This window comes from Colletotrichum destructivum, chromosome 8 (assembly GCF_034447905.1).
Source record: "Colletotrichum destructivum chromosome 8, complete sequence".
In the NCBI taxonomy this organism is placed as follows: Eukaryota; Fungi; Ascomycota; class Sordariomycetes; order Glomerellales; family Glomerellaceae; genus Colletotrichum; species Colletotrichum destructivum.
The window spans coordinates 1-893,559 of NC_085903.1; the positions used below are offsets into that span (position 1 = coordinate 1).

Genomic DNA, 893,559 nt, shown 5'->3' on the forward strand with positions numbered 1-893,559 from the left:
TCCTAACCCTAACCCTAACCCTAACCCTAACCCTAACCCTAACCCTAACCCTAACCCTAACCCTAACCCTAACCCTAACCCTAACCCTAACCCTAACCCTAACCCTAACCCTAACCCTTCCACAATCCTTCCACAATCCTTACTCACGCGTCGACGAACCCCTACAACCCCGCCATCCACCTTCCACCTTCCACAATCCTTACTCACGCGTCGACGAACCTACTCTTCCAACAACTCACAAGCTTAGCGGGGGCTGGCTAGACGCCTGGGTTCCTGGGTTCCTGGGTTCCTACCACGTTGCAACAGTCGTCTGCCGTTCCGACGCTTATTGGGACCCTCCCCGTAGCCGCCTAAGCCACCGTTCTGCCTTGTCTACGTCGTCTACGTTAACCCTAACCCTCGACTGCCGTCCCCTACCCGTGCACAGTGCAGAAAGCCGTGTGATATCCATTTACACTGTCTGCGCCTCCCTTCCCTCCTACTATGTCTTCTCCTTCTTGCGGCTACGCCTGACTGTCTAAAGAGAAGGCCTTTGTCTCTTAACCATGTCTGTTAACCATGTCAATTAACCCTAACCCTGCTCCCTAACCCTCCTTAGGTCCTACCCTAACCCTAACCCTAAGCCCCCCTATCCCTACCGAGGCAGTGCCGCTGCACCAGCACCTCCCACGCCGCCAGCGCGTTCGTTGACGTCTCCTCCCCGTCCACATGCCGTGACCGCCCCAGCCACCCTGTGAATTCCTCCTCGTCGCCCGCGTCCACCTCGAACGCCTCAAACAGCCACCGCTGCGCCGCGCTGAATTGGCTCGTCCACTGGATCGCCGGCAGCACCGCGTCCATCCACCGGCACCCGCCCCCAGCCCCGCCCCCAGCCCCGGGCCCGGCCCCGGCCCCGGCCCCGGCCCCGGCCCCGGCCCCCGTGTCCCGCCCCCGCCCCTGCCCCCCTCCGGCTCCCCTCCTGCCCTGACCCTCCCCCGCCCCCCTTCCCGCCCACCCCTCCTCGCACACCGTCTGCGGGAGCCCGCACAGCCAGCAGCACGCAAACCGCTCGAACCGCACCTTCGCCCGCCACCGGAGGAATCGCCCGCCCTCCAGCCGCGGGCAGCATCCTGTCTTGTGTCCCTGGAACCGACCACGCTTCCACTCAATCCTCTTCCCGTTGCACCACGCCATGTAACACACTGCGCATCCGCCCTCCACCTCCCTCAGCCACTCCTGCAGGCCCTTCGACAACGCCTGCCTTGCCTTGGTGTCCTGTGCTGCCCGGCTAACCCTAACCTCCTCCCCGTCCCCGTCCCCGCTGCTGCCTGCCTCTTCTTCCGCAACCCCCTGGCAGTGGTCGCATGCCTCCGCCCCGAGCTGCCGGCAGTCTCTGCCGTCTCCGTCCATAAACTCCCCGAGTACCGCCCGCCGGCACCCCTCCGTCTCCATGAGCGCCTGCATCCCCTGCTGGTCCACCTGGTTCACGTCCGCCGCGAACGCGTCCCGCTGCGGCCCCCTCTCTCCGTCCCGGAAGATCACCGACTCCACCGTCTCGCCCTTGTCCCGGCCCCCTCGCCCCGTCTGCTGCGCGAAGTCCACGAGCCCGTACGGCGCCTCTGCGTGGATCACCGCCACCACGCCCCGGATGTCTACCCCCGACCCGAGTCCCGTTGTTGCTGCCATCCACCGGCTTCCGGACCGCCCCTTGGACCACGCCTCGAGCGCCTCCCATCGCCCCTCCGCGCTCAGGGACCCGTGGTACGCCGCGCATCCGATCGCCGTCGCCACCTGCTTGCATTTGGCCTTGGACCGGCAGTAGACCACCCCCTTCTGACCTGCTGCCATCTGCCGCCCGAGTCGCCCGACCTCGTCCACGACCGCCGTCATGATCGCGGGGAACCCCCCGGGCACCACCCCTGCTACGCGGTATCGGATGTTGACCCGCGCCGTGCTGGCCCGCACCGTCGTTGCGTCCTCCGCCAGCATCAGCCGCCGGAACCACGCCTCCATCCGGACCGGCAGCGTTGCCGTCAGCAGGATCATCGGCACCCCGAACCGGTAGAGGCCCTTGACCTCCGCCAGCTGGGGGCGGTACCCGCCGTCGAGGAGCATCGTGTGACACTCGTCCACGAAGATGCGCTTGAGCACCCTGCGCGCCCGGAGTCCTTCGCCGTAGGACAGGAACTCGGCGAACTGGGAGTGCTCCGCGCTGACGAACACGATCGACGCCACCCGTTCCCCCTCCCGCCGGCCTGTCACCGCCCTCGGCTGCCAGTGGAGCACGTCGACCCCGGCTGTCCTGGCCCCCTCGACGAGGCTGTTGAGGAGCGCCGCGAACGGCACGACCACGATGCTGACCCCGCCGTGCACCTCCCGCACCGCCGGCAGCTGGAAGAGCGCGCTTTTGCCTGCCCCCGTCGGCAGCACCACGATGAGGACGTCGCCCTGCCGCAGCGACATGACCCTGCGCGCCGCCTCGTGCTGCTCCGCCGTCCTCCAGCCCGCCTCGTCCCCGAAGAGCACGCGCAGCCCGGCCTCGAGCCGCCTGTCCAGCTCCGCCTCCTCCGGCGCGCTTCTCCGTGCCAGCATGGCGTCGTTGGCGGCTCGCTTCCGGCGGCCCGAGTGCGTGGCCTGCTGCTCTCGGCTGGTGGCCGGCCTCGTGGGGGTGGCTATGGGGTTGGCCGGTGCTGCTGCCTCCGCCGGCTGGCCTGATGCCCTCCGCTTCCTGGACAACGACGCAGGTGCTGCTGGTGTGCCGACTGGGTACGTGGCGCCGGCGTCGCCGGCGGCCAGCTGTCCCTGTCGCTCGGCTTGCCTCTGCTGCCCCCCCTGCCCTCCCGACGGCGGCGGCAACTCGAGGAAGGCGTGCCACAGCCGGCTGATCTCGCGGAAGTTGGCCACCATCTCCGGCTGCAGCTGGTTGGGGAACTGCACGTCGATGGCGTAGTGCCGCCTGGCCGTGACCCCGGCGTGCGTTGCCTGCAGGTCCCATACGAACTCCAGCCGGGACTTCCTCCGCACCTCGCCCGTCAGGGGGTCTGTTCCCGTCGTCCCGCCGCCTGCGCCGCCCGCGCCCGGCCCGGCCCCATCGTCCTCCTCGGCCATCTCGACCTCCGCCTGCTTCACCACGAGGCCGCGGATCCTCCTGCCCAGCTCGATGGCTACGTGCCGGTAGCTCGACACCGTGAGGCGGACGCCTATCGCCGCCGACGTCGCCGCGTCGAGCTCCTTGCTGAGCTCCGTCGTGTCCCACAGGCCCCGGCGCCCGTCCTTCCAGAGCCACGGGTGGAGCGAGGCCGGCGGGCCCTGTATGCCGGCCTCGGCCTGGAGGAGCCTCTCGAAGGGCAGCAGCCAGGCGACGTAGGCCACCATCATCTTGCCGACCGCCTCGGGCAGGAAACGGGCCACCTTCCGGCTGAGGCCCCGGATCGCCCGGTTCTTGTCCCGGTCCGTGACGAGCATCACCTGCCCGTCGAAGACGAAGACGTTCCGCGCCATGTCCTGCGTGTCGCAGTACCGCATCGTCGTCATCTCCGGCCCCCGCCCGGGCTGGCCCCCCCATATGTGGGCCGACGCGAGAAGCGACCGCTTGAAGGACTGCGCCCTGGCCAGCCAGCCGAGCACGCCGTCGCGCCGCCACTGCTGCAGCCTCGCGTCCCACATGCTGCCGCGGCAGAGCTCGGCCAGCGTCCCGGGCCCCGGCCGGAGCCAGGCGTTCTTCTCGTGCGTCGCGAAGGACCGCCCGGCGCCTTCGAACACGAGCGTGTCGACGACGCCGTCCAGCGCCAGCTGCCCGCCCGCCTCCGCCCACCCCCCGCGCATGAGCTCGTGCAGCGTTGCCTCGGCCTCGGCCCTGGGCTGCTGCGCCGCCCGTCGGAAGTCGTCGATGGCCACCCGCTGCCCGAGGTAGCGGAGTGCCTGCCCGCTCTTCTCCCACATCACCCGAGGCGTGCCGCCCTCCCTGTTCCGGTGGCCCTTGCCGTACGCCATCATGCGGATGATGGCGCTGAAGGGCGTGTGCGACCCGTCGGCGAGCCAGTGCCGGTACTGCTCTACAAAGCCGTCCACTACCTCCGCGCTCATCTCGTTGGGGTCCCCGTCGATTGCCTCCTTCTCGAAGAAGTGTTCCAGCATCAATATGCGCCCGCACCACAGGAGCCCCGCGAGCCGCTGGGTGAACCGGGATGCCGGGCTCCACCCAACCCCGCTGCTCTGACCGCTTCCGCTACCGCTGCCGGCCGTCCCCCCACTCCTCTTTGCCGGGTTCATGACCCCGAGCACGGCGGTGAAGTGGATGAGCGGGTTCGCAAAAGTGTCCACGGCAACCTTCTGCTTTAGGGACACAATGCAGAACTGGTACACCCGTCGATCTAGCGCCCTGCTGTGCTCTGGGCGGCCGCCGTCGGCCGCTTGGCTGGCCCCGGCAGCCCCAGACCCACGGCGGAGGATTTGTTGACCCTCCATGCTGAGGGTGTTGCTCCTGCTGCTGGTGGCAAGCCGGCCGGCTGCGTAGCTGCTGTCGTTGTCGCTGTCGTCGTCGTAGTAGTGACCGTTGTTGTCGTCGTCCTCGCTCTCGGTACTCGCCCTGGTCGGCTGTGTCTGGCTGTAGCACCAGCTGCCCCGACCTTGACGGCTTGCACTGGCGTCGCCTGCTACGGCGAGGGCCTCGGCCATTGCGTCCAGTGCCGTCCACTGCTCGTCTGTGAAGCGGATCCTGCGCTGCTGTTGTGCCTCTGTCCGGCCTAGCTGATGCGCCCGTAGGCAGTAACAGAGATACCTCTCCCACACCGCCTGGTAGTTCCGGACTGTTGATTCCATTTGCTCGAGCGCGAACGGCCGTCCGTGGGGCTTGGCCGGATCGACGCTCTTCAGCCACCTCTTTGTCTCGTGGGGCACCTTGTCGAGCCGGAGGGAGCACCTGGCCACCTCGTGGCGGAAGCTCTCCTGCAGGAGGGCCAGCCGTCGCTGCTCCTCCCGGCCCTCCTCGTCCCGGACCGTGTCCCGCGCTGCCGCCGACAGGGGCGCCTTCCCGGCCTCGTACAGGTCCACCAGGTTGCGCCCGTCGAGGTGTACGGCCCAACCCATCTCCCTCACCCAGGCCGACTGTCGGTTGACGTCGGAGGTGGCGACGACTGTCCGCTCCCAGTGCTCGTCCTCGGCTGTCATAAGCTCCTGCCGTCTCGCCAGCCGCTCGGCGAATACGTCGTTGCTCCCCTGCCGGGGTGACTGCGACAGCGGCCCTCCCTCGTTCGTCCCGGGGTCGCGGACGATCCAGTACCGTGCGTAGCGGCCTTGCGATAGCGACTGCAGCCTTACTGCCCCCCAGTCGATGGGCTCGGCTTCTTTGCTGTTGGTAGCCCTGGGGCCGACTGCCGGCCTGCCTGTGCTGTGTGTCCCTTGCTGTACGTGCAGCTTCACTAGCTTCCGGCTGCTTGTCCGGAAGTCGCACCGCCTGCATCCATATCCGTCTAGCACAGTTAGCTGCTCAAGTGGCAGGCTGCCGTCCGGTGGTAGTTCGCATGTGTGGGGGTCCTCAAGAGGGCTGTCATAGGCGGCCGCCCAGGCTAGGTCGACCACTGCACGGAGCGTTGCTCCCTTGAGCTGGTGAGTCTGCCGGAAGTGGCCCTCGACGCCACCGTCCGGTCGGACCGCCTGCTTGCAGTGCGTGCAGACAGCAACCCGAGGCCGCTCTACAAAGGTGAGGTACAGACTGGCGTTGACGTCTGCACAGGGTGGACTGCCTCTGCCGCTTGTACAGCTGCTTCCGCCCATTGTCGTCTTAGTCTGCAGTGTTGAATTACTAAACATCAGCCTATTCAGCATAGGCTCTCTTTAGAAAAACACAGGTGGTTATAGTATAAAGGGTTAGGTAGGCATAGTAAACAAGACTATGTTTATTAAGTAGGTAGTTGCTTTAATTATCTTTACATGCCATGTTGCATAGTGGGTCTGGCGTTGCTAGAGAGACTAGCAGCCTTTATAGTGTAGTAAGCAGAGAGGGGATAGGGGTTCTGTTCGATGTCGGGTCCTCGCTATACCAATCGACCCAGTGGCCCTCGATCTGCCGCGAGGGTTTCATTTTGCGCGACACTGACATCTGCTTGCCCTCTATCGTGTTGAAGCTGCTTGCGCCAGCATTATGCCGGACAATGTTAAGCCCCAGGCCAGGTAGTGTAGTGTCCTGCCAGGGCACGTCGTTGGTCGTAAAGAAGATGTCAGCAATGTCGTCGCGGTCGCCAAAACGTCGTGCCCACCATGCCAGTGAGGTACCCCACCCGTCCCAGGTGCCATAGTTGGATTTGGCATCAATAAAGGTTGAGAATTCGTCTGCGTTGGTGTGTGCCGCTAGCTGGCTTACGGCTAGGGCAGCAACTGTAAAGAAATGCATAATGAACCGAGTTACTGTATTTAAAGCTGGGAAAAATGCGTCTCTCACGAACGGGAGTGGGAGAGCTGCCTGCTTGATAACTTGGTTTACTGCAGGAACTATATATACTCCAGCACTAAGATTCGGTGCGAAGTTCGGGAAATCCGCCGTGTGGAGTTCTCCTATAAATTAGATCTTATATGCTTATCTCCATAGAACACACTTTAATATCTTATCAGGACGTAGGGACGCTAGCTGACTCGGGTAGAAGACGCTAATCCTCTAGGGATCTAGCCACAAATGTGATTAGAGCGAAATGAAGGTTTTCTAGCTAGGTATTGTTGAATTTGAGGTTATAACGCACACGAAGGGCGCAACGGAGGGTGTTGGAAATTGGACTTATTGGCCTGCACGGCCGGCCGCTTGGCGACAACGAAGGGCCTGCCGCGGGCTTCGCCCCGGGCAGTGGGCTTCGTGATGGCCTAAGGCGCCTAGGAATGGGGTTGCCGAAGGCCTAGTCGGGCGGCAGGGTGCTGCCGCAGCACAGAAGAATAGTTACAGAGACAACGCACTCAATATACGCACAATTGACCTATCACGGTTACCCCTGCCAATCTGACAGAAACGTGTCGAGGACGGCCTCCATCTTGCAGTCGACAAGATGTTCAATCTTGGTCTTGAACCCGCCAACCTCGGTCCGAAGCTCGCCCTTCACAAGTAGAACGTGGTCAGCCGCCTTGGTGAACTGCGTCTCGAGCGACTTCATCTTGTCCTCCTATTTGCCAATATTGTCCGTCTTGGCCTTGATAACGCTCTTTTCGTCGTCGTCGATCTTCCCCTGCAGGACGGCCCTCTGCGCAGCGACCGCCCAGCGCGTCCGCCGCCTCGACGTACCACTTTTCCACCTTTTCAAAGCCCTGCAACGTCCTTTCAAACTCGCTCGCGCTGACATTCCACGGCACTTAAGAGACGGAATGCTGGTACGCTTCCGCCGGAGGTTCCGCCGAGCATGCCTGGAACAGCGTCTGAAAGGCGAGTTTGAAGACTTTGAGAATGGGCCTTTCGTCCTTTGCGTCAGCGTCGGCGAAGATGCGCATCGTCCAGGCCCCTGACGACTTGAGGCGCGCTACGGCGGCCAAGGTCTCCTCGTCCGCCCACGCGTACGGCTGCGCCGTGACGTACACGAAGTGCTTGAAGCTCAACCGTCCGTGGATCTTTTGCAGAAACAGCGCCTCGTTGGTATATGCTTGATGCAGGGACGCGCTCGTAGCGTCCTTGAACGCGACCTCACCCACCTTTGGCATCGGCTGGCGCAGGTCCTTCCAGTCCTTGGGCGGCGGCCTATCAACTGGAGGGCTATAGAGCTCCCAGAGCCTCTCGCCCTCCCGGTGGTTGTGGTTTGGTTCGGATGCCCTAGTGGGGACGGCCGTCGAATTCTCGCAGAAGGCCTTGAGCTGCTCGGCCTTCTTGATCTGTTCCTCGTCCTTGCCGGCCATGAGCTCGAGAAACTTGCGCCAATCCCACATGCAGCCGGCGGCGGACGTCATGGACGCGTCGACTTTCTCGGCGAATAGGGTGAAGCACCCGGCCGCGCCGCTCTTCTGACCGGGCACGTCCTTCTCCCCGTCGTCTCCCTCCTGCGCTAAGCGCCGGCTCCCCGGCTTTTCGATATCGAAGGTGACGATCCAGTAGCCCGGCGACGATCCGTCGCCGTTGGCGAACTTGAAGGCGAAGGCGTCGGGGTGGGTTTGGGCGCGCATATCACGGTGCGAGGCGGCGGTCGCCGCCTTGCCCGGGGGGTCACCGCTGTCGGCGCCGACAAGACTGAACTCGACGGGGGTGCCAGCGGCGTCGGGGATGAGCGAGAGGGTGCGGCAGCGAATGGTGACGGACTTTTGGGGCCAGTCGTATTTGGCGCCGCCGACGAAGACGAGCTCCTCGCAGCAGATCTTGATGAGCGCGGGGCAATGTGGAGAGGAATTGACGTGGATCACGATCGTGCCGGGGAGAGGTAGTTTTGCAGGAGCTTGTCCGTGTCCTCGTGGTTGGTGGCGATGCAGATGGAGCGGTAGCCGCAGATGTAGCGGATGCCCTCCTTGTCGTGGAGCTTGCTAAAGAGACCATCTTTGGCCTTGGCCGGTATGGGTGCTGAGTCTGGCATTGCAAATTGTTGTGTTGAGGTTGGCCGAGATTGGCACATGAACGGTGATAATGGATGATGGGGCGAAGCAAGATGAGGGCTTGTCATGGGCATTGGGTTTCATAAACCATTGAAGTACTCCGCCGAGGGACGAATTCTGGCTGAAATCTTTTACTATTGGGGTTAGGGTTAGGGTTAGGGTAGGCTCCCGTCTATTGCTCGCCTTCTCAGCTGGTCTTGAGCGCGTTTACGGAGCCCTCAGCCTAAGATAGGTCGTCATCGGACGTCAGGAGGGGGCAATTCTGTGGCGGCAGCTCATACCGTCGTTGGAATGCGTTGATTCTCAGTGTTCCGTAGGCTGGGGCCGAGATATCGCGTGGTCAACATATAACAGGGCCGGAATGCCTCGTGGCCTGACAGGCCGTAGGCTCGGGATTACAGAGCACAATCCACACACCCGCGGGAAGGGGCCCGTTGACAACGGGCCGTATGTGATCAGGCCGTGCCTCTTCTTCCGTCGCTTCCGCCCTTGTCCCGGATCAGTCATCTGTGGAGATGAACGCGGGTCAGGCTGGAACGAAATCAGTCACTGGACCCCTGAGAATGCCTGCTAGGTGAGCTGATAGTTGGCAACCAGCGTCGAGGGCACACTGCTTCGCGACAAAACATCCAAGGACTCATGTTCCATGGACACAGCGCCGTAGGCGGGTGGCGTGCCGAGCTCAAAGGTTCGGTTGTAGCCGCATTAGTCGTGGCTAAACTTCTTTACTTGTCTGGAATCTGGTTGCTGTGTGGTCATGATATTGCAGCATACATAACCTTGTGCCAAACTCAGAAACTTGGATCGCGCGCTTCGAAAAATATTGTGGCAACGAGTCACACCGGCGGCAAGGCATGCATAAGACTTATATAAATGCTGGGGATGGTTGACACAATCGTCATCTCACCCACAAAGGCCAGAACACGGCAGGCTACGCAGTCTTTCAAATACCCACTATTCCACCTAGCCACATCACCTCATCGTACAACCATGCTCACATCACAATGGCTACCTACAAAGCCCTCCATATGCTCGTAAATAACGATGTTGCTCTCGGGTACCTCGCAACACTCGGTGAAAAAGTTGCTGGCGCGGTCGAAGGAGCAAACCGCCGAGGCCGAGAAGTTGACCAAGGAAATGCAACAACACGTGCAAGGCGGCACGATCGGTGGGAAAGATTTCAACGCCATCTTGCTGGAGATGAACCGATTACCCAAGAAACACGCCCTCGTGGAGGGTCAGCCAGACGACCGAAAGGGCGACGCATCATACGCAGGTTTCGTCCACGGCGACGGCCGCTTCTACCAGTACTGCAGAGACCTGCCGCCGGACCCCAGCTTCGACCCCAAAAAGGCCCTTGAAAAGCCTTCTCTAGGGCTTCACTACCTAAACAACCTGCCCGGCTTCAACGGCATGCTGCTCGAGAATGTCCACGGCGATGTCATCGCGGAACTCAAGGCCGCCAAGAACCCCGAAGAGCTGCAGAGACTGTACGAGACCGAAAGGGTCAAGAAAGCCCTCGCCGACGGCGCCAACCTTCTGCACCAGTAGTGTAAAGACGGTGCTCCATCCCTGCGGGGACAGTGGCCGCTATCATGTCCGACATGGTGATTGTGAAAGGGCACGTCATGGACGGCGGCGTTCAAACGCTGGTCTTGCAAACAGTGTCCGAGAAGCAGCCACTCGACTACGGCCTCGCCTTCCACAGCCTCCATCAGGCTGGTGATGGAATCACGCCTTCGGTTTCCGGTGTCGGCTCGTTGCCTCGTTGCCCGAGCTGCGCGGCTTCAGCACCGCCAACAATATCACCGGCGTGGCCATGTGGTCGGTGACCGCCATCCCCGGCGTCGTCAGCTTCATCGCCGACGAGCTCGGCTTCGAGAGCGTCGACAAGTTTATCGAAAAGCTTGGTCCCGAGAGGCTTGAGAAGATGCTGTTCGCGTACGACGTGCTGCACTGCCTCGGACAGAAAGCGGGCAAGTTCAACCACGCCCTGCTGGCCTACCTGCAGCTGCGCGGCGAAGTCGCGAGAAACCCGACGCAGGGTTAAAGTGGTCCGCGTCAAGGCGCGGAACCCGGCCAAAGCCCCGCCCACTGTCATCCGAGAGATCTCCGAGGTCGAGATCGCCAGGAAGCTCGCCGAGCAGATCACGGGCGACCGCCCGCTTCAACTCGCCGAGGTGTACGTCATGTTTAATCCCGACAGTGACAGAGCCGTCGACAAGGGGTCGCCGTGGCAGGGTGGCGGCATCGGACTCGCCACCAACGACCAAGAACTAAAGCTGGGCGTGGTCAACGTCGTCGGCGGCCCGAACGTCGAGCGGCGCGGCGCGGAGCCTATGCTCTCGGACCTGGACTTTAATTGGCGCGAGTCGCTGACCAGACATACCGATGCCTAGATGGCAATTCACCTGACATCAGAGTGGTGGATCGCTACCGAGGCCGAGTACAAGCGCGCGGTCAAGGAAGTCATCGACCGGCTTCCCAGCGAGCAGCAAGCAAACCACAAGGCCGTCGAGTTAGCGGTCCGCAGTGCCGTGGGCCTACAGGCCATGGTCGAGGAAAGACTCCACACGGTGATCAACAAAGTCGAGGACGACGTGGCCCAAGGCTTAGCTAACGACATCGGTCTCGGCACAAGGGGCATGAGCGAGATCATCGCTCTGGTCCGCGACTTTCACGCAGTCCATGTCACCGGCTACTTCCAGTCGCCAGACGGACCCCCTGCGCTCTGGCGCGAGCAAATCGCTTTCCAATCCCTCATCAGCTCTGGCGCAGAGAAGCAACAATAGAATCTGCAGAGAGATCTTGCCCAGGCGCAGAAGGATGCAGCTCAAAACCTGGTTGATTTTGAGGCAAAGTACGACAAGGAGCAGATCGAGCAGAGTAAGGACCTCAAGAGGGAGAGGAAAGAAATCCAGGAGAGGAAGGAGACCCTCGACAAGGCGTCAGCGGCGGTCGAAGAATACGTGAAGGATCTAGAGAGGAAAAGGTCAGACAAGGATGCGCACTTAAAGGAGATTGAGAGGAAGGCGGAGGCAGCGCAAAAAAGGTGGAAGTGACTGAAAAGACCATGCACAGTTGGTTGGCAAGCCGTGAGAGTTAAGGGATACAAAACAAGAGTCAGGCTCAAGAAAACCCTAAACACTACCTCTAAAGAGGCACAGAGGGATTTATTAACCTCTTATTAGGGTAAATTCTTTTAATGGGTCCTCTTGATTTAATTAGAAGAGGGCTATCTATATAGGTTTTCACGTCAGCGATGGTAGACTGTCTGAAGTAGTGACTTTACTTGTCGATGCAAAACTTGTCTCTTCCAAAAGTCGGTGCTATCTGAAAGATGAAAGCTTGCCAACAGCATGAGTCAACTCTGACTCAGTGATGTTGTTCCCAAATGACAGCAATTTTCAGCTCTGCAAGGGATCAGGTACCCTCATACTCTGGTTCCAGCCCCGTTCGAAGACATTTCGAGTACGCGCCCACTCTCTGATGGCATCAAAGTTGCGACACGTATGCATGACATCTGCCACCTCTTTATTCTCACTGTCTTTCCAAGTCCACGGATGAGGAGTAATATCCACAGAGCACATAACAGCTTGTCTTAGTGCATCGATGCAATGTTCAAGGTGCATAAGACTCATAGGGTCGTCTGGATCCGTAGACCATGGCTTGTCCTTGTAGAGGCTCTTTCGAAGCAAGTTCTGAGGGAGAAAATAAATTGTTAGCAAATCTGGTTTAAACATCTCTAATATTTGGGTTCTTACAACACAGTGGAGTTGATGAAAGACGCCCAGCATAACCACGTATGTTCCATCGTAGTTTCCGGTTTCATCAGCCACTGGCACCGTCTTGTTGACGAGCTGTGCTGCTTGGTCGCGGTTGATCATACTCGTGCCAACTAACAAGATATTAGCACATCAAACCGCTATATGCATATGGGAGCTTGAAAAGATAGAGCCAACATACAGCCATAAAGATCGTTCCAGAGTGCCTCTCGCTCCAGCGTGGGAGGTCCCATGTATGCTGTTCGGCCGCCATCAAACCCTGTAGTGAAGACGACGTTTTCATATTGGAGAACATCCAACACAGGCGCTGCAGAGCAAATGTCAACTGTGAATGGTTCACACCATGATTGAAGAAGAAATACTTACAATAAACCACGTCTGGGAAAACAGGCTTCTTGGATAGCTTTCCAGTACTTGACCAAAAGATTCCGCAGGCAGCTATCAGATTGAAAACTAGAGATAGATGGAGAAATCGCTTTAGCCTTGGATCGATGGCGTTGCAGACGATATTTTCTTCCGTCATACTACTAATGAATGGTTCCTTTTCCAACTTCATTGCAGAACTTCCGCAGTCAACTGGTTTAGAAAAGAGCTTGAGAAATGCCATTGTGTATTTCGGAAGGACGAGACACTTCAGCAAAAGTCCAACCCTCAGAGCCCGAGTTGGAACAAAGAATGAAGGGAAGGGGGGGCAAAAATTTGCATGGTTGAGTATACCCTTCACGAGTAAGGTATCTCAGAGTCATGACTCGATGCTGGAAACTTGGGTCCGGTATGAAATGACTTTAGCAAGTTCAATCTCACGATTCAGTACAAAATCTTAGCCGGAGGGCTTGCTTCGCCCCTCCCTCAGCGAAGCAATCTCCGGGCACTACTTGTCGGACTGAAAAAAACATGAGACATTCTGGGTTTCAAATGACTTGAAAAAGGGACATTATATGCCTGGAATATTGCATTCCATCATAGCACCTATGTAGCAGCCTTTCATTTGAACCCACAAAGGTTCCTGTTGAAGTTCGCTAATTGAGGGATAAGTGCATGTGTGTATTGTGTGTTGTGTAACTAGAAAAAGTCACTCCTAATGCATATAACCCCTCCTTTATTCTATCCGACGGTTCCGGCATTGGAATTCGGTCATTTGACTAGCTAAGGGCGTGATCGGTGCCCAATTCGATATAGGGACGAAGAGCCAGGAATAGGCTTTTAAGTGACTTGGGCTAAGCTTTGCGTCTAACCTTACTACTGTTTTACCTGTTAGATAGGTTCACCTAACCCTAAGGCAGAAACAACCTCATCCAGCACATCCAGACTTCTAGCACACATCCTGGAGTCAAGAACTCTAAGGAACTAATGCAACCCAAACGAGTGCAAGGGTTACAATCCAAAACAGGTTTGTTTACCAGTGGATCAATCAAGCTTTAATATCTCGTCCCGATTATCAAGCAAGTCATGACATGTTGTAACCTCTATGAAAATTGAGAAAAGTTTCCCGTAAGGTTTTCAATTAGTTGTTGAGTTAATGACCCTTGAAAATTGATAGAACCTAAATAAATGTCAGAGAAATAAATCTCCTAGGCTGCATCTGCGCGCTGAAACAGGTTTAGGCCCTTTCAGCTTTGTTTTCCATCCACAGAGTTTGCCTCTGCAAAAAGTAAGAGTCATGCCAACTCGACTACGTACCTCAAATAAAATTGACATTCTATTAAGTCTGATAAAGCTAAAACCCCCGTTTCCTATGAAAATATTTAATACTACTCTTAAGTTTTGTTATCTCTTATCTAGCTAGACTATGCTGTGCGTAACAGCATAAAATAGCGTGGACAATAGTGCAATAGTACATAATAGTACAGTATCATAATAACATGCTATTACTATTACTATTGCTGTTACTATTGCTGCTGTTGCTGCTGTTGTTGCTGTTGTTGCTTTTGCAGGGGCAATAAGTGGTAGGGATAGCAGCAGTACATAGTGCATTTAGACTTCCACTTAGTAGGATAATCTAAACACAAAGTTACTCAATGTTCAAGTTACATCCAATGTCCAACTGTTATCCAACTTGCTAATTTGGGCCTTACTTGCTGCTAGACTGAACTCTATGGCCGCGCCCCGATTGTCGCAAGTCATGAGCATGTTGTGATCTCTTGGGAGAACTGGGGATTGGTAAGTAGAGCTGTCCATCGAAAACACCATGCTTTTGAAAAGAAATTCTCAACCGACTATATAAGATATCGGCTTTCACCTCTTGAAATAAAGTGTTCAAGTCACTTCTCGGCACTTCTTAGCACTCCTCAGCACTCCTCAGCTAGCTACCTTGTATTAACAACAATTATTCTTTGTATAGAACTTAGATCTTCGAATCATCATTACCATCATGAAGTTCGATACTGTCTTTGTCACCATGGCGCTGGTTTCTGCTGCCGCTACGGCTGCCATTCCTAAGCAAGAGGTAAGGGTTCTTCATCGACTTCTAGGGAAGTGGACAGCCCAACTAACTCGACTACTAGGGAGGTGGACAGCCCAACCAACTCGACTCCCAGGGAAGTGGAAGCCGGACTGAATGGTCTAAGCGTAACAACTTCGACTCCCAGGGAAATGGACAGCCCAATCAACTCGACTTCCAGGGAAGTGGAAGCCGGACTGGATGGTCTAAGCGTAACAACGTCGACTCCTAACAGCCTAACCAACTTGACTCCCAGGGAAGTAGGAGCAAACCTAGTGGTCCTAGGTCCTAAACAGACGTTGCCTGATTAAGAAGCAAGGGCTGTAGCATCGCTGGGGCTGATGTTTCTCAAGATAAGGAACATGTAACAGGAAGCTTATTACATGCTAAGGAGTTATAAGTTTACTATTCATCCCTGATTGTAGTACTCGCAGATAGGTAGTATTAGCATTGAGGGTAAATTGGAATTTAGAATTAGAGTCGACTCCTACCTGAGTGACATTCTAATAAGATGTGTGGGATGCTCTCATTGAACATTGTTTTATTGGTTCTACATGTCATCTAGACCTGCCAGCTAGATCCGACTCACTGTGCTCACCTAGAACATCTTTCAAGGTCCGCTTGAAGTGATCATCCTGTCGTGTTTCGGATACATCAAGCTACAGAGCTTACTTCTTTTGGAGTTTAGACGACTATTTCTTATTCTTATCCTAGCGGGAGGTAGTTATAGGCTGATAGAAAATAGTAGTGACAGTGCATTGAATGCGCATCAATGGTTGAGGAAAGGGGTGATCTGCTCGACGCAGCAGGAGATGCAGGTTTCGGTAGGTCCGTAACCCCCGAATTGGGAAACAAGATCTTACCATCTGCTCAGGGCTTCCTGGGTGACGGCCTCACCGCCCGAGACGAGGGTCTCGAGAGTCGGCACGTCCTCTAGCTTCAGGAGCCTGATGTACGAGGGAGTGAAGAAGGCCTAGTTTGCTCTCATGCCAGTGATTGCCTGAGCGAGATTGCCCATCCTGACTTCTTCGGAGGGGATACAGATGCAGCCTCCGTAGTACATGGCGCCCAAGATTTCTATGATGCAAGCGTCAAACGTGTAAGACGCAAAATGAATGATGCGGGTCTGGTTTGACATGCGCATGGCTTTCCCGTTGGTCGAGAGGGAAGAGAGTAGTGCGTAATAACGCCCTGGGGCCTGCTAGCAGAGCCGGAAGTGAAGAGTATGTAGGCCGTGTCCGAGGGTGACGCGCCCGAGGAGCCGACGAGCCCCTTGGTGGAAGCCGCAGGGAGATCGATGATGACGGAGCGGCTCACCACCAACATTTCAAGGAGCTCGGCGTTTGGTGTTTCACATTTGGACAAGAGCTGTGGGTGAATGACTTCATGTTAGCATATCCAAGGAGACTTTCTCTACATGACGCGGGGACTTCTTACCTCTTTAGATGTCAACACCAACCGAGCTCCGACTTGTCCAATAATCTCTAGCAGTCGAGCTGGGGGATGAGCGGCGTCAAGCGGCACGAAAGCACCGCCCGCCTTCAAAATACCCATCATGGACACAATAGCCCAAGCGGATTTCTTAAAGCATACAGGAACCACCACCTCAGGCCCAACGCCGAGACGATGGAGATGGTTGGCTAAGGCCGTAAAGTAGCGATCAAGCTCGGGGTCGGGGACGTGGGGGCCGAATCGGGCTTCGGCCATGATGCCCGCGTCGGCGACCCGGAACTCAAGAGTGAGGGAGAAGGTCTCGAAATTGGCGTTGTCGGTTTCGACCGACTCCAGCAGCTCTCCAAAGCTCTCGTCGATCTCTTGGTCGACCTGGGTCACGAGAGTCTGGAGGTCGGAGGCTAGGAGGCCGTCGGGACCCAGCCTCTTGATGTTCTGCATGCCGAAGTGCATGTGCGGCACCAGGCTGTCCGAGTACTCTTGCACTGCGGCCACGGAACCGCTAACCGTGGAGAGTTTTGTAGGCCGCAGATGGTGTTGGGGGAAACATCGGGCACGAGATATCCCGATGGCGTTCTCCCGGAACGTCTTGGACACGTCCGAGTCGAGGTTGCTGAGGAACAGATAGTTCATGAAAGAATTGAAGGGAGGCTGGCTGGCCAGTGGTTGATCGAGGTATGCCGCGCTGCTGTGCAAATATGAGCGGCATCGACCAGCCGTCGTACAGGGCGTAACGGATGCTCATTACAAAGAAACGGTCTGAGGGCGACTGCTCTATCAAGGCGAAGCGGCACAGAGTCTCCCCGTACCTCGGGGGGTTCATGCTGTCAACGGCGAGGTGCCTCGAGAGATTGTCGTCGATGGTCCTGGTTCCTGGGCAGTCGGAGACGATTTGGAATTTTTTCGAACCCGAGAGGATCAGTCAAGTCCTTAAAATTTCGGTAGCAGCGAAATTGAGTCCCAGGCCCTTTGAGGCGCTGGGCATTAACTAAGACTGGCACCCTAAAGACCATCAGGAGGAAGCTGGCGCCATGTTGCCTTGCGGACACAGCCATCATGCCCTCCTGCAGCGGCGTCTCGGACTGGCCGTCTCTCAGGAAAGCATTAGCCATATTGTTGACCGTCGGGTTCTGGAAGATTTGAAAGACCTCGAGGGCGGAACAGGCTGCTCGGCAAGCCCCGACAAGCTTGATGGCGTTGATCGAGTCACCGCCCAGGCGGGAAAAGTTGCCTTGGGCCAAGATGCGACCCTTGGGGATCCCAAGAGCCTCGGCCCAGAGATGCTGGAGTGACAGCTCTGTCTCAGTCAGGGGTCTCTGCTTCATCGTCGCGCCGCCACGGAGAGCGAGCAGGAGGTTTTCCTCGGAGACGCTCATGGCTCTCAGACGGCCCCGGTCCGTCTTTCTTAATAAGTCAAAGCACCTACATTTCAGCCACCCCTACATTTCAGCACCTTAGATAAGGGTATTCCTACTAACACTAGTATGTTTAATTAATTATTAACTTTACCTAGATGCTACTATAATACAGCTTTTAGCCTTACTAGGTAAATTAGCCTTACTAGATTTATCTGTAATATCCTCTTTTTTGCTAGCCTTAATTTAAGCCTTCTAGATATCCTTAATATTAGCAAACTTAGTATTTAAGTTAATTTAAACTACCCTTCTTTTCCTTGCTGCAGTATTAGTAACTTAAGCTTGTAGGAGCTTTAGCTTATGCTAGGCAGTAGCTAGGTTATATACCTGCTTACTAAAGCCTTTTTTTACCTTTATAAAGAGAAGGTATTAAGTAGAGGCATTATTATCTAGCTTTATAAATAGCTTTAGTTAGCTAGCTAGATCCTTTATCTTCCTTAGCGTTAACTATACTACTGCAAATAATATAGATACCTATCCTTTAGCTTTCTTACCTCTAGACTACTTTTTACTAACTTAATTTAATGATACTAATAGCTTTAGTATTATTAAGAGTAAAAGGGAGCTTATTAAAGGCTTTACTATAAAGATAGGCTATAACTTTATCTATTTCTAACTACTTTTAATATTTTATATTATTATACCTATAGTATAAGCCTTATAATAACAGCCTATAAAGTTCTTTTTACCTACAATAGTTAAATTATTTTACTAACTAAAGTATTTAAGCTTCTTTTTATAAGCTACCTTAATAAAGCTAAAGACTAACTAATTAAGTAGCTAGAAAATATAAAAAGTATATAAAAATAAAAACAATAGATAAATATTATTTATATAGTATAACTATATAAAGTTAGTTATTATATAACTTTTACATCTATTTATAATTAGCAGCCTAACCTTCTTACCTTAAAAAAGGGTTTAAAGAATAAAAACCTTTTATAGCTATTTAACTATAGTAGTATCTAAAGTCTATTTATTCTTTATTATAGTAAACTACTATCCTTTATAAAGGCTAAAGTCTAAAGGAAACTACTATTACTAAACTACCTTACTTTTATATATAATAAGGGGATTTAAAATATAGCCTAAAGTAGAGATGCATTTAATAATAGATACCTATATCTTTAATTTAGGCTGTTTCTTATAAACAGACTTTATTTTAAATATACTTAGTACTAGCCTATTAAATCTCTAGTCCTTAAGGATACTAGTCTTATCTATATTATATCTATTAGATAGTTTAATGCTAATAATCTTTAGTATAGTAAGATGCTTAAACTAGTCCTTAATAACTTTAGTAAATACCTTATTAATATATCTAAAATTAATAAAGCAACTTCTTTAGACCTTAACTAATAGATTCCTTCTTATAAAGGCCTATACCTAGCCTCTTTCTATAAGCTAGGTATTCCTTATTGCATAAAGGATACATCTAGCAAACTCCTTAACCTATTAATATAAAGGAGGAAGCCTAAAGGTATGCTAAATCTACACCTATTTAGCTAGCTTAGCCTCTTAAGCAGGAGAAAGCCTCTAAAGGTTAGCAAAAGCAGCTACCCTACTTTAGGTTTTATAAAGTTAATACTAAAGGGTTATCCTAAGAATCCTATACTTATATGCTACCTTCTTTAGGCTTATGCTATTACTAATAGCTTTAACAGCCTAATTAATCTTATCTTTAGTATATTTAACTATTAGGTATAGATAAAGGTATATACAAAAAATAAAGCTATTTAGATAAGATCTGTAAATACTGTATTTATTTAAAGTTAGAGGGTAGTTATAGTATTAAAGGGAAATAAGGCATTTTTAGGTAGCTAAAATGTAGGGGTAGCCGAAATGTGGGTGCTTTGACTTATCGTCATGGGGAACCGGTAGACTGGGATGAACAGTGCAGGAACCACGTACGACGGCAGCGACTGTGCGAGGTGCTGCTCGAGGTCAACGAGTTTTGCCCTGAGACTGACGCTGATCTCAGCGAGGAGGTTCTCCATCGTCGGCGCCTACGTCTTTGGATTGTCATCCTCTCCCTCCCCGGCTCCAGCTTCTTCGACCAGGATGAAGAGCCCAAGGGCCTTTTGACGGTTGACTAAGAAGGTGATGACGTCCGCAACGACGTGTGAAACGCCGAGATGGAACTAGGCTTGGTTTTCGATGTCGCCGAGTTCCACTCTGTGGCCCCTGAGCTTCACCTGGTTTCCCTTACGTCCGACGAAGACAATGTTTCCATCGGGGACGAGCCGGACGAGATCTCCAGTCATGTAAAACCGCCTGGAACCGACTCCGCCAGGCGCATGGTGCGCAAAGTGCTTGTCTGCCCACACCGGGTTCTCGATGAACGCCGCAGCAGTCTTGTCGGCTTCATCTAAGTAGCCTCGCGCGAGGATGGGCCCTTCGACAAGGAGTTCGCCAACGGCTCCGACAGGAACGAGCCTGTTACAATCGGCTGAGTTGACACCCAAGCTCGCGAAGCCAAGGGTCGCCCGATGTTGGCCTCGTGCGCCGGTCCTAAGGCGGGCACGGGGCTCAACATGCAGGTAATGGTTGCCCCTGTGGGATTGTATACTTGGATGAGCTGCCTTCCTCCGCATCTCCAGAAGTTTAAGACATCCAGAGGCATACTCTCGCCGCCCACAATCACCGATTTGAGGGTCGGCACGGCCTCGGGCTTGATGGTCCGCAGGAAGGAAGGCATCAGAGAGGTCCATGAAATTTTCATGTCGTTGATGGTCTTTGTTATGTCTCCCATTCGCGCCGATTCGGCAGGGATACAGCCGCAGCCGCCGCACTGGAAAAGATCTCTACCAAGCTTGGGTCGATGGTATAAGAGGTAAACTGGAGCGTGCGGGTGTCGGGAGTCATGTTGAAGACGCGCCCCTGCTCTACAACGCTGGTTGTGAAGGACAAGTTCTCAATAATAACAACCTTAGGACGCCCTGTCGAGCCCGAAGTGAAAAGAACGTATGCAGCGCTGCAAAGTCTCCCCTAGCCGTAGTTGCAGGGGCTCCATTTCTAGGAGGAGGAAAGCTCCGAAAATAGCTGAGAATCGACAAAGACGATGGGCCCGTTGTGGAATACGTTCTAAAGCCCCTCGTGGCTCCTAGACGTCAGAATACACCGAGCGCTTACTTGGGAGAGAATCTCCTCTCGTCTGCTCTGGGGGTGCGACGGCTCGATGGACGGTCAAGCGGCACCGGTCTTCAACACAGCCAATATGGATGCAATCGTCTACATGGACTTGCTGAAGCAGACGGGCACGATGCTCTCTATGCCGACACCAATCAGCTGCAAGCGAGCGACGACCCGACTGGACATGTCGTCGAGTTCGCTGTAAGAAAGGGATCCGTCCCAAAACTCGACTGCCGTCTTGTTGGGTCGTTTGTTTGCCATAAGCGTGACGAGCTCGTCAACGCAAGCCTCGATGCCGCTCGGGCTGGGAGGGAGGATCGACTCGATGTGAAGCACATCTCGGCGACTCAAGGGGCCGAGTTCGGCAACTATTTCATGGGGCTGGGCCACGATCTCTGAGACGATTTGCGCGAAGCAGGAGGAGATATGTGCGGCGTTAGCCTCGGAGATTTGAGCGGTCCAAAACGACAGGGCTGCGCCAAACGTCTCGCTGTTGGCCGCGACGTTGACGATCATTTCATACTGTTGTGTGGTCAGTCGGGCTTACCATAGCATGGTAGCATTGTTGGAGTTTACATACTCCGGTTGAGTCCTGTCCGTCGAGATGTTCGAAGTTGAGGCTGGAAACTGCGCTGCCCTTATTGGATGCGGAGGGGAGCCTCTGAAGCGAGATGCCTGTGTTGAAAAGGGAGTGCCTGGGCATACCTAACGCTTGTTGGACGTGAGCGAGCGAACAATGTTGATGCTTGAGGCTCTTCAAGAAACCTTGCTGGGCTTCTTGAAGCAGACTGAGAACTGAGTTCTAGTCTTGGATCCGGGATTGACACGCCATTATTTTGGCGAAGAGACTGACGGCGTCCTTGATGCCGTCGACTGGGGCCTTATGGCTAGAGGTGAGGTATTAGCTAAAGAGAACGTTGTTGGTGGTGATGTACTTGCGCAAAAGAAGAGCCCACGCGATCTGGTAAAAGTTGGAGATGGTGATTTTGTTGACGGCGCAGAAGTTGATTATGGCCTTGGCTGGAGTGCTCAAAAACACCTTGATCATCACCAGGCTATCGTACCCATGAACTGAGAACCCACCAAGACTGGGTAGGCTGCAGGGCTTGGCGCTGGAGAGATACTCGGTCCAATACTCGATGGACTACTCCATGGGTTGATTCTAGATGTGGTCAATATGGTCCCTGTACAGAGGTCCGGAGCTCTCCATTAGAGCTTCTGCGTGGGCGAGATTGGTACCGTTGATTGCATATTGACGAATATTCGCAGTTCAATCCGCTATTCGTATCATGATAAGTAACATGATCCAATGAACTCAAACTTTCGAGGGTTTGCTATGGCGGAGATCTCGGCCACTGACACCTTTAGCATGGCCAGTACGACGGTCAGCCAGGAGAAGGCATTGACAAAGACTTGGTTCTACACGGGCAGTCTAGAGACGTCCACTGACCATTTCCACAACGAATGTCCACCCTAAGTTGGGGCATCGTGTGCGGAGCTTCTTTTATCCCTCGATGGCTTGCGGAGTGTCTACCGTGTGCTGAAAGTACGGGCCTTAAGACGCGAAGTCTACAGCCATCTTACTTATGAAGTACAGCTCTATAATACTATTGAGGAGCCTACATCCTCTGGAAAGCTGGTTTTCCAGGCCGGGGTTTTACATCTAGAAGTCATTATGGTCACTTCGGGAGAGACCTTAATGATAGAGTACGATGAGCATGGTTCAGATAGAGATCCCCTGAGAAAGCATACGTTTTCTGTTGAAATTGATGCCTATGCCTATTGAGAAGTGACCAAGTTGGCTGAGATATGCTACAGAATCTCTTAGAGCAAGTTTTTGAATGCGGAAGACTGTGCAAAGCGGCAGGAAACAACTGTTCTGGTTTCTGAGAGGAAGCTGACGAATGGGTTTGACTTAATTGGCTCCTCCTGGAACAGCATTGAAGCTGAGCATGTTTTATTTCGAATATACGGGCTCCAGAAAGGGATTATAGGGCTGCTTGGTCTTTAATACTCATTTGGAGACTTTTGAGGAATCGCTGTTGACGGTCTTGAGGAAGTCGCAATATACGGATTTGACAATACTGCTACTGTTGGAACGCCGATCGGATTATCGATGGGAAAGTGGGGACAACGGCCTAGCTGGGCCAATCAGATCACATGGATCCATCTCCGTCAGGGTAGGTCCGTCTGGCCAGCCATATCACGGCCTTCGTCGATTGCTGCCCTTCACGTTAGATCCTCTCTTCTACACACCCATGAATCCACGAATACCCTCATCTATTGAGACCGTTCGTTATCAGTCGAGTGACCTGTGAAACCAACAGCTACGATCGGAGAGCTTTGCAAGATAGCGGTCAGCTCAACGACGCAGTTCTTCCGCGATAGTTCTCTCGACGCAGTCTTCACATTTCAAACGGCGAAATTGTATTCTGTTATCGATCGATCTTAAAGGTTGGCTTTCAGTAATCTGCTGAATCAGAAAGCAGATTTCGAAAAGATTGTTCAGAAACAGCTCTCCAAACCGCCAGTTACCTAAGCCTGGATTTTGATGGTCAATGGTGTGCACCTTCAGACAGATCACGGTTCACGACGAGCGGGATAGAAAAAAATGCTTCTGCTAGAAGTCATTTCTTTGGCCCTGGCAGAGTGATAACCCCCTTTGGTTGTAAGACGGTATCTGAACTTGACTGCTCTTGCCTCTTCACAGAAATCCCAATAGACACGCTTGGAAATACCACAAGAACTGTCTACAACTACGTCCACTTGAAGCCCGTTGAAACGACCGATGCCAATGAGAATCTATTCAGATTCCGCTATGTCGCTTTTAGTGAGCTTGTAGGACAGGCAAGACTTGGCTAGGTGGACGAGTCACTGGGCGACTCGACTGAAGATGTCGAGCTGGATGTTATGGCAGAACGCCTTGACGAGCTATAGCTGAGCTCGTTGATCCGCTGTTGGGGACTCTGAGCAGCCGCACAGTCACGCACCGGACTGCGTTCTACTTTGGCCAGGCAATGGATCGAAGCGGCGTAACCATGCCCATGTCCCTGGTTTGGCAGGCAATCCTTACACGGGACAAACATCATCACACGGAGGATTGGCGAGGGCGCAAGACTTTTATTACCTTCACATACTTTGATGGCAGTGGGCGTCGTGCTCGAAATGTTCAGCTAGCCCAACACAGCGGGACAAAGTCACCACCGCAGTGGCGATTTGCCTCCGGGAAACGTACCGACAGCCGCGGTACCATGTTCCAGCATCACGAGCCGTTCTTCGACGCCTCACATAACTTTGCAATGGAAAAGTACGAGAAAAAGACATCAAATATCACGCTTCTAGATGCGCACGACCGCGCGGTTGACGAGCTGCAGCCAACCACACCTGGATCAAATCGCGCTTCCAGCCATGGCAAACCACATTCTACGATGCGGGCGATGCTGTGTTGTGCGAATTCCCTTGAGAGGACGCAGATATCAGCCAACAGTTCCAGAGCCTCCCAAGGGAGGGAGACTTACCATCCTACCTGGTACACGCGTCAACGAAAAATGGCCACTGCAGCTGATGACATGGCCGCCGAGAGGTCATCGCTCTACGTCGACTCTCACAGCGTCACCCACGTTGATACTAATCGGCGAGCCATCCTCTCGACGGTCAGCGATGGTGCGGAAACAGTCCTCTCAACGCGCCATAGCTACAATGTGCTTGGAAATATGAAAACCAGGATGCCGCATCTGACGCCCTCGGCCAACTCGCCGAGATCGATTCGTACGACTTTCTAGGCCTTGCCGCCAAAGACTCCCCGCAATTAACTAAAAGCACCTACTTCCTAGCCCCACCGCCCCTCCCATACCCTAACCACCTACTTAGCACCTATTTACATTAGAAGTGCTACTTGTTTTGCCTATACATTATAAGGCATGCTGTCAACCACTTCTATAGAGATGCTAGCTATGTACTTTAATATAGGCTGGATCAAGCCACTAGGTCTTACAATGTCAACTTAGGTTGCTATAGTTGTTGTTACTTTTGCTGTTGCCGAGAAGCTTGTTGTTACAAATGTTGTAGTTGTTTTTGTAGTTAACAAATTCGAGTCAGTATGACCAAGCTTTTTGTGCATGGTCAAACGGTTCCTCTAAAGAGATAGTGAACTCCCTCCTACTTGAGGTATCTACACCTACGCAACGGGTCAGCCCGCTTCATGGGACTGTTGGCCTTATGTACTAGCAGGCCAACACAGATAGATGAACGAAGCCAGGCCAAACAGCTCACCATGTGGATATATCTTCTTACTGTATTCGTGTGCGTGTGTATATTTATAGGACCAGTCTTCCATCATGCATAACCCTCTAGAGCCTCTTTTCTATAGGCTTTAGGCCTGCAGAGCTCAAGTAGCCTACATCTTAGGAGATTCTCTAAGACTTTCCATACTTAGACTTAGGCACTATAGGCTTAGTCCTCTAAGTTATCTTAACGTGCGCAAAGGGTCGCTGTGCCCTTTGTATACGCATAAGCTAACACATAGCCCTACTATGTGACATTAGGCTTTACTGCTCTCGGTTTAGTAAATTTCTTTTTTAAAGAATGACGGAGTTGTTAGTTTGAGGTAGACCTACTTCTTGCAACAATTAAAGCATATTTGAGGTCGTTCCTCCAAAACGAGGAGTCCATGCCTGTTGCAACGCCGCCAGCTTCGCCCCATTTTTTAGAACCGCCACCCTTAATGAACTCTCGTGGACCCTTGACTGTAGATGCACGGGATCTGCCAGCAGGGGGGGGAATTGTAGACGCTAGCTGGATAGAGGCACGTTGCCTGCCTCTGACTTGAACTTGCACTTCAGGGAATCCTGCGGAAGATTTTGCGACCCGCCAGCGCCAGACAAGACGTCTAATGCCACTTCCGTTCGTCCAGTTTGCGTCTGTAACTCTAGTTGACTGACTAGATAGAAAAGCGTTGGTAATGTCGATTGTAGCGTCATTGGCGCCAGTGAGACCAAACCATTCTCGTATTCCTCGATAGGACAATCCATGTATTGGCAAACTTTGAACTAAGACAGCTGTGTACATTGGGAGGAGAAAAAAGTAGTAAAAAAGATTCATAATAGCAGTTAGAAAGATTAGAATGAAAGTCGTTAGAAATATTAGAGATCTAAGAATGCTGGAGCTAGTGAGGGCGTAAAGTGGCTTTTTATAATGAACTTTAAGGTTCTTGTTCCTAAAGGTAAGGGGGTAAAACAATAGACCTGTGCTGTCTTTTTATAGATTTAGCCACGCTGTTTACTAATACCTAAGATTACTTGAAGGCTATTTTCTAGGTTGAAGCCTGTAGCTAACCACTTGTTATCACTAAGCAACTCAGGTAAGTTACTTAACACTAATTAAACGTACATTAAGTGCATTATCTTTTACAACTATTAATCTGCACGTTAGCTGCTCATTGCTAAGCAGCCTGGCTACTTAATGGCGTACTTATTTCCTAAAAGACCTAGGAATCCTGTGAGAAATAAGTCAGCTGTCTATAGTGTCTGTCCGGAGGACCCATCCAATGTAGGCCTCAAAAACAATAGAGCTAGTAGTCTTTCTAACCAATGCAGTCTCTTTTTGTGTATGCCTGCATGCAACTTGCTTCTAATAATAAGACAGGCTTAGCTTACCTCTTGATTAAGGATTATCCTAACTGCTTTAATATAGCTATAGGTAGCGTTATAGAGAGAATCTTGCTAAGTGGTTACTAAATCTAATGGAACATGCTTCGCTAAGATGCTGTAGTTTGTAATTACTATATTTTATGCAGACAGGCATCTTGTTTCTAAAATCAATAAGATTTTGACAAGGAGAATCCTGGGGTTTTAAATATCTCTTAAATGCAACAAAGCTTTGGACCCACTTCCGACTTTGCTCTACTAAGGCTAACAAAAGTACCTAATAAAGCAGCATTTCTGTGGTAGGCATCCTTGTCGACCTGCTTTTGGTCGTTCAAAGCCTCGCCATCGCCGGTCGGCGCGGCTGTGATGTTGGAGGCGAAATCGCTCCAGTCCTGGCTGATGATGTCCCGGCCCTGCCAGAAGTCGGCGGGGTCGGGAAAAGGGAGTGACAGGGACGCCGCGTCAGAACCGACTGTGATGCGGTATGTCTGTAAGGATTCTGGGCGAGGAAACGGTGGCTGACGAGCGGCGGTCGAAACAGTCTCGTCGTAGGAGGGGGGTGGTAGGTAGTTCTCGGGGTAGTCAGCGCTCATTTTCGACTTCTGAGTTGCGCTTATCAGCGCAGGTTCTATGACTTAGAAGATTGGGGCAAGCAACGCCGGTATGAATGTGTAGAAGCTGAATTTCGAGGACGGTTGTACAAAGAAGTAAGCAGACGACAGGGGGATGCTAAATACATATCGGGGTTTGAATATCGACAGCAACAGGGAGCTTGGCCAAGTCATTCGTTTTGATCCGAAGGCCCATGTACCTACCATCCGAATGATTACTGCAAATTCAGCTGTAGGAATAGGAGGAACACCTGTCTATCTATGATTCAGTCTACAACTAAGGAAGCTACTGGACCACAAGGGGGTTAATAAGACTGAGGCGCTAGCCTGTATCTCTGAGGTCGCATATATCGACAAGGGTTGTCGGACTGGCCCGATGATGTTGCTGCATCGTATTGGCGCAGGGTGGACGGACACCGGGGATGTGAACTGGCAAGACTTTGATGAGTTGCCTCATCCGTCCGAGCAGAGCGACGAATTGCATACGCATCAGGCCAATCTCCCTCATCCCTCGGCACCAGAACACGTAACCAACAGACAAACAAACGACGAACAGAGTCCAGACATACAGACGACGAACGGACCGACGGGTCTGGACCCCTGTTGCAAGTCCATCTTGGGGAGGTGGTTCGCACAAGTTCGGGTAAAAACCCCACGACACTAAACCACAATGACCGACACAACCAGACGACCAAACCACACCTCGCTTGCAGGAAGCATTAGCAGGGATGCTACATGTACAGGCTACATGGATGGCATGGTAGCTGTGTACCTATCCTCTATAGCTGAAGTCGCAACCTCTTTGCTCGTCTAATCAAGAGTTCCACGAGATTCATCACCGTCAGCACATGCAGTCGCTTCATGGGCTACGTCTTCCCAATTCCACATTGTTGTTTATAATGCTATCTCCCTCTCTCCCTATTCATATTCGTCTACTTCCTTTTCTCATCTTCGAGAGCCAAGAGCTTGGCTTATTTTGCTCCTTAAGTGGGTAGGCAGGCAATCCATTTGCCAGATCATTGCGGGCCACTCCGTGCAGTCTCATCACTATGGCGGCCAACAATACCTGTGTTTCGCAGGGCGACCACGACTTCGGGCCCGTCGTTGATCCTTGCATTCGCAAATTCGACTTCACTCTCCTTTTCGAGGACACCATACTTTCCATTGTCCCGTCGGCCATCTTCGTTCTCCTGGCGGCGTTGAGAATCCTTTCTCTTCAGTCCCGGCCCAACGTTGCAGGCAACATCTTCCGCCTTGTCAAACTGGTTAGCTGAGCCCTTGTGGTCTCATTATGCCTTCATCCCGGCCGTCTGTTTCGGTTCGGCAGCTTACCATGACGCCTATAGGTTCTCATATGCATTCTTACCGCAATCGCAGTCGCACTTACCGCTCTGTGGGCGCGCGAAGAAGGTCTGTCATTGAACAGCAAGGCGGCAATCGCCGCGGCGGTCCTGTCCATCATTGACGGTCTGGCCGCCGCCGCTCTGTCTTTTACTGAACACTCCAGATCCGTTGGCCCCTCCCTGTTGCTGAGTGCCTTCTTGGTCCTGTCAACCATTTTCCACGGCGTACGCCTCAGGACTCTTTGGCTGAAGTCGGTTGGGATTCCAATCGCGTCTCTCTCCACCGCCTCTCTCGCTCTGAAGCTGGTCATTCTGGTCCTGGAGGAACAGAGCAAGAGACGATGGATCATCGGCGAAAAAGAGGCCTGGAGCTCGGAAGAGACTGCTGGGCTATCCAATCGCATCGGTTTCCATTGGCTTAACGTCCTTCTCCTCAAGGGATACTCGGCTGCTCTTTCCATCGCCAAGCTGCCCATCATCGATAGCAAGCTTCTGTCTGAGTCGTTGTGGGAGCGTATCGGGCTTAGATGGAAGACAAGTAGGTGAAACCTTGCCTGACATCATAACTAAAACCTGGCTAAACGAGATGGTTTCTTTTGATAAAGCATCCAAGGAGGGGAACAATGTGTTGCTCGGAACAGTTTTCTCGGTGTTGAAATGGCCCATCTTGGCTCCGATTCCCGCCTACCTTATCATCGTGGGACTTCAACTAGCGCAGCCATTACTGATCAGTTCCATCATGGCATACCTTGCGACTCCCGTTGACCATAGTGAGCACCAGAAGAACACTGGCTACGGCCTCATCGGAGCCTATGGCCTGGTCTACCTCTGCATCGCAGTAAGCTGGCCGCATCTCAGCATTTCCGTCCGACACCCAAGCTAATTGACGCTGCTCCAGGCTGTGACGGCTATGTGTCAGCATCTGGTGTACCGCTATGTGTCCATGATGCGTGGTTGTCTGGTTCTTTTGATCTACCAGAAGACGACGTCCATGAGTGTGGTCGCGGCGGAGGATGCAGCCGCTGTCACGCTTATGAGCACTGATATTGAGAGAATAATTAACGGCATGTCGAAGCTTCACGAGAGCTGGTCAACTCTTCTTCAGATGGCTGTGGCCTTGGCTCTGCTGTACAGACAACTCGGCATCGTTTTTGTCGTTCCTCTGAGTCTTTTTCTCTGTAAGTCATCATCATCATCATCATCATCTACCACCTGTATCGTACCCCAGCTGATGTCTATGGTCAGTTTGCGCGGTTGGTGCCGGCTACTTGTCCGGCTCAGCAGGGACATTCCAGGCATCTTGGATGAAGGCAATCGAAAAGAGAGTCTGTAAGCTTATAAGGCCCTTTTCCCATTGACCATTGAACCATGCATTTGGGCTAATCAGCACGCAGCTGTGACCTCCTCCGTGTTGGGATCAACGAAGGGTGTCAAGCTCTCTGGGTTTTCTGATAAGATGTCTCAAATCATCCAAGACCTCCGCTTGAAAGAGATTGCCTCTGCCGCCAGGTTTAGAACCATGCTGCTTTTCATCGTAATCCTATGTAAGTTTTGTTTTGATTTGATGCCACGACGTGGGCAAGGTCACCAAGCCTGGTTGCTGATCTGCAGCAGCATACGCACCAGGATCCATCTCTCCGGTTGTTACCTTTGGTGCATACACGGCTATTGCTCAAAGGGACCACACCGCACTCGACTCGAACCGCATCTTTACATCCCTTGCCTTGCTCAACCTCATCACGCAGCCCCTCAACGAGCTGTTTGCCCACCTGCCCAACATAATGGCGGCGATCGCCTGCTTTGGGCGTGTCCAAGCCTTTCTTCTGTCCCCGGACACCTCGGCCAAGGCAGGTGCCGGCCAGTCTTCGACAAAGCGAGCCAGCACCGCCTCCGCTGAGGGATCGCTGAGCAATCTTTCGGTTCCCCCAGACACGGAGAAGCAGCCCTCGATGATGGCGACGCCCGCAACAGGACATGCCCTTGAAATTCGACAGGCCAAATTCGGTTGGAAGGCGGATGTGGAGCCGACATTGTCGGATGTGACGCTGGATATTCCTCACGGCAAGCTGACCATGGTCGTCGGGCCCGTTGCCTCTGGAAAGTCGACCCTGCTCAAGGCAATCTTGGGCGAGACGCCTGTTTCCGAGGGGACTATTGCCCGATCTTCCAACAGCATTGCTTTCTGCGACCAAGTCCCCTGGTTGACGAACGAGACCCTTCGCCGCAACGTCACCGGCTTCTCTCACTTTGACGCCTCTTGGTATACCACTGTCATCCGGGCATGTGCTCTCGAGGACGACATTGCCACGTTTCCCGAAGGGGATCAAGTCATAATCGGTAGCAAGGGCGTCGCACTCAGCGGCGGTCAGAAGCAACGGGTGGTAAGTCAGCACATGTCGACGCATGGAATGTTTCCACACTGGGGAATTGAGGCTCACGAGATTTCGCATAGGCAGTCGCCCGAGCTGTCTACTCAAGACGAGACATTGCCATCTTCGATGATGTGTTCAGCGGCCTCGACTTTGAGACGCAGAACCGAATCTTCAACAACGTTTTCGGCTCCTCTGGTCTCCTGAGACAGCGAAACACCACAGTCCTCTTCGTCACTCACGCCGGTTTGTTGCTGCCATGGAAAACTCTTTCACTCTGGTCAGATTCTAACCTCATGTTCGTAGTCCACATACTGCCAAAGGCAGACTACGTCATCGCACTGGAAGGCACCGGCAAGATCGCCTGCCACGGAACCTTTGACGAACTCAACAAGCAAAGCGGCTACATCAACAAGTTTAATCTCGCCGTCAAGGAAGACGAGATTGATCAGGAAGCGGCGCGAGACGACGGCAAAGCCGCGTACGAGCCGGCGAGAAACCACAAAGCCTCGGAGAGCAGCGTGAATGAGGACATTCAACGCCTGGGAGATCGATCAGTCTACAAGTACTATTTCAAGGCAACTGGCTACCGCAGCGTCGTCATTTTCGTCGTTTTGCAGATCATCTGGGTCTTCCTGACGAAATTCCCCGGTATGTCCTAACCACCACACGTCGAATATCTTGCAAAAGAGCACCAAGCTGACGTTTCACTCACCAGAAATCTGGCTCTCTTGGTGGGGTGAGGCCAACGACCGGCATCCTAATCAAGAGACGGGCAAGTACATGGGGATCTACAGCGCCCTTCAAGTCTGTTCGCTCATTGCCCTGGCTGTTACCTGTTGGTGAGTGCACGGAGGAGCGTCGCAGTAAATCGGTAATCTCGAAACTAATCGGGTCATCTTAGGCATACCGTTCTGGGCATGGCCGCTACCTCCGGCATCAAGCTTCACTTGATTCTTCTTGAGAAGGCACTTGGGTGAGACGATATTCCATCTGCATACCGCTTCGATCGTTCTTTTAACTGATGGCTTTTGCACCAGGGCACCCATGTACTTTTTCAGCACGACTGATACCGGCTCGATCGTCAACAGGTGATTCCCCACCTCTGTGGCAAGTATTCAAGGCTGATATCGTCCCCAGATTCAGTCAGGACATTCAGCTGATCGACGCCGAACTCCCGATTTCTCTCCTCAATGTTGCTGCCAGTGAGTACCCATGGTTCCTTGCATGTCCTATGAGGCCTACGAAACTCACACACACTTTCATTTAGACGGGCTCATGTGCATCGCTCAAGCGTTGATGATCATTCCTGTGTCGTACCAACTCATTGCTGCTTTCCCCTTTCTCTTTGGTGTCCTTTGGGTCATTCAGAGATTCTACTTGCGGACTTCCCGCCAACTTCGCTTCCTCGATCTCGACGCCAAAACCCCAATGTAGTACGTCGCCTCCCCGTCTCTCTCTCTCCCATATATATAAAAAAAGAAAGAGGGAAACACGCATCATCTGACTCCCTCACAGCTCCCAATTCTTGGAAACCCTGAGTGGCCTTCCAACGATCCGCGCTTTCGCCTGGCAAAAGGATCTAACGCTGCTGATGCGCGAGCGCCTGGACACCTCGCAAAGGCCGATGTACCTCCTGTACAGCATCCAGCGATGGCTCACCCTGGTTCTCGACCTCACTGTGGCGGCTCTTGCAATTGTCCTGATCTCGGTTGCCGTCGCTCTGAGAGGCCGTGTCGGTGCCGGCTTCGCCGGCGTTGCCTTGTACAACATCATGGGACTCAGTAGCGCCATGAAGGCCGCCGTCACCGTCTGGACGATTCTCGAGACCTCTATCGGTGCGGTCGCGCGCGTCAAGACCTTTGCCGAGCAGACCCCCCGCGAGAAAAAGCCCAACGAGTCGCAGACCCCTCCCGCGTCCTGGCCCAAGACCGGAGCGATTACGTTTGACAACGTCACTGCTTCCTACTCTGAAGGGTTGGAACCGGTTCTTTCGGAGGTGTCCTTCACGATCTCACCCGGCCAGAAAGTTGGCATCTGCGGAAGAAGTGGCAGGTAAGCTTGCCAGTCTCTGGCGATCTTGAGGAGACCACTAACAGGTATCTCTTCGCAGTGGCAAAAGCTCTCTTCTTCTCTCTCTGCTTCGGCTTATCGACTGCAGCGAAGGCAAGATCCTCATTGACAACATCGATACGTCGACAATGCCTCGCGAGTTGCTGCGACAGCGTTTGAACGCCCTACCACAGGAACCTCCGTTCTTCAGCGGATCGATCCGCCTGAACTGCGATCCTCAAGGCACTGCCTCTGACGAGGACATCATTGACGCTCTTCGCACCGTTGGCATTTGGGAGGTCATTGAGGGTAAGGGCGGGCTCAACGCGGAGTTCTCCGATGACTTCTTCTCGCACGGTCAGAAGCAGGTGTTCTGCCTGGCGAGGGGCATCTTGTGCCCGTCGAATATTGTCGTCATGGATGAGGCTACGAGCAGGTATGTGTCAACCATTTCCCCCCAGTGTCTCGGTTGTAATGATCGACTCGAGCTGACATGTCGTACCAGCGTTGACATCGACACGGAGAAGAACATGATTGAGGTCATTCGGAAACGTTTCGGAAATGCGACGATAATTTCAGTGGCACACCGACTAGATACCATCCTTGACTTCGACCTGATTCTGGTTCTGGATAAGGGAAAGATCGTCGAGCAGGGCAGTCCCAAGGAGCTTCTTGGTCGTGGTTCCGCCTTCAAAGCGCTCTACGAGACTTTGCACGGCAAAGATCATTGATGGCTTGGGCGGCGAAAACAGTACCCACAAGTATATCATTTTGAAGAAAGGGGGCATGGATGAGATTTAGGGTATATCTGTCATAAGGAAGCTAAACTACTAACCTTACACGCCACCGTCTGCCTTCCACTTCTTGTGTGATGAAGTACCTTATGTTGTTATTTTAAGTGGTATATTTACTTGTGTGATTTCTTACAGGTTTCAAAATACTATACTTTATACTCCTCATGACTTGTTCGTAGAAATAACTACTGCAGTATTAGCTACTCATATCGCTAAATGTCGCAACTAGTAAACGTTACATGCTTTAGTATGTACCTGTTAGGTAGGGCTTCGTTATCTAGTTGTCACTTAGACCTCTATGAGATCTAAGAATCTATTTATCAACAGAAGAATAAATGTACACGCACACAAGCCGCCACCACTTCCCAGTTGCCATTTGCGTCCAGGCGAATGAGGGCTCTATAAGTCATCTCCAGAGTAACGGTCACAGCGGCCTTGCGGGCCGGGGCAACAGCGGCAGAAGCGCCGCTGTGCAGGACGCTCGGTTGGCCGGCCAGGTGGGGCCCGAGGACGTACAAGGCGGTGGCGGGAACGACAACGAGCTGATCAAGTTGGCGGAGAAAGGAGTTGGGGAAGGGTAGACGCCGCGGTCAGGTAGAACTCCGGATATCCTTGTTACGGACTGTGAGGTCGATGCCGCGGCCGCTGCGTGGAGAGCGACTTCCATGGCGTTTCCATCTCGTCGGCGGTCCAGCGGTTGGCGTCTCGACGTCGGTTTGCATCAAACTGGTGATTTTGAAGAGTACAAACGAACACGAGAGGCCGTTTAGCGCGAGAGTCTTGAAAAAGATATCTTACCTTTATTTTTATTTTTTTTAGAAAAGTAAGTCGTTTTAGTTCAAGTTGGTAGAGAGGTCTGAGGAGGGGACGAAAGAATACGTCTATGTCGTTGAGTCCGAATTCGGGCTTGACTTATACGCTAATGGGCGGCAACATTGGGCAAATTACATTTACTCTTGATGTGTATATGTGTCTGTGTGTCAAAAATAGCTTGCCCCAAAGATGCACTCTTGTAAACCTTTATCGATTAACTCTCATCTATCTTCTCTGTATAGCTGAATGGATTGATGCCACAGGATACCAAGTTTGGCAGGATGCGGAAAATTCAAGATCTTGTGTGAGAAATATACCGTTGGGTGTACAGAAATATCTTTACGTAAAAGCACCAGCTTTGCATCTGCTAATTACATAGATAAGAAACTGGCCCAATTTCTTGTGCTTCGCGCATATCTTTCCTGCATGGGTTCTACCACAGTCACCAACACGACCAACACGACCAACACTACTAACACCATCTCACGGTTGTGCCTATCGGCGGCGCCGACAGCACCAAGACATCGGCAAATCTACATTTCGCCTCCGTGCGATTTGATCTGAGGATCAGAATAAGTACTTTTGATGGACTGACCACCGCCGAACCAACACAAACACAACCAGTTCTCGTCAAGACTTGCAATTTACTTTGGGTATCGGAGGACCTACAGAGATTACAGTGTCAGGAACAACAGCGCGGAATGCAAAACGACATCCGGGTTATAACCGATTGGAAAGGGCATACTTTGCGAGAAGAAGGGCTGCGGTCACGCCACCCCGTGTGGAAGGTGAATGGAGGAGGAAGGTGAAGGGAGGGAAATTTCGTACACAGGCCGAGAACGACGCTCTGCGGCGGCACGGATCCATGATGTCGTGAACATCTGACTGATTTCTGGAGCGAGCCCCTCTCCGTGCCTACAGATTACATATTACAAAGCACCGAGTATCGTATGCGCTCGACCGACCTTCCGAATCCAGTTCGGTCGAACCACACGTTCAGTTGCCAATGTGCAGGCACTGGGCGGCCAGACAGGGCTCGGGGGAAGCGGGGGTTTGGGAGTTCACTGGCGGCGACGGACTTTGAGTGTCCGTCAACCAACAGCTCATGTTGGAAAACTCGCCTGAGAGCCACCAGGCCCGTAAGGGTTATTACAGCCGGGTTGGTTGGAACTCTCTGAACCGAGAAGCACGAATAAACAAACATAATTTCTAGTTCGAATGTAGAAAGGAATGTAGTAATAACCCTTTTTTCAGGGAACAATAAACCCCCTTTCTTCTCTCGCTCTTGTTTCTGGCTTGAACCACTTGTTGGTTTTAATGCAGGGGCGGGTGGGAGGAAGGATTTAGGGGGCGTCACACTGCTAGTACCCTGCTCTCCCCATCCATGTTTCCGTACCTAGATGTACGGTGTACTTTTCTTGTTGTGACCCCTGTGTGCTGGTGGAGAGCTGCCCCTTTAGCCGGCTTGATTGGTTGCGTATACGACTGGAGGCGAAGCTTATTTCCATCGTGTCATGCGAGGGAAAACAGTAGGGAAACGAAGAGGCATGGCCAACCTCACGGATACCTCACGGATACCTTACCCTCTCTTTCCTAGCCTCCGAGAAGGCGGTCCACAGCAGACAAACATGAAGCCAAAGATGCGAGGACAGGAGGTATCCGAAGACTAAAGAACGGGAGGCCCTTTTTTAGGGTATTCGTGGTGTAAGGTCCATGGTACAAAGGTGCGTCGCAGTGCCTTCAGGCTACGAGTACTGGGTACCTAACTCAGCCACCCCCGTATTTGAACCACCTCATCCAATCCCCCCCCCCCCCAACACCACCTTGCAGATCCGATCCAAGGCATAAGCTTGTTTTTGTAATGTATCCGTAAGGGTTGTCAATTACTACGCAATTCTGGTGATCAACGAACTTGGCGCCTTGATTATTTCACATCCTTGCAGCTTGCAGTTGCAGTTGCAGGCTAGCAACATCTGCGTCGACAATAAACCAACGAGCCGCAGCTCCACATTTAGGATGAGAAGATGACGACCAATACCAACAAACAGCCCGCTTTTGGCCGTCCAAATTAATCAATATCCCCTCATCGCCATCGCTCGTAATGAGATCAAAAATGATAGGGGTTTATGCCTTAGGCGGATTCCGTCGAGAAAATCTCGTCGGAGGAGTAGCCGCCGTACGACGAGGACGCGCCGCTGTAAGTGGCCAGCTCGGCCGCGTCCTCGAGCATCCTCTGCCGGTACAGCATGTAGCGAGCCTTGAACCGACTCCTCCAGCCCTCGCTCCACTTCGGCTCGGGCATGCCCTGGTAGCAGGGCAGCGAGTTCCACAGCTCGGTGCCCCGTTGGCGCAGCATGCTGCTCGTGACGCTGCCCTCGCCCACAACCGACTCGTAGCTGAAGACCCATGAGACCAGCTCCTGCTCGAGCACCTCCCACTTGGCCGGCCTGTCCCGCCTCCTCTCGTCGCTGGCGGCGTTGGCGTTGGCGCTGGCGCCGGCGTCCGTCACGTCCAAGAAGTCGTACTTGTAGCTGAGGATCTCGCTGACGGTGCTCGAGTTGAGGTGGTACCCGTACGCCTCCTTCCACCACACCGAGGCGTCCACCTGTGACTTGGGCCCTTTGGTGGTGTCGTAGAACCATGCGCGGAGGGCTCGCCGCTGCGAGTTGGCGATGGATCTCCGGCGCTTGGCTTCGCCTGATGCGTGTGACTTTTCGCTGCCCATTTCCGTGTGAGTCTCCCGAGACCGGTGGCCCCGAGTGAGGTGAGGTTGAGTGTGGTCGGACAAGGATTTCAATGTTTGTTCCCATTTAGTCTGATACATGCGACCAGACCCCTGATAGTGAGACTTGGCTGTTGATATCAACTTGCAAGATGCTGGGGCCATTTTGACTCTTGGTATGGCTCCTCATGATGGGGATTGAGGCCCATAAATACAGTGGAATCGATCTCGACTTCAAACGACGGCAAGTTGCAACTCAACTCACGCGCTGATAAGAAGCAGTCGATGTAACAGAACAGGGCCACACGCACCGGGTGGACTCCGCTCATATAACCAACACGGTCAACAGCTGTGACATGGGTTATCCGTGATGAGGGAAGGGTACCCATACCCGTCCGTACCTCACCTCACTTCACTCAACGTGACTTGAGTCCGTCCATGTAATCGATGTGTGTAAATGTTTCTGGCCGTGTTGCTCCAACAGCCACGTCCACCTGCCTGTTGCCGAAGGAGAAGTGGAGCTGCTGCTTATTCTTGCCCATCGTCGCCCGCCGGCGCGATCCCGCCTTTTTCGGGATCGGGGTCCAACCCTTAGCCGCTCTCGACGATCCACAGCTGTTAGTCGCCCGCGAGGGGGATCAGGGTGAGGAACGTCTGCAGACCTGATACGATATAATACGTTCCCGCCGATGGCCCGGACACATTTGGTTAGCGTCTCCGGCCAGTGAACTTGGTCTATCCCCAGGCCCAGACCCCAGACCCCAAGGGGTCCAGGGGGTTCAGTAGTCGTCCCTTGTCGCATCACCGATTTCGTGGCGGTCGTTCCAGGTCCCGTGGCCGATGCTGGACTCTACTACGGTAGTGTAGCCCTTGAATGTGTCGTTTGTGAAAGCCCGGTCCTGTACTCGCAGGTCCGCCGGTCATGGCACGTCGCTTATGTTGGTCTCGGAAGCCATCCACGCAACCCATTTGGAGTATGTGACCCTGGCGGACCGCCGAAGCCCGTATGTGCAGTCTCTACCACGCACCACGCACACATCCGTGCCGGCTTAGCGGCGTCTTGGCCTCTTCATCCACGACCACTTGGCCTGCCCGATAACTGATGGATGGGTGGAGGACATTGTCATCTCAGTAATAGCTTTGCACGCAAGTCTGGTGATGCGGCAATCACTTTTGGTTAACTCTGTTCGGTAATTGAAGATAGCCAAGCAACTGCTTGAGAGGGGAGTCAGTGTTACACTTAAAGACAGCATGAATCGGAGACTACTTGACTACGCTTACTCGAGTATTAACATCGAAATTGTTACAAGTTATATTGTTAGTTGAAAAGAGTGCTGATCAATATGGATGGACATCACTCGTATTGTGCTTCACGATGTGGCCGTTTTGATGTGATTCGCTACTTTTTCGACATGACCATGAGCATGAAATCTACTGGCGAGATCGGAAGTACATCATTCCGAGCTGTTCCGCCGAACAACGATGTGAACGTGTCTTGGAAAGCTAATGTTGAAGAAGAAGGGGAAAGCGCGGATGACCTCCCGCATTATGCAGAATTGGATCAAACCATCAGGTCTTGTTGGCCCAGGTCAGGTTCCCTTTTGGACTTGAGTCGGCCGGGTCCCCTTCCGCCCGGACCTGCGATGGTTTGAGAGCAATTTCTCTTATTCAATAAAATACTTGGGACTTTCTCTTTAGACTGTCACTCACCTAACATGGCTTGACGGTGAATTTCTACAGCGAACTTGGTCCCACACGTATCCATGTTTAATTTAAGTATAAACCCTTCCTCCTCCAGCCCTGTCGACGTTGATCCGTTGGTTCATCATCTCTCTGCACAAAGATATTCTCCTGCTCTCTCGCCGACATGATGGAGCCTTCATACTCAAGGAGCGAGCTTTTGTTAGAGCTTACATCTTGCTATGAATTCCTTGCGCAGCTTTTCTTGCCCCCAAAGGTCATCCAATACCCCCCTAAGGGCTGTTGGGGGCATATTACGCCTGGGTTTGTTGACTCCTGCCTTGGTAAGGACGACATTGTGGCAGACCTGATGAAGCAGATCCCCTACATCCGCCGCACTAAGGAGGATGACTGGAATCCATAGATGGTCTACAAGAGCGCTACTGCTGTCGACTTTACAGGTGACCTCGTCCTAAGCTTGCCTACTAAGTACGCCAACAAGTTTCTCTTTAAGCCTGAGGAGGGTAACATCTTAGACATACCACCCCACGTGTTTGTTTATGCAACTATCCCATCCGGTCGCGACGGTCATTACATTTGTATCGATACAATGCGCGGCACAATTGTCCTCGCGGATCCGCAGACTGGTCCAAGCCCAACCAGACTATCGGATCCTGTGAGCCTCTAACGAGCGCCACATATCTTGCCTATTAGTTTATCACAATCCCCACTGTCTGAATTCGCTGCTAATCTTGCGAATTATAGCAAGCACCAGATGAGGAAGCCTGGCGCAGGTTTGAGACCTACACGTTTGACGAGTTCTTCTCTATGGCCAAGAAAAAATTTAGGAAGTTTGAGATGGTTTGTGCATCTCTTCCTATGCTACATGTTGGAACAGCCCCTAAGCTAACTATGACATAAACTGCCTTAAATAAGAAACATGTACACTATACCAGCCCAGATACGCCCCAGGCGCAGATTCACCGAGAAGAGGACGTCTTCACGGAACAGTACAACAGGGAGAGGTGTATGGACAGGCTGGATGGATACCAGGAGCAGAAGGTTCGGAAGATTCGGCAGGCTCGAAAAGAGGAAGTGCTACCGATGCCTTCGCTGTAAGGCATACCTACAATTTAGTTGTTGTTCCGAGAATTGTATCCCAGTATCAGACTTTAAATTTTTCGGTCAACAGCTGAACGCACTCCTCGGCTTCAATGGCATTAAAGTCAGTCACGTCGCCAATAAACACTGTTGGGAAACCTGGGTACACAGCAGCGCTGCCTGTCAAAACCAACGATTTAGTCAATTTAAAGCAACCTTAAAAACTAGCCCCTTTAATCTAGGACCTAGCCAGGCCGCTGGTAAGCACGACGGGTAGGCAACGGATGTTCCACAAGGTTGGTATGAGAGAAAGATACAGAGCGATCCAGTCACAGAAAAAGGAGTGCGTCGTATGAGCTGGTCCAGCGGTTGCTAGAAGATCGCAGCTCTTACCTCTCAAACTATGGAAAGAGGATTGCGCAGGTATCTGGCAACGGAAAGGAGATGGTACGCCGGTTTCAAAAGAACGACGTTCTAATATACAAGCTGTCCGGGGTGGCATATTACTGCGCTAAGCATTTATCTTCTAGATGTCTGGAGTCTACTAGAAGTGTTTGAATACTACGTCTAGTCTAGGCGACATTATCTTGTCTAGAAACTTGACCATCTATCCATTCCCCTAACATTACTACTCACTCCTACTCTTATTGTTACTGTCACCATTGTTCTTGCCCTAAGCTTTACCCTTAGCACCTGCCCCAGCAAGCTCCTGGGACTTATTAATAACTTCGTCCGCCTTAGCAATCAACACCTCATCCTTTTCAACTTTAGTCGCGTCCGCCGCGGCTGTGTTAGCGTCGAACTTGAGACCCGTAGCGGGCTTGCCGGCTTCGGCGACGTCCAAGGCAATGTTCTTCTCGAGCTTCTTGGTCTCCTCCTCGAGCCTCGCCGTAACGTTATCGCCCTTCGTCTGCTGTACCTGCAAAGCGAAGACGGTAGCTGTGAGCTTGAGAACCTTGTTCTGGATCTTGCCGCGCTAATTGTGTGTAGTTATGTTAGCCCTGTCTATGCTATACACTGACGAATATTGGCGCTATCCAACAGAAATGTGATTGTGAGAGGACGCTATTGAATCACAAACCTCAATAGCAAGAACATCCTCTCCAGGAGCCAATCCCGCGATTGTCTTCGTATAGCCGCTAATCTCAGCCTGGTTGCAAATTTGATTTACATGGCTGAGAAAGCTGAGGTCAAGCTTATCAACAAGTGCTAGTTGCGCTGGGTCCTTCGGCAGGCCAGCGAGCTTTGCCTCGGCGTCAGCCTTAGCTGTACCGGCTTTGCCGCCGCTGATGCTCAACTCGTCAAAGGTCTTGTCCGTAAAGACCCTGGCGCGCTTCTGCACTGCGTTGCCAGGCGCGGCTGAGGCGACAGCAGCAAGGGTAATAAGGATAAGAGAAAACTTCATGCTAGCGGTATTTTGAGTTGTCTTTGTTAATTGGCAAACAAGATAGGAGTTAAAGTGTTGGTTAAGGAGCGAAAGAACAACAGCACAGCTGTAGAGAAGCGAAGGTAATAGAACACAAGATATGAGGTGCAAAAAAGAATGAGATAACGAGAATGAAATTTGGAAAGTCATATAATCTGACAGTTCGAACAGGATTGATTTAAAAGGCACTCTCCGTGTCTATCAACAAGAAAAGAGGGAGGCAGGCTCTGGGTAAGCACTCGGGACCGCCGTTGCCGAAGGCTTAAGTTCTCACCCTTGTGTAACAACATCTCCAGAGAAAGTTTAATGAATGGGTGGACAAAGAGTCATAAATCCTGCTCAGACCAAGCATTAGAAGCGTTGGAAGAGGGAGTAAGAATAACTGTACAGCCAGACTGACTTCACAGGTCTGTCAAAATGCTTACTTAAGGTATTGCTATCAGGATTTTCCCTGTCACGTGGGTTCCAAAATGCACCGCTGGTCTGTATTCTCTCAGGAGTGGTGGGTTTGAAGCTGTTTCAACCTGTCTCATGTTCCTATGACTGCGTGCATGATTCTTGAATCGTAGCAGAGGACAAGCGTGGATCTCGTAGGCGAAGTCAGCATTGTTATCTCTTAAGCAGGCACTACAAGAGAGGGTAATAGAGAGAGTAATAGAGAGAGAGAGAGGAGCAATTTATTACCAACAACAGTAAGAATTGAACACTGTAAGAACAAAATGGTGATTTAAGTTTAGAGTCTGCTCCTCAAAACGCTATGTGCTGATGTCCTGCTAAGCCGAACTTCCGCAGTATGCGTTCCCTCCAGTCCGGCGACTAGCAGAGGCCTGCACCCAGCGTCCATCACCATCCTTTGACTCGAGGCGGTGGAGCAAAGCAATAAGGTGTCCGTAGCGACGAATCAGATGAGAACCTGGTCCTAGCGGCTGTGTATTGGTTCAACGAGGAGCCTGCATTCTTTGCTGCCGGACATCCGAGCTACACATCAACAGGTCTTCGTGTAATTGATACCAAAATTGCACGCCGGGGAAATCCGTGGATAAGTGTCGATCGCCTGCGTGTCGGAGACGAGCTGCACCACTTGAATGCCGACAAAACCAATTACGAAGCAATGCCTACAACATTTATTTATCTCAAAGGGCTGTGGAACTATCATGCCAATGACTACCTGGTTACTCTCAACTATCACGCAATCACGGCTGCTGCGATTGCTTAACAGTCGCAGAAGATTCCTCCGGCAGAAAGAGCCCGAGTTCTACAGAGCTTCAGTACTCTTCAGCCCCAGCCATCAAGGGAGCAGAGCCATGCTTTACCCTCCTGAGTGGCAATCGTGTGTTTTCTAATGGAGGCAATGCTAGAGATATGCTTAGGTCGATGATGCATGTCTAGGACTTCAAGATGATCAGAAAAAGAGCTTGTGGCGCCGATGAAGAGAGAGGTTCCTGATCAGACTAAGAAAAACATGGATTTCCTCACCAAACTCTACATCTAAGACATCGACTGCAGCAGTTCGAGAGCTGAAACGCACACCTTCGAGCTGCAGACCCCAGAAATGATTACTAGCGGCTTCGACGAATACCATGTGTAATTGCAAAGACCTAACTCTGACGATGATACTTCTTTTCCTCAAAAAAAGCTCCACTTCACCAAAGAGCTTTGGCATACCGGCTCACTTTGTCATCACAAGACTACTTAAGACTCTACGGATTGTCGTCCTTCCCGGTAGGGAAAGGCTACTGGGCTTACTTGGTATTGCTTTATCGAAGACGATAAGAAGCGTATCAACTACTGTAGGGTGGTTCTAGCTAGCAGCGCCATGACACCATCCAAAGAGTTAGCTGCTCCTGACCCCGCAGATAAGGGTTCGTCACATCATGTCAGCTCACAACTCGGTAGAGCAATGTTGCGGACAAATGGTCCCCGGAGAAACTCTACTATGGTCTGTGGTAAAGTACAATCGTTGTGCTGTGCAGCCTGCAAGGTTAGGCTACTAAACCTGACCCTTGCAGACATGTAAATGCGTGTGTACATGCCTTAGTTACTGGATGTATTGCTGCTAAGCTGAGTGTGGCTGCATCCCGAAAATCTACATGGCAGGGTGGCTAAAATTTGGCCTGCAACCGCAGTATGGCCGGAAAAGGTGGTTATGATCGACGCCATCCGTACCAATCATCCTTGGTAAGGTCTGCTTTTCCTGGAGCTTTCATCCCAGTCTACTTCATTTGAAAGCTTTCTTGAGAAAGGCATGCAATTTGTTCAAGCCAGTATTGCCATTCCGAATGATCCACATCTGCACACGTCTACAAGTAAGTTTGAAGCTTAGTCTGCCGGGGTCCAGTCTTTCTGGTCGTTCAACGGATAGGCTCGGAGCCCGCAGGCCAGATTGCCCAGCTTGAAAGGGGCTACACGATCCGTCGTACATGTCCTGCCAGAAACAAACTTTCTAGACGAAATTTGTCCCTCCGCCCCCTCCATCTCCAAATCTATACGATTCATCAAGATTAGGTACATCCATGCGAGTGGCGGTCTTCCGCCATGCCTGCATGATTTACAAACTCACAAGAGTCCCAACATCACGGATCCTGCAAGGATCCGCCACATCGCATTCGGGAGACATTATCGACAGCCAACATGACATATGAAATAGCACATTTTCGATGGGAAAATCCTTCACGGATGAGCCAACTGTGGTACTCTAAGCCACGCAAGTCTCCCTTTTATGACCTCGGCCTTACCTTCTGCACAATGCTATATCCCAGATGGATGGAGAAGCACCCGGCAGATCTCACCGAATGTTGCTCATGAGGGGTAGACAGAGTGACCAGCAACCTTGTTCAAACTCAAAAAGTGAATGATGGGAAAGGGATTAGTAACTGTTGGACATGAACTTGAGTTCAGTGAGTAGGGATGAGTTTACCGGCCACAGTGCGACTCGCCCCCCTCCCGTCTTCCAATCTTTCGACTATAGATATTAGTTCGCACTTTTACATCGTACTCGTCAATTTATTTAACTTTACCCCTCATCACAATTCCGGGGGAAGGAAGCCTCCCTGAGGCTTAATTCTCCGAGAAAAAGCAAGCATCCTCGAATTATGCAAAGAGTGCAGGGCGGGTTCAGTTACACACGAAGCTTGCGTGTCCCCAAAGCTTCCTCTCTGGCGACGACCAAGTTTGTTCCTGGACGCCCCTTGCCCCGAGCGGAGTCCAGAGCGATCTTAACTGGGTATGTTCAATTCTCTGTGCCAGCAAATCGCAATCTTCGATCTCGATTCGTCTTTTACATTATCGTAGAATGGGCCATTCAGAATCCGAGGCCGGCCCTTTAGGTTTGGCTGGGCCTGAGATCTTGTTCAACGGCCTCAAAGGTTGATACAGCAAACGCGCTAGCTTCTTCTGATGCCTCCTTGGAATTTCGAAAATCCCAGCAACTTAGGAGCAAAGCGATCGAGATGTTGCCTGTCTAGGTGTAGGATAAACCTCGCGTCTTCTGTCCACGTTCTTTCCGAGCGGAGTCAGATTAGCTCACAAAGGCCCAAGGTCAATCATGGAGAGTACAAAAGTGAGACGGCGCGCACTAGCCATTCAAACTGGCTTCAACTTCTTCCCAGGCAAATTGGCTAGCATCCTCTGGCTGTTTAGCTCATATATCTACCGTCAACTTATCCAACATTCATGATCTACAACTCATCTTTCTCCTTCATTCTTATCATTTCCGTCCGATCGGTGGTGCCCTCGAAGTATTCAAAATGCACGTCTTCTCCACCATCATCCTAGCTGCTGCTGTTGCGGCCCGCGTCTCCGCGCTCGTCGTTACAAACATGCCAGGTCACTCTCGCCCCTCAATCTTCAATCTCACCAACATCAATGTCACAAAAGTTATTGATACGCACCCCGTTATGGAGGCCAGAGATGAATCGGCCAGAGATGAATCGACCTTCGACGCCACTGGCCCGGAGCACGAAATCGAGGCCCGAGACGAGACTGCCTTCGGCGATATCGACACGGAATCTACTGTTAAAGCAAGAAGTTGGTCCGTAACCGACGAAATCGACTTCGAGCCCGGACCCCAGAACGGGGACGAGTTTCATGCGCAACAGCGAAACGAAGATGCTTCCGATGCTGTCGAAGTTGCTTATCACGAGATCGAGCCCAGAAGAGGTAGCAGTAACCGGTTTTATAACAATCGTGACCAATATTCCGGCTCAAAATCATCCTAGGGGGAGAATAACACAGCCACTAGTGGCATTAAAAATTGAGATAACCTTGCAGAACTTAATAACAAGGACTAGAGTGTGAACTGTTGATGGTCTACTATTTCATACTACTTAGTAGCTTTTAATAAGTCAAAACTTCTAGTAATAGTAGCTATTATTATTATCTTATTCGCTAAAGAGTATCTTGAGAGGCGACTTTGCTGTTGATAGTACGCAGTACATAGAGAGAGAACTTTACAAAACTTAACCATGGAGACTGCAGTTTGAACTGTTAGCAGTGAAATAACCTATGCTGCTCGGTGACCTCCATTACTCCAAGCTGTAAGGACTTCAGTACTTACAACATGCCAAACCAGCAGCTCGAAAGTATATCAGGGAGAACACAACTCAAAGCAAACCGAAATAAGCCACATACACACACACACACACACACACACAAACGACAAAAAACAAGAGAAAGAAACAACAAGGAAAGAAACCACGAGAAGCTCAAGAACATGTTTCATAAAAAGGGCTGCCACGATTCAGCTCCTATCACTCAGTGGCGCCTGCTGATTCCCATAGGGCCAAAGGTTCCCAAACATCCAAGAAGCCAAAAGGCGAGTGTGAATGCTAGATATCTCAAGGGCAGGTCAGATTCGTTGTCGAACAGGCTCTGGAGCTGGTTGTTTACTCACCTGGAAAAGACGAAGGACTTGATTCGCAAAAGCTTGCGCCAGGGCTCTAGCTGGTACGACATACATCGTGAATCGAAGAGTGGTATGATGTTAGTCACTTTGGAACCATGAGCATGATCCTGACTTCCGCTCGACTTCACGTCACTTGGGTACCTCTGAGAACAAAGCAGCTTGCAGCCACCCGGGCTTCTCGCCGTTGCTCCCACCGCTGCAAGCCGCTTCCACACACATGGCCAAGCTACCAAAGCGAAAGCCTCTCCCGGTGAGCCCTGGCCCGTAATGGGCATACTTTCCGGAATTGGTCATGATGGTTCGCGCCTGAAGCGGGATGATGGGCTCTGTGATCATGCACCAGCACGTGTCGGTGAGGAATCGGACCCCGAAGTGCTCCAGCGGTCCGACCAACCCGGCTTGAGATGCCAGACCGTGCACGGCGCGGCCGCATGTGACGATGACTTGGACGGCCTGATGCTTCGTCCGTCCCTGACAAAGCTTGGCCAGGAGTCGCATCTCGGTCAAGGAGAAATGGGGGTTCCCCAGGGACACAAGATCGACGCCCTGCGAGACGGGGGCGGAGTTGAACCTCGCCCAATACGCCTCCAGTGCTCGCCAGTCCAGATCAACGCAGCGCAACTCTCGCTTCGGGGCGCTGACGGCCTCCAGAGTCGGGGCTTCGGGGGTCACGCCGACGATATGGAACATGAAAGCGCTCGAGGCGGTGGCAAAAGCCGCACCGAACGCCCGGAGGTCGTCTTTAGTGGGAAAGAAGCCATCTTCGAGGCCTGCCACGACAGGTATGTCACCGACCGCCTGGGTACCCACGAAGTAGCCCAGCAGCGGGTAGAAGGAGTCGTCGATGGAGATTCCAGTCCGGGGCACTTTGATCAACACGGACGCGAGCCGGTTGCTGTCAACGTGAGCACCCCCTCTCGGTGCCCGTCCGGTCAGGGCAACGGCGATGTCGAGGTAGTCCGGGTACTTCATCGTTTTGGCCCCGAGAACACTGTTTGCGTAGACGACGGCGTTCGATTCCCCCCAGGCCACTTGGTCCCCTTTCCGAGGTGCGCTTTCCAGCTGGTACGGGGCGCAGGTGAAGGTGGGCGTTGCGCCCATCTGGACATAGGCATCCGCCAGGCGAGCGGAAACCTCACCAAAGCCGGAGTCTATGCCGAGGGCTCGCCACCGCTTCGCGTCAATGGAGATGGAGTTCATCGTCGTCGGGACCGCGACCTTGCCTCCTAGACCGAGAAGCTTCTCTGCAAAAGCGAGCGACGCCGGTCCCGTGTAGAGGCACCCATCGACGTGGACTTGGGAGATGTCCATCAGCTCCTCGGCGTCGAGGAGGCTCGCCATCCGCAGAACGATGCGCATGGCCGCACGAGCAGCGCGCCCATGGAACCCTTCAAGGAGTTCTCGGTCTCTGCTCGAGAGGCGGGCCCCGCGAATCAGGTTGTCGAGTTGATCTTCTGCGTGATGGGCGGTCTTGCTCTCTTCGGGGTGGCTTGTAGGGACCTTGATCGGCTGTTGCAAAGTTATCAGAGATCATCGTTCAACGACAGAGTCATGTTTCTCGAAAGACCCAAAAAAAAAAAAAAGGGGGGGGGGGGGGGGGGGGGGGGGGGAGGAAGAACAAAAAACGTTAAGTCACGTCACTAACTGGATGGACGTCTTGTCGAGGCGTACCGGAGGCGTCGTGAGATTCCGCGCAGACATTTCCTCCATCTACCGAGACTGTCTGGCCATCGAAGGCGAGCAGCAGGCGGAAGTCTGTTGGCTTCAGCATCACAACGGGGATATGTCTGCCAAAGAGTTCCTGGGCGATGATGACGCCGAGAGTGAGGATGTCTTCTCGGCGCTCGAACACAACCGCGCTCGGCCCCTTGCCGTTTAGCAGCATCTCCAGCATGACGCCGCTGCCAGTGCAGGATCCCCTGCCGCCTGGGATGGCCAGGATGGTGTCGCACAGAAACCGTCCGCTCAGGGGATGGTGACGGTCGATGACTTCGCCCGTCTGGGGGTCCACGCCACCCCACATGCTCAGCTCAGTATCGTTGGCCATGAGTGTACCCCGAGCTGAGCCCGTGACATGGGCGGCCCCGACGAGGGAGAGTGCGGACTTGCTTGGATCCATGGGGTTGATGAGAGAGCCTCTAATTGGCGACCAGTGGCCAACAGAGACTTGACTACATGTGCAAGACACAGAAGGTAATCCTTCAAGAGTGACGTGGGGGAGGAGCCGTGAATATACTGGAGCTCACAAGCTCCTTTCTTAGGATAACAATGTCTGTGTCTTATCGCAAGACCTTGGAAGCCAATAAGAGTTGCCGACGGTCAGGGATAACACGCCAGTTCGGCAAGACAAAAACTGAGGCAAAGAGTCCAGAGTGCGTTAGGCGTAACAGCAACACAGAGTGTTGTTGTGTTAGGACATAATACAGAAGGTTAGTCAGCCGGGATCCGGCCGGCCACTTTGCCTGGTAGTGGGCATGTAAGGCAGTGAATGAGCTTACAACACAGCACGTACAGTAAGTACCAAAGCTATCAATTGCCTTATGGATTCTTGCTCAACCCATCCCAGCTAAGCACCTCATAGTCCAGGTCATTCAGCGTGTTTTGTAGTGCTGGCGCCATTGCCTATTTGCTACTTTGATAAATCGTACCCTACCGCCCTGCGCCATCGGCATTGATACAGCAGCCCGACCAACGATGTTGACCCTTCTATGGCTACACGCATTGTGCCACGATGAACCCTGGCGCTGGTCAGTTGTAACATCCAGGACAAACAAAGACTGAAGAGATGCAGCTGGAAGGAAGAGGGGCGGCTCATTCTGGTTCCCCAACAGAAAATGGGGGATGCCACGTCCATGAGGGACGAAGGGATCAACCAAAGTTTTCAAGAGCACATGACGAGCTCCCAGCCACGAGACAACGTGACAAGAAAAACCCACCCCATTTGACCGAAAAGAAGGTGAAGAAGGAAAATGAGCGGTAAGGGCCCCCCCCCCACCAAATCGGACGAGACTTGACCGGCATGGCCCAGACCGGGAGCGCGCCTCTCTCTCTCTCTCTCTCTCCGCGCCCGCCGACCTGCGCGCCCCGGATCTTTTTTGGAGTCTTTCCAACTCCACCAGAACCCAGTGACCGGGTCTGATTGCCGTGTTCCTATTGGGGCGGGTAAAGTGCTGGATAAATAGGCCACAGGGGACGCTAAAGTCGGGTGAGTGCCGCTGCTCGTTGCGCACCTATGACACCTTGGACGCTTGTTTCACTGGACGATCGATATTCCTGTCCAGCTGTGGCGATAACTTGCGCGAGGGACAGACTCAACATTATTGACTTTGACTGGGACAGTACATGTCAATTGGACGTTGCCCACAACTCCGGAGCCCTGGGGTCCATGAGTCCATGGTCTCGGTCTTGGAGACCCTTGGATGCCCCTCTATAGAGAGAACGAGACTCGCATCGCAGTCCAGACCTGTCATAAGACCAAAAAGTAGCCGCATGGGAAACTCGCAAAGCTACGAAGCCACTTTTCTCGATCCCATTCTTCTACCTTCCCCCCATCCCCACCCCGCACCGACGACAGCGAGCTCGTCCCCAAACTGATAACTGGAGCACCATGGTGCTCGGGGGGCAAGACGGCGGCGCAAGGATATATGGGTAATGAGACGGGATAATCACGAGCGTGGAGCTTCCCTACAGCGAGAAAAGTCGACGCAGACGCGCCGCAATGAGGGGCAGCCGAGGGGCAGTCGAGGAGCCCATGCTAATCCTTCTCTATCCCGCCAGACATTTGGTGTTTTCCCATGCTCGCTCTTCTGTGTCTGTCTCGCACTCGCTCACTCATCCTTCCTCTCACTCCCAAGGACAAAGCTCCATCGCGTCCACATGTCCCCCATCCATGCCGTCCAATCGTGATCCATGACGCCGCGTTGCGGGCCTGGGCTGGTGTCATGGCTATTTAACCTGTTGCGCGCCGGCCCACGATCCCCGGAGCTCCTCGCTTTCTCCCTCCCTCTACTCTCTCTCTCTCTCTCCAACTCACTCTTACCTCCTCTGACATCTACGGTCTTGTTGTGTTCTCTGTGCTTCTCCAACGATACCCTCCCTCTTGCCTTTTCGTGACCTTTGACGAAGACCCCGACGATCCCCGATCTCTGCTCTTTCGACAAAGAACGAACACCGACAGCTTCCAAAGGACCGCCGTCGTCCCTCATCAGCTCCCCTCTCCCTCTCCCTCTCTATCCTCACAACCCCCACCAAGCCCATCCATCATGGCCGGCACCGAGGGCAAAAGCGTACGTCCCAAACGCCCGTGTCCACCACGGACAGACACAGACTCCTAACACCTGCCCCGCAGAACCTCTCCTTCATCCTCAACAAGCCGCACGACGTCGAGTTCGCCGAGCGCCCCGTCCCCTCGGTCTCGGACGCCCACGATGTGCTCGTGGCCGTCAACTACACGGGTATCTGCGGCTCTGACGTGCACTACTGGGAGCACGGCGCCATCGGGCACTTTGTCGTCAAGGACCCGATGGTGCTCGGCCACGAGTCGGCCGGCACCGTCCTCCAGGTCGGCGACGCCGTCAAGACGCTCCGCGTCGGCGACCGCGTCGCCCTCGAGCCGGGCTACCCGTGCCGCCGCTGCGGCGACTGCCTCGCCGGCCACTACAACCTCTGCCCCGAGATGCGCTTCGCCGCCACGCCCCCCTACGACGGCACCCTCGCCGGCTTCTGGGTCGCGCCCTCGGACTTCTGCTACAAGCTGCCGGACAACGTGTCGCTGCAGGAGGGCGCGCTGATCGAGCCGCTGGCCGTCGCCGTCCACATCACCAAGCAGGCCCGCGTGACCCCCGGCGCCTCCGTCGTCGTGATGGGCGCCGGCCCCGTCGGCCTGCTCTGCGCCGCCGTCGCGCGCTCCTTTGGCGCCACAAAGGTCGTCAGCGTCGACATTGTGCAGTCCAAGCTCGACTTCGCCCGCGACCTGGCCTCGACGCACACGTACCTGTCGCAGCGCGTGTCGGCCGAGGAGAACGCGCGCGCCCTGATCGAGCAGTGCGAGCTCGGCGCCGGCGCCGACGTCGTCATCGACGCCAGCGGCGCCGAGCCGTCGATCCAGACCAGCCTGCACGTCGTCCGCATGGGCGGCACCTACGTCCAGGGCGGCATGGGCAAGGCCGACATCAACTTCCCCATCATGGCGCTGTGCCTCAAGGAGGTGACGGCGCGCGGCAGCTTCCGTTACGGCCCGGGCGACTACAAGCTCGCCATCGACCTCGTCGCCAACGGCAGCGTCAACGTCAAGAAGCTCATCACGGGCATCGTCGAGTTCAAGCAGGCCGAGGAGGCCTTCAAGAAGGTCAAGGAGGGCCAGGTCATCAAGATCCTCATCGCCGGCCCCAACGAGAAGGTCGACAGCACCTTTAGCACCGACGTCGACCCCAAGAAGGCGTCCGAGGGCGGCAACCAGGGTGGCTGCTGTTAATCAACGAATGGAAGAGGAAAAGAAAAAGAAGAAGACGAGGGATAAAAGATGACAAACACAAGAAGAAGAGAAGAGAGAGAAAAAAGCAATGCCTGTCAAGGCGAGCGAGCGGGTGGTGTTGAAAAAGGGTGTGGATGGGCGGGCGTCTGGGTGGGTTTGCGATGTATTTTCCTACGGCGCACGTTATAGCATGCATGGTTTTTGATGAAGCGAGATGGGAAAGACGGGGGAGATAGAAAGAAAGACAGACAGAGAGAGAGAGAGAGAGGCATGTAGGCATTAGTTACGATCAACAATGATCCAGATAATTCTCACAACCATGTCGTTATTGTCTTGAATCTCATGTGCCGTTTCCATCACCGTTGATCAAGCTAAACCGCATCTCAGTCGTGTGTGTCTAAGTGACATGAGTCAAACAGCCAAGCCATCATACGACAACGCGCCCTACGCGACTTGGCATCGGTTCGTGAAACGCGGAACAAGGCAAACGAAGTTCGGGCCGGCAGACCGGACGGGGCCCCCGGCTGAGTGCCGTGGTGTCTGTATCTCTCTAGGTCTGTAAGCACACACACACACGGAGATTCTTCACTTATCACCACGACCCGGATGCCATATTCGGCCCTCTCTCACCTTAGTAGACAGCGAACCTACAACAACTGACCAGACACGGCCACGAAATAGACGGGAACGCAGGCAGACAGACTCCGCCCTCCCGCTCAGCTGAAGACGCCACGGCGCGCACTAGCGATCTCGAGCGTCCCTCCCAGCTCCCGAACCGGCCTAGCCCGGACGCCGTTCCGCTCTCCATCCCCCAGTTGTTAGTCCGCGCGGAATCTCAATCTTGCCTGTTTGGTCCAGTGTTGTGGATTGGGCAGCCATCCACAGTCAGGAGAGTTGAGACAGAGTCACACACACACACACGCACACCAGTCACAGACACGACAAGCCCTCCGTGCATGATGCCACCAACTCGATTCACGAATCACGTCCCGACGGCCCATGCCGGCAGCCCGTCTTCAACCACCGGCACCTGCAAACCCTGCCTCGGCCATTGTCAACCTTGCAGACGAGCTGAACGGCCTCGCATCGTACTCCTAAACCCCTGCCCCAAAGCCTAACCTCATGGGCCGCTTCGAGCTTAACCAGAGCCCACAGTTAGGCATTCTCCCCAATGCTCCCACCAGTCCCTGACAAGCCACCAGAACGCCCACGAGCCCCGGGTACCTCGTGCAGAGAACTCTCCCTCTCTCTCTGCCTCTCCATCTCATGAGTCGTTTCGCTAGGCCGACAAGCGTCGTGAGGCTGGCGCGCGCCGTAGCACGTTTGAACCAAGCGAGGGGCAGCATCAGCAACAACAAACAAACAAACAACGAGAAGAACAAGAAATAACCCTGCATCGCGCTACGGAACGCCATCAGGCACATGTGGCATAGCTCACGACTGGGTCCAGATATGGAGGCTGAGTGAAAAGGGGTGGCGTCGGAGGGTACAGAACAATCTGACGATACGTCGGCCAGTCTTCACCCCGTCTTTCCCTCCCTTGGCTCGTCTTTTCCTTCCCACATCTTGTCAGCGGTCTCAGCCCATAAGTATATGCCTATATCCTTCGCTCCCCCGCCACGGCGCTCTTGGGAGTTCACTCCCGTCCTTGGCTCTTCCACGACGGATTCTATGATACTAGGTCCCCTCCTCCCTCCGCTTCCTCTACTCGTCGCTTATCCCATCGTGGACCGACTAGGACTGCCCAAGTTGAAGCTGAACTGGTTTCCTCCCCCCTTTTCCAACTTACACTGCCAACCTCTCGAGAACGACGAGAGCACTCGGACATCATCATGATGAACGAAACGCAGCAACAACATCCGCAAGCACAGTCTCTGCCCCAGGGCCAGGCCCCCCAGCAGCAGCAGCAGCAGCAGCAGCAACAGCAGAGCTACACACATCATGCCCCCAGCGGCCCGCCGCCTCCCATGATCGTCACGCCGACCTGGCTGGTCGCCATCCGCGGCCTCCAGTTCTTCCTCGCCATCATCATCCTCGGCCTTTCTGCCGCCATCATCCACTGGGTTTACATGGACGAGCTCGGCCTCTCTGTCGCTATCGTATGTTGCCCCGTCCCATACATCCTTGCCTTTCCATCTTCGCCTTTCACTCCCATCACAATCCCAATACATCCCACCCCCTCACCCCCTTGTAAAGCCACGAGGCAGCAACTAACGAACACACCCCAGTCCCTCTTCACCTGGATCATCGTCCTCTACGCCCTCCTCTCCGAGAAGCTGCCCGCCCTCCGCCGGTTCTACCACACCTACGCCGTCCTCGCCCTTGACCTCTTCCTCGTCATCCTCTGGCTCGCGACCCTCGGCGCCACCGCCGCCCGCCGCGCCACCTTCGTCGTCTCCGTCACCGCCTCGTGCTCCTCCGATGGCTCCGCCGTCAACTCGGGCCGCTGCACCGTCCTGCGCCGCTACATCGTCATGAGCCACGGCGCCCTCGCCATGCTCTCCGCCATCGCCGGCCTCTCGGCCCTGCAGCTCATCCTCTTCCTCGCCACTTTCATCTGGACCGTCGTCCAGTTCGTCCGCTGGCGCAAGGCCAATGCCCCCGCGGCCCAGTCCGGGGCCAGCCAGGGCGAGATCCAGATGGAGTCGAAGCAGCCGTTCCTCGCACAGCAGACGGCCTACCAGCAGCAACCGTCGCCGTCGCCGCAGAATGGGCATGTTCAGCAGCAGCAGCAGCAGCAGTTCTACCCTCCTCAGCAGTACCAACAACACCAACAGCAGCCGCCTCAGCAATACCAGGAGATGCCCGTCCAACAGCAGCAACACCAGCAATATCCCCAGCAGACACCTTCTCCCGCCCAGAACTACGGCCAGCAGCCGCCGCAGGAGTACCAGCAATACCAGCAGCACCAACACCAGCAGTATCCGGCCCAGCCGTATACGCCTTCGCCCGTGAACGGGGCCGTCTCGCCGGCCAACTCCCCACCACCTCAGGGGCAGGGGTACGCGTACCCCCCACAGGAACTACGGTGAGAGCGGTTAAAATAGGATGAGCGATGGCATGGGGGGGGTTTTGGTCGCATGAACGGGACTTTGATAATATGAAATGAGGGAGCCGCCTTGACAGTGTCATATTTTCTCGTTTTTTTCTCTCTCCCATTTTTGAGGAGTTCGTGTGTGTTTATTGGGACTGGATATAGATGACATGGGCAAAGACCGGTCCGTCTAGCTTCTCAGTTATGAATGATACCTCCTCGTAATTGTTTTGATTAATACAGTCCAGTCTCAACCTGGTCCTTTAGCTTCTGTTCTTTGTCATATTGTATCCACGTCTCGAGAGTGAACAGCATTAAACTCTTAATGCTCTTTGTTGTTCTTATATAGATCCGGGTCACGCCGAAGACTATGACGAACTTCATCCACTTTTGGATTACTCTTCATGAGAATGATAGCTTATAGCTCCCATGGTTCCACCTCTTAATCTTCAGTATCTCTGGCCGTCTAATTCAACATACCCAGGTACCTCGTCTCGAGCTTGGTCTCCTTGCTGGCCCCCTTGACACCGATCCTGACAACTTCCCCGGGCACAATGTCGATCAGGTTGTCGCTGAAGACCACGCCGTCGTCCTCGACCTCGAGCGCGACGCCCTTGACGGGCACCTCGGCGCTGATCTCCACCACATCGCCGCCCTCAGCCAGCTCCGCCTTGAGGCTCTTGGGCTTCTGCAGGTGCAGGTACTTGAGCGGCTCAGGCCAGTTGACATACCTCGCAATCTGCTTGCCGCCCTGAACTAGGTACGCCGCTACGACGGTCCTCCCCTCGTCGCCCTTTTGTCTGGCGGGCACCGCGAAGGCCGCCATCTCGGTGGACCTGTTCTCCGGCAGGACAAAGTCCTTGTCAACTGTCTCGTGGTACGTTTCCTCGCCCGTCTCGACGTCCCAAGCCTTGACGACGAGGTCGACGGTCAGGTCCTCGAGCTGCAGGTTGGACCCCCAGATCTCGATGCGCGACTCTGTGTCGATGTCGACGCGCGTGTACTTGTCGCGCGGGTGCTTGTGCTCGGTGCGCGTGATGCCGATGGAGATGGGCGCCATCTCGCGCTTGACGGTGTAGTAGGCGTGCTTGGGGCGGAGGTAGTAGTCGCAGATGGCCCACGACGTGACGGGCCAGCAGTCGTTGATCTGCCAGACGAGGGCGCCGCCGCAATACTCCCTGCCAGGGCCCTTCCACTGGCGCTTCCACAGGCGGTACGCCGACGCGAGGCACTCAGCCTGCATGAGCTGGGTGCAGTAGACGAAGTGCTCCAGCGGGTCGGGCGCGTAGCGGAAGTTCTCGACGAGGTACAGGGCGATGCGGCGCTCGTGGCCGTCGGCCTTGTTGTGGAAGTCGACGGTCGACGACTGCGGGTAGCGGTCCGGGTCGTCTTTGCCCTTGGGCAAGTAGGCGTCGATGGTCTTGACCGAGGGGAAGGCTTCCATGCCGAACTCGGAGACGAAGCGGCCGACGAGCTTGTCAAAGTTCTGGTACTTCTCCTGAGTGCCATGCCAGACGTTCCACTGGTGCAGGTCGCCAACAGTCGGATCTCTCGTGTCCTGGCCGCTCCAGGGGCTGCCAAAGTGGTAGAAGGTGTCGGGAATGAGGTCCTTGCAGGCGTCGACGAGGATCTTCTCGTAGATGTAGCGGGCGGGGAAGTCCGTCTTGAGCCAGCTCTGAGCGTCCTTGTTGGCGAGATCGTACGTCAGGTTCTCGCTCTCGGCGTACTGATAGTCCTCGTTGTTGCCGGCCCAGATGACGATGGACGGGTGGTGCCGCAGCGCCTTGACATTCTCCCGTGCCTCGCGGTCGATGGATTGCAGCAGCTCCGGCCAGGCGGGATAGTTGCCGCAGCCGAACATGAAGTCCTGCCAGACGAGGACGCCCAGCTCGTCGCAGGCGTCGTAGAAGGCCGGCTCCTCGTAGATCCCGCCGCCCCAGACGCGAACCATGAACTGGTTGCCGTCGGCCAGCAGGCGGATCCAGTCGTAGTACCTCTCCTTGCTGATGCGCGGGATGAAGTTGTCGGCGGGGATCCAGTCGCTCCCCCCGCAGAAGACGGGCACGTTGTTGACCTGGAAGAAAAAGGACGTGCCGGGTTGCTCTTTGAGGGGGCGTTGCACCAGCTCGACCTTGCGAATGCCGATCCTCTTGGACAGGCTGTCGACCTCGTTGTCGTTGGCCAGGAGAGTGGCCGTGACGGTGTAGAGGGGCTGCTCGCCGTAGCGGATGGGGTACCACAGCGCGGGGTCCTGGATCTGGAAGGTCGCCGAGGTGTCGGCATCGGCTTTGGCGTCGACCGTTTCGGAGGCGAGCGACTTGCTGTCAAGGGAGACGTCGAAGCGGACTTTGGAGGCGTTTCCCTCGGTCGTGGCATGGGCGACGACTTTGGCGCTCTTGAGGGAGTCGTCGACGGTGGTCTCAAAGTAGAGGTCGGAGAGGCGGGACTCGTAGATCTCGAGGTTGATGGGCCTCCAGGGACCGCAGGTCAGGAGCGTTGGGCCCCAGTCCCAGCCCTGTTGATAGTGTTAGCCGGGTCATGATCAGTTCAGGTCAGAGACAACAAGATGGCCAAGAAAGACGGGAGCATACCCAGTGGTATTGGGCTTTCCGCACAGCCAGCCTCGAGTTGTCGCCGTTCCAGCACCCCCACTTGTGATCGGGGTACTTCTCGACCAGCTTCCAGCCGCGCAGGTAGGCGCTGTCAAAGGTGATGACCAGCTCGTTGTCGCCTCCTTCCTTGGCGAGCACGGCTGTGACGTCGACGCGCTCCGGGGTGAACATGTTGTCCGTCTCGAGGATGGTCTTGCCGTTGAGCACGACCGTCGCAAAGGTGTCGAGCCCGTCAAAGGCCAGGACGGCCTGGGCGCCCTCGGGAATGGCCTCGGAGGCGAAGGTGGTCTTGTACAGCCATTGCTTCTCCCCGATCCACTGCACGTCGAGCTCGTTCTTGCCGATGAAGGGGTCGGGGATGATATTGTGGTGGATCAGGTCGAGGTGAACGTTGGTCGGGAACTGGCTGACGGCGAGAAGGTCGCTGTCATCCTTATCGGCCTGTCTGAACTGCCAGTTCTTGTCGATGGGGATCACGGTTCGGGACGCCATGGTTCGGGCTTGTCGGTGGTGATGATGATGATGATGGTGATGGCGATGACTGGGAGAGGTGGTGTCAGCGGCTCCAGAGCTGCGGGCGAGATCTGGATGAAGACGCATTATGTGCCCAGATGTGACTCGATTGGGATGTGTGTCGGGGGAGAACCAATTGAACAAATAAAAAAAGTGAGTTGTAGCTGTCAAGACTCACCAGGCAAGATGCGACGGGGAGAAACTCCGGTGTTGACGCCGTACGGCGAAGTCGGACGGGGGCCCGCGGAGGGTATGGCGGGGTATTATGGTATTACGGTACTCTCTGTATCTGTACCTTGGGTAGGGGAGAGCGACGGGTCGATGGAGCTATGGAGCTGTGAGGGGCCGATTTGCAGTTGCAGTGTAAGTGCGGATAAGCTAGGAGAGGGTAGGTATCTCAGACACAACAACAGTGCAAGTGAAGGTGAAGGTGAAGGCGACGGTAAAAGTGAGCGTAAGGCATGCGATAGACGTGTGAAAAGGCGAGAGGATGAGGATGTGCCTTCCTCATATATACTCATACTCATACTCACACTCACGCCATGCCTTCACTCACTCGCTACCTACTTACTCATCATCTTCTCCTTCTCTCCTACTTCCACTCTCGCTCTCACTCTCGCCCTCACGTTCACTCATGAATGTCACTCGAGCTCTCCACTTGTCCTTACCTCTCTTCTCGTGTCATTCATCCCCCCCCCCCCACACACTCTCTTTTTCTGCTGTGCCTCATCTCACCTTCCCCCCCAAAAGGCTCCTCAACGACACCCCTGACGCAGGATCAACCTGGGATGAAGAGGTCGCAGCCTCCAACGTACGTTGCCCAGTCTGAACGACGGGACGACATCCGCCGAGATGCATCTCCGTTTTCCTCCCACCCCTGATCCATATGATCCAGGGCCCTGCTGCGGCTTTGGTTTTACAAGGTTGAATCCCCCACCCCCAACACCATCTATGGATCCCCGCTGGACGCCTCTTTTCTCCAACAGGCAGGCACAGCGCAACGCTGCAAAAGTCCGGCAGCACCAATAGCAGCAGGCAGTGTTACATCCCTTGCTGGATACAGCCGGCGTCCCGATGGGCTGCATTCGGAATAAGCCCACGCACATGGCAGGGCCAGGGACGTGTTTGATCCCACTGTCTGAGCATCTGTGTACTCTGTATGGCGTATGTATGTGTTGTTCCTTGTTAGTGAGGACATGACACTTCTCTCTCTCTCTCTCTCTCTCTCTCTCTCTGCCTCTCTCTCTCTCTCTGCCTCTCTTTCAGTCTGGTAGAACCGGTCTTGCACCGTCCCAAGAGTCTGTTGCCGCCCGTTTCCGTCCCGCTGGCGTCCTCTAACCTGTCAAGATGGCAAACCGGCATCTCATCCTATTCGAAGACTCCATCCAAGGCTCCCCCTCACCCTCCCTCCTCTTCCTCCTCTCCCCAAAAGCCTCGCCTTCGGGGATATAAATCACCATTCACCACCGAGAGAGTGTGGAGAACCAACCGACTGTTCCCCAAAACAAGACTAGAAGCTCCCCCAACCCCCCCACCTGAACAACGATCCCAGTCGTCTCGGTGGGGTCCTGGCACGGAGGGAAACCTTCCGTTTTCCTCTTTGGGACTCTACGTGAGGGGGAGGGGGGACCTTAAGGGACCCGTGCTGGACACTGCATCATTCTCCGACGTCCAACCTGCCTGCCAAGTATAGCCTGACGTCGGCTTTGGTACCTAGGGCTTTGTCTAGAACCGCAGCCCATTACACGACCATACATGTGTCTAGCGTACTTGTCTTGAAAAGTCCTATTGCAACATAACAACAAATAATGAATAGCAATCCTCACTCGGCGGATCACGTCTCTCCCCCTAGTGGGCCATCCATTGGGACGGATGTATTCCCACCGATAACGACCCGGCATGCCATGGTCCAAGACTTCAGCCCGGTGGGATAATATCACCTTGATCAATCCTTCTGGAAGCCGAAGCTCCGTCCCTCTACATGCAACACATGCAACATCATGTTGGTCAGACCAAAGAAGGCCAGCATCTCCTTACACTAGAGGGCCGTATACTGAAAGGTCGTATACTGAAAGGTGTCATTAATGTATGTAGCTGTGAGAATGTGTATGTGTACGGCCGGAACGGCTCCCCCGACTTGGGATGGAGGTATCTATCCCAAACGCCAGCGCCCGCGCCCAATCTCGACCCGTGAAGCAAACCTGGCTCCTCCGATGTTGCCTTTGTCGTCGTCGTCGTCGTCGTCGCGAAACAAACCAGGCCCCGGTGGCATGCTAAACCCTGGAAGCCGCGTGCCGACCCAGACACAGGTAGGCTAGGCTACCTATCCTGTGGAAAAAAACTCCTCGCAAAACTCCGTACCCCAAGAACAATCATCGCTAGTCTCGGGCCGACAGGACCCGCGTTCTCAGGGGGAAAGGAAGACTGTTTCCCGGTCCCTCTCTTTCTTATCTTCATGCCCCTCTCCCGCCACTCACTCATCTAACAGCAGTTGCCGCCTCTGCGTCGGTTCGTCAACGTAAACACCTCCTCCCAGTCACGTAAACCCCAGTTGGCGCCGCTACGCGTGTTTCGCTTGCCCTTTCGCCTGCGCACGCCGCCCGCCTCGTCCAGAGTCGCGCCCGTCATGGAACTCTTGATGCTTGCGCCGTCGCTGGCGCCCGCATTCCACCCTCCGCCGTAGCCGTCGCCGTACTGAATGCCGCTCATCGGGTCGTCCGGATCGATGTCGCCCAGCTCGATCTTGGTCAGAATCATCCTAGCGAGCCTCGCAAAAATCTCGTCGACGTTCTCGCCGTTGAAGGCGCTCGCCTCCATCACAACGGGGATCCCCACCGTGCCCGCCCATCTGTTCGCGTCGGCGTTGCTGACCTCGCGCCCTTCCGGTGCCTCGGTGGCCTTTTGTTGCGTGCCGAGCGACGGAATACTGCTGCCGCCCGACCCCGCGGAGCCGTTTGCAAAATACGACATGGAGCCGAGGCTGCTCGGTGTTGGCGGGGGTAGGCTCGTGTCGATAAGGGGTTCGGATGCGAGGTCGAGCTTGTTTCCTACCAGGAGACAAGACAGGTTCGGCGACGCCAGGGCGCGGGCATCGTTGAGGAATGGCTGCAGTCCGCGGAAACTGCTGTGGTTTGTGACGTCGTAGACGAGAATGGCGCCGGCGGCGCCGCGGTAATAGGATCGAGAAACGGAACGGAATCGTTCGGTGCCGGCGGTATCCCAAAGCTGTCAATTCTCGTAGTCAGCATATCTTCCCTCCTTTGCTGTGACAGTAAAGCGGGCATTGTCGCCATCGTCGCCATCGTTATTATCGTACCTGCAGCTTGATCCGTTTCCGCCGGGATCCGGTGCCGACCTTGATGATTTTACTCGCAAACTCGACGCCGATTGTTTGGGACGACAATACTCTCCATTCGCTCTTGACAAAACGGTGAAGCAGACAAGACCTGTGTGGCGACGCAGTCGTTAGTTCTGTGCCCGTTATCGCCCATATGCACCAAACCGGGGCTGGTCGCGTGCCCATCTGGATGGGTATGCAGCAGTAACTCACTTGCCCGTCCCGCTCGGTCCCAGCAGAACAATCTTGGCCAAGTAGTCGTACATACTACCCAGCTCCTGCGCAGGGCGTCAGCAAAACCAAAAGTCGTCTGTCGCCGTGCGTTCGGTGTTCGAGGCGGTATCTAACCTGCTCGCCAGCGGTACCGTTGCTCTCCTCGCTCGCGGCGCTGGAGCGACGCGGTCTCGTCATCGTGGCGTGGCTATGCGGAATATGTACTGGCTGACTGAGATGCGGCGTATCTTGGTGGTGCGGTGCGGTGCAATAGGAGGCGGTGCGGTGGGTTGCGATGCGATGCGATACGATGCGGTGTGCGATCGGAAATGTCGGGCAACAGCGCAGCAGCGATAAGGACGGCGATGGATCGTGTAGTTTGTAAGCAGAGACGGGTGCGAAAGTCTGGAAAATGTCAAGAGCTGGCAGCGACGTTGAGGTCGCAGCGATTAGAGAGCAAAAGAAAGAGAAAAAAAGGGCGTGTGTTTTGAGGTGAGCAAGGGATGTTGTGACGTGCTTCGCCGCGGTGCGGTTTGACGGGGGAACATGCGGTGGATGTGGTATTCTTGGATTTGTGACTTGGGTCCCGACCGACAACACAATGACGGCAGACCACCACCGCCTGTCCACAAAGTACTTAGATAGGTAAATCTGGGAGACTTGGGTACTTGTTGTTTCTGCACATTTCGCGCATTCGATAAGTACTTGCTCTGGAGGCCAGAGCGCCACCTGTTTCGGTACGTATATCTTTCCGTCTGGTCCCAGAAGCACGGACATTTCCGTCGGTGGATCCAGGAGGTACGTACCTTATCTATGCTCCTACCTACCTAACCGCACCGCCAATCGCGTGGTGGCTTGGTGCTTCGTTCGAGAAAAAGAGGCTCTAGCTTCCTTCACCTTCCACTGGCCACACACCGAGATCACCGGTGCCGAGGCTCAACCCTCACCGCACTACCGAGCTTCAGTGGCGCACCCGCTGTACTTTGTACCTAAAGTAGGTGAGTGTGGGGGATTCACCCTGACACCGACTGATATCCATCAACATCACGACTCTTACACACATGTGACTGAATATTGTACTTCTTACACATACAGGCGACTCACGACATTATGAAGATTCAAGGCCGCACATTCATCATTTCAGGAGGGTAAGCGAAACATCTTCCAATCCCATCCATCCTACCCAGCTCGACCGGAACCCCGATCACATGTAAATTGCATCACTTTGCTATGATGCTGACTTCCATCCCATAACAGCGCTTCCGGCCTGGGACAGGCCTGCGTGGAAGAAATTTGCAAGAACGGAGGAAACGTCGCCATTTTGGACATGAACGAGGAGAACGGCAATGACCTGGTCTCTAAGCTGGGGTCCTCGGCCAAGTTCTTCGCCTGCGACGTGCTTGACACCGCAAGCATCGAGGCAGCGGTCCAGGGCACCGCCGCATGGGTGAAGCAGTCCGGCAAGCCCGTCGGCGGCGTCATCCCCGCCGCTGGCGTTGGGAACCCGTCAACAGTATGAACGCAACCCTCTATCCCCCCCCCCCCCCGCGGGGTTCCGGCCCAGTAACCCGGTCTGACCTTGAAGACTGGAACCAAGCGCCTAACATCATCCTCGCAGATATTGGACCGCAACGGCAACCCCTTCAGCCTCGACGACTGGGATTTCGTGCTCAACATCAACCTTCGCGGCACCATCGACCTCACCCGCCAGGCCCTCGCCCTCATGGCCAAAAATGACCCCTCGTCGCCTGACGGCGAGCGCGGCGTCGTCATCATGGTCGCCTCGTCCGCCGCCTTTGACGGCCAAAAGGGCCAGGTCGCCTACGCCGCAAGCAAGGGTGCCGTCGCCGCCATGACGCTTCCCATGACCCGCGACCTCGCCCGCTTCGGCATCCGCGTCGTCACGATCGCCCCGAGCCTGTTCGAGTCACGCATGACGGCCGTCATGTCCGACAAGGTCCGCGCCAGCCTCGAGCGCTCCATGGAGTTCCCCGTCCGCGCCGGCAAGCCCGAGGAGTTTGCCGCCCTGGCAAGACACGCCATTGAGAACGTGATGCTCAACGGAACTGTGCTGCGTCTGGATGGCGGCATGCGGATGCCGAGTAAGATGTAGTCATGTGCAGGTTTGCGCCGTGGAGCGGGCGTAACTGCTGGTCTATCCCCCGATGCTTTACGTCAACGTTGAGAGGGGATGCCGCTGCAGGGTTCGCAAGAGCTGGTTGCGCCGAAGCATGGACAGGCGGTCTGCGTGGAAACGGTCACCAGTAAGACTCGGCCAGACGACGTCCGGATGGTCTCAGTCTGCAACCCCCCCGCACCTTCATGTCTGATCAGTTGCTCATATCATTGATGCTTTTGGAGTTGTTCACTGAGTGTCATGTATCTAGGGCTGGAACTGGGTCGTTTGCATCTGTCTTCCAGACCCGAGACGTATCGACCGTCTGCTTCACCACTGAAAGTTCCGATCCAATTTCACATCGTAAAGAGTCCGCTCATTGTTTCTTCATATATCAGGAGGGACAATCAGTCGGACAGACAGGCCTAACAAACATCTTGCGGCAGTTTTTCAAAACAGTTGTAGAACTCTCTAAACGTGTGTCATATTTTCATTCGATTTGTTCTCATCATTTCAATAGGAGCAGATGACGAAACCTGAATTTGGCCTTGTACAACAGGGGCGAAAGGCCGATGGCCACAGCAGGCAATGTTAGAAGTCATTAAGCCATCCACGGGCACACTATCACAGCTGCGGCTCGTCTGCGACCCCAGCGAGACCGACCTGCTCCATTGGCCATTGGAGCAGATTCACGTATTGCGAGTCCAGCAACCTGGAAACTCCAGTCACGATCTGGAGCGGCCAGCCAGCCATGAACCAGTGGTGCTCAATCTTGCGCAGCAGGACGCCATAATATGCCAGAAGAAGTAGAGCGGCGGGATGCCCGGTCTCCAGCGAGGACACGAAGTCCTCTTCAATCAAAAAGAGCCAGGCAAAGATGATAGTGAACGTTTTCCCATCGTCGGCCACGGGTTCAGCCGAGCTCCCCCCAAAGACAAACTCGTAACGCTCTCGCAACTGCCCGAGAGCGGCATTGTGGGGTCTTTCGTCCGGGGCGAACATGTCGGCGACGAGAGTTGCCACCTCGGCCAGAGCTCGCTCCCATTGCAGCTCCTCCGTTTCCGCGACAGTGGGAGGAAAGGCGCGGTCCTCCCAGACGGACGTCCCGGCGAGCAATGCCTTGTAAGTGTCTGCCATTATTCTGTTGATGCCGACAACATCGAGGACGATCCGGACCCCCCGCATGAGCGCCCACCACGGGACCTCTCCATCCTCCGCGATGACGAGTAGGTTCCCAAGACTCGGCTCTCTAGCAAGCGAAGACAAGCATATGAGTACTGTGGCGTAGTAGAGCGCCTGCGAGTTATCCTCGTTGACCTGCGTCAGCATGGCGGTGACCTCTGGGAACGCCGCGGCGGCGTGATCGTCTGCCAGGCTGTGATAGTACGTGGCCTGGTCGGGCCGGATTCGCGTGAGATGCCTGGACGTGATGGACAGGATCATGCGCAGAACGCAGTCATGCTTGAAGCCGAGGGCAGGGACCACGTCCCGAAAGACCTGTGCGTCTCCGAGCGTCGTAGACGTGTGGCACATGTAGTAATGGAGGAGCTCGAGGCTTTGGGTGTCGAGAATGTACGGGACATGTTTGCTGCACTCGACATCGTCGACCGGTGGGAGGGGGCTTGGTCCTGCTTCTGACTCGGAGGCGGTCGGAGTGGGCAAGTCCGTGACGGCAAGCTGTCTTCTCCGTTTCCTGGGAGCGTCGATTTCCTCAAGATTCCGCGGTGTTCTTGAGCCCTCGGCGGAATCTGGATAATCGCAAGTCATCGAGAACCTTTCGCAGTTCCCACATTGTGGATGGACCTCGTCACACTGCCGGGTCGGTGTTAGCTGTATGGCCAGGACGTCGAAGGGCGGACGATAGATCGACTTCAACAATGTCTCTACCTGTTCAGGCTCGATCCAGCTTACCTTGACCTTTCTCCTCTTGCAGTTATGGCACCCATTCCTCGACTTCTTGTGTGAACGCCTCTTCTTACGACACGAGCCGCAGCAACATCCTCCGCGGCGGGAAACGGGTATCGTGGAGGTGGCATCCGAGCATTCGTCCTGTCGTTCGTCCGCCATCTTTCTGCTGTGATTCTTACACCTCCTTCGCTTTGTGTACGTTGACTGTGTTATGGAAGTATCGTTGACTCGTAATGGTCGTTTCACGGAACCTTTCTGTCGCGTTCTGAGGGTTGCCGTCGCTGCTCACGGCTGAACCTACCCAGCATGATGTGTTGGCGCGGGGATCTTCAAGTCTGAGAGCGGGACTTCGAGGCCAGCAACAACTTTGAGAGAAAGTCATTTTCTCGGCAGGGGTGAAGAGGGCACAACCTGGTTTTGAACGGATCGATGCCGACTTGACTTGGGGAGGGTCGCCGGAGTACTTGGTCGAGTTTTCGTATAGAATACGAAAATTAGTCCGCTGAGACGCTCATTGGAGGACCCCGGTCTCAGATCTGGGGGACCATTCTCCACCACTATAGGAGGACAGCTTGTGACGGAGCACCACGGATTCGCCGTTATTGTTTTGGAGAGGTGTACAAGCGATTACTCAAGACCCGTCGAGGCCTTCACTGAAAACAGTTCGGGCTCGCAGTTGGCCACCTGAGGTGCAAGTCGTGCCTGTGTTTATGATTAGAACGGCTCCCGATGTCGAATTCATGAGGAAGCTGGCATTTGTCGGCGGGACCTGACCACCAAACCAAGACGGCGGCCCGGAGTGACTTCGGCTTCAGTCTGGGTTTGCAATAATTGTGTGGTTAATGTCAAGGTGACTGACGCCCTTTTTCTGGAGCAAAATAACATGAGAGATTGTGGGCCTAAGGGGATCGTTCACCACCGTTTTAGGATCGTCACGCATACACTGAGGGGCAAGTTTTCTTCAAGCCGACAGACAGGTCGAAGAAAGGTTGGACCCGTTTTGACAAACTGTCCATCTTCACTGATTTTGACAATCACTCGCTCTTAGTTTGACGTGGCCTGAAGGTTGTCCACATGCCCCCCTTGGTCTAGCCAACCTCTCTTACAGACTTGGTCGGAGCCTAGTAGCGTGCAATTGTAGTCCTTGATGCAGGATTTTCTGTGCTCAGATGAGAAGGGGAGACAATTAACACATCCAAGAGCCTTGTCTTGGTCCAACATTGTTTACGCCCTAAGCGACGCATTGTCATAGTGCTCGAACTTAAGAACCATTTCATCATTCTCATAAACTTCAGTGCCCTGCGCTCATTGCCCTCCTTGCCGGTACCATCTCACGCAAGTACGTTGACTAGAACGTCGCCCGACTGCCACCTCTTGATGTTTTCCGCCTGCTGTTCATACCAAGAGTTCAGCGTCTTCTCCTCGACGTACCCCATGTGAGGCGTCAGCAGCACCCTGCTGCGTCCGTCCCGCCCCCAACTGACCGTCCGCCACTCGCTGTCCAGAGGCAGCGGCTCGAGGTCGAAGACGTCCAGGGCGCAGCCCCGGATGCCGCCCTTCTTCAGCAGGTCCAGCAGGTCCCTCTCCACGACCAGCGGTCCGCGGGACGTGTTGACGAAGAGCGCCGACCTCTTCATCTTGGAGAGGTCGTCGGCCGTGATCATCCCGCGGGAGCGGTCGGACAGCACGACGTGGACGCTCAGGACGTCGGCGGCGGCGAAGAGCTCCTCGCGGCTCACGACCTTGAACGTCTTGTCGCCGTCGGGCCCCTCGACGGGCAGGCCCTCGGCTTTTGCCTTTTCGTCGGCGGCCTCCTGGGTGAGGTTCGGGCTCCAGGCGATGATGCGCATGCCAAAGGCCAGGTTCATGATCTTGGCCGTCGACACGCCGAGGCGGCCGAGCCCGAGGACGCCGAACGTCTTGCCCGTCAGGCCGACGGCCAGGTCGGTCTGCCAGAGGCCCGACTTGACGGCGAGGTCGTCGGCGGCGATGTTGCGCGCCAGCGAGAGGACGAGCGTGACGCAGTGCTCGGTCGTGCTGTTCGTGCCGACCTGCTTGCCCGTCGACTTGTCCGCGGTGCCCGCGACGGGGATGCCGCGCTCCTTGAAGGCTGGGAGGTCGAGGCTGTTGTTCCGCAGGCCGGTGGAGAGGAGGAGCTTGAGGTTCGGCAGCCTCTCGATGAGGCTCCGGGGGAATGGGGTGCGTTCCCTCATGGTGCCTTGTGCCTGCGTGATTAGTCTACACATACATGTGCGAATACCCTGAACGCCGACTGGCGCGGGACGTTTGCTCGCCGAGAGCGTGACCCGTTGCAGCAGGGCTGGAGGAGAGGAACGGGGTGTAGTTACAAATGACATCGAAGGGCTCCAGCCTCGAGACCAAGGCATCCTTGGCATACTCAGGGGTCTCGGAGTGGTTGTAGGGCAGCAGGGTGTCCTTGAAGGTGGTGACATTGAAGAGCGACTTGTCCAGCTTGTTGAAGTGGGGTTCCGAGGTACCCTGGTAGTCGTCGAGGACGGCCACCTTGAGCTGGGTGACTTGGACCATGGTTGCAAAGAGACTCGATCCGACGGGTGGCAGTTTACGGGGGCCGGCGTCGATGGGCGGTGGTGGTATGGCGAGCGAGGAGGCGAGGGGTTGGAGCGGTGACTGGCGTGGTGAGGTTGTCAGGCGATGGAAACGAAGTCGGGTGGAAGAGCGAAATGGTCTCATACCAGAACAGAGCTGTGATCAAGAGTTGATTGTGGATAGAGGATGAGTTTCAACGGCGAAGGTATCTGTAGGGTGGTTCGGGTTGGTGACAAGAGCCGGCTCCGTTACCGGCCGGTAACTCAGTTCGGCATCTCCAACTCGGCTCGGCGGGGCGGATCGAATCGGCAAGCTAGGGTGATGCGTATGCAGCCTTGTTGGCGCTTGATGATGCCGACAGCTTTGAGTAGTGCAAGGTACGATTTTGGTCAGGGAGAACGAAGCAAGGTTCTGAAAGGAGGCAAGTCCAGTATCAAGTATCAAGCATTCAAGCATAAGTATCCCAATTCGGTTGAAGGGGACTATTCCTCAGCTCTCGGTACAGTTCGTAAGCCAGTTTGTCCAGTACGGCAGCTGAGGGGACAATGACCAATTGCATAGCTCCCATCTTCCACAGGCAAATGAGGGGAAACTGGAAGAGACCGAACCGGTCCTGACAGCCCCGAAACAGCCAAGTAACCGGTTTCGCGCACGACACTACGTTGTCTCTTGACGTGACTGGCCCGGGGCCGGAGCTGTTCCGTCTTGTCTCTCGGCACCGAGTTTTGTCGCGCGCTCGTCGTTATTCCATCCCATGCGGTGCGAACGCGAACCGCCACCATCAACCAGGGGGAGCAAGTGGGTTTTTCGGTTCGTGTGTGGCGGTTTTTCAGTTCCGTGTTCCGGGGAATGAACGACACGGTATTGTCATTGAATCAAGTTATCTAATCACGTCAAGTCATGGCCTTTCTGGACCATATCTAACTCTCCTATCTCGAGTGCTTACGTACAGTTTGTCACCCTTGATCCGTTCATTATCCTGGAAGAGCCAACGGCGCGCCCCCCTCCCCCCCCCCCCCATTTCTCCAGTTCTCTGGGTCTCCGAGACCAGACCACAGTCCACTCCGTGCTCTCTCTCTCCCCATCCCCATATCACCGACTAGGGATTACAGATTCTGACACTAGACTGACTAGCCATGGGCTTATCCCTGGAGCCCGACTAGCGTTGAGATGGAGATTGTCCGGAGGCTTGTGGAGTTGACACTCAACAAAGCCGGGGCGACTGGCTGGCCCCCTCGAGTGAGATGAATGTCAACAAGGTCAATTTTCACGTTTTTTTCCCTCCTTCGACTCTTCTTTTTTTATTATTCTCGGTCCATTACGAATGACGCCATCGCCCTAGTCTTGTACCATCTGGGAAATGTTTGCAGAGATATTTTGGCAGCTTCGGTCGCCCCGTCCCGCCGGCCACCGAGGTCAATGTTCACCGGGCGGAACCGTCCAACCCCGTCCACACACACACTCATCTCATCTCGTCTGTCTTCTTCCCTTTGCGTGTCGTCTGCCATTGGGGCCTGCTTCTTGAATACCAAGAGGTAGGAACAAATCATAAGTTCCCAGCCAAGCAACCCAAGCATCCATGTCCATCGGCGCAGACCCCAAGTCGGTTGATCGGTTCGATGCCGCCAAGCCACCGCCGTGTACTACTACTCATCCTTGTTGACAAATGGTTATTCTTTGGTAGGTTGGTAGGTTGATTGGACCGTTGGAGCTTTGGATAGTATTCGTCGCGCCCCCCCCCCCCCCCCCCCAGCCCATCGTTTTCGGTCTGGCGGTCTCAGGTGATTTGGGCGAACTGGCTCTCTGTGATCACCCATTACAACAACGGCTTGTTCGACCCTGAAAAACGTTAGTCAACGTTTGCCCTGATCATCGGGTTTGGGGGACCATCGTGCGGAGTTGCATCAGGTTTGACGACCCCTCTCTACCAGCTTCCTGTCCCTCTGTTACCCTCCCTCAGTGCTGATCGCACAGCACGCAAATGTAACGTGATGTCGACAATGACAACAAGCTTTCCCCAGCCGTTTCCTGGCCGTTCCCTTCCCAGGCTCCCACGTCTCTTGGCCCCTAAGTTTTCTCGGCGCTGCCGTGCGTGCGTGCTCTTGGTGGCCGCTGCGCCCAGTGCTCATCCCGCCGTGGCGTCGCCTTGACTTGACTCAGGGAAGCACTGTCAAGCTTTGCCGCGGCGAGCCTCTGTCCCTTGCCCTTTGTCTCCCCTCTTTCTCAGCGCCGCTCATTTGAGTCGCAAGCCTTGAGCCCTCTTCTTGGCTGCTAGGGGGAGGATGGCAGAGTCCGCCTTGGGCAAGAAAAGTCGGCAAGGAATGGGCAGCTCTAGTCTCTGGGCATGCGGTGCGGCGACAGAAGCAGACAGACGTCCTGATAACCTCGCGTCTTGCCGCCCGGAAGCCTCTATAAACAGGCCTTGTTCGAGGGGCACGCGGAGAGTTTCCCGGCCGAGATAGCCTGTCTAACACAGACACACACACACACACACATTCTCCCCTCCCCCCCGGACGCCACCTGCGTTGAGCTAACTAGGGGTGGGGGGGAGGGAACCGCCTTCGCATTTGCATTCTCACCCCGTCCCGCCCGTCAAGAAGCCAACTCCATCGCTGTGCAGGCGTTCGTCCCAGTGGGCGACACCCATCATACACCCTCTCGGGGCATGTGGCTTGCAAGTTGGCCAATTAGTCCGATAGGTTCGCAACACCCGATTCAAGGAACCGATGAACTCCCGAGTCCATGTATCACCACACTGCACCGTTCCATTGGGGGGGGCAAGGCAGCGCAAAGGCCTGTTATCCTGTCGTCGGCAGACTTGCACCCAGGCTGGGGGGGGGGGGTTTGGCATTTTGCGGCACAGGATATTGGACCAGGCTCACCAGAGGGACGGACGCTTACACACCCCAGAAACAATGAAACAGGGCGTCTCACATGCCTCTTTGGGGTTCAATGATCTGGCAGCCAAGACAAAAGTGAGGCCATTGATGATGATAATTGATGGTTCCCGTTGGAAAAGATTTCTCAGGATCGTCCCCCCCTCCCACGCCTTATCGCCGCCCAGTGAGGCCAGGCCTTCAATCATGACCATCTCGCTCCTAGCTTGTGTCCTCATCTGTGTTTCGAGAGAGGCTGTTTGTCGTCTATGGCAATGCCGTGACGATGACATACGACATCCCGCGTCACACGGCCTGCGAGTGGTGTGGCCATGGCCCATCTCTGTTCGCGACACCAACACGGCACAATCATAGTCAACTCACCCACCCCCACATCCCACTAAGGCAACAGACTAGACTGACAGATTGCCATTTTGGGGGGGGGGGCAACCGTCAGCGGCGTCCTCTTCAGTTTGCCCACTGGCCAGGATGGTGTGTCCTCGCCTTCCCTCTGTCTTCGGATTGCGCACGCGACACTGACACGGGATTTGATCGTCTCGAGGGGGTTTGGGGGCGAGGGAGAACTTTTGCAGAGACGTCTCGGCGGGCGCCACTGCGGATTTGGAGGAGATGGAGGAGGAGGAAGAGGCCTTGCAGAACAAAAGCAGAGCCAACAAGACAAGCAATTGGGCCAAAGCTTGGAACATGCTGGCAGCCCGAGTCTTGGCTCTCGATGGAAACGAGGCACTTTTGAAAGAGACCTAGCGTAATCACTGGGACATGAAGGCCAAGACTGCCGTTTTTTCTTCTTTGTGTCTCTCTTTTCCCATACTAATGTTATACCAGCTACTGGCTGGCGCTGGGATTTGGGGGGGAGGGGGGGGTTGCTAGTATTGTACGGATACTTCATATCGGAACACCGCCGTTCCATTTGCTCCTTGGAATGGAACCCCGTACTTTAGCTGCGGACACTGATACCCAAGGGCCGCACTAGAGTGAAGCATCTCGGGAGTCTGGAGGCCGCTGCCCAGGAATCCGGCACCCTCGTTTGACTAAGAGAAAACCCTGAAGAGCGTTAGGACAGTCTGGGCAGCAGACACGCGCAACTCTGGGTGCTAGCTAGCTAGCTAGGTCGCTCCATACTTTCACGTACGGACCGAGCACTCTCTCCAATGTACATAGTACATTTTCATTCCTGGGATCTCCCCTTGAGACTGGACACTTTCGGCGGTATTCAGCGATACGTTTCGGCCACCCGACTGGTCCATCGGTCCAGTCCATCTCGGAGTGTCAAAGGCTGATCCCAAAAGGACCTTTGGATGGGGCCCGCTCCAAGAACTGCAGACAAAAATCCCCCGGGGTCAATGACCGAACTGGGGATAGCCTCCTCCTCCCCTTCGGAACCAACCAAACAGGGCCCAGGGGAAACAGAGGAGGGACCCATGGGCGGCGCGACATTAAGCTCATGGGCCACCTTTGAGGGCTCTTATCGTTTGGCAAGGTCGACGGGGTGGTGGCGTTGGCGGTACGGGTACGCACGGCGGCAGTCTCAGAGGCTACTACTACTTTTGCCCGGGGGTTGGGTTCTTTTTTCGCTGTGCGTCTACGGGTACATTTATGGATACTCACGCATGAGGGGAACGGCGACAGCAACCTGGGGATCGAGTAGAACGAGAGGAGGATAGGCTTACTCGGACTATGGAGTACTATCGGTTGATATCAAGTAGGCTTGAGAGGGCAAACGGTCTACTTGCGCATGGAGCACTAGAGAAAGGCGCGTCAATCGACGGTGATGGCGTCGTGACGCCGTACACACACGTAGTAGGTGCGGCAACCATCGGCTGCTCAAATCCAAAGGCTGTGCCTCTTTGAACAGCACAAAACCGCCTTCGCCAAGGCCGTATGCACCCTTTCGCCTCTTCCCTCGAGGACTGTTGGCTACTTATCTTAGTATCTCAATGGCCTGGTACGGATATAATCGTACAGCATCATCGATGACCGGGAGGGGCGCGATGATTTCAAAGACGCACACATCCACCGTCAAACGTGGTGGTGGTGGGCGGCACTAAGGCAGCTAATTAACGGCAATCCTTCGCAGGTCGACCACCAAACGAATTAGTATAGTACCTCGGCGTGGCGTTCTCGGCTATCACCAGCTCAAATTCCCATCGTGCAGGCCGTGGACCGCGGACGACATACATACCTGTACATCGTACATCACACACACACACACACACGCACACATGGATTGTTCTCGAAGCCGCGCCAGAAGCTGGGCGGGCGAGGCAGGGTTGGCGCTCTCCCGCGAGCCGAGAGCTCTTGGGAGAGTCTTGACGAGTCTTGACTCTTGTTCTTGTTGCACCACCACCACCGCTACCAACAAACACGCCCGAGCCCGTTCTCGTACCACGACAGATGCAGAAGTCAGGCCCGACAGACGCTCCAATAACGCGGCCGCTCAAGAGACGGACGGTGGCGCCGGTGCCAAGGTCGATCAACGTTACCCGCCGAATCCCTCCTTGGCAGGTCGTATTCCATCGCAAAACCTCCTCTCTCTCTCTCTCTCTCTCACACACACACACTTCAGAGTCTCTCGGAGTCTGCCAGAGTCCCAGAGTCGCGCGACAAAGCAAAATGTGCAAGCTGCTGATATGAAGTAGGTCGCCGAGTTGCTGGCTGACACGAATCGGGAAACTTTGTCAACTGGCTAGAGTCAATCTTATCGCGCTTGTTCTTCCCCCATCACATTAACCCCAGACATACACACACACGCGCACACACACACACACACACACACATAAACGAGAGCGCGCGCTCACACAGGAAGCTGACACACTCATTATCTGCTCGTTACCCCCCTTGACCCCCGACCTGCCTAATCGAGCCATTTGCCCTGGAGTCCATCACGGTCCATCAGGTCCATCAGGCCCATCAGGTCCATCAGGGCCCATCGCCTCTCTCTTGACTGGAGGGAGTCGCCCGCCATCCCACAAGTCAGAACCGGCGTCTGTCTCGGTCCAGCCTGGTCTCGGGAGGCGGAACCATCTCACCTGTTGGATGATTACCCGTACTAGACAGTAGATGCCGCCATGGAGTTCCATTCGACGTTCCCTGCCCCTTCTGAGCTCCCATCTCCGGTCTGTCTCTAATGGTATCCACGGTGCCACGCCCACATGTCCGCTCACTCGCACACACGCACACACACACACACCTGGGGACAATCAACCCTAGAAACCTTGTTGCTGTGGGAGCAAACCTTGACCTGCCCCCCCCCCCCCCCCTTCACCCCTCCCATCCTCTTGATCGATTGGCCCCGTTGCATGCCATCCATATCCTTCACCGTCCGTGAGCTAGACATGAGTCCATGTCCATGACCGACACCCCCCCCGTCCCCCACTTCCATGCGCCAAGGCATGTCGCCCATGTGTCTGTGTGTATCTACGGGTCCTATCCTAACCAGCTGCCGGATGCAGGTGTAATAGTATTGGGACCAGCCAGCCAGCCAGCCAGCCAGCCGACCCATACGTATCGTTACTGCTGTTGTTCCTGGGGAGGACAAGAATATAAAACATCGACCTCGAGACGCTTCTTCAGACGAATGCTGTCTCCCTTTCCCCTTCCCTCTCTCGATCAGCAGCCTGTTTTTTCCTCTACGGCCAACAGCTCAGGTCCTCCCCTTTACCCGGTCCGGCCCGTCTGTCAATTGCTGTCAAAGACTCGTTAACTCGTGTCTTTCGTTCTAAACAAACCACACAACTCCTCCCCCCCTTCTCTCTCTCTCTCTCTCTCCTACACGGGAGACTTCCTTCGTTACCATGAGTAACGCCGGAGGCCTCAACGACGACGTGCTGGCCAAGGCCCACGTCGCCTCGGCCACCGTCCAGGGCACGGGAGCCGAGACCCGCGGCTCCTTCGACGTGACGGCCGCCGCCGCCGCCCCCGCCGTCGACGACAACTACTACGACTCCAAGTCGGACGACGACTACGAGGACAAGCCGACCGAGGAGGAGCTCAACACGCTCCGCCGTGTCTCGGGCCCGATCCACTGGGGCATCTACACCATCGCCTTCGCCGAGCTCTGCGAGCGCTTCTCCTACTATGGCTCTTCCGTCCTCTACACCAACTTCGTCATGCGCCCTCTGCCGCCCGGCTCCAAGACCGGTGCCACCTACGGCGCCGATATCCCTGCCGGTGCGCTCGGCATGGGCCAGAAGGCCTCCCAGGGTGTTTCTCTGGTGAACCAGTTCTGGGCCTACCTCGTCCCCCTCTTCGGGTATGTCTCTTCTTCCTTTTCTTCTCTCTCTCTTCCTCTCATAAGACAGCCACATGAGAAACGCCCCCATGAAAGAAAACCCCAAAACATGTAGACTGACTTCTTGCGCAGTGGTTGGTTGGCCGACGCGAAGCTTGGCCGTTACAAGGTCATCCACATCGCCATCGCCGTCTCGACCATCGCCCACATCATCCTCGTCATCTCGGCCGCGCCTGGCGTCCTCTCCCAGGGCAGGGTCGCCTTCGCCCCCTTCTTCATCGGTCTCTTCACGCTCTGCTGCGGCACCGGCCTCTTCAAGGCCAACATCTCCCCGCTGCTGGCCGAGCAGAACAAGGACACGCGCATGCGCGTCGAGGTCCAGAAGGGCGAGCGCGTCATCGTCGACCCGTCCGTCACCAACACGCGCATCTTCCTGTGGTTCTACTTCGCCATCAACACGGGCGCCGTCGGCGGCCAGATCTCCATGGTCTTCGTCGAGAAGTACCACAGCTTCTGGCTCGCCTTCTTGCTGCCCACCATCCTCTTCCTCATCTGCCCCTTTGTGCTCTACTTCAACAAGAAGAACTACCACCTCACCCCTCCCACCGGCTCCGTCCTCGAGAAGTTCTTCCGCATGTCCAGCTTCGCCGCCAAGCGCTCCGGCGGCTACACCAAGCTCAACTGGGAGAACGCCAAGCCCAGCAACATCCCCGTCGCCGAGCGCCCCGGCTGGTTGACCTACGACGACGCCTGGGTTGACGAAGTCCGCCGCGGTCTCATGGCCTGCAAGGTCTTCCTCTTCCTGCCCATCTTCTTCCTCGCCTACAACCAGATGACCAACAACCTGACCTCCCAGGCTGGTTCCATGGTCCTCGGCGGCGCCCCCAACGACGTCATCCAGAACCTCAACCCGCTGTCCATCATCATCATGATCCCCATCCTCGACCACTTGATCTACCCGGGCTTCCGCAAGATGGGCTTCAACTTCACCCCCATCAAGCGCATGACCACCGGTTTCTTCTTCGCCGCCTCCGCCATGGTCGCCGCCGCCGTCATGCAGCACTACATCTACCAGATGTCTCCCTGCGGCGACCACGCCACCATTTGCGAGGAGGGACCTGCCCCGATCAACGTCTGGGCCCAGTGTCTCCCCTACATCTTCGTCGGTCTGGCCGAGATCTTCACCAACGTCACCTCGTACGAGTACGCCTTCTCCAAGGCCCCCGAGAACATGAAGTCCCTGGTCATGTCCGTCAACCTCGCCATGAGCGCCGTCTCCGCCGCCCTCGGCCAGGCCTTCACCCCTCTGTCCGACGATCCCCTCCTGGTCTGGAACTACGCCTGCGTCGCCATCATCGCCTTCATCGGTGGTGTCGCCTTCTGGTTCTGCTTCAAGCACCTCGACCACGAGGAGGACGAGCTCAACCAGCTCAAGAAGACAAAGTTCCTCGGCACCAACCAGCCCAACGCCGCAGCTCGCGACGACGCTGCCGCCCAGGCTCAGGTCTCCGAGAAGGTCTAAGCCTGTGTGTGTCGATAACCATTCCAAGCTTTGCCTCCAACCCCCCTTCTCATGGGGCAGATGCATTCTCAAATCTGGTTGTAATGATTTTCCGCGTCAAATGATTCCCCCGGCTTTCGAGTCTTGCAGACTAGTTGCCAACCTCTTAGCTAGAACAACATGCATATACGATGCATATAATGAAGTATTTATTCCACACATGGCTCGCTCACCTCCAGATGGCATGTTGAAACATGATCAAAGTCGTGACGCTTACAAGTTTGCCCATTGTTCAACTGTGACAGTTTGCAAATTGATGTAAAATAACACTGTTTCGTGGACTAGCCACTGTACCCTACAACATTCAAGGTCGCCTTTATGAGTCCAGTGTAAGAAATAAGACTCTAGTCTCCCATTCCGAAACGCCCTTTTCCACGTGTCAATAGGAGGAAAGGTTACGCCTGTTGTGTGTTCACAGTCCTTTATTAACATTAACATTACACATACGACGCTCTATATCAATGACATCTTTGTATACACAGGGCGGGGGCCCATCAGGTCTCCTCAGGTATCTTCAGCCCTTCCCATCTATCTACCCGCTCGCATCAGAAAAACACAGAGCTTCGCTTCGCGTCATGGCATATGCCTACAGCCTACTCCAGCACCGTGGCCACAAACGGCACCGACCGCTTGTTGTACCCCGTGTTCTTGTCCACGCCGACCTTGATGGTGGCGCTCGCCAGGGGCGCCTTGACGTCGTTGCAGAGCCCCTCGGCCTGCTCCTTGGGCAAGAACACGCGCGGGAGACCGCCGTCGGGCATCTGCACCCAGAGGCGTCCGTGGGAGGCCACCTGGAAGGACTCGCAGTTCATGACGTCGACGACGTCGGAGCCGACGGCGAAGCCGTGGACGTTGCGGGCGATGGCGAACATGACGTTGTTGGTGGCGCCGACGCCGCCGTTGGTGTACATGGAGAACAGCTGGCCCTTGCGGAGGGCGATGACGCGGCTGCTGTCCTTGCTGCCGTACGAGAAGACGGCCCGCGTGCGCTCCCGGGTCAGGAAGTCGGCGTTGGCCGCGGCGGCGTGCACCCGCACCTTGTTCGTCTGCTGGATCCAGCCGTACAGCTCCGAGTGGATGTCGTAGCCGCCCAGCCAGAGCGCCTCGCGGTTGTGCGGGTTGGCGCCGCCGTTGAAGTGCTGCTCCTGGCCGTAGTAGACGATGGGGATGCCGTCTCGGAGCATGACGAGGGAGTACAGGTTCTTGGCCAGCGCCATATCGCTGTTACGGTTGGCGAAGCGGACCTGGTCCTGGTTCTCGACGAAGGAGCCCCAGACCGACGGGTCGATGCTGGCGGTGCTCGCCATCTTGTTGATACTCTGGTACAGCGCCTCCAGGTCGCCCTCCACCTTGCCAAACGCCGGCGAGACCGAGTGGAAGCCGTTGTAGTCCAGGATGCCGTCGAGGACCCCCTGGTAAGGGGCCAGCAGGTCCAGGCTCGAGTGGCTGACCTCGGCGAGTAGGAAGACGCCGGCGGCCTCGCGGAAGCCGCCCTCGCTGAAGAACTCGGGCTCGATCTCGAGGGCCGTATCGACGCGGAGACCGTCGATGGAGTACTTGGCGACGAGGTCCTTGATCCACGAGGCGTAGACCTGGCGAACGTAAGCATCCTCGGTGCGCAGGTCGGGCAGACCCTCGAGCCAGCAGAGCTGCTCAGACGTGATGTTGTTCCAGGCGATAGGGCATTCCTTGTGGTAGTACTCGGGCTTGTTGAACGGCTTGTACTTGGCGTAGTTGCCGGGGTCATCGTTCAGGCCGACGTGGTTGGGGGCGACGTCGATCATCAGGTACATGCCGCGGGCGTGGAGGGAGTCGGCGAGCTCCTTCAGGTCGGCCTCGGTGCCGAAGTGCGGATTGATCGAGTAGATGTCCTCCGTCCAGAAGCCGTGGTAGCCCTCTCCGTATCCGTTGATGTTTCCTTCGACGTTCTTGACAATGGGCGAGATCCAGATGGCTGTGGCGCCCAGGTTCTGGATGTAGTCCAGCTTGCTGGTGATGCCCTTCCACGTACCACCGCAGTACAAGCCCGGGGTCGTGTCGCATGCTGGCGTCGAGCCGTCGGAGGTGGCAAAGCGGTCGGTGATGATCTGGTAGATGCTCTGGTTGCGCCATCCGGCAGCGTCCAAGGCTGATGCGCCCTGGAGAGCCCCGACGGCCAGCAAAGAAAGGGATGATGTAAGAGAACGCATGGTTGATATGTGACGAGATTTAGATGATTTGTAAAAGAGACGTAGTTCTACAAAAAAAAAAAAAAAAAAAACCACAATGTAAGGAGAGTCGGGTTGAGAACGAATGGTGCGGTATGTGTCAAAGAGAAACGACAACACAACAAGCACAAAGCGGAACGAGAGATTACTTTGGCTTCAACTGCGGCGCCTGCAGAAGCAGAAAAAAAATCGAATACAAAAGACGAAGACGGCAGTTGACATATTTAATGGTTTGCACCAACGATGACCATAACTCGGGCCGCCAGACTCCCTCCTGGCTCTGAATGCGCCGTTGGATTCCTCGTTGGTGGCCCCTTACAGCATGCCCCTGTCGTATATAAGCCGCGATATTGGCAAAAAAATACGAACAGTCTACCCGATCGGGGATCCCAGCCGATTTAAGCCGGCCCTCGTTGTCCCCTTTGCGTCAGGTTCCGGTAGCTATCCCCATCACGAGATCCACTATCGGAGCTACCCGTCTGGTGAACGGGTTGATAGCTTCGACAACGGGCTCGGCTGCAGAGAAATAAGATTGCAAGGTGCGGTTGTACTGCCACCACAAACCCGTGATAGGGGTAGCGAGTGTGCTGCAAGATGTATACTCATAGAGACAGGTTCTTGCTCCAGATGTGGACAAGTCTGGAAGGGCGGTATAGGCGTGCTACCCATGCTGAACTAGCTTATTAAGAAGAGAAGATCCAAGAAGAAGAAAGCAAGAAAAGCAAAAACCAGAGAAGCAACGAAGAGAGATGAGAGAGAGCAATTAGGACAAATGAATGCACAGCCTTCAAGGGTGCCGGCCAATATAATCTATACCAAACCCCGGCTACCGCCCAAAATCGGGAAGTCTCCGATGGTATAGCCCAATGTGGAAGAAAATGGGGGCCTTGTCTCCATTCCGACCCCGATCTGTCGATATCCCACTCTTCCATAATTAAACATTGCCCGAACCAGATCGCCCAAGAGGGGGTGGACGGCATACCCTATCCGACATCCCGGTGATGACTATCGTGTCGTCGGACGAGAGAGAGAAGACGAGATAAAGTCGATAAGCAACCCGCGCTCCGTTGTCGAGGCCCCTTCCTACTTCTCGTAGACATCCGTTTCAAATCCAACTGCCAAGTTTTTGTAACACATTGCAAAGCCTATAATGCAAAATGACTTTAGCTGCAGCGTGAAGAAGGACAGATTGTTGAAGTTGTTGCCAGGGCTTATCAAGCTTGTGGAAATATCGGGAGAAAAGAGTGCAGTATATGCGCGAAGCTTGATATGAGAGCTGAACTGCAGAGCTGATGACGCGAAAAGATGATAACTGTCAGGTTTTTTACTGTGAAAACTTCTGCTCTGACCAACAATGACTCTCGAGTCCTCCGCTTGGCTACGAGCTTGACATTTGGGTGGAATCCCTTCTTCGCTGATTCGGGATCAGTCTGATTCTCCGGGGCTTATCAAACCCTTTGCCTGCCCTTCGTTCCATTACGACTCGCGATTCCTTATCACGGCAGACATGGTAGCATTCGTCGACAGGAACTCAAAGTTACGAATAAGCTGACACGGACATTAGCGATCTGGATGATCCAAGATACGGTGTAGGCCAACACAATAACTCACCGCGACAAAGACCTTGTTCAGCTCTATGAGGGCCACCGCCTTACCCGCACATTGCCACCGGCCGGCACCAAAAACCAGCTCGGTCTGTTTTTTCCACTCTCTGACTGTGGCAGCATCGGCCTCAAGCCATCGCTCGGGCCGGAACATGTCGGCGTCCTCTCCGAACAGTTGCTTATCGTGCGTCACTGACCACGTGTCGTGTCCGACTCTTGTCCCTGGAGGAAGAAAAGTGCCTTCATACACGTCGCCTTCGGAGCCGACCTTCTTCATCAACAGACCAGTGAACGGTGGATGCACTCGGAGCGCCTCGTAAATGACGGCCTATGAGCGCAAATGTTAAGTGTGAGCCCACCAGCTTTATTGTATCCACGGAGTTGCTCTCTAGTACTTGGGCTTACCTGGAGAAAGGGCAGTTTCTGAGCCTCTGCGTTCGTGATAGGCTCTGATATTGTTCCATCCGAATTCGCTCTCATGATTTCCTTCTCAAGAGACTCATAGGTGGAGGGGTTCCAGAGGAGGTGTTGCATTGTCCACTTGATGGCTTTCGCAGCTGTATCTGAACCAGCAACCATTGGGAACATGATTTCAGACTGTGCTGAGCGTTGGTCGAGCCCGTGACGGAGAAAGGACCCCTATCCCATATGTAAGCAGCCAAAACAAATTGCAACACTCTCATGATCTTCCCAACTGCTTACAAGTAGGTCAGGCTCGTCCTTTGCATCGGGGCCGAAGCGGTCTGCAACATGCTGTTGGGCAAGTCTGCCGTCCATTCTAGTTAACGTGTGTTCATGCGGCAAGTCAGAGCGCTTGACAATTGAGATTCAACCTTGAGGTGAATAGTTTCACGGGACGCCTAGCCAACTCACCCCATGATTTTTCCGAAACCACTCAAGTCGGTCGGCTTAGGGCCAAACAGGCCCAGTACAAGATTCGACGTGAAGATCATTTGCAGCGCAGGAATGTCGGTGAAGAACTGCAGCACGTCTATCGCCACGTTTGACATCTTGACCAGTCCAAAGACATCCGTATCTTTTTCCTGCAACCCGATGGGACGACCAAACGACATCCTCGATCGCGCATCCATCGCATAGTTGTCCGCAAGGCGGCCGAAATCGACAGGCCTCGAGTCCGGAAGTCTCGAGACCTGGTCCACCCCGCTTGCTGGAAGAGCGGCGGTAGTCTTCGGCCTCGAGGTATACTTTCGGCGAATCAGGTCGACGAGCTCGGCTATTCCCTCGTCGATACTGGCTTCTAGTCCCGGGATGTCCTTTCCCAAGTAACCCGGTGACAGTTTCGTCCTCAGGGAGTGGTGGACGGACTTGTCGAGCACGCTACCCATCATGTCATGGTACGGGTCCAGCCGCGTGGCCTTGTACCAGCTACTGCGTTCGTATGTTGACTTCGCCGCCGACATACGTCTGATGAGGACCGGATCGGAGGTGATCAGATCGTTGGGACCTATGCGAACGAGTTTGCCGTACTGGGCCGTGAGCTTGGCGTATTCGGAAAACGCACGGGAGCCGCGACAACGGATTCTAAACATTGGCCAGTACGAGAACGAACAAAGGAAAGGGCCGGGCAAGTGCCACAAGCGAGTCCATGACCTCAGAATCGCGATGACGAAATACAGCACGGTGGCCACGCAGGAGAGTCGGCCAATGAGTCCTGGAGACAGGATGCTTGCCAACTGAGACGTGAAAGAACTCATGTTGAAGTTCTGGTGAAGTCTGGGCTGTATGTGTCTAAAGAACCAAGGGACAGCGGCGGTGTACTATGTCACGCCGTGTGGGATCTCACGGACTTTTCGAATCTTTTATTACCTTGGTGCTTCTCTTCTACTAGCAGGGGGTGATATGTCAGCACGTCTTTCAGTCACAGGCAACAATCTTGTACCCATGTCAGGTATCTTCGGGCTTGCAATCAAGCTGATCTAAGCACTAGTTCTCCGCGCACCCAGGTGAGTACATCGTAAGTGCTTGGCCAGTTAAGTGATGCATTCATTTGTGCTAGCTGTGGATCATAAGTCAGGAAGTAAGTACCTGATATCGATACAAAATCTACTGGAGTAGTTTCAGTTTGGTTAGGTTTGAAGAGAAACGTGATCTGTTCCCTTATACCTACCCTCCTACAAGAAAAGACAGACCCCCTTCCCTCCCCCCCACAAGATACAAACCCACTTGATCATCACGGTCGTGATTTCGACCCCGTTTACCGAGTCAGGGTGATTATTTAACTTTCTACTGTGCGGAACTGGCTCACCGGTCATACGAGAACATCTGAAGGTCACTACAGCGGGTATGCGACCTCGTTTCGGGAGCCAACTCGGCCCAAGAACTCCTCAATATGCTTGTGTATCCGGTGCCACTCACACCGCAAGCGTCACCATACACAACACAACGTAGGTGGAACACATACATCGCGCTTTCAGCAAGAGCTACTTTTCCGAATCACTTTTCCATAGCCTCCTGACATCAGCAAACCAGAGATGAATGCCTCAGCGTCCACATCGGCAGGTCTCAGTGAGGCCGAAGGTCCACCTCTCGATCTCTCCGGAGTTCCTGACGTCTGGGACGGTTTTCGTTCAGCCATAAAGGACCATCCAAATGAGTTGGCTCTGGTGTGCACTCATCAGCCGCATAATCTGTTCGGATTTCCTAGTTTCGCTTCGCCTGGTCCGGAAGACAGCAGCATCACGGACGAACCACCACCAGCTTATCTTCGATGGACCTTTCAAACTCTTGCCCAAGCCATCCACAAGCTTGTCCTTGCCAAAAAGTCCACGGCCGCAGATGCTGGCTTATCGGGGGAGCTCGGCCCTGGAACTCCGGTGATAACCTTCCTCCGGAATGGAACCGACTTTGTGCTTGCAGCTTGGGCATCGGTTGTGACGGGCTGCACCCTCACTCCGTTGAACCCTTTGACACTCAAGAATCGGGATGAGGCCTCCCACATGCTGAGAACGGCTCTGAGTCTTGCCCCCGACGGCCATAAACTGAGGTTCATCTACGCAGCCGACTCGGACGTGGCCAAAAACGTCGACGAGCTGGACGCGGACATCCTTGGGGCTCACAGTATCAAGATTCTGGCTTCCGGGTCTGAGGCGAGAGACGGCTGGCTTCATCTTGATGGCTTGGTCAGGGCGCTTGATGCCAGTGGCAGCGGCGATTTGAGCCTGTACACCCCACTTGCTGGCCTCGAAGGCAAGGATCACGCCCAAGCCGGAATTGTACTCTTGTACGTCCACGTAGAACAAACGGAGGTCTCGAATGTCTTGATTATGCTAACCTGGAAACAGTACAAGCGGTTCAACAAGCAGGCCCAAGGGCTTGTTCTGCCGTCACGCCGTCTTGAACACTTACACCAATAGTCGACTGCTGCTTTCACCGCCGCATCTCCTCCCACAACCTGGCTCAAGAGTTTGCAGCATCCTGCCCAACAACCACGGTAACGGCTGGACCTGCATTCAGACCGCACATGGCCGTGGCGCGGCCCTAGTGTTCCCCGGCCCGGCGTTCTCCACGCCGGAAGCACTGGTATCTACCCTTCGCCGAGAACGCATCACGCACACGCTGTTGGTGCCGACTCTGGTTCACGCCTTGGTGGCCGTCATGGAAAAGGGCCAGCCGCCGCTGGAATCACTGCTCAGCGTTACCTTCGGGGGCATGGTTCTAACCAAACAGGAGACGCTTGCGACGGCAAAGGTTCTCGGGGCCAAAGCCATTGAAAATGCCTACGGTTGCACCGAAGGTGTACTTACCAGCACAGGCAGTGTGGTTGTATCTGGTCCAGACCCTCATATGAGCTCGTCCAACGATCCGGAAGAGGTTTCCGTTGGGGGACCACCGATGGGCCACGGCATCAAGATCGTGGATCCTGCCACGGGCTGTGTCGTTCCACGAAATGTCACAGGGGAGATCCACGGATATGGTCCCATGATATCCCGTGAAGGCCGATGGTCATACATTGGAGACGAGCAAAACAAGGCCTTCTACATCGAGAAGGAAACAGGCAGAGTGTGGTTCCAGACCGGAGATATGGGGAGAATGGACGAAAAGGGAGATCTCTTCATCGTCGGACGGTACAAGGACATGTATGTGCAACGCCGCCGATGTTTAACGACTAACCTATCTTGTTTAAGCTAACTGATTGCTTGACAGGATCATCCGCGGTGGCGAAAACATTTCCCCTGCCGCTATCGAGGCCGTTCTCGTGAAGAACTCGGCCCTCCGCACTCTCGACCCGCAAGTGTAAGTGAGATTGACCACCCCAGCACATTCTTTTTGACTCCCCTCCCCCTTCCATCTTGATCCCTTCAAGACGAATGGCTGACAAGGGCATCTTATAGCGTCGGTGTCAGGGATACCATTGCGGGTGAGGTTCCCGCCGTGGTAATCAAAGGTGATCAGCCAGCTGCCGCTGTCGAAATGGCAGTTCGAGAGACTGTGCTCCAACACATGACAAGGATGCACGTCCCGGATGTAGTCATTCATCTCAAGGATCTAGGTCAAAAAGACTTCCCGCGAACGACTTCAGGCAAGATTCAAAAGTTCAAGCTCAAGCAGCTTGTGGCAGCCCATCTTGACAATCAGACTGCTCCGCAGACTTCGGGGATATCCTCCGGACTCGGACAGCATGAGGAGGAACAGGTCAAGACCATCTGGGCGACCGCCATTGGCCTGGGATCTTCGTCTCAGCTGGATGTCAACGCACCTCTTGGGCAGTACATCGACAGCATCACCATGATGCGCGTCCGCGACAAGATCAGAAAGCAAACGGGCGTGGCACTCCCGTTGGCAGCCATGGCCCAGGCCGCGACATTCGCCGAGCAGATGGAACTTCTGCGCAGCCTGTCGGCGGGCCGAAAAATGGCTTCTATGACAACGGAAGTTGGCGCGGCGCATCTTACGAGGCAGCAAGAGAGGATATCGGCCGCCAACGCCAGGATCGCGAAACGAGGAAGAGCTTTCTCGACAGAGGACATGGCGGACTCGGGTGTGGAACCGGAGCTCTTCGAGTTCGTCAAAGATAGGGTCTTGAAGGTCATCTCACCCCACGGTCTTGGGTGGGACGACGTCGAGGACGTTGGCCCCGCGTACGACGCGAATGCTGTGCAGGCGCAGTGTGGCTTTTACGATACCATCAACTTCAACATGGCCATTAGCACGAAGAAGGCCATAAGTAAACGGGTAAATCTTCGCATCTCATTGCCTCATTCCTGCGGTACAATCACAAGTACAGGTACAGGTACAGGATGCTAACACTTTGTTCGATTCATGTAGGAACTTCGCAGTGCCTTGGAAGCGGCGATGTTCAACCATCCCATCATGTGCTCGTTCATGATCTGGGATGCCGACTGGCGCAGCGTCAATCCCAAGCCGAACGAAGCCCTCCACATCATCATGCGCCCGTCGGAGAGATATTTCGACTTGGCCATACAAGACGGCGGCGCTGTTCGCTGCTTGAAGGACGTCGAGGACATTGCACTTGGCCATACCGCCGAGGCCCGCCGTTTCCCAGCACCGCAACAGAACACGTTCCCCGGGCCGCTCTATCGAGTCATGCTCTTCGACGTGGAAGAGACCGGCACTGTGGCGATGGTGACGTCCGGGAACCACTCCATCACCGACCACTCCGCAGGGCAGTTGTTCTACGACGACCTCGACCGAGCCGTCGCGCTGGCTGTCTCCCCGAGTCTCGCCTCAAGCGGCTCAACCGCCGCGAGCATTCAAGCGCAGCTACCAGAACACAAGGACTATAAGCCCTATCTGGACCTGCATCGCGCTTTGCGCAGCTCTCCGCGGGCTTTGGCGTCCGTCAAGTGGCATGTCGATCGGCTTTCTTCGCTGCCTCAACACGTCGACGCCGGGGCATTGTGGCCAAGCCCGAAATCCTGGATGCACGTCTCGTTGGAAGATCATTACAGAGAAACCCATCAACTGCAACACGGCTTCTCGATAAGAGCCCGCCCAGCAGATCCCACAGGCTCCACGCCCATCTCCATCTCCACCATCGTCAAGGCCGCCGTGGCGATAGCAAGCGCCCGCAGAAGTGGCTATACGACCACGGGGGCCACGACAGGCGCCAAGTCGAGAGTGGCCGTGTTCTCCAGTGTCGAAGCGGCGCGATCCCACTACAACCCATTCCTACCCCCGTCCGTTACTGCCACCGAACCGTCCCACCGAGGAGAGGAGCACAACGGGTCCCTGCGGTGGGAAGCTGGCGACGTGGCGGGGCCGACAGTGCAAATCGTGTGCAACGTAGTGGAGATGCCGAGATGCGACCGCGAGTCGGTCGAAACCGTTTCCCAGTTCCTGGGTCGTATGCAGCGGGAGCAGGAACTCCAGACCAAGCACGCCTCCGCACCCTGGCGAGCCATCATGGACGAGCTGGAAGACCCGAACGCCATGGAGAGGCCCTGGCCGCTGCTGCCTTTGGTCCACGGCACCCTCATGTTCAACTGGGCCCCTGGACTCGGCGAGAGCGCCAGGGCGACGCAAGCTTACGCAGAGGATGCGAGGCTCTCCCAGTTCGAGAACCTGGACATGTTGAAGTCGGTGCAGAAGCCGCGAGTCGGGCTCGTCGTCTCCGCCGGCGCCAGCAGCAGTGGCCCCGGGGCAACGGGCTCGGGTTCGGGTTCTGTCACCACCGTGTTCTTACATCTCAGGGGTGCAGGGCTCGGGTGGGGTTCTGACGGCGGGATGCTTTCTTTCGCCAGGGAGATTGAGGAGATGACTCGGTGGCTATCGGTGGACGAGAATAAGGGGCTCCCACTTCAAGAGGCGTTTGGTGGTCGCGAGTGAGGCATTGGGTTTCATCAACCATGTGCATGACATCCATGAGTTGCAAATATCTTTGGTATTGTTGATATTACGCATATCTGAGATGTCCTTTTTTCAAACGCAAAAGGGCTGCTGTAATAAAGACAGAACACTATTCAGGAGGGGCATCACACATTGGAGACATTTCTGTACTGAAAACCAAGACGACTATTGGGAATTATAACTTTCGTCCCTTTCATCTCCTAAATGGAAGACACGCAGCCAGGCGCAACCTCGATTTGGATCTCGCCTGAGAAACCTGACGAACTTTAATAAGTTGAGGAAAAAGCTGCTCAAACTCTGTTCAGGTTCGAGATTCGGCTGAAGCTGATTGGGCAACTGACATAGATTATTAAATATAATTGTATATGGTCAAGTATCCGAGCTGTCTAAGTACTCCACAGCGACGTCCCCAAGACTGATCGCTTGTTATGGCATTGTATGTGGGCAGCGAACGAATCGTTTCAGAAGACTCTAAAAAAGGGGGGAAGGGAACTCATGAAGAGAAGCCAAAGAGACTCTCGTGAGGTACTTGGAGTGTGAACTCTTGTAAATGTTTCGACTTGGCTCTCCTATGAGTACGTCCGTATCCACCACAAACTACCACAGGCGAGCTACCGAACCAAACCCCTTCTTTTCCCACTCTCCACACTGTTTCCCACCCTTCCCTCCAGCTCAGTTCAGTCGTCTTCGACGATCACTTCCCTCTCGGGGTTGAGGGTGGGCGGGAATTGCTGAGGCACCTTCTTGACCCACATCTGAGATCCCGCCTGGGAGCCTTGCGCCTGGGGAGCCGCACATCGGATGAGCGCGTCGACGGCGACCGCCGGGTTGTAGCTCTCCTCGTTGTACCTATTCAAGGTGTAGTCGTCAAAAACAATGGTGCCCCCAACCTCGAGCATGCCCCAGGCGAGAACGGCGTCGTGCAAGACGTCAAAGGCAACGTGGGATCCGTCGATGTAGATGAAGTCGAAACGAGCGCCTTGGTGCTTCAGGGTGGCGAGGGCGTCGAGGCTCGACCGTTTGATGACGGTCAGCTTATCGACGTGCCTGCATTTTGCAACGTTGGATCGGAAGCGCTTCTCCAGCGAGGGGATATCGTACGCCTCGAATTCCTTGTACGTGTCATTCTCGAACTCCATGCTCCCGCCAAAGGTGTCGATGGCGGTGAACGTCGACTCTGGGTGGTCCATCAAGTTGTCCAGAATCCACGTCGCGGAGCCGCCCTCGAAAGAGCCGACTTCCATGACGCTCAGCTTCTTGCCGCGGAACGGGCTGGTGCGCTCCTCCCAATGCTTGAGGGTCCTTTCGAACCATCGGTGCTGGAAGTTGAATCTGCTGCGGCCCGTCTCTTGGACGGCGGTGATTGTCGTGGTCGACATCTTGGAGTGCTTGTTGTTGATGTTGTTATTCTCGAAGTCTAAGAGAGAGAGAGAGAGAGAGAGAGAGAGAGAGAATGTGAGAGGGGGTAAGAGATAAGTGTTGTCGTGAGGGGGTTGGCCGAGATTTGACTAGATACAAGGACTGAAGCGTTTAAAGAAGAATTTATGCGAGGGAATTCTGTGGTTAACGTTTGCCACTATCTGGTACTTTTATCTGTCGCTCAGAATGGAAACTCTGATCCAACCGATGAGTTCTCTTTGAGACTTCTTCCTCTGACTCAAGATTCTCTCATCCATGTTTCGTATTCCTCTGTTTGAAGTTCACAACCCGCTTCCAACATGTACCCACTAGCATACCACGGAGTATACCTATCCAAACTCTATGATGCATCTCTCAATATCCTGATACACTTATTGTCAATTGGGGTAACATGGTAATCTATCTCTTGTCACTGTCAACTGTTTGTTTAGCAGATACCTGCTCAATCTCTCTGGTTTACTCATCCCGTGACGCGTCCCGCTCACCGCCTGACTGACCAGCTACAACATGTAAACTCTACTTGATTACGGTAGTAGATTACCGGCGCTACCTGTTACATTTACTCGCCCATAGATCTTTCCACTCGATGCCTGAATAGTTTATCATCTACAACCTCCGCAGTTACGAATGCTGATTCAACTACCCAGCGTAGAACCGAACACGACAGCCCTTCATGCAAACTTCAACCAATTATAGCATCAGACTACCACCTTGGCCAATTCTTTGTGCTCATCACTCAGTTTATCTCATTCACCGCCTGGCTATCAAGCACAGCGTACGAACTCTACTTAATTGCGGCGTTCGAATACAGCCGCTACCTGCTCTGTTTTAACACTGTGCGGCTAGTCAGGGGTCACATCCCGGTTCATATCCACTTCGCACAATTTCGCGATTACCTGGCATGGTATTGGCTTATGTGGGAAAATGCACTCAGATTAAAAACGGCATTGTCCGCTCAACTCTTTCACTAAGGTGCGAACCGAAATGCACTATCAATGTGGAATTCGATGACATGGCTGAATCGCCAGCAGTGACGCCCACCATTGAGGGCCTCCGGCACCATCTCTCGTGTCTAATTCCCGACTTTCTCAAGTGCATCAACTACACCCAGCCCCCAAAGGCGGACCAAGAAGCCCTCAGAGAGGCCCTCCTCGAGAGAGGTCGTCAGGCCGGCTTGTATGTCGAACCGGAAGATGGCTCAAACATGAGATTCGAAGCCGGTCTCGCCGTAGCCGCGGTATGCAAACCTGACGGTTCCATTAGAGAGAATGACATGAGCTGTTCAGACTGACAACTCTTGTGCAGGAGATGTACCCCCTCCATCCCTTCGATATCCAGGTTCACATCGGCCTCTTCACCTGGCTCGGCTTCATCATTGACGACCTCAATGCCGAGCTGGGCTCGGACCTCGACAACTTCCAGTCGCGCTTCTTCCGCGGGGATACGCAGCCCTGTGTCATCCTACAGTGCTTCGCCAGTGTCTTGAGTTCGACGACAGACTATTACGATCCCGTTGTTGCCAATCTGATTGTGCTCTCCGCGTTGGCCTTTGTGAACTCCAACGCCATCGAACTCCGCCGAGAGTACCAGACCATCGCCTTGACGAGAGAGGCTCTCAGCTGGCCGTACTATTTCCGGGAGAAGGAGGGTCTGCCCGAGGTTTATACTTACTTTTGCTTCTATAAAGAAGTGTGTCCTGACATCTCCCGCTTCATGCCTGCGGCGCCAGAGATGGGAAAGTTCATCAACTTAACGAACGATATTTTATCGTATGTGCCCTCACTACCATGTTCTGCTCGGAGGAGAAGCTTACCTAGAAACTGCAGCTTTTACAAAGAAGAGAAGGCCGGAGAGGTTAGAAACTATATACACAAGAAAGCACTTTGTTCAGGCTATAGTCCTCTACAAGTGCTAGAGTCTACTATTTCGGAAACTGCGATTGCTTACACTCGGACGTTAGCTATTCTGAAGGATAGCCACCCCTATGATGATATATGGTACGCTTATGCAATGGGCTATATAGCGATGCATTTCAATACTCGTCGGTACTACCTTGCAGAAATAGTATTATAGAAAACCTCACTAGCCTTTACTTAATAGACGCAGTGACAGCTGGAACGAAGTTTTCACCTGCTGTCTATAAGACGCGTTGCCTTTCAGACGCAAACCTATGGTCTTTGCCCTTTTTCATTTTCTTAGTATTCTTGCCCTTGTTTGACCATGCACCGGTCTCAGATTCTCGTACGGGCTTCACCCATGCTTCAATTACAAATAAGCCTACGCTTTAGTCTCGCTCAGCTGATCTCACATTAGCCGTTATCCTACCTGCTGCCAGCAACAGAGCCTACTCTCGATTCATTTCGCAGCTGCACCCAAACACAGTTTGTGTTTGTCTGCTCTTAAGACCGCGTCTGGAAGGACTAACGGTTCAACGTGTTCTGCTCGAGTTGGCTTAAATTATAAGTGGGAGTGTCTCGAAGTGTTGAAAAGACCAAGGATCAGTGTCTTACCCAGATGGTGTATCTTGGTGAATAGCAGAGTAACAGAGCAAAGAGCTCAACATTTGACATAGATTCAAACTAGATGATTTTCTTCTAAAGCATACTTCAACAAGACTTCAACCAAATGTTGATAGAAAGACCATAAATAGGCAGCCTGCCACTGGATACCCGCAAGTGATATGTCAATCATGAGAGTATCGATTCACGATAATATACCTTGCTTGAACGCCTGGGCTCTCTAAGAACTTTTGAATCCCTGAGAACTTTTATCATCACGCTCCCTTTCTTACTGACAGTCAAACCTAACGCCCCCTCTATGTCTACAACGGCGGTGCCACGGTGACTAACCGGAGACAGGACGATATTCAAAGTGTTTCTTGATAAAAACTCATGTCACATATCATGGTTACTAGAAGAAAGGTTCTACACAAAAGGTTTCTGATAATGGTCGAGGGATATCTCATTATAGCTCCAACATGGAATTCCAACGCTGCTTTCCAAACTCCGTAGCTGCCCACTTTTGAGCTCTCGAACAGCAGAGCCCTTTCAGATCACCTGCCCTTTGGTCTGAGGCTTCTCTCCGGTCTTGAAATCGGTTGAGGATCGAGCATCGTCCCCAACGCTGGTATTCGACTCGTAGGTCAAGTTGACGTTGGTTGTACGAATGATACCGTTGTACGTCATGATCTCCTCCTCCGACCCGGATGGGGAACTGCTACGGATCTCGGTGTGATGCTGCGACCGGGTCATCCGCATGTCCTTGAGCGTGATGTTGTCGGCCTCGCGGAGCGTCGTGCGAGGCCGAGAAGAGTTGCCATAGTACTTGAGTTCGCTGCTGCCTGTCTTTCCGGAGCCGATGGCACCGAAAAGCTTCGGCCACCATTTACGAAACATCGGACGAAGGGCAGGGGCTGAGGAAGAGATGATGGCGAGGTTGACTTCGACGGTGTTATAGACGACACCGATGTCGTGGAAGGGGTCTTTGTTCGGGTCGGGAGGGACGTAGAAGAGTCTGTAGATGGCTACCAGGCGAATGATCGCGACAACGGTGACACTGAAGGCAGATAGGCATCATGTTAGTTTCAAGATCTCTGGCTGGGGTAACAAAAGGAATACGACTTACACTACGCCGACTAGGAAGACGCAAATGACGGCAATCTTTGCACCAACAGGCATCTTGAGACCCAGGAAGATCCAGAACGGGAGTAAAAGAACTAGAACATCCATCAGGACATTGAGGCAAGAGATTGAGACGTGGAAGGAGTTATCAACGCATCGTGCCGACGCCTTGACGACTGGGTCCCAGTTGGCCTCGATCGGCAAGCATTGGAGGAGGGCCACCAGGAAGATGGCAATAGCCATGGCGGCATTGACGGTGTTTAAACCGTGGATCGCCCACCGAACACCGGGCTTTTGCCCCCCGAGACGGAGGAGGAACACCAGGATCGATGCTCTGACGAAAGCCAACACGGGGTTGTAAAACATCTGGGCCATGAAGAACCACCACATTGCGGGGGCCGGGTCGAAAGTTTCAGGAACATCAACGGCTCGGTATCCGAAGTACATGAGTTTTAAGTCTGTGTTATACTCAGTATTGAAGCATTATTTCGAGGGCAGCAAAGGTTGTAGAGATAGAGAGAGGGGGGGGGGATATAGACAGAAGGGGAGATGATGGATGAGTATATTGACTCACATATGTAAAACGGCGGCGTCATCAACACTGCGCATAGCTATGCTTATATTAATACACCATAATCGTTTTGTCTAATACTGATGGGTAGGCATACTACTGCCATTCCACATAGCCAGTCATCTACGTAAATGGTTAACACTCCCTTTTCGTACCACGAACTTGGGCTCCCGGCCTCGTAAACAACATACCGAGACCCCATTGTCTAGTTGTCAGTCTGCTGTATGTCCGAGCCGCGAATGCTACTATAGAAAGCGCAGGAAAGAAGAATGTGATGAAGACGGCGGTCTGCTGGTGCGGCGGAGTCGGGATCGTCAGCACATCGGGGTGCTCGGGCCGTCGAGTTACGAGTGAAGCGAACTCCATACTGAGGGACGGGCCAGGAAACAAAGGTCCGCAAGCTTGCAAAAATGGCAGCAAATGTGATCGTCCCCCGGGTCGAAGCTTTGACGGGCTCCTCAGTTGATGGATCTCGATGTCCAGTCCCAAGGCTCTGGGTCGTCACAGGCAGGGCCAAGAATCAAAGAGTTCGCCAGAGCGGACCAGAAAGGAGAGAGCGGTCAGATAGAGGGTAGCAATAACGGACGGGAGGACCCTTTCTTTATGTAGATCACTGTGTTCTCACGAGAATGATCCATGATGTCGCCACGGGCGGCCCCTCCTCTCCAGGGTTGCAGCAACAGACTAGGCGATGTTGCTTGTCGAACGACGAAACTCAATATGATACACGGGAAAATAAGCTTGTCAGGCTTTGGAAGATACACACTCCAAGGTAAAGTTTTCTGCAGATAACCCTAGGTGGACGGAGTGCTCCTGATTCTTCGTATTCCCGAGGATGGCCTGGAAAAGAAGGAGGGGGACATCCTGTCTAGCTCCAGTTTCTTGCCGGGCACTACGGTCCTCCGTTGTTAACTTCGCATGTCATTGGTCTTGGAGATATCTCGCCACCATAGTCGGACGAACAAGAGGCGTTGAACTCAAGGTCTGCGGCGGAGATAACAGGAGCCAGGAGCATGGATGAAGGATAGTCTAACCTATGTAGACCCTTGCTCCGCCCGCAGTCCTCCGGGATTCGCAGAGACTCGCGGTATTTAAACTCCCGAGAGCTGAAGAATGCAGGAAACCATTACGGCCCCCACGCCAAGGATATTCTTGACTACCGTTGACGCCACTGCATGATCGGGAGAACCGGCTGCCAGCGTCTGACACAAATCGATGCTATCCCAAAAGACACAATACTGATTTCGCATTCTATGAATTATACACCTGTCCATCACTCGGGTCTCCAAGGTCCTAAGATGAGGATGCCACTGTTAGTATTCTCGAGATAACAATTTTGGCCAGTGGCCTCCGAATCTCGGCATCGATACCAGCACTAGGGACTTGTTTTCATGTTGAACGTCGCATTTTGCTCAGGGGTTCGCATACGTATTCCTTGTCTGCCAAGCACTTTATAACACCATGTCCAGCCAAGAAAATGGCGTGTCTCGGCACCATAACAACGGGACGGACTTGAGCCGAGGAAGTGAGTTGTTGTCAAAAGCGTCAAAAGTTCCTCACACCACTTCACAAACCGAACAACTGTTGCAGACAGTGTCTAAGACATAGCACTAACGGTATTTAAGGAGTTTCCGCTCTCGACGACTTCCAAAGCCGCTATCTCGAGTCCAAAGGGGATTCTCACAATATTGACTGCCCGTCCATTTTGAGTCCAACCCCAGACCCCGGACTCACCCATTGCCGCTTCCCACTCTGGAGCCTACGGCAGACGTGGCTGGACCGGTGCTAAAGTCTTCAACTGTAATAGTGAATATTGTCTTGTGTCGATCCCTACCGCGCACGGCATTTGTCCTTTCCAGCACCCCGGCAAATGGTTCGCAACCCTTGCAAGCGAGGGAGACTAGGTGACGAAGCCCCTCCCGAGACGGGGCCGTCGCGAACCCTGATTCATTTGTGCGCAATCCGTCGCAAATGAAGCTGGGCCTTCCTCCACGTCTTCCTTTCTTTTCCGCTCGGATATGACTTAACCTTTCTGGTAGTCAACTCCTGAGCCGCCTCGTGGCGACAACATGGGCGCTGCAACCGTTTCTTTGGCTGAGGTTTTTTATGGACCTCCGACGATCCGAAACCTGCGTTGCCAAGATGCAAATCATGGGTCACGAGGTAAAATAGGCCAATGGTTGCCCATTATCGCTTTCCAAGGGTTGATGTTAAGTTTTTTGGCGGTGGTTTTCAAACTCTGGAGTCGCTTGTCACCCTCAGCCTAGACTGACGCTTTTGAAGACGCAGCAGGAGTTGTTGTATTACAGAGGAACATCCGCGACAGACTCGAAGCATATGCTCGAGGCATATGTTCCTCTCCCATGTGTCTCTCAGCGGATAAGAGTAGACATTGTGGATAGATAAGCATTAGTCGTGGATCCCGATGTCTTGCGGTCGATTGCCCACTTCCCGCAGTCTGTGTCGAACGCAACTTATGTGGGTCGTACTGAGATCCGGAATCACCAAGCTCGTTAGCATTGTGCGCCTCTTTGACGACCTTTTTCTTTTCTTTTTTTGTAAAAGAAAAAGGAAAAAAAAGTAATGTTACAGCGAGGCACCCAGGGTTCCAATCATGAGCACTTCGAGACTCTCCAGTTTAGCCTGCTGTTTCGAAATCCCACTGACATGTACCTTTGTTCCTGGTTTTCCTTCGATGTAGGAAACTTTCTCATTCTGCCGCTCGATAAGTTGGGTTGACCTACAAAAGAACATCTAATCAGACCGACAACGCCATAGTAAAATGATCACCTGGTTGTGAAAGAGGCCAATATGATCTGTTATCAAGACTTACACAGATAGCGCTTTTGAGTATCATTCTACTGTCAACTTTAGTGTTCCGACCTAATCTAAATTTCAACGCAATACCACAAGATTATTAAACAAGTAGAGAAGAAATCGTCATTATTTTAAGCATAATCCGATCAATCTCAGACTAGATGGGTATTTGACTGGAATCTGAAGGCACAGAAAATTTCTCTTTTGTATTCGTCGTCGAAATCAACCCAAGTTTGGAGTATTCTCTCCAGCTTCAAAATCGTGTTCGAGGAGTTTCGACATTCCGGTGACTTGAGAGTGTAGTCATATTCTTGTCTCGCGTTCGTCAGAAAGAAAACGGCATGTGTGATTAATTCAGAATACAATCACCGAAAGCCTTGGTTCCTTCACTTCGGTGGCCTTGGCGAGTAAGATCATGAACCACAATGTCCGAACCACTTCGTCGTAGAGTACGAACAGGTAATGCGCGAACGAGGTTGAACATGGCTTTGTTTTACAGTTTGGTCGCTAAACTACTTTTTAATCTCTCAAGAGTTTCTCGGTAGCCTTAGAACTAGTTCCCTCCCACTGGTTCGTTACACCCCCCTACAACTTGGCTGGAAGTCGACCAGACTGTTGCGCCGTCCACGTAGCGATGAGATCCATCAACGGAGGCGACAAAGCGTCGTATGTCTCCAAGCCAAGGGACTTAAACTTGCTGCGAACTTCGTCGATGCCCTTGGGGTGGAATCCTTGCTCAATAATGGACGACACGAAAGCGGCGAACTGAGGCTCCTGCCACCCCTTCTGGTCCGACAGCTCGACATGGACAAAGTCCAAGCCCTTGAATGCGTGAGGCTTTTCGATACGGCCGAACAGGTGAACCCCGCACTCCCTGCAGGCGTTTCGGAGAATGACTGCCGAGTTGTCGATGATGTGGAGCTTGTCTCCGTTGGCCGTCACCTTGACCTGGTCTCTGGAGATAACGCCGACGACAGAGAAGAGGGCGCCGGAGGGCTTCCAGCATTTGGAGCATCCGCAGGCGTGGTTGTGGGCGACGTTGCCCCCGAGTGTGACCTCCACCGGCCTGCTCTTGCAGTGGCAGCGGAGCTTGCCCCCGGAGAAGTTGGGGTTCCCCTTGGTCAGGCCATTATCGATCAATGGATGAAGAGACGGCGCCATGGCGAGTGTATAGAGTAGGTACCGGGTTGAATAGGTGATCGGATTTTTGAGCTGATGAGCAACGGGTTGAGAACCTTGATGAGGGAGAAATGAACCTTGATGGTTTCGATAGGGACATATAAAGAGTGAGGAGTAAATGCTTTATGTCGGTGACTTGGACCGGGGCGCTCCCATCTACCGACACGCTGACCGGCGACTTGGCGGAACGGTTCCCGAGCCATCCCCGAACACGCCGGACCAGAGCCAACACTCCATGCTGATTCGACGGCTTCCCCGCATTGCCATGTCGAATCTCGCCAGGCAAACGTTGATCCGAGCACGCGACTGGGATAAACTTGCCCGTTCGGCTGAATCTTCACGACTCCTGCGTCTCTACGTTGCTATTACGAGGCCGCCCAGCCGTCGGGTCCGCACCCGATTTGGCCCCGATGGTGATGGTACCCCGCAAAGTTTCAGAGGGAAGTCAATTGCTTCGCCGCAGAACCAAGACGTATACCCCGCTCGCCAGATACGATTAAGACCGAACCCCGCGATCCGGAAGAGGCGGGTTGTTGTGTGAGGAAACGACCATGCGAGGACGATGTTGTCGGCGTTAAGACATACTGTAAGCCATCATTACCAGAAGCCCGAGAGGTCTTCGCGCTGGTTCTCATCTCGCCAAAGACGTGGCTTCGGAAAGATGCCCGAAAGCCTTGGTAGGAAAATAGGAAACCTGTGCAAAGCCTGAAGCAAATGAACACAAACAGAGCTTGGAGAGTTTCCAGCAGATTTAGGGCTAACGGGTTTTATTGTTTTTGGGGGATATCACGCTTTGAAGGGTTTAGAATCTTTAGGATTTGGTACTCGGCCAAGCTGTGACCTCCAAGGAAAACAAAAGACACCCATTTACGAAGCCCGATAACCGTGTACGTTCAATGACTTGTTTCTTTCTCATAATCGTTCAACTGTGATATAACGAGTCTTCATGGGCATAGGCATCTCAACAGCATTACCACGGCAAAGTTGGTGTGCCACGTTTTTGGAAGGAGCACCTGCTGATCTTGGGCATCTACAGTGCTTCCTTAGAGCTCGTTTAACACCAGATTACCTATCATTTAATGTTTATAGATGCATCAAACGAATCAGGATGGAATAGTGAACTATGTATCTATCTCACCTCGGTCAATCAAGCTTGGTGAAGTGTGTGGCGTAGATCGCGTGGTCTCGCGTTTCCCAGAAAGTAGTCCACCAGATCCTCTGCTCTACGAATTCTCTCTATCCACAATACGAGCTCTTTAGAAGATACTACTACTCATCTTGAAGTAATGCAGCCAACGCTGTGAAAGCCTTCATAGGATCCGACACATGAAGTAAGTCGATAGCCTGAGTAGAGGGACCGAGATGCGGATCAAGCCTCCTTCTCCGTGACATGGCATGGTGCTTTCTGCGAGCGAGGTTGGTAACACGGGAAATACCACCAAACCAGAGTGATTGCTTTTAGAGCGGCCGGCGTAGTGTAAATGCAACCACAGCTCGGCAGTGTTTTTTCGTCCATGGCAGCGCCCTCTGCCCGTGTTCTACGATAAGCAGAAAGTCTCAGTAATCTCCCAAAACTCGCCTTTCCAAGATATGAGGACTATTTAAATGTTGACCCGCGGATATCTGGTGTCGATTCTGTCGTTGTGTGCTTCGCATGATGTCCCAACTTGTGAAGCTAAACTTCTCCAGAGTCTCGCGCTCAGCGCCTAGAGCCGGACTCTACAGCACCGGATCCAGATCCATCATTCCAATCATTTCTCTTTTCAAACATGTGGCAGTCTCGTTGAGGCAATTAGAACTGTAGTCGCTTCCACTATCATCGTCTGAAGGATTGTATTCACTGCAGTCGTCCTTAGCTGACTCGATTACCTTGACCCGCGCAAATGGCCAATCCATGCCACATTTTCAGACCATTCTTAGTCACCCGGATCAATGAGAAGGTTCAGATGGCTTGAGCTTGGACATCGTTCTACTACCATCGGATGATGGTCTAGCTTTGAGAACGTAAAAGATGTTCTCATCGTCAAAAAGGGAGCCACGGAGGCGTTGAACTTGAAACCAAAGTACAGAGGCTTGACCAACAAGTACCAGAAGTACGGCTGTTAGCAACGGGGCGGCGAACTTACCAAGCCACATCTCCAGCAAGCGTTGTATGGGAATTCGGCTCGTGAGCTGACGGAAGACAGAGATTTGAAAGTGGTTGACGACTGAAAGTAGGATGTGCATTACCAAGTTCAAAGGGACACGCCGTATCTGTATTCTTGTTTTCTGAAAATGATATGACAGGATTCAAAGTTCAAGAACATTGCAAACAGGATACCTAAACTCACTCAACCGTCTTCTCATGTGTTCAATGCTAGAGATTGAATAGCAAATCGAACCTATGGACCCGCTGTTAAACAGCATTTCATCGCAATTTAAATTTGTAACATCTCAACAGAGGGTTGAGACTCTGTAGCTGTCGAGATTGCGACTCGGTGTAACCAGTTCATATGTAGCCTTAGTCTTTTTCTCACGCGACTCTCAATCTTCACATAGAATCTCTGACGTCCCCGCGACGATTTCGTGTGGGAGGGGTGATGCGAGTATCCATCCACCTTTCAATCATGCAAGGCTAACTCCATGGCAGTGGTGTTCAAAGGCACGTATTGCTTGAAACAACCAACTTGCGGGACGAATGCGAACCCAGTACTCCGTATGAACACGTCGCTGAGGCAGCTAGTGGCTATACACGGTGTTGGTTGTTGTTCAATGACGGTCCGGCCACAAGTACAGAGTACATGATCAGTAAACTAGGTCACAGGTAAAGCGTATGGGCCGGCAGAGGCGTAGATGCGCGGCCTCAGCGTCAGATTGAACCGAGGCATTGTTTAGACTGACAGTTGTCACTCGCATTCGCACAGCGAAGGGAGGGACGAAGCAGCCAAAGGAGAGGCTGTGTTGGCCGAGGAATCGACGCAACTTTTTAAGAAATGCGAACCCCTGCATGTTTGACGCAAGGGACTCGAGTCCTCAACCCAATTACAGAGGCATGCGGGTCGACAAGGGCACGTCCCTAGAAACAAGGACCCTCGGCAAAAAAAAAAAAAAGAAAAAAAAAAAAAAAGAGACAGAATAAGCAAAGATGTCTGCTCGTGATCATCATGACATAAGATGCAGGCTGTCCCCGCAATCTGTTCACCGCCAAAAGTCGCCAACTTCACAGCTTACACGGTATCATCATACAACAATGGCAGAAGAGCTCGATATTCTCATCCTCGGTGCGGGCATCTCGGGCGTCAACGCCGCCTACCGCGTGCGCAACGAGCTGCCGGGATGCACCTTTGCGGTGCTGGAGGCGCGTGACATCGTCGGTGGGACATGGTCGTACTGGAAGTATCCCGGGTTCCGCTCCGACTCGAACATGACCAACTTTGGCTTCGCGTGGCACCCGTGGCCCCACGACAAGAAGATCATCGAGGGCGCGCCCATCGCCGCCTACATCGAAGACGCCGTCAAGACGCATCACATCGACGACCACGTCCGGCTGCGACACAAGGTCCTGTCGTCGAACTGGGACAGCGACGAAGCACGATGGACCCTTGACTGCGCCACGCCTCGGGGGAACAAGCAGTTCAAGGCCAAGTACCTCTTTGTGTGCTCAGGCTACTACTCGTACGACAAGGCGTTGGACACACAGATTCCTGGCATCGAGAACTTTGAGGGCAAAACGATTCACCCTCAGTGGTGGCCCGAAGACCTCGACTACGCCGGAAAGCGTGTCGTCATCATCGGCTCGGGCGCCACCACCATGACGCTGTTCCCCAACATCGCCAAGACCGCCAGCTTCACCACGATCCTCCAGCGTAGCCCGTCCTACGTGTTCGCTCTAGCTGCAGAGTCGTCAGTGGACAAGGCAGCCAAGAAGATCCTCCCGTTGTTCTTGGCCAACTGGTTCATCCTGCTGAAGGATCTCGCCCTGGAGACCGTCTTCATCCAGATTGTTCTCAACTTCCCCGCCTTGGCCAAGAAGTTCTTCAGGGCCGACGCCCAGCGTCAACTCCCCAAGGACTACCCTGTCGACATTCACTTCAACCCCAAGTACAACCCCTTTGAGCAGCGTCTCAACATGTGCCCGGACGGCGACGTCTTCAAGACTCTCCATCAGCCAAACACGGAAATCGTCACGGACCACATCGAGACCGTCACCAAAGACGGCATCCTCACGAAGTCCGGGCGTCACCTCCCGGCCGACATCATAATCACCGCGACGGGTCTGCACGTGCAACTCTTCGGTGGCGCCGACGTGACCGTTGACGGTGTCCCGGTCAAGGTTGGCGACAAGTACAGTTGGCGCGGGTGCATGCTTGACGGCGTGCCCAATGCGGCGGCCATCATCGGCTACGTCACCCAGACCTGGACCCCCGGCGCCGACACGGTGACGCGGCTCTTCATCCGTGTCATCAAGGAGATGAGGAAGACGGGTGCCGTATCTGCCACGCCCGTCTTGTCGGAGGAGGAAAAGAAGAGCTCGCCGAGGTTACCGTGCGTCGACGCCACGTCCAACTACTTCAAGCGGGCGCATGGCCGGATGCCGGTAGTGACTAACCAGGGGCCATGGTACGGGAGGAAGAATCTCATCGTGGACAAGCTGGCACTTTGGTTCGGAAGCGTGAGAGTGGACATGGACTACCGCATGGCAACCAAGTCAAAGGAGGTTTGATCATCATCATGGGGAGAGTGTTTCGTATAATGAAGCGACGTGATGATGAATGCCCAAAATTAACATTGAGAAAAGGTCGTCGTCATGAAGTTGGAAAAGTGAATCACAAACAGCCTTGGCAGAATGAACTCAAAGCTGTTTACATCCTCACCAATTTTCCCCGATTGGCTCTCTGCTCACATTGATGAATCCACCAGAACCCGAACTCAGCGATCCGTAGGAATGCCCGGGTGAGACGCAAACAAGGAAGGTCACATGCTTCAAGCTTTCTCTCGGCCTGAATCTTGCCACTGCAGGGCCGACGACTGTTGCGTCGAGTCTGCGATGAAGTGGCCTCCAAGACATGTGACTCCAGGGAATGCCTTTGAGCCTCGTCGGCAGGCAGGGACCAGTGAAGCAACCTTGCGGCGCATCTCGCGGCGAAGATTTCCGTCGTGGGCGCATACAGTTGGCCGAAGTGAGCAGCGCCTACGTAAGTGCAGAGGGATGGTCCTTTCGGCGTCTGCATGATATCCGCCAAAGTATAAAGAAACGATGACTTTGCAGCCGCAGGTATCGGTTGGAAAGTGTAAAACAGGATACACACGTACGCATACGCAAAACAAATCCAGAACAGGTATCGCGGTAAAAAGCCGCCGGCATTTATAAGTAGTCGTATTATGACGCAGCGGAAAGTTTCCTCGTTTCTCCCCGTTGGCGATCGACGTGATCGCTGCATGATCGATCAGTCGTTTTGCCCTCGGTCGATGTGACCCGGCATTGCCCTATGCCAGTCTTCCAAATCCAATCACTTAGAAATATAATGAATAAAGACTCTGTTCCAATACTGCAGTTTGCCGAGATGCACCGTTACCGACGCTCGTAACGGGGACAAGTGAGCATCAGCCTCAAGGCGAATCCTATTGAATCGTGTGAGAATGTATCCCGACCACCCTCTTTGCCGTCCGAGCCCTGCTGTACAGTATGACATGAACGACATGAGGCTCTGAGTACTTACGCGCGGCACCTCTCAGACTCCCGACAAGTATCGCCTCACCCGATCTTCCCTCCTCCAATCCAATTCATCTCTCCCATTGGGAGGGGAGGGGGAACCCCATTCAGAGCGTCGTCATGTCCGCCTTGAACGCTGTTTGCCTCGGAACTCACCTACTACTAAGCCTTTGCCCCTGTCACATTCGATCGCCCGCCCGCCCATGGCGAGTATTAAATTCAACTCGCCTGATATTTGAAACGCACCTCCGTTGTTCTCTCCGAGAAACATCCTGGGCTCAACAAGTTTTCGTCCAGAGTCGTTCTCCAAGGCGAGACGAAAGGCTAGTTTCGAGTCAGGAATAGAGCCTGTGGTATCTAGAGATGTTGGCGAACCGAATCTTGATGAGGGAAGACGAGGATGGGTACGATTGTCTGCCTCTTCCGGCAGCGGGAATTGAAATACCCACGCCTGTCCCTTCTCAGCTTTCTCTTTTTTTGTGACGAACTTATTCTCTACCGTGCTAAAACCCCTCTCCTCTGCCTATACTCAAACATCTCATCAACTTTCTTTCTCGAGCTGTGCTCGTTTGCATATCAACACTTCAAAAGACTCATAATCAATTACAGCACCCCAAGTTACTTCATTCACCACCGCCATCATGCGTTTCGCCGTCGCGCTCACCACCCTGGTCGCCGTCGCCATGGCCGTGCCACTCGAAAACGTCAATGTTACGGGGCTCGCAGACGAGGAAGTTACCAAGAGGAACGTCAATGTTACGGGGCTCGCAGACGAGGAAGTTACCAAGAGGAACGTCAATGTTACGGGGCTCTCAGACGAGGAAGTCACCAAGAGGGACGTCAACACTGCTGAGTTCGCAGAGGACGAGGAAGAGGAGATCACCAAGAGGGACGTCAATGCTGCCGAGTTTGCAGAGGAGGAGGAGGAGGAAGTCACCAAGAGGGACGTCAATGCTGCCGAGTTTGCAGAGGAGGAGGAGGAGGAAGTCACCAAGAGGGACGTCAATGCCGCAGAGGAGGAGGAGGAGGAGTAAATCTTCAAAATAGAGACTCCTGAGCTTAACAATGATGAGGAGGAAGATGAGAGATCTCCAAGAGGGACGATGACTCTACTACTCCTGAGCTCACGGAGGATAAAGAGGAGGAAGTCTTTTAAATCTTTCTTCAATATTCTCAACAGTATGTCTTAGGCAGCTTGAGAGAACAGCCAAGTTTTGGCATTTAGTACATTGTCGGGTTGAGTGTTGTCAGTGACAACACAGTCAAAATTAAAATTATGAAACTATTACTCATGAAGAACTCACGACGAGATGGCTTTCTGAGGACAAGATTCTTGGCGTTGGTTGCTTCGGAAGTGGCATAAACGTACGGGAGTCCACATCGCATGAAAAGACGGCAATGGAGCAAAGTTTGCGTGACAGACCCTCCTCATTAACCCCGACGGAAAGTGGTCATTACGGGTTTAAAGTATTTAAGAACAGAATTCGATAACCCCTGAGAGTAATTCAGGGACTACCTAGTGCCGCTAAGGAACAGCTCGAGGTGCTTGGCATACAGTTCCGGAACTTGGAACAGATGTCCATGGCCGGCGTCTGGGTAGATGATAAGCTGAGCATCGCGCAGGTTTTGCTGTAGAGTGAAGCTGTTGGAGGTGGGCGACATGATGTCCGTGTGACCGTTCGTAACTAAAGTCGGAGCCTTGATATCCTTCAGCCGCTCAAAGTTGTTCGTGTCGACGGTGAACGAGAAGATGGCGTTCAGCTGAGCCTGTGCCCCCGTGCCCACCAGATACCCCTTGCGCTCCTCGCCTTCAACCTTGCGCTCGTGGATGCGTTTCCACCAGGCGTCTCCCAGCGCCAGGCTCGATTCCGACGGGTAGAAGAAGAGGTGGAACATTTCCTCCCTTGTGGGCGGCTCGTCGTTGATTGCGCCGGCGCTTTCCAGCACCTCTCGCGGTGGCAGAACCACGCCTTCTCCGACGCCCGGTTGGGTGCCAGCGAGGACCAACTTGTTGACGAGTTGAGGATAGTCCCATGCCAGTGTCTGGGCCACGCCGCCTCCCATCGAGAACCCGATCACGTCCGCCTTGCTGACGCCGAGGGCCGAGAGCAGCTTGGCGGCAATCGAGGCCATGGTATCGGTTGACGGGGGCACGGTACCCTCGCTGTGGCCAATGCCAAAGCTGTCGTAGACGATCACTTCTCTGTTCCGTGCGATCGAGTTCATGAAGAGCGGGTCGATCGTGTCCATAGAGCCGCGAAGGTGGTTGATGTAGAGCAGCGGGAATGTGCCTTTCGTCCCGAGGCGCCGATAGGCAACGCGGTTGCCATCGATGGCGACGTATTGGGTCTTGACTGTCTGATAGGTTGCCATTATAACGGTTGTAGGTAGAAAAAGTCTTGAGATATTGTGATCGAAGTTTGTGGATTGGATTCTGAAGCTGATGAAAATAATCTGTTCCGTCTTCCACAAGATGGTCCAAAAGTTTTTATAAGTTGAATCACTTCGGTCAAGAAGCTTTCCTATTCCTCCGTCTATAATTTGATATATCATCCTCCCCGACGCTTTGTTTTCTCGTCTCTTGTCACTGTGGCGGTTTGGTGACTGGCAATGTGCATGAGAAGATGATACTTGAGCTCGGGTCACGGAGACTCGGTCTCTTGACTATGCCGTGAAGAACTTCAGAAATGATTACTCAAAAGCACGGTCGGTGATCTGCACCCGTCTCCAAAACCTTATGGTGACATCAGTTGTGGCGGATAGAAAGACCGTGGGGTAATCAGTAATCACACCAGGTGCAGGACGTCGAAGGCAGCCTCGGATGTAGACAGCATCAACTGGGCTTACCAGCTCCAGAGCGTTGCAGCGGGGACGGGACTAGCAAAGTCACCGAATGTTCTATGGGTACTAAACAACACGTTCGTTTCATCCCGCGAGAGTACTGCCGAGGTTGATTCAGCCCTTCCGGATAGCTAATCAACAAGGTGACCGCAAAGAGCTCGCTGATATAAATATACAGATCGCTGTCTCGATTGTATTATCAAGCACAAAAATAACTCTAATACTTGATCTCAACAACCATTATATCACCTCTCAGGCGTGTCCAAGCATATCAAGACACCCTGATACACCATTCCACTCCTCACGAGTCAAAACCACTTACTTTCTTAGACATTATTGCCCTGAACATTCTTGAAACAAACAACATCATGTCACAAAGAATGAAAGCCTATCAATTCTCAAGCCCGGCCAAGGGCCTCGAACACCGAGAGCTTCCCGTGCCGGTTCCCGGGGAGAGTCAACTCCTCGTTCAAATCAAGGCAGCCGGACTCTGCCACACTGATTGCAACATCATATCCGGCCTGGACAACACCTTTTTCTGGAACCGACCGATGACTCTTGGCCATGAGATCGCCGGCGTGGTCGTTGAGTGCGGCCCCGGCGTGTCCAAGTTCGCCATCGGGGATTGCGTTGTGGCAGTGATCACGACCAAGCACCCAGCGGAGATCGGAGACGTTGTCCAAAGCCCCGGCATCGGGCGTGACGGCGGCTTCGCCGAGTTTGTGTTACTCAATGAATGGAAGACATTGCCCATGCCCGACGGAATCACGTTTGCGCAGGCGGCGGTCGCCACCGACGCCGTCGCAACGGCGTACCACGCTGTCGTTACCGAAGGCCAGATATCAAAATCGTCGAAGGTCGCAATCATCGGTCTGGGCGGCTTGGGTCTCTCGGCCGTCCAGATCGCGTCCCACCTCGGCGCTAAGGTGTACGGGGTCGATCTACACCGCCGCAAATTCCCCGTAGCGCTGAAGTCCGGCGCCCACTGCTGCGGCAGGACGATGGACGACTTCCCGGGAGTCAAGTTTGACGTGGTGTTCGATTTTGCCGGTGTAGGCACGACGACTGCCGCAGCTGCCAAGGCTGTCAAAGCCGGCGGAAAGGTTGTCTTGGTTGGGCTGTCCAAGAAGGAGGCCGCTCTGGACACACACTCCTTCGTTGCCCTCGGCGTGCGACTCGTAGGCTGTGTCGGGTCTTCCACCGAGGAGGTCAAAGAAGCCATGCAACTGGTCGCTGATGGAATCATAAAACCTGACATCGAAGAAATCTCGTTTAGCAACCTACCAAACGAACTGAAACGTCTTGAGAGGGGCGAATCTATTGGACGGTTGTATACTGATCCGTCCAAGAGTGGAATTAAGCTCGAAGGTCTAGTGGCAATTTGAGACGTTGTACTCTGGAGATTACTTGGACAATATTAGTCAATTCATTGCATAGGTACTCATTCGTGTATTTCAGCCTATTGGTGTTTCACTACACTTCTACAGTCACAACAGCGGTGGCTCTCTGGAAGAAAGATCAACTATTCCTTTATGGAACAGATCGAGTTCCTCGTGAGAAATAATTCTTCCGTCACCCCATGGTTTGTGTCTCCGTAACAAGACATGATACTCCCGTTGGGAACACGAAGAGGTAGAGCGAAGGTGGAAGCCAGGGGAACATGAGCTTCCTATCTATCCTACTTAAAAGGAGTCATCATTGAGTGCATGACACATTGATTTGGGGGCAAGGGGCGGAGCTGATCTAGATTCGACAGGTAGACAGACTGGAGGCCATGGATGTGTGGCACTACATCACTGGGGCGGGCTACATGCGACGGGTTGTAATAATATTGAAACACGATTGGTAGCTAACCCGCGTCATTTTTAAAAATGGTGTGGAGAAAACCAGCCAAGTCTAGTGGCCTTTATTTTCAATATGATCGAGAAAATTATTATTCTCTTCTGTAAGTATAACTCTAGGTCAAAGAAGGAATGACATGAGGAATGCGTCCACCAACGGCCAAAGGAATAGACTTTGCTTATTTGTGGTTGCTGTAGCCCTCGCGTTTCCGTACCTACAGATATACAGTCGCCTGATCTGGTTGCCCTAAACCATGAGTACAATTTCCAACTACTCAGAAGGCAGTGTGCGCTGAGCTACCCGATCTCTTCATTTTTCGGACTCGGTCATTCTAAAAGAAAGACGCAACAAATTGTAGTTATGCCTAACCCAAAACCAGAGACAGAAACCAAGCGAAATACCGGAACAGAATGTCCACCGATCGAAACATAGTAATCATGATCTTGCAACCGGTGCCCCCATGTATGCTTCATGTACCCAGAATGATCCCAGAATTTTGATTGATTACCAAGTGATCTTGGTCGGAACACCGATGCTCGAGTTCTTGTTCGCCGCGTCAAGTCTGACACCCTTCCACCCGTAAGCGCCATACACCAACGCGCCTTGGGGTACGGACGGCCGTGGGAACTTGAGCTTCTTGGCGCTGCACCAACCATCGTTGCCCTTGGTCTTCTCGAAGGCATCGTCTCTTCCCTCTCTCTCGGCCGAGCTCATCTTGTTCCACATGTTTTCAAATTCCTTCTTGGGATCCTTGGCGAACTTGGCCGCTGTGGCCCCGATGTCGGCCAGCTCTTTGTCGATGAAGTAGGCGTAGAGCGAACGCAAAGATGCCTTACCCTGGCTGTTGTTGGGCTCGTTCTTGCGGAATACCCATTCGCACTGCTTGTCGAACTAGTGGCAGACCAGGTCGAACTGGATCAAAAAGAGCTTAAGAAAGACTACATGGGCGTCAATCATCGAGCAGTGCTCACGCTAGCTGCTCCTAATGATGGTGCAATGCATGCACTACTAGTGATCGTCTCTACTCAGCTTGTTCTATTATGAACTCCATCGACTACTGGTTCTATGCGTATCATCTTGATTTTCCCCATCGTCTTCCTTTCAGCCAGCGGTGCACTATGAGCATTTGTCCGGAAAGCTCTCTCAATCTCCCAACCAGTCTGTTTCCGCGCCAAACGGTAAGACAGTTGAAGTCTGCTAATGCTTGTGAGGGCCTTGGTGGATCAATGAGGATCAAGGACGTTCAGATCGTTGGACCACGTGGTAAGGGCGAACCCTTCTGATTCCCTGAACAATCATCATAGGGGCACGTGGGAATCTCCTAACATCAGTGCCCAAGTTACAGACGTGGGGTCACATGTGGGATCTCGGGGAGTTAGGAAGCTTTAAGGTACAGAGTTTTCATCATGGCCTGTCCTCCCGCTATTCCAATCGGATCTTGAGGCGTTTATTTGATGGAGTCCATGGATTTTGATGGTGGTTTTGCAGGGGGGGTCTTGCAGTCCTGTCTTTCGGTCTGTGCAGGATGGTTTTCTGATTCAAGACTCGAGGCTCATCTACATCGTGTCTCTCGAGAATCCTCAGCACCATCCATCAAGTAAAGGCTTTGGGACGACAAAGCACACCCAAGATGCTAGTGTCATCGACGGACCCGCCAGTAGTCTAGTCGATGTCGGGTGAAGCCTGACCCTAGGTAGAGACACCGCTACTAGCCCGGAAATATCTTCCTTAGGAAAATTCGCCGGGGCTAACCCTGCACCCATCCATTCAGATCAGCACCCAACTTGGTAGACAGTTCAAGTCACACTACTAACCTATTAAGATTGTGGACACCAGACGTTACCGGCAGTGGCGCCGAGTTTGGCCGGAGAACCAGCCAGATCGAGGGCTTTATCATTAAGAAGTCCAATTGTCGCTTAGATACACAAAGACTTATCCTGCCATCCAGTAGGTCTATACCTCATTTAAATTTTAAAAAAGAACCAGCTTCATTACATCACTTACAGTCTTCTTTTCTCTCCTACTTGTGCTGCTAGGCCAAAGCCCTGTTTCGATTATCAAGTCAGTTCCGCCAACCGCTGTCTACAGCTGAGTCTCTTTGAGCCATAGATACCAAAGAACAGGATTTTCTCATCAAGTCTAGGGTCATGCAACTATGGGGAGGTCATGTTATTCATTCAACACTTGACCAAAACACAACTAGTAACCCAGTGGGACCATGTGGTACTGGAACTCCATGTACGGATACCTCAACATCGTGATAGGGTAGATAGCTTAACCCCGGAACGCGTCCGTAACCGAGCCAATGTCCTTTGACGGTAGAAGAGCGAGCCCGCTTTGATCGGGCGAGTCACGGCGTTTCGGGAGCCATTTGGTTCCACTAAGAGAGGGTCGCACATGATGAGACTGAGAGTGGATTAGTACTGGATGTTTTCGGTATGCTAGTCGCAGGAGAGCAGGAGGACGTTGAGAAAAACTGGCTTGTAGCTCCATTCAAAGGGTTGCAAGGCAGGCGGTCGGGAATGTAGTGTTGACAAACTTGCCGAGCATCCCTGCTTTGGGGGTATTGGAGGAAGGGGAAGCCCGCACCTCCAGCCCTGGTGTGGTGGGCTATCAACAAGCATGGTGCGGCATCCGACACGAATATGCTCCTCCTCAACTCGACCACTCCAAGGGAGAGAAGCCAAGCTGGCCCCGGAGTCGGGACGTTGGCCGACGGGTGCAACATCGTTTGAAGAACAGTCGCGGAATCCGAACTGGAACTGGGCGCTCGGAAACTGGAAAGCTCCGTGCAGCCTCCAACAACGGAAACTCTGGCAGGGATTATACTTCTATAGTTTGGCCAAGATCCCCTAAGTAGATTGATTACTTTACACCACCAAGTAACACTTCACATGACTCTGTCCACCAAGACCATTTCTGCCACAACCACTGCCTGGAGGCGCAGCATCGATTGGACACTCTCTCCCACATCCCGACGAACTTTTCCAGGAGCAATGAGTCAGTCCGACAATTAAGTCTAAAATGAAGGCTGTGTCCGCTGACCACTTTAACCAGCTAGTCGGGGCCCGAGGAGCTCCGGAGACAGGCCCAGTGCAAAGCCAGGGCCTGGGGCCGGGAACTACCGAACATTGGGGTGACCTCATTATAACAAGGGACATCATCGCACATAATACAATGGGCGAGCTGCACTCTTATTGGTCTACATAAACCTTGCAGAAAATACCTCAAGCCGAGCCTATCGCAAGCTATCGAACAGCGGCAAAGGTATGCGTAGCTACAACGCCGAGACGGGTCGGTTCAGAGACTCACACTCATTTCTCATCTCCCCTCCCCTGACCCATCGGATATACCCATACCAGACAGCGGCGTCGTGCAGGTTTGGCCTCTACAACGCATGGAGCATAAAAAAGAGGGTACTTGTGAGGGGCAAGCAATGGAGCATGCCGACGGGATAGCCTGCCGAAACGAACGTCTCGTGATACTAGGCTGGTTTCGCAAAGCTCACAACCATAAAGGTTATTCCCACCATGGCAGACCTTGAATGCTCAATATTCTTAATGATTCTCAGGACAATACATCAAACGATAACTGCTGACCAAGTTCTGTCTCGGGAAACGGTGACTTCGTCGATGGGTAAGCCCATTAGTTGGGGCTCATAAAGGCCAAGCGTAAAGCTCACAACTCCTGAGTCCCGACGGCACTCGCACTTCCTCTCCTGAATCCACGACCCTAGCGGCTTGGCGAGGAGGGGTAACCCTTCGCACGACAGCGCGGAGATGGATAAGATAATCTTATCTGATCTGCGGTGTGCGTTGCATTCTCCATCACGCAACCCCGCCATCACGAGTCTTTCGGCCGTGGTGTTACAGCATCTGCTCGGTTTAATTACCTAAAGCTGCGAGACAGGTCAAGGCGACAAGGTGAGTTAGCCGCCGGGCGGGACTGGGGATGTAGCAAACAGTCTTTCTAGGCAGGAGGATGAAGAGAGAAGCACGTGTCCCCGGCCGACTCCGGCGATGAAGGCTGGTGACAGCGAGGAAATAAAGGGACCAGTCACCCCCGAGAGCCCCTCGCGGTAGATGAGGTTCCTTCTCACACACTCTTCCATTCGGAAATGTCTGCTTCTGCTTTCGTAGATACCCCTTTCAGTTCCTATTTGTCTTCCAAAATGGCTGCGCCTCAGCCCACCATCAACGACCTCGCGGCCAAGATCAGCGAGCTCTCGGCCGAGTTCACCCGCTTCCTGGGCGAGAACAAGATCCCCCAGCCCACGTTTGCCGCCGACAGTGTGACGAGCTACGACGGCCTCACGTCGGAAGCTTTCCTCCTGCGTCAGAAGCTGCTGGACGCGGCGACGGATCTCTCGTATCTGGTCTCGGGGCCGAGCGAGAGTATCTTCAACTACACCCACAACGTAAGGATTTTTTTCCTTGCCCCCGCTGTTCCTCTGCCGTGTTGCTATGGATTGTCAGTTCAACTGCTGGTGACAAATGTTCTAACGTTTACGCAGTGCATGCCCGATGCCACGGCGCTCAACATCCTCAACCACTTTGACTTCTGGTCCGTCGTGCCCCTCGAAGGCTCGGCCTCGTACGCCGACATCGCGAAGCACACCGACCTGCCTGAAGAGGTGGTGCACCGCGTCCTTGAGCACGCCTACACACTGCGCATCTTCGAGGAGACGGACCCCACCAAGCCCCTGACGACGCGTGTGCGGCACACGGCGCGGTCGGCGGCGCTCGCCAAGAACGGTGGCCTCCGGGCGCTGGTCGCGGCGCTCATGAACGACGCGGGCCCGCCGATGACGGTGCTGCACGCGGCGCTCGAGAAGTTCCAGCGCGGGCGGACGGAGCTGAGGGAGGACATGAGCGAGACGGCGTTCGCGCTGTACCACTCGGGCGCGCTCTGCGGCGGGTACAGCAACTCGTGGGAGCTGCTCGAGAACGACGGCGAGGGCGAGAACAAGGGCTGGCGCCAGAGGAACTTTGTGCAGTTCATGAACTACATCAAAGAGATCTTCCGGCTCGAGGGCCTCGTGAACACCGCCTACGACTGGAAGGCCGCCGGTGACCTCAGCGTCGTTGACGTGAGTTTTCTCTTTTTTCCTCATTATTCTTTTTTTGGGGGTTTCACCCGAAAATGTCCCACCCAACTTTGGTGGTAGAAGCAAGCAAAGCGCAAGCAAAGAGACTAACTCGGGTATCTTCAGCTCGGCGGATCCGGGGGCCACGACAGCTTCGTGCTGGCCAAGAACTTCCCCAACCTCAAGATCACGGTGCAGGACCTGCCCAACTGCCAGTCCTCCTTCGACAAGAACATCCCCGAGGAGCTCAAGGGCCGCGTCGCCTTCCAGGCGCACAGCTTCTTCGAGCCGCAGCCTCTGCAGGCGGACCTGTACATGATCAAGCTGATCCTCCACGACTGGCCCGACGCGGAGTCGGTCAAGATCCTCCAGGGCTTGAGGCCGGCCCTGCGGCCGGGCGCCAAGGTGCTCTTCATCGACTACGTGGGGAAGCAAGGCGACGTCGAGGAGAACGCGGCGGCGGCGGCGGCGCTGCCCAAGTCGATCCAGCAGATGGGCACCTCGACGGACCTGCGGATGATGGCCCTGTTCAGCGCCAAGGAGCGGCCCGTCGACGCGTGGAGGCAGCTGTTCAAGAAGGCGGACGAGAGGTACGAGCTGAAGCGCGTCGAGGCGAACCCGCTGTCGTTCTTTGTCATTATCGAGGCCGTATGGCGCGGTTGAGGTGGTTCGTTTGTTTACGACGGGTATTATGATATCGGACTTAGGAACGTAGATGAATGAATGAAGATTTCAGTGCTATCTCAACACCCGGCCGTGACTGAGCCGTGGTATCTGACATTAACACCTTGAGAGTCTATGGGTCAACTCGGAATACCCTTCGGCTTGGACGGACCCGTCATCCTGCATGTCCCACAACGCCAAGCTACCAACACAAAAGTTCCCCTGCATCTCCACCCTCGCGCATCACAATACCCTTCAGAGCCCACTTCGTTGTACACACAGAGGTTCAAGTATCTTCTTTTCGGCAGCTGAGTCATCAAATAACATGGTCTGGTGGTGTAGTTGGTTATCACGTCAGTCTAACAGCTCGAGAGTCTCACCACTCCCGTCTGCCACACTGAAGGTCTCCGGTTCAAGTCCGGGCTAGATCATCCGTATGGGCGATTGGTTTAGTGGTATAATGACCGCTTAGCATGCGGTAGGTCCAGGGTTCGATTCCCTGATCGTCCATCTTTTTGCCATTTGGTGCTCTTCTGTCGCCTGTTTGAGGTCGTGATAGTTTCCAAGCCGCGCGGCTGATCGGAAGACGATGAGACTTCTCGAGAATAACTCGCATTTCAAAATCTGCGTGTAGTGTTTTCTTTTTTGAGGGGAGATTTAAAATGAAGGCCACGCTAAAACTGTTGATAGGTTTTCTGCTTAGCATGCTGAGCCTGACATTCATGGTTTATAACCCACTTCCAAGATTGACAAGAAACACTAGAAGACTTCTAAATGAGGGACGAGGCCATGCAGCCCACCACTCTATCGCCTAGTGGAGAGACAAGGGTGTGCCGTAAGCATCGGATGGGAGACATGAAGATGCCCGCATGCCCACCACTCCCCGGTCGCCGAAGATCGAACGCAAACAAGGTCGGACCGCCTGGAGCAGGGGCTTTAGGGGACAAGTGACCCAAAAAGACGCCGGCTGATGCAGAACAACATGTTGATTGGAAGGTCGGCGCTGAGCAGGGATTCAGGAAACAATCATGGTAAAATAGACCGGCGCCGCTCTAGCGCAGTCGTCAATGCACCCGGGCATGGAACAGGTTTAGGGGACCGGACGAACTAGCAAGGAGAGGGGGGGCAGTATCGTGCCTGTGTAACATCATCATGCCGGTGGAGAGATGGTGCTGCGAATGAGGGACTTTGGACCAGACGGCAATAAGCTAGAACCCCCCAAAAAGAGAGTCCAAGGCGTCGAATGGGATGGGCTGGGACTGGATGGGATGGGATGGCCGGTGAGAAGGCATGGCGTCGTCGACAGCAGCTAGCTAGCATACGGTAGCCCGCGTGGTCAACATGCATATGCAGTCGGTAAGGCGGTTTGATTCCCTTGGTAAGAGTCTCACTGTCCCTCAAGACTTGGCCTTCTGCAGGTAAAAGGTGTTCGGTCTGGGGGTGGGCCAGCCCGGCAGAAACAAAGAAATGAGACAGACATATGGAGAATGATAACAAAGGTATTTATTTATCTCCCCCAACCAATCTGTCGCCTCGGTAGAGGTAGGAGGTGTTGCCTTGGTATCTATCTAGTCTCCTCTCTATTCATACCACAGCCGTAGAGTCTCACTGCTCACGCAGGCCGGTCCAGCCACCGTCTCATCTCATCCCCAAGCCTCCGGTACTGCGCTAAACATGAGGTGTCTTCGGTCGGCTACAGGGCATTCCCTAGTCTGCTTGCTACCCACATACATAGGGTCAGTCAGTCAGTCAGTCAGTCAGTCAGTCACCGCACTTGATTCGGGCAAAGCCAGGTGAGATGGAGAGAGAGAGGGAGAGAGTGAGAGAGCGGAACGCCGCCATGCCGTCGTCTGCATCCTTTCTCACCCGCTTCACCTTAGCGTCCCATGCCATCTTTATTAGTGCAAGCCCACGTCCTCAGCTCGACCCTGGCTTGTTCTCGGCTCACCCTCCTTGTTTTAGTCCTCCTGGAATAGTATCCTTCTTCACCTTTGGGTCTCGTAAGCGCTCACCTAAACCTAAAGTCGCATCCGTCGATAAAGTGAAGCTCGTTCCCACTCCCCCAATTCCCCCCCCTCAGGGCTTTGGCTCTCTCCCACACTTTGTCGCTTGTCATTACTGACTGTCGCCTCACACGCCGCTGTCTTCCACAAAAACGTTTGGTGTTTTGCCCAACGAATCTTGCTCGGTCCCGACGCTACGGAACCAAACTGCTGTGCCTCATCCACACACACACACACACACACACACGCCCCTCTGTTACCGAACTGTCGGGTCCACGAAGAACGAGAAGTGACAGAAACAAGGATAGGGAAACACCATAAACGGGAATCAACAAAAGCGCAAGGCAACGAACGAGACAATCGCCACGATACAGGACTCCGACTCGAAGACTCGGAGAATTTGCCGGCCGATTTCTATTCGAGACAACAGAATCCCGGCCAGGCGGTATTCTAAACCGGGAGCGGACCGAGACGAAAAGCAATTTAGAGGGAACCACCTCAAACGAGACGAGTGAACCAACAACGGCCCCAAACATGCGCCATTGACGGCCCACAACCGCTTCCACTTTCCCTGCGTCCTTTGTGACGTTCCACGGCGCGGGCGAACGGCGCAGCTGCCAGGGAGCGAGAAGCCCCCTCCCTAACTGGCGAATTGAGGAGCTTGGCTCTCCAGCTGCTTAAGCTGCCGAGACGAGGAAGAAGGGTCCAACTGGAGGGACAAGGGGAGCAAGAGAACAACGCAACCCGGTTGGGAAGAGATGGCAGGGGGCTTGCACTCGCTCGCCGAGGCCGTTGGTGACCCCGGTTATGCATCCTGTTCCAACGCGCCGGGCGTGCTGGTGGCCAAGCTGGTCGGCCTGGCCGCCGTCACCGCGTTCTTCGTGTGGGAGTTCCGGTCGTGGTACCGGCTGCGCAAGATCCCCGGGCCTTTCCTGGCCTCTGTCTCGGTCTTGTGGCAGCTGAAGAAGGCCGTTGGGGGCACATACCACGAGCACCTGAACGATATCGCCAGGGAGTACGGTAAGTTAGTCACCTGACACATCATAACAGGTTTTTCCCCCTCTTCTCTTGATCACTTGGTCAAGACTAGAGACTAGACAGAGACACTGGAGAGAGCCAAAACGCTGATCATCGAATCGCAGGCCCCCTCGCGCGCATAGGGCCGAATGAGCTCCTCTGTACAGACCCGGACTCGCTGCGCAGGATGTCGGCCGTCCGCTCGCCGTACACAAAGGGCGACTTTTACGATTCCGGCCGCATCACCCCGGGCGTCGACAACGTCGTCTCGATGCGGGACGAGAACGAGCATAAAGCCATGAGGGCCCGCATGTCTCCGGCCGTAAGTCGTCGCCAGGCCCCTTTGCCATTACCAGCGTCGATGTTATTCCATCCTTTTATCAGCCGGTGGTGGCACAACTACGACTTTTGAGTTCCAAGACAAAGTAAATAACTGATCATGGCTTCCTCATACAGTACACCAACAAAGAGACCGACGGCTTCGGCTTCGAGAGCGGCATCGACCGCCAGCTCGCCAACTTCATCCGCCTCATCGACCAGCACTACGTCTCCACCGACTCCGAGTTCCGGCCGCTGGACCTCGCCGAGAAGACGCAGTTCTTCGCTCTCGACGCCATCGGCGATGTCTCCTTTGGCGGCGCCTTTGGCTTCCTGGCCGAGGATCGCGACCTGTTCCGCTACATCGAGATCAACGAGTCGTCTCTGCCCGTCATGAACGTTGTCTCCGTGCTGCCCTGGCTCGGCCGCCTCGTCCACAAATGGCCCTTCCGTTTGATGCTGCCCAAGGAGGGCGACCAAGTCGGCTTTGGCCGCCTGATGGGGTGAGTGCATCTTTCTCGGCGCGACCCCTTTTGCTGTTAGTGATCAAGGCAAACGTTGACATGGCATGGCGCACAGGTTTGCCAGGAATTACGCCGAGATGAGGCTTCAGCCGGGCGCAAGCCCGCAAAAGGACATGATGCAGTCCTTTATCAACCAGGGTCTCAGCCGCGACGAGCTCATCCAGCTCGTCTACATCCACATGTCAGTCGCCCCACATGTTTCTTGCTGTCTTACTTTCGGTGCTATTGCTTCATGAGCCAACCGCTCATTCTCCTCTGGTAGGATCGCCGGCACAAACTCGGCGGCGCAAGCGATGCGCATGACACTGCTATGCCTCATCAACAACCCCGTCGCCTACCGCCGGCTCCAGCAGGAAATCGACGTCGCATCCGCAGCCGGCGCCATCAGCTCCCCGATCACCAACGCCGAGGCCCTCAAGCTCCCCTACCTCCAGGCCGTCATCCGCGAGGGGCTGCGTTTCTACCCGCCCGTCACGGGCCTTGGCTTCAAGCAGGCGCCCGAGGGCGGCGACGTCCTCAACGGCTACTTCGTCCCCGGCGGCACGCAGATCGGGCAGAATTTCTTCGGCGTCGGCCGGTCACTGTGGGTCTGGGGCCCCGATGCGGATGTCTTCCGGCCCGAGCGGTGGCTCTCGACTGGCGAGGATGAGCTCCGGCAGATGACCGCCGCACTCGACACGCATTTCGGCCACGGCAAGTACTCGTGTCTGGGGAAGCCTATCGCCATGATGGAACTCAACAAGGTCTTTGTGGAGGTGAGTCACTTTCGGTCTAGGTGTTGACAGGAGGGGGTTGCACAGGCTGACATGATCCCTACTAGCTGCTGCGAAGATACGACTTCACCGTCATGAACCCCGAGAAGCCCATCAAGACTCTTAGCGCCATCTTTTTCGTCGCCAGAGACTTTTGGGTCAGATTGACGAGGAGACCGAAGAATCCATAAACAACTTAATCGTAGACGTAATGCATTAATGACAAACCTATCGTACCTCATCTCGGGGGGCCTAGCCGCTTAGGACTCGGCCAGGCCTCGGACCTAGACCAGTTGACCGATTTCCGATGCAAGAGACCTGCCAAGAAGCCTCCATGCAGACTCAGATGTCTTGATTAAACACTTAATCTCAATGTTCCACTATTATTCTTGTGCCTTGAGACCGGAGGGTAGCACAATCGATTCTCGACGCGGCTCAGACCTGCCTGGAATCGCCGTCAGGGCATAATCCCAAAGACACGACGGCAGTCCTCAGCCTAAGACTTAATCACCATCTTGTACAACAAAAAGACTTCAATAAATCATTCCGGGGGCATCGATCGTAGGTACAGGCAATCCTTCACGTTAACGGAAAGGCTTTTGTTCGCATGGCAGGATCTTGAAGACAGACCAATCCCCGAACATCGGGAGCCCCGCGACCAAGTTTCGAACTGCTTCCTCGGCGCAATGAGCTGGCTTTTTCATCTGGGTAAGCGTACAATCCTTTGTAGTAACGTGACTGACGACGCCACAGGTGCGTAGAAGACTGCCCGTCAGCGTTTCTGATCATCTAGAGAGGACAAAGATGACCAAAGCGGAACGCGACCTACAGGATCATGATCCCGGTCAATCTTGACGCCTGTGGGCTAAAGAAACCCCTCCAAACTTTCAGGCTCCCAGCTTTCCGTAGAGGGTCCCAGGGTATAGATTCCTGGTGTTAAGCGAAGAACTCGATTATATTGACTTTTGTTTACCTGTCTGGCTTAATTTGAATGTGGAGACTGTCACTCAAGAATCGAGTTTGTTCTCCGCCAAAGTTTTTGGGGGGGGGGGGGATCAGCGGGTTGCACAGGTCAAACAGCAAAGGTAACACAAACGGAACGGTTTCTTGTCATCATATGAAAATTGAAACAGGTTCTCTAACAGTTATCTTAAACCTCGGTGTATCTCTCTTTGCTCCTGAGCCTCGATCCGCAGCCTGAAATCAACTCGATAGACTTCCCACGGCACCGCTTGATAAACAGCATCACACTCAACGCCGCAACAGTCAGAGTCACGGCAGCCCAGAACAACAAGACTCCTAGATGATCCGAGACGTAGTTCAAGAACTGTCCATCCGATCCGTGCCACGACCGCCCGGCCGCGTGGCCAAACACCTTCCTCGCGTATCCCTCGTCCAGCAGTGCCAGGCCGCTGTGTGCCGTGCTGTACATCCACGCGTAGTGCCGGAAGGCGTGCGTCACCATGATCGGCCCCGTGGACCAGAAGACTCGGAGGTATGGGAGCAGGATCCGTTTCGAGGTCGGGCCGCCGCGGCGTTTGGCTTCTTGCAGAGCCCATTCGAGGAAGGGCGACTGCCGTTGCCCCATGAAGAAGTGGTTGCTCACACCGAGATTCCCGGAGGTCGCAGCAAAGATGGCCTGGAGGCCGAGACCTTGGAGACATGCCATCTCTTTCGTCGACCGCGGAAACACGTCGAGGTCTGCGTATATGCCCCCCTCGGCGTGGACCACGATCAGTCTCGCCACGTCCGCTCGTTGAATGTTCTGGGAGTACCCTTCGTATGTTGACAGTAGCCAGGTATAGTTGGCCTTGATGAGTTTGAGGACGTCGTCGTCGGTCCACAGCTTGACGGTGTAGTTGAGGGGCGTCAAGGTTTTCTCCCACGTCTCACGGGAGGCTTGCACCGGATATGTACTGACGTCGGAATTCTTCCAGATCTGATGTACGATCTTGGGTATCGGTTCTTGCGGTATCGAGGATTGGATCGGCTCGCCGAGGTCCCCCCACTTTCGTTTTGAGTCATCGCAGAAGTTGATGGCATCGATCGACTGGTTCGGGAGGGTGAAGTCGTTTGTGTAGCTTAGTTGGTGGACGACCAAGGCTACCATCAGACTCACTGCCACGACTGCAGAGATCCTGAGTATGACTTTGCCAGGGAGGGCAATCATCATGAAGGTTGCTTGCCGGTTGGTGAGCCGACAGAATGATGTAGTGATGAATAGGCCAGGATATAAAGCAGTATGTCTTCTTTCTGGGGCTTGTTGAATCGTTTCAGGAGCGAGAGGGTCGGTCAGAGGGGGCTAGATGTCGGGTATCGTTGGACAACAGAAGATGCAAAGTGCAATATTCGATGATGCGAGGGGCTTTATCCAAACCAGCAAACAAGAGCGCAATGACAGTAGAACCAATAGGGTATCTTGAGAGCGGAACAAAGTAAAATGGTTTGCAAAAGAAAGAAAAGGACTCGTTTGTGCCCAAGGAGAAGGTAACACGGGAAAAGGGGGGACAAAGGCTCAGAAGCAACAAACAACTGCGGTACAATAACACGACAGATACGTGCTCTCTGAACAACAAGCCAGTTGCAGAACTAATATACCAATTGCATTGTCCACGGTTACAAAAACATTTCACGGGCCACAATAGTACCACATCACTTGACACCCAAAGAGTAATGCGCCCATCCCACATCGTTGCAAGCTACTCCCAGGCCGTACTTCCCAACAGACCGGCTCAGTCCCCTGACTCGGCCACTCTTGTCACGATCTCCGGCCTCGCTTTGCTAAATTGGACCGACAGAGGCGCGGGGGCATCATGCTTGACGCACTTGCAGACCTGCCCAATGTAGAGCCTGCTAAACGCCTCCAGCCGCAGAGGCCACCCTTCTCATGCATCAGGGCTCTCTCGTATGCGCCTATTACCATGACATCGACTTGCCTAGTCTGAACGACTTCGACACTTGGTCGGCACGGCCCCTAATGAAATTCTGAAACCTCTTACAACCGACAACACTCGGCACCTATCGTTCATGTAAGAGAAAAACCCATCATATGAGCGCACGTATACCGCAGTGGGACTGTGGAGGCGCGGTTGTGGAGGGGAAACTGTGGCTCGTACAAGTAGACTTTTGCCGCGAAATCGTCGTGGGACCCCGAATCTAGGCACCAGTTTAAGAGATTCCGGCGGGATACCGAGAAGGGAGTGGGCTGCCGTTGGCTTAACAGGGCTGGGCTGGAGAATCTATTCGTCGCGGCGCCTCCGGTCCGCTGTGCATGAACGTTGGACATGTACAAACACAGTTTTTCCCTCCTACTACCGATTTAAAGGTCCGTCCCAATCTCTGGGAGAACATAGGTATCTGAACTATTGGGGGGTTTTTCTAGTCTGATGTTTAACTAAAAGCCGACGAGTACGGACGGCCAAGGACGAGCCCGGAGTCATGTTCACCCCCTGTGAAACTACAAGCCATGATTCAAACCCCAATATTATTCGAGATGATGATCCCGAAAATTGGAGACCGTTACAAGATGCGACCTAATAGAACCTACCGTGGTTATTGTGAGCCACACAGCCGCTTGTAGTGATTGATTGGTCGATATGTCCTGTCTTTTTGTTTGAGTCAAGAGCGCTTGTTGGCCCGCGACCTCGTTGTCCGTCCTCCACTCAAGGCAGCAGCATTCTGTACCCGTCCATGCTCAAGGCAGCAGCATTTTGTACTCGAAAAGGGGCAGGGGGGGGGCCCATGGAAGAGAATGGAGACTCAGTAGAGCTTATTGCTGTACAAGGCGGCATGCCCCTTTCCGTAAAAGACGTTGACGGCGGCTGATATAGAAAGCTCGTGTGTCTCGGAGATTTAGTCGACCGATATCCAAACCAGGTTATTTTCGCCTTCTCGTTTGTGGCCCGGCCATCTCTCTAGATCAGGACAAAAGGCAATGCGGCGGGTGAGTAGGGCAAACCGCCACCGTTGCGCCAAAACTCCGCGCGGACAGCAAGCAAGTCAGGAAGCGAGACAGCAAACAGACACGATCAGAAGCTGCGACGTGAAACTTTCAACTTATTCAGGGCATTGGTTCTTTCTTGCCTCTAGTTGGGAGATAACCATATTCTCCTCCGTATGTAACGCAAGAAGGAGAGTCCATTGGGACCGCTTCGTCCAATAGTTCAACCGGCCAGCAGCCGACGTTCGCGAACATCTCAGGCCATCCTGCGTCGAGAACTATTTTCGGAACGGGAGAAGGTGCGACGAACGGAAAGTTGTATGCGTGCAAGGCGCCTGGAGTTACTTGTGGTTGTCGGCAACCGATCCTCTCAGGGGTTCCGTCTACGACCCTGGAACCTTTTTCGGCCCACGCTGCCGTTGTTTGATTTTTCACTCAGAGCCGTCTAATGCCAACATTTCATCAAAACGGAAGAAAATTCAAACTATTAGAAAACCCTACCAGGTGGATAGGGCTCGGCTAGATCTAAACCAGAATCAATCAGTGTGTTACGCAACGACAGTCTCATAGCACCGCGGCTTGCGGTGTCGACCTCGTCGGCAATTTGCCGAAAGTCTCCCAGTCGACGCAAGAAGGTAACTACTCGAGAACGGTCATGGGATGTGATGGCGGCATAGGCATGCTTCCCCAGTGAATGGAAACGTTGACACGATGGCAAATCTCTTGAGCACTACTCATCTACATGACTACGCTTCCAGGGAAGATTGGTGGCGTAAGATTAAGGCCATTGTAACAATGGTTAATACGCACCACCCCTCCTCCCCTAGTCGATCACACCCAATGCGCCCAGGAATCTCGGAAGGGATGCGCCTTGCAACCGCTCCAAGGCAGCAGCCAAAAAGTGAACGATGATACGGCATCGCTCCCCGAACTTCGTCGAAGATGACAACCAGAGGCGAGGCTCCCGCTGCTGTCGTGTGTCTCGGCAACACATCCATGGACTACCCACCACCTCCTTTTCGGCTTACTTGCCACGCCTGGAAGGGAACAGGTGACCAGTCGCCCACAGAGCCCGCGGGGTCAACTGTCACAACCCAGGCCCGACGCTCTCCGTCGTGGCTCCAGTGGCCGTCCCCGTCATGGCAAAACGCCAGCTTGGCAAATGCTTATGGAAACTGCCGGTAATTTCCTCATGCTTTTCTGCTTCTCGGTGAAATTGGGACCTGACAGGCCAAGCACGGCTTCGTGTTTTGAGAACGATGCTCCGGCGTCGCCTTCTTCCTTTTCCTTTCCATCTACTGACACTTCTCTCGACGCCGGATGCCCGTCATGGACGCGGGATGTGGGCAAATTGGAAGCTGGGGGGGGGGTTACTTCTGGGAACGTACCGTATCAAAGTCAGGGGCATGTCTTCTAGCACCATGATATCTCGAGACTAAAGAAAGCACAGGTCCAGTTCGAGGTGAGTGCTCCAGGCCTCAAGAACCCCAACTTCGCTGCAGGGGATAGGGGGGCTGCAGAGTGACCGTTGGACGACTCAATATCTACTCCGGTCACACTACTGCAAGACCCCTGACTTGTAAAGGCACTCGTCTCGGAGGGGAGACCCATCTCTCGAGAACGTAGCGTTATTCCAAAGAACCCAAGTGGGCGGGTCAAGGTCCTTGGAGAGCTTGAACCCAAAAGCCGCCGGCTGACTTCGTCGCCCGGCTCGTGTGTGCAAAGGGGAACGGTGAGGATAACTCTTACCCACAGTCATGAGAAGGGAATCCTTGCAAACTGCTTATTCTTTACGAATGCAGGAATCTTTTGAATTCTTTGAGCTTGTGGGGATTGTCAAGTCTGAGCGAATGGCCGACCTACAAACAGGGCGTTGCTTGTCCGTCGAGGCGCCAACAGTCGAGCAACGTTCGTTCTCGAAATTGCCCCTTTCTCCGCAACGATTGGACCTCTTTTTCCGCTTGGTTTTTCAGACATGGAGACCCGGGTTTCTCTGCCGGTATCTTTTTTATCTAGCGAGTGCCTCAAGACGAAACGACGCCCCGATGCCCCGATGCCCCGATGCCGGGTCTCTTTGGGAACTTGTCCCCCTCGTCCAGCCCCTGTGCCCTGCGATCTGCGAGGAGGGTTCAATGATATCAAACCAACTACTGTTTTGTGATCGTCTGTCTAGGCACAGAGTATAATGAGGAGGTTCCATTGGAATAATGGACCTATACCAGACTGCCAGGTGTCACGGAAGATACCCCATTGTCCAGGCGTAAGCACCCATCAACCATGTTCTGTCTACCTGGTAGCATTCTCTCTCTTCAATTTTTCCCATGACTTACGAACGATGGCCTGATCCTCTGCTGCTACTACTCTTTAGCCAGTTCGGCTCAAGATATGATACGAAATACGCCAGTTGCGGAAAGATCCTGAATCGTCACAAGACGCTGGCAACAAAATTTCGCCGTCAAGACTGTTCAACTCCGGCATGCTTCTCCGAGTCACAGGGTACTGACACTATCCGCTCCACCAGAGTCAAACCGCGTGCCCTCTTGGGACCAGACACGAACATATTCTACAAACACTAACCCTGTCCGGGCTCTCAGTGGCCGTCGCCCCCACTCGACCAACAGCCGGAGAACGATAGAAGAACGCTATTGTTTTCTGACTGTCTAACTGCTGCTGCTACTGCTGTTGACTAACATAACACTCCAGCTCCGACTTTACCGAGCCACGACGTCGACCTCTCCCTCTCTATCTCCCGAATCCAACTCCCTCTCAAACGTCATCTGGATGTCCACGACCTGCTGCAGCTGCGAGTAGTCCAGCCGGCGTTTTTTGTGCGCTGCGAGGCTCCTGGCCGTCCTCACCACGTTCTTGATCTGCCGCCCGTTCAGCCTCGCCACGGCGAGCCTCTCGTACCCGGCCTCGTCCACGTCCACGTCCCCGTCGACGCCGCCGAGGAAGTTCCGCCACACGCGCATCCGACTCTCGCGCGGCAGGTCGTCGTACCGCAGCGGCACGTGGATGCGGCTCTTGAACGCGTCGTCGAACGTCTGCACGCGGTTCGTCGTCATGAACAGGATGCCGCCGTAGTACTCGAGCGTCCGCAGGAAGATGGACACGAGGCTGTTGCGCTCCATGTCGTGCAGCGACCGGCGCTCCAGGAAGACGTCCGCCTCGTCGATGAGCAGCACCGCCTTCCACGTGCTCGCCAGGTCGAGCGTCTTGGTCAGCTTCTCGTCGAGCGCCGACGCCGACGTGCCCAGGTCGCCCGACGACACGATGTATAGCGGCCGCCGGCTGAACTCGGCCACGCACTCGGCCGTCAGCGTCTTGCCCACGCCGGGCGGTCCGTGGAGCACGAGGATGAGGCCGCGGCCTTTGCCCTTGACGATGTCGTCAAAGGCGGACGAGTCCGGGTCCGTCGTGCGCGCCGTGTGCTCCGCCACAAGGGCCTGCACCAGCTCCTTCTGCGCGTCCGGGAGGACGAGCTGCTCGAAGCACCGCGTGTTCCACTCGATGGCGCTGATCTTGTCCACGAAGAAGTCGAGGAACTTCTTCTCGGTGAAGCTGAAGCCGCGGACCATGGGGCTCGCCAGCAGGGCTTGATCGTCGGTGAGGGGCGGTAACTCGGCAGTCTCCTTGGGCACGAGCTCCATCTTGTCGCTCTCGTCGGCCTGCTTCCGCTTCTGGCCGATGGCCTTGGGGAAGGGCTCGACGCTGAAGGCCTCGTTCGCCACGACTCGGTGGTACGTTGCGGTGTCGACCATGACACGGCCATCGATGTTGAAGCGACGGTATCTGCCGTCCAGCGCCACGCCCTTGTATTCGCGGAAGTTCTGGCCGGCAAGGGCCTCCCACCGGCGACCGCGGTCGGTCAACATGGCCCTGACAGCATTGGGGTTAGGGTGACGATCCAGAGGCAGGACGTTGAGCGAGGCGATTGAGGCGGCCCCGGCGAATGCGGGAATCAGGAGACACTCCTCTCTTGTCCCGAACTCGTCGCCGTCAAAGTCGACGTATTCTACGCTGAGCTGGAGACCGGGGCACTGGCCGCAAGTGTACATGTAGTTGTTGAGCTTGTACACGCGGGACTGGCTGAGACGGGTCGTGAAGACCAGGCATCCTGGGCGGAAGATGGTCCAGAGGTGCTCGTAGCTCATCAGGCCCTGCTCGAGGAGGTTCCCTCCGTCGGTGATGGCGTCGTGGAACTTTTCGTTGATGAAGTCGAGCAGGACCGGCATGTGAAGAGCCCCTTCGGACTCGGGGTCCAGACCGCCGGCCGCCTCGGCCAGCTCATGGCGGTAGTGGTACAGACTCCGAGGAGGGAATTCGACGGTGATGTTGGAGGTCATATAGGACTGGCCAGGAAACTGGCTGCCGATGACGTCTCCAAGGACCTTCTTGAGACCAGGAGAGTTCACCTCGAGCGATGTTCGGCAAACGTACTTGTTCTGAGAATCATACTGGCGGGTGATCTGGAAGAGATGCAGGGGTAAGACAGGGGGCTGCAACATCAGTGCCTCGGAGGAGGAGGAGAATGAGGAGACTTACGCAGAGGGCGTACTTCTCGTACCAGTTGACCTTCTCCTCAGGAACATCCTCATCCTCTTGAGGCTCGACGACAAACGGACGACCCTTCTTGGTCCATCTTTTCTCAAGATGCTTCAGCTCGACTCTCATGGGAGCTTTTTCAAGATCCTCACGGCGTCGCTTGTCTTCCTCGGTGAGGATGCGGTTGATTTCCTGTTGATCCTCCTCGTCGAGAGTATCATCAGTGGTAGAGCGGCCAGCTCTGCGGCCCAGGCCCTTGGTACTAGTGCGCGCCATTGTATCTGTCGAGGTGGCTGTGAGAGGGTAAGTTCTCTCGGACTTGAAGCCTGAGAGAGAGAGAGAGAGATGTGTTCTGACGAGGTTTGATGAAGACGAAGGAGAGAAATAGTAGCAAAGTTGAAACCTCTTTATACCCATCAACCATCCCATCCCACGCAGTAAGTACTGGCGGTGGACTGGACCATGATAGCTTATCGGGTTCCCGAAAGTCCAGCCAGGACACAGGCAGCCGTACCCCGCTCGGACGGCCTCCGAGGAGTCATCGGGGCCCGGAAAGGTATCGGATTGACGGGATTGGGAGCCCCATGAGTCAACCTGGTTTCGAAGGATTCTTGCAGATCGGTTGAACAAAGGGATATGCACGTTGGGTCTTCGGTTAAGGTGACACAATGTGGCACAGTCGGCAGATAGGGGGCCTAATGCCTGGCGCTGCCTAGAGTTGTGAGTGAGGCTGCCAACCTACTAGCTGGCCTGGGCCGCGACCCATACGGTTGGTAGCCTTAAAGTGAGAACCTTTGGGGTGATAGTGCCTAGAGATCCTGGAGAAACCATGAAACTTGGGTTGTCTTTTGGCCTGGAAACCTCATGCATCGCGAACATCCTTGTTGTTTTGTAAGAGGATAGCAAGTGCATCAAGACTGATGAGGACACGGAGGTATGGGAGCCATTCTTTTATTTGGCCATGAAAAAAAAAAAGGTTTGGTGAAACCTCATTCTTCATAAGGAACAGGATGAAGTCGTGTAATCGACAGACAATCTTCTTCATGAAATGTTGATGAAACTTACAGTGGTATGGTCGAGACTTTACGAGGATTGAGTGGTGGTAGGAAGGACGTCGGGGAATGCCAGCGCCCCATGCCTGACTAAGCAGAAATAGTGGGGAGCTTCAGCCACATGTATGGAGGCAGCAGCAGCAGCACTTGTGGCGGCGCATGAACCATCACCGCCTTGGTTGCGTTCGTTTCTTGACCATGAAGCCCTCTTCATGTCCACCATCGCCATAGAGGGCTGACACAGCGACACCTAGCGCGGGTAGGCGGCTAAGACAGGCCAGACGGAATAAGACAAGGAAGCTCTTATGTATCTCATTCTATATGCAAGCCGGCGTGACTCTCTTGAGAGAGAGAATGAGCATTATTTCTACCTCAATCTCCTCGTCCTCCTCCTCCTTCTCCCGCCACTGTAAAACACGATGCAGCGCAAGCGAAAATGGTGTGTGTATCTCAATCGCCATGTGATGTTTACTCTATCCCCAAAAACTCCGTAATTATGTCGCGTATCTTATCTAGTTGCCTATATACAGCAATGCACCAACCCTCTCAACGACGCGCCCGCTCCACAGCCGCCGAGCTCTTGCCGGCCGCCTTTTCCACGGCGCTGGTCATGGCCAAACCGACGGGCGTCACGGTACCACTAGCCGGGGCCGGAGTGTTAGTCCGCGTGGGCGGTGCGGAACGGTTGTGCTGCATGTGAGCCTTGACAAGGTGCCCTGCCGCCAATGCACTGCACAGCGACAATTCACCAGCCAGCACACCGGCGGCGATGATACGAGCGAGACGGCGTGCATTCTCGCCGGGCATCGTAGGGTGGGGGCCGCGCACACCGAGCATGTCGAGCATGGCGCTTTGCGGCTCGAGGATCGTGCCACCGCCGAGCGTACCGACTTCGAGAGACGGCATCGACACCGAGATTTGGAGAGAGCCGCGGAGGCTGGACGTGGGTCAGTATTTTCGGGGTTACGATCAACAAGAACAACAAGAGGGGAGGGAAGACGTACTTCTTCATAATGGTAATACAGTTGGCACTTTCCACCACCTGTGCAGGGTCTTGGCCTGTGGCAAGGAAGATGGCGGCAACGATGTTGGCGGCGTGAGCATTGAATCCGCCGACCGAACCAGCCATGGCCGATCCGATCAAGTTCTTGTCGACGTTGAGCTGGACGAGCGTATCGACGTCGCTCTTGAGCACGTTCTTGACGACGTCACCAGGGATGATGGCCTCAGCAACGACGCTCTTTCCGCGTCCGTCGATCCAGTTGATAGCAGCAGCCTTCTTATCTGTGCAGTAGTTGCCCGAGACGGAAACAATGCTCATGTCCTCGAAGCCCTCGGCAGCCATGACGGAAAGGGCGTGCTCAACACCCTTGGAAATCATGTTCATGCCCATGGCGTCACCGGTCGTGGTCTTGAAGCGGATGTACAGGTTGGTGCCTGCGAGCGCAGTCTTCATGGTCTGGAGGCGGGCGAAGTTGCTGGTCGAGTTGAAGGCCTTCTTCATGACGGCTTGGCCAGCATCCGAGTCAAGCCAGATCTTGGCGGCGCCGGCGCGCTCAAGCGTCTCAAAGCTGACGCAAGGCCCGCGGGTCATTCCATCGCCGGTAAGCACAGTGACAGCACCGCCGCCCGAGTTAATAGCCTTGCAGCCACGGCTGGCACTGGCAACCAAGACACCCTCAGTGGTAGCCATGGGGAGGAAGTAGCTCTGTCCATCAATAACAAGAGGGCCGGCAACACCAACGGGGAGGGGCAGGTAGCCAACGACGTTTTCACAGCAGGCGCCAAAGACGCGCTCCCAGTTGTAGCCCTTGTAGGGGAGCTTAGAACGCTCCAGGCTGCTGGTGAGGTCGGAGGTGGCGTTGGTGCGGGAGATGATGGAACGGCGGATCTTGACGGCGCGAGTAAAGTCCTTCAGCGCACGCTCGAGAGAGTAACCAGGAATCTTGCCACGGAGGGACATGGTGATCACCTCCGAGTCCGTCATCTCATGGACACGCTTCTCGGCGATCATCTTCTCCAGCTGGGGAATGGTGCGCTTCTCAACAGGGCCTGTCGGCTCCGAGGGTTTGGCCTCCTCGGACTCGTCGTCGGTCGACTCCGGCGTTGCAGGCTTAGGGGTAGGAGGAATGTACTCGCCAAGAGGCAGGGTGGCCGAGTCGGTATCGTTAAACTTCTCGGCACGAGCCAGCTCCTTGGGATCGATCTGATGGTCGGGAACGTTGGGGTCCTTGATGCCCCATCGCGCGGCATTGAAGAGGTAGCCATTAAGGGCAACGCTCATGGCCAGGGCAATGATGATCCACTTGGAAAGGACGGGATCCTCGAGGCTCTTCAGGATGCTGCCAACCATGCGACCGCCGACGCCGTAGTTCTCGAAGTGGTCGTACTCATCGTCGAGCTTGTGGCCAGACTTGCTGGCAGGAGAGGGCAAGGCGTAGTGGATGGAGGGGTACTCCAGCTCGTACTTGATGGGGGTGAGAACGGTGACGACGGTCGGGCGCTCGTTGGCCTTGGCCGACTCCAAGATGGCGTCCAAGCCGTTGGAGGCGACCTTGAAGGGGTCGACAGGCGGGGCTGTCACAACGGCGCTGAGGCCGCCGGTCAAGGAAGCCAAGCTGGGAAGAGAGCTCGAGTTGCGGAAAGGAATGGTGCAGATGTTGATGGCGTTGATGAGGACGAAACCGCTGACCATGAGCACCTTGAACTTGGGCACGTTGCTGCTCTTCATCTGCTTGCCGAACAAAGAAGCCTCCTTGGGGGCCTTTCCGTTGGACTCAGGCCAGTCGTTGCTCTTGGCGACGTTCTCGGCAACGCGGTGGCTGACGCCGTCATCCTCGAGAGCGCGACGCATCTGGACGTGGCGCTTGATGCGGTTGATCTCAAGCTTGATGCTCAGAATGGCAGTGTAGAAGGAGAACAAGAGGATGCAGTCGAAGAAGAGAATCCAGGCGGCGAGGAAGCAAAACTGCTGAAGACCGCCCTGGACGCCCGAGGCAGCGCCAAGAACGAGGATACCGATCTCGATGGCGTAGTCCTTGACGATGTCGTAGCCCTTCTCCTTGATGGCGGCCTGGACGGCGTATTGAATGACATTGGGAGACGAGACATCGGCCTTCTTGTTGGACTTGTTGTCGTCCTTCTGACCCTGGGGCTTGCGGTGCTCAATGGCGTGGGAGAGCACGGCGCGGGTCAGGACGATGTTCTTCTCGAAGCCAATGGTGACGACAAGAAAGGGCAGGCCCTCGGAAAGCAAGACCATGGTAATCGGGACACCGAGCTTGGTGGTGACGAGAAGACCAAAGAGGAAGGCGAAGACGGAGGAGAAGAGGACGTTGGTGAAGAGCCAGAAGTTGGAGCCCATGCGGCGCATGGAGAGGAACAGGGATACGAAGGTCAGGTGCATTGACAAATAGCCAAGCACCATGATGAAGATATCGAGGGCCTCGGCGTTCTTGAGGAGGTCGAGGAACTCGGTCCAGCCATTGCGAGCCCACTGGACGAAGCTGTTGCGAGTGTGAACCTTGGCGGCCTTCATGATCCACTTCTTTTTCTCCTTGCCGTGGGTCGTCTCGATCTCGTCGCTGGTGGCATCGGGGATCTCCTGGGCGACGGACAGAAACTCGGGGGCCTGGGAGTAAGGGACGGAGAAGGCGAGGGCGCTGTCCTGGGAGTAGCTCGTCAGGGAGTTGGAGGTCGAGGGCAGCGAAGTGATGGACAGGTTCTGGGGGATCGGGACGGCATGGGTGCGCGGGGCGGTGTTGATGGACTCGGGCGACTGGGACTCGGGGAAGACGAGGGTCAGGAGGGCGCGGTGGTCGACATCGGGCGAGATGGAGGCATCGAGCTCTACATTCTGCCATTTCCAGGCCGTGTCGGAGCTGGCATGGAGTCTCCGGCTGCCCTCGGTGAGGGAGGACCAGTCGGCGGTGCGGACGCTGATGGTGGCATCGAACAGGCTCTCCTGCAGCAGGCCAACGTACGAGGTGCTGGCCAAGACGGCGACGATGACGACGGTGTGGATCGGATGGGAGCAAGCAAGCTTAGAGAGGAACTTGAGAGCGGGCGTGATCTTCTTGTTGACCCAGGAGGGGGCGGCCGGTTGGGTAGCGGGCTGCTCGCCCCGAAAGCGGCGGGGGAGAAGTGTTGAGGATATCATGGCGAGAGTTGCGGTGTGTCAAAATCGTCTATTGCGAAGGCATGGGGGGTATAACGGCCGGAGAGAAAAGGACCGAGGCGAAGTCTGCAGTGGACGACGAGTCAGCAATTGAAGCGGGCAAACTGGTTCATGACCTGTCCAGGTGGGTTCTCGAGAGGGTTGAGTGCGCAAAATATTCGCCGAAGGGTGGCTGGCCTTGTCTGGGAGGAGGAGGGGGGGAGGGATGGATCGAGAGATTTAAGCTTGGAATTTGGGTTGAGGAATTTTGGCGACGCGGATGGTCTGTGTGGGATGCGCTCGCTGCCAATTGGAGGATACAGGACGAGACGAGGGGGCCGTACCCGTTGAGAAAGCCGACGCCGTTGACGTCTATTGTGATCAAGACTCGCGCGGCTTCTTTTCTTTTGTTGCGTGTTCGCGATGTTTTGCGCACGAGAAGAAAGATTGGAAGAAACAGCGACCAGGGTACAAGAGAAAAAAAATTAGAAGTGGTTTTGACGAAACGTCGTCGGAGATCGAGGGTGGTGGTCGCGGAGAGCCGAAGTCGCAAGGAGCTGTTGAAGTGCTCAATCGGAGATGCGAGAGTGGGTTTGCGCGGTTGCTGTTGAAAAGGGCGCCCTGCAAAGGGGGGGAAGGAGGAGGAAGAGGAGGAGGGGGTGTAGCAGATCTCTTTACAATGGAGAGTCAAAGAGAAAGACAGAAGAGAGAGAGAGAGAGAGAGAAGAGGAGCAGAAACAAGACGAGACCCTCGCGATGCAACGAGCAGGCCAGGTACCTTTTTGAGATATGGAGCCCCCAGCTGGGTCGGGACGGGTCGAGGAAGTTGCGGACCTCGCGCAGGACCAATGATTCTCGACTTGGAGTGGTAGGGGGGCAACAACAACACTCAGGCCTAACGATGGAAGGATGCAGTAGCGCACAGGGTACAGAGTATACACGCTGCTGACACCAAGTAATAGTCGAGCAGGAGGGGAGGAGCAGGTTTTGTAACGGACTTCGAAGAACGACGGACGACAGAGAGGGACGAGGATGAGAAGCAATAAATGGTTCCAGCGGCGAGAGACGAGACAGAAAAAAGGTACCCTGTGAATGCAGGAAAGGCAGCTGAGGGACGAAGTACCTCCTAGTAGGCAGGTACCTAGGTAGACTGCCGATCCACAACGGGACGAGAATGAAATGACGGGAATCCCGGCAGGTTGGGCTGGGATTGTGTTGGTTCCCTAGTACGGATACGTATCTTTGGTCCAAACACAGTACTGAGTACAGATAGGTAGGTAGGTAGGTAGGTAAGTAGGTAGGTAAGTAGGTCGTGGTAGATGGGCTGCGGCACTGGAGCGTCACAGGGAAACAGAGGCAAGATATCTATGTTTAAGAAGGGAAAGGGAAAAAAGATGAGGTAAAAAAAAAAAAAAAAAGGAAATTGAGCAACAATGTTGACAAACTTGACATGCGTGGACTGCCCAGCAAAGGTAAATGCGCCGATAATGATTTTGCGCCGATGTACCAAGGTACATGAAGAGTCTAGTCTATTTTAGGTAGTAAAGACTGTAGGATTTTCGTTTGGAGCGATGATGGACTGGAGCAGGTGTAAAATAAACAGGGAGAGTGGCGGTACGTACTTATGACGGGCCAATGTCTGTGCCTCTCGCTCGCCTAGCTATGTAAGTACCTACCTTGGTAGGCAAGTAGGCAATAAGATAGGTACCTACCTAGATAATCTGAGCACACCGTCGGCGCATTTGGGTCCCTGTCGCATCTGCCAGACTGTCACAGCAAGCTGCCTGTCGCTATCGCTGTTGCTGTCGCTGACGCCATGCGCTAAAGCACATTTTGGAGCGTTAGGAAGGGCTATGCGACGGTCACCAAGCTATTTACCACCAACGGCAGCCTGGGCTTGTATCACAGGGGTAGAGGCCTACCTAAGGTTCGTTCTTCTGCACCACCCGCACTTGCTGCAGTGCTGCATCGCCGCACAGATAACGCGTCGTCCCCGTCCTGTCCCATTCGATGCCTCTTGTCTCCTTTGTGGCGGGCGGCAGCGGCGGTCGTGTTGGTTGATTGTGAGGCCGACAAGACTGAGACCATAGGTAGTACGGCGGACGTCCTCGGTGTCTGTTTGTGTCTGGCCAAGACCCAGCTCAAACCTCGGAGGACGAGCACCGCTTGGCCGCCGCGTCATTGTACACACACAGCCCGTGGGCTCTCGAGGACGAGAGGAAACCATCACGACACCACACAGACGCAGCAGGGACGGCGGCAAGGCGCGGCGGGCTGCAGTGTGTCGTTGCCGGTGGCTTCTGGAAGCCAGCAAACTACCCAACTGTCAGTCAGTCAGTCAGGTGGATATCGTGCCTGGTGTGCCGTTTTGCAGCCGTTTCGGCAAACAACAAACATAGACTTACAAAAGAAAATACATGTCGTTGCACCCCTTCCCTCCCTGTGCCGCGTGCACCACCGCCGGGTGCCAATTCAGGGTCGCGTCCAGGGTTGTTGCATCCAGTCCGGGATAGGAATGGAGTTTTTCTCTGGAATTGCGGCGGGTCCCTTTGCTGGCACACTGCGTTTTCCAGCCCGTTCCACGTCACGTCGTCTTTCCACCAGCAGTTCCATCTTCAGCATCCCTCCTCCTCCCATGATCAAGCAGGGCGCGATTCGACAAGCCTTGACAGCGTTGCTACTGCTGCGTCTGTGACAAGTCCGCAGAAGGGCGGACCTCACAGCCCTGACGCTACAGAGTTGACAGGTTCGGACCGCTGTTTGGATCCGTGCAAGGAGTATGTTTATTCCGGGCTGGCGGCCTGTCGCCGCCCCGAACGGTGCCGTCGAGCCAGTGGTTGCATCGGACTCGGGGCCTTGACAATGTCAGCCAGAGATGGGGGCCCATTTGATTGTTTATCAACCAATGTAGGTACGGATATATAGTCGTTACATTCGCTGAATGTCTCCGGCCCCTCCTTGAATGTTTGTCGTCCGGCGTGTGCAACACACCCAGTCGAGGAAAAATGTCCCTGAGCCCGTCCCTCGTCGCATCTCGTGTCCCCCCCTCTCGGACTAATCCTCCTTCCCTCCTGCAGACTTGGTTTGATATGGCGCAAGTCAGCAACAGCAACAGGTCGTCTTGTGCTGCTCGGATGGGTGAAACTCCAGCCGTTGGACTCGTGGTTCGCAGCCCGGCCTTCATCAGCGACTCGAACACCAGATCTGTGCAGCGCACCTCCCCCCCCTGACGATCACCCTGTTCTTCTTCCCCCGTCCTTCTTCTTACGGGGTGACTGTGTTACGTGTACGAATCGCTGCGCCTGCATGGACCAGCTGAAGGTCCAAAGGATCCCACGCCTCCCCACCCTGCTGTGCCGCCGGTCCACCGTCTGCGGATCCCTCGCAGCCCGCCCGTTTGACCGTTTTGGGGCGCCCGAGAGGCTTGAAGTCCTAGCCCAATAGGATACCTTTTTCTTGTTTCTATTCTTTTCTTCACAGAATTGCGGTAATGAATGCCAACTGTTTGCTGCGTGACTTTGCTGCATACCCAAATTAGAGTAAGAGCCGTCGTATTCAACGTAAGAGGCATAAAGGTGAGAATTTCAGCGGTCCTGGACTACACTACAGTTCCTGATGTATTCCTAACGTACACAAAAAGATGGGTGATCCTTCAAGATCGATGCGTTGCTGTCCATTGGCTGGACGAAATACCCACCAGAGTTTTACCCAAACCAATTTGACAAGTCCGTATGTGGTTTTGACCTCTGTTTGGCATTCAGGCCAGTGGATGAATAGATGGATAACGCATCGATCTCAAACGGTCATTGGGCACTCTCCAACTTATCGACTCGGTCGAAATGAGATTGCGACTCGTGCTATCGGTGTATACCATGCCATCCGTATCAGTTCTTACCTTACTCTGGATAACTACTTGACTCACTAATCATTATCTGCTTTTTTTTTTCTTTCTTTTTTCACTGCCGGTTCTACTGCGATAAGCTTCACCTAGCCGCCTTCATGCCAGGATAGGGCTGCATCGAGGCACATGCCATGCGCCGGCCAGCCGCACCGCATTGCGCGTTTTGACGGATTCCCCAAGAATGGTACCAACGAAACATAGGGGAGGGTGTCCTGGCTTGATCGCATCGCCCCTCTAAAATAGGAAACAAGAAACGATGCCTCGGCTTCCTAGCTGGAGACATTTTCTCGAGTTCGATTGATGAGACGACCACGCCACTTTTAGACGAGACCCTTTGTGTGCCGGCCCCTCATTCCCGTCCTGCCGTGACAACCCTCCGGACCTCCGGCCCCTCGACGCTGACAATCCTGACCCCGCTGGCCTCCAACTCGCCCTTGCACTCATCCCATCTCTCAGCATCCACCGGTCTCGTGCCCTCTTCGACGATGAAGGTCCGGAAGCCTTCCTTGTTCGCATCCAGCGCGGTCCACTTGACGCAGTAATCGCCAGCCAGCCCGACCACGTAGACGTCCGTAATGCCCTTGTCCCTGAGGGCCTCCGCGAGCCCGGTGTCCGACACCCGCGGCGACTGAAAGGGGTCGTAGAAGGCGCTGTACATCTCGACGTTGCTGTTCTGGCCCTTCTCGAGGACGATGTCGACGGCCGAGGCGTCCAGCTCCGGCACGAGGGCGGCGCCGGGCGTCCCCTGCACGCAGTGCACCGGCCACATCCGCGTGCGGAACGTCTCGGCGCCGTTGCGCGGGTTGACAATGTCGACCATGTCGACGAACGGCTGCTTCCCCTCATGGTTCGAGGCGAACGAGACGTGGTCCGGCGGGTGCCAGTCCTTGGTGGCGATCTTTGTCGCGAACGGCCAGCGCAGCATTGAGTTGACGACCGGGTGGATGTCGCGTCCGTTGGCCACAGCGAGTGAGCCATGCTCGAGTCGGCGTCAGCCACGGGAGCAGCCCATACCGTCATCACATTTTGCACATCTGGAAGGGATTGTTCCCGTCTTTCACTCCAACGGGAAGCTCAAAGCGCGCCTCGTCAAGCCCTACGAGGCTGAGGGATGGTGCGATGCCATGCGATGCCATGTGATGTGACGAACGGGGTGTAACGGCGGATTCGCCTACTTACCGGCGGGCAAAAATCCTCCTGGAAGTCGACGACAATAAGCGCCGGCCGGAACCGGTCCTGCGGCATGGCGGCGACGCTCTTTGCTTCTCGCTGGGTCGCTTGGTACGGATACTTTTGTCGTTAATGGCGGGGATCGTTTCTCTCGGACAGTAATGCAGGGACGCCACGACTCGCGCGGTTTTGTGTGAGTGTGCGTGAACGGATAAACTGCGAGGCGGACGGCGGCTCTACGCAAAACGGACCGGCGGGGTGAGAGACCGCTGGGAAGGTGTTGCTATATTGGGCTGTCTTCTCTCGATGTATCGCGTGTGTGTGCCGTGTGTTGCAAGGAGCATGAATGTGAGCGAGGTTGCAAGGTTTGGTAGAGCTTGTGGTTGGTATCGTGGCAATGTCACCCACGTCTTCTCGAACTCTTATCGGGCTCGTATCGTGACAGCGGGGAGCTGGCTCGCGAGGCCCTGGATTAAATTTACAGGGCAAGTATGTCGTCTGGCGCAATTTACAGCGAGCTCCGACCTTCCCTAGTGGCTCGATAATGCTATCGCTAGCGCCGTTGTTATCTTATCATGCTGCATCCCCTCTCCACCTCCAGTCCTCCCAAATAACCCAAGCTTTTCCGATCTTCATGTCTCCCTCCGGCTTCATGAGTCGAGCGAACGGGTTCGTGACAATTTGTCGACCTGCAATGGAACTTAACCCCCGCCGGCTTGACTCGATCACCGGCACTTGCTCTGGGGAATCGCTCCTTGAATGCTTGATCCTGTCACCCGGTCACCTGTCACTTCTCGCGCCTCACATTCCATTATACTTAGCCTTCTTCGCAAGACGGCCCCCCCGGGCCAAGCGGCCTTTTGCCGCAGAAGCACGGCTTGGTTGATGCCCAGTATCGACCCCCAGAAGTACAGACATCATTTCCTCGGGACACTGGTACTGGAGGGCTGTCAAGAGGAGGACCATGCCAAAGGCCTACGCCACCAGCATCATTGCGCCGCCACACTCTAGTAGTCAGTTGGGCCAGATTCGCACCCGGCAGTACTGTGACACTAGTAAGAGCTTAACTCGCTCGTGGCTGGTGTAATTAGAGACTACAGCAATAATGAAGCTCTCCATGACCGCACGGGCTGTCGGGGCATCTCTGTCCGTAAGACCTCGAGACAACACGAATAGACGCCGCAGACAGTGCCCGGTTTCTTGACGTTCGCCCCGGCAAGCAAGGCCAAATATCCACCCCTGAGCTCGTCGACCAGGAGGAACTAGGTCCCTGTTGCAGTGAGGAGTGCTGCATCAATGCCCAACGATGGTTGAGAAACGCCCTTTCGCAGGTGCTAGAAGCAACAGTCAACTCACTTGGCCTCTCCCAACTTAATTCTCTTCACGGTCCAGAAAGAGGGCAATGTGTCACACACACACACACACACGCACATACACACATAAACACTATCTGCCTGCAAGGGACCCAAGTGAGCCGGTCTCCCAGAGGGAGCTCTTCACAGCTCATGTTTCGGACCGAGTAGTCGAAGCCCTGTCGTTCCACCCGCCAATCACAACTACCCCAACCGCAGCTCAGCTACGGGAGTCTCCGAGAGCTGGTGTGCCGTGTCTCGACCTGGGTGCCACATGATACAGCCGACGGCAGCCACATTCGTATGTGACAGCTAGGTGGCGCGATGCAACAGGTTAGCCTGTCGTTGTGCGTGGCTACCTGAAGGGATACGCGATGATATGTTAAGAACACCACGCGTCTGCTGAACCCTCGTCTGAAGATCAACCACGCTCACCCTTCATCTCTCTTTCTCTCTCTCTCTCTCTCTCTTTCTTGCACCAAGCAAGTCGGCCTTGCACTCGAGATGCGTTTATCAACCGCCCTTTTGGCAGCGGCCGTCCAGCCGGCGTTCGCCTGGGGTAACGTCGGTCATCGCACCGTTGGCTACCTTGCCGAGAAACACTTGACCGACGAAGCCGCCGCCGTCTTCGGGGAGCTCCTCGCCAACGACCGCAACTACGACTTTTCCGATGCCGCGACGTGGGCGGACACGCTTCGGGGCCACATGGGCTGGGCGAGCAAGTATCACTACATCAGTACGTCAGGCCACGGCACCGTCTCGCATCGACGACGTCCGGCTCACTATAGTACCAGATCCCCCCGATGACCCGCCTCGTGTATGCGGCATGAAGTATCCCCAAGACTGCCCGTCGAGCGGCTGCGTCATATCCGCCATTCAGAACTACGTACGTGCTCCTGTCCTTTTGGTCCCAAGTCGTAGTAGCCCCCACCCAAGACTCACCCTCTTCCACCTCTCAGACCTCCCAGATCCTTGACACCTCGCTGCCGCACGTCAACCGCAAGAACGCAACCATGTTTGTTATCCACTTCCTCGGCGACATTCACCAGCCCCTGCACGCCACCGGTATCCTCCGCGGCGGCAACGACATCCGCCCCGTCTGCTGGCGCCGCCAACCGCACAACGGCGTCTGTACGGGGCCCATGAGCCTGCACTCCGTCTGGGACACGCAGATTCCGCACCGCATCCGCGGACTGCCGCCGCACGTGCGCCCGTCAGATGAGAAGGTCGCCGCGGCGGCGTGGGCCGACGAGCTGTACCTCCGGCAGGAGCAGGCCGGGGTGAACGCCACGGCGGGGCACTGCGTCGACCTCGACACGGGGGCATGCGCGCTGGGGTGGGCGAGCGAGTCCAACGCCTTCGTGTGCTCGCATGTGCTCAAGCCCGGGCTGGCATGGCTGAAGGGGAATGACTTGAGCGAGGGATACTTTGAGGAGAACTGGGAGGTGGTCGAGGAGGTCATCGGGAAGGCGGGCGTGAGGCTCGGCGCATGGCTAAACGCCATCGCGGAGAGGCTGGCCAGCGAGAAGGCGCCCGTGTTTGAGGATCTCTGATTCGAGTCGTCTGGGAAGACGCCTGGAGGCCAAGAAGCCTCGGTCGCCGCGTCGCCCGCCGTCGGTCGGTTGTGACAGTGACAGGCTGGAGGCAAGCATCTGAGCGGACGTACTTGGCACTTGGCGGTTACCCGCGCGTCACGCCAAGAGCCGACGTGCATGCATGTTGAGGCTCATGGCGGTTGATATTCAAAACTTGATATGCACGTCCTGATGCACCGCGTTTGAATGGGTGACGAAAACCACGTCACTAGACATATCCATCCCATCGCCTTAGCCACGCGCGACTCGCTCTTCGCAGGACATGGAAACGCGCCATCGCAGCCAAGTTGAGGCGGTGTCGGATGAAGAACTGCGAATGAATGCTGGACGGGCTTGATGCGTGAGGCCCAAATCCTTAGGAGCTGTTTTACTTGGCTTGGAAGATTCCGACAGGCTATCTTGAATGCTTTGGGAGACTTGCCTCGAGCATGCAGCTGCCGGCCTTTGGTTCGACATCGAGGTGCGTCTTTCTGTCACGTCTTGGGATGTCGCAGATGGCGGGCATATCCAGTTCGAATATGAAAATTCATCCGACAAGCCGCAGGTATGACTTCGGAGCGCATCATCGGACGCTTGTCTCGAGAACTTGGTTCTCATAGGCATGTGACGCTGGACCCCGGGTCTGATATCGACATCCCGCCAGCAGCAACAGCTCCCCAGTAGAATGAGAGGAAGCGCAGTTCAACAGCCTTGATATGGACTATGGACCGAGTTTTGCGATTTGTGCCGAGGCTCTCGTGAAAAGTTTGACGTCCCGTTGAGAGACTTCTCCAGGCCTACTGCAACAGACGAAAGCTTACACTCTCGGTGCCGGCCACGCCTCCAAACGGAACGACGTAACCCGCGTCCGTGGGAACATAAGTTGAGTTTCGATGCGGGGCAGTAAAGCATCTTTCGGGCTTAACTGGCTGCGCACTTCGATTTGTCGATTATCTATCAGGTCGTTGCCGAGGTTCTCCGTGCCGCGGTCGTTGACAAGATGAAGACAAGATAAAAGGGCCAACCTCAAAAGGATCACAAAGGTGGGAGGGGATGACGGCCGAATGCTGCTCAGATCTCTCGCTGTCCAATCTAATGCAAACATGAATGAATCAGCTGCCAGTTTGCCAGCCTCGTACGCGGCTCTCGAGTATGATGGCCTGGCTGTTTCGCACGTCCCGCCGAGCTCGTCCGCGGTCACCAAGGTGGTCGTGATCACCCTCAACCGACCTCACAAGTACAATGCCGTGACTCTCGACATGCTTGACGGCCTCGAGGCGCTCTTCAACATCATCAGCGAGGACCCCAGAGTCCGCGCCGTGGTTCTAACCGGGGAAGGGAAGGCTTTCTCGGCCGGGGCCGACCTCGACGTCGGGTTCACGGGGATGCTCTCACTGAAGGAGAGCGAACAGACTATGAGGGACTTTAGAGACTGGTATCTTCCCCTGCCCCTTTCCATGCTGCCGAGATGCTCGAGCGAACCTGACCCCATTCCCTTGTAGGGGTGGCCGCGTTGCGTTGGCCATCACCAACTGCAAGAAACCCACCGTCGTCGCCGTCAACGGCGCGGCAGTCGGCATCGGCCTCACGATGACGCTGCCCGCCGCCATCCGCGTGGCCTGGGAGGGCGCGCGGTGCGGGCTTCCCTTCTCCCGGCGCGGCATCGTGCTCGAGTCCTGCAGCGCCTTCTTCCTGCCGCGCCTCATCGGGCTGTCGAAGGCGAGCCACATTGTGGCCACGGGCGACGTGTACGCCGTCACGGACCCGCTGGTCGGCGGGCTCTTCTCGAAGCTGCTGCCGTCGCCGGCGGAGACGGTGCGGTACGCGATCGGCCTGGCGGGGGAGCTCGCCGCGAAGACGTCGCTGGTCAGCACGAAGCTGATGCGCGACATGCTGCTGCGGTGCCCGGCGAGCCCCGAGGGCGCGCACGTGCTGGACTCGCGCATCTTTTTGCAGCTCGCCGGGACGGCCGACAACGTCGAGGGCGTCGCGAGCTTCCTGGAGAAGAGGGAGCCGAACTTCACCGACACCGTGAGCCGCGAGAGCGTTCCGTTTTGGCCCTGGTGGGACGGGGATATGGGGCGATATGTCACTCAGCTCGAGAAGGCCGCGAAGCTGTAATGGCGATGGGAACAACGAGGTTGAATTGGTTTCGACTTGCATGAATATCTTTGTACAATCTGCGTGTTCCCAGCCAGATCGGACATGGTGACAGTGAAACTTGTGCCATGTCATTCGTGCTGCGTTGAATTGGGTCACTGAATGAATGTACGCGTGGGTGAGCGTCAACAGCTGCATTGTTTTGTTCGATTTCAGTAAGACATAGCCATTGATCAAAGTCGACGCTGGAAGTTACACAGCAACGAGGCAGTCGCTGTGCAGGTGGAAGTAGGATGAATGTTGCATGCTCGAGTAAGCCGCTCGCTCACATCTCATGATCTCAGTGTAAGTGGTAAGTAAGTGAGTGAGTGAGGGCGATCTGTGGTACACATGGTGTGGTACACAAAGTGTGGCCACTAAGAACAGCCCCAAGACACCCTAGTCCCGATCGTTAGGGGTGGGCCGATCCCCCAAGGCCCAGAACGATCGCTGCTGATCGGTGGGCGTAAATCATTCAATTCACAAAGATGGCTTTGCGGGGAATGACTTCATCAAACTTTCGGTCACAGCGTCATAGATGCTGCGGAGCGGCCGAGTCGCAGCCCATATTTGATCCCGGAGCGTCTTCATATCATTCCTCCGCCGCGTGATGAAGACAAACACCGTGAAAACTCACCCTCCTTGCACCGATAGCAAACCCACCACCAACCCATCGGTGATATCGAGCAGAACGACTCCTCCCTCCCCCCCTCTCAAATCATGTCGCAGAACGGGAACTCGGGCAAGGATGGGCGCAAGAGGGTTCTCGTCGTGGGTGCCGGGGCGGCCGGGTGCGTTTGTCCGTCTCATATGATGGCCATCTAACTCAGCGGTATCTAGATCATGTTAGCTGACGCTCTCTCCTAAGCATGTCAACGGCCTACCACCTCTCCAACCACCCGGACAAGTTCGACGTCACCGTCATCGACTCGGTTGACTACTGCGGAGGCCAGGCCTTCTCGATCCCCCTCGACAAGGATCGCCACGGCGCGAGCTGGTTCAACCAGGGCGTGCAGGGCGGCAGCTACATCTTCCACCACACGCTGACCATGTTCGCGCGCCAGGGATACCACGCCGATCCCGTCGAGCTGCAGGTATCGTTCGGCAAGGACGACCGATTCTGGACCAACGTCTTCCCCACGGGCTTCCTCGCGAAGCACCAGGCCGAGGTCCGCAGGCTGGCCTTCATGCTGCGGTTCATGCGCTGGTTCGAGGTCGTCTTCGCGCTGCTGCCGCTCAAGCTCGTCTTCAAGCTGTTCTTCTTCTCGGACGAATTCACCAACGTCGTCGGCCTCCCCATGACGGCCCTGTTCCTTGGCACCGGCAACGCGACGCCCGAGGTCCCGGCCATCATGCTGGAGCGCCTCTGCACGTCGCCGACGTACGGCATGTGGTACCCCGTCGACGAGGACAGCGTCGTCTCGAACCACCCGCCGATGGTCGTCTTCCCCAACTTCACCGACTTCTACACCGCCTGGAAGAAGGACCTCGAGTCCCGCGGCGTCACGGTCCGCCTGTCGACCGAGCTGACCGAGATCGTGCACCGCAACAAGCGCGGCGTGCTCGTTAAGACCAAGCCGCGCACCCCGGCCAAGGACGGCCACAACCCCGTCGATGGCGACCCGGACGCGCCCGAGTCCGAGGAGCACTACGACGAGCTGGTGCTCTGCGTCCTCGCCGACACGGCGAAGAAGGTGCTCGGCAAGACGTCGTCCTGGCGCGAGCGCAAGGTCCTCGGGTCCGCCACCTTCTCTGACGACATCACCATCACGCACCACGACGCCGACTATATGAAGAAGTACTACGAGAACTTTTACGACGAGAACAAGGCCGTCCGCGTCCTCGGCAAGAACGGCGACCGCGACCAGTCGTCGCGCCTCGAGTACGCCCGGGACAACTTCCGGCCCATGTACTACATCCGCATGTACGACGGCGACCTCTCCAAGCTCGAGATGAGCTTCGACACGACCAACTACCAGTCCCAGTTCCCGGACAAGGTGCCCTTTGAGCAGCACGTCTTCCAGACCATCTACCTCAACAAGGACCGCGACCGCAAGCACTGGACCGACGGCGAGATCGCCGAGGACAAGATCATCCGCGCCGACTGGTGGCACCAGCTCTGCCACTCGTGGACGCACTACCTCTTGGTCGTGCCGTGGATGATGTTCCTGCAGGCGCGGCGCCGCACCCGCTTCGCCGGGTCCTGGACCCTGGTCAACGCGCACGAGGTCGCCATCATGTCGGGCATCGCCGCCGCCGTCGACCTGGGCGCCGACTACCCGGAGGACCTCGAGCATGACCGCTTCGCCTTCCTGAGCTTCCGGCTGTACTACCTCCTCGCGTACGGCCGGTGGTACCGCCGGCGGTTCCAGGGTAGCGGGAGCCAGAAGGCCAAGGACGGCGCCGGGTGGGCGTCGGGCCTCTATGGTAGCGTGTACAAGGGGCCCGGCGTCCCGACGGAGGAGAGGTCGACGTGGAGGGAGGAGGTCAAGGCGGGCCGGAGCACAGAGAACCTGGCGGACGGCAACAACGGGCGCAGCCAGCCCTAAGGGGTGAGGCGTGGTCGTGGCGATGCATCGGGAGGTGTCTTCTTCAGTGGAAAACGACAAGGCAGCCGAGTCGCATTAGATCCTTGGGCTCATGTTGTCTGCCTCTCAGTCATCAATCATCAAAGGCAAGATGGCCGAGCGGTCTAAGGCGCTAGCTTCAGGTGCTAGTCAAGTAATTGGCGTGGGTTCGAATCCCACTCTTGTCATTAATCTTTTGCCCTATTCAAGGCTGTTCGACTGTACTCTTTTTTGTCACCTGTTTGTGGGTGAATATGGGTGGTTGTGGTGAGTAAGGTGAGCTTTCACTTGAGTTTTGAGTGTCCGCGGGGGCCAGTCCGACAGTCTAACAGACCGGCCCCACCCTTGCCGGGCAGTGTGGGGCGCCTTATCGGACAAGGCGGAGCGAGGACTCTTGTAAGTGTCCTTCCGGAAAGATGGATGTGCCAACAGAAAAGAAGCCGAACCTTACCGCGTCATCATACAGTGTTATTTCCAGTGAAAGAAGAAGATGAAGATGAACAGAATGAAAACATGTCGTGCGCCTGCTCATCGCAACAAGAACTCCCTGACCTCGCAGTCGTCCGTCATGGCCTCGCCGAACATGATGCCATGCACGTACGCCTCCCCGACCAGCTCACAATAACCAGCGGCCCCTGTGTTGTCCCGCACGATGTACGGCGTCTTCCCGCCCAGGAATACGACAATCTTGTCTCCCGGCTGTACGTGCTTCGGCGCCAGCCCGACGTACCCGGACACTGAGAGGAACGGCCGCCGCCCATGGAGGTTCTTCATCGCCGTGACGTACCACGGCTGCTGCCAACCGAGCGAGTCGCTCATCTGCAAGCCCATATCTGCCCCGGAACTGGCTTCGCCGACGTCTCTCCTCATCCACAGCTCCGCCTGCGCGAAGCCCTCTAGCAGCTCCGCCTGCCTCTCGGGCTCTCGGTAGTGGTACCGGTCCGCGATGCAGATGCGCATCACGTCCTTCAGGTCCCGCGCCCGTATCCGGTCGCCAAACAGCGGCGACTTCTCGCAGAGGCGGCCGACCTCGTCGACGAACGCGAGCGCCGCCCCGCCGTCCAGCTCCTCGACCCAGTTCGGGTCCCAGGCGTCACTCCCGGTCTCCGCGACAGCGTCGACGAGTACCCCGCGCAGCTGCACCGTCTCCGCGTCCGGGGCCACGACGAGCTGCTTCCAGGGCAGCGAGGAGGCGGAGGCGGAGGCGGAGGCGTCGAACTTGGACAGCCACGGGTTCCCGACGTTGGGCCGCTTGATCCCCGTCTGCCAATCGGGCGCCCACGTCGCCAGCGACGGCGCCTCGCGCGGGAACTGGCAGTACGAGAGCAGGTCGATGTTGCCCTGCATCAGGATGCGCCGGGCCACGGTCCGGTACACTTCATCGCAGCCGAGACTGTAGTCCGGGAGGCCCTCGAACTCGTCGACGTCGTCGGCGAAGTGCATCACGGCGAAGACGCGGTCGCGCGGGTCCGTCGCCTGCGTGTGGTTGTAGTCGATCTCTAGCACCAGCGTCGTCACCAGCACTGCGAAGAGGCTTTCGCTGTCACCCGCCATGGCCCGCTCGACGTCCCCGAGCACCTGGGGTGTCGCTTGCGTCGTCGTCGTCGTCGTCGTCGCCGCAGTGACTGGAGCGCCGCCGTGTCGGAGCTGGTACCTGCGCCGCCGGGTGAGGACGCCCTCGAGGAAGCTGTTGGCCGGGGTCTTGAAGCCGCGCAGCATCTCGAGGAGAGTCATCATCAGTGGCGGGCCCCCCTCGGCCTGGATCGCCGGGTAGTGGTCGTACACCTTGTTGAGGAAGACGAGGAACCCCCGCAGGTCCGCGTACCCGACCGACGCGTGGCCGCAGAGCACGTCGATCTCGGCGCCGACGGCGAACTCCTGGATGATCCAGAGCCGCGTCCAGTACTGCCTCTCGCAGAAGGCGCGGAAGGCGTGCGACACCCTCCGCAGAAAGGCCATGTCGGTGTGGGCCCGGACGACGTCGGCGTGCCTCTGCTGCCGGATCAGGGCGCTCATGGCGCGGACGTGGGTGAGGAACAGGTCGCTGTCGTCGGCCGGGAGGCCCATCCAGACCGCGACGCGGGCTGCGGCGGAGTAAATGTGGCGCATCATCTGGACCTGGTGGCCCTTCTCGGCATTGTCTTCCTGATTGATGCATAGCTGGTCGATCCAGACGTGGACGCCCTCGGCCCCACGGAGGTGCCGGAGGGCGAGCTCGCCGTTGAGGCCGCACCGCTGGACGGCGCCGTCGATGACGATGGAGCTTTGGGTGGCGGCCAGGCCCCAGCAGTACGACAGAGCAGTGAAAGGAGGAGCATTGCTGAGACAATGATACTGGAGCTCGGTAGTGACGAGGTCGCTGTGGGGGGAGGAGGGTTCGCCTTCGGGGGGTCTGATATATAAAAGACGAAAGGCATCCGTGGTGTGGTCCAGAGCACGATAGGAGATGCCCGATGCTTCACTTGTTGGGCGCATGGAGGGGAAGAGTCTCGGAAAGGTTATGTGATGGTTATAGTCAACGTCAGTCTATACTGACTTGGAGGTCGTCTTTTTCCAAAGCTTGAGGAGCTGAAAGTGCTCCGAACTAAGTATTTGTAGGAGCGAGAGCTGAGGTGGCTCCTCGCGCCACCGAGAAGCTAAGACATGCATGCCAAGAACATCCCGGAGAACGCCAGGCCATGTGTCCCCCGCCGTCCACATGGCCGCAAAACGTCGCCGAGTGCGGCTGATGTTGACCCCTACGATGCACAGAAATCCCGTTCGGCTCCAGCCAGTGGGGTGCGTCCACTCCGTCTCTTCCGTTATTGTCGTACAATAGAGGACGTAGCTCATAGCCTCATAGCTCACTCATCTCACGGATTGGCTTTCAGCTGGCGCTTGATCTCCTGGGCCATCTGCTCCCGGTTCCACCTCTCTTGCTGCTTCTTGGCCTTGGCCACCAGGGCTCTCTGCTGCGGGAGAGGCAGATGCATCAACGCTTGTCGGTCTCCGGGGCGTAGGGTGACCAGCTGCTTGTCGAAGAGTGCATCCCGCTTCTCCGCCGCCTTCAACCCCCCTCTGTGGTTCATGCCCGACATCAGGGCAGTTGACTGTTCACTTGTTGGCGTCTTATCTTCTTCCAACAATGCGTCGCCCCTATCCTGAGCAGCCACCTGGATGGATCGATGCGCTCGGGGTTTCTTGATGCTCCGATGGGAGAGGATCTTGCCCGAGGCCAAGCGTCGCGTCTGCTCGTCCAGTTCGACGAATGCATCTCCCTTTGTGCTTCTACCCTCGCTCGCATCTTCGTTTGACTCTGTTCCCGAACCGGCGTCAAAATCGTAAAAGTCTCTAAACTCCGACCCTTCTCTCGAGATGTCGATACGGCAGTGGCCTTTGCCGGCCATGTGCTGCTGGGCTGCCTGCGGGGAGTTTCGCACGGAACCGCAAAAGAGGCACTCGGCATACTCAAAGATGACCAGATGGAAGTAGCCCACCAGCGTCTCAAGGTCGACTATGAGATTATCCGGGCTTGGGACAAAAAGACCGTGGCGCTTCTGCATGTGGCTCATGTTCTCTGTGAGATTTGCGCTTCGTTGGTTGCAGAAGAGGCAATGCGCAGGGCCAAAAGGTTTTGTGACGGTTTTTTCTTCGCCTCCTAAGTCGGTCAGGTCAAGCTGCGATAGCTTCTCCTGGAGAAATCTGGTCAAGGTGTCAGAACTGATGTGACTTAGGTGGATGAAGCAAGTGGTTCGCGCTCACTCTGGGCTGGGATTTGGAACAGCCTCGCCGGACCTGTCTGACCTGGAGCAAGAAGAGAACTTGCTTTGGTCGTGGAAATCAGCCACAATGGCCGAGAGGTCGAGGATTCTGTTTGACATGTTGAATTTGAAGCAGAAGCCAATTCACTGGATGGGAGGTTACGGCCTGTTGTGGTTCTGCAGCTGTTAAGAGGATGAAGCCCAAGAAACAAAGCCTCGAACACGGGAAGATAAGACCGAGAATCCAAGGTAGCAACCATTAGGGAAATCAATGGGAGTGTCGCAGATTATCATCACAAGATCAGTCCAACGACGCCTTGTTGGAGGGCTTCCCCGGTGGGGGTGGGTGTGTGTGTGTCCTGAACTCTGCAAGTCTGAGTCCTGTTGGTTGCCCACCTTCCTATCCAAGTAAGTTGCCGATGACTGCATCATGCAGGGCGCAAAGAGATTAGCTGAGTGGCAGCGGTAACGGGGGGGGGGGGGGGGGGGGGGGGGGGAGAACCAACACGCCGTTTGTGTGGGTTCGATGGAGGTCATACAAGCGAGGCTTGCCACGAGAACAGGCTAGAGTCGGAAAAAAGAGTCGGAAAGATGAGTCAGGAACGACTCATTACCCTGTACGGGACCGTGGTTGTCTTTCCCCTTGAGCCGGCGATGAATGGGACAGCCCCCTTAAATGCTGCAACCCCGGATTAAGAAACACATAGGGTCTTGCTTTCAGTGAACAGGCGCAAGAGGCACAGCAGCTGCCGGGAATGTATTGATGATCTGGTTCGGCTCTGGTACAAGCAGTAACAATCAGACATACGCCTTCGACGAAGATTATTGAAGCCTATACTTCAGGGTCTTCTGCTCCGATTTGATGTTTTGCTGGTTATGGTGTAGATCTGTAAAGTAGTTGATTCGTTGCCAATTAATCTAATTTAGGAATACTGCCTCGGAAGGCATGTGGATAGAACCCGTGGAAGCAGTACTTGCCTGAGTGGACCAGATCATCCAAGACCGGAACAACGTTGTTCTCGACGGCGTTTTCAGGTGAACCGAGTAAGTTTCAGCATTCCAATGGGAACTTAACACAGTGCCTCCCTCCCAATCGTGAATGGAAGCCTCAAATTTAGAGCAACACCATAGCCTATAGAGTACCTCCGATCTCGAAAGTGCCTCCAAAAAGAAAAGACATCGACTGTGACAAATTATCTGTTTGGTTCTTGAAGGGAATTTTCTCCAAGTGAAGAAACTGCCTTCTTGTTGCATTTTCGAGGCCGTTATCAGCCAACACGATTTCCTCTCGAGGAGTAAACTAAACGGGTATGTGCCTTCAAGAGAAGCTTCTCTTTCTTTCTCTTTCTTTATGCAGGAACAAAAGATTAGGCGGACCTTCCGTTTGCCAGGCTCCTGCTTCAACCTAATGGGAAGGATCGGGAACAAACACCCCTATAGGCAACTCGATGTTGAGGAAGGAGCCCATCCCCAGCGCCAGGGCAATCACATATCATACAAAAAGGAACCTCCGAACATCCTCCCCCTCCTCATCATCGTCACCATCCTCTTCCTCTTCTCCCGCACTCAAACTCCAAATCCCCTTCACTCAGCCCAGCTTCCAGCAAACGACCAACCAACGCACCACCCACAGAGATCACACTCCAGATTAACGTCTATTCCACTCACCGCTTCCGCCACGCAACCAGTCAGAACGAAACAAGTCAACCAGTTCATCATGGCCGTCACTCAGGAGACCGTTCAACACCTTGCCGACAACGGCCACATCATCTCCCCCAAGGAGATCTCGGAAATCGCCCAGGCCGAGAAGGACCAGACTGGTAACCCCGTCCCCGCTGCGGGTGGTCTTACTGGTATTTCCCCTGCACATCCGTCGGCGTTTTCGGTCTTTCGCTGAAATGTTTTGTTTTCGACAGCCACCGCCCAGAGTCTTCACGACAAGCAGCAGAGCTTCCTCGTCAAGGAGGCCAAGATCGAGAAGAAGCCCGAGTCGGACATCACCAAAGACGACGCCAAGGAGATCCAGTCTGCCGAAGTACGCCTGCCGCCTTGTTCCTTGTTCCTTGGTGCCTCACGTCCCCCGTCGCTGACAAACACTGCAGGCCCGCCTTCTTGGTCACCGCCCCCCTACGGATTCTGTTTCAGCCCATATCCAGTCCATTGCTGACAAGAACGAGAAGTCTCTCCATTCCGTAGCCGGCAAGGACGAAGCCGCGGCCACTATTGAGAAGGACGAGGCTGTGACTTCCAAGGACACTGAGGTGTCTGAGAAGAAGGAGCAGTCTGTTCAGGAGGGTCAGTAAGCGATAGTTGATTTCACCGTCAGGCAAGACAGAATTTGGTCGGTGGAGTTTAAAACGGCATTTCATTCGAGCGCTTTTGCCCGGCAAGAAGGCAACATGATTTGATCAGTCGTTTATCGTCGTCAATCAAGCAGAGATAGAATCAAAGCTTTGATTTCAAAGACGGTCATGCAATTTGTGCAATTGAAGAGACTGTCACGGCCAAGGGTCCTGCGTTATTACCGGGAGACCTCGTGTCTGGTCTCGCACACGAAGTTATGCGCTGCATTTTGTCCGTGGCATATGGAACTCTGATATGGATCTCGACGAGGTCGAAAAGAGCCGGAACTGGGCGGACAACCAGTGGTGGTATCTCTTGTTCGTCCGCCTGACGCCAGTGATGAACGTTGAGACTAGGCAATGGAGAAGACGTCAAACGAATACATCCAATGGGGCTACGATTTGCTCCCTTGAACGCTGGACTGGGGCCGTTGAGCGGAGACGACGTTGTGCGCGCGTGGAGCTTGAGGATGTCTCCATTGTTATAGCAACATCTCCGGAAACCAACAACAACCACTCCCATATAGTATAGTGGTTAGTATACTCCGCTTTCAGTCTCCCTGTGAGATCCGGAGAGTCCCGAGTTCGATCCTCGGTGTGGGAACAGATTCTTTTGCCTTTTGAGCCCAAGGCACTATTTATTGTCTGATTGACTATGGTGCTGCTTTTGCATGCGAAACATTCAATTTGTCTTCTATTGGAGAAGCCCGCCCACCCTGCTAAACTATGACGACTTATGACGCTGTTGACTTTGTACATGCAGTTCTCCATCTTCTTAAACATGCAGCATCTCTGGGTTGTTTACCTGGGACAAATCTATCAGTGCCAATTGTCTTGAGTTGTGTGATACCGCCATCATTAAGCCGATCGATGTTCATCCACTATGCATGCCATGCATGTATGTATTGATGAGTTTGACCCCGGAGAGACAAGACTTGCCGAATCAAACAAGTTTGGGAAACACTCTGCAGTGCATAATAGAACCAACCCACAGCCAGCATGCAACCTCAAATTGGCCGCTGACCACCTTAACCAAGAGTCGACAGCCAACGACGACCCGGCGAAGGTATGGGAAACAGGGTTTTGCATTAGGGGTGCCGCAGCATACAACCAACCGACTCCCTCGTGCATTCATCTGCGTCTTCGGCCAGGCTGTAAGATACACTCATTATCACGACACGCGACTCAGGCCCCCGTGTCCATCTATCTCATTGCAGGAGTTTACGCTGCGAAAGGAGGTCCACGAACTCGCCAATCTTCCTCTTGCGCGTCTCGGGCCGCCTCGTCGTCTCGATGCGCCACAGGAACACGTACCGCTGCGTCCTGCCCAGCGCGTCAAAGAACCGCTTGGCCTCGGCGTTCCCCCGCAGCGCATCTTCAAAGTCGGCGGGCACCTCCATGACGCTCGCGGACGAGTACGCCCGGTCCCAGCGACCGTCCGCCCTCGCGGCGTCGACCTCGGCCTGGCCAGCGGGCGTCATGCGTCCCGCCGCGGTCAGCGCGGCGACCTTGCCGACGTTGCGCCGCGACCACATGCTGTTCCGCCTGCGCGGCGTGAAGCGCTGGACAAAGTGCTGCGCGTCGAAGGTCTTGCGCTGGCCGTCGATCCAGCCGAAGCACAGGGCGACATCGAGGGCCTCGTCGTACGTGACGGTCGGCTTCTCGGCGTTCTTTTTGGCGAACTGCAGCCACACGCCCGGCGACTCGCCGTGCGAGCGCTGCAGCCACTGCTCCCAGGAGGTCTGGTCTGGGAGGCGGAGGGGCGCCGGCCCTGCGAGCCCCGATGCCGGGGGCGAAGGCTCGGGAACGGATGGACTCGAGGAAGTGCCTTCATCCTTCCGCAGCTCGGCCTTTAGGCTCGCTCTCGTCATTCGCCTCGACATGCCGGGGGTGGGGGATGTCGGGGACTTCAGGGCCTGTCGAGGACGGTAAGAGTTATGGCTGGGGTGCGCGAGGAGGCGGCGTGCTGCTGGCCAAGTGATCATGAGACGGCCGGTGACCCGGACGGCAGCCGTATGGTTCGAAGGGAGCCAGGAGCAAATGCCGTGGGCGGAAAAGGACAAACTGGCACGGTGCAAAGAAGCCTCGTTCACATGGGGGGGCACGTTGGATGTTCGAACGGGATTGATCCACTGTTGGTGTGAGAGGAGGGGTGGGTGAGTGAGTGATTGAGTGAGTGATAGATAGAGGAGATGGGATGACGTCCAGGCAACTGCTAGGGGAGAGGGGGGGAAGGGGGGGGGGGGGGGGGGGGGAGCAGAGCTAAACTGTTTATGGATTGTGCGCCTTCAAGATCCCTTTTAACCTTCTTCCGCCAACGGTCTCCAACAAGGTTAATGGATGGTTCAGCACTCTAATTCCTCTTCGGATGCGTCATGCTGTCTGCCTTTACCCTCTTCCACACCCTGCTCCCCCCACAGGTCTGGCCATGATAGACTCCTCCAGATGGCAGACGTCTAGGACCCTGCATGCATCTTCAGCCCTACCGGTGAATCCGCCGTATGTGGGCGCCAAAAGCCACTCATGGAAATGTGCTTGTTTCGACGCCGATTCACCAAGGTGCTTTGCAGGAAACGCCATCGATCGACGGACGGTCTTGACCATGATGGCGTCCATGTTTGCTTCGTCAGTAGGAAATTTTCACAAACCGAAGGATGTAGACCGAATTCCATGTTCTTCATGAAATGCCTTCTTCCTCCCACAGTAAACTCATGTAGCACAGCCGCAACCACCACCGCCAAAATTCATGTAAGTGGAAACCCACCACCTCCCCCTTCCCCCTTCCTGCACTCGAATCGAGTTCTATCCGATCTTGCATGTCGTTCCTGAATCACTCCAGATTCCCGGGCTTCGTTATTCTGCAAGCCCCGCCCTTCGCCATCAAATAAGTCATCCATGCTCGAACCGTCCCATCAACCACCTCTTCCTCGAGTCCCTGAATCAGGACATACATACACTTTTGGCCAGGCAGGCTTCGTTCGTCCCAGCATGGCCGCCGGACTGACCTCTACACCGGAATCACCCACTCTGGTTCCTGCACGCCAAGAATAGAAGCTTCGCCCAGTGCAGGTACCGTGTGCGGCCCAAAAGCTGAATGAAGGATTCGCTCTCCGATGCTGGATGCCAGCCGTCGAAGCTGCCCGGTCATCGTCGTAACTCTAAACTATCGGAGATATCTTCCCGACTCACAGATTTCCAGGTACCGTCGACGACGCTCCAGGAGGAAAGTATATGAATCATTCTCCTGGCACACTCAAGTTGCAAAATCCTTCTCAGAATCCTTCATCCCTTCACAGCACTTCTTCTCCTCATTCTTCATCTTCTTCGGCTTGAGGCCTGTACATTTTCAGCTTCAAATCCCTCTCTCTCTCTCGTTCTGGCTCTGGAAACCACCAACATTTCTAGAGTCCATCCCGTTGTCATTATCCACTCTGCACACTTAACACCTCCTACCACCTCTCACCACCTCCCACTACTTATCCTGGGAGATGGCTACTACAATTGTGGCCGCGGCCACTGAAATTTACGTCAAGGAGGTGACCTGCATCGCCGTCGAAGGCGTCAGTCACACCGCCCATCGCAAGTGCCCGCTTTCCAGCTACAAGGGCCTGCCTTTCTTCCCCCGCAACATCACCGACCTCAACATACGGGACTCCAGGATCAAGCACGACGCCATGATCGCCAACCTCCGCAAGTGGACCGGCGACACCGAGACCTGCTACTGCGTCGAGGGCATGGAGGGCTTGCTGAAGAACATCCACGCCTGGCTCTGGATCGCGTCCACGGACCACGCCCTGTGCAACCTCGAGCAGGTCAAGCTGGCCTGCGCCGTGTACGACAAGCTCATGGACATGGACTTTGACAACTGGTCCCACTTCTGGTCCTGCATCATCCACGAAGAGATCGTCGACGAGTTGGATCGCGCCGGTGAGTTGGAAGACGAGCATTGCGATCCCTTCTACAACTACGGCGGCTTCGGACCCATCAACCGCGACTTCGCCTGGGATGCCAAGGAGAAGACTATCAGCTGGATGAACACCTATACGAGGGAGACCGAGACCATCCGCGTCCCGCAGATGGAGGACGCCATGAAGCTCGTGGCTGGCATGGACGGCGACGACTTTCGACAAACGTGGAGCCAGAAACGCCACGCCCACGAGCTGCATCACCAGCAACACGGCACGGTGTGTGACGCTTGGGTCGACGGCCCCCAGACCTTCCACCACACGGAAAACACTGCCGGCGAGCGTACCCTGACCCTTTACACCCACGTGGCCAAGAAGGGTTCCTGCTCCAGATGTCCCAAGAGGAGCTCGAGAGTCACTGGCCACCAGTGTGCCACCTGCTCCCGCCACAGGGTGGCCAAGCGTGCCAGGAAGACCAGATCCCCAGGCATCACCATCCGAACCAAGGTCAAGGTCTCTGGCGAGCTCGGCAGGAAGAAGGAGTGGGATATCCAGGAGAAAGAGAGGCTCTGGGATGTCATCAAGGCTCATGTCGGCAGGGTGGCCGGCGACCAGACCAAGTTCAACGACCGGTCCACCGTAGCCGGGAACGTCTCCATCAAGAGCGGATTCGACCGAGCCACGGGGTACCAGCCGAGCGAGGAGGAGTTGACCGGTCTGCTCCACGCGCACCGGGTCGGCCTCTGCTACGAGACCAACGCTGAGATCCAGGAACCCCGGGACCTCTTCTGGGAGAGACTCGACGCAGAAGCCGAGAGCCAAAGTGAGACTGAGGTCGAGAGCGAAAGTGGGACGGGGATGGAGAGCGAAGGTGAGACGGAGGTCGAGAGCCCACGTGTGGATCTCGACCTGTGAAAGGGTCACTCGGCCTAGAAACAATGGGGGATGGACATACAGTTGGACAGTGTTTGTTGGCAGGATTATCGGTATTACTGGATCGCATGGCTGTCTGGCTACGAGTGGCAGTCAACGATGGCGTTGAGATGTCTTTCAGGATACCCAGGGTTGAAGGCGTTGATTAATTAGCTGAGCATTGCCGACCTGAAGCATGTGCTTTGTGGGTATAACCACATAATTTCAATGGATTGATAACGAGGTCGCCCAAGTTCCTTTTCATCTACATGCCGTGATTTCGATGTGATGTGATCGTTTACTTACAAAACTATATTCCGGCTTCGGGGCATCGACCGGCATTCGCAGGGTGACTTGCAGGTTCTGTATTGTATTTCATGAAAGGACCCAGGATTGATGCGAGGGGTAGGGGGATCACGCTGTTTTTTCTCCGTTTCGGCTGACATTATTGTGTGACATTTGACCGTGATAGAAGCCTGCAGCTGCTTGGATCCAGCATTACATGGTCATTACCGCGCTCTTCAGCTTGAATGCTAGCGCGACAGGGTCGTATCTCGATGCAAGACGGAGCCTGGGCGTCGGGTCAGTCGTTAGGAGACGTCGATCGAATAGAGCGAACCACTGTTGGCCTGCCATTGAAGGAAGGCATCCAGCGGGGAAGAGGTATTTGGTTCGTATGGGCGGGAAATTCTCTCAATGTCAACAATAGGGACGACCCAACGGAATGGTAAAGAGGAGCGGGCGCGACGGGGGCGCCCGGGGAGCATCCCTGAAGCCTGGAGCATATCACCTTCTATCTGGCCCCAGAGTCTTACTCCCCCCTGCATGCTTGCATGGGGACGTTGTGGTGCCAAGTCAAGGTTGAGATGTGCAACAAGTCAGACAGCGAAGAGCGAGGGTCGACAGGTATAGTTTAAACCACGAGTTCCGTTCTGCACCAAGCAAGATGCCCATGTTGGGTCGGCGACACCAGAGGTTAAGCTGTCAATGGATATATCGACAGAAAGTGCTTGATTCCGTACTGTATGATTTATGATACGCGAAAAATGATGGTCGGTATGATAACACTCGAGCCCGCTCGAGCCCGTTTTCACGCCGGTCAGGAGGTGGTCCCAGCCGGCTGCACAGTCTCGTTTCTTTTTCTTCGTCGTGGGTGACTGTCTGTTCTTTTTCCACTCACCGATTGTCCTGTCCAGACCTAGAACATGGAATGTGGGAGGGGGGACTGACTTACCCCCATCAGTCGACAGGGGACGAACAGCGGCAGCTATCCGTACCGCCAGGCGCAGTTTCCAGCCAGATGGCACCCTCTTAGACGAGCCAGTTACTTTCAAGGTGAAGTCTTGGGGTCTTGGGGAAAGGTTGCCGTGACGAATAAGCAAGAACGGCGTCCGGGGCCCTGGCAAGCGTGGGCGTCCATGGCCCCCTTCTCGTGTATCCCCGGCGTCTCACGCTGCAAGCCACAGGAAACCGAGGGAGATGATTGTGTCATCGTAGCCGCAGTCATTGGTGTGACGGTCTGTCGGAAAGGTTCTGTTTTGGTCACACCATCTCGTCCTGTCGCTGTCGTATTTTGAGTATTATCCCGAATGTCTCGCCCAGGAATGCAGGCGAGCTGCTGCATCGATCCTCGCGCCCTGGGCCAGGTGGTTGTTAAATGAAGAACCCTTCCCATACTTGCATACCTATGAATATTAGCGCGAGAGCAGTCCCTGGCCACACACGGCAAGCGGGAAGTTGGAACCCAGCGCAGCGGTTCGGTATTTCTACAAGCGTTATCCTCCATCAGACGTGGCCGCCTCGCTGGGGCCGCTGTTTTGGGACTTAGGACTTGGGACCCGTACCGTGAGAGAGGAAGCCCCAAAAGAGAGACAGCGAAAGAGAGAGGGTTGCGTCTTTCGTACAACCGAAAGACGCATGTCCCTGTACAATCTTTGCTTTTCCCGATCTCCCAGCATCGACTGTTCCCGTCACTGACTGACTCCTGCTTTGATGCTCTCGCAGTGGCATCGGGATCCGACGCCTGTGGAGGACACACATAGTGTCGCGATATCGAGCATCGGTATCTCATCATGGCCATAGAAGGTCTCGGGTTCTTGCCCGGCTTAGACAGCATCGAATACTATGGCATCGGTATGGGCACAGATCTCACTGCGCTTGACTCCCGCACTGCCAGGAGCCAGTCGCCCGGCGGCTCGAGCATCAGTTTGGGGCCAAGAGAAGAGGTACAAGAGCTCATGTAATGCTATGTCTCTCTCCTCGAGACCCTGTCAACGAATACTGATCATCTGCAGGTTCAGATCGACCAAGGACGACGTCAGCCTGTTACACCATCGTCGTTCATGTGCACCGTCACCGGAGCCGGTCGTGGCCAGCGACGACACTGTCAGTAAAAGCATCACCCTGCAGAAAAGGGATACACAGCAGACAGCCCAATCGGACGAGGACTACCCAAAAACACCAGTGGCATCCTCTTCAAGCATCTTGACGATGACCCAAACGTTCGCTGCGCCATTGGAGTCATATCTGGCGTGCCCTCAACCACATGAGAAGCGGGCTCTGTATCTCCTAGGCGACGATGACGACCGAGAACAGAAGGCAGATTCCTTAGAAAATGGTTCCGTTGTCATGGGTATGAGAAGCGTGCCTGGCATCTACAGAGTTTCGGCTCGAAGCCTTTCGCCCATGGATGCTGTCTCACGCTCAAGGCTTGGGCACATGATGGAGCGTTACCTGGCCTCTGACGATGTGCACGATGCCTTGACCGACGACCAGTTGGAACAAATCAGCTCAAGATATGGGCGTGAAGACAGTGTTGAAATCTCAGGCCCAGAGGTTGAGGCCGCTCAGTCGTTGGGAGACAGTCTCTCTGCCCTAGACCCCTTGATGGCATTGGCGACAAGTGCAGCGGCGGACAGTGTAGCCGCCGCCCCCGCCGCCATGGTACCGGGCGAGCACATTGAAGTTGGATCCGATCACCATGATCCGGATTCGGCCATCTCGGACATGGAGGCGGACGAGCTCCATCAACTGCTGTAAGTCTGCCCTGCTCCATCAACGACTTTGCTCGGTGGCTAATGCTCAGCAGAGAGCAGCGTCGGCGGGCGCGAGAAGCAGCAAGCAACCGAATCCTCAAGCCACATAGGACACCGAGAGCGAGAGTCGAGAAACCGAAGCGAATGCGAACTCGGAGATGACATCAAAGGGGCCAGTCTTGTCTGGCAGTTTTGATGTTTGGTAACGATGAGCCCACCCATCGAAGACGAATGACGAGACGTCTGCAGGTTCGGGAACGTGGTGTTGATGATTCGGAATAGGCGTCTGGCGAACTGCAAGCTCTGTAAACGAATGGTTCTTCATGGTTGAACGCTCCTCTTCGGGCCTCGTTGGGTAGGACAGCCGATCGAGGCGAGACAATGGTTTTGGTTTGTTGGAAGATGGATGGATGGATGGATGTATGGATGGATGGATGTATGGATGAGGGGCATCGCACCTTCCAAGAGTATAGGTACCTGACTACCTAATTACGACCTTACTTTCCTACCACCTTTTCTTAACCCTCTCTGCCTTGGTAGGCCTCTTAATACCTAGGTATGTAGGTAGGTAGGTACGCGATGTACTGGGGAAGTCTTATCCTTATCGGTATCGCACCAAGCCTTATCTCCCTTGTTATCGCTCTCGTTTTGCCGCAAACGCGCCGACCCGGGCTTGAAGCCCACCACACCCAGCTAGCTACCTTATGCTGTAGGTACCCGCTGTCACTGTAGCCGCTAACACTATACACACTTGCGACTCGCATCACTCAACTAACTTCACTTTCATCCTAAACCCAAACCTCCTTCTTCACCTTCCCAACCCACCACCGAACCCGATCGCGACCACGACCACGACCACTACGGCGCTGCCAATGGCGCCGCGCCAGCTCGGCATCCATGTATAGCCGCGAAAACAAGATCATGCGGAAACTCCTCGGCAAAGTCACTGCCGACAGCAGCACCGACACCCACCACTCCATCGGCATCACCAGTGCGCCGCACTTCCAGACCTCGTACCGACCGAGTGTCTCGCAGAATGCCGTCTTCCCTGCCGGCGTCCCCATCCTGTGTCTCGACACCGCCCCCGATCACCGCGCCGCCGTCATAGCCGGGAGACATGTCCTCAAGACTATCGTGTTTGACGGTCTGTCCATCAGCGAGGGCATCGATGTCCGCAGCGCAATCACGGCGCAATCCGCCTCCTCCGGCAAGGGCGCATCGAGCTCCCTGACGGCAGACCAACTCTCCATACGAGATGTCCGGTGGCACGGCGACTCCACCATCTTCACAGCTTGTGCAAACGGCAAGATCTTCTCGTACGACCTCGCTAGGATCTCGACAGGGGGCGCCGCACTCGAGTTCGTCCAGACGAGGGAAGACTCGCGCCAGGTCAACAGTCTCGACATCAACCCCCACAGGCAGACAACACTGCTCTCCGGCAGCCAGGATGGCATGGTGCGATACTTTGACATTCGCGCGCCGGTGCAGAGTCGCTCAGGTGGTCTCACTTACAGCCCACGCGGCGCCTACAAGTGCAACGCCGACGGGGTTCGGCAGGTCAAATGGTCGCCCAAGGACGGCTTCTACTTTGCCTGCGGAACCGAGTCTGGCGTCGTTCTGAAATGGGACGTCCGGAAGATTGCCCAGCCGCTGCTTAAGATACCCGCCCACGACAAGGCCTGCGCCTCGATATCATGGCATCCCGACGGCAACCACCTGATCAGCGGTGGCTGGGACAGCAAATGCGCCGTCTGGGACATGTCCAAAAACGCCGACAAGCGCCAGAAGCCTCGATGGGTCATATACACGCCCGCACCAGTATCCGTCGTCGCATGGCGGCCTGGACTCTGGTCAGCAAGCGCCCAGGGCAAACGTGCCGCCCAAGTTGCCGTCTCTTACGATGACAACCACAAACGATACGGAATCAACGGCGTCCACATCTGGGACCTCGCCCGGCCCTCCATGCCATACAAAGAGATTGAGCGATTCGACTTCTCGCCGTCGGGCCTACTATGGCAGAACCAAGATCTCCTCTGGACAGCTGGCAACGACGGCTTCTTCAATCAATGCGATGTCGCGTTCGCCCCGAAAGTACTCGATAGACAGCCTGTCTCGAGCATGGCATTTTCCGCTCGAGGTGACGCCGTCCTGTTCCTCGACGAGCGGCCACAGGATCGGCCACGGCCCTCCATCGTCCATCACCAGGCGAGTGTCGCGCCGCCACGGACATCCTACAGTTCGAGCCCAACAACCCCGATGCTCAGCATCAGCCGCAGCGACTCGGAAGATGATGTTGTTGGCAGCTTCTTGGGGCCGCGTCGCAGAGTTGGCAGGAAAAGGAGGCCTAGTCTGCGTTCGATTCCAGTTCTGAGCACCACGCCGCCATCCGGCCCGACCATCAGCGACGACCTCGTGCTGGGTCTGGAGCAGGCAATCAAGGTGACTGGTACTTATAAAACCCAGCAAACTATGGCTGTCGGCCACATTCCCGCGGCGGCACGAGTCGACATATACGAATACCTGTCCAGCTGCTATCTGGAAACGTTGGACCGCGAGCTGCCGTACGTCGCCGGCGGGCAGCCGCTGGCCAAGAGAGTCTGTGGCATTATGGACCAATATGCGCGCGCTGCAGAGCGAGTCAACCAATATCGTCTGGCCCAGACATGGCGGATTCTTGCCTACTCGATGAACCTACTGTTGACCCGCCGAGCTCAGTTCCACCTTGAAACCCGCCTGGGCCGGTTCCAGAAACGGCCGTCTATTTCTAAAGGAAAGGACATCCCCAAGGTCCGGGTGCCAAGGGCCTTGGATGTTGTCGTGGAGATGAATGGCGAGGAAACTCCCAGGAGACCATCGGCTCTTGTTTCTAGCAGCATTGATACCAAGTCTCTGGGGCCTCGATCGTTGCTTTCAGAAGAGATCGAAAGCACCTCAAACGTTGCGACGCCTGTTGCGAGAGCCATCAACGGGGGTAGTGCCGACCAAGGCAATTTCCCGTCAGAGGCAGAATTACCATCAGTCATGGAATCAGACAGTTTTGCATTGCCCCCGGCTGTCCACAGTACGTTTAATAACAGTCCGAGGAGGCGACTGGACTCAGTTCCTCTATCTACCACAAGTCATGAAAGCGAGGGGACACAGAGTTCCATCACAGAGGGTTACGACTTCTATGACACTGACGCCCTATCTCAAGCTATAGATGTGCCGGAGCCAAGGAAAAAGGAGCAAATGCCCCTGGACTATGGCCCTCGTACCCCGAATACCCGACGTACCTTGAGGCAGGATTCTTCAGAAGGGGCCTTTGCACAGATGTTCTCCATGTCGGAAAGCAGCCGGCAGACATCTGGACTGGCCTCATCCTCTGAAGCAGGGACATCAGCATCTACGCGATCAATCACAAGCTACCCCGTGCAGCTCGACAATCAAAGAGGGGTGAAGGACCAGGGCGAATACGAGAGCCGCATTCGTGGCAAAGAACTCGAAGACTCACCCGAACATGGAGCCTTGAGAGCACTGCATGGTCCTGGAGAAAGCGAACCAAAGGATTCCCCTGAAGAGATCTTTATGATATCCCAGACGACCATGGCATCGGACACAGTCACCGACGACCCATCAACACAATCACAGCTAGGATCTCTCCCTACGGCTTATGAGGACCACGCCCCTCTCCATGTAGGCGTCTCTTCTTCGAGTCCCCCAAAGATTACCCCGGCCCTTCAACATGACTCTACACCAAATATCCTCGAATCAGACTACCTCCACTGGCCTGAAGATCCGTCATACCCGCATCCCGCTGTGTCCAACCCAGACGCGGAAAGCTCTCCCCCGCTGAATCCGTACACACTTATATCCAGAGCCTTGGATTTCGAGACGCGTACATCGGCGCTCAACGCCTCTGCCATGGTCCTTCTCTTGAAGCCCCTCGTACCAGAGTCCGTCATTGACTCTTTCCGCGCCACATCCATCCTCCGTCAACACCACTCGCGCCTTACGGGCATGAAGCTCTTCATCGAAGCCGCCCTGCTCCGAAAACTCTGTGTTCAAGGCTGGCCGGATGGCATTCCCGAGTGGGGTGAGAACTACACATGCATCTTCGGCCCGGCGCAGCAGGGCGTCAAGGGGGGCTTCATGTGCCCTAGCTGCCGAAAACCAAGGGAACTCGATCCGTCGCTCGGCCAGAAGGCTCTTTGGAAGTGCGAGCGGTGCCGCACGACAATGGGTGCCTGCGCCGTCTGCGGCCATCGCGAGACCACAGCGGCCATGGTTTCCCTCATTGACGGCGTCGCCGGCGCCCAGCATGCGGATTCGATCATGAGCATATGGTGGTACTGCCCCGGCTGCGCCCACGGCGGTCACGCCACGTGCTTGCAGGACTGGCACGCACCCTCGGATGACGGCACTTACAGCCTCAGCGACGGGTGTTGTCCTCTTGACGGCTGCGGCCATGCCTGTCTCCCCGGGAAATGGCGCGAGGAGAAGTCGATTGCGCGGTCGGATGAATTGGGTCGCGTCGCTATCGAGAAAGCACGGATCGGTAACAACAGCAGCGCAGTTGGCGGCGGCGGCGGCGGCGGCGGCGGAGGCAAGTCGGGTGCGCCGAGCCCCGTGATCCCGCCCAACGTCCGCGGCGACAGCGTTGAAGTGCCGCAGAGCAGGGCCGTCGAGAGTGTCCGCGAGGCGCTAGCGAACAACACCCCGACAACGGGGATCCTCAGCTCCAGCCCGGGGAGCCGGTCCGGGGAGCGGGAGCGCAGGAAGAGCGTCAAGTTCGTGCCGACGGAGCGCTAGTGGCGCATCGACCTCTTTTTTCGTTCTTTCTAGACAGATGGCAGGATGGGACGAGGTAATTTGTTTTTAACGGCGCATTACGGGGGGGGGGGGGGGGGGAGGTCGAGCGAGAAGGGTGTACTAGAGCAATTCTCGTTCACAAAGGATTCGGCGAGTTCTCCAAATCTGAGGGGACACGGGCGCAGTGGGTGGTGTGAAAAAGACGGATGATTCCCAGGAAAGCTTGGCTTTGGTCGCCTGCAACAATTAACATTTTTATTAGTGGCGGCAGCGACTTGAAGGCCGGGGTATCTCGATAGTGAAACCACGCAGTAATGTAATCAACCGACCCTCCTCCCCCGCCCGCTGTGATCTGTTCCCTTGTGTCCAAGCCCAGATCGTTCGTTACTAATGATAGCTGCCTACTTTCCTGCGTTCTCCCTCATGCCCTTCGTCCTCAGCGAGACTTTCACCTCGCCAAAGGGCAGGCCTGCGGATCCGCCGTTACCGTTACCGTTGCCGTTGCCGGTGCCGTTGTGGCTGTGGTCGATGGGCGACTCGGCCCCATCACGAACGGTCATTGCTCTCCGGAGCTCGTCGCGCTGTCGGCTGAGCACCTCGCTATCGGTACTACCGCGACGACTGCCGCCGACGCTGCTTGTATCTCCGTCACCGGCAATGACAGCAGAGGAAGGAATGCGGCCCTTCAGACGTCCGGCCCAGAGACCGCGAACACCACCGCGCTTGCGTTCGGGGACCTCATCGCTGCCCGCGCTGCAGACGTAGAGCAGGTACTTGAGATTCGGTAGGGTATGACGAATGTCGACGACCTTGAGGCCCTGACTTGCGCACAGGGCCTCGATGTCCTTGTTCAAGATAAACCAGCCGTAGTCGAATCGATATTGCGCCGCAGTGGAGCCGCCTCGGGGAAGGTACAAGGGGAAGTCGCGTTGGCGGGCTGCTTGGGCCGAGTTGAGATCGGTGAGGAGGGATATGTCATCGCGAATGGACGAGCGTGACCCAAAGGGCGTGACGGGGTACGGCAGGGGTACGGATAGGTAATATTGCAGGGCGTTCGTCAACGCAGCGACGTGGCCCAGTGCACCGGACAACAGGTCGTCGTCGGGGCCGCGAGAAGTAGCCGTGTCATATGTCGTATTCGGGAGGGCGAGGCCGGCGATTTGGAACGACAGCGGAGGGCCCGATGGGCAGGGTGTGATCTGGTATATGTTGCCGAGGTCGGCGCAGATGCGGCGGCGCTGGCCTCGAATTTGCTCCTTGGTCTTGGCGAGAACCACCTTCGAGGCTGCCAGGTGCTGCGTCGCATCGACAATGTCCTTCGCGAGCTTATCTTGTAGGGCACGGCCTTGCGCAATAGCTTCCCTGCGCGACTTGAGTGATTCGCGCAGCTCGTCGCGCCGCTTTTCGGCTGCCTTGAGAGATCGTAGCTCGTGGGCTACGTACTTGTTGGCCAGCTTCACCTTTTCCTCGGCGGCGGGCGTCTCGTTGTGGGGCGACTTCTCAAGTATGTCGTTAATCTGGGCCGTGAGCTGTTCCTGTGTCGCGATGGCGTCCTGGATCGAGGTGTCGAGGGTCGCGAGTTTCATGAGAGCATTATAAGACGAGGTATGGAGTGGCGGGAGATCCTTTGCGTGCGTGGGCTTGCCGAGGACGTCGAGCGAGTAGATGCCGTCGGCGAGATGGAAGATGAGCCCGTTTGGAGGGAACTTGCGGTTTTGGAGGGTGCCAATGAAGTGTAGACTTCGAAGGTCGATCGTGTCTTGGAGCAACAGCGTCCACGAAGTCCGGTTCGCCCAGATCTTGATAGTGACGACGGGCGAGCGGGTGACGGATGGGCCGTGGTGGTTGAGGTCGAAAAATTGAAAGTTGAAATTCTGTCGACCCGAATGTTAGCTGGGTGTGTATGCGTGTGTGCGCGTGCGTTGTGTGACGGCTGCGGCCCGACGACAGCGGCTGCTTACAGTCGCATGCTCCTTCGTCTCGCTAATGTAGACGGGCTCGTCCTCGCCGTCGCAGTGCAGGGAAAAAAACGCATCGGCGGCTCTACCGTCGATGGTGAATTGCAGCATGCGCTGTCTTGTCACCGGGGTGGCGTGGGCGAGGGCGGTGCTCCGGCGGCGCGGCGGCTTGGGCCGGAGGCTGTCGCTGGAGAGAGCATGATGCAGCTGAGGGGCATCACGGAGGGCATCGAGCTTCGAGGATGACTTGTTCAAGGCCGTGTCGTCAATGGTCTGGCCCCGAGGACGAACGAAGCTCAGGTTCCGGAGGTAGATGCCGCGGAGATGACGGAGCTTGCGGTTCTGGGGGAGGAGGAGGGGACGGGACTCGGGAGGAGGCATCGTGATGACGTGCGGCTCAATTCATGGCGCTATTGAGCAGCTACCGGTCTCGGGATGATGTGTACTGGGTTCATGAGACCCGTGTCGCAAGAGCCAGTGTGTCTGTGTCTGTGTCTAATGTCGACAGGGATATGCTGCAAACAAGGGAACGTCGATCTGGCCGAGGAAGATGGCGATGCAATGTTGGTGGTGATGGTTTTGGAGGGGGGGAGGGGGAATACGACTGGCCCCAACTGAACAAAAAGTGACCGTGTGATGTCGAAGCTTTCCCGGTTTGGCTGCTGGCTGCTAGCTGCTGGCTGCTAGCTGCTGTCATGCTCTGGTGCTGACAATACAGAGTACCTAGGTACCTTACTGTGTAGAGGAAGGCGCAGGGCGCAGTGCACGGTCCTCATGCTGCGTGGTGCTGTGTGCAGGAGCTCCTGCTGTTTAGGGATGGATACTAGGTAACTGTCAATAGAAAAAAGCCCCATACTGTTAAAACATGAATCCCATCAGGTTCATCGAGCCGGTAAACGCATCTGTCCGTTTACATGCATGCTACACAGTTTGTGCTTGTCTTCTGCGCGTCTATTCTCTCCGCATTAATGCATTCCTCCCATTGACGCACATGTGTCATTCCCTCGACTCGTCCGCTCCTTGGCATCCAATCGTCCATACGTTCAACCCCAGCTTCGATCATACTCTCCAACCCACCGTGTTTCCATCCACACACGTGCAAATATAACTGCCGACACGCACTGCAACGGACGACTACTATACTACTGTACTGACTCAACCGCCCTTGTCGGCGATCAAAAAGCTTGTTGCTGTTTCTCTGCATCAGCTTTCATGCCCCCCTCCTCTTGGCATTGGAATGGCCTGATTCTTGGATCGCCGCCTGTCAGCCTCATCGTGATGGCCCAGCCAAGGACCGAGCAGGCAGATTGATCAATCTCCGGTCGGATGGCCTGTCCCGCTGCCGGTCGAACCGGCATCTTGGACGGTCTCTGACGGAGGGGTGGTCAATCTGCCCGATCAACCTCCTTGTCCGGTCAACCCCGCCTTCGCCGAAACACCAAATCGCCGACAGAGCGTCCGAGCTTGGATGGAGCATTCATTCGACCTGCTTGTTTGGCGTTCTATTGGTCTCGGTCAAAACACAGTTGCCGTCTACGTCATCGGCTCAACCTTAGACCCGACGAGTCAACAACTAGTTGACTGCTACTCCGAACTCGAGTCTCTGACCCTTTCGCTTTGGATGGCATCCATGACACCTGCGGCGCCCCTCGACCGCTCAGAGGCAACGGTTCGCCCATCCGTCTCACCATCATGCCTGTTGACCATGGATGAACCGTTTTCCATGGTCTTCTCCATCTCGTCTCTAGCTAACAGACATGTGAGGGGACGGTGAATTACGGAGCGCCACCTCCGACCCCTCCTCTAAGTCTACACCGAAGAGGCGTTTAGGGTCACAGACGTACGTCACAGAAGGTGCAAGCAACAATACGGCCACCGTCTTTCTCCACGGTTTGCCGGTGGTTAAAGCTCTGGGGTTTCCCCCCCTCGCATCAATTCGGGTTGCAAAGTTATCTTGCGACTCTGTCTCGACAAAGCCATTGTGTGGAGGACGATGGAGCGATCACCAGAACCACGGCATACCCTCTACCTGAGTCGAGCCACAAATGACGCTTTCATCATTAACCTCGTCAAACCCAATGCGGGTCTCGTCCCCTTGTACAGCGTCAGTCACAATGCCAAAATGACCAAGATGGAAGTGCGGAGGACCAAGTGCGATGCAATATCCACCGAACACCGCCCCGTCGGCTCCATCAAGACCCGCACGATACCACCGAGAGTCGACATGGCCGTCCGGGGCGTCAACTTTAAGATGATGCGCAAACATCCCCTGTCCAGCGCCCTCAGCTTCCGCTTCCTGGGCGCCGGGGAGATGCGCTGGGAGGAGCTGGGCAAGAAGGGCAGGGGCATGAGGCTCATCGACTTCAATGGCAAGACGCTAGCATACTTCCGTCCCAAGCTGCACGTACTGGGTGGAGGCGGAGGAGGCGGAGGAGGCGGAGTAGGTTACGGGAGCAGCCCGTCCGCAGGCGGCCTGAATCTGAAGGGGTCAGATATCAACAGAGCCGGCCGGGGTCCCGGCTTCGAGCTGCACGCCGCGCTCGCAGATCTCGACCTGGACCTGGTCGTCGCGACGGGCTTGGCGGCGGCCGAACACCGTCGGCAGTTGGACGAAAGCTGGGACCTGATGACCAGCGAGGAGTACGAATAGAAGGAGATTGATAAGCGGAGAAGTTGGACGTGACGCGGGGCGAGGGCGCGGCAGCTGGACAGAGCTCGCGGCAGCCGACTTGGATGCGGCCTGTTGTTCATTACTCAAGTCACTCCCCCGAGTTTATTCGTATAATCATTGTATCCTACTCTCTATATCGACCTGGCTGTGGTCTGTTGTTCTGAGTTCATTGCTCGGGTCTCACACACACCCCGAGTTCGGTCGTCTAATGGTCGTATTCCAAGTACATTTTATACCCTTGCTGAAACAACAAACACAATACGTTGACTGGTATCTTCTCTCTCTCTCTCTCTTTATCTGTCTCTGTCTCTGTCTCTCCTGCTTTCTCTCTCGGCTCTCTTCAGAAACAAAACCAGGGTTTCCCACATTCGCCGTCGCTTGCATACCCAAAAATGGAAGAGGACAAGGAAAAAGGTCTTACAATCCCTTCATCCTATCATCATCAAAACAAAAATAGAGTGCCAGAGTTCATGATTCAATGCTTACGCCCGCCCGCGCCCTCAAAGCCAGCTAGAGTTGATTAGAGCCTCCCGTTGACGTCCTTTTGCCACCTCTTCCCTGCCTTGACGTTTTGCAACTCGACGTCGGCGCGCCAGTTGACCGTCGTCTCCTTGTCTTTCGCAAAGACCACCGGCCGCTTGCCGTCCGCCTGGGCCGCCATCTGGTCGGCGATGTCGATTAGCGCCGGCGGCTGGTCCTCCTCATCATCGTCGTCGTCTACACCGCTGACCGGGGTCTCCGGGAGCTCGTGGAACTTGTCCTTGCCGATGTGTAGTATCGAGCGCCTGGACTGCGCCGTGCTGCGGGTTTCCTTGGTCGTCTCCTTTTTGCTGGTGAAGAGCTGGGGCACTTTTTGCAGCAGCGGGCGCAGGGCCGGGAGGCTCGCGCAGAGGATTGCGCAGAATTCCTCGACAATGGACCAGATGACGATGTCGACGTTGTCCCAGGTTGTGTCAAAGGTGCTCGAGAACATGACCAAATACTTGAGTCGGACCATGGTGGTAATGCAGGCACTAGGTCACCCCCATCTTGTTAGCGAGGGCCTCGGGTTTCCAAACGACCAAGGTACCGTGTAAAGGGGGGGGGGGGGGGGGGGCGGGGGGGGCTCCTGTTTAAGCATGGACGCACAATGATCCGAGGCTGAACATGAAGCCCAGTGCAATCTTCTTTCGGATATTGAGCTGCAGTTTGACTAGCTCGGGGATCGGTAAGACTAGGATGACCAGGTCCTCGACGATGCTGAGGACGGCGCCGGCGTACCCGATGGCCGTGACGTTAAGGCACTTGCGGTCCGGGTTGCTCCTGTCCCACGTTGACGAGATGGGCGTGCACTGGAAGACGATGACGAGGAGGAAGACGAGGCCGTGGATAAGCAGGAAGGCGATGAAGCAGCGGACGGTCAGCTGGAACCAGCGCGCAGGGAAGATGCGGGAGAAGAAGAGCAGGATGGAGATCTTGGCGAAGACCTGGATGAGGATGTAGAGCTGCTGGACGACGTAGAAGAGCTGGATCAGCTTCGTTCCGGCAGCGAGTTCGACGTTCCAGTAGTGCGTCCCGAAGCCCAGGTCGGCGCTGGCGATTTCGATGCCCGCGAGTCCGGCGAGGAGCACCTAAGTTCCGTCAGTCACGACTTTCTCTCTCTCTCTCTCTCTCTCTCTGTCCCTCTCCCTTTCTCTCTTGCTGTCTCTCCTTCCCTTCTTCTGTTCCCCTGTTCCTCTCTCCGTTGCAGTCTCTCTGTTCCCATCTCTGTCGGCCCTCCCTCGTGAGATCAAACTAACCGTTGCAAACACAGCTGTCCAGTCGTCCCACCACAGTCTGCGAGTAATCATCCATCTGGAGATACAGCGGAGTGCAACAACCGGGAACGTAATAACCGACAGGGCAATGGCGATGGTCTTGACCTCGTGGCTCCTCGACTCCTTTGGATACGCGGCACAGAGGCTCGTCTCGAGACTCGCGGCACCTACAGGTCCGTCAACACCAACTTGAGACGAATCCCTATTAAGAAGATAATCACAAGAGAACTTACGTGCTTGATCTTCAAAGTGGCAGTTGAGCTGCACACATGTCGATAGGTCCGACTGCAGCGGGATATTGAGACACAGGCAGTCGGCAGCGGTGACGACCGATGTTAAGCTGCAATTACCATCTGCCAGACCTTGCGTGAGACATGGAAGCTAGCATCATGGGGAAACCATGGCCCGGTCAGCCCTACACAGCAGTCGGAGATTTGTTTGCTTTTTTTGACCAGGTCTCTATTCCGGGGGAGGGGGGGGGGGGGGGGGGGGCGGGACGGACTCGAGGGCAGAAAACTGCCAAGTAGTGTGACAAACAACAAACAAACAAACAAACAGTAAGGTGATAAAAAGAAACAAACTTACAGCGCAACTGGGAATCTGGGAGAGCAGTTCGGCGACGCCCTGCGCCTCCACCGCGGCCGCGAGCCAGGACAACAGCAAGACAAGCGGTAGCAGAGGGTGCCGGCCAAGGAGCCCCAAAGTTCTGGTCATCTCCTAGATATCCTGGGTGGAAACATGTAGAAGGACGAGTAGAGGGGCCTGCGATACAGAATGGTTGTGATGGAGGACGAGGACGAGGAAGAAGACTGAAAGAGGGGAGATGGATCCGCTGCAAGGGGAGGACACGGGAATACATAGGCCATATGCGTGCCCCCTTCGTGCTTTCTTGTAATACGAATGACAACTTGCCCCCACCCATCCACCCCCTCCCAGTGCTGTTTATCCCCACGACGAACAGGTCGAAGCAGAGGAAGAGCCTTAGCGAAAGGATGGGAACGCAGTGGGCACCAACAGACCTTCCTTCGTCCCACACGGTGGTTGCCAAGTTGCCAAGAGTTAGAAAAGGCGCGAGCACTGTCAGTCATCCCACACACACATACACACAAACGCGCGCGCGCAACTCACGGCCGTTTTGGCAGAAGGCAGACAAAAAGAGAAAGAGAAAGAGAAAGAGAGAGAGAGAGAGAGAGAGAGAGAGAGAGAGAGAGAGAGAGAGAGAGAGAGAGAGAGAGAGAGAGTGTGTGTGTGTGTGTGTGTGTGTGTGTGTCTGGTCCCTGGCGCCATCGCCCGTTCCTTGTACACCACGACCACACATCCCGGCATGCTTCCGGATGAGATGGGCAAAGCGGGTTAGTTGCCCCGTTGCGAAACTTGCTGTTGGTGTGAAGCAGACCACACCCGCCCGCTGCAGAGAAGGAAAAAGAAAACCCACATGGATGATGGCGTGGATCTTTTTCTTTCCGACACACGCGCGCAGGCTTTCTCTGCATGAACCCACTCTGGACCAGAACTCCAGAAGCAAGCTTGCCAATGCGTCTAGAAGCACCTTATCCGTACTTGGATGTATCTTACCCCCCCACCCCCCCTACCCCTTCCGATGCGTTGGAGAGTCTATAGGCGAGAAAGTTAATGGTTTGGCGTTTGGCAGTTGGCGAAACAGACTGCAGAATCAGACTCGTTCGAGCTAAGACGAAAAGACGACGTTCAGCCGGGAGGAGTGACAGGGGTTGCCGTTGGGGGCTATGGAATGGGGCGATGTTCCCAGCGATGGCACGTTCATGGAGCATATAGTTGGGGCCCATAAAGGTCAAGCGGAGCATATTATCACGTTCTCTCTGCCCTGTCAATGCGGGGAGGGGGGGGCGGGTGAGGACGCAAGACAGTCAGTCAGTCGCAGTATCCAGTAAGACTTGACTTGGAGACTTGGAGAAGAGAGAGACCCTCCCTATGACAATTCCCCACCACCTTTTGCTTACTCGACATGCCCTTCTAGGCTTTGGGCGCCTGCGCTTCGGACGCACCACCAAGTCGGGGGGGCTCATCTCGCATCTCTCGCTCGGGTCCCTCTCAGGGGCAGCGCGTTTCTGACTGGTGGCTGGCCATGTTGGGACTAGTAAAGTAGGAGGTCAGCCCGTCGGGTAAGGGAGCGGATGAAGGCAAGACCCAAGAGAAGAATAGTAAGAAGGAGGAGTCGTCGGAGTAAGACGGTCAAAGTGATGTTGTCTGACCGAGAATGTGTGGAATCGCCTCTTGTCAATGACTCTCTGTAGGGGGGGTCGGCAAGTACAATCGGGATTGAAAAGAGGGTCAATTAAGCTTGAATGGGCTCCGAGGCACGCGACCCCGTTCCGCGTTGAGCCCAATTTGCCCCATGCAAATCGGAGGGGTTTCATCGGCCACTTTCTCAACTTGTCCATTCCCTCTGCTTGTCTTCTCCATGTGGTGGATGTATGTACGATGTACGGGGCGGACGACATAGGCCGGGAACTGTCCCCATGCAAGCTTCCAGACCTTTTCCCCAAATAGGCTGTCCAAAGGTTTCCAAGGGTTTTTACCTTTCTCTTTGTCTATTCCTGAACGTGTCCTCCTCCCACCACACATCAAGCTCACGGTGAACCCCAATCAAGCAACCCAGAACGGGCACAGGTAATTTTTGCCCCCTTCTTCATTGGGACTAAGTAAACAGACAAAGCTTTGGGCTGAGCAAACACGAGATACTTCAAACCATGGCCAAACTCTGTTTCCAGGGCCCTCCTCCGGCGCCGACTCCGCCAGGTGCCCGTCTCCCCTCCCAGTCAACTCCCCAGCTTGGATCAGGTGACGCGGGGGCTTCGGGTGTGTCGCCGAGTGTCTCTTGCTTGAGTCTTGGCTGCGTGAGCTTGTTCCATTCTGGACGCTAGAAGGATACGAGGAAGGCCGTCGTCGAGTCGTCTCGCTCATTAGAGTTCGAGGCAGCATTCTTTGTTTTTCTCCCTTGAGTCGCCTTCAACCGCCCGCTACACGTCGTGATTGGGCGGCTGCGCACTCGGATGCCGGGTTGGCTTATGGAGAATTATTCTCGGACATGGAATAGAGAAGCTTTTGAGAAAGATAAACATCTGCCTTCGATTCCCACACCCCCCCCCCCCCCCCCCCCCCACACCCCCCCTTCTTTGGCTCCTGTTCGTCTTCAGTCCCGCACGCCTGAACGATATGAAGTGCTTCCCAGGCTGTGAGGTTTCAGACGCACCGTATGGACTTTGTTTGTGACTTCTGTTAAGTGATTGAAATCAGGTCAGCTCTGGTGGTCTGGGGCCCGCGTTGCACAATCCTGGCTGTCAGCTCCCGCGGATTTAAGTTGAGATGTTACCCCAAAACCCGAGCTCTCCGTGCTGCAGATCTGTTTGACCATTTAGAAATAGAACTGTTTCTTTCTGCCTTCTCGATACTCGACTGACTGATGACTCTTAGCCAGCCGTCGCCGAAGTCTTGGCTTCATCTCGAATCATGGGGTAGATTAATAATCGGCCTCGGATCAACCATCGCATGCTCCAACTCATGTCCAAGCATTCCCAAAAGGAACTCTTCCCCGGGGCTCCCAAGGATGGTACATCTTCCCCCCTTGATGGCTAGATCCCAGCTATCCTTCTTGAGCTTGTTTCGACAGCTACCAATACCGGGAAATGCCCGTCGTCGCCGTGTAAAATCCGGCTGCCCACGGCTTTCGGATAGGAATCCTACCGGACAGGAATCTTGCTGGACAGGAATCTTACTTAGGCCGCCCCACGACGTCGTACTTGGAGATTCAGACCGTGAACTCTAGATCTGCCAGCTGCTTAATCGGCCGCTCTCGCCCGCCTCCGCTATCCATTCGTTCGAAAACGGGACAGCAAGCTCGGTAACCCATACGCCCAGGCCGAGGACAGACCCCAAGCAGGCCGGTGCCGCGCCTGCAAAATGCCCGGGAAGATTCGAAAATCACCCCACGGCGCCTACTCGGTTTCAAGCCTTACAGTTTGCCGGTGAGCTCACTTCGGACAGCAAGCCGATGATGGGTTAACGAGGGGCACACAACAACCCCTTCAGCAAGAGTCCACGGCTGCGGGTGACACATGGTTACCGAGGTAGATTGGCATCGTTTTGCTGATCACGCGAGAATCCGGATATGCATCCGGGAATTGCTTGCGTTGGGTACGGGATAGAAGGGCACTCCGGCGCTCACGTCGCCTCACATGGCGGAATTCTGGCTGAGGCGTCCCGAAAATGGATGAACAAGTTTCTGGAGCTTTTTTTTATATATATTTTGGTTTTTGCTGAAGTGTTTTAGTGAAAAGGGAACATAAAAAGAAGCAATTATGCTGGTAAAACTCGATGTGTCAGTCTGTGTTAATCATAAATCATTCTGCTTCATGATGAACACCCGTCCCAAAACGCCGTTTTGCCGCCCGTCGTCGAGTCATCCTGATTAATAATCAATCTAATCCGCATATCCGGAATTGAATCATCCAGAGCCAAGATCCGTCAACTCCGTCATTGAATCGTGCGTGCGCCATGCCAAGAAAGACAGAAAGAAAGAAAGAATTGCAAGAGTCCACGCTGTGTCTTTCATAACGCTATGCCGAGGATCTGGTTCGCCTTCGTCGACTGGGGCGCCCTATCCCAGCACAGGCTCGTCGCTTCCGCGTGCTCCAGCCTGAGCCACTGGAAGTCGGGTTTGAAGTCCGGGTTCGCCGTCTTCTCGAGCGGACGGTCCTTCCAGGGCGTCGCCATCGGCTTGATGACCCGGGGCGCGATGGCACGGTTGAAGACGGGCTTTCCAGGCATGGATGTGAAGCGGAGCGAGTCTCCCCCTCCCCGCGGGAGCGAGACGCCGTGCTTTCTGTGCCGAGAGCATTTGGTAAAGAGGGGGAGGATCGGGGGTATCGAGATGGCTATGATGCCCACTGTACACTCGGCGATGGAGAACAGCACCCATGACGTCCAGTTGTCTAGTTCGGCGAGTGTCAGATTATGGCTGATGTCTATTTATACCATCCGAAGGTGCATCTCAGGTGTTGTCACTTACACGTTATGTCACCCTGGTTGAGGAGGTGCAGGTTCACAATCTTGATGACAGCCGCAGCACAAGAACTAAACCTTCGTCAGTTCGTTACGCGGAATACCACGACGGGTACAGGACTCACAGCCCGGCAAAGGCGAGGAGGACCGTCACCTGGACCTTTTTCCGCAGCGGAATCTCCATCCGCCAGAAATAGACCAGGGGTGCGGTGCACAACAGCGCATCGATGCCGATTCCGATGGCCGTGCTGGCGTGGAGGAAATCGAGAAAGGGAAAACATGAGGCGCCGCTTATGCTCGAGTCCCAGGCGGCTGAGACGGGTCTGCACTGGAAGACGACGGCGAAGACGGAAGAGACGGCAAAGGCGCTCGTCAGAGCCGCTGCCGCGAATAGTAACCACCGTGCCGTCTTTTCCGTGATGAGTCGCAGGAACGAGCATATCGCCGACAACCTTGTGAACGCGATGGCGCAGGGGTAAAGGATGTTGGCGATGAAGATGAGCTGCCGCAGTTGTCAGCCACCGGGTCTTTGTTCCCGCCCGTCCTTTACGAAACCCGTACCTGTAGCAGGCTCTTTGTGTTGTCAGGCAAGAGTTCGGCATCAATGTCTTGAGAGTGCTGGCCGAGGCCGAGATCCGTCGCTGAACTGTTTGTCAGTTTCCGAATCCCCGAAAGTTTGTACTCGAATCCCGAGAGACCAGGGATGGATAGACAAGTCCCGAATGCGCAAACCTCGTAGACTTACCAATAGGGAGCAACGAGCAGATCCCAAAAGTGAAGAGCGCCGCGATTATGACCAGCACGTCGTCGCTGAAGAAGTTCCTTGTGATGGTGCAGCGGACAATGACGCGCAGGGGCACGAGGAGGCCGACTAGGACGAAGGCCGTGAGGTTGACCCCCCAGATCACCGTCACCAGGTTTGTCTTCGTATCGTTCATGTTGGCGCCGTCTGTCGAGACCACCTCCAAGCCCGGCCCAGTCGCGTTTTCAAAATCCATTGTCGAGGGTGTGGTGGGGGGGAGAGGAAATAGAGGCCGTACGTAGTATTAGTATTATCGAATATTAACCATGGCGACACTCAATGCCGGCAAAAAGAAGCGAAGTCAAGGAAATTTTTGTTTACGCAAAGAACCGATATGCCAGGACGAGAATACGCCGTGCCCGCTGCGGGAGGATGGCCGGACATATCTAGTATTTCAACCCCGGCGGCTCTCCCACCAGCGGCCACTCTCTCACTTTGATCATGTTGGGCTTTCGACAGCCACCGTGGTTTCACGAGTGATGTTTTTGCCCTCCCCGGGCTTGCCTCCCCTTTGGCGCCACGCAAAGACAGGTCAAAGAAATCCTACCGTCGACTGGCTCTTCGCGTCAACGGGCGGGAGCTAGCCACAGCCCCCAGGGACTAGCAGACCACTGGGGCCCCGGTGCGCGTCACCAAGGCTTGAGAATGTAGGTGCTTTTTCTCGTGTCGGCACGGTCATCACATGCAAGTAAACATTCGGATATCCGTCGCAGTGTCGAAAATGCTCTTTGTTTCCCACTGGAGCGAGGGCCATGACGGCGCAAACGTTCATGGCCGTTGCCACGGTGTTGTGTTTTCTAGTCTCATGGCAGATGACATTTACAAAGCTCGTTTCACTTTTAATGGTAATACTTGCAAAAAAAAAAAAAAAAAGACCGTGAAAGAGTTGAAACGATAAACCGAAATGTCACCATGTCCAAGGGGGGGCCGTAAATGCAACTCTCTCTCACTCGGGTCTCCAATGGGAACACGAGGCCGGGCCGTATTTAGCAACTTCGAGTTAGTCTGATGTGCGTAGCTCGGCGAGCTCGAACTCTCGGGCTTTCTTCAGGCGGACTGTTGTTGTTGTTTTCTGCAAACTGCACTGCGGCCAAGAAGCTGCAACGCTTTGACACTATTCTGTGTGTACATGACGATACCCCGAATCCTTCCCATCGGGCGCCATGCCATCTTGCTGCACAGTCGTCACATTCGCAGGTCCATGACACGTGGCACCTGGTCTATTTGTAGTTTCTGGTCATCTTTGGGCCTTTCTCGAGGAGCAGTGTCCGTCCAGGCGCGGAATCGGGAGCGCGTATCGTCACGCTCGTGAATTGATGGGGAGGACCTCGACGAGAGTAAAAAACCAGCAGCCGACTTCAGGCATTTCTCTAGCAGCCACACCAAGTGGCGTTGTCAAAGATATCGCTAGTGGAGAAATTGGAGGGAGCATTCCAGAACGCCTCCAAGGAAATGACCTGCAATCATCGTGGCCGATGACCGCCTCAGAGTGAGTTTCACACAAGTACATGAACACACACACACACACACACACACACACACACGTTGAGAATATGCAACCTTCTCAGCTTATAGACTCTGGTGTAATGATATTCTCTGAGACTGAAACTTTTGAAATAAATCGGTTGTTTTATGATCGAGGCATGCTTGACTGCTGAGATGCGCAACATATCCAGGGGCGCCAGTCAAGTTCAGCGCCACAGCACGTTAACCAAAGGTGGTTACTTTGATAAAGAGAAGAAAAATTAAACTGCTTGAATGGTAAAAAGTATCCCAATGCTAGAAGCCTGGCTGACAGCTGTCTCAACATTTGTGTGCTGCCAGATCATGGCAGATTAAGAGCAACCCCGTTTGTAAGACTCCCCTCCAGCTCACAATGTGACTTCCATCACCACTGCTGCAGCGGCGCCATCCCAATCTCAGAAAGATGCTTGTTGACTTCCGCCGTCGTGTTGTCCCACATCCCCCTGACTTGTTTTGCGTCATTTGCAACCGGATTCGGTGTCACAACTTTGCCGTAGGGCTCCAGGTATTTACCCTTGAACACGTCGGCGTTTTCGCGCACTTCACTCGCGGTGGCCGCAAAAAGAGACGTCACGGCGCCCTGGTCAGTCGACAAGAACACTGCCGCTCTGGCAAGCGAAAAGACCGAGTTCCCAATGCCCTTGGTCCCCTCGCTGGCCACGCCTCCCGGGTGCACCGAGATGGACAGGATGGGCAGCCCCCGCTCGTCTATCAGCCGCTGGAGCTCCTGGGCGAACAGGAGGTTGGCGACCTTGGAGACCGAGTACCGGATCATGTCGACGACGAAGACGTGACGAGAGAGATACCGCCAATGCCAGGGGTAGTAGGGGACGGGGCTGGCGAGGAATGACGGGGAGTCGAACGTGAACTGATAGTTGGAAGGCAGCATGGCATAGTTGACGTTGGAGCTGAGTGTGATAATGCGCACATCAGCCCCTGGCTGCATCGTTGCGTTTTTAAGCAGAGGGAATACGCCGTTTGTGAAGACGAAGTGGCCGACGTGACTGTTTACGTCGAGGAACGTCAGTAGGTTGCAATCCTCGAACGGAATTACATTTGCTTGAATCTCCTTACTTGACCCCCATGTGCCATTCCCATCCGGGGCCTACTGTCTGCGTAGACGCAGAGCAAAGGCCGGCGTTGTTGACTGGACAGACATCGTCAGTCGTGTGGGGGGAGGGCAAGGTCGTGAAAGAATGGTCAACTCACTCAGAATATCAACTTTGCTTTCTTTTGACTTCAGCTCCTTAACCGCTGCCGAGACGGATGTCAAATCCGCCAGATCGAGCGGCAGCCAGTGGAGTCGACCATTGTCAATCTCAGGATTCTCTGACGTGAGAAGAGCCCGGGCCCTGTCGGCCTTGTCTTTGGATCTCGCGGTGAAATAGACTCTAGCGCCTCGAAGGGCGATGAATTTGACGGTTGAGAATCCGATGCCGGCACTGCAAACGGTGAGCCTAGGGTTGCGCAGTATAACTTGTCTGGTTCGCGCTGGTGTATGCTCACTTGCCCCCAGTCACAACAACTACCTTGCCTTCAAGGCTGGGCATATCAATCAACGGGTTCCAGTAGCCCGGCATCTCGAGTTGTGGAGATTCGTGTAAGGTATTAAATTAGCACGTGAAAGGGGAACTTGACGGGATTCGAATAAAGCTAACGTCAATGAATTTTCTGTCTCTACTGTAGCATTTGGTATTGCCAGTCCCAACACTTATATAATATATACTACGCATCTCAGAAAATTCAGCATTTCCTCGTTTGGGAGCACTTGAGACTGGCTGTCCTCTGTATCATTTTCACCAGCTTAATGAGGACTGATGCGGGCAAGTAATCAACCCGCACACCGAGCAGGACCAGCATTCCAGACCCACTAGAGCGAGAGAGCTTTATCCCTTTTTGGAAAATGCTCAACTTGGCGTTCTTCAACCGATCCCTGGTCAGCATCGGGGACGCCCGGGGGGGGGGGGGGCTGTCATCTTCTCATTCGCAGGATGCGTCCATCGGCCCCTCTCATGATTTTGTCCCGTTGGGGACTAGTTTATCCTGACTGGCTCTAAATTTTATTGGACGAGTCCCAGAAACGTGCCTGAGATGAAGAGACGATGGTGAACCGACTGGGGCGGAAGCTGAAGACAACCAGCACCCCACAACAACACCAACAACACCAACACTAGGCTCGTTCCCTCCTCTGCCCATTGCTGTCTGTCGTCCTATTCCCTGGCAGCTTGTTTGTTTTTGAAACTTTCGTCGTATCACCAAGCCACGCAAGAAATGTGCGACTTACCGGCAACGCCATCTCTGGAATAGGTAAACGCATGACTAGTCGCCATCGCCCATAGCCTGGACAGCGCACCGCCATGCCTCGCCTACGGACGAAGGTCTCTCCGGCGGAGGGCGGCGGCTTCGCCTTTGTTCCGATATCCCACCCGAGCGAATCGGCGGCCTGGAAGAAGAAAGTGAGATCCCATGCGGCCAGAAACCACCTGGCCCGGCGGCAGCGGGTTGTCGCCTACCAACAGACCGCCGTCACCACTCGTGCCAGTACCCCGTCAGATGGCCAAGACTCGGACGGAGCCCCTCTCCGCCCATCGAGCCAACCACCCGAGACCCGGGAGGTGTTCGTGTCTGGCAGGGGTTTCTCGGACTCGAATTATGGAAACGGCCATCCACTTCTTCACATAAACAGCCCCATATCGCCCTTGGGCGCCGCAAGGACCGACCCGTTCAACAGCTTCCACAGGGTTGTCACGCCTTGGGAACAGAAGCTCCTCGATCACTGTGAGTGAATGACCCGTCCCCTCTTGGCACATGTTGGTTGGTACGGATGCGGATGCGCGCATGGGGATCGTGGGGTGCTTGGTGAGGCGTATCCGCAGATGAGGACAGAAGTGCAGACTGTGAGGCGGGCCAAGGACTGCATGCATATCCTTCTCGCCTTGCTATCCCACAACTTACTTCCAAGCAGAGTTGCTTGATTTCGGCGCCCCACGCATAGATGCCTGCCTCTGAAAGCTTTATCTCATGCGCCTGACCAGCTCAAATTCAGGAATGCTGACTTCTCCTCCCTTCTTTTCTGCGTTCGACAGTCATGCAATACATGGTCATGAAGGAAATGACATGTGTGCCCTCACTGAACCTCGACATATTGGGCGACAAGGCCGCGTTCTGGAAGAGCATGGCGGCGCACTGGGTGCAGACCTCGCTCTCTGACCGCGGGATGCTCGCCAGCACCCTGCTCTGGGCCTGCAGGCATATGGCGGCAGTGCAACATCGCGACATCTTCAACCCGCAGGCGACCAGGTACAGGTTAGAGTGCATCCAAATGCTCAACCAGACCCTGACGAGGGAAGGGAAGAACATCAGCAACCTCACTATTACTAAGACGCTTGCTTTGGCTTCGGACTCGGTGAGAATGGGCTCAGTCCCTTTTTTGTTTTTGTTTTTTTCTTATTTTACCGTACTACATGTTGTTTCTCACGCAAGACAGACAGACTGACTGATTGACTGATTTGACTGACCCATGTCGCATGATAGAATCTGATGGGCGAACACGACATCGCGGAACAGCACTTGAAAGCCGTGGGATACATGATTCGAATGCAGGACGAGGGTGACACTCCGAGCGACTTCCTCGGCAGGCTCGTGATCTGGTTCACTCGGGACAAGAACTCCAAGAGCATGATGGGCAGGGCGAACCTGGACTTCAACACGGACATGACACCCGTTGCGAAAGTAGAAAAGGACTTGGTTTATCACGTCAACGCATCGACAAGTGTCTAAACAAACATTATTATTCTAATTATTATTTTTTCCCTTATTTTCACTCGTCACAAAAGATTGGATGAGCTCATGAACCTTCTACGCTGGAAACATCTGAACTGCATCCGAACTCGACTCGTCTCATCACGTCCGTTCGCCTTTTCTTTTTTTTTTCTTCTTTTTTTTTTTTAGGAGCCCACACCCTGGGGGTATGTGAAGATGCCCTTGGCGTCGTACTTCGTCTTGATGGTCTTCAACCGCGGCAGATTATCCCTGTAGTACTGGTCCTGCGCGTCCGCCTTGCTCAGCTGCGAGTCGGCGTAGTTGGCGTACCGGCCCCAGTCGGCCTTGGCCATGGTGGCGGTGACCGAAGACATCCACTTGCCGAGAAATGAGTAGCCGGACGAGGGGTACGCCTCTTCGCCCGACGAGTCGTAGAATTGCCACATGAGCACCTTGTCGCGGTGCGCATACGCTGTCGCCGAGTTGGCGACCTGCGCCGTCTTGGAGTTCTTGCCGCCATGGACGTCGACTAGGACGAACCAGCCGGTGTACGTCGACTGGGCCGTGTTCAGGTAGTAGTTGACAAAGGCCTTGAAGCCGTCCTGCGAGACTGCCTTGGTCATGAGGCTCGAGGCATAGAAAGTGTCGCTCGCGTCCTGCGGGCCCGTCTGGTCGAGGTCCTCGCCGGCAAAGTGCTCCAGTTGGCCAATCCAGTTCGTCTGGGTGAGGGTGGCGCCGCCGACGTCGATGCCCAGGGGCGAGAGGAACTTCTTCAATACGCTGCGCGTCTGCGCCTCGGTGCCGATGTAGAGGCCGTCAAAGGCCGTGCTGTCCGAGGTGATGACGGCGCGCATGTTGAGCTCGGCGGGCATGTCGCCCTGTGCGTACGTCTGGAGGGCCGCGAGCGCCGCGACCAGCTTGTCCTTCTTCAGGTTGAAGGGCACCTTGTACCAGGTGACGACGCTCGGGGCGGCGAAGGTGTTGAACTTGAACTCGGTGATGATGCCGAACGATGAGCCGGCGCCGCGGATGGCCCAGAAGAGGTCCGGGTTCTGGCTCTGAGAGGCCTTGACGATCTTCCCGTCGGCCGTGACGACGGTCGCTTCTACGATCCAGTCCGTCGCCAGGCCGTAAAGATGCGAGCTGAAGCCGAAGCCGCCGTGGATGCTGTGACCCGATGCGCCAACTCTGAGATTGCAAAGCGTCAGCCATGATTTGCTCATATTTAACATACAGAGGCTTATTTCTCTCGGTCTTACTCACCCTGGACATGAACCATGAGAAATAGCTCGGCCGCCCTGTTTGAACAGCTCCGTCGCCACGTGTCCGAGACGAGCGCCGGCCTGCACGGTGGCTGTGCTGTCGGCGTTCAACGTGACACCAAACATCTCATCTAGCCGGACCACGACGTGGCCGTTCTCGCCGCCGAGCCCCGACGACGAGTAGCTGTGTCCACCGCCGCGCGCCGTGACGGTCTTGCCGTACTGGGACGCGCATCTCACGGCCGCCTGCACGTGGCTCGCGTCGGTGGCCGCCACCACGAGCGCCGGCGTGAATTGCACGCGCGCATTGTAGGGCCTGATGTCCTCGGACCAGTCTGAAGAGGAGGACACAGTGACGGGGGCGTTGGCCGCACTGAGGCAGGCCTGGATGGTGTTGCTGGAATTCCCTGCTTTGGCGGCTTGGGCGGTTTGGGGAAACGGTTTGGCTGAGGTCAACGGGAGGGCGGCAGCCGCCCAGGAAAGAGTGGAGGTGAACCTCATTGTGGATAAAAGAATGTTTTATGTTTGTTTGTTTGAAACACCGATGGACACATTCCATCTTGCGGGAACTGTCAACTGTTATATGCCATCGCGACTCCAGGGTCCAAGCCGGTATGTCCCCCTCCTCTTCGGGACCTGGCCACTTCGCCTCCCACCGGGAGAACATTGGGCTCGGCCGGTCCGTCCATCGACTCCTTTGACAGTCGAGATCAACTCAGAGATCGTCCACAAGTTGAAATGGTATTTCCGGGTAGACGGGTGGCCTAGAAAGCCGGACACCCAAATAGATGGGAGATACCTATGTTGAGTGCAGATCGTCGGGGAGGGGAAAGTACTGCTTAGCATCATTTACCCCGACAATTCCCTGACTCAACCACATATTCTAAAAGATTCCGGCCTTTGTTTGTCACTTGCCTGCCGGGGTCCGGCCTCATCAGTGCGAAGAGGCGCAAGGCCTGGAGTCGGTGGCTGTCCCCAAGATTTCGCGATTACGACGCAACTAGTTTAGCCTTCATGGACGGCATATCTGCTTGGACGAAATCAAGGGACAAAACGGGTCTCGCTCGGAGTCTCTACGCTACTGGTTCAATTAAGAATTGTGTTTGGACGTTGCTGAAAATCACTGTATCTTCTACAATGGCGCACAATGTCTCGGAGGTCTCCTAGGCCGTCGACAATTCTTCTTTCAGCTTAGGTAGTCACTGGCGGTCCTCCATCTTCATCATGAGATCGAGTAGGGCCAGATCGACGAAATAAGGCCAACCCTTAGTCCAATGAGGCGAGTACCAAATAAGAAGTCAGGTTGCGACCATGAGGAATAGCCATTTCATTATGATGAGCGTAGCAAATCGGTCGTCGCTGCCATCACATATCGGTATTTTTCATTTTTTCTATCGAGAAGATATACCGCAGCTGAAAGACAATTACTGAAACCTCTCTGACACTGTGTCTTTTACATCAGTACGTCACAGGCGGACGAGAGGGATATATGAGACTGGGCCGCACACCTCGTTGATGAGTAGTGACATGCAAATCGGATATCTATCGTGATCACCGGTACACAACCCCGCATGTCTCTTAAGCAGTTGAGCCCCCAGTTGAGCTACCAGTCAACTCCAGAAGATGCACCCGCACTAGGATGAGATATTGTACGACCGGGCTCGAAAGGACTCCTACTGGTCTAAGATGAGAGCCTCAAGGACTACATCTTCCTCCCCGACAGTGTGGCTAATGCCAACAAAGCCACTGTTCGGTAGCCCTTCGCGGCATTGCTACACCACTTTTATGACCTGGTGATTCGATGGGATATCGATACTAAATAATGGTCAAGATTCTTCTTCCGTTATTGATAAATTGTTGCAAACTGGGTGCAACATTTTCAACGTGGCCGCTGGCTCAAATTCGTCATCTGTCTTTTAACATCATGTGGTATTGCATGTGCCTTTCTTGTCATAGCATGTAAATACGGCAGTTGAAATGCCGTTTATGCTTTCCACTCGTTGAGGGCACTACCATGGAGAAAAGTATAAAAAAAAGGTGCATACGTTGCTGGCTGACGAAAATTCATGAACGCGTACGCCAAACTTCAAGCTTGCTGAACACTCGGAATCAGCAAGCATGACCCTCGGAGAACAAATGCTGCAAACCCGCTACCCACCCCCATTATGAAACAATGACCTCAACCAACACTCGAGAGCATCGAGAGCTCTCAGCGGCTTACTCTAGGCGTGTCGAGATGTCCCGAATCGGAGTCAGACTGCCCCGGCCAGACCCGTCTTACGCCCGACGAGGCCTAGCATCAGATAGGTCTCTTACTCTTTTTACAACGACTTGCAGGGGTCATGATCCTTTCCGACAGAACCCGCTGACGAGAACTGGACGGAGGAGCTTTGTTTTTTTTGCGTCACGCTGCACCAGCACCATCCATCTGGTCCTTGGCTCCTCAGAACGCCGGCTGGTTGGGGGTTTCAGCTCCGACATTTGGTGTCCGTCCATGTTGCTTAAGCCGCCCTCCCGTCGTCGGCATCGGCATCGTATCCGCCGATGCTGTGAATGCGGCTGCCGTGAATTGACCGGGATGTCAGTGGACTTCCCTTCTTGCTGAACATGGGACTTGTATTTCCCCATTCGGGCCATTGCGCAGCAACGCATGGCTGACGTGACTCCCTTGGACATCTGAGCTACGCGTTCAATATATAAGTGCCATGGTTTCCAGGTTCTGACGATGTATTGCTATTCAGCATTCAGAACACGCCTTTCACTTACACTCTACCCAACTTTCACATCACCAAATCACTTTCCCTTTAACAACCAACAACACTACCAACATGGCTCTAGTACACGGCTCTTGCGACTCCAGATTTGAGCAAGTTCGCAACCAACTCCAGCAGTTCATCGAGTCTGGAGAAGAAATCGGCGCCGCCATCACCGTCAGCATCGACGGCAAGGATGTCATCGACCTGTGGGGCGGCCATACCGACGTGGAGCGTACCCGGCCGTGGGACAGGGACACCGTCGTCACCGTCTTCTCCCTGACGAAAAACGTCCTCAGCCTTGCCGTTCTTATCCTCGTCGACCGCGGGGTCCTGTCGATCTCCGACAAGGTCGCCAAGTTCTGGCCCGAGTTTGCCGCCAACGGCAAGGAGAACGTCGAGATCCGCCACATCCTCTCGCACACCTCGGGGCTCTCGGGCTGGGAGTCTGACAGGCCGCTGTCGTTTGACGAGATTTGCGACCTGGACGCGGCCGCGGACAAGCTAGCCGCGCAGGCCCCGTGGTGGGAACCCGGCACCGCGTCCGGGTACCATTCCTGGACTTTCGGGTATCTGCTCGCCGCCATCGTCCGCCGGGCTACCGGTTCGACGTTGCAGGAGTTCGTCATCGAGGAGATTGTCAAACCTCTCGGTGCGGACTTCCAGTTCGGAGTGTCCGAGAGCGATCTGGACCGGACCACAGACGTCCTCGCCACGGCCATGCCCCCACTCGGTCCCGGGATGGGTCCCCAGCCCGGCTCCATCGCGGCTAAGACGATGAACCCGCTGCCGATACCGTTGAATTTTGGTAACTCCCCTGCCTGGCGCCAGGGCAATATCCTCTCGGCAAGCGGCCACGCGACCACGCGTGGCCTGAACCGCATCCTCTCGGCCGTCAGCCTGGGCGGCTGCGTCGACGGCAAGCGCTTGCTCTCGCGAGAGACGCTTGACCTGGTGTTCGAGGAGCAGTCCAACGGCGTCGACCTTGTCGTCGGTGCTCCCTTGCGCTTTGGCGTTGGCTTCGCCCTCACGGGGGCTGAAGGTCCCACGGCATACCTGCCAAAGGGGCGCGTGTGCTTCTGGGCCGGCCTCGGGGGTTCTCTCGCGGTGATGGACTTGGATCGGAAGTTGACGATTACGTATGCGATGAACAAGATGTCGATGGCGGGCTTGGGAAACACTGCTGCGAGATCGTATGTCAAGGCGATATATGAGGCTTTGGGTGACGCATGAGAGGGAATGTGGAGGAGGCTGGATGTGGCGGGTATCCCTAATGATTTATGTAGTGGGCAAATAATGAATAAAGAAGCGTTCCAATGGGTAAAGAATGACTTGAAATATAGAGATTTGACGATTCCATTGAGTTCATGTCTGATCCTTTTATAAGTAACTCACCTCAACTTCCATTTCGAGGTCAATCTTGCCATGCATATTCTCGTGCACTCTCAGAGATTCTAGCATGCAGGGTGCCCAATTACAACGCCGCTTACATCTTGAAGAAGACGACTACAAAGCACCAAGCCGATGTGTAGCATAGCAACATGAAAAATAAGTTGATTCAAAACCCTCATCATCAGTGGTTACCCTCCCTACAGTCGTAAGCCTAATGTTCTCCCGCCTATGAACTAGGATCTGCTTTTCCAGGGACAGCATAAAGGGGCTTCAAATTGCCCATCCGGTCGCACGCGGCAAACTTCCACGATTTCCTGTGGATCCAGTACGTGCCATGTCGGCAAAGAAGCTTGACAATCGACGGTGCCGGTGGCCAGACCGCCCATCGGTCACCTTCGAAAGCGACATCGTGGTTGGAGAGGCAGAATGGCAAGCCCTTGACCAAGCCCAATGATTTCTACCGGACACACTCCGTCAGCAGCGTACAACGGATCCCTGGCATCGCCATCGCCCGCTTGGGACTCACCATGTTCTTCTCGCCCTCTTCTGCAAACTTCTGCTCCAGCTTGGCCATCTTGTCCACGCCAAAGAGCTTCAGCCCCAAGATGCTGGGGATCTCGTCGCCGAGGTGTCTTGTCAACGCCTCGCCGAACCCGTCGATCAACGTCACCAGCCTCGACCCGTCAAACTTCTCCCTCCCGGAAGCACAGGCGTCGACGTACGTCTTGAACGCCTCCAGCCCGTCGTGGAACTCCTTGTGCTGCGACACGTTGCAGTCCATCAGCCCCTTCTGCCCCGTCATCGCCTCGATAGCTGGGAAGAAGTCCGCCTCCTCCCCCGAGTGGTGGACGTGGAGCAGGTCGTGCCAGGCGAGGACGTATCGCAAGAATGCATTGGACTCCGAGGCCGGGACGTGCGGCGCTTGCAGGTAGATCGAGTTCAGGCCGCGGATCGCCATGTTGTGAACGAGCGCCATCTCGGAGGCGACACGGACGAACATGTCGGGCTTTTACCCCCTTTCAGCTTCTCGATCCAGCGAACACGAGTTTTGTCAATGGGGGGGGGGGGGGGGGGGGGGCACTGACCTCCGGGGCATCTTTTTCGTTTTGCGAATTTTGGAATGTCGGGGTTGGTATGAGAGCGTACGGGTGATCGGCGTAGAAGGCCATGATGGAGGGAGCCTGTGGATGCTGCTGATACTGGGAACGGGGGTAATAGAAGCGAGACAGAAAGCTTGGTCCACGATCAACATGCTTCCATCAGGAGGGTCCAGGCAGCTGCTTCTTAAGTCGAAGCTCTAGGTAGGTAGGTGGCTAGACGTGGAACTGTTCATACCTCAGCTTCTACCCACATCAGCTGTGCCACTTCAGCCTCGAAGCCACGTCTAGTCATGGTTCAATGGCCTGGTTGCTGTTTTTCCGAGGTAGCTCGCAACTCAGCCTCGCGTGGGAAGTAAACATCACGCTTGATAAATGGAATGGTCGACCGTTTCCGTCTCGAGAGTCGGAGTCAAGTCGATGACCTGCTGCTGTTTCTATTCGTCCTGATTGTTTTCCCGACTTTCAGCGTGGCGCGCTAATCACCTGGAGCGGCTAGCTGGCGTCTTCCAGGCTGGGTGCCGAAAAGCGCCATGCTGTGAACTTTATAAAGGGCTTACATTAGGCTGAGACTCAGGAATGATGGCGTAGGAGCAGGACGAAAAGCCGTCGTGACATTCGAGAGCCCGACTATCGTTGTGCCTCGGGGAGGCCTCCAGCGATCCTTCCTGTCAGTCAGACACAGATATCGAAACTTCCAACTGCATCACATCAACAACCGATTAGAAACCCCTCGTTTTGGCATTCAGTAAAATGGGCATTACATGAAGCATTTCTGAAGCATGTTCACTATTCACTAAAATGAATGAGCCGGCCTTCACGGACCGGATACAATTCACTATTACGGAGAAGGGTGGGTACGTTAGGACCGGGTGCGCCGGTGGGTCGCCGGTGCCCCGATACCAGGTCCACAGTACAAGACGGAGACGGGTGCACGCTGGATTCGCACTTGAGAAACAAAACTTGTATCCAGTAATGTGCTATACGAATGAGAAAAGGCCCAACATTGGAGCCTTGAGCCAACCTTGATCATGCCAAGATGTGGAACGAAGAGAGTATATACGAACCCAAATATGTACAGAGAAGTGGGATCTAAATCATCCAAAGATGATTGCTTTTAGGCTCTTGATGATTCTTCTCGGAGCGGTGAATTGGGAAGAGTTCACTGAGCCATTCAAGTCCATCCTCACCTACGCCAAATAGCCCTTGAGGAGGCTGTTGTAGTACTGGTATCCCGTGCCGGAGGGAGGCTCGAAGCTGAAGATGTAGTCGCTCCACCAGGGCCCGGCAGACCACCAGAGCGCGCCGGACCACACGTCCGAGTTGGCCTTGAGGTAATCGAGGAGGCCCTTGACAGCGGTCTGACACTGGGGGTTGGCCCCGCCGGCGAACTCGCCCAGGATACCGACCTTGCCATTCTGGCGGAGCCAGGCGGTCGCGGCCTGGACCCTCTCGACGCCGATCGTCGTCGACACGCACGTCGGAGACGTCCCCGAGCTGTCCGAGTCGAGGTACTGGTGCATCTCGTAGACGATCTTGTTCAGGGGGTCCGTGAGGGCCTTCATGTTGTCGTTGACCGTCGGCCACGACCAGGCGCCGGACCACTGGTTGCCCTCGACGAAGATGTACTGCGTGGCGCCGGTGGCGCGGATGCCGTTGATGGCGGCCTGGTTGAGGTTGAGCACGAGCGTCTGATCCATGGTGTGGTACTCGTTGTTGGTGTCGAAGACGACCCTGTCATTGCCCTTGAACTGGTTGGCGAAATTGGTCCACCACGTCTGGAAGCCGGCGACGTCGGTGATGACGTTGTTGTTGAAGCGGCCGTAGTTGTGGGGGTCCAGGACGGCCCAGCCCCCGCTCTGGGTGATGTGGTTGACCACGTTGGTGAGGTTCTGGAGGTACGCGTTGTTGAAGCCGCTGGTCAGCGAACCGGGCGTCAGGCGCTCCATCTTGAGCTGCACGCGGAAGGTGTTGTATCCCTGGCCGCGGAGGGTCTGCGTAAGGAGCTGTCAGTACACTGACACTGACTGTCAAACTCGGTGCTGGAGCTTTGGGGCAACGTACGGTGATGGTAGCCGGATTGGGGAAGATGAACTCGGTGCCCCAGGTGCCGGGCAAGACCTTCTCGCCTGGTGTTTGAGTGTTAGCGGAACCCACCAACCATCGCCAATTTGATAGGGAGACCTACCAAACTCTCCTCCGGCCTCGTTGACACCGAACCACTTCCAGCCGAGGTTGCTGGTCGGGGGAGGTGTCGAGGTGGTGGTGGGGGGCTTGACCGTCGACGTCGTGGTCGACGTCGAGGTTGTCGTCGTCTTCGTAACCAGAGTGGTCGGAGACGGCGCCGGACCGGAGCCGGGCAGACACTGGCTGTACCACGGGTTCGAGTAGATACAGGTGTAGCCGGGGATACAGGTCGTCGGCCCATTCCAGTCTGAGCTGCCGCCGCACTGAGCCCAGGCGCCGGCCTGGGCAGAGGCCACGCCGACGAGGGCGCCAAGAGAAAGCAGGTACTTCATGATGAGTTAGTTGCCTTCGAGATGAGTCGTCTTCGATGCCGGTACACAGAGGCAGGAAGAAGATTGTCTCGGCACATGGCCTTGGCTGCCATTCTTATACATCAGATGCGGACGAGTACTCCTTGGCGCCGCCACTCTTCCTCGGACCGCTTCGCGATGTGACCTCTGCCCATGGAGACCTCCATTCCGTGGCGCCTTTCCCCTTTCACGGTCGAGGATGCGAGGCTCCCGAAGGGTTGCAGGAGCTTCGCGGCTCGCTACCAGTCTGCCAGAGGTCATCTGGACGTGATCGTGCTCAACATCGGCCTATATCGTCGGCTCGACCACCCGTGTGAAGCGAGAGATCACCAGGGATTCCCGGTCGGTTTCTCTTTCCAGGCCGGCACGTTTAGAGCCGCAAATATGCCGCTGACGCTTTGCGAGCAGGATGGGCAACGTCGGACCGGCTTACTGATATCGCATCCTCTACCCAACCGGGATCGAGGCAGGTGACCACTGGGCAATGCGACCAATGGGCGGGGGGCTTCAATTTCCGAGCCCGGGAAAACGGGATTCGCGGCCTCGGAGAAGGGGGTTATTTTGGAATTGGGAGTTGGGAATTGGGCCGGAGTCTCAGCCTCCGAGGTTGCATCGAGCCCGTCGGGCGCGCACTTTATAAACACATGACCACGGCCCGGATGCTTGTCGGAACCAGAGATTTTAATATGGTTCCCGCGGCTGTTTCCACCACTTGAGTCCTAAGCTGCAAATGAGGTTGGAACGGTTCGAGGGACAGCAAAGCCCGGCTGTGACCTCCTTGGGGTTCCCGCCCAGTCCCGTCCTTGCTGGGCTGGGCCTACAAGCTGTTTTCAACTGCTTTCTGTGGTGACACGACGCCAATCTCGAACATGGGGTTATGCTGGACTCGTCATCGTCAAGGCGAAAACCCGGAGATCGTAGCACTCGGTTTCCGTTGATCCTCGGGAAGCCATCGGTAGTTCCTGGCTTGGCCTCTCGATTCCTGAGCCAATGTGATTGTTGGGGGTGTTTTTGCCACATCCTACACTACAGACTCAACCGCGCTCAACCACCGCCGGTCTGTTGCGAGGAGAACAGGGGTGAACCGACGATCTTGTTCCGGTCACGTCCGGTTCAGATGTCCGACGTCCCGCAGGCTCTCATTCAACGGACAGATGGCGTGACCCTTACACGGTTCGTAGGGCCGCGACTCAGACATGGGCCGGCTTGTCGGCGCTCCCATTATCTATTAGAGGATAAAGGAACTGTAGGAACTGTAGGAACTGTAAGAACTTTGCCGGAAATCCCGTCAAGGACATGATTGGCATCCCCGAACCACAACTCCGATGACGCTCTTGGTGTTATACACTGTTTACTTGATTCTCTCTTCTCGCCATCCAAGTCCTTGACAGCCTCCGTGCTACAAGTCGTCTCTCCCGATACCGTACTTGTACGCAGACAAGGCGCGCTCACGACAGCTCTTGTGCTCAACAATCTGCTCAGGATACCCGGCCTTCTTCGTCTGCGCTCCGGAACCACGGCCGTAAGGGTCATGAATGGCCTTGCCCTTGACGCCCTTGAGCTCAGGCACCCACTTCCGGATGTACTCGCCGTCGGGGTCGAACTTCTCGCTCTGCAACAGTGGGTTGAAGATCCGAAAGTAGGGTTGGGGATCGACACCGACGCTGGCGGAGAAGCCCCAGCCGCCATTGTTGGAGGCAAAGTCGCCGTCAATGAGTTGCTCCATGAAGTAGCGCTCGCCCATGCGCCAGTCAATGAGGAGGTCCTTTGCAAGGAAGCAGGCGACGATCATGCGGCACCGGTTATGCATCCATCCCATTGCGTTCATCTGGCGCATGGCGGCGTCGACGATGGGGAAGCCTGTCCTGCCGGCGCACCAGGCCTTGAAGTCGTCCATGTCGTAAGACCATTCGATATTTGCGTACTCGGGCTTGAAGGGTTTGTTCATGCTGTGGCCGGGCTAATCAGCGATCATGACGTAGCGGTTGCGACGTAAGAGGGAGAGGGAGAGATAGAGAGAGAGAGAGAGAGGCGGGCCTCCATCCAAACATACCAGACGTATGGCCAGTTCACCAGGACGTGCTTGTAAAAGTCCCGCCAGGCCACCTCGCTTATCCACACACGGATCCCCTCGATGCCCGCGTCGAGCTTCTTGGTCTTGTTCCGGTCACGCGCATACCGCACGCAGGTCCTCGAGCTGATGGTTCCGCTGGCAAGGTGCACTGAGAGGTTCGAAGTCCCGGGTTCGTAGGGGATATTGCGTTTGTTGTGGTACTGGCCGACCTTTTCCTCGCAGAACTTCTCCAAGCGACTTCGCGCCTCGTGCTCGCCGGCCGGCCACAAGGCACGAAAGCGCTTCTTTTGCTCATCGTTGTCGAGCTCCCGGCCCGCAACCTCGTCCGGGATCTCCGCGTCAAACAGCTTGCTGAAGCTCTCCCTAGCGCTGGAAGGGTTCCTTGCGGGCGGATCGTAGAGCTCGAGGAGGTCCAGATTCTCATGAACATGGCGGACCCAGGTCCGGAACCAGGGAGAGTAGACGGCATACTGTTTGCCTGTTCCGCTGGCGAGTTGGCCGGGAGGCACGACGCACGTATCGTGCAGGACCTCGTACGAGAGGCCCCTGTCGGCAAACATGCGGACCATCTTGGCCTCTCGTCGGAGCTCGTCGACCTCGTACTCCATATTGGCAAACAAATGGCTGGCCCCCCATTGATCCATGAGCTCTGCGATCCTGTCAGGGATCGTCTTGCGTTTGTCGACCGTCTCGACATAGAGCGGGATGTCCAGCTTAGACAGGTCCTCCCTCAGAACATGCAGGGTCCTCAGCATAAAGTCGACGCGGATGGGAGCCGTGAGGTGTGCCTCGTAGTCCTGGGGGCTGATGATAAACATGGCGATCAGCGGAACCCCTGCCTCCTTGGCCTTTTCGCTCGCAAGGGAGAGCGATCGGTTGTCTGCCGTCCGCAGGTCCATCTTGAACCAGTGCACGACGGCCTTCTTCGGTTTGACGGCCTTTCGCGCCGTGGACGTGTCCTCGAGCGCCGAGGTGAGCTCTTGGATGGGTTTGGGGAGTTCGTCATTGTTGTAGGCGCGTGCGCGGTCGTTGCTCATCTCGTGAGGGTAGAACTTGCGGAGGACGATGCCGTGCTTCTCGGCGTCTGTGTGAAACGGGTGCGGCCGGCGCAAAGGATCTCGATCTCCACCATTCTGCTCCTCGTCCGTCTTGATCCTCTTCCTTCCCGAGTCGCTGGACTCTGCAGCGGGTGCCGACTTGCGCTTCTGCTTGGGTGGCATCGTCGAGAAGCGACGCGGGTTAGATATAGGGAATCTGTTCGGGTGAGTCCTGGGGGAGATGGAGAGGAGAGAAAAGCTCGAGGCGAGGCAAGCAGCAGAAGCAGCAAAGACAGCAACAACAGCAGCAGGTGAAGTCGGTGGCAGATACGCGTTCCTGGACAGCAGAACGCGACACGGGAGCATATGGTGATGGAGAGAGGGGGAGGAAAACGGTGGTGAGATGCGTGCGGCGGAATGGTTTAGGTTGCGGGATTCATTCTGCGTAGTTTAGAGCTTCGGCTTCACCTTCGATCTGTGACATTAGCTGCTGCTTATCCTGCTAGTTAGAATCCGAACCTCCACTGCTGGTGCTGGGCTATAAAACTAGGCAAGCCCCAATGGGACAGCGAAGGGGCGATGGGATCATGCTGGGGAAAAGTCGACGATCGGCCGATGTCTTGTGCGTCATCATGTTCCTGAAATCGGGAGATCGGGACGTGCATCAACTTTAGCGTCCCAGGGGTCTGGATTAGCGGGGGAAGATTAGAGATTTAGGGGCTCTTGGGACTCCAGGTGCCCCCCCTGGCCTAATGCAGGCCAACTTGATTGGCTGCTCGAAGATGATTGTGCGCTAGAGCTCTCGCTTCCCTTCACCTCACCAGCTCCTCCTATTTTGGAGAGATTCTCGGTCAGTCTCGGTGTACACCATCCATAACAGTTCGGTGAAATGCCGACACGTGATCTTATCGATAAGGATGACGTTCTGGCCGTTCAGCTCCTCGGCTCCCGCAACCCAACTGGCGACGGCGACGAGATATGCCCCAAAAAACTTGCGACCTTCACAACAACGTCAACGTCTACGACGGAAAAGCATACCCCCTTTATCTGACACTCAAACCTCTGTTGTCGATTCTCGTTCTTTCCTTTTCCTTGCGGTGCCTCCCTTACGAACGTAAGCAAACATGGACCCGGGCCGTCGAGCGATGCTGTCTGGGCGCAGGTCCCCCAGTCGCAGAGGCGGCGAGAGAGATAGAGACATTGCGTCGCCGCGACGCGACCCCAACAACCGCATCACCAAGCCCTCGAACCCCCATCCCTCGTCGACTCCGAGTTCGAGACCGCCACGTCAGAATAAAAGTTCGAGCTACATGACGCAGGACGAGCAGTCGAGGCAGTTTGTCGCCGACGAAGACAAGTTCGTTCTGAAACAGGCCAAGAAGAAGGCCGACATACGGGTTCGGGAAGGCCGAGCCAAGCCCATTGATCTCCTGGCTTTCAATCTGCGCTTTATCGACTCGGATCGAGACGTCTTCGACGACGACGATGCCGACCTGCACATCAACGTGCCGTCTCCAGAGGATGTGTTGCAGGGGCTGGGCGAATCACAGCTCCAGGAGCTGGACGCTGACATGACGTCCTACCACACCCTGGAGCAAAACGACCGCAACCGCGACTACTGGAGGGCCTTGCAAACCATCTGCGCTGACAGGCGGCAGAAGCTGAAACCGCAGGGCCCGGACGCCCGGGTCGTCAGCACAGTGTCGGAAGACGTCGACAAGATCCTGCGACCCAAGACGTACGAGCAGCTCGACGCCCTCGAGTCCCAGATCAAGGCCAAACTACGCTCCAATGACGACATCGACGTCGACTACTGGGAGCAGCTCCTTCGCAGCCTGCTGGTGTGGAAGGCCAAGGCCAAGCTCAAGAAGGTGTACGAAGCAATTAGCGAGAGAAAAGCTGCCATGCTCAAGCTGCAGGACCCGACAAAGGCTTCTGCTGCTGCTGCTGCTGCCGCCGCTTCTGCTTCTGTCGTCCCAGTGCAGGCCGAGTCTATTTCGGGCCCTGCGGCCGTCCGGAACCCGTCATCTGAACAACCCAGTAGGGCCGACACAAAGGCGGTGCCTGTTTCAAGTGCACCGCAAGGTGGTGCGCCACCACCGGGAACGGCGCGTTTTGCCCAGACGGGCAACGAAGACTTCTCGCAGGCCACCAAGGCGCTCTACGATCGCGAGGTGGCACGCGGCGTCAACGAGGACGAGGAGATATTCACGGCCGAGGAGACCGTCGCCAGCACGTCGAAGCCGCAGTGGGCGGACAAGTACCGTCCGAGGAAGCCCAGATACTTCAACCGGGTGCAGATGGGCTACGAATGGAACAAGTACAACCAGACGCACTACGACCACGACAACCCGCCGCCCAAGGTGGTCCAGGGCTACAAGTTCAACATCTTCTACCCCGAGCTGATCGACAAGACAAAGGCACCCACCTTCAAGATCATTCGAGAACACGGGAGGAAAAGGGGAGAGTCCTTTGCAGCTGCAGGAGAGGAGGACACGTGCCTCATCCGTTTCATCGCGGGGCCGCCGTACGAAGACATTGCATTCCGCATCGTGGATCGTGAGTGGGATTACAGTGCAAAGAGGGACCGCGGCTTCCGGAGCTCTTTCGACAAGGTATGTCTACGCCTTCTGTCTTCTGTCCATGCCGTTTACGCCCATGCATACATACTGTCTACACTGTCTACACTGTCTGTACTGCCTTCACGTGGCCCCTTTTCCCCCTTAAACCCCATGGCGAAGTCTACATGGCACAATTGCATAGAGGGAGAGCACAAAGATGATTTAGGAGAGATCATGCAGGGGGGAGGAGGGGAGGCATGAGGAGGAGGAGATGGAGGACGATCTGCATGAGGACGAGCTGCAAAAGTGCGCCCGCACAGCTGTGCCCCTTGTCTCTTTCTCTCTCCTCTCATTCCCCCCCAATTCCCCGTCTAGCTCACTCCATCATCTGCCGCCACTTCTCGAAGGAACCGGCCCTCCCTCAGATGGTCATGGGATGCCGAGATAGACGCAGACGCAGACGCAGACGCAGACATACTTGAGGATTACAGGCCAAGAGACGGCAACTCGGTCAACTCGGCCGACTCGTTTTCCGCGAGCCACCGCCCAGTATCAACCGCCTACACGCGCGCCTCTTGACTTCTCTACTTATTCTATTTCTGTCACATTTCCTCCTCCTCCTCCTCCTCCTCCTCCTCCTCCTCCTCCTCCTTCTCTTCTCCTCATCGTCCTCGTCCTCGTTTAACTCCTCCCCCGTCCACCCCAGTACATGGCGCGTTGAGCTAATCTTATCTCCCTGCAGGGCATCCTGCAACTGCACTTTCAATTCAAAAAGGTAAGGGACAAGACCCACTCGCACTCTGCTTTACTGATTGCTGCCGTTGTTTCTTTTTCTTTTACTGACATGATGACACCCGCAGATCTACTATCGGAAGTAATGAATGGCCCTGGGACATGGGGCTGGGGAGAAGGAGATGTGCTCGTATACTCACGATGCATCGTAGATGTAACAGAGTCAACCAGTTGTGCGAAGAGAGAGTACATGATGCACATGGGAGCCGCGTTTGGGTTTGGTTTCGTTCTTGCGAGTCTTTCGGCCGACCTAGACCGAGAGCCGGGTCACTTCAGATCTGGGACTGCCATCTGGATCGCACTCGTTCGCCTCATCTTAAACTTCCTTGTCTTCTTCCTCTTCTTCTTCATCGCCTGCTCGCCGCTCTCAATGACGTCGGTACCATGTACTCACTCTCCCTCTCTCTCTCTCTCTCTTGTCAGTCTCTGCCGCACGCAGTTTCACCGAAAGATACATACACTACAGACTACAGACTACGCACTACATGCTGACCGGAGTACTGTACCGCAACCGATCGACCGCCACTGGCCGCAAGCCAGGGAGTGGGAAGACGAGAGAATGAAGCACAAATACACGGGCGACCATAGCTTTCGCCTCCAACTAATCAACATCGTCCTTCTCACCTCGTCGTGTAACCATTGGTACTAGGGCTTACCGGACTAGCCAACGGGTCTCTTCCGAGCCCAGCATCTACGAATACTGTGTGTGTAGTGCACCTCCCTGGCCCCCACGACGCTATGCCGCCCACCCTGGGTCAACTGACATGATGAGGAGCATAGTTGTATGAGTTTATCCTGGCAGGAATCGGAATACAATGGCTGCAGCTAGCTACTGATATCCACACCACTGCAGCAGAACCCACCTCGACCCTGCCCACCACGCCTTGCCTTGCCTTGCCTTGCCTTGCCTTGCCTTGCCTTGCCTTGCCTCTCGCCTCTACGAATACATCGAATACAAACACAGAGTGACAGAGTGACAACCACTACCGTACGTCGACGATCCAAACCTTTCACCGACTAGGTCTTGAGGGGGCGAGCCTCGGCCATGGACTATAGACAATGTGCCATGGCAATGGCAACGGAAATGGCAATGGTTCGGGGCATCGTGACGAGCGGCAACGGCAGGAAGAGGACCGTGGGCAGCACACACTCCTTAACTTGAGATGATCGGTCTTCCCTGTGTCATGTACATGCACCCAAAAGGCAGAAGAGAATTAAGGCAGGGGAACTCGAAACAGCTCCCTCTCTGTCTCTCTGTCTCTTTCTCGCTCTCTCGCTCTCTCGATCTCTCTCTCTCTTCCCAAGCAAGCGGCGACATCTCGGCCCAGACGGGACTGCATCTCCACTTCCCCCTTATTTTTGAATAGGCGTCGAAAAAAAACCGTAGAATGCGACAATGATCTACATGTCGGCGGGCTGGCAGCTCGGTAGACCGATCTTCCGACCGCCTTGCTACCTCATCGAGACATACACTAGAGGGTATCTGAGGCGGCGCTGATGGCCGTGACGACGAGTGATTGGCCCTCTCTCGCCAAAGTCAATGCACGCGGCCGATGTACCTGCTGCTGCTCCCCGGGATGGGATGCCGCTGCCGCCGCCGCCGCCGGTGGTGGTGGTGATTGTGGTTGTAGTGCTGATTCTGCTGTTGCCGATGCTGCTGCTGCTGCTTTACTTACTGCAGAATGCTCCCCGAAGAGGGACAAGCGACTGACTGGGACTTCTTTGGCTGACCTCGGTCCAGCCATGCCAACGACAAAACTACGTCGTCTGGTCGGACGGTCTGTACCTTTGTACAATGGGGGCCCTGTCACTTTCTGTCGCCGCCCAACTCGGTCTGGGTGGCTTAGTGGATGTGGACGTGTGCAACATAGCTCTCTCTCTCTCTATAATTCTCTCCCTTCCTCTCTCTCTCTCTCTGGTTCGCCTGGTGTGAGGCTCAGGCCCATGGCTTGTACCATGCTACCATGCTGCCGTTGTCGACATCTATCTTCTCTCTTCCCTTTGCCGCCTGCGCCCCCCGGATAGGCAGGCAAGGGACTGGCTGGGCCCGATGTGACCGCCTTGTTCGTTCTTTTGGTCACTGAGGGGCAGCACTCCCCTCCTGCTATCAAAGCGGTGGTTGCACGCAGACGGCCTGGATCATGGGTCGGCCTCTCTTGACGAATGAGCTACGGGTTTGTGGTGGCGTCGCTAGCTCCAACGGTCATGGCATTGACAGACACACGCACATACACAAGACTCTCGCGGCAGAGAGATGGAGAGGATATGTGGAGAAGGGTGAGGAAGAAGATGAGAGGACAAGGAGCCGAAAAGAGATCGGAGAGAGATGTCTGGACGGGGGACGCTTCACAGCCCAGTCCAGCCCAGCCCCCAACCACAGCAGCCTGCTACAAACCACTCTTTGCTAGTCGGCTGCCCATCATCTCATCATCCGCATGGAGAACAAGCCCTAGGTGATAGGTGATACCCGCTCTGTGGGCTGCTGGGGAGGGGGGGAGGTACTTCTCCAACATTGCCCTCGATGGAGCAGAGAGAAATGAAGGTCAACGATCCCAGTCGGACTTTGACGGCTGCTCCAGAAGAGAAAAGGCTTGCTTGACAGCGGAAAGCCACAACCAAGCGCTCTCTCCGCCCCTCGTCCGTTTGCGTTTGTATGCGTGTGTGTGTGTGTGTGTGTGTGTGTGTTTTAGGTTCTCAGAAGATTCGGCTGCCGCATATCTCTCTGCAAATATGCAGTGAATGTTGAATGACCGGTCCTCATCCAGTGCTCCTCATCTAGCTAATGCACATATATGGGCAACGGCCACGGATGCAGAGAGGGACGCAGGTGCCAGAGCCGGAGACGGATTAGTGGACATGGGAGGCAAGCGGGCAATACGGGCGATGAACATCAGACAGATGCACCTAGGCACGCACACACATATACATCAACAAGCATATACAAGGGCCAAGCAAGCAGACACGCAACATACACACAGGCACACACAGAGACGCACACGCACATACAACACACAGCACACACACACACATAAACACACACGTACAGGCACACATGGCGCCGCCGCGGCTACGGGAAGACAACATTAGACCAGGCCAAGCAATGAGCTGGCAGGCCGATTGCTCGATATCCACATGGTCGGTTAAACAGGCGCACCCCCCTACCCTATCCTACCCTACCCTACCTGTACTCTACCCTTGTCTAACCCTGCCCTTCCGATTCTCTCGCCCCCATGTCTGTTCTCCTACTCACTCTACAATCTACACGCCCCCCCCCCCTGTCTATCCCATCTCTCACTCTCTCTTCTCTCACTCACTCATTCACTCTCTCTCTCTCATATCAGTCTCATCTCTACGACTCCCAATACCCTTGTCCTCTGTCTACAGTGCCTACTTCCCTTCTCTTCCTCACCCTAGGTCAGTACGTATCTCTTTGGTTGTACACACTTCGACGGCCGGAATGGGCGGCATGCGTCTATTCCCTTGCACGAGCACGACGTCCCTCACACACACTCTCTCTCTGTGTGTCTCCTCCTCCTCCCCCTCTACCCAACATGGGGTATCAATCGTAAGTAGTAAGTAGTCAGTGGTGAGAAGAGGAACGCCTCCCTGCCTCTCGTCAGTTAAATTCAACGGGGTTGAAACCCATGTTCGGGGCAGCCTCTCATCAACCATCAATACTTCTTCAATCTTTTTATTTATTCTTCTACTGCTGAACCGTCCGTCTCTCATCCCACATCACCAACACGTTGTCCCGGAGCATTAATAACCTTCCCCCTCTCCCACCTCCCTCGAGAAACTTTCTTCTGGGACGTTCTTTATTCCATATCAAGCCGTCCCCATCAAGATTCAGTCCATCATCATCATTTATCCTGTTGTCTCACCTCGTCATTGTTCAACCTCGAGACTTGTCGTTGCTCGCTTTACTCACCCCCTCCTCCTCACTGTTTTCCCATCTTCATAATATCCAACATCAAGGAGTGTCTGTGACATCTTGATCTGTTCCTCTCACTCTCTCTTCCTCTCCCGCTCTCGTCTTGAAACCTAGATCCCGCCCAAACTTGTGCGATCTTGTTTCAGGCATCGTTGCGTTGATTCCACAATCCGTCAGCTTCCCGCTCGTCCGGCATCGCTTTCCGGCATCATGACGACGAGCACCTCACAACCAGGGCATATCATGTCCGGTGGTGACATGGACCGCCAGCACCACCACATCATCAGCACCACGCAAGCACCGCCCTTGGCCATCAGGACGGACGTAATGGAAAACTACAACATTATGACTCCCGAGCAACACCATCACCACCAACAACAACACCAACATCAACATCATCATCATCAGCGCCAGTTCCCCGTCCAGGACCCCCAGCAACAAAACTACTACCAGCTCTCTGCCGTCAGCCAGCAGTATCATTCACCGAGCATGAACCAGACGGCCTGGTCCTCGCCCCAGTCCATTTCGGCCGACGATTTTGACAGTCGCAACGCGAACAACGTCAACTACTCATACCGTGGTCAGGCCGTTTCCGCAGCAGCAGCATCTTACAACCCCTCTGTTCTCTCGCCCCGGACCTGGCCCGCCGCGATCCAGACTTCTCCCCCTACCACGTCTAGCGCCGCCCAGTTCGACCTGCCCCTTCGCTCCCAGGAGCCCGTCTATGACGGCCTCAGCAACTCGATGTCCATGTCGCCAGAGGAACTCCACGGTGCTGACCTCCAAGTCCATCTGCACTACGACAACGGGGCCTTTCACCCGCAGGGCTTCGACGCGCGCCACCTGGAGAGCGAGCGATTTCAGTACGAGTCCTCGCCCGCCACGGACGCCCCCGGGTCCCCTTACACGGGCTCGCCGGCGTCCTTCCACGCAGACTTCAGTGTGGAGCCGGACGTGATCCCCCCTCCTCCTCCTCCTCTCGCCACCACCACCACCACCGGCAGTACCAGCACCATCACACCACCCACGAGCACCCCGAGAGCGTCAGCGGCGTCCAAGGAGAGCGCCGGCGGCGAGGAGCCCTACGCCAAGCTCATCCATCGGGCCCTGCTGCACGCCCCAGACCACTCCATGACCCTGCAGGAGCTGTACAAGTGGTTCCGCGACAACACTGACAAGCCTCACAAGACGGAGGGAACCGGGTGGCAGAACAGCATCCGCCACAACCTCAGCATGAACGAAGTGAGTTGGCTCTTCCTCTCTCTGTGTCACTCTGTCTGCCTCTACTGTGATATTCTCACCTATGGTGTTGGTCTCGTTCTCCTCTACCCTCCCCAATCCCCCTCTATAGTTCATTTCATGGTCTCCTGGGGGTAGGGGGGGGAATGAATCCCAGGCATGCCCACCCATGCTCAAGCCACCAAGCACCCCTTGCTAGTCGAGAGCGTGACCGCAGCATCATGCATGACCAAGAGACAAAACTCACCTTGATGATCCTTTCACAAAACCCCAGAAGAAACCTCAGGCTTGCTGACCACTGTTTAGGCGTTTAAGAGAAGGCTGCAAGCAATTTTCCCCCACATGAATGGCAACGGCACGGGCACGGAGAAGCGCGTGTCGGAGTGGTACCTCAACCCGCAGTATATCAAGGACATCAGGCCGACGACGCACTTCCGCGACGGCAACCGCAGCTCCTCCCGCGCCCTCTTCTCCCGCCGAAACACAGCTTCGGGAGGAGCAGGATCAGGAGCAGGAGGAGGAGGTGTGGGCGGCGCCAGCAGCAACAGACGGAACAGCCCTCCGCGCTCTTCAACCGTTACCCACTACCAGAACCCCGACTACCCGAACCGCTCCATGCCCGGGCGCGCCATCTCGGGCCGCCGCGGAGGCCGGGCGACCACCTCTGCCCGGAACGCCAGACGTCAGCGCTCGCAAACAGGCTCTCTATCTCCCGTCATAGGCGGCCCGACTAACACCAGCGCCGCCGCCACCGCAGCAGCAGCAGCAGTGGCTCAGCAACAGCAGCACCTCCAGCAGCACTACACGTACTCGGCGGCCCAGATCCAGGGGTACCAGACGCGTGCCGGCGAGATGCGGAGGCGAAGCCAGAGGGCCGAGCAACAGCACCACCTGACGAACCCCATCATGGGCGGCGTCGGCCCCATATCGCCCGTGACGCTGGCCAGCAACAACACGATCGCGCCCGTGGCCTTCATGGGCGGCGCCAACGGGGTCCAGGGGGGGGTGGCTCCCCAACCCTACCAGCTCCAGCAGCAGCAGCAGCAGCACTTTGGCCTGGCCGACGTGTCCGGGGTGTATAACCCGTCGCCCCCGGCCGACGATGTCATTTACGGTTGGGGATCCGACGCCCAGATGTAAAAACAAAAAGAGGGTGGCCTCGGCCTGCGATTGTGTACTGGGGGGGGAGGAGAATGGGGGCTTGAACCCCCACGCTTGTATTAATGCATCTGAGAGTGGCCTTCTTTTTTTTCTTTACGCAACGACGCGGCCGGCGGACGGTCATCTACCAAACTTGTTCATTCTGCTCCTTTTTTTTCTTCTTTTCCACGTTCTTGGCGTTCACTGGGGAAAAGTGTTGGAAGACAGGCAAAGGAAAGAGAACGGGATCGAATATGCGGGTTCCCACTTGGAGGGGCCGGATGGGAGGGGAGTAGAGGAGGAGTAGGCCAGCATGGACGACGGTACGGTGATCCCGTCCTGTTTTTCCCTCCGTCTGTTAGGACGACGACGAAGACGACCCCCCCCCCCAAAAATGTATTATTTACGCGGCGGCTTTTGCGGCACGAAAACGAGAGTAAGAGGATAGATAGAGAGGCGAGACCGGACGGATATGGATCAGCAGAGTTGACGATAGCCAAGAATACGGGGGGGGGGGGGGGGGGACAACACCAACAAAAAAGGATACCACTGCAAAAAATCCCATGCCCTGCCATCTCCATGTCCATTTCCGGTTAACTGTCTCCTCCCCCATGCTGGGGAACCGTCTAGGCTGGCTGCGTATCGCTGTCATCCTTGCCTGTTCTATCCTTACTCGGAAGCAACCAGCCCTGGGAGAGGGCTGTACAGCCCAAGCCTGTTCTTCTTTTCTCTCTATTTCGCTCTGTCTGACTATCTGCCTATTGCCTATCTGGCTATCTTCATGCGTTGGGGGTTGAGGAGAGGTCTGATACCGGCTCATTCCTATTGGGTTAGGACTCGACATGGGGGGAATACTGGACGAGGAGGGAGAGGGCCCTATCTCGCCGTCTCGTTCCGTTTGGATCGATCCCCTTCACCCTTTCCCGCCAAGATCTATGTATAATGAACGAACCCGGGGAGAGGGGAGCAGAACTAGTCCTTGGAAACTGTGCACTCCTGTTTCCGAATGCCATATCCGGGAAGAGCAAACCAACCCAACCCAACCCAACCTACCCTTTTTCATGCCTCTCTGTTTTTCCATCTCTGTAGTTCTCTGTGTTCTTTACTCCCCATGGATGGTTGAAGAACTGGTCGATAAAATGGCGACTGCGGCACGGCTGCTGCCCACTGGTGATGCTGTCGTTGGTTGATCGCGCCAAGTGGAGATACATGTCCCTCTGGGATGGAGAATGGGAGGGATCTATCCGATATTGCTCTCTGTACATCGTACCCCTCCCATACCCCCAAAAACGTCCCATGCCAGGCAGCCCAGCTGATACACCCACCCCCGCCGCTTGAATATGTTCGGTCCCGGAGGCTGTGGGGAGAGAGAGAGAGCTCTCGAGCTTCTTTTTCGATCCGGGTCGTCTAAGACTAGGGTCACAGTGTCCGTTCTTTTGACATCTGCAGGGATCGTACGTAGACTGGAAGGGGAGGCGGGGGGGGGGGGGGGGGGGCAAGTTGGACTCGCTCGGTTGGGCGATCTTTTTTCTTCCTTGCTTTTTCTTTCTCCTTCTTGGTCCCCTCTCTGTTGGTGCGTTAAGGGGGGGTTTCCTGTTGGAGCTCCCTCGGCTAAACCCTACATCGGATCAGGGGTGAGGAGAAAGGAAAAAAGCAATTATGAACGTACGATTTGGCGTTGGGGGCGAGGCATTGGAAGGGGGGGGAGGGAAATGAGAAGAGAGAGAGGAGGGAAGAGAAGAGAGGCAATAGTTTACCTAGACTTCTTCCGTTCCCGCCCGTTTCCCCGAATCTTGTTTTTTCCTCCTCCTCTATTCTCAATTTCCCTTTTCCCTTTCCCCCATTCCGATTCCGAGGATGTACCAACACAACGTGCATCGACGGCACCACCAACAGCACAACTACCGGACACGTATGCATAGAAACTGTCCAACAATTTTTTTAACAACTTCTGGAGAAAGGTGGGGGAGGAGGGTTAAAAAAAAAACTAAAAAAAAAAAAATCCCTGTTTGATTTATTAATTACGACAATGGAAGAAGTGTGGCTTACACGGGATGAGAAGAAGGGCATATGAAGACAATCCAGGCATTTCACAATACGGCCTTCAAGTGTCATTTTCCTATTACGCCTGAGAGAGGCAGCCTATTTCATTGTGAAAATAATGAGTTAAATAATAGAAACAATCAGAATAAAGGAACAAGAAGAGAAAATAACAGCCGTCCATAGAGCGAGCGCATGTAGGCATTGTTGCAAAGAGACCATTATAATGCATCAACTACACCAAAACTTGAAAACACCAACAAACTACTGGTGTAAAACCGCGAACTTGGCAAAGGGGAATTAAAATGATAAAAAAAATCACGATAGACAGAATGAGAGGCAGTGCCTTGCCTCCCCCACACACATACAAGAAAAAGAAAAGAAAAATCCAAGTTCAATGGCCTCGCCGAACCGGCAGACTGTTGACGTCGTCCAGCGGCGTGCACGCGCTCTCGTCATATCCCCATCCAGCAGATCAGCTCACTTAACTCGCACCTCTCCCTTCGCCTCCTTTCCCCCCATCCCCCATCTGGTCTGTTTTTTTATCTCGTTGCTTGGGTCTGGAATTGATTAGTGTACCATAAATTCGGGAAAAAAGAAGAGGAGAAAGGGGCCTCGATGGCGTTCGTTGTCGCCCAGTTCCAAAGATGGTGCAGGATCGCCCATGACCTGTTATCACCTTTCCATCATCATCATCACCACACTCGCCCAGCGTGGTGTGCGAGTAGTGGAGCCGCGGGCAGACGACTGAGAGAGACATGCGAGAAAATCTGCCCGCACGTTGCTGTGGACCTCATCAAGGTAAGGAAGGTAGTAGTGAGTGTGCTGGAGTATGCAGGGATTAGGGATTGATGTGGTGGAATGGGGTATGTGGGTGGAGGGGGGGTGCGTCGATAGCCTACGCTGCGTTGCGTGGGGGGCAGGCCGATCGATCTACCAACAAACGAACCCCCGGCTCCTCGGGCATTGGCTTACACTAGGTATCCGAACTGAACACATCACAGAGACGCACGGGCACCGGCTGATCGGGGGCAGAGAGAGGTGGTGTACTCGGGAAGAGGGCACACAGCAAGAAGGGAGGGAGAGAAAGAGACCGAGAGAGAGAAAGGGAAACATAGGGCCAGGGATGGCGGGAGTTGAGTTGGAGTCGTCTTGGAGAAAGCAACCAGGGGGGGTTTGGAGAGGGGTACATACCTTAGGTAGGGACAGGGGTTGTAGGGAGACAATAAGAAAGAGAATATGGCCGTTCGTATTGTGCAGAGTCGACACCACATACATACACTCCGTACGCTACAGATACAGACACCATAGACACTACAGAAGAGCGGGAGCGTGTGTCATCTCCCGCCTCTGCAAACGGGTGACAACAAGTCGCAAGGGTGACACGGAGAGGTCGAGCATGTCCAGGTGCCGGTTCCGTGCAGGCAGAACCGAGATGGATTTGGTGGACATGGGAGACATTGGAATGTCGAGTGAATAATACACTAACATGACCATCTGGCCGTTATTCGAATATAGCCAAATCACCGCAGGTGTTATACCATCATGTCCATGGCGATACCGTGACGAGGCGGCAGCGTCGAAATGAAGAATGGGTAACCGAGGTCATGCACCAGCCGGGTTATGCTGTGATGGCGTAATATGGCCCATCGTCAAGGCCGGAAGATGAGTGCGTTCATCGGTTAAGGCATCCAGACCCGCGGATGGCGGTTGGAAACAGGCCACCCAGCCATCCCATAGCCGTCGATGGGAGGTAGCCGGCAGCAGATGGCTACAAGCTGGATCGGGGGGGCGGAAAGGCACCAGCCACCGGGAGAGAGCCAGAGATGCAGAGAAAGGCAGAGACAGGCAGAGATAGCCAGGGGCCTCCATCAAAGCTTCCACTCACTTGCTTCCAAGACCGGACTGCATCTTGCGGGTCCATTTTCTCAGGCCCTTGGGCCATGGTTCTCTGGTGCTGGCATGCTGGTAACGTAACGTGTATAAGAAGCCTGAACCAGGCGGACGGGAACCGCCTCGTGTCAGGCCAAGGGAGCTGCCATGTAACGCCGTGGGGCCTGCGTGTCTCGGTCGCCAAATGATGACCAGCGCGCATGTGTTGACTGTGGTGGAGACTGGAGAAAGAGAAAGAGAGACATGGGGGCCGGGCAATGAGGGATGGGAAATCCGAACACTGGGGATGGGCCCGGATAGGAATAATCCATGGAATGATACACTGCACGTGGAGGCAGATGCTCCAGTCTGCCAATCAGTAGTGCACGAATACCGTACTGTTAGTCTGTCTGTCTTGCCATCCTGCTACATGGCCCCCCCTGGTCGTATCGAGCATGATGGCAGATCACTTGCAGACTAAGCGCCGGACTCTCATAGCGACATTAGACGACAGAAACGACATGGGACTGTATCGAATCTGCACGACGGTATCACGTATCCGCAGCGAGCCACGTCCTACAGCTGGGCAGCGTATAGCCCATCTAAGCGGTGTGAAAGCAATGAGAGGCGGCCCACCTCGGCCGGGTGAAAGGGGGGGTCTTGGGTTTCTAAGTCCCAAGGGCAAGTCGTGATGATGAAATTTCCTTTCCTTTCTTTTCTTTTTCCCCCTCCCTCATGGAGTATTATTGCCTTTAATCTGCACTTTGTCAGGTAGCCGGCCGTGGCACCGGCAGCAGCGGTGAAAAAGGCGTGGTGGTGGTGGTGGTCCAGAACCGACTTCCGCGAGGCCGCGTATCACCTTTCCGGGAATTTTTGCCATGCAGCGACGGCGAATGCTGCGAGAGCCATCCTTGCTTGTCACATCTGCCATTGACTGACTGATTGTGGCTTGAGGGCTATCGCACTCTGTCGTCTGCCATTGGGTACCGACTGCTTGGGTCGGAGGATCAGGGACCCGGTAAATTGCATTCCCAGCCTGGTAAATCGAGTTAAACTTAGGGTGCTGACTGGTGAGAATGGTCGGGGTGTATGGCAAGGCCTGGACAACCGGCAAGCCAAGAGAATGGCATGAAAAAGCAGGTTGGCCTTTTGAAGCCGTCCTTGGGAAGGGGAGGGGCGGAGAGGGTGCGTCGTCGGCCATCTCTGATTTGCCGCTTCCAAGACGCGCAGCTTGGGGGCCAACCTCGATATCACGAGACGCAGAGGAGGCTATCCCCAGGGCAGGGGTCGGTCTGGCTCGCTCGCTCGCGAAAACAACATGAAAGGGGGGGTCTGTCATGACCACAAGAACGTATACGTACGTGCTGGTGATGAGCACGCTATCTTCGTCAGTGTCATGGTCGTCGTTACTGTCGTAGTTGTACTCATCGCCGTTGACATCTACTCTAGCGCCGGGCTTGACCCGGACTTAGCACACCGGCGGCTGATGCCACGGCGACGCAGAACAGCGGCCGAGAGAGTCCAGTGGCGCGGCACACCGCGTTGTGCAGCAGGGGTATGTTTCGGGACCGAGGCTTAGCCCATGCTCTTCTCAATCCATGTTTCTTTCCCCGGGGGGAAGAGGGCGAGAGCAAGGGAGAGTCGAGAGAGAGGACGCCACGAATGGGGCCACAGATTGCTCAATGGCTCTCTGAACATGAGGCTTGCCTCGCCCACACCCCCCCCTTACGACTCACAAGAAGAAAGTGAGTGAGCAGCTTGTGAACTCATGAAGAAGGCCGGCGGTCACACGGTCGGATTTCAGGCGGGCGTGTCGATCCAGCCTTGACGTAAGTCGAGCCCTTTGGGACACATCTTGTGCCACGCCATATGCCGGCGGAATGATCAACTTGTCAAGAACAAGGTTGACCGCCAGCACCCAGCTGCGGCCAGATGTATCAGAGGTTCGATTCAGGATTCCGAGAGAAGCCCTCGGCTGCGCCCCTGTTGGAGGCTGTTGATGGACTCTCCTCCGTTGCAGACTCTTCATACGGATACTTACAAGCAAGGTCGACGACGATGAAGAGCGTTCCCCAACGTCCCAGTGGCAGCACGTCGTTAAAAGAGACTTGGTCGCCTCCCGTCCTCTTTCCTTTGGCTCTTCTCCAACCGGGGGTTGTACCCTCTTTTCCTCCTCCACGCCGGGCGGGGAGCCGGACATGACGCCGATGGACCAGGTCCATAAATGAATGCATGCAAAGTGCTGGTGGGTACGAGTCTTTTGCAACTGCAACTGAGTGTCGCATTTTCGCAATGACGCCTCGGGGCGTTTGAAAAATCGCGGCAAACCGGAGGCCCTCCGTGGCCTCTCCTCGAATCAAAACCCTCATCCCCATTCGCTGCTCGTCTATTGAGCTTGCTGGGGGGAGGGGGGGACAAGAGGCAAAGACAAAGATAGGATTTGGGCCAGCAGCTCTTTGCAGGAACCGGATCGCAACCCGTCGGCCATGGTACTCCTGGTGACTTGTCCCAACATGGCGTTCGAGTCTGGTACACGAGTGGCTTTATGCAAAGCCTTGTCTTCTTTCTCCACACAGAGAGCGAGAGAGCGAGAGAGAGAGAGAGAGGGGGGGGACTAGCCTGGGCAGCCACGGGACGACTCGACTCATCTTGTTAAACAGTCTTGGCAACGATGCGGCACCAAGGCGGCGCTGCAAGGATTTCCCGCGCTACCGCGCCAACGGCTTCAGCATGCTTATTGCTTGGTAAGAATCGGCGACGACAAAGAAGACGACACGCTGCGCTAGAGCCGAGAAGCACAGTTATGGCCTGATCGATGAGCGCCACGGCGGCGGCACCCTGGAACGACACCCCCGGCAAGGGGGGGGAGGGGGGAGGGAGGGGAGGGGCTTGTCGATGCGGCTGTGATTCGCCGCTGGCCGCCATCCCCCACCACCACCACAACCAGTTCCTGATTTACATCCGAGAAGGGGGCGAGAAGTGAAGGGGTGAAGGGGGTGAAGGATGACGAGATGCCTGTTTGACAGATTTGACAGCCGTTTCTGCCTGCGTTACGAGTCAGTCAACCGCTCATGTTGCCTCCAACCGTGTCGTTCCAGCTCTGTGCTGTGCTGTGCTGCCGTCCGCACCCAACAAGCCAGGGCACGTGTGGATTTTCCTTCCTATGATCGGTCATCATCGTTGATGACTAGGTAGGTAAGGGGAACTGGACACAATTCTCCAGGTACCTATCTACACGCAGAGGATGCCACATTCTCCGACTTCTGCAGCCATCCTGGCGGTCTCCAGCTGCTGGATTCTCACCGCACCACCATTGCCGCCGCCACCGCCGAGAACCCGTTTTGCCGACTGCAAAGCCGTCCTGAATTTGTGATATCGATGGCCGTTATTTGTGATAGATCCTGGATCTATGGTTATCGAGATTCTGGAACCCGAGTGTCGTCTCCTCCCCTTCGGGACCCCTGGGGGGTCGCCCTTTGGCCACAGGCTCTGCCGTCTCTCAAATACGGGCGTAAACCAATGCAGTCGGCAGCTGTAGAGCGTACGCAACTTACTAGGGAAGAGAAGGGAGAGAGCCTGTGCGAGTGAGAGCGAGCCCCCAAAAGTGCAGTTCAATCTCGTCCACCGCTACTCGACTCCTCATCTCTGTCTGGGCTGGGCCTTTCCATCACCTCTGATATGGATTTGGCCATGTCTTCCATGCTCCCGGAACGTCTCCAATGCGTCTCGTCGTCCAGATTGACCTTGACCAGACCAAATCAAGTCCTGTCTATCTTCGCACACCGCATTTTCAAGGCCAGCGGCCCCGTTCAACATCTTCAACTGCCTTCTATGGGCAGGCTTGGATGGTTGGATGTGACCGCTTGCCACAGCACAAAAAGTGACATTGGCATTCCCACAGACAGGCCGCATCTCATCGGGGCGTGCCAGCAAGTGTGGTGATGGCAACGTTTTCCTGTCTCCTTCTTGTCTATGTTCGATGCAGCACCTCATGGTATGCACATACAGATCTTGCTGATGGAAATCGGTGGCCAGCGGCAGGTCTTGGATGCCCTCGCTCTCGGTCGATCGGCGCCATCACCGCAGAAGACGCACGCATGTCTTACTCGAGAAGCGATAGCCCGTTTGCATTCAGAAACGATATCGAGACTTCCTTGAGCAGTCCGTAGGCACGCCCATCTTTGGCGACCGTTTTCAAGATTCCGAGATCTGATTTCCGCAACACCAAACGCGTCTTCAGCCTAGCGGCTTAGGACCTCGACGGTGACGGCCTTCCGTGCATCTTGTACCATCGGAGGGTTAGTTCCTTTTGCCTCAAAGCATGATTCCCCCTTGATCTGTATCCTTCCTCGTCATCGTCATGGAAGGGCTGGTCCGGCCGGTCGAGCCCAACGTCATTCAGTCTGAAGGCTAGCTATACTCGAATTCGTCGCTACAGGGCAAGTAAGCTCTTCTCCGTCAGCTACTAACACGTTACCCAAGGCAAACTTGCACAGAGCTAACAGTCCGGACAGATTGTGAGCTCCAAGACCAACGCGCTCTTCCGATCAAGTGACTTCCTCGGTGACCCTGCCTGGTCAACCGGACTGATGGCGGCAGTAGACGGCTTCCCGTGCAAGCGAGCTTCACCCTCTCGGCCGGCCAGACATTTGAGGGTCTTCGAGAGACAGGAGTGTTGTCATCATACTCTGTTTGATACCACTCCGCTGCGTTACGGGGGACGGACAACCGCACGCAAGCCAACACAGAACGGCCGAAACGATATGCTACGCATGTCAGCTCCGTCCAGACATCGCATGAATCAACGCTTGTGCTCGCTAAAGCAGTCGTCCATCCGGCTGTGAGATGTTCCGTCCTCGTACGTGCGTAAAAGGCACCATGTCGCGCAGGGCATTCGGCTAGTCAACGGGAGGAGCCTCCGGAAGTACATCCGGCGCAGCATCAGGATGCCGTAGGGCATCGTTGACCCAAGTAGCGACGTGCCGGTCCTTACGGTGCATATGCAAAATTGCGTGGCTAGATCTTCATGCAGCGACGTCTGGGCCGGCCAGCTCCCCGTTGCATCCAAAGTCGCATCGGGTCGAAGCATGACATGTATTGCTGCATGGTTGCATTGCGGGCCGCGGCCGTGGGTAGAAGAGATGCCGGGACGCAGATCATGGAAGATTCTTTCGCCCGGTTTCGAATTCGACTTGTGCACAAAATCTCATGCGCTTTCCCGCTTCCGGTGTCATCCGTAGAGCCAGCCGTCTGCAGAGTCTTTGGAGGCTCGCAAGGCTGGGTGTCTCTGACAGTTGCGAGATGGATTGACGCCTCTCCCACATTCAACATAGCCCTGTTCTGTGCGTTGCTGGTCGCTGCATCCCACATTGCCGTAATCTGAGGTTCTCGGCCATAATGCAGGATGCCGAATTGGCGCAGCATTTCCCCCACAGTGCCATGTCAAACAGGGAGACGATCCTCGGCCGGGCATGGTTAGACATGATGCATCGAGCCAGACGTGAACTCGCTCCAACCAAACGCGTGGGGAAACGCTCTTTGGGTACGCTAGGGATGAAACTCTTCGCGACGTGACGAATCGATGAAGGCCGCAAGGGCAGGACACACTCTGCCGCTCAACGTCGAGTTGTAAATAGAAAAAACATACGTCCCTTCCGAAGGCGAAGAAGATGCTGTTGGCCGCCCGGTGCCTGGTCCGGACGAGCGTGCGGACGTCAAGATCACTGTTGCTCAATGTCCGCCTCGTTCTTCTCGAAGCACAACACAGCATCTGGTGCATCACCGAGCATACTCCCTCGCTCGAACTTGCGGTATCACCTCGGAGAATGGCACGGCCTGGGGCTCCTTGATGGGGCGGGGCCCTCACACGAGCATGTCAAGCGTCGTTACTCAACTTCGGGGCGACGGGAACGAACACAGAGCGTCAAACAAGGAGAACAGCGAACATTGTCTCGGGCCGTTGAATGAATCCCTGCGCGGAGCATTACCTGTGTGCCCGGGATCGAATCACCACTGAAGAGTCAGCAAAACGGTGTAACAGTGGAAAGAAGCCGCATCTGGAACCCACTGTGAGATAGTCGGGTTTTGCATTTGGGTGGGCGACTTCGCCTATGTCCCGTCCGGCCTCGTTCGGTCGTCTGTCTGCCTGTTTCCGCGGTTCTATTCTGGGAGCGTGAGCCCGTGGACAGCTAGCTGTGACTTGCTGGAGCGATACCACAAGGCTGAAGTGCAGTCGCGACAAGCGAAAGAAGGGGGGGTCGGCCGGGTACGTCGGCTCTCGTCACCTTGATGAGATTCGGGGTAGGAACACCGCAGCGCGGCTGACTCGATTGAATTATTGAAGCCCCGAGACGCCGCCACGAGGGGTGTAAGATATTGTGGAACTAGGGTCGATTTAGAACTTCCGCTTTTTCCGCGCCGGTCCTGACGCGGCCTTTTTCTGCAACTCCCTCTGAAGCTCATCTCGCTTTCTGTTCGCCCGTTCCTGCGAGGTTTCCCTGAGTCTCGCCTGAGGCTCTGTGCCTGCCTGTGATCGGCCTCGAGCCTCTTCTGCCGCCGTAGTAGGCGACGGTTCGGCCACCTTGAGAGGGCGGGTGCCTCCGCCGATGCGACCTAGCCCGACTCTTTTTGGCTGCTCAGGTGACTTGGCGTCGGAATGCTCCGGCTCTCCACCGACACGACTCAATGGCTCTTTTTTGGGAGATCCCGGAGTCGTGGACCGTCGAGCTTGGCCTCCGATAAGACCAAGCCCACTCTTTGGTTCCTTCGCACCGGGCCGCGGTTCGGCACGCTGAGGTGGCGATGAAGCCTCAGCTAACGAGGCGGTAGCGTCTTCGTCAGACTCCGTCTCGGTCTCGGATCCGTCTGGTTCCGGTGCTTTGGGAGGAGACGGTGCGCCAGTTGACATGGGTGTGACCCTCCTCCCTATCGTTCCCAAACGTGAAGGTTGGGCCTTCTGCTCCAACGGAGGCACGGGAACGCTGTCGGGTATCAGCGAAGTGTCCTCATCCTCGGTGCTATTGTCATCATTCCCATACGGGGGTATGACGGAACGCTTGCGAGTGGAAATGAGATGTGGCGGCGTTGATTGCACTTGGAAATCCTCATCATCGTCGTCGCCCTTGGTCTCGTCACCCTTGCTTTCCAACTGGCCTGCGCCAGATGAAGACGTTTCCTGCTGGCTTTGGCGAGAGCCTGACTTTGGTCCCACAATAGGGATACACGAAGTCTGTGATATTGTCCACCAGTTGTCAAGCGACGCTGGGTCATTCAAGTCTACTTTTCGACGATATTCAAGTCCGTCGGCACCAAAGACGTCCTGAAAAAGTCTGGACAAGTCATCTTGATCCTCACCCAGCTGAGCCTTCCACTCTTCAGGTCGAAAGGGGGCAAGCCCCTTGACCTTCTCTTCGGCCATCTTTCTCGTGGGCTTTTGCTTGGCGGATAGGACAGTAAACACGTTCTCCAGGCGGGTTCCAGTGGCCTCGAGTTTGTCGAGGAGCTTCATGATGATGGCGTCCTTTTGCTTGAGAACCTCCTTGAGGGACTCGACCTGTCTGCGCCCGTTCGAGTGTGCTTGTGCCAGTGGTACAACAAGCTCCGTGACGAGGTCGGACCGAGAGCACTTTTGCAAATACACGGGCCATTCCAGAGGGTTCATATTTTCCAACTCACAGGTGATGTTCAGAGTCAGGCCCTCGTCCCCTGCTTCGCTGCTAGGAGTCGTCGACAACGTCATAGATGCTCTGTCATGGTCTGGATGCGAAGGTTCGAAGACGGATCTGATCTTTGAAAGAAAGGCACGCATGTTACTGTCACTGTCCGTCGGGTCGATGCTGGTGGACTCGTTGAGGCTGCGCTTGTAGATGGCCTTTCGATCCAGGGACTCTACCCACAAGTTTGCTAGGTCTGTGACGTGTATCGTGTACGCCGCTGTCGAGAAACTCGTCGACACCAAGAGATTAGGCAGGCCGGTTGACGGCGAGATAGGCAATTGGCGCCATATTGGCGGGGTTGTCATGGTTGCTGCTCTAAGCAGTCACCGGACGAGAGATGGTTTCCGTGGGATGGCAACCGAGAGGGCGACGCAGGAGGCCGAGCGAGGCAATGAAGGGACGATATCCCGCAGCAGCAGCGGCAGGAGAGTTGTTGCAGAGAGAGATTGTCAAATCCGATTGGAACGAACCTCGGCAGCGGTCCGATGGGGCTGTGAGCGAGGAGGCTGGCGTGGCGGTACGACTTTGCAGAAGGGAGCGATGACGTTTCTAGTTCCAAGGCCGTTGAGGGAGAAAAGGCCTGGACAATGTGTCGCATGTATCGTAAGACAGCACCTGGTGGCCGTCGTAGGAGCGGAAGACGCGGGGCAGGTCGAAAATCGCGTGTAGGGTTCTCATGCGGCGGGATCGAAACGTGCCGAAGGTTGCTCCGGTGTTTCTCGCGCGCGAATCAAGAGCAAGGGTACCGTCCCGTGGTGCACCAATCCAGTGAGACGTGATACGAAGGAAATGTGACAGTCGTCGCGTGCGACGGAGGAGATTCGATGACTATGTTAGGGCGTGGATGGCCGAGAAGAGCATGGAGGAAGGGGGAGGAGGAGGAAAAAGTGGAAGTGGAAGGTATCACGAAAAGGCTTGGCGTGTCGTTGTTGCGTTGTGCGTCAGTCAGTTAGGCAGCTGCTGCGTACAGTAATAATTTTCACAAGATAGACTGTGCTTTCCAGTATCTGGGTGACTTTGAGGAGAAGGCACGGCACGGCGCGGGTAAGCTAGCTCCTTCCTTCGCACAGTGGTTGTCTCAAGGTACGTACCTCGGCACCTTGGCATCAGGCAGTAAGTGAGTAATTAGGCCATTGAGCGAGGGTGCGGTGCGAGTGAGTGCTGCAGCGGATAGCAGCATTGAAACGTCTCATTTGCCTTCTCTCACTCAGGATGGGTGAGACTGTCAAGGACGTTATCCTACAGAAGGCCTCACACACCGTGGTAGGGTGCGAAAAGAAAGAAACAGCAGGTGTTGAAGAAATCACAAGCAGGTAGATAAATGCACTGGTGTCCTCGATTTTGAGGATACCTTGACGATTCATCAACCAGTACCTTAATAGCCCTCAGCGTGTATGAATGGCGTGTGCTCATGTTGCGCCTCGTTCAAATAAGGTACAACCCAACTGTTTTGACGTGTCTCGGAACAAAGGAACGGATGGCACTCACTCACTTTACCCATTACCCTAATGATTCAACACGGGATGGCTCCACGTCCCTCAGCGAGAGAACGGGCCAGACAAGGTTCAGCATGTCTCTGTAACGCAAGCCAGGATCGCCAGCGATGCCCCTTATTGACTTTATCGAGTCGATGCTACCGTATATTGTATTGTTTTGGAAATACGTCTCTGTCTTCAAGTCTGACGATGTCTGAACCAGCGTGGTCTGCATTAAGAACTCATGCTCCTCACTCGTCTGCCCCTAAGCTCGTTGAAAATAAAGCGTTACTCAGGTTTCGCTAAGTGGTGGGTGGTGAGTGGCCCGTGCATAACTGACAGAATGCTCCAGTGTGATTATGTAAGGCGCAATTGGCAAGATCAAGATGTCCTGTCATTTGACGCGCCGGTTCCCTCCCTTCTTGGAATCCATGCAAGCAGCATTGGACTTACTACAGCACATCCTCTCCAGCAGTGTTCGTCAACCACTTACCATCTCGAAATCAATGGTCAATGTCGGAATGTGAGACAGCCCGTTGCAATGCTACCGTCCACACACACGCGGCACGCAGACATGGCATGGCGGACCTGGGGCCACGCCAGACCCCCCTTGAGAACCCGTCACTCGTCAGTCACTCATCTTCTTCATCCGGATCGTGTGATTGGCGCAGCTCTGCACAGCCATAACCATAACGCCCCCCGTGGTCAAACGCGCCACTTTACCATCTCTCCACTCCACCTCGAAGCACATTGGTACAGTCGACCAGAGCGTCTCTCTGCGCCGCGTCCTTTGCATGAGAGTCCCCCCGCCGCCGCCAAGACGCCACGGCGACCTATCAATGTGGCTCAGCGTCTTGCAGTCGTCCTCCCGCCCCCCGCTAAACAAGCTTGTCCTGCCATTCCCACGAACCACGCACGCTACGGTGACTGGTCCGACAAGGGAGATCACCAGTGCCATGCTTGCCAGGCACGAGGAGCCGGGACAGGGCCATGGCGGATGACGTGCCAGGTGAGAGTGAGGGGAGGAGCAAGCAGCCTTTGCGTTCTTCTCTCGCCGCACAAGGGAAACCGGGAGCGGTGGCGACCTTCCACGCTGCTGGCGACGCATCATTGGCCATCTTTCAGTATGCCTCGACCGTTTTCTTGAATTTGTGGCATGGATGATGATGACCCTGCTCGGCCTTTGACGGGCGGGCAACGGGGGACCATCATAATTGTGGTCCGGACACTCCCAACGTGTTCGGGCAATATGAGCCTGGCCGATCATCATCCATTGCTGGAAAGTATATCCAAATGGGGGGATGGACGATTCAGTACACCAATATCCGTAAATTGGCAGACGAGGCACGACGTATAAGCGCCGAGGGACCGCTTCCCCCTTCCATGTTGAACTGCCGACACACCCTTTACCCATCCATAGTATATCGACTTTTGTTCCCTCACCATCGACATTTCCACACGTGTCGACAGATATGGGACAGAAGCCCAGCAGCCCGTTGGCGACCTGCCTCAACAATGTCTGTGACGGTCGTTCGTCCTGCGTCGGCTATCCCAACGACCCCCTCTTCCAAATCAACTGGGTGAAGCCGTACAACCTTGACATCGCCGTCGAACCCATCGCCGTCACCCGGCCAAAGACCACCGAGGATGTCGCCGGCTTCGTCAAATGCGCCGCAGATAACAACGTCAAGGTCCAGGCCAAGTCGGGAGGTCACTCTTATGCGTACGTATGACGGCCTTTTTTTCCTATTTCCATAGTTGGCTAACCTGCTTCATCGCAGCAACTTCGGCCTCGGTGGCACTGACGGCGCCCTAGTCATCGATCTTGTCAACTTTCAGCACTTTTCGATGGACACGGATACCTGGCAAGCAACCATCGGTGGAGGCAACAGGCTGCACGACGTTACCGAGAAATTGCACGACAACGGGAAACGCGCCATGGCCCACGGCACGTGTCCTGGTGTGGGCATCGGCGGCCATGCAACTATTGTAAGTCTCAGAAAAAGTATCAAGGGGACAGTTGTCCGGTGACGATACGTCTTACGATGACCACGCCGTGCTGACGCAAGACCCCCAACACAATAGGGCGGTCTCGGCCCCAGCTCACGCATGTGGGGAAGCTGCCTTGACCACGTCGTTGAGGTCGAAGTTGTCACGGCCGACGGCAAGATCCAGCGCGCCAGTGACACGCAGAACTCGGATCTCTTCTTCGCGCTCAAGGGCGCCGGCGCCGGCTTCGGTGTCATCACCGAGTTTGTCATGCGGACCCACCCGGAACCCGGCGACATCGTGCAGTACTCGTATTCCATCACCTTCTCCAAACACCGCGACCTCGCCCCCGTCTTCAAGCAGTGGCAAGACCTCATCTCTGACCCGGCGCTCGACCGCCGCTTCAGCAGCGAGTTCGTCATGCAGGAGCTCGGCGTCGCTATCACGGCTACCTTCTATGGCACCGAAGACGAGTTCAAGGAGACGGGCATTCCGGACAGGATCCCCAAGGGCAAGATCTCGGTTGTCGTCAACGACTGGCTCGGCGACGTGGCACAAAAGGCGCAGGACGCGGCCCTCTGGCTCAGCGAGGTCCAGTCCCCCTTCACGGCCAAGAGCCTCGCCTTCACGCGCGACGACCTCTTGACCGAGGATGGCATCCAGGCTCTAATGGACTACATTGACGAGGTCGACCGCGGCACGCTGATCTGGTTTCTCATCTTCGACGTGACGGGCGGCGCCATCAACGACGTGCCGATGAACGCCACCGCCTACCGCCACCGCGACAAGATTATGTTTTGCCAGGGCTACGGCGTCGGCCTCCCGACGCTGAGCACCAAGACCAAGGAGTTTATGGCGGGTGTCGCCGAGACGATCCGCAAGGCCAGCCCGAACGAGCTCAGCACGTATGCCGGGTACGTCGACCCGACGCTCGAGAACGCGCAGGAGAAGTACTGGGGGGCCAACCTGCCGGCGCTGCAGCGCATCAAGGCGACATGGGACCCCGAGGACCTCTTCTCCAACCCGCAGAGCGTGCGGCCCGATGCGAACGCAAAGGACGTTGAGTCAGAGGCGAGCAGCCCCGGCAGTGGCGGCAATGGTAGCAGCGGTAGCAGCAGCGATTCCAACGGCAGCGATCCAAAAGGCGGCGACAGCTAGGATGAAGCCGGGAGTTCACGGCGTCTGCTTGACTCCGTGAGACTTCCACTCACCACGGGCTGGGTTTTGGTGTTTTCGCTCTTCTTGTTTTTGTGACGTCGGTCCATGGATTCATACCATTCACACCATTCACACCATTCACACTTGTCTGGATAGACCTTGAGGCAGTCCCTCACTTGGTCTTGCCCATTTTCTTCTACTTTAGATACCCGGTATCCAATGCAACTCTCCTCGTTCTGAAACGTGTATCAATCTTGCGTTTGTGTTCGGGTAGACAAGTGTGTGAAGTTCGATGCTATATAGAGCCCACTTAGGTAACTAGGCAACATGGCAACACTCTGCAGGCCCTTCTTAGTGCTGTGCCTCTTCAGTCGACATGCCCGCTGACGAAGGCACTAGGTACCCAAGATCCCTGGTTTGCGCCGGTGGGGTCAATAATCTCGCATGTTTGCGAGCCAAGGAGCACTGGACACCCTGCAACATTCAAACACCACCACTACCACCACCACCCCGGTCTCACGGTTCTTCCTCGTCGCATGGAGTCGTTCCTCCCGTGAACCCTCACATGCTTTCGATCCTTCTTGCCCTGAGGGCTCCGCCAGGTTTCCCATCAAACCAACAATCCCCATCGACGTAGGCTCCCCCCTCTTCACTTCCTCGAACCAACCGCGCGGCCATGCCCTCCATCATCGACGGCCGCGTCTCCCGCCGCCCCTACACCCGCTCCGAGACGGCCACCCGCGTGACTCACCTCGTCCGCAACCCCGGGCTTCTCACGGCGCGCGAGGTCGTCTGCGGCGTCTACCTCGCCTACGTCGCCTACGTCGCCGCCCTCACCCTCAGGAGCGTCGCCTACCTCGTCTCCAACGCCGACGGCCGCGCCATGTGGTGCCCCGCCGACCCGCCCGTGCCGGACTGGTACCCGCCCGGATGGAAGGTGGAGCTGAGCCGCTGGGACTGCTTCCGCATGCTGCGGTGGATGGTGCTCCGGAGGATCGGGGCGTTGGCGTATGAGGTTTTTGCCTGGGGTTGTTGCGCGGCACTGGGGGCTTTCGTAGCCGAGGAGGGGATCAGGTGGGCGAGGGGGAGGTAGGTCACCTTTCGATGCTTAGGGGAGGGGGCATTTGCTGATTTTGATCGTGGCTTGTTGATTGTGGCTTGTGGGATTTAGGCGTTCGATGTTATGCTGTGTGAAGGATTTAATGTTGACGAAGACGGAATTGCTGAGGGGGACTCAGCCATATATCTAGGGTCGGAGAACCACGACTTGACAGTTACTTGATCAAAACAAATAGCCTCGATTTCCTTTTCGTTCTATGCCGGACTCAAGACGTTCTAGCACTTGAGATACGTGGCATGTTGGTGATCGCCACAAGCATGGATCACCCAACTCTGAGAAGTGTCGACAATAACGACTCCAGCAAGACAATCCTCAGGCAAGATGTCGAGTCTGCGCCATCCAGCCCGCAACCCCACCGTTTACATCGCCGAGAGCTCGCGGCGACCGTATACTGTGCCCTCGCCGTCTTCGGTGTGATGTTGCACGCCTGGGGTATCCGGCTTTTGGTGATACGAGGGACAGAGGCGCTGTGTCGCCGCGACGAGGCTCGCGGGCTCCGGACCCGGGGTTTGGATGGATAGATGGGACAAGAATGGGTGGGAGAGCTGTAGCAGGGAGCTCTCGAGGACAGGTTGGTTCCGGAGGGAGACGATCTTGGTTCTGATTTTGGTGGTGCCGAAGATGTTGTGATGGTTGTGGAGGGGCATGAAGACCTCTTCAGGAAGAGAGGGACAGGGTTAAGGAAGGGAAAAACGCGCCGTTGGCAAGACATGAGACTTTTGTAATTCGGAGTGATTGTCTTGGGTAAGGAATATCGGTGTGTTATGAATCCGACACTGGTCTAATCGGTCAAAACGAGTTTCTGTTGACGAAAATGCATTTGTTTAATGCGACTACTACTATCATTTAATTTTATTTGTTTGTTGGTGTTGCCATTGAAAACCCGTCTGGGCTACTGGCTTCCTCGTCCCATAATCTCCCAGACAAACTGAAGACAATTCATGAGCAAGGCCTTGAACTTGTTGTGCTATAGCACGAGATACATGATGGAATGCTGGTTGGATCGGTCAAGAGACACTTGGAGTTGACATCGGGCAAGAAAGACTACGCATATTGAACGATTCTTTCAAGAGCAAATTTGCCTGCAAAATACAGCCACATAAGAAGGGCTAGGGTATCATGCAACAGCCGCCAGGAAGATGTTATTGCATCCGAGAACTGACCTCAGCTACTCAGTTACATACCTCAAGTAAGCGCAAAGACGACACTGACTTCTACTTGCCTGTGTTCAAGTCTGCGATGAACAGCGCCACAATGGTGTGATGCAGGTGTGGCTGGTGCACGGTGACAGGTCATGTGCTTAACTAAGCTGGACATCGGCCGTTGCTCACGTGACGATAAGATAAGTCGCCTCGCTTCTTCCCCCCGAAAAATCGTAGGGTTTCTCCCTCTCTCCCGGGTGGACCCACTCACGAAATCGAAAACACACTGAAGTCGTGAAATTTCCCGCGTCTGCCACTGCACGATTCCACGTCCGCCATCTAACCCTTCCAGCCAGCCCCGTTGTTGAATCCGACACCCCCAAACCGACACAATGGCCAAACTCTCGTAAGTGACCTCGTCTTGCCGCTCTGAATCTTTCGAATCCTCGACGGCGCGATCCTCTCGACTTCCCCCGCGCCTTCCCGCCGCCGTTCGGTGGTGGGAGAGGGCGGGATGCACACTCGGCAAGGCGATGCGGGCGGGCGCTCCCACACGACACACACGACGCACGAACGACGCAAAGGAAAAAAGAGAAGGAACCTTTTCGACATGAGGGAACTGGAGGCATAGGTCTTCCTGGGCTGGTTTTTTTTTGGGACACGACTGCGAGAGGTGGACTACAACAAAACCGCGACAACTCGAGAGGGTTCCCAATATTTGGACGTTTTGGAGGAGAAAAATTTCCTGCAACCGCCCCGCCCCGCCGACTGCCGCCCACGACTCGATGCCGCGCCCGTCGAAAGAGGAAACAAACATGATGAAGACTGCGACGTGGAAATGCTGACCAGTTTTTCCCACAGGCGTGGTGCCCCCGGTGGCAAGCTCAAGATGACCCTCGGTCTCCCCGTGTACGAAATCCCCCTCCTCCCCATCAGACGTCCTCTCGTCTGAACGAGAGGAACGCGCTCCGAAGGAACCCCTGGCTGACTTGTGTGATTTTGCAGTGGTGCCGTCATGAACTGCGCCGACAACTCTGGTGCCCGTAACCTGTACATCATCTCCGTCAAGGGTATCGGTGCCCGCCTCAACAGACTGCCCGCCGGTGGTGTCGGTGACATGGTCATGGCCACCGTCAAGAAGGGAAAGCCTGAGCTCCGCAAGAAGGTCCACCCCGCCGTCATCGTCCGCCAGTCCAAGCCCTGGAAGCGCTTCGACGGTGTCTTCCTGTACTTCGAGGACAACGCTGGTGTCGTAAGTAGCGCCGATGCCGAATGCGGCGCGCCGATGGGGCGTCGGGACCCTGCCTCCGTGCGAGTCCGGCCACCGGGCAAGCGTCGCGAGTAGAAGGAAACGAAGCATGCTAACAAAATGACAACAGATCGTCAACCCCAAGGGTGAGATGAAGGGCTCCGCCATCACCGGCCCCGTCGGTAAGGAGGCTGCTGAGCTCTGGCCCGTAAGTTTCTCTACCCACAGCCTTGCCAGTTTATCCCCACAGCGACTGACGTTATCCCCTCCAGCGTATTGCCAGCAACTCCGGTGTCGTTATGTAAAGGAGTTTTCTTTCACAAAGTCAAGAAACAAAAGGGCGAAAAGGACGACGTTATGGCTACGGATTAGGTCAACCGGTGCGAAACCAAATGGGACATACATCACCACCAAACTTTCCCCTCCTCAACCCGACCCCTTCCCTTGAAGAAACCCCATTTTCCCTTAGTCGCGGAAGGGGGGGCGGAGCAAAGGAAGGGGGGTGATGAAAAAAACATGAACCAAATCAGAACAAGAGGGTTGCTGTTTTTGGCCCGGTCTCATTTTCTTTTTAGTTTCCTCGCTGGAACTGGCAGGGACTCTGCATTTTTCGGCTGTGGCGTGTAAAGGGAAAGAAGCTTCATACCAGGCATTTCGCATACAGGAGAGATACAAAAATCCGATTCTTTGCGCACGTTACATTTGCTGTTCCCCTTTCGCCGTCCTCCTGTTACTGCTATGCGGCCTTCTCATCTGTCCTATATCTGTTCCGTGTCTGGTGAGGCTTGATGCGACTCGAGGGGCTCAGTATTACGTAAGTGTGGCTGGGGTGGTTATGCTCCTTACAAATTCACCAGTCGGTTGGTTTGATCTCCAATCATACTGGCTTCCTTCTGCCTACATTTGATACTTAGACAGGTAGGACGCCGCGGCTGAAGGTCAGGTACATATGGAGCCCCGGGGGGGGGGTTAAAATTGCAGTGCTGGAACGACGACACCTCGAACGTCCACGCCGCCCCACTTATCGAGGTTCTGCGTGCTCGATCTGCGTAAGCAGGTGCTTACTAACTATGTGCTAAAACCACCTGTGACTGGTTATTCTTGCGTATTCGAAGGCGACGGCCCCTTCCTTCATTGGATATGCCAAGTCGAAACTCAACCTCTCACGAGCACATGACGCACCAAGACAACTGGCCATCGGCAGCATGGGCAACCATCAACGATGCCGGGAAAGCGTCCTCGGTCGGGTTGGGTTAGAATCGTACTGAATTGTAATCGCACTGAACTTGGGGTCTGCCCACTGAGACTCGTGAAGCACATCGGATCCAAAAAGAAGTGGGAGGAGGAGGGGGAAAAGGAAGCGACCGGCTCTCCATGTTCCCGCTTGTTACGCGCCGATCCAAGCCATTGCAGATGACAAGAATGGTGTTGAACTTGATGATGATGATGATGTGGACGGAGGGCACACGGCTTCCCTCCTCGCCATCAGCTAGAGGTCTTCCGAAGTGGCGTTCCTAAATGTCGTACGTGACACGCATGTGCTCGACTCCTATGGTTGCATGTCAAAGGGCCACGCGGAGAAAAAGTCAGATGAAATTTGAGTTGGTTTCCCCATCATCTCAGCCGAAACCAACGTCCAAGCTGTTCATACGCTCCGAACGGCTTCCGAATGGGAGGCACCGGTACAACAACCCAAGCATACCATGCCGCCCGATTCGGTGACAGGTGCGGCGGCGTCACCCCAGTTCTCCATCATGATCATACATCGCGAATAACCTCACAGCTTCACGGCACGGCTTAGGCACGGCAAAGCACGGCACCACATTCAATTTCCAGACGAGTCTCGAGTCTATATCGCTGCCACCGTCCCTCACGAGCAATCCAGGCAATGTCCATCGCAGGAACAAGAACGAGTTTCTCATCACAAGCTACCTCAATGTGGGACACACTCTCTCTCTTTCTCTCTGTCCCGGAGACTCAGTGAGTGCACACGACTCGACTCCTCGATGCGATCTCGAATGCCCATAAGCTCTCCAAACGGCCCAAGACTTGAGCCGCACCCGCCAAACGAGGTCGTTTTTGTCGCACGGGGACCAAGGAAACCAAAAAGAATGAAAGAAAGAAAAGTGGAAAGAGAAGTAAAAACACAAGATAGAAACAATGTGGTAAGACACAGACAGCCCTATAACAATCCCCCTCGTCCAGTTCCGAGAGTGGAGGGGATTTGTCGCCCGTCCGTCCGTCCGTCCGTCCGTCCGTTTTCGATGCTAGATCCGTACCGCCGCTATTTTTTGGTTTCCAATTTCCCAAAGAAGAGGGCGAAGAAGAACAATAAAATATAAAAAAAAGAAGAATAGAACTGGATGTATGCCCTCGCTTCCCGATGCTGATGGCGAGAGACAGAAAGCAGCGGCCCATAGTCGTCTCTCCCTTGCCGTATGTGCTGTCCTGGCACAAACGAGAAATAAGAAAGGCGATCAAAAAGGTTGTGGCGGACGCAGGCCGTCCGTGTTTTTGCCCTTGCCTCGCCCCGTCCACGCCATCCGGATGCGACTGTTGTCATGCGAATGGGTATATAATGCTGATGATAACCGTAGAAAATGAGGGGGAAAAAAGGAGTGCTCTGTGAGGAAGCATCAATGCTAAGTAATGGTGTTCGTGGCTCTCGTGTGTCCGTCTTTTGTCATTCTCGATCGACAATCTCGACCGAGTGAGTTCATATGGCCTTTTGTTGCCTTGTTCCGATGTCTCTTGTGACGATACATGGGTAGATTGTAATGTTATGATGTGGTTTGTGGTGTGGGTTTGTTACTGTGCGGGACCCGCGGGGAACGGTCCGATCTGCTGGAACGACATCGCCTTTTGCTGGGCCGCTTGCGCCGCTTGCGCCTCTGCGAGGGCGGCAGCCTGCTTCTTCGCGGCCAGAGTAGCCTTTCTCTTGTTGACGGCACCTTGCATGCTGCCGTTGAGCCATCGTTCTGTGACGAGAGTGTTAGTGACATGATACGACGGGTATGCTGGACTGCTGTCGACTTACTCTTCATCGAGGCCGACATCTTCTCCGACTTGGTCATGGTGGAGTAGTCCTTCTCTTCTCCAGCCTGACTAGGTGGAGCAGAGGACTTCGCTGACACAGGTGCCGAGACCGGCGCCGGTCGAGGCGTCGAAATGTTGTACTCGCTCACGTCGGTTGATGTCTGGCGCGGTGATGCCGCGGGCTTGAGGGTCCATTGGTCCTTTCCTATAAGCTTGAAGGACACCGTCAAACGGGGAGAGCCTGGCGTGGTAGACGAGGCCGAGAAGTCGTGGAGCTCGTTGAGAATCCGCTCCGACGCCGTCTTCTTGGGCGCCAGCTCCGGCGCGCTCTGTTTCCGGTGGATCCGGATGATGCGCGCCTTCTTTGGCGGGGGTGCTGCCACCGGCTCCTCTTCGACGGCGTCCGCCTCTTCTTTCCAGTTCCGCTGCCGCTTGTTCTGACGCAGCCCATAGGTAGAGCCGTCGTCTGAGATGGTGGCGTTGGAAGAAGACGAGGTGGGGCGAGACTCGTCCGTCGTTTCCGTAGCAGTTGCGACGTGGCCGTTGCTTCGTCTCTTGGCTGCGCGGCCGCGCTTCGGGGTCGGCTTCTTCTGCTCCTCTGACTCCGGCTCGGGTTCGAACTCTGGCTCGGGCTCTTCGACAACGACGGCCGCCGACTTTGGCTGGCGGCCACGCTTGCGCTTGGGAGGTTGAGTCTGCTCTGGTTCGGGGGGCGTAGCACTGGCCTCGTCCTCGGGCACAGGCGATCCGGGCTCGGAGACCACCACAACGGCCTTCCTGCCCCTCGGTCCTCTCTTCCGTGGCCCAGGCTTGGCCGGCGAGGTTGATTGAGGCTCTGGCTCTGGCTCCGGTTCTTGCTCTTGCGAGGCAGCCGCCCTGTCGGCGGCGGCGGCTCTGCCTCTCTTCTTGGGAACAGGCTTGTTACTCCCGGGAGTTGCTGCACGATGGTCATCCTGTAACACACCGTCGAACAACTTGGGGGGGTTGCGGGTTCTCTTGCCCGAGACAATGACTCCATCGCCCTCGGCGGCCTTGGCACTCGCCTGCGGCTGGCTTCGGAGCTGTCGACCTCCCTCCCCGCCGCCCTCTCGCTGCGCGCCGGGGTCCTGGTTGCCAATCTTGTTCGGGTGAGGGTCGTACTCGAAGCCATAAGCATTGGCCATGACTCTGTCCTGCCAGCGTTGCTCGAGGATTCCGGCATCTTTCTCTTTGATTGTTGCTCGGGAGCCCTGCACTTCAAAGTCCTTTTCGATGTACGAGTCTACCTTTGCGAAGGCGTTGAGGTCGGCAGTCTTCTTTTCAAAGGCGGCATCTTGGACTGCACGACGTTGGGCATTCTCCTGATCATCGACGATCCTAGTGCACTTCTTGTACTCCTCCTGGTAAGCGACGAGGCATTCGTTGGCCCTCTCCAAGATGTACCAGAGCTCATCGTCAGAAAGATCCTTGGTGTCTTTCAGGAAAGCGGCGAACTCGGAGGGGTCTCTGATCTTCTTGAATTTGTACTGCTTGCGGAAGAGCTGCTTGGGCATGAGCGGTGCCGGCGTGGTCGTACCGGTGATGGTAGCGGGCAGCACTGGCGAGCCTTGACGGGGCGTAAGAGCAGGAGTAGGGGCCGCAGAGTTGTAGGCCGAGCCCTGGGACAGTTGCTGGCCCTGGCTGTCGTTGGCGAGATCCTCGTCGTTCTCGGCGTCGGCGTCAACATCATCTACTTCGCCTTCGGCGTCGGCATTGCCATCATCTTCCGCATCAACTTCGACTTGTTTGTAGTCGGCATTGGGGTCGGCCTGCTCGGCATTGTCGGCGTCACCGGCAGTCTCAGCTGCGTCGGCGTTCGAGGTCGGCGCCGAGGCTTCTACCGTGACGGGGTAGATGGAATGGGTGACATATTCGCCGTCGATGTAAGGAGTGAGGTGGGACCATGCATATCGCTTCTTGGCCGCCTTTGGGACGGATGTGGGTTGCGGGGAGGGCGCCTTAGGCTGTTGGACGATGGAGGCATCATCCTGCATTTCCGCATCAAACTCCTCCGCGGCGTCAACATCCATCTCGTCTTTGAGTCTAGATGATTCTCCATGTTCGGAGGTGAATGACTCGGTAACGTCAACACTGCGACTTTCGGCACCGTGCGTCGCAGCAGGCGGCTGCGCGCTTTGTGGTGGTTGGGAATGAGGTGGCAGGTCATACTCGATGGCTTCGACATGGCCATTGGAAAGTGCCTCATGATGAGCATCTTGTTGACGGACGGGTTGTAAGGGCGTCTCTTCAGCAGGGTGTGCAGCAGCGAGGTGGTCGCTGGTGGCGGGGGCGGCTACAGCTGCGGCGGCAACGTGGTTCTCAGCGACAGCCGGAGCGGAGTTTTCCTGTGAGCCGAGAAGCACAGCAGGCCCAGTAGACGACGACGATTCCTCAGCAGCTTCCGGCAGCGCCGTTCTCTGCGGAATGGAGTCGGTAGGACGCACGGGAGAGCTGACCTCTCTCTTTGGTTTAAATGAAAAATCTTCCGAGAACTGAGTGCGCTGCGCTGGCGCTGGCACTGGCTCGGGATCTGGGCGCGTACCAGCACTACTTATAATGGTAGCCTGGGTGATGCGGATAGGCCGAGGATGGACAATGATGGGACCGGAGTTCGTGTTGGAAGCGACAACAACGTCCCGGGCCTGGCTCGACCGTCCATCGTCCTGCTTGATGACTCTCTGGTCAGTAGGGGAGACGGGCTGATGGACGTCCTGGGCCTTGCGGTACTGGGTGGGCGAAGAGGACTGCTGCGGGTGTGTTTTGTTATGGGGAATACGACCCGGCTGGTCTTTCACGTCTTCTTCATGGTCCGAGGCATCATCGGAGCTCACCAGGTCCGAAGAGTCGCCAACGACCTCGATAGTGTCCTTGACGACGTCCTCGTCGGATGGCTGAGAGTAAAAAGACTGCTGCTGCTGTTGCTGTTGCTGCTGTTCGACGACGCTCCTGCGGGCAGGGGTTCTGCGGCGGGCGGCAGCGGTAGCGCTGGCGACGGAAAAGTCTCGCGAGGTGGCACGCCGCTTCTGGGCCGTGGGCGTGGAGTACTCGTCGTCGGCGACCTCGCTGTCTGCACGTCTCTTGCGGGTGGCGGTACGCGGGGCGGGGATGGCAATCTCTGGCAGCTCATCCTCAAAGTCGGCGGCCGAGTAGTCAATTTTGGCACGCTTCCTCAAAGTGTGCGGGCCCTTGCGATAGGTCTCGTCCTCTTCATCGGCGGCGCCATCGAATCCAGTGCGAGACCTCTTTCTAAGAGCCGTCTTGCCGCCAGGTCCGGAGAGGCCGCCGGTAGAGGGCGAGGAACGGAGGCTAAAAGGGGTGCTCATGGGAATGGGTTTGGCGGTGCGGCGTTGTTGAGGCGCCGTCTGGGGAGTGCGGGACGCGGCAACGGGGGGTGAGCGCGTCATGATGGTCGAGGTCGAAGTCGACTCGGCGCCGGCGCTGGCGCTGGTATCAGACTGGACGCCTGAGGTGGGAAGGGTTTTGCGACGATGGGGACGGCCGCCACGAGAGCGCTGGTCCATGGTTTCGCGGAAGGGCGAGTGTGTCGTCGTGTGATGAGGCGATCAAAGTAAAAACAGGTGACCTGGCTTACGGAGACCGATATGTTGACGGTGATGAAGATGTGGTGCCGCAATGAAATGCCGGGCGAGGGAGAGAAGTCATTCAGTTGAACGGACTCGGGGGCACACCTTTGGAATAAGTGATGGGCTGTGCAAGAGTGAAGCCGGATTTTTTTTTCTTCTTCAATCTCCTCCGATGCGGCTTTGGCGGAAGGGCTGGTGAGAGATGATATGGAAGAAGGGGGAAAGCAAAGAAAGAAGCGGCGGAGGAGGTGAAAGTATGTGAGTACGTACGGGGCAAACCGGGAATTGATACAAGTGGTGATGTGGGTTGACTGAGATGAGGTGAGGTAGGTGAGCGAGGTATTGTGTGTATGTGTGCGCGTGTGTGTGTGAGAGTGAGAGTGGAAGTGTGAGTGACCTGTCCGTCTGACTGAGTCTGTCTGTCTGTCTGTGCCTGAGCTGCTGAGAGAGGAAACAGAGACAGAGTGAAAGAGTAAAGGTAAACGGGCCTTGCTTGGTCCTTTTTTTTTGGGATGCTGGTGGCCAGTTTGATAGGCGGAATAGGGCCCACGATCAGAGATGGTCTGCGCGACAGCTAGAGCAAACGAAAAGGGTGTCGAGAGGAAGCCAGAGAGACGGGGGCAATGGCGACAATGATTTTTCTTGGGCCGGATGGTTGTTGACGGGGGATATCTGGCATGGAAAAAACAGGCCGTGATTCTGGTTTGTTGCTGGCTGGCCCCTTCCGGTCTTGTTGCTGAGATGAGATGCTGCTACTGCTGCTGCTGCTGGACACCAGTGGAGATCGGAGAAGGCTGTCTTTCGGGCTTGCAATTCTCGGTTTTTACCGGCCACGTCCGTCCGTCCGCCTTACTCTTGACTGTCTGTCCGTCGTCCGTCGTTCCGTCTGGCAGCTTTGGGGGTCGATGGGGAAAATGCCAGGGCAAGCAAGGCAGAGAGAGAGCAGCAAGGCAAAGGCAAAGGCAAGGCAAGGCAAGGCAAGGCAAGAATGGCACGAACTGGGCCCCTTTGCCTTTGGGGGGGTTTTCTTGCTGCACTGGTATTGGCTGTTAGTCTTTTTCGAGCCAGCCACACGCCTGGGCCAGCATAGCACGCCAGCATAGGGAGACAGACTCTGACGGAGACGCATAGAGAGACATGGCGAAAAACACCATAAAATAAAAATACGGCCCGGTACGTGGGTACAAGGGGGAAGGGGTTAGAGCTTGGGAGGTACGTATCCCTAACCCGAACTTCTCTGTAGGTACCTATCAAACGATGAAGCAGTCATTTACAGGGAGCTACAGGCAGCTACAGCGAGGACATCCGGTGTGTGAGCAACCTAGAGTCGGCACTCTTGCAGAACCACTGCACTGCTGCTGGGCTGGAAGTACCTATCCAAATGAGAGGGAGCACTAACAAGAAAAAACAGGTGAAATGGCCACATCAGACGGAGAGAGAGGGAGTGTGTGTGAATAGCCCCACTGACCCACAAGGCATGCTTTTCATTCGCGCGGCCTGGGTCAAGTCGGCCAATAGGTGAGCACCAGAAGAGACTAGTCCACATGAAGACTAGTGCGCATTCGTCCCTCTCCGCCTGATGCATGTCCCGTCCCTGATGATGCATGTCTGTCTGGCTTGTCTCCAGGCCACTGAGAGTTGGGAGTGAACTGTGAGTAGGTGAGTTCAGTGAGTTCAAGAGCTCTCCAAGTTCGACGATTACAGTATCACCTACCTCCTCCGCCAACTCATTAACATATCAATTGCTTGTGTTACGAGCCTAGCACAACGCTCTTATTGCTACCCCAACCTCCACTGTCCGCCGGTTCTTTCCCCAGATCTGTTGTTACTTTGAGCTCTTGTTTCAAGCCAGCTTGGAGCCTCCCTAGCGTCGCCTGACTCAGCTTCGCCGAGTGCATCCCATCCCGCTCACTGGTGCTACTCGGCTGCTGCTGCTACTGCTGCTACGACTACTACTACTACTACTACTACTACTACTACTGCCGCTGCTTGTGACGTCTGCCCCGCAACAACATCACCTCCAACCAACACATTTCGCATCGTCACCGCCACCCATGGCTTCCAAGAAGACCAAGCCTGCTGCCGCCGGCGACGACATCGACGACCTCTTCGAGGGCATCGGCGACAACGCTGCTGCCCCCAAGAAGTCGCTCGAGAAGAAGCCTAAGCCCACCACCGCCGCCTCCAAGGCCATGGCCGACCAAGACATCCTGGCCGAGCTCGAGAAGGATCTCGAGCAGCCTTCGCGACCTCACACGCCCCGTCTCAAGGAGCCCGCCGCCAAGGGCCTCCCCAAGCGCTCTGTCACGCCCACAACCGACGACAAGTCGGCTGCACCCCGCAAGTCCACCGACAGCGCACGATCCCTCCGCGCGAGCTTCACTCCGAGCGCCACCAGCTCCGATCTGCAAGAACCCGATAAGAAGCCCGCCGAGCAGCCTGCTGCCACTCCCTTGTCCACCACCGCTGCGCCCGACGCCGTTCCTGCCGCCGCTGCCGCTGCCGCTGTTTCTGGCGGTGGCTGGTGGGGTGGCATCTTCAACACGGCTACCGCTGCCATGAAACAGGCAGAGGCCGCCGTCAAGGAGATCCAGAAGAACGAGGAGGCCAAGAAGTGGGCCGAGCAGGTGCGAGGAAACGTCGGCGGCCTCAGGGCTCTCGGTAAGTTCAATGCTACGCGTCTTGTCTCCTCCCCAATGCGCGCTGAAAGACCGTCATGGGCTGGCTGGTGCAAATAGGTTTTGCTGACGACCTGTGTTCAGGAGACAACCTTCGCCAGCAAGCGCTCCCTACCTTCACGAATATCCTCCACACCATCGCTCCCCCCATCAGCTCCCACGAACGGCTGCTCATCCACATCACCCACGACATGGTCGGATACCCCTCGCTCGACCCCTTGATCTACGGCACCTTTTCGCGCGTCATGTCCCAGGTCGAGGGTGGCGAGTTGATGGTCATTCAACGCGGCCAGGAAAACACCAGCCGGCGATACTCTAACGACAGTGGCGCGGGCTGGAGAGATGGTCCTTGGTGGCGACAGTCGGACTCTCCCAGAGATCTTGGTCTGATCAAGGGCCTGACCGAAGGCACAAAGCTCTGTCGTGCCGGCGCCGAGGGCTACGCCAACGAGTACTTTGGTGCCCACGGAGGCATCGAGCAGGCCAGGGTGCGGGCCACGGAGCCCTTGAGCGAGGACAACCCGGTGCGCAGCTCCGACCTGTTCCTCGCCATCCAGGCTGTGGGTATCACGTCCGACTCGGCCCTGTTCGCCCGCACTGCTGCTGTCGAGAAGGAGAAAGAGACCTCGGCCGTCGCCGAGCAGGACGAGGCGGACGACATGGTCTGCTTTGCCGTCTTTTGCCTGGACCCGGTTCACGAGATCGAGTACTCGACCATCAGCCAGTCCATCCCGGCCAAGTGGATTCGCTGGCTCGACGCCTCCAACCCGTTGACGCCCGTCAGCGGTGATGACGGCCAGGAGCCGTCTCTGCAGCAGTCGATCCCCGACGAGATCCGCGAGATTGTCGAGAGCGGCGGCGTCGACCCCCGCGAGTGGGTTGCCGAGTGGATCGAGGAGCTGCTGGGCCTCGCAGTGGGCGTCGTTGCGCAGAGATACGTCGCCAGGAGGATGGGCGTCGGCGAAGGCGGCATCGGTAAGGGCAAGAGAAGGATGGAGGAGCTTATGCAGGACGGCGGCGGCGAGGCGGCTCGGGCCGGCCTGATCTGAAAGGTGGTGATGGCACTGGCCGCAATGCTGTATGAATGATTTTGCTTAGGTGTTCGGGTATACCGTTTCTTTTATTCAAATCGCAAACAACGGGCAGCTAGCTCTGCAAGCGTCATCGACCTTTGTGAAAATATTTGTTGAGGGTCTGCACAAGGCGACGGCCATGGAAGACGAATGGCCACTGGTTCCATGATGCCAGAGCGCACTTGACGTCCGTAGTATTTCCCGTCTCTATCTTTATGACTTGGGTCAGAAGTACGACACCTTAACACCTATTGAGTAATGTACAGAGAGGCAACCAAACCTTACAACGCTAAAAACACGGGCCTGGCTTGTCAAGATATCCAGAATCGTCTTATTAATTGCACTTCCTTTGCATGTAACATCTTGTTGAAGTCGGCCTGACAACTGCTTGACCGCCTGCCCCAGCAATGGACTTACACGGTTGAGTGAGACCAGCCGGTGCCAGCCGTTGGCGTTTTATCCCCACAGTCACAGTCCCGGGTCGCGTCCTCCTGAATCCCCGTTGTCAGGGGTTCGAGGTCCATTCCTCCACCCCCTCCTTGCTTACATCATCTTGATTCACCGCCGTAAAATCCAAAGAGAAAATTTCTTTCCAATTCTTGTTCTTGACACACACACTTTCACACATACAGTACACCACACCATCCACCACCTCGCTGATCAGCGCATGATGCAAGCACGGTGACATTCGCAGAACGCTGAGAGCTCAAGTGAGCTGGCAGGGTCTCCTCGCTGTCCACACACCATGAGGATTGGCATTATTCATTGCCAGCATAGCATCCCCATCTGCAGCAAGCACGGTTACATGCAACACCCGTGAATGCCACAGGCAAAACAAACCCAGCAGCAATCTACCCAGTCACTCGGGCTTCTCACGAGTCTTCGCTTCGGCGAGGGTCTCCTTCTTGTGCCGCGTTTTGCGGTGCACTCTGGAGAGGACTGGAATTACTTCATTGAAACGGGGAAAAGGCAAAAGGCGGGCGCCGTCGGGCTTCTGCTCGGTGGTGTTCGTCCAGCGTCTTGGACCGGCTGCGAGAGAGAACAGGACCATCATAGTCCATGCCCATCTTTTTTTCCTACATGGGCGAGGCTCCAGGCGTACCGACATTTTCGTTGCTTCGTGACTTGTTTTGTTTTACTGATGAAGAAGAAGAACAATGGCTGCATGTGAACTGTTGATGCTGTTTTTTTTCTGGTTGCTCTGAACCTCGTAACATTCATCTTCATTGCACGATCCGTCATTCCGCCGGGTGTTGGAGATCTCGGAGCACTCAGAGAGTCGACACAATGTTACATAAGCAACGGAACTCGGTCTGAGCCCGAGACCCAGTTCCCCGGTGGTTCCTTCCTGCGGATTGGACCGTCTAGCCCGGCAGTACGGCGCTTGACACCTCTTCAGTGTCTCTTTCCGTCTGTCGTTCGTTCTCTCAGCGTTAAAGAACACTGACGTCACTCGGCAGGCGGCGCTTCGCATCGCTTTAGCAGGCGCTATCTTACCCATCCTGCCTTCCATGTGCGGTTGTACAGCTGTCATATACAAGTACAAGTACATGTACGTAGCCCAGCTTAGCGCTTTCTCTGCCAAGGAAGCGAGACGGACTCCAATCTTTGGCTTTCCACATTTGCGTATCGCGTATTGCATCTGCTCGTCGGATCATCTCACACACTGAACATTGCGCATCTCTTCACCATCCACTTGTTCTTGAACCTGGTCTAATATCAACCGATACTCAGTGCTCGCTCCGTCTTATCCCATGCCATGGCACCCAACAACAACCACAAGGAGCGAAAGTTCTCCCACCTGCCGCTGAGCACGAGCGGCCCCATTAGCTGTGCTCTCACCGGCAGCGCCCTGCTCAACACCCCGTACCTCAACAAGGGCACTGCTTTCCCCGAGGATGAGCGCCGTGAATTCAACCTCACGGGCTTGTTGCCGCAGAGCGTGCACAAACTCGAGCAGCAGGTGGAACGTGCCTACGACCAGTACAGGATCCGCCCGGACGAGCTTGCCAAGAACACCTTCCTGACTTCTTTGAAGGAGCAGAACGAGGTATTGTACTATCGCGTACGTGCTGTCTTCTGTCCTTGTCGTAGGGTTGATTTCAGGAAGGGGAGACTGATGACCAAATAGCTCTTGCAAGCAAATCTTCCCGAGATGTTCAGCATCGTCTACACGCCCACAGAGGGAGACGCGATCCAGAAATTCTCCCATCTCTTCAGGCGGCCCGACGGCTGCTTTCTCAACATCAACGACATTGACCGGGTCTATCACGATCTCGCCCAGTGGGGACGCCCAGAGGACATCGACTACATCGTCGTCACCGGTCCGTGTCATTCATTCCCTGCCTTTCTCAGTGACCGGGACAGAAAACTAACAAGACGCAGATGGCGAAGAGATCCTTGGCATCGGAGACCAAGGCGTCGGCGGCGTCTTGATCTCCGTCGCAAAGCTGGTCCTCACAACCGTTTGCGCCGGTATACATCCCAACAGAACCCTCCCCGTTGTACTGGACTGCGGTACGGACAATGAGGGGCTTCTGAACGATGATCTATACCTGGGTCTCCGCCAGAAGCGTGTGCGGGGAGACAAGTACGACCGATTTGTCGATGAGTTTGTCAAGGCATGCAGGAGGCTGTATCCGCGTGCATACATCCATTTTGAGGACTTTGGTCTTGACAATGGTAAGTGGGCCGCGCCTGTGTCGATATCAATGCGACTTTGCTGATGAATTGGCTTGAACTTAGCGAGGAGGATTCTCGACCGATACCGCCCTCATATCCCGTGCTTCAACGACGATATTCAGGGAACCGGCTGCGTGACGCTGGCCGCAATCATGGCTGCGTTGCATGTGAGCAAGCTAAAACTCTCTGACCTGCGCCTGGTCATCTTTGGTGCGGGGTCGGCCGGCGTTGGGATCGCAGACCAAGTCCGGGACGCTATTGCCGCCGAGGGGAACATCGACAAGAAGGAGGCGGCCAAGCAAATCTGGTACGTTTAGGAAACAGTCAAGCACTAGCGCTATTCTTGCTAACGACACATTACAGGCTGGTAGACAGGCCCGGTCTGCTGACCAGCGAAAGCGAGCTGTCTGCCGCTCAGAAGAGCTTTGCGAGAGACTCTTCGGAATGGAAAGGAAAAGATAGCTCCCTCCTCGAGGTCGTCAAGACCGTCAAGCCCAACGTCCTTATCGGGACCTCCACCAAACCCAAAGCATTCACCGAGGAAGTCGTCCGCGCCATGGCCGAGGGCGTCGAAAGGCCTATTATCCTCCCGCTCTCTAATCCGACGTACCTGCACGAGGCCGTGCCCAAGGACATCTACAAATGGACCGACGGCAAGGCTCTCGTCGCGACGGGGTCGCCGTTTGCGCCTGTCATTGGTCCTTGGGGCGAGGAGGGCGAGGACATTGAGATCGACGTCGCAGAGTGTAACAACTCGGTCGTCTTTCCCGGCATCGGCCTTGGCTCGGTACTCTCCCGCGCGAGTCTGGTCACGGACAAGATGCTGGTGGCGGCAGTCGAGGGCGTTGCGTCGTTGAGTCCGGCACTTGAGGATCAGCGGGCACCTCTACTACCCGGGGTCGAAGATGTCTGGGACGTCAGCGTAAGGATCGCGAGGAATGTGATCAAGGCTGCTGTCGAGGAGGGCGTGGCGACAGAGGAGGACATCCCCGACAATGACGAGGACCTGGACGAGTGGATTCGCGAGCAGATGTGGTATCCCAAGTATCGGCCACTGAAGCTCGTTGCGTTGAACGAGGCGAGTAGGGAAGCCAAGGGGGAGATGAAGGTCGCAGGCAGCTTGGCCAAGGTGGGGAACTGGTAGAGGCTTTGGTAATGTAAACGGTGCAACCCCTAGTGCTTCATTATGTAAATGTTTAAATAGCAAGTTTCGTTGATCAACTTTGGATTTTGAACATAGCAATCTCAGCAACCCCGGCAGTTTCTTCTTCAGAAAGCCAGCCTGGTTCCGAACTACCGTCTGCGATTTTGACATTGGCTTAGTATCATAATTGCTAAGAGTAGGTAGAAATCATGTAGCTGAGCCTCTGATGTGTGAACGGGTCTTTGATTGAACGACATAGATTGCTATCATTACTAGGCTCCAATCTTGCAAGACAAAATAAACTTGATCAGGCATACAACTATACATGACAACCGCAAGAAGAGAAACAAAAGCCTGACACCCGTTGAAATGATTCAGACGAATTATGGTTACTGTTTCAGTGCTCTTGTTCAACTACGGTTTAGCTAAGACAGGCCAGGACATGGTAAAACCACGCTGAACATAATCCGAGTTGCTTCTATAACAGAACTTTTCCAAATAACTGTTGACTACTACGTGCTACAATTAGCTGGTGCAGAATTGACGGAATGCCTGGAGTCTATTCACAACAGAACTAGATACAAACAATCTCGAGTTTATTTACATAATCTGAATTATAAACCCAACTTGTGAGGGCTGTTCGTTGTTTGAAGACTGTGCTCTGTCTTGTTACTTTGGACTTATCACAGCGTCTTGGGATTTCGAGGTGAGTTATGTTACCATGTTCTTCGAATAACTTTTTTTGTTTGTCTACTCTTTTTTTTTTTTATCAAGACACCACTTTCTTTTATAGGGTAACTCGCTTCCAATTGATTCACCTGTATTTTGCCCCTAGGGTATCAGAAGATAGGAAACCGAGCAGTCAGTATCAGCACGAGACTTGGCCGGACTGACGAGCCCGTGCTTGCCAGGCTGGTGGTTCCACTGCTTCGCCCGACTGTTTTTATCAAGCCGGTCCTTCACTCGCACAAGACTCACAGACCTAGCGGAGTCGACCGATTGTTCTTACATTTATTTATGTTTTTTACCCCCTCTTTTTCTTCATCTCTAGCCTCACTGCTGTGATACGTCCACCTTACTCCACCAGAACTCGGACTCCTTTCTCGCCCAGGTGTCCGGGTGTAAGCGCGCCGGGACACCCGGCTCGCCGCCGATGAGTTCCTTGTTCTCCTCCCCGAACACAAGGGCCTTTGGGTCCTCGGGCACGTACCGCTCCCACGTCGGCCTGTCCGGGCTGCTCTCGCCCCTGATGGCGTTGGGGTCGCCGGCGACGATGAAGCTGGCAATGTAGGCGTTCAGCGTCAGGCACAGCTCCTTTTGCGCGGGGGAGATCTTGGTCTTGGCCGGCTCGCACGCCTCGTAGTACATGTTCTCACCATGGCGCGCGCGGTCGAGGACGGAGCTCTCGAGGCCCCACTGGTAGAGGTACACGGGCTCCGGCGAGGCTCTCGAGGCGAGCTCCGCCGTCTGCCGGACGGGCGCGACGTAGGCGTACTGCCCGTAGGCGATCTCGAGGCGGCGGTACTGCGCGCCGGTGCCGTCGAGGTGTTCCCTGTACGGCGAGTCGGCGACGGTGAGGGGGTCCGGGTAGAGCGCGTCGATGGTGGCGACGTCCTCCTTGGACAGCAGGGGCAGCAGGTCGGCGAAGAAGGTGGTGAACTCGTCGGAGCGCGAGACCTGCTTGCTGATGTAGATGGAGCCCTCGTTGCGGTTGAAGCCCGTCATGATGGGGACCTTGCGCCAGCGGTCGAGGCGCCAGGACTCGATGGGCGGGCGCGGGATGACGTCGCCGTCGATGACGGGCTGGAAGGCCCAGCGCAGGGAGGGGTTGTATTTGTCGAAGACGGCGATCTGGGCGCGCTGGACGACCTCGGACGGCGCCGCGCGGAGGTGGCGGAAGGTCTCGGCGGCGGAGAGGCCCGGCGGGCAGCCCGTCTCGGCGAGGAAGTCGGCGAACTGGGCCTCGTGGATGGGTGCGTTGTAGGGGCGGACGGCGCGGGACGTTGGGGCGCCGGACTCGAGGATGACCTTGTGGAAGAGGGGTGGGTTGTACTGGCCCTCGTCGTTGATGAGGATGTGGCCGATCTTTGGAATGGGAGTTGGGTCAGCGTTTGGGGGGGGATTCATTTTTCTACTTTCTCTTCTATAGAGAAGCATGACATATTAGAGGTGAGAGGGGGAACTCACGGAGTGTGCTCCGGCCGAGATGCCGAAGAGGGTGACGTTGTTGGGGTCTCCGCCAAAGGCGGCGATGTTATCGCGCACCCACTCGAGCAGCAGGAGCTGGTCCTTTAGCCCGAGGTTGACGGCGCCCTCCTCGAAGCTCATGGCGGACGGGAGGAAGCCCAGGGCGCCGATGCGGTAGTTGAAGGAGACGGCGACGAGCTGCTGCCCCGAGTGGGCCAGGAACGAGGCCGTGTTGTGCATCTTGGCCGTGCCCCGGTTGAAGGCGCCGCCGTGGATGTACACGGCGACGGGCAGCAGTGGCTTCGACTTTTGCGGCACGGCCAGCGGCCGGAAGACGTTGGCCGTCAGGCAGTCCTCGCTGTACTCGAACGCCGGCCCGCCGGGGAAGAGCTGCTTGCCGGGGGCGACGGGTCCCCATTCCGAGGCGTCGATGATCTCGGTCGAGGGTTCGACGGGCGCCGGCGCGCGGAACCTGCGGTCTCCTGTCGGGGGCAGGGCGTAGGGAATGCCTTTGAAGGCCTCGACGGGCCGGGGGAGGTTCTCTGACAGGACCGTGCCGACGACGGTTCCCTGTGTGAGCGTCACGGACGGACGGGCGTCTTCTATCTTTGAGCCCATCCTGTCGGGGTGTTTCGTGTGCTGGTCCTAGAGGGATCCGTCGTTTCAGTCGATTTTCGTTTATGAGAGTCTTTCAACAAGAGAAACGTGATGTTGTCGCGATGGTTTAGTTATCGATAAGTCGGCGGCTGTTTCGTACCGGCTCTCCGTCTTGCGTAGATGGCTTATACCTGACTCGCCTTTTCAGTTAACTAGCTATGAATGCTTGGCGGCAGAGGTGCTCTTGATAGCTGTTGATATGAGAGGCTGAGTGAGGCCCTTCTCAAGAGTGTGTCGATACCAGGGCGGGTTGCCCGCGGGGATCAGACGGCCGATCTCGGCGGAAGACGCGCTCTCGGACCCAGATCTGCAGGCCGAATCCTTCACACTCTCACGGCCATCGTCCGGTCTTATCAGTCCCGAGTTCCGGCCACCAGTTCCCCGACTCAGGACCCGGCACGATACCCCGCGACAACTGACTGCAACTCGCTGTAGCCGACTGCGACTTGCCCGGGATGCATCCTGGTTTTTGCGGGTAACAACGCCCCTCATCTGGCTCAGGGATGAATTGGAGCTCAGATAAGGTGTCCCATTGATGGACTTACATCCAGCCGCGCTATCAAGTTATCTGGGTTATCTGGTTCTACCCCGGACTCGGCAGCGCTGATGGTCAGGGGGGGCGACAGATTGGAGAGATAGTGACCAACGGACAACGGGCCATTAGAATGGATATATAGCTTTTCCTCGGGGGCCCAGGAAGCCTTAATAGTAGAGAGAATGAGGTGTTCCTTGGGCCACTCTGCTGCCGTCCGTCCTCCAGAGTCCACCACCCTTCTCAAACATTCCCTCAACCATCAGTCAACATGGCTGAGAAGCAGCAGGCCCAGAGCCTCAAGGACGTCAAGGCCGCCGAGGATGGCCTTGAGCCAACAAAGTCGTTTACGGCGGGCGAGGTTGAGCTCCTCGACGAGTCGGCAGCATTCCTCTACGAGAACAACATCACCGACGAGTACCTTGCCGAGCTCGTCAACGATAAGGAGATGAACCGTCGGCTCGTGCGCAAGATTGACCTCACCATCCTGCCCCTGCTCGCCGGCACCTACGTGCTGCAGTACATCGACAAGCAGGCGCTGTCGTACGCCGCCGTCTTCGACCTCTTCGACAGCACGGGCGTCACGCAGACGCAGTACTCGTGGTTCGCGAGCATCTTCTACCTGGCCTACCTCGTCGCCGAGTACCCTTGGGTCTACGTCGCCCAGAAGACGCGCATGGGCAAGGTCGTCGCCGGTTGCGTGCTGTCGTGGGGCTCCGTGCTGATGATCACGGCCGCGTGCTCCAACTTCCCGGGCCTCGCCGTGTGCCGCTTCTTCCTCGGCGCGTTCGAGGCGCCCATCACGACCTGCTTCATGATGATGGTGTCCATGTGGTAAGTGAGAGGCTGAAAAAGGAATCCAGAGAGACACGAGCATAAAAAAAAAACCATGTCGAGCAACGAGATAGGCTAACAACACCCCGCGCCACACAGGTACGTTCGCGCTGAGCAACCGTTCAGGGCCGGCATCTTCTACTGCTGCAACGGCGTGGGCTCCATGCTCGGCGGCATCCTCAGCTACGGCATCGGCCAGATCAGCGGGTTCCCCGTGTGGAAAGCCGTCTTCATGATCTGCGGCGGCATCACCGTCATCTGGGGCGGCGTGCTGCTCTTCTTCTTGCCAGACAGCATCCTCAGCGCTAAGCGGTTCACGCTCGAGGAGAGGGCACTGCTTGTCGGCCGCGCACGCCTCGCCCGGACTGGCGTCCTCAACAAGACCATCAAGTGGTACCAGGTCAAGGAGGCGTGCCTCGACCCGCAGGTGTGGCTTCTGACGCTCTTCGTGCTGCTCAACGAGGTCATCAACGGGGGCGTCGCCAACTTTGGCAAGCTCATCATCAAGGGCCTCGTCTCGGACCCGCTGCTCACGACGGCGCTCGGCATCCCCCAGGGCGCGTTCCAGGTCTTCTGGATCCTCTCCGGGACCTACACGGCGACGCGGTTCCGCAACCACCGCACGACCGTCATGGCCGTGTGGCTGATCCCGACCATCATCGGCTGCTGCATGATCTGGAAGCTCGACCGCACGCACTACAAGATCGGCGTGCTGTTCGGCTACTACCTCATCGGCTGCTTCGTCGCGTCGCTCGTGCTCGCGCTGCAGATGCCGGCGACGAACCTGGGCGGCTACACCAAGCGCATCACGGCCTCGGCCATCGTCTTCACGGCCTACTGCGTCGGAAACGTCATCGGCCCGCACGCCTTCCTGGCCCGGGAGGCGCCGCTGTACCAGACCGGGTGCAAGGTCATCCTGGCCTGCTCCGCCGCGCAGATGGTGATTGCCGTCTCCCTGCGCATGATGCTGATCCGGCGCAACAAGGCGAGAGACGCGGCAGCGGCGGCGGCGGGGCATGCGCCGGATGCCGAGCACGAGGACGAGGGCGTTGACCTGACTGATATGGAGGTGAGTTCTTCGCATGATGAAGAGACGAAAGAGCCCGTGAGGACTAACACGCAAGCAGAACCCCAACTTCCGTTACGTATTGTGAGAATCGGGTATTTAGTCGGGGTGAGAGGCATATGGATAGATGTTTTACGAAACGATAGAATTCATGAGAATATGTTTGAACAGCAAACTGGGCGGGTAACTGCTTGTGATAGCTTGTACATTTGTGACATTTGGCGAAAGCCTTTTTGGCCTTCGTCAGATGATGGTCACTTCACTAATATATGCAAGTCTCGTCGAAGCTTCAGACTTTCCTAGCCGGGCGGTCCGGAGAGGCCACAGCTGCACTCGCTAGCTTTGCCGAATGAACCGTCCTGACCAGGTTGTAAACGGTAAAACTGAACATAATGGGTTGAAAATCGAATCGTATTGACGGCCCGGCCGCTGCGCCTAGACATGTAAGACCCGTATCTGTACCATGACGAACACCTTAACCGCCACGGCTTTTTCAAGGCCTGCATCAATCTGCGGCACGGAGGCTATCGAAGTAGCCCCAGAATCCTCGACCATGGGAGACCATCGAGGGTGGCACGAGAATCCTTCGCTAGCCGGGGGTGGGAAGGCGTCTTGTAGTGGTAGTAGCACTAGTAGTGGACGTGCAAGCTGTCTGTCGCTTCGAGGGCGAAATTTGAGAGAGGATCACTGGACTCTTGGTTTTTTTTGTTTGGGCCTTGCTTCTGGGTCTCTGTTTTTGATCTCGAACGCGGAAAATCTTCATTTTGTTGGGTAGTCGTGAACCATTCCTATGCCATTTCCCTCTCCGCAGAGAGCCGGACGCCTCGAATTGGCGATATACCATGCAACCAACTCTAGATCCATGATGTTGACCGACCGAACCGCAACGACTAGACCTGTTGTTTCGCCCAAGTCAGTCCCGCCGTGTCCGCCCTAATGCAACACCCTCTTGTCTCGAGCCGCAAATAAACTCCCGGACGTACCATCCTCCCCCGAGGTCGCAGCCATCAGCGTTTATCGCTGGGCGGACCAGACGGACTTGACGAGACCGTCACGCTGAGCCAGGCGGTTGAAGGCATCGTCGGACTCGCCCATCGCGCGAACGAAGCCGGAAAGGGCGTAGACGTGGTTCTCGCCGGGGACGGCGCGGCCGTTCTCGTCAACCTTGGCGACGGAGATCTGAACCGAGGCGTGGTCCTTGGCCTTGATGATGCGGTTGGTGGCGCTGCACTTGCGCGGAACGTAGCTATTGTTGGGGGAAAAAAGAGCACATGTTAGCCAGTGTTTTCTCTCTCAACATCGATGTAGCAGACGGGCCCTCGCGCGAACGAGAGCATTTTCTTTGCATTTTTTCTTTTCTGCTTTCTCTCGTGCGGGAAAAGGGTTCGTCGGCGTTTCGAGTTTTTGGGGAGAGAGAGGGGACGGGTGTTCTCACAGATCGACGATCTCGCCCTTGTCGTTCTCCATTGCTGCGACTTGCGTTCGGGGTTGTCTAGAGGCAAGTAGGGTGGTGGTTTTTGCGCGGGTGATGTCGTCGGACGAGAGTTCGTGATGGCGGGGACGATTTCGAAAGATCGAAAGGAAATTTGGTGTGCGCGCCTGCGTCTGTGGGCGACTGTGTTTCGGTCCGTCACGGTGCCGAGTGGAGGGCCCACTCGGGAGCTCAGGGCTACGGGTCACGTGTGAAGAGTACTGTGGCTGGTGCAGGCGCTTCCCAGTACTGTGGCTAATGGATATTGAAGTGGGTACGCCAACAGACAGAAGGGCCCGTGCCTTCTGATACCCCACCTCGCCGCGTCTCCCAGTTGTTCTCCCGCGCGTCTATGCATTCAATGCAATGTTGATGTTCAGTTTAGTGAAAACCGTCCCAGAATCGCACTCGCCACCCAACCCCAATTCGATACCCTCCCGCCACCGAATTGGCACGGCCAAGGCCATTTTGCCTATCTTGCTCTTTTATGGATCGTCGTGTCGTGTCTGCACAAACACGCCATCCTGCTACGCATTATATCGAAACCATGCGCCCTGCGCATCGCTGCGGGCCTGCCGAGATTCACGATGGGGTCTCCGTTTCGAAGCACCCGTCATGACGCCTATACACTCTCCTCTTCGCCAGGCCTGCCTCCTCTCGATCAGCTCAAGTCTCAGTTGCCTAAGGAGCCCCCCGTTCGAGGTGGCAGTGCGGCCATGACCATACCAGACCATGCCAGCCGCCACTTCACCGGCGCTTCGAGCTTCCTCCGCCGGGAACCGTCTGCGATTGACCTGACGACACCCTGCAAGACCTCCATTGAGTCTCCTGCGCTGCAACATGACGAGGAGGTTACGGTGATATCCATTGCGACCCTGACTTCAAAGCCGAAGCGAAAGAGAGGTGCCAAGGTCATCGAGAAGAAAGCGAATGCGCCGCCGCTCAAGTCTACCAAAGAGGATGAAGCTGGTCCGCCACGGAAAAAGGATGTAAAGTCCAAAGGAACAGCAGAAAAATCGGATACGAAGTCGAAAACGACAAAGGCTAAGGCTACGACAAAGAAGGGCGGCGTCAAGAGTCGACACTTCGCCAAGCTCAAGACCGGCAACGGCGAGACCAAGGAGGTAAAAGCGCCGTCACCACCCAAGCAGGATGCAAATGAGCCGTTGGAACTGGAGGCGGCCTTGAGACGCCGTATGGATTGGACACCTCCACCGGTCGATAATGATCAAATCGCCGGATCCAAGTCTTCGATTGTTCGAGACGACCTGCTCTCCTTGGCTGCGAAGAGTCCGAACCGCGAAGCACCGAAAGAGACGTTTGAAAGCCTATTGAAGAACTACGGCCGGCCAAACGAGAACACACCCAAGAGGCCGTCTGCTGAGCCGGTAGATGGTGATTCCCCCGTGTTCAAGAAGAGGAAAATGATCGAGGCGCTGTCTGTTAAAGATTCGTCAAAGATGCCACCGCCAATGAAGAGTGTCACGAAGGCAAAAGCTCCCAGGAAGAAACCACGTACGATTACCGAGCTGGCCACATCAGCGTACGAAGTCCCAGATGCCACCGAACCGGAAACTGCCTCGGCACCTCCCCAAGAGAGCGTCCAAGACGAGGGTGAAGCAGCACTACCCAAGGGGAAGAAACGAGCGTCCAAGGCCAAGAAGCCAAAGAAGGTCCCCCCGCCAGAGCCTGTCCTCTTGTCGCCGACCGCGGCTTTAAGGCAGGCCGCGAACCAGGATTATGTTTTCGGCACTTCGAGCCAGCTGGCACGAGAGCATTCACCGACTTTCCTGAGAGATCTCCAATCCGCGCTGCAAGCTTCGAACTCGTTGAGGGAAGAGGATCCGTTCGTGACACCAATCAACAGTGATGCCATCGAACCCGAACCGAAGCAAAAACTCTGGGATATAGGTGCAAGAGATGAGGACGGAAGGTTGCTGGACCTGGAGGTCATCGATCTTGCCGATACCCCCCAGGCGGTTCCAAGCCCAGCGGCCGGTCTCAACCCTTTCGGATATGCTGGCGTTGAGAATCCAGGAGCACCACTGCAGGCCCACATCCCATCAGACGTGTCCTTCCCGGATATCGAGGACCTCTTGAGCAAGGCTCCCGAAGGCAACGATGTCGCTGAGCGGAAGCAAGCGGCGCCCTTACCAGCTCATATCCCCTCTGATGTTTCATTCCCGGATATCGACGATCTCCTAGGTGACCAGATGGGTGACATCGTGCCCAGTGAGCAGCAAGAGGTGCAAGCATTTGTTTCCAGCGCCCGGGCAGCAAGGACTGTATCTGACACGGCTCCGGTGGTCTTGATATCCTCTGGTTCTGGACCGAATGTTGAAACGGATCCTGAATCACCACCCGCTCTATTGCCTTCAGCATCAGACGACGAAGTGACAAAGCCCGAGGCCGAGAAGGCAGTAATCAAGCCTGCGCCAGAGATTCCTAAACCGGACTTTACTCTTTACACGGACAACCAACTTTCCAGGGAGATTGCATCTTACGGTTTCAAGCCCGTCAAGCGACGGCAGGCCATGCTTGCTTTGCTGGATCAGTGTTGGACGAGCAAGCACAAGACAGCCATAGCATCCCTTCACACCAACCATCCGGCTTCGACGGCGTCCAAGGCGCAGGCTATTGCTTCAAAGCCTCCAAAGCCCGTAGCAACCACATCACCAAAACGGCCGCGAGGTCGCCCCAGGAAGAACAGCGAGGCCGAGTTGTCATCCAGCGAACCGCCACCGTCGGCTCAACCGCCGCCGCCTTCACCCAAACGAGGGCGCGGGCGTCCCAAAAAGAACGCGGAGCCCACAAAAGCCACCAGCTCGATGTCTACGACGGCCAGGACGGGTAAGACCAAAGCTACCATGGTGGCTCCCGTGGCCCCCAAAGTGGTTTCGCCTCCAAGGAAGGCCAAGGCGTCGGCCGTTATTGAGATTCCAGACTCGGCTTCCGATGGGTCGCTCTCACCATCGCCGTCAGCATGCTCCTCACCCGAGCCTATGTTTTCACCGCCCCCCGAAGACGTCTCGGTGTCCATTGGTGATGACACGGAAATGTCCCTTGTTGCGTCGTCGACGACGAGCGATCCGGCAGCATTGTTTGCGCACATTACGACAGCAGTGACGTCGGTAGCACCGACTACGGACGTGAAGAAGCCGACCTTCCACGAGATGATGCTGATGTACGACCCGATCGTTCTTGAAGATCTCGCCACTTGGTTGAACACGGGGCAACTTTCCAGGGTTGGCTATGACGGCGAGGTTTCGGCGAGTGAAGTAAAGCAATGGTGCGAGTCCAAGAGCGTGTGTTGTCTGTGGCGCGAGAGCTTGAGGGGAAAGGAGCGGAAGAGATATTGATTAGGCGTCTATGCATCAACGATACCCCATTGAATATGTATGCGAATGAATATTTATGCGCAGTGTTGGGAAGGCGTTGCTCGCTGGCATTGATTGTGTTGAGTGAGATGAGACGTGATAAGATGAGTGAGGTGGCGGACAATCTTACGATGCAATCAAGACAAGACAGCCATGGTACACTAAACATGGCCTTTTTCTTAAATGCGCTGATTGCAATGAGCATGTAACTCACAACAGCCATGAATGCGATGATCTGACGTTGGTAGTTGTGCATCGTACATTTGAATGAAGTCAGTTGGTGATAGGGCGCTATCACAGGGCGCGTTCACCGAACCTCGGCAAAACGCCAAACACCCCCGCTGGTATCCGTACAAGCGTCTTGGATGATCTCGTCCCGTCCCAGACACCTCATGACATGAGCTACTACGCGGGTCTGCTACAGCGCCCCCCCCCTCCAAGGTCTTTCAATGACATTGCCATTTCATCCTCGCCGCCTCCGTCTACCGGGCATCTCATTAACTCACGCATTTCGGTTCATTCATCACTCAGAACCACGCCCAATCTCGACCGCGACGCGGATCTCACGCAGGGGTCTCAAGGGTCTAAGCTCAAACCGGTCACTCATCATCATAGCAACGCCTGCGGTCTCAAACATCTCGGGAACACACACAACCATCACGGCCCGACGATACGCGGCCTCACCGGTAACCATCATGTCACAGCAGACCCGCTCATCGTCTTCATCGCCGCCGAAGCGCGACAAGGAGGTCACGGAACCTCGGCCGAGCGCCAGGTAAGATTGGTGATGGATGGTGCCATACATGGCATGGCATCACAGCCACGCGTCCCCAGCCAAGCAGCCAGCCAGCCAGCTCACACTGAACGCAGTATCCTGCTCCTCTCGCCGACGAACCAGGTCCTCCTGCTGCACCGGGTCAAGACGTCGACGTCCTTTGCGTCGGCGCACGTGTTCCCCGGCGGGAACCTGGACGCCTTCCACGAGGGCGAGATCCCGCCGAGCGACGCGCGCGAGAGGCACGAAGACGGCCATGCCTACCGGCTGGGCGCCATCCGCGAGTGCTTTGAAGAGACGGGCATCCTTCTTGCTACCAGCAAAAACTCGGACGACAGGTCTACGCTCATCAACGTCTCATCTGCGGACAGAGACAGAGCCCGCAAGCAGATCCACGGGGGAAAAGTGCGCTTCGCCGACTGGGTCGACAGCATTGGCGGCGTCCCGGACACTGGTATGTAACGCAGTAACAGTCGATGACATTCAACAGCATCGAGAATTCTCGTCTCAATTGAACGATGGGGCCACTCACTCACACACCCACTCACCCATTCACTCACTCACTTATGCCTCGCAGGACGCCTGATCCCCTTCACGAGATGGGTGACGCCGACCAACGTGCCAAAGCGCTTCACGACGCAGATGTACATCTACATGCTTCCATCGTCGGCATCAACGGGCGCGTCGGCCATGGAAAATGAGATCATCGTGCCGACGCCGGACGGCGGCGTCGAGCACACGGCGGCCAGGTTCGACGACGCCTCGACGTGGCTATACCGCGCCGAGAGGGGCGAGATCATCCTCTTCCCGCCGCAGTACTACCTCCTCCACCTTGTCTCGCAGTTCTGCAAGGCCGCCGCGCCGTCGCCTGCGCCGGGCAAGGGCCATGGCGACGCGTACTTCGCGTCGCAGCGGAGAGGTCTGCTCGAGTTCCTCGAGAGCGTGCCGACGGCGACTGGGTCGGAGGCGGCGCGGGGGCACCCGTCGTCGGCGATCCGCTGGGCGGACAAGGTCATGAGCCCGCACAACCTCTTTATCCGCGAGGGGGACGGCCGCGTCGTTCTCGGGCTCGACAAGCCGGGCCCGGAGCTCAAGGGGTCCGGCCGTGGCGGCGACTGGGAGAGGGTCGTGTTGGTCAAGTTCACGAGGGATGGGCCGCGCAAGGTCGAGGTGAGGAGTCGAGAGGAGGTGCTGAGGGAGGAGAAGGAGGCGAAGAGGGCGCGGGAGGCGGAGCACAAGCTGTGAGCCTGGACGTGTTGTCCGCCCACGAAGCTAGATCCGATAGTCAGCCAGTTTATTGCAGCCAAACACGAGTTTCCGAGAGTTAGACTCTTCTTCTGAGAGCTGGACGCCTGATATGAGCGTGGGATGACGGTGATGGCCGACTTGGAGACAACAATTTAGCGACAACAACCATGCACGGCACGGCACGGCACCCGGGTCGCCTCGTTCCTCATCCAACACCCTCTGGTCAACCCTATCTCCTTTTTGCACTTTCTTCCCACTACGACGAACCGGTCTAACGAGAGACAACAACTGCACGATTTAGCAGATGAGATCTGATGAATGTCGAGCAGATGGGAGTTCCCAAAAGAAGAATCAAGCCCATCCCGTTGAGGAAAATTAAAACAAGGCGCAGCGTTGCTGCAGCAAGAGTTGAGAAAACAGACCACCACCACCACCACCACCCCCCCTTCTTGTTGAACCCAGATCGCTGGGCTGGGACTGCACAGCAGTCGTAGCTCGACAGACCCCGACGCGAGAGAGAGAGGCAGAGAGTTGGGGGAAACCGTCCCTCCCCGAAAATCTGGCCGATCAATGGTGCCCCCCTGGACCTCTAACGACAGCAGAGCCTCATAGCTATGGATGGGGAGGAGGGGGTATGCAAATCATGGCCATGGGCCCCACACGAGAAGACGCGGGTGCAGCTTGGGAGCTTTGGAAGACGGCCGTTGGAACAGCGTTGCTTCGGGTCCTTGGGCCTTGTGGCAGCCCTCATGCAGGCCTCTTCTCGTTGGCAACCCTCTCCCATCTATCTTCCCCCCTCCATCTCGTCCCTCCCCTCCATTCGTTTGAGCGGCACGGTTTGAGCAAGGATGGCTCATTGGTCCAAATCATAGATATGATCTGATAGCTAGTGGTAATCGGATGAAGCTATATCTTGGACCCCCCTCTGGTTGGTCCTTCTAGACGTGACGCATGACGTGTATTGCTATGTAGCGGAACCTGTAAGAACACGGTCCAGGAGTTTGCGATGGGAGATTGGGATTGCCGATTTCTTGGTCCAATCCCATCACCACTCCCCCACGTGTGAGGACGCAACCCTCACTGCGCCAGAGACCCTCTCATCCCTGGAGTCTTGAAAGAGGCCAAGATCAAACGTCCTTAACTGGTCTCGTACCCGAGAGGGTGAGGCTCTTCCACGGAGAGAGCGATGCCATTTTCGCGCCGGGCGTCCTTTTTCGACTCTCGTCCCGTACCTCGTTCCATCCCTGATCCCCGTCCTCTGCGGCCTCCGGTCTATCGTGGCCGTCTTTTTGTGGACTCTTCCCCGGCCTCTAACCCCCCTCCTTGCTCCGTTTTGTCCATACCCGGCGGGCTTACCTACTGTGCTCATACGTGGCTTCGGAATAGAGTGCTTTTTGTCAGCAGCTGGCTTTGAGGGCATTGACCCCGTGGGCAGTAGATCGGACCACCATGACGTTTTCCCGGCGGCAATCGACGGCGCTAGCTGCGATGATTTGCTCGAGAGCTTCATGCGAGTTCTATCTCGACACCGAAAGACCAAGACGATGTTGGCCGCCGGCTTCCTCCTCTTCTCCTCTTTCTGGTAATTCTCTCGCACCAACCGATGAAACGTTGGATCGCGCCACCATGTTGCTTCATCACATCTTTCTTTGGCATCCCCAGAGAACTTCGGGATTAGGAAGTTTCTCCGTCTGGTACAGAGAACCCCCCCCCTGGAAACGAGTCATCTGAAGCTACTTAGATATCCGGAATCATTATCATTTCTGCTGATCCCATGGCCCAACCGCTGGCGATGACGAAACCCCTGGACCTTTTTCCGACGCCCTCACATGCCGGGGACCTTTACCCCTCCCTCATCTCCCTGCCTTCGCACGAGCTGCATACCCTGCCGGCCACTTGTCCCGCCAGGAAACCAACCATTGACGAGGATCATCCCAGCTTCCCTATAAGGCTAACCCACGACAACGTGTAAGTAACCCCTCCAAGCCGAGAGTAGACCTACACGCGCGATTCCTGGCAGGCGCAGTAGAACCCACCATAGAAGGAGACAAAGAACCGCAGGAAGCACACGCATCGACCAAGACGGAAATTGAACCAAAATCCAACGCGGCCCTGTAATAATGATCGGAGGACTCAAAAGAATGGAGTTGCAGGTAGGCTGCACTAGGCCTGCATTTACTTGCATGAATTCGCAAGCAGGAAAGTCGAATGGGGAGCGGGCCCCCCCCCCCCCTAAATCTGTGCCCCCTTCCCCCTCGCCTGTCTTCTGAATCAAGAAAGGCGCGGATGAGATGCAGTCGAGATGAGAGATAACTGTGGTTTTAACGGTGAGCGAGAGTGAACGTGCAGCCGCCGGCCCGGGGTCTCGAGGGAGGAGACAAAACGGAGGGAAGGGGGGGGGGAACCCTCCTAAGGTTGCAGTGAAAAAGAGAACAGAGCCTGGTGATAAGCTCTCTCGTCGTGAAGAGAACGAAAGTGGGATAGTAGTCTAGGTCTAAACAAGGAAAACCATGGTTCCCGCACCCGCCCGCGTTCGCGACCCGCTGTCCCGTCGTCGAGCCGTCCCATGGTATGTCTTGTGACATCCATCAATCGAAGCCACGGGGAGCCCGAGGGAGGGGCGAGGGAGACGCCAATGGGTGAACTGTGCTTCAAGATGATGGTTGAGTGATGAGAGCAACGGGAGATGGATGCTCGCTGGACCTCTAGGAAATTTGCAGAGCCTCAGCGATACTCACCGGCCGTCCGTGGTTGGCTGGCTGATCGATCATCCCACCTCCTTGGCGTAGGAGTGGTTTAAGCCGGTTGAACCGATCTGCTTGTGGACCTGTCGTCGGTCATCGTCGGCCTTACTGACCTATGATCCGGCCGAGGGTACGAGGGGTGGGAGGAGGGTGGACGCTGGGGGGGGGGGGCGTCAGGGATGGGTGTTCGATTTGCTGTGAAAGTTGAATGTGCCACATCGTTTCGGGGGAAGAGCATGTGACCCAGCATATCAACTGTTTTAGGAGTTAGCTCGTATAAGCTACCTTGATCCGATGCATGGCATGCGGGATGGGGAGCGTGTCAAAGTCGATATCTGGGTGAAGGAGGAAGAAGGAGGAGCATGATGAGGAGGGAGACAAGAGAGCGTGCTCTCGCCTCTCAAGCTACGGTTTGGACGGTGAGAGAACAATTATAAATACCCGAGGGGACACTCCCTTGAAGTGATGGGAAAGTTGTCTAGCAAACACCATCCGAAGCTGGGCTTCCCTCAAGATACCCCTAACCAAGCTTAAACCAACTACTCTTCTTCCATACATACTTGCTCGAAACCCCCAAGAACCAAAGGCCAGGTGCCCCAGAGACATACCACAAAGAAACCTCAAACCTCATCAACCTCATCAACACCATCCACAATGAGTAGGTAAGTACCGGCATCACCATGCTAGCCCGTGGATCTTTCATGACTTTCATGACTTACTGACTGACGACTCTTGCTAGCCCGAACCCGCAGCTTGATGTCTTCATCAACGACACCACGAGTGTGCCTGATAGGCTGGTTGCCGGCGCAAACAGCTAGTTGACTGCAGCACATGCCAGCAGCGGATCGGCCGGAGTGTTACGGCCAATCAGGCCAGGAATTGCTGCTGAACGACTTGCTGGGATATGAGTCGGAGCAAAGGGGAGAATAACATGGATCTGTGTGATACCCTATTCTTATGTTTTATGGTTTTCTTTTGGCCTTATGAGAATCAAGGATGGAGGATGTTTGGGTTTGAAACTCGACAGGCCCGTGGAGTGAAGTGGGAAGCGAGCTCAAGGTTGGTGTTTCATGACGCCCTCGGCTTCTACGCGGACAGGTGATTAGTATCTTTTGCAAATGGGCACGTTAATTTCATTGCTCTTTTTAAAGACCAATAGGTCATCTGGTTTGATAGGAATACGTATCGAGTGTTGTTGTCATTGTCAAGAGCCAACAGTGAAACCTACGTACAAGATCATCAACAGCTGTGGTGTTGGCGCAAAAAGGGACCCACGCTTGCTGCGCAGCAATCGTGGGCTGATAAAACGTCATGAAAGCAAACTATAGGTAAACCATATCTGTTGTATATGCAAGGGCTCTCTGGAGGCAAATATGATCAAAGCACATTGCATGGTCTTTAACCTCCGCTGTAGACATCTCGTTGATGCTGTATTTCTTACCACTCCATAACATGAGCATGAGAGCAAAGGAAGTTTGACGTTGTTTATCGAGAGACTGAACTGGAAGTAGTGTTTTCCGAGAGCCTTAACTGAAATAAAACCATTTTGAGAAATGATGATTGCAGTCGCAAGCCGATTAGCCCGAATGCATCAAGACGACATTTGGACCATGCCGCTTGGTGATCTTGAAGCGGGACGTCTTACGGCGAAAAAAGGGAGAAAAAGAGGGTTTAGGGGGGACGAATGGAACTACATGATGATTTAATATTTAATGACGGGTATCTGTGCCTGTTCCCGTGCCGCGAGCATTGTGATAAGCCGTGTCTAGTTCTTTAGAGAAGAAACCCGCAAGCAAGAGTTACCAGCCCCCCAAGGCGGGGTTAGCTGAAAAGGCCAGCCTCCCAGTCGATCGCGGCAAGGAGGACTTTGGCGAAACTCTCGGCCATGGTTCAGTTCGAGGCGATCTGGGCAACTGAGGAGAGGTTGAATGAGAAATTTGTATGAATTAAAGGGCATCGGATGATAGCTAATCTTATCAACGAGCGTAGAGGGTTTTCGATGGCACAATTTTGAAACAAGAAACGGCGCGACTGAAGGCGATGCGGTGAACCTCGCAGATGAATTAGATGGGTGGCGAGTGAGAAATGGATGGTGAGACTGAGACTGAGACCGAGAATGAGAATGAGAATGAGGAGGAGGAGGAGGAGGAGGAGGAGGAGGAGGAGGAATCAGAAACCGAGTTGTGTGAGAAAGAGGAAAATGAGACGAGACCAGCGCTTGACTTCCTCTTCTTCTTCTTCTAGCTTTATTGATATGAAGATGGTTGGAGAAGGCGCTGGCAGAGTCCAATACCAGGAATAGCCAGCCTCAAGGGCTTGGTGAGACTCGGTAGAGACAAGCATCACCACCACCAGACCGGCGTCAGGCACGCGTCCACGCGTCAACAACCGCGACACGCCTCAACACCCACGCATATGAAGGACCAAGAAGGGAACCAACTGCCTGCCTCACCTTCTTTACCTTTACCTCACCCATTAGCCAACCAGTTTTCACTGATCTACCTAAGTCAACAAAGGACGTCAGGTCATCACCAGAGCAGCCAAGTGGCTTAGGGGTCAAACTCCAGCTTGTCTGTCTAGGCGGAAATCGAGAGATACCGTTCGATTCCTGGCTACTGAGCTTACAACAGTTTATCTAAAACACTGGCGTACGTAAGAAGGGGCGAGAGTCTCATCTGACGTGCATCTTTGACACTGGTCTTCTACACAGTCATGTTGGCATGTTAGTTTTGTATGTACGATAGCATATGCATCCTATAACTAACTACCTGCATAGGTTGCATCATACTAGAAGAGGATAAGGGGGTTTAACATGATGTGGAAACATTATAGAGTTAAACATGAGAAGTAAGAAGAAGGACAATTAGTATAGAGATTTTAGCAAAAAGCTTCTTATGTTATCTCCTAGCCGCTGCCGCCGCCGCCGCCGCAGCCACCACCTCCTCCTCCTCCACAGCCTCCGCCGGCCATGCCGACTCCTCCAACAATACCCGCACAAACTGCACAGCGCTTTTGTCAGACCAAAGATCATGTTACTCTGCGGGCTTGAATGAAACTCACCGGGCCTTCCACGACCGGAACCGGTCCAGTATCCCTAATCCCAAAAAGAGTCAGCCACAACACCCACGCGAGACCCGACAAACATGGCAGACTCACCGAGGAGTTCGTACACCCGCCGGGGCCACCGCAGCCGCCGGCGGCGATGTCGTTGTCTCCACAAAGCCCCTGGGCGCAGCTGGCCCAGTTGCCGTGCAGGATCCCCGGGTCGCCGGCGACGTAGAGATCCGACGTCAGGTACCCGGGGAACAGGTTCGGGGCGTACTGGTGGTACGTCTTGCCCCAGTGGTCGTAGAATTCTTCCTTGGGCGGCAGCTTGCGACCGCGCTTCGCTGTGCGCTTGACGGCGCGCTCGTAGCCGTCGTCGAGGCGGCTCTTCCAGATGGCCCGTTGTAAATCGCGGCCCCGGTGGAGGGGTGACGACGAGAGACACGAGTTGTGGGCCGAGATATGGGCCGAGGACGAAGGGTGGCAAGCGGGAGAGTTCGCTGCCGGAGAGCTGTTGAAGTTGTCGACGGCTGTGACATGTCAGCATACGAGAGGATATGTGTGTAAGACCCAAATGAGACGACGAGGATGGGGGAGTGGATGTTGTCTGTACCTTTCTGTCCTCTAGATCTTCCAAAGACGGCTGTGCTGTTTGCCGTGGCTTGAATACGGTTGACTGTTATTCATGAACGACGACGTCAGTAATCCTGAAAAGAACCTTTTGGGGGGTTGACAATCATGGAAGATAAGGCAGACCTTCGCAGTACCAACAGATGCACTCCGAGTACACCTCGCCAAACTTGTCAAGGTACAGCTTGCCGGTCCACTCAAAGGAGCTGGACAGCTGGTCCTCGTCGACCTTGTCGTCGTGGTCAATGAAGCGGGCCTCCTTGCTGCCCTTGGTCGCGCTGTTGTACGTGGAGAACTTGTAGTAGGCCCGGGGCGCCAGCTGGTGGGTGTGCCAGGCGAGGTCGACGTCCAGCGTCGGCACGCACATCATGAAGGCGTTCTCGGTGAGGATGAGCATGAAGCGGTTGTACTTCTGGACGAGGCGGTCCATGGTGCCTCGCGCGTTGGGGCCATGGAGCCAGTCGAGCTGAAGTGGTCAGTTAGAAGATGATGTAACCAAGAAGGCGAAGGTGAAAGTGAAGGGTGAAGGTGAAGAAGAAAAAGAAAAAGAAAATGACACCAAAACTTACAGAGTACATCTTGCCGACAAAGACGCCCTGGCGCATGACCGCGGCAACGAGGTCCAGTGCGAAGATGGAGTGGTTCTCCCAGTATCGCGACATCATCTTGGAGGTCTGGAATCGCTCCGTCCGCTCCATCTGCCGGCTGGCCATGCCCTCCTTCCTGCCGATCTGGGCGATCTTGGCCTCCTGGATCCTGGAGAAGGCCGCGTCGCTCTGGAGCGCCACGGTGACCAGGTCCCGGACGTGCTTCATGGAACAGTCTTCGTGCAGGCCCGGTTGGAGCATGTCGAACAGCTGCGAGGCGATGCCGTGGCCCACGAGCCGGTTGGGGAAGGTCACCTCCAGCAGCCTCTCGGGGTCGCCGACGACGGGCATGCCCGTCTTGGGGTCGAGGACGGTGGAGGGTATGGTGATGCCCTCGTTGAGATAGGCCTCGGCGTCGCCGATCATCTTGGCCACGGAAAGGAGCCGCTGAGTGACGAGGGTGCCGCAGCCGGGGTCGCATCTCTGGGAGAACTCTCCGTCTCCGTAGCCGTTGCCGACTAGACCGGGTCGTCTATCCCAGGTGTCGCGACGTCAGCATCATCGTCTCTACATGTTGTAGTGAGTGGCATGAAGAGAAGATACTTACGAATCTCCCTTGTAAGTCTCTGGTAAGCCGCACGTGGTCCAGGGCACCTCCATGGCCCGCTTACACGAAGGACACTGCAGAGACTTCACCATCGGTTCCTCGATGTTGTCCCAGGACCTCCCCGTCGTTGTCTCCCAGTTGGACCTGGCCAGGTCGGACGCCTCGTAGTTGAACTTGGAGTCGATGGCCTGGTTGACCTGGGCCCAGGGCATGCCCGTGGTCCACAGAGTCCGGAGACCCCAGCGGATCGAGTCCTCGAGGAACGCTCTCGGGTTGAGCATGTGCGTGTGCCATACCATGAGGACGTCTGCGAGTTTGTCAGCTTCTTCAGAGCAGCTATGCTGTCATGCGAATATAGTCATCAACTCACCCAACGGCGGCAGGACATCAACGCTCCACGGGTAGTCTTCGCTCCCCTCGGGGAACGTCGCGTACCTCGAGGGGTTTTTGGGGTCGCTCATCTCGGCCTCGCGCAGACGGCGGCCTTCCGAGAGCGTCTTCCACCACGTCTCATACCGGTCGACGGCTCGCGCCAGGTACAAGGCCCACCGCTTCTCGCGAACAATCGCCAAGACGTTTTTCCTCCGGTCCTCGGGTTCCTTGCTTGGGCCGGCGTCTCCGCCAGGGCCGCCCTTCTCCTTGACATCGCTCTTGTGAGGGGAGTCGGGAGGCCCCGCGCGAACGTCCCATAGGCCCCAGAGCCCGTCGGTGTAGCCAACCTCCTCCTTGAGCGTCTGGATGGCGTATAGAAGCTTCAGGTGCGCGAGGCACGAGTCGACGTCCGGGTCGCTCTGGGTGCCGAGGCGGAGGGAGGCGAAGGCAGCCGTGATGTTGGCGACGTCGGCCTCGGTGTAGGGCGCTTTACCGCCGCCACCACCACCACCGCGACGACCGGCACCGTTGGCCTCGAACGGTGGCGGTCGGTCTTCAAAGGGCGGCGGCTCCTCCTGCGTGGCTTCGTACGTCGGCGGCGGCGTAGCGGGACGCTCAGCGTTTGCCTTTTCCTCTTCTGCCTCCTTCTCCTTCGCCTTGGACCTCTTGAAGAACGAGGGCATCGTCGCGTGTCTTGTCTGCAGGAGGCAGCAAGCTGGCAGTGGTGTGTGTGATGAGAGAGAGAGAGAGAAAGGTCCAATATGAGGGGATGCGGGGTAGCAGGTGGCGGCGTTATGAACCAGCTGAAGACACAGGATATTGCCAATTCAAAAAGGACGAGTGCAGGTCGTTGGATCAGTGTCCTTTTTAAGAAAAAATTGAGCCGTCTCGAATTATCGAAGCCTGGGCTGGGCTCTCGAGGCTTTGGGAGAAACGTGGCACAGCTTACTCTATCCCTGATGATGGACTCCACGACATGATCACCAGACCAGCTGCATATCTCCAGGGCGGCTAGGCAAACTTGGAGAACTGGTGAGCGAAAAAAAAACGCGAACGAGGCAGAGAGACAGAAAGAGAGAGAGAGATACAGTGCTGACGGCTTGGTGTATGCAGGGTGGTGGCGCAGTCAGGATCTCACAGCAAACCAGACCCCGGGTTTGGGTCGCTCAGAACGCCTCCAAAGCTTCAACCGCCGCACAAGACGGTCTAGTCGGGCGAAGGCGGCCCCCCCTCCATCGTCAAGGGACCATCCATTTGCGTAAATGGTGTGGTAGAAACAGTGGGCTTGAGACACGTTGCTCACCGAAGCTTCTCGGCTCCTTTCGTTGAGCCTCCGTATCCCAGACGGACTCAAGTGAGTCGAAAGCACAACTCGGTGGAAACATTGGCTCTTCAAGAATCTTGTCAGTCTTTCCAGTCTTTCCAGTGCATGCATACTGACCTTCCACTCACCAATTGCAGTTCTTCCGCCGCGGATCGGTTTTTCCGTCTGGGATTTCCCGCCGTCTTGGATCTGGCCTCAGTTCGCTTAAATGCTTGCATGCAGCCACTTCCAGGCCTTGGCGTGCCTTATCAAGTCCTAAGACAGGCCCATCAACCAATAAAGCTGTCATTTCCGCTGACGGAGGAGGTTGACTGCAACCTTGAGTTGTGGGCTGTGCATGGCCAGGGGGTCCGCGTAACTCAGTCTAAACCAGGAATCGTGGGTTTGTCTACCCAATATTGTCACCTCTTCACGACTTCACGTTGACCAGGGGAGAAGGGGAGGGGGGGGCACACGACGCGTAAGCCAAGCTCTGCATCTCAGATCTGCCGAAAACGTGCGTCTGTATTTTGGAGGTTGTGTGCATGATTCTGCCTACATGCGTGACGTTCTCTACCCAGGCCGGGCGACGGGCGACGGGCATCGGGGAAGAATCACGAGCAACAACGGCCGAGGCCACGATACACAACCTTTATTTCCTCCCAGCCCAAAACCTCAGAAACGCCTCCTTCTTGTTACTCGCTGGCGGCAGGGGCTCCGGGTTGCGGTCTTCCTCTCTGAGCACCAGTCCATCGTTGCCAACGTTCGTTACGGCGTTGTGCTGCTTGCCGAGGTAGAAGTTGGTCTGAAAGAGGGCCGCGACGAGGGGAACGAACGCCAACGCCAGCGCCGGCACGAGGCAGTAGTACAGCGTACGGCGGTACGCCTCGATGGCCCCCTGCCTCATGGGGTCGTCAAAGGCGTACTTGGTGCGGATCGTCCGGACGCTGTTGAAGAGGCTCTGAACGTCCTTGTCCGTCGCGGAGGCGGGCAGGTGACGGCGCAGGAGCTTTGGCATCCTGTCCGCCCAGATGACGGCGACGACGGCGCTGCCGACGGAGCTGCCGATCTTGGACCAGAGCGAGAGCAGGGCGATGGCCAGGGCGACGTCCTGGTGAGGTACGGACGCCTGCGAGGCCACGCGGGAGCCGACGACGGAGAAGGCGCCGCCGCAGCCGATCATGACGAGCGAGAGGACCATGGGCGCCGTCGACATCGTGGCCCGGGGCCCGTCAATCATGATGCCCATGCCGATGATCTTGATGCAGAGGCCGATGATCTGGAGCATCTTGTAGCGGTGTGTCCACCGCTGGAGGAGGCCGGCGACCAGACCGAAGACGCAGAGGGCGAGGGTCAGCGTGTTGTTGTAGTACACCCAGTCTTGCGAGGACCACGGCTTGGCGATGTACACGTAGGATGACCAGTACAGGCCTCTCATGTTGCCGGCGACTGAGTTGCGAGTTGTGTTAGTGGGAGTTTGAACACGTACAATTCAAGGGGTTACGTCAATGTTCTTGGTCAGGACCGAAAACTCACGCATGTAAAAAGAGTCAATGACGATAGCCATCAGAAACGTCTTGTTCATGACGAGTCTGCGCGGCGCGCTCGGCACCTTTGCCCACTTCATCTCGTAGACGACGTAGGCGACGAGCAGAACCCCTCCTACGACCATCATGGCGATGAGGGACTGGTTCCGCCAGCCACGGTCCGCGTACGTCTTCAGACTAAACGGCAGAAGCAGCAGAGTCCACCCAAACCCCAGAAGAACAAGCCCGAACGCGTCGATCTCGACGAGGCTGCGCTTGAGGCTCTCGGTCCAGGTGGCCGAAGGTTCCAGGGGAGCGGCAGCCACGATGGCGCCGCGGGGCCCGTCGTAGCCCTTCTCCTCAGCTAGCTCCTTCGCCGCACGACGAGCCGCGTTCGAGGACGCGAGGTTGACGACGCCCTCGTTCCTGGCCTTCCTGTCGAGGTACAGCAGGGTCGCGATGGCCGGGCCGAGGGCGGCGGGCATGATGATGGCGAACATGCCGTACCCCCACCGCCACTGGTCCCTCGCCTGCACGGCGTCGACGATCTTGCCGGCGAACCAGGTGTTGATGATGAAGGGCGTCGACAGCAGCGAGCTGACGAACCCGCGCCACTCCAGGGGCGTCAGGTCCGCGACGATGATGTCGTTGGTGAGGTCGAGCCCCGACGAGCCGACGGCGACGAGGACCTCGCCCGCGACGTAGGCAGAGACGGAGGCGCTCGAGGCCGCGACGACGTAGCCGACGACGTAGAAGAGGAGCGTGACGATGTACGTGTACGGCCGGGAGGTGACGTCGGAGATCTTGGCGACGAAGGGCTTCGAGACGGCCGAGATGATGCCGGTGGCGATGGAGAGCGTCGAAAGCACGGAAGAGTGCTGCTTGTAGTGCGACGAGGCGTCGATGCTGTAGTAGGACGTCGTCGAGCCGTCGAGCGAGTAGGCCCACGCGCAGACGAGCACCGAGACGCCGACGAGGTAGAACGAGAGCCGGCTTTGCTTGGCCTCGCGGTAGACGGCCTCCATGCGCGTGACGCCTTGGGACTGGAGGACCTCGCCCACGGAGGAGATGGGCACTTCCTCGCGGTCCGTCGAGGGGGAGATGGTGCCGTCCCTGGGAAGATGGACATTGTCTGAGAAGACGCCTGTCTCTTTGGCGTTGCTGCTCATGACGACGGCGGGGAGATGACGGTGGTTTCTGGCGGGCGAAGGGCTGATGGACGAACGATTAACGACCTACGGTTGTGGAGGTAATCCAGGAGACGACATCTTGACAGGAGACGTCTGGGATAGAAGTAGTTTTTCAGCAAGTCTCGAAGGATCCGTCAGATGTGCCAGACCCAAGATTCTTGACATATTGCTGCCCACGCTCACCGGACCATCGATTGGACAGAGGACTTCCGCAAATGTGTGAAAACTTTGCAGCGGCCTTTGGGCCAGGATGCAGCGATCGTCAGGTCTAAAGAGTGAAAGTGGGCTACCCATGAGGAAACCGTCTGGGACCAGTCCCTATACAGATATGGTCTGGTAGTGGTAGTACGAGGGATTTTGGCAAAACTCGGTTCAAACACAATCTAATCAGATGGGCCCTTCATCTTGTCTCCCCTCCCCCGTCGGGTTGGTGAACTCGGCCGGCCGGTGTGGGCATGTAAATACGGCAGCGGAACTCCGGAACTAACATCGAGCTAAGCGTGTGGGTAGTCGTCCTTTGGCGCATCGAGTGGCGCGGCTAGTCGAGGGTAAACTTGACGACGAGGCCGGACGATCCTGGGATAGGCCTTGATCAGCGTCGAAAACGTGATTCTTGCGTGGTTCAACTACGATGCCATTCCCTTGTCATTTCCGTTCTGATCCACTCCTTTGCCTATGGGCATGAGTAAGCGCCAGTCCGCCCTGAGTGGTCCCGGAGAAGCGGTTTCCAACCTGCCCATCGGTTGGTTCGAGTTGGGTGTGTTGTTGTGGATGCAAACAAGGTTAAGGGTATTGTGTGATAGTACCAACGTATTTAAAAGGAAACTGCTTAGATACATTGCCAAGGCAGGTCCCTCTTAAGGTTGCACAGTTACACAATATGAAGACAATAGGGTAAAAAACACAGTACAAGTGTTATGCCCAACACTGAACACATCGTAAGGTTTCTTTAGAAACTCAGTATCATAAAGGCTTCTAAGCCTACAACTACGCTATTAAATAGCCTTGCATCCAAGTAGCTAGCTTTAATTATGGACCTGATAGGTACACTGGGGTATTTCGGGATCAATGTTGCGATGTGTCGCCCAGCCATCCGCATGAACCGTTACCGGCCAAGCTTCATAAGCTACAGCTCCACACCACCACTACTAAAGATATTAACTAAAACATTTGGTGAAACCTGTGCCGCCTTTCACTGTAGCATCGATCCGAGTGCTCCTTTTCATACAATATGCAAGACATTGGGATGGAAGGAACTGACGTGCTGGGGACAGATGTATCTGGGATTGCCCATCTCCGACACTGGCATCATGTTCTTGATTGGTAGAAATGATCGGGGTTGAAGAGTCACGCATAGGCTGCGAAGCGTGTAGCAGAGGCTGGATTTTAAAGCACACACAATACTCACATTTGCAGAAACACAAGCAAAACCACTTGCTCAATATAGAGTTTATGCCCTGAGATAAGATCAGGCGACGGTACATGTGGAGATGGCGCTCCCACCGGTCCGGTCTTGACGGGTTCTGAGCGGGCTGCAGGAATGATTGCCAGGACAAATCCACACACGATGCATGAACATGCATGCTAAAATGGAACTTCGGAACTCTTCTCGCGTGGCGTCCCTGCCGATGGTCGGAAAAGGAGAATTGGAGAAAAAATAATGTGTTAAGAAAGCGAATCAAGCATGCACATATTGAGGTCATTTGTGATCCAAAATGACAAACACTATGCCGTGCAACAGTCAGTCAGTCCGCAGATAAAGACGGATTAATATGATGCATGAGGAAACTGTCGAAAGAACCGCTGCTTTCTTGCCTTACAATACATCACAAGAAACAACTGAAAAGCGCGTCGTGATACACCCTGTGAGGTGACTGCCGTCCTCCGGTGCGTACTCGGCCGAAACACCGGGCCGGATGTTGGTCTCGGCTAATTTCGGCCGAAATGTCGTCTGCTCCAGTGCCGGCAACGCCGATGGGGCCCGGCGGTACCTTCGCCGAAATGACCAGAGTAGTCGGTGCTATGCGATGGGTCTTTTTCCCACCAAGAAAAGTGAGATTCAGCAGGAGATCCTGACCCTGAGATGATCACTTAAGGTCTGTTAAGATCTTCACTCGTGCCACTCCTTCCAGTAGTCATGTTGATTGCACTAGAAAATCATTCACCCGGCTACTATTCATTCACAACCGCATTGAGCCAAGACACTGGCAACAGTATATCCCCAGCATTGTCATCATGTCCTTTCAAACGTCTTTCGGAATGGAGACAACTCCAGCGTTTTGGCTAGGTTTACTATGTATCGACAGTACGGAGTATAGTGCTGTCAGACTGATGGCCCTGTTTAACAAGGGCGGGGGCAAGTCCAATGTTGCATATGTCGATAGATGACTGTGTAACCGTCTAGAAGCACTTTTTCACCCGGTCTGAGCCCTTGACGGCCCCTTTTCCAGGTAGCCAGCCGTCGGCCGCTCGGGGACTCAGGACCCGGATCGGGCTCCGAGGCCGCGCCCCTCGGAGCGTTCGTCGATCGGTGTCCGAAGAAAACAATCATGCTCAAATCAGTAACACCAACCTCAAGCCAATTAAGCTTGATTAAGTACTCGTTGTCTCAGTTGCTCGCACTGTCATCAGCTATTGACTCGTCGTCGACCCGCACCCAAGGCGCTAAAACGTATTACCCTCTCCCCACCTCACTCTATTCCCATCGCAATAAGGTTTTCTCCAACCTTCAAGGTTTACTAATCATAAACGAGGCCACCCTTCCAAACCGACAACAATATCCTGGACACAGCATTCCCCTTAATCAATCCGCCGCCCCCAAATCGATACCCCGTTGAGGCGTTGACGTTGGCCAGATGACACCCTCTTGATATTATGTCCTCGTCCGAACCCATTAGAGACTGAGGCTGAGGGAGCACGAACGTTGAGCAATGCCAGTATCCTTGAGGAATGAGTCGACCTCCACTGGTCGTTTGGAGCCAGGCTCTCCACGGGACCGTCATGGCATGGTCTCTCCTCCAGGCCGTGCTGCGAACCTCCAGCTGCTCCACCCTGGCAAACATCCAGGGATCGACGGGCTCGGCGCCAATGCAGCTGGCTGGCCATCCAGCATCACCCCCGCCGCCAAAGGCCCGGCCGCATTGTACCTCATACGGCACAAAAAAGTAACCTCAGAGAACTTCAGAATCGCTCGGCGCAGAGAAGCCTACGATGTAGAGATCGTCCCGACATCCTTGGCGGATCACGTCTAAATGAAGGACCAGCGCGTCGTCCGGAACCCTTGGGCCTGCACCTCATGAGGTGCGAAAGCGAGTCGAAAGTGTTAACTCCCCCTCTCCTCGTGATGAGAACCCCCCCCCCCTTCAGCTTGGCGGGATGAATTAGTCTTGTATAAGAAGTTTGAAGCGTCCACGCCCCATCGGTACGGACATCATGAGATGACAGAGCCCATCACGCCAACATCCATTTGGATACGACACTCTTTTACTTCAACCGACTCTCGTTTTTCACTCAACCTTTGCAATGGTCGTAGCACAGCTTCTTCTCGCCGCAGCACTTGCGCCGGCTGCCCTGGCGGGGCCCTTTAAACTCCGCGACGTCAACTCCTACGATGGAAAGGCCACCCCTTACGAGAAAAAGGTCAACTCCTACGAGGAAAAGGTTACCTCTTACGAGGGAAAGGTTGCCTCCTACGAGGGAAACCCATTAGCCGACAGACAGCTGTTCATCAACCCCACATACGCCGACGAGATCAAGACCCTCGCCATCCCCCAGCTGACTGGCGAGCTCGCGGAGAAGGCGGCCAAGGTCGCCGAGGTGCCCACGTTCTCATGGCTGTGAGTCACTACTTCTTTTTTTCTTCTCTTCTTCCAAAAAACGTACGATCACCGACTGACAGCCGCAGTGACACCCGCGAGAACATCAGCCTGATGAACAGCACCCTCGCGCAGATCCGCAAGCTCAACCAGGAAGGCGCCAACCCGCCGTACGCCGGCACCTATGTCATCTACAACTTCCCCGACCGCGACTGCTCCGCCAAGGCATCGGCCGGCGAGCTCTTGATCGCCGAAGATGGCGTTGAGAAGTACAAGAAGGAGTACATCGACCCCATCGCGGCGTTGGCCAAGGAGTACTCCGACGTCCGCCAGGTCTTTGTCTACGGTTCGTGCAGCCCCCCCTGCACAACGTCAGTGTAACACAACATGCTGATTTTGTGAAAACAACAGAACCTGATGGACTTGCCAACCTTATTACGGTTAGTTTCCATTCATTCGCACCTGCGTTGGTTGATACCTGGTGTGCTGATGACTAAGCAGAACATGGCCGTCCCCAAGTGCGCCGGCGCCGCCGATGCGTACAAGGAGGGAACCGAATACGCTTTGAAGACACTTAACCTCGAGAACGTCGCCATTTACATCGATGGTGGCCACGCAGGCTGGGTCGGTTGGGCCGATAATCTCAAGCCGACGGCGGAGCTCTACGCCGAGCTGTACAAGAAGGCCGGGTCGCCCAAATCAGTAAGGGGAATAGTCTCGAATGTGTCCAACTTTAATGGTTGGAACTTGACGACGGCGCCCCCTTACACGGCGCCAAGTGAGAATTGGGATGAGTCCAAGTTCCACGCGGCGCTGACGCCGCACCTGCGGGAGGCGGGCTTCCCGGCCCACTTCATCGTCGACCAGGGCCGCAGCGGCAAGCAGCCGACGGGACGGGAGACATGGGGCGACTGGTGCAACATCAAGGACACGGGATTCGGGCCGCGGCCGACGGTGCAGACGGGGATCGACACGCTGGACGCCGTGGTCTGGGTCAAGCCGGGCGGCCAGGCGGACGGCACCAGTGACACGACGGCGGTGCGCTTCGACGAGAAGTGCAGGTCGAATTCGTCTGTCGTGCCGGCGCCGGAGGCCGGTTCCTGGTTCCAGGAGTACTTTGTGCAGCTGTTGGAGAACGCCAACCCTCCGTTTTAAGGGGGCTGCCGAGGTTGTGTATTTCGTTACGGTACCTAATCTACATCAGTACGGAAAGGAAATTGACAATTCTCATTGTAAAACTCATTTTAAACCCTTGCGATATCAGGTTGTCGAAGATTGTTGAGGGGAAAATACGCTTTTCCGGGCTTTTGGCCACTTGAGTCGGTTGCATTGATGATTGTATGAGGTTTCTGGAACGGCCGAGTGGGAGACGGACGGCCCCACATTACGGTGCCACCTGGCCGAAGCTGGCAGAATCGGCGACAGCTGCCCCGTAGCAGCAGCCAGTCCAGTCAGATGCAACTTCCCAGTCAATTGAAGGAGTCAATGTTGCATTAGTCTGTGGCATTAGTCAAATGTGCATAAATACATTACATGAAAGTAGTTGTGAGTGCATATTTTCCAAAGCAAGCCGCCTCAATCTAAGTTTGCATCTGCTGCTTGTTCAGTCAGGCAATACCTCTCAGCTAAGTTCCAGGCGAAGTAGGTACCTGTAGACAAGTTGGCAAGCTGGTGCCAATGGTGCACCGCAACAGGTAAACAACAATACACTCTACCAACCTTCTACAGACTTTCTCTGAACGCCACGGGTCTCCATCCAAAGGGGAAACTTGCCAAATCGAGAAACCTAACTCCCCGACCATCTTCGGCCACCTCCAAAGTCGCCTCGAACCGCTGGAAAGGGGTCCACGGGGTTGCTCGCGGCCCCGCAAGACCCAACATTGCGACCTGCAATCTCTCCCCTTTTGGGAGATGCATCGCCCCCGGCCCGAGCTTCTACGGAGAGTTCCACCAATGGTGTTGAGTGACGACTGGGCCATGGATGGGGAAATCAATGTACTGCAAACGCACAGTGACGAACTTGTTCTTGACGAGACAGCCCCATGCTACCGAGCTTTCCTAGGAATGAGGGGATTCCTGGAGGGGGAGACAATATATACTGCGAGTGCTGCTGTCACTCGCGAGACGTGAGCGATCGCGGTTGTCCTGTCTGTCTGTCCGTCCGTCTTTCGTTGCAGCTGTGTCCCTTACACACAGGCTCGGTCGCTTCATTCGCTTCATTATACCGATAGTTTCTATTTCATTCGTGTTGATATTCTGCTGGTACATAACATAACACAACATAAAAAAACCTTTGTCACAATGAGGTCTTTCACCCAGGCTCTCTCGCTCGCCGCCGGCCTGTCCCTGTCCTTTGCCAATCCCACCCCGGCCGTCTCCCCGCGACAGACCGGCTCCAAGAACCTGATCGTCTTGTAAGTTCTTTCGACGTCTCCTCTGCAACAGTCAACCAAACAAAGCCTGCCTGTCTGACTCGGATCGAAAATGACCATAGCGGCGACTCCTACTCCACCGTCGGTTTCTGGCCCGGCGGCACCCTCCCGGCCGCCGGGAACCCGCTCGGCAACCCCGGGCTGCCGGGTCAGACCACCTCGAGCGGTCTCAACTGGGTCGGCCACCTCACCAGCACCCTCAACACCTCGCTGGTCCTGACATACGACTTCGCCGTCACGGGCGCCACCACCGACAAGGACATTGTCGATACCTACGCCCAGTTTTGCGTCGATGATCAGGTCGCGCAGTACACCCAGTACGCCTCCGCCAAGGTCGACAAGGCGAACACCCTTGTCGCCGTCTGGATCGGCATCAACGACGTTGGCGAGCCCTTTTGGGACAGGCAGTCCGCGCCGGTCGCCAAGATCATGGACCGCTACTTCGAGCTGCTCCAGACCCTCGCCGACGACGGCCTCGCCAATTTTGTCCTTCTTACTGTCCCTCGTACGTCGTCTCTAGTCACCACCCCGAGATTGCGATACAAGAAAGTCACTAACTATTTCCCTTCCCCCTTCGACAGCCTTCTCTGACCAGATCCCTGCCATGATCGGCCAGTCCGAGACTGACCTGGCCCGTCTGCGCTCTGACATCGCCGCCTACAACGCGGCCCTTAAGACCCGCCTCGCCGCCTTCACGTCCGCCAACAGCGGCGTCAAGGGCCTCGTCTTCGACACCAAGCCCTCGTTCGACACCGTCGTCGGTAACTTTGCAAAGTACGGCGCCAGGGACGCCACTTGCTACGGCTCGAGCGACTGCCTGTGGGCCGACAACTACCACGCCGGCCTGGCCATCCACAAGCTGCTCGCCGAGAACCTGGTTAAGGGGGTTGCCGCCAACTTTGTGTTCTGATGGGAGTGAGTGGGGCGCGGGGGTTAGCAGTAGACATGAGTTTCCTTATGATGAGTCAGGTACACGAAGTCTATAGAGACTTTATTTGACGACTCTGGCTGCCTTCTACCTAAGCCTCTTCCAAACCACTGTAAAATCTGTTGATATAACATTCACTATGCCGTTGACAGACCCAGAGAGCGGTCTTCGTGAATCCTACCAGAGACTGCCCCAATGACAAACACCCGCCGCATTCACGTCCGCGCACCAGTCCTAGAGTCCCCACGCATTGAGGTTCCTCTCCAAGTTGTCCCTCGCTTCCCTCTTCACCGCCTCGACCCGATCCGGCGTCGCTTTGGACCTCCACCGCTCCAAAAAGAACATGGGCGGGCTGATGTTCTGTATGAACCAAAACACAGCCGACAGCGCGTCGATGCCCCCGATGTCGACGGGCCTCTCGACGCCCGCCTTGGCGAACTCGTCGTCTCTCGCGACGGCCGTGGCCCAAGCGATCGACGCGCACGTCCGCTCGGCGTCCTCCGGGCCGAACCCGTCGAGGAGGCATTGCCGGAGATGGACCTCCTCTGGGTCGTCGAGGAAGGGCGGGATCAGAAGGCCGTGTATGCTGGGGAACGAGTAGAAGTACTCATCGGCCTGGGAGCCGACGTGGCCAAAGTCGTAGTCGAGCAACGCCGTCAACTTGTTGGTCCCCTCGTCAAACAAGATGTTGTGGCCGTCTGGAGATTACCCCGGTCAGCAATATCCCTCCACAAGAGTGGATTAGAGACGGGGGGGGGGGTATCTGATTTACCAAGGTCTCCATGCACCAGCGTTGGTCGCGCATCGACTCGTTCAACAAGCGACTTCAGCCCTTCTTTGCCGAATCTCTCTAGCCTGGCTCGCAGCTCAGAGTCCTTCCACCCTCGGACAATGTCACACTTGTCGGCGAAGGCAATCTGCGTCTGGAAGTACTCTGCATAGAGCTCAGCGAGCGAGCTGCAAGGCCCACCGCCGGCAATGGGTGTCGGGCCGCCGACGAGCCCGCCGCCGTCAGAGAAGTTGAGGCCGCCGTAGGTCTTGACGGAGTCCGGCAGCCTGAAAGACTGGATGCGCCTGAACACCTCGGCAATCTGTGCGAGCACCTCGCGCTTTACGTCCGGGTCCATCCCGGCAAACTTGCCAGCGAGCGGCACGCCCTGTTTGAACTCGATCAGAGTCCATCCCTTCCCCTCCGAGAACGGCTCCCAACCGTAGACTTCAGGAACGAGCGAGGGATCGGCCGGGCCCAGGGCCTCACGCATGAGCGACATGATTGCCACCTCGTTCTGGACCCTGACTTCCTCGTTCAGCATCGATGCTGGGTCGGAGAAGCGCATGATGAGCCTCGTGCTCTGCGCAGGCAGAGGAGCCACGCCGGGCTTCTTTGGCGCGGCGGCCGCGGAGTCTTGTGTCCCGGGATTGATGTTGAGCTCGTAGACTTGAGCGTTGTGGTGTTGGAGAGGCGTTATTCCGACGACCTGCTGTTATGAGGACGAATTCAAGAATAGCGGATGGTTGTGTCGGTAGCACTCACCTCTCGACCATATTGCTCTCGGAGGACTCCCTGGATGTACTCTTCGTAGACATCGGCGGAGGCTTCGGTGCTGGCTGGTTGTTTTGCTGTCATGGCTAATGATGTGCTGGTGAAATCGGATACTGATGAATGAGGTACTGGCGATTAAGGTTTTTGAGTTTAATTTGATTTTCTTTTTACCTTTTCCATTACATACAGTCTCTTCTTAAATAATGCTACAAGATATGCGACGCCGTAATTTCGTCTTAGTGATTGCGTCTGATGTCCCGTGAGAACCAACGTAAAGCAGCCTTTGCCATCATCCAGACTCAAACCGAGCTTCCTCATTCGGCATCTCATCGATCCATCTCCTACCAATCACATGTTGCGTCTTTAGGCAGCAGTCTCTGCCCAGAATACCAAGACCGTTGGTTCGGCTTGCGGCGTGGAACAACATGCGACGACTCTAATCGACCAACTCGTGTTATCACGCTTGGCTCCAGGCAGCGATGAGGCCCCAAAAATTTGTCAGTGACTCAGAGACGACGTTCTCGAAACAGCGGCACGTCTGAGCTGATGTAGGTTAATTCCAGAGGTTAGCTTTGTTTGGGGAATACAGAGATTGTCCCAGCCTCTGTAATTATCCGACAGAAAAGGCGTGGACAAAAACCTATTCGCGCGAGGAACTTTGCTGCCGTTGGATTACTTGTAGACGAGTTAGACGAAGCCCTCGGGAGCTGCTGGGTAGCTCCGACCTGTCGTCTCACTCACACCCGGTGATACTCATCTTATTGCTGCTCACAATCACCCGTTGTATAACTCACTTTCAGCGATACTCACGATATCCCTGCTTTGAGCGTTCTGCACAGCCTCCTGTGGCTGGGATAGAGCGGCCTACGCACAAACCGCCTTTTTACTGGCCAGCTACAGCCAGCTATTCTTAGACTCAATCAAGCATTTCTCCAAGTGTTAAAGAGGTGCCATCCCTACGCTGCTCGCTGGCTACACCTGTCTTGTAATATAATAAACAGCGAATTATTCTGAGTTGTTCTCTGGCCTGACCAACAGAACCCTCACTCTTGACCCCGGCAGGCCCGTCTAGCTTTTTCTTGGCATCCATCGACAGGTCCTGAAGACCAATAAGAGGCCCCTTCTCCCTTTGCTATCGTAATTAGCGTTCATGCCGTTGGCAACGATCCACTCGTTAAATGAGGATGCGGGGGCCCCGGAACCGTCCGCTTGGGACTATGTGGATGAGAATAAAAGTGATCCTTCATCCGCTGTTTAAAGGTCATGGGGAAGAAGGGGAAGGGGGAGACAGAGAGAGGGGGGTTTATGGATACCGGCTTCGCATCAAACTTACATCTCTCGATTTCAGACGGTAATCAATAATGGCGCACTTGAAGACATCTGCGCTTCTCACGGCTCTGCTGAGCGTATGCGCCGGAGCCCAACAACTCGGCTCGGTGATGGACACACCCGCAACAGTAACAGCACCACGGTCGTCCCTATCGTATACCAGAGTGAGCTCGCTCCTCGACACCATCATCTCCCGCGGGTACCTCAACGTCGGCACGACGGGTGACTACAAGCCCTTCACGTACCTCGTCATGAACAACACGACCGGGGACGCCACTTCCACAGCCACCATCACGACCTACGTCGGCGCCGACATCGACGCCGCCCACTCCCTGTCCAGCGCCCTCGGCCTCGCGGAACCGCCGCGGCTCGTGCCCACCAAGTGGGCCAACGTCACCAGCGACCTGATAGCCGGCAAGTACGACATCGCCATGGGCGGCGTCAGCCTGACCCTCGAACGCGCCAGGACCGTCTTCTTCTCCACCGCCATCCAGCGCGTGGGCAAGACGGCGGCCATCCGCTGCGCCGACGCGGACAAGTACAAGAACCTCGAGTCGCTGGACAAGTCCGGCGTCCGGATCGCCGTCAACCCGGGCGGCACCAACGAGGCCTTTGACCGCGTGAACATCAAGACGGCGACCATCGTGCTGGTCGATGACAAGAACGCCGTCTACCAGACGATCCTGGACGGCAAGGCCGACGCCGTCATCTCGGACCTCATCGAGGTCCAGTTGCAGGTCAAGATGCACGAGGGCGAGATATGCCTCACCCAGCTGGATGTGCCGTTCAACTTTGAGGAGCTGGGGTACGCCATCCCCAGGGACATTGTCTGGAAGCAGTTTGTCGACAGCTGGGTCAACGTGCAGCTTGGGAGCGGTGCCTGGAACCAGACACTCAATAAATGGCTGGGCTACATGTGGCCGAACGTATAGAAAGCAGGGCATCGGATGGAGGGTTAACTCTGGCTGGATTCTTTAATATGTCGAATTTTCTTACCATAATATACATGCATGACCTACTTTAAATCATTGTTTAGTGGACCTGAAGGAACAAGGAAGAATTTGCAGTGATTGTATAAAACAGCAAAATACTCTTCTGTATGACGTCGATGCAGCATAGGACAAGCCTAGAGGCATATGTTCATCTGGCTGTTGAACTAGAGTTTTGCCGGCAGCTGTCCTGGACCAATTTCTGCCTTTGCGAGTCCAACGGCGTGTGCCGCCATCCCCCTACAGACTGGTTAGCGCAGTCGACACTCTCCAAGGACCTAGGAGTGAGTGAACTCACCACGACGCCTGGTATCCTGCTCCGGATGCTCCATAGTTGTGAACCACCAAGCCCGCATCGCTCTTTTCGGCCTCGATCCTCGGACCACCCTTGCGGTTCGGCCTCAGCCCGACGCCGTGCTTGATGATCTTCAGATCCTCTGGGCGGCCCAGCTCGGGGGCCAGGGCGCAGCACCTCTCGAGGATGGTCTTGGCCAGCGCCGGGTCGACCTCCCCGTCCCAGTTCCCGTCCTGACGGCAGCCGCCGAGCACGACGCCCCCGGCGAGCGGCCTCTGGAAGACGTACGTGGTGTCGTTGTCGACGCGGCGCGGCGAGCGGAAGTACATCCTCTCGAGGGGCCGTATGGGCTGCTCGACGAGGATGGTCTGGCCCCGGGTCGGGTACATGGACTTGTCTTCGACGCCGCCGAGGGAGTAGGAGCCTAGCCCGGTGCAGTTGAAGACGACGGCCACGTCGGGCGTGAGGCGGGCCTCTTCGATGTGTTCGATCCGGCGGCGCACAAGATCGATCTTGCCGTTTCTACATTGCTCGAGGAGCCTATGTTTGTAAGTCTATCGAGGCTCCGACGTGAAAAAATGGGAGTAGATGGCCCTCGTCCTCACCACTGCAGGTAGATTTGCGTGTTAATCACAAAGGTAGACGGCACGTCGAGCCCGAAGACGGCCTTGTCCGGCAGCTCGTCCTTCTTCAACGGCACCGTGCCCCCGACCAAGTCTTCGTACCAAAGCTTCCCCGTCCCCTTGCTGAGGATCTCGGCGTCCTCGATCCGTTGATCAAAAATCATCCTCAGCGGCGAGCGCTTGATGCCGGCCTCGGGGGTCGTCTCGGCGATCTCCCGGAACCGGTCGAAGGCGACGCGGTCAAACGACTCGAGGAGGCCGTTGTCGTTGGCGGAGGAGCACCAGTTGCCCCCGGCCCAGGGGGAGCAGTAGTCGATGTGGTAGTCGCCGGGGAAGTGCTCCGCCAGGACGGCGATGCTGCTCGCCGGGTACTCGGCCCTCAGGGTCAGCGCGGTGGTGAGGCCGATGACGCCGGCGCCGAGGACCACGAAGCGGCGGTGGGGGTATTCTTGCGGGGTGCACATTATTATTTTTTTGGTTTCAAGTGAGAGAAAAACTGTACAACGACCTCAGCATGAAACGAACGGAAGATTAGAACGACGCTTGCTTTGCGGTGACGAGGTGGTGCTTTGGATACTGGGATGGTCCGGTCCGCCCCCCCCGGTGTTTTCGGCTCCAGCAAGGTTGGCGATAAACGTCCGAAGTCGGCGATTCTTTTTGGCAGAGACGGCCGAGTCATGGGCCCGTTTAGCCATCTTTAGGGCGTTCTCTAGCTTTGTCCAGGCTCCATTGTTTTTCTCGTCACCTCAGTTCCTGGTGAATTGCAAAGGCCGCGGCCAGTGCATCCATCCATCCCATTAGAAAAGAGGCATATTTCAAGGAATATTTTCATAAGTAAACAAACGCTTAAGTACTAATTTGGTTTCAACGTGTTGCAAAATAGCCCTTTGTTGATGAGAAGTAGCAGGTTTTCGGAACAATTACGGTAAATGCCCCCCATCAGCAATCACTACAATAAGCCTTGGTTATTCAATCTGGATGTTTTGAAGCAGAACGAACACCTTGTGTGACGCCCGTCGGACCGCGAAGCAAACGAGCCGCGCCTACAGTAAAGCTGCGCGCATCCAAGACGACGACGACGCCTGGGCTAGGCTTTCTTGCTCGTCTTCTCCTTTCCCGCCGGCTCGCTCGGGTGCATTCCCTCGAGGTTCACGCCTTTCTTCTGCTGCGAGGCCAGCGAGGGCATCGTGTTCTGGTCACCACTGTGTCTCTGTGAAAGGCAACGTTGTTATCACCATCTATCTCCCTTGGCGATTGGCTTCATGGCCCACTCACCCTCTCCTCCTCAACCTCGGCGTCGTGAATGAAGTCGTGTCCGGCCTCCACGGCGTCGTCCGACAGGCCGTGCTGCTTCAGGCCGTGGTCTTTCCTATTCGACATACTGACAAGAGCTGGGCGGTGTAAGTTGCTTTGAGATTTGTAAGTAAATATTCAAGAGTGTGGGCAGGTAAGCAAGTGTCGGCCGAAGTGAGACACAAATGCCCCAGTGGTCGCGGGAGGGGGATGTTGCTCAGTCATATACCCTCACTGAGTTTCTCAATAAGACAAGATGCGACACGTCTCAACGTCATGAAGGGCGCCCAAGTGAGGGGTCTACGGTTGCGCGAGCAAAAGTATCGACAACACCATCCGCGAGGGCACGGGTAAGCACCCCCGCACCCATGATGGTATCGCAGCCATTCAGGGCCGCTGCGGCAGGGATGGCCGAACATACTCGGTCGCTATCCAGGACATCAGAGGGCGGGGTCGGCAGCAATCGCGATGCGATCCAGGCCGGGCCAGAATTCTCGGATGTCGGAACGGACAGTCGTGGAGATCTCGCCTAGGAGGCTCATCGCGGTGAGAGGGGCACAAGGTGCACGCACGGTCGAGGGAGAATGTGCGTCGGGATCCGTGGATGTGAATGAAGCTTTTTGACGCGCTGTTGAAGTATGAGATGAGATGGCAAACGAACCCGTTGAAGCCAATGAAGTGGAACATGCGAGAAGGGATGTAAGCACAAGGTATTTGGTTCCGGCAATTGGAACTTGGGATTAAACCGCTTCAGGTACGACGGGCATAACTGAAGTTCACGTAATGGGGGTGCCACGTTCATCTGGGATACGAATTTAACGGATGCCAACCACACGAGTGGTCGATTATTTGATTGAACGGACATGCCATTTTGCTGGTACACTCACTGATTTGGTGACATGATTCACTCCCTTCCCCCTCCAAAAGGGTTCAAAGAAATATCATCAAAGTGTGGCTCAATTACTCATTATCTTTATTGCGGTCGTTACCGAAATCGCCAGAGACGCGACCCAGTTCCCTCCGAACCCAGCGGCGAACGCGCTGGTACTGCCCGACACGTTGTTCGCGCTGGCAACCTCATTCTTTGGCCTTTCGGGGTCATCGCCGACCGGCTCGGTGATCCAATCCTTGGGGATCTGGGCGATGAAGTCGTACCAGTAGTCCCCCATGGTGCGGTACCCCTCGTCCGAGGGATGGATACAGTCGTCCCGCAGGACGCCGTCGCCCAGCGCGGCGAAGTCCACCGCCAGGACGTGGTGGCCGGCGGCCCTCCGCTGCTCGACGACGCCCGGGATGAGCTTCTGGTACTCCTCGGTCCCGGGCCTCTGATTCGCGTCGCACGTGTTGACGATCTGGGCCACGAGGATCGCGGCGTCCGGGCAGGCGGCCATCATCTGGTCGATGAGGCAGCCGAGCCGCCCGGCGGCGCCCGCCGGGTCGTTGCCCTCCTGGGAGATGTCCGGGTTCGGGTTCATGTCGTTGGTGCCGGCGTGGAGGAGGATGATGTTCGGCCGCTGCTCCAGGGACGGGCCGACGTTGTCGGCGATGTACTTGATCGTCCGTCCGGACCAGGCCGCCTTTGCCCCCCTCGGATGTTAGAAAAAAGGGTGCGGCGACGCATTCGCGAATGCTAGAATCCCGGTTTCGTGCGACTTACATAGTATCCGTCGGCCATGGTGCCACCGGTCACGTCGCCGGCAAAAACCACATCGTTGGCTGGCGAGAAGTTCGTCAGCTCTTGCTCGCTCTTTTCTTTGGTGGGCGGCTTTTTGCGATGCGCGATCGACCGAGAGGCATCAAAACTCACCGGACAGGTTCTCGTCGAGCTTCAACCTGTATCCGTTCCCATCGCTGCTCAGGAACCCCACGGTGATGGAGTCGCCGACGGGGAGAATCCTCAGCTTCACTCCGTCCTTGATCACTTGGCCCGCGGGCGTCGAACTGTACTCGAGAGGGTCGGCCGCCGCAGTGAGTGCCAGCAGCGGGGGGGCAACAAGGGCCAGTGCATTAGCGACGGAGAACCTCATGTTGAGGGCTGGCGGCAGGGAAAGTCAGGCGAGAGAGCATAGCATCACCATGTAGCCAGCGAGGACTTCCAGTCAAGGGAAGAAGCAGTTCGTGGGAGGTAACCGCCTCAAATAGTCCGGCTCGGAGTGATCGGTCACCTCGTGAGCAATGGAACCAACTACTTCTTACTAGGTAGTAGGGTCATGAACGCATTCCTCGGGCACAGCAGCTCGCCGGCGATCCACCCCGAACCAACAGGCAAATCTCACCATCCAATGCCCCCGTTGTAACCCATGCCAGGCAGCTTTCTTGGCTATAGACTACAGTAACCTGCCCCCCGGTGAGCTGCTGGGCAGACATACTCGTTCTGACCACTAACCACCCCATCCTGTCGCATTGAACGCAAAGTGACCGAAAGCCGCCCCGTTCTTGGCTCCACTGAAAGTAACACCATGCCGTACCGCCCGGGTTCTGGGCCGTTGTCGATTGTCTGCGCCGAACAAAAGACTTTTTCCTCCCTCATGGGAAACGGTCAGACCCGAAATTGGCGACCGAGCCGAGGCATGGTAAGGGTGCCGCCGCCGCCGCCAGTGTGTGACCCGAAACTTGGAAGCTCTGAAGGGTAGCGGCTTGGAGGAACTTCTTGGCTCTGTTCGACTGTCCAAAAATCATCATGCCTGCAGCTTCCCCCCCCAAGGGGCCCGTTGCCACGATGGCAATGGCTGCTACCGGCCTCGTAGTGGGCTGCCGGCAGTTTGCCAAGAGGTGCAGCTAAGGTGCCCAGGGGGCACAGGCGGGCTGGTGGAATCCCGTGATTCCCGTCATCCGCCCAGCTAGTGTGATTGAGACTGAGAACCGGCGTAGCCGAGCCAGCAAGCTGGGCGGGTGGTGGGAAGAAGGGAATTTTCATAGACGACAAGCATGAGACACACGAGAAGAGCCATGTATAGGAGGGAGACGGCGGGCGGATATGGTCGTCGAGCTACCCTTCCCACACCGTCAGGGACAGACAGAATAGCCATTGCTCGTTATTTGTTTCTTTTCGAGCGTGATTCTATCTTTTCGGGCCGCTCCCTCGTGCCAACGCGAACACCCCTTTTTTTTTCGGGCTCAAATGTCGGATGACTGCGCATGAACCATTCGACATGAGATGCCAATGCGGCGTGGAGATGCCGCTGAGGGATGGTCCCGGTTGATTCATCAGTTCACCGTCAGTGTCATCCCTCCCCCCCCTTTTCTTGTCCATGACTTTTATCTCCATCCAAGACTCAAGTTTGCCATCATGTATGTATTGAACCCTGGCAGGCTACGATATCCTACCAGTCAATAGTCCTGCGGGCCGAGGGCATGGATGCTCCAGCCAAAGGCCGACAAACATGCTCAAGTGATGTACATGCCAATGACTTCACGCCCTGACGTCGCTTCGGGTCTGAAAAGCTTAGCTGTTTCTCCCACAGTTGCCCAAACCCGCTATTGACAGGTAGGAGAATCCACCGCCCCGTGTTCTGACGTCGCAGATGCACAGGCATGACAAGATCGGCAGCATCGAGATGCTAATTGACCCCAACGTAACGACGATACCAGCTTCCGTTTAGCGTTCCCGGCTGTTACGTTTCCGTGATATCATCGCAAGGCTCTATCCAGCCATCGTCGTCTTAGCAGCAAGCCCGGTGCGCGCTGTGAAGCTGACGCTAAAACACCGCAAAAATAAGAATTTGTCGAGGTTCGTTCAATCATCCGCAAGCAATCCATCATGGATTATCTATCCATACGCGGTGAGTCTCAAATGCGACCAAAAAGAGTATTGAAAAAAACACAACGAACCCTCGAGGGTAAATCTCCTTATCCCGTTCTAACCAACTTCTCACACCATACGAGAGATTGAATTCACGTCTTTACGTTACTTTTTGTGTCGAACATCGCGTTTCTGAAGAACACTTCAATTATTTGACTGTTGACCAAATCCGCAACTGATGCAGCCGCCGCAGTGACCGCGGACCACAATCGTGGCTTCGTCCTCATGCTCAGTCTCATGCTCACTCATATCCTGATACCCACCCTCCTGAAAATCGGACATGACACTCTCGGCATTCGGCGCTTGCGTAGAAATGCTGAACAGAATGGCAGCCGCGCGGTAGTCGCATATGTCATTGACGCACTCGCCAGCGGCGCAGCAGGTCCAATCACCTTCAATACGCTGCGTGCCCTCACTCATCCGAATGCGTTCATGTCCAAAAAGGGTGCTGCTGTCGTAGCCACCGTGAACCGAAACGGTCTCAGCGTGACCAGTGGCGAGGCAATCTTTGCATAGAACGAGACGCTCTGCTCGACTCTCCATGACCTCGCGAGAGGCAGTACAGGTCAGCCAGAGCCAATGTTTGTAGGAAGGATGAGCAAGGTCGGAGCACATGACGGGGCAGGTGATTATGATGGGTGTTCCGAGGAAACGACCGTCGTTTTGATAGCCCATCTTGTTTGCCTGCTCGCAGAGAAGGAAGCCCGGTTCAGGTTTCGGCGTGAGGCGGAGAGGAGGCAGGCGGTTCTCGCTCGGCTCGGCGACGCACTGCTCGCTGCAGCAAACGACGAGGGCTTCGACCACCTGGCACATGCTGCGAACTGCTCAGGGTGCTGCTTCGGTCGCCGATATTTGTGGTGGTTAATGCTATAGAGACAAAGATGTGCTGTCGTAGGATACATGAGAGTTGAGGTCCGAAGAGTATTGAACTCGGCAACTTGATTTGCTACTTTGTAGCTGAGGAGACCAAAGCGATATCAAGAGGTGCTTCCAGTTTCGACTGGACCCGAATTGAAGTGATGAGCCGAAAGACGCCACAACAGAAAGAATCATCTCGCCCAGGTGCGTACAACCGTGTAGATGCCAGAATCTTTCCAGCTTCCGAGACATGTGTAAGTGAGAACACAACCCCCATTTAGGCAACCGCCAACCATCGCGACGGATTTTGAGCATATTTCAAGAGGAATTAGAATATTGTTCTAAGAGGGAGTTCAGCTGGACAGAAGCCAACTGAGATCCTCAACACACGGGTTTTGTTGTCGTTGCTATTATATATTAACAGTCTCTTGCAAGACATTGAGTGCTGTCATGTTGTATTGATCTATGTGGTTCAAAAGGCCCAATAATGCCGATCTGGGAGTACACGGTCAGGAACAAACCCTGTTTAGCCAAACATCACCACCTCTTACTGTGTAATTGGGACTCTCCTTTGACTTGGACGCCGTGCTTACGATGGTCCTGCTGACCCCTCCACCAATGAGGCAAGTTACTGATACCACAGCACACTTGGAAATGGGTAGTGGTGCTGCCGGCTTGAAACAGGAATTCGATACCTGGTTGTGAACCGTCAACAAATAGCACAAGAAGTTGATGGCCTGAGAAGTTAGACGCCTTTATGAGGAAAGACCCAAGACTAGGAGCTAATTTCTTTGCTATGCGCCGTGATTTAAGATGTTGTGATGGCATGTCGGCAAGCTCTCATCGCTGGGTGCCGAGAAACAAAATAGGTTTGTTGAATGGATAAATTTATTCTCAAAGAAAGGTTTCCTTCCTCTAATGAGCAATGAATAATCTCAAGAAATAATTGAGCCCTGCAAACTCTGTCTCATCAATGATATTGTTGTTGCTTTTTCTCCAGCAAGGCTTGCAAGTTTGCTCTTTTGTTGCACTTCGAATGGTTTTAGTAGCCCAGGTTGGAAACAAACAGCGAAAACTACGTTCCAGTTCTCGCTCACTCATAAAGTCAGCATATCTGGGCATGGTACTGTGTTTGGGGACGGCAGAGGCTTGAGCTAGCCAGACACCTGGTGATATTTGCTATGCCGCAAGGATTTCAGAGCAAATTGCCCCGTATCTTGATCAATATGTATTCAACAAAACTTAGATCAATAGGTGAAGCTAGGAGAGATTCAAATATGGGTTGGACAACTCGATGCACAGCAAGATGGATTGTCATCCGCCACGAGATTTCCTGTATCAACGTCTTGGAGTGTTCCCACCCAGAAGGTCAGTTCGATAACGTGCGCAAACTACTCTTTCAATGAACAAGTAAAAGTTCCGGTGAGAGAACCGACATTCGATAGGCCAAGGATATCGACAGGCGAAGTTCCTTGTAGACCGCACATGAAGGTGGTCTATGATTCACGTTATCTGACGCTTTTGAAAAACAAATTAAGCCAGGACTAAATAACTTCTTAAACTTGAAGGACAAGTTTAATGATTTTGTTATGATATTGAACCAAAACTTCACTCTTTCTGAAATGCAGCGAAGTTTTTTTGAACGGGAATCATCCACGGTGGGTCACCCAAATTGCCGAATAAGATAGCAGTCGACAGGCATGGTGTCTAGCAGCTTCCTGGTGTAGAGCAGTCTGATTGAATGTAACCAGCATGTCCAGGACCTCTACCCAGTGGTCCATCCTCCTAGCTGCAATTCGACGCAAGGTTTGTGTAACGAGTGTTTCTTCCTGGAGAGCAAGATCGCAATCCAGGAGCGGCCGATGCAATGATGTCTCGTATGTACTGAGAAACGTTGGAGGAGCCAAGGAAGCACAAATGGCGAGTCGTGGCAGGACAAAGCCCAGATTCACCAGGGGCAGCCGAGGGAAGGTGGAGACGAAAACATGGTTGAATGGGCGTCCCAGCCTTCTAGGATGACTCGGAATGGATGTTGTCGACCATCCCGTCCTGAATGTTCCGTAAACTCATTGGTGAGGTGCCAAAGGCATCGTTCGCTGATCGCCAGATGCTTTTGATGGCTGTCTCAAGGCTGCATGAATGGGTGTCTTGCGTCCACAACGAGCACTCGCAGTGGGAGTCTTCGGCCGGCATGATGACACCATCTACACGATCACGGGATGGAGGGAACCGAGCAAAGAGAAACGTTAAATGCTAGGATTCCTTGCTGGACTTTGGGAAAATCGGGCGGGGGGGTATTGTTGAGTAGCCCTGTTTCTGTTGCAATAGCGTGACCGGCTGTATCAGATACCGGGAGTTCCCAAACCATGGTCATATTGTCAAGCGTGAAAAATTTCGAAATTTGTGTCTTAGGTCTTGAGGTTAAACGCATTCGAAGACCTTGTGTCCACTAGATCAATCCTGGTAATTGCAAACCTGTGCCCTCAGCTTGGGATGCCTGGTTCATCGGTGGAGAGTCAACATCTCTCTCTTACAATTGAAATTGGAGGGTTTTCTCCAACGAATACAGCATTGTGAATAGACCGTCTCTCTGTTTCACAATGTTTGAAAGTTGGTTAACAGGGCTGATAATTTTACTGTTCTGCTCATTGCTTGGATGGTTATCTCGAGATAGGCAAGGCGTTCATCATTCCGCTTAAAATCAGCTCACTAATTGTGGCAGTCGAGCTGCCTTTTTTTCGTACGATGTGACTCGATATCGTTCTAGGCGGCGAGACGGGGTGCTCAGGTTGTCTTTTTGGTAGACGTGGTGTTTGCAGTATCAGAACTTGTCTCACGGCTCACTTCCTCCTACATTCAACAATGAGAATGAGGGTTCAATGGGATGTGAATAGTTGGGCAAACCACCTTTGGACTTGCATAAAGTCTTGGAGTATCCGGCATGTTGTGGGAATTGGGACCAGGGACCATTGCGGTCATGCGGCATGTAGAGGCGGAAGTGAGAGTGCGGACAAAAGTTTCGACAGCCACGGTTAGTATTTCTTCACATGAGGCTTTCTGCCTCAAAGAAGTATCGCATCCATCGCCATTTAGGCAAGTTAGTAGGCGACCAGTTCTGATCACGGGCTGTCCAATGACTGACAAGGGGGTTAGGGCAACGAAACGGAAGAGAGGAGAAGTACCAGACTTTGAGTCTATCAAAAAAGCAACAGCATATGATCATTTCATGATCAGTTCAAGTCATCCAACTAGCAATTAGCGCAGAGAAGGAGGGATTTTATGTACATCAGGGCGCCTGACATTACGTGTCGGATTATGCCGTTCAGCCCCGTGCAGGCCACACCCTCACCAACTCTGATTCTCTGTGACTTCGAAGGGGCATTGCCCTGTTGCTATCGGCCGGTCTTTTGTCTACATTCTGGGTCAACCCATGAAACGAGCATCACCAGAAAACTAGCGCCCAATCTAAATTTGGATATTGGAGCACCAGGGGGCCTGCCAGTGTAATTGCCGACATGAAACACGACGTTATGTGCACGATGTGTGCCCGCTGGTCGTCGGGCAACCTAAAAGAATGGGAAATCACCTTTAAGTTAAGCTCCCTGCTAACATAGGTGAGGAGATCCAGGCACAAAAGGCGATGTTACCGATGAATGTAGGGCCAGCATGCACCTTCGGTTCTCCAAAAACTCTGGACGATTGCCAAAGGGGATGTGGCTTACGATGACGGAGAAGTCTGAACACGAGAACGATAACGAGACGTCAGCGGCCAGCCCCAGAAGCGGAGCACCATGTGTAAAGACAATGGATGGAGAAGTCAGAACTGAAGTTTCGCCCCAAGTTTCACCAGTGAATGAAGTGGCGGAATCCGCAGATAATCGTAAGCCTAGAACTGGGACGTTGCCAATACTTAGCAGCTTTTAGGATGGACACACCTCTGTCAGAGACTCAGAGCCCTGGGGCCATATGTGATTCCCCCTCTAATTCCAGTCATGAGAAGCACCGAGAACAACACCGAGAACCAAGAGAAGGTTTCTAAGCCGATGAATGGAAAGTTGAGATAGACCGACTTTAAGCATTCATCTTTTCACACACCTTGGTTCAAACGACAGAGTGAGGCATGCGAGCTCAACTAGGCAGAGTCTCCTTGAGGTGGCGTAGTACCGGCTCTCCTCTCACACAGACAGACCGCGTCGGACACTCTAAAATTCGCTTCATACCTTCTGTGCCTCCAGCAAACTATCCTGTTCGCATCAGATAAAAGACATCATCACAAGCCGGTATCCTGGTCTAGTCGTGGAGACAAATACGATCTGAATTGCGAGGCAGTTCATTTGAGGTCGGCGCGATGGGAGAGTCTGACCCAAAACGCCTGACAAATACTGAACGCAGCTGCCAGGGCTTTCATTGAACCATGACCCTACCATCACGTTAGGTTGTCTTACACGTCGGGTGACTTGGGTCTCGGGTGGGGGTTATTGCCGACCAGCTCGTCTATTCCTTGCATCTCCTCATTCACGATCTGCTGTATGCACCTAGTAGAGATGGTCTCTTCAGACAAATGGTTGTGCCAAGCTTGCTCACGAGCCCGATATCAGACGACCGTGGGTCTACTGTCTTGTTTTGTCATAGAACTGAGGGTATAGCGGAGACCGCTATGGAGAGAACTGCGTGATTAGAGAGCTTGGAGAGACCAGACCCTTCGTAGACTCTGCAACATACCACCTCCTACAATTAGCCGGTGGCTGTGTCGATCTTCGACAGTGCACGTCAGAGAAACAACCAGGTTGGCGATTAAGCGTTGTTGGCAAACATGGATGAGGTCAATCTCCCTGCTCATCACAAAACAAGGTGCGCTGATCGATCGCTCGGTCCAGGTGCCAATGTTGCAGTTTGCAAGGCTTGCTACGGGGAAGGCCATCAACGACCTGACGAAGAAAAGAACTCTTCTCTTGGCCTGGAACGGGATTAAGCATTTGACAAGAGTCGGACGAGCTGTTTCACGGGCACTCGATGGAACCCGCGTGAATTTGGCTTTATCACCACCCATCAGCGAATGATTTAAGGTTGGCCGAAAAACTTAGTAGAGAAGTCGCTGTTGGTGTCAAGACGTGTTTGCGCAGAAGCAGGCATGTCATGATCTGTCGTGTGTTACGTTCATTCCTTTCATGTCCGGCAATCGAGTCATCGGGGCCGTTGAGATCCAAAAGAAGACGAACAACGGGTGTTTGTACATACATCAGTATCTGCAAACCTTGTGATGACAGAGTTGGGGGCCAGAATTGGCGTACTTACGACTTGTGTTTGACAGACTAGCGATCTTCAGATGACGGGGTTGATGAATCAGTTCCAATTCACCCGCGAACCTGACTCCACATGATTCGGCTGCTCAGAGTTCCTGTTCCAGGCATGTGGCCCCCCAGGAGAGACGATCCGTGAGCTGTACGGCTCTGATAATGTTCTATCGTGATATCAGCGAGCTGCGGTAGGACTCGAGCTAGCGGACTATGTGAACCCCCAACAAGCAAGGTGAAACGGGTTTGGCAACTTTTAAATAGTCGTCCGATGATGTTTGAGTTCCCTTTCCCAGGTTTACTGCTGTGCGATTGTCAACCATCCCTGGCACACATCTGTTACTGGGTGTGACAGCACACTCCGCCACTTGCGGGGAACACGCTGAGAACTACCTGTACTGAGTAGGACAGGAAAGGAAGGCATCCCGGGTGGTGTAGGCTCCGTGACTGAAACGATGCCATTGACGAACACTTGTCCGCCACCAGTCCGCATCTGTCGTTAGAGTCACTGCTGCACGGTCAAACTTCATCATCGCCCCCCCTAGGACATTCAAGAACCAAACTATAAATATCCATGCTCCAGGTGGTTCGAAGCAGTGTTCGACAGGGCAATGCTTGCTTCTGCCCATGAGCATCGCAGCCACCACCTCTTTCGTCTTCACTTCTGCAGCCAACACCAACCAGCAATATCACCACCTACTGAGTGATTGTTCTTTTCCTCCTCATAAGAGTATGTCTGTGATACTAAAGATATATGCTGGTTTGAGACAGCCTCCCGCATTCAAACGGAAACATACTTGGCCGGGTTTCAATCCAGCAGCGAGGAGGTGCAAGATGAAATGACTTGGTTGCTTACGCACCGTGGTCAAGGTTTGGAAGAACTAAAAATGAGAGCATCGATTTCGTACCGAAAAAATCCAAGATATTTATTGTTTAGAGATTAGTCATTAGATTAATATGAGCTGTACCATGTCAAAAACATGTTGCACATGTACTTGCTTTTACCTATGTACTGGTTGTCCTGTAAACTTCCCACTCAATGCAAATGGTATCACACCTTCCTTTTCAATAAGCTGTCTCAATGCCTGATAGCAATGATTAAGGGGACGCAGTCCCTTTGGTCGTATCGACGGTATCGATACATGTTCCAACTCTTTCCTTGCTTCGATGGCTAGCAGCCGTGCCAGGCACTTGCTGAGCTTGTTTTCTATCTTGGGACCCTATCCTTGAATGGAAGTGTTTGCTCCACCAACGAACCACGACGCTGAGCAATGGTCGCAGGGCTGGTAGGGCGATGACGATGATCTGGGAGGCAATTTCAACCGAGCCAACGAGATCTAAGACGGATTAGTTGACCAAATTGAAGTTTCATACGAAAAGGGGATGCTTACAGGTCGAAAATGACCAAATGGATTGTACCGTAAGGTAAAACCGTACAGTGCTGGTGATAAGGGTGGCAATGCCTAGTAGGAAGATACATAGCAACGCTCTCCTGTCTTTCGTTTTCAAGGCTTTTAACCTGAGAATTCCGAATGGTAGTGCAAAGACTTGAAAGTGATGCGTTTGTTAGTGTCACGAAACTTTACTGACTTTTGCCCAGGAAACGGGGGGGGGGGGGGGGGGCTGGCTCTGGTCAGTTGCAGGCGCTATTGTGGAACTTACCAAGTAATTCTGAGGTGATTCCGATGGACCAATTGATGTACATGGGCTCCGGACAACTAGCCAATGTGCAAACCGATTCACTATTCACCCTGGAGGGAGTCAGAGACCATCAAAAACCATCAGTGCCATAGCACTGGCGTGAAAAACATGAGCGACTCACCAATTTAGGGACACATCAGCGCCACACCAGAATATGTCCACAAATACAGTTGTGGCAAACGCACAAGCACAGTAAGCCGTGACAAGGTGGAGGCACAGTCGTAACTTCTTCTCGGCTGCTGGGAAAAGCTCGTAATAGAAAGCCAGCAGACTGAATCTTGGAAGGTAAAAGCCCAGATCAAAGATGACTGAACTGGCAAATTTCCACTACACAGTCGAATCAGTATCTGCTTATGTGTGGCGGGCTGGACAGGGGGTAATGTACATACCTTTGCAAAGCCTTCATCAAAATACTCATCGACAAAAGCGTTTTTGCCTATTGACATCGTATACGTATCTCCAACGACGAGGGCAATGAAAAATAAGAGGGCGAGCACGAGGAATATCTCGGATAGCCAAAAGGACCATATCCTGTGCCATGTGCGCACTGCTAGTCGGGCCAAGACAACGACGAAGCAAAGAAAGACAAGGACCCACTCCGCCGTCTAGATACCATGTTAACAGCTATTCACATGTTCATAGATACATGTAAATTGCGTACTAGGAATTCGTTTCGGCCGATAGCCATATTTGCCCAGAAGATAGCCGAGCTACCTTCAAAAGCCAAGGCTGTTTCAAGAGTGGCTGCCGCAGTCGAAGAGTGATTTCTTCAAGTAAGATGAGAATACGTCGGTGAACCGCGGTAGTTGAATCCAAGACTGCTGCAGAGTCAACACCGACCTTCGTTGCATGAACGGTCTTGGATCTGGACTGCGATGCGGGATGTAGAGAGATGAGGAATGATTAAAAAGTAGGACGCAAGGGAAAAGCCAAGTTTTTGGTGCCCGGGTAGGAGAATACTCTCCGACTTTGTCGAGCAGCAAACCGATATTTTGACAATCAGAAAGTTGCCACTGTACGTTCTTTGTCTGGAAACACTGGTAAGCGTACAAGACATGGCCGCATCTGTCGAGGTAACAGGCCAAGCTTTCAACCGCTGGAGAGTGACATGCTTGTTTTGCCTTGCCGTTCCCAAGCCCATCACACCGACAGGTATGAAAATCGCTGGTTGCGACCCCAACGAGTCAACCTTTGGACGTATGCGGCCTAGTCGCATAGCCATCGATCGGTTCCAGCCCAAGCCACAAACCACATTTGATCTAGAGCTGACATCGTTACACCATTGCCCTCTGCGTATTAAGTGCTTGTCAAACCTTGGGGAATGACAAATGGCTTCTTGGGATCTGCTGTTAGTAAGGAGGGCTATGCGACGCAACTTTCCTTAACTGAAGAAGGCTCTTTACGCCGGATGCTTGGCGCCCTTCCACAATGGCTTCACAGCCTCTGGCGGGCACCAGTGATACGTCGCAGCCATTGGGCCGCTGGTCTCGATCTAGACCTGGAGTCGCCCTCCTTGGAGCGGAATCGACTCCGAAGACTAAACGCCAGTGAGATGTCGAAGATCAGCCAACCTAACCCAGCATCGAGGAAAGCCAGTCTGCGACAGCACCGATGAAGCTAAACCCTCCGCGGCAGGGCAGGTAACGGACAAAGACGGCATGACTGCCGGGGATAAAGGTCCCCGCAAACTTGGACTACGTCCTTCCTCTTGTGTCTCGGGGATGCACGATGTCCGGCTTGGATTACCCTCACTCGCTCAGCTCAGCTGCAGCTGCGCCTCCTCTTTTTCCATTTCTTTTACTTTTCTTCCTTTTGGAGCCGCGGCGTTTTCCTGACAACCAGCTTGACATGGTTTTCGAGCTGATGGCTATCGGCTTCGTTCATATTCCCCGAATCTGCCCACTGCCGCTCGCAGCCCTGCTGCGGATGGTTCAGGAACCTTGCTTCCAGACACGCGCTGGGACTGTCTCGTCTTGCCAAAGTCGCCTACTGGAATACAACGCCTTGCCTGCGCGAAAGATTACTGCTTACAACGTCGCTGAGGCGGATGTTGTGCTTTCCGACTCGGTATGCCGACTCCGATGCTGACAATCGACCCGCACTGGATGGACAAGCTATGTACGATGTCCCTGAAGACGACCGCCTCGAGGTCGTGCCATACTCCCCTTCAGGTTAGACAGCAATAGCGATGTGATGGTCGCCTGCCTTGTCTTGAGATCTGTGACAGGGCTTCCCTGAATACAGACCTTGGCCGCCAAAAAGGATAACACTCGGTAAGGTGTGCTCTCGGACAAGGTGGAGGCATCTTTCTCGCCCCTTGCCCACAACCTTTTTCCGATCACGTCGACACCACAGGCACGGCGTCCCCCCTGCACACCTTGTTTGACTTTGGTGTCTCTCTCCTCTTCTTGCAGCAAGAAAAAGAAACTCACTCAAGGACGGGATTCCCAAGCGTATATCCCCGCTGGCCGTCGCGTCATACAAGGCAAGACATGATTAAGCTTGTCTTCGAGTCCTGTCCAACAAGGCCGTGCCCTTCCAGAATGAAACCCTCTTGACCATCGCCCCTGGGCACACGGCCGCCCACCCCAGTCCACCCACCACCCCTGGGGTCCGAATCGTCTCGACTATGTATCTAATTTTGGACCCGCACACTGGCCGAAGCTTGTCACAGCGTCGTTTCCCTTATCGGGTCTGAAGCCAGAGCCTCTCACGCATCAGGTTCCTATGTTGAGCGAGGCGGGCGAATCTCCCCTCTCGGGCTTCCTTGCTCTCGATGCTTACAGTGCCCTTGCACTCTGGGGCCAGGCCACACACTCGGTCCAACTACGACACTCGCCTCAACTGGTGTCATGTTCCATCCCTCCCCCGACATCCTCTTCAGACTGGCCCCTGCTCAAGATGTGAGTATTGTCTGGGTTGGCCCGCAGTTACTATGGCGGTACTCCGATGGAGGGCAGAGACGGCCGACCTACCCGGCCGAGTCTCAAGGTATCACACATATGTGGCGAACGTGGGTATATCTAGGCCGAGTCTTTCGACTTTTTTTTTCTTCTCTGTCGGTCCTGAGCTTCAAGCCTATTCTTTACAGACTCCGTCTTCTCATCCCGTTCTTTTTCTTGTTGCTGTTGTCACAGTCTACAGCGTAGACTTTGCTTCTTTTCTTCTTCTTTCATTCTGATAGGCTTGATGCCGCAGAAGTTTTCAAATCTCTACACCATTTAGTGTTATAAGCGTTCGTTCTCAACGTTTGCCCTCGATGAATCTTACTCTGTCGTGGCGTCAAGCCGCCGTGGCGGCCCTGCTGTTCAATGCGGCAGTGACAGCCAGCTACGAGACTCGCCAGGATGCAGAGGTGTCCGAGGACCCAAAGCGGTCTTTGGACAGCTCCTCGATCAAAGCCCGAAACCTCGACATCAGAAACTTTGTCCAGAGGATGGATGTAGCCAGCGTCTTGTCTGCTCTTGGTGTCGATAGCGGCAAAGCTCAAGGTTCGTCAGGTGCACTCGAAGACAACTCTTTGCCTTACCGGCTGACTCTCTTTAGACGAGGCAACCCCGGAGGTTCCCCCGTTAGCTGCTGAGGGTGCTCCCGCTGCTTCTCAGGCTTCTGGTTCGGCAGCCCCTCCTCCGCCGCCGTCCAACGGAGAAGCACCGCCTCCACCGGACCCGAACGCTGCTCCTCCGCCTCCGTCACCCAACGGAGAAGCGCCGCCGCCGCCTCCTGATTCGAGCGCTGCGCCCCCTCCTCCTCCCCCCGATGGTGCGCCTCCTCCGCCGCCGCCCAACGGCGAGGAGCCGCCTCCTCCCCCTGATCCCAACTCTGCTCCTCCGCCCCCGCCACCCAATGGAGAAGCGCCGCCGCCTCCTCCTGACCCGAATGCCGCTCCACCGCCACCTCCAGAAGGAGGTCCCCCTCCTCCCGACCCCAACGCTCCCCCTCCGCCTCCACCTCCGGGTAATGGAACCGATCCCGCAGGCAAAAAGGCAAAGAAGGGCAAGGACGACGCAAAGAAGGCCAAGGACGATGCGAAGAAGAAGGCGGAGGGTGAACGCGGGGCTGCCGGCCCGGGTGCTGCGGCCGCCAACGGCACGGAACCCGTGGGACCTGACGGGAAGGCCAAAGGGAAAAAGGGTAAAGATGCCAAGGGGAAGGGGGCTCTTCCGGGAGCAGCCGTCAATGGCACCGAGGTCGGGCCCGATGGAAAAGCCAAGGGCAAGGCGGCCAAGGATGCGAAAGGAAAAGACGCCAAGGGCAAGGCGGCCAAGGATGCGAAAGGAAAAGACGCCAAGGGCAAGGCTGCCCCTCCCGGAGCAGCGGTGAACGGCACTGAGGCAGTCGGACCGGATGGCAAGGGCAAGGGCAAGGGAAAGAATGACGATGCCGAGGGCAAGAAGAAGGCCAAAGAGGCCGCCGGAGCCGCGGCAGCGGGCAAAACTGCTGGAGGAGCAGCCGAGGATGGGGCCAGCGACATGGCGCGGAGGGCCGTCAGGGACTCGGAGCAGCATGACACACGCCGACGGGTCCGCTTCATCAAGGGACGAGATCTCTTGGCAAACTTGGACTGATGATCTAGGGTTTCTCTCTCTTTCTCTCTCTCTCTCTGTACGGATACGCTTGGTAGTTCTAGAGACATGGCCGGCGGCATCTTGCAGACATTTGTTTCCACGCTCATACATTCCATCTCTTTGTTCTGTTTATCGAGATCCTTTACACCGAAAAATGTACGTTTCTCTGAAAAGCAGATAGACATGAAAGGAAATCAAGAGAAAAACGGAAAAGAAAAACGGAAAACCAAAGCAGGGCGGGTTGTGTCCGATGTTGCCTCACGGACATTGGTGAATCTCAATCAAGTAACGTCCGATTTGGCCGTGTCGAGTTTCCCGTCCGATCGACAATGCATGAAACCTTGCTATTTTAAGGCCGGAGCAGCATGTGCGCCTTTTTTTCCCGCCAGCACAGTACGCTGTATGCCCACACCAACCTTCTCAAGGGTTTGCAACGTACAGCGAAAGTTTGCACACCTCCGCCGAATGACTCAAGACGTTAACTTCCGGTTCGGGCAATGCGTGATTGAAAGTTGAAAACCAGTCCCGTAACACGATCAACGGGAAATTCAACAGTCCACGTCTGGGCACATGCATCGTAGGACCTACGATCCTCAGATTCTAAGGGTGAGCAAGTATGACACTTGCAATTTCTCGTACTGCATGGGGAAAAAGCACCTTAACCGCCGGTCCCGAAAAGTGGATGGCATTGAAAGTTTGAGTCACAAGATCTTAATGTGACATAGTGCTTGCCTGCCGAACTGATGTCATCAATACCGGACGAGGCTGTCGGCCGACAATCAAGGATAGCGATTTCGTCTCATCAAGCCGTCATGGTGGCGTATACTTCATCGACCAACTTCATTCGCGGCGCTGACCCTCCAGCATTTACAGATTACTGAGCTCCTGCCCTAGTCGGAAAGTTGTCATTATTGATCGAGATCGACGACTGACTCAAGTGCTACGACAAAGAGCTTCATATCACATTCGACAGAATTCATGCACAAACTACGAGTGGATGCTGGCGCTCGTAAATGTTGAGGTTCCTTTGGCAATACTTAGTTTAAATAATACCGAGTCATTGTATTCCGTTCCCATGCTCTGGAAATATTGGCTGGACGACGATAGTCGACTATTTTGCACAATCCATCACCATTCTGTGTTTGAATTCCAACTGCCATACGGGTTCAAACCACATTTGCGAACTGCCTTTAGTTCGGATTGTGTATCTATGGGATGAGTTCTGTGGCGAAACCGTTCATAACTTGGAGAGTTTGTAGACCGTTTCAAACGATAAACACCCACTAGACAATTGTTACCCGTCTTCAAAAAGCAGGCTGTATCCATGTTGGGTCTGCTCTAATTACCCGAGGAGTTCGCGGGGCAGAAATCCCCAGTGGTCGCAGGTATGAGCTGCAGACTACGCTGCCTCATCTCTTATTGTAACGTACATGTTTGCGACACGAACACCATCTCTTGTGACATCACTATCAGTGCCTGCTCTGGAGAAAATAATCACTAGTCTTGTTGCTGAAGGGTTTGGGGTTGGAGGATAACAATATCGGCGCTTGTTATGGTCAAAGATACATTCTGAGATAACAACGGCCCGGTGGCGAGGCAGCTACTGGCCATAATGCGAGTCTGGAAATTCATCACAAAATATCAACACAGAAATCAAATGCCTCTCATATTTGTGCAGCTCCTTCACTTTCACCAGCAGTTGTGTGAGCATACACACTCCTTACTCCAGTTTATTTCCCCTCGGGTTAAGGCGGAAGCTGGCCCGAACTCCCGCGCCGGCGCCCGGGATTCATCGGGATAAGTGGGGCATATGACAGCGGGACCCACCTAGTCGCTCCGGAGTTTAGCCACTGCCCACCCCGAAGCTGCTGCTTGTCGTACCCGAAGCCGCCGTTTAGCCGCTCCCGGCACGTCGATCACAACAATTTCTCCCCCTACATAAGACCAAGGGAGGCGGCTATTCAAAAGAACCCAGACAGTGTCGCAAGGTACTGTCGACCACCACCAATCGATGATTGTCGGGTCAAAATGGCGACTATCACGCAACAGGAACACGCGCTGACAGAGTCGTACGAGCTCGCCGACGCGTCCAAACAAGCCCCATCACGAGATGCTCCGGAACCCGCAACACACCCAGAGCCCGGCGACGAAGACAGACTCGACAAGAGGACTCTATTGAAGCTTGTTGCCGCCGGCTTCTCCTTCTTCATGTCCGGGGTCAACGATGGCAGCGTCGGGCCTCTTCTCCCCTACATGATTCGCGACTACAACATTAGTACGGCTGTTGTGTCCATTATGTACGATTCCACCCAGATTTTGCTACGCAGAGAGGCTGCTGTGCTAACACCCCGCGTCAGATACGGAGCAAACTTCCTTGGCTGGTTTCTCGCAGCCCTCACAAACACCTATCTCAGCCAGAAGTTCAACCTCGGCGGCCTCCTCACCTTCGGCGCCTTCTTCCAACTCTTGGCCCACGCTCTTCGTGCGTGGAGGCCTCCCTTCCCCTTCTTCGTCGTCACCTTCTGGCTCGTCTGCCTCGGACAGGCCTACCAAGACGCGGGAGCCAACGCCTACGTCGCCAGCGTCAAGGCCGCCCACCGCTGGCTTGCTTTCATCCATGCCCTGTACATGGCCGGGTGCCTGGTTGCGCCTTTCGTCGCGACGCCCATCGCGTCCGCCGGCGAGACTTCCCGCTGGTACCTCTTCTACACCTTCCCGCTGGCCATTGGCGCCGTCAACCTTGCTCTGACGTTCTATGCCTTCCGCGACACCATCAAGCTTGGACGCAAGTCAGGCTCACCAGAGCATGGGGGGCCGCATACGGACACCGGAGAGAAGAAGAGCGCATCACAGCTGGTGAAGATTACTCTCATGGATAAGTCGCTGTGGATGATAAGCCTTTTCTTCTTCTTCCTCCTTGGGGCGTCTATCACGGCCAGCGGGTGGATCGTGGAGTACCTCGTCGAAATCCGCAATGGCGACCTCGGACAGATGGGATACGTTCCAGCCGGGTTCAACGGGGGTGCGATGCTGGGTCGCCTCCTTCTGGCCGAGCCTACCTATCGTCTCGGCGAGCGGAGAATGGTCCTGGTTTATGTTGTCCTCTGCATTGCTTTCCAGTTGGTCTTCTGGCTGTGAGTTCCCCTCCAACTTGTCCTAGGAAAAGAGTTCCGTGGGCCCCGCTGACGTGGTTCACTGTGTCCCCAACATCATCGCTGCCTCTGTGGCCGTGAGCTTTGTCGGGTTCTTTTCTGGTCCGTTCTTTGCAACCGTAAGTTGTCTCCAGAAGTAGAAAAAAACATGACAGTCTTGATATCTAATCTTCTCAATTCTCGTGTAGGGTATTTCTGTCGGCTCCAAGCTCTTCTCGCCAGAGATTCAACCAACAGCACTTTCTTTCGTGTTTGTGTTTGGACAGATTGGGGGTTCTATTTTCCCCGTGATGACGGGTATCATTGCGTCTCGCGCTGGAGTGGGCATATTGCAACCTGTTCTCGTCGCCTTGATCGCTGGGACGGGCATCAGCTGGTTGCTGGTACCGAAACCAAAGCAATCAGGCAATAGGTCTCTGCATGAAGAGTAACCATATCACCTAGCAGCCAAGTTTTGTGTTACACTGCATTCCTCCAAAAGTATTTCGGATGACAAAGAATTACCACAAATTGGCTGTCTTGTGGGAGGTGGGAGGGCAAGGCTCATGGAATGTGCCCTTGACTATGTGAACATTCTGTCAGCCAAAGTCCGTTCTGTTCTGGATAACAGAAATGCAGGGAGCTTGAAGAACGCGTTCATTGACAAAAAGCCATATGAAGAACAGCTTGTCAAAGAAGGGATGAGATGCAAAGTAGTCGAGTCCCCTTCTAGCTGTTTTTTCGAACAACACCATCGACTGTGTTTTCCGTTTCTCATAGTAATAGCCTGCTTTAAAAAGGCCATAGGACGAACTGTGATATTGAAATGAATTAAATGTAAGCGTCATTGGTTTACTATCGGTGGATTATGCTTCCCCCACTACGACACTGACACGGTGGTGGTGATCAAGGGACCGGTGGAAAATCGCCGAAGACGGCACATTTCGCGTAGATAAACCCGAGAGAAATCTCTATAGCATCCAAAACGAGGGTTATCAAGCAGTACGTACAAACTCAATCTTGTGCAATTCCTCTGACTACCCTGAGAATCATGTCTCCTGCTATTCCCGAGAGATGCACCGTCTTGGTGATTGGCGGCGGACCGGGAGGTTCCTATGCTGCCTCCGCCCTGGCCAGAGAGGGCATTGATGTTGTCGTCCTCGAAGGCGACAAGTTCCCCAGGTATGTTCCATTTCAAAGAGCCGGTGTTGTAAGCACTGTTCTCAACTGAGACGTGACTAGATACCATATTGGCGAAAGCATGCTCGCATCCATGCGCCATCTGCTCAGGTTTATCGACTTGGAAGCCAAGTTTGACTCGTATGGTTTTATCAAGAAGGCAAGAAATCACGACTGACGGCCCAGTTTGTTCCAAGTGCTTCGTGCTGACACGTCTGTAGCCTGGTGCGTCTTTTAAGCTCAACAAGGAAAAGCGTCCTGGATGTGAGTTAATGCTCGATGAAGGGCTGTTGAGAGAGCCGTGGCTGACTTTTCGTAGACACCGACTTCCTGGCTGCTGGCGGCCCAAACAATTATGCCTGGAACGTGGTTCGCTCCGAGGCCGACCAGCTCATGTTCCACCACGCCGGCGAGTGCGGCGCCAAGATCTTTGACGCCGTCAAGATCAAGTCGATCCGGTTCGAGGACGCCACCACGGTTCCCGAGGGCGAGCCAAACCTCAACCCAGGCCGTCCGGTCGCCGCCGTCTACGAGGTCGCGGAAACCAAGGAAACCGGCGAGATCGCCTTCGACTACGTCGTCGATGCCAGTGGCCGCGTCGGGCTGCTGAGCACAAAGTACATGAAGAACCGACGTTACAACCAAGGCCTCAAGAACGTCGCCAACTGGGGCTACTGGGAGGGGTGCAACAAGTACTCCCCAGGCACCCCCAGAGAGAACTCGCCCTTTTTCGAGGCCTTGACAGGTAAGTTCGCGGACTGCCGAACTTTGCTTCCTGGTATTGGATTTCTAATGCCACTTCAGATGAGAGCGGCTGGGCTTGGTTTATCCCCCTCCACAACGGAAAGGCCTCCGTCGGCGTCGTCATGAACCAGAAGCTGGCGGCGCACAAGAAACAGCAAGGCGGCTTCAACTCGGCCGAGTTCTACCACGAGAGCCTGAAGCTCGCACCCGAGCTTCTATCCGTCCTCGTCGGGGACGGCAAGTTCGTCAGCGACGTCAAGTCGGCCTCGGACTACTCCTACAGCGCCTCGTCCTACGCGTTCCCGAACGCCCGCATCGTGGGCGACGCGGGTTGCTTCATCGACCCCTTCTTCTCGTCCGGCGTCCACATCGCCCTCACGGGAGCCCTCTCGGCCGCCACCACCATCGCCGCGTCCATCCGCGGCGACAGCGAAGAGGCCACGGCCGCCGAGTGGCACAGCAAGAAGGTCGCGGCGGCGTACACGCGGTTTCTGCTCGTGGTGCTGAGCGCCTACAAGCAAATGCGCTTCCAGGGGGACCCCGTCCTCAGCGACTTCGACGAGGACAACTTTGACAGAGCCTTTTCTTTCTTCAGACCTAGTAAGTATTTTTTTTAAAAAGGAGAGAGACTTTGGGGAATAAAGCTTGCAGGGGTTCTAACATGGAGCGATAGTCATCCAGGGAACGGCGGACGCTGCCAACGGGAACCTCTCGCAGGACGAGCTCAACAAGACGCTCGAGTTCTGCGCGCACGCCTTCGAGCCCGTCAACCCCGAAGCGAACCAGGAGAAGGTTATGAAGGCCGTCTCGGCCGCCCCGGCCGGATCGGACTACAACCCCGACTTGTCGGTCGAGGAGCAGAATGCAGTGAAGCACATCCGCGCACGGAAGATGATGCGCACGGAGGACACCTTCAACATCAACACCTTCGGCACCGACGCCATCGTTGGATATGTGCCCAACCTGGTCAGGGGCAGCCTGGGCTTGAAGAAGGCGGAGACGAATGGCGTGGTGGCAGCTTGAGACGTTTGCTTTGGGATAGATATCCGTTTCATTCACGTACTTCATCCTTTAGGAGTTATTAGACACTAGATGATTGTGTAGCGAGTTATGACAATTGAGTTTAGAGAGTACCACTCCGGCAGCAGTCTCTTCAACGCGAGTCCAATGAGAAAACGCAAACAATGATAACCATCTCTGCTATTTGTTTCCATGTTCCTTTCCTGGGAGTGCCGTCCTTGTAGATGATGTCGTCAACGTGTAGAAAGCTAGGTGTAACGCGTACAGTCCCGTCTAGGTTTTAAGTTTGTGAAAAGTACGGAAAAAGCCTGATTAAGCGACGGTAACATTGGCGAGTTATACCGAGGGAGCCTTGGGTCCTAATTCAGCATTCAAGTTTTGCTCGTTTTGATCTGCGAGATTAGAACGCATAGCCATGGCTCACGAGGGTACAGCAGAGATACTTTGGGCATGAGAGTAACTACATTTCATCGAACACAAACTATGTTACAGGATCAAGTGCGAAGGCATGACCCTTGAAAAACCTTCGGCATGATCTCACTGGCGTCAATACGCCAATGCCAAGCAGTGTCTCGCAGCGGGTCTATCATATCACGGAGTGCAAAAAATAGAAGTCCCGGCGTATTCTCGCTTTGTAGCAAAGTGTGGATAATGGTCATTTTGAGCATGACCAGAAATATTGATCCAAGGAGGAGACAAGAGCACTGTCTAACTGTAGTTCTAGATGGCAGTTTCGAAGGTCCGGTCATGAGCGCATGTGGCCGGAAACCACCGAATAGGGCAAAGAAAACCACCGAACCGGAGAGCAGGCCGAGTCTAGACACCGAATCAGAGGGTTAAGGGGGGGGAAAAGCGCCGAAAATACGGAGACGGGCTGTGATACTTGGCACGATGGCCCACACCGAATAAGCGGACTTGGCTATAGGGTTGGTAGAGGACATAAACAGCGATGAAGGCAGGAAAGGAGCAGTGATTCGGTCAGAAATCAAGTCTAGCATGGAGTTTGTCTGTTTCTGTTGGAAAAAAACAAATATGTGTATGTAGTCACATGTAGTCTGTGTAAAAGCTCACTCACCTGGATGTGTATTCGAAACGAGCGTTTTTGCTTCATGCGTTTTCAAAAGTATTGGTAGTTGAGGCGAGAAGTTGAATAGACAGGCTCGAAACTCAATTGTAACGACTGATCTTTTTTCTTGCCCCAAAGATGTAAATTGGAAAGCAAGTGATCACCATACGGCGTTCTCACAGGATTTTCAAGGTGTTTTGCTATCTCCATGACACAACTTGAACAAAACAGAAGCTGTCTATATCGCTTTATCGGTGACGCTAGTCCAGCGACAAGTAGTACATATTAGGCAGAAAAAAAGCAGGAAAAAAACAGGCAAATATACACAAAGTTACCGACAGAAAACATCGCTCTTCGCGAAGCATGTTGAGTTGTTCAAGCCAAGCCACGCCAGTCGCTCTCGAGCTCCTTCAGCAGAAACTCGTAGCCAGGTCCAACTCCAGCGTTCCATCCCTGACTCCCGGGGACGAGTCCGAGGTCGAAAATGTGCCTCGCCCCCTCCAAGGGCAGGAATCCGCTCCTCACGCCTTGCTCCTCCAACGCCCGTGCGAACTCTTGTCCCTTCTTGAACGACGCGATGTCATCTTGGTCCCCGATGATCAGGTATGTCGGGACGCGGTAGTTCCCCTTGCGCACCTGGCAGAGCGGGCTGAAGGCCTCGGCGCGATCGGCGTCCGGGTAAGGGAGCTCCTCACCGTCCGGAGGCAGTCCGTTGAAGAGGATCGACATGCCTCTCTCCTCTTTGACCAGGACGCGTACGAGCTCCGACCGCGGGTCTCCGCGCCTGACCCAGCCGAGCTTGGTCGTGTCGAGACTATTGGGCGCGTGGCTGGCAGTCTGGGGGTATAAGGGGTTAGGAACCAAATGATTGAAATTCGAGCATGGGCGTAGAGCTGGACCTACTGGTTCAGGTGAAAGGAGTTTGCGAATTTCGCTCAGGGACATTGTCCGCTTTTCAACTTCGTGACCCATTATTGTCGGCGCTGGAGGAACTGCTGTTAGTGGCCATATGTGTTGACAGGTGAATATCAACAACGTACCTTGAGGATTGTACTCAACCGGACAGTAAAAGGCGAGTATTGCCGATGGAGGACGAATATGGGATTGCGTTAGACTCCACGCCGTGGTCATGGCGAGCGTGCCTCCGGTAGACCAGCCGACGACCACGTATCTCGATGTGTCAATGCTGAATCCTTTTGCCGCCATGATCCGAGGCAGGTCGTTCTGCAACCAACCACAGGCGTCGCGCACATCGGTCATAGGGCCGTCGATGACGTTGACCTGAGGGCAGAGCCGGTAGTCCACACTCACAGGGAGGATCCCGTTCGCGAGGAGGAACCTGATCTGCGCGGTCCGGACGGCCTTTCGGGACAGTGTGAGGTGCCCGCCGCCATGGATCAGCAGGGCTTTAGCCTAAAAGTATCAGCCATGACTATCTCTGTTTGGCATGTTGAGAGCCGGAAGGGGGGGCTGCATACCAACGATCATCGGTTGAGGGGGAACCTCCGCTGGGATATACAGGTCGGCCAAGATATCGAGTCCGTCAACTGCCTTGTAGACTGCCGTCTCCAAGCGGAATCTGGAGTCCAGAGGGCTCGCCGGCCTTGTCCAAGAGCCGCTCTGGCTAGCAGTGAGTCCAGAGGCTGTCTGAAGTCCGAGAGATGACGGTGTCATGGTGATTTCGTCTGCAGCAAAGTCACTTGTGGTCTTTGTGCTTTCGGCGTGGTCCTTGACAGCTGCCAGCCCCCCACTCGAGGGATGCAATAGCTTCAGAAGCGACCCAACGCTGCAGAGCAACAAGTCGTCCGCCTGAACACTCAGACCCAGCTTTGACTCGATCTCGTCTGCCAACTCCATTGAACCCAGCGAGTCCAGGCCGATGTCGCCCAGGTTCTGGTCATCCTTGAGCTCTGCAGCGGGAACACCGGTGTAAGCAGAGAGTATGGATTTGAGTTCCGTGGTCTTGCGGGAAGTGTCACTGCCTCGCCTGGAGTTTACGGCGGTCAAGTCAGTGCTGCTGCTAGAAACTTCGTCGGCATTCCGAATCATGGCTTGATGGTGGTTGGGCTGACCGGCATCCATTACCGGGCGAGCTATGCTGTGGCTAATGGGAGCGGCCTCCGCCGGGGCAGGGACAGCGGTCCCCGAGTTTGCCGCCTTCAAGACGCGCTCCAGCCTGGCGGCCTGTATCTTGACAAAGGAAACTCCCGTGGCAAAGGCTCTCAGCTTATTGTCCTCAGAGAAGACGAACACGGCGCCGGTGGAGGTCTTGTGGTCGACGGCCGAGTACGTGGCGTACACGGTCCAGGTCTGCGGTTTCTCGAAATCCGTAGGAGAGACAACCATCTTGCCGATGCTGGAAGCGACGTAGATTTCGTCCTCCGAACTCGAGCCGGCGTTACTATTGACGAGCAGGCCGAGGACCTGGATGTATGTGTCGAGGGTGATTGCGTCGTAGAACTTGGTGACTGTGCTCTCGGATGCTGCAAAGGCCGTTTTCGGGACGATGATCTCCGCCAAGGATTGTCTGGTTGATAGAGTTATCCTCGAGATGCCCTGCAGCAGGCTAGCGTACTCGACTACTGCGGAGAAGATTGAGTATGCAGTGGCTGTCTTGAGCCTCTCGGCTTCGGGGTCATTTCTCAGCGAGTTCATCTTGTCCAACAACAGCATCTCGTACACCTGGAAATCGGGGTTCTCAGAGTTCGTCGCATGGAACGATCCCTTAGAATGGGCCTGTCCTGGGGACGAACGAACGGTATAGCACCATGAGTCGTCTCCGGCGTTGGGGGGTCCGTCGATAATGAGTTGAACGTCAAGATCGGGGCCGCACCCGAGTGGCCGGTCGAACATGACATCCTCAAAGGTGATTGTTTTGCCTTTGGGAGAAGTCCCAAGCTGCTCCATGCTCATGATTGCGGCTTCCATGTACATGGATGCCGGACAGAGCGGATTCTGCCGGACGGCGTGGCCTTGTACAATCCTGGTGTAGCGTTCCGTGTTTGTGTTGATACGGAACTGGTGCGACGTACCGTCGGTGCTGATATGACTGACGAGTTGTTGCACTTGCCGGCTACCCTGTTGGCTGATGAATTCGTCCTTTGTATCTCGTACAGCTTTACGCTCTTCCATGGCGCGGTCCACATGAGCTATCCAGTACTCTGGATGGTCGAAGCTGTAAGGAGGCAGATGGATGGGTTTCAAGCCGCTTTCCTTAGGTGTCAAGAAGCTCCAGTGCGTGGCGGCAGTGCCTTGAAGCCAAAGATCCGAGGCGGCAGTGGCTATCGATGGGACTGACTGGAAGATATGCGTATCGAGACGAGAAGTGGCCCTCTTGGTCATGGCGATGATGGGAGTAGCCCATCCCGCTTCCAGCCAAACGCAGTCACCAAGCCTCTGCTCTAACCGACAGACCGCATCGAAGAAGAACACGGGGTCTCGGGCGTGGTTGGCGAGATACTGGGCTGTGGACTTGTCGGTAAAAGTAACCGAGTCTTGGGTGCTTGTCTCCAGAGGGATGACAGGATCTTTGAACACGAGAGTGCTTTCTAGCTGCGAAAGACCCTCGAGAAGAGGCTGCGTGAAGCGGGAGTGGAAGCCGTGGCTCACATTCAGCCGTTGGAAGCGTATGCCGTGATACCTAGCGTCTTGTTGGAGAATCTTCTCGGCAGAGACGACGGAACTCTCTCTACCCACAACGACGTGGCTGGTGGCGCTGTTGTAGCAGGCAATCTCCAGTGCTTCGTCTGGGGAGTCGACTGTTGCTTCGACCGCGTCCATGATGGACTGCACAGTCTCCTGATCCGCATGGATCGCCATCATCGTCCCTCGCTCAGCTCCCCAATGCGCCTTGATCAGCTCAGCCCGTGTGAAGACAACCTTCAACGTGTCTTCCAGAGACAGTACGCCCGAGACGGCCAGCGCCGTGAGCTCTCCCAGGCTGTGGCCGACGATGCCGGCGACTTCGAGCCCACCGTCAATCCAGCACCGCGCGCAAGCATACTGCACGGCAACGGTGCCGCATTGCAGGACCGTGGGGTCCGAAATGGGCTCCGTTCGGCTGAGGAAAGGCAGTATGTCAGGGCAGCCGAAGCCTCTGAGTATCTTGTTGCAGGTCCGGATGTAGTGCTCGAAGCGAGGATTCTGCTGGCGGACAGAGGGGTCGACGCCTATGGTCGTTTTGCTCTGGCCGGAGAAGACGAGGACAGACTTCTTGGGAACGCGAGGTACAATGGAAAAATCTTGTGGCCCGCATGTTTGCAGCTGGTGTATGAGTGCGCCGAGGTCGGTCGATGTCGTTGACCAGCGGACGCTGTGATGTTTGCGTCGCTCGCTCAGGGTGAACGACAAGTCACCGAGTGCCACTCCCTTGGTGTCTTTAGTAAGATGGGCAGCTAGAGCTTTGGCATATCTCTGCAAGCTCTCAGCTGACGCCGCACTCAGGAGAATGGGGTACTCTCGGGTTAACGGTCCGGCGGTGTCTACAGGTCCATGTTGGCGTTCGTCATGCCACTCGGAGCAAAGAAGTGCAGAGTTACTACCGGAAGCACCGTAGCTGTTGATACACGCAACCCGAGAGACGGCGTTCCACGGAACCAAGGTAGTAGGGACGCGTATCCTGTCCTCTTCCAGGGGCGGGATCTTGTGGTTGAGACGCTTGAAGCCTTGCAGAGGCGGGATGGCCCTATGACGGAGCATCGCGAGGACCTTGAGGAGGCTGGCCACACCCGCAGCGGTCTCGCTATGGCCGATATTGGCCTTGAGGGAGCCTATGTACAACGGTTTCGTCCGCTGACTGCCCCCAAAGACTTGGCGGATGCTGCTGATCTCAATGGGGTCCCCGACCTGCGTGCCCGTCCCGTGGGCCTCGACGTAGGAGACCTGGTCCGCTTTGATTCCCGACTTGCGGAGAAGAGTGCTGTAGAGCGCCTTCTGGCAGATGCCGTCGGGGACGGTGATGCTGGGCGCCCCAATGCCGCCTTGGTTTGTGGCCACGGAGGGGATCACGCCCATGATGTGATCGCCATCGGAGACGGCCTGACGGAGAGACTTCAGAACCACCAGTCCGACGCCGTCTGCGCGGCAGTACCCGTCGGCCGAGTCGTCAAACGGCTTGCACTGGCCCGTCTTGCTGAGGAAGCCGGCCTTGGCGAGGTCGAAGTAATTGTTCACGCCGGTGATGATGTTGACGCCGCCCGCCAGGGCAACGGGACACTCGCCGGCGGCGATGGCCCGACAGGCCCGGTGGACGGCGACGAGCGAGGCTGAGCACGCCGTGTCGATGACCTCGGAGGGCCCCGTCCAGCCGAAGTGGTAGCTGATCTTGCCGGACAAGAAGGCGCGGATGGTGCCGGGGGCGGTGAAGGCGGAGGGAGGATAGGCGCTCGTGTTCTCGAGATACTCGGTGTAGCTGGCGCCGATGAAACACCCGACGGGGTCCCCCCGCTCGCGCCGGTGATGCCGGAGGTAGCCGCTCGAGTCCATGGCCTCAAAGGCCGTCTCCAGCAGGATCCGCTGCTGGGGGTCCATGTACGCCGCCTCGCGGGGGCTGATGCCAAAGAAGGCGTTGTCGAAGCCCTGGACGTCGTCTATAAAGTTGCCGTAGAACTCCCGCTTCGTCACCCAGTCGCGGTCCTGGTGCGCCCTGTGCGAGCCCCCGAGGTCGAAACGGTCGGTCCGGAGCTTCTCCAGCCGGGTTTGGCCCTGCGAGATGACCTCCCAGAGCTCGTCTAGAGAGTTGGCGCCGGGGAGCCGACATGAGGCGCCGACGATGGCGATGGCGTCGTCTGGGAACTGGTCTATGTTGCTCGCAGGGGCGATAGGGGCCGGGGAGGCGTGCATGGTCGACAAGACGTGTATTTTCGAAACCTCGAGCCCGAGTTGCTGGAAGGGCGGCGTTGAAACGGCGTCGCCGATGCCGAAGAGGGCGAGACTGTGACGCTTTTCTTTCGTCTGTGCAAGATCCTGAGCCAGACTCTGGACGACCTGAGACCAGTCGCATCGCGAAGTCAGAACGGTCGTGATGATCTCCTGGCTCAGCAGCTGGCTTTCTCCCACCAGTGACTCGCCAGTCCGGTTTGAACGAACAGGGACTCGAAGCAGGTCCGATGTTGGAAAGGGTATTGTCCTAGACAAGTCGTAGCATTGCCGTGCGAGAGCTTCGTTCTCTGGATTGTGCAGGTTGCTTCGGATGTGCATCAGTCTGGGCCGGAGCCCCTGCTTGTCTGCATGCGCCTTGAGAGCTTCCATATCGTCTTCAGGGGCAGTTAAGCACACGGTCCTGGGTTCTGTGATGGTTGAAAGGATGGCCTGCAAGGGTTAGTAAGCTGTTCAGAGATAAGATGAGAGGGTCGGGGATGGAGAACGTACGGTTGGAAATCTGACCAGTATCTCATGGACGTCGTCCTGGTTTCGCAAGGAAATTTGCAGAGTCCTCGTCGATGATGATGATGATGACGAAGATGCCTGTCCAAGATCTCCAAAAGACCCGATTGCGAGAGATAGATGGAGGCCTGCCACCGCATGTTGCACCAACTCTTGTTCGTCTCTAGAAGCCGCGACGATGAGAGCGGACAACAGCCCGATGCAGTAGCCTTGGACCCCTCCGCTTTGGACGCTTCGCAGTAATTCCGGCTGTGACAGGCCGGCACCTCTGATGTATGAGAGGTACTGGACAATGTGGATCGTGGTTAGGAGGGGCAGAGTGATGATGCCTGACATGTCCTGCTCAAGCGCGTCCGACTCTCCAGTCTCGATCCATTGCGGAAAGCTTCCGATGGCTTTGCTCGCGAGCTCAAGGCAGGAAACGCCTTGCCACGAGGCAATTAAGGCTTGCCATGTTTCTGGTAGGTTGACAATTGCATCCTTCAAGGGCTCGAGGCTGGGGTCCTCCAGCAATCTGGTCCGGATATAGGCTAAGTGGGTGGATGGCGGTGGGCTGCTTTGTGGGGAGAAGATGGCCGCCGAGAGGGTCGTGTTGGACGGCATGAGCGTCATGGTAATTCGAACTACGCTCTACAGCAAAACCAAATGTAGCGGTGAGAGCTGAACGCGTGTTGAGATGATAGAGTCTTGCCTTAGATTATTGTAGATGAGCAAAGGGAGGGCTACGTGTCAAGGATGGCGATGCTGGTGTGTGTGTGTGTGTGTGTGTGTGTTGTGGATTTTCGCCGAAATATCGAGGACTCGGACAATTTAGGTGGTAGACCAGGGTGTCGGTACATATCATTCCAGTCCTACACAAGTCGATACGGGTGGGATACCTCACAGTTTCTAAAAACCATCAACTTGCCGGGATTTCGGTGCCCCGAGTTTAGGCCATATTTCCAGATCAAATCGTTTCCCCCTGGCGAACGGTTCTGTACATGTTGTCTATCAGGAGAGGACGAGACATATCCAGGGTGACCCATGAGAAAATCAAAGTTAGATTTAAGCCAATTTCGTTAGCCGCGCTCAGAAGATATGTTGTTACACTGGCTACATTTACTGCTGTTGCACCAGCGAAGCTTTGGTCCTGTTGATCGTCCATCTATGTCCCAGAGATCGTTCTAACAGTTCACACATCTTTTCTTTTTCCCTTTCCCATTTAACGGCACGAAAAGTAGAGCGAGCAACGAGTTTTCTACGATAACTGGTGTATTTGTGTTATGACCCAATGGCGATATCCTTTACCACTAAAAGGAACCTGCTCGTTGACGTTGTGGAAGGACGTAAATGTTTATTTCCCTTCTGGTTTTGCCATGAACTTGAATGTCACAAGACGAAATTATTGACAGACAGCTATCTAGGAACGTCTCCCACAAAAAATCATATAGCATCACACTTCGTAACCATGTCCGTTTTTTTTCTTGGCTTCGTCTACCTGCTCAAGTATCCAACATCCAACCAGTACTTGACATAAGCATGGAGTGTTGCATCATCGACAGCGCCCAGGTCGCGAAGCGTACCGGACCGCGTCTTCGCGACGCTTGTGTCCAGAACCACCGATCCACAGGCCACGGGCTGGAACAGATGTTTGAAGAAAGCGTAGAGCTTCTTGACGGGAAACTTCTCGTCGTCCTGCTCGGCGCCGGCTACCTGCTCGAGCCACTCCTGGAACGGGACGGACGGCTTGAGGTTCAGCTGTTTGCCGAAGGACTCCATCAGGTCGCTCCATGGCTGACGTGTCGGGTTATCCAGGTGCAACGTGATGGAGAGTGGCTCGGGCGAGAAGGCGATCTCCGAGATGACGGATGCGGCATCGTCGACAGGGATCCAGGAAAGTTCCTACAACGGAAAGTTAATACTCTGGGGACTTCACGTGGAAGAAAAGGGGGCAAATTCAACGACTACTTACGCCGGATAGCTGAGGCAACGAACCAAGGCTCTGAGCAGACTTGAGCAGCATCGGGATCTGCTCGTTGGTGTTCCACACACCCGTCCCCTTGGCGCCGGTGATCTGGCCGCAGCGGACCGAGGTGACCTCGAGCTGGCCGGCATACGTCTCCGCCGCCCGCTCGACAATCTTTTCGCACGCGAGCTTGCCGTCGGCGTAGCCGATCCCGCACGTGGCCTCCTCGGGGGAGACGGGCGCCTCCGGGATCGCCGACCCGGGGTTGTCCAGCCCGATCTTGGCGACGGCGGCGATGGACGAGACGAAGACTAGCCGGCGCTTCGTCCGGCCGGGGCCGTGGGCGGCGAATTCGAGCAGGCTCCGGAGGAACTGGAGTTGGTACCGGAACGAGCGCAGCGGGATGAGGTAGTTCATCGGCCAGGCGGCGTGGACGACGTGCGTGACCCTCTCCTGCATGGCGGCGTAGACCATAGGCATCAGACCGAGCTTCTCAGCGGTGGGATCGACCTCGAGAGTGGCGATCTTGGACCACTCTTCCTCGGCGAGGTCCAGCCCTCGCGCCTTGAGGGTTCTGCGGTCGAACGGTCCTCCGCCGGGGGGAGGCGGCGCGTTGGCGCCCTTCTCCTTGCGGATGAGGCAGATGATGCGCCTAACCTGCGGTCTCCGGGCGAGGTCGGCGACGCAGTGGGAGCCGAGACTCCCCGAACTGCCCGTCAAGAGAACGACGGCGTTGTCGGCGCTGCTGGGTTGCTTCTCGTCTTCTGTGCTGGCCCCGCCGAGGCTGTACTGATCGACGAGCTCGTTCACCTCCTTGACAGCGTCTCCGGACGAGTCAGTCTCGCCGCCGCCGCTCGACCGTTGCAGAATCGCAGCCGCCATCTCCCGCACCGAAGGGTTGCGGTATATGAACTGGGACGGGATCATCTTGGCCACGTCCACGTCCTTCAGACCCTCCGTCTTGGACGCCGCGGCAATGAGGACTCTCCGCAGCTGGAGGGCCTGCAGGGAGTCGACGCCCAGGTCAAAGAGGCTGTCGTCAACGGCCCACGCCGAGACGGGCGTCTGGAGCCGCAGGTGCTCGTGCACGAGAGCCTTGATGTTCTCCTCGAGGTTGTCGAGGTCGAGGGGCCCGACGCTCTCAGTGGCGGCCTGCACCAGCCTCTCGTAGACGGCCTTGATCTCCATGTCGAACAGGGCGTACGTCTCCTTGCGGGCGATGGACCCCTTGTCGGTCCGCGGGACGACCTTGCCGCCGGGCACGACGATGATGGCGTCCGGCGAGGGGACGCGCGCCGAGGCGTCCATCTTCTGCCCGGCGGCCGTGACGATGGGCCAGATCTTCTCACGGAACGCCTCCTCGTCCGCCGGCGCGAGGAGCGGCTCCCGCGGCTCGACGATGACGCCGAGGTTGAACTGGTTCTCGCCAAACGCGACGGCGGACTTGACCGCGGGTGCCTCGCTCAGCATCGTCTCGAGGATCAGGGGGTCGGCCTTCTCCCCCGTCGCCAGCACGATGACGTCGTCGTCGCGGCCGACGGCGGCGAAGTCGGTCTCGGGATACTGCTCATTCCGAACGAGCTGGTCGGCGATCTCGATGCCCTCGCCGTCGCCAAAGGGGAACACGGTGAGCCGGAACCTCTTCTCGCCGTCCCGGGGCTCGAGCTCGGCCACCGTGAACTTCATGTCGTTGCGGAGCCGGAAGTACTTCCAGTCGTACGAGTCTGTGGGCGCAAAGATCAGGGACAGGTGGCCCGCCTCGGTGGTCCCGTAGAAGTTGAGAAGCTTCACGCCGCCGGCCGCCAGCTTGTCGCCGACGCCGGCGCCCAACGCGGCGCCTCCGGTGCCCACGAAGTCCATGTGCGCCAGCGCCTTGATGCCCTCGTCGTCGGGGAGGTCGCAGATGGCGTCGAGGAGGAACGGAACCGTCATCATGGACCTGGCCTTGGTCTTTTTCACGAGCTCGATGATGGACACGGCGTTCGGGATCCCGTCGCTCACGGGGTACAGCGTCGGTTTGCCCGCCGACAAAGAGAGGCCCGGGGCGACGAGGCCGAAGCCGTGGAAGAGGGGCAGGGTCGAGAGGTTGAGGCCCTGCGCCTGCTCCTCCGTGTCGAAGCCGTGGCAATTGAGGGCGAAGAGCAGCTGGCGATGCGTGAGGGGGATGGGTTTCGGGAATCCCGTCGTGCCGGAGGAGTGGAGGAGCAGGATGACGCTGTTTCTGTCCTCGGGGCTCTCGAAGGCGGGCACGGAAGAGGCATCCGCGTGTGGCTCGTAGAAGGCGTCGTAACGGTTAGCGACGTGAGTCGAGATGCCCTTGGATGCGAGAGCCGCCAGTGCTGGCTTCGCAGGCTCACTGAGGCGTTGAGACACGATGAAGGAGCCGGCCGAGGTTGCCTCCATGAGCGCATTGATGGCAGCCGGCGGAAGACGCGCAGAGAGAACGAGGGGCTTCCAAGAACGTGTTAGTCAATGGTTGTCATGACTGAGGACAGGACAAACATCAGAGAGACCATGGAAGGGGGGGGGGGGTGGATGTTCTGGACTTACAGGGACGCCGATGCTCATGAGGGCAAACTCATGGATCACCAACCCGACATCGCTCTCCATGAACAGGGCCACAGGCGCCATTTTCGTTGCCGCGGAGTTGCCCCCAGACGCCTGGCGCAGTGGGAGATTCTGCTTCAGCCATGCCGCACATCTTGATACGGCGACCTTGAACTCGGCATGGCTGACTGTGTCGAAGGGGTCGGTGGGCTTTGCCTGGACGCAGAACGGATGGGAGGGGTTGTGGGTGGCGTTGAAGTCGATGAGCTCAGGGATCGAGTGGAGATGGCCGTCTAGCCTCTTGTCTGACTCGAAGTTGACCGCCGGTCTCTTGAACGGCCGGATGCTGCCCGCCGCTGCCTTGGGCTCAGTAATGGCACTCATGATTGTAATTGTTGGGTTGTAATAGTTTGAGGACTGACAGAGAAACCGGGGTTCAGAAAGAAACAGGCTACACGGAAAAGGGAACACTGGTTTCAAGAAGCTCCAAGTAGTCAACCGATCTGATCCGATCCTTTCTTGATGCTTTGAGAAGAGTACGAGTGCTCACTCGGGGTGTTTCGCCCCCCCCCCCCCGTCGGCGAATATCAAGACTCGGGCAAATCGGGGGATTGGCATCTCTCCTCGGTTAGTTTGGGCTCGACTCTCCTTTCTTTTTAGTCAGAAAGACAGTTGGAGACTTTTAACACGGGTTTGCTCTTTAGTTTTCCTTTAACTCGGGAGTTTAACTTTCCCCTCAACGGTTGTGACGAGTTATCAAATCCCAACTACTCTTCCACTCCCCCCCCCCCCCCCTCTCCGTTCCAATATCAAGCTTCTGTCTCTCCCATAAGCTTGCCAACAAACAACCGCAACTTAGATCGCCATGGCACCTCCATCATCCAAAGTCACTGCAAAGGAAAGCCCCGAGAAGAAACCCCTGATCGGAGAGGCGCCCCCATACAAACCCCCAACAAAGGGCTTCCTGTCCATCCTGCCGGCGTCATGGGTCCCCTACGCCGAGCTCACGCGCATCCACCAGCCGCACGGCATCTACATGATCTACTTCCCACACCTTGTCGGCCTCGCCTACGCCGCCTCCGTCCAGCCGGCTGACCTGGCGAAGCCCCCCTCCGAGCTGGCCTACTGCGCCGCCGCCATGCTCGGCTGGACCGTGTTCTGGCGGAGTGGCGTCTGCGTGTGGAACGACAACATCGACCAGGACTTTGACCGCAAGACGGCGCGGTGCCGGAACCGGCCCATCGCGCGCGGCGCCGTCTCGACGGCCCAGGGCCACGTCTTTTCCCTCGTCCTGGACCTCATCGCGTTCGCCTGGCTTCGTCTGCTGCCTCGGGAGTGCACGCTGGTCGCCCTCGGCTCGACGGTGCTCGGCATGATCTACCCGTTCGGGAAGCGCTTCACCTACTACCCGCAGGTCATCCTCGGCTCGACCCTCGGATCGACCGTCGCCCTGTCGGCCTACTCCGTCGGCCTGCCGGCCCTCTCCCCGCCGTACCTCAGCACGACGGCGTGCCTCGCGGCCGCGGTCCTGCTGCTCGTCGTCTTCTACGACACCGTCTACGCCCGCCAGGACACTGCCGACGACCTCAAGTCGGGCGTCAAAGGCATGGCAGTGCGCTTCAGGGACCACATCGAGGGCCTCCTCGCCGTCCTCGCCGTCTCCATCGCGGCGCTGCTGACCACCGCTGGCGTCCTGATGGAGGCGCAGCAGTACTACTACGTGTTCTCCGTCGGCGGGCTCACCATGGGCCTCATCTCGCTGGTGGCCCTCACGCATTGGGATCTTCTGCCCAGCTGGGCCGGCTCCTCGGGATGGTGCTACGCTCTCGCCATCGCCAACCTCATCGGCGGCATGGCCTCGCAATACGTTCTCAAAGGCTCCGCTTGATAGTACACTCGAGAGGGTTGGATAAGTGAAGGAAAGGCGAGGTAGGTAGGTAGCTGATGGTGTCGGATCACTTGATGAGCAAAGGGACTGGCGGACAACTGAATCACATCATGTCGTTTTCGAAACCTTGGATTTGTTCACGCTTCGTTGTATACGAGTTCCATTGGCTTTAAATCAAAAGGTGAAGTTGTCAGCTGGAGGTGTCAGATCACTTCATGATAACTGATACATGAGAATAAATGCTGAAGATTTTGCAGATAATTAGCGAAAATTTAAAACATGTCCGGTTCGAGCTCCATTTGGTGTCAATCAAATCATTAAATCATCAACATCAGCTATCAAATTCACCTATCATCTGTCGGAGATGATCCATCTTGGTCACCAGCAACTGCTCCCGCTTCTTCATCTCGTCGAATGCCCGCCCCAAGAGACCATCTTCCGACTCGTTGTGTCCCATGAAGATTCTCTCCCAGCTCTGATGCTCAGAAAAAGACTCCTGTATAGAAGTTTGGGCACTTCCTCTGGGTCTCGGTGGAACGAAACCTTTGTGTAAGCGGCCGAGAAGATAGGTGACCGTGTGGACGGTCAGCGACGCCTCCATCACGGAGCTGGCGGAAGGCGTGTTCCCATGGCCGGCGTCGTGCTGATAAGTGTCATGAAACCGGTCCGACAGGTGGTTTATCGTCAACTCGAGGAGGTGCAGGATCTGGGTGTAACAGCCGACGAGGAGGAAAATGACGGCCGAATTGGGGACTGGCTGACCCCACGAATGAGTCGCAAGATGACCTCGCTTGTCCATTCCGGAATATTCGAACCCAGCGTCCGAGTCTGTACTGCCCTCGGCGTCGTCGCAGCTGCTTGCGCGGCCGTCAGTCTGCGCTCTTGTGGTGGATATGCTTGAGGGAAACGAGGCGCCCACGAGATGCGGCAAGCTCTCCCGCGCCGCCTCGATCAGCTCGCCGGAAAAGCCGACGACGTCTCTCTGGATCTGATGATTCACCCCCTCGGGGGACCCGGAGCTCGTCATGCAACTGAGGATCCGGACGTTCAGCTCCAGCAACCTCCCGTAACAAGTCGTACTGCAGAAAGAAGGTGTGGGTGATGTGTTTGCTTCGGATCTCTCGGCGTCACGGAGGGCCTCGTCGAGATATTTTGCGTCGTTTGTAGTTCTTTCCGCTGTGGACATCCACGAATCCCCGTGACTGTCGGTATCGCCAAGGTGATGTGTGAGTTTCGAGGAGGCCATCGTGCCGCTCATGTTGGGTGGGAGAAACATCGAGGTGAAATCGACGTGATCGTCAACGGTGAGGCAGAAGGAATCGTAGGACGTCTGAAAAGTGAAAAGTGCGCGTTAGCTCTCTCCAACTCCTTCTTTATAGTTCCTTGGACTGCATTAAAGTGCCACAAAAGCCATACATACCGTTCCCGATATCGGTGGGCTGACCGCCGAATGCCCGAAGCCGCTCGAGTGCGGATCATAGGAGGCGCTCGAGACCAGCCCCGTGTCGATGCCAACCATGCCCTTGAGCCCCCCCGTGTTGTCTAGGGAGCCAGGCTCCATGACCAGCGTGGTGGCGAGGGAGTCCCCCGGGGACGACTCCCACGGCTGCTCCATCTCGCAGGCGCCCGTTCCAACGCCGGGGCCGCCGGCAGCGTCCGCGTCTTCACCGGGAGTAAACCGGACGTCGGCCGTGGGGGGCGGGGTCGACAGGGCCCCGTGCGGCGGCTTCTTCTTGACGACCTTGCAGGGCCGGCCGACCTTGCCGCGCACGCTGACGACGCACGGCACGCCGGCCTTGCGGCACCGCGAGCAGGCCTCGTTGGCCCTGGACTTGTCCGAGGCGTCGGAGCGAGGGCAGCGCAGCTTCTGCAGGTGGCATCGGTCACAGGCGTGGCGCAGAGGGTTGTGTAGGTCGGCCGTGGTACCGGTCATGATGTGGTTGGGTGACATATGAAGTTGCTATATGGGTATCCAATAATCAGGGGCCATACAATATTTGGGGAACCAAATGTCTGTCTGGGCTGTCCGCTGTCCGGTGGGCTTGTGAAAGTTGTCAGGGTCGTAGGTAATGCAACCGGTGTTATCAAGGCTCTTTCTGAGAGAGAGGGTATTGTGTATACGCGGAATTAGAGTATCAGCCAACGGCATTATGCATCATGTCTATATCGAAATCAGCTCCGTGGATCACTGAGTCGTACGCCGCGGTCCCCGGGGGACCCTGATGACAAGACTTCCTTGCAGCCGGACGTTTTCTCCCCCTTTGTCTTCGACTTTCCTATTCGTACGGTTGTGCTGTCCGATGCCTTCGCACCCCATAACTGTGTCTCCAGCCGGTGGGAGAGATGTCAGCCTCATGCTGACCTAGTGAGGTCCGGTCAAGCTTCGATAAGCCCCCCCATTTGCTACGCTGCCAACCATCATGGGGATACGAACATGTGTTGCTAAGCGGGCCCGCCACCAGGACCCTGACAGAGTTAGTGTTCCCGGGATCAAGCATCTGGTGGACATTGCTGTCCCGTTATACACATGTCCGGGCCGTCATTGCACTCGATATATGTGACCAGACCATGGGGGGGTGGCGTGTGGGCATAGCTTGTCACCCTGTCACTCACATTCTGAGTCCCGAACCCCTGGGAGATGCTTGTCGTATGCCGCTCGCCTCATCCTTGACAGCACTCACGCCCCCCCGTCGGTGCCCACGTCTCAAGGGGGCGTGTCGGGGTATTCTTTCGACTACAAGAGATATCGAATCGAGCGAGTCATCTCAGTACATGCAAAGAAAGAGTCCACCGGGCCGAGGTGGTATCGGTGGCGATTCTGGAGACGCTCCCCGAGTCAGAGGATGGGATGCGGAAAGGCTCCGCCACGCAATCTGGGCCTCCTTGGCTGCCTCGTTCGGACCAATGGATGTTACTCGAGCTGCTCGTGGGTAAGGTAGCCAGGGGGGGAGGGGAGGAGGGCCAAGGAGCCGAGACCATGTGAACGGAGACGGGCCGATGGTTAGTCTATCGGCACTTGTCCTTCATCGACCATCGTCAGGGTGATAAGTTGACTTTGGGACTGGAAACTCTGTGATATTGTGGCTATCTATACGGGCTTCTCGGTGACCGAGATTTCGAGAAATCGGAAACTCACGTCTAGCAACTGGTTCCGGAGGTTTAAGGTGAGAAAAGTGATTCCTCGTCTTGGAACATGTGATTCCGGTGTCGACAAGTCGTTGTCGTCCATCTGGATGATCAGAGCGTCCATCAGCTGGCTGTGATCTTTCGGAACTTGAGGTTATGACTCCGGTGGTTCTTGACATATCACGAGTTTCCACGAGGTTTTCATGTGTTGTGAAAAAATCAGATTTAACTATCTATGACGGATGAGGCAAAACGTGAAGCCATCGTCATCTCAACTACACGATTTATGGAATCCCATCGTTTCATCCAGAAACTACACGATCTATAGAATTCCATCATTTCATACAGACATCTTACGAAAAGCAGCCTGAAAGATCCCTCCTTGGTGCTTGATATCAAAATTCAACCCATAACGTACTCCAGTTTGCTGGGGAAAAAACCCCCCCCAAAAAACCACCACTTGACAAATATTCTTCCTCTCCCCCCCTTTTCCTTCAGTGCCATGCCGTGATAAGCCGGAAATGCTCAGACTCACGCGAGCCGTCCCCGGTCCAGTCCACGTTCTGGAACCCGGCACTCTCCAATCTCGCCCTCCACTCGTCCTCGTGAGCCAGGGCATACTTCCTCCCGTCTTCGAACCGCCACCAGCCGTCAAGCAGCCCGAAGACGCAGTCCAGCCAGGCAAGCGGCCGAGTGAGCTCCAGCAGGCATAGCATGCCGTCCCCCCTGCGCACGAGCTTCTCTATGTTGCCGCAGGACGTCCGCAGGTCTCGCGTAGCGTGGATGCAGTTGGACGAGATGACCAGGTGGAACGCCTGCAGCATGCTCGCGGGGGGCGGCCTCTCGATGTCGAGCACGGTGAACTCCATGTCCGAGTCCACCCGCTGCCGGCCGTAGCTGGCGGTGAACTTGCGCTTGGAGCCGTTGACGAGCGCTAGGGAGATGTCGGTGAAGGTGTAGGAGAAGTCGACGCCGCTCTGAATGAGCTGGTCGAGGACGCGTCTCGTGGTGGCGCCGGTACCGGCCCCGATCTCCAGGATCCGGAGCTTATCGGAGCCGCCCTCCCTTTGGAACCGAGCCTGCGAGAACAGCCCGCGGAGCATTTCGCCGAGCATGCTGTTGCCCGTGGAGAACATGGGCGAGCTGACGTAGACGTCCTCGAGGAGCTTGAGGGACGCCTGATCTTGGAACAACAGTTGTAGGGGGTCTGCGCGGCCGGAAATGCAGTCGGCCAGCCGCGAGGCCGTCACGCCGAGCAGCTGGTGATCAGGCCGGTAGAGCGGGCAGTCTTCCAGGATCTGGCGGTACAGGTCCCCTGAAGGTGTGGGAGGTGGTAGTGGCGCGTCCGTACGATAACGGAACAGCTGGTCATCCGGCGGCGAGATGATTCCGGCCTCCTCCAGGATGTCGTGGAGCCTGCCCATCAGCCTTTGATACTTGGCGGGGTGGAATATGCCGGGTAACCGGTCCTTGGACTGGAGTGTTCTGAGGTCACAACCCAAGGTGCTAAAGGCCTCCAGGATGTAAGACAAGACGAGGGAGGTCTGCTTCTGCTGTACATCTGGGTAGAAGCCGGCGAACCCAGTCTTTTGGGCAAAGGCGCTAGTGTCCTTTTTCACCTGCTCGAACGCTTCGACGGCTAGGGGGAGAAAGGGGGGAGTATCCTGTAGAGATACAGGAGCTGGCGGTACGACTGACACGGCATGACCATATCCGCCAAAGGCTTGAAGGGGCTCTACCGACGTCGTTCTGGCGTTGCCCGAGTCGACCGGTGAGAGCCTGGACTTCAGCTGGCTGGAGAGATCCTGCTGCAGGACCATGCCGCAGAGTTCCACGAAAGTGGTGTTCTCGTCGATGAGCTTCAGAGCCGGGCTCTTCCCGAACAGCTTCTCCAGGTCCGACTGCAGCTGGATCGAGATCAGGGAGTCCAGTCCGATGTTGCCCAGCGGCATGTCCGGCGGGATCCCGTTAGAGCAGTCCAAGTGCTCCGCGAGCAGGTTGTAGAGGGCGGTAGTGTCCTGGTCGTTCTCGGACGTGGCCGAGCTCGCTGGGGTTATGGAAGGCCTCGATGACAGGCCCAGGGAGTCCTTTGTGTCATCGCTCGAGGTCAGTTGAGACAGGCTCGTGGTTGACCTGATTAGAGGGGAGAGGACGGAGCGGAGATCACGGTGTATCTGCCCGTTGGAGAGGTCGGTTGGAGAAGGTTCCACGGCGGGAAGCGGCGTCAAAATGTCCTCGCTGTTGCTGACCTTGGACGTTCTCGTGGCGTTCATCTCGTCCAGCGTCTTCTGCAGGGACCGGGCGGGGATCTGCGTGAGTCTCGCGCCCAGGATGGAGAGGGCCAGCTTCTTGCTGCCCGCGTGGAAGACGAGAATATCCGACACCAGCGTCTTGTCGTTCTCCCGCTCCAGAGTCGAGAGAACCGTCCAGGGCCCGTCGGTCTGCGAGGCCTGGTCCCCGGGGACGATGGCCTCGAAGCCGCCGCAGATGTATAGGTGATCGTCTGCGAGGTCTCCCAGGCTGCCGGCGTGCATCTCGGCAACAAGCAGGAAGTTGTCAAAGACGGGCGGGCTCAACGCCGTTACGGCACGGCACTGGGACACGATGGGGAGAGCGTCGACGTCGCCAACGGCCTCAAAACCCCGGGATGCCACGAAACGTATGCCGAAGTACCTGTCGTCGTAACTGGCCACCCGGGCCATGATCTTCTTGACGTAGGCGCCCTGGACGACGGAAGCGCCGCGGTCTTCGCGCAGCTCGCCGCAGCGGTCGAAGAGGCGGCGGAGGATGCTCTGGCTGGTGCCGAAGGGGGAACGTCCCTGGCCCTGTAGCCTGACGGTCCCTGATGCTTGGGGTTTGGCAGAGTTTTCCTTGTCATCATGGAGCGGGCAGCTTTCCACCACGAACTCCCAGCTTGATGTCGTCTGTTGGCGCAAGACCAAGCGAAGACGCCTTTGGAGGTCGAGGCCAAAGGGCGCATGGAGCTTCATCTGGCCCAGCTCCACGGAGGCGGGAGGCTGGGGCGTATTGTCAGTCGGCAGAAGCGCAAAGGCTCGGGCGGCAGACTCTGCGTATACGGAGCCAGGCGCCAGGAAATGCCCAAAGACCGTTCTACCTTTCACGAAGAGGGCGTACTCGTCACTCTCTTGGTTGATGGAGAACTCGTAGGCTTGCGTTTCCGCCGAACCCAGACTTCCAACGAGGGACACCAAGTCTGGGGCCTCTCGGAGTGACGCTGCCTGATCGTTTCCGTTGGAATCTGACCCCTTATTCCTCTCGATGAACGGCAGCCAGTACTGCGTCTTATCGAACTGGTACGAAGGGAGGTCCATCGGCACGAAAGACTGTCGTTGGGAAGCGTGGTACAGCCAGAACTGCACTCTAACACCCTCGTTCCAAAGTCCAATGGTGGAATCCGCAACGGACGACACTGGTTCCGCGCTGTGAAGCTGGGCCGCGTAGAAAGAATGCGAAACCATCGCCTGTGATGATGGTTTTTGACTCTCGAGGGCACGGCGAGCCATGGTGATGGCGGCAGATCCGGAGCCAACCTCCAGCCACACGCAAGAGCCCAGCCGTTGTTCTACTCTCGAGATGGCCGCCGCAAAGTAGACGGGCTCGCGGGACTGACGTCCGACCATGTCCGGTGTGACGGTGTCCCAGCCGCCGCCGAGCTCGGAGCAAGGCTCTATGGCGATCTTTGATGGGCGAAATTCGAGACTCCTGAGGAGACGGTGGTAGTCCGGGAGAATGTCGTCGAGGAGCTTCGAGTGGAACGCATGCGTGACCGCGAGTCTCTTTGTCGAGATGCCGCTTGAGCCAGCGGCATCCTCGAACGCGGCGACGGCTGCTTCGGTGCCGGCGACAACCTGGTGAAGGGCGGCGTTGTAGCACGCGATCTCGACCTTGTCCTCTGCCGACACCGACTGCGCAAGAGTCTCTACCGTGGCGGCATCGGCGTCGACGCTGAGCATGCACCCTCGCTCCTGTTTCCACGCGGTCTGGATGAGCAACGCCCGACCAGACACCATCCTCAGAGCGTCGACGAGGCTGAGCACGCCGCTGACGCAGAGAGTCGTGAGCTGGCCGAGGCTGTGTCCCACCAGGGCCTTGATCTCGAGCCCGGAGTCGATCCAGGACGCGGCCACTGAGTACTGCAGGGCGAACTGCATGCAGTGGAGGTCGACGAGGTCCTCGAGGGGGTCTGAGTCGAAGATCCGAGGGAACAGGGAGCGGAGGCCGAGGGTTTGGAGAGTGCGGTCACACCTATCCAGATGATTTCGGAGAAGATGGAAGTTGTCATACGCGTCGCGGTTGAGATGGGCCCGGCGGCCGGTCTGGCCGGAGAACAGGAGGACCACGGGCTTTGTGCCGGTCTTTTGGGTCTGGCTGGAGGCATTGCTGGGAACGTTTCCCCCTTCGACCTGCGCGAGAAGGTGGGTTTTCAACTTAGCAGCCGACCTGGCCGAGAAGACTGTGCGATGGGCGAGGGCGTGGTTCTGGCGCTGGGCCAGATGGAAGGCCAAGCTAGGGAGAGAATCATCGTTGAGGCCCGCGGGCAGAGTCTCGATGAAGCGCAAGAGGGCAAGACAGCTCCTATGAAGACTAGATGCGGTGTTGGCCGTGATCACGAACGGGTAACGATGGGTTGTAGTCATTGCCGTCCTCGAGGGGAATTGTGAGAGGTGTGTTGACGGGGCTTGGCAGACCACCATGGCCGCGTTGGCACCCGATGCGCCGTAATTGTTGACCAGCGCCGTCCGGAAAGGCCCTCTCCACGATGCCGGGCTCACAAAGATCTCCATGTTGTCCCCTTCAAGAGGCGGGATGGCGGGATTCAGCATAGAGAAGTTTGCTTGGGGCGTGATCACGCCGTGTTGCAGCATCAGGAGGACCTTGACGAGCGAGGCTATTCCCGACGCCGCCTCGCCGTGCCCGAGATTCCCCTTGACCGACCCGAGACGGATAGGGGACGAAGAACCTGCGCGGTTGTTTCCGCCAAAGACGCTGCGGATGCTCTGGCACTCGACCGGGTCCCCCTTCTGGGTGCCCGTGCCGTGTGCCTCGACGTACGATACGTGGCTCGGGTGGACGTTTGCCGAGCCGAGCACCTGTCGATACAGCCTGCTCTGGGACTCGGACGACGGCAGCGTGATGGACCGGTTCCCCTTGCTGTTGTTGACGGCCGAGGCCGCAATCACGCCGAGGACGCGGTCGTTGTCCGCCACGGCCGCCGAGAGCCGCTTCAGCAGGACGAACCCGCCGCCCTGACCGCGGCGGTAGCCGTCGGCGGCGGCGTCAAAGGGGCGGCACTGGCCCGTCGGGCTGAGGAATGACGCGCCGGCGAGGTTCTGGTGGGCCTGGCCCTCGTCCGTCATCAGGTTGACGCCGCCGGCGAGGGCCACGGCGCACTCGCCGGACAGGACCGCCCTGCAGGCCGTGTGGATGGCCACGCCGGATGACGAGCAGGCCGTGTCAACGACGACGGAAGGGCCCGTGAGGCCGAAGAAGTGGCTGATGCGGCCGCTCGCGAAGGCGCGCGCGGTGCCGGTGAAGGAGAAGGCCGTAGGCGGGCGGGCGTTGACGTGGTCCTCGTAGTCGCACGACGACATGCCGACGTAGCAGCCGACGTCGTCCGTCGACGAGGACGACGGGCTGAAGTGCCCGGCCGCCTCGAGAGCCTCGTACGCGAGGTGGAGGGCGAGCCGGTGTTGGGGGTCCATGTATTCGGCCTCGCGGGGGGACTTGCGGAACAGGCCGCAGTCGAAGGATCCGACGTCCGGGAAGACAGAGCCGGCCTTCGCGCCGGATTGGATGATTTCCCAGAAGTGTTCCGGGGTCTCGGCGTCCGGGAATCGGCACGACATGCCGATCACGGCGATGGCGTCGTCCGGGTAATGGCCGGGGCGAGCCGGTTTGCTAGTTGTCGGCTGCAACACCCGGATAGAGGGGATTCCGGCCAGGACAGAGCGAGGAATGCACTCCGCAGGCCCCAGCTGGACCAGGAGCCGGGTTTCGCTTCCGGCCGGCGATGACTTGGTCTCTGATGACTCGGCCAAGGCTGACACGGCTCTCGTCATGGTCGTGTGCCAGTCGGCCGTCTCGGTCAAGATACACCGCAGCACAGTCTCGTGGAGGGGTGTCTCGTCCGTCACGACGTCTCCGCTGATGGTCTGCCGCAACGGCACGAGCGGGTATCTGTTCTGCGGGAACTGCAGCATCGGCGTGGACTCGCAGAGGCAGACGAGCTTCTGTAGCGCGTTTGCGTGTCCCGGGTAGTGGAAGCGGCCTTTGAGGTCTATCTCTTTCGTCATGGCCCCTTGTTCTTCGAGATGGCGCGTGAGAGATCCTGTTATGCTCTTCGTGGCGGTGATGGTCGTGCCGGTAACATCCATGCGGACGCCGATGTAAGCCTGTCAACGAGGTGTACATGTTAGCCAAGGTTTCTCCTTTTGAAACCACGACTGGCTTAATACGAGAATGTTGGAAACGGACCTGTGGATAGCTTTCAAGTGCTTCCTGGAACGGCTGACGGTCTTGTTCGTCTCCATCACCCGCCTTTCGCGGTAGCCGCGCACTCACACAAACGGTTGGGTCTGAAGACTGAATCTGGTCGAGGTCGACAAACGCCGCGGAGCACATGGCCAGCCTCACCGCAACGGCACCGAGCTCGGCCACTTCTGAAGTGTTTCTGGCGCAAGCCAACGCGCTCGCAGAGAGCATTCCAACACACAACCCCTGGATGCCACCATCTTGGAGGCCCCCCAGGCTCTTTGTGTGCTCGTCCAGCAAGTCTTCCTCTGCACCCGCATCGAGACCCCGTAAGAAGGTGACGTACTCTGCGAGGTGTGAGAGGACCGTCAACACTGCTAACCGCGTATTCCTCGAGCTCTGGCCGGCCGCCAAGAGGCCTGAGGAGTTGCCCCTGTTGATCCACTCCGCAAAGGCCTGGAGCAATGGTGCGGCGTGAATACGCTCAAGGGATGGTTCTCCCCCGGCGAGGAGAGACCAGACCCCCGAGAGTTCCGTGACGGCTTGCCTGAGCTCTGCCAGCTGCGGCGTGTGGACGAGGGCGGAGCGGATCCGAGCGAGATGGGCCGCGTCCGGGTCCGATATCAGGGGACCACAGACCAGTAATGAAGGTGTCTCTGCGGACATCGTTTGTGGTTGGGTTGTCAATGGGATTACACAATTAAGGAAACTCGGGAGAGGGAGAGAGAACAAGAGAAAACAACAAAGGCCAGTATAATGTGGGAAAAGGGATTCAAAGACCCAAGTTGTTTGTGGGACTATGTAAGTACAATACACAGAGGGCCGAAGACAGCCAGGGTCGCCGCTAGGGGTCCGGCAAGCGTTTCGTCAACCACTTATCTATGTTCCATGGGCAAAGAGGCCGGGGAGATTACCAGGGAAGACTTCCAAGCCCCCAGCCAGGCTTTCCGGTATTCCGTCTTCCGGCTCTTCGGTTCGAAGGCCCTCACTCCCGCCACTTGGACTGTGTATCCTGTTGTGCCAAATGAATTCTGGGCGGACACTTCCGTCTGCCCCAAGCTCACGAAATCCCCCCCCCCCAGGCACGGCATGATGACCCAAGAAAAGTGCCGACGCCGAGTGTGGGAAGTTGGCCCAAAGCTGAACAAGGTCCGCAATTGTCGTATAGTGCCTTGCCGTGTCGTGTAACAACCCACCGCAACGTTGGTCGGAGACAATCAACCAACCCATGTTTGTTGTTGTCGTCAGTCGTCAGTCGTCGTCAGTCGCCGTAGTCGCCATTGCGCCATCGGCCTGTTTCCGTATGTCCGCCCAATGAGGCTATGGGCTATCTCGTGCCAAGGTCTCCGCCTTGTCGAGGCTAGACGTCTATACAAGCAATCTCACGAGTCGTGTTTGCCGCCTGGCCGGTGCCTCGTACTCGTGCTGTATCCGTATTGGTGTACTACAACCGTGTTGCCATGCATTGTGACCGAGGGGGACTAGTACGATGTATCTGTAGACTGGGACTGGAGACGACAGGGATCCGCTGTCGACTTGGTTTGTGTCCATGTTGCTCTTGATGCAACGTGCTCTTTATCATTGGCCTTGACCGTTCTTCTCTATCGACACATCCCCTTCTTGGGTGGGCCGGGGTCAGACAGGGTTAACGGGATTGTGCGGCCGTTCGAACGTTGACTACGATGTGGATCGTATACCTCCACTTGGGTGAGGGTCGGCGTGGGAAATGGGAGGGGGGAGGGGGGGTGGCTGAACTTATGGCTAGAAGTTGCATAACAGACGCCCACTTATCGACTTAAACATGATGATCGGCCGAGGCGATGGTAAATCGAATAAAGGTTTCACAACGAATCCCCGTCAACAGGGGGAGGCCACCCTCAAGGTTCACGCCGGCAGGCGTAGAAACTACTTTAAATGATCTACGAGCACACACATTGCACGTTGGAGCGGACAAAACTCCGGCAAGGTTATGTATGATATGCACGATAGAGAAGACCGAGTCAACATTGAACAAGGATGCGGAGCAGTAGCGCGCGAGGCATTTACAGGAAGCGCCCCGAAGGTCTCGGATTCCTAGTTCCGGCTGTCTAGGAGACTTTGCAGAGTCAAAGTCACTTCCAGCCAAGAACGGCGTTGATAGTGGCTTTTCAAACTTTCGTAGCTCTCCATCCATACGATGCCTTCACGTTCAGAAAGTGAGAGTCAAAGTCAATACGGGAGTGGGCCTCTCTGGTACTGAATCTGGAGCCGGCCGTCCAATGCCGGAGGTCCCCGTTTGCCCCGGTACCGCTTCTCAGACTTGTAACTCTAAAACACAAGTATTGAGTCTTGCGATGATAAGAAGACTCTCGATATTTGGCGATCTGTCTCTCCCCTCTTCATCATCATCAGCATCATCATCATCCCCTTCCATCCTCTTCTTGTTCCTCCTCCTGCTCCTGCTCCTCCATCACTAACATCTCCTCTTTCTGCCATTTTCCATCTTTCTATTCCATCACATTCTCGCCCACCATGACGCAACACATAGTTATCCAGCAGCTCGACAACCTGCTATCGCAGGTCAAGGCCCTCGACCTCTCCTCCTTGGGCCCCTCGGACCGTGCCAAAGCCCAACAGTCGCTTGTCGAGGCCTTGTCCACTGCCGAAACACCCTATGAGCATCTGCTCAGGCTTTCAGGATCTGTAGGGCACCCACCTTCTCTCTCCCAGCCAGCCCAAAAATACACGTGTTTCCAAACTGCCCCATCTAACCTTGTGATAAGCACTTGCACCTCGCCTGTCTCCGCCTCGGTGCGGACATCAGCCTCTTCAAGACCCTGTCTGAGAGTGAGAAGCCGTTGTCCGTCGACTATCTTGGCAAACAGCTCGGCATTGCCCCCGACCTTCTTGGTGAGTCCCCGAGAGTGTCTGTTCCGTCAAAGCAGCTCAAGCATTCCGCGATATCAAAATCCCCACATGTTCGGCTCCACTTTCTCCAAATTCGTGTGCCTTTACCATAAAAAAAAACTGCCGAAACTGACCGATATTCACCGAATAAGAACGGGTCCTGCGGTTCTTGGCCTCCGTGGGCACCGTCAAGCAGACTTCCAAGGACACATACGCCCCTGACAAGATCAGCCATGCCATGGCCAGTCTCGGCCTTGATTCCGGAGTCCATCTCTTGTACGTTATCCCCATCGGCCGTTTCTCCGCGCCCCCCCCCCCCCCTCCCCTTCCCTCCATACGGCTTTCACGTGCTAAGTGCCGTTCCAAAGGTTCGACATCCATGACAAGACGTACCAGGCCCTCCCAGACGCCGTTGCCGAGCTAGGCTACAAGGATGTGGACGACATCCGCAACGGCGTCTTCCAAAAGGCGTTCGGGACAGACCTGTCCTGCTACGAGTACCTCGTACATCATCCCGAGCTCCAGGGGTACATGCAGGATGCCATGAAGCTCCAGCCCCCCGACGGCGACTGGCTCGCGGCGTTGCCCGTCGACAAGGAGGTCGCCCAGTGGCAGGCCTCGGACCCCGAACGCGTCTTGTTCGTCGACATCGGCGGCGGCATGGGTCACCAGTGCCTCCGCCTCCGTGAGCGCTACCCCGATGCCCCCGGCCGTGTCATCGTGCAGGACATGCCCATCACCATTGGCCGCATTCCCAAGCCGATGCCGCACGGGGTCGAGGCCATGGCGCACAGCTTCGACGACCCTCAGCCCATCAAGAGTGAGTTCTCATCCCCCCCCCCCTCCCCCCCCTCCCCTGGCCCCTCCAAAGGGTCTCCAAACCCACCACGACCAAGACAAGCATTGTAGTAGAGTGCTGACGGGTCCCGCTCTTCTCTTCCACTCTAGATGCCAAGTTTTACTACTTGCGCAACGTCCTCCACGGCCTGCCCTACGACCACTCCGTCTCGGTGCTGAAGAAGCTCGCCGCGTCAATGGGCGCCGAGTCCCGTCTCGTCATCGACGACCTGGTCGTTCCGGACGAGGGCGCCTGCAGGCAGGCCTGCCAGCTGGACTTCATCATGATGGCCTCCATTGCCGGGAGGAAACGGACAAAGACCCAGTGGTACACGCTTCTGGAGGCCGCCGGCTTCAAGATCCTCGACATTCACACCTACAGCTGGCCGCTCCAGGACTCGCTGATCATTGCCTCGCCTGTCCATCTGAGCTAACTGGCCGCCTGTCCTCCACACGAGAGGGTGTTTTTTGCAGGTCTTTCAGTTCCAGATGGGGTGTCTCCACGTTGAGATTCATGGACCAGCGAGAGGGTTTTTCATAATAGGCAATTTTGCCCGGCTAGTTGCTGCAAAATTTGAAGCTGTGCAAGAATTGTAGTACTATAGTGATGAAAGTCAAATGAGAATTTAATTTCAAACACTCTCTTGTCGTTCCAAATCGGCTCTACTCTTACATGTATGTGCCCTACTATCCACTGTCTTGTTGATCCTCCTTGCAAGCCTTGCTACAAGCTGGACCCAGAGTAAGTAAAATGAACCAGCCGGGTTTCCAGCGGTAAATATCGCCTATCAACAACTCTTACCCCCCCCCCTCCCCCCTTCTGGGTCAGCAAGGGCTTTTTGCCGGCGTCTCTGGCGTCTGTCGTTGTGCGGATATTGTAAATACTGCACATAGCAAGCTGCACTTCACGACTCGCAACTCAGCCACCCACCACGGCCCTGTCTCGGGGGTATCTTCAGCCCACTGCCATGAACCTCCGGCAAATGGGTGTCCCACCGTCTTGGTTGAGACCCTGATTGTCGCCAATTTTGACCCATAAGCCACCGGAGCGAGTCCTACAAGCTCGCGGATGCGTCCTTGCTGCACAAAGCCAAGATGCGGGGAAAGGACAGCGGCCCGCCCATAGACCCTCCTTGAGCATGTTTCATAGACCCCGTTCTTTGGACAGCTATACAACGAGAAGCTATCCAAGGTGGTGCCCACGTGTCACCGATGGTCGATGGTCGACGATACGCCACCAATGAGGTGTTTTCAGCACGTATGGTCGATGTTACTCCGACCCATCGGAGCCTCTCCGGTTTTCAGGGTCTTATCATGTCAATAGGCTCTGATTCGGACGCAATGAAGGGCTGGGTGTGAAGACGTGGTATGTAACATGGAGATTTCAATTACCAAGTGAGCCACATCTACTGTCTACTGAACAAACAAACAAACAAGCTTCGCCTCTCCCTCCCTCAAAACTCATAACGGTAACCCGAACCAAGCTGACCGACAACGTTGAACCAGTCGGCAATCCGCGCAAAGAGACTAAAGAACCAAGTAGAATGACCCAGCCGCGCGTAGTCCTGCAGGTTGAAGACGCGCCCCTTAAACCGTAGGCCGGGAACCTCTCTCTCCAACGACAATGGGTCGTCCATGTACCAGGTGAAGCGCGTGCCCATCGACGTCAGCGCCTTGTTGAAGACGTAGTTGATGAGGAAGTAGGCGATGGAGCCGGGCGCGTCGAAGCAGACCTCCCCGGGGACGCCGCTCCCGCCAAAGTGCTTGACGACGCGAGCCAGGATGCCCTGGAGCTCCTCGCGCGTCAGGTACGGCGTCAAGCCCTCGAAGATGACAAACACGGGCCGGTCGACGGGAACCCCGCAGGCCTCCAGCCAGCCGTCGTCGTGGATGTTCGGGTCCAGCAGGCGGTACTCGCCCGGCCCGGCGTCCGGGTCGTCCATAACCTGCCGCCGCAACTTTGTGGCCTCGCGCAGGTCCGCGTCGATCCACAAGCGGCCCTCGCCCTGCCACTTGATACGGTGGCAGCGGGCGTCCATGCCGCACGCGAGGTGGACTATGGTCGCGGGGCCCGGGTTCCTCTCGAGGAACTGCTCGCAGCAGATGTCCAGCACGCGGGCGCGGGTGGCGACGAGGCGCGCGAACGTGGTGTTGGAGCGGTCGAGGTCGGTGCGGGAGAAGTCGTAGCCCTGGTCGCGGATGCGGGAGACGACCTCGACCGTCGTCCGGTCGTTCAAGATCGGGTTGGGCGACTCGGCATCTTTGGCGCGGGCGAAGAGCGTGATGAGAAGGGTCTCCTCGGCGCCCGTCAGGGTGATTTTGCCCTTGGTGAGCGACGGCGACGGCGAGGATGAAGGCATTCTCAAGGAGGTTCGGGGGGGGGACAGGGGGGGAGGGAGTAGAAGCAGTCAGGCAGGCAGTTGTCACGAGAATCTCGAAGGGGGGGGGAGAGGGGGGAGGGGAACTGCCACAATGACGGATACAGATTTCAGACTTTGGCCATAAGGGAGAAGGGGGCCAGCGGCGGCGGCATCAGTTCGAGTTCGGACCATTTTTACACAACACCATCTCGGGCAGTTCCCGTCATGGTTCAAGAATACCTGGTTCGCAGAGTTTCGCTCTCAGCATAGCCCCGGAATACCACAGTCTTCCGGCCTCCAGTTTCGGCATGTCACTGAGATAAGACTTGAGCCAGTCATGAGGTCACTGAACCAGGGTAGCTCAACACAGCAAAGCTTATTGTCGGTCATATGGGATGGATATTGGGGGGGTGGGCATTGATAGCGTACCAAAGCTCACAGTGGACGTTCCTAGGAAGGCAATAGACTATAAACTCAAATAGAGTGCCAACAGGGTCATGGGTGGTACGCATGTGTCATATAGAAACATGAATCACGTAGAACCCCCACATCTCTCGAGTTTCCATAGTACTGTGTAGATCAGTAATCCTAGTGGCAAACTGAATACTTACGGAATAACCCCACATCAAGATGCATGCAATAAAGCCCTTAAACTGCAAAGAGAGATGTTCATCCAATACCGGTACCCCGGCCGATGATCTCTACTTCGTTCGCAAGCTGGCCTCTTCTCCCACGTTCACCCCCCCTCCCCCCCCCTGCGGGTGACGGTTAAGTGCTAGGAGTGCCCTGTTCCCCCCTCGCGCCAGGACATGGTCGCGTTACCTTGATGTCACCCCTCGTCTCCTACGACACACCCTCCCCGAAAATGGAGGTTCTTGGACGAGCGGAGGCCGTCCGTTTTAATCCACAAAAACTAGTTACACTATGTACTATGTATGATCTGACCATAATCCATTCCCGTTACCATGGTTGACGGTAGACCAGCATGGGTCGGGCCGAGAGTAAGAGTCATGAGCGACCTGGATGCCGAACTGTAGGCCAGTTAATGGAACTCTAAACCCTTTATGAGCTCTACAACACGTCGATACGACACTACCCTATTAGGTAAGTCCAACCTTTGCCATTGTAACGATCGCCTGGTTCCTTGGTTGCTTAGACCCGAGACAGGGGAACGCGCCCACTCTACTCACCTTCAGTGTTGAGTACTGGCGAATTCACTCTCGGTGGAGCTTCTTGGAACGATCTTTGTCCGTATTTCGGCCGGGTCAGGAGACCGGTCAGAGATACGGGGGGAGGTCCACCACAAAAGTGCTTTGGTCAAGCAGATACCAACTAGGCTGCGTCTGTTATCTGGAGCCACTGGAGAGTTGATCGATCATAATCATGAATCATCACGCGGCCCGGAGTCATCCGCGGTGTTGCTGTAAAAGCGTGTTAGCAGTGAGATAATGCTGCGTCCAAGTTGGATGCCACGTCTACCAATTGCACCAAGTTAACGCCATCCATTGTTCCCCTCTGTTACCAGATTCCTCCCCCCCCCCCCCCCCCCCCCCCCCATTCTCTCATTGCCCGTCCTATTGCCCAAACACGCCCACAGACAAGCCGGAAGCATGTCGGAACCCCATTTCAAAGTCATCATTGTGGGGGGCTCCATCACGGGCCTCACGCTGGCTCACAGCCTTCACAAGATAGGCGTAGACTTCACCATCCTCGAGAAGCGGGCGACCGTCACGCCGCAGGAGGGTGCCTCTGTCGGAATCTTGCCCAACGGTGCCCGCGTCCTCGATCAACTGGGCCTCTATGGCCTTGTCGAAGAGGCGACTGCGCCTCTCGGCGCCACACATATCCATTTCCCCGATGGTTTTCACTTCTGCAGCCTGTATCCAAAGTCCATGTTGGAGAAGTAAGCACGAAAACGACGATCCCAATACATTCTTCGTGACCTCATTCCCACTGTACTGACCGGTTGCTTCTCTTGGCAGTTTTGGTTACCCAGTCGCTTTTCTCGAACGCCGAAGGCTCCTCGAGGTTCTCTATAACGCCTTGCCGGACAAGAGCAAGGTCCTGGTCAACAAGACCGTTTCGGACATTGAGCAGTGCGATGACGGAAAATCAGCCGGCGTCAAGGTTCGGACGGCTGACGGGGATGTCTACGAGGGCGACCTTGTTGTCGGGGCGGACGGCGTGCACAGTCGGACCCGGAGCGAGTTGTGGCGCATGTCCAGCTCGGCGGGACAGAGCGAAGACGTCAGAATGGATAAAGACAGTAAGTCAGCCGTGTGACGGTTCCATGTTTTGTTTTTCTTTTTCATCATGGTTTCTTGTGAAGAGCACAACTGACGGCAGATGGGGGGCATCGTAGGAATGTCAGCCGAGTACTCATGCGTCTTTGGCATCTCGCGAGGCCCGTCCGGTCTGAAGGCCGGGGAGCAGATCATGCGCATGTACGACGGCCGCACGCTAGTGGTCATCCCTTCCAAAGACGACGTCGTCTTCTGGTTCCTGTCGCGGAAGCTCGACAGGAAGTACAAGTACAGCGAGGCGCCGCGGTTCACGCTGGAGGACGCCGCCGCGGAGTGCGCCGAGCTGGCCGACGCCCCGCTGGGCAACGACGTGCGGTTCGGGGACGTCTGGAAGATCCGGCAGACCTTCAACATGGTCGTCCTGGAGGAGAACCTCTTGAGAACGTGGTCTTTCGGTCGCGTTTTGTGCATTGGCGACAGTATCCACAAGGTAGGCTTACTCTTGGCTCCCAAGCTTTCCGCCTCCATCCTCTTACTGACGACGGTCGGTATTCCCAGATGACGGTCAACCTCGGACAAGGTGCCAATTGTGCCATTGAGGACGTCGCCATCCTGACGAACCTCCTGAGCCAGTGTTTGGGGTCCAAAAGGGAGGCAAAGCCGTCGGGCCAGGAGCTTGACGCCCTGCTGCGCCGTTTCAACGACATCCACCTGTCGAGGGTATCACACATCTACGACACCTCCTGGCTGATAGCCCGCGTGCACGCGAGAGATGGGTTCGTCCGCAAGATCATCGGGAGGTACATCATGCCATACTTTGGCCATAAGTTCGAAAGCCGACCGTTTAACATGATCGCCAACGCCGCGGCCTTGGAGTTCCTGCCCCTGCCGCGGTCCTCCTTTCCGGGCTGGGAGAAGTACAAGAGCAAGGAAAACAAATCCGGCTCGTGGGCGGTGTTGTCACGGTCTGTCTTGCTGCTCGTAGGATTGGCCATTCTATCAGCCTGGTGGCGAAGGACCTGATTTCGTTTACATAGTACATATTTTGTAGTATTGATAAGTCGTTGCAGATGTAACCGAATAGCAAAATCTCCTCTAGAATCACAAAATTTCTCAGCTGGACAGACGGTCAAATCGGTTATTCGTCTCGCAGAGCACATCATATCAAGCAAAACATCATTTAGACAATACACAATGGACGAGTGTCTATAGCAAGAGCAGTGGCATTCAGTATCCACCACTCAATTGCAGTAACAAGTGCGGTTGTGAAGCATTTATCCCCAGTGCCGCTCGCGATCCCGGCCCCTGTCGGCAGCCGCCGGCAAATGTGGGGCCGGCTTTTCGGGAACCGGTGGGATGCGTTTTCGGCGCTGGTGGGATGAATGAATTACACTTCACACCATTTTAATGGCTTTATGGGAAACCGCATTGATGAACAAGTCAAGAAACACGATTTGATTCCATGACACCACTAAACTACATGTTTCTTGGTAATCATTTCCTTCTACTAGGAGTCGAGTCTGTGCACCATGTGCACTACGTTGATGAGGCTGTTATCTGGAGGCCCAAGCCAGTCTGCAGGCAGGACACAAATCCGAGAGGAGTCTCGCCATGTAGGGGGTGTGTGTTGTTGGCCGGCCCTCCTCAACCCCAGGTTCACTTCTTCAACTTTCCGGCGGCGGCGTTTTGCCGCTCGAACCGGCGGACGTACCAAAGGCACAGTCCGTACGACCCGTCCAGGATCAGGAAAATGGTGACGAACCAGATGTACATGGGAGAGCCCATGAACTCGTGGGCCTCCTTCCAGTACGTGTACCGGATGATGTCCTGAGGAACGAGGACCAGCGATCCGAAGAAGCGGGAGAACCTGGCAAGGAAAGTGAAAAAGGGTCAGATTCAAAGACTCATCGAGCACGGGGAGAGAGAGAGAAGAGAGGTAGGTGTTGCTCTTTCTCCAAGGTACATACCACAGAAAGTACGAGGCCCCGCGGGAATGGCCTCGACACAGCAGTTGGCACAAGCCCCCTACACTCAGCAGCAGCTGACACGCGTACGCGCTCCAGGCCTGGCCGAGCTCGGGTCCGACCTGCTTGGCCAGAACGACGTGCGCCGACGCGAAGCCGGCGACGGCGAGGACGAAGATGAGGCGCAGGTTCCGCTGCACGAGCGGCGCGTGCTCCCACTCCCTCGGGGCGTTCTTGACGGCGGTGTACATGACGCCGCAGTTGAGCAGCAGGCCCGAGAAGTGCACGTACTTCTCCAGGCTGGTGGTGAAGGCGTACATGATGGCGTACGTCAGCTCCCAGGCGAAGTTACAGCACAGCGGCAGCAGGGCCATGGCGTAGGTCTGGTCCTTGAGGGACTTGCGGATCATGCCGACGTAGTTGGCCGTCCAGCCGATGCCCATGATGAGCTTGCAGGCGTCGGCGATCCAGACGACATCGCGGTAGGCCTCGGGCGCTTGGGAGACGTCGGCGACGTTCATGATTGCGACTGATACGGGTGAGATTGGAGGGGGAGGGTGGGAGGGGCAAGGATGGATTGAGGGGGAATGAGAAATTCCAAAGTGGGAGGATGTGAACGGAAAGAGCACGAGTGTAGACGCTTGTGTTTTCCCCCCCTTCATCTCAACTAGCTAGCCCAAGCATCTTGATAACACTGGCATGAAAGAGACTCTAGCTACTGTCACGTGTCGAGATACGACCGAAACCGCCGAAGAAACAAGCTCTACTTCCAATAACACCCGAGGCGGAAACGAGTCAGACATGAGGACATCCAAAGAGCTTGGCGCGGCCTAGTTGACTGCCATTGAGTTCCACTAGAGAGGAGGCTGTAAGCTCTGCTTCACCCTGAAGCAATATGTCGAGTACCGACGAGCCGGAGCAGATAAGACGAGTGGACCTGAGTCAGTGTCGTCAGCATGGGAGCGGCACCGGTAGCTGTGAGCGGGTGAATATTGACCGACAGCATGAGGGCCGGACGGGGTTACGGTACCTTTTTTTCGGATCACCTCTAGAGCATTCCGGACTCCATGAAACGTGCCGCCATCAGAACCAACTATACAATGTACATACGTAACTTATTACGAGTTATCACGAGGCTTGGCGGTCACTTTGTTTTTGGTGGAGGCCAGCCCCCAATCCAAGCTTCAATGCGATGTAACTTTGGACGAACTGTTCGTGTATGCATAAACTACTCATGAACCTTGACAATCGACACACATCCCCCAGTTTCAACATCCCACCTCGCCAAAGGCCCGACTAGATCGCTCGGCCCGGGGTCGTGGTGGTGGCACACACGGCATGATACCCTCACGCCCATGGCCTAGCCGACCACACTTGTCCAGCCGTTGTCCACGGCGATGAGGGCCCCGTTCACCGTGCCCCAGCCCGGGCCCGAAGCCAGGGACAGGCATATCCCCGCCACGTCGTCGACCTTGCATGGTTGCGGCCTGACCCCGGAAAAGATCTCCCCCAGCTTCTGGCGCCCCTCCTCGTGACAGCCGTCGCGGAAGGCCTCGTTCAGGTGGGTGCCGCCGATGACACCAATCATCAGCGCGTTGCAGCGGATACCCTTGGGGCCGTAGAAGGCGGCGGTGCTCTTGGTCAGGCCCACCAGGCCGTGTTTGCTTGCTGTATACGCCGTGCCTTATGCCCAGGGGGGGGAAGGGTTGTGTTAGTTCGACTCCACGTGTCTTGATGGTTGGGCTTGGCAGTTGAGGAAGATTGGAAAGGGGGAGAGGAGGGGGGGCATGTGTGCTCACCTGCAAGCCAGCCGGCCGTGGCCGCTCCGGAGGCGATGTTGATGATACACCCGGCGGGCTCCGGCTTCGATAACATGCTGCGTACGGCGAGTTTGCTCAGCTGGAGCGGAGCCGTTAGGTTCACCGCCAAGATCTTGTCCCACAAGTCAAGCTCGACGTCTCCCACCGGGTCGAACCGGTCCATGACGGCGGCGTTGTTGACGAGGACGTCCAACGTCCCGAACCTGCCGGCGATGTCGTCGAACAAGCTCTGCACCTGGCCGCGGTCGGTGATATCGGCCGTGACGGCTGTGAGATTGCCGCCCCTTGTCTGCAGCTCGGCCAAGGTGGCCTCGATGCGTTTGGCGTTGCTGTCGCAAATCACCACGTTGGCGCCCGCGTCGAGGAACGCGGCTGTGACGGCCTTTCCGAGCCCGCCGGCCCCGCCCGTGACGAGGCAGGTCTTTCCAGCTAGGCCGGTAGAGTGTTTCTCCGAGGAAGACATTGGTGGCGTGGCTCGGGGATAGGGGGGGGAGGTGCTCAGGGTAACGTTGAAGAGAAAGAAGGACGAGGTGGAGATCAGAGAGGGTGAGCTTCACTGTAACGGGAGGGGATGTTGGCTATGGAGGGCTCCAATTGGTGATAATCTGCTCCAAGGACAAAGCCACGGATTGGCACTTATAACTCTGAACGGGACTGATACCGTCATACGACGATGGGCTTGCACATCATCGCGCTACTCGCATGGCATGGCATGTCCCTGGCGTACGTGGACACGTCTACTGTGCAACTCAGCCAGGCAGTGGATTGATGTAGCTAGCTATATCCACATACGGTACTGTGCTGTGCAACTCAAGTCAGTCGGTGGATTGATGTAGCTAGCTATATCCAGTCACGGCATCCGTACTCTGATCATACCCTATAGTTGCATCGGATAACCTAGCTGCTCGTGGTAACCCTACCCAACACTGGTCCAGTTTTTGCCAGTGCGGCGTGGCTGTGGAGGTCTCGTTGCACGAGGTTGCATTCCGCCAAGATCTTGACTCAGTGTACAATATACAAGATATGTGATTAGTCGATCCGGGTTCCGAGGAATTCCGGATCAAACAGGAGAGATTACAGCTAGGAGAAGAGTCCAATGGAGGCTACGCAAGCAATGAGCAAGTAGTATCAAGTGAGGAGACTCGGATGAGCTCAGTTGTGGGTTGGACTGACTCTTCTTCTCTTCTCGATAACGGCCCCTTTCGTGGAGTTCCTACACGATACAGATACTGTCTAGTTACGCACGACGCCACGTGTCTGTAGCCCAAGACTTGTATGGACACACAACGGATCCTTGTTGTCGAGATTGCCAATACTGGGTCTAGAAATCATGAGAGACTTACTCTGTGCTTTCCACGCCCTCTTGAGTCGTAGCCCCCACCCCTGGGCTGAGTCTATCCCGGGACATGGCTGTATAGTTTTTTTAAGCCGACCCTACGGAAGCCCTCACTGCCGATGACTATCCTGAAGAACTTTATTGATGGGCAAAGTTGAGCCTGTGGATCTATTACCGTTTCATTGTTGCGGGCTTTTACCGCACGATCGGAGGCTGATGGCGCTGCAACTGTGCAGGCAGAGTCTTGATCCTCAGGCCTCACGGCGTAAACATTAATGTCAATTTGACAGAAACTATGATGTTCATTTAAACCTTCGTAGCCCAAAGGTGCAACTCTAGGAAGACATTACGCCTCCTGCGATGGGTATTGCAATTGCCACCATCCTGCTAGACGCAACCTTATCAGCCCAAGTAAAACCTAAATGTAGGGGTTGCTCCGCGGGAAGAGACATTATTACGACACCCGGACGATGGATAGAGGCGAAAACAAACGCCCGCTGCACGTTTGTATGCGGCCCTGCCACATCCGCGTTCCCCTTTCGGATCCATGTCATGTCTGGTGGGTGGAGAGACATCGGCAGTGGTGCGACACCAGAGTTCACATCCCTGCCCTACGACACCAACCCGGCCCGCCCCCTAGAAGGAAGCCGTCAGCATATTTAGTGTACCAGGGAGGCGGTACGGCGATCTCGCCAGGTCGAGTGATCCCTGTTTTATGCATATTGTATATGCAGATGTCGTGTAAGCCTTCCTCGATGGTAACCATTGGGAAGCTACAGTTTCGGAACCTAGTCGGGCTTCCCACCCCCCCCCCGGCATCAAACGAGAGTCATGAACCAGACGCCCCAAGGATCCGGGGTTTCGCAAGTCTTGGTGGCACGTTGTGATACCACAGGTCTGCTCCGGTCCACAGCGTCTCGTTGTCGGCCGGACGCGAATCTCTTGCCCGGTACACGGCATTCGACCTTGTAGCTCCGCAAACGATGCGGAACTCGTCCGGTTCAGCCGCTCGGTTGAACTGGACGGAGGTGTCTTTGTCAGAAATAAAACGGACATAATTCTGCAAGTGGAATACATGGCGACTATCTCAAAGTCGAGGACTGTTGAAGCTGTCGGATTACGCGCCGTGTTCCTTTTCATTCTGTTTCTTTTTGCTACTCACCTCTCTCTATCTCACCCTCTTCATCACGCCTCTTTGCAATATTGATCAAGATATCATCATGGCCGCCACGAAAGATAGACAGTTGTTTCGCCATCTCCTCAGACTGTCTCGGTTCGATAGATACAACCCCCTCTTCACCACCTTTGCCGGATGTAAGTGTGATGAACAGCCCCCCTGCTTGTGTAATACATTGGGCTCATCGCTGACTGAACCTTTTCTCTTCTCAGTATGGTCCACACTCCTGGCCGGAGGCGCCAAGATGGCCGAGCAACGCTCCGACATGTCGGTTGCCACCGTCTTCCAGCAGTGTGCCCTGTGCTTCGTTGCCTCGTACCTGTTCTGCGGCGCCGGCATGGTCTGGAACGATTGGATCGACCGCGACATCGATGCCAACGTGGCCCGGACAAAGGAGCGACCGCTGGCGTCCGGCAAGGTCACCACGACCGAGGCCATGGTTTGGATGCTGCTGCAGGCCGCTCTGTCCTGGGGCGTGCTGGAAGTGATGCTCGATGGCAAAGACGTGTAAGTGCCTTGCGTCTTCTTTTGTTCTCTCTGTTCTTCCTCCTCCCTCTCTCTTCATCGAGTCATAACCACATCTCCGGTATAAACGTTGAGTCTGACCTCTGTGCTTTGCAGGGCCAAACACTTCGTACCCGTCGCCGCGGCCTCCGTCCTCTATCCCTTTGGCAAGCGGTCACTCGCCCGGACGCTCGGGATCTACCCGCAATACATACTGGCCTTCACCATCGCCTGGCCCGCCGTCATAGGACGCGCCGCCATCTACGGCCAGTACGAGTCCTATGCCGAGACCCTGCGCCAGTGCCTGCCCCTCTGCACTATGGTCTTCTTCTGGACCATCTACCTGAACACGGCCTACAGCTACCAGGACGTGGTGGACGACCGCAAGTTGGGCGTGAACTCCTTCTACAACATCGCCGGGAAGCACATTCACCTCTTGCTCGTCGCCCTCGTCAGCCCCATCCTGGTGTGCCTGCCCATCTATCTGTTCGAGCTGCATTCTCTCTGGCTGTGGCTTAGTTGGATGGGGGTCTGGACTGCGTCTCTGGCGCAGCAGCTGGTGCAGTTCGACCCGAAGCAGCCTGCCAGCGGAGGATCCATTCATAGGAGCAACTTCATCCTGGGCATCTGGACGATTCTTGCCTGCGTCGTCCAGGTTTTTCTCACGGGCAGCTCGTAGATTTGTCTCCGTAGGCCTGTAGATACCTTCTACTCAAAGTAGATAAAAATCAAAAATTAGCTCGTGGAACAGAATTGGCGTCATCATGGTGATCTTTCTTTGTGTTAGAAGCAGTACATCCTTCAACCAAATTTTATTTCTTCAACCGATTGGATGGAGAATATGCCTAAGGCGCTATTCTGGTGCCTTTTATTTTTTGGTGAACCCCTACTGAACAATCGAACCGGCCAGTAAATTTGCTTAGTTTACATGTCATTAACTTTTTTATCAAGTCATTGTCAAAGCATTCATCAGAGAAACAGCAAGTCTAATGAGAGCAATCTTGTGTGTATTCCCCTATACGGGATGGAAAAAAGGACTGAGACGTAGCGCCTCGCTATAGCTTCTCCAAAGCCCCCGTCCCCTCCACAGCCGCGACTGTAATGTTCCACAGGTTGCGGGCAGCGACGGCATCTCGCGCCTTGGGCGACGGGACTTTGATCCTGCCCGGCCCGTCGAGATAGCGCCCCTTCCACTGTTCGCTGTTCTCCCTGACCTCTCTGGCCGTTGCGGCGAACATGGTCGTGTCGGCGCCCTTCGCGGCGTCGGTGAACAGGAGCCAGACCAACGGCCGCACGACGAAAGGCATGACGTCGGCCGCCCCCTCTGTCCGGATGGTGCCGGGGTTGAGAGACAGCGAGATGATGCCGGCGCCCTCCTCGTCCATGCGGCGCTGAAGCTCCGTCGCGAACAGGATGTTGGCCAGCTTGGACGTCCCGTATCGTTTCCCCTGAGCCAGGCACGAGTCCTCCCAGCCAGGCCCGGCGCAAGGGTCGTCAAGATCTTTGAGAGTGGTGAAGTGGTTGTTGGCCGAGTTGTTGCGCTCTCCTGACGAGGACAGCTATAGGTCGCAAAGACAATTTTTGTTAGTACCCCCTCTTGACGATCTAGACTAGCAACAACGACTTTGTCGGGTGAGCTTACGGTGATGACCCGAACGTCCGACGCTTGTTGCGCCGCCGTCGCCTTGAGCAATGGCAGCAAGCAGTACGTTAGAGTCCAGTGGCCAATGTGGCTTTCCAGCAGTTAGCGTTCAATCCCCTTCTGTGACTGACATGAGAGGATGTCTTACTTCACTGCCATTGTCATTTCGAACCCATCGACGGTTCTAACATAATTGTAAGGGTCAACCCCAGCATTGTTCACTGTGATGGTGTCAGCGACACGGCCTAGGATGCTCTCGCATACTCAGCGGGTGTATGATTACCGAGTATGTCCAATCGTTCCGTCTTTGACATGAGGTCGCGTGCGGCATCGACGACTTGGGCCTGGCTGGACAAGTCCAGTGGCAACCAGACCAAGTTCTCTTGGGGAATGTCGGGGTTCTCTTCACGAAGACGCTTGATCGCCTCTTTTGCACGGCTTTCCGATCGGGCTGCCAGATACACCTTGGCACCCTTCGCAGCCAGCTGCCTGACTGTATGGTAGCCTATTCCAGCACTGCTTCCGTAAGTCCAAACTGCGTGCGGGCTTCGTGGGGGGTGGCTGGCTGCCAGAGGCCAGAAAGGCAATGAGTGCACTTACTTGCCTCCGGTCACCACGGCAACCTTGCCATGGAGGTCTGGTATCTGGGACGAGTCCCAATCGCCGTCCCCGAACCCACCGAGGCTTTTCTTGAGGAAAAGGATCCCCAGAGGTACGTAGAGGAACGTGCCGAAAAGAACGTCGACGGCTCGGACGCAGAGCCGGTGAGCCCACGCTGACAACATGTTTTTGGTTCGCTGTTTGCTGGGGAACGGAGACGAGAAGAGCACCAAGTGTTGCATGCAGCTCGCCGAATGGTTTTCGTGGTCGAATGGGCCCGGACGCAGGTTGTCCTTGTCCTGTCCGTCCACATGAAGACGCCGCTGGGCCTGGTCTAGGTGACGGGAATTGACTTTCTTGCGCTCCCCGCTATTTCTGGACGAACATCTTCCAATGTAGATCGCTTGGGTGGTTTTCCCTTGGATTCTCTCGGCATACGGACTGCCTTGCCGGCCGAAGTGCCGGCAACGCTGAGTTGGCGCTCCTCGGAGACGTTATCTTGCCACATGACCGGCCCGAAAGTGGTCTCCGGTTAGCCAAGTCGAGCACAATCAACTGTAGCTGTAGCACAGCTCTACGTCAACGAAACCAAGATAGCTTCCAATCGATTTCGTTACATCGTTACGCCAGTAGCCTGAAAGCAGTACCTTGGTTCCGCAACTAAGTAGGGCAGCCCCCATCCTCCACAACTTACAGGTATCAGCATTGTCGTCGGTACCTGGTCCTTGTCGAGCCACGTCAGGTCGAGTGAATACAACAATCCGTACACGGACGCTTTACCTTTCGGGCCCCCACCCACGGGCTGTCCGAGTCAGCGGGCTACGATGTAGAGTAGTGTACGATGTACACAGTCCACTACATCAATTTAGCCTAGTTCACGTTAGATAGCAAGCCGCGGCCGTGATGCAAGGTTGATGCTACCCTGCGTTCTTGGCTTTCATACACAGTAGTGTGGTAGGGGGCCGGGCCGGGGCAGAGACAAGCCAAGTTTGTGAGGGCATCGGCAAGTGGGCGGTGAGGGGGGCGGGAGGGGGTGAGTTCAGACGAACAGATAGACATGAAGCCGTTGCAACCTTAAATCTGCTCATAAGACGCTAACCAAGAACCATCATGATGGCACCGGCCAGCGGGCATCAACCGCTAGAGCGGACGGACGGATACGACGTTGTGCAAGGGGAGGGGTAACTAGGTCTCCCGCCTCGACAGGTTGACGAGGAGGAGTCTAGCTACAGGGATTACGGATGATCTCTCTACCGTCTGAAACAGACTCCCCCCCCCCATGCTCGAAGCTATCCCCCTGTCATAGTTCTCCGGGATTCCGCGGCTCTCCGATCCATCGTTATATCCGGTATAATCTTCAGTTCACACGATGATCCATCAAAACTCTATATTGGAACCATTCGCCTGGTTGTGGCCATGTCCTCGGTTTGCATTACAGGTACATGCCCAATCCTTGACTCCGTCTCATCTAGCTGGCCTATCCCGTCCCTTTTGTTCTTGTTCATGAACGATGTACATGTGGGTGCATCAAGGTGCGAGATCTATCTACACGCCCCAAGCTTGCCAAGCGGCCATGATATCCCTGACGAATAGGACCGAAAGAAAAGCAGGTGTCTCCGAGTCAGAGCTTGGGGGTTAGCTGGGGAGTAACCACGTAGCTTTGGACAGTACAGTCCTAGACATGTGCCAGTGCACGTCGATGGGACATTCGCCAACAGGGATGGATGCTCACAGCCAGCAGTGCCGAAGCCCAGTACGCCTCTCCGTCTCCTTCTCGGTCGTGAGGCAAGCCCCCCCCCCCAAGGTGCTCTAGTTCACTGTTGAAGCCGTTTCTATAACAAGGCACTGTTGGATTTGGACCGACTTACTGCATTCTTGAAGATAACCACAGAGCAAGATACCAGTAATCTACTAGGGAGACCAACTACAACTAATACCGTTTTGTTCTGAATCTCCTTCCAAAATATCTGTTATCAGCACACAATGTCCCCCGCAGAGATCATACGTCCAGCGCCCAAGGTCCAACTCATGGACTCCAAGGCCCATGGCAATAACCATGAAGAAGTACGTCCACTGTTCCGGAGTCGATGCCTTCCCGATCGACAATCGGTAGCATGGGCATTTTGTACTGACGTGAGGTACAATTGCAAGATAATCCGCGCTCCCCTTAACTACCTCCTCGACTTGCCCGGCAAGGATGTCAGGAGCAAGTTGATGTCGGCCTTCAACCAATGGCTCCGTATTCCCGAAGAGAAGCTAGAGGTCATCAAGCGCATTGTAATGCTTCTGCACAACGCATCCCTTCTGTATGTAACCCGTCTCGAGAGCCCAAGACCATGGTAATCGCTGACCGAACCCCCCCCCCCCCCTCGTCCTGTAGACTAGACGACATCCAGGACTCCTCGACCCTCCGTCGTGGCCTGCCCGTATCGCACAGTATTTTTGGCATCGCTCAGACCATTAATGCCGCCAACTATGCCTTCTTCCTGGCGCAGCAGGAGATCCCCAAGCTGGAAGACCCGCGCGCGTTCGAGGTCTTTACCGAAGAGCTGCTCAACCTGCACCGCGGGCAGGGCATGGACATCTACTGGAGGGACGCCTCCATCTGCCCGACGGAGGAGGAGTATTTCACCATGGTCTCCAACAAGACGGGAGGCCTGTTCAGGCTGGCGGTGAGGCTCATGCAGCTGGCAAGCGAAAGTGACCGGTGAGTGGTCCTTGGGGTTTCGGACCCTTTGGGGAAAACAGACAAAAGTGGACGATGCTAACACAGGCCGTGACTCCTCCTCAACAGAGATTACGTCCCTCTGGTGAATGTCATGGGTCTCATCTTCCAGGTCCGGGACGACTACCTCAACCTGCAGAGCACCGCCTACACCAAGAACAAGGGGTTCGGGGAGGACCTGACAGAGGGCAAGTTCTCGTTCCCCATCATCCACAGCATCCGCTCGAACCCGTCCAACATCCAGCTGTCCAGCATCCTCAAGCAGCGGACGACCGACGTCGACGTGAAGCTGTTCGCGGTCGCTTATATTGAGTCGACCGGCTCGTTTGAGCATTGCCGGAAGACGCTGGCGGAGCTGATGGCCCAAGCGAGGGCAATCATAGAGGGCATGGAGGGGGACTCTTCCGAGAGCTTGAGCGTGATGAACCAGATCTTGACGATGCTTGGGCTGGATGGAAACGAAGTACCTCGCTGAGGCGAGAAGCGTGTAGTTATCGATGCGGTATCGACGGCATTGTCGAGTATGAATTTGTGAATGACCATTGACGTTTAAATCTGACTGTCATCGGGCCATGTGGTTCTCTTTGCTTGTTAAGAGTAATGTAGTAAGCAGTTGAATCGCTTATGAATCATCGTCATCATCAGTGAAGTTTAAAAAGCCTCGTGTGACACGCTGAGAATCGATGGACAAACACGAGATGATATGAGCCTTTTCTTTACGAAAACTACCATCATGAGATCCTAACTATTTAACACCATTGAAATGAACCAGGTGTAAGGACAGCAATCTCTTTCATTGAGTCACGATTGTTGGCGGGTTGTGTTTGGGTTAGGATTTCTGGCAACTAGGAGGTTCGAAAGCAGCTGAGGGTTTTGATATGTCACAGATAATCAAACAGAGGAGGAGGTTAAAGGGAGAAACACATAGATGGACTGATCATAGTCTTATTGTCACATTGATGTATTAACCATTGATCCAAACATCTACCTAAGCGCTAACCTTTATTCCGTCGAGCGTTCCAGCAGCCCTATACGCCTCAGTATATCTCGCATAACTGTTCGGGCCCTCGCCCCAGCTGGCCATGCGAGCCTTGGCCATCATCTTCTCGGGCGGGATCTTGTAGGCGTCGCCCTCGGCGGTGAGGTACGACGGCGTGCAGTTCCCAAAGGCGGCGAACCACGCGGCCCTCTTGGCCACCTCGGTGCCCCAGGCCTGCTCGCCCTCCTCGGTGACCTCGACGACGACCTTTCCCGGGTCCCCAGTCGTCCGGCGCAGCGCCTCGGTGATGATGTAGGCCGACTGCCTGGCGCCTTCGTCGAGGCAGAAGGTGAAGTTGGACGACCCGGCCGCGCCCGTGGGCGTGTAGAAGAACAGGTTCGGGAACCCGTTGGTCGCGACCCCGTGCAGCGACTCCCAGCCCTCGTCGAACTTGTCGTTGAGGTCCCGGCCGGCCCGGCCGGTGATGCGCATCCCGCCGCGCGCCGCGGGGCTGCAGGCGCCTCCGCCGTTCGTGTACCCCGTGGCCAGGATCAGGACGTCGACCTCGTACTCGCGGCCGTTGGCGAGGACCCCGTTGGCGGTGCACCCCTCGACGCCCTTGCCGTCCGTGTCGACGAGCGTGACGTTGTCCCTGTTGAAGGTCGAGAGGTACGTGTCGTGGAAGGCCGGCCGCTTGCACCAGCCGTAGTACCACGGCTTGAGCTTCTCCGCCGTTGCCTTGTCGCGGACCTCCTCCTCGACGCGTTTTCGCAGCGCCTCGGAGAGCGGGGCGTCGACGGCCTGCAGGCTGGCCATGTGCTGCGGGATCTTGTCCATGGTGATGATGCCGTTGGCCGAGCTGCCGCTGATGACGGAGAAGCCCTTGGCCGCCGTCCAGCTGTCGTTGACGAGGTCGACGTCCGTCTCGCCCGCGATGGCGGCGTTGTAGTTCTCCTGCCTCGCCTTCTGCCACCCGGGGCCCTGGGCGACGACCTCGGACCACGTCTTGTCGTCGGTGAGCGCCGGCTTCCGCGGCCAGCAGTACGAGGGCGTCCGCTGGAACACGTACAGGTGCTTCGCCCACTCGGCGATCTTGGGCACGACCTGGACGCCCGTGGCGCCGGTTCCCACTACGGCGACCCTCTTGTCCCTCAGCTCCGTGAGCCGGGGGTCTTGCTGGGTGCCGCCGGTGACGGCGTAGTCCCAGCCTGCTGTGTGAAAGGCGCTGTGGTGCTTGCGGAAATCGTCGAAGCCAGCCAGCTTGGGGATGTGGCCAACGGGATAGACGCCGGGGGCCACGTAGACGAACTGACTCGTCACGGACAGCTCCCTGCCGGGCTTGCTGGGGCCCAGGTCTTGGGTCATCTTGACAGACCACCGCGCCGTGGTGTCGTCCCACGAGAGGTCCTGGACGCGCGTGCCGAACTGCGCCTTGAGGTTCCAAGTGCGGGCGATCCTCTCAGCCTGTTCGCGGATCTCCTGGCCCTCGCAGTAGCGATGCTTCGGCTTGTAGCCCGTCTCCTCCAGGAGGGGCACGTAGGTGTAGCCCTCGACGTCACACGTCAGACCGGGGTAGCGGTTGTAGTACCACGTGCCCCCGTGGCCGCCGGCTTTGTCGACGAGGACGATGTCTTCGGCCGTCAGCCCGCCGGCCTGGATGAGGCGGACAGCGGCGAGCAGTCCGTTGTGTCCAGCGCCGATGATGAGTAGCTTGACATCCTGGCCGTTGGAGAGCGGCTGGTCACGGCTCAGTTCCTCGTAGTTCACGTAGAGGTCCTTGGAAAGGTCGCCGAGTTCGTCCTTGAGCTCGACGAACTGGGCCATGCCCTCGGGCCGGATACGCTTCTCGCGTTCTTCGGCATACTTGAGGTCGATATTAGGCGTGGGGACAGTCATGATTGGAGGAGTAAGTGTATCGTAAGAGGAGGGAGAGAGAGATTGGCTTGCGGCCTGACCAGTCAGTCAGTCAGTCTTCTACCTTCCCTCAACCGGAGACAAATTGTGCCTGTTTTATCTACTTTGCCGTCCCGCTTTCTGTCTAGCCTGCTTGTCGTCGGGGGACACAACTCGGACTCTTGAACGTTATTTCTGAACGTTGTTGACGCCCAGTACACTGATACGAGCATATGCCGTCCACATCATCCAAGAGCGTAGGCGTACAAGTCACCCTTGTTGACACGCTCTGCCTTGTCTTTGTCTTTCCCATATTGGACCCACCAACAGCCGGCTTCCCATGGTCATGGTCGTGACCTGAACCCACGTCAATGTACAAAAATGTGGGTAGAATAGCAATCAACCCTTTGGACCCAGAGAGTCGGGGGGGATCTGATTCACGGACCACCCTCCGTTGCCAACCTGGCGGTAAGTGTGGGTAGTGAAATCATTAACTAACTGCTGGAAAGTTTGTGGTTAAAAGGGTGTTTGTTTCGCCGATGACTCAGGCCGTTAGTTGGGGCTCATAAAGGTCAAGCGTGGGTAGTGAGATTACAAGTGGAACTATGCGTATAACAGGGATCGGTCTCAGTGGGGACGAATAGCACAGCCTCCCGAGCGGCACTGCTTCTGCGTCCCGGAAACTAGATTAGACTAGCACTTGTATAGAGTCTACGATGTACGATGGAGTATGGAGACTTGGGGAGTTGGAGTCTCAGGGCCAATGTCTACACCCTCCATACCTTGGGTGGGGGGGGTGAACATTGTTGTTGCCACACCCACAAGATATCTTGACACCCGATGTCCGGTACCGCCAGGTCGATTGCGTGCCGGCGCGGATCCCTCATGGTTGTAAGCCGTTCCGGCACAGAGACCGTGTCTGGAGAACGTCGTGCGGGTCGCCGCCAGTGAAACTCTTGACGGGGGCTGCGAGAGGTCGTCGTGCGATTGTCGGTCCGAGTCATGTCGACCAACGCAACTCGCAACTACTTCCTCTGTACGAGAGCATCGTATTCTCGCAACGGCACATGTGATTCCGGCTCCGCTTCCAGCCCCCTAGAATCTATCACACGGAAACGACTGTAGCTGCAGCCATCAACTCTCGCCCGGTTGCTGTTCTTGTGATAGAGACACGGCCAGCTATCGTCCACCCGGGTTCACTTCAACTCCACCCAAAATGCATACGAAACGGACTGAATGTATTAATTAACCAGAAGATCAGGCCAGGGTTGGTATCAACTTAGGATGCAGCCTACGAGAGAAAGCGGGCTTCCAAGGCCTCCGGCGGCATGCGGAAGATGGACCCCGTCGGGACCAGACGGAAACCGTGAGAGCCACAGAAATCATTCCGCACAGAGTGTACGATGTAGGTGGTACACTGCTGGATCCCGGCAGGTGAGTTCGACTGGATGTGCTCCCAAAGCCCGACACTCTATCTCTCGGCGATATTTCCTGTTTGCCGCGGAGTTCTTGTGGCTGACCTTTGCCATCGGGGTAACAGTGAACACTGAACAGATCCACAACTACGTGGTGGATCAGGTTGGAGACGTTGGATCCTCGGTACGGTTGCGGTCTCCATGAGACGATACGATGGAATGTGTATTCTGGGAGCTTCGCCAGAGACAGAGCACCTGCATTGGCAACTCTCCAGAAGAATCGCGATACCGAGCGAGATGTCACATACGCAGACGTCCCTTGTCAGCTTTCGTCCACGCCGTTACACGAATTCAAACAAGCTAGCGAATGTCTTTCTTGGCAGACTCGGTGAGTTCTGCACCCCGCCCGCTCCATGGTTCGTACTTGGTGCGACGCCCCATTCATACCTATAAGGACTTGAACTAACCTGGCGTCATGATGCTGGAAAAAGATAAGCTTTGAGCAGTGGATTCGTTCAATCTATCCCCGGACATCATGAAAGCTCCTCTGACCGCCAAGATGAAGGAGTGAGAAATGGTTATCGAAGCGGTGCCCCGGACGTATGCATGCATATAACTGAACCCCCTGGTGTCAACGAAAAATCAGTCAAACTACTTGTACCTAAGTTGCCGGGGTGGTCCAGAATGCTCCAGGATGCCGGCAAGTCATGTAGTTACATCGTATGCATGAGCGGGACTCCCATATTAGTCCCCGGTTTTTTGGCTCCCAGGAACACACAGTCACGAGAAGCACGTGTGTACAGGTAGAGGATGCCGGCAGTTTTATCGGGGTCCGTACAGAAATAACCGGCCGACAACTGTCCGGGCCCCGTCAGGCTGCTGCGGCCAGAACCGCCATCGTCGGCCCATTTCCATTAGAGGTCCTCGGTAGCTACCGGTAGTAGCATAAGCTGTGACACTTCCGGGCGAAAGGATTCGCTACTGGAAAGCAGACCTGACTGACTGACTGTGTTAGGCCTTGAGTCCCGCTGTCAACGGCAAAGACTTTGCGACTGCTGGCGAGTGAGCATCCTTCTCAGACCTTTGCCCGTCGTCTCGTTCATGTGCTTTCGCTCTCACTCTCATTGACACGACACACATCGCCATCTTGTGTCCAAATCTCCCTTATCGTTGCCTCCAAGATGGATAGCATCGCCAAGTCCCACGGCCTGGTGTCGAAAATCGCACTTTTACCGCCATTGAGTCTTTGGGCGGTCACACAGCTGACGGTCGTTGGGGTTAGCCTGCCTGTCCTATGCCACTGTCACAAGCAAAAGCTACATCTCGATGCAAGCGAAGGCTCACACATTCTCCTTCATCTAGCTAGTCGTTTCCGTCTTCGCGGTAGTGTTTTACAACTATTTTCTCCATCCTGTCGCCCACGTAAAGGGGCCCCTTCTCGCAGCATTGTCGCCGGTGAGTCTGTCGTCCCATTTACTCAACGAATGCGTGATTAGGGAACTTGGCTAATAGTCTGCTGTCTCGGGGACGATCACAGATATGGATCGTTCGCTCTGTAGCTGGCCATCGTCTCAACAGAGACATTGAGGCCTTGCACCGCAAATACGGTACGTGAACGCAGCGACTGGTTGTCATCATCATCATCGAAATGGAACCCCGACTGACGCTTCTTCGTCCATCTTGTCGAAGGTCCGGTTGTTCGAGTAGCCCCCAACGAGCTGTCGTTCGCCACCGAATCGTCGTTGAAGGCAGTCCACAACCCTGGGCCAAGCGGCAGCCTCTTCACCAAGAAGGGCACCTCCGAAGAAATGATCCTCCGTCTAGTCTTCCCCGCGACGAACTTGCTCACAGTCCAAGACGATGCCGCCCACAAGACCCTCAGGACTGCACTCCAGCCGGCCTTCACGGCCAAGGCGCTGCGGGACCAGGAGGAAATTACACAGCAACACGTCCAGGCGACTGTGGATGCGCTGGCGGCGGCAGCGAAGACACCCGGAACCCCGATTAGCCTCACTCGCGAGCTTGGAAAGATGATCTGGGGCATCGTGGGACATCTCAGTTTCGGCCAGCCTCTGTCTATCGACCAGCTCGGTAAGAAAGAACCACTCGCTATAGTAACATGTCGCTTGAGATCATAACCCGTCCGGGCTAACGAGGCGCCTTTTAGATAACTACGACCATCGAAAGGACCTCCATGCCAAAGTCGCGTCCATCATGGAGTTCTTCCAATACATGGCCTCTGTCCCAGTCATCGGATCCATGATCGTCTTCTCTGTCGTCACGTATAGAAAGTTGTTTGGCTCAAGTCAACACATCCTCGGCAAGCAGGAGCTTGACAGGTGCGTCAATACTTCTTCGACGATGAACTATTACCTTTGGGGAAACCTAGGATTAACAGCGAAACAGCCACATCGCAAGTAAGCGAAGCGGCAAAGACTTTCTCTCTGCGATTCTAGCTGCCAAGGACGCCGCCCATCTGACTCATGAAGAGCTCTACAGCAACATGACCCTGCTTCTGTAAGACTATTGCAACCAGCACTATTCCTAACTTTCTGTTTTATGCCACTTCCTTTTTTATTTTATAACTGCCTTGGTATGTCTTATCACACGACTAACTAACCATCACCGACACGTAGAATGGGAGGCTACGACAGCAGTTACGTGACACTGTCGGCAGTCTTCTACCACCTCCTCTCGAAGCCCGAGCACTACCGCCGCCTCCAGTCCACCCTGCGCAGTGAGTTTGCGTCCGCCGACGACATAACCTGCATCGCCGTCCTTCAGCAGCCCTTGCTCAACGCCTGCATCAACGAGGCCCTGCGCCTCGTGCCGCCCATCAACGGCCACGGCAGCCACCGCGTCGCGGCCAAGGGCACCGCCATCGAGGGCATCTGGGTCCCGGCCGGCACCCTGGTGAGTGCCGACATCTACACCATCCAGCGCGACCCCAAGTGCTGGGCCTTCGCGGACGAGTACCGCCCCGAGCGCTGGCTCGACGAGTCCAACGGCCCCGGAACGCCGTTCGCCAAGGACGTCCGCACCAGCTGGCGGCCGTTCGCCCTGGGCCCTCGCGCTTGCATCGGCCGCGAGATGGCGCTGCAGTCGATCCGGCTAGCCGTCGCCAAGATTGTGTTCCTGTTCGACTTGACCTTGGAGAATCGCGACATGGTCTGGGACAGGGATGTCGGCAGTCATTTCCTGTGGCACGACTTTGACGTTCGTGTCAAAGTAGACAATGCGCGCGGGTAAACATGTATGCTATGCGGAAGAGAGTCAAAGGAGGTCAAGACAGGGTCTACTCTGCCACTGCCCCCGAAGCCTGTCTCAAGGTTATATAGTCGATGTCTGTCGAAGATCTTTAGGAAACTCTCCTCAATCTGATTCTGCATTTTACCAATAAGTCTAGACTGCTTGTCCTATGCCTGATTTCCCGAATGAGTGAACACCAGATTTCCCACCCGAAAGAAACCCGCTGTTTATATGAGAGATCAAAGTCTTGCTGTTATTCACACTTAGCCGAGGGCCTTATAATAATGAATTAGATACGGTAGGAACGCAGCTCTTGGAACATTGTCTCATTGTGTAAGTCCTCATATCTCGTTACAATGCGTCCTCGGATGCGGGTCATCGGTGGAAAATCTCCAATCGATGTCAATGAGTGATACCATTACAAGATCATTCAACCAATGAAACCAATCAGGCTATAATTAACATCTAAGCTTGTACATCATTCATGATTGTACGATATGGGCTACGATCCACCTGGTATGGAGAACGTGCGAGATCATCTAGAAGGATGGAATGGGGCCGATCATATCCCAGAGCGCGGGCCCGGACGCGGTCTCTCCTCCGACAAGGCCTCCCTCCAGTGTCCCAACCCATCTGGCCAGACCGGGCCCCCCATCGATTTTCTTGGCTACTGTGGCGTTGAACTGATACGTCCCGGCCGAGCCCGTGTCGATGTTAATGGTAAAGCCGTCAACCACAGCTTCGGAACCCAGGGGAACGGGGAACACCACATCCTTCCCAAACGGCCGAACGCTGACTCCGGAGCACACAGAATGGAGGATGCGGTTGCCCTGGGCTAGGTACGCGTTGGCCGAGGACTTGCCCTGCTTGTCGACGTGCTCGAACCAGACAACTGACAGGTCCCCGGCGCGGCCGCGGCCCCAGTACCACTGGTCCAGGTTGAAGATGAAGTTGTACGGGCCGAAGTTCTGCGATGTGATGTGAGACCTCAAACCGCTGACGGGGAGTTTGATCGTGCTGGATGTGTGTGTTATATCATACATACCTTGTCATGGTAGCCCGTACCCGAGAATGCATACGGCTTCCCGCGAACCTTCAGGTTGACCGTCGCCTGCGCGTCGGGAATGGGATTCACCCAGTTGAGGTCCCAGTTGAGGCCAAATGAGGCACCTGGCGCCCCATCGCTGCAAGGGGTCTGGGGAGGGGCGACCTGTTTGCCCGACGATATCAATCAGCTAGCTGTACAGAATCGGGGAGGAATGGCATTCCACCACCCACCGAACGCAGCTCGATCTCTCCCGAGATGTCTTCTTCGGGTAGGTCCACTGTGATCCTGTAGTGGCTCAGGTCGGGAGACCCGTACCAGGCGTACGAGCCGTCCGAGGCCACGGCAGAGCTTCCAGAGCCGAGGGACGACACATAGAGCTTGTCGCCCGGGATGCTGAACTGGTCAAAGCTGCCGTCCTCGTGAGAGATACTCAGTTTGAGCGACAGCGGGTTCGCTTCGCCGTAGAATAGAAAGGGCCCAAACGTGATGGCCTTGGTGAGGTCAGTAGACACAGCATCGAAATACCAGCCCTCATACGATGTCGCGTTCGGTCCATGGACTTGGACGCTGCCCAGACCGTTAGAGGCTACATGGTCATGGTAGATGGCTGGTCCTTGGACAAGAGGTGGAGGGAGAACATAGTTCTGTGCCTGTGGCCGCTGCGTCACGTTTGCCGGCGTGAGCCAAGACGCAGTCAACGCCAATCCTTCCATGATCTTCTGAACACTCATGGTGGGCACTGAAAGTAGTGGCCTGATAAGGAAGAAGAAGTCTAACAATAGTAGAGGGTGCGGATGTAAGGAGAAGAGCAAGTAGTTGTGATGCTGCCAAGGGCGTGCTGTCTACGTGTTGTGAGTAAAATGGGAAGCACATAAATGGTACATATACTTAGCAACACTGCAATGTCTGGGAAAGGAAGGAGAAGCGCCATGAATCCTTACACAAGAGAGTTATCCTTGTACTGTGAACATTGATCCGGTTTGTTCCAAATGCCGCACTTACAAGGGTCACTCCGACTAGACAGGGTACGCATGTGTACTGTCAATATGGAACCGGAGCTAGCTAATCTAACCCCCCTCCCTCCCCCCCCGTCGATGTTACCGATCCACCCAAACAGGTCTGGCCTCCGGTTAGCGGTGTTCTCTCTGTTTTCTATGACTCGGACGAACTCGAGATTCCTTCTCGGTAGAGTTTCGCTAGCATGGCTGGGACAATGGGCCATCATCGTATGCGTTGCGTTATTGCGGCCCTGGGCTATCTCGGGGTCCTCGGTGACGGGGAGTTTCCACGGCCGCATTCCACGGTGTTCAGTCGGGTTCCTACGTGGTGGTCGTCGAGAAAGGTTAATGCTGCACGGGGAGAAGACCAGAGCAACCAGACGAACCCCCGGCAACTGACTGCCTCTTTTGAGTTGGTAAGAGTTCAGTTTTACAATGTCTTTTCAGTCTGCAACAGGAATCAGTGAGAAATTGGGAAGGTGGTACATTTGCTTCTCTTGACTGGGGCACACATCCTTTGTAGCAAAACATAACTTGGACGGCAGTGTGCCAGTGGTTTCAAGTTTCATCCATTTGATGCAAAAGTTATTGGAAAATAAAAGACTCAACAGACCTGCATTGCAAGTCAACAACAGAATGTCCGGTGTGTGGATCAGTCAACATTTGCTGTCGACACAAAGAGAATCTCACCTCTTAGTCTACCTATTCCCATAGGTCTAACATTTACTGTAAAGCAGCCTAGGACACTGCGACAGAGAGTTGAAGAATAAATCACCCAGATATAACCGATCAAGTGGACATATCTCTATCAATTTGATTCTGGCCTCCGGGTCTTCTGGTGCTGCTCATCTGCCTCAGCTTCAACTTGAGTATTGCAAAATTTGATAAGCCCTTCGACTCTGCCGAACTCATCGTGGTGATTGTAACGTCTCCCTGAGTCTCACACAATACGCTTAGAGTATGCAGTCACAAAAGTCGAAGAATGTAGCTTGCATTAGCTCAACTCCCTAACAAGTTTGCATTAGCTCAACTCCCTAACACAATTACGCGTGGCTACCACTCTCCAAATCCAGCAACACTGCAGCCTCTACATCACTTGTAACTGGAACATCATTAGAGAGACATGCCATAAATAATCTACTCTTGCGGTCACAAAACTGAAACTCAAAGTCAGACGAGTTCGATTTGGTGCCAGCTCTATTTTGTATTCTAGCGTAGCGGTGACGACTGAGGCCTCGCGGCCCAGGTGAAAGCATGTGAAATGGCCATGTTGGCTGCAACAAAGTGACAGTGATTCGAATGAGACTACTTTTTCTGTCCGCAGGTCCGGTGGACTTCGGAAAAAATCAAAATTATCGCTAAGCCAACTGCGTTCATTTCCCCCGGCAAGCAGAACTCTCCGTATCATCCAAACCGATGCCTTGACATGAGGGGTTCGTTGACATCCTGACATCTGTAAGGATAGGAGTCAGTTACCGCCCGCCATAACCAGGGAAAATTTAGTCATTCCCACCTTGGAAGCAAATTTGGATGTCAGTATTCAAGTATAAAAACCTCTTGAGAGTACTCTACAAGATGACGCATGATTGGAAAGTTTGTCCGCTCGGCGCCGTGTATGGCCCGCCCTGTGCGGTTGTACCAGAACTGACGGGGGCTTGAGCGCTGGTGGTGCTGGCTGTTGGCTTCATCTTGGAATGGGTGTGATCTAATCGTATTTGTTTGAAGGACTAGAAGATAGGGCTCTCGTTGGTGTGCGAGTCGAGCAATGTGCCTAGGGCTGCCGTTCAGAGTAAAGAGGTCAAAGACGAAGGTAGGTGTGAACTGGTGACAAGTTTCATTTCCTGCCCTTCCCTGGGACTGGGGAGACATGCGCCCTTATGTAGCCCTCTAAAGCCTCCAAGGGAGACTCTCAGACAGGTGTTGGTGCTACCATGGTCTTCCTGAAGTTGACCCGCTTGTCTAAAAAGGTATTGGAGGGCCCTCGTCGTAAACCTTCCATCCATATCTCCAAATACCCTCAACCTCTGTGACCCAGTGACACCTTTCTAGTCTTATGGCATGATATTTCAAGACACGGTGATGAGTTTCGCGATTCGCTCAAGAGTTTTAGATAAGGTCGCCCCTGTAGTCGAAGACTTCAATCCGATGATACTTTATTCAAGGGATCCAAGTTTGTGAGGAGTTCTGCGTTGATTATGTGACCTTGACTCCAACAATACACGTTTAACTTTGAATCCCATAGCCCTTGTTGTGCTAGTGTCACCTTTGCACTAAAACTTCCAAAGGCTGTGCTTCTTGGGTGTAACAAGGTGCTTGAAAACCAAGAACTTTAGGGTGACACTGCGCTGTTTGTCCGTAATGTCCTATCCAGTCTTGAAAGCTGTGTTTCACGATACATGAATCATTTCAGGTACAGACTCGGAATTCTCACTTCTGGGTCTCTCAAGACTCCTTGCATGTGCGTCTTGTAGCTACTTTTGCACTTTGGTAGATGCTGTGGCCCAGGACTGTCATCGATGTGCTCGGTACTCTCCTCTCTTGGCTGGCAACCTCCTATATTGTGCTCTCGCAGCCGAATTGGCTTCTTCCCATCCGGGATGTCACAAATAAAAGCTTACATTCATTCAGCATCCTGAATATAATGAGCTGTCGTATCTCTGTATGTGATTCCACCAAGCATCATTGCGCTGCATTGTAAGTCTCTTGGAACAACACTGAAACAAAACGTTGGATCCGGAACGCCGGTTCTCCAAGACCAAAGAAAATCCTTCGACGGCAATCGTCCGTCCAGATGGACCCATTTACTCTGCTGGGCTGCCTCGCAGTGGTCATCGGCTTACCTCGTGGTGGAGACTCCGCGAGCACGCCATGATAACTCCCATCGCGACACGCCTAACCACCGCTATCGGCCAGACGTTTAGCGAGGAAATCTCACTCGAGTCTTGAGTTCTTTCAAATCGCATTTTTCTCCATATCTGTCCCGGTGTCCGAGTCTTAATTCCCCATTGTCGAGTCTCGATAAGAAGATCAGTCCGAGTTCAAAATATCGGATCACAGTCGCACAGCCGCGGGTAAGGGATTAGATCAGTCTGTCATCCCATTACCAAGGCGTTTCACCAACCTTCTCTCACTATGCCGCATCAACAAACCCAGACGCAAGGGACCCCCTCGGCGACCTCGTACAACTCGACTCCAGAGGCTGAGATCCCCGCGACCACAAAAAGAACATGGTATCGAACGGTCTTCTTCCAAGCCACAGTCATCGGTCTTTGTGCCTTCTTCGCCCCTGGACTGTACAATGCTATGCAATCGACCGGAGCCGGCGGTCAACAGACTCCGTATCTGGTGATGTAAGTCTCTCCACCTTCAAGCTTACCATAGTTCAGCGACCTTTTTCCAAGACGGTCAAACTCACTCGCTGTCAGGTCCGCAAATGCCGTCCTGGGAGTCATGATGGTCGTGACTTGCTCAATGGGCAGTGTCGTCGCCAACAGGATCGGGCTGAAGAACGCGTTGGTCTTTGGTACGACGGGATAGTAAGCGAGTCTCAGAGTGTGACTCCTGCAAGCGCATGGACTGACAAAGAACCAGCGCTATATACTCGGCCTCGCTGTACACGAACAACCGCTATGGCAATGAGTGGTTTGTCTATGTGGGATCCGCCGCTTGTGGAATCACCGCAGGCGTCTTCTGGGCGGCTGAAGGGGCGATCATGATCAGTTGTGAGTGCGGCAGCGTACACTTGGCCACCAAATTCGCCTAACATAGGCTTCCAGACCCAGAGGATCACAAACGAGGCAGATATCTCGCCTACTGGCTGGCATACAGAAACGTGAGCGTCATCATCTGGTCGAAAACGTAACCGTGCTAAGTCGATGTAGGGCGGCTCGATCGTCGGAGGCGCAATCAACCTCGCTTTCAGTGAGTCTAGGGTCGCATACTCTCTTTCCGGTGAAACTGCTAACGAGAACTTTGAGACTCAACCGGTAAAACAACTGGAAAACTAGATTACAGGACATACGTTGTCTTCGTGGCCTTGCGTGAGTCTCTTTAACCCGCCCTCAAGCCGTGTCAACGTCGTGTCTCACATCACCCAGAATGCCTAGGTCCGTTCGTCGCAATGCTCCTCTCGTCCGCCGAAAAGGTTCAGCGTCAAGACGGAAAGAAAGTGGCAAAGGCAGAGCGAATTCCAACCGTGGCGGAACTGAAGGCCGTCGGCAAGATTCTCGTCCGTAAGGACTTCCTCTTGGTGTAAGTCCGCCTCCCGCGTCTCCGGTATTGCGCTCCCGCGTTTGTCTCCGGTGCTGACAGCCCACTCACCGAAGCTTCCCCTTCTTCTTTTATGCCACATTCTTGCTCTCGTATGCGGGCTCCTACCTCTCGCTCTACTTCTCCGTCCGCTCCCGCGCCCTGGCGTCACTGGTCTCCGCGTTGGCCCAAATCACCGCCAACTTCTTCTTCGGCCACTTTCTCGACTGGACCCGCCTGACCATCAACCAGCGCGCTCGGTTCGCTTACATCGGCATGATGGCCTTATTTGGGGGGACTTGGGTGTGGGCGACCATCATTCAGCGCGAGTACGGCTTGAATAAACCAGCCCTGGATTGGGTGGATAACGGTTTCGGCCGCGGCTGGGCACTGTACATTCTGCTGCAGGTCAACTTGTGAGTTGTTAACTCACAAACCTCTCTCATAGTATGACTAACTTGATCATTTCAGTGCTTTGGCTTACAACTACGGCTACTGGCTGGCTGGGTATATGGCTCGTGACACTGCAGAGATCATCAGATTCACGTCGACTGTACGCGCCGTCGAGGCTGCCGGCGGTGCCGTGGCATCCGGTATCAGTTCTACCCATGCTCCTGTAAGTATCGGCGAAATCCTCGATTCAAACTTTTCCAAAACGTAAGACAACGACTGACATTGCACTCAGCTGCTGGCCGCCGTGGGAGTCAACTTTGGGCTTTGGGGCCTGGCACTCATTCCGACGTACCTAATTGTGCGAACCATCGGCATAAAGCACTCGGAAGTTGTCTCCGAAGAGGATTCTGGGAAGGGGATCTCTGATTAGAGAGATTTCAGATGAAGAAAAGCTCCGAGCGTAGGCTGGCGATCTGGAAAACACCACTTGTAGGCTCGTCGCACAACTAGACTGGTCCAAATCAAATAATTGGTCCATCAAAAGACAACGTTATCAGTTTCCATGCCAGATAGCAGCTTGTAGATGCGAGAATATCGCCTGCAAACTAGTACTGTTTGCTTGATTCTTTGCGTCGAGTCTGATAAGGATGTCACTACACACTCGACCGGCCTTCCCGCATTGTTTCCTATCGGAGTTCTCTCTCTCTCTCTCTCTCTATTTGCAGCGTTGAGAAGCCCCACACCGGAGCGGCTCCGACCTCGCAGACCCCTCCGGAAGTAGTCCGGCGATGGCGAAGATCCAAGAACGGAAGTGGATGTTTCCCGAGCACCTCATCGAGAGCCAAGCTTTCGTGATACGTCCAGATAAGTATGCCCTCCAGTCGTTTTCCCGCAGGATCGGCTGATTCCTTGACAACATCACCGTGATCTTGAACCTCTCGTCAGTCGCCTAGGGAGATATTGATCGACGCATCAACGGATTAAACACCCTTGGTAAACGTTGCATAGACTATCAACAGACTCGCACAATGTCGGGAGCCACTTGGCAGAAGGATTTCGAGAAGAACGGCTTCGCCGTCATTCCGTCCGTGATACCTCGCGACAAGGCCGCCCACTACCAAAACCAAGCCTTCGCCTGGCTCCAGTCATTCGACAACCCTGCTTTGGACTTGGCCAACCTCGCGACATGGACACCCGGCAATCTGCCCTTTATCTCCGGGATCAACACCTTCAACCACTACGGCGTCGTCCACGAGAAGTTCATGTGGGACATCCGCCAAGAGCAAGGCGTCATTGACGTCTTCGCCAAAGTCTGGGGCACCGACGAGCTCATCGTCTCGTTCGACGCGCTGAACATCACGCTCCCAAGAAGGCCGGACCATGCGCCCCGGCAGAAGTGGCCGCACGTCGACCAGAGCCCGTACAGAAAGGGACTGGAGTGCGTGCAAGGGATCGTGAACCTGTCCAGGGCAGGGCCCGAAGACGGCGGGTTGACGGTGTATCCGGGAACCCACAAGGTCACCGAGTCGTTCTTCCGCGATCATACCGACAGGGCCCAGTGGACGAGGAAGGACTTCTTCAACTACACGCCGGAGCAGATCGCATGGTTCGAGGAGCAGGGGTATCGAGAGCACAAGGTGGTCGCGGAGCCGGGCGACTTGATCATTTGGGATTCGCGGCTGATTCACTACGGCGCGGAGCCTACACCCGAAAGCGATACCATCCGGACTATCACGTACGTGTCGTATGCGCCGGCCTCCTTTGCGACGAAGGAAGCCCTGGGTGCGAAGAAGCAGGCCTTTGAGAAGTGGCTGGCCACAACACATTGGCCGCACGACAACATCGTTCCGAGGACGAACCAACCGACTCTTCCGGACGGATCAGTCGACGCCAGAAGATCGGAGCCTCGGGAGAAGCCCGAGTTGACTGACAAGTTGCTGAAGCTGGCCGGAGTCGAGGCATACTAGAGATGGAACAATGATCGCTCTGTCTGTTATCGCCAGTCCGTTAGGCCAAAGAAGCAATGAACGTCTAATTTGGGTGTCAGTTCAACGGCGCCTAGGCTTAGGTCTCTTCTAAGTCCTTGATCCAACAATCGGCCCATATTACGAGACACCGTCGAAGACATCACCCAGTTTGAGTTGAATCTGTGGTTGACATCATCTGTTGTACTGGATTCCGTCAAAAGGTTTTTTATCAATTACAGGTCGAACAACTCGCGATGGATGCGTAGGCTATGTAACGGGTTTCATTCCTCAACTTCCAAGGATGCTTTACATTTTTTCCGCAATCAACGATATCTCAAGCCAATCCGTCCTTAATCAAGTTCAACCTTCTCAATCGAACTCAAGGCCCAGGTCACACGTGCGTGAGTCGTTGCGCTGCTGATAAATCCCTATCTCGGGGAAATTGACCGATGTCGGGACGGTAGCGGAGCTCCGGAGCCGGAAACCCTGGTCAGTTCCATCGCTCCAACCTATCAGTGTACGGATCCCTTATCAAAGGTCCTTCGCAACACATTCTCCCGCATCAAAACGACGTTTTCGACCGTCGAGACTTCGCAGCGCATCACTGGTGGTCAACGATCGCCTCTACTGACAAAACATAATATCCTTCTCAGAAGACCATCATGGGTGATATTCCGGATCAAGCAAGCCCCTTGGCCGAGGACGTGCTCCTACTGCTCCTCTCGGCGGCGGAGAACCCGGCGTGGACCCGGAGGGTCTCGGAGCGCTTCCCCGGCCTCCAAGTCCGCTGGGTCGATAGCCGGAAGCCCGGCGGCGGCTACACCCAGCCAGACGAGATCCCGGATGCGGTGTGGGACGGCGTCACCATCTTTTACTCGTACCTGCCCGCGTCCCCGAGCCGCATGTCCAAGGTCCGCTTCGTGCAGGTGTCGTCCGCCGGCGTCGACAAGTGGGTGGACCACGAGGTCTATAAGAACCCGGACGTTGCCTTCTGCACGACGAACGGGTGCCAGTCGTGAGTAAAGCCCGTCCGGTTTTGTTGTGAAGGGGGGGGGGGGGGGGGGGTGGAGGGGAGCCTTGAACCACCTACTGAGATGCCACACTCGGCAGGCCGCAGATCGCCGAATGGGTCATTGGAACCTGGCTATCAAGCCAGCATCACTTTTTGCGCTATGCCAACAACATGAAGGAGGGCTTCTGGGAGAGCCCGCTGGCCGTCGAGGTCGAGGACTCGGTCAACCTGCGGATGTAAGCCCGGACAACATCCCACCAATGGCTGTGAACGAATAGCCGCCTCTTGCAGTCCTGCTGACCAATGTACGATTCCCAGGGGCATCCTGGGCTACGGCGCCATCGGCCGCCAATGCGGCAAGATCGCGCAGGCGATGGGGATGGAGGTGTACGCCTACACGCGGAGCGAGCGGTCGACGCCCGCGTCCCGCAAGGACGACAGCTACTGCATCCCCGGCACCGGCGACCCGGACGGGCTGATTCCGACCAAGTGGTTCCACGGCGCGTCGAGGGAGTCCGTCAACGCCTTCCTGGCCCAGGACCTCGACATCCTCGTCCTGGGCCTGCCGCTGACCGAGGAGACCAGGGGGTTGTTCGGCAGGGAACAGTTCGAGATCCTGTCGAGGCGCAGGACCTTCGTCTCCAACATCGCCCGGGGCCCGCTGGTCCAGAACGACGCCCTCATCGAGGCCCTCGAGACGGGCAAGATCCGCGCCGCGGCGCTGGACGTGACGGATCCGGAGCCGCTTCCCAAGGACCACCCCTTGTGGAGGGCGCCCAACATCTTCATCACGCCCCATGTCAGCTGGAGGACGAAGGTGCATTGGGAGCGAGTGCTGGGTCTTCTGGAGGCGAACCTGGAGCGGCTTCACACGAGACAGCCTCTCATCAATGTTGTCAACAGGTCTCTGCACTACTAGCACTCGATGAGCATGGGAGCCCGAGAATCGAATAGAATAGAGTAGACAGATACGCGAGGTCCAAAAGTTTTGGCATTCCTGGCCTCATTGTCATGGACATGAAGACGTTTCCGACTAAGTGGTTTCAGCGAGACGACGATCTGGTTTGTGAATGTTGGCAACGTCGGAGCAGGGAGATGAAGAAGACGAGCCCAACAGCACTCGTAACCAGCATATTCGCGAGTTTGGATACAAGTGACGCAGACGTAGACAACGAAATACCTCCAGCGTACAAGGAACATGTAAGAAGTGAGCGTTAGATGCTTAATGACTGCAAACGTTGAACTCGTCCCTGTGACATAACAGATATCTGACTAAGACTTGTCAATCAATGAGAAGGTCAACTATCTGTAGCCTTCCAGCAACTTCACAAGATCAATCATCATGAGTATTCTGAGATGGAAGACCATAGGCTAGCCGCCCGCGTGACTTCGAAGCATCCATGACCAAACAGGCTTGGTTGAGCATGGCAGAGCATGGACGTCTTGCAACTGAGTTTGAAAACTTCACCCACGTGCTGCGCACTGAAACCTACCAGAAGGCTCATGAAAGCGTAGTTGAGTTTAAGTCAGTCCAACACAACAGAGATATCGTCCGAACTATTTCTCACCAAAAGTCAGCCACAGGCGTTCGTCGAGTAGTCTTTCACGTAGCAAACCCAAACCAAACCACAACATCTCCTCTCTCTAACCCCCCCTTTCATATCACCATTGACACATAGTCTATTTTGCAGCTCTATATCTGACCTCGAGTCATCCTGCTCCCGGCATCCGTCGTCGTAAAACCGGAACAGAACCCCCTCTCCTCGAGCGGGTCCGTCGCGACGACTTCTCGTCCGATCATCAACCTCCGGTTTCAGTCGACTTGTCGCGGCGGAGCTTCCCCAACCGCATCCGACTCTCGCCTCAACTTTTCTAACCCTTTTGAAAGTTTACATAAGTGAAAAAGTGCGGCTGCCGCTTGCTGTCAAGACCACACCCTCTCGCCCAGCTCAATTCTCTAGTCTACTCTTATCTCAACCTCGCCTTCAACTACAACACCAAAAAACCCCAACTACACTACTACCCAGCTCAATACCCCAAACACTCAAGCCAGAGGTACAACCAACAACACCACAAAGTCCAAAGATGAACGGCACAACCGCCCCTCAAACCCTCAAAGATCTCCCCGAGATCTACTGCCGCGCCTGGGCCGCCCGCGACCCCTCCCCGCTCCTCGCCCTCTTCGCCCCGGACGCCGTCATGACCGACCACGGCGCCCAGATCCACGTGCCCTACGCCTTCCTCGAGCGCCACCACCGGCACTGGAACGGCGCGCACAAGGACTTCGAGGTCTATCTCGACCCGCGGTACCCCGTCTACTGGGGGGCCGAGACGGACGCCGGCGGCAGCGGCAACAACAACGGCTACTGCAGCTTCCGCACCGTCAACCGGGGCGTCTTTGTCAACGACCTCGGACGGCGCAAGGCCACGGGCTTGCCGTTCGAGTACTCGGGCGTCATCGATTTGAAGCTCAGGGGCGGCAAGATCGTGCAGGCGGACGAGTGGTTAAGGGTTCCGTTCGAGGATAGCGTGTCGCCAGACAAGTACATCACCATCTCCGAGGAGAGTCTGAAAGGCGTCATGAGAAAGGAACTTCACAAGGATGACTGAGTTTGGCATTAAAGGTCGGCCGGGTGCTCAATACAGTGAGGCTACGGCGAGAAAATCAAGTCTCGGGTAAAGACATAACTTTGATGATTGGAGACGTAAGCTAATTACTAGATAGATACGGTCATGATGAGCATGTACAATCGTGCGCCAGGGCCGTCATCTACGTCCCTCATAGATTAAAATACGTATCAAATGTGTACGAGGACGACCACATTGAGGTTGTCTAGAATGAAGAATAAATTTCGCTTTTAGATCCAAGAGCCCAAGCTCTCCAAAAAGGGGTATCATCGCCAAAGTCCACTCTCTCTAAACGACGTTTCCGCGCACCTGCTTGATCGTCTTGACGTTGATGTTGCGCCACATGGCGACGCAGCCCAAGGCGCCAACCAGGAAGCAGACACTGGTGATGAGCATGATGCGCTGAGAATCGCCGTAGGCGTGCTGAATACCAATGCGCTCGGGGCTACCGACCTCGTAGCTGAGCTGGGTGATGAGGTCGCCGTAGATGGTGTCAACGGGGGTGCCGGGTGGGGTGTACTTGGTGATGTTCTTCTTGAAAGTGCTGGTCCAGATGGCGGTGGCGACGGTGTAACCGACAGTGCTGCCGATGCTGCCAAAGAGATCGAGAATGGCCATGATGACAGCAACGTGCTGGTGGTCGGAAGGCGACAACATAGCCATCTCACCACAGATAACAATGGGACCGCCAGCAAAGGCGACGAAGATCTGCGTCATGATGATGTATCCGACGGGTTGATCGGGCTGGCGGAAGTGAATCATCAAACCGACGCCGAGCATCATCAGCGGGACGAGGAAGTACAGAGCAAACGGCTTGAAGCGTCCAGTCTTGTAGATCAGGGCCGAAATGATGATGGAGAAGAAGCAAGAGCCGGTGCGGTAAATGTTGCTGATGTAGGTGGCCTCCTCGACGGTCGTGTTCCAAACAACCATGAGCATCGAGTTGAAGAAGGAACCCCAGACGGCCGAGTTGAAGAAGACGAAGACAAACATCAAGCCGCCGAAGAAGACGGTCCTGTCCAACAGGAGCTTGTACGGGATGAAGGTGACGGGTGCCAGGAACTTCTCGTACACGACGAATCCAATGATGAGACAGAAGCCGATGACGATGAAAGCAATGATCATGGGCGACCGCCATCCTTCGGTTTGGTACGAGAAGATGTTGAACGGCAAAAGGAAGAAGGCCATGCCAGCGGCGAGGATCAAGATGCCGAGAGCGTCGACGTCGACGAGGAACTTGACAACCTTGGTGGCAGAAATGTTCCTGATGGATCCACGGCCGTCAATGATGCCCATCTTCTTCGCCTTGTGCTGGTTCCAGAGGAAGAGCAGAACGAGAGGCCCAACAACGGCAGGAGCCACAATGGACCACATGCCCATGCCCCAGCGCCAGCCAATGCCGTTCTTCTTGAGGATACTGTTGGTGATGGGACCGGCGGCCCAGGTGGTGAAGATGTACGGGGAAGTCGCAAAGGAGAGCATGAGAGCTCTGCTCTTGAGGCTCGAAGTGTCAGCGATGAAGATGGTGATGCAGTAGCTAATGCCCTGGGATCTGTGGTATCCATGTTAGAAAATGTCGTGCTTTTTTTTTTGATTCAATGGAGAAGACTTACCCGACAGCGTAGAAAACCTGGGCAGCGGCGTAGGTCTCGACATTCTTGCAGGCAGCCATCATGATAAAGCCAAGGATCCAGCTGATGAGCATCAAGCTGAGGCCCTGGGGACGGCCCCAAGTGTCAAGGATCTTAGCCAGAGGCAGCTTGATGAGACCAGCGATAAGAGTCGACATGACGCCGGTAGTCGCCGTCAGCGAGTGGAAGGCAAAGCTACTGGTGACGAAGGGCGACAAGACACGCATGGAGACTTCCTGGATAGAGGTGACAACGTAGAAGAGCCAAATGCTATCGGTGTTGTTAGGCTTCGTTGCTCCATGATCGTGGCATCACGATAGATAGACTTACAGAACGTAGGCGGCAATCAGATCGCGCTTGGTCCAGACAGCAGTCATGGCCTCGACCTTGGCAACACCGGCCTGAACATTCTTTCCGATAGGCTCATCATCGCTGGACCGGTCGCCGGGGTGCTCGCCCGTCTTCTCGTCGTAGGCGGGCGTCGCCGGGTCGGCGGTGACATGCTCCTCAGGAGCCTTCTTGGTGAAAAGCCCCATGGTGTTGGAAAGAGTCCGTTATCCGTAAACAGGACGGTCTGTCGTCGAGGTATCTGACTGGACTGTGCCGTGACTATGGCGGTGACCAGGCTCGAGGGCGTCAAAGCAACAGATCGTCGAGGGTGCCTTCCTGTTGTCGATGAAAGAGATGAAGCCGAGGGATGTGAGGCAGAGACCGGGCGGACAGGGCTGCCTCTATGTATGCAACGCAGAGTCGAGCGGGACCGTCAGCAGCGGCGGCGGCAGGGTTGCAGGGTGGGGATCCATCATCCATGCAACGGCCATCGGCTCGGCGATGTGAGTCGACGGATGCCACCTCTGCCTATGTGGTGTAGGGGTCGTCGGTCGGAGCTGAGCTAGCTCTCCACTCGCACAAAGCGCGGTGGCACCAACTCGTTCGTGTACAAAGATGGATGCTCCGGGGTGTCCACCACGACCAAAAGAACCTTTACACGTCGGAGTGGGCGCTGAAGAGTGGGTGTGGAAAGATAGACGGACAGCCTACAGGACAGACAGACAGAGACCCACGGGGGGGGGGTTTCAAGGGTCAAGTTGGGTTGGTGGCGGCGGCGGCCGAAGTCGACTCAGAATGGTGCGTGTTGGAGCTGGAACTTGAAAAGGGTCCAAAAAGTAGCCAAACCTCGCAGTGTATCCGTAGATCCCAGCCGAAAAAGAATCGGGCCATGTCGGGGGGCACTGGGACACAGGCGCTACGATTCGATGGTTGAGCGCGAATTACGAAATGGCGTCGACAAAACCACCTGGCGGCCCTGGTCGGGGGTCTTTGGGCGACTCGGACGATGTGGGGACAGGCGGCAAGGAATGCCTCGGAAGAAGACTCCAAGAAGAAGACCAAGAAATGGCTCCAACGGTCCAAGGGCTGGGCTGCAGGAGACGACGCAAAGGGCACTGGACAGAACCGGCGAGGTTCGAATCATGTAGGTGTGTCATGAGCGGCAGTGTACAGATAGATATTGGAACCAATGTGCCGAAAGAAGTCTTAGTTGCAGGTCGGTTAACGCTCTCGGCTTTGATGGTCGTGGAACGTTGGAGGAATGGAATGGTGGTGGCATCGTGGCATCGGCGCGCGCGGGACGCAGGACGAAGGACCTCCTCACATGCCAGCGTGTTGGGTGGGAAATGGCTCGTCTCGTTGCAGGCTGGGAACCATACGCCCAGTTGGCCCACCACCTCTGTGAGCTGCGGCCCCTGGGCCGGTGGGCTTGGGGGGATCGTCGCCCGATGTGCGCTCATGATGTGTCCTAGTCTACCCTGTAGGAATACTTAGGGTGTGCTTCCCGTGGCAAGGAACGAGACAAAGTGGTAGGTATCTACGCACGTTGGTGTCTGTATTCGAAGTCGTGAGATGGTAACATTCACCCCTGGTCACCTCGTCTACCTCTTCCTCTCTCTCTCCCTCTCTCTCTCCCTCTCTCTCTCGCTCTCTCCCCCTTTGTCTCGCTCTCATTCTCGTCCTATGTAAAGCCAACGATGTAGGGCGTCGCTATGGAGTCCCAGGGGTCGAAAAGTCTTGTCAAGGGAAACGCGACTTGGTCGACCAGGCGGGTCCGGTCGTCGTCCGTCCGTATTGCCGAGGGTGATTGATAGTGGCCACCGAACTTGAATACAGTCAAAATTAGAAGAAGAAAAAGCTTGACTTAAGCATGACAAGGGCCGAGGCCGAGGTGGAGAGGGCAACGGAAACAGGCGACTGGACGGTTGGTGCAGTGTACATCGTATCCGTACGTACATACATACTTGTTCACACCCTAGAGGGATGCAGATGGGAGATGAGAGAAAAGAGGAGTGGGATCGGGTGGGATGGGGACGGGGACGTCTTGGGGAGAGAAGGGGCGAGACCTGCTCCTGCTGCTCCTGCTGCTCCTGCTGCTCCTGCTGTTCCTGCTGATTTGGTGGTTTGGTGGTTCCTGCCGGTTCCTGCTGCTTGTTGAACGAGGAAAATCATTTGCCCTGGCCCTGTGTCGGGAAGGAAGGGACGAGCAAGTTGCTACCTACCCAACTTCTCTCTACAGTCAGCCAACGACGATGTACCCGAGTGAGCCCCCACTATTACAGGGATAAGCCTTCCACAATTTGTACCACTGATTGGCCACCCACTTTAGTGTCATTTTAGTCAGTGGGGCCTCCAGCGATAGCGCGGAAGCAGAATTTTATCTGATTCTGTCCCGCTTTTACTATCTTATCAGATCATCTGGTTGACCTCGTCAGGCACTGAATCACCCGCCACTTTCGAGTCCGCCATCTCTCGACGGTACGGAACGGACAGACACACACACCCCTCTCTCGTTTTTGTATCCTTTCTGTGTCCTGTATGCCGATCGATCCATTCACCCATTCCATGATTCAGCTTCCCACCAGCGCATACCCCCGTCGTCCCTTGGCTCTAGCCCTTGGCTCTTGGCATCCATCCCGTCTTTCCCCATGACATTCCGCGTATCCGAAGGCCCGCGGTGGGCATTTGACGCGCAGAACAGCGGCCCAGCCTTGGCTTCCAATATGAATTTCGTTTTGCCCTCGCTGCCGACACTTTGTTCTTCCAATAATACGCTTGGTCAGTTTGCCACTACAAAGGCCTATCCGTACAGCATCGCAGCTATCACAACATCGCAGCATCACAATATCAGAACGTCAGAACGAGAGAGCCTCATCTATAGTTGCCAGCTGGACCCCTGGAGTGTTCATGCTATGTCCCCAACAGCTCATACTTATGATTTATTTAAATTACGCCATAATATTACTCTCGTCGCCGCCCGCTGGCCATAACCACCGGCTATCGGCCCTTAAGCTTTCTCTCTCATGATCAGTTCTTCTCGCAAACGCCTCGCTTACCATTGTTGCCGTTACTGTGCCGCACACAAATTCAAGAATCTGGAAATGGTCAAGCTGCATAGCCCCGTATCCCTGTTACCCTGCGTCCCTGTGTCCAACGGCTGACGGCATGTCGCGGCTCGATCAATCATGCATCTGATGGTGGTCGCACAACCGGCAATGGCACATGGACCTGTAGCTTCCTGCAGTCACCCCCGCCATCTCCTCGTCGAATCGGTGGCGTGAGTCTGAAGATTGGCATCTGTATCTCCAAGGAGTCAAAAGGGACCGCCACACTCCCTCCACCATCCCATCGACAACCGACAAAGGCTGATCGAAAGTCATGCGGCGCCGCTTAGCTCGCGCCTAGATCAAGACTACTCCCATCGGTCGGCCGATCGACTCGCCTCTCTAGATGCTGTTCTAACTTCCGCCATCTCTCTCACCGAGGCGGGCCCCCCCTCTCCGTCCCCTAGCCGCCAGCGGATGCCGACCCAGCATTGCAGGCAGGGCAGTGTGTGGATCTTCCTTGCCATGTACATACTTAGTTAGGCCGCAGACTACGTTCCACAAACCTTAGGACATGGGTCATTTTGCAGGCCTGTGGCCATCGACCAGACTCCTGGGCCAAGACGATGGGCGCCCCAAGGTGACAACTCTCAGCTCTTCAGCTTCCAAGCCCGTGCCCACCTATCTCTTCGGAACAATTCGCAAGCGTGCCCAACTATTCCCGGTCTGGTGTGGGGTGAAAAGTTTTCGTAGGTCTTGGTGCCAACACCGGAGATCGTCCCTCGGTTGCTGGCTGCTTTCTCGGGGTTGATACCCCATTGATGGTCTCGTCGGAAGATTTCACCAGTAGAGGCATCAAACCCGAAGCTGACCAACGGTTGAAGAACGGTATCACCGGAGTCTTTCCGCCATCATTCGCAACATCAGCACACCCATCGGGTACTTCGTGCGGGTTGCCTTACTGTTTACCTACGATTTACGACTTTTGTGATATTCCTGACGGCCCACCCATGGACATGCTTCCGGTATTGATCCACGTCCACTCGGATACGGGATCCATGAATTCTTGCGAATCAAATCCTTACACTACAGGAAATGATTCGGTTTCAATTCACAGTATACGCTAGCCATTTGTATTCGACCATCACACAACTAACTAACTCGTATGACTATCCGCCAACTTTCGGCTTTTCGAATAACTTGGCTGGATTGGCAATCCGGAGGTTACATAGACTTCAGAGCGCACCTAGTGTTATGCTATCTAAGCTATCAGTCAAGGTTCCACTACAAATGGAACATGATTCGTCTTCCCATAGCCGTGTGGAAGTCCTTGGGCCGATAAAGTAGTGCTTTATTTTTCGGACTTTTACAGAGGGTCGATGGCTTTCCATGTCGATAAAAAAAGCCTTGCATGAGTTTAGACGTAAAATCGCGTGGCTGTAAGCAGCACCTAGCTAGCATGCGTCCCCAGCGCTCTCTCCTCTCACTCAACGACCTGTTTCCAACTCGAGCTCGATGACTTCATGCAAAAAAAATTGTTACCCATTCACCGATCTACACTTCTTACCAATGACCCTTTCAAGTGTTCTTCAGAGCCGTGTGGAACAAAAGATGCTTGAATAGGAACATGAGGCAGGAAATGCTGACACTTTCCTGCTGAGGGAGCTGCAGTCGCTCTATAAGTTTAATCAAGCCTATGATTTGTATTATGAAGTGACAGACTTGATCGAATGACCAACATACAAGGTGGAAACTACCCTTAACTACCTATGTATGGTCAAAATAATAGGCATATATGCGGGCAACTTGAAGCTCACTCCATCACGGGATGTTGAAGTAAAGCAACGACAAGGTTGTCCACCTACAAGACCCTACAGCAACCGCGCAACTGTAACCCAGCCGACTGCGATACTACCCCCGAGAGGGCTATCAGCACGAGCAGCCACAAGATTCGCAGTAATCCCCCTGTCCGCAACCAGATTCCTTGAGCGGCTTGCAATCATTGTTCGACTGGCAGCCTCTCCAGGCCCCCTTCCCGCCTTCCCAGGCGAGCCAGCACCACTGGCCCACGTTGCCGCATCGGGACCAGCACCACTTGTCCTTGGAGCACCCGTACTGGGCGTCCGAGGGCTTCAGGCACTCCCGCTTCGCCAGGATGTTGTCGACAGGCTCGGACCTGGTCACCGGCGACGTGCCGGCCGCGCCGTCCTCCGCCTCGCCGTCGCCGGCGGAGTTGTCGCCCGGGCCGGGGAATACGCCCTCGAGAAACATGGGGTGCTCCTTGCACTTGCGGAAGCGGGAGGGGTCCTCGTTGGCCTGGAGGTCGGAGGGGTTGTATTTGAAGACGCCGAGAGCGCCGCACTCCTCCTCGATCGCGGTTCGGGCGGCTACTCCGGAGCCTGCGTAGACGGCGACCAGCTGCGTGGCGAGGACGATAATGGGGGCGTTGAACTTCATGGTGGATGCTGGGAGTTGTGTCAGCGACGCTGGGCTGTAGAAGCAAGAAGTTGCGACTAACTCGAGAAGTTTGTAGCTCGGCGGAAGCGAGTGAACGTGTTTGTGTGTTTTTAAAGTGAGAGATGGTGGTCGACGGCTGTCGTTGGATGCTCAAGCTCGAGTTTGTTCTCAACATCGGGGGGACATCTTGTGAGTATTTATAGTCATCTCTCCCCGTCCTCTGCAAGAGTCTCCCGTTGCTGGCCCGTTTAGGAAGTTATTCAACATATCAACGATGCATAGCCCTCGGGCACGATGGTTGTCTTGACCCGCGGAGTTTGAAATTGTCATGTCCGTGGTGAGCGGGGGCCGTTGTCTTGCCCCTTGTTCGCTCATCGTATCAACGCCGCATGGTTGGTTTCTCGTGAGGTCCTGTGTCTCAGTTGGGAATACGTGAATGCAATCCCTTGTATTTGTACAAACAGTTACTTAACACAGCTAGTGTCTCAATGCGAAGTCAGACGATTGAAACCTCGTTCTCGCTTGCAGGGCGTACGAACACGCTCGCAGCTACCCAATATGTTTAGTATGCTGCGTTGAACAAGGGTTCGAAGCCTAGAATCCGTCAGCACACAGGTGGATCAGAGAACAGCTATAAGCAGCATAACTTAAAGGGAACATAAACGAGGATTTCTAAGAGACGGTTTGACGACACTTCTTAAACAGGGTGCTTGCAAAAGTTTGCGATGGAAGGCGAGTAACAGAGTGAGTCTGTCCTCATGAAACAATTTTACCTGCCTGGCCAGTGAACACTGGATATACTTCACGTATACCGACGATCAACCAACTGTCAATAGTAAAGGTGGTCTTCCGACAAATTACTCAATGTGGTGTTTGGTGCAGTCTCATGCAGGCAGTGTGAGGAGCATCATGCTCTTGGCGTGCCCGGCTACACAGCCCGCCCAATCAGACCTCCCACATTTATGTCGATCGAAGCCTCACATCAGCACTCTGTAAGCGCTATTTTCTTACATTGAGTTGTTAACCCAGTCCCTCTGGGCAATCCGCTCTGCCGATGTACTCAGGAGTCAACGCTCATCTGGGACTTGTTCTAGTCTTTGCGAGGAAGGTAACATGTTAGACCAGCAACTACACAGTGTCAACTCCACTTTTGAGAAGGGTTGTTCTAGGTAAGTTTCAAGTGCTTTCTCTCGTCGCAGTGTTGTAATATTTCGCGGTTATGGCGCCAATCGATGTGAAAGTGGACAAATCATAGCAATGTCCTCCAGGGTCACATGACACGATCATGACAATTTGGCTGAGGAACTTGCTGTTCGCCTAAAAATATGTTGCTTGATCAACAGGTGGTTTTCCTGTTGGAGAATAGAAAAGTTGATTCCCGTAGTTGTTTCAAAGGCGGATGATAGGGCAACTTTGTGTATACTCAACACCTCACTTACCCTAATGTCCTTAGCAATGCGTCACTTGTCGAAATATCGTGAGGGCTTACTTCAAAAGATTTTGGGATGTTATGCCGGGAATTCTTTCGACCTTAGCCTTGATACAATTACAATTGCGCGGCTTGATATCTCCAGTCAGCGGCGGACGTTGCATTTTGAGACTGTTCATCGGCGCCAAATGTCTTTGAACACGCCGGGTTGATGCTCGAAGGGGGCGAATACAAAACGCGTTTTAGAGGGGCGGTGATGTCATCCCAACACGATTATCCCTCGACTCACGCACATTGGTTTCCCCACGCGACTCAACATCAGCAAGATTCGCGGGGGACTACGTCATGCAGGCATATTCTAGAAACCTTAGATGATGGCCTTACTTCAATAGCGCGAGGCTTGTATCGCAACTCTATTGTATTACACTATCGCATCTTTACCGATAAACACACATCACGCATTACGACACAGACAGACAGAGGCACACCATCTCACGAGACACCTCACGGCTGAACGCTCCGGAGCGGCACAGACGCAGATTCAACCCTGAAATAGCACCAAACAGGATCCCGCGAACCAAATGTCGGCACAAGCGACCGAGAATACGGCTCACCCCACGCCTCCTCACACCGAGCCTCATAGTGAAACTAGTGAAACCGAAGTTCCCAAACAGAGGCGCCAGGAGACGCAGGAGAGCGGCAGGCAGCCGGCAAAGCCCAAGACGGGGACGGAAGAGAAGATCGAGAAGGAAACGCCGTCATTGAGTGCGGACTCGGCCGCGCCAGAAGTTGACGGCGCGCAACAAGATACCGGCAACCATGTAGCGCGACGACCGAAGCGGCACAACGTGGCCAGGCGGGGGAAGGATCATGCATCGGGACAGACCTATCAGCCACAAGACGGGCAGCAGGTTGCGCCGCAGAATCAACAGGTGCAGAGTAAGGGCAAAGGCGCCCCATCGGTGCGGCTCGATATGAACCTGGACGTCGACATCGATTTGAAAGCAAAGATCAAGGGCGATATCGAGTTGTCCATATTGTGAGTGGCTCTCTCAACCTTCGTCCTGCTTTTCGTCTGAAGAGCACGTCGAAACTAACAGCGTTATAGGGGTGGCAAGCAAGGCAGAAGATGAATGCATAATACTGCACACGCGTCACGGAAGACATAAATCTAATGTAATTATGCATCACTAGTGGATTTGATGCTGAACTGGCTACGGTTCAACCCGACTTTTCCATCTCAGCGTGTTTGCTCACCGTTATGTGATGGTGGCTAGCCTCCCTCTTGAGAAGCATGTAAGTTTTTTTCTTATCTGCAGTGTTTAGATGCTGAAATTTGAAGGGTAGCCACAGGTGGAAAGTTAATGGGAATCGAAGGCCCAAAGTTGGGCGACTTAAAGCCTGACATGCTTGGATGATGCAAGCGATGTAAACCAGGATGGGAATGATCGTTGTCGTAGCGCTTCCAGCGACGGAGCAGAAGACCTGTATTTTCTAAGTGGTGACGATACCATGACTTCCATTCAGCCTGGCTTGGTGGCTAAGCCGATCCGTGAACTATTCCAAGAAGTATGCCTCATGCTGCGCCGACGAACACGGGGGGAAATGCAAGTCGACACACGCGCCGCTGCATGCAAGGAAATGTGATATCACTCTTGATTCGAGCGTATTGAAAACAAATCTCCACACCCAGGGCTATTGTGGTAATACGTCCGGAGGCACAGCGAAGTCGAGCCATCCGCGCAGCCAGCCAACATGGTTCGACGTGAGAGTGTATCATGCACCAACGACCAACAGCATACAGGAGGTAGCATTCAACTCTAGAATTGGTTAGGTGGAATACTTTAAGACACTCCAGCCATCCCGCCCAATTCTGATTTATGTCGCCGGAATGCCACCCTTGGAAGCAGTTTACCTGGCCATTCCTTTCGTCCCTGTTCACTCGCGCTTCTTTACTGCCCGAGCACCAGCGACATTCGACGCCTCGTGATTTGAAACCTCTGGCCCTGTTTTTCACCATCTGAACGACGCTGAACCCCAGATCCAATGGCAAGCAGTACGACTTCTGAGTACCCTGTGTTGAAGGAGGTAATTGCCATTGTCGAAGCGTTCGACAAGCAACCGAATCCCGAGAACTGGGACTATGAGCGATGCCCCGCAGACAAGACGACATCCGTTGGTCGTTGCAGCATGCCAATCAAGTCAGCTAACCAAAAGAGGGCCAACGAGCTCCTCGTTCACTTCAAGCTGTTGAAGGAATGTCCTGCGACCGAGGAGTTTGTCAGCCAGCTCAAAGACTTTCTCCTAGTCTCTCACTGCCACATCCATGAACGCCGCGTAACAAGCAGTTTCGAAAGATGGAGGCACCTACACGCTACATCATCTATCTCCATGACTGCCCAAAGTCCATCCAAGATCGAGAACAACTCCGACGATAGCTCCCTATCTGTCGATGCAACATCCATGAGCCAAGCGACGTCTTCCACCATCAGTGACCCGGCATCGTCCGAATCAACGAGCCCTGTTGAAGATAAAAACTTCGTCCAGGTTGAGGTAGTCACGGACGGCATCTCAACTTTGGCTATCGCCTCTGCCGGCATCAATCCCAGCGATGCTCACGATGGAAAGCGTGAGCAGGTCCTAGACACTGGCCTGGCCACAGAGGGCATCTCGACTTTGGCTATTGCCTCTGCCAGTATCATTCCCGATGACGCCAACGATGAAAGACCTCAGCAAATGACCGGTCTTGGCCTGGTCACTCCCCGCCGAAAGAAATCAATCCAAGATGACTGTCGAGTCCTCAATGAGATCTACAAAGACCTGACTGCAAAGCAGAAAGAACTTGGAGTCGTCTATGTACTCAACCATGTCAAACATGACGGCCTATACAAGATTGGATGGACGGAAAAGACAGTGAAGGAGAGACTGAAACAGTCAGGGAACTGCTGCAAGTTCAACACAACAACCGTCTACGAATCTCCCGGAGAGCGATTCCTTGGGGCGGCCAAGGTTGAGAAGCTCGTCCACGAAATGCTTCGCTTCCACAACGTCAAAGTATCCGAGTGTGCCTACTGTGCAAAGGGCCACAGAGAGTGGTTCAAGGCGCCAAAGGAAATGATTTTGAACCATATCAAGGTCATGGAGTGTTTTGTTAAGTTACCCGCGTACACGTCCGAAAACGGCGAACGCTGGAAGCTTTCGGGTCCTGCCTACGACATTGTCAGACGGATAACCAACATCACGCCGGCGATGATTCAGATGGCGATGGCAGGTATAGAGGATTTGGTCCAGACAAAGTCGGAAACGGTTACGGAAGTCACAAAGATCTCTGTCTCGCCCGACCCCCAAGACCTTGAGGATACGGAGGGCCAGAGACCCTCAGACGAGGTGGACTTCGATGATCGTGAAGAGATCGTAGGAGAACCCAAAGAGTCTGCTGGTGCAAAAGCTGGTAGGTTTGTAGAACGGGCCATGCAAGGAGTTGAAGAGGCCAAAGACAAAGTTCACCGCTTGCGAGCAAGCCGCAAAAGCGGCGAAGTGCGCAACATCGAAGAAGTCGTCGACGATATTTTTCACATCATGTATCCCCAGGAGACCCAGACTGGGTGAGTCAATGCCTGTGACAGGATACGGGTTGGATTTTCTCAATTGGAGAAGAGATTGAAGCGCGAGATCAAAGATTTCAGGGAAGAATCGAAACGCTAAAGGACGACAAAGAAGTTACGGATTTCACCTTGCTATGTCTAATGTTTTTTTTTTTTGTAACCGTCGCGTATCTGTATTCACGTATCTCAATTTATACTTTGTTAATGCGAACCGTGCAAAACATCGATGAAGACGGCCTACATTGAGAAAGCAGACCCCATGATGCCTGGCGGAGGAGGCGACTCATGGCAATAAAATGCTTGCGGTCAGCACTACAGCATATCCGCGTAATTGCATAACGCTGGCACTTCTTCATACGTCGTGCTTCCCAGACGCTAATATCTCAAGAGTGTAAATTATTTATGATAGTGTGCTGAGTAGTTGAATATGAAACTGTGATAGAACGTAATCGCCAATTTTACTTGGGGCTTAGGAGTTTCTGGGTTTTGTTAGGGGTGCCCATGAGTTAGTCCTCTGTTTGAGAAGCCAGCTTTGTTGTATGCTTGCAAGCAAGCAAAACCAAGTCCCTGCTCAAATCAAGTGAAGCCTCGAAACTAAAACGAGAGAGAATGTATAGGACAAACTAAAAGCCAAGAAGTTGTAAAACAATATCACATGTTTTCATGATCTCGCGATGTCCATAGTGCTTCGTAAACTCCAGCATTGGGTGGCTGAAGCAAGCCGCCTAAGAGGGCCATTGTATGATGTTGCTAAAGAGACCTCATTCCTCGTCGTTGTTTCGTCTTTCCGTCTGGTTGCCAATTTCCAAGCACCCTCCACAAGATAGGGCCTCCGTTCAGCTGCAACTATCGACGCTCTTTTCCTGCGTCTTCTACCCAACAGTCAAGTCGAACCCGGCATGCATACGAAGGAACTGGATGCCTGACGGTGACTCCATTCGTGGTGCTGCATCCACCGTATTTATGGGACTGATCCCCACCATCATGAGTGTTGCCGAGCACCGGGTGTATGCAATGTGCCGCTTCTGTCCCGCATCTGCAAACCCGGACGAATCTCTGTCCTCTGTGCTGTCCGCTCCAACGCGGGGGTGGACTGTCTCTGTCAGCTCATTCGTGTAACTGAGCAGCTCTCCACGGGCTTCCCATTGGCAGAGCTGGTGCAGATCATCAGACGAATAAGCCGCGGCGGACCGAACAAATGACATTCGATGTACAGAGTACAGGAACCCATTCCGGCAAGCCGCACGCGAGGTGCACATTCGTGCGCGAGGCGAGCCGCGAGCGTCGCCGTACTCGATACCGTCACCTGCCATATCCAGGTAGCGTCCAACGCGGGCAACCGGAATATCATGCATGGACAGGGAGCTGCAGGTCCACCAGCCTGCGTCGACTGTTGGACGGTGATGTATAAAGATACGCAGACGAATCGAGAAGAAAAAAAAGTGTGTTGGAGAAGAAGTGGCTTTTGTTAGATTCCGTCCCTCTTCTCAGCCCCGTCAGTCGAGACAATGGACGCCGTGCCCCTTTCCGTCAGCTTACTAGGCGTTGTTCTCGTCGTCTATCTCGTCGAGCGAGCACTCAACACCGTCAAGAATGGTCGCCGTCCTCCGCTGCCGCCCGGTCCCAAGGGCCTCCCGATCATCGGCAACGTGAACGATTTACCAAAGCCGGGCGAGTTCGAGGCTCAACACTGGCTGAAGCATAAAGAACTCTATGGTCAGTACGGAGACATTGCCAGTGTCTGCCAGTATCCCCAGTGGGCCGCGAGGGCTTCTCATTGTACTCGTGGTCTCAGCAGTAGCCGACAGGTTTTCTTTTTTGTGCCCAAAAACTGACCATCACGACCGGGGACAGGGCCCATCAGCTCCATCACGACAATGGGACAGACCTTGGTGATTGTCAACGACGCGCGGTTGGCGAACGAGCTCCTGGATGGGCGTTCGGCCAAGTACTCCTCGAGACCCACGCAGGTCATGACAGGCGAAATGTAAGTGAAGCCCCTTTTTCGTGACATGGGAATGCCGACATCTTCTTGACACTGACACATCGGGACGGCGGCAGGGTCGGCTACAAGGACCTCCTGGGTGGGTTGTCATACGGCGAACAATTCCGCTCCCAGCGCAAAGACGTGAGCCGCGTCTTGGGCACCAAGGCGGCCGCGGCGAAGTACAACACTCTGCAGGAGGCCGAGGTGGGCCATTTCCTGCTCCATCTGCTGGACGACCCGGACAATTTGGTTGAATACATCAGAAGGTTAGTCGATGGGGGGCTACCCGTAAAGTAGACAGACGCACGAAAAGGGCTGACATGGCGGTTTTCCCAGGGAGGCCGGCTCGTTGATTCTCAAGATCACGTACGGGTACACGGCGGAGGCATTCAAAAAGGACCCGTTGCTGGAGATGGTTGGAGAAATGGCGGACAACCTCATCAACGGCGCCGTCCCTGGCGCCTTTCTGGTCGACAGCTTCCCCTTCCGTAGGTCTGCCCCGGCACCTCCGGTACCCTCCCCCCGGCTTGCCGACTTTCTGACATTGACGATGAAGTCCGCTACCTGCCCGACTGGGTTCCTGGGACCGGGTTCAAGCAGCTCGCCAAGCAGTGGAAGGTCCAGATGGAGGAAACGAGAGACAAGCCGTACGCTTTCGTAGAGCACCAGAGGGCGCAGGGCAAAGACAACGTCTCGTTCCTCTCGCGCCTCCTCGAATCGGAAGACGCCTCACCGGCGAAGGAGCATAACGACAAATTCATGGCACTGTCTATGTACGGAGGCGGCGCCGACACAGTATGTCTCCCCAGCATGTCCCCCCAGCCCTGGTGGATCGTGAGGGGGATGGATGGATGGACGGACGGACAACGACTTTAGGGCTAACGCGTGTACTCCTGCAGACAGTATCCTCCATCGCCTCGTTCTTCCTGGCTATGATGGTGTATCCCGAGGTTCAGCAAAAGGCCCAGGAAGAGATCGACCGCGTCGTGGGACAAGACAGGCTGCCCAACGCACACGACCGCGAAAGGTTGCCGTACATCGACGCGATAGTGAAGGAGCTAATGCGGTGGAACCCCATCGGGCCCATGGGGCTCCCTCATTCCAGTACGGAAGACGACGTGTTCGAGGGCTATTTCATCCCCAAGGGCGCCATGGTGATGCCCAACATCTGGTACGTGGTGCACCGCAGAAACAATCACTAACGAGCCTTCACGGCACTGCACTTGGTTTTCAATGAACACCCCCCCCCCAGCCTAACCACTCGAGTCCTGCAGGCACTTCGCGCACGACCCCGAGAAGTACCCCGAGCCGACGGCCTTCAAGCCCGAGCGGTTCCTCGCCAGCGAGGGCCACGAACCGGAAGCCGACCCCCAGAAGTTCGTCTTCGGGTACGGCCGGCGGGTCTGCCCGGGACGCATCCTCGCCGACAACTCCATCTTCCTCAACGTCGCGCAGACGCTCGCCGTGTACAGCCTGACCAAGCCGGTCCGCGACGGCAGGGTGGTCGAGCCGAGGATCAAGTTCACGGCGGGAGTGGTCAGCCACCCGGGGCCGTTCGAGATCTCCATCAAGCCGCGGTCGCCCCATCACGAGGGCCTGATCCGCGCCATCGAGAAGACTTTCCCGTGGGAGCAGAGTGACGCCCAGACGCTGGAGAGGATGGAGGTTTGAAATTTGGGGGTGGAGGTGGGGCTGCGATACTTGCTGTATGGGTTGATTTGATCGACTTACATCGTAGGTCGAAGTGCAAAAAAACAACAACAATGGGTGATGAAACAAACAAGCAACACTATGCTGTTGTCCGGGCTGCTCCCTAAATGTCAACTTCAATTGTCAAGTCGCATAGCTGTATCAGGATGTCGATAAAGTTCAACCCAGCTTACTGAACCATAAAACGACAGAGCCGGCGCCCCTTCGAAGTGGACATGTTTGATCAAACCCACAGTGTTTCCGGGACCCAATCTATGAGTCACCAGGGAAAGCTTCTGGGCCTCAAAAATTTGCACCTTATTACCAATACTGATCGTGATGCAGCGACAAGGCCCACTTCAACTTGCCTTGAGCGGTCGACGAAGGGGGGGGGGGAAGGACGAAAACGACAAGGGGCTCCTGGATGATAGAAAATCGGCTCTTCGAAGAAGCGGGGGGAGAGGGAGAGAGAGAGAGAGAGAGAGAGAGAGAGATAGATCTCTGAGAGTGCGGAACAAATCCTTGATCGACAACACGGCACGCACATTACCTGGTCGTGCCGGCCCCGGAAGTATGTTCATCTGAGCCAAAAGAGTCCATGTCGCGGTACGCCCGGCGGACGGTTCGGCTACTGGAAAGATGGAGGACTCGAGTCGTCAGAAATAAGGTAGGCCTCGCTAGCTCGCACATGCGTCATACTACTACCTACTATAATGACTACCTTGTACTGTACTCTGTACTATGGGCAGGCTCGACTAGCGCCGGGCCGTTGCAAACCTTGAGAAGAAACCCGGGCGTTTGCAGGCCGGGGAGAGGCCGCTCTCGGAGATATCGGATTTGCAGGTGCACCGATCTCGGGCTTTTTAGTATCGTCTTCTTGGTCGACGATGGAGAGATGCGCATCTCGCCGTGTTCAATGGTCCGTGTTTTGTTGGACGTCGCTTGAGTAAATACTAGACAGGATGGACGAGGTGGGACGGAGGACTGATTGACTGCCTGGGCGTGCAATGGCAGGAATCCTGTATCGCATTGGTGAGCCGAGGATCTCCGAGGGCACAGGATAACTCACTTGGCTTCACCGATTCTTACCGAAGCTTACCGAGCATCTACGTACCGGCTGAGTCAGGGGTCTGCTCGGTGAAATGAAAGGTTGATCCTCGGTATCGGTGAGCTAAATACGGCAGCTGCCTTGCAAATGAACCAGCCAATGAAAGCCGCGTCATTTGTGACGGCGGCTGATCGAGACCCATCTTTGCCCCACCCTATCCCCCCCCCCGGCTTGCCGGTCTAAGCTCCGAAGCCGATTTCCAGGCTTGGGGTCTGGAGCATTGATGTTTTTTATTTTATGATTTTCTTGCATGGATGCAGACGTGATGGAAGTGCTCCTGTTCCGTGTCCCCCTTCCCCCATCTTTCCCCCCTCCCTCAACCCCCACCTTGGAGCCTTCAAACCCTCAACAAAGCAGGTCGAGTACGGACTTGACGACCAAGACAAAAACAACAGCCTCCGTTGCCCGTCCTGTCAAACGGGATGCGCTAGACTTGATCGCAGGCACAACTCATGTCTCTCCGAGGGTGCAGATCCAGGCCAAGACCAAGAGCGTCGCAGTCGCAGGACCCTCCATTTGTCATCCGCATCCTCTCCTAGCTGCTCCATCTGCATCTCCATCTCCATCGTCGTCCCCATCTTCGTCTCCATCTTCAGCTCCGCCATAAGCCAAAAGTGTGTCAGTCAATCACAGTCACCCACGACGCTCTTATTCCTGTTCTCCGTCGAAGCCTCGCGATTTTCCCGCAGTTCATTAACTCTCGCGGCTATTACTCTCACTCTCCCTCTTTTTCTTTCTCCTTCTTGTCTTTCTCTTTCTCTAACGACTCCATAAAGAACTTCCGACCTCGCCTCCGCCATCCATCTGCCGACGTCCGTACGCACGTCGTCCGTCGCTCGTGCGTCACAGTCGCACGCCATGGAAAACATCTCGCCGACGAGCCAGCAGTCGAACCCCGCGCCGCCGTCGCACGCAATGAACGCCAACCCGCACCATTCACCAAACTCCCCGACCGCGATACACGACTTCCCCGCCCTCGCCCGCCATGGCGCGACCTCGATCCCCCCCGACCACCCCGTCGCCATGACGCCCTCCGGCCAGCCCGCCCTGAACCCGCGCAGCTGCGTCACCTGCCGCAAGCGAAAGGTCCGTTGCGATAAGCAGATGCCCTGCAGCAACTGCCGCCGCGCCGTCATCCAATGCATATACCCTGCCCCGGGCCGCGCGCCCCGTCGCCCGAGGCCGAAGGACCCGAACGCCCCTCCCAAGAACTCGAGCGAGCGCGAGGTCGAGCTGATGAAGCGCCTGCGTAAGCTCGAGGGCATCGTCGAGGATCTGAGCGGCCAGATCGAAGTCGAGAGCGGCGCGGGGAGCAACAGCGGCCGGCAGAACTCGAGCACGGGGGACTCGCCAGACGCTTTAGGCCACGATGTAGGCGGAGAAAGGACAGGGGGCTTGCAGAATAGCAGCCACAGCCACAGCAACAGCGCCGCCGCCGCCGCTGCTCTGAAGGACGCCGTTGCGCCGACCAAGATGGATACAGACCCGGACCCGAGACGATCGTCGGACAAGGCGCCGGGCCTCAGCAGGCAGTTCGGCAGGCTGGTGCTCCATGACAAAGGGAGGTCGAGCAGATACGTGAGCAGCGCATTTTGGTCCAAGCTTAACGACGAGGTACGTCGCCCGAGTTACATCCCTCTCTTCCCTTCTCCCTTTGCTGACTTCAGTTGGTGTTGCAGCTCGACAAGCTACGAGATGAGATGCACGTCTTGGGCGAGGATACGGACGATTCCGACATCGAAGAGACGCCAGACCACTCCCCCGAACAACCAGTGGATGCTGCAACCGACCACCACTCCTTCATCCTGGGATACCGCTCTTCCGATGTTGACCTGCGCAAGCTTCATCCCCTGCCGTCGCAGATCCCCTTTATGTGGCAGATCTACCAAGAGAACGTCGAGCCGCTGCTCAAGATACTGCACATCCCGACCATGGAAAAGCTCATTCGCAACATGCGGCGCAACATCGACGAGTTGACCCCTGGGAACGAGGCCCTTATGTTTTCCATCTATTACGCCGCCATTACGTCCATGGAAGACGAAGAGGCATGTAGCAAAACCAATACTCCCATGCTCTTTGTTGTCGCAGCTAGCTACTAACCTGCCCCCCTCTCTCTCCAGGTCGAGAAGAACTTTGGCTCAAAGAAGGAAGCCATGCTGTCGCAGTACCGCTTCGCCCTCGAGCAGGCCCTCGCCAAAGCAAACTTCCTAAATACATCGGATATGGTGGTGCTGCAGGCCTTCGTCTTGTTCCTGACTTTGGTCCGGCGGGAGGACGACACGCGGTTTTGCTGGACACTGACCGGGTTGGCGATTCGGATCGCCCAGGGGCTGGGCATCCACCGGGACGGCACCAACTTCGGCCTCCCGCCCTTCGAGACCGAGATGCGCCGCCGGCTGTGGTGGGCCATCTGCACGCTTGACCTGCGATCCGCCGAGGAGCTGGGCAGCGACCTCACCATCATCGACCGCTCCTTCGACACGGAGCTCCCTTCCAACGTCAACGACGCCGACATCGAACCGGGCATGACCGAGGTGCCGACGTCGCGGTGGGGCAAGACAGACTGCGCCGTGTCGCTGGTGCGGTACGAGATCTGCACCCTCTCGAGGCGGCTGCACACCGCCGGCTCCGCCATGGCCGGTGTCTGCCCCCGCGACGCCTCATCGAGCCTCGAGGACCGCGAGCGCATGCTGATCGAGGTATACGACCGTGTCGAGGAGAAGTTCCTGCAGCACTGCTTCACCGACGACGACCCCCTCTTCTGGATGGCCGCCATGATCGCCCGCGTCATCATGGCCAAGATGAGCCTCGTCATCTACCAGCCGATGCTGTTCCCCGGCAACGGCCACGAGCTCTCCAACGAAGTCCGCGACCGTCTCTTCCTCTCGGCCATCGAGGTCGTCGAGTACAACTACATCCTCAACACAGACCCGCGCTGCAAGCAGTGGCGCTGGCTCTTCCAGACCTACCGTCAGTGGCACGCCATCGCCTATATCCTCATGGAGGCCGGGAGGCGCCCGTGGTCGGCGACCTCGGAGCGTGGATGGGAGGCCGTCAACAACACGATGCGCTTCGACAGAGACCCGGCCGAGATCTCCAGGATGGCCGACCACATGGCCGTCTGGGTCCCATTGCGGAAGCTCAGCGCCAAAGCGACGAAGCACCGCGAGGCGGAGATCATCCGGCTGCGGTCGGACCCGGATGCCGCCCGCCAGCTCGACGTGGACGACCGCATGAACCCCATCCCGGCGAGGCTCGGTCCCGTCCCGGGCATGGAGACCAAGCACGCGCAGATCCGCGCTCGTTGGCGGAACCTCGTGCGCACGGAGGGTTGCAGTCCGGTGCAGGCGGTGCCCGACCGTCGCCCGGGCAGTCAAAAGCAACCCGCACCTAACGCAGCATCGGCGGTGGCGGCAGCGGCGGTGCCGCCGCCGCCTCCTGTTTCTCAGCAAAATCAGCCCGTCCGGGCGGCGCCCGCCTCGATGCGCCCGCCGCGGGAGCCCGAGTTCATCGACACGGTCATGATGGCGCGCGGCTTCAACCCCAACCACATCTGGGAATACCTCTACCCGACGGCCGAGTCCATGGCAGCCGACCCGAACAACACGCTCTTCCCGCCTACCGCCTCGCAGGCGCCTGGTTCTTCACAGTCCATGATGGCCACCGACGACGTCCAATCGCCGGTCACCGCCTCCGCCGCGAGCCTCGATGTGGAGCAGAGGCAGAGGCAGCAGGCCATCGCAATGACGTCGCAGCCCACCGTCGCGTCGTCCATCAGCGACAACCAGCCGCCTTGGCTGTGGTCGGACCCGTTCACGTCCATCAACAACACGTCGACCGACTCGATGGACGTCAACATGGACAACCTGGACGACTTCAACTGGCAGAACTGGCAGGAGAGCATCAAGGGGTTCGAGATGGATCCGGACAACCTGCCTCAGAAGGGAGCGTGGTAGGAAGGAGTGCTGGTAAAAACAACAACAACAACAACAAGCATCATGTATAGAAAGGGAAAATGGTTTGGATGTCTCCTCTCACGATTAGGGCCTTAGAAGGGCCATGTAATGATACCCACGGGGGAGTAGATGTAATGAATGAAATGACGAATGCAATGTATTTTAAGCACAAGCGTAGAGGCACATCTCATAATGGTTCTACCCAGTTGCCAATATGAGTCTGAATCGATGCACACATGCTTGGGCTCATCACTAAGTCCCTCACTCAGATTTCCCATTGTATTCAGTGGCTTACTCATGCTTCCTTCACTCTCAACTCCATCCACAAGCGAGGCATCAACCACATTCCGATCCATCCCACCCAACTCGATCAAACCCTCCTCCTCCCTCACTCACTCACACCACTGATCGATTGATCACCAAACAGACATAAAAAAGATGGACGATCAGGGAATCGAACCCTGGACCTACCGCATGCTAAGCGGTCATTATACCACTAAACCAATCGCCCATGTGGATGATCTAGCCCGGACTTGAACCGGAGACCTTCAGTGAAACTCAGCGACGAGGCCATCCGGGGGACAGCTCGACTTTTGTTAGACTGACGTGATAACCAACTACACCACCAGACCACTCGAGTGTTGATAGCTTTGTTGGAGGCACAGCCGCGGAAATCCGCTCTTAGCGCAAAGGTGGGAAAGGTGAGGGCGGTGGGCCATGGATGTGGATGCGAGATGGGGTTCAGTGAGATTTAGGCTGGGTGTTGTGGGGGGGGGACCCCTAGGGAGGGAAGACCCTCCCTTACTTACATTGTCAACTCTTTGACAACCCGAACAATACTTGCAGATGAGATGCAGTGTCGCTCGACCAATTGTAGTACTAACCATTTGCGTCAGCGGCCCACACTTACACACCTGTTGTGTCCAGTTAACTCTTCGAGGCGCAGTAGGCTTTACGTGCTATGAATCTGTATCAATCAACAGCTTACCTAGGCGCCACCCAGGCTGATTGACCGCAGCTGGTCGCACCGACAGCCCCCCTGCAGTAACGACAATCAATGGGTTTGATTGATTGATTGCTGGAGCGCTAGAAGGATGCCGGTAGGCCGCTATTGAGCCTTTTTTCGCAGTGAATAAGGCTGTGCGTGTAAGCCCATGGTGAGTCAATCCAAAGTCACAGTCAAACCACTTTAAAAGACCCCAAGGTCGAACCCGTCCTCAACTCTCAAACTCTCGGGTGGTCATTAGTTGCATTAACACACAACAACAACCCTCATCGACCTTCTTGCGATCCTGGATCCGCCGCCCTTCTCTACACGAGTCGCAAGAAAAGAAAGCATTTGAGAAAATGCCAGCCGACCAGCCAGCCAGCAGCCGTCAAGACAAGATGGCCCCGAACCCGTTTGCACACCCGCGCGTCGGCGTCTCCGTCATCGTCCAGCGCGAGGACGGCAGGATCGTCGTGGGCAAGCGCGAAAGCAGCCACGGCGCAGGTACGAAAGCCGTTCCCCTTGTTTGATTCATTCCCTTCCTCACCCCCTCTCTTTCTCCCATGGCACCGTCTGAAGCAAAGGAAACCATTTCGCTGAACCTATACCGTCCCCCAGGAACCCAGCAGCTCCCTGGCGGACACCTCGAGTTCGGCGAATCCTTCTTCGCCTGCGCCGAGCGCGAGACGCTCGAGGAGACGGGCCTGCGCGTCCGCGCCGTCAAGCTGTTGACCGTGACGAACGACGTGTTCGAGGACCTCGGGAAGCACTACGCGACCATCTTCGTGAAGTGCGAGATGGTGGACGCCGACGCGGAGCCTGTTGTGAGTGGAAACTCTCTACCGCCTCCTCTTCTCCCCTCCTCCTCTCTCTTTTTGCTTCGGGATATCGAGATGTGCACTGGGAGAGACGAGAACGAGACGAGACGCATAGGACTAACTCGGTTTCCAACAGGCCCTCGAGCCCGAGAAGTGCTCCGGCTGGTACTGGAAGACGTGGGAAGAGATCCGAGAGATCAACGAGGCAGCCAAGAGGGGCGACGGGGGCGTGAAGCTGTTTCTGCCGTTGCAGCATCTCCTGGAGGAGCACCCGACCCTCGAGACGTCGCTTTGAGAGAGGCGGGAATAGAGCACGTGGTGGTTTCCTATTTCTTGGTTCATATTTTTTTTCATCGACAGGCGGGTGTGTCTTGTTTTGGTCGCGCATCGTCCGTCCGCTGATTTGCTTCGGACTGGACGGGGACGTACGGCGGACGGCATGTGTGTGCTTTAAGTCCAACTATGGGAACATAGAACAAAAGGTCTACACGTGAATGAGACCGAGAGGCTGCAGACTGTAGTCCATAGGAAATTCCAAAAAAATTCCATTCTGTCTTTGCTTCTTGCTTGGGTCCTCAAGCCTTGGCCCCCCCCCCCCCCCCCTACATGATTTGCCCTGAGTTGAGTATCAACAATGGAAACGGTGTGATATGGCTGTCAGAAATGGTGCTAGTTGCAGGACGGATATGTACGGGGTGAGGAGCAGGGTTAAAGATTACCTACAGGCTTGCCATCAAGACGGATTTCTCCACCCAGGTGAAGTTCCATCAGGCACACTGCACCCTCGTGGGTTTATAGTACCTTAGAACTCTGGAAATTTTCGATTTATTGAGCGGATACGAAGTCGTCTCTTCGATAGAGCAAACAGCACGCTGCACTCCTCGTACCAGAGGCAGCCGCAAACGCCAAGCAGGGGATGGCATCATCTTTTCAACGCCATCAACCATATCTCGTCAAGGCGGCCAACATTCACGACCAAGCGAGGGGTTCCCGAAGAGTCAGTCAAGACGGACGCAACTCATACACCGATTCAAGCTTTCCAACGCTGGCCGTCGATCCGTTTATTCCATGCCTGAAAAGAGCGTTCAACAAAACGAAAGAAGGTTTTGGTCCGGAAAAGATGACGAGGGCAGACAAGAAGCAGGGAATCGGAAACAAAGTTGGTTTATGATCAACAACGGTGGAGTATTGCATCTCGACACAACAAGCGCCATTCACTCAGCACATGTGAACGCACAAATACGGTAGACATTTCTTGATTTTGAATGCACATCTGGCAACTGAACATTCGACCAAGGTGACGCAAAAAAAGAAAAAAAAAGAAAAAACCCATCTCGGCAGCAGCGAGGCGTTATCTCTGCCGCGACATCAAAGCTAGGTTGTTGACCCCAAGTACAGATGCGCGGGGGGGAGAGTCACCAACGTCGTAGCACATTATTAGAAAACTTGTTGAGGTCTTGGCCCCCCCGTCACGCCTATCCCACCTGAGCTTGGAGCATTTCTGAGTCAGCGAGTCAACAGTGGTCTTGTTTTAATGACCGACCATCTACCGCGTCCTCCTCGGCCTGATCCCAATCTGCTCCTCCTCATCTTACGAGCTCGATCATCTCGTGTAACCTTTATGGACATCTCTTGCTACGCAGCCAGTCCGGAGGATATCGATGCGTTATCGAGGCACTAGATCATCGAATTCTTTACCCTCCACAGCCCTGTAACCAAAGATACCTGCCACAAGACGGCAAAGACCATCACTGGGGGCCACGTCCCTCCCACCCCTGTCCAGGGACAAACCAGCTATACTGTAGCAGCTGATGCTGTTCCCGGGATAGTCGTTCAGTTCCGCCAGTCGGCTCTGGATCTTGAGCTCATCAACCTCGCGCGGCAAACCTATGGCAGATTTGTTCCTGTTTGCGAACAGCGTGGTGTGTCAGCCCATCTCTGCGTTTACGGGATGGGTCTTGTGCGGGAGTTGCTCTCAGTCGATTCCAACACCGACTTCTTTCCCCGCAAATGAGACAGCAGCTCTTACAAACCGTCCAGGACCTGGCGAGGTTTGTTCACGCCCATCCTTACAGTCATCGGGTTCTGACCGGTCGACAGATTTTTTGCCTCAGCATGGATAAACAGGCCACTCTTACGACACACGCCGCAAGATACCCAAGAGTTGTTCGATCGTTACGAATCAATCCTGAACCGACTTTCGCAGAGCTTGCCCAAGCGGTTTCAACAGAAGCTGTGCGAGGTACGCCAGTCACTCCCGCTGCTCTTCCGTCTCGATTATGTCATGACAGTCAACCATGATGATCTGCTGGAGATGAACATCCACGTGGACGAGGAAACGGGCCGCATCACCGGCATCGTTGACTGAGCAGACGTCAAGATTGCGCCGTTTGGTACGTCGCTATGGGGTCTCGAAACGGTTCTGGGCATCCAGACTTCTTCATCCTGGCTGTTTCATTCAGGTCACGTCTACTTCCGGCACCAGTTTTGGGAGGCGTTTTACGGCGCCACCGGGCATCTTTCGAATACTGAACGGCTGGCGATCGAAGTCAGGAGGGTATTTGAATTATTTCGTGTCTACAGCTTCAATTGTGCCCCCGAGAGAGAGGGAGCTGAGCCTCTGACATCAGGGGACAGCAGGCTTCCGCATCTCGAGGCTCTATGCCTTCGTTCGGCTCACGACGCATAGTTCTATTCGATCAAGTAAACAGTGCAACAGCTTACTTTATACTACAGCCAATATAACCAGAGAAAAAGATGGCAAGGGCGGGCTCGAGTCATCAATCAAAGTGAAATTTGACAATGCAGAGTCACTTTTCATCACGGCAAAGACCCAGATTAAGGAGGTATGTGCTTGATTGACCTGCATACCCTGCAGTTGTACAAGTATTTACATCATGAACGAGACCACGACTCCAAAGACATCCGGTCCGAATCCTAAAGAGCCATTCCAGAAGTAACATATACAAAAAAGAGAAGTCGGGAGATGGAAATCCTCGCCCGCCTTGGGTTTATACAAAATGGCCCGTCAAGCCCGTTTTATCTTCGAGCCGCTTAGCAGCCAGAAGTCTGGACACTGGTCTCCACACAGAGCGTGGGGTCGTTCTCGGCGCTGCCGGGCTCGCCGCCGCCGGTGACGCCCTTGGAGTTCTTGCAGACGGTGGCGCCGCCGAGCACGCAGGCGCCGTTGATGGTGACCTTGTCGCCGAGGTTGCCGTTGTAGTGGGCGATGGTCTTGCCGCCGTCGACGTAGATGTTGTTGAAGATGGCGGTGCGGGCGACCTGGGACTTGCAGTTGCCGCACGAGCGCCAGAACTGTCCGATGTTGCTGCCGTAGAAGTCAGAGACCTCGAGGGTGCCGCCGCCGTTGTGCTGGAAGAGCTTGTCCGAGGCGTCGCGCGCGCCGCCGCCCTTGACCGTGGAGGTGCCGCCCGTCTGGCGGAAGGTGGCGCCGTCCTCGCAGACCTTGTCCCACCAGCTGTTTTTCACATGTCAGCGTTTGCGCTCTATTGTGTTGGGTGTTGTGGGGAGGTTTGGGGGGGGGGGGGGTTGACTTACACGTTGACCAAGTTGCAACTGCCCTCGCACTGGACACCCTCGCCGGCGCCGCCTCCGATGATGACGTTGCTGAGAGTGGCGCCGTCAGCGAGAATGAAAGCCGCATCCTTCTGGCCGCCTTCGCCGCCGGTGCAGGTGCTGGGAACGCGGTCGTAGAGCTTCATGCCGCCGTCGAAGTTGCCAGTGACAGTCATGGCCTCGGCGAGGTTCTCGGTGCCAGCGGGGGTGGGGAAAGTCTTCTGAAGGCCGCCTTCATAGCCGCCGGAGCCGCCGGAGCCGGAGCCGCCGCCGCCAATAGGAACCGTGCCGTTGCCGCCGCCGGAGCTGCCGCCACCAGAGCTGCTGCCACCAGAGCCACCAGAGCCGGAGCCAGAGCCAGAGCCAGAGCCGGAGCCGGAGCCGGAGCCGGAGCCGGAGCCAGAGCCAGAGCCGGAGCCGGGCTCATAGTCGGAGCCTGAGCCGGAGCCAGAGCCAGAGCCAGAGCCAGAGCCGGAGCCGGAGCCCGTCTCCTTCTCCTTGTTCTTGTCCTTGCTGCTATCCTTGCCAGAGCCAGAGCCAGAGCCGGAGCCGGAGCCGGAGCCGGAGCCGGAGCCCGTCTCCTTCTCCTTGTTCTTGTCCTTGCTGTTATCCTTGCCAGAGCCAGAGCCAGAGCCGGAGCCAGAGCCGGAGCCAGAGCCGGAGCCGGGCTCATAGTCGGAGCCTGAGCCGGAGCCAGAGCCAGAGCCAGAGCCGGAGCCGGAGCCAGTCTCCTTCTCCTTGTTCTTGTCCTTGCTGTTATCCTTGGGCTTATCCTTGGACTTGTCCGCAGACTTATCCTTGGACTTGTCCGTGGACCCGTCCTTGGACTTCTCAGCGTTGGCCCCGACGCCGCCTCCGGCGCCGGTCCCGGGAGTATAGGCACACTCCGGGTCGTTCTTGTCGTCCAGGTCGTTGCAGTCGTCCTTGTCGTTCACGTCATTCTTGTCGTCAACGTCGTCCTTGTCGTCAACGTCGTCCTTGTCATCGATGTCGTCCCTGGTGTAGCGGACCTCGACACGAGCCGGGCCATCGACGTGGACGTTGCGGGCTTGCTGGGGAGACAGGACGGCGCGGGCGAGGTGTCTGGCGCCCCCGATGTGTCGGCGAGCCAGCCGGTCGTCGCCACCTGGATGGTAGATGGGGTTCGCGGTAGCCAGCGCGGCAAGGGAGTAGAGGACCAAGCGGGAAGCCATTGTTGATAATGGATGATGTTGGTGGTGTTGTTGTTGGAAAGGTGGAAAGTGGGAGGGAAAAAAAGGGGTTGTGTTGGTACCAGACTCAAAATGAAGGAAGTCAAGAAAGAAAGTTGTTTTCGACTAGGCGAAAACAGTGAATGAGATGAAGAAGTGTTGCAAAGAAAAAAGGCGAGTGAAGAGAATGTTTGTTGATGTGAGCGTGGTGAGGAGAGAAAGAAAGACCTGTTTGAAGGGAGGAACACGAGGGCATCTTATATCCAATTTCGAGGCTCGACAAATGCGCAGCAGCATCGCGCAAAATAGCAACAATGTCGTTTGTTGAATCGCATCTGAGCTTGCCCCCTGTCCGTCAGTAGATTGCAGAGTGCCTCCGGTCTGGAAGCCTTCATTCTACGAAAAGGGAGCTAGTATATCGTTGACTGCCCAGCCTCTCCACAATTTGGGGTATATTGACGAAGTTAGCACAGACGGCCTGCCATGGGGGGGGGGGGGCCGGGGGTTACCACTCGGCTTCCATGCCGGGGAACCTGTCTTTGGGGGAGTTTAGCCCATCGGCTTAGAGAGCGGGAAAAAAATCTTAATAAGAACAAGAAACACAACGGCCATACACAGCCATAGAACCAACGGCGGGTGCTGGGGTTGGAAGTGGGCTCATCGGAGGGCAGGGAGATATTGGTCGTCTGGTATAGATTCGATGCGACGGGGGGTGGCAGCTTGGGCAGCTTGGCGAGGTGTAGTCTGAAGTCTTGGGCCAGTTCGTCCCGCGTAGGTGATTGACAAGTACCAAGGCAGATCAAACATGAAGGATGTGGAGGGGAGCGGCTATTGCACATCATAAGTCAAACAAGCTAATAGTCTGGGCGCTTTCGACTTTGGCGGACAGATGGTCTTGGCCTCTTTACGATACTTTTTTTCTCTTTGTGCTTACAGAGTACTTCCCGGCCGGGTGCCTCTCGCTCTCTCGTCCGTGGTTCTAGAAAAGGAAGAGGACATGCGAGAGAAATGGGTCTGGCTTAATCTATCTGAACCTCTTCAGGTCAGATGCTGGGGTCAAGACTACTAACCCCGGAGATCTCGGGGGCGGGCACGGGGACGGCGGCTATCCGTGCGGGATGCAGCTTTACCGGGGATCCCTTCAGATGTTCTGTTACTGTCACTGGCACTGGGACCAATCTGTCGGTTCGGATCCCCGGATGTTGGTTCTGCGGGAGTCCCCCTCCCCCCTCCCCCTTTGCGTATCCGCTTGCCTTGGGGGGGGGGGGGGGGAATCCATACTACCTTATTCACAAGCCTGGGGTTCTTTACCGTGACGACAGGCGAAGGCGAGAAAGATGACGCGAGTCTCGCTGCAACCACCAAATATCTCCTCTTCGTGGAAGCTCTTCAGAAGCACGGAGGGGTCTTTTTGGGGTGGGTTTGTTTACTACAATTGAGTTCAATCACGTCCAAACTCTGATTTTTGTCAGATCTCCCCCCCAGCACTAATCGACCTGATCTGCAGTCTCAGGTGTGAGGAAAGAGAGAAAAGGAGAAACTCTGCTGTCGAGTTGGACCTGCCAAGCAGTGCTTTACACGCCAAGACGACACAGACATCATGCGACGAAGAAGAATGGCCAGCGGGCGAGTTGACTCGCTCAACACCGCTCAAGGTGCGCGAGATGGCCCCTATGCCAAGAGAAGCTGTGTGCCAAGAGAAGCTCAGGGCAAAGACTCCCATATTTGGACAATCGTCTGCGTCTGTTCCCTTGGGGAGAAGAAAATAAAGTTCAATGTCAACGCTCAAGTCACAATCTCCCTTCATGTCCGTCATTTGTGACGTGACACCACAGCCCCCCGTCCGTCCCTTTCCCGTCAAGGTTAGAGACTAGAACGCCGCAACTCTACTGTACAGTACGGAAGGGCCCCAATGTTTTCCCATGTTTCCCGCCCGCACACTCTCACAACCCAGCTGGGCCTGTGGGAAGTACTGTAAAGCTCTATGTCTATTTTTAAACCTTGATAACGGTACCTGAGACGCACATGGCAGTGCTGGCTGTGGGGAATCGAGTCCCCCCGTTATCAGACATCAGACCGAAAGCTGGCACCAGACCTTGGCCTGTTGGCCTGCGAACTAACTGCCTTACTTAGACGTTTAAACCCCACGAGCAACAGCGGGAGCCGATGCCGATGCCGCCGTGTTCAATAAAATCCGCGCACATATCGTCACCCTCGAGCTCGCTATGGACGTGCGCCAGAAGCCACACGCGTGAAAGCTGAAGCTTGAGTCCCAAAGCCAAGACATGAGATAAGTTAATCAGAGTTTGATAATCACGAACGAGGCCAGCCGATGGCTGGTGCTTCTACCAAACTTCTTATGAACAGCATTGATTATTATATAAACAGCAGCTAAGTATGTAGTTGAAGACGTCGCTCGCTCTCATGTATCATGTGCAGGGTATCCTAGGAAGGGCATCTCGTGCTTTAAACAAAGTGCTTGACAACTCCAAAGGCCAAGGAAGAAAAAAGAAATGACCACTAAACTGTAAGACGGAGATTGGATCACACCATGTCGTCGGCAGAGGGACGTCGGTCGCCTCTAGCGTGGTGCGAAGTCACCGGTTTACGGGGAATCCCAGCACCACGACCGTCTCGACTGCCGGTGCTGTACCGTGTCCGACCGGTCAGTTTGTTAGCGGCCGTGTTCTTCGCCCCGCGTCTCTTGCCCCATCCAGCCTTGCGCGTGGCGACCGCACCGTCGGAGGCGTCGAGGGCGTAATCAAGAGGAAGCTTGCGGTGCAGGGGAATGTGGTTGAAACGCCAGTCCCATACCGCAGCGTAGACCATCCTGTAGGACGAAAAGGCGAAGACAGTCCCGATCGTGGCCCCGGCCAGTACATCGTACCAGTTGTGGGATTGGTCGACGGTCAGGGAGCCGCCGACCAGGGTGGCGCCCAAGATGGGGGCGTAGGTCAGGATGAGCTTCCACATGGATGGGTGGTAGTTGGAGAAGACTTTGAGCTTGGCGTTCAGGTACAGGTACAGGAAAACCATGCCAGAGAACATGGCCGTGGTGTGGCCCGAGGGGAAGGATTCCAGGGCGTTGGAGAGCGTGCCGTCCATCTCCCTGGTGCAAATGTCCGACGTCCACATTATGCCGCCGTAGCCCGTGCCGTCGAGGCCGGTCGCGTTGCCGCCTGGCTGGGAGGCCTTGGTGATGTCGGGCTGGCAGACCTCGAGGAAGTTGGGCCTCAGCCCGCCAATGAGCCATTTGATCATGACTTGGAAGACGGTCGAGCCGAGGACCGAGTAGAGCAGGCCCATGATGCCGTTGTTTATGTCCCAGAAGGAGCGCACGTGGATCTGGCAGAGGAGGATGGACAGGATAGGCACGCCGATGCCGAGGGCCGTCGCAGCATGGCTGGGTATGATTTGCGTGATGTGCGGGTATGCGAACTGGGGGTAAACGACTTCGCCGTTGTCAAAGGTGATGGGGAACGTTCGGTGGGCCGGTGGATGCGCTCTGAAGACCTGGGGGGGGAGCAATGTTAGTTCATGTCGATGGAGATGATGGGAAACGGGCGTTTGGAGAGGGGAGTTGTCGTGAAATCCCGAGTCAGGTTCCGCAGAGTACTTACCACCAGGGCGATCACTCCCATGATGATCATAGTGAGGATGTCGAGCCAAGTCACCTTCAGCCACAGCATGAAGGGCGGCCGATGGGCCATGGTGTAATCACGCCCATGCCACCGGTCGTTGATCCTCGTATCTTCGCTACTCCTCCGACGGTGGGTTGGCAGGGTCGCCGTGTCATTTTGACGACGCGCAAAGGGGTTGTTGAACCGTGCCATGCTGGAGAACCGGAACACGCCTTGAACTAGGATGTGTGGTGTTGATTCGGAGTCGCAGATGGGTGATTCGGTACGAGGTGCACGGGGCCGGCCAGTCTGGCTTATGGCAGCACGGCAATGGATGCGAAGATGGAGATAGATGGGAGATTCAGAAAGTCCTGAAGTGGTGATGAGGATGTGATGGAAACAGAAGGACAGACAGTCCCATTCTAATATGCCAAGTGCGACGACCTCATCGTCCATTCAGGTCCATCGTGTGTTTCCCAAACCGGCTATTGACCCTTGGCAGCTGCGCTACACAAGACAGCCAACTACGTAGATTCATTCTGTCGTATCTGGCTTGAGAAGCGAGAAGCGAGAGACATGGGGGTGAAGAGTGGGATGGGAGTAGGTGACAACAGAGTGAGAGTGAGAGTGAGAGGGAGGAACAGAGTGAGAGACGTGCTGTGCCAAGCAAGTCCTGGTCCGCTTCTGACGTCACCTAGAGTGTGTCATTGCGACCCCTAACGCAGCACTTTCACTCGCGTAGGCGCAGTCTCAGTTTGTTGGCAAGGGTGGTCAACATCAGCCATCAGCCATCAGCCCGTTCAAGCCACTCAAGGCCTGCACAAAAGTCTTGGCTGATGCTATTTTCTCGTGCCTGTCCAGCCACAAACGAAGAGCCTTGACTTCTTGGAATGGATAGCATCATCTCTCATCTCCCGTCTCTAAACCCCCGTCACACCAGGATGGCACATTGGCCTTCCTTTGACCAGAGGCCACCGTGCCTGTGTGTCCGTTCCAGCCCATTAATATGCCAACGCATGTGACACTGATCTTTTGCGCAGTAAAGGAAGGCTCCGCGTCTGTGTCTCACTGGCTACGACACCGTTTGAACCTCATCATCTAACGGCCGCAACTCAATACACTGTTGCCGCTCGAGGTTTACATGCATGATGCAGAAGATGGGGTGCATGTTATCTCTTGCCTGGGTTGAACAAATGTGATTATGAATATCTGTGGCAGTGCGCTCTGAAGCGCCGGTATTTGATTTCCGTGAATGCGGCACTCGGCCATCTGCAACGTTTGACATCTCAGTCCCCCCCCCCTGTTTCAGTCGTCTGAACTGCCTCATCTCACTGGCTATGACTCTGAGCGAGAATCCGTGCCAGTATCGACCCCTATCGTGCATCCGCATCCAGGACTAAGCATCGCGTAGAAATCTGTGTGCATCGCTAACTCTGTGATGATTGGCGAATTCTTGGGAAGTATTGTTGGATAATATGGTGAGCCCCTGATGAACCAACACTGGCTGCAGATGCTGAACACAGAAATACACATATCTGAAAATAGTCATGGGACTAGAGCGTGTTTATCTGTTCAGAAAGCTCCGGTGCCATTTCTTGACGCCCTTCCTCGGCCGCAATGTCTAGTGCAGTTCGGCTCTGATGATTGAAAATGTTCCAGTGCTCCTCTTCTGACAGCCTGAAAGCGTACATGTCCCGTGCCGCCGACACCCACGACTCTGGATCAGTCAACATGCCCCCAACTTCATCCAATTGAGATGCAAGCCTGGTCAGTCAGGACATCTTAGACGTCGAAAACGTGGTCCAATTTACCTGCAATATCAACAAGTCCGGCCGTTCTAGGCGTCCGTGCTATTTTCAAAACATTCTCTCTCTTTCTAACGTCTGTTACCGCCAGAAAATGTGACATTTCAGGGGCGATTCCGCATAAGCTGGCGTGAAATGTCATAAGGGCAGCTATAGACTTACAATGGATGTAAGTTCCCGGTGTTACCTTTGCGCAATGTCGCAAAGCCAGTAGTAGGCGTACCTGGCGTGGCGCCAGCTCTGACTTTTCACGGCGCTAGCAGCATTTGTGAAGAAAAGATCGATAACGGCGTCGTGTCCCGGAAGGTTATTCGAAGCACCCATTGGTGGGATGAGACTCAAGTATGCCTCCCGTTTAGTCCATAAGTCTAATTTGGCAACACAATGCGCTGGGAGAGAAAGTTCTTGGCTTTTCGGCGAGAACTCCGTCCAGTGTTCCCGACCTGCAGATTTGTGTGGTTGAACTGTCGCTGTGAATGTCTTGCTGCCGGAAGCAGGCTTCAGTCGCTCAGCCAAATCCCTATACGAAACTTGAGAACATGTCTTCTGCATGAAGGCCCTCCAATGAGTCCTGAAATGCGAAAACCATAAGAGAGGTTTGTGATGTTTCGCCATTTGGCCCTTGTATTGTCCAGAGGCTACAAGTTTGCAGGCCTGCCGTAGTTCTCGACTCAATTCGAGTTTTCAAATGTGGGAGGAAATCTGGATGTAAGCCTTTCCCAAAACTTCCTGTTCTCTGACTCCTCCGGAAACCATTGTGCCGTGTCAGGACCCGAGAGAGACATGACAAACCAGTCCGGCTCGAACCCAGGCTTCAAGCTCTTGTGTTTGGTTTCTTGACTCAGTTGTCGTCGGATCACGGCCTTGAGAAATGTCATTAGAACGACGGCGCCCAGTTGTGCGATAGAGGCTGTCCAATGCGTGCCTCTGACACCTGTGATCTGGCCCCCGAAACCGAGCGAGCTGAGCATAACCCTGGCGGTTGTCAATATCTGCGCACTCGTCTTTCATGGCTCTCGTATTTTTCTTCTCCATTTTTTGAAGCTATTGTCCCAGCTTGGGTTTCGAGGATTCCCTCATTGGCCCCAGCCTGATCGGATCGGTCGTCCTCCTCCTCGACCTCCCCAGCCAGGTGCTTGGAGGTATTCAATCGGAAGGGGTTCGTCTCAAGATAAAATGGCAGCTGATTTGAAATTCTGATCGCTGACCATCTTCTGCTTCTGGAGCGAGACCAGAACCATTGCACATGCGTTTCCGTCAGCACTGACCACTTCGCGCACCTCCTCCTTGCTGCCACTGTCGATGATGTGACCACAAATGAGCATATTTTCATGCAAGCCTGCTTCACTAGTAATGACGCAGTGGTAGTTATCAAAACTCCCTGAAGAAATCACGTTGAGCTCCATCTCACATCATGTGGAAGTGACAAGGGACGTTGGCAGCCGGCTGCAGCTGCAGCAGTGCTTGGCTTCATAGAAATGACTACAGTGTTTGTAATATATACAATGAGAAACTTGGGGAATCCTGAAGAGCTGCGCTGACACGTTGCACCTGGCCACGTGGCCACTGCAGTTCTTTTTCGGGGCACAATCAAAAGACATCCCCCTCCCTCATCGCGCTTTTGGTTACGGGAGAGCGATGCCAGCTCAGGAGCTCCAGCCGGAGATGGCTCATAGGAGCAACTGCTCATCCGGCCGTCGTCTCGAGACTGAACCCTCGGGCAACGAGTTGACCATTTACTGCTCGCGGAAGATGCGGCTGCGGCGGACGGACTTCTTGTTCTTGCAGTCCTCCTCCTCGGCGTTGTTGTTGTTGTTGTTGTTGTTGTTGCCGGACACGGGGGTGGTCGTAGACTCGGCCTCGGTCTCGTTGACGCTGCTGCTGCTGCTGCTTCCGCCGGTCCAGACGGCAGGGCCGGGCATGGGGTAGGCCTTGTATCCGTTGTAGATGCTGAAGTTGAACGAGGGGTCGGACTTCTTGTAGCCGCCGGGGAACTTGATCATGGGGCCGGGAGTGCCGTTACCGCCGCCGGTGATCTTGACTTGAGCGCAGCTGTGGAGAGAGAACATCTGTCAGTCGGTGATCATAGGGGCTTCTGATAAATCAATGATATCGGGCATTACTCACGAGTTGTAGAACTCGGCCTGGCCAGCGTGGGCTCCGTGGACACCGATATGCTCAACGCGGATGAGGTACTCTCCGTTGGGAGTGTCTTTGGGGACGGTGAACTCGACCGTGTTCTTGTCCCAGGTGCACCAGGCGTTCCCCTTGAAGTCGCCGCCCTTGTTGCAGACGCTCTCCTCGTAGACCTTGAACCAATCGCCGTCTCCCTCGTAGGCCTTGGCGGTGCTAGGGGCCTTGGACATGTAGACGATGGCCGGGCCGGGGTGCTGCATGGTGGCGCCGACGCCGAGCTTGAAGGCGACCTTGGAGCCGGCCTTGACTTCGAGCGTGCCGGTCTTGGCGGCGAAGGTGAAGGCGCCCTTGTTGCAGCGGAAGTCGGGAAGGTCGGGAGTCATGCCATCGCGGACGTTCTCCCACTTGGTCGGGTTGTACTTGGCTTGGCGGGTGTTGGAGCGGATGTACTCGAAGGACTTGGTGGCTTTGCCGTCGACGATAAGGGTGTCGAAGAAGTAGTGGGCGGACACAAGGGGGGCAACAGCCGCGAGGACAACAGCAGAGAACTTCATCTTGAATGATTGTACAGGACTCAACAAGTGACTTTTGTTTGGCGAGATGTGAAAACTGAAAGGAATGTATACGGCGTTAAAAAGGGGCTTGCCCGGAACGAACGTTGTCAATGAGTGTAAAAGTATGAAGAGAATGAGGAAGAAGAAATCTGTGTAGAACCGATATGGATGAGAACAGGCAGTGTTACACACAGGATCTGGCGTCTTATTTATAATGAACACTCGCTCTTGGAATCTCTGTAGCACTATTTCGAGAAGCCCTCGACATCCACGAGACCCCTGAGCCGTACGTTGCCTGTTGAAGGCAGACTGCATCCATCTCACTCCAGCCTCATCTCCACCCGCTGTAAGGGGAACGTCTTGAGACCCTTGATAGGCCTTGGCAATGGCCCTTGGTCCGAAGTAATTTAGCTACTCTATGGAGAGATAGTTCCCACCAACGCCGAGCGGGCATACAAGTCTCTGGGTATCAGCATGACTCTAAATCGACACAACCCAATCACTATGGATGAAAATCACGATTTCGGGCCTCTGCCTAGTCATTATCCTAGCGGCCCAGATCTTCCGATAGAGTACAAGCACCCGTTTCTCTAGATGAGGTGGGGGCGTTTGCCCCCTGGAAGGAAATAAACTAGTAGTGGTATGGGTAGTCTCTGAAACCCGACGACATCGTAAAGGTCCCGAGCCCTAAGAACAGGTTAGCGTCCCCCTCGAGGGCTAGTTGAACGAAACATCTCACCATGTCGGTGGGAGGCGAGGTCAGCCAAGACTGTCTATTCTGAACAGATGCGGCCGTCAGCCGGGTCTGTTGGTTTCTTCCATGGCCTCGATCCTTTTTTCGTCCCGGTGGACAGCTTGCTTTTGATCGTGGACGGCTGATGCTCCGCGTGAAGTATCTAATAATGAAGAGGATAACTTCTTGGACTTGCCGTTGCCTTCAGACATCCTTCGTGTCCGGCAACTTGGCTTTAGGTGAGCAGACTGGGCCTTAGATGAGCAGATATAGACATCAAGCAATAGTTCACCACCGTATCATCTCTTCGGCACGAGATGAAGCCAACAAAGAACGATAGTATTTCAGATAGAATGGCTCTTGGCTCCGTGAGAAAGCCGTCGAGTCGGCCGTGCGTTCTTCTGGTCCGGTCAAGCACAGCACATGCAGGGGGATAGGGGTGGAGTGGGATTTCCACCTCCAGCGCTTAGAACACGTCATCCCAGTTTCCGTATTCGTATCTGAGGGTAGCTTAGCACGTCGGGTATCACGGGTAGAGATCAGCTTGGCGAACTTCCACTCGATTGCACAAGCGCCTAGAACAATCAGTCACCGAGTTTTGGAGAGCCACTAGTCGTTTTTCTTGGTAAGAGGTTTATTGGCCATGTTCCGAGACGAGGACAAGCCAAACATCCTCCGAGATTGTCGGAATGCGACGAAGGCTGCGATGATGTTACCTTCGAGGCGGACGAGGTTAGACTTTGTCGAAGGCTATCATCTCCCCGAACTTCAGACGGTTCGACAAACCATCCCAGTAAACGTCGGTGAAAGCACAGATCTCCTCCGGGGGCTTAGGGATGAGAGTTGGTTACTGTATTCTTTTCAGGAGACAGAGCTTTTGGCCATGATCACATTGACCATTAGCGTAGGTTTACATCGCCCACTCCAGGTCGCTCGCCTCGTTGCTGCTGTGGCTACAGGCCACCACATCATTGGTACAAGGGCATAGACAATGCGACTGTAGTCTTGGATTGTGATGACATCGGATACATAGCTGTGAAAGTGTCTTTCGCGTAGATTTTCGCACGGGGCCAGTGATTACACAACGAGTGGGCTCTAAAGCATTCTGCCTTCGAACATCTCCGCGGCTTGTGAACCTTTGGATGGTGATTCCCAGTGTATCATTCGTGTATTCAAGGGCTCCCAAGATTTCTCCAAGCTTGTGGAAAGCTTCTCAGCCTTCAGGGCTTTCAGCAGTGAAGCGCTCCGTCATGACAGAAAATGCGGCTTGGAACGATTCAATGCACGCGTGCCGTGTTCAGTATGCCTTTACTGGGCCACAGACTTTCAGACAGAGGCCACGGAGGAGTCTTAATGTCACATTCATAGAAGCCTGACATTCATGACAGAACGGGAAACTGGATTGGAAAAGGGGGCGGAAGGGGTAACGCTTCGGTAGCCCCCCCTCCCCCAACCGAATGGCGCGCCTGTCCATCATCCCGAGTCAAATTTGCCATTGTTGTGAAATGAATCATGATCAGTAATCAATTTCAAATCCTCCTGGAGTCATACATTCGGACATGTCTGCAGTCACTTGGAGGTGACTTCTGTGTCACCATGTGTAGACCAAAGATGGTTAGGCATAAGTATACCCTCACTCGACTATTTTCCTTCTCTACTTCGCGGAGAAGCGACCATGTGTCCTAAATGTACCAGTTAGTTCATTTCAAATTCATTCAGCTTTAATTCCGCCAGCGAGTGGTACTTATAAGGTCATCAGAGCGCATAGATGCTGACCCCTTATTCTAAAGGCGAAGCACTTCAATTTCCGCCAGTCGTGATAGCTCACATTAGGAATGACGACCCAGAATGACGCCGATTAAGTGCAACAGTTACATGAAGCAGCGCCGGGCCTTCGTTTTGATGATCTTTTACCACCCACAGGAGACGGCGACCCCCTGCAAAGCCACCTACAAGGTTTCTATCACTCCTGTAGACGGCCCCCCCGTCGCCAATATTGTAACGTATGTTTGCTTGCGTGGGTAGGACATTGACGAATCAAAGCTCATGTAAAAAGGATTCGGCAGGCCATAGCGATTACAAAGATCAGCGTCATGAACTCTGCGGCAGGCAAATGCCGGGGAGTGGTTCACTCAGGAGTCCAGCTTCGTCGTGATGGGGCTCGCTCGCACAAATTTTCTCGGGCTGAATATGCTAGAAGGCTCAGAGTGACACGTGCCCACATGAATTCTGATATCGTCATATCCTTGTGTCACATACAATGTCTCTTGGTGCTCAATTACGTACATAACGTCTCTTGCCAATGCCTATACCACAGACTTAAAAGCATACCGTTGCCCTCGTCACTTTCTCCCGGCCCCCCCTATTACAGCAGCGTCAGAAGCTACAGTCTGTAGCTAGACTTTCACCCCGCCGTGTACCGCAGCCCCCCGTTTCATCAGATTCTTTTCGTCCTCGCCCGCCTCAAATCTCTTCACAAGATCCTCTGGGTCAAACTTTGACCCACGAGGATCTTGAGCGAACTCGGCGCTCATCATGTACCGAACCGCATCCTCTTTGGTGTCGAAGGCGTCGACCTGGGTCTCAATCTTGTTGCCGTCCGGGTCTCTGTAGTACATGCTCGTAGACATGCCGTGGTTCATGCAGTGGATAGGCTCGATGCCCAGCTCCTTTCGGGCCTTGTACGACTGCAACAAATCGGCCAGGGAGTCGAATGTTAGGGCGAAGTGGTCTACGCCAACCGCGTTCTCCGGTCTTGGTACGGCATTCGGGTCGTTCACAATCGCCAGGCGGTGGTGCTCGTGGTCCCAGGTGATGAACGTGATGAGATCACTGGAGTGCGTGATCTTGGCATTGAGAAAATTGCGATAGAATTCAACCAATCTTGGCAAGTCTTTGGTCCGGAGGACCAAGTGAGCAAGCTCCGAGGGCCGGCAAACCCCTGTGGAAGCTTCCAGGGCCATGTTGACTCGTTGAAGACGTTGTTTTGTCTGGTGTGATTTTCACCGTGCTGTAAAGATTTTTAGGGGTGGTCTGAGAGGAAGGCCGTCCTATTTGAAGCCTTGAGGGCGAACTTGTGACGCGTTGAGGTCCGTCACACCTCGGGGCCAAATATGTTTCACGGCATGCACGTATTCCCCGCGTCTCCGGAGCGCACTTGATTACAAAACCAGATGAACGCGCTGCGATAACAAGCAATCCTGTACAATCTGAACACGTTTGTGAAAGCCGCCCAACGGTCCCGGACTTCTGCCCAAGGCCCATCGCCCCGTCGGGGCACACGGGAGGACAACCACCCGAGCCGGACGTCCGTCCGCACAGCACTCGAAACTTTGCCTGCCAACAAACATCAGTTGGCTTCTGATCTGCCCAATGATGTCGAGTAGTCTGTGAAGTTTTTGTGTCGAAGTGACTCGGACATTCCCACTGGCGACGTGCCGCTTTGAAGGCGAGATGGGACGGCGGGACCGAGCCTTAGCAACCGGGACATCCACGAGGGCACGAGGGCTTCGAAAGTCCGCTTAGTCGTCATAGTGACATACATTATCGGATCAAAGAGGGCACAAATCAACGAAAATCAACTTTGCTCAGGCGACATTGGCCAAATATGGTGACCTCGAGCATCTACTAAGAAGTGAAGTGGAAAGTAGGTGTCTTCTGACTAACTAAGGACGAAGAAGTCCTTGAGATGGTCCTCCAAGAACCGTGCACCCTGGTCTCTACTGAAAGGTGATCGACGAGGGAGGGCTACAATTGGCACCTGTGCCTTGAGAATGCACGCACATAACGGTCGTCTTATTATCATAGGCCCCCTTGCTGAAGCATAGACTTCCACTGCACAAACGCCGCTCTATTCTTAGCAAGATGTTGATGCGATCCACTCATTTTCACTTGAGCTGGTGACATCTGCTGCAACGAGAACGAAGTAGCCCTGTCATAGAATTTCCAACTCAAAGCTCATCCTTTTCGCTTCCAGTACCTGTATGTGTACTCTCACGACTCTGGCACAGTCGCCCGTCCGCCTTAGGCGACCAAAGATCTCCCCCAACCGCCGTACTTCCGTAAAAGACGTGGTCAGGGTCGTACTTTTGTTTGATGTCCAGGAGCCTGCCATAGTTTTCACCATAAAAGTTCTGTTTCCAGTCGGGGTCGTTGGGGTCCGCCTATCGAGCAACTGTAAGTTCTGCTGAAGAGTAGAATCATGGTGAAAGCACAAGGTGGACGTACCTCACTAGGATAAGTTCCTGCATGTGGAGCAAGCCTCTGGAGCCCCGACGCCAGCTTGGTGGCTTTTCTACTTATGAGTCCCATGGCTTCAGCACCGCCGTCATTGCTGATCGGTCTTGGCTTCTTAGTGGACTTCTTGCCTCGATGCGGTTTCGGATCAAGGGACTTACATCATGAACACGGTGTCAATCAGCATCTCTCTCCATCCGCCGTGGACTGAGTTGTCAACATCACGACCAGCCGTCGACAGGTTAAACCCCATGAACAGCTGCATTGCACCTTGGTCTTGCAGTCTGAAGCTTTCCTCAATCAGCGCTCGGCTACCTTTGCCGACCATGCGAATGCGGGGGATGAACCAAGAACCGCCATAGACGGCGTTGGCGACGCCTTTGCTTTGAGCCTGAGAGATGGCCTTGAAAAACTCCCCGTATTTCGGAAACGGGATGATGTTTTTCTCGTAGTCGACGCCGAGGTTGTCTAGGTGGGCTAGAAAGGGTTCGAGCAGACTGCCGACCTGGGCTGGGGTGAGGTCTGGAGCCGACAGAGCCATGAGGTCGAAGCCCTCTCGGCCGAAAGAGTATAGAGGTTGACATCCTGCGGCGACAAGAGCAGGGAGGGTCAAGTGGAAAGCCTCGATCGCGCCAATGAAGTCGTCTTCCATCAGGCCCCTTGCAGAAAACTTGAGAGTTCCCAGCGAGACGGGAACTTCGGGGTCAGCTTTGACGGTTGTTGACAGCACCACGCCATATGAGCCGCCGCCACCGCCGCTCAACGCCCAGTACAAATCCTGGTTCTTTTCGCGATTGGCGACCAGGTATTCTCCTTTCCCATCGATGACTTCGTACTCGAGAGCTCGATCCGCCGACAGCCCATACTTCGAGGATAGCGACGAGTGTCCACCCCCGAGAGTGTAGCCGCCGGCGATGCCGACAGTCGGGCCATTTCCAGATACCACAAGTAGGTCGTGCTCTGTTGTGAAGCTGACTGCTTCATGACCCAGGACACCGGCGCCCATTTTGATGGCTTTCCCGACATAGTGTTTGCCTTCCCAGTCAACCACTTCAAGGGATCGAAGATGATGCATCCAGACGGCGAGGGAGCCTGCGCCCGTGGATTTTCCCAAGTAACTGGACGTTTGAGTTTAGTGGCATTTCTCAATTTACATATATGTATATATGTGTATTGGAGTATCAAATCCGACGGACTTACTCATGGCCGGTGTTTCGGATCACAAAACGAATGTTCGTCTCCTTGGCGAAGCGAACAGCTTGCGAGGCATCGTCGGCGCTGGACACGTTGACAACGTACTGCGGGTATCCTCCCAGCCCGCAACTGGTTGATCTATCGGCAAACGGGTCGCAGGAATCGCCCATTGTCGCCCAAAAGCTGCTCATGGGCGAGTGGCTCGTCTCCAGGCTGGAACAGTCTCAGCAAACACCATCTTCTATCAAGCATCAGAGCCTACTGGGTGTCAGGGTCGTTCCACGCCGCCCTTACTGCCTGGCAAGCCTCCTCGTTGTAGTCCGGATCATGGCAAGGGGCGCCGATGGGTACGGTCCGTATCAATCTCCCGCCCAGAGTGCTGTTCAGCTTCGCCCAGTGGGAGTCAGTCGGCCAACACGGGTCGCCTGGAAAGCAACGGCAATCTTCTGCATCAGCGGCAACCAGCCTACCAACCAGGTGGTGAGTCAGGAGGAGAAATGTTGCAAGGGACTTCATGATCCAGGAAACGATGGTTTCCAACGGCCGAAGCGTGCAGAGAGAACCTCATACTCTTCCTCGCCGGGGAATTCTGTGTTAAATACTCACAGCTGCCATATTTTGTCCCTAAAGTAAGTGCCTAACCAAAGACAAGAAACCCAGCTCCTGGCTTGGTGGTTAGAACTTGGAGATGCTCGCCCTGCCAGGCTTCACCGTACGGCTTCCTGAGGATGCGGCTAGCGCTGACTAGTCCGACAATCAAGGAACCAACACAGGTAGTGATGAGGGTGGCGCATGCAGCAACGGTCGCGACAGACATACTGGCCGGGCATGGCAGACGCATTGGCTGGAGATCCTGACGTTGACTGGCGAATGGTCAAAGACCTGGACCAGTCTACAAGCGTTGCAAGCGTTCCTTCAAGGCGCCCGCTCTTCGTGCGTCAAGAATGTTGGCCTATGATCTCCCAGAATAACTACAAGAATTGTCCACTCGCGAATTTATTCCACCCGCTAAGTGCCGTCATACACAATGTCCTGACGGACGCTCAACGTTTGCCGATCGGCACCCGGGCCGTGACCGAACATGGGCGGCCGGAAATCGTCCGCCGATTTCCTGGTGAGCATCTCCACTGCCATAGCCACGTCTTTTCCAGTGCTGATACAGACAACATGCATCTCTCCGATTGCCGGCCTGGAACTGGTCCCTGAAGAAAGCATGCGTCATACTTACCCCGGGGGGGGGGGGGGGGGATGGGGGTGACAGGATTCTTTGGCCTCAAGTCGTTCCAAGTCTGAGCCAGACTCGAGTCCGTCAGAGCTTTGCAGGCGATACTCCACATGGCACGCTAGATGCATGTAAGTCCATGTTAAGCAGATGATGTCCTTTCCGCAGTACAGTATTGCCATGCCCCGAGGGCCGACATTGACAGCAAGAGATGCACCCATAACTTGTGTGATCGACCAGGGCAAAGATGCACAACTAACAGCCTCCTAACTTGTCTCTCGCGCCAGAAAGCAGCTGCATAACTTAATGGTGTGTAGAGTGATCGAGATAGCACAAGTCACACATAGTGGTGAACGGGTACAGCCGCAGATCATTCGGCGGGGCCCATGCGATCACAATAGCAATAGATTGCTATCCCAGCTTGCGCTACCCAACTACCAGACCCGTCAAGTTCCGCCTCATGGAGACAGTCTTTGTCGACCTTCGTCGGCCTCGTCCTCTGTCCACCAAAACTCCGTCTTTTTCTGGATCCCCGGCTCCAACGGGATATCGCTATTCTGGCTCCTTGTCTCCGAGCCCCGTCGGCGGGGGGACCGAATCATGGTCGACGGCACCTCGAAGCGATCGCAGCGGAGTTTGCTGGTGAGGTAGCCTGACTCGGTGGGATTGGAGCGGTCGGTAGATCCCGGCAGCGTTCGTTGGGCCTTGCCGCTGCCAAAGAAGTGGCTGTAGATGGACGGGGACAAGGCGAGGTTCGCGGCGATGATGCCGAGGAAGAGCTCCAGGTTCGACCAGATACCGGCGATGCAGTAAGCCCCTGGGCGTAGCACGGTTAGCTATGGGGTAAGATTGACCACTGGGTTAGACCACACGGGGTTTCACTGACAGCTGAGGTCTGTTGTCGAAATACCGAGAGAGGCAGCCCTTGCAACGCCAAAGCCAGTGGCGCTGGGAATGTCAGCAAACGACTTTAGGTAAACCCATCTTGAATGTATCAGAGGGTCGGTTTGCGATCTTGGTGGTGTCATCATCAAAGACCGTTGGATGTACGTACACCAGTCCAAGACCCATCAAACCACACACCAGCACCTTTGTTTGGCGGGGGATTTTGACCTTCCAGACAACAGCAAGGGGAAGCAGCGAACAGATTAGATCAGTCAGTACAGAGTAGGCTGGAACAGACAAGAGGTCAGCAATACTCAGGTTGGTTTCCCCCGGCTGCTACTCCGGAAAACAGAAAAAGAAAACAAAACAAAAAAGGCGAGAATACGTCTTACCTATCGTAGCGTAGATGAAGTATATGCGAATCTGAGTCGGCCAGCACTTGGCAGACTTCCCTCTCCAGAATCCAACGGGCTGGCATTCGGCAATCAGAATGATCACAACTCCAAAGTTGGTGATCACGACGCCCGCCATGAGGACGGACAACAGCGTCTTCAGCGTTTTGGTGTCTTTGATACGGAGGATCAAGAGACAGATGGACACCTTCAAAAAGACCACCGAGACAAAGAGAAAGATTTGCCCCCACCAACCGTACATGTTGATCATCGTGTAGTTGTGGTCGGTGAGGTAGACGCGGTGTCTGCCGTTCCCGTGCTGCCACTGCTTGATACCGAACGCGAACCTGGTGATGGCCGTCGCCCCTGCGAGCATGATCGTGTAGTCGTCCCATCCGAGCTTCCGGTTGGCCGCTCGGACCGACAGTCGAAGGGCAGTCGTCGTGACGAGGAAGAGGGACAAGACGAGAGTGATGGCAAACGAGATGGGCCCTACGTCCTCGTCGGGGGGGAGCGGCTCGTCTCGGACGAGAAGGCTACTCGACATCTTGAGGATCTCGAGTAGGTTGTCCATGGCTTAGTCGTGGACGCCAACGAGTTGTTGAAAATCAGTCGGCTGGCGAAGGGTCTGATGTCTCAGAACACATCGCGCGGCATACCTCAACTTGTAGGAGAGCACCAGGCCCCTTCCCCCCTTTTTTAGAGAATCTTGCTGCCCAAAGTGTATCGGTACAAGCACCTTGTCCTCACAAACCTTTTCAAGGACTCAAGACCAATCTGTTTCCGATGCATGATTGTGGTCTGGCCAACGAGGAACGGGGGCCTCGGAACCCCCAGATGCTGCAATACCACGCGCTCTTAACAACGCAGCTAGTCTTCAAAGTTCCCGTGCCTGGATCTCCGGGATGCACGAGGTGAGTGCTTTTCTGAGAGGGCGGACATGGGAAATTTCCTGCTGCCATGCAGGGCTAAGGAAGTTTACTCGACGCCACGTTGACACCCTTGTATATGGTCAATCAGGATCATGACTCGCATCCCCACAAGATTGTCTGGGCATTATTTAACAGAAAAGATGAGAACGAAGGAAGCTCCCGGATCATAGACGCATTGTCCATGAACCGAATGCTTGCTCTACCAAGGACAACTAAAGCATAAGCGCAACAGAGGGAGGTAATGGGTCGAAAATCAGGAAGGAAAAGAATGTAAATCCGCTGATAGCCACGACAGTATCAAGGTCCAAAGTCGAAATGTGATACAAATCGAAGAGCAAACTCAATGTTGGACTCTATATCATCGTCTTTGGCAGAGTTTTCCCTAACACAATTGGCCATACCATCGTATTATGTTTTGCTTGCTAGCATGTTTATCGTCCAGGTCCTTGTCGGTCAACCTTGATTGACCGGGGAAAATGAAAAAAAATCAACTGGCTGCTGAAGCGAACTGATTCCGGGATGCTGTTGGCAATCTAGTCTCCAACCTACGAGAACCTTGAGTCCGCTCATCTGTCGTTCCATTGAATGATCCCCATCCTCTAGGATATATCTGACGCGAACGTGTGCAGGATGTGCTGTCTACTGGCTTTTATATGACATAAGTTGATCCAGGCGTGGAATACAGGCTCCTTGATGCTGTGTTTGTATGCTTATCGCTCTGCCATCAGCTATGAGCGCTTGCCGATGTCTAGCTTCCCAGCACAGCCGAGTTGTCCCCTTTTCCACGCCATCTTGGCGCATGCTGCTGAAGAACTCGCGAGAAACAATCCCGAGGGGCCCCTTGTCGAGGTCAGCATGCCAGGCAGAACTTCTTCCCGCAGATGCCGTGGCCAGTAGCCAGTGGCCTCCATCGGCGTGGGGAAACGACTCTGCAGTAGGCGGTGGGCACGACTGGGGTAAACTGCCGAATCCTTGCCCCCAACGTCCGGGATGACAGCCCCGATGGTTCATGGGGCCATAGGAACGTGTGTAAGCTGATGCTCAAGCGTCCCGGTAGCACCAAAGACTGACCGGGGTCAACGAACGATGGAACCTCAACTTTTTCCCCAACTCGCTTCGGGCAGAACAGGAACCCAGACCTTGGTCGGTATGGAGTTTTTCCCCTCCCTAACCGGCTGGCCTAATCCTTCTCGGTGCTGTGATCTCTCAGCCTGTTATCCATCGTGCCCTTGCCTTCTCATGGATCGAACGCGTCCAATAGGTCGATATCATTGGCATTGGCAAATGAAATGGCGCGTCTAGCCGTCATGGGCACCCTGGGCCTTTTCATATAAAAGGGTCGACGGAACCTTGATCCGGTGCGAGGGCTGACTGTTCACTGTCCAGACACCCTCGTGTTACAACCGAGTCAAGGGCACCCCAAGTTCGTGTCCGGCCTCCTGATCGTCGTCGACGATACTCCTCCCGCGACGTCCGTGACCACCAACTAGCAAAAAGTATGTCTCCTGTCCCAGCCCTACCCGCGCGGGCTCGAACGGACGGCGAGGTCGCGTGAGTCGTGACGGCCTAGATCCCATCTCGCTAACAACGGCGCACAGATCCGTCGATCGGCCATGGTCATCATCATGTTACCTGTCATCCTGGCCGCGTCCCTGCTCGCGGCGACGGCGTCAGGAGCGCCCAGCAGCCGGCTCTGTGCCAAGACTTACGACTTTGTAGGTTTTTCTCGCTCCATGTTCATGATCAAAACGCGTCTAGATCAAAGTTAATCAGACGACAGATCGTCGTTGGCGGTGGCACTGCTGGCCTGGCTCTGTCGACCCGCCTCAGCCAGGGGCTGCCGAATGCAACGGTACTCGTCATCGAAGCTGGCCCGGCAGGCCTCGGGGACGAGCGCATCGAGATACCCGGACGCAGAGGCTCGACATTTGGTTCCGTTTACGACTGGAACCTGACGACCGTCCCCCAAGCCGGTTCCAACGGACGCGTGTGGACCCAGACGAGAGGCCACGTCCTGGGCGGCAGCTCCGCGCTGAACCTCTTCTCCTACGACCGCGCGTCGGCTCACGAATACGATGGCTGGGAGGAGTTAGGCAACCCGGGCTGGAACTGGAACTCCATGCGCGATGCCATGATCAAGTCGGAGAACTTCACCTCGGCGAACACAGAGTACTACACTGGAAGCGAAGGAGTCGGTGATTCGGGGCCCATCAAAGCACTGATCAACCGTCTCATCCCCGAGCACCAGGCCCCTCTGTTTCCGGTCATGAACAGCCTCGGGATCGAGACGAACCTGGAATCCCTGAACGGTAACGTTCTCGGCGTTCTGTATTCGCCAAACAGCATCGAACCGACCCACTACAATCGATCCTACAGCGCCAATTCGTATCTGCCTCTGGCCGGCCCGAACCATTACGTCCTGACTGAGTCCAAGGTTGCCAAAGTTAACCTCGAACCTGTCCCAGAGGGCGGCAATCGACGGGCCACGGGCGTTACGCTCGTGAACGGAAGAGTCTTGCTTGCCCGCCGCGAGGTCATTGTCTCCGGCGGCAGCCTCCTAAGCCCAGCCATCCTGGAAAACTCGGGTATCGGAAAGGCCGACGTTCTGTCTGCGGCCGGAATCGAGCAGCTCGTCGATCTCCCCGGCGTGGGCGAGAATCTCCAGGACCACGTCCGAATCCAAAGCTCGTACGAGCTGAAGGAGACCTTCACTGGCTACGACCGTCTCAAGTACGACACCGCCTACGCGGCCGAGCAGCTTCGGCTCTGGTGGGAGGGCAAGACTTCCATGTACGGATACTCCGGCAGCGGATACACCTTCACGAACTGGAACCAGGCTCTCGGGAACGAAGGCGAGGCGGACCTCATCGCCCTCGCCCACGATGCCATCGGCGCCTCCGGCCACCCCGTGGAGCAAAAGAAGCTCGAGTGGCTCAACGACACTAGTGTCCCTCAGCTCGAGATCCTGTTTAGCGACGGATACACCGGGGTGAAGGGCTACCCTACCTCGGGTAGTGCAGGGTACGGCAAGGACTACTTTACCCTCATTGCTGCCGTGATGCACCCCCTGAGCCGGGGCAACGTCCACATCAACCCCGTCAACCCTCTCGGGCCGCCCCTGATCGACCCCAAGTACCTCTCCCACGAGTACGACCTGCAAGCCGCCATCCAAGCCATCAAAAAGTGCCGGCAGGTCGCCTTGACGGAGCCCCTTAGATCGACGTGGGTCTCCGAGTACGAGCCGGGCCTAAACACGACCTCTGATGCGCAGTGGAGGGAGTTCGCGCTCAAGACCACGTTGTCCATCTACCACCCTGTCGGAACTTGCGCTATGCTCCCCAAGGCGGACGGCGGCGTTGTCGACCCCTCGCTGAAGGTCTACGGAACCACGAATCTCAGGGTCGTTGACGCCAGTATCATGCCGGTGCTGATCTCGGCGCACATCCAGACTGCTGTGTACGGCATCGCCGAGAGAGCCGCCGAGATTATTATTCAGGAGGCCACGGCATGAGACAAGGGGTCAAATTGCGTCATGGAACGAGCCACATTTGTACTGGGGGGTGATGACATTTACGTATTTAATGTATAATATGAAGTCTCAAGCTTGTCCGTGTTTAACCTCTTCTCCCGCCTCGTGTTTCTGCAGGCGTTTACCACCATCTTAACCGGCCCCCCTAGTTATTTTTGTTCCTCCCATTCCTTCAACCACGCTCGCACAAACTCGACCTCGAAACTCTGGGCCTCCTTCGCCGGCGTCGGAGGCAGCTCGGCCGTGGTCTCGTTCATGAAGATGCCGTTCTCGTCCCAGTGGTGGACAGCCCCGCCGGCGATGACCAGGTTCGGCTCCTCCGTGGTGGACGCGGGCCTCGCCAGCCCCATCTTGTTGGGGCTCGCCGCGCGCCACGGGTCCGCCTCGCCGTCGATTATGGCGACACGCGGGTAGCTAAAGTTGTAACCGCCGTACTTGTTGATGGCGTCGACATCGGGCGGCGTCGTGATGTTGAAGGCCTTGCGGCAGATCCTCGTCGTGAAGTCAATGTCAATCAGACGGGAAATCAACCCGAGTTGGGATTCGGGGACACCCGATCCCGTCTGGAGGTAACCCCATCTACGACCAATCGTTAGTGTTTTCCCCGCAGAGACATAGTTGGTGACTTTGCTTACTGCGAGCAGTATTGGTAAGCCCAGAGGCGCCAAGACGCGTTGAGGTCGTCGGCGGCGTAGACATCATCCTCCCCGGGCCCGAAGCACTCGTCTTGCGTCTGGCGGCACGTAGACACTCTGGTGAAGTTGACGTAGCCGATGTAGTTCTTGAACCGCGGAACCAACTCCTCGATCTCGGCCTCGTACCCGCCAGCGGTCAGCAGGTAGCGAAGAGTGGAGTCCAGTTTCTCCGTTGCGGGCCAGATGATTTCGTCGGAGGTCATGTTACCACAGTAGCGAAGGAAGGCCCGGTTGTCGATGGCCGGGTCCCAGTTGCGGCCTTGTAGGCCTCCAATGCCGCCTCGTATGGTGCTGGCGAAGTCGACGTCTCCGGTGACGTTGGGCAGGCCAAACGCAGTCTTGAGCGTCAGGATGTCGTCTTTTGTGGTGTTGCCCTTCTGTAGCAGGATGTTGTCGACGACGTGGGTTAGCTTTTGCGTCGTTTCGGCGCAGCCCTCCGGGGAGTAGAGCCTCGCGGCTTCGTAGTACTCCCAGAAGTCAACGACGGCGGCAGTGACCCCAGACGATGAGATTGCGCCCCAAAATACCTCGGGGTATACTTTGCGGAGGAAAGCGACGAAGGCGCCGGCGTACGAACCTCCGTACATGATCCAGGGGGTCCCGGGAGCCGTCAGGTCGAGCTCGACGAGTTTGCCGGGGAAGACAATGTTCTTCGCGAAGTATGCGGTATCAGCCAATGCTTGGTCGGTAGTTAGGAACCGCAGGTTCTTCGTACTGAAGTCCGGGGTAGGATAACTGCTGCCGTAGTATCGGTGCTCCAAGATGACGCCCAATCCGTTGGTCGCTTCAGCCAGGATGGCGACGATGCCCTTTTGCAGAAAAGGCAGGCGTCCCGCACCGCTCGTCTCACCGGCGGCGAGGGCGATGACGGGACCGCCGGGCTTGTAGAATCGATCGTCGTACCAGTAACGGAGGGGGAACGTCCCGTTCGAGTGAGGCGCGTACATGGATTCATTGTGGAAGTGGTCGACTGGAACTGAGAGGTTGTAGGCCCGGTAGAGAGTCGCCGGATTAGGTGCACCGGGAACAGTGTCGTTCGCCACCAATCGGAAGGTCGCCGCCGACTTCGACGCTATGCGGACTGCGGCTTCAAGCTCGGATTCACGGCGGAAGTCCTCCCACATCTCGGGCAAGCCGAGCTGCGGTCCCAGGGCGGCCGTTACCCGGGAGAGGCTGAGGAGGCCTAGGATCAACCAAGACGAAACCATCACAACAACTCAGTCCTGGGGAGAAAGTGTGACACGAAGCTGGGACGAACGGTGTTAGGACAGGTAGGCAAGTTGCTGCTGCCCCGCGAACAAGGCGATATTTGAGCCATTTCGCGACACCGCAGATCACCAGTGGCGTCCCCGCGGATGCCGCGTGGTCGTACGGGTGGCCAGGGGTTCTGATTGCGTCTTTCCACACCCGAATGTTACCTACCTTATCGGAACTCGGGTTTTGGTTCGACATCACCATCCTATTGTGTAAACATCGATAGCCGACCTTCCTGAAAGGCGCAGAGTCGTATGCGAGATGGGGCCGGCCAAGCTCAAATCCCCGTCTTTCGGACGTCATCGATGATCAATTGGCGATACGCCAGCCGCTCGTTGCGAGGGATCAGGAAGGGCAACGACTTTCGGCTTCACTTCCCTTCCTGCTTCTCGAGAATGATACCACTTTGCCAGATTTAGCGACCCATCCTCTGTGAATGCGCTGACTACCCGTGTTCTTCGGATTACAATCTTTTGCTTGACAGAATGCACTACTGGACACGGATTGACAAGGTTTTGCAACCATGTGACACGCCAAAAAAAATCGAGTCATCTCATTGCAAGCCAGTAGCTTTATTATGCGTCCGCGGGCCATCTGACGGGTTTGCTGGCTCGACAGTGTTCCGCTTCACACGGACGGAGGACCGGACAGGCTCTGGCCCGCATCCAATCCCGTTCGGCCCCACACGGCGCCGTCCCGGCCGACTTTCTCACGGTCGCGACGGTAGAATGAGTCCCCACTGCCCCAGGGTACGTACCGTTCCAAATGCCGCCTCTTCGGTCTTCCCCTCCCCCTCCCGCCTCCGTCCCACCCACCCCCGGGATCTGGACCTGTCCATCACCAAAAATATTACTCCCTGCATGCACAAAGCAGGTCGGCTGACCACCACCAGGTCGATGCCTCAGCGCCATTCTCTTCGCTGGCTGACGGGCGTCTAACCCCCACTGGCTGGCACACCAGTTTCTCCCGTCGGCTAGCTCGCCACAAAGCCGACGCCCCCCTACCCAACCTAATGGATTTCACCTCTGCCTGTCCAATAAGAAGCGACACTGGGATGTCGTGAGATTTACAATCCACCCGGAGGAAGGGGAGGGGAGGGGAGGGGTCAAACATGAGTATCTGCGGCATACGAGCCAGAAAGCGGCACTGGAGGCAAACGAGCATTGGACGAGACAACACGGTCGACCAGTGACCGTTGAAGGCTCGGGAAGCTACGGATTCAGATATTTCCAAGTTCATCAAAGTGTGGTATATTGGTATAGAAGCTGAGATGGTGCAGCGAGGGTTGAATCTAACAGCGGCCACAGCCGCAGTGGAAGCTTGCCCCCCATCTCAGTCATGCAAAATGAAAGCAGACAGCACGTCTTCGTCGTTCCCGTGTCCTCGTGACATTAAATCTTTAGTACTCCCTCGACATAATAACAAAGACACAACTCGCTCGCTCGCTCGGGTGGTTTGATCGTCGCGCTAAAAGTGGCTGAACGCTTAGACCTCCTGGACGTTGATGACATCGCCGTAGCGGTCGACGGCGACGGCCTTCTTCTGGGTGGAAGCCTTGACGGGGTTCTTGGCGGAGAAGATGTGGTCGAGCTCCTCGAGCTGTGTCCAAAAGAGTCAGCATGTGTTATGGGGGCGAAAGGGTTGAGTAACAACTTACAGTGTGGCCCTTGGTCTCGGGGATGTAAAAGTAGATGATGACGGTCTGAATGGCGTCCCAGATGGTGAAGATGATGTAGGTCTTCCAGGCAATCTGCTCCATGGAAACGGGCCAGGCGAACTGGTTGAGGAGACCGGCGGCGTTGACAGCCAAGTTGGAGAAGGCCATGCCCTTGGCACGCATCTCGAAGGAGAGGACCTCGACGGGGTAGAGCGCCTGGAGAGGGGTGATACCGACGGAGTAAACGCTGCCGAAGATGAAGATCATGGCCAAGCAGGCCTGGGAGGCGGCGGGGTTGTCAAAGATGGGAGCGCCGCCTTCGGTCTCGCCAATCTGGGACTTGGAGAGGATACCGGAAGCGACGGTCATTCCGAGCCAGACGACCGTGCAGGCGGTGAAAGAGAAAAGGAGGAGAGGGCGGCGGCCGACTCTGTCGACAAGGAGGGCACCGAAGATGGCGAAGGCGAACTGCTGGCAAGAGTTGATGAGGGTGATGTTGGCCTGCTGGATAGGGTGTGTGTAGCCGGCAGTGTCGAGAACAGACCCGAGGAAGTAGGAGAGAACGGCGTTGCCTGCCCACTGGCCGAAGATGGAGATACAGACGTTGCATCCGAGACGGTAGACGGAGGCGCGGTTGCGGAACAGCGCGCGGTAATCCCACCAGCGCTTGTCAGCACCGTCCATGTTGAGCAGCTCCTCGTACTCGTGCAGCTGGAGCTTGACCCAAGCAGAGTCCGGGTTGCCGTTTCCGTGGTACTTGGTCAGTACGGCGGCCGCCTTGTCCTTCTTGTTGTTGACGAACAGCCACCGCGGTGACTCGGGCAAGAACAGGCAGAACAGGCAGATCAAACCAGAGAACAACGCCTGGAGCCTACCAAGGGTTTAGTATCTCGTATACCAGCAGAACAAGTACCAGTAGAAACATGTAGCGGGTACTCACCAGGTAATGAGCCGCCAGCTAGCGTCTCCCTTGATGTCGAGAGCGCCGCGAGCAGCGCCGGAGGCGATGATGGCGCCGGAGAACCAAAGCGTGTTGTACATAGCACCGACGACTCCTCTAAAGGCGGGATGGTTGAGCTCAATGACCATCATGGGGCCTGCGGATGCAGCGATCGAGACACCGAAACCAAGGAAAAAACGGCCGCCCATGAATTGGCCAGTGCCGCTGGCGGTGGCCTGGACGCAGGTTCCGATGATGACGATGGCTGCGCCGATGAACATGCCGACACGGCGGCCCCAGGTATCAATGGCAGGACCCACGAACGGCAGGGCGACGACTCCTCCAATCTGGTACATGGAGGCGATGATGCCAGCCCAGATGCCGTCGTTCTTTGCGCCGTAACGTTCCTTGAAGGAGGGGTTCTGGAGCAGGTTGTTGATGAGGGAGCCGTCGTATCCGTTCATGGTGGAACAGAAGAAACCGACAAGCGAGAAGGCGTAGATGTAGAGCTGGGGCTTGCTCCAGGCGCTGGGGGGTTCCTTGATCATGGCCTCGTTGAAGGCCTCGGAACCGGTGATGACCTTGGTCTCGACTTCCTTCTGCAGACAAGAGACAAGTTAGAATAGGGTTTAATCAGGAGAAAAGGAACGTATGAGAACGGCATTTTTGGGACATGGAGGCTTGCCTTCTCGGAGTCGTCATGGTCGTGGGCGTGGATCGTGTCCACGGGATCGATCTTCTCGGTCATGGCTGCGGTGAATGGCACGCTTGCCAGAGACACGGATTCCCTTTTCGTTGCTTTGAGGTTCCCGGTAACCCAAAACCCGAAGCTACGAGTAATGGAGGTTGTGGTGCGTAAGAGAGGAAGAGAGAGAGAGAGAGAGAGTGGCGGATGGGGATGAGGAAGGGGATGGAAAGCTCGAGACGAACAGGCCAGGGATCGTGGGAACAGGCTGAGGTTTTATGATTTTCCTCGGCCTCGTCCCAATGCCTGGAGGAAGCTCTTACCTTGACGGGGGGGTAAGCACTGAGGAGAAACCATACCCATGGAGGAGACGCGGTGCTTCCAACCCCAGATGCCTATTGAGCTAGTTCGGCCGTTTCGAGCGTACCACGCCCCCCCCCCCCATGCATGGGGTGGGAAGGACGGGCCACTCCCACATGGGACTGAAATGGCGCCTGGATTAGACAAATCCTCCTTGGGACTTTGCTTGTACTGGCTGGGCAGAGATCGTTGGTTGCACCACCCTCCTTCACACCCACCCCTGTTGCCCCCCCCTTGTCCCCTCACTGCAAGGTAATTTTGGAGTCTGGAGAGGAGAAGCTGCAGGTGCTGATTGCCACTTTGACTTGGACTATGGGGCCAGGCCGCCGCCTACATCCGATGAACGGGTAGAGAACAGTCATCTGGCGGCGCGCTATCGCCGGTTCTCGCCTACGAAGCTGGGAGACTGGGTTGTCTAGGCCACGATCCATAGCAAGACTCGCTCTCGAGACTTCGACTGTGGTTGCCTTGGAGAGCATGACACGGCTTGGCAGACACTGGTTAACCATCTTCTCTAAATTCAGTAATGGCTGCATCGCAATCAATCTGGATGAGATGAAAGTTTGTCGGGGGGTGGTGCGTTGAGGAACCCATGGTGGTACAGGTTGAAGGCGGCGTCCCATACCCCCCACTCCCCGTTCTCTCTCTCCAACATGGAGGTCCATTCAGTACCGTTGCGTTCATGTATAGGGCCGCTAGGTCAGGGCAGTTTAAGACAGTCAGGCTTGGGGGTGCTGAATGGCAGCAGGATACACGAAACGGGCCGGCGGACGAGACAAAGTACACCCACCACCGGTAAGCGTTTGGCGTGATCAGAACGCGCATTGAGTTTCGACTCTATTCGTCTTCCAGTACAGCTCCATTGACGCCGCCAGGTGGGGAAAGACAAGCATTGCCGCTGGTCTTTGCAGTCTCGTCCATCTACCCTCTCCCGGATCAGCGGGTCGACAGGCTCCGCTCGCCATGTCAGGGGGTGTGTGTTTGTGTGTTTGCGGGAACGCTTCCTGACAATGACTGGCTTCGATGGAGTTGCGCTGGAGAAATGGAGAAGCGCCAAAGAAAGTTTTTTTCCTGGATCTTGGGGATGGGAGGGGTGTGTGAGTGGGCTCATGGAGTTGCTGGCCGTCTTGCCTCACGTCGCCCGTGTTGTTTCGTCGAACTTGAAGCGGCGAGGGCCAACCGACTCGTGACGGCGTGCGCGTGATCGGAGATATTCTCCTTCATGGCAATAGCTTCTTTGATATCGAGCCGCCGGGCCAAGGGCTGGGAAGTCGAATCATCGTTTGGCTAGGTTCCTCAGCCAGGGGGGTGTTGCTCACACAAACGCCTGACCCGGGTGTCACTATGCCAGCAAAATCAGACACGAAATTCCAGGGCGTGCAGAGGTGTTCAGGTGGCGTCTGGGTTGCCCCGGAGGCGCGTTGAGACGGGGAAGTGGGAAAGCTGGAGAGGGCAGATCTGGAGAAGCGAGACACCAACCCCAACTGGGCAGAGTCGACTCCAGCCCGGCCCGTCTTTCCATGTGGCCTGAGGGCAGCATGGAAGATCAGGCCGAGTTTCAATTGTTGACAGTTGCCCTTGTCTCTGCAGGGATGTATGTTTCTTACTAAGGTCCGCGACTCACCTCACGCCGGCAGTTTGTATGACATCCCAGGTATCTCGTAGTAGCAGCAGGCATTTGGGGGGTCCTTTGAAGAAGAAAAAACACAAACAAGGGACATCACCGCGCTTGTCTGTGTAATTTACTTGGACAGAGACTCGACACCATGAAAAGTATCATGACAGGCTAACGGAGACATATATTCCCTTCCTTTCCTAGCAACTCTTCTGAAGCTGGCATCTCTCTCAGGTTAAAGTGGAAACCAGAGGCCCTCGACATGCTGCGGTAACAATATCCATGTTCCACATCCCAGATGGGCGCCCCCAAATCCTGTCCGCACCAACGTGACGCTATTCCTATCTGGTAGACGGGCCGCCTTCCTCCGCGCTAAAATCGTCCTCAATACGGCAACCCAGGCCGCCTGCGATCGCTGGCCCACTCATCCCTGTTGAGTCCGGGGTTCTTCGTCTTTTGTCCCCCCCCCCCTCATGCCATGCCGAAAGGACGACGGGCGTGCCTTCGACAAATCCGTCGACTTGGGATGAGAAATTGGATTACGCTCCCGAGCGGAACGGGGATAGACATGTGCCAACTACGAAGAGCTACCTACGGATGCTCATCATCCCCGCTCATAGGACCGGCCGTCATGTGCCGTGGATCCTCCTGAGATCCACGGCTGTTCAGTCTGTCCTTCTTCCCAGTCTGTTGGCCAACCAGCTGAGAGTGGTGGAATCATGATCGAGCAGGCGGCCCGACAACGACGAGGCACATGGACACACACGCGACCCGTCGACGCGGATCCTGTTGCCGGCCTCTCCCTCCCTGGCCTGTTGGTCAGATCATGGCTTTTGCCCCTGTCCCTCGTCTTGTCTCGACTCATCTCAACGGCCACTTGTTCACCTAAGAATCGTGGTCAAGAGGAGCTGAAACCCAATGAGGCCGACTGGAGGGCCCCGGCCTTAGACCTCGAACCACACATATTGTGTCCTGCTCTAGGGTGGGTTCTCCCTAATTCTAACGGGCCGCATTCCAACGCCACGCTACAATCGCCCAATCCGCTCGCACTCCCCTGGCCTCCTCATCCACTTGATGTTGTGGCTTTTCACGAGAGCAAAAGACTCGCCAACTACTCACCGATCCAGAGGTAAAGGATCCGAAAGCCGCCCCTCATGCTGCGCCGCCGGTGAGCAGTTCGAGACGCCCGGTCCTGGCCAGCCAGTTCCAAGGCCTACGAAGGACTCAAACGATCACCACGGTAGCCTCGGGCGAGAAGAAACTCATGGCGGTTGAAAGGCAAACATCACGATTCGAGACCTCTCGGTGGTTCCCATGCCTGAAATACCTTGCCCCGAAAAGCCCAGGTGCATCAGCTACTCGCTCTTGTTGGCCCCTTGCATCCCACGTAATGACACTATGCACCTTTGACATCAAACCATGGCCCAGCACATCATGCTCAAAACAGTATATGGATATTTCGGAGCGGTAATCCCATGTTGTGATGATCAACCTCAATTTGACACCCATCGTCTTTGTGATCCGTAGTCGAGCCGACAGTATCTTGTGAACCCGGAAAGCATCGGACCCTAGAATTTCAAATCCAAAGTGAGCAGCCAACAATGGGCACACTTCTTTCATTAGTTTCATTAGAGGAGGCTGAAGTGTTTTTGAGTTTCCATTTCACCAAAGAAACCTCGTTTCTTGCAGAAACGCTCGTGGTTCAACGTGACCGAGCCCACTGTACTTCTCAAGTTCTAGTCAGAAAGAATACCGAACCAACCAGAGTATAACAAACCACACCCTCATGGCAGATCACGATGGAGCGCTTCGGGCCGCCAAGACAACCCATATTGACTGATCTTCGATGGAGGACCGTCTCACGGCCAGATCTCGCTTCAGGGACCCCCATTGGCAGCTGTTGTCACCTCCCCGCGTTCTTTGATACCCTTGGTGGACAGCCATAGAGTACAGAGGCTCCTTGCAGCTTACGCGGAAGTCGATCGGTGGCTTCAAAGTTCCCGATGCGGTCCATGAGTTGTGTGGTGCTGTAATATACCATGGGCACTCCCGTCCCACACGCACACCAATGCCAAAAGGACGAGCATGTGGGACAAAAAGCCTGCCGCTACCTGGTTCGCCCAGAAAACACGACACTTACCAGCTTGTGCCTTTCCAAAGATTGCAATATACTATCAGGACACCATAGCTCAGCGTTTACTCTTGATAACCGAGTGGCCTGGGAAAGGGGCAAACCAACCGGCCGACAAGCAGGCGACTAGACTTTCGGGTCTGCATCCAGGCCTGCCTATATTGCATGCATGACTACCGCCAACGAGGTAAACGTCCAACATAGGCGAGCAGAGCATTGGAGAAGGTATCAACAAACCACGCCTCCCAGATTAAATAGGTCTCCTCTCGGCCAGCGTTCCGACACCCCCAACCCCCAAAGCGGATTCAAAGGCCACTCGCGGCACAGCGTTCCGCCAACCATCAGTCCAAATGGGTTGTCGGGGTAAGACCTGGGCCTCATTTGGACCCCGAATCCTGCAACTCAAGCTCGCACCAGGCGGAGCTAACGGATCATCTTTCCTGAATGGAGACCGGGGTGTCACCTTCCAGCCCTCCCGACATGACAGAGTGGAACGATCCGCGGCTCTGGAACCGAGCCCTCGTAGCTGCAGCACCATGCGAGTTCCTGTGCCCCAGGAATTCTGAGCATCCTATCCTCCTAGTGAGATTTGGCGCTGATTGAGTGGCTTGTCTACGTCTCCTTGATATGTACGGATGCCGGGCCATGTTGGTGGCGGCTGGGGTATATGATCATCACGTGCGCGTCTACGACGAGACGAGGCTTACAGGTTTACCGTTTGTGCCAGTTTGTCTTCTTGAAAAATGTTTTCTCTCGGCAATCCTCACCCCAGAATCCTTCAACCTCCCTTCCTGCCGTTGTCTACTTTCCCCCCGGCGTGACCGTATACCCCATCACGTGCCCGCGAGACTAGGTATCCTGTCTCACGTCAAAGGCGAAACGAGAAACATGCTGCCATATTCTGACTATCCTAGCGTTGCCGTATGCCGCGGTGACTCTTGGTGGTGTTGGGAGGGGTCGGGTTCTTCGAGGTCGCCGAGCACACCGGAGTCTGGGTCTCTTGGCTCTCTCGGGGTGGCGTCGCTTGTCTTCCGTTAGGGTCGTATTCCTTTTGCGGGCAGAGATGTTTATTTCTGGAAATGACTCCCGAATCCTAATCCTACCACTGTCTTCCCAACACCCAACAGCTTGTCATGATCCCTGGCTGCTTCAATCGAAATCCTCCAGGCTATCGCATCGTCCTACACCCAGTCTTGTCAGACCTCATGTCAGTTCTAAACAGATCCACTTACTCAAAGACGATGTCTGTCCAGCCAGATCCTTGTCTTCAACGCGAAAGGTTTTGTGGGCTCAGACAGTTCTTCCAACGAAACAGAACTTTTGACGATGATGGGGCGCTTGTAACCTGACCTATTCTCTCGGATTCCCCTCTTGATATTTCATCGCTGCTGCCTCTGCGGAGGAACCTTCATGGCGGTGCTCTGGTTCAAAGCAAAACTTCCTTGCTCTTTAAACCACATTTTGGTAGCCCCCAGCTGACCTTGTGTTGTTATCTGTCCAGATTTTCGACATCATATCCCCAAATCCTTCGAACCACCCACTGAAGATTGTCTTCGGATCGGACAATGCGATATCGACGAGTGTAGATCCACAAATGTCCGTGTTTTGCGCGTCATGTGCGACCTTGACGCAGGGGGAACAGGTGTCAGTCAAGCCAATTTGTTCCTCAGCGCTGCGTCTCTTCTCGTCTCTGCCGCCTCGCTGGGTCCTCGAGGCTATCGCTTTCATCGAATCGATATGAGCCGTGATCAATGGGGCGGGGACCTGATATCAAGCAAGCGACTCGTTCAATGACTTCCTTATGACATGAACTTATCAATCTTGCCTCGCTAGGCGGCCGCCCTTTTGCTATCTGAGCGGCTTGAATGAACGACCCTAAATCTTCAACAGGTACCGCTCAACACCACTGCAGCAAAAACTTTTGCAATACCGGGTATGGCAGTCTTACAAGAAATGAGAACATTGTCTCTTATAACATGCTGCTGAATAGGAAATTTTGCTGCAGCATACCCGTGTTGCCTCCAAAACTGACTCCCTCTGGCTCTGCTCTACGGTTGGTGTTGGCAGAAATCATAGGTTGGGTAATCGATCGATTTGGTGATAACCTCACTTTTGGGTATTATCCTTGCTATGAAGAAAGGAATAGGAAAAGGTCAAGGGCCCCTGTGCCCGACCTTAACCGCGATGTTTTCCATTATCTCCGAGCTCCGCATGAGTCCAGAGTTTGCCTTACGACGTCTTCCCTATGTTTTCCTCCACGTAGCCACTACTCAATATTTCAGGTCACGCTTCTCTTTTCTGTGTGATGACTACCTTCTAAGCTGGTATAAAATGCCACTGGACTAAGGGAAATACCAAGGGAACGACAGTTCCATGCATCCTCATGAAATGTGCACCGTAACATTTGTGATTGTATTTGATTTCTTAGTTTGAGTGTTGTTGCAGGGTATAGACATATAAGGCGTCAATTGCTGCTACGCAATTAACGGCGTCGTTTTTGCTACAAGTGTTATATGGACAAACTATAAGAAGAAAAGAGAACGTACAAGGAAAGCATAGAACAGTTGACGAGCAAATCCTAACTGTTCAACCCATCATATCCACCTCAAGTTGCCACAAGTAAGCTTTCTAGTCGAGCCATCTAAAAGAAGCATTTTTCAGCGAGCAATTTCCAGTGACCGTCTCTCAAAAGTCTAACCCAAGAAAAATGAGCGTTGTTTGGTTCTCTCAGTTCCAAGTCAGGGACTGACCCTCGGAGCGCGCCCCCCTTGCGAGGGTGATGGTGTAACAGCAAACTTCGTCAGTCACTCGCGTCGACACGACTCGAGGGTGCATGTGCATGAAAGTGCCACCGATATTGATAGTATCAGTAATCGGAAAATTCTTCAACAACTCGAGAGTTCATCAATGGATGCGCAAATGTCAAAATCGTCCTAGACGATGCGTCGATTACGCCGAAGCCAACCACTGGTAGAGACTTTCGCGTTGATTGTTCCCTAAGAGAGGGTACGAACACGTGATTTGAATATCCTCCGATCCTACTTTACACGTGTAGGGTCTATCATAACTGGGAAAGGTAGTAAATAAACTCCGTCTAGCATTCTTGCTCCTCTGCTGTGAACAAGCGAAGAGACTAGTTCCCATGAGAGCTTCGGCGAGTCATGGTCCTCAAAGGCTCCTTTTTTCATGGTCTGTGCTACCGCATACTGAGTAGTCTTCTCCTTAGTTTGAGGACGAACCACGCCAAATATCAGTCGTGGTTAAGTTGTACGGTTATAGCGAGGCGATCAAAGTCAGATCTTCTGATGACGTGGTATTCCATACAGACTTTGTGGAAGGTTTGCGCGTTTGGAATGTCCTCGACGGGATGCCCAAACGATTCCAAGCAAGGGATCAAGGACCAATGAAGTAGTTACTGCCCGAGCCATCCTTCTATGGGAGTAGTCATGAAATCTGAGGTGGCCAAAACCTTGATTCATTCGTCTGAACGAGGGCCGACGACAACGGATTCAGCCGAGGATTTGTCTGACGTCTTTGCGAATATTAACTTTCGATTCTGGAGAGGAAAAACAAGAAACGAAACGCCGAGACAAACTGTGCGCACCAAGACAGGTAGTGAGCGACGATCCTTCACACATGACGGCTAAGGTAAACCCAGTCAGGCTTGAAATGAATGAAAAAAAGCCCAGAGTGGCGTGTCTCAACTTCTTCTCGCGTTCTCGGGATAGCGTTCCGCTGCTTTTTTGCAAAAACGTTCCCTCCCGATGCTTCATGGCTGTCATCTCCACGGCTAATACGCCCCTTCTTTTTTTTTGGAGGGCGGGTCCGTCTTTGAAAGGGGCGAACAGCCCAAAGACAACCATACTAGAATAAGAACAAATACCCCTCACCGCCGTCATGGCGCCAAATAAGCTCCCTCAATAGGATCAGGAAGCGGCCTGCGAGCTTGCGTCTGTGGCCACTCCCGAGAGCGTTCGCTTTTACAAGCTACTAGATGAGGAGGAGACTCGGAACAATGCGTATGTGCGCTGCACTTGTCAACCGTCAGATCTTTGAACCCAAGGGATGACCATGTCACTCGAGACACAAAACGGGGCGGGATCCCGTTGCAAATACGATCCAGTCGCATGTAGGCGACTCACATTCGGGAATCCAAACATCAATCAGCTCAGTAAACCACTTCACTTGTGTGCACAGACTCGGAGTCTCAGGGGAGTCCATGCCCTTTCATTCCGGCCCCCTTGCAAGGCGCGACAACTCTGTTGTTAGCGCCAACTCTGAATGGCTAGTCGCCGGTGCGTCCGCACGTCCGGTCGACGATACCTGCGTGACTGAATCCGGGGATCCGGGGAGGGGGGAGGGGCGTAGTTGAGATTGGTGGCTGTTTGTTTCATCCAAGATCTGGGCTCGTGCGAAAACCCCCCCCTGTTTCCTTGGTGTTATGTCCATGGCCTCGAGCCTGTTCTCGTGAGCTTCCAAGAAAGACATCATGAACTGGTTCTTTGTCTCGGATCCACCACCTGGCAATACGACTTCCCGTCAAACGTGTGAAAGCAAACCCTTTTAACAGCGCGATCTCAAGGTAGCCAGCTTACCGGCCGTTTGGACGACGTCGATCCCCAGTCGCGGTCCCAAAGGGCGAGGGGAGGGGAGGCGCCCGGCGGCGATGGAGCCAGAAATATCACCATCGGAAGATGACGCGCCCATGTCGACCTCGGAGGCCTTGTCCGTGGACCCGAACGAGACACGGCAGCCTCTCATTATTGGCGTGACGCTGACGGCGCTGCTACTGTCGACCATCGCGACATTGCTGAGGGTGTATGTCCGCGCCTTGCGGTTGAGGAGTTGGGGCTGGGATGATTCGGCGTTGTTGGCATCATATGTAGGGCCCTTCCTGACAGGGGAGATGAACTGATCTATCCAGTCGCTGACAACGGGCTTTGGTTCAGACTCTTGTCCTCACAGTGGGCATACTGATGCTCGTCAGTAAGTAGCAGTTCTCTCACTGCCGGTAGGCTTGGACTTACGCGTTGGACGCTGCAGATACCGAATTCGGTGACGGGCTGCACCAAGCAACACTCCCGCGAGAAAAGTTCTTTAAGTCTCAAGAGGTGAGTTAATCCCGTCGTTGTTCTGCCGCAAGACGAATGTTTATTGACCCAAAGCGCAGGTCTCCATCGCAGCTGTCGCGGTTTACCAGGCCGTAAGCAGCCCATGGCCTAACTCTTGTGCTGTTTTTCTTTTTTGACAACGGGCGCTGACATCCCCCCAAAAAAGGCTTTCTCTTTGATCAAGGCCACGTTCCTGCTACAGTACCGACGAGTGTTCCCGTTACCTGCCTTCCAGAAACTTTGTGACGTCTTCCTTCTCTTCATCATCGCCTTCGGGATCTCGCAGGTGGTGTCGATATGTCTCGCCTGTATACCCCTGCGGAGCCTCTGGGACCTTACCGTTCCCGGGCGATGCATCGCCCTCCTGGACTGGTGGCTCATCGGTTCCTCTATCAGCCTGGTGACCGATGTGGCCATCTTCGTGATGCCCATACCGTTGTTACGGACCGTGCCGCTGCCGTTGAAACAGAAGATCGTGTTGATGGCCACGTTTGGCCTCGGGTTCTTGTCAGATCCCCCCTCCTCAACAGTTTGATCTTGACATCTGTTTGCTGACCCTGAGCCACAGCACCTGCGCAATATCCGTCGTGCGCATTACGACGCTGAAGCAGGCGTCGACATCGGACGACAGAACGTACGACAGTGTCATCGCCGGTATATGGTCTATAACTGAGCTTAGCTGTGGCATCATCTGTGTGTGTGTCCCAACACTGCGTCCTCTGATCGGCGGACAGAAGTCGAGGGTTAGGCCACCAACATGGCTTCGACCAAACATCGACCAGAGCACCGACACAGAGCTTCATACCCAGTCAGGCGGGAGCATCTCGAGTCAAAAGAGACGGTCGCGAGTCATTTCGACACCGCAGGAGAGAGAGGAACAGTATGACCCGGAGACGGCGGGAAGCTTTAGCCCTCGACCTCGGCCCCGACCTCGGATAGACCTGAGCAACGTCCCGGATCTGCTACCTCCCCCCGCGGTGAGCGTGGCGCACTATGAAGGCTCTCTGTTTGATGACTCGCCGGGGAAGGACACGATGGTGCCCCTGGCTAGGATCGATACGGAGGAGGGCGTCGAGTTCTTGAATATTGACGGGCCGGAGGCGGAGCTGCCGACGCCGCTCAAGCCTCCACCTAGGCGGCACACCGACAGGACACCCACCCCGGACGACGACGGATACTTCAGTGCGGTCGTTTGGGATGCGTCGGGTCACCCAAGACTGGCGGGCTGATCCCGTTCCGACTGACAGACGGCTTGAATCGCAAACGAAGACGAATTTAACTGAATCGGCATACGGACGAGCGACGGAGTGGGGACCTATGGGAGGTCATGAGCTGATGGAAATCGGCGCAAGGGGCTTCTCGCATTCGTCCTCCGAAATACATGAATGACGAGGCATCCGAAAAGAATGTCTTTCGAATCTCGTCTCTCTACAATAAGTATGACAGTCAGTTGTGAGCTTCCTCGGCAACAGGTTGGTAAGGGAGGAGGCGAAACATAAGAGGAACAACGGACCGGCAATCCACAAACCACAGACTTCTATTTGGTTTGTAAAATGGTAACCAGACTAAGACAATAGTTTGGGGGTTCAAAAGGGGGGGTGGAATGCGAATACCCCGATCGGCAGGCCGGAAGGAAATCTGTCCTCCGCCAACATGACTTCGAGTAAAGCGCACATGAGATAGACAAACGCAGTAAGCGATACCTGTAGAACGAGGAAATGGACATCGTTATGCAGGCCCAGCGTTGAGTCGGAGATGAAAAGAGAAGAGTTAAACCACCAGTCAACGGAGAGACAAAAGCCATGAGTGTCTGGTGTCTGATGTTGTGAAGAAAAAAGGAAACCCACACACAAGAGACGAGAGTGCGGATTGATCAGCAACCCATCAAACCAACTTCTCAAACCCGAAGCAACGTGGTTTGAAAAGAGAAACCGAGTCTCAAGTGGATGGATGACTCGCCGCGACGGTAGTCCTGCACCTCGCATTTCGGTTCCAGGCGCTCTCCACCTCGCGGGCAAGGCGCATTCCAGAATGGCGCCAGAGGCAGACTTGGTCAGGGCCCGTATATGTAACATGGGCAAAAGGAATTGCCCGAGAACCCGCTGCCAGGGCACTGTTCACCGGGTGTGTCAAAGTGCCAATCAACTCGGAGGCCCTATCAAGCTCTGCCGCGCCTTTACCAAGACGGGAGGGACGGGAGATTACGGCAGAACAACGACCGTCAACTCAAGAGGTTGAAGGGGGACAAGGATAACTCTATACGGTGGATACGCGTATGCTTAGAACATTAGTGCTGTTGTTAGTGGCCCCCCATTGTTGTATGGAAGAGAGTGAGTGTGGCTTTGGCTTGCTGGTCCAGTGGGAAACCGAGACCGAGAGAGGCTGTGCGCTCGCTCTGCTCGTGTTCCCAGCCAACTAAGCCTGTGGACTGGATTAATTTGCACAGGCACACACACACAAGTCAGATAACGCTTCCCCCTTAAACCCCCCAGAACCGAGACCGAGGGGTGAGATATCACAATTCTCAATACCGGTCCCGCGAACTTGCGGCTGTGTCTGCCTGCGCCAGGCCGGCACTATGGGGTATCAAGTTTTTGAAAAACCTCTTCAGCATACGGGCTATACGCGGGGAGTGTGAAACATGCAGTGGTGCAATGCGGCATCTTCGTATATAGATTGGGTTGGTTCCGGTCATTGTTTGGCGTCTCTCAGTCTCGCATTCAATACAACGAGCACGATCAGTCGAATCAACCATCTTCATCATCCTCTTCCTCTTTCTGTTGGGCCTTGAGTGTCATCCAAGATTCCCATTGCCGAGAAAGTCCATCACCGAGATTCCGTCCACTCAACACACAATCAATTCCTCGATAGCAACCCCCTTTCAGAACATCACAATGGGCCTTTTCAGCACGAAACTCAAGTTCCCCATCCACATGGTCCAGATCGCCTTGGCGCTGGCAGCCATCGGCGTCACAGTAGTCCGCATGTTCCTCCCCAATGCCCCCAGGGGTAGATCCGGAACCATGGCGTTGGGAATGGTAAGTTCTTTCTCCCACTCTCTTCGACCTCAAAACTCAAAAGCCGGAGCAACCGACTAACAAGGATTCCTCTCCCAACCGCAGGGCGCGAAATCACTCATCATCATCCTCTACCAAATCCTCACCGAACACGTCTCGTCGCTCAAGCGCTGGGCCAGCCTCAAGGCAAACCTCATTCTCAACGCCCTCGAGATCGTCTTCTGGGCCGCCGTTGCCTACATGTCGATCCAGTCCAACACGCAGGGGCAGTGCATCGGCACAACCTGCGTCCTCGGCTGGGTCGTCGTCGTCGTCGGCATCCTCCTCAGCATCATCGCCGCCTGGGCCACCGCCATCTCCTGGCTCGACTTCCGCTACTTCAAGGCCAACGGCGTCACCCGCGGCTCCCTCCGCCAACAACAGCTGCCCCTTCACAGCCGCAACAACAGTGCTCAGAGCCAGATCTCCGAGACCATTGAGGTCCAGGAGCAGAACAAGCTCGTCCCGCAACCCGCCGTGGCGCCGGTGCACCTGAGCGTCAGCGGCCACCAAAGGCGCGAGCAGGATTATAACAACCAGTACGCGCAGCAGTACGCTCAGCAGTACGCTCAGCAGTACCAGCAGCAATACCAGCAGCAAAACCAGCAGTACCAACAGCAGCAGTACAACAACCAGTACCACAATCAATACCACAACCAGTACCACAACCAGAACCCGTACCAACAACGGGCATAGAAGGGTTGCCAGGAGCCAGCATCGCGGGAGGGACGGGATACACGGGAAAGAGCAAGGGTTTCATTTGTTTATAAGCGAGCACGGCGCAAAAGCCAGTGGAGATTCATCATACAGCGAACATGGGAAGGCGTTTGACGTAGGTGGAATATCACAGGGAAACCAGCCAGAGTACCTGGATCTTTTTTGTAAAAAAAACTACGTATGTTGGGTGGCTCCCCTGTAAAGGCGGGAAGGTTAGAAACTCGGTAGAGCTGACTCCGACTAGAGGAGTTCTTTCAAGAAGAAAGCATAACGCTTTGAATACAGAGATCTGAAAGAAAACCACACAGTTGGATGTAACAGGAAAAAATGAGAGGCGGGCCATAAAATGACGAGAAAACGAAATCAGTGCGAAGAAGGACAGTTGGGAGTTGAAAAGTCGAGGATGCCCATCGCCCGTCTGAAGCCTACCTCGTCCGCTTGCGGAGCTTCCCGAACACAAAGTCCGAGATCTTCTTGCTGCCAAGAGGCAAAGCGGACGACATGGTACAGGAGCCGTTGCTATCTCTCCTGCCGCGAGACTTGCGACTCGAACAGTAAGACCGGCGGTCCGACGACCTGCGCCGAGAATACCGATCCGCCATTACCTTCCTGGTCTCCGCCCTCGTCAGATTGGGCCCCTCTCGCAGACGTTGATGATATCTTGCATCTGACCCCGCAGAGGACCGACTGTGTCCCCGTGATCCGGGGTTGTCTCGCTGCGGCACGGAGCGACTCGGCTCAGCCGACGTCGCCGCTTCCGTCTGGTGGACTCCCTCAGCATCGCCCACCCGGAGGCCAGCATCGCAAAACAGCCCCGCAAGTTTGGGATACGCAGCCGTGAAGTCGAACCAGAACAGCGGTTCCCTAACCGCAGGAACTCGCTCTGCCGAAAGCCGCTGTTCTGGACGACCATCTTTGCAGATCTGCTCCAGAAGCCACATCAAGTCACCTGCTAAAGTGTCCAAACGGCCGCTGTCCTCAAAGAGACAGCCGTCGCGCAGATACGCCACGGCAACCTGGTTTACCAGTGCCGGCATCGTCAAGACCCTCGTCCGCGTCCCGTCGCGGCCGAAGCAGAAACTGACCGCGGATAGTGTCTCGAAAGTGCCATCGCAGGTGATCGGCGTGATCTCCACCGTCCAGACCTCTCCATCCATGTCGGTGACGCCGATGGTATTCGAGATGCCGGGGTATGTCAGCATACCACTAGTGGCAGCGGCCCAGGACTTAATGACCTCCTGGGCGTAGGCCGGACACACGATGCTGACGTGGGTGCAAAGGTGGGCTGTGTTGCCGTACGCCAGCATGGCCGCAGTGCCGTAGACGGCGTACTGAACGTGGGAGAAGGTCTGGCCGATGCGGTGAAGGATTTCGTAGGTTGATGCCGGGGTCATCCGGGATTGATCGGCCGGGTCTGGCCGTTGGCTTGATCGCGGCTGGGGCCGAGCGTCCGCATCGTCTGTGTAGCTGAAATGAGAGTCGCTGGCCCACAAGTCCGGGCTCTCCAGTTCATCGGACAGCAAATGGCGTCGATCACAGCCATCTGATGAAATTGGGGAAGCGAGGGGGCTCATGATCTTGACACGGCGGCGAGTATGTCTGAATGGCTGTTTTAAGGCCTCCAACAATCCAAGTCTCTTGGGATTTCTGGAATTTCGGGTCATAAACAACACCGGCGGAGCGGGTGTGTTGTGAAGTTGAAAGTGGTAAAGTCCTGCAGTTGATGTTGAACGCCGATTATTGGGTTTCGGAGACTTGATATCTGAGAAGGACGGAAAGCAAAATAAAGAACGCCAACGAGAACCTGTAGAAGTAGAAGTCATGCCGTAGAACGGTGCGGGATTGGCAGCACCGAGACTGTTGTTCTTAGCGAGCCTGGAGCTATATAGTTCAGGATGTTGCGGCCTTGATATCGTGTCAATTGAGTCTTGATTCAATGATGTCGAAGCCGGTCGTTAAATAGTTGACGAGCCGAGGATGGCTCGCTATCTCGAGACTTGACAAGCACAGTCGATGTCCTGGAACAGCGGAGATGGACGTGTCTTTCTAGCCAGTTCTCGTGTTTTTGTCAGCGGAACAGCCCAAATCAACAACAGTGCACGTTGGCTTTGAACACTCGGGGCCTAGCCTGGTGGATGCTACCAAAGGCCACAAAGACACCTGCCTGCAGCATTGTGTTGCGGCTCAATGGCAGCAATGACGGCGGTTCCGCTCCACATGCACGCGGAGTTGAAACAAGCCAGAGCCAAAGAACCAGAACAGTCTCGTTCATGCCATGGTGTTGAGTTCATAGTCGTCTTATGCCTGGCGGGGATCTCTAGATGTTGCGTTCCCAACCACCCAAACGCCTAATCGTACAGTGCTGGCAAAGTCCTGGTATCCCGCCTGTAGACCGTCCCTGAATCATGGCCTTTTCCCGGTTACAATTCTTCCTCTACCTCCATCGCATCGCCGCTTGACTTGTCCTTGGCACCCGCTGGTGCGTCCTTCTTGGGCATCGTCGCCTCCTTGTCGATCATCTGTCTCGAGACGGAGACGATGTTGTCCTCAATCAGCTGCTGACCGACGTCCTCCAAGTGCTTCTTGGGGTCGAGCTTGCCGACGTAGCGGGTCTTAAGCTGGTCCTTGGTCAATTCCGTCTCCTCCTTGACACGCTTCTCGTAGCCCTCGGCCAGGCTGACAAGGCTCTCCAGGCGCTCCTTGTTGCAGTTGGCCTCGTGCCGGAAGTCATTCATCTCGAGGGCCTCGGTCCAGACGTGCTTGTGCAGGTTCATCAACATGTTCTCCTCGAGCGCCGTCTTGCGGTAGTTGATGCCGATGGAGTAGTAGTGTCTGTTCAGGCCGTGGATCAAGGCCTGGATCGAGGGCTTGTTCAGGTGACCCAGGTTACTCGTGCTTTGCCTAGGCTCTTGACCGAGCATAAGCGACTGAGGGTTGATGAGGCGGAAGGCGTCAATGACAACCTTGCCCTTGACGGACTGGATGGGGTCGACGACGACAGCAACGGCGCGAGGGGTCAGCTGCTCGAAGGACTGTTGGGTGTTGATATCGACGGAGGACAGCCAGCAGCCGAAACCAGGATGGGAGTGATACCAGCCAACGACGGCTTCGGGTCTGTTCAAGTGGTGTTTGTCAGCGTATGCGACGCCGCGAGGATGGCGTGGAGGGGGGAGGGATGTCCCAAGACTCACCTTCCTGTCTGTCTCAACATGTCCATCATCTTCATCTGGAACACAGGGTCGACGGCCTCTACACTAACACCGGTACCGCTCTGAGGCATAGCAAAAACATCCGTCACGCGCACCGTAAAGTCGTCGACAAACTCTCCCAGCATCAGGCCCATGACTTCCATAGGGACACCGGCACGGCCGTGTCGCAGCATCTTGAGGAGGGCAAGAGAGGATATGTACACCGTCTCGGAGTTATCGATGAGCTGTGTGTTGTCCTGGTGCTACATGTCAGCGTGCGGTCGCGAACCGGTCGGGCATCGGAGCTGGCGAGGCAGCTTGCCAAGGTGGGATGGACGCCCTTACCGTTCCGGGTTGGCTGCCCAGGCCGCCGAGGCCCTGGGACTGGAGCATGTTCCTGAAACGCTCCATTGTGAGGATATAGTGTGGTTTTTGGGAATCGGGATATGCGGCGGTAAATCTGGGTGGAAGTGGGTGTTGCGCGATGAGGTTGTTCGAAGAGCAATTGGAGGGGGCGGATCGAGGCGATGGAGACGGATGGAAGTAGCTGGGTTGAGAGTTGTTGACGACAGCTCTAAGCAGCCTGGCGAAAAAGGACCCGGCGGAGCTAGCCTGGTCCGGTACGTACCGCTCCTAGCTGACAAACAGTCACGTGTCGCAATTGCGTTCACTGAGGATGCAGCGTGGGAAAGAGCAGCTGTTTCAATTTCAATTATTATTTCCCTCTTATATAAGACTCAGAATAAGCACTTTCTCCAATAGGTTTTCAATGAGAATTGTTTCTCTTGTTGCCTAGGTGCAATCAGTAGACGCGGTAATCCCAGCTGTTTGGGATGGAGAGATTGAGCAGGTCAAGCCACACATGTACCGGATTCAGCCTAGCTAAGCCACCAGCCACTTGCCGCCCTTACCCTCGCCGCCGCATCCGATGCCGCCTCAGACTCGTCGATGTGATAGTTAGTGCATACCTTAAGCAGGCAATTTCATGGTTGTTTTTGATGGTAGTAGTGCTGTTTCTCAAGCTTTAGGATACCGAGATCTTTTCATTAGTAGAAAACAAAAATTTGAACGCTGATAATCCTACTTACTTTTCATCGCATTCTACTCCGTTCTTATTAAAGGCATTGCATGGCGTCAAGATCGCGATGATGTAGCGCCCCTCTAAGCCGGACCTGCGTCGACCCTGTCTGGAGCAGCCCCATATCTCGCTGCCGAATCAAACAACACTGTTGACCGGATCATCTATGCAGCCGATCCTTGCCTTCACCCGACAGCTTTCTCTCATTGGTCAACAATCTTCCATCAGCCTCTTCCCCCTGTCCGGCCCTCCGCAATTCCATTGGCCAGCCATTTTCCATCCACGCAGCCTTGGGAAATCTGGGGCCGAGCCGATCAGAGCTCCCACGCGCCGCGGCAGCCTTCGCACCTTTTCCCATCCTTCCATTTCCGCCCACCACCAATTTTCCCTAAACCCATCTACACCATAGCCGACATCAACGACGACGCACACCATCGCGACCCGAACACCGACCGACGCCATGTCACCACTCGGATCGGTGGCCTTGGCCAATGGCTCCGCGACGCCAAAGAAAGTCGCCTATTTCTACGACTCTGACATTGGCAACTATGCCTACGTTACGGGCCACCCCATGAAGCCGCACCGCATACGCCTCGCACACAGCTTGATTATGCATTACGACCTGTTTAAGAACATGGAGATCTATGTACGTCGTGTACCAGAGGACGCACCACCACGCAGTGCCCACTAACCTGCCATCTGCAGCGCGCCAAACCGGCCACTAGGGGAGAGATGACCCAGTTCCACACAGACGAGTACATCGACTTCCTTCAGAAGGTCACCCCCGACAACATGGACGCCTACCAGAAAGAGCAGGGCAAATACAATGTCGGAGACGACTGCCCCGTCTTTGACGGCCTCTTCGAGTTCTGCGGCATCAGCGCTGGTGGCAGCATGGAAGGCGCCGCCCGCCTCAACCGCCAAAAGTGCGACATCGCTGTCAACTGGGCCGGTGGCCTTCACCACGCGAAGAAGAGCGAAGCCAGTGGTTTCTGTTACGTCAACGGTAAACCCAATACTCCTTCTTTCATATGTCCCCTCCCCCGTCTGACCAGTCTCTAGACATTGTTCTCGGTATCCTCGAACTGCTCCGTTTCAAGAAGCGCGTCCTCTACATCGACATTGACGTCCACCACGGTGATGGCGTCGAAGAGGCCTTTTACACGACCGACCGAGTCATGACTGTGTCGTTCCACAAGTACGGAGAGTACTTCCCCGGCACTGGAGAACTGCGCGACATTGGTATCGGCACCGGCAAGCACTACGCCGTCAACTTCCCTCTCCGAGACGGTATCGACGACACATCGTACAAGTCCATTTTCGAACCAGTCATTGAGCATGTCATGAAGTTCTACCAACCCGAGGCTGTGGTTTTGCAATGTGGTGGCGACAGCCTGTCTGGTGACCGACTGGGCTGCTTCAACCTTAGCATGGAAGGCCACGCCAACTGTGTTGCCTACGTGAAGAGCTTCGGGTTGCCGACATTGGTTCTTGGCGGTGGTGGATACACCATGCGCAACGTCGCCCGAACTTGGGCATTCGAGACTGGTGTTCTTGTCGGCAAGCATCTGCCCAAGACGCTGCCATACAACGAATACTACGAAGTAGGTTGCTTCCCCTCTCTGTGTCTCAGTGCACAAGGCTGACTTTCCACCAGTACTACGCCCCTGATTTCGAACTGAACGTCCGCCCTTCGAACATGGAGAACTCTAACAGCTACGAATATCTGGAGAAGATCAAGGCCGCCGTCATCGACAACCTCAGACACACTCAACCTGCCCCCTCGGTCCAGATGCAGGACGTGCCCCGCCAACCCTTTGGTGGCATGACCGACGAAGAGGAGGCCGAGCTGAACGACATGGACGAGGACGAGCAACCCGACGAGCGCATGACACAACGCCGCTGGGAGCAGCGCACCCGTAACGAAGCCGAGTTCGAGGACAGCGACGACGAAGATATGGACGAGGCCAATGGCATGACGCGCCCACGGAACGCCAAGAAACGCACGTTCGGCGACTTTCGGCAAGCCGAGGGGGAGGTTGACAGCGGAGCGCCTTCGCCAGTCAACGGCGCCGCCGAAGGCGAAGAAGCCCCCAATGCTGAGCCGATCGTTGACGCCGACATCACCCTCGAGAACCCCGTCGAGACCGAGGACGCGCCACAGGAGGCGGCCCCCGAAAACGACGCCACCCCCGAGGTACCGAATGAAGACGCCGTAGACGAGGACGGTGATGTCGGCATGGGTGATGGCGCCGATGCTGAAGAAGCCCCAACCACAATCAAGAAAGAGGAAGTCGAGGCGGAGCCCACCAAGGTTGCCGAGAAGGATGAAAAGGAAGACAAGCCCGCATCCCGCAAGCCATCAGCTCAGCCCTCTGCAGAGCCTGCCGTCGCTGAGACTACAGAGACTGCCGAGACCGCCGAAACCGCCGAGGCCGCTGAGGCCGTCAAGACCGCCGAAACCGCAGAGACCGCCGAGCCTGCTCAGGAAGCTGTTAAGGAGGCCGAGGTGGAACCAGTCAAGGAACCGAAATCGACCGAGCCTGAGGAGTCCAAGGCTGAGGCCGTACCCGTAGAGCCATCGACTGAAGCCAAGGAGCCTACTCCGGAAAAGGAGAAGCAGACAAGCGAGAAGCCTGAGGAAAAGGCGCCTGAACCTGAAGAAGACAAGATGGATGTCGATGAGAAGCCAGCAGATGAGGACGCTAAGAAGGAATAGTTGTCCTCGCCATCTAGCTGCAGTTTGCACACTATGGACATACAATGATGAGATGTTGGGGTCATTCAGGCATGCACTACGGGGGATGTGCCAAGCATATGGCGTTTGGGGAAGGGTGGCTTTTAAGGGAACTTTTCTTTTGACACGAAAGCTTCAGGACCTGCTGATTTTGCTTGTTTTCTTTGATTTCCTTTATAGTGATACTCTCATACTCTCTTTGCGCAACGCTCACCAGGGGAGAAATCCATTGCCGGTTGTAACATAGATAGCCAAAGCGTAGTGGCGTTAGTTTCAAGCAGCAACAGTAGTAGCAATTTCCTACTTAATGCTTGTTCCGTTGTCTACCCAGCTAATTCACAACAGTGTCCAACTTATATGTCAACCAAGGTACTGAGCTCACACTGACGGAACACTCAAAGATTTTGTTAACTAATGACATTTCTGCCTTGAACTTTGTATTAATCCCCTAGTATTACTAACTGTTGCTCACCTAGATAGCCACAACGTTGCCATCTGCCTCAGGTTTGCATATTTATTGCACCTGGCTCTTCTGTATTTGCTATAATTCTGCAGGAGCACCTCCAAGTACCGCGCCACAGCCTCTTGCGCAACTGTCGTCTGTTGTCCCTCGGCGCCGACGACGAATACCAGCCGCGGCGGGTACCACTCAAAGTTGGAACCGCCGACCACGAACCGTCGGGCCAGCTCTGCCGGTAGCCGGCCGCGGTCCAGCGCGGCCGCGAAGAACGTCTTGAAGTCCCTGTACATGATGTCGGCGATTTCGGCGGCTTTGCGCCTGGCCGGCTCCTCGAAGAAGGCCGGTAGGGAGGTGACGGGGTCGAGGGACGGGCGGGTGCGGACGGTATGCAGGAGCTGCAGGAGCTCGCCCATTCTGCAGGAGCAGTAGCAGTACCGCACTTTCAGCCTCTGCAGGCTGGCGGCGGCGTCGACCAGGAGCCTGGAGACCCTCCTCGTCGCCTGCCTGTGGGAGCCTTGCGAGGGGTTCTCGGAGAAGGGCGCGCAGCTCCACCTAGGCCCCCCGGGCCGACCAATGTGGGGATACTGATCCTCGTGGAACTCGATCCGCCGCAGGAACATGCGGCCATCCCGGCCGATGCGCTGCAGCCAGTTTTCCAGAACCTCCATGTCGTCGAAGCTGAACGTGTTGGAGCTGAAGAAGTAGGGCAGGGCCTCACATCGGACGCCCTTGGAGACCCGGAAGAGCTGGGCTTCGGCCTGAATGACGCATATTCTGCGTTCCAAGATCTCAATCGGGGAGTCTTGGATCAGGGCGGCCTCGTAGATGACGTTACGTAACTCGGCGGGAAGAGAGCTGGGGTCCGGAGTCCGTCAGCCGGTCAGTCATGGGTTTTGAAGCTGAAGACTTACAAGAATGATGGTCTGTTGATTGCTAGCTGGGGTAGGCTGTCAACACCTCATCGTTCCTCTCTTGAGAGGGGGTTATGTCAAGGGACCTACTCTCTTCGACGTTCTTGTTCCAACAGCCGTGACCCCCTGGTTCTCTCTGGACATGGCAGCGCGCTTTCGCTTCGGACACGGGCGTGTTTCGATATTGTTCATGCTTTTTGTTGCAATATGCGGATTCTCCGGGCGACGTAGAGCGGCCACGACGATGGACCCGGGGTTGTCCTCAACCATGATGGAAGTGGTTGTGCGATTGTTGAAGACTAGTGGCTGAGTTCGATGTGAGATGACAACGAGATGAGGCAAGAGGTGAGTTCAAAGAGGGGGGGAAGTAATGAGACTCGAAAGACGAGTAATGTTCAGAACAACCAAGGAAACCGTATGTTTATAAGTGCGTCTCGCCGGAGAAAAAATCAACAACGCCACTCGGTCGCTCAAGGTTCGAGGGCCGGCTGCTGCCTGGCAGCCACCCACTGGCTGCTCTTGGACAAGGACCAGAAGTAACTAGGGGAGGGAGCTCGAACGGCAGGTGTGAATTCTCTGAGGGCTTACTGTTTTTCGTCTGTTTTCACTGCTGGGCCAATGCATGGCAAAAGTTCATCGCCATCGACCTGCCTTCAGGGGCGAGGTCGGGACTGTTGGGCAAATAGCCCGTGAACATGCAACTGTGTTCAGATTTGATTGATGGCAAGTCCTCTTTGCAAAGTGCATTACATCCAAGAATATCCGGATTTTGCTGTGCTTTATATTTGTCTCAAAGCTTTGGGTGAAGGTTCATGAATCGCTCAGTGCTTTTGTGATGTCTCGCCCAGTGATGTTCAGTATCGCTCATCATGAGCAAAACGGACAAATGCCCTAGAAGCGACGGTACACAATAGAATAAATCACAACCTTGATCAATATAGTACCAGTCACCATCGATTTTTTTATCAACTATGCTAACCAGTAGCACGACGGTCAAACATGGAGCTTTTGTCTCATCGAAGCCCAGCAGCTGGCTTGCTGACCGCGAACAGCTGCCCTCATTTGTCTTTCCATAAGCTTGTTAGGTGGCTATATATGTGTATATCTCGTCTTTCCTTCTCACCTTGCTACTTTTTCGATGATTCAAGGGCATTTCCGGGCCAACGCGCGGCATCCGCCAAGCGGCCCTTCAACACTCTCGGTACCTGTCAATCAACAACGTGAGGTGCATTTGCGCCTCTTCCAGCTCCTGACATTGAGTCCGCGGCACCTCGATCCGCGAGTGCGAGCCGAGCAAGACGCGGCTCATCTGCTCCGGCGTCCTCCCGTTCTCCAGACCCGTGGTGATGAGGGGGAGGAAGCCGTCGTAAAAGGCCTCGGCGGTGCTCCGGGAGTGCACGTATTGGTGGCGGACGAGGATGCTGTTGCTCCTCGCCTGCCACCAATGAAAGGACACCGGCGGCAGCACCCACTCCGGGGTACGCGAGAGGTCCAATATGTGCAGCACCTTGAGGCCCCTGGAGTCGGCCAGGAGCCTGCTGATCGCCTGCGAGATCTCGATGAACCACGGGTCGGAGCGGCTCGCCCAAGATTCCAGCCTTTGCGCGGAGGTGCCGAGATGGGCGCGGGGGAGCCTCATCGCGCTGTAGTCCCATCCCACCAGGACGCGGCGCAGGAACCCGCGGTTCCTCGGGCCTATGACCTCCAGCCACTGGCGCAGCTCGTGCAGGCCCAGCGCGATGAACGTGTTTTCGGAATACAGTATCCCCGAGGCCTCGTCCTGGACGGCCCGGCAGGTCCGCAGGATGCGGGCGGATACTTTCTCCGGCTCGTGGTTTGAGAGATCCAGATGGCGGCCTCGGTCATCAGGTTGCAGAAACATGCCACAGTAGGTTAACAGATCTTTGCCAGAGTCGGTGAGGACGCAAGAGTAAATGGCGTTGCGGATCTCGGGCGGTAAAGACCTGTTTTGTTATGAGCAACAAGGCCAAAGGCTTGGGATCACGATCAAACTTGATGTGGATCTTACAGGAATGAACGCTTCTTCTGTTGGCCTGAGATCATCCCAAGACTCTTCGTCCCAGGAGATGTCACAGGTGAGCCGCGTCTCTTGGCCCCCCAGCGGCGCCATAAGGCAGGTACAAATCTGCAAAGCATTTTTTTCTTTGGCAGAAACACAAAGGCGTCGTAATTGGTGTTTGTTGCAAGATTCGATGTCTGAAATCCGAAATGGAATTCCACGTCCACCTGGATGCAATGGTGTAGTTGGCCCTAACAGAGATGTGGCAAAGACAAACACAAGGTTTCACACCCGCCTGACGTTCCCAATATCTACACCGCCAAACGTGTTTTCTTCCGTGAAGGTACCATCCGCAGAACCCTGATAATTAACAGCGAACTCCGAAGTCCTCCCGTTGTAGACCCAAAATGAATCACATTTCAGAAGTAGAATGTGGCCCTAGGCGGTTCCAAGTACCCATTTTCCAGCGAGGATGACCACGGTATTAGAGGGTTCTCTTGAGCAGCATATCCAAACGGTCATGCAAGTCTCTGCGTGCCTTGCAGCGCGCATGGCAGGGTTGGGGCCTCATCCTAAGCTTCATTTGTGGGCCTTGATGAGTTCGCGAAGCTCATTTGGGGTCTTGCCGCACAACAGGACGTTTTGAGTAATTAGATTGAACGGAAGCTTCTGTAGAGCAGCCCGCCTGCGAACTGATCACTGATAGGAGACAAATGCATGGTCAAAGGACTGCTGAGACTGTGTTGTTAATTGGAGTCATCCTCATGTTTAGACATCAACAGTCGACACGCCAACGGGAAAAGAGAGTAAAACTATGAGTGAAATTGAGTCTGCACTAAAGAACTGATTGAAGCTAGAATCCGAATGTTCTGGGATCCAAGCACTATGTAGACCCGCATCCAACTGCCAAGGCCGCAACCGGAGAGCTGGACTCTGGACACGCGTTGCGTGACACCCAGAGCGATCAGCTTAAGGGCACTAGAGATCAACCCAATGTTAGCAAAGTTTATTCAAAGACTGCTGTAGACGAGACATTGTGCTTACGCTCCAGTAGGGAAGCTCGGTCTTCCAGAAGTAAGAAGTGCAGACGCCGTTGCTGTTGAGGCCCTCGCACTGCAATCACAATAGAATCAGTATCAGAAGTACAATGTTTGCAAAGGAGAGAAAAACTTACACCCCAACCGCCATCGCCCTTTCCATAGTTGCCGGTGTTCCAGACGGGCTGGATGTTGTTGCCGCAAGGGGTGTTGGTCTTGGCCTGTCTGGCCTCAACAGCAGGCGCATTACCAGCGGCAGGCGCAGCAGCAGCAAGCGAGGCGAAGACGATGATGGCGTTGAAGAACTGCATTGTGAAAAGATGAAGTGTTCTTTGTAGTTGAAATGATTGTGTTGTTTAAACGATTGTGTTGTTGAGTGAATGTGTTGTTGTTGAGTGATTGTGTGATGGGATGAGGAACAAGATGGCAGTTGGGAGGGAATAACATCAGTTTATTTATATTTTTCTGTGAGACTGTTGATATGAAGGTGTTAAACCATTGCAGACATCAGACATGCGCTGAAAGCTGACTGATGCGATGTCTGAGAACAGTTCTTCGCGCGCGGTTGCACCGGCATGGCCGGGTACTCGGCATGAGAGTTGGCGATCTTCCAAAGTCAAAATAAATGAAAGATCTTCTTACAATCCAGCAATAATAAGCTGACAATTGCTGTTGTCGTTTCCAATTAAAGAGTTAGTACGGGTGTTCTAACAGGGCTTAGACTTCTGTACGCAGTTCAGCAGGTCAGTTTCTGGTTCATCCTAATTGAGACAGTTCGTCTTTGCGCCGGTGCCACCGCGTACTCGGCATGAACATTGGCGATCTTCAAAGTTAAAATAGATGAAGATCTTCTTACAGTACAACAATACGACAATATGTTAACATTTGCCGCTGGTGTTTCTTTTAAAGAGTTAGTTGGCTGTTTTATCGGGGATAAACTTTTGTACGCACTTCAGCAGGTCGGTCTCGGTTCGTCCTAACTGAGGCAGTTCCTCCCAAGAATAGTTTGTGTAATGTAAATCATAAAGGGGCATTCTGACAAGTCAGCATAGCCTCCTTCTGGGCGACCCCTATGTTCGGAGCCACCTGCCCCCTGATGCTTTATACTGAAACCTACTGCATCATATGTATGCATTCGTACCCACCGGTGATGGGTCAAGTAACTGATGGGAAAAGTGCCAACATTCGCAGTGGCGGATTTGCACGGTTGGTTCAGGTTGATGGTGTTATCAGTTGGGTTACGCCTGCGGCGGGACAGCCGCCGGGCCGTTGTGACCAGACGGCTGCATTTCACGGGGCAGTTTGTGGCGCAAGGGTACATATCCCCAAGCATAACCCTTCATCAACGCAGATAAGATCCAAAGACAGGCTAGAAGCTGTGGCTCATCGGCCGATGTTACTGGTGCTTAGCATGTCTGGTAAGAAACAAAAGAACAGGGAAGTTGTGTCACGGGTTTTGTTTTCCGAGTCAAGCGCAAATGCTAAGTTTAGGAACTACTGCTGCGGTATGTACAGAGTACGGATACTCCGTATGTATGTAATGTGTGTATGTATTTATCGCCATACGTGACGGAGCTCTCCTGGCAGCCGTTTTAGTCCGACCCGGAGCGGAAGCAACTGGAGTGAAATGCGAAGCCGGGACCGAAGTTGTGGCGCGCTCAGCGTTGAATCTGCCAAGAAGTTTTTTTTGTGAGGAAGCCGGTCGCGGATTGGTCCGATTTTGAATATCCTTTACAAATCGGTTCGCGATCCCTGTAAACCTTAAGGTTAATCGTAACTGCCATCTTTATTGCCCCTGCCTAACCTAACCTAACCTAACCTAACCAACCAGCCAGAGGACAGGAGGGCAGGAGGGTAGGAGGGCAAGAGGAAAGCATAAAGGGGAACAGTGGGCTTACTTGTAAGCACAGCCAGCCAGCCAGCCAGCAAGATGGCTGAAGGGCCTGCCTAAGTACCTGCCAACTCACTACCGTGTGGGGGTGGGGCCGCTTCGCTCCGGGAGTTTCGCGGGAGGGCTTTCACACCCCTATCCCTTCAGCGTCCGCTGTCTCTGGCAGATGGGTACAGGCTGCGCCCACGAGGGAAAGTCTCCGTGTCTGTATGCTACGTAATTCGACCTCGCGCAGAGAAGGTCCTGTCTTCCGGACCTATGGCACGCAACCAAGCGACCAAATTTTCAGGTTGACCACCAGCCGGGCCATCAGATAGACCAACGTGGGTATACATCGTAGGCTGCCAGTAGAGCATCTCGCGAGCTTCGGCACATACGGTCATTCAGGTTCGGAGGAAATTAAGCCTGGTACCGGGTTAAGACTGTAGTGTTTTGCTTCCTATCGGCGAGATGAATTCCAAATAGGCTGGTCAGGGCAAGGCGATGGATGACGTCTCTGATCTGCGGTGGGAGCCGTCTTCGGGTAGATTAATAATCAAAGAGGGTTTAAGACCATGTATTAAGGAACGCACCGAAATAGAAAGTGACCGAGTCAAGGTTGTTGGAAATCGAACCAGCTAGGGCCGAGAAGGAATAGGGGGGTGTGTGGTCTGATGCAGGGTCTGCTCACCTGGCATACCTTCTTCGGCGGCATTTCGAAAACGGGTTAATTTTCGTCTGCCTGGCGACAATTCTCTCGCTTTCCACGAGAGGGGCCGAGTAACCGACTCTTTCTGAGGAAGATGTCAGTCAAACTTTCGGTCTGGAAATGAAGCGAGATGAGGGGCTATCTGCTTGGGCGCTATGGTATGACGAACACCTAAGGATGTACTGTACTGTTTGGTGTGTTTGCTCTGGCCCCAGGCGAAATAGACTCCGGTTCTTCAGTGGGTGTTAGACGAGGACTCCTTAAGCTACCTAACAGCCGATCGAGCACTCATTTTGTAACTCCAGCGTTAACTATAGAGTTTATTTCCAACTCTTGGCAAAACATGGCTTACTTGAGAGTTTAATATTCATGGTATTTATCAGGGTGTTACAGCAGACAGTAACTGCTGGTCAAGTTTGTGTGGAAGATTTGTTGATTTCGCCAATGATTTAGCCCGTCAGTTGAGGCCCACAAAGGTCAAGCGCGTAGACTCCGGTTCACTCAACCCGGGATGGGTGGGATAAAGTGTATACAGTAGTAGCCCCTAAGCTCTTCTTAGCCGAAGTCAACACTCCTTTCTTGCAGGACTTTCGAGGGTAGGGGCTTCTTTTGAGCTAAAAATAAGAATAAATAAAAAATAAAAAATGAAAGAGAGAGAAAAGAAGCAGCCGATAGTGTGAGACAACAAAAGGCAAATTGGGCAACAGTTGACAAAAGCAAAAGCTTAATGGACAAGTGAGACACTGGGTTTCTGCTTGCTCACTCACGTGTTTCTTACTTCGGCCGGAAAACCAAACCACAACTGCACTTGCAAGGAAACTTTGCCCGTGTTCCTGTAGTCTTGTTATGCCCCCTCGCTCCCCCCCCTCCCCCCCTTTAAAGTTCTCCGGTAGGCGTCCCACCTTCAATCTCGTCGTCTCAGGAACTCGAAGGCTGCGCCCTGAAGCGTGGGTGAAGCCGGTACTTCAGGTTCCTCTCCAGGAGAAGCCTCATGTGCTTGGCCACTTCGTTCTCGGCGCGCTCGGCGTCCCTCGCGGTGAGCGTGGATGGGCTCAGCGACTGCCGTCGGCCCCACCAGTTGTTCGGGCTGACGCCCAGGACCCTGCACAGCTCCTCGGGCGTCCGGCCGCGCGTGAGGCCCTTGGAGTAGATGGGACGGAAGTCGTGATAGAACACCTCCGTGATCTTGCGGGCGAGGCCCATCCAGCCGGTGACACGGCCGGTCCGCTTGAGACGGCTCCGTCTCGGCAGCTTGATCTTGTGGTGGTAGTAGAAGATGGTCTTGAACGACTCGAGGTTGACGGCGGCGGCGAGCATGTTCGCCACCCTCCGACAGGCATTACGGTACCGCTCCTGCTGTTCCAGCACCTTGGTCGACACACGAGGGCTCCATGTCTGAGGCTCGGTTCTGACCCGTATCCTCTGCAGGCAGGTAGCGTTCCCCGAGCCTAACTTGTCCAGCCAGGCCCCGAGCGTCTCCATGTCTTCCGCCACGAAGGAGTTGCTATACAGCATCGCTCGCGCCTCGGCATGGACCCGTTTGCAGCACCCCAGGAACGGCACGGGGAGTTTGTCCTCGGCGCTCACGCGCCGCGAGCGCCCGCGGGAGTGTCGCACGAATTTTAGTTTCCAGAGCCACTTTGGACATCTCGGCATGGGAAGCGTGAGCTGTCCGACAAGACGCACCCCGTCAGGTCTGATGAAGGCGAACCCGTAGATCATGTTCCGGATCTCGGGGGGCAGGGACCTGCGCTTTGGAATCAGCAACACGGCCAAAGTAACATGCACATGGAGATTAATCACAGAAACAAGAAGGGTTTGGGCTTCGGCGGCTCGATTTTCGGTTTCTGCTTCGATGTTAGTACATTCCGACCCCGTTGCGAAGAGTATAGAAAATGCAGCTCGTCTCACCTTCTTGTGGGGCTTCGAGGAGCCTGGCGGTAGCTTTCGCTTCAAAGGCCGAGGCGGGTTCGACTTATCCTTGCTTACCCTAGGTTGAAGGTTAGGCACCGAACTGACTCCTTTGCAACGAGCAAGGTCCGCTTACTTCGGAGGCATCGTGTCCTGTTGTCGGGATGAGGCCTAGTGTGACTTGGCAACGGGTTCTTTTGGCCTCGAGCTGTAAACTGGTCCTCGCCGAAGCAGCAAGTCTTCTGGAGAATCCGTGGCGAGAAGTAAATGCCTGAGATCGTTGCAAGTTCTTTCCGTAGGATGTGAGACATTTTGGTCTTGGAATCGAGCCTGGTTTTATTCTCGAAGAAGCAGCCACATGACTTCGGTATCCACGCACTGCCTGCATCTTCTCCGGTGTACTAGAAGGGTCAAGCCCGAACTGCATGCAAGAACTTCTTGTTGTCGAGTGTGTTTGGAGGTAGAAAGGGGTATCCGAGATTGGAACTCTTTTAGCCCTTGTCACTGCATCAAGGGTAGTTGAACGAACGAAGCCGGACCGTTGACTGATGAGCTACTGCATCTACAAGGCCAAGAGTAGCATTTGTGAAAGAGAACAATGGGACAGGAAACGAGATTGCAAGCCAACAAATTCGGGTTTGGCTGGCTGGTGTGTGGACTATGCTTAGGAGATGGGCTCCCAGGACCTTCTCAGGCTTGCTGATGCAATAAAAGACAGCATTAGTTGCGTGCCGGCCAGCCTCAGCCACTGTCCACAATCAAACTACCAAGGAAGTATCTAGAAAACGATTTTGATGTCTCAAGAAACCATGGCTTCGATAGGTGAGCCCACTGCTGCTGTCCAACCCCAGACTTCAACTCCAGGCAAACGCAACATCCCTCTCACTCATGGAGACCTCTTTCCAGCCAGACATGGAAGCGTCCTTCCAGCCCAAGGCATCGCAGGTGATGGTTCCCTTGAACGAACGGCAGTCGTTGCCCGAGAAGACGACGTAGCCTCTCCCGGTCTCTGCCCTGCCGGCTGCGAGTCCCCGGTCATCCGGCGGTGGTGGTGAGGGTGCCGTCGTCCTCCCCTTCCACTGAAACCAGAACTTGGGCGACCGAAAACTGTTCTTTTCGAAGGCCTGGAACCGGCTGCGCTCCTTATCCGGGTCATCGTCGTCGGACTCTTCGTGTCCTGGCGTGTCTCCCCCGTCCTCGTCCTCGTCCTCGACGTCGCATTTACCGTTTGGAACAGGTTTGCCATGTCCCCCATCGCGTATGTCATCATCTTCCCGATTGTTCTCAAGTTCTTCTTCTCTTCCTTCTCCTCCTCCTCCTTCTCCTCCTTCTCCTACTTCTCCTACTTCTTCTCCTTCTTCTTCTCCTTCTTCTTCTCCTTCTTCTTCTCCTTCTTCTTCTCCTTCTTCAAACTGCGACATCAGATCCTCGAGTGTTTTCCTGCTTCCCGTCAAGATGACGCTCGCTTCGAGCGCCCCGGGCAAAACCAGCTCTCCCAATAAACCCCTGCCGTCGTCGGAGAGCCGGAATATATCCAAAGTCGGACGTGCGGCGGCAACAGCAGTCCTTTTCCCCTTCTTCCCGCCGGATTCCGGCGGGCTGGCCCTGCTCGCACTCGGGCACTTGACGTCGTATCTGCCAAGCGTCCTCCTGACCTCGAACGCGCCGCCGCGCCGCCCGCGTCCGCCGCCGGCCTTCGACTTGCTGGCGCGGTTGTGCAGGTGCCTCGTCGCGAAGGCGGCTTCTTGCCAATCGCTCATTGTGAACCTAGACAGATTTTCCGATCTTATTTTTGTTGTTTTTGGGGGAGGGTCTCGTTTGCCAGGGATGTGCATATACAATGCTTCCACCATCCCTTTCCGCTGATGTTGCGTTTGATGCATGGAAACTGGAAGCGCGAAATCCGAGTCTTGACGTCATTGGCGTTCGGGCGTCTCAGTCTGGACGCCCACCGAAGCCCGAGTCAACAGTTCCCATCCATTCCCCTTCAGAAAGACAGAAACGCAAGAGTGCATTCAATAAACCCGACATAATGAAGGGTTACCTGCTGCTATTTGAAGTGAGGCAAAGGCCGCTTTCATCTTGGCTTGTCGAAGAGCATCAAATTTCAGTGAGAATCTCACAACTAAGCCGGGCTTTCGGCGGGGATCTCAAAGCACATGACGCCGAACACACATATCGACCCTCAAAGAAATAAAGACAGGAGGCTTGTGGAAACTGTCAAAAAAGGCTTGCCACCTCAAGAGCATCCGAATAGTCGAGAATCTTCCAACGGCCGACCGGTCTGGCCTCCGATAAGCCGCGACGGGAACCCTAGATGATGGATCGAAGCTACATACAGCCTGGCGGGTAGACCCAACGATCTGACGGGCGGAGCCGGCTACAACGTCGCCCGCCAACGCTAACAAAGTTCGAGGTGTCTAAGTAGTCGACAGTTGTTGTGTGCACAAAAACAAAACCTTCTCGGCCGGGCTTGTCCCCGGACCCGTCAGTGCTCGCGTTACATCAGAGCCTCAGACCTCTGTCTACCTAATACAGGTACTACTGCAGTGAGTTTGGCAAGAGTCAAGACTGATTCAATGTGTGGAAAAGTCTAGATCTAGAACCCCCCCAACACCGAGAATCAAGGAACCTGTTTCCAACCCCTGTCCGCTGACTCTCCCCGCAATAAGCCGCTGGGCCCCCTCTTCGCCGCCGTCCATCGCTGAGTGTGACGTCAAGCCCACGAGCGCCCGAAGCATTTCCCTGGCCGCCCAATCAGCAACTCCAGAGAAGCCAGGATTTCCTGTTTTTGGACGACTCCGTCACTTGCATTGCGCTGCTGTGGTACGCGGTCAGAGCTTGCTCTGTTCGACATCATAAGAGCTGTCCCGCCGCCCCCAGCTGCGCCCGCGACCCCATATCACGTAAAAGTGCCCATTCACGAAAACAACTCCTAGCTTCAACGGTCAGACCCCCTCGCGATCAAACGAGACATCTTCAACGGGAGATTCATACCGAATCACCACTCGACGTACCCCGACAGCAAACTACACCAAAAGAACCCTCACAAAACACCAATATGGGCGACGAAGAGAATTCGGGATCCGGGACCATCTACTCCCGCAACAAAGAGGACACGCTCGAGGCCGAGACCCTTCTGTGGCGCGCCATGTGCGACACGAAGCCCAAGCACCTCAAGAAGTACCTCGACAAGGAGGCCGTCCTCGCCCACCCAGGCCAGAAGCCCTACTCCCCGAAATCCAAGCCGACGCTGCAGGAGTACCTCGACGAGGACTGGGAGCCCTGGACGGCCTACAAGATGCACGACGACCCGGAATTTGTCGAGATCGACGTCATGAGCTCCAGCCTCGTCTACCGCGTTACCGCCTGGCGCCAAGAGGGAAACAAGCTCGTCGCGACCGAGGGCATCTGCAACAGCGTTTGGAAGCAGGAGCCTGGCGGGGAGTGGACGTGCTGCTGCCACCACATGAGCACCGTTTGAGCTGTGATGGATGGATGGTTGGTTGGCGTCTCCGGAAAGGTGATGGTGATTTCGGGGGATACTCGATAAGGCGATGCATGATCTGACTGGGCATGAGCAAGAGTAAGACAGAGGAACGGGACACTTTGGCGTTTTGTATGAGTGACAGCATGGTTTGCAGGCGCTGTTGATCTGGTCTGACGGTATTTCCACGCAGCAGTTTTGTTTGATTGCATTTAATGACAAGCATGCAATTGAATTTGGAGTATCCCAAGTTGCAACACGCCTGTTCTTGTGATGATCAGGTAGCCTTCAGTGATCGGGTGCGACCAGCACTTGTTTGCGAAGGGTGTAGGAGATCAAGGTGCATTTTTGCGCTGACCGACTGACCTGTGAACTCATGCTGGTTTGTGATTAAACGTTGATGAGCATGGGTGAAGAAAAGTGAGGGGCATAAAACAGATGGAGGAAAGGCGGTTGCAGAGAAACCGTAAATGCACTTACAATCAAGACCCATAGCTGTGAGAAACAATAACACGTCACTTGTAGTGATAGTGATGCAACCAAGATACAAGAAGCGACGGTGTGCTTCATCTGCTGCACTATACACCCATACGAAATGTTGAGAACCCTCAAATTGGAGGGCTTTAGAAACTCCTTCGATGTATATATGCTGCAACCCAGCCAAGTATGGCTGATGGAAAGCATAGACTAGACCCTCTGTCGACCATCGGGAGCTAGCTGGTCACTGGCGTACAACAGCCCGGAAGCTGATCATTTCAGTAAGCGGGAAACCGTAAACTGGAGCCGGTCCGGCTCCACTTTGGAGCTTGCATCCCGATGAGACGTGGCGACAGAAAAGCATAGAGCATTTATGAAAGCAAACCACTCGACTAAAGGGAACTTCGATTTACTTACCAAAGAAACACCTGGGCAGGAAAAAGAGTCCATTGACTTCAATAGAGTGTTGTAGCCATGATGTTTTTGTTCAAGGTGAGAGGTATCTAGGACAAGTAAGATGGGGTCAATAAGAAGCGGAGACGGGCTGGAGGAAACAGCAGATAAATACAGGAATGAGATTGCCTCTTACAGGATGATAGTGTAAATGGATTTTGCTGGTTTAATAGTCCACTCCTGCAGTGCGACTGATGTGGAGGGGTAGGGAAGTGGCGACAAGAGGAGAAACTGTCAAGTCCATCGTGGCAGTACTGAAGGAATTGAATCAAAGAAACATTGGCACGTTAAATGGTCGGTTATCACTGACGACAGTCCACGACTGACAGACTTGAAGGTGTGATAAGGGGTAAATGGCGGCAGAAGTGATGAGGGTGGACAAGTAGGGTATCAAATGAAATAGGGGGAAAGGACTACATCATCATTGATGACGATGATTACGATGAGAGCTTGGATAAGTATGGAAAGGCAAAAGGTTAAATGTAAGTTGATAGATTTGAAAAATTGAAAGAAGAAGGTTGATGACTAGCAAGAGTGAAACAGATGGGGATTAGGGTGCAAACGCAAAGAAACAGGATAATCAGGCCATCAAATGCTGATGAAGCCAGAACATCGACGAAACAGACTGAAGAAACAAGAAGCAGAAACGGGAGGAAGTGGCCATGAAAATATACAATTTATCTAGATCACACACCAAAGAAAAGGATGGGGAATGAACAATAAGAAAAGAACAGTTATTTGCGTCTCCAGTCCATAGGACTTAGCATCCAATCCTGTGAAGGAGAGGAAGTTCCCAGGCAATACCACGGGGAGGTTTGGAGTCCGTCTTCATTGCCCTAAGAAATAGTGATAGGCTCACCGGGGCCATAGCGGAAAGAGGTAGGGAGAAGAGCGATCATGGTTCACTGAGACCGGGGAGAAGTAAGAGGTGGGGAGAAGAGCGATCACGGTTCGCTGGAACCAGGGAGAAAGAGACAGGTTGGGAAGAAGAGCGATCACGGTTCGCTGGGACCAGGGAGAAGGGGGAAGAAGAAGAGCGGTTATGGTCCGCTGGGACCGGGGAGAGAGAAGACCTCGCCTGCATCAAGACGTGACAGTCAGAGTCTCCATTGCCTCAAACCAGAACAAAACACACTGTAACCGGCAAGAAAGCAAAAAAGCAAGAGAGAGAGAGAGAGAGAGAGAGAGGAGGAGGAAGAGAGAGGGAGAGGAGGAGGAGGATGGAGAGAGATGGGAAACAATGAAGAACAGAAATAAGAAGAAGAACAAGAAACAAAACAAACAGAAAAAGCAGAAGTAAACAAACCACAAAGGAAAACAAGACTTTTTCTTCTTCTCAGGCTTTTCAAGTGTTTTTGTGCTTTTGGGATTTTAAACAAGACAAACAGTGAAAGAAAACAAAACGAAACAAATGGAACACAAAGTACACCCAAGAAGCGTTTAGTTACGTTCACCAAAACCAGTTCCCCACGCGAAAGGGATAAGGAATGGGTTGGTAGGGTCAGTCCGTTTGGAAGCAGACTCCCTTGGGCCGCGGGTTTGTCTCTGCCTTCTGGGTTGCTGCTTGCGCTGCTGACCAGTTGGCTTCGACTTGCCCGAATCCTTAGGAGACTGCTTCTTCTGGTACTTGGCCTTGCCCACCCGGTTACCGCCATTGCGAGGGTTCTTTGGTTTGGTTTCAGTCTTATGGGCCTTGCCCTTGACGCCTCGAGAGGCCTTGGGGCCTCTCTTGCGTCGCTGCTTTTGAGAAGACTCTCCAGCAAAGGGGTTCTTGGGGCCACTTGGGGGAGAAGGAGCAAAGGGGTTGGAACGAGATGCAGAAGTAGAGAAAGGATTGGAAGAAGCAGATGAAGTAGCGAAGGGGTTGGAAGGAGTAGAAGAAGTAGCGAAGGGGTTGATACGAGAAGCAGAAGAAGAGGAAGGGGAATTGCGGCGGAAGCCACAGTTATCAAGAGAGAAGAGGGATCGAGAAGCCTGAGAAGAAGACGCAGAAGAAGCAAAATAAGGCTCTTCATCAATGTCCATCTCAGTGGGGAGGGTCTGGATGGAAAATGAAGAGAAAGAGGGAGAAGTGAAGAAAGAGGAAGAGAGAAGGTTATCGACAGGATCGTCGACTTCCATATCAGTACAGTAAGTAGAAACGGGAGCAGGGGGAGGGTAGAAGCAAGGGGGGAGGGTTTGCTTAACGAAGAAAGACATTGTGAATGATAGAGAGAGGGATGATGGAACAGAGAGAGAATCGAATGAAGAGAGAGAGGGAGAGTCAGATGGATGGAGAGAGATAGAGAGAGTATGAGTGTGTGAGAAAAGAGCAAGAATGCAAAAGTGCTGGTTACAAGTGCGTGTTTGTTCTGGTTTTACTGAGACAATTAAGAGACGAAAGACTTACTTGAATTCAAAGCTGGGTGAAGAAAAAAAGAACAGGAAAGATGGAAGAAAGAAATGGGGGGATAGGTTTATATATGAAATCTGAAAAGCGATCAGGGTATCCTCGAGATGCAGTTAGTAAGTCGACCAGCGGACTTGATGGCTCTCATCTTGTTGAGTTTGAGGATTCCCAGTTCGAAGGGGGCCTACGACTCCACGACGATGCTGAACTTTGAAAGGGTCCCGGAGTACGGTGAAGCTTCACGATGTTGTGGTTCTCCAAGCAGGGCAGGGGGCCACGAGCCGGAAGAGCGAGCAGCGCCATGTCGAGGGCGCCGTTGGTTGTATGAGTAAGTCGAGTTCTCCCTTGGGGAAATGGAACACATCAGATGGGAAATTCTGATCTTTGACGTTCAGCGCTCCCCACGAGGCGAAAAGGCAGCCATGGAGCACTTCCCGGTTCATCACTTTGGGAAACAGATCAACTCTTCGCACCAAGGGATCCTACCCGATGAAGTTCCCATTCAGGGTAGTTCCCATTCAGGGTACGTGCTGCTTTGGTGGCCCTTCCTCCCCTTACCCCTCAGGGCAAATATCGGCTATTCTGTTGTGGTGACGAGCTTCTCCAGCAAGAACCAATGTAGGAAACCGATGGGCTTATGGTCACGGAAGGTTTAGGGTAGAAGCTGCCTCTTGAATTGTGCTATTTGACAATCTCTTGATAGAATTGGTGCTTTAGATATTCACTGGGTATTGCCTGTGATGCCAACAGCAAATCTCGTCGTAGGGGGGGCAGGAACAGTACGCGTACGGGGGGTCTAGTGGGCAAGGACATCCGGTGGATCGAGGCAGGATCTTGGAGTCCGATATGGATGGATGTACCCCGGTACAAGGTCAGCTCTAAGGCGGTTGCTTCAATGGGCTTAAGGTGTTAAAGGACACACTCAGCCAACTACTGGTAGAGTGCCTTGGATCAGTATGGATTATACATCGAGGAGTAGTGGAAAAAGGCTAGTGGGGGGGGGCCGTTGGAATCTGCATGACCGTTAAACATGGCGGCGCCAGGACCCGCTCTCCCCCTTCTCCCCTTGGTACTCAACGGCGGTCATAACAAGGTTAATCGTCTGGATGGCAGTGGAAGGGCAGCCAACCGGAGAGGTAGCACTTGACTCACATGAGTGGGCTGGGCTTGGTGATATGTACGTACCACTTCCGTTCCTCTCGGGGGGGCCTTCAGTTGAACGGTTCAGATCACATGCAGGATGACTTCATTCCGGAGAGAAGCGGCAGCAGCGCAGTAGCAGGAAAACACAAGGCTTCTGCTAATCAACAGGGCAATAACTCAATTCTCAAGCTCACAATTATTGGGAAAGCGCCATGCAGCACAGACATAGAGGATACCACGATGGGACACCTGTCCTGGAACCTTTCCTGGAATCCATCGTTCATCATCATCCTTCAGGGAGCAGGGAGATACTTTGATATACCCCTGGTACCTGCCGACTAAGCTGAATAATAAATCCGGGATTAAGATTTCCATGATGCGTCATTGAAAGAGGCTGAAAGAGTCTCCACTCCAAAAGCAGAGATCCCACATGTGGTGACATGCCAGTAGGGTGTGCAACGACGGTGCACCGTGCCTGATGTCGCTCCCAGCAGCCCATGGCACCCTGCCTCTTGAGCCATGGACTTGTGGAACGTACTAAATGAGACAGCAACACATGCTTCTCATCATGGGAAGTTTGTCAAATCTGATAATCTTCATAGCATTTTGTTGTGTGAATTAAAGCGCCATCCAAGGCGATTCGGAGCGCCGATACATATCGATGCTCCTCCCTCATTCCTCATTTTCTCGTTCTCTCGCCCTCCCGTCTCCTAGTGAATTCTTGTCCCAAGCATAAATACGTTTTCAAGACGACGAACTGCACCATTAAAATGACATTAGGATGAGCCCGCTCCCCGCACGCAGATCTGACCTGCCCACCTCTCCAGCCAGTGTTGCCTGCCGCCTCCGACTCATCAAGCTGGAGCCTGTGCGCCGCCCCCGTTGAACTGGGAAACGACGAACTGCGTTGCCTTGTCGCCGTCCGACTGGACGTACCTGAGATGGACCTGGACGTTGCGGCCCCTATCACAGTAGGGGTCGCCTGTGTTGCAAAAGGACACCATCTTGCTGGCAACAGCGTCGCAGCCGGCGGTGTTCTGCCTCGGGAACATCTGGTTTTCCCCACATCGTCAGCAAGCACGTACGCCTCCTGATGTCCAAAATGGGTCTTTTGGGTTGTGTCTTACCCCGTCCTTCTGGCTGGTCCCCTGGTTGAAGGGTTGTCCGTTGACATGGCTGGGGTCGCCCATGAGAACGACGGCAGCGACTGCGAGCACTATCAGCTACCGCAAAAAAAGAGCATCGGTGATACTTCCAACATACTCTTGTCCGTGACATCGGCTCCCTGTGGCTGGGTGGTTGTGAAGCCGTCTTCGCTCGCGCCACACAGAACGTCGGCGGTGACATGTGCCCCCTTTGCAGCATCCATCAGCGTCCATTTCTCAACGCAAAGGGGGTTGGAGAGGGGGGGGGGGGGGGGGGGTCGGCCGACGTAACTCACCTGCGAGTATCCCATCAGAACCATCTTCGTCTGCGGGCACGCCGCCGCATAGTCCTGCACTAGCTTCGTCATGGCCGTCACGCCGGCCTGCTGTGACGGCGGGTACGGGTTCAGTGTGGCCGGGTAGTCGACGGCCTCGATGTCGGACCCGGGGATCTGCGCCTGGATGTTGCTGGCGACCCCGCCGATGATCCCCGTCCCGGGCCTCTCGGTGCTGGCCCGGGCGACGATCATATGCACGCCCGTCGCGCACGCCGCCTGGCGCCGCTCGACTACCTTGCCGTTGACGACACCCTGCAAGGCGCCTAGAAAGCCTAGAGCGATGGCCGGCGAAGGGACCATCTTGGGAGCGGGAGAATAGAATTGGGCACTATTGCGGTCTACTGCGGTATGCTGGGCAGAAGGTTACTTGATAGATGGCGCGCATACGCTTGCGTGTGAAGCTAGGATGGAATGAATCCGTTGGGGAGTCGTCTTTTGGGAGATGGGACGAGGAACTGTGGCTGTACTTATACGCAAGTTGCGATGGCAGCCGTCAGCTCGACCGCCAAGAGCAGTGAGATCAAGCAGCTGCTCTCCGGCACGGTAATCGAGCCATCCCGAGGTCGGTTTAGCCACCTCATGATCTTTTTGCGATGGGGGCTGCAAGGGAGAGCCCTGAACGGGACGGCGGCGCAGGTAGCTAAAGAACATGTGTGTAAGTTGGGTTTCGAGGGGACTCACGACCGCAGTCGAAAAAGAGCCTCTGATCTGACAGGGCAGTCCCAGACAAGACCAGACTCATCCCAAGTTGGAAGCAAAAGCGAATTCAAAACGAAGCTTATTGACTTTGAGGCCGGCGAGCGGTGCGGTATGAACGTTGTGGCCTCGAGCGTGTTGTGTTTCACTCCCCCTTGCGTCAATCACAAGCCAGGACTCGCACTCCAAAACGGCTAACTTAGTCGTGAAAACCGAAATTAACTCGGCCGTCTACTGTACATTGTACAGGTATGTCGGCTAGAGAAAGGGTAACCCAAATGGCCGGTGGGTGATCGGCTTCATGGTTCGTCGTCCAAGACGCGGGTCACTCCAGGAAGGGGGAGCGCAATGAGTGGATGATCCAGAATGGGAGGATGCGACTGGTCGGGCACGGGGTCGTGATGCGCATCAGGGTTAATCAACTTGCACTAAAAGTTCTTTTTGGAAAAACGAACGACTTCGGGACGGTCTCAGACAGACATTCTATTCATCGAATACGCTTTGGGAAAAACACAGATGCGATTGGTTGAATCCAAATTTTTGCGGAGGCTTCACTGTTCATCCCACCTATGTGAGTAAAGCAGAAGAGGTATCAAAACAACCGCGGACGCTCATGGACCGGCCTTCACGCGAGCACATCGTTTCGCTGAAGAATGCCGCAAAAGACGCATCATGTTATGGTGATAAGCATGAAATCCGTAGACATCCGGTCTGAAGTCAGGGCGGGCACCAGTCAGGATAGAGCAACTAAAGAGTCGTTCTGTAGAAAACCTCTTTGCCTAAATGATCCCCTGGCACAGGATATGGCAGACCATGATGATGCCGTGTGGGGCGATATTGACCATTTCGGGATGGATGAGAACACCGCCCGTCAGATTTACCAGGGCAGCATGATTTTAATAGAGAAAGGACTGGTTGGACGCAAAATCGGGGTTTCATTTAGGGGAAGAATAGAGAGGCTTGAGCTTTGAGCCTTCAGACCTGCTCTTCTTCCAACTCGCAGCATCATACTGTTATTCCGTGAAAGGAGTTCTTAATGTTCCATAGAGTATAATTAAGGGTGCAGGATAGGACTAGAGACAGAGCTGAAAATGTAGATAGTGCTAGAGATAGAATTATGGAGGAGCAAGGATTGGGGACTGGGTCTGCAACTTATCGTCCGCCCTCGATTCTCTGAGATCGGTGATACTTCGCACCAACAGCCGCCGTCTTCTCCTGTCTCGGAGTTTTGCTCAAAGTTCTGCGTATTGGCTGCGCTCGAATATCTCACTTCCTCTCTTTCGCCTTACTACGCCACTTTTGAAGCATGAACCAGGGCTTTGGCGTCAAAAGGGGTCTACGACATTCCCACGGCCGAGGTGAGCTTCAGATGGCTGACTACATCCTCGACAAAATGAGGTTATGTAACTCTCACTAGAAGCACATTTGACCTTATTAATGCATCTTACCGAGGGAAGACCAAGAGTTTTAAGGCACAAATTTTCTTCCCTGGCCTACCGAGTCATGGAAGTTTGCGTCGGAGACCCTCAGGTAATCGCCTCCTCGGGCACACGTATGCTAAGTTTCCTGATCAAAGAGAACTCCAGCCACAAGCAAGATCTTGGGAAACCTCCTTTGTGTCTTTTGCACTATTGTATTACTCACTCTTGGTTCATCGGCAGGCGTCGGCCTAATAACAACGACGGCCAGTTCACCAACTCCCTCCAGTTTGATTATAGTTATAGCCGCCTACAGCGAAGGCTGTGAGCACCTCAGTGCCTATTTCGAAATCGTGGGGCAGATTAAACCTTGACAACTCAAAATCGTAACTAACCAACGTTGAATAGCATGTTTCGGTGCAAACCGAATTTGAGTCATGGAATTATGGTTTCTGTTGTGCCACATGAGCTCGAGAACTTACTGCTATTCTGATGGGATTGATCCCATGGCAGGGGGGGGGGGTTGTTGAATGACTAAACATGCTGCATTGGGAGTGTCAACAGTGCATTGGGATTTAGTTCTATGCGAGGTGCTAAAACCATTAAAAAAAAGAAGGGGGTTTTCGAAGGAATCATCTTATGGGAGGTAATGAAGAGAGAAATGTTGGGAAATACCCAAACAAGGTGACGGTGTTGCTCTGCATCGCGAGTGATGACGTAACGCATCGCCGCCACAGCCGAGAGCTTCCGCCGTCAATGTGCAAGTGACCAAGTGACAAAGTTGTCGCTTCTTGGCCGATCCCGCTTCGTCATCTTCCTCGTCTCCGTCTCCGTCTCGTCCAACACCAACGTCAGACACCCTTCATTTCAATACGGACATCATCATCACCCAATGATTTCCACAATACCAGCATGGCAGGACGCCCGTTAGCCGAGTATAGAGACATCGACGTCGAACTCGAGGCACTGGCCGATACGCAGGACTTTGAAGGCCCGGACTCTCCGCTTCCATTCCTCGACGACCACGAACACGACGTCGACGACGACCGCCATCACAATCACACCGTCGCTGGCAGAAACGTGCCAAGGACAAGATCCAACATGGCCAGCATCGTGAACACCACACCGAAATGGATGAGATCGGCGCAGCCTTGGGGCCGGTCTTGGGGGCGAGCCGCTCTGGCAGTCGTCAAACCACGCCTGACCTTTGCATATGTCGTTTTCGGCCTCATCACACTCTACGTCTTATATTGCGCTGTTACCCGCTCTCCTCTTCTGGCGTCGAAGCTGCCGAGGTATACGGGCCCCTTCGATGTCGGCGCCATAGACGTCGAGGTCCCCGTCCGGACACCTCGCACGACGAGCGACGCAGTCTTCAAGAGCAGCGGGAGACCGGCCTTTGAGCTCGAGACTGTGCTTTTCACCCTCTACTACCCAGCGACAAGGGGCTCCAAGGGTACCGGCCATCACTACTGGGTTCCGAAACCCGTCAGCATCACCGCCGAGGGGTACGCGAGGGCCGCCCACTTCAACAACTTCATATCGCGGCCCGTCTTCACCTTCTTCCTGTGGGCCATCGCGGGGAGCATCACGATCCCCGCCCAGGTCGACGTCCCGCTTCTACCGCCAATCAGCGCCGAGGGCAGAGACGAGGGCAGAGACGAGTTCCCGGTTGTGGTCCTGTCCCACGGCCAAGCCAGCTCGCGGACGGACTACACGCACTACTGCGGCGAACTCGCCAGCCGTGGCACCGTCGTTGCCGCCATCGAGCACCGCGACGGCAGCTCCCCGGCATCTGTCGTGACGACAGAGGATGGCACGGAGCGCAGGGTCATGTATATGGACCAGAGCGAGCTCCGGGGCGGCGACGAGATGGACCCGGACGACTTCAAATTCGAGCAGCTCGCCTTCCGACAAGCTGAGATTGAGGAAACCGTTTCCGTGCTGCAGTCATTGCACGCAGGCAAAGGGTCCGTCGTCTTCGCCAGCAACGCCCGCAAGGAAGGCCGCGACCTCGCACAGTGGGAGGGCAGGCTCAACCTCTCCCAGATCGTCATCGCGGGCCACTCCCTTGGCGCAACGGGTGCCCTCCAGGCTCTCAAGGGCGCTGCCTCGGCCCGGAATCCGGCCGTCGGCGGCATCATCCTCGATCCCGGCAAGAGCAGCGGCAAGCTGAACACGGACATCGACGTGCCGGTCCTCATCATCCACTCGGACTCGTGGTCCAAGAAGTTGACATTATTCTTCGGGAGGCCGCACTTCGACACCGTCAGGGACATTGCCCGAGACGTGCTCAAGCGCGCGGGCTCGAGCTGGTTCCTGACGAGCCTGCGAACGAGTCATCCGAGCGTCACCGACGCGCCGCTGATCGAGCCTTTGCTCTTGCGGTGGACGACGGGGGCCACGATCAACGTGCATCAGGGACTGAAAGAGTACGTCGGTGTATCTATGGAGTTTATGGATTTCTTGAGGAACGGCACGAGGGAAGGGGTGCTGGCCGAGGGCGTGACGCATCAAAAATACGGGAACGATACCATGAGCGATGAGCAAAGGAGCAGGATACCCAAGGCGATAACTAAGTACTGGCAGATTCACGTAGCACCTCCTCGCCAAGAATAAGGGGGCAATCATAAACAGTGTTGCTGCTCGATTTTAGCGCTTTCCGGACTTGATCTGGCATCGTTTCCCTCTCAACGTTGAAAGGACCCGATGGAAGATGGATTCCGTAGTTTGTGGGCGATGCGAAGCGTAGAATCCCGTTTGCTTTTTGCTCAGTCGCGATCACAATTCGCCCCCCCCTCAACAGTGTCCTCACGACGTCTTCCTCCCGCCCCGCCGCGCATCCCACGCAAGCGCGAGCATCGTCAGCGCGGCGCCCCCGCCCTCCCAGGCCGCCACGCCGGCCCAGCCCTGTCGCCAGAAGACGACGGCGGACGTCAGGCGCATCGGCACGGTGGCGAGGAAGAAGGCCCGGTTGTCCTGGGCGGCGGCCAGGGCGTAGTAGACGCCCATGGCGATGGCGGCGAGGGCGTTGCCGCTGGCCGCGGGAAGCGCGGCGGCGGGCAGGCCCAGGGACGCGAGGGACTCGAGCGGGCGCAGGAGGGAGTCGAGGCCGGCGGCGAGGGAAGTGAGGCCGAAGGCGGCCACCGTGTACCGTGAGACGCTCGTCGTCATTGTTGTTTGAGGGGAAACCGGGTTTCGCGTACGGACTGGCTGGGTTAAGGTGTTGTTGTTTAGGAAGAACGTGATGTAGCGTATGGACTGGTTTCTTTCGACTGGAGACTGTTGAGAGGGGGGGGGGCCGTCGTGCCACAAGGTTGACGTGAGGGTCGGAGATGATTCATGGAATGGGCCCGTTCGGGATGGGCCCAAGCCGAGAGTAGGGAGAGACAACCGTGTGGAGTCGTTGTTCTTCCGCTTCTTCTTCTGCTTCTTCTTCAAGGGTATCTGCCTGGAATGACGTGCTACATTCGGCTAGCACCAACGTCTAATGTCATTACCCTTGACTACGTATTTCATCCTCATCTCAAGACCGGAGGGGGGAGAGGTGGATAGTTTATCCATCATCGCTGCGACCTACCGGGAACCCCTTGAACAGACAGGACGTTGTTTGGTCTGAGACACTTTCTGACTCCAGGAATCCGGAGGAACTCTCGACGGGCTGACAGTTTCATGACCAGACCGGTGTTGGTGTCTAGGGCCTTTGGACAAACTTACAAGACTCGGTATGTCTCTCATCTTTTTGATTCGAGGGTGGGTCGCACCAGGCTTGGCGAACGCAATTTCGAAGGGGAAAAAAGGTCCCTCGGGTCTTGTGCAACCCATGATAGTCAGCAATCTTCATTCGACACGGTCAACCCCACGAAAAAGCCGTGTTATTGGTTTTGAAAACCTCGTTTCATTAGTCGTCGTTGGCATCAATGGGAACAGCTTGTTCGGACGTCGGACGACGGTTGGGGACAAGTTCGATGCTTTCTTCCCCCCCCGTGAGCGAGTACGTGCCCATGCTGATTCTCGTTTGAACGCAATGGGAGATTTTAGCAAGACAGGCCGGACATGGACAGATTGGAAAAACGGCTGGGCGGGACGCCGAACCGCACGAATGGGAGAATGGTGAGACATGTCCAGGCAACACGAGCTGACGAACCGCCGCGCTGTTGTGGTTCTGCCATGGAAAGTTTTCGGTTTCTCTCCCTTTGCTGGGTCCGAGACATCGGCGGCGCTGCTATTGCAAGACATTGGAGGGGGGGGGGGGGGGGGGGGGGGGGTGCCCCCCCGGGTGTAGAACGTCGATGTCCAACGTTTTGGTGACACACTGGCAAGACGGATCTGGTGGTTAGTTGGTCGGCGGCCTCTGGAAAGGGGGGGGGGGGGGGGGGGGGGGGATTTCTGATATCTGACAACGCAGGGTCGACGGGGCAGCATTCATGATGTGCGTTGTTGAGATGGCCCGAGAGGGCCTCAAGAATGCGGAGGCGATGGAGGATGTAGAGAAAAGGTGATGAGAGATAAGAAACTTGCTCGGGTTTGGAGAGAGAGAGTCGGGAGGAAGAAGGCGACTTGTCTTGGCCGTTTCCCTTCGTCTCCCCAATAGAGACAGAAAACAAGAGACAGAAAACAAACATGTCCGTGAGGTTGTTGAGACAGAAATTTGATGATTCCAGGAAGCATCTCCTAGCCCGTTCCTCGGGGGGCGCTGAACACGACTACCACAGGGGGACACAGTTGAGATCACCACCACCCTCAGCATCGACATGGACGAGTCATCGAGTTGGGGACCGTTTACGACGCAACTTCAAACAGAGGAGGCCTCTTCTGAGCATTCCTCTGACTGGAACACACGTCCAGACACCGGTGCGAAACCGCCCCAAACCATTCCCATCATTCCGAAGGTGCGCAGACGACTTTGAGCGGCCGGCGACGACTACATTAATAAAAACAACGACAGCAACAACATCAACAACAACAAAAATAACAATAACAAACCGACATCGGCAATGGCTCTTTCTCGCACCTCAACTTGAGACACTCCGAGCGCCTCCCGAGGCGCGAACGACAAACCCTCACCGAGCGTCGTTGGGACGTCTCGGTGTGGCAGCGTCGTTTCTTCTTCCGCCTGTCTCTCCTTCTAGGGCTCACTCTCACTCGGTCCTCCACGAATCGCTTTCCGTGGAGACGTCCCCCCCTGGCGTAAAAGCACCAGAGGACGGATGCACCGCGGAATTAAAAGGCCAGCCAGGGGAACAAGAGCCAAGACAGGATCGGCCCGCAGGTGGGCAGACAGGCAAGGCGGTCGCATGCGTGAACAGATCTTCGGCGCAGAAGCCGCCCAGCCGACGGAGAGCTCTGTGTGTGTGTGTGTGTGTGTGTGTGTGCGTGTATGTGTGGTGTATCGGCGCCTATTCGGAGTCCTCCACCTAGTCGGGCTGCATCTAGTCAATGGTGATCCGTTCAATGGATGTGATGTGATGTGCTGTGTCTGTGTGTATGTGGCGCTGAGATTCCACGACGATCCGATGTTAGTGGTATCAAGGCTGCTTATTAGTGTATTGCTTCCCCCCCAGCTAATAAAACAACACAAGGGGCCCGCCCCAGAGACACATGAGTCGCCGGCCAAGGTTTCCTGGCAAGGAAAAAAAAAAGCCCTGTCCAGGTTTTGGTTAATTGTCGCTACGCGCGTTTGCCGCAACCCAAAAAAAAAACCGCCAGAGTCGGGGTCTCCTTCACGCTCTCCCCTTCTCTCTCCAGACCCGGCAGCCCTAGTGAACCCGGTGTCTCTCTTGTACTCTGTAGAGTGAGAGTAAGAGTGAAAGTGAAGATGCCCTCCATGATGAGCCCTAGAGGACAAGCTTCCCTCTGCCCAGCGCTCTGGCTGTCACCGCGGCAAACATCGGATGCGGTGCCTGCATTTACACCGTCGTACATGACGCCATGCGCCATCGTGCATCCACTGATCTTTACTCTGAATCCCCATTCGGGACTCGCAGTTTTCGGGCAGACGCCGCTCGGCGAAATTTCCCGTCTGGAGAATGAGATTGCCCTGTCTGCCTGCCCGCCCGGTCTACCCGCCCGCCTGCCTGCCGTCTGCGTCTGTTCCCCATCTTCCCGAGCGAAGGGGGGGGAGGGGCCGTTAAGGGTAGTAGTAGTTGGTTGTTGTTCGTTGCGTGGCATCCCCCTCCGAGAGCCGTGATTTGCTGGCAGACTAACCACCAGTCAAAGGGGACTCGAAGTCTGCAAGACGACGAGGGGGCCACATCAGCAGATGAGATGTTGTCCACTGCCCGCAAAGCCTGCTATAAGGGGGAGGGGGGGCCGGGTTTGATTCGGGTCTGGCCATGGGAATGGTGGCATGTCATGGCATGGCATGGCGTGGGCCGGCCACACATCACCATTCACATGCGATGCAGGCGGAGAGGAAAGGGCTAGGCGAGCGAGTGTCGCGCCCCAAAATATGACAGAAGTTGGTGAATGGTCACGAGGCGGCCCCCCCTGGATCCCTTCCCCATTACTCAAACGGGCATCTTGCAGGACGAGACGGAGCAGCCCCGGATGTCGACGACAGGCTCGCACTCACACTCACACTCTCACACTCACTCACGGTCGCTCACATTCACTCGGTCCCACTCACTCCTGCTCTGCTCCCACTCATACTGGGTCTCTCACTCAATCAATCCTCATTCTCGTTCTCGCACACTCATACTCACACTAAATCAATCCCGAACCCCCTCCCCTGCAAGCTGCCGTTGGTGATGCGATGCTCTGTCGTCTTCTATGAGGTCACGAATTCCCATCCCGCATCGCACACCTCGTCCTGCTGCGTCTTCCCCTCCGCTGTGGCCCGGCAATGCACAGTCTGCCACCGTGGAACGCTGGAATTGCGTGAATCCATCCCCAGCCAGGCCCCTCCCCTCCATCTCATCATCTCATGTCAGCCAGCCATTGAGACCGGGGGCCTCGAACCGAACCCTTTCGCAAGTTGGTCTCGGCAAGCCTAGCAGATCCCCCAATTAGCTACCCACAGTGTTCGTTGACCTGGATCCGTCTCCTCAGTCTCTTGTCCATGAGTCTCTCGGTCTCTTAGTCTCTGACCTTATTCTGTGAGTACATACGAACCAGCTGGAACTGACAACTCGACACCGTCTTGGTCAACACGCTACCTCCGTCTGCCTCCCGGCCCGTACCCGCATCTCCGTCTCACCCATTCCCTTTCCTTCCCTTCTCTCACTGTCTTCCTCTCTTCCTCTCCATCTATCATCGGACGCGGCCGACCTCCAATCGTCTCTCCGCCACCCACACACCACCCTGGACGCCTTGAAGACACACACACTTTCCTGCTAATGCATCTGTGAGCTGACACATCCGGGGAAGGGCTTCCGGCGACAAGAACCCAGAACCCAGAATCCAGAAATACCCTCGCCCCCAGAGCCTCATCCCCAGAAAGGCTTCTTCCCCCCTTCCCGTCTGTCTTCCCAAACCCAAACGGTCGTTTTGGTCGCCTGGCCCCTTGTTGCTGATTGCTGCTTTATCTTCTTCTTCTGCTACTTTCTCCTCCTCCTACTTCCTCCCTTTCTTTCTTCCGGCAATGACTCTTGCATCGTCTCCCGCGGACTCGTCGCCACCGTTCTTCGCCCCGGACCTCGAAGGGCTCGCACAGGCGCCCGCGCCCGTCGCCCGCGCCATCCTCGTGGCGTTGTGTGACGACCGCCGCGTCCGGGCCCAGGCGTTGAGGCAGCTCGGCCGGCTGCTGCGCTTCGAGGCCGACGTCCGCGGCCGGGATCCCGTCGTGGGGAGCCCCGACTCCCCGGCCACTAGCCCATCGAATCCCAGGAAGAGGAAGGCCACCGGCGAGCCCAAGATCTGCGTCCAGTGCGACTGCATCTTCACCGACAACGAGAACACCTTTGGGGCGTGCTGGTACCATACAGGTGAGCAGGAACCGATGAAGGCGATGACCACGGCGATGATCTCGGCTACTAGCAAACCCACCCATCCGTTGCCTTTCTTCTGTCATTGCTTGCCCAAAAAGATTCGGTTGTCTGGCGGCACGAAATACTGACTCGTGACACCACCCTCCCCCCGTAGACAAGCTGGAGCTCTGGGACGAGACCCAAATACCCACGCTCTGGGACGAAGTAACGTCAGACGAACTCGACACGGAGTCTAACCGCGCCGAGTACCCGGCGGCGTTCCGGTGGTGCTGCTGCGAGCGGCTCGGCGACCGGCCGGGCTGCGTGCGCGGCGAGCACGAGGCCAACCCGGACAGGAGCAAAAAAGGCCGCGGCAACGAGCTCTCGGACCCTGAGGACGACCCGCTCGAGCTCGACGGATCAGGGGACCTGGAGCTGGATCTGCGGACGCCGCACCAGCAGCACTACACGATCACGAACTCGCAGGAGGGCATCCGCAAGTTACCGACGCATCAGCACCATGAACAACATCAGCACCAGCAGCTTCGTCAGCAATGAGGTTGGAAGAAGGTTTTTTCCCCCCCCTCGGTTTTTCGTTTGGACGGAGAGAAAACACGCGGGGGCTCGCTCGGTTCCCATCATCCTTGGAACCATGCCGTGGTCAATGGCATGGTTCCATCGTCCTCGCTCCCCCCCCCTCGAAAAGCAACCGGTTCGGGTAGACCGGTCAAGGGGAATTCCTCTCGTTTTGAGTTCCGGTCAATCGGGTGTGTTCCCGGTCTCCCGCCCGGCCCTGCTACGGTCACTCGGTCAGACAGTTTCGACAAGCCACGCGTAATTTGAAGCAGCCAGGGTTGGGGGAGAGGGGGGGCATGGACATGTCACGAGGCAAAAGCATTACTTGGGAGGCATAGCATTGGCAAAAAGTCTGATACACGCACTCGAAAGAAGCTATGGATCTTGGGTGTTGGATCGGAGGAAGGAAAACTGTTTCGATCGGGTTGCACATCTAATCTCTCTCCTGCGGACCTTCAAATCGAAATCGGAGTCGAACTGGACAGGATGAGAAGAACATTCGGCTCACAGCACACAGCACGCATTGGCAGAAGTGTAAGAACATTACAAAGGGGGGGGTGGCATGGGGGGGAGCGCGGGAGGCAAAACAAGTCCGCCGTTGTATACGTTTATAAGCGCGCCTTGAAAAGCAGATGATGATCAATGAGAGATGGAGCCGGTCATGAGGGCGTGATGGCCATGTAGAATCGGAGCGAGATGGCGCAAGCCCGCATCACCTTTGCACGTCCTTCTTTACACAAAACACATACATTAATTAGCACACTCTATGAAATCATGACTCTGGCTCTGAATATGATGATGTGAGCATCCGCTTCCGGAATCGAGACGGGGGTCACCTCGACTCATACACAGACTGGCGGTGGCGGCTGCCGCATACACAAACACGCACACACACACGCACGCACAGCATGCGTGAGACGGAAGAACATCCGGGGCCCGGTATCATCTGCAGCGCCTGCAAGGGACACCAGAAGAAGCCTAGCAGCGCACACAGGAGCTTGCCGCATGGTGGTCGCACACGCCTGGAGGACTTTGGGCTGCCCTGGAAGCGGTAAGCTAGGGGCTGTGCCACAGCATCTTCTGTGGTGCACAGGGAAACCCAATGAGAGGTGCCGATGGGACACGGAGGACTACCCGCCCAGCAGGGGTCACCCGGGGTCACCCTGACCATCCGAGCTTCCCCGGCAAACCCTGATCGACGGGAGGGCTGGGGGGGATGATGGGAGCGTGCGAGAGAGATGGGTTTGGAGGGGAGGACATAGCATGAGAAAAAGAACCACAAGGCTCCGAGGGCAGCCGGGAAACAACCCATGATGTTTCTATTCCTGTTGTCCCCGGTTCGCCACCACACTCTCTAGGTGGGGACTAGCAGGCGTCTATGGTATCGATGATGATCGACCGTCGGAGTCGAGGAAGATGTTCGGTTTCTGTTGAAATCTAATCCTTGGTATTGGTATTGATTCCACACGCCGAAGAGTCTGCTCTTCTTGGCCCTGTGTTCCCAGACGCGAGAAAAACGTCAAGTGGTTTCCGGCATCGCGGTAGACCGTTGTTTTCCCCACCCCCTGTCGCAGGCTTTCCTGTTCACCTTGCGACCCCGGCGCCCGGGGAAAAAAAGACATATACCAGCAGAGATGGAAGAAACATAGCTGAGCACGCCGTGGGACGTGGCGCCGTCCAGGCCGCACGTCGGAACCGGGACCTGGACACCATCGGGCGGATATCGGAGGCGGATGCTCGGAGGGTGCTGCTCGTCCGCTACGACGGCGATGAACGCGTCCGGGGCGCGGCTTTGGGCGTTTGTGGGAGCATGTCAAAGACGGACGTCTGCGTGCGGTGCAACCTGAAGTTCGACCATGATAATGACTCTGCCGAGGCGTGCTGTTGCCACAGGTGAGATGGGGTGCCTTAATCCCCACTCGCGGGGAGCCCCGGACTCCCTTTTGAGTATTTGGTAATTGGCCAAAGCCAAGCGTCTAACCCATAGCAGTAGGGACGTTCGAACTTGACAAAAGCCTCGGGTTCTGGGAGGAGATCGACGACTTTAACGACCGCGGCCTGTTCTACCAAAGAGACAGCACCGAGGTCCGGCGGACTGTCCCGAAGGGTTCAGATGGACCTGCTGCGACCGCGACGGGGACTTGGCAGGGTGTCGCAAGGGAAGACACGAAGGCAGGGTATCAACAGCAAGACCCAGCCCGGCGCCCGCAAATATCAGGACTAGACCCGAGTCAGGCAGGACCGACGGCGTCCCAGGCACAGAGTCCGAGGTGCTCTTGCTGCGCGGGCAGAGCTGCAACAAGCGTGCGGACGAGGAGGAGGAGCCCGTTGATGGTAACGCGCCCAAGGTGAGGAAGGGCGCTGACAGGTACTGGCTGGGCATCCTTGGTTGATCAGCAGCGACGAGAAGCGGATGCGAAGGATTGGCTCATATTGGTTGTGTGGAGCGGGAGAAAAGCCTCCTTCGGATGTTGCTCGTTCCGTATGCGCTGTTCGTCTATCCTGGAAAGGAACCCCCCCCTCCATGTCCATAGGCGCATAACAATTCTCGGGAAACTCGTCGGGCTTGGTAATTGAGCAACCCCCCTCATACTATCTTGTTATTATTCTGCCCGATGGTCGGTACGAACTTGAGAAAGAAGACTCTTCTTCGAATTCGTTCGAATGAGCTGCTGCTTTTTGATGGATCGCGGACAGGATTCTGGGTTGGAGGGAGTGGAGTAATCCTGGCAGTGCAAGGAGCAGAGCGGAAAGAAAGCCAACCAAACGCCCAGAACCGGCAGATTAACGGCACAACTGAGATTATCCGCAGAGCTTGATTGTTCGATACTGGCTCTGCTTATTTCCGATGGGAAGATCGTTTGAGAAATTTAGCGGGATTGCAGTTTTCAAAAGACTTCCGTAAGCCGGGGGAAGTTTAGCCACCACAAGGGCCGACTCTGTCGGCATCTCAAAGCTAACAAGAAGAGAGGATTTGATATTGGATACTTTTGGTCAAGCCGTTCGCTCGAGGTTTTTGGCATAGATGTGCATTCCAAGAGTCCAAACCTTGGTATTGTAGAACACTAGCATTTCCAATGATTGTGCAAGTTGAAACTTGTTTCGGTATCAGGGTATTGTAATCACGAATCACAGTTGACAACATGGAGTAGACATGCTTTTATTCTACATAATCATACGTTGTTTACTCTGGCGCCTAACATCTGTCAAAAATCACAAGTCTACCCATCAAGAAGGGGGGCGGGGGCGACATTGGGAGGGGACCGAGCTGAGACCGGAAAAGTGGGGCCATTGCTCCGACGCCGGGCCGCCAACCGGGACCGGGCACCGGACGCAACGCCAGATATGTACAGAACGGGCTCCATTGATTCGGATACCATCGGACTACTAAACAAATGACAACAAGAAAAAACCCCTTTAAGACGTCCGTGGAACACGCCCCAACTAATACGCATAAAACAACGTCGCCTCCTGGTCGCTCCGCCGGATCCGCCTGTTCTCCCTCACCAGCATCCACCGCATCAGCCACGCGCCGGCCGCGCACGCGACGCAGAAAGCTGCGCTGCTTGCCATCGGGATCACGTATCTTGGCGCGTCCGACTTGGGCCACAAGTACTGCCACGTTCCGTCAGCAACCTTTCTTGGGGGTAAGGCGGCTTTGTAGAGACCTGGGGAAGGGGGGGGTTCTTGACTCACAGGGGTCCAAATAAAGCTGAGGCTGGCGCTCGTGTTGACGACGGCCAGAGCCGAGGCCTTCTTCTCCTTCGTCTGTCCGCATGTACTGCCAACCCAGCCGAGGAGGCTTCGAACAAGTCAGCAAGTGGCATCGCTTAGAATAAGTCGGATCATTGGATCCAAAAAGGGGAGGGGAATCACCCACATCGAGTTCACGCCGTACGTCCCGATCGTAAAGACGACCATGGCGAAATACCTCGCCCCCGTGTTCATCGTCGCGCAGGCCAGCACGAACCCGAACAGTGCGACGGCTTTGGCGATGGTGATGTGCCACGTCCGCTCGTTGTACCGCCCGGAGCTCCACGCCCACGCGATCGACAACCCGCCGGCGATGAGGTACGGCGGGCACGTCAGGACGAGCGTGACGGTCGTGCCGAAGCCCAGCGTCTCGACGATGGTCGGGAAGAAGTTCTTGAAGCCGTTGGTCGCCAGGTGCATGTGCTGCATGTAGACGAACACCCACACGCGCGGGTCGACGACGGCCTCGCGCAGCCCGGCCCACGTGCTGCTACCGCTGCTACCGCTGCTGTTCGGGGGCCGCCCGCCGACCGTATCGCGCGCGATGCGGGCGTGCGCAAGGCGCCGCTCCGCCTCGCTCAGCCAGCGCGTCGTCAAGGGCTCGTCGGGGAGGGTGTAGCACGCGACGAGGGCGACGGCGAAGGTGACGGCGCCTTGCAGCACGAACAGCCAGCGCCAGCCGGCGAGGCCGGAGACGCCCTCGAGCCCGTGGAAGACGCCGGCGGCGATGAGGCCGGCGAAGGCGGTGGCGAGGATGTTGCCCGAGTACAGCACGCTGATGCGGGTGGCGAGCTCCTTGCGGGTGTAGAAGATGGAGAGGATGTAGAGGGCGCCCGGGTAGTAGGGGGCCTCGACGACGCCGAGGAAGAAGCGGGCGAGGACGAGGCCGGTGTAGTCGTGGACGACGGCGGTGAGGGCGCTGACGACGGCCCAGGCGGCCATGAAGCCGCCCATGTACCAGGAGGGCCGGACGCGGGTGAGGATCATGTTACTGGGGATCTGGCCGAGGATGTAGCCGACGAAGAGGATGGAGACGCAGGTCGAGTACTCGACGCTGGTGAGGCCGAGCTGCTCCTCGAGTCCGTTGAGACGGGCGAGGGCGATGGCGTTGCGGTCGAGATAGCTGGGACGGGTGTCAGATGTGTTGACGGGGCTTTGGGTCGGGGAAAGTGGTTTTGTTTGGCATACTTTAACCAGTACATGACCCACAGAGTTGGCTAGAGGGGGAAAGATAGAGACGTGTTAGACGGAGTTGCGAGGACTTTTCGGGCGTCTCTGGCGACTTCAGACTGACCATGATCCAGAGGTCCAGCTTCCTCACGAGTCTGATCTCCTCGGGATCCGTCTTGGCCGCAGCGCCGGAGTAGTCGACCGCTGCCGCGGCAGGCCTCTTCTCGTCGTCCAAGACATGGGAGTGCTCCTGGTGTAGCGCCTGTTGCTTCTCGATGTCGGCGTGGGAGTTTCCCGGCGGGTGGCCCTCGGCGACGGAGTCCGTCTTGGTCGCCATCTTTTGACGGTGTGAGCCAAACTGCTGGTACTATCGGTTGTGTCTGTGAGGAGAGTTAGAAGCCGGAACGGGGGGCTTCCAAACTTGCCAACGGATAAGACAAGAGAAGAGTTGGTGCATCCAGGCACCTCATACTCGAGGTCAAAGAGGGAACCAAGCCTGTATTTGTTCTCGAGCAGGACCTCACCCAGAACTCTGGGAGCCCCTCAACCCCCCTTCGCTTCCCCGCAAGAACCCCGGATTCGGGATGCTTGGCTATCGTGATTTCTGGGGGCTGGACGTGAACAATGATGGGGGAGGGGATCCGTCACTCTGGATCCATAGTGACGGCACTGCAGTGTTGCAGTCGTTGCGGGAGCGTGAAGCGGTAAACATGCCGCCTGCGGCCAGCGGCGCCGAAGGCCGAGATAGTCGATGGGCGGGCTTGCCCCCGCGCATGCATGCAAAAGAGTCGATGGACTTGCAGTCAGACGCCAGTTCCCCCCCTCACTTTCGACTCCTACTTACGAATGGAACGCTTCCCTCCCTTCCTCCCTTGTCCCCCCCGCAAACCCCCTAGGTGGATCGGGGCATCGGAGGTGGGACCGGAGGTGGGACCGGAAGTGTTGGTCTCGAATCATTCTTCTTCGGCCGGAGCCAATGACAGCGGGCGCGCCATGGAGAGAGATTCTCACATTTTCCGGGTATTTTCAATGGGTAAAAAGTGTTGAGAGGCTTCACGGAAGGGGGGAGGGAGGAGTGTTTTCGGTCTCGGCCTCCGCGCCGTCTTTCTCGGCCATTGCTGCCGCTCTCACATACAGATCAACCTCAATGCCCGCCATCTCGCAGTTGATTTCCAGAATCACGTCACCATCATTGGTTTGTGAGAGCTTTTATCTCGGTGGACCTCGAAAGATGAGTAGACGGGCAGCGCCCGCCTGGAACTCCGTCGTCTTCGGTTCGGCGTTCGACCCGCAGTCGGCAGCCACTTGAGGCGTGTAAGTGAAATTGCAAGGGCCTAGCATTATCCTCTCTTGTTGTCTCTTCCTCCAAGAGAGACTTTGCTATTATATTCAGATAAAGCCATCGTGGAACCGGCATAGAAACGCGACGTGAACGCGCCTTCACCCAAATATTCCTCCTCCCCATCCTGCCCCCTCTCTCCTTCTCCCCATCCTGCTCCTCCTCCCTCCTCCTTGGAGACTACCTAGCCCTCTCCTCATCCATACCATTCGCTCCGTCCTCCACACCTAACGACTCCCTAGCCATGATCGAGAAACCGCCCATCCGGATCGGAAACGTCTCGGGCGCGACGGGCGACCACCCCCACGCTATGGCGCGCATGGTCCGCTCCGGCAACGTCCACGTCGTCACGGGCGACTGGCTCTCCGAGATGAACATCGCCTGGAACGCCATCACCCGGCGCGACGTCGACCCGGGCCTCGGCTACGAGGTCGGCTTCTACGAGCAGCTCGAGGCGTGCCTCGACGACGTCATGGCCCGGGGGATCCGCGTCGTCACCAACGCCGGCGCCCTCAACACCGCCGCCCTATTCGACAAGGTCAGGAAGCTCTGCGAGTCCAGAGGCTACCCAGCGGGCTCCGTCGCCGCCGTCCTCGGGGACGACGTTTCCGGCCTGTTGCAGCGGGATCGGTCGTCGACGAGGCGGCGAAGATATGACGACGATGACGACGACGACAGCCTGACATTCCCGCACCTTGACCACCCGCACACGACGCTCGACGACTGGGAATTTGAGCCCTGCTGTGGCAACGCCTACATTGGGTGCTGGGGCATCGTCGAGGCCCTAAGGGCGGGTGCGCGCATCGTCGTCTGTGGGCGGTGCACCGATGCGTCGCCCGTCATGGGAGCCGCGGCGTGGTACTACGGCTGGCGCGAGAACCAGCACCAGGAGCTCGCTGGCGCGCTGCTGGCGGCGCACCTCATCGAGTGCGGGCCCTACGTCGTCGGCGCCAACTTCTCCGGCTTCAAGGACTTCCTCCCGGAGCTGGTCGACCTCGCGTTTCCCGTCGCCGAGATTGGCCGCGACGGGGGCTGCGTCATCGGCAAGACGGCCGAGGGCGGCGGGCGTGTCACTCGGCATACGGTCACGGCGCAGCTTCTGTACGAGCTACAGGGCCATCTGTACCTCAACCCGGACGTGGTGGCGGACCTGTCGCACGTCCGTGTCGAGGAGCAACATGATGGCTCCGGGGAGGATCGAGTCCGCGTATGGGGCGTGAAGGGTCTGCCGCCGCCGCCCACGACAAAGGTCATGTTCGCCGCCGAGGGCGGGTACCAGGCCGAGGCGACGTTCTACATCAACGGCCTCGACGTGGAGGAGAAGGTGGCCATGATGAAGAACCAGCTGGCCCACCTCTTCAGGGACAGCAACTTCAGCCGGCTCAGCATCGAGCAGTACGGCACGCCGACGCGGAACCCAAGCTCCCAACAGGCCGGCACCGTGCAGCTTCGGGTGTTCGCGCAGGCAAGGAAGAAGGAGGACATCGCGGCCGTCAAGTTCAAAGTGCCCATCTACGCCGTGCGGATGCAGAGCTACCCCGGCTACCACATGTCGCTGGACTTCCGGACCATGGACCCGAAACGGTTCATGGAGATCTTCCCGGCTCTGATGCCTCAGTCGGCCATCGATCACCGTGTGCTCTTGGGTACCGGTGAGCTGGTACACATCCAGCCGCCGAGCAACACAGCCACGTACAAGGTCGCTCGACCGTCCTCCGACACGGCGGACCCGGTCGACCTGGTATCGCTGGGTCCGACCGAGTTCGCGCCGCTAGGCAGCATCGTCCATGCGCGGTCCGGCGACAAGGCTGACAACTCCAACGTCGGTTTCTTCGTTCGCCACGAGGACGAGTTCCCCTGGCTGCGGACGCTGTTGTCGGTCTCTCGACTGAAACAGCTGCTGGGCGACGACTGGTACAAAAGCAATCCGGATCGGAGGGTGGAACGGGTTGAGTTCCCTGGCATCAACGCAGTGCACTTGTGAGTTGATCATCCCTTTTTTTCGGGGTGTGTTAAGAATACTAACGAGAAGGGACTGACTAGCCGCATCCTCGATAACTTGAATGGAGGCATCGCGTCTTCAGATCGAATAGACGGTCTCGGTAAGGGAATTGCAGAGTACCTACGGAGCCGGTACGTCGAGGTACCGAGGGTCTTTCTCCAGAGAGGGCGGATATGATGGATATATAATAGGCAATGTAGATTTGTTCAGTTATAAGTAATACCGTTTCGTTGATTAATGCTTCTTCTGTCAAAAGTACCGGCTTGGGGTCTCCCCCATTCCGAAGAGCCAATCCTGAGAAAGCTGAGCAATGGCATCGCTGTGATACTGGTCGTAGCAGATGCTCTGCAGGTCACCGAAGCAGTCTCGCAGGGTCTCGTCGACCGTCATGTTGACAAAATTGTGGCTGGACTGTCCATACATGGCGTCCGGCATGTTCATGTCCGCGGGCGATTGCAGATGTTCTTGGGTCTCTCCCGTGGACTGGACTGGGTACGAGGGACCGGAAGATAATGAGGCCTGGCCGGTCTGGGCCTCGACAATATCAGCAACAACAGCATCGCTGAGGCGGTCAAACACCTCGGAGCAGTTTCGCGCCATTGCCCATCTCTCGGACACGGCAACCAAGACCTTTGAGCAGGCGCGGGTGTCGTTGACCACCTGGCTGATGGTCGGCGTCGTTCGCAGAGTGGCCCTGGGCGGGTTCATGCCCGAGACGTTCCGGTTCTGTGCGTGTTGCAAGTGATTCCGCAGAGCGTAGATGTAGGAGAGTCCGGCAATGAATATGGAGTGCAACGTCACCCAGGAGTAGTTGATCTTTCGCGAGCGGTGCAGGTTGGCGTAGAGGTTGATGGCCTCCTGCGACGAGTCAAACATGTGCTGCAGCACGGTGCTGTTTCCAGTCGCATCGCAGAGCGTCGAGGACGGGCGGAACAGCATCAGGATCCCGTTGTGGTAGAGCAGGTCGTACCACTCGGCCGAGCGAAAGCTGGACCTACTCGCCGGGGATGCGAGCGGTGGTGCATCGGCCGGGATCAGTGGAAGGTCTATTGTTTCTGCGCGCCAGGACCGGAGCTCCTCAACCAGCGAGCTCCTGTTGTCCTCGTAAGAACCGGTAGACTCGCGGTTCGTGCTAGTGCTCCGGTGTAAGAGGTTCAGAATCTTGCCACAAATCAGCCTGTACCGCACGATGTGGACAAATATCGAGGTCCCGAGATGCCACTCTGGAGAGCCCAAGGGCGCAGTCGATAAGGATCGGTGAAGCGGGACCGAACCAGGCTTATCGAAATGGGGGAGCTCGACATCGATGTCCTCCAGCTGGATGGCCAAAGGTCGGCCGAGGATGAGGCTGGCAATGCGATCCATGGACACCACGCTCCAAAAACATCGCCGCTTGGTCTCCACGTCCTCCCGCCACGCGGACGAGGCAGCATCTCCCTCGCTGCCGTCACGGGACGGACGAGGGGCGTACGTTGATGCCTTGTGCAGACCGAGCTCGAAACACGTCCTCGCGGCCACGCCGATGAGGTGCCAGACACTGGTGCTCGTGTCATGTGAGGTGGTGCCCATCCTGTACTGGCAAATGAGGAGCAAGGCCTGCAGCGCAGTGATGCCTCCCCGCGAGAGTACGTCGCCAAGGCGCGTCATGGCGCGGTTGTAGTGGACCTCGGCGTCCCAGATGCCGTTCCAGTTCAGCTTGTATACCTGCGCCGTGCCTATGGCAAGGGCCATGTCGATCAGGAATCCATCCACAGGGTCCGGCGGATCCGGGTTCCTAGCGTCGTAGACGGCGTCCAGGGCCCGATCCAGTGCTTTTGGAGACAGGAATGGATAACAGAGCCGGTCATGACTGCAATATGCGTCCAGAATCTCTGTCGTGAGGCTTCTCGTCGGTAGGCCTGAGAGCCCACCGGGTGCTGGGTTTCCCGACCGGGGTCGATGCCGAGACGCGGAGCCGGAATAAAGATTGCCAACGGCGTCGTGAGAGGGCCCGACAGGCTGGCTATGGGTTTGCAGCAAGTTGGCGAGGAACAGGCCGCTCGTGGAACCGACAAAGTCCCGACCTCCCCCGGCGTTGAGTGAAAGATGGATGACCTGGCTGGCGATCTCCCCGCTCTCGGCCGGTGCCTGGGTGTCGTCGGACTGTAGACCCAGGCTTGACGTCGTATTCGGGGTAGCCAGTCTGTTGTTGTCGTCAGCGCCGGCTTGCTGTGGTTGCTGCTCTTGGTGAGATTGCTGTGGTTGTTGTGATTGCTGCGGACGTCGTTGTTCATGTTGGACATCGGCCAGTCTCCCGGCTAGGTTGTCGTTCTCGGCCTGCAAGTCCCGTATGTGTTGCTCGAGTCTCTCGACGTCCTGCCGGCGAAGCTGTATCTGGTGCTCCCTCGCAGCGTACGTGCACTGGACGCCGACCCTCGCGCATGGCGCGCAGGACGGCCGTGTGCGGTCGCATTTGACCTTTCGGCGGTGGCAGCGCTGGCATGCGCCGGTCCGGCTGATGGAGCCTGACGGCATTGGAGACGGGGGCTGAAGCGGTTAGCGACTCGAGGGAGTTCCGTGTTGGCATTGAGACGGCAGACAGACGGTCTTGCCGGGTTCAGGGGTGACGATGGGGTAAGGTTGACATGGTGATGTGGTTGGAGAGTTGCCAAGGGAGAGAGAGAGAGAGAGATTCAAGGCGGAGGGGGGATGGGAATGGAAATAGAGATGGAGATGGAGGTGGGAACTGGATCCAGCAAGGTGGGAGGGGAGAGAAGGGAAAGTCTGGGGTAATTCCAAGTTCCCCGCCTCCTCCGCTGCTACGGTGGATATAAATCCACATCCCCGGCTTCTTGGCGTGGCAGTTTATAGCATTTGATGCGATGCAAGTTGAACCATGAATTACTCACCAGAATGACTATTGGACAACTCTCTTCCCAGCTGGTAAAGCCTTAAGATTGTTCATTAACTCGTTTATCGATTCGACAGCATCCCTATACTATAGATACATCCTATCAACTACTTTGTGTACACGCTACATGCCCTGCAAGTCTGCTCCACTCGCCCATGACAGCAACACCGTTAATCCATCATGCACTCCACCAAGATCGAATTCGGGATAGTATACAGAAATATGTCATGAATCTGGTCAAGTCCAAAACCGGCCCGCGACCTAGATGAAGAGCTTGCTGCCATGGTACTTGGTGTCCTTCGCATACAAAGAAGCAGCAGACGCCTTGGTCCGCTCGGGAAAGCCCTTGAACGACACGGCATACGTGGCGACCGAGTGGGAAACCAGCTGGATAGTGCATAGAAATTAGCATTCATTGCATCATTAACAAAGTAGACGAAGAACGCTGCGAAGCATACCTTTGTGTTGATCTCCCATGCAGTCAGGTTGACGTTGCTGACATCGTCGCAGAGCTGGTGGTAGCATGGGTCGTACCAGTCACCCGCCTTGCCGCCGAACAGCTTGGCCTCCTCCTTGGTCTTGACGCCCTCGGCGCCGGTAGCGATTCCACCGCCGGGAATGCCGTTGCGGATGAAAGCGTCGTAGTCGCTGCGGCCGTCAAAGGGAATAAAGGTGTAGGCAAGGTCGTGGGCCTTGTACCAGTCGACGTACAGGTCGCGCAGCTCCTCCGAACCCGTGGGGTTGACGGCGTTGGTCGCGTTGTAGATCTGGTACGCATAGTTGGGGCTGCCGAGCATGTCGTAGTCCATGAAGAGCCGGATCTTCTGGTTCTCCTCGGGGGACAGCACCGAGACGTAATAGTCGGAGCCCAGGAGGCCCTCCTCCTCGCCCGCCCACCAAGCGAAGCGAACGCAGTTGTTGACGCGGAACTTGGTCAGCTGAGTGGCAATCTCCAGGAGACTCAGGCTGCCCGAGCCGTCGTCATTGATGCCGGGGCCGTCGGTGACGCTGTCGCTGTGGCCGCCGAGCATGACGCAGTTGTCCTGGTCGCCCTCGAGCGTCTGGGCCAGGATGTTGGTCGTCAGGATCGTGCTAACGACGGCGTCGATATAGGCGATGGCGTCGACCTTGTCGCCCTTGCGGAGCTTCTCGAGAATGGGCTTGGCGTCGTCGCCGCCGAGGCCAAAGGTCGCCACGTGGTTGGGGGAAGGGGTTCCCAGCGTGCCGTGGACCGTCTCACTCTCGTAGTTGTAGACGACGGCTGCCACAGCACCGGCCTTGCCGGCCTGCTCGCTCTTGGTGCCGAATGAGCAAGTGCCACGGCGGATGAAGGCAATGTTGCCGCTCACTCCTGAGGGGTAGTCCGAGGCATCGCAGCCATCGTTCTCGACGTAGACCAGATCGCCGTGCACAGGCTCCTTGTCCTTGGTCGGCGGCGTCAGGGCCATGGGCGAGGCCGACTTGGGCACCTGGTCGCCGATGACGAGGCGAGACTCGTAAACGTTGCCCGAGACGGCGGGGAACGTCTGATTCCAGATCTTGTAGTAATCGCCCAGCTTGGCGAGGTTAAAGTAGATGTACTCCAGCGTTCCGGTGTGGCCTATATTTCAAGAGTGAGCATGTATGCCTGAAGTGTGACTGGGTGACTGGATTCAGGATCGCCGTACCATCGCTGCCAATGACGCGAGTGGGATGGTTGAACTCCTCCTCTCCGAGCTTGGCGATCTCGTACAGCTCTTTCGCGCGCACAAGCAGGTTATCGGCGCTGATGGTGTCCTGGAGAGCCTCGGTCTCGACCAAGGGCTTCTTGGAGGCCGAGGCCGCCGCGGTCGACGGAGGCGGCGTTGAGAGGACAGACGCCGCGTCGGCAATCAGCGGCGCTTGTTGATCCGCGACCTGCATCTGCAGCTGCAGAGCGGACGCGCCACCAAGCAGGGCCAATCCGGCCAATTGAAGTCGACGAGCTCCAGCCATTGTGATGGGAGTGGTTTCTCAGGTCCTCGGTCCAAAACCTTGGGGTGCTGAGATGAGGTTGAGACGAGGTTGGGGAGCCGTCTCCGTGCGTGTATGTGTGTGTGTGTGTGTGTGTGTAAATGTGTGTGTCACAGACGTCGGGGGAAGACGAAGGTACTGAACCTAACCTACCTAAGGAGACAGGGTCTCGGACGGAGGAGCTGTTGCGATAGACGACCGATATCGCGAATCGGTTAGTCATCGAGCCGAGGCCCCATTTTCGTCATAGGCAGCAAAGCTCTTATCTTATCAGAGCATGCTGACCTCAGATTCAGGAGCCGATAAGACACCAGCTGGGAGGGGAGGTGGAGCACCCAAGCACTCAAGCCTCTCCCTCGCTTCGCAGGGCAATTACCTTTTCCTGCGCAGATTGTATCTGTCAAGATGCTCCCGAGACCCCGCGGATCCCTGCAGAATGTGTCTATTTTAGCGATGCGCATGTTTTCATAGGGGGAACTTGGGTCCCTCTCCCCCCCCCCCGGTCCCCCAATCCCCAGTGGCAGTGGGCCGGCTACCGAGCAGCTCCGCCTCCCTGGGCTTCTGTTAGTGTGAGAGTCTCTCTCTCTCTCTCTCTCCGCGCCGCTGTTCACCACTTTTAATGCCAAATATGCTTTCCCTCGGAACCCGTGTTTTTCAAAGCGCAAACTCAGGGCGGAGAGACTAGGGGCCACGATCCGCGTCCCTTTCTTTCCTTCCTACTTTCTTTCTTTCTTTCTCCATCCGGCCACGTGCTCTTACTTCGTCTCGCTCTTCTGACTGTTCGCATCGTCTCTGGCGCCGAGTCGCCATGGTACTGAGCCAGAAACACTCACCGTCCGTCGTCCAAAATGGGTGATACACCACCAGCTTCGGGAGTGTGGCCACGAGGTGCGTATAGGTCCCATTGCCGCAGACCCCGCTCTCCGTTTAGGCCCAAACAGAGGGCGCTGACTTGTTTCTTTTCCTTCTCCAAAGATGCCGCCTCCTGGGCCTCGATACCGACCGAATTCCTCCTTGCCGAGCTCTCGAAGCGACACGGCCATGCGGGCGCCGACGCAGATGCCGCCAACGCCAACGCCACCAAGCCCCAGTGCGGCTCCTCGCGAAAAGAATCCTACGATACGCCGTTGCACATTGGCGCCCTGATTCTGATATTGGCATTGAGTACAATCGGTACGTTGCACCTTGCACCTTGCACCTTGCGCCGCGGATAGATGCCACCATACCATGTCATACCGTAGCAAGCCCGCCCCCATGCCGTAGCTTGAGAGTCTGGGCGTGTGTCGTCATGATGCCTCTCAAAACCACCAATTGCAATCATCTCGAACGCCAATGCTAACAAACATCCAACAGCTTGCGGCATCCCCCTGCTCCCCCGAAGGACTTCCAAGGGCCGACCCCAGAGTATCATCCTCTTCTACTGCCAACACTTCGGCACTGGCGTCCTTCTCGCCACGTCCTTCGTCCATCTTCTTCCGACGGCCTTCACCTCTCTTACTGATCCATGTCTCCCCTCCGTCTTCAACAGAGGCTACCCCCAGATGGCCGGCTTGGTCGCCATGGTCGCCGCCCTGTCCGTCGTCGCACTCGAGTCCTACCTGGCAACCCGGGGTGCCGGCCACTCCCACTCGCATTCGCACGAGTACGAATACTGGGACGAGGAGGACAACGCGCAGCACTCCCCCGAACTAGACACCCACGCGGCGGGGAGCATGGCCTCGCACAGGCACGGCTCCCACCGGCCCGAAGACATCAATCTCGATAACATGGAGTCCACCCAGAGCCTGATGGCCGGCGCCTCGCCCTTGCCCAGCTCGACGCCGACGCAAGCCAAGGCCACTCACGGTCTCGCAAACGACCGCGACAGCTTCGACGACGACGCCTCCGACATCGACCTCGACGTCAATGAACTGGACCCCGTTGTCGCCGACGGACCCCGCCGACGAAGCTCGCCCGGCAGCCGACCCAAGATCGTCGTGACGCCGGGCGCGGGCGCGGGTGCGGGCGCGCCTCAGGTCGTTACGGAAGAGGAGCAGGCCAAGCTTCTCCGCCAGTGCCTCCTCCTCGAGGGCGGCATCCTCTTCCACAGCGTCTTCATCGGCATGGCCATCTCGGTCGCCACGGGCCCGACTTTTATCGTCTTCCTCATCGCCATTAGCTTCCACCAGACGTTCGAGGGGCTCGCCCTCGGCAGCCGTATTGCCGCCATCCAGCTACCCCGGTCGTCGGTTCGCCCTTGGCTCATGGTCCTCGCGTTCGGCGGCACGACGCCGCTCGGCCAGCTCATCGGCCTAATCGTGCATAACCTGTACGACCCCATGAGCCAGACGGGGCTGCTGATGGTGGGGTTCATGAACTCCATCTCGGCGGGGTTGCTCCTCTTCGCGGGGCTGGTCCAGCTGCTGGCGGAGGATTTTCTCTCAGAAAAAAGCTACAAGACTCTTGTGGGCAGAAAGCGACTCAAGGCCTACCTGGCGGTCGTTGGCGGAGCGTCGCTCATGGCGCTGGTAGGGGCGTTTGCTTAGGTAAATTTGAATTAGATGTATACCAAACTAGCGTCGAGCTATGAATACAGCCTTGTTAATCAGCACCACTACGTGTTGTTCCCTCTGTCTGTCCGCTATGGTCTGCCGTTTGTTTGACAGACATTGAGATGGATGGACGGCCTCGTGAGTAGAGTATCTTCTTAAAAGTCTCTAGCATTAGTTGGCGATTCTTCAACTGGATACAACGCTTAGCACGATGCAGAACCAGATGCTCCATAGACATTACTTTCACATAAGTTCTACTATACACTCATATTCATATGTGAGCGAGGAGGGGAATCGGCGAATACTCAGTATACCACACATAGTGTAAGTAAGTACGCGTATCTCTAGTAAAGGAAAAAAGCGGTCACAGACTCTAGAGGGGGAAAAACTCAAAAAAGATAACCCGGGGAGTGGCTGTGCCAATCGCGGTGAGGATTTGAGCCTCACGCGGGGGTCGAACCCGCAACCTTGAGATTAAGAGTCTCACGCTCTACCGATTGAGCTAGCAAGGCGGGCTAATTGGTGAGCTGGTCCGAGAGGACCTGCTGCTTGTTGGAAACGAGTGGCCATTGAGTCATTTAAGAAGAGATGAAATGGGGTAACGATGGGCATTTGGTGAAGAGATTTTTTTTTTCAAGTGATTTTCTTGGAACTAAACTGAATAAGTGGGGGGGCCGTGTGGTCCGTCTCCGTGCGCCCCGGATTTATGGGTCGAGGACCGGGCACAGCCCCGGATCTTCGTATCTGCTTCTCCTTCCACATAGAATGGAACACTTGGTCGAATTTCTACACAGTGCTTGTTTACTTTCCTATCTGTTTCCTGAAAAAATCTCAATAGCCCTGTTGCGGTTTGCACATTCACATCTATCTTCCAGACGCCTACAGCGGCAGGATAGCCACCGGCAAAGCTTCGGTAGGAAAAACCGGATTCCTGAGTACAGTCTGATGACGTGCTTTCTCAGAAACGGATCGTGCCAGGACCGCCACTTTAGAACGTCTTTGATCCTGCCTCGTACATCGGAGGCAGGTCGCACGTAATGGTCTAGAATGTGCTGTTGTCTCTCCGGCGGGGTCATCCGCATCAGCCGGGCCAGAGGGCGGATCCCGCCCGCGGCCATCCGCCACAGATTGTAGATGTCGTCCACCGGGGTCCATCCCTTTCGCTCCCTGAGTAGCAGCATCGAGGCCACGGCCGTGAACCTATCGCTGTCCTTTTTGAAGAGAAACTCGCGGGGGTACCCGTTCCAGACTGCGCTTTCCCACTCAGGACACGCCAGCCGGTAGACTGGGACATCTCCTGACGCCGTATGCCAAGTACCTACTTGTGCAACGCTAACATCGCTGTCTTTGTTTCGTCTCATCAGATCAATGGCAGGTTTGTCCAGCATCTGTATCTCCCTCATCTTGTCGTCGTTGGCCCAGAAGAGCCGGGTTGAGCGCGAACACACAATCGGGTCGTCGATCGCCTCTCGCAAGTCCTGAGCTGGTTCCTTCACCGTGATGTGCGAGTTGAAGGAAGGCTGGCCGCTAACCTTATATATGCGAACCACCTTTCGCAAGGCGAGTTGGAGGTAGTCGTCGTTTCTGCGGCAAACGAACTCGACAACCTGGTTAAAGTTGGACAAATTTCTCATAGGGCATGTAAAATAGGGGTCCGCCCTTGCCACGATCGTTTTGCCAAGACGGTCGTATAGCTCCTGCTCTTCCCCGGCTTCGTAGATCTCGTAGTTCCGATAGAGGCACTGGGCGTAGAGTTCGAACAGAAGGATTGGCCGCTGATGCCACTTGTCCTCGTACCTCTCATGCGAATATGAGCCAGTCCATGCCCAGCCAGTCCGACAGTACAGTTGCGAACAGGGCGCGGACCCGGCCGAGAGTGTGGGGTGGCTCTGGCACTGCGTTATGCCAGATTCGATCAGGCTCACTTCTTCGATGAGCTCAAGCAGAGCCATGCTTGTGTAGGAGTCCCCGGGCAAAAGCGCAGAAAGGGGAGCTAGCGGGTCCATGCTCTCCAAGAGTTCGCAGGTCAGATTGACGAGGTCTCTGGACTTTACAGGCTCCGTAGACTCTTCGTGGATCCGGCGGAGGCGGACGACGGTCAGCGCCTCCGGGACCAGGTAGTCGTTGATGTGCAGGGCGAGAACGTTCGCCTTATACTCGAGGAAGTGCTCGACAGCAATATGAGACGTCAAAATCCATGCGCGGAGGTCGCTCACGGAGTCCAGCTCCATCAAGATCTGATAGTGCAGCTCGGACGGCAGGCGGAAGATGTGTGGCCTTCCGCGACTACGGGTCCGGGCCATTTTCGACAACGATGTTGGGTGTTTGCTTAAAAGCCAAGTCCAAGTTTCAAGGGTACGAAAATGGGGTCTTTTTTTGAGAGACTAAAGAGAGGGAATCGATTTTCATATACCGATGAAAGAAACGTTGCAAAGAATGAGATACCGTTTTGTTCTTGTAGATGATGAACTGTCTATTTCCACTTGCAAAATCTCGACCATGGGTCTAGCAAACTCAGTATGTGTGAGCCCTCTGGTATCTCCTTTTGCATCAAACTTTCTTTACCGACACATTTTTTCTCGGTAAAAGGTTTCCTATGCTGTACTTCACATTGTGTATGCAGCGTTGTGACTGATGAATGCTGGCAGCCGGGGGGGGGGGGGGGGGGCTTACCATTCAACCTACCCTCTTGGACTAAGATACCTAGCCAAGGCGGCATCTTGGCCCCTTTACCGTCTTCCATTCAATATCTCCATTCGCCTAAATGAATTGTCGAATCCCAACCATCGTTCCTTTTTTCTCAGGCTGCTTTGGCCAAAAGAGCTGGGCAAATCTTTAGCCTCTGTCGTCACGGCTCGTACTTTTGCGTCTCTGGCGCTCTCGACTTCTCCTGGCGGCTGCAACAGCCGACATGGCGACGAAGTCACTCCCCAAAGACGGCATCTTTTGTTGTGAGATGCCGCACCCTCTGGGCTTTGTAACAACACCCCCGCCCGTCATTCGTCCGGGAACCATTGTCGTCGCCGCGGCAGCCCCGGACGTCGAGAAGGGACACCCCGACCAAGATGGGTGGCTTCTTTCCGACTTTTACGCCTTCAACTATTTGCCAAAGGGCGTCGGTGGGAATCAAGCCTGGCTGACAGCAGCTGTAAGCAGTAGATCTTCAATGAGCCGCTATTGAACCGTGTGCCTTCTCTAGTCGATACTAACGGTTTGCTCTTACAGGATCCTCTCAAACTCACCCAGGCCGGTCCTCACACTGGCCGCTATCTGCACGGGAATCCTTCCCGAGATAGAAAGATTGTTCTGAGCAAAAAGCTGCTCGACGCAAACGAGCTTACTCCCGTCGTACTTGTGCGCTCGGACATGACCTCCCGCTTCCTTGAAGAAGTCCATGCCGCATCGAGACGAGCGGTGAAGAATCAAGTCTCTCTTCTCCTCTCGGGCTTCTGCCACAGTTAAGGCAACTGGGAATTTCTGCTTGACAGGGGCAACAGGGATGAGGGCCTTTCGGTCGCTCAGCTCCGGGCACCATCGCGAAAACCTGTCACACGACTCTGTACTCGACTGCTTGTTACTCCGGCGGGTGGATCGTGAGAGATCTGACCCATCCAGAGCGCATGCCTCTGGACGATACTATGCTGGATACCGCTAAGCCGAAGGCCATGTTCGATGCCTGGCAAAATTCACCTTCTATCATTCGTGCCTGCGGATCCATCTTCGCCAACGCAGTCATCGACACACTTACATCCTTAACGAGCCCGCTTCTCGAAAGTGGCGATCGTGATGGTAAGCTGAGCGTCGACAAGGATGATGAACAACAGTCAGAAGCGTATCAGAGCTTTTGTCACTCCGTCCTCGATATTCGCTCAGGCCACAGCCGTCATTTCGCTCATCTGTCGTCATTAACAATCAACGCCCCAGATGACCAGTGGGATTGGAACTGGACTCAGCGGTCCGGTATTCTCTTGGTATGCTTTAAAGAGCGATGGAATTCCCTCGTTACAGTACAATCTCACTTTAAATCACCAAAAACCGACCATGGGAAGATGTTGCCTGAATATCTGGACCCGAGCAATCCGTCCTTTTCGGACTCAGTCGCTGTCCCACGTATGGGCGGGCACTTGGAAGTCATCAGGTCAGAGCTGATGCGCGACCAGACCGATAAGCAATTCAAGGAGATGGCAGAAAGGTTACTCTAGACGTGTCCCGGAGACTGGAACTCCGGCTGGGGACCGCTCACGCGCGGCTGTCTCCGAGCATTTGTCGCCGGAAACACGACCCCAGACCCGGACATCGACGTTGCCGCGATGATGGCATTTCGTTGGGGGGTGAGCCTGTTGGCAGACTGCACGGTCCGCTATTTCAACCTGGCGGCACCGAACAACGAGCCTTGCATCATGTGGGACAGCGCCGCGTGGACGTGTAAGGCGCCGGCCATCATCCCGGATTACGAGGAAAGGCACGAGGACGCCTGGAGCGCTCTCCGCAACGCCGGGGTCGAAGCTGACCCGTCCGATGTCCAGGGCCCCCCCTTCGGTCGATTCGCAGAGTATCTGACCGTTGCAGTGTCGAATCTCTCGAGAGAAGCTTCCTTGAGTGTGACCGGAGAGATGGGCGAGTTTATGCAGAGAATCAGACAGTTCAGCATGGAACGCAATCTCGAGGCCGCTATTTGCAGCGACAGCGTGATTGCAAAGGGCTGCGAGCTGTGGGAGATTCTTGGAAGTGGAACCTGACATCACTCAAAGTAATTAGTCTAATAGCACTTTAACTGTAGTATTAAACAGTGTCTGACAGTACGGAGTACTTATCGAAGTCAAGGACCCTTTGGGGTACTATTGTGCGAAAATTGCTGTGTATTCAACGACTATGGCAAGATGACTTTTGAACTACTGCAACTGGTACTGATAGCTTCGCATGTTCCGATCTTCCAATCTTCCAACATCCAAGCAGAATCGACTTTCATGCTTGCGTGCTGGAAAGGATTTGACGAGAAAGAAAGAAGCTTCGACAGCGAAGCCATCTCCGTCAAGGTCGCGAAGCCAACCAACTACCTTTGAAACCTTTTCGAAACCATCTCCGCAACCCTTAAGAGCCCTTCGCGGTGACTCACAGGCATGTCCAAAGGGTACCTCGCTACCAGGAAAGGTTGCAGGCGGTCTTGGCCATCGTTATCTAGACTGTGGCCATTAGGAAATTAAAGAAGAGGATTTTCTATAGCTGTATCAAAAGGCTTATTTCTAAAGGGACATACTGGTTCATAGAAAGGAGCGCAGGATAAGGTAAAGAAGATGACTGAAATTAAAGCTGTCTTCTTCTATATGAAGATGGTGTGAGAATATCGAGGGACATGACGGCGAGCTTGGCCACTGATCTAGTCTTGTTGGAAAGCAACGAAGGCTTACATAGAAAACAAAAATATGGCTGTTTCGACGGACAGATGGAAATGATCTTTTAATTTTCTTCTCTTTTGCCTTGTAATGTTTTATCTGGCTTTGATATACTCCCTTCTCGACTTTCTTCTCTACTCCCCTCTATAGTCTGTCTATCTAAATGGGCTAGGACATAAGATAGATGGATACTAAGGCGTGCAGTTCATTTTTCAAAAGAGAAAAACCAACAACCACCCGGCTCATTTTCCCAGACAAGTTTGGCGTTGAGGCGCAGGCTGGCTGACCATGCGTGTTATTGTCAACCTTGAGCACCCAGAGTGTGAGTCACTGGAGGCGTCGAGGGCGCATAAAACACCGTCTCAGCTCTGTCAAACCTTGGCCTGATTTCTCCCTCCAAAACCCCCCATTCTTTTGCTCCATACTCGACCCGAGCTCATTGGAATCAAGTGCCATTGGTGTCTATTGTATTGCTCCATCGCCGGCAGAGTGAATGGTGTGTAGGCAAGAATGCAAGAAGAGTAAGTCAAAAGAGTGTAAGTCAGACAGGTACGTACCGCCCTTTTCGATCCGCAGTTCATCCGGTACCAATTATCACAGCGCCTGTTGGCAGCTAGCCGCGATCAACCATAGGGGACCGACCAGGTACGTATCGCCGTACCCAGCACGCCTAAAATTCGGAGGTGGGGACATGGGTATGTGCTCCCGCACCTCTGACGCGCCGCCGAAAAGCAATCGAATCGAATCCCACCATCGTCGCCGACCCAAGTCAAGCATCCACATGCACCTCTTTGCGCCTCTGTACCTTTGACTTTTTGCGCTCCTCCATCTGGCCCAAGAAACCCGCCACAACCCACCAATGCTGCTCAATCGGTGACCTCTGGCCCCCCTCCGTCTACATTCGCAGATGTAGACAACATTGAAGCACCAAGTTTGACTCCCATCGCCGACGGCGCATAACGAGATACGAGATACCCCCCCCTAGTCGAGGACGAGAGAGAGAAAAAAAAATCCCCAAAGAGCCACCCCCACCATAGAGCCGAGCCGATCTCTCTCAACGAACGAGCCGCGCCACGCACGACGACCTCCGTCTTCCTACGGACCCGATACCTATTTCCTAGATACCCAGCCAGTTAGACGACGGGAGTCCATTCCCCAGGTCGACAGCCAGCCGCCGCCGCCATGGCTCCAACACCCCCCGCGGCCTCGCCCTCGGCGGCCACGACCTCGAGCACCGACTCCAAGATGGAGGTGTGGAAGGAGACGCTGTACGACCACTTCCAAAAGGCCGGCGACGAGGACCAGCTCTTCACCCAGTACGACATCCTCGATTTCGACGTCATCCCGAACCGCGACACCGTCACCCTCCTCAAGGTCCTCCAAAGCCTCACCAATGACCGCCTCCTCATCGCCGTCTCCTCCCAGACCGGCCTCGCCTGGCGATGGCGTTCCGTCGAAGATGCCGAAAAGTACGCTCTCCATGTGCCCCTCTCTTTTCCCTGTCCTCCCCTACGCCACTCTGCTAATACTGTTACCTGCCAGATACAAGCTCTGCTCAACCGACGAACAGCGCATGGTCTACGGCGCAATCGACGAGGCCGGCGGCGACGGCATCTGGTCCAAATCCATCCAGAACCGCCTCAACATGCACGACTCGGTCCTCAAGACGGCCCTCAAGCAGCTCCAGGGCAAGGGCCTCATCGCCCCCTTCAAGAACGTCGAGCACCCCAACAAGCGCATGTTCATCAAGGCCTCCATGCGGCCTTCGGAGCGCGCCACCGGCGGGCCCTGGTTCACCGACTCGGCACTCGACGAGGCCTTTATCGAGGAGCTGCAGCGCGTCATCTTCGACTACATCAAGAAGAAGAGCACGTACCTGAGCACCGGCTCCTCCGGGACCCGCACAGCCGTGCCCAAGAAGGGCGTCCTGAAGGGCGGCCTGGACGCAAAGGGCAAGAAGCGCGGGGCCTCCGAGATGTCGGGCGTCGACGACGAGGCCGGTACAAAGAGCGCCGTTCTCGCCGTTCAGCCTCCTAAAAAGGTGCCCGTAAACCTGCCCCTGCCCGCCGGCTTCAAGGAGTACCCGACCGTGCGCGAGATCGCCCGCTTCATCTCCCAGTCCGGCATCACTTCGGACACCATCCTCGGCGAGGAAGACATGCAGAAGCTCATCGACGTGCTCGTCTTTGACGGCCTCATCGAGCCCATCCGCATCTCGGGTCACCTGGGCTACAGGGTCACCCGCGCGCCCCGGCAGAGCACAACCAACTGGGCTGCGAGACAGGGCGGCGGGCCCGACGAGGGCGGGCCGGAGCCCTTCGTCAATGGCTACACCGAGGCTCCCTGCGGTCGGTGCCCCGTCTTCGACCTCTGCGAGGAGGGCGGCCCGGTGAGCGCGAGCAACTGCGTCTATTTCAACCGGTGGCTGGGTCTAGAATGACACGCGGCACGAGGCTCGGACGATGCAGAGGGAGAGGAAGTGGGAGAGAAGAAGGGAGGGAGTATCAAAAAGCGGGGGCGGTTGGCTTGACTCGATTCACATGGGAAAGCATTGCATTGGCGTTGGCACGATTATACAAAAAAGGAGGACACGGCCGGGAATGGTTTGCCGGGGTACATGTTTCATCCTCCCAAGCGGACTTAGTTTCAATAGCAGCCGGGGAGGGTACCGGTTGTGCAAGTATACCAAACATATATTTGACCCTATTCGCATCTTTCCTGCGCATCCAGAAAGCTGGTTGGCGGCCTTCGAGCGCCGTACTGGTCGTAACATGCCGGACTGGAATGGTTACTATAATCCTGCCACCGCCATTGATACTACACTCCAGCACACCTTGGATTCGTCCTGAACACCCTCATTCGACCTCTCTATGCTCCAACCCACAGCAGGCCCTTTGAATTCCCAGTTGGGTCCAAGAATCTTCACGTCGACTCAAACGTCCAGCCGTCTTCCCGTTCGCGGAGTACAGCACATGGATTTTCTGCGACCGACTAGGTAAAGAAAACACGTCACTCGTCAGCTTTCCCTTCCTTCTCAAAATCCCCACGGTCTTGAAAGGTGGGGAGAGGGGGGGCGGCGGGTTCTTTCGGAGCGTTATCAACTTACACTGGCAACCATAGCCGTAGCCGACCTCGCTCCGCGCCGCGGTGACCTCGTCCGGATGGCACATGTTGTCATCGCAGCGGTCGTAGCCGACCCAGTGACAGCTGGTCAACGGCTTCTTGAGCTTGCCCAGCCGGCAGCAGAGCTTCACGTACCGCGCGAGGTGCGGGTGCGGGCACCGGCCGTACATCTCGTTGTTGGTGGCGACCTGGGCCTCATCGGCGTGGCATTGACCCTGGCTGTTCATGTCGTCAGTACGTCTCTCCCCTATTGCAAGAATGTTTGAATAATGAAGGGGTCGGTGGGGGAGCGGGCGAGACGGCGTGACTTACCATTCAGTCCATCGACACTCGGCCATCATCTGATCCCAGCCCGGCAAGGGACACGTGAAGTACTTATACCCCGTAGAACACTGGCTCTGGTCGGACTCGGTCGGGCCCCCGCCGTTGCCGGACTTGAACAGGACGACTTCGCCTTCTTCGCCGGCGCCGTTGCAGTTCGGACCGGTGCCGCGCCATATGCATTCCCTCTTCTTCCCGTTGGCGTCGACGCCAAAGCGCTCCACGGTGTCGTCGTGGCAGCAAATTGGCTTCCCCCAATTTGTCTTTTGCTCAGGGCTGTCAGCTTCACAAGTCCCTGAGCCCAATGTAGTCCCCGTCCCGGAATTGGATCGTGTCTCCATCTACTCACCTCGTGGCACGAGTCTTTCGCCCATCCGACGTAGGTGTAGCCCGGCCTGCACTGTTTCACGCGAAGGTCTTGGCAGTCTGGCGTACGGTAGCAATCGAGACGCCGGTTGACGTTGAGTCCGTCGTGGTGGGCTTCAAAGGTGAGGGCGAGGCCAGATACAGAACCCCAGAGTGTGGTTACAGCGAAAAGAAGGGAGTTGAGCCCGCGCATCTTTTCTGCAATGAATCTTACTCGATACTCCGGTCAGAAGTGGTGTTGACGTTGAGAACTGGAGGATTTATATTGCAAAGTGTTGTGTGCGTACGGGGTGCAAATTATAGCTGGAAGACAAGTGAGAATCGGTGACTGAACTACTCTATGATCATTTCTCCCTTTTTTGATGAGATAGAAATCCTTACAGGCTCGTGAGACCCGTTTCTCCGATGCTGGATCTTATGACCCTATCTCCGGATGCCCTCACCCTCAAACCCCCTTTTTCCAAGAAAATAGAGAAAGGAAAAAGAAGTTCAGGAACCCTCACAGTTGTCAGACTTTAAATTCTTTAATAATATCAGCCCATGTATAGGTAGCCAAGTACAATAGTTAAGCAGATGGCAAGCTCTTTGTGTTGCTATATACGTTGGCTCGGAAGGCATCTAGTGCTATGCATTTCCATGGTTACAATATCCTACCACATCTCCTCTCAGTCATTACCTGTCTTCCTAGCAGGGGTTCTCTGCACTTTGTGCATGTCACGTAACACAGATTTGGTTACCCGAAAGGGTTTCGTGGTCTACGGAAAAGGTTGCAACATTTCTTTCCCAACCCTCCGCGCGAGCTTCATCACGTCGACAATCCTGACCACGTACCAATCACGCACTCCTCATATGTGGAACAGAAGTATCTACAATCACTTCAACTTCAAGAGAAGACGAATCTTACGGGTGACCGAGAGAAGGGTGTACTTATTGAGAGCCTAACCATTCTGGCCCTTGCAGCCTGCAGCCTGATGTAATATGCATGACCATTCCTCGTTCAGCATGTCATTAATATGTGCCACGTCTCTGCAGCAGGCAGACGCCAGCGGTGAAGGATAAGTTGAGAAAATGAGAGGGGGCACCGTCTATCCTGGGTGCCCTCTGGCTAAGTATCTATAACAACCTCCACGAAACATCTCTCCGGCTTGGCACGGGCTGTTAGTGTCATGCTAAGGAGGGGCCCCAGTTCCCGCGGTTTGCCGCCGCGCGCTGGGGCAGATTAGCTATACGCTAATCAAACCCTTAACAACGCACATTTTCCCCTCGATTCGAGCCGACGATTATTCAACCTAACGAGCCGCCGCCGACTTGACATCGCCTTCCGCAGGCTAGATGAAGTCTTCCTGGTAGGGCAGGAAGCAGAGGTTCCATCTAGCCTCCCGAAGGAGCCGGGCGAACTTCATTCCCGGCGCAAGCGGCACTTCCGGGCCCAAATTGAACACCACCGATCGACTTTTCGACTTCGCTCCCTCAACACCTTTTCCCCTCAAACGATCGAAGACCCCCTCGAAAAGACAAACAGACACTAGGGTTGCTGTGTATAGCCACGGTAATACACGGCTGTGCTTGTTACAGAGCCTAACAGCAAACCCTACAACCTATCCTCACGAGGTTTCGCCCCTTGTGGTTTCCCTCGTGGCGGTATAACCTATCACGATATGCTTCGGACGGCTACTGGGACGTTGTGTAAACCAGCAGCCTGCGGGCTCTGGGTCGAAGGAGAGGAAATACCGGCGGAATCGCGGTTTAGGGACGACCAGAGCACTGTCTCGGGCAAGCCAGCGGCACCCAGAGACAGCTCGAACACATAGTTGCCTCTAGGCACGACTTGGAGGACGATTTGGACTGTATCTAGTGGTAGTTATAGGCCTACGGCTCTCCACGCCACATACCCTTCGGGAGGTCTGCCGCAAGGGCGGTTGCGCTCTTGCCGCCATGGCGTAAAATACAACAACAACAACAACTAAGTATCTATAACAACACTCCTTTTTAAACAACCATCATATTGGCTCACCCCTACGTAGTCCGCAACCACAATCGAAAAACAAAACCTCCTTCTTTAGCCATGGATAGTCGCAACATCGCCCCCGATCAGGTTCTTCTCAACCATATTTTTCCCGACCAGCCCCAGGCCTCCAGCTCCATCATCCTTCAGAATTGGGACAAATGTATGTGCAAAGCGAGCTTTCCAAACTCCCCAGAACCCTGCCGCCCTCGTGTTGTTCGACTGGAGGTCATACGCCAGGATGAGAAGGCCACACAGTTCAACATCGTCTCGGCAATGCATAAAATCGCCGCCGACGCCATTCACGACCTCGTTCCAGCCACCTTCCAAATCGGCGTCGCGAGCAACGGAGAGGGAAGACGACTACGCTTCTGCATAATGGACTTCGCCGAGGGAGTCACGTTGGAAGAGGTCTGGGAACAAATGAACAGCGAAAACCAGCAGTCCGTCGTGGCTGCTTTGGTCGAGGCGTTGCGGAAGTTACACTCTATGAGACTCTCTGACGATCGAGTCCGGGACATCCTACGGCGAGAAATGGATGAGCAAGATGTAGAAGCTTTCCAAAAGGCCGTCATGGGCGGGCCGAGTACGGGATTTCTTCACGACGGGCTAGCCCTTCTTCACGCCATCACCTGGAGATTGGAACTGAAGAAGCCCTTTCACACAACAACGCCCATCCCAGATTCCGACGGCGGCGGCATTGTCCTCCGATCGCATTTTGACGAGCTTGGTTCCGTAGAGCTCCAAAGCGCCACCATGGAGCAGTGGGGACGCGAAGCCGTGTTCTGCCACAACGATCTCACCCCCCGCAACATCATCCTCTGGCCACGCAACGCCGACGACAGGACTCGGGCGCCCGATTACGAGCTCTCCGCCATCGTTGACTGGGAGCTTTCGGGTTTATACCCCGCCTCGTACGAGCTGAGCCTTCAGAATACCTACCTCAGCGGCGGCAACCGTCTGGTGTCCTTCTATCTGCTCCTCAAGCGACAGATGGGGAACCTGGTACCCGTCTCCGCGGCCCAAGTCTCCCTGCTGCAGGCCATGAAAGTCCTGTCCGAGTCCCGGCAGCGAAGGCTGGCGGAGGGCTCCAACATCCCGGCGCACATTCGCGAGAGATTCATTCAGAGGTTACAGTTGCGCCGGCACGAGGATCCTTACTTTGGATGGGTACCAAAGAACCAGGGAGCGGCACCGCCTGAGTTCTCCCGCGTGGACGCCCAGAGACTCGAGGACGATGTGGTTGCCGAGATGGTCGCGCGGAGGCGGTCGAAAGTAGCCCGATGACGTGATGTTTTGGGGTTGGCCGGACGCAAGATGGGTAAATATTAGAATGAATAGGACATTGCCATACTGAGTGTATGGAAATCGTACCAACAGGTAGTAAAAGTAAGTTTAAACGCGTCTCGCGTCTGGTTCATTGTGAGCTTGTAAACTTAGCATAAGATTCTCTGCATATATAGGCTGTGACATCTGTCTACCTACACTGTAAGCCAGTCGTTCGAACACTGCATCGATTGCATGCATTTCGGAACGCTTTTAGCCCGTATTGCACATATTAGTAAACTCGCATTTATCCGTGTGTCGCAAAGGAAGGCCGGAGTCGCGGCGGGGTAGCGGTTATTCCGGAGCCGAAGATGTCAATCGGAAGATATCCAAGCGAAAGCATCATGATGCTTTAGGTACCTAATCTATTTTACGTTTCGCTAACCAATTGCGACTTTCTGTTGGATACTACGTGTTGTGAGTCAAGGACTTGAAACTTGATTTTTGTGGATGCCGGTAATCAATATGTCGTCATGCGAAAACATACGCTCTGGAAAGGCATGCAAGACCTAAATTAGAACAATCGCCCAATCTGAAGACAATGGAACGTTCGGTTGCACTTGAACGACACAGCGGCAGTAACATTTTGTCTTGGCTAGCTATGGAGCAGCAACGAAGCTATTGGCAGCCAAGCCGCGCATTGGCGCGATTCCCATGTCTCCGCCAAAATGTCCCTCCTTCCCGTCAAGTTGTCTCTCGCGACATTTCAGAAGCAGGACCTAACGTACAAAGAACCGAGCAAAAGGCAATTTACAGCTGGCCGGACTTGACGATGGTGGGGCGCTTGCCGTACTTGACGGTGCCGCTGGAAGAGCCGGTAGCCTCAAGAGCCTTGACGATGTTAAGGCTGTTCTGGTCAGCAACCTCGCCGAAGACGACGTGGCGGCCGTTGAGCCACGAGGTGACGACGGTGGTGACGAAGAACTGGGAGCCGTTGCTACGAAAGGGGTTAGAGAGTGGCTTGGATTCAAGGAGCAGAAGGAAAGGCTTACGTGTTGGGGCCGGCGTTGGCCATGGAGAGCAGACCGGGCTTGTCGTGCTTCAACGAGAAGTTCTCGTCGGCGAACTTCTCGCCGTAAATGGACTTGCCACCGGTGCCGTTGCCACGGGTGAAGTCACCACCCTGGAGCATGAACTCCGGGATGATGCGGTGGAAGGAAGAGCCCTCGTAGCCGAAGCCCTTCTCACCGGTGCAGAGAGCGCGGAAGTTCTCAGCGGTCTTGGGGACAACATCGTAGAAGAGGTTGAAGGTGATGCGGCCGTTCTGGGCTGTAGGCAGAGAGGCTGGTCAGCAGAGCTCGATTGACCTTGAGCGGGTGACAGCGAGGGATCAAAAGCTTTGAGGGGAGGGGAAGCAGAGGTGCGAATTGACGGCCGCGGGAGACTCTAGCATAACGCCGCGGGCGTGTAAAAGGGCACTCGCGATGATTGCTCGATGGAATCCCAATGGCAGACAGAGGGAGAACCTACGCTGAACGGTGGAGGTGGCACGGCCGGAGGCGTCGAGGACGGGACCCTCCCACTCGAGGTCGAAGAAGCTGGAAAACAAGGTCAGTTATTGCGTCATTGAGAGCTTGCGATGGCCATGAGGCCGTCAGCAGAGATGGGGACAACTTACACTTGAGGACCAGGCATGATGTTGGATGCTGAGAAGAATCGAACGGATGGCTTGGTAGATGCAGGAATCACAGTTCGGAGAGGTTGGATGAAGGCAGAAGGTCGAGAAAAGGGCGAGGGTGAAACGGAGGAGCAGGAGAAGGTATGGCGGGGTAGGAGGGGTCGCAAAAGGGTTGGTCTCATTTTTTCAACAGCTGGGTGGAGGGGTTTATTGTTAGCGCCAGAGCTCTCCACTGCGGGTGCCGAACGAGCGAATTGGATACCGAGGATGGGAGGAAAGAGGGGTGAAAAGTCACGTGAAGTGAGCTGTTGCTGAGGTCACTGACGGGCCGGGAAGTACCTGACCAGCATGGATCAAGTATCCGTACCTTCTACTAGTACGACGCGGTGACGGTGACGGAGGGAGGGCAGGAAGGAGGGGTTGGGGGGGAGGCGTTGCGGTGGGGAGAGGGGGGGGAAAGGCTCAAAGCAGAGGGTAAACGAGGGTAGACGAGGGGCAAAGCGATCTTCTTTCCGGCGCTCTGGCTTGGCCTTGGCTGTGACCTTGGTTTTGGGTTCGCCTCAGCCCAATTGTTGCTGCTGGGCATACTTCCCGACCAGTGAGGCCGCAGTCTTCTCTCACCGTAAAAAAGCCGACGACGGGGATGACTTCATCAGGGCAGCAAGTCCCTTCCTCACTTATCACTCACTCACTCCCTCCCCTATTGACCTCAGTCCAGCTGAGGCAATGGAAATGTCGGAGGAGGGGTGATTGCGTTCGAGCAGCCTGCAATCGTTGCCGTTGTCCAGAGAGGAGGAACAGAGAGTGATTCTCTAGTTCAACCGACAGGATGGCGTCGCTGGCTGCTGGCTACTGGCCCGAAGACGCCATGCTCACCGGGATGTAGAACCTGCTGCGCCTGCCACCGGTACCTGGATGAACCCGCAACTCAACAAAGAGAGGCAAATACCTCGGGGCAGCGCAAGCTACAAGAGCCATTGGCAACCCCTCCCGGTGCGGCACGGGCAGGAAAGCAGGCAAATGCACGTCAAAACCCCGAGACCGATGCCCATTGGAGCGACAGCATAAAAAGGGAGGAGGGGACGGCAGCATAGCTAGCATAGCTGGCATAGCTGGGGCCGAATCTCGACTCGTCCTTCACCATGGCCAAGTCACCGTCCCCCACTGGCCCACGTTGTTCCTTGACAGTTCGGAAGCGCGTAGAATCTTGAGCCAGTGGGAGCGGGGATTGCCGTGGGTGAGCGACGAGCGCGGATGGCACAGCAGCAACAGCGGTGGACAATGTCATGACAAACGGGTGGACGGCCAATGAGTGCCGACCAGTGATAATGGCACCATCTACCGCCGCCATGTCGGTTGGTGTCTGTGTGTCTGTCCGCCAGCTGGAGGCTGGAGGCCGTGCAGCTTGTGCTTTGCTTGGAGCTATCCAAGTTGCCAGCTAGGCTCAATGGCTGACTATCCCTTTCTGCCTGCCAGGACGGTTGAGCTGCAGTAGTTGGATGGGAGAGCTCCCCTTCCTTTCGTACAGCTCAATTGGCTTGCATACGAGCCGCCTTAGCCGCATAGCGAAAGGTCTTGCAGCTCCGATGACTTTCATGTGGGAGTACGGGTACGGGGTGAGATGGGTGAGGTATGTATGTGTGAAGGAGAGCTTTGGTTGTAGGAGAGTGCATGTGAACTAGGACAGTGGTTTTGGGAGTTGGACAGAAAGAACAGCTTTTTACATACCTCGATGAGCAGGATTACACGGTAAAGATGATGATACAGGTACAGAAGAAGAAGAACAGGATGAATGTGATGGATGAAGACCGATTGTCGCTGATGAGAAAGAATCGAGTCGTGCTGGCTTCTCAGGAGAGAAAACTTTTGGTGAGGTCAGGGACTTCCCAAAGGGGGACGGGAGGCCACGGAACGGGGCGGGCGGCCTGACACGACAACCTGAGGAACACAATTTCGCGACTGACGCCCAGGGGAGAGCAGGGGAGACGACGTCTGAGCACGGGCGCCCATTCAATCAGAGGACAGCTATGACACTCTGTTTCTGAGTTGGCATTGCATTGAACATTGAACTTGGGAGTTTCTGTAACAACTACTATGGAAAATGATCACATATAACGGGTTATTGAAGTAGAAACAGAATGCCGAATTCAATCAAGTTTGTCAGATAGGATGAAAGCCCCCAGAGAACCAGTCTTTGTTGCAATCCCGTTCAATCCATTCAAGTATTGTTTGCTGTTCTTCTCAGAAACAGCGCCTGTTACAAATCACTCTCGCACTGGTCAAGGCTGGAGGTACGTACCGCTGCCTTCTGGACACCAATCCCAGTCGACCAGGGAAGCTCTTCCCCTCTGTCGCTATTTCTATCTGTACGTTTCGCTGCGCTCCCCCGCCCCTTGCTACTCGGATATATCACGTGACAGTTTCCACGTCCCCTTTCCTACCTTGGCCAATCTTATCTTAGGTACCTACGGTAGACAATACGTACCCCCTGCCGCCGCCGCGCCGTCCGAGGGCCGATTGGATTGACCTGAGCCTGAGCCTGAAAGTTCCAGGGTGGCCAGGTCGCCGGAGTTGCCCATCATATTATCTTCCTTTGAAACGTCGACAAAGGATCACAGGGATTCCAACTCTGCAATCCGCCCTTCGCTGCTGCGCCTTTGGGCTTCCCTCGTCTGCCGTCAATTGAACTGATCTCCCATTTCTCTCTGTCAAATCCGCCAAAATGGATTGGAATAACCTCAAGGACACGGTCGCGAGCATGACCCTGTACGACGTCAAAGCCGGCGTCAGGAAGGTCCAAAATGGTAAACCATCAGCCGTTCCGAACTGCAAGGTGCCCGTGATCGCATGCTGACCGCGCCCAGCCGTCATGAACTACACAGAAATGGAGGCCAAGGTCGGTGTTGTCCGTTTCGTCGGCCTTACCATTGTCCGTCTAACAGCTGCCAGGTCCGAGAGGCGACCAACAACGAACCCTGGGGCGCGTCCTCGTCCCTGATGCAGGAGATCGCCAACGGCACCTTCAACTAGTACCTACCCTCCTCCCCTCCCCAGTCAAGACAATCCTCTCTCCGGCAACGCTGACGGGCTTCCAGCGCGACCCTCAACGAAATCATGCCCATGATCTACCGCCGTTTCACAGAAAAGTCCGCCGAGGAGTGGCGGCAAATCTACAAGGCCCTCCAGCTCCTCGAGTTCCTCATTAAGCACGGCTCCGAACGCGTAATCGATGATGCCCGCGGCCACATCACATTGTTGAAGATGCTGCGCCAGTTCCATTTCATCGACCAGAACGGCAAGGACCAGGGCATTAACGTCCGCAACCGCGCCAAGGAACTGGCTGAGCTTCTCAGCGATGTCGAGCGCATTCGGACGGAGCGCAAGAAGGCGCGAGCCACCAAGAACAAGTATACCGGTGTCGAGGGCGGCATGAGTCTCGGAGGCGGCTTCTCTGGCGGCAGCGGCAGCGGCAGCCGTTATGGCGGGTTCGGAAGCGAGTCGGGTGGTTATGGAGGCTACTCTGGTGGTGTCTATGGCGACGGCGGCGGATTCGGTGGGCAGGAGAGCAACGACTACGGTCGAACGCAGGCACACACCGACAAGTTTGAGGAATACGACGAGTTCGACGATGAACGCCCGGCTGCCAGCTCCTCGGCCTCTCGGTCCAAGAGACCCGAGCGAGCGGCAGCCCCCAAGGCCGAACCGCCCAAGAAGAAGGAGCCCGAAGTGGACCTCTTCTCCTTCGACGACCCGGCGCCCACTTCCGTTCCCGCCCCTGCCTTCGCGCCGACCTCTTCCAGCGGCTCCGGCCTGGGGTCTCTGTCGGCCCCGTCTGCCGCCAACGACGACGACGAGTTTGACGACTTCCAGTCCGCCGCCCCCGTTCCAGGTCCCGCTGCTGCCGCCCCTCTCTCCCCTCCTGTCATGACGGCCAACTCTGCGACGACCTTCGCCGCTCCCCAGCCCGTGTCGGCACCCCAGCAGGCCAACATAGGCAACATGGTCAGCATGTCCTCCATGTCTCCCGCTCCGAGCGCCAACTACTCGGCCTTCAGCACGCCTGCTATTGCCTCTCCCGCGGCACAGGTGAAGCCCAGCGGCTACCAGCCTTCAGGGCCCAACTACTTTGGTTCCGTTCAGACTGCGATCCCCCAGTCTACGGGCGGCTCCTTCGCATCTACCCCTAGCGCGGCTGCGCCAAAGGCGGCTTCTGCTAAGCCCGGTGCTGCCGGCGGCGACGCTTTCGGCGCTCTATGGTCGCAGGCCAGCACCGGCGTGAAGAAGACGAGCACGCCGACCGCCGGCCCAGCCCTGGGCCAGCTCGCCAAGGAGAAGAGCAGCGCCGGCATCTGGGGTGCTCCCGCTCCCGCGTCATCGGCATCAAAGCCCGCGGGCGGCGCATCCTCGTCCGGCGGCAACCACGGCCTGGACGATCTGCTTGGCTGAACCGATGCCATGACAACGAGATGGAGACAACATTCTGGAGAGACGGGGGAGTTTTCGCCCTGCCATCACCACCGGCTATATAGTGAGAAGCAAAGGACTGGCTGCCGCGTGAAGGTAGGAATAAGGGGATGCGTGTGCTGATAGGCTGCTATCCAAGGCGTATCGGCAGGCAAAAAGAAGACTGCAACACATGATCATATACTGAAATTTTCAAGCGAATCACATTTCTAAAGTTTTGCCCTGATTCCATGCATCCGCCCACTTCGTGCTATGCAATGTGACATCATCTAGGACTGTTCGCCGCGTCGACGCGTCTGTTCGGGTAGGAGCTTTGAGCCTACTCCATGTTAATTCCTCGGAGTCATAACGATTGCAGGACCTTCGCAGTCCTCTGCGGCCGGCGACGCGGCCCTGATGCGACCACAATCCGAGGCAAGCCGTGGCCGCGATGAACGGCATATGGAACGAGGTCCAGGCTGTCGAGCAGTCTATCGCAGACCTTTGCATGCATGCATACCTCCTACGAGTAAGCGCCAAGGCGATCAGCAGCAAACCGGCCCGTCCGCGGACCAAACACCGTCGTTCCGTGACAGCGGGGGAGGAAATAGTTCAATAGGCTCGGGGAGTCGTGACGGGCCAGTAACGGCCTCTCAATATCAGGTCATTGGTCCGTCCTCAACAAAAAAAAAAAAAAAAAAGAGAGCCTCCTCGAAGCCAAGATATGCGGCCCAGGTCGGCAGCCGCCAGACCAGGTTTCAGGTCCGGTACCTTGCATGGTTCCCGGGGGGGGAAGGGCTACCAAGCTCGTATGAACAGGCGCCTCAGCCTCCGCCCATTGTCGCATCACGCTGGGTCGCGTCTATCGGTCGCCGTGGGTACAGGACGTAAGACAAAGCCAGACAGGAGATTCGATCTGGTCCAGGCCAAGGTCAAGCCCAGGTGAAGACTCTGGGATGCAGCAGACCCAATCAGGCCCCGGGCCGCGGGTAAAAACAGCCGCGCTGGCCGTCAACTCCTGGGCAGAAAGGAACGATGACATGTCATTGGACGCGCCTATTGACCTCCCTCGCTCGAAGTCCCTCCACCTCGTGTATTTACTGCTCAAGGCGAGTCCTGCATGCCCTCAAGAGCCTCCAATCTCCCAGAGCCGTGCGCCGCCTCGCTTGTCCCACCTCTCCGGGGCGGCAGGGCCCCCACCCGACCGCTAAGCGCCGCGCCGCTACCCCGGCCGGGGACCGTGATTGGTCTGCCTCAGCGGCTGCTCATACCTAGCCGAACGGCCTTTCCATCCGGGATACTGGGTTGGGGGTGGAGGAGGAGGAGGGCCTTGAGACGAACCACAACACTCGCTCAAATCAACTCGTTGGCTCACTCGTTTTCACAGCGGTACATCGGGTTGACGTACTCCATGCAGGAACGGCAATGTAGCTTGGTGTGCGCAGAAATGCCCGGGGACGAAAAAAGGGCCCAGAACGCGAGCTGCTCGATTTAGCAACACAACCAAAAAAAACAAAAAAACAATGATGCACGGCAACCTGAGGTATGGTGGGTGGCTTGTTGTGCCTTGGTATCTGTAGGTAAGAGAGGTTTGTTTGTGTGGATGATGAGTCGAATCCTCAAGTGAGCTTGAAAGAACTTGGGGGATGGATATAGTATAAAGCAGACTGATCTCATCCGCCTTCGTTTCTCTTTTCTTCTGTTCCTCCTCATCAACATCACCGCAGACATCAGAATCACTACCGTCTTTTCCTTTTCCTCTCTCTTTCTCTTTTCCTTGTTTCCTAGGTCAGCTTTCCTTGGTCAAGTTTGGGGTCATTCATCTCTCTCTCTCTCTCTCTCTCTCTCTCTCTCTCTCTTGTCTCTTGTCTCTCTTCATCAGTCAACACTCGATATTTCTTGGTTTTCCTCGATTCTCTCTCGGCTCACGATATCCCCCTTTTCAGGTCACGACGAACGACAACGAAAGGACGCAGAAACAACACCCCATTTATCTCAAACGACTTCCTCTCTCACTTAGAAACCCTCTCTCATTATCGATCAAACGATTCATATCTTGTCTCGATTCTTCCTCAACTTCAGATCTCAACCAGTCGCTGAACCAAGCGACGCGCTTCCTCCAAGATTCCCTCCCCAACTCCCTCCCCGACGGCCTGCATCCCCTTCCCGCCCCGGCGATTCCCCGTACGCACAGCGCTCCACTTCCACACCCCGCGCCCGAAGCTCTCCCTCGTCACGCCCGTCTCCCTTGCCCGCGCCGGCCCCCGCCGCTGCTCCAACATGGGTTCCGCTCCCCGCCTCGGCGCCCTCGGGCACACCTTCACCGCCATGCGCGCTATGCAGTTCGCCTCGCTCGTCGCCATCATCGGCATGGTCTCCAACTTCATCTCCGAGATCAACGCCGCCGACGCCACCTCCCCGCCGGTCCTGGTCGGGACTCTTGTGATTGTGAGCCCTCGCAATCTCCGCATTGTGTCCATGTTTTTCAATACTAACAATGCACTACCACAGGCCTGCGTCGCGACCCTCTACATCACCATCACCTACATCCTCTACTACGACAACATGCTGCCTCTCCTCCTGGCCACCGCCGCCGACTCGGCCCTCCTCGTTGCCGTCATCGTCGTCGCCTGCCTCCTCGGCAAGCCCCTCTCGTACCTCGAATGCGCCGCCCTGCCCCGCTCCGGCAGCACCGCCCACTTCATGGCCTCCGTCACGGCCAACATCAACACGGGCTCCGCCGGCGTCCTCAGCTACCTGGTCTGGGTCGGCGCCGACCAGCGCACCTGCTACGCTATCAAGGCTGTCTGGGGCCTTTCCATCGCGCTGTGCGTGCTCTTCGCCTTCAGTGCCATCACCGCCGTCTGCCTGTGGCGCCGCGTCAAGCTCGCCCCAGCCGCCGCCTCCAAGGATATTGAGGGTTGAGGGTGCGCCCGTGGGGGGAGGGCGGCGGCCGCCGGCGGTGCTACTTATGCCTCTTCTTTCCCGCCTCCCCCGACGAGGGAGGTCAGGGGATACTGCTATAGTGGCAGGAAGAGCCTGGGCACCACCGCGGTGCTGGCGAGGGAGAAGCGGTGGGACAGCAGCAGCGGTGACTCCGGGTCGGACTCGGACGACGTCGCTGTCGCTGCCCCGCGGCCCTCCTCCCGCGCCGGCGCGAGACCGTGGTTTCCGCCCCCTCCCACCACGGCGCAGGTGCAGCACAAGCGCGTGCGGGTCGTCGAGCAGCGGATACCAGTGCACCCGCTGCCGGTGTTGCCCGAGGTGGTCGTCGCATCCCCTGCGGGGCCTGCGTCTCCGGGCAGCGACCATCAAACAACCACGACGCCGACGACGCCGGCGGGCGACGACCGGCTCACCGGCAGACCCCTCGCGCGAGGCAAGTCGAAACGGAAGACGATTATGGAGTTTATCGACGGGTGGTGGGATCTCGGGCTGCTGGAGCAGCAGAGGCAGACGATGCTCGCCCGGGCCGCTTCCCGGAAGTGACCGAGCGGCGTTTGTGTGTGCTGGGCTGTGCGTTGCCTGAGTCTTATCTTGGATCTCGTCTTGGCATCTGCTGGTGTAATTAGAAATTGTCGACCGGGGGTAATGTCTACTGGATAGATCTTTTTCTTTTTTCTTTTTCCCCTTTTGTCCTGGGCGGTTTCCTGTTGGCGTTCTTTTCTCCTCATTCTCTTGGTAGCTAGACCACTGATGATAAAAACGCAAAAAAAACAAAACCGGCGATATTCGGGTGTTCTATTCCGTGACCATCCATCCAATAACGACCAACCCAAGGTATACTTCAATAACAACCTCAGGTCAGAAGCACGGCGTGCCCCATAATCTTGAAGCAGGCGGCCAGGTCCCAGCTCTCGTCGATGGAGTCCCGGCGCGCCCAGACGTTCTCCATCACGCCGAGGGCGGCCTTGATGGACCCGAAAACCTCGAGGGCGCCCATACGGCCGACCATGTCGCGGAACATTTGCTCCTGGCACGGGTCGGCCAGGCAGCCGATGACGCAGAAGGGCCAGACGGCGGTGCGCAGACACACGGGGCTCGGCAGCGAGTCGAGCAGTTCCAGCGTCGCCTGCACGCTCGTCGCCGTCTCCGGGCACGAGGGCTGCCAGCCGGAGACGACGGTCGAAAGGTAAGTCAGCGCGGCGTGGGCCCAGATCTTTGTGTGCACGCGCGAGGCGTCGGCCGAGTCGCGCGTCTGCTGGCTCCGGTAGAGCGTCAGCGGGTCGGGGGGCAGGCGCGTGGTGTCGGCGTGCGTCGGGTGCGGCGGCGGCATGTCGGACAGGGTGCAGGCGGCGGCGCGGCAGGCGAGCTCCTCGGGACTGCCGGCGGCGGCGGCGACGGCACCACCCAAGAGGCGCGGGCACTGGTTGTCCACGCAGGCGATGCCCTCGCGCAGGGCGATCTCGAGCAAGGCGGCGCGCGAGACGAGGTTGGTCATGGAGAGGGAGCCGGCGCGGCGGTTCTCCTTCTTCCAGGCGTCGAGGGCGGCGATTTCGCCGATGATCTGGAGGACCCAGCTCTGGCAGCCAAAGTACTCCTCGAGGCGCAGGCGCGGCTCGAGCTCGTGGCACGCCTCACGGCGCGGGGCAAGGAGGTGGTGGTGGTAGGGCTGCAGGGCCGGGGCGCGCTCGAGTGCGGTGGCGGAGATGATGTCAAAGTAGAGGAGCGAGGCGGTGAAGAAGCGCAGGGCGGCCTGGTCGGAGCTCCAGGGCTTGTGGGAGCCCGGGGGGAAGTGGACGTCGGCGAGGAGGGGGATTGCCATGTGCTGCATGGTAGGGTCCCAGAGGTCGGGCCGCGGCAGGATCTGCTGGAAGACGACGGTGGCGGCATCGAGATGCATGTGCCAGTGGTCGTTGGTGGCGAGGGTGACGTCGAAGATGAGCAGCTGGACGATGCTCTCGAGGACGCGGCAGGCCTGGCGGAGCTGGTCCTCGACGCCGCCCTCGTTGATGCGGGCCATGTCGGCGCGGAGCTCGCGCAGGGCGAGGTCGAGCTGGTGCTGCAGGCTGGAGATGGACTTCATGCGGCAGGGGGCGTGCTCGAGCTGGGCGCCGTTGAGGACGACGCCGAAGAAATGGGACGAGAGGCTGAGGGCGGTGTGGTAGAGGGCCTTGTTGTGGTTGAGGACGTTGAGAAGCCAGCCGCGGCCGCCCTCGAGCAGGGCGGGCTTGTAGAAGGGAAAGAGGAAGGGGAAGACGTAGTCGAGGTAGATCATGATGAAGCTGAGGTTGGAGTCGTCGGCAAAGGGGGGCACCGACGCCGTCTGGTCGGCGGTGACGGGGACGGAGGGGTGGGACGCCGGGAGGGGAGTCGGGGCCTGAGCCGGAGCCAGGGCCGGGGCCGGGGTGTGGGCGGCGGCCGGAGGACTGCTGGTGGAGGAGCTCGGGTGAGCGGACCATTCCGGCGTGGGCTGACGCATCATCTGGTTGGGCGGCGAGGCGCTGCCGCCGGGCACGGCCACGTCGTGGATGGACGACTTGACGGAGCTCATCTGATAGAGCGGGCTCGACGAGTCGCCCGGCGTGTCGTTGACGGTCGATGGGCTGTTTGAATCAGTGGCCTTGGAGGAACCGCCATCGGTGCTCAGGGCGGGAACCGGGGGGATGTCGTGGTGGTGATGTTGATGCCGGTGGTGGTTGTGGTCGTCGTCGCCGGGGGTGTGGCCGGCGCTGGGGTCGACGTCGAGGCTCTGCAGGTACTTGCGCTCGCGGCGGTTGTTGGCCTGAATCTTGACCTGCTTCTTGAGGTTGTCGGCCATCTCCTTCTGGCGTTCGGCGCCGTCCATCCAGTCGGGCTTGACGTCGCTGTAGTAGCAGGTGATCTCGAGCTGGGCGCAGCCGTCGCAAACGGGGCGGGCCTCGTCGCACTTCTTGCGGCGCAGGCGGCAGGTCCAGCAGCCCTCGGAGCTACGGATCTTGGCCGAGGACGACGAGGACGACATGCTGTTCTTGAAGCGCGTCCGGAGCCCCGAGAGGGACGACATGTGCGTCATGTCCCTGTTGCGGGAGAACATGGTGATGGTGGATGTCGGTGTGAGGGTTTGGCGCACACGGCGTTGGCGAGGCTCAGGTGGGAGATGTCATCCAGAGGGAACCGTCGGAGGCGGGACCGGGCGTGTAGCGCCGGATCAAGGTCTGTTGAGCGCGACTGCGAATTGGTCGATGAGATGGACCGCAGTTGGGTGAGTTGTCGCCGTGTGTCGTCGGTGTGTCGTCTGTGTCTGCGCGTGTAGCGAGTGTAGTGAGGACAGGGAATGAGTGAGTGAGTGAGTGAGTGAGTATGCGCGATAGGGGACCAACCGGATTTGTAATCCACTAAAAAGTGGTACCGGGTGAAATCCATTCGTCTCTGTGGGGCATTAGCGAAGGGAGAAAAAAGCCTGAAGTGACAGGGAAGACGTCTGGGACCAGGGATCTTGTGGGTCAACACGATGCTCATTGGTCGGGAATCCCGCGGCGAAAGAGACCCGCTTTTCAAAGGCTACGCCATTTGGAGTTTTGGTCCAATCATCGTCTTCCATTTTCTCCACCCTTCTTACTCGCGATAAACCAGGCAGATGACGGACGATGCGATGCGATGCGATGCGATGCAGGGCAATTTCTGAACATGAGCTGCGACACGGGAGCGCGAACATCAATCACAGGGGGCCACGCAATTCTATTTCACTCTACCTGGGTAGCCATCTGTAATAGAGTCTAGACTCTTGTCATTTCACTTCTTACTAGCCTACTCGTATTGTGCATAAATCTAACTAGCAGCTACCTACTCTGCACACCGCTCTAAGTGCGGAGGATACTACTTACATATGAATACCTTGACCCGCCGTGACATTTGAATCGACCCCCTCCCCTTCCGACAACATTTTGATTGAGAAGCTTCATATGATATCCATCACGCGCCATCCCACAAATGCCTGAAGCAAGCCATCTGCGATCACCTGAAGGACTCGAAAGCTCGACACAGCACTAACATCAGATCATTTCCACCCTAACCCACTTTTCAACTGTCGCTTGGAGTACCTATGTGCCAAACCCTGGCTGAGTCTCGTCTATTGGCTTACCATATTTGAGTTCAGGGTTCAACGTTGACATTGCATACGACACATGGACGACGCAGACACACATGGCTGTGAGAAGGTGAGACACATACCTCGTCTAAAGCGTTTCCTCTCAAAGTCACCACTTTCTTGTAAGTATTTTACGTCTTGGGACCCAGCGTCTCCTACAGCTCCATTGTGAAAAATAAATATAAATGAAAATAGGTCTGTTGCTTGATAGTAGCAGTAGGGTATGAAGATATGGGTTGATGGAATTGTGACCATGCGGTTTGTTTGCCGCTCCTTTACGCGGGTGTATCATGTCCGTTTAGCTTCCCCTCCCAGTCCTTACAACCTGAGCCGCAGAAGTCTTCTTCCCAGTCTTGATACGAATATTGTACATCGGTTGTGAAAACATTTGCCAATGCGCGGATCTAACCGCCTATAGAGTTGGACATTCTTCAAAAAAAAGCAAGATTTGTAGAATATCCCGTCAAGCTGTTGCGCTTACAAAAGAAATCACATAAGAGAGCCCCCTCTCACCCACAATAACAATCACTGCGTGCCGTCGTTCTGCCAATGGTAATGAACAGGTACATGGCCCTCGATAGCCTCGTGCTGGTGCCCATTTGACATGTCGAGGTACGCCTTGACGTCCCCAGAGACACCGGCCGCAGCCGGGTCCGAATCCAGACCCCTTTGCCAGGAAACAAAGTCGTGATACCCGTGCTGCAGAGGGTACCCGACAGGGAACACCTTCGCCGGCGCCGCGCCGAAGACGACGCCCAGCGAGGCCTTGACAACCCACTGGGCCATGCCGAGCGAGTGGACGACTTTCTCGGTCGCCAGGTCCCGGAGACGGTCGCCGGCGGTTCGCTGCCTTCTCTTCTCGTGGTCGCATTCGTCCTGCAGCTTGACGAGCTTGTCGTTGACGTCGATGAACATGCGTTCCCAGACGCCGATCTGCTCCTCGCCGAGGGGCCGAACCCCGGGCAGCTCCGAGTGTCTCCAGGTCCACGTGTTCCTCGGGGCGTTCAGCTTCGCGAGCTCCGACTCCGAGGGGTGCTCGGTTCGTACAAGCGTCCCGTCCGGCGCGCGGGACCCGTCCTTGGCGTACTGCTCGTGGACCGCGGTGACGGACCCCGCGACGGTCTTGTACTCGTCCACGACCCCCGCGTCCCGCCCCTGCCGGATCTGCTCCTTCGTGGGCGGCTTTCTCTGGTAGCTGAGCTGCCAGCCGCGCCCGGTCAGGGCTTTACACGACCACTCGGCGCTGTCGTCCAGCCCCAGGCCGTGGTACAAGTACCGAACCCTGACGGAGGGGTGCACCAGCTCCTCGGTGTTGGTGAGGAACGCGTCGTCCTTATCGTTTCGGTATAGGCCCGGCCTCCTTACGGAGCTCTCGGGCAGGTGCCCGCGGTATGCGCGGTAAGGCAGCGTGAGCGCGCTCCACGCCCGGTCTGGAAGGGTCGTGGACAAACTGTCCGGGCTGCTGATCTTACCAAGGCCCCATGGACGGATCTCGTCCCCGTGGGAAACGGTGCTGAATATGCGCTTCATCTCGCACTTGCTGAACTCCACACCGACGGACGTCAGTTGGTCCGCCATCCCTGCAAAATTACACTCAACGTCAGTTTCTCGTCGAGAATCCGAAAGTTGGAGAGGGCTGACTGACATGCAAGCGCAATCTTGGAAATCTGCTGCGAGTTCGAGCCTCCTCCGACGTTGCTGTGACACCCGGGAAACCACACCTGGCGGAGCTTTGTGTGGGTGTTGCTGTCTTTACGTCTCCAGAGCGTGGGACGGAAGGCCGTCCTCCATTCATCCAAGGCCAGGCCGTGGAACGCGTGGTCGATGTTGGGGTGAATGTTGATGCTCTCAAAGCGCAGCTAGGAAACGTTGTCATTAGAACCTCCCCAAACTGTGACACCTTCACAATGCAAACAGCACAGAGGACCAGGTCTTTACCTCGTCAGCACTGCGGCTTCCCTGCCACAATGACCACGGCATCTTGGGAATACCCAAACTCCCTACAGTGTCCCAGATACCTAATCCCAATCTCCTCATCAGTTCCTCTGACGTGTGAAACCCAGTCGTAGGGGGCATACTCACCAACGGCTTTCACTCTGCCCTCGACGGCCTCGAACTCCTCAGAGTCGCCGACTTGCTGTCGACGAGTCAAACACATTTGGTACTATTCAGTCAGTACCGAACGCCGGGTAGGAATGTGAGGGGGGCACCCACCCTGCCGAGCTGTTTGCGGTAGGCCTTAGCCATCTTGCGAAATTTCATGACCCCGTTCTTCTTCTGAGCCGTCATTTTAGTGAACAACTCCCGCTTCTCCTCCTCGAGTTTCTTCTCGAGGTTGCAGTGAGTCAAGGCCCTGTCGCGCTCCTCCAGAGTTCTGATAAGCTGATGGTCGAGATGCCACAGCTCGTCTTCGGGGATGTCCTTCCCGTTCTTCTGCTTCTTTTTGATCTCCAGAATCTTGTCGAGATATTCCTTCTCAACTCGCAATTTGAGCTGATCGACATTGAATCCCAAGAGATGTTTCTTCTTGTCATAACACTTTGCGTCCGTCCATTTGTTGAAGGACTGGTAGTCCTGGTAGATTTTGCCGAGGTAGTTGAGGCCGGTCCGGTTGAGGAACCCGAGGGAGCAGACCATGGACGCGATCGACCTGGCCGTGAACGCTCCGCGCGAGAACCCGACGATGATGATCTCGTCTCCTGGGTTGTAGTTGTCGCAAATAAAGCGATAACAGTCTACGATGTCCTGGGTTGAAACATGTCTTTAGCCTCAGGGGTACCGGCGGGATCGAGCTCCCGTGGAGGATGCATACCTGCTTTACTCCCAGACCTAATAAGCCTCCCATGAAGCTGGCGACCGACGACTCTTCTGTACCGGCGCCGCGGTGGTAGTAGACAACCTGGGCCATGCCGGTGCAGCACTTGTGTGCAACTGCGGCAGAGAGACGACTGACGTTGGTAGGCACCGAGTCTCCGTCATGGTTTCTGGAATATCAATAAGGTCAGAATGCCGCGTTGTCGTACGCAATCAGAAATTGTCATTTGGAGGTGGTGGCATACGAGTTGTTCCATGTCCCGTCACAGCAGATGATTAGCCTCTTCCTGTTGGCAAAGTTGCCATCTTTTGGGGCCGTAACATGAGCGCAATTGACGTAGTTGGGGCTTTCGGATGACATCTTCAATGACGAGATGTAAGTAAACTGACGAGAGTGACAGTTGCCTGAGAATGTTTGTGTGTGACGCGCACCTCGCTGCACTTCAGTCACTCGTTTCATGGATCATGGGATTCATGGACTTTATATCGGACACTCTTACCGCACCACTCCGAAAATATCGCAACGGGAAGCTTTAGAATGGCACGTGAAGGAGGTAGAACGGATGTGAAATCGACTCACTTGCATTCTCCCAATTCCGGGAACGGCAAACAAGTGAAACATTGCAGTCGGCCAGTTCGTGGGTTGAAGACATTCAGGTACGCATCGTCCTGCGAGCAGGACTTGCGGGGCTAAGTGCAACTGGCCGATCGTTTTATGACCTATGAAATGCCTGCGACGGAAATGCTATATTGAACCGCTCTTCTAGTTGTTTGCGACGAGGAAGATTGGTAGGCATTGCCAAGCCGGACTAGGATTAGCGTATGAGATTCAGCCCGTTGGTTTGAAGCCGAAAGTTCCACGTTGTCTTGGAATGGGGCAAGGCATGGCATGCGTTTGACTGGCATATACTGCGTGGAAGTTGCCATCGCTTCATCTGTCCCTTCTGGTCTGTTCTTTTGTCTACGCCTTCTCTGAACCTTCCCTGAGTCTAAAAGGGTGCGAGGGGCTTAGGGAAACACAAGGTGGTAAGCAAAGTAGGTTTGAAGAACTGCCATATATGAGCAGAAACAGCCATGAGAGCTGTCGGAGCGAGGTTTCGTATCTCCAAATGAAGAGACCGGTACTTGACCGTGAAGTACGAAGTTGAGGCTTGTCGTTCGAAAGTCGAATATTCAAGAGAATGCTCGACTGAAACTCAAGAAATTGTGTATCAACAGTTGATGAAAATTCCCAAACCATCCATGTCTTAGCCAAGGTGCGGCTGACAAGCCATCGTTCCCGGGGCCGGTGCCTCGGTACGGACCGGGGCTGCCGTGTCCCTCTGCCATCACCGAGTTTATACACCAAGTGGCCAGTCGTTCAGCCAGCCAATGCCAAATCTATCAAGACTTTGCTCTTGACCAAAGAGGGAAAACCAGTCGTAGGGTTCAGCTTCAAAGCCATGTGGCAGGCCACGAGACATGCCGAGAACGTCCATGACACTGGACCTGTTGGGGGAGGATTTTATGGGACACTTTACGAGTGTAGAAACAAACACGTGGAGAGACATAAGAAGTGCCGATCAAAGTCGCAGCATGGAGACTTCAGGGGCATCGTCAAGCCACGGTATGTTCTAGGACAAAATCTCGATGGTTGTATAACCTCGGTCGCATTTTGGGGCAGATGATCCTTATCAGACCTGACTGCCGTTAACGACAATGTTGGAAGTCACTTGAACCCGAGCCTCTTGCGGGGGTATGCTTGTCGAAACATCGAATCCTTCATTCTCTAGAACACAAAAGAAGGCTGACTCGACTCTGACATCTACAGGTTGAACTGGGAAGCAGCACATTGCATTTGGGGAACACCTTTCCTGGGTTATTGAGCCCCTTGGTTGGAGACAATCTTCCGGGACCCATGCTGTTGCAGAACATGAAAATACCCTTGTCGTGAGGATCTGCAAGTCGGTGAGAATTGCGCATCGTGGCTATCAACGAACGGGCAAACTGAGTGGAGACAAGATTGAAGTTAGAAACGAACAATAGTACTCACCCACTGCTTTATACCTGTGACACCGTGGTCGGTTCTCTTTTCCACGCCATAACCGCTTGGAGGCAGTATCTAACGCGAATCCTCCGGCGTCGGTGACCGCCGCCTCGGCAATACCCTGCCGAACCTGCATGCTGACTGCATCAAAGGAGACGATCCCGGCCATCTAGGGACCAACCGTACACTTGCGATTCGCGAAACGGCCACTTTGCGGTCCACCGCACCAAGAGAAAAAGCAACGTTGGACGGGCTCGGGAGGTTGGAGTGTGAGGAGAAGAAGCTTTCGACTGCGGGGCTGCCGCCGGGCATGCATCGGGGGTTCTCTCCGTCGGCGGCTATTAAAAAAGGCGAGAAGGCCGCCGCTTCGCCCTAGCGAGAATGGGCAGAGAAAGTGTCCTAGAGCAAAGTCAAAACGGAAATCTCTGTGGCGTTCGAGCAAGGCGGTGTTTGCGTTTTCCTGTGACACGAGAAGCGAAAGTTAATCCTCAGCTGGTGCTTTCTCTTACTCAAGACGACGTTCGACATCTTTCAACTCTAACCTAGAAGACGACAGCACGGGGGTATCGTATCGCCAGTGTGTTGCTGGAAGAGTTCGTCGGGATGGCCTCTACGCTCGACGTCAAGGGCTCACACGCCCCGGGCCGCGATGATGTCGAGTCGCCTGCAGGGAAGGAGGTCAGTTGATTCCCCAATGAACAAGAAAAGGAAAAAAAACAACAACATACGAACCCGAGTCTGACCGCACATACCAGGATCTCTCCCACTCATCACCCCTCCCAACCGACGCCGAGGAAGAAAAGGCCCTCCTCTGGAAGCAGGACAGGCGCATCATCCCGCTGTCGGCGGGCATCTACTTCCTCTGCTTCCTCGACCGCTCCAACATCGGCAACGCCAAGATCCTCAACTCGTCGTCGGGCCACGACATGCAGACCGAGACGGGCATGTCGAACCGCGACTTCACCATTGCCCTCATGATCTTCCTCATCGCCTACGCCCTCTTCGAGGTGCCCTCCAACATCTTGCTCAAGAAGCTCCGCCCCTCGCGCTGGCTCGCCTTCCTCATGTTCTCGTGGGGCGCCGTCACCATCGGCCTCGGCGGCGCCAACGACTTCGCGACCGTCACGGGCGTGCGCTTCCTCCTGGGCGTCTTCGAGGCCGGGTTGTTCCCGGGCCTTGTGTACTACCTCACCTTCTGGTACCGGCACGACGAGCGGAGCGTCCGGGTCGCCATGATCCTGGCGAGCGCGACGCTGGCGGGGGCTTTCGGCGGCGCCATCGCCTACGGCATCGGGCACATGAACCAGGTGCACGGCATGTCCGGGTGGCGCTGGCTGTTCATCATCGAAGGCATCCCGTCGTGCCTGTCGGCCTTGTTCGTGTGGTTCTCCCTGCCGGACTACCCGGAGAGCGCCGGGTGGCTGACGGAGCGGGAGAAGGACCTCGCGGCGCGGCGGCTGTACAGCGAGGGTAGCAAGAGCAGCCACAAGAGCATGTCATGGGAGGAGGCCAAGGCGACGCTGACGGACTGGAGGCTGTACGGGCACTATCTCGTGTACTTTGCCATGTCGACGCCCTTCTCTTCGCTCTCGCTCTTCACGCCGTCCATCACGTCGGGGCTGGGCTTCGTGGATCTGCAGGCGCAGCTCATGACGGTCCCTCCTTACGCAGCTGCATATGGTAAGTCGGGGATTCACCCGTGCCTAGAAAACTGTCCTCACTCACGTTTTCACTCTCACTCTCACCTTCAGTTTCACTCTCACCTCACTTCCTCTCACTCCCTCTCATTCCCTCTCGCCCCCTCCCCCCTCCCCATTCTTGCCACCTGATTGCTGACGCCCTCCAGTCGTGCAAATTATCGTCGCCTGGTCGGCAGACCGCTTCAACGCGCGCGGCGCCCACTCGGCGGCCCTCGCGCTCGTCGGCGGCATCGGCTTCGCCGTGTCGGCGGTGCTGCCCCCGGACGCCTACAACGCGCGGTACGGGTGCCTCATCGTCGGGGCGTCGGGCGCTTTCGCGTGCATCCCGCCGCTGCTCGGATGGCTGACGTCCAACATCTTCAGCACGGCGGCGACGGGGCTCGCGATCGCGCTCAACGTCAGCATCGGCGCCGGGCTCGGGCAGATCCCGGGCGTCTGGATCTACAAGGCCGAGGAGAAGGCGAGGGGCTACCCGACGGGCCACTGGGCGAACGCGGCGCTGCTGTTCGTCGTCGTCGTCGGGTGCGCCAGCCTGAGGGTCTATTACGGGGTGAAGAACCGTCAGATCCAGAGACGAGCGGAGGAGGATGGAACGGTAGCGAGGTTGTACAAGTTGTGAGGTGGACCATGTTGTCTAGGTGACGGGCATTCCACCGGCCTCTTCCGTGAAAGAAGTTTCCCCCAGCATTAATTAACCATGCATAGTAGAATGACTACTCTGTTAGTCTGTCTGTCTGTCTGTCTGTCTGGAAGGGAGAACTTTGCTTTGTTCACACCTGCGGAATAATACAGCATCCATTCATCTCATGCAACCTTGATCGATAATGACAGTATCTGGTCCATCTGGTGGAATGTGCCAACCCCAACGTAGCCACAGACCGCCGCGTTTTCAGGTCGCGGAGCCTCTGAAACCCGCATCCCCGCAACGAAGCGGGTTCACGATGGTACGGCGTTGTGGCAGAGTGGTCTAATGCGCAAGACTAGAAATCTTGTTCCTTCGGGAGCGTCTGTTCGAATCAGGCCAACGTCGACTCACAATCTTTTTGCACCCGCCTTGCAATTCACTACATATGTGTGGTGTTGGGTACTTAGGATGGGGTGGCACGCGATAGGAAGTGCATTGCAACCGCCTTCGGAGGGAGCTGTCCGTGACGGGATTAGTCCTTCTGCATTGGGGCATGTTGCACCCAACACACAGCAAAAGACATTCCCTAAAACATGCTTCTGCGTGTGTGTTCCCCCAGCCGTTAGGGGCGGCTCCTGAACGAATTGACGCCGAGGCCAAGACAAATCCCTGCAAGAGGCTTTTCTCAATAGCGACTGGGCTAAGTCGTCCGGGGTCATGCTTGACATGGGGTGACCCCAAAGAATCAGGGATGGTCAAGGCCAACGCGCCCCGTCACCTTTGGCCGAACCCAAATATAGTGCGATGCCGAGCGAGGATAGACCCTAGCTGGTTTCCTTGGACTTGACACTGTCGCCTGAAGGCTGAAGCACACACTCATTTTCTACCTTTGAACCATCGAATGATGACCTGTTGAGAAAAAGTCCGATAGGACTAAGTGCTGGTCAGTGGCTGGCTGATTTCGAGTGAGATTCAGAACCATTGAAAGAGACTGAGTGAGAGCCAGTCAGGTGGAACAGAAGAGCGAGAGGAACGGAACCATGCCCGCCTTCACGATGCTCAGCGGCAACATCCAGACGCGGCGCGCCCGCATCGCCGTCATCGCCTTTCTCGTTATCGTTTTCCTGCTTTTCTTCAACAACTCCCATCTCGGCAGGGGAGGCGGCACCGCATATCTGGATCCGGCGGATGCTGGACGGCCGCCCGCAGCGGCCGACAAACCGACGCAGCAGCAGCCGCCGCCACCACACGGGAACCAGGACAAGGACGGCGAGATTCCTGTTGCCCACGGCGAGCCCGACGCCGCGAGCGACAAGCTCAAGGCCGACGCCGAGGGCGGGGATTCGTACCGCAACCAGGACGAGAAACTGGTCAAGCAGCCGCCGCCCACAAACGCCGGCGCCAACGGCAACCCCGGAGACGCCCCGAAGCCCAGCGACGCCGCGACGTCGAAGCCGCTGCCGCCGACGCCGCCCGCCGACTGCGAGTCCTTTGAGAACTGGATGCGCAAGCGGCCCGGTCCAGCGTCCGAGGGCAAGCGCCAGTTCCCGCTCGTCCGGCCCCGTCCGGAATGTCGTACTTTCCGCCTACCGGCCATGGAAGCGCTCATCGAGCGCATGAAGGGCGTCATCAAGGACCCGGACCTGCACCGGCTGTTCGAGAACGCGTACCCGATGACGCTCGACAGCATGGTCAAGTGGCGCGGCTTCGCCAACGAGACGGACGAGGCGACAGGTGAGACGCGCGTGACGGACCAGGAGCTCACGTACGTCATCACGGGCGACATCGACGCCCTCTGGCTCCGGGACAGCGCCGAGCAGATCAGCCCGTACCTGTCGCTGCTCGAGGCGTCCGAGGACCATGACTCCCTCGCGGGCCTGTGGCGCGGGCTCATCAACGCGCACTCGAGGTACATCGTCATCTCGCCCTACTGCCACAGCTTCCAGCCGCCGCCCGAGAGCGGCATCCCGCCGACCCACAACGGCGCCTACACGCACAACCACCCGATGCCGCCCTACGACCCCCAAAAGGTTTTTGACTGCAAATGGGAACTCGACTCGCTCGCCTCGTTCCTTAAAATGTCTGTGGCGTACGCCGAGAAGACGGGCGACTGGCGGTTCTTCGGCAAGTACGGCTGGGTCGATGCCGTCGAGGCGGCCGTCAACGCCGCCGGCGCCATGCGCCTCGGCACCTACTCGGCCGAAGGCAAAGTCGAGAAGTCGGCCTGGACTTTTGTGGGTTGGACCAACAGGGGTTCAGAGACTTTGACTAATGACGGGCTCGGTAACCCGATCCGGGAGAATGGCATGGTGCGGACGGCGTTCCGGCCGTCGGACGACGCGTGCATCTTCCAGTTCCTCGTGCCGGCCAACATGATGTGGGCCAAGTACCTCGAGTCGGCGTCCGAGATCATGGCACGTCTCGAGGGCGACCGGGCGCGCAACCTGACGACGGCGATGCGCGAGCAGGCGCTCGGGATCCGCCGGGGCATCGAGCGGGATGCCATTGTCAACCGGCCCGGGTTCGGCGACATCTTCGCGTACGAGGTGGACGGGTACGGCGGCGCTAACCTCATGGACGACGCCAACGTGCCGTCGCTGCTGGCGATGCCGTTGTGGAACTTTACCCAGACGAGCCTGGGGCCCGTCGAGGATGAGAAGGACAAGAAGGCGACGAAGCACAACTACACCGAGGTGTACCGCAACACGCGCCGGTTCGTGCTCAGCGACGCCAATTCGTACTTCATGAAAGGCCCCGTCATCTCGGCCGTCGGCGGGCCGCACGTCGGGCCGGGCAAGGCGTGGCCGATGGCGGCTGTCATCGCGGCCATGACGGCGTACGACCCGATCTCGGGCGTCGAGGACGTCGACGGAGAAGTCGGGGCCCAGATGCGCATGGTGCTGGACTCGACGGCAGGTACGGGGGTCCTGCACGAGAGCGTCAACAGCTGGAACGAGAAGGACTGGACGCGGGCGTGGTTCGGCTGGGCCAACGGCCTGTTTGGGGAGCTGATTTTGCGGATCGAAGAGGCGGAGAAGAAGAAGGGCGGCGGCGGTGGCTTGCTGGAGAAGAGCTGGCAGGACTCGCCTGCGTCGAGCACGGCGAGTTCTCCAAAGATATGAGCACTTCAGAGGGTTAGTATGTACTAGAGTATGTATTAGATGATGTACAAGTATATGAATAGATTTTAACTATGCCGGGGTATAAGAGAGTGGTAAGGATGGTTTTGGTTTCAGAGGACATTCATGTAGTATTGAACTGACTGAAGATGTAGCTATTCGAAGCTGCGTTAGTTTGGGTTACCTGTGCCGTTGGTCTTATTGTTGGACGAAGTTATTCACAACCTGCCAGGTGAAAGCTGCCGGCCGAGGGGGGAACCATAGTGAGGCAGTTGCAACCCAGATTTCCTTCCTTCCTCCGTTCCTGCCAGCCAGATCCGGATTAATCCCGAGATCCGGTATTCTGCCGATTTTACCGGTGATACATACAGAGTACAGGTAGCGTGTTGCGTACAAGTCCTTAATACACAAGTCTCATAATGTATAACCTAAGAAGAAAAAGAAAGACTTGGGCTCTCAGGCAGTCTTTCCCCCCCCTCCCCCTAGTCTCTAATAAACTTAGGTATCTTATCATTGATGCAAAAAGTCAAAAAACGACGTTGGCCTGATTCGAACAGACGCTCCCGAAGGAACAAGATTTCTAGTCTTGCGCATTAGACCACTCTGCCACAACGCCGATTGATATCGGTTAGCAATTATTGGAGCTTTATGTATCCTGAGTCCACCACCCTATCCACATGCTGTGCTCCCAAGACAATCACCTCTTTTTGTGAAAGTCTCGGCTTGCAGGCGTTGATGATTGTATCTGTTCTTGGTTTTCTTTAATCTTTCATCCGAGTTGTGTTCCAGTTTGGATTGTTCGAGATGCTGCAATCGTCAAACAGTGTTACCTAGAGTTAGTACGAAACATCAAACATCCCAGCTCGAGGAACTTCTTTATGGAAAAACGACCCGAGTTGATTGATTACAATACACTGACTCCTTGTTGAAAGTCCATAGCTCTCTCCTCCACCCTGGTTCTCTCTTGTCCTCAAGCAGCTCACACATACCTCCCGCCCATTCCACTCAACCCCCAATCCTGATCCCCCGGTACCATCATATCCGTCCAAAGGTGCTGGTCCACCGCCATCGGATCATGATACGCCATCGACTGGTCCCATGCCATGCCCGCGTCCCATTCGGGCATCTGCATCGACGCGAGGAAGCTGTCCTGCAACTCGACCTCGCCCACCATCGTCTCCGGGCCTCCTACCCCCGGGCCTCCCCATCTGACCTGCTCTTCCATCTCCCCGACCTCCGCCTGCGCAGCCACCATCCTGAACCACCTCTCGTGCCTCAGCCGCGCAATCTTCACCTTGGTCGCCCCCAGGCTCCATATGTTCCCGCACTCCCTGCCCCCGTCGACCGACATGGCCCGGTACGCCGCGTCGAATCTCTCCAGCTGCGCCACGACCCGGTCCAGGTACTCCCCGGCGTCGAGAATCAGGCCCGGCTGCGTCGCGAGCCGCGCCCTCAGCGCCACGAGGGCATGTGGCAGCTTCTTGTCCGGCAGCGTCGTCTGCCACGGCGAGCTGCCGCTATTGCCGCCGTTGCAGCTCCCTGCCTTCTGCGCTGCCGGGGGACTGCTCGACGACGACGCCGCCGCTGGCGTGTTGGGGCTGATGGCCGCCTCTATCGCCGCCAGCGTGACGTTGGGATTCCCCTCCGACGGATCGAGTGGCTCCGACGTCAAAGTCGGCGTCGTCGTCGAGAGGCTGTTATCGCCGCCGCCGCCGCCGCCGCCCCACGATGATGCGAGCCACGCCCACCGGCTCAGCATCATGACGGCGTAGACCATGTGCGACGTCGTCGATATCGGCATAGTGCAGAAGCTATCCTCGGGCATCGAGAGCCAGGTGTCGAACCACGCCTTCAACGCGGCGTTGGACTGGTAGAAGGCGTCCAGCGTCCTGCTCGGGCCCCCTCCGCCGCCAAAGTAGTCGAGGGACTTTGACAGGGAGGCGAGCAGCTCGGCATCGATGTTGGGGGGCTCATGGATGCGGAGTCGGGCGGTGGCCATTCGTATCTTGAGAAAGGCTGTGCGCAACGATGTTAGTGCGGGGGACCAAGAAAAGACGACAACGACGACGGTTTGCAGATGAGACTTGCGGTTATGTCGTAGCCTGGGAGGCATTTCGGTCTGGAGCTTGTTGAGCTCGGCCCTAAACCCGGAGACATATGCCGATACGGGCGCTCGAGAGACGGTATCCTCTTCCCCGTCGGCGTCTTCCTGGGACCTCAAGTCGTATATCCTCTCGCAGAGCCGTTGGATCTTGACGATGTAAACAAGGTGCATATCCGACTCGTGCTCCCCGCTCTCTTGGAGCTCCCGCATGCACTGCTGCATATACCCCGAGTATCTCATTGGGTCTATCTGGCGTACTTCCATGGAAACCCTTGCTGGTGTCAGTAGTTGCTACTTCGTTACAGGTTCGGGAAGCGACGTCGACTTACGCAGAGGAGAGGTACCACACCGCCAGCAAGACACGCCGCTCCTCGTTCGTCCGCTCCCTTAGCTCCCATGGGCGCATCACCAAGAGTCTGGTACGCTCGGGCAGGCTCGGGCTGCTCTTCAGGCCCAGCTCGCCCACAAGACAGGCGGCCAGGGACACGAGCTGGTTGAGCTGCGCGTGGATGAGGCAGTGGTGGTGGAACCACGCGATCATGACCACGAGGCCGAGCAGGAGGTCGAAGGACCTCTCGGACCGCAGCATCATGTAGTCGGCGACGTGATTCAGCAGACGGTACATTTGCCCCCGCCTCGACCTCGTGCTCCGGTACGACGCCACCATCCGGATGGCGGCCATGAGGAAGGGCCTCGTCGCGCCGAGGGTCGAGGCCGAGACGCCATCGGGTACCAGCACGAACGGGAACCGCGGCGCCAGCTCCCTACGGTAGATCTTCAGCAGGTTCTCATCCGTGTCAGGAGGCGGCGGGGCCTCGCCGGGCTCAGGTCTGCATATGCATTTAGGCGGGACGAACGAGTTATACGACTCGGGGATGTTGATTGGACCGGCACTGGCTAAGTTCAACACAGTACATGGAGATTCCGGAGTCTGCGTGTAGAAATCCGGCCCCGGGTGGCCGGATGGTAGTGCGGTGGAGTAGTCGGCGACCAGAGGTGTCTGTCTTGCAAAGGAGGCGGGTTGGGAGGCCTCGGCTGTGAGGGCGGAGGTGTTGCCAGATACTCGTAGGGAGTTCACGAGACGGTTCAAGCGATCTTCCAGCTGGGTTGTTTTCCTGTGTGAGGGTGTTTCAGTGGTTTGTAACCGACATGCTGCTTGGGAGGGTGGGGGGTGGTCTGGATCATGTAGGTATCCTTCTCTGGACAACGCCACCATATGCAAGACATATGACATGTTTGGGGAACATCATGTGGATCTAGAACAACCGAGAGGATCTTGCAAGGGGCACAGCGTAGTCTACTCACGATGGCTTGCTATGTCTCTTTTTCCTTTTCTTGTGTATTTGTGCGGTACAGGTCTTGAATAGACGCTCACACCTATAGACACGAGCGCATTCCATGGTCAGCCGACTTCTAAAAGTGGTAAAGCACGATGCAGATTGTATTGTATTCTTTCTTCTGTGGGTCGCTCTATTGGTCGAAGCAGCGCCGACGAGTCATCCAAGCAAATAGCCGACGACGACACTCGCCGTCACGGGTCCGGACATCTCAAGTAAACACCGGCCCAAGACAGAACGAGATCAACCGTGGAGCTACGAGACGCAAGAAGATCTTATATAATCGCACAGAAGAAAAGGAGACACAACGTACCTGTCACACTTTGATCCCGGCGTGTCGTTGGACCGGAGGCACTTGGCTTTGGCCGACGCACATTGCGCACAAGCAGCGCCCCATCGCGCGATGGACGGCAGACGGGCCCGTTCCGGCTGTGGGCTCCCAGTCGATGGGGACGGTGACGAAACCGTAGACATTCTTTTGTTTCTTCTTCTTCTCTTCTTCTTATTGTTCACTAGCGGGCCCTGCCTGTGAACTGACGATGGACGGGGGTGGTTGTATGACCAGAGCGGCCACCTTCGGCGGGGGCAGGGGCAAAGAGAGGGTGTCCACCAGTCTCCGGTATCGTATGGCTTCACCTCCTTTCCAACAGACGTAACGATAGGCTAAGAAGGCATCGAAGGGTTCGGAGGTTTATCAACAAGAGGGCAGTCCGCCGGGAAGAAAGGAGGAGAAGAGAATGTCCTCGCCAGCTCATCGGGAAAGGGCTGATATCTCCCCCAAGCCATGTCGTCCGTCCGATGTCCAAGGCCGGAGTTTTCGAGCCCTTGGTAAAAGTCCGACCCCTGCGCGTACCTAGGGCTATGTTGGAGGGGCCAACCCCAACTCTTTGGCGCGAGACACGGTACGTACGCGGCAATCCTGCTCTAGCGTAAGCCACATGGGTGAGGATCCCCCCAGGGATCGGGGTTTGGCGGTAAAGGCCGGCCTAGTGGTCGAGAATCTACCATTCTGGGGGTTCGATGTACGGTTGAAACGGGTTGATAGTGTTGCCGCCGGACGTGTTGTAAAGGCTGGATGATGCAACGAAGGGGCTCAGACTCTTCACGATGATGAATGCTCCGACCGCAGCAGCCTTCATGAATACGAAACAGAGCATCAACGAATTGCTTTTTATTAATGGGCGTTTTTTCCTTGGCGATGTCATCTCAAAATCTTGTCCGCGAGCGCCCGGGCAAACTCTCCAGTTCCGCCCTCATCATCTCCATCATTAAGATTTTCAACCAGGCTTCTAGACGATGTTTTACAAGACGTCCTAGTTGATTCAAGACTTCTTCAGCATGTTCGGCTACAAGCACTAGCAAGGTTCGTTTCATACTCGTAATGTTACGTACGCTTGTGTAATGATACCCGTTCTTCCAAAGATTGCAGGCTGGCTTCCTTACCCACCCAGGCGATGTGACATATTCAGATATCGCACCATAACCTGTTGGAATCCGTTCTTTGGTTCCATTCAACGTCTCCCGTGTAATCAGGACACCAATGGGAGGCTAGCCTGCACGCGGCTAGAGCCTAGACATGGAGTAGGTGTCGGGCTTCGGCAAAACAGCCATATCCGAGAACGTCGACTCAGATGCCCAGGCCACGGCATACAGTTGGCTGAGCAGCCTTCATCCCCTGCAGCAATTTTCAGCACATCAAGGAAAGTTTACAATGCCCATCCAAAGAGTGCCTTCAGCCGCGCCGGACGCTTCTTCGAGCATTGCAGGCAGTCAAAGCCGCATCATTCAACTCGTCATCGAGGCCATTAGAAATGCAAATCTTGACAGGCGGCGTGCAGCGCCAAACGGAAAAAAGACTCGCAGAACCCCCGCCCTCGCCATCGACCTCAGTTTCCAAGGGATGCAGACTATCCCTGACACCGTCATCGAATTGACCAACGGCGACCTAGAACGGTGGGCAGCATAGGAATCTCCGATAAAATCATAACTAAGCTCTTATCACTTTAGGCTGATGGTTTCTCACAATCTACTGACTTCTCTCCCGGTTCGACTATGCGAGTGCGCAAACCTTCGACACCTGATTGCTAGGAACAACAACATAGACGTGTTCCCGTTGCCTGTACTGTTCTTCCAAGCAAGACCTCCCATCATCAGTCCCTAACTCGCACACAGATATGCAACCTCAGATCGCTAGAGACATTAGATCTCGGGTACAATAAACTGAGAGTTGTCCCTGAACAGATTGCTCATCTTTCATCGCTCAAAGTGCTCTCCATTCCGCACAACCTCGTCACAAAACTGCCGTTCGGCATCGGCAGTATGAACTCATTAAGAAGCCTAAAGATTGACAGGAATCCTCTCGAGTTTCCCCCGCCAGAGATACTTCGATCCCTGGATGAGAAAGATGCGACAGATACCTTCGTGGCCGAGCAGATCAAACGATTCCTCAGACAGCACGAACACATTCAACGCACAAACTCCACAGGGGAAACCAGTCTGGTCGATGCGGCAAACACCATTGCCAGGTGTTTGCCCGATTTGCATAAAGTTCTTTTGACCCTCGGAAGCTCAACTCGACAGACACTCACCATTAAATCACCCCTGGAAAGAATTGTCGAACGCACTGGCATATGCTTACGGGAAGTACAACTGTTCGTTCAATTTGCAGTGGAAGAGGACTCGGAAGATGCTAGGCTTGGTCTTCCAAGAGCTTGCAAGACACTCTTGGAAGCCTGCTCGCGAATATGCTCGGAAATCCTGAACAACACCGATCTAATTGTCGACAAGGTGGGAGCCCACAAAGTCCGGGGGCTGCTGGGTCTCATGCACCGAACGTGCATGGAACTACGGCTTGTGGTGATCGCGAGGAGCTTTGTTGAACCGAAAACCCCTGAGAGCACTTCATCAACAAACGGCCTTGTCACTAGAAGACTGGCGTCTCGTCAAGTAGCTACAGGTGGCATGAGGGCCTCATCACTTCCCCTGGACGACGGTCTGCCGACGGCCATTCTGACACGGGACCCAGAATCTCTCAAGGCGAAAGCTTCGGCCCCTTCCGACGGGGACGTATCATTCAACGCACTGTCACACTCTCTACAAGAAGCATGTGGTCTTGTCCTGGCAACCATACCTCTGCTGAGCGACCAGATCTTGGCCAGTTGGAGCAAGGACACGGCACGCAAGCCCGGACCTCGGCCAGTGAGACTGTGGGAAACTCTACTTACCACCTGCTCGAGTAACCGGCAGAAGGCTGTACTTTTAAGAACCTGCCTGAACTCCCTCTCTACCAGAGATCTGGCGACAAGAGACCAGCCACTGCTCGTCGACTCTGCTTCTCAGTTGATAAGCAGCTGGACCCAACTTGGCGGGCACCTGATAACGCTGAGAGACGCACTGCGTCTCTCGGCTGACGTCAAACGCTGTCTCCGCATCATACAGACGACCATGAAAAAGTGTGCGCATCTGCTTCGCCTCTGGACGGAAAGATCCGCGAGCAAGCAGCCTCTCGAACAGGAAGCGTGAGTCGATCAACGATTGAAATCACAGTAGTGATTTGTAGTGCAAGAAACATGTGACTTGCCAAGTGTCAAACTAAGGATACCTTAAGTCTAGTTTTAAATTTGAACCTGCTTGATGATGCTGTTTGCGATCGGATAGTTCCAGCTGGAGGTAGAAGCGGGAGGCGCAACAGTCCCTCTGTATGGTTCCTCGGGGAACGACGGAGATGGCATCTCCCAACCAGTCTTATGAGAGGCTATAATGGTGGAATAGCTTCTGGAACCGTTGGTTCAACATCAAGACTGTCCAGGCCTACGTGTGAACACATCCGAACACCACCACCACCAGCAAGGCTAATGACAGACCCTTGACATTATACCCGCATGATGACACTCGGCTCTCCAAACAACATCGGTCTAAAGACTCTACCCAAGCCCAGCTTGTTCAATAGTCCCCCCTCCATCTCACTGCCGCTTTCCGGAAACCGCCTTCTCCTCGTCCCCGCCCTTCCTCCTTCCACGCACTCCCAGCGCGGCAAACCTCTTCCTGACGCCGCCGCCCTTCCTCTCATCGGCCGCCGTGCTCGCTACGGGCTGCGACACGGATGACCGCCTCAGCAGGCTCAGCTGCGTCGACGCCCCGAGCGACGGCGGCGGCGACGACTGGCCTCGCTCCCGGGCCGACAGCCTCGCCCTCTTCCTCACGGCGAAGAAGCCCAAGACGCGCCGGTAGAGCTGCGTGGCCTTCCCCTGCGTGATGAACTCGTATATCTGCAGCGAGAGCGCGATGAGAAGCAGCGTCGCCACCAGGCTGAGGACTTGTTCGCGCGTGTCAGGGTCAGCTTAGGGACGAGGGGAGGAGGGTATGGAGACAGGAGAAACTTACAGCATGCAAGGAGCAGCGTCCCGGCCGTGGCTGGCTGGGCCAGGCCGACGACGTCGATCTGGAAGATTCCTGGAGGGCTGTGTTAGTGACACCGAAGTTGACCACAGCAACCCTTCTCTCCCATACAGTTCAAGGGCACTTACCAGTAGCCCAAGACAGCGGCGCCTAGGGATGTAACGTCAGTAAAGCTCCGCAGGAAACACAAAGGAGGGGGAGGAGGAGCCTGGAAGCACTTACAAAGACGACGGTGGCCCCCGTAAAAATGAAGAGGATCTTGGACTGCTCGCTCGCCGAGAGCGCTTCCTCGATATTGGCCTCTCGCTGCCTCAAGTCCAACAAGGTCGTGATCTAGATCATCCCCGTTAGCAATTTTCCATGTCTCCCACGTATGAAACAACACTCTGCCTTGACGATCACATGATGTGCCATCGAGCTTTTGGAGACGACAAGATTGTGAAAAGGGGGGGGAACCAGGGAGAAGAACCAACCGAGTCCCGCACGCGGTTCGCGTCCTCCTCCAACCTCTTGAAGAAATCCAGTGTCGGGTGCTTATACGCCTTGACGGCGCCCTGCCTCTCCGTCATAGCCACCGCCATCGCCGCCGTCGCCGCCCCGGTCGTGAGCCGGCGGCCCACCTCGGCCTCGCGGAACCCGTCGAACACGCGCTCCTGCGACCGGAGCACCCGCTTGATCATGTTGATCTCCTCGCGCACGTCGTCAATCTCCTGCAGCAGCTCGATCTCGGCCCGCAGGTCGTCCAGCACCGTCTTGGACGTGCCCATCTTGCTGATGGAGGCCTTGAAGTTGGCGTACCGCTTCATCACCTCGTTGGACTGTAGCATGAGCGAAGTCAGCGCTTGGCTTCACCAGGAATCCGATAGTCTTCTTCGGTGTGTCTGGTCTGTCCCCTGATATCGAACACTCGCTCGAAGGGTGAGAGGGGGAGAGTCTACTTACAACATGAGCGATGGACGCCGCAAAGACGTTGCAGTAGCTCCGCGGCCCCTCGAACTGGAAGTGGAACTCTTCCTCGCTGTGACCGACGGCGCTCTCAAGGACGGCCTCGACGATGCGCATCATGTCCGTCGTCTCGGACCGTATGTCTCGCATCCCCAACACGCGGTGCTTGATGCCGTTAAGCAGCGTCTTGGCGTTCTTGTCGTCCCATCGGTCGGGGAACGCGCTGATGACCGTGTCTGCGTCGAATGTTGTTGTCAGCCGAGTCTTCTTTCTCCCGTCCATCGACTCCCCTCCCAATCCTTCATCGAGTTCCCTTTTTTGCCCCCTTTGATAACCAAGAATAAGGGGTTGGGGAAACAACAAGAAACAAGAATGAAGAGCCCCAAAGGACCAGACTCACTCTCGTCAATCTTCCACACCCAAAGCTGCGCGACGACCAAGATCTGCTTCCGCCGCTCCCGGTCCATCCGCCTCCTCTCGCGCGACACCTTGGCCTGCACGCTGCTCGCCTGATCCTGCCGCCCCGCCATCCTCCCCAGCTCCGCCTTGGTCCCGTCCGTCTTCTTCTGCTTCGAGCTGCTCTGCCGCGACAGCGTCCGCTGCACGTGCCTGTCGAACGGGTTCTGCTGCCATTTCTGCTGCTGATGCTGCTGATGCGGCTGCTGTGTCGTCGTCGTCATCGTCATCGCCCGGCTCCGGCTCGCGCCCCCGTCCTCCGTCTCCGCCGCGTCTGCATCGGACCTCGTCGTGGCCGCCGCTGCCGCCACCGTGAGACGCGCCTCCACGCGGCTCAAGTAGCGAAAGAGGACTTGGCTCTCGCTGCGTAGAGCCAGGTCCGCGGCGCTGAGGGACTCGTGGTACGACTGGTCTAGCGACCGCGGCACGTGCAGCTCCGACTTGGTGAAGCTCGTGCGCAGCTTCGCCATCGCGTCAAAGTGCGCCAGGTGCGGGAAAAGATGGTGCTGCAGGTTCGTCGGCATCGCGCCGAGTGGGTGTCTGGGCTTGTTCGCCGCAGCCGGCGCGGCCGGCCGTGCCGCCCCCCTCCTGCCGTCGGTGTTCCCTCCTCCACCGCCGCCGCCGCCTCCGGTCCCGATCGTCGGCCTAGAGGGAGACACGCGCGCCTCGTCTCCGATCTGCACGTCTTGCAGGCTCCTCTTCGTGCCATCGTCAATATCGACGTCGATGACGGGCAGGACAATGGAGAACATCTGTGACTTAGGCGGCGCGGGCGTCGGAGACAGAACCGCCGGCGGTGTGCCCGAGACCCCTCCTCCGGGTATGGGTCCCGGACTGGGCCCCATATCCGGCGCACCTCCGCTACCGGCGTCCGCAGCAGCCGCCGCCTCCATCTTGAAATGCGGCTTCCGATACGGCGCGTTGATCCGGATCTCATGGTACGTCTCCTCGATAAACGCAACGATCCGGTCACACTCGGCGTCCGTCCGGTGGTCCATTGCGCAGATCCTTTGAACGAGGTCCATCACCCACGCCACATTGTTCGCGGGGAGGTGAAACCACCTCTTAACCGGTTTCTCGTCCCTAATCCGCGACGCGTACGAGATCTTGCGTCTCTTCTGGCTGACATGCTTCCGCATCTCCTTCATGTTCAGCCCCGCCGGAGCTGCCGACGGACTGCCGCCCCCTCCATCCCCTGACGGCGGCTGGAGTAGGGGCGACTGAGGCGGCGAGTACGCGGTGGGGGTGCGGGCTGGCGACATCCCCGGGCTCCTCGTCGGGCTGACGGCTCTCGAATGCGCCCTCGACCGCACGGGGCTCCTCGTTCGGCTCCTCGTTGGGCTCCCCACGGGACTCTTGACCGGGCTCTCGGCCGCGGGTGGCGGCCGCGGGCTGAGCTTGTCCTCCGTGTCGGGGTCGTACAACATGTCCCACACGCTCATGCTCTCGAAGCTGCACTCGCTCGTCGGGGACCAGAACAGGCCCTGGAAGTAGCGGCACGCCTCGACCTCGGCCTCCTGGTTGGGCTTCGACGGCGGCCGCGCCCGCTTGGGCCGTTGGTTCCACGCCGCGACGCCCTGCTTCGGCACGACCTGCGGCGAGTTGAACAGGTCGGCGATAGAGCCCCCGCGGCTCAGCAGCCTTGCGAGGCTCTGTGGCGTCTCGCCCGTCGACGAGATGACGGTCGGGTCGGCGCCTGCCTCGAGCAGGTCGCGCACCATGGCCTTGTTCTCGTTCTTGACGGCGTGGTGTAGCGGCGTGCAGTCCTCCGTGTCGCGCACGTCGACGTCGGCGTCGGCCGCCAGCAGCGACGCCACGACGGCCTCGTGCTCGAACATGACCCCCGCGTGCAGCGGCGTCTGGTCGTCCTTGTCCTGCAGGTCCACGTCGGCGCCGGCGGCGATGAGGATCCGCACGACGCCGTCGTGGCCCTCGGAAGCTGCCTGGTGCAAGGGGGTGCAGTATTCATTGCTCATGGTATCGACGTCGGCGCCCTGCTCGACCAGCATCCTCACGATGGCTTCGCGTCCGTGGCGCGCCGCGACGCTCAGCGGCGTGAAGTCGTTGGTGTTCTGCGCCTCGATGGACACCAGCCCTGTCGCGAGAAGCATGGCCACGACGCCCGCGTGCCCGCCCCGCGCGGCGTCGTGCAGCGGTGTGTCCCCGACGGCGTCCTTGGTCGCCGGGTTCGCGCCGGCGTCGAGTAGCACGCGGATGGCGTCCTCGCAGCCCCGGCGGCTCGCGATGTGCAGGCTCGTCCCCAAGTCCTGGTTCGGCGCGTCGACGACGGCTCCATTCTCAATCAGCACGCCCACGATGCCCGCGTGCCCGTTTCGGCTCGCCTCGTGCAGCGGTGTCTCACGGAAGCTCTCCTCGGCCCTGACGTTGGCACCACGGCGGAGGAGCGTGCCGACCACGTTCGCGTGGCCGTTGCGCGCGGCGAGGTGGAGCGGCGTGCACTTGTCGGCATCCTGGACGTCGATGTCGCACTTGGGGTTCGTCTCGAGTATGGCGTTGACGATGGCGTCACGGCCGAGGCGCGCTGCGTGGTGTAATGCTGTGCGCTCATCCTCGTCGCGGGAGCGGAGGACCGAGGGGAGGGAGGTGATGAGCTGGCGGACGTGGGCCTCTGTCGCGGTTGGATCCGACGTGTCTGTCGCGATGACCTCGATGAGCTGGACGTATGCTGCAACGTGTTAGTCGAAGATCATGATGCGGGTGTAAGAGTGAGTATAAGAATAAGAGAGTGGGAGTGAGAGTGAGAGTAAGACTGTAGGTGAGAGTCAGGGTGCAAGACATTGTCAGAGTGCAAGCGAGAATGAGTGAGTGTAAGTGAGTGATTGAGACGACTCTCACCTTCTTTCATGGGTGAGTCCATTCTGATTCAGTTCCAAGAGAAATTGCGGTATTCAAACCCGCACTGGCAATATCATTAACAACAATGGCATTGAAGAGACAAAACGCAAAACGACAACAATAGTCGAGCTGAATCCTTCCACCGAAAGTGGCGTTCTTCTAATATGGGAGATGAGCCAACGCGAAATAATCGATTCATGCCCCTCTCTTCACTCCCAATCTCTGGTGACGCCGGCGGCCCATCGTGAACTTGAACCGCTGACACTTACACGAGCGACCATCGCCCGAACCCTCACGGCATGACATGTCTTGGATTGCCCGAAAAGCCTAGTTAGCCCCTCGACCTCCTCATGAGGCATAACGTTCCATTGACAACCTTTGCGCGGCCGGGAAAAGTCACCCGGCGCAGTCACCAAGACATCCAGGGCGCCTCCTCACGTGGGGGAAATCTCTGTTGTTGGGGGTCACACTGCAACCACTACGACTGACCTAGTGAAGCCCTTTTTAAACGTTTCTTCGTCCAACCATTACGCGTGACCTTTTTCTTGTTACCTCCTCCGCCTCCACCTCCGCTTCGACAACCATTTCTCTCCCACCCTATCCGAATTACGTACGCCACTCCCGCCTCTTCTTCTTACCGTCCGACACGGATAACTCCCGCCGCTATCAGCTTCTGCACCTTTGCCTTGATGTCGGCGTTCTTCATGTGCTCCGTCAGCGCCGCCGGGTCCGACTGCGCCTGCTGGAGGATCGACTGCATGATGGGGTCGTTCATGATGCTCATGATCTACAGGGGCCGTTAGTAAACTAATTTCTTTGTGTGTGGCAGCACAAAAACAAAAAAAAACACCAGACGGACGCGGCCGCCGGCTGCGTGCACTCACCTCGGGGTCGCGGGCCAGGCGCTCCTTGGTCTGCTCCTCCGACTCGTTCTCGCGAGCCGCATACATGGCGTTGAAGGCCTTCTGTTGCTGCTGCTCAATCTCGCGTGCGTTGGCGCCCTTGTGGTGCTCCTGGTCGACCTTGGCCGCTTCGGTGCAGGCGTCGACCGACTTGGAGTATTCGCGCATGCCGTGGAAGGCCTGCGCCTTGCGGATGTAGGCGCGGATGAAGGTCGGGTCCTTCTTGATGGCCGTGTTGCAGTCCTCGACGGCGCTGGGGAACTCGAGCAGCTTGACAAACGCCGCCGCGCGGTTGCTGTAGCCTCGGGGGTCTTCGGGCGCGCGCTTGATCATCTCAGTGTACGCCGCGACGGCGCCGGGCCAGTCGCTCTCCTTGAACTTCTTGTTGCCCTCCTCACGGGCCTCCTCGGCCTTGGCCGGGTCGAGGTAGGCGAGGCGTGCCTGCTCAATCTTGTTGCGCTCAGCCGCGCGCAGCTTGGCGTTTACCTCGGGGGTGCGGTGCTCCGTCAGAGACTTCTTGTAGTTCTCGACAGCGAGCTCGAGGTTGCCAAGCTTCTCGTAGGCGGTGCCGATGCGGGCGTATGACTTGGCGATCAGCTTGAAGTCGGCGTAGATCTCTCGGCCCTCCTCGACGGCCTTGGTGCACGTCTCGATGGCCTTCTCGTAGTCGCCCTTCTCAAAGTAGGCGGCGCCGAGGTTGTTAAGGTAGGTGATATCCTTGTGCAGCTCCCAGGCCTTGGTGTAGTGCGCGATGGCCTCGTCGAAGTTGCGCTTCTTGTAGTTCTCGGTGCCCAGCGCCTTCTCCTTGTCAGCCGCCTCCTTGGCCTTCTTCTTCTCCAAAGCCTCCTCGTCAAGCTCTTCTTCAGGCTCGGGCGCGGGCTCGGGGGTCGGGGCCTTCTTAGGCGCGGGCTTCGACTCGGGAGGGGGAGGGGCGTCGCGCATCTCGGTATCCGGGGAGACGTCGTCGGGCATGCCCATCTGCATGTCAACGCCCATCAAGACACCGAGGACCTGGAGCATGCGGGGGTCGGTGAACAGATCGGGCGAGCCCTTAGGGTTCTCCTTCATCTGCTGAAGCCTGGCCATGAAGGTAGGGTCTGCGAGGAAGCCGGCCGTCTTGGGGTTCGCGGCGAGCTTCTGGAGGAGTTGGGGGTCACTGAACATGTTGCCGAGGCCACCGGTCGGGTCGCCGGCGTCTATAGTCAGTCAGTCAGCATCGTCTGCGACTCAGCTTCGGGGGAGATGGGAGAATGGTTGAGCGTACCGCCACCGGCCTCTGCCTTCATCGCCTTCTGGGTGGCAGCGAGATCCTTCTTCAACCCAGCGTTGTTAGGGTCGACCTTGAGTCCCTCCTCGTAGGCGTCGTTTGCGGCGAGCAGGTCGCCGAGACCATACTGCGCTGTGCCCAGGCGTCCCCAGCCCTTCGCCCAGTCGGGCTTGAGCTCGGTCGTCTTCTTAGCATCTTCCAGAGCGTTTTGCCAGTCCTTCTTAGAAGCGTAGGCGGCGGAGCGGTTGCTGTAGAGGATGTGGTTTTCAGGCTGGAGCTCGATGGCCTCGGTGAACTTGGCGCTGCAAGATGTCAGCCTGGAAGATGGCATGGAGAATTGGGGTGATCGAGAGGATTGGGCGGAAGGGGGAGAAGAAGACTTACACGGCCTCATCAAAGTTCTTTTCGGCAATGGCCTTGTTGCCGAGAGCCTTGAGCTCGTCTGCGGAAGCCATATTGATTTCCGGGCTGTGTGTATTTATGTTTTTCGGGATTGAGAATGTACTTGGTTTGTTCGTATGTACGACTTGTTGAAATCTCGAATTAGAAATTGGAAGTGCGAGCGTTTGGAGATTTGGGAAGGGGGGGTATCTGATTGGGTTGTGGAAATGTAAAGTTGAGTTTCTCGTCTCGACCGTCTGGGTGAGGCGGACAGCAAAAAGGCAACAGCAGGGACGCAGAAAGAAAACAGCCCAAAGCTGCGCACCTTCTAGCTGTTTCGATGGTTGGAGCGGCACCGGGTGCTGATTGGACAGGCGGGGCCAGGAGCTGGACCGTGCGGATGGAGGGGTTCAAGGCTGAGCGGCAGCTGCCCCGCCCTCGTTTTGGTGAAAGGTAGGTTTTCCCTAGGTACTTAGGTGCCCAAGCTTCCGGTGTGTCCGGTGACCGGTGTGACTTCGGTCAAGTGGTAGATCTCGGTCAATGTCGGTGAGTGGTTGCATATCGAATTACAGCAACGGGACATGTTGCAGTGATAAGGGACGATTTCTATGACCATGACCATTACGACAATGTACAAATCTTGCAAATAATCATCTCATTGTTTTTTCTAAGCAGCCCACCACCTCCTATGCAGTCCTTTTCTACGTAATACAGCAGAGTACGCTCCTACTCCACGCCCCTGGTCAGTGGCCGGCAGACAGAGACAGACATCCTCACTCCGTCTTCGCCAGCGCAATAATGCTAAACTCCAAATTCCCATCCGCGTAGCTCAGGAACTTCTTGACACCCCTCTCCAACGCCCCCTCGCTCAGCATATCCTCCCCTTCCTCCAACAACCCCCGGTCCACAGGCCCGTCCGAACCGCCCTCCAACTCCCACAGGTGCCCGTCCCGGCCCTTGACAAACGCGATAAAGTGATAACCCACAGGCTCCTCCCCAGAGGGCGCCGCCGTGTCCCCCCTCCGCGCGGCCTTCATGTGCGCCTCCTCAAGCTCCTCGCTCCGGTACAACACATCGGCCCTCGCCTCCCACCCCAACGGCTCCGCCTCCTTCAGCAGCCGATCCATCAACGACCCTTCCGTCACGAACTCGCGCGCCTCCCCGCTGCCGACGGCGTGAAAGAGCGCGTACAGCCCGCATGCGTGGCCAATGGTCTGCCGGAACCACGTCACGGGCTCCTGCGGCCCGGCCCCCTTGTACGTGATGCCGTCCTCCGTCGCGGTCCGCGTGCCGTCGGCGGCGCGGACGCTGTAGTACATGGGCGCCGGAGCGATGAAGATGAGCGCCAACGCGGGCCGCGGGACGAGCGCCAGGAGGGCCGGCTCGTCGAGGCTGTAGACGTCGAAGAAGCCCAGCGACGATGAGATGCCGAGGTCATGGATGAGGGAGGTGAAGACGTCCGGGTTGTTCTCGAGGGGAATGAAGGTCTTTTTCCCAGTGGGGGAGAAGTAGACGCCGTCTGCGGGCATTGCTGGGCGGGTACCCGAGGGTTTTGGTTAGTGTTGATTGAGGGGAGATGGCCCGATGTCAAACGGGCTGGAGAGAGAGGCTATTATGGATGACGGAAGTCGATGACCTGAAGTGAAAAGCTGGAAAGTTGTGGGTTCAGAGAAACAAATTGTATTCAGGAGTATGGAAGGAGCGATGAAATCCGAGATGTGCTTCGTCCACTTACAAGCAGGACAAAAGGTGTACGCAAACCATCCGCCTGCCTAGAACCCCGCACACGTTGATTCGCCCTTGCCGCCAGATGCAGTAATTCAAGCATGCCTACCTGCCATATCAATACATGTCTTTACGGACCAAATTGTACCTGATGGGCGAGAGAGCTCTCCCGAGACAAAGACAGAAAGAAGGCTGGCTTCTAGCTTGGCATCGCTTGTCCAGGGTTGATTGAAGTTGACAGGTCGTTTGGTTGACTAACAGGGTGCATTCGTTGGGGACTCGTTGACATCAGACTCCGTACGACCTAAAGAACGCCTCAAAAATGCAGCATGGGCTTCGAAATGCGTCGTCTGTCATCGATCAGTATCACTTGCTTGGACACGCCGGCTGGTGATAGAGCATGCATCGAAAGATCGGCCGCTGTCAACACCAGATATGAGCCGTGCCTCTCTCGGGTCTCCACATCCAGAACGAGGCGCCCCACAGCTTACAACTCCCGAACATCTTCGGACACCGGGACGTCATCAAGGTCCGAAACCCCCGGCCCGTCCACCAAGAGTGCCTAACCGCACACCGCGGCTCGCCCCTCGTCGGCCAGTGCCATGATCCCACAGCGGCATTAGCGGGAGCTTTCAGGTGAAACCACGCCATAGCTCCCTGCAAACACCCCAGACTACTCCGCTACGGGCCAATGAGGACATGCCTTTTAATCAGCCGAGCCTGCTCCCTCACCCCACGCCGAGGGCCTCTAGACTCTGTGCTTCACTGTAAGCTCGGGGAGCTTCTTGCAACAAAGGACACAGCTTCGGCCCAGAAACCCCCCAAACACCCAATCCAGACGCGTCTCTGTGCGTCTGCTGCAGCTTTCCCTTCGTCACGCAACCCCGACTCTCGATTCCCTCAACAAGGGGCCGACGACGCCAGTAAATCGTACGACTCTTCTCCCCCCATCCCGTATATCAGTCTCGTCATACGCTCCATCCATTCCAGGCCCGGCTGCTGCCCTCTCAAAATGGCCGGATATCTCTTGCTTGTGATTCCAAGCATCCTCATGAGCTTGCTGGTTTCGAGAGCGCCATTCATGATGACCACCACACCACAGACGACGAAGCCCTGGGCCGATGCGCCCATGAAGCTCATCACGACGCCGCAGTACGAGACCAAGAAGGTCGGTGATCCAGACCCCAGAGTCCACTCGCAAGTTCTCCAACTGACCGGCCCTCCAATAACAGACCGACCTCTTCACGCTGGGCTCTACCCACATGGCCTTGCTGCACAACTCAATCCTGCGAGGCTACAACTCCATCTACCAGCAGGCGCCCTATATCCAGGACGCCGACAAGGCCGACTTTATCGGATATTCCCAGACGTGGTTCAAGTTTGTCAAGTCGCATCACGATGACGAGGAGGAGTCTCTCTTTACCAAGGTCGAGGACCTCCTGGACGACAAGAACGTCTTTGCCGAGACGCACAAGGAGCATGGTACGTACCCGACATCTTCAACAGACACCGGAGGGAGGCAGCTGTACTGACGAGCGGCGTGCTGCAGAGTCCTTCCTGAGCGGTCTTGCCGAGTTCAACCAGTACCTGACGTCCTTGTCATCGCCCACCGACTTCTCTGGCGCCAAGCTGCTTGACATCATGAAGGGCTTCCAGCAGCCGTTCGAAACCCACTTCCATAGCGAGATCAGCACCATCGCCGGGCTTGCGAAGCACCCGAACGCGCCGAAGGAGGGGACACCCGAGGCGGCGAACGCCAGTCTGACGTTCAAGACGTGGGGCAAGAGCACCGTCACCAAGGCGGGCACGGCGGACGTGGTGCCCTTCTTCCTGCTCAACCTGGACCGGACGGCCGAGGACGGGCTGTGGGCGAACTGGCCGCCCATGCCGGCGCCGATCAAGTGGGGCCTGATTAATATCGCGGGAGCGTGGCACTGGGGATGGTGGAAGTTTGCCAGCTGCGACGCGGCTGGGCAACCGAGGGAGCTTTACGCGCTGGGGTCTTTGGGGTCGGACGACAAGGCCAAGGCTGAGCTGTGAGAGCACTTCTATGAGGTGAGGGCTTTGCGGTACTGGTTTTTGCGTACAGAGGTACATTTTGTGGTCTGTGGTCTGTACGACAAGGGTGCGGCTCGTGGCTCGTGGTTTGTGGGACGAAGTTGCGGTTTTTGAGGGGAGTTCGGGACCAGGTTTTTGTACTTGCCTGTCATTGTTAGAGAAATATTAAGGCGAGCATAATTGAGTCGGATCCTTCATTTCATTGCTTGGGACCAGCCGTGAGTCGCTCCCAAAAAGGGTCGCGTTCGCCCCGAAAAGGAACAAACAGGCAGGCAAGCTCTTTTGGGCAACGCAACGGTACGACAGACTTGTCGGCAGCAAGCCGAGCAGCAATGGAAGCCAGGTTCGAGGTTCGAGATTCGAGGTTCTGCTGAAGGTTCTGCCGCGAATAAAAGAGATCTGAGGGTCTGTGAGTCGGAAAGGGGGGGGGGGGAACCAGCGTGCGTGTCGAGGAAATTGCCAGCTTGACGCTAGATTTTTTCGATGCAGCAGGCTTCCCTGTCAAGCTCATCTCTCGGTTCTTGGCACCGAGCGCCGATCTCTGATGGAATTGCACACCGATGTTCTTTTCATAGACATGGAGGCAGAGACATACAGCGCATTGCAGTGCAGTGGGTTGGTGGTGCCATTGCATCGCAGCACAGCACAGCGCAGGCGACAGACAGACTACGATTGGAAGACGATGAGGGATCTTGGTCGCACTCGCAGCGGCGGGTGGCGGCTCTGGTGAGCAGCGATGAAGCGTCGGGCCAAGTCGGCCAAGTGGTTGCAGCGAGCAATTTGGAGAGGCGAGGCGAGCTGCAATGCTACGCAAGACCGACGGCAGAGGCCGCAGAGGCACCGCGTCGTCGTCCCCGAGTCCAATGAATGGCCAGATTCGTCTTGGGGCTCTTTGTGTCGCTTGTCGCAACCACCGCAGCGACGGACGGGTGATTCCCAGTGGGGGCAGCTCTCGGCCAACAGCCCAGACTTCTATTTCCCTTACCTGCACGCGGCGTAGCAGCCAAGCGAAGAAGCATGGGAGGCCGGCAGGCATCATCAGGTGGTCCAAAGTTGGAATCCTTCGCAAATGTTCTCAACAGGCCACACCGGGTTGATGGGGGATGTCGGCGGCGTCGGCGGCGTGTCTGGGCTTATTCCACGACATCAGCCCGTCTGTGAAGTCTTCTCCAACGCGAACTGGAGGGTTTCACGAGGCGCAAGCTGGGTGTGGGTGGTCTCGGTTGAAAAGACGAGAGCCGGTCCGCGGCGAACGGATTTTTTTGATTTTTTCTTTGGTATGTCGTACATGTTCAACGGCCAGTCCACCTGGCGGCCCATCAGCACTACTGCGGACCCGGAAGAGAGGACCGTTGCCTGGTCTTACTTGGAGGGTCGACTCTCGAGGGGGGCGGCCGGGAGAAAGAGATCCTGGAGGTGTAGGTACGAATAAGCTAAACTGGGCAACGCCGAGCTGCAGATGTGGGATAAGAGCAGAGCAGACAAGATATGAAGCCACTCGCCCGCAAGTGTCGTGCAGAGATCAGGCGTAGGGTGGAGGAGTCGAAGCAATGCCATTGGGTCGTTGACTTGTTAGGCGACTGGGGGGGCGGACTTAGGCTTCATAAACTTGCTCAAAAACACTCAGAAGCATGAGGCAGGCACAATGCACGAGGCAGGCAAGAAGCGGGCAAGAGGCGGGCAGGAGGCGGGCACGAAGCGATAGCGGCTTCTTGGCGGCAGGAGCTGGTGCTGTGTTTCTTTCCATCCGTAAGAAGAAACCGACGGTACAGAGTACCTTTCCCCCCTCCCATCGCGCCTTCTTTCCTTCCTTCCACACGCCTCTTTCCTCCAGACGACTGACTACCTTCCTAGGTATGTTACCTTCCTAGATGATACGTGCCATGATAATCGAAAAGCCAGCAAGTCCCGAGTCCCAGTTCCCATGTCACTCAAATTGCCGCTGTGATTTCCTTTTAATTCGTTCCCTGTGCTTCAGCTCTGCTTCAGGTATCTGTATACTGTAGTTGACTTTCTCATTCCCCATCACTACATAGTAGGCATGTGCCTTAGAGTTCAAGTAAAGGACCTTTCGTCTCCACCGGGCCGCTCATCTTGTACCTATCCTAGGTAGTCACATTCAGTGCCATCCCCATCCCATCAGCCACATCCCCGTCTCTGCATCTTTATTTTTCAGGAGACAGTTAATCAGCGGCCAGACGCCAGCGAGAGCCAGAGAAACGCACCAACGAGCTGCCGAATCGGACTGACAACCCTTGCTGGCCTCTCGGGAAGGAATCTAGCGCAAAGACCCATACCCATACCCCCCCTCCCCCCATGGAAATCTAGCGCAAAGTGGATCCCTGGACATACATCCTATCCCTCCCCAGCGCGGCAACCAGGCAAGACGATCTCTTCCTCTCTGTCTCTCTCCCTTTTGGTCTCCCGATACCCTGTGAGACTCTCCGTATATAACTCCTGGCAGTCCCCGACTCTGGAACTCTATTCATGCCTTTTTGTCTCGATATCGTCCGAGCAGAGAGAACACACCCCTGCTAGTTCCGATCCGATCTTCGCTTCTCCTCCGCCAGAAGCCCAACTAAACACGCCTGTGTCTAATACTCGCCTTGTCAAGACCACGACATCTCTTTATCTATAATCCACCCATAACATACCATCACCAATATTCGATTCGACTAAATATGGATCACGGCACGATGAATATGGCCACCACCACCGCCGCCATGGCTGCCACAGGCACCATGAGCATGCCCGCCGCGACTAGCAGCAAGGCCGCTATGTCCATGGGAGGCAGCGGTTGCAAGATTTCTGTATGCACTCACACCGACACCCGATTCATTGCCTACATTTGTCTTAGTATTCGAGCTAACACAATCCCCTCAGATGCTCTGGAACTATAACACTATTGGATCGTAAGCAACACCATACCGCTACACCACTCCCGACACGCACTGTGCACTAACACCCTTTCGTCGCAGTTGCTTCATCAGCAGCTCCTGGAAGATCACCTCCAACGGCATGTTCGCTGGTTCCCTTATCGGCGTCATCCTTCTCGTCATCCTCCTCGAGGCCTTACGCCGCGCCGTCAAGGAGTACGACCGATACCTCATCCGCACCCACAAGGCCCGCTACGCCGACGCCGGCGCCGCCTCCCCGAGCTCCGCCAGCGCCGACGACCACGCCAAGGGCCCTTCGTCCTCCGCCGCCGCCGTCCGCTCCAACGTCATCCCGCCCTTTCGTCCCAACGTCTTCCAGCAGGCCGTCCGTGCCCTTATCCACGTCTGCCAGTTCGCTGTCGCCTACTTTGTCATGCTGTAAGCCGTTTTCTGCCCACTATCGCGTGTCACCACTCCGAGACAATGCTGACTATCTGTCTCTCCCCCAGTCTCGCCATGTACTACAATGGCTACATGATCATTTGCATCTTCATCGGCTCCTACATTGGCGCCTTCCTCTTCCAGTGGGAGACCCTGTTTGACGAGCCCACCTCCGCCGCCAGAGAGGCCACCGTCTGCTGCGGTTGAATGTCTACATTGTCTTGGAATTCGGTCTTGCGAGACATGAGACGACGTCACTGCGGAGGATCCATAATAATATACCCCACGCAACATCCAGTTGCCACGATGCTTTTCATAATACAACGTCAATAGATACGATAATCAGTTTAATAATAAGACTGAGTGTTCTCATAACGACATACGTGGAGTGTACCAAGCCCTCGGAAGCTCACTTAGTTCTCAATTTGCCACAGATTTCTGCAAACAAGCGCTAGTTTCTGAATAATCCAAGATGGAGAGTACCTTCACTCCACGACACTTGTCGTGGTTTTTACGGCACGTTGGTGTGGGTGTTCAATATAAGCTAGATCGACCATACGATGCATGCACCGGTAAGAGACATTCGATTCCGACCGGTAGTACCTCCAGCGCAAGGTGACCCTGGCACTGGACAAGCAGGCCAGGGACCCTGCGGCGGGCAACTGCAAGGGCATGTTAGACAATTATCACCCACTCACCAAGGAGGAGAGGCGGAAATTCATCTTCGCCCTCATCGACATCTTCACCCTCATCCGCAGGAGCGATGGCGGCTTTTTCTATCAACAGGCCGCTGACCATGTGGAACATGCTCCTTAGCGGCCTTGCCATGGCCAAGGTCAGCACCGACCAGGGGCCCGCCGCCGTGTGCCCGGACGTCAGGCGCGGGACCAAGTGCATCACCGTCGACCACTCGGACGGGTTGTAGGTGAGCGTCGTCGTGCGGCTGGTGTGTATAGACCTGACCCGGCCCGACGCGCTGATGCCAGTGCAGGGACAGGCCATCCAGTGGCGTGATATCGTAGGACTCTATAGCAACAGAGCTGCCAGATTTGTATAAACAGGGCGAGGGCACATATGATGTACATTGTTACCATCGGCAGCCACTTATTGCCGGTATTCGTTTAACGGACTTTGAATTACTGGGTTGGTGCGTTAATCCCACCGCGCCGTTTTCGCATACCCTCATCACTTGTGACACGAACAATACCTCTTTGACAAGAGGTCCACTGAGGCTATGTCTGAGTTTTTATGAACGAGCGATCCCTAGCCTACATAAGTCGCTGCTAGAACATGAATGGTGTGTTCGATCTGTCAAACATATTCGCGTTCGTGAGGTCGAACCAAACCCTGAAGCAGTTCATCATCTTTCCATCGGACGAGGGCTTCGTCCCTCCACTTGTCCCACCCTTCGTTCCCAAGATTGAAGGCTGATTGAAGCCCCATGAAAAGTTCCAAAAATGTCTTGCGGTCCGAGGAAGGGCTCTCGGGACCCAGAGCAAAAAAGAATCTCTGAGCCTTCCTGCCCTGCATCACACAGTCGGAGAGATCTTTGCGGCCCCTCTCTTCTAATATTTCCGCCAGCCGCACTTCGTCTGGGGCCAGCTCGTTGGAGCCCCCGTAAAATTTCCCCAGAGGCCACATCATGCATGGCGAACTGAAAGCCTCCGGCTTGGAAGCGGTCCGGGTCCACTCCCAGTCGATGATCCCAACGATATCATACGATTCGTTAACGAGGATGTGGTCGCCCTTGTCGTCAGGATGCTTGAGAAAGAATCGGTCTGCTGAAGGACCAATCGCCCAGAGTCCGCTGGCAACATCCAGACGAAAGCGATGTGCAAGATAGGTATCCGCCGCATTGTCGGCTCCAATCTCGCCGTTGGCTATCATCGAAAGGTATGACTTGACGATGGCGACTGACCCTTCTAGCGAAGAAGCAAAGGGGCCAGGCAGTCCTCCAGCTTCCATCCGATAAGTTGCGTGTTGGGCAATGCCTTGCACGACGAACTCAGCAGGGCGTCCGACGGTGAAGATGGATCCCATAGTTTCGAAGGGGTGCTTCTCTATTTCCAGAAACACACCAACCAGCTGTTGCATGATCTTCTCTCTCTGTATCGGAGTCGTCGCTTGCCAAACCAAAGGCCGTCCTTCAAGCTTCTCCATCAGGATGTAGCTAGCTCCCACAAAGTTTTCCGGATCAGGTTCACACGCCCAATCAAAGATTTCAGGGACCGGGATGTTGGTTTTCTCATGAAGATAGGTCATGGTTGCCGCTTCGCTTCGGAGAATACAGTCACGGACTTCCTCCGGTGGTGATGTGGTCCTGATAAGTCGAAGGCGTGCCAGCCATACGACGTTGTCTTTAAATACAATATCGGCGTGGCAGTTTTGATGTCCCATCATTGAAGAGAGGTGCTTGCGTGACAGGTCGATGGTACAGGGGATACCGCCTCTTAACTCCGATGCCCGAGAGCATAGCTTGGATCCATCTGTCCGGCGACATAGCTCGTCAATGTGACGAGCCTCGGTGGACGCGTATTCCTCGGAAAATGAAGACCAGTCCTCCTATAGGTAGTAAGTATGAGCTCTAACCTGCGAATCCCGAATCTGACCACTGGGTTGGGGCATTTGTGGAACGGCTCCGAAATGTGTGTGCGACAGAGGTGCCTGTCACAACATAGACAGTCTCCCAGTCTTTGGACGGCAGGCTTTGTACAGGTCTCAAAGTCGCACGACCACAGAGGCATCTTGAGGGTGGTGCTCGATGAGAAGTTTGAGAAATGGCGGTGATGGAGGGGGGATGGATGGATGGGCGGGCAAGAAAGAACGCCCAACGCTTAGTCTTAGTCGCTTACCTCCTTTTCAGTCCAATCACGGTAGGTGGTCGCTGGTTACACCCAGCCATTTGCTTGTCACCCGCATACGAAACGTGCTGTCCAGTCACTGCCTCAATTTTTCATGTCAGCCGCTAACAATCTAGATGGTTTGGGTTTCTGTGGGAGTGAAACATGAGTGTTGATATCACGTATGAGAAGATGCCTTTCCGCAGGGTGAGAGAACGCAGAGTGAGAGACAGCAGGCTTAGTCTAGTTCCTCTGATGTCTAACGGACGGAGGGACGAAGGCCATACGGACCTTCGGCGGCGGGATGCCCTTGTAGACGGGGCGGCCAATCGTCGGACCGTGCTAAAAGTGACGCCGGACTGGCCGGTTCAGCAGGGATCAGTCCGGTTCATGCGAATGGCGCCGATCCCCCCCCCCCTTTTTTTTACGCCCGTATGCCCCGTGAACTCGGGCTGTCATGCGGGCTCAGCTCGTGGGAGCTGTTCGGGCAGCTGGCCTATTCCAATTTCCAACATTTCAGGTGCTTCATCAAGCTGAATCACCTGAACCACATTATAGTGCTTGGCTCCCGCGCTTAACTCACATCTCCTTTATCAACTCACATGCCGGCCGATCTACTAATTTAAGAAAACCCTGGGATGGTAGCAAACCGGTGTTCATCTGAAGTGGCCAATCTTTCTTCGGATGTCTAAGAATCTATCAAGTTTTACCTGATCAACAGCAGCTTACTACTCACTACATTACAAAGAAGGCTGAGGACTTTGTATGAAGACTTCGTCATGGGTTACATGACGGAGCAAGGTCTATCACCGGCGTCTTCATAACCAGTAGACTTGGAGTGCTCGGCGTAAGTAACCGAAGAGAAATGAGATAAGAAAACTACGGAATGGTCGGCGATCTATTTTAGAAGCATCATGTCAGCCACAACAGCAAACAGAGTCTGTTCGGGTCCAGGGACAACCCCCAGAGACTTGTTGGCGTTGAACTTTAAACTAACTTTGCATTCTCTGTGACCCCAGGTTAGCAAAGAAGACAGTAATCACAGAAAGTATCATCAGCCTGCTCCGTGAGCCTGTAATTTATCTAATTTCCCTCTACCTTATTGATTTTCATCTGCGTCGCTGGCCTCGGCATCCACTGGGAGTTGATGCGAAAGGCAGTTAAGACCTCAAAGTCAAGTTACTTCCCCCCTTTTTTTCATTTCGTCGGCGGCTCCAACCAGGGATAAGACTAGAAGAACGCAAGCGAACCCGAACCTTCACCACTGTGTTGATCGACACCATCGCGGGAAGAGACAGGGCATCCCGGACTCCCGCCCGGGTTTGTCCTCTGAACACGAACAGGCCAAGAGAGCATAACGGGGACCCCGTATGGCTTCAACAGGCGGACCACATGGGCCTGCCGCTGCGGATTTTGGTCTTAGCGTTGATTTTCAACGCTAGTGACGGTTCCCACGATGTGCCTCAGCAAGGACTCTCGGGAGCATAACGCAGGATGATCTCTATAAAGAGGATACCAATGCCATCACAACAGACTTTTCCGTTCTCACCAATTCTCTCGCTCGGCAGGTCTTGCACAATTTCTTCGTTTGCTCATTCCCTAATCTTCTAGTTGCTTCCCGGCTTGGGGCAGTCCTTCGTTATATTGAATCCACCCACTTGCCACCCCCATTGTTAATAATTCATTTCGCAGTCATGATGCTCTCCCGCTCGATCCTTGTATTCCTCTCTCTCGCAGTCGCCGTTAGCGCGAGTGCTATCCCCCGTGCCGATGGCGCCTGCACCGACCCGGCCGTTCGCAAGGAGTGGCGCGAGCTTACTGACCCCGAGAAGGCCGAGTACATCCGTGCCGCTGTGTGTCTGCGCAAGCTGCCAAAGACGAAGTATGCCCAAATCAACGCTGTCACCACCCGGCTGGACGACTTAGTCTACACCCACTTCACCCTCAGGTCGATAATCCACTTCGTGGCCAACTTCCTCCCCTGGCACCGATATTTGTTGAAGGTGCACGAGGACCTGCTACGCAACGAGTGCGGCTACACCGGCGCCCAGCCGTACTGGGACTGGACCATCGACGCCGACGCCCAGAACATGCCCGGCTCGCCCATCTTTGATCCCGTCACCGGGTTCGGCGGCGACGGCCAGTACACCGGCAGCACCCAGCCGGGCTTCCAGCGCTGCGTGATCGACGGCCCTTTTGCAAACACAAACTTGACGCTGGCGATGGGGTGGCCCGAGACGAACGTCCGCGGCGACCGCCCGCACTGCCTCACGCGCGTGTTCAACTCCGGCCAGGGTAACGATGCGAATGGCAACCCCATCGTTGGCGACATGCAGTTGAGGGCGTACAACACTCAGGTCATGAACGCCATCTATGCCTTTGACAATTTTGCCGACATGGCCACCATCCTGGAGGAACTGCCGCACTCAATGAGTCTGTCGTTCCTTATCTATCCTGCTTCACCTTCGTCGTACTGACACCTCTCCCAGTTCACAGAGTCATCTCCGGCGACATGGGCCCCACCACCGCGCCCAATGAGCCTCTCTTTTTCCTACACCACGCCAACGTTGACCGTGTCTGGGCCAAGGTTCGCCTTCCCCCCCTCCCCCCCTCTTTGCTGGGTTCATTTGACGGAGAGTGTGCACTTCTCTAACACACAAAAACAGTGGCAGGGCCGTAATGACACGCGCCTGAACGATTATACTGGCTTCCAAGACACCGGCCGGACCATCCCGGCCTCGATCACTGACACCATGCCCGTCCTGGAGCTTTCCGACACTCCGCCCACTGTCAAAGACTATATGAATACCCAGGCCGGCCCTCTTTGCTACACCTACTCATCCATGTAATTGGTTGGCTTGCGCGTTGGGCCCGGCGTGCTGTGGCGGATATAATCACTGTACATATGGAAATGGGAGCAGCTACGCGGATATGATTTTGTAGCTCTCAGGTTCAACTGTAAATTTTAGACGGAAAGCGAATGCCTATTCCATGTTTATACACGAATGCACTCTTAAACGCTGATCTCCTACTTTCAATTATTTGTAAACGTGTTGTTGATGCTGGACTGGAAGCGAATGATGTTCTTCTTGTGTTGCTTATTGATTCACCGTTCGGCTCACAAGACAAAATTTCCCAAACCACTAAGCTATATCTGTATCTGCTACTGGTCAGAGAGGACTACTCGTCGGATCTGGATGTGTTGTTGAGATGTCTACCTGCATCCACAAAAACTGTCGGGAAGACACCACTGTAATGTCTCGATGTGAGTATTGAGTAAGTCTCTAAGCTCTGTCTAGCGATTGTCAGTGCCTGACATCTCGGGAGCTGTGAGTGAAACTCGACTGGACAGTAATTGCAAGTTGCAGCACTTCTACGTTGTGGTCTCTGTCAGTCTCGGGAGGTTTCGTACTGACTCTTTTACCCGCCCAAGTAGCACTACCCATGGCACCTTTTCTGAGAAATTGAACAAACGTTAAATTCTGCCAGATTTCACCGTGGCTTTTGCTCCGAATCCGTCATGAATTCGGAAAACGATACGCTCTCTGTTACTGGCAGGTTTCCTAGTCCGCACTGGAGATCTTTATCATTCAAAGCGTTGATTGCATTGAGTTGCTCATGGAACAAATCGAAACACCACGATCTCCAAAAGGTATCGGGTCACTTTGCGAGACATTGTCTTACCACCAAAGATAGGCAGCAGTCAACTGGCCCATCTGTGGTCACCTGCCCCGGAAACCATTGTGCTGACGGACTAATCTGTGTGCCATCGTCATCAGAAACCATCCGTCTTACGTTCTGAACTGTCGTGTACACAGTGCTTACCTCTCACATCTTCCTTGGGAACATCCGAGAGCGGCGCACACCATCGGGTACCTTCGGAGGCCTACGGCGGTCTACCAGCAACCAAACGCATTGGAGCTGGTACTTGGCGCCTACTAACATGCCAGCCCCGTAAGCACCAAGGTCCAACGACAAAAGCTACATAACCACGAAACCTCCGCGAATCTGCCCTGGCACGCTACTCGGAAGACACGCGCTATTTGCTTCTCCATAATGTCGGTATCGTATCTTAAGTCTTTGGTGTTTAAAAGCAGCAGCCCGGATACCAGCGCAGAGACCTCAGCATCCCGACCCTCTGAGTGCCGATTGGTTCCAGAGCCGGACGCTTCTGACACCTTGACGCTCCCAGACGGTCGAAAACTCGGCTACGCGCAGTTCGGACTGGCGACCGGCAAACCCGTCTTCTACTGCCATGGCCTACCCGGCTCCCGTGTCGAGGCCGGCCACCTCCACAAGGCCGCCATGGATGTCGGCGCTCGCATCATCGCGACGGATCGCCCGGGGATGGGGTTGAGCACGTTTCAGCCCGGACGAATACTTCTCGATCATCCAAAGGACCTGGAGCAACTTGCTGAGCATCTTCGGCTGCCAGAATACGCCGTGATGGTGGGTAGACAGCCTTCCTTTGGATTTTGTATGTTCTGCTGCTAAATCTTTGGCCACGTAGGGCGTGTCAGGCGGTGGTCCTTATGCACTTGCGTGTGCGGCTTCGATGCCTCGTGAGAAGCTCAAGTGCGTGTCAATCGTGTGTGGTATCGGACCGCCTGACATTGGCATGGCCGGAGCCGGCTGGTTCCACTGGCTTGGGTTCACATACGGGTGGCGCTATGCCCCACGCCTCGCTGGGTGGTTTTTTCATCGGCAGGGGCGCTTCCATCTGTCCGACGAAGAGCGGCTTGAGCTGCAGCTGCAGGAGGCGGAAAAGAACAAGGCGACGTTCCCACGCCAGGAGAACGGGATCTGGGACGACAGGGAGATTGTGGGGCGCATGGTCATGACAAGCCGGCAGTACTACGCCCAGGGGATTGACGGCGTGAGCCACGACGGCCACTTGGATGGCACGGAGTTTGGTTTCCGCATAGAGGATATTCGTTCCGACCTCCCTGTGCGGCTGTGGTACGGGAAAGACGACACGTTCGTTCCCGCGAATCACGGCAGGCAGATTGCCAAACGGCTAGGGACCAACGCCCATCTCAGAATAGAGGATGACACGCACGCAAGTATCTTCTTTAGATGGAGGAAGGAGGTGCTGGCGGACCTGGTGAGTAACATGTAGGGAGCCCAGGGCGCGCTTTCTGTAAATAACGCCAAAACATCGCCGCTCAAGAAATGAAATTTTCCTTTCAATGAGGGCTGCGTCTTGCTTGAACAGAACTTAAATCGCGTTTCCCAGTGTCAACACTCGAAAGCAATGGGGAGCGTGTGACATGTGATCTAGTTGCAAGTATGTAGCAAGTAAGTTGTCTTTAACCGTTTACACAACAGCAGGCTAAGCAATGCTTAAACTAGGCAATATTTAGAACATGTGATCGGGACTGAGGAGTCAAGAAGGCTCATTCAGAAATATGACCGGCTCTCTCTGCTCATGCTGCAGCGCATGTCTTTCGGATGATAAGTGACTGGGGGGCGTGGGCCCGGGCCGGGCCGGGCAACTGACCCTGTCCCGTTGGGCATCTCCGGTGGAGACATCGAACCCCGTTTACTAACTTGGAAGGTGGAAGTGCTCGGCACACTGGTGAGGCCCCTCCATGGCTGCGCACACCTTTTTTTCTCAATGAAGGTTGTCATAAGCCTCAGACCTTCTTCCGCTGGATCTGGCATACTGACTGGATATCTTGATTTTGAAAATAGTTGATGAGATAATCAACTTGCTTTGATTTCACGAAATACTTGACATTCACGAAGCACTTCTAGGCTAATGGGCCGGCATCATGAAAGCTTGGAATGTTGGCTGTTCCCATAAGGATCATTGCTGAAATCGATGGGCCACAGCTCGACAAGGCTCTCAGAGCGTCGCACGCTGACCTCGGCCAGACCAATTTAGGGTCAATTTTATCCTGTTGTTCTGGCGTACGAGCCGAGAAGTGTCTTTAGTTGAATAATACAAGCACGCAAAATAAGCTTGAACAACAACAACATTGCAGGCTGAAAACAATTAAAGACACAATGCTCTTGCTCACAACTCACGATATGATCAGTGTTGGTCATTTACTGAACTTGCTGTGCAGACCACAGCCTTCCTAGCGCTGAGCCCACGTTTGTCTGATGATCACTGGAATAAATCATCAACTTAAGGTTTCAGCTGTGCATGTTTCCACAATAGCACCTAAATAGGCCCAGCACATTCTGTTCCTCACATTACAATTCAAAACCTGTCGAAAAATCCATGATTCCTACAACTAAAGTATTTTCTTAAGCTGGAAACAGAGGAGAAGGCGAAGTCTGTTCCTGACTGTTTGCACCTTTTACAGTTTGTCACACACGACTCACATAGAGAGAGAGGGTTACTTCGACTGAGGAGAACGCATGCAGAGGGATTACCGCTGGGTCCGAGCCAATCATGTCCCGGCTTAGTAATGATTTCTCGAACATTCGCCCTAACTTTACTGGATAGCCATACGTCGCTTCCTCTCACCTCACCCGTCGTCGTTCATGTTGACATCGCCAATCCTTGCCGACATTGCGGAACACTAGCGTCCACGGAACGATTACGCAACCATTATATCTCTTCCATCGATACTCCATCATGAGCGGGACAAGCCTGACGTCCGCCACGGCGTTCTCGCCTTCGCTGGAGGCCATCAAGCTGGCCGCCAGCATGTACAACGCCGCCCGCGAGGGCAACAAGACCGTCCTTGAGGAGGCTATCCTCGATGGCCTACCGCCCAACCTGACGAACGAAAAGGGGGACACCTTGGTGAGTGCTTATGCAAAACCGCCAATGCTTCTGTGGCGGACCCCGGGCTGCTTTTTTTACTTGTTTTGTTTCATGTTCTGGTGGACTGGGTCGAAGATGCTGGTCCCAAATTCACGGCGTGGGCTAACGCGTAGAATAGCTGATGTTGGCGGCCTACTACGGCCACGCGGACCTGGTCAAGCTCCTGATACAGCACGGGGCAGACCCCAACAGACTGAACGATAAGCGTCAGAGTCCTCTCGCAGGCGCCGTCTTCAAGGGCTTAGATCCTGTGATTGAGGTGAGTTGAGGACGCCACAGCACCAGCGACACTTGCCCAGGCAGCCCTTCCCAAGCATTGGAGGCGGCCTAGCTGTGATGCTGGCGCAATATTCGAGAGGTGCCAGTGCTAACGGGGCCCCGGACAGGTCCTTCTGGAAGGCGGTGCTGACCCGGAGTACGGCACGCCGTCGGCGATCCAGTGTCTTTCCATGTTCAAGCAAGAGGGCAAGTGGGCCGAGAAGTTCGAGTCGGCGCCCGGGCGAGGAAAGGCGAAGGCTGTTCCCCAGGACGAGAGCGAGGAGAGGGCACCCGAGAGGTTCAAGGCGTGAGCGATGCTCAGCGAGGCGCCGGCGTCCACCGGCGGTTCTTTACCGTGCCCAGGACACTTGTCAGGAGTCCATTTTTCATTTTTGTTTTCTTTTGAATGCATTTAGCGCTCATCGTCTCAGCTGAGAGCTGGTCGGAAGAAAGTTGTTCGAGTCACCTCGAGAGTCCGAAAACGTTTATCCCACATCCCAGGATGAGTAGATCTCCAACAGATTGAAAGACATCCAAAGGTCTAGAGAGATTCGCAAGAATCAGAACATCGTTCACTTTTCAGCGTAATCGTCCTAAACCACATCGATCCCGGCTCAGCAGCATATGAATGGATAAGAGGAGTATAGGAGAAGCTAGATCGCCCCAATGGCCTCCATGTTCTACAATGTCACGATGTAGCTGTTCATTGAGAATGAGAAGATACAATAGTCTGGCACTTGCTCGCTAAACCGTGTCGCAAGCCGGAGCTATCGAATGTGCAATTGTATGAATTCCTTCTTCTGCTGGGTGATGATGTGCTCCTCGTACGGGAGTCTTCCAGGTCGTTTGTCATCGCAAGTCATTGCCGCAAGGCCAAATGGCTTGCAATGATTTCACACTTGTGTATACAAATCCATTGTAGAGTTTGCAACAGACGGCATGAAGAAAAAAGAAGAAAAAAGAAAAGCATCTTCTAGGTTATATCTGTCTGCACAGAACAACCCCACTTGCCCACGATTTCCTCTGTAACTTCTGTATTTCGGGGGTGTTGCCGCCTCAACTCGGTATTCCAACCGCAAGAAGAGGCTCTTTCCATGTAGTTCCACATCCGAGTACCATCACCTGCGCCGCCGGGATTGGCGGACGCGGGACCCACCACGGAGCCGGTTGTCGCCGAGGGAGATCCGATCGAGTCCGTTGGGCTTGGCACCGCGTTCTCAGTGCGATTCAGCCCCAGGGAAATTGCTGGTGTCCTTGTACAATCAGTACTGGTCATCAGCTGGAAGGCAATTGCACCCAACCAATATTGGCTTCCGTACTGTACTGAGTCAAAGACCACAGCACAATCTAAGCATGACTCTGTCGGGATGGCCTCCTATCACCCAGCGAAATGATGATGGAAGCTTGGAATATATGAGCTTGCCCTTTCCAACCCATAACCAAGAAATTCACAGAGTTTTGATGGACCCGCCACCATAGGGCAGTAACGGCTCTGCTGAGTCTCGTCATAGCTCAGAACGATGTTGGGCCTCCCGGGTTGAAGGGGACACCCTTGCACAGTGTGCGCCTCCACCAGGAAGCTCGCCATCATCACCAACCGGCCATTGTTGACCCGATATTTCTCGCGATGCAACATGAATGAACTGATCCGACAGAAAAGGACCAAACCATGATTTCCATAAGCTCTCAATACTAGAATTACGATTGCCTCATCCTCGATACGAGACAAGACGTGAGCAGATACCGCAGACACAAATCCCCTCCGCACTCTCACGACATACACACAGGCTACGTGTAAATGATGCCGCCGTCCACGATCTGGGTCTGGCCGGTGACGTGGTCGCTGTCCGGGCTGGCGAGGAAGCTGACGAGCTTGGCGACGTCCTCGGGCACGCTGGTGCGCTTCTGGGCGATGAGCTCGCTCGTGTACTTCTTGATGGTGTCGCCCTTCTTGGCGCCCGTCTTCTCGCCCAGCTTCTCGTCGATGAGGTCCCACATAGCGGTGCCGACGATGCCGGGCGCGTAGGCGTTAACGGTGATGTTGTGCTCGGCGTACTCCATGGCGCTAGCCTGCGTCAGGCCGCGGACGGCCCACTTGGAGGCCGAGTAGTGCGAGAGGAGGGCGAAGGGCTTGAAGCCGACGATGGAGGAGCACTTGGGGGCGGGCCCGTCAGCGATTCGGAAAGGAGGGGATGATTGGGGGGATGAGTCTGGGAACGTACGCCGATTATCTTGCCCGGGCGGTCGGGCGTGCAGTTGCCCTGCTTGATCATCTGCTTCGCGGCGGCCTGGTAGCAGTGCTGCACGCCAAAGACGTTGACGCGGAACATGTTTTCGAATTCTTCCTCGGTGATTTCCAAAAGGGGCTTGACCTGAGCGATGCCGGCGTTGGCGATCCTATGCGTGCGGTTTCAGCAGTCTTCCCTGGCGGACTTTTACCCCCGGTAGGTAGTTTAGAGTGTGAGGGAGGCGATACTAACATGGTGGTCAGGGGCCCCAGCTCGTCGACGGCCTTTTTGACCATTCCCTGGACCTCGCCAAGGCTCCGTACGTCGGCCGTAGCAACGACGGAACGGCGGCCGAGGCGGCGGATCTCGTCGGCGACCCCGTGGCTGCCGGCCTCGTTGGCGGCGATGTCGTTGACGCAGACATCGTAGCCGTCGCGGGCGAGGCGGAGGGCGACGGCGCGGCCGATGCCCCGCGCGGAGCCGGTCACAATGACGACGCGGCTGTGGACGACCACTGTTAGCGGCGGTCTTCGTGAACGAGTGCTTATGTGTCTCTCATTGAGACGGTATGGCACGGCGTGGGGCAGATGACGGACCTCGCTTGAGCGGCGGCGGCTTTTGTTGCTCCGACGAGCGCGCTCATGATTTTGATTAATGGGATTTTGAGAATGGTATTGGATTAGATTCAAGATGACGAAGATGGGCGATTACAGGCACTGAGTGAGTGACGGCAATCATCTATCGTTCTCGGGCCGTCTCTCCCTCTCCTTTATGAACATGGGAACAGAAGCAAGCCAAGATCGAACCACCACGGGCTGGGACCCCGCAATGAACTGCTCACAACGCGGGCACGCGGGGTCGAGGAAGCCGAACAAACTCCAACGAGGGGAGGGGGGAAAGGATGCCGGGAAATCCTGTAACGATCCCTACGTCCGGTGAGAATCCCATGCGGCAAAGCGCCATGCTCATATGAGGGGAACACGGTGCTATTATGGCGGCGTTCCAGTGATACTCTGAAATCCGACCCTGGTTAGGGTGCGGGTAGTGACGAGTTTCGAGAGTTTCGAGCTCCGAGCTCCCATGTGTAGAGGTTCTACTCTTGCTCTAGCATTATTTAAAGAAGATGACTCTCGCTCCATTCCATTTACAGCACGGTACAGAGTAGGGCCCGCTCGGCGTTGCGGTTCGGGAGGGTGCTTGGAAAAGCATCTCCGAACCGGCGCCCCGATTTGTCATGCACTCCACGTTTTCGACGGGGCGACTAGGGGGGGCTGTCCAAGTGGTGACTTCAACACTTTTCCCCTCTGTGTGTGTGTGTGTGTGTGTGTGTGTCGGTCGGTCGCTCTGCCGAAGGTGCCCCTCCCCCCCCCTCCAGGAGCTGGAGTTTAGGGAGAGGTGGCGAGGGAGGGTTCCGGAGCGTTGGAATCGAGCTGTGACGCGCAGGTGGCGGCGGAGGGGTTTGTGTTTGTGTGTATATGTAGATATCTGCAGAACATCCGTCACTCAACTTCAACATTTACGTTTCTATAGATACAGATACAGATACTGCATTACATATTACATACACACACACACACACACACACACACACCTGGGTATCTCCCTTCACCTTCCCGTCTCATCCAAGCGTCATACCGCCCGAAAATCACGATTGCGCCGAACCGCCGACCCCCACCGCCACAGCTCCACGGCGGTTTAGTAACAATCCTCTTCTTTTTCTTCTTCTTTTCCCTTCTCCCTTTTTTCCTCCCCTTCCCACAGACAATGATCTCCAACTTCTTCTCTCGCCTCGCCCGTCCCTTCACCTCCTCGACAACAATGTCCGTCAACCCCTCCTCCAACTCCGCCGCCGCCGCCGCCGCCGGCCCCACGATCCCCGAGGGCGCCCAAAAGGCCACCATCGCCGCCGGCTGCTTCTGGGGCGTCGAGCACCTCTACCGTAAGCACTTCCAGGGCAAGGGGCTCATCGACGCCCGCGTCGGCTACATCGGCGGCGACCTCGCCAACCCGACCTACCGCGCCGTCTGCGGCGGCGACACGGGCCACGCCGAGGCGCTGCAGGTCGTCTTCCAGCCCGCCGACGTGAGCTACCGCCAGCTCCTCGAGTTCTTCTACCGCATGCACGACCCGACCACGGCGAACCGACAGGGCCCGGACACGGGGCCGCAGTACCGCAGCGCCATCTTCTTCCACGACGCCGAGCAGGAGAAGGTCGCGCGCGAGGTGACGCGCCTCGCCAACGAGCAGTGGTACGGCGGCAAGATCGTCACCGACGTCATCCCCGCAGGCCAGTGGTGGGACGCCGAGCAGTACCACCAGCTGTACCTGAACAAGAACCCGAGCGGATACGAGTGCCCGAGCCATTTCCTGCGGACGTTTCCGCCGCTCAAGGGCTGACTCTGTGACGGTGATGGAACCGATGCCGACGGCGATACCGACAACGGCGATACCAACAACGGCGATACCGACAACGGCGTTCGCGGAGATACCGACGGACGGAATGGCGGAGGACGAGGACGAGGAAAGAGTCGGCTGTAACGATATGGGTTTTCATTTCAACTTTGGGAAATCATGATGATGCACGGTATGCTTCGGGGCTTGGGTTCTTCTTCTCCCCTCCCCCCTTAATACGGGACGTAGACAGAAGACTGCCTTCCGAGGCGATGAATAGCGTTCAACCGCTTTGGTTTTGTTTTTTTAAGCACTTGGTACCAGCCTTATGACACTGAATGTGACAAAAAAATGGTTAGTGATATGCGTAACATCGCGGCGAGTCTAGAGAGGGACATCTTGTCGTCATAGCCTGGATAGCGTCAATTAGCAACATGACTAGACCCTACAATCCACGCGCACGAAACCGGCTTTTAACCAAGTTTGAACTTTTTTATTGATTCAGGTATTGTACATAAAAAAACAAAACTTCTAGCCCTTGGGCATCGTCGAAGTAATGGAGAGGGGTTTCTTTTTCCTCTTAGGTGTTCCTTCCACCGTGGGTGTGCGTGTGCGTGTGTGTGTGTGTGTGTATGCACTATGTGCACCCCCAATCGGCAAGATCTGATTATTCCATTCGTATCCTCCACCGCCACTCTTTCCAAGCCCGACCCGGCTCAAGCCTGTCGCATAGCCTTTACCTCCTGCGGTTCTGCTGCATCGTCAGGATCTGGACCATGCGCACAAAGATGTTGATGAAGTCAAGCTCGAGGGCGATGCTCTCGTTGACCGCGTCCTTGCGGATGACACCGCGCTCGGCGAGGCGGGCGTGGTGCAGAATCTTCTGCACATCGTAGAGGGTGAAACCGCCGAAGACGGCAAGACCGCCGTACAGCGAAATGCTCTCCGTCAGCGCGAGGGTGCGGACGGCGGTGATGGGCAGCAGCATCGGGGCCATGCTCGAGGCGAGGACGACACCAAGGCCGGCAAGGAGGGGCCCGCCGATGTAAAGGTACTTGTCCTGCTTGGCGGTGGCGCCGACGATGGACAAGCTGCCCATCATGGCAACGGTGTAGAGGCCAGCGCGAGCGAGGAGCGCACCCGGGACCATCGTGAGCATCGGAGCGATCATGGCGGCCTGGGTGGCGTTGAAGGCGGCCCACATGGCATACTTGGGGATGTAGCTGTTTCCACTCAGTCAGTCTCTTCTGTTCCAATATCAGGAGGGCCAGGAGATCCGAGGTTCGACTTACTTGTCAGGCGAGATGGCGCGGGTGCCGTACATGGTGGCGAAGCTGAGAGCGAGACCACCGAGACCGACAACCCAGGGGTTAGTCACCATCAGGCGGTAGACGAAGCCCGACTTGATCATCTGGCGAGCGCTCATGGCGATGATGCCGACGCCCAGACCGGTGTGGAGGAAGGTGTCGTTGAGGTACTCGCGCTCGTAGACGGGCATGCCACCGTCGTCGCGGGTCTCACGGTTGAAGACGAGGTTGATGGCCACGAGGGAGCCGCCGAAGATGGCGCCCGTAACCAACAGCTTGCGCATGGGGCTCGACTGGTTGCCGTAGGCGCCGGGCGCGGCCTGTTGCATGTAGGTCCTCGAGGAGCCGCGGAAGGCGTTGCGGGTAGCGGCGGCGAACGAGGTCGATGTGAGGCCGGCGGCGGAAGATCTGGTAGTCTTGGGAGAGGCCTGGTGGAAGGCCCGGGTGGCCGTCGTGCGGAAGACGGCCGAGGCCGAGGGTTGGGAGAGTTGCGGGAGACGCTGCGCCAGGCGCGCAGGCCCATGGCGGAGGGCGATGCTGAACGACATCGTGATGTGCGTTTGTTTGTGTTTTATGTGCGTTCTCGTTCGTTTACTTGTGTTTCGATACAGAAATAAATGGGATGTCAGGATGAAAGTTGATTGCGGTTGCAATATATTTCGCAGTCGTGGGTGCCCGCGGGAGGCAATGACGAATGACGCTTCTCACTCTTTCGCGGGTGTTCGGAACTGTTTGTGGCTTAGGCATCTGCTTAGCTAAAGCTTTTTTCGGTCATGTGAGTGGGCGGGGAGAACCTGGTGGAAATCCTGTCAGTGGCTCTTCTTTCCGCTTAACTCCGACACGGACCTAGACGGATATTGGCGTTTGCAGTGCCAGCTGGTCCCGACTGTGGAGACACTGCCACCCGTTGTCTGACGGATACTGACTCCTCACCAGGTGGGAATGCTCTCTCTGTGTCTCTACACTTTCTTGTGTCTGTCTCCGTCTCCTCTCTTATCCTCACCTCGGCGCAAGTGCCCAGTGCAAATACTGCAGTCTGGTCCGGCCCCTTTGCACCGCTCGATCTCTACCTTGGCATTCTCGAATTAGCAATGCGACTGCTCGAATGACACGGCATCAAATCTTCGTGCCGCCATCATCACACTCTCCTCTTGTCATCACCATTAGAAACCGCCGTGGGACCAAGGCTTGCAGAGTTACTGATCCGGGCCTGACAGCGGGCTGAGATTTCCTCGTCCGAGTCGCCTTCTGAACATGGACTGCTGGGCAGCAGCTTTCACATACGACGAGTCTAACCCCCAGGAAAGCAGCACACACCAACTCTTTTTCTACCGCCCGCCCTGTCTCGCGAGCTCCAAAACAGCCAAGCATCCGAAAGTACGGCTGCTCGACTAGCTCCTCTACCCCGCCGTTCCTGGCCAATCTCGCGGCATGACTTAAATCACCACCGTTGCATTGGCGGATAGATCATGCTCCCTTGGCCGGGGCTGGCCTACCTTGGACCGGCCTCGAGACTGCTCCCGCTCGACTGATGATGCCTCCATCAAACTGAGTTTTATTCTAGCCCTAAAAGAAACGACCAGTGACACCTCCCGTAACGGTCATCCGTTCGTGCAAAACTAGCCGTTGGTGTCTGTCGTCAAACATCAAGTCCGTCGCCCAAAAACGCCAACCAATCTCGCATTGCTTAACTCGCGCTGTCGCCGACTTTCTTCGTCCGAATCCTAGCGCCGCGCTGTTCGGCTCTTCCTGGCTTGTTCATGCGTGTCAACGCTTGTCTTGTCTAACAGAACCGTCCCCATCGCCCGACTCTGCGATCCAGATAATCAGTACATCGGACGAGTCACGAAGCACACGACGTGTCTCACTAATCTAACACCGCGCCTATTAGCCCCCTAACGGACCCCGAAGGAGCGTTCACTGGGGCCTCCTGGATCCTCCTGGGGTTAAAGCTTTGTTTCCTTCGGCTTCAACTCTGCTCAGCATGCTGAAGGAGGGCCTGAACAACTCCAGCTAATCAATGAGTTCATATTCACTGCTTGGCCGATCTCCAGCGTCATCCGTCGTCAATCGTCAATCCGAGAATAGCATAGAACCATCCGCACTCCACACTCTGGCCCCAACACCCCCAGCATCCCCAAACGACCGCACAGTGACATCGCAGGCTGGCCAGCACGTCCCTCCATCGAGCGGGCCCATCCATCATCGCAAGCTCAGACCGTTCAGAGTCGTTGCGCGTCTTGGACCGGTCTTTTGAGACACATGATCGGCCTCGGGTCCAGCACGGGAAGTGGAACGCTGGAAGCTCATGTGCGGTTAGAGAGCTAGGTGACGAGAGCCATTCTGACGTCCAACGCGGGCAGCAAAGCCGCCCAATCGTTTTTCTTTTGCTTTTTGTCCGTGAGCGACTGCCCCAGCCTGTACGAAAGGGCGAAAGAGGTGATGAAAATGATACTTGGCCGCGGACCGCTGACTCGACAACGTCGTCACACGTCCGGTAAAACTGATCTACAGAGTCCCACGAGGCCCCCAAACAGCAGCACGATGCCGGGATCAAGAAGAAACAACCCGCCCAACCAACACTCGGTTCGGCACAAAAACTTGCATGGATTTACTACCTCGTTTCCAGTGTTAGCGCCCTGACTACATGCAGTTAGTTGTGTTATTCCAAACTGAGCCCCCCCATTGGGGGCGACCACCCCGCACGGGGTCATAGCATCCAACGAACGATCCAGCGCCGCCCCTGCCTCAGCTGCTGTTCCTCCGGGAATTTGCATTTCGGTGGCTCCCTTCCCTCGTAGCGTTGCGTCGGGTACGACGCAGCGCGAAAGAGGAAAATGGAACACTAGTAAACCAACTGACTTGTGTACTCGAGCTACCCGATCCGGACACCGGCGAATCGATACCGATGCCGCTCTTTGGATGAATAGAAATAGGGGGTGGTGAGAGGGGGCCCCGGCTGCTCTGACATCCGTCCATAACTCACATAGGAAGCACTTTTCCCTCCTTTGCAAAACGCCACTTGCGTTGGTCGTTCCACGCTGCATTAGTCCCGACTTTCACCGTCTTCCCGCACTCCCGTTTCACGCTTCGCTGTGGCTGTCTCTTTATTTTAAATAAAAGACAGCGGCGCGCCGGCGCTTTGAGTGATCCAGCCAACCCAACGGCGCTTGTTGCTAGTCTCCCCCCCCTTCCCCTTAACCGTCGTCCGGTACAAGAACTCGACTCGGTCCGTTTTCTTTGTTCCTTCTCGAGGAAAGATATTTCTGTAGAAAAATCTTCAAGAGGAATTCTGTTGCGCCTTCGTCCTTTTTGGCCTATCGGAAAGTCGTCAAAGGATTTTAAAAGAGCAACACCTCCCGCCATCTGATACAAGTCTCGACGGTCTCCCGACACTTGCAATAACCAACACGACCACAACCAACCTGTGTACTCCACGGCTCAAAAAAAGAAGAAAAGAAAAAAGACTTTCCGAAAATGAAGGCCGCAGCAGCATCGTCACTCGTCATCGCAGTTCTCGCCGCAACGGCTGGGGCTGCGCCTGTCGTACCGGAACAACACCCACTAGTTCTGCCCGCACGCCCGGCGACTCCCGCCGCTGCCGCCTCGGTCATCATCCCCAGCAAGGCACTGCCGCCGATCGCGACGTCGCGCGAGAACTTGGTCACTGCTGTGTGGAAGTCCGTCGTCGGCGGTAAGGATGGGCAGAGGAAAAGCCTGGGGCGGGCGTGCTTCTGCTCCAGCGGCTCCATCTGCTGTAGCACGTCGTCCGGGCTCGATTGCACGCAGGGCTTGTGCGGCATCTAGAGTCCTCCCGAGTCGGGCGGCAGAGATTGTTCGCGCCTCTGAATGGACGGAGGGTCCAAAGGGGGTAAGGGGATAGAACACGGCTTGACCGGGGCCGCGTCGGTGTCCTTGCCCCCACTATCGCCGGACCCGACCATATTTCGGACTTCCGGAGTGGGTCGCGCCACAGAATACCGCCCGCCGAAACCGGCACGTCGTTGTTGCTGATGTTTTATCTCTGGTCAATGCGAGATCGAATCTGGGGATAGAAGGAGGAAGAGAGTGTGAGAGAAGGAGGGAGGGAGAAAGATAACGTCATGGCCGAGACTGGGGCCTAGAAAAATACTTTCAGACGGAGTTGCTTGGAAGCGGAAACCTGATCGCGAAGAGTCGAATCATGCCCACACACTACTCGCGGTCTGAATTACTCGGGGTCGGCCGTTCCAAAAACAAACAAAAACCGAAACTCATATATATGGACGGGAGGCTGGGGACGGAAGAAACAAGATGCCCTCCATTTTCCCCATCCTCGAAGAGAGCCCGGCATGCGGGCGTCGTTCGGATTCGAAACACCCTTCGGCGCAAAACGCACCGCGGTATGCGTGCATGCCGTGCGTGCCGTGCGCACCCAAACTTTTCTCGACCGTAGCCTTACTTTGGAGAGTGGCCATTATGACTCTGCTAGTCAAGCCAGAGAAAGAAGATGGTTTTGCACTTCTGGGTTGACAGGAAGGGGGGGGGGGGGGGAGGGGGAGGGGATGGAGGGTTCTTTCGAAAGACTGGAGTTAGATCTCGCTTTCGCATCATCTTGAAGACGCTACAGCGCCCACGGCTATTGGGACGGGACTGTTTATAGCCGACGAAAAAAATCACCAAAATGTACAAGTTTCCATAGTGGTCAGTAACCAGTAATTTTCACCCTTTTTTGTATCGTTTAAACCTCGTCTACGGTCGTCCTCCACCGCCCCTTGCGCACCGTGCAGCTTGTAGCTTGACTTTGCCCGTGCTGAGAGAAGGGGGGGGAAGTGGAGGAGGGCTCTCACTACGATGTATTGCATGAGCGGCGAGGAAGGTTCACCGAATCGGCCGACGCTAGAATCCTTCTCGAAGGCGGTTTGTCCCCTCCTGCGGCGGATCAGGACGCTGTAGCAGGGTCGGGATCAAAAGTCAGGGTTCTTCTTACCCACCCCCCCCCCCACCCCCCCCCCCCCCTTTCTCGCCACGGTCCTCCCTATGCTCTCGAAAACGGCCATCGGTGCCTGGGCGAGAGTGCGACTTGACCTTAGGTAAAGGAGGGGCAAGGGAGCATTGGCCCCGGAAACGAATCGCGGAAGCTATCATGCATGAACATCGACAAGCACCCTCGTGTGTTGGACCGAGATGGGAAAGCTTCTGGGTACGAGGAGTCGCGGTTGTAGGTGTACGAAGACGAGTAACGATGTGGGCAGGTGGGTAGGTAGAGACGCTGCAGACACTAGGGACACGAAACAGGCACGTGAAGAACAGGGATTCCCCTCCCCACATACATGGGAAGCGCCTGCTCCAGAGGTGCGGCTGGCATGAAGCACTGCAAAACGCAGCGTTTGGGGCTCACCAGACCGGACGTTCTGGCTCTTAGACGGCGAGCAGGCGGGGGGGAAGGCTCTAGTAAACCGAGCAATACGAGCACAAGTAAACAAGTAAAGGCTATATTTAGTCCTTGGCATGTGTTGGAAAACGGGAGCGACATGGCCGCCGTAAAAGACTTGGTAGGACGAATGGCCGAGCTCATGGTCGGGAGAGAAAAAGAAAGAGAGAGAGAGAGAGAGAGAGAGAGAAGGCATTGTGGCTGCATATAGGTTCTTGTGCATTGCTTATGGAAGGGCGATGTGTCGACACGTGAGAAATTGGCTGTTGGACGATGTCGCTCGATGTGCTTTGGGCAAAGCTGTCAGAGTGGCTGCGAAAGCCGGACAGGTGGTGGAGGTCGAGGGAGGCGTAACAAGTCATGTCAGGTCGATGTGGGAGAGGGCGCGCAACTTGGCAACGTGGCAACGTGAGCGTAATTTCCCTCACTGCGTGGTTCCTGCGAGCGAACAACGAGACGCGTCCTGGGCCAGCTGGCTGGCTGGCCTGTTGACTGGCTGGAGGAGGACGTCCGGTGTGTGTGTGGTCCTCGTCCTCGTCGTCAAACTTCGACGGGCTCACGTAGGATCCCGAGAAGCAGGGACGCAAGCAAACATGGGAGAGTGCGTTTCACCAGGCGGAAGTCTAAACGGGCCCACGGGCCTCATTCCCCTTCTCGAAGCTTGTTTGCGGATGCAGAGAAGCGGGCGGGAGGGCCTTGCCCGCGGCGGCTTTCCCTTTGTAACCTCAGGTTCGTCTTCTTTCCTGATGGCCGCGTGGGCAGGGCCCGTGTCGAATGGGCTTGGGCCGAAATTGATGGCGAAGGCGGGACGAAATCAAAACTGGAGGGGGGTCAGGTCGGGCTTGCTTGAGAGGCAGGCGTGAGTGTGTTTGCAACCCTTCAACCATCACTTTCGGCAGCTTCGACTGATGGCTGTAGTGACAATAGTGCTAGTAGCGGTGTTGAATAATCGAGGTTTGCTGACTAGCAACCCAAAGTACTGCGTAGACATGGACAGGGTCATGGACAGGGTCATGGACTTTGGAGAGAAAGGGAAAAAAGTATAGGCGGATGCCAGTAAGGGCTGACTTCTCGATGTCATGCATGGCGGTTTGCAGGGGAGAAAAAGAGCACGATGTGAAAGACGCTCGAGATGGGCGAGGATAGGCCGCCTCTGTAGGTGGTTGGTTGTCCGGAATGGCAAAGCCACGGTTTCTTGCTTGCCATTGTCAGCTTCATTGTCAGATAGGGGAACCCCAGATGATCCAGCAAGCCAAGTTTCTTGAGCACGGTTGGTAGATCAAATTGTTGTTAGTCATGGCTTAAACCAACCCATTTCGCGTGCTCCCAGACCCGTTGACTTCCAACACGGCCTCGCAAACCCTCTCTCGTCCACTTCAACACACATACACACACACATGCATCGTACGCGCACACACAAGCGACGTCACACAAAGCTCCAAGCCGGCCGAAAGTAAGCTCACCAATGGGACAAGCACGGCACCCACCCGAATTGCAAGTAGTCTCGGACAGAGATAGCTCCAGACAGCATTCCACCGCGCGACCACTACGGCCGCCGCCACCGACCCCTCCAACTCGGCGGCCGCCGGCTGTGGCAGGCTTCTAGACGTCTTCCACCAAGGTTCCACGCATCCGTCGACGGACAGGCGCCCTGAGCAGCGTCCCCTAGCTCCAGGGCCGGCTTTTGGCTGCTTGCTTGCCCCTTGCGCGGTTGGCCGGGTGCATCCCCTCTCTTGTTTAGTCTCCTCCCCCCTCTCCCTCTCAAAAGACCGTTTCGTGCACCGTGCAGGCTGGCCCATTTCGGACCCGATGCTCCAGGGGTCCCAGCCTGCAGGTTTGAGACACGCGCGCCGGGATGGCGGTCCACGCACGCGCGCACATGCATTTTCGTCCTAGAGGAGTGGGAGCATCGATCGGGAGAAATCTGAGAGAGATAGGGGGGGGAAGAGAAGGAAAGTGGACGCTGTGTCGTTGCGAGACGGTCGGGGCCTCCCTGCTGCTTGACGTGGCTGTCACCGTTTGCCGCTGCACGCTCAGCTTGTGACTTGCGCTCTGTGAATCCACTGTCACGGCCAGACGTTTGGGATGTCCATCAGACTCGCTGGGACGGCTGGCCCTAACGCCACCGCCGTTGTTTCCCGATCTGGGGCGCGAGAGCTGGCAAAGGCAACAGACGAAGCAAGCATGTACAGATAGATTGAGAGTTGAGAAGAGAGAGAGAGAGAGAAGAGACAGAAAGGCAGAGACAGAGACAAAGAGAGAGAGAGAGAGAGAGTCCTGCCCGTCTCTTCTCTAGGACAGCTGAGGCAAGGATACACCAGCTTTCGGTGTACCGAGCGATTGGATTCCAGGGCTCCAGGATTGGCCATGTGTCGGTGCCAAACCCCGGCCGGGTCCAGGAATGCGACATTCGAGATTTGCAGATTCAGCCTACGGGGAGAGATTGCAAGCAGACGAACCTGTGCTATGGAAGTTAAAGAAGGGGGGCGGATGATGATGATGATACACGGCCAAACTGGCTACTTTGAACCTGGAATACTACTCAGTACCGGCCGAAGCGAAGGAGCGGCGAGGAAACATCCCCCAACAGAGAGGCCAATGTTGAAGCCAAAAAAAAAAAAAGGGGGGGGGGCCAAAGGGATAGGAGATGGAAGCATGCATGGAAACGACGCCAGAAGGCCGAGAGAACAAAGAAACACACAGACGTACGGACGGTTGGCCGTTTTGTTTCTTGAGTTCCTCAATTTTTCTTTTTCTTTTCTCTCTTCTCTCACTCCATTGCTGCTGATCTTGTGGGCGGTGGAAACACACACATACACACCCCCCTGCTACCCCCCAGATGGTCCAGATGACGCCCGCTTTGAGAAGGCCAGTCAATAGTACGTATGTAGGCAATTTACGGATACCTTCTCGAGGTCGTTGGCCGTCCCACTAGTCAGTCAAAGTTGCACAGCGTCCCGTGGGTGGGCGACCGGGAAAGTGTACCCGATCCAGGTCGCAGCAACATCGTTTCTTCTGTTTCTTCTGTTTCTTCCATCTTCCTCTCGGTGGCTGCCACGCACGGCCAGCCCTACGCCACCGTCCCACGGCGTGGGCGTTGAGGACCAGCGTCTTGGAGGGGTCTTTTTTTATTATTATCAATCATTATCCTTTTCTGACGAGCGACACAGGAGGCATGAGCTCGCTGTTGCGTCGGGCAACTCGAAGCATCCTGTCTCTCCTTACATCATGGCCTCCAGGGAAGCCTTAGCAGGCGGAGTAGCAGATGGATGGAAGAGGTAGCGAGCGGCGGCAGACGAACGTCACCGGCCTCAGGAAGCTTTCGACTTGCATCTTAGTGCTCCTCCTCAGTGCCCACTCCGGTGTGGACCGTCAGGAGAGAAGGGGACCTGTCTTGCTAATAGTTCAGTAACAGGAGAGACAGCAGCAGCAGCAGCAGCAGCAGCAGCAGCAGCAGCAGCATCTCGCTTGTCATCCTCCACGCGTAGCGTCCCGTACACTACAGTACAGCAAAGGAATACCCAGACAATGCGTGTGCAGATAGGGTCAGGCGTCGGGAGTACATCGTACACCTACATACTTACGATGTGCTGTGTAACAAGTCGAGTATTCGGACGTAGGCGCAGACACCTCTGCGTTGGCCATGGCAAACAAACCAATTCCCGTGCGCGATAGAGGGAACACAAGATAGGGTTAACAGCGCTCTCTGTCCGATACGATGCGACTGTAGGATCGTACGGTACAGGTTCCCCCTCCCAAATCGGTGATCTGGGGCTCTTTCTCCATCTCTACCATTTTCACCATTTTCACTACTTCTGCTTCTTCTCCTAATTCTCTATACCGTCCTATCGTCCCGCGTTTCTATCCAGCGTACAGTTCATTTCGCGTGACGACCTTCACTGAGTGCATTCGAGTCCCCCCTTCTCAGTATTGTTTTGGTCGGCCAGCGCTGCCACGCTTGCTTACGCAACAGTACCATGTGCACTGCACCATGGATGTACGTGTGTCGTGTGGTCTAGCAGGCAGTTTAAGCTTTGGGCGCCTTGTCCCTCGCATGTCTCGCCACCCTGCCAGTGACATGCTCTCCGGCGCTCCGAAGCGGCGACTCCCGGCGACCGGGCGCAGTAGTCAGGTACATGGGCTGTACATGTCTTGGTTGCCAGGCCCCCACTCCCCCCCCCCCCCCCCCGAGCGTCATTGTGTGAGTCTATTGCGGCGGGAGCTGTGGCCGATTTGCGAGGGGACTGAGGGAGTGAGGGAGTTGACTGACCCTTGGTGCAGGGGGGCTCTGGGGCAACGATACCTGAGAGACATGTACTCGTCGTACCGGGAGTCCAGCAGAGGGCGTGATGGTCTCTCCACGGTGATGCCGTTGATGTGTTTGTCTAGGGGAACGTGCCTTAGAGTGAGCGAGTGAGTGCTAGCTAGGTGAGTCAAGTTATGATGGATTCAGTCCTCAAAGTACGCTCTCACTCTCTATCTCAATCTCAGGCTCTCACGCTCACGCTCATTTTCATTCTCACTGCTATCCCACACCTCTGCAGCAGCAGCAACGGTACCTGCCAACACTGTACCCCCTGGTCCCTCCTCTCCTCTCCTCTCTTCGGTTTGGAAGGCACGTCCCACGCCGCTCCACGCACCCCCTGCCGTCCGTCCCCCATCCATCCCGTTCCTCCCACAGGGCCCACGACCGCCTCTTTTCGCCCATCGCCATCCCTCCACCACCACAACCATCTCCTCCTCTTCCCTCTCCCACCACTCTCGCCCTCCCACTGCTTCTTTTCCCCTTCTCCTTTTCTCTTTCCTCCTGCAGCTAGCCGGTCCCCCTTTGCTCGGGAAACCAAACAACGCCTCGTCTCCATTTGCCAATCAATCAATCAATCAATCAATCAGTCAGCCGCCAGTTTTGGTTCGAAGCAATCGCCGCTGTCGCTTCTAATCCGAATTCCGCCTCCCACTGTTTGCACCCTCCACCGCCGCCTTCTCCTCCGCCTCCGCCCGCCGCCGGCATCGCCTTCGCCTTCACCCTCCGCCACCTTTCCTTTCCGCCTTGTTGCGGCCGAGAAACTCGGATACGCGACGAGAGCTGTGCATCCGTCTCGATCCGAGACTCGCCTCACCCACATCGGTTCCCTCGCTCAGTGGTCGTCTTACATTCCGTGAGTCTTGCTTATTGCATGCCATTCGGCTCCCCCCCTCCCCCGAATCTTGGACCGTGGCAAAAGCTAACCGTGTCGTGTCTCTGATATGACATAGTTCCCTCTCCTCCGCATACGCACCAAACCGCCTCTGAGACGAGATACCCCAGCGACGAACCCCCTCCGACCTCAATCGAGAAGCATACTAGAACTGCCCCGTCGCCGTCCCCTCTCGCAGCAACCTTTGTTGCCGCTGTAATCCGAAGAATCGGCAACCTTCGCCTCCAATTCCAATTTGTCGTTTCTACGTTTCGACATCGACCGACAGCAGTTCAATTCAGACAGCGCCATTGCGTGACACCATCTGCGACACTTGGCGGTCTTCAACCTTCCCCCGACACACGCCTATACACGCAAATCACCTGAAGCTCTCCCAACCGCCTCGCTGCCTACGAGCCACGGCTCAACCGACGTCTTCGACAGAAGCGGGGAACAACAAACGATCCGACAAACCCCTGGTTCGAAAGATAATCGCATTCTCAAAGCACACTGTCCCCGTTGGCAATTGATTGTCGCGGCGCCACCCTCTCGAGGGTGCACTCCGTCTCGACCCAATACTTCCGTAGCATGCACCACTCCCATCAACTCATTCTCGTCCCAACCACTTATTCCAAAATCTAGCTCCCGGCAACTTCAACTACCTTACGGGCAAGGAGAGGGCCCCCCCCCTCTTCTCCCCTCCCTCCTGCCAGCCTCGTGGAGCACAGGCGATAGCTACCGTGTGCAGCCGGCCAAGCCTTGTCAAAAGCATCGGCTTTCTGCCCTCTCACAGGGCGGAGAGCGTAGCCCCTGTGGCACGTCGGAACACTGGCGTCGACACGACCACGCACGCGCCATCCCTCCCGGACCATGAGGCGGAATCGCTCCCCGACTTCGCCCTCCTACCGCGCCCTCGCCCATGGTGCGGGCGCCGGCGCTGTGCCAGATTCCATCTCCCTCCTCAGGTCCTTCAATGTCGACACGAACCCTACTCGGCCCATGCGGCCCTCTCCTCTGACCGCATCCACCATACGCGATATGCCACTCGACTTGGTCGACCGCATCAGATCCTTCCCCCTCTTCGTGTCGGCACCCGATGAATTCCTGGCCGCAATTGGGAACCACCTTAGACCGCAGGTCCACGCCGCCCAGGATCATATTCTGACTGAGGGCGACGATGCCCGCGCAATGTACTGGCTGGTGCGCGGCGTCGTCGCCGTCACGTCGCGCGATGGTGAAGCTATCTACGCCGAGCTTAAACCCGGTGCCTTTTTCGGAGAGATTGGCGTCTTGATGGACGTCCCCCGCACGGCGACTATTGTCGCCCGCACCAAGTGTTTGCTCGTCGTGCTCAAGAAAGAGGACCTCCAGGCCGAGCTTCCCAAGTTCCCCGATATGGAGAGGGCCATTCGCCACGAGGCCCAAGAACGACTCAACATTCTCAAGAAGAAGCGCCAGGAAGGAGGTCACGCCATCAAGCCGCCCTCGACCCTAGTCAACGGCGCCAGAGAGCCCGCGCCTGGAGAGGTGTCCACGGGCGAGATGGGCACCATCAGAGAAGGAGCAGTCGTCAACTCAAAGAAGCGGAAATCCCCGAGCCCGGGCGCCATTGAGGACCCTGCCGCAGGTAGTGCTCTTGGCAGCGGCATCGTCAATGTACGGAGGACATTGAGGGAGCTGCCTCTGTTCTCGACGCTACCTCCAGATATCCTCCACCAGGTGGGGCTGAGTGCCCAGCCGAAAACGTACTCGCCCTTCACAGACATCGTCCAGCAGGGGTCGGCAGGCAACGAAATCTTCTTCATCGTCCGCGGCGAGGCCGAAGTCATACACGAGACGCAGGACACTCATGAGCCGTTCAAAAAGACGGCCCGTGCAACTTATCTACGTCCGAGGCTCAAGGCCGGCCAATACTTTGGAGAGGTAGCCAGTCTCGGGCTGTCGGAAGGCCGGACGGCCACCGTGCGTGCGATCACCACGGTAGAATGTCTGGTGATACCCGGCGACGCGCTAGATACGCTGTGGAGCCGTTGTCCGCCAGACATCAAGTTACAAGTGGAGGAGACGGCACGCAAGAGGTATAAGACGTCGGACGAGGATATAGAAATGGTGGATGCGGCGATCCCGGGTCCGCGCACCAGCAAGTCGGACCCTCCAACGCCGACGACGCCCAAGCCTCTGCCGCACATGACCTTTACGACCCCGTCGAAACCCGCTTCTCCCACCAAGGACGACGGCGACAACATGGAGCCCAAGGATCCGGACCCCTTCCTGAGCGTCGATATGGAAAACATGCGCAACAGAAGACGCAATTCCTTGGCCCCGCCCACGCCGCAATCCGACAACTCGTCGCCGATCGCGCTGAACGGGTTCAGAACACACCATGTCGAGTCGACACCTCTCCGCTTCTCCATTCCCCAATCCCCTCCCGACTCGGAGGCGCCCGTCAAGCGAGCCCGAACGCTGCCGCGCCGGCCCTACCCAGCCCTGGTCCCCGCTCTTCCCGACGACATGCTGGTCGCCGTCTTCCGGTACTTGGACATTGCCGAGCTGATGCGGGCACGGCTTGTTTCTCATCACTGGCGCAAGCTGTTGACTACACATCCTCGAGTGTGCCTGGATCTAGACCTATCGCAGCACAACAGGAGAGTCACGGACCTGGCCATCAGGACGGTGATTGGCCCTTTCGCTGGCACACGTCCCGAGACCATTGACATCAGCAATTGTTTCCACATCACGGACGACGGCTTCCGTAGCCTGTGGGAGACGTGCGGGCGCAACGTCAAGCGGTGGCGCATGCGATCGGTGTGGGACGTGTCCGCGAACCAGATTCTGGACATGGCGGAGAACGCCAAAGGCCTCGAGGAGATCGACTGGAGCAACTGCCGCAAAGTTGGGGACAACCTTCTCGCGCGCGTTGTCGGGTGGGTGGTGCCCGAGCCTCCGTCGCCCAGCAAGCAAGTGGTGGTCTCCAGCTCGACTGCCAAGTCGAAGCCTCAGAAGGCCGCCGCGACGCAGCAGCAAGCGCAGCAGGCCGCTCAGCACCGGGCAGCCAACATCCCCAAGCCTGGCACCATCATTGGGTGTCCGGCCCTGAAGCACCTAAACTTGTCGTACTGCAAGCACATTACTGACAGGTCAATGGCGCATCTCGCGGGGCATGCGTCGAACCGCCTCGAATCGCTATCCCTGACGCGCTGCACATCCATCACGGACGCGGGCTTCCAGTCGTGGGTGCCTTACCCTTTTCGAAACCTGTCGCATCTGTGCCTGGCCGACTGCACCTACCTTACCGATAACGCCATTGTCTCTCTCGTTGGCGCGGCCAAGAACCTGACACACCTCGACTTGTCCTTCTGCTGCGCCCTTTCCGACACGGCAACGGAAGTAGTCGCGCTCGGTCTGCCGCAGCTGCGGGAGCTCCGTCTCGCCTTCTGTGGCAGCGCCGTCTCGGACGCGAGCCTGCAATGTGTGGCCTTGCACCTGAACGAACTCGAGGGCATCTCGGTCCGGGGCTGTGTTCGAGTCACAGGCGGCGGCGTCGAGACCCTGCTCGAGGGATGCGGTCGGCTGCAATGGGTCGACGTGAGCCAGTGCCGGAACCTCGAGAAGTGGATTAGGAGCGGAGGCGTCATGCGATGGGGTTTCGACGAGCGCGGTGGCAATGGTATGTCGCCCGGGCAGGTTCCTCTGCCGCTGCCCAACCCATCGCCCACGACGAACCACGTCGGCTTGGGCGGACGACCGCTGAGCTTCCGCCGGAGAACAAGAAAGCCTGTGCGGTTCATTGTGGAGAAGGGTGCTTTTGGCCTCCGGTGAAGCGAGGGTCTGCGATGTTTAACGAGTGATGCTTTACACGATGGGGCTGGCGTGAACGGAATCGTCTGCTTGGGAACAAGGAAATAGCAATGGAAGCAGCAATGGAAGCAACGAGAGAGGCGCGGCAGGATCTGCAACGTCCACTACATGGGATTATCTGAAGAAACAGCAGGGTATCGGTTGAATTTGGGGGAGACATGGCGGGCGGGAGGATAGACTGGATAAGGCGATACCCTGTTCAATTTTGACTATGGAATAAAAAGATCATGGCGCTGTTCCGCAAACCCCGGTCGCCCCCTATCCCATCAATATCAAGCCCTCTTCACCCTCTCGTTCCACTGCTTTGGGAACCCCACGCCAGACAGGAAGGCCGTCCTCGCCAACGTCGCCAACGAGGTAATGCCGACGGCACCCCAGTCCTCAACACGCCACGTTGTCAAGGGGTTCAGCCGGCCCTGGAGAGCGTAGGACGCGAAAGTGCCGTAGAGGAGGAAGAGGTCGACGAGGAGGAGGGAGAGCTGGTAGAGGCGCCAGACGGCGAGGTTGTCGGGTGCGGCGCGCGGGAGGAGGAGGGAGAGAACGGCGTTGGAGAGGAGGTGGCCTGCGATCTGGGCGTGGAGGGGCAGGGAGTAGGACTCTGAGGGTGCCGTGGCGGCAGCGGCAGCGGCGGCGGGATGGCAGGTCGCTGGGTCGAAGGCAGCGGCGGGGACGGGGGTTGCCGGGAGGTATGAGGAGGTTACCGTGGCCGGGGCGAGGAGGAAGAGGGACGCGCCCCAGAGGGCGATGAGGGGGTCGAGGAGGGTGAAGAGGATGGCGTACGGTTTTGGGATTGGGGAGGGCATTGTTTAGTCTTTGAGAGTCTCGAGATTTTCCAGGTGGTTGAGTATGGTTCTGTTGGTGTCGTCGGTGTGGTTGGGTGTTCAAAAAGGTGACTGGAATAAAAAGGGGATGTGAGTTTACCTTTGCCTACCTAATTGACGACAGCGATGCTAATCCCCTGCGTGTGAGTGCCGGCGGGATGCTTCGTTGGATCGAAAGGCCGCCATGATCAGCTCTCGGGTACCTAGCACGCGAGGGGGGGGGGGGGGTGATGAGGTCTCATGTTGATGTCATCGGGTGTCCGCGGGGCGGTCTTAGTGGCGTTCGAAAAAGGAAGGGAAAAAAAAAAGAAAAGAAAACGCAAAAGAAACGTACCGACTTGCAGCATGAAGAACCGAAAAAGAAAAAAGAAAAAAAAATATTCCGAGCACAAGGCCGCCATGTGATCCGGGCGTGCTTGACGCTTGTTAAGCTCGTGGGGGGAGGGGAGGGGAAAAAAGGGAGCTTGGGCCATGCGGGAAAGGAGGGGGGGGAAAGGGAAAGAGTAGAGCTGGATTACGTCAGCGGAGACGGGAATGGAGAATCTGCGGAGTGTGGCGGCTTGGCGAGCGGAGATTTTCCGGGAAAGCATGCGGCAGGGTTCCGCGCGCTCTTCCTTCCAGCCCGTCAATGTACAGAGTGCAGACATCAATTGAATTGATTGATTGATTGAACCGCTTAACACTTGTGTGTCCCCGTATCTTCGGAGACAAAGACAGCATGTCCTAAAAGCTTATTTTCATGACTCTCTCCATAGTGCAAGCAAGATATGATTTCGACGGTGTGTTGATACTGCTTGTCCTCGTAGCTTGAGCCGTTCTTTTGCCTCTTATCGACCGGACAAGTAGAACAGAACCCTGATAGACGGTTTTTTTCGACGCAACCCTGCTGGCAAAACTTCAGGGGAAGACAAGATGCCGGAAGCCAGCCCACACACATGCAATAAAACATAATAAAGCCGATGCCAAACCTCGATATCACAAGGCTCAAATTACTATGCACGTGTTTACCATGTGAGTGAGTGGTCGTTTTGATGTCAGTCGAGGGACAGCAGATACGCACAAGTCGCTGTGTTCCAAGTTCAAGCTCTAGCTCATTATCGTATCACAAGAACCACGAGAAGCTTTGTTGTTGATGGCTTCTGTTTGTATTCTCTCAAAGATCAGTATCTAATCCAAAAAGACTGTAGTCCAGTATCCCAAAACAGTTTGCCAGAAACGCCCCAAGCTCCATGTTTTCCCGGCAACATGCCGAAATCACCACCATGTGACTTGATGCAATGTTATCCATCTCCCAACACTCCAGCAGACTTAAGCTACTCAACCCCCCTTAATCCCAGGCGGCAAGCACAGCCTGCACGGCAGGGTCTCTCAAATCATCCTCTTCAATCAGACCACCATAGACGTCCATTCCAGCGATGCCGGCGAACGCTCCCTCGTGGGCCTCTGCCATGTGGCCGTAGCACTCGGCCGAGGTCCGGTAGTGCTCCATGCACACCCAGCAGATGTGGGTGTGGCAGGCCCCGCACTCCATGTGGTTGCAGCCCCCGGACCGCTCGATGGGCGTCCTGCACTGCGGGCAGGGCTTGACGCCGAGGGCCTTGCGGATTTCGGCGTTGTCGTCCTCCTCCTGACCTTCGCTGCACAAGACGCTCTCGTCGTGCGGAGCGTGACAGGCGGTGCACACCACCACGAGGCAGTCCGGGCACCGGGCCACCGCGTTGACGTTGGCCCCCGCGAGCGTCGGCCGGTAGAGCTGTTGGCAGTCCGGCGTCGGGCAGAAGCGGAGCTCGAGCGAGTGGGAGCAGACGTAAGACCTCATGGACGACGCCAGGAGGGTTTCGAAGCACTTCCCGGGGAGTATGGCCCGGAGCTCGGCGATAGGGAACGGCTTCTTGCATGTCCCCTCGTCGCCGAAGCACTTGATGGCCCCGTTTGTGCCGATGCCGGCCGCCGACTGTGCCAGGGAGACATAGCACTCCTTGCAGTAGACGTGGCCGCAGTTGGACCGGATAGGGATTGTCGGCTCCTCCATGCAAATGGGGCATTCGAGCTCGCCCAGGTACTCGCCTTCTCGCAGGCGAAAAGTAGGGTAAGCTTCTTGAAAGCGGGCCTCGACCGTTCGGACCCCGGCCTCCAGGGACTCGTTCATGAGGCCTAGAGTCTCCTCGAAGGCCGTTCTCATCCCCGCCATGCTCTTGGGATCCTCGCCCACGGCTTTCAAAACCAGGGTGCGCGAGGCGGCGTCTTCCCTGAGCTCGAGGCCGACCTTGGGGTAAACAAGGCGAATCTTTTCGGCCAGCAGTGTGTACAAGCCCGCCCAGACGGCGGGGAAGACGAACGTTGTCGTGAAGAGGAGCTCGACGTTGATGATCTCCTTGCGGTCGAAGGGCGTTATGGTGTTTTTGAACTGCTTAACGGCGCGCCGAGCGTCCGCCTCGTCCACGAAACGTGCTTGGTAGCCCGCCGTTCGGTAGTCGTGCACGCCTTCGCGGCAGGGCTCCGAGGCGAGGGGCCCGATGCGCTCCATCTGACGCACGATTGTCTCCATCTCCCTGGCCTCCCCCTCGAGCCCGTAGCCGCGAGGCTCGGTGCAGATGATCTTGTCCGGAATGAGTTCCTTGGGGAGACGGCTGGTGATGTCCTTGCGGGAGAAGTGCAGAGGCAGCACCCACAGATGGACGGCGAACTCCCCAGTCGTCATGTCGAACACCAGGGCGCGCACATGGGGCCCGAAGGTCTTAGGCCTTCCCATGAAGATTTGGCGACTGAGCTCCTGAGCCTTGGCCTCGTCCCGGTACACGAGCACCGCCTCCTTGGTCGGCTTCCGCCACGTCAGGCGGACGGTGGCCGAGTCTGTGGCGGACATGTAACGCGATGAGACGGGACTGCGGGGCACGTAGGAGGGGACCGCGATCCTCTCGATGTTGGGAGCGTAGCTGCTACCGTTGACTTCGTCGAGCGCTTCGAAGCCGCTGCAAAAGTTCCGGGCGAAGTGGCGGTCGTCGACGGCGATTTCCAAGTGGCGGACGCCCTCGAGGGTGTTGAGGAGGGCGACCACCGTGTGGTGGCCGGGCTTGATGGCAGAGAATGCCATTACGCGCTTCATGACGTATCTGAACGTGACAACTCCGACGGGATCCCGCACGCGGACGGCTGTGAAGTCTGTAGGGAGCGTCATCCCGGCGACTTCAGCGCCGGCTCCGAAAAGGACTTCGGCCCTCATCATGCCTTGGAAGAGATGCTTGTCCTTGAAGCTCTTGGTAGATTGGGGAGACTTCGGCTGGCAGTGCTGGAGAGGAGAGGTGATGGTGTAGGGGGTGCCCTCGTCCATGATCGTGTCGCCTCGAACAGCAGCCATGGTGACGAGATGTTATCCGAGAGAAGGATGGTTGTAAAATGAAGTGAAAGGGTGATATGTGTCTCTGAAAATGAGGAAGAAACTATCGTAGAATCAAGGCAGAGTGGATGATGGGCGATGTTTCGTTATACGTGATCGACCGCCTCAGGCGTCTGTGATATTTATACAGTGATCAAGGGGATGAGAGAGAATCAGCCGGTAGTGAAATAGTGTGTGGAATCTGGGAAAGATGATGGCACCTCTGGGGGAGAGGATGGGACTTTTCTGTGCAAAAAGGCAGCGATCGGAGAAAGGAGTGACCGTAATGGACCCCTCCACGATCACATCTAGCCCTAGGGACAGATCCAAAACATGAAGAAGGTTTTGGGTGACCCGGGGTTCGAGGAATTTGAGTCGAGGAGATCGTGAAAAACATTTCCATGGTTTAGCCTGAAGTAGAGGTGAGGGCGGTTCTGCTCCAACAGACGATATTGCTGCCCCCCCTCATTAGAAAGTGGAAATGGTTTTCCCGGCATCGACAAAGTATAGTTACAGCACTTTCGCACGTTCTGGGAACCTCATGTTGGTATGGATATTGTATGACGGCAGGAGAGTGCAATTTATGGACGCGATCGATCAGGTCCTGTTGGTTCTCAGCCATATGATAACTCGAAGCTTTGATTCTTGGTGAGGTGAAGTTGGCGGCTTCAGGCACTGCTGTTGTAGCCGTGAGTCTGTTGCTGCTGCGAGAACAATGTCATGGCTATCGCTCTGGGCTTCAGCCGCTGTCGATGGGCTGTAGCTTGTAACCACGACCATCTTCGAGCCAGTCGAGTCAGGGGACCAAAAAAAGTTTAACGACACGAAGCCAACAGGGTACTGGGCTGTGGTCTGGAACCTGGCTCGTCGAACCGCTAGACTGGCCAACTTAGTTGGCCAGTCTGAAGGCTGCCTAGAGGTCTATGAGTGACGGATCTTATCTTCAGCTAATTGACCCAGAGGAACGGGTCCGGAGCACTACGGTTTTTCAGATGCCGCAACGGTCAGAGTAAAGCTGTCTCCGGATCAAATATTGTGGTGGTTATCTGTGTGACTTTGAACTTGGCTTACGTCCGGCTCCTTATCTAAGTGGTCTCAGTAGCCCCCATTTCAAGTGGCCACTACTTGATGAACGACCCTTGGTTGGATCATGTAGGGGAGTTTCACGAAGCTGGATGAGATGCAAGAACACCAAGTAGTTATCAAAAGAGAACAGCATAACTGCCGTGGCTTCAGCTCCCGCATGCCGTAATAAGACTAAATGTTTAAGGTGGAGGAAATATAGCATATTTAGGCGCATTTTCCAGTGATGAAGCTGAATGAAATAGGGTTGACAGCTGATTTAGTTTTCATCGTGAGTAAGGATCACGATGATAGGAAGTGGTCAGGAACAGTTAGTAGAAATAACTACCCTTTTGAGCCGACGTGGGCTATAAACCGGTGGGAAGCTGACTCGTGTGCTCATGTCTCATGTACAGCGCAGGCTAGAAAACAAAGAAAGAATGTTTTGTTTCTTAGGCCCATTGCATTCGGTGGGCTGCAGACAGTCGGACAGTCACACAAGTTTGTGAGATGCGTCCAAACAAGTCATGTTGTACACAAACAAACAAACTCCAATATCAGAATACTTGTGTTGTTTTTGCAACAATACTCCAGTCTCTAGCTACCAAGAACAAACATGAGTGAAAGAGGTCACTTGAGCCGCTACTTAACGAGTGGCTTCGACCAGGACGTCAATTGGTTGCTAGTGAGTAGCCACCTCGGACGATGTTCCATTATGTCAACTTCAAACAAGCTCAGGCTAAATGGTATCAACGGTAGTATGTATTGGGGCTATGAAGCCAAGCTAGGTATGTACATAGAAGTCATCAAGCCGTCCGGGCCGAGGCCGGCTCGACTTTTTACGATGTATGAAGAAAAGACAAGCTCATTTAGGAGTTATTCCCTCGAAACTCCACGCTCAAGAAAAGCTGCGAGACAAGGAGAAGGACGGCCTCGAGAAAAGCCGGCCCGCTTAGCAGGCAGAGAGGGAGGTCTGGCCCTTGCAGTTGGCGGTGGTGCTGACCTTGGAGCTGCTGCCGCTGCCCTTGTTGACGCCCTTGTACTCCTGGCAGACCTTGGGGACGCTGGAGCCGCAAGTTCCGGAGATGGTGGCGACGTCGCCGTAGTTGGAGTTGATGCCGACAAGCTCCTTGACGTTCTTGGCCTTGACGTTCTTGACGATGACGTTGCGGGGGCCGCCGTTGTTAGTGCAGTCGCCGCAGCCGCGGTACAGCTTTCCGGCGGTGACGACGGTGAAGCCGTCAATGGTGACGGTGCCGCGGCCGTTGTGCTGGACGACCTTGTCGGCGGCGTTCTGGGCGCCACCGCCCTGGATGAGGACGTTGCCGTTGCCGAGGGCGGAGATGGCGTCTGGGAACACGAGTTAGAACACGGGGAAGAAAAACGCAGCAAAGGGAAGAGAAGACATACCCTCGCAGACGTCACGGAACCAGACGTTCTTCAGGGTGCAGGCGCCCTTGCAGTGGACTCCCTCGAGCTGGTTGGCGCCGATGATGACGTTGCTCAGGGTGGCGCCGTTCTCGAGGATGAAGACGGCTGAGTCACTGCCCGTGTCGTCGTCGGTGTTGCAGGCGCGGCCACGGTCAAACTCCTTGTTGGCGAAGTCCTTGGATCCCGAGATGACGGAGGGGGCGGACAGAGAGACGATGGAGCCGCTGCGGGTGGGGATGTTGAGGGTCTGGGCCGTGGCGACGGAGGCCAGCATGGCGGAAACGAAGATCTTGGTCTGCATCTTGGAAAGGATGAAGGGTGGTTTGGAAGCTTGATAAGGAAGGCTGGCGTTGCAAAATGCCGAAGGAGAAAAAAGAGAGATAGAGAGAGGCGGTTGAGGATTGTCCTGAGTGAGCTTGGTGAGGAATGAGAAGCAAGAGTTTAGAGGTCGAGGGAATCCCGACAGTATTTATGGTCTTTCGAGTTGGTTCTCGTCTATCGTGATAACCTCAAAGTGGACGAGCCTCTCCCCAAAGAGGAACTTCGCGGTAAGGGAGTTTCACATTGATCGTCAAGAGTCCAGAACGTCCAACACCCGGTCGCCAGCAAACTAGCAAACCAGCAAACCGTCCATCATCTCCGCCCCAGGTTGATGAGAAGGGCCAAGGGTCAAGGAATCTCCTTGGTGGAAATACCGAAACAACACCACCCGCCGGTATCCCACAGAAGAAAGTCAACAAAACGCACTACGCAGTACACGTATAATGCCACCGTCGGGTTCCTCGCCCGACTCCGTCGATGGCCACCGCGATGCTCGCTCCCCCCCCCTCCCCAACTGGCATCCTTGCCGGTCACGTAGTGTATGTTATGGAGGGTGATCCCATCAACCCACCAATAAGCAATCCCTGGACCCGACAGCCGCCAACCTGGTCCCGGTAGTCGAGGGGGATGCTCGGAAATACCTTTGTGGGAGGAGGTTTGGTAGTCCTTTCTGACCCTGGGTAAGGTCCGGGGTTCTTCGGAGAGCGACTGTCACTTTACATCGTCTAATGATTCCAACCAAGCGGTATCCAACGCCTCCAGTGTCGGTGTAGACGCCGACGCCGTTTTTTCCTATTCTCTTTTTTATATTTTACATTTTTGTATATCTCTTGATAAGTGATAATGCTTGTGGAAGTCCTTCACAAAGTCGGTAGTCTGCAGTCCCCTGCCATCACAGTACCGAGGTACTCGACTTCTGGGGGCGACGGACTGCGAAGTAGAGTCACCCCGCCTGCTGCCCTCGTGCGTGGCGGATACCGTCGTGAATATCCCGCTGCTGCTGCATGCCAATGAGGGCACATGATGGCTAAGCCGTGCTGCTCTTGTAGGGCTTGGCAGATAATCTACCCAACACAACCGGGTAAGGGGGACACAGCAATGGAGAAGCTCTGGAGAGCACAGCCCCCTTCCCTGTGTGCTAATCGCTGGGTGTGGATACGAAAAACAGCAGCTACTTAGTCCTAGGCACGGATAGATAGACAAATGTGACAGAGCCTGCTGCCCTTGTCCCCCCGTTGGAGTCTGGCGTCTTTCGCTCATAGATGGAAAAGCGGTCTTTAAAAGTCCCGATCCTCCTCTCATTCGACCGCCTGGATCCATTTTCGTGGGCCCCACGTCCCAAGTACCGCCAGGTTTGGGCGAAGCTGGGGTGCATCGCGCGCTAGTCGCAGAGACCAGAACCAGTCCCGGCATGGCAGGTCTGGCAGGTCTGGCAGGTCTGGCAAGTCTAGTAGCAGAGATACAGCAGATAGCAAGGGGGGCGGAGTCACACAACGCGGCGAATCGCCCAAAGGGAGCCTGGCCGAGAAGGAGGTGTAAGCCGGCAACGGTCTCCAAGAGGAAAGCGTCTCGATGAGAGCGGCGTGTGTGTGGTCGAAATATTGCCCAGAATGGGCAGGTGGGCGTCTCCTGGAAAAAAGCACATGAGCAAGCAAGCAAGCAAGGCCCCTGGGTTATCTGATATCAGCGGGATTGAGGACAGCGGCCGAACAACGTGGATGATGTTGGCCGATGGTCGGATCACGAGGCGAGCAGAATATCCCCAACCTGCATGCGCGCCAGGAGACATAAATTTAAGCCTAAACAGTAGCTTGCTTTGGGCGCATGCATGTCCGTGTGGCAGGCAGGCCGCAGGCTTCTTTTTGGCGTCTCGGGGGAATTAACTAGACGACAGGAGAGTCCAGGAGCCGGGGATAAGTACCGTGACCACGACTCCCCGCGTGTGTGAACATGGGTGCAGAACGAGACGGAGAGACAGACAGGCAGGCAGAGAAGCAGGCAGGGTCATTTCCGGGGCTTTTTTTTTCTGTCCTTCGTCTGTCTCGGTAGATCATTATCAGTTACCGGGCGACGTGGAGGTCTCCGGCACCACGGTATGGATTCGGTGCTTTTCTCCGTTTATTATGGAGACGAAGAGACTGGGGGGTCGGTGTTACTGCTAGGCTAGTTAAGTCTCTCCAACTCTTTGCACACTTGGTGAAATTGGACGGACAATGCCAAGAGCCCCGAGTCAAGCAATGTGCGTCGAGACTAATGCCCCATTGAGACTCTTGGCGCAGCAACCATGAATGATGCCACGCACCTCACCGCACTTCGTTGACAACTTCTCGATAGTAGATTGGTCGGATTGCCCATGAGAAACAGCATCTCCCGTGTCTTGGCATTGCGCCAAACCCCCCCCTTTGATTGCCATGATGCTGGTGGATCCGTCAACTCATTGATGGAAATCCATCTCCTTTTCCCATCTATCGACAGCCCCTTTGATTCCAGAGTGTTCAGGCACCGACTGAATTCTGACAGTCTTCCAAGTCTTTCGCAATAGGGTAAAGTAAGATAGGAGGTGGTTAAGGGGGAAGGGAAAAATTCTTAAGCGGTGCCTCCTCAAACCCTAAGACTAGGCACACTGAGTGCAACACTGCAGCTGCCCGCGCTATGCGCTCTCCAAATAAGCCATATAACCAAAGTCGTACTATGCGCATCTGGATTCCTCGACTTGGTAAGTGGCAACCTCTCGGCCGAGGTAGGGATGGCTTGAATTAACCAACACTGCAACCTTGAGAATATCAAGACAACTGCCCCATGTTGACCAGTACCAGCAGACGGCGAGAAATCTCTCAAGTTCATTTCATCCACAAACTCCTTAATTCCAACGTTGTGGCCGTTAGGTAAACGTGAGGAGGCGTTGCGGGATGTGGGAACCGGCCTCACAAACCGCAAGCTGCCTAGCGGCAACGCCTAGTCCGACGAGATTGCGTAGTCCCCTGAGAGTCTGGACTTTGGAGGTCCCTCGTCTGTTTCCACACTTGGGTGCTTGTAAACAAATTGGCCCTGGAGCTCTCAGGAAGAGGAGAGTAAGTTCACGCTTCCGCGTTCCGTCCCGATCAGGGAGGGTCCGGCGCCGAACTCTATCGGACTTCAAGACTATGGATATAGTAGAAGAAACGTGCCCAGAAAAGTACTTGTATGTGGTGTGATCTTCCCCCTCCCCCCTAGTCGACTTCTCCTCCGAACTGCGAGTCAGCACTGCGGAAAGAACAATCCCACCGCGCTTGTTTCAACGTACTCAGAATGCAAAGTGCCAAGCTCTCTATATTGAAACTCAATTTGCAGACCAGAGCGCACGGGAGCATCGTGCTTGGCGGTGATCAGGAGAAGAGATCGCGGCCTCGCGATAGTTCCGGGCCGACATGCGACAACCCACTCCGCACGAGTCATGCTGTGTGGGCGGCAGTAAAGACTGGTTGTCAAACCGTTCCTCGCATTGGCTCGGGAGTTGTAGAGAATGGTTAAGAACTGGATTAGGAAGGCCTGTGTTGCCGACGATGGAGGGAACTACCGATGCTTTGTTTACGAGGGAGAGACTCCATACGACTTTTACCGAAGGTTGCAGTGAAGTCTCCAGACTTGTTTATTGAACAGGGCGTTGAGTCAGAGAAGGCAGCCCATTTCAGCTTTTCCATGACTACAGGTTTCAACAGACAGATTTTCCAAAAGGGACAATAATTCACCGTGGGGTTCTACTTGTAGTGCGGGATTTCTGTCCCATACGGTGGTTTGTTACACCGCGTTTCTGCCCCCCCCCCCCCCCCCCAACCCCCCCCCCCCCCCCCCCCCCCCCCCCCCCCCCCCGGGTTCGCCGGAGCATAAGTTCCTCTCGCAACGTGACGTGAATGACGTCTAGTCACTTCACAACTGGAAATCCTCCTCCTCTATCTCCAGCCAAACAGCCCCCTTCACAACGCGTTGTCGCTCAGCATTCCCCCGTCGCGCTCCCTCCAACACAGGGCGTGCCGGTACACTCGAAGCCCCTCGGGCTTGCCGCGTTGCCGCACAAGTACGACGCGGCGGCTGTCCCGTTCAAGAAGCGCAGGTCGACGTCGAAGAGCCCAATGTCGGTACAGGGTGCGACGGCGCTGCATTGGAGGCTGGCTACGCGGGCAGACTTGGTCGTGCCCGTCATGCCGCGGACGGTGACATCACGGATTTGGAACTGCGAGTTGGTGCAGTTACCTACGCCGGGGGCGCCGCGGAAGCGGGTGCACTGGGAGATGGAGAAAGCGGCGCCACGCATGCCTGAGACGGTGAGATTCTTGAAGGACATATCTGAGGCGACTGTCGAGGGTTTAGGTCAGCCAACGAAGACGTGGTAGACGGGACTTCGAGTCTTGTCAGGGGGAGGGGGGGTTCTCACAGCCGAGACCGCCGCCACCACCGTTCGGAGGGTAGCCGTTTTGATCATCGGTCCAAGTCTTGAAGTAGACCTTGGGTCTTGATTAGCAGGAACTAGTCTTGAGTCGGCAGATTGGGGCGAGGACTAACGGCGTGGAGTGTGTTGTCGAAAAAGCAGTTCTCGACGTTCAGCCTCTCGATCGTCTCGAACTGGTCGTTGTACTGCCCGATGCTCCCGAGCGCGATGCCAAGCCCATTGTAGAACTTGGAGTTGGTGATGCTGATGTCGGTGCTATTGGCCTTGAGGGAGATGCTGTCGTCTCCGCTGTAGACGGTCCAGTTGTTGAACTTGATGCCTGACGACCGGATCGTGTCGGCGCCGTCCGTGTTGGCTGTCCTCGTTAGCCACACGGGTAAACATTCACGCGAGGGTGACCCTCGGTCGGAGGGTGTGTGTGTGTGTGTGTGTGTTTGAACTCACAACTTTGGAAGCGGTTTCCAGTGTTGTTGACGAGTATGCTGTCAAGGACCACGTTGTGAGAGTAGATGATGGACATGGTCCTGCCCTCAGGTCAGTGGGCCAAAACAACACGCCCCCCCTTCGCCTTGTCCTCAACTGAAACCCACCACATTTGACTTCTCAAGAAGTTCACCCCCTTGACAACGGAGTTTCTCAGCCCGTTGAGTGTGATGGCATGCGGGCGACCAGGGTAGTTGGACGAGTTGGGCTGTTGTCGAATCCAGTCATACCAATAATCGCCGTTGCCGTCAAAGGTGCCTTTGCCATGGCCATTGACGCGGACGTTGTTCCCGCCAAGGATGAATGCGGTAGACTGGTTCTGGTATCCGACGTCCAAAGAGTTGGCAAGCCAGTACGGGATGTCGGTGCTCCACTGCAGAAAAACAGATTGACACAGGTCTCGTGTCAGCAGATAACCATCAAATCTAGAGGGAGAGAAAAGAAGTCTTGGTATTGTTTGGCTTGGCGCAACATGCATATTGCTCCCAAGAGCTGGGGAGCGCGCATGACGGTGTAACGTACCAATAGAGTCCCCTGGAGGTCAATTTCAACGTCGTCCAGCCAAGTCACGTTCAAGGCCGAGCTAATATGGTATGTCTTGGGCTCAAACACGACTCTGCCATGCTGGCCGCATTTCTTAAATGCGTCCAAAATAGCTGGCGCGTCGTCGGTTGTGTTGCTCCCGCCGGCTGCGACGATACATGTCTTCCGTCCCACGAGCTCTCCACCCTCTTCCTGTGCAGCCACCCCCAACACCGAAGTAAGTAGAGTGCAGAGAACACCGACAGCGCAGGCACCGTGCATGATGAAGTTGATTGATTCAAGGTCTTCCAGGTGTGAACGACGACGGTAGTACGATAGCTGTGTACAGAAAACCTGCTGGATTGGCCGAATACGAGGGAAACCCGAGTGTCAAAGGTCCCGCTCACTAACAGAAAGCGTCAGTGGCTGATGGAGGGGGTTGAATACCCTTCAGCATCGTCAAATCGGTCTTATCCCAGCCGAGTCCCCGCGATGCCAGGGTCGTATTTCTCTATTTTCGCGCTGAGCGTCGGTTGCCGGACTGCCCGGGGTGGCATCCAAGTTGCATTGTTGCCGGTCGAACGGGTGGATTTCGCACGAATCACACGGAGAGCCGAGGGATGCCCCCGTGTTTATGACTAGTTCGTGTGGCGTCGATCGGCTCGCGGTTGACTATGCGGAGGCGGGGGTGATGCGGGGACGACCGCCTTTCGGAGCGAGTTGAGGGGGAAGTAGTGAGAAAACATGATTTTGTTCAACATAGGTCACCCGGCCGAATGTGGAACATCCGATTGAATATCCCCCGCGTTGAGTATAGGACGCTGAGTATGAATTTGCCGATATATCTAGTTCCCTCTGCCCGGCGCCCACATGTGCTTTGTAACCGCGACATTCTAAGCCCCTTCTCCCTCCTTCATTTTCATGTGAAAACCGTTGTTCATGTGGAATATCGTGACAGACTCATTCTCTAGGCCCACTAGCTCATGAATCCGAGAGATAACTGTTTTTGAATTGGATTATCAAGACTATCGCTGCTTGCTGATTTGTTGGCCACAAGAGAAAAAGTTGTACCTTTAATCCTATCAACCTCACTGCTTGAGATAAACCAATGCAACTGAAGTCTCAGATGCTTGATACTAGGCTTCTCTAGAAGATGCCTCGCATTGGATTTGTTGTTTCTCAAGAACGTCTGTAGTGTGCCTTCTTACCGGTTTTTAGAAGTCATCGAGACGAGGCCACAAGAGAAGGGCATATCAACTTCCGGCTTCATTTGATGGGAACAATCGAAGGAGAAAGACTCTGCAGCAACAACAAGGAAATGGATTCGGGACTTGATCATGGCAGGAGTCTTGCTAGCTGCTTAGGGCCAGCTGGATGGCCGAGCAGTGTTACACTGCGTCTGCTTATCATTCAACACAAGCAGCCAACTACGTCGTCAAGTGCATTAAACACCAAGCATAGAAGAAGGAATAAGCCACTTATCATCATTTCAAAGTTGAGATACCGCATGAATGAAGCCACAAATACTAGCGGCGCAAACACGCTGTTGCGACTGAACGGAAGACGAACGGAGGTTTGGTCCCGGGTGGGGCCGGTGCTTGGCTGTTGCTTGGCCGGCGCTTGGCCGGCCCTTTCGGTCATCCACAGCATACTACCGACCAGCAAAACCAATTGCCAACGGCCAGAACGTTCACATGCAGATAAGATGGTCGGTGATTATGCTTTTGCGATCCCCCGACCCGTTTAATAAGCGTCTCGATGATGCTTTCCCAAAATCTTCATATTGCGATATCCAAGACGAATGTCACTTGTCTTGATTGAGTCTACCTTCCTGCGACGAGATAAAACTAGCTAGAGTCCGTTTCCGTACCGGCTTTGACGCCGCCGGTATGCTCTTTGTGAGTGGCGTCGCTCTTGGCGTCAGTCCGAAACTGAACCTCTTCGTCTCTGAGCTGGGCCATCAATGTCTCGTTCGCCCTCCACACCGGTTTGATCTCGAAAAGCCTATCAATCTTCTCCAGCGGGACTCCACTGGTCTCGGGAATGAGAAAGAAGGCGAAGAAGAAGGCCAGGAGTGACAGTGATGCGAAGAAGAAGTAGACGCCATAGCCCATGGCTTCGAACATCTGTTCCGTGAAACGCGAAACGAGAAAGTTGAACAGCCAGTTGCTAGCTGTTGTCGCACCACCGGCAAGGGAGCGGAAGTTCGGGTCGAAGAATTCCTAGAACGCGGGAGGATTAGACACGGAGTTTGCAACAGCACGTCGAGGTAGCATAAAAGACTTACAGAGTTGATGACCCAAGGAGTACCGTTCCACGTCGGGGTGTAAACCGCCGTCCAGAGATAGAAGAAGACGATGGCCGCGTAGCCGCTGCCTGTCAAGTGATCCTGGGGGTTCTTGGTCGGTTCAACGACGCATACATATGCGCCGATAACCCACATGCAGATCGATCCAGTTACTGCACCAATCAGCAAGAGTTTGCGCCTTCCAAGCTGATCGACGAGGAAAAGCAGCCACACGAAGGTCATGATGGCCTTGATGACACCGAAAATACCAGTCATCAGGTTGACGGTGTTCGAGTCGATTCCAATGCTCTGCACACGCGTTAGTGAGTTTGAATCAGGTGAAAGTTGAGGTGGCTCGATACTCACTGAGAAGATGGTTGGGGAGTAGTAGTTAATCGCGTTGATACCACTTCCGTTTTGCCAGAAGAACAGCATGCATCCTAGGAACAATCGCCACTGCAGTTTCGGGCGGGCAGCTAAGGCCTGGAATGGCTGCCAGAATCCAACTCCGACAGTGGCTTTTTGCGTCTCATAGATCTTGTCGATGGCGGCAATCTCCTCTTGAATGTAGATGTCGTTAGGCTCGAGCTGACGAATCCAGCACAGGTTCTCCATGGCTTCTTTGCGGTGGTCCTTGAGGAAAAGCCACCGGGGTGACTCCCGGATCCACATCGACCCGAGCAGAAGGAGGCCGGAGGGGATCAACTGGACGGCGAAAGGAATGATCCATTGGGTGTGGCCTGAGGGTACGTGTGCTTCAACACCGTACTGAAAGTTGAGTTAGCAACAGGAACAATGGACGAGCATCGGTGTGCCATCTTCACTACTACTCAGAACTCACGTTGATCCAGAAGCCCACCATACCGCCTATCTGCCAACCAAGTTCGTACAAACCAACGAGACGGCCGCGAATAGCGGGCGGCGATAGTTCTGAAATGTAGATCGGGATGATGTTCTAAAGTCCCTAGTTAGCTCGGAACACCGTGCTAAGTGGAATTCGAGAGCAACAACTTACCGACGCAACTCCCGTTCCCAAGCCTGAGAACACACGCCCAGCATAGAGAATACCAAGACCAAGACTACTATTGGCGCCGCACGTCAGACCGGCGCCCAAAGAGAAGGTGGTGGCACCGATCGCTAAGCACCACTTGCGTCCGATGAAGTGGCTGAGGCAGTAGGTGAGCAAGGCGCCGAAGAAGGCGCCGGCCACAAAAAGGGAGACGATGTTCTCGCTGATCAGGTTTCTTTCCGTCGTCGACAACCTGTCGAGGCCGAATTCGCTCTTGAAGGAGTCGAGCGCGACGGTTGTCCCGATGAAGGCGCTCGTGTACCCGATCATACAGGATCCGCAGGATGCGATGCACGCCAGGGCGTATATGCGCCAGTTGTAGACCGACGGCGGCGTCGGCCGTTCTTCGACGACTGCCAGAATCCCCATGGCCGTCTGATGTCGTGGCTTGTTGAGATGACGAGTGGTGTAACGAGATGGGGAGCGAGGAAAGGGGACGAGACAGAAGTCAGTGGGGGGATTGACAGGATGTGAAAATTGTGAGAAAAGTCAAGGCCACAGTCGTCCCCTAAAGTATTCGGCCCATCTCCATAGTCTGAATCTTCCACGCCCCATAGTCCGGAGTCAGCATGCTGGGGCTCGCGGGTTGAGAACTGGAGAACGGCTGCTGGCGTCTTGGGGTCGTTGGCGGTGATCGACCGAAACCATGCCGGCAATAACGATGCGGCTCTTAGCCATTCCCGCCGCGGTCCAATCATCCAAGGCGTTTCCTTGGAAAAATTCTGGGCACCCGCAGGGGACCCGACGAAGCCGAAACGCTTCTCGGGGATGCGTTTTCCCCCCGTGGGAGCGCGTCCGCTTCAAGATTTTCCCCATGGAGATAAGGGATGCTCAACCCGGGGCGACGAATAGGCGTGAATACATATCGCAGACGAAGACCCGATTCTTCTCCTCTTCTCCATTGTGGCATTGGGGGGTTTGTGGGTTAGTAGAATGGCGACTTCGGACATCTTCCACACGGGCCCCAGTCGCGGCTCGCTGTAATGACGGCACACCCACTCGCAAGGAGTGGTAAACATTCACCCGGTGGGACAAAGGAGACCCTACTTACCCATCAATGACGGTTTGAGAGGTTCTAAAGTCCTTGGTTTCTAAAGCCCGGGGAAGAAAATTGTATTCTTTGATGCGCGGCGGATCACGTTACGACGTCAATTTAGTATGAAAGTACACACATCTAGGCCAATGTAGGAAAGTGACTTCATGGCGACACTGAGCAATTTACAGATATTGCCGTTGAATTGTGGTGGGAAAACCACGTTAGGTAGGCTGGATGAGTCAAAAACTCAGAGCGACTGGCTGGGTGGCGGGATGAACCGCCCTTTTCAAGACTTTCCCCATGGAGTTAAGAGACAGTCGGCCGGCGGTGACGAATAGGAAGTACCAACTATTTGTACGGTGTTCGCCTTTCCTCTTCTTTGCATCCCTTTTCAGCTTCTCTCCCCTCCCCTCACACCAGCTTCTATTCTGCTCCGACTTGTCACCACTTCCGCAGCCTCATCACTAATCTTGCCTCGAGACACAACCTAAATTCGGGCCGAATCGAATTGCCTACTGCTGCAAGCGGTCACCACCGCCGGTCCCTACCGTTGTCAGCAGACCCCGATTACGGATCAATGCGCATACAGCTAATTACTACTTACTGCCTGCTGGGAGACTAGGACCCTGTCGTGGAAGGCGGCACCTGGGAGCTGGCGGTGATCGATGTTGACAGACAGCAATCAGCGCCGTGACTCAGTGAACCCAGCGTGATTTTGCCAAGGGTGCACCATTCCTCCCCCAGCCATTACGGGTTCATATGATATAATGTCATTCGCTGAAACATATGGATTTTTAATTTTTTTAATGCTACCCGCATGGGTTCCTGTCTTGGCAACCGTCAAGATTAGGGTAATCCGACAACGGAGACCGGCCCGTGTCTGCATTCCCGAGCCGTCCCGGCCAGCTTTTAACAAGCTTTCAAATATCCGTCTACTATGGGCACTTGGGAAATACTGCACAGGAGGATAGCTGTGGATATAGATCGATAAAGTTGTGGAAGCTGAGACACACACATCTCTACCAGTTTCTAGGCCGCTTTCTCGCTATGGGCAAGCTAGTTACCCTATCCCTTACTCTTCAGCCCTACAGGCCACAGCCCTGCCAATCTTCTTGGCACCGAGCCCTGTTTTACTTGCATTTTGCTACACGATATATCATACAGAGCCCTTGTTGCCTCGATATGACGACTCGGGGATCGATGTAATGTGCACTGGTCATGGAAATTAGCACGACATCAGGGTAAGAGCCATGACTGTCCTGTTGCTCACTGTATTTATTGTCCTAGCTACCACAATCACTCTAGCTAATAAGTTAACTGCACAAAGAACAGGCTATAACTGTTGTGTATTAAAACGACGCACTTAATTTAAGTTGGTAATTGACATTCTATAAATCCTTTTGTGACAAAACTTTGACTCCCATGCTGCAAACTGAAATAAGGAATCCCCGTCTCACATAGCCTCGAATACTGCCAGAGTCATGATGCACAACTGGGCCATGTGCGAATACGTCATGACCGCCACAAAGACGTATAACCCATGACTCGTCGGCCGGAATCTTTTACGACCCAAGATCGTACCATGCCTAAATTCTGATATCGAGAGGGAAAGTCCTGGCTGAATAGTCCGTCGGGCAACGGGTACAATGACCGGTGAACTCTTTTCCCTGATGTTCCAAGGCAAGTTTGATGTCGTCTTCGAAGTCCCTTGGGCGGCTACGTGCCCTCTCACGACTGTTCAGATGCAAGTATAACTCCGCACACAAATTGATCGAGTGTGGGCAAACAGAATGGAGTTTAAGGTCCTAAGCAGAGATTCCAGTGCTTTTGACCAAGTCCTGTTTCACATGTACTAAGAACCTTTCGGTAACAGTTCTTGATGAGATATGGAGATCTTTGCATATCAATTTTGTATTGCCAGAAAAAGATTTGTTGGTGAGCGGTGCTATTATGCTTCCAAGGTAGTCTTGATGAACAGTTTTAAGTCGAGTGAATTTCAATGCAAGTTGAACATGCCCCTCCCCTATTCTATACATATGCACGAGCGTAAGATAGATTTTGTGTGCATAACTACGATTGCGACATCTCCCGGGTAAGTCGTTTTTGTAAATCTTATGGAGTCTGCGGCAGGGCCTACAGACCTAGTGACTTGGCATATCAAATGCAAGCCTAGTCTAGAACTCGAGTTGTTGAGGAGGGGAAAGCCTACTGAGATAAAGCTCCCAGTCCCTTTGCGTAATCCTCCAGAATGCTTGACAGATTTGGCCGAGAGTGAATAGATCGTGCAATCCAAGAAGATTGAGGATTTTGAAAATGATTCACGCGAAAACTCGGAAACAAAAAGGAGCGTTGGAGTCTTTCTTGCTCGAAACCGTCCGAACACACGCTTCAGAAGCGAAGCCGGCTTGGAGAAGTGCTTCGTTGTGAACGTAGGGAACAGTAGCACCATGTGACAACTGAGATGGCAATGAAAAGATACAGGCATACCGCGAGTCTTAAATAGTGAGGCAGGTGGATGGTGACATTGAGTCTTCTTTATGGTTAAATCTGGCTCATCCAATGGTAATCTTAGGCAGGCTAAATGTTCTTTGGTATGTATGTCTTCAATCAAACTTGCTGGTAATGTGGCTGCAGTATGCTGTGAGTACGAACTAAAATCAAGAACATGACGATAACTAACCTGGATAGCTCAGAAGCCACCAGCATGATAATACAGACTGAGCATGAAAATTGTATAGTGACTTTAGCAACTTCTTTCCTTGATAATTCGGCGTCATGACCAGCGACACTTTCATGTCATTGGCGTCAAGTCGGAAACAGACATTGCTGGGTCACTATGGATGGCATGGCAATGCAAGACTGTGGCCGTTAGGCTGCTTGGCTACAGGAATGAGCGGGAATTGTCTTGTGGTTCTAGATTCTTTGTCGAGTGTAATAGTTCAGCACTCAATAGCAATGCTGTTATCAAGCGAGCAGAGACTTGAGCGTTCCGACCTCATTTCAAACACATCCACATTGAAATGGCTCTGCCGCTCTCAAGTAGTCGATCCGCGACCAATGCGTTTCGTACGGAAAACATTAGTCCACCTGATTGAAATCATAGAAGGTGATGGGCTTGTCCTAACACGACAGAATCGCCTGTTCTTCCAGCATGTCGTCCGATCTGGCCTTTCACAGCAAATCTGAAGCCATATGGATAGAATTTTTGACAGTCTCCATCTCAACATGCGGTAGGCAACGATGAAAGCCACTAGAAAAAGAATCAAAACGTTGAACGATGTGAGAAGCAGGGATACTACTGGAAGCTTGCCGCAGACTGATGCAGAGAACTCAAATTGTGGAAGCGAGACCGAATGTCTGAAGTATGTCATGAGAGGTGTGACTGAATTTCGGTTCCGTGATTTCTAGTGCTGAGAATGCGAGCAACTGATAGAAATGTCGAATTGCATCAAAAAGCTACTGAAGACCTAGCCAGCTGAATGATGTGAAACTCTGTTTGGAGCGTGAGTGACTTAAGCCTCGTCTCCAATCAATGATCATACCCAAGAGAAGTACAGAGTACTGATTCGCTTTCTCGGACTCACATTGAAACTCCCCCTCCCCCGCAGGTACCACTGATCACCACAGGGTACCCATGCAAGCGGCATCGATATGGATTTCGGCCACGTGAGTTCTTCTTGTCTTGTTCGGATACAGGGCCGACTGTGCGACCTACTGCTGAGATGAGTTGACTAAAGTCGAAAGAATGAATAACAGCGTTTATGAAAGTTTTTGACTGAAATCTTTTGCATTGTACACAGGCCATATCACTGGTCGTTTACTCCGGGTCTTCTAATAAGTATAGTTGGCAGAATTGTCAAAACTATAAGGAGAACTTTTCATTTTGTCATCTCGAAGAAAGTGTGACAAGTCGCAAGTCCCACAGAAATCTCTTGAAGAACAAAGCAATAGCAAGCATTAGAATATCCAGCATTATGCGAAGATAAGCTCACGGACACATCTGAATCGAATAAATGAACTGAAGCTTTGACTATGTCCGTCTCAAGTCGGGTCAGAGTCCAGACCCAACACGAGCGGCAAGCCACCTTTGTTGATAAGGCCCGACGGCGGGTAGAACGTGCACAACTTCAAAACTGAGTGAGAGCGAGCGCCTTCTACCCGAGAGCGAAGCTGGATACCCATTCTTATGGGGCCTGGTAGGACCAGAGCGACTCCGCTTGATCTAGAAGCCCGAGAGCGAAGGCGAGAGTCAATTGCCACATCCCGCTCCCTCCCGCGGTCATTGTCATCGCCGTATCGAGATCACTAAGTGTAACATCCCCCAGAAAACAGCCTTGACAGCCTTGTAGCACAGCCTCGAGTCGCAGAATGGATTGGCTACGATGGCGGGTGTACTTCGAATTGAAGCAGGCTATGCAGTTGCTGCCAGAACTCGCTGTCATCAACACACGGCGATGGATTGATAAAAGGGGGTTTCTTAGATTATAAATACCAGAATTTTACTCCTCCATTCTCACATCTCATCTCTTTCACAATTAGTATTACATTCGCTACAGATCCAGCTACACTCTCTTCTCGACCTACCAACAACAGAAACATCAAGCCTTTTCCATCAAAATGCAGTTCCTCAGCACCTTCATTCTCGCCATGAGCGCCATGTTCTCTCTCACGGCTGCGGGCACCATCCCTCCCGGTGACGCGAACACGACGTTTGAGGCAAAGAATTGCGGCACCGGCTATGCCTCCTGCGGCAAGGCCGGCACCAACGGCGACGCAGGTAGCCGATGCGCGCTGGAGTGCACCTATCTGGGAGGTCCTACCTCGCTGGGCAGTTGCCAGTGTCCTAAGGGTTTTTACGTGGACACTTGCATCAGCTCATCCGCGCACGATGGTCGTACCAAGTGCTAAGAGCTTTACTTGGTATGTGTCAGTCCCCACCATCGCACAAAATAAAGAGGCTATAGCTAACGTCTTTCAGTGAAGACTCCAACTTTCGTTTCAGTCCGGGCTGCAGTATCAGTAAATTAGGGTGGTGTTGTATCACTATAAAGTACTGCTATAGTTTCCATTCAAAGGCTTCATTTTCTCTTGGGGTAGAATAGATAAATTACAGAACCTTGTATTACACAGCATCTTGCAGTTTTCCCTACCCCTTTACTGGTACCATAGTTTTCTTTGCCCTGGAATTACTATATGTGTGCCCATCCAAAACAATTTACTAACAGAGAGTCACGAGTATCATGCATCTGCACGGCCTTTCAGCAAGTTGTTGCTCAGAATCTAGTCAAATGAACATATTGTCTTCCTGGGTAGTCTGTGTATGTCGTCACCAGGCCCATTGGTTTTGGAACTCGGCCAAGAGCCCACCATTAGACGGCAGTCTCTTCATCTGCATCCTGAGCTCCCATGCGTGCGCGGTGGTTAGTTTTGTCGTTGCCGCCAAGCCTACATCTGTTTGCTAGCACTGCACACATGCCATGCAGTCATACCCTGGTTCGGTATGGTTTGGTGTCTCGGGACCTCATTGATGCCAAGGCCGGGCTTAGCCGTCCGTCGATCTGAAGGACATGGCCATCAACATTGGCAACTCGTCCTTAGGTGTAGACCAAGCTCGGGTCTAGCTTGTCAGCAGGTGTGTGTCCAACGAGGGCTACTCCAACTTTGATGCACATTCATGGGCTTCTATTGTCCACTGATAGTTTGGGAATGTCAACAAATTGCGGCATCCGGTATCGACATGGGTGCTACTGCCCGTTCGTGATTGTGATGCCGGCTGTGCTGCGTCGAGCGGTTTCATTGTTCACTATGAATCATACTTGATCACCTACATTTCATTGGTTGACAAGCAGCCACAGTGGGTAATCAGTGGGAGCTTCCCTGATTAGCGCTGTGTTTTAGCTCTAAGTGGACTAGCCTAGTGGGTCTGACCCCCCAGCTCGAGCATGTAGCCTGACAGCCATGTTCCGGACAGACTTCAGACGCTTGCATCGCCTTGCATCGCCCAACTCAACCTCCTGATTCAACTCTCTATATAACACAGATCGAAAGAAGTTCAGCTCGGTTCATTTCCTCCAACTCAATCCAACCCAATCTTCAATAAAAGCATTCACATTTGAGCACCTTCACAAGCTCACAACACCCAAGCTTCACTCAATCAAGACAACTTACCACCTCCAAGCCACCTTACATGCTGGTGACAACAACAACTGCAGCAACAACAGTCACAACTGCAATGAGTCTTTCATCAAGCCCGGAAACCACCTCTATACCCACATCCTCCAAGGAGTCAATCGACTCCCCCAACGTGGCCATGCAGCCATTCACACCAGGGCAATGTCTCTTCTGCCCCAAACCCTCACCAAGCTTTGCCGACAGCGTGATACACATGCAAAAGTCACACGGCCTATTTATCCCGCATCAGCAACACCTGGTAGTCGACCTCGAGACCCTGTTCAAGTACCTTCATCTCGTCATCTTCGGGTACCGGGAATGCATTCATTGCGGGACGGAAAGAACCACCGTCCAGGCTGTACAACAGCACATGACCGGCAAGGGCCACTGCAGATTCGATATATCAGAGCGAGACTCCGAGTTTTCCGAGTTTTACGACTTCTCCGAACCAGAAGATGAAGCCAGAAGTGATGCCGAGAGCGACAGCGACGACTTGGGACCGGAAGAGACGGCTCCATCCCCAGGCCGGAAGCCAGTCATGGCCGACGAGGACTCGATCCGTTTACCGTCGGGTAAAATCATATCGAGGCAGTCAACAGCCCAAGCGGGGCCGTCCTTCACGCAGCTACGCCGTCGAAACCGGAACGCCGCTTTACAACTAGAACACTCCGTAGCGGAGGCCGCTGAAGAGGAGGGATCCGGCAGAGAGGGGCCCAACTCGGACACTCCCGACACACGGCTGTTGTCGAGGAGGGAGAGGCGAGAGAGGGCGACGATGACGTACCAGATGGCCAACATGAGCGCCAACGACCGGGACAGCTTGATGCACCTGCCCGCGGCTGAGCAGCGGTCGTTACTAGCGGCTCAGCATAGGAATGCGGAAAAGGTGCAAAAGGAGGAGAAGAGGAGGCAGAGCAAGGTGGACCGCAAGGGGAACAAGAACCTGTATGCTTATTGGCACACGGAAACACCTGTATACACGTGTGGCTAGATACATTGAATGTCTCATCTTGGTCAACAAAAAGTCCTCGTACGTTTCTAAAATGTGAACAAAATCGTCGTGACAACCTTTTTCAGTGGATAGGGGCAACCGCAGCACCCGAACGCTTTTGTCAGTAGGATTGAAATCCAAAAGGTTGACACATACCCTTTGCAATTGGATATGTAAATTGACGCGTGATAGATTGCTGGTTCGTCAACGACCATTGCTGGACCGTGTTCTTTGTTGTTGATTTATTCATGATTGTCGAAATCAGCACGCCAACAGACAGATCCAAGATACGCCCTTGGGCTGGGAACACATGATGCCACTCTGCTCCGAACGAATTACGGGTAAACATTGGTTATTCAACAACACCTAAGAACTCTCAAACTAATCCAGCCTGGCCCACCATAGCTCTCCGCGGTTCGACCCATCTCTCTGCGATGTAATGCGCAGCAGTTTCCCATCTTCAAAAGTCGTGTAGTTCCGCCTATGAACCGCCCCAACCATAGCGGGGACGTTGGCTACCGTCAGAGGGCCATGGAGAACCTGGCCGTTGGTTGCAGACGCGGGGATGTCGGTACTGATCTGGAATGGCCCTGCGTATCCGATGCTGTGTTTCCCAACCAGGGCCCAGTCCGCATCCGACTGGCCGTCTTCGAAAGGGAATGTGAGGTTCGCTGGCCGGTGTTCGGGGTCCGTAGACGTGAGTGTGGCTGACATGAACCCGGTCTTGCTGTATGTGAGGATGCCGACGGGGTTGGAGCCGTAGGTTCGGTCTTCTACGGGCACTCCATCGCGAGTACTGCGAGGGTTCAACTTTCAGCAAGGCACGTCTATCAAGGAGGAGGTGGCTCGAGGGATGGATAGCCTACGCTGATGTGTTGAGGAGGGTGTATGTCCCTGCGAGTGCGGCGAAGATGTCTGAAGGCTGCATATCTGCTGATGATGGACGTCTTTACAAATTTTGAACCGGATGGGGAACTAGCGGATGTGTCTTTGCTGTGGCCTTTGACGAGAACGTGGGAGGACAGCCATTCTTAAGACGCCGGTACGTCTTGAGAACGACGGTAGTCCGCCCCTTTGGAGGAGTCAACAGAGTCCAAAACAGGTCGGTCTATCCGCGCGGTTAAGCAATGCATGGGTGGTGATTAACGTTATAGGGGCTGACATCCCGACGGTCACTTGGATCCAAGGGTGCCCGGGCGTGATGCACCTTGGGACTGCTCCGGCAGCATGGCTTCGAAAGTGGATCGCGTTCGCCAAGCAATCGAACGGATGAGGGAATCGCCGGGGTCGTTCCTCGTCTGGAACGCTTGATGTGACCCTGCCTCGACCGCCCCCCCTGACGCGTGTCCCTTGATCGAGGCCTACGCGTGGTAGATTACACGGTCGAGGAGCTGACTCGTTCGTATACCAAAACAGGCCTTGCACCGAGATAAGTGACGCGCAATACCGCAGTTGCGACTCGACTGGTAAGCTCAACTCCCGAACCAGAACAGCCAAGAACAGTAGAGACGGTAGTATAGTTTTGCCCAAGATCCGTTGTGTCTTGGCTCTCCAAGGTTGACATAACCTTCACAAATGGAGACTGTGGGAAACAGGTGATTAGACTGGGGATCTTTTTCTTGGCAAAACGAACGGGTGGCCGGAAGGTTGTGGGGGAGATGATGCGGGGGAACCCGTCCGTCGTATCCCCCACCTGGGTTCCAGCTGTACAGCCTGTACTCGTGTTCCCAGAAGACTGTTAAGGCAGATGAGAATGAGGCCTTCGGCGACATTTTATGAACCCGGCATCACCCCCCCCCCCCCCCCGTCCGCTCTGAGCTCATGACGGGCGTCCAAGAAGGATCTAGGCCACCGCCACCCCGGCTGCTTCGGGGGAACCTTTAAATAGGAAGGTGACTTGCTATTCACAAACTGCATGTTTAATTCCTTCCATTTCCAATCCTAGAAATCAGGGGACCAATACACCGGCCCGCCGGTCCAGACCGTCAAGGACAGCAGCGCCAGCGTTGCACATTGCGGAGAGGCCGAGCTCGCAGCCGCCCCCCCAGCAGAGCGTTGCTTCGTAAGCCGAAAGACAAAACTACACCCTGGGCATGATTATTCAGCTTGTCGTCTGATCCTAAGGTCACAGCCCAGATCACGATTGGGCTTGAAACAACAATGGTTGTGTGTTTACTTGCTTCGTGGTGCTCCCGCTTGGAATTTTCCGATTGGAACAACTTCAAGAGCTGAACATTGCACTGTAAGGTAGCGGTACTCAAAACAGAACAGCTAGACGTCGTGAGTCTTGCTTTTGTTTTCTTTTTCCTCTCTTAGCCAGGCGCAAAAGCTTGCTATCGATGAAGGCTTTTGAGAAGATGGCGTCTGGAGAAACTTGCAACAGGGCCGCATTTCAAGTGAAAGTCGGAGAGCACAAGCAAATGAAGAGTGCCACAGGCTAAATTCGTACACATGTCAGATTGTTTTATTGAGAAACAAAGACTGTCATGTTTTTAATTGTCCAAACAGCGGCTGTGATACTCACACCCGATCCGTCCATCCGAAGTTACGAGTTGGACGCACGCTGATCTCATCAGGTCGTCTCAAACCTGCTAGAAACCCGCATCTGGGTATGGTTCATCTTGAGGAACTCGGTCTCCGAAAACCGATAGCTTCCAATAAATCATCCAAAAACAATTCTCATCCAAACAGCGCGATACCCAACAAGGTCATACAAATCAAAGCCCAAGCCACGATGGGATCCTCCCAAACCTCCCAAGTTTCCCAACAACACCACCTCGCAGACTCATTTCAGCGGCTTACTGCCACTGGCAACAACAGTAGATCTCTCAAAACCGAACGGCCCTCCATGATACTTCTTCCGCAGATACCCGGCGAAAGTCTCCGCCAGCCGGTGGCCCAGCTTCTCCTTCTGCTCCTTGGACCAGTACTTCTCCATCGTGCCGAAGTGGAGCCCCTGGTAGACGGCGCAGAACTGCTCAGCGCTCTCGAAGGAGACGGGGTCGGGGAGGGTGTCCGACCGGATGTCCACGAAGCCCGAGGCGTTATACATGGCGGCCGTGAAGTAATCGCTATCCCACGGGCCGGGCGCCCAGAGCCGGGTGAGTTGGGTGGATTCCCGCGGCCACGGGACAGGCTTCTGGTTGGGCAGGCTGAGGTCCGCGACGGCCTCGCAGGTCGCGGCGACCCATCCCTCGACGGCCCATGTCGAGGTCGCGAGGCGGCCGCCCGGCTTCAGTACGCGAAGTAGTTCTTTTTCGCGCGCCAAGTCAGCTCTGGTTCTGTTTCAAGAGTTTCTAGTTTGAGAAAGGAGGGGGAGAAGGGGGGCTCAGGTTACCGGAAAGACCCGTGTAAGGCTCGGCAACGGCCATGAGAGCCATGCCAACAACGATGAAATCAAAACTGTTCGACTCAAAAGGAAGGCACTAAAGATGAGGTATTAGGACCAATCTCACAGACTGGAAAGGACGGAGGGGTTCTCACGGCAATATCAGCCTGGACGACCTTGGAATCAACCCAGTCATCCGCTTGGATCCGATATTTGACATACTCCAGCTGCGCCGCGCTGGAATCCGAGCACATCAAGTTAACCATCCCCTTGCCTGCCATCCCCGTTCTCTTCAACATCGTCTGGATCTGGGCGGAGACCACGCCGGCCCCGCAGCACATGTCCAAGATCTCGATGGGCCGCTCGAGCGAGGCCAACGCCTCCTCGGTCAGGCCGCAGGCGTCGAGCAGCGGCGGGACGAGCGGTGCGTTGACGTGCTCCGTGTTCCTGTAGATCTTCCCTACCTCTGGGTTTCTCCAGAGGTTGGTATGGTTGGCCTTGTCCGCCGCTGGGTTCAGGCCCGGGGGGTTCAAGTAGAGCCTGGAGTGGCTGGTGGTCTCAGAAGCGGTCTGGGCTTGCATTGTGAGAGTAAGAAGCGTGTTATTGGTCTTATCAATTGGATGTAACTTTCTTCTTGGAATGGTTGGGTAAAGATAAACAAGAAGGCTTGATCAACCAGCCGACGTCGTTTTACCTGCGAGATCACAGTATTTATAGAAGCACGTTAAGCTGAGACAGCAGCTGTGGCGAGTAAAATACAAGCAGACCATGGATTTGGTGGTTGAAAACGCCGAGTCTGAAACAATGATCTTCAACTACGAAAGCGTTAAGTTCATTAGTGACCTAGGAGGAGCAAATCCCGTCGGGCTTTTCGGGCTGGGCCTCGTCTCACGGCTCTCCCCAAATAGGCAATCGATTCTTGAATCTTAAAGACTGCGGTACATTGTCAAAACAATCAAAAAAATTGAATGAAAATAAAGAATTCAGCTGATTCTGGATTCGTGCGCAAGCACTCCCAGGGGACTGGACTGACATCAACGCAGTGTCCCGCGGATCACGGCGTAAGCAACGTTGTCTGTGATGGTTGGTTGAACTCAAAAGTCTGATGAGGTTCTAACGAGCTGTGAACCCGATTGGGGTTTAACTCACCCTTCATCCCATCAACTGCCACAACACTTTAAAAACCCCTGCCCGACAAACGGACCAGCAATTGCTCCGCACTGGAACAGGTACACAACACAACATCGTTTCCACTTCCATCTTCGTACCTTAGAATTCCTCCGACTGGAGGGATATTGGTGTGTTGTGGCAGTCGATGGGATGACTAGTCTCGTTGCAAACTAAAACCAGAAGAACATAGCGAAGGAATGTGGCTCCTTCTCGCGAGAGCTGCTTTGTGTTTGGATACTCTGTACACTGTACAGAGAGTTACCTCGCTTTCGGCAGAACGCAGAGCTTGTTTTAACACACCCTGCCTGAGCGCTCGCAAGTGAATGCAGACAGGTTTGCCTTGGAAGGAGAAGGCCAAAAACAAACTTTGTGAAACCCATTTGTAGTTGGCTTGTTGTGGCGTGTGTGAATGAGGGGTCGCTTGCCTGCCGAAGAACAATCCTGCAGTGGGACCAAAAAGGATAACCAATCCAAAGAATCAGAAAGCCTCTCACAGGCTTGATGGGAAACCTGGCAGTGAGCACTGATCAGAGCCTATTGTCGTACACTAGCCACTCAAAGGGCCGTCCTGTGGCTGCTGATTGTGTCTGTGTGTCAATTTATACCTTAACTTAGACTTCCCATGATGGGATCTCCCCCTCCCCCCTAACAGTACTATACCTAACGAGAAAAAGATTCCTACCCGTTTAGGGAGGTAAGCTGAGCTTGCAGGTACATCAGGGCACATTACTTATAGAGTGCATTGCAGGTCCTGTGGTGGGGGGGGTAAATTGAGGTAATTGCTGGTTTTGGTATCTGTTGGGGACATCGTTTTGTATCTGAGAACCTCAGACCAACACTGCCAAACCTACAAGAAAAGCTTGGTTGAGCGATGACGGGATGCGCCCTTGAGAACAGGGATACAAATTCATCAAACTCTTCTCCGTAAAATCCGACGGATAACCGACCGGCGGCCTCGCCGTCCGCTTCATCCCATCATCAGCCCTTGGTGATGGTGACACAAGCTCATCAACCGCTTCTTTGTAAAGCCCGACGGATGACCTGCGGGCCCGGGGTCGGCTTCGTCCCGTCATCAGCCAACCCTTGAACCGTCTATCGGGCCCTATACTACTTAGGCCCACGATCACAACAAGGCGCTTCGGCAAGCTCCCGAACAGAACATGAACAAGATTGGGGGCAGGAACAAACGAGTTTCACAAAGGGAATCGCCTCCAGTCATTCAGCCTTGAAACTATAACAGCTCTCTCGTTACATCCTTGCGATCTGGAACAAAGTCTCGTAGAACCAAAGGCCGAATGTCCGCCTTGCTCATGATGTGTCCCGATGGCCAATGGCATGTAAATGGGCTAAGGCGACCCAAGCAATAGCCATGCGTGTGTTTAAACTTTGAAAGGAAAAGGTCGTCACTTTGCGCTTAATCGCGTAGTCCGCGGAACCCACAATCAGTATCGATCGAATGGTACATCTGCGGTCTTCATCCTCGCCGGATTGAGTTAATTCTGCGCGCGAAAACAGAACCATCGTTGACGCGCGTACTCGAAATGCACCCGCCGCGCGACGCGGGCCGTGAAACTGTCCCTTGGAGACAGAGAGTGTGAAAAGACACGGATAGCAACGTGGTTGCAGGCAAAACTTGTAGGTGCAGCCACACTCATCTCCGCAGCAGTACCTGGTTGCTCAAGTACATCGTACACTCAGGCTGCGCACCAGCCAGTCAACGTTTTAACAAGGATTAAGCTACTCGGCCTAACCCTGCTCAATACCAGGCCTGGATTAAGACTTACAGCATACCATAAACAGTACTGTGTACATCGTACGCAGCGGCCAATGAGAGAAGCAGGCGGTCATGTCACGGCGGTGACAGACAAATGGTGAGGGAGGCAGCGAGGCTCCCTGAATAGCCTCATACGAAGAACTGATGACAAAATCCAAATGAAAAACCTACCATCGCCGAGCACATGGCCCACTCTGCAGACCAAAAATAGAAGCAACGAGAACGACTGTTTCCCCTTTCCCACCGACGTCATACCCCCTGGGAAGGATGAGCGGGAAGAGGTGATGGACACTAGTCGGCGTGGTAGGTCACTCGACACCACCGGAACCCGGGCAGGATACAAGCAAGCCCACCTGACACGGTCAGACGGGGCGACTTACCGAGAAACCGACCATCACGACACCGAGATCACGTTACGGGCGAATGCCAAACGGATCAGATAAACGGTACGGAATCGACGCGATCGGTATCCGCGTGTCGTCTTCTTCTCGAACATTTGCACCCTGGGAAAACGTCAGCGTTTCTAAAAGTGGCCATGCTTACTTCGGAGTCATATCCATCACGGTACAAGAAGCGCGTCTGGAGACCTCCCGACAAGGAACAGAGGAACGGAATGATCGCTTTACAGACTGGGGCTTGGCTTGTGGTCATGGATTGGGAGGGAAAAAACTGGGTAGACGGGTTAGAACTCATGATACAGTTGTATGTACACTTGATGGACATATATACAGCGCCCGCCCGCCCTGCGTTGCTTGCTAGTCCAGTCCCCTCCTGCGCTCCCTGGCCGCCAAGGCCCGCACGCGTACGGCGTCAGGCTGCGGCTTCTGTATACGACACGCTGCTTCATCGGGACTCCTCCTACTCATGGTACTGCTGCTGATGCTACTCTTCGCGGGGCTGGCGTCGCGACGGCGGAGATGGGGTATCTTTGGTGAGGATGCGCGAAAGGATGGGGGTATCGAACGAAAAGAAGATTTGCTGTCAAGGTAAGACGCCGCTGCCGAAGTTGTTGTTGTTATTGTCATTGGTGTTGTTGTTTCCTGTTTAGGGGTTGGGGTTTCTGAAGACTCCATCACGTCATCATCAAAAAGGTCGAAGGGAAGCTGGGTCGTGGGAAACTCGTCTTCGCAATCGTCATCCTCGATGGCGCTTTCGGTGTATTCGTTAGGTTGCTCCTCGTCCACGGTAGATTCGCGCGTCAGACGATGCTCGTCCAGATCTGACACCGACGTCGTCAGGGAATCTGGATCTTCGGACTGCGAGGTGTCTTCTTCCTCGTCGTCGTCCTCGTCGTCATGTTCGAGACACTGAAGACGTCGCCCTTGAAACCGGCCGGATTCGGAACCAGAGAACGATAAGGTGCGCGCAGGGGTCAGGGTGTGGAGTACGTAGTCACGCTCGTGATCAATGGGCGACGACGTAGACGTGTCGGACTGCATCGTCATGGAGCGAGGAGAAGGGGGGAGCTCCGTGGTGATGGCGGAGGAAGATATGGAGGTCGAGATATGTAAAGGTTCATGCGTCATAACGGGCTTTTCGTCATCATCGTTAAAGAAGCAGGGACCGTCGACGTCGTCGAGGCTGCTCAGATTCGTGCTAGCGGTGCGGGAGCTGCAGCGATCGCTGAAGGAGGCGCCGCTCGACGAGGTCGCGTAGTAGCCTTGCGTGCAGGAGTAATCGTCGGGCAGGTAGCTCGAGAACAGTCGCACGAGAGAGTCGAGCGAGCGTGTTCGAAAGAGCTGCAAAGCGTAGGACCACTGGCCGGTGCCGACTAGCTTAGGGTTGGCGATGATCTCGACAGCAGCGAGATCGAGCGACGCGTTGAGTTCCTTGAGACGCTGTTCCTTGCGGTCGGCCATCATACGGTGGAACTCGTCGGCAGTATCAGCGATGCGGGAGATCTCGTAGACGTCGTGATGGAAGGCTTCAGGGTCCTGAATGTTGGACGGGATAGTGTTGTATTCATCCTGCAGTTTGGTGGAGAGGTCGTCTCTCTTCATCCCAAACTTCCAGAACGGCCAAGAGCAGCCCGGCTCGTCCATATTCATGGGCCGGAATGGTGATGAGGAGTTCTGAGCGAGGAGCGAGTCGACGGGGGCGTAGAGAGAGGATCGGTTAGGGGGTTCGAGGAGGACGGAGGCAGGAGGATGAGAGAAAGGGAGACGCTGTGGGGTGAGGCCCCTTGGCTTCGGATCGTAGGTTCGCAGAAAGTGTGGGCTGGTGGTGACGACATGGGAGGCATTTAGATGAACAGACCGCTGAGGGTATCCATTGCTGCGAAAAGTTATTCAGTGAAGGGCGAAGAACGCGTAGAGTGGGAGGTTTGAAGGGCTCGATGGTGATGACAATGGACAGTTTCAGGGCGTGGAGACACCGAGGAGCGCGGGAATGAGTTGGTCGGGGGGGCGCCGGGTCGCAATGTGGTGAATGCCAGAGACGGACGAACATCAGGCCGACTCAAAACATCGCGAAAAGTCACGTGCAGCCGGAGACAACTGGTGAAATGACGGGAACGAGCAAGGGGGAGGGGGGGGGGGGAGCGGGCTCCTGGGGGCCGCTACTCAGCGCTAGCGCCTGATGCACCCCTGCGGATACCGATGAATCCCTGCTGAAGTCGACGAAATCGGGACACGAGGACCAGGCTGGCCTGGCATGTTCGGGCTCCGCCACCGTAGCGAGCCAATGGGAAGTAGAGAAAGAATGCAGGGTGGCGTGGCGACGGTAATGACAGCCAATAGGGATGCTGGCTATGGCTGCACGGTGTCACAGCGTCTCCACCCACTGCAAGCCACGAGACGAAAATATTTGTTCCGGGCGCAGATAAGTCGCAGGCGGGCAGGCGCAGGCAGACGCTCATGGCCACCTTGTGTTGGGCTTTTCAAGTTTGGGTTGAGGAAAAATGGAAGGGAGCGTTGGTTCGATAGGATATGGAAGAAAAGAGGATGACGAGAAGTGGCTCAGTCATCAAGTGCTTGGCTTCGTAGGCCAATCACCATACTACTTACCGCGCTGCTTGCTCAAGCGCACATAGTGACGGCACGAACGGGGCTTTCATAGCCTGCTCGCTCATTCACGCTCGCTCGAGGCACATTTCGACTCATCAGAATTCACCCAATGCCGTTCCGTTCGTATGCCCTCTCATCACCCATAGATAGCCACAGCTCTCAACTCCCCGGTATCGAGTGCATCAGGCGGGTTGTGAGACCGGCAGTCAGTCTCCGCGACACCCAAACATCGACCTCCCGAAGAACAAGTCTCGCTCATAAGAGATCTCGTCCGCACCTGTCCCAGTCACGGACGGGCCGCTGTCTCTTGTGTCCCGGTTTCTCTCTTCATCGACCCCTCTTAAATGTAGAGACACCACAGTCAAGTGACTTTGTCCCGTTCGCGAAATTGCGTCAAGTTGGGTCAACTGTAGGGGACCGGTTGGCACTGCAAGACATCCCCTTGGGTTCTCTCCCGGTCATGGTCACGGTCATGGCCATGATCCTGATGCCTCGACGCTGGTGGCCGTTGGACAGAGGCGTTGCTGTGGCTGGACCGCCGTCATATACGTTCCCCCGTTCTGGCTTCGGGGACGGACGATAGCCTGGTGGATGGACGTTCTTATCCAGCAGCAAGTCCATGTCACTCCCTACGGAACGGGTGCCGGTATGGTACTTTTGACTCCTCTCACTGACCAGACCAGGAGAGGGGGGGCTGATGCAGTGGGAGATCTCAAATGAGAATGATCTCCTCTGCACCCAACGAACGCCATGCTCGGATTGTAAACCCTGCAGAATTCAGCTCAATATTCCAGTTGGTTTCCTTTTCCCCTCTCTTGAGTCCTTACCCAAAATCCCCAAGGCCGAATCGGCCTTAGGTGTGCCCGTGGCTTTCTACAGGGTTCGATGACTCTTTTACTCTCTTCTCGGGCTGATATGCGCTCTCACCCTCCCCTTGTCGGTTTTGGCACAGATACTGGCATACTGCTGCTGTGCTGACCCGGCTGCTGAGCATCGAACCGTAAGTTAACCCCTCCTCCCTCTCTGCCCTGCTGTTCACTGTTGGCCGACAAACCGACAGAACCAAAACTACTTGAGGCTGAGACTCCGTCAGCAGGCCCTCCCATAAGGTCCCAAGGTCCCTCCCTCCCCGCCCCCCCGTCCATGTCAGCTCGATCCCCGTTCCCTCCCCGTTTCTCCCGCTCCCGTCGCCTGGTTCCCAGTTGGCCCATTTGGCTGCTGCTCATCTGTCCATCTGTTCATCTGACATCCAGTCGAATCTCAGTCTACCTGCCCTCTCTCACTCTCACTCCCCCACATCTATACAACAATCCGATTGTTGGCTGTTTTGCCCTGGAGGCTCATTAATGTCGTGTTGTTCCTGCATCTGTGCCTCGCAGACATTGTTTCTCTTGTTCCTCTCCCCTTTCCACTCTCACACCTCGGCCGAGATACGTGCAAACTGAACCCTGCCTGCCCCTCACAACGAAGCTCCTCACGCCCGCCTTGCCCTATCCATCTGCCTGCCGCCTTGTCTGCCTAGCTGCTACTTGGGGGACAGACGACCTCTCATATCCGTCTTACGTATTCAACCCCAACCTATCTTGGCTGAATCTTACCCACCTCTCCTGCAACTACCAACGACTCTACGGATACCCTTCCCCTCAAACACTTCATTGTCCGTCCGAGGGGGTGCCTAGAGTCCCTCAAGTCTGAGCCTTATCCCGTCTTCCCGCAACCGCATTCCCTGCCGCGCATGGGCCACGCCGGCTAGGCCAACATCGTCAATCCCTTCCTTTGCTTGATGGGAGACCGCCGCGTCCGCGGCTCGGAGGAGCCGTCGGAGGAAAAGACGGAACCATTCTCACAGACTGAAATCGACGCGCGCATGAGGAGCATCCGCGTCGAGGAGTCCTTCGACCTCGTCCAGGCCGATCCCGTGCCGCTTGACAAGCTGCGCGTTGAGGAGCACCACCACGAGCAGGGCATCCGCATCCTCGTCCGACCCCTCACCCGGAGCCGCTCCGTGAGCCCGGGCAACTACAACTGCCAGTGGCTCGCCCTCCGCGCCGAGGTCGCCTCCGAGAAGGAGCCCCAGCACAAGGTTCTCGCCGTCTCCCAGACGTCCCGGGACATCAAGTTTTCCGTGCGCATCCCTCCGGAGCGCCTCGACGACAACACTCCACGCCCACCCTTGTGGTGCGAGCTCTACTACGACCCGGCCAGCGACAACCAGATCCTGCTAAACCGTTCAGAGGTGCCCATCTCATTAACGAGGATCTCCGACGGCCCCGCCTCCAGCGTCAGTTGGGCCGTCAATCCGGGAACCCCAAAGGCCCTGTCGCCGGGCACATGGCGCATCAACGTGCGCGACATTGAAGTTCTCGACTTTAGGATCTTGGAGAAGCGGCCCGCCTTCTTCAAGCTCGCCGAGCCTGCCGTCAAAGACGAGGCCCTTTCCAACTCGGATGCGGACGCCATCAACGCTTCCGGCAAGCGGTCTTTCACCGCCGAGCACGAGGGCTCGCGATCGGAAAAGAAGGCGCGCACCACGGACGAGGTCGGCATGAATGCGAAGAAAGACAAGGAAGACGGCGTCATCATGTTCCTCCGACCGGCAGCCGAGCCCCTCGTGTTCCCCCTCCCGACCGAGGCTAAGAGCAGAGACGTAGTGCCGACCAACGGCCACGCGCTGCTCGACATGCAACGAGAAGAGGCTGTGGTCATCCCCGGCGGGTGTGAGATAGACGAGTACACGGTCACGAAGCGCGACCAGATCGCGTCGACGACGCTCTCGTCCGTCTTCATCGCCGAGCACTCCAACGTGCCCGACGGCATCGTCACGGTCAAGGTGCTCAAGACGCGGTCTGCCAACGCCAACGGCAAGCCGCAGGACAACGAGCGCAACGTAATCCGGCAGGCCGACATGTGGCTGCGCGAGTACCAGAGCCAGGACGACCTGCGCCACCACTCCATCGTCAAGCTTTACGGCGGCGACGCGCGCTACCTCTCGCTCTACATGGAGCACGTCGACGCCAAGGACCTCTCGGCCAAGGGCGTGTGGCGCTCGCACGTCGACCACGGCTTCCTCGGCGACCGCTCCGACGCCTTCGCCATCCTGCGCGACATCAGCGGCGCCCTGAACTACCTGCACGGCAAGTCTCTCGTGCACAACGACATCAAGCCCGCCAACATCCTCTACTCGCCCGCCCGCGGCGCCGTGCTCTGCGACTTTGGCCTGTCGACGCACACGAGCGGGTCCGTCACGACGGGCGGCACCCCCTACTACATCCCGCCCGAGTTCATCGGCAAGAAGCTGCGCGGCCCGCCCTCGGACGTCTGGGCCCTCGGCGTCACCATGCTATACGTTCTTGGCAAGATCCCCTTCCCGGACGCGCGCTCGCGCAAGGCCGCCAACAAGCCGGCGCTGTACTGGATGATCGCCGACGTCAACCGGCCGCCTGCGCAGCCGCAGCCGCACCGGCCGGGCCAGCCGTGCAGCCACGCCGTCGACCTGATGTACGTCTGGCTGAGCGAGGTGGCCGTCGCGAGGGAGAAGCTGTACCCGCGCGACAAGCTCGAGCGGCTCGTGTCGGACATGCTCATCGCCGTGCCGAGCCAGCGCATCACGATGGCGCGGGTCGTGAGGGAGATGTATCTCCTGGAGCAGCAGGCCCTCGCCAAGAGGTGATTCTGATGTGATTGTTTTACTTTTTGTTTTGGACGTTTGCTTTGCATGAAAGCTAACGCGTGCGTATTGGATTATACGTTAATGGTTCTGATTTGCTTTTTTGTCGAGATATAGAGGTCGCTGGCTTGCAGCGACTCGAGATGGGATGGATGATGTTACCGCGAGAGATACCACTTTGATGTTGTTGAGAAGAAGAGCATGAATTTTCCGAGCATGATAAACTTGAGTAGTTTTGGACATCTGCATTTGTTTCATTGTCGCATCTCACACATATACAAACACACACTGAGCACAGCATTGAGATGCAATCTGGTTCTTTTTTTTCCTTTTCCTTTTCCTTTTCCTTCTACTCATGTTTGCATCCAGGGGATGAACTGACTAGTTGGTATCAAAGCATTTCATGTACATTAGAAGGGACACGCACACACACACACACACACACACACACACACACACACACAAACACACGCACACACATAAACGCGCACCAACGCATTTCTGACGCTGTACTTCCGCTCCCCCTTTATATCGTGACGTTCATCAAACATTCCAAACCAATACTGACTCCCTCTCCTCCAGGACCAGGCTGGTTTCGTGGCCTTCCTTACAAGCTCATGCCAAAGACGAAGGTGAAGCTGAGACCGACGACGGTCGTCAGGGCGAGCATGTGCACGCCGCTGCCGGCCGTGCCGCTGGAGCCGCCGTTGCCGCCGGTCGAGTTGCCGGTGCTGTTGCCGGCGCCGCCTTCGATGGTGCCGTTGGCGCTCTGCTCCTTGACCGTGTAGACCGAGACGCCCTCGGTCTTGCACTGCTCCGACGAGGGGTTCGTGGCGTTGGATGTGAAGCGGATGTCGGCGCACTACGTCCCGTTGCGAAGTCAGCACACTCTCGATACCACTCTCTATTCACGATGTAGTACCCAAGAAGATTGGGACGAAGGGGGAAAAAAGCTTGGGAGGATATACGTACGTTGTACAGGCCGGCTCCCGAGTCGCCGACGGTGATGACCTGCAGACTGGCGCGCTGGCCTTCCTGGGCGGGCGTGGGCAGGGCCAGCTTCTCGACGCAGAGGGTGCCGGAGCCGGTGGCGTTCCAGAACTGAGGTGTCAGGGTGATGTTGTGCGTCGAGACGTTGCCGTTGGCCTCGAGGCCGAGATTGATGAAGACGTAGGTCCAGTCGTGGTGCAGGTCCAGCTCGACGGCGCCACCGTCGAGTGGCCAGTCAGTGACATTACCCGCACCGTAGGGGACGCCGGCGCCTGTGGTTCAGGTTAGTCATGGGCTCGTGTCGTCCTGTGACGGCGTGTTGCTTCGTCGGTGGAAGGGGGGAGAAGGAAGAGGAGGAACGTCGTACATGGGTATGTCCACTGCGAGAAGCCCGTCACGTTAGTCGGCTTGAGGGTGTCGGCGCGCCATTCAGGATAGGTGAGGCCGAAGTGGGCGGAGGCGAGGTTCGCGGCGCCGAGGGCGACGAGGAGGGTCTTGGGGGCCATGGTGTGTCGGGTTTCGGCGAGGGTCTTTCAGGGTCTGGCTCTTGTTTAACTTTGTACAGCGGGTCGGGGATGCCAGGTGATGGAGAACTGCCAAGACGTGATGGGAGAAAGGTGAGATGTCGGGGCGGACGAGCTCAGCGGAGGCAAAGCGATTATATATCAGAGCCACCAGCATCCTCCCCGCATGAGCATGCCGTGCCCATGGTAGGCAGCTCTGCTTACCCTTCCCTCGAGCAAAGGAAACACAGACAAGGATGCGAGCTGTAGCTGCGGTGGCAGATGGACTAGAACGGTCCCCCGGGACCAGCTTCGCAGCACGAGGGAATATCCCCTCAGAGACGCCACACATGCAGCTAGAGAGAGAGAAGAGAGAGAGAGGCGCGGAGTGGACTCGTCAAAGAACCCATGGCGACCACTCGCTTCGCGGGTGTGCGGTAGCAAGACGATGGTCACATCCTTTCCACGACCTTTGTCTCGTACTGTCTGGGCTTGACGGCGGATCTTCACCGCGACAAGGGCCAGGAGACCGAGAGAAGATACAAGAGAGTCGATTAGCCCTCTGGCCCCCCGCAACGGGAAGGTGAGCCAATAGAGGACGCCAATTGAGCAAGTTTATTTCTCTCGTCCTAGTCTAGCGGGGGGAGGAACAGCTGTCTAGGGCTGCCCCAAGTCAAATAAGCGTCTGGTGTGAAAGACTGCTGGACATTGACAGAGGATGGACGAGAGGCCACACAGAGAGATAGAGAGAGAGAGGCTCAAGATGGGTATGGCTTCCCTTTGGCTGGGCGACGAATCAAATGGCGCGGGGCAAGGGGGTGCGAGGCGGGCGCTAGCGCAGTGTCTCTGGATGCAAGTATCTTGCTCAAACTCCCGCACTCATGGCCCGAATGGGAGAAACGCGGCGCGGGTGCAGAAAGTGCGGGATTGGGTGGTGAATGGACGGTGGAATGAAGCGTATGTCTGTTGTCAGGTCAATCCAGTCACGCGTGCGTGCAAAGAGATGAGGTCGGCATGGTTCTGCCTGTGAATGCGGCGATAGATGCTCAATCTTGAAGAGTGGTGAGGGCTAGTTCGTGTGGCGTCGTGGCTACGGTGACGGAGAGGAGGACACACGAGTTTAGTTTTGAGTGAGTTTTGTTGACGCTTATGATGTGTCAATACTTGATGCCAGCGCGCAACGAGATAGTAAAGAGGCAACTGGAGTCTGTGCAGGGTTTGGCGACATGGTAATACCCCAGAGAATTAATCACTTGGCCCTGATCTCTTCTTTGTCGCACCAAGCGGGATCGACTCATTGCGGACAAGCCTCCGCCAAGCACTATGCGTTCCTGGGCCGAGTCCGGAATGATGTGGGATCGACCGACCTCCCGGCCTTCCTCCCTGTCCTCCGGAGCACCTCCACCAGCTCCGGCGCCGGCGTTCAAAAAGTTTGGTTGTTCCGAGCCTTGAGGGACGTGCGAAGCTTGACCGAGCCCCGCCAGCGAGTCTATCTCGACTCCATCCGCGAGGCCCTGCTCGTGGCAAGCGAGGAGGAGCCGAAAGAAAACGTTTGTCGACCGTTGTTTAGGTGTGTTCCATCTATAAACTTTGTTTCCGTTGCTTGCAATAATGCTATTTCAACGACAACTTAACACGTCTCGCTCTAAACGATGATCATGAGGGAGTTAATAGTTCTTCGAGACCTTTGCCTTGTCTAGTTGTAAGAAACTGGAACCCTAGCGGATCCCATTACACACTTTTGCGAGCTTCAAGCCGGCATGATAAATTTACAGCTGAGCGTCTTGCTCATCAGCTGACTCAGCTACCAGAAGCGCCGATGGTTTAGTGGTAAAATTCTCCGTTGCCATCCAGCAGCGTCGGGGAGCCGGGGGTTCGATTCCCCCTCGGCGCAATCTTTTTGCCGGGATGTGTGTTGTCGGCGGGCCTGTCTAGTTCGGATTTACTTACCCCAAGATCATCAGAGAGATTTTTACCGACACGCCGAGTCTAACAGTTGCTACATTGTAATTATGAAGAAGCAACTACTACTAGTGTGAATACTTATATTATATGTCTTCTTTCCTAACTAATTTGTGACTAGGCTGGTGCAGATTTATCTAGTCGACTCAGCTAAGTAATTCTAATGCTACACAAATCCAACTCTTTGTAGCTTAACTATGCTTGGTCACAAGGACGGATAGTTAGATAGCAATATCAACCAATCAATGACCGCAGACTCTATCTACTACTTACTAGCACTTTAACAAGTTGTTCTGTTGGGGTGGTGGAAAGTAGGGACTGGCAGGAAAGGGGTAACTAATGTTTTTTTCGCTGGTGCTGCAGTATGCAAACAACAAAGACTTTCAAGGGACGCTTTATGCTTTGTGGCATGAGTTCCAAATACATCAGTCATCAGAAGTAGGATTTATAGGCGGGTGAATAATTATTTGCTATGTCCCCCTATGTTCCAACAATATCAATTAAGTTTAGTAGGGTCATAGATTTGCTTGCTCGATCTGGAAGCTGCCTTGTTTTTGATTGCCTCACTTCTTGCACTCTGGCTCCTCTGGCACGTCGTCATAGAAATCTTCCTGGTACGCGGCGTCCAGCTGGCTCTGGAAGTTTGCGTCGGTAAACGGCACTTGGCTCTCATAATAGTTGGCGTCGGAGAGTGCCTCGCTCGCCTCCACTGGGAGAGAAGTCCAGCTGACGAGGGTGCGGTCGTAGACGCTTTCGCCGTCTTCTCCCTTGAAGAGGGACATCGCATTGTCGTGAATCTGGACCTTTGGGTGCGTGGCCTTGTCGGCGCCTGCATTCGAAGGACCAAAGGATATGTCGCCAGTAGGTGCTGATCCCCATTTTAGGTGATCTGTCGTATAAGATATACCGACAGGCTGAAGTGCTTCGAGCTTGTCGGGCTTACAACCCCATTGTTTGATCCAGACGACGGTACTGGCCCAGTAGTGGCGGTGGCCGTTGTCGTCGCCCTTGGCCCAACGGACTTTCGGAAAGTAATAGGCGTACAGAATCCCAACGCGGCCATGGCTTTTTCCGCGACGGACGTAGACCTGTCCCTTACCACCACCACCGCACTTGCCCCTTCCTTTACCAGTAGGTTTCAAACCACCACTATGTAGAACAAAGTCAGCTATGAGTGTCATGTGCTAATGGTAAGGGTTGATAAGAAAGGTCGATGTGTTGGACGGCCTCGCCTGCTTACCCTAGGCTGCCAGTAGCATCAACGGCGGGATAAGGGTCGCAGCCTCCCGAAACAAAGAGATAAGGGTTGAAGCGAAGCTCGACCTGCCCGTCAAACCCAACGTCCGCTTTTTCGGGGAGCGCAACGACTTGGTCGTGGCCGATCCAGCTTTGTCCAGAGTCATCGTCTCTCCAACAGTTGTAGCTGGTGACCTTGCCAATGTCGTTGCACTGGGCCTTGAACTCTGAACGAACGAACGAGACCCTAGCCTCCCCGATACACTATAGCATTGTGTGAGTATTCGAATCCCGACCAAATAGTGTGGATGGTGGTTTCTTTCGATTTCTGATAGACAACTTACAACGTCATGGTTTAGCCCGTCGAGGGTTTGGTTCAGATACACCTGCGCCCCATTGTGAGGTTTCAGAACCCCCTCAATGTACCGGTTGCAAACTCTTTTCGTGGCAGCGTCCTGGGCCTTACCATCAGCGACACAGAGGCACCATTGCTTGCCTGCCGCTGCGTCGAAATGGAGTCTAGACTGTCAGTCTGGCACAGAATCATGACGAGTATCGGACGGTCTTACACCAAGAGACTAAGAAGAGTTAAAAACTGCATTGTTTCGAGTGGCAAATTGATTGCTGCATTACTATTTAGTGTTTTTACCAAGCTATGAAACAAAATGCAAGGCACATTCACAAAGCGGTCGCGCTGACATATTTAGTCCTCTGTCCTCTGCGTCCGGTCGGTGACACCGAGCGGCCGTCAACAACGTCCGCGGTGGTAGAGGAAGTAAAATAAATGAAAGTTGTTGATCCCACTCTTCTTGCGAACCGCTCGCACACGAACTGGAGGGATGAACCTTTCCCGAAGCAGGGATGGCACGCGTGTGCTTTGATCATCGAATCTGTACACCCCACCCAAAATACGACCTTTGAGCATCCCATGACTCTCTTGGTCGACGGTGCTTTTGTGCGTGGGCGTGTTGACTGGATAATCGACCGTCATAATCTTATCAAGTCCCACTTGATCTGTATTGTTCTTTGCGGAGGAGGAGGCGATGGGAATTAACAGTGTCATCCAGTAATATTTGCTGCAGATTACCTAGCAGCGGGATCACACGGTAGCAAGTTGCAGGTTAATTTCATGTTTTGAATTGGAGGGTATAAAGCACGCCAAGGACCCCTCGGGGATAGGCTTCATCAGCCGGCCATTCGGCGGCAGCGAGAGGACTCCCGCGGGCTTCGTCCCGGCAGGCGGGTGACAGAAAAAGCCGGACTCTTTAAAAATATTTGACCAAGTCAGGTGTTTTTGGGGGCAACGATGATAGGCGGTACTTCCCCCTCTCCAACTACCTGCACTTAACAAAGCTATTCTCCATCAAATCCCATTTATAGAAGTCCGGCCTTTTTTTTTGTCTCCCGCTGGCCCGGGTAGTGGGCATCGTGGTGGCCTTGGGCAGTCAGGAAATTGGCCGAAGGCTAACAAGCAGCGAGGAGATTTGTGTTGGACGTGCACAAGAATTTCGAAGTGCTCGACGCTGACGTAATCGAGGAAGCACGGCCATATTTACCACAGGAGGGGTTTTGCTTGTGCTTGCGACCACATCACAATGCCTAGAACCCAGTCCTAGCAGTTCAAAAAGCCTTCGGCTCTGATCCATTTTGCTTCTCTCTTATCTTAGAGTAAATGAACCGATTTATTTCAGTAGTCCTGAGCACTTAGCGGCCCATGCATAATCGCCTCACGATAAGGAACACCTTGGTGAGCCATGGCCATCCGGCGCAGTGATTCCACATCTGATCCGCAGCGAACTACCATAGCAACCTCCTACTTAAATAAGTCTAGAGAATCCATCCACAGTGAATTGCAATGTCGTTCGCTTCTCATAGCATGATTAGGAGACCATAGATATCCAGTTTTCTACTTTTCCAACTTTCACCTTCTTTCTTCAACCAAAATAGGTCCTCTAGAAATAGCCTCAGAGCATCTCTATCCACTGCATCTAAGCCAGCAAGAAATACCATGAACTCTTCACCATTGCATATCTGAGCGCAAACTATTGTGCCGGTTGTGGTCTCGCAAAGACCTTTTCTTAGACATAGCTGCGAATTCATGCTTATTTTAAAAGTTACAAATAGGTATGCTAAACATTTGCTGAAAATGGTGCCTACATGCACACAATAATCGTTTCTGGAATTTTGTCAATTTCGTACAGCAAGACCGTGTTCCTTCAGCTTGGATATATCCGTTGTAGCTTAGGTTTAACTAGAGGGTGCATAGGAGAGGGGTGCGAGATATGAAGCAGAATACGTTGTCTATGGCTTGAATTCTGTCCGAGTTTTCGTATCCCCTTGCCTTGGGACTATCTTCCACATTAAGCCTTGTGCCTCTTCTTGAACTGAGCGAGGATGCAAAGCACTTCTGCCATGATGTCAAACTGCTACATCACTTCTATCTAGCTGTGATAGGCCGGTAGGGAAACTGTTCCCCGTCTGTTCCCCCGTCGCTCTAGGCTACTTTGTTACCGTGTACAGTACTGCGTGTGGTGATGGTGAATAAACGCCAATCGAAACGCACTGTGATTTTATGCAGCATGCATGTAAGTAAGCTGCCACATAGGAGTTGGTCAATAGTGCAGCCCCCGATTGAAACCTCGACAACCGCCGACCCGCGGCCGCAGCCGCGGGGGGGATGATCACCACGCAGCCAAACGAAGACAGCAAATTGCCTGTTGCGGACGTCTGGTGACACATCAAGCCCATAATGGGATTGGAAAAATAGTTACGAACAATCTCTTGAAGGACGCAAGGGCAAGCCGTACATGACCAGGCATCTCACAATTTGTACATCGATACGTCGGTTAACTTTGCGGGACTACCAGGTGGCAGTCAAGGCTGGTGAAACCAAATTGCCTCTAAATAAATGTGTTTTCACTTTTACGCATTGTTTTCATGAAGCTCATAATCAGGATAAACACTGAATACGCAGGACTGACAAGTCGGTTGCAGGCAGCCGGCCGTCTGACCAGTCAGCGGGACCCTAGCCCGCTTCGCTACAACGAGGTCCTTTGGTGAGAGAATGAGCGAGGTTCCAAAAGCAAAGCCGTGAACCGTGTAAAAAGAGTAAGCATATAACTGAGCGGATAACCCACAAGCGATGGTCTCGGTTTCTGTTCCATTGTGGTCATCATCAGTTCCTACCCGGCAGCCCAACACGATTATCATATGAGCTCTTTCGTCGCAAAAATACCCAATCATCCGAGCTTTATTGAAGAACTACCGCGAGCACAACACCGAGTATGCAGCTGTTTCCCTGTTTGAGGCGGTCTTCAGTGTCCTATTCCCGGCTAGTGAAGGATATGCTACAAACATGAAGCAGTCAATAGATTGAGAGAGGTGTCGAGTTGAACCCATCTCGCAAGGCCTCGACTTTGGCCACGATGCCCTCTGTTCAGTTCTGGTCGGAGAAGGAAAAGGCGGAGGCGGGTCTACCGACGAAGTGGAGGAGCAGAACCCGCAGAGAGATCAAAAAGCAATCGTTGGGCATGGACCCGTGGGAACCTTTGCGTTCAATTGGTTTTGGGGGCATTTCCGAGTTTGGTTCTGTACATTGCCGCGAAAAACAGAGAACTAGTGCCTCTGAATAGCGAGCATCCTTGTGGAACTCACCAGACCTACATCCCGCTAGACTCTCCAGAAGGAGAGTGTATCGTGCCCCTTACGGACTTCATCAAAGGAAACTGACCCCTGCGCATGATGGATTAAATATCGTGTTACTCAACTCTTGACTACCTCAGGAAAGATTGGCTCATTTGAGACATTGACGTCCCCACGTGCATCAAATTGTAGGAAATCCATTTCGCTTTTCAACTTGTTCGCATCTAACCCTTCTGTCCCGTCTGCCCAGGTAGAACGACAACAGCCTTGCCAGTACGCTGATCCCTCATCGTCCAAAAACGACCCGTGTAGTTAAGAATGATGGGCAAAAATCCGGGGTAGTAAACAAAAAGGAATCCCGTCAATGCTTGTTGACTCTCGGTGGATGGGAAGCAGGTACAACGCGCGTTAACCGCACACCCCCAAGCATCAGGGGTACTTCGTTCCATGAGCAACTCGTGCAATAACTTTCAAATGAATTTGATTCATACTGTTGGTCTTTTCTTCACACGTGGAATCCTTGTTCATCGCCGAAAAGCACCTTGGTGTACTACATGTTATGTTCTGCTCATCCAACCAATCTCCAGCTTTGGGCGGAGGATCATTCGGCTTCATAAAAATTTTGCACATACTACTGAATCTGATATGAGCAGTTTTGCTCTCACTTACTGGTCATTCGCTTTTTGTTCGACCACTCTTATTTGTGGTACACAACCTGGTATTTGAATCTGCTGAATTGGCGGCGCCTGCTTCTGATTGGCACCCTCCCCAGACCTGTATCTTAGCATCCAAGGTTAACGTTCTTCGAGTTTTACTTCTATTTTACAGCGACCCTGGATGGTGTAGAGAGGATTGCGTTTTATGGGCGCTACACACATGGCGAATCACACATCATTGGGTTCCTTCTTCGGTTTCCCCAGCGCTGCGTAGGCCAAGTTTGGGGACCCGACGGCCATGAACGCATGTGGCCCAGCTTCTCAAGAGATAAACAGGTAGTTTGGATCTGTCTTGCGATTTCAACCACCTGAGCGCATGGAAGCGCCTCCTGGCTCGGGGTGCCGTTCTACGCCGCGATAATACGGTGGTTTTCGGTACGTCGATGCCAGGTGTGTCGCATGGGGAATCGAGACCACAGACTCGACCCTGTCCAAGGTTCTCGCCGAGATGACTCCACGTACGAATAAGGCGGCCAATGATGCAGGGCAATTGGAGGTCCTTTGAGAAATGTTTCATCATGGTCATCGCGGATCCAAGGTCGAGGCATGCGCCGAGGGAGAGATGATGGGCACTGAGGGGGGATGCCGCGGCGGCCTCAAGTACCTTTGTATCTTTAGGATGCGCCATGTGGGACCAAGACGAAGGGAGCGAGCCAATGGACCCATTCCGTGAGATTCCGCCTACCGTTCAGCCCTGTCCGCCGTGGATCGGTACTCCGACGCCGGCCGTCCAGATACCGCGAGGTATCTTTCTTACCGCTTGAACGAGTTGCATGTCGAATGGAGAATTTGAAAAAAGATCAAATACTAGATTTGGAGATTGAAGATACTGATTTACTTTAAATAATTCAATCATGATGGTTTTGAGAGCGCTAGTTTTCTGTAAAATCCAGCTGACCTAACATTTAATCCATCCTCAAAGTCGCTGTGACACACTTGGACGATCCCTGGAGCCAGACAGCGCACGGGCCACTGAGGCCAAATCGCTGCGCCCCAGGGAAACGGAAAACGGCCTGGGAGCTGGAGTCACTGGATTCGTTCATATCCCCAGGCATCCCTCGCTCATCTCCAATCCGAACCTCTCTCATCCTCACCCGCTCCGATTACCTTCAATCTCTCTACCCTCTTCTCACCTTACCCTCTTCTCCTCACCTTACCCTCTTTCTCAGACAACCTCATTACAGCTGACCTACACCCCAGTACAAAGCATTTCAATCTCTACAATTATCCGATGCGCTGGTTGTAGCAGTATTCTCATCCAAAGCCAACATGGGCTTAATCTTAAGCGATCCGCCGCCCGACGACCGGTGGGACTGCCATTACTGCGATGGCGATCCTGGGCGTTATCGTCTTCACGAGACCATGGACTTCGCCGATGGAGGAACAGTCATCTCCGACGACGATGGACACCTTTCTGCATCTACTTGGGCAACGCCAACGACCATCCCGATGCGCCGACAGCCACGCTACCCGGCACTCGGACAGGTTAGTTAACATGGAATAGACGAAGTTTCTTATCTCTCGAACGAGAGGCTGACAATACCCACTTAGCCACGCTGCCTTGCCTCGACCTCTTCCATTGAGTTGGTATCGACTCAGGGTTGTGACCCAACTTGCGCCATGCAGTCCGCTTTCTCCGTTGACGGAACCCCCATTGCAAGCGTCCAGAGCCCGGACCTTGTCCTTGCCATCATGGAACACTTTGTTCCAAATGTCCCACTGACACCGTTGCACCTCGGTCAGCTACAAGAGACGCTTTCTGATTTCAGAATGGCGTTTCTGGGCGAACCCGAGACCTGCTGCCTCGAGCTCCCAACGCCTCGGCGATCAGGATCACTCGATGGCTCCATGATGACCTTTTCGATTGCTGTCTGATGTAGTGATGATGCTGTTGGTTATTCGCACCGGTAAGCTCACTTGGTCGCAGCAACTTCTCCTGCAACACCCGATTCTAATGACGGCCTCTAGGTTGGCCAAGGACCTGAGTACGTCGTAAAACTTCTCGATTGGCCGTCTAAACCTGACCGCGCCTGTCCAAACGATTTCACGCAACCAACGCCCTTTATAAACCACCTAGCTCAGCAAGTCGCCGAGTCAACCACCATCTACGACCACCACTACGACCCTTTTTACCAGCAACCTTCAACTTCGGAGACGGAGTCGACCTACATGTCAGCTGCGACGTTCAACGTTGGCAGACCTTCAAACGACGATACCATCACCCACTTCTCCGGGGCCAACCCCCTTCTCGACGCTATGGCGGTAACTACCACAGGCTGGCCCTACGGGGCCCAGCCGGTAAGTGCTGCACCCGATGCCATGGACGACAACATGTTTCAGCACTCTCCCATCTCCGACTTTCTTGAGATGTCGGACGAGTCCGACGACTGGGCCATTCTCATGCAGCAGGACATGCTCGTCACCGGCGCCTTCGAGATGGCCGGCTTCGATTTCCCTACCACGATGATGGAGGAGACCAACTACCAGACACCCGACTCCCCCGAGGACATTTTCAACGACCCCACCGTGCAGTACGACATCGAACAGAGCCTCCAGACCACTGGCCTATTCGACTTCAACGGTCTGCTGCCCGACCTCTCCGCCTCCGGTTACCTCTCCGGTACCGACCAGGTCTCCTCCTACTTCGGGAGCACAAACGCCTCCCCCTACGAGCCAGCCCTTGACTTCTTCCCCGAAGCCGCGCCCTCCCCCTCCTCCATCTTCCCGGCCAGTGCCGACGGGTCGCCCCTCGGCACCACCACGACAACCTCTCCCGGCTCGGACTCTGCTGCCGCCCATCCCTACCGCTGCACCACCGACGGCTGCCCCAAGGCCTTCCGCAAGGAGGCCCAGCTGAAGCAGCATCAGCGCGTCCACCGCAAGGCCCTCGTCTGCGACATCTGCCGCGCCGAGCGCCGCACCGAGCACAAGTTCGCCCAGGTGCGCGACCTCGAGCGCCACCTGCAGGCCCGCCACCGCGACGTCGCCGAGCGGGCCAACGTGCGCTCCGAGGTCCGCCAGTGCCCGCACCCGGGCTGCGAGCACGAGGGCCGGAGGGACAACGTGTCGAGGCACCACCGGAGCAAGCACGGCAAGGAGCTCAAGTGGAAGAGGGGCGTCCCCCATGTTGTGGGCTGAACACGCGTCCTAACGAAACAGAAAAGGGAGCGTTTGCGGCGTTGGTAATTCTTTTTGCCTTTTGTTTCTTTCGGATTCGTTCGGATTTTGGGATATCCCGGTAGTACAGCATAGTGCATTTCGGTCTTCGGACAATAAAGACCTCAAATAACTTGGTCTGGCTTATGTGATGATGAAACAAGATGGTCATTCCATTCCCATCCCCGGACTATTTAGAGAGCTGGTTGTCCGTCGCCGAACCTGAGTTTTTCCTCCAGGGAGGGCCTTCCGACCTTTTATGACAGTGTCAGACTGACTCAAGAAGGTGTATTCTCGTATTCTCTTTTCTTTTCGGGCTACTGTTGCTAAAGACCAGCTGCCGAGTCTGAAAGTCTCATTATGATGATTTGGTCTTCTTTACAACACAGAGCTACCACAGGCCCCTGGATGACGAACAATCGCGGCCGATACTCATCAGGCAGCCAGAGAATCCTTTCTCCATTACCTCTCCAAATCCATTCTGCACCCTCCTCCGTGATCAAGGCTTGATCGTCCAGCGTATGGATATTAGCATCAGCCCTTCGTGTTGGCGAATGAACCAGATCGATCAGCTTGGTTATGTCGATGACGAAAGTGCGGGTGAAAATCCGCCGTCCACATTCTGACAACCTCAGATAGCCGACACACCCAGGTACACGGAAAGTGGCTATGCATTGGCCCGTGACCGCATCCCAGACACAGATCTGGGTATAAGACGCATTCGCCGTCGCTAGAAGGGCACCGTTCTGCGAGAAGGCCATCGTATCAAAGGGTACATGTGCAACAATGTCCTTCAGCGTCAGGAGACACGACTCCTGCGCCAGGTCCCAGACGTGAACATCTTTATCTTCATCAGACCACCCATATTGGGCGGCAACGATTCTTGTTTCAGACAAGAATGCGACCGCCTTCCACGTGACTTTCCTGGGGAGGGTTGGCGGAACCTGAAGCACGCCGACGAGCCGCCCCGTTTCGCAGTCCCAGACCCTGACGTTGCTTTCTGTATCCGAGAGCGATGCGAAATACCGACCGCTATGCGAGATGGCGACTGATTTGACGTCCTGGTGGCGAGCGAAAGACGGCCGGGGCGTCGTCGCCTTCCTCTCGGGGCAGTCGACGGGCTGTTGCCAATGAACCGTACTAAGATTCCAAAGCTTGATCGCACAGTCACCAGAAGCTGATGCAAGCAGCATGTTGTCGGCTGACACGTCCATGCACATGAGGTCCATTTCATGGTCCCAAAGTTCCCGCAAGATGCGGTGCGTCTTCGCGTCTCGCAGCTCGACCAAGGGATTGCGGCGCCAGGCACAAACATATAGCGTGCCGTTTCTGAGAGTGAACACTCTTATGGGGGAATCGTTGTCGCATACCATCACACATTGGCCCGTGGAAAGACTCCAGATCTTGACGAAACGGTTCAAAGAGGTCGATGCGAGCTGGCTGCCATCGGCCATGAAGGCCACGGAGTCGACTTTCCATCCATGGCCCTTGAGCGTCTGCAGGCATGTGCCTGTGCTCGGGTTCCATACTTTCACAGTCCAGTCATCGGAAGCTGACGCGACAGTAGTCCCATCGGCGGAGAAGATGACGCTGTTAACCGCTCGTTTGTGGCCGGCCAGCGTCCACAAGAGGCGGTATGTCGTAGTATCCCAGAGCTTTATGGTCCCGTCAGAGGATGCTGATGCGAGCCGTTTTCCTGCCCTGGAGAAAGACACCGAAAGGACCGCCTTGGTATGGCCCAACAACGTCTCCAATTCCTGGCCTTTGACCGCACAGATTACGACGGTATTATTTCCAAATGCGGCTGCGAGCGTTGCCCCGTCGGGCGCAAAGTCGACAGAGTGAGCTGAACGCCAATCGTAGTCCCATGTTCCTAAGCGCTCTCCTGTTACTGTGTCCCATAACTTTACGCCTCCAGTATCGGAGGTACAGGCGAGCATGCTGCCATCCGGGGAGAAAACCACCGAGGTGATGTCAAACATCATATCATCTACAAGCGTCAGCTCGCATGAGTCCCACACATCGTTCGTCAAGGGCTTCGTGAGAATCCATCCGGGCAGCTCGTGTTCAAAGAGCTGTCGTATGACGCTACTCTCGGGACTGAAAACGAGTGCGGAGCAGTAGGCCTGCAGCGGAGCCTCTTCGATACCCGCCCGGTGATACCGCAAGAATTGCAGCGCGTCGCTAACTAGTTGATGTAGCTCCGACGACCTTGCCGGTGCCTAGCTGTGTTTAGTTCTTGAATCGAGCACCTCTTTTATTTTCATTTTCGGGACATACCTGAATTGTACGCTTCAGTTTGAACAAACATGATATCGCCGGGTATATGACTCGAAGCAAGCTGGTTGCCTCTACCCAATGGAGGAAATGCTTTTCCAAGAACGACTGAACCTCGCTTTGCGTCTCCTGCGTGATCGATCGCCATTCAAGGAGATGATTAACCCAGTATGTACACGCGTATCGAATCGGAGCTAGGGGATCAGGAACAGGGATGCGAATTCTGTCGGTTTCGGTTCCTGTTGCTTTGAGATCATAGATGTCTCGTCTCAGTGTGCTCGACATAACTCGGAGAGACTGCAACAAGATAAATCTGTGGTCTTGGTGGATGACTGGGGTTGATAGTCTCCTTGGAACCTCTCCAACCAGATAATCTTTAGCTGATTGGTGTACGAAAAACACGACGTCGTCCTTTATTATAACAAAAGAACCGCATTGTTCCACAACCTCTATGAAGGAATCTGGGTTGTCGAGGAAGTCTTCTGCCGCTTTAACAAGAGCTGCTAGTTCCGAAACCCCGACCGGACGATACACAGTGGAGATAATTGAGAGGATTTGCTTGCACAAGTTTGCGTCGAGAGAGCCGAGAACGTGGCCCAACATTCGCTCGTATAGCGCGTTTAGCCCGGCTGGGAACTCTTTCAGTTTCTTGTCCATGTGTCTCTTGGAGACTCTGATGTCCGCAAGCTGCTCATAGACCAGAGCGACCCAAAGAAATGTGTCGTCTGCCTTCGAGGTCAGGTAGTCGTGAACCTTATTTCGTGTTGCGTCGTCATATCTTTTCTTACGAGCCAGCTCGTTTACCTTGTAACTGATGTAATGGCGCACAGCTGCTGAGACCGACCGTTCGTTCATTTCCAAGCAGATTCGTGGGGTTTGAACATCGTGTGCGAGGCCATTTTCGATCTCTGGCCAGTTGCGACTCGTGACAATAATCTTGACGGGCGTTGCAGATAACTTGATGATGAAGTTCAGGAGCTGAGGGAGTTCTGTTGTGCACTCATCCAGTGCGTCGATGGCCAGTACAACATCCCGGAGACTTTCATCGCGCAGAACGCTCATGATCATCTCGCACAGCACGTCCCACGTATTGGCGTCCTCAAACAATCGCTTCCCTGCATGGTCATGCTTTCCCCGAAAGCGGCCGACAAGAGACGGCCGGTCGATGAGCAGAAGGTAGAGGAGCCCGCGAAGTACCCCAGTCGCGGTGTTGAGGCGAGAGTCCGTAGCTTGGCAGAAAAAATAGGCTGGGTTGCATCCGTCCTTGTTCAGTTCGTCAATGATGCCGCACAATAGCATCGTCTTCCCCTTTCCCGGGTCGCCTTTGATCCAAAGAAGCCGATTGTGTGACCCCGCTCGCCATCGCTGGTAGTCGTCGTGGTCGAGGATCCAGCGGTAGACATCGCGCAGGAGGCCGCCTTTTGTGCGTTCGATGCGACTCTTGTCGTCGCGCGGATCGGTGACTCGCAGGTCGGCAAGAAAGCTACTATCTTTCTCGTTGACTGTGATCAAAGCAGGGTCAGCAACATTCCACAACCCTGTGACCGATAGCCTGACCAATGGTGATGGTGTGCGCGTTGTACTGCCTGCCCGCCCCGGAGTTGTTGTTTTGAGTTCCTGTGCCACTATTGTTGTTTTCCACCAGGTCGGGTACCATTGTGTATCCCGTCTCCCCGCTATCCATGATTAATGCTGTTGGTACTACGAGGGTGTCTTGCGTGAGCGATGTTGCTAAGGGGAGTCTTGGTGAGTGGGAGGAGGACCGCGAGACTACGACTGTGATCAGCCTTCCAGCACTAGCCGCTTGCTTATGACCCTGGTTGCCTGCCAGGATATGCGATGGCACTGGAAGTTTCTTATTCATGGACTACTGGCTGCCAGTGGTCTGCAGCCAAGCCCGGGTGTGACAGGGGGCGGCGCCTAATACATGTGTCTCCAGGACCAGGCTGAGGTGTTGGAGGCATCTTGGTACGCGAAACTCGGTTGGATGAACACTTTAGCGATAGTCTTGTTTCCCGTTTCAGTACTTCTCGGTGACTTTCGTACCGAAACTGCCAGCACTTTGAAGGATAGCCAGCACGAGACAGAAAAACGAGGAAAGGAGGGGCAGGGTTGTTCTGTTGGTTGAGTCTCATTCTTGTTGGCCGCAGTGTAGGGCGGACTTGCCTATGCAGTCGAGCCTGTTCATGTTTAACCGCTCTGAATCCACCCCCCACCCCTCCCTCCCACCTTGGAACCATACGACCATAAAATGTCAAGTTTCACGGGGTAGAACTGCTTTCAGTCTTGACAGAGCAGGAGGCTTCCTCAATTCTTTATCGCTGCAAAAGGCTCTCATCCGGTGTTTCTAATGAACATCCACACTCCTCCGAATCACCGCAACGACTTTGAGGTTGCAATAGTCTGTGCGCTGCCTCTTGAGTACGATGCTGCAACTTTGATATTCGACGAATTCTGGGATGAAGATGGCGACCATCTCGGGCGGGCGGTGGGAGATAACAACACCTATGCAACTGGGCGGGTCAGATGCCATAACGCGGTGCTGGCTCTGCTCCCAAACATGGGCAAGGTGGGCGCAGCCGGCACAACCGCCGCCCTCCGTTCTAGCTTTCCGAGAATCAGAATCGCCGTCCTGACTGGAATATGCGGCGGTGTGCCCTATCATGGGGACGGCATCGAAGTCTGTCTCGGGGACGTCATTATTAGTCGAACAGTTGTTCAGTATGACCTTGGCAGGCAGTATCCTGGCAAGTTCGCCCGCAAAGACACCATCCACGACAACCTGGGCCGACCCAACCACGAGATCCGCTCTTTGCTTGCTACGTTCCAGACGGAATTTGGCCTCGCTCGGCTCCAGCGCGGGGCAATGACTGCCTTGAACTCCATTCAATCCAAGGCCACCGAGACAGGCCGTCGAACGAGCTACCATCCTCCGGCGCTGTTCGAGGACCATCTCTTCAAGCCAACGTACCCACACGTCCATCGGGACAGATCAAATTGCGGCTGCAGGGAAACCGAGGCCTGTGAGGTCGCCGCAAGTGCGTCCTGCGCCGAGATTCCATGTGATTATCAACACTCGCTACCCAGGAAGCGCCTTGGCAGCTCGCAGAAACAGGTCACCAGAGTGTTTGTGGGAGACGTCGCCTCAGGCGACACTGTAATGAAATCCGGCGAGCATCGCGATAGCCTCGCCAAGGAGCTGGGTGTCATTGCCCTGGAGATGGAGGGCGCCGGCGTCTGGGACCAGATCCCCTGCATCGTCGTGAAGGGGGTTTGCGACTACGCGGACAGCCACAAGAACAAAGTCTGGCAGCCCTTTGCTGCTGCCGCCGCCGCGGCGGTTACCAAGGCTCTTCTGAGTCGCTACACCCAGACCGACAAGCCTGAGAGCTCCCGTGCCGTTGGAAAGGATGGCGCAGAAGCTGGCGCGTCCAGATTTGCCAACTCTAGGGCTGGGCAGCAGTTTAACAACACGGGCGGCGGAACTCAGAACAACAACAGCGGTAACGGTAAACAGTACAACGCCCATACGATGAACTTTAAGGATTAGCTCTTTTGAAAACGTGAAGACCTACAAATAGACTTTATGAAAAGGCCCTGACAGGCAGTGTATTCCCTCCGGAAGCGACTTGGGTTTACAATCACTATTATCCACCCTGTGCTTCTCAGAACAATGGAAGTAGAGAAGAAAAGGAGTCACTTTCATTGAAGATTCCGGCAGTTCGCAGAGAAGCTATGTATCCTCGAATCCGTTCACGGTGACTCCCATGGCCATCCACCTAAAGCCCCTTGATATGATTCAATCCTCCTCCGAAGAGAGTCTAGAAAATGTTTGCTCGGCGTAGTCCCGGGGAACAGTTACATATTTTAGATAGCTCAAAGGGCCTACTCAGTTCCTTATTGTCTAGCGAGTTTGCATAAAGGAGGCACAAGAAACATCCAACACCAGGTATTCGTTGTCGACACCGACTTAATCACTAATCCGGCCTTCAGTAGCCACTTCGAGGTGGAGCGAGGACATCCTCTTCGGGGGTGTATCAGCAATCAAAGAGTGATGAGCATGTGGTCCTTCTAAACGGAGTAGGATAAAAACCTGTCGAGCACAACGTCATGGTCGTTAGACTAGACCGTTAGCTCTACCTACCCCAGCCATTTTGTATTCATGTGAATTTTACAAAACCCCTATCTCCTATCATTACCTTCCGCTCTGTGCTCTATTTGACCGAGGTAGGCGAGCTTGACTGCCTTGTTTCTGTTGTACAGGAGGTCTTAATTCTTTTTTAGCTTGCGAGTTATTCGTTTTGTAACTCTAAACGGCCAAGTATATAGGGGCCAGAAGAGGATTTGCTGATCTATGCGAATGCCGACCTTCATGACCTCGCGCTGTTACCATTGCTGCTGCCGTTGCCGTCGTCCTCCTTGATGGGCAGGGTCTGCTTCTTCTCGTCGGCCTCCCACTTCTTGGCAAAAGCGTAGACTATGCCGGACACGAAACCCAGGGCGATGGCAGAGACGCTGCCGAGGGTGACGGGGGCGGAGAAGAAGATGAGGCCGCTGATGGCGATGGGCAGCTTGTTGAGGGCGCCGACCATGGAGTACGTGGTGGACGAGGTGACACGGATGCACCAGGCGGAGCAGTAGGAGATGAAGATGGTGGCGAGGCCGGAGTAGACGATGCCCACGCAGATGCGGTTGCGCTGGTCCTCGGGGAAGTTCCTGACGAGGTTCTCGTGGCCCCAGTCTTCGACCAGGAGAGAGGCGACGATGAGGATGGGGATGGTGAGTAGGTTATTGTAGTACATGGCTAGACGAGGTCAGCGTATTTTCAGAGCAACAGGACAGCCCCCAGGGGCAAACAAGGCACAGAGGGCGAGAGGGAGGGGGAACGTACTATCCCAGTCCTTGAAGTCCATCTTCTTGATAACCTTGCGCAGGCTCAGGGTGTAGGTGGCGGTGCAGACAACATTGAGGGCCATCCACATGTAGCCAGCGTTGAGAATCGCCAGGGCGTCCTTGGAGGAATCGTCACCGCCGCCGCCCATGTCGCCGGCGAGGGCGTTCCGGATATCGGCCCAGGCGGCGACGACGGAGCTCAGAACCATTAGAGAGAAGGCCACCGTGGCCATGCGGGTGACCTCGCCGCCCCACAAGAAGACTTCGCCATAGGCAATGGCGATGATGGTCAGGTTCTTGAAGATGGTGTAGACAGGGACCGAAAGGTACTGCAGGGCCTTGGTGCTTGTGTAGATCATGCCAACAAGGAGGAACGAGATCGGGAACCCTATCGGGGTTAGCAAAAAGTATATTTGGAGTGTGTGACCTGTTGCCTCTTCGAGGCGGCTGGGGGGGGGGGGGGGGGGGGGGGGGAGGAATGATGTAACTGTACACTTCTTAGACTTGTCGAGCGTGACCGGGGTAAGAGACTTGATCATGCCGACCCGCTTGCACGCGGTGATGACGGCGATACAGATGATGGCCTAGAGTTGTTGGAATTTCAAGGACTGTTTTGAAGAGGGGGAGAATGTTTTTCATTCATTTTTTTGAACAGAAAAAGAAAAGAAAAAAAGCCATCTTGCCAAACATACCTGGGCGGCTAGATAGAAGAAGGTCAGGTTCCATGAGGCTCCCGAGACGACGTACTTGTTGACGACGGTCATGGAGATGGACGCCATGCAGTAGGCCAGGACCGAGACGGGCGCATTGTTGTCCATGTCGGCGAGGGACAGCGGCGGCAGCAGGGAGCTGCGTTGAGGGCCGGCGCGGGCGCGGCCGACGAGGGAGTCGCCCTCCTCCTCGCCGTCGAAGGAATTACCGCGGAGCGGGATGCCCTGATCGGTGTCGTCCTTGGTCCGGTCGGCCATGGTGATGATGATGTGGCGGGTGGTCGGGGGCGAGGCGAGCAAACGGAGGATATGTACAGAGTACGCGCTCTGGACAGATAGTGGTTGTCAGGAATCGTGGTCGGCGAGTCTGTCCCAGCAGCAGCAGCAGCAGCAGCAGCAGCAGCAAGCACTGCAGTGTGTTCTGTGTGTGAGTTGTGTATGTTATGTGTGGTGTGTGTGTTGTGTGTGGTGTGTGCTTAATGTACCTGTTTAGGGGGCTGTCCTGGCGGGCCGAGATTACCTGTGGCGTCCCGTAAAATTGCACCACCCAAATCCCCCAAATCCACAGAGTACCAAGCCCACCAAGTCCACTCCAATAAGCATATCAAAGCGCAAGAGATCTTGGCTCTTGGCCGAGTTCTTTTTCTCCAACAACGGGCCATCGAGCCTTTGCGGATAACTTGGTCTTGGTGCTCCATACATGGAATGGACCAACGAGGCTCGGTTCGGGCCCTGATTCGCGTGTTGCTGATCGCTAATCATTCAGAGTTTCCGGCGGGGAACTCATCCAACACCCTCGCAGGGCTTACAGAATTACTGCCGCTGTATCCGTACACTCACTGCATTTTGTATCTTCCAGTCTGCTTAAACCTACCAGCCTTCAATGCTGCTGCTACTACTGCTGCTGCCACAGCGTTACTACTGCAGCAGCTGATTGCTAGTTGCCCGAGCTCGTAGAACTTGTTGTTTTGGTCACCCACCTACCCGTCTTTTGAAACACAGCGTTATCGGGGTGGCAACGGCCATTTCAGGCTCATTTCCCGTTGTTGACCAGGCTGGCTGCTGGTGCATGCGACCCCCCCACTTTGGCAATATTAGCTAAGCGCATTGGGCATAGCCTGGCGGAGAAAGGCGCCTTATCCGTCAGTCTAATGCAGTGAGACAAAACCGTTGGCAACTAACTGTTGGCGATTGGCAACGAGCCTGCCGTTCAGAGCCCTTCGATCCCATTGACAGCTTTGGTGATGGCATCCCTTACTTGTCTCTCTGGGGTTTGGCATTCAACGCTTCATGCGTTTTCCTCTGTCCTACTCGCCGCGTTGCCTTCACGACAATTAATACCTACACGTGCGACACGAGGCCCCCCCACGCAGCGCTTGGGTTTGCGGGGTGAAGGGATGACAGAATCTTAATAAGTGGACCATGTCACGCTGTGGCGCCGTTCTCCAGCAGCTTCTTGTCCGAGTGAGACCTCAGGGTGTGATCGGCAACTCCGGCAAAGCAAAGATGAATGTCGGGGTGAGTTATCTGATGCTGTCTCGTTTCCTGTCATGAGGGCCTGCTGGAAGTTTTGGGCAATGGCAGATAGCACGCTCGAATACTCTATATCGTTAACGACCCCCCTATAGGACCTGATAACGACGACACTGGACTCTTTCCACGGGAAATGCTTTTGCTGAGGAACTAACCCCGTTTTGGAAGGTGGAATTGATCACAAAATGAGGTACGGATACACACACGATGAATACTTGGCAGGCTCCATGATTATTCGAGGTTTCTCCGAGGTCAGTCTGCACACCCATCCTGTCCGCAGCCGAATTCAGCCTAGTGCTGCTTGCTGGGTGGTCAGAGTTTTCCCAGTGCTTCTGGCTGGCGGTATCCGAGATCCAGAGTCTCTGCCTGCCTTAGTGAAAGTCCAGTTGGCATTGCCGATCACACCCTCATTCAGCCATTGGCCCTGCAACCCGACTATCAACCGAACTTCTTCATTGATATTGGCATAGGAAATAAGCTCTCTGTTACGGGGTATTTGTTCGAGATCCATAGAAGAAGCAACACAGGGTTAATCGTTCAATAGTCATGCCGTCGTCACAGAGCGCTGTTTCCACCCACGGCCACAACAACTGCTGGTGGTGGTAGTCGTTGTCAGCAACAGTGATCTTCTCTACAAGTTGCGGTGATCCAACTACCAAGAGTGTAATTTATTCATCATAATTGCCAAGCCCTTGTGCGGGTTGCACATGAATCTTCCAAAGGCGGATCTTCCTTTCCTCTCCTCCCGTCTCCGTATCCCGCTGCTGCCAAGCCACTCCACCTCTTACTGTGCCCCCCCCCTTTCGCCTCTTGGGACCTTTTTTTTTTGGCCACTCTATTCCTCATTTATTCACTCGCTTGTCCCTTTGTGTTTTTATCTTCTATAGCTCCTTCTAATCGAGGGATCTCTTTCTCTCCGTCATCTTTTTTGTTCTTCGGTCCTTCAACCCCTCGATACCCGACCCGTTATGGTCGCCATCACAAGCTCCTTGCGGCGGTTGACGCTCGTCTGGCTCTTCGGTCTCTTCACCCTCGGCCTCTTTTTAGTCTTTTATCACGACGCTGCCTGGTCCGCCGCCCGCAACTGGAAAGCCCCCTTCGTCACCGACTCGGGCCTCGACTTCTTCGGGGCCGACGCTCGGAACAAGGTCCGCGTCACCATCCTCGAGTCCGTCGGCACGCACGATGAGGTCACCTCCGCCCTCGTCACGGCCTTTGGCGGGCAGCCCGACATCAGCCTGACCCTCATGCTCCGCCAGCAGCGCTACAACATGCAGGACATCATGAACTCCTTCAAGCTGGCCTCCCCCGTTTCCAAGATCCTCTCCCAGGACGACTTCGCCGCTCTAGTCGCCGGCGCCACCCTCCCTCACGTCCTCGTCTCCACCACCTGCGAGCTCGACCTCGACGCCAAGGCCAAGGAGTTCCGCGACCTGCTCGCCCGGGGCGAAACCTACCTCTTCTGTCTGGTGCACCACGCCGACCGTTGGCGCGACGGCCAGCCCGTCGATGTCGTCCGCGAGTACCTCGACAAGGGCATGGCCGACTTCATCGGCCTCAGCCAGCACACCGTCGACTTCCTGCACCGTGATACCGCCGAACACTGGGACCGCGACCTCAACTTCACCGCCCACGTGCTGCCCCCCGTCTTCCCCGTCAAACTGTCCGACCCGGACCCGGAGGGCCTGTCGCTCGCCATGCAGGGCGATTACTCGTCCGGCCGCCGCAACTACCAGCACACCTTTGAGCAGCTCGGCCACGTCATCGGCGAGCTGCGCGCCAAGGCCGGCACCGAGGAGGAGAAGGGCAGGAAGGTCACCCTGCACGTCATCGGCCACGGCGAGCCCCCCAGCGTGCCCAAGGACCTCCAGAGCAACGTCGTCTTCGACCAGGACCTGTCTTACCCCGACTTCTACCGCACCTTGTCCGGCGCCTTCACCATCATCCCCGCCTTCGCCGATGACGAGTACCTCGACCGCAAGGCCTCGTCCACGGTACCCGCGGCGCTGATCGCCGGCGCGCCCATCGTCGCCAGCGAGCGCCTCCTGGCGGCCTACACCTACCTGCCGCGCGAGGCCGTGTGGCTGTCGGAGCCCGGCGAGGACGAGATGGACACTATCAAGCGCTTCGTCGGCGACACGGCCGGGTACCAGGAGCGCACAGGCAAAGTCAGGGAGACGCGGGAGAAGCTGATGCAGGACAACATCAAGAACGTCGGCGAGTGGATAGACGCGGCCGTGGCCAAGGTCAAAGCCATCAAGGAGGAGCAGGAGCTCGCCAAGGGGAAATCATAGGGACTTGAGCATGTCGGGGGGGGGGGGGGGGTCAGTTCTGATATGTACACTACGTAATAGACTGCATATTGATGTCATGTGCTTACGAGCAAATACCCATTTTCCTATTCACTTTCACGGCCTTCTTGTTTGCGCTTACGCCGCACGCGTCCGCTTCGAATCGTCTCCGCATGTACCATATGGCCTTGGTTTGTACTTATTTCTTCCTTGGGATCGGGCGTTAATTCGGAATTCCTTTCCAGGAGAGTGACAGTGGAAGTTCCACCATCGAAAGCGCTGCACGATAAGGCTGAAGGGTTGGAGTCTCACCTGTGCCTTGGCTGAGAGTGCCCCCCTCTGTGCCATTCAAAAATCTAAAATACCGCCAGGGACTTTCCAGTAGTCGGAAAAAAGACGGTATGATTACATTTTGTAGGAGTTGGAGGGAGCTGTTACATAATGTGGCTTGTCGTCAGTGCTGGGCTCATGTTGATAGTTCGTCAAGATGATTACGCCGCCGAACCAAAGGTAAGGATGGGTGCCGTTTTTATCTTCTGGTGAAACGAGGGAGAGATGACGTCGCTCTTTCGGAGCAACATCAATTCGTGCATCAGGGGCCGTAGGGCGAAGAAAAAGAAGTAAGGTGGCTAGAAACAAGCACAAATAGTCCAAGTGAAAGCCTCAAAAGTAACGATATCAGAAACGGGTTCATGGTCGTCGGTCATATCAGATTGCAAAAACCCACGGCTTCGTAGCGTGCTTGCCATCAATACCAATATGATGCAGAAACCTGATTCACCTCGAGCTGTGTGCCGTAGTCTGTTTTATAAATCGGAACGTCTTCCCAATAATGTGGCGTTGTTGGCGATGGTTAACAACTATCCGCTCTCCAAGAAACTTGGGGGTTCGTTTCAACTCAGCTTTGCTGTACACTTGTTTACTTTCTTTTTTTGTACTGTCGATCTCATTTGGACATTGTGTGCTCCCCTCCTGCACCCAGCCATACTGATTATACTTCATGTTGTGGCTGGCTGCGCTAGGTTCAACGTAACCTGATTAGAGAACAGCTGTCATTTCTTGACTCGGGAGGTCTTCAACATTCGATCTAACTAGAATGGGGTGAAGATGAAAAGCGTTGCCTGATGAAGGCCTCGAAGAAAAAAAGTGTCGAGGCCACAAAGAGCCAAATTCTCACCTGATTGTTCATTGGACGGAACATTTCACCTAGGTCTATCCGGCATCGGCGTCGAAAAACGACAACGATAGAGGCATGCCGGCCCTTCCATTTCATGACTGTTTTTCAACCTCCAAGTCATTCAAATGCATAATCTTGACGACAGAGATTGCCGAAGACGGCGTCACCAACTTGATGTTGTGATCTAGACGTTGTGGACCACCGAACCTGGTCCTGCCACGGCACACGACACCCGGCCCCCGCCACCCGCCACCCAACACCTCTGAGTTGGCTTGTGCGTGAAGCTTCATTGCCCAGTTCGACACACAGTTTACACGCGCAAAGGATGATGCCTGCCATCAAGGTGATACATAAGGTCAATCATTGCTTCTGGTGTCTAACAAAGGGAAGAATGAAAGCCATACAGGCCCTCGGTCACAGGCTGCTCCTATAGACGAGGCGGCCAAGCATCGTGTCGGATAAAGCCTCCGGTGAATAGGCCACTTCTTAAGGACCCGGCTCAGAGTTTCGCCGGTCCCAAATTTTACGCCCGTAACCCTGAGATCTGGGCTTCCACGCGGGTATGAGCAGCTGATCTAATTTTAACAGGACCTCTGCCGGCATGGGGGGTATATTGCCCCGCTCTGCCACTGAGCACAAGTACTTCGGAGCTTGAAGGAGTAACGCACTTGGAGCCACTGTCTCATAAGCTTTTGGTTTGTGATAACTTTCCAGTTGGATCTAGCTACGCCCAAGTTACTGCCAATGACGGCCATTGCGAGACCGATGCTCCTTTTCGAAGGGTTGACGGCGTTGATGCTTACCCAGGCGTCGTTCAGACCCTGGGCCAGGGCGTTTCCGCCGCTGAGAAGCGTGAAGATGGCATAGTTTGTCCACCTTCCCGACCCCTCAGGGAGGCCGTATAGCACACCCGCGAAAATAACTGACCAGGAGAAGGCGACGATGCACCAGGGCCCGCGCCAGCGCGTGCGGTCCGAGGCGAACGAGATGCCCCACGAGAGCGCAATGATGAGGACGCTGCTGACAGCGTTGAGGAGGTTCGCGTTCGTGCGGGAGAAGCCGAGGCCCTTGATGATATTGGGGCCGTAGAGCTGCAGGCCGCCTTTCGGCGCCAGAGAGACGACGTTTAACAGCATGTGTAGCCAGATACGATAGTCTGTGAGGGCCTGGACGAGCGTCTTGAGGGTCATATGGGCCCTGTCGGCGCCCTTTGACTCGTCGTCGGCTATGATGCGAGCGCGAAGGATTCGACGTTCCTGGGGGGTAAAAAAGTCGAAACAGCCGTGGACGGGGGCCGTGTGTCCCGGGCTTCGGGGGAGAAAGACGATGAAAGCGATGAAGGCCAGCAAAGTAATTGCCCCCTCGACTGCAACATCCAAGAAAGTCAGTCATGGATGGCATTTGGACGGAGACGATGACACTGGAGGGAAGAGAGGGAGATCTCACTGATGAACAACCACTGCCATCCGGAGAGTCCCATTATACCAGCCATTTTCAGGACACCGGCCGCGATCAGAGACCCGGTAGCTGTGGCAGAATAGTTACCGAAGTAGAAAACCGCCGTCCGCAGCGCCAGTTCCTCGCGGGTGTAGAACAGGGCCAGCATGTATTGCCCGCCGGGGATGTATCCGCCCTCGAAGAAGCCCAGCAGAAACCGCGTGGCCAGGAAGGAACGGATGTTGGTACACCACGACTGGGTCAGGGCGATCGTGCCCCAGACGCCCATCTGGAAGGTGAGCCAGACGGGGGCGCCGACGCGCTGCAGAACGAAATTGGAGGGGATTTCTGCGATGACGATGCCGGCCAGCATGAGCTGGGACCCGACGTTGACGTCGTTGCGGGTGATTTTGAGGTCCTGCGTGATGGTGTCCGTCATCGCGTTGCTGATGTTGCTGCGGTCGAGCTGTAGGACGAAGAAACCGGCCACCAGCAGCGGCATCAGGTAGCAGTCCAGCCTGGCTTGTCAGTCAGCCTGGTCAATAAACGCTACGTGCATGGGGATACTGAACTCGGCTACCTACTTCCGCACAGCTGCCTTTTCTTCTTGAGGAGACCATGAGAGTTCGTACTCGGCACCATCAGGAGTCTTTGATGATGACTTCTCGGCGTCATTGATGGTTGCGTCAGGTGGGTCGGCTTCTGAGAGGATTTGTTTAGACATCTTGGCCGCAGGTCAATGCTACTAAATGATGCCACAATGTCTTGAACCTTTAAACCAGTCAGACTGATGGGTTTTTGGGCTAGATAATATACTTCCAGCCGTCTTCGGTCGGCTCACACTCTGCGAAGCAACAATCTCGCCTCCAGGCACATTCCCAAGGAACGTATAGATAACGATGTCGTGATGCAGGGCGCGAAGCACGAACACAAAACATTGGATCGGACCAGGATGGCACTTGCGGTGGTGAGCGACGGACGGGGTCGGTGATGGACAGATGGCTTCCCTGGCACTGGAGGAGTTTTCGGGTGTGGCCGTCGGAGGTGAGCGTTAGCGGCCCCCGGAATCTTCGGTGTGGGGCCGAAAGACGGAAGCCCTCCCCGTTGGCCGTGGCCCGACAAGTCCATTCTGGGACTTGTCCCGGGATTTCCGGCTTTTCCCTCAAATTTCCCCTTTTTTCTCGGCGTTCAAATATTGCGTCTGTAGCGTCATGGTGTGCGATAATTTGTGCTACTCCCTGCGAACTCCCTTTGCGATACACCACGAACACCACAACACAACAGCCAACATACACCCAGTCTCAACATGTCGAAGGATCCTACGCGACCAAACGTCGTGCTCATCTTGGCCGACAACCTCGGCTGGGGTGAGCTAGGATGCTACGGAGGCGGCGAGCTTCGAGGTGCACCCACGCCTCGAATCGACAGGCTGGCCACCGAGGGTCTCCTGCTGCACAATTTCAACGTCGAAAGCGACTGCGTCCCGACCCGATCGGCCCTCATGACCGGCCGACACCCGATCCGCACGGGGTGCCGGCAGTCCGTACCCCCTGGGTTCCCTCAGGGCCTCACGCCGTGGGAGAGAACGCTGGCCGAGTGCCTCAAGGACAACGGCTACTCGACGGCGCACCACGGCAAGTGGCACCTCGGTGACGTTCCCGGCCGCTATCCCTCCGACAGGGGCTTCGACGAGTGGTTCGGTATTCCGCGGACGACGGACGAGACGCAGTTCACGAGCGCGCCTGGGTTCGACCCCGAGGTGGCCGAGCTGCCGTACATCATGAGGGGCAGGGCCGGCGAGCCGTCGGAGAACGTATGCGTCTACGACCTGGAGAAGAGGAGGCTGATTGACGAGATGCTGGTGGCGCGGTCCAGGGACTGGCTCTCTCGGCAGGTTGAGGCCGAGAAGGCGTTCTTTCTGTACCACCCGCTCGTCCACCTGCACTTCCCGACGCTCCCGCACAAAGACTTTGCCGGGAAGACGGGCCAGGGCGACTTCGCGGACTCCATGGCCGAGATGGACCACCGCGTCGGGGAGATCCTCGACCACGTCGACGACCTGGGGATACGGGAGAACACCATCGTCATATTCGCCTCGGACAACGGTCCGGAGTTCAGGGAGCCGTACAGGGGGACAGCCGGTCCCTGGTCGGGAACGTACCACACGGCGATGGAGGGCAGCCTCCGGGTCCCCTTCATCATCCGGTGGCCGAGCCGCGTCCCGCGGGGCGTCACGCACAACGGAATTGTCCACGTCACGGACCTCTTCACGACCATCCTCTCCATGACCGGCGCCGCGGTGCCGTCGGACCGGCCCATCGACGGGGTGGACCAGACGGGATTCTTCCTGAGGCCGCCCGATCGGAGGACGCCGTCGCCCCGGCAGGGTTTCCCGTTTTACATCAAGGACGAGCTGCGCGCCATCAAATGGAGGGACTGGAAGCTCCACCTCGTCTGGGAGCCGAAGGTCAACCAGTCGAGCGGGAGGCTGGAGTCGCCATACCTGTTCAACGTTGTCAGGGATCCCAAGGAGGAGGTTGACATCCTTGCGTACAACACCTGGGTCCTGCAGCCCATGTTCAGGCTGAGGGCCGAGTTCCAAAAGAGCCTCAAGGACGATCCTGCGCCGCCTGATCCGCTGAAGGAGATTTAGAATAGGTTAAATGAGAATAAAGACTTGTTTGTGGAATGTGTACACATGTTCTTAGCTCCGATGGGGGGGGGGGGGGGGTATTTCTGTGAGCAGTAGAAGCGGGTGCACTTTTGGATTCCGTCGCTACATCTTTGATGCCCAACATAGATTTCTAGGAGAAATCGTACTTCCTGACTTTATTCCCGAGACTATGCCAAATTCCCAAACCCCCAGTACAAGGCATCCAACGACGTCTGTGGCAAGTCGATACTGGCCAGCATAGACGGATCATACGCCAGGAAAGACGTCCCCGGCTCCTGGATCTGTCCCGTGTCGCCGCCGCCGCCGTCGCCATCGGACCGGAGTACAGAGTTGGCCAGGCTCTCGAAGGCGTCCCGATACACGGCCCCGGGCGGATACCTCTCGACCATGGCCCACAGCACAGACATGCACACGTTGACAGAGGCGACCATGTCCCCCCGGTCGAGGTCCGGACGCCGGACCGGGGCGGCCCGGAGGAGGTGGAGGCAGTAGGCCACGGCCACGCCGCTGCGGAAGAGGTTGTGCGTCGTGCGCCAGAAGAAGCGGAGCTGCCCGTCACGAAAGGCGCGGCGGTAGTTGCCCACGCACGCGGCCGCGCTCCGCGCCAGGAGGCGTATCTCGTCGGCGGAAGGGTCCGGGAAGCACGCCGAGGGGTAGTAGAGGAGGACCATGTGGTGGTGCATGATGGACTTGAAGATGTCCGACGGGGCCAGCTGCGTCGAGGGGGCGGTCGGCGCCGGCGCGCTGCCATGCCACTCAGTGACCCTGCGTCTCATGTCCTCCCTCCACGCGAACAGGTCGACCGCGGCGCCGTTCTGCGGCGGCTTCTGGTTGAGGGTTACGTAGATCTCGGACTCGAGCCTTCGGTGCTTGATCAAGTGTAGTGCGAGAGCCCGACTGCCGCCGCCGCCGCCGCCATCGCCGTCTCCTGCTGCGAGGTCCGGCAGCGGGGTGTGGATGGCCTCGTCGGGGATAGAAAAGGGCCTTCCGATGATGACGCAGAGGTTCCTCTCCATCGTGTACAGCGCCCAGAAGAGCCACCGGCGCTGGTCGAGCTGCTCTGGGCCCGGCTTCGCGGCGATGGGCCGCCGCTCGTCGTGGAGGCCGAGCTCGATGGCGAGCCTCGAGGCGAGGCCGAGGAAGTGCCATGCGCCGCCCAAGTTCGAGGCGAAGCAGCAGTGCTGCGCCACGAGGAGCAGGTTGCAGAGGTGGTGGAGGTCCCCGGTGCAGATGACGGCCGGGTGCAGGGCGAGGAGGCGGGTGGCCGTGGCGAAATAGCCCTCGGCCCTGGACACGGGGAATGCGGGATCGGTCCTGTTCAGCAGCAGAACGGCCGTGGCGAAGACGGTGTATGTGCGGAACCTGGCCAGGGTCGTCCCGGCAGTGTTGTTGGTGTTGGTGTTCTGGGGGGCCAGGCCGTCGTCGCCGCCGCCGTCGTCGTAGTCATAGAGGAGCGCGGCCGCGGCGAGAAAGTCGTCTTTGGACGGCAAGATGGGCGAGAAGAACTCGCAGTGTTCGAAGTAAGCCTCAATCAGTCGACCGGTGGCGTCTCGACTTGGCAAGGCGGCTCGCGTCTCGCCTGGCAACTCGTCCAGCAGAGACCTGTGGTCACTCTGTTTCGGCGTCTGGGAAACGCTGCGAAGGGGCTCGGCCAGCAGCGAGCGGAGGAGTGACTGTCCGTTGGGCGTCGTGATGGAGTTGAAGAAGACGCCGCCCTCTAAGCTTTGATAGAAAACTTGCTCGATCGGGTCCCGGGACGAACAGTTCCAGCTAAGAGGACTCGGGGCGAAGTCGGCCGAGGCTGATTCGAGGTTCATGGCTTCACGGCTGGCGAGCTGGGTCTCGAGGTAGGCTACGCGGTCCTCCAGGCTCTTGATGTAGCTGAATCAGGGTTGTTAAACGAGTCGAGGTTCAAAACACGCATCATGACATGAGATGCGGAGAGGACGGACCTTCGGGGAGCCACTTGGCCGTCGATGTCGGTGCTGACGCAGGGAGCACCCGCTCGTTCGCAGTTGGAGCAGGCGGGTATGTTCTGGTCGCACCGTTGTTTGCGGGACCGGCATCGTGTGCAAGCAGTCACGTTTGTTCTCCGGACGTTGGACCGTCGGCTTTCGTGCTCCCGGGATGCCATGATCCGTCATTTAAACGTTCGTTTGTCTACGGGTTGCAACCGACCTGCGTCTGCTCAAAGTTTCATATGGGATGGAACAAAGACTCGGTGGACAAGAGCAACGCAGGATGCGGTTACAAGGGGATATCTATCAGCTCGTTGAAAAATAAGAATAAAACCCCTAGAAAAGGCAAGGTTCAGCCCCAGTCGTAAGGCTTTGTAATCCTCGGTGTGTATTAAACGGAGGTGATCCGGCACGGATGCATGGTCTTCTGTAAATCCCGCATCTGGTGGTTCCGCAACTCTACTGGTTTTCCAGCCAATCGCGTTGCTTCATTGCATCTCGCAATAGCTTCGACTTTGGTCCATCATACAGTCTTGACAGTATATTTGCTTGTTCAAATCGAAAAGCAATGAAACGTTTTCACACGATAAACCCAACGTGTTGTTCCGATATCGATTGAGCATTATTATACGTCAACTGAAGACAAATCCCCCCCAGTCCTGAAAGATCCAGTACTCCATGCGTCACAGCCAGCGCCACGCTCCGGACCTTCTCCAAATGCAACATCTCCAAATCCGCGAAAGAAATCAATGGGCTGATAAAATTTACAATCTCAGAAAAGCCCCGTGTCCCTGGACAAATCTCAGTTGATGCCCAGCATGGACGACTTCCGCCGCTCCGGCCGCTCCTCGAGCTGCCTGCGGTATGCGTCCAGCTCCATCGTCGCCCAGACGAGCGCGATCTTGCCCTTGTCGAAGCGGTACATGCAGTGCTCGTGGAACTTGACAGCCTTGCCGTTCGGCCGCGCGCCGGCGAACTCGGCCACCGGCGTGCCCGTGATCTGCAGCCTCGCGGCGACCTGCTGCGTCTCGTCGTCGACGAGCAGCTCCTGGATCTCGAAGCGCAGACCCGAAATGGCCTCCCGGCTGCCCTCGACGCCGCGCCGGTACTCTTCGAGCGACATGACGCGGTCGTTGTGCCGCACCTCACGCCGGCAGCAGCGCGGGAACTCGGCGGCCGTGGTGCCGTGGTTGACGCTCGCGATGTACCGGCGGTAGACGGCGGCCAGGTCGACGGGCTCCTGCGGCGTGCTGCGCGTGAGGAAGCGCGGCGTGACGGCGGCCTCGGGCGTCTGCAGGCGGATGCCGTCGTTGTCCTGCAGCGTGAGCATGCGGGCGATCTTGCCCTGGGCGTCGAACCAGACGAAGCACTGCTCGTCAAACTCGTACGTCGTGCCGGGCTTGTCGACGAACATCATGGCGTCGGCGAGGGCGACGCGGTTGATGTAGCGCACGGCGACGGCGCGGGCCTTCTTGTCGACGAGCAAGGTGTCGATCTTGATGCGGAAGCTGGAGAGGGCCTCGACGCGCGAGCGCAGCCGGTCGATGTGCTCCTCGCGGGTCTGGGTGCGGTTGTTGCGCTCAAGGGTGTCGGCGAGGTGGTTGCCGATGACGTCGAACCGGCGGTTGTTGAGGCAGTCGAGGTACTCGCGCAGGCGGGCGCCAATGTCGACCTGGATTCCCTTGCCGTCGCCGTTCCACCGCTTCGAAGACGGGCTCCTGCTCTTGCGTCGGGGCTCGCCGGCAGTGGTGGTGGTGGTGGCGGCGGCGGAGGTATCATGAGGTTTGAGCTCTTGGGCGAGGCCGGGGAACTCGGAGGCCTTGTGGTTAGGGGACTCGGGTGGCGGCGTGAGCATGCTCTCGTGGGAGAAGCATGGCGCCTCGTATTCCTCCATGGTCACCGTGGACATCTTCATGGTACCTTGCGGCGTGGTTGTGAGAGCGGTTTGGTATGTGTGACAATCGACTGTGACGAGAGCATGTGTTTCCTGGGGGTGCAAGATGTTCAAAGTGCACGAGGAGAGTGGTAAGAAAGGATGGCGATGCGAGCTAGATTGTATTATTTACTGAGCGTTGAAACGAAAGCTTGCTGCGGCGCGGAATGTGTTTTATAGAAGAGCTCCGAGTGACAGCGTGCATAGGTAGGTAGGTAGCTTCTGCTTGTCGGTCATCGGGTGCAGATCGCAGATCGGCTTTTGATTAAGGGGAATGGATTACTTCAACATGATTGCACTGGCACTGGGGGGGGGGGGGAAACAAGCGAACGGAGCAAAAGCTCAGCAAATGTCCGGATACATAGATACCCTAGATACCCAAGGCGTGACAGTGACAGCCCAGGTCAGCCCAACAGGCCACCACGCCGCCGCCGCCGCCGACGCCAACGGCATCGGGGCGTGACCATGAGCACAGCTGGTGGTGACATGGGATACACGCAAAGCCTAGGTAGCCACAAGCAAGGGGCAGCAGGGGGGGGGGAAGAAAATAAAAATAAAAGAAGCGACGGCAGGGTGAAGATCTTTCTCAGCAGTTCCAAAGGCGCCCAGAACGCCACGCCCTCACGCGGGCATGACGTACAGATCCCCGCATTTTTCTCGCACTCTGGACATGCTCATCATTCCTTTGGTGGTGGCAAGGCGGGCGACACATAGCCAGGGGGGGGGGATGGATGGATGGATGGACGGACGGACGGATTCTGCAGAAATAAATCCATTTTTCTTTTCGTTTCTGCCAAGTCGTGGGCCGCGCGGACCAACAGAACAGCATTCTCCATCCCATCCCATCCCTCCGTCCTCCCCATCAAATTAACCCCCAAAAACTCAAACATTCCCATCACGATCAACAGGAGAAAAAGGTCCGCCAAACTCCCTCCCTCGTCGAGTTCTCGTCGGAGACACAGAGCTCCATCACCCCGCACGGCCAGTTGGGGGGGCGGCGTCTCTCGTATCGATGGCAGGGGGGTGACCAGACCGACCCCGCGTTCACCATCGGCTTTGGCTGTTCATCATGCCCCGTCACTGACTGGCGTCAGACATTGGAGAAAAACCGCCACTGACACTTGCACTAAACAAAACTTCCTCCATCGGCAATGGAAGTACAGACACACTACGTACATATGAACACTGAATCAAGCTCAACAAAAATATTGACAGGCCGTTGAATCAATCACACCACTTCCTCCCCCCCGCCCCACTCCATCCTCGATTGCCGGGAAGCCGAACGCACGGCCCCGCCCGCGTCGGATAGTGGATCCTCCCCCGTCCCGGGTTTCCCTTAGCAGGTGAATGGAGCCGGTCCCGGGTTCGTGTAGCTCGTCGGCGTCGGCCAGTACAGCTGGAACAGGATCCCCGGGTCCGTCGACTTGTACGCCCCGGGAAACGACACGAGGCCTGTCGGGATGGTGCTCCCGCCGCCCGACACCGACACCTGCGCGCACGCCACGTAAAACTGCGCCCCGCCCTCCGTCGCCGCCCCGTGCAGCCCGATGTGCTCGACCCGGACGAGGTATTCACCCGACGCGATGCAAGACGGGATCTTGGCCGAGAGCACTTGGCTATCTTTATGACGTTGATTTTTGTCAGCATCTTCGTGTGATGTGTGGCATCCACAAGTCCCTCTTTTTTTTTTTTTCACTTTCTCCTCTTTTGATCTTCTCCCATCTCCTCTTCCTGAATTCTTTTCCTTTCTTGCAACACTGAATCAGCCTTACGGGGATGAGAGCTGTCGTGACTCAACACACTCTCCACAAGCGTCCACATATTATTATGGACGGTCCCTTTTCTTTTGAAACCCGCAAACTTTTCCCATCCGGTTTTATCTCCTCGCTGAAGGTTCCCCATGGCACAGAGTAAGAGTCTCGCTCCGACAATCCTCCTCGCATGATTCTTACTGGAGAACTTTTTTTCCCCCGGTCCCGCGTATCACAAAAAACCGGAGAATGAAGAAAGAAAAGAAGAAAGGAGAAAGAAAAACTCACTGAAAGATGCCCACTCCAGCCCGCTGCTCGTGACCGTCGGCCGCTCGTGGTGAATCTTGAACCACACAGCCCCGCTGCCGTCCCACGTCGCCGCCGTCTTCCCCGCCGGCACCTTGGCCATCCACAGGCTCGCCGGCCCCGGGTGTCCCACGACTCCGTTGGCCGCGAACCCGATCGTCGAGCCCGCCGTCACGGGCACCGTCGCCACCGCGCCCCTGTCCTTGGCGTCCGCCTCGTAGCACCGGATCTGCGTCGACGAGACCCCGTCCGTCGGCCCGTTGGTGTAGAAGTTGAGCGTCTTGCGCACGCTCTGCCACTCGGGGTACGTCGTGCCGCCGTACACGAGCCGGCCGAACGTGTCTGGGAGGACGAGTGTTAGTTGGACGTCGCGCGAGGCGGGGGTTCCCTCGTTGTTTGCGGTCTGCCGCGTTACGAGACACGCTTACAATGGGCTTCGGCCGAGGCTACAGCCAAGGCCATGAGGGTAGCAGAGAACTTCATTGTGCTTCTTGGTGACGGCCGAAAGCTGGCAGTAGGTTCGGTGCTTTAATGGATCTTCAAGCTGTCCAGATGACGCCCTGTTCTGATCATTTATTCACAATTATCACCATAGCGTCGAAAAAGGGGGCCTTTAAATACTCCGTAACTCCCCTCCAACCCCCCCCCCCCCGATGGTGCCTCCTCATCACGCCAACGTTCGACAGAAACGCGCCAATACTGTTAATATCAGAACGATGTTTCCGTAGCCCGGTGGAAATGACGGTGCTCACATTCCACGAATCTCCATCACCGGACCTCAAACGCCATGCCGGGCCCGGAGTCGAGCCTCCGAGAAAGGGTGACACCGCAACCCCTACCCTCTCCCACACGGGCAGCCCGCCAAGATCCAGTGTATTGAACGTGTGACACCTCCGCTTCCCCGGGTAAAATAGATTAAAAACTGTACCCATCGGGAGACCGCCCGTCGGCCTTGTGTCGGCAGCTCTCCTCTGCCAAGACCAGCATGGGAGTTGATCTGCCGTCTTCCCCGACGACGTCCACACAACATCCGCTTGAGAAGGGTTTAGCGCCCCTCTATATTGGATATCACTGGAACATCTCGTGACACAAGTCTTATGAATGGTTACCTAGTCGGCTTTTTGTGGTGTTTGAGTTGGCGGCAATATGCTCTTGATCTTCACAGTCCAATACCTGCCTCCTTCGTTTGAACTCGTCAAGTTGCTAATTATCTCTGGTTCTATCTGGAGAGAGTGGCGGTCTTGACGTGATGTAAAATCCTTACTCAGGCCATGTTACAATATGAAAAGTACCAGCAAGTATCTTACCCAACTCCGTTGCAATCGTCAGCTAACAGCTATTGGAAAACCCCCATTTGGCCACATCATGGTCATCCGCCAGTGCCTGTCTCCTATTTACTTTAACTCGGCGCCAAAAAAGCTGGAAAGCTGACACTATTCAAATCCAATCCTTCGGGCTTTTCAGCCGCAGTCTCTCACTGGCACCCTCCGTCTCCTTGGCCTTGGCGTTCACGCTCTCCATCTCGAACCCGGCCACCTTCTTGTACACCCTGCCGATGTCCTCAAGCTCGTCCTTCGGAACGACGTCGTACACATTCCGGAAGCCGTCCGGCGCCCTCTCCTCACACACCTGCAGCACGTGATCCGGCCCGTTCCCCCTGTTAGCGAAGATGATCTTGGCCGTGGCCGGCAATCTCTCGGCCTCGTACGCCTTCAGCACCCCTTCCACGTCGTCCGGGCTCTCACTGAGCAGCCTGACCAGCGTCTCCGCGTCGATAATGGCTTGCGACGCGCCGTTGGAGCCGATCGGGTACATGGCGTGCGCGGCGTCGCCAAGGAGTGTGAGCCGCCCGAAACTCCAACGCTCGACCGGATCCCGGTCGCTCATCGGGAACTCAAACACCTTGTCCGTCTTGTCGACGAGGTCCTTGACGTCGAGACCACCGCACCGCCACCCGCGGAACCGGCTTTCGAACACGGACTTGTCGACCGCCTTGGACCAGTCCGTCCGCGGGGGTGTCAGGTCCTCGTCGTCCTTGTCCCGGATGCGCAGCTCGGCGATCCAGTTCACGAGGCTCTTGCCGCCGTCCGCCGCCCGCTGGCTGATCGGGTACGCGATGAACTTTTGGTCGGCGTGGCCGGCCCACACCATGGACGCGCCGGTAAGGTACGGCGCGCGCTCGAGGCATCCGCGCCAGAGCATGCGGCCGGAGAAGCGCGGGGGGCCCTCGTCCGGGTATAGAATCCGCCGCGCGGTCGAGTTGATCCCATCGGCGGCGATGAGGATGTCGCCCGTCACGCTGGACTGCTCCGCCGGCGCGCCGTCCCGGCGTCGCGAGAACTCGGCCGTGATGCTCTTCGAGTCCTGGGAGAAGCCCGTTAGGGCGTGGTTCAGGTTGATCGCGTTCTCTCCCAGCCGCTCCTTGACGGCGCTCAGGAGGAGCATCTGGCACTCGCCGCGGTGGATGCTCAGTTGCGGAACTGCATAGCCGGCTTTGAGGCCCCTCGGCTCGCTGAGGATCGGGTGCCCGTGGCGGTTGTAGAAGTTCAACTCCTGGGTCTTGATGCCGGTTTTCTCGAGGGCCTCGAGCAAGCCGAGATTGCGGAGAATGAGCACGGCCGAAGGCTGGACGTTGATCCCGACACCGAGCGTGGTGAGTTGTGACGAGGCCTCGAAGAGGTGGATGTTCGTGAAACCGGCGGCGTGGAGGGACAGTGCCGTCGTCAGGCCACCGATGCCCGCTCCGGCTATGATAATCTTGGGTTGGGATTCCAGGAATGGCATTCTGCTGGCTAGGACCGGTGTGTATGAGTTGATCAAGTAGACGTAGGTTTGACCGGGGGTTGAAGGAGTCCGTCTTGGAGTTGCAACCCCCGAAGCAAGTCCGTGGATAGTGGTGTTTGTATGACTCAAAGACTCGAGAAGACCGTTAACTAACTACGCTGGTGTTCCGAAATTCGGAGGTTGTCAATGGATTGCCGACTTCAACTGCCGCATTCTGGGGCAGAAATCCACGAGATCCACTGTGGCCCAAGAAATATAAGTGAAGCCTCGCTTGGCGCTTGAAGAGCCACCCTCCGCTGTATTTTCTCTACACAAGAGCCACAATCCCCACGCCACTGCATTTCCAGGGTTTCCATAATAAAAAGACTACCGCACCGTATAATGCGAAGTTGAAATAAACTTGACAGTGCCTAGAGAAATCTTGCTCTACATGATGATTCAGCAAGAAGTGTTTCCAAACCAACTGCTTCTGTGCTAGAACCTGGTGTTACATTTGGGATCACTGACTTATTGAACATGAGTTTTCGACCCTGCGAACTCAAAAAGTGAACTTCTCTCGCAGATTTCGCTTGACGTCCTGGTCGGGAAACGTAGCTTCTTGACAATAAGGAGATATGCCGCAAGGAGTGCTCGTAGAGACTCCCGACCGTGCTATCTCACTGATTCCGATGACCACGATCAAAACTGGGAAGTGTCGTGACACCCCTGGGTGACACATTATACCTTGATCTACGCGAAAAAAACAGGTAGGTGACGGGTTTACCAGTTGCTTAGGATCCCGGACACTGAGGTTAGATACGAAGTCTACTTGCCTTTGACTTTTACTCACAGGCAATAACTATGTGCTGTGGATTCCGGCATCTACCGTACCCAGTTTGTCCAGTTTCTGGGGCATGAACACATGACGCAGTCGAAAGCTAACGACATGACAACCTGGATTTCAGTCGACCTCGTATTCGTGGTATATCGTCAACCGCGATTGAGTTGTGCAGCTGCGCCCGAAGTTACACCAGCTTCTGGCTCACCACACTCAAGGGGTGGAGTTGACCATTGCCGGCATCATTATCTGCTTTTCTGCACAAACTTCTTGCGTGCTCTAAAGGTCGTAGCTACCGGTATTTGCTGTGATATTAGCAGCAAGGTGTTTTTAAAGCATGCTGGTAGACTCTCTTACTTTTGTCTGTAACTCCATCGCTAGTCACAACAAAAGTCGCAGCAGACTGGACGGGCACAGATAGGCGAAGTGGTCCCTCGGAGTATTGTACAAGTGTATCATATAGCAAACAAGTTGGAGAAAGAGCATGAGCGTCATATTTCTCAGAAGACACTGCGCAAGTGTTCTGGCGATGGAATCGAAGTGTCATCGAGGCGACTCTGGTTGTAACCTTTAAATGACACTTTCGTAGAGATCCGTGCCGTTCGGAATGCCTTACAACGCTGAGGATTGGAAGAGTACGCAAGCTAGAGGTCGCAATTGGCTTAGAAACTGCATAAAACCACGGAATGAGAACAGCAAAAATCAAATTGCCAGACTATCTCTAGCCCTGCAATTCAATTGTTAGCGACAACAAGTTCAACACCTGCAACCGAAGAGAGCGGCTCTTCTCTTTGGGCAAACCTGACGAGCAGCAATTGAATGAAACCAACTACTGATACGAAATATAGACTGTAGCCAGAACGTCCCATAACAATGGTACAAATGGTTGAAATATTGGGAGAAAACCTGGAGTGGCGAGATTGATGGCAATACATGCGTTGGCGGGGGGGATGTGGCATTTCTGGTTGAAGCAAGCCGCCGCCGCCTCATCTTATTGTCGACCTATGACCCGAGACCCCGTGGATCTGGGGCTTGACCCCGAGACCTAGATGGTTGAGCGGATAATCGGACTTGCCCTTTGGCCAGGCCGCATGGGGGCTCTCAACATAGGAACTTGACTGGTAGGAAGGGAATTAAGCAGTGTGTTAATAAATAAGTTCCTCAACGGACGAGAAAGTAGAACGGTGCGCCGAGGTCCGATTTTGTTAGGATGTGCATCCCGACCAATACCCACCCACTTTTCCGCAATATGAGGGAGACGTCGTACTCTAAGGACGAGCTCGTCGCGGTGCTTACGTCCTACTATGAGTTCCTGACGCAGCTCTACCTACCTCTGAATGTTGTCAGATACCCCCCTGAGGGCGGCCGGGAACAAATTACGCCCTAAGTTCGTCAACTTGTTCTACCTTAGCAAGAATATCTCATGAAGCATATCCCCTACGTCAGCCGCACTAAATAGGAACCACTACGACAAGCCATGGATGGCCTATAAAAGTACAGCTGCTGTTGACCTTACTAGTAACGTTGTCCTAAGCCTTCCCGCCAAGTACGTTGATGAGTTTCTCTTTGAGCCTGAAGAGGGCAACATCTTAGAGATCCTGCTGCACGTCTTTGTCTACGCAACTGCTGCCTCTAGGCGCTGTAGGCATTACATCTCCATCAACACAGAGCGCGGCACGATCGTCCTTGCGGACGCGCAAACCGGTTCTAATCCAACCAGAGTATCGGAGCCTGCGAGTCTTAAAATACTGCCTTCCTGCTGCTCGTCTCTCTCAGTCAGTCACCAGTGTCCAAATGCGCAACTAATCTTGCGATGCATAGGACGCCCCGGATAAAAGTGCCTGGCGTATGTTTCAGATCTATACGTTCCATAAGGTTGTTTCCATGGCCAAAGATAAGTTCTGGAAGTTTGAGGTGGTTCGTGCATTTCCATTTGGTTGAAATACTTTTATGCCGACCATAAGACAGACTGTCTTGAGCAGAAAACAGGTACATCATACTACCCCGGATTCTCGCTAGACGTAGTTATATCGAGATGAGGGCGTCTTCACGGAACGACACGATAGGGAGAGGTGCGTGAACAGACTAGACGAGTATCAGGAGTAGAAAGATAAAATTAATCGGGAGCGTCAGGGAGGGGAAGAACTTAAAGTCAGAGTCATCTAGGGCCGTCGAGCCAAAGACAAATACGTCGCATCGACAGCATGGATGATGAAGCGCTTAATGAACGAATCGCTAAGCGAGCGGCCGCTAAAAACAGTCTTTATGGTCGAAGTGATACCCCGTATCATTATCACGGCACGTCTCCAGCCCAGTCTGTGCCGGCCAGAACACTCTTCGTCTCTTGCATACCCCGACCCTTTGGAGTCGGGCATCTGCCAATCACAGATTCCGGTACGAAACCTCGCCAAGTCTTGATGCTGCTTTCCCCGCAACTTCAACCTTTCAATCTGCAAGCCCTCCCGGCATCTCCCCCGAAAAGTTGGTTTCTCAGCGAACCCTTCTCGTTGTGCCGGACCAATCTAGCCGTCCAAGGTGGATCCGAGTGGAACACGGAGATGTCCCGGCATTTGCGTAGGTTCGGACTAGGCAGAGCTCACCCAGTCACATTTCTCCGAACCAGAGCTGTCAACCCTCCGAGCTCCCCGTCCCCCGGTCTCAGAGCGAGTCGATGACGTTCCATGTCCGAGAAACACACGAAACCGTACTTGGGGGAGCAATTTCTAGTTGCCGATTGAGGAGGCGTGACGTAAGGTTGATATGTTCGTTTCCAGTAAGGCCTGGGATTGAGGAGAAGCATAAGTAGTCGATAAGATGTCTGGCGCCGCGAGAAAAGATAGACCTACAATGCTAGGATTGCAACATCAGGCAGAAACATGTCGAAACCAGTTCTCGTCATCATCGGCACCGGATGGGGCGGCTTCACCCTCACCCAGAAAGTATCGTTGGAGAAGTACGACGTGAAGGTCATCTCGCCAATCCGGACGATTCAGTACACCCCGTTACTCGCCAGCGCCGCCTGCGGGCTCTTCAACTTCCGCCTGGCGGAGGAGCCGGTGCGGAGGAAGCACAGGACGGACCAAGACTACTACAAGGCCATCGCCGAGGACATCGACTTTGAGAAGCGCATTGTGCGTTGCAAGACCGATGCCCCGACCGCCAACGAGGATCCGACCTACTTCGAAGTCCGATACGACAAGATCTGCATTGCGCCGGGATGCGAGACCCAGGACTTTGGCACGCCGGGAGCCAAGGAGCACGCCCTCTTCTTGAAGACGACCAACGACGCGCGCCTCATTCAGCAGCGGATCCTCCAGATGCTGGACAAGGCCTCGCTGCCGACGACGAGCGAGCAGGACCAGCGGGACTACCTCAACATCCGGATCGTCGGCGGCGGCGCCATCGGCATTGAGGCGGCCGCCGAGCTGTGGGACCTCTGGTTCGAAGACATGCGCTTCCTGTTCCCGCACCTGGACGGCAAGCTGAATATCACCATCCACGACGTCGCGCCCAAGATCCTCTCGACGTTCGACGCCAGCCTGAGCGAGTATGCGACGAGCTCGCTGGAGGGGAAGCACGTGAAGCTCATGACGGGGTCCAACATCCAGAGGGTTGAGGCCGACGCGATCTTCACCAAGGAGGACGGCCGCCTGCCGTACGGGCTGCTCATCTGGGCCACCGGAAACAAGGTGAGCCCGCTGGTCGACAGGTTATCAGTGAAGAAACCCGAGAGCGGGTTACCCCGTATCCTCACGGACAGGTACCTCCGGGTCCTGCGCCCCGACGGGAGCCCGATGGATGGCGTCTACGCACTGGGGGACGCCGCTGATATCGAAGGGGAATCCCTGCCGACGCTGGCGGAGGTGGCGCTGCAGAAGGGCGAGTACCTCACTGTCGTCCTGAACTCGGACGGCAAACCTGCGCCGTTCAACTACAAGCAGCGGGCCCTGCTGGCGTACTTGGGCCGTCGCGATGGCATCATCGGCGGCCGCAAAGAGTGGACCGGCGTAAGCGCCTGGCTGGCCTGGCGGTCGGGGAGCTTGGGGTGGACGAGGAGTTGGAGGCGAAAGATCATGATTTCGATCAGCTGGCTCTTCATCTGGATTGCCGGGAGAGATATTGCGAGGCCCTAAGTTGGTGCAGTTGAGGCGGTTCTCAGTGGTCGCGTTTTGCGCCCTGGTTGCATGTAATTACCAAGAATGGACACGGCTGGAGCGATTGGCAAGCGATAGTGTCGGGTTTTGATTGGCAACTTCACCAGACTTCAGGACTGCTATCTTTTTTTTTTTTTTTTACTCTTCTATGATTTCGTGCTGTTTGCAAAAAACCAAAGACGCTTGAAGGGTGTGCCTTTGAGCGTGTTTGAGCGGATGGCATTTGAGACTGTAGATTCAACCAAGGAGTGAGAGTCTTGTTTCGTATATTTAATGTTGGACTGATCCACATCAAGGTCATTGCTGCTGTGCTCAGTTCCTTGGAGCTACTACGGCTTTGCACAGTTCCACGCATTTATAATAAATCCATGATCATCAACAAGGGATATTTCTGGAAATCTGGACCAGGAGAGTTCTGAATGTCACGGGAGCAGGTCTAGAAATGGATCAATGTAGCGTTCAGCGTGAGGTCAGCTTAAAACTCCTTGATGTAGACTAGACCACTGCAAACGAAAGAAATCCCTGCTTAATTATGACCCAGTGGAGGCTCTAGCCAAGCGAAGAAAACGCGACAGAAACTCCTAAAGTGAAGCACGTAAGTTGTGTGTTGAAGGTTCGGTTTGTTTTCAACTTTACAATTCTTCGGGTCGCTCTCCAACTTCATTAACAGACACCAACCAACCACCAAAAAGACCGAAGTGTGCATCTCCACTCTTCGGCCAAAAGAGGCGAGAAACCCCGTGGCAGATCAGAATACGAGATGGAGGCTTGGGGGCCGCCAAGCGTTGTGATCCCCGGCAATGCAGGCAGGCGGATGCGAATGCAACTCTGCGAAGTAGCTACTAAGACCGCCAAGCAAAAACGATCTCCATACCCCCATGTTGGTCCTCAACTTCACATCAATAACAGCGATGAGCGAGAAAAAAGAGGTTCATGATGCATCAAGTTTATTTTGTCCTATAGAATGTACCCTCTTCGTAGTAAATAAATGGCAGAAAATCTCATAATAGGGGAATGCCAGGGTTTCGGTCCCGAGGCAGCGAAGGCTTATAAACAACTCTCTCATTCCGTCGTAAGGGGGGGAGGAGGCTCGCTCACTCGCCCGGGATAAGGGGGCTCCCAACTCCCCTCATATGAACAGTGGGCAAGTAGCGTCTTGGGCCGGCAAGTGACAGAACGTCTCCCAATCCCCTGCCTGCCCATTTTCTTTCCTTAGTCGCTTGACAGCTTATCAAACAGGCTCGCTTACGCACCGGCGCCGTTGTAGGCGATGAGGTTGGGGCTGCTGTTGAGGGTGCCGGTGATCTTGTTGGGCGTGGCGAGGGCCTTGAGGCGGGCGACGATGAGGGCGGGCGTGGCCAGGCCCTCAACGGACTGAAGGTAGTTGACGAGGCCGGCGACGTGGGGGGAAGCCATGGAGGTACCGGAGATGGTGTTGGTGGCGGTGGTGGAACCGATCCAGGTGGACAGGATGGAGCTGCCGGGGGCGAAGATGTCGAGAACGGGGCCGTAGTTGGAGTAGGAGGCGATGGCCCAAGTACTGGTAATGGCGCCGACGGTGATGGCGTTGGCCGCGCTGGCAGGGGACACGTTCGCGGCGTTCTGGGCCTCGTTGCCGGCGGCGACGACGGTGGTGACACCGGAGGTGTAGGCCGAGTTGATGGCCGTCGTCCAGGCGGACGAGACAGGGCCGCCGAGGGACATGTTGATGACGGACTTGGAGGCGCGGCCCTTGCTGGTGATGTCGTTGACGGCCCAGTTGTAGCCGGCAAGAATGACCGAGGTGGAGGCCGAGTTGCCGACGAAGACCTTGACGGAGATGAGGGACGTCAGCTTGGCGACGCCGTACGTCGTCGAGCCGATGGTGCCGGCGACGTGAGTGCCGTGGCCGAGGGTGTCGGTGTGAGCACCACCGGCGGCGTTGTAGCCGAGCGAAGCGCGGCCGCCGAAGTTGGTGTGGGCCGTGTTGATGCCCGAGTCGACGACGTAGGCGTAGGTGCCAGAGCCGGCGCGGTCGTCGTAGACGTACTGCGTAGACCCGGAGGTGCGGTGGGAGATGGTTCCCAGACCCCAGGGGGCGCCGGACTGGGTCACGATGGCGGACAGAGTCCAGATCTGGTCGCGCTCAACGCTGGCAACCTGTTCACATGAGGTCAGGAGGGTTGGTCAAGAGATCTTGGGAGGGCGAGGCTTCATACATCGGGAGAGCTCTTGATGAGCTGGATGGTGGCATCGTCGAACTTGCCAGAGTATGCGCGGAAGCCGCCAAAGGAGTAAGTACGCTCAGTCCCGGTGAACTGGCGCTTGTCGAGGCTGAGGGCCTGGACGCCAGTGAGCCAGCTCAGGTGGGAAGTGAGGCTCGTGAGGCTGAGGTTGTCCTTGAGGGTGATGATGTAGCTGTTGTCCGCAGCAGTCTGGACTGTAGTCTCGGTCTGGGGGGTGGGAGCGGCCATGGTGCAGGCCGCGGCCGCGAGCATGGCAAAGTGTTTGAAGCCGACCATTGTGCCTGACTAGTGAACCGAGGAGCAGGGAGTTGGGATTGTGTGAAGAGGAGGAGTGGTGAGGTGAGTGAAGAGAGAAAGAGACAGGATTTATCGCAGGATATCCAGGAACGTTATATATCTTTTTCCCGATTCTCACCATCGACCTTGACGAGGTTTGAGCATGGTTCTTCCCCACGACCTGGACGTGGCTGGATCGTCCAGGTCCTCGGTGCTGTCTTTGTCGCCGCTCGCAGACAGAGTTCAGGGGCGTTCTTTGAGAGCTAGTACGTACACGATCTCGGCTTAGGTCCAGGTGCCAGCCACAACCGCGGACTCGGTACAAAGCCAGAAGAATCTCAATGGCGGCAAACAAAACCTGTTACATCCTTCCAACGGGCAGAGTGAGTGGTTGCGATAGCTGTAACATTGGACAAGACAGGTCCGTCCTGATAAGCCGATGCGGAAAGGGGAAGGAGAGTACCAATTGCGCCATGTGGCGACATAAACCGGCCATATTGAAAGCTCGTGCAACTCAGTCGAAAAGAGGAAGTTGATTAACAACGAACGTTGGTGACGCGGCGAGATGCGCGAGGTGGGAGGGATGCTAGGTCGGCTTGGCAATGCAACGAGGCTATCTGAGGGCCACGAAGCAGCCCTCGAAGATTGGTGCAGAAGAGGAATCTTGCTGGCGTCTGGGGGCGTGGTCGCCACAGTCTGGGTGGTGAACCAATGATACACAAGAGGATTTTTCGGTTCAAAAGATATGCGTCCAGCGGGGTGAGATTTGACCACACAGACAGGGCCTTCGCTGGACCAGGTGCAGTTGGAACGGAGATCTTGCGGCGCAATCATCGGTAGTTGGACGGCGGCATTGGCAAAATGTCACCCCCGGGTGAGACATAGGAACCAAATGTTTACAAAGCCAAATCGACCCGACAAGACAAGATGGAAAAACCACGGTCGACCCGTTGAGCATCGGGCAGTTGCCTCGACATCCAGCACATGTTACCATCCTTTGTGTGCCAGGCTGGTTCAAGCATGATATGATGCCCTAATGAATTTCCGCCGTGCATTCGGAGCCCCTGTCGGAAAACATGATGAGTGAATGTCCAAATTCTTTTCGAAGGCCAGAACCTAGACGAGAAGTAGCTGGTGACGCTGCTTCGAACAGTAGGTGTGGTGGTTTTTGGGTTAACAATGACGGGCTTCCTACCTATTGGGAGCTATCTGAGCCCCTGCTAGATATCAGTCAGTACGGTGCCTCTGCCATAACCCATGTCCAACAACATCCGGCTTCCCTAGTTCAACGGGACTAGCGACTTGGAGGCGGTAGACTAGGATATAGCGGCTGTGGTCCGCCGGGGGAGGGGAGGGGTTAATCCTTGCGCATGAAAGCGATGTAACCCCAGTTGAGATATCTCGCCTTCCGCTTTTGGACGCAGGCCGCGGAGGGTGACAGTCAGCGATCTATGTAGGATGGCATACGTTTATGGGTTTGGGGGCTAAACCGAAAGTGCGACTACCAATGAGCCACCCCGGCCGTTCCATGATGAGAAATGCGCAGAGGATGGCGAATCAGTCGCCATGGCAGCTGTGAAGTGTACGAAGCGCCGCGATGTCACCCCTGCTACTAAGGTGTGTCCATCTGTTAACCTGTCGTAGGTCTATAGCTATGGGGGACTCAAGAGCGGCAGGCCAGCCGCAGGCGGTAGCTTGCAGCTCACAACCTATTGGCCGATGTTGTTGTTTGTGGGATCCAGATGCCCCGCACAAACGGCGTTGCTGTTGTTTCTTGCCTGATGATGCAAGCAGGGGGCCAGTAGTAATATGGCGATGCGAAGGGAGGAAAGGTGCCGTTCTGGTCTGGGAGCTTGTGTCTAAGCATGTGGGGCCAGTCAAAGGCGGCAGCGCCAGGGCTCCTCGGCGATTCAGACCAAGACCAGACGACCAGAGTTCCTGAACGATGAAGCGCACAGCGGAGGCTGCAGCCTCTTTCGTCATCCCAACAATCTTTTTCTCTCGAGTTTCAAACCACACAAATTGGACTGGCTAGACAGGATCTATCGGCAGCCGCTGGCCGGCGATGGCTTGAAGACACTAAAGTTGAGGGCTGAACCAGAACAGTATCGTGGACGCAAGTTGGGCGAAGAAGCGAACATGCTAAACTCTCACGGACTTAGTAAATGGGTGGCGCTGAGGGAACCTTTTGGTTCCTGACCAACATCCCAGGCTAGCACCTGTCTTGTACGTAGTCAGCATCAGCAGCCCCCCCCCCCCCCCCCCCCCCGCCCTTCTTTGTTCAGTGGGTCGGAGAACAGAACGAGGTCGGCCGAGACATGCGTGTTGAGATCTCTTCGCGTTCTGGTTCTCTTGGTCTTGGACCCGAAAGCGAAAAACACCCCCGGTCTGTAGATTCGTCCAAGATGTTCCTTTCTGTGGATTCCTTTGGCACTCGAGTTGGTAATTGAGGTGCTCATGGCAAGGAAGGATGATTATCTTGTCCACCTAGTCAATCACATGCTGGGAGTATGGCAGTACGTACCGTCCGGTGTCCACTCGGCCGGGCGGGCCCTACCGGATTTCCCGTCGGAAAGTGGGCAGTATCCGTCCGGAAGGTGCACCATGTGGTCTGAGCGTGATGAGAAAGCGCCAGTAACGTGATAAGGTAGTGGGTCCCTTCCCCTCCAGCAAAGCTGACAAGAGCAGGGATCCCTGCAAACGAAGCTTGCTCTGCTATGGAACTCAATCTAGACCACTACCAGCCCAGCCCAGCCCAAGGCCCAATCTGCTTCATTCTCCGCCTTTTGCTGTTGTGATCTCTCTCTCTCTCTCTTTACGCTACTCTCCATACTGTCATTCTGCTTTGGTTGCTTTGATATCCCCCGGATAGCCTCTCATCACCCCGGGCCCAGGCTTTAGTGCCCAGCCCACCATTCTAGCCTCCTTCCAGAACCGACTCTCACTGCAGGCGCCCAACCACGCAGTTGAGACATGGTGAATGAGACAAGGAAGAGAGGGGAAGACGCCACATCTCATCTGGAGGACGCAAAAAGACTTAGCGGAAGCCTCTCCATCTCAGCCCCGGTCAACCCCGCCGCAAAGAATCGGCATCCTTGGACCTTGGAAGGGCCGCATCGATGCCGAGAACCCAGCTTGGCGTGGGGTGACCGCTGACTGGGTCAATATACCTGCGCTTCTCTTCATCGTGGTGCATGCATCCCTGCCCAATATTTCCCCTTCAATATCTCAAATGATGCTCAACGCTTCCTGTCTCCTCCCGGAATCTCTGTCGGCCAATGTCTCGGATGGACTACACAAGTTGTTGGCCTTCCTGTTGCAGTCTTTGGACACATCGCCTAGCAGGCCTCGAAAGCAGCGCCAGCACCTTTTTCGGGATAGCAATGTCACATAAACTCAGCTTAGTTATGCTTGCCGTTGCAGAGGTTCCAACGGCTTGAGCTTGCGTCAGTTATCCATCGGATGTCGCCCTGTTGACAGACGTGCCACGACATCGCCGCTTTCCTAAAGAAGGAGGTGGTCGTCAGGGCGAGGCTCGGACCCGGACAATCCAAGGCTGAAATTGGGCGCTCCTGACCTTCTGGAAACGGCCTGCAGCCGATTCGCATTCATCACGCTTTCCTCTGCCGTCCGTGATGGCGGCATGCTTTGCGTAGTCTGGCCTGGACCTCGCTCACCCGATACGCTCGTCGAATCCATCCAGGAACGGCCGGCATTCAATCGTCCCGCCAATGCTTGGCCTCCGACTCTGTCAAGGATCTTCAGCTCTTATGTCTCGCCGTTGCAACATACTTTTGCCAAGATTGGCTGTTCAGGGGGGGCTGGATTGTTCACAACCCACTTTCCCCTCGAGACACTCAGCTAGTCATGTTGCATTGAAACGTCCAGAACCAGATAGATACGCTGGTGCTATTCGACTCATTCTGTTGTTCATTTAAGCGGGCCACTTATCGGGCTAATCTAAGCCCACTACCACATCATATCGTCCGCTAGTTGCAGATGGCGCTATTTTCTGTAGATGAGCGTCTCTGGAAGATGGACAATTATCGTCTCAAGCCTATCGAGTCGTGCGACTACAGCTAAAGATATTGCATAGACAAATTGGATCCACCATATGAACAATACCCCGACTCAAGATCCGCTCGAGTCCCTCTGTCCATCCGACGCATTTCCCCGGGCCGATGTTGAGTGACACCGTGAGAGGGTAACAAGAAAGACGCTCCGAGGGCGTCCCGCCAATACAAGTTGCGCTACATGTCTCATAGGAGCCCAAAGTGGTGACACATCATCTGCTTCATCCATTTGTATAAATGTAGAATCATCCCACATTTGATTGACGAGGATCAATTGTATGACATCTGCGTTGATATATCGTCACCAAAGGTATCAATACAGAGAGCCCCCTCGTCATCTTTCAAACTAATTGCGTTACTTCAGCGAGCCATTTGCAATATGACCAATGTTATCCACCTGCCACTTCTGACTGTGACACTCTCTGAACTCTCGGGACTTTCCTGTGTTGCATCCGTCAGACTCGCTTGCGACAACCCCCTTGGAAAAAAGCTCCCCTATACACCAACGTCCCCGGGCCACTCAATTTGAAGCTGCCCGTTTCCCTGTTCTTGCTGCTCGTCGCGAGCTTCTCCGTGATCATAGAATTGGCGGCCGTGGCGAGCGTCCCCATAGCGGTAAATTACGCTTCTCCTGGCTAATCCGTAGCCGATGCATTCGGAGCACGGGTCTTGGCTGGTCAAGACACCTTCAACCCACGCGTGGTCGGTGTGTTCTCTTGGGCACTCGATCCCTCGGTTCCTGGCCGCTTGACACCTTTCGAACCGGCTGAATAGCCCAACGCGGCTGCATGAGTACTCGCCGACTATGTAAGATATCTGGCACATGATCAGGGTGTCCAGGAAAAGATTTAGAACGGTTGCGTATCAGGTCTGATTTTGTTAAAACGGATGGATGCCTGGCGTAAGATGGTGGTGGAATGAAATAATTAATCAAATATTCCCAAAAGCCTGTGCGTTACAAAACCTTCAATTCCATGGCAGAAAATGAATTCGAAGTCACCCTTTTATACAAGATTCGAGACCGAGACCTGTCCGTGGTTCAGAGACTCCCTGGGCCGGGCGTCTATTCACTACCTGCCCTGACGATTTTTAATCGCAGTAACTTATGTTACATTGCTCGAAGTTTATTGTAGATGGTACCAAAATGGCGTGGTTGACCTGTGATTAGAATATAAGTCAGAATCATCAAGTCCACCTTCTAGCAACGTGCTACGACGCTAGTCATTTGGCTGCCTGGGCCTCGTTCCACCTTTCCAACATCCAAGAAGATAAATGTTTTCCATAACGTACAACTATTCAAGGCTTCTGACACCATTTTTTTGGACCAGTCAATACGTCAGTCAACTTAATGTTAGCTGATGTATCAATTTTGCTGCCGCAGAGTTTTCATGTAGCAGTGATAATAGCAACAGTCAGTTGGCTGTAGCAGATCCAAATAGTCTGAATCCTCCTCTTATCGAGCTAGAGAGGTTCAACTGATGCAGCCCCGCTAGCGAGGATAATGGTGTTCGATATTCGCTGTTGCCAAAGGCAACCATCCACACAAACCAATAGATTTATATATTAGATTATGTCAGGTCTGGGAAATGAACATGTAACATCCTGGGTGGTGTGTATTTATAACCAAGATTTAAATACTTTCAATCCTTTACGGTGACTTACAATAGGAAAGTCTGCCTCACACTAGCGTTCATCAACCTGTGCATAGGAAAGTGCACGTAATGGAGGGAGGCCAGTCATATGACCAATTCACTGGGAAACTGGCGTAGAGGTAAAAATCTCTAACCGGTTCCTGTTATTCTAATTCCAACCAGCCTTATTTAGAATGTTTGTTCCATTCACTTGAACGCACACTGAAACATGGCTTAGTGAAGCTTACCTATTTTCCTTTGGACCATCTCGACTGATGAGCTTTCTGGCCAGGGATTGTCATGGTTTGACAAAGATATTCAGTCTTCTTGAATTTAGACCCAGAACGGGAGAACCGGCTGGTCTTGGAATGGGTGTCACGTCAATATCCGCTTTGAGCACTCAGCAAGCACAAACGAAACAGGCCCAGCGGTAGTAAATGCAGCAGTGGATTGAAGTAGGTAAACCTACATTGAAGATGGACTGGACTAGATCAGGCTTAACGATAGTTTAATTCGAATAATCCTCGAATTCCTAATCAGGCGTTCAGTATAGCCCTCACAACAACCCTCCAGGCCTATTTATATGGGCTGGTATATCTTTCGCCCACTTTCAACCAAAATGCGGAAGCAGGCTGCTAGCCGAGAAAACGACCGACAGTTTTTCCATGTAGTCAGGCTCCACATTATCCTCTGCATGCAGATCGTCCTGCGTCCACAGGGCATGCAGCAATATCCTGATGTAATGGAGCTCTCGGTCCGGGGGTGTGTTCTCTGTGCTGGATACCAGGTCCAGAACGCGAAGCCTGTCGACGTCGGTCCGCGCCTCGCAGCCGAGAATGAGTAGGGGCAGCGGACGCTCGCAAGGGCTCATTTGTTGCATGAGGGACAAGCTTCTGTCCACCAGAAGATAAAGTTCGGACGGCCTGATCAGATCCGAATTCGTAGCGCGGCTTAAGTACACAAGCGTCGAGGCTCGGAAGACCTCTGCCTTCGTGGCGGCGCGTTGTATTCTGGGGTCCGATGGCGTTGGTACCTCTAGATCCCTGGCTCGTCTTTTTAGTTGCGCAATTTTGCCCTTGTATTCCTCTGTGTGACTTGCGGGATCTGTCGACAGAAGAACCTCGGCAGCTACTTCTGATAGAAGATGGAGGGGCTCAAACATCTGTTGGTGCTCCATAGGCCTTTGCCATTGGATTATTTTAGTGGCGGTATACCACCAGTCTCCGTCTTCCGGTAGGTATGAAATTGATTTATTTGGGCATACGGGGCGACCCGGCACCACCATGTCTGGACATCTCCAGTGCCGCAGGCTGAAACGCGCCATCACTTCGTGATAGTAAGCCCATTCCAACATGATGGGCCCCTCGGCGACTCTGGCAAACATCTCCAATGAGACGCCTTCGATTACTTGCCATGCAGAGTACAGGTAACAAAGCCAGTGATTTGAGGAAGACGAGCTTCTCTGAGTCTACAGATAGAAGTTAGTACGGTGCCTGAGTCTAAGTTTCCCCTGTTTAATAGCGTCTTCAACATGGAGCACAAAACGAACCTCGAACATGCAGAGAACCATTCCTGCTGCTACATGCTGAACGGCGCTTTGCGACTGGATCCCTCCCGCCGCTGAGGCTGACAGAGCGTGGATGGCAGATAGCTTCAGTTCTTCTGCCCTCAACCCTGGCCCGTAGCGGTACTGGGACGAAACCGCCATTAAAGCGCGTCGTAACGCAACGCTAGCATCAGAGCCGTCCAGAGAGGCGAGCCGGAGCAGAGTCTGCCCAAGCGGTTGATTACTGAAGCTTGATAGCTTGAAAGCTATCTTCTGCTCAACTACATGATGACTATATCAGCTTTTTGGCAAATCGACACCTAGACTCGTCAAAGGCGGGCATACAAAATTGGAAAAGGTCCCGTTCTGTTGCGGAGAGCCCGGATACTGACCACGATAGCGAGTATCGCAAAACCGGGAGAGCCCCATGCGGGGAAGCTAGGTGGTGATGTATTTCGATATCCCATGCCGTTGCGTTGATCATGTGGAAAGAGCCCGAGGAAAAGCCATTTCCGCGACCGTTTTTCGTCAGTGACTGATTCTGGCTGATGATCAGGCGTTTCCGGTCGTCGTCCCTGGGCCAGGAGAGACGGAGCCCGTAGCCCTGGCAGGCCCGGTTCGACCGGACGCAACTGGAGCATTGCGGATACCGGCGGTCGCAGCTGATTTTACGATCTACGATGGGTGAGTGAAGCCAAATCAGTGCATCCATTGTCTCTCGCCACTGAAGAGCAGGGGGGATATGACGGCGGGGCGGGGTGCCCATGTTCGTTCGATGTGCGTACCTATGCAAGTTCCGCATCGTTTCTTCTTCAAGACTGGGGCTGTGTCCCGCCTGGCACCCTGATTCTTCATCGTGCCTCCCATGTTACTTGGTGGCATTAACTATTGCCAGCCGGTCATGCAATATGGCTTCTGTTCACGATATCATCTCGCAGAAAGTTGCTCATCGCGATATGACTAAGGTGCTTTGATTTCTAAGCGACGTGCGTTATGCATGTCATCTTTCAGGGCGAGTGCGCTAGGTAGGATTCGGCATGAGAAGATTTAGTTGCAACTTTTTGCGAGATGCCAACCCCAATGGATTCACGAAAGTAGCCAATCATGTTGCAAGACCATCAGCCCGCATCGAGATGGTCTCGGAGCTCTCACCTGTGCAATGGCATCTTTTTGCGAAGACTGTCATGCATGACGGGGTCTCGCTTAGGTAGCCACATTGAACACGCTGGTCTCAAGCAACTTTTTTGCGACATCCTCTGTGAGGTTCCAAAAGATTAACAATCAGAACTACCAAAAGTACGTTGACCAAAGACCATTGCGTCGTGGACATGTGGACGGAAGACGAATGCCAAATGTGTATTTAATACACAAGTCTCTCAAGCCGAACAAGTCAACAACCATCACTCGAGACGGTCGCCATCAACGAAAACATTCATTGCAGAAATTCGTTTTAGCTGAACGCAGAAACCTTCCTTTTCAAACAACCCAATCGAAAACCATTGCAAGACTTTAAACATGCCTTCTTACCTCGTAACTGGGGTGAACCGTGGCATTGGTGTATGTGTCTACAGACTGCTTCTCTACGTCGTCTAGGAGCGAAGTGCTGACAGTCACCCTAACAGTGGGCGTTCCTCCGTAACATCTCGGATGACCCCAACAACACCATCATCGGCACCGTCCGCGACAAGGCATCCGCCGAGAAGAAAATCGCCGACGAGCTTGGGGGCCGATCCAACATTCACATTGTCGAGGTCGAATTGACAAGCTACGAGAGCATCCAGGTGTGTGATTCATCATTGCCACCACGACTGGCTTCGGCAAGAAGAAAAGCCTAACTCAGCTGTCACAGAAATCCGTCGATGTTGTGTCGCAGATCACCGGCGGCAAGCTCGACTACATCATCGCTAATGCAGCCTACGTCTCAGACTGGAAGGCATTCGAGCCCATTGGAAAACTGTGCGAGCCTCCCAGTAGTCTATCACTCACAGCATGTCATGTGAGATACTTCAGTTAGTCAGCATCTGCTAACAAGCCAAATAATACAGGGGAGACCACCCCAAAGAGCTCGAGGACGACCTCCTGCAGGCCTTCAAGGTCAACGTCGTCGGAAACGTCCACCTCTTCAACCTTTATATCCCGCTTGTCCTCCAGAGCGACGTCAAGAAGGTCATCACCATCAGCTCAGGCATGGCGGACATCGACCTGATCAATCAATACCGGCTCTACAACTTGACCCCCTACTCCATCAGCAAGGGAGCCGTGAACATCGCCGTCAGCAAGTTCCACGCCCAGTACGCCGCGGACGGGGTGCTGTTCATGGGCATCTGTCCCGGGATAGTCGAAACGGGGCACAACAGCTACTGTGAGTTCACGCATTCGAAAGAAATACCCCTCCCCTCCTAAGTGGACTTGACTGACACCCTGTACAGTAGTGCAGCCAGACCAGCTGGAGGGTGCTCAGAAGGTAGCTGCGATTTTCAACGAGTATGCGCCCGGTGCAGTCTCCCGGGCTCCGGAGGACTCCGTCAAGGACGTTATGAAGGTCATCTACGAATCCAGTCTCGAGAACGGTCGTGGAGGTGCCTACATTTCTCACCTGGGCTCCAAGAGATGGCTGTGAACTGTGGAGCAGGGGATATAACGCGGACCCGCGAGACGGGAGTGTTCGCACCCAAAGTCATCTCTCCATGCTGATCTGCCTTCAAACTCGAGACAGCTACTATTGTGCTTGTGTTCTTGATCTCGGCGGCTTAGAAGGCCAAGGTTGCGCGTGGCACTTCTTGTCGAAGTTGACCTGTATGTAGAGATGCCGTCAGCAATCCAGACCAAAATTTCGTTTGCTTTTTAGAACTGCCCCTTGCCACGCCCACTGGCCTTCAACAATGTTTTGTTTAATCATCACATGTACTTGGCATTGTTGAATTGAATTAAAGATTTTTGGTGCTCAGTCCATACATCAAACAGCAGAATCCGCCGGAGTTTGAGCTTGTCTAGAAAGAGAAGTCCTTTTGCTTAAACTCGGTGTATCACACCTAACCTCCAGCGCTTTCTAATTGAGAACCTCCATTTAGAAAGATATTCCTTCACGGTCACTATTTCTTCTCTACGAGTAAGACTGTGTAGGAAGTAAATTAGGTATGTCAGAATCATGATGCTTTAGGTACTGATGTTAGACAAGGCAATTGTCAGAGTCTTGCTTAGAACAAAGCGTTTTGCTACGAGGAAATTTCTTTTAGTTTTAAGGTCGGTCACTTCGCACGCCCCACTAAATACCTATCTGCTAATTATCTGGACTAATTAACGTGGTCGCGATGAGCCAATTCATGACTGCGGTCTCGCCTTATCCTTGACAAGGACCGTGGGCTCGCAGTACTGGTCACTGTCTAAGCTATCGGTACCTGACGAATCGTCTTGAACATCTTCCAGAAAGAGCATTGTTAACATGAATTATCACAGGCTGGCAACTGAAGGAGAGAAACAGTGACGAGGGGCAGTGTGCGTGATGCTCGATATCGTGATAATACTCTTGGGCTTGTTGTTGCAGTTTTTTCGCAGGCGAGCCTTCTGGTCGCCGTCGAAGATGGAACTGGTGAGCCTCCTTTAGCTCGGGACTTAATACAGTCTCGCGCTGGATTAAACTACGGTGTTCAGGGCCGGATCACCCCCGAGCCTCCCAAGGTCGCGGGCTCGGTTCCAACAAGCTCAACGAACTGACAGTTCCGTACGGAGGCCTCGGAAGCATCGGAAGCATCAGAATCCAGAGAAGACGTCACGGCAGTAATTGGAGCAAAGGTGTATCTTCCTGTGGGTCTGGCTCCGCTGACAATAAGTTGCTAAGCGAAGTCTAACCAACTTCGAAACTTGGCTGTAGAATCCAAAAGCCAAGGTTTCCAATCTTAAGACTGCAAACGATTGCGTCTACCCTAGTCGTCCTGTGAGACCTTCAGCGGGACCGCATTGGTAACGTACGTTTGTCTACCCTAGTCGTAGCCTGTGCGTTCTTGCGTTCGACTCGGCGTTTGGCGCAATCTAAGAATTGTTTCAAAACTTCACAACAAGCAGACATCGGCATTCTAGTCACCGAGAACACAACAAAAACCAGAACGCAGAGATATCCTACAGTATTTCATAGAATTCAACTAAAAACAAATGAACCACCAGACTTCGTAGAGTGTCACGGTCTCAGTGGAATGAGCTGTAAACAGGGGGCATGAATCAGTGTCTACCTGCTATTGTGTGATTGCCTGACAATTCCAATGCCACATTCAATTCAACCAAACACAAAATAAATTACAAAACTTTGCAGAGTCTCACTGCCTCAATGGAGTGAGCTGGAAACAGGGGGTATGAATCAGTGTACACCCTGCTATTTTGTGATCACCCGACAAGTTCAGTGCGACATTCAATTTCACAAATTTGGGACTGCTTCCACAGTTGCATATATAAATAAATGTGTCGTCTCGGTCCAGATGCTTTATTTCTATCCTCTCAAGTCAAACTAACACACTTAACAATGGTCTCTCTTTCTCAACTTCTGTCATGGGCAACGCTTGTTGCAGTAGCTCTCGCTGTTGGCCAAAACGGTACACCGCATCTTTTCCATCTCAGATAAACCAGACGCTAATTCTTAAACGCATAGGCGAATGCCGCACCATAAGCGACTGTGACAGTGGTTGCATTGGGAACTCGAAGAGGTACCTTTACTGTCAAAGTAAGCCGAATCTTTCCCTAGTCGCTCTTGCCGCTATCTTTCCTTTTGGGAGATCAAAGCGGCTGTTTTGAGTTCAAAAGGAGACGTTTGGTTGGCTAGCTTGCTAACATATATTCAGCGGATAAGACTTCGACAACTGGCTTTAGATGTTTGCTTGGCAGCGCTACAAACCCGGGATGTGGTTGAGTTAGACGGTTTCTCAATAGCATTTTATAATAGTTGGATAAGTGCTGAAGTGTTATAAGATTTAGGCTGCAGCTACATGCGAAAGAGTTATTTCAGGTGCCACGTGCTATGGAAACTTGATCTTGGCGCTGCAGAGATCTTAGAAACTAATGTACCACCGTACTTGGTAAGCGTAGTCCTTGAAGCTACTGGAACTCTAAAGTTGAATGGTACCGTGAAGCAGAACTCCTTCATCAGCTACTTTGGGTGACACAGGCCACACCCAGATGTCACGTGACCGCTCTCTTGAATATTTCAAACTAAACCTTTGCGTGAGATAGATTTTAGAAAACTTAACCACTGTTCATTCTCCTTTTCCTTTTCCTAGACGTATGGTTCTCATCACAAATAGCCATAAGACACCTCACGCCACTGCACGAAGAAGAGAAAAGCTGGGGAGCGAAACCTTTTGACTAACGACTTGCAACCGCTGATGGTCCCGGAAAAGGGGGCCGGAAAGGACCCGGGCGGGCCCAAAAGTGGATTAAAAGACGTAACAACAACTGCTGAGTTTTCGCCCGCCCGTTCCCCGGCGTCCCAAATTCCAAGCGGAGGTTCCGGATCCAGTAATACCTCTCCTCGTCAACCGTGTCAGGATAACTGGTGCCGACACTGATTTGAGGATCAGGTGGCGCGGAAGAGACCGCGGGGAGTGAGTCAAACATGGTAGGGTGAAGAGATGTGGGGGATGGAGGAGAGAGATTGCGAGCATCGTTCCTTTAAATCTTTCTTCCCTTGAACATCTGCCGAAAGACAACACCTGTCCATCAACACAAGAGTCCGGGGAACCCCTCAAAAGTTAAACGCCTGCATGTCACAGCCGCTTTCTCCACCAAGCCAACCTGCATCTCATGTTGTCACTGTCACCCTGTTAAGTTTGTTGTCGTCGAAGTAAGCCGCTCCACCGAGCGCAGACGGTTCCACCCCTGAGCCGTGAGAGAGAGTTGTGATACCAAGGGCAACGGCAGTTTCCATCGATCTTCAAACCGCAGATCATCATCCAGCAAATCTCATCATGGGCAACGAGGCTGAGGCCGAGACCATGAGGGCGCCCGTTGACCCCGAGCGTCAGGACGTACCTGTTTACCCGCCCGGGCCTAAGGGCCGCGTCCACAACCAGGACCCCAACGTACCCCCGGCGTTTTCGACTCACAACGGCGGCATCGTCGAGAAGGAAGAAGGCGAGCTGATCAACTTCAAGACTCTACACTGGCTGTGAGTCTTTCAACACGTTACAAACGCCATCGGGGACACGCTGACCGCGACAACAGACAAGGAGGAATCGTGCTTGTCGCAGAGACAGTCTCCCTCGGAATCCTCTCCCTCCCCTCCGTCCTCGCCACCGTCGGCCTCGTCCCCGGCATCATCCTTATTTGCGTCATCAGTGCACTCGCCACCTACTCCGGCCTCGTCCTCGCCGAGTTCCGGAAGCAGTACCCCTTCGTCCAGAACTTCGGCGATGCGGTTGAGCTTATTGGGCAGCCGATCGGCATGGGTGGCCTGTTCCGCGAGTTCTTCGGCTGGGCGCAGACGGTCGTCCAAGTCTTCCTCATGGGTGGGCACATCCTCATGTGGACCATCTGCATGAACACTCTCACCAACAGCTCGACCTGCACAGTCGTCTGGGCGGCGGTTGGCATGTTGGTGTTCTGGGTGTTCAACGTGCCAAGAACGCTGAAGTGGACGAGTTGGATGTCGGCGACTTGTAAGTCTTTCCCTTTTGTGCAGTTATCAGTCGTATTGCATTCCGAGCGGCTGCTGACCTTCTCTCCCAAGCCTGCGTTTCCATCGTCGTAGCCGTCCTCATCACGGTCATCGACGTTGCCATTGAGAAGCCTATCGGGAGTGGTTCTATCGACGTTTTTAAATCCCTTGGCTTCTCCCCTGCATTTCTGGCCGTGACCAACATTGCCGGTGCTTTTGGTAAGTGATCTATTAGGGGAAAAAGAGACCAAGCCATCTCTTCGTTTTGCCTGACGCTTTACTCATTATTTCAGCGAGTCACTCCATCTTCTTCAGCGTCATCGCCGAGTTTAAAAACCCGGACGACTGGCCAAAGGCGCTCGCGTTCCTGCAGATCACGGATACGACGCTCTACATCATCGCCGCAGTTATCATCTACGTCTACGTTGGGCCCGATGTGCCCTCCCCAGCGCTCTCTGCAGCTGGGAGCGCTACCATCCGCAAGGCTATCTGGGGCGTGGCAATCCCCACGATCGCTATTGCGGCCGTGATCTACGCGCACGTCGCGTCGCAGTACGTCTTCACGCGCATCTTCGGCAACACCAAGCATGTCGTGAGGCGGACCAGGATCTCGACCATCGCTTGGCTGCTGATCACGCTGGGCATCTGGGGCCTCGGCATGGTGATTTCCGAGTCCATCCCTGTCTTCAACAATTTGCTGGGCCTCGTCTCCGCGGCGTTCGCCAGCTGGTTCTCGTTTGGGCTGCCGGGGATTTTCTGGCTATGGATGCACAAGGGTAACTGGTTCAGCAGCTGGCAGCAGAAGTGCCGGTTCGCGGCTACCTCGCTGCTCCTACTTGTAGGCATCGTGCTTTGTGTCCTGGGGCTCTGGGTTTCTATCGAGGCGATAGCCAAAGGGGGCTCGGGTACAAAGCCGTGGACCTGCGCCAGTAATGCTGCAGAATAAAACCTGTATTATATGATCATGGGGCTTAGGTGCCTCCCTTCTCTTAATTTCATAGAATGTTCCTGTCGTTCAAACCTACCTGAATGGTTGAGAACACCTGGGAGACCCTGTCTTGACCACGGAGCGTTCGAGTATGTCATCTTGAATGTTATGAACCTGTGAGACTTATAGCCTATGTAGTCAAAAGTTTGCGCATGTGTCAGAAGTATCCTTCATCCGCATTGTTCCAGCTATGTAGGCATTTTGGGAAAAAGTCATGCTGGACCACAAGGATTTGGCTGACATACTAGTTGGCTTCATCCCGTCAGAAATAACTTTCATGTATCCTAATGACCACTAGCCCCTTGTTGAGTACACAGCTAACCACTGTGTGCTCTATAACTTGATCAATCAGTAAGACTCCCACAGTACATGTTCGGTTGCTGGTTAGAATAGATGTACAGCATGTTGGAGCTTATCTATATGTCTTAGCTAGTAGTCAATATAGATTAATCTAACCAAGGCCTGTATAGTCGCCAGTTAATGTCTCTAGAGGCGTCATTTTCACTGATAAAGGTTTGAGCATAGTTAAAATTGCACAGGGATAGATGCAAGCTGGTAGCGATTCTATAGCGGCCGCTGTTCCTCTAGAGAGATGTAATTCGTTACTCCCACCTACTTCCTCAGTTATTCATCGGGGGGTTTTGGGCGTCAATGCCATAGTTTTCAGTGCCGCTTTCAATATCATCGCTGCCACAATGCCCATTGCGGCCGTCGCCACTAACGTCACATACCCACTTTCCGACCACCCCCCCATTCCGACCACCCAAAAAAGAGGGCATTCCTACCAACACCAGTATGTTTAATTAACTATTAACTGCACCTAGATGCCACCACAATACAGCTTTCAGCTTCACTGGGTAAATCAGACTTGCTGGATCTATCTGTAATATCCTCTTTTTCGCTAGCCTCAATTTGGGCCTTCTGGATGTCCTTGATGTTGGCGAACTTGGTGTTTGGATCCAGCTGGACTGCCCTCCTTTTTCTTACTGCAGTATTGGCAACCTGGGCCTGCAGAAGCTCCAGCTTGTGCTGGGCAGCTGCTAACTGATAAGCCTGCTTACTAAAGCCTTTTTTTACCTTCCTAAATAGGAGGCGTTGAGTAGAAGCGTGATTTTCTAGCTCTGTGAATAGCTTTAGTTGGCTAGCTAGATCCTTTATCTTCTTTGGCGTTGACTATGCTACTGCAGACGACGCAGATACCTATCCTTTAGCTTCTTTACTTCCAGCCTGCCCTTAGCTGCCCTTAGACTGCCCTTTGCAGGCCTGATCTGATGGCTTTGGTGTTGATAGGAGCAGCAATAGGCTTATAAGGGGTTTAGCCACAGAGACAGGCTATAGGCTAGTATATTTCTAACTACTTTAGATGTTCTGCATTGTTAAGCCTACTAGACAAGCCTTCTAATAACAGCCTATAAAGTTTCTCTTGCCTACAATAGTAGAATCATTCCACTAACTAAGGTATTTAAGCTCCTTCCTATAGGCTGCCTTTACAGGGCTAAAGACTGACTGGTTAAGTGGCTGAAGGATATGGGAGGTGTGTGGAGGTAAGAATAACAAGTGGATGTTATTAATATAGCAGAGCTACATAAATTTAGTTGTTGTATGACTCCTATGGCTATTAGCAACCAGCAGTCTAGCCTCCTCCTTGCCCTGAGGGAGGGTCTGAGGGATGAAGACCTTCTGCAGCTATTTAACTGCAGTGTTGTCTGTAGTCTATCTATTTTCTGTTGCAGTGAACTGCCATCCTTTATAAGGGCTAAGATCTAGAGGAAACTACTGCTGCTGGACTGTCTTGCCCTTATATATAATGAGGGGATTTAGGGCATAGCCTATGGCAGAGATGCATTTGATGATAGACACCTATGCCCTTAATCTAGGCTGTTTCTTGCGGACAGACTTTGTCTTAGCTATTCCTAGCACCAGCCTATTAGATCCCTGGCCCTTAAGGATACTAGTCTTATTTATGTTATATCTGTTGGCTGGTTTGATGCCCTTGATCTCTGGTATGGCGAGGAGTTTGAATTAGTCCCTGATGACCTTAGTAGATGCTTTATTAACACGTCTAGAGTCAACAGGGCGACTTCTCTGGACCTTGATTGATGGGTTTCTTCTTTTGAATCCTTGGATCTATTGCTTTCCTAGAGGATCTGTATCCCCTATGGCATGAAGGATCCTTTCTGCGAATACCTTCACTTGCTGATGGGTTGGAGCAAGCCTAAGGGCATGCTGGATTTGCACCCATTCAGCAAGCTTAGCCTCCTGATTAATAGAGAGCCTCTGGTAGTCTGCAAAGGCAATATCCCTTGGTTGGGTGCTATGCAGACGGTTTTGGAGGGTAGTCTTTGGGATGCTATACTTAATGGATGCCTTCCTTAGACTTATACCCTTTCCTACAGCCTTAATAGCCTGATTGATCTTATATTTGGTATACTGCCCTATTGGGGTTAGAATAAAGCGTATGCAAAAAATGAGGTGATTTGGATGAGTGGTGAAAATGTTGTGATAGTTAGAAGTAGGAGGAGGTGGGAGGTTGGATGTGGCGGTGAGGCATTTTTGGGTGGTCGGAATGGGGGGGTGGTCGGAAAGTGGGTATGTGACGTTATTGTTTAATGTCAATGAGTCAGCTACAGTTCCTCGCCTCGTCCGATTTACCACAGACTGGCGTCACCCCATTAAAGTGAAGTAAGTCATGCACGTCAGTAATGGCAGCAGAGTCAAAATCTTTTGCGGCAACGCGTTTTAGGATCTGCCAGGAGCGGTACATTTGTTAACATCAGCTCTCCTCCCCAGTCTTGCGCCTTACAAGTAACATGGACGCCTATCTGGACTATTGTTAGAGTCTGATTGCATAATTGTACGTCCTTAGCACGCTGAAACTTATCATACTTCTAAAGAAGTTAGTTCAAAGATAGCTGCAGTGAGTCAAGTGCTCACCTCAGGCGTTAACGTACTACCGGTTGAGGAGTCAGGTAAGTCGATTGCACTTGAGACTAAGAGTAGGGTGGCACTAGTCTCCAAATTCACCAGAAGGCTCTGATATTGCCAAAGACAACCAGTGTTCTGGGGCGAATCAAGAATAACAAGGGCGCAAGTTGCTTCGCTACAATATCAACCATGCCCACGTACAATGTCGCACCGGACAGCTTCAATGCCTCGCCGCTTAAGACCTATTGCCGCAAGATGAGTATGAAGAAGCGAATTCCTCTCCTACTCTAAACCGTTTGGTGACTGAAAAGTTCCTCAAACGTCTGATTTGCTTCATTGGAAGCTGCCAATACACTGGCTTGCCTGGACAAAACTTGCGGACTATATACGAGAACCAACGTGACATGCATGTGTTCTGGGTTTTGTACGAGTTTTTCCGATTCCCTGCTGGTTAGACGAGCTCTTTGGTCCAGTTGTCATCGATAACACTACAGTTGTTTCTCGTATGCATATAGAACCAGTTTATTGTGCAACTTGAGTCTAGACTATGGAAGCGGTGAAAAGGGCGAGTCTTGTCTTTCTTTCGGAAGTCATAGACATACGTTCTAGGACTTGAGAGCTAATTCTGACCTCTGTTGTAGTTGATTGTCTCCTGGTGGTCTTTCAAGACTCGGCTGTCAAGATTTGGACAGGTTCCCCCAGCTTCAGCCATTTGACCTTATCCAAGACGCCCTCTGACTCGAACACCTCCGCCAATTCCTCTTCATGCTGAGTAAAATGGTCCCAGGCGTCATAATGCATAGGTACTATGCGATCAGCCTTGATGTCGCGGAACAGACTGGCAGCCTGCTTTCCGCCCATAGTGATTTGGACCTTCGGAGCAGGCAGCGGCTCCAACTGAGAATAAGCTTCGCCCAAGTTCATGATAGCGGCAGCAATGTGGAACTGCTGACCGACCGCCGCAAGCTCTTCCATATAGACGGTATCTCCTGTGAAGTAGATTGCGTTGGGTCGGCCGTCTGCAGCGGTGCCAAAGTCGTCGGTGGTGAGGACGAAGCCGACACATTCATTGCCGGGAACGTGCTTGCATGGTGTGGCCATGATGCGAAACGCCTTGCCGCCGAGAGTTAGATTGACCGTTTCCCATGGCTTCATGCCTTGCACTCCGGGTCGCGGTGCCAGGTTCTTGGCACCGTCCTCGGTAGTCAAGACATGGCGACCGTCGAGTAGTTGGCGACCGAGTTCGTCAAGGTTGTCCCAGTGGTCTTCGTGGCTGAGAAGAACGGCGTCGATGGGGGGAAGGTCCTGCATGCTGAGGCCAGGATCGTGGTGGACTTTGAGAAGTACGCTTCGAGTGGCGTCGATTGGATATTCAACGGAGGACTCGGCCTGATGAAAGAAGGGGTCGGTAAGAAACCGTACTCCGTCGATCTCGATGATTGCTGTGGCGGTCCCGATGAAGGTAATCGACAAGTTGCTTCTGAACCCAGAAGAAATAGACATGATGGTAGTAGCTAGAAGAGTTTGTGTCGAATTGATGTAGAAGACCCTGTGTTGGATTGATACTATTCGGAGTTTTCAGTCGCAATCATGGAGTCAAGTTGAGATCCTTATATCAAGATGCTGGCGTGTTGCTCGATCGTGTTACGCTGCATGGTCGACAAGTGTTGGTAAGCAACATTGTCTCCAAAAGCGTATTTGCCTTAAGTTTGATTTCCAATTTCTACTGCTTGATTTCCAATGCTGAGAGCTTACAGTCTCGGGGTTTGGTACTGACTTTCTCTTACGCGAGGCAGTTTGATATATGGCAGGCTAACCCCATACATGAGTTATGGTGTAGCGGATACTCTGCCAGGGTCCAGCTTGGGCTAGCGCCCGCAGAACCTGATTGGTTTGCTATCTCGGCGTCTGATATCACAACTGTCTTTACCTAAAGCTGCATGATTCTCGCGCGGGTGGGCCTCAACGACAAGGTCTCTCTCCACTTAAGAAGGAATTTTACTACAAACAGAGTGAAAGGCTGGGTTTATAAGCAAACACGTTAGGGTATCACACTCTACTGGCACTAGCTGCAACGGTCTTGCTGGATGCTATGAGTGGGAATGAGCAAATTACAATGACCAGCCTTGGCATTATTCATTGTGAGGATGCAGGAAAAAATCCTATAGTCTGGAATTTCTTTATCTTTCTTTCTTGCATCTTAATAAGAAACGTGGAAGCGCACGTATACTAATCTTGGTCTCTAATAATGTACTAAGTCCTGTTTTCAGTATCACTTTTCTATTGCTTCGCAGAATCTCCAGGTTACGAATACGAACACTTACATTACCCACAATAATGGCCCAAAACATTGAGCAAAATGATAGCGAAGAATCCGAGCCAAGAAACGTGGTCGAGAATGCAGGTGGATCCGAAGTATTGAGGAACTCCCGAGACCAACCACTCGCAATGGCAGAATTGGGTATGGAAACATCACTGGCACAAACATACACCCGAAGACTTTCGAGTTCAGTCGCACCGAGTAGTCCTCTGCCAGATGGGGGCTGGAGAGCTTGGATGTCAGGTATGTAGTTCTTGCAGTTCTAGTGGTAACTTTCCCCGGCCCCGGTTCGAATCGAGCACTGATTGTGTCACACCGTAGTGTTAGCGGGCTTTTTGTCCATTATGAACACCTGGTATGTTTGATCTTTGCTTCGGATTAATTTGGTTATTTCTGTATTAAAAAAAGGCTAATATCGTGGATAGGGGCTCAATTATCTCCTTTGGTGTCTTTCAGACTTACTATGTCACCCACTTGAATCGGCCGCCGTCCGACATCTCATGGATAGGATCCATTGCTGTTTTTTTCCTGTTCGCCGGCGGTATCGTTACTGGCAGGCTCACCGACGCCGGTTACTTCCACCATGTCACAATCTTGGGCGCAGCTCTTGTTGTTCTGGGCACTTTTATGACATCCATCAGCAAGACCTACTGGCAGGTTCTCCTTGCTCAGGGGCTCTGTGTAGGACTTGGAAATGGGTCCTTGCAGACACCCATGATGGTTTTGATTGCCACGTACTTTGGAAAGAAGCTGCCACTTGCCTTTGGAATTGCAGCGTGCGGCAGTGTGACAGGAGGCCTTGTCTTCCCATCCATGGCAAGGACGCTGCTGCCGACTGTAGGTTTTGGCTGGACGATGAGGGCAATCGGTTTCATACAGCTGGGAACGCTGGCCATCGCCGTATTCTCGGCCAGGCCAAGACTGGAGCCGAAAAAACATGGCAGCTTTTTGGACTGGACTGCTTTTCGGGAAACCGAGTTCAGTCTTTTCACAGTCGGGTGTTTTATGGTGAGTGTCGGCTGCAACGCGCAATGTGGGCCATCTGTCCGTATCACTAACTTGAGATACAAGTCTTTCATGGGCGTTTTCTTTGGCTTCTTCTTCCTCTCTTCCTACGCCCGGGATATTCAAGGCATGCCCTACACCGAATCCGTCAACCTCCTATTGATCCTCAACGGAGTCGGCTTCGTAGCGCGGATGCTACCCAGCCTTCTTGCCCGCTACTTTGGCACAGTCAACACCTTCTTCGCATTGCTGTTTGGGTCTCAGATGGCCATGTTCACATGGATAGCGGTGTACTCGACTTCCGGACTCTACGTATGGACAATTTACTATAGCTTGGTAATCGGCGGTGTCCAGTCACTAGCCCCGGCTGTTGTGTCTTCTTTCAGCCCGGACTTACAGAAACTAGGTTCTCGGATGGGTATGGTGTTTAGTGTCATAGGGGTTGGGGCCCTTATTGGGTCACCAATCGCCGGGGTACTAATATCAGCGTTAGACGGTTCTTATGTTGGCGCGCAGGCTTTCGCGGGTACGAGTCTTGCGGTCGGATGTGCACTTGTGTTTGCAGCCAAGGAAGTTGCGAGGAGGAAGAAGAATGCTTCTCTATGGACGAAAATGTAAATAATTCAGGAGGTTCTGAAGTATCATTGGCAAGAGACAGAACTATGGACCGAAATCATCATGTTTGAACTGTAGGCATCAGTTGCAGTTCGTCACAACTCTCTGGAATACGTACTTGACCAGAAAAACACAGCTTTTTACAGAAATTTACTAAAAAAGTCCGAAGGACAAGCTCTGCTTAGACTTGACTTGATTTTTAGACATTGAAATCATGACACACAGGTTTGGATCCTGAGTCGACAACATACAGTTGTGCTACAGATCAATGCAAGTGTCTGTTTCTCTTGTCTTGAGCCGTTTATCGATTCTCACAATTCCATATCAGAGGTTCTAATTTTGTTTGATGGTTCTTAGCCGAAGTGGCACAATGGCTTCGCTTACCTGGATTTGGGGGAAGTCCGTCTGCGGCAAAAAGATGATTCGGTAAAAGGAATTATCTGATTCTGATGCTAGACAACTGATTCTGACCCCCCCCCGGAAGGGCAATGTTCAACACACAATTCTTTGCGTCAGTATCAGCCGGCGTCTTGGTTTCCCCGACTCAATCTGTGGCGTGGTTGTGAACCATGTCTCTCGTTTGCTTCTTCGCTTAAGTCGGCGCGGCACGCAGAGGATTTCACGTGAAACGGTCTAATACACCCCCTGCAGCGAGTCTATTTCGGGCATCTCTGACCAACATTTATATTCCGAGCAAGACATGCCGACTGCTAGTCCTGCATGTTCTGCAGAAATTGAAGCCTCTTGTGCGTATTAGAGTGGTTAACTTGGGTTTCGTTTTGGTTTGGTATCTACGACGTGACTACACATTATTTGCAAGAACACAGCTCCCCCCCTCCAGTGAAGGAAAAAAAAATCTTGACTTCATCGAGTTGCAGACGAAAACTACGGGCAGCCTCCCCTCCCAAAAAAAGAAACCAAGGCAGTCGGACGGGGTGCTATGTGCAGAGTTCCAGCCCTGGGGGCCCCCGGGGCGTCACTTATTATCCCGTTCAATCGAAAGGTCGCGAAATGTGCCGGCTTAGAGGATGAAGGCGGCAACAGCAGCGGCCAGGCCAGCTCCGGAGATGGTCATGAGGGCAGCGCCGGCGGTGACGACGGGGCGGATGGTGGAAGTGGGCGAGGCGCCCCTGGTGCCGTTGCCCTGGGTGCCGTTGCCATCGACGATCTTGGTGCCGGAGCCGGAGCCGGAGCCGGAACCAGAGCCGGAGCCCTTGCCGCCGGTGGAGCAGGTGGAAAGCTTATCCTGCATCTCGGCGAAGATGCCGTTAAAGTGCTTGATCTCGTCGCCGCCCTTGCCGCCAGCAGGGAACTTGGTGGAGATGGTGGTCATGAGGGTGTTGACGTTGCCGCCTGGAGAAGGGTTAGCCCAATGTCCTTTTCTTCCTCTTCTCGCTTCTAAACGGCCCCAGATGGGTTTGCTGGTTCTGCCGGTCCCGTGCAAAGAAAAAGAGAAGAAAGAAAAAGAAAAAAGACTTACCGACTTGGGCAACCCAGGTGAGGGTGCTGTCGCAGGCACCGCTCTTGGCGAAGAGCGGGACCTTGTCGCTGAGGTCGACGAGCAGCTTGTCACCGGCGGCGTTGAGCTGGTCGGACAGAGGCTGGAAGGCGATGGCCTCGTCCATGGTCAGGGGCAGCATGGCGGCGGCGTTGTAAGTGGCGGTGCGGATGATGGTGAGCATGGTGGCAGAGGCATCCTCGAGCTCCTTGCCCGGACCGCCTGAGTAGGCGCAGATGGAGCCGTCGAGGCTCTGGATGCCGTTGAGGACGGTGGTCATGATGGTGTTGACGGTGCTCAGCTCGCGCTCGCAAAGCTCGCTGGGGCTCGGGGCCGCGATGGCGCCGGCGGCGAGGAGGACGATGGGGGCGAAGAACTTCATCTTGACGGCTCGGGTGGGTAGTGGAGTGTGGGTGAGCGAGAGTGGTGATGATGATGATGAAAAAACGAGTGACGAACAAAGAGCGAATGGCTTGATAGAAAGAGCGTGGAGAGGCGAGAGAGTCCTTTTTGAAGGCGGGTGTGGCTGTTTTGATGCTGTTGTCTGCTGTCCGAGAGAATGGAGAGATCGACAGTCCATGTGCATGCACCGTGTTTATATATCCATGCCATCCATATGCCATGCCTTTTCTGGGAGGGGGGGGGGGAGAGGGAGACAGAGACAGAGACAGAGAGAGCCTTGATCGCTTTGACTTTTCTTCTCAACCCCCTGAGATACCCCAGATAATCTTAGAATCTTAGATGGCAGTGACACCCTCACGTGTACGGGCTTGCATCGGCCGGCTAAGGATCTTTCTCAAACGACGCCGGCGCCGCGTGCTATTTTCTCCCGGGTCCTCTCTTCCTCTCCAAAGGCCCCCCTCTAGCCCCGTGCTCGGACAGGTACCATGGGGATCCGAGTCCCGCTACACGGTAAATAAGCAGCGAGAGAGTGAGATGAGGGCGCCAGTGGCGCTCGCGCTAGCAGAGCCGTTGCTTTTCTAGAGCAGACATGGCGCCCGGCCTTGGCGGAATGAAACAGGAACCGCGCCTACTTGCGCCTTGCGCGCCTCTAAATCTCCCCCCCCCCCTCTCTCTCTCTCTCTTTCTCTAGAGCTGAGTCAGAGTCTTTTTGAGATTGAAGGCATAAGGGGTGTTTTTTTTTTTATGTGGGGGGTTTTTTAGATTATTGTTTTTCCGTCTCTCGGGCAGTAGTAGTCCCAGCTAACTTGCACGCTTGCTGGTCCTTCTTTGCAGGCTTCCATCCTTGGCCGTCTCTCGAGATGGCTAAAGGCGCTGAGACGAACCACTCACATCCTGGCAGCTGTCTTGGAAAATTGGGAAGGGTTCCTCCGATGATTCGGACGGTTTTGTTTTCTTTTTCAGCTTTGCGCAAAGACCCTGATCGGCTACCTTGCCCAGTGTGGCACTGGTCGAAGGAATTTGACACTCATTGTTCTAGGCCTCTCCTCGCTCAGACTCGCTGTGGGTTGTTGTTGGTGTTCTGGTGTTTTGGTGTTCTGGTTGTTGTGGTAGCCAACCCCCAATGCTAACAACCTCAAACGGCCTCAAAGTCCATCCAGCACGATCGTGGTTAATTTCCAATCAGGGCTTCGGGCCATTCTAGAAACCCTCATGCTGGGTGAGCTGTGCACATTGTCCGTTGCCCAGGCCCGTGACTGGGCTAGTCTGGCGGTGCACAGAACCTCGTCCGCCTCCCGCGCGACTCAACCCCCTTCATTGTTTTTTCCTCCTCCACTGTCTCCCAGTAGAGAGACGTCTTTCTCTGAACCGAGAGCCTGATCTCCAATAGTCTGGGTCATGGCGTTGCCTTGAGGCTGAGGCTCCCTCGGCGTTTCCCGCTGTCCGCAGACAGGCTAACCACTTCTTCGCCTTTGCATCGTTTGGATAGAGTTGGAACCAGGGGCGAAGGAGAACCTTGTGAAACCTGGGCTGCTGGAGCGACTGGTGGGAAGGGCTAAGAGAAGCTTGAATGCCTGATAGCTTGAGCGCCCTTTTCGGGGGCCTATTTCCTATTTCTTCTGGACGGTCTCGAACGAGACATGTCTGTGGCTGGTTTCTCGTGGGCATCATTACATGCACTGACCACGCCAGGCTGAGAACAGTTGAAAGGGCTTTCAGCTCGGCGCGAAGCTGACGCTGAGCAAAAAGGCATTCTGGAGCAAGACTAACGATATTTTCGAACACATGCGTTCCTTGTTCCTAGGTCCCGTGGAGTGGCGACAGCTCCGCCTCTCTTCCTTCCTCCCCTCCTCTCTCATCTTCAGCCCTGAGACATACTGCCGTGCTCATAAAAGGGAAGGAATGACGCTATTGTTAGTAACCGGGTCTGAGGCACAGTAAAACTTCCCGTTGGCTCTCAGTATTAGATCCGCCTGTGGCTACTGGTAAATCGTGACACATTATCACTCATTGTTATTTGTATGGATGTTCAGTTTAGATAACCCATACCTTAGCGTTGGTGGTATCATGTTGAGCGAAGCATCGTCCCTTTACTATCTTCTCCGTTTCGTTTCTCGTTCCATAGTCAGATGATTCTGCGAACAACATCCTTATATTGATGATGCATCGGCCCACTGCTAAGGTATGGAGAAATGAGGGCCTGCGGTGACAGAAAACACAAGCTTGGAAGGATTTGGGTCATCGTAGCTTGCTACTTGCACACAGCGCAAGATCACTTCCTAAAACCAACAACAAGAACATCCGTGTCAAGGACGTAAGGCACCAAGCCATGGTTTCCCAACTCCCTTGTTGAACACGTATTACCGACTTGGTGATATGAGTAGCTTGGCAATCGGGTCCAGAGTAGACGGAACGATGTGTCATTTGGTTCATTGAAAGCGTTGCCCATGTTGAAGTTGGAGCCTGATGTTGATTATTTAAAACTATGAATTAAAACCATGGAATGGAATAATATTATTAACTTTCGTAAACGTCAGGAAAGGTACGTGTTTGTAGAAAGCACCATTCGAAGATCGAATCCCCCGGTTGCAACTCCCTTCCGCCATCAAAGCTTGGCTATCGCGTCGGTGCAGTCAGCCATGGTCCCCTTGTCGTTGCCAAAGAGGGCCATTCTCTCCATCCTGTCCGCTCGTGTTAGCCACTAGTCCTCCGTTCGTCCGTCCGTCCACCCGCCCGCCAGCGCGCGGCAGAGAGATCACTCACGACTTCTTGAAGCTCTTGCTCCATTTGTCCTGGTCCCCGATGAAGCCCTGGAACCACCTGCCGACGCTGCTCGCCTCCGAGGTCGCGATGCCGGCGTCCGAGGGGAAGACGAAGACGCCCGCCGGCGCGGTGCCCTTGGTGGCGAAGTCGTGCGTTTGCTTGTAGTAGCTGACATCAAGCTCTCCGGGTCTATTTCGTTTTGTCCCCGGTGGGGATCACGTCAGCGAGCCCTTCTCACTTCGTCAGCCCTTCATGGTTGAGAGTAATACTCACGTCGAGTCCTGCGACGCCCCCGCCTGTGTCGCGTTGACGAAGCTCTGGGTGGAGGTGCTATGGGCGCCGAGCAGCGCCGCGAGGGCCTCGGCATCAAGGCCCTTGGCCTTGAAAAGCGCCAACAGGTTCTCGGGGGTGTCAAAGGGGCTCGGCAAACCGCCCCTCTTGGCTGAGTTCGTGTTATCCTTCCGGCCGATATAGGTCCTGACCTTGGGCCCTCCGGGACACAAGAACACAGCAGCGTCTGAGACGCGGAGGGAAAGTCAGTTACATATTCAAAAACGATCAAGAATCGGGGCTCAAGTTGCAAAAAAACAAAAAACAAAAACAAAAAAAAACCCCAGAGGGATCGAGACTCACTCCCGGCGAAGATGATCATGTCCGCCTTGGTCGTGTTATGCTTCCCGGCCAGGTCGCTCAACGCGCCCGCGATGTTCTGCAGGCCCCTGTTCTCGATCCGGTCGAGCTCGACGTCCGGCGCGACGCCGGCGATCAGGGATCCGTCGCAGCCGCCGCTGAGCCCCTGGGACTGGTCCCACGAGCCGCAGTCGTGGAAGAGGGCGCGGATGGCGCCCCTCGCGAGGGCGTTGCACTTCCCGCCCTCGAGGAACAGGGCGTTGAGATCGGCGTTGACCCGCTTCCAGACATCAGGGCAGTTCGGCGCGCGCGCCTCGAGGTCCCTGGCCGAGGAGGAAGAAGAAAAAGAAGGAGAGGAGGCGGCAGTCTCGGGTTCGGGCAGCGCGATGGCGTTGGCCAGTGCCAAAAGACCGGCGAGAACAAGGACAGTTGCGCGCATTTTGAAACGAATGTATGAAGATACCGTGGGAGTCAGGACGGAAGGCAGATGAAAGATGCTCGGCTAGCTTGTGCTGATACAGGAGATCCAGGAAACATCGCTCTCTCATATCTATGTGCTACTTTTATAGCATCCAGACATCCCGCAACCTCTTCTATGAAAACCATATCGTTCCGGCGTATGAACACAACCTCTCATCTTGAAATCTGCAGGTCCGGCGGCCGATTTTCAATAGCCTCATGCCGGCGCCGGTGATTGCCCATTTCCCTTCTTGGTTCCCCAAGGGGTGGGGAAGCTACATCGCTGGCTGACAACATGGTGCCTGATGTGACCGATAGGCCTCGTCGGCTCGGATGTTCTCAGCTGGGAGATGTGGTGTGAACAATGTCCGATGTTGGATGTTGTATGTTGGAGGCAAGACGCGATGCTTAGCGTCGTCGACGGAAGAAGAGGAAAACGGACATCCACCACGCGTTGCAGTACGGACCGGACCCGTCCATGGACACAACTTGCTGGCTCCGTCGCCGCTGGCCAGAGGCGTTCCACGTGTGCTTACATTCGGCCGCACTCCCCGTTCTGCTACCACCGGGGCCAATGGGATTGTGGCAAACCGATCAATCGCTTCCCATAACTGATGCAGCACGAGAGCCGCAGGAATTACCCACGCCTGAACAATTCCGGGCGTGGCAAACCAAACGGAGACGACAGGACATGCGGGGAGCGGCCTGCAGATGGTGCTTTTTTCTTTCTTTTTTCTTGTGTTTTTTTTTTCTCGCTACTGAAGCGAGAGATGAGGGTGTAAGTGCACATGTGGAAGAGTGCTGGTCCCAATGACCAAGGCTCACCGCCGTCAGGCCGTCAGGATCAGCTCGAAGACGTGCGAGTGACAATTTGCGTCTCTCAGCCCGTCAAGTGCGGGAAGCAGTTCTACTATCAACCACCGATGCTGTCATCAGTGTCCGCTTGTTAATCCGAGACACCTCGCATGAATCCCCGGTGAGGGAGTCTACACAACAAAATTCGTGAGTCCAAAACTTGGACGGGATCCCTTACATTGGTAGACGCCAAACTCGTCTAACGAGAGGCCCGATGAGAGCAGCAAAAAGCCCGTAAGCTCCCTGAGACATTCCGAAGCCAACACGGAGCTCAACGCCGTCAGCACAGGCTCTCGTGGACGAAATGCCTCCCGGATGTATCACTACATCAACTATGCTGACAAAAGCCCGCACCGACACTGGGGCCTGGCTCCCGGACATCTGCGCCGGAGATCTCCAGCGACGCGATCCCACACCCACCCACTCACCCAAGCATGCAACCCACGCGCCGACGCCACAAAGGGGAACACCGAAGCCTGAATCGTCTGCAGTGTGCATGCTGCGTGCTGCGTGATGTGTGAAGCGCCCAGACTGGCGGCCGGTTCAGGCCCAGCCCCAGCCCCAGCCCCAGCCTCCGCTTATTACTAGGTACATACCCCAGAAGCCTTGCAGCGTGTGTGGGCGGCGCGCAGAGGGCGGCATGGGAAGGAAAGGACTTTTGGCCAATGTCTGCAGGCAGTGCAGGGTGGTGGAAATTCAGACGGCCGCAGCTGGCTGGGTCCGTATAAAGGGACACACACCAGATCAGACCGTGGGGGATTGAACAATGGGATGCAGGAGGGGGCATCGAGTTTTGAACCGCTTTTCACTCGACTTCGCCACTTCGTGATGACCACCACTATTTGGACATGATGTAGTCCAGTTATGAGCTTTGCTACCAATGTTCTCGTAGGTTAAAGCACCCTACCGGTCAATCCCAAGATGCCTAGTTGATGGCGGAACCAAATTTGCAAACTAAAAAAAAGCACTATCGCTCGGATATCATTACACGAAAGGCAAAGTGTCGAGACGTGCGAACCAGACGTCGCCGCCGCACATAACGCTAGCTGACAATTTCCCAAACCATTTCCTGTGGCGTTCCGGGTTCCACGCTCCTTTATTCCCTCTTCGTTTTTCGCACGCCAGTTCTGTTGTCTCCTGTCATCTATTCCTCTTTGGAGGGCTACATGTCCTTCATGAAGTCGTCGAATTCCGTCCTGGTCTTCAGATGCTTAGGCATCATCAGCTCCTCCAAGACGGAGGCAATACTGGCCAGAGCGTCGAGCTGCTGCTGCTCGACAAGCATGTACACGTAGTGGTCGCGCACCATCTCGTCGCTCCACTGACAATGGTCCGTAGGATTGGATACCAAGTTGCAGATCTGCAGGAGACGTACCCTGAATCCGTCGAGAGTCTTGGGGTCCAGATTGCTGAACTCGGCGTGGGAGAGCAGCCCGATTTGGGCGCGGCCGAGGTCGCTTTCAAGCCACTCGGAGCCGTTGTTAGTCAGGGCGAGAGACACGGCATTGAAGGTAGACCCCAAGCGTCGCACAGTATCGGAAGCGCTCCCCGACGCAGCCGCGGGGAGGAAGTTCTGGCTGATTGCCAGAACCTCCACCGTCTTCTGCAGCTGGTCCTTCAACCGGTACATGGCATTCCGAACTTGGGAGAGGCGGTCAGTGGGCCGAGGTGGAATGTTGCCTGAAAGCTTAGGGGACCTGTGTGCCTCGTCCATATCCTCGGTTGGGAAAGGCATGTTCTGGGTCCGATAGTCGCTGAAGTCGCTTCTTATGCGTTAGCATTGGTTTGCTCCTGGAAACAGTATACCCAGAGGAATGACCGGATACTTACACCTGAATTATAGGCAAGAAGTCGTTCATCTGCTTCATGTGCTTGTCCAGCGCATCGTCCAACTTGACCAATGCTGATCGGACCTTCTTGCCCTTCTCAGTGTTGGCAAGGGCTCGCCAAAGTTTGCTCTGCCTCCGCAACTTCCTGAAGATGGTCCGCAGGGACGACAACCACAAAGACAGGCTAGGGTCGAGCGGTATGTCTTTCGCCCCAAGAGGTTTCTCCCACTGGGCTGCATACTCGGCAAGGATGGGGCGGAGCTCGGTGATCTGCGCCAACAGGGCGTGGCAGCTGCTGGTGATACCAAGACACTTATTGAGGCCAGCAAGCAGCGTGTCGGTGAGCTTGAGAGTATCCGTGATGTATTCGTCCATTGACTCGAGTGCCTGGCTGATGAAGACAGGATCCATCGAGGAGTCGTCTAGATCGAGAGTCTCCCCCAGCGTGCCCTCAGGTTTGCTCAACGAGTCTTCATCATCCTGGAAACTGCGGGCCCTGGTTAGGCGACGACGCATCCAAAACATGTCCTCCTCGGCTTCGACATCGTATGCGGACTCGCAGCTGTCCCGGATCCCTTCATTTGGAATAGGGGGCACAGGGAGTGAAGAGGATTGGTGTCGCAAGGGTCTTCCGAACCATTCGAGACGCTTTGAATTGCATTCTTGAGGGCTTACAGCGGCAGCAGTGGTGTACTCACGAGACCCTCCAGCGTTTGTGGATGCCTCTTGGCTTGCGCTGACAGCCTTCGCAATCTTTTCGGTTGGAAGGACATAGCCGTTTACCATGGTATGAGGACGAGCCAAGGGCTTGTATACACGGTCAGGGGCCTGTCCAGTGCCGACCGAAGTGGATGACCGGGCTTCATCACGCGGGGTACAGGTTTCGCCTACGACCTCTGACGATGCGGATTGTGTTCGGTCGGGCCGGGGAAGGCTACTAGGTATCTTGTTCGCTCCGGTCTTGGTGTAGCTGGGAGGAGCGCCGCATGGCGCCGTCGAGGACGATGCGGTAGGAGCGACGTCTTCTTCGTCGTCGGATGACGACAGCGACATGACAGAGAAGTTATCAGTGACCTCCTCCCAGTCGTCGAGGTCGAGTTTGGCGGGGCCCTGGCCTACTGCCATGTTGTCTTCGTCGTTGCTCTGTGGCCGCTGCATGGGACAAGGGGACGTTTGTCGAGATGAGAAGCTAGAAAGATGGACTTCGAATATGGGACTCGGTCCGAAATTCCTCTTCTTTCCTGCGAGAGAATATGTCAGATCCTGCTGACCAGGAGGGGGGATAACACGACGTCCAGGAGCAACAGCACAAAATACAGTACCTCGCGTCCTCCTAGCCTAGTTTAAAGAGGATACCTGGACAGTCGGACCAAGGAAAACTGCGATGTTTGCTGGCGATGAAGTGTCGAAGCGTAGCTGTGGGCGGCGACGAATAGTCAAGTAGGTAGCTCCCGATGCGGCGAGGCAAAGGTGACGCGGAAACGGTCGATGGAAGCGTCGCCTGATCCGGGTTTACGTTACGGCCGGGGATGGGAAATGGGAATGGGGAGAGAGGCAAGAAAAAGGGATGCAACCAGAGCCTCTGGTTGATGGATTTTGATGAAAGAATGGAATCCGGGCCCCAACGGGTTCTTGGTTGAGAGACGGATGACCAAATCAGAGATGCCTGGGCACCTACGTGCCTTATCTAGGTAGGTAAGATAGGTAGGCAAGTAGATGCCTAGGTAGGTCAGGTCGGTCTCTATCTGCCTGGACCTGCTGAAGCTCTCCCACCTGTCACTGTCAGTGAGCTGATGCGGGGGGGGGGGTTCCATATCGACGGTTAGGTGTGCCTGCCCTCAGACCCCTCTCCCCCCCCCCCCAAGGGCGCCTTGTCACCCTGCAGATCCCACGCCCCACGGCGGAGGCGGCCCCTGGCCCGTGCTCCACCTCGCTAAAGCAAAAAGTAAAGCTGTTGGTTCTTATCGGTTTTTGTCTCGATAAGGATAACGATAAGGCACCGACACAGAGTTGAATCCTTCCCTCTAACGAAAGCCCGGACTCAGAGCAGCCGTTCACAACATTCTTCTATAAATCCTTAACATCATACAAAAAACTAAGAAAAAACCCGATGAACGTCAGATAATACTGGAAGAAGCCGATACTATGCTTCTTTTCATCCTTAATCTGACACGTTACTAATCTCGATCGTGATGCTACACCACGAGAGAAACCTACTGCCTCCATACCAATGATACCAAATATCCCAGAAACTAATGTTTGATGCCCTGACAAGTGAAAGGTTCCCCAACCAAAATTCCTTGGCCTTGCCGCTCTTCTCTTATCATCCAAACATGACCCAAAAATATCAGACCGTCGCTAGTGGTCTCGTCCACTTGAATCAACACCGAGTCTCGAACCCTTGCGCGATCTTCTTCTACGCACTCATGCTGCTGCTCTCGTTCTGCACCTTTCCAAACTTCCTCCCAATCATGACGAGCTCGAGGCCGTTCTTGATGGGCCGCTCGCCGCGCAGCAGCAGGCCGATCTCGCTCGGGTGGAACCAGTTCATCCACACCATGACGAGGAACATGAGCGTCGCGTCAAAGACGTACACGTACGCTTCGTTGGTCATGAGGTGGCCCTTGTTGCCCTCGAGGTACTCGATGACGCGGAAGACGCTCCGGACCCAGATCAGGACGCTGGTAACGTAGAGCGTCAGGAGGTAGTAGCGCCATCGGATATCCGGCTGGTGGGACTTGGCCGTCGGCACCAGCTTCATGCGCCGGTGGAAGAGTGCCGCCGTCACAATGAAGAATCCGAAAACGGTGAGCTGAACGAAGAGGCCGACAATGATAACGTTCTCGCCAATCTCCATCATGTTGTTGCCTTCGCCGGCGGCTGCCATCATGCCACCACCTGGATGTATTTCGTCAGCAACGTTGGGGGGGGGAATAGGAAAGGTGGACGGATACGAGATATTCTACATACCGCTCGATTGCAACAACAGAGACAAGACGTCGCCGGTAACAAAGACCTTCGTCAGCCAGCGTCTCTTGATCAGAGCGTGGCTCTCTCCATCCGTCAGCTCGATGATGCGGCCGAGGATCATGTAGATGGAGGCCGCCATCAGCGCCGGGGCGACGAGCAGCAGGACATTCTGAATGATGTACGGGAGGAGGGTCCAGCATCCGGGGTCTTCCATGGTGTTCTTCGCCCGGCTGGCATATCCGACGAACTCGCCTATACCATCAACCGCCGTCAGTCAATCGTGTTCGAGTGTCGACCCTGAGTTGCATTTTCAAACTTACACACGCCACCAATGACAAACGCCGTCATATACCACGTCTTGGTCCTGACCATCTGGACGGCGTGAATCCCGGTAGTGATTATGTAGACGATGCAGAAGAAAATCGCCGCTGCCGTCGACGGCTCGAATCGGTAGAAAGACCAGTCGGCGTTGACATAGTCGGGGTTACACGGTCGCGCCATCTTTTCGGTTACTATTCTAACGAAAGAACAAACGAGTGGCTGTCAATACCGGGAGGTCGGGCACAAGCGGTGTCCACGTCGTTGGCGAATCGAAGCACAGCTAAATGAAGGCCTATGCTACCGTCTCTTTTCCGGCTCCGGGGGTATTCGTTTGGTCGGTACTTGGATGGAGGGATGAAGACGAGGAGATTCTAGCCTCAAGGTAGAGGGCCACGTTATGCTTAAGTCCTTTTCAGTCCTACAGGCCTACCGTCTTTGATGGCAACGAGCTAACCCCCAACGCAGTCCACGTGTGTGGGCGGTGCATCGCGCAAGGGGGGAAGATTCGGGAATCAGATTGGAGCCCTGCAACCCGCTCCGCTGCCCCAAACATGCCCATTCTTGCTAACAAATGGCAAGTCTCGATGTTTTTTTTTTTTGGCGCCGCCCGCTGCCTGGAACCCGAGTATGACTGCGCCTTCCCCTGCGTCCCGAGTATTCGTTCGTCTCCAGGGGAATTTTGGGAAGGATGGCGGCTCCCACACGTATTCCCGTATCAGAGGCTCGGTGGCCCAATCAGAATCGCTGGTGTACGACTTGGCGTCTCTTTCCGGCTGCGGTACGTACCTTCCTGTCAGTACGTATCTCCATAGCGTGATAGGGGCCCGGTGGGTCACATATGCCAAGCGCCGAACGGTCCCGCTCTAGCCAGGAAAGAAGAGCCCCGCAATTGCGAGTATTCGCTTTCCGTCTCGTATCGGGGCGGCTCCGTAGCCTCCGCCTCAACGCTTCAAGGCTTCATTTTTCTTCGACGATTTAACGCTCGGGATGATTGTCCCATACGATGAATGCGAGGCTATGCTTGGTTTGACTCGGCCCATCCCCTTCTTTCGCGCTCAGCTTTCGTCCCCTTTTTTATGAGACCTTACCCGCGTGTTCGTACTCCGTGCTCTCTCCCTCATCCTCTCTCTCGCTCGAACCCGATTCGCTCCAAACAGACTCAATTAGACGCCCTTGTCAAATTATCCACCGAGATCTGTGTTAACGGAGATTTTCAAACCGAAACCTTGGACGAACAACTCCCTCCACATCCCGCGGCTCATCCAATGGCAACTCGTCGCTCCCATACTAAGTCTCGCACCGGCTGCCGAGACTGCAAGCGGAGGAAAGTCAAAGTGAGTAACCGAGTGCCACCCGCCGTACTTCGCTTGCGCGCGCCGAACACGCGGGTGGGGGCATCGGGGGTCCGCGTTCGCTGGTCTGACGGCACTCGACTATACCCCTACTTCTCTTCCCCCGGCCCGGTGCGGCGTGGAAGAACTATCACTGACGGACCGCGTGTCAGTGCGATGAAGCCTATCCCTCCTGCTTCAACTGCACCAGGCACGGTATCCCGTGCAGTCTGTCGTCCTCCTCGGGCGACGTGTCATCCAGCGCTACTCCCCAACGCTCGTCTCACACGCCGTCGGCCAGCGGTCAGAGCCCGGAAGCGCCAAATCATTTTCTCGATGTGGTTTTCCATCGCAGCCGAGCCGTCCCGCAAGCGCCGACCATCGAGCTCTGGGGCCACGGTCTGGAGCTGATGCACCACTACTCCCTACACACCGCCAACACCATGTCGTCTAGGCCCGAGATGCAGCACATCTGGCGCGTCGACATTCCCGAAATCGGGTACGAGTGCCCCTTTGTGATGCACGGCATCCTCGCCATCGCCGCATTGCACAAGGCGTACCTCCTCCCCCCCGAGCGAGACAGGTATCTCGACCTGGCGACATCCCATCAGACCGCAGGCCTCGAGGGGTTTCGCGCCGTGCTGCACACACTGGACGACAGCAACTGGGAGCCCGTCTTCTGCTTCGCCTCCATCACTTTGCTCCACGTTTCCTTCCACCCCGTGCGCAAGAGCACTGATCACGACGCCGAGCTCTTGCCGGACATCACGGCTCTCTTCGTCTTCGTGCGGGGCATAAGGGCCATCCTCGAGCCCTACCATGGCGGACTTAAACGAACGAGACTCGGCCCCATGGCCCACGGTATCTGGGACATTGATCCGGGCGATCCCCAGTACCAGTATGTTCCGCAACAACAGTTCCAACACGTTTCTGTCAATTACTGACAACTGCTCAGAAACCCATCTCTCCGCCACTCCCCGCTGCCGAGAGACACCTTTGACGCCCTGCGCCGCCTCTCCGCCTTCTTCGAGGGGACGCTCCCCGACGGCATGCGCAGCGGGTACGCCACCGCCGTTCGGGAGCTCGAGAAATCCGTCCGCCTGATGGCGCACGCCGGTACCAACCTCGAGGTCGGAATGGCCGTCTTTTGGCCGTACGTGATATCAGACGCCGTCATGGCCGACATCCATTCCATGAACCCCTACGCCATGGTTCTCCTGTCGCACTTTGCCATCCTGCTGCGCGCGATGGAGCCGACGTACTGGTACCTCCGCGGCTGGTCGGCGAGGCTGATGGCCGCTGTCGACCAGCAGCTGGCAGGGTGCCCGGCGCTTTTAGAGGCGGTGAGGTGGCCCAAAGAACAGATATCCGAGCTGTATGGGCCATACTGAGTCAGTTTGTGGTTCCCAAGGGTGGTGGAGGATATTTGTAGCTTACACCAAATTCAGGAGGTGGTTATTGGGCAAAGGGGGAATTTCGCACGCCTACGATATCGACGAGACATGACTGCTACTCCGTAGAGAGGGTCCAGGATATGGAGTGTTCGTTGTCCTGCCGGTAAGCGCCTTGGACAGGGTCGTTTGATCCAAAGTTAGCAGATGCGTATACTGCCCTCTCCCTCTCCCTTCCCCCTTAGCCCCACTCAGCCCATCCGTTGATACGCCACGCGAGCACACCCATTTTCCTGTTGTTCGTCACAACCTTTTTGCAGCAGCCATTTCATTCGCTATGCCGTTCATCATACGATCCGCTGCCTGCCCCTTTGCTCGATATTATCTCATGGCAGGACCACCAAAGGGGTCATCCCGTTGTGCCGTTCTCACTGATGCCAATACAGCATGCTATCTGCTGGAGATGCCTTCCGCGGTGAACGTGGCCTCACATACCGCTTGGTACGCCCATTGGGGTCCGATTCTCGCAACAACGTCTGGTATGCGGTCGACGCATCTCGCGAAACGAGCCAGTACATCGCAAAAGGACCCTCCGACGGCGATGACAAGTCCCGCGAATGGCCGGCATTCCAACACGAACTCGACATGCAGAAGCTCTATGTCAAAGCGCCCACGATCCGAGAGCTCGTCGACTTCGTCCCTAGCTCTGAGTGGCCGGTCCCCTGATGATCCTTGAGCCGATGCCCATGACTTTATGGGAGGCCCGCAACACGCGTCGGTTGACCAAGCGGGAGATCAAGTGGATTATGAGGGGAATCCTCCTGGGTATCGGCGCGGTCCATGCCAAACGCATGGTCTTTAGTGGTCTGTTGCTATCAGTTCGCATGATAAAATGGGAGCATTTGCTGACACGGTGATCATTTAGACTTAAAAATGGAGAATGTGGGCGTTGGGGGGTTCGATGCCGCGAACCCCAATCCCAACGTTCACGAAATCATCGTCCGGCTCATGGACTTGGGCTCTAGCACGGGGTTTTTTCTTGTTGGCCTGTAGACTGTGTCTAACGATTCCCATAGTCAGCCTACCTTCCGACAAGGAGATCACATCTCTCACCTACCGAAGCCCCCGAAGTCCATTTCGGGAAACCATGGGACCAGAGTGCGGACATCTGGTCGTGGGGGGTCATCGTAAGTGCATCGTCATCGTAAGTGCATCGTCTTCGCCCACCATTGCTTTCTGCTGACACCAGTCACTGCCCAGCTGGCCCAGTTGCTCCAGGCCGCCGTCAACTTTGAGTCTCCAGGCCTGTACGACAACGTCACCAAGGGAACACTGGAAGAAAAGACACAGGCAGTTCGCGACAGACTGTCGGTGGATTTCGATCTGCACTCGGTGCCATTCTACGCACACGACAAGAAATGCCGAGCCTTGCTACCGCCGCCTCGATCAGATGAGGCTTACATGTGGGCGAACAGCATGGTTGAGAAGGGTGTTTCCGGCGAAGACATTCAGTTCCTTGTCGAGGTCCTCCATCCGGACCCTGCGTATCGATTGAATGTCAGGGAGATCCTCGAGAGCAGTTACTTTGAGCTCTAAAAGTGGCTCCTGCATGTGTGGAATGACTGAATAGGTGCCAGGTCGTCCCTGAGCAGAAGAGAATAAAACAAATTCAACCCCTTACACTACTAGCCTTAGTTATCTATATCAGAGTTAATGAATAGATATGAATCGCAGTGCCTGCCAGAACACAGGAGCACTTCCGTTTTCCACAAAGCTAGAGACCGCGTGTTTTCAAATGCTAACACTTTGGCAATTGTTTAAAATGATTGCCTATCAACTGCGACAAGAGTACAATACTAGTGCTGGCCTATCTACTGCTGTTTTCTCTTCTTTTTGTAACGTGTAACTGGTCTCGACTGCTAGATCCAGTTCGATTCTACGGTAGGTGTATCAGCGTCTTCAATCGACTGCGGCAAAGAGGTCTCTGCTACGGACTGGTTCTTGCAATCGATCGTTCAGGAGCAGATCTACTATCCTCGAATCCCGCTGGTGAGGAGCAGCCGCCATCGATTTCCGTCCGTGAGATTGAGAGCGTAGAGGATGCCGAAGGTACAAATCACCGGCCTGTTACACCCGACACGGGACTCATCAGAAAAGTGTTCTGCTCTGCGTCATCTTCAATCAGACATGGCTACCAGTCCTTGAGAAGAGACCTGTGGGATTGTATGATATGGATCCAACTATCGCAGGGTTCGAACAACGCCGTTGACACGAGCCACCAAGCACTAACAGTCGTTCCGTCACACAAGCACTACGCCATAGCCCCAGATAGAGGGGAAACTACACGAACCGTTCCCAGAGGTAGACAAATTTGCGTTCCTGTAGATCGAACGCAACATCAGTTCACGGGATTGGAAGCAAACGGAACTGGGTCCTGTAGGCCACAGCAAGGCTACCATCCCAGGGAAAGGCTCGACTCACGTCCGCACGTCGAAGGACAGACGGCAGCGGAACATGGATATCAAAACAGACAACCGTCAAGACACGAGCCAACCCGAGCCCCTCAATTGAACGGCGTTTCACGCCTTTTCTAAAATCAACAATGCCCGGTGCCCCATGGGGGAAAAGGCAAAGTGACCGGCCAGTTGTTGCTCAGTTTGTAACGAGACCGGAGATCCGCCATAGCGTCCCAAAAACTGACAACCGTTCATAGAAGCATGTTGAGCCAGGAGGAGTAAAGATATGACCGCATGGCGAGACGCTAAGTGATGGATTTACTGTCTGAGGATCAAGGTGTGTGGTGCAAGCACGCCCGGGTGACGTTTTGGCTGCAGATCAGTGATTACTCTTGTGATTTCACCATGAGATCACCTGATTCGCCCCCTTGGCGCTCTTTTCTGAAGACATTGGAATAGCTCCTGATCTCTTCCCCCTTCTGTTTATCGAGGACATGGCACCTATCTAGTATGACGGAGCCCGGTCAAAAGCAATTGGTGATGTTGCTCAATATCGCTGCTTGGTGGATGACCTTCACCGGGATAATCGAAAGGAGCTCTGTGATACCGGCGTTATGCCATCGACGTCACGCTTACCCTACTCTAAGTCTTGATCGGGCCTTTGGGTATCCAACCCAAGTAATGGACACTAAACTGTGGAACAGCTCGAAAAGACCATGCAGCCCAACCACGCTTGATCTTCAATAAGTTGTAGACAAAACAGGCGATTGGCAGGCCCAGGGACAACACACTGTTTGGAGGGGAAAGCTTCCCGGAAGTCTTGTTCCAGAGCGACCGTTGGCCAACCCTGGCTCAGGTCATGAGAAATTACATTGCCTTGCCTATCATCAAGGCCAATCTATCGTCCGCGGGAAGTTTGGACTAACGTTGTCGAGAGCCAGTTGGATAGGTAACGGGCGGCTCTGGCCCGGGATCCCAGCAGGGAGGTGCGTTTCCCGGGGAAAATCAAGATGGGCCAGGCCGGTCCTGGCTACAATGACTTCATTGTGGACATTGCTGCATCGCAAATGTGGAAACGGAATGGTAACGTGATCCGACGCGGCCCAGGTCGGGCAGGGAAAACGGTTTCCAACATGGCAAACAAGCTGCAACGGTCTCAAAGGGGCAAAGGACTCGGAGGCAAGGGCGATCTCACGACGTCAGGATAGACTAGGCCGCGTCGCAGAGAAACAAGCGCCGCCGTATTCTCGCTGATTAATGCCCAACTCCGTCTGAAAAGCGAGAACTGACGCTGTCGAAAGTGGCCTTGGCCAATGAGGGCGAAGCCATGATGACAATCCACGTGCCTTTTTGAGCCTTGGACAGGCCGCCCACCACCCTGCGGCAACGCACGGGAAACCGAAGACAAGCTACACAAACGGCGGAATGACGTCAAGACTTGTTTTGCATCTCGCCCAAACTTCTGGTGAGTCGGCGCGCCTATAGTTGCAGCACTACCATCGGCATGGTTATGTTGGTTATATCAATGTTCAATTGGGGACCGTTTCCTCAGTAGGACGATCATATCGGGATGGCGTTACGGCGGGCCGATGGTACGCCGCTCGCGATGCATTCTGATCGTAGTACGTTCAATAGTGTCTTGCACGTTGCTTGTCACCTGTATTGGCTAAGCAAGGCAGCCCAAGAATGAGTCCAGCATGAGAGACTGGAGTCTGTGAGGAACGATGTACCAACTCGGACAACATGGATGTGAGTCGCAATATGGGTTCGGTCAAAGGACCGCGGGGCTGTGAATTGCGAGAGTGCTTGAGTGTGCGGTGCGTAGCATAGCATTCCCGGACCATGTCTCGCAGCGGGACGGCGTTGGACGATTGGAGAGGCGAGACGAGATGCATTCAGAGGTGTGGCTGGTAGCGCCGGCAGCGGAAGAGGGATGTAACTTTGCGGCGTGGCTGGTGCTGCAGAAAGGGTCCTAGGATGTAGGAATCCTGTTACTGTTTGTGCTAGACGGGAGGACTGGGACACTCCTGGGAGGGGTCGAGGGAGAATGACGGAAGAGGGTGACCTGTGCGGAAGCAGGGTCTAGACCAGTCGATAAGCCACCCCTGGGCTTTAGAGTTCTCGTTCGCAAGCGGAAGGCCGCAAGCGCAAATGAATTTGTCTTGTTTAAGTGCATTGGACTGGGCTTGGACGAGTGCTGGAATGCAACGTACCCAGGCTAACAGTGATGATATTGATAAGGGAAGCTGACCTGGTCTTGGGCAGCGGAATATGAGGTCATGACTGGGGCGGGCTGTCAGTCGCATGCAAAGGGGATGAGAGAGAGCGAGAGGGCAGGGGGGACCTTAAGTGTTAGTCATCCAGACTCGGCCGGGGATATCGTGTCGAGTAGGTGATGTTCGGGATGCAATGACAGGCGTACTATTCGCAAGTAGCAGGCATATTTGCGCATGCTCATGGATGATGGCTGAGGACACCGTCAAGAATCGATGCAGTCAGATAGACGCGACGCAGACGCATCGGGCGTCGTCAGTTAAATGAAGGTGGCGTGTGTGGCTTGCACATCGCAGCTTGTGGTTCGCGGCGGGGGGGTGTTTCTGTTTCGGCAAGTAGCGAGGAATAGAAGACAACATGATTGGTTGAGACGAAGCTATACTAATATGAGTAGGCAGTGTAGAGTAACTAAGCTGACAAGGTTGACGATAGGGTATGGATATTTTGGCCGCGAATGTGAGCGAAGAAGGCATTTCGGCGAAAGATGAGATGGGTGGTGGGTGATGGATCGTGGGTGAATGATGGATAGTGGATGCATGGGCAGAAGAGAGAGAGGCATGAATCATGAGCCCTGGCCGGTAGGCTGCGCTATTGCTTCCTGAGGCCTCAGACAAAAGCAAAGTCTCCACAAGTATCCTCCAATAATACCCCTGACACCAGCAGCGTCATCCCTGCCGCACAGCGGGTATGACGAAGCGACAGACGTCATGATGGAGAGCCCCGCCATCCAAACGAGTGGAACACGCTCCGATCCTGAATGAGCTTGGGAAGCAGCCGAGCCCTGGTCGTGGCTCCCTGTTTTTTCCTTCCAGGTACGAATGCTCCGAGCTGCAAATAACAGTATCCGTACAGAGAGCAGTGATGAGAATGGGAGAAATTGTGTTTTGCTCTTTCTCGGGAGTCGACTCCTTCGGGCATCACCATACATGTCGTGTAGTGCATGATCAACCCCGAGACCCAAAAAGCAAAAGCCCGACGATTGGCGCCACAAATGCCCCCGAGCGTCGCTTCCTTGGCATGATGGTAGCGGCATCCATGGCAAAAACACAGTCTCAACCTGGCACATCAGACCGATGACAACAGGCGGTCCTTATGTCATTAGTTTCCAATAGCTGTCGCCGGACCTTGACGACTTGGTCGTGTACAGCGGCGAGGTGCGGCAGTACGATGATTGTGATGATGATGGTGGTGGTGGTGGTGGAATGCAGGCTGCTGCTGCTGCTGCGTTTGATTCCCGCGGGCTCCCCTCCCCCTTGCTGCTCTACCCCTCCACCCTTGCTTGGTCCTGGTGCAATGTAGCCATCTACCCTGTTGAACCGTGCCCAATCTTGGATCTGTCGCATGCCGAACGGGTCCGGGGTTGAGCGATGGGCGCGGCGGCGGCTTTTGATGAAAACGACGACTTGAAACGATGGGGCTGGCTGCAAACATCATGGTCAGAGACCTTGAAGCCAGAGAAGGAAAGGAGAAGGGAGCCATGATGGAAGGATGAAAAGTTACTCACTTGGGTACATGCGATGTACACGATGTGAGGAGCACCTACCCAGATATGCAGCCGGGTAAGGAGCAAGGTAAATTGCAGTTAAGTACCTCAGCTCTACATTCCGCGCTTCATTCTCAGTAAGGGCAAGATATACTACACTACCAAGGCACCTACGAGTAGGTAAGTCACTGGGGGTTAGTAGGTACGAATAGACCAACGGATAGGGAAGGCAGGGGTTGGGATACGCTCAGTCAGGACGTCTTCGTGTCTGCCCCGCCTTCGTTCAACATCGGGAGATGTGCCAAGAGGAGGTCCGCTGCAGCCAGTCAGCCGTCGCAGTGTCGACAAAATGCCCCACTTTGGGGCGTAAGTGTGAGGGAGGAACAAGGAAGGGACGAGGAAGGAGGACAAAAAAAAAAGGAAAGGGAAAAACCGAGAGGAAGGAAAGCAGAGAGGAAAGGGGGACAAAAAAAAAAAAAGGAGGGGTTTCCTGACTCTCGCCCCCTCTCATCCTCGCCTGAAATACAGCACCATCGTTGTCGGCCATTGATGATGGATGGTTGATTGACTGCTTGGGCCGCCCACCCGGGTTTCCTAGCTATAGACTGTAGTAGTTGTGTGACTTGATACTTGCAATTGGTTCCCATCGACTTCCTCCCGTGCTTCTCCTCTCCCTTCCACTCTCTACTTTCCATTTCCCACTCTTCCCGCTTCTTGCACCCTTCCACCCTCGATTTCCCGGCAAGGTTCATTCGGCTCTCCATCTCCATATTCTTCCATATCCATTGTCGCCATCGCCATCCATCACTACTGGCTTACAGATAGACACTAACCAGCATCTCTTGAATCACACTACTGCACCTGTCCAACCTGCAACTTTCGACACGTTCGAACCACACACACCATACATCGTACACACACCTCATACCTCGCCTCACACACACCTCGCCTCCTGACGCCTGCCTCATTTTACCTACACGTACTCTGTACTGATTCCCACCCCTCTGTCATCATCGCTTGCCAGTGCGAAGCCCAACTGACTAGAGGAAATAATAGCCAGACGGGGAGAAAAAGGACGTCCCTGCGCGCACAGAGCACGCTACGCTGCGCACTGCTACACGCCGTCATCGTCCTGCCATTCTTCGCCTGGCCCTGTCGACCTGAACCTTCCACACCCCCGGTCCATTCCTCCCCCCCTCCTTGCTTTTGGTACCTAGCGTTGTCGGGTTTTTTTTTTTGTAGGCTGCCCCAGTCTCAACTGCTTGCTTGCTTGCTTGCCTGCCTACTGCGGCTCGCCTTCCCGCCCGATCTTCAGTTGGCCCTGTTCCTCCAACTTCCGTCATCCGAGTCCACGTTGCCCCTCCGCCAACATCACCACTGTACGCCGCAGTCCACAAATTCATCCTTCTCACAACAATTTCTCCCCTTCAGCCGCCACATCCCCCCTCTCTCCCGACTTCACAAAGAAATACAACCTTGCATTTCTCTCTTGTCCACCCGACGCAGTCTTTCAACCTTGTTTTCCGTCATACAAACCATATCGCTACGTCGACCTTTGCCCAGTGTTGCCCAGTGTTGCCTTGCAGCGCATCCCAATCGCACCCGAGAGCATATTCCCCCACGACTCGTGCTTCGCCGTCTCCGCATTACCAATCACAGAAAAGCAACCTTCCCCTCCCCTCACCCCGGGGCACGCCGACTGAATCAGCCACCGCCGATTGCGACTTGCGATTCGGACCAAGAGATACACTCTCGCGAATAACCTCACATTTCGTCGCTCCCCGTAGCGTCCCTGGCGATCACCATGTCGACGATACAGCAGCTTAAGAACTTTATCCGACACGGTACGGCATCATGATTTCTCGCCGCCCCTAACCTTCGACTATTCCCTAACCCTTCCCCAACCATTCCAAAGTCCGCCGCGTTCGCGCCGTCCAGCTCTCTGCCTCCTTTTTCAGTTGCTCACTTCTCTGTGTTTTGCTAACATACTTGGCCTCCAGGAAAGCAGGCCCGAGTCAGCAACAACGACGAGCAGTCACCTAAGCAGCAACACTCGCCTCCTCAGAAGGCCCACGTTGGCGTTTCCGAGCCAGCCTACCCTGTTGCCAACCCCGTCCAGGCAATTCCCGAGGCATACTCGGTTGCCGGCGATGCCCAAGCCCGCGCTGCTCAGGCCGGCAACGTCGCCGCGCATGCCGCCGAGCCGAACCAGCGAAAGACATCCAAGGCTGGCAAGAATATCGACAGCACGCACATTGCGAAGCTGATTGCTGAGGAGAACGAAAGCAAGAGCAAATTCCCGAGATACCCTGGCTTGGAGAGATGGGACTTGCTTGAGAAGATGGGCGACGGTGCCTTCAGCAACGTCTATCGCGCGCGTGATACCACTGGTGAACATCCCGGCGAGTGTGCCATCAAGGTCGTCCGGAAATATGAAATGAACAGTATGCAGGTGAGTTGTCTATTGGGTGGTTACGGCCGCGACCATGATTTCTTCATTGTTCTTCGGCATTTGGTTTTGTTTCTGGCCTTCTTCCTCTCAACCGTTCCCATACCAACAACGGCAATCATAGGGAAACAAGCATTTACACCCGGACTTCAAGAAGGTCCCCAAGGCTGCAGAGGTGCGAAAACTCTCAATATTTCATTTGTCTCTTCTCTCGTCGGGCCATCCTCACTTTTCGACTTTCATGTTGCTCTATTGTCACTGTTTTCTCGAGGATGGCCCTCCATTAACCATTTTGGCCAACCTTACTGACGCTATCACAGAGAGCCAACATCTTGAAAGAGGTGCAGATCATGAGACAACTTGACCATCCTAATATCATCAAGCTCATCGACTTTTCCGAGTCGCGGCAATACTACTACATCATTCTTGAACTGGCCCCCGGTGGCGAGCTGTTCCACCAAATCGTCCGTCTCACCTACTTCAGCGAGGAGCTTTCAAGGCATGTCATCGTGCAGGTTGCCCAGGCTCTGGAGTACCTGCACGAGGAGAGAGGTGTTGTTCATCGGTACGTCCGCTATCCTTTGATGTGCCCCATCACTCTCTTTCGCATGTCCCGGTCTGGAACCAAGTCTTGGTTGTCAGACTTCGTGACGTCATCGTTCCTCCAACGACTCGCTGACAATCTTCCCTTCCAGTGACATCAAGCCGGAAAACATCCTGTTCAGCCCGATCCCCATCGTCCCGTCCAAGAACCCCAAGCCCAGACAGCCCGGCGATGAAGATAAGGTCGACGAGGGCGAGTTTATTCCTGGCGTTGGAGCAGGCGGCATCGGTCAGATCAAGATTGCCGACTTCGGACTCTCCAAGATCGTTTGGGACAACCAGACCATGACGCCATGTGGTACGGTCGGATACACAGCTCCTGAGATTGTCAAAGATGAGCGATACTCCAAGTCGGTTGATATGTGGGCCCTGGGATGCGTTCTCTACACACTTCTTTGCGGTTTCCCCCCCTTCTACGACGAGAGCATCGAGGTTCTGACGGAGAAAGTCGCCAAGGGACAATACACGTTCCTTTCTCCTTGGTGGGACGACATCTCCAAGTCGGCCCAGGACCTCATCTCCCACCTCTTGACTGTGGATCCTGACAAACGTTACACCATTACCGAGTTCTTGGCCCACCCGTGGGTCAAGGGATCCGGCCCCACGCCCCGCGACGAGAAAAAGTCGCAGCCGGATATGCTCCGCGCATTCGATGCTTCGAGAATCGTCGACGGCGATCGCCGCCACGACTTCCGCTCCCCTGGTGCGGTTAACCTGCGTGAGGTGTTCGACGTCGGCTACGCCGTACACAGACAAGAAGAGGAGGCCAAGCGTCGGAAGCAGGTCGGTACCAAAGGCGGCGTTCCTGCTCGTTTCTTGAACAATCTAAACGAGGAATCGGATGAAGAGGAAATGGCCGAGAACAAGGAGGCCGAGTATGTCCACAAACCGACGCAAAACACGCAGGCGCTCGAGCAAAGCATGCGCAATGCTCAAATCAAAGATCAGCAAGAACAACAACGTGGTCGTGAGCGCGAGCGACAAGCGGCCCCGGGCGAAAAGGGCTACGGCCAGCACTCGGCAGCTGTTACAGCTGCCGCTCGCCAGCAAGTTAGGGACCGCAACAGGCAGAAGGGTGCTTTCGAGCTCAGCCTTGATGGCGCCACGCTGCTGGGAAGGCGGAACAAACAACCTCTCGCAGCCCGGGCCGGTGGGGCGTAGGAACCTCGAACCCCTAGCTGCACCTCCCCCGGGAGTGAGGTTGGTCTCGCACAAGGCCTCGATACTACGTGGTAGATCTAGAAGGAGGCATTATGAACCAAAGCGGGGTTTTTCTGGCGTATGGATTTTACAGGGATGGCATATCTTGGTCAAGTGGCCGAGGACACTACTAGCGCAAATCATGAGACGGACGTCATGGATATCCAATTGTGTGTCAAAGTCGGGGATTATTTTTTGTTTTGATTTTCTTACCGGGACGGATTAGCTACGACTCCTCATCTCCTTTTCGCGGCATTATATATACATAGGCTTGGAGTTCATTGGCAACGGGACCCTACATCCCTCATTGCGACCATCAATGAATGTCATTTTGCAATTTGACTTTCTTTCCCTTGGCTACCGTGGTGGGCGTCCGTCCACTGCTCTTGACTCGTGTCAAATGCACAAATCCATCTGAGATGTAGTTTTTTCTGCATAGTATGAAACATGGTCGTTGAACCACGGTTGATGGACTAACAGGGCTCCGTTCAAGATGACTGTTCAAGATTGGTCCTGACGTTGGGACCCTGCCATGCCATTATCTTACACCGTTCAACTTAGTCTTGCATGTTGAGGTACGCGTAACAATCACCACCACCACGTGTGAGACGACGCGGGTCCCAGGTTTTTTTCCAAAGACGGAACGAAAACACTTGTCCGGTCTTGACTTTTCGCGCATTGTTGTCTTGGGGGATGCTGAGAGCCGGTCGAGCCGCGTCTTACCTCTCTCGAAAACGGGTGCCTTTATAGTGTGAGGGGCACAATGGAGCGGGTTCAGGGCCACGCGGCTTATCCTCCTGCTGTGGTCAATCCCGACGCATCTCCTTGGGCCCGTTTTCGTACCTTCGTCTCTCTGCCTTCTTTTGGGAACGGATCGTGCCGCCCGTGGGCAGGGGGCGTTGCAAGTCGTGGCCGAGACTGCCCGGCGGATGTCGGCGAAAGCTTCGTTGATCCTTGTCTGTCTGGCTACGTTCTCGCCAAGGCCTCGGTGGATAAGTGTATGGGACATCAGGTTTTGTTGGTGAAGGCAGGCAAGGGGGCAATAGATGGCGGCCGATACGGTTTCTCAATCCCAAATCAGGCTCGTCGTCGCCGTCTTGTCTCATTGCGTTGTTCTTCTTCCTTTTCCTTTTCTTGTCGATGAATACCGACTATTTGCGGCCACAGAGACACACGTGCAAGCCAGCACTTGGAAGGTTTTTTTTTTTTTTTTTTTTTTTTCCGTGGGGAATCTTCCATCCTTCTGGTATTCTTACCAAGTTCGACGAACAGAATCATGGACAACAGGGGAGGGGGATCCAGTCCGTCTCTATTACCACGCGCACGCGGTCGAATCTGTGACGGACAGCGCCGTGTCAAATACGCCGCCCCCCTTCGCATCCATGTACGCACATCGGTCCAACGTCCCTCGCAGAACAGGCCTGAATTAAGTTCACCCAACAAAGAGTCCGTCTTTTTGTCATCTGAGCCAATGTCGCTTCAAGAGCTGGGCTTCGGGGCCGGACAACGAGCGGTACGGCCCGCGTACGTATGCCAAGCGGAGTGCTCGTCGCCCTCCCCCCCCCGCCTCTGAAGGGGGGTCCCGTGGATCCGGGGACATCGATCGGAATCCCGAAGGCCACGATCTTGGAAAGGAGGGGGGCGCTTGCCCCAGATGGTGCAATTATGGGTACCTTGGCGCCATTGTTCTGCAAGTTGAACGCAACGACATTTCTTCTGGGGAGCTCGGAGGGGTCGTTCAACTTGTTGGAACATTGCACTTGCAATGGAGGCTTTCGCAATTCCTGGGGGGGGGGGGGGGGGTTGGAGAGATGCGTCGATGGCTCGTTTATGGCCGCTGTACAAAGCCCGGTTGGGATCAGTGCCAGTTACCCAACCAATCCACTTGGACTATGGATACAATATTTTGACAGCGAGGACCAGGCTAAATCTTTCGATAGCGGAGCGAGAACGTTGCCGCATTGCAGAGTGCCGTGGCCGATCGATAGCCGGACGTTGTTCTCTGACGATTCGCATCGTCACCAAGTCTTCAAGAGCATCCCGCGAGAGTTTTGGATGGGAAAGGCTGTGTCCAGTTTGCCTTCGCGGGCAGGTGACGTCGAATTTTCCCATCCGCCATTAGCCAACGCAAGTCGACGACGTGAAAGACTCGCCGGGCTATCGGTGGCCTCACACCCTCACCTCTTCAGCCCACACTCTCGTCTCATTGACAGGCGCAATTGGAGGCATCGACGGACATACAGTCAGGTCTCACTCGACTTTTCCCTCCAAGGTTAGATAGCTTGGTTTTTGATCTAACTAACAGTTAGCTAGAAGATCTTCCGACATAGAACGGTCGGGCATTCGAATATCACCATGTTGGACAACCTCCCGACCTATCTCGATCCGGCCACAACCCCCCTCCCCTTCACAGTCGATCTTTGGAAGAAGAGGACGACTGATCATCCGGGCACAGCAGACTGTTTGGACGGCTTGGACTGCTTGGGTAGGGATATTGTTCAGAGGAAGAGGAAGAGGGCGGCGCTGTTCAGTCGAGAACCCTGATGGCCTGCATTGATAAGAGCCGAATCAGGTATGTCTCAGGAACCCGGATGGCCAACCTTGATGGTCTCTCCTCGCAGACAAAATGCGTCCCAGCCAGTGCATCCTCGCCTCCTCCACAACCATCGCTCCCGCGATACCGGCGGTTTTCTTGCGCAAGATAGCCAGCACACACGTCGGGTCACTGGTCAGGCGGCATGGCACAGGATTGAGTGTCGACGACGGGCCACGGCCACGGTCCACGGATGCTGATGGACCGCTCGGGGTGTCGATGAGACAATTTCGGCCAGCGGATGCTCCTCTCTTCTGGGGATGAGCCATGCTGCCTGCCCTCTTCTCCCTTCCACCGCCATTCCGAGATGGGCGCTCCTGGCTGACGGGACGGAGCTGGCGAGCAACATATAAAGACGCCCGTCTGTCCTGTCTCCCTATCCCGTGTACTCACCTCTTCGCCATCTCTTCATCAGACAACTATCTGGACACGAACGAAGCATCCAAGTTGAACCGGCTCGGTAACCACTAACGTTGGCTGGCCGAAGGAGCATACGGACGCAAGACCCGAGTTGCGTAGACTGAAAAACAAAAAAGGATCAGAAAGAGGAGGAGAACGAGAAGGAGAAGAGAGACAAAGGAAACGAAAAGAGACTTGCTGCAACACAGTACGAGTCCCGACTCTCTTCCTTTTCTCTCCTGATATCTGATGTCTCAACGTTTGATGGTTTGTTCCTCTGACCGGAGACCGGCGCATCTAGCTATGCAAGGACGGCGAGAAGCCCCCCACGGTAATCGAGCCACAGTCTCACGTTCCTCTCCGTTTCTCTCCTTTCTCACCTCTTCCATCCCCCCCGTCCTTCTTTTTACCTCCGCCCCCATCACCTTGAGCCCAGAGGCCACTGGCTGATTGGGTGCAAACCTGCTCCATCGCGAGGTGTCCCATCCCTCATCGACGCCGGCGGCTGCGTCTGAGATGATTGGATAACCCGCGCCCTGTTAGCTAACAGTTATCGCTTTTCTTTGTTCGCGCAACCCCTGATAGCGAATTTTTCCTTCACCGGACTGTCTCTCTCTCTCCCTCTCTCTCTCTACCCCCCCCCTCACAAGGTTCTTTTGATGCCTCTGCCCCTCCATCCAAGTTGAAGGAGGGCGGAGCATGGACAAGACTGGGGTCTTAGGCCAGAGCCTGCCTATCTTCTCTTTGGTGAGACTCCGTCTCCCTGCGTCGTCCCCCGTTTTGATGAGGCCTTTTCTCTTTTCTCTCTCTCTCTCTCATCATTGCCGCCGTAGATGACAAGGTCATCTCGTGTGGTCTCATTAATCGTCGGTTTGTCTGATACTCCTTTTCTCTGATACTCTATCTCTCTCCTCATATTACCATTCACGTTGTCTGCCCTTTGGTACGATGCTACCTAGTAAGCAGGCGGACGCCTCGCTGGCTCAACTTGTTAGTCAGTCAGGCCCCGGCTCTGGCCAATACGGGTATGGCCGGGTCGCATCACCTGAGGTCCTTGGTGTGGGATAGCACAAACTCTGTTTCGCGCGGGTGCCGCCGCCAAGCGCATCACAAGCAGATTTTCCCTCTCCGTCGTCCTACATACATTGTCATGCATATATGTACGCCAACGGGTACATACACTACACCACGCACTACATTGTGCGCCCAACCACGACGAGCAACACCGCCGTCGAGTTTCTCCATTTGTTTGGTCTTGTCCGTCCTCTTCCCTACCCTCCTCTTCCAAAGGCAGTCCAGGCCCACCCCGTGCGTGTATTGTTCCCATCCTTGGCCCATGCGATAATACTCTTCACACCAAAACCCATACCGGCGAGCTCTGTCCACACCCTCCCACGCTGCCTCCTACTAGGACCGAACGTCTGACCGACGATGGGGCAGGGCGACCCTGTTCGGACACTTCTCGTCCAGTCAATGTCGACAATCCCTTCAGGCTCGCCTCGAGCATCCGCTGCCGCCCCTCTCCAGGCTACCCGTTCACGCGACCACGGCATCTATGCACGCCGCTCCATCCACAACCTGTCCCGCCGCCCTGCCGCAGGCTTGCTACGAGCATCGAATCCACGACTGTATGGGTGCCCTGCCCCGCCGCATGTGCTCCAATCACAACATCCCAGGTCGCCGTCTTTGAGAAGGGAGACACCCTGCTCCACGCCACCACCCACCCAACCACACGTCTCGAAGCTTGCTTTGCTTGCTTGCACCCATAGACTCGGTCCCAGACCCCGCTTCCACAACGAGCTTCTCCAACTCGTCTCTTTAGGGGAGACGCATGGAGGAGCTATTGTGGATCGGATACGTGTGTGATGGGGTGAAGAGTGGCCAGCCTGATACGCCCATCTCAGACAGCCAACCCGGTCTTGTCAGCTTCGCGTCTCAATCCCCTCCCATGCTATCATTCATCCCCTCTAGACGAAGCTCGCGCGGCATTCGCGGTCTGCTTCTCCGGCCTTGTCGTAAGGGAGGGATGGGGGACATGGCACACCCCTTCTCCGGCCATGCCCGTCGCCCTCCACGTAACCTCGAATCAAAACCCACCGTCTGATCAGATAGCCGCCTGATTTTCGGCTGACTGACATGGTGGGGGGAAGGAGGATGCCTTCTTCGACGACGGGTCAATGGCTATATAAACTGCGGGATATCTCTCGTTGGCATCGACTCTTTTCTTCTCCTCATCCGACTTCATCAGCTTCAATCTAAATCTCTCAAACTACAAACAAAACACTCAAGCTTTTTCGCTTACCCCAACAACTATCAAAATGGCACCCTGGTGAGTTCAACGCCATCTCAGCTGTTGTCCCACTGGAGAGTTTCGGGTCCTCGTGAAGCCGCTTCCTGTGAGCTTCACGATTTACGGGACTCCCGCAGCTGCATACTGTTTGATGTATATCCCATTACTGACATTCTCGACATAGCTCCTGCTCCTCGTGCGGCGCCAGCTGCGCCGGCTCCTGCTCCGCCTGCTCCTGCGGCTCCTGCTCCGTAAGAAGCACCCCGAGGACATGTCTGCGAGAACACGCCGGAAACTGACTCTCTTATCCCAACAGCACTAAATCCAGCATGACGTTTCCGCGCCGTTAAATATCCGCCGTCCTCCGAAAGAGGCTCGCTCGCCAGACTGGCCAACCTTCTGAAGACCGCCGAGCTGTGTGCCCTCCAGCCGAAACATTTGGATCCGTCGTTCTTCGGGTGGAAAAGGGGGGTTTTAGAGGATGTTTTGACTTGGCAGTGGATTCCGGACCTTGCTGGGTACGGTTGTTTGAGTATCCTCAGTAAATCTGCCTGGATGGGGAAATCTTTGCTCTCTCTTTTCTCTTTTTGCTGTGGAGAACGGCATCGGCATCCACGCAGGAGAGGAAAGGCAGGGTGGGGTGAGGTTTCGTCAACAAACCCTTTCCCGGCGGGTTTACTTTGGAGAACTGCATTTGAGATGGAGAGAATCTAGTTTTTCTTTTTTTTGGAAACGTTTTTTTCTTCTTCATTCTCGCGGTGTGATAGTTGTTTTTTTGTATTTGCTTTGATGAGATACGGCAAATAACGAACTGAAATGCTTGATTTCCCGGACATCCATACTTGAAAAACCTCCTTCTTTGTGTAGATCACTTGAGTGATTTAAAAGACGCTCTCGTGACGTTGTCGATGTGGGGTCTGACTCTTTGGACAGGGAATACTTCGTACAATCTGGAGGATATCCAGAGTAACTATCCAGTCAAGAGAAAAAAAAACCACCCGGGCATGATTCACGTCCGTAAGCGACGAGGGTCGCAACTGATTCTTTCCCAATCAATCCATTCATCCTGTCCGTTCCTATCCGATAGGGACGAGGCAGGGATGAGCTCGGCAGAGCTGGAGAAGTCTCGAGGACCCCCCACACAACGCATGATGGGGGTTTCATCCGTGCATGCGCTGCTGTCCCGCGCCGGGTTGGGACGACCAAAGGGGGGGGACGGGGGGTTTAGATGCACAGACGCACACGCCCGCAGGTCGCCAACGATAGGTGGAACCGGGCGTCAGCTGACCGGTCTTGCTGATAATGGTTGTGGTGTTGTTGGCTGGTGGTGTGGCTGTGTGGGTTAGGAGGAAGTCGAGCTAAAGCTGTTGTCGGAGGCTTCTGCATTCGCAGGGGAGAGTGAGGATTGGCCGTGACCGGCATGTCGGTAGGAGATTTGTGGGTTAAGTTTGGGGTTTGCTGGCCGAGTTGTCTGACGGTGGCTGGAGGTTGACTTGTTTATCGATGCTGAAAGTCCTGCTCTTTCGAGGCCTCGATGCTCAGGGTATGGGACCTGGATCAGTAGAGCAGTCCAGGTACGGGGATGCGAAAAAATGTGCTCCCATGTCTGTTTATGAACGAAAGCAAAGCAGAAAGAAGGCGAGGGATCATGCATCTCGGCGAATCCTTTGAGCATGTCTTCTGGTGGGCGGGGAGTCTCCAACACGTCGTCCAAGTTAGCTGGAGTCACGCATTGTACACTGGTTGTTATCTTGCTGTATCACTACGGTATCGGATGCTCCAAGATTCGCGTCCATACGGTCTTCTTTGCTGTGACCATCATCGACTTACCACATCTCTCTCTCTCTGCCTCTACCTATCGATGACTTCTCATCCCTACATCGTAACATTCCAGATGCAGACCCAAGTTTCGTAACCGGATTTCCTTTTGTGGATTTTCTTAAAGGACTACTTCCTGGACATATTCTTTGCAGGTTCGGGCCCTGTCCCAACTAGACGCAGAGGGAGTTGCCCACATTGACCTGACACGGGTCGACGGCTCAACCCACCTAGTTCACAAGACGCGTATGATCTTATCATCCCAGGAGACTACTCGATTGTTTCAGTGGTCGCCGTAGGGCGAAAGCGGCATCTGCCAACTACAGCTGATCAGAGCAGGAGGGCAAACCACCACAACACTCAAAGGTGAGGGGAAGCGCTTATTGATCCCACGAGCAAAGTACGAAAGAGCATAGCCCCCAACCACAGCATCCCGAGTCTTGGCCCCATCCACCAGCCACAGATAGAACACACTGCCGTCATCGGCAACATAAACTTTCCCGCTCTCCCGGGGTAGAGCCTGCGCCTATCCGCTGAGCTGTCAAAACCGGCGATCGTCCCAACCTCGACATCGCTGGCAGGGAAGATGCCCGCAGCTGCACGAGCGGACAATATTCTCCAAGGCGGGGAGACCATGCCAGCGGGGCCTGGCAGAAGTGCCGGTAAGGCTGGAGGGGGCGGGCTGGTAATCCAATGTCAGAGTCTTGTCCCCGCGTCCCTACTTCGGGCCAGAGTGTTGTGGGTGATCTGGAAAGCCCGAATCGCATGACGAAAGCCAGGAAAGACGGATAAATTCGGAGCAGAGTGTCGACCGTGGTGCGACTTCACCCGGGGATTTACACGTGTGCGCTGTACGTGGCATGTCGCCGTCCGACACGCCAGCTCGCGTCGCATAGATCACCGATAGGCGATGGCTGATAGGCGGTCGGATATGCGGCTCTCCCCCTCCTCGAACCGTCGACGCGGCGAGCATGGGAAATTTCCGAATCCAACACGGATAGAAGGGTGTCGAGAACCATGGACTTTTCTGACGGCACGGCACGGCTCGGGTTCGTCCATCCCGTTTGCTCGGGCGTCGATGATATCATTCGCCGCAGGGTGGCACCACGGTCTGACGGGCGCGCGGTGGTGCATTGGGTGTATCAGATGTGGCTCCTTGCCGTCGTGCGAAGGGTATCACAGCAAAAGGCAAGAGAGCCGACGTGTCGTCGAGCCACGGATGCTTGGCCGGTCTCGCTGTCTAGATGGGGACGTGTCGAAGTGGAAGACGCCGTAGGGTTTTCAGGACACGCTGTGGTCCCTTTGAGCTGGGACGTCTTCTTATCTACGGAAGGTTCATGATTCTCATTCACACGGGAGCGCCATGAAGAGTATCGAGCGAGGCGGGAAGAGTATCCAGTTCATCGATGAACGTGTTGAGCGACCAAGGCTTCGCATGGTCGTTCTTAAGGATCAAAGTACTCTTGGAAGGGAGTATATCGCACCAAAGACCAAGGAACCGACACCATGTCGGTTTACTGTCGGTTCTGATCCTAGTCTTCCCCTTCGAGTTCCCCCTCTCCCATGACTTCGTCACTTAAATTGGACCAGAAACCAGGCCTAACTCTTTCCTACGACATATCAAGGGTATCGCTTACCATAGAGAGGTGCTTTCATAATCACTGCTCACATCATGCATTTTTCCCTTCCTTGATGAGAAGAGATGGGCTTTAAAAGGAAAACTCTGGCAGAGAGCCCAACACAATACGGTCGTCCCGGTGATGAAGGCAGTGTTCCTTTACTAAAAAGTGCCCCCCGACTTCTTGGCTAGGCCACCTCCTTCTAGTCCTTTGGCTTGAACAACAACCTGGAATCTTTGGACAGCCACTGAAATATATGATTCATAGTAATGTGGGTTGTCTCCATCTCCCAGGTTGGTTATCAGATGGTCGCTGGATATTATAGTAAAGAAAGAAAGAAAGAAAGAAAAGCAGAGGTTCAAAAGTCAACTTGGACACCAGGGCCCAGAACCACTACCATGGAAGTCTTACAATTCCGCTGTGAAGGAAGAGTTCTGCTTCGTGGTTGGTATTTTCACCAAAACTCTCTGGACCATCATGACCCCCCTCAAGGAAAGCCTGCAGTGCCACCTGCTTTCTCCCATCACAAAGAGAAACGTTGATGATAGCATCATGTCAAATCATGTCAAATGCTTTTCGGCATAGTCTCAATGATGAGACAAGTCTGACTCCATCCTAGCACGCAGGTGCTGAACTATCTTGGAGACATTAACCCAAGCCGGGGAGTAGCCTTTTTGTACTTTTGGGATTTCTCTCCATCTTACGAGCTTATCCGTTTGTCTTGTGTCTTGCTACTAAAGTTCAACGTGTATAAAAAAGTTTGCTGGATTTCCTTTTCATATTGTCTGGTTTTGAAAGATTTACTTGCATATCTTCCTATGTTTGGGAGCAAAATAGTTGCATCACTATTGCCAATGGATGAACAGAAACAAATCTATTACAATGGGTAGGAATGATATTTTGTGCCAGTCAAACACGAAGCCGTGTAATTTGGTAAGGCTGTGTGAAATTTCAAGGTTAGCATTTTTGGCCAAACTTTTAATTCAGACTGCCCTTCATGCCATGACGGTTGGTAAGAACTGTTCGCCAAAGCCCAGCAGATTATCATCTTCCGTAAATTCGATCAACTGAACATGTTGAATTCTTTGCGAGTTCAGGCAGAGATTCATGAGCAAGAAGAGGTCTTGAGAGAGATATGAGCCGAAGACCGAGACTCGAAGGACACGAATCGGAGATCATACGGGCTTAACTTTCGTGTTATGAGAGAAAACGCCGAAGACGGAGACTCCGAGCAGTTGGAAACTCTTGAGAAAATTGGCCTTAAGCTTGATGAGTACAGTGCGGAAAACCTTACGTCACCCTTTTTTCTATTCAATCCTATGTGCGTCGTGATTGACCTTTCTTAATGTGTCCATATCAAGCGTTGCAAAATGTTGCGTTTCTCTACAAGGCATCTCAATCATCAGATGCCGAGATAGACTTCTTGAGGTTAAGGCTAGTGAAAGACAAAATGGGAGATCGGTTTCTCAGAATACCGGAGTCGAAGCTACGGTATGGGACAACAAGTACCGGACCGGCCTACTCACTATATTGGGGGATCTTCAGGCACCTCAGATAGGCTCAGCCAGTTGATGAAGGGAGATTTTTAAACTGGTACCATTTCGCCGTTAGGCGTTTCAATAAAGTCAGTGTGGTTATTGTCAGCCATTGTCAATTGGCATCCGCAGCCCAGCAGCCAAGTCCCATGTCTTTCAAGGCTGACAGTCTACCATTCTGGCAAGAGGACGTATGAAGAGAGTAGTAATACTCATCAGCTTAGAGGCGACATGCATATAAAGGCTATCAGAAATGGAAGAAATTAGCCAAGTTTAGCGAGTTGCTTAGCAGCTGTGATGACTTGCTGAAGGGTTTATCTTAAGTGATAGGTTCTGTAGACGCCTTAGGGAGCCTGAATCAGTCCTGATAAAGGCCAGTTAAACAGATAGAAGCAGCTGGTCGTATGTGAGAATAGAAACTCAGAAAAGACAATTGCAACAACAACAACAACAACAACAACAACAACACACGCACTTGACCCTAATTGACCCAATGGCTTTAACATGCCAGGGAATCATGGTTACAAATTCGCGAATGGCAGGCAAGGTCACCACTTGTGACTGTGTATGGATTGATACCAAGCGATGTAAAATCCAAGGGATTCTCGCCGTGCATTGCTCCGAGTCTCGGACGCCGTGTGCCCGGGACGCGGACCCGCCCACGGCCCGCATCGCAGTGACCTGTTCAGTCCCCCGACAGCCGAGCCGGAATCAGTTGTGCCGCGGCGATGAAAAAGAGAGAAAAGCCCTGCCTCTAGTGAGAAGCGGTAGCCTGAAACAAAAACCGCTAGATGTGTGGCGCGGCGTGGGTGGGCAGAACCGGGGCCGAATGCGCAACGGCGGAGTTGAGCGCATCGCAAATGGCTGTGAGAGGCTCAACTCGACATGGCGGTGAGCTGTTCTCCCACTCACCGCATACGGGGCTGCATCCTGCTCATTCGGCCAAACCGTTTCTCGCCTGCGGTTTGAAACTATCCACTTAGTCACACTTAGGCACAACGGCATCTGGCGATGTCTGCCCAAAGCAAAACTGACCACCCTCCCTTCATAACACCGCCGCAAGGAACATCCCAGGCGCTCAGCAATCATAGAACTATCCTCAACATCAGAAACAAAGTCGCTGCATCTGTCCCGCACGAAGCAAAACCCACGATGACAATGACAAGTCCCCACCTCAAGACACTCAAATCCAACGTCCCAAGCGAGTACGCCACTTCCTCCAGGGTGCGGCAGTGGCTGCTCGAGCACCTCCAGAACCGCAACGTCCAACTAAAAGACGGGCCCAAAACCTTCGTCTGTCAGTGGAATGGCGCCGAGCTTCACTCGCTGCACCCAAATCACATCTTCGGCTCCCTCATCTCCCAGGGTGTCGCCTCAGAAACAGCTCACCATGTTGTTGGCGACATAATGGAGTGTCTCCAGGTAAGACGCGGCTCCAACGACGTCAAGACCTTCTTTTCTGACGAAAACCTTCAAGGACTATCGGAATAGACGCGCGGCCTGTGTGGCGGCCGGCCAAGTATGGTTTCCCGATCCGGAGCCGGAGTCGCAGCCAAGTCCGAAACAGAGTCCCAGCCAGGAGCAGCACCAGCGTCTACTCCGCGAAGATTGCGAATCACTTTTAGAGCAGCCCGATTCTTCTCAAAGCTGGTATTCCTCATTAACCGGTGCTAAGGGGGGGTTCCTCGCTGCCGGGCTCTCCCTTGCTGTTGGACTCGGTGTCATGACGTGGTGGTTGGTCAGCCCCCCGGCTCGGAAAGAGGTAGATAAATAGCATGTGAAACTGCTTTAGGCATGATTAGGAGGGAATAACTCAAGCGAATCAATCTTTTCCAGAGCTATGAGTGTTTATGGAAATATCTCACCCTCTCCTTCAACTTGGAGAGTTAAGGAAGCAATGAAACATAATGTGCGCAATACGGATGGATTGATGTGTGATGCCATCGAACGATATTTTTGTCACCCTTAGCAGGTTCATAGCATCGAGGATTGAACTTGAAAGATTGGTTCGGTTCCGCAAGCATGGGCCAATATCAGTCGAAGGTGATGCAAAAGTTTAGCAAATGGAAGATGGGTCTGACGAACTCGCTGACTGAAACCATGCGTAAAAACAATAGCCAGCGTCATTACTGCTCATTCTAGTCCTCTAGTCAATATTCAATCCAGTCTTTATATTTCTCTAGCGCTTTTCTTAATCTGCATGAAAGTAAGACTTTCCCTGCAACACATCAATCAATATGAACAACATCATCAACATGACTTGGGCAGTCAAGTCCCTATTAATCAGCCGCAAGCTATTTTGTGTTATTGTTCCCTACTCGAGCCTGGTTCTTGGGAATTCTTAAGATGGTCTTCTTCTTGGGGTATGGAAAATAGGAGGAGGGAACAGGAAAAGGCATGAAGGATGAAACGAAATATCGAGAACTCAGAATTGCAATCCTGGGAGTCTTATGGTTTCCTCCATTAATAAAGGAAGCTGCTCCCTGGTCGATACTTTTCATCACTGTTCTCCAAATGTGACGGTGGTCGTTGTGTTCTCTCCCGGGAAAGAGTTAACGTTCGAAAGATTGGAATCACCCGACCTTCCTCGACAAATCGCCAACCCTCCTTGCCGGCCAGAACCTGTCCAACCCTGCTTCTCTCGACAAGCGCCAGAAGCGTCACTTTCTCCCTCTGCATATAGGACATGGCTATATCATGTCAAAATGTGTCAAATGATTCCAACACAGTGGGATACAGCCCCAGTGATGACACAGTGTACAAAGCTTAGCTTTCAGATGCTAACAACATCAAAGGGTCTGAGGACTCTATATATGTAGGCGTGGAATTCTTTTTGTATTTTTTGTAGTTTTTTGAGGGTTGGATAATTTTCCACCCTTCGTGCTACCAGGACTCATACAGTGTTAAACTTTTCTCTATATTCTAGGTTCCAATCTCATCACCTTGAAAAACCATATCGTGGTTTTGGAGCAAAATGGAGACATCACTGGGGTTATTGGACGAATCGAACCCGAACGGCTGGGATCAAAAGAGTGCCAGTACGAAAACCACCCGGTCACGAAATTTGCACGGTAGCATCCTACAGGAGGTAGCAAAAATGCTGGAGGAAGCTGGGAAGTATGCTCCTGCTGGTCTTCAGATCGGGTTGGTCATCGTAGGCTTAGGGGAGGAGGAGGAGTGAAGACACTCGACTCCCTGGTTCTCTCCAGCCAACACAGCATTTCTCACCTGACTGACCCTGCCAACGTCAGGTAGTACTCAGCCATCTCAAGCGCCGAAAATTTTGACCTAAGTGCCTTGTTTGAATGTCGAGCTTTTACTTAATGTGTCAAGAAGGCCTGCTACAAGGTTTTCGACGACCTTGGTGGTGTGTTCCATGAAGCGCTCGCCGAGTGACCAAGGTTCTCAACGACCTTAGGAGTAAGTTGTGTAGGAGCAAGATTTATTGGAAGAAAACGGAAACTGCCTCTTTAGTATACTGTATCTCTCTAATCCCGAAGACTGACTAAAAAGAAACGAGGGTTAATACTCGTCAATGGGGCAAATGCAGCTTCAAAACATCGTCCTTCCAGCCTTACCTTGCTTCGGAAACCCAGCCCAACAACCAGATGTATGAGCATCCACTCGAACTCAGGGGCAGCCGTTATGGACATGGTGACGGGAATTTTCTCCTCCTGCTTGTGATCTGGGAGGGAGAAGATCGCTCGCCGACAGTAACGTTGAGGTCCAGCCATTTAACGCGACTGCACGACATCGTAGTCCATCTAGGCTCTGTTGATACATGGACATCTTGTGATATACAACAGGACTTGACGCATAGAGAAAAGGTATTTAGCTCAGAAACGGTCACTCAACAGGGGGCACATCTGTGATGTAGCAGCTGCACCTGGCATTTCCCGTGACAGCAATTGAATGCCTTCCTTGACAGTAATACACACAACGTGCATCTAAAAGTTGATGTGGCGGCTTCTTTGGCCCAATGTAGATATCTAAGCGGTTGGTGACATATCCTTGACCCCCGAATGCATACGATATTGGAACGATGTCGCGTGCGTCTGCAGAGGCATGAGTAAAGGTCACATCAAACCAGCGCTCGCGTCGCATACAGCAGGGAAATCACGGTCACTCGAACGAGGATGAAAAGATGCAGAGGACTTATGAGGTGCTTACCTGCAGAACCATGTTCACCGTCTGCATGATGCTTACACACACCGTTTGGCCAGCCCCGACTAGCGTACGAGAACACTATAGCCCGCATCGGTTTCGAGGCATCATTTCATTCCCCCGGTGTATGATAGGTTCGCCCCTTTGTTCTAGACTATCCAATTGGAAGCATGGCCGTTTGCCCCGGTCCGGCGACACACATGGCCGGTTACACCAGACATTCGCTGCAGATGCAATGCCATCACTTTTTCAACGGTTGTTCAGGTCGTCGAGTTTTCCCATAAATTTTTCTAGCATAAGACGACTGGTTTCCCATCTGTACTGCTTTTTTTTTTCTTCTTCTTGAAATTTGGTTGTTTGTTATTTTTTCAAATCGACTAGGGTTGAATCACCACGCAAGCAATCGTCTCTGCGACGGCTTAGTCTTTTGAAACCAACATGGCTTCTTCTAGCTTTCTAACCATTGGCGTCCTCGTACTTTTGTTCACCCTGGCTCTTGCTGGCCCGTACCCGAGAGACAGAGTTGATCGGCTACAAGATGCTGGCATGAGGAAGCTCAAGGCGCATCTGGCTCGCCATCCGCCAAAGTCTCGTTGCACGCTCAAAAACGCCGTCAAGCGAAAGGAGTGGTAGGCTCACCAAGTTCCGAGGAAATAGGAATCGTATTTATGACAGATGACCCAGGTCTTCACTCACGCTCGACGAGAGACTTAGTTACATCTCGGCTGTGAAGTGTCTCGCGTCGAAGCCGCCGAAATACTCCCCATCGGTTGTTCCCGGCGCAAGAAGTCGTTACGACGATTTCGTAGCCACCCACATCCAGCAAACCATGAGCATCCACGCAACGGTTAGACCCCGCAATGCTTGGGTAAAAAGATGAGGTTGCTGACCATCTGCAGGCCAACTTCTTGTCATGGCATCGATACTACGTCTGGGCATACGAGAAAGCACTGAGGGAAGAATGCGGGTACAAGGGTTACCAACCGGTCCGTCTTATCGTTCGAGTAACGCCCCGTAGTTTTAAGTTGACATCGGCTTGCAGTATGAACACTGGCCATACTATGCCTCCGATCCCCTGAGCTCTCCGGTTTTCAACGGCAATGAGACAAGCATGTCTGGCGACGGGTCCTATGTCCCTCATCCGGGAGTCCCGTTCGGCACTCTGACCATCCAGCCGGCTAACGGGGGAGGCTGCATCATGAGCGGGCCGTTCAAAGAGTGCGTGGTTTCCAAAAAAAATCAAGTCGGCTTTCCGTAACTTACACTTCAATCAGCTTCAAGACGAACCTCGGTCCATTAGCCCCGGTCCTCACCGACGTCCCGCCCAACCCCCGTCAAGACGGTCTGGGATACAATCCCCGCTGCCTCCGTCGCGATATCAACCCCAACTCGTCCAAGTTTACGAGCGAGGCTCATACCTACGACCTCATCACTCAAAACCCGGACATCTACTGGTTCCAGACTGTGATGCAGGGCGAGATGGAAAAGGGGCAACCTGGCGTCCACGGGGGTGGGCATTTCACCATTTCCGGTGACCCTGGCGGCGTAAGTCAACACACTAAACCGGGCAGTCGTTACGATTGAGTATGTACGACGAATCCGATACTGACGACGCCGTATCTAGGACTTTTTCAATTCCCCTGCTGACCCAGCTTTCTTCCTCCACCACGCCATGATTGACCGCACCTGGTGGATCTGGCAGATGCAGGACCTCAACAAGCGCTTGAAGGCGGTGTCCGGAACGATTGGGCCGATGGGCGTCGGGGTGAACGGCACGCTCAACGATGACGTTGACCTGTCGGTGAATGCTCCGAAAGTCAAGTTGGGTGACTTGCTCGACACGATGAACGGCCCTTTCTGTTACATCTATGTGTGAGAGAATGCCCTCAAAACCTGGCGCTTTACCGGGAGTGTTGGGAAGCTCAGTACTTGCTGCTTGTTCTGTTTCTAGTGCTTTTTGTCACTCATTATTTATATATACACCACATTACACAGCACGAGCATTGTCACCGTTTTTGTCAAAGAGAGTAGGCAAGCAAATAAGACATTGTCCTGCCACGTTAGATGTTATATATGCTCTTTACAAACTGTTTACATAAAACGAAAGCATCAAGCATCAAGTTGTGGACACTAGAAGAGTACCGTCACATTTGTCTAATAAGCTAGTTCTTGCTGTTCCAGTCGTAAATCCTAAACTAGAACACGCGTGAGATCCAAAGCTGGCCTTAGGATCAAGCTTCACAGCGGATGAGATTCGAGTAATCGTATCAGTAGCGTGGATGAGGCCAACATATGGTGTCGATGAATCTGTTGATTTGAAAAAATTTGTCGTCTTGTTTCCTGACTCTGACAGTGACAAAGACTCCTTGAACTGTTGATTGAGACTATCTCTGTCAACAGATATGAGTAGGTAAGGCGGTCTCCTCGGTCAAGAGAATTCCCCCATCAGCGAGGTGGCAGGAGCGGCTGTCGACTCCATTTGGCCATAGTCAACCTGGAACTGGACTTGTGACTCCGCCGACTTAGACATCTTGGCTTGCAGCAGCGTCGGGTCTGTGGAATCAAGTTGGCGGACCGAGGCAGGTTTTCGAAGGCGTAGGAAAAGCCATCGAGTCACATAAATCCCGCAAGCTACGCCTGGGAGTGCCCAGTCTCGGACGGCATACCGCGCCGCTCACAGTGGGCAATGGAGAAATATCACTACCTGCATTTACCATTGTTTGACGGAGGTGTGACGGGGTTGCTTCGGTGTTGGGAAGTGTAAGAGAATATCGAGATTTTGGACGGACAAGAGGGCCTCCACAGGTGTATCGTGGCCAATTTTTCATGACCGCACCGATGCTCTGCCTAATGGAAAGAACGCTCGGTTTCAGATGGCAGGTTCTTCAACGAATTGTTAATCGCTCAAAGTTGCCACTGTTTCGATACCAACACCAACTGCAGGTACGGAAACCTATTTCAAGTCCCGGTATCATCCCAGAAACACATGTCCTCATTTTGTGCTCATCATTTATGTAAAGTGGGAAGCTCTTGAAAACTCCCCGTCGAACCCTGCTTAACACTAGATATAAGCCTGGCAGGTGCAATCAGTGAATCTGGTTGATCCAGATCCAGGTTTTGTGTTGGCACCGGGGGATGTTTTCCGTATCTTATCCGCAGCCATGGCTCTGGGCGATTGATTCGGATATACCATGGCCATTTCGTACTGCACAACACAGGATCTCTCGGGGATTTGTCGTAGATTTGTCGTAAGTCTTTCCAACTCCCCACATGAGATCGGGCTTGAGTTCGAGGCGGTTTTGGAAGAAGGAGTGTGGAGTATGCATTCGTGTTCTTTTCTATACGTGACGTGGTGCTCATGGTGGGGCGGATGCCCGTTCTGCCCCCCCCGAGACACATGCCTTGGTTGATATTGAAGAGTTGGCGGGTGAGAGTGAGCAAAGGGGACAAGCGACGTGCTGGGGAATGCTTGATCGACCATGAAGTCCTCGGTCAGAAACCCGCGGCCGTTTGAGATGATGCGTCTGTGAGCGAGATAGTAATATTCGTACAGAACAAATCCCAACCCAGGAGGCTTGGGTTTCGCCATCGACCATGTCTCTGCACGCGCGTCTCCCGGCTGCAGAAAAGAGTCAACGGCGAGAAGGAAGCTTCGAACTACGCACTATACATGTACACCTGTACTTCGTTGATCGATGAACATCCTACCCATAGATGATCAGGGTCATTCAGCGAGACGCGTGTCAGAGAGCTCGTTGTCGCTTCACTTTTCACCACTCGAGCCAAGAGCATCTCTACCAGCCCCGATTGATGACGTTTGCCCCATCCGTTCATTATAAGCTACATCTTGGAGTCATCCGAATAATAGTCATGAGGGGAGGCACAGCTTCCCAAGGCGCGAGAGAAGCGAGGGCTAGCTCAAAAACCGGACAACATGAACCACGCCAATTCAGCTCGAGGCAACCTGTCATGTCACATTCAATGAATTGTTTCCCGGGTCATGTCGCAGCGAAGAAGAAGAAGAAGAAGAGGAGGAGAAGACGAGAAACGGCAATGACAAGAAGTAACCTGACCTTGAGCCGCCAAGCGCGAAGCGCCGAGCCTCACCAAGAAGCGCCCAGCGCGAGGTGGCCCCAACGTCAGCCAACAATCCCTGTCGGCCAAGGAGGTCCCAAGAACAAGATAACGACACCAAGAGCGAAAGGGGGTCCTGGGACAATGTCTGTCCAAGACAATCCTTCCTTGGCCGGCTCAGCGGCGGTCATCACGCCGGGAGGGAGTCTTGCGAGTCTGTCCCAGTGAGTGCCAGCCACTTCTCTCCCCTCTCCCTTTTCATCACCGTCCTCTCCAACACACACGGCGGAAAACCCACAGTTCGCTTCCTCCGCTTGGCGCCGAGGCCGCGGTGACACCGCCGCGAAATACGGGCCCCTCCGCCGAGAGTCTGAGGGCGGGCCACAAGCATACTTGGACGACATTTCATCCAATCGCCGCTCCGCTGTCCCGGTGGCGGCCCCCTGAATACCCCGTCACTCACCTTTGTCCCAAGACAACCAAGATTCTTGTCCTATCTCGCCATTCTGGGCAGTCCACTCTATTTCTCTGGGCATGTTTGGTCTTATTGACAGCTACCATCAACTTGTTTTTTTGCGCACAGAGGGCGATGTCGCACCCCGTTCCCAGTAGTCCTGGCCGTCCCCCCCTCCCCTGGAACTCGTTTCCTGGATGCTGTTCTCCCCAGGTTCCCCCTTCGTCTTCGTCCTGTCTTCCTCCCACCGCGCGCTCTCCGCCGCCAAACCCAGGTCTTGGCATTCCGGAAAACAACGTCGTCTCAAGATGCTATCAAGCTTTGCAACAATGAGATTCACAGGAGCGCCAGCTAATACAATTCATTGTTGAAAGTCTTAGCATCTAGTGTCATGGACATTGAAGCCAAGCAACTCTAACTCTGTTTGTCTAGCTAGTGACATCTCATGCACTCCAGCAAAAGAATCGACTCAACTCCACACTGGTACATAATAGATACGGGCCTCCCAAGACATCATCCCCCTCTCATCGACCACTCTGGAGGACAGTACGTCAAGGGACGTGTGTCAGGGCCTCCTCTCTGGAGCGGTTACCACACGCCAACCCCAACCACGCGTACTGCTGCCGGCCATTGTCGTCCGCCGTCAACCAAGTCCATGCAATTCCCGCGGTTCCTGCAGTTCATCCGCCTTCCGGCTGCTGGGTTTCAAAATCTTCAAGGCCTTCCGTCAAGAGAACCAAGACGCGTCGCCATCACCATCCCTCTCCCCCCACCGATGTTCGTCTCGGAAACACGAAAGCACGGCAAGCGCCTCCTCGACAAGGCTGCTTGATGTAAGACATCTCCAGCCAAGTGGCCGAGATTGACCAGCAGTCTTGAAGATCCCACTCCAGTCGCCTCGTCAGCGAGGACGCTTCGCCTGGCTGAGTTGCATCTTGGATGGATGGATCAAACACCGCCGTCCTTGGCCTCCTTTTTCTTTCTGATTTGTGTTTCCTCTGCCCTCTTGCCCTTTTTCCGAAGGACGAAGCGAGGGAGGTGGAAACCGCCCTTCCCTCTCTACACTTCACGTATTGCATGTACTTGGGGGGAAGGGGTCTCTTCTCGCCAGTGCTTCTCCGGAGATTCCATCCATAGCCACGGGCAGCAGTAATACCCTATCAGGATCTACGAGGGGCGTACTTGGCCCTGAATCAGAAGCGTTTGTGATCCATTTCCATTTCCAAAAAAAAATCATTGCCCGCCTGCGATCTGCGGCCAAGGCGCGCCCCCGTTCAGTTGAAGGCCAAGTGCCGTCCCCCGGTAAACACACCACTTGGTTTAAATAGACCGACTCTCGGCGCTGAGAAGGGAATCACTCGCCCTATTTTCCCGCCGCCAACCCAACCAGACCATTTTATCCATCAGCTGCGCTGGGGTACCGGGTGACCGTCATACCACAAGAGGCATAGGAGCTTGCCTTTCTCTCTCCCACCTTCTCTCTCTCTCTCTCTCTCTGTCTGCGTCCAGCGAATCCGTCATTTCAAGTTTTTGCCCTTTCCTGACTTCATCCTTTGCGGGATTTTTTCTTCACTTTTCTAGACGCCCTTCTAATTTCCTTTATCTTCCCCTCGAAGTCTGTCTTGATATCTCTTGCTCTCTCTCTCTCAACCCTTTTCACCCCTCCATCAGTTTATGCAATCATCGTATGAGCTGTAGCTAAAGAGATCTCCCCCCCTTAAACTCAAAGCCCTTGCCGGCCAAGGCAGCCTTCCTCGTCACACACGTACCACCGGCCTCTGGGCAAAAAAACAAAAGAGAATTTCCCAAACCTTGGAAGAGTTGAAGAAGACAATCAGCGAGCCAAGATGCCTACTCTCGATCCTAGCGAACTGAATGTCGTGCTCGCCATCTTTGGTGGGTACCCCAAGCCCTTGGTCCCGGTTGACTCTGACTAATCGCTGTCTCACTCCTACGCAGGAGCTTTCATCATTCTCTTTGGCATCCTTTCGGTGAAGATCAAGAATGTGTGGTACTTGGGCGAGGCCTGTAAGTTGATCCTTGGACGATTGTTTGATGGTACCGTCGTGGCTGCCTGCGGACCAGTAATATTCTTTGTAAGCTGGGACAGCTCATGGACTGACACTTTTGCTTATCCCATAGTGCCGGCCGTCGTGTTGGGCATATGCCTTGGTCCAATAGCGGCCAGATTCATCGACAGTGAACGATGGGGATCGGCTGTCGAGGGTCAAACCAACGACATCACTCTCGTGCGTACAGACTCGCCATACTTTCCGATATGGAATTTTCGGAATCACTTGCTCGTGGTGTGCTGACCCGGTCGCGTTTTCATCATAGGGCGTCATGAGAGTGATGATCGGCATCCAACTGGTCATGGCCGGCTACCAGCTCCCGGCAAAGTACCAGAAGAACAGATGGAAGGACATGCTCGTGCTCATGATCCCCATCATGACGCTCATGTGGCTAGCCACGACCATCTGTATCCTCGCAACGATCCCCAAGGTGACGCTCCTGGGCGCCATGGTCATCGCGTCCTGCGTCACCTCAACCGACCCGGTGCTGTCGCAGGCCGTTGCAAAGGGACCTTTCTCCGACAAGTTTGTCAGGCGTTCCCTCCGCGAGATCATCTCCTCCGAGGCCGGCGCCAACGACGGGTTCGGCTTCCCGTTCCTGATGCTGGCCACGTACCTCATGCGGCACGCCGAGGGCTCCGAGGCGAACGCGGACGCTTCGGCGGCGCAAGCTGTAGCCCGAGCGATCCTGCCCCGTGCCGGAGACGTCGCCCGCCAGGGTGGCGGTGTCGGCATCGCGCTACAGAACTGGTTCCTCGAGACTTGGCTCTACTTTGTCCTGATGAGCATCGCTTACGGCGTCGTTGTGGGAACGCTGATCAGATTTGCCCTCAAATACTCTGTCAGGAAGTAAGTCATCAACCTGTCGATAATGAGATCCACCTGGACGAGTTCCGGACAAGTTTAGCTGACGAAAACAAAACACAGGAAGTGGATTGACTCGGAGAGCTACGTGCTCGTGCCCACGGCGATCGGTGTAAGTCACAGACGCGTATCCTGGGGGAGCTCATCCGACTAACAGCAGCGACAGCTCTTCATGATGGGCACATCCGGATCCATCGGAACCGACGATCTTCTGTCTTGCTTCGTCGCCGGCAGCGCGCTCAACTGGGACGGCGAGTACCTGGCCGAGGCGCAAAAGCGACACGACGAAGTCAACGCGAGCATCGACGTCCTCCTCAACTTTGGCGGCTTCATCTACCTCGGGAGCATCATACCCTGGGGCGAGTTCAACTCGGACATCACAGGCATCAGCCCCGGCCGACTGTTCGGCCTCGGCGCCCTCGTGCTCGCCTTCCGCCGCATCCCCGCCGTCCTCCTCACCTACAAGCTCATGCCCAACACCATCAAGGACTGGAAGGAAGCCCTGTTCATGGGGTACTTCGGTCCCATCGGTGTCGGCGCGGCGTTCTACGTGGAGCACGCCCGCCACCTCTTCCCCAAGGTCGCCGAGGCAGCCGGCGACAACGAGGTGACGGACATGCTCCGAGCCATCGGGCCCGTCGTCTACTGGCTCGCGCTCTTCTCTATCATCGTCCACGGGCTCTCCATCCCCGCCCTCAACCTCATCTACGAGTACATGGGCGTGCAGCCCATCCAGGAGGACGCCGTTGCCGTCCGGCGCCGGTCCGTCCGCGTGCCGCCGCCGTCGAACGCCGTCGAGGGCGACAAGGAGACCTTCATCGCCTTCAACCGCTTCTCGCGGCCCAACCTGTCGACGGAGTCGCTGTCCCACATGGGCGACGACGACTCCTCTACGGTGACGGACGAGAAGATCCGGTGGCCCGACCTCGAGTCGGGCCTGCGGCAGGCCAAGAAGAATGCGAAACTGTCGCCGAGGCGAAGCTTCAACGTCCCGCGGCTGAGCCCGCCCCGCAGCCTCAGTCGGCCGGCGACGAGCGCCAGCCAGGTCAAGTGGGACCAGTCTCACGCCACGCAGGATTAACATACGTGACGATGGGGGGTGGGAAGTGGTGGAAGAGGAAGAAGAAGAGTTGGAGGATTTATGCCGGATACCCTTGCCGCACTGATTGCGGCAGCAATGAGATTTTCGTGTGCTAGGTTCCGTGGTGGGAAATGCGGTGTTGTTTTGCAATCCTGTTACTGTCGTTACTGGACATCGCTACATGTCGCTCGTTGAACATCCCGGATAGAGACTCTGATTAGCCGACGCGCAGTCTGGAACACCGCGATAAAGATAGAAGTCGAGCATAGAGATAGAACAACATGATGATTCTCAAGTCATGACCACATTGCGTCCATCGCCTCGCTGGTGATCCAAGTATATTGCAACACACACGTCAATGACTTGTTTTGACCATGGTCCTGCATCACTTCTGCTATCGTTATCAACAGCCCACAGAGACTGATGTGGCATATTCAAACGACTGAACTTCATGTCAGCAGCATATGCCCTACTACGTTGATCACAAGTTTTATGGGCGGCCCTGACCACTCCAGGGAAAGCAAAGGATTTCATCCGGAACACCTTGGGAAAGACTTGTCTTCTTCAATCTCGGTCCGTCTTTCTTATTTCTATGACCCTTGCTTAGTTGACCGGCGTCTAAATGAAGACTTTACGGATTTGAGAGATCTAAGGGTTCGCAACCATCGATTTCTCCCATTCACTGTCCCAACATCGTGAAGCCGAGTTGCGCAATAAGTTCGCTAGGGACAATGTCTTGCATCAATGTGCACACACTCAGGGGCCATTGGTCTATGTGAGGATTCTTGTGTCTGTTTTGTTATTACTACATCAATTCTAAGTGTTAATTAACTGCGGGATCTTCAATCACTCAAGCTGGCAAACAGTGCCATTGAGAGGCTTGGAGGTAGAGTCCGGACCTGAGTGGGTCCCCGGCCCGGACCAGGGCCGCATACCTCCGGCCCGCAAACGACGAGATCAGCAGAGGTACTTCACCGTGAAAGTCGAGACTCCTCTCCCCGCCCGATGTGTCTCCGGTCCCCTCCATAGCCTCATACGATGGACGGCATCAAACTTACAACAGCAATCTTGGCGGTCGTAATGAATCGCGGTTGTCATCTGACCAACCCGCAACGTTTGCCAGCAGTCAAGAACCAGACGTTGAAACTCGTCAAGAGACTGACTGTACAACATATGATGATTATTTCCAGAGGCAACATCGCGAAGAGTATCCCCCAGCACAAGCTTTCAAGTGCCGAACGTGGGGAGTCGGAACATCGAATCATGATGCGGCCGGGAGACGTAATGATGCGGGGGAACGGACGCTACGAAGGACGATCTGGGGGGGCATTACCCCGCTGGACTTGGCGCGTGTCACTCGCAAGTCGTAACCATAGGCCCCCCCCCCCCGGTGCTCGCCAGTGCTCCATCATCTGATGCAGGATGCAGTTTCACAGAAACAACCTTCCGTCTCTACCTGCGTAACATAGCTCGGCTTCCATTTTATATGTGAGCTGTCGGTAAGTAGCTCAGGGTGTTTCCCGTCTCGAGCTTTGGGGAAACGCTACAAGCTCATTATTCTTGCATCTGTGTCTGTTTGTATGACCACGTGTTGCTGATAGTTCCACAAGCATCTGTTCGCGAGCAGTGAAGCCCGCAGTCTTTGATTCATCCGGTTGATTGGGTTTCGAGGCTCTAGCACCCATCCATCATGCGCGGCTTGGCAGTCTTCGCGTCGCTAGGCGCAAGCCTCGCCCTCGGACTGGACGTCCCTCGGTCCTCTGTCGACGCGCGTATCGCGGTGGCGGATCCGAACATCCCGAGCCCCAGCGCCTGGGTCGAGAGAGCGGGGAGGGAGGACCGGAGGTTGTGCATTCTCGAGCCGGACGCCGACGGCGGGGACGATGCCCCGGCGCTACTCGCCGCGTTGAACAACAGGTGCCGGACCAGGAGCATCGTCGTGCTGCCGGGTCCGGTCTACCACATCAAGTCGCCCATGGTGACCACCGAGCTGGACGACGTGGTCATCGACCAGCGCGGCAAGCTGCTCTGGAGCAACGACACCAGCTACTGGCTCTCCGTGTCGATGCCCGTGGGGTTCCAGAACCAGAGCACGGTCTGGCACTTTGGTGGCGACCGCGTGGTATGGGAAGGCCACGGGGTCGGGACTCTGGACGGCAACGGTCAGGTGTGGTACGACCTGAACAAGGGGGGGTCCAACATGCCCCGGCGGCCGATGAACGTCAACTTCTGGGGCCTCTCGAACTCGGTCGTCAGGGGGCTCCGGTTCGTCCAAAGCCAGATGTGGACGATGAACATCATGCACTCGAAGAACCTCGTGTTCGAGGACATCTACGTGAACAGCACATCCTCCACGGAGAACAACTCGCTCAACACGGACGGCGCGGACACGATGTACTCGGACAACATCACCTTCCGGCGGTGGGTCGTGGTGAACGGGGACGACGCGATCGCCGTCAAGGCCAACTCGAGCAACATCCACGTCTACGACAGCGAGTTCTTCGGCAGCACCGGCATCGCCATGGGGTCCATCGGGCAGTTCGCCGGCCAGTTCGAGTACATCGAGAACGTGTTCGCGCGGAACGTGACGCTGCACGACACGCTGCGGGCGTGCTACTTCAAGACGTGGACGGGCGTGCAGATCGGCTACCCGCCCAACGGAGGCGGCGGCGGCACGGGGTACGCGCGCAACATCGTGCTAGAGGACGTCACGCTCGACGGCGCGCGCGGGGAGCCGCTCTTCATCACGCAGTGCGAGTCCTACTCCGGGCACGCGGGCGAGTCGTGCGACACGTCAACGTTCGCCATCTCGGACGTCGTCTGGAGGGGAATCAGGGGCACCGTCGCGGACGGCGTGGCCAGCGCGGGTTTCTTCCGGTGCAGCGCGGCGGCGGGCGGGTGCGGCAACCTGACGGTGGAGGACTTTGCCGTGAAGCCCGTCGGCCGGGATCGGGACGGGGTGTTGAATACGTGGCTCTGCGAGAACGTCCACGGAGGCCAAGGGTTCGCGTGTCGGGAAATTGAAGATGCTGACACTGAAACTGACACTGGTGCGGAGGAGGAGCTCTGAAGAGCAGTTTCGTGGTTGTGTTATCATCGCTGATCCGGCGGATCCGGATTGCTGCCTCCCGCACCTGGTGGTGAACTGGCCCTTGGGGGGAGGGGGGGGGACCGTGTGTGGTTCCATGTTATGAATTGTTAGCCTTTAATGAACTGGCGGGTTCCTGATCAGGGCCGTCGACATTTTGATAAACATGCTTCGATCCAAGTGGGCATATTCCCGTTGCCAAGGGCCCAAAGTCCATCCACGATTATTGAGGATGGTGGACCTCGGCCGAGGACCGGGGAGTTAGAAATCCGTACGCCGATGCCTCGCTCCCGACGGCAAATGGAGATTTAAGTCTTCCCGCGAAACGATGAACGGACCCGATGTCCAGCTCTCTGTACGGGCAAAGATTGTAATCCGTTTGTGGAAAACCGCCTCTTGGGCACCAGATGTCGCAGATAGAGAGAGCCCGTCAGATTAGTAATTCTTTATGTTCCCGGCGGCGGCGCCCGTCATGGCCAACCCGGCGGCGCGACGGAGGAATCGACGACGCTGTGCCACCCGTTGAACCGGGATTCTGACCTCAGCAACACATCAACAGCTTCCCGCTGACCTCATCGGCCACTTCAAAGCCCGTTAACTCCCGGCGGTGGCCATGTTCAACTAAACTGGCACCGGTAGCCGCCTGTCAAACTAGCTGGCGCCAAGCGTGGCTGCGTATCAAGCTTCTGATCTTAGTCGCCGATGCTGCTGCAGCCAACTCCCCAGTAAGAAGAGCCCTGCTCGTGTACTGGCCCTGGCACTTCCGCGAGCTTGTCCGCGCTCACCAAGTGAGACAAGCAGACAATGACAGACAGACATACATGTGAGAGGGAGCTGGGCTGGGCTGGACTGGACTGGACTGGGTGGCGGGCCGGGAAAAAGCTTGTTGGTACGGACACTTAGTTTCCTCCGCATCAGGTTTGTGTTTTGACAGCGGGACGTTATCTCTCTTTTTGCACTTATTTTTATTTTTATCTTTTATCTTCATTCAGAATGTCGGAAAACAGAGGGGGGCAAAAGGTTTTACACGCTCGGACGCGTCTTTGGGCTGATGTTATGGAGAAAGGAAGAGAAAAAAAACCATGCTGCATGCTCCCGTGCGAACCTCCCATTCTTGGAAAGGATCTCGAATGTGCATGACTCGACGACGAGGCCAAGATTAGGAAAAAAAAGATCGATTGAGTTTGCACATCAACCATTCCCAGAGTCTCCTCATGCTCGGACACTTGGCGAAAAGGAAGAGAGAGGGAGAGAGGGGAATAAGAGAACGCACTATCCATCGAGAACCAACAGTGGGTGGTGGCTCTTTGTCGATACCCGGACTCTAAATTTGAAGCAAAGCCTGTATCTGTACAATCAAGAAAACAACAAGACGCCTGTAAAAACCCTCTTTACACAGACGTTGTTGGACTTGGCGTCCGAGTACAAACCCCCTGGCATCGATTCCGGTTGTTCCGGCTGCCGAGAACAGCAATGACAGCAACTCGGCCTGCGTCCAATAGATGAGTGGGTTAGTCCGAGTCGAAACGGGGGGGAGGGGGTGGGAAGGTCCACCGAATTTCTCCCACATCGGCATCAGGCCCCCATCCCACCCATTCATGCTGATTGCAGTGGTTCCAGCGTGGAGTCTCGGGGAGGGGAGGGGAGCAAGGAAGTGGAATGAAAACTGGGTTCTTGGCTCACCTACAGAGTTGCTTGCTGCTGTTTGCTGCTGCGCGTTCCTGGGCGCAGTCACACGCGTCCTGGAGGGCTTGGCTCGCGTGCCCTCTTGCCCACCGGGTCATATCCTGCGGTGCTTGGGGAGGTAGGGGGATAAGGGGTGCGAGCAAGCAGCATGATGGGAGTAGTAAGTACTCTGTAGGATGGGATGAGGTGGACTATTGATGGTGAGGAGAGGGTGTGGGACGTCCGTCAGTCGTGTCTCCAATCCCGCTCCGCCATCTCCTTGACTTCGATGCCCTTCCCCCCCCCAGCCCTCTATACCATCCATCCATCCATCCATCCCATTCCCCCAACGGCCGCCTCTGTGCGGTTGCACCAAGCAACTTACCATCCAAGGCTGACGGAGACGGGATATCCAACGTCTGGGCGCCGATCTGATCCAATGCTTGAACCCCCAGCCCCTACTATGTACGGTTGCCCTGGGCTGGGGGCAACTTCCTCCGCCCGAGTGGGTTTGTTCCGCCATGCGGTCCTACTCCTCTCTTGGTCCATTTGTGATTTGTCTTGTCTTGTCTGCCCTGGCGAATGCTTATTAGTATCAGCATCCTTCCTCTCTCCTTTGTTTCTTTTTCTCTCTCTCTCGAGGTTTTCGGTTAGATTTTTGGCAGTTCTGTTGTAATAACTTCTCGTCATTCACTCCTTTTCTTCTATTTTCCCCCTTCCGTCTGCCTTTTGGTAGGCGAGACAACTCGCCCTTTCTGCGTCTCTCTCATAGACGACCGCCAACACATCATCTCGGCACGAGCTCCCTTTCTCGGATAACTCATTACGTGTTTGTTTCTTTCGGTCTTTGGAGGTAGTAACCTACCTACCTGACCATGGCTCCATCGCTCGGTGTGTTGAGGAATGTTGTGGAACCAGCTTGTAAGTTCATGACAACAACACATGTCTTCCCTCTTCTCTTCTCTCCCTTGCCCAACTAAATCCGACTTTTGGCCAACTAAACCTTTCCCCCAGTCATCATCTTCGCCTTCACAGTCGGCGCCCTCATCAACCGCCGCAGGCCGGACCACGACGATGACGTAGACTCGTGCGAGCGTGGGTCGGAGGATTCCTGCTCGCGCCCCACCTCTCCGCTCCTTAAGCCGGGGATGCGGGCCGAGTCGGGCGAGGTGTCCCGCATCGACAACAAGCTCCTCGTGCGCTTCTATCGCACCTTTCCCTTCCTCGCCGAGATTTGGTACTGGAACCTGACGTACTGGTAAGAGAAGCAAGCCTCTTGGCCTTTGCAACTATTCCTTCACTCCCTCCCCCAAAACCCCCCCAACTCACATCTCATCCGGGACCGGGGCGCCCCCCCGCCTTCGTTGACTCTTGTTAATCTCTCTCTCTTATAGGGTATACCAGCTCCTCCGCGCCGTCTCGGCCCGCATGATCGCCGGAAACGAGGCCGTCTTCGCCAGGGCACGGGACCACGCCATCGCCATCCTGAACCTCGAGCGATGCCTTGGCCTCGACGTCGAGCTCGGCGTGCAGCGCTCCGTCCTCGACAACGCGCCCTGGCTGATGCCCTACCTCGCCAAGGTCTACTACTCCCACATCAGCCTGGGCATCTGCTTCATCATCTACTGCTACACCTTCCTGCCGCCGGGCACCTTCCAGCGCATCCGCCGCACCATCGCCATGGACAACGCCGTCGCCTTCGTCGTCGTGACGGCCTACCGCTGCATGCCGCCGCGCATGCTGCCGGCCGAGTACGGCTTCGAGGACGTGCTCCACGGGCCCAGTGGCGGCGGCAACGTCTGGACCCAGAACCGCTTCCAGCTGACCATCGCCGCCATGCCGAGCCTGCACTGCGGCACCGCCCTCTTCCTGGCCTGGTGCATCTGCCGCTTCTCGCCCCATCGCCCGCTCCGCCTCGTCGCGCCGCTGTGGCCCGCCGCCATGCTCTTCACCATCGTCGCCACCGCGAACCACTTCATCCTCGACGCCGTGGTCGGCGCCATGGTCCCCATTATCGGCTGGAGGTTCAATCGCGCCATCCTCGTCCTGCTGCCGCTGCAGAACTGGGTGCTGGAGAGGCTGGGTCTCAAGGCGCCGGAGGAGGAGGAGAGCCCGATATACGCGCCCAAAGAGTGGTGATTTGAACAGCGTAAATGAGGCCTGGGGGGGTTGCAAACAGACACGATTGCACTATTTGGTCTCTCGAAAATATATACAAAAATTCAATCATACCCAAGTTCTTCATTACCCGCTCGCTGCTCAATAAAGCTGCTCCAGGCAGCTATACGACGACGTCTGACTTGCTGTCCGTAGCACAATACAGCTGGAATCGAAGTCCCCCAGGCCTTTCGAGGTAAAGACATCGTGGCAATCAATCATCAGGAGCGAGGGTCTTGTTAGGGCCTCGGCTGCTTAACAGTATGGTATCCTCCAGTTGCCAAACAACTAGACACTCTGTGTTGGAGGAAGATTCTGTATCTTTCTCACACCTCTTTTGAGACCGGGATGGTTCAGACTCGACCCAAGCTTCCGGCATGAGGAGCAGTGGCCTGGCCTTGGGCTTCATCAGGCGGGACAGATAGATGGTCCGGTCCTCAAGCTGCTTGCGAGGGACAGGGCTCGACTGCTCATTTTCTTCCAGTTTCTGGAAGAAGGCGTCGTCGTTTGCCCCGAGTAGGAGATCGCCGGGATGGACATCTGGTCTCGTCTCAGCTGCGAAGGTCTGGCATATGCCGTGTGTGTGGATTGAGGCAGAAAAAAACGCATGTGGAAGAAAGACACAAGTAGAGGGAGGGAAGAAGCAAGGCATTTACCAGTATGTACGGACTGGACCACTGTGTGTAGAAAATCGAGCGCCTCGAGAAGCTCCTTGACGGCCCCCTTGACGAATCCCTCGGGGAATCCGGCGCCGTCCATGAAAACCGTATCCATATCACGGATACTCATCTGAGAAACCTGAAGAGCAAGGACGACATGTTTGTCATGGGGGCCAGGGACTTCAAAAGAGGAGAGCAGCTTTCTGACGTTTTTAGCGCCAGGGTGCAAGCTCGGAAGAAACTTGTCCAAGTGCTGGTAGAATGGCAACTCGCGGTGCTGAGCCGAGTTGTAGATGTAGATCTTGAGGGCCACATATTGGTGATCTCTATTGATGTCAACTGATGGTAAGTGTGTAGTATCTCGGTATATCGACTGGATTACTCACTGGAGGTCACGGGTGAGCCAGATGGTGGAGGAGGAGCCATAGCCAAGCTTCGCCGCAGCCTGGAAGCGATCGTTGAAGACCTCGCCGAGCCGAACGGGATAGAAATGTGCAGGGTTGTACTCGGGCATGGTTTCTTCCTAGACGAGCCCATCTTTCGCGATGGCATCGAAGCCTACCACTGGGAACGTTCGGGGCGCTGACCGTGGACGCTGCTGGGATGACAGCCGGGCGTCGAGGTGGCTCACATGGCAATTGGCTCGCGGAGGCAATGAATGAAAAGAACGAGCAGGTGACCTGCAACGGAGAGGCCGTCGGCAAATGACTCGATACAGAGCCATGGCCGCTGCTCGGGAGGATGTGTGTGTGAGATGCGTTTGTTTGTGTTTGTTTGTTGGGGATATATCCGCAGAGTGTTCGGGGTTTCCCGTGCTCATTTCATGGGTAGCTGAGGCCCAGAGGGGCTAATAAGCCGCCCGTTTGTATCCCTAAGCAAGATTCTATTCGCCAAAGATCCCTGAAGCAATTCATCTCGGGAGTTGCGTTCGTTGTTGCATGTCTGGGTCCATCAACGACTGCATTCTCCCTATCGCTGTCAATTTTTGAACCGCTGACTTGACAGTCCAGTTCACTATGGAGATTTCAATGTACGCAGTCCTGTAGCATCGTCACTCTACCCTCCTTGGCTGAATGCACAGCATCAAAGTCGAGATGAGCAGCGGGCAAGTGTTGTATCTATCATCTCCTCGCCACAACGAACTTCGCTGCCATTCCCCAATCCCATAGCAATCAATGATCATAGCATACTCCCTCTCACTCCAGCAAAGCCCTCCTCACAATGTCGACCTCCTCCGCCGTCCCGCAGATCAAGCCGGCCCTCCCGTCGCAGTCAACTGACGCCTTGTCCAGGAGAGGCCTGCCGTCGGCCGGGTCGATGGCCTTGCCCCCCGCGCACTCCACAATCAGGGCGATGGGGTACAGCTCGTACAGGAACCTGAGCTTGGGGAGGGTGCCGGGCGAGACGGGCGAGACGTAGACGCCGTGGCCCTTGACGAGCGCGTGCACGATGTCCGGGACGAGGCCGCCGCAGTAGCGCAGCGTGTACTTCTCCCGGATGAAGCGGGCGATGAGGGCGCCGTACCGCTCGTCGTCGGCCGCGTGGCGCAGGTTGGCGGGCGCGAAGTAGCGCGTCTTGAAGGGCGCGTCGGCGAACCGGACGGAGGCGCGGATAATCTCGCAGTCGGCGACGCCGTTGGGGCCGAAGCCGATCTCGAAACACACCGGGTCCGCGTCAGCGCCGGTGCCGGTGCCGTTGCTAGTGCCGGGGATCCGCAGGGCCACGACGGCCGTGATCCGCGGCCCGATGACGCCCATAATGGCGGCGATCTGCTTCTCGGCGGGGAGCTGGCCCACCGCCGTCCGGCCGTCCCAGATGCCGACGATGGTGCCGACGGTCCAGTTGGGCGCGATGATGGAGCTGCCGTCGAGGGGGTCGAAGGCGACGGTGTACTCTTCCGACGTGGTTGCAGGGGGAGGGCGGGAAAGGGTGCCGGCCGCCGCCTCGCCGCTTGGCCTCGCCGGCTTCTCGACGGGGTCCTCCTCGCTGCTGGCCGTGACGATGGACGGGCACCGCGCGATGGCCTCCCGCATGACGTTCTCGGACAGCACGTCGACGTTGAGCTGGTCGTCTCCGAAGGCGTTGGCGGTCCCGGCCAGCGAGACGTGCTGGGAGGTGTGCAGCGTGCTGGCGATGCCGGCGATGGCGCCGAGGATCTTGGGGATCACATCCTCGCGGAGCGACGAGCGGTCGGCCTGGGGGATGACGCTTCTCAGGTGCTGTTCGAGGGCTGGTGACGCCGACATGGTGTGTATGATCGGATGTCGTTGGTTGGCTGGTTGGTTGGCGGGGTGCGTGAAGTTGTTGTTGTTGTTGAGTCAGTCAGTTGAGCTATTTTAAGATCAGACAGGATTTGAGAGAATTTCAGCCAAAGTGAATATGCATGCCGTCGTCCACGTCGCCCCCACATACATTTCTTTTGGCTGGATTATCCCTTGATCCACCTACAGGTATGAAGGATGTCTGCCGTTTGAGGCTCAATCTCCTCTAACCACTATCCCACGTCAAAGTTGACTCAGATGACAGGGATTCCCGGGCATTTGTTTTGTTGAAGCTGAGTATTTCTCCCCAAGGTTTTAGAGACTCTTTGAAATAAACTCCAGAATTGCTTGTCCCTCATATTTCAACCTCGTCCAAGTGCCTTTATAAGACGGATGCGAACACTTGCATCTCTCATTCCTGTTTTACTAAGCCGTCATATCACCAACCGAACACTGCTAATCATGCCTGCGAGCTTTCCTCGCCGTCATCCCTCCCCTGGCGTTTAAACCCGTCGTAGAAGCGTCTCTCTTCAAACACCCGGATGTCGTCGTCAAAGTTGACCTTGCCGAGCCTCCGAGCCTTGAGGATCTTTCTCCGGACCCTCATCACGTCGTACTCGGTGTTGCGCGTCAGCCACCACGTCCACAGGTTGGCCAGGAACGACGCGATCGTCGTGGCCGCCGCGATGGCGAAGCTCGTCTTGTATCCGTTGTGCGCGAACCGCGACTGGAACAGCTGCGGCCCGATGACGCCGCCCAGCTGCGCGATGCCGGACTGCAGGCCGAGGGTGAAGGCGGTGCCCGTCGACCCTGAGAGCGTGGCGGACCGCCAGGCCCAGAAAGGGATGAAGTACGACTGGTAGAATAGAGTGCCCAAGATGCAGGATATGTAGATGCCGTAGCGGTTGGTGATGGTGAAGAAAAGCACGAAGCACACGACCATGCCGGACATGAGGATCCTTGATAACACACGATTAGACGGGCATCCTTTGTTGGGGGGGGGGGGGGGGGGGGGGGAGGAGGGTGGGGGGTAAGCCCTAGGAAAAGACTCACATGATGTACGCCGGCCGCACGATGTATGCCCTCGACATGAACCACGCCGAGAAGATCAGGCCAACGATGGCTGCAAACGCCGGCGGCATGTTGAGCAGCTGGTTCCTCGGCAGCCCGACGAACCCCAGATTCGTCACGATGGTCGGCAGATACCACGTTAGCGCGTAGCCGCCAATGTTGATGAGCGTCTGCGAGAGCATGAAGGACCAGATGAGCGGCGTCCGGAGCACGGCCCAGATCTCCCGGCCGGCGAAGTCCGGGTCGCTCGTCAGCGGCGCGTTCTCGGGGAGCCTGGCCTCGACGAACTCCCGCTCCCGCTCCGTCAGGAAGCGGGCGCTGCGCGGGGACTTTGGGTAGTCCGGCAGGAACCAGAAGACTACGCCGGAGAAGACGACCGTCGCGAGCCCCTCGAGCAGGTACACCCACCTCCAGGCGCTGAGGCCGCGGGCGCCGTTGAGGTAGCTGATGGCGTAACAGAGCAGGGAGCCGACGATGCCGGCGAGGTTGGACATGGCGAAGAACCAGGTGACGGGCTTTCCGATCTCGTCGGTGCGGTACCAGCTCGACAGCTGGGCCATGATGCCGGGGAACATGCCGGCCTCGAACATGCTGTCGAAGTGGACGGTTAGTTTTATCTTTCTTTTTTTTTTTTCCTTTTCTTCTTCTTTTTAAATTTCTTTGAAGACAACTCAAAAATGAAGTGAGACACAAGGTTACAATGCCAAATAAAGACTTACCCAAGCAGAAAACGCATGGCGTAGAGTTGATGTCGGTTCTGTGCTGCGGCCTGGCACGCGGTGATGATCCCCCAGGTGAGGAAGATGCGGGATTGCCACAGATGCGGACTCATCTTTTTCAGCAGCAGGTTGCTGGGCGCCTCGAATATGATGTAGGCGATCTGTATCTCGGTCAGCTATTCGAAGATTCGCTGGATAAAATTGAACTCCCTCCAAACCACTCACGCCGTAGATGGACCCAACCCAGTTGTACTGGTCAGACGTCATGTCGAGCTCTTTCATGATGTTGCGCGGTTCGCCGACCTGCAGAACCCTGACGTTGGACGCATTTGTCTGATCGATCTTGAAGACTGTGTTAGCTTGCATTATCCCCTAAGGATTTCATTCCTTGGCCCAGGGTTTCTTAGGTCTCACCTGCTTGATCATGAACATGACCCCGATGAGGACCAAGAACGCCTTGTCCACCTTGTTGATGACAGACCTCTCCTCCTCTGCCGAGAACGTCGACAGAAACGCCGCCCTGGCCTCCGGGTCGTCTCGCAGGTTGTCCACGTTGGCCCTCGCGACAGCCGCGTTGGCCTGCAGCTTCCGGCTCGTGGCCGCTGCATCGTGGTCGACTCGGACCTCGTCTGGCTGGGTTGAGGCACTCATAACGGCTTGGGTCTGTAGTTTGTGTCCATCACCTAGCCTTGATCATTGCATTTTCCCCAAGACAGCCCTTTCTTATGCTTTGGCTAATTGTCGACATCCTTAGCGAAAGCCGACGCCGGGACCGGTCAGCGACGTCGTCATCCCCGACTCTCAACTGCACCCTTATCAGCGGGGGTTTCCAGGGCGTATGTATGATGTGCTTGAATTCGAGATGGCGATGCACCATTCGCATCCGACTGGTTGGCAGGAATCGCTCCCGCGGGCATGATCCGACGGGGTATCATTCGCGGAGGCGCGCCGAGGGGATATGGCGAAATCGCGGTCCACCATTCCACCATCCGCTCGACGGCGCTCTATCACGACTGCGACCCCTCGACCGGGCAGAGTCCGCCCTGCTTTGTGTACAGTGAATCTAGCCCGTTGGCTTCGAAATTCGGGGCTCGAGAGCGGCTAACTCTCGTTTTCCGGCTCCGATACAGGACGTTCGCTGTATCTTTGCCAATAGCATGACCTCCTTTTCCCCATGTTATTCGGAGAATAAGCCGTGTGGTTTCTGCACGCAACACGCCGGTAATATGACGCCAAACCATGGATGCCGCTGTGTGTTATAAGAAGAGGGTATACCGCAGTGTCTCAACAAGGGATTCCTCTGGCGATAGGTATCTATCCCCTGATCATCTTTAGAAACTCAGACCAACCTCGCTTCAGAAGCTTAGCATGCAAGATCTGCCATCTCACTAGTACCGCCGCCCATCATGTCCGACGAGAATCAGAACGGCGCCACGGGCGCCAAGCCAAAGAAGCAAATACTCCTCAACGCCTTTGACATGTTCACCGTGGGACACCTGTCCTTCGGCCAATGGCGGAACCCCAAGGACAGGGCCAAGGACAAGCGCCGGGATCTCACGTATTGGACCGACCTCGCCAAGCTGCTCGACAAGGGAGGGTTTGTCGGCCTTTTCCTGGCCGACACGTACGGGCCGTACGATACGTGAGTCTCTCTATAGCCTCTCCATCGACTCTTGAGTCGTACCACGACTACGGAAGAGCCGGCTAAGCGTGTTGTTCCAAACTTCCAGATACAAAGGCAGCGCGGAGCCGTCAGTCCGGACGGGCGCTCAATGGCCGATGGCTGATCCCGTCATCGTAAGCTGGCCCCGAATCCAAAATGGAATCGTAGATAGATGATGTTTACTGACGAACATCTCAGCCCGTCTCGGCGATGGCTGCTGTGACCAAGAACCTGGGCTTTGCCATCACGACGTCGACTTCGTACGAGCAGGCCTACGTCGTCGCCAAGCGATTCAGCACTCTCGACCACCTAACGAAAGGTCGCTTCGGGTGGAATATCGTGACGAGCTGGAAGGAATCGGCGTCCAAAGCAGTGAGTGTGCTTTGTGAACCCGAGAATTCTGACCGTTCTAATACATCTGTCAACCACAAGGTCGGTTTGCCGCTGGTAGAACACGACACACGCTATGAGAACGCAGACGAGTATCTTCGGGTCTTGTATAAGTGCGTCTGCACCACATTCGGTCTTCATACAGGTAAACACAGCGACTGACAAGCGTACAGACTATGGGAAGGGTCCTGGTCAGATACGGCACTGGTAGAAGACGCTGAGAAGGGGATTTACTCCGACTACTCCCAGATCCGCCCAATCCATCACCACGGCAAATTCCACGTCGATGCTCCCTTCCTGACGGATCCGTCTCCCCAACGCACCCCGGTCTTGTTTCAAGCCGGGACATCTCCGTGAGTCGAGCCTATTTTTTGCCCAACTTGGAGTAGCTCGACAGCTCACCGGTGATCCCCCCAAGGGCCGGCATAAAATTCGGCTCAACCCACGCTGAGGGCATCTTCGTAGCCGGCCTCTCCCCCCACGTCGTCGCGCCCAGGGTGAAGGCCATCCGCGAGGGCGCCATCGCCGCCGGCCGGGACCCGTATTCGGTCAAGGTCTTCGCCATGATCACGCCCATCATCGGCCGGGACGAGGACGACGCGCGGCGCAAGTACGACGAGGCCCTGCGCCACGTGCTCGTCGAGGGCGGGCTCGCGCAGTTCTCGGCCACGAGCTCACGGAGCAGGACGTCGCGGGCAACCTGCAACGCATCCACTCGTCGCTGTACAACCTGCGCTACCGCGGCGACGACGTGCCGAGGCTGACGCCGCGCAACCTCGGCACCGTCGCGGCCATCGGCGGCAACGGCGCGATGCCGGTCGGCACGGCGGCGCAGGTCGCCGACGTGTTCCAGGAGTGGATCGACGTCGCCGACGTGGACGGCTTCAACATCGGCTACGTCATCACACCGGGAAGCTTCGAGGACGCCGTCGAGTATCTCGTCCCCGAGCTGCGGAGCAGGGGTCTCCTCCCGGAGCCGATACCCGAGGGCGGTCCGGCACCGACCTTCCGGGAGCAGATTTACGGGCCGGGACAGAAGGGGTTGAGGTCCGACCACCCGGGCTACAAGTACAAGTACGACACGTACGAGCAGGCCGTTGCCGAGGAAGAAGCTGCCAAGGCCCTCTCTGCCGAACAGAAAGCGTGAACAGAGAGAGATCTTACCGAGTCTAACCGAGTGCAACCAAGTTCGTGTTCCGGTGTTAGCTTGACACACAACAGTGAGACTCTGAGGAGCAAATCCGCAAATCATTGAACTTTGCACACTTCTTGGCTATGATGTTGCAGAGCAATGAAGCATAGCCGGCTACCAATTTGCAACTCGAGGCCACGTCTTATGCTGCCACGATGATGACTGAATTTCTTTTCGAAAAGCGGCATGGCCGTTTACCCACACTTCACTACGGACGGCAATGAGCCACCAGTCATTTTATGCTTGATCATAGTCGAAACCTTTTGTGGATTAGGGTTACCCGACTACGTCAATCCCCCAGATGACGCCAATGTTAAAGTACCTAGGCTGCAAGACACAGCTACAGCGAGTCAGTAAGAAACAGAAACGGGGTACAGAATTCGAGCGAGGCCGGGGGGTTAGACCCGATCATGTGGAGCAGTGTGTCTAGCTATTTTGTTTAATCCTGCTTTTGATCCGTGTTTCCTTTCCTCGGTCCACCCTGTTGGAATACGAGAATATGACTAAAGGATAAAGTAGCGATTCTCTCTCTGGAAGGACTTGGTAGCTCAACTCACTGATAATGCAGGATGCCGTCGAGCACAGGATGTAAAAGGCTTCTCGTCACATGGCAACATGGTTATTACCGGCTACATTGTGGAAGAGCAGGCAGACAGGCCACACCCGCAACTCGGCACAAGACCATTCTGTATGCTGGGACTTGGCCGTTGTTCGTGGGGCCGTAGCCGTGGGCCATGGTCGGTCCCCCCTCCCTCTCCCCCACCGGAAGCGAGCGGAACATGGAGGCGAATTTTTTTCTATGACAAGTCAAGCGGTGAGTACGCGGGGAGAGAGTTAGTTGCCAAGACTCATAAACATGCCGAACGTCGTGCCGTTCAAAGTCGGGCAGACAGGTGACCACCTACCGGGTCGAGCCAGAGAGAGAGGATCCCCCACATCATCCCCGCATCATCGATCCACGCCTCGTTGGACCAACAATACCACTACCCCATCGGCTTGGACGTCGCCCACTTTGAGGGGATTAGCAAGAGATTAGTCTTCCGAACCCCATAACCCCATAACCCGGGACCTTGGTGCTAGTAGTCCAGCAACCCCGGCAATGGTCCAGCTTTGCGGGGAGCAGCCATCCGAAGGTCTTCGGAAAGTCATCGAGCCCCCGCCGTGTTCGAGGTAGGGCCGATTAAGAGCCCCCGGTCCAGAGCCCCGCGATTCTCTTCTCTCCAATAGACATCCAGTGAATAATAGCAGGTTTGTCATAAATCCATGATGGAGATGGCGGTATGGGGACCAAGGAAAAGTCCGGGGTCTCCGCGTCGGTTCCATTGGGCTGGTGACCCGAACATCTTCCGGCCCAGACGGTGGTGACGACCACCCCTGGCCCTGTCGTTGACGCCGCCTCGTCATTTTTCGTCGATGACACGAACCGGGGGGACACGGTCTGGAAATCTCTGTAGTCCTGCCAAGTTGATACAGCACCAAAGTCAGAGTTGTTGTAGAGAGACCGGCAAAACAACAATGCAGACACAGTCAGTGAGCCAGCACGAAGGAGAGGTATGAGAGGGAACCCAAAGGGATGGTGAGAAAGATAGAAAACTGGCATCCGTTCCTTCACTTCCTCTGAAAACTCCGTGGATAACGTCTTCCACTGCCGGCGGCTGGGCAGCTGTCGATGCTGTCCCAATCCATACGGGGTTCCGGCTTCCGATGGTTGTCCCCAGTCAATGATATTGGCATCCAGTTGGCTCCATACCGACCATTACGACCGACACAAGGCCGTTGAACAGCTTGCCAAGAACGCAAGCATCCTCGTGTTTCTTGTTACTTCCACTTGGTGGGAGTCCCGAGGTAGCATTCATCGCCAAGTCCAGAGGATCAACAGCCATATCCCATCACTGAGATCAACGTCCGAGTGCGCTCATAAATACCCCTCTGATCCCACTCAGAATGTAGACAAGAAATAGCAACTCACTGTTTTTACACAGCTCTCAGTTCTCAGCTCTAGCAACTCATTGGCAAACATTTGGCCCATCATGAGATCTGAACTGGCAGCCTGGGCCCTGGCCGTCCTCCCCCTGGGAGCGAGCTGCACATCCATCCCCCCCTCAAGCCTCCCTCACCTCTCTTCCCTGGCTCGCAGGAACGAGTCCCTGCCCATCTACAAGAATTCTTCCTACTGCGTCGACGACCGGGTCGAGGACCTTCTGAGCCGCATGACTCTCCAAGAGAAGGCCGGCCAGCTCTTCCAGACGCAGCTGCAGCAGGGGCCCAACGGCACCCTCGACGCCGGCAACGCGACGGCCCGGCGCAACAGCACCGACAATATGATCGGCGAGAAGCACATGACGCACTTCAACCTCGTCGGCGACATTGTCGACGCGCGGCAGGTCGCTGAGTTCGTCAACCTCGTCCAGCAGCGCGCCCTCGACACCCGCCTCGGCATCCCCGTCACCCTGTCGACGGACCCCCGCCACAGCTTCACCGAGAACATTGGAACCGGCTTCCGCGCCGGCGTCTTCTCTCAGTGGCCCGAGTCCCTCGGCCTCGCCGCCCTGCGGGACCCGTACCTGGTCCGGCAGTTCGCCGAGGTCGCTCGCGAGGAGTACATCGCCGTCGGCATCCGGTCCGCGCTGCACCCGCAGGTCGACCTCGCCACCGAGCCGCGGTGGTCCCGCCTGGGCAACACCTGGGGCGAGGACGCCAACCTCACCAGCGAGCTCCTCGTCGAGTACATCAAGGGCTTCCAGGGTAAAGAGCTGGGCCCTTACAGCGTGACGACCGTCACCAAGCACTTCCCCGGCGGCGGTCCGATGGAGAACGGCGAGGACTCCCACTTCACCTACGGCAAGAACCAGACGTATCCCGGCGACAACTTCGACTACCACCTCATCCCCTTCAAGGCGGCGATCGCGGCCGGCGCTAGGCAGATGATGCCGTACTACTCGCGTCCCATCGGCACCGAGTACGACCCCGTCGGCTTCTCCTTCAACAAGCAGATCGTCACCGGCCTCCTGAGGGAGGAGCTCGGCTTCCAGGGCATCGTCGTCTCCGACTGGGGCCTGATCACGGACACGGTAATCCGCGGCCAGGACATGCCCGCCCGCGCGTGGGGGGTCGAGAGCCTGACGGAGCTCGAGCGCGCCGCCCGGGTCCTCGACGCCGGAGTCGACCAGTTCGGCGGCGAGCAGCGCGTCGAGCTCATCGTCCAGCTCGTCGAGCAGGGCAACGTGACGGAGGAGAGGCTCGACGTCTCTGTCCGGCGCCTCCTGCGCGAGAAGTTCCTCCTCGGCCTCTTCGACAACCCCTTCGTCGACCCGGAGGCCGCGGCCCGCGTCGTCGGCAACGACTACTTCGCCCGCCTCGGCAATGACGCCCAGCGCAGGGCCTACACGCTGCTCACCAACAGGGACGAGATCCTCCCTCTGAAGCACGTCGGTGCCGAGACCAAGTTCTACATCGAGGGCTTCAACGCCACCTTGCTCGAGTCGCGCAACTTCATCGTCGTCCCGACGCCCGAGGAGGCCGACTACGCCCTCCTGCGGCTCGAGGCGCCCTACGAGCCCCGTCCCGGCGGCTTCGAGGCCGCGTACCACGCCGGATCGCTCGAGTACTCCGCCGAGGAGAAGGCCCGCCAGGCCGCCATCTACGCGGCCGTGCCCACCATCGTCGACGTGATCCTCGACCGCCCGGCCGCCGTTCCCGAGGTGGTCGACGCTGCTGCCGCCGTCTTCGGCAGCTTCGGCAGCGGCAGCGAGGCCTTCCTGGACGTTGTGTTCGGCATCGCCTCCCCGGAAGGCAAGCTGCCTTTCGACTTGCCCCGCTCGCAGCAGGCCGTCGAGGATGCGAGGGAGGACGTGCCGTTCGACACGGAGAACCCCGTGTTCCGGTTCGGTCATGGTTTGAGGTACGCTAGCAAGTGCGCGGCATGAGCAGAAATGGGACTTTCTTTGACGCAAGGGGTTCGTTGGGTCGAGACTTAAGAGGAAAGAGGTGTTTTCGGAGGATCTTTAACGACTATTGAATAATATGTGGTTGTCTGTACCTTGTGCAGCCAGTTACCTTAAGATTGTTAATGGTGAGAAACAGACATGGCAATGTTGAAAAGACCTGATTAGTTTGAAAAACGCCCTGAAAATGGTTTTCTGTGTCCCACACATGCCGTGTTAGTAGGGTGCACTCGTTGGCATCCTCCATCTCACTGAGGAAAGCATCGGGGTGATCCGGACGGAATTCTTTTGTAAGAGACATGATATCGAGTAGATGTCCGACTGTCTTTTTGCAAAAAACTTCAGCCGATGTTGCTCTACGCTAATTGTTTAGTTCCGCAGGGATGTAATGAAACTGTCGTCCGCGAGCGGACTGCCGTTGGCACCCCGGCCACCTCCGGCCAAGCAACGGAGGACGCCCCACTCCAGGCCGGTCTTGGCCGGTCTTGGCTTCCGGCGCCGACGTCCACTGACCTGGATAAGCAGTGAGTGGCCGTCTGAGATTGAGCATAACACTGTCAAGAACTCACCGACTTCGTCGTCGAGACGAGTAAGACCCTAAAGCGCATGGAGGCGACCTCGCTACCAGCAGATGAAAGGAAGGCCATCATATCCTGAAGCGCACAGAAAGGAAAAAAGGGATTCTCTACATTTGCATCGAGATCTACACCAACTCGAGCCTATAGTCAACATCCTTAGCCGCCTCGATGCTCTGCTCCAACACCCCCGTCTCGTGCGTCGACAGCACCCTCGCGTTTGTCCCGACCATGCAGCTCATGTCCTTCTTCCTCGCCCCCTTGACCCACTGCTGGTCGATCATCCAGTGCGTCGGGACGGAGAACTCGGCCGGGTCGTCCATCTTGTTCTTCAGCAGGCCGCCGTTGTACCACAGCAGGTCGTCTGTCTCGTCCACGTGCGCGATCACAAAGCTGCACACCTGCGTCTGGCCCGTCTGCACCACCGACTCCCCGCCGCCCGCCAGCGGCTTCCGCCAGCCGACCATGCCGCCGTAGTGCCGCGAGAAGGCGTACGCCGCGCCCGTCGTCTCGAGGCCGATCCACCACGTCTCCTTGTCGCCGTACGTGATCCGGTACGTCCACGACGTGCGGACGTCGTAGGAGTTCTGCCAGCACGTGTGCAGCAGGCCCATTAGCACGTCCAGCCGGCCCTTGTCGAGCACGACGACGCCCGAGTCGCCCTCCTCGGCGTATCTCTCGGTCCACACCAGCGACTTCTGCAGCTCCTCGCTCGGGTGCTTGAGCATCTCGTGGTACCAGGCGTGCCGGTCCGGGAACTCGTCCTTCCAGAGCAGCCGGTCATGGAAGAGCAGCGCTCCCCTTTCCCGGTACGCGCGCTGTTGCAGCAGCTGCTCCGGGGGCTGCAGGAAGACGACGTCGGCGTCCAGAAGGATGACTTCTTCGAACCGGCTGCCCAGCGCGGCGAACGGTTTGATCGCCCACCCTCCCTCCGCCAGCCTCAGCGTGGTGTCGTTGAAGACGGTCAAGATATCCAGGAACTCGACGTGTCCGTCATCGGCCCCGGCCGCGGCCTCTACTATCGTATCGCGGTCCTCTTGCGAGAGGTCCTCGTCTCCGGCGTAGACGATCTGGATCGGCAGCTTTGTCCGGTGGACATGCCTTAGCGACGCCACCAGATGGCACGCGAAGCGCAACGTGCCCCGTCCGGTGGGGATGACGATGCCGGCGTTCCGGTGCGCGTAATCCATCTTGGTGTATCTGTCTCCGCCTCCCCCAACACGCTGCTGCTGCTGCGCAGGATGCCGCGCATGAGCGCCGGCATTTGAAAAGCTTCGCCTGAGATCGGCAAGCGGGGATTGGCTGTGAATATCCCTCGGCGGAGACTGCAGGTAGGGGAACAGGGATGAAGCGACTCGCTCGACCGTCTCGTCGAGGAACTGCCTCTCGGCGCCCACAACCCGCAGCCCGTCGCCGTTGCCCCCGCCGTTCTTCTCCTCGAGCGCCTCGATCCACGACCGCAACACCTTTGTCCGCTCGCCGAGCTCGCCAAAGACATTCTTGTAGGGGGGGCCGAGGGGGTAGTCGACAAAGTACTGGGCCGTCGAGTTGATGGCGTCGAGGTTGAGGCCCGAGACCCTGGAGGTCCGGAAGCTGAAGGAGGCCGATGTGAAGGGCGTTATGTGGCCGTTGAAGCGGAGGAGATAGACGACGGCGAGGGCGATGAAGGCGGCGGCGGTGATGACTGGCGTCGACTGAGAGCCGTATCGGGGGAGGACTAAGAAGCGAATCATCCTCTCTCTCTCTCTCTCTCTCTCTCGCCTACTTGTCCTTCGTGATGCTATGGTCCTCGGATTTTCTCGCGGAAAGACGCTCGCAAAAATCATAGACACCATCCTCAACACAACATTCTCGAAACGGGCGGTCAACTCCCTTAAGAACTGCCGCTGAGACCACTCTCCATATTGCTCCCATACTTGAAGACCTAAGCCTTCTTCTAGCCAAAAGCTTGTTCGTCCCATACCCCCTCCTCCCGCGTCGACATTTAATTTACTTGACTGGCGACACTTGCTTCGTATGGCTTGCGTGTTCCGGGTTTCCTCCGTACCTACATATTAACAGCATGCCAGCCAGGACTATCCTGTTTGACGTTAGCTTGGCTGCGGCTGGAGTCTCACTCATTAGTACGCTTCGCCCCTATCCCTGGCTTCCTTGCTATCCCTGGCGTAGTGAAGGTTCTGAGAAAAAGCTAATGGCATTGTGTTCCGGGATGGTCCTTCTAAACTCCGGGCTGCCGGGACGAGTACGCGTCTTGGATATAGCGTGGACCCATTGCTTCATGGTCTCGGCCTGTAAGCCTCCCCCGCATTCCGAAAGTTGTCGACCCCTATTTTTCTCTCCCTCTCCCCGTGTCGATGACAAGATCTCACTTATATCAGCAGCTGGAGAATGCCTCGGATCAGTGTGCCGCCCGTCTGCGGGAGACCGCCACATGTCCCGGTTTCTACTCTTGCTGTCTTTTTTGGACGCGCGTCGAGTCTTTGACCACTTGTGGCGAACCCTGATCGCCGAGTGACTACTGATATGCTGACGTTGTCATGTTGCTCGCCGAATACGCAAGCAAACCGCAAAGTCAACAACCGGCCACGCCGTCGACCTTGCCTGTCCACTCCTTTGAATCAAAGTTCGTGATCAACCTCAGCCGCAAGCAAAACGCCTGAAATTCGGCATTGACCTTCTATTCCAGGGCCAGGCCGCCGCCAGACGTGCCAAGGGGACGCTGTCGGTATTCCTATAGAAACAGTACTAGCGCCAAGAAAACTGACACTAGTGTGAAGGGGGGATGCTGACCTCGGGGACAGCTATGACTCGTATCGAGGGGACTTCCATCTAATAATATAATTGTTGCTTGTCGCCTTCTGAGCCATGAACGTCCATGATCCTCGAAAAAAACAAAGTCGTGTACTCATTGCAAACAGTTCCAAGACATGTCGGAACATGCCAAGGGTAACAGAGACCCAGGTTGGTTGAGAAGCAACTCAAACGATTGATAAGACTAAACATCGTCGTCCCAGAGCACAATTCAATAATGCAGACAGAATTGCCGCAGTTCTCGGAGCACCTAGGCGTGTCTTCCTCGAAGGTTATCGTCTCGTGGGATTTCTTACTCTTGTTATCGTTTGTGCGGTCCCTATCCCCTGTTCAACCCCATCGTCCTCTGTCAACCTCCGTAAACAGTCTTCCCACGGTCGAGTGTCCGGTTGAAAAGCGAAGTAACGTCTGCGCAGCAGCGTTTGAGCTGGTCTCATAATAGGATTGTGTGCATAAGAGAAACGACAATTGATCTAACGTTGATTGAGGAACGTCACTCTTGCTACGTAAGCGACACGCAGTCATGCTTCTCTGGAGCTGCATGGTCTCTGGCCTTCGAGACCCGAGGCGATCTTTGGCCCCTAATTTGACTACTACAATGATGGCTTTGGGACGCTTCCGGCTCATTTTTTGTTAGTCACTATCAGTTGGATAAACAATTCCCTTTTCTAGCCAGAAATAGCCGCATCTCTACCAGACCCGAGACCGACTGAGATTTGCTCAGAATATCGCCCCAACAATATCTTCGTGCCGATTGAACTTTCTCGGGGTTTGTTTCGGTTTGTTCTTGCGTTGCACACTTGGCGAATGAAAAAGATGAAGGAGATTCGGGGAACATATGATCAGCAGTAGGCCGCCACCACTCAGCTCTAGCTTTCTTTAAATGTAGTCATCGCCTTGAGTCAATGTTTAGATCGCTGTAGATGTTTTGCCTTGTTTCTAACAGACAAATATCGGCCCTCTGGGCTTAGTCGTATTTCCACACTGAAAGTCACCCCCCCCCCCCCCCCCCCCTTTCCTCACCAAAGCGCAAAAGATATCCCGCGTGCAATCCTATTTTTGGTCTTACGGCTGATGTTGACAAACCCTTCGTTACAATTCAATACCCTTTTACTCCACGTCCATTGATTATACAATCTGCCACTGCAATACAAGTTACTGGACAGCTTTTTGTAGGTTTCACCCCTTTGTATGGATTGACAGTAGCTGCGGTACAGAGTGGTGAGATTCATAACAAGATTGTTGTGAAACTTGAATGCCTCACTGGAGTAGTCTCGAAGAAGGTGAGGATTCCTTGTATAGAAAGGTTAGAACAAGCATGGTCACTATCGTTTCCACACGGTGCGCTTCTGCATCAGACACGTGATACTATGACAACAGGCAGCAGTATAGCCAACCTATCTACTAGTTTGGTCAATATTTTGACACTTTCCTTGGAGGACGAAGCAGGCATACACAGCAAGTCTGATAACAGAATCATAGGCTCAAGATTCCGAGAAATGTGGCAGCGCCGTTTGAGCCGAGGTATCTGTTTCTCAATGCTATCTCATCAGGCAGTCGGCTAGTGTAAATCTATGATCCATTAACGGGCGATGTGACGCAAATCCCTCGCCAAAGCAGACATGTCAAGCCTCTCAGTGATAACGGCCTCAAAGCTGACATAGCACCCTAACACATCACTTTCAGGTCTTGTGGGGACCAGAGAGGTTATATGCGGCCTCGACAGGGCGTGAACTGTTGACTAAAACACCCGGCAGCAGTCCCAGCCACATATCAAAGTGCAAGGTTGGTGTATCTTGTGTACGAACTTGTGGTCAGTAGACAATGCAAACTGTCATCGTCATTGTTAGCGGGCGGATAGCAGACTTCATCAATAGTCCTGGCGAACCGACTAATCTGGCAGGGTCTCAATTTACATAATTCTCTCTTTACTTTCGCATTGAAATACATCCTGTATGTGTGTACTAGCAACTCTTGCAGAATCACGCGGTAGCTTAACCCTCAGGCATTGCTTTGCATCAGGAAGAGACCAAGTTGATATCTTCAACCATTACCTATATTTTCAATCAGCTTTTCGGCTTGTTCCTCATGTGATCAGGTAAAATGAGGCACCGAAAACGAACTATAACAATCAGCTGATGTGGTGTGATGTGAAGGCATTTGGCAAAAACCTTCCTACTTGGCTTAAACTGCTATGCACCACTAAAGATTAACTTGTAACAAGAGAAGAGTGGGTATTCAATTTGATGAGATAATCATTCGCCCCAGAAATTGGTTCCAATTATCACGATGCTGTTGTGAGTTGACCTAGGTGTGTTTCCAAATGAAGCGAACACAAAAGCAACGGCTATTGGAAACAACCCATGAGCCTAAGTCAACACGTCTGTGGACGACAAAAAGGCTTGTAAGCGGTACATTAAGATCGTCATACGCGCGACCGTTCGACGAGCCACATAGACAGGCCACAGAAATAGAGTGGAATCTAAGTTTTCTACCCTGGCCATCTCTCTACACTGTAAATTCTTCGCTTTTCACAATATCACTACCCTATCAGACCTAGTGCCGTTGGCTTCTTACCACCATATGATGGAAAGGATTAGGGAACTGGTAGAGAGATTGACAGAGTTAAGATGTGATTGAGAGAGGAGGAGTGGAGACATAGGTATCCAGAGCAAGTTGTTGAGACACTAAGATCCGTTCACATCCATGGAAAACGCCTGCGTGTGTCGCTCATGTAGCTCGTCATTCTGGCTACATGATGTGCAGCCCCCTTCCAAACCACATCTTATCTAATGCAGAAGCTACCTTCATTGCTGGAAAAGAATCGTTCCGTGAAGATGCAATGGAGGCAGTCCTCGTAGGCCGGGTAGAAAGATGGGTTTGACGGCTGCCTGCTTTCAACCGCCGCCTGCATGTGATTATCCTCTCTTGCATTGCACTAAATAGACACTCCGTATTAGTAACCGGCAATGAGAGCAGCCTGCCAAGCCGAATCTCGGGCGAGACCGGAGGGAATTATCAGTCAGCTGGAACAGCTTGAGAATGCTTGAGGCTTTTGTGCTAACTGCTGCTTAACAAGACGCTACTGCCAAAAGCTGGGCAACACGGATTCTACGCAACCGACATGTCTCGATACTGCCTGCTGGCAGAGCAGATGCCTGGACCAGAGGGCGGGGCAATTCAGACAACCAACACCGCAATGTGCTAGAGTCTAAGTTTCCTACTCTAGTCAGGACTTCAAGACGCAATTAACTAAATACACAAAGTGAGCCACCTCTATGATCACCCGCCGATACAGCTGTTGAGTTTTCTCGGGGAAGAAAAGTGGCCAGTTGTCTACTACTGAACCAAGGACTCCCATTGACCGCAGGCAAGAGGGTTTCCGATGAAGAGGGGTGAGGGGGGAGCTAGATTGGTCCCGTTTCGTAATGAGAGAGTCAATTCGACGTCGAGCGTGGAAGTACACGAGCGGAAAAGCGTCATTTTAAAGTGACCCTTCAGAGAACACTCTGATGTTGACTTCAACGACTCCACCACACTCGTCGACTAGCAGGAATTGCTCCGCCGGGCTGACGAGGACACGACTCGAGGCCAGTGTCTCGGTATGCGTGCAATTTACGGCAAGTTACTGCTGAGCTTTTCCCCATCCTAGACACGTCTCTCCGCGTTCCGGGTCCAGCCTTTCGCTCTTTTCCAGAGCAACGTAGGGTTTCATGCCGCTCGCTGCCTCCGATTTGTGAGGCGTCTTCGAAGATGACGCTGTTTACCAACTATTCGGGCCCCAGAGACTTTGACGGCTGGCTTGCAGGGGCGCTGACGAACACCTGCCGGGATGTAATTTCCCGGCACAAGTGGGCGGTGGGCACTCACCCGAGTCATGGAGTGTGATCCTGCAAATGGCCTTACCTCGCTACAGGAAGCTTAAACTGGTGGCTGTTTAAGGTAGATTAGGTTGCCTGTGGGATGGGATCGCACATGGCATCAAACTCAATGTTGGGCTTAACTCGCGTGCCTCAACTTGTAATGTGCGTTTGTGCCTGTGTTACCTCGGGGCGGGAGCCATGGCTCCATGGATCCGTGTACTGTTGAAGGCTTGATGACCTTGTGACCTATCACCAGGAACGATGCTCACGACCTCACGCTTTGAGATACTTGGAGTGAAAACACAAAAGTACAGCCATCAGAAGCATCCAGAATTCGGTGACAATCATTACATCCTCCCACTGGAAACTGGCCAATGAAGTCAGGACATTCCCCAGGGCTGGAGCCCGCCCCTCGGGTGGTCTAGACTCTGGACTCCGCCTCGACATCACAAGAGATGTATCCGTAATTTAGGGCAATTAGGGGCGGCTGCTGGTTCGGAGTTTTCGGGGTTGAGTGGTGGCCCATTCGCCGGAACGAGGCGGGCAGCCGTGGACTTTTTGGTGATGGAGCGTCTTGGCACAACACCACCATCTGCCCAAGTCATGAGGTCAGTAGGGGTGACCCCTATGAACAGTTGATTGATTTCCCATGAAAAGAGCTTAAACCTCGCCACGATTGGAAAGTTCACGGTCCTCGCGGTTCCAGTCAGACACTTGCTGGCAACTAGTTGTAGGGTTTCCAACTCAGTAGCTAAAGTATGTTATAGAGGCCCAAGACTTCTCATCGTGTTCTTAGTGCCGTCGTAAAGTGCCAAGATGCTGTCCTTTTGTCATGTCATTGCCGTCCCAAATTGCGGCAACGCAGTTTCGGGGTCTTTGCAGGTGCTGGGTGGTATAAAACCAGGCCACGGCTATTGTCAACATGCCATGTCTTTTTGGGCATCCGTTGGTATCACCAGTCACTCTTTTCTGGTTTACGAGTTTCTTTTTTTTCAAAAGAAAACCAACTCTTACACTCTTTCTTCTTTCAAAGTACATAACGTTATTCACTATGTTGCTGCTCTCGACACTCATCTCTTGCCTTCCCCTGGCCCTGGCGGCCGAGATCTACGTCGCCCCCACGGGCAGCCCGACGCCGGACGGCACGCGATCCAAGCCGTTTGGCGACATCCAGGTGGCCGTCAACATGTCCCGTCCCGGCGACGTCATCCTCCTGCGCGGCGGGACGTACGACCTCCTGAAGAACATCAACATCACGGTCAACGGCACGGCGCAGGCGCCCATCACCCTGCGCGCCGTCAATGACGAGGAGGTCATCATCGACGGCGAGGGCCTCCCCGACACCCCGGCCCCGCTCGGCGCCTCGGTGACGAGCAGGAACCGCGGCGTGCTCCACGTCTCGCGGGCCCAGTACTGGAACTTTGCGCGGCTCACCTTCACCCACGGCGCGTACGGGGTGTACGTCCGGGACTCGAGCAACCTGCGCTTCAACCAGATCGTCACGCGCGACAACTACGAGAGCGGCTTCCACATGCAGGGCGAGCTCTCCAACAACGTCATCTCGTACCTCGACTCGTACGGCAACCGTGACCCCAGGAACAACGGCGAGAACGCCGACGGCCTCGCGATCAAGGAGGGCAAGGGCGAGGGCAACATCGTCGTCGGTAGCCGGTTCTGGGACAACTCTGACGACGGTGTGGACTTCTGGTGAGTTTGGACGCACGCTCTGCTGGCCGGTGCGGTGATGATGATGGTTTGATGTGATGGACGCTAACAACGAGTGTTCACTCAGGGAATTCCACTCCAAGCTGACCATCAAGGACAGCATTGCTTGGGGTAACGGCTTCAACCGCTGGGTACGTCAACAAGCCCTCACCCCCCCCCCCCCCCCCCCCCCTAATCCACTCATCTCCTCATGCCTGTTGCCTGGCACCTCACTAACATACGCCCGACAGGACATCCCCGACTTCACGGGCAACGGCAACGGGTTCAAGCTCGGCGGCGGCAGCGCGGGCGACATCCTCCCCGCGGCGCGCGACGTGATCAACTGCATCGCGTTCGGCAACAAGGCCAACGGGTTCACGGACAACTCGCAGACGGGGGCGTTCGCCATAGAGGACAACACGTCGTGGATGAACGGGCGCGTCGGGTTCCGCAGCGTCAACGCGACGGGCGTGCTCAAGCGCAACGTCGCCGCCGTCAACAACCCGACGGCGCTGGCCAACGCCACGTTCGGCGGCCAGGTGACGCTGCGGGACGCGCAGACGTCGGTCGGCAACTCGTGGGACGTCGTCGCCGGGGGCGCGCTGCTCACCAACGCCAACTTCAAGAGCGTCGACATCGGCCTCGTCACGGGGCCCCGCGGCAAGAACGGGAAGATCACGCCCAGTGACTTTTTGGTTCTCGTCGATGGTGCCAAGCGGGGTGCGACCACGAACTGGAAGTAAGGAGTTGTCAAAGGGGAGGGGGGGGGGGGGGTTGGTGGATTCTATTTTCTCAGCTTGATTTTGTTCAGGCAACTTAGGGCGGCACAACATGCCGACTGGGTTTATTATGCTTATTTGCACTTCTTTTCCAACCAGAAAATCCCCAAATCCATACCGTGAAATGCCTTGTTCAGGTAGTTTGGTAAAGTCGGATGCTCCCCCCTTCCAGAGATGATGTCCTACAGAGATGTCCTACCACCATCGAATTCTACTGGGGAACCCGCAGGCTCTCCTGGTGGAAAGAAAAGAACCGGAAAAGAGCCACCTATCTCATACAAACCCGGCCACGGCAGCCTCAAGTCTTCCTCCATGACGGATCCGCAATACTCCCCCCACAGCGAGGGCTGTCGAGCGGACACGTCGGCGGCGGAGCGGGGCCGGGACACGCGGCATCGGCTGGCCGGTAGCAAATAAGAATCTGTGTGTCTCCGCTCCGGAATCGGCGCTGTAGATCGTGGGCCAAGGGGGGGCCACTTCGTGAGGGAAGATGCTTGATGAGAACCGCCCACCCCTTGGGCCGTGGGGGGAGGGAAAAAGAAGAGTGGCCGAGGTGACGTAATATGCGTGTCAATATCCATGTGGGCGAATCCCCCCATCCCCCCTGCCAAGCGAGCTTCAGGTCGTGATGCGATCATGCACGTCAGACGGGCAATGTCACCATCTCATCTCATCTCATCCCACCTCACCTCATCCCACCTCACCTCACCTCAACCCATCTAATCTGATCACACGCCGGTTGAACCGCCCACCAGAATAACAGGGTTGCGCTCCCATATTGACTTACAAGAACAACTCTGCTCATTGTTGCTCATCGTCTTCAACATAGCGCCCGTCCGATCAAGCAACTAAGCAACTAAGCTCAAACCACGCACTACGAACGAACGAACGAACGAGTAAGTCTGGTTTGCAACATGAAGTCGATCGGCATCTTCCCCGGCTCCGGTGCCCTCGGCGGCTGCACATACGACTACCTCTTGAAACTTCTCCCCGCCGACCAAATCATCCTGATCAACCGGCACCCGGAGAAGGTGCCGCAAGAGCACATCAAGAACGGCGTTCGCGCGCGCAAGGCCTCGTACGAGTCCAGCCCGTCGGACCTCCAGGCCGTCTTCTCGGGGATCGAGGTGCTCTTCTTGATCTCGTATCCCAGCCATGTGCACGACTACCGGAAAAAGGTAAGAAATCCCCCCCTCCCCCCCCCCCCCACCAAATATCCTGATACATGTAGTCAGAGTTCCTTGGTTTTCGTACTGACTGACCCGTGGAAAAGGTGCAACTCCCAGCAATCGACGCGGCGCGACGGGCGGGCGTGAAGCACATCTTCTACAGCTCGCTCGCCTTCGCCGGCGACCTTGAAGACTCGTCCGTGGCGGAGGTGATGCAGGCCCACCTCGACTCGGAGCGGTACCTCGCCGAGGCCGCCGCGTCGGACCCGAGCTTCACCTACACATCCGTGCGCGAGGGCCTCTACTCGGAGTCGTATCCGATCTACACGGCTTTCTTCGACATCACCGCGCCGGCGCCGCATACGACGACGACGACGACGAAGACGGACGAGATCCTCATCCCGCACGACGGGTCCGGGCCGGGCGTCGCGTGGGTCAAGCGCGCCGAGCTGGCCGAGGCGACGGCGAAGCTCATCTCGCAGTACTCGTGGGACCCGGACCAGTTCCCCCACGTCAACGACAAGGTCCTCCTCACGGGGCCCCGCGTCTGGTCGCTCGCGGAGACGGTCGAGGTGCTGGGCAGGGCCGCGGGGCGGGACGTCCGCATCCGCAGGGTGGACGTTGACGAGTACGTCAAGCTGCCGCAGGTGCTCGCGCGCTTCGGGTCGCGCGAGAAGGCGAGGACGTGGGCGACGGCCTGGGAGGCCATCGCCAAGGGGGAGACGGCCGTCGTGACGGACACGCTCAGGGAGGTCATCGGGCGGCATCCGGAGGAGTTTGACGTGACCATTAAGCGGCTGGGCCAGGCGAGAGACGCGTGAGGACCAGGGACGGGCTGGCTGACTGGACGGGCCTCTTCCTGTTGAGAAGGGGTCCAAAAAAGATAATCGAAATCAAACAAAAAAGGCACAGAAAGGTTAGAACGATACGGAAATACCAAGAGGGCTCTATCCATCTAGCCAAGCTGGAAGTCAACAAATGGATTGATACGGTATTACCACGTTTATTAAGAAAGTTAGTTTAAAAATACACAGCGAATCCAAGCCGCAAACCTCATTACAACCATTAAACCGGTCTCCCCAAACCAGAAACTGTCGTCTACGTCCGTTCATCTTCTGTCTGTTCTAGCTTTGCCTCGCGTGTGCTCCCTGCCTATAGCTGAACCCGATCAGATCTGCTCGATGGCGATGTTGTCCACAAAGTGCTCGACGTAGTTCTGGCTCCTGGTGAACCCGATGGCGACAACAAAGTCACCCTCGTACTGTGCCGGGACGGTGAACTCCCCGCTGAACCTGTACCAACCGTTGCCCAGCCCGACCCCGTTCTGCAAGGGGTACCAGTTGGCGTTGATGCCGAAGTTGCTTCTGGTGTTGACGTTGAGGGAGACGTTCGGGAGAGTGTTGCTGGCGGTGGACGTCGTCTTGCCCGACATGCTGACCCTGTACCGAGACCCGGCCTTGAGGCGGAAGTACTGGTTGGTGGTGCGCAGGTCGGCGAAGCCGAGGTACTGGCGGTTGATCACGCGGAACGCCCGGGTGGGCTGGCCGTTGGCGCCAGCCACAGATACGACATCGCCATCCCAGCCGGCGTCGTTGTTGTCGTAGTACGTCCAGCCGTTGAGGTTGCCCTGTTCGAAGTCCAGGTTCGAGAGAGCGGCTGGGGGCACAGTGACGGTAGCGACACCGGCGGTGGTGACGGTCGATACCGTCTCCCAGACGGTTGCGGTGGCGGAGGCCGTGAGAAGGGAAGTGAGCGTCTGTTGAGAAGGCCGTTAGCTACAGAAGAAAAACACCCCTCAAGTTCTTCCGGCTGCTTCTTTTGCTTACATCCGTAACAGTGGCCGTGCCAGCTGTGTATGTGACGCTGACAGTCTGGGCGGGGACGTCGATGCAAGAGCAGGCGGACGTGATGCGAGAAGCCGGGTACGTTACGCCGTTGGTCAAGCACTTGGGAGGAGCGGCGGCTTCGGCACGCTTCATCTTCTGGGGACCCGATCCATAGAACCCGGTGACTGTGGCAGTCGTCGACGGTACTGTGGCGGTGAAGACCGTGGTGGTAGAGGTGACGGTATCCGTACGGGTGCTGACGACCACATCCGTCCAGACGGTGGAGGTCCTGGAGGAAGCGTGAATGTCAGCTGTGGAATCCTTTCCCAAGGCCCCGCGAGACCCAAAAAATACAAAAACTTCTTACTCTGTGGCCGTAGTGGTCGCGACAGTGGTCGTGAAGGGCGTGAGACCCGCGCAGTACGCGCTGGCCTGGGTGGAATAGCGCTGGTCGATGAAACAACGGAAGAGGTTGTCGCGGTTGCATGTGGCGCGTTCGAAAAGCTCGAGAGGTGAAGCAGCCACGCTGCCGATGAGGAAGGGCAAAGCCCTGATGATGGACTTTTGATGGACCATGTTTGGTGTATTGCAGTGTTTCCTTTCTACACTTTAAGCCTAGAGAAAACTCAAGTTCGAAGCAGCAGGTGAAGCAGGAGAAGCAACAAGAGGAACGTGAGTGTGTTGGTGTTGTTAAGCATAATGTATTTCGACAACGTGCTCCTCTCGTTTCTTATATACCACAATCCGAGAAAACGAGGCCATGGAACCTGACATCCAGGGCTTGTTTACTCTCACCGCTCCGCAAAACAAAATCAACCAGCTGAAAGCTGACGCTGGATCAATAGTTGTTTTTGTCTCTTGTAAGCCCCGAGACTCGGGCTGGGGGTCTAAGGAAGCCCCGAAGCGAGCTGAGGTCCTCAAACCAGAATGCCAAGCATCACCACCAACCGTGCCAAGTCGGGCTTGGGGGGGTTGAGCGAGAAGCTGAAAAAGAACCAGACCCGAGTATTCGGGATTGCCAGTCAGAAGCTGCCTAGCCTCCGCTCCAGCAAACATCAATAGCTCCCTCCGTCGCCACGTGCCGATCCATTCTGGGCAAGCACTGCGGGCAGTTCCCAGTGTAGCTACACACAAACAAGGACCCGTTGTCTCTCTTTTTTCCCTGCAGCCCACAGACGTGGAAATGAAGTCCCTCCCCCCATGGGCCACGCGAAAGACGACCTTGCCCCTTTTGAGATGTCTTCGTGGGCATTTTGGGGGACGTCGAGCAGGGGTAAGAGCCGTATGGGCGCCTCCAGACCGTTGAACCCCTGGTAACGTGGAGAGCTGATTTCCCCCGATTGGGACGAGGTGCAGCTTGCATGTCGACAGGGCAGAACTGCGACATCCAATGACCACCAATGGGTTTGGCTGACACTGGTTAAGCGAGCTGACTCTGGCCAAAGACTCTGGACATGTAGCAATGTCAGCCCATAACCACATTGTATGTTCTGGGCCCTTAGCTTGGTGCAGGGGGCTTCTATAGAAACTTCGGGACGGCCGAATCCACATTCCGGGGTCATCGAGAGAGATCAAAAACATGTCTATCAGCAAGCCCAGTGCAAGCCTCCCAAGAATGAACGGCCATAGAAACAGCACTTTGCACGATGTTATTGGTTCCAAAATGACCAAGTTAAGCTAATCAGAGCTTTAGGCGCCAAGGTATAGTGGCAGCTCATGCAGGCTAAGTTAGGACGCACGCCAGTCCTCGTGTTTCTGTTTACGCCCTATGTGTGCATTCAACCAAAGACGTCTAATCAAGCCCCGACACAATGGATATGCAAAGATGTCATACCAAGCCCTTGTTTACAAACTTACCTCGATATGTGGTCAATATTACAAAACCCAGGTTCACGGTAGCCGACGATATCCAGAGGACCAAATATCGCCGATTGCCGTGTTTCATTTTGGTGACTTCTTTCGTTCCAATGCTTCTTCTTTTCGTTTTTTTTTTTACCGAGATTTGACACAGTCTCACGTTTACAAGTCCAAATATGGACTATTTTTCAGCTGAGCCGCTCGAAAACTCTCTGTTGTTAAGCAACTGGACACTCCCGAAATTACATTTTGTGCCGCCCGTGGTGAGCTGCTGGTTGAGACCATCCCCGAATTCCTGCAATTATAACAGAACAGAACGCAGAACTCTTCTCAGACCCCGCCCGCCCAAGCTCGGTCACGGAGTCTCAGGTAATTCCCAAGATTGTCCGGTGGTAATTGGACAGGCGCTCGCCGCGGTCACTGCCTCGTCGTCCTCGCTGTCGTGAAGGAACACTTCCAGGTCCTGTATAGTAGCTGAGGCCAGACCCTCACGCTCCTTACGTTTTTTTAGGACCGGTCATATTCAGACCAGGATGGACAAAAACTCTTTCCAGAGCAAGCAGGGTGCTCTTCCGTCAAGCGCATCCCAGCTACATCTCGTCAGTGACTCGTCACAGAACCAGCCGCTGCAGGGCAACCGTAGGCAAGGGTGCCCAGTCAAACATAGTGTAACAAACACTGCGTGTGAGCATCGCAGTTGATTCCAAAGTCAGTCGGCATGTCACTGTCAAGGCGCAGGGGAACATGATGACGACTCACCAAATACTGAGGGCTCAATTGCGTGAGCTTAAGTTGAGTGTACATACCATACTGTACCTCAGGACATAAAGACAAGTAGGGATTAAAGAGTATAGCAACTTACAGCGCCTTATCAAAGGTGGTCCGAATAGGCTTATCTGTGTTTGCTCCAGTTGTAAATAAGACAGGTCGTGCGCAAGGTAGTGAGATCCAGTTGTAATGTTGCCAACGATTGGAAGACACTGTTATTCAGGGATGCGACTGGCTGGCCAGCGTTCTAATTCACTTCCAGCGAAGCACACCCGGCCTACTACATGAGCAAACCATATCCGGCTATATGTCCTCACGGGATTTTCTCACAGCAAGCGGCGAACAAGCAGTCAAGGAGCTCCCTAGATGTAATCAGGATGGAGACCATGAGAAAAGTGCACACATGAAACGGCGAATCACAAGCGCCGTCCTCGCCGTCCAAAACGGTGCGCAGTCTTTTCGGTGGTCTTCTCCAACCCGACTTTTAACACTCCCTCCACACTCTTTCTTTTCGGATCAGAAACGACCACCGAGTGCTGGTTTTGACATCCGAAAACGGTGGCCTCTTAACGGGCCCCACTACCAGAAGGACAATAATTTTACTAAACATGACTGAATGTGGTGGATTGAACAGACGATAGTTAGGTGGGGGTGGCGTGATGGCTTTCTCCAGATTTGGCTTAGCTTGCGCTCTTCGTCAACTTGTGGTATATGGTAGCTGCTGTGGGACTTTTCACCAACAATGGGCGATTGGTTTAGTGGTATAATGACCGCTTAGCATGCGGTAGGTCCAGGGTTCGATTCCCTGATCGTCCAATTCTTTTGTCTTTCACACTCAGCAACAAACACATACTTCTTTTTGTATAAACAAGACAACGAAATGAGAGTAAGGAGGTAAAACATTGCAATAGGGCAAAGTCAATACTAAAAGCTTTTGTCAACGTCGACAAAGATGGAAAGGAAGGAGGAGGAGGTGAAGGAGGTGAATGACTGACTGGCTTTGCGACGACTGCAAATGTCTTCATTTTTCTGCGTAATAGACGCTCTCTCGGCCAGTTCCCCTTAGAGGCCGTGGCGACATCATGGGTGTCCGACCAGGTTGTTTCTTCTGGAGATTCAAAGTTATCGTCAAACCCTTAGGCACTTTCTGTCAGGCGACTGCTTGAGTACTTGAAAATAGGCCTAGGGATAGCTTCGTTAGCACAGATTCGACTGGTCGCACTGCCCTTCAGCTAAACGAATAGTAAGTAGGGTTGATAGAGTTGATAGAACTGTCACTTCTGCTAGACCTTGCTGCTCTGCTGTAAGTGGCAACTGTAACATTGACTACTGGATAGTGTTGGCATTATAGGGTTGCTTAAGTTATTAAACGGCTTAATGGATGGATCATGTTATCTGTAGATTCTTAGGCGTGTAGAAGAAAAGGCTCTTGCTGAAGGACAGCAATCGACAGAGGCTGTGGATATTGACCGAGCTGTCTAGTCGTGTGTTAGCCCAGCTAGGCCTAAGGCCCTACTTTCCCGTAGATGATCCCGTCGGTATTCCAACAGTCTAGTCAAATCTAAACTCTAGATCGTGATCTCCGGACAACTGATCAGTCGGTCGAATAACAATCTGGGATATACGCTTCCCGACGTTATATTCATCCAAGAGCTTTGCCGTTCCACCAAAGAAAGGCGTATCCTTAAGCAACCTCCACGCTTCCCCCTTGGCCCCACTGTCGCCGGAATTCACAATTATTGTTTCATCTTCATCCTCTCCTAGCGTTTCGTACACCCTCCGGATTTTCCTGGCTGTTTGCTTGTTGATAATACCTTTACGTCGCACAGCGGTCAAATCGCTACGCCTGACGTCTGGCTGTATGTCCCACAACTCCATCTGAATGTCGCGTAACTTTAGTCTCTCGCTCTCGCGTCTTTTTTCCCAACCATTATACGCTGCGTAGACAGTGATAATATAGTCGGATGTATCAATTCCAATGATGTCGACGGGATCGTCACCACCATCATAGGAGTCGGTGTGTACATAATAGCGTCCATTGCGGTAAGAAAGCGTATACCCTTTACGCTCCTGAATCAATAAAATGTCAGTATTATATCTTACGTCTATGCTATGATGTAGTCTGATGCGTACAAGGTACTAAGATATGCTAGCTTACTGTCTTGTTGGCGGGCTGGAAGAAGGAATGAAGAGGCTGTAACTATATAGTTCAAAAAAATTTAAAATTTGCTTACATCGCTGTCAGTCGGAAGTTGACAAAGACTTAGTTGCCCGAATATAAGGACAGAAAATATGACTAGGCCCAGTTTGAAGTGCATCGTAATGCTTGGATCAAACAAACCGGGAAAATTGAACAAGAGATGCTAAAGAATTCTCAGGTGAACAGAGTGCTTACGAATAAGATAATGCTGTAGGACGTTTGGTGAGTGGGTTCAACTATTATATAACTGAAGAAAAGTGCCCTCCCTACCTGATCAATCACATATTAGGAAGTTTTCGCCTGGAGAAAGTTCGTCACTAACAAGTTCTTTGTCGATTTATGAGGCGCACCACTATCTTCTTCCCACCCCCGGATATTACCGTAATAAGTCTGCTTAAAGTGATAAATAAATGGAAATTTCTAGCGTGTGCTAAGAAACTACAATCGTAGTTTTGTAAATTAGAAACGGCTAGGTTGTGTCTGCAGAGCCCTATCATTCTTGCAATGCTTCGCCATCAGTGCGTTATTGCTGTATATTTTATTTTTTGGGTTTTTTAAGAAAACCCAATAACCATTCGTAGTAACTTCAAGATTGGAAATTAGATTACAGTACCTTTATGGTGTGAATTTTGATGCAATGTAGAACGAGGCCTAACAAGTGGCGCACTTACTACCCCTTATTACCACCACTACTACTACCGAATGCGCGTCTCCGTCAACATTAACAATACTGGGGTCTTCTAGGAGAAAGAATGGGGCAATATCACTGCTGAGACATACCAGCAACATCTCGTACCTGTCATTGATGGCTGGGTCCATCTATAGACAGGAACACGGCGACAGCCTCGTTCTCATGCAAGACGGAGCCCTAAGCCATTCGGCCCGCTCGACTTTAGGGATATCTAGTTAAGAGGGGTTCATGTGATCGAGTGGCCACCCTACTCTCCTGACCTGAACCCCATCTAAATCGTCTGGAACTGGATGCAAGACTGCGTCGAGGCATCAAGTTACAATCAGCTACATTACTGGGTTAAAGGGGCCTGGCGGAAGCTCCGAGAAGACTTCCTGGCTGACCTTATTGCCAGCATGCATGATCGATGCGAGGCTGTTATTGTCGCCATGAACCCCCCTACCCACGGATGCAACTTGCGGGGGAACCGAAACTTACCAACTCACACTGCAGTACATATAAATCGAAGCCTCTCCGAAATGAACTTATCTGACGGGAGATTACAGGCCTGTTTTATTGAAATGTAAATCAGTGAGACAGAGCTACACTTTCTCTAGACCCGCTCATCTTGCGAGAATATAAGTTCAAGGGGCCATTACCATTGGCCTTGACAACACTCGAACCAGTCTTTCTACCTCCCGCAGCCTTATTGTTACTATTTCGCACCCCTTCATCTCGCTCTGCGTCGCCCTCCTCGTCTTAAAACACAACTATCATCAGCTAAACATCACGATGATCAAGTCGAACATCATATTTACCATATCAATTTTCTCTCCGTTCCTTCTTCAGGGAGTCTCGAGCTGTCGACAGGCCATCGCCACGTACTCTAAGAATTATGAGTGCAATCTTAGCAAGTTCGAATCCGCCATTACCCAGGACTGTAAGAAGCTGGCAGCAAGCATCGGAACGGCAGGTCCAAAGTTCGCAGAGCCGCCCGTCGTGGATAGCGTGGAATGTCTCGAATGTGACGCCGATGGCGAAGCGAGAAAGTGCCGTTGCCTTCTCACGTCGTGGCGTTTCCGCGACTGGGAGGCGGAGCCAGCCAAATTTCAGGATTTCGAGTATGAGTACTGGAGAGTCATGGAAAATGGAAAGTTGGATGTGAGCTGTGATTAAGAGGGCAGGACAGTTAGGGGGCTAGAGTGTGTGTAGAAACGACAGACACCGCTCATTTGGTTACCCATCTATGTATCACTTAGCAAAATGCGCAATACTATAATTAGTTTTTTCGACGCTATTGACCGCAACAACTTCATTACGTTCCTTGACAACAGAGACATCCTCAAGATATGTGGCTTACAGCGTGATTTCCGATCAACTCCACGAACATGAGGCCAATCTTGATGATCACCAGCAACGCCCGTCGAGACTGACAAGCTTCTCGTCGTTTTTAGGAGCGGCCATGTTCTAGGGCATGTTACGATTCTCGTCGCGGGCGACTTCTCCACCTCGGCAACGACCTTGCTAAGGGCTGACAGCATCAGGCTCCCGCACGGCAGAGCCCCGATCTTCCAGATCCTCTTCGAGCCGGGAGCAGTCCCAACAGGGAACACCTCGATTCCCTAGATACAGCCAGCTTAGTGGTATTTTCACTTCACCCTAGAGTCTGTCGAGTGGATGCTCGTGTCGACTGTGCTGCGTCGACTGGGCGGGGGCCAAGGGTGAAGACCTGTCGTTGGCCACTAATTGTGTCGTGAACTGGCTTTAGTCTTGTTGTATGAAACGGCGTTCAATGTCCCATTCTTGCGCATCTTCGCATCGGGTATCGAAGCAGGGGTGGCAAGCCTCTTAGCGTCGTGCAACAGGGGTTTTGGGTATGACTGCCGTGGCTGTCCAGTGCCAAGCAAAAGCAACCCAAGGTCACCGATGATTGCGCGGAGTGTTTTCTTCTTCTTGTGTTGAGAGACAGAGAGAGAGTGTGTGCGTGTGCATACATTCGTGGTCGTATCGTAATGCATTCCTTAGAGTGGGAGACTTCCAATATACTCTCTCAAGCCTTGTGTCACGAAAATGGATGCGAACCCCGAGGAGGCCCCATCGTATCGCGACTGAGTTGGAGTCGGCGCTGCATCCACATGCTGGGGGGGGGGCACCAAGATAAACGTTTTAAACTTATTTCGACCCATCCGCCGATCAACACGTCAACCAGGCCTACCATTCCGCACCGAGTCCTCAGAGAGTCAGAGCCGAGAGCCCATGTGGCTCAACTAGAGTGCAGAAACACAGCATCCCCCTCTTACATCCTCTTATCCTGGCTTGGTTTTCACAGTGGAAAACAACTCGTGCCCCCAAGCCCAGCCCAGCCCAGCCCAGCCCAGCCCTCGGTCCACGTCTCTCCCTCGTCCCAGCCCGCGATGGATGGCCACCACCCACCCACCCCTAGGGACCCGATCCTTACCGCCGCGCTACCCCAGTTCCGGCAGGTCGGCAGCGCGCAATGACCCGGCACTTGACCTCCCGGATCTGGCCAAGACAGCGCGGGGAGGGGAAGGGAAGGGGGGAAGTGAAGGGTGACGCCGACCCACCCCCAATCCTACCGGTCAACTTTTGACTGCTTAATCCAGGCTTTACCACCGAGGGGCACAGAATTCATGGGTTTGAGAGAGGTGGAGGAGGAGGAGGAGGAGGATGGGGTGGAGGAGGGGGGGAAAGGTCTTTTGTGCCTTCATCCCATCAGCGGTGAGTCCTTTTGGTTACATGCTCGTCCGATGGTCTCTCGGTTGGTCCCCTGGCCGAAGGCAGTCGGACTATCAAGTCTTTCCAACCTTCCTTGTCCAAGGGGGGGCTCATTGATCGAGCGAGTTCCCGCGGGCGGCCCAAACTCAGAAATAGTGCGCCATTTTTTTATTTTTTATTTTCATTTTTTTTATCATCTCTTTCCATTTATTCATCACCTTCCTCTAGAGGAGACCTGGGGGTCGCATAGCTTGTGGATTGGGGCGAGACTTTTGTGCAGTCGACCGCATTCGCCTCTTGGTTCGATGAGGCAGGTCTCTCTCCCTTGTTCCCCGTCAGCTCGAGATGATACGCCATCCCATCAAGAGAGAGAGAGAGACTGAGTTCTGAGGAAGGGGAAGATGATAGCTGGGGAACAGCGCACATTGGACGCGGGCCGCAGGGACCAAACGGGAAGGTTGTTCGGGATTCTGCCCCCAGGCGATCCCCGACGGTCCGACCCTCGTCATCCATTTCCTTTGGAGTGTGTGTCGTTTCCCCTCATGCTCTTGTTTCTCTCTCCTCTTTTTTGTGTTTTCTTCGTGATCGTAAACACACACCAACTCACGCACACACATAAGACCAGAGACACGGCCACCCCAGCTCCGACGATGATTATCCCCAAGTACTCTCGTTGAAAACCACGCGCGGCGGTCATAACCCTCTCATCAACGTTCCCTAGAGACCAGTCCGTACATATTATACCCCTCGTCTCGTCGGAACTCCTCATACCCCCCACGATGAAGTCCCTCGCCATCCTCTCCGCCATCGCCGCCACCGCCTCGGCGGCCTCCGTCGCGGCGGCGGGCAGCGCCAAGCGCGTGAGCTACGACGGCACCAAGGTGTTCCGCGTGTCGGTCGGAGACGAGGTCGACCGGATCAACAGCGTCGTCGACAAGCTGCAGCTGAGCACGTGGAAGGGCGCGCCGAGGGCCGGCGCGCTGGCCGACATCGTGGTGCCGCCGACCGAGGTGGCCGCCTTCGAGGCCGAGATCGCCGGCATGAACGTCACCACCATGCACGAGGACCTCGGCGCCGCCATCGCCGACGAGTCGAGCTTCTCGCTCTACGCTGGTGCGTACTACTTACTACCTGTCATATCATAGTGTGGGGGAGCCGCGAATGAACCAATGTCCCATTGTGTGAACAAGGAGAAGGAAACTGACCGATATATCACTTTGTTTTAATACAGTTGGCTCAGCCGACGCCACATGGTTCAACTCGTACCACGCCTACGCCGACCACCTCAAGTTCCTCAACGACCTGGTGGCGTCGTACCCCAACAACGCGGCCATCGTCACGTCGGGCAAGTCGCTGCAGGGCAACACCATCACGGGCATCCACATCCACGGCACCGCCTCCAAGGGCGTCCGGCCGGCCGTCGTCTTCCACAGCACCGTCCACGCGCGCGAGTGGATCAGCACCATGGCCAACGAGTACATTGCCTGGAACCTGCTGAGCAAGTACTCGACCGACGCCGAGATCCGGGGCTTCGTCGACAAGTACGACTTTTACATCTTTCCCGTCGTCAACCCTGACGGTAAGTTACAAGTTCATAAGACATACACCACAAGACACTACCCTGAGTTGTCCACCTTGAGTTGTCCACCTTGAATTCTCCACCTTGAGTCTTGAGTCTATCAAGTCCACCTCCAACAAACCAAACACTAAACTTCTGGTCTTTCTCCTCCCAGGCTTCATCTACACGCAGACGACGAACCGTCTGTGGCGCAAGAACCGCCAGACCACCCCCGGCAGCACTTGCATCGGCCACGACATCAACCGCAACTGGCCCTTCCAGTGGTCCGTCACCGGCGGCGCCTCGACGAACCCCTGCGACGAGGACTTCAAGGGCGTCACCCAGGGCGACGCCCCCGAGACCGCCGCCCTCTCGGCCTGGCTGGCCCGCACCAAGGCCGCCCAGGGCCTCAAGCTCTTCATCGACTTTCACGCCTACTCGCAGCTCTTCATGACCCCCTACGGCTACTCGTGCTCCGCCGTCTCGGCCAAGAACACCGAGCTGCAGAGCCTCGCCCGCGGCGCCGTCGCCGCCATCAAGGCCGTCCACGGCACCTCGTACCGCTACGGCCCCATCTGCTCCACCATCTACAAGGCCACCGGCAGCAGCGTCGACTATGTCAACGACGTCGTCAAGGCCGACTACACCTTCACCCAGGAGCTCCGCGACACGGGCAACTACGGCTTCGTCCTGCCCGCCGCCCAGATCCTGCCGACGAGCGAGGAAACGTACGCGGGCATCCGGTATCTGCTGCAGAACATGAAGTAGAGACGACGCTGGTGATCGGCAGTTGGGGGGAGGTTTCTTTTTTCTCTTTTTTTTTTTCCAATTTATGAGACAGATAGACAGTGTCCAACGTGTCTCTCGGGTTATTCATCTCGCGTCATCCCCCTGTATTTATCCTCTTCGAATTATGAACATAAATATGAAAAAGAAATAGGTTTCTCTCCTCTTTTCTCTTTTATCATATTCAGACACAATCTCCAAATGTCCATTATGGACTCAAAAAGACACCAGATCCCCAACGTTGGAACGCTATTCCTGCGCCACCAAGTGTAACTTCCCTTCCCACCCGACTCCAATACATCATAACTTTGTTCATTAACCTTTCAATGCGCTGCCACTGCTCCAGGTTCCTGGCGAACCTAGTCCATGCCAGGCCACAACCGTCCTCACGTTGAAGTCAAACGTAGCTAGCTCTACTCGCTCGATGAGTGTGCCATTCTTGGGGGGCCTCCAGAACGAGGGCCGGCCATACATACATAATACAGACGTCGGTCTGAGAACCTCTCAAGCACGGCCCTCCGCACCCTGTGATTATGGCTGATACGGCTCTTCAAAGTCGACGAAACGCCAGCACATCGGACGACTCTTCCCGGCCTGACGTCGTCCAAGACTCTTCATCCAAGAGGCCCAAGCGAAGGCATATCAGGGGGAGAGAGATCTTTACATTAACCCCGGCCCCCTGTCCGCTGCCTGTTTATTCCCCAGCCGTGCAGGATCAACTTACAGCTGTCTCACCCGTCTCCTTGACGTCGTGAAGTTATCCGTACCAAGGGCATTGATCTACAATTTCGACTCACGTCAGATCCATGAAGCCTCTTTGTTAGCAGCAGACTTCTACCAAAAATAATCATGCGCCGGCTTTCAGGTTTGTCGGCGCTGCTGACGGCGCCCTGGATCCTCTCCTTCACTTCCGCCGCAGACCTCCTCTCCCGCCGCGATCTCCAACCTTTACCGCTCTCCGTCCACGATCGGTACATCGTCGACTCCAAGAACGCGACCGTCGCCATGGTCGGCGTCAACTGGGCGGGCCACGAGCGCGCCATGATTCCGGAGGGCCTGCAGTACCAGTCCGTCGAGCACATCGTGCGCCGGATCGCCGAGACGGGCTTCAACTCGGTCCGCCTGACCTTTGCGAGCGAGATGGTGGACGACATCGTCGAGCGGGGCGGCGACGTCTCGCTGAAGACGACGCTGCAGAACGCCCTCGGCCCGGAGAACGGCACCGCCGTTATGGCGCAGATCATCAAGAACAACCCGGCCTTTGGCGAGGGCACGAGGCGGCTCGAGATCTGGGACGCCGTCGCCGCGGAGCTTGCCCGCCAGAAGCTGTACCTCCACCTTGACAACCACGTGTCCAAGGCCGGATGGTGTTGTAACCCCTACGACGGGAACGGTTGGTTCGGTGACACCAACTTTAACACATCCAACTGGGTTCGGAGCTTGTCTTTCATGGCTGAACACGTTAGTATCAAACCCTTTCTCGTCCCGCCCGTCTCTCTCTCTCCCTTTCTCTTCCTCTTGAACCCCCCATCTCACAACCTCCCTTTCTACCAGGGCAAAGCCGCCAACTGGCCGTCCTTCTCCAGCATCGGCCTCCGCAACGAGCTGCGCGACCCCTTCTCCGGCTCCCCGCCCGCGAGCCTCGAGAACACGACGTGGACGACGTGGAAGACGCGCATGGTCCAGGCCGCCAACGCCGTCCACGCCGCCAACCCGGACCTGCTCATCTTCTTCAGCGGCCGCATCTTCGACTTTGACATCTCGGCCCCCGTACAGGGCCGCTTCGGCAGCGAGCCCGACTTCGGCTTCGCCCTCGCCGAGCTGCCCTTCCGTCACAAGTTCGTCTTCGAGCAGCACCAGTACGACCAGGGCCTCGTCGACGACGCCTGCGCCAACTACCGCGACATCCTGACGGCCTTCGGGTCCAACGCCATGACCATCGCCGACGCGGGGTCGAACCGCGCGCCCTTGGTCATGTCGGAATGGGGCCACGACCAGGCCGACGAGAGCGGCATGTTCAAGGACAAGTTCCGCCGGTGCCTGATGGACTTCATGGTCGACCAGCAGATGAGCTGGATGGTCTGGGTCATGGGCGGGAGCTATTACACGCGCGAGGGCGTGCAGGACAGGGACGAGCCTTGGGGTGAGTTTGAATGCAGTGTTGTTTATTATTCTTTTTTTTTTGTACCGAAAAGGTCCGCGACGAGCGAGCGAGAGACATTTTCTGATGAGTTGAGTGACACAGGTCTGCTCGACCACACTTGGAGTTCGTACCGCGGTAAAGACTCCATCAAGCAGCTCCAACACGACATGCAGAGGACGTACGAAGCCTTCCACCAGAACATGCCGGCAGCGGCCAAGAGCCCGGAGAACCGGCCAAAGAACGCCGCGTCGGGCGTCTTGTACCACTTGTCATCGGCTGCGGTACTGGGCACAACCGCTGCCGTGGTCTTGATGGGAGTATATGGGCTGTAATGAGCATGGAGCGAGCAACAAGGGGTCTCCGGAAACACATGGCATCTCATTTGGGAAACTTCTATGATAGGCTTCTTGAGCACATTGACACAACCAGTTGACAGAGAAACCCGTTGCTAACGATGAGTCGCTGTCTCTGATATCCTGTTCGGATTGTATTCCATCAGTTGACAAGACGTAAAATAATATCATAATCCCGTCTCGTCTTTCACAGAAAGAAACATGGCCCTTGTTTCCTCCATCCATCCAACTCACTCACTCACTCACTCCTTGACAGGATAGACCAGCTTCCCGTCAAACCACGTCTCGACAACCGTCGCCTCGAGCGCCTTGGCCGGCTCCCACTCGATGTCCAACACGGCCAGGTCGGCCCTCTTCCCGACCTCGAGCGAACCCACGCGGTCCTCGAGGAAGCAGCTCCTCGCCGCGCCCTCGGTCGCGCCGGCCACGACGTCGCACAGCGACAGCGCGAACTGCGGGTTCACCACCGTCTTCAGCCCGGGCTCCCTCGCCGACCGCCGCGTCGTGGCGATGTACAGGTTGCTCATGATGCGGTGCGGCGCCGTCGGGGCGTCGGACCCGATGGCCACCGGCGCGCCCCCGTCCGCGAACTCGCTGTAGGCGAACGCCCGGCCGCACCGGTGCTCGCCGATGAGCTTCGGCCACGCCCGGAGGATCGCCGGGTCCGAGTGCACCGGCTGCACCGACGCCGTGATCCCGAGCCGTCCGAGCCGCCTCGCGTCTGCCTCGGTCGTGACCTCGAGGTGCTCGATGCGCGGCCGGTGCTCCGGGCCGACGTGCTTCTCGAGGACGTCGATGGCGTTGGCCACGGTGCGGTCGCCGATGGCGTGGAGGGCCACCTGGAGCCCCAGCCGCGTCGCCGCCTCGACGACGGGGCCCATGTGCTCCGGCGACCACACGGGGTCGCAGTTGTCGCCGTTGTGGCTGTACGGCTCCTTCAGGCTGGCCGTGCACCCGTCGATGATGCCGTCGCAGACGAGCTTGATGCCCACGAGCCGGCAGTCCGGGTCCGTCTCGAGGTTGAACGCCCGTGCGAGCTCCGCCGCCCGCTCGACCTGCTTGATGTTCTCGGCGTCGTTGTCCCGCGGCAAGATCATCCAGTAGGCGGCGAAGCGCACGGGGAACCTCCGGCCCGCCGCCTTCTCCTGCTGCCGGTACTCTTGGAGCGCGGCCCACCCTTCCTCCTCCATCGCCATGTCGATCAGCCCCGTGAAGCCGGCGCTGCTGTAGTCGTCGATGGCCGTCTTGATGGCCGATATGCGGTCCTCGGCCGTCGACACCCTCGCCATGTAGAGCGGGATGAACTTCATGCTGGCCGCCTCGGACAGCAGGCCGCTCGGCTTGCCCGTCTTCGGGTCGCGGACGATCTCGCCGCCGGGGGGGTCAGGCTCGCTGTCGAGGTCCAGCTCCTTCAGCGCGGCCGTGTTCGCCCACGTCGAGTGCAGGTCCTTGGCCGTGATGAGGATGGGCCGCGGGTCCAGGTCGTCGATGAGCTCGGCCAGGGCGCCCTCGGGCGTCATGAAGTGCATCCAGCCGCTGCAGAAGATGCGCTTGAGGTCCGGGTTGGCGGCGGCGTAGTCCCGGATGGTCCTCCGGATGTCCTCGAGGCTCTTGCAGTCGTCGAGCTTCAGCTTCTGGAGGGTTTGGCCGAGCTGCGTCAGGTGGATGTGCCCGTCGACCAGACCGGGGAGGACGGTGCGTCCGCCGACGTCGCGGACCTGGGCCCCCTCGCCGATGGCCGCCCTCACCTCCGCGGCCGAGGCCTCTCCGACATACGTGATCACGCCGTCCTTGACGACCAGGGATTCTGCGAAGTTGGCTTCCGACCTTACGCCTGGTGGCGCCTTATTCGAGCGGAAGAACTTTCCGTTCCGGAAGACGATGTGCTGACTGGCTGTCATGATGTATATGGTGCGGGAAGTTCGAGATAGGCTGTTGGAGTTGTGGAAAGGGAGGCCAGTCTATGCTTGTGTGGTAGTCTCGAAGTCCCAATCTGTTAGTAAGTCACCCCGAGCTTCCCATTGAGCAGATGTGGCAAGCTGGGAGAGGGGGGGGTTACTAGGCGTCAAGTTGCTCGACATTCCCTCCCTCTTGATAGCTGCGATAGCTTAGATACGGACTGAGTTGGCGGGGTTATGCGGGGTTCATATCCGACCCCTCGGCCGGGCCCTCGGCGATGCAACGACACAAGGTGGGGAGGATGTCTGGTCATGTCAAGAAACGACCCTGTTCCTCCGTGATCGGGGCGCTGTGGAGGGTCCATCTTCTTGGCGTGGGTGCGTCTTGAATGCGGTTGAAGACTCCATCACAGGGTGCCTCGGGCGATTTGCTATCAAACGATGCTTCACGGCCAGTCAACTTGGTACAACTGCTGTTCAGCTATGCAGAGTTGAGTTCCACTCATGGAGTTGATGGTTACTTCTTGCACGTGTGTATGAGGTGACATGAATAGGCGTTGAGTTTGGAAGACTGGAATCGCGTTCACAACGAGACAGTATGAAGTAGATGAGAGCGATTCTACTACAGAATAAATGAGGACCAAGTCTCAGAGGCTACCTCTCCTGATGATGTTTTAAATTCAGAAGCTCTAGCTAAAGATGCCTTGCCTCTGACAGTTGGTCCATGTTAGACTTGTCGGGAGAACATAAGAACCGACATCTTGACTGAGTCGGAATGGGATCCCTTCAACACATTCGATTGACAGGAACAGTCACCAACACCAAGATGACTTTTCATGTCGAAACACGGTATGATTATAAGAAAAGTCTTCCCCATCCTCAAAGTCCAGCCATGAAACCCACAAACGCTATCTAACGGGTTCTACCACTTGTACTGGTAGCTCGCGCATTTGTCGCCGCCGTCACACCCTAAACTAACCCTAACCCTGGCGAAACTCGTCAATGACGCTCGCGGGCTTCGTGTAGCTCAGCGTCGTCTTGTAGTCGTGCGGCAGGCCAAAGACCTTGGGCCCCGCGATCTCGAGCGCGCGCTCCGTCGCCCAGAGCGGGTGTCCCGCCATGATCATGACGGCGACCTTGAGGCCGTACCTGTACTCCTGGACGCCGATGGCCTCGCCGGTGGAGGTATCGAGGAGGAAGATGAGGTCGGGGACAGTAGCAAGGATCTTTTCACGGGTGTCAGTCCAGTAACCATGACCATAAGAGAAAAAGAAGAAGCAAGAAAGAAAGCAGAGAATATAAGAGAGCTTACCGTTTCGCTCCCGTCCTCCAGCTTGCCCAAGACACCGAGGTTTTCGTTCATGAAGGGAACGACAACCTCCCGCAGCCCCTCCCCGACCCTGTCCGTCTCCGTCTCCATCTCGCTCTCGCTCAGCCTCTCGACCGTCACCTTGCCCAGGCTGTGCGCCGTCGTCGTCAGGGTGCTCTCGACCCCGCGGATCTTGCCCTGGAACAGCACCCTCGCGCTCCCCGGCCCGCCCGCGGCCTCGATGATGTCCCCGGTGACGCTCGCCACGGTCCCCCGCTGTTGCGCCAGCGCCACGACGCGCCCGAGACGCCAGGCGAGCGAGTACGTGTTGGGGATGCCGACCTCCCGCATGAGCTTTCCCGGGATCGGTCGGCCCGAGGCGCCGGCGGCGGAACCCATGGCGACGCAGGCGTCCCGGATGGCGATGCCGGCAGACGTCTCGTCGGTCTGGGTGGCCGGGATGACGACGTTGTGGCCGGTGCCGCTGCAGAGGGTCACGGGGAGCAGCTCGTTGATGGACTTTGCGTGGATGTACTGCGAGACCATCTCGAACTGGGGGTACGCGCGTCCTAGAGGGAGGGGAGGAAAGGGTTCAGATGTTAGGTGAATTGATTAAATTCCCAGGGGTTTTCACCACAAGAGTTCACAGACGACAAAGACAAAAAGACTTACCCATCATATCTCCGTCCACGGTCGGGATGTCGTAGTACCGCGAGCTGCCCCAGATCAGCGTGGCAACGCCGTTGGCGCCCCCGATCTCCGTGGCGATCAGCTTCTCGAACCTGGTCTTCATCTCCTTCTCCATCTCCTGCATGGCGTGCCACACGCCGTCGCCCCCGGGGCGCTCGATGCTCACCGCCGGCGTGCCGACGCTGGCGACGGGCGGCATCATCTCGTCGTCCTTGAGGTCCTCGATGCGCACAATCTTGATCGACTCCCCCTCGGCCAGGAGCTGCCTCAGCTGCAAGTACGACGCGTAGGGCGACCCGCCGCCGCCGCATCCGAGGATGTAGCAGCCGATGGACAGGAACCTGAGATCCGTGTCGGAAAGCGTCCACAGGCCGTTGGCCTCGACCTTGGGTCTGTAGCTCCTGAGGTCGACCACCTTGTCGTCGTCCTCCTCCTTCTGGTAACCCCCTGAATCCGCCGACTCGTGCGTCTTGGTCTCCTCATACATCTCCTCGTCGACGAGCTCGTCCGGCGCGGCCGTCTTCACCATCTCGGAGTAGACCCGCTTGTGGTCGGCGGGCAGGGCGACCTCGATCTTGATGGACGTCTGGTTCTCGACGTAAGGGACGCCGGCGACCTCCTCGTGCAGGACCGTCACGGGGGAGGAGCGCTCGTCTCCGCCCTTGGCCACCGCGTTCCGGATCGCCTCGGCCTTGACCTCGGCGATGCCGCGCTGGATGTCGGAGCCGTGGACGATAGTCTCGGCCGAGCCGTAGATCTTGGCGATGGCCGCACCGATGGCGTTGGCGACGCCGGCGTGCTCCGGCACGACGACCTTGCTGACACCCGTGAGCTCCGTCGGGCAGAGGATGGAACCGCCGCCGACGAGGATGACGGTGCACGGCTCGGGCGACAGCTTGGCGCGGTCTATGACGGCCTCCAGCATCTTCCGGATCCGCGCCTTGCCCTTGTCGATGACCTCGGCCGGCAGGGACACGGCGGTGTTGCCGATGCTGGCGCCGGAAGAGGCCACGGCTACGTCGGTCGCCGTCGTCACGTCGCCTCCGAAACAGAGGGCCTTGGTGACGAGGTCGTGGCCAACGCTGTCCGGTCCGACAGTCACGGAGCCGTTGTCGTCGCCGCCGCCGCCGCCGCCGCCCGTGTGCAGTATCGAGCCGCCTCCGAGGCCGATGCTCTCGACCGAGGGCATCTCCAGGTTGACCTTGACGCCGGCCAGGGCCGTGTAGCTCTTGGACAGCCGGGGGTAGCCGTTGCTCAGAAGGTAGCCCACGTCGGAGGTGGTGCCGCCGATGTCGACGACGATGCTGCCGGACCTGTCGATGGAGTCCCGCGCGAGGAAGGCGGCGCCCCGGATGGAGTTGGTCGCGCCGGAGGAGAAGATGCGGATGGGCGCCTGCATGGCCTCGGAGAAGGGCAGCAGGTGGCCGGCGTTGGAGGTGAGATACAAGGGGCAGCGGAGGCCGATGCGGCGCATGGCGCCGATGAAGGCCCGGATGGTGCGCTGGGCGAAGTTGAGGATCGAGGCGTTGAGGATGGTGGCGTTCTCGCGGGCGAGGAGACCGGGGCCGGCGATGTGGCGCGAGAGGACGACGTTGACGCCCTCGCCCAGCTCGGCGCGCAGGACCCTTTCGACCTCGTCCTCCTGGTGGTAATCCTTGTCGGTGCTGCAACCGATGCCGACGACGGCGACGTTCCGGAGGCCCTTGGCCTTGATCTGCCTCGCCTGCTCCCTGACGGCGTCCTCGTCGATGGGGCCGATGAGGGTGCCGTCGATGTTGCAGCCGCCGGGGATGATGGCCGAGTGTCCGTTGATGATGCGCTTCAGGGCCGAGGGCCAGTCGGCGAAGGGCGGCGTCCCCGTGGAGAAGTTGTGCGAGGCGAGGCGCAGGACGGCGATCTTCTCGACGCGCGACGTGTCCCTCTCGATGATGGCGTTGAGGAAGTGCGTTGTCCCGATGGCGAGCGCCGTGATGTCGCCCGGGTCCACGGTCGACTTGTCGAGCAGGGCCTTCAGGGTGGCCTGCACCGAGAGCGTCACGTTGGACGTGGTCGACGCCTTGTGAGACGCGAGGACGGCATCCGTGCTGGACTTGGAGACGTCCAGCAGGACGCTGTCGGTGTTGGTTCCTTTCGAGTCTCGTTAGTTACTGTTTACTTTTGTTGGCGGTGGACGGTTGAGGATGTTGTAAGTCGTCGTCTAAGCGCAACACCAAAAAGGAAAAAACAAAGTTGGTTCGCCTGCCTCACCTCCCACGTCGACTCCCACGACCAGCGTGCCGTCTGTTGCACTCATCTTGTCTCTGTTCAAACCAAAGCGTTGTTGGTTTGTTTGGTAAAACTCGGTGCGGGGTTTATGTATGAGAGGAATTGCAGAAAGCAGCTCGGGCGATCAATAAGTCCGTCCAGCTTCAACCGTGATCCCAACGCACACACAACAAAGAACAACTCTAGTGAAATGGTCGTGAGAGCCAAGAAACTTCAAACTGATTTCCTGGTTAGAAACTACGGTGCGGGGATGAACTTCAGCTCCCTTGTACGTTGTCAACGCAAAGAATCAGCCACAAGCAAGGTGGGGGGGAGGTTCAAAGTAACAGCCGAGCCCGGCTCCGTTCATCGGCCGCCGTTTCTATCACTCAACTCGGTCCCGCTAAACGCCGAGCCGCCCGCCCCCCCCTCCCCTCCCCTCGCTAATGCACATGTAACCACTTAAGAGGGGACGTCGGTCAGGGATATGATGCTCCAGTGCAACAAGTGCAGTCTGTGGCTAACTTATGATCTTAGGAACTTCTTCCTAAGTGGCCCCCTCTACAAGGGGTGACGGACCACAGAATCTTCTTGTATTTTGATATCAACGTTGATGGTCTCGTCTCGTGTGTGAAGAGCCAGACAACCTACCAAGAGGCGACGGCCATGCAGAAGCTGGCCGACATCATGAATTTCCGTTATTCGGGGGGAGGGGGGCTTGCAACACGACTTTGTTCGGCTCCCAAACTTTTGATCGACAACGCTGCCCTACATTTTGGTGTCTTCCTAGCTGAGGTGCACCACTTCACCCGTGGACTTGACTCAAACCTGCCTCGCATTCCGCGTAAACGGACTCCAGCCCAAACGCAGGCTTTTGAAATCGTAGCAAAAAAACCAGAAGCTAAAGAACCCACAAGCCCCTGCAACAACCTTGGGTATCATTTAGGTATTGAAGTGTGGATGCGAGGCATCTTGGAGGGAGTCTAAAAACGATGTACAAGACCCGGACATGCTTAAGGTACAACCAGGAAAGTCTATTCTAAACAAAATGCTCGCGTCGCAACACGAGGAGCGGTCAATTTAAGCACACTGAAGTTCGATCATAATTAGTCAATGTTGGATATCAATGTAAAGGGGGGGGGGGGCATGTTTTGTGCTTACGCTGTAGTAAGGTAGCTCCTCCTTGTAGTAGTATGCCCTGCAGCCGCCATTGTTGTTTGTGGCACACTGAAATTACAGTAAGATTAGGATTCATCGCGGCAATTGCAAGGGAGAGAAGAGGAAAACATACAGCCCATCCTCCACTGCCTGGGATCTGGCCCGTGTTCCAGGTCAACTTCTGGTTAGAGTAGCATGGGCTGGCAGCCTGTCTCGCCTCGATCGGGGCAGCCGCATCAACAGAGGCGGCATGTGCAGCTGCTGCGAATGAGGCAAAGGCGAGGATCGCGTTGAGGAGCTTCATGATTGGGAATTCGAGATGGTGCCGTGTGGTTGTGTGGTTGTGTGACGGTATGATTGAGTAATGGTATGGTTGTGTGATTGTGTGATCTGTGCGATACAGTGTTGTTTGAGGTGAATGAACGAATGGCTGGCAAGCATTTCCAGCTGGGAATCAATGGTTCTTTATATACGTCTGGATTCAGCTTCAAGGCCAGCTTACATCTTGGCTGAACAAAACAGATGTCCATCTCGTCATGAGTGTAAGTGAAGAAAGTCTAAAATGAGTCTCATCTCTCGGTTTCGCTTTCTAGGCCTGGGGTTATGTACCAATTTTACTGTTGGTTCTCTCACTCTAAAGGGGTACGGTATTTTGAGAGGGACGAATTACACACTCTCATGGGTGCAGATCAATCTCCCTCCTGGCGGTACGGTTCGTCCCGGAATAGATAAATCGAGTCATGTGAAGGAGTTGGGAGTCAGTTATCCGCCTGTGCTGGCGGGTCGCCAAGCGCACGCTTCATCAGAGGGAATAAAGCCAAACGGCGTGGGGGGACTGTATGATGTTGATTGCCGACGTGAACGAGGAACGAACCGAGTGCCGGGCTTGTCGACTACTGCTGCTGCCCATGATAGAAGCCCATGTACCAAAGATCTGTCCACTTTGGACACTGCTCTCGATCCGCAACACTCCCAGTCAGACGATGATGCAGAGTTCGTTGACTTTGTTATGCGAGCCGGCACAGCCTGTTGCGGCGACACCGACCGCGGACAAAGACTCTTCCGCTTGCTGCGGAAGGCCAATATCAATGTCCGGGTCGGTCTGTGTCGGACGTGTCTGGGAGAGCAATCCAGCATCCGGTCACATGGCGAGGAAAATGGCTTCGTCCATGACAAACAGTGGGAAGCGTCCCTTCCGGGCATGTACGACTCACTGTCGGAGGGAGAACTCACCTCGACCCCGAGCAGGCCATCACTCACGCCGTTGACACATGGGGCGTCGACGCCATCATAATCATCATCATCGTATTCTCCGGCTCCGTTTCGAAACTCGAGCCCATGCCATTTCGCGATCCTAGGGGAGGGCAATGGCCTTGGAGACGCGAGTCTGTCGTCGCCGCAGGAGTTGCCGGCCGCATTGTCGATCTATTGCTGTAACCTGATATTCCGGGTGGGATATGCGAGCCGAAGAATCTGTCAAAGGCGGAGGTCATGTCGTCGGTATTTAAATAAATGGCTGGCAGGTATGGCTGCTATTGGTGCATTGTCCCTTGGGATGATCTGCCGCATGTGAACCGTGAGTAAATGGCGGAGGGGGAAACGAAAACACAGACATAGTTACATATGTGTGACGAATTGTCCAAAGTTTTGGAGGTGACTTGAAGATGAACGTGGCATCGTCACTAAGACCACATCCATCTACACCCACCTGCGATGGTCTTCATTGCCACAGAGTAGAGATTCTGTCTTTGCTCAATAATGGTTAGTAGCAATACCGTCACTTCATTAAGTTGTCTACCTGTCAGAGGCCGCAACACAGGGTGAAGAGGTCACATGGAGGATGGGTCTCAACTGGTCACCAAATCCATCTCCGGCCGTTTCTCTCTGGACCGGCAAGAAAAAGGCCTTTATATAGCCTTCAAAAGGCCCCAGAGCGAGGCTCTATGTGGGACTGGGCCTTAAACCTCTTGGGATCCAGTGACGTATGCCAGGCTTGTGACACTACCTCCCAAAGCCAAAGTCTCGGGTGGTTCTCAACATTGGTCCTTGCGATTAAACTAGGAGAGACCCTCTGCTTTACTGTCAGATGGATCTTGGATCGAGGGAGAAAAAAGGCAAGAGTAAGAGTCCATGCACCCACCTCTAACCCCTTTCCAGGCCAGGCCTTCTCACAGGGCAACCAGACATTGTATTGTGTGTATAACGGCTTGCCTAACAAACATTCCCCCCCAATACCCAATCACCACAGAGATGGCGTGGCCGTGCCAAGATAACAAAGTCCACGCCGAGCCAACTCCGCATAAGAGACTGATTCCGGCAGCATGCGTACAAACATGATTTTTGTACAGTGTCCCATGGAGCAGAATTGGTAAAGACGGCAGAACCCAAAAGAGGGATGTATGTATACCGGCCATGTCCGATGAGGCATTATGTGGTACCACATTGGTACCATCAGTTGATGATCACACGATCAAGTACAACCCAATGTGGCCAGTATGGGTTGCGGCCTCGAGCTCAACAACGACAAACAAACGACCTCATCTAGTTTTTAAACCAAATGTTGTTCGGGCTAAGAAGCATAATTCTTATGTGGTTTGATTAGTTCCATTTACCATCGGGGAAAACCGTAGTCCACCGCACGCTGTGGTAGTATACCAAAAAAATAAATATGTCATACATCTCGTAGGCTCCAAGTACTCCTCCGCCCCATACCCAAACAAAAAGGAAAGACACCTTCAGAACGGAGAGCCGCTCCGCCCAGTCTTTGAGCTCCCAGGCTCCAGCTCCCGCATGTGTACCAGGCTGGCCTCATCGTGGAAGTCGACGGTGTATTCCTTGGTGTAGATGATGCCGGTCGGCCCGCCTTCGCCGGCGCTCGAGGAGGCCGAGTCGCGGTCGACGGTCCGGATCTTGGCCTCGTTGCCGAGGGTGCGGTTCCGGCTGCGGCCGTTGCCGCTCGACTGGATGTAGTAGCGGGCGGCGTTGGAGGTGCCGTGGCGGGTGGTGCCGAGGAGCTTGGGGAAGAAGCCGACGAGGATGACGCGGATCGAGGGCATGCAGGCGCAGATGATGCCGACGTTGATCTCGACGGTGGACCAGAGGGCCACGTCGAACTGGTCCCAGGTCGGGTTCTGGGACTTTGCGAACTGGACGAGGGACTGCAGGCGGAGGATGCTGACGACGGTGACGCTGAATTTGAGGTTAGCCAAGTGATGAAGGGGGGGGGGAGGGGTTGCTGGCACTAGAGAGGAGGGACAATGGATATGAACGTGGTGGGACTTACAAGGTTCCGACGAAGAACATCATGGCAACGCCAATCTTCTTTTTCCAGTGGAGGTTCAGGCTCTTGATCTGGGACAGCGGGAGGCCGAGCATCCAAAAGTCCAGGACAATGCTGATGCCGGCGTTGGCCCAGGCGATGGCGTTGATGTCGAGGCAGGTCCCCTGGTGCCCGAGATCCCACTTGGTCCAGTAGAAGCTGATCGGGGTGCACTGGAAGACGGCGACGAAGATGAAGGTGGTGCCGAAGACGGCGTTGAAGGCGATGGTGCCCCAGATGAGCCTCTTCATGGTGCGGTTGTGGGAGAAGATGCGCAGGTAGAAGAAGAGCAGCGACATCTTGAGCAGGGTGACCTGGCCGAAGTACATGGGCTCCATGACGAAGAACCAGTAGCCGAAGCTGGTGATCTTGTCAAAGGCGACGGTCCAGATGTCCTTGCCGAGGCCGTTGGCGGCGAAGCCGTGGGTGTTGATGACGGTGCCGGGGATGCCGGCGCCGAGGGTGATGAGGATGAACCAGTCGTCCATGCCGAGGTCGCCGAGGGTCGCGAGGACCTTGTGGACGAGGCGGATGATGACGAAGACGCCCGAGAGGGTGCCCATGGTGATGGAGATGGTGTTGTACATGGTCGTGCGGTCCCTTGGCGTCGCGCCGCACGTCGTCAGCGTGACGTTCTTGGTTGCTGCGCATAGGGGGTCAGTCAATGTTTCCCCATCAAGCCATGTTTAAAACTAGCGACCTGGTTCCTCCAGAGAGAGATAGAGAGAGAGGGGGGGAAAACACTCACTGAGGGCGTTCCTGAGGGTGCAGTTCTGCATGACACAAGCTTCGACTTCGGCCTGCAAAGGAGCGTTGGTGCAGATACACGTCTGGTTGGTCGGCGCGCAGGGGGAGCTGAGGACGGCCGTGAAGAGACATGATTGCTATAAACACACGCGCGCAACATGCGCCTTATGATGAGCTTCTCGAGTCGTTTACTTCTGTGTGAGTTGGGGTGGTGTGTAATAATCAACAACATACCGCGCAGGCCGGCAGCGCAGCCACGGCGGCCGTGGCATCGCCTTGGGCCGCGGCGCACGACAGCACGGCGGCCAGAGACAGGAACAGGGCGAAGAACCTCATGGCGGCGGGGGACGACGTAGGGAGGAAGAGAATGGGAGTAAGCCTCCCTTGTCTTTCTTCTCTTTCAAAATCGTCTCGAGGGGGGATGATGGGAAGAAGGGGGGGGTGGGTGGTCGTGGTCGTGGTGGTCGTTTCGCGCTAGATATCTACTTCGTCGACCATGGCGTAGGCGTCGTGCTCGGAGAAACGTTCGTCGTCGTCGTGATGGAGGCGTTTTCAAGGTTTTTCTCTTTTTTCTTTCTTTCTTTCTTTCTTTCTCTCCCTCACGGAGTAGGGCGACAAGAACGGGGGGGGGGGTGTGGGAGGGACGGAAAGGGGATTAAGGTTGTCGTGAAACGGACTTTTTGCCATCCATCTTTAGCTAACTTTAGTTCAATAAGAGAAACAGAGACAAACAAATAGAGAGAGAGAGAGAGAAAGAGAAAAGAGGGAGGGTGGAAGGGGGGGTGTCAATGAGGGAATGAGAGAGAGAGAGAGAGAAGTATGAGAGAGAGGCATATACACGACTTGGGACGAGCGAGTGGTCGGTTCTACTGTATCTAGCGACATGCCAAACACGGAGATGAAGCTCGATAGAGGAGGGCGAACCTGCATCGATCCACTTAGCTTCGACGCCACAAGAAACCAACAAGTGTCTCCCGGGTACGGCACGGCGGCGGTGGTGGCCGTTATCCTTCACATTGTTTGTGGTGGTGGTGGCTCTTGGTGGCGGTCGGGTGTCGAAAAGCCTTCCTTGTGTTGGTTAGTCCGTCCCATGCACACACACACACACACACCATGTCGTACGTAGGCTTCTGTCTCGCCTCGCTGGGAGGCGTAAGTAGGCACGGATAGTACAGATACTGTAGGAGTGGCGGCCGTCGACGGAGTGGTTCGCCGCCGTCCTCCCTGGTCCCCGGCTCCGGGCGTCATGGATTCGCTGCATTACAACCCATGACACATCACACGCACACACACGCACACACAGCCAAATGTGGCAGGACGATGAAGTCGCCTGCTGTGATACACGCGACATACCAAACCTGGCCCCGTCAACGTGGCATGACAGCGGACCGAGGCTCCATCTCGTCCACCTCAGCTTTCAAGGCGCCGAATGGTCTAGAGTTCCGCCCATGTCGGGTAGGGGGACCAGATGTCCGTACAGAGACGCATGATGCCCGTCATCTGTGTGAGAGAGAGAGAAAAGGGAAAACCCACATGTGCTTACTTGGTGTACACGCGCATATCTTCATTGGGTAAAGAAAGGAAACCCCTGGAGGAAAAAGAGGAAAGGGATGGCGCGACGGCGGCCCAGACACGGGCGAGCAAGGGTCGGGGGGGAGGAGGAGAAGAGGGAGGGGGGAGGATCGGGGAGGGCAAGGATCAATGACAGGCACTTGTGATAAAAATCTCCTCCAACGTACAAGTAAAGGTCGAGAGTAGAGTCAGGGGTCTGCATCCCACCAGTGTCATTAAGACGTACCCGTGCCGTGATATTACCGTGGTGCTCCCTTCACTGTGTAAGCCGTCCCATTGTCCTGTTTGGTGGACTAATGGTAGTAGCGAATAAAAGTACACACTAGTTGTAAAAAGATGTGTAAGTAAGTAAAAAAACCACCTGAAAAAGACCAGTGGCGGCGGAAAGGATCTCGTTCCCGGAGGCTGGCCGAAGAGGAGGGCTGGCACGGCAATGCACAGCTGGGGCGAAGCCGATTCTCATCTGCAGCGGGAGGGTTGCAGACTTGACACACACACACATGCGCGCGCACACACACTCAAAGGGGAACGAGTGTGACGAATACTGGGAAGACGAGGAAGCAGAAGAAGAAGAAAAGAAGGAAGAGGGAGATGGGAGGAAAACAGACACACAGACACACACAAACACAGACGCACACACACTCACACACACACACACACAGCAAGAAACATCCGAAGAAAAGCCAGGGTTTTGTGTGGCTGCACTGAAAACCACATCGAAGGACCTGGACCTTCTGGAAACTCCCCCCTCCCATCCTTGGACTCTCATGGCTCCTTGAAAGCTGAACGAATCTCCTAGTCCCGTCCCTGGACTTTTACCCCTTGGGACGTTAGCCCGGGCAAGGGTGGCGTTGCAGTTGGCCGGTGCTATCCCTATCCTGGGGACACATCCGGCATGTTGTGTGTGGAACCAGATGAGGGTCTCGACCCGGCACGATACGCCATTGGTGGTCCACGGCCCATGGGCCACACGGTTACCAGGCGTGTGTTCGATCCATGGTACGATCCGAGTTGGGACGGAGATGCAGCTTGATGCCCGAGTCGAAAAGAATTCCGGCCTTGTTGCCGAGATGGACCTCGGGATGGAGGTGAAGGGGGGTCGAGTGAGACAAGCATCAGTGGTCCCTATAATGTGCGAATGTCTCAACTCGCTCACTTGCATGGGCTACATTGGCAACCGGCCGAATCCTTCGGCACACTGCCCCGTCTTCGGCCCAAATGAACCAGTTCGGCCGCACTCTCGCACTCTCTGTGAGTTCTCTCCGTGTCCAAATGTGTTCAGATGTGTCCGTGAAGGGGTCAATATCCGCAACACTCCTGGGGCCGACGGGATTTATTGGAGGTCCGAATGCAACGCAGCAGATGAGCGTTGCCCCCCGAAGGCCCAGTCCCCAGTTCCCCCAAGTGTTCGTAAGAGGGTCTTCCCTCGTGCTCGTTTGTGACCTGTCGCCTAGGGTTCATCGAATCTCGGACAGAACATACACACACTCTCCCCCCCCCCTCTTCCTCTGTCCATGTAGGATAAGGATATCGAAACGCTGTTATCCGAAAGGGTTTGAACTCTGTGGAGAACGGGTGGAGGTGTAATGAGATTCTGCGAGCACGAACTCACATACAGGTAGATTTGTGGCAGGTTTTGCTTTTTCCAGTTCCTGGTGCCTTGCATGACCGTCTGCAGAATTGCGCGAGTGTGTGACGTGAAGGGGGGGAGATAAGAGAGACAACTGAGGACGAACTACAGTGAACTTGGTGCATGATTGAGTGAGCGAGTGAGTGAGTAAAGGTGGGTGCGAAGGACGGAGATGAAGAGACGCGGGACTGGTTCTCTCGCTCGCCATCCCCAATCTCCCACTTCGAAAACCTCTTAAAGCGAAAAGCCAGCGCGCGCCCGGCGTCGCATGACGGCCGGCCATGGACGGCAACTCAAGCAGCCGGCCCGCATGTGGAGTGGCGCGAAGTCTTTTTCCCACGATGGTTTTTTCCCTGTAGTCCCTCTCTGTCCTATACCTGTAGTTCTCGTATGATGCCGGTGGGTTACGCAGAAGGGGTTTGGCGATGCCATGTTCCCTGCCGCTATCGCGCGCCGGGACTGGGGTTCCGGTCGCCGGCCGACACCCCCCCGGCTGAGACCAAGAGAGGGAGGAGGGGGAAGAGAGACCCGACAAGGCAGAAGAAGAGAGAGAGGGGATAGGGCAGAAATCAAGATGTACGATGTACCCTCTCTATTCCACCTCCCCTCCCCTCCCCTCCCCTCCCCTCCCCTCCCCTAGGGCAAAGCCACGCGGCGGGAGACCTGGGTTTTGGTGTGGTGATATTGGGGGCCGAGAGATGGTGGGAAGCCCCCCCTCGGCGATTCGGTTTGAGGGTTGTTAAGCTACCGGAGAAAGAGTCATTCACTTTTTGTCCTTTTTCAGCCGGCCTCGATTCGATCGTTCGGAGAATTGTCATGTCGTATGTTTGTTTGTTTCTGTCGGTGTGGCTCAAGATGCTCGGATAGATGCCCAGATGGCCCTTCTTCTCCACATCCGTCTCACTCATGTACATAGCAAGGGGGGGGAGGAGGCGGATTCTTGTTTTCGGCCACGGTCGAGCCGGGTCTACACATCAAAGTGAAACCGTCAAGACTCTCCATCTTTCCTGCTTTTTCTTGCTGGGCACTGGATGGGCACTGGATGCTCTGCAGGCAACTTGCCGGCTCAAGATCTGACTTCGACAGGCAGAGTCAGCATGATGATTCGCTTCGCCCGCAACCCCCTCCCCCCCCCCCCCCCCCCCCCTTTTGTTTCGCGCGAGCGAGGACCCAATGTTCCCAATGCTCCAATGTTGGCGAGCGGAGGGGTGCCGACTCGTTCATGCGAGCACGGACAGACCAGACCACATTGAAGCCCTAGGAAGAACATCCCGGTTTCTGCCCTGCCCAATTTGCGGGCTCGGCCCTCCTGCTGCTCCACGGTTCTCTTGTTCGTTTGCTGACTGTTGTTCTGTAAGACACACCTGGAAGTGAGACCGACTGATCGGTTGGCTGTCGACGTGTCGGACATTGAAAGCCGCTCCTGTTTTTTTCTTGGTTTTTTTTTTCTTTTTTCTTTCTCACTCATGTTTTTTTTTTTGTAATGATGCTCCTGTAAACTGCTGCCTGGCGCCCAATCGATGATGGGTGCTCGCTCTCTCTATCTTTCTCTCTCTCTCTCTCTCTTTCTCCCCAGTCGAATCCTTCCCGGTGATGCAGCCAAGTCGATGAGCAGTATGCGCGTCTCGAGTCCGAAGGGACGGGGAGGGGGGAGGGGGGAGGGGGAGGGGACCCGAAAACCCGGTTCTGTGTTATTTGGTGTTCCCTCGGCCACCACTCACTCCAATGACGGACGGTACTGCATCATCGGTGCGCTTAGCTGACTGTCCGCATGGAACCCCGATCACAGCCCAGCCGCATGTTTCAGTGAGGGTCTCTTTTTTTCCGTACCTCGTGCAGAGAGTTCACGCGAACGGAGATGGCTTCCTCTTGCATGCCGTTGCGACGCTGGTTGTGGGCATTAAGGTTTTTGACAGCTTCCACCACAAGTTTTTCTTTTTTTAGGGTTTTCCCCCTTTTTTTGCTCCGACACCTCGGACGGGGTGATGCCTGGTCGTCTACTCGTGGCGTCCCGGGAACTCCGTGTTAACTGCTTCTACGTGAACGAGCCGAACGCCATGGTGATGCAAGAGTCGAGAATTGCAGCGAATAGGTCGTGGGAAGCCTCGAAGCGGACCGCCGCGTTGGTATTGCCCCAGACTGTTGCAATTTCTCGAGCCCATCGCAAATAAGGCCGGCCGTCTTCGCTCGCATCTTTGGCGACAAGGCGAAAGAGTGATCGCTGTTCCAAACTGTTCTCGTGGTGGCCAGTGTGTAAGCCGAGGGTCGTCTCGTCCCCCTCAAGGGCTTCATTTCCAGTTTGCTCCGTGAGGGAACGGGGGCCGATGCAACGCCGCAATATCAACACCGGTAAACTCAATCAGGTTTTTATTTTTCCTCTCTCTCTGCCTCTCTCTCCCTCCACTTTGTCCCTCTCCCGTCCGTTGTCAAGGTCCGACGGAGTTGTTCTCGGAGCTGGCTCCGTCGTCGCTCGTCCTCGGCCCTGGATCGTGGCCACTGGTGCAGCGCCTTCACACAGCCCTCTGAGTTGGTACCCTGGCCCACAAACGAGTCTAACACTGGAGCGTTTACTTGCCTTGGCAGACAGAAAACGAACTTTTGAAATTTCCGGTATGCGTAGTAGGTAGGTAGGAGAACTCATGTTGCGCTTGTTGAAGAAGCGGGCGCATTCGTTCATCCTACCGCTTCTACGCTCTGCTCATGTCAATCCCCAACCAAGTCTACTTCAATCAAGGCAGATGTCAGATGTGCATATACTTCCATTCATAGATATAGCTGGGGTCGACGCTGTTGAACTCTGGTAGATCAATCTATGAAGAACATGGCAGTCGATCTCTGATTAACCTTTGCAACTCAGAAGATGATCAGAAGATATGTATGCATGCATCATGCATGTATCCTGCCGGTTATCACGCACGCTCTCTTTCTTATTTATACATCGTCAAAACACATCCTTTTCTTCTTTTTTTTTAAAGTCTTTCACTCTTCCTAGGCAGTGTGTTCAGTCTGTTTTAAACGTGGGCAGGAACCTTGCAGCTAACTACCTGTCCTACCTTCTCTACCTACATCAGAAGAAGACAAATCATTAACTGCCAAAAAGAGAAAAAAAAGACCAACGGACTTGTCTTCATCCATGCAAAAACAAAAAATCAGCAAAAGAATGTGATCAGTGGGAGGCTTGAACTCCCGGCCTTGGCATTACACAACATTCCAGGTGAAATATTAGTACCACGCTCTAACCAACTGAGCTAACCGACCCATTGGTTGTTGAGTGTTGAGGATGCTTGACAAAATAAGTACCCCACATTAGCACGCCCACCCTCAGGATGTCAACCCTTGGACAGAGTTGGGGACTGTGTATCTTCTTCCAAACCTTTTTCTAAACCTCATCTATTTCGCTTTGAATTGTTTTTCGTGTATTTCTTGAGACCGAATTATGAGTATCTCTAAGTTTCCAAGCTGACCAATCGACGATGGTCGACCTGGACAAACCTCCTATGCTCCTTCAGTATCAACCTACTATGTACTACTACCAGCTAGTACTACGAGACCTGCGAGACGTCGCTCCACTCGAACTCGGGCCGCATCCACTCAAACGTGTCCAGGAGGTCAAAGTTGAAGTCGAGCTGCACCTCAGAGTCCCATCCCATTCCGCCCACGGCGTGCTCGGAGCCGCCGCCGCCGCCGCCGCCGCCACCTCTGCCGTCGCCCGGCCCCACGTTGCCGTTGAGGGCCTCGTCCAGCACACGCTGCACGATGTGCCGGCAGCCGGCGCAGATGCCCCCGCTAGCCTCCCGCGGGCTGACCCATTTCAAGAAGGCCAGCAGCAGGCTCAGCACCTGCACGATGCCGGACCTGGTGATGGGGTTCCCGTTCCTGTCGGTGACCGCGACGTGGCTGCTGGCGGTCACCGTCGGCTGTAGGAGTTCCTGGCAGAGGATGCCACCGCCAGGGGCTGCGTACGCCATTACCTGTCTCTGCCGTCAGTATTGTTGCCCCAAAGCGTTGAAGCACACATACACATGTGTGTGTGTGTGTGTGTGTGTGTGTGTGAGTGCGCAAATAAGAAAGAAAGGAGAGCATTTTAAGGGGGGGGGGGGGGGGGGTTCAAAATGTTCGATACACTACTTACAAGCCACTTAAAATCTTCCCACGCGCCGAGCCCGTCCATGTTGGTCCAGTACAGCAACGTGGCCGACGTCATGTTGTAGCTGACCGCCAGCAGCTCCCCCCTGCCGGCGCGATCGAACCGGCTCAGCAGCCGCTCGATGAAGAACAGGTTCTGGAGGTGCTCCAGGAGCATGAACAGCCTCATGTGGAGTTCCCGGCCGCTGACCCCGGGGTCCTGCACGTCGGACTCGCTGAACCGTAAGACGGCCGGCAGCTCGGCGGCGGCTACGAGTTCCTTGACTTTCAGGGCGCTGCGGGGCAAGAAGGAAGAAAGGGTTTATTGGTTAGCACAAACTAACGCGTGTGAGGTATCCCGTGGCCCAAAAAAGGATCAATCATGGGTGGTGGCCTTCTTGCTTACCGAACGGCATCCGCCGAGATGGCGGCCTCGGGTCCCAGCGCGACCTCAAAGATCTCGTCGCGGATGCGCATGAACCCGTACCGCGCCCGCCACATCGTGACCGAGTACAGCCGCCCGTCCGGGCTCCAACCCCCCGCGTCGAGGGCGGCGGCGGCGGCGGCGACGGCACCCCCGCCGTCCCGCACCATCAGCACGTCGTCCGCGATGTCCAGCGGCAGCGGCGTCAGGACGTAGTGGTGGCTTAGCGCGGGCGGCCGCCCCGTGATGGCGGAGCCCACCTTGTCGAGGCTGAAGGCCTTGAGAAACAGACGCCTCCGCAGCTCGGACGCAAGGGTCGGCCTGTAGGGTTGTTTCGTCTGCTCGGCGTGCAGACCGAGGAAGGTGAGGAGGGACACCATCTCGCCGCTGGATATCCACATGGAGAGACCTGGTTCCCGGGACCATGTCAGGGATGCATCAATGCCAGAGAGGCAGGGGGGAATGTTTTGGGAGGCGGAAGAAAAGAAAAAGAAGAAAAACCCGACATGAAACAGAGGACCTCGAAAGACTTACTAGTGTCCCCGTAAACTATTGAATCGATGATTGCCTTCCTGATGTAAAGGTAGAGCAAGAGGGTGTTCCCAACCTCGGTGGCCCGCCGCGCCAGCGCCAGGCAGTCGAGGATGCACTGCCGGAACTTGTTCTTCTGACCGTATCCCATCCGTCCGATCTCGGTACGGGCGAGCCCCTGCCTCCTGGCCATCATCTCCCACGACACGAAGAGGACGCCGAGCATCTCCCAGCGCAGGTTGGGCCCCGTGAACTGCGCCATCCAGGCCTCCGGGTCGGGCTCGTGTTCGGAGAAGGGCCGGGCCGAGTTGCGGCACAGGACGCGGGCGAGCTCCGACAGCCGTGCGTCGTCCCTGTTGGGGCCGAGGTGGCGGCCGAAGGTGGCGTAGAGGGAGTCCAGGGCGCGTTGGGAGACGAGGTGGACGAAGGCGTTGTGGGGGTCCGAGTATGGGTCGAACAAGGCCCTGCCCTCGTGTTCTTGGGGGACTTGGCGCAGGACGGAGAGGCACGTCTCGAGGGATTTTGCATCTTCGGCGGCGGAGGCGTCAGTGTCCTTCCGGCTTTCGAGACTCTGGTCGTTTGCTTGGTCAGTTGGGCTGCCCCCCTCTGGATGTTGTAAGTCGTGGCCTGACAAGCCATTCCCGACCTCCCTGTACACGTCGCTCCAGGAAGTGAACCCGAGGTGACCAGACAATGTGTCACGGACACCCATCTCCCGCGTTGGTCCTCCCGGGGTGAGAGTCTCCTTGTCTCGGGCGAGAGGGCTGGTGCTTGGGTGTTGGTCATGCTGTTCGACAAGAGTGGATGCAGTTGCATGCTCGTATCGTTGCTCGGCGACGGTCTCGGAACCCGTCACACTCGCCGAACGAGACGTTGTCGTCTGTGCCGAAGAAGCAGCACGGGCGGACCGCATCCGGGCCGGCGTGCTGACCGTATACTCACATGGCTCAGCCCGTCGGCGCCGCTTGCAGTTGCTGCAGACGGGACTGACGTGGTCACAGGCGACCTTGCGGCGTCGACATGGGTCGCAGGCCTGGAGCCGGCCGTTCTTTCGGTAACGGAGCGGTGAAGACGCCGGTGTCATGAACGCCGAGAATGAAGGAAAGATGGGGGGAGACGTTACTTGAAAGCGAGACACAGTCGCAATAGGGTTTGGTTTGCAAGTTCCTAGCTACAACCGCGGTTGGGTTTCCGAGATACAGTTCATGTTGTCAGCAAGCTCCCCTTCTCGCCGAAGTTGATACCGAAGTTGATACCGAAGTTGATGCCGAACTTCGGCTTCGGCTTCGGGCATCTTCTCCGCATTCTCGGCAACCCTCCCCCCCCCCCAGTCTGGGTTTATCTATTACTCACTCAAACACACACACATACACACACCTTCTCCTCTCATCGATACGGTTGACCTTTATGGGCCCCAACGGGCTGAGTCTTAGGCGAAAATCACCCTTTATTCCACAAACTTAACCAGCAGTTACTCTCACCGTTACAATGAGGATTCCACATCTCTTCTTGCGTGATTCTGTTTTTGCGGGGCTGTTGGTTCGTCGGGTCGTCGACTGTCCCCGATGTTTCCATGTCGATGTCAATTGCGCCTTACAGGGCGTCGCTTCATCATGACACTCTCGACTCGAAAAAAATGTCGCCCCGGCACCGGAATTGTGGACGAGGTAGCTTGAAAATGTGACTCTTATTATCTCACAGTGACCAGCAGCGATAGTTCCCTTCCAGACTCTCGAGAATGGAATAGGCCTAGACGCGAGTTGTCCAACATCAGATTTCGTTCCCTTTATCTGAAGTTGTTCGTGGACTCTGGTCGACTTATAACCTCCCCCCCCATCCCTCCGCGGCCATGTCCATCACCGCCACGGCCGATGCTCCGTCTCCGCGCTCGGAACCCCCTCCGGGACCCCCGAAAGAGAGCACAACGGCCGTCGTGGGCGAAAATGTCGAGCTGGCCAACTTGCCCCCGGACGACGGCCGTCTCGCCTGGCTGCAAGTCGCCGGCTCGTTCTTCTTGTTCTTCAACTCATGGTCAGCGAGCGTCCTCTCTCTCTCTCTCTCTCTCTCTCTCTCTCTCTCCCTGCTCATGTGCCTGTGCCTGTGCCTGTCCCACTGACTTCTTCACCCAAAGGGGTATGACCACCTCCTACGGCGTCTTCCAGACCTACTACCAGGCGACCATGCAGCACACCTCGGCCGACGCCATCGCCTGGATCGGCTCCATCCAGTCCTGCCTCGTCCTCCTCGTCGGCGTGCTCGTCGGACCCCTCTACGACGCCGGCTACTTCCGCAGCCTGACCCTCACCGGCATCGCCCTCGTCTTCCTCGGCCTGTGCATGACCAGCCTCGCCTCGCGCTACTGGCAGACCCTGCTCGCCCAGGCCTTCTGCGTCGGCCTCGGCGCCGGCTGCCTCTACATCCCCTCCGTCGCCATCATCCCGCAGTGGTTCGCCCGCCGCCGCGCCCTCGCCACCGGCGTCGTCGCCACGGGGAGCGGCCTCGGCGGCGTCGTCTACCCGCTCATCATCCAGGGCCTCCTCCCGCGCGTCGGCTTCCCCTGGGCCACGCGCGTCATCGCCTTCATCTCCCTCGCCACCAATGCTTTTGCCTTTGCCGTGCTGCGGGAGCGGAAGCCGGGGGGTCTCGGCACCGAGATGCAGCGCCGCCGTCGCGTCATGCTGGACCTATCCGCCTACCGCAACGTCTCCTTCGTCGTCTTCTCGGTGGCCATGTTCTTCAACTTCTTGTCCTTCATGGCGCCCATCTACTACCTGCAGCAGTACTCTCTCACCCATGGGCTGGCCGGCCAGGGCACCTCGGACACGTCGGGGCTGGCGTACTACCTCGTCGCCATCCTGAACGCCGGCTCCATCTTTGGACGCTTGTTCCCCGCCTGGCTCGCCGGCCGCTACGGGCCGATTAACGTCCTCCTCGGTGTGTCCGTATCCGTCGCCACCGTGGCTCTGTGTTGGCTCGGCGTGAGCACCGGCGCCGGGAGCGTGGCATTCGCCCTCGCCTACGGCTTCGCATCCGGCGGTCTCGTCTCGTTGCCCCCTACCGTCGTCTCGACTCTGGTGCCGGACCTCAGCTTGCACGGCACGTGGCTGGGCATGCTCTCGACAACAAACGCGTTTGGGGCGCTCGCCGGGCCGCCCATTGCCGGCGCTCTTCTGGAGGCCACCGGGAGCTATTTGGGAGTGCAGCTACTATCGGGTCTCGGTATGGTGGCCATGACGATACTGGTATTGGTGTTGAGGATGATCAGAGTAGGGAAAGGGTCAACCTGGATCGTGTAGACTTTCGGCATTAAAGACACTGTATATATAGTAGTTAATGAGTTTATTTGTACAACGTAGTGATGGACATCATTGCGCTCAAAAACGCTGAGAGGAGCGATTTATGGGAACGAGGTGGTGAAGTGAGTCTTGACAAGTTAGAAAAGCCCCAAGGATTCGTTCCCTCAGGGGTCTTGTCTACGGTTATTATCATTATCTAAACTATGTACCGCTGAGCAGCCAACATCTATAGGCAGAGATCATCACGAAGCCTTCTCCTTTCCAGCTTAGTCTTCGGCAGCCTTCTCATTCTCCTTCTTGCCCCCTCGATGCCGCCATTCTCTCGCCAAGAAGGTCAGGGCAACGCACAAGCCGAGTCCCGCGAGCCCGACGCCCATGTACAGCGCGCCCTTGAACCCCTTGAACTGGTCCTCCTTCGTGCGGCCGCCGTTGTTGACGTGCACCTCCACCGTGCCGGCGAACCCGACGCCGAGGGCGATGCCGTAGTTGACGACGGTGTTGACGAGGCTGGCGCCGATGCCCTGGTGCTCCCTCTTGACGGCGTCGGACAGGATCAGCGTCGCGGCCGGGAAGCTCATGTCCATGCCGAAGGGCATGACGAGCATCGACACGAAGATCTGCGCCCAGTAGACCTGGTTCTCGGGCGCCGTCGCCGTGAGGATGACGCCGACGGTGAAGGCGACGAGCGCCATGCTCATGACGATGGGCGGCCGCACCTTCAGGGGGCCCAGAAGCTTTCCCGTGATGACGGCGGCCAGCCCGCCCGTCACGACGACGGGCGAGAACCAGGCGCAGGTGAGCAGCGGCGAGAGCGCGCGCACCTCCTGCAGGATCTGGACGAGGTACAGCGTCCACACGCCGAACGTCGCCCAGCCGCAGACGACGGCCGCGAGCACGAAGCCGACGTCGGCGTTGACGACCTCGAAGGGCAGCAGCGGCATCGGCGCGAACCGGAACTCGATGGCGGCGAAGACGCCGAAGAGCGCGAGGCCGAGGATGAAAGGCACGAGCACGACGGGCGTCTTCCACCCGTCGATGGGCGCCTGGACCCAGGCAAAGTTGAACAGCACGAGCGCCACGATGCCCGTCACGGCGCCGGGGATGTCGAGCTCGACGAACATGGCCTTGAACCCCTTGGGAGGTCCCAACTTGGCCGGGGGCTCCGGGATGATGAACCAGCCGGCGACGGCCAGGACGGCGAGCCAGATGGACAGCGCCCACAGCGCCCACGGCCACCACGCCAGCTCGAGCGTTGAGGCGATGGTGGCGCCGACGACGCCCCCCATGGGCGCGACGGCGCCGAAGAAGGAGAAGACCATGGCCTTGCGGTGTCCCGGGCGGTAGGCGGCGCCGAAGAGGGCGAGGGCGTTGGGCAGGCAGATGGCCGGGCCGATGCCCTGCAGGACGCGCGAGAAGACGGCGAGGGTGAAGTCGGCGTAGACGCTGAGGCCGGCGACGAGAGACCAGAGCGAGAACCAGGAGAAGCCGATGATGAGCATGCGTTTGTAGCCGAAGGCGTCGCCGAGGCGGCCCGAGAAGAGGATGAAGGTGCCGACGGTCAGCGAGTAGCCCGCGACGAGCCAGGCGAGCCGTGCCGGGCTGTCGACGTTGAAGGAGCCACCGATGACGTGGAGGAGGACGAGGGTCTCCATGTACGCGGCCTCTGTGGGTGTGTGGGGGATCTTGTCAGTTGACTCGGTTCGGGCTTCTTTTTTTCTTGATGTGGTGTTGAGGGTATGGAGTGAGTGAGTGGAAGGGACACAAGGGCCAACGACTCACGCGTGCAGAACTGCGCCATGCAGCAGATCATGACGAAGAGGACCTCGCGCGGGAGAGACATGGTCTCGGCGACCCAGACGGAAGACGCGTTGGACCGTTGCGGCGCGAGACCGTTGTCGTTGTCGTCAGCATTGGCGTTGCCGTTGTCATCGCCAGAGTCGTCGTTTCTGCTGGATCCATCGTGAATTGTGTTGCTTCTGTCATCCTCTTTGCCCACGTTGACGTCGGGAGTCGCCGTCGCCGTCCGGTTCCCCGATAACGTGTCGATGCTCCTCCGAGGAGATTGTTGCTGTTTCTCGGATGCCAATGGGGAGGTCATCGAGAGCTTGGTGGTTCCGGTATCTTGCTTTTATTCGTGTCTTGTTGAAGTCGGAGACAGCTGAAAGACCAGGGACCGGCATATTTGAACAAACGGCGGGCACCAGCCGGGTTTTAAAGTAGCCTGAGTAGTGAACGATCTACCCTTCCATCAGTGACGCTCCGACGGCATAGCAAAGCGGGAACGCCCCTGGCAAAAAAACAAGCAGACATGGGTGAGTAAGTAGGGGACCCATTTGTAATATGCAGATGCCAGAGTTCGCCATTGCTGGAGCCGGGAACGGAGACAAAGTGGAAACGGGGACCAGTAGATGAGAGAGAAGATCCCCGAACTGGCGACACAGTAATGGGCCCTGAGAGGCAGAGACTACCAACAGGTCTCGGAATTACACGTTTTATTCCGGCGGGATGGAAAGGATGACTCGGAACGATCCCCGAAGCAGGGGGGGGGGAAGCCGATTTGACAGCGATTTGTAAAGGTCGAGTTTGTTTCGCAAACCAAACAAACAAGGATGGCCACGCACGCGCTGTTTTTTCAACGAGTCTTTCCGTGTTATCTCCCCTGGGCCCTTGAAGGGGTTGATGAACAGTTGCCCTCCGCTCTTTGATAAACCTCATCGAGTGCCCCCTTCTCGAGTCTTTGCTCACCTCACGGCGCGGCACGCGAGTCGGCAGTTCATCCACTGCGTGGGCATCAAGCCGGGTCAGTGCGTTTCGTAAACCGCTCTTTTGTGGATCTCGTCAGGATAGTTTTTCTCGTTTGGGAATGCGACGGCAGGGATCATGTTCGTCTCGATCGGATCTGATTCGGTGTGTGCCGACGGGGATATCAGTGACCATGACGTCCGATATGGATAAAAGATGACGGGTGTCGCAACAACATGAGACGAACAAAATGTTTCGGACCGTCTTCTAGAAGGCCTGAAGAACGTGCTTAGGTTAGTCTAGAGTTGCTTTTCATTTGAAGCCGGCAACTCTAGGAGTCATTCAGCCGACGGCAAGTGTCTTGGAGTGACGACTAGCAGCTTAAAAGACGCTTTCGGTCTCTTTGAGAATGAGAAGTTTATATGAGCAGAAATAGACATTTCATTAGGACTCCATGTTCAACAAACAACTGCTGATACCTTGTGTGACATGGAAAAGCCAATTACACCAAAATGAGCGTTTCCACTGGCAAACAACCGTCATGGTTTTTGGTACTGTTACCATCCACCCTCTCCATGAGCTCTCCCGACATGACACCGGGGACGTAGCACGGGCTGACAAGTTGGTATGTTGAGCTTTCTCCCGCCTTGCGAAGAACAAACGGAAGCCGGCTCCCGAACAGAACCGCCACAATGTCCCCTTCTCTGATGGATGAGAGGCCTCTGCCCAGGTACCCGTCTGCAGTGGAGAAAATGTTTGTCAGATGCCCGTCTGTGGCCCCCTCGACCCTGGTTACGTATTCTTTCCGGCGCCAATACAGAGTAGCAGGATCTGTTTTTCGCAAATCGTGATACTCTTGGACAGCTTGCTCGAATGTCTCTGCTCCGCGAGCACCATGTAAAACAGAAGTTATATCGATAGGTTTGCCTGTTCTTGTTGCCGAGTGTTGTGTTCGATAGAACTTGTTGAAGTCATGAATGAACCCAAGCGCCAAGCGGGATTTGTTCTCTTTCCCGATCTCTGTTGTTCCCGCAAAGTAGTCGCCATACACGGTGGCGTTGTAAAGAATCATTGTTTCGAACAAGACCTTGAAGGGGTGGCTTGCTCTTGGACGTGGGTGGCGACGGACCGGGTCGAACTTTTCCATGACCGACTGGCGCCTTGACTCCCCCGTACCCAAGAAGGCCGTTTTACTGACCGTATCCAAGATGACTCCCTCGACCATGAGCGTGTCCCGACCCGAGAGCGAGTCAGAGCGAGAATAGTTGTGATAGCTGCCTTTCGACGCGTTGAAATGCTCCAGGTGACTAGCGGCTAGATATCGTACATCAACGCCGCTCATGCCGCGATAATCAGGTGTCCAAGAAGGCAGGCCAATGTCCGCCCCGTTCTGCGGGTTCCAGGGCCCCGCTGTGAGAAGGATTGCCAAGTTTCCGTCTTTGCGTATGAGTCTTCTTGTGAAGTCCTTGTAGACATCGCAGGTTGGCTTTGAGTAATCGGCCTTCGACAAATGGCTCATGTCGCTGACCCCTATCAGTGCGAACAGCTTGTCTCGGGGGTCCGTTGCTAGCAGGATCCTCGTTGAATGCAAGACATTGATCGTATTTCGGGCGTCCGTTAGGCTGATGAAGAACTGAGAGATGCGGAAGACGGCCTTGCGGAGTCCCGTTATCCATGGTTTACGGGTGTTTGGATATTGCCACCAAGCGGGATTACCCGTGACATCGTCCAGAGCACGTAACGTTGACCATTTCGCCGAAAGCGAGCCGCAATGTACAGTTGCTTCTCGAGCAAGGACGATTTCTTGGAAAACCCACATACGGGTCCAATAGGGCCTTTGCAAAAGGAGCGTGAGGGCCTGGGTGGCGTCCTCGTCGGCGACGAGCCTGTGCACAATCTGCTCGGATGACTGGACTCCTTCAAGGCCTTCAAGCATCCTCATTGCTGCTCCTGATGTCTGAGACTCGGCACCCAGCCAGACTCTCACCTGATCGGCTTTCCTGAAAATTTTGCCCATTTGAGCAACTTGTGCGTTCCTTTCGTCTGTGTTGTCTTGGTTGATACAGATACCGTCAACCCAAAGCAAGACCTCCTCATCTTGTCTTCTGAGATGATGTAAAGCCACTTGCAAATTCTTTGTTATGTTCAGATGGTGGCCGTTGGCGGTAATAGCATCGCGCTTGGTACCGTCGCCCCAGGTGTAAGAGAGCGCGTCATACCGAACGGTTGGCTCATTGAGTCCGTGGACGAACATGTCGATGATAATAGGGGATGATGATACGGAGGCCGCTGGCTTTAGTCTCATGAGACGAAACTCGTCTGAACGAATGGTTAGTGACCGGTAAACTTTGATCGAATAGAAGAATGCTTAGCTCATTGTACGGCCGAGGCAAGCCAAGCCAAGCGGGAACGCTTACGGGGATGAAAGCTTCCGCTTGGCAAAGTATTAGGAGGAATCCCTTCCTTCGACTCTACCTTGGGAACCATGACTGAATTCTGGCTGCATAGATTGATGTATAAAGTATGTTATGTTGTTTGGTTCAGCCCAGCTCAGAGGCTTTGTTCAGGTAGCGGAGGAGGAAAAGAGGGCTTTCGGCGTGCGCTCTGTTCAAATTTCGGATGGGAAAAGCAGAGCCTTGGTGGTGATCGCAACACCAATAGCTGACGAAGATGGTCCGACGTTGTAGTAAATGTCCCGGCCTGTCATGGCTTTTACAGCGATCGATAGCGTGTTGATAGTACAAGCAGCGGCAGGCGCTATAGAGCTCGACAAGTTGGTAACACATCTGAAAAAGAAAAAAAAGGGAGAGGAAGAGGAAGAAGAGGAAAAGCTGGTAGAAGAGGGCTGGCAGCGGGGGGCACTCACTGCTAACTATTAACTTGAAATCATTGCGTAGGTACCTTACATGGGGTTGTGGCAGTGTTCTTACAGTTCCATGCATGCATGCAATCGCAAGGTAAGGGCAGTTTTCACCCATGGGAATTCTACTGGTCCAAGTACTGTTACACGTCAGGCTTCCCAGCGGGCGTCCTGCGCGATGATACACCATACCATGTCTGCATCAACATCACCCAGGTAATTGGCTGTTGGTATTGGTTGGACCCCGTATTCAGGTAAGTTTGCTTTGCAGCCTGCCTCTGTCCGTAACGAGAGTGTGCCACAGGGGAAGGGATTCGCGGTGAGATTTCCGAATATCCGCCCCCATTGTTGGATGGATTGGACCAATCATTCATTACCTAGGTGTTGTATCCAAAGCAAGGTGAGCGAGCAGCTGGGTGAGGTGATACCGCCTGGTTAACCGCCACTCCTCCACAACTTCAACATCGTTAGCAAGCACAAGGTCGATGCAGCTAGTATCTTGCTACAACTGCATGTTGCAATTTTGTTGATGCTGCTGGCAGTGGTGTGTAAGTGATTTGGGGAGTGCAATTACTTGTCTTCTTTTCTCTCGTTGGCGCCATTCATCGCCCCCTTACTTCAAAAGTTGGTTGATCTCTCTCATAACGCAATCTTTCATAACGAGTAGAGCTTATGAACTTGAATTCCTAGTTGAAATAGTCATCGTCATGGGCTGGCTTGAATGACGTGTGAACGAACGCCTCTTTTCCTCATCCCACGTGATGCCGGCGCCGGTAACACGGGGGCTTATAAGTCAACGCTAGCTTCCTAGTACAAGTACAACCCCAAGAACCAGAGACACTTCCAGTAGTTTTCGTGGGCTTTTCAACCACGATGTGAACTCTGGGAGTGTCTGGTTGCTTTATTTTCGGCCACGACGGCGTCCGGCACGTCGGACTCAAGGTCCGCAACCATGGCTGTGGCCCCTTCTCGTGAAGGATGTGAATGCACGGCGCAACCAGAGCCAAAGAAAGGTAAACAAACATTGGAGCCACGAGGGAACGAACGATTTTCTAAATCCAGCGTAGCAGCAGCAAAAAATCCGACCAAGCCCCCCCGGATAGAACCGATCTGTGCCGTGTCTCCCGCGCTTAGACGCCGAGCTGAATCTCCCAGAAGCGCCACACGTGCGAACTATCGAAGGCCCCAACGGCGATCTTGCCCAGGGACCGCGTGGGCTGGAGTCTGGGGGGACACCAATAGCACAAACTATGTTCCCTCTTCGGCCGTGTCTCCGGAGTCGAAGCGCGTGGCCCGCCACTGCCGAACCCACCGTCTCGAGGCTGGAATCTCGAAGCCACGCCGTAAGTTCTGAGCTTGGAGCCGTTCAGACTCGGGCAATATGGTATGCTTTCAACTAGACAAAAGCTTAGCCTCGACCTCTCTGAGGCCGAATCCCAAGAGCGTGAGTCCGGGCGACAGCACGATTAGAATCACAACATGGACGGCTATATATGAAGCCATTTCCTCCCTCCATCACTCCCTCCTAACCGCTCACCTCTATCCAGCATTTCCAGCGTCCAAGTATCAACTCCTATCTACCCCCAACTCCGAGCACCTCTGTCCTCTCTTCAGCTCTCTTCAGTTACTCGCTCCAGCTTTCCCACCAGCCCTCTCCAATCACCAAGATGAAGGTCGCCACCATCACCTGCGCCCTGGCCTTCGCCCTCTCCGCAGTCGCCGCCCCCGAGCCCAACATTTACCCCCCCAAGAAGACGTGCCCGACCAACGCCGTCCAGCCCGACGGCAGCCTCGGCAAGTCCTTCGTGAGCACCAGCCTGCTCGTGCCCATCGCCAAAAGCAAGCCCAACTACGCCTTCCCGGCCACCAAGTGGGCGCAGGTGACCCCCAAGGACGTCTGCACCGTCTTCAACCTCGACCTGCCCGTCGCCAAGACCCAGGGCAAGATCTGCAACCTCGTCTTTGACTTCCCGACCAAGGAGCAGGCCCCCGGCGAGTTCTACTTCAAGGGGCCCGGCACCTTCAAGTTCACCGGCTACGCCATCGGCGTCGGCGCCGTCGCCGGCCAGACGACGTACAACCGCCAGCCCGCCGCCGGCCCGAGCCCGCCGAACCCGCCCCCGACCATGACCCCGGGCCACAGCTACGTGAGTGTTCCTCCCCTTGGCGTTTCGCCTTTTGTTTTTGGTGTCCAGATGGCTAACGTTGGGCGTCTTCTAGATCATCAACAGCGCCCCGTGCGGCATCCCGGCCGACGTGCCCGGCAGCGTGACGGTTTCCGGCAGCCTCTGCTCGCCGGACACCACCTTTTCCTTCTACCAGAGCAACGAGGGCTGCCCGCTCGGCTTCTTCGTCGTCCTGACGGATGCCTGAGCGGTTGGGTTACCGTTGAATTCCTCTCTGGTCGAGTGATGACGAGTTGGGTAGATTGTCCGAACCTCGAATTCGATAGATGATGGGATCTGTTGGGAAGGTGTTGGAACTCGGCTGAGTGCAAAGTTTTGTACATGGGGGACCGGTACGGCGTCGATGAACATAGGTGTGATCTTCTCAAGTATATATTGCTATTTCTATCTACAATTGATGCCAGATGCGTCCGTAACCTCTCAGAACATGACATCCGGGTTTGTAGACAACCTTGACAACGGTTCGTTTCCCTAGCGGCGCTTCTCGATCTCTTGCACGGGTAAAACTACAACCCAAAACATCATTGTCTACAATTCTCCGCAAAACAGGTCTAGACAGCATCCACATCCCGCGGATGGAGACATCAGTGCCCATCTCTGAGAGCACGAGTCCCGTGGGCTGTCTATTGGCTCAGGAAGGTTCGCAAACCGGACGTGAGCAAAGCCAGGGCGCCCGTCACGCCCACATCTTGATTCTTAGTACCATAGACTGCCATGTCTAAAATTCATCAAGCTCAACTACATTTCAGTCATAGGGAAATTCCCAAAACTGGCCACAAGTCTACGATGGCCAATAAACACAGCATGTTGAATCCGACATTGTCATGACATCGAATATCATCAAGTCGATGCTATGCCGATCGGCCTCGGTAGGGGTAGGGCTGAGCGGGATGAACAGTCCAAACTTCAGAGCTTAAGTACCGTCAAAACACCGGATGAACGCCTGTTGAACTCAACAGTCGATGTCGCAAAAAAACACCCGATTCATCTTCGGAAAGTGTCAAAATGCACAGTTCCGTGCCAACCTTGAGACGAGTCATTCAGGTGACCTGGTATCCGTCCGTACAGATACACACGGTCCCGTATATCCGTAATTCCGTAATTCCTACAAGTCCGCCGCCTGAGACGTAGGTCACCTCCGAGTTTCCACAAGACCCGGCAGACTACGAATCCACCACGTTCGTTCATGCTGGAGCCGCGCGGGTAGTTAAGAGGCAACCGCCTGCGTTGGAGAACGCTGCGGAATTACCGGCTTGGATGCAGTACGCCTGCATTCCGGCGGCAAAAAGTCCGATTCGAGTGTTCCACAGCCGGCGCTGCCTCGGACTTGACTTGCCTTGCCCCGAGATGCCTTTCGCGCGTTACTGAGCTCCTCCAGCTCAGCGACATCCCGGCCCTTCTCCCTCTCAATGTTACGAGTTTGCAATACATCATTTACATACCACACAAAGCATTACGTACGGAAACGGTCATCATGTTCAGAGGAGAGAGAGAGAGAAAGATTCAAGAAACCCACCCATATCAGATAGTCTTTTTACTGTATAAGACACTAGGCAAGAGTGCGCAAAGCTGTCCATCTGCCAGTCGCTTTCAACTTGCTTTTCAAGGTCTCTCGTGATATACATCTCCCCAAAAGGCAAAGCTGACAGACCCCCTCACAGAGGATATATGAACTGCTTGTTCTGCAGGTCCGTCAGGTCCAGCACGGCCATGTCAACCTTGACCCTGACGACCTCGCCGTCCTCGCCCACCTGCTCGACCCAGCCCTCGCGCTCGTCGTCGCTCAGGCCGGCAATGTACTCGCGCCGCTCGGCGTTGCGCCGCGCGAGGATGAAGCGGATTACCCACAGGATGAGCGGCGTGCCGACCCAACTGACGCTGATCATGGACGCCCACGCGCCGTAGAAGCGCGGCCCGTTGCCCGCCACCCAGATCTGCGGCGACACGAGGTTGCCGACGCTGTAGCCCAGCATGAACATGACGTTGCGCGTCAGCTTCTTGGTGTACCCGGCCGCCGTCGACGTTGTCCAGCCCAGCGCGATGATGTACGTGACGCCGTACGTGCTCGCCGCCAGGATCAGCGACCCCAGCAGCGCGATCTTGGAGCCCCAGTCGATGGTCACCATGGCCACGCCGCCCGCGACGGCCGGGAGGCACCACACCGTCCCGTGCAGCGCGAGGTTCCGCGGCCACCGGCGCAGCGCCAACGTGGCGACGACGCAGCAGGCCATGCCGAAGGCGCCGCCCGCCGCCGCGACGAGCGTCGACCCGAGCGGCTTGATGCCGATGGACGTCGTGATGAGGTTCTTCTGCCCGTAGTTGAGGTTGTTGGAGTACATGAGGGTGAAGGACTGCAGCGCGAACAGCCACGAGACGGGGTCCCTCATGGTCTCGACGAACTGCTCCCGCTTGAACTGCTTCTGCTCGATGGAGCTCTGGTGCGCCCGGTGCACGCGGCGGATGACGTGCACCTTCTCCTCGAGCGTCAGGAAGCGCGCCTCGGCCGGGTTGCTCGGGTAGTCGAACCACACCCACACGGCCAGCAACAGCGTCAGCCCGCCCGTGACGACGTGCAGCAGCTTCCACGGCAGGACGGGCCCCGTCGTCCAGAGCAGGCCGTACGAGAGGAACCCCGTGACGAGGGGCGCCGCCTGACAGGTGATCCAGAGGACGGGCTGCAAGAAGGACTGCTCGTGGCGGTTGAAGAACATGCCGATGGTGATCTCCATGGCCGGCACGATGACGGCCTCGGCGGCGCCGAGCGCCAGGCGCATCACCACGAGGCCGGCGTACCGCGTCGCGACGCAGTGCAGGAAGATGATGACGGACCACGCGAAGATGGTGACGGCGACGTATTTGCCGAACGGCAGCTTCTGCATCAGGTAGTGGCCGGGCCATTGGAACGCGAGGTATCCTAGGAAGAACGGGGGGACGTCAGTGGTGTTGCGCATTCGACCAAGGGGAGTGTGTGCGCATGTCTGTGTGTGCAAGTGAGCAGGGCATTTCCATCGTACCGACGTAGAACATGGTGTTCAGATTGTTGTACTCGGTCTGTCTGATGCCGGTCTCCTCGAACAGCCCCAGGATCGCGGCGTACCCGAGCGTGGACTTGTCGACCTTGACGAAGACTCGTGTAAGTGATTCAAGTTCCATCAAGGATGGGGGGAGCCAGGGTAGAGATCCCCCCCACCTTCCTGAGGTCAGTTAACTCACAAACAGCATGATGTTGATGGCAGACAGCAGAGTCATGACGCGGAGGTAGAGCTTCCTGCGGATCTTCTTTTCCAGCTCGGGAGTCAGCGGCCCGAAGTCGTCGCCATGCTGCTCGAGCAGCCGCAGCGTCACGTCGGCGTTCTTCTCCGTGACGGTCTTGCCCTTGGACTGGCTCGTCACTTGGGGACCGGCCGGCCCCTTCTCGTCGTCGGCCATGGCTGGGAGTTTATAATGGGCGTGTCGACGTAGGTTGGAACTGGCACGTTATGCAACACGTTGGGAAACCTATGGCCAGCATGTATGCACGTGTGCTTCACAGAGACACCCTGCCAGGCGCCTAGAGAAAGTCTTACGCGGCGACTCTCCTTCAACTTATAAGACGGGTATTGCACCTAACCCAAGGGCGCGGTGGGGCCTCCCGGATGTCGTTATCGAAAGATGCAATGGGGTTTTGAAGCTGCCGCCGTCCCATCGCGGGGACGGTTGGTCGGCCAGGATCCGCCAAGCACCCAACGCGCGATGTCTCTCCGCTATCACGCAATACTTTACGGCGACAATCCTGCCGCATCTTGCTTGAATTCCTGCTTCCCATCGGCCACCGTCGGGGCTCTCCTGATGGTGCCATACACGAGCCTGCTCGACTACCAGATTCTTGGTCGGAGCTGGACCCGACAATGGTCTTGGGGGTGGGGGGGGGAGGGAGGGAGACACAGACTTTAAGACCGAAAAGTCGGCGGTAGACAAGGGGGTGTTCTGTCGTTGCTAACCGATGTGCTAACGATAATAATCTCCGTTGGTTTTTTTTTTCTTTCTTTTTCTCTCTGTTCTTTCAGGGATGAGAGTCATGCAACAGCCGATTCGGGGCCCAGATGTCCTCATAACCAACTTTGGCTAAGTAGGTAGTGTAGGGTTGGCGAAGAACAAACGACGCAAACGATGCTCCCTCCTCCCCCTCCCGCATTTTCCCAACACCCCCGGCAACGCTCGGCTCGGTCAACCGGAATCACGGACCCGAGTTCTTGGACGGCCCCACCACGGCACCCCGTGTCCTCCGGCCTCGGCAGCCAGAACCGGACGAACAAACAGAACAAACAGAACAAACAGGACAAAGTCGGCCACGGCCGGCTCACAGACACTGAGAATACCACTGGTTCGCGGCCTGGCAGGTATACGGGCTCGCGCAAACGCTGCACCCTCCCCATCCGCTGCCGCCGCACTGGCCCCATCTGGCCACCGTGCATCCGCCCCCGGTCGGCGGCGCGCTCGCCGTCGAAGTCGCCGGCGGCGGAGCCGAGCTCTGCGTCGTCCTCATCGTCGTACTTGTAGCCGTAGTGGCAGTGGTCCCGGGCTGGGTAGATCCGCCCTGTTTCGTAAAGTCAACAAAAACGGACGACGACGAAGAAGAAGAAGAAGAAGAAGAAGAAGAAGAAGAAGAAGAAGAAGAAGAAGAAGAAGAAGAAGAAGAAGAAGAAGAAGAAGAAGAAGAAGAAGAAGAAGAAGAAGAAGAAGAAGAAGAAGAAGAAGAAGAAGAAAACCCACCGTGATCCCGAACCACTTCAGGTCCTCCGCCCCCATCACCGGTACGCTGTGTCCGACCCCCGTCCCGTAGATCCCCTCCAGGTTCGGCCCGTACACGTACTTGGTGTACTGCGCGCCCGGCGTCCCCGGCAGCGTCTGCAGCGGCGCGGCGCCGTACCCGAACACCCCCGCCCACTGCTTGACCGTCTCGTTCCAGTTGCGCGGGTACAGCGTCGTGTCGGCGCTGCCGTGGTAGATCTGCATGCGCGGCCGCGGGCCCGAGTACCCCGGGTACATATCGAGCGCCGTCTGCGCCCACGCCTGCTGCGTCGCGACCGAGTTGCCCTGGCTGCACGTCGAGTTCCAGCCGTTGACGGTGCCCGTGTAGAAGCAGCCGGCCGGCACGCCCGAGTAGGCGATCCCGGCGGCGAAGAGCTCGGGGTACGTCGCCGCCATGACGTTCTGGGTGTTTGGTGGTCAGCATGTGTGGCTTCTTCTCCTGTTTTTCTTCTTCTTTCCTTCGTTCTTGTTTTGCATTTCCTTCGCTTTTGGCGCATTTCCTTGACCTTTTCTGGCCCCTCTTCTCCCCTCCCCTTGTTCCCTAGGTAAACCAGCCCCCGGTAGTGAGACGAAAGCAACTCACCGTCATCATGGCCCCCGACGACGTCCCCGTCACGAACACCCTGCTGCGGTCCCCGTTGTACTTGTCGAGCGTGTACGTCACCATGTTCGCGATGGCGTTGCTGTTGCCCCCGCCGCCGTGCGTCAGCGACGCCCGCGAGCTCACGTCCCAGCACGTGCCGCTGTAGGGCGACTCCGGGTACACGACGATCAGCCCGTACGTGTCGGCGTACCCCCTGTAGGGCGTGTTGGAGAAGTACGCGCTCGCCGTCCCCGAGCAGTAGTGGATCGCGACGATGACGGGCGGGTTCGCGGCGAGGCGGTCCGGGACGTAGATGTACATCTTGGCGCCCGAAGGGTTGGCGCCGAACGAGGTGACTTGCTGGAGGGAGGCGGCGCTCGCGAGGGAGCCGAGGCCGGCTGCGGCGGCGGCGAGGAGGGACGACAGACGCATCTTGGGAGGTGGGGGCCCTGGGATGTCGTATGGATGGATGGATGAGGCTGTTCGAGGGTAGAGCTGGGTGGGGAATATGTAGCCCCAGGGACGAAGCAGGTATTATATAGATGTCCACGCCATATCGGCAGCCATTGATGGAGGCAGCGGACGTCTTGATTCCGGGAGATAGTAGGCTGGTGTCTGCGACCCCGCGCATGTGAAGTTCTTCGGGCCCCTCCAGACCACGACGTAACAAGACTGTTCCCATGTGAGGACCAACAAAGATGGACCTCAGCCTATTTGATCTTACAGCCGTCTGCATGTGCCCAGCCTATACGAGGGTTAAGAGGGAGGTCAAGTGTCTTCCCACCACAATCATTATTTGTGAACTGCCCCCCCTCCCCCCTTTCCCAATTTCCTGATTAATAGAGATTTAAACTCATGAGCGAGAGAGCGTACAAAGCTGCCCCTGATTAACTGGGAACACAGTCGAACCACGGATCGAAGCCCCTGACCTCCGGGCCCGAATCGGAAGTATTTCCCCACGAGTGGATTCATCGTTCCCTTGATTCCGCCAATGAAGCCCCAGCCGAAGCCGCCTGCTTCGAGCAGTGAAAGCCCGCCGCTGTATGTAGTAAACCGTGGTCCAAGACGCCCGGGCTGAGCGAGAGCAGGTCCGCCAAACTCGATCACAGTCTCCGACATGACATCTCGACATGGACTGCAATATGGATATGGATGGCAATAGTACAGCTCGTCTCCTCCGAGGACGCCACGGCCGGCGCCTGTCTGCTAGCCTCCGTTGCCGTGTTGAGTGCTCGTTGCAACGTTCCCCATCATCCCGGGTGAGCGGAAGCTTGTTCAGAGGTCTCCATAACCAAGAGTCTGGGTTCCTGAGAGACGAATAGTCCCGTACCCCAACACATTTCACCCATTTAGCCTGAATGCGGCGGGGAGGGGGCGGTTGAGCCTCTCTGCAGGTCATAGCCGGATATCACACAGTGGTGCCGCATGATGGCGGAGATGCACAAGGCGGACATTGCGGTGCCGAAGACCCGGGTCCAGAAAGAAAAAGCATCCATTTTTGGTATACGCTAGATGTTTGCGGCAGATAGAAAAAAGAAGAAGAAAGCGATGCCTATGCATATGCCTATTTGCCCAACGCCATGCAATGAATCTCAACAGAAAAGAAAAAAACAGAACCGACGGGCACGCGGCACCCCGCTCACCGACCGGTCCGGCTCCGCAGCGTCTTGAGCCCCGTCTTGTGCTCCGTGTGCTTGTTGCTCAGCTTCTTCTGCCTGATGAACAAACTCATGACGAGCCCCAGCCCCGCGAAGGCGACGTAGACGATGTACATGGTCCTCAGGCTCGTCAGGTAGGCGCCGCGCGCGATGCGCCCCTCTTCGCCGCGCAGGTTCGCCACGACGCCGACGCTCGACGCGGCGCTCGAGCCGGACAGCATATCGGCGAGGTCCGGCCCCAGGCGCTCCCGCAGGCGCGGGTTCTGCTTTTGCATCTCGTTGTTGAAGACGACGCCGCCGATGACGACGGAGATGGAGGTGCCCATCTGGCGGACGAAGCCAAAGGCCGAGGTGGCGGCGGCGATGTCGCGCGGCTCGACCGAGGTCTGCAGGGCGATGAGCGGGGACTGGAAGTTGGGGCCGATGCCGAGGCCGGCGACCATCTGGTAAAGGACGATCTTGACGAAGTTGCGGTCGGGCGGCAGGTCGTAGAAGAGGCCGAAGCCGAGGGTGGCGACGAACATGCCGCCGATGATGAGGTAGAGGTAGTTGCCCGTCTTGCGGATCAGCACGCCGGCGACGGCGGACATGAGGGAGAGGGAGAGCACATAGGGCAGCAGGTAGACGCCCGACAGAAGGGACGAGACGCCCTGGACGCCCTGGAAGTAGAGGGGCAGCCAGTAGCTGCCGGAGATGAAGGCGAAGGCGTGGCAAAAGGCGGTGGCGAAGGCGGCGGCGTTGGACCAGCTCCGGAACAGGTGCATGGGGATGACGGGGTAGCGGGCGTACCTGGCCTCGTTGACGGCGAAGAGGGCGATGGTGACGATGCCGAAGACGATGAGGCAGACGACGGTGGGGGAGGTCCAGGGGTGGCTCACGCCGCCGAACTCGAGGCCGAAAAGGAACATGAGGGTGCCGCCGATGATGGTGAGGGTGCCGATCCAGTCGATGGCGCGGAGGCCCTCGAGGGCCGGGGTGCGCGGGTTGTGCAGCTTGAGGACGAAGAAGAGCACGACGATGCCGACGCCCGAGATGGGCAGGTTAATGTAGAAGCACCAGCGCCACGTCACCTGGCTCGTGAAGACGCCGCCAACAACGGGGCCGACGGCCGAGGCGACGGCCCAGACCATGCCCATGATGCCGAAGTAGACGCCGCGCTGGCGCATGGAGAAGAGGTCGCTGATGCAGATGTTGACGAGCACGATGATACCGCCGCCGCCGATACCCTGGATCGCGCGGGCGCCGATCAACATTCTAGGAAGTGGGTGTGAGTGGCCGACACCAAACAATCATCCAGCGAGAGAATCGGGTGGCAAAGAACCCGGTGAGAGTGAACTTACCCCATACTCGTGGCCAGGCCGCAGATCAATGAGCCGATCCAAAAGACGCCGACGGCGGACAGCAGCACGGGCTTCCGACCCCAGATATCCGAGATCTTGCCCCAGGTCGGCACAAAGGCGGCGTTGGCGAGGAGGTAGGCGCTGCCGATCCAGATGTAGCCGATGTTGCTGTTGAACTCCTCGGCGATGGTGGGCACAGCGGTGGTGATGATGGTGACATCAAGGGCGGCCAGGAACAGAGCGGCGCAGAGTGAGAGCACGATGAGCAGTGTCTCGAGTTTCGTGCGGCCGGCCTCCGGGTCGTCGTCGGCGGCGGCGGTGGCAGTGGCGGTGGTGGGAGGATGGTCCCCGGACGCCTCTTTTGTCTCGGCGGTCGTGTCACCACCAGCAGTGGCGGTGGCGTCGCCGGGATGCGCACCAGACTTGGCGGTCCCGGGATTCATGTCGTCGGCGCCGTCATGGTTGCTGCGAATGGTCTGCGAGTCGGTGCTGGTCGTCGTCGTCGTCTTCGTCGACCCACGTTCGGTCTGGGAGGCGGCCGCAGCGCGTTCGATATCGTCGAGTTTTTCGTCGTCGTGGACCTCGCGCAGTTGATGTTGTGTCATTGATGAGTATAACAGGCAGGAAGGTGAAAGCTCTGTGGTGGTGATTCAAGAGAGACGGTCAGACGAAGTTATTAGTGAGATGAGCACGTTTGGATCGATCAGACAAGCCGACAACATTCGGTTCTAAGAATGAACGATGAGATTCAGCAAGCTACAATCCGACATGCGAAGACGAGCGTTGTGCCGCGTGAGCAACGATGATGCCCGAGCTAAGGTACGATGCTGACACTGAGGAGAAGGAATCTCGCCGTCGTCATGATTGCAAAGGGAAGGGGGAGAGAAAGAGAGAGTAAACAGAAAAAAGAAAGAAAGAAAAAAAGACAGCAAAAAAAAAGAGAGACGCAGGAGGGAGGATTCGATTCCCATGACAAAGTCGATGACAAGCACCTCCACATGGGCTCCGACATGGCCCACCGGGTCCATGGCGCGTCTGCCGGGTCCTTGAAATCGGCTAAGGTCTACCGTCTACCACCGTCTGCATAGGCTGTACTTGTACTCCGTACCGCCTAGGAAGCAGGGGAAATGGTTGTGTGGTGTGGTGTCCAGGTGTGCAGTGCACCTCGTGAACTGGTAGCCGCGTTGCCGAATCGGCTAAAAAAATGGTGCTGCTGTGTTTGTTGGTGGTTTGAGACCCCCCGGGAGACCACCCCTGGGAGGAGGGAGACTGGGGCAAATGCGACTTGTACGACACTAAAAGGTACATGTGAGTTGTGTAAGTACCTGGGTACCTGCCATAGGTGCCTTGATCCGGCCCCGCATCGGCTGCTGACAAAGCATCACTGCAAGGAAAGCCCCCGCTCCGCTCACCGAGCCGAATCCCCTGCCTGCCATCCGAGGGCCTACCTGTACCATTCTTCCCCCGGCTTGTCAGGAAGGGCTTGTCATTGTCGTGCCTGTCGTCGTGCGGGCCATTGGATGACCTGCCTGCCAAACAATCGATTCCAAATGGCAGCCCACTGGTGGGCAGAATATCTGACAAAGTAAGTTAGGCAAGGCCGCGCAGGTGATGCGTAGAAAGCACCCGGCCGGAGAGCTAAACCCCGAACCCGGCCCTCCGGAATGCCGGGGCCGGATATGCTTGTCTGTATCCTCTTGCGTCTCGGTCTCGGGCGGAAATCCAAGTGAACAAGACAGACCGAGTTTGTACATCCGAGATTTCCAGCCTCCTAAACAGGAGAGACATGTTGATCAGCCCGTGCCTTCATGGTCTTGACGGTAGGTGCTGTACTGTACGGATACAATATTATAGTTCCAGGGAGGCTGCAAAGTGGAGCCGAACGCTCCCTCAAATAACCTCAACCCATGTGGAACTCACTCACTCACCTAAAAGCTTCACTCACAACCTAATCTCAGCCTCATCTCAAACTTCGTCACCACCCACCACACATGAGCGCATTCACTCACGTACTGGTTCGCTCGCTCACTCACTCACCCACTCAATAATCCACACCTCCAAGCCGTCGACCGTAGCTCCTATGATGCTCCTTTCGACATCATAGTCAACCTTCACACCCGCCATCTCATCCATGAGGCCGCTCCTCCTCCGACACACCTCGGCCACTTCGCTTTCCATCAAGCACGCCCTCCTCTTCTTCCGCCCAGTCTTATCGCCCTGCCGTCTCATCGCCACCATGTCCTCCTCTAACTCATCATCATCATCGCCATCATCATCACGAACCTACGCCGACGCCCTCGCCCTCCTCAACACTCTCATCCCCAATCTCAAGATCCACGCCCTCTTCGGCTCCAAACCCAAAGACCCGGAACCTCAAGATGCTACCACCACCCCGAAACCCCCTCCCGCCGACCCGAACCTCCTCGCCATCCCCGAGATGCGCGCCTGGCTCCTCCGCGCCGGCCTGACCCCGGACCGCCTCTCGACCCTCTCCTACATCCACGTCGCCGGCACAAAAGGGAAAGGCTCCGTCGCGGCCCTCACCACCTCCGCCCTCCTCTCCTCCCCCTCCCGCTCCGTCGCCGGCCGCGTCGGCACCTACACCTCCCCGCACCTCGTCACCCCGCGCGAGCGCATCGCCATCGACGGCCGCCCTGTCGACCAGGCCCTCTTCGCCGCCGCCTTCTTCGAGCTCTGGGACGCCCTCTCCGCCGCGCCCGCTGACGACGCCCTCGCCATCCCTGCCGGCTCCAAGCCCTTCTACTTCCGCTTCCTCACCCTCCTCGCCCTGCACCTCTTCCTCCGCGAGGGCGTCCGCTCCGTCGTGCTCGAGTGCGGCATCGGCGGCGAGTACGACGCCACCAACGCCGTCGTCCTCCCGCCCGCCTCCTCCTCCTCTTCCGTCTTCAGTCCCGTCACCGCCGCCGTCATCACCCAGCTTGGCGTCGACCACGTCGCCATGCTCGGCGACACCCCCGAGGCCATCGCCTGGCACAAGGCCGGCGTCATGAAGCCCGGCGTCGCCGCCTTCACGAGACGCCTCGACGCCCAGCCCGCCGTTATGGCCGTCCTCCGCGCCCGCGCCCGCGAGATCGGCGCCGAGCTGGTCGAGGTGCCCGACGACGACGTCCTCGCCTGGTCCGGCGTGCCGGGCGCCAAGCTGCCGGGCGGCGACTTCCAAAGGAGGAACCAGGCCCTCGCCGCCCTCGCTGCGACGCGTCACCTGCAGGTCCTCGAAGCGCGAGGCGTAGACGCAGGGGTAGGACCAGGAGCGAAGACGGCAACGGTGCCGCCGCTGCCGCCGCCTCGGCTCCGTGACGTGTCCGAGACCATCGTCGACGGGCTGCGGGAGGCGACGTTGCGCGGTCGGCACGAGGTCATCGAGCGGGCCGGCGTGTCGTGGCACCTCGACGGCGCCCACAACGCCGACAGCCTGGCCGAGGTGGCGCGCTGGATGGCGCCCGTCGTGGCCGAACGCCGCCCGGACGCCGACTTTGTACTCGTCTTCAACCAGCAAGAGCGCGACGCCTCGGCGCTCCTCCTGGGCCTTTTGAGGGAGATGGAAGCCGCCGGCGTCGACGTCGGGTCGAGGCTTCGCAGCGCAGTCTTCACGAGGAACGACAGGGCCAGCGACGCCGAGAAGGCCGACGTCGCCGTCCAGGAGAAGTGTGCCGCAGCATTCAGGGAGGCGTATCCCGCCGTCGAGGCCTTCGTCTGCCGGGACCTGGTCGAGATGAAGAACGCCATCGACGCCCTAGCCGCCGCCACCACCACGGAGGCGCAGAGCATCAGAGTCCTCGTCACGGGCAGCATGTATCTCGTTGGTAACGTCATCGGCCTGCTGGAGCCGGAAGGGCTACTGTGACCTTTGAATCGTATAATGGCATAAAAATGGAATAAAAAATCTATAGAGTTGAACCCGCGAGGGCGTGCGCCCCCCTGTATGCCGATTCGATGTGTCCCACCGTCCGTCCATCTATGCTTGCGTGCCCGTCTATCCCATCCTTATATGTCCGTCGTCCGAGTCTTTGAGACGATACACCTTTACAAGGCGTCCGCACCCTCGAGGATCCCTAGCGCGCCGCCCACGAGGTGCAGGCTCCCCGTCACGAGGGCCTGCACGCTCTCGCCCTCGGCGACGCCCTCGCCGATACCGCGGACGAGGTCCAACGCCTCCTCGATAGTCGGCACGACGCGCACGTCGGCCGCCGGGTCTAGCTTCGCCCACCGCTCCGCGAACTGCCGCTGCACCGTCATGGCCTCGATGGCCTTGGCGTCGTACTGGTGATTGACAAAGTCTGCGGTTGTCGGTTAGTCAATCAGTCACTTCGCAGGTCTCTTCCCCAAACCGTCCCAATCGGATGTAGACAGAGGACAAGGCGACGATCGAAACTCACCTCGCTTGTACCCGGTCTGGGCATACGTGACATTCGTGCAGAACACGACCGTGTCGAACGCGCCGCTCCCATCCCCTCTCTTGACCCCCTCGTACACACCGTCCAGGAAATCGATGGCCTCGGTCCGACCTTGCTGGTTGAACACCAGCGCCCTCGGCCCCCTTCTGCCCTTTGCCGCCGTCTCGTCGGCGAACCACCGCGCCGCCACTCGCAGGCTGTCCGTAGTGTGCGCGCCGTCGACGTGCCACACGACCCGGCCCTCGTCCTTGACCTCGCACCGCCCACGCCAGACAACCTGCTCCAGCCCTTCGACAAAGGCCTTTGGCAGTTTCTCGGCAGCGTCGCCACGCCGGAACCCGTCCGGGTCGACCCTCTCAAGCGCCGCCTCGGCGAGCCGGATGGCTAGGCTCGCGTTTCTCTTCTGGAATGTTGCGTCCGGCCGGATCTTGACGCCCTCGAGCCGCGGGTCGACGACCACAGTCTCCATCTCGACGCCCTTCTCCCGCGCCCTGGCCTCCAGCACGTCCTGCGCCTCCGGCACCTGCTCGACAGAAAAAGCCTTGCTCCCGCGCTTCATGATGCCCGCCTTGTGCCACGCGATCTTGCCGACCGTGTCGCCGAGCGCGAAGACGTGGTCGATGCCCAGCGTCGTAATGCCCGTCGCCACGGGCCGCGCCACAACATTGGTCGCGTCATACTCGCCGCCAATGCCCGTCTCGAGGATCGCCAAGTCGCACCCCTCCCGCACGAAGGCGTGCAAGGCCACGAGGGTCAGGTATCGCGAGTAGATCGGCCGCGTGCCCAGCGCCACGGCGTCCTCCTCGGCCCGGCTCTCGCCCAGGCGGTCCCAGACCTCGAAGAAGTAGCGCGCGAAGAGCGTCTCAGAGAGAGGCGCGCCGTTGATGCGGATGCGCTCGCGCACGGCGATCAGGTGCGGCGAGATGAGCAAGCCGACCTTGCGCGGGACGGACGACGGGGACGCGGCTCGATGCCGCGCGAGGATCGAGTCGGTGAAGGCACACGTGCTGCCCTTGCCCTTGGTGCCGGCGACGTGAATGACGTTGAGGCCGTCGAGGTCGGGGATCTAGGGGGAGGACGAAGAGACAAGAGTTAGCCAGGTTGAGCTCGTCCAAGGAACATCCGCCACCAATACCACTGCTTCTAGTAGTATTATCATCAACATCGCGGGGAAGGATTGTCCGTACCGAGTACCCAACGCGCGCGAGGTATGCGCGCATCTCCTTGACCGAAGCCTCGTCGGGTCGAATGCCGGCCTTACGCCTCGCCTCGATGACGGCGAAGGGCGTCTGCAGTGTGTTCAATGCGTCGACGGCATCCTGTCCGCATCATCAATCGTCAGCCCGGTGCTTCTTTCGTCGCTTTTGTTCGTTCCCCCTCTACTGTAGCACGGCACACAGCGAAATATGCCCCTCCTCCGACGTCGGAGCAGCATCGTGTTTCCCCAGCAAACAGTCGCAAGACAGCGGGAAAAGGCGACTGACGTTATATGTCCGACCGGCGGTGGCCATCGTGCGGCAGATTAGGAATCGCGGACCGAAGAAGAGTGTGCTGGCAAGGCGCAGTACGCTGCGAGACGCATGATGCATCAAGAGTGTTTGTTCAGAGCTCTGCGCTCTCTCTCTCCCTGGGGAGGGGTTTGGCGAAAATGTCCAGGGGGGTTACAGTGCTGCTGCTGCTGCTACCTACCGCAGGCAGCTAGGAAAGGCAGTGCGCCGGGTCGGTGGGGTTATATGCGGCTGGCTTCGGATCTTGAGCCGGCCGACGGCTCTGATGCTCGGCGTTGGTCCCGGCCGTGTTCCCGTCCCCTTATCCACCACCACCACCACCGTGATCCCCTCCCCGGCTGAGATCTACACACAATTTATAGGCGGACTATGGGACAACATGTACATGCTGAGTCCACTTCTTCAGTGACAGCAGTAAAAAGGAGCACAGTGGTAATCAAGCAAGACCTCACCAGCGGTTTCATAGCATCACATCACCAAGTCCCCAATACCTAATAAAATACACTGCCTTCATTCAAGTCTATGGCTATGTCTTACACAGACCAGAGGTCTAGGCTCTCTCTCTTTTTCTCTTACTGTCTCTAAACGTCTCCTCCCAACCCCTCCAACTAGACAAAAGAAACCATTTCCGTCCATTATTCTACCTTGAGACTCTGCAGACGGGCTTCTGTCGCAATGACCTGGAACGGCTGTTAGTTACCCAATCACCAATACCATAGATGCAACATCAACTAAGGACCACAACTTACATCAAGCGCTTGCTGAACCTCGAGGACCTTCCTCACCTCGCCGAGCCAGTCTCTGCTCAGCGTCTTCGCCCAGCCCTGGAGACCATTCATCTCACGGGCGGCAGCGTCCAGGTTGCCCTCCTCCAGGAGCGTCTGCGTGCGCGTCAAGATGCTCTCAACGTCGTCGCCGTCGGCCAGGCCCTGCTTCTTGAACATGACCTTGCTGAGGAGGTAGCTCGACGCGTGGCTGGCGACGCCCGCCTCCTCGGGGAGGAGGGACGCCTTGCGCACCTCGTTGGCCACTATCCGGAACCGGTCAATGAGCTGCGCCGCGTTGGAGAGGCCGCGCTGGTAGGCGGACGGGTTGATGGACGCGATGGCTGCGTTGACGACGGGGTCCTCGGCCGCAATCTCCTTGAGAGCCACAAGCTCGCGCGTAAAGGGCCTGGGGTGCGTGGCGTTCTCGAGGCTGGCGCGGACGGCATCGACGGCCACATGGAGCTGCTGCGTGCGGAGGTTGGTGTCCACCACCTCGTTCCATCCCGTGGTGAGCTTCTCGAGCTCCGCCACGGCCGTCGACAGCTTGTCCAGCTTGCCGAGCCGGCCCTCGCGCTCCGCCTCCACGTGGTTCTGCACCTCCGAGACGAACTCCTTCTTCAGGGCGAGCGCCTGCTCCAGCAGCTGGTTGTTAAGACGCTCCTCGTTAAGCTGCTTCTCGCGCTCCAGCACGAGCTTGACGCGCTCGTCGTAGCTCGCCTTGACCTTTTGCATCTCCTCCTCAAACTCCTTCCTCCACTGCGTCTCCTGCACGACCATGGCCGACTCGACGCGCGCGATGAGGTCGTTGGCGGCCTTGTCAAAGTCGGCAACCTTGGCTTGCACCTCGGAAGCCGCCTTCTCCTCGACTGACGACTTGATGGCCTTGATCTTGCTGCCCACCTTGCTCAGCTCGCCCTTAGCCTTGGAGATGGTAGGGGAATAGCGGCCGTGGGCCTTGTCGGCGTTGATGACGGTGATAATGTCGTTGAGCATGCGAACAAGGTCCTGAACCACCGGCTCGGTCGCGTCTTCGATCTTCAGGGGGTCGATCGGCGCGATGGGAGGGAATCGCGAGGGCTCATTGACCTCGGGCGCCTTGAATCCAGCCGCGTCCTCCTTCTTGGCCGCGGCGGCAGGCTTAGCCTCCTTGACGGGCTCGGGCGCGGCTGCGGGTGTGGGCTTGGGAGCCTCCGTCGCCGCCTTGGGCTTCTCGACCGGGTTGTTCTGCTCCTCCTTGACAGCGATGACCTTGGCAGCGGCCTTTTTGTCGACGGCGCTCGACTGGCGGCTGGCGGGCTCACCGTTGTCGGCCACCCGCCAGGACGCGCCGCTCTGGGCGGGGATATTGACCTGGCTGCCTGTGTCTCTTCCCTTGAGCTTGTTGGAAATGTTGGGGAACCGCTTGCGGAAGTCTGCCTCCTCGAAGTAGAGGACGGCCTGCTCGCCGAAGGGGACAAACTCGGTGAAGAAGTCGTGGAAGTTGTCATTGATGCGCGAGTACCACACGCCGCCACCGAAGCCGACGGCTCCGAGGATGGCGAGGGTCAAGACGAGGTTCCTCAGTCGGCGGAAGAAGCCCTTCTTCTTCGGGGCAGCGTCTGCGGGCGACAGCGGCGGAGGCGTGGCAGCCTCTGTCTCGGGGACAACGGTGTTCGGGGTCGGGGGCGTGAGGGGGACGTCTTCCTTAGGAATCGACGGCTCGACGAACCGGACCTCGGGGACTTCGCTCTTCTCGGACGTGATGGTCTCTGTGGTCGGCAGGGCGGCTGGTCGGGACGGGTCAGGTTTCTTGTCGTCGGCAAAGTGTCTCCGGCGGGTGGCAGCGACCTGCCATTGGCGGCCAACGACGGCCGCCGCAGGCCTGTGGCCGAGCACCCTCACGGATCGAATCGATGTTCGCAACATGAGGGGATGCGATGGGCCGACAAGGCGTAATTGAGGGAATGGAAATCGAGAGGTGTTTTTGGTCGAGGCAGGTCCTTTGGCTTTGGTAGGTGATGGAGCCCGGACACAAAAAAGCCAAGGGAAAAGTTCGGCTAAAACTGGGAGCTTCCTGCCATGGTCCGCTGCGAGCGCCGAGCGGCAGGAACCGGGATGGGCCAGGCCTCTCACGTCACTCGATCAGTCTCTAGTCACCCACTCGCTCACTCGCTCGCTTTAGTCACTTCAGTCACCTCCTCATTTGAACCACTCACTCACTTACCAATAGCTGTCATGCCCATGACTTGGTACAGGCTCATGGCCAAGTAACCAAGTATCGTGATGATCGAGTTCTTCCGGGTACCATGTAATCAAATTATACCAACTCTACCTACTAACTACTCCCTTCTCGCGCAGCTACGCATCTCATGGATGAACAAACACATGACATGCTATGTCACCCTGGTCGTCATCCATCACAGCTCTCCCCTCTCTCTCTCATCACTGGCCAAGAATTAAACACAACGAGTACCTCGTCATACGGCACGACCTACCCGTCCTCAAACTCACATCCAAATTGACTGCCTTCTGAACGGAAAAAGAAGAGAGAAAAATTGTATACGACCCATCCTTGAGAAACAGTTGCCTCTATCGCATACTGTACATCAGAAAAATGCTGCAGGATGCTTCTCCCAGTAAAGTGAATCCGTTTCCCGTACACCGTCTTGTTCCAGGACTGTCCCTACACCCGAGTTGCCGCAACCGAAGAACCAGCGCAATGAAGGCACGAAATGTAAAAATCACACTCTCGAAAAAGCGTACTGTTGATATTAAAAAAAAAGGGGGGGTGGGGAGCTGGGCCTGGCATACCCTTTCTTCGGTGTAGGGTGCGCGACAACAACGCCGCCGGACCCCGTCCAGCCCAAACGCCGTCGTCGTGTTACATGCTCGTGTTGGTTCGGTGCCTGGCTGAAGGATCGCCTCGAGCAGTCTGCCAACGGGAGCCTGCCTCGTCTGGACGAGAAACTTGACCCCATCGCCCCGCTGGGCCTCCATGGATTCCATCGGCCATGCGGTATTTGGTTTGCGTCCGTCTCATCTAGCAGCTGCAAGGTCCGCCGACGTTGCTGCCAGGAGTCTCGGGCTGCAGGCTCACGCCCTGTCGCTGACCAGGCCGGGCATGCCTAGGGCCGGCCTGGTCAAGCGGCAGCTTCTTGGCAATAGCAGTGAAGAGCTCCTTGACGTTCTCGGCCGTCTTGGCCGATGTCTCAAAGAAGAGGAGGCCGGCCTCGCGCGCGTAGGCCTCGGCGTCTGCTGTGGAAACGGCTCGCTTGTCGGGCTGCTCGGTGACCAAGTCCAACTTATTGCCAGCCAGGGCGATGATGATGTTCTCGTTCGCTTGCCTCTGGAGCTCCTTTACCCATGCCTTGGCCTTGTCCAAAGATGCCTTGCGCACTGTTAGCAAGCTGAGCAAACCGTTTTTTCGGGGGTGACGTGACGAACAGATTGGGTGATGTCGTAGACGACGACGGCGCAGTTGGCGTTGCGATAGTACATGGGAGCGAGCGACTTGTATCGCTCCTGTCCGGCGGTATCCCAGATCTCGAACTTGACTGTGGTGTTCTCGTCGAGGGAGATGGTCTGCGTCAAGAAAGCAGCACCGATGGTCGATTCGCGGTACGAGTCAAATTGGTCCTGTGATGGTGAAGCGCCGTTAGCAGATTGACTCTTGAAGACTGGAACGACGGCGTGCATCATCATCTACGACATACCTTGACGAATCGCAGCACGATGGAACTCTAGATGACAGATTAGTACGGCGTACAGCGTTTCAATGAGGTTCGGACAAATAGATACCTTGCCGACAGCGGACTCGCCTGTGGACCGTCACCATCGCAGTCAGCTATCTAGGCGTTTCTTTGTGTCATAGTGACGGGCATGAGAGTACCTACCTAGCAGAACCAGCTTGAACTGCGCGAAGCGCGTGTTCATTCCACGGGCACCGGGAGCACCGGGGCCTCGAGCAGCCATTTTGCGTGATGTGTAGGGTCTGGTTGGGAGAGATGAGGTGGTTGTGGAAAGGCCGGCGTTGGGCGAGCCTAGCAAGCGGGCGGACTAAAGACAAGGAGAGAGAGAGAGGCTGTATCGAACGTCGCCCGAGGGGAACCAAATCGTCGGTCGTCGGGAAAAGGTTGTCGAGATGGGGGGTCAGGTTTGGCGGAGAGTCAGGCGAGGAAGATGCGAATCGAGTTCTCGAATAACAGAGGCGGCGTGGTCGTGGATCAGGATCAAAATCAAGATCAGGATCTTAATCGTGGGTTGCGCGGCAGGAGGGGCGAATCCAAGGTCGGTTCGGTCGGTATGGATGGAATGCAAGGTGGGAAGCAATGGGAGGGAATGTGGTGGATGGGCGGTAGGTACTAGGTAAGGTAAGGTATCTGTAGTACCAAGTGTCTAGGTAGGTAGATTACAGTGGTAAACCGGGTCCTGGAAATAATGTGACTGCCTGAAGCTTGATGATGAATGGCTGGGGGGGGGCGGGAGACGAAGCAGCTGCTCACGTCAGGCCTTTTGGGCAGTCGGGGGGATAAACGGGGGTCCTGTTTTGCTGCTGAGGACTCGGTCACTGCACTGCGTGCTACGCTGTCTTGGCTGTCAGGTGCAGAAAGGGACGGGGCCACCTATGACCCCGATGGATTCTGACCTCACTGCGGGCGTGGCAGATTACCTAAGAATCTTCTGCACCACCTTGTATGGAGGTACCTTCGATTTGGATTCCAGTATGCAAAGGTACCTTTCCACCTTCCTGTCTTTCCCCTGCCCCTCGGGTGAGACGCCGGAGCGGTCTATGGTTTATCCGCTCAGTATCGCAACCTCGCGTCACTGAACTAGGATAATCCCTGTAGGCTTGTTAGTGACATATCGGCCGAATCCCTTCCTTCTGGTACTTACACTAGATCGCCGTGAAAACTGATTTCATCCGCGCTTGATTTCAGCTCAGAACGAAATCACTAAATCGCAAATCATGATGGCAGACTCACCGATGAGGGCGCGGTCATTTACGAATGTTTTGAGCACTCTCCCAGCTCAGCAGCATCCCCTCTCCGTCAGGAAACGAGCTTTCATTCAGCGTTGACGCATCCTGACCGGCTCCTTGAGTTGATCGAAGCCTCCAACGAAATCGTCGAGTCTTACAAGCCTAGTTCGACAGACCACAAAACTGCCAACATTCTGCAATTATTTCTGAAATTTCTCTCCAAGCATGGACAACTGGAGTTAATGCTTGACATCGAGACTATTGGCCGGGACGACGCCAAACTCCAGCTCCTGGCAAAGCATCTAGTTGACGCCATCTTGAAGCCCAGTGAATAATCTCATTATCCGAACACTTCTCCCATAATACATTGCTAACCGATATATACCCTCAGTGAAACTTGCTGGGGGTGTCAAATCTGACGCATCGGCTACCTCATCGCCTGTCCCAACTATCGCAGACGCTATCGCCGACTCATCGACTCAACTTAGACCCTTAAACGGACACAGCCTGGAGACCGTGAAGGCGCACTGCCTGCAGCGTGATGGATTTCGCTGCACCTATAGCCACATATTCGATCGCCGAAGCGCTTTCGACAAAAAGGTTGTCCCGCCTGCTGATGCGTTTGTGCAAGGAACACATCTCACGCACATTCTTCCGCTCGGCCTTGGAAAGTTCAATAATGCGGATGGAAGGCAAAAAAAAGCAAGCGATGTGTTATGGTTCGCGTTGTACCGCTATTTTCCAGGGTTGAAGGGGAAAATTGGCCCGGAAACCCTGAATCAATACCAAAACTTGATCACCTTCGCTATCGGCGTTCATGCTACATTTGATGGTTACTTCATCGCCTTCGACCCCCTCCCTCAGCAGGTGAGTGGAAGTCTCCTTTTGCGCCTTGAGTTTTTGTTGACTTGTGAACTTTTCCAGTGTCAAAATGTGACTAATTCATCTCACCTAGATGCATCGCTACGAGATCAAGTGGTTTACGCCCTGGCCAATAGGTGGGGCTACGCCCCCTCAAGGACATCAAGATGTTATGACACTGCCTTCAAAAGATCCACGGTATCCTCTCCCGGACCCTGAGTTCTTTAGAGCTCACTGCCAAGTGTCGGCGATTCTTGAAGCAAGTGGGATCGGATACCGGATTGATACGGAGCTGGGAGCTGTTGAGGAGGACCCTGGAAACTTAGATCCCGATGGCTCAACTGATGTTGGGTCCATCTTACGTCAGAGAATGCTAATGGATGTTTAGGGTCGAAAACATTACAGCTAGATCAAAAGAGGCGTTCTTTCTGCGAATTGTGTCTCATCGATAGAAATGGGTGTATCAAGGCGTCCTTTCAATGCTTTTAGTATCATACTGCTGTCTAACTAGGAACCGATCATTGTAAAGGAATACCTGAGTTTAGGGAAAGTAATAGAGACAGGGTTAAAGACAGTGTGAGAGATAGAATTGAGGTAGGCTTCCTGTTAGAATTAGAAATGCAAATAGAGAAGTTGGGATGAAGGACATAGAAGAAGGGCAGAGAGTCCTACAAAATCTAAACCCTGACGTGCTGCTAAAGTCAAGACCACAACGAGGCGGCCTGCAGATAATGCTTGCAAGTTGCTTCGGAGAAAAGTTCCGCAAGTTTTGCTGCCGGCCTCATCAGTCTTCCTCATCTCTTCAAATACACTTTCTGTCCTGCTTTGTATCAACTGCACCTTACAGATCGTTTTTGTACATCCACTGTTCACAGAGCCCTCTCCAACCACAAGCGCTAGTAGGTGGCCCGGAACGGGTTTTCAAGATCATCTATGGGCTACAATTAGCATATCCTACTCTTTCAAGCCCAGCAGTATTCAAGGTCCGGTGTTCCGTCGAGGGAGATGACGGCGTGAATAGCTCCCCGAAACCATAGGGTCGCAGGGCTGGCGTTGGCTGCGTCCTGACGTGCGAGATCATCCTCGATGACAGTGCGCGGATGTGGTGTTGCGTCTTTGAACAACAATCCAGTCTGCTTAGCTATGGTTGTTTTCATGGCGAGGCCTACATCTGGATCGATGATAGCATAGGCTTCATACGGATGCCCGATAAATACATCAAACTTGCGTGCTTCAAAGGACCCATTCGCATCCAAGGTTATAAGCCCAGCCTTTCTGTGGAGCGCCCTGCGATTGCAAAATGAAGTATGTGACCGCCCCAACAGCATTTGCAGTGAAAAACAAGACGGCGATGTCGGTCTCAATGACATGGCCGCTTAGGCCGCTTGGACTGGGGTTTGCGGGTCGGATCAGTCGTCACCAGGTACCTAGGTAGCTAATATCGAGCTTGCTACTACGTGAGTATTTGTAGAGGGGTAGAAAACATCAGCTTTTCGTCGACGCACAGCAGTTACATTTGATAAGGGGATAATATTGTTAGTAAGCAAATCCCTAGCTCAGGTAGTGCAATTACAGTCACTTTTACAAGCACATGTCTGACTTGCAGGAATAATGGAGCGGGTCCCACCCCGATACGTGAATGCCCTTCCCCCCTCCCCCCCCCCCCCCCCCCCCCCCCCCCCCCGCGGGTGTCAGGGTTCCAGCTTAAGGTACCTGAGTACTTAGGTACCTCGGTAGGTAAGGTAGGTAGGTAGGTGGGCATGAACTTGGAATTGCACTGACTGCACTGCACAGTGACGACAGCCATTTTAATTGGGCTTCACCACCATCAGCGACCAACCATAGCCTCAAGCTGTCCTCAAGCCTCTCTGGGCGGCTGTGCAGTTCTGCTTCTTCCTTCTTGCGACTGTCGCCAACAATCTCGACCGACCAGCTGCAAGAAAACGAAAGCACCAAGGCTTCCCTTCCTGTTTTAATTCATCCACTCCCTTTCTCAACTTCTTCTGAACTTATTTTTCCAGCCTTTGCTTCTTCCTGCTGCCCGACATCACCCTCGAAACCCCGTCCGCCCGTCACTATGGCGCCGACTCTGCCCTATCGTGACATCAATGTCAAGGTCGCCCCCGATTCCTACGTATTTACCTCGCCCTCGTCACCCGATGCCCCCGCCCTGGTCATCGACCGTCCCACTGGCGACCTGCGCCTGGGAGATGCAGGCCTAGGCAAGAGAGTATCCCGCGTTTCCAGCATCGCCGGAATCCTAGGCATCATCCAGCTTAGACTCGGTAAGAAGGAACCCCTTCACCACCCCGTCCATCTCGAGCCTTGGTTTTACTCTTTTTCCTCCCGCCGAGACCCCCGCTGACCTCCTCATGCTCCTGCCAGACAAGTATGTCATTGTCATTACCAAGGCCGAGCCCGTCGGCCGCCTCAAGGGCCATACCGTCTACAAGGTCATCGCCACCGAGATTCTCCCTATGCGCGAGCGCCAGATCCGAGACCCCGACGAGGACACATTCATCGGCCTGCTCGACACCTTCATGAAGAACGGCCCCATGTACTTCTCTTACTCCCTCGACCTCACAAACTCGTTCCAGCGCCAGGCCTCGGCCGACACCTCCCTGCCGCTCTGGCAGCGCGCCGACGACCGCTTCTTCTTCAACCGCTTTATCCAGTCTGACCTGGTCGATTTCCGCACGAGGGGTGCCAGGGGCCACGTCGGTCCCCAGTCCGCCGTCGACCCCTTTATCCTGCCCGTCATCTTCGGCATGCTCGAGATCCGCCCGACCACCTTCAAGGGCACCCCCGTCACCATCACCCTCATCTCCCGCAGGTCCAGACACCGCGGCGGTACTAGATACTTCACCCGCGGCCTCGACGACGAGGGCCACGCCGCCAACTACAACGAGACGGAGCAGATCACCATCTTTAACGACTCGACCAGCACCATGGGTGGCTTCGCCGGCAGCACCGACATGCAGAGCGGCAAGTACGGCGCCAACGGCAAAGAGACTCAGATCATGGCCTACGCCCAGACCCGCGGTAGCGTGCCCGCCTACTGGGCCGAGATCAACAGCCTGCGCTACGTCCCCAAGCTCCAGATCCGTGGCATCGACAGCGCCTTGCCCGCCGCCAAGGCCCACTTCGAGGAGCAGATCCGCATCTACGGCGACAACTACCTCATCAACCTCGTGAACCAAAAGGGCCGCGAGCAGCGCGTCAAGACATCGTACGAGCAGGTGGTTGAGAAGCTCGTCTCGTCCCCCAAGGAGCGCACCGAGGGCGACCGCATCACGGACGAAAAGTTCACCGTCATCCAGCCCGAGAAGCGCGCCGTTGAGTTCGACCGTCTGCACTACATCTACTTCGACTACCACCACGAGACCAAGGGCATGAAGATGCACCGCGCCTACGCCCTCGTCGAGAAGCTGCGCGACGCCCTCGACTCCCAGGCCTACTTCCGCGCCGTTGACATGCCAGGATCCAATGACGGCCGTCTCGAGCCGCGCGGCTACCAGACGAGCGTCATGCGCACAAATTGCATGGACTGCCTCGACCGCACCAACGTCGTCCAGTCCATGTTCGCCCGCCACATGCTCGACCGCATCTTTGAGGAAATGGGCCTGATGACCCGCGGCTCCTCCTTCCGCGACGAGGACCCGGCCTTTGAGCACATGTTCCGCAACCTATGGGCCGACAACGCCGACGTCGTTTCGTGCTCCTACTCGGGCACCGGCGCCATGAAGACGGACGTCACCCGCACTGGCAACCGCACAAAGGTCGGCGCCCTCCAGGACGCCCGCATCGGTGTCACTCGCTACTTCAAGAACAACTTCTTCGACGGGCCTCGCCAGGACTCGTACGACCTCTTCCTCGGCGTATACACCCCCGGCACCGCCAACATCGGCGGCTCCCTCGTCTTCGCCGACCGCCGGCCCATCCTCATCCAGTCCGTCCCCTACCTCCTCGCCTTCTCCGTTTTCCTCGTCCTCGTCGGCCTCTTCTCCAAGTCCGAGGCCGTCGTCACCATCCGCGTCTTCATCCTCTTCTGGCTCGCCGTCTCGGTCTGGTGCGCCAGCTTCATCTTTAGCCACGGCATGCTTTACGTAAGTCGTGTTGTCTCCATGCCTCTCAAGGTCGATCAACCCTCCCCCGGTTAGCTAACACGTTTTCCACAGGTCAACTGGCCCAAGCTCAACCCCAGACCGTGGGCCAGCGAGGGCTTCGCCGAGCACATGTCCAAGGCCCGCAAAGATTCCGTCTTGGGCTCCTTCGTCGCCCGTCACGAGCGCGGCCTCAGCACCGCGAGGTATCTCAACGCAGAGGAGGGCAAGAAGAGAATCGAATAAGGGCAACCTTTCTCTGCCTTCTTTTCTTTTATTTCTTCCTTTATTTCTCTTCTGGATTGAGGCCGAGGTCCACAATCCACACTTGTCGCATTTCTACTCTTTGTGTGTTGAGCACGATTCCGTAAAGAGGTTCTTTATTGCACCGGATAATGGGCCCTGTACCAACATCCGGCAGAGAAGTCATTACAGAACCCTCGATTCCCTGCTTCAATCTCGAGTAAGGAGGGTCGGGGAGCTGGTCGTTCTCATAGGGCATCGACATGGGTTAGATGTCGCAAAAATAACGTATTTTTTTAGAGCTGAATAATACTACATCTTTTCTTCCGGTTTAGTCCCACTAGTCTTCTTATAACTCAACCGTTGGACGCAGCAAGTGACGTGGTACAATGCCGCCTGAGGAAACCTGATGTTCGTTTCCTTGGCCCCTCGTGAAGATCATAACCAAACCCACACTCAATGAGAGGGGGAGGGGAGAATTCCCTCAGGCACAATCATTGGACGCCGTGGTGTTTCCAACCTCTGACTCTCAGGCACCACACTCAAAAGCTGAAAGGGAACGGAGAAAATGAAGTAGGTATGCATCATTATATATACTGTATTGTAATTCCGCGCCTGGTCCGTACAGTCGGAGCAGAAGGGAACGGGATAAAGAAAACGCCGATCACTCTCCAAACATACCCTCGCAGTCGCCAAGGAAGCTTAAACAAGCCAATCCAGCTTGACCGTGTCGCGAGAGGGCGAGAAGGGCAATAAGGGTTCGTTCTGGCGTAGTTGACACTTGGAGGGCCAGGCGGACGAACGAATAATAAGAAGGTGACTCGACTCCAAAGAGTCGACGAATAGGGAAAAGAACAATCCTCCCACTTCTCTCTCCTTCGGGTATCATAACCTCTCTGTACTTCCTCTCTTTCTCTCGTTTTTCTCCACTATCCCTATCCGTCATCCCCCATTTCCCTCAGATCTCTCCCAAGCTTCAGTCCTCATCGGGGGGTTGGGGGGTTTTTTTTTTTTTTGGTTTTCTTGTTTGTGTTTATGTTTTGTTGGTTCTCCAGGCTCCCCAATGCTGTATTCAGGAACACAAGAAAAAAAGAAAGAAAACAAAAGAAAATAGGAGAGAGAAAAAGGAGTACGAAAATGTGGTTGAACCTGGAGATAATGCCGTATTCGCAATGCGACAAACTCCCGAGGCGCATGCGATGTCTGCTCCGTCCGTCCGCTCGCTATGCTTCGTAATGACAGTGCTGATGATGGAACATCGGCGGCGGTGATAACGGCGATGATGATGGGAAGAACTTGGTTTCAAATGAAAACGGACAAAAAGAAGTTGTCGCTCGTATAGTAGGAACAAAACCAAAATAATTCGAACCACAGGGCTCGCTCACAACCACAACAGCCACCTCACGGCCCCGACGGCTCCTTGGCCAACGCCCCAAAACACGCGCAGGATCATGACGACGAACCAGACGTACCACATGAAGCCCACGAGCACCCATTCTACCGCGAGCCACATGGCGCGACGGACCCAGCGGAACCTACGTCTGCGCCGTCGCAGCATCGTCTCGATGACGTCGAGCGTGTGCTTGATCTTCAGCCTCTGGCCCAGGGTGAGGTCGCGGCTCGTTTCGTCCGCCTCGTCGGCCGCCGCGCGCGTCATGGCGGACAGGTCCGTGGCGACGCGCCGGCGGACGTCTTCCACGCGGCGGTGTAGAGCGGGCACGGTATCCGACACAAAGAGGTCGGCCGCCTTCTGCCAGTCTTGGCCGGCGCACTGGATCGAGTTGCCGAGGGTCTTGGCCGCGAACTGGTAGAGCTCCGTCTGGGAGACGGCCTTACTGCGCACGTTGGCCGGGTCGGGGCTGAGCTTGGCCACCTCGGGCCAAAAGACGTTGGCGACTGTGAAGTCGTTCTGTGACATCCTCGGCCGATCTGCAAACACGAACTGAGGCTCGTTGGCGCGACGAGTGATTTCCATGGCTTTGATGCCAGAGCTCAAGACCAGCGCACGAAGCCGGGCCACTTCCCGCTTCGACATGGGAGCCCGTTCCGGCGCGGGGCTGTGGTCTGAAATGGACCAGTGTCGGCTGCGGTTGGACGCAGATCCGGGGCGTCCATCAGGGACAAATGGCGGCATGGCGATGATGGAGTTGAGGCGCTTGTCTGCTTCCTTGACGTCCGCTATGCGACCACCACCAGACAACACTCCGCTTTCAGAGACATCCGACAATCGTTTGTGCGAGCCTGGTGACGAGGTTGGCGATGCGTTCATGATATCGATGCGCGGTGGCTTGAGCCTATCGAAACGAGGCGACTTACGGCTCGCCGAAGGCGGCGAGTTGTCTGGCAGGTGTGCTGGCTCGCTCTCCGTGTGCCTCAGCTTGTTGGCGGAAGCAGATTCAAAGGTGGGCATGACGTCCAAGTAGGTCTTGGTCGTCTGCTGGCGTAGCCCTTGACTCCTAATCGAGGCCGTCCTCGAGAGAGGTACCTCGCCTCGTTTTCGTCTGCCCCTCTGCTCTGTGTCCGATTCATCTGTCGTCGTGCCCTCGACTTCAGATAAGAGATCCCCAGTGTCCGACTCCTTACGCCAGATCAAATCGCCGAGCTTCGATACTCCGCCGCGAATAACGTTGTCGAAGCGAGCCCCCTTGAAGAGGCCTCGAATGCCAGGGTCGTCGCTGCGCAGCTTGACGCTAGCAACGCTGCGGTGAGACTTGTGGCTTTCACCCGTCTGGCGTTGTACGACCTTGCGAGAGGGGCTTCGCGACGGCCCTCGCCAGTCTGTTGACATCCGTTCTCCTGAGGATTCTGGCGACGCCTCGAACGGTGTCCTTGGCGCGCTGGCCACATACTCGGCGCTAGACTTCTCCTCCGAGATGCGGTCGTCGATTCGTTCCTTGCTGCGCTCGCGGAAGATCTGCCTGACCTTTACGAAGGGGTTTCGCGTAGGAGAGTTGGCACGGCTGGATCCTGGTGAGAGATCTCCACCAAGCGCCGGGATGAAAGGGTCCCCACGGACTGCACCGTCGGGAGAGTTGGGCAATGACGAATCTATCTCGAACGAGCTTCTCCTAGCCGTTGCTGGAATCTCCAGACTAGACCTCGTCGGACGCTGGAGATGCAACGGGGTGAAGCGAGGCTTGTCCTTACTCTTCCTCTCATCAGACTCACTGACCTCCGCGATGGATGCTTTTCGGCTGTGTTGTCGGGATGGCGGATAAGACCCAGCCCCAGCCTGTCGCTCTGGAGTCACGTAGCCTGACCCGCCTGGCCTTCTGGGACCATTCTCTCGTGCCTCCTTGGCAATCATCTCGAGCATCTGCTTTTCTAAGATGTCTTGATGGCTACTAGTGAGTGTGCCTTTCCGGCTCCTCCTCTCCTTCGGCCTTGCCTCGTTCTCGTTGTCTGAAAAGTCAGAGGACGTCTTGCCATGCCGCCAGTCGTGATGGCTGTGCATCGAGCTGCTGTGACGGTGATGATGATGACCCGTGAGGTCATGCAACTTCTGGCGAGCGCGCTCCCGGGCGCTGCCTGTGGAGTGCTCCGTATCCGACTTGACAAGCTTCGGGTTGCTGGTCCTGGGGTCGAGTGCGGGCCCCAACTCTTCGCTCTCTCTGTGAACTGACGTTCGACCGGATTCGCTCCCGTGTTCGTCGTTTTGTCTGGACAGAGGTCTGTGAAGGTCGACGTTCTGGGGGAATATGCGCCGCCAATGGCGATCCTCGATCAACTGTTTATGGTGGTCCTGCTCCAACCAGTATGCATCGGCAAGCAGGTCTGCTGCGTCTACGATCCAGTCAAGCCTCGGTCTGCGTGGTTTGTTGGCGTTCGCCGCCAGCTGAAGAGCGTTCTCTGACGCGTCTGCGTCTGCGAAAGGCGGAAGTGTGCAGCCATCTACGCCCGTTTGGCCCGTTGCGGCCCATTTGGCAACCTCATCGACCCAGTCGGCGACTTTCATAATGTCTCCAAAGCCTTGGCCCTCCCCATCGATGGCCTTGCGCTCTCGAGCGCGGACCTTTCTGTTTCGAATATACTGTAATGGGTTGTACGGGCGACCGAGCCGTACGGTGCCATCGGAGCTACCGTAGGTCGATACTCTGGCAACACCTCCTGAAGACGTCGGTGGGCTGGCAGTCGTCGGGCGGCTTTGATGATGATGTGGTTGTATGGGAGGCACCAGCTCCAGGAACCGCCTGTACTGGGCCATGAGCTCTAGATGCTCCTTTGCCTTTTGCGCTCGAGCCAGGGTCGACGCAGTGAAATGGTTACGAAAGGTGCCCTCACGGCTCATGTCGAACGTCGCCTGCAAGGGGCTGCTGAGGACACCGGTAGAGGGCAGTCGCGGGGTCAGTGCCTTGTCGGGCCCTGGAGACCTCGTCCGCGATATTCTTCTTTGTTGTTGTAAGTGGCTTTTGAGGTTGGCGCCTGTCGTCCCGTCCGGAAGCTGAGCTAGTGTCGGGACCGCCTGGGGCGGTGCTATCCTCCGCGATACCTGCCTCCGTGACTCGCTCAGGTTAAGGGCCATGTTCACAATCTGGGCAGAGTCGATATCGAGCAACGTGTTCGCGGCCGGCGTGAAGTTCGTTCCTGAAAGGGGCCTGCCATTCGGCGCATCTCGTTTCCTGACCGTCAGGTTGTGTGTAGGCTGCGTCGGGGAAACGTCGCCATCTTGTCCGGCCGGGCTGTCCAGTCCTGCAAGCCCAAGCCCGGCTTCGCGACCAGCACTGGATCCTGACTTGTCGGATGTTCTCATATGGTCATTGGTCCTGCGGCTGGGTGGAAGGTTGCGTACGTGACGCAAGCGAGGTGCCTGGTCCCTGTCGGAGTCATCTTCGTGACGGATGGCATCTTGAAGTAAAAAGGCCCCGTTAGAGCGATGCCTTTGTGCACGTTGCTTCCTCGTATCCTTCCCATGGTATCCATTAGTATCTTCCGCATCCCGAGGGCTGGACGAAAGGGGACGGCGGCCGTTGGGCTCGTCGGGGGACGGCAAAAGCGTCGTGTCGTGGAGGATACTGCCAGTGGCACTCGACTCGCCCGTCTCATAACTACCCCTGCTGCTTCCCCTATCGCCGGGCATGGAGTGCGGGCTCAGCTTCCTCGTCAGAACGGCACGCTGCTGGGCGGCATCCTTCTCCGTCATGGCGACGGAGATGCTCGCATGGCCGTCGCGGTGTCTCGAGGTTCACCAGGTTATCGTCGGAGTCGGAGTCGGGGTGTTGTGATCGTGGTCGTAGCTGTTTTTGTCGTTGTCGCTGTCGCTGTCGCTGTCGGCGTCGCTGTCGGCGTCGCTGTCGCTGTCGCTGTGGCGTCGCTCTCTCTTCGCCTGGACGTCGACGGTGGACGGATGTCATACACGGAGGTCAAGACGGCGATGGTGTTGGTGACAAGGAGGAAGAAGACAACCAAAAGAAGGAGAGAAAAAATGAGGGACGTTAATAGGTTGCGACGGCCATGGTCGTCGGGGTTCGATGCAAGGGGGTGGTGGATGGTGGGAGGGTTGGGGTGCTAGACAAGTTCAAAATGCCAAGGACGGGTACCCCATGTGAAGGGACGAAAGGTGACGAGGATTTTTGGCGATGATGGCGCTGATTCGTCCGAGGCGAAACAGGGCATTGACATGTGCCAGCTGAGTGAGTACCTTATAGGATGGTGGATGGTGGCAGACGTGTCTGTTCAGTGACACCTAACGTAACTTGTAGGTAGGTAGTGAGCGTGTGTTTGTCCTCCGTACCTAGTGTGTGCTCACGGATCGGTCAAACGCCATACAGCGGCAGCGGCAGCGGCAGCAAGCACACAGACAGTTCCACAGTTCCAGGATTGCCAAAGTCCAAACCAGCTTTAGTGCTCCTTCCCACCAGGTGGTAGCTCTGCCGTGGCGTTGCAGCCGGACGCGCTATCAGCTCCACCGGGATGACCCCACACCTGTGAGAGAGCGACCCCACCCGATTCGGCAATTGTCGGAGCGGATCATACTGTTTTTCCACGACGGTGGTTGTATCTCCGGGGCGCCGAATCCTAGCAGATGACGGGACGAAGTGGGGGGGAAACAGCGAACGGCGCAGTAAACAAAAGGTCCCTTTGTCTTTGTACCCGCTTCTTGCTGAAGGAGCGCATCACAACATTGCTTACGCTTCCCAGCCACAAGCCTTTCAGTTCGTTTCTTGTTCTTGTTTAGAGAGGGCGTTGGGAGCGCTAGAATAAATATGGGGATCTTCGATCTGCGCTAAACTCGTACGGCCCAGACCGCCATCTGCATCTGAAAGGGTCTCCCTGGTCTGGACCGATGCGAGACATCCCAACCGCCCGCCCCCCTCTCGACTACAGCTTGGCGAACCCATCGACCGCCGACCAGCGCCTACAGTACCTACTACTTCCATGCTATGGAAATTCTGCTTGCTTCACTTATTGGTTTGCGTTGTAGGTGAATTACTGCTGCTGCAACTATCATGCGTGCCACACAGGCACACCGACATCCCCTCGCGTCAACACAACACCGAACCGGCACACGTCATGACCGGAGAGACTTGGATGAACAGGTGATTAAACTCTAGCGGAGATCGGAAACTCGAGTTAGGTATTCTGCTGCGCTCCTAACCAGCTTCCACCTCCCCTTCCCTCCCTCCTTCGCAGCCACACGGAGAAATCATGCGAGAATCAAGCGCAGAGCCCGGATCCGTGTGCTTGCGGGCCCGATAAAGAAAAAATTCCAACAATACATACATCGCACGACAGCATCCTTCGGTTTGGGGTGACCTGAGGGGGTATCGGGGTATCTCACCCTAACCAGAACAAAACTCAAGAGTGGACGGGGGACTTGTACTCGCCGAAGAAGCGCTCGTGGATGCGACCGACGTACTCGACCAGCGCGGGCTTCTCGCGGATGAGGGCGGCATGGACCGGGTTGCTATGCATCCGTTCCTCGTCAGCACGTATGTTCTACCCTTCACCAACATCATCAAGGAGAGAAAGTATGACGAGCCAGTCACCTACACAGTGGTCCCCAGGATGGTGGCCAGGTTGCCGTAGACGATGAAGTCGGCCTCGGACGGGCGCTGACCGCCCAGGATCCAGAAGGGCTCCCGGGACTCCCGCGAGTCGAGGCTCAGCTTCGACAGCGACGTCTCGCAGAAGCCGTTGAGGGACATGACGACGTCCGTTGCGAAGGCCTTGACCTCCTCGTCGTTGTAGCGGCCGACGCCCTGGAACCACAGCTGCGAATTAACGTAGCCGCGGGCCGCCTGGGTTGAGATCTGCTTCGCGCCCCAGACGAAGTGGGCAAAGGGACCGTCGTGCCACATCATCTCGTACTGGCCGCGCCATCTCTCGTACAGCTAGAAGAAACATGTCTTGTCAGCATTCGGCTCAAGACTCGTCTTGTCGAGAGGGGTATGTATTGTGTGTTTGGTTGGCATCTTTCTTACAACGAGGAAGTAGGCACGATCCTCCAGCATGGCGCGGATGCAGGCATCCTTGGCGAGGTCGGAGGGAGAAAGCTCCTTGTTAAGATCCGGCAGCTTGCCGGTCTGCACCAGGCGCTTGATGATGAACTGCGACTCGCCGACGAGCTCGTCCGAGTCCGCGAGCTTGACGTACGGCACCCTGTACTTGGGAGCCTGGAAGATATTGGCGGCACGGTCCTTGTGCTGGATGCCGGCGTGGCGGAGACGGAGGCGCAGCTGGATTGAGAAGGGCGTGTACCCATATTGGCCGTTGGGACGATCGAAGCTGTAAACGGTCAGGTCGTGTCCGACTCCCTTCTCCACCGCGGCCTCGTCCTCGGCAGCTTCCCTGAGCTTGCGGGGAAGGTATCGCTTGAGAGCCAGAGCATTTTGCTTGGCGTTCTGAGCTGACGGAGGGGTCTTCATGGTGAATAGTGCGAAATAGGGGAACGGGGGATGGGGGTATAATGGGGGGGGTATCTTTGGGGTATCTCTGGGTATTCGAAGGACGACTGTTCTATGCTGGAAATTAACAGAGGCTTCCCGCTGTATTATTTATCGATTTTCGACGCCGTCTCGGGAGAGCGTTCCAACACGAACGGCCTGCCCGGAGCTGCTGGAGCTTTACAACATGGTAGGTGCTGGTGGCAATGCCCATGGCTCCCGAAACATAACCCGAGTCAGACCGACAGGTAAAGCTAAAGCGAGGACAAAGCTGAACGATCCCATCTCTCTACTGCATGAACGCAAAATCAGATGGACTATTGGAGGCGGATGGTGATGAAGCCTCGTAATTTAGGAATCTGGCAGCGGCCACGTCATAGCTGTTCCATATTGAGTTGGCCGACAAGCCAATAACAAGGCAAAGGGAAGTGATGGTGTCTGACGATGCATCTTCATTTGAGCATAAGCCATCATGTTTGTAGGGATATCGCAGCCATCCCCGTAGCCTTGTCTCCCCGGCCATGGTCGCAAAGAATCTGCTCACGACTTCGCCATAACATCCGACCCCCATCCCCCATCCCCCTTCCCTCCGGATTTAATGCTTAGTTCAAACCTAAAACACAGTCACCGTGTTGACATGATCGTTCTTGAGTACCTCAAACACGAGACCGGGGAACCCAAACAGAGTGGTGGTTGAATCATCGCTGCCATCAAGCCTCTTGGCGCCGCTGTCTTCCCAGCCCCCGAGGAACTCGCAGCTACTGCCAGGACTGTCCCCCCAGCCCCGATTGAGTACCATGCCTCTTTGTGGCGCTTTGGTGTCGCCATCAGGGTACGCGCTGTTCCACCGTTCGTTCAGTCTATCCTTAATCTCGGTGAATTTTGTCTCCGAGTTTGCCGCCGTGCCAGGAGGGCCATCATCAAGATAGCTGATCTCCCAACGGCAGCGGCGGTGTCTGTTGAACTCGTACGAGCCAGGCACGTTTCCATGAAGAACCAGCTTCGTAGCAACCAGGCGGTCAGGAGACTCCGACTTGATGGGCCTGCTGGGCGGTAAATGGGATTCATGCTGCGCCGGCGGTGGTCTCGACGGTGGCGAAGGCGTTGACACCAATACATCAAAGCCCAAGTAGAAGTAATTGTAGAAGCATTCGCCCGAAACGTTTCCAGCAATGTCCTCCTCGATTGCTTCGTCGTTGGAATCGTCTGAGCCGGTGTTCGCAGACGACTGGTCGGTATCAGTCAGGTCGTCTGGCCGATGTAGATCAGCGCCGTTTGACCGAGCTCTACTATGGCTGGCCGTCCGAAGCTTGTGTATTGTCATCCTCTGGTCGTTCTTCCGATATGTAGCGTTGGGGGGGCCGAGCTCCGCAATCAACTCTTGTGGGCTAGTCTCTCCCAGGATGATCCAGACGGAAGAGTTGGTCCACTTGCGAAAGAGTTGGAGCTTTCCACCCCCGTGGACCTTGACCAGCGATATCTCGTCGGGAACCACGTCCTTCCCTCTTGGAAGAACAGGTACCGTCTTGACACTGGGAAGAATCTCAGTCCAAAGGTTCTCTCGCGCTTGTGCCCATGAATCGCCGCTGAAAACCGCCATGGATGTGGGCACTTGGCTCGCCGCTGAAGACAGCAGCGACACGACGTCCTTGTTGGGGGAGTATGCTGATTCAGCCAGTCGGAAGGTAAAGGCAACGCCGGGGTAGGAAAGTATGTAGTTACCCAGGTTGTCGGGGGCATCGGGTGTTGGCGGGATAAACTCTCCGCCGTACGTTGGCCCGAGCAGCCTGTGGTAGATCTGTCGGAAGGTTGGGCCGGAGCTGGACTCTCCGGGGACAGGCGACGATGGTGGCCCCTGGGAGTTGGCGGGCTTCACAAGGTCGCGGTCCTTAAACGTGACGTGGTTTTTTGTGAAGTCGACAATCTCTATTAGTCGCAGACGTTGCTCTGGGCCGTCGAACCGTAGGCGTATGCCATTCGCGGGGAGGCTCAGGGTGACGGGTTGCTCGACGGGCTGTTCGCGGGAGTAGGCGAGGTCGAGTTGCGGAAAGCGTTGCGGCTCGGCCTTCAGTCGTGTCAAGACATCATGCAAGGACGCTCCGAGAACTAGTCGACGGGCAATAGAGTTAGCGTCCGAGAGTATTTCTGACGGGCCAGATTTCATGCAAACCGAGAAATCCCAGAGCTCGCCCTGGGTGCAGTTGTGCAGTGAAAAGCGACATGATCGGCAGAACGTGATCGGAGCTCAGCGCGGGGTCCGCAAGGTGTTCCGGGCAGCGTCGTCGCAGGAACTCCTTTGCACGTTGGAGTGGATGGAAGTGTGCAACGTTTCTATCGAGTGCGTGTGCGATGTTCTCTGTGAAGGGGTTAGATATGGATGGGGTTGAAGGAGGAAACTCCGAGAGACAGCAGTAGAGGCAGCGAAGAGCGCAAGTTGTGTTTGATTGTTGTCCACGGGTCCGGCAGAGGGGTTCATGTGATGCTTCAGCAGTGACAACGGACAAGCGGGGCATGGGGGCGGAACGAGATGTCACTCGGCTAGCAAAGGTACAAGATGCAGAGACGGACGGGGCTGTAACTCCATGTACGGATACCTAGGTATCTAGGTACCTGAATGGAGTAGCTGCAGCACTCATATTAGCGTCCTCCGGTCATGTGTGATCAGCTCCACCTTCCATGTCAGGCTCAAAGCTCTTATCTTATCAGTCGGTTATCTAGCTCAGGAGCACAACGGTTGACGCGGGGGGGGGGGGGGGGGGGGGTGGGAACTGCACCGGACCGGTAAGTTACAGGTCAGCCCTTTCTCACATTTTCCTTACCCTACATCAAACCCAGAAGCCTTCGTTTCTTGCCAGGATAGACTGAGCTGCGTTTGTGTACTACATCGGTGAAGCACACTTCCTTCATGGTTACTTCGACACCGCCAAACATGCTCAGCACACCTCACCCCTCACTAATACGTCCCTCCACTTCTGGAGTCTTCATCTGACTTCGTTCCCGGAGAGACTCGCCGCATGGAAGCTTCCGCCTCTGTCTGCGTCAAATGTGCTTCAACCAGCCAACCGCGGGCTTGGTCTGGCAATCGCTTCCTCATGCCTGAAATACAGCACGGAGATTCCCCAAGGCTTGATGCCCACAGACCTTCGTTCCTCGAACTCTCGATTCTGTTTCACCTATTCTTGTTGCTTCAAGCTACCGGTTACAAGGGTGGGCTGTCACCGCGACTTGCTTCTTGCGCCATTCAGTTGGGAGGAGTTCATTTTTCACCACCCTCCATTCCGGCTTGTTCGGACACGGCATCGACTGTGGCGTCGCACATCTCTCTTGAGTCCTCAACTTGTCGCCGCGGCCACATCACAGATTACCACTTCAGCATGCCATTGCACCAATCAACAAACATCATGCCCCACGTCCTACCGTTGCTGCCGGTGTCTCGTTAAGGAGACACGCCCTCGAAATTCATGTTTCGGAATAACTCGATCCAGCTTCATCGGGCTCGTGAGATGCGGGCACCGTCAGCATCGCTTCTTTCAAGCTATCCCAGGACTCGTATCTCGGCCCAGGGCTCCCACTGGGAATCTCGCGCCCAGTTCAATTCATCTCTGTCCTTCAATTGACTTTGCTGCGCCTCTCGGAACTGGACTGGAATGAAAAGCCGTCCACACTTGGAGGCCATTTTTCGCAACGTTGCCGAGACTTCCCTTAGGCCTGTACCTCTGGGTTTTTTTGTTAGATGTTGGCCATCTTCCCGAGGAGAGAATCTTTACCATCTCCTCGAGATGATGAATCTACGATGTCCACTCTATGGCTGATCCCCTTGATGTTTCTTGACAAACAGATGCTGCTAGGTAGCGCGTGAAGATAATCTCATCCATGATCTCCATCGAACGCGAGGCGAACGTGGCACATGTAAGAATGGTTTGGGCATCTTGAGATACATGAGCTGGCAATGGTTGACCAAACGCAGATGCTTCTCGTGGAACGAACCCTACTGCGGCAGAGCGGCAAGCGGCAAGCGGGAGGCTTTGCCCTTCGCGAGCCCGACGCTACCCCTGAATCCGATCTGCAAATCGTCGAATCCCAAACCAAGTCGCAACATAAGATAAAGGGGTTATTCTTGTGCTGCTATGTATTTTCTGGTTACTTAGTGGTCCAGGCAAGATTGATCGGAACCGCAGCATCGAGAAAGGAAGACCCGCTGTAGATCACCCTACCAACCGATCTCCGAGATTAGCTTCGTATTCAGTCGGAAACTTGAAGATTCTCCGCCTAAAATGGCGGACGTCCGGCCTTGAGCATCACGACACCAACAATACTGACGAACACGTAAGTAATGGTGCTCACAGGGCTAGAACTGACGAATCTCACAATCACAATAAGAATTGAACTGGATCCAACGTCTGGATCCAGCACTGGAATCGACTAGCAGTTTCAAAACATTTATGTCGACCAACCGTGCGGTTGCGCACAGAGATATCCTCAACATTCCCTCCCCAGCCAGCCAGTTTGGCCAAGAAGCGTCTTCAGATATTTTCGAAAGCAAAGAACTCAGTAAAAAATCATTGAAAGTACGGTTTAGCTTCCCCGTATCATTCTATCGACGCGGTGAATTGAGAATCATCCGCTTCGCAGTAGCATCGAGCACGATCCAAGGTCGCCCGTACAACAGCGCCCTTCCAGGCCATGCTGAAATGCCTTGAACTGGCAATCTCCGGTGCATAACTCGGCCAGGCATCTTTGACCCGAGACTCGCCTTGCAAAGCACAGAAGTTCCTGAGGACTGGGCTCACACCACTGACTCCCGGCCAAGGCTGGTCGTTTTGTAGCCCTGTTGGGATTCCGACGCAGATTCTCAAAAACCGTGGCCTGCAGCTGACGCGCTGTGCGAGAATCGCTTTACTGGCTAGTCCTAGGCTCATCCTAGGTTCCTCCTATTCAAGAACCACTGTCTGTATGCCATGAGCCCATTCCACGCGATCGCATGCAGTCTTCAAGGCGCCCTTCGGACGACGACGACCGCCGGCCAAAGTCACATCAGACCATCGAATCGACATAAGGATTATAGCATTGATATAACCCGCACTTTTCAATTCTCCAAAGGGCTATTGCTTTCATTTCCCAGAAGAACCCTATGCCTTTGCAGTAACCGTCAAGCCCGGAGAAGAAGACAGAGCGAGTCCCTAAACATGCGATGCGAGCATGAGCAGCTTGGACCCACGACTCCACATTCATGCCTACCGGCTCAGATGCGTTTTACGATATCGAGGGACGCCCCTTCATTGTCTGCAGCTGATGCTTACTGTGGAAAAGCAAGGGTCCGGCAGAACATGATGCTGGTGTGTCTCCGATATGGGCTATGATCTATACTGACAACCCGAATATTTCGGGTGTACCATGACACAAACAGGCCGGTCGTGGTTTTACTCTCCAGGACTCAACTAGTTCTACACTTCAGTGTCGCTTATGTCAGATAACAGCGCGCCCATTACATGGCTCGGCTTAGTGTGTGGTTGAGAAAGCATTCTTTTCCTTGAGACGTGTGAGATGGATGCTTACCAAGCAGTCTTCGAGACTGTCATCAGTATACTGTTTTGGCGGCATCAGGTGAGCCGATGGCATTCGCCGTCGAGTCTCCCTTGCTTGACCAAAATGTTCCGGTCGAATATAGGCAAACAGTATTCTTACTCAGCCACCACTTCCATTCCCCTCAATCTTGTATTATCTTGTGAGAGTGCATTTATCCTCTGGAAACCAAGGTACTCGGCTGGCTTCTTACCGGCTGTGTCCACTCCAGGGTTCTCGCCATGTTCACTATTAGCCGCTGCTAGCAGATAGTGACCAAACACAGCTTGCTTGCATCCTAAACACATAATGGCGTTGTCGCCATGCATTCGAATTCAGAGGGGGCGGGGGGAGCGGGTGTCGAAGTGTGTTGGGCGAGTAGGCTATGTTGGTTAGTATCACACAGTATGGTGGGCGAGATGGCGGCCAAAAATCTGGCTACACGTTGGGACCTCCATGCTGTGCCTCTTGTTTGCTTCCATGTTGGCAGCTTCTCCTCATCCTAACCATACAACCTGCTGCTAACATCAGCAACACAACGTCCATTTTCCGATCTTTGGCCCCTTCAACTATGAGCAATATACGGGTACGAGACGGGGGAGTCGTCCCTCATGATGCCCCCTTCATCGTCGAAGCGTTCGATTCGACAATCCCGCACCTCGCGGCGATCGGCAGCGGCGAGATGTGGGGGTCTCTCTTCAGCGAGAAAGAGGGGTTCGTCGAGGAGACGGCCAACGACGTCAAGAAGTCGGAAGCGTACCGCATCACCGAAGAAGGAGAAGCCCTACGGATCTTCGTCGCCGAGGTCGACGTCGAGCCGGCGGCAGCACCATTCCCCCACAGCGCCGCGGGGTGTCCCGGCCTTCGCTACCGGACGGCCGACGATGGGACGCGCATGCTATCAGTCGGGACGGCTTTCATTCGCGACGATTGGCTGCCGGGACATGTCGAGTCTCAGTTTCATGTGGACGCCATCCGCGCCGAGCTGGAAGGGAAAGTCGGGTTCGTGTATATCGATGTGCTGGTCTCGGATTTCAGAACAGGGCATCACCGCAAGGGAGCGGGGGAGGCGCTTCTGAGGCGAGCAGTGGACTACGGACTTGAGAAGGGGATGAAGGCGCTCTACGTCGATGCGTGGGCTGGGAATGAGGAGAAGTTGGTCAGGTGAGTTCTTGGACCCTGGAGAGGGACATGCAAGAAGCAAAGCTGACAGACGGTGGTAGATGGTACGAAAGACAGGGATTCACAGCTGTTGCCAACTTTGAGATGAAGCGCGCCAACGGAACCATATGGCCGGGTACGTTGATGCGAATGAGTCTCGGCTCTTGAGGATTTGAGGTGTGCGAGTGGCATGAGCCTTGATAAGGACGATGAGCATCACGCGGCTACTACCAACGATTGTCTTCGGGATCCGAGTATGCCCGAGTATCCATACCTAGGTAGTGTAGCAAGCCTTCCTTTCATTCTGATTGTGCCCACTTTACAAGGACAGAGGGAGCCAGCCACATAGGGAGGAGCTGGATTGTTTTCGCCCAAGGCGATCAGCCTCCATTTCCATCGTGCCAGCAAATGCCCATCATTGAGAAATCGGAAGATGCCAGGATGGGATGCTGGACCAAAACAGCAAGAAAAACAGGCGAGCGGAGGAATTAGTGGGCCCGTTGTCCGGGAGACGGGGACTATCTTCAACCAATCAGAGTGGTTAGATCCACTTGGTGCATGTGCTCTATTTACCAACCCTGGCAACTTTTGTAAACACACGCCTCGCAAACCACACCACACCTCAATACGTAGGTAGGTAGGTGCAAATACAACACAACACTCGGCACCCATTACGCATTACACACATCTCACATCACACAGCACGCGCCTACTGTTTTTTTCCAGTAGGATCTTTGTTTCCCATTTTTGCGTGGTTTAATTTTGCTACGTTCAGGCTCATACTTCATTCTCGAAAGCCTCGACTGTTCACACCAAAACCCTCCCTCCCCGCCTAAACATGAGCTCCAGACGGGAGCTGACGAGGCCGACCTCGTCCAACGTGCGCACCGGCGCCGCCGCTCGCGCCAGTGTGCGGCCGGGAACGCGGACGTCCAACTTGCGATACCAAAACGCCCCTTCCAGGACTCTCGACCGCGCCGCCTCGCCCGCCGAGTCTGTCGCCTCCGTCGCCACGAACGCGACGAAGCGCAAGGAGCGCGAGTATGACTTCGACACCCCGGGCCAGGAGACCAACATCAACGTCGTCGTCAGATGCAGAGGCCGCAACGACCGCGAGGTCCGCGAAAACAGCGCCGTTGTCGTCCAGGCCGACGGCGTCAAGGGCAAGGATGTCGAGCTGAAGCTGGGCCCCAATGCTCTGAGCAACAAGACATACAACTTTGACCGCGTCTTTTCTGCTGCCGCAGACCAGACAATGGTCTTCGACGACGTTGTCAAGCCCATCTTGGACGAGGTTTGTTTCGCCAAGCGCCTTTGCTCGTCATCCTCCATCGTCCCGCTGACACGATACAGATGCTCGCTGGCTTCAACTGCACTGTCTTCGCCTACGGCCAGACCGGCACCGGCAAGACCTACACCATGTCAGGAGACATGACAGAGACCCTGGGTCTTCTCTCGGACGGTGCGGGCATCATCCCCAGGGCTCTCCACGCCCTCTTCAACAAGCTCGAGGTCGAGGACACGGAAAGCTGCGTCAAGTGCTCCTTCATCGAATTGTACAACGAAGAATTGCGCGATCTGATCGCCCCCGACGACGGCCCCAAGCTCAAGATCTTTGACGACACCTCGAGGAGGCACGCGACCACGGTGGTCCAGGGCATGGAGGAGAGGCACATTAGGACCGCCGGCGAGGGCATCAAGGTTCTCCAGGATGGAAGCTTGAAGCGCCAAGTCGCTGCGACCAAGTGCAACGATCTCAGTAGTCGAAGTCACACGGTCTTCACCGTCACCGCCTACGTCCGAAAGAAGGGAGAGGACGGCAATGAGGACTACGTTAGCGCCGGCAAGCTCAACCTGGTCGATTTGGCCGGCAGCGAAAATATTCAACGGTCCGGTGCCGAGAACAAGCGAGCCGCCGAGGCGGGCCTCATCAACAAGAGTCTCCTGACGCTTGGTCGCGTCATCAATGCTCTGGTCGACAAGAACCAGCATATCCCCTACAGAGAGTCGAAGCTCACCCGTCTGCTGCAAGACTCCCTGGGAGGGCAGACCAAGACGTGTATCATCGCCACCATCTCGCCAGCGAAGAGCAACCTCGAGGAGACGATTTCAACACTCGACTACGCCTTCAGGGCCAAGAACATCCGCAACAAGCCGCAACTCAACGCCATGATCAACAAGCGCATGCTTCTCAGGGACTTCGCCACAGAAATCGAGAGGCTCAAGAGCGAGCTGATCACGACCCGGCAGCGCAACGGCGTCTACCTGTCAAACGAATCGTATGAAGAGATGACGGCCCAAAGCGAATCGCGACGCATAGTCATGGAGGAGCAGGCGGCCAAGATGGAGACACTCGAGGGCAACCTCAAAAATAAGGTCCAGGAATTGTTTGCCTTGACGTCCAGCTTCATGGGCTTGCGCAAAGACCACGAAGGCACCAAGGCCGAGCTCGACGAGACCCAGGGTGTCCTCGAGCAGACGGAGGTCGTCCTCCATGCGACGAGAAGGAGCCTTGCTGAGGAGACGCATCTTCGCAAAGCCCACCAAGAGACGGAGGAGAAGCTGGCCGAGGTCGGCGGCGAGCTTATTGCTACCCTGCAGAAAACGGTGCACGATGTGGATGGTCTCCGGGCCAAGAACAAGCGGAAGTCCGACCTCCAATCCATCAACCGAAGCGCTTGGGGCACTGCGCAGGCCGAAGTATCCGAAGTGACGAGCCTGGTGGAGCAGCGAGTCCAGAGTTTCCAGGACAAGCAACGGCAAAACATCTCGGGCATATCGGAGCGCATGAATTCCTTTGTCACGGAGGAGCTCAAGAAGCTCTCCTCTACACAAAGCTTCCTCGACGAGCAACTGGACTCGTTTGCAGCATCACGCCAAGAGCTTCTAGAGCAGAAGGAGAAGTCCAAGGATGAGATGGACGACGTTCTCGAGGAGATCAAGATCGTTCGTGACGCCGTCAAGCAGGAGGTTGGCGAGAGCCTTCAGGCCATCGCCGCCGCCGCGGAGCGTATTGCTGCTGATGTCCTCAGCGAGCTTGACACCTTCCATCAACAGGTAAGAAAAAAACTAAGACTTTCCATATTTGCCCCTCGCAGCTAACACGTGTGCAGCTGCATTCTTCATACAGCTCCCTGGGCAAGGAGTTCAAGAGCATCTTTGAGGACCTCATGGCGCACATCACGCAGCAGAGAAGTGAGTCCGATAGACTCAGACAACAACTCCAAGGCGCAACCGACACCATTGTCGAGCAGAACGAGAGCATCTCTGCCCAGATGCAACAAGTCCTCGACGAGGAGAGGGAGCAGGCGGCCCAGGACCGACAGAACCTGTTGGCCCAGATCACCACGCTCATCCATGCCCAAGCGGAAACCCAGGAGACCAGACTGGCCGAAAAGACAGCGCGGCTGCAGAAGAGCGTCTTGGATTCAAATGCATCCCTGCAGGACAACGTTGCTCATTACTCCGAGGACATGGATGCCTTAGACGCCAAGGAGGGGCAGGTCCTTGAAACCATGGCCAAGTCTCGTGACGCCATGAAGAACAAGCTGAGGGATGACTGGAGCGTAAGTCTACCACACACGCGCTCCTTAACCCCCTCTTGGGAAGATGCTAACAAACATGATCAGACCGCCGAGGAGCACAGCACCACCATCCAAGCAACCACCAAGTCTGTTCACGCCGAGACTGTTCGCGTTGTGGATGAGCAGCTGAAGGACCTCGATGTGCAGATGGAGGCGCTGGACGATTTTGTCACCCGTGCTCGTTCCGAGAATGCATCTCACCACGAGCAACACAGCGAGTCGATTCGGGGCTTGTCGGCGACCGTGGAGAATTCCTTCGACAACATCTCGAGCCACTTCAAGACGACATTCGACCGCGTCAAGGACCTGGGCGAGGAGATGGAGACGGAGACGGAGGAGATGCAGCAGGATCTGGACCCGCTGACGCAGCAGCTGTCAAAGCCGTTGACGGCCCTGCGCGAGGACATTGAATCGACGACGATCCAGGAGTACCGCCCGACGGGAGAGACCCCTATGAAGGTTCAGTACCAGTACCCCACCGACCTTCCGCGGACCGAGGCGCACGAGGCTCTCCTGGCCGAGCTCAGCGACGGAGCCACGCCGACCAAGGCCGGATCCGACGGCATGGTGTTCCCGGACGTCGACAACGACACGCATCGCTCCCCGCCGGCGCGCGCGTCGACCCGTATGTCGACCCTCAGCATGATTTCGGAGATGCCCCCTTTTAACATGAGCCTTCGCGAAGTGAACCCCAACACCACCGGCAGCCTCGGCTACGACCCGTCGGCCAGCATGATGTCCATCAACGAGAACACGGCGCCGCTCCTCTTCAGCAAGCGCACGTCGACGAGGCACGTGCAGAAGGGGCGCAAGCAGAGCAGCATGCTTCCCATCGAGGGGCGGGAGAACGTGCCCCCCTCGCTGTTTTCTTCGAGCCTGGGACCTCGCAGGAAGAGCCCTCGGCTGAACTAGTCGGCTAACAATGTGGTGGTGGTATGCACGCGCGGATTCGGGGCATTGGCGTCTTTTGGAGTTGCCCAAACGTTCTCTTTTGGTTGAGCTGTTCAAAATGGGAGGGTGTTTCATGGCCTTATTGGCCTAGGTTGGGCAGGGTTTTTTGTTTGCGTGTAGGCTTACTGGTACTCTTGATACCCTTGACTTCTTTCTGAGACTGTTTATAATCCAACTGTTTGCAATCCGAACCCCCCCCCCCCTTGGTTATGTTACTGTTTGATCGAACGATCTACCTGTCGCACACACAGCACTGTTGACACGCTCGCTGGAGATGATTTACGAGAGACGATTGCGATTCGAATTTTCGACACCTTTATGCGTGACAAAGACATCTTTTTTTTTAAAAAAAAATTTGTTTCTATAAAGAGGAAAGGCCGGGAAATCGACTCCTAGAACGACTTGAGCATCATGGCAAAGAAGTCCCTGATATTTACAACTGCCGACCGACCGGAACCCCTCAGGAACGCTTCTTCCTACACCCGCCGACGGGGCTGACGATGACGACCTCGCTCGCGGCGGCGGTGAACGCCACCTGGCCGTTCGAGACCAGGGCGTACTCCCCGACGGTCACGTTGTCCAGCCGGACGGGCCGGCCGCCGTCGAGCTCGTGGTTGTAGCTCCAGCCGTCCCACGTGATGCCCGTGACGGCGTCGCTGCCGTTGGCGCGCAGTCGGCGGACGGTGGCGAGCCCCGTGTCCCAGGGCACCTCGAAGCTGTAGCCGGAGATGCTGCGGCCGCCGGGGCTCAGGGCAGGGGTGGTGCCGGTGCCGTTGACGGTTGAGTTGTAGGGGCTCAGGTTGACGACAAGGATGCGGGCGAGCGTGTCGCCGTGGTAGGCGGCGTAGGCGGCGGCCAGCTCGTTGTCGGTGTCAAGCGGGATGTGGGCGACGGAGACAGGGACGGAGGAGGAGGAGGAGGAGGAGGAGGAGGAGGAGGAGGAGGAGGAGGAGGAGGAGGAGGAGGCGGCGTCTTTGGGAGGTGCGAGAAAGGCGGCGACGGCGATGTTGCCGTAGTAAGGCGCCTTGGTGCCGATGGGGGTCGTCTCTGTGGTGACGGGCTGCCAGCTTTGGTACTGTCAAGAGGGAGTGTCAGCTTCTACAAAGGGTACATGCATTTTCCGATAAGAGAGGTGGGGGAAGGAGGGAATGGGGGCGAGCGAACCCTGTAGTCGGTCCCCATGTGCATATGGCTACGCTTGATCCCCTGCGAGGCGGCGTAGAGGTTGAAGTCGACGCCCCAGAGGGCGGCACCGAAGGAGTTGGATAGGCCCGGCTTGCCCTGGTTGTAGAGCGAGTTGTGCTCCCCGAGGATGTGCGGCGGGACGTCATCGAAGCGGGTGGTGAGGTTGGCATACTCGCTCACGTGGGCCTGGACGGACCGCACCGTCCGGGTGTGGTTCATCAGCGTGCCCGTGAGGGTGACACCGGGGCTCTCGGCGCCGCTGATGTAGTTGTGGGTGGAGAAGACGGCGACGTTGGCGTCGGCGTTGAGGCCGGCGGCCCACTGCGCGGGCGCGCGGAGCGCGTTGGCGGTCCCCGCATTGGAGGGCGCCATGAAGACGGGGGCGGGGAAGTCCGGGCACGCTTCGGCGAGGACGTTGGCGATCTCGCGGGTGCCGTTGAGCCACTGCTCAACGTAGGCGGCCTCGTCCCAGGTCGACGAGGACCGCACGGGACCCTGGGCCGAGGTGGAGAAGAGGTCCGGCTCGTTGCCGTACTCCCAGACGTCCAGGTTATCCTTGCCGATGGCTCGGCACGCCAGCGGCACGGTGGCCTTGAGGGTCTCCCACCCTTCGGAGCGGTTGGCGCCCAGGCCGAGGTTGAAACCGTGGGTGAATTTTGTGTCGGCCAGGGTGCCGTAGGATTCGAAGAAGGAAGGGCCGATGACGATGGTGGTCGGATAGTCCCTCGATCTCTCCAAGTCGTACGTGCCGTCGACGGCATACGGGAGCGACTCGTCGTACAGGGCGTAGTCCTGTGTGTTCCCCCCCACGCGGATGTACGGGCGGACGCCTTGCAGGGCGCCCAGGTTGGCGAGCAGATTGTCCGAGAACGTGTTCGGCGAGGAAGTGTTTCCTGACATACACGATTAGCGTCTGAGCTACGATACGATACGACACTTGGTGGGAATGGCAGTCTGAGCGGCGGCAAGGCATACCGGCAAAGTCCGGGAAGAAAGCGAACTCGAGCGAGTAGCTCACAAAGGCATCGAAGACGGGGCTCGCCTTCTCGGGCCCGGGGGTGGGCTTGGGGACTATGCCTCCAATCACCGCGATGTCATCGACGGCATTGGTAAGGTACGAGTACCATGCCACGGCGTTGAACACGGGCGAGAAAGTGGTGAACAAGCAATGGAGCTCATCGGCCAGTACTGAGCCCACGGTCCGCAAAGCGACGGACATGATGAGACAGAGGCAGTTGTTCAATAAGTGTCCGACGATGATGGGGTTGAGATGACGATAATCTTCCTCCGTATGGCCAACAAAGGTTGCCGACGTGGGGATTTAAGCCCGATTTTCTCCTATTTCCTTTCGTCTTCTATTATCACGCTGCACGAGGAAAGAGGGATTGCAGTGTAAGGCGAGGAGGCCATGACGGCATACGGTGTCGGACAAGCAATCCAAATTGGCGAGATCATCGCTGGGAGTGTGGCGGCAGCGCATAAGCTTAGCCTACAATATTGGCTGGGGTGTGTATGCTTGTCAAAAGGGCCCCCCGGGAAAGCAAAAGGTCCTGCCTTCCTGCCTTCTCCATGGTTGGTTTTTCCCCCTCTAACCCCATCGCGAGGGTGACGAAAGTAGTAGGTAGGGTCTGGAATGAAATCAGGAACACAAACTGTGGTTTGGTGACGGTGGCGCAAAGGATGGGCCTTTGGGGGAGGAAAAGACTCGCGCGCGACGATACGGACGGATTGATGAGACGAACACCTGGGGGGGGGGGCTGCCACTGGGCAAAGCCGGGCGCGACAGGGGCATACGGTTGGCGTCATTCTGCGTCCGATATTGATGCAGAGAGTGAGCGAGTACGCATGCTGGCTTGTGTGGTTCCACGTCCACTTCTTTACAGATGAGAAGACACTATTTAAATGCGATGCGTCTCATCTGGACTGAACTGATAACTTACTAAGGAGTGAGTGAGTGAGATGAGGTGAAAGGAGTTGACTGAATTGAGAGTTGGGTGAGTAAGTGAATTGACACTAGAGTGATGGCCGGACACACCTTAGTAGGAACCTCGGATGGGTTCATCTACAGGGAACAGCTTATTCATGACTGGTTCTCGTTGCCGGGCCGTGACCACTGACAGCGGTAGGTAATGATCTGTTAGTGGCCCCACCCCGGCAATGGGCCTTATCTTATCACACACCCGTACCTAAGGTAGGTAGATAGAGGTGCCGGTTCGCGGTCGACCCAACCGGGCCGGTTGGCAAAGTGGGGGGACGTCATCGAGCGTCACCCCGGATGCCACACCTTTGAAGCTTCCTCTCCTTCTCTCCATCTCCGTCTCTTGCCTCCGGTGTCGCTTAGAAGCAAATCAACCATTGACCATCACCGTTTTTTGCCAATTAAGAGCCTCAAACAACACGACACATTTCGGAAAGCAATCGCACACATTCAATTGCGCTTTTGCAAGCTCCCTCGGTGACAGAGAAGCCTTTTTGCATACCCTGTCCTCCCCCCCCCCCCCCCCCCCCCCACATCCCTCGACTAAGTGTGAAGCACAAACTCGATCTGAAGACCAGACGCTCGCTCCCCGCATTTCAACGGCTCAACCCTCCTCCTCCTTCTCCTACTTCGCCTCTCTCCACCACTATGCCCATCACATTACAAAGAGCAGTCGCCCCGGCGTCACGATTTGTCCCAAGAAGCTTGTTCCGGTCTGCCCAGACACCGTTTATCCCGTTTACACTGAGAGCCGCCTCCACCATGGTTCCCAAGGTGACAACAACCCCCCGGCCGTCTATCTCATTGGCCCTGCTTGCCCTGCCCAGCCAGCCCAGCAGCTCACTCACAAATATACTGACATACGGGCACACACCAGCTTAAAGACCCGTCATTGCTCAAGCAGGACGTCTGCTATGTCAACGGCGAATGGATCAAGGCCAAGTCTGGCAAGACCTTTGATGTGACCGGTAGGCCCAATACCATCTTGCCCCTTTCCCCCTCCCAGCTATCCCGCATAGAGTACTTACCCACCCGCAGACCCGGCCACCGGCGAGAAGATCGCCTCTTGCCCCGAGTTCGCCAAGGCCGACACCGACGCCGCCATCGCCGCCGCCGCCACGGCTTTCGAGACCTTCCGCACCAAGACCGGCCGCGAGCGCTCCAAGCTGCTGCGCAAGTGGTACGACCTGCTGATGGAAAACGCCGAGGACCTCACCACTCTCATCACTTGGGAGAACGGCAAGCCCGTCGCCGACGCCAAGGGCGAGGTCACCTACGCCGCCAACTTCTTCGAGTGGTTCAGCGAGGAGGCGCCCCGCATCTACGGCGACACCATCCCCTCCTCCGTGCCCGGGAACCGCGTGTGGACCATCAAGGAGCCCGTCGGCGTCTGTGGCCTCATCACGCCGTAGGTTTTCTTTTCTCTCTCTCTCCCTCTCTTTCCCCTTCCAAAGGCCACGCGCAACGACGAGGGGATCCCCGACGCTGACATGACGACGGCAGATGGAACTTCCCCGCCGCCATGATCACCCGCAAGATCGGCCCAGCCCTCGCCACCGGCTGCACCGTCGTCTGCAAGGCCCCCGGCGAGACCCCCTTCACCTCCCTCGCCATTGCCGAGCTGGGCCACCGCGCCGGCATCCCCAAGGGCGTCGTCAACATCGTTACCGCCCTCGACAAAACCCCTGAGGTCGGCGAGGCCCTGACCGCCAACCCGACCGTTAAGAAGATCTCCTTCACCGGCTCCACCAACGTCGGCAAGCTACTCATGCGCCAGTGCGCCGGCACCCTCAAGAAGATGTCCATGGAGCTTGGCGGCAACGCCCCCTTCATCGTCTTCGATGACGCCGACGTCGATGCTGCCGTCGCCGGCGCCGTCGCCTCCAAGTTCCGCTCCTCGGGCCAGACCTGCGTCTGCGCCAACCGCATCTACGTCCAGAGCGGCGTCTATGACGAGTTCGCCGACAAGTTCGCCGCCAAGGTCCGCGAGTTCAAGGTCGGCAACGGCTTCGACAACGGCACCACCCATGGCCCTCTCATCCACGACCGCGCCGTCGATAAGGTCGAGGCCCACATCCGCGACGCTGAGCGCAAGGGCGGCAAGGTCGTCGTCGGCGGCGGCAAGATCGCGCGCCTGGGCGCCAACTTTTACGAACCCACCGTCATCACGGGCATGACCGGCGACATGGCCATGGCGAGCGAGGAGACCTTTGGCCCCGTCGCTGGCCTCTTCTCCTTCGACACCGAAGACGAGGTCGTGAAGCTGGCCAACGCCACCAACGTCGGCCTAGCGGGCTACTTCTTCTCCCGTGACATCCAGCGCGTTCACCGCATCGCCGAGCACCTCGAGGTCGGCATGGTCGGCGTCAACACGGGGCTTATCTCTGACCCGGCCTCGCCGTTCGGCGGCGTCAAGGAGTCCGGCTTCGGCCGCGAGGGGTCGCTGTACGGCATCTCCGAGTACCAGGTGACCAAGATGGTCACGTACGGCGGTATGGGCCAGCCTCTCCAAAAGTAAAGTGCGGCAATGCGTCGTCACCTATATATAAAAAAGAAGAAGAAAAAAAGGAGTGTTTAGCGGGCGACATCGGGAAAGGCGTTGAAATTTACACGGGGTTGGATCTTTCAGTGTTGCAACACAATTCAACCATCCTTCGACACGAGGCTTAGTAAACATGCACAACCCCCTGTGTGGCAGCTATTAAGCTATACTTCCGATATAGTTCAAGGGGAGTACGTCTTTAGCCTAGAAGTAAGCTGTTCAAGGGCTGAATGTGACCATGGAGGGTATCTTTCTCGTTTTATTATACACATCTATACAACGGATTTATCCATTTTTACAGGTCCGACACGGCATCCTCGCAGCGAGCGCACAGCGCGTCCTCCTTGGGCGCGATGTACCGCCAGCACCGAGAGCACTTGTGCTCCTTCGGCGGCAGCACGGACACGGTTCCCTTGGCGCCGTTGACCTCGAACGCCTCATCGTAGCGCCACTCGCTCTCGGAGGGGATCTCCGCGTTCGTCTCGACGGACGACACGACGAACATGGCCTCCAGCTCGTTGCCGTACTTGCCCAGCACGCCGGCGACCGCCTGGTCCTCAGTGGTTATGACTACCGAGGACTGGAGCGACGACCCGAGGACCTTGGCCAGACGGCCCTTCTCGAGCGCCGCTTTGACGGCGCCGGAGACGGACATGAGCACCGGGAGGTCCCTGCGGATGGATGACTCTCCGATAGCTGACGGGGCGCGGTCATGAATTGGCGCGTCGCGCGGGGCGTAGAGAGGGTGGAGGATGGTGCTGTCCGCCTTCATGTAGTCGGGACGATGGTCCCATGCCTCCTCGACCAGAAGGGGCGTCATAGGCGACAGCATCCGGAGGAAGCCCAGGAATATGGGCTCCAGGACGCCGCCGCCGTCACCACAGTAGAGACGGTCCTTCATGGCCTCCAGGTAAAAGGCCGACAGGTCGTTGGCGACCCAGCGATTCAGGGCGTTGAAGGCCTTGTAAAACTCGTGCGCCGCGAACGCCCTGTGGACTTCCTCCATGACGTCCTTCAGCTGCACGAGCGCGATGTGGTCCAGGGCCGTAGCCGGAGCGGTGCGGGCCGACTCGTGCATCGAGCCGGTCAGCATCTTGATGATGGTGCGGTACTTGACCAAGATCGTGTGGACAGACTTCAAGACCGACTGGCCGATGGCGACGTCTCTGGTGTACTCGGAGCTAGCGGCCCACAGACGGAGCGCGTCCGGGCCCAAGGCTTCGTATGTCGGGCCCGCGCCGGCTTTCTTGTCCTTGCCCCTGACCTTGATCGGGGGCAGCAAGGTGCCGTCCATGATTTGGGCAGGCGTGATGGTGTTGCCAATCGACTTTGACATCTTCTTGCCGGCCTGATCCAAGGTGAAGCCGTGTGTGATGAGTGTCTTGAACGGGGATTTGGGCTGCGCCTGAGATGCCTCGTCGCTCTCAGCTCTTTGGGCGGCGACGTAGGACAGCAGACTGGACTGGAACCAGCCGCGATGCTGGTCAGATCCTTCGAGGTAGACGTCGGCTTGTCCGCGGCTTTCGGTCCAGCTGCTTCCGCTGTCAAACCAGACATCCATGGTATCGGTGCCCCGGCGGTATTGCCCCTTGAGAGACGGAGCGAACCAGGCAGGTTCATCAGGAGCATCGGAGAACCAGGCGTCGATGCCGCGCTGCTGGATGACGGAGATGATGTGGTCGACAGATTCCTCTGTCACCACAGCATCTCCATTGACATCGTACAGAGCAGGAATGGGCACTCCCCAGGCCCGCTGACGCGAGATGCACCACTCGCTGCGGCCGACGACGAAGCTCTCGAGGCGGGTGCGCCCCGAAGGCGGCACAAACTTGACTTCCTTCAACGCGTTGATGGCATCGTCCTTGATGCTGCCGACGTCGGCGAACCACTGGGCCGTGGACCTCATGACAACGGGCTGCTTCGTCCGCCAGTCATAGGGGTACTTGTGCTTGTACTTTGCGGCGTTCAAGACGTCATCTTGGATCAGGGCGAGGACAGCCTTGCTGCCACCCTTGAGGATGGAAGAAGCCTCGGTCAACCTTTCGGGGGCATCGGGGAAGGCTTCACGTGTGAAATTTCCCTCGTCATCGATGGGCGCGAAGGCGTCGATGCCGAGCTCTGCACAAGCCTCGTAGTCCTCAAAGCCATGGCCCGGAGCGACATGAACCAAGCCGGTTCCAGAGTCGGCCGATACAAAGTCTGCATGGATAATGGGTTGGGCAACGGATTGGGCGCCCTGCAGTCTGTTACGGTACTTTAAGCCCTTTAGTTCGGAGCCTTTGATCGACGCCACCACGACCTGGGGTTCCTCCTCGGTGAAGAGACCCTTAACAGCTTCGAGACGGCTAACTGCAGTGAGATAGGCGCTTCCGTTGACAGAGATGACTGCATAATCGAGATCGTCGTGGATCGCAATGGCCCTGTTTGCCGGGAGTGTCCAGGGGGTAGTGGTCCAAATGATGGCGTAGAGCTGACCCGAGAACCCGCCCAAGGACGGCCCGCCGATGATGGGATATCGCACGTAAGCGGCCGTCGATACATGGTTCTCGTTGTACTCCAGCTCAGCCTCAGCCAAGGCGGTTCTCGAGGACGGTGACCAGTATACGGGCTTGCTCTTGCGGTAGATGAGGCCTCGACGGACCATCTGCTGAAACAGGCGCAGCTGCCGTATTTCGAAATCAGGGTCCATAGTCGTCCATCGCGAATCCCAGTCGGCCATGACGCCGTATGATCGGAAGCCGTCCATCTGCTCCAGCACCGTAGTAGAGGCGAGCTGTCTAGCGGCCTTGCGTATCTCGACGGCGGTCATGTCCTTGCCGCCGGAGGTGCCGACGGCCTTCAACTCGATGGGGAGACCATGGCAATCCCAACCAGGCCTGTAGCGTATGCGGTAGCCTACAAGGACGATGTTAGCCCACTGACAGAGGCCAGAATGGCCGAGTGTGTCCAACCTTGTTGGACCTTGACCCGGTTGATCATGTCCTTCAAGATCTTGTTCAAGGCATGACCGACGTGAAGGCCTCCATTGGCGTACGGGGGACCGTCATGCAGGGTGAAACCGGGCCTCGACTCATTGGAGGACTGCCATTTGTAAAAGTCGTCGGCGGATCGGCGCAGGTAGTCGGCTTGGAACTGCGGGAGCGGGCGCGGTCTGGGACGGGCCCGGGTGACGGGTCAGCTGAGGTTGGGACGGAGGGACAGCATCGGGGCGGAGGGCGGCAGGGCCGGAGCGGGATCACAGCTTACGGAAAGGTAGATTTAGGTAACCTCAGTGTCGATGCCCATGACTTCGACATGATCGCTTTGTAAGCATCACTGCGGACGGTAGCTTTGAATTTTGGGGTGGTGAGTGAGGTCTTGATAGCTCCAACTGGTCAGAGCAACACGCTCCGGAGGTGGAGGACGCGCGATTCCGATAAAAGTTTTAGTGGGGCGTATCAATTGTGTCAAGTGAATGCCTGAGGTTACACATCCGCTGCATGTTCTCAGATACCTAAGCACTGTAGATACCTGCCTGCTGCTGCATTGTGCAGCGGCCCCACATGAGCAACCGCACAGGCGAACCTACTCTGAATGGAAGGGAAGGGCACGGCACGCACGCACGCTGTTTGGCCCGAAGTACACGTCCCTTTCCCGACCGCAATGGCGTGCAGGTGGGCCCAGGAAAGGTACACCAGCAGAGTGGGGCACACTTACTCGACATCATTCCGTCCATGTCATCTCAAGCTTCAGTCGCTCGGCTTAAAAACCACAGCTTCCTTGCAGAAACACATACAAGTACAACATCACCTGCCGTTCTCACCCGTTGACTTTGAGGACACATCTCTACCGTACAGGTGCCTCGGCCCGAATCATCCACAAGGTTCGCCGCGTCGCATCAGCTACTCAACGCCTTGACTGGACACCGAAAGCCGCGTCTAGTCTCATACTATACACACACACCCACACGTGTTATTGTGACCTGGTTTTGTGCTTCGAAAACCACCCGACGATGGCGCCGCTCCGTCGGTATTTGAGAATCACAAAGTATTCCGTGCTCGAGTGTCGCATCTATCTCGACAACCCGGCTCTGGCACAGACCTGGCTTCTGAACCCGCGGAACCCCATCTTGCCCAAAGTTATTGAGAGCGTCCGTCCACTGGTACTGCCGAAACTGCGCGAGGAGAAGGAGAGGGAACGCACTAGAAAGAAGAGCTCCAAGAAGAAGAGCATGAAGGATGTCGTCGTCCAAGGTTCGTCGTGCTGTTTCGCAACTTTGCTAGCTGTCACTGTCACTGCCGCACAACCCAGCTTTCATGGTCGCAATCGGCCTGGTCCAGACCCTTCGAACCGGAAAAGGTTGGCTGATCATAGCATTGACCAGATGAGTTTGAGGTGTCGATGTTCCTGACCGAGACGAGTACACGCCACTCGCTGCTCACTAAGCACAAGCAGTTCCGCGACAAAACAAGCGGCAAACTGCAGTCTAATTCTAACAAGCTCACTGGCGAAACGAACGACGCACCCATCGACCTGGACATGGAGGCCGAGGCTCCCGGTGCCACGGTGCAAATTCGGGAAGAGAGCGAGTCCGAAGGCGACTCGGGCGGTCTTTCCCGCATCCCCGCTGTCGATGAAACGAGCCGGCCTCGGCGGTCAAAAAGACAGCGCGGGGAAGCTCGCGAAACGGACGCTGATTCCGAGGTGCATTCGAATGATGACGCCGGTGCGGAGGCCTCGGCAATTGAGATAGAATCCGAGGACGACGTACTCCGGCCGTCCAAGCGTCTCAAGGGGCAGCACCAGACCGGGTCTGACGTGGAGCAAGATGATGATGATGACAAGAAGAAGAAGATGGCCATGGACGTTTCATACGAAGGTTTTGCTATCTATGGCCGTGTGCTCTGCCTCGTCGTCAAGAAGAGGCAAGGTCTGAGATTAGCAGCTTCGAGCGGAGCCGGGAACGCCAAGCACCCTGCCGGCCAGGCCAGTATGGAGAACTGGATCAGCTCTACCCAGATGCCTAATCCTGGCGCCGAGGAGGACGCGTCTTGAGGCGCAAGAGAGCGGCCACTAGGACAAGGAAGTTGAGGCTACCCGGGGTGACTCACATGCACATGGGGTGTGCCCAAGGGCGACGGGGAGCTGCTGCTCCTTGTCAGCATCATCAGACTGATGGCACGATGACAGCCCACATCAGATCGATCAGTGACACTTCTGTCATTTGTTGGGATGCATAGCGTATGCTAGGCTGACAAACAACGACCGGGCAAGGAGCTATTCCCCGCCTATTGTTTCGTGTGCCCCAACTAGCCAAGTCTTTCTTAATAGACGCGCCACGATCATAAGACGGCTTCTTATCACAGATCGAGATCCGAAGAGGAGTGCAGCAAGAATAAGCGGTTGTTTCGTGAGAGCTCCACCGCCTGTCCATCACGAGAACGAAAAGTGATTCAGGAATCATGGTTCAGACACGTGCTTCCAAGGTTGAAGATATGCCAAGGTTGGGGGGTATACGCTTCGGAAGTTGGAATGACATGGTCAACCTGAACTCTATCTTTGGACTGTCGATGAGACTGTCTACGCAACCTGGTAGGGATGCTCCGGTTTCGTGGACGGGGCCTGATACGCTTGTCGGCCGCCGTACCGTCTACCGGGACTGTCCCGGGCTTCCAGCGCTCTACCGCGGCATGGCGCCGAAGTGTCGATCCAAAAAGGGCCATGGGCAGCGGTTGTTGAAGATGCATGGCCAGCACAATGCTCAACCAGGCTGGTGAATAACTGAAACCAGCTCAGGGAAACCCAAAATGGCAGAAGCCATCTCAGTCCAAAGGCCTGCGGCTAGTTTGGGAGGGGAGAGGGGCGGTTACGACGTTACGCGCAACGTATGAATGAATGACTCGGGTTGTTGGGTATTTCCGCCAACAAGTCCAAAGCTAGCTTTACCAACCTGCCAAACTATTGGAAGCATGAACATCAGTTGGCGTCTGCGTCAATTTAGAATTTGCGCGTTCCTATCAACCCCTCGTCTTGACCGTCGCACACTCTCCTTGGCGTGGCTCAGCAGCTAATTATATCTGCCTCGTTACGATTTCGACGACGACAGCGACGACGATGACGATAGCGTCCGAACAAACAAAAGACGGCAGCCTCGATCGAGCGCGTGATGTCACAATCGCCACGATGCCCGGGCTTCGGAGGTTTGTTATCGACTTTCCGGCCGAGGCTACTGGACCAGGGACAACAGGGACAACCAGGGATACGGTAGCTTTCGACTACATGACACATGCCATTAGACGTAGGTAGGCTGTCTCGAAAGTAACCTTTGGTGGGTGGGTTTTGTAACGGACGCGTTGCTTTCAGAGGAGAGGCTAACAAGAACCCCGATCATGGTATACGATTACTTTCAAGTGGGCTGCCTAAAGCAAGGATGTTATTTGTTCTCTATTGTACCTGTCGTTGTTGGACGGAAACATTGACACCGAACCTTGCCAGACACGCGATGGAAGGCTTATTTCACTCATTGTACGGATACACCGGCGTCCAATTCGGAGAGATACATCCCAAGCGGGTACCGGAAGATTTGCGTCGGTGAGAAGGTTTCGGAGCTCTAAACAAACGGACACCGAACACCGTCATCGGTGATTTGAACGGGTTGACTGGAGGAACTGGTGCACACCATCAATAAGTCTGCGGACCAAGTGGCAAGAAGATAATGCTATACGATAACGACGGCCTAACCAGAGTTGATTCGGCCGATGACAACTCGCGGACCGACTTTGTTGATAGGCAGAAAGCGCGCTAGATTCGCTTCCCGTTGAAGCCGCCACAGCACACAGACTCTGGCGGTCGGACGACTATGACGAGCAACTACAACTAGGCTAGACTAGTATGACTCTGTGTGACTCTGATCCGTGCCGTCGGACAGCATGATGAGCCATCCCCAACGGGGACGGAGGTGCATCCCATCGCACTATCTTGGTCTGACGGGGTATCATGAGGGTTCGTTCCCGATAACAGGTAACAGGGCCAGCTTGGATGCTCACCGAGCATGGGGGGGGGGAGATTGACAACGTGGTGATCTTGACCCGTTACCCCGCCATAAGCTGACAGTTTAGAATTGATTGACCATCTGGCGGCAGCGAGGCAGAGCTGATCCTACTGCCGAACAGCAACCCCCGGCCGCGAGTCCACATGACCGTCTGCCGTCATGGGTTGCGCGTTCGAAGAGGGTGTGCACGACGGTGTCGTTCCATCTCAACTCCTCAAGCCATTGGCGCACTAAGGAAACGAATCCGAGAAGATATCGCCGTCGTCGTCGAGGTACAGCGCCTACTGGTCGACCAACCGTTTTGAAACCCCCACCCAGTCGGATTGGACTTGACGGGCAACGTTCGCTTCCCCGTACGAGCAGGGTGTCTGTCAAGAGGATGGATGTCGACATCCAGTGATCGGACGAGAACGGCCCTGCATGTCCGTAAAAGGCCACCGTTTCGACGGGACGTGCGGACACTTTGACGCAGACGGAGTTCATGGAGGGTGGGGGAAGAAGATGGAGGGAGGGGGGGGGCGGGATCTCGTCTCAGATGTCGTGTCCGTACCCTTGGGGCAAAAGGGTGCCGCGGGCCCGGAGTTGGGACAGTTAAGCAAACTTTTCAATGTTTTACCTGAAATGGTTGCATCGGAACACGTCTCTCTCTCTCTCTCTCTCTCTCCCTCTCACACACACACACACACAACATCGCTCGGCCGGCGGAGTTTCCGTCGGCGGGATACGGAGGCGGCCAGTTGTGATAGCAGGCGCCTACGGCGGCAACGGAGAGGAGGGAGGCAAACCGACGGAAACTCCCGTCCGTGGCAAGACTGCATCGGGAAACCCAGAATAAACCACGAACCCGACCTGGACCGTATCTGTATGTCCCTCTGCGACGTGTCCCTCGTCCCTTGCAGGCGGGCGGCGAGAAATTGATAATGGCCTCAAGGGGCCGAGTACGCTGTCTCGGGAAGCGAGGGCGAGCTAACGCAAAGTGGACAGGACCTATCAAACGGACGGGAAATACTGATACATTTCTTTTCGTTGCGTCTTTTTCGCCACTGTATTTCGTACCTGCAGTAGCGGTCGTTGATCCTTTTGGGACGGACGGAAAGCTGGTTTATTGGCAACTAACGGTATCAGATAGGATAGGCATCTCAGCTGACCAGGCCTCTGGACGCCAGACACTGGGCTCTCCGGCCTTTGCGCAGATACAGGTATGTCTTGCTCACCACTTGCTTCTGGCCGTGAGCTGCATGCATGTACACCAGGCAGGTGCACCAACTACAGCGCGTAACCGACTGGGCTTGCGCTGCCGCCCGCTTTGGGAACAATCCCCCCCCCCCTGCTCGACATGCTGTACATTATGGTGTGATCGTCAGGGGTGGGTGCTGCTCTCCAGCCGGCCCCTTGCTCGACACCACGTGGGAACACGGCGGCTGACTGACCAACGCAGCGGACACGGGCTTTCAAAGCTCGGACACCCACACTCACTCAGACAGCACTTTGTCATCTTTGATCTTTGGGGTGGGGGGAGGGGGGATGGAGGACTTGCGTCGCACTCGTGTCACTGCGGAGAGCGAGGAAAAGAGCATGTTTCAGATGCCTCTCTCTCTCTCTCTCTACATCGTACAGGTACAGTCAGTCCAGTCTACCGACCATTTGCCTGGCACACACACACACACCCCTCTCTGCCATCTCATTGGTTACGCAACGAGCATGGCCTTGGTTGTCTCTCCCGAGACGGACGATGCCGAGTCTGCCGAGGCTGGCTTGGCCACCGGTCTGCCTTGTTGATGGGGGCTCTCTCGGCCGACGGGGGATAGAGAGAAAGAGAGCGGATGCGGCGACAATGACCAGAGAGAGACACGTCAAACAAAGTGTCAAAGAGACATAGCACACGAGGTGCGAGCACGCCCTCGGGGCCCAAAGCATGACATGAATGAATGAGCGAGCGAGCTGTCGGAACAAGTCGACCGTAACTGCATTTTGTCTGAGACTCAAGTGAGAATGAGATGTGTGCCACGGTCACGCAATCGATGATGCAGCTCCCCGAGACTTTCTCCTCCTCACCCCCCGTGAGACGCAAGCACCAGGCTCAGCATCGTAGCACCGCGAGCATCCTGTGAATCTTATCAGTTGCCTCAACTCAGGCGGCAATGCCACCATCCATCTCTCTCTCTCTCTCTCTCGCGCGCGCTCGTGCTCGAGCGTGCGGGAGGCACAGCGAGGAGAAACAGGGCGGGCGGGGCGGCTTGGCTTTACGACGCGCCAGCCGCTGTACAATCTATGACGGAATACCTGCAGTCTGCAAGTCACATATCACCACTACTGCTATCCGCCCCCCCTCGCTTGCTCCCATATATTGGATGCGATATTCCCTTTGCGGTGATTGTCCGACGGCATTTCCAGCAGAGTTGGTTGAGGGGGAGGGGTGGGTTCAGGGTTCACGTCGGGCGAGCGCGACGACAACGACGACGACGACGACGACGACGACGATGTACAATACACTCTAAAAACGCCACAGCAGCACACAGCCAGGAGCCTAACCAGTCCTGCTGGGACCTGCAGGAGACTTGGCTTGAAGGCAGATCGGGAATGGCGCGATGCCGAGGTTGGTTCGGCCCATCGCAGCCTGTCACTTGTTTCCGTGTGTCCGGGCGACGATGAACCTCAGTCAGCCAGTAAGTAAGTCAGTCAGTCGCATCAAGCGCTTCAGCCATCTGTGCCTCCATCCCGATACTCGCCGCCTGAATGGCAGGTCCCCTCCCCCCCCCCCCCCCACTTGTCGCAGAATCGTCCTCGCGGGTGGTGCGAAGGAGCTGTGTCGTGATGCTGCGCCGGTTGCACTGATCATCAGCCCACCCTCTATCGGCCCCAACAACTGTCGTGACGGGGACGTCGCCGGTCGACGATAGATACATCATGCCTCATGAGGCCGAACCCCCTTCAGACCTTTCAACCACTTGGTCCAGAGAGAGGGGGGCACATCATGGTGCGAGGTGTTGAGACATGCCAATGTTTTGTCCGCGCAACATCCAAATTCGCGTCTCCTCTATCGTGCCCCTCCCTCCCCCCTACTCCGCCGTTCGTTCATCAATGTCAGATCAGACGGAACCATTGACACCACCGGCCGGAAGGTTGATATCGCTTCCCCAGATAATCAATCAATCGGCGTCTCTCCGTGTCTTGGGTACCGTCTCAGCCACCATCCATTGACGGCTTCTTCAACATTCAGGCACCCTCCCGTCCGTCCGTCTGGGATTGAAAACGGTGCGAGGGGCCAGGACGGGTCTGACATGTCTACCGTGGATCGGGAGGGGGGGGGGGGGGTGTTGCACTTTGCTTAGTCTTTGCTTAGTATACGAACATCTCAAAATGAAAGCGTTTCCGTTACCTGGTACGAATAGGCTGGTTTGACCTGCACCACAACTTGGCGTCGTGCACGGCCGACAAACGGTTGAGAGAGAGCAAGAGACTGAAAAAGATCCCGAAACATAAGAGGCAGAGAAGGGAGAGAGATCGTCATCATGTTCGGCAGGTCGCTTTGTCGACGAGCTGCCGAGCGCTACGAGTTTCCGACGGCGCCCTCACACTACGGGCGGAAGAGCTAAGGAAGCCGACCGGACGGCCGAGCACCAAGCCAGAGAGACGAGCCTAAGAAACAGGGTTTGTGATGGAATCATCGATCAGATGATGGGGTTTCTAGGAGGGGGGTGTGGCAGATGCGCTCGAAACCAACACCCAGCGCCTGCGAGCAGTTTCTGCCCCCTTCCCTCCCTCCCTGGTTGATCAGTGATCACACAGAGCGGCCAGGGTGCCAAACCAACTAGGGTCTTCTCCAAGGCAGCAGTCGTCCTGGGATTGCTAATCTGGGCAGCCCGCCTCGGGATGGGACTGGAGGGAGGGAGATACCTGTATTGCCATTGTAGAGGTGACGAGACTCTGTCGTGCGAATTACAGCTTCCCGGCGTTGAGAGATGTCACGGATCACGGGTGGAGGTGGAGGGAGGAGAAGCAAGTGGTGACCCAAAAGCTTGGCGCGATGCTGCGATGCGGGCTCTTCGGCCGAAATACCTGTAGGGAGGGGGGGGGTTTCCTTTTGCAAGTTTGCAAGTTTGCAGCCTACAACTGAGTCAGGCTTACACTTACAGCCTGTAATATCCCCTAAAGGAAGTGAAGAGAAAGCAAGACCGGAGGGAAAAGAAACTCTGATTGGCGCTAATGGGTAGACACAAGACAAAATTAGAGGAGGGCCAATCTATCTACCCCGATGATGATGATGGATCATCGCCGGGATCGAGAGACATGTTCGCCCAAGCTGGCTTTCCCTTTCCCGGCTAAACGGCCGGGCAGAGGGCACACAGGCACACAGGCACACAGGCACAACCACGGGACTCCTTTGTTCCCGGCAAAAAGAAAAGTGTCTCTCGTTCCTGAACGAAGCTTCCGGTAGCTCTGGGCAATATTGACCGGCTAGCGAATGCAAGCACTTTACGGTCTTATGATTGTGGTATTGGCGGGACGGCGTCTCTAGAAAAGAAGAAAGCGGGTGACGATGCAAACACGCCCCCCCTTCCATCCACTCATTCATCCGTCTATCCATCCTTTCCCACCGTCAATCAAGAAAGGAACGTGACGGAGTACGACTTCAGGGAAGCAATCCTAACCGCTGTCCCCACGTCTTGTTTGTATGGTACCGGCCCATTGGAACTGTCACGGGGACGCGGTCGATGCGACGCTGCATCTGCAGGATAAGCGTGGCACACGGCAGGCTTCGCCCCTCCCCAAAGTTTCTTTCCCGCGAGTCCCATTTCCGTTTACGAGAGAATGGAACCCTGACCGGGTTCCGGCACTCGGTGAACGGTGGGCATCCGCCCGGTGTATGTGTGTGTGTGTGTGTGTGCGCGTGCGTGCGCGTGCCAACAATAGTGTGGTGCAGTTTCCGGGGCGGAGCCGGATGACGATGCTACTCCCACATCAGCAGCACCGCGTGGAGGGAGGGGAGAGGGGGGGGGCGCCGGACTTGCTCTGCCGACCCGCATACCAGACCCGGCCCGCCGGTTTCTGGTGACGGACTGCTGGGTCAGCCTGTCATGAGCGGATTTGAGCGGATTCGGACGTCTCCAGTTTCCACGGAAGGGGGGTTCTCCTTCTTACAGTAGAACCCTTGCAGCAGAAAATGTTCGAACGAGAGATGGCATCATCCCGGCAGAGGCACCGGAGTTGGTTGCGGTTCTGGGTTGGGCATATCGGGGGTTTCCACAAACTATCTATTCGACAAAATCTTTCGGCGGTTTCGTTTTCTTTGACAGGTTCAACAGGGACAGGGGGGACACGGATTCAGGAACAGGAAAAACCGGAAGTAGAGGGGCGTCGCACCAAAAGACACGAGAGAGAGAGAGAGAGAGAGAGAGCGCGAGGGAAAGAAGACAATCGCGCACGAAACGAGTGTGGCGAAGCGGCTCTTTCACGTTGGGGGCGCCCTTGAGCCCGAGCATCCGGGAAGGACGAACAAATGACACAATGAGAGGCCGAAAATAGTGTGCGGGACCGCGATGTGACACGATGGTCAGTGTTGCGCGTGTCGGAGACGGTCCCGTGCTATTCTTGAGGCGCCGACGGAAGCGCCCCGAGAGCCGTATGGAAGCATCGACGGACGCGTCTCCCAGAGACTCTTCTTGGCGACGGCCGGTTCCCTGGGCCAGAGTTAGAACAACTGTAAAAGGAGACATCAGACGAAGAAAGGGGGGCATCTGGGGAATGGTGATGGACGGACGGTCTAACGGACTGACGAAACGAAACGAAACAAGACGCCCCCCCTTCCTCCCTTCCAAAGTTGGACAATTAGCAACGATTCCAAGAAGGGCACGGCGAAGCCAAGCCGAACGCCAAGGGAGGCAGATGCAGATACAGAGGTAGAGGCAGAGGCAGAAGCAGACGTAACTGGTGAGAGTTAGAGAGGAGGCACCGTCGATTTTCCCCGGGATCGCGATCGATCACATCTCCCACTACACCGCGCGTCGTCAATGTCGTCGTCCGCGTCTGTACGAGCGCGTGCCGGGCATTTGTTTAAATAAATAAAAAACCGTCTAAACAATACGAACGACGCCGCGACGGACGCCGTCTTCCTGCCCTGAGCCCCTAGCCCCCCCCCCCTTTTTTTTTTTTTTGTGGCGGGACATTCGTTCCCGTTTAGCCACGAAGCTGCCACGAAGGTGCCACGAGCGAAACAAGAGGAAGGTCTTGGACGCCAAGGGACGACATCAAAGACGCCGCGCCAGGGACAGTTTGGACCGGACGCCGCTGGGCCCTGACGCTAACACGCGCTCTCCTTTAACCTCCCATGCCGGAGACGCGGGTATGACGATGTGTCGCTTTCCCCCCTCCCCTTTCCCGAGTTGACAGCTTTCACGGGAGCCGGACGGCGAGCCGGCGGAGTCCTCCAGCGAAGCTTAATTTTCGCGTTACAGCCGGTGCGGCGGCGCGAAGAAGTCGGTGCGAAGAAGTCGGTGAACGTGATCGTTTCCCCCTCACTCCCTTTTCCCCTCTCACCCTGCAATTAACCCACGGAGAGGAGGAGAGCATCTCATTATGCAGCCTTACTTTCGCACCCCCTCTTCCCCATGATGCGTCCTCACCGCTTGCCCGTCCATCCTTCCGCCTCAGACGGGCAGGGTCCCGAGGCTGGAGCCAAGATGCGGAGGGGGGGGGGGGGGGAGGGGGGGAAGAAAGAGTGTGAACACATACCAAGACCACCAGGATCTTCTCGTCGTTCATTGGCGATACCGCGAACGTGGGAACCGGACAGACGGCGCTGCCGAAATGAGCAAGGGACGCCTCCGCGTTGGCGACCAGGGCCGAGCAACGCAGGTTTGGGATTTTTTTTCTTCTTTTTTTTTCTTTACGTGGGATTGCAGGCATCGGGATCATCACACATTACGGATCTGGGAGGGTGACTGGCTGGCTGAATGACCCAGCGGAACGGATCCAAGGTGAAGAAGCGAACCAAAGGGGGGTGTGTGGTTGTCGACACAAAGTCTTCCGTCTGTCCCCCCCCTCCCCTGCCTCACTCCCTCGAGTTCTCGTTCCCAACATGACGGTCCCCTGGGGGGGTTGATGGATGAGGCTCTCATGAGGGCGTGTGTGGACGGACTTATGGAGAGGCTCACATCGTATGGAGACTACGGTGAGGGATTCTCCCTCTCTTCTCGCCCACTCTTTCTCACCGACGGGGGTCGCACGGTTCGTGGAATGGAAATTTCCCGGCGGAATGGTTTCGGTCTGATCTTCGTCTCAAGTCATCTCGCGCTGACCGAGACCCTCTTATTCTTTTTTTCCCCCTTTTGCGGCTCGTGACGCCGACAACGCTATCCCGGCATACCAGCCTTGCGGCCCTTGCGGCGGAACCCCCCCCCCCGTTTGCCGTATGGGCTCGTGTGCCCATGTGCCCACCGGGCTCGTCAAGCGAAGAGGAAAGAAGATGAAGAAGGAAAAAAAAGAGGGACGAAATGGAACAAATGGGTCGTTCGGAATGCTTCCATCATTGGGGGGAGGGAGCTCCGCTCTTTCTAGACGCCTTCTTTCGCTTCGTTGCATCCCCACGTCCTTCCAGTGGCAAGATTAAATGGGAATGTGTCAAACGACGAGTTTCCAATTTCGTGACGACATGGTCGTGGGCCCCCAGGTTACACCGAGATCGGCATGGGGTTGGGCAACAGCCCTTTCTCGCACACAACCTTGGTTGAAGAAGAGGTGGGGTTTTTTTCTTCTTCTTCATTTTCTGGGTCTCCCGCGACCTTCACATGATGCAGGCGCTGCGTTCTCACAAGTGTTCGAGAGAAAGAGAATGAGGAACCCGCAGCAGTCTCCGTAGACGACGTACGTGTGCGTATACTTACATCAGAAGCCCCCCTCCCTCATCTGCGGCTGCCCAGCTGCGCGAGCTATGAATATGTAGGCGTACCCGACCGAGATGGAGACGAAACATGCGGTGCGCGGCTTGCACAGAGACGCACGTCTCAGCCTTGGGGGGGGGGGGTGTTCGTCGGGCATGGTCCACCGCATGAAGAGGGAGTGAGAGAGTGAGGCCTGTAAGTGGGCAAGAAATATCCGATGAGGGGTACAGAGTACTTGGTCGCAGCTGGATGGACAAGACATCAGGCGTCTGGGTTTGCTATTGGGCTGTGCCGCCCCGTCATAGGGGAGGAGGAGGAGAGAGAGAGACGGTAAAGAGAGCCATGAAGACGCCAACTCATTGTGAGTCACACTCATCACCGAAAGTCCCGTCAAGGCTCAAAGCAAGGCATCATGGTGGTGAGCTGACCGCCTTTGTGAACGTTTCCCTGCTTGGCGCTCGGCGGATCGATGGGGGAGATGGTGATGGGACGAACGAGGGTCAAGGACCCAAGGGATGGGGGGGGGGAGGAGACTTTCCCGGTGTCCTCGGCACGGAAACCCAACCCAGCACGCGGAGAGAGCCCAAAAATCCTGTCATGCAGGAGATGAACGCATTTTTTTCTTTCTTTCTTTCGCCCTTCTTTTCGATGGGGCCATTCACGCTTTTTCTTGACCTTCTTTTCGCCGGTGGAGACGACGCGATGATGGAGCGGGCCTGGGGTGTGTCTACGTAGACCATGCCTGTGTTTACACGTCTTATAGTGTGTGTTTGTGAGCGTGCATGTGAGTATGTGTGTGTGTGGGAATTTGGCATGTGGATGTGGATATGGACGTGGATGTTTCAGTCACCCAAAACAGACAAGAGCTCGACAACGTGGCCGTGGGCAAAAGATCCCCTTGGCGCCAGACGAACGTTGTGAGTCGTCATCACCATTCTGCTGTCCCAGGGGAAAAAAAAAAAAAAAAAAAAAAAAAGACGGCCGTGACTGGCCCGGCCTAAGAACTGGGCGCCCACTCGGGGCAAAACCAAGAAGGGAGCTCCATGGACCATGAAGCCCATCCCATCCATGACATGAACCCCGTCCGTCCAACCCAACCCGCAGGCGCCGGGCTGGGGGAGGATAAGGCTGCATGGGAGAGGATCACCATGCATCGCGGCCATGTGTCATCACAGACTCTGACTCTCTCTCTCTTTCATTCTTTCTCTCTTTCTCTCCCTCTCCTCTCTCGTATTGGCGCTGCTGGAGAGGGGGAGGAAGGCCAATCAGTGTACACCAACCAACCGTTTGGCCCCCTCGACGGATTGGGGAATGCATGGGAGTAACTTCCAGAACATGTACCTTTCCCGCGCCGCCCGACGTTTACGGTGTCATTGGTCGACCGTAATCGCGGGAGGCCCTGTTGTCCACCATTATCCGTACACCACACCACACCACACTACACCACACCACACCACTATCCACGGCTGAATCATCACATCATCGACAGAAGATGGGGGACTGGCTGGCTCATCCCGCTCCGCACCTCCATCTCGCTTGTGTGCTGCTACGGCGTCAGCAACATCTGCTGTGCTGTTTGCTTACGGTGACACAGCATATCGCAAGGCAGCAGCAGCAGGGCGACTTGTCAGCCCGCATGTCGTACGCGAGGTTGACTTGGCCACTCCCCGGGTCGTCGGGGCAAAGGGAAAGGGAAAGGGAAAGGGATCGCATAAGCTTCTGACTCTTCCAAGCCTCCGTGCTCCGCCCGCCAGAGACACGGCGGAGTCGGTCCCGGGAGGATGGGAACGCGTAGAACAACACAACCCACTACGGTCTTGCACTCCTAACCCCCCACCCTTCCTCCTCCTTCTCCCTCTAAGCCTCGTTTCTCACTTCCTCGCTCCTCGCTTCGGAGGCGCTCGCCGGGTGGGAGTGGGGTAATTTGGACGAACAGAGGCGGAGAGGGATGAGATAGCCTCGAAACTGTGCCGAACGTGGGCGATCAATCAATAAAACACGGACCACACCGGCCGGGTCGTCTGGTGTCGTGTCGCGCCGTGTCGCGTCCTTGTCGCATGCCCCCCCCCCCCAAACGTCGCCGCACGAACATTTGGGGATTTCCGGGCGTCCTTCGTGCCGGCGTCTGACTGGAAGGGGATGGGTCGTTTGGTCATTGATGCCATGTCCGGGGGTTTGCACGGGACAAGCCACCGTGAGAATCTCGTCCCATCGTCGATTACTGGGCAGATGGAACATGTGCGTGTGTGCGTGCCGGCTCAGTTGTGTGCCGGCTCAGTCCAAAGGCAAGTGCCGTAGCGTTCAGATTCAAGTGGCGGACGCCATGCTTTGACAAGTGCTGGACATGATGCGGGGAGGGGAGCATTAACACAACACGATAAAACACGGAGGAGGGGAACAACAACGAGTGTTAGCTACGTGATCGTCCTCCTCTTTCCCCCTCCCAGCAGATATCTATCTGCCAGTCCTTAGCTTCATGTCAACATCCATGGCGACTCACGGGCCAAACAACCCACAATCAGCCACCGTCCCAGCAGTCGGGTGCAGACGTCTTTGTCGCCGCGGCCGGCTTCAATTTTTGGGTGTGGCTTTCCCCTTCTTGTTCTTTTCTCGTCCTGGGCTACTGGTAGGAGCTTGCACGTATCGAGGAAGTGTCGCGAGGGCGTCTCCCCCCCCCCTCCAACTCTTACACGAACCGCTTCTCAGCCACGGAGCCATCTCACTGGCTCATGCGGGGAGGGAGTTGCTAATCCCACAAGGGGAAGCACGTTCCTTTCCCGATACCGTTGTACGACCCAGGACGGCTTGGGAGGAGGAGAAGGAGGCTGTCGAACGGCGTCAAACTGGTCCCTAAAACCCTCAATCTTGCTTGCCACAAGCCTCTGATCATCGCACGATGACAGCCGCGGATCCGCAGATCTGGTTGGGGGCTTGCGTTAGAGGGGAGCCGGAGGATCGTCGGCCTATGAGCGACATGCCTGTTCACGAGCGTGGTGTTTTGGGAAGGGGGCTGTAGCAGGTATTTACGGATACCTGCGCCTGGCTGGGAGAAGTAGGCTTAGTAGAGTAAAGCTCAGCCACCGCGAGACACGAATTCAGCGTGCTGTTGAATTGCATCGCTGACAGGTCGTGTTGGAGACTTATCGGACGGGCAGAGTACAACGGTGTTACGGTACGGGCCAGAGGAGCGCCTCTCCCCTGGGGCGACCTACATGCAGTATGAAGTGGTTGAGGTGCCAGGGATACGGTCGCAAAAAGGGGGGGGAGGGGTGGTCCGGGAGCAATTTGATGCCATCAGCAGTCAGCGGCGTCAGCATTCGGAACCAGGCAGCGGCAGAAAGGGAGGCAGGTAAGTCCTTATCCAGGTGTACCGAATACCGAGGACGGGAACGCGAGGATGAACAACGTGGTCGAGCGACGTGCCAGGATGGCAGCGGAATGATGTTTGCTGATGTTACAGAGTACTGCTCCTGCAATCGAGAGAGATACTTGAGTGTGTGGTTTCTTGCGTACGTTATGGGCCAGCTGACCTCGACTTGCATGTCTGGGCGGACCGGGGGGGAGGGGGTTCAACGCAAGGGTTGGAAGTAGGTTGGGACATGATGAGGCGGTGATGATGTGCACATTACGGTAGTTACCTGCTTTGGTGGGGGTTGGCGAGACTGAGCTGTATTGGTCTCGCTACCAAGACGGAAACTCAGTCAATGGCAGGTCACGGTGGCATGTAAACGGTGAGAGGCGCGCGCGCGGGGGGGGAGGGGGTTGTTTAACCGTATGCAGTGCGGCTTGGGGGAAAGGGCTGAAGTTGCGAGATTGGAGATTGGCATCGCTGGTACATATTTCGCGCCATTAGATCTCCCGGACAAGCAACCTCGATCCAACGAGACCCCCAAAAGGGGAAACACCGACGAATCCCGCGTGTAGACAAGAATAGCCTCAATGTTGCGACCCTCCCCGGCCCGGCCTCCAGCTCCCTGGGAAGAAGAGGAAGAAGAAACCAAGGGGAGGGAAAGCAATAGTCGAGCTGAACTTGGAGGCCGGACGGCTGAATAACTGAGAGACATTGATCACCGGTGAAGACATGAGACAGAGTGGGAAAAAAGGAACCCCTCCTTGTCTCCCCCCCCCCCCCCCCCTCTCTCTCTCTCATTGGCGAATGGTCCAATCATCCAGGAGCGAAAGGAGAGTTCAGACGACCGGTACTGTCCAATCGACCCGAGACAATGGTTCAGAGGTCTTGGGCATGCCGACTGGAATCTTTACAGTTCCTTTACTCATTTTATTTTTTCTTCTTCTTCAATAATCAGCAGGTCAGAGTGCCAAGGTATTGGGATTTTCTTCGCAACCCCCCTTGGTGTTTGCGACGCCTTGACTTCTCCCGTATTGTCCATTGGCTGGCCGGCGGGTTGGGCTGTTGTAGCAACTCTTGTTAATTGTTGACTTGCAGTAGTGCGACCTGGCCCCTCCCCTCAGGGTCCAGGGCTGAACGGAAACGGAGTACCGGGCCTAGAGAGAATTAAATAAAATAAAAAGGTAACAAAGAAAAGAAGAAAAAAAGCATGTGTTGGCGATAATCTCCGTTTGCTAGTCCCGAGATGAGGGGAGTTCAAAGTCAAGAGGGAGAGAGGTCTGCAGGCCCAGTACCGCGGGTCATGTCATGACATGACGGGAAGAGAGTTCGGGCGCCCGCCGTCTAAGCTTTGAGTTCTTCTGCGAATTTGAGTAATCGTACGCCCGAACGGTCTCTCCCTTGCCGCGGGCTTCATCAGAAAGGTTACAGTGTAGCAGGAACGGCAAGGCAGAACTCTGTGTCGACTCTCGTCGCGGTTGGAGAGAACGCTGGACTTGGCTTTCGATTTGGGGGGAGGTCGCAGGGATACCCTCTTCGGGGGAGTCGCACGACAGCACGGACACGGACATGCGGCTTGTTAGGTGCGTTGGGTGGATTGTTTGTCAGTTAGGCTTTTTTTTTTTTTTTTGACGGGATACCCGTGAAGAGACGGAAACCCGAATGCCGGGCGCGCGCGTGGACGGGTAATCCCAGCCGAGCCGTCTCGGAACCCAAAATGCTGTCGTGCTCATGGCTGAGGTTCGGCGGTATCTTCATTCTTCTCTCCTCTTCGCTTCACTTCACTTCACTTCACTTCACCCCTGTCTGGCAAGGAAACCAATCCGAGGGAAGGGCCTGGTGACTGACGGACAGGCTGACATTCCCTCGGGTCTCACCGTTTCGGTGAGTTTTGTTGCGGCGGGCAAGGCTGAAGAGGAGATTAGCATACGAGGGCGCGTTTTGGGGTCGTTGTTCGTTAGTCATGACAGGGTATCCGTATTTCTTTCGCAAATTGGAATGGGCATGTGCCGGTCCCGGTCCCGGCCCCGGCCACGGCCACGGCCACAATTTGGGAAAAGTTTGCACAAAAGTTTTTAACATTGTGAAGTTGCACTCGGTATCACATCGTGACCGCCACTGCGTCCGAAAGGTTGTCCTCCCCCCCCCTGCCAGGTGCCTTTTAGTTCTTGGCCGGTTAGGATTGGTGGGGAGGGGGGTGGGTGGTTGGTTGGCTTCGACTGGGCTGGCTGAGAATGGAGATTTGGGAAATTGGCATACGGAGACGATGGAATCAGAAGAGGCGGTCCGAAGTTTTCTTTTTTCTTCTTCTTTTTTTTTCTCCTCATTTTTTTCTTCTTCTTCCACAATCGTTCCATGAGAGCTTCCATGCATGAGGCTGACCGGGGGGGCTGGGAGGGTCCTTGGGGGTCCTTGGGGCAATTTCCCCATGTTGAGTGAGTTGAGTTGGGCGAATGGGTGAGAGTGGGTAATAACTAAGTGAGAGCGAGTGATTGACGAGATGAGTGAGAGTGTAGGGCAGAGCGGGTCATTGTCGCTTCACCATCACCGAGAAAGAAAGAAGTAGAGAATGAAGAAGAAGGGGAAATAAGAGAAGGAAAGAAACGAGGCCTCGCTTCCCCTTGACCGTGGCCCATGCATGCCCTGTTTTTGCTGCAAGATGGCCGATTTCGAATCGAGTCCCCGCTGGACCCCTTGAAGCGCTGATGGATGATGACAGGCAGCATGTACTAATTTGATGATGATCTGTCGACTCCAGAAGAGGCTCCCCCTTTACACCCCCTGGCCAGGCCAAGTGTCTGTCAGGTGTCCTTCATCGCTTTTTCATGATTACGAACTTGCGGTAAAGACAGATGGCAACTCGACCGAACCCAGGCAGCGCTATTGTCTGATGAGGCAAGGTGAGATATTCCGAACGGGGGGGGGGGGGGGGGGGGGGGGGGCAGTGTACAGCAGTGGCACTTACCATCAGGCTGCTGCTGCTGCAGCGGGTTTGAACCCGGCTATGATTGCGAGGCTGGATGCGGCTATAGCACCGCAGCAACACGCAGGAGAGGGAAGGGAAAGATAGAAGAAGAAAAAGAATAATAATAAGAATAATAACAACAACAACAACAACAACAACAACAACAACAACAACAACAAGAACCCCTGAAGAATTTCGTTTTGGGCCGTATCCGTCGTACCTGAAGCATTGTCTCCGGAGCTGCTAGCCCCGCTATCTGCAGCATGGCATTGCATGGCATGCAGGGCCGGGGTTTCTTTTGCCATATTTCCCAGTCGGAATAACTCAAAATGCGGCAGCGGTTGCGAGCCACAGGCGCGACACTGATACGTTGCGCTGATGTGAGCCTTGTGCGAATGCGACTGCAGACGAGGGCAGAATTGGAAATTGTCGCGCAGAAAAAGACGAAAAAGAGAGCGCGTGCGTGCGCTCGACTTTCATTCGCAAAGTACGGACGTAGGCGGACGTAGACGGAAGGGCTGAGCCACGCGGGCGCTTGTTTGACGGCTCCGCCAGGTGTTTGTCCGCATAACGTTGAATGGGCACAGCGGGTTTTACTTCTCTCTTGTCCGTGTTCTGTTACAGGACGTGACAAAGGAGCGCCAGCGCCTTTGGAAACTCGGCCAAGTTGAGACGAGTTCTGCGTGACAGAAAGAAGAACTCGTCATGACGTCTCAGCAGTCCGAGGGAGCTTTTAGAGTCTCGGACATTTTCACTTAGACTCTCGGGGAGGGCGGGAAGCAGCTCTTGTTGTCGTCAACTCAAAGAAATCAATGCAGGTCGGCCACCACTTCTATACTGTCCCTGTAACTGGATGATTGGGGCCTCGTCTGAAGCCTGAAAGATAATCAGAAGGGAGCTTTGGGAGCTTTCGAATATGTGTGTGTGCGCTCTGTATGTGCGACAACGACGACGACGACGACGACGACGACGCTGTGTGGTTGTTGTGCGGTTGAGCGGTGAGCGTTGTAATCTCCCTGACGGTTTGAGATTGAACCGTAACCGGAATCCAAAGCAGGGATGGCATTGACAGAGACGGCGGTGCCGATTTCTGTCTCCTTTTTTCTTCTGCTCCCCCTTCTTTTCCTCTTCCTGGATCGAGCCCCCCTTTTCTCTACCTTAATCTGGGTGAGGTGAGTTGCCCCTCCGTCTCCGTCTCCGTTCTAAGGACAATGCCAAATCAGGTGGATACGGTGGGCTGGGCTGGCGTGACAGGGGGAAGCGCAAGCTGAGAGCAGGGTATGCCCCCTGTACGCCTGCTCGTTTCATTTCCTTGCGTTGCGGCGGTCAAGCCCCACGGTGACTCTTGCCATGCGTCACCGCCAGAAAGGATGAGAGAGCCGAAAGAACGTGCAGTCGACGGAGACGGAGACGGAGACGAAGACGAGGACAAGGACGGTGGGCGTGGCGGGAAGATGAGACGAGACGAGAACGGATCAGACAGGTACGGTGGGGGGGGTTTTGACCGTTACTTTTGGAAACGGCAATGTCATGCCTGTACGTACCATGACCTCCCCGACGGCGTACTTGTACGCTCGTGCGACGCTAGCGTCTGGATCGAGCCCCCCACCGTCCCGACCGACCATTTCTCTCCCCTCGCTGTCCTTCAACTTTGCGAAATGAAAGATGGGATAGTGTCTTGACGGTTCAGTCAGACATACGGCAAAGGGCCAAACGGAGCCAAGCCAAGCACGCCGTTCCACTTTTTCCCCTCCACACACATAACCGTCTTTGCAACGCTGACTGACCACCGTCTTCAACAAATGCCACGCTCCTCCTACCTTCCACCACACACCACACCACGTAACACGCACGCCCATACCCACGTCCACACCACACCACACCACCACCGTCCCCCAATATTCCAGACGGACGCTCGTCCAGGGCAAGCTTTAATTTTGGCACTGGCAGTGTCAGGTACAAGGGGTCAAAGTAACTGACGTACTCGTCCCCGACGACACATTTCCCTAATCCCTAGATAGTCGACACTCATCCCCCCCCAACCCGGCCACAATTCCTTTCTTCACCTTCACTTTACCTCCACCCCCTTTGCTGCCTGTCACACCCCCTTTTCAATTTACCCCTGGCCTTTCTCGCTTTCACCCACGAACACACACACACACTCTTCTTTCTCACCCCTCCCCCCCCCCTCCCCTCCACCCCCCACCCCTTCGAAGACACGCCAGTGCCCGATCCAAGGTCGAGCTGGGCTAACACCCTTGCAAGGTTTCTGGCTGTTCCAAAATTGCAGAGTCTCGGACAGCAACCTCTGCAAACAGGCACCGCCAGCCGAAATGTCCTCCCCATCGCCGCATTCATACATAAGGCACCCGACTTCCCCCCTAGCAATTCCTGCTGGCGACTCTGGTTCAGATCAACATCATCACCAACCAACCAAACCAGAAGACTACTTACCTATTCCTCTACCTCTCAACCGTTTGGATTACATATATCTCTCACGCCCTCATCCATCTCAAGATTCTTTGTCTCCAATCTCTAACGACTAACACCACCCGCGCTACCACTCACAACAAACTCTTCCCTCGAAGGCCTTCATACAACACGGTCTTCTCCCAAATCATCACCACTACTCAACCGCTTCTTAGCTTTTAGACAGCTCTTCACAGCTGTCTCTCAACCGTCAAACTGGCTTCCTCGGCAAACAACGACTTCGTCACCATGCCTTCCCAGCGCCCTTCGCAACTCCCTCCCTGCCCGGGACCCCCGCCCCAGCGCCCTCTTCCTCCTCTGCCGACCAGGGATTAAGAGCGGCAGGATGAATAGCGCTCCCTGCGCAAACAAACCGACAATGACGACTCCGGCTCATCTCGTTTCTCATGGTTCCTGGCTTCTCCGGCCCACGAGCTGAAGAGAACCCATCACCGCCCTCATCGCCCATGATTTGGAGCTGCCTCGGTGTCTTGGCTTCGCAGTAGTCGAAACAAACAAGGACGAACAGGATGCAACCCCTCCAACAGTTCCCCTGGATATCAATTGCGAACGAAAGCAACATAAACGCCCGTCGGCCCCTTTCTGGCAACCCGCACTGAATACTATTCGGCCTTCGACCATGCACGCCATCCGTCCATGTGCTGGCCATGCATGCATCTCACCCCCACCACCCATCCACACCATGGACGGAGGATCCCCCGAGTCTCAGCGCTTCCTGAGAACCGGAGCAGGTTTCCACCTCACGGAACGGGGACCAACATCTCTCTGAGGCGGCCTTCGCAACGGGTCTCGAAACCACATCTGCTGCCTTGTGCTTTCGTGTCGGCCCGCGTTCCCAAGAGCTGGGCTCCTGCACGCCACACCGAGAACAAGCAACAAACTCCCCCACACCCTTAACTTTGCTTCGTCATCGATTGCGAGACTGGACTCTCTCTTCCCCTCGCAATATTCAACCGACTTACTACTTTGTAACATCATCACCCGCCCTCCCCTCGTTCTTTCGCCACCACTTCGGAACACCCAAGTGGATTTACCAGCAGATCAACCAGCAACAATCTTTTAATCCATGACCTACTTCCAAACGAAACGAGCAAAGCATCATTACGGGACCAAGGAACAACACACAAACGTCATTTATCACGCATTTCATCCGCCTGCACTCACATATCAACAACCATGTATCATTAGACAAGGAGCATTGCTGGGGGACTTTCCAACCACCCCCCTTTTTTTTTTTCTATTCTTTTCCACTTTGTCGTCGCCGATACCCCCCTTCCCTTTCTCAGAGAGACGGATGGATTCGACGGAAAGTTTATTTTACGAGCGATTGTCTTGGGGATCGAAGAATCCAACAACTTGGGAATAGCATCGAAAGTTGATGGAGGATGAGAGGTGGACAAGGAGTTAGTTTCCATTTATTCTCTTTAGTACAGGGGATTTTGGCCATTTCTTTTGGCATCGGACCAGTTCTACATGAGAGTTCTATAATACACGTCTCCCAAACAAACAATTCATCTACGTACACAACCAAAAGCACCTGATCTCCACCGCCTCGCAACTGTGACTTTTGCTCTACTCAAAATGGGCCGCCCGCTACAAAATCTCGCGCTGCGTCTCGAGACGGGGGGGCGGAAACACCGGGAGCCCCTCCATGCTCGTTCCCTTGGCCATTATGATAAAAAGCTTCTCGCACCTTGCTGTGCTCGTACAAGCCGCCGACGACGCGCGGGGCTGGGTGAGCCGACCTCCCAAATCCGACAACCCCCTCCCCCTCCTCGCTTACCCGTCCTTGCCGACCGCCATACCCCCCCCCCCCAAAAAATAAGAAGGGGGCCAAGAGAGCCGGCCTGGGGGGGTAGAAGTTGGCGGACGTGTTGTCGATGCTACGGTGCAGCGGCCACAAGTAGACCGGGTATGCGAACCTAACCTGCTGATACCACGTCCCCAGCTACCACCTACCGCAGTTCCACTAGGCCACGCATAACCGACCCGGCCCGATCAGCAGCCGCATCCTCACTTGGACGTGGAAGGGGACAAAGATACAGGGCGGGAGGGGAGGGGGGGGGGGGGGGGGGGGGGCGTACACGGGGTGGGAGGCCGTGAGAATGGTCATGCTTCGATGGGCCTTTCATCGCCGACTTGATCAAGAAAAACAAGGTGGGGGGGAGGACCACTTCATTGTTGCAGTAATACGCATCGACGTGAGCTGCAGCATATCCCTCCTCCCTCTGCTCCCTTATGGAGACGATCCGACACGTTGCTATGGACTGAGAGTGTTCTATGTGATACACCGACTCGAGGAAGATCGATACCGAACGAAGGAGGGCAGCCCGAAGAGAGAAGGGTAGGCGGATAAAATTAATCTTCATGAGATCTTCCGTCGCCTATCTGCTCCTCTGAGTGGTTTCTTGATTTCTATTCAATTTGCTCTCCTCCTCCTCTCTTGGCTCGGGATAACAGGGGGGGGAATCAAGCCCAACGGGGAGAGTGAGAGAGAGAGGGACACACACACACACACACACACACACAGATGGATGCGGGTAAGGCGCGTGGCAGTCCAGGCCAGGGTGGCAGGGCAGGGCGGCCTTCTGGCACCAGTCCGCCCGCATGTCACGTCGTCTGAGCCGAATGCCGTAAAGCGCGATTATGATTCGACCGGTTTTGCGTTGTCAAACTGTGGTGTAAGTCAAAATCTGAGCGCGTGTGGGTGTATGTGTGTGTGTGTGTGTGTGTGGTTCTAGCAACGCTCATCTCGCCTAAGTGAAGATGCAGGACAAACACATGCCTTAGGGGCGGCGAAAACGGGGGAAGGGGGGAGGGGATGGGGAGGGGCTTTAGTCGAATTTGAGCTATTCCGCGATGGGCGCGGGCGTCTTTTTTTTTTTTCTTCTTCTTCTCCTCTACCTCGTTGTTCCTTTCCGGATGTTACCCTTGAAGTCATGTCATTGACCCGTCATAGACGAGCACGAAGCCATTTTGGGCGGTTAGAGTTAGCCAACAACTCACTCACCTCCACGAGCTGTCGGCCGCAGAGGAGGCCTCGTGATGCGCGGGTCCAGGGTCCGTAAATACTACATACAGTACCGATATGGCTCTGGGCAGATACCCTCGGTTCAGACTACGCAAGAAGCCTCGTCGGGGCTAAGTCTGGCCGGCTTTACTCCGTACGGGACATGGGTACAATCACGAAAGATCTGTTGAAGGAACTCTTGAACAACAACAACCCCTTTTGTTTTCGGGGGGGGCGGGGGGGCGGTTTCGATCTTCGTATCCTGTGCACAGAGGCATTAGGACGCAATGAGGCTGAGAAGCTCATAAGTCACAACCAAAAGGGGGTCAAACGGTACGCGGTCACGGCACGGGATGTGGAATGTTGGACCCCTATATTAGATCGAGGCTAGAGATGATTTCCCAATCTCCCGGGCGTTAAGGGGTGAGGAACTCACAGACCGTACCTAGACGACGTCTAACGGACGGTAGATTCCGGCGCCGTCGTTTATGTCCCCCCCACCCCCAAAAGGGTCCCGTCCCTCCCTTTCTCATTACGTCGCATAGGAGACATGCGCCTCGCCCACGGGCTAGATACGCGTTCTACAGTAGCATGACGGCGCAATCCAAAAGAAGGCTGCCTTGACCGCCCCTTCAGCTCGACGTCCGTGGTTCTTCTTAGAGAAGTGTAGGGCCGATAGTGGGGAGAGGGAGGAAAGAGGAGAGGAATGAAATGAGGGAGAGCACAACAATGCGAGATGCTGCCCACTCTGGCGGCCGGCGGGCTTGGGGGGGGGGGGAGGGGACGGAGCCCACCGTGGGGTCGGGATTCCGTGGACGTCGATGCGGTACCGACCTTTCTCCGTTGCCACGCCTTGGTCGAGGTTATTCCCAAAAGTATGGAAATCTATCAGAACGTCCGCGGCCCCCCTCCACTTGCCCGTAGCCGTCGTTCCTATACTCCTGCCCCCTCTCCCCCGATCCAAAGTAATCTATATTAATTCAGGCACGACACGACGCTTCGATTCGTCACCGATGGACGGGACGGTTTAAACTATGCTGGGTTCGGGTAGGGAGAGACCATGTACGGGGAACGGATATCAGTCTTTGGTATGCGCAGGGACTTGGGGTAGCGGCACGTCACGTCAGGTAGAGAGGAACGAACGACAAAACAGACCCCTCAGACCCCCTTTCATCAACGTGACACCGCTTTCACTCGGGGGACGGCCAGGAATGGATAAGGTGTATCACATTCCTCCGAGATCGTCTTGTATTGATGGGAATCCCAAAGATTGACGGGCTTCCCAAAACCCCCTTTCCTCCACTTGACGATCTCGACGAACTGTTTGAATCTGTTTGAAACAAGGGGCAACGAGGGGACTTGTCCTCTATCATACTCTTACGAAGTCTTCCAGATTGTGAGGTCTTTTCCCCGACACGCGAGCACGCTGTCGATCCTTTTGTCAATCTGTTTCCCCAGCCCGCGATGTTTCTGGCGTGTCTGGAATTTGGACGGAATTAGATGACGGTCCTTGGTTCATGCCCCCGCGCGCCCCTCCCCCCCCAAAAAAAGTCGGGCCAGCAAACCGTTCGGTCGCAGCAGACCGGCGGGTTCGGTTTCGTGTACCTGCCTTAGCGGTGGCGGAGTTTCCTACACGAAGACTCATCGTCGTCGTCGCCGTCGTCGTCTCAGTCGTTCGCGGCGGCGGCTCGGCGGCTCGGTGATTCCTTCTCTGTTTCTCTTGTGGAAGCACGGTCTTCAAGCAGGCCTCAGGGGAAGTTCGTTAGCCCGCGGTGCGCCTGCACGCTACCTCACTGGCTCATACTTTCATCTTCGCCTTGTCTTGTCCTCATCGGTCTGTCGTCGTTTTAGCCACACACAAATAAACGGGAATCTTTCAAGATCTGCTGCCAGCGGGAGGCGGCGTGTTTTGGGGAGTTTTTTTGGAACCGGATCGTCAGGGGGTCGTCGATTCTGTCCTAAAAGGGAAATCCGGATCTCGTGTGGCGAACGGGAGTGGGGCACCGCCGCATCGTGGCTTCCAGGAGAGGAGAGACACCAAAGACCATATTCGTCTCCAGCTGACTCAGCTGAGCCTCTTGTGTAATCAATCGTTTTGTCCGTCAATCATCTGCTTATCGCCACGTGAGTCTCTGCCGAGGTCGTTGCGACGTCCGCTGCTGCAAAGCTGCAAAGGCTCTCTCCACTCAGCACCCAGACGGCATCTTCGCGCCGCTGAAGCGATCAAAGTAGTGACAGGGGTGTCCGTTTTCTTTGCCTGAACGACATCGGTACCATTACAGCATCGTCCCAAAGTGCGCTCTTGCGACGATTGCTGCCTTTGGGGTTCGCACTTTTTTTTTGCTGGTCTTAGTTCCAAACTGTTGAGTCATCGGCAACAGATACAGGCGCCTCAGTCCATCATTTTGTCAACAAGTCCTTTGCCCTAGTGTTGGAAGAGCCGTGAGTCTTGGTCGAATCGAGGACGGAGTACACCCCTCGGAATCATACGCCGGTGCTTAGTGAACACACACCCACGCACACTCTCACACTTACACACACATACGATGGACGTCCTCGAACTCCACGTCTGGGGCCCGGCGTTCGGTCTCCCCTCCGTTGACGCCGAGTGTCTGGCCGCCATCGCATACCTACACACTGCCCTCCCAAGTTCCCAATGGCGTCTGGTCGCGAGCAATGACCCCGCCGTCGACACATCAAGTAAGTCTACATCGGCCCTCATCCTCAACTCATTCACACAGCCGGCTCTTCCACCCTTTTCTTTACAACGTCCACCCCCTGTCCTCTCGCGCTTTACCTTTCCCTCTCTATGTATCCATCGAGGCGCACCGTTACATGATCCCACCCACCACGCGGCCTTCGTCCTATTATGCCGACTTGTCACAAAGGACCTCACAAAGGGCTCATTGATCATCTCAAACTCACAAAGAACTATGACGAATACAATGCAGTCTCACTGACAAACCCCCCTTAGATCGTCTCCCAGCCCTAAACGCTGGCGGCGTCTGGGTATCTGGGTACGCCGCCATCGCATCTCATCTCGCCTCCCTCTCGCCGCACTCCCCCTCGTGGGACCTGGATCTCGACTCGCGCCTTACCCCGTCCCAGCGCGCAGACGCCCTCGCCTATGGCGCCCACATCGACGCCCACCTTGCGCCCCTTCTCGACGCCGCCCTTTACGGCACCCACGAGAACTGGACCGCCGTCACCCGTCCCGCCCTAAGCCACGTCCTCGGCTTTCCCCTGAGCTGGACTGTACCCGTCATGCTGCGGAACCAGGCCATGGCGCGGTGCGCGCACCTCGGGCTCGACTCGCTCGGCGCCGAGGACGACTCCTCCGGCGGCAGTGACGCACAGGGCAGTGCCTTGGACCGCGCGATGAAGCACCTGCCTGTGTCGTCCAGGAAGACCGTGCTGGAGGAGATGAAGGCGGGCACGGCGCGAGGCATCAGGCTGCACGCCATCACCGTCGACGCCCTCGTGCCGCTCGAGGCCCTCCGCGCTCGGGGCGAGGACGCGCCGGGCGAGAAGAAGCGCTTCTTCGGCGGCGAAGTGCCGACCTCCCTTGACTGCCTGGTCGTCGGCTACCTCGCCCTCGTCCAGGCGGTCGACCTGCCTCAGCCCTGGCTCCGCACGATCTTCGACAGCAAATTTCCGCGCTTGGTCGCTATGGCCGCCGACCTCCGCGACGAGTGCCTCACGAGCCCCGGCCCCCTCCCTTGGGCTATGGCACCCTCGTCATCACTCCGCACGACGGCCCGCTTCCTGGACAACGTCGTGCAGGCGACGCCGAACCTGGGCGAGGCGTACGTCCACGAGTGGCGGCGACGCGCCGAGGCTAGGGCGAAGGGCGTGGCGGGCCGGAGAACGCTCGCTCTCGCGGGCGGCGTGCTGGCCGCCGGCACCGCCATCGCGTACGGAGTGTGGGTCTATCGCAGTCTCCCGCCCTGGGGCATGCGAACGCAGAGTTGGATGGCAGAGAAGAAAGGGCTCAACAGGTTCGGTGACCTGGGCGCCATGCTCGACTTCTCGCTGGGACTCGCCGACCCGGCGCCGCGGGCGAGTCCGTCTGCCGGATGGGGCGGGGGCTTCGATAAGGAGCACAGAGTAGTTGAGTCCGAGTTGGCCGTCGACTAGAGGGTGTAGCATTCGTCTCGAGTGTTGGCGACCGAGGAGACGGTCTTGATCAAAGGTCTTGCAAGAAGATCCTTGCCAACTCACGTTCGGCACAAGGGGGGGTTACGGGCAGGACGCTCCCAACTCTGCCATCACATATAGAAGGGAAAAGGCATCCATGTCACACTAGAACTTGTACAATTCTGTTTCAATTACTGTTTACATTAAGAGTCCACATAGAGCCCCTTATGCTGCGGAGTGTCCGATGCAAAAGCGCGCATGTTGGGCGATTGCAAAACCTCGTAATATCTTTCTCTTTTCTTTTTCAAAGCGCCACGTATATAACCGAAGAAAAGTGCCCCCCCCCCCCAGATAACTTCAGATCTGCCGGATCTCCTTTCCAACCATCTCGGGCCGCTCGACTTCCCATTCGTCACGCAGCACAGCAAACGTCAGATCGCTCACGAGCAAGGTCTGGCCCAGGCTCCATACGAGGGTGATGGCGTAAAAGAAGTTGGCGTTGCCGCTGCCGGCGTAGATCCACAGGTGATAGAATGCCGGTCCGAGGAACGAGGCGTACATGATTGTCGCAGCGCCGACAAAGGTGTAGCGCATGAGGGGGAAGAGGTGACGGAAGAGCGAAAGCATCGCCAGGAACAGACTTGTGTCGGCAATGGACGGGTACGGCTTAAAGATGGCAAATATGCCGACCATTAGTGTGACGACGACCAATGGCTGTGAACGGATGCGGATGGTCAGGGGGCCGACGTAGCTCGAGAGGTGGAGCCAAAAGACGGCGAGGAAGAAGGGGCGGAACGAGTCGAACATCTCAACGAAAAAGTACCACCACAGCCCCACGTTGGGCGTCAGGTCGTTGAGCGTGAGCTGGGCGCCGTAAGTGCTGGAGAGGAACTCCCAGGAGCCGCCCGTGAGGAGGAAGGACATGAGGAATAAGGCGGCGAGGACGGCAGCCAGGACGGCGACGTTCGTGAGGGCGAAAAGCGCGGTCGATGCGATGCGGCGGGAAGGGTCCTGGCGGTCGTAGGCGAGGAGGACGAGCGGCGGTAGCAGGAGGAGGGGATACATCGACAAATACGTCGCGAAGGAGAGAGCGACCATTGCGCCAAGGGGCGCGCCGGAAATTGCTTTCGCGACGGCGTGGAGGATGGCGCATGTCGAGAACACAGAGGTGGAGCGGCCGACGCACGTTGCTATTGTAAAAGGATTGAAGAGAAAACTACGAAAGGTGTCAGTCAGAAACAACCTCGGTGCGAAGGCTGGAATGGGGGTTAGGCTTACAGCGATGCGACGACGAGGCCACTCCACCTCTTGCCGCGGCGCGGGGAGGTGAAGAGGCGCGAGGACCCGGCCTCGCCTGAGTCGGCAATCCTGGAGAGCGCATCTGCGGTCAGAATGTCGACAAGAATGTAGAGGAAATATGCGAAGATCGGCAGCGACTTCAAATCCGGGAGGAGTGAGAAGAGCGGGAGGAAGAGGGGCGCTTGGTGGTAGACGCCGCCGTCGTATGGAGAGACATTGTGGTTGTAGAGGAAGAGGCCTTCTTGTACTGTGAATTAATCAAGCCGTTAGCAAACAAATTCACTTTCCAGTCGGAGCGCGTGAGACCTACATCGCTTGAAGCTTGTCACGGGGGTCGAGATCTCGACGCGGCCGGTCAGCAGGTCAGGCAGGCCGGGGAACGCAACGAAGAGCAGAAGACGCAGCGCCGCGGCAGCAGCGTAGACGCCCGTCTTGTTGCCTCCCTTTGTGATTGTGCCGCCGGTCATTGTTCAGTCCATGGCCCGGAAGATGGGAGAAAGTAGCAAGACAGAGGACGGGCCGAGGAATCTCTGTCGCAGGATGTCGATGTTGATATGCGGGACGGATCGCGGGTCGTTGGACATTCGGGCGGGAGTCGGGACGAATAAGGTAAAGACGGGGGTAAGAGCTGAATTGGGTGGACCATGAATGACACCTGGCTGGACGGTGACGGTGGACCGGGGACGCGGCGCAGGTCCGCTGAGATCGGGAAGCTTTTACCAGCGAATGGCAGCCTTGCTTCCAGTGCAGTCGCCCTTCTTTTAGTGGGTTGAACCCCTGGAGCTGGGGCCATTTCACTGATTAGATAGCGACGACCAATCAACCGTGATATTGATTGAGACTAGTCCCCTTATGGAAGACTTCTGGGCGGTCAACCGATGGCAGAAAATTTCAATGGAAAAAAAGTTCAGCGAGAAAGTCGAGAAGGGTGCCCCGCCACAGCCAGAAGTTCTTGAAGTTCTTGAGAGCTTGTGAACCCGCTCAACAACAACACGCACCCTCGTCAACCTTCGACGCAACAACACAACCACACCAATTCGCAAAAATGGGCAGGATTAAGAAGAAGGGCCAGGCCGGAGCGGCCAAGAACTATGTCACCAGAAACCAGGCCATCCGCAAGCTGCAGATCAGCCTGCCCGACTTCCGCAAGCTCTGCATCTGGAAGGGAATCTACCCTCGCGAGCCGCGCAGCAAGAAGAAGGTTTCCAAGTCCTCGACCGCCTCGACGACCTTTTACTACGCAAAGGACATCCAGTACCTCCTGCACGAGCCGCTGCTGCAGAAGTTCCGCGACCAGAAGGCCCTCGAGAAGAAGATCTCGCGCGCCCTCGGCCGTGGAAACGTCGGCGACGCGAAGCGCTTGGAGAAGAACGCGGCCAGGCCCGAGGAGACAGGCAAGCCGAGACACACCCTCGACCACGTCATCAGAGAGCGATACCCGACCTTTGTCGACGCCGTGAGAGACCTCGACGACTGCCTGTCCATGCTGTTCCTGTTCGCCAACCTGCCCTCGACCTCGTCCGTCCCCGCCAAGATGATTGCGCGCTGCGAGCGCCTGTGCCTCGAGTTCCAGCACTACCTGATCGTCTCGCAGAGCGTCACCAAGTCTTTCCTCTCGATCAAGGGAATCTACTACCAGGCAAACATTCACGGCGAGGACGTTTTGTGGCTGGTGCCTTACAAGTTCAACCAGAGGGTCGTTGGCGACGTCGACTTCCGTATCATGGGCACTTTCGTCGAGTTCTACATGACGCTGTTGGGCTTCATCAACTTCCGCCTGTACACGGCCCTCGGCCTCAAGTACCCGCCCAAGTTCGATCAGAACAAGGACAACCAGTCCGCCGAGCTCGCTGCCTTCACTCTCGAGGGACAGAACCTGGCCGCGCTCGAGGATAAGAAGCAGACCAGCAACGGTGAGACCCAGCACAAGGTCGACCCCAAGACGCAGGCCGCGGTCGATAAGGTTATCAAGAAGCTCAAGGACTCGAACGCCGACGACGAGACCGCGACGGAGGAGCAGACCGAATCCACAGAAGAATCCACCAACGACATCGACAAGTTCGAGCCTGCCGCACCCGGCGGCGACGTCCTCCTACAGCCCGAGCACTCCAGCTCTGACAGGGCCAAGCTGTTCAGCAACTGCACATTCTTCCTCTCCCGTGAGACGCCTAGACAACCGCTCGAGTTCCTCCTGCGGTCGTTCGGCTGCAAGCGCATCGGTTGGGACGCCGTCCTCGGCGAGGGTGCCTTCACTACTGATGAGCGCGACCCTTCCATCACCCACCAGATCGTCGACCGTCCCCAGCTCTACGCGGCGAACAACGAGGGAGGCGATGGCGAGGATAATCAGACGTCCCAGAAGCTGGCGCCCAACCAGCGCATTCCCGGCCGGACGTACGTCCAGCCCCAGTGGGTCTGGGACAGCGTCAATGACGAGGAGCTGAAGCAGCCGGACCAGTACGCCCCCGGCGCGCAGCTCCCTCCCCATCTCAGCCCCTTCGTCAGGCAGGTCCAGGGCGCATACGACCCGACTGTGCCTCTCGAGGAGCAGGAGACGGAGGGCGAGGCACTTGCCGAGAGCGACGGTGAAATGGACGTCGACGAGGCGGACGCCGGCGGCATGGACGTTGCCGGTTCTGAAGACGACGAGGAGGAGGGCAGCGAGGGATCCGATCTTGACGGCGTCTCTGCCGACGAGGAAGAGGCCAACGAGTCGGAAGACGATGAGGAGGCACAGCGCCAGCTCGAGCTCGAGGCCGAGCTCACGGGCGGCGCAGTCAAGCCGAAGGAGGCCAAGCCCAAGACCAAGAAGGAGGCGGCGCGCAAGGCGCACGCCAAGAAGATGGCCGAGGAGGCTGAGGACATTGAGCGGGCCAAGGGCATGCTCAGCAAGAAGAAGAGAAAGCTGTTTGAGCAGATGCAGTACACTAATAACAAGAAGAGCGCCGAGGACGAGAAGCTCCGTGCCAAGAGGAGGAGACTGGAGAAGCAGCTCAACAAGAAGGCCAAGGCGTGAAGAGAATAAGACTATAAAAAGCTACTTGTTTCTGTCTGTTTTCTAGACTGTAGTTAGGGCGTTTGTTATACCATAATTGTGGTGTTGGGAAAAGAAATACATGCTTGAAACACTTTGAGACGTAAAACCGAGGCATACACATAAAGAGAGAGAGCTCGTTGAAATTGGCCGTGATGGCGTTCGAGGCGAGTGAGTGAGAGTCTTTTGACATGAAAACTGCTTTCCTTGAGTTCCGGTGTTATGTGATGTGGGTGGTGGGTCCAACTTTTCTTCCCTCCTTCACCTTGCCCAGTGTCCAGCCCACTCAGGACCACAGTCAATACTCATTCCGCTCTCATTTTCCTGTCGGCATGAGCGCATCGCATCATAAGCTTTGACTTTCTTGACGTTACGACGATCCCGGGAAGTAATTCCTGCGCCATGACGGCAAATGAGGAATCATGGGACCTCGACACCGATGAGATCCGCTCAGTCGACTCGGAAGAGCTTTACGAGACCAGGCCCAACCGGTGGAGAGGCCAAAAGTCGACATGGCAGACCTATACGCAGGAGGAGCGGCTACTGCACCGGTCCATGGAACAGCTTCGGAACCGAGACTTGTCGGTGCATCTCTACAACGCGTTTGCGCTGAAGCACCGTCCCGTGCGACCGTCGGCAACGGCAGAGCCCGCCGATGCAGAGGTGAGCTGCAGCAGGACCATTCAGCAAGACACAACACGGCTATCCCGAGTTACTGATACTGCAATCCAGGACGTCGAGAAACCGCTGCAGGAAGTCGTCGACAGCGGCGAGTGGCGCCCGCCGAATCTGTGGACGGCGTGGCCCATGAACCACAGGAATGTGCCGGGCGACGATTTCCTGAAGGAGACCCACGACGAGGACGACGTCTTCACCTTCTGCTCCAAGAAGGAGCTACTGCCCAGCACGGCTCTGGAAGAGGAGCTCACGGCCACGATCCTGCGCCAGGCGAAGGAGCGTTTCCGCCGCCGCCAACGGAAATACTACGAGAGGAATGCCACCAGAGCCCGCGACGAGTCCGCCTACGAAACAACGGGGGCGTCTTCGGCGGCGGCTCACTCGGCCATTTCATCAGACGACAACGATGATGATGTTCCATCGAACGAAGAAGATGCCAAAGAAAAGCCCGACGAAAGGGCCGGAAAGGCCGAAAAGCCCAAGCGCTCCAAGACCTACGAGGCAGTAGTGTCCGCCAACGACGACCTCTCGGCAAACCTCCTCCGTCCATCTGTTCGTCACATTCTCTCCACGCTCGACAACACCCTCACCGCACTCCACAATTCCCGCGTTGCCGGCCTCAGCTACATGACCGACTCCTCCGCCTCGGCCACCGACGGCGAGGCGTCCGAAACCTCGGATGCAGACAGTGTCTCGTCCGCCGTGTCGCGCGCCTCATCGGCCACGAGACGCAAGAGGAAAGGCGCCCCGCGCAGCAAGGCCCCGCGGACGCCCGAGCCGGAGAGGAAGACCACAGAGAGGCGGGGCCGGCCAAGGAAGGCGCAGCTCCCGCTGCCGGGGGAGACGGAGAAGGAGATGAAGATCCGGATCGCGAGGGAGCAGAAGAAGCGCATCCCGTTCTCGTCGGACGAGGAGGATAGCGCCGATCAAGTCGAGGAGGAGGTGAAGAGGAAGAAGGGGGGCAAGGAGGCGGCGGAGATGTCGGAGACGTCGAGGTCGCCACGCAAAAAGGAGGACCTGCCGCCCGAGGCCCGCCTCGAAATCAGGACCAAGACCCGAGAGGCGATCCTTGGGGGTTGGGGGCTAAGAGACTGGAGCGACGTCATTGGCGCGGCGTCCCTTGCGGGTTTCAAGCCCGAAGTCGTCGCCCGGGCGGCGCAGCGGTGCGCAGACCTATTCGGCGAGGGGATGGAGATGCACACGCTCTTCGAGGGCCCGGCATCTAAGGGACCGAAGCCTCAGAGGACGCGGTACCTCCCCAGCGACCGCCACAACCGCCGCGCCTCCTCGTCTATCTCTGGCTCGGATTCCGAGGTCGATCGGCCGGTGGTACGACGACGCGTCCGTTCAAGACAGGGCAGCCTCGCGCGGGACAGCGTGCCGCCGAGCGACTCCGACGTTACCGGCGCCGCTCGCGGACGGAGCTCTCGCGCGCCGAGCCGGGCCCGCAGCGCGTCCCGCAGCTCCTCGGTCGGGCTCTTCTTCTGTCCCGTGGCCGGGTGTCCGCGTTCGGCGGAAGGGTTCGCGAGGAGGGCGAACCTGTTGCGGCACGTGGCGAGTATCCATCCTGGGCAGGCCGTAGAGGCGGGCGACGTGGAGAGCGAGGACGAGATGGACGGCGCGGTGCACGTCGACGGGTTTCTGAAGCCCATTCGGGCCAGGAAGGGCTGGAGGGCCGAGGATACGGGGACGAGGAAGCGCAAGAGACATTATCGCGGGCGGAGGGTGGAGGAGAGCGGTGCGAGTGAGGGGAGCGGTGTCGGGGAGGAGTCAGTGTGGGATTCCACATGATGGAAGCTTCTTGGCAGGTGGTTCTCTGGGAACGTCATCAGGCGGACGAGGCTGCTGAATCAATCGGCTTATTGGACTCGGCCATTACTAGCACTCATTATACCCCATTTCCAACATGTAGTCTTCTAGTAACCAAGGGTTTCTTGCTGCGTGGATCTACACGAGTTTACGCGAGAGCAGGCTACTCTAGGTACTTCACGACGAACTCCTCGCCCTTTGACTGGTTGTCAGCTTCAGCGTCCGGTGCCCTTCAGACGACCCTCTCCTCCTGAAAGAAGCAACGATGGCAGTGGTCCGAAGATGCCGCACCACTCTGTCCGAGTGCTTGAACTTTCGCGTGATAGGAACCGCGCGTTGCAGAGCCAGGCCGGATCCCGCGCGTATCTCGTCAATTGCGACGCCACTGTCCGACATTTCCGTCTCGTGCACCACGTGACCCCAGTCGTTGCCAAAGACGAGCAGGAATCCCTCCTTTTCCCCGGCAGCTCTCGCACACCAGCCAAGGGCCACGACTTCGATCAGTCCTTTGTACCCCACCCCGAGCGAGTGGGCAAAATTCCCGTGCAGCCACTCCACCTCCAGGTCCGGAGACATGGCGGAAGCGTCCAGGGTCCACTCTGGTTTGGGGACATCGAGACGGCCGTGTCCGGCAGAGAATGGCCGGTATCCAAAGATGGACGCCGGGCGGACTATGAAGAAGCTGGGGTTGCCCTTGTAGGAAACCTCGCTGGGGCGAGCCAGATCGTAGGCTCTTTCGTACCGCCGATAGTACAGCTTGCCAAGTCGCGAAGGTTCCAGCAGTATCAATATGTGGTATTCTCTCGTCATGCATCTGGTATCGAACCACTGTGACTCGAACCATCGTGGCTGGGAGTCGCCGACAAAACACTGAGGCAAGGACACACGCAGGCCTCGTGGGCTCAGAGACGGAGACTCATGGTCAGATTCCGCTTCAAACGGTGGTTGGGTCGAACCGCTATGGATCAACCCGTAGGACCAGACATCCGGATCCTGGACAAGGAAACCACTGGGACTCTCGGCGAGCGGCGGGGAATACTCCCAGCCGCCCGGCATGCTGATGTCGCTTATGGAAAAGAGAGAGCCGGATTTCCTCGCCCCAATCCTGGGGATGATGTAGGTTGCAAGGCCCCCGAGCATCAGGGTGTAATCCTCCCGCTCCTTCATCACCGCTTCCTGGAGGCGGACAAATGCCTGTTTGCCCTCGCCGTAGAGGAGAGGCATGGTGACGCCCATGATTCCGAGAAGAGAGTAAGCGATGTCTTCGACGCGTGTCGTCTCGCGCCTCGCCGCCCAGGACAGGCGTTCCGCAGCGTTGCATTCCGAGATGGGCTTTTCGCCGGCCAGCACATCGGGGTTGATCCTCGTGATACGGGCGACGTGCGTCACTAGGCAGGATTTGGTGCCGATTTCGGTCCAGTCCGCAGCGTAAAACTCGACCGTCCCCGAGGCCAAGAGCTCTTGAAGAGTCCAGCCTCGCGTGAACCACCTGCTCGAACCGAACAAGCCATCTCGGTCGAACCCTTCTTCCTCGTCCCATAGGTCAACGATCCGGCTGGCAGTCGAGACATCAGTCAAATAGGCATAGCATATGGCGGATGCTTCATAGTAACGGAACATGGAGTTGATAGCCTCAGAGAGCTCCGCACTGCTCTTCTTGTCGATGCTGTCAATCGAGTGAGAACGTGAACACGATGAATTAAACGAGAGTTGGACAGGCTATACCAGCAAGTGTCGATCCAGGCATACGAGAAGCCATCTCCCGTCGCCTTAGCACAAGTCGCCCTGGTCTATTCAAAGCCATCCTTCTGCATGATAGAACTCCGAGCTTCAGAAGAGGCTTCCTTCTGGCAGTTCACCATCATCATCTCCTCGAAGCTGACTTCACCACTTACCCACGTGTGAGATAGGATCACGTAGGGCTTCCGGGGTAAATCGTGGAACTCCTCAAGCTCCAAAGTTTCAGTATTGATAACTCTCACGTCGACCGAGAGCGGCGTTAACGCGAATCTGGTCACGGTGAGAAGAGACCCAGGGCTTCGGATCAGGCTACGCTATCTGAGCGGCCCAATTAGGGAATGTAAGCGTTGTCTGCCTCATTAGTCACGGCTTACATCCGACCCTGCTTTCATACACCGTTGAACAAGCCCTATATTCAAGCATTATGCCTTACGCACAACTAGGCTGAAATTGAGGCAAGGAAGGGCGAACGTTGATCGGTAGACTCGGATGTCGAACTGTAATCCAACACAAGAAGCGCATGGTTGGATCTCTAAGACGGGTAGGTAGTGAAAAGTGCCAGCCCAAATTATTACCTAATCAGCTAAACTATATACCACCCCGCACAGTATACAATTCACTGTGCGGACACTGTCCGCTGTCTCCACATTAAAATTTCCATGTCCATCGCATCTTTCATTTTCAGCAAAGGCTTCAGACCCTCGATCGGCTCAACTCGACAAGGGACTCGCTCAAACCATGGATATCCTCAAAGTTTTGTCGCGCGGCATCAAGCAGCCACCCAAGGGCGCCAAGGGCGCTAGCAAGCCGCCAGCGAATTTGCCGTCCGCCGGCAACCGGACGAACCCCCAGCTCTTCCACGACGAGGTGCCCTCGGCGCGCGGCCACAAGAGGAAGCGCGGCAGAGACGAGGTCGAGGAGAAGGAGGAGGAACAGCTGCCCGAGGTCGACTTCTTCGCCCCCAAGACCGACCCCTCCGAAGAAGCAGCCAAAGTCAAGGAGGCCGCCGCTAAAGAGAAGAAGAACGCACCACCTCCCTCCCCCGCCGTCAAGCCGAAGCTGCTTCCCGAAGACGAGTGCCGACAGATCCTCCGCTCCCACCGGCTGAAGCTTACCTTGCTTTCCGAGCGCCACAAGAACCCGTCCAAAGTCACCAAAAGCAAGAAGAAGAAGAAGGTCGCCGTCGAGGTTGAGAAGGAGACGAACCAGCTGCACCCCCAGCCCTTGACCACCTTCCGCGAGCTTCGGACGAACTACGGCATCGCGCCGCTGCTGGCGGAGAACCTCGCCCATCAGGGGTTCAAGGTGCCGACCGAGGTCCAGCTCGGCGCCTTGCCGCTGCTTTTGCAACCAGAGCTTGCCCTGAAGGAGGTTCCCCGTAATGAAGAGCTTGGCGATGTCTCCAAGGGCATCGATTTCCTCGCCGTCGCGCCGACAGGCAGTGGAAAGACAATCAGCTTCTTGATCCCCGCCATTAACTCGATCATGCAGAAGAGGGCCACTGTAGAGGACCAGGACGAACACGACCTATCCGCCATCATCATTGCCCCGACGAGAGAACTCGTCTTCCAGATCGTGAACGAGGCGCGCAAGTTGGCCCAGAACTCGGGCATCAAGGTGGCCGGCATGAAGAAGGGCATGCGCCTAGCTGTCGAGGAGGAGGAGAAGCCCGAGAGCGAGGACGAAGACATGGAGGATGAGGATGATGGTGAGAAGTCTGACGACGACGAGGACAGCGAGACAGAGCCCGCCAGGACAAAGTCTGTCGTCAAAGCCGACATCCTCGTCACAACGCCGGCGCTTTTCTTCAACTTCCTCACGTCAGGGTCGCCGAAGACGAACCGCAAGCTCCCCAATGTGACGTCTTTGATCCTCGACGAGGCAGACGTGCTACTTGACCCCCTGTTCCGTGAGCAGACCATGGCCATCTGGTCCGCGTGCCCCAACCCCGCGCTGAGAACAACCTTCTGGTCGGCGACCTTTGGCTCCAACATCGAAACCCTCGTCACCGAGGCGCAGTCGGCAAAGCCCGAGCCCAAGCCGCTGATCCGTCTCGTGGTCGGCCTCAAGGACACGGCCGTCCCCAACGTCACTCACAAGCTGGTCTACACCGCGACCGAGAAGGGCAAGCTCTTGGGTCTGCGCCAGCTTCTTCACCCCACGGCCGGAGACGATTCAGGCCCGCCGCTGCGACCCCCGTTCCTGGTATTCACCCAGACCATTGAGCGCGCGACGGCCCTCGAGGAGGAGCTCAAGTACGATATCCCGCTCGCGGCCGGCGGCGCCACCAGAATTGCCGCGCTGCACAGCGGCTTGGCGGACAGGGCACGCGCAGACATCATGCGCCGCTTCCGCGCCGGTGAAGTGTGGATCCTCATCACGACTGACGTGCTCGCGCGCGGCGTCGACTTCGCGGGCGTCAACGGCGTCGTCAACTATGATGTGCCCGGCTCCAGCGCCGCGTACGTCCACCGCGCCGGCCGCACGGGCCGTGCTGGGCGCGAGGGCGGCGTCGCCGTCACCTTTTACACGACGGACGACATCCCCTTCGTCAAGAGCGTCGCCAACGTCATCGCCGCCAGTGAGAAGCAGGCCGGCAAGACGGGCGACGAGGCCAACGTGCAGAAGTGGCTGCTCGACGCCCTGCCCAACGTCAGCAAGGCCGACAAGAAGAGGCTGAAGGAGAAGGGCGTCGAGGCCCGACGCAGTCACGGGGCCGCCATGATCTCATCCCAGAGCAAGTGGGACCGGCGCAAGGAGACGAATAGGCAGGGCGCCACCGCAGCGAATAAGCAGAGGATGAAGCACGCCCGAAGGGTAGACGAGGGTGATGGGGGGGAATGGGGCGGCATCGACGACTAAGCTGGGTGATTTCCATTGATCGAACTAGGCCGAGGTCAGAGGGGCAGCATACAGATAGATACCGAGCACACCGCCGTAGTCCGCGTGCCTCTCGAGAGCGAAGGCGTATAATCTTACGATGCAAACTACCTGCCATCCCATCTACCATACCCTTTATCGTGTTACAGAACTTACACGTCAACGTCCTCATGTAACTGCAGTAGCAAGGAAACAAACCCATCGGCTCACTCTGTCGGTGACGCGCTGAGCACCCGCCGTACCGTCTGCAGCCGCCTCTCGGCCGATTTCCTCATCAGCACGTCGGACCTCTCGAGCTCACCCTCCCACTTGGCCACCAGACGCCCGACCTCGTCCCGATAGACGCCCCGCTGCATCGGCAGCTCCGCGTCCGCGCCGCCGCCGACGAGGAGGCCCGTGAATCCCATCCAGTCCCACAGCGAATCGATCCCCATCGCGAGGTGCAGCGCCGTCAGCCCCTCCGCGTTCGGCGTGTCGACGCCCGCCCTGCCCGCCTTATGCCTCAGGATCTCCGCCACACGCGCCTTGACGGCTTTGGTGGCGACGGCCGCGGCGGCGGCTGCAGCGGCGGTTGGGTGGCGCGCCTGCGAGACGAGGTGGTGCAGCACCGCGTTGCCGTCGTTGTCCAGGACGTCAATGCGCGCGCCGCAGTCCAGGAGCACGGAACCGAGATCCGCGGCGCTGTTCCGCCAAAGCATCGTGCGACCCAGGTGGTCGCGGGCGTCGACGTCGACGCCGTGGGCCACGAGGGTCCGCAGCAGCGTGTGCCTGAGCTCGCGGTCGGCCCGGCTGCTGCAGAACCTGCCCAAGAAGAAGACGGTGACACCGTAGCCTTCCGAGAGGGACTGACCGCTGTCGCCGACGAGGAAGTGGATGATCCGCCTGAGGCTCTGGTCGCGCTGCGGGCACAGCAGGGCCTTGGCGTCGAATCCCCAGTCTGCGAGGTGGTGTGCCTCGATACCACATCTCGCCATCCAGTCGACGACGGCCTCGAGGCACGTAGAGGGCTTCCGAGCCCCGAGATGTCGGTCGTCGTCTGGAACCCTGACGTTGTCGACGGATGCTCGCAGGAGCTCTTTGAGCCCCATTTCGGCACCCATCTCCTGGACGGCATAGTCCTCCGGAGAGACCAGGCTGAGAAGAAGCTCTAGTCGCTGCGCGTGACCGGTCTCGATGTTGCTCAGTATCAGGCTCTTGGTCACGCTGCGCCGGGTCTGGTTCTCGGCCCTCTTCAGGATCGAGATGACAGAGTTGTACCAGAAGAGTCCTTGTTCCCCCAGTTGCATGTGGGCTATCTCCTTGGCCACGTCTTCAGCGGTTCCAGAATGGGAGCTGGACTTTGGGTAATGCGGAATAGCCTCCAGCTGCTCGCATGTTTCTTCAAGCGTGAGGAGCTGGGATGATTTGCCGTCCGGCGGGTGCCCTTTGGAAGGGTGTTCCATAACCCCCGACAGCGTAATTTTCTCTGTCCATTCTTTGCCGCACTGGAAGCATGTGGAGGAGTTGGATGTACAATCCGAGCAGAACAGGTGTCTACATGGCAAGAGTCTGAGAACGCAAGGCGGTTAGTAACGATGCACGCGGACAATAATGACTTGTGACGAGACGGCACTCACGCCAAGTTACACATGTTAGTCTCGCACTGAGGACACAACACCATTATACGCTTGCCTCTGACTTGATCAGATACCTTCCTGTCCAGGGAGCTGATGTTTTGTAGCTCCGGCCTCGCTGATTCGGACACCATATCAGAGTGCCCTTGTGGCACCGACAGAGGCACCTCCAATGTGAGCTGCCTTTTCTCGTAGTCTCTCAGCGACACCGGAGTCCAGGCCGGGATGCCGGTTACGCTCCGGAACGCCACCGCGTTGAGGATCTGCACGTTGACAAGGCGGCTGTTCCGCCAGTCCCAGTGCTGGTGGGAAGCGCCCATGTAGATCCGCTGCAGGAGCCTGGCTCCGGCCCCCAAGGCCATCTCCCAAGCGGAAGCGGCCGCTTGCCTGTGTAATCGTTTGTCGTTGTCTCTGGGACGGAGGAGGCCGGGGGAGATTTGGGTGCACACAATCCGCAGCTCGCCATCCGCCCTGCCGTACGGAGCTGCGAGGGTCTCGAGCGGACAGTGCCGGGCCGGCCAGCCGAGTCCAGAAACCGACGCCGAGGGCTCTGTGTGTAATGACCATTCTGGATATGCGTTGTATCTGTGGCTTCTCCTACAATCGTCGCAGCGTCCGCAGTCCAGATAACGGCGGTGGAGGCGATGCGTGACGAGAGACCCCAGATCGTGATGGGGAGAGCAGCGTAAGGACTCTTTGATCGGGGCACGTTCTCCCACGATAATCTTCAGATGAACAAGCACGGGAGGAACGACGCGGAGACGGATACCATCAGTCGATTCCCGGGCTCGCTGACCAGACTTCAGCATCATGTCCTGGACGGTTGACATCCGGTGGTTTTTGCCATCCGTGGGCATCAATAGCGGCTGTCGCGACCAATTGGTCTTGTCCTTAAAGCCGAGACCGGAGTCATCCAGAATCTTGATATCAGGGTCGAAGTCCGTCATGGCGAGCACATCGCCGACCCCGAGCCCGAGATTCGCGGCGGTGGACGTGATTCGTAACGCGTTGCCGAAATCCCAAAGATCGTCAAGACGGCGGAACTCGACGTGGTCTCTCAGCCGGGATGCGATCCGGAGTTGGATCCCGCCGATGAACTCGAGCCCCGTGACTTGGTGCTCGGCCGAGTATTCCCAGCCAAGGGGCATGGCGACGAACTGCCTAACGGTCCCGTCGGCGGATCGGTAACCGTCCAACCTGAGCTGTCGCGGGCTCACGATGTAGTCGGTTCTTTCATCGTCGTCGTCGTTTGTTTCCGAGGCCGTCTTGCCCGACAAGCAGTTGATGGAACCCGCGTACAGCTTGGTTGCAAAGTCATCTTTGTCGCTTTGAAGGCGTCCGACGACGCGCTCAGAGTCATTGCTGGGTTTGAAAACGATCGCCAGGGCCTCTCTCTGGAACATGGGGAAAAAGAAGCCGCCTTTGGATTTCATGGCGGAGGGCAGCCTGGAGGCGTGCTCCTCCGCGTTGAAGAGCGGAAACGGACCCAAAAGCGCGGAAGTCCCGTGAGACTCTCCATCCTCCGGAAGCCGCAGCGTTCTCTGGAACGTGATGTTGGTGTTGATGCGAGGATCAAAGGCGTCCTGCACAGCAAGGGCAGACGCTCGCTTCTCGATAGAGGGGCTCGCAGAACTGTGGAGATTGACGGTATTTCGGAGACACCCGTTATAAAAGTCGATTAGTCTCTCATTGCGATTGATCCTCAAGCCTGTCTCGACGTCGTAAGAGCTGTGGCCGCCGGTGATGGCTACGAGAGACGTATTCCAGGGCAAGAATGGGGCAAAGCTGGTGCCGTCAACCACGTCCATAAATCCGCAAGTGTATTCGTACTCTGTAAGGCTGTCAGTTCTGACAGTTTACACGGTGCCGGGTGATTTACCTTGGCTGTTCAGGAGGGAGATGATCTCGTACAACGGGGCATCCCGAGGCGCAATAATTTCCTTGGTCGTCTCTTCCGAGAACTCATGTTTCTTGAGCCCCTCGATGACCAGCCTCACAGTTGAACACCTGGTCTGTGACGCCGAAGACAGAGGGGGCGAAAGATCGCTCAAAAGATTCTCGCTCAACTCCGTAGAAACGCCTTGATCTGCCTCCGGCGCGCTCCACGTCTCCAGCCAATCTTCGAAGGATGAAAACGCCTGCGCTACCGACGGTTCATTCAGGGGTTCATCGTCGAAATAATAGTCATGGAACTGGTGGCCTGTCGGCACATGTGCCGGCTGCGTCCACTGCTTGGATAGCCTGAGCTCCTGGACGGTGTTGAAGATCATGACTAGCATATCAAACTGACTTGCACCCGAGCAAGCCCTGGGGAACAACTGCCTCAGCCGGTGCAACTATTGTAGCAAAGTGGGGTATGAGACCTACTGCATCGCAATAAGCAGAGTCGCCTTCTGGCTCTCCAAGACAACTTGTAGCCTCTCGATCTCCTTCAACGTCTCTGGGCGTGTCATCTTCTGCTGGAGCCTTCTGAGAGAATCCCATGATCTCTGTACGGAGGTCCCCGAAGGCGCTTGTGGGTGCAGCTTGCGGAAAATCTTGCTGAGCTCGCGCAGAGTCTGCGCGCAAGAGCTGATGGGCTGCTGCAGGCTTTTCTCCCCGGGGCGCGTAAAGTCGGAAGTCCACATGCCCTTCGTGATGTTCCCGAGAGCCGCTTCGAGTGTCTGAACGTTTTCTTGTACCGACCCAGACACCTGATTTGTGTACCGGTCGCCGACTGTCTTCGCCAGCTTGGCGGTTGACGCGGCCAGCGTGATAAGGCCGGCAACGCTGGCCGCGATGGACAAAGGATCTGCCATTATGCTTTCTGGTCAGCCAGTCCAATTACCATGATCAATGTTATGAAGTGGAGGCTCTTCAAGTCGCCCAGGCTTCTTTGAAGAAGAACTGTCGAGACCAGGCTGGCGACGAGCACCTCACCTAGTGACTTATTACCCCTATGTATCCCGGTCTGTGTCGCCGTATGGCATTGGACAGATAGCAAGGCATGCCGCAGCGACTTTATCGTCGCACCAATGGGAATCGTTCAGGGAATCTCAGGTGTTCAGCTGAAAATGCACAATCCCACCTCATCTCCATCTGTGAATCACGCCAATGGGGATCTTAGTTCTTACACTTGAGCTTATGTGTAAATTTGGTAAGCCAACGTTTCTAGCTCGCAGCAATACTGACTCAAAACACCCATCTGTACCTGCTACATCAAACCTTTCTCAGACTCATAAGTTGAACGTTAAGCTAATCCCCAGTGGTGTCGTGTGCGCTCGAGGCGGATGTTTCCAAGGCTTCATCAAACTTCAAACGCGGCCATCACGCAGTCAGGACCTTGAGTCCGCCTCCCATCTCTTGAAACGCTCCAGCTTGATGACATTTACTTAAGGAACGCCCAGTAGACACTTTTTCAAGAGCGTTCCTAAGCCTGCCGCACAGCTAGGACGCGCAGGCCAATCTTCTCATGCTTTCATGGCTCCGTCGTTTCCGTCCTCCCAATTGGCGAGCTTCTGTAACAGGTAGTCTCGATGCCTCCCGTGAGGTATTGGAAATGTGATGTCGGCGCCGTTTCTAGCAAGTAGGTCGGCGAAGTCTTCGTTACCCCAGGACGAGATCTCTTCCCCAGCACCAGGTGGTATGGACTTAGTCCGTCTTTGTTGAGGCTGTTTACCACCGCCTTGCCTGCCTGGTGCCGGAGGATTTATTCAACACTGACCCAAGCTGCTAGTCTAGGGTGATATAATACCGAAAATTTGATGTGGCCATGAACTAAACTATGCAAGACAGTGTCGCTGTTTGCAGCTCGGATATCTAGGCGAGCTCCGGCGTCCACCAGGTCCATGACATACGTTGGTATTGTTATAAATGACGTTTTGCCCTTTCTCATCTAGTGCATTTAAATCGCAGCCATGATCCAGGAGAAATTGCAGTAAAGTTCGCTCGCTTGTTGCTTGGCCCTTTTGACTGAGAAATAGAACCTGCTGAGAAAGGTCGAGGAAGTCAATAGCTCCACATGAGAGCGTTTGCACAATCCCAACAACGTTGAAGACCGTTACACGATATTCCCAAAGTCGGCTGAGACTTTGATGACCATGAGGACGGATCATGCTGCAGATGTTGAGCCCCCAAGCCTGTAGATCTCGAGCATGAATTGATCGCATCTCCATTCAATTGATCACAAAATCAAGAAATGTCGGCTCTTTTGCTCCCTCGTGTTGTCTGGGGCGATTACTTCGTATTGAAAGTTCAGTACAAGCTCGAACCAGTTTGTCGAGTTCTCTTCTGCCTTGTCCCCTCGAAATACGACCTCTGTAGCGTTTTCAGACAGCATTCGACCTACCCGACACTGGAGTAGTTCCGGATGTTGCTCAAGAGGAGAATTTTTGATCGTAGACCTTCCTGTCTTGCCCTTGGACTCGAGAAAGGTATGTAACAACACTCTGTGCCAGAATGGTCCGTTTTCGTCGCCCATCAAAGACTTTGAGGTCTGGGCCAATGCTGCCAAAACGTCCCGACCAGCTTCAATCGACCTGTGTTGCGGCATGTTTTTCATCCGTTCGTTGGCCAGCCCTACAATGCTCCCCTTTGGTGGTGGAAAGAACGAGCCTGCCGAATAGGGATCCCTCGAAAGCGCTTGGATCACACCAGAGAATTTAAGAACCTCGGACACCGTTCCATCTGACGCACACTCGTCATAGAAGATGTGCCGACAAGGTAGTAGGCTACATTGGGGGACGCTGTTAGCAATTTGCGCATGAAATGGTTGGTGATGGGTGCTTGCACTTTGCTACACATGAATATCTCACATAGAGGGCACGAGATGGCTCGCCTCTTGACCTTCAGACTGTGGGTGGGTTGGTCGTGAATGGCTCCAACGCGTTGCAACCGCGACAACCCCGGACTGAAGTTTGTATTCGGCGCCTTTTCATCGAGGGAAAAATGCATCATGAGCCCATTGTCTTCATAGCCTTTCGAGGTAATGGGCGTCCAGGCGGGAATCCCAGTGATTGGCCGGAAAGCAACAGTGTTGAGGATCTGTATGTTAAGCACGCGTTTACGACTCCAATCCCATATCTGTTCACAGGGGCCTTCTCGCAGGTTCGCTGGATAGGGAATGTGCCAGCGGCTAGTGAACTTCCCGACGGAGGTGTTGTTAGACTTTCAAAACCTACTTCCTTGCCCATTATGCCTGCCGTACGTTCAAGCCATCCAACTGTGACATATTTCAAAGGCACTTCTAGCTCAAGAATGGGACTTGTCGGAGGGTACGTTGTGAAGCTGGGAAAGTTAGCACCGAGTAGATCTTGCTCAGCCAGGTATCGAACCTAGGAAGATTGACAAGCCATAGGTTTTACCGTCTTTGGGAAGCCGGAGAATCCTCTATAGTGAAGTATCGAATGATCCTGCCCAGGCGTCCCGTATCGTAATACTTGAACCATGAATCTCGAACCGTGGATGTCTAGGCTCATCGGGTTTGGTCATCTTCCAGAGGAAGTCATTGTAGTAGTCGATCAGGCGGAGATCGCGGTTAATTTTGAAACCCCACTCGATGCTGTAGGTGCTCTCCTCATCCGTAACTTCGACTAATGGTGCTTTGACAGACGAAATCGGTGAAGAGCGACATCTCCAGCAGGGTCACTGAAGTCGCATATATTGCGATAGCCTGCTTTGTTCTTAGGATGAAGTGAATTTAGATGATTGAACGCTTGCGTTCCCATTTACTGAGCCAGAGAATGACATCGTACAGTGGTGTGTCTGGAGTTTCGACTAGTACCTCCGTCGTGACATCGCTCGAACCAGTCATTTTCGAGACCCTCGATGACCAGCTTGATTGTATTGGGTTTGTTGTCACCGATTAGACAGTTGTCGTCCGTCACCACTGGTTGCCGGGTATTACCCCCAGCCTGGTCATCAACAAGAACGTCAGTTCTTAACGCCGCGATTGAATCCAGCCCTTGATTATTGTGACTCTTTTTCACGCTATTGGTCAACTTGGCTATGGATGCGGCCAACGCGACGAGACCGGCGATTCTGGCCGCTGCGGAGAGAGAATCCGCCATGGCTGCAAACCCGCTGTTAAACCACAAGAAAAACAGTTGGCTTGCGATAAGTTGCGCAGTTTTAATGCGTGTAAGTCCAACTGACTAAATCGAGCACAGTAACTGAAGAGAGTCGACAAGGCTCAGGCTGTCCGCCTTTGGTCCGCCAGACAGAGCAGCATCTAATATCATCCTATACCACCATTCTGGCGATTACGAAC

General features: G+C 55.6%; 289 protein-coding genes across 289 annotated transcripts; 134 read left to right on the plus strand and 155 right to left on the minus strand.

Annotated features, from left to right (window-relative positions):
- Positions 1-7,311: 7,311 nt before the first annotated feature.
- Positions 7,312-8,510, minus strand: CDEST_11842 (uncharacterized protein; the record flags this gene model as incomplete). Its single annotated transcript, XM_062927998.1, has 2 exons — positions 7,312-8,375; positions 8,471-8,510. 2 exons carry the CDS (start codon positions 8,508-8,510, stop codon positions 7,312-7,314), a joined length of 1,104 nt encoding a protein of 367 aa, XP_062784049.1.
- Positions 8,511-10,409: 1,899 nt separating this feature from the next.
- CDEST_11843 (Putative mycotoxin biosynthesis protein UstYa) lies at positions 10,410-12,921 on the minus strand (the record flags this gene model as incomplete). Its single annotated transcript, XM_062927999.1, has 4 exons — positions 10,410-12,230; positions 12,294-12,427; positions 12,496-12,621; positions 12,681-12,921. 4 exons carry the CDS (start codon positions 12,919-12,921, stop codon positions 11,937-11,939), a joined length of 795 nt encoding a protein of 264 aa, XP_062784050.1. The 3' UTR covers positions 10,410-11,936.
- A 2,806-nt stretch (positions 12,922-15,727) lies between these two features.
- CDEST_11844 (Putative AMP-dependent synthetase/ligase domain-containing protein) lies at positions 15,728-16,839 on the minus strand (the record flags this gene model as incomplete). Its single annotated transcript, XM_062928000.1, has 2 exons — positions 15,728-15,952; positions 16,192-16,839. 2 exons carry the CDS (start codon positions 16,837-16,839, stop codon positions 15,728-15,730), a joined length of 873 nt encoding a protein of 290 aa, XP_062784051.1.
- Positions 16,840-17,033: 194 nt separating this feature from the next.
- On the minus strand, positions 17,034-17,582 carry CDEST_11845 (Putative phosphopantetheine binding ACP domain, ACP-like superfamily; the record flags this gene model as incomplete). Its single annotated transcript, XM_062928001.1, has 1 exon — positions 17,034-17,582. One exon carries the CDS (start codon positions 17,580-17,582, stop codon positions 17,034-17,036), a length of 549 nt encoding a protein of 182 aa, XP_062784052.1.
- A 2,180-nt stretch (positions 17,583-19,762) lies between these two features.
- On the minus strand, positions 19,763-20,373 carry CDEST_11846 (Putative AMP-dependent synthetase/ligase domain-containing protein; the record flags this gene model as incomplete). Its single annotated transcript, XM_062928002.1, has 2 exons — positions 19,763-20,149; positions 20,191-20,373. 2 exons carry the CDS (start codon positions 20,371-20,373, stop codon positions 19,763-19,765), a joined length of 570 nt encoding a protein of 189 aa, XP_062784053.1.
- A 479-nt stretch (positions 20,374-20,852) lies between these two features.
- CDEST_11847 (Putative ANL domain-containing protein) lies at positions 20,853-21,801 on the minus strand (the record flags this gene model as incomplete). The annotated part of the gene is made up of 3 exons (XM_062928003.1): positions 20,853-21,275; positions 21,334-21,541; positions 21,689-21,801. 3 exons carry the CDS (start codon positions 21,799-21,801, stop codon positions 20,853-20,855), a joined length of 744 nt encoding a protein of 247 aa, XP_062784054.1.
- Positions 21,802-24,970: 3,169 nt separating this feature from the next.
- Positions 24,971-25,946, minus strand: CDEST_11848 (uncharacterized protein). Its single transcript, XM_062928004.1, has 2 exons — positions 25,366-25,946; positions 24,971-25,303 (listed from the first exon to the last, which is right to left on the minus strand). Exons 1-2 carry the CDS (start codon positions 25,851-25,853, stop codon positions 25,294-25,296), a joined length of 498 nt encoding a protein of 165 aa, XP_062784055.1. The 5' UTR covers positions 25,854-25,946; the 3' UTR covers positions 24,971-25,293.
- Positions 25,947-26,206: 260 nt separating this feature from the next.
- Positions 26,207-26,991, minus strand: CDEST_11849 (uncharacterized protein; the record flags this gene model as incomplete). The annotated part of the gene is made up of 2 exons (XM_062928005.1): positions 26,207-26,247; positions 26,676-26,991. The coding sequence occupies 2 exons, from the start codon at positions 26,989-26,991 to the stop codon at positions 26,207-26,209; spliced, it is 357 nt and encodes a 118-aa protein (XP_062784056.1).
- Positions 26,992-28,058: 1,067 nt separating this feature from the next.
- CDEST_11850 (Putative AAA+ ATPase domain, ABC transporter type 1, transmembrane domain-containing protein) lies at positions 28,059-33,596 on the plus strand (the record flags this gene model as incomplete). The annotated part of the gene is made up of 14 exons (XM_062928006.1): positions 28,059-28,274; positions 28,356-28,890; positions 28,958-29,190; positions 29,251-29,530; positions 29,598-29,681; positions 29,747-29,896; positions 29,967-30,733; positions 30,805-31,372; positions 31,440-31,563; positions 31,626-31,697; positions 31,862-31,926; positions 31,992-32,157; positions 32,240-32,776; positions 32,835-33,596. The coding sequence occupies 14 exons, from the start codon at positions 28,059-28,061 to the stop codon at positions 33,502-33,504; spliced, it is 4,467 nt and encodes a 1,488-aa protein (XP_062784057.1). The 3' UTR covers positions 33,505-33,596.
- Positions 33,597-33,887: 291 nt separating this feature from the next.
- CDEST_11851 (Putative HotDog domain superfamily protein) lies at positions 33,888-35,064 on the minus strand (the record flags this gene model as incomplete). The annotated part of the gene is made up of 2 exons (XM_062928007.1): positions 34,151-35,064; positions 33,888-34,109 (listed from the first exon to the last, which is right to left on the minus strand). Exons 1-2 carry the CDS (start codon positions 34,232-34,234, stop codon positions 33,888-33,890), a joined length of 306 nt encoding a protein of 101 aa, XP_062784058.1. The 5' UTR covers positions 34,235-35,064.
- Positions 35,065-36,511: 1,447 nt separating this feature from the next.
- Positions 36,512-37,105, minus strand: CDEST_11852 (Putative ARS-binding protein; the record flags this gene model as incomplete). The annotated part of the gene is made up of 1 exon (XM_062928008.1): positions 36,512-37,105. The coding sequence occupies one exon, from the start codon at positions 37,103-37,105 to the stop codon at positions 36,512-36,514; it is 594 nt and encodes a 197-aa protein (XP_062784059.1).
- A 1,864-nt stretch (positions 37,106-38,969) lies between these two features.
- CDEST_11853 (uncharacterized protein) lies at positions 38,970-39,901 on the plus strand (the record flags this gene model as incomplete). The annotated part of the gene is made up of 4 exons (XM_062928009.1): positions 38,970-39,140; positions 39,219-39,458; positions 39,548-39,643; positions 39,719-39,901. 4 exons carry the CDS (start codon positions 38,970-38,972, stop codon positions 39,899-39,901), a joined length of 690 nt encoding a protein of 229 aa, XP_062784060.1.
- A 556-nt stretch (positions 39,902-40,457) lies between these two features.
- On the minus strand, positions 40,458-41,437 carry CDEST_11854 (uncharacterized protein). The gene is made up of 2 exons (XM_062928010.1): positions 40,965-41,437; positions 40,458-40,859 (listed from the first exon to the last, which is right to left on the minus strand). Exons 1-2 carry the CDS (start codon positions 41,286-41,288, stop codon positions 40,557-40,559), a joined length of 627 nt encoding a protein of 208 aa, XP_062784061.1. The 5' UTR covers positions 41,289-41,437; the 3' UTR covers positions 40,458-40,556.
- A 3,485-nt stretch (positions 41,438-44,922) lies between these two features.
- CDEST_11855 (uncharacterized protein) lies at positions 44,923-45,526 on the plus strand (the record flags this gene model as incomplete). The annotated part of the gene is made up of 1 exon (XM_062928011.1): positions 44,923-45,526. The coding sequence occupies exon 1, from the start codon at positions 45,056-45,058 to the stop codon at positions 45,524-45,526; it is 471 nt and encodes a 156-aa protein (XP_062784062.1). The 5' UTR covers positions 44,923-45,055.
- Positions 45,527-45,678: 152 nt separating this feature from the next.
- CDEST_11856 (Putative aconitase X swivel domain, aconitase X catalytic domain-containing protein) lies at positions 45,679-48,331 on the minus strand (the record flags this gene model as incomplete). Its single annotated transcript, XM_062928012.1, has 2 exons — positions 45,679-47,721; positions 47,858-48,331. 2 exons carry the CDS (start codon positions 48,329-48,331, stop codon positions 46,342-46,344), a joined length of 1,854 nt encoding a protein of 617 aa, XP_062784063.1. The 3' UTR covers positions 45,679-46,341.
- A 1,629-nt stretch (positions 48,332-49,960) lies between these two features.
- CDEST_11857 (Putative alcohol dehydrogenase, zinc-type, GroES-like superfamily, NAD(P)-binding domain superfamily) lies at positions 49,961-51,817 on the plus strand. Its single transcript, XM_062928013.1, has 2 exons — positions 49,961-50,498; positions 50,561-51,817. Exons 1-2 carry the CDS (start codon positions 50,475-50,477, stop codon positions 51,683-51,685), a joined length of 1,149 nt encoding a protein of 382 aa, XP_062784064.1. The 5' UTR covers positions 49,961-50,474; the 3' UTR covers positions 51,686-51,817.
- A 1,067-nt stretch (positions 51,818-52,884) lies between these two features.
- Positions 52,885-54,718, plus strand: CDEST_11858 (Putative Marvel domain-containing protein). The gene is made up of 2 exons (XM_062928014.1): positions 52,885-53,784; positions 53,914-54,718. The coding sequence occupies exons 1-2, from the start codon at positions 53,518-53,520 to the stop codon at positions 54,715-54,717; spliced, it is 1,071 nt and encodes a 356-aa protein (XP_062784065.1). The 5' UTR covers positions 52,885-53,517; the 3' UTR covers position 54,718.
- Position 54,719: 1 nt separating this feature from the next.
- Positions 54,720-58,309, minus strand: CDEST_11859 (Putative glycoside hydrolase, family 2, immunoglobulin-like beta-sandwich, beta-mannosidase). Its single transcript, XM_062928015.1, has 3 exons — positions 58,023-58,309; positions 57,311-57,872; positions 54,720-57,234 (listed from the first exon to the last, which is right to left on the minus strand). The coding sequence occupies exons 2-3, from the start codon at positions 57,821-57,823 to the stop codon at positions 55,186-55,188; spliced, it is 2,562 nt and encodes an 853-aa protein (XP_062784066.1). The 5' UTR covers positions 57,824-57,872; positions 58,023-58,309; the 3' UTR covers positions 54,720-55,185.
- A 2,016-nt stretch (positions 58,310-60,325) lies between these two features.
- Positions 60,326-61,592, minus strand: CDEST_11860 (Putative small GTP-binding protein; the record flags this gene model as incomplete). Its single annotated transcript, XM_062928016.1, has 4 exons — positions 60,326-61,069; positions 61,161-61,290; positions 61,395-61,459; positions 61,530-61,592. The coding sequence occupies 4 exons, from the start codon at positions 61,590-61,592 to the stop codon at positions 60,326-60,328; spliced, it is 1,002 nt and encodes a 333-aa protein (XP_062784067.1).
- An 838-nt stretch (positions 61,593-62,430) lies between these two features.
- On the plus strand, positions 62,431-64,024 carry CDEST_11861 (Putative short-chain dehydrogenase/reductase SDR, NAD(P)-binding domain superfamily). The gene is made up of 3 exons (XM_062928017.1): positions 62,431-62,542; positions 62,652-62,907; positions 63,013-64,024. The coding sequence occupies exons 1-3, from the start codon at positions 62,505-62,507 to the stop codon at positions 63,505-63,507; spliced, it is 789 nt and encodes a 262-aa protein (XP_062784068.1). The 5' UTR covers positions 62,431-62,504; the 3' UTR covers positions 63,508-64,024.
- A 1-nt stretch (position 64,025) lies between these two features.
- Positions 64,026-65,823, minus strand: CDEST_11862 (Putative zn(2)Cys(6) fungal-type DNA-binding domain-containing protein). Its single transcript, XM_062928018.1, has 2 exons — positions 65,422-65,823; positions 64,026-65,322 (listed from the first exon to the last, which is right to left on the minus strand). The coding sequence occupies exons 1-2, from the start codon at positions 65,575-65,577 to the stop codon at positions 64,135-64,137; spliced, it is 1,344 nt and encodes a 447-aa protein (XP_062784069.1). The 5' UTR covers positions 65,578-65,823; the 3' UTR covers positions 64,026-64,134.
- Positions 65,824-66,492: 669 nt separating this feature from the next.
- Positions 66,493-68,505, minus strand: CDEST_11863 (Putative D-isomer specific 2-hydroxyacid dehydrogenase, catalytic domain-containing protein). Its single transcript, XM_062928019.1, has 2 exons — positions 67,767-68,505; positions 66,493-67,636 (listed from the first exon to the last, which is right to left on the minus strand). Exons 1-2 carry the CDS (start codon positions 68,128-68,130, stop codon positions 66,750-66,752), a joined length of 1,251 nt encoding a protein of 416 aa, XP_062784070.1. The 5' UTR covers positions 68,131-68,505; the 3' UTR covers positions 66,493-66,749.
- A 2,518-nt stretch (positions 68,506-71,023) lies between these two features.
- CDEST_11864 (uncharacterized protein) lies at positions 71,024-71,688 on the plus strand. Its single transcript, XM_062928020.1, has one exon. It carries the CDS (start codon positions 71,149-71,151, stop codon positions 71,614-71,616), a length of 468 nt encoding a protein of 155 aa, XP_062784071.1. The 5' UTR covers positions 71,024-71,148; the 3' UTR covers positions 71,617-71,688.
- A 2,703-nt stretch (positions 71,689-74,391) lies between these two features.
- CDEST_11865 (Putative proton-dependent oligopeptide transporter family, MFS transporter superfamily) lies at positions 74,392-76,901 on the plus strand. The gene is made up of 2 exons (XM_062928021.1): positions 74,392-75,135; positions 75,247-76,901. Exons 1-2 carry the CDS (start codon positions 74,678-74,680, stop codon positions 76,634-76,636), a joined length of 1,848 nt encoding a protein of 615 aa, XP_062784072.1. The 5' UTR covers positions 74,392-74,677; the 3' UTR covers positions 76,637-76,901.
- Positions 76,902-77,053: 152 nt separating this feature from the next.
- CDEST_11866 (Putative glycosyl hydrolase, family 13, catalytic domain, alpha-amylase, Alpha-amylase, domain C) lies at positions 77,054-79,203 on the minus strand. The gene has a single exon (XM_062928022.1). The coding sequence runs from the start codon at positions 78,862-78,864 to the stop codon at positions 77,269-77,271; it is 1,596 nt and encodes a 531-aa protein (XP_062784073.1). The 5' UTR covers positions 78,865-79,203; the 3' UTR covers positions 77,054-77,268.
- A 1,155-nt stretch (positions 79,204-80,358) lies between these two features.
- CDEST_11867 (Putative cytochrome P450) lies at positions 80,359-82,201 on the minus strand (the record flags this gene model as incomplete). The annotated part of the gene is made up of 5 exons (XM_062928023.1): positions 80,359-80,430; positions 80,494-80,814; positions 80,892-81,125; positions 81,189-81,252; positions 81,360-82,201. The coding sequence occupies 5 exons, from the start codon at positions 82,199-82,201 to the stop codon at positions 80,359-80,361; spliced, it is 1,533 nt and encodes a 510-aa protein (XP_062784074.1).
- A 777-nt stretch (positions 82,202-82,978) lies between these two features.
- CDEST_11868 (Putative AMP-dependent synthetase/ligase domain, phosphopantetheine binding ACP domain, AMP-binding) lies at positions 82,979-87,293 on the plus strand (the record flags this gene model as incomplete). Its single annotated transcript, XM_062928024.1, has 5 exons — positions 82,979-83,727; positions 83,789-84,583; positions 84,651-84,740; positions 84,839-85,679; positions 85,773-87,293. 5 exons carry the CDS (start codon positions 82,979-82,981, stop codon positions 87,291-87,293), a joined length of 3,996 nt encoding a protein of 1,331 aa, XP_062784075.1.
- A 450-nt stretch (positions 87,294-87,743) lies between these two features.
- Positions 87,744-88,811, minus strand: CDEST_11869 (Putative S-adenosyl-L-methionine-dependent methyltransferase superfamily). Its single transcript, XM_062928025.1, has one exon. The coding sequence runs from the start codon at positions 88,691-88,693 to the stop codon at positions 87,992-87,994; it is 702 nt and encodes a 233-aa protein (XP_062784076.1). The 5' UTR covers positions 88,694-88,811; the 3' UTR covers positions 87,744-87,991.
- An 823-nt stretch (positions 88,812-89,634) lies between these two features.
- Positions 89,635-90,806, plus strand: CDEST_11870 (Putative isoprenoid synthase domain superfamily, trichodiene synthase; the record flags this gene model as incomplete). Its single annotated transcript, XM_062928026.1, has 2 exons — positions 89,635-89,970; positions 90,039-90,806. 2 exons carry the CDS (start codon positions 89,635-89,637, stop codon positions 90,804-90,806), a joined length of 1,104 nt encoding a protein of 367 aa, XP_062784077.1.
- Positions 90,807-91,780: 974 nt separating this feature from the next.
- On the minus strand, positions 91,781-93,290 carry CDEST_11871 (uncharacterized protein; the record flags this gene model as incomplete). The annotated part of the gene is made up of 3 exons (XM_062928027.1): positions 91,781-92,288; positions 92,358-92,811; positions 93,080-93,290. 3 exons carry the CDS (start codon positions 93,288-93,290, stop codon positions 91,781-91,783), a joined length of 1,173 nt encoding a protein of 390 aa, XP_062784078.1.
- A 2,922-nt stretch (positions 93,291-96,212) lies between these two features.
- On the minus strand, positions 96,213-97,801 carry CDEST_11872 (Putative CENP-V/GFA domain, Mss4-like superfamily protein). The gene has a single exon (XM_062928028.1). It carries the CDS (start codon positions 96,900-96,902, stop codon positions 96,327-96,329), a length of 576 nt encoding a protein of 191 aa, XP_062784079.1. The 5' UTR covers positions 96,903-97,801; the 3' UTR covers positions 96,213-96,326.
- A 2,348-nt stretch (positions 97,802-100,149) lies between these two features.
- Positions 100,150-101,622, plus strand: CDEST_11873 (Putative flavin monooxygenase, FAD/NAD(P)-binding domain superfamily; the record flags this gene model as incomplete). Its single annotated transcript, XM_062928029.1, has 1 exon — positions 100,150-101,622. The coding sequence occupies one exon, from the start codon at positions 100,150-100,152 to the stop codon at positions 101,620-101,622; it is 1,473 nt and encodes a 490-aa protein (XP_062784080.1).
- A 1,485-nt stretch (positions 101,623-103,107) lies between these two features.
- On the plus strand, positions 103,108-103,651 carry CDEST_11874 (uncharacterized protein). Its single transcript, XM_062928030.1, has one exon. The coding sequence runs from the start codon at positions 103,254-103,256 to the stop codon at positions 103,644-103,646; it is 393 nt and encodes a 130-aa protein (XP_062784081.1). The 5' UTR covers positions 103,108-103,253; the 3' UTR covers positions 103,647-103,651.
- Positions 103,652-104,124: 473 nt separating this feature from the next.
- Positions 104,125-104,985, minus strand: CDEST_11875 (Putative alpha/beta hydrolase-1; the record flags this gene model as incomplete). Its single annotated transcript, XM_062928031.1, has 1 exon — positions 104,125-104,985. The coding sequence occupies one exon, from the start codon at positions 104,983-104,985 to the stop codon at positions 104,125-104,127; it is 861 nt and encodes a 286-aa protein (XP_062784082.1).
- Positions 104,986-105,833: 848 nt separating this feature from the next.
- Positions 105,834-106,838, plus strand: CDEST_11876 (Putative alcohol dehydrogenase, zinc-type, GroES-like superfamily, NAD(P)-binding domain superfamily; the record flags this gene model as incomplete). The annotated part of the gene is made up of 1 exon (XM_062928032.1): positions 105,834-106,838. The coding sequence occupies one exon, from the start codon at positions 105,834-105,836 to the stop codon at positions 106,836-106,838; it is 1,005 nt and encodes a 334-aa protein (XP_062784083.1).
- Positions 106,839-107,799: 961 nt separating this feature from the next.
- Positions 107,800-108,252, minus strand: CDEST_11877 (uncharacterized protein; the record flags this gene model as incomplete). Its single annotated transcript, XM_062928033.1, is given in 2 exon segments — positions 107,800-108,186; positions 108,199-108,252. 2 exon segments carry the CDS (start codon positions 108,250-108,252, stop codon positions 107,800-107,802), a joined length of 441 nt encoding a protein of 146 aa, XP_062784084.1.
- A 2,736-nt stretch (positions 108,253-110,988) lies between these two features.
- Positions 110,989-113,148, plus strand: CDEST_11878 (Putative O-methyltransferase domain, S-adenosyl-L-methionine-dependent methyltransferase superfamily). Its single transcript, XM_062928034.1, has 3 exons — positions 110,989-111,712; positions 111,809-112,384; positions 112,508-113,148. Exons 1-3 carry the CDS (start codon positions 111,413-111,415, stop codon positions 113,042-113,044), a joined length of 1,413 nt encoding a protein of 470 aa, XP_062784085.1. The 5' UTR covers positions 110,989-111,412; the 3' UTR covers positions 113,045-113,148.
- Positions 113,149-115,046: 1,898 nt separating this feature from the next.
- On the plus strand, positions 115,047-117,882 carry CDEST_11879 (Putative cytochrome P450). The gene is made up of 6 exons (XM_062928035.1): positions 115,047-116,067; positions 116,190-116,386; positions 116,521-116,885; positions 116,962-117,087; positions 117,169-117,661; positions 117,727-117,882. Exons 1-6 carry the CDS (start codon positions 115,806-115,808, stop codon positions 117,847-117,849), a joined length of 1,566 nt encoding a protein of 521 aa, XP_062784086.1. The 5' UTR covers positions 115,047-115,805; the 3' UTR covers positions 117,850-117,882.
- A 907-nt stretch (positions 117,883-118,789) lies between these two features.
- Positions 118,790-122,310, minus strand: CDEST_11880 (Putative glycosyltransferase, DXD sugar-binding, nucleotide-diphospho-sugar transferase). The gene has a single exon (XM_062928036.1). The coding sequence runs from the start codon at positions 119,829-119,831 to the stop codon at positions 118,809-118,811; it is 1,023 nt and encodes a 340-aa protein (XP_062784087.1). The 5' UTR covers positions 119,832-122,310; the 3' UTR covers positions 118,790-118,808.
- Positions 122,311-124,309: 1,999 nt separating this feature from the next.
- On the minus strand, positions 124,310-126,419 carry CDEST_11881 (Putative AAA+ ATPase domain, ATPase, AAA-type, core; the record flags this gene model as incomplete). The annotated part of the gene is made up of 2 exons (XM_062928037.1): positions 124,310-126,067; positions 126,144-126,419. 2 exons carry the CDS (start codon positions 126,417-126,419, stop codon positions 124,310-124,312), a joined length of 2,034 nt encoding a protein of 677 aa, XP_062784088.1.
- Positions 126,420-127,509: 1,090 nt separating this feature from the next.
- CDEST_11882 (Putative Sterol-sensing domain, hydroxymethylglutaryl-CoA reductase, class I/II) lies at positions 127,510-132,383 on the minus strand. Its single transcript, XM_062928038.1, has 3 exons — positions 131,696-132,383; positions 128,200-131,438; positions 127,510-128,132 (listed from the first exon to the last, which is right to left on the minus strand). The coding sequence occupies exons 2-3, from the start codon at positions 131,352-131,354 to the stop codon at positions 127,742-127,744; spliced, it is 3,546 nt and encodes a 1,181-aa protein (XP_062784089.1). The 5' UTR covers positions 131,355-131,438; positions 131,696-132,383; the 3' UTR covers positions 127,510-127,741.
- A 2,663-nt stretch (positions 132,384-135,046) lies between these two features.
- CDEST_11883 (Putative isochorismatase) lies at positions 135,047-136,842 on the minus strand. Its single transcript, XM_062928039.1, has 2 exons — positions 136,432-136,842; positions 135,047-136,231 (listed from the first exon to the last, which is right to left on the minus strand). The coding sequence occupies exons 1-2, from the start codon at positions 136,495-136,497 to the stop codon at positions 135,602-135,604; spliced, it is 696 nt and encodes a 231-aa protein (XP_062784090.1). The 5' UTR covers positions 136,498-136,842; the 3' UTR covers positions 135,047-135,601.
- Positions 136,843-138,007: 1,165 nt separating this feature from the next.
- On the plus strand, positions 138,008-139,589 carry CDEST_11884 (Putative S1/P1 nuclease, phospholipase C/P1 nuclease domain superfamily). Its single transcript, XM_062928040.1, has 3 exons — positions 138,008-138,510; positions 138,569-138,660; positions 138,734-139,589. The coding sequence occupies exons 1-3, from the start codon at positions 138,279-138,281 to the stop codon at positions 139,325-139,327; spliced, it is 918 nt and encodes a 305-aa protein (XP_062784091.1). The 5' UTR covers positions 138,008-138,278; the 3' UTR covers positions 139,328-139,589.
- An 862-nt stretch (positions 139,590-140,451) lies between these two features.
- CDEST_11885 (Putative enoyl-CoA hydratase/isomerase, ClpP/crotonase-like domain superfamily) lies at positions 140,452-141,469 on the plus strand (the record flags this gene model as incomplete). Its single annotated transcript, XM_062928041.1, has 2 exons — positions 140,452-140,783; positions 140,851-141,469. The coding sequence occupies 2 exons, from the start codon at positions 140,452-140,454 to the stop codon at positions 141,467-141,469; spliced, it is 951 nt and encodes a 316-aa protein (XP_062784092.1).
- Positions 141,470-142,044: 575 nt separating this feature from the next.
- Positions 142,045-144,158, plus strand: CDEST_11886 (Putative FAD/NAD(P)-binding domain superfamily). Its single transcript, XM_062928042.1, has 2 exons — positions 142,045-142,278; positions 142,356-144,158. Exons 1-2 carry the CDS (start codon positions 142,208-142,210, stop codon positions 144,034-144,036), a joined length of 1,752 nt encoding a protein of 583 aa, XP_062784093.1. The 5' UTR covers positions 142,045-142,207; the 3' UTR covers positions 144,037-144,158.
- Positions 144,159-144,581: 423 nt separating this feature from the next.
- Positions 144,582-146,579, minus strand: CDEST_11887 (Putative heterokaryon incompatibility). The gene has a single exon (XM_062928043.1). The coding sequence runs from the start codon at positions 146,527-146,529 to the stop codon at positions 144,583-144,585; it is 1,947 nt and encodes a 648-aa protein (XP_062784094.1). The 5' UTR covers positions 146,530-146,579; the 3' UTR covers position 144,582.
- Positions 146,580-146,584: 5 nt separating this feature from the next.
- On the minus strand, positions 146,585-148,729 carry CDEST_11888 (uncharacterized protein). The gene is made up of 3 exons (XM_062928044.1): positions 148,297-148,729; positions 147,796-148,246; positions 146,585-147,735 (listed from the first exon to the last, which is right to left on the minus strand). Exons 2-3 carry the CDS (start codon positions 147,912-147,914, stop codon positions 146,907-146,909), a joined length of 948 nt encoding a protein of 315 aa, XP_062784095.1. The 5' UTR covers positions 147,915-148,246; positions 148,297-148,729; the 3' UTR covers positions 146,585-146,906.
- A 782-nt stretch (positions 148,730-149,511) lies between these two features.
- On the plus strand, positions 149,512-150,097 carry CDEST_11889 (Putative Late embryogenesis abundant protein, SMP subgroup; the record flags this gene model as incomplete). Its single annotated transcript, XM_062928045.1, has 3 exons — positions 149,512-149,647; positions 149,711-149,829; positions 149,897-150,097. 3 exons carry the CDS (start codon positions 149,512-149,514, stop codon positions 150,095-150,097), a joined length of 456 nt encoding a protein of 151 aa, XP_062784096.1.
- Positions 150,098-150,799: 702 nt separating this feature from the next.
- On the minus strand, positions 150,800-152,313 carry CDEST_11890 (uncharacterized protein). The gene has a single exon (XM_062928046.1). It carries the CDS (start codon positions 152,119-152,121, stop codon positions 151,345-151,347), a length of 777 nt encoding a protein of 258 aa, XP_062784097.1. The 5' UTR covers positions 152,122-152,313; the 3' UTR covers positions 150,800-151,344.
- Positions 152,314-153,624: 1,311 nt separating this feature from the next.
- Positions 153,625-154,956, plus strand: CDEST_11891 (uncharacterized protein; the record flags this gene model as incomplete). Its single annotated transcript, XM_062928047.1, has 1 exon — positions 153,625-154,956. The coding sequence occupies one exon, from the start codon at positions 153,625-153,627 to the stop codon at positions 154,954-154,956; it is 1,332 nt and encodes a 443-aa protein (XP_062784098.1).
- A 2,069-nt stretch (positions 154,957-157,025) lies between these two features.
- CDEST_11892 (uncharacterized protein) lies at positions 157,026-158,184 on the plus strand (the record flags this gene model as incomplete). Its single annotated transcript, XM_062928048.1, has 3 exons — positions 157,026-157,192; positions 157,248-157,988; positions 158,049-158,184. 3 exons carry the CDS (start codon positions 157,026-157,028, stop codon positions 158,182-158,184), a joined length of 1,044 nt encoding a protein of 347 aa, XP_062784099.1.
- Positions 158,185-158,781: 597 nt separating this feature from the next.
- CDEST_11893 (Putative GATOR complex protein WDR24) lies at positions 158,782-162,811 on the plus strand. Its single transcript, XM_062928049.1, has one exon. It carries the CDS (start codon positions 158,886-158,888, stop codon positions 162,774-162,776), a length of 3,891 nt encoding a protein of 1,296 aa, XP_062784100.1. The 5' UTR covers positions 158,782-158,885; the 3' UTR covers positions 162,777-162,811.
- Position 162,812: 1 nt separating this feature from the next.
- Positions 162,813-165,360, minus strand: CDEST_11894 (uncharacterized protein). The gene is made up of 2 exons (XM_062928050.1): positions 164,738-165,360; positions 162,813-164,650 (listed from the first exon to the last, which is right to left on the minus strand). The coding sequence occupies exons 1-2, from the start codon at positions 165,113-165,115 to the stop codon at positions 163,178-163,180; spliced, it is 1,851 nt and encodes a 616-aa protein (XP_062784101.1). The 5' UTR covers positions 165,116-165,360; the 3' UTR covers positions 162,813-163,177.
- A 327-nt stretch (positions 165,361-165,687) lies between these two features.
- Positions 165,688-167,385, plus strand: CDEST_11895 (uncharacterized protein). Its single transcript, XM_062928051.1, has one exon. It carries the CDS (start codon positions 166,728-166,730, stop codon positions 167,382-167,384), a length of 657 nt encoding a protein of 218 aa, XP_062784102.1. The 5' UTR covers positions 165,688-166,727; the 3' UTR covers position 167,385.
- Positions 165,688-170,397, minus strand: CDEST_11896 (Putative extracellular membrane protein, CFEM). The gene is made up of 5 exons (XM_062928052.1): positions 169,787-170,397; positions 169,435-169,582; positions 169,184-169,368; positions 168,534-169,015; positions 165,688-168,418 (listed from the first exon to the last, which is right to left on the minus strand). Exons 1-5 carry the CDS (start codon positions 169,913-169,915, stop codon positions 167,926-167,928), a joined length of 1,437 nt encoding a protein of 478 aa, XP_062784103.1. The 5' UTR covers positions 169,916-170,397; the 3' UTR covers positions 165,688-167,925.
- A 2,623-nt stretch (positions 170,398-173,020) lies between these two features.
- CDEST_11897 (uncharacterized protein) lies at positions 173,021-175,239 on the minus strand (the record flags this gene model as incomplete). Its single annotated transcript, XM_062928053.1, has 5 exons — positions 173,021-174,171; positions 174,249-174,313; positions 174,367-174,743; positions 174,803-174,882; positions 174,987-175,239. 5 exons carry the CDS (start codon positions 175,237-175,239, stop codon positions 173,789-173,791), a joined length of 1,158 nt encoding a protein of 385 aa, XP_062784104.1. The 3' UTR covers positions 173,021-173,788.
- Positions 175,240-176,794: 1,555 nt separating this feature from the next.
- On the minus strand, positions 176,795-178,147 carry CDEST_11898 (Putative short-chain dehydrogenase/reductase SDR, NAD(P)-binding domain superfamily; the record flags this gene model as incomplete). The annotated part of the gene is made up of 4 exons (XM_062928054.1): positions 176,795-177,571; positions 177,642-177,714; positions 177,777-178,009; positions 178,074-178,147. 4 exons carry the CDS (start codon positions 178,145-178,147, stop codon positions 176,932-176,934), a joined length of 1,020 nt encoding a protein of 339 aa, XP_062784105.1. The 3' UTR covers positions 176,795-176,931.
- A 540-nt stretch (positions 178,148-178,687) lies between these two features.
- CDEST_11899 (Putative fungal transcription factor) lies at positions 178,688-180,409 on the plus strand. The gene is made up of 3 exons (XM_062928055.1): positions 178,688-179,345; positions 179,654-179,973; positions 180,102-180,409. The coding sequence occupies exons 1-3, from the start codon at positions 178,925-178,927 to the stop codon at positions 180,345-180,347; spliced, it is 987 nt and encodes a 328-aa protein (XP_062784106.1). The 5' UTR covers positions 178,688-178,924; the 3' UTR covers positions 180,348-180,409.
- Positions 180,410-180,514: 105 nt separating this feature from the next.
- On the minus strand, positions 180,515-182,092 carry CDEST_11900 (Putative berberine/berberine, FAD-binding domain, PCMH-type, FAD-binding, type PCMH, subdomain 2; the record flags this gene model as incomplete). Its single annotated transcript, XM_062928056.1, has 2 exons — positions 180,515-181,517; positions 181,593-182,092. The coding sequence occupies 2 exons, from the start codon at positions 182,090-182,092 to the stop codon at positions 180,515-180,517; spliced, it is 1,503 nt and encodes a 500-aa protein (XP_062784107.1).
- A 2,282-nt stretch (positions 182,093-184,374) lies between these two features.
- Positions 184,375-185,577, plus strand: CDEST_11901 (Putative beta-lactamase/transpeptidase; the record flags this gene model as incomplete). Its single annotated transcript, XM_062928057.1, has 1 exon — positions 184,375-185,577. Exon 1 carries the CDS (start codon positions 184,420-184,422, stop codon positions 185,575-185,577), a length of 1,158 nt encoding a protein of 385 aa, XP_062784108.1. The 5' UTR covers positions 184,375-184,419.
- Positions 185,578-185,962: 385 nt separating this feature from the next.
- Positions 185,963-186,905, minus strand: CDEST_11902 (Putative hemerythrin; the record flags this gene model as incomplete). The annotated part of the gene is made up of 3 exons (XM_062928058.1): positions 185,963-186,193; positions 186,263-186,742; positions 186,822-186,905. 3 exons carry the CDS (start codon positions 186,903-186,905, stop codon positions 185,963-185,965), a joined length of 795 nt encoding a protein of 264 aa, XP_062784109.1.
- Positions 186,906-187,796: 891 nt separating this feature from the next.
- CDEST_11903 (Putative Cellulose-binding domain, fungal, glycoside hydrolase, family 5) lies at positions 187,797-189,551 on the minus strand. Its single transcript, XM_062928059.1, has 3 exons — positions 189,022-189,551; positions 188,898-188,962; positions 187,797-188,827 (listed from the first exon to the last, which is right to left on the minus strand). Exons 1-3 carry the CDS (start codon positions 189,350-189,352, stop codon positions 188,024-188,026), a joined length of 1,200 nt encoding a protein of 399 aa, XP_062784110.1. The 5' UTR covers positions 189,353-189,551; the 3' UTR covers positions 187,797-188,023.
- On the minus strand, positions 189,403-193,087 carry CDEST_11904 (Putative cryptochrome/DNA photolyase class 1, cryptochrome/DNA photolyase, FAD-binding protein). Its single transcript, XM_062928060.1, has 2 exons — positions 191,424-193,087; positions 189,403-191,319 (listed from the first exon to the last, which is right to left on the minus strand). The coding sequence occupies exons 1-2, from the start codon at positions 192,845-192,847 to the stop codon at positions 190,770-190,772; spliced, it is 1,974 nt and encodes a 657-aa protein (XP_062784111.1). The 5' UTR covers positions 192,848-193,087; the 3' UTR covers positions 189,403-190,769.
- Positions 193,088-193,434: 347 nt separating this feature from the next.
- On the plus strand, positions 193,435-196,743 carry CDEST_11905 (Putative splicing factor cactin, central domain-containing protein). The gene is made up of 3 exons (XM_062928061.1): positions 193,435-195,096; positions 195,785-195,817; positions 195,903-196,743. The coding sequence occupies exons 1-3, from the start codon at positions 193,606-193,608 to the stop codon at positions 195,918-195,920; spliced, it is 1,542 nt and encodes a 513-aa protein (XP_062784112.1). The 5' UTR covers positions 193,435-193,605; the 3' UTR covers positions 195,921-196,743.
- Positions 196,744-199,975: 3,232 nt separating this feature from the next.
- On the plus strand, positions 199,976-202,144 carry CDEST_11906 (Putative Fork head domain, winged helix-like DNA-binding domain superfamily; the record flags this gene model as incomplete). The annotated part of the gene is made up of 2 exons (XM_062928062.1): positions 199,976-201,007; positions 201,311-202,144. 2 exons carry the CDS (start codon positions 199,976-199,978, stop codon positions 202,142-202,144), a joined length of 1,866 nt encoding a protein of 621 aa, XP_062784113.1.
- A 4,488-nt stretch (positions 202,145-206,632) lies between these two features.
- Positions 206,633-208,256, minus strand: CDEST_11907 (uncharacterized protein; the record flags this gene model as incomplete). The annotated part of the gene is made up of 3 exons (XM_062928063.1): positions 206,633-206,724; positions 206,996-207,501; positions 207,793-208,256. 3 exons carry the CDS (start codon positions 208,254-208,256, stop codon positions 206,633-206,635), a joined length of 1,062 nt encoding a protein of 353 aa, XP_062784114.1.
- A 1,478-nt stretch (positions 208,257-209,734) lies between these two features.
- CDEST_11908 (uncharacterized protein) lies at positions 209,735-210,176 on the plus strand (the record flags this gene model as incomplete). The annotated part of the gene is made up of 2 exons (XM_062928064.1): positions 209,735-209,994; positions 210,098-210,176. 2 exons carry the CDS (start codon positions 209,735-209,737, stop codon positions 210,174-210,176), a joined length of 339 nt encoding a protein of 112 aa, XP_062784115.1.
- A 778-nt stretch (positions 210,177-210,954) lies between these two features.
- On the minus strand, positions 210,955-211,480 carry CDEST_11909 (uncharacterized protein; the record flags this gene model as incomplete). The annotated part of the gene is made up of 2 exons (XM_062928065.1): positions 210,955-211,072; positions 211,149-211,480. 2 exons carry the CDS (start codon positions 211,478-211,480, stop codon positions 210,955-210,957), a joined length of 450 nt encoding a protein of 149 aa, XP_062784116.1.
- A 934-nt stretch (positions 211,481-212,414) lies between these two features.
- On the minus strand, positions 212,415-214,631 carry CDEST_11910 (Putative XRCC4-like domain superfamily protein). The gene has a single exon (XM_062928066.1). It carries the CDS (start codon positions 214,074-214,076, stop codon positions 212,451-212,453), a length of 1,626 nt encoding a protein of 541 aa, XP_062784117.1. The 5' UTR covers positions 214,077-214,631; the 3' UTR covers positions 212,415-212,450.
- Positions 214,632-215,885: 1,254 nt separating this feature from the next.
- On the plus strand, positions 215,886-218,822 carry CDEST_11911 (Putative oxygen oxidoreductase covalent FAD-binding, berberine/berberine). Its single transcript, XM_062928067.1, has 3 exons — positions 215,886-216,969; positions 217,028-217,235; positions 217,332-218,822. Exons 1-3 carry the CDS (start codon positions 216,719-216,721, stop codon positions 218,391-218,393), a joined length of 1,521 nt encoding a protein of 506 aa, XP_062784118.1. The 5' UTR covers positions 215,886-216,718; the 3' UTR covers positions 218,394-218,822.
- A 2-nt stretch (positions 218,823-218,824) lies between these two features.
- CDEST_11912 (uncharacterized protein) lies at positions 218,825-219,501 on the plus strand. Its single transcript, XM_062928068.1, has one exon. It carries the CDS (start codon positions 219,070-219,072, stop codon positions 219,484-219,486), a length of 417 nt encoding a protein of 138 aa, XP_062784119.1. The 5' UTR covers positions 218,825-219,069; the 3' UTR covers positions 219,487-219,501.
- Positions 219,502-220,917: 1,416 nt separating this feature from the next.
- On the plus strand, positions 220,918-222,609 carry CDEST_11913 (Putative large ribosomal subunit protein uL14). Its single transcript, XM_062928069.1, has 5 exons — positions 220,918-221,061; positions 221,517-221,564; positions 221,661-221,907; positions 222,035-222,112; positions 222,177-222,609. The coding sequence occupies exons 1-5, from the start codon at positions 221,048-221,050 to the stop codon at positions 222,207-222,209; spliced, it is 420 nt and encodes a 139-aa protein (XP_062784120.1). The 5' UTR covers positions 220,918-221,047; the 3' UTR covers positions 222,210-222,609.
- A 1,081-nt stretch (positions 222,610-223,690) lies between these two features.
- Positions 223,691-229,312, minus strand: CDEST_11914 (uncharacterized protein). Its single transcript, XM_062928070.1, has 2 exons — positions 224,942-229,312; positions 223,691-224,882 (listed from the first exon to the last, which is right to left on the minus strand). Exons 1-2 carry the CDS (start codon positions 228,477-228,479, stop codon positions 224,713-224,715), a joined length of 3,708 nt encoding a protein of 1,235 aa, XP_062784121.1. The 5' UTR covers positions 228,480-229,312; the 3' UTR covers positions 223,691-224,712.
- Positions 229,313-230,524: 1,212 nt separating this feature from the next.
- CDEST_11915 (uncharacterized protein) lies at positions 230,525-232,653 on the plus strand. The gene is made up of 2 exons (XM_062928071.1): positions 230,525-231,203; positions 231,305-232,653. Exons 1-2 carry the CDS (start codon positions 230,597-230,599, stop codon positions 232,267-232,269), a joined length of 1,572 nt encoding a protein of 523 aa, XP_062784122.1. The 5' UTR covers positions 230,525-230,596; the 3' UTR covers positions 232,270-232,653.
- CDEST_11916 (uncharacterized protein) lies at positions 232,509-233,428 on the plus strand (the record flags this gene model as incomplete). The annotated part of the gene is made up of 2 exons (XM_062928072.1): positions 232,509-232,524; positions 233,044-233,428. The coding sequence occupies 2 exons, from the start codon at positions 232,509-232,511 to the stop codon at positions 233,415-233,417; spliced, it is 390 nt and encodes a 129-aa protein (XP_062784123.1). The 3' UTR covers positions 233,418-233,428.
- Positions 233,429-233,430: 2 nt separating this feature from the next.
- CDEST_11917 (Putative malic oxidoreductase, malic enzyme domain, malic enzyme, NAD-binding protein) lies at positions 233,431-236,177 on the plus strand. Its single transcript, XM_062928073.1, has 5 exons — positions 233,431-234,358; positions 234,425-234,617; positions 234,679-234,975; positions 235,039-235,282; positions 235,339-236,177. The coding sequence occupies exons 1-5, from the start codon at positions 234,053-234,055 to the stop codon at positions 236,117-236,119; spliced, it is 1,821 nt and encodes a 606-aa protein (XP_062784124.1). The 5' UTR covers positions 233,431-234,052; the 3' UTR covers positions 236,120-236,177.
- A 648-nt stretch (positions 236,178-236,825) lies between these two features.
- CDEST_11918 (Putative carboxylesterase, type B, carboxylesterase type B, active, alpha/Beta hydrolase) lies at positions 236,826-239,685 on the minus strand. The gene is made up of 2 exons (XM_062928074.1): positions 238,307-239,685; positions 236,826-238,204 (listed from the first exon to the last, which is right to left on the minus strand). Exons 1-2 carry the CDS (start codon positions 238,922-238,924, stop codon positions 237,173-237,175), a joined length of 1,650 nt encoding a protein of 549 aa, XP_062784125.1. The 5' UTR covers positions 238,925-239,685; the 3' UTR covers positions 236,826-237,172.
- A 1-nt stretch (position 239,686) lies between these two features.
- CDEST_11919 (Putative major facilitator superfamily, MFS transporter superfamily) lies at positions 239,687-241,488 on the plus strand. Its single transcript, XM_062928075.1, has 3 exons — positions 239,687-240,329; positions 240,429-241,398; positions 241,457-241,488. The coding sequence occupies exons 1-3, from the start codon at positions 239,767-239,769 to the stop codon at positions 241,481-241,483; spliced, it is 1,560 nt and encodes a 519-aa protein (XP_062784126.1). The 5' UTR covers positions 239,687-239,766; the 3' UTR covers positions 241,484-241,488.
- Position 241,489: 1 nt separating this feature from the next.
- CDEST_11920 (Putative small ribosomal subunit protein eS21) lies at positions 241,490-242,989 on the minus strand. Its single transcript, XM_062928076.1, has 3 exons — positions 242,831-242,989; positions 242,379-242,641; positions 241,490-242,291 (listed from the first exon to the last, which is right to left on the minus strand). Exons 1-2 carry the CDS (start codon positions 242,860-242,862, stop codon positions 242,410-242,412), a joined length of 264 nt encoding a protein of 87 aa, XP_062784127.1. The 5' UTR covers positions 242,863-242,989; the 3' UTR covers positions 241,490-242,291; positions 242,379-242,409.
- Positions 242,990-243,453: 464 nt separating this feature from the next.
- On the plus strand, positions 243,454-246,225 carry CDEST_11921 (Putative HMG-I/HMG-Y, DNA-binding, AT hook, DNA-binding protein; the record flags this gene model as incomplete). The annotated part of the gene is made up of 1 exon (XM_062928077.1): positions 243,454-246,225. One exon carries the CDS (start codon positions 243,454-243,456, stop codon positions 246,223-246,225), a length of 2,772 nt encoding a protein of 923 aa, XP_062784128.1.
- Positions 246,226-246,625: 400 nt separating this feature from the next.
- Positions 246,626-248,352, plus strand: CDEST_11922 (Putative NUDIX hydrolase domain, acyl-coenzyme A diphosphatase NUDT19). The gene is made up of 3 exons (XM_062928078.1): positions 246,626-247,018; positions 247,114-247,472; positions 247,596-248,352. Exons 1-3 carry the CDS (start codon positions 246,693-246,695, stop codon positions 248,261-248,263), a joined length of 1,353 nt encoding a protein of 450 aa, XP_062784129.1. The 5' UTR covers positions 246,626-246,692; the 3' UTR covers positions 248,264-248,352.
- A 5,375-nt stretch (positions 248,353-253,727) lies between these two features.
- Positions 253,728-257,298, minus strand: CDEST_11923 (Putative Glycine-rich domain-containing protein). Its single transcript, XM_062928079.1, has 8 exons — positions 256,250-257,298; positions 255,880-256,186; positions 255,255-255,804; positions 254,812-255,151; positions 254,669-254,731; positions 254,167-254,585; positions 254,071-254,104; positions 253,728-254,009 (listed from the first exon to the last, which is right to left on the minus strand). Exons 1-8 carry the CDS (start codon positions 256,932-256,934, stop codon positions 253,915-253,917), a joined length of 2,493 nt encoding a protein of 830 aa, XP_062784130.1. The 5' UTR covers positions 256,935-257,298; the 3' UTR covers positions 253,728-253,914.
- Positions 257,299-258,206: 908 nt separating this feature from the next.
- Positions 258,207-260,249, minus strand: CDEST_11924 (Putative major facilitator superfamily, MFS transporter superfamily; the record flags this gene model as incomplete). The annotated part of the gene is made up of 2 exons (XM_062928080.1): positions 258,207-259,003; positions 259,091-260,249. 2 exons carry the CDS (start codon positions 260,247-260,249, stop codon positions 258,207-258,209), a joined length of 1,956 nt encoding a protein of 651 aa, XP_062784131.1.
- A 2,837-nt stretch (positions 260,250-263,086) lies between these two features.
- On the plus strand, positions 263,087-265,339 carry CDEST_11925 (Putative glycoside hydrolase, family 6, 1, 4-beta cellobiohydrolase). Its single transcript, XM_062928081.1, has 4 exons — positions 263,087-264,106; positions 264,175-264,431; positions 264,497-264,525; positions 264,587-265,339. The coding sequence occupies exons 1-4, from the start codon at positions 263,793-263,795 to the stop codon at positions 265,238-265,240; spliced, it is 1,254 nt and encodes a 417-aa protein (XP_062784132.1). The 5' UTR covers positions 263,087-263,792; the 3' UTR covers positions 265,241-265,339.
- Positions 265,340-266,138: 799 nt separating this feature from the next.
- On the plus strand, positions 266,139-267,675 carry CDEST_11926 (Putative GDSL lipase/esterase, SGNH hydrolase superfamily). The gene is made up of 3 exons (XM_062928082.1): positions 266,139-266,499; positions 266,580-267,022; positions 267,099-267,675. Exons 1-3 carry the CDS (start codon positions 266,387-266,389, stop codon positions 267,425-267,427), a joined length of 885 nt encoding a protein of 294 aa, XP_062784133.1. The 5' UTR covers positions 266,139-266,386; the 3' UTR covers positions 267,428-267,675.
- A 1-nt stretch (position 267,676) lies between these two features.
- Positions 267,677-269,212, minus strand: CDEST_11927 (Putative aminoglycoside phosphotransferase, protein kinase-like domain superfamily). The gene is made up of 3 exons (XM_062928083.1): positions 268,980-269,212; positions 268,218-268,926; positions 267,677-268,143 (listed from the first exon to the last, which is right to left on the minus strand). The coding sequence occupies exons 1-3, from the start codon at positions 269,070-269,072 to the stop codon at positions 267,680-267,682; spliced, it is 1,266 nt and encodes a 421-aa protein (XP_062784134.1). The 5' UTR covers positions 269,073-269,212; the 3' UTR covers positions 267,677-267,679.
- Positions 269,213-269,938: 726 nt separating this feature from the next.
- CDEST_11928 (Putative solute-binding protein family 3/ domain of MltF) lies at positions 269,939-271,250 on the plus strand. The gene has a single exon (XM_062928084.1). It carries the CDS (start codon positions 270,350-270,352, stop codon positions 271,247-271,249), a length of 900 nt encoding a protein of 299 aa, XP_062784135.1. The 5' UTR covers positions 269,939-270,349; the 3' UTR covers position 271,250.
- Position 271,251: 1 nt separating this feature from the next.
- Positions 271,252-272,809, minus strand: CDEST_11929 (Putative FAD dependent oxidoreductase, D-amino acid oxidase, D-amino-acid oxidase). Its single transcript, XM_062928085.1, has 3 exons — positions 272,207-272,809; positions 271,605-272,141; positions 271,252-271,546 (listed from the first exon to the last, which is right to left on the minus strand). Exons 1-3 carry the CDS (start codon positions 272,686-272,688, stop codon positions 271,474-271,476), a joined length of 1,092 nt encoding a protein of 363 aa, XP_062784136.1. The 5' UTR covers positions 272,689-272,809; the 3' UTR covers positions 271,252-271,473.
- Positions 272,810-273,020: 211 nt separating this feature from the next.
- Positions 273,021-273,692, minus strand: CDEST_11930 (uncharacterized protein). The gene is made up of 2 exons (XM_062928086.1): positions 273,500-273,692; positions 273,021-273,434 (listed from the first exon to the last, which is right to left on the minus strand). Exons 1-2 carry the CDS (start codon positions 273,602-273,604, stop codon positions 273,312-273,314), a joined length of 228 nt encoding a protein of 75 aa, XP_062784137.1. The 5' UTR covers positions 273,605-273,692; the 3' UTR covers positions 273,021-273,311.
- Positions 273,693-274,382: 690 nt separating this feature from the next.
- CDEST_11931 (Putative SGNH hydrolase-type esterase domain, SGNH hydrolase superfamily) lies at positions 274,383-275,659 on the minus strand. The gene is made up of 3 exons (XM_062928087.1): positions 275,325-275,659; positions 275,175-275,233; positions 274,383-275,094 (listed from the first exon to the last, which is right to left on the minus strand). Exons 1-3 carry the CDS (start codon positions 275,542-275,544, stop codon positions 274,474-274,476), a joined length of 900 nt encoding a protein of 299 aa, XP_062784138.1. The 5' UTR covers positions 275,545-275,659; the 3' UTR covers positions 274,383-274,473.
- Positions 275,660-277,463: 1,804 nt separating this feature from the next.
- Positions 277,464-278,132, minus strand: CDEST_11932 (uncharacterized protein; the record flags this gene model as incomplete). The annotated part of the gene is made up of 1 exon (XM_062928088.1): positions 277,464-278,132. One exon carries the CDS (start codon positions 278,130-278,132, stop codon positions 277,464-277,466), a length of 669 nt encoding a protein of 222 aa, XP_062784139.1.
- A 6,437-nt stretch (positions 278,133-284,569) lies between these two features.
- On the minus strand, positions 284,570-285,860 carry CDEST_11933 (uncharacterized protein; the record flags this gene model as incomplete). Its single annotated transcript, XM_062928089.1, has 6 exons — positions 284,570-284,808; positions 284,863-285,018; positions 285,134-285,222; positions 285,294-285,499; positions 285,562-285,777; positions 285,834-285,860. 6 exons carry the CDS (start codon positions 285,858-285,860, stop codon positions 284,570-284,572), a joined length of 933 nt encoding a protein of 310 aa, XP_062784140.1.
- A 2,379-nt stretch (positions 285,861-288,239) lies between these two features.
- CDEST_11934 (uncharacterized protein) lies at positions 288,240-289,917 on the plus strand. Its single transcript, XM_062928090.1, has 2 exons — positions 288,240-288,663; positions 288,719-289,917. Exons 1-2 carry the CDS (start codon positions 288,432-288,434, stop codon positions 289,738-289,740), a joined length of 1,254 nt encoding a protein of 417 aa, XP_062784141.1. The 5' UTR covers positions 288,240-288,431; the 3' UTR covers positions 289,741-289,917.
- A 1,763-nt stretch (positions 289,918-291,680) lies between these two features.
- Positions 291,681-293,764, plus strand: CDEST_11935 (Putative major facilitator superfamily, MFS transporter superfamily). The gene is made up of 3 exons (XM_062928091.1): positions 291,681-292,037; positions 292,098-293,011; positions 293,081-293,764. The coding sequence occupies exons 1-2, from the start codon at positions 291,769-291,771 to the stop codon at positions 292,876-292,878; spliced, it is 1,050 nt and encodes a 349-aa protein (XP_062784142.1). The 5' UTR covers positions 291,681-291,768; the 3' UTR covers positions 292,879-293,011; positions 293,081-293,764.
- Positions 293,765-293,824: 60 nt separating this feature from the next.
- Positions 293,825-295,895, plus strand: CDEST_11936 (Putative flavin-dependent halogenase, FAD/NAD(P)-binding domain superfamily). The gene is made up of 6 exons (XM_062928092.1): positions 293,825-294,053; positions 294,114-294,210; positions 294,272-294,314; positions 294,370-294,795; positions 294,855-295,394; positions 295,468-295,895. Exons 1-6 carry the CDS (start codon positions 293,923-293,925, stop codon positions 295,815-295,817), a joined length of 1,587 nt encoding a protein of 528 aa, XP_062784143.1. The 5' UTR covers positions 293,825-293,922; the 3' UTR covers positions 295,818-295,895.
- Positions 295,896-297,255: 1,360 nt separating this feature from the next.
- On the minus strand, positions 297,256-303,876 carry CDEST_11937 (Putative Acyl transferase domain superfamily, phosphopantetheine binding ACP domain, thiolase; the record flags this gene model as incomplete). Its single annotated transcript, XM_062928093.1, has 4 exons — positions 297,256-297,863; positions 297,921-298,286; positions 298,359-303,189; positions 303,250-303,876. The coding sequence occupies 4 exons, from the start codon at positions 303,874-303,876 to the stop codon at positions 297,256-297,258; spliced, it is 6,432 nt and encodes a 2,143-aa protein (XP_062784144.1).
- A 749-nt stretch (positions 303,877-304,625) lies between these two features.
- CDEST_11938 (Putative AMP-dependent synthetase/ligase domain, phosphopantetheine binding ACP domain, AMP-binding) lies at positions 304,626-308,140 on the minus strand (the record flags this gene model as incomplete). Its single annotated transcript, XM_062928094.1, has 3 exons — positions 304,626-305,145; positions 305,216-307,660; positions 307,760-308,140. The coding sequence occupies 3 exons, from the start codon at positions 308,138-308,140 to the stop codon at positions 304,738-304,740; spliced, it is 3,234 nt and encodes a 1,077-aa protein (XP_062784145.1). The 3' UTR covers positions 304,626-304,737.
- Positions 308,141-308,621: 481 nt separating this feature from the next.
- CDEST_11939 (Putative UbiA prenyltransferase family) lies at positions 308,622-309,653 on the plus strand (the record flags this gene model as incomplete). Its single annotated transcript, XM_062928095.1, has 1 exon — positions 308,622-309,653. The coding sequence occupies one exon, from the start codon at positions 308,622-308,624 to the stop codon at positions 309,642-309,644; it is 1,023 nt and encodes a 340-aa protein (XP_062784146.1). The 3' UTR covers positions 309,645-309,653.
- A 322-nt stretch (positions 309,654-309,975) lies between these two features.
- Positions 309,976-311,577, minus strand: CDEST_11940 (Putative zn(2)Cys(6) fungal-type DNA-binding domain-containing protein; the record flags this gene model as incomplete). The annotated part of the gene is made up of 2 exons (XM_062928096.1): positions 309,976-310,974; positions 311,065-311,577. 2 exons carry the CDS (start codon positions 311,575-311,577, stop codon positions 309,976-309,978), a joined length of 1,512 nt encoding a protein of 503 aa, XP_062784147.1.
- Positions 311,578-313,264: 1,687 nt separating this feature from the next.
- Positions 313,265-319,928, minus strand: CDEST_11941 (Non-reducing polyketide synthase dpchA; the record flags this gene model as incomplete). The annotated part of the gene is made up of 2 exons (XM_062928097.1): positions 313,265-319,183; positions 319,266-319,928. The coding sequence occupies 2 exons, from the start codon at positions 319,926-319,928 to the stop codon at positions 313,265-313,267; spliced, it is 6,582 nt and encodes a 2,193-aa protein (XP_062784148.1).
- Positions 319,929-321,652: 1,724 nt separating this feature from the next.
- On the plus strand, positions 321,653-323,623 carry CDEST_11942 (Putative O-methyltransferase domain, S-adenosyl-L-methionine-dependent methyltransferase superfamily). Its single transcript, XM_062928098.1, has 5 exons — positions 321,653-321,944; positions 322,025-322,151; positions 322,301-322,424; positions 322,517-322,968; positions 323,097-323,623. The coding sequence occupies exons 1-5, from the start codon at positions 321,774-321,776 to the stop codon at positions 323,417-323,419; spliced, it is 1,197 nt and encodes a 398-aa protein (XP_062784149.1). The 5' UTR covers positions 321,653-321,773; the 3' UTR covers positions 323,420-323,623.
- A 766-nt stretch (positions 323,624-324,389) lies between these two features.
- Positions 324,390-325,363, minus strand: CDEST_11943 (Putative methyltransferase Ppm1/Ppm2/Tcmp). Its single transcript, XM_062928099.1, has one exon. The coding sequence runs from the start codon at positions 325,343-325,345 to the stop codon at positions 324,440-324,442; it is 906 nt and encodes a 301-aa protein (XP_062784150.1). The 5' UTR covers positions 325,346-325,363; the 3' UTR covers positions 324,390-324,439.
- A 1,538-nt stretch (positions 325,364-326,901) lies between these two features.
- CDEST_11944 (FAD-dependent monooxygenase dpchE) lies at positions 326,902-328,739 on the plus strand. Its single transcript, XM_062928100.1, has 4 exons — positions 326,902-327,248; positions 327,328-327,611; positions 327,708-328,078; positions 328,147-328,739. The coding sequence occupies exons 1-4, from the start codon at positions 326,956-326,958 to the stop codon at positions 328,609-328,611; spliced, it is 1,413 nt and encodes a 470-aa protein (XP_062784151.1). The 5' UTR covers positions 326,902-326,955; the 3' UTR covers positions 328,612-328,739.
- A 505-nt stretch (positions 328,740-329,244) lies between these two features.
- On the minus strand, positions 329,245-330,073 carry CDEST_11945 (Terpene cyclase dpchB; the record flags this gene model as incomplete). Its single annotated transcript, XM_062928101.1, has 2 exons — positions 329,245-329,455; positions 329,556-330,073. 2 exons carry the CDS (start codon positions 330,071-330,073, stop codon positions 329,245-329,247), a joined length of 729 nt encoding a protein of 242 aa, XP_062784152.1.
- Positions 330,074-330,912: 839 nt separating this feature from the next.
- CDEST_11946 (Short chain dehydrogenase/reductase dpchG) lies at positions 330,913-331,835 on the minus strand (the record flags this gene model as incomplete). Its single annotated transcript, XM_062928102.1, has 2 exons — positions 330,913-331,235; positions 331,352-331,835. The coding sequence occupies 2 exons, from the start codon at positions 331,833-331,835 to the stop codon at positions 330,913-330,915; spliced, it is 807 nt and encodes a 268-aa protein (XP_062784153.1).
- Positions 331,836-333,928: 2,093 nt separating this feature from the next.
- CDEST_11947 (Polyprenyl transferase dpchC) lies at positions 333,929-335,068 on the plus strand (the record flags this gene model as incomplete). The annotated part of the gene is made up of 2 exons (XM_062928103.1): positions 333,929-334,392; positions 334,507-335,068. The coding sequence occupies 2 exons, from the start codon at positions 333,929-333,931 to the stop codon at positions 335,066-335,068; spliced, it is 1,026 nt and encodes a 341-aa protein (XP_062784154.1).
- Positions 335,069-335,444: 376 nt separating this feature from the next.
- CDEST_11948 (Short chain dehydrogenase/reductase dpchH) lies at positions 335,445-337,139 on the minus strand (the record flags this gene model as incomplete). Its single annotated transcript, XM_062928104.1, has 6 exons — positions 335,445-335,948; positions 336,032-336,122; positions 336,180-336,252; positions 336,315-336,547; positions 336,632-336,965; positions 337,070-337,139. 6 exons carry the CDS (start codon positions 337,137-337,139, stop codon positions 335,445-335,447), a joined length of 1,305 nt encoding a protein of 434 aa, XP_062784155.1.
- A 1,371-nt stretch (positions 337,140-338,510) lies between these two features.
- On the plus strand, positions 338,511-339,924 carry CDEST_11949 (Geranylgeranyl pyrophosphate synthase dpchD). Its single transcript, XM_062928105.1, has 4 exons — positions 338,511-338,695; positions 338,783-338,937; positions 339,012-339,338; positions 339,426-339,924. Exons 1-4 carry the CDS (start codon positions 338,615-338,617, stop codon positions 339,829-339,831), a joined length of 969 nt encoding a protein of 322 aa, XP_062784156.1. The 5' UTR covers positions 338,511-338,614; the 3' UTR covers positions 339,832-339,924.
- A 382-nt stretch (positions 339,925-340,306) lies between these two features.
- On the minus strand, positions 340,307-342,715 carry CDEST_11950 (Putative FAD/NAD(P)-binding domain superfamily). Its single transcript, XM_062928106.1, has one exon. It carries the CDS (start codon positions 342,229-342,231, stop codon positions 340,345-340,347), a length of 1,887 nt encoding a protein of 628 aa, XP_062784157.1. The 5' UTR covers positions 342,232-342,715; the 3' UTR covers positions 340,307-340,344.
- Positions 342,716-344,824: 2,109 nt separating this feature from the next.
- CDEST_11951 (Putative cytochrome P450) lies at positions 344,825-346,892 on the plus strand (the record flags this gene model as incomplete). Its single annotated transcript, XM_062928107.1, has 6 exons — positions 344,825-344,945; positions 345,010-345,102; positions 345,333-345,734; positions 345,811-345,982; positions 346,050-346,160; positions 346,280-346,892. The coding sequence occupies 6 exons, from the start codon at positions 344,825-344,827 to the stop codon at positions 346,890-346,892; spliced, it is 1,512 nt and encodes a 503-aa protein (XP_062784158.1).
- Positions 346,893-347,220: 328 nt separating this feature from the next.
- CDEST_11952 (uncharacterized protein) lies at positions 347,221-348,822 on the minus strand. Its single transcript, XM_062928108.1, has 3 exons — positions 348,171-348,822; positions 347,938-348,102; positions 347,221-347,860 (listed from the first exon to the last, which is right to left on the minus strand). The coding sequence occupies exons 1-3, from the start codon at positions 348,669-348,671 to the stop codon at positions 347,432-347,434; spliced, it is 1,095 nt and encodes a 364-aa protein (XP_062784159.1). The 5' UTR covers positions 348,672-348,822; the 3' UTR covers positions 347,221-347,431.
- A 3,248-nt stretch (positions 348,823-352,070) lies between these two features.
- On the plus strand, positions 352,071-354,009 carry CDEST_11953 (Putative Ion channel regulatory protein, UNC-93; the record flags this gene model as incomplete). Its single annotated transcript, XM_062928109.1, has 10 exons — positions 352,071-352,288; positions 352,340-352,474; positions 352,530-352,660; positions 352,715-352,770; positions 352,820-352,859; positions 352,916-352,978; positions 353,036-353,189; positions 353,264-353,602; positions 353,658-353,802; positions 353,872-354,009. 10 exons carry the CDS (start codon positions 352,071-352,073, stop codon positions 354,007-354,009), a joined length of 1,419 nt encoding a protein of 472 aa, XP_062784160.1.
- Positions 354,010-354,607: 598 nt separating this feature from the next.
- On the plus strand, positions 354,608-355,546 carry CDEST_11954 (Putative phytanoyl-CoA dioxygenase; the record flags this gene model as incomplete). Its single annotated transcript, XM_062928110.1, has 1 exon — positions 354,608-355,546. One exon carries the CDS (start codon positions 354,608-354,610, stop codon positions 355,544-355,546), a length of 939 nt encoding a protein of 312 aa, XP_062784161.1.
- Positions 355,547-356,116: 570 nt separating this feature from the next.
- CDEST_11955 (Putative D-isomer specific 2-hydroxyacid dehydrogenase, NAD-binding domain-containing protein) lies at positions 356,117-357,591 on the plus strand. Its single transcript, XM_062928111.1, has 3 exons — positions 356,117-356,561; positions 356,657-356,794; positions 356,877-357,591. The coding sequence occupies exons 1-3, from the start codon at positions 356,209-356,211 to the stop codon at positions 357,475-357,477; spliced, it is 1,092 nt and encodes a 363-aa protein (XP_062784162.1). The 5' UTR covers positions 356,117-356,208; the 3' UTR covers positions 357,478-357,591.
- Positions 357,592-358,643: 1,052 nt separating this feature from the next.
- On the plus strand, positions 358,644-359,168 carry CDEST_11956 (Putative NTF2-like domain superfamily protein; the record flags this gene model as incomplete). The annotated part of the gene is made up of 1 exon (XM_062928112.1): positions 358,644-359,168. One exon carries the CDS (start codon positions 358,644-358,646, stop codon positions 359,166-359,168), a length of 525 nt encoding a protein of 174 aa, XP_062784163.1.
- Positions 359,153-361,531, minus strand: CDEST_11957 (Putative MFS transporter superfamily). The gene is made up of 3 exons (XM_062928113.1): positions 361,148-361,531; positions 360,800-361,087; positions 359,153-360,738 (listed from the first exon to the last, which is right to left on the minus strand). The coding sequence occupies exons 1-3, from the start codon at positions 361,351-361,353 to the stop codon at positions 359,475-359,477; spliced, it is 1,758 nt and encodes a 585-aa protein (XP_062784164.1). The 5' UTR covers positions 361,354-361,531; the 3' UTR covers positions 359,153-359,474.
- A 4,589-nt stretch (positions 361,532-366,120) lies between these two features.
- Positions 366,121-366,648, minus strand: CDEST_11958 (uncharacterized protein; the record flags this gene model as incomplete). Its single annotated transcript, XM_062928114.1, has 1 exon — positions 366,121-366,648. One exon carries the CDS (start codon positions 366,646-366,648, stop codon positions 366,121-366,123), a length of 528 nt encoding a protein of 175 aa, XP_062784165.1.
- A 1,783-nt stretch (positions 366,649-368,431) lies between these two features.
- On the plus strand, positions 368,432-369,550 carry CDEST_11959 (uncharacterized protein). The gene is made up of 3 exons (XM_062928115.1): positions 368,432-369,116; positions 369,186-369,373; positions 369,425-369,550. Exons 1-2 carry the CDS (start codon positions 368,659-368,661, stop codon positions 369,208-369,210), a joined length of 483 nt encoding a protein of 160 aa, XP_062784166.1. The 5' UTR covers positions 368,432-368,658; the 3' UTR covers positions 369,211-369,373; positions 369,425-369,550.
- A 421-nt stretch (positions 369,551-369,971) lies between these two features.
- On the plus strand, positions 369,972-371,839 carry CDEST_11960 (uncharacterized protein). Its single transcript, XM_062928116.1, has one exon. It carries the CDS (start codon positions 370,124-370,126, stop codon positions 371,684-371,686), a length of 1,563 nt encoding a protein of 520 aa, XP_062784167.1. The 5' UTR covers positions 369,972-370,123; the 3' UTR covers positions 371,687-371,839.
- A 1,302-nt stretch (positions 371,840-373,141) lies between these two features.
- CDEST_11961 (Putative cytochrome P450) lies at positions 373,142-375,568 on the plus strand. Its single transcript, XM_062928117.1, has 7 exons — positions 373,142-373,398; positions 373,537-373,669; positions 373,744-373,935; positions 374,006-374,157; positions 374,226-374,464; positions 374,569-374,840; positions 374,944-375,568. The coding sequence occupies exons 1-7, from the start codon at positions 373,191-373,193 to the stop codon at positions 375,338-375,340; spliced, it is 1,593 nt and encodes a 530-aa protein (XP_062784168.1). The 5' UTR covers positions 373,142-373,190; the 3' UTR covers positions 375,341-375,568.
- A 1,218-nt stretch (positions 375,569-376,786) lies between these two features.
- CDEST_11962 (uncharacterized protein) lies at positions 376,787-380,683 on the plus strand. Its single transcript, XM_062928118.1, has 3 exons — positions 376,787-378,080; positions 378,146-378,511; positions 378,587-380,683. Exons 1-3 carry the CDS (start codon positions 377,325-377,327, stop codon positions 380,420-380,422), a joined length of 2,958 nt encoding a protein of 985 aa, XP_062784169.1. The 5' UTR covers positions 376,787-377,324; the 3' UTR covers positions 380,423-380,683.
- Positions 380,684-381,587: 904 nt separating this feature from the next.
- CDEST_11963 (Putative NUDIX hydrolase domain-containing protein) lies at positions 381,588-382,787 on the plus strand. Its single transcript, XM_062928119.1, has 3 exons — positions 381,588-381,914; positions 382,029-382,234; positions 382,365-382,787. Exons 1-3 carry the CDS (start codon positions 381,770-381,772, stop codon positions 382,521-382,523), a joined length of 510 nt encoding a protein of 169 aa, XP_062784170.1. The 5' UTR covers positions 381,588-381,769; the 3' UTR covers positions 382,524-382,787.
- Positions 382,788-383,762: 975 nt separating this feature from the next.
- On the plus strand, positions 383,763-384,596 carry CDEST_11964 (uncharacterized protein; the record flags this gene model as incomplete). The annotated part of the gene is made up of 3 exons (XM_062928120.1): positions 383,763-383,893; positions 383,936-384,150; positions 384,343-384,596. The coding sequence occupies 3 exons, from the start codon at positions 383,763-383,765 to the stop codon at positions 384,594-384,596; spliced, it is 600 nt and encodes a 199-aa protein (XP_062784171.1).
- A 686-nt stretch (positions 384,597-385,282) lies between these two features.
- On the minus strand, positions 385,283-385,980 carry CDEST_11965 (Putative pectate lyase PlyH/PlyE, pectin lyase/virulence factor; the record flags this gene model as incomplete). Its single annotated transcript, XM_062928121.1, has 2 exons — positions 385,283-385,706; positions 385,787-385,980. The coding sequence occupies 2 exons, from the start codon at positions 385,978-385,980 to the stop codon at positions 385,283-385,285; spliced, it is 618 nt and encodes a 205-aa protein (XP_062784172.1).
- A 3,382-nt stretch (positions 385,981-389,362) lies between these two features.
- On the minus strand, positions 389,363-391,070 carry CDEST_11966 (Putative phosphatidic acid phosphatase type 2/haloperoxidase; the record flags this gene model as incomplete). Its single annotated transcript, XM_062928122.1, has 2 exons — positions 389,363-390,507; positions 390,615-391,070. 2 exons carry the CDS (start codon positions 391,068-391,070, stop codon positions 389,539-389,541), a joined length of 1,425 nt encoding a protein of 474 aa, XP_062784173.1. The 3' UTR covers positions 389,363-389,538.
- A 1,532-nt stretch (positions 391,071-392,602) lies between these two features.
- CDEST_11967 (uncharacterized protein) lies at positions 392,603-392,971 on the minus strand (the record flags this gene model as incomplete). Its single annotated transcript, XM_062928123.1, has 1 exon — positions 392,603-392,971. One exon carries the CDS (start codon positions 392,969-392,971, stop codon positions 392,603-392,605), a length of 369 nt encoding a protein of 122 aa, XP_062784174.1.
- Positions 392,972-394,155: 1,184 nt separating this feature from the next.
- CDEST_11968 (Putative auxiliary Activity family 9) lies at positions 394,156-395,109 on the minus strand (the record flags this gene model as incomplete). The annotated part of the gene is made up of 2 exons (XM_062928124.1): positions 394,156-394,471; positions 394,547-395,109. 2 exons carry the CDS (start codon positions 395,107-395,109, stop codon positions 394,156-394,158), a joined length of 879 nt encoding a protein of 292 aa, XP_062784175.1.
- A 3,129-nt stretch (positions 395,110-398,238) lies between these two features.
- CDEST_11969 (Putative glyoxalase/Bleomycin resistance protein/Dihydroxybiphenyl dioxygenase) lies at positions 398,239-398,835 on the minus strand (the record flags this gene model as incomplete). Its single annotated transcript, XM_062928125.1, has 1 exon — positions 398,239-398,835. The coding sequence occupies exon 1, from the start codon at positions 398,803-398,805 to the stop codon at positions 398,239-398,241; it is 567 nt and encodes a 188-aa protein (XP_062784176.1). The 5' UTR covers positions 398,806-398,835.
- A 957-nt stretch (positions 398,836-399,792) lies between these two features.
- On the minus strand, positions 399,793-401,788 carry CDEST_11970 (Putative berberine/berberine, FAD-binding domain, PCMH-type, FAD-binding, type PCMH, subdomain 2; the record flags this gene model as incomplete). The annotated part of the gene is made up of 5 exons (XM_062928126.1): positions 399,793-400,005; positions 400,070-400,184; positions 400,240-401,196; positions 401,279-401,485; positions 401,535-401,788. The coding sequence occupies 5 exons, from the start codon at positions 401,786-401,788 to the stop codon at positions 399,793-399,795; spliced, it is 1,746 nt and encodes a 581-aa protein (XP_062784177.1).
- Positions 401,789-402,880: 1,092 nt separating this feature from the next.
- Positions 402,881-404,345, minus strand: CDEST_11971 (uncharacterized protein; the record flags this gene model as incomplete). Its single annotated transcript, XM_062928127.1, has 4 exons — positions 402,881-403,311; positions 403,381-403,442; positions 403,549-403,666; positions 403,772-404,345. 4 exons carry the CDS (start codon positions 404,343-404,345, stop codon positions 402,953-402,955), a joined length of 1,113 nt encoding a protein of 370 aa, XP_062784178.1. The 3' UTR covers positions 402,881-402,952.
- Positions 404,346-405,858: 1,513 nt separating this feature from the next.
- Positions 405,859-408,378, plus strand: CDEST_11972 (Putative glucose-methanol-choline oxidoreductase, FAD/NAD(P)-binding domain superfamily). The gene is made up of 3 exons (XM_062928128.1): positions 405,859-406,199; positions 406,302-406,418; positions 406,484-408,378. Exons 2-3 carry the CDS (start codon positions 406,317-406,319, stop codon positions 408,212-408,214), a joined length of 1,833 nt encoding a protein of 610 aa, XP_062784179.1. The 5' UTR covers positions 405,859-406,199; positions 406,302-406,316; the 3' UTR covers positions 408,215-408,378.
- On the minus strand, positions 408,275-410,189 carry CDEST_11973 (Putative peptidase S28, alpha/Beta hydrolase). Its single transcript, XM_062928129.1, has 2 exons — positions 408,868-410,189; positions 408,275-408,811 (listed from the first exon to the last, which is right to left on the minus strand). Exons 1-2 carry the CDS (start codon positions 410,133-410,135, stop codon positions 408,382-408,384), a joined length of 1,698 nt encoding a protein of 565 aa, XP_062784180.1. The 5' UTR covers positions 410,136-410,189; the 3' UTR covers positions 408,275-408,381.
- Positions 410,190-411,401: 1,212 nt separating this feature from the next.
- Positions 411,402-413,528, minus strand: CDEST_11974 (Putative major facilitator, sugar transporter, major facilitator superfamily). The gene is made up of 4 exons (XM_062928130.1): positions 413,452-413,528; positions 412,779-413,374; positions 411,839-412,709; positions 411,402-411,780 (listed from the first exon to the last, which is right to left on the minus strand). The coding sequence occupies exons 1-4, from the start codon at positions 413,524-413,526 to the stop codon at positions 411,667-411,669; spliced, it is 1,656 nt and encodes a 551-aa protein (XP_062784181.1). The 5' UTR covers positions 413,527-413,528; the 3' UTR covers positions 411,402-411,666.
- Positions 413,529-422,235: 8,707 nt separating this feature from the next.
- On the plus strand, positions 422,236-424,386 carry CDEST_11975 (uncharacterized protein; the record flags this gene model as incomplete). The annotated part of the gene is made up of 6 exons (XM_062928131.1): positions 422,236-422,451; positions 422,519-422,555; positions 422,613-422,680; positions 422,740-422,772; positions 422,847-423,187; positions 423,249-424,386. 6 exons carry the CDS (start codon positions 422,236-422,238, stop codon positions 423,907-423,909), a joined length of 1,356 nt encoding a protein of 451 aa, XP_062784182.1. The 3' UTR covers positions 423,910-424,386.
- A 1,188-nt stretch (positions 424,387-425,574) lies between these two features.
- Positions 425,575-426,432, plus strand: CDEST_11976 (uncharacterized protein; the record flags this gene model as incomplete). The annotated part of the gene is made up of 2 exons (XM_062928132.1): positions 425,575-425,718; positions 425,803-426,432. 2 exons carry the CDS (start codon positions 425,575-425,577, stop codon positions 426,430-426,432), a joined length of 774 nt encoding a protein of 257 aa, XP_062784183.1.
- Positions 426,433-426,878: 446 nt separating this feature from the next.
- On the minus strand, positions 426,879-428,027 carry CDEST_11977 (uncharacterized protein; the record flags this gene model as incomplete). The annotated part of the gene is made up of 1 exon (XM_062928133.1): positions 426,879-428,027. One exon carries the CDS (start codon positions 428,025-428,027, stop codon positions 426,879-426,881), a length of 1,149 nt encoding a protein of 382 aa, XP_062784184.1.
- Positions 428,028-428,731: 704 nt separating this feature from the next.
- Positions 428,732-430,204, minus strand: CDEST_11978 (Putative MPN domain-containing protein). The gene is made up of 3 exons (XM_062928134.1): positions 429,987-430,204; positions 429,645-429,898; positions 428,732-429,567 (listed from the first exon to the last, which is right to left on the minus strand). The coding sequence occupies exons 1-3, from the start codon at positions 430,050-430,052 to the stop codon at positions 428,874-428,876; spliced, it is 1,014 nt and encodes a 337-aa protein (XP_062784185.1). The 5' UTR covers positions 430,053-430,204; the 3' UTR covers positions 428,732-428,873.
- An 863-nt stretch (positions 430,205-431,067) lies between these two features.
- On the plus strand, positions 431,068-433,743 carry CDEST_11979 (Putative histone deacetylase family, Ureohydrolase domain superfamily). Its single transcript, XM_062928135.1, has 4 exons — positions 431,068-431,365; positions 431,425-431,725; positions 431,782-432,323; positions 432,377-433,743. The coding sequence occupies exons 1-4, from the start codon at positions 431,180-431,182 to the stop codon at positions 433,436-433,438; spliced, it is 2,091 nt and encodes a 696-aa protein (XP_062784186.1). The 5' UTR covers positions 431,068-431,179; the 3' UTR covers positions 433,439-433,743.
- Positions 433,744-433,924: 181 nt separating this feature from the next.
- Positions 433,925-435,231, minus strand: CDEST_11980 (uncharacterized protein; the record flags this gene model as incomplete). The annotated part of the gene is made up of 3 exons (XM_062928136.1): positions 434,918-435,231; positions 434,828-434,853; positions 433,925-434,771 (listed from the first exon to the last, which is right to left on the minus strand). Exons 1-3 carry the CDS (start codon positions 435,095-435,097, stop codon positions 433,925-433,927), a joined length of 1,053 nt encoding a protein of 350 aa, XP_062784187.1. The 5' UTR covers positions 435,098-435,231.
- A 785-nt stretch (positions 435,232-436,016) lies between these two features.
- On the minus strand, positions 436,017-436,958 carry CDEST_11981 (uncharacterized protein; the record flags this gene model as incomplete). Its single annotated transcript, XM_062928137.1, has 2 exons — positions 436,017-436,775; positions 436,857-436,958. The coding sequence occupies 2 exons, from the start codon at positions 436,956-436,958 to the stop codon at positions 436,017-436,019; spliced, it is 861 nt and encodes a 286-aa protein (XP_062784188.1).
- A 670-nt stretch (positions 436,959-437,628) lies between these two features.
- CDEST_11982 (uncharacterized protein) lies at positions 437,629-438,325 on the minus strand. Its single transcript, XM_062928138.1, has 3 exons — positions 438,022-438,325; positions 437,892-437,960; positions 437,629-437,825 (listed from the first exon to the last, which is right to left on the minus strand). The coding sequence occupies exons 1-3, from the start codon at positions 438,193-438,195 to the stop codon at positions 437,817-437,819; spliced, it is 252 nt and encodes an 83-aa protein (XP_062784189.1). The 5' UTR covers positions 438,196-438,325; the 3' UTR covers positions 437,629-437,816.
- Positions 438,326-441,381: 3,056 nt separating this feature from the next.
- Positions 441,382-442,521, minus strand: CDEST_11983 (uncharacterized protein; the record flags this gene model as incomplete). The annotated part of the gene is made up of 3 exons (XM_062928139.1): positions 441,382-442,215; positions 442,375-442,453; positions 442,511-442,521. 3 exons carry the CDS (start codon positions 442,519-442,521, stop codon positions 441,382-441,384), a joined length of 924 nt encoding a protein of 307 aa, XP_062784190.1.
- A 707-nt stretch (positions 442,522-443,228) lies between these two features.
- On the minus strand, positions 443,229-444,134 carry CDEST_11984 (uncharacterized protein; the record flags this gene model as incomplete). The annotated part of the gene is made up of 1 exon (XM_062928140.1): positions 443,229-444,134. One exon carries the CDS (start codon positions 444,132-444,134, stop codon positions 443,229-443,231), a length of 906 nt encoding a protein of 301 aa, XP_062784191.1.
- A 1,137-nt stretch (positions 444,135-445,271) lies between these two features.
- CDEST_11985 (Putative NTF2-like domain superfamily protein) lies at positions 445,272-446,108 on the plus strand. The gene has a single exon (XM_062928141.1). The coding sequence runs from the start codon at positions 445,436-445,438 to the stop codon at positions 445,856-445,858; it is 423 nt and encodes a 140-aa protein (XP_062784192.1). The 5' UTR covers positions 445,272-445,435; the 3' UTR covers positions 445,859-446,108.
- A 2,123-nt stretch (positions 446,109-448,231) lies between these two features.
- Positions 448,232-448,990, minus strand: CDEST_11986 (uncharacterized protein; the record flags this gene model as incomplete). Its single annotated transcript, XM_062928142.1, has 1 exon — positions 448,232-448,990. One exon carries the CDS (start codon positions 448,988-448,990, stop codon positions 448,232-448,234), a length of 759 nt encoding a protein of 252 aa, XP_062784193.1.
- Positions 448,991-451,009: 2,019 nt separating this feature from the next.
- On the minus strand, positions 451,010-452,106 carry CDEST_11987 (Putative cutinase/acetylxylan esterase, alpha/Beta hydrolase; the record flags this gene model as incomplete). Its single annotated transcript, XM_062928143.1, has 4 exons — positions 451,010-451,375; positions 451,451-451,530; positions 451,587-451,677; positions 451,765-452,106. The coding sequence occupies 4 exons, from the start codon at positions 452,104-452,106 to the stop codon at positions 451,178-451,180; spliced, it is 711 nt and encodes a 236-aa protein (XP_062784194.1). The 3' UTR covers positions 451,010-451,177.
- A 2,080-nt stretch (positions 452,107-454,186) lies between these two features.
- Positions 454,187-456,724, plus strand: CDEST_11988 (Putative platelet-activating factor acetylhydrolase-like, alpha/Beta hydrolase). Its single transcript, XM_062928144.1, has one exon. It carries the CDS (start codon positions 454,833-454,835, stop codon positions 456,537-456,539), a length of 1,707 nt encoding a protein of 568 aa, XP_062784195.1. The 5' UTR covers positions 454,187-454,832; the 3' UTR covers positions 456,540-456,724.
- A 1-nt stretch (position 456,725) lies between these two features.
- On the minus strand, positions 456,726-457,898 carry CDEST_11989 (uncharacterized protein). Its single transcript, XM_062928145.1, has one exon. The coding sequence runs from the start codon at positions 457,092-457,094 to the stop codon at positions 456,732-456,734; it is 363 nt and encodes a 120-aa protein (XP_062784196.1). The 5' UTR covers positions 457,095-457,898; the 3' UTR covers positions 456,726-456,731.
- Positions 457,899-460,746: 2,848 nt separating this feature from the next.
- On the plus strand, positions 460,747-462,940 carry CDEST_11990 (uncharacterized protein). Its single transcript, XM_062928146.1, has 2 exons — positions 460,747-461,845; positions 462,003-462,940. Exons 1-2 carry the CDS (start codon positions 461,503-461,505, stop codon positions 462,383-462,385), a joined length of 726 nt encoding a protein of 241 aa, XP_062784197.1. The 5' UTR covers positions 460,747-461,502; the 3' UTR covers positions 462,386-462,940.
- Positions 462,941-463,748: 808 nt separating this feature from the next.
- Positions 463,749-464,796, plus strand: CDEST_11991 (uncharacterized protein; the record flags this gene model as incomplete). The annotated part of the gene is made up of 3 exons (XM_062928147.1): positions 463,749-464,296; positions 464,394-464,580; positions 464,601-464,796. Exons 1-3 carry the CDS (start codon positions 464,260-464,262, stop codon positions 464,794-464,796), a joined length of 420 nt encoding a protein of 139 aa, XP_062784198.1. The 5' UTR covers positions 463,749-464,259.
- CDEST_11992 (Putative major facilitator superfamily, MFS transporter superfamily) lies at positions 463,755-467,811 on the minus strand. The gene is made up of 5 exons (XM_062928148.1): positions 467,451-467,811; positions 467,345-467,373; positions 466,284-467,279; positions 466,100-466,205; positions 463,755-466,018 (listed from the first exon to the last, which is right to left on the minus strand). The coding sequence occupies exons 1-5, from the start codon at positions 467,661-467,663 to the stop codon at positions 465,848-465,850; spliced, it is 1,515 nt and encodes a 504-aa protein (XP_062784199.1). The 5' UTR covers positions 467,664-467,811; the 3' UTR covers positions 463,755-465,847.
- A 711-nt stretch (positions 467,812-468,522) lies between these two features.
- CDEST_11993 (Putative acyclic terpene utilization) lies at positions 468,523-470,899 on the plus strand. Its single transcript, XM_062928149.1, has 2 exons — positions 468,523-470,645; positions 470,709-470,899. The coding sequence occupies exons 1-2, from the start codon at positions 468,910-468,912 to the stop codon at positions 470,842-470,844; spliced, it is 1,872 nt and encodes a 623-aa protein (XP_062784200.1). The 5' UTR covers positions 468,523-468,909; the 3' UTR covers positions 470,845-470,899.
- A 16-nt stretch (positions 470,900-470,915) lies between these two features.
- CDEST_11994 (uncharacterized protein) lies at positions 470,916-473,385 on the minus strand. The gene has a single exon (XM_062928150.1). It carries the CDS (start codon positions 473,179-473,181, stop codon positions 470,917-470,919), a length of 2,265 nt encoding a protein of 754 aa, XP_062784201.1. The 5' UTR covers positions 473,182-473,385; the 3' UTR covers position 470,916.
- Positions 473,386-473,601: 216 nt separating this feature from the next.
- Positions 473,602-475,692, minus strand: CDEST_11995 (Putative PA domain, peptidase M28, PA domain superfamily). The gene is made up of 3 exons (XM_062928151.1): positions 475,225-475,692; positions 474,016-475,157; positions 473,602-473,944 (listed from the first exon to the last, which is right to left on the minus strand). The coding sequence occupies exons 1-3, from the start codon at positions 475,529-475,531 to the stop codon at positions 473,819-473,821; spliced, it is 1,575 nt and encodes a 524-aa protein (XP_062784202.1). The 5' UTR covers positions 475,532-475,692; the 3' UTR covers positions 473,602-473,818.
- Positions 475,693-476,156: 464 nt separating this feature from the next.
- CDEST_11996 (Putative zinc/iron permease) lies at positions 476,157-478,140 on the plus strand. Its single transcript, XM_062928152.1, has 3 exons — positions 476,157-476,437; positions 476,525-476,722; positions 476,903-478,140. The coding sequence occupies exons 1-3, from the start codon at positions 476,398-476,400 to the stop codon at positions 478,072-478,074; spliced, it is 1,410 nt and encodes a 469-aa protein (XP_062784203.1). The 5' UTR covers positions 476,157-476,397; the 3' UTR covers positions 478,075-478,140.
- Positions 478,141-478,889: 749 nt separating this feature from the next.
- On the minus strand, positions 478,890-480,383 carry CDEST_11997 (uncharacterized protein; the record flags this gene model as incomplete). The annotated part of the gene is made up of 1 exon (XM_062928153.1): positions 478,890-480,383. The coding sequence occupies one exon, from the start codon at positions 480,381-480,383 to the stop codon at positions 478,890-478,892; it is 1,494 nt and encodes a 497-aa protein (XP_062784204.1).
- A 608-nt stretch (positions 480,384-480,991) lies between these two features.
- Positions 480,992-482,819, plus strand: CDEST_11998 (uncharacterized protein; the record flags this gene model as incomplete). The annotated part of the gene is made up of 4 exons (XM_062928154.1): positions 480,992-481,228; positions 481,306-481,537; positions 481,603-482,051; positions 482,283-482,819. 4 exons carry the CDS (start codon positions 480,992-480,994, stop codon positions 482,817-482,819), a joined length of 1,455 nt encoding a protein of 484 aa, XP_062784205.1.
- Positions 482,820-483,871: 1,052 nt separating this feature from the next.
- Positions 483,872-486,175, plus strand: CDEST_11999 (Putative RNA polymerase Rpc34, winged helix-like DNA-binding domain superfamily). Its single transcript, XM_062928155.1, has 3 exons — positions 483,872-484,022; positions 484,074-484,942; positions 485,016-486,175. Exons 2-3 carry the CDS (start codon positions 484,656-484,658, stop codon positions 485,911-485,913), a joined length of 1,185 nt encoding a protein of 394 aa, XP_062784206.1. The 5' UTR covers positions 483,872-484,022; positions 484,074-484,655; the 3' UTR covers positions 485,914-486,175.
- A 307-nt stretch (positions 486,176-486,482) lies between these two features.
- CDEST_12000 (uncharacterized protein) lies at positions 486,483-486,823 on the minus strand (the record flags this gene model as incomplete). Its single annotated transcript, XM_062928156.1, has 2 exons — positions 486,483-486,523; positions 486,580-486,823. 2 exons carry the CDS (start codon positions 486,821-486,823, stop codon positions 486,483-486,485), a joined length of 285 nt encoding a protein of 94 aa, XP_062784207.1.
- A 4-nt stretch (positions 486,824-486,827) lies between these two features.
- Positions 486,828-487,476, minus strand: CDEST_12001 (uncharacterized protein; the record flags this gene model as incomplete). The annotated part of the gene is made up of 3 exons (XM_062928157.1): positions 486,828-486,843; positions 486,909-487,165; positions 487,267-487,476. 3 exons carry the CDS (start codon positions 487,474-487,476, stop codon positions 486,828-486,830), a joined length of 483 nt encoding a protein of 160 aa, XP_062784208.1.
- An 888-nt stretch (positions 487,477-488,364) lies between these two features.
- On the plus strand, positions 488,365-490,651 carry CDEST_12002 (Putative aminoglycoside phosphotransferase, protein kinase-like domain superfamily). Its single transcript, XM_062928158.1, has one exon. It carries the CDS (start codon positions 489,349-489,351, stop codon positions 490,573-490,575), a length of 1,227 nt encoding a protein of 408 aa, XP_062784209.1. The 5' UTR covers positions 488,365-489,348; the 3' UTR covers positions 490,576-490,651.
- Positions 490,652-491,116: 465 nt separating this feature from the next.
- On the minus strand, positions 491,117-494,100 carry CDEST_12003 (Putative cyclophilin-type peptidyl-prolyl cis-trans isomerase domain-containing protein). The gene is made up of 5 exons (XM_062928159.1): positions 493,961-494,100; positions 492,233-492,425; positions 492,085-492,152; positions 491,607-491,883; positions 491,117-491,551 (listed from the first exon to the last, which is right to left on the minus strand). Exons 2-5 carry the CDS (start codon positions 492,412-492,414, stop codon positions 491,365-491,367), a joined length of 714 nt encoding a protein of 237 aa, XP_062784210.1. The 5' UTR covers positions 492,415-492,425; positions 493,961-494,100; the 3' UTR covers positions 491,117-491,364.
- A 630-nt stretch (positions 494,101-494,730) lies between these two features.
- On the plus strand, positions 494,731-496,918 carry CDEST_12004 (Putative ENTH domain-containing protein). Its single transcript, XM_062928160.1, has 4 exons — positions 494,731-495,036; positions 495,097-495,128; positions 495,182-495,261; positions 495,328-496,918. Exons 1-4 carry the CDS (start codon positions 494,955-494,957, stop codon positions 496,676-496,678), a joined length of 1,545 nt encoding a protein of 514 aa, XP_062784211.1. The 5' UTR covers positions 494,731-494,954; the 3' UTR covers positions 496,679-496,918.
- Positions 496,919-498,366: 1,448 nt separating this feature from the next.
- On the plus strand, positions 498,367-500,451 carry CDEST_12005 (uncharacterized protein). The gene is made up of 2 exons (XM_062928161.1): positions 498,367-499,545; positions 499,621-500,451. The coding sequence occupies exons 1-2, from the start codon at positions 498,956-498,958 to the stop codon at positions 500,162-500,164; spliced, it is 1,134 nt and encodes a 377-aa protein (XP_062784212.1). The 5' UTR covers positions 498,367-498,955; the 3' UTR covers positions 500,165-500,451.
- Position 500,452: 1 nt separating this feature from the next.
- CDEST_12006 (Putative zn(2)Cys(6) fungal-type DNA-binding domain, fungal transcription factor) lies at positions 500,453-502,926 on the minus strand. Its single transcript, XM_062928162.1, has one exon. It carries the CDS (start codon positions 502,689-502,691, stop codon positions 500,475-500,477), a length of 2,217 nt encoding a protein of 738 aa, XP_062784213.1. The 5' UTR covers positions 502,692-502,926; the 3' UTR covers positions 500,453-500,474.
- A 1,343-nt stretch (positions 502,927-504,269) lies between these two features.
- CDEST_12007 (Putative Tle1 phospholipase, alpha/Beta hydrolase) lies at positions 504,270-507,018 on the minus strand (the record flags this gene model as incomplete). Its single annotated transcript, XM_062928163.1, has 7 exons — positions 504,270-505,324; positions 505,390-505,603; positions 505,683-505,762; positions 505,827-505,908; positions 505,959-506,489; positions 506,557-506,728; positions 506,804-507,018. The coding sequence occupies 7 exons, from the start codon at positions 507,016-507,018 to the stop codon at positions 504,270-504,272; spliced, it is 2,349 nt and encodes a 782-aa protein (XP_062784214.1).
- A 1,301-nt stretch (positions 507,019-508,319) lies between these two features.
- Positions 508,320-508,942, minus strand: CDEST_12008 (uncharacterized protein; the record flags this gene model as incomplete). The annotated part of the gene is made up of 2 exons (XM_062928164.1): positions 508,591-508,942; positions 508,320-508,495 (listed from the first exon to the last, which is right to left on the minus strand). The coding sequence occupies exons 1-2, from the start codon at positions 508,751-508,753 to the stop codon at positions 508,320-508,322; spliced, it is 339 nt and encodes a 112-aa protein (XP_062784215.1). The 5' UTR covers positions 508,754-508,942.
- A 1-nt stretch (position 508,943) lies between these two features.
- CDEST_12009 (Putative major facilitator superfamily, MFS transporter superfamily) lies at positions 508,944-511,129 on the plus strand. The gene is made up of 3 exons (XM_062928165.1): positions 508,944-509,262; positions 509,340-510,264; positions 510,431-511,129. Exons 1-3 carry the CDS (start codon positions 509,188-509,190, stop codon positions 510,901-510,903), a joined length of 1,473 nt encoding a protein of 490 aa, XP_062784216.1. The 5' UTR covers positions 508,944-509,187; the 3' UTR covers positions 510,904-511,129.
- A 600-nt stretch (positions 511,130-511,729) lies between these two features.
- CDEST_12010 (Putative metal-independent alpha-mannosidase, six-hairpin glycosidase superfamily) lies at positions 511,730-514,336 on the plus strand. The gene has a single exon (XM_062928166.1). It carries the CDS (start codon positions 511,950-511,952, stop codon positions 514,029-514,031), a length of 2,082 nt encoding a protein of 693 aa, XP_062784217.1. The 5' UTR covers positions 511,730-511,949; the 3' UTR covers positions 514,032-514,336.
- A 671-nt stretch (positions 514,337-515,007) lies between these two features.
- On the minus strand, positions 515,008-518,207 carry CDEST_12011 (Putative zn(2)Cys(6) fungal-type DNA-binding domain-containing protein; the record flags this gene model as incomplete). Its single annotated transcript, XM_062928167.1, has 5 exons — positions 517,783-518,207; positions 517,438-517,509; positions 516,462-517,247; positions 516,117-516,403; positions 515,008-516,044 (listed from the first exon to the last, which is right to left on the minus strand). Exons 1-5 carry the CDS (start codon positions 517,941-517,943, stop codon positions 515,008-515,010), a joined length of 2,343 nt encoding a protein of 780 aa, XP_062784218.1. The 5' UTR covers positions 517,944-518,207.
- A 961-nt stretch (positions 518,208-519,168) lies between these two features.
- CDEST_12012 (Putative RAM signaling pathway, SOG2, leucine-rich repeat domain superfamily) lies at positions 519,169-520,991 on the plus strand (the record flags this gene model as incomplete). The annotated part of the gene is made up of 2 exons (XM_062928168.1): positions 519,169-519,422; positions 519,656-520,991. Exons 1-2 carry the CDS (start codon positions 519,181-519,183, stop codon positions 520,989-520,991), a joined length of 1,578 nt encoding a protein of 525 aa, XP_062784219.1. The 5' UTR covers positions 519,169-519,180.
- A 40-nt stretch (positions 520,992-521,031) lies between these two features.
- CDEST_12013 (Putative Mg2+ transporter protein, CorA-like/Zinc transport protein ZntB) lies at positions 521,032-526,350 on the minus strand. Its single transcript, XM_062928169.1, has 8 exons — positions 526,125-526,350; positions 523,213-525,954; positions 522,810-523,048; positions 522,341-522,685; positions 522,090-522,200; positions 521,996-522,017; positions 521,853-521,921; positions 521,032-521,784 (listed from the first exon to the last, which is right to left on the minus strand). The coding sequence occupies exons 1-8, from the start codon at positions 526,144-526,146 to the stop codon at positions 521,432-521,434; spliced, it is 3,903 nt and encodes a 1,300-aa protein (XP_062784220.1). The 5' UTR covers positions 526,147-526,350; the 3' UTR covers positions 521,032-521,431.
- A 215-nt stretch (positions 526,351-526,565) lies between these two features.
- On the minus strand, positions 526,566-528,941 carry CDEST_12014 (Putative Heat shock chaperonin-binding, tetratricopeptide-like helical domain superfamily). Its single transcript, XM_062928170.1, has 4 exons — positions 528,678-528,941; positions 528,291-528,595; positions 527,009-528,222; positions 526,566-526,911 (listed from the first exon to the last, which is right to left on the minus strand). Exons 1-4 carry the CDS (start codon positions 528,746-528,748, stop codon positions 526,759-526,761), a joined length of 1,743 nt encoding a protein of 580 aa, XP_062784221.1. The 5' UTR covers positions 528,749-528,941; the 3' UTR covers positions 526,566-526,758.
- A 506-nt stretch (positions 528,942-529,447) lies between these two features.
- On the minus strand, positions 529,448-530,352 carry CDEST_12015 (Putative peptidase C12, ubiquitin carboxyl-terminal hydrolase; the record flags this gene model as incomplete). The annotated part of the gene is made up of 1 exon (XM_062928171.1): positions 529,448-530,352. The coding sequence occupies exon 1, from the start codon at positions 530,201-530,203 to the stop codon at positions 529,448-529,450; it is 756 nt and encodes a 251-aa protein (XP_062784222.1). The 5' UTR covers positions 530,204-530,352.
- A 585-nt stretch (positions 530,353-530,937) lies between these two features.
- CDEST_12016 (Putative hemerythrin) lies at positions 530,938-532,657 on the plus strand. The gene is made up of 3 exons (XM_062928172.1): positions 530,938-531,567; positions 531,632-531,881; positions 531,949-532,657. Exons 1-3 carry the CDS (start codon positions 531,091-531,093, stop codon positions 532,437-532,439), a joined length of 1,218 nt encoding a protein of 405 aa, XP_062784223.1. The 5' UTR covers positions 530,938-531,090; the 3' UTR covers positions 532,440-532,657.
- Positions 532,658-534,770: 2,113 nt separating this feature from the next.
- CDEST_12017 (Putative Ctr copper transporter) lies at positions 534,771-536,108 on the plus strand. Its single transcript, XM_062928173.1, has 4 exons — positions 534,771-535,267; positions 535,341-535,369; positions 535,436-535,771; positions 535,843-536,108. Exons 1-4 carry the CDS (start codon positions 535,139-535,141, stop codon positions 535,979-535,981), a joined length of 633 nt encoding a protein of 210 aa, XP_062784224.1. The 5' UTR covers positions 534,771-535,138; the 3' UTR covers positions 535,982-536,108.
- Positions 536,109-536,335: 227 nt separating this feature from the next.
- Positions 536,336-536,793, plus strand: CDEST_12018 (uncharacterized protein). Its single transcript, XM_062928174.1, has one exon. It carries the CDS (start codon positions 536,538-536,540, stop codon positions 536,697-536,699), a length of 162 nt encoding a protein of 53 aa, XP_062784225.1. The 5' UTR covers positions 536,336-536,537; the 3' UTR covers positions 536,700-536,793.
- Positions 536,794-537,085: 292 nt separating this feature from the next.
- CDEST_12019 (Putative protein kinase-like domain superfamily) lies at positions 537,086-538,174 on the minus strand (the record flags this gene model as incomplete). The annotated part of the gene is made up of 1 exon (XM_062928175.1): positions 537,086-538,174. The coding sequence occupies one exon, from the start codon at positions 538,172-538,174 to the stop codon at positions 537,086-537,088; it is 1,089 nt and encodes a 362-aa protein (XP_062784226.1).
- Positions 538,175-540,181: 2,007 nt separating this feature from the next.
- CDEST_12020 (Putative tyrosinase copper-binding domain, di-copper centre-containing domain superfamily) lies at positions 540,182-541,638 on the plus strand. The gene is made up of 3 exons (XM_062928176.1): positions 540,182-541,047; positions 541,104-541,201; positions 541,281-541,638. Exons 1-3 carry the CDS (start codon positions 540,309-540,311, stop codon positions 541,461-541,463), a joined length of 1,020 nt encoding a protein of 339 aa, XP_062784227.1. The 5' UTR covers positions 540,182-540,308; the 3' UTR covers positions 541,464-541,638.
- A 990-nt stretch (positions 541,639-542,628) lies between these two features.
- On the plus strand, positions 542,629-543,733 carry CDEST_12021 (Putative alpha/beta hydrolase-1; the record flags this gene model as incomplete). The annotated part of the gene is made up of 2 exons (XM_062928177.1): positions 542,629-543,063; positions 543,125-543,733. Exons 1-2 carry the CDS (start codon positions 542,671-542,673, stop codon positions 543,731-543,733), a joined length of 1,002 nt encoding a protein of 333 aa, XP_062784228.1. The 5' UTR covers positions 542,629-542,670.
- Positions 543,734-545,087: 1,354 nt separating this feature from the next.
- On the plus strand, positions 545,088-546,399 carry CDEST_12022 (Putative ankyrin repeat-containing domain superfamily). The gene is made up of 3 exons (XM_062928178.1): positions 545,088-545,374; positions 545,514-545,654; positions 545,782-546,399. The coding sequence occupies exons 1-3, from the start codon at positions 545,204-545,206 to the stop codon at positions 545,962-545,964; spliced, it is 495 nt and encodes a 164-aa protein (XP_062784229.1). The 5' UTR covers positions 545,088-545,203; the 3' UTR covers positions 545,965-546,399.
- A 172-nt stretch (positions 546,400-546,571) lies between these two features.
- Positions 546,572-549,006, minus strand: CDEST_12023 (Putative short-chain dehydrogenase/reductase SDR, NAD(P)-binding domain superfamily). Its single transcript, XM_062928179.1, has 4 exons — positions 548,478-549,006; positions 548,134-548,382; positions 547,876-548,050; positions 546,572-547,807 (listed from the first exon to the last, which is right to left on the minus strand). The coding sequence occupies exons 1-4, from the start codon at positions 548,522-548,524 to the stop codon at positions 547,442-547,444; spliced, it is 837 nt and encodes a 278-aa protein (XP_062784230.1). The 5' UTR covers positions 548,525-549,006; the 3' UTR covers positions 546,572-547,441.
- A 438-nt stretch (positions 549,007-549,444) lies between these two features.
- CDEST_12024 (Putative peptide methionine sulfoxide reductase MsrA domain-containing protein) lies at positions 549,445-550,286 on the plus strand. Its single transcript, XM_062928180.1, has one exon. The coding sequence runs from the start codon at positions 549,646-549,648 to the stop codon at positions 550,276-550,278; it is 633 nt and encodes a 210-aa protein (XP_062784231.1). The 5' UTR covers positions 549,445-549,645; the 3' UTR covers positions 550,279-550,286.
- A 1-nt stretch (position 550,287) lies between these two features.
- Positions 550,288-552,251, minus strand: CDEST_12025 (uncharacterized protein). Its single transcript, XM_062928181.1, has 2 exons — positions 551,565-552,251; positions 550,288-551,495 (listed from the first exon to the last, which is right to left on the minus strand). Exons 1-2 carry the CDS (start codon positions 552,125-552,127, stop codon positions 551,009-551,011), a joined length of 1,050 nt encoding a protein of 349 aa, XP_062784232.1. The 5' UTR covers positions 552,128-552,251; the 3' UTR covers positions 550,288-551,008.
- A 2,379-nt stretch (positions 552,252-554,630) lies between these two features.
- CDEST_12026 (uncharacterized protein) lies at positions 554,631-555,394 on the plus strand. The gene has a single exon (XM_062928182.1). It carries the CDS (start codon positions 555,057-555,059, stop codon positions 555,384-555,386), a length of 330 nt encoding a protein of 109 aa, XP_062784233.1. The 5' UTR covers positions 554,631-555,056; the 3' UTR covers positions 555,387-555,394.
- A 6,353-nt stretch (positions 555,395-561,747) lies between these two features.
- Positions 561,748-565,989, plus strand: CDEST_12027 (Putative cyclic nucleotide-binding domain, F-box domain, rmlC-like jelly roll). Its single transcript, XM_062928183.1, has 2 exons — positions 561,748-562,151; positions 562,249-565,989. Exon 2 carries the CDS (start codon positions 563,040-563,042, stop codon positions 565,986-565,988), a length of 2,949 nt encoding a protein of 982 aa, XP_062784234.1. The 5' UTR covers positions 561,748-562,151; positions 562,249-563,039; the 3' UTR covers position 565,989.
- Position 565,990: 1 nt separating this feature from the next.
- Positions 565,991-567,129, minus strand: CDEST_12028 (uncharacterized protein). Its single transcript, XM_062928184.1, has one exon. The coding sequence runs from the start codon at positions 566,828-566,830 to the stop codon at positions 566,300-566,302; it is 531 nt and encodes a 176-aa protein (XP_062784235.1). The 5' UTR covers positions 566,831-567,129; the 3' UTR covers positions 565,991-566,299.
- A 1,046-nt stretch (positions 567,130-568,175) lies between these two features.
- On the minus strand, positions 568,176-570,206 carry CDEST_12029 (Putative Zinc finger, RING-type, IBR domain, Zinc finger, RING/FYVE/PHD-type, TRIAD; the record flags this gene model as incomplete). The annotated part of the gene is made up of 1 exon (XM_062928185.1): positions 568,176-570,206. One exon carries the CDS (start codon positions 570,204-570,206, stop codon positions 568,176-568,178), a length of 2,031 nt encoding a protein of 676 aa, XP_062784236.1.
- Positions 570,207-572,153: 1,947 nt separating this feature from the next.
- On the minus strand, positions 572,154-573,183 carry CDEST_12030 (Putative pectate lyase PlyH/PlyE, pectin lyase/virulence factor). Its single transcript, XM_062928186.1, has 2 exons — positions 572,697-573,183; positions 572,154-572,636 (listed from the first exon to the last, which is right to left on the minus strand). The coding sequence occupies exons 1-2, from the start codon at positions 573,016-573,018 to the stop codon at positions 572,239-572,241; spliced, it is 720 nt and encodes a 239-aa protein (XP_062784237.1). The 5' UTR covers positions 573,019-573,183; the 3' UTR covers positions 572,154-572,238.
- Positions 573,184-576,892: 3,709 nt separating this feature from the next.
- On the minus strand, positions 576,893-578,858 carry CDEST_12031 (Putative glycoside hydrolase, family 28, pectin lyase/virulence factor). Its single transcript, XM_062928187.1, has 6 exons — positions 578,470-578,858; positions 578,055-578,320; positions 577,909-577,988; positions 577,578-577,819; positions 577,450-577,519; positions 576,893-577,370 (listed from the first exon to the last, which is right to left on the minus strand). The coding sequence occupies exons 1-6, from the start codon at positions 578,749-578,751 to the stop codon at positions 577,009-577,011; spliced, it is 1,302 nt and encodes a 433-aa protein (XP_062784238.1). The 5' UTR covers positions 578,752-578,858; the 3' UTR covers positions 576,893-577,008.
- Positions 578,859-580,249: 1,391 nt separating this feature from the next.
- CDEST_12032 (Putative major facilitator, sugar transporter, major facilitator superfamily) lies at positions 580,250-583,093 on the minus strand. Its single transcript, XM_062928188.1, has 5 exons — positions 581,772-583,093; positions 581,598-581,711; positions 581,123-581,524; positions 580,757-581,065; positions 580,250-580,691 (listed from the first exon to the last, which is right to left on the minus strand). Exons 1-5 carry the CDS (start codon positions 582,192-582,194, stop codon positions 580,317-580,319), a joined length of 1,623 nt encoding a protein of 540 aa, XP_062784239.1. The 5' UTR covers positions 582,195-583,093; the 3' UTR covers positions 580,250-580,316.
- Positions 583,094-587,478: 4,385 nt separating this feature from the next.
- On the plus strand, positions 587,479-587,769 carry CDEST_12033 (Putative EGF-like domain-containing protein; the record flags this gene model as incomplete). Its single annotated transcript, XM_062928189.1, has 1 exon — positions 587,479-587,769. One exon carries the CDS (start codon positions 587,479-587,481, stop codon positions 587,767-587,769), a length of 291 nt encoding a protein of 96 aa, XP_062784240.1.
- A 1,324-nt stretch (positions 587,770-589,093) lies between these two features.
- CDEST_12034 (uncharacterized protein) lies at positions 589,094-590,023 on the plus strand (the record flags this gene model as incomplete). Its single annotated transcript, XM_062928190.1, has 1 exon — positions 589,094-590,023. One exon carries the CDS (start codon positions 589,094-589,096, stop codon positions 590,021-590,023), a length of 930 nt encoding a protein of 309 aa, XP_062784241.1.
- A 324-nt stretch (positions 590,024-590,347) lies between these two features.
- CDEST_12035 (Putative Lipocalin-like domain-containing protein) lies at positions 590,348-591,351 on the minus strand. Its single transcript, XM_062928191.1, has 2 exons — positions 590,890-591,351; positions 590,348-590,819 (listed from the first exon to the last, which is right to left on the minus strand). The coding sequence occupies exons 1-2, from the start codon at positions 590,949-590,951 to the stop codon at positions 590,405-590,407; spliced, it is 477 nt and encodes a 158-aa protein (XP_062784242.1). The 5' UTR covers positions 590,952-591,351; the 3' UTR covers positions 590,348-590,404.
- Positions 591,352-592,808: 1,457 nt separating this feature from the next.
- Positions 592,809-593,932, minus strand: CDEST_12036 (Putative methyltransferase type 11, S-adenosyl-L-methionine-dependent methyltransferase superfamily; the record flags this gene model as incomplete). Its single annotated transcript, XM_062928192.1, has 3 exons — positions 592,809-593,275; positions 593,361-593,448; positions 593,507-593,932. 3 exons carry the CDS (start codon positions 593,930-593,932, stop codon positions 592,809-592,811), a joined length of 981 nt encoding a protein of 326 aa, XP_062784243.1.
- Positions 593,933-595,699: 1,767 nt separating this feature from the next.
- Positions 595,700-598,810, minus strand: CDEST_12037 (uncharacterized protein). Its single transcript, XM_062928193.1, has one exon. The coding sequence runs from the start codon at positions 598,341-598,343 to the stop codon at positions 597,051-597,053; it is 1,293 nt and encodes a 430-aa protein (XP_062784244.1). The 5' UTR covers positions 598,344-598,810; the 3' UTR covers positions 595,700-597,050.
- Positions 598,811-600,433: 1,623 nt separating this feature from the next.
- Positions 600,434-603,071, plus strand: CDEST_12038 (Putative serine/threonine-protein kinase, active). The gene has a single exon (XM_062928194.1). It carries the CDS (start codon positions 601,084-601,086, stop codon positions 602,968-602,970), a length of 1,887 nt encoding a protein of 628 aa, XP_062784245.1. The 5' UTR covers positions 600,434-601,083; the 3' UTR covers positions 602,971-603,071.
- A 1-nt stretch (position 603,072) lies between these two features.
- On the minus strand, positions 603,073-605,717 carry CDEST_12039 (Putative copper acquisition factor BIM1-like domain-containing protein). The gene is made up of 3 exons (XM_062928195.1): positions 604,325-605,717; positions 603,940-604,229; positions 603,073-603,829 (listed from the first exon to the last, which is right to left on the minus strand). Exons 1-3 carry the CDS (start codon positions 604,461-604,463, stop codon positions 603,575-603,577), a joined length of 684 nt encoding a protein of 227 aa, XP_062784246.1. The 5' UTR covers positions 604,464-605,717; the 3' UTR covers positions 603,073-603,574.
- A 1,136-nt stretch (positions 605,718-606,853) lies between these two features.
- Positions 606,854-608,360, minus strand: CDEST_12040 (Putative necrosis inducing protein). Its single transcript, XM_062928196.1, has 4 exons — positions 608,228-608,360; positions 608,003-608,177; positions 607,663-607,922; positions 606,854-607,571 (listed from the first exon to the last, which is right to left on the minus strand). Exons 1-4 carry the CDS (start codon positions 608,257-608,259, stop codon positions 606,986-606,988), a joined length of 1,053 nt encoding a protein of 350 aa, XP_062784247.1. The 5' UTR covers positions 608,260-608,360; the 3' UTR covers positions 606,854-606,985.
- Positions 608,361-613,082: 4,722 nt separating this feature from the next.
- On the plus strand, positions 613,083-613,893 carry CDEST_12041 (uncharacterized protein). Its single transcript, XM_062928197.1, has 2 exons — positions 613,083-613,501; positions 613,568-613,893. The coding sequence occupies exons 1-2, from the start codon at positions 613,286-613,288 to the stop codon at positions 613,889-613,891; spliced, it is 540 nt and encodes a 179-aa protein (XP_062784248.1). The 5' UTR covers positions 613,083-613,285; the 3' UTR covers positions 613,892-613,893.
- Position 613,894: 1 nt separating this feature from the next.
- On the plus strand, positions 613,895-615,305 carry CDEST_12042 (Putative Zinc finger C2H2-type). The gene is made up of 2 exons (XM_062928198.1): positions 613,895-613,923; positions 613,995-615,305. Exons 1-2 carry the CDS (start codon positions 613,899-613,901, stop codon positions 615,152-615,154), a joined length of 1,185 nt encoding a protein of 394 aa, XP_062784249.1. The 5' UTR covers positions 613,895-613,898; the 3' UTR covers positions 615,155-615,305.
- A 164-nt stretch (positions 615,306-615,469) lies between these two features.
- Positions 615,470-619,162, minus strand: CDEST_12043 (Putative quinoprotein alcohol dehydrogenase-like superfamily). The gene is made up of 3 exons (XM_062928199.1): positions 619,007-619,162; positions 617,453-618,951; positions 615,470-617,394 (listed from the first exon to the last, which is right to left on the minus strand). The coding sequence occupies exons 1-3, from the start codon at positions 619,131-619,133 to the stop codon at positions 615,499-615,501; spliced, it is 3,522 nt and encodes a 1,173-aa protein (XP_062784250.1). The 5' UTR covers positions 619,134-619,162; the 3' UTR covers positions 615,470-615,498.
- A 540-nt stretch (positions 619,163-619,702) lies between these two features.
- Positions 619,703-620,999, plus strand: CDEST_12044 (Putative nucleoside phosphorylase domain, NACHT-NTPase, sigma domain-containing protein; the record flags this gene model as incomplete). Its single annotated transcript, XM_062928200.1, has 1 exon — positions 619,703-620,999. The coding sequence occupies exon 1, from the start codon at positions 619,800-619,802 to the stop codon at positions 620,997-620,999; it is 1,200 nt and encodes a 399-aa protein (XP_062784251.1). The 5' UTR covers positions 619,703-619,799.
- Positions 621,000-621,819: 820 nt separating this feature from the next.
- On the minus strand, positions 621,820-623,310 carry CDEST_12045 (uncharacterized protein; the record flags this gene model as incomplete). Its single annotated transcript, XM_062928201.1, has 4 exons — positions 621,820-622,253; positions 622,341-622,730; positions 622,836-622,926; positions 623,035-623,310. The coding sequence occupies 4 exons, from the start codon at positions 623,308-623,310 to the stop codon at positions 621,820-621,822; spliced, it is 1,191 nt and encodes a 396-aa protein (XP_062784252.1).
- Positions 623,311-625,430: 2,120 nt separating this feature from the next.
- On the plus strand, positions 625,431-626,891 carry CDEST_12046 (uncharacterized protein). The gene has a single exon (XM_062928202.1). It carries the CDS (start codon positions 625,554-625,556, stop codon positions 626,877-626,879), a length of 1,326 nt encoding a protein of 441 aa, XP_062784253.1. The 5' UTR covers positions 625,431-625,553; the 3' UTR covers positions 626,880-626,891.
- Positions 626,892-628,634: 1,743 nt separating this feature from the next.
- Positions 628,635-630,214, minus strand: CDEST_12047 (Putative major facilitator superfamily, MFS transporter superfamily; the record flags this gene model as incomplete). The annotated part of the gene is made up of 3 exons (XM_062928203.1): positions 628,635-629,419; positions 629,500-630,008; positions 630,075-630,214. The coding sequence occupies 3 exons, from the start codon at positions 630,212-630,214 to the stop codon at positions 628,635-628,637; spliced, it is 1,434 nt and encodes a 477-aa protein (XP_062784254.1).
- A 582-nt stretch (positions 630,215-630,796) lies between these two features.
- On the plus strand, positions 630,797-632,143 carry CDEST_12048 (Putative sulfatase, alkaline-phosphatase-like, core domain superfamily; the record flags this gene model as incomplete). Its single annotated transcript, XM_062928204.1, has 1 exon — positions 630,797-632,143. One exon carries the CDS (start codon positions 630,797-630,799, stop codon positions 632,141-632,143), a length of 1,347 nt encoding a protein of 448 aa, XP_062784255.1.
- Positions 632,144-632,331: 188 nt separating this feature from the next.
- On the minus strand, positions 632,332-634,298 carry CDEST_12049 (uncharacterized protein; the record flags this gene model as incomplete). The annotated part of the gene is made up of 2 exons (XM_062928205.1): positions 632,332-634,045; positions 634,117-634,298. 2 exons carry the CDS (start codon positions 634,296-634,298, stop codon positions 632,332-632,334), a joined length of 1,896 nt encoding a protein of 631 aa, XP_062784256.1.
- Positions 634,299-634,716: 418 nt separating this feature from the next.
- On the minus strand, positions 634,717-636,369 carry CDEST_12050 (Putative polyketide cyclase SnoaL, NTF2-like domain superfamily). The gene has a single exon (XM_062928206.1). The coding sequence runs from the start codon at positions 636,035-636,037 to the stop codon at positions 634,925-634,927; it is 1,113 nt and encodes a 370-aa protein (XP_062784257.1). The 5' UTR covers positions 636,038-636,369; the 3' UTR covers positions 634,717-634,924.
- Positions 636,370-636,659: 290 nt separating this feature from the next.
- On the plus strand, positions 636,660-637,389 carry CDEST_12051 (uncharacterized protein). The gene has a single exon (XM_062928207.1). It carries the CDS (start codon positions 636,791-636,793, stop codon positions 637,235-637,237), a length of 447 nt encoding a protein of 148 aa, XP_062784258.1. The 5' UTR covers positions 636,660-636,790; the 3' UTR covers positions 637,238-637,389.
- Position 637,390: 1 nt separating this feature from the next.
- CDEST_12052 (Putative auxiliary Activity family 9) lies at positions 637,391-638,680 on the minus strand. The gene is made up of 3 exons (XM_062928208.1): positions 638,541-638,680; positions 638,095-638,454; positions 637,391-637,675 (listed from the first exon to the last, which is right to left on the minus strand). Exons 1-3 carry the CDS (start codon positions 638,593-638,595, stop codon positions 637,392-637,394), a joined length of 699 nt encoding a protein of 232 aa, XP_062784259.1. The 5' UTR covers positions 638,596-638,680; the 3' UTR covers position 637,391.
- A 551-nt stretch (positions 638,681-639,231) lies between these two features.
- CDEST_12053 (Putative FAD-binding domain, FAD/NAD(P)-binding domain superfamily) lies at positions 639,232-641,076 on the minus strand. The gene has a single exon (XM_062928209.1). The coding sequence runs from the start codon at positions 640,894-640,896 to the stop codon at positions 639,550-639,552; it is 1,347 nt and encodes a 448-aa protein (XP_062784260.1). The 5' UTR covers positions 640,897-641,076; the 3' UTR covers positions 639,232-639,549.
- Positions 641,077-643,194: 2,118 nt separating this feature from the next.
- Positions 643,195-643,819, plus strand: CDEST_12054 (uncharacterized protein; the record flags this gene model as incomplete). The annotated part of the gene is made up of 3 exons (XM_062928210.1): positions 643,195-643,488; positions 643,535-643,630; positions 643,739-643,819. 3 exons carry the CDS (start codon positions 643,195-643,197, stop codon positions 643,817-643,819), a joined length of 471 nt encoding a protein of 156 aa, XP_062784261.1.
- Positions 643,820-644,535: 716 nt separating this feature from the next.
- Positions 644,536-645,988, plus strand: CDEST_12055 (Putative FAD/NAD(P)-binding domain, FAD/NAD(P)-binding domain superfamily). Its single transcript, XM_062928211.1, has one exon. It carries the CDS (start codon positions 644,590-644,592, stop codon positions 645,844-645,846), a length of 1,257 nt encoding a protein of 418 aa, XP_062784262.1. The 5' UTR covers positions 644,536-644,589; the 3' UTR covers positions 645,847-645,988.
- A 1,124-nt stretch (positions 645,989-647,112) lies between these two features.
- On the minus strand, positions 647,113-648,368 carry CDEST_12056 (Putative peptidase S8 propeptide/proteinase inhibitor I9; the record flags this gene model as incomplete). The annotated part of the gene is made up of 2 exons (XM_062928212.1): positions 647,113-648,006; positions 648,066-648,368. The coding sequence occupies 2 exons, from the start codon at positions 648,366-648,368 to the stop codon at positions 647,113-647,115; spliced, it is 1,197 nt and encodes a 398-aa protein (XP_062784263.1).
- Positions 648,369-654,502: 6,134 nt separating this feature from the next.
- CDEST_12057 (Putative zn(2)Cys(6) fungal-type DNA-binding domain, fungal transcription factor) lies at positions 654,503-656,570 on the minus strand. The gene is made up of 4 exons (XM_062928213.1): positions 656,404-656,570; positions 655,964-656,293; positions 655,622-655,899; positions 654,503-655,540 (listed from the first exon to the last, which is right to left on the minus strand). The coding sequence occupies exons 1-4, from the start codon at positions 656,498-656,500 to the stop codon at positions 654,683-654,685; spliced, it is 1,563 nt and encodes a 520-aa protein (XP_062784264.1). The 5' UTR covers positions 656,501-656,570; the 3' UTR covers positions 654,503-654,682.
- A 281-nt stretch (positions 656,571-656,851) lies between these two features.
- On the plus strand, positions 656,852-658,444 carry CDEST_12058 (Putative short-chain dehydrogenase/reductase SDR, NAD(P)-binding domain superfamily). Its single transcript, XM_062928214.1, has 5 exons — positions 656,852-657,175; positions 657,241-657,399; positions 657,468-657,574; positions 657,664-657,980; positions 658,048-658,444. Exons 1-5 carry the CDS (start codon positions 657,134-657,136, stop codon positions 658,236-658,238), a joined length of 816 nt encoding a protein of 271 aa, XP_062784265.1. The 5' UTR covers positions 656,852-657,133; the 3' UTR covers positions 658,239-658,444.
- Positions 658,445-660,116: 1,672 nt separating this feature from the next.
- Positions 660,117-660,715, plus strand: CDEST_12059 (uncharacterized protein). Its single transcript, XM_062928215.1, has 3 exons — positions 660,117-660,201; positions 660,258-660,329; positions 660,448-660,715. The coding sequence occupies exons 1-3, from the start codon at positions 660,132-660,134 to the stop codon at positions 660,513-660,515; spliced, it is 210 nt and encodes a 69-aa protein (XP_062784266.1). The 5' UTR covers positions 660,117-660,131; the 3' UTR covers positions 660,516-660,715.
- A 564-nt stretch (positions 660,716-661,279) lies between these two features.
- CDEST_12060 (Putative amino acid transporter, transmembrane domain-containing protein) lies at positions 661,280-663,279 on the plus strand. The gene is made up of 4 exons (XM_062928216.1): positions 661,280-661,769; positions 661,826-662,259; positions 662,331-662,477; positions 662,552-663,279. The coding sequence occupies exons 1-4, from the start codon at positions 661,570-661,572 to the stop codon at positions 663,202-663,204; spliced, it is 1,434 nt and encodes a 477-aa protein (XP_062784267.1). The 5' UTR covers positions 661,280-661,569; the 3' UTR covers positions 663,205-663,279.
- A 3,555-nt stretch (positions 663,280-666,834) lies between these two features.
- On the minus strand, positions 666,835-667,674 carry CDEST_12061 (Putative metallo-beta-lactamase, ribonuclease Z/Hydroxyacylglutathione hydrolase; the record flags this gene model as incomplete). Its single annotated transcript, XM_062928217.1, has 1 exon — positions 666,835-667,674. One exon carries the CDS (start codon positions 667,672-667,674, stop codon positions 666,835-666,837), a length of 840 nt encoding a protein of 279 aa, XP_062784268.1.
- Positions 667,675-668,508: 834 nt separating this feature from the next.
- CDEST_12062 (Putative major facilitator superfamily, MFS transporter superfamily) lies at positions 668,509-670,114 on the plus strand (the record flags this gene model as incomplete). The annotated part of the gene is made up of 3 exons (XM_062928218.1): positions 668,509-668,734; positions 668,813-668,846; positions 668,917-670,114. 3 exons carry the CDS (start codon positions 668,509-668,511, stop codon positions 670,112-670,114), a joined length of 1,458 nt encoding a protein of 485 aa, XP_062784269.1.
- A 1,018-nt stretch (positions 670,115-671,132) lies between these two features.
- Positions 671,133-672,154, minus strand: CDEST_12063 (Putative Cell wall mannoprotein; the record flags this gene model as incomplete). The annotated part of the gene is made up of 2 exons (XM_062928219.1): positions 671,592-672,154; positions 671,133-671,464 (listed from the first exon to the last, which is right to left on the minus strand). Exons 1-2 carry the CDS (start codon positions 671,989-671,991, stop codon positions 671,133-671,135), a joined length of 732 nt encoding a protein of 243 aa, XP_062784270.1. The 5' UTR covers positions 671,992-672,154.
- Positions 672,155-674,616: 2,462 nt separating this feature from the next.
- Positions 674,617-675,843, minus strand: CDEST_12064 (Putative hem peroxidase, peroxidase, active, heme-binding peroxidase Ccp1; the record flags this gene model as incomplete). The annotated part of the gene is made up of 4 exons (XM_062928220.1): positions 674,617-674,692; positions 674,775-674,963; positions 675,048-675,291; positions 675,408-675,843. The coding sequence occupies 4 exons, from the start codon at positions 675,841-675,843 to the stop codon at positions 674,617-674,619; spliced, it is 945 nt and encodes a 314-aa protein (XP_062784271.1).
- A 1,783-nt stretch (positions 675,844-677,626) lies between these two features.
- On the minus strand, positions 677,627-680,291 carry CDEST_12065 (uncharacterized protein). The gene is made up of 3 exons (XM_062928221.1): positions 679,870-680,291; positions 678,549-679,788; positions 677,627-678,481 (listed from the first exon to the last, which is right to left on the minus strand). The coding sequence occupies exons 2-3, from the start codon at positions 679,703-679,705 to the stop codon at positions 677,881-677,883; spliced, it is 1,758 nt and encodes a 585-aa protein (XP_062784272.1). The 5' UTR covers positions 679,706-679,788; positions 679,870-680,291; the 3' UTR covers positions 677,627-677,880.
- A 213-nt stretch (positions 680,292-680,504) lies between these two features.
- CDEST_12066 (Putative RTA-like protein) lies at positions 680,505-682,209 on the minus strand. Its single transcript, XM_062928222.1, has 3 exons — positions 681,838-682,209; positions 681,518-681,769; positions 680,505-681,445 (listed from the first exon to the last, which is right to left on the minus strand). Exons 1-3 carry the CDS (start codon positions 682,016-682,018, stop codon positions 680,964-680,966), a joined length of 915 nt encoding a protein of 304 aa, XP_062784273.1. The 5' UTR covers positions 682,019-682,209; the 3' UTR covers positions 680,505-680,963.
- Positions 682,210-682,798: 589 nt separating this feature from the next.
- On the plus strand, positions 682,799-684,965 carry CDEST_12067 (Putative zn(2)Cys(6) fungal-type DNA-binding domain, fungal transcription factor). The gene is made up of 3 exons (XM_062928223.1): positions 682,799-683,301; positions 683,343-684,067; positions 684,125-684,965. The coding sequence occupies exons 1-3, from the start codon at positions 682,846-682,848 to the stop codon at positions 684,558-684,560; spliced, it is 1,617 nt and encodes a 538-aa protein (XP_062784274.1). The 5' UTR covers positions 682,799-682,845; the 3' UTR covers positions 684,561-684,965.
- A 4-nt stretch (positions 684,966-684,969) lies between these two features.
- On the plus strand, positions 684,970-685,296 carry CDEST_12068 (uncharacterized protein). Its single transcript, XM_062928224.1, has one exon. The coding sequence runs from the start codon at positions 685,008-685,010 to the stop codon at positions 685,284-685,286; it is 279 nt and encodes a 92-aa protein (XP_062784275.1). The 5' UTR covers positions 684,970-685,007; the 3' UTR covers positions 685,287-685,296.
- Position 685,297: 1 nt separating this feature from the next.
- Positions 685,298-685,655, plus strand: CDEST_12069 (Putative protein kinase). Its single transcript, XM_062928225.1, has 2 exons — positions 685,298-685,424; positions 685,486-685,655. Exons 1-2 carry the CDS (start codon positions 685,301-685,303, stop codon positions 685,611-685,613), a joined length of 252 nt encoding a protein of 83 aa, XP_062784276.1. The 5' UTR covers positions 685,298-685,300; the 3' UTR covers positions 685,614-685,655.
- A 1-nt stretch (position 685,656) lies between these two features.
- On the plus strand, positions 685,657-686,266 carry CDEST_12070 (uncharacterized protein). The gene is made up of 2 exons (XM_062928226.1): positions 685,657-685,764; positions 685,821-686,266. Exons 1-2 carry the CDS (start codon positions 685,708-685,710, stop codon positions 686,154-686,156), a joined length of 393 nt encoding a protein of 130 aa, XP_062784277.1. The 5' UTR covers positions 685,657-685,707; the 3' UTR covers positions 686,157-686,266.
- A 4,076-nt stretch (positions 686,267-690,342) lies between these two features.
- Positions 690,343-691,170, minus strand: CDEST_12071 (uncharacterized protein; the record flags this gene model as incomplete). The annotated part of the gene is made up of 2 exons (XM_062928227.1): positions 690,795-691,170; positions 690,343-690,707 (listed from the first exon to the last, which is right to left on the minus strand). Exons 1-2 carry the CDS (start codon positions 690,802-690,804, stop codon positions 690,343-690,345), a joined length of 375 nt encoding a protein of 124 aa, XP_062784278.1. The 5' UTR covers positions 690,805-691,170.
- Positions 691,171-691,356: 186 nt separating this feature from the next.
- Positions 691,357-696,596, plus strand: CDEST_12072 (Putative serine/threonine-protein kinase, active). Its single transcript, XM_062928228.1, has 5 exons — positions 691,357-692,617; positions 692,774-693,225; positions 693,347-693,397; positions 693,543-693,787; positions 693,918-696,596. The coding sequence occupies exons 1-5, from the start codon at positions 692,578-692,580 to the stop codon at positions 694,984-694,986; spliced, it is 1,857 nt and encodes a 618-aa protein (XP_062784279.1). The 5' UTR covers positions 691,357-692,577; the 3' UTR covers positions 694,987-696,596.
- Positions 696,597-706,267: 9,671 nt separating this feature from the next.
- Positions 706,268-707,198, plus strand: CDEST_12073 (uncharacterized protein). Its single transcript, XM_062928229.1, has 2 exons — positions 706,268-706,701; positions 706,757-707,198. Exons 1-2 carry the CDS (start codon positions 706,291-706,293, stop codon positions 707,051-707,053), a joined length of 708 nt encoding a protein of 235 aa, XP_062784280.1. The 5' UTR covers positions 706,268-706,290; the 3' UTR covers positions 707,054-707,198.
- A 2,683-nt stretch (positions 707,199-709,881) lies between these two features.
- CDEST_12074 (Putative tyrosinase copper-binding domain, di-copper centre-containing domain superfamily) lies at positions 709,882-711,319 on the plus strand (the record flags this gene model as incomplete). The annotated part of the gene is made up of 6 exons (XM_062928230.1): positions 709,882-710,072; positions 710,128-710,290; positions 710,343-710,429; positions 710,486-710,661; positions 710,718-710,988; positions 711,068-711,319. The coding sequence occupies 6 exons, from the start codon at positions 709,882-709,884 to the stop codon at positions 711,317-711,319; spliced, it is 1,140 nt and encodes a 379-aa protein (XP_062784281.1).
- Positions 711,320-715,818: 4,499 nt separating this feature from the next.
- CDEST_12075 (uncharacterized protein) lies at positions 715,819-717,988 on the plus strand (the record flags this gene model as incomplete). Its single annotated transcript, XM_062928231.1, has 6 exons — positions 715,819-715,867; positions 715,931-715,999; positions 716,114-716,220; positions 716,309-716,892; positions 716,971-717,019; positions 717,074-717,988. 6 exons carry the CDS (start codon positions 715,819-715,821, stop codon positions 717,986-717,988), a joined length of 1,773 nt encoding a protein of 590 aa, XP_062784282.1.
- Positions 717,989-718,981: 993 nt separating this feature from the next.
- Positions 718,982-721,139, plus strand: CDEST_12076 (Putative glycoside hydrolase, family 28, pectin lyase/virulence factor). The gene has a single exon (XM_062928232.1). It carries the CDS (start codon positions 719,679-719,681, stop codon positions 721,056-721,058), a length of 1,380 nt encoding a protein of 459 aa, XP_062784283.1. The 5' UTR covers positions 718,982-719,678; the 3' UTR covers positions 721,059-721,139.
- A 1,940-nt stretch (positions 721,140-723,079) lies between these two features.
- On the plus strand, positions 723,080-725,091 carry CDEST_12077 (Putative inositolphosphotransferase Aur1/Ipt1). The gene is made up of 3 exons (XM_062928233.1): positions 723,080-723,662; positions 723,756-723,999; positions 724,136-725,091. Exons 1-3 carry the CDS (start codon positions 723,617-723,619, stop codon positions 724,878-724,880), a joined length of 1,035 nt encoding a protein of 344 aa, XP_062784284.1. The 5' UTR covers positions 723,080-723,616; the 3' UTR covers positions 724,881-725,091.
- A 21-nt stretch (positions 725,092-725,112) lies between these two features.
- On the minus strand, positions 725,113-726,071 carry CDEST_12078 (Putative protein kinase; the record flags this gene model as incomplete). The annotated part of the gene is made up of 3 exons (XM_062928234.1): positions 725,113-725,438; positions 725,555-725,883; positions 725,944-726,071. 3 exons carry the CDS (start codon positions 726,069-726,071, stop codon positions 725,113-725,115), a joined length of 783 nt encoding a protein of 260 aa, XP_062784285.1.
- A 378-nt stretch (positions 726,072-726,449) lies between these two features.
- Positions 726,450-727,872, minus strand: CDEST_12079 (Putative fructose-1,6-bisphosphatase class 1, fructose-1-6-bisphosphatase class I). Its single transcript, XM_062928235.1, has one exon. The coding sequence runs from the start codon at positions 727,801-727,803 to the stop codon at positions 726,754-726,756; it is 1,050 nt and encodes a 349-aa protein (XP_062784286.1). The 5' UTR covers positions 727,804-727,872; the 3' UTR covers positions 726,450-726,753.
- Positions 727,873-728,278: 406 nt separating this feature from the next.
- CDEST_12080 (Putative major facilitator superfamily, MFS transporter superfamily) lies at positions 728,279-730,259 on the minus strand (the record flags this gene model as incomplete). Its single annotated transcript, XM_062928236.1, has 5 exons — positions 728,279-728,777; positions 728,872-729,480; positions 729,609-729,769; positions 729,834-729,950; positions 730,023-730,259. 5 exons carry the CDS (start codon positions 730,257-730,259, stop codon positions 728,279-728,281), a joined length of 1,623 nt encoding a protein of 540 aa, XP_062784287.1.
- A 755-nt stretch (positions 730,260-731,014) lies between these two features.
- CDEST_12081 (Putative Luciferase-like domain-containing protein) lies at positions 731,015-732,808 on the plus strand (the record flags this gene model as incomplete). The annotated part of the gene is made up of 6 exons (XM_062928237.1): positions 731,015-731,250; positions 731,309-731,405; positions 731,470-731,774; positions 731,835-732,014; positions 732,080-732,299; positions 732,347-732,808. 6 exons carry the CDS (start codon positions 731,015-731,017, stop codon positions 732,806-732,808), a joined length of 1,500 nt encoding a protein of 499 aa, XP_062784288.1.
- A 2,013-nt stretch (positions 732,809-734,821) lies between these two features.
- On the plus strand, positions 734,822-736,924 carry CDEST_12082 (Putative glycoside hydrolase, family 3, glycoside hydrolase family 3 domain-containing protein). The gene has a single exon (XM_062928238.1). The coding sequence runs from the start codon at positions 734,884-734,886 to the stop codon at positions 736,777-736,779; it is 1,896 nt and encodes a 631-aa protein (XP_062784289.1). The 5' UTR covers positions 734,822-734,883; the 3' UTR covers positions 736,780-736,924.
- Positions 736,925-737,145: 221 nt separating this feature from the next.
- CDEST_12083 (uncharacterized protein) lies at positions 737,146-737,325 on the plus strand (the record flags this gene model as incomplete). The annotated part of the gene is made up of 1 exon (XM_062928239.1): positions 737,146-737,325. The coding sequence occupies one exon, from the start codon at positions 737,146-737,148 to the stop codon at positions 737,323-737,325; it is 180 nt and encodes a 59-aa protein (XP_062784290.1).
- Positions 737,326-737,500: 175 nt separating this feature from the next.
- Positions 737,501-739,105, minus strand: CDEST_12084 (Putative alpha-mannosyltransferase, nucleotide-diphospho-sugar transferase; the record flags this gene model as incomplete). Its single annotated transcript, XM_062928240.1, has 1 exon — positions 737,501-739,105. The coding sequence occupies one exon, from the start codon at positions 739,103-739,105 to the stop codon at positions 737,501-737,503; it is 1,605 nt and encodes a 534-aa protein (XP_062784291.1).
- Positions 739,106-744,891: 5,786 nt separating this feature from the next.
- CDEST_12085 (Putative pectin lyase/virulence factor, right handed beta helix domain, PL-6 family) lies at positions 744,892-746,493 on the plus strand (the record flags this gene model as incomplete). The annotated part of the gene is made up of 3 exons (XM_062928241.1): positions 744,892-745,753; positions 745,839-745,902; positions 746,002-746,493. Exons 1-3 carry the CDS (start codon positions 744,969-744,971, stop codon positions 746,491-746,493), a joined length of 1,341 nt encoding a protein of 446 aa, XP_062784292.1. The 5' UTR covers positions 744,892-744,968.
- Positions 746,494-747,184: 691 nt separating this feature from the next.
- Positions 747,185-748,863, plus strand: CDEST_12086 (Putative NmrA-like domain, NAD(P)-binding domain superfamily). The gene is made up of 2 exons (XM_062928242.1): positions 747,185-747,707; positions 747,803-748,863. The coding sequence occupies exons 1-2, from the start codon at positions 747,444-747,446 to the stop codon at positions 748,517-748,519; spliced, it is 981 nt and encodes a 326-aa protein (XP_062784293.1). The 5' UTR covers positions 747,185-747,443; the 3' UTR covers positions 748,520-748,863.
- Position 748,864: 1 nt separating this feature from the next.
- CDEST_12087 (Putative carbohydrate-binding, CenC, Galactose-binding-like domain superfamily) lies at positions 748,865-750,100 on the minus strand (the record flags this gene model as incomplete). Its single annotated transcript, XM_062928243.1, has 3 exons — positions 748,865-749,454; positions 749,525-749,813; positions 749,892-750,100. The coding sequence occupies 3 exons, from the start codon at positions 750,098-750,100 to the stop codon at positions 748,867-748,869; spliced, it is 1,086 nt and encodes a 361-aa protein (XP_062784294.1). The 3' UTR covers positions 748,865-748,866.
- A 3,457-nt stretch (positions 750,101-753,557) lies between these two features.
- CDEST_12088 (uncharacterized protein) lies at positions 753,558-754,537 on the minus strand. The gene is made up of 2 exons (XM_062928244.1): positions 754,384-754,537; positions 753,558-754,219 (listed from the first exon to the last, which is right to left on the minus strand). The coding sequence occupies exons 1-2, from the start codon at positions 754,465-754,467 to the stop codon at positions 753,701-753,703; spliced, it is 603 nt and encodes a 200-aa protein (XP_062784295.1). The 5' UTR covers positions 754,468-754,537; the 3' UTR covers positions 753,558-753,700.
- A 1,064-nt stretch (positions 754,538-755,601) lies between these two features.
- On the plus strand, positions 755,602-756,195 carry CDEST_12089 (Putative avirulence Effector AvrLm4-7; the record flags this gene model as incomplete). Its single annotated transcript, XM_062928245.1, has 1 exon — positions 755,602-756,195. The coding sequence occupies exon 1, from the start codon at positions 755,812-755,814 to the stop codon at positions 756,193-756,195; it is 384 nt and encodes a 127-aa protein (XP_062784296.1). The 5' UTR covers positions 755,602-755,811.
- A 2,026-nt stretch (positions 756,196-758,221) lies between these two features.
- Positions 758,222-760,136, plus strand: CDEST_12090 (Putative peptidase M14, carboxypeptidase A, carboxypeptidase, activation peptide). The gene is made up of 3 exons (XM_062928246.1): positions 758,222-758,868; positions 758,987-759,334; positions 759,489-760,136. The coding sequence occupies exons 1-3, from the start codon at positions 758,535-758,537 to the stop codon at positions 760,079-760,081; spliced, it is 1,275 nt and encodes a 424-aa protein (XP_062784297.1). The 5' UTR covers positions 758,222-758,534; the 3' UTR covers positions 760,082-760,136.
- Positions 760,137-760,948: 812 nt separating this feature from the next.
- On the plus strand, positions 760,949-762,834 carry CDEST_12091 (Putative glycoside hydrolase, family 5, glycoside hydrolase superfamily; the record flags this gene model as incomplete). The annotated part of the gene is made up of 2 exons (XM_062928247.1): positions 760,949-761,560; positions 761,654-762,834. 2 exons carry the CDS (start codon positions 760,949-760,951, stop codon positions 762,572-762,574), a joined length of 1,533 nt encoding a protein of 510 aa, XP_062784298.1. The 3' UTR covers positions 762,575-762,834.
- A 1-nt stretch (position 762,835) lies between these two features.
- Positions 762,836-764,675, minus strand: CDEST_12092 (Putative metal-dependent hydrolase, composite domain superfamily, amidohydrolase 3). The gene has a single exon (XM_062928248.1). It carries the CDS (start codon positions 764,494-764,496, stop codon positions 762,838-762,840), a length of 1,659 nt encoding a protein of 552 aa, XP_062784299.1. The 5' UTR covers positions 764,497-764,675; the 3' UTR covers positions 762,836-762,837.
- Positions 764,676-765,104: 429 nt separating this feature from the next.
- On the minus strand, positions 765,105-769,062 carry CDEST_12093 (Putative hydantoinase A/oxoprolinase, hydantoinase/oxoprolinase, ATPase, nucleotide binding protein). The gene is made up of 4 exons (XM_062928249.1): positions 768,740-769,062; positions 766,475-768,619; positions 765,806-766,371; positions 765,105-765,719 (listed from the first exon to the last, which is right to left on the minus strand). The coding sequence occupies exons 1-4, from the start codon at positions 768,783-768,785 to the stop codon at positions 765,474-765,476; spliced, it is 3,003 nt and encodes a 1,000-aa protein (XP_062784300.1). The 5' UTR covers positions 768,786-769,062; the 3' UTR covers positions 765,105-765,473.
- A 754-nt stretch (positions 769,063-769,816) lies between these two features.
- Positions 769,817-770,198, minus strand: CDEST_12094 (uncharacterized protein; the record flags this gene model as incomplete). Its single annotated transcript, XM_062928250.1, has 3 exons — positions 769,817-769,825; positions 769,898-769,963; positions 770,028-770,198. The coding sequence occupies 3 exons, from the start codon at positions 770,196-770,198 to the stop codon at positions 769,817-769,819; spliced, it is 246 nt and encodes an 81-aa protein (XP_062784301.1).
- Positions 770,199-772,410: 2,212 nt separating this feature from the next.
- CDEST_12095 (Putative extracellular membrane protein, CFEM) lies at positions 772,411-775,042 on the minus strand. Its single transcript, XM_062928251.1, has 4 exons — positions 774,195-775,042; positions 773,962-774,097; positions 773,178-773,856; positions 772,411-773,083 (listed from the first exon to the last, which is right to left on the minus strand). The coding sequence occupies exons 1-4, from the start codon at positions 774,294-774,296 to the stop codon at positions 772,630-772,632; spliced, it is 1,371 nt and encodes a 456-aa protein (XP_062784302.1). The 5' UTR covers positions 774,297-775,042; the 3' UTR covers positions 772,411-772,629.
- Positions 775,043-780,564: 5,522 nt separating this feature from the next.
- Positions 780,565-783,440, minus strand: CDEST_12096 (uncharacterized protein). The gene is made up of 4 exons (XM_062928252.1): positions 782,246-783,440; positions 781,694-782,120; positions 781,295-781,583; positions 780,565-781,133 (listed from the first exon to the last, which is right to left on the minus strand). Exons 1-4 carry the CDS (start codon positions 783,324-783,326, stop codon positions 780,705-780,707), a joined length of 2,226 nt encoding a protein of 741 aa, XP_062784303.1. The 5' UTR covers positions 783,327-783,440; the 3' UTR covers positions 780,565-780,704.
- Positions 783,441-783,626: 186 nt separating this feature from the next.
- On the plus strand, positions 783,627-785,617 carry CDEST_12097 (Putative major facilitator superfamily, MFS transporter superfamily). The gene is made up of 2 exons (XM_062928253.1): positions 783,627-784,273; positions 784,374-785,617. The coding sequence occupies exons 1-2, from the start codon at positions 784,092-784,094 to the stop codon at positions 785,536-785,538; spliced, it is 1,347 nt and encodes a 448-aa protein (XP_062784304.1). The 5' UTR covers positions 783,627-784,091; the 3' UTR covers positions 785,539-785,617.
- Position 785,618: 1 nt separating this feature from the next.
- CDEST_12098 (Putative major facilitator superfamily, MFS transporter superfamily) lies at positions 785,619-787,792 on the minus strand. The gene is made up of 2 exons (XM_062928254.1): positions 787,318-787,792; positions 785,619-787,201 (listed from the first exon to the last, which is right to left on the minus strand). Exons 1-2 carry the CDS (start codon positions 787,634-787,636, stop codon positions 785,805-785,807), a joined length of 1,716 nt encoding a protein of 571 aa, XP_062784305.1. The 5' UTR covers positions 787,637-787,792; the 3' UTR covers positions 785,619-785,804.
- Positions 787,793-788,697: 905 nt separating this feature from the next.
- On the minus strand, positions 788,698-790,764 carry CDEST_12099 (Putative heterokaryon incompatibility). Its single transcript, XM_062928255.1, has one exon. It carries the CDS (start codon positions 790,583-790,585, stop codon positions 788,783-788,785), a length of 1,803 nt encoding a protein of 600 aa, XP_062784306.1. The 5' UTR covers positions 790,586-790,764; the 3' UTR covers positions 788,698-788,782.
- A 1-nt stretch (position 790,765) lies between these two features.
- CDEST_12100 (uncharacterized protein) lies at positions 790,766-791,222 on the minus strand (the record flags this gene model as incomplete). The annotated part of the gene is made up of 1 exon (XM_062928256.1): positions 790,766-791,222. The coding sequence occupies one exon, from the start codon at positions 791,220-791,222 to the stop codon at positions 790,821-790,823; it is 402 nt and encodes a 133-aa protein (XP_062784307.1). The 3' UTR covers positions 790,766-790,820.
- A 1,585-nt stretch (positions 791,223-792,807) lies between these two features.
- CDEST_12101 (Putative ubiquitin 3 binding protein But2) lies at positions 792,808-793,513 on the plus strand (the record flags this gene model as incomplete). The annotated part of the gene is made up of 2 exons (XM_062928257.1): positions 792,808-793,287; positions 793,361-793,513. The coding sequence occupies 2 exons, from the start codon at positions 792,808-792,810 to the stop codon at positions 793,511-793,513; spliced, it is 633 nt and encodes a 210-aa protein (XP_062784308.1).
- Positions 793,514-794,981: 1,468 nt separating this feature from the next.
- Positions 794,982-796,755, minus strand: CDEST_12102 (Putative major facilitator superfamily, MFS transporter superfamily; the record flags this gene model as incomplete). Its single annotated transcript, XM_062928258.1, has 3 exons — positions 794,982-796,240; positions 796,341-796,443; positions 796,540-796,755. 3 exons carry the CDS (start codon positions 796,753-796,755, stop codon positions 794,982-794,984), a joined length of 1,578 nt encoding a protein of 525 aa, XP_062784309.1.
- Positions 796,756-797,414: 659 nt separating this feature from the next.
- Positions 797,415-799,185, minus strand: CDEST_12103 (Putative esterase, PHB depolymerase, alpha/Beta hydrolase; the record flags this gene model as incomplete). The annotated part of the gene is made up of 3 exons (XM_062928259.1): positions 798,701-799,185; positions 798,075-798,519; positions 797,415-797,902 (listed from the first exon to the last, which is right to left on the minus strand). The coding sequence occupies exons 1-3, from the start codon at positions 799,130-799,132 to the stop codon at positions 797,415-797,417; spliced, it is 1,365 nt and encodes a 454-aa protein (XP_062784310.1). The 5' UTR covers positions 799,133-799,185.
- A 945-nt stretch (positions 799,186-800,130) lies between these two features.
- CDEST_12104 (Putative major facilitator superfamily, MFS transporter superfamily) lies at positions 800,131-802,606 on the minus strand. The gene is made up of 2 exons (XM_062928260.1): positions 801,699-802,606; positions 800,131-801,612 (listed from the first exon to the last, which is right to left on the minus strand). The coding sequence occupies exons 1-2, from the start codon at positions 802,301-802,303 to the stop codon at positions 800,340-800,342; spliced, it is 1,878 nt and encodes a 625-aa protein (XP_062784311.1). The 5' UTR covers positions 802,304-802,606; the 3' UTR covers positions 800,131-800,339.
- Positions 802,607-803,651: 1,045 nt separating this feature from the next.
- CDEST_12105 (Putative folylpolyglutamate synthetase, mur-like, catalytic domain superfamily) lies at positions 803,652-805,566 on the plus strand. The gene has a single exon (XM_062928261.1). The coding sequence runs from the start codon at positions 803,830-803,832 to the stop codon at positions 805,561-805,563; it is 1,734 nt and encodes a 577-aa protein (XP_062784312.1). The 5' UTR covers positions 803,652-803,829; the 3' UTR covers positions 805,564-805,566.
- Positions 805,567-805,742: 176 nt separating this feature from the next.
- Positions 805,743-807,624, minus strand: CDEST_12106 (Putative folylpolyglutamate synthetase, mur-like, catalytic domain superfamily; the record flags this gene model as incomplete). The annotated part of the gene is made up of 4 exons (XM_062928262.1): positions 805,743-805,996; positions 806,096-807,179; positions 807,301-807,432; positions 807,598-807,624. 4 exons carry the CDS (start codon positions 807,622-807,624, stop codon positions 805,743-805,745), a joined length of 1,497 nt encoding a protein of 498 aa, XP_062784313.1.
- A 632-nt stretch (positions 807,625-808,256) lies between these two features.
- Positions 808,257-810,293, minus strand: CDEST_12107 (Putative MICOS complex subunit MIC60 protein; the record flags this gene model as incomplete). The annotated part of the gene is made up of 2 exons (XM_062928263.1): positions 808,257-808,301; positions 808,371-810,293. The coding sequence occupies 2 exons, from the start codon at positions 810,291-810,293 to the stop codon at positions 808,257-808,259; spliced, it is 1,968 nt and encodes a 655-aa protein (XP_062784314.1).
- A 359-nt stretch (positions 810,294-810,652) lies between these two features.
- On the minus strand, positions 810,653-812,804 carry CDEST_12108 (Putative small GTP-binding protein). The gene is made up of 5 exons (XM_062928264.1): positions 812,261-812,804; positions 812,166-812,185; positions 812,081-812,107; positions 811,812-812,003; positions 810,653-811,755 (listed from the first exon to the last, which is right to left on the minus strand). Exons 1-5 carry the CDS (start codon positions 812,337-812,339, stop codon positions 811,408-811,410), a joined length of 666 nt encoding a protein of 221 aa, XP_062784315.1. The 5' UTR covers positions 812,340-812,804; the 3' UTR covers positions 810,653-811,407.
- A 187-nt stretch (positions 812,805-812,991) lies between these two features.
- Positions 812,992-814,594, plus strand: CDEST_12109 (Putative HNH nuclease; the record flags this gene model as incomplete). Its single annotated transcript, XM_062928265.1, has 4 exons — positions 812,992-813,136; positions 813,403-813,672; positions 813,737-814,212; positions 814,301-814,594. 4 exons carry the CDS (start codon positions 812,992-812,994, stop codon positions 814,592-814,594), a joined length of 1,185 nt encoding a protein of 394 aa, XP_062784316.1.
- Positions 814,595-815,032: 438 nt separating this feature from the next.
- Positions 815,033-815,698, minus strand: CDEST_12110 (uncharacterized protein). Its single transcript, XM_062928266.1, has one exon. It carries the CDS (start codon positions 815,574-815,576, stop codon positions 815,169-815,171), a length of 408 nt encoding a protein of 135 aa, XP_062784317.1. The 5' UTR covers positions 815,577-815,698; the 3' UTR covers positions 815,033-815,168.
- A 330-nt stretch (positions 815,699-816,028) lies between these two features.
- On the plus strand, positions 816,029-819,625 carry CDEST_12111 (Putative SAC domain-containing protein). The gene is made up of 3 exons (XM_062928267.1): positions 816,029-816,491; positions 816,592-818,312; positions 818,385-819,625. Exons 1-3 carry the CDS (start codon positions 816,284-816,286, stop codon positions 818,553-818,555), a joined length of 2,100 nt encoding a protein of 699 aa, XP_062784318.1. The 5' UTR covers positions 816,029-816,283; the 3' UTR covers positions 818,556-819,625.
- Position 819,626: 1 nt separating this feature from the next.
- On the minus strand, positions 819,627-824,255 carry CDEST_12112 (Putative maintenance of telomere capping protein). The gene has a single exon (XM_062928268.1). It carries the CDS (start codon positions 823,690-823,692, stop codon positions 819,934-819,936), a length of 3,759 nt encoding a protein of 1,252 aa, XP_062784319.1. The 5' UTR covers positions 823,693-824,255; the 3' UTR covers positions 819,627-819,933.
- A 1,092-nt stretch (positions 824,256-825,347) lies between these two features.
- On the minus strand, positions 825,348-826,417 carry CDEST_12113 (Putative thioredoxin-like protein; the record flags this gene model as incomplete). The annotated part of the gene is made up of 3 exons (XM_062928269.1): positions 825,348-825,456; positions 825,543-825,883; positions 825,974-826,417. 3 exons carry the CDS (start codon positions 826,415-826,417, stop codon positions 825,348-825,350), a joined length of 894 nt encoding a protein of 297 aa, XP_062784320.1.
- Positions 826,418-827,038: 621 nt separating this feature from the next.
- Positions 827,039-828,948, minus strand: CDEST_12114 (Putative PHAF1/Protein broad-minded; the record flags this gene model as incomplete). The annotated part of the gene is made up of 2 exons (XM_062928270.1): positions 827,039-828,541; positions 828,606-828,948. 2 exons carry the CDS (start codon positions 828,946-828,948, stop codon positions 827,049-827,051), a joined length of 1,836 nt encoding a protein of 611 aa, XP_062784321.1. The 3' UTR covers positions 827,039-827,048.
- Positions 828,949-829,273: 325 nt separating this feature from the next.
- CDEST_12115 (uncharacterized protein) lies at positions 829,274-830,328 on the plus strand. Its single transcript, XM_062928271.1, has one exon. It carries the CDS (start codon positions 829,565-829,567, stop codon positions 830,084-830,086), a length of 522 nt encoding a protein of 173 aa, XP_062784322.1. The 5' UTR covers positions 829,274-829,564; the 3' UTR covers positions 830,087-830,328.
- A 2,240-nt stretch (positions 830,329-832,568) lies between these two features.
- On the plus strand, positions 832,569-833,326 carry CDEST_12116 (Putative GNAT domain, acyl-CoA N-acyltransferase; the record flags this gene model as incomplete). Its single annotated transcript, XM_062928272.1, has 2 exons — positions 832,569-833,161; positions 833,221-833,326. 2 exons carry the CDS (start codon positions 832,569-832,571, stop codon positions 833,324-833,326), a joined length of 699 nt encoding a protein of 232 aa, XP_062784323.1.
- Positions 833,327-833,774: 448 nt separating this feature from the next.
- CDEST_12117 (Putative kinesin-like protein KIF11) lies at positions 833,775-837,885 on the plus strand. Its single transcript, XM_062928273.1, has 4 exons — positions 833,775-834,452; positions 834,512-836,215; positions 836,272-836,724; positions 836,788-837,885. Exons 1-4 carry the CDS (start codon positions 833,997-833,999, stop codon positions 837,652-837,654), a joined length of 3,480 nt encoding a protein of 1,159 aa, XP_062784324.1. The 5' UTR covers positions 833,775-833,996; the 3' UTR covers positions 837,655-837,885.
- Positions 837,886-838,153: 268 nt separating this feature from the next.
- CDEST_12118 (Putative glycoside hydrolase superfamily, beta-glucuronidase) lies at positions 838,154-840,852 on the minus strand (the record flags this gene model as incomplete). Its single annotated transcript, XM_062928274.1, has 3 exons — positions 839,854-840,852; positions 838,858-839,771; positions 838,154-838,768 (listed from the first exon to the last, which is right to left on the minus strand). The coding sequence occupies exons 1-3, from the start codon at positions 840,095-840,097 to the stop codon at positions 838,154-838,156; spliced, it is 1,773 nt and encodes a 590-aa protein (XP_062784325.1). The 5' UTR covers positions 840,098-840,852.
- Positions 840,853-841,198: 346 nt separating this feature from the next.
- On the plus strand, positions 841,199-844,077 carry CDEST_12119 (Putative succinate semialdehyde dehydrogenase, aldehyde dehydrogenase, cysteine active). Its single transcript, XM_062928275.1, has 4 exons — positions 841,199-841,630; positions 841,734-841,824; positions 841,895-842,264; positions 842,360-844,077. The coding sequence occupies exons 1-4, from the start codon at positions 841,505-841,507 to the stop codon at positions 843,372-843,374; spliced, it is 1,602 nt and encodes a 533-aa protein (XP_062784326.1). The 5' UTR covers positions 841,199-841,504; the 3' UTR covers positions 843,375-844,077.
- Positions 843,694-846,924, minus strand: CDEST_12120 (Putative aminoacyl-tRNA synthetase, class I, isoleucine-tRNA ligase; the record flags this gene model as incomplete). Its single annotated transcript, XM_062928276.1, has 4 exons — positions 843,694-846,293; positions 846,350-846,549; positions 846,645-846,768; positions 846,909-846,924. 4 exons carry the CDS (start codon positions 846,922-846,924, stop codon positions 843,694-843,696), a joined length of 2,940 nt encoding a protein of 979 aa, XP_062784327.1.
- Positions 846,925-847,060: 136 nt separating this feature from the next.
- CDEST_12121 (uncharacterized protein) lies at positions 847,061-849,759 on the plus strand. Its single transcript, XM_062928277.1, has 2 exons — positions 847,061-847,630; positions 847,762-849,759. Exons 1-2 carry the CDS (start codon positions 847,390-847,392, stop codon positions 848,430-848,432), a joined length of 912 nt encoding a protein of 303 aa, XP_062784328.1. The 5' UTR covers positions 847,061-847,389; the 3' UTR covers positions 848,433-849,759.
- A 1,887-nt stretch (positions 849,760-851,646) lies between these two features.
- On the plus strand, positions 851,647-853,726 carry CDEST_12122 (uncharacterized protein). Its single transcript, XM_062928278.1, has one exon. It carries the CDS (start codon positions 851,667-851,669, stop codon positions 852,234-852,236), a length of 570 nt encoding a protein of 189 aa, XP_062784329.1. The 5' UTR covers positions 851,647-851,666; the 3' UTR covers positions 852,237-853,726.
- An 18,496-nt stretch (positions 853,727-872,222) lies between these two features.
- CDEST_12123 (Putative mitochondrial outer membrane transport complex Sam37/metaxin domain-containing protein) lies at positions 872,223-874,430 on the plus strand. The gene is made up of 2 exons (XM_062928279.1): positions 872,223-872,822; positions 873,097-874,430. Exons 1-2 carry the CDS (start codon positions 872,669-872,671, stop codon positions 874,257-874,259), a joined length of 1,317 nt encoding a protein of 438 aa, XP_062784330.1. The 5' UTR covers positions 872,223-872,668; the 3' UTR covers positions 874,260-874,430.
- Positions 874,262-876,158, minus strand: CDEST_12124 (Putative GPI transamidase subunit PIG-U). Its single transcript, XM_062928280.1, has 3 exons — positions 875,869-876,158; positions 875,538-875,805; positions 874,262-875,475 (listed from the first exon to the last, which is right to left on the minus strand). The coding sequence occupies exons 1-3, from the start codon at positions 876,023-876,025 to the stop codon at positions 874,617-874,619; spliced, it is 1,284 nt and encodes a 427-aa protein (XP_062784331.1). The 5' UTR covers positions 876,026-876,158; the 3' UTR covers positions 874,262-874,616.
- A 347-nt stretch (positions 876,159-876,505) lies between these two features.
- On the plus strand, positions 876,506-878,745 carry CDEST_12125 (Putative BRCT domain-containing protein). The gene has a single exon (XM_062928281.1). The coding sequence runs from the start codon at positions 876,604-876,606 to the stop codon at positions 878,572-878,574; it is 1,971 nt and encodes a 656-aa protein (XP_062784332.1). The 5' UTR covers positions 876,506-876,603; the 3' UTR covers positions 878,575-878,745.
- A 92-nt stretch (positions 878,746-878,837) lies between these two features.
- Positions 878,838-881,088, plus strand: CDEST_12126 (Putative Rrn9 domain-containing protein). Its single transcript, XM_062928282.1, has 2 exons — positions 878,838-879,255; positions 879,325-881,088. The coding sequence occupies exons 1-2, from the start codon at positions 878,995-878,997 to the stop codon at positions 881,059-881,061; spliced, it is 1,998 nt and encodes a 665-aa protein (XP_062784333.1). The 5' UTR covers positions 878,838-878,994; the 3' UTR covers positions 881,062-881,088.
- Positions 881,089-881,209: 121 nt separating this feature from the next.
- Positions 881,210-883,211, minus strand: CDEST_12127 (uncharacterized protein; the record flags this gene model as incomplete). The annotated part of the gene is made up of 3 exons (XM_062928283.1): positions 881,210-882,745; positions 882,979-883,133; positions 883,194-883,211. 3 exons carry the CDS (start codon positions 883,209-883,211, stop codon positions 881,257-881,259), a joined length of 1,662 nt encoding a protein of 553 aa, XP_062784334.1. The 3' UTR covers positions 881,210-881,256.
- A 346-nt stretch (positions 883,212-883,557) lies between these two features.
- Positions 883,558-885,681, plus strand: CDEST_12128 (Putative helicase, P-loop containing nucleoside triphosphate hydrolase; the record flags this gene model as incomplete). Its single annotated transcript, XM_062928284.1, has 1 exon — positions 883,558-885,681. The coding sequence occupies one exon, from the start codon at positions 883,558-883,560 to the stop codon at positions 885,679-885,681; it is 2,124 nt and encodes a 707-aa protein (XP_062784335.1).
- A 224-nt stretch (positions 885,682-885,905) lies between these two features.
- CDEST_12129 (Putative fungal domain of STAND protein) lies at positions 885,906-890,110 on the minus strand (the record flags this gene model as incomplete). The annotated part of the gene is made up of 4 exons (XM_062928285.1): positions 885,906-887,247; positions 887,316-889,143; positions 889,192-889,634; positions 889,680-890,110. The coding sequence occupies 4 exons, from the start codon at positions 890,108-890,110 to the stop codon at positions 885,906-885,908; spliced, it is 4,044 nt and encodes a 1,347-aa protein (XP_062784336.1).
- A 651-nt stretch (positions 890,111-890,761) lies between these two features.
- On the minus strand, positions 890,762-891,466 carry CDEST_12130 (uncharacterized protein; the record flags this gene model as incomplete). The annotated part of the gene is made up of 3 exons (XM_062928286.1): positions 890,762-890,985; positions 891,016-891,028; positions 891,149-891,466. The coding sequence occupies 3 exons, from the start codon at positions 891,464-891,466 to the stop codon at positions 890,762-890,764; spliced, it is 555 nt and encodes a 184-aa protein (XP_062784337.1).
- Positions 891,467-893,559: the final 2,093 nt, after the last annotated feature.

Bases quoted from the DNA above. Each gene is read 5' to 3' on its own strand.
- CDEST_11848 (XM_062928004.1), bottom strand. From the start codon at position 25,853: ATGAATCTTTTTTACTACTTTTTTCTCCTCCCAATGTACACAGCTGTC.
- CDEST_11854 (XM_062928010.1), bottom strand. From the start codon at position 41,288: ATGAAGTTTTCTCTTATCCTTATTACCCTTGCTGCTGTCGCCTCAGCC. The intron at 40,860-40,964 runs GTTTGTGATTCA...ACACACAATTAG, and splicing joins AGGATGTTCTTGCTATTGAG to CGCGGCAAGATCCAGAACAA.
- CDEST_11857 (XM_062928013.1), top strand. From the start codon at position 50,475: ATGGCCGGCACCGAGGGCAAAAGC. The intron at 50,499-50,560 runs GTACGTCCCAAA...CCTGCCCCGCAG, and splicing joins CCGGCACCGAGGGCAAAAGC to AACCTCTCCTTCATCCTCAA.
- CDEST_11858 (XM_062928014.1), top strand. From the start codon at position 53,518: ATGATGAACGAAACGCAGCAACAACATCCGCAAGCACAGTCTCTGCCC. The intron at 53,785-53,913 runs GTATGTTGCCCC...AACACACCCCAG, and splicing joins TCGGCCTCTCTGTCGCTATC to TCCCTCTTCACCTGGATCAT.
- CDEST_11859 (XM_062928015.1), bottom strand. From the start codon at position 57,823: ATGGCGTCCCGAACCGTGATCCCCATCGACAAGAACTGGCAGTTCAGA. The intron at 57,235-57,310 runs GTATGCTCCCGT...CACTATCAACAG, and splicing joins GGAAAGCCCAATACCACTGG to GGCTGGGACTGGGGCCCAAC.
- CDEST_11861 (XM_062928017.1), top strand. From the start codon at position 62,505: ATGAAGATTCAAGGCCGCACATTCATCATTTCAGGAGG. The intron at 62,543-62,651 runs GTAAGCGAAACA...ATCCCATAACAG, and splicing joins ACATTCATCATTTCAGGAGG to CGCTTCCGGCCTGGGACAGG. The intron at 62,908-63,012 runs GTATGAACGCAA...TCATCCTCGCAG, and splicing joins GCGTTGGGAACCCGTCAACA to ATATTGGACCGCAACGGCAA.
- CDEST_11862 (XM_062928018.1), bottom strand. From the start codon at position 65,577: ATGGCGGACGAACGACAGGACGAATGCTCGGATGCCACCTCCACGATA. The intron at 65,323-65,421 runs GTAAGCTGGATC...CCGACCCGGCAG, and splicing joins GCAAGAGGAGAAAGGTCAAG to TGTGACGAGGTCCATCCACA.
- CDEST_11863 (XM_062928019.1), bottom strand. From the start codon at position 68,130: ATGAGACCATTTCGCTCTTCCACCCGACTTCGTTTCCATCGCCTGACA. The intron at 67,637-67,766 runs GTAACTACACCC...CGCAGGCACAAG, and splicing joins GGAGCCCTTCGATGTCATTT to GCACCATGAGGGAACGCACC.
- CDEST_11864 (XM_062928020.1), top strand. From the start codon at position 71,149: ATGACATACGACATCCCGCGTCACACGGCCTGCGAGTGGTGTGGCCAT.
- CDEST_11865 (XM_062928021.1), top strand. From the start codon at position 74,678: ATGAGTAACGCCGGAGGCCTCAACGACGACGTGCTGGCCAAGGCCCAC. The intron at 75,136-75,246 runs GTATGTCTCTTC...CTTCTTGCGCAG, and splicing joins TACCTCGTCCCCCTCTTCGG to TGGTTGGTTGGCCGACGCGA.
- CDEST_11866 (XM_062928022.1), bottom strand. From the start codon at position 78,864: ATGCGTTCTCTTACATCATCCCTTTCTTTGCTGGCCGTCGGGGCTCTC.
- CDEST_11869 (XM_062928025.1), bottom strand. From the start codon at position 88,693: ATGTCGACCACGACAATCACCGCCGTCCAAGAGACGGGCCGCAGCAGA.
- CDEST_11872 (XM_062928028.1), bottom strand. From the start codon at position 96,902: ATGGCGCCGTCTCTTCATCCATTGATCGATAATGGCCTGACCAAGGGG.
- CDEST_11874 (XM_062928030.1), top strand. From the start codon at position 103,254: ATGCGTTTCGCCGTCGCGCTCACCACCCTGGTCGCCGTCGCCATGGCC.
- CDEST_11878 (XM_062928034.1), top strand. From the start codon at position 111,413: ATGTCTGCTTCTGCTTTCGTAGATACCCCTTTCAGTTCCTATTTGTCT. The intron at 111,713-111,808 runs GTAAGGATTTTT...ACGTTTACGCAG, and splicing joins TCTTCAACTACACCCACAAC to TGCATGCCCGATGCCACGGC. The intron at 112,385-112,507 runs GTGAGTTTTCTC...GGGTATCTTCAG, and splicing joins GTGACCTCAGCGTCGTTGAC to CTCGGCGGATCCGGGGGCCA.
- CDEST_11879 (XM_062928035.1), top strand. From the start codon at position 115,806: ATGGCAGGGGGCTTGCACTCGCTCGCCGAGGCCGTTGGTGACCCCGGT. The intron at 116,387-116,520 runs GTAAGTCGTCGC...TTCCTCATACAG, and splicing joins GGGCCCGCATGTCTCCGGCC to TACACCAACAAAGAGACCGA. The intron at 117,088-117,168 runs GTCAGTCGCCCC...CTCCTCTGGTAG, and splicing joins CAGCTCGTCTACATCCACAT to GATCGCCGGCACAAACTCGG.
- CDEST_11880 (XM_062928036.1), bottom strand. From the start codon at position 119,831: ATGATGATTGCCCTCCCTGGCAAAGTCATACTCAGGATCTCTGCAGTC.
- CDEST_11882 (XM_062928038.1), bottom strand. From the start codon at position 131,354: ATGATATCCTCAACACTTCTCCCCCGCCGCTTTCGGGGCGAGCAGCCC. The intron at 128,133-128,199 runs GTACGTCTTCCC...ACCCACGTCCAG, and splicing joins TGTATTACCATTATGAAGAA to CCTCCGCGGCTCTCTCCAAA.
- CDEST_11883 (XM_062928039.1), bottom strand. From the start codon at position 136,497: ATGCCGCAGGACCGGTTCCGGCCGGCGCTTATTGTCGTCGACTTCCAG. The intron at 136,232-136,431 runs GTAAGTAGGCGA...CGCCGACTCGAG, and splicing joins AGGAGGATTTTTGCCCGCCG to CATGGCTCACTCGCTGTGGC.
- CDEST_11884 (XM_062928040.1), top strand. From the start codon at position 138,279: ATGCGTTTATCAACCGCCCTTTTGGCAGCGGCCGTCCAGCCGGCGTTC. The intron at 138,511-138,568 runs GTACGTCAGGCC...CTATAGTACCAG, and splicing joins GAGCAAGTATCACTACATCA to ATCCCCCCGATGACCCGCCT. The intron at 138,661-138,733 runs GTACGTGCTCCT...TCCACCTCTCAG, and splicing joins TATCCGCCATTCAGAACTAC to ACCTCCCAGATCCTTGACAC.
- CDEST_11886 (XM_062928042.1), top strand. From the start codon at position 142,208: ATGTCGCAGAACGGGAACTCGGGCAAGGATGGGCGCAAGAGGGTTCTC. The intron at 142,279-142,355 runs GTGCGTTTGTCC...CTCTCTCCTAAG, and splicing joins GTGGGTGCCGGGGCGGCCGG to CATGTCAACGGCCTACCACC.
- CDEST_11887 (XM_062928043.1), bottom strand. From the start codon at position 146,529: ATGCGCCCAACAAGTGAAGCATCGGGCATCTCCTATCGTGCTCTGGAC.
- CDEST_11888 (XM_062928044.1), bottom strand. From the start codon at position 147,914: ATGTCAAACAGAATCCTCGACCTCTCGGCCATTGTGGCTGATTTCCAC. The intron at 147,736-147,795 runs GTGAGCGCGAAC...CACCTTGACCAG, and splicing joins GTTCCAAATCCCAGCCCAGA to ATTTCTCCAGGAGAAGCTAT.
- CDEST_11890 (XM_062928046.1), bottom strand. From the start codon at position 152,121: ATGATCACTTGGCCAGCAGCACGCCGCCTCCTCGCGCACCCCAGCCAT.
- CDEST_11893 (XM_062928049.1), top strand. From the start codon at position 158,886: ATGTATAGCCGCGAAAACAAGATCATGCGGAAACTCCTCGGCAAAGTC.
- CDEST_11894 (XM_062928050.1), bottom strand. From the start codon at position 165,115: ATGCCTCCTCCCGAGTCCCGTCCCCTCCTCCTCCCCCAGAACCGCAAG. The intron at 164,651-164,737 runs GTAAGCAGCCGC...TCGGGTCGACAG, and splicing joins AGACGAAGGAGCATGCGACT to AATTTCAACTTTCAATTTTT.
- CDEST_11895 (XM_062928051.1), top strand. From the start codon at position 166,728: ATGGAGCGATCACCAGAACCACGGCATACCCTCTACCTGAGTCGAGCC.
- CDEST_11896 (XM_062928052.1), bottom strand. From the start codon at position 169,915: ATGACCAGAACTTTGGGGCTCCTTGGCCGGCACCCTCTGCTACCGCTT. The intron at 169,369-169,434 runs GTAAGTTCTCTT...ACGGACCTGTAG, and splicing joins CCACTTTGAAGATCAAGCAC to GTGCCGCGAGTCTCGAGACG. The intron at 169,016-169,183 runs GTTAGTTTGATC...GACGGAACTTAG, and splicing joins GGACAGCTGTGTTTGCAACG to GTGCTCCTCGCCGGACTCGC.
- CDEST_11899 (XM_062928055.1), top strand. From the start codon at position 178,925: ATGCCTCGCCTACGGACGAAGGTCTCTCCGGCGGAGGGCGGCGGCTTC. The intron at 179,346-179,653 runs GTGAGTGAATGA...TGCGTTCGACAG, and splicing joins ACAGAAGCTCCTCGATCACT to TCATGCAATACATGGTCATG. The intron at 179,974-180,101 runs GTGAGAATGGGC...GTCGCATGATAG, and splicing joins TTGCTTTGGCTTCGGACTCG to AATCTGATGGGCGAACACGA.
- CDEST_11903 (XM_062928059.1), bottom strand. From the start codon at position 189,352: ATGAAGTACCTGCTTTCTCTTGGCGCCCTCGTCGGCGTGGCCTCTGCC. The intron at 188,963-189,021 runs GTAGGTCTCCCT...CTCAAACACCAG, and splicing joins CGAGGCCGGAGGAGAGTTTG to GCGAGAAGGTCTTGCCCGGC. The intron at 188,828-188,897 runs GTACGTTGCCCC...CTCCTTACGCAG, and splicing joins CCAATCCGGCTACCATCACC to ACCCTCCGCGGCCAGGGATA.
- CDEST_11904 (XM_062928060.1), bottom strand. From the start codon at position 192,847: ATGCTCCCGTGTCGCGTTCTGCTGTCCAGGAACGCGTATCTGCCACCG. The intron at 191,320-191,423 runs GTATGTTTGGAT...GCCCGGCCACAG, and splicing joins GTGAACTGGCCATACGTCTG to CATGAACAAACCCTTCAAGC.
- CDEST_11905 (XM_062928061.1), top strand. From the start codon at position 193,606: ATGGACCCGGGCCGTCGAGCGATGCTGTCTGGGCGCAGGTCCCCCAGT. The intron at 195,097-195,784 runs GTATGTCTACGC...ATCTCCCTGCAG, and splicing joins TCCGGAGCTCTTTCGACAAG to GGCATCCTGCAACTGCACTT.
- CDEST_11910 (XM_062928066.1), bottom strand. From the start codon at position 214,076: ATGACAACCCCGCCAATATGGCGCCAATTGCCTATCTCGCCGTCAACC.
- CDEST_11911 (XM_062928067.1), top strand. From the start codon at position 216,719: ATGGGACAGAAGCCCAGCAGCCCGTTGGCGACCTGCCTCAACAATGTC. The intron at 216,970-217,027 runs GTACGTATGACG...GCTTCATCGCAG, and splicing joins TCGGGAGGTCACTCTTATGC to CAACTTCGGCCTCGGTGGCA. The intron at 217,236-217,331 runs GTAAGTCTCAGA...CCAACACAATAG, and splicing joins TCGGCGGCCATGCAACTATT to GGCGGTCTCGGCCCCAGCTC.
- CDEST_11912 (XM_062928068.1), top strand. From the start codon at position 219,070: ATGCCCTCCATCATCGACGGCCGCGTCTCCCGCCGCCCCTACACCCGC.
- CDEST_11913 (XM_062928069.1), top strand. The intron at 221,565-221,660 runs GTACGAAATCCC...GTGATTTTGCAG, and splicing joins ATGACCCTCGGTCTCCCCGT to TGGTGCCGTCATGAACTGCG. The intron at 221,908-222,034 runs GTAAGTAGCGCC...AAATGACAACAG, and splicing joins TCGAGGACAACGCTGGTGTC to ATCGTCAACCCCAAGGGTGA.
- CDEST_11914 (XM_062928070.1), bottom strand. From the start codon at position 228,479: ATGGACCAGCGCTCTCGTGGCGGCCGTCCCCATCGTCGCAAAACCCTT. The intron at 224,883-224,941 runs GTAAGTCGACAG...CTCTCGTCACAG, and splicing joins GATGTCGGCCTCGATGAAGA to AACGATGGCTCAACGGCAGC.
- CDEST_11915 (XM_062928071.1), top strand. From the start codon at position 230,597: ATGGCTTCCAAGAAGACCAAGCCTGCTGCCGCCGGCGACGACATCGAC. The intron at 231,204-231,304 runs GTAAGTTCAATG...ACCTGTGTTCAG, and splicing joins CGGCGGCCTCAGGGCTCTCG to GAGACAACCTTCGCCAGCAA.
- CDEST_11917 (XM_062928073.1), top strand. From the start codon at position 234,053: ATGGCACCCAACAACAACCACAAGGAGCGAAAGTTCTCCCACCTGCCG. The intron at 234,359-234,424 runs GTACGTGCTGTC...ATGACCAAATAG, and splicing joins ACGAGGTATTGTACTATCGC to CTCTTGCAAGCAAATCTTCC. The intron at 234,618-234,678 runs GTCCGTGTCATT...AACAAGACGCAG, and splicing joins CGACTACATCGTCGTCACCG to ATGGCGAAGAGATCCTTGGC.
- CDEST_11918 (XM_062928074.1), bottom strand. From the start codon at position 238,924: ATGGGCTCAAAGATAGAAGACGCCCGTCCGTCCGTGACGCTCACACAG. The intron at 238,205-238,306 runs GTGAGTTCCCCC...CCCATTCCAAAG, and splicing joins TCTCGGCCGGAGCACACTCC to ATCGGCCACATCCTCATCAA.
- CDEST_11919 (XM_062928075.1), top strand. From the start codon at position 239,767: ATGGCTGAGAAGCAGCAGGCCCAGAGCCTCAAGGACGTCAAGGCCGCC. The intron at 240,330-240,428 runs GTAAGTGAGAGG...CGCGCCACACAG, and splicing joins ATGATGATGGTGTCCATGTG to GTACGTTCGCGCTGAGCAAC. The intron at 241,399-241,456 runs GTGAGTTCTTCG...ACACGCAAGCAG, and splicing joins TTGACCTGACTGATATGGAG to AACCCCAACTTCCGTTACGT.
- CDEST_11920 (XM_062928076.1), bottom strand. From the start codon at position 242,862: ATGGAGAACGACAAGGGCGAGATCGTCGATCT. The intron at 242,642-242,830 runs GTGAGAACACCC...CCCCAACAATAG, and splicing joins AAGGGCGAGATCGTCGATCT to CTACGTTCCGCGCAAGTGCA.
- CDEST_11922 (XM_062928078.1), top strand. From the start codon at position 246,693: ATGACATTGCCATTTCATCCTCGCCGCCTCCGTCTACCGGGCATCTCA. The intron at 247,019-247,113 runs GTAAGATTGGTG...CACTGAACGCAG, and splicing joins GAACCTCGGCCGAGCGCCAG to TATCCTGCTCCTCTCGCCGA. The intron at 247,473-247,595 runs GTATGTAACGCA...TATGCCTCGCAG, and splicing joins TGGCGGCGTCCCGGACACTG to GACGCCTGATCCCCTTCACG.
- CDEST_11923 (XM_062928079.1), bottom strand. From the start codon at position 256,934: ATGCCCTCGTTCTTCAAGAGGTCCAAGGCGAAGGAGAAGGAGGCAGAA. The intron at 255,152-255,254 runs GTAAGTTTTGGT...TGACCACTTCAG, and splicing joins TTGTCGGCAAGATGTACTCT to CTCGACTGGCTCCATGGCCC. The intron at 254,010-254,070 runs GTGAGTTTCATT...AGCGCTGTGCAG, and splicing joins TTCCGGTCGTGGAAGGCCCG to TTTGTGCGGGTATTGTTGGA.
- CDEST_11925 (XM_062928081.1), top strand. From the start codon at position 263,793: ATGGTCGTAGCACAGCTTCTTCTCGCCGCAGCACTTGCGCCGGCTGCC. The intron at 264,432-264,496 runs GTTCGTGCAGCC...TGAAAACAACAG, and splicing joins CCGCCAGGTCTTTGTCTACG to AACCTGATGGACTTGCCAAC. The intron at 264,526-264,586 runs GTTAGTTTCCAT...ATGACTAAGCAG, and splicing joins GACTTGCCAACCTTATTACG to AACATGGCCGTCCCCAAGTG.
- CDEST_11926 (XM_062928082.1), top strand. From the start codon at position 266,387: ATGAGGTCTTTCACCCAGGCTCTCTCGCTCGCCGCCGGCCTGTCCCTG. The intron at 266,500-266,579 runs GTAAGTTCTTTC...AAATGACCATAG, and splicing joins TCCAAGAACCTGATCGTCTT to CGGCGACTCCTACTCCACCG. The intron at 267,023-267,098 runs GTACGTCGTCTC...CCCCTTCGACAG, and splicing joins TGTCCTTCTTACTGTCCCTC to CCTTCTCTGACCAGATCCCT.
- CDEST_11927 (XM_062928083.1), bottom strand. From the start codon at position 269,072: ATGACAGCAAAACAACCAGCCAGCACCGAAGCCTCCGCCGATGTCTAC. The intron at 268,927-268,979 runs GTGAGTGCTACC...TCCTCATAACAG, and splicing joins GAGAGCAATATGGTCGAGAG to CAGGTCGTCGGAATAACGCC. The intron at 268,144-268,217 runs GTAAATCAGATA...GGTAATCTCCAG, and splicing joins GCTGGTGCATGGAGACCTTG to ACGGCCACAACATCTTGTTT.
- CDEST_11928 (XM_062928084.1), top strand. From the start codon at position 270,350: ATGGCGCACTTGAAGACATCTGCGCTTCTCACGGCTCTGCTGAGCGTA.
- CDEST_11929 (XM_062928085.1), bottom strand. From the start codon at position 272,688: ATGTGCACCCCGCAAGAATACCCCCACCGCCGCTTCGTGGTCCTCGGC. The intron at 272,142-272,206 runs GTGAGGACGAGG...TTACAAACATAG, and splicing joins ACGCAAATCTACCTGCAGTG to GCTCCTCGAGCAATGTAGAA. The intron at 271,547-271,604 runs GTGAGTTCACTC...ACCAGTCTGTAG, and splicing joins GCAGGATACCAGGCGTCGTG to GGGGATGGCGGCACACGCCG.
- CDEST_11930 (XM_062928086.1), bottom strand. From the start codon at position 273,604: ATGTCGAATAGGAAAGACCACGGCCTGAAGCAGCACGGCCTGTCGGAC. The intron at 273,435-273,499 runs GTGAGTGGGCCA...TGCCTTTCACAG, and splicing joins CCGAGGTTGAGGAGGAGAGG to AGACACAGTGGTGACCAGAA.
- CDEST_11931 (XM_062928087.1), bottom strand. From the start codon at position 275,544: ATGAGGTTCTCCGTCGCTAATGCACTGGCCCTTGTTGCCCCCCCGCTG. The intron at 275,234-275,324 runs GTGAGTTTTGAT...ACTTCTCGCCAG, and splicing joins GCTCGACGAGAACCTGTCCG to CCAACGATGTGGTTTTTGCC. The intron at 275,095-275,174 runs GTAAGTCGCACG...AGGGGGGCAAAG, and splicing joins CCATGGCCGACGGATACTAT to GCGGCCTGGTCCGGACGGAC.
- CDEST_11934 (XM_062928090.1), top strand. From the start codon at position 288,432: ATGAATCTTACTCTGTCGTGGCGTCAAGCCGCCGTGGCGGCCCTGCTG. The intron at 288,664-288,718 runs GTTCGTCAGGTG...GACTCTCTTTAG, and splicing joins CGATAGCGGCAAAGCTCAAG to ACGAGGCAACCCCGGAGGTT.
- CDEST_11935 (XM_062928091.1), top strand. From the start codon at position 291,769: ATGGCGACTATCACGCAACAGGAACACGCGCTGACAGAGTCGTACGAG. The intron at 292,038-292,097 runs GTACGATTCCAC...ACCCCGCGTCAG, and splicing joins ACGGCTGTTGTGTCCATTAT to ATACGGAGCAAACTTCCTTG.
- CDEST_11936 (XM_062928092.1), top strand. From the start codon at position 293,923: ATGTCTCCTGCTATTCCCGAGAGATGCACCGTCTTGGTGATTGGCGGC. The intron at 294,211-294,271 runs GCAAGAAATCAC...ACACGTCTGTAG, and splicing joins CGTATGGTTTTATCAAGAAG to CCTGGTGCGTCTTTTAAGCT. The intron at 295,395-295,467 runs GTAAGTATTTTT...ATGGAGCGATAG, and splicing joins CTTTTCTTTCTTCAGACCTA to TCATCCAGGGAACGGCGGAC.
- CDEST_11942 (XM_062928098.1), top strand. From the start codon at position 321,774: ATGACGCAACACATAGTTATCCAGCAGCTCGACAACCTGCTATCGCAG. The intron at 322,152-322,300 runs GTGAGTCCCCGA...TCACCGAATAAG, and splicing joins CATTGCCCCCGACCTTCTTG to AACGGGTCCTGCGGTTCTTG. The intron at 322,425-322,516 runs GTACGTTATCCC...GCCGTTCCAAAG, and splicing joins GATTCCGGAGTCCATCTCTT to GTTCGACATCCATGACAAGA.
- CDEST_11943 (XM_062928099.1), bottom strand. From the start codon at position 325,345: ATGCCTTCATCCTCGCCGTCGCCGTCGCTCACCAAGGGCAAAATCACC.
- CDEST_11944 (XM_062928100.1), top strand. From the start codon at position 326,956: ATGTCGGAACCCCATTTCAAAGTCATCATTGTGGGGGGCTCCATCACG. The intron at 327,249-327,327 runs GTAAGCACGAAA...TTCTCTTGGCAG, and splicing joins CCAAAGTCCATGTTGGAGAA to TTTTGGTTACCCAGTCGCTT. The intron at 327,612-327,707 runs GTAAGTCAGCCG...GGGGCATCGTAG, and splicing joins CGTCAGAATGGATAAAGACA to GAATGTCAGCCGAGTACTCA.
- CDEST_11949 (XM_062928105.1), top strand. From the start codon at position 338,615: ATGTCCCCCGCAGAGATCATACGTCCAGCGCCCAAGGTCCAACTCATG. The intron at 338,938-339,011 runs GTATGTAACCCG...CTCGTCCTGTAG, and splicing joins CTGCACAACGCATCCCTTCT to ACTAGACGACATCCAGGACT. The intron at 339,339-339,425 runs GTGAGTGGTCCT...CCTCCTCAACAG, and splicing joins CTGGCAAGCGAAAGTGACCG to AGATTACGTCCCTCTGGTGA.
- CDEST_11950 (XM_062928106.1), bottom strand. From the start codon at position 342,231: ATGACTGTCCCCACGCCTAATATCGACCTCAAGTATGCCGAAGAACGC.
- CDEST_11952 (XM_062928108.1), bottom strand. From the start codon at position 348,671: ATGAGTGTTCAGAAGATCATGGAAGGATTGGCGTTGACTGCGTCTTGG. The intron at 348,103-348,170 runs GTGGGTGGTGGA...TCGGGCAAACAG, and splicing joins GAGAGATCGAGCTGCGTTCG to GTCGCCCCTCCCCAGACCCC. The intron at 347,861-347,937 runs GTATGTATGATA...ATCACATCGCAG, and splicing joins GTACGGGCTACCATGACAAG to AACTTCGGCCCGTACAACTT.
- CDEST_11955 (XM_062928111.1), top strand. From the start codon at position 356,209: ATGGGTGATATTCCGGATCAAGCAAGCCCCTTGGCCGAGGACGTGCTC. The intron at 356,562-356,656 runs GTGAGTAAAGCC...CACACTCGGCAG, and splicing joins ACGACGAACGGGTGCCAGTC to GCCGCAGATCGCCGAATGGG. The intron at 356,795-356,876 runs GTAAGCCCGGAC...TACGATTCCCAG, and splicing joins GACTCGGTCAACCTGCGGAT to GGGCATCCTGGGCTACGGCG.
- CDEST_11957 (XM_062928113.1), bottom strand. From the start codon at position 361,353: ATGGGGCTTTTCACCAAGAAGGCTCCTGAGGAGCATGTCACCGCCGAC. The intron at 361,088-361,147 runs GTAAGTCTATCT...CAACACCGATAG, and splicing joins CTGATTGCCGCCTACGTTCT to CATTTGGCTCTTCTACGTTG. The intron at 360,739-360,799 runs GTAAGTCTTCTC...TGGATACCACAG, and splicing joins CAGGTTTTCTACGCTGTCGG to ATCCCAGGGCATTAGCTACT.
- CDEST_11959 (XM_062928115.1), top strand. From the start codon at position 368,659: ATGTCGGCACAAGCGACCGAGAATACGGCTCACCCCACGCCTCCTCAC. The intron at 369,117-369,185 runs GTGAGTGGCTCT...ACAGCGTTATAG, and splicing joins GATATCGAGTTGTCCATATT to GGGTGGCAAGCAAGGCAGAA.
- CDEST_11960 (XM_062928116.1), top strand. From the start codon at position 370,124: ATGGCAAGCAGTACGACTTCTGAGTACCCTGTGTTGAAGGAGGTAATT.
- CDEST_11961 (XM_062928117.1), top strand. From the start codon at position 373,191: ATGGACGCCGTGCCCCTTTCCGTCAGCTTACTAGGCGTTGTTCTCGTC. The intron at 373,670-373,743 runs GTAAGTGAAGCC...GGACGGCGGCAG, and splicing joins CAGGTCATGACAGGCGAAAT to GGTCGGCTACAAGGACCTCC. The intron at 373,936-374,005 runs GTTAGTCGATGG...CGGTTTTCCCAG, and splicing joins TTGGTTGAATACATCAGAAG to GGAGGCCGGCTCGTTGATTC.
- CDEST_11962 (XM_062928118.1), top strand. From the start codon at position 377,325: ATGGAAAACATCTCGCCGACGAGCCAGCAGTCGAACCCCGCGCCGCCG. The intron at 378,081-378,145 runs GTACGTCGCCCG...TTGGTGTTGCAG, and splicing joins GGTCCAAGCTTAACGACGAG to CTCGACAAGCTACGAGATGA. The intron at 378,512-378,586 runs GCATGTAGCAAA...CTCTCTCTCCAG, and splicing joins CGTCCATGGAAGACGAAGAG to GTCGAGAAGAACTTTGGCTC.
- CDEST_11963 (XM_062928119.1), top strand. From the start codon at position 381,770: ATGCCAGCCGACCAGCCAGCCAGCAGCCGTCAAGACAAGATGGCCCCG. The intron at 381,915-382,028 runs GTACGAAAGCCG...ACCGTCCCCCAG, and splicing joins CGAAAGCAGCCACGGCGCAG to GAACCCAGCAGCTCCCTGGC. The intron at 382,235-382,364 runs GTGAGTGGAAAC...GGTTTCCAACAG, and splicing joins ACGCCGACGCGGAGCCTGTT to GCCCTCGAGCCCGAGAAGTG.
- CDEST_11972 (XM_062928128.1), top strand. From the start codon at position 406,317: ATGGTCATCATCATGTTACCTGTCATCCTGGCCGCGTCCCTGCTCGCG. The intron at 406,419-406,483 runs GTAGGTTTTTCT...ATCAGACGACAG, and splicing joins GTGCCAAGACTTACGACTTT to ATCGTCGTTGGCGGTGGCAC.
- CDEST_11973 (XM_062928129.1), bottom strand. From the start codon at position 410,135: ATGGTTTCGTCTTGGTTGATCCTAGGCCTCCTCAGCCTCTCCCGGGTA. The intron at 408,812-408,867 runs GTAAGCAAAGTC...GATTGGTCGTAG, and splicing joins GCTTACCAATACTGCTCGCA to ATGGGGTTACCTCCAGACGG.
- CDEST_11974 (XM_062928130.1), bottom strand. From the start codon at position 413,526: ATGACCGAGAAGATCGATCCCGTGGACACGATCCACGCCCACGACCAT. The intron at 413,375-413,451 runs GTCCCAAAAATG...TGTCTGCAGAAG, and splicing joins CCGAGAAGGCAAGCCTCCAT to GAAGTCGAGACCAAGGTCAT. The intron at 411,781-411,838 runs GTAAGTTGTTAC...TTTTGGACACAG, and splicing joins CCGAGACCAAGGGCCACACT to CTCGAGGAGCTCGACCACAT.
- CDEST_11978 (XM_062928134.1), bottom strand. From the start codon at position 430,052: ATGGAGCGTTTCAGGAACATGCTCCAGTCCCAGGGCCTCGGCGGCCTG. The intron at 429,899-429,986 runs GTAAGGGCGTCC...ATGTAGCACCAG, and splicing joins TGGGCAGCCAACCCGGAACG to GACAACACACAGCTCATCGA. The intron at 429,568-429,644 runs GTGAGTCTTGGG...CCACTTGAACAG, and splicing joins ATGTTGAGACAGACAGGAAG to ACCCGAAGCCGTCGTTGGCT.
- CDEST_11979 (XM_062928135.1), top strand. From the start codon at position 431,180: ATGTCACCACTCGGATCGGTGGCCTTGGCCAATGGCTCCGCGACGCCA. The intron at 431,366-431,424 runs GTACGTCGTGTA...TGCCATCTGCAG, and splicing joins TTAAGAACATGGAGATCTAT to CGCGCCAAACCGGCCACTAG. The intron at 432,324-432,376 runs GTAGGTTGCTTC...ACTTTCCACCAG, and splicing joins CATACAACGAATACTACGAA to TACTACGCCCCTGATTTCGA.
- CDEST_11982 (XM_062928138.1), bottom strand. From the start codon at position 438,195: ATGCAGTTCTTCAACGCCATCATCGTCTTCGCCTCGCTTGCTGCTGCT. The intron at 437,961-438,021 runs GTAAGTTTTTCT...TTGTGATTGCAG, and splicing joins AGGGCGATGGCGGTTGGGGT to TGCGAGGGCCTCAACAGCAA.
- CDEST_11985 (XM_062928141.1), top strand. From the start codon at position 445,436: ATGGGCGACGAAGAGAATTCGGGATCCGGGACCATCTACTCCCGCAAC.
- CDEST_11988 (XM_062928144.1), top strand. From the start codon at position 454,833: ATGGCAGGACGCCCGTTAGCCGAGTATAGAGACATCGACGTCGAACTC.
- CDEST_11989 (XM_062928145.1), bottom strand. From the start codon at position 457,094: ATGACGACGAGCGTCTCACGGTACACGGTGGCCGCCTTCGGCCTCACT.
- CDEST_11990 (XM_062928146.1), top strand. From the start codon at position 461,503: ATGACTCTTGCATCGTCTCCCGCGGACTCGTCGCCACCGTTCTTCGCC. The intron at 461,846-462,002 runs GTGAGCAGGAAC...CTCCCCCCGTAG, and splicing joins GGCGTGCTGGTACCATACAG to ACAAGCTGGAGCTCTGGGAC.
- CDEST_11992 (XM_062928148.1), bottom strand. From the start codon at position 467,663: ATGGCGACCAAGACGGACTCCGTCGCCGAGGGCCACCCGCCGGGAAAC. The intron at 467,280-467,344 runs GTATGCCAAACA...CACCCGTCCCAG, and splicing joins TGGGTCATGTACTGGTTAAA to CTATCTCGACCGCAACGCCA. The intron at 466,019-466,099 runs GTGAGTCAAGAA...GGAACGTGGCAG, and splicing joins TCAGCTTTATTTGGACCCCT to TACTTGTGGCCCAAGTCGGA.
- CDEST_11993 (XM_062928149.1), top strand. From the start codon at position 468,910: ATGATCGAGAAACCGCCCATCCGGATCGGAAACGTCTCGGGCGCGACG. The intron at 470,646-470,708 runs GTGAGTTGATCA...GGGACTGACTAG, and splicing joins GGCATCAACGCAGTGCACTT to CCGCATCCTCGATAACTTGA.
- CDEST_11994 (XM_062928150.1), bottom strand. From the start codon at position 473,181: ATGCCGTCAGGCTCCATCAGCCGGACCGGCGCATGCCAGCGCTGCCAC.
- CDEST_11995 (XM_062928151.1), bottom strand. From the start codon at position 475,531: ATGGCTGGAGCTCGTCGACTTCAATTGGCCGGATTGGCCCTGCTTGGT. The intron at 475,158-475,224 runs GTACGGCGATCC...CTTGAAATATAG, and splicing joins TCGCGTCATTGGCAGCGATG to GCCACACCGGAACGCTGGAG. The intron at 473,945-474,015 runs GTATGCTTCGCA...TGCACTATCCAG, and splicing joins CATGGGAGATCAACACAAAG to CTGGTTTCCCACTCGGTCGC.
- CDEST_11996 (XM_062928152.1), top strand. From the start codon at position 476,398: ATGGGTGATACACCACCAGCTTCGGGAGTGTGGCCACGAG. The intron at 476,438-476,524 runs GTGCGTATAGGT...CCTTCTCCAAAG, and splicing joins TTCGGGAGTGTGGCCACGAG to ATGCCGCCTCCTGGGCCTCG. The intron at 476,723-476,902 runs GTACGTTGCACC...AACATCCAACAG, and splicing joins ATTGGCATTGAGTACAATCG to CTTGCGGCATCCCCCTGCTC.
- CDEST_11999 (XM_062928155.1), top strand. From the start codon at position 484,656: ATGGCTCCAACACCCCCCGCGGCCTCGCCCTCGGCGGCCACGACCTCG. The intron at 484,943-485,015 runs GTACGCTCTCCA...GTTACCTGCCAG, and splicing joins TCCGTCGAAGATGCCGAAAA to ATACAAGCTCTGCTCAACCG.
- CDEST_12002 (XM_062928158.1), top strand. From the start codon at position 489,349: ATGGATAGTCGCAACATCGCCCCCGATCAGGTTCTTCTCAACCATATT.
- CDEST_12003 (XM_062928159.1), bottom strand. From the start codon at position 492,414: ATGAGACCAACCCTTTTGCGACCCCTCCTACCCCGCCATACCTTCTCC. The intron at 492,153-492,232 runs GTAAGTTGTCCC...CTTGTTTTCCAG, and splicing joins ATCATGCCTGGTCCTCAAGT to CTTCTTCGACCTCGAGTGGG. The intron at 491,884-492,084 runs GTAGGTTCTCCC...CTCTGCCTACAG, and splicing joins TGCCACCTCCACCGTTCAGC to CCCAGAACGGCCGCATCACC.
- CDEST_12004 (XM_062928160.1), top strand. From the start codon at position 494,955: ATGGATTGGAATAACCTCAAGGACACGGTCGCGAGCATGACCCTGTAC. The intron at 495,129-495,181 runs GTCGGTGTTGTC...AACAGCTGCCAG, and splicing joins ACACAGAAATGGAGGCCAAG to GTCCGAGAGGCGACCAACAA. The intron at 495,262-495,327 runs GTACCTACCCTC...ACGGGCTTCCAG, and splicing joins GCCAACGGCACCTTCAACTA to CGCGACCCTCAACGAAATCA.
- CDEST_12005 (XM_062928161.1), top strand. From the start codon at position 498,956: ATGGGTTCCGCTCCCCGCCTCGGCGCCCTCGGGCACACCTTCACCGCC. The intron at 499,546-499,620 runs GTGGCGCCGCGT...CCGTGGGGGGAG, and splicing joins GCCATCACCGCCGTCTGCCT to GGCGGCGGCCGCCGGCGGTG.
- CDEST_12006 (XM_062928162.1), bottom strand. From the start codon at position 502,691: ATGTTCTCCCGCAACAGGGACATGACGCACATGTCGTCCCTCTCGGGG.
- CDEST_12009 (XM_062928165.1), top strand. From the start codon at position 509,188: ATGGCCTCTACGCTCGACGTCAAGGGCTCACACGCCCCGGGCCGCGAT. The intron at 509,263-509,339 runs GTCAGTTGATTC...CGCACATACCAG, and splicing joins AGTCGCCTGCAGGGAAGGAG to GATCTCTCCCACTCATCACC. The intron at 510,265-510,430 runs GTAAGTCGGGGA...GACGCCCTCCAG, and splicing joins TCCTTACGCAGCTGCATATG to TCGTGCAAATTATCGTCGCC.
- CDEST_12010 (XM_062928166.1), top strand. From the start codon at position 511,950: ATGCCCGCCTTCACGATGCTCAGCGGCAACATCCAGACGCGGCGCGCC.
- CDEST_12013 (XM_062928169.1), bottom strand. From the start codon at position 526,146: ATGGACTCACCCATGAAAGAAG. The intron at 525,955-526,124 runs GTGAGAGTCGTC...AACACGTTGCAG, and splicing joins GGACTCACCCATGAAAGAAG to CATACGTCCAGCTCATCGAG. The intron at 521,922-521,995 runs GTAAGTGCCCTT...ACAGCCCTCCAG, and splicing joins GCCGCTGTCTTGGGCTACTG to GAATCTTCCAGATCGACGTC.
- CDEST_12014 (XM_062928170.1), bottom strand. From the start codon at position 528,748: ATGGCTTCCGCAGACGAGCTCAAGGCTCTCGGCAACAAGGCCATTGCC. The intron at 528,223-528,290 runs GTACGCTCAACC...GACTGACTATAG, and splicing joins GAAGGCAGAGGCCGGTGGCG to ACGCCGGCGACCCGACCGGT. The intron at 526,912-527,008 runs GTGAGTGCACGC...CGGCCCCTGTAG, and splicing joins GCCTGGCCCGCGACCCCGAG to ATCATGAGCATCATGAACGA.
- CDEST_12016 (XM_062928172.1), top strand. From the start codon at position 531,091: ATGAGGACATGCCTTTTAATCAGCCGAGCCTGCTCCCTCACCCCACGC. The intron at 531,568-531,631 runs GTCGGTGATCCA...CTCCAATAACAG, and splicing joins CGCAGTACGAGACCAAGAAG to ACCGACCTCTTCACGCTGGG. The intron at 531,882-531,948 runs GTACGTACCCGA...GGCGTGCTGCAG, and splicing joins CGAGACGCACAAGGAGCATG to AGTCCTTCCTGAGCGGTCTT.
- CDEST_12017 (XM_062928173.1), top strand. From the start codon at position 535,139: ATGGATCACGGCACGATGAATATGGCCACCACCACCGCCGCCATGGCT. The intron at 535,268-535,340 runs GTATGCACTCAC...CAATCCCCTCAG, and splicing joins GCAGCGGTTGCAAGATTTCT to ATGCTCTGGAACTATAACAC. The intron at 535,370-535,435 runs GTAAGCAACACC...CTTTCGTCGCAG, and splicing joins AACTATAACACTATTGGATC to TTGCTTCATCAGCAGCTCCT.
- CDEST_12018 (XM_062928174.1), top strand. From the start codon at position 536,538: ATGGCGGCTTTTTCTATCAACAGGCCGCTGACCATGTGGAACATGCTC.
- CDEST_12020 (XM_062928176.1), top strand. From the start codon at position 540,309: ATGATGCTCTCCCGCTCGATCCTTGTATTCCTCTCTCTCGCAGTCGCC. The intron at 541,048-541,103 runs GTCTGTCGTTCC...CACCTCTCCCAG, and splicing joins GGAACTGCCGCACTCAATGA to TTCACAGAGTCATCTCCGGC. The intron at 541,202-541,280 runs GTTCGCCTTCCC...ACACAAAAACAG, and splicing joins TTGACCGTGTCTGGGCCAAG to TGGCAGGGCCGTAATGACAC.
- CDEST_12022 (XM_062928178.1), top strand. From the start codon at position 545,204: ATGAGCGGGACAAGCCTGACGTCCGCCACGGCGTTCTCGCCTTCGCTG. The intron at 545,375-545,513 runs GTGAGTGCTTAT...CGCGTAGAATAG, and splicing joins ACGAAAAGGGGGACACCTTG to CTGATGTTGGCGGCCTACTA. The intron at 545,655-545,781 runs GTGAGTTGAGGA...GGCCCCGGACAG, and splicing joins GCTTAGATCCTGTGATTGAG to GTCCTTCTGGAAGGCGGTGC.
- CDEST_12023 (XM_062928179.1), bottom strand. From the start codon at position 548,524: ATGAGCGCGCTCGTCGGAGCAACAAAAGCCGCCGCCGCTCAAGCGAG. The intron at 548,051-548,133 runs GTTAGTATCGCC...CCGCACGCATAG, and splicing joins CTGGGGCCCCTGACCACCAT to GATCGCCAACGCCGGCATCG. The intron at 547,808-547,875 runs GTACGTTCCCAG...CCCGCCCCCAAG, and splicing joins GCCCGGGCAAGATAATCGGC to TGCTCCTCCATCGTCGGCTT.
- CDEST_12024 (XM_062928180.1), top strand. From the start codon at position 549,646: ATGATCTCCAACTTCTTCTCTCGCCTCGCCCGTCCCTTCACCTCCTCG.
- CDEST_12025 (XM_062928181.1), bottom strand. From the start codon at position 552,127: ATGTCGTTCAGCATCGCCCTCCGCCATGGGCCTGCGCGCCTGGCGCAG. The intron at 551,496-551,564 runs GTAAGTCGAACC...GAGTGGAAACAG, and splicing joins CGCGCCATCTCGCCTGACAA to CTACATCCCCAAGTATGCCA.
- CDEST_12026 (XM_062928182.1), top strand. From the start codon at position 555,057: ATGAAGGCCGCAGCAGCATCGTCACTCGTCATCGCAGTTCTCGCCGCA.
- CDEST_12027 (XM_062928183.1), top strand. From the start codon at position 563,040: ATGAGGCGGAATCGCTCCCCGACTTCGCCCTCCTACCGCGCCCTCGCC.
- CDEST_12028 (XM_062928184.1), bottom strand. From the start codon at position 566,830: ATGCCCTCCCCAATCCCAAAACCGTACGCCATCCTCTTCACCCTCCTC.
- CDEST_12030 (XM_062928186.1), bottom strand. From the start codon at position 573,018: ATGCAGACCAAGATCTTCGTTTCCGCCATGCTGGCCTCCGTCGCCACG. The intron at 572,637-572,696 runs GTATGTCTTCTC...TCGTGTTCCCAG, and splicing joins GTTCCGTGACGTCTGCGAGG to ACGCCATCTCCGCCCTCGGC.
- CDEST_12031 (XM_062928187.1), bottom strand. From the start codon at position 578,751: ATGCACGGTGCCTGCGCTGTCGGTGTTCTCTGCACTCTACTTACTTCG. The intron at 577,989-578,054 runs GTGGGTTTCAGT...ACCTGAGGGCAG, and splicing joins TTCTTGAGAAGTCAAATGTG to GACCATGTCCATCATCTACT. The intron at 577,820-577,908 runs GTGAGTTCAAAC...TAACGAGGACAG, and splicing joins TGGAAACCGCTTCCAAAGTT to CCAACACGGACGGCGCCGAC.
- CDEST_12032 (XM_062928188.1), bottom strand. From the start codon at position 582,194: ATGGGGATTCTGGCAGTCGTCGAAGAACGGCCGACGCCGCCGTCGGTC. The intron at 581,525-581,597 runs GTGAGTTCTGAG...CTCAACTTTCAG, and splicing joins TGGTGGGCTTCTGGATCAAC to TACGGTGTTGAAGCACACGT. The intron at 580,692-580,756 runs GTAAGTCTTTTA...CCCGCGTTCTAG, and splicing joins CTCCTTGGGTCATCAACTCT to GAATTCTTCGACCCGAACTT.
- CDEST_12035 (XM_062928191.1), bottom strand. From the start codon at position 590,951: ATGCAGCCTTCAGACATCTTCGCCGCACTCGCAGGGACATACACCCTC. The intron at 590,820-590,889 runs GTAGGCTATCCA...GAACCCTCGCAG, and splicing joins ACCCTCCTCAACACATCAGC to TACTCGCGATGGAGTGCCCG.
- CDEST_12037 (XM_062928193.1), bottom strand. From the start codon at position 598,343: ATGAATATGGACGAGCCGGGCTGCTCTTGGCCGTTCTGGAAGTTTGGG.
- CDEST_12038 (XM_062928194.1), top strand. From the start codon at position 601,084: ATGGGAGACCGCCGCGTCCGCGGCTCGGAGGAGCCGTCGGAGGAAAAG.
- CDEST_12039 (XM_062928195.1), bottom strand. From the start codon at position 604,463: ATGGCCCCCAAGACCCTCCTCGTCGCCCTCGGCGCCGCGAACCTCGCC. The intron at 604,230-604,324 runs GTACGACGTTCC...CCTGAACCACAG, and splicing joins CTCGCAGTGGACATACCCAT to GCGCCGGCGTCCCCTACGGT. The intron at 603,830-603,939 runs GTACGTATATCC...AACGGGACGTAG, and splicing joins CGGGAGCCGGCCTGTACAAC to TGCGCCGACATCCGCTTCAC.
- CDEST_12040 (XM_062928196.1), bottom strand. From the start codon at position 608,259: ATGCAGTTTTTAACTCTTCTTAGTCTCTTGGT. The intron at 608,178-608,227 runs GTAAGACCGTCC...CTGACAGTCTAG, and splicing joins ACTCTTCTTAGTCTCTTGGT to ACTCCATTTCGACGCAGCGG. The intron at 607,572-607,662 runs GTAAGCAGGCGA...TGTTCTACATAG, and splicing joins GATGCTACTGGCAGCCTAGG to TGGTGGTTTGAAACCTACTG.
- CDEST_12041 (XM_062928197.1), top strand. From the start codon at position 613,286: ATGGGCTTAATCTTAAGCGATCCGCCGCCCGACGACCGGTGGGACTGC. The intron at 613,502-613,567 runs GTTAGTTAACAT...ATACCCACTTAG, and splicing joins GCTACCCGGCACTCGGACAG to CCACGCTGCCTTGCCTCGAC.
- CDEST_12042 (XM_062928198.1), top strand. From the start codon at position 613,899: ATGATGCTGTTGGTTATTCGCACCG. The intron at 613,924-613,994 runs GTAAGCTCACTT...AGGTTGGCCAAG, and splicing joins GCTGTTGGTTATTCGCACCG to GACCTGAGTACGTCGTAAAA.
- CDEST_12043 (XM_062928199.1), bottom strand. From the start codon at position 619,133: ATGGATAGCGGGGAGACGGGATACACAATGGTACCCGACCTGGTGGAA. The intron at 618,952-619,006 runs GTCAGGCTATCG...CTTTGATCACAG, and splicing joins CGCGCACACCATCACCATTG to TCAACGAGAAAGATAGTAGC. The intron at 617,395-617,452 runs GTATGTCCCGAA...AAACACAGCTAG, and splicing joins AACTGAAGCGTACAATTCAG to GCACCGGCAAGGTCGTCGGA.
- CDEST_12046 (XM_062928202.1), top strand. From the start codon at position 625,554: ATGGTCGCCATCACAAGCTCCTTGCGGCGGTTGACGCTCGTCTGGCTC.
- CDEST_12050 (XM_062928206.1), bottom strand. From the start codon at position 636,037: ATGAAGATGTCCACGGTGACCATGGAGGAATACGAGGCGCCATGCTTC.
- CDEST_12051 (XM_062928207.1), top strand. From the start codon at position 636,791: ATGGATGGACGGACGGACGGATTCTGCAGAAATAAATCCATTTTTCTT.
- CDEST_12052 (XM_062928208.1), bottom strand. From the start codon at position 638,595: ATGAAGTTCTCTGCTACCCTCATGGCCTTGGCTGTAGCCTCGGCCGAA. The intron at 638,455-638,540 runs GTAAGCGTGTCT...TCGTCCTCCCAG, and splicing joins AGCCTCGGCCGAAGCCCATT to ACACGTTCGGCCGGCTCGTG. The intron at 637,676-638,094 runs GTGAGTTTTTCT...AACGTCATAAAG, and splicing joins GCTGGAGTGGGCATCTTTCA to ATAGCCAAGTGCTCTCGGCC.
- CDEST_12053 (XM_062928209.1), bottom strand. From the start codon at position 640,896: ATGCCATTCCTGGAATCCCAACCCAAGATTATCATAGCCGGAGCGGGC.
- CDEST_12055 (XM_062928211.1), top strand. From the start codon at position 644,590: ATGTCGAAACCAGTTCTCGTCATCATCGGCACCGGATGGGGCGGCTTC.
- CDEST_12057 (XM_062928213.1), bottom strand. From the start codon at position 656,500: ATGCCACCAAGTAACATGGGAGGCACGATGAAGAATCAGGGTGCCAGG. The intron at 656,294-656,403 runs GTACGCACATCG...CACCCATCGTAG, and splicing joins ACGATGCGGAACTTGCATAG to ATCGTAAAATCAGCTGCGAC. The intron at 655,541-655,621 runs GTTCGTTTTGTG...TTCTATCTGTAG, and splicing joins TGGTTCTCTGCATGTTCGAG to ACTCAGAGAAGCTCGTCTTC.
- CDEST_12058 (XM_062928214.1), top strand. From the start codon at position 657,134: ATGCCTTCTTACCTCGTAACTGGGGTGAACCGTGGCATTGGT. The intron at 657,176-657,240 runs GTATGTGTCTAC...TCACCCTAACAG, and splicing joins GGGTGAACCGTGGCATTGGT to TGGGCGTTCCTCCGTAACAT. The intron at 657,400-657,467 runs GTGTGTGATTCA...CAGCTGTCACAG, and splicing joins CAAGCTACGAGAGCATCCAG to AAATCCGTCGATGTTGTGTC.
- CDEST_12059 (XM_062928215.1), top strand. From the start codon at position 660,132: ATGGTCTCTCTTTCTCAACTTCTGTCATGGGCAACGCTTGTTGCAGTA. The intron at 660,202-660,257 runs GTACACCGCATC...TTAAACGCATAG, and splicing joins TCTCGCTGTTGGCCAAAACG to GCGAATGCCGCACCATAAGC. The intron at 660,330-660,447 runs GTAAGCCGAATC...ACATATATTCAG, and splicing joins GAGGTACCTTTACTGTCAAA to CGGATAAGACTTCGACAACT.
- CDEST_12060 (XM_062928216.1), top strand. From the start codon at position 661,570: ATGGGCAACGAGGCTGAGGCCGAGACCATGAGGGCGCCCGTTGACCCC. The intron at 662,260-662,330 runs GTAAGTCTTTCC...TTCTCTCCCAAG, and splicing joins GAGTTGGATGTCGGCGACTT to CCTGCGTTTCCATCGTCGTA. The intron at 662,478-662,551 runs GTAAGTGATCTA...TCATTATTTCAG, and splicing joins CAACATTGCCGGTGCTTTTG to CGAGTCACTCCATCTTCTTC.
- CDEST_12065 (XM_062928221.1), bottom strand. From the start codon at position 679,705: ATGCAGCGGCCACAGAGCAACGACGAAGACAACATGGCAGTAGGCCAG. The intron at 678,482-678,548 runs GTAAGTATCCGG...ACGCATAAGAAG, and splicing joins TTCTTGCCTATAATTCAGGT to CGACTTCAGCGACTATCGGA.
- CDEST_12066 (XM_062928222.1), bottom strand. From the start codon at position 682,018: ATGGCGCGACCGTGTAACCCCGACTATGTCAACGCCGACTGGTCTTTC. The intron at 681,770-681,837 runs GTAAGTTTGAAA...TTGATGGTATAG, and splicing joins GTTTGTCATTGGTGGCGTGT to GCGAGTTCGTCGGATATGCC. The intron at 681,446-681,517 runs GTATGTAGAATA...AAATACATCCAG, and splicing joins TCTGTTGTTGCAATCGAGCG to GTGGTGGCATGATGGCAGCC.
- CDEST_12067 (XM_062928223.1), top strand. From the start codon at position 682,846: ATGCGAGGCTATGCTTGGTTTGACTCGGCCCATCCCCTTCTTTCGCGC. The intron at 683,302-683,342 runs GTGCGGCGTGGA...ACCGCGTGTCAG, and splicing joins ACTTCTCTTCCCCCGGCCCG to TGCGATGAAGCCTATCCCTC. The intron at 684,068-684,124 runs GTATGTTCCGCA...ACAACTGCTCAG, and splicing joins CCGGGCGATCCCCAGTACCA to AAACCCATCTCTCCGCCACT.
- CDEST_12068 (XM_062928224.1), top strand. From the start codon at position 685,008: ATGCTATCTGCTGGAGATGCCTTCCGCGGTGAACGTGGCCTCACATAC.
- CDEST_12069 (XM_062928225.1), top strand. From the start codon at position 685,301: ATGCCCATGACTTTATGGGAGGCCCGCAACACGCGTCGGTTGACCAAG. The intron at 685,425-685,485 runs GTCTGTTGCTAT...GTGATCATTTAG, and splicing joins CAAACGCATGGTCTTTAGTG to ACTTAAAAATGGAGAATGTG.
- CDEST_12070 (XM_062928226.1), top strand. From the start codon at position 685,708: ATGGGACCAGAGTGCGGACATCTGGTCGTGGGGGGTCATCGTAAGTGC. The intron at 685,765-685,820 runs GTAAGTGCATCG...GTCACTGCCCAG, and splicing joins ATCGTAAGTGCATCGTCATC to CTGGCCCAGTTGCTCCAGGC.
- CDEST_12072 (XM_062928228.1), top strand. From the start codon at position 692,578: ATGTCGACGATACAGCAGCTTAAGAACTTTATCCGACACG. The intron at 693,398-693,542 runs GTGCGAAAACTC...ACGCTATCACAG, and splicing joins AGGTCCCCAAGGCTGCAGAG to AGAGCCAACATCTTGAAAGA. The intron at 693,788-693,917 runs GTACGTCCGCTA...CTTCCCTTCCAG, and splicing joins GAGAGAGGTGTTGTTCATCG to TGACATCAAGCCGGAAAACA.
- CDEST_12073 (XM_062928229.1), top strand. From the start codon at position 706,291: ATGTCTGCCCAAAGCAAAACTGACCACCCTCCCTTCATAACACCGCCG. The intron at 706,702-706,756 runs GTAAGACGCGGC...AAAACCTTCAAG, and splicing joins ACATAATGGAGTGTCTCCAG to GACTATCGGAATAGACGCGC.
- CDEST_12076 (XM_062928232.1), top strand. From the start codon at position 719,679: ATGCGCGGCTTGGCAGTCTTCGCGTCGCTAGGCGCAAGCCTCGCCCTC.
- CDEST_12077 (XM_062928233.1), top strand. From the start codon at position 723,617: ATGGCTCCATCGCTCGGTGTGTTGAGGAATGTTGTGGAACCAGCTT. The intron at 723,663-723,755 runs GTAAGTTCATGA...CCTTTCCCCCAG, and splicing joins GAATGTTGTGGAACCAGCTT to TCATCATCTTCGCCTTCACA. The intron at 724,000-724,135 runs GTAAGAGAAGCA...TCTCTCTTATAG, and splicing joins TACTGGAACCTGACGTACTG to GGTATACCAGCTCCTCCGCG.
- CDEST_12079 (XM_062928235.1), bottom strand. From the start codon at position 727,803: ATGTCGGCGTCACCAGCCCTCGAACAGCACCTGAGAAGCGTCATCCCC.
- CDEST_12082 (XM_062928238.1), top strand. From the start codon at position 734,884: ATGAGATCTGAACTGGCAGCCTGGGCCCTGGCCGTCCTCCCCCTGGGA.
- CDEST_12086 (XM_062928242.1), top strand. From the start codon at position 747,444: ATGAAGTCGATCGGCATCTTCCCCGGCTCCGGTGCCCTCGGCGGCTGC. The intron at 747,708-747,802 runs GTAAGAAATCCC...CCCGTGGAAAAG, and splicing joins TGCACGACTACCGGAAAAAG to GTGCAACTCCCAGCAATCGA.
- CDEST_12088 (XM_062928244.1), bottom strand. From the start codon at position 754,467: ATGCACTTCAAACTGGGCCTAGTCATATTTTCTGTCCTTATATTCGGG. The intron at 754,220-754,383 runs GTAAGCAAATTT...TTATTGATTCAG, and splicing joins AACTTCCGACTGACAGCGAT to GAGCGTAAAGGGTATACGCT.
- CDEST_12090 (XM_062928246.1), top strand. From the start codon at position 758,535: ATGAAGTCCCTCGCCATCCTCTCCGCCATCGCCGCCACCGCCTCGGCG. The intron at 758,869-758,986 runs GTGCGTACTACT...GTTTTAATACAG, and splicing joins GAGCTTCTCGCTCTACGCTG to TTGGCTCAGCCGACGCCACA. The intron at 759,335-759,488 runs GTAAGTTACAAG...TTCTCCTCCCAG, and splicing joins TCCCGTCGTCAACCCTGACG to GCTTCATCTACACGCAGACG.
- CDEST_12092 (XM_062928248.1), bottom strand. From the start codon at position 764,496: ATGACAGCCAGTCAGCACATCGTCTTCCGGAACGGAAAGTTCTTCCGC.
- CDEST_12093 (XM_062928249.1), bottom strand. From the start codon at position 768,785: ATGAGTGCAACAGACGGCACGCTGGTCGTGGGAGTCGACGTGGGAG. The intron at 766,372-766,474 runs GTAAGTCTTTTT...CCCTCCCTCTAG, and splicing joins CGTGGACGGAGATATGATGG to GACGCGCGTACCCCCAGTTC. The intron at 765,720-765,805 runs GTAAGCTCTCTT...ACCCGTGAAAAG, and splicing joins TGGAGGACGGGAGCGAAACG to ATCCTTGCTACTGTCCCCGA.
- CDEST_12095 (XM_062928251.1), bottom strand. From the start codon at position 774,296: ATGAGGTTCTTCGCCCTGTTCCTGTCTCTGGCCGCCGTGCTGTCGTGC. The intron at 774,098-774,194 runs GTATGTTGTTGA...GTGTGTTTATAG, and splicing joins CTGCGCTGCCGGCCTGCGCG to CAATCATGTCTCTTCACGGC. The intron at 773,084-773,177 runs GTAAGTCCCACC...CCTCAAATTCAG, and splicing joins ATGTTCTTCGTCGGAACCTT to CGTCACCGTCGTCAGCATCC.
- CDEST_12096 (XM_062928252.1), bottom strand. From the start codon at position 783,326: ATGACACCGGCGTCTTCACCGCTCCGTTACCGAAAGAACGGCCGGCTC. The intron at 782,121-782,245 runs GTAAGTCTTTCG...CCCGGGAACCAG, and splicing joins AATAGTTTACGGGGACACTA to GTCTCTCCATGTGGATATCC. The intron at 781,584-781,693 runs GTAAGCAAGAAG...CTTGCCCCGCAG, and splicing joins ATCTCGGCGGATGCCGTTCG to CGCCCTGAAAGTCAAGGAAC.
- CDEST_12097 (XM_062928253.1), top strand. From the start codon at position 784,092: ATGTCCATCACCGCCACGGCCGATGCTCCGTCTCCGCGCTCGGAACCC. The intron at 784,274-784,373 runs GTCAGCGAGCGT...CTTCACCCAAAG, and splicing joins TTCTTGTTCTTCAACTCATG to GGGTATGACCACCTCCTACG.
- CDEST_12098 (XM_062928254.1), bottom strand. From the start codon at position 787,636: ATGACCTCCCCATTGGCATCCGAGAAACAGCAACAATCTCCTCGGAGG. The intron at 787,202-787,317 runs GTGAGTCGTTGG...ACACACCCACAG, and splicing joins CATGGCGCAGTTCTGCACGC to AGGCCGCGTACATGGAGACC.
- CDEST_12099 (XM_062928255.1), bottom strand. From the start codon at position 790,585: ATGAGACTAAAGCCAGCGGCCTCCGTATCATCATCCCCTATTATCATC.
- CDEST_12104 (XM_062928260.1), bottom strand. From the start codon at position 802,303: ATGACACAACATCAACTGCGCGAGGTCCACGACGACGAAAAACTCGAC. The intron at 801,613-801,698 runs GTAAGTTCACTC...CCCACTTCCTAG, and splicing joins GGCCTGGCCACGAGTATGGG to AATGTTGATCGGCGCCCGCG.
- CDEST_12105 (XM_062928261.1), top strand. From the start codon at position 803,830: ATGAGGCCGCTCCTCCTCCGACACACCTCGGCCACTTCGCTTTCCATC.
- CDEST_12108 (XM_062928264.1), bottom strand. From the start codon at position 812,339: ATGGCTGCTCGAGGCCCCGGTGCTCCCGGTGCCCGTGGAATGAACACG. The intron at 812,108-812,165 runs GTATCTATTTGT...TCTGTCATCTAG, and splicing joins GCGAGTCCGCTGTCGGCAAG to AGTTCCATCGTGCTGCGATT. The intron at 811,756-811,811 runs GTTCGTCACGTC...ACAGTGCGCAAG, and splicing joins TCTACGACATCACCCAATCT to GCATCTTTGGACAAGGCCAA.
- CDEST_12110 (XM_062928266.1), bottom strand. From the start codon at position 815,576: ATGTCATTGAGACCGACATCGCCGTCTTGTTTTTCACTGCAAATGCTG.
- CDEST_12111 (XM_062928267.1), top strand. From the start codon at position 816,284: ATGGCGCCGACTCTGCCCTATCGTGACATCAATGTCAAGGTCGCCCCC. The intron at 816,492-816,591 runs GTAAGAAGGAAC...TGCTCCTGCCAG, and splicing joins CATCATCCAGCTTAGACTCG to ACAAGTATGTCATTGTCATT. The intron at 818,313-818,384 runs GTAAGTCGTGTT...CGTTTTCCACAG, and splicing joins TTAGCCACGGCATGCTTTAC to GTCAACTGGCCCAAGCTCAA.
- CDEST_12112 (XM_062928268.1), bottom strand. From the start codon at position 823,692: ATGACGGAGAAGGATGCCGCCCAGCAGCGTGCCGTTCTGACGAGGAAG.
- CDEST_12115 (XM_062928271.1), top strand. From the start codon at position 829,565: ATGCCCACAGACCTTCGTTCCTCGAACTCTCGATTCTGTTTCACCTAT.
- CDEST_12117 (XM_062928273.1), top strand. From the start codon at position 833,997: ATGAGCTCCAGACGGGAGCTGACGAGGCCGACCTCGTCCAACGTGCGC. The intron at 836,216-836,271 runs GTAAGAAAAAAA...ACACGTGTGCAG, and splicing joins TTGACACCTTCCATCAACAG to CTGCATTCTTCATACAGCTC. The intron at 836,725-836,787 runs GTAAGTCTACCA...AAACATGATCAG, and splicing joins AGCTGAGGGATGACTGGAGC to ACCGCCGAGGAGCACAGCAC.
- CDEST_12119 (XM_062928275.1), top strand. From the start codon at position 841,505: ATGCCCATCACATTACAAAGAGCAGTCGCCCCGGCGTCACGATTTGTC. The intron at 841,631-841,733 runs GTGACAACAACC...GGCACACACCAG, and splicing joins CCTCCACCATGGTTCCCAAG to CTTAAAGACCCGTCATTGCT. The intron at 842,265-842,359 runs GTAGGTTTTCTT...TGACGACGGCAG, and splicing joins GTCTGTGGCCTCATCACGCC to ATGGAACTTCCCCGCCGCCA.
- CDEST_12121 (XM_062928277.1), top strand. From the start codon at position 847,390: ATGGCGCCGCTCCGTCGGTATTTGAGAATCACAAAGTATTCCGTGCTC. The intron at 847,631-847,761 runs GTTCGTCGTGCT...AGCATTGACCAG, and splicing joins GAAGGATGTCGTCGTCCAAG to ATGAGTTTGAGGTGTCGATG.
- CDEST_12122 (XM_062928278.1), top strand. From the start codon at position 851,667: ATGCATGTACACCAGGCAGGTGCACCAACTACAGCGCGTAACCGACTG.
- CDEST_12123 (XM_062928279.1), top strand. From the start codon at position 872,669: ATGGACGTCCTCGAACTCCACGTCTGGGGCCCGGCGTTCGGTCTCCCC. The intron at 872,823-873,096 runs GTAAGTCTACAT...AACCCCCCTTAG, and splicing joins CCCCGCCGTCGACACATCAA to ATCGTCTCCCAGCCCTAAAC.
- CDEST_12124 (XM_062928280.1), bottom strand. From the start codon at position 876,025: ATGACCGGCGGCACAATCACAAAGGGAGGCAACAAGACGGGCGTCTAC. The intron at 875,806-875,868 runs GTAGGTCTCACG...ATTAATTCACAG, and splicing joins CGTGACAAGCTTCAAGCGAT to TACAAGAAGGCCTCTTCCTC. The intron at 875,476-875,537 runs GTAAGCCTAACC...CACCTTTCGTAG, and splicing joins GGCCTCGTCGTCGCATCGCT to TTTTCTCTTCAATCCTTTTA.
- CDEST_12125 (XM_062928281.1), top strand. From the start codon at position 876,604: ATGGGCAGGATTAAGAAGAAGGGCCAGGCCGGAGCGGCCAAGAACTAT.
- CDEST_12126 (XM_062928282.1), top strand. From the start codon at position 878,995: ATGACGGCAAATGAGGAATCATGGGACCTCGACACCGATGAGATCCGC. The intron at 879,256-879,324 runs GTGAGCTGCAGC...ACTGCAATCCAG, and splicing joins CAGAGCCCGCCGATGCAGAG to GACGTCGAGAAACCGCTGCA.